At 42.5% G+C, this 1,153,433-nt stretch overlaps 1 protein-coding gene and 3 non-coding genes across 4 annotated transcripts; 2 read left to right on the forward strand and 2 right to left on the reverse strand.

Moving 5' to 3' along the window:
- Positions 1 to 5,736: 5,736 nt before the first annotated feature.
- LOC124803245 (KH domain-containing, RNA-binding, signal transduction-associated protein 2-like) lies at positions 5,737 to 606,031 on the reverse strand. Its single transcript, XM_047264426.1, has 5 exons — positions 605,920 to 606,031; positions 260,285 to 260,401; positions 113,908 to 114,054; positions 25,879 to 26,335; positions 5,737 to 5,855 (listed from the first exon to the last, which is right to left on the reverse strand). The coding sequence occupies exons 1-5, from the start codon at positions 605,992 to 605,994 to the stop codon at positions 5,737 to 5,739; spliced, it is 915 nt and encodes a 304-aa protein (XP_047120382.1). The 5' UTR covers positions 605,995 to 606,031.
- A 68,534-nt stretch (positions 606,032 to 674,565) lies between these two features.
- Positions 674,566 to 674,640, reverse strand: Trnal-caa. The gene has a single exon. It is a non-coding gene; the product is annotated as a tRNA-Leu (tRNA).
- A 139,399-nt stretch (positions 674,641 to 814,039) lies between these two features.
- Positions 814,040 to 814,114, forward strand: Trnat-ugu. Its single transcript has one exon. It is a non-coding gene; the product is annotated as a tRNA-Thr (tRNA).
- Positions 814,115 to 934,156: 120,042 nt separating this feature from the next.
- Positions 934,157 to 934,231, forward strand: Trnar-gcg. Its single transcript has one exon. It is a non-coding gene; the product is annotated as a tRNA-Arg (tRNA).
- Positions 934,232 to 1,153,433: the final 219,202 nt, after the last annotated feature.

Here is a 1,153,433-nt window from a genome sequence, read left to right on the forward strand (position 1 = left end):
CAGACCCAGTTTGGCACAAGTGGAAGAAGCTAGCATATGTGTGGGTAGGTGTTTGAAAGATTCTGCATTCCGTGGGAGTTAGAAATATTCCAGCACTTATGGACTCTAGTCTGTACAGAGTTGGACTTAGTCTTAAACAGAGTTGTGGGGACCTGCTTCCAACTTCTTAACCTATCGTTAATTACTCTAGTGATTAATCCGTTCATTGGTGAGAATAGTTCAATCATTTTATTGCTGTGAACGTGGTCTGGCGTTTCCCTGCTAATTTTTTTAATTTATTTGATTCACATGGTGAGTTGCTGTCCACTATTTGGGGCTCGAGCCGTTTTGTCAGTTCAGCCTAATAATTTGTGTTCATTACCAGTCAACAGTTAAGTGAGAGATTAATGGAACAATGAACCATTTTATTACAACTTAATAATCAGTAGCTGTGTGCGTTATTTTGTAGCAACACGTATGTTGGACTTACCGTATATTGAAGTTCTGGGTAGTCGTCAGTAGCTTCTGTTTTTTATCAAATTTTAAGGAAGCGAATCTTAAAGAGAAGAAATCCGCCCCTAGACTAAGAGAGAGAGAGAGAGAGAGAGAGAGAGAGAGAGAGAGCCCACATGTTGTTCATCCTCTGCATAATCCCGATCTCCTCCAACGCTATTTCGCGATTTTCGGAGCCCTGAAGAAAGATATTCAAAGCCTTCGGACTATGAGGTGCACGCCTGGCTACAATGATAGTTTCGTGGGCAACCTCGAAAATTTTTCCATGACGGCATTGGCCACCCTGTCTCACAGTGGATAAATGTGTTAACAGTAACTGTGATCACATTTCATAAAACAAGCAGTTTACTTAATTTTTTTCCGTCTGTCTCGTTTTTATTTGAATGCCCTTATCGCCAAGACACTGGTTGATACATATGCAGTATGCTTGTTGAATGTGATACGAGAGCTTCATACATTGCTTTGTAATAGTCAGCTCAGTAACTGTTGAATATGTGTGCTGATACGTGTGCATGAATGAATGTGCTATACATTTATTCTTCCTATACTGTCATGCACTAGACTATTGTTTCTGTCTATTAATGGTTTAATCTGTGTGTGTGTGTGTGTGTGTGTGTGTGTGTGTGTGTGTGTGTGTGTGTGTGTTTTTCAGTCCAGCAACCATTAGACTAGATTATTAGGCCTAGTAACGGGCGGTATTAATACTAATGCATACCTCTGCAGTGTGGCGTTTAGCAAACACGCACCTAATGGGGGCTGTTTACGTTCGCTGACTATATTACGAGGCTTCTACAGCATTACGGACAATCGAGATCCCAGATGTTGTGAAATTAAAAATCTTTCTTGTTATCAGTTTCACAGCTAACATTAACAGACGTCTCACACGGAAGAGTCAAAGCAACTGATACACCTGCCTAATATCGTGTAGGGGCCCCGCGAGCAATCATAAGTGCCGCAGCATGACTTGGCAAGGACTCGACCAATGTCTGAAGAACTGCACAAGGAACTGACACCATGAGTCCTGCAGGCCTGTCCATAAATCCGTAAGAGTACGAGGGGGTGGTGGAGATCTCTCCCGCACAGCACGTTGAAAGACATCCCAGATGTGGTCAACAGTGTTCATGTCTGGGGGTGTGGTGGGCAGCAGACGCTTTTAAACTTAGAAGAGTGTTCCTGGAGCCACTCTGTAGAGGTTAAGGACTTGTGGGATCTCGCATTGTCCTGCTGGAATGCCAAAGTCGTCGGAATGCACAATGGACATGAATGGACGCAAGTGATCAGACTTGATGCTTAAGTGCGTGTCACATGTCAGAGCCGCATCTGGAAGTATCAAGGATCTCGTATCACTTCAACTCCACACAGCCCAGACCATTACGCAGCCTCCACCAGCTTAAACAGTCTCCTGCTGACATGCAGGTTCCATTCACGTCTCCATACCCGTACACTTCCATCCGCTCGATACAATTTGAAACGAGACTCGTCCGACCAGGCAACATGTTTCCAGTCATCAACAGTCCAGTGTCGTTACTGACTGGTCCAGACGAGGTGTAAAGCTTTGTGTCGTGCAGTCATCAAGAATACACTAGTAGGCCTTCGGATCCGAAACCCAAAAACGATGATGTTTCGTTGAACGGGTCGCACGCTGACACTTGTTCATGGCTCAGCATTGAAATCTGCAGAAATTTGCGGAAGAGCTCCCCTGTCACGCTGAACGACTCTCTTCAGTCTCGTTGGTCCTGTTCTTGCAGGATCTTTTTGCGGCCATACCTATGTGGGAGATTTAATGTTTTACCAAATTCCTCATGTTCACGGTACACTCGTGAATTGGTGTTACAGAAAAATCCCCACTTCGTCGCTACCTTTGGGATGCTATGCCCCATCGCTTCTGTGCTGGCTATAATACCATCGTCAAACTCAATTAAATCTTGATAACCTGCCATTGTAGCAGCAGTAAGCGATATTACAACTGCGCAAGAGAATTGTTGCGTTATGTTTCCTGCCTGTTTACATACTTCTGTATTTGAATACGCATGCTTGTACCTGTTTCTTTGGCGCTTCAGAGTATTTCGATAACGTAGTTTACCTGTGAATGTTAACATGCGTCTTCGAAAAATTCATACCATCTGCAATATACCAAATGGTTCAAATGGCTCTGAGCACTATGGGACTTAACATCTACGGTCATCAGTCCCCTAGAACTTACAACTACTTAAACCTAACTAACCTAAGGACATCACACAACACCCAGTCATCACGAGGCAGAGAAAATCCCTGACCCCACCGGGAATCGAACCCTGGAACCGAGGCGTGGGAAGCGAGAACGCTACCGCACGACCACGAGCTGCGGACACCAATATACCAGTTACAGGTTATAATACAGGGTGAGTCCAAAAGGACTTTACACCTGTATAGTGATTTATTGAGATAACTTACAAAATCGACACAGTGTCATTTTGAAGCAGCCTCAAATTTCATATAAAAATTTCTAGCGTCATTTTGGTTTGCTATGATTACCATTTGAGATGCGGCAATCAATTTCTTCCGCCACTCGTTGCAGTAAATCGGGCCTAACTTGTGCAGAGGCAGCGGAAATTCAACTTTTCAGGTCAGCTAAACTGTTTAGTAGGGGAGGAACATACACATGGTCGTTAACGAAACTCCAGAGAAAGAAATCCAGTGGTGTCAAGTCTGTGGCCTTGCGATTGGCCCTTCACGGCCAATCCATCGATCTGGGAAGCGATTATCGAGGAATCCTCGATCTTCCATGAGAAAATCAGGTGCTGCACCGTCTTGCTGGCAATTGACTACCCCATCTCAGTGATCTTCATCGGTGTGTAGAATTTAAAGGTTTTCATGCCTTTCCGGATGTATAGTACCGGTGATCGTTTTCACCGTGAATAAGAAAAGGCAGTGCAGTTTCAATTTGCTATGGGGACAAAACACATAAACTGTGTAGGTCTCAAGAACGTGTTCCAGGGTCGCATGTGGATTTTCGCTGCTCCATATTCTGGAATTGTGGATGTTCACCATGCCACTGATATGAAATGTTGACTCATCGCTAAAGATTATTGTGTTCAGGAATGTCTCGTCGTCCTCTATCGTATCCAACATTTTCGCACACAGCTCCCCATGGAAACCTTATGTGCATCACTAATATGCTGTCCCATTGTCAATCTGTATGGTCTCAAGTGTAAACGTCTACGCAGTACACGCCAAACGACCGGTTGTGGAATACCAGTCTCGCGAGACGCACGTCGCGTTGCTTTTTGTGGACTTCAGGAAAGCTCTTAGTAACCTGTTCGACATAATTATCGACAGGCGAGCGATCTGGTTATTTATCATGTCGCAGTAAACAACCAGATTCAACAAAGTTCTTGAGCGAAGACTATATTGTAGACCTGCTAGGAGGTCCTTTAACGTATTGGATACGAAATTTGCGCCGAACAGTTGGTGCAGACTCCGTCTCATGAAACCAAAACGCACAGGACAGGAAATGGGAAGTCGCGGTACAGAAAATGGCCAAAAGATCACCAGTGTGTGTGTGTTTGTGGGTGTGTAGTGAGTGAAATGTTATGAAACAATGTGTGTGTAGTGTGTGTAGTGACTGACAATGAGATATAAGTGAACAGTGTGGCATTACATTATTTAATAATTTATTTGTAAAAAAAAGTATTGTATACCAGGATGGTCTCTAACTAGAAGTATGTAAATGTATGTCTATACGAATTAGATTGTTTTAAATTGGTCTGAGCTTGGAAATACTTTGAGATGTCCCAGAAAACTACTACTACTACTACTACTGCTGCTGCTACTACTACAGCGAGCACGCTCCGTACCAGTGAAAGTAGACATTTTAACTGTGCACAACGCTTGCGCACCTGGTGGCGGAATGGAGTACTGATGCACTTCGTGAATATTGGTTAAGGTAGTTTGTTACAAAATGACACATGTACCGCTTCTGTAAGTTATCTCAATAAATATCTATATAGTTCCAAAATTTTAGTCACTTTTGACACACCCTGTATGTGGGAGAATAGTTGTCATTGTGTGTACCATGAATTACCGAAAAACTTATATCCATGTCCGAAACCAAGTAATATACAGTATTTGGTGAACAACAGCTGCGATGTTCGCCCATGATCAGAACAATAAATTTCTAGGGACTTGCAGGAAGACCTGCAAAGGATTGAAGCTGTCTGCAGGGCCTTTCACTTCGTCTTTGAATAAACGAACGTGACGTGTAGTGCGTAGGTAGTCGGAATGGCACGTTGTTGTTCTATTACACTACAGGCACTCAGTGAGTGGAAACAATTACAACCATCAATAATTATGTAATCTTATTCTCCGGTTGTCACTCGAGACATGGTGCTCTTTTTCGCAACGTTTCGGAGACTCTTCTAGTCGTTATCTTGAAAGGGAGCGTCGCGTTCATGTCCACTTCGTTCCTTCATAGGCGTTGGTTCACAGACCCCTCTGCCACCGGCCCAGCGGATGCACTAATGGCGTGCTTGTGGTAGTAGTCGGCGGGCTAGAGCGAAGTTTCATTATCGAGTACAAGTGTTTCCGGTATATTCCGCCCACTGCCTTCGACGCTTTCACATCGGAGCGTTCCTGATGTAATTTTACTAACGCGACACCCCACGTGGAGCTCAGTTGTCAAGTGTTCCGATTGACAAGGTTTTCATGTACTATTACTATCACTGCCGTCCGCCCCCGTTAGCTGAATGGTCAGCGTGACGGATTGTCAATCCTCTGGGCGTGGGTTCAATTCCCGTCAGGGTTGGGGAATTTTCTCCGCCCAGGGGCTGGGTAATGTGCTGTCCTCACCATCATCCTATCACCCTCATCGACTGCAGGTCGACGAAGTGGCGTCAAATTGAAAGACCAGCACCCGGGGAACGGCCTGCCCGACGGGGGGCCCTAGCCATACGATTAAATAAAACTATCACTGCCCCTCTGATAACCGATTCGCAGAATCTGTTGGCGCGCAATAGCCCATTTGTGTGTTAACAAACAAGCACGTGTCCTTTGCTGGTGCTGTGGTATGTCACTGCAGACTTGTCGGTTTGGCCGAGGCGAACGCTTCTCACTCTCCTGAGCAGTGCTGTGAGATCGTTCAGTGTGTCTGGCCGAGGTACTGCATGCCACACTCATAACTGATGCTGGAGACGCCAGCCCTAAATTATTCCCCAACTGAGCAGAGCATATTCTTGAATTTAAGCCCCTAGTGGAAAACAGTTTTCACTATGTGCTTCTCCACTGTCCTGACAATCCTAGCTCTAGACGACCCTGCGTGGTGAAGGAGCAGCGGTCACTTGATTTCATCTTCTGGATTGGTATCTTTATTTCTTCTTCTTGCTCTGCTGGAGAGCATCCGAGAGGCAGTGGAAATAAGAGTGCATGACAGTCTCGTCAATTGGGCCAGCAGTTTCCGACCGAGCTCCGAATCGAATGTGACGTCAGCAAAAGTACGCCAGGAACGCTCTGATGCGGAAGTGGGGAAGGTAGCAGGCGGATCAGAAACGAGGTACCAAGTCTCGAAGCCTGGACCCCCTTCCATTCCGTCAGGAGGCACGAAGCCCGGACCCCCTTCCACCGGCCGCAACATCTCTTCCGAAGGCACATAATCTGCCGACACGCTAGTTTCTCGGCAGAGTAGTCTACTTCCCAGCGGGTATGTAGAAACCAACTGGACAAGAAACCCTACATCTCGCCAAATGTAATGAGTATTAATCTCGTCGAAACGTTAAGAATACACGTCAACACAAGTCGGCTGGTAACCCGAGAAAATGTCATCAGTGATATTCGTAGAGAAAGCTTGCATTCCCATCTTGAAGCATGCTTCCCGAGAGACGTGGTGGGGGATCACCTATGTGAAACACGTTACGGGATTGGCAGATTCTACGGTAATTGAGATATTTGCTCATCAGCTTCGGACTATTCCCAGGAAGAAAGAGTAAAAGTATAGAGAAGTTTGCATGAGGGTCAGGACTATTCCTAACAATTTTGCTTAGGATGCATGAGTGTGTCACAGAAATTTTAATGACATTCCAGACGCACACAGAACAGGTTGTTGCTGACGGAGAGGTTCACTGTTGAAATCCTAGGAAAGCATGATTCAAAATGAGTCTAGAAGTATGTTACCATGTAACACATACGTTTTCAGGATTGATCAAGACAAGAAACTTAGGGAAATTCGTACACATACGTTGGATTGCAAACAGTCGTCCCTCGCATGCACCATATGTGTGGAGTAAGTCATAGTGTCACACGAAGAACCAATAAAGCTGCGACCATAATACACTGGTCTCCAAAATTGAAGCAACAAACGGAAATTAGGAAGGCTGTCTTTGTTTTTCCACAAATCAATATAAACAAGTGATAGTAAAGTAAAAATAATGTAAATAATACAGAACGAAAACAGCTGCAACATTCATAATGGTAGACAAAAGCGTTCTTATTTTTTTCCAACTTAACGGATTTACAAACTGATTCTGACAACTTTTAATGTGCTCAGCATGGGGTCTGACCACCTCTGCTGACCATCTCTGGCAGAAATATTGGCCTGACCACAACGGGGCATGCTATGAATGATGTCATCAGTCTCATGTTAAGGCAATAATTCCCATTCTTACTGCAGAGCTGCTGGCAGTGTTGGAGAGTGGTTGGTAGATGGTGACGTGATGCAACCCGTTTCCCTAGAAGATCCTAGACACGCTCTGTGGGCTCCAAATCGGGAGAGCGAGCAGGCAACACCATGTGTGCAAAATCTTCCGTTTCCAAGAAAACATCATTCAACGTGCTCTGTGAGGTCAACCATTACCTTCCATCAATACGTAGTCTGGGCCCATAGCACATCGCAACAACCGCAAATGAGGTCCCAGGATTCTCGTCACGATACCTGACAGCAGTTAAACCTGACAAATTCACCCGTACAGCGGACCTGATGAGATACCAGTTCGATTTTACACTGAGTACGCGAAGGAACTTGCCCCCCTTCTTGCAGCGGTGTACCGTAGGTCTCTAGAAGAGCGTAGCGTTCCAAATGATTGGAAAAGAGCACAGGTCGCCCCGTTTTCAAGAAGGGACGTCGAACAGATGTGCAGAACTATAGACCTATATCTCTAACGTCGATCAGTTGTAGAATTTTGGAACACGTATTATGTTCGAGTATAATGGCTTTTCTGGAGGCTAGAAATCTACTCTGTAGGAATCAGCATGGGTTTCGAAAAAAGCGATCGTGTGAAACAGAGCTCGCGCTATTCGTCCACGAGACTCAGAGGGCCATAGACACGGGTTCACAGGTAGATGATGTGTTTCTTGACTTCCGCAAGGCGTTCGATATAGTTCCCCACAGTCGTTTAATGAACAAAGTAAGAGCATATGGACTATCAGACCAATTGTGTGATTGGATTAAATAGTTTCTAGATAACAGAACGCAGCATGTCATTCTCAATGGAGAGAAGTCTTCCGAAATAAGAGTGATTTCAGGTGTGCCGCAGGGGAGTGTCGTAGGACCGTTGCTATTCACAATATACATAAATGACCTTGTGGATGACATCGGAAGTTCACTGAGGCTTTTTGCGGATGATGCTGTGGTATATCGAGAGGTTGTAACAATAGAAAATTGTACTGAAATGCAGGAGGATCTGCAGCGAATTGACGCATGGTGCAGGGAATGGCAATTGAATCTCAAAGTAGACAAGTGTAATGAGCTGTGAATACATAGAAAGAAAGATCCCTTATCATTTAGCTACAATATAGCAGGTCAGCAACTGGAAGCAGTTAATTCCATAACTTATCTGGGTGTACACATTAGGAGTGATTTAAAATGGTATGATCATACAAAGTTGATCGTCGGTAAAGCAGATGCCAGCCTGAGATTCATTGGAAGAATCCAAAGGAAATGCAATCCCAAAACAAAGGAAGTAGGTTACAATAAACTTGTTCGCCCACTGCTTGCGGGCTTGCAGTGTGGGATCCGTACCAGGTAGAGTTGATAGAAGAGATAGAGAAGATCCCACGGAGAGCAGCGCGCTTCGTTACAATATCATTTAGTAATCGCGAAAGAGTTACGGAGATGATAGATAAACTCCAGTGGAAGACTCTGCAGGAGAGACGTTCAGTAGTTAGGTACGGGCTTTTGTTGAAGTTTCGAGAACGTACCTTCACCGAAGAGTCAAGCAGTGTATTGCTCACTCCTATGTATATCTCGCGAAGAGACCATGAGGATAATATCTGAGATATTAGAGCCCACACAGAGGCGTACCGACAATCCTTCTTTCCACAAAGAATACGAGACTGGAATAGAAGGGAGAACCGATAGGGGTACTCAAGGTACCCTCCGCCACACACCGTCAGGTGGCTTGTGGAGTATGGATGTAGATGTACAGTTGCGTGAAGAGGGGTTCAGGTGATCAACACAACCCCTGCCCACACCATTCGGGATAGTCCTCGATATTCGTCTCTTTGCACAATGTTTCAATCCTGAAATCAAGTTCCACGTTCTCTCCAGATATGAATCCATCGAGAATCTCTCAGCAGACTAAATGGGGACTCACCTGTGAAAACAACATTGCTCCACTGTTCGACCGCAGAGGTTCCCATCTCTGTCAGAGGTAAACATATAGCAGGTCAGGGGCACATAAAAACAAAGGCTTCTGCACACCGTTTGCCTCGATACAACACGACTAATGGATACTACTAGGTCAGATACCAGTTGCCGTGCAATACTAAGGTGATGCTGTCGTGACCTTATTGCCAAATAACGGTCCTCTCTTCTGAACTCACACGTAGTAAGCCCTGTCCTGGTCTTCCGTTTCGGTCTCTATACACTGTCGTCACATCCGAGATACAACATAACGATTCACACTAAGCCATAGGGGCACATCAACTTGCGACTCTCCTACTTACTTTCTTTCTCTGGTCCTCCACCACAGAGAGTCTGGGAGGCATCTTCTCTGTGCCATACTGCTCCGTCTGTGACTGTGTAACAGCGTTTGGGGATGTGGGTCTGCCCTGCAAACATTATCTCGTATGATAGGTGCCCTGACGTCATCGTTGGCATGGTTGACCATTGAACAGAATGCCATCTTTCGTGCAGGATCATCTGGTTGACAGTTTGTATGATTATATCGTGGATTAGACACAGCACGGGGAGATAGCGGATTGTTGCTTTATGCTTGGACACCAGTGTATTTTCTGTCCAACGGTGAACTACTTCAAAGGACAACGTAAAACACCTCACACGTAATGCGGATGTGGAATTTCGTACCACCTCAGGTATTCTTTTGCGACTGTTGGTTCCTCATTGCAAAGTTTTTGACACGCCTGTTTATCTGACGGCTTTATTGGACTATAATATATCACTACTAACTGAAAGTTCTCTATGTTGTGAATAGCATCACATTCCGCCTTTTGTTGTAAGCAGTCAACCAGCACTACAATTCCTCATAATTTATTTCAGTTTCTGTTCTGGTACTTCATCTCACTTTGATCAGTACGTAAACAAACTTTGGATCATCAGTGTTGTACATCGCCGAATAAGTCGGGAGCGTGAGTATGCTAAAATAGATTAACAAGGTAACTTTTGTACCTACAGTCCCAGATATTTTCGTACACTGATAATATACTCACTGCATCACGTCTACGCTAGTTTTGCTGATAACTAACATAAATTTCAAGGTGAGTCATCGGTCATATGAAACTCAACTCTGGCTTCTCTCACATGACATCCAGAACGCCATGCATTAAGATTCTCATGTAGCTACAGTAATTGTTAACTTCTGAAAAGGAGTTGACTCATTGCCACAACTACATTTACTATCGAAAGTAACATCGCTTGGGGTATGAAGCGAAATCTGTGAGTGGACTGATGATTTCTTGGTAGGTAGGGTACAGCATTTGATATTGCGTGGAGTCATCGAAAGATGTAAACGTAACTTCAGGTGTGTTGGGACCCGAGTTGCTCATGTTGTATATTAATGACCTTGGAGGCAATATTAATGATAACCTCAGAATTTTCACAGACGGTGTATTGTCTATAACTAAGCTCTGTCGGAAGAGAAGGTGCACAAATATTAAGTCAAATCTTATTAAGATTTCAAAGTGGTTAATTGGCAGCACCCTATGCCATGGACGCCTTGGTGTCTTGCAGAGTATTGAAGTATATGTAGATTTAAATGTATAGCAATGGGACGTACCTTTTGACATCCACTCTACAGTGGTTAGCGTAGTATTGATGTATGTGTAGATTTCATTGTATTTAATTAGCTGCGACATTTTGCAGGTCAGATGGAAGTTAACAGAAGAAATAATGGAAATTGCTCCACAGATAAAGATCTCAAAATTAGAGATTAAATTAAACATACAACGAAAAAAACTGGAATAATCTAAAATCAAGTTCGATATACTGAAAGTAATTTAGAAGTGGAATGGACAGGCGACAAAAGAAATGCTCTGAATATTTCCCGTAATAACTGTGCATTTAAAAAATATTCCGTGCACTGCATAGGGTGCTAGAGGGAACGGCCGCTCATTCATATGTAACGCGGTGATGGAGCGAGAGAGAAATAGTCGACCCATTTCCTTTAACGCCTAATTGAAATCGTCGGGTCAGGCCGCGATAACAAAGGCATGTCGCTGGGAAAAAATGGGCAGCGCGTCCGTCATCCAGTGATGGCGTTCCCAGTCGGAAGGGCGAATAATTTTTTGCCTCAGAGCGCTTAATTATCCCGTTGTTATCACTCTATAATGGATATTATGATTGTTGGGAACCTATCAACAACAGTCAGCGTAATTGATTCAGTACTTAAACGATGTATTTGTGATGGTTTTCAAAATATTTTGATTTCATTTTGCCTTTAGATTTTCAGAAATTTCATTCGTCTACTATACTTGCTAATCGAACACTTCTTTTAATGAATCCTAGCTAAACGCAATTGGGTACGCGATACTCTATAACTGTTGGTCTTCGTGTACGAAGATGCCCTGCAAGTATCGCTAACGTTATGGAGGCAGCACATCAGTGTATGACTTAATCTTACATTTCAGACACTAGTACCTGTATCTATCCTTCTACTTGTGATGTCAGCCAGCCTTAGTCGCTAGTCGATGAGTATCTGCTAGTTTTAGAATGCTTCTAACAGTTCACCGTTTAACAAACTCTGTGAGCCAGTTCTCGTATAGGAACAACATATTGAGACATAGTCTTAGTAGGAATATAGATGCTATAGCACTATACTCTTAGTCATCTCCGAGATCTTTGATTTTATGTTTGGAACAAGAGTAGTGGTATATCGTTTGGAATTCAATAACACTTTCACCGTAGAATGTCTACGGGATCTCTCCTGGCCCCTCCCCCCCCCCCCCCTCCCCCCCAATGACGCCTTAAGTGTGACCTTCCTTATCGTGATGTTACCACTCTTATCAGTGATATCATCATCCTGATCAATGACATCATCAGCCTATGCCCCTTTTACAACTATCCCCCCCCCCCCGTCCGACCCCCCACTGTTCCTTCTCTTCCAGTCAGAGTATAGTAGTAAAATGAGATACCTAGTGAGAATGTATTTGTGAAGCTACAGAAGTTGTATGGTATCTATAAATAAATAAATACGTAAATAAAAAACCCAAGATGGCGTATCCAGCCCAGTTGTACTTACTACCCTCCTCGCTAACACTCTCCCGTTTCCTAGCCTATCAATGCAGAGTAAAAAAACACGAAGTATATTATATGAAAATGGCGCCAAGTTTGAAGATATGCAGTAAAACATTAAGTAACCGTTACGTGAATAGATGCCAACAGCGACATGCATCATTTCCGTGAGCTTCGCTTGAAATTCAAAGATATCTATTTAAAATTGTGTTCATATAAATAACACTGTATTTGATCAGCTTAATATTAAAACCATTTGTATAGATCGTGCCAACTTCAAACATGATTTACGTATAACAACGTTAGATACTTGCTTCTGAAGTGGGGACGCGCACTCTCTCTCTCTCTCTCTCTCTCTCACACACACACACACACACACACACACACACACACACACACGCGCGCGCGCGCGCGCGCGCGCGCACAGGTAACGAGGGCCATTTTATAAAAAAATTTAAAAAAAGTATCTTCTTAGCCTCTCGCCAGTTCGTTCACATTCTATACAGAAATGGTGTGCAGTTGGAGTGCGTACATATCAGAGGACCTATGTGCTGTATGGACCTATGACTTGTAGGTCATTGTACCAAACGGCAACTTCGCAAAGAAATATTTAGGTGTCATAAATTCATTTATTACCTAATATCGGCTGGTTTTTTCCTCAATTTCCTGAAATGGAAGAGTTCATCAATGGTCAGTCGAGCTACGGCAAGTAGAGAGAGGGAGAGTGGTCTGAGCCATTATTTACAACCAAACCCGAAGAATGTATTGTAAAAAGACCTCATTTATTTACCTTGCGCACGTATTATAACATTCTTATTAAAGATTTTCAGCAGAAGAAGAGCTGTGGAAACACAGGCCAAATATACCAATCTTGAAAAATAATCTGATTGGTTGATTTGGAACAGAAGTTAATGAATCCAAAAGAGAAACGCCTTGCAACACTTGGATCAAGGCAATGTGCCTAGAATCTTGAATTTTGTTCGAGATCATCTGAGTTAACAGATCATATTGCTACCATTTTTCAATTGTAATTCCCTTTCTCAAAGTACAATTCGTGGTGTCTCTTTCTGTTCTTCAGTGATTATTTCTCATGCAAAGTGAACGGCTAAAACTATTTCTGACTTCAGAATGTTTGAGTTTCACGACGAGATTCATTTATCACAACCAAAAGAGAATTCATTTTGTGTGATTAGTATTTTCCTTAAGACTTTGTGCGTCTATTACGTCCTTCGTATGAAGCCACAGTTCTTTGTTTGGATTTCAGTTTTCTTCTGAAACTTTAGGCCTTCATCCTAATATCTATAAAACTTGGCTTCTGGATCGTGATATCTCTCATGTGGCTTGATAATAAGTGAAATTTCCTTAAAGTGCTTTTATTCAAGTTCAGCCCCCTTACTTAACTTTTATCCTAATTAGTTTTTGTAGATCAAAACAACGATGCATTGATTTGTGAGGTAGAACTATTAGTGAAAAATGCTGAAAGGATTCAAACACTATGCACAAAAAAACAAAATTTTTGATAAGGGTTTTCAAGAAACTGTTTCAAATAAGAAAGAAAGTATTTGTGGCAGGTTTTATTCGAGTGACAAGTTCATTAATACAAACCTTGTATTCTGTGGCCTTAAAACGAAGATTCGGCAGCATTCTGTATCCAGTAATCAAACTGCAAGCTTTAAATGATCCAGCTGAGCGAGACTCAAGCTGACTGAGGTGTGCAATAAATGTGCGGTGGTCGTGATGGTGTTGGTATTGTCAGTGGTTAGCACACTCGACTCGCATGCGGGAGACGACAGTATAACCCACGCCGGGCCAACCAGATTTACGTGTCCAGTCATTTCCATAAATCACTCCCGGCCAATACGGGATGGTTCCTTTGAAAAGCCACGGCCGATTACCTTCGCCATCCTTGACACCATCCCAGCTTATACCCCATCTGTAAGGACCCCAATGTTGACGGGACGTTAGTCTTCTATCCTTCCTTCCTTCATTAGGTCATGAGACAGTTATAGGTGTTTGCGTCTCCTAGTATACCACATCCTCTTTCGAAAACAACGACGGAACTTACTTTTAGAACGTCCCTCGAATCAAACATACACTGTTCAGCCAAGAAATTATTACGACCCATCCAATATCGGTATAAACCCGACCAGGTGACTGCAGCCTCATCTGGCGAGGAATGAGTGATAGTCAGAGACACGCACGTTGCATGCAGTATCAGTGACCATGCTGTCCGTGTGTAGAATGGGGAAGGCACGCCATATATCTTAGTTTCATCGAGGGCAGACTGGGATGGCCCAGAGGCTGGACACGAGCGCTTTACAAACTGCACGGCTTATCGGGTGTTCGTGGAGTAATGTGTTGAGTGTCTTCAGCACTAGACGAAACGAAGGTGAAGCCACGTTGAGACGTCGTGCGGTTCGGCGGTATTCCTTCATTACAAATGTCAGACGTCATAGGCTGGCGAGACTGATAAAACAGGATAGGCGGCGAACCGTAGAGGAACTAACATTAGTCTTTAATGATTGGCAGAATACAAGTGTTTTTGGACAGTGCACCGAACACTCTTTACGATGGACCTCCGCAGCCGACAACTCAGGAATGTGCCAGTGTTGTTGTTGTTGTGGTCTTCAGTCCTGAGACTGGTTTGATGTAGCTCTCCATGCTACCCTACCCTGTGCAAGCTTCTTCATCTCCCAGAACCTACTGCAACCTACATCCTTCTGAATCTGCTTAGTATATTCATCTCTTGGCCTCCCTCTACGATTTTTACCCTCCACGCTGCCCTCCAATACTAAATTGGTGATGCCCTGATGCCTGATAACGACGTCCTCTTGAGTAGTCCCTGCCCGGAGATCCGAATCGGGGACTATTCTACCTCTGGAGTATTTTACCCAAGAGGACGCCATCATTGTTTAACCATACAGTAAAGCTGCAAGCCCTCGGGAAAAATTACGTCTGTAGTTTCATCTTGCTTTCAGCCATTCACAGCACCAGCACAGCAAGGCCGTTTGGTTAGTGTTGCAAGGCCAGATCAGTCTATCATCCAGACTGTTGCCCCTGCAACTACTGAAAAGGCTGCTGCCCCTCTTCAGGAACCACACGTTTGTCTGGCATCTCAACAGATACCCCTCCATTGTGGTTGCACCTATGGTACAGCAATGTGTATCGCTGAGGCACGCAAGCCTCCCCACCAACGGAAAGGTCCTTGATATGGTTCATGGGGGGGAGGGGGGGGTTTGCCAGTGTTAACACCACGATATCGGCGGCAGTTACGACCATCGGTACATGGTCTGATGAATCCCTATACCTTCTTCACCGTGCCTATGGGAGAGTGCCTGGCTGTCACCTTCCAAGGTAACAGCTCCTTGACCACCTGTACTTCGGGACCAAGACAAGCTGAAGGCGGTCTCATTATGCTCTGGAGTACACTAAGTGGAGCATCCATGGGTCCAGTGGATCTCATGCAAGGCACCATGACGACCAAGATAAATCGCACATGGTTGCAGAGAATGTACGCCCTCTTCATGACTGTCATGTTTCCTGAAGGCTGTGGCATTTCTCAACAAGAGACTGCGCCATGTTACAAGACTAGGAGTGTGACGGAGAGGTTCGAGTAACACAGTGGCGAGTTCCAAATTATGTGCTGCCCCTCCCCCTTCCAAAATCGCCACATCTGAATCCGATTGAACACATCTGGTATGTGGCACCAGAGCTCAACGCCCCCTTCCCGGAATTTACGGGAATTAGTTGACTTTTGTGAGCAGATGTGGTGCCATCCTACTCCAGGGACCTACTGAGGCATCATTGCTTCCATGCAACGACGAGTTGCCGCTGTTATCCGTGCCGATCACTGTATTATAAATAGAGACACAATGTGTGAAGTATTTAAGGACAGTTTACTCTACCTCAAGGTCCAGGAAGAGCGTCAAGTTGTAATTGCCGTTGTTTACTGACACCCTTGATATGGCGCGCGCTATAATCGATTATAGTTCGCTGTTCCGGTGGGGGTGGCGCTTCGGTGGTGATATGCTATTACGTCACTGGCGTGTGTTTGCGGTGGCCGGCGGAAAGCGAGAGGGTAGTCGGTTCCGGGTATTGCACGGAATGTGATGTTCACTCTGCCTGACCTGCTGGTGACTAGTCCTAAGGTTGTTGTGCCTCGCAATATGAGCAGAGTGGTCTGGGGCGGTGGCGACTCGCCTCTGTGCTGGCCATGCGGTGGTGATTAATTGGAGTCAGCGTACTTGTTCTGCCTGCCTGTCTGATGTGGAGGTCCGGTGGGGTCCTGTGATACTCTGGCCCACAGACAACTAGTTGCGGAATTTTGGAGTCGTCTGCCAGGTTAGGGTTTGGGCTCGGTTGGCTCGTCAGATTTTCCGCTGGAAGCACCAGCAGCGGTCTCTGAACTTCATTGTGATGTGAGACGGCGTTGTTGGAAGTTTTTGCTGTGTGTGTCTGGCACGTTACGATATTTGTTGGTACTAATTTATTTGCTCAACTGGAGTATCTTTTGGTTATCCCGCTGAGTGGGTCATTGCCCACCCGGTCTGCTGAGCGTCGCCTTAGGTGGTGCATGTTTGTTCCTTTTTGAAGGAATTCACGTAGGTGGTTCATGTTACCTGCCCGGAGTTGCGTTGATGTATGGTATATTTGGCATTTAATGTGTTAGGTAAAGTCTGCCTAAGAAAGGTGGTTTTGGACAGTATATGCATTGTGAACTACTGCTGCTTGGTATATGTGGTCTTCTGGGACCTGAACAACACGATCTCATCAATTTGGTTTGTGTAACAGCATTTAGTGGTATGTTCTGTATTTTACCTCACTGTGTTATTTTTAACTTGGTGGAATAGTCACGTTTGGTGTCGTTAAAGCACTTCTAAGATTGTGGTTTTGTAACAACAACAACGCTGTACTATTGTACATATAAGTAAATTTTCTTCCATCTGATTTTTCAATAAATTATTGTAATCGATGTTCTGATTTAATTTCTTTTTTGTTTCATGTCATTGTGTTAAGAAAACTGTAAACAAATTTTAATGTGAATATTAATGTTTATGTCAAATGTCAAACAATATTGTAATAGAATTGAAGTGTAACAAATGTTGAGACTGTTGTAAGATGTTAAAATTGTAATTGTGCGTCTGGTCCATACGTAGGCAATGTATTAGAATATGTAGAATGCAAAACCTCGGGTGAATACCCTGTCTGTAAGGGAGCAGTAAAAGGTGGATAGCAGGCGAGCGCGGGAAAATGCACGAGAGCACTGCACAGCACAACGGGCTCAGCAGTAGTTAGTTGGAGTTTGGCATTGGTCTGAGCAACACGTTCTGGATCGAGGAGGCTCTCCTGGAAGATGTAGTTCCATTGAGCCTCGGGTATGCCGTTCCAACGCCCATACAGCATGGCAAAATTCCATAGGCACTAAACGGAAAAGTATTGCGACGCTAAGAAGAATTAAAGTGCTGATACATCAAGAGCCATAGCTGTGGTTGAATGTGTGCTGTGTGCCTCGCCATCTTGCCGCCCGCCAACCGCCGCGTCGATACAAGCAGGTTGAAACTTTTAGTACTGTATTTGCATGGACCAGAGAATGACTTATGCAATAATAACTTAAATTTTACCAGAACTTTCCCATCATTTAATTATCCTCACAACTAACCTTGACAGGGTCCTTACCAAATGTTGTGCAATCCGAGTGTCCCAAAATGAAAAATTGAATTTTGTGATAATAATAATTACCCGCAGACCTAACTATGTAAGAATGGTGTTTAATGAACTGTTTTGTTAATGAACCAGTAAATGAATAACGAAGGTCTGACAAAGTTGGAAGATAACTTTGATATTGATTAAGTAATGAAGTTTAATTATTTTGAGACAGATATAATAGTATTTAAATGAGCAGGAAATAAGATAAAAAGAATAGTAACTAATATATTGGAAATCTTGAGCGCATAATGATTTCAATAATCATTTTTTTATACAGTGATCATAACAGTTGCAGGGTTCCCCCCTTTTTTTATTCATTTGAATTCCGAAGTGTTCTAAATTGATTTGACCAGCAAAAGTTAAAGTCAATATAAAAGCCAAAATTTATCAGTGTTTTATCTTTATTAAAATTGACATTTTGTTTGTCGCTCGAAATTACTATTTCTAGGGTAACATATGCCCAATTTTAATCAGATCAATAGACAGTATGAAGTTTTGTAGTATACATTATAATGTAGTGTTATGTATTTAAGGTTTTTCCATATCAGTACAGAACGTGAAAATATCAGTTCAATAGATTTACTGGTTCTAAAATTTACTATATTATGCAGTGTTACTACGTGTTGGTTTGCATGAATATACACCAACTTGTACAGGGAAGGAACTCAGTTAATACCTAATTAGGTTGGCGACCGTATTATTAACAAATTCGTAGCATCTTCTGTGTTGTTTTTTGTCTGTCCTGACATGTAGTTGCATTTCAGACTTGCTTGACGTATCATTGTTATTACAGAGTGGGTGTAAGTCTGATTTGCCACCATTCAGGTACACGCGGTCAATATATATACAAAAATCCTGTCTCGTAAGGTGAACCCCACTCACTTACCATAGTACAGACTTTAATGAGTATCGTGTGCCCCACGCGCACGTTACAAGTGGCGACCATGACAGGACGTCCAGTTGTTGTCGGTCACTAATGTGAATACCGAACAGTGGATGTTCAGTGGCACGAATTGCAATATTATTCAGTAAAGTAAATAGCAGTGAACGTCAAGTACTGTAGTGGGGTGTAATTTGCGTTCAGTATGGACAAGAACGTAGACACAGTAGATGTGCCGAGTGTAATGAAAGATGCGGCTGTGAATGACAGGAGTTTACGTGGCCAGATAACAGATGGCGTTAGCGGTAGACAATTGATGTACATACAATACCACGAACACGTTAACGAACAGATTGAAATGTCGAGGTCGCCTCGAACACAGCAAGGAATAAAACAGGAAGTAGAGGATGACTTTGTAGATGATAGTGGGTACATGAACGAATCCACTGACATGTTTGATTCACCACAGATAAAAAAAGAACCGAAAGAAAATTTTGATGTAGGATCGGAACACATCGATTCTGTAGAACAAAACAGTGTGAAAATTTTAAGCATGAACGACTTATTTGAACGATTAACCAAACAAATTGCAGGACAGGGTGAGCAGCTCAAAACACAGAATGATCAGCTTAAAAGACACGTTGACGAGCAGCTCAAAACACAGAATGATCAGCTTAAAAGACACGTTGACGAGCAGCTTAAAACACAAGTTGGTCAGCTTAAAGCACAGGTCGAAGAACAAGGAATTAAAATTAGTAAACAAATAGAACAGGTAGAACAAAAAGTGGGTAATTTAAGCTCTGTAGTAAATACTATGAAGTTTGAAATTGACACAATTAATAAAAATATGAATACTATGCAGGGGGAAATTGACAACATTAACAGCAGGTTTGATGTTGAAATTCTCAACATACAAGAGAAAGTAGAGCCTCTAGTTGAAACAAAAGTAGACGAAAAAGTTTTCGGTCTTAAAACTGAGATCGTAAACGAATGCCAACATGAAATCTCACAGCTGAAAAAGGTAGTGTCAGATACTGAAAGAAATTTAGGCGAAAAAGTTACCCGATATGTACAAAAGAGTAAACAAAATACATCGAAAATTCAGGGCAAAATTTTCGATCTCGAGAGTAAATTCAAAGATAGGCCTGGTGTTGTCTGTAATGGCGCGCCACGTACGAAGCTGTTGGAAGGTGAGGAGCGCTTCGATCCCGCCAAGAAACATAATGGATGGCATCCGTTGGATTTCATCAAAAATTGCGAGAGGATGTTTCCTAAACACTTGTCTGGTCAGGAAAGAGTAAACGTAGTAATTAGCGCCTTAGCAGGTGATGCTAAGCGCTGGGGAATTAACTTGAATACCGAACTAATGACGTTCGAAGAGTTTAAACAAAAGTTTATGGAAGAATACTGGTCCGAAAAAAAAAAAAACCAGGATCATTTGTGGCGCGAGTTTATCATGGCCAAACTTCATGATAACAGGGGCAGGAATTCTTTGAAAGATTTCTGTGAGTATTGGTACCGAAAGTTGACACATTTAAGAGGGAGAAGATCTGATTCTGAAGTCATATGGGAGCTATATAAAAAGCTTCCAGAAGATTCGAAGAGATATGTGGGAAGCAGTCATCGTAGCTTCCAAGCGTTTCTCGAAAGGGTCGAAGACGAAGACCACTGGCGTGAAAGTCGTGCCAGTTATCAGAATTTTAGTAACAGGAATAACCGTAATAATGACGAGAGAAATGACGGCGATGGGTTTCGTGTCAACGTGATACAGAGAGGTAGAGGCAGAGGAAGAGGGAGTTATCCAGGTTGTGGTAGAGGGTACACTGCGCAAAATAATATCGATGCGGGAAACTGATTTCCGCGAACGTTGCGGGACAAACGGAAGCGGGCAGAACATACCGGCCCTGAGTTATGAGACAGCTTAGAGACAGGCGTGGAACGATGCAACGTGTTGTTGCGGAACAAGCGTCAGGTGTGAGCGCAGACGACTCATCTTCGCCGCACAGAGCGATACATGTTAACAGGCGAGTGCAGCATCAGAGGGCAACGGCCCAGCCTAGCAGAACAGCTGTTCAGAGAGAAGCCGCTCGCAATGCGGCAGCATTAGGTACGAACATTGCCGTAAGAGCTGGTGAATACATTATGTGTGGTAATTCCATAGCGAAGGAAATAGTAGATGGAACAGTGGATACACAGAGAGGTGCGGTTAGCAGTGCTAGTAATGAAGTAAATGGCGAGAATGAATTAGCAGAAGTAACTAATTGGCGTGTGCAGATCGACGATCTGTACAAGGGCCTCAAGCAATGTGAGTGGGAGGATTTTAAGATGGAATATGAGGCAAGGAGGTTAATTAGTGAAAAAGGAGATAGTAGGGACGTCGATAAGGTGACGTGGCCCGAATTTAAAGAGGAGAGAGTAAATAGCGCCGCGCAAAGTACGCGTGCTGCCGATAGGACGAAGGTTAAAGATAGAAAGGAATTGGAGGATGAAATCCTAAGCGTTGACGAGGAAGTAACTTCTGTTAACGATCCGCCAATAGTACAAGCTGTTACCGAAAGGCACCATGGGAAAGGGGCAAGAGTAATTGAAGTCCACGAGGATTACACTAAATATGAAGTAACAGTGGATGTGAGTAAAGCTGATAATGAGGCCGTTTTGCCAATAGAGGATATTGAGTTAAAATCAAAATCTGACGAAAATGCGGAGGAAGAACTTAGTGCCTGTCTCAGAAAAGCTTTTATGTTAGAACCTGAAAACGATCCAGATGACGAGTATTTCGGTACTAGTGAAAATAATGGGAATACAGCTAATTGCGATATTGTACCTACTGATGACGAAGTTTCAAAACAGAACCCAGATGTTGAGACTGAACATAGAAAGAAAGAGCCACCTGACGACTCAGTGTCTATTTTGCAAAGAGTTGAAGTAAGCAAAGACTTTGAACTCCAGAAACGGAGGAAACCACCAGATATAAATGGTTGATAATTCAGGAACGTATCTTGGGACGATGTCACAGTCGACCAAGGTGCGTTGTGGAAAAAACAGGAAGGGGCATGAATTAGAGTCTGGGGCAGATTTATGTCAGACTTTGAGAAAGTCATGAACACCTTACATCATGAATCTACCGGGTTCCCACCGGAAGAAAATTTTGTTAGGCAGCAGAAGTAAAAGTTTAATTGAGGAAAAACTAGAGTTTCCACCTTGTACAAGCTTGGGGTTGAGTCAAAAGAAAGAATTAGTCAGAAAAAGGGCAAAGCAGAAAGCTGAATCTAGATCTAAAAGACATGATAAATACCTGAAAGTTTCAAAATTTAAAATTGGGGACTATGTTCTTTTAAAAACCCACGAAAAATCTAGTGAACTGAACCATGAAATTTCCAAATTTAAATATATTTATAATGGACTGTATATAATACAGAATATTCCACACAATAATGCTTACTACCTGATCTACCCAAAATCCAAGAGACCTTTAGGTGTAAGAAACGTTGTGGACCTGAAACTGTATGTTCCTAGGAGTGAGTGACCTAAGTACAAACAGAAAGCAATCTGCAGCAAATGTGCTGTATCTTATACTGAAACTATTTTATTCTAAATGTAACAAATCTTTGTAAATGTATGTATACCAATGTCAGTGTGCTAATGTACTTATGTGAGTTTCAGATTACCAAATGTACTATAAATGTAAAGATGTATGGAGAAAAGGGCTGAAAAGAAAGGGTAAATGCTGCAAGCCAAATAAAAGATGGGACTGTCAAAAACCAAAGAGGGCAGATAAATAGTCAAAGGAGAACTGTAAGTGTGGTACAAGTGATGTGATAAAATGATGCCTAATGGACTGCCCAAATCTGAATAATAGGCAGCAAATATGTGTAGTAATATTTCTAAATAGTATTGTGTGTTTATTAGTATATAAGGAAATGGACTGCCATTTAATGCAAACAGCAACAAATTGTTTTATAGAGTATATAGGTATTTGTATATGCTTTGTAGTTAAGTGTTTGTGTTTCAGATTTTGAATTCATTTCTCTGAGAAATTTAATAATAAGTAATTTGCTATTTAAATAATGTTGTGATAGGAGGTTGGACTGTGCCAAAGGCACTTCAGTAAATGATAGGTAAATGTTCTCGATATATTAAAAAGTATAGACCTCTGTAATGTAAGAGAAAGGAAGTTTAGTGATACAAAATTGTATGATGGTACATTCACTCAAAGATTCAGAACCACTGTATAAATATAAAGTTCAGCGTTCCCATCAAATTTGCACTTAATGAAATTTACTGGAAACAGGGGCATGTGTAACAACAGCAACGCTGTACTATTGTACATATAAGTAAATTTTTTTTTCCATCTGATTTTTCAATAAATTAGTGTAATCGATGTTCTGATTTCATTTCTTTTTTGTTTCATGTCATTGTGTTAAGAAAACTGTAAACAAATTTTAATGTGAATATTAATGTTTATGTCAAATGTCAAACAATATTGTAATAGAATTGAAATGTAACAAATGTTGAGACTGTTGTAAGATGTTAAAATTGTAATTGTGCGTCTGGTCCATACGTAGGCAATGTATTAGGATATGTAGAATGCAAAACCTCGGGTGAATACCCTGTCTGTAAGGGAGCAGTAAAAGGTGGATGGCAGGCGAGCGCAGGATAATGCACGAGGGCACTTAACGGCACAACGGGCTCAGCAGTAGTTAGTTGGAGTTTGGCATTGGTCTGAGCAACACGTTCTGGATCGAGGAAGATCTCCTGCAAGACGTAGTTTCATTGAGCCTCGGGTATGCCGTTCCAACGCCCATACAGCATGGCAAAATTCCATAGGCACTAAACGGAAAAGTATTGCGACGCTAAGAAGAATTAAAGTGCTGATACATCAAGAGCCATAGCTGTGGTTGTATGTGTGCTGTGTGCCTCGCCATCTTGCCGCCCGCCAACGGCCACGTCGATACAAGCAGGTTGAAACTTTTAGTACTGTATTCGCATGGACCAGAGAATGACTTATGCAATAATAACTTAAATTTTACCAGAACTTTCCCATCATTTAATTATCCTCACAACCAACCTTGACAGGGTCCTTACCAAATGTTGTGCAATCCGAGTGTCCCAAAATGAAAAATTAAATTTTGTGTTAATAATAATTACCTGCAGACCTAACTATGTAAGAATGGTGTTTAATGAACTGTTTTGTTAATGAACCAGTAAATGAATAACGAAGGTCTGACAAAGTTGGAAGATAACTTTGATATTGATTAAGTAATGAAGTTTAATTATTTCGAGACAGACATAACAGTATTTAAATGAGCAGGAAATAAGATAAAAAGAGTAGTAACTAATATATTGGAAATCTTGAGCGCATAATGATTTCAATAATCAATTTTTTTTATACAGTGATCATAACAGTTTCAGGGTTCCCCCCTTTTTTTTATTCATTTGAATTCTGAAGTGTTCTAAATTGATTTGACCAGCAAAGTTAAAGTCAATATAAAAGCCAAAATTTATCAGTGTTTTATCTTTATTAATATTGACATTTTGTTTGTGGCTCGAAATTACTATTTCTAGGGTAACCTATGTCCGATTTTAATCAGATCAATAGACAGTACGAAGTTTTGTAGTATACATTATAATGTAGTGTTATGTATTTATGGTTTTTCCATATCAGTACAGAACGTGAAACTATCAGTTCAATAGATTTTCTGGTTCTAAAATTTACTGTATTATGCAGTGTTACTACGTGTTGATTTGCATGAATATACACCAACTTGTACTGGGAAGGAACTCAGTTAATGCCTAATTAGGCTGGCGACTGTATTATTAACAAATTGGTAGCATCTTCTGTGTTGTTTTTCGTCCGTCCTGACGTGTAGTTGCATTTCGGACTTGCTTGACGTATCATTGTTATTACAGAGTGGGTGTAAGTCTGATTTGCCACCATTCAGGTACACGCGGTCAATATATATACAAAAATCCTGTCTCGTAAGGTGAACCCCACTCACTTACCATAGTACAGACTTTAATGAGTATCGTGTGCCCCACGCGCACGTTACAGTTTGACTATTCATGTGCGCTTGGCTTTAACTGTTTTCTCTTAAGAAGCGAGAAATGTTTATTAAGATTTTTGCGTATTGGCTTCCGGCACTTGTTAAGAGCGCCCCAGGTAACGGCACCATGGTTATGATGTGCTGTCGGGTTATTAAATTGGTATTTGATTTTTGAATTGTATGTTGTGTTGATATTATGTATCGTGTGTTATAGAACATAACCAACGTGAGTAAGTGATGGGCACTTGTGGGAGGCATGGCCGGGAGCTCTCAGCGGTTTATTTCGGGGACCGTTTATAGTGGGAAGTCTCCGAAGTGCTGAGAGCTCGCTCGTTTGTGATTGCGTTGGGAGTTGCACTTGCCTTAGGGTTGTATCAAATTATTATTTTGTTATTATATTTACTGGTTGTGTGTTGCGCTTCTTTGATTTTATGGTGCCAAGTGGCATTATCTTTCTCAACGTTTTTTATATAAATGATTTTAAATTGCAATGCCAAGTTAACTTATTATTGGACCTTGGTCTGTGGAGAAAAATCTTTTAAAGCAACATTGTTATTTTTTCTTGCACAAAAAATTTCTCTTATTTTATGGTGCCAAGTTGCCATTATTATTATTATTATTTAGTTAATTACTGCTCTTAATGTTTTCCGATTTTATGGTGCCTAGTGTCATTACCATTCTTAAGGTTTTTGTAAATGATCTTAAATTGTATTTCCAAGTTAACTTATTATTGGATTTTGTCTATTGGGTAAAATCTAAAAGCTCTATGGTAAAAGGTTCTTTGATTTTATGGTGGTAAGCCGCCGTTATTGTTTTTAAAGCTCATTCTCTTAACCATTTGTTAAGTTCTGTAAGTTATATGAATTTGTTGTTAATTAAAAGAGTTTAGTATTGGCAATTTAATAAATTGTGTACAGAGTCTGCTGTTTGGATTTTATTGGGTGGAAATCCTTGGATAGTTGTCCTATAAGAACACACATTCCAACCCTGAGTAACAATTAAAGCTGTTAAGTAGGAGAAACAGTCCATAGCAGTGGAGCAGTCGATCAGTCGGCCGGTTTAATTACAACTCGTGCTGGAGGTTTTGGGTGCGCGCCTACCTGCTGTGGCGGCGGCAGCCTGCTGCTGCTGCTGTTGCTGGGCGACCACCGCCGCCGCCGCCGCCGCCGCGGCTGACGCGGCCGCCTGCGCGCCGCCGGCCACCGCGACGACGCCCGCCGCCCCCGTCGCGACGCCCGCGGCTGTGGGCTCGAGGCCACGCAGCGCGGGGTGCAGCAGCGGCGCCTGCGCAGACACCTGGGGCGGCGGCGGCTGCTGCTGCGGGGGCGGCGGCTGCTGCTGCGGCGCCGGCTGCTGCTGCGGGGGCGGTGGGGAGGCGACGTGGCGGCCCCCGGGCTGCGCCGCCGCCGCGGGGGGCGGGCTACCGGGCGACAGGCTGCCGGGGGGCGACTCGGAAGACGCCGGGCTCGCCGCCGCCAGCAGCGGCCGCCGCTGCATCGCCGTGTTCAGGATCTGCATCTCCCACATCTGCTCCTGCCTGATCTCGTCGTTGTAGTCCTGCAACACGGCACCGACATTCCGACATGCATTTCGCTTTATAACAGTGCTACAGACAAGGCGACCGCACACGGGGACGACTATAATTTTATATATACACTACTGGCCATTAAAATTGCTACACCACGAAGATGACGTGCTACAGACGCGAAATTTAACCGACAGGAAGAAGAAGCTTTTCAGAGCATTCTCACAAGGTTGGCGCCGGTGGCGACAGCTACAACGTGCTCACATCAGAAAAGTTACCAGCCGATTTCTCATACACAAACAGACCGGCGTTGCCTGGTGAAACGTTGTTGTGATGCCTCGTGTAAGGAGGAGAAATGCATACCATCACGTTTCCGAATTTGATAAAGTTAGAAATGTAGCCTATCGCGATTGCGTTTTATCGTATCGCGACATTGCTGCTCGCGTTGGTCGAGATCCAATGACTTTTAGCAGAATATTGAATCGGTGGGTTCAGGAGGGTAATACGGAACGCCGAGCTGGATCCCAACGGCCTCATATCACTAGCAGTCGAAATGACAGGCATCTTACGGGCATGGCTGTAACGGATCGTGCAGCCACGTCTCGGTCCCTGAGTCAACAGATAGGGACGTTTGCAAGACGACAACCATCTGCATGAACAGTTCGAAAACGTTTTCAGAAGCAGGGAGTGCCACTGGTTACATGTCTTGGTCACCTCTTGTTCGCAATGACGGCACTTTCAACTGTGGACGTTACATTTCAGATGTGTGACGACCCGTGGCTCTACCCTTCATTCGATCCCTACGAAACCCTACATTTCTAATGCACGACCACATGTTGCAGGTCCTGTACGGGCCTTTCTGCATACAGAAAATCTTCGACTTCTGCCCCTGCCAGCACATTCTCCGAATCCCTCACCAATTGAGAACGTCTGGTTAATGGTGGCAGAGCCACTGGCTCGTCACAATACGCCACTCACTACTCTTGATGAACTGTGATATCGTGTTGAAGCTCCATAGCCAGATATACCTGTACACGCCATCCAAGCTCTGTTTGACTCAAGGCCCAGGTGTATCAAGGTCGTTATTACGGCCAGAGGTGGTTGTTCTGGGTACTGATTTCTCAGGATCTATGCAACCAAATTGCACGAAAATGTAGTCACGTGCCAGTTCTAGTATAATATATTTGTCGAAAAAATACCGATTTATCATCTGCATTTCTTCTTGGTGTAGCAATTTTAATGGCCAGTAGTGTATCATCGTCACTAGCGAAAGATGAAGAAACAGATGCAGTATGTGAGAGCATTGAAAGGTTAAATCGATGTAAGTGAAAGGAAACTGTAATAATTGAGGAGTCTGATGAAGGGAAAATACTCCTTTTCTTCTGCAATATATTACTCTTTGAACATGTTCACAGCTACAGACGAACTCGTGGGATTTCGTGCTGAAGTTGCTTTTGTTATGGCTATACTGCTCGCCATATGCTGGTGCCTGTGCTGACACTGAGAGACAACATTTCGGCCGATACGAAATACTGGTCATCCGATTTTTCTGAAACTAAGAACTGAAAAAGTTTTATTTATTGTACATCTTACACTCTGATGTCTCCACTTGATGAAGAACTGAATTATTTTTCGTTAATCATCATACTTACTGCGTTGCATCAATTAAGTAAAACATCATCTGTGCTGAAAGACAGCGTTCTGGTCGATACGAAATACTTGATATCCGATTTTTCAGAAAGTATAAGATGAGAGTTTTTTTGTACATGTTACAATATGATATCTTCGCTAAATAACTAAATGAATTTCATTTCGTTATAAGCTACAATTACTGTGCTGCATCAAATTAAGTAGAACAGTTCGAGAAATTTTAAAGATTTTCCAGAGGTAAAAGCGAATTGCCTAAACTCTACATATTGTTGATTTTAGCTCATATACTTAAGTGAATCAACTGTAGATAAGATATGAACTTTTATTTAAGATATATTTATTTTTTTAAAATTGAGAGCAGGAGTATATCTCATTTCATTCTAGATTTATTCGGTTTTATATCCGAAAGATATCCGCGCCCATTCACTTACTTGCGCACAGTCAATCATGTGCTCATAAGAGCTCTCATATCTCATGAACAATTCAGGATATCTAAACGAGATTTTCTGCAAATGATATCCGTAAAAGACATGTTGAAAAGGAAACCATAATATGAGTTTGCGCAACAGTCTTACTCAGAGTTTCTGCAGCACTAGCTGGGGAGCATCAGCGGAATCATTACTAACCTCTGTAATCGTCTCTTAAAGTGAGTACTGCGCACTAGTGTGGTTTACCAGTGAGCTTGTCAAGTACTTGGGCATCCACTTCAACCCTGCTGTGAGGATTACAGCTGTGTATATAAAGATTATCCCACTATATTGGCTTACAAAGTTCAGCCATGTAGCCCCACCTTCTCTGCAGAGACAAGAGGCTTTGCTGAAGGAATACGCGAAAGTAATGAACAATCCTCTGCTTCCCATCCACGAAAGTACTACAGTTTTAGAAACAATTTGACTTTGCTCTACGAACCCTATTCTGACAGTGGCCCAATAGCTGGTAGCTGCTGACTTCAGCAGGAATGCTAAATGGGGCGAGAGCTGAAGTGATAGTGCCTCCCAGGTGAACTGTGGCCATATCAGTGCTGTAGAAAAGCCTAGGAGATTTGAACTTCCACGTCAGATAGACTCCGAACGGGAAATGAAATATGCGCACAGAATATCCACAAGTGGGGCAGCCACCCAGCTATGGCTGCGACTGTCGGGCGACAAATGCAACTTTTCAAAAAACATCCCTGAACTGAGGACTAAGTGCCCATCAGGGCAGTGTGGCTAACTTCTTCAACGCCACACCGCTCTGGCTCAAATGGGTCGCCAATCTAAACCTCTGAATACGAAGGTACAAACTGCGCAATGTATGTGTTGCGATGTGATGTTATGTTTTGTTTTATTATCTTATTGTAATCAACACTTAATCCTATTTGATTTTATTTTATTCTGCATTCTTTGTTCATGTATTCCATTGTTTATTTTATCTTTCATAATAACCAGTGTATACCAGGTGTGTAGCACCGTGGACTAAAATCCACAAAAGTGGTAAAAACGTACGTCTGTATGCATGTTTTAAGTCTCCTTCTAAACCACAGGACTGGTCTCAACCAAACTTGGTACACATATCATTTACTATCTGGAAAGAATCGTTGTGCGGTAAGAACCACTCACCTATCAAAGGGGTGGGGGTGGAGTTGAAAAAACAATGTAGCCCACGAATGAGAGCATTTAGAGACTTACAGCGAATTTTACACATAACTTGAAACCTTTACGAAACTTTTTCGCGCTGACGATCCCCACAAAATGATGAAAGGAAAAACACTGGCCGGATACTACATTTATGCTGTTCATGCAGTAAAACTGCATGATGTTATAACTTATCACTTATTGACTACCAGTTCTATTCTCAACACATTTCGCAAATTGTACGCAGCTATATCACTGGATGAATATCCAAAAGTACGTCATTGTACATTACATAGTTCAGTAGACACGAGCATCACAAATATTAGGTTGCGTGAAAATGAAACCAAGGAGGGGATTCGCTAGACGTACAGGTGAAATATGTGTACAAATACGGGTGAACTATGTTACATACGAAACTTTCCTGGCAGATTAAAACTGTGTGCCAAGCCGAGACTCGAACTCGGGACTTTTGCCTTTCGCGGGCAAGTGCTCTACTATCTGAGCTACCCAAGCACGACTCACACCCCGTCCTCACAGCTTTACTTCTGCCAGTACCTCGTCTCCTACCTTCCAAACTTTACAGAAGCTCTCCTGCGAACCTTGCAGAACTAGCACTCCTGAAAGAAAGGATATTGCGGAGAGTTTGGAAGGTAGGAGACGAGTTACTGGCAGAAGTAAAGCTGTGAGGACGGGGCGTGAGTCGTGCATGGGTAGCTCAGTTGGTAGAGCACTTGGCCACGAAAGGCAAAGGTCCCGAGTTCGAGTCTCGGCCTGGCACACAGTTTTAATCCGCCAGGAAAGTTTCATATCAGCGCATACTCCGCTGCAGAGTGAAAATCTCAATCCATGTTACATACGTTTGAAATATGATTGACATGTGCCTATGCGAGCAAAGCAATGGGTAAAATGATCATCCTAAACCCCCTGGAATAATTTCAGTCAAATTTGGTACATATATTCGTTAGAATCTGACTACTACACCACCAGCCTCCTACTTTGGTTGAGTGTGATAACGTGGTGAGAGAAGGGAGGATGAGGAAATGGACAGAAGGCGAAAGGGCAAAGAAGAGATAGGTATGAATGGGAGGAGAAGGAAGTTCAAAGAGAAAGGAAAGCGTTGGTGATGGACTAAGGCAGTGGGAGGAAGAGATAGGCAGAGAGATGAACAAACAGAGAGGGAGGAAAAAATGAACAGAGAAAGTGAAGATCGGGAGGTGGAGTTGGACGTAAGAAGTGGAGGGAAAGAGATGAACATGGAAAGGGGGAGGGGAAGATAGACACAGAGTGGAGGAGGAGGAGATTTCCAAAGAGAGGGAGAAGGAGATGGAATAGAGGGGAAGAGAGGATGGATAGAGGGGAAGGAGCAGTTTGACAGAGAGGAGAGGAGCAGATTGAAAGAGGGAGGTGGGAGGAAATGATGGAAAGTGATTGAGGTAGAAGGAGATGGTCAGAGACTGGAGTTGGAGGAGGTGGAAAAGGGAAGGCGTGGTGGAAATGAACAGTGGGAGGGTGGGATAGAGGTGATGGACAGGACAAGTGAGATAGGGGGGGGGGGGTGAATGGATAGAGAGAGGAAGGAGGGAAGGTGATAGAGAGAGGGCGCATGGGTGCAGAGAGGACGGAGAATGAGGCACTTAGAGAGAGGGAGAAGCAGGAGATTGAGAGAGAGAGGAGGGAAGAGGAGCTGAAGAGAGGGATAGGGTAGACGGAGATGGGTCAGAGGCAGAGGAGATGGACAGATAGAAAACTGGAATAAATAAATAAGTGGGCAACGCCTCGTTCCTCGGTTAGTAAATAAATAAATAGAAGAAGGCGGAAGGAGCTGCAGAAATGAGAACAGCAAAAATAAAATTGGGGATCTTGTAACACACAAGGTGAAGCAATTCTGTTACCTTGCAGGCAAAATAATGAGTTAAGGTTGTTATAAGATGCATATTAGCGCATCCAAAGAGAGTATTCCTCGCCAAGAGAATTCTAGTACTATCAAACATGACTATTAGCCTGATAAAAGAAATATATGAGGAACTACGTCGTAGAAGTGATTCAAGGGCATTGGGAAAACGGAAGAGAGGAAATCAATGCGTTTAAGATACTGAATTAAATAAAAATTAGGACTGAGTGGACTGATAAGATAAATAATTTGTTAATTCTGTGTAGAGTAGGCATCATTAAACAGACGAATGGATATGTTTATATGATGTACAGGGTGACAGTTACTGAACTATACAAAATAAAATCGTTATAAGTTTTGAACTGTTTGCGTCAGGACATTCAAACCGCATGTTTGGCGGCGAGGCATGATGGTAATTAGTATGGTTTGGTTTAGTCCACTTTCAGTTGGATGAATTCGTCAGTAAGCAAAACTGGCGCATTTGAGGGACTAAGAATTCGCATTTCGCTATCGAGAACTCTCTTGACTGTCTGGTGTGCAATGAGCAGTCACGGAATAATCGATGCGATAATCCTTGACGACACGTGACTACCGAAAGGTATGTGAATGTTTTGCAGTATGATTTCACCCCCACTATCCAAACTGACCATAATTTCCACAAGATGTGGTTCATGCAAGACGAAACTCAACCCTATCGAAGCAGAAGAGTGTCTGATGTCCTGGAGGAGCACTTTACAAATGGCATTCTCACCCTGTTGTACCCAGAGGTCACTGGCATAAGCTTCGATTGGCAACCATATTCTCCGCATCTGAACACATGCGACTACTTTTTGTGAGGCTATATTGAAGACAAGATGTACAGCAATAACCTCAAAAACGCTGCTGAGCTGAAAACAGCCATTCGCAAGGACATCGACAGCATCGATATTCCGACACTTCAGCGTGTCATGCAGAATTTCGCTGCTCGTCTGAGCCACATCATCGCAAACGGTGGCTAAGATATCGAACATGTCATAACCTAAATCTGAGAATCTAGTGACGTTTGGTGTTTATAATAATTTACGTTTTTTTCATATAGTTCAATAAGTGTCACTCTGTAAGTTAAGAAATTAAGAAAAAAATTCGTGTTAATAAAGGAAGGAAAAAATTCCAAAGAGACAGAGAGAGATTGGAAGTTGAGTGTACGTACTACTTTGGGGAGAAGACACTGGCAGTTCGAGTTAAATCAGTCAGCATTATGACGAACAAAAGAAAAAAGGAAAATTAAAATAAAATAAATACAAAAATTAGAATACTCAAATTTTGAGAAATCATGTGGATTATATTTCTGTCATTACCTTTAAACATATATTTACGAGAAAGCAACGCAGTAATTCGGTGGTAAGTCATGTTCCGTTGAGGGGCCGTAAAATAATTTTGCGATGATATCCTACATCCACTCATTAACGCAACAGATACTTTTGGCCCGCCCTGTGGCTTGCGGACAGCACGGTGCGTAATGGTGGCTATCCACCCTTCTCGCCATTAACGCCGCCATCTCACGGGCGTGGTGAGAGCGCTCCTACATCATTTTCAGCACCTGTAAGGTGCCACTTGGTGCGTGCTGCTCGTTATACGTGCTCGCATTCTGCGCCGCGTTATTAGCCGTTGCGTTAGTCGTCCTTTTTTCCCCCCTCTCATGTTACTGCTGCTGCTATTGTTCTGTTTACGCTTCGCCCAGCCGTGAAAAATTTACGCCCGCGGTCGGCGCGGCAGGCAGAACTGGCCAGTGCAAAACGTGGTGTCACGCCGAATTAACCGTTGGACACTTTCTGCGCCGCTGCTGCAATAAACTAACGCCGGTTTAGAGTTGCTATGACAACAGACCGTACAGTGCCAACTTTCATATTTACGTAGCGGCGCTTCGTGTCGCGCCTATTACATTGTAGTTGCGCTCACCTGTCAGCTCGTTAACTGTCCCAGGTAACTTACTGCCGCTAGACTGCAGGTCGCGCTTTTGATCTTCGCGCTAAAAACGAAACCTCTTCAATAACAGGAGCTGGAATTCAATGCCTACGTTACAAATTGCTTCAGCTCATTCTTTACCGGTATTTGCAGCGGATAATACTCTTAGTTCAAATGGGTGCTATTGGTGCAACTTAGGGACAGTTTGTCAGCAGAATTTCCTGAATATTCGTAACATTTAATGAGCTACTATGTAACAAATTCACATAGCAAATACTAGAGGCGGCCTGTAGCCGGCCGGAGTGGCCGAGCAGTTCTAGGCACTACAGCCTGGAACCGCGCGACCGCGACGGTCGCAGATTCGAATCCTGCCTCGGGCATGGATGTGTGTGATGTCCTTAGGTTAGTTAGGTTTAAGTAGTTCTAAGTTCTAGGGGACGGATGACCTCAGAAGTTAAGGCCCATAGTTCTGAGAGCCATTCGAACCATTTGAACCAGGCGGCCTGTACACAAGAAACTGTTTCATCACTGCTATATCTTTGTCATCTATCAGCGAGATCGATAGCCTGCAGTGTCCACTATCAACGACTCCTCCAACGGTCGATAAGAGGCGACAGCTGACTGTCACATGGGCACAGCCAGTTACAAGCCACAGATAGAACTCGGCCAGCGGGTGCCTGCAACACAGTTCGAAAAGTGCTGTGCAAAAGTCCCTGCCCCACTTACATCTTGCTTTCGTGTCATACCTGCTTACTGAATTTCGTAGGGGCTACAATTGGATTGCTGTTTCACGCATTATTGATGGATTTGCAGGATCCTGGAATATGTAGATGATTCTCTTGATGCGTTATAGAATTATCGACGACCTGGCACAGATTGGAGTACTGAACTATTACCTGATGCGAATGTATTCATATTTTCTGTGTAATAAAGAGTGTGTTGGACCGAAGTGGGTGTATTAACCACTAAATTAGATGATGGTCAATTGACGCAGAAGTCGAGATAAGAGATACTGGAAAATATAAACAGCGACAAACAATAATACAGGCAAGGAACATTTATGGATTATAAATCGAAATAGTGTATTCATTCACTACGAATAATTTCTTATATTGCCGATAGACTACACAGTTGGATAAAATTAACTATAAGGAATACATAAAAAGTGCCATGTGTAGTTCATAACGATACAAACATTTACCAGGCGCCATTGTGTGATCAGCGATTTCAAGTTGCTGGTCCTACCACTGCTTCATACAATGGAGCCATTATAATTCTACTCTAACCGTTCTTGTGCATGGAATCAAAACAAAATAAAACACTGACTTTCTGGCCAGTTCAAGTTCAACAAGCACCTGAAAAAAATAAGAAAGTCCAGTGCCGTGCTACGTATTTCAAAATGGGACGTCATAGAGGTAGCGCTGTGAAATTCTTGGTACACGTTAGTAGAGTTTTAAATACCAACTCCAGGAAACGGCAATCGCACTGCAACGGCATTTGATCCTGTTTGAGCAGATTATGCAATTCTTTAACACGCCATGCTTCACATTTCAGATACATGGTAAAAAGCAGCCTTGAGGAAGACTTTTCTTCTGAGATGCCATACTGCTCATAAATTTTGATATTATGCTTGCTTAAATTTTATTTTCCTAATGTCATAAATGTCAGTAAGCTATAACTTTTCTTTTACAATATTAGTATCTGATTAATTACTAATGTTTCATTTTCATTCCAGTTGAGAATTATATACTCAGTACGTGACAAATGTCTGAAATGGTAGATACTAAACTTTGGACACTTCTGAAGCAAACAGTGAAGTTTCACTTAGTACCATCTTCCGCAAGGGAGCAAATTTCTGCAAGTAGAAGTATTTTCAGCGTTTCGTTTTCAAGTTAATGATACAGAGAAATCTACTGTCAGACACTGTTCATTATACTGCACTAGAAGAATTGTGCAATGATTATTCTGCCTTAAACTCTCAAGCACATATAATACCGAAGAAATTAGATTCTTCTAGAATTTGCACGGCCATAGTATCACCTTCACTCACCACGGGAGGCTCAAGGCTGGGATTGAGAGAATACAAGAACAAAACGTAATTATACCAATTACAACCGGCCAGTGTGCTACACTGCTAATATGAATGCCAAAGCCTGCCGGAAACCTTCCTCTACGTAGCGACTGTAAAAGTAGGTCAGGGAGCCAACATCTGCCGATACTGGATTACAGGTAGCACTCTTAAAGCGTCTGTTAGGTATAAACTGAAACGTTTTTGCAAATCTATACGCCCTCCAAGTTTAGCAACATAATAGCCATTCTCTGGGAGTTGACAATGCCTCAGTTACGTTTCTGAATTGTGTGGAACAGTAGACTAACTGTATCTCCAGTAGGTTAACTACATTGACGACGCAATCGTCACAGAGACGTCAAGAGAACGACGTGTATAGGACCTATAAAAAACTTTCCCGTATGTTGCAAAGTAACTGAAAACTCAAACAAACTTTCTAAATGTCGTGTAACATATTGATGACATGTGTTACGCAGCGAAGGGTTAAAGCGCACAAAGAAACACGAGTTCTGGAAAATTACCTGCTGCGAGAAAACTTCGGAAAGTACAATATTTTTTACTTAAAGCCAACTACTGTAGGAAATTTTTCTCATCTTTGAACTAACACAGCAAAACTTTCCTACCAGTTAACCGGCTGTAGAAGAAAGAAGTAACAGTCACATAAATGCGACACATCTCTCCAGTCCATATATATTGATTTAAGATACGCAGCATTCTCAAAAATATAGCGGTGTCCAAAATTTCCGAGATTCATTTCATTCCCGGCGTAGAAGCGTCGTCAGCGCAGTAACTGTGGTAACGTGAACTAACAACTGTAAACAACTGATGTGCGTTAGACTAGTGAGCAAGTGGTTGGTAAATAATGGACATGCGGCCGTACTGTGTCAACGTTATTGAGTCCCAGATCACAAAGCAGCGACATCTCTAAATCAAGTGCTTAAGACTTTCTCCTGAACGCTTTAAAGCAGAGAAAAGTGTGAACAAAATTTGTTCCGCACATCATGAATCCCGAACAAAAACAAAGATTCATGGACACGAGCAGCATCTTGTCTGAAATGCAATCCAAGGACAATTCTTTACCGGGAAACTTGGTTTTATCAGGACGAACCTAGTACAGGACGACAAAGTGCAGAAATTCACACGAAGGGTCAGCCATTTGATGACGTAAGCTAAAGTGAGGTGTAAGTTAAACAACATCCGAAAGAAGGATTTTTCAGTGTATATTGAGTATACTAACGTTCTGTGCTTCTTACTCAAGAGGAGGGAGATTATGTACAACACCTGAAGCATTCAGACTACAATATTTAATCTTTTTTTTTTTTTGATTAATTCAGTCACGAAACTTTTTGGACTGACGGTCTATATACACCAGAGAATTATCTGATCTACACAGACTTTTCGAAACAGCTTTAGCACAGATGTACCTCGGAAAAACTGCGATGTGACTGAGCCATATCCTGAACCCCCAAAATATTAAAGGTGGTCAAAACGAATTATTCATCAATTGACACAGAGGCGTTAGCAATGACTTTGGAGCTAAGAAAATCCGTTTGTTTAAGTATGGTGCTAAATTCCATCCACTCACTAACCGTAAGCTGAATACTGATTTATGTCTCCCGAGTCAAATACGTTCCGAGGAAAGTCTGCAGTGACAGGCACTGTTTCTAATTAATTTTGATTATAAAATACAATATACAACGGCTGACATATCAGTTTGGTTGGTTCTCCGGATCTCATAAATGGAAAATAATGCTTTTGTTCTACGCACGTAATTAAATATAACAGCGACTCCTATTTACGGTCGGAAAGTTGAGAGTGCTAAGGCACTGTTGCCTGGGAGATCCCGAAATGTAGGTTGAGCGCTTTAACGGAACGGGTTTGCCTAACAGCCCTTTCCATGAGCTGTGTGTGGGTTGTGTCTTACGTCCAGTTGTTGATTGTAGGTAGATGTAGCGGCAGTGTATATTTTAGGGTCTTACTCTTGTGCTCAATGATACCGATAGAATGAGGAACCCGGGAGCTTACACTACACCTTTCGAAATTGTCCCCACAGATCGTCAGTCAAAAGTGTCCCAGCGGAGAGATATAAAATTTAATCCAGGAAATTAATGCTAAGTCTGGTGAACATAAATTTTACGTCCGAACCTATTTTCTCATTGCTGGTAAACGCTGATACTGGAAGTTTCTCCCACCAACTGGAATCGAACCGGCTACCACCTACTAAATCGCCACTGCCCAGGCGTACGATAGTGACCTCGGGTACGGGGGTACGGAGGCTCTCACTGCACCCTGTTATATGATACAGCTGCAGCTGATGGCCAGAGCATCTTCTGGTTGCCAGTCAGCGAGTGTTTATCGACATGTCGTATATTAAATATAGAACGAGGATGGGGAAAAAATGCCACCCCGTGTCCAGACAGGCACATCATGGATTCTGCAAAAGTTTACACTAGGTTGTGGTCCGTAATACAGGTCGTTTAAGGAGACTTACGCATTTACCAGGAACACAGTTTTTATCTGCCAAAGCTCTTCTGAAAGTCAGGCCGTAACCCGTCCGAGACTCTTCTCATTATAGCAGATACCGGTATACTCCCTAGCAGCAGGTGGCCAGAGGATATACACTGATAAGCCAAAACATTATGACCACTGCCCACCGAGACGTTGAATACCACCTGGTAGAGTTGCCGGCACGTGACATGGTAACAAAAGTATATAGGAGGAGCAGACACGGACGGGGGATCATCTTAGCGAACATATGTGCTCCAAATGAGGAAATCCATTGAAATAAACAATAACAGATAATTATTACGCCAGCGAGTATCTCGAAAACGGCGACGCTGGCCGAATATTTACGAGCTACATTCGTGGCATCTACGGGAGGAGGTAGAACGACAGTTAAACTAGCACTGCGAACTAAATGATTCAACGCCCACAACTCTTCACTATTTTAAGATCCAACACTATGCCAAAACGAACGATTATCCAACGTCTGGGAACTTACGGAGCCAGTGAGAATGTTTCCAGTCCCAGATGATTCTTACACCACTAAGTCATCTCAGCACAACCAGCCTAGCCTGCAGAAGAGAACACTCGCTATTGTTGATTACTTGACGTATATCCCAGCGGTGGGTTTCGAAGGCTTTTCTGCTCTGTAAAGTAGGACAGATGGTGATCTGTGCCATCTCTGCCGAGAGAACACAATGTTGGAGCACTCACAATTGTTTCGAAGCACACCATTTATAGTACACTATTGAACATGTAGCTGCGCAGCAGACCACCCCCAGGTGTTCACACGTTGACCCAACGACATCGTTAATTACGATTGCAGTGGACACGTGACCATCGGGATTCGACCGTAGTTCAGTGGAATCGTCTCGGCTCTTCGAGCAGTTCGCGTGATTGCTACACTATTTCAATCGTCGTATAGACAAAAGTCGTCATCGAAGTGAACGGTGGCTCGAAACGTGCAGCGCGCCACGGACGCAGGCAGGTGGGACCAGTATTATGCTATGGGAAAGAGTCTCCTGCGCTTGGATGGCCCTGTGTTAGTGATCGAAGACACGCTGACAGCTGTGAAAACACTTCGTCCCTTCAGGCTTGTGCTTTTCCCAATGGTGATATCATCTTTCAGCAGAGTATCTGTCAGTGTCTCGGACCCAGAATCGCGCCACAGTGGTTTGAGTAGTATTACAGTGAACTCGGGTTGATAGCTTCGCCAGATATAACGCCCACTTAACCCATCTGGGTCGCTGTCGGGTGCCATCAACACGTACGCAGATCAGCAGCCCGTTATTTTCGCAAATTACGTGATCTGTGCGTAAGCATCTAATGACACATACCTCCACAAACCTACCAACAAACTGTCGGATTTCTGATATGCAGAATCGGTGATGTATTCCATTCCAAAGACAGACACACATGCTATTAAGCAGGTGGTTAGCGTTGTGGCTCCTTAGTGTATGTATAGAGCTCGACACATTTCTGGAGCCACGTGGGTTATAACGGAGGTCGCAATACCAAACTTCCGTTAACTCACACGAACGATGGCCCAACGTTATTACTGATGGCCAAAGCACCGATACAAAAATTATAGATAAAGCAGTCACCTGCAATGGTTTCAATCAAAATCTGCAAAACTCGATTTTTTTCTTTTTTGTGTAAAAGAGACACAATGTTGTATTTCATCGACAAATGGTTCTCAGAAGCTGTTGTTTGTCTGATCATAGTGTTAAAGAGAAAATACAACTGTGGAAAACCTTAAATAGCTTTCACAGCAAAGCACTCAGAGCGTTTATACAGGGTGGTCCATTGATCGTGACCGGGCCAAATATCTCACGAAATAAGCGTCAAACGAAAAAACTACAAAGAACGAAACTTGTCTAGCTTCAAGGGGGAAACGAGATGGCGCAATGGTTGGCCCGCTAGATGGCGCTGCCATACGTCAAACGGATATCAACTCCATTTTTTTAAATAGGAACCCCCATTTCTTATTACATATTCATGTAGTACGTAAAGAAATATCAATGTTTTAGTTGGACCACTTTTTTCGCTTTGTGATAGATGGCGCTGTAATAGTCACAAACATATGGCTCACAATTATAGACGAACAGTTGGCAACAGGTAGGTTTTTTAAATTAAAATACAGAGCGTAGGTACGTTTGAACATTTTATTTTGGTTGGTCCAATGTGATACATGTACCTTTGTGAACTTATCATCTCTGAGAACGCATGCTGTTACAGCGTGATTACCTGTAAATACCACATTAATGCAATAAATGCTCAAAATGATGTCTGTCAACCTCAATGCATTCGGCAATACGTGTAACGACATTCCTTTCAACAGCGAGTAGTTCGCCTTCCGTAATGTTCGCACGTGCATTGACAATGCGCTGACGCATGTTGTCAGGCGCTGTCGGTGGATCACGATAGCAAATATCCTTCAACTTTCCCCACAGAAAAAAATCCAGATACAGTGAAAGTGCAGGCCATGGTATCGTTCTTCGACGACCAATCAACCTGTCTTGAAATGTGCTATTCAATACCGCTTCAACCGCACGCGAGCTATGTGCCGGACATCCATCGTGTTAGAAGTACATCGCCATTCTGTCATGCAGTGAAACATATTGTAGTAACATCGGTAGAACATTACGTAGGAAATCACCATACGTTGCACCATTTAGATTGCCATCGATAAAATGGGGGCCAATTATCCTTCCTCCCATAATGCCGCACCATAAATTAACCCGCCAAGGTCGTTGATGTTCCACTTGGCGCAGCCATCGTGGATTTTCCGTTGCCCAATAGTGCATATTATGCCGGTTTACGTTGCCGCTGTTGGTGAATGACGCTTCGTCGCTAAATAGAAAGCGTGCAAAAAATCTGTCATCGTCCCGTAACATCTCTTGTGCCCAGTGGCAGAACTGTACACGACGTTCAAAGTCGTCGCCATGCAATTCCTAGTACATAGAAAAATGGTACGGGTGCAGTCGATGTAGATGTAGCATTCTCATTACCGACGTATTTTAGATTCCCGATTCTCACGCAATTTGTCTGCTACCGATGTGCGGATTAGCTGCGACAACAGCTAAAACACCTACTTCGGCATCATCATTTGTTGCAGGTCGTGGTTGACGTTTCACATGTGGCTGAACACTTCCTTTTTCGTTAAATAACGTAACTATCCGGCGAACGGTCTGGACACTTGGATGATGTCGTCCAGGATACCGAGCAGCATACATAGCACACGCCTGTTGGGCATTTTGATCACAATAGCCACATATCAAGACGACATCAACCTTTTCCGCAGTTGGTAAACGGTCCATTTTAACACGGGTAATGTATCAAGAAGCAAAAACCGTCCGCACTGGCGGAATGTTACGTGATACCACGTACTTATACGTTTGTGACTATTACAGCGCAATCTATCACAAAGTGAAAAACGTGGTCCAACTAAAACATTCATATTTCTTTACGTACTACACGAATATGTAATATATATGGCGGTTCCTATTTAAAAAACGCAGTTTATATCCGTTTGACCTATGGCAGCGCCATCTAGCGGGCCAACCAAAGCGCCATCTTGTTTCCCCCTTCAAGCTAGAGTAGTTTCGTTCTTTGTAGTTTTTTCGTTTCATGCTTATTTCGTGAGATATTTGAACCGGTCACTATCAACGGACCACCCTGTAGGCACATGTAGGTAATCATTATCACTGATAGCGTCCCAAGCGAAATGCGGCATTGATGGGGGCAGCAGCGACCAACTTACTTAGAATCCACTTGAATGCGAGCCGGAGAACCCGGGCCTGCACCTTTGGCCGCTAACTTGGTGCTGATACCAAGGACTTCATGAGGCTTCGACGCCAGAACCTGCTCACCTCTCAGGTCGCTGGTGATACTCAGTACCACAACTAAACGTGAAGTCAACGGCACAAAACCCCCATCACTCCTGAATGCTCTGTGCTTTCGAGAGTCCTTCCGACCTACTAGGCCGCCCACGTGGAGACGAGCAGGAGCAACAGCCAACTCTATGCCAAAACGAAACGATCATCCAACGTCTGGCAATTTACGGAGCCAGTGACAATGTTTCCAGTCCCAGATGATTCTTACACCACTAAGTCATCTCAGCACAGCCAGCTAGCCTGCAGTGGAGAACACCCGCCATTGTTGATCACTTGACGTATATCCCAGCGGTAACCTCCACCCTATCTCTGTGTTGTAGTTGTGGACCACTCTGACTTTGTTTGTGAATGTTAAAGAAAAATCGTTGTTTCGGCGTCTAGTGCGTAAAATCTTACGCTGTGGACTGAAAGTGCTATTGGCAATGGATTTCAGATCGATTCCGTCTTCCTGGATTTCCGGAAGGCTTTTGACACTGTACCACACAAGCGGCCCGTAGTAAAATTGCGTGCTTATGGAATATCGTCTCAGTTATGTGGCTGGATTTGCGATTTCCTGTCAAAGAGGTCACAGTTTGTAGTAGTTGACGGAAAGTCATCGAGTAAAACAGAAGTGATTTCAGGAATTCCCCAAGGTAGTGTTATAGGCCCTATGCTGTTCCTTATCTATATAAACGATCTGGGAGACAATCTGAACAGCCGTCATCTGTTGTTTGCAGATGACACTGTCGTTTATCGACTAATAAAGTCATCAGAAGACCAAAACAAACTGCAAAACGATTTAGAAAAGATATCTGAATGGTGCGAAAAGTGGCAGTTGACCATAAATAAGGAAAAGTGTGGGACATCCATATGAGTACTAAAAGGAACTCGTTAAACTTCGGTTACACGATAAATGAGTCTAATTTGAAAGCCGTGAATTCAACTAAATACCTAGGTATTACAATTACGAACAATTTAAATTGGAAAGAACACACAGAAAATGTTCTGGGGAAGGCTCACCAAAGGCTGCGTTTTATTGGCAGGACACTTAGAAAATGTAACAGACCTACTAAGGAGACTGCTTACACTACGCTTGTCCGTCCTATTTTAGAATACTGCTGCGCGGTGTGGGATCCTTACCAGGTAGGACTGACGGAGTACATCCAAAAAGTTCAAAGAAAGGCAGCACGTTTTATATTTTCGCGAAATATGGGAGACAGTGTCACAGAAATGATACGGGATTTAGAAGAAAGGCGGTTTTCGTTGCGACGGAATCTTATCACGAAATTCCAATCACCAACTTTCTCCTCCAAATGCGAAAATATTTTATTGACACCGACCTACATAGGGCGGAACGATCACCACGATAAAATAAGGGAAATCAGAGCTCGTACTGTAAGATATGTGTGTTCATTCTTTCCGCGCGCCATACGAGATTGGAATAAAAGAGAATTGTGAAGGTGGTTCGATGAACCCTCTGTGAGGCACTTAAATGTGATTTGCAGAGTATCCATGCAGATGTAGATGTAGATGAAAGCTCAAGGCATAATCCAAACCGTAATTTTGTAATGAATGGGTGACAGTCAACTTGTGGCAGTGTAAGCTTTGACGGTCCATGTGGAATACATATGCTAGATAGTTTTTTTTTTCTTTTTAATTCGCAGTTGAACGTAATGTAAGAGGACACAGTTGCCTCCATTGGCAGTGGCGACTAAAATCGTACATTTAGCTACCTTTTACTGCAGCAGGTGTCCAACTGCATAGGAGTTAAAATAAGTGGAGTGATATCTACAGGTGATGCAAGTAAATCTCTGTCAACCATCCAACTAGGGTCCAAACGCACTTACTTGTAGGTTTTTGCTTCACATCACAAACATAGCTCTACGTCGTTGGTTATGAACTGGTCGAGGAGGGGACGCTCTCAAAAATAAAAACAACTTGTATTTAAAATCATGTTTATATTTGTTATCATTATAACTGAGCTGTTATTGCTGCACTACTCGCATAAGTGAAACATAAACCATACACATGCTTTGTGACAACATTCTCACCTCCTGCTACCTTGTCCATCGGCACACTCCCCCCGTGTCAGCCTACGCACGGCATTCCCCACCATCGTCACATTCCCCGAAGATATTTTTGCGAGCTCCCGACTCACTGGGGGGTGGAAAATGTGAAGGATGTTTACAGTAGTTTTGAATCTTAACCTACTACCTCGACTGTTGTTCTAATGGAGTTTGCTGTGAAATTGTGTGATGGTATCACTCAACTTAGATTAACTCCTACGCAAGTGAACAACTACGTTTTGAATCGCTTCAAGTTTTTGTTAATCAAATTGAGTATGGGCCACAAGCCTACCTCAAACTATGTCGACGCACATTCGCGAATGGAACAGGGCAGCGATGATCAGGTAGTGGTACCAAAAGTACCCTCCGCCACACACTGGCTGGTGGCTTGAGGAGTATTGACGTAGATACTTGCAAGTATATGACGAATATGAATTGACGCATATGTTCAGTAGCGTAGCAATTTCTTTCCATTGAAATGGAAATTTGTGGTAAGGCCTTATGGGACCAAACTGCGAGGTCATTTGTCCCTAGCCTTACGCGCTACTTAATCTAACTTAAACTAACTTACGCTAAGGACAACACACACACCCATGCCCGAGGGAGGACTCGAACCTCCGACGGGGGGAGACGCGTGGACCGTGACAAGGCGCCTCAGACCGCTCGGCTACACTGTACGGCTTTCTTTCCATGAAGGCACATATCAGGATCAACGCTTGTTGTTCAGATGCAGACGAGAAATGTATTTCTAATTAATTTCTAACGTAAATGAGTCACGGGGATAAAATTCATTTGGACGTATCTGGTAGTCCGCAAGAGGCTAATGAATGATGCTTAAATTATCTTCTCGTAATGTAAGAGTCAGTTACATAAAACTCACTTCGACTACGTTGGAGCTCCTCACAAAACTCGTGCATGCCGCGTAAATTATCTAGTTGCAACAACTCCTAAGACATGGGGATACACTGCCAACAAAATCTCACATTTCGGTGCCGCAGCATTAGATAGGCTGTACGGACACAGGAAGCAGTTGTTTCGCATAGTATTAAGAGTTCTATTCACTATGTATTTTCGTCTCATTTGAGATCCAATACCTACCATTGGTAATATACTAGAGTGCCATCTACAAAACTGCGGCATGTCTGTGAACATTATTGCGTAACGTGAACTGTGGAAATACTCCGCCGCGCGAATGGGACAATTTGCACAGTAATTAAGGCGCACGTGCAGGAAATGAATGTGTCATTTCTTGTATTGATGGAATACTAATGAGTATCGTTTATGCAGCAGCACTGCACACATTGAATGGCGGTACAAAGGCATCGAGGCTGTTCACATAATACGGAATAAACAGAGTAATGAGAAAATTTTAAATCTATGTACACTATTTCTCAAGAGTAGTTACTTTTACAATTTTTTGTTCTGTATATGTGTATTGAAATCTAATTTAAGAATTCAGTTACATCAGATGTTCCTAAAGCAATAGAAAATTTGAAAAATCAATAACTCTAATTTGTTGCGCAAATTTATTTTCATTTACGATTATTCTCAGCTGCTATTCATATACTTCTGTTTCAAAAATCTAATGAAATTAGGCCTAATAATGCTGGACATAAATTACCAGAATTTAACCTGTCTCACTAAAGTTAATTAACTGGTCGTAGTAATGCACGTTAACTTCATAAGCAAAGTCCTTTTAGAGGAACAGTTCCATGGGAGCATGGGATATGAAATATCAGTTCTGGACATATGTCGTCGATCCAGAGCATTACATGCGGAAGAGGACTCACTATTGTTCACGACTGAAATATATAAGGAACGAAAGGAGGATTAACGTTTATCCCCGTGTTTACGCCTACTCCATTACACAGGCTATGAACAAGCTAGGATAGTACTTGAATGGGAAGGCCACATTCCATGTGCTTTACGAACAAATGAATAAAATAACACATTCCGGCATTTTCCTTTTTCGATGTAAGAAGACCCTTTAGATATCTAAATCTGGATATACCGGATGGTTCTGTTATGATGTCATAAGCTTTCAGGGCTAATGGAGAAGGGTTAATGTATCAATATGAGGTAAGGTACCCTAGTCCGGAAAGGATCTAGTCGAAAAGTATAAGCGAAAACTCTACCAACGTTCCACATTAAACCCCACGGAGTGCTCAAACTAAAAACTAAAAGCCCCAACTAACGAACCTCTATCATGACGTACAGAATTACCCCCCCCCCCCCCCCCCCCGTCTCCTAAATGCCCTCAGAAAATTTGCCCTACTGACGGGAGAATAACAGTCCGCGTAACTCGACGTCAGAGGGAGACGGAAAATCCTATCCAGTACAGCAATAATGAATTCCATTTATCTGCACAAGTGCCACAAGCTGCTAAACTTGCGACAGTTGTTCAAAATGCGGTCGCAAAAAGTTCTGTTGTGCCTGTTGTAACATCCCCCATGTTGTTTGAGCAGTTTCGCAGGCAGCGAGATTCCGGCCAAGAGATCTTTTCAAGTCTCGAAAGGCGTCTCGAATGTAATTACATTAAGTTCTGTCCATTGCAACACCTCACTCAGCAGTGAAAGTTACGATGGAGACGCTCCAAGGTTCATGCCACTTAGTCACACGAGCAAGAAGTCGAAGGGACCAAACAAATATATTTGAGTCGTCGAACACGAAACTGCGAAAGCGCTGCCGTGTAATATTAACACGAATCCTACGGTAAAGTTTGTGAAGCTATTCTACGGCTCTATAAGTGAACTGTTACATGCAAGAACAACTCTGAAATAAGATTGGCGAATCAAAAGTGTACAAGTTCATACAACAGTTCATGTAGCACTTACAATCAGTTACCAATTGTTGGCTATTGTAAAATCGCCCTAAATACTCGAAACTCTAGTGACCATTGTGCAAAAATAAACATATAAATACAGGCATAGTAGATTAAGTAATACCTTCCACTGTATTAGACTGAATGTTTTGTGAACATATGCGGTCAATTCAATGTTCATCCACCACACGTATTCCCCTCACTGTCTGCCAGGTACACAACGTCTCACAACCTTTGTAAAGATAAGTTTTCTGATAGCAGGCTTTCTCGGCGAATCTCGATGATAAAATATTCTCGGGTTGACAGCCGATTCAATGCGTTGTTCCAAGGCAACGTTTCAGCAAGTTTCTTACTTGCCAACTTCAGCCAAAGATGGCAAGTAATGAACTTATTGAAACATTGTCGGAGAACGAGGCATTGATTCGGCTGTCAACGTGAGAAGATTTTATAAATCTCGTTTTCTCTCTTCTGGAAAATGTGACTGTTCCAGTCGCCAAACACATTCCAGGCCTTCGTCCAAGATATCTCTTAGAGCCTTCAGTGTCACTCAGATGGCAGTTTTTGCACATTTAGACCCTCGTATGCGAGAAATTTGCGGAGAAAGTGGCAGACGATACGGAACTGAGACGCCGTTATTTAAAATCTTCGACAATAGGTGATCGATGGAATTTTTTGGAGCATATTAGTTGGTTTTTTTCATCCTCAGCTTCCTCTGAGCTTGAGACGTTGAACTAACATATCGTTTCCTTATCCGTAGCCATTTAACAAGATAACCTTACGTAATCTCTTAGGTTGAGGAAAAGCATAAATTGCTGAATAATAGATAATATAGTATACAGCAGGAATTTTGCAGTTTACTGATGAAATCCACATCTAAATCCAACAGCTGGTTTGATTGTTAGATGTGTTAAACCGGAATGAGCAACAGAATTCAGAGGATTGTGAAGCATCTATATTTGACCATTGTCACACAAGGTGACGCTGAACGATCGAAAAAGATGCTAGGCGCCTAAAAGTCGCAAGAACCTTCTCCAGAAGAGGACAAAACAATAGGCTTCAATGTAGTGGAAGGTTGACGTGAAAATACTTCTGGCGAAACTGAAAAGTACAACGGAGTTTGAGGTGAGAGGCAACCCTTGACAATGGTGGAATTGACTCCCCCGTGACCTTGAAGGATAGGAGAAACGAAACAGTCCGTCAGTAAAAATATGGTTTGGAGCCGGAAGAGCCGGCCGGGGTGGTCGAACGGTTCTAGGCGTTACAGTCTGGATCCGCACGACCGCTACGGTCGCTGGTTCGAATGCTGCCTCGGGCATGGATGTGTGTGATGTCCTTAGGTTAATTAGCTTTAAGTAGCTCTAAGTTCTAGGGGACTGATGACCTTAGCAGTTAAGTCTCATAGTGCTCAGAGCCATTTGAACCATTTGGAGCCGGAAGATACATACAAAATTCTCGCAAGAGTTGTTTAGAGTGCTTGTATGAGTCGGAATTAATACAAGCAAGGAGTTAATACAAGAAGTTCATTTACGGATTTTCTGAAATGTAGTGTGCCTGACGTCACAGGCAGAGGAAGTTTGTAAATAGGGGTAGTCAGGGGTAGTGCTCCTTTATTTCAGGCAGATCGAGACGGGTAAGCTGAGAGAAGACCTTGCCACTGGAGGCGGATCAACCTCAAGGACACGTAGGTTGTAAAGTGAAACCTTTTACAGTTGTGTACGAAATGGCTCTCATAAATGCGCAAGTGTCTTATTTTAAATGGTGAAACTAACTACACACTTAGACGGAGTTATCTAAGATCAAAACTGCATCTGTCGCTCTTCTGTGGTGTGTGCCTCAGCTGCACTGGTATAAAGGTACAAGCTCACTACCTTGCTGTGTATATTATCGTTATTTCTGTGGCCATATTTTCACGATTGAGTGGAGAAAAGTAATAGTGTGGAGAGTCTTTCAGTAAATGTAGTTAATCAATGTCGTAAGTATCCAGACGTTTCATGTAAAAAGTCGCGCTTGGCAGCAGTCTTTTTGGCATAGGCGTCGCTGAATATGTGAGTTATGTTCGTTCGTTATCCTATCTCCCATTGATGTCACCCGTACTGATTGAGGGTAGATGACACTCTTAAGTAATGGTTCCTCAGAGGCTTCCTTCAATTCTGATATGAAGCACATATCTCTTTGATATGGAATGCAAAGATTAAGTAAACAATCTTAACTGGAGAACACATAGCCTCAACAATATAATCTGTTTCTGACAGACACATTTCGTCACTTATTTGCTGGTCAACTAATCTCATCCCTGGTATGTTACGTCATTCAGGGGAGTAGGAGTGTGCCGTCAGCAGCAGTACAACGTCAGAACTTGTGGTGTGATGTCAGACAGGTGAGTTACGCAGAAGGCCGCGTCGTGGACTGGACTGACTCGCCACAGCAAGCAGGTTGGTTAGGGAGTGACAATACAGCCCTGTAGCTCAGCCGGCAACCACTGCTGCATGTTCATTTTCGTGTAGACGATCTGTATGATTGCGCTTTTTCACCTTACTTATGGAAATAGATGCAACGACATTCAGAGACACACGGCTAAGTTTCGTGCTCAACCCTAGCGGTACGTTTCGGACTATTACTATAAAAGGGAGCAAGTACTGATGGTTTTGTTAATATCCTCTTTGCAAGAAAACTAGAAAGGTGACAGCATTAAGTAATGGCTTCACGCATTACTTGTCCTGTTCGTGAACATTTACATTCGGCATTTGGCCGTTAAGATACCATCACAGCTGCCACAAATATACTGGATGATAAAAGTCAGCCGCGCGTTGTGGCCTAGCGGTTCTAGGCGCTTCAGTCTGAAACCGCGCGACCGCTGCGGACGCCGGTTCGAATCCTGCCTCGGGCATGGATGTGCGTGATCTCCTTAGGTTAGTCAGGTTTAAGTAGTTCTAAGTTCTAGGGGACTGATGACCTCAGTCCCATAATACTCGGAGCCATTTCAACCATTTTTTGATAAAAATTAGCCTCTCGGATTGTCATTCGTCGGATTACAGTATGTCAGCATAATAGGTTTTATTAGTTGTGCTTCCCAAAAAAACACGGTTCTGTCTGTCGAGATCTGTATGATTGGTCATGGGGCTGAAGGAAGTGAAACTTACACTAAATTAACGACGTCGTCCAACGTATCAAATAACGCACTCACTATCACGTGAAACTGTTTAAATCGTCTTCATTGGCGTTAAAACATACGCCTTAATAGCTCCCATCATGACTAATAGTAGTCAAACCGAACTCCTGTAGCCACGTTGTGTTCTTTGCTATAAGTCATCTGGCAACAGAATTTTAATTTCAGAGATGTAAGATAAGAATTCTGTTTCTTTTCGGACATGTCTCTGACTACGTAATTGTACAAACGGTAATAACTTCATAGACTTCTGAATTCATAATTGCTAATCAGCTTGTATTTGCGTATTACCGGGTAAACAAACGAATTTTCATATTCTGCAACGACTTCGTATAGTAGTCCGTTTTGTTTTTCAGCCGAAAGCCTGCTACCACGTTTAGGCGACTGATGGACGAAACGTGAAATGTCTCATTGACCTCAGTGTCCAGTTCTGTCTGGTAGTGCTGAAAGTAATGGAAATTTTATGTGCCGTTTTCCCACGTAAAACAATATTTACAGAGCTGTCACTACTCTTGTGTGGCTTACAAACAGCGTCGAAGAAACATAAAGCACCATACTTCACACTCAAGATCACACTAAAAGTTTGTAGAGGTACTATACGAAGTACTTAGGTAGCAAAATACACTAAAAGTGTCAGTAACGGACCAATCAGAAAATGTTCATAGCTTTGGAAACATCAAGCTTAGCTGACAAAGTTCCTTAATGTATGCTGCGGACAGAATGTGGCGTACTTATTTATTAGTGGACATTAAAATGGGTTGTGAACCCCCTTAGCCTTTATCACATTAAAATGGGTCGTGAGCACCCTTCGCCTTTATCACGGCTTGAACTATGACAGCGAAAGTTTCGTTGAGGTTTCCGAAAGTCTGTAAAGGAATAGGTGCCCATTATTCCTCACGACCCGAAACCAGATAAAGTAAGTTGGTCACTTGCATCTGGACCATTGTAGACGTTCTCTGCTTCTAGAGGTGTTCCATTGCCTTCAGGTCGTGACTTTGCGCAGGACAGTCCATTTCAGGAATGTTATTTTCCAGAAACCTTTGCCTAACAGGTGCTCTTTTAAGAGGGTTACTTTGTCATCTGATAGAAACAATCATCGTGGCCGAACTGCTCCTGGCCGGACACCTTTGATCAGATAGTGTGCGTTTCCCTGTATGTATCGGACGTGTACTGTCAGCGCTTAGCTTCAGGTCTCCCACACAACTGCTTGTTCTGACATCCTGAGGCAGTTGCCTATTCAGAGCACAAGCTGTTTGTGAGGGTCATTTCTATTAGCAACAGTTGGTTAGATCGAAAAAGAATCTGTGAATTCTGAGGGTGACGTTACCGTATTCATCTAGAAGTCACAGACAAGGAGGAAATGGCTGAGGAAATGTCTAACCCTATTGATCATAGGAAACAAACACTTGATCACTTGATGAAGAGACTACAGATCGTAGATGAAGTCAACTGATGACACACAAATAACGCAGCAAGCGCATAATCAGGTGTCTAAGTGTTAAAATACTACATGTGTAGCAGATGTACTAACATACGCAAAATTGTTACATTGATTTAACCTGATTAACAAGAAAAAGTATTCAGCCAAGTCAAAAAAATTTCCTCTCTACACGAACAGATCCACTGAGTTCTCTGTAGCAAGTGTCAGCTCCCATCGTCGACAAAAGCACCACCGAGACGTGGGTGCTCGCTCGCTTCCCAATACCAGCCCCTCCTCCCTCATCCCCTCTCTCAACCCCTCCCGCACACTCCGTGGACAAGGCGTGGCCGGTATCGGCTCGGTCATACATAAAACATTCTCCGTTGCGACCAGGATTTCCGCCATAAGCCGGGGGGAGAAACTCGCAGATACCCCGATAAACTGTCTCCCGCGCTCACTTGCTTACATTGGCCTTTCCTATAGGGCAGAGGATGTTCCCTTCATTCACGTTCTGTGTGAGAAATTGGTGGAGCGTTTTAACGCGCTGCTAATGGACTTGCTGTAATAGTATTACATCTATACGTTCGGTCTGTGATCTTCGCAAGTGGTTTTGTTGTTTCTCTACCAGATCCACGTGCCACGAATGCACCATATACTTTTTCTATTCAGAATGTCCCCTACAGAAGTGTGCTGAAATGGGCATATCTTAGGTACTAACAGATTTTAAACATTGAAAGTAGCTCTGTTTTACGAATTAAAATACACAGGACACTTGTGTAATATTCTGCTGTATTGTAGAATGTATAAATATAATATATAAGGTATAAAACATTCTACCAAAGAACGGACGGAACTGTCAACGTAACCTGTCATAGTAGCAAAGTCATCACGTTTTCATGACCATTACTTTTTAGGGGTAATCTGTAAGAAGTGAAATCCATTTATTGTGGCTCCGTGAATAAATTTGTAAAAACGACACTTATATGACCATTTTGTAGTCCGTCCGTCTGCCTGTTTGTCTGTTTGTTCTCCCGACTGTTAGTAGCCATTTTTCTCAAGGACGGGAAGACGTATCAATTTCAGATTTACGTCACATATTAATACCTGTGGGTCTCTTGGAGGTAAAAAACTGTAAGCTTCTCGGTCACTTCAATCAAAAGATACGGCCATTTATGTCACATACTTTGATACTCGAAAACGCTCTAATCAAAATTTATAGGTTGCTTTCCTTTGACGTAGAATCATGAAATTTGGAAATAAGCAAGGTTTCAAAGTTAAAGTAAAGGAAAAAATTCGAAAATTGTTAATTTGTAACTATAAATTATTTTGTCATTTTTTATCCGTCTGTTTTTCTGTCGGTATGTTAAGAGCCTGTGGAACAGTTTCATGTATCAGGTTGAAATTTATGTCACATACTAAGATCTATGGCCCCTTGGCGTTGTAAAATTTTTAAGTTTCTAAGTCAATGCAATCAAAAGATATGCCCATTTATGCCACATATATTGGTACTCGAAAGCTCAGTCATCAAAACCAACAAGATACTTCCCGTTGAACCAGAATTATGAAATTCGATAAGATGTAAGGATTTACAGTACAAGTTAAGCAAAAAAATCTGAAATTTGATAAACTGTAATTATATTACATAAAAATCTTTTGTTATTTTAACATACATGAGATTCTCATCATCTGTCAAAAGCGTAATAGACGATAACAGGCAAAAATCGTTGAGATTCTTGACTCCAGGGATGGATGAACTACATATTTACCTAATTACGCTCGTACAGGACCCTCAGTGCGCGAGTTCTACATGTACCTGGCCAGTTTTATTTTGCATTGTATCTAAACATAGCACCTTCATGAACAATGTCATCTTTTCATAGAGAATTTGACTTAAAAATGGTATTAGGTTTTTAACACGTTAAGTTTTCTAGCATCTAAGTATCACACGTTAATTTACTACTACGATCCAATGCTGTATTTTTCAAATTTACAAAATCCACGTAAATAACCATGTATTTACTTCATGTATTTCTAAAAACGTGTTTCTGAAACCGTAGCAGAAATACACACAAAAAGTAAACTCCTATTGGCTGTATATAGACTATTTGTGTTGTAGATACTATGACTTACTTAATAATGTCGTGAGGTCTAGATTCCGCTCTTAGTAAAAAAAAGAAATTATAAGTACTGTGGCTGAGAGCGTGGTTTCAATGACAATGTGGTTTACTTAGCCCCAGTCTTCATTCTGTGATGACGTCAGTGTAGACGGATGAAAAGAAAGCTTTACATAGCTCCAACAATGGCGAAAATTTAGTGTTACACTATCTAAATTATTTAATTGCACAATAAGATGAGCGATTATTCGGTTATCGGCAAATACTTTCGTCAGGTATGTTAAACTATCGTGCTCAGGTAGACAAGAATGTGATAATGTGGTGCATTTCGGCCTGGTAAGCCTAAGACATCGTCGGCTTCACTTTCTGTTTTAGGCTATTTACTGCCTGTGACGGTTTCCACATTTTCCTCGATCTCCAGGTTGTCGTTTACATTTGGTTTGCATTTAGTCGTCGCTGCTTCTCCTAACAGTTACAACACATAGTACAAAGCAGATTAAGGACACTGAGATACATACAATAGCAGGCGAAGTGTCCAAACAGATGAGCAGCATCACTGACTTCGCAAACAAAGAGAACTCTTTGCATCGAGCTTAATGGAAAAGTATAATTCCAGGTCGTAGAAAAAACTTAGCGTAATGTAGGAAAAAGCCCATACATTATTTCTGCATACGTTACACAACAGAGTATTGAAACGTGATTATAATATCCTCATAATTTAGCAGCATGGATGGCTGCCTTGAGGGAAAGCTGTGTACTATTGTGAAAGAAATTACTTAGTTTTTCCAGGTGACCACTGTTAATGTACATTGTCCAATCAGTAAATGCTGTTCTTAGTGTAGGTTTCAAGAAGAGTTTCGAAGTTACCACCAAGGTTACTACAACGTCTTTAAAGGATTAAAAAATGGCACGTAGACATTTGAGCAAATGGAAGTCAGATGATTACATAGTGGATATTGCTTCGATTTGTCCCTCAGATCTACGCTTCTGTTGCTTTCGCAAGGTCTCCTGTTTACAAGAAAGATTTAGATCAACTTTTTCAATCAATGTCCATTCTTTCGAACATATCCTCCGTTTGATCTGGAATAGTCGCGAAGTAGTCATCACTTATTGTGTTCCCCAATCCATCGAAATTTTCTTTGATATCCAACCAGATTCCACGAACTGCTTTCATCTGTTTCCTGAGAGCTATTAAGAAATGAGGCAGCCATGTTTCTCACAGCCCTCTGTTAAATAATTCACCATGTAACATATGGTACCATTTCTTCTCCAGTGCTTCAGTGTGTCACACACCTTCCATCACCGATCTTGCAATAGTAAATTGAGCAATTTATGTTCCCGCCTGTGGTTGCAGTTTTAGGACTTCCTTCACGTCATGAGATTTAAGAGAATAGCGAACGCGTTCAGTTTCAGCAAAATGTTTTCTAAGAAGCGACAACGAAGGAACTGACTCTTTATATTGTTACCTCGTATTTGGACGTATCACCGATAGCGATAAAGTGTACAAAGTGAAGAATGTTAGCAAGGAACTGTTACTGTATGTGTGTGTCTATTTAAACGAGATAAAATTAAAGGAGCTACATATTCAACAGACAAATTTCTCACTTCAGTTGTTTTAGTACGTAACATGTAACAAAATAGCAACCGTCACATGCGTTCCACGTCATAAGTTACTGACCTGCCAGGCACTATTAATCGGAACCTCAGATTTTGTGCAGAGGAAGCATATATCTGGGAAGCAGCTGCACAAATATGCAGTCAGGGATTGGTAAGATTTCGAAGTGGTGCAAATATTAGTTATTGATTTAAATATCCAGAAATGTAAAATTTTGCCCATCACAGAACGTAAAAACGTAGTTTTTGTGTTCATGATATCAGTCGGTCTCAGATCGACAGTTGAACTCACTCTTTGATGTAATAATTTGTGGGGCTATGAAACGGAATTACATCAGATGGCAGAGTGGTTTATTGGAAGGATATTAAGAAAATGCAACAATTCGGCGGCAGAGTGGAGTGCTAACGAAACACTTGCACTATCCAGCCTAGAATATTGCCTAAAAGACCAGGACTCATACCAGAACGTGTTAACAGATGATACTGAACGAATGTAAAGGACAGCACGGATAGTAACAGATGTGTTTGACCTACCGGATACCGCTAAGAGAATACCGAAAAAATATGGTAGATGCTTGAAGGTCATCAGTTATCCTCCGAAAGCCACTTACATTCAAGCAGTATTAAGTCAGTGAAATACGAATGTACAGCACCCCACCACGAATCGTTCCCGCGAAGGTAAGGTTAGACTAGTTGCATAGTGTCACTCACAATGAATCTCATGAATCGAAGGTCGCAAAAGGCCAATGATGTTTGCAGCATACGACGCTCCACGTATTGCTAATCATGCAAGCACAATATTGGCTGCTAACGACAACAGGGGGCGGGACTTTAAGTATCCAGTGGTGAGAACAGCATGAGACTACGGAGCGTAGTTTGAACTGCATAGTCGACGAATAACTTTCGACAGTGCTACAGAGCTAGTGGTGTTGGTACAGAACGGAGCAATGGAAACGATAAACAAATCAAACATTGGGTTCCATTTACAGCAAGAGTTGCCGAAATTGACATTTCTTCAGAAAGGAACCCCAGAGTGAGAAGGAATTGGGACATGAATTATTAACGATTCTGCAAGATGATCCATTGGAATGGGTAGTGTCATACACGCTCGACTGTGCGGACAATGTATATGATAAGTACAGTGATAACGATACGTGCTTAATAAGTGGAAGTGATATTGAAACAGATAACGAGCCATGTAGTTCATTGTGCTTCTCGGACAGGGAGTCACAAATCCCGTCTCCAGCGAAACGTAGTAAAGGACAATCGTTGTCCAAGGAGCGGGTACTAAACATAATTTCGTAACTGGAAGATCATTCACGGCATAGTACATAAAAATATGAACAGATTTCAATTACGTCCTTAGCAATATAACCGTGGATTGCATAAGGAATAGTATGGATATTCAAGGCATGACAAGTCGCACTTGGTACAAAAACGGGTGTTGCGCGTTTCATGAATTCTGGACATAAATTACAGGATGTGCATGATACTAAGTTATGTGCATCAAATTGCGCATGACATAGATTACAATGATATCAAGGGAAGCAATGGATGGTTGCATAGCTTCAAAATGTGCTATAGAGTGGGAAGACGTAAGATAACGAAATATCAAACAAAATGTCAACTTGACAATGCACAGAAAACTGTGAAATCGACCCTACAAATTAGAGATAAGACAAACAAACTTACCCATCGTTCAGTAAGGAATTTGTGTTCAGGTCCGACCAATCGGGATTTGAAGAGGAAAAACATATGAAAGTAACCCAGGAAATTAGAGGTACGAAGGAGTTGTACCAAGATCAAGTAACATCAATGCCTTAGCGCATTCATATAAAATTATGCCGACTGTTAATATGGATAGTAAATTGGCTGCAAAGTTATCTGTTGTGCTGCGAGAAGTTGGAGGTGTTCTGCCACCTACAATTCTTTCTCGTATGCTTGATCCTACAAGGACAGTAGGGCAAATTTACGTCACGGGAAACATCGGCATAAGAGAACAACAACTATGGTATGAGCACTGCTTTTGGCCAGTAGGCCGGTTCCCGGCTTGCGTATAAAAATCTTTCTCCTTTAGATGACGCCACTCCTGCGGAAAGGTGTATGACATTGCAGTTCATATTACCTCCAGCCACTGGACGAATTCAGCTTCTTGATGTTTGTTTTTCGTACCTATAACACGTATTACCACACTATCTGCAGTTGCGCCTTAAAGAATAGCCAGTTACGCGATAAGGTCCACGAAAGACTTCCGCATTCGGTTGCATGCCGTCACAATCCATCAGTCTTCATCAACCATTTACACCTGTTCGATTCTATACGAATTCTTTAAGAGTGGATACCCACATGAAGAAATAAAAACTTTGAGGTTCGCCGATGACATTGTAATTCTGTCAGAGACAGCAAAGGACTTGGAAGAGCAATTGAACGGAATGGATAGTGTCTTGAAAGGAGGATATAAGATGAATATCAACAAAAGCAAAACGAGGATAATGGAATGTAGTCGAATTAAGTCGGGTGATCCTTAGGGAATTAGATTAGGAAATGAGACACTTAAAGTAGTAAAGGAGTTTTGCTATTTGGGGAGCAAAATAACTGATGATGGACGAAGTAGAGAGGATATAAAATGTAGACTGGCAATGGCAAGGAAAGTATTTCTGAAGAAGAGAAATTTGTTAACATCGAGTATAGATTTAAGTGTCATCAATTCGTTTCTGAAAGTATTTGTATGGAGTGTGGCCATGTATGGAAGTGAAACATGGACGATAAACCGTTTGGACAAGAAGAGAATAGAAGCTTTTGAAATGTGTTGCTACAGAAGAATGCTGAAGATTAGATGGGTAGATCACATAACTATTGATGAGGTATTGAATAGAATTGGGGAGAGGAGAAATTTGTGGCCCAACTTGACTAGAGGAAGGGATCGGTTGGTAGGACATGTTCTGAGGCATCAAGGGATCACCAATTTAGTATTGGTGCGCAGCGTGGAGGGTAAAAATGATAGAGGGAGACCAAGAGATGAATACACTAAGCAGATTCAGAAGGATGTAGGTTGCAGTAGTTACTGGGAGATGAAGAAGCTTGCACAGGTTACAGTAGCATGGAGAGCTACATCAAACTAGTCTCAGGACTGAAGAACCACAACAACAACAACCCACATGAAAGTCCTGCACGATTTGTAACTCCCAAGGAGTTTGTCTTCGAGCTTGATGGTGCGAACGCTTGTGATCACTGCTACTCGCCATGTTACATTCGATGTTCACGGTGCTGGTTAATGGTTTGTTTTGAACATTTCTTGAATGTCGACAATGTCCATTTTGTGAGACGTATTACATACACCCCATAGGAGGTTGATCTCTGAATCTTCCGAACACTCATTTTCTGACACCCTCCTGATGCACATGGTGAATCATTAGCAGCTAATAGTTTTCCTGTCGTAACTGTTAATACAAAACTTACTAAAGATTTAACTTGCTGCCTCACCTGCAAGGGGCTCATGGCCAGTTATTTAAGTAGTTATTCCTCCTGCTCTCAGAAAGCGATTGGAGTAGGAAGTAACCTGGCAACGTCACACAACGGGCAGAACCTGCTGTGGATTGCACAATATGGATGTTGAGGTAGATCTGAGACGTGAGGAGAAAATTCCTCCTTGCTCTCAAGAACACTATTCCTTACGTGGATCACCACTACACAAGACACTGACGTGTTCTGACCAAGCTAGTCACGCCTTGTCATGAAAGCCTCGCAGCGCATCCCTTCAATCTCCTGGCCGTAATTGGCGGCTATGCTTTCCCTCACCTGCGAGCCGACCCTAATTTCCGGTCTGTGCTAGCCACGCCGTTACCAGCATAACCACGACCGGTCTCTCTACCCCTCTCCAGCTTATCGGCTGCTGGGTCACTTCCTGCTGCGCGTAATCACCCGCACACTCACCCACCCTGACTCACCTACGTACACAGTCGGTCTGTGCAGCAAAGGAACGGGTAGAGTTAGTCAAATTTACAGTTTTCACCTCGAACAAGTAAATTTATGTATTTGATTATTTGAGAACACATTTTGCATAACTAGTACACACTGAAATTCTAGCTTCATAATTTCATAACAGAATGATAGAGAACTCAAAACAAAATTGTGTAGTCCACTGATAAGGTAGAGCCATCATCACCATTTTTCTGCTACATTAGCAGGTCCTTCATGTCTCCGTTTTATGCGACCCATTGCTATCTTCCTAGTGTCATTGCATGTGGTGCCCTCCATCACATCATCCACAATCTGAAATCTCTTCCTTCCTTGCATTCTCTTTTCTTCCAGATACCCATCTAACCCTTCTCTCTTAATACATGTCCAATTCAGTTTCCTCTCCTCCTTTTTATTACATCCAGTAACTGTCTTCGCTCTTCCACTCCGTTCAGTACCTGTTTATGTTTTCGTTCTAACCATCCAATTTATTCTTTCCATACTCCACCATGCCCACATTTCAAAAGCCTCTTTCTTCCTCAGTGTCCACATTTCAGCACTATACAGGACGACGCGTTCCCTTTCCTCCTTTTTATTACATCCAGTAATTGTCTTTGCTCCTCCACTCTTCTCAGTACCTCTTTATTTTTCATTCTAACCATCCAGTTTATTCTTTCCATACTCCACCATGCCCACATTTCAAAAGCCTCTATCTTTCTTCCTCAGTGTCCACATTTCAGCACTATATAGGATGACATGTTTCGTTTCCTCCTTTTTATTACACCCTATAACTGTCTTTTCTCCTCCACTCTTCTCAGTACCTCTTTATTTTTCATTCTAACCATCCAGTTTATTCTTTCCATACTCCACCATGCCCACATTTCAAAAACCTCTATCTTTCTTCCTCAATGTCCACATTACAGCACTATACAGGACGATGCCTCATACAAAATATTTTATAGACTTTTTCTCAAATCTTTGTCTCCAACAGAAAATTCTCCTTTTCTTATAAAATGCCTCTTTTGCCTTCACTATTCTGGTTTTTATGTCTGTGCTGTTCTTCCAGTTGGTTCCTATCTTGCTTCTGAGCTATTTAAAGCTTCGCGCACTTTGTAATGCTTCTTCATTTAGCATTATCGTTACCTTTTTATATCCTCCCAGTGCCATTGCTTTTGTTTTCTTTGTGTTCATTTTCATGCCGTGAATACTCCCTTTAGCTTGAATGATACTGAATATGTCCTGTAATTAATTTTGACCTGCTGCTACGTGGACCACATCGTCCGCAAACTTCATACACCATACTCCTCTTCCTCCAATTTTAATCCCATGTCATCTAGTGATCAGTGATCAATCATATTTTCTGACTGCGGACTCAAGGGGATAGGCGACATACAGCCTTGTCTTTCTCCTTTTCTTAGTTTTATCCAGTTGATACATTCTCCTCTCGCTTTCATTGACGCTTTTTGATTTGTTCACACTGTCGTCCAAAATTAAAGCAACAAACCGCTATTTTCCCGTCCTGTGTCATGATATAACCACAGAAACTGTCAGTAAATGTCCGTGCGATCGTTTTCTGCACGGATGGGGCCGGCCGGGGTGGCCAAGCGGTTCTAGGCGCTACAGTCCGGAACCGCGCGACCGCTACGGTCGCGGGTTCGAATCCTGCCTCGGGCATGGATGTGTGTGATGTCCTTAGGTTAGTTAGGTTTAAGTAGTTCTAAGTTCTAGGGGACTTATGACCTCAGCAGTTGGGTCCCATAGTGCTCAGAGCCATTTGAACCATTTTTTTTGCACGGTTGGGGCCATTCCGGTCAACGGACAACCACACCAACGATGACGTCAGGCAGCCTATCAAAGGGGTAGTGTTTGCCATGTAGGGCCACATCCACAGACGTTGTGTACACCGTTACAGACGGCGCACTATGGCACAGAGAAGACCCTACCAGGCTCTCTGCGGTGGATTGCCACAGAAAGAATGAAAACAGGAAAGTTGCAAGTTGATGTGGCCCGATGGTTTAATGTGTAACATTCTGCTGTTAGTCGGATGTAGAAACAGTTTATAGAGACCAAAACTGTATTACGAAGACTAAGGCAGGTCCACCACTTGTTACAGTAGAAAGAGAGGACCGTTATTTTTCTGTAAGTGTACGACGGTACCGCCTTAGTACTGCACGGCAAATGGAAACTGACTTTCTAGCATCTACCGGAAGTGTGGCCTTTATTTTCGGAGACCTGCTGTGTGGGTAGTTCTAAAGTGTTGGCATAGAGGGGAACGTTTAGAACTGAATTGTTCACATGTCACCTGGCTGGACGAACAGTGGGTCAATGTACCCTTCACAGATGAGTTCCGATTTCATCTGGAGAGTGATTCTCGATGGATTTGCATCTGGAGGGACCTTGGAACACGATTTCTGGACCCAAATATTGTGGAAAGGGAGTGATATCGAGGAAGATCGCTAATGGTGTGAGCATGGCTTATGTTGACTTCTCGAACAAATCGTCATGATATTGTACGGGTGATGAGATCTTGGGACCTCATATGCGTTTACTGCGAGGTGCTGTGGGCCAAGGCTTCGTATTAATGGACGATAATGCTCGATCTCGGAGAGCACGGGTGGTTACGTTACGATGAAAACGAAAGATAGGGCACGCATGTGTTGACCTCCTCGCTTTCCCCATAGAGCATATCTGGGGTGCACTAAGGGTTACACTACGTCACCATCCACCAATCTCTCTCTTCCCAAGACGTCCGAGCAGCTCTTCGAGGAGAATTGGCGTTATTGCCTCAACATGAGATTTATGACGTCATTTACAGCATTCCCTACTGTTGTCAGGTCTATATTGTTGCTGAGGATGGCCAAAACCAACACTGAGCATACTAACCAGCCGTCGGAATGCTTGTGCATGTCTGTTAAGTTGGAAAAAAAGAACATTTTTGCTTTCCGTTATGCATGTTGCAGTTTTTAACGTTCTGTATTCTTTACATTGTTTCTGCATCGCCTTCGCCTGTTTATACGGTTTGTGGCAAAATAAACGCAACCTTCCAACATTTCCGTTTCTTGTTGTAATTCAGGACACCAGTGTGTAATGATTTTATAAGTCATCTGGTTTTCTTGTCTACTCTCTTTTTCTTCGTTATAGTTGCAAGCTTATCCCAAGCCACATTATCAAAGGCCTTTCCCAAGTCTGTACAACACGTATATAGGTCTCTTCCCTTTTCAGTAAACCTCTCTCCCAAAATAAGCAGTAATCCTGTTGCATCTCTTGTGCCTCTTTTCCACATACTACCAAACTGCTCTTCAACCAGATTTCCAGTCTTTTATTAATGATACTCAACACAAAATTGACTGCATTTAGTATGAGGCTAATCGTTCAACCTCAATGCATTTCTTGGTTCCTTATTTCTTTGGTATAGGTACCATTACTGTACTCATGAAGTTCTCTGACCATTCAACATTTTCATATTTTTAATTCAAAACCTCACTATTTCTTACTTCTTCTGGGTGCAATCAGTTTAGTATTTCCCCTGGTAATGTATCTGCACCTACTGCAGAAATTCAGTTTTGCCGTTAGACGGGCAAGGACGCTGCAGCAATTCCTACAATAATGCACTATTATATGAAATAGTGGCTAAATGGCAGAGGAGCTTCCATTGTTGTCACACATATCTGGATGACGAGGAATGAAGTGGCGGACCATCTCACTGCGAGGGATTGGGAATTAAAAGAGTCGTAAATGCCATCGTCCACGATTATTGGCGTAACACAATCGAAGCGAGAGTGGCAAGTACGAAAATCAATCATTGATCAGTTTTGAATTTCTTGTACGGCAGTCTGAACATAATAAAGGTCTCCGCCGCTGTGTTCCGCGATTGGTCACCTCCATTCAATAAGATCCTTGATCCGAGGCAGACCTGTCAGGCCGATCCAGATGATATCAGAAGCCGCCTGATCATCTTGTATGCTTGCTAAGTGTGTTTCATCGTGACCCAGAGACAAACGAGCCAAGCAAGCAGTGGAAACATCTGTGCTCAATAACACCGAAAAAGTCGGAGTCCCAGTCATCACAAAGCAAGATGACATATGGTTCCCGGAAATGTTTTCATGTGGTCTACCAGATTAGGCTGGTAAGGGGCAGACCATTACAAAAGCATACTTCGTAAATATCCTGATGGGTGTACAGGAGACGGAGTTGACGCGGGTAGTGTCTGTGCTTCACGACAGCGACAGAGATCACGCTGCTGCTTTGAGCTGTCAAATTTTGTCCCACACCCGTATTCTCCCGGCATGACATTGTGTTCTTCCTCTTTTTTCCAATGAAGAACAATTACATAGCAATCGTTTCCAGAGGGACGACAAGGTGATTTTGAGGTGGAACTTTTTCTCTACAGCCAAAATGCAAACTTTTGCAGCCAGTGTCTTCGCAAAGTCATCCATCGTAAGCAAAAGTGTCTCGCACTGAAGAAAGTAATGATGTAGAGAAAGACAAACGCCATCACCAATTTTCAAGACAGTAAACTTTTTTTTCCTGAAGTGGTAAGTAAGACTTAGTGACTGCTCGTTGTATCTGTGAAACGGGCACGATTGTTTTAGCAACCAGCGTTTACTAGTGCACTGCTCATATATACCCCTCTTGTTCACCGCCTCAGTTCATATCCAAATGGTAGTATTAAATTCATTATCACCCCAAAATGGGCAATATGCGTAATGAAACTCTCAACATACATAACGCTTTCTGTCAGTTCCAGAACCACAGTATCTGCAAATAAATAATACAACGTTATTTGCTTTCCATCAACGGTCCGTGCAAACATCGCAGATGTGGCATGTTGCTGTAGCTAATAAATTCAAAATTCAATTTCAATTAAGCGTGAAAATGTACGAGGGTGAGTAAATAATCAGGCACTGCGCAGGTATAAAACATATCCAGTAACTTTAAAATTTAATACGAGATAAGTGGAAAAGTTTCTTCTGGAAAGTGGAATCTACATTTCCACCTTTCATTTTTGGTGTAGATTAAAATTGCTTTAAATGCAGTAATTCGTGAATATAAAATTGGTGTCGAAATGAGGCTACAATGAACACGTTGTAGCACACTAAGTTTAAAAGTGCCTCCTTCTCACGTCATAAGGTTCTTTGAAAAGTATATACGAGGCCTGTTCAGAAAGTAAGCTCCGATTGATTGCCAAATTGAAACCACAGTGAACATCAGAAATGTTTTACTTGTAACAATTAGCTACACCTTTCAGCTACTTCTCTACGTAGTCGCCGTTCTGACTTAGACTTTTGTCATAGCGTTGTACCAACTTTTCAATAGCCTCATCATAGAAGGCAGCCGCCAGTGCTTTCCGCCAATTCTCCACGCTGGCCTACACCTCGTTGTCTGTGTCAAAATGTTGCCTTCAAAGACAGCGGTTCATGTGACCAGAGATGAAACTCAGGGGGAGACAATTGCGGACTGTATTGTGGGTAATCTAACATTTCCATTTGAAAACGATGCAGGAGCATCTTCATTGCCCCTGCAGAATGCGGCTGAGAATTGTCGTGAAGACGAAACAGCACGACAGTTATGTAATGTTAGCAGCATAGCTTCAGGCGAAATTTCTCACCAGGCCCTCGTACTTGGCGGCAGACACTATTTTCTAGACATCTTTACGCACTCACTGCGAGCTCAGAAATGAGAAGAGCGACGTGATGCTAACTGGGGTTATACTAGAGACACTACCCAACACATCTGTGCAAAGCTTTATCGGATTTTCATAGTCGTTTCCATTTCGCGACCGATCGGAGCTTACTTTCTGAACGCCCCTCGTATGTAGACAAAGGTGCAAAACTTGAGGACGAAATTATTTTTCGTAAGATGTCTCACAATCGAGTAACGTAACTCGATGAACCATGGGCCATACATGGAAAGAACTGCTACAATGTAGTGTAGGAGGTCACTGAAGGAAATACCTAATGAAACGAACGGGAATGAGTTTCATTCAGAGACGATAATTACTTTGAAGTACCGGAGACTTTTGATGGGCCCCTGGACAGTACAAAAGGAGGGAGGTGATTCTTAATAGATCACCACCGATAACAGCGGATTCTCTGCAACGCGCTCCCAAGCTGGCCACTAGGTAGGCAAGGAGTGATAAGGCGTTCCATTCGTGCAAGAGCGCGGTTGGCAACGGCTGTAATGTCTTTGGTGCTGTGCATACCACACGCGCTCATTCCGATTTAAGTCGGGGGAACGATACAAGGCCAGTCCATTAGCTGAATTTCCTCTCTTTCCAAGATCTGCTCCACCTACCCTGTTCAATGCGGTCGAGCATTGTCATCCACGAAAATGAAGATAGAGCCGAACGTACCTCTGAAACGACACACGTGGAGAAGTGCAGTGTGCCGGCCGAAGTGGCCGTGCGGTTACAGGCGCTGCAGTCTGGAACCGCAAGACCGCTACGGTCGCAGGTTCGAATCCTGCCTTGGGCATGGATGTTTGTGATGTCCTTAGGTTAGTTAGGTTTAACTAGTTCTAAGTTCTAGGGGACTAATGACCTCAGCAGTTGAGTCCCATAGTGCTCAGAGCCATTTGAACCATTAGAAGTACAGTGGAACAATAATGTTGATCGGTGAGAATACCATGCTAAAAATTTTTCAGGTCAGCACGCGTATGCTACACTACGCATCCCGCACCATAACCCTTGGACCACCGACACGATTAAGTTCGACAATGTTCCTGGGTGAATTATGTGTTCCTCTCCAGGGTAATATGAGGGTGCGTCCAGCATCACTGCTCGGACTGCATCGCCTTTCATTCGAGAAGAGCGTACCACCCTACTCCTCGTTTATCCAGCCCCTCTACCTTTAGGATCTTTGCAAACAGTGCCGCAAATATGCGGGTGTCAAAGTGTGAGCACACGCTAAGATGCTACGAGATCGGAACCCGGTAACCCATATACTGATCCGATCAGTCGCCGTTAAGAGCTTGTGAAAAGAGAGGCAAAGTCACGCAACGTGTAACTAATTAAATATCTGCACTGAAAGTGCAATATGGATACCACAACTCACATTGAATTATTTATAAAGCTTCCCATGAAAGTACTAAATTAAACTAAAGATCACTATAACTAAAAGTCACTATTACAATCAGATTTATTGCTAGATGAATTAATATGATTCTAGCCACTGAATAAACAATACAAATAACTACAGAAATGTACTAATGGCTCAAATGGCTCTGACATAACATCTGAGGTCATCAGTCCCATAGAACATAGAACTACGTAAACCTAACTAACCTAAGGACACCACACACAACCTTGCCCGAGGCAGGATTCGAACCTGCGACAGGAGCGGTCGCGCGGTTCCAGACTGAAGCGCCTAGAACCGCTCGGCCACATCGGCCGGCAAGAAGTGTACAACGGTGCAAAAAATATGCACGAAAAACATTTTCACTGGATCTGAAATAGGTACGATACAAAAACTGAATACTCGAGAATCGACAGTCATTGCTAAATAAGTAGCTAACCTGAAGAAAACACAAAGGAAAGTATGGACCATCACCAGTACCCTCGCCTAAGCGCATATTGAGTGCACCTGTCTCTAGTGATTAATTTAGAAAACGAAATTCTGAATTGAAACAAACAATTTGGGGGTCCCCTCGTCACGATATATGCAGATGCTGCCCATTCTCACCACTCTGCTGACACTCGAACTGCCTCTGCAGATCTGTACTCTTCTCCCTGTGCAGATCTGAGATAAAGTCTCTGTCGCCTCACCTTCAGAAAATCTAGCTGGTTCTGCCAGCGCCGGATTCTCAGTGGCCAACAGCCGTACACTTGCCGTACACTATCAATGAGAAATTTTTAACAGTTGCACTGATTTCCCTTCTCCTAACGCAACTCTAGTAGTTAAACGATAATGCAGGCTAGGGGATAGTCTCAGACGCAGCCAACATACCTTGTGTTCGATTCCCAGTTGCATTGATCAGTTTTCTTTAATTTGCATTTTTTTGGTTTAGAAATTAGGGAGCATGAGAGGATTAATAAAATGAATAAATCAATAAGGAAAAACAACAAGTTAGGCAAATAAATTTCTCTAATAGCTTGATTTAGTAAAGAATGAAAATGTAATCCTCGTCGACTTATAATTCCTCTTTCACATACTCTTTTCCGTGTTCTCAGTTTCCTTTGAACAACTAGGTGAATGGTACTTGTCATACCAACATATGAAGCAAATATACTCACAGCATCAAGAACATCTAATAGATGCACTCTTCCTGAAACTATGCAATTCATACGGAGGAAAAACAAACTTGGTTTACATTTACAGATATTTCTTTTTCCGTAATTAATTTTGATGCATACCACTCATACGATAACACTGTCTGGAAAATCGGTACTTAAATATCATCATTAATTGTGTCGTGAATCGTTATTGCATCCGGTCGATTGTTCAGTTCCAAGCCAACAACCTCGAACTTGAAAAGAGCTGAGCGTAATGGTCTTCACGAGCTCCGCAACGATCATCTCATCGCAGTTTTACCAGCGGACAAGGCAGTGGAGCCGTCATTATGGAACGATCTGACTATGACGCGAATATCCGGTTGATGCTGGAGGAGGAGACGTATCAAAACTTTCAAGGGACCCGACATCCAGAATAATGAGGAAGACGTTGGAGCCTCTAAAAAGGTCTTCACTGGAAGAGAATGTCGTTAAAAAGCTCATCCCTCAGGTACCTTGTCCACCGAGTTGGTATGGCCTTCCCAAGTTTCATAAGGAACACACTCCTCCACTCCCCATCTTAAGCACCATTGGATCACCAACGTGGATACTAGCTTAACGTCTGGCCAGCCTCCTTAAGCCGCACGTTGTTCATTGTGAGCATCACTTCAAGCATACGACCGACTTCATCTGTCGAATTAAATGCTTGCATCTCGGAGAAGGAGAGATGATGGTTAGGTTTGATGAAGTGTCATCATCGTTCACGCGCGGTTCGTATCAAAGCCTCTTTAAATTTGCTCTCCCAGTTGTTTGACGACATTGTTGTGGATTTGTTTACGCACGCTCTGACATCATCTTATTTTCTGTATGAAGGGAAACTATTTTAACCAAACGAACGGCATCGCGACGGGAAGCCCATAAGCTCCAGTTATAGCCAACCTCTTCATGGAGTACTTTGAGAACATCGCCCTGGAAACGGCTCCTGCAAAGCATAGATTCTTTATCGTTACGTCGACGATACATTCGTTGTCTGGCATCATGGGCGTGGAAAGCTGGGAGAATTTTTCAACCACATCAACAGCACCCATGATAACACCAGATTCATGATGTAAGTAGAGCCAGATGGTGCGTTGCCTTTTCTAGACGTCCTCGTCAGACGGAAAGAGATTGGTGTCTTAGCCACAGTGTTTATCGGAAACCCACCCACACAGACCGATATCTGCCTGGTACCAGCTAACACCACCCTTCGCAGAAAAGTTCTGTTCTGAGGACATTGGTGCATTGAGCGGAAGCCTTTTCAGACGCTGAAAGTCTTCCGAAGGAACTGAGCCATTTACGGAAAGTCTTCAAAGAAAACGGCTACAACAACCGCCGGATTTCGCAAGCCATCGTGCCGAAGAAACATAAGCAGAAGATCTCCGAGGAGGGCACTGAAGAAGCTTGCATTCTTGATGTTCTGTGGCTCAATAACAGGAAAATTAGCTGGCGTCTCAAGAAGCATAAAATCGGTACGGTTTTTAGGTCACCGGCTAAGACTCGACACCTCATAAGGCCTGTGGAGGACGATGTTTGACCCAGAACGCCAGGCGTGTATAAAATACATTGTGGATGTGGACAGTTCCATAGCGGACAGATAGTACGTATTATTGAACAGTGCCGTGTAGAACATGAGAAATTTTTTCGCCTACGGTATCCTGAGGAATCAGCGGTGGCGGAACATGCTTTAGAAAACGGACACCGTATTGCATTTGCGGGGACATCAGTTACTACGTGGACTACTAGTTTTTGGGACTGTTATAAAAGAAGCGATCGAGTTAAAATTTCTGACAACACCCTCAATAAAGACGGAGGCCTAGAGCTAAGCACAGCTTAGTTGAAGCGGGCGTGGCAAGCGCGCAATGAAAACATTACCATATATGACGCTGGAGCGAGCACCAGTGACGTCATCGAAGAAAGAGCGGCTATATAAGGACAGCAGTAGCAATCATTCGACAGTCACTTCTTGACAATGGCTGAGGAGAACTCGGCCGGAAGCTCGTGGATTTTAAACCACTGGACGCGGCTGGAAACCCGACAAAATTTTGTCAATAGCCACTGGGTTTCATAAGCGGACTGAAACTTTGAAGCTCGAAATTAAGTTTTTAACTTGTTGATAAAATTAAACTTCACATGACTGGCACAAAGTTTGGTGCTGTTAATTCACCGAATACGTCCGTTCACCCCCTTCATCAACACGCTGTCACAGATGAAGTAGTTAATATAATTGCGGATGAAGTAGTTAGCTTGCCCACCCCAGAAATCCAGTATCAGACAAAACATCCCATCAGCCACGTATGGTTTTAAAATGCTCTCAGAATCAGTTTTTTAAATTGAATACTTTTATTTCCCAGATTTCGAGTAAGAGAAGTACACATTCGTAAATGGAATTCTTTTATTTCTCATGTTTTTACAAGTGAAGTGAACATTTTTTTTGAAGAATAGGTTGAACCTTCGACCTCTTCTATGCCCCAAGCAACAAATTAATTATCGGTTTCTTATAATAACCGGGAAACTTTAGGCATCAGTTTCCATATGGAATGCGGAATACTGCGCTATGTACGAATGCGTTATTTTATGTACGCTACAAACTGTCAATAGGGTTAGTGCTCTTCCTTAGGCTGAAATGTGCGTCGAATGCTCGTCTTTGCAGCTATCGTACTTGGAATTATTTTCGTAGAACGAGGATTGCGATTTTAATTATCTGCTAAAGTGAGTCACCTCATATATTAATTCGCCTGCTTTGTTATTATTCTGTATTAATTATCTTACCTTATTAACCATCATATTCCTACCAGTTTCCATGCGAAAACAAATAAAAAGGAGAACTGCAGAATGCAACTGGGTGTCGAACACAGGTTCGGCTTCCAAGGCAAAGTTGCTGTGCCAGGGGTACTTTCGTTTGGCACTGCATACGGTTACGTAAGTGGCAGTCAAAAAAGTTTCTCTCCTCGATTTCTAGGAGAATATGCGAATCTGAAGAAACTGCAAAAGGGTGGGAATTTATGGAGATGGGACCAGGATAAATTGAAAGAACCATAGGTTGTAGAGAGTATCAGGGAGAGCATTAGGAAACGATTGACAAGAATGGGGGATAGAAATACAGTAGAAGAAGAATGGGTAGTTTTCAGAGATGAAATAGTGAAAAAAGCAGAGGATCAAGTAGGTGAAAAGACGAGGGATAATAGAAATCCTTGGACAACAGATGAGATATTGAATTTAATTGATGAAAGGAGAAAATACAAAAATGCAGTAAATGAAGCAGGCAAAAAGGAATACAATCATTTCAAAAATTAGATCGACAGGAAGTGCAAAATAGCTAAGCAGGGATGGCTAGAGGACAAATGTAAGGATGTAGAGGCGTATATCACTCGGGGAATGATAGATACTGCCTACAGGAAAAATAAGGAGACCTTTGGAGAAAATTGAGCCACTTGCATGTATATCAAGAGCTCTGATGGAAACCCAGTTCTAAGCAAAGAAGGGAAAGCAGAAAGGTGGAAGGAGTATATAGAGGTCTATACAAGGGAGATGTTCTTAAAGGACAATATTATGGAAATAGAAGAGGCGGTAGGTGAAGATGGAATGGGAGAAATGATACTGCCTGAAGAGTTTGACAGAGCACTGAAAGACCTGAGTCGAAACAAGGCCCCAAGAGTAGACAACATTCCATTAGAACTACTGACGGCCTTGGGACAGCCAGTCCTGACAAAACTCTACCATCTGGTGAGCAAGATGTATGAGACAGGCGAAATACTCTCAGACTTCAAGAAGAATATAATAATTCCAAAACCAAAGAAAGCAGGTGTTGACAGATGTAAAAGTTACCGAACTATTAGTTTAATAAGCTACGGCTGCAAAATACTAACACGAATTCTTTACAGACGAATGGAAAAACTGGTAGAAGCCGACCTCGGGGAAGATCAATTTGGATTCCATAGAAATGATGGAACACGTGAGGCAATACTGACCCTACAACTTATGTTAGAAAATAGATTAAGGAAATGCAAACCTACGTTTCCAGCATTTGTAGGCTTAGAGAAAGCTTTTGACAATGTTGACTGGAATACTCTCTTTCAAATTCTGAAGGTGGCAGGGGTAAAATACAGGGAGCGAAAGGCTATTTACAATTTGTACAGAAACCAGATGGCAGTTATAAGAGTCGAGGGGCATGAAAGAGAAGCAGTGGTTGGGAAGGGAGTGAGACAGGTTTGTAGCCTATCCCAGATGTTATTCAATCTGTACATTGAGCAAGCAGTAAAGGAAACAAAAGTAAATTTCGGAGTAGGTATTAAAATCCATGGAGAAGAAATAAAAACTTTGAGGTTCGCCGATGACATTGTAATTCTGTCAGAGACAGCAAAGGACCTGGAAGAGCAGCTGAACGGAATGGACAGCGTCTTGAAAGGTAGATATAGAATGAACATCAACAAAACAAAACAAGGATAATAGAATGTAGTCGAATCAAATCGGGTGATTCTGAGAGAATTAGACTTGGAAATCAGAAGCTTAAGGCAGTAAATGAGTTTTGCTATTTGGGGAGCAAAATAACTGATGATGGTCGAAGTAGAGAGGATATAAAATGTAGACTGGCAATGGCAAGGAAAGCGTTCCTGAATAAGAGAAATTTGTTAACATGGAATATGGATTTAAGTGGCAGGGAGTCGTTTCTGAAAGTTTTTTTATGGAGTGTAGCCATGCATGGCAGTGAAACGTGACGATGAATAGTTTAGACAAGAAGAGAACAGGAACTTTCAAAATGTGGTGCCACAGAAGGATACTGAAGATTAAATGGGTAGATCACATAACTAATGAGGAGGTATTGTATAGAAATTGGGAGAAGAGAAACTTGTGGCCCAACTTGACTAGAAGAAGGTATCGCTTGATAGGAGATATTCTGAGGCATCAAGGGATCACCAATTTAGTACTGGAGGGCAGCGTGGAGGGTAAAAATCGTAGAGGGAGACCAAGAGATGTATACACTAAAGAGATTCAGAAGGATGTAGGTTGCAGTAGGTACTGGGAGATGAAGAAGCTTGAACAGGATAGAGTAGCTTTGAGAGCTGCATCAAACCAGTCTCTGGACTGAAGATCACAACAACAACAATGTGTTTGGGGATCCCATATGAAATAACGAGAAATTCTCAGTTTTCAGATATGTATCTCCTGATTTTTGAGTCTCTATCACTGCTATGACATTCATTGTCACAAGCCATCCACGGACCTCCTTAGAAAATGTGAGCATCTACACCTCCTTTGGCTCCCAGCACGTATGTTATACATTGACTGCATCTTGCTTTCCTCTTCCCCCCGCAGATCTTGCCTTTTCTAAACGGCATTCTGTCAGCTCCTTGCACAATAGAAGTTTACAAAATGGTGTGCACTTTAAGTCTGCCACCCCATAACGACAGCCGAGGGTTCTCGCATCTGTTGAAAAGCAGTGCTTATTTCCCAGTGCATAACTGACTGAGTCCCGGGTTCCAGCAGAAACATTTTTATGGTCTGTGTACCATTCTCCCCTCGGAGCTACTGTTGCATCTCATAACCACCTAGCCTTCTCAAGTAGCAGAAAAACATTACAACAAGGATGTGTCACTGTACAGAATTATTTGGAACAGGGTACTTGCAGTCTTTGGTATTTGATTTGACAGTGCGCATGCTTTCATGCATTTTTAATAATTTGAATGGACTGGGTATCCTTATCTGAATAATGGTTTGTTAATACGTTTACAGAGCAGTTTTGGAAAAACTATCCCATAGTAAAAACGGAACACAACATACTGGTCGTTAGGCCAAGAGAGCAGGGTTACGCAATTGCCTTGCCTCTGTGGATAATGAGACTGCGTGCCTTACAGTCCTATTAAATGTGGTTGCAGTTACACCACTGTGTGATGTAGATCCCTTCTTGCCTGTTGCACAATGTAACAGTCACCTGCAACCGTAGTTTATCATGGTGGACCACCTCCTCATGTTTGGGCAACAATGCCTGTAGTTCAGAATGCTTCCCATGCACATGAAACAATAATGTGAATAATACCAAATTTCTGGGCTGCACCCGACACACTTCGTTCTTCTTCCACGTTCCCGTTTCTTTTTCCCACGTGAAGTCATACAAATGTCTCAGTGCCATGTTGTAACGAAGAACACCACCACAGCTCACCATAACTGTTAGCTGGTTGTCTAACATTTTTCCCATTCCTTCTACTGCCTCATCTAGCGAGGCCAGTCCCCTTTGGCCTTATAGTCACGCTACCCACAAGTCATGCGATGTCCAGCTTTCTGTTCGCGACTGGAAGACCTCTGGCCATATGTAAAAAAAATATATAGTACTGCTACTGATGGAAAATTATTACCACTAAAAGGTCAACCCTAAGACTTGAATTTGAGCAGTCAGTGAACTGTCGAAAATAATCAGAAGTTTGTCACATATTTGACTCATTTATCACAGCATGTAAGTATTTGCAGTGTGTGAGGTCACCTTACAAAACCACCCCAATGTTCTCGTTCTACTGCAACTTGTGGACACATTAAAGGAATGCTGTAGATACGTTCACTGTTTTAAACGTGTGGTTGAAGATACGATGGATGAATTAGGAAGCAATAAAGATTAAAACCTGGAGAGCATAAACAGATTTATTATTATTACATATTATAAACTTCATTGCCATGCTTTTCTGCCTTGATGTGACGGCTAATTTCAGTAGACACCATTCAGATTTTGGTATTGGTTTCACTAATAGATGGACGAATTCTCTAGAAAGGGCTTTGTATATAATTTACATGTATATCGTGCAACTAACTGAACTATGAATTAAAGTGTCTGACACCTTGTCTGTCTATATGTACAGACTCACCCCAAATATCCCGAGAACTTTTCTGGCATGTGCTGCTCCAGTCATTGAATTTAAACTACTGTTTCTGGTAAATATTTAGCTACTGAACGTTAGTGGCACAATTTTAATCATAAATCTATGAAATTACTTGCAAAAAAAATTAACGCTATGCCCAACAAGCTGTCAGGCCATGGTTACTCACAAGGGAACATTCCCCAGTGTCAGTAAACGATCTTGATGAAACCTGGCGAGTGTGTAGAGGGAGAAAGATAATGCTATATGTATCTTTTGTTAGTGTCCAAATCCACTATAAAGGGGTAAAACACATCCCAAAAGATAATTCATCATATTGGGTTTGGAGGGAACATCTTCTAAATGATGATATATAAAAAAAACGTTTCTCATATAGAAGTTTATATGTAATTAACGTTCTTTAAAACTGCATACTCATATATTATAATAATTTGGAATTTTGCAAAATACCCCATCACCAATAACTAATTTTGAAAAATGAAAACTTCTATTGCATCATGAATTAAAGAAGCTTTCAAGCTACATGCATTGTTGTGTAATACAGATAGTTTCTGAAACATAATTTTTGGAAAACAAACTGTACACAGTCTTCTGTCAGAGTATATCCAATTAAAACATCTAAATATTCATTATTAATCTATTCTTCACTTTATTATATATGTTTATAACTTTCAAATTGTTATTTTACATTGGATTTTATGTTTTGGTTTTTAGTTTACCATCTCACATACGTGTATTCTGTTAAAGGAAAATAACTGATGACTCATTATTATGATACATAAGCATTACAATAACAATAATCTGTAGATAAAATCTTAAAACGTAAGGTTTTCTTACACCATTCACATAAAATGAAGAAAATTCCTTTGCATAATATACAAGATGGCGAATACAATACAAAAAGAAGAGTAGGTTTTCAGATTGTCACAGATGATCGTCTAAATACCTTGATTTGTATCGGGCATATTTCAGGACATTAATAAGCCTTGGCGAAGAAAACTGACTGCACAGTAGTGCCTGGGCTAATTATATTGTTTCTCACGTGGAGAGTCACATCATGATCATCCAGCAGAGGTAGACCTGAAACCTTCTCACAATGTTCTTCCATCACCGAAAGCTATACATATCACACGAATGTACCAGCACTGTTGATCCTTTGGAATCACCAGCTGAACAAGCTTCTTGTCCTCACGTATAATGCTCTATATGGCTCTTTCACAATGACAGCCTGATGATCTAACAGTAATACAGATTTTTGTCCCACAAATCTTTTAAATATCTTTTGACCTGTTCAGACGTTTGTTCACCAGATTTTGATGCTCTCACTAGGATATTTGGGGGTTCAAAATAAGCTTATCGAATCATCGATCGAAACTCACCATAAGTTCCTTACCAAACTGTGAAAAGGCGAGTGAACAGGGTGAAAAGCCGTTTTGATGATCATACCCATAGACAAGGAACTTATTCAGCTAGTGATCTCCAAGGGCTCGGTTGCATAGGTACAGTGGTGAGACGTTTATGCCATTCGATATTGGAAGAACTTTGTGATAAAATTTTCTGATCTAGTTGTTGTGAATGCTAATGATGTTAGTCTTCACTTGAGAAACAATACAGGTATAATGAAACTGCAGTCAGTAGTATATAATCATTTCTCTACAACAAAGTTTACCAATGTATGGAAATATGCCTCATACAAATAACGATATTTAGAAGGTAATCCGTGTCAGTTTGAAATCCTGCCGAATTTTCTATTATATGTGTTCTCCGTCTGTATATTATGTGAAGAAATTTCGATCCTTTTATGTTATGATTGTAGCATTTAGTTAAGAGATTATAATTACTATAATAATTTAGTATCATAATAATGAGTTACTTTATGATATTCAGTTAACGAAATACATGTATATCAAATAGTTAACTAAAAAGAAAAGAAATGTAAAATAGTAATTTCAAATATAAATAAAATAAATAACGAGACTAATTATGAATGTTCAAATATTTTAATTAGGTATGTTGAAAATACACTAACAGCACATTATGTACAGCTTATTTTCCAGAAGTGGTGTTTCAGAAATCAGCTGTATTGTATATGGATGCTTGTAAATTGAAAGCTTCTTTAATTTATGTTGTACCAGAATTTTATCTTCCAAAACTAATTAAGGGGCGTGGGATATTTTATAAAATTACAAATGATTTCAAAATTCGATTACACAGTTTTCAAAAATTTTAATTATGTAATAACTTTTACATGACAAAAATCTTTAATATGTGATCGCTTCGAACATGTTTGCCCCAAACCTAATATACCAAATTACTTTCAGGATGAATTTTACCTTAAAAGCGAAATTGGAACAAATAAAAATTATTTATTGCTTTATTCTGCCCCCAATACACATCCACGAAGTTTCATCACGATCGTTTACTGACACTTGTGAATGTTCTCTTGTTAGTGCTACCCGTGCGAATCCGGAACAGATCGCTAGCTGAAAATTATAATTGTAACGTTGCTCATCATCTAACAAATACAATAGAGAAGAAATCAAATTAAATGAATTCATGAATTTGAAATGAGATGTAACGTAAGTTTATTAGAGCTCAGATGGATTTATCGAGTGGGGAATGAAACTTAGCCTCAACGGTTCAACAAGAGAAAGTGTGTGATAAATTTAATGGTGAACCATACTGATAGAGTAGCTTGGTAATACATGAGTCGTTGATGAAAACTGTAGTGGAGAGAAGAAAACCACCTTAAGACAGAGAGCTTTATAGTTTCAACGATACAGTTAATGACAAGACTGGGGATTGTTCAGGTAGTTCATTTGCGCTCAAATTCCTGCGGCTAGAACCTTTTCTATAAACAGTAACGACAATACGCTTCCACTCCTCATTCATTATGGTTGTTTAACTTTTGAATTTCTCCACAGTTTTGCCAGATATTACATACATCCATTACAAAGACAAACGATCTCCGAATTAATGTGGGACATCTGTGCTACCTTTTTGGAACGGAGGAACGAAACGCGAAACGAGTATTACAGTTGGTGGCATTGTGAATCGATGAAGCCTTACTGAGTGCTCTTTTGGATTATAATTTTTCTGCAGTCGAGCTCTAATAGCCCATAGCACATTCTGTAAGTAAAGAGAGAAACCGCTATGTTTCAAACCACAAAAAATTGCTCTTATTAAAATATTATTATACGAGTATGTTACATTCTCACAAAAGCAGCTGAAAACTATAAAGCTGTCATCGCATGAGATACTGAGAAGAAAGCCTACTATTTGCTCTCTGAAACCAAACTAAGTCGAAAAATGGTGAGACTGAGGATTAGTATTTGACGGAGCTGATGTTCAAACGCCCATCCAGCCACTCAGATTTAGATTTTCCATGGGTTTATTTGTTCGCCTAAGGGTAATACCGTAATGGTGCCTATGAAAAGGATGGGGCCGATTCTCTCTGTTACCCTTCACCTGCCTGAGCCTATGGTCCACCTCTGGCGGCGACGGTGTTCACGAGATGTTACGCCTTATCTTCCTAGCAGTCGAAGCTACAGATGAAACAAAGCCATGGTATTTGACATGTTGTTTCCTTGGCACATTATTATTATTATTGTTATAATTATTAGGGTGTGTTTCAAAGGTAACTGACAGGCATTAAGAGTGCACACGCTACGTTTGACAATTTAAGCGCCTGGCTTCAAATAAATAAATAAATAAATAAATAAATTGAAGACACTGTATGTGTCCACACGATACGATATGCGAAGAACTCGAGGACCAATGTTCTGAGCGTATGATCATCTGGAATGGAAGTTACTTGAAGGCTGTTCGATAAAGAGCGTTAATGGTGAAAATATGAGGGCTCAGGATCAGGTGAATAGTGTAGGTGCGGCATGACTTACCAACCCAACTGCCTTATAGCGTTTTTGCCAGTCTAGTAGATTGTGGGCGCGCAATGTCGTGGAATAGCATGACTTCACGCAGTATTTCTTGTCGTTGTTCCTAAACTGCGTCTGTAGTACGGCTTATTTGTTGACAGTAAATGTCAGCAGTGATGGTTACATTCCGAACAAGCAATTCATAGTATACCACATCGTAGCTGTTCCACCAGATGCATATCATTATCTTTTGAGACAGCGCTCAGATCATTGTACGGACAGTTGCTGTTGCGTTTGGGCTCAACCATTGCTTCTTCTGCCTATGTGAACATAAAGGCACCATTTATCTTCACCCGCAACGATACATGATGGAAATGATCAGTGTTGTTCACGAGCCAACTGGTGACGAGCAAGCAGAGGTGCCCATACGGCCACCCGCAGATTTTCGTCATTTTGGTTTAGAGCATGCGGTAATCACACCAAATTTGGAACCTTCCCCATTGCGTGCAAATGTCACACGATGGTGGAATGATCACAGTTCATCACATTCGCCAGTTCTCGCGTACACTGAAGTGGATCATTGTGGATTAATGAGTTTAAACGATCCTTATCTCAGGCCTAAGGTCTTCCTGAACGTAGAGTGTCACCAATGTCAAAACGATTTTCCATAAAAAGAGGAAACCCTTTTCTTGCTGTGCTCTTTCCGATGGCATTATCGTCATACACGGCGCAAATGTTTCTGGCTGCCTCCGCTGCCACCAGTCTACTGAATCCAGACAGAAGAATAAGTTGGAAATGCTCTGATTCCTCCATTTCCCACTCCTTCTCCTAGCGTCCACGGCTGCACACACTGTCTCCAAATGACATAGTGAAAATATGTAAATTTAGATAGCAACAGTGAACTACGAATGAAAAATGACAATTGGTGAGTAAACCCATAGCAACTCGAATACCAATACGCAAAACAAAAACGCTACCAACTTACGCACCTATTAATATGTTCACACTTGTCGCACAGCATTGGGTTTTTGTAAACTGTTTCGGAAGGGGACAGAATTATTTATCATCCATGATGACAGGAGGGGCGGTGTGTACGGAATACTTACGTAAGATTTAAATCTGTCCAATTACAAAAAGTGAATCAGGGAGATATTAATTGCTAACCTACTACGTCATACTTTTCTCGTTATAAGATACGCCCCTTGTCGCAATAAGCATCTAACAGATGCTTGAACATCAAACTACCCGAGTAGAGAAATTATATCCGTGTCGCATGACGAGAATCAGCAGGTTCTGAACGCGAAACCGTAGTAGAGGATGTATGGGGTACCCCCTTTCAGAAATCGTTAGGGAACTCAGTATTCCGATATCCACAGAAGCAGGAGTTGAAAGGCTGCTGTCTTATTCGCCATGAGGCTTTTCAGGAAATTTTTACCATAACTGCAAAGGAAGCTGCGAATTTGATAAATGTACGCAACCTCTGTAGTGTTGATATAACCATATTCTTTGTAAGTCTCTTCTTGAGATCACAAATGTTTATCTGAGATGTAATTACATTTGAAAAGAGTAGCAGCAGAGTGTGCCGGACAGTATGGCTGTGTGCTTGGTTTGAAACGGATAGAAGCAGACTTGCCGCCTAGCGGAGGCAGCATTATTCGAAAGGGATTTTGTAATAAAATGTTTTGAGAAAAAATTGGGAAAATGAGATGGCATGAATCCAAGAATTGAGGAAAGCTAATTCTAAGCTGAATATGAATATTGTGAGAAACTAGACATAGTGTAAAGAATGACACTAATGTAAAAAATACTGAGATCAGAAGTTAAGAAATGATGTGCCAATAATGTAGCAGTATTTGTGTGATGATATGAGATACTGATGTTATGAAATAATGTAAATGGTACGTTCGCTGAGTGGTGATGATGGAGTAATGTCTCCTGAATTATGATATATATTTAAGTGAAGAGATATTTTTTAAAAATAAATATTTCAGGAAGACTATGAGGAGTAGACAATGATGTTAATTTATTAGCGGTGACGTATGTGGATGTTTTTATGGATTGTTATTTCAGGTACATAAAGAGTGGTGAAGGAATGTATCTGTCTCAGAAATGATATTGTATGTGGTTTAATATTAACTTTTCAGGTATACTGCGTAGCAGTGGAAACAGGACCAAAATACATTTAACATGAACATTTTTTTGTTCAGAACTGTGCTCTGTACGTATGTCTTTATGAGAAATTTACTCAACAGATTATTGAGGTAATTTGTGGGTGACATCTGATAGTTGATTTTCCAGAAACTTGCAGTTTGTTAATGAAAATATGTTCCACATGTTATTCTTTTATCGTGAATTTGTCAGATGCTAAGATGATGTTACAACTAAGATTCTTGTTTCGGTAGTATAAGATGTTAACTGACAAATGACTGACATCAATTGTATTCTAATAAGGTTTTCTATTTTATGAGCGTGTTTGCCATAATTAGCTGTTTTGTCAATCACCATACTTATTCCTTACATGAGACATGTGGTAGTTACCTTTCTGGCGAGATAGATAGATAAATGTATGTAACTTAAGAAACTGTATGCAATTCCTTTCATTTTTGTGAGATACTTTTAAAAAAAAGGAGATACATATTTAAAATTGACACTTAATGCTAGACTGATGAGAAACTGAGTACTTGTTTAAGCAACATTGTTAAAATGACATCAGAATTATACTGACAGGTGATACATGCGATTCATATGATAGCCAGGTTATAAGATAATAATTTCTATTGTATATATAAGATATGGGCTTTTAATATGGAACATGTGCATGTAATTACGTGTTTTTTCAAGGCAATTCATTATGGTATTAAGATGGATGTCACTAGTTATCTGATTTCTTTGTAAATGTGTTTCGTGTACTCTGGACGCACCCGGGAGATGATCTTGGGAAACACCTGCACACAAAGTTTAATGGATAAATCATTCTGGTTGGCTTCATGCCAATTGCTATGGAGCTAAGAGTAGCGTCATATCATTTCTTAGCTTATGAAAGATGGATCAGTGGAAACACTGCTTACATCCACATCTGTATGTATACTCCGCAATCCACCATACGGTGCGTAGCGGAGGGTACCTCGTACCACAACTAGCATCTTCTCTCCCTGTTCCACTCCCAAACAGAACGAGGGAAAAATTACTGCCTATATGTCTCTGTAGGAGCCCTAATCTCTCTTATCTTATCTTTGTGGTCCTTCCGCGAAATATAAGTTGGTGGCAGTAAAATTGTACTGCAGTCAGCCTCAAATGCTGGTTCTCTAAATTTCCTCAGTAGCGATTCATAAAAATTACGCCTCGTTTCCTCTAGAGACTCCCACCCGAGTTCCTGAAGCATTTCCGTAACACTCGCGTGATAATCCAACCTACTAGTAACAAATCTAGCAGCCCGCCTCTGAATTGCTTCTATGTCGTCCCTCAATCCGACCTGATAGGGATCCCAAATGCTCGAGCAGTTCTCAAGAATAAGTCGTATTTGTGTTTTATAAGCGGTCTCCTTTACAGATGAACCACATCTTCCCAAAATTCTACCAATGAACCGAAGACGACTATCCACCTTCCTCACAACTGCCATTACATGCTTGTCCCACTACATATCGCTCTGCAATGTTACGCCCAAATATTTTATCGACGTGACTGTGTCAAGCGCTATACTACTAATGGAGTATTCAAACATTACGGGATTCTTTTTCCTATTCATCTGCATTAATTTACATTTATCTATATTTAGAGTTAGCTGCCATTCTTTACGGTAATTCTACAGCAGTGACTGTAGGTCTTCGGCTTCTGAGTTTTCAGTGGAGGATGTGGCAGGACACTTCATCCTTCCTGAGTCTGGCCGGATGTCATGCTTATTTTGAGCTCTGTGGGTTGCCAGAGGAGAAACTGAAAGCAAAGTACTAATCTCCATGAGTCTGCCACAGAAATTTGTTCATGCTACGATGTTGATGCAACTGTGATAAGAGTGTGCTTGACAAAACAGTGATGCATGTGACATTTTACTGTGATATCATTTTCCTCCTATTGCATGACGTTGTCCCCATAAGTTTTCTCAATAATTTTGAACGGAGATTCTAAACATTTTTGTACTATACTGTAAATGTGTACACCTTTCTAGCATTGTTTCTAATGAACGAATTATTCATTTGTCTTCATAAGATTTTCTTAAACATTTGAATAGATGATTGTAACTACTTTGTAAAGTTTTGTGCAATACTGCTAAGATGATGTATTTTCACACTTTATTTGAACTGATTGGAATACTAATTTATATTGATAAGATGATCTTAAACACCTGAACAAACGATTGGAACTGTTTTGTAAAGTTTTGTACCATGTTGCATGAAATGTATGTATCTTTCTTAATTCATCTGAAGTGACAGCAACAGGTATTTCTCCTTATAGGTTTCTGCTAAACATTTGTACAGCTAATTTAAGCGACTTTGTGATGCTTTTTCCTTATTCTAAAAGCTGTATATATTTATACCAAGGTATTTGACTGAACTAGATTACTGATTTACCGCAATAAGGATCTTCTTATGCCATGTCTGCTGTTTGATCACAAATATTTACAATGACTTGGTACTGGAGGCTTTGTACACTTGTTTGTGTATACGTATTGCTACTCGTGTTTCAACTTTAGTACCATATTTTTATCACTTTGTACCTGTTCACTAATATTTTGTATACATAGCCATTCACACCATCTATTTGTAACCACAGCTTTTGTATTCTGATTTTATGTTTGTTCCTTTTGCAGAATTTTTTGAGTGCTTCCTGCTATTGCTTCAGCAGAATCAGCTCTGCATATTTCTTGTTTAACAGGGGAGGAGTGATGAAAGGAGGCTGTCCTGTTTGCCATGAGGATTTTCTAGAAGTTTTGACCATACACATAAAGAAAGTTGCGAATCTAATAAATGTGCTCAACCTCTGTACTATCTACATAAACATATTGTTTGTAAGTCTGTTCTTGAGACCACAGACGTCGGTCAGGGAAGTTATTTCATTTGAATAGAGTACCAGTAGTGTGTGTTGGACAGTCTGACTCTCTGGCTATGTACTTGGTTTGAAATGGATAGAAGCTGGCCTGCTGCGTCGCGGAAGCAGCATTATTTACGAGGGATTCTGTAATAAAATGTTTTGAAGAATAATTTCGAGGAAATGATATGAGTACAAGAATGACCAAAGACAATTCTGAAGATAATTCAGTCTCCTTTTATTTGTAACTGTGCAGTTTCTTATAGTTAGAACATTGTGTGTGGTGAAAGTTTGCTGTAGAAATGTTATAGTGAAGCACGTGGACTTGTCTGACAGTTGACAGAAGTGTCAAGAAAGTTATTAAGAAATAGTTTGGCTATTTGTGTAGGTGTGAGGACTTTATGAAAAGATGTATTGTCATGGCTTAATGAAGCATGGCTTCACTTGGAGTCTTTGTTCTCTTTTATCAGTCGTTGAGAATAGTTCCCTATTTTCATTTACTATAATGACTGTGTTTACATGCTCGCATTACACATGACGATTTAATTACTGAGAAGCATTGCACATCGCAAACGGAAAATTAAATTTGGTTTTGGATAGTAATATTGATATTCCTAACAGTGACAGTCTGCAGAGCAGACGAGTGTTGCCATCGAAGTTCATGTCCTCTGTAAGGCACGGTGACTGTCTGAGTGTTTTTTGAAAATATCAGTATGAGTTCCGAGGCTTCATAACAGTAAAGGATTTTAGTAAAGTGCCATCTTATGAATTTTCATACAGTTTTATCAGACAGTCATATGCGCTAAATTTTATATTCGTTTGCTTTGTAATTAGAGTAACAGTTCTGATACAGTGATTGTTTGTAGAGGTTAAAAATATTCAGGCCCAACATTTTAATATGGGTCATTTGTTTTGGAGTCAGATAGGACATGTAAATTTAATTGAAACCAGACTGCATTTCGCATCGTGTAGCGTGAGCTCCACATATTTCCGTTCAAAATTAAATTTTCGCGTGGTTCTGTTGGCCTGGACAGAGATCTAGGTATTCCGATACCACAATAAGATTTTCACTCTTTTCCGATACAAACCTGATTCTTACAAAAACAACTTTCAATAAATACGAACACGTTTCAGAGTGAGCTGAGAATACCCAATTTCAGGCATTACCTCTCACCACGGACAACGCAGTGGCCGATGGCCTTCACTTAACGACCGAGAGCAGCGTCGTTTGTGAAGACTTGTGAGTGCGAACAGACAAGCAATACTGAGTAAAATAACCGCAGAAATAAATGTGGGACGGACGACGAATGTGCTCGTTAGGACATTGAGCCGAAATTTGACGTTGATGGGCTATAGCAGCAGAAGACCGATGCAGGTGCCTTTGTTAACAGCACGGCATCTCCACGAAGCCATGGACCCAAGTTGTCTACAAGGCACTGTGCAGGTTGGTGGTGGCTCAATTATGATGAGTGCTGTGTTTACATGGAATGTAGTGGGTCGTCTGGTCCACGTGAACAGATCATTGACTAAAAATGGTTGTGTTCGGCTACTTGGAGACCATTTGCAGCCATTCATGGACTTCTAGTTTCGAAACAAGGAAGGAATTTTTGTGGATAACGTTGTGCCATGTCACCGCGCCAAAATTGTTCGTGATTGGTTTGAAGAACAACGCGGGCAATTCCAGGGAATGGTTTGGCCATCCGCATCGCCTGGTATGAATCCATCGAACATTCATGGGACATTGTTGAAAGTTCAGTTCGTGCACAAAATCCTGCACCGACAACACTTTAAAATTATGGACGATTATAGAGGCGGTATGGCTTAATATTTCTGCAGGGCACTTCCAGAGTCTTGTTGAGTTCATGCCATGCCCTGAACTATGTGCGGCAAAAGGATGTTTGACATGATAATTTTACGTAACCCATGGGTTTTATCACCTCGGTGTATTTTAACTGAACCTGGACGCAGTGTGTTATTATATCCTCCACATTATCCAGAATTGAATCCTATAGGGCTAATATGGGGAAGAGTCAACAATGGCTTGTCAGAACGTGATGTGACAATAAAAATGGGCAAATTATAGAGACTTATAGACGAAGTAATTGCATGTATAAGAAAAGAGGTCTGGATGAATCTATGTGTGCTCGTAAATAAAACTGAGGAGCTGTATATTTCAAGTGAAGATTTACAGGATCAAGCGCTGGAGATTTTCGTAAATGTGGGAAGTGGCACAGACTGGAAAACTGAGGACAGCAATACTTATTCCGCAAGTGAAGATGAAAGTTACTCAACTGTCACTGCAGTGGAAATGAAACAGACACGACTATTGCGATGTCGGGTGGAACACTTTATAAATGTTCTTTGTGTGTGAAAACAGTGACAGTGAAGGAGCCGTAGAATTATATGAAACGATGAACTATAGTGCTTTTAATATGTAATTGTGTCTGCAGTTGCGCAGATTGTTTGTGGACTTCTAAACAGTGAAGCTACTGTTTACAAACGAACTGTACGTCTCATATGGCTGTGCCTGTAGAATATGAGTAAAAGCGGTTACATTTTATTATGTATGGCATTTGCCGCCTGTAACCCCGTTGACCCTCCGCTACACTGCAGTACCTCTTCACTTACATTTCCCCTCCTGCTCATAGATATGTCTGTCTCTGTTAGCATGGAGTGTAGTACACACCTGTCCCTGAAGACCTGGACCAACTTGTACTGTGTGCTCTTCATCAAGTCAGACAACTGAAGTGATAACTGGGAACGAGAATAAGAGAGAGAGAGAGAGAGAGAGAGAGAGAGAGAGAGAGAGAGAGAGAGAGAGGGCGGATGAGTCAGATACAGCAGCTACTACAGTCAGTGTAGTTGATACTGGGGTTGGTTGATTGATTTGGGGGATGGGACCAGACAGCGAGGTCATCAGTACCATCAGATTAGGGAAATATGGAGAAATAAGTCGGCCATGGCCTTTCGAAGGAACCATTCCAGCACTGGCCGAGAGGTTCTAGGCGCTTCAGTGTGGAACCGCGCGACCACTACGGTCGAGGGTTCGAATCCTGCCTCGGGCATGGATGTGTGTGATGTAGTTAGCTTAGTTAGGTTTAAGAGGAGTAGGACGTCAAACGGGCCGACTTGGAGCAGGAGAGGCATCACAGGACATTTTAGTTTCCACTGTCTATCCTTTCACAAATAAATTCATAAAACTTTGTCAGCATCACCAGGAAGGATACAGGAATCACACTCAATGTAGTGGAAGTACGAAAACATAACAAAATAAATTTTTAAGTGTGAAATTTCATCATTTTTTCACTTACTAATAGCTGCATTTGTTGCTATAGGTACACTTTTCTTCATAAGTTGAAGAGATTCTTCGATAAATTTTGACCTGCATACATACCATACTTACAGGTGTATGAAACTCTAGAATTTATTTAAATTATGAAAAAACGAATGAGCTGTTATATTTTAAACTTCATGTTTGGAAAAAACACAAATTTTATAGTTCATTACCTCAACTTTTACCACAGTTTGTAATAGAGATGGAAAATTCTAGAGTTTCATACACCTTTAAGTATGGTTTCTGTGCTGTGAAAAATTCATCGAAGACTCTCTCTTACGTATGAAGATAAGTGTACCTATAGCAACAAATTCTGCCATTAGTAAGTGAAAAAAATGATGAAATTTAACATGTAAAAAAAAGTACTTCGTTATGGTTTCGAACTTCCACTACCATGAGTGTGAATTCTGAATCCTTCCTGGTCATGTTGACAAAGTCTTATGAATTTATTTGCAAAAGTATAGACAGTGGAAATTAAAATGTCCTGTGGTGCCTCTCCTGCTCCAAGTCGGTCTGTTTGACGTCCTACCCCCCTTAAGCAGTTCTAGGTCCTAGGGGACTGATGACCTCAGATGTTAAGTCCTATAGTGCTCAGAGCCATCTGAACCATCCCGGCACTTGCCTGAAGGGATTGAAGCAAAACAAGAAAAACCTAAATCAGGATAGCCGGACGCGGGTTTGAACCGGCGTCCTCCCGAATGCGAGTCCAGTGTGGTAACCACTGCGCCACCTCGCTCGGTGACACTAGAGTTGATAAGCGTAAGGTCTTGTAGAGGATATCGTCGTCGATGCCCAGGGTGGACCGGGGACTTTCCCGGTATCGACCCCAGGTCGGTCCTCGAAGGCGCGCCTGGTGCCATTGCAGCCTGTTGCTGCCCCTCGAAGCCTGAGCAGAGAAGCCGGTGGAGCGCCCAGGGGGCCGCTCCCGATGGCCCTCGATGCGCTGATGGCGCCAGCAGCCGGTAATGCGAGCGGGCGGGGCGGCGCCCCTCAGGGACAGCTAGCTCCACCTGTTGCTGGCGCACACTCCCACCTCCACCACCCCCTCCACCCCAACCGCCCTGCCCGCGAATAGCTCAATACGTCGCACCGCCTGCCAAATGAGAGCCACGCATGCCGCTCACTTTCAGTCGCCACCGCTACGAAGAGACGGCCTACTCTGCTTTCCGGCTATATACTGATCCACACGGTGTTTTTTCAGTGCAGTCCAGTTCAATTACTTAAATTTACGTAGCTCATTTGAACGATCCTTTATCGAAACTTTGTGGAAGGAGCTACTTTACAGGGCGAATATACACATTTAGTGTTAACATTAATGAATATATGTTAAAACATTGGACACTGCTGGACGCAGCAACTGTAATGTACTTTTCGTGAAGAAAAAGGTGAAAAACAGCCAAATCAGTTGCAGCAGTACAGGGTTTATTGAAAACCATTTGACCTAGGTTTAGAAATTTTTAAACAAGTTTTCTTCAGAAGGATTAATGATTAACGCCGAAACCGATTGACATGTTATACACTGATGGAAAAAAATTGCAGCCCCAGAAAATAATTAATTTACAGAAGTGGAATTTTGGGAATACGTTTGTCTAGGTAACGTATTTAAGTGATTAGCATTGCAAGATCACTGGTTAATGCAAGCGCGAGATAAGACATGACACATGTGAAATGCTGGCACATTAATACCTGGTGTAACTGCCAGAAGGTTGAACGCATTCATGGCAATGCGCATGCTCTGTGTTGTTGAGCTGTTGAATGCCAGTTGGTGAGATGCGGTTTCATGTCTGTTTCACTTGATACAGCAGTAGAGGGACTGTTAATACTATTTGTGGATGACGCTTGAGTTGTCGTCCGATGACGTCCCTTATGTGCTCCATTGGAGACAAGATCTGGTTATCGAGCAGGCCAAGGCAACATGTCATCACTGCAGAGCATGTGGGGTTACAATAGCAGTACATGGGCGAGTGTTATCCTGTTGGAAAACATCCAATGGAATGCTGTTCACCAATGGCAGCACAACAGGTCGAATCACTAGACTAACGTACAATTCTGCAGTGAGGGTGAGTGGGATGACCACCAGAGTGCTCCCGCAGTCATGTGAAATCGCACCCCAGACCATAACTCCAGGTGTAGGTCCAGTGCGTCTAGCACGCAGACAGGTTGGTTGCACGCCCTCAACTGGCCTCCTTCTAACCAAAACAAGTCCATGACTGTCACAGAGGCAGTACCAGCTTTCATCAGAAAACGCAACAAACCTCCACCCTGACCTCCAACGAGATCTGGCTTGACATCACTGGAGCCGCAAATGGCGGTGGTTTTTGGACGGTGGAAAGCGCGTTTCATGGCGTCTGGCACAGAGCTGTCCCGGAAGTAACCAATCTGTAACAGTTCGTTGTGGCAATGTGGTGCCAAATGCTGCTCAAATTGCTGCTGCAGGTGCATTAGGATGCACCTTATGCATACGCCGAACACAATGGTCTTCCCCCACACAAACGAAATAAGTCATATATAAAATAACAAGTACATCACTTGTAAGTGAAAAAAAGGCGTGGGCGGGAAGGGTGGGAGTAAGTGACATGGTGGGAAACAATGACAGATATGGGGGGGGGGGAGGGGCACGGGAAGTGCTTACAGACAAGCAACACTGCGTGAAATAACCACACAAATAAATGTGGGACGTACGAGGAACCTGTCTGTTAGGTCGGTGCGTTGAAATTCGGCGTTAATTGGCTATGGCAGCAGACGACCGACACGAATGGCTTTGCTAACAGCACGACATCACCTGCAGCGCCTCTCCTGGGCTCGTTACCATATCGGCTGGATCCTATACGACGGTGCGGTTAAAGGCGCTGTAGTCTGGAACCGCGAGACAGCTACGGTCGCAGGTTCGAATCCTGCCTCGGGCATGGGTGTGTGTGATGTCCTTAGGTTAGTTAGGTTTAAGTAGTTCTAAGTTCTAGGGGACTAATGACCTCAGCAGTTGAGTCCCATAGTGCTCAGAGCCATTTGAACCATTTTTCCTATACGACTGGAAAACCTCGGCCAAGTCAGCTGAATACCGATATCAGTTGGTAAAAGCTGATGGTTGGGTTCCAGTATGCAGCAGACGCCAAGAAGCCATGGACCCAAGTTGTCAACAAAGGCACTGTGCAAACTGGTCGCAGCTCCATAATGGTATGGGCTATGTTTACATGGAATGGATGGGTCCTCTGCTATAACTGAAACTGTCACTGACGGGACATTTGTACGTTCGGCTACGTGAAGACCATCTGCTGCCATTCATGGACTTTATGTTGCCAAACAGCGATGTCATGTCACATGGCCACAATTATTCGCGATTGCTTTGAAGAACGTTGTGGACAATTCGATCAAATGATTTGGCCAGCCAGATTTAATGACATGAAGCCCACCGAATATTTATGGGATATAATCGAGAGGTCAGTTATGCACAAAATCCTTCGCCGGCAACAGTTTTGCATACATCGACGTCGAAAGAGGCAGCATGGTTCAATATTTCTGCGGGGGAACTGCAACGACTTGTTGAGTCCATGCCGCATCGAGTTACTGCCCTACGCTGGGAATGTAACCCATGACTTCTGTCACCTCAGTGTTTTTTTCGTTCCTGCTCGCTCTTGCACAATCAATATTTTCTAAGTGATGAGTTAAGTCAGAAAATTATTTCATACGAATTATTTAGCGGAAATATGCAAAATATGTCAGGAGGTTAATTCGTTTGTCTCCAAGACTAGAAATTACACGAAGAGAAAAGCGGCTGCACTGCTCCACAAGCTCAGTAATACGTTTCTTCCAGTTAAAGTTTTCATCACTATGTACACCCAAAAATTCATCGTATCCCACCCTATCTAATGACTCCTGTTCATGTTGTACATCAATTGTTGGTATGACACTCTTTATTCACGTCCTCCTCAAGTAGCAAATGGTAAATATGCTACATCCATCTTTTACTTTTTTCTACCTCAGACAATAAATAAAACATGCAGTCCCGTTTGTATTGTGTTCTTTACACCATTTGCTTTCTGCTCGTCACCAGTTTTCATTTCTGCAAGCTGTCGGTACGTTACAGCATATGACTGAAGAAAGCTGTTTATCGTAGTTTTAGCATGGCTCCACGAAATAAAGGCAATTTCTACTTTCTTTGTAATTTTCATATGTAATCTGTCCATATAACGCTGTAATGGGCTAATATGCTCTAAGTTATCGAATAAGTGATAGCCTCACAAAAACGAGTCGTCACAGTTTTTTCGGTGTAGCACTCGATCTACATTCGCAAGCGCCTATATTTCTACAATCACAAGGAAGCATACATGAAGAAGAACAGAATGAAGAAGAAGAGGAGCCGTGTGAAGTCAAAGGTGACGCATTTCAGATGAGTAAACGCTCCACACACCACAACCTGGGCCATCACCAACAACAAGCATGTTCCACGTCATAAACCGACCTTGTATGAAGGCTACAGTGCAGAAAAGTCGCCTCAGATGTTAGTTGACTGGACTTAATGGTTTCGTGCCTGAACAGTGCACTAAATGCAAACTAATAACTTCCTTCCATAGGAAACAGAAATCTTTTTGCAATTCCATAAAATAGTAGCATAGGTACTTTCACGAGTAAGTTATGAATTTCGCTCCACTTTAAGATCACTGCACAGTAACAGTGATGCATTGTCATGAAAGAACACGTGTTCTGGACGTCCCACAGACACGGTTCTGCTGCTATGTGGACAACAGATGCACCACAGTGTGCGACTTGAAATGATGTGGCAACTGGAAACGTACTCTAAGAGTTGAAGTACGTGGGACAGTACACGGATTCACTGTGAACTTCTGGCAGTATGTGGACTAAATGTTTGTCGTATCCTGCCGCAGTGAAATGGTGCTAACAATTCCACCATGGACGTGGGTGAAGCTGGTGATGAGCGAAGGCCTTCGACATCGGCCACAGGCCACAATGTCCACGCAAATCAAGGAACTCATTCGCATCAGTTGCAGTTTCCCCGACAAGCAAGACGTTTCTAAGCGGTTCTCGAACGGCTCAAGTTCGGGTATCCCGACAGCACTACTTTTCTTCTGGGTCGAATGAATAAGACTTGTGTGTACTGACTGCATGCATGTGCTTCCTCGGATTTTCTGTCTTAATTCTGTACAGTTTTACATTGTGCATTTTAAACTTTCGTTTAATTTGGTGTTTTATCTGTTATAATTCTAGTCACATTTTTGTGTCCTGTACTTATCGTCGTTTTGAGGACTTTGCTGGCCGGTCATTCAACCCCAGTTTACCCGATGTTACCAGAGCTGATAAGGGAGTCACGTAGTTCACTGTATATTCTGAACTATCGGCAATAGGCGGAATCAATTTATGGTGACTGATTTTTCGACGTCCTTGTAGTTGAATATAAAATTAATTTTGCTATTTGTCCTTGTTATTTAACGTGTTTAACATTCAGCTCTCTGCAAAACTTGGCGTTTCGCCTGTTTTTGTATTACTGCCATGTTAAAAAAAAAAAAGGCCATAAGAACTAAAGTGCGCGTCATATATCTTGGCGGCCGAGTTTAGGTTCGTTCTGCGCATCTGACGTCACAAAACACAGTCAGACAATGAACAGAGAACGACGTTCCCAGATCTTGACTGCAGTGCAGAGCACAGACGAGTGTCTCCAGTTTTAGAAACGTTCAGTCATAAAGTAATAGAACAAAAGCAATGTCTTGATAGCAGACTTTCTTTTATAGAAAGTTTGGAAAAAGCATTCTTTATACCAATTGCTTCATATTCTATTAATTAATTAAACCAAACAAGCAATAAGACTCCTAATTCAGGCGATAGCAAGGAAAGGTGTTTGTTTCAATCTCACGAACTGCTTTTTCGCAATAAAGAACAGCGGTAATTGTTTATTTCCTATTGTACTTCGACGAAGCGTAAGTAATTCATAGTCATACCAACAGTGTTTATAAGTAGTTGCGTGAGGTGTTAGAGTCCTTATGGAGTTACGCTATTCGATGAGCTGAGGTAGCGGAACGACTAGCCGGCACGGTAGCTCAGCGTGTTCGGTCAGAGGATTAGCAGCCCTCTGTAATAAAAAACTGAGTTAATGGATCAACGGCGAACTGAAACGGGTGTCTTGCGACGTCCGCCCCGAGCAGATTCAACGTGCTAATACGAACAAAACGAGATTAAAAAAAAAAAAAAAAAAAAAAAAAACGGTTAAGGTGTTGGGCTGCCAAGTGAAAGGTTACGAGTTCAAACCTTGTGCGGTGCTTCATATTTTCTTTATTTAAAAACAATATTGAAGTACCTTACTTCACGAATTTTACTCGTTTGAATGAAATTTCTACTGCTTTGCCTCTTCATTAACTTTTTCGCTGCTGCAGACACGTGATCCCCGCATTCCGCGCTGTGCGCGATTTTGTCATCATTGCACTTCTCGCCTGTGCAGACACATGGTGTTCCCACTGCTTTGACATACTTATCATTCGATTTCACAAAAACTATTTGGCCAAAAAATTTGATTTTTACACGTCTTCTTGACTGATACCTTCCCCCCATAAATGACTTAATTTTGTTTTGATGTGCAGCATTAAATGTAGTAAACCATTGCACGAAGTTTTGAAGAGTTTGCAGAGGCAAAAGTCCATTGCGTATACTTTCCGTATGGTCGATTTTAGTTGCCACAATGTTGGGAATGAAACGTGGACAAGATACCTAAATTTCATATAATATTTACTGTATAACAATATCTCATTTAATTTAAGTACCACATAGGTGTCGTATGTAATATTGAGAAATATTCCGTCTTTCGCGACTGTAATAAAAGTTTTATTTACACAGTGCGCGTTTGGCTTTATTTTAAAGCACTTCCATCGGTGAAAGGTATGGCACATACACAATGGTATTCATATTCTATTTCTTGTTTTTGTTCCACAGTCGCAGTTTTACCAATGGTATTGAAATATATCCCTCTTCTGCAACTGTAATAAGCGACTTATTTAGACCAGACGCGTTTCTCTCTTTTGAAGCATCATAAGAGGACTGTATTTTGTGTCCTCCATTGCCAAGTCACCTTTCGTAGTTTTGTGCTGCGGTAGCACAATATTCAACGTTTGTGTTGGCTCATCAGTGTTTTAGCAAATAAATGCTGTTTGTGTGTGCCACACACAAAATTATATTTGACATAGCTCTGAGCACTTCACTGACAGACGGTGTATTCAAGTCCTAATGTTTTTGTAAGTCCACAGTTTTGTTTAATGTATTTTGTCTACTTCCTTTTGATTGATTGAAGTGCTTTAAAATAAAGCCAAACGTGCCCAGTGTAAGTAAAACTTTTGTTACAGTCGCGAAAGGTGGAATATTTCTCAATATTACATACGACACTTATGTGGTACTTAAATTAAATGAAATATATAGGTATCTTGTCCACATTTCGTTCTCAACATTGTGGCAACTAAAATCGACCATCCGGAAAGTATACTCTATGGACTTTACCTCTGCAAACTCTTCAAAATTTCGTGCAACGGTTTACTATATTTAATGCTGCATAATAACTGCGTTGAACATCGAAACAAAATTAAGTCATTTATGGGGGGAAGGTATCAGTCAAGAAGATAGGTAAAAATCTAATTTTTGAGCCAAATGGTTTTTGTGGAATCGAATGATAAAAAGTGTCAAAGCAGTCAGAACACAATGTGTCTGCACAGGCGAGCAGTGCAGTGACAAAATCGCCCACAGCGCGGAATGCAGGGAGCATGTCTTTGTAGCAGCGAAAGGGTTAATGCGGCCGTGGTGGCTTTACTTCACGAACTGGTAAGCTTGCGAACTATGCCATTATGCCGCTGCTTCTCTTGGCGCGTGCGTCGTGTGCAACTGGCAACGCAGCGATCTCCCGCGTCTAGGTGGGCATGCGCGAGCCCCCAAGATAAAAGAATTGAACTATAGTGACTAATTATATTTTCTATTAGTTACGTTCATAACATAATTTATTAATGCTGTAAGTGGGCTGCTATGTAATTTGAGCAATCCAACAGTTCAGCAACTTGCCTTGCATGTATATTTATTTAAAAATAGAGTTCGTTGCACAGTTGTAATTGATTAATACTGCCTTCCATTCAACTTACTGATTTCAGCTGCACAGTTCTTGGGTTTCCTTTTAATTCGTTTGCGTGTTGTTTAATTGTTTTGTTGTTAAGAACGTATCTTGACTAAAAATTTTATGGACGTCTTATTGTCTCAATGCAGTAATTCGCCATCTGCGCGGATAGTGATTATTACACAAATTGCGCTGGTTCTTTTGATCGCCCTCTGCGTATTCTTTTATCGTGTATTGAACTGTGTGTTGAAAAGCCTACAGCGTTTTCTGTTACTACTTTCCAATGTTCTTGAATAATTTTGAAGACGTTAGATATTGATATTTTGATCAAAAGTTTTTGTAATTGTGTGTTAAGCAGTTATCGATAAAATAATTTGCAATATTGCTGGAAAATAAATTTTCCCTGACAGCTTCCACTTTTTTTACCCCCAGCTCCTCTCCCTTATCAGTAACAGCTACGGATTTTTTAACCAAACTAAAGGATTTGGGGCACCATGATTAAAAACAAGATTGTAGTAATTAAAAATAAGTTCTTAAAATACAAAAAAGCCAATTAAGTTTCTGCTACACAACTATCAGACTTTCTGGGTCGGCAGTTTCCTTCAATCTTTATCATGTTTAAAGACACGATATACCAGCACCTTATGGTTCTGTGCTATGAGTAACACACTGGCTGACATTACTGCATATAGTTTTTTGAATGCAGTAAGTTTTTCGGCAAAAAATCCATTCGTTAGAAACTGAATGCTTTAATTCGGTGGCGCAGTAATCATATTTCAGGGGAATTAGGAAAACAACAGGGAGGTTGCAGCAGAAATACAATTTACTTAAGAAATAGAGAAAAATAACGTCCTAAATTATCTTGACTTAACCATTCCAAAAGTTAATGGTAAACAAGATATAATGATGTAGAAGTGTCAGCTACTTGTTATACCAACTGAGATCACGGTTCCTGAGACATCACGTCAAATATGAAACAGACAAGGAGACCATGCCTACTCGCAATCACCAGTTTCATCCAGATTTATGGTGTATGTAGGACATGACCAAAAATTAAAGTGACTGAGATTGGAGGTCCAGACGGCCAAACGAGTAGAAAAAAAAAAAACCGTGGGCTGCTCGAAGGTCGAAATGAGACTAACGGAATACGAAGTCCTGTGCACTTCCATTCTTGTAACGTTATTTACACAGTCCTTGCGGATGCTGTAAGTAAAATCCTTTCCTCGAAATTTATTTACTACCCACATCTTTCACAGCATTTCCTTTTCAGTACTTTTATTAGAATATTAATACATACACTACATTGGGCATTCTTTTGGTTCATGTGCCGTATAAGTAAAGTAAAAGCTGAAGATAACAGAAGGTTATCGCATAGGGCCTCGACCACATGGCGTTACATTACCGTTCTGTACTGTTCCCGCTCCACCAACCGCTGCATGGGAATTACGTAAACATAAATGTGTCATGCATAGCCCGACTGGCGCCAAAAATATATTTCTAAACGCTTGCCCATCTGCTGCTCCCATTCATGTGAATTTCATTTTCAGCAAAACCATGTGTATGACGTAAATTGCGACGAAATCAGTGGTTGGCGTGGTCACCTTGTGAGAAAAAACCTTCGTCAAATACAGACGTAATTTTATTTAGGGAATTCACAACACTATACAATTGCTAGTGCCAATTAATTTTTAAACATAATTAGTATTGGAATTCACATAGCAAGTGAACGGAACGGATCAAAAAATTAATAAACCCTTGCAGACGTGACGCCACGTAACCCCACCATTAGCTTTGATATGTATACTAGTTCCTTGCGTGATAAATAATGCTCAATAATATATTTCACCTGCTGTTTCAAATGGTCCAAGACATTTTTTGTGGGACTGAGATCTGGTGATTTGACGGGCCAATCGAGGTGCGAAGGAGTGTTTGTGTGTTCCTCGAAACATGAATGTGTGATGTTGTCACCTTGAAAGACGGGAACGCGTGTAGCATACTCAACATGAAGATGTAGAAGACAGGACAGCCCATGACACTGAGAATGTTTAAATAAACATCTCGGTGCGTATTCATGGTAACCTGAGTAAGTGGTCCCTAGTCATAGTGCGGAAACAAATACCTAAAGCAAAACAGAAAAAACTCTGGCCTGGAATATAGCCGTCACATTCCGCGGCTTCATAGCCTCGCTGGGCGGTGATTTTAAAAAGCGACCTTGCATAATTATAAACAAGGGATCTTGCGTAATTTTAAACGTGGAAAAATCACAACCAATTGCCCCACAATATACGCTCCAGTCGGCTGATATCCAATTTCTGTACTCTTTGGCCCAACGAAGACGTGGAGCTTTATGTGCCATAGTGAATAAAGGCACTCCAATACGACCAGAGTGCTCTCCTAATTGGACGGCTGATATTTTATTTGTTGGTGTAAGGCATTACACTTTTTTATGGAGATAACATGAAAACTATGCAGACGCCATTTCGAAAATTTGGTCAATATTGACAGATTAATATTTATTTATTCATTTATTGCTTGTGTAGTCTTCAGCGTATGTGCACTATTTAGCAACTAACAGTAAAATTGGAATTTCTCTGAACATGATTCATTAAACTATCAAACATTGTATCTTCACCATTCTGAAAACCAAGAGGAATTTAATTTCTAAGCACTGTAGTTCAGAGGACTGCTCTATCGTTTCTTATTAGAAAATTGATACTACTCATAAGATTATTAGGTACTGCATGGAATTGTTCTCTACGTTGACCGTATCTCGCGCAGGCGAAGACTGAATAATTAGTGTCCCCCACATCTGAGCTGTTGCAATCATAGAATTTCTTAGTTGCAGGAGAAATAAATTTTAAGCAAAACCGCCGTGATTAAATGTCATTATGTGATTTCAGAGATAGCTCTGCGGTGTACAGACATGTTGTGAAACCACGGTAAGCTGGGTATGTGGGGTTGTATCCACCTATAATATTTTCGTTTATTTGCAAATAATTTTTTCAGAATGTTTAACATCGTGCAGGGCCGTCACAACTCTGATAATTAAATATATAACACGTCTATTAGCATCTGAGGCTGACGTGTTATATGTTTAATAATGTTTTCCTTTCCTCTTCCCACTGGAATCTGACATCAGTATTAATTTGAAGTAATAAGTCGTTGTAACGTAACTTGACATCTAGGGGGGTTCCGGTAATGGCAACTTCCTTGACAAGCAGGTCTACAGTTTCGTTATAAATGTGCCTGCGTGAGCTTTAATCCTAAGCAAATAAATACATTCGTTCCTTCGTGAACATTCTGTTACTTCCTGAATTATGTCAATAAAAGGTTAATTGCAGTATTTATCCTAATTTCTGCTCTCCGTGGCAATAAGGATGCCTTTAGAAGAAGGAATAATCACAACAGTTTCGTTATTCTTCGTTGAAGGGTACTTAAATAGCTTTCGTGATTGCTACTGCTTCTACCATGCGTGAGGTGGCTGATGAAGGAAGCTTATACGATTCAAAGTGACGCAACCGTGTAGATGTGTTAAGCTTCGCTCCTTTTTGCACGAAGATATCAGCTGGTTATTACATTAAGGTTAAACCCAATGTATCCACAAAATTCCAAATAAAGCACGCGAGAAGATAATACGCATAGGAGAAACGACCCTTCATACACAGAATGTCTTCTTCTTGTTCTAATACTTTCTGAAAGATGGATTGAAAACATCTAAAAAAGTCTGAAGATCGATATAATATTCTGTTGCGGAAGGTACTGTTTAGTGTTTCACGTTTCTTAATTGCTGGATGAGTCGTAAATGCTATCCTTTCCAGCATATATTTTCTGGCGAGACTTTATCGCCTACTATGAACTCGCATATGTAGCGCCTCAAATAAGAGCCCATTGTTAGGAACTGATCTGATCGTCCCAAGACAAGTTCGGATGCAGGTATATTGTAAAGTATCTAATTTACGGATGTGCTTCATGCTGGCATTCCGATATACCATGGAACCATACAAAATCCCACTCCTAACAAACGCCCCATGAATAATGATAGGACGAAACTCCATGACCATCTGCTTAATAGCTTGTCTGTCCATATTTGGAACGAAATACATCACTTAATCTGCGTATCAGAGACCCGACAGTTTGTTGGTAGGTTTGTGGAATTATGTGGCATTAAATGTCTACGAATATGCCATGTAATTTGCGTAAATAAGAGCCACTGATTTGCGTACGCCCTATGGCGACCCAGATGGGTTCCATAGGATTTACATCGGGTGAATTTGGTGGCCGCGTCATCAACATGAGATCACTATAATGCTCCTCAAACCACTGTCGACGGTTCTGGCTCTGGTACAGGGGCAAATTTATTGCTGAGTGATGACATCGCCATTGGGGAAGACATCAACCTTGAAGCGATGCAGGCAGTTCGTAGCTGTCACCATGTATCCGATTTCTATCTTAGGTCCCATGCAAGCTCAGGAGAATATCTCCCACAGCTTTATACTACTCCCACGCGTCTGCGTCCTTAACGCGCTGCGTGTTTTGAGCCACCGTTCACCTCGATGATGGCGTCTGTGGAGACGACAGTCGACCTAATGTAGCAAAAATGTGGTTTACCCAAAGAGCCGACACATTTCCATTGGTCGACGGTCGAAACCCGATGGTCCCGTATCTGCTGCAATCGTAACTGAAGATAACGTTGGATCAGCATGTGAACATGTAGGTATGGTCTGCTGCGGAGATCCACGTTCAACGACGTACAATAAACGGTTTGCTCTTAAATGCTTGTGCCTGCACCAGCATTGCGCTCTTTCGTCAGAGATGCCACATTTCATAATCTGTCCTGCTTTACAGAGCAGAAAAGCCTCCTAAAACCACGTTCTGTGAAGAGTCTAGGACTGCCAACCATATGGCGCCTAGTGGTACCTTCAATGTCCTACCTCTTTCCGGAGTTGCTCACGACTGTAGCACTTGAACATTCGACCAGCTTCGCCGTTTCCGAGATACTCTTTCTCAGGCTCTGGTTAGTAAAATTCTGCCCTTTATCAAAGTCGCTTATTTCAATGGATTTGTCCATTCGCAGTCCCTGTCTTCGTTAGGGCGATCCCCGGTCCAAGTCTGCTCCGCTTAAATTCTTCTGTTACCGTGCCACGTGCCCGAAACGCTATCAGGCGGTATCCAACTTCGCGGTGGCGATAATGTTCTGGCTAATCAGTGTGTGATCAGTAGAACATTAGGGTTCTACTCCTGCAAATTCTGGTTACAGGTCTGATGGAACTACACATCCGGGAAAAGGAAGTCAAATCAGTTTCATTGTGAGACCAGTAACACCCAGTCTGTAACGTACAGGTCGGTTAGTGTGATTTCTTAGTATATAGAGTGTAACAGAACTATACTGACAAGTTTCATGAGGTTGTTGAGTGTCTCTTGAGGTGCGAGTGGAGGATATTGAACCATAAGTGGAAACGTCATGCAATGATGCTGAAGAGAACTGAAGACACAGAGAAAAATCGTACCATTAGGCCACCCTTTTGGTTGTTAAGTGAAAAGCAACGCTGACAACCCGCAGGCTGAAAACGTGGCAATAGACCTGGCAGTATTTCGGATGTATGATGGCGTCTACACTTGTCCCAGCAAGACTGCAGACATCTAAGCGCAGTGATGGTAGAGTGTCAGCGTTTCGACTCACGTTTGCTGGTTGAGGATTCACATTATCGCCAACAACGATGACGCTCTGTAGTGTAGTTGGATGACGTTTCCGGAGAAGGGTTGCTTTCCTCAATTTCTCCGTCACGACCTTCTCTACAGTCAATCGGAATTCTTTCACCGACCGAGGAGGCGCTGTGGGTAGCACACTGGACTAGCACTGGGGAGGACGATGGTTAAAACCCGTGAGGCCATCCTGATTTAGATTTTCCGTGATTTCCTTAAATCACTCCCGGCAACTGCCGCAATGTTTCCTTTGAAAGGGCACCGCCGATTTCCTTCTCCGCACTTCCTTAATCCGAGTTTGTGCTCTGCCTCCACTGACCTCGTTGTCGATGAGACGTTAAACATTAATCTCCTCCTCCTCCGAAGGTATTTCGGTATTTGCACTGACTGAAAAGAAAAGAGGTAAAATGGTTGGATGACAGTGTCACTTCGTACACGTACACACCATCCGCGCGCATATGAATGATCATGGTTGCGATTCTCTGAGGCTAATCGAACGGCCATCAGGGTCTATTAGTATTGTTCGTGTTTAGTGTTGTTATCAGACTTGGTAGGACATGTAATGGGCACGAAGAGCGTCACATGTGGAGTGATCACTGTGAAGAAGAGGGAGATGTCGCATGCTCCCTTTTGAGGCACCATTATCAACACCTGACAGAATTGGGGAGCGGCCTCATTGTGGTTCTCTATTTGGTAACATCGTACTATTATATTTGTGGGGAATGCGGCTGTAACAGTGGCCCGGTGTTGACTGCATGGACACATGAGGGCTGGCATACTCACCGTCAAGGTTATGGTCGACCACGTGCGACTTCTACAAGGAAGGATCGCATTATTGTGCACCAGGCACATCTTAACCTTTTCACATCTGCGCCTGCCAACCAACAACAAGTAACTGATATCCCGCACTATTATGTGTCATCAGGCAACATTGGTCGCAGAATAGTAGCACCCGGACTGGGCAGTTACCGTCCCAGGAATGCACAGTCGTTTACACCACAACACAAACGGCTGCATTTGAAGTGGTGCCGTGAGAGGGAAGTATGGACTGCTGATGGAACTGAGGTCAGCGATGAATTTATGTTCTTCACTATGCCGGATCGTCAGTGATTGTGGCATCTTACAGTGTTCTGAGGAGCTACAGTGGTTTTACACCTGGAGTCACGGAGTGGTTAGGCGTCGGGTATGACTTTGTGTTATGGCTGGTAGTGACTGAGGGAACTCTGACGGCACAACGGCACGTCACAAACATCCTACATTCTCGTGTGTCACTTTCATACGACGTATCGTGGGGCATTTTTTAAGAGGGCAATGCTCCTCCACCCATGGTATGTGTCTCTATAAACCGCGTGATGCTGAGGTACTCCGGAGTCCAACAAGATACCCTAATCGGCCTCCAATAGAACATGTTTGGTACTAGCTTAGAGGCCGATTACACTCCACTGCCAGTATCCTGGATGTGAAGGAGGAGTTGTAGGCCATCTTGCCTCAAAAGATGATGCAAGGGCTTCGTGGAAACCACCTCAACTGAATCTGTGCAAGCATCCAGACCAGATGGGGTGCTACATCATACTGATAAGTGGGATCACAGTGCTAAGTTCTTTGTAAGTTTGACTCGATTTTGTAACCACTGAAAGAACATAACATGTTGTCTCAACCCTTGAGGTTCCATTTCGATTCCTCATCGTCTTCTTGGTGCTTCATGTTCCTGTCAGGGAGTGTATTTCTTACACCACATAGGTCTTCGCCCAGACCAAAATTCTAGGTACAACTCAGTTGGTTAAAAATAAAGAAGATTCGAGACCATAAATGTGGTTGAGCATAATGATGTTACACATGGACAAGACTAGAATCGAAGTATCAAGACTTCTTCCTGAGCGAAGAAAAGTTAATGATGTAGGTTAGTAAGACAAATGGAGGAAGGTCTAATGTAAATAACAATGTTCACTTGCCGGTTTAACACGTATAAGAGGTGGGATACAGGAAAAGAGCCTGTTCACATTATTAAACTACGGTCTCTGGTACTGACAGCTGAGCAGCGTCGTTTCGGTGCCTAGCAACCTTCCGTAACCGGCCAATGGAGGACGGCGCTTGAGCAGACAGCACGAGCCACGTTCCCGCGCTGCAAAACTAACGCGAGCGCGTATGAAAGGTAACAGTGAGTTTCTTACGCATAGCTAATTCTGTAGTTTCCATTTGCTTAGCTAGTTATATAGCTTGTATTTTCTTTTTTGTTGTTTTAAGTGTTTACACAGTTCTGTTTCATCTCTAACGATATGCATTGCGACTAATGACGCTATCCCAACACGTGAAGTGATGTGGAGGAAGAAAAGCGCGTTACACAGCCAAGCTCGCGGATCTGTGTGTTCAGTAAGAGACTATTTCGAGAAAGACAAGAGAAAAGGTAAGCCTTCATGTCCTCTTACTCAGGTTGCAAAGAAGACTGCGACAAATTTGAAAGTGAGCAAAAGCACTTTAATTTATGGCCATTTTTAGCTTGATGTCCTGCAAAATATGTTAATTACATAAACTCAGTCACTTGAAAATGGGCCGGCTGGAGTGGCCGAGCAGTTCTAGGCGCTACAGTCTGGAACCGCGCGACCGCTACGGTCGCAGGTTCGAATCCTGCTTCGGGCTTGGATGTGTGTGATGTCCTTAGGCTAGTTAGGTTTAAGTAGTTCTAAGTTCTAGGGGACTGATGACCTCAGAAGTTAAGTCCCATAGTGCTCAGAGCCATTTGAACCATTTTGAACTTGAAAATGGCATGAAAGCCTGAAACCTGGATCGTAATTAAGTAAACAACAATCAGTCAAATGGTGATGTGTTCATTTAAAAATTATTGTATGACTGTTGCTTAGCAACATCAAAAACAGTTGTCAGTAAGACGTTATTCGCCGTCATATTTATAACCATTAGAAGAGAAGGGAACAATCCACACGGACTGAACTGTTCGTATCTCCTCAGACGTCTATCATTTTAGAGGTAGAAAATTTCCATTACATGCCTAACTGAACAACAGAGCCCTCAGCTATTCAGTTATGAGCTGACGAAAAATCTTAATGGAAAGAGCTGATGACGCTGCACTGCGGTGCAGCTTTCTGCAGAGGATGATGGGTGTGACATTCGCAAACATTATGTGGCTAGATTAAACTTGAAATAAACCACATATTTATAACGGACAAGTTAGCAGAATCTGTTGTCAAAGGGAGCGAATTATAATATATGCGGGTACATCGGACGGATTTCGGACGTAGTGTTTGTTAATGTTTGGTTCGAAGAAGATATGTGATTACCACGAAGCGAGGGGTGCTGCAGTGTTTCCGAAGCACTTTCAAACATGACTCATAGCAAATCTCGTTAGGTGATTAGCCACTGTTATGGTTAAGGTCACGTATGGTTCATTTTTGCATCAAGAACACAGGAAACTGTTCTGTAGCTGGAAAGACGAGACGTGAATCAAAGAAGATTTAAGGCTGAATAGCTGGAAATTATGCCACGAAAGAAACTACTGTTTCATAAAAGACAAAGACATGAAATCTCTCAGCTTCCTCCACATCATTGTCGTTTCAGTACTATTGAAGTTGCGTGGGTGCTAATAAAAACTTACATTGCTGCTAACAACAATAAGTTCACCATCTCTCAAGCTGATGAGCTCCTTAGTGAAGCCGTAAATGAAGTGACTAGTGAGACCTGCAAACAAACAATGAACACCTCTACAGATGTCCTCACAGAGACAGCTAACAATGAAGGCTTTCTGGAAGGCTGAGTGGAAAATTTAATCACAATTCTGAAAGGGAGCAGTGATAACTCGAGCAGTTCAGAAAGAAACTATTCGAAATCAAATTCTGATACAGATCTGAATGTTGTTATTACGTTACTGTAAGGGCAGTTCGGTTAGGAATGTAAGAGAAGGGCAAGCAACTGACAAATTAACACACTGTCAATACTTTCTTCAGACTAGAATAGTGAAATACACCATTCTCTCGTACGTGGTAAATCTTATTAATAATGAAAATATTTAATGACTGAACGGCAAAATGTAAATATATAATTGTGTTACAAGAATTCTTTGCTCTCCTATTGCGAAATATAACATACAACTCTTAGGATCTAGAGCACGAATTACACCAGGTTGCGTTACAGGCCCGTGGCGAGATAAGGAAATACTGACACGTGAATCATTCTAGCGACTTTAAGGGCAGAAAATTGGAAAACAATCTGACATAAGCAACTTTGACAAAGGGCTGATAGGGCCTGGAGCTTGAGAACGAATATCTCAGGAACAGCGAATCTGTTCGACTGCTCGCGTGCTACTGCCGTGAGCGTGTAGGGTAAGTGGTTGAAGGACGACGAAACCACAGGTAGGCGACAAGGCGTTCACGCCCCATCACAGAACGCATAGGTCGGAAGCGGGCTAACTTTGACAGATCTGGCGAAAGAGTGCAGTGCTGATGCTACGGGGCTCCTGCGCAGACACAGTTGAAACGAAACGCAGAGTGGATACAACCAATGCAGGCGTTTGTGGACACTAAGTGGTCCTACTTCGAAGGCGACGCTCCACTAATTCATTAACATGAGTGAGCACATAATCTGCAAAATCGCTCCAATTTCTCTTTTTTCATAACTATCTCCGGGTGTGCAGTAAAGAGAAAATCTTTTGCCGCTGAATATATCGATTTTTATTTAAACTTCTCGTTGCATAAAATTTTTGGCTGAACAGCAGTCGAGCACTACAACTATATATTGCATATAGTCCTTGAGACGAATGACCATTGTTGACAGTGCAGTGGCTCAGGTTACTCTCTGCCACGTCTCCTCAACTCGTGTATAAAGTCCAGAACCGTAACGTGCTGATCGTGTATGTGTGCATAAATGTATCTGCAGTAACTAGTCGTAATACCTAAACTCTAAAAACTGAAAAGAACTCTTTGATACCTCGCCTGCCGAAATACAGTGGCGAGACAAACCATTGTGGCCACCGCTTATGTGCCCTACGTCGAAACCATCAGCGAAGTTTTGGTATTTTTTGACTTCGTGCCTCTCTGGTAGAATCGCTGGTTGTGTAGAATCTATTTGCCAGGGAGGCTTGTGGTGCGATTGTGGTCCGCGAGGCTGCGTTTGACGGGCAGCGACGGGAGTCTTGAGTTAGCAGCGGCACGAGGAAGATGGCGAGCGGGGTCCCGTGCTGGGAGCAGCCCGGTTATGGGCCGCAAAACGAGTTGGCCGCGCCAGGATTGATAGCGCGACTTAGTTGTAGTTGAGAGCCACTGTTTGGAAAGCTGTAATTTCTAAAGGAGCTCCCTTTTTGCATGCAAGAGTTTTGCGGTTGCAGAATACTGGTGCTGCCCATAGGACATCGGCTGTTAAAGCAATGCTTGGAGGTCTGTGCAGCCGTTACTATGCTGTCGTTGCCCCCTGGTTCCGTTTACACAAGAGTACTGAAGGACTCAAATGACATTAAGTTACTCAATTATTGAGTACTTGCCCAATTATGTGTTTTAGTTGTTCGTCTTGCAATACTTTAGCTGAGTCTGCCCTTGTGGGTCGCCTTAGTTCCACTATTTCGTGACTTTTGATATGATTGTTTTAACTGTTCATGTTACAAGGTTGTCACTGAGTTTGCCCTAGTGGGGACCATTATTCTGTATGCATCGAGGGAGGGGGGGAGGACCAGTGGTTAAGTTCTATGTTTTATTTCTAATGATGCCAATTTAATGATGTGTGTAACGTATTGCCAGGAAGTGTGCGCAAGACTGACATGTGAAATAAAAGATGATTGCAAGATTACGGCTCTGTAAACGCACTGAGGTAGTAGCGGACTACTTCTATCGCTACAGGTTTGTTCTTGAGTTAAGTAATCACCTTTTCTAATTGAACAATTCATATCTGTTAATTTGGCGTCCATCTGAAGGAGTTTTGCACGTAAACTTGTTTTTTAATTGTTCGGTGCTCTTATACAACAGATGAGCAAAATTTAAATTGTATCCTGAGAAAAACTGATGGGTACAAGACCTGTCACAAGGGGCCCCGCTGTAATTTGTTGTTGTGTATTTCAAGTGCTTCTGCTAAATTTGATTTATCTGAATACAGTTTTCAGCTTCGAATTGCTCTAAGTTTGTTATTATAAATTTGTTTAAGCGTTACTACAAGCATCTTTAAAGTAACATTCGGATTTTAAATTTTTTATCACAGATATTTATCGAATCTAAGTTGAAACTTTTAATTTATTTTACAATTGCTTTGGGCTCAAATTTGACGCTACTATATCACCGTAATTTTACCCATGATATTGGATCAATGTAAACATTACCAATTAAGAGTAAGCCTTGTAACGGTTGCCCCTTAAAAGAACAAAAAATAAATAAAAGGAGTAGAACAAAGTATTTTTAATAAATTTCGAGTGAGAGCTAGTTGTTAATAAATCCGTTTTTACGGATGCCTATATTAATGTTAGCTCGGCACTCCTCAACAGCAACTACCGTACCAGCTTAATAGAATATTGGTCCGCCTTCGCAATACAATCCAGCAGATTCTGTGGGTCATGGATTAGGCAAACTCTTGGTGGAGTTCCAGACGTATGTGGCACCAGATATCTACCCAAAGGTCACGCTATTCCCAGAAGTTATGGGCGAGTTGTTTGTGGACACACAGCTGGCGCCTGTAGCGCCTCGGATGTGTTGCATCGGGTTCAGATCAGGCGAGTCTGGTGGCCAAGACTGAGTTCACTACCAGGCTCCTCAAACCCTTGTAGCACGATTCTGGCCTTGTGAAACAACAGTTATCCTTCTTTAAGACGCCAATGCCGCGTGTGAAAATACAAAGCATTGGACTACAGATCCAATTCCCGGCTGCAAGTATAAGTTTTCAAAATTCTTATTTAGTGCATCTGGCAGAGAACGAAGTCCGGCTCATCTGGTGTGTCGCAGTTGGAATTAAGGCACGCAGTGAGTGCCAGTGTTGGAGAAGACAGGGCGCCACACGCAGCGCATTGCCACACCGAGCCGAGCCGAAAGCGAGGAGTGCAAACAGTACGGCGTGACAGCACACAATACGTCCATCCGTGAGCCATGCAATACAGTTCCAAACATGTAACACATGAGCACAGCCACTCCATAGCATCCTATTGCAGATGGAAAATGCAAGGTGGGGAAAACTGACAGACAGTTGACATCTCCGGTTAAAGAGGGAAAGTGGCCTCCTGCGATGATGTTATGTCCAGCTTAAAAAACCCCATTCCAGAAACATCACTTTCAGCGCCTGGTCATCCCGTTCTCCTCTATGATTTCGACGACATGAAAGTCTCGCTTGTTACAGGGTAACGTATTAGGTGAAGTGTGATGCCTTCCATGCAGCCCATGTGAAGACATCGCCTTCGAGCCAGAAGCCAACTAGCTGTGATGGGACAGAGCCACTCCAACCTGCCACAGCTGTTTGCTCACATCCGTGGCTGAGAGCAGTTACAGGGGAGCTAAGCCTTCCTCTGGAGAAGCGGTGTACCTAGTGAATGACTGCTGCTGTCTTTAATATGTTGGACGAGGTACCTGAGTACAGCATCCCTGGCTCTATGCGGTACCGCCTTCCTGGCTGTACATAGTGTTGCAAATTATGGTCCGAGGCTTCTATCCTCACAACACTTACCATTTGTGGTATAACGTTTGTGTACATTTGAGGACGCATCCGTCTTGGATAGTCCTGGGGGATGCCACAATCACCATTGGTGAACTGCTGTAGGCATGTGCCTGCGGACTCCCGTCCAACTACCTGCACGACGTTGATGTTGGATACTGACTTGCAGCAAGGCATGCTGCTTCTAGGGTGTAGGATCCACATTCCTCACCGCACACAAGTGCGTGGCTCAGTTCGCTTTTCACCATGCCAGAAACGAACAAAAATATATTTCCAGACAACGCTGTTTAATTGGCGCTATCGGGCGCATGAAACACACTCTCACCAGCTCCATAACCCCGATTTCCTGCTCTTGTAGCGCCATCATCTAACCTACTCAGCTTCCACGCCTACTAAAATCATGAGCCGCGCCGGGTAACCATGCGATGTCAGGCGCCTTGTCACGGTTCGCACCGCTGCCCCGTCGGAGGTTCGAGTCCTCCCTCGGGCATGGGTGTGTGTGTTGTCCTTAGCTTAAGTTAGTTTAAGTTAGATTAAGTAGTGTGTAAGCTTAGGGACCGACGACCTCAGTATTTTGGTTCCATAGAACTTACAATCATTAAAAACATGAACGCAAAGGGTGACCACTACAAAATCATGAAAGGTTGCAAGTGGTTTGCAATAATGTTCATGTAGTCCAAAGCTATTACAGTGATCTCGACTAGTTTCACAGGTCCCATTGAGACCCTTGTGAATATTTCCAATTCCATAATAGTGGATGCATCTGGCCTGCATCCGTGAGGTGGTACATATTTCGAACATTTGTTCACCCGAACAGCGAAGTATCCGGACACAAAGTACATCCGGTGAAACAAATTTCCATTGATCCACAATCCAATCTTGATAGGCTCTCGTCCACTGCAGTCATAATTGACACTGTCGTTGGGTCAGCATGAAATCTAGTTTCCCCCATTCCGCAATGTACGTTTTCAGGCCATGGACCACACCTACGTATGTCTGCGGATTTCGCTCGTATCGTCACTAGAACGATTTCCCATTCACCTCTGCTCTCTACTGCATCATGTACCCAGCGTTCTGTGTACAGTGGACATTATGTGTTGGGTCATTAGTGTATCTTAGAAAGGTTTCCTTTCTTTTAAGACCACTATTTTGGATTACTAGTGTTCGGACTCATTTCATTATTTGTACACAAATCGAAACATATAAAGTTACCATTTATTTTTATAAATTTAAGCATCAGTCCTGCGAACATTCCTGAAAAATCAATGTGCTAATTGTTTGATTGAAGGCAGTGGGAAAATGAGGCAGACACAAAGGCGTTGGTACTGTCAAAGTTTTGTTTTTGACGTATTAAATCTTACCCATAGACAATATTGACGTACATTTAAGTAAAATATAAATGAAACGCAGCTTATACAGATACTACATCTTCAGATTTTTCTTTTATTTACTAAGTTCCAGAGGCTTTGCTTCATCATTAGGTTGCCAGCAACTGGCCACAAAACCTATGATGTCGAAACCCCTGCAGTCCTCTGCATCTTCGTGCTGTAATCCTCTCAAGAGCATGCATTAGAGCTTTACACACTCATTGTTTACAAATTTTAACAGCCATGTTGTAAGATTTCTTCCTCTTGTAACGATGAATCATGTCGCGAAATAACAGAAGTCTACAGTAAAGACTATTTGCAGAATTTCTGGATTTATGGAGCTTTATAGTTATGAGTGTGTTTCTCCCGAAAATTTTTTCTATGGGAAATACTTCGTTCTCGATTAAAATTCATCTGAAGGAGGCGTATTCCTCCATTTTCAACAACTGTTATGAAATGGTGAACTGAACCCACACGTGGACATAAATTACTTTCTACGGTCGCAGATTCGGATCCTGACTCGGGCATGGATGTGTGTGATGTCCTCAGGTTAGTTAGGTTTAAGTAGTTCTAAGTTGTAGGGTACTGATGACCTCAGATGTTAAGTCCCAAAGTGCTCAGAGCCATTTGAACCATAAATCACTTGAACATTATTCCCATCACGGTCCTGTAAGAATAACAATAATTAATAACTTCGACGGAACACATAGTACGGAGTTGCATTGTCGATGACTAAATGCGTAAGAAATCACTGACGCTAAAAAGAAAAAAAACATACTAATGCGACAGCACTGAACTGACAGCTGATAGAGGTTGGTCGGAGAGATTGAGAATATCAATTCTGTTCAATTTCTACCCCCTTACATTCTATTATTCCACTTACCTTAGAACTACACTTCTGCAGGGATGCTTCTCAAATTCTAATATATGGACCTTCATCCTCTAGTTTTTCCTAATGTCTATGTTTGCCTGCCATTCTGAAATAAGCTCCAAGATTCCTCTACATTTATTAGGTCGAAGGAAACTTTATTACCTCGTGTAATGGTGCAATCACATTCCATTATTTTCTATTGTTACATTCTGTGTCCTGTGAATTAGAAGTTTCTCTTTTTTACTTTTAGCTTGATCGTTTTCTTTTTCGGGCAACTACGTACTATTTTTGTCTCTGAAGCCAACTGACTACCTTTTCATCATATTTAATAATTGTTTTGAGATGTTATGCCTTTAAAATAAACTAGCCATGTTATTGAGGAGGCTTAGCATTAATTTCCGCCGGCCCCTGTGGCCGAGAGGTTCTAGGTGCTTTAGACCGGAGCCGCGCGACTGCTGCGGTCGCAGGTTCGAATCCTGCCCCGGGCATGGATGTGTGTGATGTCCTTAGGTTAGTTAGGTTTAAGTAGTTCTAAGTTCTAGGGGACTGATGATCTCAGATGTTAAGTCCCATAGTGCTCAGAGCCATTAATTCCCCTGTTCCTGTTTCAGAGTTATTCGTATTATTAGCATTTCTTCAGCTTAAAGGTTGCTTAGCACTGTCCATATATCCATAATTTGATTCTGATTACCAATCCATAAATAATATTTATGAATGCGCTATTCGACAGGCGCTACCTTCACAGGAACGCGACAATACCCCTCTACTAGCGCAGCCTTTCCCATAAACACAAAATTCTCGTCGTATAACTCGTCAAAACCAACCATAAACCCTGCCGCAGCTATGAATAACTTGGTATTATGACTAGGTGGAGCCACGTCTTAGTTCGAAGTAACGCAAGAGCGGGAGGAGCAGGAGATTAGTGTTTAATGTCCCGTCGAAAACGAGGTCTTTAGAGACGGAGCACAAGCTCGGATTAGGTAAGGATGGGGAAGGAAAACGGCCGTGCACCTTTCAAAGGAACCATCCCGACATTTTGCTTTAGCGATTTAGAGAAATTGCGGAAGATCTAAACGTCAGCAGGCAGGACGCGGGTCTGAACCGTCGTCCTCCCGATTGCGAGTCCAGTGTGCTAACCACTGCGCTACACGCAAGCTTGGAAAGTAACCGGAGAAAATGTCTTTTCAGGAGTCTAAAAAATACAAGAATAGCTTAAATTACATAAAAATACGTGATCAAGAGATAACTGAAACAGAACCTAATGGCCACACAACTTCTTTCCTTCATTATCTGAATCAGCCTTTCAAACAGAAGAGCAGACGACCAAACATATCGTTTTCAGCATTGGCTTATAGCTCTGCCCTGACTGGTAATGTACGGCGAGGAAAGAAACTGTGTACTGTGCTCTGGTGCGCAGCAGACAGTCAGTAGTTATGCATCCTAGTGCAAAATCCGATTTATTGGCAACATTTCAGATGACCTTCAAAAAAATTAAAACTCTCGCAGGTGGACACCTGCATTTTACAACATCAATGCCATATCAAAATTTCATTCAGTAGTAAAGAAAAACTGCAATCCTGGGCACGTAGTTCTGTGTATGACATCACATACAAGTAGTGTGAAAAAATATGTCTTCGTCAGTCAGGCAGAGCTGTGACAATGAGGTTTTCGGAATATGAGAGAAGCTAGCATTAAGGACGAACGGTTCAACTTTTTCTGAACATCTTTTAACAAAACACCATCCACATGACGTAGAATGTGAAGCTTTGAATTCTGTTAAGAAAAGCAGAAAGATAAACCTACTGGGAATACTAGAAGTAAACATAAGTATGACACAGAATAACAGCTTAGTATTTATTGATCAGCCTCTGTTTCATTTTTCCACTTTGTTAAATCAAGTACCAAATATCAGATTCAGATTCCAAATTCATCTTCTTTTCCACCAGTTGTTAAATGTTTCTAGTATGGCACACCTTATTAGCAGCTAAGAGCGTATTTTACTTTATTACCAGTTTCGCTATTCCACATACGTGAAGTGAAAGTATCGGCACTGCAATAAGTACGGAGTAAGGAGCGAGCAGTTGTTTCCCACTGTGGCTAGCAGAGGCGATTGACCATTTGGCGCCTTCAGAGCCAATGGGATCAGGTACCGAGGCATCAATCACTTGTGACGTCAGCAGAGAGATATGTACGGAAAGTATACTTATTCTGACGCGAATAAAGTAATTGTTACTAATAAATATTTGCTAACCCAAGCTGGGTTTTGCCACTAAGAGATTAGAAGGAGTCCACGCGTCATAAATATTACCTTTCCGTAATTTTAAAATGCCAGGAAATGTTGATATAAATAAATAAATGAATAATTTTGGCATAAGCGCAGATGTACTGTCTTACACGCACTGTACCATACGCTCTAATTACAGACTGTGCACTGTAGTCTTCAGTTGTCGACAGGGTGCCTTTCGATCTAGTCATGTGGTACACCATGCTCTCTTACCATTAGTAGTTGGCTTACAATCAGTGTGCACAAGTTCATTGTACAGTGTTTCTCAAATAACCGCACCACAATGGCATCCCTTCTAAAAAAAATTATTTGGTCAAAGAATTTCTTCCCGCTTCATTACGTAAAACACAGACAGTAGGATTGTATTTTCAGAATCCGGCAGCGCTGCTACTGCTCTGCAACAGGAAATAAAACTACGAGAGCATCTCCACATAACAGATAGGAAGAATTCCTACGCGGCGGCTCACTAAGTCAATTCAACGACGGACTGGCTTAATTATCGCAAAACTCGGGCGGGAAAGCGTGGCCAGTTGTACTGCACGTCCCTTGTACCACCGTCTACGGAATCACCGGCTAAACTAAGACATTTCTGGAGGTTTAGTACGAGTGGGGGGTTCTTGCAATTTCCACGCAAAAACTTTGTTATCTCGCCATTTCTTCGTTTTGGTTAATCAAATTATTTATATGTGAGAATAAATGAAACGTTTTGCAATGTAAACACTCTATATAAATTTTATATTTTCTGTACAAATAACATCCGTGTAAGTTTACATAATTTTTATCTGTGTTTGAATCATTCAGTTATCACCTGAAGATGGCCTAAGAAGCCGAAAGCATCTTCGGAACCAAATTCAGTAGAGCGTCGATTATCCGAACGTCGGTCAACCGAACGACCGCTTAACCGAACTGTGTACTCGCTCGCACCTGTTACTCTCCCACCCTACCGTCCGTCATCCCCCACGCTCCCAAACCAAGTTTCCCACAGTAGTCGCCGCACTGGGCCACCGCTGGCGGAACATTGCTTCTAATGGGGCCTTCACAAGGCGCTGCTCACCGGCCAAGCCGCCAGTCGCTGTGTTTCAGCAATCAGCACACTTCTGTCGGCTTGGCAATGGCAGTAGAAGTAGCGGCAGTATCAAAGCTGTTCACAGCAACAGCTGCGCCAGCTTAGAGTTGAGGCGTGCCGCTCCGCGCAGTTTGAAGGATTGCGCGCCCCCAAGAAGAGCTTCTCACGGTGCAAACAGTCACCTTCTGTTCTCTGTTACGACCGCTTGTGTGCTGCTGTGTGAAGAAGTTTAATAAACTGTGCCACATACTATATAATCCTACTGAAGTTGCCTTTGTATGTTACTTTGTAATACTAAAAGAGATGTCTGTTTTTATGAATAAATTTACTGTACAGTACTTCGTTTTGGCAAATAAACATGTACAGATCGATTACCCGAACATACCAGTTTTCCGGACACCCATGTCCCCCAATTACTTCGGATAATCGACGCTCTACTGTAAATATAATTTTGCATAACATTAGGATGTCTTGTCCTTTTTAATATAACTATCAAGCTCTGCCAAGCACCGAAGTAAAGTTCACTTCATATTAAGAAGACTATGTACTCACCGGTACTAGGAAACGTCGCACCTCGGCGAGAGCGTACGCGATGCGTGCGTGCGCCTCTGCCGGCGGGGCGAACGCCGTGATCTCGACGTGCAGATCGTCGCTCAGGTGAGAGAACTTGGGGTCGCCCGAGCACCGCAGTTCCTCCTCCTGCAACACAGCGTGTGAAGGTACAGATCTAGGCCGCATATACGAATAAGGTTTGCTTTTAGTATTTACCTTTATTCGTTACTATTGAGTACTTATTATTGCCTGGGTATGTATTTATTCCAGTCTTCCATCATTCCATCTCATCCTACTCGTTCTCTTAGCCCATCTTCTCTTCCCACCCGTAACTGCCCACCTTCTTCACCTCCCCCTCTCTGTCCTTCACCTCGTATCCCTCTCTCTCTAAACCTGCTCCTCTCTGTCCTTCTCGGCCTCCGCCCCCACGCCTTTGCTCTCTGCTCCTCCCCCTATATGTGTCTTCCCTCGTCCTTCTCTGTCCAGCACCCGCACTCCAATAGAAAGTTATTGACTCATTGTTGTTGTTGTGGTCTTCAGTCCTGAGACTGGTTTGATGCAGCTCTCCATGCTACTCTATCCTGTGCAAGCTTCTTCATCTCCCAGTACCCACTGCAACCTACATCCTTCTGAATCTGCTTAGTGTATTGATCTCTTGGTCTCCCTGTACGATTTTTACCCTCCACGCTGCCCTCCAATGCTAAATTTGTGATCCCTTGATGCCTCAAAACATGTCCTACCAACCGATCCCTTCTTCTAGTCAAGTTGTGCCACAAACTTCTCTTCTCCCCAATCCTATTCAATACCTCCTCATTAGTTACGTGATCTACCCACCTTATCTTCAGCATTCTTCTGTAGCACCACATTTCGAAAGCTTCTATTCTCTTCTTGTCCAAACTGGTTATCGTCCATGTTTCACTTCCATACATGGCTACACTCCATACAAATACTTTCAGAAACGACTTCCTGAGATTTAAATCTATACTCGATGTTAACAAATTTTTCTTCTTCAGAAACGATTTCTTTGCCATTGCCAGTCTACATTTTATATCCTCTCTACTTCGACCATCATCAGTTATTTTGCTCCCTAAATAGCAAAACTCCTTTACTACTTTAAGTGTCTCATTTCCTAATCTAATCCTCTCAGCATCACCCGATTTAATTTGACTACATTCATTTATCCTCGTTTTGCTTTTGTTGATGTTCATCTTATATCCTCCTTTCAAGACACTGTCCATTCCATTCAACTGCTCCTCCAAGTCCATTGCTGTCTCTGACAGAATTACAATGTCATCGGCGAACCTCAAAGTTTTTACTTCTTCTCCATGAATTTTAATACCTACTCCGAATTTTTCTTTTGTTTCCTTTACTGCTTGCTCAATATACAGATTGAATAACATCGGGGAGAGGCTACAACCCTGTCTCACTCCTTTCCCAACCACTGCTTCCCTTTCATGCCCCTCGACTCTTATAACTGCCATCTGGTTTCTGTACAAATTGTAAATAGCCTCTCGCTTCCTGTATTTTACCCCTGCCACCTTCAGAATTTGAAAGAGAGTATTCCAGTTAACGTAGTCAAAAGCTTTCTCTAAGTCTACAAATGCTAGAAACGTAGGTTTACCTTTTCTTAATCTTTCTTCTAAGATAAGTCGTAAGGATAGTATTGCCTCACGTGTTCCAACATTTCTACGGAATCCAAACTGATCTTCCCCGAGGTCCGCTTCTACCAGTTTTTCCATTCGTCTGTAAAGAATTCGCGTTAGTATTTTGCAGCTGTGACTTATTAAACTGATAGTTCGGTAATTTTCACATCTGTCAACACCTGCTTTCTTTGGGATTGGAATTATTATATTCTTCTTGAAGTCTGTGGGTATTTCGCCTGTCTCATACATCTTGCTCACCAGATGGTAGAGTTTTGTCATGACTGGCTCTCCCAAGGCCATCAGTAGTTCTAATGGAATGTTGTCTACTCCTGGGGCCTTGTTTCGACTCAGGTCTTTCAGTGCTTTGTCAAACTCTTCACGCAGTATCTTATCTCCCATTTCATCTTCATCTACATCCTCTTCCATTTCCATAATATTGTCCTCAAGTACAGCGCCCTTGTATAAACCCTCTATATACTCCTTCCACCTTTCTGCCTTCCCTTCTTTGCTTGGAACTGGTTTGCCATCTGAGCTCTTGATATTCATACAAGTGGTTCTCTTCTCTCCAAAGGTCTCTTTAATTTTCCTGTAGGCAGTATCTATCTTACCCCTAGTGAGACAAGCCTCTACATCCTTACATTTGTCCTCTAGCCATCCCTGCTTAGCCATTTTGCACTTCCTGTCGATCTCATTTTTGAGACGTTTGTATTCCTTTTTGCCTGCTTCATTTACTGCATTTTTATATTTTCTCCTTTCATCATTTAAGTTCAATATTTCTTCTGTTACCCAAGGAGTTCTACTAGCTCTCGTCTTTTTACCTACTTGATCCTCTGCTGCCGTCACTACTTCATCCCTCAGAACTACCCATTCTTCTTCAACTGTACTTCTCTCCTCGTTCCTGTCAATCGTTCCCTTATGCTCTCCTTGAAACTCTGTACAACCTCTGGTTTAGTCAGCTTATCCAGGTGCCATCTCCTTAAATTCCCACCTTTTTGCAGTTTCTTCAGTTTCAATCTGCAGTTCATAACCAATAGATTGTGGTCAGAATCCACATCTGCCCCTGGAAATGTCTTACAATTTGAAACCTGGTTCCTAAATCTCTGCCGTACCATTATATAATCTATCTGATACCTTTTAGTATCTTCAGGATTCTTCCAGGTATACAACCTTCTTTTATGATTCTTGAACCAAGTGTTAGCTATGATTAAGTTATGCTCTGTGCAAAATTCTACAAGGCGGCTTCCTCTTTCATTTCTTCCCTCCAATCCATATTCACCTACTATGTTTCCTTCTCTCCCTTTTCCTACTGACGAATTCCAGTCACCCATGACTTAAATTTTCGTCTCCCTTCACTACCTGAATAATTTCTTTTATCTCGTCATACATTTCATCTATTTTTTCATAATCTGCAGAGCTAGTTGGCATATAAACTTGTACTACTGTAGTAGGCATGAGCTTTGTGTCTATCTTGGCCACAATAATTCGTTTACTATGCCGTTTGTAGTAGCTAACCCGCACTCCTATTTTTTTATTCATTATTAAACCTACTCCTGCATTACCCCTATTTGATTTTGCATTTATAACCCTGTAATCACCTGACCAAAAGTCTTGTTCCTCCTGCCACCGAACTTCACTAATTCCCACTATATCTAACTTTAACCTATACATTTCCCTTTTTAAATTTTCTAACCTACCTGCCCGATTAAGGGATCTGACATTCCACACTCCGATCCGTAGAATGCCAGTTTTCTTTCTCCTGATAACGACGTCCTCTTGAGTAGTCCCCGCCCGGAGATCCGAATGGGGGACTATTTTTCCTCTGGAATATTTTACCCAAGAGGACGCCATCATCATTTAATCATACAGTAAAGCTGCATGTCCTCGGGAAAAATTACGGCTGTAGTTTCCCCTTGCTTTCAGCCGTTCGCAGTACCAGCACAGCAAGGCCGTTTTGGTTAATGTTACAAGGCCAGATCAGTCAATCATCCAGACTGTTGCCCCTGCAACTACTGAAAAGGCTGCTGCCCCTCTTCAGGGACCACATGTTTGTCTGGCCTCTCAACAGATACCCCTCCGTTGTTGTTGGACCTACGGTACGGCCATCTGTATGGCTGAGGCACGCAAGCCTCCCCACCAATGGCAAGGTCCATATTGACTCATAATTCCATCATATTTCTTTCCATATACGAGGGTTATTCGGAAAGTAAGGAATGAGCGGTGGCGAAATGGAAAAGCAATGAAAACCTGATGAAGCCTTGCACAGATGCGTTGGATACTGCATCTAGTACACCTGCCGATCGCATCATGTCGCTCTTTTTAGTTCTGAGCTCACAGTGAGAACGTAAAAATGGCTAGAAATTAGCATCTCCCGCCAAGTATGAGGGCCTGGCGAAAGAGTTCGCCTGAAGCTATGCAATCTACTTAACATAACTGCCATGCGGTTTGTTCTACACGACAATTCTCAGCCGCTCTCTGCAGGGGCAATGAAGATACTCCTGCAGCGTTTTCGATGGGAAGTGTTTGATCCACATAATACAGCTCGTAATTGGCTGAGGTTCATCTCAGCTCAAATGAACCGCTGTCTATGAAGACAATATTTTGACACAGACAACGAGCTGTAATCCAGAGTAGAATATTGACGATAAGCACTGTCTTCTATAACGACTGTATTGAAAAGTTGGTACAATGCTACGACAGATGTCTAAGCCTGAGCGTCAACTGTGTAGAGAAGCAGCTGGAAGATGTAGCTAACCGTTGCAAATAAAACAGTTTTGATTTTCACTGTGGTTTCAATTTTGTGACCCATCATTCCTTACCTTCCGAATAGCCCTCGTGGTAAGAATCATGTGTGGGTTTCTTGACTGGCACACGTCCACTCAAGAGTAACATCACAGTAGCTGAGACAGGTGCTTTACTTTGATTTAAAGTTGATCCGGAAATTGTTAATTTACTTGCAGATGAGGGCAATGCTACCGTTGTTTTGTACAAGCGGGATTGTGTTGAAAAAATGCAGTGTTTACTGCCTGATTCAGCGCATCGCAAGATTGGTGAAGACCCCACAAAAAGTGTTGACAGAAAGACTAACAATCTCCTGATGAAAAGTTCCTTATCGCAGGAGAATATCAAGGGTCTTAATCCTTATTGTGCTGGTCCCTCTAGGTTATACGGCACCCTGAGGTCCACAAAGTGGCGATTCCTCTTCGCGCGACTGTAGCATTGGTGTTCCAACATATCTTGCAGCAGGACTGCTTGCTACTCCGTTGAGCCCTATAGTAGGTCGGCGTGAGTACCACACTAAGAACTCGGCGGATTTCTTATGTCGATTAGAGGGAACGCTTTTGAATGACTCTAATATTTGGTAAGTCTTAATGTAGTCTCTCTTCTCGTCGTGTTTCTCTGTCTTATTCGTTATGGTTGACTGAAGTTAAGTCTGGTGAAGAATTAACGTTCCTACTGCGACATGTGTTGACTTCCACTTACTTCATATTCAATAATCGGGACTACGAGCAAAAGCGATGGAGTAGCAATGGGATGCCCGTTGTCACCTGTTATTGCCAGTTTGTTTATAGAAGATATCGAGGGACGTGCTTTGGAGTCAGCGGCTTTGAAATTTGTGTCTTTTTCAGGTACGTAGGCGATAGTGTTGTTGTTTAGCCTCATAGCAGTGAGAATTTGAACGACTTTTTAGAAAACCTGAATTCAATCCACGCGAATATTTGTTTCATGAAGGAGATGGGAAATGATGGCTGTCTTCCCTCCCTTGATGGGTCAAGATGGTAGATGGTATCTTGGAACATGCCCTGTATAGGAAGCAAACTCATACTGACTTGTGTCTGCAGGGTGATAGTTTTTACCATCCATCTCAATGTGAAGTGGTACCTCCATCCTTGGTTCACAGGACCCATGTCATCTCAGGTCCTGAGCGATTGTCAGCTGAGTTAGTCTATCTCGAAGTCACCGTTCGTCAGAATGGTTATAGCGACAGCCAGATCAGACGTGCGCTGCGATATCGATCCACTGTGCACCGAGTAAGTGACGATAACACCGATGTGGAACCAAACAGTACGGCCTTTTTGCCTTACTCAGGGAGCATATCGAACAAAATTAGTCGTATTTAGCGGAAATATAAAGTGAAGTGTGCTTTCCACGATTATTTAAGATCAGGCTTCTTTCAGGTTCCGAGAGGGATGCTCGTGATTTGCGTGAAGCGAGTGTCTACCGTATTTCTTGCAGATGTGGCATGCCATATATTGGCCAGACTATCAGAACTATGGAGGACTGGAGTATTGAGCGTATGTGGCTGTAACGCTTACAACAGCCGAGCAAACCCGCAGTTACATTGTCTTGCCACCGGTCATCCTACAGAATATAACAGCACGGTGATTCTGGCACACCATTCCAGCTAGTGAGATAGCGTTATTGAAGAAGCTATTGAAATCAAATCAGCAAGTCGTCGTGCAAACAGATATGGTGGTTTTTGTTTAAATTATGCATGGAATCCTGCTCTCTGCCGTCTCAAAAAACAGAAGGACAGAGTTGATGCTACCTCAGCTGTTGATTATTAATTTCACTATCGATAACTTCTGACGTCGGTCGTCTTTGGTTTGCGAAGGAACTGATGTTCATAGTGTATGCGAGTGTCACCTTTCCAGCGTTTCTCTGAAGACCGAGGTTCTAAGTTCCCTTAAAAAGCGCTTAATTTCTGCTGTTTTGCCTTGAAAATGGCGGGGTGTGCTCCTGTCAAACATCGGGGGTTGTCGACATCGTCACCCGGCTGCATTCCCTAAGTTACTTGAACGCAGTATACACAAGGAGACACTCAGGTCTCACAGGGAACGTGATGCGCGGCTTGTGTATTGGTTTTCTTGCGCAAAGACATTTATTTTAACGTGTGCACCGCACCGTCTGAACTATGCAAAGGCAGTGGATAATCTCTGATAATTTTCGCGGCGGCAATGGAGCAAATCGATGGGTCACTGTTGAAACAATACGGGCGCATGATATCAAATCCGAGCATTTCGTGGACATTGCTTTTGTGTGCCTCGGTCTTGATCTGTGTCGTATTACTCAGTCAAATGAAACTGTTTGGCCGGTGCCATGGAGTAGGACATTGTATACAGAGAGAAGTGTACTCATGAAATACGCCAGTCCCAAGCATTTCACATTGCGCACATCCTGTAATTGCAATCCCACTACGTCAAGCTCATGACCCCGGCTGCGACATTACAGGAGTCTTATAATCAACCGAGCGAGGTGGCGCAGTGGTTAGCACAGTGGACTCGCATTCGGGAGGACGACGGTTCAATCCCGTCTCCGGCCATCCTGATTTAGGTTTTCCGTGATTTCCCTAAATCGTTTCAGGCACATGCCGGGATGGTTCCTTTGAAAGGGCACGGCCGATTTCCTTCCCAATCCTTCCCTAACCCGAGCTTGCGCTCCGTCTCTAATGACCTCGTTGTCGACGGGACGTTAAATACTAACCACCACCACCACCATCTTATAATCACCTGCAAAAGGTGTACAACCGGTCTCGAGATTATTTTGAACACGAAATTGCCAAATGTCAGCAACGAGATTCATCATCTGCATACTGTCTAGAAATACTATAGCGAGGTGAGGTGCAACAATAGCGAATATTTTCGAAAAATATTGTGAAACGCGAGACTATCAAGAGTCTCAATCCTTGTTGTGCTGTTCCCCCTGGGTTAGGATCTGGCTCTCAGTCGTTAAAGTAATGTAGTACATGGTTTCTCTTCAAAATAAAATGTTTTTCCAGTCATAACATTATAATTAGTCGACCTACGACAACATTGTCACTGTAACAGCACCAACAAGTAAATGCGTTTGCTCCACATACCTCCCAACAGTTATTCATAAAATAGTGGTCACACAAGCCCCATACATTCAGTGTGTTTACCACGATTCTCGTGTGGTGGACAAATAGTTTTCTGAAGTGAGCAGATACGGAAACCGTCATCATACGGCGTGTGTGTGAACCTGTCACAAGTGTGCTTTGTTATGATTGGCCGCCCGGTATTCGAATTCTACAGCCAGTGTACACGCGTTTCGGTCTGGTTTCTTTAGAATATTTTGCGAGTCGCATGGATTTAACACATCAGTGTATTTCAAGTAACTGAGTTCATTCCTTCGTGCAACCATACCTATTATTCCATCATGTGAACAAAATACACGTGAGGCAACTATACTTAATGCCAGAAAATAACATTTATTTAATTGTCTTGATCCTGGTATTAGCACATTTAAGTAAAGGTAGAGGGAGAGCATCTGAGTACAGTTTTATTGCATTTAGGCCGGACAGCAAATTGAATTTTATTCCATTAGCACAGAATACCAGATGTAGAATTAATTACTCTCAAGTAATACACTTACGTTCATTCAGTGTAGTATAAAGGGATTAGGTCATCACTTGAAAACGTGGCCGGCTACACTGTCGAAATTTAGCTCGATCATTTCCGTTGTGCTATTAAGGGCAGCGTCGAAAAGCTGATTAGCGCGGTCTGCGTGGCTGTGGCAATCCGCACTTTCGACATAATAAAGGTCAGCCATTGCAGCTTCCCAACCAAATGATTGGTACAGCGTCCGAGGGTATCATATCTACCGGGCGGCCAGTACCTTCTGTAGCCGGACTTTAGTTGGGGATTATGGTGACAACAATGCTGGTTTCTCGGTATGACAGTGCGTGTCATTTCTTTGGCAGTAACATCTGAGAATGGAGCATGGTGGTGTGTTGCGAGGGGACGTGGAGAGAATCTTGAGCAAAACAAATTCGCATTGATTACTGTGGAAATAAGGCAGTAACAATCTATGTAGGAAAATCGTCGAATACATGAGCCTCAAGTGTTTGTCATTAATAATCATTCACATATGACGACAAATGATAATTCTGCTACACGGTGTTTGATTAAACTTCAATAATTTTCAATGGAAGCGTTCCTTAGTGACACATAGTACAGTTTTGTATATCCAATGACGAGTGTGAGTACAGATTGAAGTACTGATAAGTTGAAATTGTTGTCCTATAAAGAATGACTTGAATTACAAAAGTTTCACGTTAATTATTATATACTAGTATACCTATCTAACTTCTACAGCACCTCATAGAAACAGTGTCCTTCCATGTGGAGATGCCTGTATGGTCGTATGAGACAAAGAGCTATTCAGACGGTAGTGTAATTACTGGCAGGGTCTCGCAAGTCGGACAGGTCCTGGTTGATGAGCCAGACATCCCACAGCGCTCCATCTTACAACGCCCTACCCTTCGTCTTGTCACATTCTTAGGAATTGCGAGATAAGTTCGACTGTTGAGGGAAACCAACACATCTAGAAGGTAAGAAGAAAGACTGGGTTTAATGTTCCGTCGACATTGAGATCATTAGAGGCAGAATGCAAGTAGTGGAAGATTATTCAGAAAAAAAAACCGTGATCCCACAAGTTTGGGGGATAGCGATTGGAGACCACCCCAATATGGAAAGCTTGATAACGGCAAAATGATAATGAGGAAACTTCGGAATTTCATAGTACATAATAAACGAAAAAAATGAGAACCGCCGGCCGCGGTGGCCATGCGGTTCTAGGCGCTGCAGTCCGGAACCGCGGGACTGCTACGGTCGCAGGTTCGAATCCTGCCTCGGGCATGGATGTGTGTGATGTCCTTAGGTTAGTTAGGTTTAAGTAGTTCTAAGTTCTAGGGGACTGATGACCTAAGATGTTAAGTCCCATAGTGCTCAGAGCCATTTGAACCATTTTTGAATGAGAACCAGTTATACGATTTGGAACATAGAATATTCGTAGTTTATACGACGGTTTCCAGGACGTCACCGAAAAACTTTGAGGGATGGCAGACCGCACAAAGACGATCATATTTTGTTCAGGAACAAATACGTATTGATCTCCTGTTTATGAGTTTTGCGCAGTGCTCTGACGTGCACTGCCACCAAGTGACCTGTTGCTCAGCTCCCAGTGAGGCTGTTATTCCGTGGATTTGTACCAGTCCTGTCACTCAGACCGTGCATCTTCGATGTTAAGCATCCTGTTAGTCCTGAATTCTGGTTTTCTTGCTATTAGTACTCAAAATCGAGCTGTACCGTAGTCTTAATAGAGAATATAGTGATATTCTCGTCGACGGAATCTGGAAGACGTTATGTTCACAGAACCACTGACGAAAAATGACAAAAAGAAAAACAGATACAAAAAAGTGAACCGCTCTACACATCCACATCCTCCACCTCCTTTCCTACCGCAACTTCCAGCACCTAACCCTCCTGGATGATGAGCTTAGACATGACATCTACTCTTCCTACCAAACTCTAATCTCACTTTCCTACTCCTACTCCTCAGGGCTCCCTCTCCCCTTCCCTTCCCTTCCCTCCCCCTGAGCGGTTTTCCTCCTTCCTACACCCCCTGCCTTTCCCATACCCCCCCCCCCCCCCCATGTCTGTCTCTGCATCCCTTCTGCCTTGTCTTACCTCTTCATCTCCTGCCCCACCGGTCTCTTGCCCCCAATTTTACTCTTCCTTCTTCCCCAGCCACCCCCCTCCCACCACCCCCCTATCACACCTTCCTCCACTCTTTTTTTTCCCTCCTCTCGGGCCACCCGTCACTTGGCATGTCACTCCCAGTGATTTTTTATTCTTCGTGAGTGCTCTGTCGTTTCCAGTGGTTTATTGAGTGTCAGGCTCTGTGTGCTTTTTATACTGTGGCCCACTTTTAACTTGTGTTTGACTCCAGTGTATTTTAAGTGCCCCACGAATTGGCAGCTGTGTCCTTTTAACTTTATGTCGACTTTTTAACTGTCCCCCAGTGCATGTCCTCGTGTTAATGTGAATTTTAACTTCCATTATCTCCATTATCTATATTGTTATGTCCCCCTTTTTCCCCTTTTTATGTTTGAGTTCCTCTTTTAATGTATTTCTGTAAAGCCTCTCAGCTGAAGAGCGGAGAACTGTGCCACTGCCAGCCATCACCCGGACATATGAGGGAGGGGCATGAAATTATGCTAAAGGAAAAAAAAGAAAGCAAAAAAGTGAACGAGGATAGCGTCTTCGGCTAGTAATCAAAACGTCCTGGGTCCTGGGTTCGGATCTTGACACTGCTTGAATTTTGAATAAAAATCATCAGCGATGGCGGAAGAAGTCACTCTCGTTCAGCCAGTCCATTTGTGAAAGAGACTTGCCATTTTGGTGGTGAACTGCGCCTAAAAGTCGGAATAATCATCAATGATCAAGTGCATGAGAATGCAGAATGCAATAGGGACCAATGCATTGAAGACACATCTTGTGTATCCACAGGACATGTGGCCTGTAATTGAAAAAGCTTTCATGATGATATCTCCATTGCTATAAGATTTTGGACTAGTCTCCCATTAGGATCTCGAAGATGGGACTGCCAAGGAGGGGGGTGGGGGGGGCGATGACCTTGAGGAAAAGATTGAATAACAAATGAAAGGAAACGTTTTTAGAGTCGGAATGTGGAATGTCAGAAGTCTGAACATGGTGGGGAAGCTAGAAATTGTGGAAAAGGCAATGCTAAGGCTCAGTCTAGATATAGTGGGGATCAGTGAAGTGAAATGAAAAAAGAATAAGGATTTCTGGTCAATGAGTAAAGGGTATTATCAACAGCAGCAGAAAATAGTATAACGGGAATAGTAATCATTATGGATAGGAAGGTAGGACAGACAGTAACTGTGAACAGTTCAGTGATAGGTTGGTTCTCAATAGGTTAGGCAGGAAACCAATACCAACAACAGTAGGTCAGGTACACGTTCCGACGCCGCAAGTAGAAGAAAAGATATAGAAGGAACATGAGGACACTGAAAGGTTAATTCAGTATCTAAATGGACATGGTCATGGTTGTAGGAGGAAGATTAGAAGAAAGGGCTACAGGGGAATATGGGCTTGTCACTAGGTACGAGAGAGGAGAAAGACTAGTTCAGTTCTGCAATAAATATCAGATAGTAATAGCAAAAATAGCAGACACTCCGTACAAGAACCAAAAGGCGAAGAGGTATACTTGGAAAATCCCAGAGGCACCAGAGGATGCCAGTCGGTTTACATATGGTCGGACAGACATTCCGAAATCACATGTTGCATTTTAATGTTCACCGAGGTGCAAGATACAGACTCAGATATGAGTTTAGTAATGATGAAGAATAGACTGAAGTTTAAGAGAATCGTACAAAAGGATCAGTGTGGAAGGTTGTGGGATACGAAAGTATTGAGGAATGAAGAGATATACTTGAAGTTCTCTGAGGCTATAGATATTGCAATAACGAAAACTCGGTGGGAGTTTTTACGAACAAATGGACATTTATAAAGAGCGCAGCCAGAGATGATGGAGAAAAAACATAGATACAAGGAAGTTAATTGAAGAAGTCAGGAGTAAGAGAAGAAATAGTTCAGTTAATCGCCGAAAGGCGGATGTACAGAAATATTCAGGGAAAGACTAGGATACAGCAATATAATCCCTTAGGATTGAAATAAATAGAAAGTGCAGAGCAGCCAAGCCAAAATAGCAGCAGGAAAGAAGTGAAAACATCGAAAAGGGAATGGGGGTTGGGAGGACTGACTAAGCATATAGAAAAGTGAAAGGAACTTTCGAGGATAAATATAGCTGTGACATCAAGGCACGTTGGAGGCCGACGACCATTCTATAAATATGCATAGATCTGTAGTTAATATGTCTAGGACGCAAAAAAGTCATACAGCAAGTGAACAATGACTTAAATGATCACAATGTGTGTGTGACGCGTTTTGGAAGTGTTCCATCTTCAAAAATCCTAGTACAAAGTTAGCACAAGAAGAAGAACGCTACCAGTTGTGTACGTAAACTGGGATGGCAGACTACCTTCGGTGAAATTGAAAGCAAGGGTGGTGACTATAAGCGTGCAATGGAGGTTCCACAGTTAAATCCAGAAAAGGGGGTGTATACGTGGAAAGAGTACAATTAAGCCCTGTATGAGGGAGGACTTGTCTCGTGACACGACAAAAGACGAAACTGTAGTTGTTATGGAAGACATTGATGATCTAGTACTAGAGTCAGAATTTAATAGAACTCTGAAAGACTTGAGATCAAATTAAGAAGAAGGAGTTTCTAAAATATTTGGGGGAAATGCTATATAATCGACTATTCAAGCTAGTATGTAGGATGTATGAGACTGGCGACGTACCATGACCTTTTCGGAAAAATATCATACACACAAGTCCGAAGTAGTGACAGGTAAGGGCGAGAATATCGCACAATTAGTTTAACAGCTCATGCATCACAACTGCTGAGAAAATAATATACAGCAGAATGGAAGAGAAAATTTCGGATCCGTTTGGATGACTATTAGTTTGGCTTTAGGAAAGCCAAAGGCATCAGAGAGGTAGTAGCGATGATGCGCTTGACAACTGAAGCAAGACTGTAGAATAACAATATACGGTCATATGGTAAGTCACAATATTAAATGAAAAGATGGGTGAATTACAGCGTTCACCAGAACCAAGAGGGAACAAAGAGATTGGTTGAATGAGAACGAGGAGCTGGGATTAAAGAAGGTGTAAGACTGTTCAACCTGTAAGTGGAAGAAACAACGACGGAAATAAATGAAAGGTTCGAAGATCGGTTTATAATTCACAGTGGAAGATCATCGAAATAAATTAGAGATTTTTGAGAACGTACGTTGGGAGCAGAGTATTGTATGATAGCGAATCATTGAGATTGGAAGAACTGGAACATAAGAGATTCGAAGCGTTTGAGATGTGATTCTACGTAAGAAAATTGAAAATTAATAAGGACACTCTTCAAGAAATCGGTGAGGAAAGGGACATCTTGAGGACACTGATAAGATGAAGGGAAAGATGATGGGACATCTCTTAAGATATCAGGGAATAGCATGCATGGTACTAGAGGTGCTGTAGGGGAAGACAGAGATTGGTATACATCCGACCAATAATTGAGGACGCAGGGTGCAAAGGCTACTCTGGAAAGAATGTACGAGGTGCATTCAAGTTCTAAGGCCTCCGATTTATTTTCTCCGGACTGGAAAGAGATAGAAACATGCGCATTGTTTTAAAATGAGGCCGCGTTCATTGTCAGTGCATCCCAGAGATGGCAGCACCGTACGGCAGATGGAATTTTACCGCCAGCGGCGAGAATGAGAACTGTTTTAAATACTTAAAATGGCGACTTTTTCCTTACTTGAACAGCGTGCAATCGTTCGTTTTCTGCATTTGCGTGGTGTGAAACCAATTGAAATTCATCGACAGTTGAAGGAGACATGTGGTGATGGAGTTGTGGATGTTTCGAAAGTGTGTTCATGGGTGCGACAGTTTAATGAAGGCAGAACATCATGTGACATCAAACAGAAACAACCTCGGGCTCGCACAAGCCGGTCTGACGACATGATCGAGAAAGTGGAGAGAATTGTTTTGTTGGATCGCCGAATGACTGTTGAACAGATCGCCTCCAGAGCTGGCATTTCTGTGGGTTCTGTGCACACAATCCTGCATGACGACCTGAAAATGCAAAAAGTGTCATCCAGGTGGGTGCCACGAATGCTGACGGACGACCACATGGCTGCCCGTGTGGCATGTTGCCAAGCAATGTTGACGCACAACGGCAGCATGAATGGGACTTTCTTTTCGTCAGTTGTGACAATGGATGGGACGTGGATGCCATTTTTCAATCCAGAAACAAAGCGCCAGTCAGCTCAATGGAAGCACACAGATTCACCGCCACCAAAAAAATTTCGGGTAACCGCCAGTGCTGAAAAAATGATGGTGTTCATGTTCTGGTACAGCGAGGGCGTAATCCTTACCCATTGCGTTTCAAAGGGCACTACGGTAACAGATGCATCCTGCGAAAATGTTTTGAAGAACAAATTCCTTCCTGCACTGCAACAAAAACGTCTAGGAAGGGTTGCGCGTGTGCTGTTTCACCAAGACAACACCCGCACATCGAGCTAACGTCACGCAACAGTTTCTTCGTGATAACAACTTTGAAGTGATTCCTCATGCTCCCTACTCACCTGACCTTGTTCCTAGTGACTTTTGGCTTTTTCCAACAATGAAAGACACTCTCCGTGGCCGCACATTCACCAGCCGTGCTGCTATTGCCTCAGCGAGTTTCCAGTGGTCAAAACACACTCCTAAAGAAGCCTTCGCCGCTGCCATGGAATCATGGCGTCAGCGTTGTGAAAAATGTGTACGTCTGCAGGGCGATTACGTCGAGAAGTAACGCCAGTTTCATCGATTTCGGGTGAGTAGTTAATTAGAAAAAAAATCGGAGGCCTTAGAACTTGAATGCACCACGTACTAGCGCAGGAGGGGACATCGTGGCGGGCCAAATCAAACCAGCCAGAAGACTGAGGACTCAGAAGAAGTACTCAATGAAACATGGAGTACGGATGTGATGAGTTTAGTGACATGATTATCTGTTATGGCGAGGTGAAGGGAAATGGGAGATCAGGGCTTCATATAAATGGAAATCGGTTCCCTATCTGAGGACACACAGTTCTCTCAGAAGTTGAGACTGAGACAGAAGAAGGTAAGCCAAGAATCGATAATCCATATTCCGGTAATCCAGTATCAGGAAAGATCAGTAAATCTTACTGAAAGATGGAGTCCAGCGTATTTCGTTCTCTTCAACTAAGATGAAAAGTCGAACGATGAGAACAGTCGAGTAAGGAGACAAAGAACATCAGCTAGACACCAGACAATACCAGCAAGCAGTTAGACTGTCGTCCTGCACTGTCACGCCTATAATCAAGAAATGAAATATAGTTTCGTGGTACTAACTCCTTGTTTCTGCCACATCATAATTAAAGTGTACTGGCATAAACATGTCATAAAACGTAATAAACAAGGTCGGAGTTTTCAGTTTAAACGAGGCGTTAGTTCCGGCACTCAATTTATCATGCTCTCACCTACCATCACACCCACCAGAGCTGCGAATCTCCGAGAGACCTTACGTTTCACGAAATATGTGTGTGAACTTTTGAAAACATAAGAGTATCAAAGCGCGAAGTGGGTGTCGAGGCCACATGCAATCATATTTTTGTATTATCTTGCATTTATGGAGCATGAAGTTCAGAGCTCGAATATAAATTCACCAAGCAGTTCGAAGCAACTTTCAAAAATTCTCCAGAAAATCTACTTTGATGTTTTACAAGTGCTTTTAACACTATAAAAAACATTATTTTCCTGCGGTCGGCTTGGCTTTCTGGTAGTTCGAGTTCTGGGCGTGTTGAAGTTTTAAACAGATTCTACGAGCTTGAAGAGTAAAATACATAAAAGACAAAAACTGTTTGTAGAATTTTTTGAGTTAAATTATCATTATTAACAACCTTTTATAAAACATCAGTAAATAAAAATGGAAATGAGCTATGGAATTGCTGGCCGGGAGGCCCCATCCGGGAAATTTCTGCTGCCGAGTGCAAGTCTTATTTCCGTCGTCGCCACACAGGGCAACTTGCGTGCCGGTGATGAGGATGAAATGATGATGTGGACAACACAATACCCAGTCCACGAGAGGAGAAAATCCCCAACTCGGCTAGGAATCGAACCCGGTCCCGCTAAACAGGCGGACAAAACATCAATAATTAATTATTTATTTCTCCAATGAAAAATTATTTTTTGTGAGTGATATTTTATAATAAATAACAACACGTGAGTGTTTTATACTGATGATAGATATATGCTATTTAACATTTATGTTATGAATCTGATGTTTGAATGGCATAGATATGCGAAGTGAATGGCGAAAATACGACGAAAATGATGACCGAAACGGGACCCGAAACCTCGATTAGCAGTGTCGAGTGCTACTGACACTTTGTCTTCCTGAATGTATTTTAGGCTTCAAGGCAATGATCGTGATATATGAAGCGTTGTTTAAAACTTTGCATTGGCCAGGAATCGAACTCTAGCTGCCCACATGTCACGTGAATGCTTTATTACTTAATCACAGCGCTTGTCAAAAAATTGACATTGCTATGGGAAAATAAAGACGCTCAAAAATTTCACGCTCGATTTTCTCGAGAATTTTTAAGAGCTGAGTCGAGCTCCTGTGGCCGATTGATATCTGAGTCCTGAACTTCACGTATCATAAACATTAAAAAATTAAAAAATCAGATGAAATTATACTACTGGCGATTAAAATTACTACACCAAGAAGAAATGAAGATGGTAAACGGGTATTCATTGGACAAATATATTATACTAGAACTGACACGTGATTACATTTTCACGCAATTTAGGTGCATAGATCCTGAGAAATCAGTACCCAGAAGAAGCACCTCTGGCCGTAATAACGACCTTGATACGCCTGGGAATTGAGTCAAACAGAGCTTGGATGGCGTGTACAGGTACAGCTGCCCATGCAGCTTCAACACGATACCACAGTTCATCAAGAGTAGTGAGTGGCGTATTTGACGAGCCAGTTGCTCGCCCACCATTGACCAGACTTTTCAATTGGTGAGAGATCTGGAGAATGTGCTGGCCAGGGCAACAGTCTAACTTTTTCTGTATCCAGAAAGGCCCGTACAGGACCTGCAACATGCGGTCGTGCATTACCCTGCTGAAATGTAGGCTTTCGCATTGATCGAATGAATGGTATACCCACGGGTCGTAACACATCTGAAATGTAACGTCCACTGTTCAAAGTGCCGTCAATGCGATCAAGCGGTTACCGAGATATGTAACCAATGGCACCCCATACGATCACGCCGGGTGATAAGCTAGTATGGCAATGACGAATACACGCTTCCAATGTGCGTTCACCGCGATATCGCCAAACACGGATGCGACCATCATGATGCTGTAAACAGAACCTGGATTCATCCGAAAAAAATGACGTTTTGCCATTCGTGCACCCAGGATCGTCGTTGAGTACACCATCGCAGGCGCTCCTGTCGGTGATGCAGCGTCAAGGGTAATCGCAGCCTCGGTCTCCAAGCTGATAGGCCATACTGCTACAATCGTCATCGAACTTTTCGCGCAGATGGTTGTTGTCTTGCAAACGTCCCCATCTTTTGACTCGGGGATCGAGACGTGACTGCACGATCCGTTACAGCCATGCGGATAAGATGCCTGTCATTTCGACTGCTAGTGATACGAGGCCGTTGGGGTCCAGCACGGGTACAGTCCGACCCTTATCAAAGTCGGAAACGTGATGGTACGCATTTCTCCTCCTTACACGAGGCATCACAACAACGTTTGACCCGACAACATCGGTCAACTGCTGTTTGTGTATGAGAAATCCGTTGGAAACTTTCCTCATGTCAGCACGTTGTAGGTGTCGCCACCGGCGCCAAGCTTGTGTGAATGCTCTGAATAGCTAATCATTTGCATATCACAGAATCTTATTCCTGTCGGTTAAATTTCGCATCATAGCATGTCATCTTCGTGGTGTAGCAATTTTATTGGCCAGTCGAGTATACAGGGTGTTACAAAAAGGTACGGCCAAACTTTCAGGAAACATTCCTCACACGCAAAGAAAGAAAATATGTTATGTGGACATGTGTCGGGAAATCCTTACTTTCCATGTTAGAGCTCATTTTATTACTTATCTTCAAATAAAATTGATCATGGAATGGAAACACACAGCAACAGAACGTACCAGCGTGACTTCAAACACTTTGTTACAGGAAATGTTCAAAATGTCCTCCGTTAGCGAGGATACATGCATCCACCCTCCGTCGCATGGAATCCCTGATGCACTGATGCAGCTCTGGAGAATGGCGTATTGTATCACAGCCGTCCACAATACGAGCACGAAGAGTCTCTACATTTGGTACCGGGGTTGCGTAGACAAGAGCTTTCAAATGCCCCCATAAATGAAAGTCAAGAGGTTTGAGGTCAGGAGAGCGTGGAGCCCATGGAATTGGTCCGCCTCTACCAATCCATCGGTCACCGAATCTGTTGTTGAGAAGCGTACGAACACTTCGACTGAAATGTGCAGGAGCTCCATGGTGCATGAACCACATGTTGTGTCGTACTTGTAAAGGCACATGTTCTAGCAGCACAGGCAGAGTATCCCGTATGAAATCATGATAACGTGCTCCATTGAGCCTAGGTGGACGAAACTAAAACGAGCTCTAATATGGAAATTAAGCGTTGTCGGACACATGTCCATATAACATCTTTTCTTTATTTGTGTGTGAGGAATGTTTCCTGAAAGTTTGGCCGTACCTTTTTGTAACAACCTGTATAGTTCCAAAGACCTTCTCAAACGTTTGTGATGTATTTGTGAATACTGAAGCGACGAATGAAAATTTGTACCGAGGCTGGGGTTCTAAACTGTGTCTCGTGTTCACCAAGCAGATGCGCTAACCACTACGCCTCCCTGGGACAGTGGTTTTGAGCGTCTGCATTGACTACCCCAGCACACACCCCCTCCTCACCCAGATTCCTGTCACGCATCAGCCCACTTGGTATTCCCCGCTTAACTCGAGCAGCGTTGGTGAAGCTCTCCAACTGTATTGGAGTAGCACTTCAGCATCGGACGAAAATGGGGATCCTGCCTGAAACCCAGGCATAGCCGCTTTAATCAGATGAAACTATATGATTCCAGAGACGTTTTCAAGTCTCAGACACCTGTGATGTAAGTATGCAAACTGAAGTGACGAATGAAATTTTCTACCAGGGCAGGATTCGAACTCAGGTCTCCTGCTCACTAGGCAGATGCATTAATCACTATGCTTTGAAGAAGTCCACGGAGATTAGGCAGAATACCAAATGGGTTGAGGAAGCGTGAATGAGAATTTGGACTGAGGATAGAGGCGTGTTAGTGTAGTGTGTGTGTGTGTGTGTGTGTGTGTGTGTGTGTGTGTGTGTATGTGTGTGAGAGAGAGAGAGAGAGAGAGAGAGAGAGAGAGAGAGAGAGAGAGAGAGAGTGTCAGTTATGTAAAGCCGTAAAGCCACTGTGCCTCGGTGGCGTAATGACTAGTGCAACTGTCTTAATGAACAAAGGTTCGAATCCCGGCCGTGGTACAAAGTTTCATTCGCCGCTTCAGTTTGCATATACATATGCAAAAATTAGATTCATGTGTGCTCTTCTTGCTATAAACAACGACGCGAGACCAACAATAGCGCACAGTCTGATTACAGTCAAGGCAGAGAGTACACATACAGCAAAACTCGCAGCACCTGAAGAAGACGACGGGTTCGGTCGCCAAAATATTATGCGTATAATGGAAACAGCCAGTCGTCGTAACACCCACGACCACATCATTAATCAATGACGCCGAGAAATCCTGAGACATCTTTAACATATTCCAGTCTACTAGCAGCAAAAATCTTCCCATTATACACAGATCGATTACGAAATCTGTATGATTTACTTCTCCGTCCATGAGAGGCAGAATGTGACAGACGTCTAGAGTTTTTGCACTCCACGGTAGCTATCTCCTGATTTATGATCACCAATAGCAATACTAAAACGTAACTCACAATCACCCACCGGCCGGTATGGACGAGCGGTTCTAGACGCTACAGTCTGGAACCGCGCGACCGCTACGGTCTCAGGTTCGAATCCTGCCTCCGGCATGGATGTGTGTGATGTCCTTAGGTTAGTTAGGTTTAAGTAGTTCTAAGTTCTAGGGGACTGATAACCTCAGAAGGTCCCATAGTGCTCAGAGCCATTTGAATCAACACAATCCCCCCCCCCCCCCCCAACCATGTTATCGGATGGGGGACGTTCGAGCCACCGTAAAACAGGGAATAGACTTTGTCATCACTTGGGAGATATTAATCGTATTGCTGGCTGGTGGGGTGTATACACTACAGAGTCTAGAAGCAATCTCAACTGGAATGAGTTTGGTGCTCTCCACATATAAGATGTAGGAAGTGACGTTACTTGACATAGGTCTAAGATGTGGATGTTCTGTCAGAAGACTGGCTTGATGCAACTCTCCATGCTACTCTAGCCTGTAGAAGCCTCTTCATTTCCCAATAATTACTGCAACCTACATCCTTCTGAATCTGCTTACTGTATTCACCTCTTGGTCTCCCTCTACAATTTTTTTCTCCCCCTCTCTCCCTAAAGACACACACTCTTCCCACACTTCATTCCAGTACTAAATTGGCGTCCCTTGACGTTTCAGAATGCGTTCTACCAACCGATCCCATCTTCTAGCCAGGTTATATTGCAAATTTCTTCCCCCCCCCCCCCCCCCCCCCCAACCAGTTGTGCTCAATTCCTCCTTATTAGTTAGGAATATAGTCATGTAATCATCATCATGATATCATGATTCTGCAGCCCCACATTTCAAAAACTTCTATTCTCTTCCTACCTTAACTGTTTATCGTCCATGTTTCACTTCCATACATGACTTCACTCCATAGAGACACTTCGTGAAAAGATTCCCTGATATTTATATCTGTATTAGATGTACACAAATTTATCTTAACATCAGAAGCACTTTTCCTACCATTGCCAGTCTGTATTTTATATCGTCCCTTCTTTGGCCATCATAATTTTGTTGCCCAAACAGCACAACTCATCCACCATTTTAAGTGCCTCGTTTATCTAATTCCTTCAGCATCAACTGATTAAATTCGACCACTTTCCATTACCCTGGTTTTGATTTTGTTGATCTTCACCTTATTTCCTTCTATCCAGACACTGCCCATTCCGTTCAACTGCTTTTCCACGTCCTTTGCTGTGTCTGACAGATTTACAGAGCCATTGGCTAACCTCTACGTTTTTATTTCTTGCCTCTGAACTTAAATTCCTACTAAACATCTTCATTTGGCTCTTTTACTGCTTGCAAAACATACAGATTCAATGAAATCGGGGAATTCTACAGTCCTGTCTCACTCCCTCCTCAGCCGTTGCTTCTTTTCTATGCATCTCGTATCTTGTAACTATCGTCTGCTTTCTGTACAAGACGTAAATAACCTATCGCTCCGTTTCATTCTTTTTACCCCGATACCTTCTGAATTTCGAAGAGAATATTCCAATCAGCATTATCAAAAGCTTTCTCTAAGTCTACAAACGCTCTAAACGGAGGTTTACTTTTCTTTAACCTAAGTTCTCGGATATGTCATGCTGTCAGTATTGTCTCGCATGTTCCTACATTTCTTCGGAATCCAAACTAATCTTCTCCAAGGTCGGCTTCTACCAATTTTTCCGTTCTTCTGTAATGAATTCCTGTTAGTATTTTTGTTAAGCAGCGACGGAAGAATGAATTAACTACAAGCGTAGGAGGTACCTATATAAAATGTTTACCTTCATGTTAAGTAGAACCAGAATAGAACTGTTAGTCAAATATAAAGGAATATAGACGTAAAAGGGATACGGTTCTGTTAATTTGTTGTGCAAGAGTACTCTAAAGGTAGAGCTTTAAAGATGAAGAAGGAGAAGGAAGAAAACGTGAGTTAATGCTGTTAAGAGCACAAAACGAGTAACGTTTTCAGCTACTTTAGGAAAGGTGTATTAACAGAGTCCGAAAAGCAAATATCAAGGAAGAATAAGGGCATTCATGGCAGTAGAGAATTCTGTTCTCTTTCTCTTTCTCTCTCTCTCTCTCTCTCTCCCTCATTCCGTATAATCAGCAAGCGAACACTCTCACAGCTCACGGGCAGACACACACACACACACACTCACACACACACACACACACACACACACACACGCACACACACACACACACACACAGAGAGAGAGAGAGACAGAGAGAGAGAGAGAGAGAGAGAGAGGGAGAGAGAGAGAGCTAGCTTTCATAGGACTTAATTCAAAGTTGAATTTTATTCTCATAATTAATTTTTTACAGAAAAGGCAGTAAAGAATACTGGATGAAGGAACGTTGTACGGACTTAACTATCTTAATGAATGTGGGATCCTCTACTACGCAATTTACAATCTCTTCGCATTTCATTCGCACAGTAATTGCAGAGACGCGCTACTCTGCCACCCGTTCGCAAAGCTGGTTATACGTCACTGAGGAATATTTTTCACGGCAGTCATCCTAGAAAAACAGTGCGAAATTTACAAATGTGAAATGCAGGAGAATGGTGACAAAATGCCGAACGCTGTTATTTTAGGGAATCATTTGCGATAAATTGTGACTGTTCAGAGGAACAGGTAATAGCAATAGGGAACTCAGCTCGTCAGTTCGGCGTTCCGGTCCGACTTAAACCAGATGAGACAGTATTGTACACGGGGCGCAGATTCCTGGGTACTGCAACAGCTCCAACTCGCTGTTTTAAAATATCGAACATATCCAAACGAATTTTCTTTGAATCAGACTGTACTGCAGAGATTTTGGGACCTCAGGGGAAACGAAAATTTAGGCGACCGGAAGGGAATTTGAATCGCCGTCCCCCGTAGCGCGAGACCAGTGTTTCCTCATTGCGCCACCTCGCTCACATGCAAAAATAACAGTCCGTGTCTGGTGTCTGTTGTTAGAAATGAAATGATATGTCGTGTGGCTAGGGCCTCGCGTCGGGTAGACCGTTCGCCTGGTGCAGGTCTTTCAAGTTGACGCCACTTCGGCGACCTGCGCGTCGATGGGGATGAAATGATGATGAAAGACACACAACACCCTGTCATCTCGAGGCAGAGAAAATCCCTGACCCCGCCGGGAATCGAACGCGGGACCCCGTGCGCGGGAAGCGGGAACGCTACCGCAAGACCACGAGCCGCAGACTCTGTTGTTAGGAATACTGAACAGTGCACGATACCTTCAGCGACACTAACCAATCGGTTACGGAGACTGTCTAAAAACTGTAGTCGTTGCATAAATAAATAGATAAATAAAAACCCGCTGCCACACATGAGCTACAACGGGGAAACTTTGCAAAACCTGACTGAGTCTTGCTGGATGGGCATTTACGTACACTCTTTGACATAAAACTTGACCGGCGGCCGGCCGCTTCAGAGGCTAAGTCCGCGCCGATCGCGACATGGGACAAAAAAACTGGCCAACTCGCTAATTCTCTAAGTCCGGTTATCTGCACAATCTGGCAACACTGTAGACTGCGGCACTTCCTGGAGGAAAACTTGTCCCATGATAGAGAAACTCTAGTCTGATTACGCCTGTGGTCTAGCGGTAGCGTGCGTTGTTTCTGTTCATAATGTCAGTGGGTCGAGAGCAGCTGGCATAAAATATTTTTATAGCCTCTTCTGTCTGAATGCTGAAGACGTGAATGTAATGGTAGCGCAGATTCAATCTATTTCGCTTTGTGACACACCGATATCAAAATTTTATCCAGTAACGATTTTGCGGCAGATTTCCTGCAGACTGTCCTCCTCTGGACGCCGTATGCGGCAAAGCTCCGGGATCCATTTGCTGGCTACTGGCAGCGGCCGTGGCGACAGCAGCGGCGCTGCACTCCCCCGTTCTTTATCGAAAGCGCCTGCTACCGCTCGTCGCTTTTGATGATTTAAAACGCTTTGTTATTAAATGTTGCTCCACAGAAAATTTCTACAATTTCCATTCACGCTCAAAAGCAACGGAGACAGACGCCCTGATTAGTAGGCGGGTATTATATTACATTAATCGGCAAGAGCTGAGTATGGCCCGAAATTAATTTTATAGACTGGGACGAAATTAAACCACCTCACTACATTCGATGAATTTATAAATGCTTCATACCTCGTTTCTTTTCCTTTCAAACTCAATTATTTGTGCAACTTTTGGTCAATGTTTGGATGTTTTCGTCAAGCCAGAGTGAGCGTCTGTGGTGTAAAGTGTATTACAGTTCTTGTTTCATTCCTTATGGTAAGTCTATGCGATAAACTGTGTGAATACCTTGCAATGCATGCTCTGTAGCAGTGCAGGAACACTGCACATTTGGAGTTCCATGTATGGGTTCATGAAGTATTTATTGTTGATCGGGAGTGATAGTTAAGGTCATCAGATTTAAACCAGAAAAATTTGTCGTTTTGAAGGTTTCAGAGAACGGAAAGGAATTGCTAACGCCGGTGTTAGAAAACGTCTACAGTTAAATGCTATTGCAAAAATTTAGAAGAAGGGAACTACATTAATGAACATGTGCACTTCATAAACAACCTTCTGACATGTTAGACCTATATGACGAACAAAGCTCAAATTTATATCGTTGACAGTCGGTTTGAATCTTTTCAGGATCTATTTTACAGTGAAGCACCTTGGAATTCGCAAAGCAGAAATCCATGATATTAACTTAATTTACTAAGTCGAAATCGGACGAAGATTGTTTAAAGGCATTCTTCAGATTTCGCATAAGAAATTTTTACTAGCAGTTTGCAACTCCATTAATTAAAATGGAAAATAAAAGGTTGTACTCAGCGGCTTCTACCGTGATTCGAACTGCTATGTCTTATAGTACAAGCACTGCAACGCACAAGGGAACCTCTGAGCTAACGACACACTGGCGGCCAGAGGCGGAATATAGTCACTGCGATGTTGCCTGAGCCTCAAAACGCAACCTTAAACACACGAACAGAGGAGGTGGAGATTACTGTTTTAACGTCCCGTCGACAACGATGTCATTAGAGACGGAGCACAAGCTCGGATTAGGGAAGGATGGGGAAGGAAATCGGCCGTGCCCTTCCTAAGGAACCATCCCGGCATTTGCCTGAAGCGATTTAGGGAAATCATTGAAAACCTAAATCAGGATGGCCGGGCGCGGGATTGCACCGTCGTCCTCCCGAATGCACACACAAACAGGTGTTACTTATGTGAAGAACGCCGTTCTTGGAGTCCAGAAATTAAATATACTTTCTAATTGTCATCTTGCAGTGGATTATATCGTACGAGTCTTCGATGTGGAAAACGAATGTCAAGTGAATTTAGCGAGGTAACGCCGACCTACACCCGGAAGTAAATGCACTATCAGAGTGTTGACAAATACTTGCTACGACGCTGCCATTTCTAGGCTCTCTGACGAGGCAGCTCTTCAGCGAAATGCTTGCCGTGATTCCCCGATACGGTTCTTCAGAGTGGAGACGCGCGCGCACGTTTGGTTTTTATGCGGCGTTCTCCCCTGATAGTTTCTGACGTCGCCTTCTGGGCTATGTATACATATGAGACATTCAATTATCATTAATCCAGAATGATACAAGTTTCAGCTTCCGGCGTGGAAGAAGGCTGTTGACGCCGACATTATATCATTTCAACGTAGGGAAAGCAAAACGGATCATTCAATGTTTCTCATTCAACATAAAGCATGTGAGATAATTTTCCGTAACGTTCATAATCATCTAAAAATACAAACGAAGTAAAAATACACCGGAAGCTTATTCGAATTGAATATAACGCTTTGCACCTCGATGTCGAATTTGTCCACTTGCAATCTTTTGCAGCATACACATAGAATGTCATGATTACCACGAGAATGAAGAAATATGTTGGTAAGGATGGAAGCACGAAGAGACGCAGTCAACAAATATTCTATTCCTCATGGCATTCATTTCATTTGACACGTAAGAAGAGGTAAAGCGGGAATTTACTTTCGTTAACACGAAAGATATGCCGCACATATTGTAACGAGGAAGTCTGCGTCTTCATACGTTTCCTCCTTGAAATCTGTATGCTCTATTATATACTAAGTAGCCCGATCATTGTTTCAGTAATGTTACCCTCTTGTTTGACCCCGTAACGATGAACAGATTCCAAATGCATGTCTCCCTTCCTGGGTTGTTTTTTGTGTTTTATTGCTTGGAATTCCTGAAGCAGACCACTGTGCCTTCCCCCCTCGTGGGTTAGGTCTCAAAACTAAACCGCTTTGTATCCAATGGCATAATTTATTCAGACAGCATCAGCATAAGACTATCAAACAAAGCCTTCCATTTACAGTTGCAGCACTCTAACCTGCACTGACCAAAGTGTAATCCACGGTCATGGTCCTAAATTACCAGCTGTCTGCTACTGTGGCAAAGTCCGTACTACACTGTCGATTCCGCAGCACCATTTTATCTGGTAACACTGTGTAGTTGCACAGTTGTGCTACCAGGTCTGTCCTCACACTGTCAACTTTATGTATCTCACTTCTCCTGTAGCGTAGATCACGAGGAGCCGAAGTAAATGAGTGTATTCTGCATGACGTAACATTCAGTATTCCCTTCTTTCATAGCCACTCTTCATGTGCATCGATACCAAATAGGAATGCGAAAACTCTTGCGAGTGAGAGAATGACAATAACAATCGTAACAAGAACAAGCAAATAATGAATGATGTTTATTCCAACGCAGAACGAGAATGGCTTTAAATATAAAAATCTGTATCTATATCTATATCCATATCTATTGATCTTTGAGTTGGCACAATGCAAATACACTCCTGGAAATGGAAAAAAGAACACATTGACACCGGTGTGTCAGACCCACCATACTTGCTCCGGACACTGCGAGAGGGCTGTACAAGCAATGATCACACGCACGGCACAGCGGACACACCAGGAACCGAGGTGTTGGCCGTCGAATGGCGCTAACTGCGCAGCATTTGTGCACCGCCGCCGTCAGTGTCAGCCAGTTTGCCGTGGCATACGGAGCTCCATCGCAGTCTTTAACACTGGTAGCATGCCGCGACAGCGTGGACGTGAACCGTATGTGCAGTTGACGGGCTTTGAGCGAGGGCGTATAGTGGGCATGCGGGAGGCCGGGTGGACGCACCGCCGAATTGCTCAACACGTGGGGCGTGAGGTCTCCACAGTACATCGATGTTGTCGCCAGTGGTCGGCGGAAGGTGCAAGTGCCCGTCGACCTGGGACCGGACCGCAGCGACGCACGGATGCACGCCAAGACCGTAGGATCCTACGCAGTGCCGTAGGGGACCGCACCGCCACTTCCCAGCAAATTAGGGACACTGTTGCTCCTGGGGTATCGGCGAGGACCATTCGCAACCGTCTCCATGAAGCTGGGCTACGGTCCCGCACACCGTTAGGCCGTCTTCCGCTCACGCCCCAACATCGTGCAGCCCGCCTCCAGTGGTGTCGCAACAGGCGTGAATGGAGGGACGAATGGAGACGTGTCGTCTTCAGCGATGAGAGTCGCTTCTGCCTTGGTGCCAATGATGGTCGTATGCGTGTTTGGCGCCGTGCAGGTGAGCGCCACAATCAGGACTGCATACGACCGAGGCACACAGGGCCAACACCCGGCATCATGGTGTGGGGAGCGATCTCCTACACTGGCCGTACACCACTGGTGATCGTCGAGGGGACACTGAATAGTGCACGGTACATCCAAACCGTCATCGAACCCATCGTTCTACCATTCCTAGACCGGCAAGGGAACTTGCTGTTCCAACAGGACAATGCACGTCCGCATGTATCCCGTGCCACCCAACGTGCTCTAGAAGGTGTAAGTCAACTACCCTGGCCAGCAAGATCTCCGGATCTGTCCCCCATTGAGCATGTTTGGGACTGGATGAAGCGTCGTCTCACGCGGTCTGCACGTCCAGCACGAACGCTGGTCCAACTGAGGCGCCAGGTGGAAATGACATGGCAAGCCGTTCCACAGGACTACATCCAGCATCTCTACGATCGTCTCCATGGGAGAATAGCAGCCCGCATTGCTGCGAAAGGTGGATATACACTGTACTAGTGCCGACATTGTGCATGCTCTGTTGCCTGTGTCTATGTGCCTGTGGTTCTGTCAGTGTGATCATGTGATGTATCTGACCCCAGGAATGTGTCAATAAAGTTTCCCCTTCCTGGGACAATGAATTCACGGTGTTCTTATTTCAATTTCCAGGAGTGTATATTCTTAGCATTTAGTTACTGAATTTAGTTCTGGATGTTTGCAGAGAAAAGGAAAAGTCGGTACTTCTCGCTAGTGTAATATAATGTGAACCAGCAACTACCCTTTCCATAGAACACGACTCAAGCAGGTCCTCAAGTAGGTAGCAAGGCACTGCTGCATTCTGTTCCCTGACATTGCTCTGATGACGGTTAATGCAGATAGTTCCGATTATGAAATACAAAACGTATTGCAGGTTAGTTCCTAGGATAGTAACATTAAATTTGCGTTGTAGACGGCACATGAACGTGACGACTATCCATATTACTCATCAATATAAAAAGACAATATTTAGGGAATTTAGCAGGATTACTCAAAATGAATTCTGAAATTGGGTGACTGACTGCACAGGTGCTAAACGTCGTCAAGAGTATACGATGTCCTAATCGCATTAGGAATATGAAGATCGTCTTCGACAGCTCGCAACTTTCACATTGCTATCTCCACCCTACTCCAGACAGCCCTCGGTGGAGTTGCACTACGTTGCCGATGTTATGGAAGGCCTTCAAACGACAACAGACCACATATTGAAAAATACAAGCGAATTCTCTTGCAGCGTAAGCTTATTGTAACTAATCTAAAAATTATTGGAGAGGAACATTGTCCTATTCAAAAAAAGTAAAATGTTACACACTGTTGACGTCAAACGGACATTATCTATGCCCTGTCTTGTGTCCTACTCATCTATAATATCAAGTGTACTATGAAAATGATTATATATAATGGATGATAGGGTAATGCATTGATACCAGATGGTGGGGGCCGGCCGGTGTGGCCGTGCGGTTCTAGGCGCTTCAGTCTGGAACCGCGTGACCGCTACGGTCGCAGGTTCGAATCCTGCCTCGGGCATTGATGTGAGTGATGTCCTTAGGTTAGTTAGGTTTAAGTAGTTCTAAGTTCTAGGGGACTGATGACCTTAGAAGTAAAGTCCCATAGTGCTCAGGGCCATTTCAACCATTTGAACTACTTAACACAAAATGACATTAAAAATTAAAGTTATTCACGAGCAGCTAGTTGAGAATATGTATGAACATTAAATGACACGACGAACTGAAATAATATGACGAAGAGTTCAGCGCTCACTGGGAATAGAGCCCCACACATATCGTTGTTGACTACACACAAAGAGACGTCAGCTACCGAATTTTTCTCCACCAGCTGCTCAGAATAGCATCTTGAACTTACAGTCATCTCGCAAATAGTTCTGTGTCTCACTGGGAGTTAAAAACGTCAGATATCGTTAGTGTTGACAACGAATGAAAATACATTAAAAATCAAAATTATTATCCACCAGCAGATAGGTGTTCTCATGATAGAGCTTGATAATACATAATTAAATCTTTAGTGCCGGGCCAGGATTCGATCCCATTCACGCGTAATATGTGAAGGTGTTGAGGAATCTGCAGTTTTGAACAAACAACAAATTGTAGCCGAGCTGTATTGCCACGAAGGGATCAAATTCCGCGTTAAGGGCGGTCTGAGTTGCATTCCCAGTTTAGAACCAATTTTATCGACATACAGAAGCTCAAATAAAAGATGGAATAAGTGTCCTGTGACCATACATAGCGTTTGTGTCGTCACTTGAAATAAATAACTAGTATAAGAAAGGTTACTGGTGAGCCGGCCGAAGTGGCCGTGCGGTTAAAGGCGCTGCAGTCTGGAACCGCAAGACCGCTACGGTCACAGGTTCGAATCCTGCCTCGGGCATGGATGTTTGTGATGTCCTTAGGTTAGTTAGGTTTAACTAGTTCTAAGTTCTAGTTGACTAATGACCTCAGCAGTTGAGTCCCATAGTGCTCAGAGCCATTTGAACCATTTTTTTTGGTTACTGGTGATAGAGTTTCTACATGTCGCCACTCCAGACTTTATTGTGGTTCAACCTACCGCCTACTTGGTAAAGAAGGAATATCATCTTTAATGTGAATTTTCAGACCACGCAGCCATTATATCTCCTCACTTGGTGTAGCCAGGAGAGAATGGAATCTGTCTCTCCCTATCTAAAATCATTGACGGAAGTGGGAATCGAACCCAGACCATAGGTATAACAACCTACCATCCGTCCAACAGACCACGAAATCCTCTTCTCTGCGAGTCATTTTTCTATCGTAACGCAGTTGCGCCACACTGGATGAGAATTCTGACACACAGGCTCCCTGTAGTAATTTGCAGCATGTTCAGTTAATTCATTTACTTGGTTGACCGAATCACCATGAACTAGCTGCCTCGGCTACCCAGTGCATACATTCGACTATTTTGTAATCACAGAAATAAAATCACGTAACTGCCACCTACACACAACTGCCAACAGTGTAGGATGCAGAAGTTTAAATAGGAAGTGTTCCTTTCCACTTGAGCTATTCTATTGTGCTATCTGTTACTAGAAAACGTCGTTCAGTCCAAAAGAAAAGCTGTAACTGTTTGTCTCTCAGAAGTCAAGACCTGGCCATATGCATAATCTCACAGTGCTGAGGAATCCAAAAGTTCTGGAGGAATAGTTACCGAGCTCTGGAGCTGCTGTAGCTACGTGTCAGCTTGTAGCATAGATAAGATGTCGCGAGTTCGAATACATTCAGTGCTACATTTTTTAAAACGCAATTCTGATCTCTGCTGAAGGTATCAATCTAATGGAACTTTGAACATAATTCCCTTCACTTCTCAACCCAAAGTAGTCGCATGTGGAAAAAGGGCTAACTACTGTGACATTTTGTTCTATTCAGGTTTAATAGACAGCAGGCAGCAGATGCATCTCGAAGATGTGCAGGGAGAGCGCATCGTGCCATAATATGTCAGAAAAGTATTTTCTATATTAGCCGTCGTGTGGTAGTGATATTTTATTCTTCTTCAAACTTTGTTTGACAGCTTTAACTCAGAACAAGTTTTCTACATGCATGTAATCAATAAACTGCATGTGCATTGTCAGACTGTCATAGGTAACATCTGAGAATTCGCATATATCGTTGATGATTAATTTCTCTCTCATGTTTACTATTGTTGTAACAACACTAAAGGAAACCTTACGAAAATTGTGCACTGTATTATAAGAAATGAATTAAAACTAACCATGGTAACCTTATGACGAAAGTATCTGTAAACAAGCATGCCTCTATCGACACGAATTAGTAAAATACTACTCACTTAGATTTTGATTGGGTCTGTGTTTAATTGGTATGCTGTGTCATATTCAAGAGGTATGCAAATGTGGCATTTCATAAATATAGTTACGTATTCCTAGAAACCCAAAATTCGCTTGTCAGCAGCGGAAAGAGGCCTTACCCGTTGTGCAGCATTGTAAGTTTTTCAACATTGCACTATGAGCTGAAAGCATTTTCTTGCGATTTCCTTATTGATGTTTGATCTGACTGCTTGTAGCTCTTTCACAGAAGGGATAAAAACGTTACAGTCAGTGAGACTGGAACTGCGAACCGTAACAGACGCTTTTTCACAGCTCAGCACGTTACCACAGAGCTGGCGAGGAGGTATGGGTCTTGGCTTCCTGTTACGAGGGCAATAGTAACTAGAACTCGTAAACCGCTATTTGAATGTCGAGATTAGTTGCGGTTTCCACCTGCAACGACTTTCCTGGGCTGGAAACCGTAAATTTTCAATCTTTTGTTACCCTGCAAGCGATAATAACTCGGATTATTCAATGGAAATGACAGGTAAAATCAAGTGAACTTTGAGGCTTAATTCCGTGCACACCAGGAAGTAACTCGTCGATCACAGAGTTGCCAAACATACGTTGCCTTGTTGCCAAATCTCAGTTACAGTACCAGCAGGAAGAAGACGAACCGATGTGATCCTACAGCGGTCTGGGAAGTGACCATAGCTGGTGTCTCCAAGTCACGGCTGCTACGGCCGGGAATACGTAATGCGTCTGATTCGCTTTCTGTTACTAGGTTTAGGGACTGGAGCGTAGTTACTAATAATACTCAGAACTGACTGCAAACTGAGCATCATAAATCAGTAACTCTCATTGTTGTTTTTATATTTCTTTCGTAAGTGTACTCAAAACTAAGAAAGTCATTCACAGGCGTTTTCGTGCCTCGCCGATAGTCGAGCACAACATACAAATAAAAATAAAAAAGAATGTGTGTGTGTGTGTGTGTTTGTGAGAGAGAGAGAGAGAGAGAGAGAGAAATAAAAAGCAATGAAAGAGAGTGTAAAAAATTGTTGTAAAGAAATTGAATCATGGTATTTAAAGAAATCTTTCATTAAAATGACACGTTCCATATCATTACGAAATGTCGTATTCATGATCTATGGAACAAGAGTTAATCTAATGTAATCTAATCCAATCTAATCACATCATATTGATGATTAGCCATGAAGAGTCATGAATTACCGAAATTTTGGCCAATACCAGTAACCAAATCTAAACTTGAAAATAAAAGACGACAGTTTTTGTAATAAACCGTGACTCCTATCAAGACCCTTTCGTCCCTGTTATCGAACCACGAAAGATGTCTGATATACCTCCATTCTGAAGTAACAAAGTGTGCATGCATTTAAAGATGAAGTGCATGATGTGAAGTTCTGTGACGGAGATACGAACCCAACACGTAATCCGATTGTTAACTAAGAAAAATCAAATGTTACGTATCGGTTTTTCTTACGAGCCGCTAGGTGTCTGAATCTAAAACAAGGATACAAACTTTTGTGCCTAAGCGACAATCGAACTGCACACCTACCGTGCATCCACGAATATAGCTTAAGTTTCAGTTGCTTACTCATGAACAGTAAGATGTGTGCGTGTTTGACCAGAAATAACGACACCTGTTGCCATTGTTGGAAACACATGAACAGACATTGAAATTGCGCGTTAATTTTCACTAGCAGGTGGGTGTGCACTTGATAAAGCTAGAAATGAAATTATGAATATTTTTGTACTGGATCAGGTTTCAGACCCACATACTTACCTTTGGAGGAGACCTAGAGAAGATTGCAGTCTTGGGAAAAGGAACGAAATGACTGAACTATACTGTGTCGAGAGATTCAGATCCTCGAAAGAGGAGATACGAATTCGAATCACAGTCCAGCACCAAATTTTTAAACGTCTCTAGTTCAATCAAGTACAAGTAAAATATGAGCCCTGTCCCTTTAAACGGCTATCGGTTTATCAAATAAAATAAAATTTTCTAATGTAAGTAAGCTTACTGGCGACTGTATTTCTGTTTACCATGACTTCCGCTGTGTCATTTCCCAACGTAAACCGGCTCTGCCCAGTTGGTAATGAAGGAACGTGATGTTTAATGCGGATTCTGGATTATAACGTCTTTCTCTTGAGGTTACCAGAGGTAAAATAAATCTGTTTGTGCCTCTTAAAAGTAAATGCCTGAACCCACGCATTGCACCTGTGATAGCTCGTTCCACCATACCATTGTGGCCACATTACCCAGCCCCAAGAGTGTGCTGTAACGGATGATGTGCTTAGCTTACAAAATTAGTCACGGTGGAAAAAATGCGAGTCTATTAAATGGTCGAGTAGAAGCAAGCTTCTGACGCAGAGATTATGCTATTCTCATGTCATCAGGATGTAAAGACTCTTCTAGGCATCATAGGCTGGATGTGAAGCCATTTTGATTTTTCACAAATAATAATGATAATGATAGTAATAATAACAGTAATAATCGAATTATCCGGCAACTTCACACTTCCCAGTGGATTTTCTCGAACTAAGAAATTTGCTGAATTTGTGAAAAATCAAAATTTTATTTTATTTGATGAACCGATAGCCGTTTAAAGGGACAGGGCTCATATTTTACTTGTACTTGATTGAACTAGAGACGTTTAAAAATTTGGTGCTGGACTGTGATTCGAATTCGTATCTCCTCTTTCGAGGATCTGAATCTCTCGACACAGTATAGTTCAGTCATTTCGTTCCTTTTCCCAAGACTGCAATCTTCTCTAGGTCTCCTCCAAAGGTAAGTATGTGGGTCTGAAACCTGATCCAGTACAAAAATATTCATAATTTCATTTCTAGCTTTATCAAGTGCACACCCACCTGCTAGTGAAAATTAACGCGCAATTTCAATGTCTGTTCATGTGTTTCCAACAATGGCAACAGGTGTCGTTATTTCTGGTCAAACACGCACACATCTTACTGTTCATGAGTAAGCAACTGAAACTTAAGCTATATTCGTGGATGCACGGTAGGTGTGCAGTTCGATTGTCGCTTAGGCACAAAAGTTTGTATCCTTGTTTTAGATTCAGACACCTAGCGGCTCGTAAGAAAAACCGATACGTAACATTTGATTTTTCTTAGTTAACAATCGGATTACGTGTTGGGTTCGTATCTCCGTCACAGAACTTCACATCATGCACTTCATCTTTAAATGCATGCACACTTTGTTACTTCAGAATGGAGGTATATCAGACATCTTTCGTGGTTCGATAACAGGGACGAAAGGGTCTTGATAGGAGTCACGGTTTATTACAAAAACTGTCGTCTTTTATTTTCAAGTTTAGATTTGGTTACTGGTATTGGCCAAAATTTCGGTAATTCATGACTCTTCATGGCTAATCATCAATATGATGTGATTAGATTAGATTAGATTACATTAGATTAACTCTTGTTCCATAGATCATGAATACGACATTTCGTAATGATATGGAACGTGTCATTTTAATGAAAGATTTCTTTAAATACCATGATTCAATTTCTTTACAACAATTTTTTACACTCTCTCTCATTGCTTTTTATTTCTCTCTCTCTCTCTCTCTCTCTCTCACACACAAACACACACACACACACACACATTCTTTTTTATTTTTATTTGTATGTTGTGCTCGACTATCGGCGAGGCACGAAAACGCCTGTGAATGACTTTCTTAGTTTTGAGTACACTTACGAAAGAAATATAAAAACAACAATGAGAGTTACTGATTTATGATGCTCAGTTTGCAGTCAGTTCTGAGTATTATTAGTAACTACGCTCCAGTCCCTAAACCTAGTAACAGAAAGCGAATCAGACGCATTACGTATTCCCGGCCGTAGCAGCCGTGACTTGGAGACACCAGCTATGGTCACTTCCCAGACCGCTGTAGGATCACATCGGTTCGTCTTCTTCCTGCTGGTACTGTAACTGAGATTTGGCAACAAGGCAACGTATGTTTGGCAACTCTGTGATCGACGAGTTACTTCCTGGTGTGCACGGAATTAAGCCTCAAAGTTCACTTGATTTTACCTGTCATTTCCATTGAATAATCCGAGTTATTATCGCTTGCAGGGTAACAAAAGATTGAAAATTTACGGTTTCCAGCCCAGGAAAGTCGTTGCAGGTGGAAACCGCAACTAATCTCGACATTCAAATAGCGGTTTACGAGTTCTAGTTACTATTGTCCTCGTAACAGGAAGCTAAGACCCATACCTCCTCGCCAGCTCTGTGGTAACGTGCTGAGTTGTGAAAAAGCGTCTGTTACGGTTCGCAGTTCCAGTCTCACTGACTGTAACGTTTTTATCCCTTCTGTGAAAGAGCTACAAGCAGTCAGATCAAACATCAATAAGGAAATCGCAAGAAAATGCTTTCAGCTCATAGTGCAATGTTGAAAAACTTACAATGCTGCACAACGGGTAAGGCCTCTTTCCGCTGCTGACAAGCGAATTTTGGGTTTCTAGGAATACGTAACTATATTTATGAAATGCCACATTTGCATACCTCTTGAGTATGACACAGCATACCAATTAAACACAGACCCAATCAAAATCTAAGTGAGTAGTATTTTACTAATTCGTGTCGATAGAGGCATGCTTGTTTACAGATACTTTCGTCATAAGGTTACCATGGTTAGTTTTAATTCATTTCTTATAATACAGTGCACAATTTTCGTAAGGTTTCCTTTAGTGTTGTTACAACAATAGTAAACATGAGAGAGAAATTAATCATCAACGATATATGCGAATTCTCAGATGTTACCTATGACAGTCTGACAATGCACATGCAGTTTATTGATTACATGCATGTAGAAAACTTGTTCTGAGTTAAAGCTGTCAAACAAAGTTTGAAGAAGAATAAAATATCACTACCACACGACGGCTAATATAGAAAATACTTTTCTGACATATTATGGCACGATGCGCTCTCCCTGCACATCTTCGAGATGCATCTGCTGCCTGCTGTCTATTAAACCTGAATAGAACAAAATGTCACAGTAGTTAGCCCTTTTTCCACATGCGACTACTTTGGGTTGAGAAGTGAAGGGAATTATGTTCAAAGTTCCATTAGATTGATACCTTCAGCAGAGATCAGAATTGCGTTTTAAAAAATGTAGCACTGAATGTATTCGAACTCGCGACATCTTATCTATGCTACAAGCTGACACGTAGCTACAGCAGCTCCAGAGCTCGGTAACTATTCCTCCAGAACTTTTGGATTCCTCAGCACTGTGAGATTATGCATATGGCCAGGTCTTGACTTCTGAGAGACAAACAGTTACAGCTTTTCTTTTGGACTGAACGACGTTTTCTAGTAACAGATAGCACAATAGAATAGCTCAAGTGGAAAGGAACACTTCCTATTTAAACTTCTGCATCCTACACTGTTGGCAGTTGTGTGTAGGTGGCAGTTACGTGATTTTATTTCTGTGATTACAAAATAGTCGAATGTATGCACTGGGTAGCCGAGGCAGCTAGTTCATGGTGATTCGGTCAACCAAGTAAATGAATTAACTGAACATGCTGCAAATTACTACAGGGAGCCTGTGTGTCAGAATTCTCATCCAGTGTGGCGCAACTGCGTTACGATAGAAAAATGACTCGCAGAGAAGAGGATTTCGTGGTCTGTTGGACGGATGGTAGGTTGTTATACCTATGGTCTGGGTTCGATTCCCACTTCCGTCAATGACTTTAGATAGGGAGAGACAGATTCCATTCTCTCCTGGCTACACCAAGTGAGGAGATATAATGGCTGCGTGGTCTGAAAATTCACATTAAAGATGATATTCCTTCTTTACCAAGTAGGCTGTAGGTTGAACCACAATAAAGTCTGGAGTGGCGACATGTAGAAACTCTATCACCAGTAACCAAAAAAAATGGTTCAAATGGCTCTGAGCACTATGGGACTCAACTGCTGAGGTCATTAGTCAACTAGAACTTAGAACTAGTTAAACCTAACTAACCTAAGGACATCACAAACATCCATGCCCGAGGCAGGATTCGAACCTGTGACCGTAGCGGTCTTGCGGTTCCAGACTGCAGCGCCTTTAACCGCACGGCCACTTCGGCCGGCTCACCAGTAACCTTTCTTATACTAGTTATTTATTTCAAGTGACGACACAAACGCTATGTGTGGTCACAGGACACTTATTCCATCTTTTATTTGAGCTTCTGTATGTCGATAAAATTGGTTCTAAACTGGGAATGCAACTCAGACCGCCCTTAACGCGGAATTTGATCCCTTCGTGGCAATACAGCTCGGCTACAATTTGTTGTTTGTTCAAAACTGCAGATTCCTCAACACCTTCACATATTACGCGTGAATGGGATCGAATCCTGGCCCGGCACTAAAGATTTAATTATGTATTATCAAGCTCTATCATGAGAACACCTATCTGCTGGTGGATAATAATTTTGATTTTTAATGTATTTTCATTCGTTGTCAACACTAACGATATCTGACGTTTTTAACTCCCAGTGAGACACAGAACTATTTGCGAGATGACTGTAAGTTCAAGATGCTATTCTGAGCAGCTGGTGGAGAAAAATTCGGTAGCTGACGTCTCTTTGTGTGTAGTCAACAACGATATGTGTGGGGCTCTATTCCCAGTGAGCGCTGAACTCTTCGTCATATTATTTCAGTTCGTCGTGTCATTTAATGTTCATACATATTCTCAACTAGCTGCTCGTGAATAACTTTAATTTTTAATGTCATTTTGTGTTAAGTAGTTCAAATGGTTGAAATGGCCCTGAGCACTATGGGACTTTACTTCTAAGGTCATCAGTCCCCTAGAACTTAGAACTACTTAAACCTAACTAACCTAAGGACATCACTCACATCAATGCCCGAGGCAGGATTCGAACCTGCGACCGTAGCGGTCACGCGGTTCCAGACTGAAGCGCCTAGAACCGCACGGCCACACCGGCCGGCCCCCACCATCTGGTATCAATGCATTACCCTATCATCCATTATATATAATCATTTTCATAGTACACTTGATATTATAGATGAGTAGGACACAAGACAGGGCATAGATAATGTCCGTTTGACGTCAACAGTGTGTAACATTTTACTTTTTTTGAATAGGACAATGTTCCTCTCCAATAATTTTTAGATTAGTTACAATAAGCTTACGCTGCAAGAGAATTCGCTTGTATTTTTCAATATGTGGTCTGTTGTCGTTTGAAGGCCTTCCATAACATCGGCAACGTAGTGCAACTCCACCGAGGGCTGTCTGGAGTAGGGTGGAGATAGCAATGTGAAAGTTGCGAGCTGTCGAAGACGATCTTCATATTCCTAATGCGATTAGGACATCGTATACTCTTGACGACGTTTAGCACCTGTGCAGTCAGTCACCCAATTTCAGAATTCATTTTGAGTAATCCTGCTAAATTCCCTAAATATTGTCTTTTTATATTGATGAGTAATATGGATAGTCGTCACGTTCATGTGCCGTCTACAACGCAAATTTAATGTTACTATCCTAGGAACTAACCTGCAATACGTTTTGTATTTCATAATCGGAACTATCTGCATTAACCGTCATCAGAGCAATGTCAGGGAACAGAATGCAGCAGTGCCTTGCTACCTACTTGAGGACCTGCTTGAGTCGTGTTCTATGGAAAGGGTAGTTGCTGGTTCACATTATATTACACTAGCGAGAAGTACCGACTTTTCCTTTTCTCTGCAAACATCCAGAACTAAATTCAGTAACTAAATGCTAAGAATATATTTGCATTGTGCCAACTCAAAGATCAATAGATATGGATATAGATATAGATACAGATTTTTATATTTAAAGCCATTCTCGTTCTGCGTTGGAATAAACATCATTCATTATTTGCTTGTTGTTGTTACGATTGTTATTGTCATTCTCTCACTCGCAAGAGTTTTCGCATTCCTATTTGGTATCGATGCACATGAAGAGTGGCTATGAAAGAAGGGAATACTGAATGTTACGTCATGCAGAATACACTCATTTACTTCGGCTCCTCGTGATCTACGCTACAGGAGAAGTGAGATACATAAAGTTGACAGTGTGAGGACAGACCTGGTAGCACAACTGTGCAACTACACAGTGTTACCAGATAAAATGGTGCTGCGGAATCGACAGTGTAGCTCGGACTTTGCCACAGTAGCAGACAGCTGGTAATTTAGGACCATGACCGTGGATTACACTTTGGTCAGTGCAGGTTAGAGTGCTGCAACTGTAAATGGAAGGCTTTGTTTGATAGTCTTATGCTGATGCTGTCTGAATAAATTATGCCATTGGATACAAAGCGGTTTAGTTTTGAGACCTAACCCACGAGGGGGGAAGGCACAGTGGTCTGCTTCAGGAATTCCAAGCAATAAAACACAAAAAACAACGCAGGAAGGGAGACATGCATTTGGAATCTGTTCATCGTTACGGGGTCAAACAAGAGGGTAACATTACTGAAACAATGATCGGGCTACTTAGTATATAATAGAGCATACAGATTTCAAGGAGGAAACGTATGAAGACGCAGACTTCCTCGTTACAATATGTGCGGCATATCTTTCGTGTTAACGAAAGTAAATTCCCGCTTTACCTCTTCTTACGTGTCAAATGAAATGAATGCCATGAGGAATAGAATATTTGTTGACTGCGTCTCTTCGTGCTTCCATCCTTACCAACATATTTCTTCATTCTCGTGGTAATCATGACATTCTATGTGTATGCTGCAAAAGATTGCAAGTGGACAAATTCGACATCGAGGTGCAAAGCGTTATATTCAATTCGAATAAGCTTCCGGTGTATTTTTACTTCGTTTGTATTTTTAGATGATTATGAACGTTACGGAAAATTATCTCACATGCTTTATGTTGAATGAGAAACATTGAATGATCCGTTTTGCTTTCCCTACGTTGAAATGATATAATGTCGGCGTCAACAGCCTTCTTCCACGCCGGAAGCTGAAACTTGTATCATTCTGGATTAATGATAATTGAATGTCTCATATGTATACATAGCCCAGAAGGCGACGTCAGAAACTATCAGGGGAGAACGCCGCATAAAAACCAAACGTGCGCGCGCGTCTCCACTCTGAAGAACCGTATCGGGGAATCACGGCAAGCATTTCGCTGAAGAGCTGCCTCGTCAGAGAGCCTAGAAATGGCAGCGTCGTAGCAAGTATTTGTCAACACTCTGATAGTGCATTTACTTCCGGGTGTAGGTCGGCGTTACCTCGCTAAATTCACTTGACATTCGTTTTCCACATCGAAGACTCGTACGATATAATCCACTGCAAGATGACAATTAGAAAGTATATTTAATTTCTGGACTCCAAGAACGGCGTTCTTCACATAAGTAACACCTGTTTGTGTGTGCATTCGGGAGGACGACGGTGCAATCCCGCGCCCGGCCATCCTGATTTAGGTTTTCAATGATTTCCCTAAATCGCTTCAGGCAAATGCCGGGATGGTTCCTTAGGAAGGGCACGGCCGATTTCCTTCCCCATCCTTCCCTAATCCGAGCTTGTGCTCCGTCTCTAATGACATCGTTGTCGACGGGACGTTAAAACAGTAATCTCCACCTCCTCTGTTCGTGTGTTTAAGGTTGCGTTTTGAGGCTCAGGCAACATCGCAGTGACTATATTCCGCCTCTGGCCGCCAGTGTGTCGTTAGCTCAGAGGTTCCCTTGTGCGTTGCAGTGCTTGTACTATAAGACATAGCAGTTCGAATCACGGTAGAAGCCGCTGAGTACAACCTTTTATTTTCCATTTTAATTAATGGAGTTGCAAACTGCTAGTAAAAATTTCTTATGCGAAATCTGAAGAATGCCTTTAAACAATCTTCGTCCGATTTCGACTTAGTAAATTAAGTTAATATCATGGATTTCTGCTTTGCGAATTCCAAGGTGCTTCACTGTAAAATAGATCCTGAAAAGATTCAAACCGACTGTCAACGATATAAATTTGAGCTTTGTTCGTCATATAGGTCTAACATGTCAGAAGGTTGTTTATGAAGTGCACATGTTCATTAATGTAGTTCCCTTCTTCTAAATTTTTGCAATAGCATTTAACTGTAGACGTTTTCTAACACCGGCGTTAGCAATTCCTTTCCGTTCTCTGAAACCTTCAAAACGACAAATTTTTCTGGTTTAAATCTGATGACCTTAACTATCACTCCCGATCAACAATAAATACTTCATGAACCCATACATGGAACTCCAAATGTGCAGTGTTCCTGCACTGCTACAGAGCATGCATTGCAAGGTATTCACACAGTTTATCGCATAGACTTACCATAAGGAATGAAACAAGAACTGTAATACACTTTACACCACAGACGCTCACTCTGGCTTGACGAAAACATCCAAACATTGACCAAAAGTTGCACAAATAATTGAGTTTGAAAGGAAAAGAAACGAGGTATGAAGCATTTATAAATTCATCGAATGTAGTGAGGTGGTTTAATTTCGTCCCAGTCTATAAAATTAATTTCGGGCCATACTCAGCTCTTGCCGATTAATGTAATATAATACCCGCCTACTAATCAGGGCGTCTGTCTCCGTTGCTTTTGAGCGTGAATGGAAATTGTAGAAATTTTCTGTGGAGCAACATTTAATAACAAAGCGTTTTAAATCATCAAAAGCGACGAGCGGTAGCAGGCACTTTCGATAAAGAACGGGGGAGTGCAGCGCCGCTGCTGTCGCCACGGCCGCTGCCAGTAGCCAGCAAATGGATCCCGGAGCTTTGCCGCATACGGCGTCCAGAGGAGGACAGTCTGCAGGAAATCTGCCGCAAAATCGTTACTGGATAAAATTTTGATATCGGTGTGTCACAAAGCGAAATAGATTGAATCTGCGCTACCATTACATTCACGTCTTCAGCATTCAGACAGAAGAGGCTATAAAAATATTTTATGCCAGCTGCTCTCGACCCACTGACATTATGAACAGAAACAACGCACGCTACCGCTAGACCACAGGCGTAATCAGACTAGAGTTTCTCTATCATGGGACAAGTTTTCCTCCAGGAAGTGCCGCAGTCTACAGTGTTGCCAGATTGTGCAGATAACCGGACTTAGAGAATTAGCGAGTTGGCCAGTTTTTTTGTCCCATGTCGCGATCGGCGCGGACTTAGCCTCTGAAGCGGCCGGCCGCCGGTCAAGTTTTATGTCAAAGAGTGTACATTGTACTTACTACTTTACAAGATCCACCTGTGCGACCAGATTAAAAGTATTAGAATAGGTTATTCTATGAACGATTATCAGAGTAACAAATCCTGTAAATGTAATCATAAATGGGAAAAATGGATGTTAACTTCTTAAAGGATTCTGTAAAAAATTACGAAATAAAATCACTATTTCTGATTAGCTAAATGTGATTTCAGAAGCTGCAGTATTGAATGACGTGTCTGATATTAGTATAAAACAAAAGGGACGAACTTTGAGTAAATGTGGGATACAATAAATATGAACGTGAGAAACAAAGCTCATTTAGATGATGTTTTATAGAACAGTTGCTACCTTGTCAATGTAAGAATGAGTCATGGGCCGCAGAGAAAGACACGAAGGCTTTATTCAAGCATCATAAACACCATAAATAAAATCTTTTAACGCAATAATATCAAATAGAACGTAGAGATTACTAAATGGCACTTTTAGAAAACAGTAATATACGTACGTCACTTTGTGTATAACGGGAAGATTTCTATTGTTAGTAGACTAAAATATGTTAAAATATATCTCAGGTTGTCTTGGCGTCATTAATTAATGGTGTGCTCACAGAATACAAAGTGGCAGGCAATATGTTAAATTAAAAATTATAAAGGGGTAGGCAAGCCTACAAACGGAGCAAATGAAAACAAAAACGATAGTTCACTATGCTGCAGCACATTCTACGTTTTGCAAAAAACTAAAAATGTCTTTAGGAGTGGAAACGTATGGAGAGAAATAAAGATAAAGTTAAATACAAACAACTTTAATGTTAATCGGCGCTGTGTAAAGAGTTCTGACACCAACCGAGGAGACCTTTTCATGTGACGTGGCAGTACCTGTGAGGAAGGCACCCTACGTTCAATCGCGAAACTTTATATTACATCGTACATTAAGAAAATGCCAGACAGGTTCTAATTTCTGAGGAAGAAATTAGCGTTACCATTGGACGTTGCTGTGTTGTTTTCGCATCAAAAATCATTTGTAAACAACGAATGCATCGAAAGCTTGTCATAGGTGACAGGAAGATAGTTTGACATCTAACGCACAAATGGAGTACACTTTAAGTAAGAGAAAAGCCGAACAGGAAATCACCTAAGGCGTCGTTAAACCAAATATCCCACTACTACACTTGTTTTGTCTAAGGATACCGCAGACAATAAATGCCAGGTCTCTATCTCATCTATTTGAACCCCCCACCCCCGAGTATTGCCCGAGTATTGAAAAGAAAGGAACAAAGGTTATAATTTAACGTCCTGCTTACGGCACATTCATTAGAGAAGCGGTGCATGTTTGGATTACGAAGGATGGGGGAAGGGAATAAGCCACATCCTTTTCATGGGTACCTTCCCGGCATTTTCCTGGAACAATTAAGAGAGGTCACGCAAAACGTGAATCTGTGTGATTGTATGGGGATTTGAACCGTCGTCCTCCCGAATGCGAGTCCGTGTACTGACCTTGCGCCACCTCACTGACTTGAGAACACTAAGTCAATTACCACGTCTATTGGTCTAGAACAGGCCCGGCCACGGCGTGCCAAACTGCATGCAAACCTGTTGTATCTTGTAAAGAGCGATATTTTTCAGGACCGTGGTGTGGCATGTTTAGATCGGCACAAGTTTCTTCATTTCAGCAGAATCGTGTTAGCGCTGTTTACCCATAACTGATGTGTACTACAAATTTTCGCTGAAACATCACAATACCATACAGAAAGAATTTGAAGATTTGGTCGAAAGAGCAAGAGCAAAACCTTACAACGACTGATAGACGGGATTCATCTATCTGTACACCAAGAAGCACTCTTTCTTAAATTTGTTGGTATGTAATACGTGAAGACATTGGTGCTACGAATAGTAAAATTGCTGAAGTCGCAAGCATTATTCCACTGGCAGTAGCAACAGTTTTCGCTAGAACAGAATGACGAGTATGGAGACAACATACTACCGCGATGTACGTTTGTTAAGTCACGGGCCATGCCTGGAACGATTTTTAGATTTGAAAACCGCTGTTGGTAAGCTTATGAACTAAAAAGGGGTGCAGGATGACAGTTGGAACATCGCGCATGAATTGGAGACTTCGTGCTTTAAATGTACTTGACAGCACACTGCCCACAGTAGGGTACTGCAGATGAGAAACAACATATTTTCGCACCGATGGGCACACATTTGTAAAGAAAATCTCGTTGTGGAACTGACAAATTCTGACAAAAACAACGTTTATTTCTCTGAGCTTAGTAGCGTTAAAGAAAACTCGATGTCTGAGGAACTTCGTTCTGACTTTGAAAGAATTACGAAGATAGTTTTCCAAAAGTTTTGAGGACGCTACTATTCTATTTAGAGCTGTTTTCGAGACGTTTGCCGTTTCAGTTTAAAGCACCCGCATGTCACTGGCTGATCTGCAGTGTGTTTCCCATTTTAAACAAAGATTCTTTTGTGATCAAACGGTGTAGGACGTTTACTTTGTTTTCCTCAGGTAGAGTTTGCGTGACACGATGACGAGGTTGCAACAGTGCTGCAATCTTTGGACCGACATATTTGTGTGAAAGAACAATTTCTCGATTATACAACTAAACAAGTCAGGATTAATAATTTTTTTTCATAATGTGGCGCCACAGGCATAATATATTTCTTTAAAGTCAGTACCGCCATTAGACTGTTTTTATTTGCAGGGTTACATTTACACGATCATGATTTCAGCTTCAAAGTGCCATTATCAAGTGTTTTAATGCTGTACAGTGCCTAAGATGACATACTGTCGTATTTAAAATACCCTATTAGACACATTGTATAAAGGTCAATATTTCTGGTAAAAGCCTACTGTTTTGTTTTATCACTGAGTATATACCATCTTGACTTGAGTCAAGAAATAGTGACCCTTAGACAATGTGTCTAATAGTGTATATTAAATACGACAGTATGCCATCTTAGGCACCGTATAACATTAAAACACTTGATAATGGCACTTTGAAGCGGAAATCATGATCGTGTAAATGTAACCCTGCAAATAAAAAACAGTCTAATGGCGGTACTGACTTTAAAGAAAGTCACGATTACGTGGCGACCTGAACGCAAAAATGTGTGAAATTGTCTGCGTCTATCTGTATGACAACATTTTCTACCAGCTGCTGGTGCAAAGATAATTAAAGAATACTGAAAATTTGTTTCGTTTGTGATACGTGTTGTGGAGACATACGTAACTAAGCTGCACGCAGTGCGACTGCATTGCCATATAAATGCGGCACGTTCGCAGTTTCTCTCTTCCCCCTCCAACAGCTCAGACAGTGTGGCGTGGTGGTGGGGGAAGTGTGCATTCAGTCTGAGTACTATGGCACGTGATCCGAGGCATCATGACTCTGAACCGAATTCTTGGCCACCTCTGGTGTACAGTAAACGGTTAGAAGATACTGTAAACCAGTTAACAAAACTGAAATCCGTTCATGCCTTTTACTTTCATGCTTAAAGGGGGAAAAAATTTACAAGAAAGGGCAGAATTACAGTTACACACTTATCGCTACATTTACAGATGTTATCATGTAGTTATTCACGGAGTTGTCGCTATGATATGCATCCCTCTGATACGTGTCTCCTGTGTGTAGAAAAAAACTTTTATGGAAAAACTCCCAGTGTAAAGCTCACCAATGAAAATCATAATAAACTTAATGCTGCAACTAAGTATGGGCCCATGAATCGAAACTGACTCCATCGAGACAGGGTTTCATCCTCACCTAAACAGAAAAAAAATCAGGTTTAAGTTTCCATTCAACAATTTTACATTCATTTCTTGGATGCTGTGATCAGGTAACAGGAATATCCGATGTTGCGAACCATCAATAAGAATTCCAAGAAAATGGAAGTATGTGTATGTAAATCCTATTTCGTGCAGCGAGGCGTATGACGCCTCATGGCTGTCGCATAAACACTGAACGTTAATGTTTGGTTTCCTTATGTGATGGAGAGCTTCAGAGAAAAAAGGTTTTTACGAAATGTAGGAAGAGAAGAAGTCCAAAGCGGTGTCCGAGAAACTTATGAATTTAGTTTCAAATTCATTATCAAGATGTAAAGAAGACTAAAAAGGGTACCGTCCTCACTGACTTAATTCGTATTGGTAGGGTATGGGACTTTACCATATCTAAACAAGCAGACGCAACTCTTAACCGTTTTGGAGAATATGGAATTTGAAAATTTTAGGCCTGTTTGTAACCTCTGTATTTGCCGCTAGTATGGATGGAGTCCGCAACGGAGCGAGTAAGAGCTTTGTTCGCTAATATCCAGATCTATGGTTCGAATCTCGCTGCCAGCATGAACCGTTTTTTGTGCTATCTGCACCGATATCCGATGATACGCTTCGATATACACGGTACGCCGCGAAATTGTGTGACAAACGAGAACAGTTTATGTATGCAAAATAAACTTGGTTTACATAAAACTTTGTTTACGTATAGATTATTTTGCAACAGACATACTACCATAACCGCGCAAATGCAAAAATTTCGCGTTCATCACATGTGCTGTAAATCGCATTAACTATTTTTTCGAAGTTTCTCCGATCAGTATCATTCTGATTCATTCAGTTCTTCGCAGGTTACATATTATACTGGTCGCACAAGTAAATACAATAACATAAATAAAGGCCTATACTGATGAGACTGAAAGTTCTTACGTACGCTTTTTTTATTTCTAATCTTTTTTCAGGATAAAAACTGTGAAAACAATAACGAATGATTAAATATTGATGATTTGCACGATCTTAATAAATCTGTTGTTGAAATTATGTAGGAATGAAAAAGTAAAAAAAAAAAAGTATCGATCGCGACCCTCGATACAGAGACACTGTGGACTATTAGAAGATGAATTACGCTGCAAAGTATACAAGAACACCTATAGTTTCCAAACTCGACTTTCTCGAAAACGGTTGAGAGTTGCTTCTTGTTGTTTAGATGTGTTGAAGCCATAACCCTGTCGCAGACACCCTTTCAATATTAATCAAATCGATGAGAATAGATTCGTACGATCCCCTCGCGAATGTACACCTCCGTAGTACTTTCAAAATGTGTCGAGATGAAGGTGCAACAGATTTAATTAAGTCACTGATTTGCACTCATACAAGATATTCAGAGGTAATGGTCTTCCGTTCCTACAGTAAACAGGGGCGCCACAAGGTAAGAATTGATTGGTCATACTATAGAAAAATATTTGAAGACGTATGTTGATGGTGTTAAGACAGCAACCAACCAAAAATTTCCTTTCAGTTCCTTTATTCAAAGGGAACCGTTACCGGTTTCGAATCATTGTGATTCATATTCAGACGGTTTTCATGCTTTCATTACAACATGTGGTGCTTTCTTTTACAGATTAATTGCCCTAAAATATAAATAATACATAGTTATAAGTATGCCACACTTTCATAACATTTGTTCAACAGATGCGAATACATTCCTACTGCATTATTATCGTTGCACACGTAAATTTTTCTCACGGAACACTTAAGACAGACTATATCCTTAATGAACAAACCGAGTTAGTTAACACCCCTTTCCTGAAAAATTTCCAAAAATGATTTTACACCCTCCAAAGCAAATAATAATCCTACGCTTATCTGTGGATCAAGTAACAAATTTATATGTTGCTACAATTCTCATGATGCTAAATGGAAATAAATAATGTACTGTCTTACCTATACAGTACAAAAAAATGGAACAACTTTATAATTAATATATCAGTATTCGCTCTAAAACTCACAAAATCAGTGTCTCTTTGTACTGATGTAAAAGACGTTACAGTTGCATAAGTGAATATACGATCTTTTTCCAAACATGGGACATCTTCAAGTGTTACGACATATCATAGCATCTTTCACACCCATATGTTTGTAAGCACTTTGATGTATCAAAACATATGGTGCGTATTAGAAAACTTCTCTGTGACAAACCTAAACTGTTCAGTGAGAAAAATATACGTGTGCAGCGATAAGAATGCAGTGGGAATGTATTCATCTGTTGGATAAATGTTATGAAAACAAACACTCCAAACCGGCACTTCACGTAAGTCACATCCAATGAAAATATCTAAGCAATCATCTGTGTGGCATGGTTATAATTATTTACCATCTATATTTTAGGACAATTAATCTGTAAAAAGACGCACCACATGTTGTAATGAAAGCATGAAAACCGTCTGAAGGTGAGTCATAACGATTCGAAACGGGTAACGGTACCCTTTAAATAAAGGAACTGAAAGTAAATTTGTGGTTGGTTGCCGTCTCAACACCATCAAAATTTGTCTTCAAATAACAGCCACGGTCTCCAGCCATATCATCATATGACAAAAATACAGAAAAATATTTGTCATAAATTCGGTAGAACCTTTTCCAGCATAATTATCTGGTGTGCAGTTCCTGGTCATTCCCAAACTATCGTAAGAACTTTCTCTGCATAAGATTAGGATCTGGACTTGAATCGGATACCACTAAACTAAAATTAAGCTTATAATCAAGCATAATGCACGTTACGTTGTCAAAACGTATCATTCACATCATTTACAAAAAAAGTAACTGTATATAATTCGATTCTACGTAAGCGACATAAAATAGGAACTACTGCTTTAACTGGATATGTACTGAACAATTTTGTAATCAACAAACAAAAATTTAAAGTTTTTAATTTCATAAAGTTACTTACAATAATGTTATTCAATAAGTTCTGTCATACTTCATAACTTGCTATGTACATGTTTAGATGGTTAAAATGGCTCTGAGCACTATGGGACTTAACTTCTGAGGTCATGAGTCCCCTAGAACTTAGAACTACTTAAACGTAACTAACCCAAGGACATCACACATATCCATGCCCGAGGCAGGATTCGAACCTACGACCGTAGCGGCCGCGCGGTTCCAGACTGTAGCGCCTACAACCGCTCGGCCACTCCGGCCGGCGTACATGTTTGGACTTTTTACTTATAATTTCAGTCTGCCTGTCATTCAAACTCGCACTTCGCAGGAAGACGTGTTATTGAGTCTTGTGATTGGTGGGCCGCTAAACTGCTTGGTTATCAGCGCTAGTGCAAACTCCCAATCTTTTTACTGTCTAGTCTCGCCACCTTACCGAATGATGATGAACTGATGAGGACAACACTGGGAGAGAAAAATCCGCGACCCGGTGGGGAATCGAACGCGGAACTCCTCGATCCAGTGGCAGCAACGCTAGCCACTAGACCACAAGCTGCGGACGCTCATGCAGACGGTGCTAATATGGTGACATGTTTGGCCTATTGTAAAAGAGAGACATGTTTATACAGTTCTGGAGAGCTATTTATCTGTGCAACTCGGTTTATCATAGTGAATTAATTTTCTTGTCTACTATGAAAAATGCAGAAGACACAGACCTATGTTAACACTCATTATTTACAAGCATGAGCTACTTTTATAATCGAAACAGAACTTTGAAGGTTGGGTTGGGTTGATTGGGGAAGGAGACCAGAACTTTGAAGGCAACTTCAAAGAACTGATAAAGCCTGTGCCAACAGTCATGCTCTGAAAGAGACAACGAAGACAGCATAAAACCAACTTAATACGCAAAAACATAAATACGTGCAATGATAATACGGCAGTGGAGATATTGTAAGAGCGTGTGACACACTTTCACCAAGTTCCAACTGCTGCTTCACTGCTTAGGGAAATAAAAGTTCCATCAAAAGACTCTGAGCAACACCGACTCAAAGGAAGGCCTCGGCGCTTGTTGGTGACGTCACGTCAGCTAGGCACGGCGAACGCCAGGTCTGTTGCAGGTTGGTTGGTTGGTTGGTTTGGGGAAGGAGACCAGACAGCGTGGTCATCGGTCTCATCGGATTAGGGAAGGATGGGGAAGGAAGTCGGCCGTGCTCTTTCAGAAGAACCATCCAGGCATTTGCCTGGAGTGATTTAGGGAAATCACGGAAAACCTAAATCAGGATGGTCGGACGCGGGATTGAACCGTCGTCCTTCCGAATGCGAGTCCAGTGTCTAAACACTGCGCCACCTTGCTCGGTGTTGCAGGCAGAAACGCCTGGGCGTGGTTATCACTATAAATCTCTTATTTTTGGACAAAATGTTTGGTATTGTTTTGGATTCTGCAGTTTTATTTAGATGAAAGATTTTCTTACTATCGTAAAGCTACAAATGAAGATCATAGTTCTGTATTACTGAATCCTGTCAAAACAAACGTAGATCAATATGAGAAGACGATTTGCCCCATTGCAAGCTTCGGAAATTTTACGTTCAAGTAACTATATTTACGCGATCCGTTTTGCTATCTAAACTTACCCAAACCCGCTTACAATGAACTCTTTTGTTTTATTTATTTATTTATTTTCGTTTGACATCGTCACTGGAAATGTGAACTAATTTACATGTGTAAATGTTCAACTGTTGCCAGTCATTAGATTACAGTCGTTTTCAACGAAAGGAATTCTAAACAGGAAACAAAATAGCTTCATACATCGAAAATACTACTGAGCTTAAACTTTTTTAAACATGCACATTAGAAAAGATAAATATTCTCCTCCTGCAACTGAAAGGAGAAACTTTATAAGATATAAAAAAATTTATTTGATAAAACAAGTATCTCTCTTTTGCCTCTTCTTCTGTCCCCCACCCCCTTCCCCCAACGTGTACAATCGCAAGATATTTCATTAACATTCAGTGCTCCTCACCCCATAGCCAACCAAAATACCTAAAGAAGAGTACCAATATGTTCACAGTTTCTTGTAAAAGCAACCTAGTACAAACGTAACCTCCTTAGTTTTACAAATAAGGTAAAGAAGCACGAATTCTCTTGCTGCTGGACCATGAAGTTGTTTTTGTATGTCAATCCTTAAAACAGGTGGAAATTTAAGTTCAGGAGTACACTATTTGTTAAGAAGTGTAATGAATTGCACGATTAATTGATTGCAGAAATCTCTCAGAACAAAGTGTGTTGGTCAACTACCGCCAATAGTTTCACATTTTCCTGTGTCAGGGAGCGAGACACCACCATTATGAGTATGCCTGCAACTACCTAGCGTTCGCCGGCCGTGACTAGCTGACGTGACGTCACGAACAAGCGCCAAGGCCTTCCTTTGAGTCGGTGTTGCTCTGAGGCGTCTTCGAAGCAACGGCAGACTACTGACCCTCGCCACTGTGCCAACTGTTGAGCGTATCGGGGAAATCCAGTCCGCGCCGACTGCGCACTGGTCAGGCGATGTGGACCCGCCGCCGACTGGGGGCAGTATAATTCATGGCGCGCTGCAGCGGATTACGGCGTCTGTTCGCCTCCTTGGGGGAGCTGATAGCAGAACAAGCGCCGTGATTTACTGCTCCTGGGGATTATCTGGGCGCCGGGGGCCGCCCCTGCGGCGCTGAGGAACAGCGTCTGATGGCTACCATAACACGACCCCGCTGTCCGTCTTGTTCCCAGACCCTACTGGCAGCCGCTGGCCGCGAGGATGTGGCGATGTTGCCACAAATTGGCGGGCAAGACAATCTGTTCCATTTGTCGTAGTCAGAGATAGATAGAGACATACCGTAAAACAGCGGCGATTGCTCCTTACTGGCACATTCAGCATACTGCACGATATACCAAGGAACTATTTCGTGTACTTGCTGCCGACTGAATACTCTCTGAAATGCTGTAGGAAGTATGAGAAGAATACAGGTTCAAATGGTTCAAATAGCTCTGTGCACTATGGGACTCAACATTTGTGGTCATAAGTCACCTAGAACTTATAACTACTTAAACCTAACTAAGGACATCACACACATCCATGCCCGAGGCAGGACTCGAACCTGCGACCGTATCGGCCACGCGGTTCCAGACTGAAGCACCTTTAACCGCACGTCCACACCGGCCGGCGAAGAATACAGGGAGCGAACAGCTATTTACAGCTTGTACATAAACCAGATGGCTTCTAAAAGAGTCGAGGTCATAAAAGGGAGGCAGTGGATGAAAAGGGAGTGAGGTAGGGTTGTAGCCTATCCCTGATAGTATTCATTATGTACATTGAACAAGGAGTAACGCAAACCAGGGAAAAAATTGGAGTAGGAATTAAAGTTCAGGGAGAAGAAATAAAAACGTTGAGTTTTGCTGAAGATTTTGTAATTGTGTCACTGACAGAAAAGAACTTCGAAGAGCAGTTGAACGGAATGGACAGCATCTTGAAAGGAGAATGTAAGATTAAAATCAACAAAAGCAAAACAAGATTTATGGAATGTAGTCGAATTAAATTTGTTGATGCTGAGAGAATGAGGTTAGGAAACCAGACAATTAAAGTAGTAGATGAATTTTGCCTTTTCTGCAGCGAAATAACTCATGAAGGCCGAAGTAGAGAAGATACAAAATGTAGACTGGCAATGGCAAGAAAAGCGTTTCTGAAGAAGAGAAATTTTTTAACGTCAAAAGTAGATTTAAGTGTTAGGAAGTCTTTTTTGAAAGTATTTCTCTGGAGTGTAACCATGTATGGTAATGAAACATGGAGGAGAAGTTTTGAAATGTTATGCTACAGAAGAATGCTGAATAAGAAATAGATGGGTCGATCACGTAACTAATGAGGAACTACTAAATAGAATTGGGGAGACAAGAAATTTGTGGCACAACTTGACCAACAGAAGGGATCAGTTGATCGGACAAATTCTGGGACATCAAGGGATCACCAATTTGGTATTGGAGGGAAGTGTGAGGGATAAAAGTCGCAGAAGGAGGCCAAGAGATGCACACAGTTAGCAGATTCAGAAAGATGTAGGTTGCAGCAGTTATTCAGAGATGAAGATGCTCGCACAGGATAGATTAGCATGGAGAGCTGCAACACATTGCAACAACACAGTGAACCTGAGAAAGGTACCTGTAAAGCTTAATACACAGTAACGGATCGCTTTTTTTTTCTTTAGTGGATTTCGATTCATTTCCCCCCCCCCCCTCCAGAGCGGTGGGAGGGCTGGCAGCAGCACAAAAAAATGGTTCAAATGGCTCTGAGCACTATGGGACTCAACTTCTGAGGACATCAATCCCCTAGAACTTAGAACTACTTAAACCTAACTAACCCAAGGACATCACACACAACCATGCCCGAGGCTGGATTCAAACTTGCGACCGTAGCGGTCGCGCAGTTCCAGACTGTAGCGCCTACAACCGCTCGACCACCCTGGCCGGCGCAGTAGCACAATACGCCGCTTTGCAGCCTACTGAGGAGTTAAGAAAACAGAATCAGGAGATATGAGAACAGCAAGAGCAGGCGATAACACGGTGGCTGTTAAAAACTGAAACATGTAGAAAAAGATACGAACAAAGTATAGAAACAAATACGGTCGGTGATGCTGATTAAAACACATGGTAAATAGACAGGCACAATTAAAAAACATGGCCACAGTCTGGTTTCTGTTCACACGAGATAAAAAACACAACAACACAACACTGACACAACACTGACAGGGGACGCACAACACCGAACACTCACTTGAAACAGCACTATAGAGGCGATATGGTGGCAGAGGGAAAGGGGGGGGGGGGTAGGATCCGGACCCATGAGGGAGAAAAGGAGGGGAGGAGAGGAAAAGAAAAAAGGGGGGAGCCAAATGGACAGAAGGACCATGGAAAAGAGGGGGCGCTGGGCAGAAGCGAGAAGGATTGGGAAAGACAGTGGAGGGGAGAGCAAAAGGGCTTGGGGGAGAGAAGGGGTTAAGAGAGAGGGTAGGAATGGGAAAAAAAAACAGGATGAAAGTGGGGAGAGGGAGCCCAGCGAAAGGACAGAGGAAGGGAGGGGGAGGTGAGGATCAAAGTTGACAGGAGGAATAAATGGAGGGAGAGAAGGTATCATCCAGGAGGGGGAGTCAATGGAAGTCACCATGGGAAAGGAAATGAAGGGTGTAGAGGTGGAGGGGAGGGAGGACACAACAGTGAAGGTGCAGCAGAAGGTGGGGAATGGAGAGGACCGGAACAAGCAGGGGATGAGGAGGATCAAGGCAGTGGGAGGTGTAGAGGACGCAAATATGTTCAAGGAAAAGGAGCATACGGGGGAAAGGAATCAGGTTGTAGAGGATCCGCATGTGGGACTGTGAGCGTATGGGGAAGGCGAGGCAGACTGCATGACGCTCAATGATCTGGAGGGACTTATAGAATTTGGGGGAGGGGAGTTGCGGATATCCAGGCGGGACTGGCATAATAGAGGATGGGATGATTTAAAGATTTATAAGTGTGGAGTATGGTAGAGGGGTTCAACTCCCAAGTCCGGCCAGAGAGGAGTTTGAGGAGTCGGGGGTAGTTGTGCGCTTTGGATTGGATGGAGTGGAGATGAGGGATCCAGGTGAGGTGACAGTCAATGGTGAGGCCAAGGTAGGTGAGGATGGGGGAGAGGTGGACAGGACAGGCACTTATGGTAAGGGAGAAATCAAGGAGCCAGAAAGAGCGAGTGGTACAACCTACGATAATTGCCTAGGTCTTGGAAGGATTTATTTTCAGGAGCCAATGGTCACACCTTGTGGCAAAAAGGTCAGGGTGATTCTGGAGAAGACGTTTGGACCATTGAAGTGGAGGAGCGAGGGCAAGGAAGGCGGTGTCATCGGCATACTGCAGGAGGTGTACTGGATGGGGTGGGGGGGGGGGGCAGGGGCGGTGGGGCATATCTGTGTACAGGAGGTAGAGGAGGGGGAGAGGACAGAGTCCTGGGGCATCGCCTCGTCTTCTGCTCCATTCCATATCATCAACGTTGGCCAAACTAACACAAGAAGTTCGACATGGCACAAAGTAAACTTATTTACCTGTAGGTGGCGCTAGTGACAGTATGTCTATGACACAAGACAATCCGTTATATGACAAGTTACGTATTATGTATACTTGTTAATAAGTGTTGTAACATAACATTTTTCCTATTGTCATAGGTCTATTGTCACTTGCGCCATCTAATGGCAAACGTATTTACCTTGTGATATGTCGAACTGCTGCTGCCGGTTGGCGAGTGAAGTTACGGAGTGGAGTAGGAAGCGACGGAGAACCTGTTCTTGTTTTTGACTGGTAAGATGGATGTAAATTCAGTACTTAGGGAGAGGTCAAAAGAAATTCGCAAGGTTAACTGAAATGGACACCTGTATCCAACTGTTGACAGGACTGAAAATCATAACATCCATACGCGACATAAACGGAATTTGCATAACTGGCATTACTATCATGTTATCTAGTTATTTGTTTTATTATTAATTGTTTTCGGCATATCAGGTCAATTTTACTTTTATAATCGTCACGTTAGGTATGTTACTGTTTTGTAGGTGTTTCAATCAGAAGTAGTTCTCCTTGTTGTCGTCCGAATAATAGTGAAGAACCATAAGCTACAGCGTGGATGATTGCTATGAGTGATTCTACTGTGTACTCGTACTTTCATGTATACAGTTGTATGAAATAAATGAAAGGACAAATACATAAAGTCTGAATATTAAACAGTATCCGCCTTCCATTCAAACTTGCCCATTCGATAAGGAAAGTACTCAGGAATAAACTTAAAGAATGGTTTTTAAGTTACCTCATATATACAAGAACTGCATTTTCTAAAATTTCCTCGAAAGTTAACCTCAGTGTTCTTGTTTGCACATCAATTGAAATCACAGTGTTGTGTTTTGGCTTGGGACGGGATACAGCGTGAAGGAGTATGATGGAGCAGCTGATTTAGGGAAAAAACTTTAATGGTCCTGTTTTCAACTGAGCTTTGACTTGAAGGGTGTTTATGTCGGAGTTCTGCTTTTGTAAATTGTTCGAGTCACCTTCCGTCGGCTGTCTCTGTAGCATGGAATGGAGTTCTAAGTATGATCTCTGGCGTCAGATACTCTGGCATATATCTTGGCATCTTGATAGTACCGGTTTGTGTTACGCCACGACATAGCACTTGTATTACGGAAAGACTTAGATAAAGTCACTCCCCATTAAAATTCCTAAATTATGACGAACTACTAGCGATTCGCCTCACTATATTTACGACTGTGACGAGTGGTGTTAAAGTCAGCGTTCCCAGTTCGTGCCGCCTTTCAGCATCTGGCCACAGAATACAGACTTTGTAGTACGGACGGCAGTTTTAGGCATAACTAATGGCGCGAAAAACTCAGGACGTATGCTGGCAATGGGAAGCGAAACGTCTTTCGGCAGCGTTGGCTAAAAGGCGGAAATACACTGATCAGCCAAAATATTATGAGTACTGCCCTCCTCGGGGTTGGATGCCGCCTGGCGGCGTTGTGGGCACTTAACGCACCAACGAAAGTACGTAAGCCGAGCAAAGACGACGAGGTATCATCCTGGTGAAGTTATGAGCTGCAGATGGGGAAATGGATTGAGATAAGCGACTTAGACAAAGGGCAAATTATTATTACGCAGAGCCAATGAACGAGTATCTAGAAAACGGTGAAGTTGGTCGAATGTTCACGTGCTACTGTCGTGAACATCCACGGAAAGAGGTGGAAGGACAGTGAAACTACGGCCATGCGACCCTTCACACGGCGTGTGGTTCGGAGGCTTGTCTGCTCTATAAAGTGGACATATGGTGATATGTAGCATGTCTGTCGAAAGAGCACATTGCTGGTGCACGCACAAATGTTTCGGAGCACATCGTTCATCACACATTGTTGAAAATGGAGCTCCGCCGAAGACCACCCAATATGTTTCGCATTTTGATGAAACGCAAACCTCAATTGCGAATGCCGTGGCCACGGAAGCATTGAGATTCGACCGTCCATACATGGAAACTTTTCGGCTCTTCGGGTGAATCACATTTTTGCTACACTAATTCGCTGCTCGTCCCCTCAAACGCCGTCGTTGCGGTGAACGGCGGATGGAATATGCAGCACGCCACAGATGCAGACTGGTGGGAGCAGTATTATCCTTTGGGAGACATTCTCCTGCGCTTGCATTTGACCTGTGGTATTAACCGAAGACACACCGACAGCTGCGAATCACTTGCATCCCTTCATGCTTGATGTCTTCCCCGAAGGCGATGTCATATTTCAGCAGTATAACTGTTCGTGTCTCGGAGTCAGACACATACTAGCGTGGTTTGAGGAGCATGGTAGTGAACTCACGTTGATGTCCTGGCGACCAAATTTGCGTGATGTAAATCCTATGTAATCCACCTAGGTCGCTCTCAGGCACCATCATCAAATACGCAAATCAGCCACCCGTTGTTTACGCGGGTTACACGACCTATGTGTAGACATCTAATGCCACATACTTCCCCAAACCTACCAACAAACTGTTGGATTCCTGATACGCAGAATCAGTTTTGTATTTCGTTCCAAAGACGGTAAAACAATCTTTTAACCAGGTGGACGTAATGTTTTGGCTCAACAGCGTCCATCTACATCTACATCTACATTGATACTCCGCAATCCACCTTACGGTGCGTGATGAGGGTACCCCGTACCACTATAAGTCTTTTATTTTGCTGTCCCACTCGAAACAGAACGAGGCGAAAACGAGAGAAAAGACTTTCAGTATGCTTCCGTATTGGCCCTAATTCCTCGTATCTTATCTTCGTGGTTCTTATGCGCAGTGTATGTTGGAGGAAGCAGAATCGTTCTTCAGTCAGCTTCGAATGCTGGTTCTTCGCTCCAGGGATTCCCATTTCAGTTCCTGAAGCATCTACGTAAACTTGCGTATTGTTCGAACCTAAAAGTAACAGATCTGGCAGCCCGCCTCTGAATTGCTTGATTGTCTTCCTTCAATCCCATCTGGCGCAGATCGCAGACACCAGAGTAGTACTCAAGAATAGGTCGTACTAGCCCCTATACGCGGTCTCCTTTACAGATGAACCACACTTTCCTAGAACTCTCCTAATAAACCGAAGCCGACCATTCGTCTTTCTTACCACAATCCTCGCACCCTCGTTGAGTTTCATATCGCTTTGCAACGTTACGCCTAGATATTTCAACTACGTCATTGTGTGAAGCCGAACAGTACTATTATGTGTTCACTTTTTTCCATTCATCCACCTTAACTTACATTTCTCTAAATTTAGAGCTAGTTGTCATTCATCACACCAAACAGATGTTTTTCATCTTGTATCCTCCTACAGTCACTTATCTTCAACAACGCCTCGTACACCACAGCATCAGCAAACAATGGCAGATTTATGCCTACCATGTCTGCCAAATCATTTATGTATATAGAGAACTACAGTGATTATATCACACTTCCCTGGGTCACTCCTAACGATACCCTTGTCTCTGATTGACACTCGCCGTCGAGGACAGCATACTGCGTTCTATAACTCAAGAAGTCTTCGAGCCACTGAAATATCTGTCAATCTATTCCATTTGGTCGAACATTCCTTAACAGCCTGCTATGGGGCACCGTGTCAAACGCTTCCCGATAATCTAGAAATATTTTCGCTCAGGAACGCTATCAGACCGAGACCACTGATCTGACGTGGACTTACCTCGCCTGTTGAGTCGTGTGGTGCTACTGATGCTGGCCGATGTCTACGAAGATGCTTTGATGGAGCAGATTCCATAGACTCATGAAAATAACCTAGTCGTTCACATAGGTAGCGAGTAAAAAACAAAAAAAACAATAAATGCCAAAAGACGGGTATTTATATGCGACATGCATTTATTTTAACAGCGCCTTAACACATTAGGTGTGTGACGACGAGATATAAGAAACATCAATATATTTTCAAAGAGTAACAGTTTATCAGAATAGGAATGATGTTACCAAATATTAAGACGTCGCGTCTCTATCGCCGTAGCCCTACCTCTATAAATTCATATAATCATGAGACACGGTCTTATAAGAGTGAAAGAAAGAGATCGTGAAGACACAGGTAGCACTTCTTCATGCATGGCCGGCTAGAATCAGTCGGGACACCCACCAAAGAATGTCACCTCCACACTTACATATGACTGTCATTGCAACCAGTTCTACGTAAGTGTATTTAGAGCTATCAACCGGCATCATCATTGACAATGTGGCGTTTTGGAAAGGAAATATAAACGTCGCATTTCCGCATTCTAAGCCACAGTGCCGAAAGACCATGCCGCAGAAGATACATCCTGAGTCTTTGGTGCCAGCCTTCATATAGGAAAATGTCTTTCCTGTCACAGGGTCATGATTTAAGACCAGGCAGTTGCAGATGACACAAGAACTTCGGAATTCAGAGCGCCAGACGGGAAGGAGAATTTGCAAAGTCTCATCTTCTCGAAAATGGGTGCCTCCTCGTCTACGAAGCAATTGCATAAAACTCTAGTAGAATGTCTGTGTGTAATCTCCTCACCGCCGTTCCTGACGTAAAGCTAGTCGCTCCAGCTTAACGTTGTGAGGATAATTTTCCTCTGTTCGTTACTGCTACTTACACGAGGCCAATTCGGAAAGCAAGGTCCGATCCGTCGCAAAATAGATACCACTGCGAAAATCAAAAATGTTTTATTTGCAACAGTTAGCTACACCTTCGAGATACTTTTCTACAGAGTCGTTCCTCCGATATAGACCTATGTTGTAGCGTTGTATTAACTTTCCATTACCATCGTCATACAAGGCAGCCGCCTGTACTTTCTGCCAATTCTCTAAGCTGATCTACAGCTCTTTGTCTGTGCCAAAACGTTGTCTTCATGACCAGCCATACATGTGAGAAGAGATGAAACTCAGGGAGAGTCAATTACGGGCTCTATTGTTGGTAATCAACCATATCGCATTGAAAACGTTGCAGGAGGATAGTCATCGCCCCTTCAGAGCGCGGCCGAGAATTGTCATGCGGAAGGAAACGTATGGCAGTTATGTTATGTGGGCTACATGACATCAGGCGAAATCTCTCATCAGACCCTCACACTTGGGCGGAAACACTACTGTTCTAAGTATTTTTACGTGCTCACCGTGAGCTCAGAACAGAAAAGAGCGACGTGACGCGACCTCCGGGCATACTAGAGACATCTGTGCAAAGATTCAGCGGATTTTCACTGTGGTTTTCGTTCCGCACCCCATCTGACCTTACTTTGGGTACAGCCCCCGTAGTTTCATGTTACACTTTGACGGGCATCATCAGTGACAAAGCAATTAAGAAATAAGTGTAGTTCATAGCAGTATTCAGAGTTAGATTGCGTTTTGGAAAGGAGATAGAAACACCATATTTCCGCTTTCTAACCCACAGTGCCGAAAGACCACCCTGCGGAAGATACATATTGAGTGTTTGTGGTGAGCAGTCATATAGGAAAATGTCTTTCCTGCTACAGGATCATGATTTTATGACCAGGCAGTTGCAGATGACACAAACACTTCGAAATGCAGTGCGCTAGACGGAAAGGGGAATATTCAAACTTTCACCCTCCCGAAAACGTGCGCCTCCTCGCCTACGAAGGAATGTGTAGAACTTTAGTAAAATGTGTGGATGTAATCTCCTCACTATCGCTCCTGAAGAAAAATAATGTGCGAAATTTCAAAAAATTCGGGTAGCCTACTCCTATTTATCGTTTGTGGTTTGGCGATGTTTATCTATATTTCACTAGACAAATCGCTGCTGAACATAAAAGTGCGCTGATCCAGTAAAAATCTGGAGAATATTCTAAGGAAGTCGATTACTGTCCTAACGCTACCGGAAAAACCTTGATGATTCCTAAATTTTTATAGATATGATCAACATTCACGTTTTATTGGGATCACCATGAAAATTTATGAAGGATGGTAGATTAAAATTACTGTGGCTTCATTCCCTGAATTACTACAGAATTTAATAGTTCTCATAAATGTTACGCTTTATGGCCGATCTTAGGTCCGCCATATTTAACACTGCTACGTCTCCCTGTCCGCAAACGGCTTCTACGGGGTTTCACTTGTCCGTCTAACTCACACACTACAGCGATTAGAACTCATTCAGCACAATAGACGCTTCTTAATTTCCCAACTCGTGGCGAATATGCGCTCTTTGTGGCACATGGTCCTGGATGACAGGGCTCGTTTCTCAGTTCCTAAAGGCTGACTCTTTCGGCCATGTACTTAAGGGAGAGCGAAATGCTCGTTAACTCGCAATCATTTCACACGTGCATGTCGCACGTCTACAAGACGGAGGCACATGTTCTCATCTCCGCGAAAGAAATGCAGAGTTGCGCCGTGAACAGGGAAGCTAATGGATACAGTTTTATTCGACTGTGAAGGACCTGTGTTAGCAGAGTTTGTGGAAAATGGCACAACAGTTAATGGCCATTCGTACCGTGAACACTCTCAGCGCTGCGCTATGCCCTAAAGTATAAGAAGTGCCGAAAGTGAGCAAAGTTCTCGTGCACGACAGTGCGACACTGAGATGGCGCATTCAACACAAGTTTTGCTTCAGCGTTTGCGATGATAAGTTTGGAAGCGCATGCCACACCGTCCAGATCTTGCACCGTTCGATTTCCTTCTTTTAGACAACTAAAAACACATCTGAGAGGCGAAAATAAACTGAAGTGCCGAAGAAACTGGTATAGGCATGCGTATTCAAATACAGAGATATGTAAACAGGCAGAATAAGGCGCTCCGGTCGGCAATGCCTGTCTAAGACAACGAGTGTCTGGCGCAGTTGTTCGATCGGTTAGGTGGGTAATGGGTGTCAGTCGGTACCCTCGCACTGTCAATTGCAGAACTCCGTCTTGACACGACCATGGAGCGGTATGTAAAACTGCCGACGAGGCTGCACCGCAAGACTGATGTCCTGCGATCTCCGTCCATAACACACACACTCCAAGTTGGACAAAAAAAAATTGCTTTGAGCACTATGGGACTTAACTTCTGAGGTCAACAGTCCCCTAGAACTTAGAACCACTTAAACCTAACTAACCTAAGGACATCACACGAATCCATGCCCGAGGCAGGATTCGAACCTGCGACCGTATCGGTCGCGCGGTTCCAGACTGTAGCGCCTAGAACCGTTCGGCCACCCCGGCCGGCTGGGTTGGACAGTTGCTCTCTCATCGTACAGGTACAAGGTGTCACGTATTATTAAAGTGATTCCCAGCATCATATCACGACGCTACTCTTTGATATCGGAATCGCCTTCCATGATGAAATTTTGGCTAACGTCTTGAAAAAAAAAAAAAAAAAAAGAATTAGTCATTCCTCCAATTCCTCTGGCCCAGGCGCTGGCTGTATCAGCAACCCATTAACGATCAACCATTAATAAGAGTCCTCGCTAGGAACCATCGTCGTGCAGAGTTTAGATTGTAATCTCTATCGAGATTACGACAGTGATTTCAGACATGCGCCTTGCGCCAATTAAATACCATTTGCCTTATTAATATGAGAACATCCCGAATTAACCTGAACGATTTTGTCACTCGTTTGGTCTTCGATCACTTAATCATTATTTGCTTTCACTGTTGAGACTCAAAGTAGCAACAAAATTTCCAAGAACGAGGTGTTGTTCGTTTACGTACTAATCAACTTGTTCTACATTATTTACCTGGGTTGTGTTCTCATAGCAACTCCATCGGTGAAAGACGTGTCACACACAGACAGTCATTTTTTCCGTCACTCAACACACGTGAGTAATAGGGCAGAAAATCGGCAGTGTTGACACGATATACACTCCGCCATGTTCTGTAGAAAACAGGTTATTCGTTCCTTTAGCGAACATAGCGCAATATCGCTGCTATAAGTTCGCTTAGGCGAAGCACATTAGTATCTCTTGCATGATAAAGCTACAATGATTTGCAAAATGTAATGACAAGAGCAACTTTCGTATTATGTGCCACTCCCAAGTAACACTGCAAGATGAAAGCTCGTTCTTGAGTTTTCTACACCAGTTTACTTAAAATCCTCAGTGCACTAAGAATGCTAACATAGCTAATACCATATCTAATGGTGATGACCTCGATACGTATCGAATTTAATTTACTGTTAAAGATACCCCACCAATCCCTATCGTAATATCAGCTTTAAAAATGCTTATTCTAACATTTTCGTATGCACATCTTTTGCCATATTTTGTGTGTAAACTGTGTCATGTTGAAATAACACGACTGTATGCAAACTGTGTTGCTTGTGGTATTGTAAATAAATAAAGTTGCTATTTTGGATGAAACAGTTACTGTTAATACTACTGCATAAATAATGTGATAGCGATATCTATTACAGCTCTCATGCTAACAGCGTAAGTCATAAAATATTAGCGACAAAACTAATATGGTACACATGACATAAAAAATATGTGTGTTAGTTCATTGCTCTTTATTACACCCGTTTAAGTAACTGCTAGACTTTACGGTCAAACAGGTAATTTTCCAAATTAAGCATAGAATTCAGTCCGTTAGTAGCTTCCCTTAAACTAACCTTTTGTGGTTCCGTATTTCTGTATTATCGTTAGCCATTATTACTGCAGCATTTTAAAACGAAATTCTTCCACTCCAACAAAATTTGTAAGGAGATAAAAGAATTACGGTGATATAATTTACAATCAAATGTTTCGGATAAATAATTCGCTCAATCCACCATTTTCTTACCACACTCGGTAACAGTAGATATATTTTCAGTCTGACCACAAGCTATTGGTTATGAACTGTAGATTAAAACTGAAGAAGCTGCAAAAAGGTGGGAATTTAGGGAGATGAGACCTGGATAAACTGACTAAACCAGAGGTTATACAGAGTTTCAGGGAGAGCATAAGGGAACAATTGACAGGAATGGGGGAAAGAAATACAGTAGAAGAAGCATGGGTAGCTTTGATGGATGAAGTAGTGAAGTCATCAGAGGAACAAGTAGGTAAAAAGACGAAGGCTACTAGAAATCCTTGGGTAACAGAAGAAATATTGAATTTAATTGATGAAAGGAGAAAATATAAAAATGCAGTAAATGAAGCAAGCAAAAAGGAATACAAACGTCTCAAAAATGAGATCGACAGGAAGTGGAAAATGGCTAAGCAGACACGGCTAGAGGACAAATGTAAGGATGTAGAGGCTCATCTCACTAGGGGTAAGATAGATACTGCCTATGGGAAAATTAAAGAGACCCTTGAAGAAAAGAGAACCACTTGTATAAATATCAAGAACTCAGATGGACACCCAGTTCTAAGCAAAGAAGCGAAAGCAGAAAGGTGGAAGGAGTATATAGAGGGTCTATACAAGGTCGATGGACTTGAGGGCAATATTGTGGAATGGAAGAGGATGTAGATGAAGAAGAAATGGGAGATTAAGAGTTTGACAGAGCACTGAAAGACCTAAGTCGAAACAAAGCCCCGGGAGTAAATATCATTCCATTAGAGTTACTGACAGTCTTGGGAGAGCCATTCCTGACAAAACTCTACCATCTGGTGAGCAAAATGTGTGGGACAGGCGAAATACCCTCAGACTTCAAGAAGAATATAATAATTCCAATCCCAATGAAAGCAGGTGTTGACAGATATGAAAATTACCGAACTATTAGTTTAATAAGTCATGGCTGCAAAATACTAAAGCGAATTCCTTATAGACGAATGGCAAAAATGGTAGAAGCCGTCCTCGGGGAAGGTCAGTCTGGATTCCGTAGAAATATCGGAACACGTGAGGCAATACTGATCCTACGACTTATCTTAGAAGCTAGATTATGAAAAGGCAAACCTACATTTCTAGCATTTGTAGACTTGACAATGTTGACTGGAATACTCTCTTTCAAATTCTGAAGGTGGCAGGGGTCAAATACAGGGAGCGAAAGGCTATTTACAATTTGTACAGAAACCAGATGGCAGTTATAAGAGTCGAGGGGAATGAAAGGGAAGCAGTGGTTGGGAAGGGAGTGAGACACGGTTGTAGCCTATTCAAATGGCTCTGAGCACTATGGGACTCAACATCTTAGGTCATAAGCCCCCTAGAACTTAGAACTACTTAAACCTAACTAACCTAAGGACATCACATACACCCATGCCCGAGGCCGGATTCGAACCTGCGACCGTAGCAGTCCCGCGGTTCCGGACTGCAGCGCCAGAACCGCACGGCCACCGCGGCCGGCAGTTTTAGCCTGTCCCCGATGTTATTCAATCTGTATATTGAGCAAGCAGTAAATAAAACAAAAGAAAAATTCTGAGTAGGTATTGAAATCCATCGAAAAGAAATAAAAACTTTGAGATTCGCCGATGACATTGTAATTCTGTCAGAGACAGCAAAGGACTTGGAAGAGCAGTTGAACGGAATGAAAAGTGCCTTGAAAGGAGGATTTGAGATGAACATCAACTAAAGCAAAACGAGGATAATGGAATGCAGTCGAATTAAATCGGGTGATGCTGAGGGAATTAGATTAGGAAATGAGACGCTTAAAGTAGTAAATGAGTTTTGCTATTTGGGGAGCAAAATATCTGATCATGGTCGAAGTAGAGATTATATAGAATGTAGACTGGCAATGGCAAGGAAAGCATTTCTGAAGAAGAGAAATTTGTTAACATCGAGTTTAGATTTAAGTGTCTGGAAAACATTTCTGAAAGTGTTTGTATGGAGTGTAGCCATGTATGGAAGTGAAACATGGACGATAAATAGTTTGTACAAGAAGAGAATAGAAGCTTTCGAAATGTGATGCTACAGAAGAATGCTGAAGATTAGATGGGTAGATCACAGAACTAACGAGGTGGTATTGAATGGAATTGGGGTGAAGAGGAGTATGTGGCACAACTTGACTAGAAGAAGGGATCGGTTGGTAGGACATGTTCTGAGGCATCAAGGGATCACCAATTTAGTATTGGAGGGCAGCGTGGAGTGTGAAAATCGTAGAGGGAGACCAAGAGCTGAATACACTAAGCGGATTCAGATGGATGTAGGCTGCAGTAGGTACTGGGAGATGAAGCAGCTTGCACAGGATAGAGTGGCATGGAGAGCTGCATCAAACCAGTTTCAGGACTGAAGACCACAACAACAACAACAACAGTCGAGGCCCTTCACTGAACTTTTGTAGAGCCGATCATTTTTATTTGCTGTTCACATATTCAGTCCAATACATTTAATACGTATGTCATACATGGTTTATCACAAGTCATTTTAAACACGTTATAGATGGGTCTTAGTAGATCAAGTTGAACCTAGGAGCCCATGTCCAGAAACGGCATCCAGCGCCTCTACAGAGCCCGAATTAGCTCGCACAACGGCCTGATTGTTCCACTTCAGTGCTAACTGACTCGAAAATGGCGCAATGTATCGAATTTTTTTCATAACAATTAATTCTCAGTACAACCTACCCTGAAACAAACCTATAAGCTTTTCAGACTTTCTGACCTCCCTGTATATACAGGGTGTTTCAAAAGTGTGGTCATTAATTGACACTTGGAAGGTACAGCCAAAAGGAGCTAAAAACCTCCGCTAAACATTGGTTCACGAATCAACCGTTGTCGAGATACAACACATTTTCTGTTGCAGCTCACCGGTGTCTACGAACACATGGCAGTTCTAAACGTTAAAGTATGTGTTCGAAATTTTGTCCATGCGTCTGAAGAAACATTGAACTCGTCTCTGAAATGAACTGCGAATCCTCTCGGGCACTCCTGAGCAATTCTGTAAATGCTGGAAGGCTGCTTCAATCCGCAAGCGTAATTCCTCAAGAGAGTTGACTTCGGTAGCGTAGACCAGGCTTTTGACGTGACCCCACACACAGAAATCCGTAGGATTTAAGTAAGGAGACCTTGGAGGCCATGACATAGGTATTCCTCTATCTATTTAATGTTGACCGTACGTCCGAGTTAGAAGCTGGAAATTAGGAAATTTGTGATAAGGTCTTGTGGAACCAAACTGATGAAGTCATCGGTCCCTTATCTTACGCACTACTTAATCTAACTTAAATTAACTTACGTTAAAGACAACACACACACCCATGTCCGAGGGAGGACTCGAACCTCCGAAACGGAGAGCTGCGCCGACCATGAAAAGACGCCTGAGACGCGTGGCTACTCTGCGCGGCTAGTTACAAGCTGGATAACACGTAATGAAAATGTGCTGTGTATCGTCATCCATGAACCACATGTTCAGGCATTGGTTCAGAGGGACATCCTTAGGTACATCTGGAAGTACAGTCCGCAGGAAATGCATGATAAGAAGCGTGGTCCAATTATGCGGTCTCCGAGCAGTCCTGCCCAGATGTTTAACCAATAACGCTGCTGATGTGATACATGTGTTGCATTAGGACTGAAATCGGCCCAGATGTGACAGCTATGGTAGTTAAAAATAGCGTCACGGATGAGTCTAGCCCCATCCGTGAACACAATACTACTTGCAAGCAGCGGATTCATGGAACACTGTTGTTGCCCCCATTGGTAGAAATTCTCACGAGGAGGGAAGTCTACATTGTTGAGAGCTCGGATAGAGTGCTTCCAGGTGTAAAATTCACCACACACTGCTATGTCTGTGGAGACGCTCTTCGGTAACACTTCTCCTTGTTGAAGTACTTTGACCTTCGTGCACAACGCAAAACACTCTTTCCTCAACGGTGGTGATTATACATTCTTGTACATGGTATGAGAAACTCTCGCTTTCTCTAAGGCGCTGATGTGAACGGCTAAATGTACGCCTGCCGGGCTGCCTGAGGAGAGGAAAAGCTTCTTCATACAATCGTGCAGCCTCAAGGTCACTGCCGTTCACTTTGCCGTACATGAAATGCATGTCAGTGTACTGTTCATTGGTATAACCGCTGTCTACTGTGCCTTCGCGTTCGTAATTGATCGTAAGGCCGGTACGGCAGAGTGCACGGAGGGTTCGAGTCCTCCCCCGGGCATGGGTGTGTGTTTTTGTCCTTAGGATAATTTAGGTTACGTAGTGTGTAACTTTTCTTTATTTTATTTTATTTATTTATTTATTTATTTTTTTTTTTTTTTTGCACGAAGGGGGAAGGGAAGTAATTGCCCACGCGTAAACAAACAGTCGATCCCAAACGTAAATACCGTGGTATCTAGGGCGTTTACAGTTGGTTACCAACTAGAATTAATGCGATACCTCGGCAACGACTGATTTGCTGACCCATGTTTATTGCAGCATCTTAGTTACTTTTAGCCTATACCTTCCACTTGTGAATTATTGATCATCGTTTCTGAAACACCCTGTATATAGTGGTCTCTTCTTAGAGTCATCATTCGCGCTTTCTCTGGTATTTCGGCGGATATATGCAATTTTGTTTTTGCAATGTGTAACTGGAGTCAGGCCAAACAAGTACAGCTAGTAACTTCTTCACTCAACGCCCAACGTCGACGGAAAGCATCGACAGAGAGCGTCTGGATTTTACGTGTCTATAGATAGAGCAACACCAGTTTAGTTAGTGCTACAATGTTCGATACGTATTAGTACGTATTAGCAGGGACAGTACTGCAACAGCGAATGAGCAACACTGTTGCAGTGCGGTAATGGCGTGAGGTAGGACGCTTCTGGCTCTGAGTACTAAGGGACTTAACTGCTGAGGTCATCAGTCTCTTAGAACTAGAAACTACTGAAGCCTAACTAACCTAAAGACATCCCACACATCCATCCCCGAGGCAGGATTCGAACCTGCGGCCGTAGCGGACGCGCGGTTCCAGACTGTAGCGCCTAGAACCGCTCGGCCACCCCGGCAGGCAAGGATGCTTCTGTCGCTACTAGGGTACTGGTTATTCTTAGTAGTTTTCTGCCCCTTTTAATACACATCGATCACAGGAATATCCAACTAGACTAACGTAGGAGTGTTCTATCGAATATGCATGTAAAATTTCGCTTTAAATCGTTTTGGTTGCAACGGGAAACAAACCTACGCTTTCCATCGATACTGGACAACGCACGAAAGACGTGATGAGTAATATTTGTTTGGGCTGACATCAGCTACACATCGAAAAAACGAAATTGTAAATACCTGTCGAACTCCCATGGATAATGCACCTTACTAGTCTTAGCAGAGGCACCATATATGTGCTGTCAAAATGGGTTGTTTTGTTTTCTTCCTCGTAATCGGTATTAACTACGATATCAAGACATTTAGGCAGTTAGACAAAATGTTTAGCATAATTTCGGGCTGTGTATCTTCACAGTGGACGAAAAGGAGCCGAATTTGTGTCCTGGCACAATTCCCAGGAAACCCTATATTAGGACGTATATCCTGTTCACATACGTATTTAGCAGTTGCGAAGCGTTACCCGGCTCGCTAGTCCTAAATAGACGTAGACATGTGTTTTACCCTGCATTAAACACTAGGTAAGCTGCCTGTACTTTCGAAGTACTCTGAGTTGTAGGTCTCATCAAAATGGGAATATACATGAAGACAGTAACTGTTCTCGATAGAACAGATACTATTGATGACCGTGCAGCTTTCTCTGGAATAAATGATAATTATTTGAAACCCTAACCTGCCGACAGGTGTTGTTGATATACCTCGATGAGGACAGCTGAAAATGTATGCCCCAACCGGGACTCGAACCCGGAATCACCTGCTTACATGGCAGTCCCAGTCGGGGCACACATTTTCAGCTGTCCCCATTGAGGTATATCAACAATACCTGTCGGCAGAGGAGGGTTTCAATTAATTAGGACAGCTGAAAATGTATGCCCCAACCGGGACTCGAACCCGGGATCTCCTGCTTACATGGCAGTCCCGGTCGGGGCACACATTTTCAGCTGTCCCCATCGAGGTATATCAACAACACCTGTCGGCAGGGGAGGGTTTCAATTAATTATCATTTATTCTAGAGAAAGCTGTATGGTCATCAATAGTATCTGTTCTTTCGAGAACAGTTACTGTTTTCATATATAGTTAAGGGCTACCCAGCTATTGACCTTCGTCTGTGCGAATGCGCACAGGTAGCTCGAACTCTTACGGGAATCGCCAAAGTGTGAGCGGGTAATGAGTGGATGGGCAAATATCTATTAGGTACATTACATATGTAAAATTGTGGTCAGTTGGGAATGTGGGTCTCACGGGAAGCGTGCTAGGGATAAGTTCCTGCAGTCGCGCTGTTCATCTGTATCTTCGCCGGCTGGTGTGGCCGAATGGTTCTAGGGGCTACAGTCTGGAACCGCGCGACCACTACGGCCGCAGGTTCGAATCCTGCCTCGGGAATGGATATGTGATGTCCTTAGGTTAGTTAGGTTTAAGTACACTCCTGGAAATGGAAAAAAGAACACATTGACACCGGTGTGTCAGACCCACCATACTTGATCCGGACACTGCGAGAGGGCTGTACAAGCAATGATCACACGCACGGCACAGCGGACACACCAGAAACCGCGGTGTTGGCCGTCGAATGGCGCTAGCTGCGCAGCATTTGTGCACCGCCGCCGTCAGTGTCAGCCAGTTTGCCGTGGCATACGGAGCTCCATCGCAGTCTTTAACACTGGTAGCATGCCGCGACAGCGTGGACGTGAACCGTATGTGCAGTTGACGGACTTTGAGCGAGGGCGTATAGTGGGCATGCGGGAGGCCGGGTGGACGTACCGCCGAATTGCTCAACACGTGGGGCGTGAGGTCTCCACAGTACATCGATGTTGTCGCCAGTGGTCGGCGGAAGGTGCACGTGCCCGTCGACCTGGGACCGGACCGCAGCGACGCACGGATGCACGCCAAGACCGTAGGATCCTACGCAGTGCCGTAGGGGACTGCACCGCCACTTCCCAGCAAATTAGGGACACTGTTGCTCCTGGGGTATCGGCGAGGACCATTCGCAACCGTCTCCATGAAGCTGGGCTACGGTCCCGCACACCGTTAGGCCGTCTTCCGCTCACGCCCCAACATCGTGCAGCCCGCCTCCAGTGGTGTCGCGACAGGCGTGAATGGAGGGACGAATGGAGACGTGTCGTCTTCAGCGATGAGAGTCGCTTCTGCCTTGGTGCTAATGATGGTCGTATGCGTGTTTGGCGCCGTGCAGGTGAGCGCCACAATCAGGACTGCATACGACCGAGGCACACAGGGCCAACACCCGGCATCATGGTGTGGGGAGCGATCTCCTACACTGGCCGTACACCACTGGTGATCGTCGAGGGAACACTGAATAGTGCACGGTACATCCAAACCGTCATCGAACCCATCGTTCTACCATTCCTAGACCGGCAAGGGAACTTGCTGTTCCAACAGGACAATGCACGTCCGCATGTATCCCGTGCCACCCAACGTGCTCTAGAAAGTGTAAGTCAACTACCCTGGCCAGCAAGATCTCCGGATCTGTCCCCCACTGAGCATGTTTGGGACTGGATGAAGCGTCGTCTCACGCGGTCTGCACGTCCAGCACGAACGCTGGTCCAACTGAGGCGCCAGGTGGAAATGGCATGGCAAGCCATTCCACAGGACTACATCCAGCATCTCTACGATCGTCTCCATGGGAGAATAGCAGCCTGCATTGCTGCGAAAGGTGGATATACACTGTACTAGTGCCGACATTGTGCATGCTCTGTTGCCTGTGTCTATGTGCCTGTACTTGTGTTAGTGTGATCATGTGATGTATCTGACCCCAGGAATGTGTCAATAAAGTTTCCCCTTCCTGGGACAATGAATTCACGGTGTTCTTATTTCAATTTCCAGGAGTGTAGTTCTAAGTTCTAGGGGACTGATGACCTCAGCAGTTAAGTCCCATAGTGCTCATAGCCATTTGAATCATTTGAACCATCTGTGTCTTCGGTGGCTCAGATGGATAGAGCGTCTGCCATGTAAGCAGGAGATCCCGATTTCGAGTCCCGGTCGGGGCAGACATTGTCAGCTGTCCCCATCGAGGTGTATAAACAACACCTGTCGGCAGCTGAGGGTTTCAATTAATTGTCATTTAAAATGGGAATACTTTGCCAGAATATGTGCCTGAATTCAGACAGGAAGCATTTTGTGTTTGTGTCCATATAAGGCCTTCGTTCTTACCGCGATCCTTTAGTTTTACGCCTTTATATTATTATGCCCTTTGTGTTTAATCATTTATGTATAATCTAGCTCTATGTTACTATTCTGGCTAAGAAAACATTTGATTCTTCAATTATAATTTATTTACCATTTGGGTAGCTTCTAATATGATTTATTATTTATGTGCTGTTGTGTTAGTCTTCAGTTTCATGGTCTACATTCGAGATAAACTTAAACCTTCGTTTAAGCTCGAATATCAAATGCCATGTGCAGTGACACACACATAGTTCTATATTTGTGCCTTGTAATAATATTCATCTTTCATATCACTGCTTATGTCATACAAATGTTAGGTTCACAGCACTTTACATTTATACTACATACCCTTGTTAAAATTTTATGACTTTATTTCAGTTGTTTTATGACTGCTTTATGACGATTTGAGGAAGCATATGTTTCTTTATCTCGTCTTTATTTACTTACGTAGGCTACTTCCACGACTCAACGATGAATCTTATTGTTGTCACTAACTTTAATTTACGTTTTCAGAATAATTTTGTGATCTACACACGTATGTACGGTTTCATTTACACATAAGTATTAATTAACATCGTCATGTGCATCCCCGCTAAATTTAACTTCGCATGCCACTCTTGGAAAAGAAAAAAAAAATTCATTGTGTTTTAAAGTTTATGTGGAAGCTCTGAGCCGCCGGCTGGCAGTTAGGAATTTTATTACATTTTTATACTGACCCTGTTTTAATATGTTGCTTTAGCGCTCATAACATTCTTAACACATTTCGTGCAAATTCTTTGTAATTTTTTTTCCTTTTGCAGGTAAATAACTAATTTAAACTGAGAACGGCCGGATAGTTGGGCCCGCGTAGATCTTACTTTAAACAGATGGCAGTACCTTTGCCAATATGGCTTACCTGTTTACTTCCTTCCTAGCGTATGCCGCTCCTTGTTCTGTGCTCGCTGGCGGTGCATCACGTCATATTCTCTCCATAGCGGCTCTCGGAGTCGCAGCACAAAATTTGAGTGTCGTGGTGTTCACTCTAATTGCATCGTTTGGTGTCGCTTTGGCACTAACTTACGTTTCGTAGCACTTAGCCCGACCGCGGTTTCCTACAAATGTTATATGTTATTTCTTTTCTGATTATTCATGTGTATTACTGCATCTAAAACTTTTTATCAGTTTCAACTATTGTTTATTTTCGGTATCACACCTGATGATGGTCATGTAATAGGCCGAAACAGATAGCGGTGTAAGCACTGAAAAACAAAAAAATTAAAAATTTAAAATAAACCTTGCAATCGAAGCATTATTTTCAGTCTCTACTAACATGTTACTCATTTTGAAGTGTGATACTATGAAAGTAGAGATTTTTTATGCACTGATTACGCTTCATGAATTGACAGCTGTAAAGATTTAGTAATAGTGCTTTTGTGTGACGCCGTTCTATAAGTAGTAATGCCATTTACTCACTTATATTACATGCGGCTATAAGTGTGACGAAAGATGTACTTTGGATAGGTTTATGAGTAGTACTCCAACACCTTTTGACACTACTTTGTTTGACAGAGCGTTACAAATTTACGTGCATACACTCTTGTACACATGTGGCGAGACTGCTAACTGACGTGTTTATATCTGGTTTGTGGATACCCGTTAGAAGGTTTGTCTTCCCGTTGTTTGTGGCTTTAATACTGTTGATGTCGTACCCACTAATACTCAAAGCATATCATATTTTAGGTATTATGTAATGTCGGCCACGCTTTGTGTAATGTACGTCGAATGTGATTTCTGTCTCATAGTACTTACGAGGATGACGCATCCCCGTCTACGGGAAGTAATGACATCGTTCTTTAAAAAAAAAAGTTATATCCAATGCAGGTGTAGAGACTTTTGTACTTTGACTTCCATTCAATTCCGGTGTGTTATAATGTTTGGAGGTAGGCTTCAGAATGTACGTCGCTCTAAACCAGCTATTAGTGGTTAATAAAACACTATTAAAATAAAGACCTAGTGGCAGCGAGTCATCACTGAAATGCATTTCTTACAGAATAAATTTGATTTATTCTTATGGAATGCTATAGAAATAGAAATTCTATCGCTGTTGAAAAGGGAGGCATGATTATATAAATCTAGTTAATATTTGCAAGGCAACCTATCCCAAAAATATTGGTAAATGCTGGTAATTGCAATTTCACTCTCTTATCAAACTTACAAACATATTATATAAAACCAAAATCCGTTTGCAATCTACTTTGTTACACTGAAAGTGTGTTAAAAGCCCCAACTAAGAGAAAACTAAAGAACCAATTGAAATGGTAGGTAGAAGAGATCCCTTAAGGTCACGTAACGTATTCTGATGCAAATCAGCAAAAAGGGGGAAATGTGAGCCTTTATAAGTTTCCGGGTATGAGGAACGCCGATGTAACACCGGGCGACGGCCTGCCGCAACTAATATGAATTATTCATGCAAATTCTATTAGCGACCTGTGGTAGTACATGTGAATAAATTGTGATGGAGTTTATGAAAAAGTTACGGGGTTAATGAGAGCTTTAAATTTTTATGAAGCCCATGCATAATTGACTGGAAAATATTTGATTACAAGCACATGGAATAGATGCAAGAACATCTTTGACAGTAATACCGGATGTCCCTTCCAAACATTCAATATTTTAAAAAGTACAGTGCTGAACTACTCTTACCACAATAAGTAAGTATTAAAGATTCAAACTCTACAGATATCTTGACGTAGCGTAACTCTCCACCCACAAATTGCCACAGTATATTGATCCAGTATTTGAGAACGAGAACACTTAGCAACTTGCAACGATCGCTATTACAGTTTCGCTGTTAATTTTTCACTATCAGGCATATAGTGAAATAGAGGAGAGAGTGCCAGGGATACAAGACGCGAATTGGGGTGACAATAATTAAAAGCGTTTTCTGTTAGTGCAGGATCTCTCCATGAAATCTGATTCAACAATTTTCCCCTAAGAATGCGAAAATATTTAGTTCGTGCCAATCTGGACAGGGAGAAATGATCAGCGTAATACAATAAATCTAAGCTCGCACGGAAAGATTCAAGTTTTCGTTTATCGCACGCGCTGTTCGAGAGTGAGCGGTAGAGGAATAGCGAAAAGGTGGTTCGATGAACCCTCTGCTGGGCACTTAACTGTGAACCGCAAACTAATCATAGAGGTGTGGACGTCACTTCTTTTTTTACTACCATGTTTACAGAGAGTATCCACGTACACAGCTGCATGTATCTGTAAGATTTCATTCTACGACACGTAATTAAGTTCATATGACGTCATAAACGTGGTAGTTCGATTATTTATAGAACCCGTGGTGTGAGGAGTCCTCGTTGCCTCGAATCCATCAGTTATTACAGCAGTGAAAAATAAAATTCCTCCTGTTAAAATAAAACAAAATCTTAAACATCTGTAAAGAATAATTCCACGACAAAGCCTACAGCTCTACGCCATTTTGTAAGACTTCGCTGCGTGCAAATTCGGAAACCCTAGTCTGCGTTGTCCATACTAGGATAACTGTGACATTCGGAAGGAGAGAATAAGGACACTGGCGTAACATGCGTTGACCCATTCCAAACGTTACATAAGGGCGTTAAAACCCGGTAGACAAACACTGTAAAGGCAAAGTTCGTCTAAAATCGGTATTAATGATGGACCACACAGTAGAAGTGTAAAACAACACGAATCGAGCTACGAGGGCTATTTGGAAAATAAGGCCCAATCGGTCGCGCAATGGAAACCACTATGAAATCAAAAAATGTTTTATTCGCAACATTTAGTACATCTTCCAGCTACTTCTCCGCCACAGTCGCCGTTCGGACTTAAGACATCTGTCTTAGCATTGTAGAACGCAGCCGCCTATGCTTTTCGCCAATTCTCTACACTGGTCCACATCTTGTTTTCTGTGCCAAAATGTTTTCTTCATAGCCAGCGGCTCATGCCAGCCGAGGTGAAACTCTGGGTTAGTCAATTACGGGCTATACAGTCGGTGATCAAACACTTCACGTCGAACACACTGCGAGAATTACCATAAAGAAGGAAACTCATTACAGTTATGTTATGTGGGCTGCATGACATCAGGCGAAATCTCTCACCAGGCCAACACACTTGGTGGGAGACATTATTTTCCAGGCTCACTGCGCGTTCAGTACTGAAAAAGAGTGACATAACGCAAACGACAGATATGATAGAGACACTGCTAACACGTCTGAGCAAAGCTTCATCGGATTTTCACTATAGTTTCCATTTCGCACCCAATCGTACCTTACTTTCCGATTAGTCCTCATATATTATGACCAATTCAGAGAAATGCCTGTCAGACTTGGAGTGTTCTGGCTGTCCCTCTGTTTCACTGAGCCACTCACATAGTTTGCCAAGTTGGTGTATCAACATACATAGTGGACATCCATATTCAAAAAGAGGATATGCTCTACTCAGGAGCTACTTAGCACATTAAGAAAGCTCTGGGTGGTTATAACTAAAGCGTAGCTACCGACAGAGGTCCATTCTGGGCTGTAAGTATCGTATGACAGCGAATCGTAGTAGATACACTAATGCGTTAATGCAGAACCGATTTCCACTGTAAAAAAATTAGTTCCAATTTTGGCCTTTCAAAATGGTTCAAATGGCTCTGAGCACTATGGGGCTTAACTTCTGAGGTCATTAGTCCCCTAGAACTTAGATCTACTTAAACCTAACTAACCTAAGGACATCACACACATCCATGCCCGAGGCAGGATTCGAACCTGCGACCGCAGCGGTCGCGCGGCCTCAGACTGTAGCGCCTAGAACCGATCGGCCACCCCCAGGCGGCCCAATTTTGGTCACCAGTTGCAAATCTAGCACTGTGCATGAAAGCAAGAAATGTTTCCATACTTGATGAGTTAGGGACGGAATGTGGCCAGAACAGGTCAAACAAGTGAGAAGCCTTAAAGTTGATTTTATTATTGACCGCCAGCTAAACTGTTTGTTCAATACGAGCACCTGAGACGTCGGCAAAATACTGTACAGTGCCAGAATTTCAAATGGTGGCCAAAAATAAAACTAATTTCTTTTTCCAACGTAAATCGCATTAACGCATTTGCATATCTACCCAGTTTCGCTGCTATGCGGCAATTACAGCTCACACTGGACCTTAATTATAACCACACTTTTTTTTTGGGTGCTTCTAGATGGCGTCAGGACAGCGACTCAGCGAGTGTATCAGGGCTCGTCAGCAGTCGCTGCCAAACTGGAAATTAATCAAATCATGTTTCCTATCATTCCCTCCATTGGGGACTATACCCATATGTGAGAGCTCTGTATAGTTGATGCGTGCAACCAAATGAATTTATAGTAAGAAGTACTTCGGTGGTAATGGATTCTTTTTCTGCTACATTTATACAATTGACGCAAAGCACATTCGGTGAATAGGACTGTAATATTGCACGGCAGGCCATAATGGAACTGAACATGCAAATAAAACAGGTGTCAATGACTACAAAATCAATGTATTACAATTAGAATCAATCAGCTCGTATCAAATCTCGGGTATAACTATTTGTAGGGACATGAAGCAGAATGATCACATACTTTCAGTCGTAGGTAGAGAATGTAAAACACTTCGGTTCTTTAGCAGGATACTGGAAAAATGCAAGCTGTCTATTCGCGGGACTGTTTAAGAAATATTGGTGCAAACAAAACTAGAATATTGTTCAAAAGTGAGGGATAAATGTCAAATATAATTAATACAGGATATTGAACTCAAACAATGAAGAGCAGTACGTATGGTCAGAGATTTTGTTTGACCAATGGGTGAGCCTCACGGATTTACTGGAAATGCTGAACTGCCACACGTTTCAAGATAGACACCAGCTTACAAGTTTCAAAAATGAGCAATATTGAGGTATCTCGGGATATACTACAAACCACTACGTATCACTCCAGTGCAAACACACTTGTTTACGTGATCAGTCTTTCCGCACTCCATTCGCGAATGGAATGAGAAGAAACCGTAGTATATGGTAAAATGGGATGTACCCTTTGGCACGCGCTTCACAAGCGCTTGGAGAGAAAGGAATTACAGGTAGATGTAGATTTGGATGTAGATATGGATGTAAATGCAGATGTATGTGTAGTGCATTCCCTCGCATATCGAGTAGCATCATCGATACGTTCTAGCTGCATAATTGAATTTCCATACTACTTTCTTCTGATCTCGGCAATAATCCGATTATTACCTATACATCTAAGTAACCACCACATTGCGTTGCTACATTCTGAACCATTCAAGAAATATTAGGAGCGTTCCCTTTATGTGGGGTAGCTTGCATAAAACGCTAGAGGCTAAACCTGGATAAAGAAAATTATAAATGAAAGGAGAGGATTAACTTTCGTTACGTTGGAGGTGATCTGGAGAAAATATTAGTAATTACGTGAGACGTATCGAGATTCTGAACTTCAGACTGCCGACGTATACCTCAAAAAGTGACAGGTCAGTGATTTAACCTGTCAATTACCTGTCACTCCATTAGGCACAAGAAAAGGGAAAGGAGTGAGGTATATTGGGCGAATTCCTTTCACTACCGGGCGAAACTTTGGCCGGTGACTACGGAGCTGGTGAAACAGTTTTCGATGGCGGCAAGATAAATGCGCGCTTCGCACGGGTGCGTGGCAGCCCCGGCCGCGGTGCAATACATCAGTGGGAGGGATGGGGGGAGGGGGGCGCCGAGCGCCCTGCGCTGCTGCCGAACGATTCATCTTTTAACATGACAGCCGCACGGTCGCAAGAAATTGTTTAAAACACCGGCGAAACTAAGGTAATTTACTAGAGCGCCATTCATTTTCACATTTTTGTGCCTCATTATACTTAATCATTACTCCCTGTTGCCAGCCCGTCAGTTCACTGCGTAGATTAAAACTATCGCTAAGTACTTTCGTGGAGACTGGAAGCTAAAAGTGAGAGAAGCGCAGTCCTCGAGACGCTCGATCAATGTTATCTTATTACTTGTTACAACATCATTAGCAACCGCATACCCGGACTGATAGAGACGATGGTGCCACAATAAAACAATGAGGGGAAGGACTGAAATACCCCCTCCTGATTTTTGGATTCTGAGCCTTCCTGACAAAGTAGAACTGTGTGCAGGATCAGGTCTCGAAGCCAGAACCTTTGTCTTCCGCGTGCATTGACAGAGCTGCCCAGGCCGATCCGGGCCCGTCACTCGTAACTGGACCGCTTATCCGATACAACATTTATTCGCGAAATGTAAAGGTCCAGTATTCATGACCCTCGATACTGGACAACGATTAAGACTATTCATAGCGAACACGGCACCGTGACCTCTTGGACTGTGAAATAAGCTAATTCCCTAGGTGTTATTTATTGAGAATCTTTTCCACAGTTGACAGTCTCACGCGGCTGGAGAAGGCTGCACGTCGAACTTGTAAAAAAAAAAAAAAGAATGAAGCAGTGTTTGTGTACAGTTACACACCACAACTGCCGATGTTCCAATATCTTGAGAGTATATTTTGAGCTCAAACATTATGGCTTTCCTGGATGAAGGTCACTGTCTCTCAGAGTATTACTAGATTGTCAGAAAAAGAAACGGAAGAAAGCTTGCTTCATTGACAAATACCTCTCAAATACAACTCAGCAGGTAACATCCGCCTACATTTATTTCAGAAATCCGCTCGGCTCTGTACCACGTCCTTGACTAAAACCAAGGCAGTCTCATACGGTTTAGGTTCACAGACACGCGACTGAAACGATGATTTTTCTCACTGCTTCGAGCGGTCGTAAGGAAACGTAAAAAGGTAAAAGAAAGCACCGTCGCTCACGCCACCGACGGGTCAGTCTAGCCCGACCGTCCACCGTGTCATCCATTAGGCAGTGGCGTAATGCCGGTGTGGTGCGTAGGGGATTGCGGTCAGGACATCTCTACCCCGGCAATTGTTGGGTTTAGCATGCGTCGTGTGGCTACTTCTCAGTTGGCATCACGAGGCTGAGTACTCCGGTCAAATACTTCTACCAAGGAAAAATTATTGCATTACCGGGAATCGAACCCGGGTTCCCCACGCTGGTTACTCAGTTAGCAACTCAGTTGCAGTTGAGAGCGTATTTGAAGTTATTTCGGTTATTATAAAATCGAGTCAGCTTTACACGGAACATGGTTTTATGAACCCACTTATTAGTATGAAGCTGCACCTTTCTGGTACGGATGACTCAACTTTCTCAGTTGGGAAGGATATCACAAAGACTTTATATTCTCTCCTGGGGCACCATGGGCAACAGCTCTTGTAACTGGGTCTTGAAATCCATATTACTGGCACTGGGACAGAAATGACATTCAAGCTGCTCCCAAACATTTTCTGTCAGGAACAGAATTGGGGATCTTGCAGGCCTTGGGTGTACCTCAACATCATGGAGACAGTTCATAGAAACACTTGTCATGTGTGTGTACGAGCATTGTCACATTAGTGATAAAGGATGATACTGTCACATTAGCTACTAAGGGTGGTTCAAATGGCTCTGAGCACTATGGGACTCAACTGCTGTGGTTATTAGTCCCATAGAACTTGGAACTACTTAAACCTAACTAACCTAAGGACATCACACCCATCCATGCCCGAGGCAGGATTCGAACCTGCGACCGTAGCGGTCGCACGGTTCCGGCCTGCGCGCCTAGAACCGCGAGACCACCGCGGCCGGCAGCTACTAAGGATGAGGATATTATATGTGGTGTACCGCTCCACTACCAGTCATCACGTGAAGTCATATATGACGTTTTTCCCCACAGCGTGCAGCCAAGTGCTACGAAACTCGCCGAAAATGTTCATCTCGCGTAGTGCGGAACCGTGTTTCGTCGCCGAACATATTGCAATACCATTCATCAGCAGCCCACGCTTCCCATTCGTTGCAACACTCCAGACACAGTCGCTTGTCCTGTGTCGTTAACTGCAGCTAATATATGTGATGACAACTCGCTAGTGCTGCTGCTGCTAGCCTGCAACCAATGATGCAGGATGACACAGATGATTCAGGGAGTTCATTTCGCTCTCAGGTGACAGCCACAAACGAGAAGGGGCTGTGACGTGCTTGGTGCGCAGTACCCAGAGCCTCCCTTGTGGTGGTCAGATTTCGTCGATCGGAATCTTGACGAGTACGACTGACGTCATGGTACCATGCAGTCCTACACTGGGTTACTGTCACAATAAAATGCCAAAACAAATCTGGGTACTGGATAATTCGACTAGTTGGCCAAGTAGAGACGCTCAGTAAGGTCTGTTCCAAATTGGATCAGGTGCTGATAATGTTGTCTCATATGGTCACGTGACATTTCCGTGTCCTTCTGTGAAGGCATTGCTAATTACGCATATAAAAATTTTTATCGTAATTTTCTTTCGATTTCTATTCTTATTCTTTTCTTCATATGGGCATTTCTAATTATGATTATGCAACATTCTACTGTGGTTTTTAAATGTAAAGATGTAATTGTGATTATTTCGTTTGTCAACGGATAAATATGTTTCTTGCTTTGTAACTGTGGTAAAGTTTGTAAAGTTCTCTTTTGGAATATTATTAATTGTGAAAAATGCAGTCAATAATATTTATGAAGATTTATGTAATTCACAATAACGATATAACATCTATAGACAGGGCACAGCGATAGTGATATCGATAGTCGAAAGGTTGTTGTGTAGTAGAGGGGATGGTGAATGGTGTGTCTGTGAAGCGTGCGTGGGAAAATAGTACTGTGTTCTATGAAAAGCATACGTAATTGTAATCAGAGAGATTAGAGCACACACAGAAGCATACCGACAATCCTTCTTTCAACGAACAATACGAGACTGGAATAGAAGGGAGAACCGATAGAGGTACTCAGGATACCCTCCGCCACACACCGTCAGGTGGTTTGCGGAGTATGGATGTAGATGTAGATGTAGATGTAGACAGTGATACCGAACTATCATATTGTTAATTCTCTTTACATCTGCGGTATGTAATGCCATCGCCAGCGAACGTTAAGAGCAAATAAACCGGACTGTGGAAGTACCGCTAACATTACTTCGTTGTGGCCGCCACGAACTGTGCTTATATGCGAATGAGCTGTGCTGGTATTGGTTTTGGGTGGTGGAACTGTTGTATGTCACATTCTATCAAGCCGTGAAAGTGAAGACTTTAATTAACTGTGCAATATAAATGACTTTCAGTGACGTTGTCGAAGTTTGAAATGCGAGAACAGAGTGGACATCGTTTACGGTGTGCTTCACACACACGAACAATTCTATGAACTGTGCATTTGTGGCTAAGACTATATGAATGTGACGATCTGTGTAATTATGGACGATAGCGTCACGGACAGTGCATAAAGTGTAAAAAGGAGCGATGACTACGTCATGTACTTTGAAAGAGAGGACATGTCAACAACGGTCGTATACTGGCGTCTTGTGGTTTGTTAATCACCACGGGGTTAATGATACAGCTGTGCCGGAACTTTATTTGCGTTTCGCCGGAGAAGAATAGCCAGCGGAACTGCCTGTATCCTGCTCTCATCATCGTAACCCGCCGACATCGTGCTGCCCAACGCGATGCTTCGCATGCAACAAAAAGTTAAGAGATTTCGCCGAACGCTATCCCCTGACCTAGAAACATTCTTTCTCTATTAAAAGTATAAGAATTACAGACTCTATTTAAATAAATTCTTTGTTACTTTATGTTTGATTTCTGCTAACGAAAATAAAATCACAATCAGTGAATTAATAGTTGGCAGGTAGTCACTGTTGAAGCACCGGTAAATATAAACTTCTTCCTCTCATTAGAACTAATTCTCCTTGCATGTCAAAATTATTGTAGTTATTTTATGTAGTTCTATGTATTGTTATGACACTAGATATATGACATTGACTAATAAGAGTATTTTGTCGCGAAATATGGCTTCGCGCGAAAATCACGGCGACCGCCATAATTTCTTGCGTTCTGACCAATAACGTAAACGCTGCTATTCCCGTATTGGTGCATTTCCTGACGTGAGCGGGAATTATAAACGTCAGGTGTCAAATCACGTAGGGACTGTTTACCCAGTAATAAAAGTTTTTGATATTGAATTGCTACGAGTCGTAGTATTAAGAGACACTGGTCATACTCAAAAGTGGGTAGATGTATGGTGAAACCCCCAAGTGTTCATGCGATTGTTAACAGTATTGTGTGTGATTCACGAAATTTTGTCACTTTTTCTAATTCCTTTCAGATATTGTCTTAGATGTCTATGAAGTTTCAGAGAATATATACACAATTTTGTCGGTTCATGTTAATTTCAGAGCAGTTTCTCGTGAATATTAGAGCTTCAGTTCATAAACAAAGTGGGATCGTGATCATTTCAGAAGTATAACAAAGAGTGTGGTTTTCCAACTAGAATTTTGGATGACATCACAGTTAAGATTTTGATAATTATTTTTCCTGTGGGTTGAGGTCATCACATATGGCGCCGTGTTGTGACAGGACCGTGTTTTAGTAATACTGTCTTTTCTAACCTGTCAGTCTTAGGATCGATGTTTGAATTTTGGAAGAGTGAAAATTGTATTGTTTTGTTTTGTGTGGGTTACCTCTTCTAGACAAAATGACAATCAAAGAAGATGAGCGTGTAGCTAGTTTCAAGGTGTGGGAAAGTGAGCAAGGGAAAAATAAAGAAAAGAGTTTGTTATGGAAAAGGTAAATAAAGGATTAGTCATTAAAGTGGAACCAGGTGTCAGAAGAGAAGAAGATGAGAAGGGAGGAGTGGAAAGTATGTTAGGATTGCTGTTGACGAAAACGGAAGGAATGAAAACAGAAGTGAGTGGAAAGCTAGAAGCTGTCAGCAAATCACAGGAAAAAATGGCTCAATAAATAAAAAAGCTAGATGAAAAGTTTGAAAAAGTCTGAGGGGATTTAAACAGGAAATGGAAGAAGGGTTGGAAAAGAAAATCTTGTGCTTTAAGTCAGACGTTGATAAAGATTTTGAGAAATTTAAAGGTGATGTTAAGGAGACTTTTAAAGAGACAGAGTTTGAGTGAAATAAGAAGCAACACAAGTTTGAAAACATCACAAATGAAAGTGTAGAATGCTTGGATAAAAACAATAAAACCCAAGCTACTGAATGTGTGAAGGGGAAGGATGAAATTAAAGATCATTGCAAAGGAATGTTCCGTGAATATAGACAAAAGACTAAGGCAGAAGTGGAAGATATTAGAGAGACCACTGCTGAGATTGAGAATAGGGTGAGCAGTTTACTGCATCGCCAGCAATAGTGCAGATAAGGGATGGTAGTAGTTTCAATAATATAGTTTTTGATCTGAGTGGAGATGTACGTCCCGTGTCCTTTGTGATTAGTTTGAGAAGTCAGTTTACTACGGATTAGACAGAAAAGGACAAACTAAGGAGGGCAAGTGGTTGTTTAAAAAGAGAAGGTTTAGACTGGGGAGCTGATGCACCAGAAATATATGAAATGTTTGAGGATTTTGTGTCAGCGTTTTTGAAAGAATAGTGGTCGAAAGAAAAACAAAGTGATGTCATAGAAGCTTTTAATAAGTCCCCGTGGTATGATAGGAGGAGTAGGGAGAATATGAGAGAATATTGTGAGAAATGGATAAGTAAATTAAAACATTTGGAATGCCCATGGAGTGACAAGGGTACTATAGAAATATTGATAGGGAAATTGCCTACCAATAGAAGATGTGGGTTGATAGGAAATGTTAGTACTATCAAAGACTTTCTGAACAGAGTGAGGGATGTGGATAGGTGGCAAGTGGGCTGTTCATTTAATTAAAATAGACATGTGGATGGTCATTATGATAATCAGGATACAATAGGGAGAATGGGCCAAGTAAATGTTAGAGGTAGGGGAAGAGGCCGAGGCCGAGGAGGTTTTAAAGGAAATAGCCAAGGTTATCAGACAGTAGGGGAATCACGAGAGGGAAACGGGACCCAGCTACAGTGAAGGCCCGTGCTGGAGTGGGTCAAAGGTTAGGGCCTATTGAATTTTCAAATCACCATGGTAATGTAAGGGATACAGTGATGGGTAATAGTATTAGTAATGATTATGGTGATAGGGTGTGTAGTCATCACGCTCTGGTGATGGAAGAAATAGGACCTGAGGTTCTTGGTGAAAGTGGTAAGGAATTAGGGGACTCATGTATGGAGAGATTTTCCCAGATGTATGAAGGAGTCAAAGATTAGGAAAGGCAGCCAAATGGAGTCATAAATGAAAAGAAAATATTTCAAAATGAAAGTGGTAATAGTGAAAGGGAGAGTATGAGTAATGGTTGCAGTATGAGAGGAGAGAAAGAAAGTAGTGAAAGGGGTGCTTTCCATGCATGTGACGATTTAAGGAAAGATGCTAAGCTAATAGGAAGGTCAATTTCTGACGTCAATGGAGGGGTGATGAATACACATGCCTTGAACCATAAAGAGAAAGTAAGTAATGAAGAAGATGTCAATGTTCAAAAATGGTTCAAATGGCTCTGAGCACTATGGGACTTAACATCTGAGGTCATCAGTCCCCTAGAACTTAGAACTACTTAAACCTTACTAACCTAAGGACAGCACACACATCCATGCCCGAGGCAGGAATCGAACCTGAGACCGTAGCAGCAGCGCAATTCAGGACTGACGCGCCTAGAACCGCTCGGCCACAACGGCCGGCAGATGTCAATGTTTTTATTATTCACAGAGATGTAGGAATAGCAGCTGATGGTCAGGAGGAAGTAGGTGTTTGTGTTCTTCAGAAATGTTTAGAAGGGAAGGAAAGTTCAAAGTTGAATTGTGATGACTGGGCTCATAATGAAATTGAGCAGGATTTGTTATGTGAAGAAAGTAGTGATGATGGTAATAGGATTAAGCAAACTTTTGTGAGAATTGGAATGTATGGTAGGGAAGAAAAAGCTCTTTTGGATACAGGTAGTGAAATTAGTGCTATTGCTGAAAGTTTATTTAATAACATAAATGAGCATAATGAAGTGATGAATGCACCAGTAGTAGGTTTGAAGACAGTGGGTGCTACAGGGAAATTAAGCAAGGTAATTAAACACCAAATAATTTTGGAATCTGAGATTGGAGGCGTAGGTTTAGTGCATAATTTTTTGTAGTACCTGGGTTAACAGTGAATATTATATTGGGCATGGATTGCTTGACAGAGTGCAAGGCGGAGATAAATTGTGGAGAGAGTTTTGTTAATTTTGAGGGTGATGGGTCAAGGATCAGTTTGAAGTTTGATGGATTGGTGATAGATAAGGACCGATTGTTAGGGTATTTAAAAGTGAAAATGATGCCTGTAGTAACTAATTTGGGTGATGTTAAGCTGAACTTGGAGTGTAGGAGTGAGAAGGATACAAGTGGACTTATGGAGGAATTGAAGAACCAAATGTCTAAAGTTAAAGGGTTAAATAAATGCCAGAAAGAAAAACTAAGAACAGTTTTGTGGGTGAATAGGCAAGTTTTTTCTGACAGGCCAGGAAGAGTAAAGAATTATGAATGTAAGCTGGTTATCAAACTGCATGGACCTTTTTCGAAAAAACCTTATTCCATACCATTTGCACAGAGGGAGGCGGTAAATAAAGAAATTGAGAGGATGTTGAATTGTGGTGTTATAGAGCGAGGGAAGAGTGAATATAATTCACCTCTGGTCATTGTGGGCAAGAAAGATGGTAGTGTGAGACTAGTTGTGATGCCAGGATGTTAAACGAAGTGATAAGGAGAGAAACTGATAGGCCAGAGAGTATGGAGGGGATGTTACAGATGTATCACAAAGTAAACTATCTTAGTAGTCTCGATCTGACCTGCAGATACTAGCAGGTGTCACTTGCTAAGGAATATAGGAAGTATACAGCATTTTTGGTGTTATCAATACACTGTTGTCCCATATGGGCCGAATATTAGTGTGTCTGTTTTTATACGAGCCCTTGATCAAGTATTAGGGCCAGAGTTGAGTTCAAAACTGACAATATATGTGGATGACCTATTAGTTGCCACTGAGTTATGCGAAGAACATTGTTGTTTATTAAATGAGTTGTTTCAAGCCTTAATGAAAGGGGGCATGACCCTGAGACTCAAAAAGTGTGTATTTGTTCACAAAGAGATAAAGTTTTTGGGTAAGATTTTGTCAACTACTGGTATTAAGATGGATCCAGACAAAATGAAAGCAATCAAAGAGTGTCCACCCCCAAGAAATAGAAAAGATTTGAAATCATTTTTGGGTACATGTAAATTTTACCGGGATTTTATGCCAGGACAAGCTTTTAATATCGCATGTCTGAACAAGTTATTGAATCCTAAAGTGAACTATGTTTGGACAGAAGAGTGTCAGAAAGCCTTTAATGAACTTAAGGAAGCTTTGAAAGAGGAAAAGATTTTACACCATCCTGATCTTAGTAAACTATTCTGTTTGGGGACTGATTCGAGTGGGTACGGTATTGGAGTGGAATTGTTTCAAAATTTTGGAGATGAGGAAAATAAATATCATAGGACCACAGCCTTTGCAAGTAGGTCATTGACCAGGTATGAGAGAAATTACGCTGTGACTGAATGTGAAGCAATGGCAATAGTTTGGGAATATCAAAGGTTCAGAGATTACCTATGGGGGAATAAAACTATCATATATATACTGACCACAGAGCCCTTATATTTTTTAAAAAAAATTTCGGATGGTACATAGAAAGTTAATAAGATGGACTTTGTTCTTACGACAATTTTCTTTTGAGATAAAGTATATTAAAGGTACACAGAATAAAGTAGCAGCTGCTTTATCCAGGTTACCAATGAGTGAAGGTAATGGTACAGTGTATGATGTTGATGAAGAGCATGTAAAGTTGTTTTATATAAAAGGTGTTCAAGGAGAGAAGAAAATTGAAGGTTTTTGCAAAAACATGGGAAGGTATCAGAATCAGGATGAAGTGTGGAAAATGGTGAAGCGTGAACTGGAAAGGAAAGATAGTAACAATAATTTGCCAAAGTATTACAAAATTCATGATGGAGTGTTGTTTAGATGAAATGATGAAAATTCAGAAGATTGGAAAGTATGTTGGCCCCATGGATATATACATGAGATAATAGACTATATTCATTTGAGTTTTGGACATGTAGGTGCTAAGAAGTGTGTACAGAAATTGAGGGAATGTGTATCTTTTGACAACATGGTAAAGACAGTGAATAACTGTATTAAGACATGTGACAAATGTCAAAGAGCCAAAGTTACTAACCAAACATGTAGGCTCCCTATGCAAAATGTTACACTGAATTATGTAATGGAATTGTTATCTGTGGATCTTTATGGTAAGTTACCAAAAGCCAAGGGAGGTTTTGCATATATTTTTGTAGTGTTGGGGGTGTTTTCTAAATTTATAAAACTTTATTCACTACGTGGAGCTACTGGAAAAGCCGTTTTGGGTAAATTGGAACGTGATTATTTTGTTAAGTTTGGGAAACCTAAGGCCATATTATCTGACAATGGGTCAGTTTGCACGTAAGAAGTGGAAAGAAGGCCTTACCAATCAAGGAGTTACAGTAATTTACACATCAACGTATCATCCGCAAGTTAATCCAGTAGAACGTTATATGAGGGAGATTGGCAGATTCTGCCGTACTTATTGTAGCAATAACCACAGTTCATGGGGAGACATAATAGGAGACATTGAGGATGTATTGAATGCTGTTGTTCATGAAGTAATGGGGTTTACACCTCAGGAGATTATGAAAGGTGAGAGACAAAACAGTCTGGTGGAGGAAAAGTTTTCTTTCCCTGCCAAGGAGGAATGGAGTTGGGGTGCAAAGAAGAAAAGGGTAAGAGAACTGGTAGAGAAGAAACTGTTGGAAAGAAAAAAAAAAGACATGATGATAAGGTGAAGGGTATTGATATAAGGATAGGAGATTTGGTTTTGGTCAAGACATACGAGAAGCAAAAAGGGATAAATAGTGAGATTTCTAAATTTTTTGATGTATACAAAGGACCATTTGATGTGGCTGGTATACCCCACCCGAATGCATTCTATCTGATTTATCCCAAGTCCAAGATCTCAATTTGCCCTTTAGAATGTGGTTGATTTAAAACCATATAAGGCAAGAACAACACACTAATATATTTGCTCACCTGCTGTTTTCAGAGGAAATAAATTTCAGTGTAAACAGTGTAAAGATTTGCTTATGAACTGTAAATAAGAAGTGTTTTAAGAATTATTTCTTGTATACCACTATATAAATTTCTTTTTGAAACCAGATAGTTTTTTTACATGTTTGATGATGTGAAGAGTCAAGTAGTTATCAGATTCAAGCAATCACATGTGAGTTGTTATAGCAGACTGTGGCTCTACTTATAAATTCTTCCAAAGACACTCCAGAGTGTGTGATGATAAGTAGTATATACCATTGTCAAGAGTCTAGCAAGGTTAGTCTGCAGCAGCATTGTATATGTTTACTGTAATTATTTGTTCATTCCAGAATTCTATTTGTGCTGTAACTAACACCTGTCTTAGTTTTAGTCTTTACTATCTGAAATATTCATTTGTTATTTTGATAAAATGGGGGGCATATGTGAAGGCATTGCTAATTACGCAAATAAATTTTTTTTCGTGATTTTCTTTAGATTTCTATTCTTTTCCTTTTGTTCATATGGGCATTTCTAATTGTGATTATGTAACATTCTACTGTGGTTTTTAGATGTAAAGATGTAATTTTGATTATTTCGTTTGCCAACGGATAAATATGTTTCTTGCTTTGTAACTGTGGTAAAGTTTGTAAAGTTCTCTTATAGAATATTATTAATTGTGAAAAATGCAGTCAATAACATTTATGAAGATTTATGTAATTCACGATAACGATGTAACATCTATAGGCAGGGCACAGCAATAGTGATATCGATAGTCAAAAGGTTGTTGTGTAGTACAGGGGATGGTGGATGGTGTGTCTGTGAAGTGTGCGCGGGAAAATAGTACTGTGTTTTATGAAACGCATACGTAATTGTATGGACGGTGATACCGAACTATCATATTGTTAATTCTCTTTACATCTGCGGTATGTAATGCCATTGTCAGCGTACGTTAAGAGCAAATAAACCGGACTGTGGAAGTGCCGCTAACATTACTTTGTTGTGGCCGACACGAACTGTGCTTTTATGCGAATGAGCTGTGCTGGTATTGGTTTTGGGTGGTGGAACTGTTGTATATCACATTCTATCAAGCCGTGAAAGTGAAGACTTTAATTAACTGTGCAATATAAATGACTTTCAGTGACGTTGTCGAAGTTTGAAATGCGAGAACAGAGTGGACATTGTTTACGGTGTGCTTCACACACAAGAACAATTCTATGAACTGTGTATTTGTGGCTAAGACTATATGAATGTGACGAACTGTGTAATTAAGGACGGTAGCGTCACGGACAGTGCATAAAGTGTAAAAAGGAGCGATGACTACGTCATGTGCTTTGAAAGAGAGGACATGTCAACAACGGTCGTATACTAGCGTCTTGTGGTTTGTTAATCAGCACGGGGTTAATGATACAGCTGTGCCGGAACTTTATTTGCGTTTCGCCGGAGAAGAATAACCAGCGGAACTGCCTGTATCCTGCTCTCATCATCGTAACCCGCCGACATCGTGCTGCCCAACGCGATGCTTCGCATGCAACAAAAAGTTAAGAGATTTCGCCGAACGCTATCCCCTGACCTAGAAACATTCTTTCTCTATTAAAAGTATAAGAATTACAGACTCTATTTAAATAAATTCTTTGTTACTTTATGTTTGATTTCTGCTAACGAAAATAAAATCACAATCAGTGAATTAATAGTTGGCAGGTAGTCACTGTTGAAGCAACGGTAAATATAAACTTCTTCCTCTCATTAGAACTAATTCTCCTTGCATGTCAAAATTATTGTAGTTATTTTATGTAGTTCTATGTATTGTTATGACACTAGATATATGACATTGACTAATAAGAGTATTTTGTCGCGAAATATGGCTTCGCGCGAAAATCACGGCGACCGCCATAATTTCTTGCGTTCTGACCAATAACGTAAACGCTGCTATTCCCGTATTGGTGCATTTCCTGACGTGAGCGGGAATTATAAACGTCAGGTGTCAAATCACGTAGGGACTGTTTACCCAGTAATAAAAGTTTTTGATATTGAATTGCTACGAGTCGTAGTATTAAGAGACACTGGTCATACTCAAAAGTGGGTAGATGTATGGTGAAACCCCCAAGTGTTCATGCGATTGTTAACAGTATTGTGTGTGATTCACGAAATTTTGTCACTTTTTCTAATTCCTTTCAGATATTGTCTTAGATGTCTATGAAGTTTCAGAGAATATATACACAATTTTGTCGGTTCATGTTAATTTCAGAGCAGTTTCTCGTGAATATTAGAGCTTCAGTTCATAAACAAAGTGGGATCGTGATCATTTCAGAACTATAACAAAGAGTGTGGTTTTCCAGTTAGAATTTTGGATGACTTCACAGTTAAGATTTTGATAACCATTTTTCCTGTGGGTTGAGCTCATCACACTTCACAGTGATCTCCCAACAAATGATGAAGTTCATGCCTTTTACATAACCTACCAGGGCTTGTCACAAAACTAAACACGAGCAACACTAATATACTCTGTTGATCTTTATAGCTATCCCAGGCAATTGCAGCTCCAATCATTTACATACTCGCCGCTTGTGTGGACCTGTACAAAGTTACGCTATCAGACCATGAATACTAGTGCTTCACTTTCTTTTAGTTGTTCCTGTCGGCTCTAATCAACATTGAGCATTATTATATCCTTTTGCTGGTTCGTACCAACGGCTTCACGCATGGGACCCGAGACGGCGTATGTGGCGACTTCCGAGTCTTGTTTGGACATACTGGGCTCGTTTCGAGGAGGTTTTTTTTTTTTTTGTTGGTGAAAAAAGAAAGCTCCTGATGCTAACAAGAGCGCCGACTGCTCTCTGAGCGGACATGGTCGGTGGGCGGCTTCAGAGCAGCGTGTGACTAAGCACGGGAAGTCAGCATGGGGGAGCATCCGAGTGTGCGGACAGGACGCGTGTGGGCAGCTGCACATGGGGTGAAGGAATAATTGGGTCGGAGGACGCGGCCAGAGCGAGACTGGTGTACAAGTGACCACTTGGGGCACAACTATTCAACCAGAACGACCTGTACTTGGTGAGCACGTTTCAGAACAGTGCTTGTTCTGTGCACGTTTGCCGCGGAGCCTACTTTACCTTACAGTCCAGCCTGTCTAGTGCTATATAATGGTCTTCAGTCTCCATTGAGAGACAGATGGCCTTTTTGCTTGGTCTGTTATTGACTCCAACAGATTTGAAAAGCTCTGATTATTTTGTATTAAACTGCCTCTACCGGTTACGTTGTTCTTATTATCGTGCATCACAATTAAATGTTTTTGCCTTAGGTTTAAACTGGTCACTTATTACAAGGGCGTCCTGCAAACTGTTTTGTCGTTGTTGTCTTCAGTCCTGAGACTGGTTTGATGCAGCTCTCCATGCTACTCTATCCTGTGCCATCTTCTTCATCTCCCAGTACTTACTGCAATCTACATCCTTCTGAATCTGCTTAGTGTATTCATCTCTTGGTCTCCCTCTACGATTTTTACCCTCCACGCTGCCCTCCAATGCTAAATGTGTGATAATGGATCCGAATTCTGTAAGTAAAAACTCTTAAAAAATTTTACACAAAATAAATGTTCTTAACATTCTACGTCAGAATACAATTTCATTAAATATGTATAGACCATCTCTTGTGTATAAGTGAAAGAAGAGTATCAAAAGCAGCAACTACATACAAGTCACTGGGAAGAAGATGTATGGGAAGATCAAATAGTGGATTAGAATAAATCTTGCGAAGCCTAAACAGGTCACTAAGGCGTAATCCTTCTTGAGAAACGAAGAAGAAGAAGAAGAAGAAGATGTAAAGTTTTACCGTAAGACAAAACAGATACGACAGTTCGGGAAACATTTAACCTGGAATGTTCTGAAACTGAAAATACACATTCTAAAGCAGCGACAAACCTGGATTGATTCTTTTGCCTGAGAAAACTTTTGGATGATTCTGAGTATCGAACTATCAACTATGACACATTCTTTCCATGACAGGACAAGAGAGCCCTGTTCTCTATCGATTTGCTGCCTCAGATGTGTCTGTGTAGAGGTCTGCCAGAGTTCTTGCTGGGGGCTCAGCAATGCCTCTTAGTACCTGCAGTTCATCTGAGAGGAGTTATATAGGATTCTGATTCATAAATCCGCTAGACAAGTGGACGGTTTCGTCACGTGTAAGTACTGCAACAACAAAAATGTCTCGTTTTTGCATGACGTATAGTGTACCTGAATCAATAGCATTTTTGTAAACAGACCCATGGAGTTGATATTTCAGATTGGTTGTCGACATCTTACCAAGATATTTCGGCTGACAACCAGGGACACATTTTTACGTGTGTTGCACACAGAAGCTGCTGCAGCACGCCGCTACATTTATACCAAACATGCTCGTGGACTTGGACGCATAACAGCCCTCTGTCGAGTTTAGCATCATCTGTCTAATGATACTCCACCTCACTCAGGTAGGGTCATTCAATGGATTCTACTCCTACGAAAATCGTGGTCACGGCGATATCCTTCCTGTGTAAAGTGCCTTGATGGGAGACTTTGTTGGAAATTCGTTTAATTCCAAAGTGAATTTTTTTACGACACTTAATTGCTATCAGTCTGACCGTAAAGTTTAACTTCGTGGCCCCAGAACTGGACAGAGGACGGGCTTGCAACAGTATTGCGTCACACGCATCTGCATGCTTCAGCTAGAGCGACGTTCGATGCTAAATTTGACTGAGGACGAACTTATGACCATATTTTGGTATAAACTCAAGGACCAGCATTCAACAGTATGAAACTTGTCTGGATCCAACCTCGATTTCGATGTCATCCGCCTGGAATATTGATACCTCTTTGAATTTTCGCTACTTTTTACTCAAACTCGTTTACCTCGTGGCTATATCGATATCACTTATCCGGATGGTCGTGTAGTCTTGAAGGTGATTTCTACTGTTTTTTTACTGTTTGTCTTTCCATTTCCTCATCCCTCGATTACGCGCCCCTTTCGGCAACCAACTAGTCTACGGTTGGAAATATCACACTGTACTGAACTCAACGAACATGAGACATCTATACGCGTTTGTGGTGTACACTTAGAGACCCGCATTCTGTAATGTAAAACTCACAGGCCGGCCGGTGTGGCCGAGCAGTTCTAGGCGCTTCAGTCTGGAACTGCGCGACCGCTACGGTCGCAGGTTCGAATCCTGCCTCGGCATGGATGTGTGTGATGTCCTTAGGTTAGTTAAGTTTAAGAAGTTCTAAGTTCTAGGGGACTGATGACCTCAGATGTTAAGTCCCATAGTGCTCAGAGCCATTTGAACCATTTGTAAAACTCACCTGAAGGTGTCTGTCTCGTTCTCAGCCTACAGACAGATTTCGATGTCATTCGCCAGCAATCGCGAAACCTCAATAGAGTATTGAATATATCAGTACTTTGTGTTCCTTGGTTTTCAGTCAAGCTCGAGCACGCTATTGCTACGCAGACAGCACATATCTGTATGGTCGGGTATTTTTTCCAGAAATTTTCGGTGATTATTCAACATTTGCATTTCTATGTCCTTTTCCCTCAGTCACGCGTATCTTTCGGCGACTAATATTGATTTGTGGTACGAAATCAATAAATGTGAGAAATGTGAGAAAGCTCCGAACGAAAATGGTTCAAATGGCTCTGAGCACTATGGGACTTAACATCTATGGTCATCAGTCCCCTAGAACTTAGGACTACATAAACCTAACTAACCTAAGGACATCACACTAACCTAAGGACACCCAGTCATCACGAGGCAGAGAAAATCCCTGACCCCGCCGGGAATCGAACCCGGGCGCGGGAAGCGAGAGCGCTACCGCACGACCACGAGCTGCGGACACTCCTCAGGCTGTTTGATTCTCTGAGTCGAAGTAAGTAGTGCAGAGAGAAACATTGGCTTCCAGACCTATGTTTAATAGGATTATTTGTTATTTCATTGCCCCCTACTCGCCTCTCCCCTTTGAAGCTATTATATACCAACAACACGTATCTGCCAGGAAGTTTCATATCAGCGCACACTCCGCTGCAGAGTGAAAATCTCATTCTGGAAACAACATGTATGTCTAGAAATAACCTATTACGGAGTGACAACAGCGTACGCCACTCGCTGGATCAGTCGGCCGGTCACTACAGGGGACGTGGAAGAAGGAGCGACCAATCTCTTGGCGGTGGCGGGCGGGGGGGTCCTCATTGTCGGCCGGAATTCCTGCCCTTCTTTTGGGCGGCCGAAATGAAAGGCTGGGCGCGGATAGCGGCGGTAACAGGTTTCCGGGCCATTGCCATTCCGTCAGGCGCGTCGCGATGGCCACGTCCTCCGCCGGGGCGCGCTCAGCACCCTCCCTCTCTCCCGCCGGCGCGGTTATTGGTCGGCGGCCTGAATTTATCGCCGGCTGTCTTCCCGGTACGAGACCGCCATGCTACAGCACAGGGCCGGCCGGGCCGCTAAGCCACCAGCGCCACCCCTGTCGCTCGTCCCAGCGACAAAAGAAAAATCGCTCTGAGCGCTATGGGACTTAACATCTGAGGTCATCAGTCCCCTAGAACTTAGAGCTACTTAAACCTAACTAACCTAAGGACATCACACACATCCATGACCGAGGCAGCATTCGAATCTGCAACCGTAGCGGTCGCGCGGTTCCAGACTGAAGCGTCTAGAACCGCTCGCCCACCCCGGCCGGCCTCCCAGCGACAGCCCAGTGCAAACTGCGGATCGCGCTGAGCGGTGGCCTTCATAATCGATTTTGATTACCACATAATCCCGAAGACTGCAAGAGCTCACAAGTGCGAGAATCACCGCACAATCAGATTAACAGCCCATGCATGCAAGTTGCTGACAAGAATACTATACAGAAGATTGTAAAAGAAAATTGAAGATGTGCTGTAAGACATTCAGTTTGGCTTTAAGAAAAGGTAAAGGCACGAGAGAGGCAATTCTGATGTTGCGGTTGATAATGGACGCAAGACTAAAGGAAAATAAGACACTTTCATAGGATTTGTCGACCAGGAAGAAGCATTCGACAGTGTAAAATGGTGGAAAATGTTCGAAATTCTGAGAAAAATAGGGGTAAGTTACAGGGAGAGACAGGTAGTATAGAATATGAACAAGAGCGAAGAGGGAATAATAAGAGTGGACGGCCGAGAACGAAGTAATCGGATTAAAAAGGGTATAAGACAGGGATGTAGTCGTTCGCCCCTACTGTTCAATCTATACATCGAAGAAGCAATGATGGAAATAAAAGAAAGGTTCGGGAGTGGAATTAAAATGATATCCTCGATATGATTCGCTGATGGCATTGCTATCCTGACTGAAAGTGGAGAAGAATTACATGATCTGCTGAATGGAATGAACAATCTAATGAGTACAGAATATGAACTGAGAGTAAATCGAAAGAATACGAAAGTAATGAGAAGTAGCAGAAATGAGAAGAGCAAGGAACTTAGTACCAGGATTGACAGCCACGAAGTAGATGAAGTTAACGAATTCTGCTAATTATACAGTAAAATAACCATTGCGGACAGGGCAAGGACGACATCAAAAGCAGACTAGCAAACGAATAAAGGGCATTCCTAGCCAAGAGAAATCTACTAGCATCAAACATCCGTCTAAATTAGAGGAAGAAATTTCTACGAGTGTACTTATTGAGTGTAGCACTCTATGGTAATGAAGCGTGGACTGTGGGAAAACCAGAACGGCCGCTGTGTCCGAGCGGTTCTAGGCGCTTCAGTCCGGAACCTCGCAGCTGCTACGGTCGCAGGTTCTAATCGTGCCTCGGGTATGGATGTGTGTGATGTCCTGAGGTTAGTTAAGTTTAATTAGTCTATGGGACTGATGACCTCAGATTTTAAGTCCCATAGTGCTTAGAGCCATTGGAAACATTTCTTTTGAACGTCGCTGCAGACAGACACGCGCAACAACTAACGCTACGAACCAAACAATGATGCGGCACTCGCGAACACACAAACAAGACTGAGGAAAAACTGTACACGCACGTGCGACGCCGGGGTCAGGTGATAAACTAACAAACTTTCCGCTCGGCACTCGAGGCGGAACCAACCATACGACTGCCAACATCTCGTGATCAGGGTCGTACAGCACGGGTTCATCACTGACACGTGAAACACCTCTCGTGATTGTCTCAAAACCGCTCAAGTAGTATACCTTACTACTTGCACTTTATGTTGCCTTAATGGACTACTCAAAGTGTACGAAGTGGGAATTATATACGTGATCAGACCGTCGTGGCCTCCCCTGTTAGTACGGAAACTGTAATGGCTTTACCCTCATACGTTCTCTCATGGTTACCTCTCCCTCAGAGAGTCTCCTCCAGAGGACCCTAATTACGGAATATTTTACCGATTACGGAATATTTTTCCAGAGGAGAGATCAACATGGCACGAGAAAATAGACTTACTGAGTCCTGCAATATATTTCAGCTAATAATGGCGAATACACTGTTCAAAAATCACGAGAGGAAGAGGTGTGCCCGGCAAAGACTTTGGGGGAGGGATACTAAACTCTTTTGCTGCTGTTTTCTTCTCCATAGCCGATGTTTCAAATATACCATCCTCAGATTCTTCGGCTAGTCCCGGCGGAGGTTCGTGTCCTCCCTCGGGCATGGGTGTGTGTGTTAGTCCTTAGGATAATTTAGGTTACGTAGTGTGTAAGCTTAGGGACTGATGACCTTAGCAGTTGAGTCCCATAAGATTTCACACACAGCGATCTACTAATCTCTGGTGCTTTTATGCGAACAAGTTTTCCGTCTATGTCGCCAACGCAATTAGATCTATTCCATTTATGCTGAAATTCTTGTTCAATACGTCTGAAATCTTATTCAGTAGAAGGTAGCATAAATATTGGCAGCAGTCTTACTCTTAAAATCTTCGGTGCTTTTTAGATGGTGATACACGACATGCTCACCACAAAGACTGATTGCTTTCGCCTGTAGTCAAGATTCTGATAGAAACGAAAACATGTAACTAATATAATTGGCATATACAGGTGATAAAGAAGAAATCAAAGTTTTTATGAGACGGTTACCAGAGATTAAAGAAGAAAACACTAATGAGGAACGGCCTCAACTGTCTCAAAAAATTGAAAACGGAGAGCCACGAACGCTATGATTCCTTTATGGGACTCCACAACAGGGATCTTATGGGACAAATAAGACAGTGACATCAGTGTAACTAACAATACTGGAAAGCCAATAAGATATCAATTGGCCCTTTAGGCATCACAGGAAGAAGGCACAAAAGAAATAAACAAGAAACAGTGATGAGGCATCTGAGGAAACAAATGATGAAAATTGTGTACCATTACAGGAAAGAAAACATAGTAAAGTTCGTAGTGATGATGCTATAATATTAAAAAAATTGTAAGAAAGGGACGAAAACAGGTAAAATTTAAGAAAACATTTATGAAACTGAAATATGATGCCAGTGCCTTATTTTTCAACCACATCTGTGCTGCTGTATGTTTATGATGGGAAAAAAGAAAAATAGTAACATTCTTTCTGTCTACGAAATAATGACTGCACAGTGCAAAATGGCTCTGAGCACTATGGGACTTAACATCTGTGGTCATCAGTCTCCTAGAACTTAGAGCTACTTAAACCTAACTAACCTAAGGACATCACACACATCCAAGCCCGAGGCAGGATTCGAATCTGCGACCGTAGCAGTCGCGCCGTTCCGGACTGAGCGCCTAGAACCGCTAGACCACCGCGGCCGGCGACTGCACAGTGCAACGCACATCAGTAATCATGTGATGTTATCAGAACTTCAATCTTCATACACCTGGCACAATATTCGGTGTTAGAAAGCAGCACTGACTCACCAAGTCATGGAAGAGCAGCGCGACATAACAATGTACAAGCCGGCCGGGGAGGCCGAGCGGTTCTAGGCGCTACCAGACACCCCGCTTAGCGCAGTTCTGCCAAGCGACTGCATTACTTGTCTGTCGCCGCATCCGCAACGCGCAGACTACAGGCGACGGCGCTGCCGTCTGTCTCCTCCTTCCCAAAGCATTTTATTCTCTCTGCATTTCCCTCCATTAAAAACTTCATAGTAATAACATTCAGAATATGTTGTAGGTCTCAGATTGATGTCTTATAAAACTGGAACGTTAAGTGGCGTTTGTATGCCAGATTTTGTGTGCAGATGAAGCATAAATTGAAAGCTATGGGAAAATCAATCATCTCACTATACACTACCAATCAGCTGTAAATCTACACTAACAGAGAGATGAGTGGGTACAACGACCTCTGTCTGACAATGTTTATTGTTTCTCAAGATAAGCATCATTTGTCTACGTCATATTAACTGAACTCTCAACAACCAACAGTATGTACAGTTACTAACACAAGTTTTTATTGGGAGGCATTCCCTTGAACATTAGACAATCAATGTGTTACTAACATGACGAATGTTGCTACCAAATAGTTACAGACTATCTTAAGAGAACATTTGGATCAATCTTTCCTAAATATTTGTTCTCAAGGCCTGACTATTCTCAGTTTTTTAAGTCATTGTTGCAGGCTACAAAATTTCTATTGAAAATAAAACTGTAGAAATATATATGTGTAGTCATTTAATTCTTTTTTTCAAATGGTCTAGTCATCGACAAACATTACTTCATGAAACTAGTTTTGATCAAAAACATTTTCTCTCTCACTGACATATAAAAACACCTTACATTTGGATCACTCTGAATGAGGTCCTCATTTTGTATTGTAAATAGCGTTGTTTCCTATTTTTCACGGTTAGTAGTAACACATGGCCATGAGCTCCAAGATTTAGGGTTCAAATTTCCTTTGAAAGTGAAGGCCCCTTCTTTCTTCTTTTGATCTTAAAACAATTGGGAGACTTCACTGCAATCTTCAAATCGAATTTCTCAGCTATTGGAGAATAAGTGAAAATACCCTGTTGACGATAGCATATGGCATGGCGTCCTTTTTTGTTTATTTGGGCTGTAAATAGGTGAGTTCGAATTATTCAAGAAAACGTTGTGTTTCAGAACTGGCAGTTTTGTTGGTGTACCAGTATCATATCTAGAAAGCTTTTACAGTAATTCAATTACAAATAACTTTATCTGGGATCCCTTCCATTTGGTCCGTATTTGCATAGAAAAACAACAGTTTCGGAATTTTGAGTCCGCCTTCATGCAAAACACCTTGTTATCTGCTTACTTACTTATTTCTCAAACTAGTTTCGACGACAAATGTTACCATCATCAGAGTGTTCTTTAAAACATGCAGAGAATAGCATAGTTATATAAATACAACAACACATTATCATTTTTTGAAATATGGTTAGTATAGTTTTCTATGGATACTTTCATACTACCTCATTTCTTGTATGTTATGGCATGTTTTTAAGAATTATTGTCGCTGATTGCGGTATATTTTCTGTGCATTTTTCTGTTGCCGTTTTTTCTGAGCGTACATCATGTCATCCACAGTTTCAGATTTTATTGCAGTGGTAGATATTATTGTTGAACTCCATTACCTCCTTATATTCTAATTTTCTTGCGTTGGCCTATCATGTAAAAACATCAAGCAATAGACCTGAGTGGACTTACAAGTATAGGATATTGTATTCAAAAACGTTCAATTTTTGTGCTTAAAAACAGTTATTACGATAGATTAACCATGGGTTTGGGGAAAAATATGAGGACCAGATTGACACAATAAGCATTCAAAACCGAGCAACAACGGCCCACACTCAATTACGCGCAACCGAATAACTTGAGCTCTCCAAGTGTTGAGATTCAAACTGCCCTACAGTCATAGATAATATATCTGTAAGAGTTCTGCGATATGTTGACAGTGTACCAAACTAAGAATAAATGGGGTGCAACAGCCCTGACAGGCTACTAACGAAAATGAATATGTTATACTCTTTATTTTATAGTCTGGCTCTGAAGTCCTGTCAGATCGTAAACGGTTAAAGGTAGAGGTGTACAAGCAAAAGACACCGACGTCATATCCAGCGTAACACGGCAGTGCGAAGAGTTCAGACGTAGTTCCATGTACAGTTTGTCATTTCTGACTTACTTTACATCATGTATCAGTGCTCAAGGTTAACATTTTTAGCACATGATGTGACAGTCATAATAATAAACACATGAACCGTACACGAGAAGCGTGGTTGGTAACATTTGGGTTGTGGTTCTGCTACCTATTTACTACTTGATAATGTCCGACGAATGTTACATCGTTGAAATCCTCTGCGTTCTCTCGTTCCACAGCCATAACAAAAGCATAGAGTTCCATTAAAACGGGTATATACTATAATTCGGAAACTGAAGAAGTTAAAAAAAATGCTTGGTGAAGGTGAGGGACAAATGTGCCTGGATATATTTACCCTTTCAGATCTGGGGTAACTGACCTTAGCTGCCTTACATTGTAGTCATCGTCACAAATCTTTGTGGTATTTGCTAACTGGCGACCTCATAAATTCGTCTCGATCCCGGACGGTTACCAGCTTCTCTTGGAGCATACTCAAGATGTGGATCGGAGATCAACTTGATTTGATCCATCTACCTGCTCGCTGCTCTTATCATAGACCCCTCGCTCTCGATATTCCATTCCATGATTACTTTCTCTAGATTTTCTTCGTCTCTTCTTACAAGGCCAAAGAAGAGGTTTCTGGTAGAAACGAGAAGAAAGGCGCCTGGAGATATTTGAGTTAATAATCGTCGCATTTGTTCTTCTTTCGATCCATTTTATGGGCAGCTTTCTCCACCGGCACCAAAACTTAAATGCTTCGACATGCTGCTTGTTTCTTGCTTTATTCTATAGTAAAACTCACATTTTATTGTTCAGTAGGTAAACTAACATAATGCCTTTTACCTCAAATTTACGTTCATCGGTTTAACTGACGTGACATTAAAGCTCCATTGAGCTGGTCAATTCGAAAGCGCGCAGGTATCGGCCAGAGTAGAGGGCTTTACTGTGTACGGCGTAGCAGGGCAATGACCGAAGAAGCATATTGCGGAGTATTCGGGTGCTATAGGCGACAGGCCATCTGCTGATGTATTGCACTCCCAACAACGGGAACTCCGACCGGCCATAACTTCTCCGTTGCCTGTATCGACGATGGAGCACTCCCAGGTGGATAATTATCAAGATGAAGTAAGGCGATAAACCACACGCGGAATGTGCAGCGTCCACAGCCAGGCAATATGCTGGGACAATTACGGTAACCACCAGGACACCTGAAGCTCGAACACTACGATTTAGTGAGCAGAAATATTACTTTTGTGAATTAATCAGCAAGTAAAGTGACCGCTAATAGATATTCTCCTTCAGTTTCCAGTAATCAAAGATCAATGGTTATCAATGAGAATTTGAATGTTTATGTACTTCGCCTCTCTGACGTCTCGCATTGTCTTCCGTGATTAGCAAGTGGAGTGCTAAGGTTTCTGCAGCGAGGGACTAGTATGACAAATAGAAAATGAAATTATTGTATAGAAAGACAATACACAGACGGTTAATTACACCATCCATTGCACTCGAAGGAATAAGTACTTGTGGCAGTATAGTCCTATGAAAAACGAAAGTGAGAGAACAGAAATTTTAATTCAGGCTTAAATATCTGTATTTCTCTTTTGTGATTAATTTGAGAAATTTTCTAAGAAGTGAATGTTTAATATGATGATCTACACTTGAAGCATTACCTAAAGCTGGCTGTACGTTAAGCCAAGTTAACGTTATACATATTAAAAAAAAGTCTCGAACAATTTCAGAGAAATAATGGATGCATTTATATAACTCCTAATCGTGATCTATTTCTGCAGGCAATTTTTTCGAGATAGTCAAGAAGAACGTGGTTATCATTATTGTGCGATTGCGTGGTTTAATTTATCTGCAGTTTTAACGGGAGTTGACTTGGAAATTACACAAGCTACCACCAACCAGAGGTAGCACTCAGTTACTTATGAAAATGTTCCGCGAAAACTGGAAAAGTTGCTGATGAATCAAGCTCCTGGAGAGCTCCAGTACCACAAGAGATCGTTCAGTGAATGAGGGAAGCAATCTAAAAAAATGAATTGTATTAACTAGTCGATTTGACGTGACAAAATCAACGATTTTGAAAGTTTTATACTTCACTCTAAGGAAGAAAACTGTACCACATTCAGGTGCTTTACAAATTACGCTTCGAAGATGAAACAACTTGTCACGCAGTGTGCAATGATCTGATAGAAGCTGCGCACGACAAACACTTCATGGATCAAACTTTGTTTACTGACGAGGCTACATTTTACATTTTCGGAAAAGTTAACAGTCGTAGCTGTCGCATATGAGGTAGCGATACATCTCACGCTACTACCGAACAGCAAAGAGACACACAAAAAGTGCATGTGTGGCTTTGGTCCACAAAGACTATCATTTATGAAACTTTCATTTTCGCTGAAGAGTCAATCACCGGGAACATTTACCTTAACATGTTGGAGCTGTCACTGGAAGCACACTTCATGAAGAAGGCATTGCTAGCACACTTTTTGTTCGAACAGGAAAGAGCACTCTGTCATTTTACTCACATTGGTAGGGGGTACTGGCACCTAAATACAAGATTCGCAAACAGATGGAAAGATACGGCTTCAGTAAGACTGGGGTTAAGGTGGCCATCTAATGTGGTGCCCTTGGATTTCTTGGGGTTGCATAAAGTCAAAGGTGTACAAAACAAAGGTAAGGGATCTCTAGGATCTAAGAGACAGAACTGGGATGTACACGGTCAGTTTCAGTAAGACTGTGGTCGATGTGGCCACCTGATTCGATGTCCTTGGATTTCTTGAGGTTGTGTGAAATCAAGGGCGTACAAAACAAAGATAAGGAATCTCCAGGGTCTAATAGATAGAATCTGGGATGCAGCGTCGGCTATTTAACAAGGTAAGCTTCAGAATGTATGAAAGTCTGCTTTTAAATGATGGAAACAACGTTTGGAAATTGATGGGGCCATGTTAAAGTACTTTGAAAACGTATATGTAGATTAAAAATAAAAATACATCCAAATTATGTAAATGCACTCATTATTTCTTGGAAAATGACAGAGTCTCTATGACCACCCTGTAGCTTCAAAGACATCCACTGGACCAAATAGTGAGTACTACTTGTCACTAGGGGAGCATTATCTGGTACATATAAGAGAAAAGCTAGAGAAAACACAAAAAGCTCTAATAAGTTTATGTACAAGTTTGTTTAGTAACTGTGATATCGTCGGCATAATGCTCATCGAAATTCGGGTCTGTGTTGGAATTTCTAAAAAGTAAATTCCACGGAGAGGGGGAAACATAACCCACTTGACAAAACATTATCCAGAATCTTAAAAGAGTGCACTGGTAACTTTAGAGCGTAGATGATTAATCCCGTGTGGCCCAGTGGTCATGAGCAGGTCTTTATACTGGACGCCACTTCAGTGACTTGTGTGTCCTTAATCTACGCCGGTTATCAAAAATGGTTCAAATGGCTCTAAGCATTATGGAACTTAACATCTGAGGTCATCAGTCCCCTTTACTTAGAACTATTTAAACCTAACTAACTTACGGGCATCACACACATCCACGTCCGAGGCAGGATTCGAACCTGCGACCGTAGCAGCACCACGGTTCCGGACTGAAGCGCCTAGAACCGCTCGGCCACAGCGGCCAGCGCCGGTTACCCAGCCGGTGAAGTGAGGCCTACAATATGACGTGGAATCCGAAACACGTGTCACTCATAGCGACGTTTCACATGATTGAGACAGAAAATATTAGTGGTTCGAACATGGATGCGATCCTGCGATCTCTCGGTCTCTACTCAGGCGCCCTACCACTAGAAAACCTGGCCTGACGCTGTAGAAGATACAGAACTGGCAAATGAAAGTGATGTAATCCTCCAACTCTCATGGAAGTCATGGTTGTGAAATAGTGTTTATAAGGGGAAGTCAAATGAAAACCGAACACCCGCCCAACAGAACTATGGAATGGTTCCATTCGAAAGTAATCACCACATGCATTAAGGCATTTATCCCACTGGCTGACGAGACGAACAGCTCCTGTTTCGTAAACACCGTCGATCGCAGATAGATGCACAGCCGCACCCACTCTTGCACTTGCTCGTCCGACTGAAACAGTCAACGTATGTTTTTCTTTAAGTCGCAAAAGATTTTAAACCACACGGTGAATTATCCCAACTGTACGGAGGATGTTTCAATGCTTCCAACCAAATCTCTGAAGCGTACCGTGCGTCCTATTTGGATTGTGGGGAAGGCGTTTTAGTGTAAGAGGATGATCCCGTCAGACCTCATTCCTGGACGTTTATCGCAAAGTGCCTTCATAGCGCTGTGTATTGATTGTGGTCCCGTGCTCGAGGAATCCGACGTGCAGAGGGCCCTGCAGTCGAAGAAGCCGGTCATCATGACCTTATCGGAATTGTGTCAACAGCTTTGAAGTTTTTGGTGGGGGGGGGGGGGGGATGTGGGATATTTCCACAGATGGCTTCGCCTTTTGCTCTCTCGCTGTAGGAATGCTGTCGAACGGAATCATCCTGTTGCACGATAACGCTCGCCCCAACACTGCCAATCGGACGAAGGCTATAATTCAGCGATGTGCTTGGGAAACACTGCAACATCCTCTGTACGGCCCTGATGTCTCATGGTGTGATTTCCACATAGGGAGAAAGACACACGTTGGACGTCGGTTTCAGTCGGACGAGGAAGTGCAGGAGTCGGTGCAGTTGTGGATCGCCGGAGGCGGACTGCCTCCCATGAAACAGGAATTGATCGTCTCATTTTCCAGTCGGGTAAATGCCTTGAGGCGTGCGGTGATTACATTTTAATGGACCACTCCATGGTCTCGGCGGGTGTATTGAATCGTTGCATTGCGATGAGTAAACGTGGAGACGTAATATAATAGCAGAAAAGAGCTGCCGTATCTGGACAGCTTATGAACACACACGGATTGATGTTTCTCTGTTTGCTGACGTATCCACGCAGATTGTTAACACCTGTACAGGAAATGGTGTACCACTCAGAACCATGAAACAATGGTTATAAAATGTATCGTAACCGACAAGGGATCAGAGACGGCACTCCGCCTCAGTAGCTGAGTGGTCAGTGCAGCTGACCGCCATGCAGGGGCCCGCTATGTTCTCGGGGACTGGGTATTGTGTTGCCCTCATCAACATTTCATCATCATTGACACGCAAGTCGCCGAAGTGATGTCAAATAAAAAGACTTGTGCTAGACGGCCGAGCAGCCCTAGATGGCGTCTCCCAACCAATAATGCCATACGATCGGTTTCTATTCTTTTCTTTTCTTTTATTTTTTTTATTTTTCACCAGACTTCCTTCTCAACTAGTATCTGGGTCAGCGCTGCAATGTTGTACGCCTTCAGCGGGCCAGAAACACAGAAGCTGGACAGTAGTGGACTGGAGGCGTGTAGCGTGGGTAAACAAGTAGTGACTTTGCTTCTTGGCAAATGATGCAAGGCATGAAATGCAGTGACGATACAATGAGACGTTTAACTCTCAGTGTTTAAAGGGCGTGGAACAGGTGAATTAATGAGCTATCAGGATTCTTTTCTGCAGATTAACTTGGGCCCATTTAATACTTGTATCAAATCAACATCTGGTAAATTTTAATATGGTGCCATTTGCCAGTCGAAGTGGCCGTTCGGTTCTAGGCGCTGCAGTCTGGAACCGCGAGACCGCTACGGTCGCAGGTTCGAATCCTGCCTCGGGCATGGATGTGTGTGATGTTCTTAGGTTAGTTAGGTTTAACTAGTTCCAAGTTCTAGGGGACTAATGACTTCAGAAGTTGAGTCCCATAGTGCTCAGTGCCATTTGAACCATTTGCCGTTTTGCACAACATCTACGCTGTGGGTAGAAGACAAAGGTGGCATCTAGGTGACGTTGTCACAACTCGCTAAGATACAGTATCGTCACATGTTATTGGCCAAGCAAGGGTCGACCATTTACACGTATTATAGCACGAAATTTTCTTTTCTGTGTTTGGCTAAAAATTTCGAGGTAGAAGCTCTCTTGCATCGGCAGGGGAGCTAGATGCCGACGTCCAAGGTGGACGGTCGCATCGGTTATGGCTGTAACCGACTGTTAAGAAATACTATGGCGGTGGTCATAGTGAATGGTTGCGGATGAAAGGTCGTTGTTAAAAAGTTTGCGAAATGTGTTAATTATTGCATTATTGGGAAGTTGGGTGATTGGCCACACAGGTCATGCCACCGTGCACAACTTCCAATTCGGGTTATTAATTTGATTCAGGCGCGGGCCGGATTTGAGTGTCCTTGAGTTTGTAGTAAGCGGAATTGCACATCATCACGGTTTTCAAGTGTTAGCTGCTGACCAGAATAGATGCCATATTTTGCAACACATCGTGTGTAATGCTGAATGTTCTGTGTTGTGATTACAGCACTCAACAAATGAAATCCCTTGAAGCAATAACTGCGTGTTCTTTACTGCAAGTAGTTGCAGATTTTCCTACGATTCTCAAAGTTGCAGCACCACAACTAAACGAGGCCACGACTAAACGGATCCACTGCACCGAGAAGACTATTTATACAAGAGACGAAGGCTGTCCTCTCCAGAGCATTACCGCCAGGTGGGTCTGACGTTGTTCGTTTACAACGACAGCCCTCGCGTGCCTGGCTAATCTGTCACAACCATATACCGGGGAACGTTACTCTAAGGAGACTGGTTGGTTCAAATACCTCTGAGCACTATGGGACTTAACTTCTGAGGTCATCAGTCCCGTAGAACTTAGAACTACTTAAACCTAACTAACCTAAGGACGTCACACACATCCACGCCCGAGGCAGGATTCGAACCTGCGACCGTAGCGGTCGCGCAGTTCCAGACTGTAGCGCCTAGAACCGCTCTGCCACTCCGGCCGGCCTAAGGAGACTGGGTTGTTGTACCTACTCATTCAGGTTACTGTGAACATGAACCAGGATGTTGGTTTCAACATTCTCAGTGACCATGAGTTGCCATTTCGCCCACGTCTTTATGACGATTATGCTGCCCAATGCGGGAAAACGTTACTGGTTTAGTAAACAGTCTGACAGCTTGTCGCACACCGACTGGCCCGCTAAATCAGCAAACCCCATTTCAACGAAAAATATCTGGGACTTATATGGATATGTGGAAGGTCCGAATGAGCGTCCTCGCTATTTGGTAACTCTGCAGGATCTAGTCATCAATGTCTCGCTTCTGGTGGGTGTAGAACAGGAGAAGGAAGTGATGATATTTTCAAGACCAGATACTGTATTACACGATATTAGCCGTGGCTTTTCATGTGAATCACTAATCTTTAGTTCCATGTGCTTATTAATTCCTCTTACACATAGACTGCGACAAGAAGATGAGGGAAAAATGAGACATTCGAGTTCATATTCCTACAGCAATAGACCACTCGCGTAGCATTCTCGAACGTCGTCGAAAAGGGAAGAATGATTTTGGTACTCCAAACATCCGCAGCCATACAACGTGTCTGTACAGACGACATATAGCCGTACGTTCTTGATCAGAGAAACGGCTTCAGTGAACTACCAACCAATGGAAATCTAAATACACAAGACTGCACAGAGAATTGAACCATACAGTAAGCGCCTCTTCTCTGTCAAAACAGCGGGCTGTTTGGTACTGTTACAAATTTGTGAGGTGAAGATGAGGAACAACTTTGCGATAGCTGAAATAAGTTCAGGATTTGGCATAAAATCAGGACTCAATATTGTCGTTGTATCGCACGAAGGTCGTAAATCGCCAATAGATTCTTGTCATCGATTGAGACGACGTGTGTTTGAAGCACTCTGCTTGTATTCGAGCTAATCACCGTTCGGGTATCCACTTTTTCGAGGTTTCGCTGAGCCACTTGATGCAAATGATGGGCTGTTTCCTTTGTTCACAATGATACGATCAATTTCTTTCTTCCCAGTTCACCAATCCGACTTTAGGTTCGTCTACAATGGCCTCATCAATTAAAGGTTAATCCCTAATTCCTCATTCGATGGTGTATCATTCTAGCTCAACTAGAAATTAGTGGCGAAATCCATCACTCTGTAAAGATTCGTGGCTGCAACCTCGGACCTGTTTTCAACATAAAAAAGTCGGTTTGGCTGCACTTCTGAAGTATACACGTGTAATCCGATCATTTTTTATATAATTTGTTTCATTTTCCAGATTATTTATTTTAGTATCGTGATTTGCTGGGTGCTTTAACAGACTCGTTCGTAAATGAGAACATTCCTGGAGAAAGTTTGGTCAAGCACGATTCCGGCTCACTTCAGCAAGTTATCAGATGGTGAGTGAGGGATTATCAATCTCTATACAGAGTGAGTCACAACTAGTGCCACCCAGAATAACTCAGTTAGTATGATAGTAGCTGAAAGGTTTGAGGGACATATGTTGTTGCGTTATTGGTGCTAGGTGGGATTGCGTCAGAGATATGAAGATCAACTTTGTTTCCTTAAATCGGATATTATAGTTTGGTACTTATTTTCTGATAACGGCTATTGAGACTAATCCAATGACATGTAACAGTAAGGTCTTTGAAGGTCAATGAAGTTCAAAAAGGTGGCATGAACATCCATTTGCAGAAGGTGTTCGAAGTGATGACCATTGGTACCAATGCAGTGCTGCAATCTTCTTATCATAGATTGAGTCCTTATCACTTCGGCACTTATCGAAGAACATACTCTGATACTTGCTGTCGTATATCGTGCAAATAGTAAATATTCGCCGGATACGGAGTACCCATCTAACGTGCCATTACATGTAAACACCATTCGACGGTTTCGCAGTACAACGATAATGGGAGCGGTACGACTAGTATCGTCGAATCAAGCGAATGTGAATGATGTATTCCTTCTCATTTACGGAGAATGCCGACGAAATTCGGTGAGAGCTAGAGATTTATACGCTGAAAGATATCCTCAACATACTCACCCTACACGCCGTACATTTAAATATGTGTATCACGAATTGAGAACAACTCAATCTTTAACGCACTGGAAACATATCCGGCAGAGGAAGGTTACTTGTAAGTTACTAACGAGGAAACGCAAATTGGTACTCTTGTCTCTGTGTTTCGAGATCCTTGTGTTAGTTTGCGTCAAATCCCAGCCGGCCGCGGTGGCCGAGCGGTTCTAGGCGTTTCAGTCCGGAACCGCGTGACCACTACGGTCGCAGGTTCGAGTCCTGCCTCGGACATGGATGTGTGTGATGTCCTTAGGTTTAAGTAGTTCTAAGTCGAGGGGACTGATGACCAGAGATGTTAAGTCCCATAGTGCTCAGAGCCATTTTGGTCAAATCTCAAGGCAATCTGACATGAGCCAGAGTAGTGTTGTTCGTGTTCTGCATCGCCGTAAACATCATCCTTACCAAATCAGTCTCCACCAATAATTAACTGGTACGGATTGTACGCGTCGCATTGAATTCTGCCGATTGGCTCAACTACAGATTCAGAGGGATGGCACATGTATTAATTTGATTTCATTTACTGACGCGGCTACATTCACGAATCATGGAAATGGTAATTTTCTTAACATGCTTTACTGGGTTACAGAAAATCCATGTTGGCTGCGGCAAGTTGCACACCAAAAACCGTGGTCGGTGACTGTATGGTGTGGGGTTCTGGAGGACAGAATTATAGGCCCCTATTTCATCGAAGGAAATCTTAATGGTAGGAAGTACACCGCATTCGTGCAAGAACCATTAGGAGAGTCATTAGAAGAAATACCTTTAGAAACAAGGAACAGAATGTGGTATCAACACTACGGGTGTCCGGCACAATTTTCGCTGATGGCTAGAAATGAGTTGCAGAGATAATTCACAGATCGTTGGATTGGACCGGAGGACGTGTGTCGTGGCCGGCTCTTTCGCCAGACTTGACGACTCTGCATTTTATCTTGCGGAGATTCGAAAAAGACGTTGTTTATAAAGACATTCCAACTACACCTGAAGATATGCGAGAGAGAGAATTATCAGAGCATGTGCATCGATAATTGCCGATGTGATAAGGAATACCACTCAATCCATGATAAGAAGATTGCAGCACTGAATTGATACCAGTGGTCATCACTTCGAACACCTTCTGCAAATGGACTTTCATGCCACCTTAGTGACCTTCGTTGACCTTCAAAGACCTTACTGCTACGCATCAGTGGATTAGTCTCGATAGCCGCTATCAGAAGATAAGTACCAAACTACAGTATCCAACTAAAAAAAAAAAAAAAAACATAGTTCACCTTCATATCTCTGTAGCGTCCCCAACTAGCAACATAAAACCAGCGTCATATTATGGCCTCCGTTGTCCCATGCAACATTTGTCCCAAACGTTTCAGCTCCTATCATACTTTCGGAGTTATTCTGGGTGGCAATAGTTGGTGACTCACCCTGTGTATAAAAGGAAATGGCCTGGCTCATTCACTGACTCATCATTGCCCAGCCCAAACCGCTAAGGTGGATGAATGTTGTCTTTTCCTTGTATCGTCACTGTTAAGAGCAATTTGAAGTTAGGACTAAGAAAACTGGTATTTTCAGAAACAAGAAAGAGATTGAATTAGTCGGTGAGTTATTTTTGTATTAAATAATTATTAAGGAATTATTAAAACATTTTAAATCTACGTTACTGAAATTTAGCATTTGACTTTTCGCTTGGAAATAAAAAAAAGTCTTTCAGTGCTTTTGTAAATACAACCAGGAGGTGAAATACATTATGAAACATTTTATGAAAATATTTCATCGTGAAAGCTGAATCGCTTTTTGACCAGAAGTATATTAGGAAAAGACTATGCGTCTATTGCCTTAATCGGCGTAAGAAGTTTGACGGTGTAGCAATTTGTGAAGTAAATCAGAGGAAGCTAGTTAACTGTCACCACAACTAATCAGCATTGCCAGAACTGCTTAGGACAAGCGAATGTTTAATAAATTAATTTTTCAATAGAGCTAGTATATTTTTATACAATTATTTTATTTGTAATGAGAGTCCAAAGTAATAATTACTGAAGACAATGTAGATACCGCGTTTAAATGCGATTCCTCGTGCAGGAATGTCCATTTGAGATCAGTGAATACAGTACCAGGTGTAAGACAGTTGCTAATAACTATAGGACCTGATTTGGATCTTTCTTTGTTTAACTCTCGATATTAGACCAGTTGGAACATTTAAAACGCTTAAAGACTTGCAGCCATATAAAGGGTCACTAACTCCCTTATAATTTGTAGATTTACACATGAGCAATGGGGGTTATGAAACAGAAATTCAATAAAAAAAATAAAAAAAAGCTGTGCCATCCACACAGTCTGCACGTAAGCGGAGCAACGGCTGCTAAGGGAGTTGGGAATAAATATGAAGCGATTTCCATTGTCGGAATTTGCCTTAAAATCAAGGCAGATATCTGATAACCGTTGTCTCAATTCGTTGGATTGGGCCTATGTATTTTCCATTTACTCATCCTATGTACTTTCACGTTTTGCTGACAAGAAACGTAAAAGTGTATGTGATTCAGCGAAGAGATCCTCAAGTTGTTAGAAAACAACAGCTAATTGTCACTTCCCAACTCTACCTGAAAATTTCAGTTACTTAGTGCAGTGTTCTTTACAATATTGCACCCGTGCAGAAATGTTCGTTGTGGAGGAGTCACGTTTTATGATGTTACTGAACAAACGAAACAACTTTAGTAGCTTTTATTCGAACAGCGCGTGCCGCGAAATTAAATTTCGCTGCACGCTTCTCCTCCTGCCGGTTTCGGTGGTCACACCTGCACTTGTCAGATGCTCCGTTCTCGCCATACGGTGCGGGCAGCAGCACGGGGGCAGTCACAGCGCCGCTCCGAGGCTGAGAACGTAAGCTAGTATTAAGCATTTGGGTCTGGTGAGGAAGCAGCTAAGAATCATGTGGCACGTCACCAGTGACCAGGCATTGGTGCAACAGCCGAGGTTGTCTGTATTGGCTCGGGATGTGCCGGAATTAAAGGAAGTCTCTGCAGCACTGTACAAGGTCAGCATGGTATCAGGAGCTTAGATGGAAATTCGAGGGTGTTCCCTACACGTCAAATGAGAAATGCTGCGATTCAGAGAAAAATGGCTTTTGCTCCCAAGAACTACCACTAAGTGGCAACGGCCGCTGAGTGAACTACACATAGATCGGGAGGAGGATTTCGCCTCAAAAGGAAGGACTGGAGGACCCGTCCAGAGGCTAAGGAAACTGGCGGGAAAGAGAAGGAGCCGCTGTTGCGGCCGCTGATTCGCCGACCCTCTTGCGTACGTCACGTGACGGCTATTGGTCCCACAACTGTGTGGCAGAAAGTTGGTGTCACTCACTCAGCAATACTGTGGCGGCATCCCCAGTTCAGCGTAATAGGGCGTGGGAGCCGGCCACAAGTGCTATGGAGTAGCGCACGTAACTGCTTGAGATTAAGTTAAAACGTTGGAAGTGGAATGCAATAAACTTTAGTACCATTACTGCCAGTTATCATGTACAGTACCAAGCCGAAGAGGCGACGCTGACTTGGTCCTGCAGCGGTTGTCGCTGTGACAACAACTGATAGGTTGCGGAGTGCCGGATGGGGTCTTGTACAGTGTGTGTGACACACATTCTTGTGTGTCGTCCGGGCTGAGTTGCCACGGGACACAGACCGCATTAACGATCGGAAGAGGCCACATTGTCTGTGGTGACTCGAGGTCACTGTGGAGGCGGCGGACACGTCCTGGGGCATATTCTGAGACTTGTTGACTTGCTACCCCCCTGTCGTTTGTTGGCGTGGCTGAGCAAGAGGGGGGGGGGGGGGGGCACAGTCAGCTGCAGGTGTGGTGGAGCGAGACAGTTCATTGGCGGCCAGCAAGGAAGAGACACTGCGACGGACAGCGCCTTGGAGTTAGGCAGCGTGGTGCGCAGCCTCGCAACAGTCAAAGCAGGACGTGGTCAGCGTTACGCGGAGTTCGTCTACTGGAAGAGTGGACGGTCTTTTACCAGTGTCCAAAAGAAGACAGCAGCTCACTGTCAGAAACAAGGAACTGTGGAGAGTTTAGTTGCTGCAAAGCCGTTCAGAGAACATAGTTTTGTGCTTATGTGACCGTTGTCCGTGAGCGTGAAGCAAATGCTTACGGCAGAGTAAATTATAGAAGTGCGGTGTGCACCGAAATAGGTTTGTGTCAGATATAAGGGGTTTGGAGCATGGTGAAGCCATTACGAATTGCATCAAGTCAATTATCGTGTCGCATGGTGGGACTGAGTTGCTTCGGCGTGATGTATTTCATAGTTGATGATGATGATGTTTGGATTGTGGAGCGCTCAACTGCGCGGTTATCAGCGCCCGTACAAATTCCCAACCTTTGCTCTGTCCAATCTCGCTACTTGAATGAATAATGATGAAATGATTAGAACAACAAAAAAGTGTTCAAATGTGTGTGAAATCTTATGGGACTTAACTGCTAAGACCATCAGTCCCTAAGCTAACACACTACTTAACCTAAATTAACCTAAGGACAAACACACACACCCATGCCCGAGCGAGGACTCGAACCTTCGCCGGGACCAGCCTCACAGTCCATGACTGCAGCGCCCTAGACCACTCGGCTAATGAGGATAACACAAACACCCAGTCATCTCGAGGCAGGTGAAAATCCCTGACCCCGCCGGGAATCGAACCTGGGACCCCGTGCTCGGGAAGCGCGAAGGCGACAGCGAGACCACGAGCTGCAGACGTATTTCATACTATTGCGATCATACTGCTCACTAACAGATCTTGATTTCCTCACTGTGTGGTAGTTACAAGCTATCCTGCCTTGCGGTGCATTTCTGTGTTTGTTCTTATGTAGCTGTGTTGTCCGTTTGCACTGGTTTTGTAGATGGTGGAGGCTGGCGGTATTACTGGGTACATCTTTCAGTGACAGTTGGTTGTATCAGTTATTCAGTCCTTTTTTTTTGTTTTTAATTATTTTACACGTTTAGTTGCGTTGGACTAAATTGAGCAGCAAATCTCCATGGTCGTGGGACATGTCAGTACATTAAATCCAACAGAAAAATAATAACAGACAAAAAAAACTGTTGATGAATCCTAAGAATGATGTGGAGCTGTAAGTTCTGTGCGGACGCTTGTGCAGTTATTATGGCTGATGCGAGTACTCTTTCGTTAGAGCCCCCTGTAAAGCTACCTATCTAAGAAATATCTGTAATTGTGTGGAATATCTTTTCTCAACTGTTGGTTCCATGACAACAAAGGATTGAGGATAACCTGAGTTCATTAAGAGATTTTAGTTTTTATACCAGATGATGGAACTTTAACTGTTCCGAAACCGGTAGTGTATACACAATAAAAGATTGTGGATGTAGCAACTGTCCTGAAGTTTCTTCATTTTTCGAAATGTTTTATTAGTGCGCCGATTTTAAACAAAAAATTGCGATATCTGTATTTGGGCACAAAACTGTTTATTTTAGGTTGGAAGATATTTTCTAACGAATGCAAAAGTTATCACTTTTATGCTGTTTCATGTTATGATAAGATATTTAAAATAAGCCCACTGTCACATAGTCCCCTAGCCTAAACCCACTCCACCTAAATCTTCTGCTACAAGCAAGACCGCTTTAATTAAAGCGTATTACCTTCTTGCTTCCACGAAGTGTTTCGCGATAACTACCATGTGGTACTAATTTTCAGTGCTTGTGAGTGCTCTGACACTTCGGTTCTGCTTTCTTTAAATGTGCTTGCAATAAAGGAATTCCCCTTCAGTGACTTTCACGTCCCTTAGCTAACCACGTAATCCTACAGGGGCAAGGGGAACTATATTTTAACCTGGAATATCACCCACACACTGTTCCTGGCGAACCTTGACATGGTAGAGAGGGAACGACAGCTTACAGACAGACATAACTGTTTTTAATCAGAAAAATATTCCTCACTGTAATAAGCATGCGTTTGTTCACTAGGAGAAGAAGCGGTAAGCACGTCTTTCGATAGCAATGTGTCTAAGCATTATTACCTTTTAGTGAATGGAAATGGAGTAACATGGGGCAGAATGTAAGGAATCCATACCTAAGAGTGTTCCCTTACGCAAAAGAGACGGGCGATGTGGAGGAAGATGAGGGAATTTTCTTCCTCCCTCGTTTTGTTCGCTGTATGATCGGCTCAACGTGTAAACACATTAAGAACTAGTTCATGTTTTAGTGAACTTCCACCATTACCACAACATATAGCTTTGTGAATATGTAGCAACCAAACGCGTCAACGTACTGGTCTGAATCATGCCTGATATTCTCCAGTTTTGGTTCAGGTTGTTTCTGTGCTGGACTAAAACACACCATCTAGTCACATTAATGTGAGCACGTGTCGAAAGCCTGATTGTTCACCTTTTTCAGCACGGAACGCTGCGAGATGTGCAGGAAGAGTTTTAGTGAAGTTATGGAAGGTACCGACAAGGATATGGAGGTATGGAAGATGTGGAGGTATATCGACTGCAGACCCGTGGCCATACGCGCTAGGTTTTTCAGTTGGATCTACGTCGTGAACAGCACGCTCAAACTGGTTTCATTGATTATAGATCAGGTTCAAATTCACGGTGTTTGGTGGCCAGGGGAGTGTGGTAAGATCAGCCCGGTGCTCTTTGAACCACGCAAGTACACAGCTGGATCCAAGTCGGATCCACATCGTGAACAGCACGCTCAAAGTGGTTTCACAGATTCTAGATTGGTTTCAAATCCATGGGGTTTCGTGGCCAGGTGAGTATGGTAAGATCAGCCCAGTGCTCTTTGAACCATGAAAGTACACAGCTGGATCCACGTCAGATGCACGTCCTGAACAGCATGCTCAATGGGGTTTCACAGATTCTAGATTGGTTTCAAATCCACGGGGTTTGGTGGCCAGGGGAGTATGGTAAAAACAGTCCGATGCTCTTTGAACCATGCAAGTACACAGCTGGATCCATGTCGGATCCACGTTGTGAACAGCACGATCAAAGTGGCTTCGCAGATTGTAGATTGGTTTCAAGTCCACGGGGTTTGGTGGCCAGAGGAGTGCGGAAAGATCAGTCCGGTGCTCTTTGAACCATGCAAGTACACAGCTGGATCCATGTCGGATCCATGTCGTGAACAGCACACTGAAAGTGGTTTCACAGATTTTAGATTGGCTTCAAATCCACGGGGTTTGATCGCCAGGGGAGTATGGTAAAATCAGTCCGGTGCTCTTTGAACCATGCAAGTACACAGCTGGATTCATGTCGCAACCACGTCGTGAACAGCACGCTCAAAGTGGTTTAACAGATTCTACATTGGTTTCAAATCCACGGGGTTTGGTGGCCAGGGGAGTGTGGTAAGATCAGCCCGGTGCTCTTTGAACCATGCAAGTACACAGCTGGATCCATGTCGGATCCACGTCGTGAACAGCACGCTCAAAGTGGTTTCACAGATTCTACATTGGGTTCAAATCCACGGACTTTGGTGGCCAGCGGAGTATGATAAAATCAGCCCGGTGCTCTTCGAACCACGCAAGTACAGTGGGAGCTGTGTTACAAGTTGCATTGTCCCCCTGGCAGATGCGATAGTACCGAGGAAGGACGAACTGCATGTTAGGTGGACATGGTCCTCATGGATAGACGCCTACTTGTGTTGTGCCTTGCAGAATTACGAAATCACCCAGGGAATGTCCCCTTTTTTTGACCCTTCCGACGATTCTTGCAGGGTGTCTGCTATCAGACGTTCCACTTCCTACACGGCAGCGGCCATCTAACCAATGGAGCATTAAAAGTGATTCATCCGAAAAGTGCACCTGTCGCTACTCAATAGACGTCTGGTTGCAGTACTGAAGCACCGTCGCCGATAAAAAGCAATCATCGATTCATAAACCAGGCAACTGCTACAAAGGACCTCCTTTTTCGCCGGCTGTGGTGGCCGAGTGGTTCTAGGCGCTTCAGTCTGGAACCGCGCGACCGCTACGGTCGCAGGTTCGAATCCTGCCTCGGGCATGGATGTGTGTGATGTCTTTAGGTTAGTTAGATTTAATTAGTTCTAAGTTCTAGGGGACTGATGACCTCAGCTGTTAAGTCCCATAGTGATCAGAGCCATTTGAACCTCCTTTTTCTTTTTCTTTTCCTTTTTCTTTTTCTTTGAGTCATCAGTCTTCTGGCTCGTTTTATGAAGCCCGCCACGAAATCCTCTCCTCTTCATCTCAGAGTACCAAATGCAACCTACGTCCTCAATTCTTTGCGGCATGTTTTCCAATCTCATTTTCCTCTACAGGTTTTGCCCTCTACAGCCCCTCTAGTACCATGGAAGCCATTCATTCTCTGATGTCTTATAATCCTGTCCCTCCTCCTTGTCGGTGTTTTCCACATATTCCTTTCCTCTCCGATACTGCACGGAACTTTCTCATTCTACACTTTATCAGTCCACATAATTTGAACATTCATCTGTAGCATTACATCTTGAATGCTTTTATTTCCTTATACTTATACAGCACGTCTCCTTATACAGCAACGATCGCTGAACGATCGTTGAGGAGAAAATGTTGGTAGTCCCTTGCCTCGCCTGGGCGGGTGGTTGCCCAACAGTTACACATCTATTCACCCGTTCACAGCTCTGGAATGTCACCTACGGGCCGTGGTGGACCACAGTTGCTCAGCATCAGGTTTGCCATGCAAGGAGTACTTTAACCACGATGCTACGCGAACATTTTACAAACTTAGCCGTTTCGTAATTGCTTCCAGCCTTGGCCGAAAAGCAATGATAATGCCCTTTTCGATCCAAATAAATCACTCCGTTGTCGCACTGCGACTACTAATGCACTGGTTTTCTGCGTACCCCTGCCCCCCCCCCCCCTCCCTCCTCCTGGCCACCATCTTCTGCAACAACCTCTCTATACTCTCCACTGCTAGTGTTGCCACGTGCGTTCTGTGAGTGGTTACTGCATGTTGACGTTGAATATAGACGGTGGTCACAATAATGTAACTGGACTGCTGGACTGTGTATATTCCACCACGTTAGCGGCATTTGCCAATTTTGAGTGATATTTCCGAATTACGGAATACTCTGACCAGGCTAAGGAGTCTCAACCTCTCGATTTCTTAAAACTTTCCCACTCATTTTCAATAGGGTCACATACTAACAGTCGTGTTTCGTATCACCATCCGCTCCTTAGTGCCTTTAGAAAGAAGTATCAGGACCGTTGTTCTTGGCACGCGTAAGTTGCGAATGAAACATGTAAGGGGGAAAACATTATTGGCAACTGCTTTGTTCTCTGCTAAAAACCCTAAGGTGTCAGGGGGAGTGTATGTGAACGAATCATGTTGTTGGTCTTCCATATGCAACTGACTGCCTTCAATGCCGTGCAAAATTACAGAGCAAAAATTTGCGGAGAGGCAGAGAAGATGCAAACAGCATTCTCTGGGTGCTTCTACCTCGGAAGCAGGTAGTAATTCTCGTTTGCATAAACATGAAAGCAACCAGAGAGGGCCTTCACAGCTACAATCCGACTGGGGCGCAGAGCAGCAGCTGGGAAGCTTACTGGGCGCGCTGGGGACTTAGCGTCACTCACGCCGGCCGCCGATGTTGTTCTCCCAGAGGGCGCGGTTTACCTGCGGACAGGCGTGCGGCGCGACTAATAGCGTGTGTTTTGGTGGCGAGCTGCCAGACCGCCATTACTCAGCGCAACGAGCGGACAGCCACTGCCAGCAGCGGACAGATAGGATTTGTCCGCGTCGCGGCGTACCGTCGGGCATTTGCAAACGTCTACTTGTTGATGTGCACGGGGTGAATCCGGAAATGCCAGCAGTCGTGGAAGAGAAAATAAGGAATACCCTACTGGGTGCTTCGAAATGTTGATCCTGGGATGTAGGAAGCCAGCATAAAGGAGAAACGTGCTTTGCCTTCTCCGCTAGCACTGTGCGCTGTGTAAATGGAACTCCACTCAACTTTCATTGCGAGCTATTGGGCCGGGTAGCATTCCAGCCTGCAGTATGTGGTTTGATGGCTTACAGAACCACTCTATAGAAGTTTGTATGAGAAAAACCACCACCACTGCCGTATCTCGAGAATGCCTTTATTCTACTACACGTCTAGTTTCTTCGGCACATTACCGCCATCGTCAGGACTTGTTTAGCAAATAACAATAACACAATGCCAATACCTGAAAACTAAACAAATACAAACAACGAACACATAACATTATGGTACTTGTTGCCTTACAGTTGTTCAGTTTCCAAAAATTGGTATTTTTTATTGTTATTTGGCGCACAGGGCCTGAAAAAGGCGGTAATGTGCCGCGGAAACTAGTCGTGTGATAGAACAAACACATTCTCGAGATACGACTGTGGTGGTACTTTTCTACATCTACATCTACATCTATACTCCGCGAGCCACCTTACGGTGTGTGGCGGAGGGTACTTATTGTACCACTATCTGATCCCCCCTTCCCTGTTCCATTCACGAATTGTGCGTGGGAAGAACGACTGCTTGTAAGTCTCCGTATTTGCTCTAATTTCTCGGATCTTTTCGTTGTGATCATTACGCGAGATATATGTGGGCGGTAGTAATATGTTGCCCATCTCTTCCCGGAATGTGCTCTCTCGTAATTTCGATAATAAACCTCTCCGTATTGCGTAAAGCCTTTCTTGAAGTGTCCGCCACTGGAGCTTGTTCAGCATCTCCGTAACGCTCTCGCGCTGACTAAATGTCCCCATGACGAATCGCGCTGCTTTTCGCTGTATCATGTCTATCTCTTCTATTAATCCAACCTGGTAAGGGTCCCATACTGATGAGCAATACTCAAGAATCGGACGAACAAGCGTTTTGTAAGCTACTTCTTTCGTCGATGAGTCACATTTTCTTAGAATTCTTCCTATGAATCTCAACCTGGCGCCTGCTTTTCCCACTATTTGTTTTATGTGATCATTCCACTTCAGATCGCTCCGGATAGTAACTCCTAAGTATTTTACGGTCGTTACCGCTTCCAATGATTTACCACCTATGGCATAATCGTACTGGAATGGATTTCTGCCCCTATGTATGCGCATTATATTACATTTATCTACGTTTAGGGAAAGCTGCCAGCTGTCGCACCATGCATTAATCCTCTGCAGGTCCTCCTGGAGTACGTACGAGTCTTCTGATGTTGCTACTTTCTTGTAGACAACCGTGTCATCTGCAAATAGCCTCACGGAGCTACCGATGTTGTCAACTAAGTCATTTATGTATATTGTAAACAATAGAGGTCCTATCACGCTTCCCTGCGGTACTCCCGAAATTACCTCTACATCTGCAGATTTTGAACCGTTAAGAATGACATGTTGTGTTCTTTCTTCTAGGAAATCCTGAATCCAATCACAAACCTGGTCCGATATTCCGTAAGCTCGTATTTTTTTCACTAAACGTAAGTGCGGAACCGTATCAAATGCCTTCCTGAAGTCCAGGAATACGGCATCAATCTGCTCGCCAGTGTCTACGGCACTGTGAATTTCTTGGGCAAATAGGGCGAGCTGAGTTTCACATGATCTCTGTTTGCGGAATCCATGTTGGTTATGATGAAGGAGATTTGTATTATCTAAGAACGTCATAATACGAGAACACAAAACATGTTCCATTATTCTACAACAGATTGACGTAAGCGAAATAGGCCTATAATTATTCGCATCTGATTTATGACCCTTCTTGAAAATGGGAACGACCTGCGCTTTCTTCCAGTCGCTAGGTAATTTACGTTCTTCCAGCGATCTACGATAAATTGCTGATAGAAAGGGGGCAAGTTCTTTAGCATAATCACTGTAGAATCTTAAGGGTATCTCGTCTGGTCCGGATGCTTTTCCGCTACTAAGTGATAGCAGTTGTTTTTCAATTCCGATATCGTTTATTTCAATATTTTCCATTTTGGCGTCCGTGCGACGGCTGAAGTCAGGGACCGTGTTACGATTTTCCGCAGTGAAACAGTTTCGGAACACTGAATTCAGTATTTCTGCCTTTCTTCGGTCGTCCTCTGTTTCGGTGCCATCGTGGTCAACGAGTGACTGAATAGGGGATTTAGATCCGCTTACCGATTTTACATATGACCAAAACTTTTTAGGGTTCTTGTTTAGATTGTTTGCCAATGTTTTATGTTCGAATTCGTTGAATGCTTCTCTCATTGCTCTCTTTACGCTCTTTTTCGCTTCGTTCAGCTTTTCCTTATCAGCTATGATTCGACTACTCTTAAACCTATGATGAAGCTTTCTTTGTTTCCGTAGTACCTTTCGTACATGATTGTTATACCACGGTGGATCTTTCCCCTTGCTTTGGACCTTAGTCGGTACGAACTTGTCTAAGGCGTACTGGACGATGTTTCTGAATTTTTTCCATTTTTGTTCCACATCCTCTTCCTCAGAAATGAACGTTTGATGGTGGTCACTCAGATATTCTGCGATTTGTGCCCTATCACTCTTGTTAAGCAAATATATTTTCCTTCCTTTCTTGGCATTTTTTATTACACTTGTAGTCATTGATGCAACCACTGACTTATGATCACTGATACCCTCTTCTACATTCACGGAGTCGAAAAGTTCCGGTCTATTTGTTGCTATGCGGTCTAAAACGTTAGCTTCACGAGTTGGTTCTCTAACTATCTGCTCGAAGTAATTCTCGGACAAGGCAGTCAGGATAATGTCACAAGAGTCTCTGTCCCTGGCTCCAGTTCTGATTGTGTGACTATCCCATTCTATACCTGGTAGATTGAAGTCTCCCCCTATTACAATAGTATGATCACGAAACTTCTTCACGACGTTCTGCAGGTTCTCTCTGAGGCGCTCAACTACTACGGTTGCTGATGCAGGTGGTCTATAGTAGCATCCGACTATCATATCTGACCCACCTTTGATACTTAACTTAACCCAGATTATTTTACATTCGCATTCGCTAATAACTTCACTGGATATTATTGAATTCTTTACTGCTATAAATACTCCTCCACCATTGGCGTTTATCCTATCCTTGCGGTATATATTCCATTCTGTGTCTAGGATTTCGTTACTGTTCACTTCCGGTTTTAACCAACTTTCCGTTCCTAATACTATATGCGCACTATTTCCTTCAATAAGAGATACTAATTCAGGAACCTTGCCCTGGATACTCCTGCAGTTTACCAATATTACGTTAACTTTTCCTGTTTTTGGTCTCTGAGGACGGACGTTCTTTATCAACGATGATAATGTCCTCTCAGGTAAGCCGTCAGGTATTTTATCGTTTCGCCCAAGGGGGGGTCCCTCTAACCTCAAATACCGGATGATGAAAAAGTCAGTATAAATTTGAAAACCGAATAAATCACCGAATAATGTAGATAGAGAGGTACAAATTGACACACATGCTTGGAATGACATGGGGGTTTATTAGAACCAAAAAAATAGAAACTTTCCAAAAATGTCCGACAGATGGCGCTTCATCTGATCAGAATAGAAATAATTAGCATAACAAAGTAAGACAAACCAAAGATGATGTTCTTTACAGGAAATGCTCAATATGTCCACCATTATTCGTCAACAATAGCTGTAGTCGAGGAATAATGTTGTGAACAGCACTGTAAAGCATGTCCGGAGTTATGGTGAGGCATTGGTGTCGGATGTTGTCTTTCAGCATCTCTAGAGATGTCGATCGATCACCATACACTTGCGACTTCAGGTAGCCCCAAAGCCAATTATCGCACGGACTTAGGTCTGGGGACCTGGGAGGCCAAGCTTGACGAAAGTGGCGGCTGAGCACACGATCATCACCAAACGACGCGCGCAAGAGATCTTTCGCGCGTCTAGCAATATGGGGTGTTTTTTTTGTTCTAATAAAATCCCATGTCGTTCCAAGCATGTGTGTCAATTTTTACCTCTCTATCTACATTTTGAAGACCTGTGGCTTCATGGAACACCAGATCACTTAGCAGATGATAAAATTTTCCACGAAAAGATAGTGAACTATGAGGAGAAAGTCACCTATAACATCATGTGTTCAGGAGAAGCGGCAAACATACCTTAGTACACAGGCTGCTTCAGCTAACATGTTCAGCTAAGATATTTCCTTAATCATTTAAGAAGTCTACAGCAGATAGGGCTGATAGTGAAAATGTAGGAGTTTGAAATAATACCAGTATGTTTCGTTACAGGTTCATTTAGTAACCGCAAAAGCGTTACGGAGATACTCTGAACTCCAATGGCGGACGTTGCAGGAGAGACGTTCTGAAACACAGTGTTCTTTATACTGTCAAAGTTCCGGGAGCATACTTTCTTAGAAGAGTCAACCAATATATTGATTATTCCTACAAATATCTCGCAGAAAGATCCTCAAGGTATAGTCAGAGTGATTCGAGCTCATAAGCAGAATCATCAGCAATCGTTTTTCCCGCGAACCATTCACAAATGGAACAGGAAAAGGGCAATTGACAGTGTTTCATAAATTACCTTCCGTCATACACCGTAAGATAGCTGGCGGAGTATAGATGCAGATGTAGATTCGGTTGTCACCTAAATGTCGTCATTAAATGGCGTGTAATCAGTTTCCACGCTCACACGAATTAAGCAACATCGGAATTAATTTCAGGTTTTTACAGGAAAATGACATATCGTTACCTGCTAGTACCCCGTTAGGCTGACGGGATGCTCCAACTTAATGCAGCCAAGAGAGTCTATTACAGAACTGGAACAGTGGAGGTACATTCAACTTAAAACTAAAACTAATCACACTTGGCTTCTTGTGGTAGGACTGACGCACCAACTGGAAGGCAAAGAACGTGTCATCTAATGATGATTCACCGGTTAGCTATGGTAACAGTTCAGCTCTTTTTTCTGCCACAGCCTTGAAAAAACGATCAAAAATAGACTGGATTTGTAAAACAGGTAGAGAGAAATAATAACTTCAAGTGTACAGCAGTGAACCGTCCTGCAGCGGACCACAGCAAGTTAATCGAAACTGCTGCAATTTAATTTTTTTAAAAATATCTTACAATGACGCGACCTAAGACTCAAAATTATGTTATTCAAAATGACACCGGCCATGGAAGCTTACGAACACATATTCAAGTCATGAGTTTAACGTCAAGATATACTTACAAAGCAATAATGCACGAATGACAACAACAAAAAGGAAATCACAAAAGAACACATGTCTTTAACATACTTATTCGAAATGCCCACCATCTAGTGAAACACGCGTTTGCAGTCGCTGGCGTAAGGACTTCTGGATAGCCTGAGGAAATTCCTTCAGCATCATTGCACATTTTGCAGCAATGTGATGTCATAAATCCACTTTGGTCGCAATTTTTGCAGTAACATCAAACTGGGTAGCCATGCTGGTCAATTTATAAGGCATTCATGTCCTATTCACATACCAGGAGAACGCCTCCCTAGTGTTATGTGGCAGTTTTTTCCAAAACTGTTCCGTGACCTGTCTAATATTCCACTGTGCATTACCGACTACTACATCAAATAAAATCACTAACGCTGCATAAAAATGCAAGCAATGATAATAAATGCCCATGACTGCAATTGCAATTAGCTCTATCTCGTTTTAGTTAGGTATTGAAGGAGTCTTGCACTGTACTGTAGTCTGTGGCTTTTAGCCGGCTGGCGAGAGGTGTGAGTGATTAGCGGACCAGCACAAGCCGTAGAGATGTTTATGATGAAAGCAAACACAGGGAAGCTCGGTCTGCAACCAAACAGAGTAGCGGCAACTAGCAAGAGGGAACAGACCGTCATAAAGCTTCACTGTTCGTGAAGCAAGAAGAATTTCTTTTAGCAAAGAAGGAAACCTAAAGCATAGGAGAAAATACGATGCTGCCAGTGTGGGACCAGACGTTAGGGCCGATGGGGCCCAGATGGAATATTTGTTCACAATTTAGTTAGGAGAGCTCATAGCAGTTAGTTTGGTAGTAGGGGAGACTTCCGTTAGCACATTCGTGGATGCCTTCTCATTGGCTATAACTAGAAATCGGCTGCAGAGTTTGGGAGATTTTCTGTCTTCTACTCCGCTCCAATGCGAAAATATAATTCATTGGTTAACCACAGCAGAATAAGAAAGGGTAGGGAATTTATTAAAGTGTTTATTAAATTATCATTGGTTGGAACTCGCACGTCTCTTGTAATCGCCTGGTGAGATTGTATTGTTGGCAGAACCAGCTCAGTTTTGTAGACAAGTGTAAGAAGACACTTTTCCCCAGGGGATCATAGAAGACACTTCTACACATCAGGGTTTCGTTTTCCTGGTCTGTTTTTCACAGCGAGCTAAATGCACCCACTATACACTAACGTGAGAGTACTGGTATTTGTTCACACTTCCGCAGAACTTTTCCTAAACTCATTAACTTATTCCGTAATCATTGGTTATACTTGTGAACACTGTATTCTATTATTACTATAGTATATAAACCAATTTGTGAATAGGTTTTAATATGTTCTTTCAGTCCTTGTTCGTTTGATAATTTACTGTACGCTTGATGCAGTGGATAAAACGTTCGTGATGTCTTTCAGCAGTAAATCAAATTCTTGTAGTGGCCCTTCGGTTATTTGTGTCGTCTGATGGGTCCCATTACCAATATATCAAAGTGAAGTGCAGTGGCCGGCGGCTGTGTTCTAGCCGCTTCACTCTGCTGCTGCTACGGTCGCGGGTTTGGATCCTGCCTCGGGCACGGATGTGTGTGCTGTCCTTAGATTAGTTAGGTTCAAGTAGTTCTAATTCTAGGGGACTGATGACTCCACATGTTCAGTCCCATAGTGCTTAGAGCCATTTCAACCATTTGAAGTGCAGTACACGATTTTTATGCTTAACTGGGTGACTCCTGGTAATTTAATTACATTGAGCCGCTAACCATTGTGCGACCTTGTTTTCTTTTAATTTGAGTGGCTTTGTCGGGCGTTATCTATCACTGCCGTCCACTGGAGATGGACTCCATAGCATTTCAGGGGTATGCTACATCGCTCAACAGACGCCCCACTCTAGCCACAGATTAGTAGTGAGCTGAGCACCCAACATGGTGGTATTTCAAGTGGTACTTCCCCCAGGAGAGCCAGTAGCATTTCCTTGAGAAATATGTTTTACTCGTTAAGGTTTCTTGAATGAACGAAGAACCAATCACGTTGTCTCCCACAAACCTGCACCAAATGTTCACACACCACTGCCTCTGACGTTCAACCTGCCTCAGCCAGTGTGAATTTTAATCAGCATAATACCACAGTCACGGTCCACTCGCATTAATATAGCCACCACCTATGTTGGACGTTAACGTGCAATAAGCACTCACAGATGGCTGGTGGCTGTTATAGTATTGCACGACATATAAAGCATGTCGGAGGGATGTGAACAACAGTGCTTTCGTTGTCGTGATGTGGAAACGGAGAGATTTATCTGACGTCCAAAAGGTCACGATCATTGCCTTTCGAGTTAAGGGTGCAAGCATTTCCGATACGACTAAGTTTGTAAACTGATACTTACTGGCAGATAAAAACTGTGTGCCGGACCGATACTCGAACCCGGGACCTTTCCCTTTCGCGGGCAAGTGTTCTACCAACTGAGCTACCGAAGCACGACTCACGACCCGTCCTCATAGCTTTAATTCCACCAGTACCTCGTCTCCTACCTTCCAAACTTCGCAGAAGCTCTCCTGTACACCTTGCAGAACAAAGAAAGGCAAAGGTCCCGAGTTCCAGTCTCAGTCCGGCACACAGTTTTAATCTGCCAGGAAGTTTCATATCAGCGCACACTCCGCTGTTGTTATGGTCTTCAGTCATGAGACTGGTTTCATGCAGTTCTCCATGCTACTCTATCCTGTGCAAGCTTGTTCATCTCCCAGTACTTACTGTAACCTACAACCTTCTGAATCTGCTTGTGTATTAATCTCTTAGTCTCCCTCTACATTTTTTACCATCCACGCTGCCCTCCAATGCCAAATTTGTGGCCCTTGATGCCTCAGAACATGTCCTACCAACCGGTCCCTTCTTCGTGTCAAGTTGTGTCACAAACTCCTCTTCTCCCCAATTCTATTCAATACCTCCTCACTAGTTATGTGATCTACCCATCTAATCTTCAGCATTCTTCTGTAGCACCACATTTCGAAAGCTTGTATTCTCTTCTTGTTCAAACTATTTATCGTCCATGTTTCACTTCCGTACATGGCTACACTCCATACAAATCTTCCTGACACTTAACTCTATACTCGATGTTAACAAATTTCTCTTCTTCAGAAACGCTTTCCTTGCCATTGCCAGTCTACATTTTATATCCTCTCTACTTCGACCATCATCAGTTATTTTGCTCCCCAAATAGCAAAACTGCTTTACTGCTTTAAGTGTCTCATTTCCTAATCTAACTCCCTCAGTATCACTCGACTTAATTCGACTACATTCCATTGTCCTCGTTTTGCTTGTGTTGATGTTCACCTTATATCCTCCTCTCAAGACACTGTTCATTCCATTTAACTGCTCTTCCAAGTCCTTGGCTGTCTCTAACGGAATTACAATGTCATCGGCAAACCTCAAAGTTTTTATATCTTCTCCATGGATTTTAATTCCTACTCCAAATTTTTCTTTAATTTCCTTTACTGCTTGCTCAATATACAGATTGAATAACATCGGGGAGAGGATACAACCCTGTCTCACTCCCTTCCCAACCACTGCTTCCCTTTGATGCCCCTCTACTCTTATAACTGTCATCTGGTTTCTATACAAATTGTAAATAGCCTTTCGCTCCCTGTATTTTACCCCGGCCACATTTAGAATTTGAAGCAAATTTCTTTCTAAGTATGTAAACTGTTCGCGTACTTTGCATGGCAAAATGGTGCCATCAAAACCAGCGCCGAGGCAACTCTTGTGGACCACGGACCACATATTACGTGAGTGAACGACGGCTGGGGAGATATACATGGGTGAACAGACGCGGAAGTGTTGAGCAACTGATCACCCAGATGAACCAAAGGGGCTATCAAAAGCGTCTCTTTCACGACTGTTTAGCGAATGTTGCTGTGAATGGGCCTCTGCAACCAGCCCCTGGTCCGTGCACCCATACTGGCTGCTGCTCACTGGCGACGAAGGCTGGAATTTTCATCTTGGTACAGTAACTGGACGTACACGGAATGGCAACATGCTGTCTTTTCAGATGAATCACGTTTTAAGCTCTATCAGACAGATGGACGTTTTCGTGTACGACACTGCAAGGCTCGTCGGAAAAGTCCATGCTGGAGGTTGGAGTGCTATGGCCTGAGAAATGTTTTTGTGGCATTTTCTGGGCGATCTCGTCATTTTAGAAGGTACATTGCATCAAGAGAAGTACATGTCTATCCTTGAGGAACACGTCCACCAATACATGCAGTTTTTTTTTCTCAGCACGATGCCATCCACAAGCAGGAATTGCAACGTGTCACATACCTGGGAGTATACGTGCGTGCAGATGGGAGTGCTACGGTCTGAGAAATGTTTTTGTGGCATTTTCTGGGCGATCTCGTCATTCTAGAATGTAAATTGCATCAAGAGAAGTACATGTCTATCCTTGAGGACCACGTCCAGCAATACATGAAGTTTTTTTTTCTGAGCACGATGCCATCCACTAGCAGGAATTGCAACGTGTCACATACCTGGGAGTCTACGTGCGTGCTTCTAAGAGCACCAGAACGAGTTCGTATTCTCCTGGCTGCCAAACTCCCCGGAACGAAACCCACCGATAATCTGCGGGACCATCCCGATAGGGTTTTCTGTGCCGTGGAACCTCAAGTGAGAAACCTAGTGTAACTAGCCACTCCACTGGAGGTATCATGGCTCTACCGTCCCTCTCGGTGCATTCCAGAGTATTACTGACTCTTCTTCTTCACGTTCGCGCTTCAAAAGGTGATTATTCAGCCTTATGACAGATGGTCACATCATTAACGTGAGTGGACCGTGTATTTCTTACATTCAGCTCTTCACCATTTGTAAATTCTTTGAAGAAATCATCCATAATTCTGATGTTGAGAACCGAGTGTCGAGTTTCATGCGCTTTCTGCACTCTCGGTGGTTAATGTGCGAGTCAGCTAACACATGATACAGGTGGAAGGGGTTAAGCACAGAATTCAAACAACGCTGGTCACACGCTATTTCTTTGGTGGTAAAATGTGAATTATGAGCAACAGTTGCCAGAACCTCTAATTCGTTCTCTCTACTCATTAAAGTTTGTTCCCTACCCTCCACATGGTACGCCAGTGCCTCTCTAATAACAATATTCAGCACATTCTCTGAATTGTCATCCATGCCGGACACCATATGTCGGGAGGTATTTGGGCATACAGCTCAGCTGTTTACCTTTGTACCTTCTGCATTCTCCATAAGTAATTAGAGTACGTTGTTTTTCATGGTTTGTGAAAGACATTTATGTCACCTAAGTAAACATGGCTCAAGACACGTGAAAGGGTCAAACAAAATTAAAACTAGATTTCCGCTGCTCCCCTTTTATGCCGCTATCGCAGCAGTGCAACAGAACTTACTCAACGTGAAGTACTATGTTCTTTTGATGTGAAATCGCGAACTGAAACGCACACAGCAGCAAACGGCTACCTGTTCAAAACACACAGCTTCGAAATTCTATGTATTACACTTACTCTGAAACTGATAAGCAATAAGAGAGGAAGGTCACTGAATTCATCAAACTGCGATAGTTAACAGCAGACCTTATGATAGTTCCATTTGAAAAAGCAGATTCAGTGCTGATATATCCATAATTAATAGAGCAATGAAAGAGGCTACATGTTACATAGTTAGTACTTATACTTTCTCGCAACTAATGAGGTCGAAAACAGAATAAAGCTACCTTGTTTCCGGAAATATCGGAGTGAATACCATGTATAAACCACAATTTCGGAAGTGTTTGAGGTGAACAGCTTGTCTGAATCGCCATCTATAATACGACAATCACACTGGATACCCGCGGCAGGAAATGGAGTGAAATCTGATTTAGATCGCTGTGCCTGCACTTTGTTGAATACAATTTCTTGAAAATCTAGACAGTGGCCGAACCAACTGGATCATCGCATAGCGTTTCCTGAAGGAACTCAAACACTCAAGCACTTACTGTCGTTAGCATCATGAGCCTATTTATCTGAAGTTTTCTCTTCGGAAATATCGTCAGAGGATCAGGTATGGCGTCCTATACGAACGTATATATATGTATGTATACTACGTAGGCTACCTCTACGTGGAAGTTGTGTGTTAAAGAGGCTACCTTATTAAACGCTCTAGCCTTACTACACCTCTGCAGTGAACAGAAGACGATTACATGTTTTGCTTTCGTGAGCTACCGTGTGAAAGCTGCTGCAACAAAGCGAGTATTTCGTCGTGGCAGCTTCGCCCAACCGCGAGAGAGGATACATCACACGAGAAAGCAGTTGGATACAAACGAACGCGAGTTAATGGCCTTCCATCTGCGACTGACCGAGTCGCTGTCAGCTTTGAATTGGGAATGGATCGAAGCAGATGTAGTAGCGCAATAAATGTCATCATAGAACACAGCCACGGAAAGGTAAAAAGGGCAGTTCACCTGGCTTTCACAGCAAAAGCATGGTGCAAAACGGAAAACAACAGATTGCGCCGTAATCTACATCACGACAAGGAACATAGACGCGGGTGCCATTTCGGCTCTTAAGAACGAACTTAATTTTGGACCATCGCCGCCGAGTATCCCTTCCGCTGACAAAACAAGTGGTGTGGAATAGCAGTTCCCAATATACCGAGTGGAACTGCAGAAGAAATTCGTCGAGAGACGAACCGCATTCTTTCAAAACCTAACTCGCTAACCTGGAACATGACAAGAGCTGAGCGTAATGATCTTAACGAACTCTATTCGGTTCTCTTCTCGCTCTTGTCAACTGACAAGGGCAATGCAGTCTTCATTACGAAACGAGCCGAAGATTCCTTTGATGCTGGAGGAGGGTACCTATGAAAAATTACCAAGGGACCCAACGTCCAGAATAATGAGGAAGACGTCGAAGATTCTCACTGGCAGAGAATGCCATTAAAAATCTCCTCCCTCTCGCACCTCCAACACCTTCATTGTACGACATTCCAAAAGAACACACCTCTACGTCCCATTTTCAGCACCATTCAATCGCCGACTTACAGAATCGCAGAACATATGGCCGGCCTCCTTACTCTGAAAGTTGGTAATTAATCAGCCGAATTAGGTGTCCGTGTCTTGGAGAAGGAGCAATTATGGTGAACTTTGGCGTGGTGTCATTATTCAAGCGCCTTCTCATAAAAGATTATATATTCTGCTCTCCCACTTATTCGACGAGTTATTAAAACACACTCTCACATCACCTTTTTTTTGTGTGATGGAGAATGTTTTAACCAGACAGACGGCGCCGCGATGGTGAGTCCTCTAACTCTAGTTACAGACAACCTCTTTATGGAGTACCATGGGGATATCGCCCTGGACAATGCTCCTCCAAAGCAAATTGCCTTTATCTTTACGTCTACGACATGTTCGTTGTCTAGTAACATGGACGGGAAAATCTGAGATAATTCTTGGACCAGATCAACAGTGTCCATGACAACATCAAGTTCACATTGTAGAGACAGATGGTACCCTGCCGTTGCTTGACGTCCATATCCACAATTAGGAAACGGGTGTCTCACTCACAATGTTCACCGGAAACCTATCCACGAGGGCCGATATCTGCACGCTAACGGCTATCACCATCCGTCGCTGAATAGTTCTGTTCTGAGGAGCTTGGTGTATCTATCAGAAGCTGTCTCAGATGCTGAAAACTTGCCGAGGGAACTGAGCCGTTTACGGGAGTTATTCAAGGAAAACGGCTACAGCAACCGCCAAACTTCGCAAGCCACCTTTCCGAAATCACATGAGGCCTCGAAGATGCGTTCGTTTTTGCCATTCTGTGGCTCAGCAACAGGAAGGATCACCCGGCTCCTAAACCGGGGTAAAATGGATTCGGTATTCAGGGTCCCAACGAAAATTTCGCGTGTGAAAGGCGATGTACGCCTCAGAAAGCCAAGAGTTTGTAAAATGCCGTGTGCGTGTCGAAAGTTTGTGTCAGACAGACTGTGTGAACCACTAAGAAGCGCTGTGTAGAAAACGAGACATGCTTTAGCCTTCTGTACCCTGAGAAATCAGCGGTAGCAGAGTATGCCGTGCCAGAGTAGACGAACGTTATATTGTATTCGACGAGACATCTGTTATTACACGGACCATTTGCTTGTGGAATGGCGTGATAAAAGAAGTGATCGAGATAAAAATTTCTGACAACACCTACAATATAGACGGTGCCTTGCACCTAAGCACTGCTTGGGACCCTGCTATCAGAACGGCAAAGAAGGAGTGGCGGGCGCGAAGCAAAAGCATTACGTTATATGGCGCAGGAGCGAACGCCACAGAAGGCAGCAGGGTACTATTAGGACGGTAGCAGCAACTAAAACAAAATTACCACTTTACCGAGGAGTACTCGGCTGAAAGCTCGTAGAGTTTAAACCACTTGATTGGGCTGGAAGCTAGAGAGAATTTTATGGGATATGACGTCGGTCCGCAGTAGAGCCTGCCATAGTGATATACAGTCCATTCATGCTAATTCGAGGCTCGATCAATCAGATTCCACGTTAAATCGAACTACTTGTCCAGTTCCTTGAAATTACTTCCATAAACTGAAGAAATTCTATGTGTTTTGTACACTCGACAATACGGTCCTAACTGTCTGCCTATAAATACTCTGTATTTCAAAGTTATCGGCTATATAACACTTGGAAATTCGAATTTCTTCGTCAGTTGTTTCGGTAACTGTTTCGTCATTCAGCTCCTTGTGACACTCTTTCGTGTACTTGCATCGCACGCTGTTCCCGCTACACTATCTCGAACTCCTACAATGAGGTAAGATGCAGCTGCAGCGGAAATTCTTGAAACAGACTGCTAAATAATAACAGGGCCTCCGTTGCAAATGTCATGAGGACGAAGTAGATATTCGAGAATTCGAAACCAGAACAGCTGTTAGCAAGAGTGACATAAAAGTAGATATCTTTGGTGTTGCGAAAGAACTCAAATCACTTAAGAAAGGCAAGTCTTCCAGTCCAGACGGTACACCAGTCAGGTTCCTTTCAGAGTATGCAGACACAATAGCGCCTTTTTTAGCAGTCACATATAACCGCTCACTTGACGAAAGGTCTTATCCTAAAGATTGGAAAGTAGCACAGGTCACACCAATATTCAAGAAAGGAAATAGGAATAACCCATTGAATTACAGACGCATATCACTGTTGACAAATTGCGGTAGGATCTTGGAGCATATACTGTACTCGAACATTATGAATCACCTTGTAGAAAATGACATAGTGATACATAAGCATCACGCATTCAGAAAATATCTTTCTTGTGCAACACAGCTAGCTCTTCATTCCCATGAAGTGATGAGTGCTGTTGATAAGGGATCTAAGATCGATTCCATATTCCTACAGTTCCAGAAGGCTTTTGATACCGTTCCTCACAAGCAACTATTAATCAAATTGGGTGCATATGGAGTATCGTCTCAGTTGTGTGACTGGATTCGTGATCTCCTCACAGAGAGGTCACAGATTGTAGTACTAGACGGTAAACCATCGAGTAGAACAGAAGTGATATCTGGCGTTCCGCAAGGTAGTGTCATAGGCCCTCTGTTGTTCCTGATTTACATAAATGATCTAAGTGATAATCTGAGCAGCCCCCTTAGATTGTCTGCAGATGACGCTGTAATTTACCATCTATTAAAATCATCAGACGATCAATTCCAATTACAATACGATCTATAGAGAATTTATGTATGGTGCGAAGAGTGGCAATTGGCACTAAACAAAGAAAAGTTCGAGGTCATCCACATGGGTACTAAAAGAAATCCGCTATACGATAAATCGCACAAACCTAAGGGCTGTCAATACGAATAAATACCTAGGAATTACTATTTAGAGCAGCTTTAATTGGAAAGACCACATAAATAATATCGTGGAGAAGGCGAAATGAAGACTGCGACAAACCCACTAAAGAGACAGCCTACATTACACTTGTCCATCCTCTGCTGGAATCCTTACCAGGTAGGATTGACGGAGGACATCGAAAAAGTGGAAAGAAGGGCAGCTTGTTTCGTGTTATCGCACAATATTGGTGAGAGTGTCACTGATATGATACGCGAGCTGGGGTGGCAGTCGCTGAAACAAAAGCGGTTTCCTTTGCGGCGAGATCTGTTTACGAAACTTCAATCACCAACATTCTCTTTCGAATACGAAAATATTTTTTTGACACCATCCGTAGGGAGAAATGTTCATCATAATAAAATAAGAGAAATGAGATCTCGAACGGAAAGATTTAGGTATTCCTTTTTCCCACATGCCATTCGAGAGTGGGATGGTAGACTAATAGTATGAAAATGGTTCAATGAACCCTCTGACAGGCACTTAAGTGTGAATTGTAGAGTAACCACGTAAAAGTAGATGTAGATGCAGTATGTGTTTTGTCATTAAAATGAAATAGTGTAATTTGTCGATCTACGAGATCAGTACCACTATAAAAATACTAACATATAAACGTAATATTTGCCCCACATGAATGTTTCCAACTCACTCAAGATTTATTGCTGCAACAGTGCATATTGGGAACATGAAGTGAATACATTTACAGCCGGCCGGTGTGGCCGTGCGGTTCTAGGCGCTTCAGTCTGGAACCGCGTGACCGCTACGGTCGCAGGTTCGAATCCTGCTTCGGGCATGGATGTGTGTGCTGTCCTTCGGTTAGTTAGGTTTAAGTAGTTCTAAGTTCTAGGGGACTGATGACCACAGATGTTAAGTCCCATAGTGCTCAGAGCCATTTGAACCATTTTTGATTACATTTACAGATCAACAGCACAAGCGGTTTTGAGGTACCAGGTATCGACGCATGCATACCCTTGTTAGTATGTGGTGTGGCCTGCACAGGTGGCAATGTAGGCTCTGATTCTGGCATCCAGTCGATCGTACAGATGGTGAACACTGTCCTGGGATACATTATGCAACGTCTACTCGTCATGTACACGTAGTTCTGTAAGAGATGTTGGATTACGATTGAAAAGTCACACGATTCTCTTCTCGTCCCGTCATATCCTACTTGTGCTGGGCTGAAGACAGGTCTGGATATCATGGTGGCCAGGGAAGTCGTTGCACGTCTTGCAGAGCAAGTAGAGTGTCAAGGGCAATGTGTGGGCGAGCAATGGTCAGCGTCTCCTTTAGAAACACCAGAAATGAACGAGAGTTGTAGCTTATCGCATCCCAGAACGTGAAGCCTGGGGCTGGGGCCAGAGTGTCTCGGACGAATGCAGTCTACGGGACAGCGTTCAGCAGACCTACGTCGCACGCGCATTCAACCATCACTTGCGTGCAGGCAGAAACTGATTTCATCGCTGAAGACCACGGCCCGCCATTTGACCTTCCATGTGATCCTCTAACGGCAACAGTCGAGCCGGGTACGTCGATACTGTGGCGTGAATGGAAGACATGCCAGAGGTGCGCGTGCCCGTAGTCGCACTGGTTACAACCGGTTCGCAGCAGTTCGTGTTGACAGATCTAAGCTCACAGGCTCTCTTACTTTTGATGTGGTAGCTGTACGTTCTGCCACTGCTTCTGTTCCACTACTGACCATTAAAATTGCTACACCAAGAAGAAATGCAGATGATAAACGGGTATTCATCGGACAAATATATTATACTAGAACTGACATGTGATTACATTTTCACGCCATTTGGGTGCATAGATCCTGAGAAATCAGTACCAAGAACAACCACCTCTGGCCGTAATAACGACCTTGATACGCCTGGGCATTGAGTCAAACAGAGCTTGGATGGCGTGTAGAGGCACAGCTGCCCATGCAGCTTCAACACGATACCACAGTTCATCGGGAGTAGTGACTGGTGTATTGTGACGAGCCAGATGCTCGGCCACCATTGACCAATTGGTGAGAGATATGGAGAATGTGCTGGCTAGGACAGCAGTGGAACATTTTCTGTATCCAGAAAGGCCCGTACAGGACCTGCAACACGCGGTCGTGAATTATCCTGCTGAAATGTAGGGTTTCTCAGGGATCGAATGAAGGGTAGAGCCACGGGTCGTAACACATCTGAAATGTAACGTCCACTGTTCAAAGTGCCGTCAATGTGCCAACAAGAGGTGACTGAGACGTGTAACCAATGGCACCCCATAACATCACACCGAGTGATACGCCAGTGTGGCGAAGACGAATACACGCTTCCAATGTGCGTTCACCGCGTTGTCGCCAAACAAGTATGTGACCATCATGATGCTGTAAACAGAACCTGGATTCATCTGAAGAAATGACGTTTTGCCATTCGTGCACCCAGGTTCGTGGTACACCATCGCAGGCGCTCCCGTCGGTGATGCAGCGTCAAGGGTAACCGCTGCCATGGTCTCCGAGCTGATAGTCCACGCTACTGCAAACGTCGTCGAACTGTTCATGCAGATGGTTGTTGCCTTGCAAACGTCCCCATCTGTTGACTCAGGGATCGAGGCGTGGCAGCACAATCCGTTGCAGCCATGGGGATAAGATGCATGTAATCTCGACTGCTAGTGATACGAGGCGGTTGGGATCCAGCATGGCGTTCCGTATTACCATCGTGAACCCACCGATTCCATATTCTGCTAACAGTCATTGGATCTCGACCAACGCGAGCAGCGATGTCGCGATACGATAAACCGCAATCGCGATAGGCTACAATCCGACCTTCATCAAAGTCGGAAACGTGATGGTACGCATTTCTCCTCCTTACACGAGGCATCACAACAACGTTTCACGAGGCTACGCCGGTCAACTGCTGTTTGTGTATGGAAACGTTCCTCATGTCAGCATGTTGTAGGTGTCGCCACCGGCACCAACCTTGTGTGAATGCTCTGAAAAGCTAATCATTTGCATATCACAGCATCTTCATCCTGTCGGTTAAATTTCGCGTCTATAGCACGTCATCTTCGTGGTGTAGCAATTTTAATGGCCAGTAGTGTATAATACGACCATCCTTACGGGCGTCTGTGCTATGTGGAAATCCAAAACCTCGTCTACTGGAGTGAGAATGTTCACGTGACGACAGATACCAGTGTCGTTGCACCACTGACGCAGCACGTCCTACTTGTTTGGCAGTTCTCCGAAACGACCATCCCGACATTCGGAAGGCCCCAATTTGACCCATTTCAAACTCGCTCAGTTGGCTGTACGAAGCACGAACATATCTCCGTGGCATGGTTGCCTGCTTGCTTTACACGTTTGCACCTCTCGGAACTTTCTGCCTGTGAGCATTTCTTACTAAGGGATAGACACAGGCGGCTCTTTGTTACCTACGCCATAACTATCTGTTGGCATACGACATTGAAACCATTATGAGGATATCTACTTACCCGACGATGGTACATGACAGGGCTGGACAAATACCGTTTCGCGAGCGCGGGCGCTCGCAGGTGCCCCCAGGGTCTGCCCAAGGCTCTCCCCTACTCTTGGCCGGCCGGAGTGACCGGGCGTTTCTAGGCGCAACGGTTTGGAACCGCGCGACCGCTACGGTCGCAGGTTCGAGTCCTGCCTCGAGCATGGATGTGTGTGATGTTCTTAGGTTAGTTAGGTTTAAGTAGTTCTAAGTTCTAGGGGACTGATAACCTCAGAAGTTGAGTCCCATAGTGCTCTGAGCCACTGGAACCATCTCCCCTACTCTGCCAGCCAGCAGTACCCCCACCATCTACTCGCCTAGCCACGCACCTCACTGCATCGCGCGGAGCCACTCGGTCCGCTTAATTCCCGTCGTTTCTATTGTCTGTGTAGACATCACGTTCGGTGTTTGTGATAAAACAGAACTAGTGGGAGGAAAATGGCTCAGGAGGAGTTAAAATCGTTGAAACGAAAGTTTTTTGAACCCAGACTCCTTAATGCACAGTAGGAAGAAGAGTACCTTTTTGTTAGGACGCAAAGCGGACCTCAGTGTTTGGTTTCCAATGCATCATTGTCTTCACGCAAGAAGTATAATGTGAAGCGACATTATCAACTGCTTCACGAGAATAGAGCCGGTTTGAACAATAAAGAAAGAAAACCAAAACTTACCGAACTGAAATAGAAAAAGGAGAAAGACTTGCTTATATATGTAGATAATTCTGACATTGATTAACATTATTACTTTTATTAATAATATGTTATGCGCATTTTCCGTCACTTTTACGTTCTCCTGTACGTATTTACAGGACGGAAACCTCATTCATCCACAACGATGCAGCGATGACAGTAAGCTCTGATGTAGCTCTTAAAACAGCTAAAGCAGCACCGCACATCGGCGATGGAGAATTCGTGAAAGACTTTTTTGTTGCTGCAGAAACAATTTTGTGTCCAGCAAGTCTTCCTGCTTTTGAAACCGTTCCTCTTTAACGGAGAACGGTTTGCAGGTGCATTGAAGAAATGGCGCACGATGTGGAATCTCAATTGAGAAACCGGATCAAAGATTTCGTTTTCTTTTCATTAGCATTGGATGAAAGCACTGATTATGTGATGTTGCTCAACTTACGGTCTTTTTGCGAGGAGTTGATGCTCAGTATAATGTGATTGAGGAACTCCTCAATTTAGTGCCAATGTATTACACAACGGTCGACGATATATTTCCATGCGTGGAACATATATTAGAGAAATACTAGCTATGTCAGGTAAGACTTTCATCGATTGCAGAAGATGGGGCTCCTGCAGTGATTGAATATAAATCTGGTGTCGTTGCTTTGATACGAAAAAAGTTGAAAACCGTCGGTGTCCAGCAGGAGCTACCAGCAATACATTGCGATTTTTACCGTGTTAATTTGCTAGCAAAATGTGCCAAATTAGTTGGCGTCATGGACGTGGTTATAAAAACAGTTAACATTCCCAGATCGCACGGTTTGGGACACTGACAATTCAAATCATTCCTGGCACATCTCGAGCGTGAATACGGCGATGTTCCATATTTTTATGAAGTACGGTGGTTGAGTCGAACTGTTGTTTTAGAACGATTTTTTAATTTACGGAAAGATATACCGTTATTCATGGATGCAAAGGAAAGCCGGTGAAAGAATTGGACGGCCCACAGTGGATTTTAGACCTTGCGTTTTTAAGTGACGTAACCAAGCATCTGAATAGCTTGAATGTAGCTTTACAAGGTAGAAATAAGGCAATTACCGAAGTGTTTGACGCTATTTTGGCATTCAAGAGAAAACTGATTTTTTGGGCAAAGCAAGTGTCAGAAATGTCATGTGTACACTTCCCGAGCGTTGCACTAGTTTACAATGAGAGAGGTTCAAAGAACATTTTAGTGGGTTTGTAACGGTGCCACAGTCTCCCGAAGGCATTTTTGATAGTATGTTTGAGGATTTAAATTGACTGGAATGCGATGTCGACCTTTTTGCGACTCCTTTTGCAGTTAACGTAGAAAATGTGCCTTCTGAAATTCAGTTGGAACACACTGACATTTAATGCAATCGTGTGCTGAAGGAGAAGTTTCGCACTACAGAAATCTTGGAAAGATTGTACAAATATTTCCCACGTGAACAGTGACCATTGTTATTTAAAATAGATGCTCGTGTTTACAATGTTTTTGGAACAACATACATGTGCGAAAACGTTTTCTCTATAATGAAACTGACAAAATCGAAGTGCGCCTAATGACCAGTAATTTCAAACCAAATATCGAGATGCTCGTTCAAAATTATTGTTAAAATATCCAGGATGATGTAAATTAATGCCTATGTCCTATTATTACGTAGTACCCCTCGTCTGAACTACACAATACAATTGTGTTTCGTTTCTGAATCCTATGCGTCTGTATCCTATTTGTGGCTATGAAAGTAGAACGTGTTGCAATGGTTCGACACTGTGTTTCATCCGTACATGTCCAACTGTTGCATGGCACAGGAGACACAAACATCAGGCAAGCACGTTTTACACTTCCGTCCCACACACGCATGTTGCGCCACATATGATTAGCTTCCTGATAACCGTATATCTGTGCCGAGTTCACGAATGCCACATACGCGCGAAACGCCCTCAGACGTATGTGTGTTCCACCTGCACTAAGTACGTTAGCTTTTCCATACTCAGCTTAGTGCGCGAAGCGCTCTCACAGCGCCACGGTTGCCCCCGTGCAGTGTGCATACCCAAGCGGCCAGCCTCATCGCACAGCTCTGCTACCCGCACTACGTGCCCTCACAGCTGCTCGGCGTTGCCCTCGCGGCGCACGGTGTCCGCGGGCAACCATACGGGCAGCTCTAGTGCCCACCCCTGGTACATGACGTCAACGGATCAAAATCAACCTCATCTTTGCAGGCAGTGCATATATCCAGTGTCTGAATATGTTTATGCATGCATGCGTACTAATTATTCAGTAATATTGGTACTTTACATATTATGAAATTATATCTACCCCTTGGATGCATAGGCTGCTTGGCTCACAAAAAAGCTTGAGAGGGGTATAAGATCCGTTCTTCTGAATAAATATAAGGTGCATGACGAGGGTACTAGTACAGCTTTATTGAATTTCATATTAAGATCTACAACTAAATCTATACTCCGCAAGCCACATTACGGTGAGTGGCGTGGAATACTTTGTGGATTATTGTCATATATCCCCATTCCATGTTCCAATCGTGAATAGTTCGCAGAAATAATGATTGGTGATAAGCTATCGTGTGAACTCCAATTTCTCTAATTTTACCCTCATGGCCTTTTCGCGACATGTATGCGGAGGGCCGCGGGGGATTAGCCGAGCGGTCTAAGGCGCTGCAGTCATGGACTGTGCGGCTGGTCACGGCGGAGGTTCGAGTCTTCCCTCGGGCATTAGTGTGTGTGTTTGTCCTTAGGATAGTTTAGGTTAAGGAGTGTGTGCGCTTAGGGACTGATGATTCAAATGGCTCTGAGCACTATGGGACTTAACTGCTGAGGTCATTAGTCCCCTAGAACTTAGAACTAGTTAAACCTAACTAACCTAAGGACATCACAAACATCCATGCCCGAGGCAGGATTCGAACCTGCGACGGTAGCGGTCTTGCGGTTCCAGACTGCAGCGCCTTTAACCGCACGGCCACTTCGGCCGGCTAGGGACTGATGACCTTAGCAGTTGAGTCCCATAAGATTTCACACACATTTGAACATTTTTTTGTATGCAGAGGAAGTGATATACAAGGTGTGCCTTAAATCATCTGCCACTAGCAACCCTTACATTTTTTGCCTCGTTTAGCGGTACTTAATTTGAACCTGTCTAGTGCCAGTAACCATAGGTCAGTTATGTTGTTTGTTGCCATTTGAGAAAGAATGAATAAGAACTTAACCACAGGACAGCGTGCATTTTTTTGTAAACATTGTGGGAATATTACAGTATAATTACAGTGAGCTTGTGATTTGTTTGTAGAACGTTTCCCAAAAGTCGAGCCTATATCTCGACAACGCATTCGCTATTTAAATCTGATATTGACAGAGACTAGGTCGGTAGTGGAGCTCCTGTCTTTCAGGTAGGCCCAAGTCTGTTACTAAAGGAGAGAGTGTTAATCTTGTTGTTCACTGTTTTGTCCAGTCACCTTCTAAGTCTCAAGGAATTGCTTCAAAAACTCAAATTTGCTCCAGGAAGTGCTGTTAGAAGTGAAAATAGTCCACTTTTTGAACACCTGCAACCAGTCGAGGAAAAGACGATATGGTAACAGGATGAAGCACACCTGGGTTATGGAAGTATTGAGAGAGACTTTCTAAATGAAATCTTTGATGAATAATTGGCGGACAGGGTACTATTGAATGGCCTCCATGATTCCCAGATATCACAAACTGTTGGGATACCACTCAAGTATCGTCAAGTACTGTAGACCAGATAATATGCATTCATGTTTGACAAATTAAGTTTAGTTTTTCCTAGGAATACGCTATAAGTGTTTTTAGCCTCTGAAAATGGCAAAAGGCCGACACGCATAAACCAGTATACAACTAATAAATACAGTGGTCAAGACATTCATCAGTTGGATTTGCAGGTCCTTGTGTTTACCATGTTTGCAGTTAAAATTGTAGGATGTAGGGTCCGCCAGTTACGCAAAACACAGTTTTTCCAAGTTCCCAAACATGTTTCAGGACCACTGTGCCTTCATCTGTGGGTTTCAGTTTATATTCAATCTGTAATGTGAAAGTTTTTAGTAAATGATTACAAAATTATGTGGATATTTAGTTCCAACAATAATTTGTTTCCTTATGTTAATACCGTTACACTTGGCGTTCATTATTTTAAGGACCACTTGTGCATTATTTATTACGGGTAGCTTGCCATCTGCAACGAAACGATGTTGATGAGAAATTTTGTTGGGAGTTAACCTATCATCTAAACGTAATTTAGTTTGTCGCGATATTTTGCCCCTATATTCGTTTTTGCGAACGTTTTCGTGTTTCAAGCTCTTCTGTTCTCAGCATCATGGTGAGGTGTTGTGATGCGCACGTAAATATAACACATATTTTCACAAATAAGGTCGTGAAAGCACTTTGTTCTTCGCCAAAACACAATGTAATTGTGGTGTTGTGCGTTCCAGTGCAGTCACTGTTCATTTGTTCACCAGTGAGTTCGACGCCAAATTTGCATTTTGTTTACATTTTATCTTTGTGTGTGTGTGTGTGTAGACTTTACCTGTTTGTGTTGTCTTTTTTGTAAAGTTCCTTTAATGCGTTTAAAAGTGTGTCCTTGCAGAGTGCAGTGTATTCCTTTATGACCTGTTTTCCTTCTGCTATTACCTTCTTTATGAGCAAGTTCACCTCAATGGTGAGTTTGCTGTGTAGGCAGTGGCTGGGTTTTAATATTCTTAAGTCTGTTTTATTGTAGTTTGGTGGTGACTGTGGGCTATAAGGTGGTCAGCAAATGTGCAATTGGATCTGTTTCTCTTTAAAGCTCTGAGATGTTCTGAATATATGGTTTGGAAGTTTCTGCATGTTTGTCCTATACACACTGACTAGCAAGTGTTGCATGTAAGTTCCTATATCCCGATCTTTTAAATTTATCTGTGGGTGCTTCTTGTGTTCCGATCTTTTTCTGTGTTGTGTTTTCTTTCCTGTATCCTATCTGGAGTCCCTGTTTCCTTAATATGTTGCCTATTCTGTGAACAATATTTTTATTGTAAGTAAGTATGTGCCATTTCGGTTTGTGTGTGTTGTTGCTCTGTTGTGTCTTGTGTGTGGTCACTGTTTGTGTTTTGTGTTGTTCTATGTTGGGTGGGTATTTGTGTCTCTTTGGTATGTTGATTTTTATACTGTTTACGTATTTTTTTATTTAACTTGTATACCATATGGGGACCATAATCATTTTCTACTGATACTTGTTTAATTGTGTTAAGCTCTTGTGTGTAGTTCTGTTTGTTCGTGGGTGTTCTGTTTAATCTATGGAGCAGGAATATGAAGTTTGCTTGCTTATGTGTTAATGGGTGGTTCGATAGGTTGTGAATGGTGGTGCTTGTGGTTGTCGGTTTCCTGCATATTGTGAAGTTGTTCGTGTTGTTTGTTTTAGGTATGGTGAGACATAGAAAATGTAGTGTGTTCTTATTTTCTGTTTCTAATGTGAAATTCATTTTTGGATGTAAGTTGTTTATTTATTAGTGTAGCTGTTCTACGTGTGTATGTGGTTCATCAATGTGGCATATTATGTCATCGACATAACTGTACCAGTATATAACTTTGTAGTTTTTTGGATTTATTATGCGTCTGAATATAATATTCTGCAGGTTGTTCATAAATATGTTAGCAAGGGAGCCACTAATTGGTGAAGTGAAAAATGCTTTTATGTCCTTATTTGTGCAAATACGTGTTATATTTATGTGTGCATCACAACACCTCACCATTATGCTGAGAGTAAAAGGGCTTGCCACACAAAAACGTAAGTAAAAACGAATATAGGCGCGAAATATCGGGGCAAACTATATTACGTTTAGATGATAGGTTAACTCCCAACACAATTTCTCATCGACATCGTTTGGTGGCAGATGGCAAGCTACCTGTAATAAATAATACACAAGTGGTCCTGAAAAATAAAACACACCAAGTGTAAAGGTATTAATAAAAAGAAACAAATTATTGTTTGAACTAAATATCCACATAATGTTGTAATCATTTATTAAAGATGTTCAAATTACAGGTTAAATAAAGAGGGAAATCCACTGATGATGGCACAGTGGTGCTGAAACATATTTGGGAATTTGGAAAAACCGTGTTTTGCATAACTGGCAGACCCTACGTCCTATAATTACAGTGGGCAACACTAGCATCAGATTAGTAGATACAGTGGTCAAGACTAATATCAGTTCTGGAGCGAATCATTTGCGTGTCTTTCATTTCTTATCTGATACATGAAATGCAGAATAGACCTACTTTTTCGAGCAGATTACGTTAAATGGACTAGAACGGCTGCCCTAAGTGTCTTACCCTGGTGAGTACATAATCCATTCAGTTAGGGGCAGACGAATTGTACAACGAAGAAAGATTTAAACATTTAAAATCTTCCTACACAGCGATGTCACTGCAGGTAGTCGAGATCTGAAGTCATAGTATGTGTGGTCTACTATCCAGTAATTACGAAATAGCCTATTATTACAAATGTTACTCTGAAAGATTTTGATAATATTCCAACACACTTTTCTAATGTCGGTAGGTGGTAAAATAATTCACAATAGCTAACAATGTACGTATGGAACAAGCACTTTAGTGCTACTCAAGGGATATAACTCAAAATACATATACAGAAATAACACTTCCCAAAGTTAGTCTGAAATAATCTCTACATTTAGACCGACATAGTTCACTGAGTCGCGGAACAGCAATCCGCAAGAATATGTTGGGTAGAGTATGCCTTACCTTATGTTTATCCCGCATTGAGCCGCGTCCTAAGATGGCCATTTTCGTCATCGTGTCCTCCTGCAGCCTTTTCAACGAGTTGCCCTTAGGACCCAGTAGCTTCCCTACGAAGTTGAACTGCAAAAGACAACACAAGGATCGTAAATTAAATGAACGAACTCATAATTAGTTGTAAAAATAATTAATAATTTTGTAATAGCAATGGAGATTACGGAGCAAATCGCTGAAGAAAATGAATAACTTTTACAGTACTAACTTGTGTAACTTACATTAATAATATTTGATACCATAAACATCTAAATTACGTTACTGACGATAACCATCTATCGTCAACAGCCACGTTCACAAAAAATAACATTCATGGTTAATTTAAAGACGTTACGTGCATGGATTAGAGCTAACCGCAGCAAAATATTCAGATTAAAATGTTAGAACACATAACTAAAAAATCTAGATAAGTGTGAGTAGAATTCGTAACCTAGGGTTCCGTACAAACTTAACTACATATACAGACAGTTAACCCATCCCAGAAATCAAGAATATTTTGTCTGTTACCAATGTCGATACTCTTGCCCATTCCTGAGAAAAAGGGGTCTTAACAGAATGATAGCTAGACAGTCGGATAACAAATGACAAACATCTTTTTCGTGTGATATTATCACAAATTCACAATTTTTGGATTTTTTTCTTTACCTGTGCTATGAAGCCTAAACTAGACAACATTTCGTAACTCTAAGTCAACGGGAAATACCGTATAGATGAGTGAGTTTGCGTGTATCAAAATTTGTGACATATATGGCAGTATCGTTTGATTGCATTGACTTAGATGCTTACATTTATTGCACCAGCAAGGGACTAGATACTTGACCTGTTTCAACATACGGACGGACAAACACACAGATAACAAATGAACAAAAAACATTTTGTGTGTTGTAATAACAAATTAACTATTTTTGGATGTAGTGTGAAACCTTGCTGTTTGCCAAATTTCACGATCCTTGGTCGACAGGACGTACCTTAAAGGTTTTGATAAGTGAGTTTGCGAGTATCAAAGTACGTGACATAAATGGCCGTATCTTTTTATCGCATTGACTTAGAAGCTTCAATGTTTTACGTCGTCAAGTGAACGTAGACATTTATATGTGACATACATTTCAACTTGATATGTCTATCCATTCCTGAGGAAAGGTGTTTTTAACAGTCGGACATAGAGGAAGAGAACGATGTGATCCTACAATGAAACACCAAAGAAACTGACACAGGCATGCGTCTTCAAAATATAGAGATATGTAAGCAGGCAGAATAGGTGCTGCGGTCGTCAACGCCTATATAAGACAACAAGTGTCCCGCGCAGTTGTTGGATTGGTTGCTGCTGCAATAGTGGCAGGTTATCAAGATTTAAATGAGTTTGAACGTGGCGTTATAGTCGGCGCACGAGTGATGGGACACAGCTTCTCCGAAGTAGCAATGAAGTGGGGATTTTCCCGTTCGACCATTCCCCGTGTGTATCGTGAATGTCAGAAATCCGGTAAAACATCAAATCTACGACATCGCTGCGGCCGGAAAGAGATCCTGCAAGAATTGGACCAACGACGAGTGAAGAGAATCGTTCAACGTGACAAAAGTGCAGCCCTTCCGCAAACTGATGCAGATTTCAATGCTGGATCGTCAACAAGTGTCAGCGTGCGAATCATTCAACGAAACATCGTCGAGATGGGCTTTCGGAGCCGAAGGGCCACTCGTGTACCCCTGCTGACTGCACGACACAATGCTTTATGTCTCGCCTGGGCCATTCAACACCGAAATGGGACTGTTGATGGCTAGGAACATGCTGCCTGATCGTACGAGTCTCATTTCAAGTTGTATCGACCGATGGACTTGTGCGGTTTTGGAGAAAACCTCATGAATTCGTGGACCCTGCATGTCAGCAAGGGACTGTTCAAGCTGGTGGAGGCTCTGTAATGGTGTGGGGCGTGTGTAGTAGGAGTGATATGGGACCCCTGACACGTGTAGACATGACTCTGACAGGTGACAGGTGACACGTACGTAAACATCCTGTCTGATCACGTCTGTTGTGCACTCCGACGGACTTGGTCGTTTCCAGCAGGACAATGCGACATCCCACACGTCTAGAGAGTGGCTGCAGGAACACTCTTCTGTGTTTAAAGACTTCCGCTGTCCGCCAAATTTCCCAGACATGAACATTATTGCGCATCTCTGAGATGCCTTGCAACGTGCTGCTCAGAAGAGATCTCCACTCCCTCTTATTCTTACGGGTTTATGGATAGCCGTGCACAGTACATGGTGTCAGTTCCCTACAGCACTACGTCAGACATTAGTAGAGTCGAAGCCACGTCGTTTTGCGGCACTTCCGCGTGCTTGCGGAGGCCCTACACGATATTAGGCCGGTGTATCAATTTCTTTGGCTCCTCAGTGTATAAGGGTTAGGTTTTTACCTACTGAGTACGGAATCGTAAAAACCACGAAGAGCAATATGTTTAGTGCGATATAAACTCTCTGTGGCATAATACGAGGTGCATTCAAGTTCTAAGGCCTCCGATTTTTTTTCTAATTAACTACTCACCCGAGATGGAACTGGCGTTACTTCTCGACGTAATCTCCCTGCAGACGTACATATTTTTCACAACACTGACGCCATGATTCCATGGCAGCGGCGAAGGCTTCTTTAGGAGTCTGTTTTGACCACTGGAAAATCGCTGAGGCAATAGCAGCACGGCTGGTGAATGTGCGGCCACGGAGAGTGTCTTTCATTGTTGGAAAAAGCTAATAGTCACTAGGCGCCAGGTCAGGTGAGTAGGGAGCATGAGGAATCGCTTCAAAGTTGTTATCACGAAGAAACTGTTGCATAACGTTAGCTCGATGTGCGGGTGCATTGTCTTGGTGAAACAGCACACACGCAGCCCTTCCCGGACGTTTTTGTTGCAGTACAGGAAGGAATTTGTTCTTCAAAACATTTTCGTAGGATGCACCTGTTACCATAGTGCCCTTTGGAACGCAATGGGTAAGGATTACGCCCTCGATGTCCCAGAACATGGACACCGTCATTTTTTCAGCACTGGTGGTTACCCGAATTTTTTTTTTTTTTTTTTTTTTTTGTGGTGGTGAATCTGTGTGCTTCCATTGAGCTGACTGGCGCTTTGTTTCTGGATTTAAAAATGGCATCCACGTCTCATCCATTGTCACAACCGACGAAAAGAAAGTCCCATTCATGCTGTCGTTGCGTGTCAACATTGCTTGGCAACATGCCACACGGGCAGCCATGTGGTCGTCCGTCAGCATTCATGGCACCCACCTGGATGACACTTTTCGCATTTTCAGGTTGTCATGGCGGATTGTGTGCACAGAACCCACAGAAATGCCAACTCTGGGGGCGATCTGTTCAACAGTCATTCGGCGATCCCCCAAAACAATTCTCTCCACTTTCTCGATCATGTCGTCAGACTGGCTTGTGCGAGCCCAAGGTTGTTTCGGTTTGTTGTCACACGATGTTCTGCCTTCATTAAACTGTCGCACCCACGAACGCACTTTCGACACATCCATAACTCCATCACCACATGTCTCCTTCAACTGGCGATGAATTTCAATTGGTTTCACACCACGCAAATGCAGAAAACGAATGATTGCACGCTATTCAAGTAAGGAAAACGTCGCCATTTTAAGTATTTAAAACAGTTCTCATTCTCGCCGCTGGCGGTAAAATTCCATCTGCCGTACAGTGCTGCCATCTCTGGGACGTATTGACAATGAACGCGGTCTCATTTTAAAACAATGCGCATGTTTCTATCTCTTTCCAGTCCGGAGAAAAAAAATCGGAGGCCTTAGAACTTGAATGCACCTCGTAGTACTTTAAAAAGTGAATACATTGTATGATATTTTTAGCGGGATGTGAGTTCATCCACCTAACGGAAAGGACGTTCTTCCTCCGCGTACATTGGACCGTTCCCCAGCTGATATGTGAAAGTTGTGTCGTATAGGTATTAGTGTGGTGTAGTGTTATACCCATGTTGTAGGATGATGATGATGATGATGATGATGATGAGAGAAGGGAGAGGAAGAAAGGAAGAAGCCCGGTGCCGGCTCATACCTTGCCATTCTCGAGTAGCACCAGAGGAGCCAAGGAAATTGACGTACCCATGCGACGTACGGATCACCGTCAAGTGTTGTATGCCCTTACTTTACGAGACATTGAGGACGGGTTTGGAATTTAATCCAGGGCATTGGCGCAAACACTGGAAATCACAAACTTCACGCCACCACCTCTCCTCCCCCTATTTCCGGCCAAATACTGACAGTGAAAATTTTTTATCCAACACCAGGAAGCGTATCGGCTTAGATTACCGCACAGGCCAGCGTTCGCGATTTTTTTCCGTCTACTTTCATTCTATTTCTTTCTTTGTCGTTATGTTAGCATTTGTTCTTATAGGGCGTCTCATGACAGAAATATGTAACTTCAGTCAAGACCTACTTTTAATGTTTGACGACGGTTTTAGTGAGTTAACAGAAATCTTAAACTTCGTCTACAACATGGTCTCAGTGTTCATATTAAGTTTATTGTTTATATGCAAAATTGTTAAGGCTCCATTGGCCACTTGTTGACAGATTGCCTACTTGCGAGCAAGACGAATATGTGAGACGCAGCACCTCAGACACGAGATGTAACACCTGGAAAGTGTTCTGAGAAGCAATGGGTACTCCATCATTTACATAAGAGATGTCAAAGAATCCAACACTCGGCGAAGCGACACATCGCACAAAGAAACATCATGTACGGCCTTTCTGCCATACATTCTCAGAGCGTCCGACAGATTACGCCGTATACTGTGCAAACAAAGCGCAGATACTATTAATAAACCAACAAAGACGATCAAAGACTGTCTCACATATGCAAAGGAGAGTCTCTAATGACCTCGATGTCGACGGACGTTAAACACAATTTTCGTTGCAGTGCCGGGAATGTACTGCATACCACACACACGTGGAAAAGTCTGTGTGAGTGACTGGACGATCAGTCAACACCAGAATTGCCGAACATAAGCAGAATTGCAAGTTACGGTAGGTGGAAAAATCGGCCGTGGCGGAGCACACGCTGTGTGAGACCGAGCACATAGTAGACTAAAATATGCCGACACGGATGCTCTTGCTGTTGAGAAGAGCTATCACAGCCGCTTGTCCAGGGCAATTATAAAAATACACGAACAGGACAATAACTTCAACAAGGAAAGGGAAGCCTCAAGGTAAGCAGATTCTGTATTCCCGTGCTGTAACGAACGATTGTTGCAGGTAGCAAGTGGAGAACCGTAGTGGTAATGACCACGGGAAAGCCCTTAGATGCTGGTGTGCAAGGTACGTATAATCTGTGGCCGCGAGCTCTACTCCAGTCCACCACAAGCAATAGACGCTGAAGCTCCCTGGTAGATTTAAAATGTGTGCCGGACCTAGACTCGAACTCGGGACCTCTGCCTTTCGCGGGCAAGTGCTCTATCATCTGAGATACCCAAGCACGACCCACGATCCGTCCTCACAGCTTTACTTCTGCTAGTACGTCGTCTCTTACTTCCAGATTTCACATACGCTCTCCTGTGTTGGTCCGGTACACAATTTTAATCTGCCAGGAAGTCTCATATCAGCGCATACCGCTGCAGAGTGTAAATCTCATTCTGAATAGAGGGTGAAACTTTGACGATTCCAGCCGCTCGTGCCGGCGAAACGTCAGAAAAATTATGAAACAAACGTTGACCGAAGGCCCTGAGACAGAAGTCAACAGGCGATTTATTGCTTATTTAACTGGTGGTACTCCTCATTTCCTCATCAATAGCCTCTCTTTAATATAATCTCAACCAACAGCAAGTCCCGTAATTCATCCCCACTTTCACCGAGTATATCTTGTTATCATGCCGTTTCGTTGCAATCTCATTCATTTCTTTCATTTCCTTCTTGTCTCTTTGATCGGCATGTTGAACAGTAGGTCGGATGCGCGTCATTGTCTTAGTCCGGGTCCTTCTCACGAACTTACACTCTTATTGTTCCCTCCTGCTTCTTGTGTATATTGTACATTACCAGTCTTTTCATATGGATTACACACATTTCGCACCATTTTACGCTGCAGAACACTTTTTTCTAAGCTGACAAAGTGCTATGAAAGTTTCTTGATTATTTTTAAGACTTGCCTGTAAGTTTAAAATCAAAGATGTCTCTCTGGTACCTTTACCATTTCTAAGGCCAAAGTGATCTAACAGATCTTAAATTTTGTTTTCCATTCCTTTGAGTATTACTTTTCCTCCTACAATGACCGATGAACTGGTAGGCGTCCTGTTGTATCGCTATCGATAGTCACCTCCCTGGAAAGTGCAGAGCGCATGAGTAATTGTTGCTTCGTTACCGTGGGATGCTGGTTGTCGGTTGGTTGATTCGTAGGAGGGGACCAAACAGCGAGGTCGTCGGTCCCATCGGATTACTGAAGGACAGGGAAGGAAGTCGGCCTGACATTTCAAGGGAATCATCGCGGCATTTGCCGGAAACGGTTTAGGAAAATTACGGAAAACCTAAATCAGGATGGCCTTACGTGGGTTTGAACTGTCGTCCTATCGAATATGAGTTCAGTGTGCGAACCACTGCGCCACTTCGCCCGGCCCTTGGTATGTTGGGCGTCGTCCAATGCTGGTGCCGGAGTTGCAACACACATCTGAAGTTATTGTGATGTAATTAAAAATGTCTGTCAGGCAAGTTGTACAGTCATATTAGTTTTTACGGCTCAGTATGAATGTTTATCTGAAAGGTGACGATTTTCACTGTCGTGTGTCGTGTCGGGAGCTAAATAATGAGCCGCGTTGGAACGGTTACGGGATGATAAATGTTGACTGGATTGACTTAAATTACATGTTCCAAGTGAAAGGAACTTATATGGATTGTTTGAATATCATGAGCGGAAGTACTTTCGGATATCGCACACGGCCTTCTGAAACATCCCTGTAACGATTCGGTCTCGCGCATGCTTGTGAGATGGATGAAGATACTGTTCAATACTGACTGGAACTGTGGCTTTCGTATACTTATGAGGCATCTTTTGTACAGTTATGTTCGTATGTGTTCTGTGTTGCAAGCACTTGAATAATATTGCTTCAACAATACATTTAGTACGTCACAGCGGAGTACGAGGTTGTTATGCAAATACCGACCACGTCGATTGTGGAACAATGTTAATTGTGAACAGTGCAGCCCAACCCTATGTGTCTATGTTTAACAGAATATGATGAATTCCACCAGACTATGCTGGCGTTGTTTGTGTGAGTATCAACGCACCCTGTTAGATAATGATTATTACAGGAAACTTCGAAGCAGGTAGCGCTAGGAGAGAAGAGCAACATCCGCTGGAAAATCGGGTGCGTGTGTTTTATGCACGCTGGCACTAAATATCAAGTTCTCGTTCCCGTACTTAGGGAGCATTTGTGCAGAACATATACACCACAGTCGGCCGGGGTGGCCGAGCGGCTCTAGGCGCTATAGTCTGGAACCGCGCGACCGCTACTGTCACAGGTTCGAATCCTGCCTCGGGAATGGATGTGTGTCATGTCCTTAGGTTTAAGTTGTTCTAAGTTCTAAGGGACTGATGACCTCATAAGTTAAGTCCCATAGTGCTCAGAGTCATTTGAACCATATACACCACATTTTCCCCGGATGTGCTGAGTGTATTGTACGATAGTACTGACATTCATCTGCATTTGATATCTGCGGTGGGTAATGTGGATAATATACTTAATTATTTTATTGCTGCAGTGCCAATTATAGGCACCATGCGTTCCTTGTGTGTAGCTGTAAATAAGTATAGAAAAAAAGTTTTACTACCAAATATTAAAATGAGGTATAGTACACTAGAAAGATCTAAATGTGAGCGACAAAGTAACCTCAAACAACCTATCCAGCTGAAGGAATGAAAAGTCTCCAGTGAACCCCTGTCCGTGCTTCCAAAAGTGGCAGCTAGATGGCACCATCGGAGGCCTCCTTGCAGCGACCGCTCCGGGCAGCATCCTGATGGGTGGGTGCAGGCAGGGGCGCTATTAACCGTTTTACAGTCCGCTTAGGCGACGACCCAGTCGTAACAGAGGGCGTTATGCTGGAAATTGGAGCCGTCCCCGGGAGTAATGGCTGGAGGGCGTGCCTTGCGTTTATCCTGTCGGGGCGCCGAGCAGCGGAGGCAACCGACTTCCAGCCGGGAAAGGAAGATGACATTGGCTGACTAATTCCTTTGTGAAGACGATGTTGTATGGACAGTACGCAACTCATGTGTCTTCACAGTTACGGGTACTTGTAATTAGCTTCACATTTTTATACGAATGAATAGTTTGGCGGCCATATTCATTGAGAAAATTCTCTCGGGCTTCCAGCCGCGTCACGTGGTTTGATACTCGCGAGCTTTCGTCTCAGAGCTCCTCGTCCGTTGTCAAGTGGTGACTGTCGAATGGTTCCTGCTGCCCTTCTTATACAGCTGCGCTGCCTCCAGTGACGTCACTGTTGTTCGCCCCAGCGCCGTATACAGGGTGGACCATTGATAGTGACCGAGCCAAATATCTCACGAAATAAGAGTCAAACGAAAAAACTGCAAAGAGCGAAACTTGTCTAGCTTGAAGGGGAAAACCAGATGGCGATATGGTTGGCCCGCTAGATGGCGCTGCCATAGGTCAAACGGATATCAACTGCGTTTTTTTAAAGTGGGAAACCCCGCTTTTTATTACTTATTCCTATAGTACGTAAAGAAATATGAATGTTATAGTTCGACCACTTTTTTCGCTTTGTGAGAGATGGCGGTGTAGTAGTAACAAACGTATGGCTCACAATTTTAGACGAACAGTTGGTAACAGGTAGGTTTTTAAAATTAAAATACAGAACGTAGGTACGTTTGAACACTTTATTTCGGTTGTTTCAATGTGATACATGTACTTTGTAAAATTATCATTTCTGAGAACGCATGCTATTACAGAGTGATTACCTGTAAATACCACACTATTGCCATAAATGCTCAAAATGATGTCCGTCAACCTCAGCGCATTTGGCAATACGTGTAACGACATTCCTCTAAACAGCGAGTAGTTCGCCTTCCGTAATGTTCGCACATGCATTGACAATGCGCTGACGCATGTTGTCAGGAAGGAATCATGGGACGTCAGATCCGGTGAACGTGCGGCCCATGGTATAGTGCTTCGACGACCAATCTACATCTCATGAAATATGTTATTCAATACCGCTTCAACCGCACGCGAGCTATGTGCCGGACATCCATCATGTTGGAAGTACATCGCCATTCTGTCATGCAGTGAAACATATTGTAGTAACATCGATAGAACATTACGTAGGAAATCAGCATACATTCCACCATTTAGAATGTCATCGATAAAATGGGGGCCAGTTATCCTTCTTCCCATAATGCCGCACCGTACATTAACCCGCCAAGGTCGCTGATGTTCCACTTGTCGCAGCCATCGTGGATTTTCCGTTGGCCAATAGTGCATATTATGCCGGTTTACGTTACCGATGTTGGTGAATGACGCTTCGTCGCTAAATAGAACGCGTGCAAAAAATCTGTCATCGTCCCGTAATTTCTCTTGTGCCCAGTGGCAGAATTGTACACGACGTTCAAAGTCGTCGCCATGCAATTCCTGGTGCATAGAAATATGGTACGGGTGCAATCGATGTTGATGTAGCATTCTCAACACCGACGTTTTTGAGAATCCCGATTCTCGAGCAATTTGTCTACTACTGATGTGCAGATTAGCCGCGACAGCAGCTAAACACCTACTTGGGCATCATCATTTGTTGCAGGTCGTGGCTGACGTTTCACATGTGGCTGAACACTTCCTGTTTCCCTAAATAACGTAACTATCCGGCGAACGGCCCGGAGACTTGGATGATTTCGTCCAGGATACCGAGCAGCACACATAGCTCTTAGGTTGTTCGCAGATGATGCTGTAATTTACCGTCTAGTAAGGTCATCCGAAGACCAGTACCAGTTGCAAAGCGATTTAGAAAAGATTGCTGTATGTTGTGGCAGGTGGTAGTTGACGCTAAATAACGATAAGTGTGAGGTGATCCACATGAGTTCCAAAATAAATCCGTTGGAATTCGATTACTCGATAAATAGTGCAATTCTCAAGGCTGTCAATTCAACTAAGTACCAGGGTGTAAAAATCACGAACAACTTCACTTGGAAAGACCACGTAGATAATATTGTGGGGAAGGCGAGCCAAAGGTTGCGTTTCATTGGCAGAACACTTAGAAGATGCAACAAGTCCACTAAAGAGACAGCTTACACTACACTCGGTCGTCCTGTGTTAGAATATTGCTGCGCGGTGTGGGATCCTTACCAGGTGGGATTGACGGAGGACATCGAAAGGGTGCAAAAAAGGGCAGCTCGTTATCTATTATCGCGTAATGGGAGAGAGAGTGTGGCAGATACGATACGCGAGTTGGGATGGAGGTCATTAAAGCAAAGACGTTTTTCGTCGCGGCGAGATCTATTTACGAAATTTCAGTCACCAACTTTCTCTTCCGAATGCGAAAATATTTTGTTGAGCCCAACCTACATAGGTAGGAATGATCATCAAAATAAAATAAGAGAAATCAGAGCTCGAACAGAAAGGTTTAGGTGTTCGTTTTCCCCGCGCGCTGTTCGGGAGTGGAATGGTAGGGAGACAGTGTGATTGTGGTTCGATGAACCCTCTGCCAAGCACTTAAATGTGAATTTCAGAGTTATCATGTAGATGTAGATGTAGATAGCACACGCCCGTTGGGTATTTTGATCACAATAGCCATACATCAATACGATATAAACCTTTTCCGCAAATGGTAAACGGTTTATTTTAACACGGGTAATGTGTCACTAAGCAAATACCGTCCGCACTGGCGGAATGTTACGCGATACCACGTACTTATACTTTTGTGACTATTACAGCGCCATCTATCACAAAGCGAAAAAAGTGGTCCTACTAAAAGATTCATATTTCTTTACGTACTACACGAATATGTAATAAAAAATGGGGGTTCCTATTTAAAAAAACGCAGTTGATATCCGTTTGACCTATGGCATCGCCATCTAGCGGGCCAACCATAGCGCCATCTGGTTTCCCCTTTCAAGCTAGACGAGTTTCGTTCTTTGTAGTTTTTTCTTTTGATACTTATTTCGTGAGATATTTGGCCCGGTCACTATCAATGGACCACCCTGTACTGTAATATTTTCGCTGCAGGCTTGCCGTGCCTGCTTCAATCTTCCGATGGCCGGGTCCCAAGTCACGTTTAGCTGCAGGCCACCGTCTATTGCGGATGTTGTCAGAAATGTTTATGTCGATCGATTCTTTTATGACGCTATTTCAGAAATGATTCGGCTATGTAATAATCGATCTCTCGACGAATGCAATACAGGGTCCGTTTGTAGAGCATATTCTGCTAGAGCTGATTTCTCGCGAAACCGTGGCCGAAAAGATCTCTCGTGTTCTACTCGGCGCTTTTCAACAGAACGCCCAGTCTGTCCAATCTAAAACTATCTACACCCACACGGTATTTTATATACTCCTGGCGTCATGAGGTTTACATCTTCTTTCAGAGGCATCGAATTTTTGCTGTAGCTCTGAAGACTGAAACTATTTCATGCCTCTATAGGAGCCGACTAATCTTTCCTGTTATCGGGATACGGAACGGCAAAGACGCAAGCTTCTTCGCGTATTCCTCGGAGGCCTTCTGCTTACGTTTCTGCGGCAACTTTTCTTGCGAAAAATGGCGGTTGTTGTAGCCGTTTTCATTGAATACTTATGGTAAGTGGCTCAGCGTCTGAAACGGCGTCCGCTAGGTGTACCAATGTCCTCAGAACAGAGCGTTTCTGCGAAGGGCGGTAGTAGCTGGTAGCACGCAGATATTGGTTCGTGTGGGTGGGTTTCCGGTAAACACTGTGAGCTGAGACATCCTACGACTTAGGAAGACGCCAAGAAACGGCAAAGCACCATCCACCTCTGCCTCCTTAGGATAATTTAGATTAAGTAGTGTGTAAGCTAAGCAACTGATAACCTTAGCAGTTAAGTCCCATAAGATTTCACTCACACTTGAACATTTTTTTTGAACTTGTTCTCACGGATATTGCTGATGTTGTTCAAGTTTTCTCCCAGGTTATCACGTCCATGAGACCTGACAAAGAGTATGTCGTCGACCAACTAGGCTTTGCAGAAGCTTTGTCCAGAACGACGTCTCAGAGTACTTCATGAACAGGTTGGCTGTAACAGGAGGTAATGGGCAACATCCTCAGTAAAGTCGGCGGCCTGCATAGCTTGCAATCCGGCCATCTTAAGGTTGAAGCGGGCGCGGCAAGCCCGCAACGAAAATAATACCATATACACTAAGTGATTAAAAGTATCCGGACACCCCGAAAAACATACGTTTTTCATATTAGTTGGATTTTGCTGCCACCTACTGCCCGGTACTCCATATAAGTGACCTCAGTACTCATTAGATATCGTGAGAGAGCACAGTGGGGCGCTCTGCGGAACTCACGGACTTCGAACGTGGTCAGGTGATTGGGTCTGATTTGTGTCAAACGTCTGTACGCGAAATTACCACACTCCTAAGCATCCCTAGGTCCACTGTTTGTGATGTGATAGTGAAACGGAAACGTGAAGGGAGTCGTACAGCACAAAAGTGTACAGGCCGACCTCGTCTGTTGACTGACAGAGACCGCCGACAGTTGAAAAGGGTCGTAATGTGTAATAGGCAGACATCTATGCAGACCATGCCACAGGAATTCCAAACTGCATCATGATCCACTGCATGTACTATGGTAGTTAGACTGTAAAAAAAAAAAAAAAAAAAAAAAAAACTTGGATTTCATGGTCGAGCGGCTGCTCATATGCTACAAATCACGCCCGTAAAGGCCAAACGACGCCTCGCTAGGTGTAAAAGCGTAAATATTGGACGAATGAACAGTGGAGAAACGTTGTGTGGAGTGACCAATCACGGTACAAAATATGGAGGTCCGATGGCAGGGTGTGGGTATGGCGAATGCCCGGCGAACGTCTTCTGCCAGCGTTTGCAGTGCAAACAGTAAAATTCGGAGACGGTGGTATTATGGTGTGGTCGTGTTTTTCACGGAGGAGGCTTGCATCCCTTATTTTTCTGCGTGGCGTTATCACAGCACAGGCCTACATTGCTATTTGAAGCACCTTCTTGCTTCCCACTGTTGAAGAGCAATTCGGGAATGGTGACCGCATCTGTGAACACGGTCTAGCACCTGTTCATATCGCACGGCCTGCGGCGAAGTGGTTACACGACAATAACATCCCTGTAATGAACTGGCCTGCAGAGAGTCCTGACATGAATCCTATAGAACATCTTTGGGATGTTTTGGAAAGCCGACTTCGTGCAGGCCTCACCGACCGACGTCGATAGCTCTCCGCAGTGCAGCACTCCGTAAAGAATGGGCTGCCATTCGTCAAGAAAGCTTCCAGCACCGGACTGAACATATGCCTGCGAGAGTGCAAGCTGTCACCAAGGCTAATGTTGGGCCAGAACCATACTGAATTCCTTCATTATCGGTGGAGAGCGCTCCGAACTTTTCAGCCAGGCGTCCGGATATTTTAGATTACGTAGTGTATGGTACTGGAGTGAGCAACAGTCATAACTTTACCATGGCCGAGGCCCACTCGGCAAGCTCGTGGATTAAATCACTTGAAGAGACTGGAAATCTGAGAGAATTTTTGCACAATTTTCTTTTAATTTTATGTCTGATATAAAACATGGAGGAAAAATGCTGCTTTTGAAATTTGGCTTCACTTCCAGTACAGCGTAAAGTCATTTCTCCTATATATTCTCCGTAGAACTGTCGTAATAATTACTTCTGCACCCATTTAAACAGATATTGAATGTGTCACCCTGCTAAAGTAGGGTGGCAAGTTTGTAATCTTCAATGGGAAGGCCCGTTTCCTATCACAGATTACGATTCTGCGCCAAAATCTACGTACGCTTTCTCTGAAACATTTTCTTTATTTTGTCACAGACATGCAGCTCAATGGTCCTTGAATAACCAAGTGAGACCCCACCTCTTTGCTGCGAGGGTATGACAGGCCAGTATTTCGTAACTTCCAACTGGAAAGCCCATTCGCAACGTTGTATTTCTCCGACATATCGACGTGACGGTACTAGACGCGCACAGTGGTAATGTGAAAAACTACAACGTATCATAAGAGGCAGTACTCTGTGACCAGAGCTCACATACCGTGCGGAAGTAGAACAGATAACAGCTGTAAACATTACAATACTTGCGCATTGTTTATTGCCTGCACACCTACCTATCATTTCGAGAAAGGTGGTGAAAGTGGACGACGAATTTTGCGTCCACGGACGGAAAAAGCTGAAATGATCCCGATTTACGGAGAATGTAAGAGAAATATTGAAGCTACTGTTGCCTTGAATGCCGAGCGTTCTCCAGAGAATGCTCATTCTCGCTCATTCTTTTACGAAGTTTTGAACGCCTCTATGTCTGATGGCAGCGCAGGAATCGGGGAAAGGAAGCGAAGCACATGCGTTACACGAGAAGCTAATGAAATAGCTGTACTAGCGGCAGTGCACCATAACCCGCGGATAAGCACCCGGCAGTTACACCGCATTTGTTCTAATGGATCTAAGCACTATGGGGCTTTGGCCGGAGTGGCCGAGCGGTTCTGGTGCTACAGTCTGGAACCGCGCGACCGCTACGGTCGCAGGTTCGAATCCTGCTTCGGGCATGGATGTGTGTAATGTCCTCAGGTTAGTTAGGTTTAAGTGGTTCTAAGTTCTAGGGGATTGATGACCTCAGATGTTAAGTCCCATAGTGCTCAGAGCCACTATGGGGCTTTACATCTGAGGTCATCAGTCCCCAAGACTTAGAACTACTTAAACCTAATTAACCTTAGGACAGCACACCCATCCATGCCCGAGGCAGGATTCGAACCTGCTACCGTAGCAGCTGCGCGGTTCCGGACTGAAGCGCCTAGAACCGCTCGGCCACAGGGGCCGGCTACACATCATTCCGGCATGTCCACAGGTAGTATTGTCACAATACTGCATCTTCGTAAGTATCATCCGTACGACGTGTCACTGCATGAAGAGCTTCATGACGCTGATTACCATAACCGGGTAGTGTTTTGTGAATGGACAAATCAACAAATGCAAACTACCCCCAGGTTCTTTGCCGAGGTACTATTTTACGATGAATCTAAATTCACAAATCATAGCATGGTTAACGTATGATGAAGCCTCCTACGGAAGAAACTCATTGGTCCGTATTTTATCACCGGCACCTTTAATGAACGCAAATATCGAACGTTTTTTGGAACAGAAACTACCTGTACCACTGCAGTATGTTGACCTGGATGTTCTACAACGTATATGGTTTCTGCATGACGGTTGTCCAGCGCATTACGCTATTAGACTTTGTTTACATTGTCGGTGGATCGACAGAGGTGGTCCCATTAATTGGCCCAGTAGGTCCCGGATTAGAAGATAGCGGAATTGTTTCTATGGGGATATCTAAAAGATAAGGTGTACCAGCAAGTGCCAACAGCCCGTGAAGACATGGTCGACCGCATCGAAACGCCTGTGCCGACATTCCCGCAGATATGCTTCTGTCCTGTGTACAGTCACTTGAAAAGCGGATCACTAAGTGTAGTGAAGTTGGGGGCTCTACGGTTGAACATTCACTCTAATGAAAAGTGTAGTAGCTTTCGCCTCGAGCCACCGCCACAGTTGCGCGTCGAGTAGTCCCCTGTTCGATACGTCAGAAGAATACAGCGAAGCGAATGGGGTTTCCATTTATAGGTTGTGAAGTAATGGCCCTGGCAGGGCGGAGGATGGACCCCATGTGCCATTGCATATTCAAGGGCCTTTGAGCAGCATGTCGTGAATTGCGATTGTGTATCCAATGCTATTTCTCCGACTACAGCGCCATCTTTGGTGAAACGAAGACAATTCTTCAGACAAAACGTATATAGATATTTCCATAGAATCGCAATCCGCAATAAGAGTCGGGGATTGCCGCTGAAGATTTCAAAGTTGCTCCCGTCACCCACACACGGGATAGGGTGGGGGATAGAGTGTGGAATCATTGGATGTCCCACTCCGAGACAAATAAATAGGAATTATAACGTTTTTTTGGCCCGATGTGTAGTTTTTTAAATATTTCAGTTCCTTCAATTATAATGAACAACATGTATAATCCAGGTCTAAAAAACGCAGAGAAGTACGACCCCCCAATAAAAAGAGGTGTAACTAACCAGTCCTCGAATCGTATCAACTGTCTTGCCAAAACGTATTGGAAATTGTTGTTTAACGTCAAGTTAAAGACGAGGTCATTAGAGTAAACGTTCTAAGAGGACAATTATGTGGAAAGAAATTCGTAGTGTATTTTTTTAAAGAAATCTCATTATTGGATCTAAGAGATTTTAACGAAATCACTATTTTTACCTTAGCACTAGATCCCTGTAGAAAGCTAAGATTCTGGTTTATGTCATGAACAAAACAAGTAACAACATTTACGTGTACCTTCTGTTTCGTTCCTACGGTTAGAATTTCTGCTATGAGCTTCATGAGCTACAGGTTCCATACCCTGCAATGAGTGAGGAGCAGAATGCATTAACTTTTTCTTCTTTGGTATTTTTGGTATTCATCTCCGTTCAGGTGAAATATGCTGAAAACCAGAGCTGTCTGCCTCCTCTGGCGAACACAATTAGGCAGTGTAAAATGGATCTTCCCTCTAACAAATGGAACTGCTAACGATGGCGACTAGCAAAAAATTCATTAAAATAGATCCCAAATCGTAGTTAATACCATACCGCTTTTCACTAAGGTTATTCAACGGTAAATCCACTATGGCTGTCAGAGGTGAACCTGGCGTCATATTGTCTCTCACATGTATTACTTCCTATACAGTTCACTGCTCAGAGATATTAGCATTTAATGTCACAGTCGTTTACAGCTACAGATAAGCCGCTTTCGATACGTACAAAGCGGAAATTGCCATTATATAGCTTTTGGAACGTTTCCACACGAAGTGTCTGATGGGTCACAATGAGCAATCAAGACTTTAGTGAGATGCAATTGCACGATTACTTTCGTGCATGTCAGTTACATTCATATACACATTAACTGCCTGAAACACCGTTTGTAGCGTGTTGCGTCTAATGGACAAAGGGCTCCAGCCGGCGATGGCGCGACGAAATCGAAGGGCCGGCGCCTGTGATGTTGGCACGCCTGCCCGCCCCGCGTGGCAATTGTCCGCGCTGTGTCAGCGCTGTCGCCTCCGCAGCCCACACACAAAGAGCCTAATCCCCCCCTGTCGCAGGTCTGCCAACTGCCAGAGGCGCGCACCAATATGTCGCCGGTAATCGCCCGCCCGACTCGCGTAATCCCTTCATTTGTCAGCGCGGCGCGTCTGTCCACTCGCAGCATTCGTCTTTCCCGTGGACGCGCTCCTCCAGTGGAGCCAACGCCTGTACCGGTTCGACAACGACGAAGCGTCGCAAAAAAAAGAGTCGCATGGTGGTATTTCTCCGCTGTCGTCACCGATTTTATTTCTCAGTAGCGCAGAGGGCAGTGGTAAAAACAATGACACGCCCTTAACTCTTGTGCCAGTTACGGTACTTATCCTGTGATATATGAGTATGCTAACGGTGACTTTTTTTCCCACTGCTCACTTTTCGTTATCCCTGTTCCCGGCAAGTCATAATCTCACCTGACAGAGTATTTGTCACGCTCTTAAGAGCAGATTCGTCGCTTCTGGTCCCTGTATTGGGTGTAGAGCTGTTACCTGATTCTGTCGTGTTTATAAACCGTGACTGAATTCCATACTTCCAGGTTACCCTAAACATATTTATTACAATATTCTCAGCAACCAAGTGCTGTTCATTCTTCTACGTGTTAACGATGAAGATTCTGTCGACATTCTAATCTTTCAAGATGACAATAGCATAGTTCTCAAGTCTTGAATCGTTTGTCTCAGAAGTGTTTCACGTAGCCCCTCTTCTGTTAGATAATATTTCCATTAAATATTCGCACCTCGAATTCTCGGTGCGTTTTTTGGAGCAAGCGGCGATAAAAGTGAGCAATGGGACAAGTTTATTTCATGCTAAATTTAATGAACGATGCATCTCTCTAAAAGGATTTACATATGCATATTTATGTTCCTCCACAATTCATGTCACATGTGATATATTTTGTGCTTGTACATTTCCTTTTTTCCATTATCCTCCGTGTGAAAGAGTGAGTGAATTTTTGTTTACTTTTTTATTTCGTTGGTAGTAGGGCAGCACCACGCTCACTGCCATATTCACAATGTGGCCAGCATAATGTGATCAGGCAAGGCAAAGAAGTTTGTGCCCTCTAAGTAGTAATCCGACCACAATTAGGTTGGTGGCGTAAGGGACCCTATGGTCAATTCCTGCTACCTCGAGAGTTTGGTCGCTCTAAATAAATATGCAAATTTGTGGTAATATCTTATGGGACCAAACTGCTTCGATCATCGGTCCCTATGCTTGTACACTAATTAATCTAGCTTCAACTAACTTAAGCTATGGACAACACACACACCCATGCCCGAGGAAGGACTCGAACCTCCGACGGAGGGAACCGCGCGGACCGTGACAAGACGCCTCAGACCGCTTAGCTACCCCGCGCGGCTTTCGTCGTTCTGAGGACGGACTTGAGCACTAGGCACTGGGCGGTTTGTGAGTGTGGACTGTAGCCTGGCATTTGGGACTTCAGTTTAGAATAACGTTATGTAAGTCGTCAGGCAGTCTAAAGTAATTTAACTGATTTGCTTTTACAGCATATGGTTCACAATTATGTTTCATAATATATGCAGAATAGGCAATAGTGTTGTTTACAGATTTTATTAAGTTTTTTTGTTCTGCGAGGAACTGTGGTATGGAAATTCATTCCATCACGAAATTCGCAGGTTTCAATAGAATCGTTTCCCCCAAGTGTGAATGCTCATGTGATTGTAGTCTTACGTTAATGAATTTTTTCTCTTGTTCTAATTGAATTTTTTTCAATTTTCTTGGCAAATTCGTGTCTTTGCCTTCTGTCTTACACCACGTGATAGAAAATTACTTCAGAGCTCTCTGGCCTTAATTCCTGTCGTGATGCCGCATGATATTAAATATTCAGCATGATTGTGTGTGTTTTCGTTTGTTTTCATGGTGATGAATTCTGATTTCGAATGCTTCCATTGTTCGTGTGGACCACGTGCTCAGATGAATCAGATCGGCCCCAAGCTCTTCGTATTCATCGATTGCTCATTTCCACTGCCGTTCACTATTTACTAATCGTGACGCACACCTATTTAATTAATTGGTTCGTAAATATTTGGATAGTTTGCGAGTGTCCCACTTTATTGCGTATTTAATGCACTTCGTTCCTTTTCGCACAGATTTCCTTTGTGTGAGGACACTCTGAGCTATTTTGCTTACTGGAAGGTTACTACATTGGGAGACACGTGCCTCTTTGTCATTAGTTAGGGCCTACGTGTTGAACGACTAACTTCATTTGATCTGTGTTCTTTTAGTGTTACCTGGTGTGCGTGTCTGCATTTATATTGTCGTTCCTTTAATTTTATATGATTTCTCCTGTCGATATCCCTTAGTATCTAGCATGTCGTTTGTTGAAACGATGTCACTGATTAAATACTGGCAACGGCACACTTTTGTTGTATTTCTTATGCCGTGTTTCAATTATTTTTTATGAAAATAGTGTCACATAGAGTGTAATAACTCTTTGCCAACGGAGTCGTCCCCCTCTCCTCTTCAGAATAATCGTGGTGGCATTTCGGAAGTACAGAACTTCTTGCAGGCCTCATATTTTCATGTCTTTCACTGGGAGTTTACGTCAAGGCCTTACCTATTGTTACATGTTTAATTTGATTTCAGCTCATAATTTGATGAAAACAATAGGATCTTTGCAGTTGATGTGAATGAATTAATTCCTCTGTTATAATTAAATTTTCCCAACAGAGTTGGGTGGCGAGCCTGAATAAGTAATGAATTATGGAACGTCTGAGCAGACCTCCGACTTCTCCATTTTATCACATAGCAAATCCAGAATTCACAGAGGCCATTTATACCTCGACCCTGGCCAGGAATTCATTCATCTGCTTGCATACAGTCAGGTTTGATGAACACACATGTACCCTATCACGTCTCGACTGGTCCGCTAATTCACTTGATCTAAATACCACAGAAAATGTCTGGGATTCAAGATGAAAGCAGACTTATTGCTCTACAGCATAAAATTCTCACTTACTGGTTTCGGTTGGACATGACTTAACTGAAGAAGCTAGTGGACTCAACGAATTGAGACCATTATCTAGGGTGGAGTTACACGATAATAGCGCAATAGTACCGGGGGTAACTAAGTTTTGATGCGGTGCGCTGTTAATATATTGTACAAAGTAAAAGTAACTCAAGTAACGTGTAAAGGAGCATCGTCTTCTCTTAACCTACAAGACAACATCTACATCTGAGAAAATCTATACCGTGAAATTTAGCAATAACAATGTATAGTAAGAAACATCCATGAACAATCCCTGCTCTGTTTGTTTCTCATCCAGTGTGCTGCCTTGTACTCCATGTTCTGATTCATGAATCAGCTTCTGCATGATTTTTGACTGTTTTCCTGTCACTGAAATACTACAGCTCTTCCTTCATTACGCAGTGCTGCTAATTAACATTCAACACTCATCTCCCATAATCTTCGGCTTGTTTGTTTTAAATAAATGTGCAAAGTAAAGAAGTGCATTATGGTCACTGATCTGGCGTTAAGCAGACCTGATACTCAAGCTGACAACTAATATATTTTCCGTGACTAGTATTTTGTGAGCATATTTCCTCTGTCATGTTTCCGTGAGTTTGCGGTTTTGCGACAGCGGATCTGAAAACGTGGCGTGTCTGTAAAAAAGTTTTGTTTTAAACTTGGGAAAATCACCTTAGAAAAACCACCAATATTGAAGCAAGCTAATGGAGACACCGCTTTAGGTAAGACGTAGACTTACGACTGCTTTAAGGAGTTCAAATAAGGTCGAATATCGATTGTTGATGACAACCTATCCGATAGGCCGTTAACTAACATCACATCATAAAATGTTTATAACATACTCAATCCCACTCTGCAACATCGTGTACAGTACGTCTATGAGACCTTAAACACCTTAAAAATAGGTTATGGTACATTTGAAAGTATTCTGAGTTGAACATGAAACAAAGAATTGTGACGGAGATTTTGTAAGGATTATTTCCACATATCAGAAGCAACATCGAGTAAAAGTCCGCAGGAAACTTAAAGGACTGATTCAAGAGGTTGGAAATTTTATTCCAAAGGTTGTCGTTTGTGACTACCAATTTGATTTCATCACTGCTACTCTGAGACTAAGCAGCAGTCTTCGAAATGGAAGAATGTTCTACACCTAGGCCAAAAAGACTTTGGAAAGTCCTTGTTGACCTTTTCTACATCTACATCTACATTTATTCTCCCCAAGCCACCCAACGGTGTGTGGCGGAGGGCACTTAACGTGCCACTGTCATTACCTCCCTTTCCTGTTCCAGTCGCGTATGGTTCGCGGGAAGAACGACTGTCTGAAAGCCTCCGTGCGCGCTCTAATCTCTCTAATTTTACATTCGTGATCTCCTCGGGAGGTATAAGTAGGGGGAAGCAATATATTCGATACCTCATCCAGAAACGCACCCTTTCGAAACCTGGCGAGCAAGCTACACCGCGATGCAGAGCGCCTCTATTGCAGAGTCTGCCACTTGAGTTTGTTAAACATCTCCGTAACGCTATCACGGTTACCAAATAACCCTGTGACCGCTCTTCTTTGGATCTTCTCTATCTCCTCCGTCAACCCGATCTGGTACGGATCCCACACTGATGAGCAATACTCAAGTATAGGTCGAACGAGTGTTTTGTAAGCCACCTCCTTTGTTGATCGACTACATTTTCTAAGGACTCTCCCAATGAATCTCAACCTGGTACCCGCCTTACCAACAATTAATTTTATATGATCATTCCACTTCAAATCGTTCCGCACGCATACTCCCAGATATTTTACAGAAGTAACTGCTACCAGTGTTTGTCCCGCTATCATATAATCATACAATAAAGGATCCTTCTTTCTATGTATTCGCAATCCATTACATTTGTCTATGTTAAGGGTCAGTTGCCACTCCCTGCACCAATAGCCTATCCGCTGCAGATCTTCCTGCATTTCGCTACAATTTTCTAATGCTGCAACTTCTCTGTATACTACAGCATCATCCTCGAAAAGCCGCATGAGACTTCCGACACTATCTACTAGGTCATTTATATATACTGTGAAAAGCAATGGTCCCATAACACTCCCCTGTGGCACGCCAGAGGTTACTTTAACGTCTGTAGACGTCTCTCCATTGATAACAACATGCTGTGTTCTGTTTGCTAAAAACTCTTCGATCCAGCCACACAGCTGGTCTGATATTCCGTAGGCCCTTACTTTGTTTATCAGGCGACAGTGCGGAACTGTATCGAACGCCTTCCGGAAGTCAAGAAAAATAGCATCTACCTGGGAGCCTGTATCTAATATTTTCTGGGTCTCATGAACAAATAAAGCGAGTTGGGTCTCACACGATCGCTGTTTCCGGAATCCATGTTGATTCCTACATAGTAGTTTCTCGGTTTCCAAAAACGACATGATACTCGAGCAAAAAACATGTTCTAATATTCTACAACAGATCGACGTCAGAGATATAGGTCTATAGTTTTGCGCATCTGCTCGACGACCCTTCTTGAAGACTGGGACTGCCTGTGCTCTTTTCCAATCATTTGGAACCTTCCGTTCCTCTAGAGACTTGCGGTACACGGCTGTTAGAAGGGAGGCAAGGTCTTTCGCGTACTCTGTGTAGAATCAAATTGGTATCCCGTCAGGTCCAGTGGACTTCCCTCTGTTGAGTGATTCCAGTTGCTTTTCTATTCCTTGGACACTTATTTCGATGTCAGCCATTTTTTCGTTTGTGCGAAGATTTAGAGAAGGAAGTGCAGTGCCGTCTTCCTCTGTGAAACAGCTTTGGAAAAAGGTGTTTAGTATTTCAGCTTTACGCGTGTCATCCTCTGTTTCAATACCATCATCATCCCGGAGTGTCAGGATATGCTGCTTCGAGCCACTTACTGATTTAACGTAAGACCACAACTTCCTAGGATTGTCTGTCAAGTCGGTACATAGAATTTTACTTTCGAATTCACTGAACGCTTCACGCATAGCCCTCCTTACGCTAACTTTGACATCCTTTAGCTTCTGTTTGTCTGAGAGGTTTTGGCTGCGTTTAAACTTAGAGTGAAGCTCTCTTTGCTTTCGCAGTAGTTTCATAACTTTGTTGTTGTACCACGGTGGGTTTTTCCCGTCCCTCACAGTTTTACTCGGCATGTACCTATCTAAAACGCATTTTACGATTGCCTTGAACTTTTTCCATAAACACTCAACATTGTCAGTGTCGGAACAGAAATTTTCGTTTCGATCTGTTAGGTAGTCTGAAATCTGCCTTCTATTACTCTTGCTAAACAGATAAACCTTCCTCCCTTCTTTTATATTCCTACTAACTTCCATATTCAGGGATGCTGCAACGGCCTTATGATCACTGATTCCCTGTTCTGTACATACAGAGTCGAAAAGGTCGGGTCTGTTTGTTATCAGTAGGTCCAAGATGTTATCTCCACGAGTCGGTTCTCTGTTTAATTGCTCGAGGTAATTTTCGGATAGTGCACTCAGTATAATGTCACTCGATGCTCTGTCCCTACCACCCGTCCTAAACATCTGAGTGTCCCAGTCTATATCTGGTAAATTGAGATCTCCACCTAAGACTATAACATACTGAGAAAATTTATGTGAAATGTATTCCAAATTTTCTCTCAGTTGTTCTGCCACTAATGCTGCTGAGTCGGGAGGTCGGTAAAAGGAGCCAATTATTAACCTAACTCGGTTGTTGAGTGTAACCTCCACCCATAATAATTCACAGGAACTATCCACTTCTATTTCACTACAGGATAAACTACTACTAACAGCGACGAACACTCCACCACCGGTTGCATGCAATCTATCCTTTCTAAACACCGTCTGTACCTTTGTAAAAATTTTGGCAGAATTTATCTCTGTCTTCAACCAGCTTTCTGTACCTATAACGATTTCGGCTTCGGTGCTTTCTATCAGCGCTTGAAGTTCCGGTACTTTACCAACGCAGCTTCGACAGTTTACAATTACAATATCGATTGCTGCTTGTTCCCCGCATGTCCTGACTTTGCCCTGCACCCGTTGAGGCTGTTGCCCTTTCTGTACTTGCCCAAGGCCATCTAAACTAAAAAACCGCCCGGCCCACGCCACACAACCCCTGCTACACGTATAGCCGCTTCTTGTGTATAGTGGACTCCTGACCTATTCAGCGGAACCCGAAACCCCACCACCCTATGGCGCAAGTCGAGGAATCTGCAGCCCACACGGTCGCAGAACCGTCTCAGCCTCTGATTCAGACCCTCCACTCGGCTCTGTACCAAAGGTCCGCAGTCAGTCCTGTCGACGATGCTGCAGATGGTGAGCTCTGCTTTCATCCCGCTAGCGAGACTGGCAGTCTTCACCAAATCAGATAGCCACCGGAAGCCAGAGAGGATTTACTCGGATCCATAGCGACACACATCATTGGTGCCGACATGAGCAACCACCTGCAGATGGGTGCACCCTGTACCCTTCATGGCATCCGGAAGGACCCTTTCCACATCTGGAATTACTCCCCCCGGTACGCACACGGAGTGCACATTGGTTTTCTTCCCCTCTCTTGCTGTCATATCCCTAAGGGGCCCCATTACGCGCCTGTCGTTGGAGCTCCCAACTACCAGTAAGCCCACCCACTGCGACAGCCCGGATCTTGCAGACTGAGGGGCAACCTCTGGAACAGGACAAGCAGCCATGTCAGGCCGAAGATCAGTATCAGCCTGAGACAGAGCCTGAAACCGGTTCGTCAGACAAACTGGAGAGGCCTTCCGTTCAGCCCTCCGGAATGTCTTTCGCCCCCTGCCACACCTTGAGACGACCTCCCACTCTACCACAGGTGAAGGATCAGCCTCAATGCGGGCAGTATCTCGGGCAACCACAGTCGTAGTCCGATCGGGGTATGCGTGGGACGAGCTGGCCGTCCCCGACAAACCCCCATCCGGAACCCCACAGTGATGCCCATTGGCAACAGCCTCAAGCTGTGTGACCGAAGCCAACACTGCCCGAAGCTGGGAGCGAAGGGATGCCAACTCAGCCCGCATCCGAACACAGCAGTTTCAGTTCCTATCCATGCTAAAAACTGTTGTGCAAAGAACGTCTTAACTAATCTACAGAGAGCGCAAACAAATCGACACAAAATTTAAACGGTTATTAAAATACAAGATTGCCTAGTAAATGCAGTAAAGCTGCTACTTGCGCACTGCTGACACACTGCTCGGCGGCGGAAGGAGACTACGCGATTTTACACTATTCAGGTACTAAAACGCGATGCTACAACTCTCAAATACTATAATACGCCCGAAATTTAAGAATTAAACAATGCAAGTACCAAAAACACGCAAAGAAATTAAGAATTTAACTATGTAACAAATGAGTGAGCTAGGAGTATACGACTTGCTGCTGCAGCTGCTTATCCAACGGCGGCACGGAGCACTTATGCTTACTTATGCTGAAGAGACTGTTCATAACTAGTCTGTCTCTCCTTGATAGACGCTCAGTAAAGTGATTTATCACTATGTTGTAAAGCGTTTGACTTAGGATATGGAGAGGGGCCATGCATGGAATGGACACTCCATGGTGGTAAACGATCGCATATGGTTTACGTTACCCAGGAATTTTTAACTAAGAGCCAGATGAAAGTTACTCGGCAATCGTCTTCTTCTTCATAATGATGAAAATCAAATTGAAACTGTGAAGGTTAGATAACGGAGGTTCAAATGGAATAGCAGAGGTTTAAAGATGACAACAAAGACTTTCAGAATACGTTTCAGAAGTGACAGTGCCGTTGGAATTGGTTTATTCGCTTGCAAAGGGATGTTTGAAAGCGAGGCTTAGGGCAAGATCTTTTGATTAATATACTTCACTATTATCAGTATACCACTTTGTATTGTGTAACTTTATTCTGGTTCGAAGAAAGTGGATTAAAATACAAGTTGGCTAACATCATAGTTTTACTAAATGGATATGATGTCAAAGCCGCAATAGACGCGTGGAATTGCAGAAAAATTAATAGTTCTTGAGTGCCTGGCTTCATTAAGAAACAGTACATGTGAGGTTGCCGGTATAATATGTGCTTTTAATGTGGGAACCATTAATGCGACACAGTGGGGCAGCGTCATTACTACGAAGCACGTCTAGAAAATAGGAATAATGAGCCTCTGACGCTGAAAGGGATATTTTTAGACAACGTTGTCGGCACTCTGCTTAACGACAAGGTGTAGACGATAGAAATCATGCCTGTTTCTCCTCAGTGGGCTGGAAATTGTTGCTGTGGTACCGTGTTGAAATCAATGTCTCTTCTCGCAATCCCTCCAGCTTTTGGGTAAGGAGCGTAATATTGTTTTTTCTTGCCAACGGAAACATGCCGTTCCAGAGTTTTAATGAAATCGAAACTTTAATGGGAATGATGTTATGAATGATACTAATATGTACAGGTGGTGTCTTGAGTTTAAAGGTGGTAGAATGAACGCTCATGATGAAGATAGCAGTGAGCGTTGCTCATTTGTGACTTATGAGTTGGTCAACAAGATGCAAGCGATGATTCGTGGCGACCGCCAATTAAGTGTGAGTGGAATAATAGTCTTCAGGCTACCTCTGCACGAAATCGTTAGCGAAACACTTTGTTTTAGTAACTTTTGTGCGAGAAGATTCCCAAATAGTTCACAAAATCAACAGAATCGCATCTCCATTGGAATTCATTGAGCGCTTCGAGAAGGAAGTTAAACGATTCTTTGGCTCTATTGCTACTATGAAACGGTGGTTGCCTACTATATCTCTGACACTAACGGAAAGTCGATGAACTGGCAACACACCTCCTCGGCATCAGTGAAAAATTTCAAAACCGTTGTTTCGATCGGAAAAATCGTGGTCTCCTTCTCCTCGTTCCATTAAGCAATTAATATTGCGTGGTACTGTGGAACTATGGTGCCCTATAGAGAACATACGAAGGGGAATGTTAACCAAGGGAGTCTGCTTGTTGGTTGACAATGTACGTCCCCATATGGCCAACACTACAAAGCTACACTTGGATTCATACAACTGGGACATCACCAAACACTCTGCCAACAGACTTGATATGTCACCTTCTGATTTATAGCTGTAAACATATTTTATACTGCGAATGAAGTCCAAAATGCCGTCAAACACAGGGGCAAAGAGGCGGCAGGAGGCTCTGAGACGGACCTATGAGAAAGTTCATCTCACGGCTCACAAAGTGTACGGAGAATGAGTACGACTGAGAGATAACGAGATCATTGTGTGTGCTTTGGGAGTGCAGGGCAACCAGTGGTGGCGCCGGTCTGGCGCGAACAGTTCCCGGCAGGCGCCAGAATGTCCCATTCCAGAGCTGTGTTTCTAGAAACAGCGACAGGCGTTGCTGGATCGCTCGGCAGTTTTCCCCTTCACCCAGTCCCTCGGCAGAAACGAAATTTTTCAAACAGACAGCGCAACCGTAGGACCAGACCATTGTACTAAATCGCGAGTTCATAAATTAGAAGCAATTAGCACAAGAGCACAGTGAGCGATCTGGTGCAACACAAGAAAAAAAGAAGAACGATAAAAAGCATTCAGGTATTGAGCACCGGTGCTTTCCGCCTCAAACAACAATTTCATTCATTTTGTTTTGAAGTACCATGAACCACCAGTTCTACGAAATTTGTGAATCCGTGCTTTTGTAACATCAGTGGTTCATGGAGAAGGCGGGGGTGCTGCAGAGCAAAATGAATGAAATTGAGGTTTGAGTGGAAACCACTAGGGCTCAAAGGGTTAAAGGATATGTACGTCTTGAAAGAGACGTCGCTTGTGGTGGGGAATTTTGCGAACGCCCGTTGGCCCAGTCCGAAATCGAACATTTGGAGGCATCGTGGCTGCTACACAAACCATTCGACAGGAACTGACCGTAAACTGCATCTTGAGAGGTAACGGACGTGTTCCAAGAGCGTCCCCAGTCAGACTGAATATTAGGTTCTATGAAAAGGCGACGGCATTCAGTGGATGAATTAACGACGCTTAGCTATATGTGTATACATGACTTAGCATATAAATCATTTACATGTCTTGGCAAATATACGTAGTTACATTAATAGTGTCCACAAATGGGAATATCTTAGGACAATCGCATCTAGGAGCTTTCGTGGGTAGTATCTTCCCCCAGAGTAATGAATACGCGTTTCATAAAGTAATAAGCAACATCTTACAGTGACTCACGATACAATCATTATAATAACAAAGTGGTAGAAGTTTATCTTTACTGTTCCGTCTTGGACCTGAAATGCAACCAAATTTTCATTAATTCTTTCCTAGCTATAATGTGTACTGGCCTTCCTTTTATTCAAGAGTTAATTGGTTTATGTTATACTCCAGCATCAACAGTTGCCTTGTTAACAGTGCCATAATTTGTTACTACGCCAGCAAGTTGTGGGGCGGTGTGCGAGAGAAGAAAATGAGCTTCGATGTGTGATTATAGAATTCTCCTTGGTGTAGGAAAATCTTGAATAGTTCTCGGGTATTCAGCAATGTGGCGTCGTCTAAAAGGAGTGATATTTCGGCAAACAGACTTCCTTCCATATTCAGGTGGTCCTCTCGAATGGGAGACATCTGCTTGGTGCAGTGGCGCAGTTAGAGGAGTAGAATGTACATATGTGGATATCTTAGGACAATCGTAGCTGCAAACTTTCGTTTGTTGTATCTGATCACTAAATCATGAATATACATTAAGCAAAGTAATAACCAATGTTTTACAGTGTCTCACAATACAACCATCGTAATAATAATTCGATAGAAGTGCAGCTTCCTCATTTGGAATTGGACCCGCCCACTAGATATCGCCCAGTCATTAGGAACGCCTGAAGATAGCTAGAAATCAGCATGCCGAAACGTGACGCCTTTTAGACGGCGGTATACGGCTGAGTACCCCAGAACTATTCAAAAGATTTTGAGCAGGTAAAATGTTATATATTTTTAGAGCTATTTATAGAATATGTGGACATTTAAGATATATATCGTCAGTCGTGCACCTTCTTGTACCTTGAAACGGAAGTTCATATACTCTGCAACATATAATACTTGCAAATGACATGAGTTCCTTTAATGTATTCATCACTTTCCCCGTATCGAAAACGGAAATTTGCTTTCATTTCCAGTAGCTCCTATTGCAGAATGCATTTAACTTGTAACTGCTTTTTGATACCACAACTACTTAATTTGATTTAGCTCCTTGGTTTTTGCCGTGGCGTAGAGTAACAATGTAACAGATACATGATAACATAAAATATTTGCAGGATATTCTTCATTACAAAACTTTTTAATTTCAGTAGAATATTTGTTCGCACATATATGACCAAGGTGGACCTGGCAATACGTTTACACATTAGGAAAGGCTCTAAGCACTAAGGGACTTATCATCTGAGGTCATCAGTCCCCCGGAATTAGAACTACGTAGGCCTAACTAACCTAAGGACATTACACACATCCATGCCCGAGGCAGGATTCGAACCTGCGACCGGTTAAATGGTTCAAATGGCTCTGAGCACTATGGGACTCAACTTCTGAGGTCATTAGTCCCCTAGAACTTAGAACTAGTTAAACCTAACTAACCTAAGGACATCACACACATTCGTGACCGAGGCAGGATTCGAACCTGCGACCGTAGCGGTCTCGCGGTTCCAGACTGCAGCGCCCAGAACCGCACGGCCACTTCGGCCGGCTGCGACCGGTTAGGAAAGGCCTGAATTATCCGGAATAATTTTTGTAACTGTAGAAAAAGACTGCAGCACTTAAAAAGTGAATGACATCATTTAAAAACTGAAGGAGAAAATATGTGAAACCTCTATTGCAGACCAAGAACTAAGTGCTCAGATTTAAAGGGTGTAAGACACTGACGAGGCCTTTCGCAACTGTCTATACATCGAAGACCCAACGACGGAAATAAAAGGAAACAGTGTAATGAGTACAGAATGTGGATTGAGAGTAAATAGGAGAAAGACGAATGTAATGAGAAGTAGCAAAAATGATAACAGCGAGAATCTTAAGGATCTCAAGGCATACGAAGTTAAGGTATTCTTCTATCTCGGCAGCAAAATAACCATAGCGGACGGAGCAAGGGGGATATAAGACGCAGGCTAGAATTGGTAGAAAGGCAATTTCTGGTCAAGAGAAGTCTGCTACTATCAAAGATAATTTAAGGGAAAAAATTCTGAGAATGTACTTTTTCGAGCACAGTAATGTATGGCAGTGACACATGGGCTGTGGTACAAACGGAACAAAAGAGAATCGAATCTCTTGAATTGTGGTGCTACAGAAGAACGTTGAAAATCACCTAAGGTAAGAGATGAGGAGTCTCTACTCAGAAAGGAACATATGGAAAGCACTACCAAGAAGAAGTGACAGGATGATAGGACATCTGTTAAGATATCGGGGAATAATTTCCACGATACTATACTTATATATACATATAAACTTTTAAGGTTTGCCCATGACTTTGTAATTGTATCACAGGCAACAAAAGACTTGGAGGTGCTGCGGAATGGAGTGAAAATTACCTTGAAAGAAGGACATAAAGTGAACATGAACAAAGGAAAACAAAGAAAACGGAATGTTGTTGAATCAAATCAGGTGCTTCTAAAGGAATTACAAAAGGAAACGAGACATTTGAGGTAGGATATGAGTTTTATTATTAGGACAGCAAAATAACTGATGACGGCCGAAGCAGAGTGGATGTATTTATAGACTCCCAACGGTAAGATAAGTGTTTCAGAAGAAAAGAAATTTGTTTTCAGCGAATATTGATTTAAGCGTCAGGAAGTCTTCTCTGAAAGTAGTTATATGGAGTATAGCTATGTAATGAAGTGAAACATAGACGATTAACAATGCAGAAAAGGAAAGAATAGAAGATTTTGAAACCTGTGTTACAGAAGAATTCTGGAGATTTGTTTTGTAGATCATATAACTAACGAGGAGGTAATGAACAGAACTGAGGGGACAAAAAATTTGCAGTGTAACCTGACTAGAAGAAGGGATCGGTTGATAGGAGACGTTCAGAAACATCAAGGGATGGGCCATTTAGTTGTGAAGGGAAGTGTTTGAGGTCAAAATTGTAGAGGGAGAACAAGAGATGAATCAATAAGCATATACAGAAGGATGCGATTGCAGTAGTTATTCGGAGATGAAGATACTTGCACAGTACTGGGTAGCGTGAAGAGCTGCATCAAACCAGTCTTCGGACTGAAGAACACAACAACAACATGGGAATGTATTAAACTTCTATTACAGGGCTGGTAAAAGGTGGAAGTCTTAAAAAGTGTACCAAGATGCGAGGCGTGTTTTTTAAGTAAGTACCGTTTTGTCACAACGCCGCCGCAGCGCTGCGGTCGGCGTTCTGCGTATGCGCACTGGGTACCTACATCTGTTGTCTACGCACTGACGCCATTACAGTCTGATTCCTCTTTGTTTACGTCGTGTACTGAGTGTTCAAGATGCCTCCGATAATCGTGAGTCCCGCCGACTGTGATGTACGGGCTGTTTGTTATAAGATTTCTTAGTGCTTAAGGCCTAAAAGCGATCGATATTCATCGTGAGATCTGTTCAGTTTACGGAAAAAAATATTATGAGTGATGGAATGGCGAGGAAGTTGGTGAGAGCATTTAAAGATAGCCGCTCAAATTTGCATGATGAACAACAGAGTGGGCGTCCTTCGGTCGTTAATGAAAGTTTGGTTCAGGACGTGGACAATAAGGTGAGAGAAAACAGACACTTTACGATTTCCTCCTTGCGGGACGACTTTCCTAGTTTCTCGTAGTGTTTTGTATGGCACTGTGACTGAGCACTTGCATTACCGAAAATTGTGCACACGTTGGGTACCGAAAATGTTGACGGATGTGCACAAAACCAAACGTTTAGTCAGTGCATTCACGTTCCTCGAGCGTTACCACAACGACAGTGATGATTTCTTAGGCCAAATTGTTATGGGCGATGAAACACGGGTGGCCTACGTCACACCAGAATCAAAACAACAGTCCATGGAATGGCGGCATTCAGATTCATCCAGAAATGTGAAGTTTAAGTAAACAATTTCTGCCCGGAAAATCATATGCACAGTTTTTCGGGACAGAAAAGGAGTACTGCATGTGGAATTTCTGCCTCGTAATGAGACAATCAATGCAGCAGCTTACTGTAAGACACTGCACAATCTGCGCCGTTCAATTCAGAACAAAAGATGTGGCAATTTGAGCAAGGGCATCGTTTTGCTGGAAGACAATGCCCGTCCGCATGTGGCGAATCAGACGAAAGATCTCATCACATCTTTTCGATGGGAAACTCTAGATCATCCTCCGTACAGGCCCGACCTTGCGCCCAGTGACTACCATCTGTTCCTGCACTTGAAGAAACACCTGGGCGTTCAGCGTCTTCAAGACGATGACGAAGTCAAAACAGCGGTGGTGCAGTGGTTAACAAGTCAGACGGCAGACTTCTATATGGAGGGTATTCAAAAACTGGTACAACAATATGGCCAGTGCTTCAATATTGAGGGAAATTATGTAGAAAAGTAGATTAAGGTACAGGCTTTCATGTAAATATAAAATTATTGCGATATCTTAGCACGTCTTTTTCTAATTTCAAAACGGTACCTACTTAAATAACAGTCCTCGTACAGTACTCTCCCTTACTCTTTATTTCTGGGCGTGGTTCGCAGTGTGGAACAGGTTCCTCCGTTTTCAGTGCACTGATGTCACTTGAGGTGCATTAAAATGCAACAAATCTTGTTTTCTTCACACTCTGCTGTACGAACAGGCGCAGTCCCCGCACCACGTATAGATTGACCGAGCTTGTCGGAATTTACGACCGCTTCCTCGCTTTCGACATTGTCAGCCGTCTCTGTGGGATGGGAATGTAATTGGATCTGCATGGCGTCGTAAAACCGGGCAGCCATCGCCAGCCGCTAGCCGCGGGACGTGTCTGGCGTCGGCAAGCGCGCGCGCTGGTGGGTTTATTCATGGCGCATCTGGTGGCGCCTGGCCTGGCGCTGAGGCATTCATTCCGCGGATCCCGCCTGCCGTGGCGTTTACGATGATGTGCGGCGAGCCCGTGTCCCGGCGGCAGCAAACGACCGCCAGACGGAGGCCCTGCGTGCCGGCCTGCCAACCGCACGACTTAAAGATGGGTAGGCACGCATTCAGAGCGCCACCGATTCTGCTCGTTTCACGGAAGACAGTAGTTCTTACAAAGGGACTTTACATACTAGCCATCTCCAGTTCGATTCAAATCCGCATGCAGCAAAGCAGATTACGTATTCACATACACGACTGGCCATTAAAATTGCTAAACCAAAAAGAAATGCAGATGATAAACGCGTATTCATTGGACAAATATATTATACTAGAACTGGCATGTTATTACATTTTCACGCAATTTGGGTGCATAGATCCTGAGAAATCAGTACCCAGAACAACCATTTCTGGCCGTAATAACGGCGTTGATACGCCTGGGCATTGAGTCAAACAACTTGGATGGAGTGTACAGGTACAACAGCCCATGCAGCTTCAACACGATGCCACAGTTCATCAAGTGTAGTGACTGGCGTATTGTGACGAGCCAATTGCGCGGCCACCATTGACCAGACGTTTTCAATTGGTGAGCGATCTGGAGAATGTGCTGGCCAGGGCAGCAGTCGAACATTTTCTGTATCCAGAAAGGCCCGTACAGGACCTGCAACATGCGGTCGTGCATTATCCTGCTAAAATGTAGGGTTTCGCAGCGATCGAATGAAGGGTAGGGCCATGGGTGGTAACACATCTGAAATGTAACGTCCACTGTTCAACGTGCCGTCAATGTGAACAAGATGTGACCGAGACGTGTAACCAATGGCACACCATACCATTACGCCGGGTGATACACCAGTACGGTGATGACGACTACACGCTTCGAATGTGCGTTCACCGCGAAGTCGCCAAACACGGATGCGACCATCATGATGCTGTAAACAGAACCCGGATTCATCCGAAAAAATGACGTTTTGCCATTCGTGCACCCAGGTTCGTCGTTGAGTACACCATCGCAGGCGTCCCTGTCTGTGATGTTGCGTCAAGGGTAACCGCAGCTATGGTCTCCGAACTGATAGTCCATGCTGCTGCAAACGTCGTCGAACTGTTCGTGCAGATGGATATTGTCTTGCAAACGTTCCCATCTGCTGACTCAGGGATCGAGACGTGGCTGCAGGATCCGTTACGGCCAGGCAGATAAGATGCCTGTCACTCGACTGCTAGTGATACGAGGCCGTTGGGATCCAGCACGGCGTTCCGTATTACTTTCCTGAACTCACCGATTCAATATTCCGCAGACAGTCATTGGATCTCGACCAACGCGAGCAGAAATGTCGTGATACGATAAACCGCAATCGCGATAGGCTACAATCCGACCTTAATCAAAGTCGGAAACGTGATGGTACGCATTTCTCCTCCATTCATGAGGCATCACAACAACGTTTCACCAGGCAACACTGGTCAATTGCTGTCTGTGTATGAGAAATCGGTTGGAAACTTTCCTCATGTCAGCACGTTGTAGCTGTATCCACCGGCGCCAACCTTGTGTGAATGTTCTGAAAAGCTAAACATTTGCATATCACAGCATGTTCTTCCTGTCGGTTAAATATTGCGTCTGTAACACGTCATCTTCGTTGTGTAGCAATTTTAATAATGGGTAGTGTATTCCCAAATATAGGAGACAGTCAGATGAAAACTAGACAGATGGAAAGAAAGGTAAGTAAAGTGTTTATTATTTCAAATGCAGTCACCTTAACAGTTGATATATTTATCCTACTATAAGTCAAGATGGTCAATGCCTACAAGGAAAAATGTTTGCCGTTGCCTACAAACCATGATTGTATTCAGACGTGCACCTCTTCGTCCGAAGCAAATCGGCGACCACAAATGTATTTTCTTCAGGGCTCCCGAAATATGGAAATCGCACAGGGACAGATCAGAATTGTATGGAGGATGGGCAAGTACATCCCACCGAAACTTATCCAGTGTAGTGAAAACGACCTTGGTAACAAGTGTCGGCCATTGACTTTGCAATAGTGTGATGCCGTCCATCTGTATTTCTGGACGTTTTTACTTCATAAATTTTTGTGAATTTTCTGTAAAATGTGCGGTGCTTAGATCCGGACAAATGAAACTTTTTGTTAAAAGCGAATTTATTGAAACAAAACACAAACGAAAATTCTTTTACATATAAGTTGTGGTATCTTTCAAGAGCAACATTAACTCCCTTCAGCCTCAGTGATCGCCTATAATCTCGTCCCCAAGCGATGGCACGCACTCTTTAAAACAGCGCTGTCCATACTCGCGAATGCTGCTGTGATGGCAGAACAAAGAGATGCGACATTAGGTTGCCTCGTCTTATTGGAACTCTCTCGACTACCCTCCTAACATGGTAGTCGAGGCGGTTCAGATACGGGTTATTCTAGGGCCAGAACGCCACTGACCAGAACATGTCAACGATATCCTAGAGCCAGTTTTGGACTAAATAGCTCGTATGAGTCAGTGCACCGTCCTGTTTAAGACGTATTGTCTCCCCGAGGACTCAGTTACCATTCTCGACTTCACGACATTCGTCAAAACTTGCAGATAATCTTCTTTTGTGGAAGTTCGTCCTCTTCAAAGAAATGTGGCGGCATGATGTCACCCGCACTGGACACAATACCTAGGACGTGAACCCCAGACTTCCAGGAACCATTATACTTAGCCACAATATCGTAACAGTTGATTGCGTGTACCCGAATAATCAAAATATTTCTGTGGGGAATACACAGCGCGAAAACTTCCGATAATCGCGGTTCTTCGGTTGTACTCCGCACTTGACCGGAGTATCTTCGCCATTATGAGGTTCTGACTGTTTACTAGGTGCTTATAGCCTTCAAGGACGCCAATTGCGACCTCCGGCGGAACTACCATATGACGAGCAATTCAAATTGAATTTTTTCCGGATTCAAGCGCCGCACGCTGTAGACTGCTGTGCACTAATTGCGGTGCCTTGTTCCAGAGAGTCAATGGACAGCTAGCCGTTACAGCCAAGGAAAGAGTTCATCATAATTTTTCCGGATCTGGCGTGTGTGTCGTTTCGACTATGGTGCAGTAGTTTCGCTGCGAAGCTCTTACACATAAACCGTATAATACCGATCTCTCCCCATGCCGTTTTCGTATGTTATTAACCCTGAAGGAAGAGTCATGGACGTCGATTTGCTTCGTGTGAGGAGGGGTGCATACCTGGGAACCGTCATGGTTTGGTTGGCAGCCACAAACATTTTCCCATGAAGGCACTGACCATTTTGTCTCACAGTGTGATAAATGTAATGATAACAATTACGGCGATTGTGTTTGAAACAATAAACAGTTTACTTACCTTTTTCCATCTGCCTCGTTTAGATTTTACTGCCCCTTACATCACTCAAATGGCTCTTTTGCAGACCCATATTTACTAAAACGTTTTAGCTTGTGTTATCGTACACTTCAGCCGTAACTATTTTCGCTATTAATTACGACTACTATCACCTGTGGTCGAAATTCGACCATACGTATTTTTTGGAGTAATACTATGATTTATCGTTAATTGTTCGATCACTTGGAGTGGGTCCTTTATGCAGTGTGTTGAAAAAGAAATTTTTATTTTAATGACAGCAAATTAAATTTTCCCTCTTGACAACACAACGTGAATGCCGTTGTATCATGTAAAGCAATCTCTGGTACGAATTGTTATTCATTAAAAATCTTCATTGTAAATTCATCTAATCGCAGTTATAGCTCTCAAAATAATTTGGTGTCACGTCCGGTGCACATTTTAATGTATATTTCAAAACAACAATTACAGTATAATTATCAGTGTCCTCATTATACCTGTCACCTCGTTTACGCAGAAAATGTCCCTCTCTACCTCTTTGTCTGTCAGTCCAGCCCGTTAACGTTCTTCGAGGCATAACCGACAACAAATGCAGTTTCTGCGTAATAAAGTCTTCAAATTGAAGAAACTGAAAATTTGGAACTTACTTCAAATTTTCTTGTATCGATGGGAAAGGCTACAAATTCTTACAGGAAAATAAACAAAATATCGACCTTCCGATTCAAAAATCTTTTTGTCCCAATGGGAAAACAAACTGACGATTTCCGTCCACACTGGGAGTCGCATGTGAGACGTGACGAGTACTATCTATTTGGGATCGCTCCAGCTATACATAACAAAAAAGGTAATTACAAATCTCTGTCGGACTGCAGAAAAAAAGCACTCGACGACTCTTAGGAGTAACACGTTACATGTAGATGTAGATGCAGACGAACGGTTGTTGATGTTGTTTCTGTATTACCAGCGGACTCCTTCGTCTGGAAGCCATAAACTACTGGGGATGCAAACTGAGCAATACTTGTGCAGCGCTGTGGCCCTCGGAGTCTCCCCTCAGGCCAGCAATAGGGCGGCGGGCCCACGCATAAACTGGGGCCGAACCATCTCGTTAGCAGCGAAATACGGCGCCGGCTTAATTTTCTTGCGCTTCTGGCAGCGCGCGAGCGCGCACTAAGCGGAAATAAATATTACTTATCACGGCGCCCAATTACGGGTTGCGCCTGCGCTGTTCCAACAGGTGTTCAGCCTGGCGACCCGTTACCTTGACGCACGCACTCGTTTGACGGGTAGCCGACTCCCCAGGCGCAACGCCGACTGTACAAATTTACACGCGGCAAGGTAAACTTCGCGCGAAGTGCGAGTTCAGATTATTTAGGCATCGTTGACGCCACGTCTTGCGCAGCTGTACCTATGAGCCCAAAGTCTCGTAATACCGTTTCAGAGTAAAAATTACTACATTTCGGCAAGACACAGATGGCCGTGAGCCACGGGAATATGAATTCCGTAGTAAAGGAAATGTTTCTCTCCGTGCTCGGCGGACTTATTTTCTTCTTTTACTACCGGTGCTGGTAGTGTAACGAATCCTACTGGGAAAATTTCAGACAGACTGGTAGAAAATTTAGAACTGGATATACAGTGCTTGGTAAATTTGCAGTTGAAGCGTTCATCATTCAAATGTCACACAGACAACCGCTGTGGAGTTACTTTTAGCTCTTGTCTCTGAATATCTCCTAACATGTGGCGCTATCAGGTTCATATATTACGTTGTGGATATGGTAGGTGTACTAAATATTATAGTTTTTCTAATGACGTAATTGCATTTCGTTGCTGAGATGTTTTGTAACACGACAATGTCATATTATAGTAAATGTCACAAGAAGGGGTAAGTAAAACTTTGAGTAGTGGCAACTCTTCCGAGCTGCGGACGCAAGGAGGAGTGCCGTGTATGCTCCTGACATCTACCTGTGTGAAAAATGAATCGCACTAGAGTAAGCTATCGCCATCATCCGGCAGCTGGGCGTAGGAAACATAGATCAGCAAAGCGCCTACTGAGTAATGTCAACTAGTGGCTAAATACTGGAACTAATAGATTTATTCGTAGGTTGTGTACAAACGGATACTTGTAATAATATTGGAAAATGCGGAAACAATATCATTAATTAACTGCATCATTAAATATATTCGGAGACCTTGGCATAAAGCAATGATCTACACTAAGTGATAAAAAGTATCCGAACACCTGGCTGAAAATGACTTACAAATTCGTGGCAACCTTCATCGGTAATTCTGGAATTCAATAAGGTGTTGGCCCACCCTTAGCCTTGATTACAGCTTCCACTCTCTCAGGCATCAGGCATACGTTCAATCAGGTGCTGAAAGGTTTCTTGGGGAATGGCAGCCTATTCTTCACGGAGTGCTGCACAGAGGAGAGGTATCGATGTCGGTCGGTGAGGCTGGCATGAGGTCGGCGTTGTAAAACATCCCAAAGGTGTTCTATAGGTTTCAGCTCAGGACTCTGTGCAGGCCAGTCCATTACAGGGATGTTATTGTCATGTATCCACTTCGTCACAGGCGGTACATTATGAACAGGAGCCCGATCGTGTTGAAAGACGCAATTGCCAACTCCGAATTGCTCTTCATCAGTGGGAAGCGAGAAGGTGCTTAAAACATCAATCTAGCCCTGTGCTGTGATAGTGCCACACAAAACAACAGGGGTTGCAAGACCCCTCTATGAAAAACTCGACTACACCGTAACACCACCGCCTCCGAATTTTACTGTTGGCACTACACGCTGCAGATGACGTTCACCGGGCTTTCCCCATAACCACACCCTGCCATCGGATCGCCACATTGTGTACCGTGTTTCGTCACTCCACACAACGTTTTTCAATTGTTCAATCCTCCAATGTTTACACTCCTTACATCAAGTGAGGAGTCGTTTGGCATTTACCGGCTTGATATGTGGCTTACGAGCAGTCTCTCGATCATGAAATGCAAGTTTTCTCACCTCTCGCCTAACTGTTATAGTAATTGCAGTGGCTCCTGATGCAGTATGCAATTCCTGTGTGATGGTCTGGATAAATATCTGTCTATTACGCACTGCGACTCTCTTCAACTGGCGGCGATCTCTGTCAGTCTATACACTAGGTCGACCAGTAGGCTTTTGTGCTGTACGTGTCCCTTCACGTTTCCACTTCACTATCACATTGGAAATAATGCACCTAGGGATGTTTATGAGTGTGGAAATCTCGCGTACAGACGTATGACGTAACTGACACCCAGTCACCTGACCACGTTCGAAGTCCGTGAGTTCCGCGGAGCGCCCCTTTATGCTCTCTCACGATGTCTGATGACTACCGAGGTCGCTGATATAGAGTACCTCGCAGTAGGTGGCAGCAAAATGCACCTACTATGAAAAACGTACGTTTTTGGGGTCTCCAGATACTTTTGATCACATAGTGTATATCTACATCCACATGGATACTCCGCAAATAACACTTACGTGCCTGGCACAGGGTTCATCGAACCACCTTCACAATAATTCTCTATTACCTCACTCTCGAACTGTGCGAGCATTGATTTGCCTTATTTTATTATGATCGTTTCTCCCTATATTGATCGGGGTTAACGAGATATTTTTGCATTCGTAGTAGAAACATGCTGACTGAAACTAAGTGGGAAGATTCCGCCGCAACGATTATAGCCTTTCTTTTAATGATGTCCACAGTCATGATGTCCTGCATCATGTCTGTGATACTCTCTACCCTATTTCACGATAGTACGAAACGTGTTGCTCTTCTTTGAACTTTCTCGATGCACTCCATTAATCCTATCCGGCAAGAGGACGGACAAGCGAAGTGTAGGCAGTCTCTTTACTAGAACTGATACATTTAGTAACACGTAGACTTCCGGACTAATACTTTCTAAGGGGTTATTCCAATTAAAGTTTGTTTGTAGTTCATAGGTATTAAGTTGAATTTATTGACTGAATCATTTTGTAAACGACGTTTAAAGGATTCGTTTTTGAATTCATCTGAGTGATCACACACTTTTCATTATTTAGGATCAACTGCCAATTTTTCGCACCATACAGGTATATTTTCTAAATCCTTTGGAATTCGTTTTCATCTTCTGATGACTTCACTAGACGATAAACAACAGCATCATCTGCCATGCCGGCCGCAGTGGTCTCGCGGTTCAGGCGCTCAGTCCGGAACCGCTTGACTGCTACGGTCGCAGGTTCGAATCCTGCCTCGGGCATGGATGTGTGTGATGTCTTTAGGTTAGTTAGGTTTACGTAGTTCTAAGTTCTAGGGGACTGATGACCACAGATGTTAAGTCCCATAGTGCTCAGAGCCATTTGAACCATTTTGAACCATCTGCAAACAACATAAGACGGCTGCTTACACTGTCTTCTGAATCGTTTACGTGGATAAGGAAGAGCGGAGGCCCTATAATGCTAACCTGGGAAACATCAGATATCATTTCTCTTTTACTCGATGACTTTCCGTCAGTTACCATGAACTGTGACCTCCCTGACAGGAAATCACGAATTCAGTCATACAACTGAGACGATATTCCATAAGCAAGCGATTTCACTACAAGCCGCTTGTGTGGCACAGTGTTAAAAGCCTTCCGGAAATTTAGAAATACGGACTCAATTTGAAATCACTTGTCATAGTTGTGTGTTATACGGGTAACTCCGTCAGTGACAGAGGTGGAGGCGTTGGCGCACAGTATTCTGGCGGGAAGTATGAGACGGTAATGCGACTTTATCAGAGAAGCAGTACGAACAAGGTGCTGCGAGTCCGTGTTGTTAACAAGTAAACTTCTGTGAGCTAAAACTTCTGTGCCTCTGGCAACGTGTTTATCATTGCTACTGATAATGGTTTACAACCCAGAAAAGCTGTGTCTCGACGACAACTATTATTGTATCATGTTCAACCAATGGTGCGACTAAGGCACTGCAGTCATGTGGATTGTGCGGCTGGTCCCGGCGGAGGTTCGAGTCCTCCCTCGGGCATGGGTGTGTGTGTGTGTTTGTCCTTAGGATAATTTAGGTTAAGTAGTGTGTAAGCATAGGGACTGATGACGTTAGAAGTTAAGTCCCATAAGATTTCTCACACTTTTTTTAACAATGGTGCGATTTACACGTTATTGTACAAGTTGGACGACGCATGGCTTTTTTGTAAGCATTGCTGTTGGAGGAGGATCGACTGCTTGCTATTACAGCGAGTAATGTACCCATACCCAAACAATACCACAGCTTGGGAAGACTGTAGCAATCGGCAGCAAGGTGCACAGCAAACCTCAGTATAAGAACAACAGATTAAAGTATTCTTTTCGTTTGTAATTGTGCCAGTAACTGACGCCAATAGGTCACCATTACGTGCAGTATTATTTGTGGTAACATTTCTTAACATTTTGCTCCAAAGTTCTCTTCAGTTTGCGTGTTGTATGTATTACTGAACAACAATTTAGTTCTAACGGGTGAACTAACTCCGTGTGTTTTCATGTAGATGAAGAAATTCAAAACATTGTCCATGTCTCATGACGTGCAAAACCACACACTCTTTTCAGTGGCTCCTACGTCACTGGATGCTGTAGCAAGTAGTAAAATACGTCGAGGAAGACATGTACAGGAATTTTGAGTTTCATATTTAGCTTTGCCCTCGAGATTGTCCCTGAGTGGAGATAAATGCAGCAAATTGAAGACTATAGGTATTGTGCCACAACTTACGGTATTTAGAATTTGAACAGTGGCTTTGCAGTTTGTTTCAAGAGTAAAACAGAGCGTGATAGTAGTGCAACGAGTATATAGTGGTCGTAACTGCGGCAGTGAAAACTAGTCGTACAAGTAAGCTAAATGCTGTTTGCTAACCAGACAACTTGCAGCCATCACAGTGCACATCGTGTCTTCAGCACAACGCCGGCTAGGCAGTGCATTCTTAATCAACTTTTTAACTGCATTAAGAGACTTCAGCTCACGCAGAATCCCTTGTTACCATTTGATTTGAAAAGAGCATTAAACAGCAAGGAATTCGGGCCCTCAGAGCATTTATAATCAAAGAATAATGTAACTTTATAAACCTCACAACGTTTAATCGTACTTCCAGCTATATTATTCTATACATTAAGAAATAAGTAGGTCACCTATCCCTATGGACTTCAACAGTGTCAGAAAAGCCTTCTTACTGAGACTGAGGTTCCAGGAACTGCTCTTTGACATTCAGTGATGGCGTGAGGTGGCTCGTTATCCCATATGCAGTTATGTTTCTTACCTTTTGTGCAGATGTCGAATGTGGATTCGTCAACAAACAAAATGTGATGCATAAAGAGTTTGTTGTATACAGTTTCTATCAAATCGTAACATGCAGTTTACTGAGTTGTGTAACCTTTGTGGTCCAACAGAGCGCCTGATGGTAGTACACATTTTTCTTTAGGGCAAAGTGTAAAAACTTTCATATTCGTTTGTGTTAAAAACGAGTTGATGCAGTTAGACTTCCTTCGATTGCTTCTCTGACTAACTCGCTCGTGGATCATGAGCAGCGTTTCCACTTCTGTGGAACTTACTGACAAGTAACAGAATGTTTGCTCTTCTTGGTATTGGCTTTTGGAATTTGAGACAACTTCTGTTGCACCTCTGCCTAAGGGAAATCACACAACCCCACGCTTGCAATAACCACACGTTCTTATATCGTGTGCATCCCTATAGATTATCCTGAAAAGAAAAAGTCCACGTTAACATAGAACTGAATTACAATGATGTATTTTACAAATGCATCCACTATTTTTGGAAGTGGATCGGAAGTTTACGATCAACTTGTGTATTAAGTACTTTAACAAAAAAAATAACAAAAATGTATGTGCTTTTTGAACATGTAGTTTCAGAATGTAATGCAATTATACTGGTAATTAAGTTATAAGTTAAATGACCTTTAGTTAACAAAAACACCTTAAGCTGGTGCGACGTCTCAAGTTCAGAGCCTGCGTAGGGTCCTAAACTATCTGACCATATCTGCTGCTACTCTCTTGATGTCATCCGTACTTCCTCGTAGGGGAAGTTCTGTGGCAGTCTGTGTCAGACACAGAGATTCCGTTTCTTCATCGACATTTCCTGAATGGAGATAACTTTTCGTATCGATTCAACTCTTCAATTGTCTTCATTCTGGAGAGAGTTTCAAAACGAGGACCTCTATCAGGCATTGTCAACTAGAGTGGGTAGCTGTACACTTGTGTGCACATAGGAACAATGCATAATTTCGATAATACCTACAAAGCAGTAAGAAGAGATACTTGAAACTCAAATTTTTCTACGATGTGTTTCATACGCCAGAACACCAAACAAAGTAAAGTACTTTTTATTGCAAAATTGTTCACACCAAACGGGAAAAATGATTTGCGTTGCTTCATGGTCTTTTTTTCTGTACATCTTCGTACCAGGGATAGGAAAAATTTTTAATTTCTGGTACTTTAACCTTACTGTTTGCCGTGTAGTTCTTGCAAGACGTGCTATGTTTCGAAAAAAAAATTATAGAATTTGTACCGAATGCTCTAAGGCTACTAATCGCATTCTAACTACGCTTGATCCAACTAAGGAAAATGGGTATATATTTTGACATCTAGTCAACTGCATCTCTCGCAAAGAAATACTCCATGAGTTTAGAGGTGCTGACTTAAGGGAGTTTTGCTTAATTGTTCGCCAGAGAGAACTGCTACTCTACAGCATAAAATTTTACCGAACATTAGCACTATGAAATAATTCCTTCGCTAATCTCGTCAAGGTCTTTAAGACAGTGAGCATTTATAGCTTCTGGGTTGATAAGACTCTTTGAATGGAGGTTGTCATCTAAATGTATGTTTTGTTTCAACGTAACTGCAAGATGCACAAAGTCAGAATATGTTTGCCTAAACCATTTCCATCTCTGAAAAATTTCCCAGTTTTAAGATGACTAATCTTGTCTTCGCTTCCCCTGGGAGTCTCCGTTCGTTAAGTCATGTCGGACTTGACCCAGTGGATCCATGAAAAACACTAAAAAGATTTTCTGGTACTATCCATCGTTTTGGTGCCCTTGCGCTACCCTAATCTCTTGTCTGCAGCTCATCCAGTTTCCAAGGACTGCCTCAACGACAGGTCTAACGGTATATCGAAATCATTTGTTTATTCATTTACCGGCGCATTGTTTAGTGGACATTATCTTCTCTGCTGTCTGATTAAAATAGTTTAGGGAATTTCTCTCGCAACGGGCAATATCATGCCGCTGCTCCGATGAGGTCAATGGCGAGTCAGTTTCCCAGTCAGCGCCAACCCCTCTGTTGATATAGTGCTCCATGTTGCCACACCGCCAGTAAACAGTAGCGTGTTGTGGCACTGGCGGCTTCTGTGTGTGGCGCCCGGCATGTGCTGGTGACAACGGGCCATCTGTTTTTGCATCTACATATATGCATCTCTCTACAGTGGATGGAGGTGGGTATTTCATACTAATAGCTGAAATTTTCTACTCTATTCTCTTCGTGAATACGTCGAGGTGAAAATTGTTGTATCATTCAGTATGCTTGTTTTCGTCGTCTCATCGCAGAGAGCACGATGAAAGCATCTAAACTGTTTGTTCAGTCGTCTTCTAATACTGATAATTTACCTAACTTCGAGCGTCACTAGTTTAATCAGTGTGTGGACGTTTTTTACGTTCGTCAGATACTTTCACTGCAAAGTGTCTCTTATCTCCATCTACATCCACATATACATACCCTAGAAACAACAGCGAACTACACGGAAGTGGATAGTTATCATTGTTCCACATTCTAAGGTTTATTTCTTAAATCACAAATGCAGTTCAGGAAGAAATTTCAAATTCGCCTGTGCGCCCTGTCTGGTCTTCTGCCTGTTGACAACGACACGTAATATTTCGTAGATTCCTTATTAACACAGGTTCTAGAAACTTTATAGGCAGAATTCCTGTGGGTAAATGGGCTGTACTGTCCAGAGATTACACCTTGTAATGTCCCCACAGAAAATACCCTCTACCACGCACCAATTAATCATTTTCAATCAAACCATCCACATTCATTCACTTTGGAAAAGTTATCTGATCTGATTTTCTCGTAATATATGCGGCGACAGCTCGACGACGCCAAAGTATTTTCTAGTGCGTTTATTCTTTGAAATAACAGAGATGCATATATGCGTTCTCCATGGTTGTTAGAGTGGTAACTAGGACAGCTTCTGGAGTATCTGTCGAGGGATTGACGTGTTTCTGAGAAATACATATTCTGCTTTTCTTCTCGCTAAAGCGAGCCAATTAACATTTTTGCCGCTAGCGGTTTGTTTGAAGAGAAAGAGACTGTAAAAGGAAAATAATTAAGGCGTGGAATCACCGGAGATCTGGACATGTAATGGAGATGGATTTAATACACAATTTCCTCCATAAATAAGGTTTGTGACTTTTTTGTTCTGGAGTGAATGAACGAATGAGTTTTTCTGAATCATTTGGTGATCACGTTGGCCCTGTAATTAGTGGGGAAGTTTCAGCTGTGTCGAAGAGAGCCTGCAATCACTGAATCTGTGTTAATTCGTCCAAAAAGTCTTCGTACACATCTGGAATTCGCAATCTTTCGTAAAAGAAACAAATTGTCCAAACGATTGATTCTCCCGACTGACTGCAGTGTTTAACAGTAATAATAAAATTAAAGATCTCTTACAGCAAGCCAGCCGCTGAGTACCAAGACGAAGGACTCCACCAAAGATCCTATTTGGCTGATTTCACGTAATGAAATATTATATTAAAAACTGTACATAGATAAAGGAGAGAAAGAGAGAGAGAGCGAATGAAAATAGAGATAATACTAATAATCCTCCATTAGTCTAATTTTTCGCCTGTCTTATCACGGATCAGCCAAGAACTGGGAGGGCCTTACTTTACTGTTTAGATTAATGTGTGAAGGTGAAGGGATCTTAAAGGCAACAGATACACGTCTATACAGACAAGACAATACACAGAGATAGAGGCTAGCTGCATTCATCATCTATTCTTAGATAAAGACACGGCAACTTATTATCCGAACATTAAAATGTTAAAACCTCTAGAGATTGTCCTGCCACCTACACTTAGACAAGGTACAACAGTCTTGCAACTGTAATGAAGACTCGAATAGAAAAAAATAAAGCGTGCCCATTCGTGCTCCCCTTCTTTGTATGCCCACAGTATCTAATGTTAATCCTGTTTGGTATTAGCCTATGGCCTTGAGCAATATTCTCAGAGGGGAAGCACAATATTTTTTTAGGCAGTTTCCGTTGTAGAATTATTGCATTTTCCCAGTATACTGCCAATGAATTGCATTCTGCCACGCTGCAACAACTGAGCCAATGTGACCATTTCATTTCATATTAACACGACGAAGTGTATTCCATTTTTTTTCTTTTTCCATAATTCGTGGTACGTCATGTGACTCATCATTACAGTTTCAAGCAGTATTTTGGCCTAACCATGGGTGGCAGTACCATAACGAGAAGTGTGATCTCTGCACAGTACAGCCCATTTTCCCAGTTGCTGTCATTATGTGAGCGCACAACATGGAGTGTGATCACCAAGGACACCACTCGACAACTTGATTTCTGTGAAAGGTGAGTGTAAACGCTACAGACGTTCGCAGGCGGTTGGTGATAGTACGTCTACAACGCTCACTGTCACGAAAAGTACTCTTCCAACACGATAACGTTCGTCCACATACAAGTCGGAAAACGACGACAGCCATCGCTGAAATGAGGATCTAGATACTTTTATACCCACAGTATTTTTCTTAGCTGGCCCCTTCTGATCTCACATATTCGGGGTAAGGTGTGCAGGGTCCTCTGCGAGGATAACATTTCGCAGACTCCCAGGAACTGCGAGAACCTGTCCTACGATGGGTGCGACGGACTCCAGGAACGTGGTTCGAGATGGGGATACAGAGATTAATGGGGCCAAGTAAGGGTGTGGTAGTACTGAGAACCCATTTCAGAGATGGCTATTTTAGTTTTTCGACTCGTGTGTGGACGAGCGTTGTCGTGTTGCCAGAGCACCATCGCGAGGGCGCACACTCTCCACACACTGCCACCCATCACCTGTGGATATCCGCAGTTTTTACACCTTACACCCACAGAAACCACTTCGTCCAGTACTGTCCTCTACTACCACTCTCCACGATATCAGTTCTCGTAATGACAGTAGTTGCGAAGAATCGCTCGGCTGTGCAGGAATTACACTTCTAGTAATCGTCCTGCCATCTACGCTTAAAGCAACGTACTGCATACATGGAACTGTAATGATGAGTCAAACGGTGCACCATGAATTATAGGAAAAAAATGAGCGTAAACCAGTATGGAAAACCCCTCGTAGTTTATTACGAATTTCAGGCAGCTACACTGCTCTTTAAATGGTTTTTATTTTATAAATTATTCACATTGAGCCCATTTCGTCATACTGCCATCATGAGGTGCTCTTACAAGTAATATCGTCGCTGCCATGCCCTGTCTATTTTAGAGTTATTAGTTTCCCCTTGAATGTCCACTGGAGATGTGTATCTAGAAAAGGTAGGACATGGCAGCAACAATATTACATTGAAGAGCACCTCATGATGGCAATATGACGAAGTGGGCTCATTGTGAATAATTTATAAAATAAAAACCAGTTAAGGAGCAGTGTATCTGCCTAAAATTCGTAATAATCATATCATTAGAAGACATATTTTGCATTGCGGGTCCCAAAGAACAAAAGTTATGCCCCTAGTTGGTGTTGCACCGAAGTGTCTATATTAGTTGACTGTTTCCAACTGTGAACGCTGATATTTATAGGATATTCTTTTTCTACGTTTTGTGAAGTGCGCAGTCTCACATTTCTGGACATTTATAGCAAGTTGCCACCAGTTACATCACGTTGAAATCTTAACAACATCAAGTTATTTTTGTTCATCTTTTCTCACATAGTACATTATCTGTAAAAAAAAACAAAAAAACAAAAACCTGAAGCTACTGTTAGTATAGTAGGCAAAGCCGATAATATGTAACAGGGTAAGCAAGAGTTCCCACAGACTTCCATATGTCACATCTTTCTTCTACTCCTTCTCCTTCTGTCTACGACTTTTCATCCAAATTCATATGGTGCGCCCCCCTATCAGATACCAAACCCGGTCACATATTTCTATACGATACTCCATATGATCGAACTCTTGTTAATAAGCGTTAGTACGATACCGAAACAAATACTTTGCGGAAGTCAGGACTACCTTAAGCCAGAGTTTTCACAGTGTCGTGTGAGAAAAGCGCGTGTTGATTTTCCCATGAGAGATTTTTCTTCAGAGTCCGTACTGGCAGTATGATGGAGGCCATTGCGTTCGACATACTTCTTTGTAATGGAGCTCAGACTATGTTCTAGGATCTTGCAACAGACGATAGGTGTTTGGATCACTTCTACTTCGGGTATACGGTTCTTGTTGAGGCGTGCGACATGCACTGCCTTCCAACGAAAGGGTACAGATTTTTCTTCCGTTGTCTACGTTATGGTTAAATCGATGGTAGCTCAACTGAACATTCTGTAGAGAGACTAACAAGTAGTCTATCAAGCCCAGGAGCCTCGTTTAACTTTAGCGATCTCAGCTGTTTCTCAGCTTCACTGACAGTGACACTGTATCAATTATCTTTGGATGGTGCGAGAATCAGACTGTACCTCCGTACCTTGCTTTGTAACGTTACATTTTGAATACTGAGTTGAGAATTTCTGAATTTACCTTGCAGCCATGATTTTCGTTTCGCATGTCACCTGTGACATTGATTTTGGTAACTCTCAGTTTTAAGGTGCGTTTTGTTTTTTATCTATTGCTGTTATTAGTATATTACATTATTCCATGAATACTGAATTGTGACGCTGAATACAGAAGCTTTGCATACCCATCGCAGATTTGAGACCGCTCTCATTAATACACCACATGGCTGAACGACGAATGTTTTCTCTTGTGTTCAGTCTGTGACATCCGACAACACAAGTGTCACAAATTTAGTCCTCGCTCGAAACGGTTTACAGGAGTGTTATAGCAAAGCAGAAAATAGAAGACACATGCTACATGTAGTTCAGCATACAAGTTCCGACAATGAAATGCTAGTTGCAGCAATGTATTACAAAGAAAATTTTCTGTGGCGCACGTCCTTTATTCCATCATATAAATTTTTATGACTCTCATTACGAAAGTATCATTTTGATATTCAATGACTGGCGGTATCATTTAGGCTATATTTCTAAGACAAATTCAAGATGAAATCCAAGTATTTCACAGCCAGTTGGAGGACGTAAATATTTTCGACAATACACAGTAAAATGAGTATGGGGACAGCTACAGTAGAAATCAAAGCTGTAAACTTGCATGCAATATGACGACAATTTCTGAATGAAAAACTCAACTCTAATACCTTGTACGAAACAGAGAAAATTCCCCACGGAGCTAGAAGTCCCAGAATTAATCAGCCCTATATGACGGTTATGCATAGCAAAAATTCTCATTCTTTGCGGGCGTATATTCAGTTTCTCATCGAATTCGAAATGAAAGTGCACACAGTTCATCAGATCACATGGATCTCAGGCGTAGGACAGTCATCTACCCGCTTGGATCCATTAGTCTATCAATTTGTTTCAGTATAGCGTGCTAAAATTCTCAAGATTATGATACTGATCAAGATGCGTGATACTTTCTGCAATTGGGTTAATAGGACACGCGAGTGATTTGGCATTTTCATATTTACCCGAAGGTCGTGACATTTCTGTGTCAGCCATTGTAGTTCGGATCTGGCGCTTGCAGCGGTCGGTAGTGGCTTCTCTTGAGACCCACATTGTGTCCACCAGTCGCTCACCGAACGTTGTTTCATCTCGATGTCGTTTTATTTCCCTGGTCCCGCCGGCATCGCTAGAAATTCACTCATTCAGTCAGTAGAAGAAGTTAAATAGGGGCACTCCGCGAGAAAAGGCTGAAATTGTACTGAAAATTTTGTATTCTCTGGACTACCTTCTAGATCAGTGGTGCCTAACCTTTCTTAAATAATTACCCCTGAGTCTGAGTGCAATTAGACATTAGTTAGTACCACCATCTGTTACCGCTAACCCTCCCCCCCCCCCCCCCTCCACCGCCATCCCCACATTATCACCAACTTTAGCATGTAACTAAACTATAGAATGAAAGACCTTTGTTGGGGCACTTTTATTTCTAAAATGACTAAATAAAATGATATTTAGTGTGTGTGTGTGTGTGTGTGTGTGTGTGTGTGTGTGTGTGTGTTCGTGTGTGTGTGCTGGTAGAGAGGGGGGGGGGGGATTTAGAATGAATGACAAAGGAATTCATGGTGCATCCCAAATGATATCCACGACTACCTTGCAGAAGAAAAAACTAACTATCCACAGCGAGGGTGCACACTTGTCGCAAAACATGCTTCCCTTGCATTACTACTCTCCATTGCGGCAGTAACTTGACCCGCATGCTGCAAAACTCACTTAAAATCGAACAAGTTCAGATCTGTGTACTATATGCACTATTCGTAAATCACAGTGTCAGAAAATGAAAGACTTCAGGCTGTTAATTCTTTGTTTCTGACCACAGCCACTAATACTAATAGTACTACTACTGTTACTAATAATAATAATAATAAAAATGCTTACAGCACTATGGTAGCCCTTGTGTAGTTTCTGCTGTATCGTGCTGTCAATTATTTCATTTATCTTTCTCGAAACAAGTAGTTAAGCAATTTCTCGACTACTGCAGGTACTATCTATAGCTTGGAGAAGACATTTTCTTGAGTTGTGTAGCATTTATTACGGGACAAAGCATAACATATGTGAGTAGTGGGTAGACTATGTGAGGGACCTGTAAGCTCCATCACATTAATGCTACTAATTGAGAAAATTTAATTGTTGGTGACTGATATAATCAATATTTGTCTTACATATTTGCGATAATAGTAATGATCGTTTGAAAATGAGTTAGTTTCGTGACTGAAAAAGATTAGAATTTTTTTTACCCCTTAGGAAATTTCATTTTACGCCCAGGTTGGGAATCACTGTTCTAGATGACAGTAATTTAAAAATGTAGAAAAAACAACCCTGTAACGTGGTCAGGCTAACATACTGTTATTCCTTCTTGTACGACCAGACACCTTTAGGTCTGACACAAGAATGAAGAGCACAGAAGGGAGAAAGAAACGAAATACAATTCCATGCGATGAGAGGGTACCTAGAATTATTTCAATGATTTCAAAACACAGTCAAATTTTCGAATAATTTGGCAGTATGAGCCCATTTCTCAGTATGGATGCATGTTCTGATTTGTTAAGAAGGGGGTCATAAAGTCGTTGTATCCCTTCCTGAGGCCAACTGGCCCAAACTGGTATCACAGTTCCTTGATATCACAAATATTGGCAATGCGGCAAAGTTGACGTTCAACCTACTACCACATAGATTGTATCGGAGACTGAACTGGAGGTCTTGCCGGCAACGTATTTCATCATGCTGAGAATTAGCGAATTGTCCTGTTGAAAACTAGCAACAAGATAGTTTTGATTGACAAGTAACACATGACAATGCAACATGTCTGTGACATACCGCTGTGTATCGTCATTGTTCCCCAGTCCCCACCAGTGGTGACATGAAGTCATACTCGTTGGCTCTCCACACTATACCTATCAAAACCAATGGAAGAATGCGATTTCTCCCCAAGTCGCCGCCATGCTCGACGACGATGATCGTCCGGAGTGTTGCAGCAACTCCATCGCTAAACAAAATGTGACGCCAACGCCAGTAGTCCACGCTTCCTCTCCAAACCCAGTTGTTAGTATAGTTGCGGCCACATGTAGTAAGCGTTGCCTCATGCAGTGGAGAATAGTGAAACAGAGGCACGCCAGCGACCGAGCCACTGCGAAGTAGAGCACGCACAGATAGGCTTCCTGACAGCAGCAGTCTATCAACTGGCTGACGCAAGAACGCACACAGACCGAGTTCTGAGCGAAGCCTGGAGAGTGCTGAGTAAGGAGAAGTGAGGCCAGCACGCTAAGTTGTGCTGCAATATACTGCATGGGTAATAACAAAAAGCTCCCACTGAGGCTATAAAACGTCCTCCTGCCGGATGTAAATAGTGTAGTGCAGGCAGCAACAGACAGAAGCCATTAGGAAGCAGTTCGGATCTGAGGACGGATGTGGTCCGTGTCCAAGAGTTCAATCTTCGTAGGTGACGATTCCGGAAGTCTGCTCCAGCTCGCAGGAGTCACCCGTTCGCCGCCAGATGTCCACTTCAGCTCTGGAGGTTGGCCCAAGTTCGGTCGCCACTATGGCTAACTACCTACAGCGAGAACTTCCAGCAGGACCGGCCGCAGCGAAGTCTTCGTCACAGACGCCACCGGGGACTGACGCCCGGACTTCACGGCAGCTGACCACACAGCGCCTGGTCCACGGCGGGACCTCGCGGTCATCGCGACAAACGGCTTCCTAGGTCATATTCCGCACATCAACACGCTTCATTCAAACCCAAACTCGATAAGATAAAGTCATTGTTGTATGAATTCATGTAAACGATAAGCAAATAACAAGTGCGCGCCAGGGTTGAGATACTCGAGGCTGGCATACACACACACATTCAAGACATGACGGTCACAACAGCTTTTAGTTTGGGAGAGGCGGACCTCATGTAGAGAGGCCGATCCCTTCAGAGGACGATTCAGCCTATCTACGTCAGACGGCGACCATCGGTGGCGAACGGACAGCATTTGCCAGAGTGAAAGGGGAGAACGACCCCGTGTTTGGCTTAAAAGCAATTTCTGCTACGTTGTATGGGAGTGCCCAGCCTACACATTCTTTATAAACATAGCACACAGTTTCAAAGGTTTTCACAGGGAGACAGCAAACGCCAAACGCCGATGCTACAGATTTCCGGATTGGTCGCCTTAAACGAAACGTCATTCTCGCATTAAGAGCATTGCTGATTGGCAGACGATATTCCTGACGCCTTGAGCTGAAGGAGTAATGGAAGAGACCGAAAGATATACCCCTTCACGTCTGGCGTGGAGAGGGGCCATTCCGTTGTTGCTCTTGGGGCGAGAACACATAACGAGAGCGTGTGCGCTCATACGTGTACTCAAAGAGCGAGGAACAAGTCTCTCCTCAGTACTTCACTAAGAGAGCACCTCTGTTGAGAACGAATCGGAGTGCAACTCTATATTGAGTCCTTGCAATTAAGCATTGTTCACTGTATTGGCCGCCACACTTATTGTGCTGCGGTGTGAGCAGACAGAGTTATAATGAAATGCCTGCGAGCGAAATTTTGAGTGGCATCGCGGTGGACTGGTTATCTGACCGGTGCACGAAGCCAATAGTTAGACTAGGGGAGAATAGGAGTCCCTGAATTCATCGAGGCGTAGGGAGAGTTTGATTGGCAAAGGTCGATCCAGATAGAATGAGAGTTATTTGTCAGCAGCGAGCGGCGCAGACGGCAATCATCGCAGCTTATGGTATTGTGCGCTACAGCTCTTGCGAGCCCCATATTTCCTCAACAACAGTACACTTCACTGAATTTCACACGAGACAGCCTCGACAATACCTAGCAACATTCTAACAGATAATTATTCAAGTTGAGTAGGCGCTGACCTCAGCCATTCTGCCAAGTCAAAAACAATCTTATACTTTGTATAGAAATTTCATTAGCGACTCCTATCCTTGAGAGGTAACTTCACATTCCGAAAAGAACCCGGAAATAACTTGTTCAGTTCATAATTAAAAGTGCCATTGTGATTTCTCAGAATTTTTGCAAAATAAATAATAATTCTCGTTAAGTTTCATGTTTTTCTTACGCTAACTAGCACTGTTCCACTACCCAAGTATCCCACTAGTTACATAAGAAATTTTGTGAATTTTTGTGTCATTTCCTTACAGCGGAGGACTCCAGAAGATATTTATTGCTGAAAGTTTTTCAGACATTTCTCTTTAGAGCGTTAGGAGCGTCTGTCTGACTTCTGTATTAGTGTGGGGGTGCAAATTGCATCTTGCAGGGGCCACAGGGTAAAGGGTACGTCTCAGATTAATCCGTTGCCCAGAATGACAGAATAGCACCCACACGCTCACAACCTTTGTTGTTATAGTCAAGTTTTTACTCCTTTAAACCCTACCAAGGTTGGATATTGCCTTTCTGCCAAGAAACCGTCTCTTAAATTTGTGGCTGCAGTCACCATCAGCAGAAACCTGGAAGCCGAGATAACTGAATGTAGAAACTACCTCAATTGTTCATCCAGCTGTATGATATGAGTTGACAGGTATATCTGCCATAATTTTGATTTTATTTACACTGAGCGTTAGAAGAGCCTTTAAACTTTCTCCTTTCCCCTTCGGTATGAGGTTCTTTACCTATTCTTCATTTCTAATATTAGTATGGTATCATTTGCGCATCTACCATTGTTTATATTTATTTCAGCTATTTTATTTCCGGTTTCTTCTTGTCGTAATCCGACATTCCAAATTGTATTCCGCGTGCATACTCAATAAATAAGGTTACAGTATGCAGCCTTGCCATACTTCGTTTTGAATCTTGACCCATTTTGTTGGTCCATGTATGGTTCTCATCGTGGCTTCTTGGCCAGAGTATAAATTCGTATGAGGCAAATGATATGATCTGGTACTGTCATGTTTTTCATGGTTCAAATAGCTCTAAGCACTATGGGACTTAACATCTGAGGACACCAGTCCCCTAGACTTATAACTGCTTAAACCTAACTAACTAATGAACATTACACATATCCATGGCTGAGGCAGGATTCGAACCTGCGACCGTAGCAGCAGCGTGGTTCCTGACTAAAGTGCCTAGAACTGCCATGTTTTTGAGCACTTTCCATAATTTATTAAGGTCGAAAACGTCAAAGGCTTTTTCATAATCAATAGAGCAGAGATACAAATACATCTACAATTCTCGTGACTTCTTTATAATCCATAGGATGCTGGAAATTTGATTCTGGTCCTACTTTCTTATGGAAGCCATATGTTATTAACCGTTTAATCAGCAGCTTTCGTGATGACCTTACAGAGAGAGTTAAAAAACGTTCCTTTTCGTTTGAATACAAATCATGATTCATTGAGGTTTACTTCTGATGCTATGCATCAGGATCTGGCTATAGCTGTAATACGACTCCTGCCTTATTTATCTTTAACTAAATGTGCTACATTAACACACAGGTTCAAAACACTCTTTGAACGCATATTAATCAGTTGACTTAAAATCAGCATTAATTTATTCTTCACTATCTACGCTTTATGTTGATTTCTCCGTTATTGCTTTCTACTTTTTATATAATAAAGTGTTCTTAATAGTAGGATGTGGTACGGGTACACTGCATTGCGACCCTTTATTCTGTAAACACTACTGTGATTCAGTCCAGGATTTGTGCGGCAAGTATCCTTGTCGAGATTCCTGGAATGTGTTAGACTGTTTCCAGAACCACATCGTCAATACAGCTGTAATTCGTGCACGCCTACCCGCTCCTGCAGCATGTATAAAGCTCTCAATATTTCGGAGGCGTTGATACACCATTGTAAACTATTCAGAAGTTGAAACTTCCTGGCAGATTAAAACTGTGTGCCGGACCGAGACTCGAACTCGAACCTTTGCCTTTCACAGGAAACTTGCACTACCATCTGAGCTACCCAAGCACGACTCACGACCCGTCCTCATAGCTTCAATTTTGCCAGTACCTCGTCTCCTACTTTCCTACGTCCTGTGAGGACGGGTCGTGATTCGTGCTTGGGTAGCTCAGTTGGTAGACCAAGTTGCCCGCGAAAGGCAAAGGCCCGAGTTCGAGTCTCGGTCCGGCACACAGTTTTAATCTGCCAGGAAGTTTCATATCAGCGCACACTCCGCTGCAGAGTGAAAATCTCATTCTGTATTCAGAGGTTTTCAAAGACATCAGCTGTGTTTGCGCCGAAGGTGAAAATTTGCACTGTCTGGGACTCGAACATGGATCTATAGCTTGACAAGAGGCCTCACCTTATCGCCTGTACATTCCCAGCACGCTTCCCATTCCATCTAAATTCCCGTCCTGTTAATACTACTACCGTAGCGTCATCCACCCATTAACCCCTCTCTCGCTGTTTAGGACCCCCGCTAGAGATTAGGCTTGGCGTACATCCACAATGAAAGAATGGATCTTTGGTCACGTCACTTTATATATATTCTCGCAAAAGCTCGACTCGTGAGGTGCCTTTGGGCAGAATATCTTTACAAGCGAGCCACACATGAAATGCGCATCTGCGTACACCTTAATGTAATGTTCCATGTCTCCACCAACAATCTTACATCACTAATTACGCTCTGTAAACAAGTGACATTAGTGCCAATCTGACTGTGTGCTGTACTGTCGTATCCATTCTGTTTACAATTACACGCCTCTAAAATGTAAAGAAAGACGGACCAGAATGCAGTATTTATTCAAAATCACGGCATTAGCGGCTGGGAACCACAAAGGTGCAATTACATCGTTTTCAGACCTATCTTCACTCAGACTTTTCTGCTAATAGCATCGTGTACTTTCAACTGTATGCATTTACTTCATTAATTGTGGTACATACTGTATTTTTCCGCGTGACAGATGTTGCCCGTTGCAATGGAACTGTTGTTTGACATTTTTCACATTTAATGTGCGTGGAAAGCATTCTGTCCAAGGCTGTTGAACGTGAAGATTATTGAAACCATCGCCTTATTCCAGGATTCTCTAAGTGATATTTAATATACCACATAGTGAATCCTCATCCTTTTAGGAATGCTGTGACTTTATATGTATCATCGTCCGTCCCCGTTAGCTGAGTGGTCAGCGCGACAGAATGTCAAGCCTAAGGGCCCGGGTTCGATTCCCGGCTGAGTCGGAGGTTTTCTCCGCTCAGGGACTGGGTGTTGTGTTGGACTAATCATCATCATTTTATCCCCATCGATGCGCAAGTCGCCGAAGTGGCGTCAAATCGAAAGACGTGCACCCGCCGAACGGTCTACCCGACGGGAAGCGTAACTGCGAAGCTAAGATTAATATTGTGTGTATTTTAGTAATATCTATCGTACACTTAAGAAAGCAGTAAAGATTCAGTGTATATGATATTCATAGCCAATGTTTTTGTGACATTTTTTCCAAATTTCAGCGTGTCAGTATGCAACTAAGATGCCATATTTCTCTGCAATGTGATATGGTACCATTGTGAACGTAGTGAAAGTTTGTTGTCACACGTGTCGGATTTCAGCTTTTGTCATTTTATGTGAATGCTAACTCGCGGTCACTTTTGCTAACATACTCTTTGCCCAGTAGTCTATGTCGTAATTGAAAACAGTCTTTCATCAGTCGAGATGGGTCATTTGGACGACATACTTTGCCGAACAGTGTCTCGACCAACGGGAGATCAGAGAAGTGTCGGCCAGTATGTGGTTTTCGACATTAGAATGAGAAAAACGTATTCTTTAACTAGGCTGGTCGCTAATGATAGGGAGTCAAGGCGTAGAAGTCGGGAGAAGAGGCTATCTGGCGGTTGCTGCCTTGGTCTGTACGTGCAAGCTTTATGCTGGCTCATTCCCGGTGGTGAAGACTGATATGCAAACTTGGAATGAGATTCGCTTCCTGCTTATTCTTGTTACGAGGTAACGCACTGCCTAGCGCAGCCCAGCGTATTGCTTCAGTGCAAGGAATCTACGTCTGTACTGGGCGTTTTGAGTAATAGGGTACAACCTGCATTATAGTGTAAAGTATTGTCTCTATTTTCGCGAGAAAGAAATCTGCTTCTCTACAGCACACCATAATCAAAGGCGAACTGTGTAAATCACTTCTTCATTCATAGAAAGATTTTTGATATATTTGTAGGTATCTTTAATACTTTGTATATAAACGCCACCATGTCAAATAATGCTTTTCGAGCAGCCACAGGACATCGTGTTAAGACTCAAACTGTGCGCAATAGGCTGCAAGGTGCGCAGCTTCACCCACGACGTCCATGGCGAGGACCATCTTTGCAACCACGACACCATGCAGCGCGGTACAGATGGGCCCAACAGCATGCCGAATCGACCGCTCAGGACTGGCGTCACGTTCTCTTCATGAGTGTCGCTTATGCCTTCAACAAGACAATCGTCGGAGACATGTTTGGAGGCAACTCGGTCAGGGTCATCAACTTAGACACACTGTCCAGAGAGTTCAGCAAGGTGGAGGTTCCCTGATGTTTGGGGTGGCATTATGTGGGGCCGACGTATGCCGCTGGTGGTCATGGAAGGCGCCGCGACGGCTGTACGATACGTGAATGCCATCCTCCGACCGATAGTACAACCGCATCTGCAGCATATTGGCGAGGAATTCGTCTTCATGGACAACAATTCGCGCCCCTTACGTGCACGTCTTGTCAATGACTTTCTTCATAATAACGACATCGCTCGACTAGAGTGGCCAGCATGTTCTCTAGGCGTGAACCTTATCGAACATGCCTGGGATAGTTTGAAAAGGGCTGTTTATGGACGACGTGACCCACCAGCCACTCTGAAGGATATTCACCGAATCGCCGTTGAGGAGTGGTACAATCTGGACCAATAGTGCCTTGATGAACCTGTGGATGGTATGCCACGACGAATACAGGCATGCATCATTGCAGTGGGTATTAGAGGTGCCGGTGGTTAGAAAAATCAATTTTCTGTACAGGTTCCGGAACTCTCGGAACCGAGGGGCAAGACTTTTTTGTATGTGTGTATTTAGTATGCCATGTAATGACGCAGCTTGCAGACTGAACTGCAGTAGAGATTTTTCATGATCATGCGCCTTTATCAAACGTATTTACTCCTTACGAGGTACTTGCAAGGTCGCCACACATTTATTCAGCAACAAGACTGTGATCAGAGTGTTTCAATGAAACTTTTAGTTTCTGAAGGAGAGTGGCGTCGAGATGTTCACATCAGTCAGAGGTATCTCAGGATACATTAAGTGTTTCTTCTAATATCAAATAATCGTAAGCTTTGTGTGAAAAGTATTTACATCTTTATTGGGGAATTTACGCATTTCGTAGTCAGGTGATTTATACGTTGAAACGCCCATACATTAATCGTTGCACAAAGTTGGTTTTCCTCTTGTTAACTTCAACTTAAAATAGCCATATCACGTTTGAAAAACAATTTTACGGACTGTAAGACGCAATTTAATGAGGGCAGTTTTCTGTAGACACTCTTACAGGTACACAGAATCTAATAACACAAGAACACCTACGATAGGTCTTTACATAGGTGTAATAATTGCACCCGCATCTTATTCCAGAATTCTCTAAGTGGAATTCAATATATCACGTAGTGAATCTTCATCATTTTAGGAATTCTGTGGTTTTATGTGTAACATCAAAGCGTAACTGCAAACATAAAATTAATACTGTGTGTGTTTTAGTGATATCCATCGCATTAAAAGCGTTTGGAATGCATAGCCATTGTTGTTGTGACATTGTTCCCAGATTCCAGCAAGTCAATGTGCGACTAAAATGCGATATTTCTCAGCAACTAATTATATTTGATAGGGAAGAAGAAACGTAGTGTGTTGTACAATGTGGTCCAAACATGTAGGAAAAATTTCGGGAGAATGGGAATTTTAAAAATTCTTTAACTACTACTCCCAGATATTCCCATGGAAATAATAACTTTTCTCAAGTGAAATGAGTGTCAGCCCATCTCGGTTATAAAAAACTTGTTACTAAGTCAACAATTTGCTAATAAAACAGTGAACATTTCCAAGTAGTAGAATTCAAACGTAATAGTGACTGCTGAGTCGTGATAAAGATGTAACATTACTACACTGCTTGTTCTTATTTCTCTTGAATAAAAATATTTATGTAAAAAGTGCGTGGCTTACACTCATACTGTTCACTTATGTGGCTACTAGTAAACTGAATCCATTATTACAGTTTCGGATATATATGTAGATGTGCTCATCTATTATGAAAATGTAACCGAATTTCATTTACTAAAGCTATTGACACGTAATACATACTGTTTATAAGACTATTTTTTACAAGACACCACCAATCATGTGTATATAGATTCGTTGTGTATTGATAAATTGTGTGAAATATTCTGAAATGACGTATATGTTGTCGTCAGGGTCATTAACTATGTCCTAAGCACAGTACCACTGATTATCCGGACACAGTTACGTAATTTTAAGTTAAGACAATGACCTCGGTACTATGGCCTCTCCAAGTATCTGGATATTAAATTATATTTTGGCGTAATTTACTGTGTTCACAAGCTTATAGTTGCTATTTCATCTAGGCGGAGACTTTACTAACCCAAGCCGAAGAACTTAAAAGATTAACGTAAGTGGGCTGTTTCTGATAGTGTTTATTAGGCAATACCACCGATGGTGCAGTTGTCCGTAGGAAGTCAGACGGAGACTGCAGTGGAATTTCCGTTGCAGGTACGGTAATCTTTTAGAATGATAAATGTCACCTTTTGCACAGGCATTAGAAACTACGTTAGCATCAATGGTGTCTATAGACTTACACTATAACATCTACAGCTGTAGGTACGTGGTGTGTGCGTCCGTAAGTGCCAGGTTTCCCAAAACCATAGGGCCAAAATTATACAGGCGGTAGACTGCGTATATCCAAGCAGAGGAATAAAACTGAGTACCATGAGGGGTACTCCGAGGTCAGGTGAGGCTGTGTTCCGGGCTTGGTGCGTTAGCCTTCGCTATTGTGTTACTTTACTTGATAAAGTGGCGTTTACAGTCGGAACACGCTAGTCGCTCCCATCTGTGTTTTTCTTGGAATTTTGTACTTTCTTCGTGAAGCAATAAACGCAAAGAAATATGCAATAAACTCAATAAACATTCGTTTAGTTTACCATTGCAAGATATCAGACGCCTTATGACCTTTATAAACGAGAGGGTACCGAAAGATATATCGGATTTTTTTCAAGCCCATAGATGGATATGGATTTTCATAAAGCCGTTATTTTGTATGTTCCCTGCAAAAGGCTCTCACTGGAGAAATCAGTTACCAGCAGTAAAACGTGAGAACAAAATGTGTCTCTAATTCTCTGAATTACACTGAATGCATTTTGTGAGAGGTATAGCCGTTCGCAAATAACGATTAGTATCTTTTAGCCCAATCAGCGAAGACCCAAACAGGGGGATTGGGTGAAATAATTCGTGCAATCGCTATAGTTTGTGTTGTAGTAAGGGGGTAATGACATGAACAACGTGCTAAAAAGTCTTGACCGGTTGGCTGGGAGTGTGGGGGTTGTGGTGGGGCGGGGGAGTTTAAATGTCGAGAACCGTGGCTTCTAGGGAATATGTAAACAGAATTAAACTTCCTCCAGATAAGGTCCTATTCATTTCTCTTCTAGGACTAACAGTTTCCGCGTTGCAGGGGATAGAAATACTGCACATTACACTATTCTACAAAAAAACCTTTTTTTCTATTTCTGATAAAAGATATTGTGATCTTAGTTGTATTTTGAGTGCTGAATTGAAAACTGTTTTTGGTTTTTTTCTGTCAGGGATAGTTTACGAGTAATCGCAATTTTATTTCTCTTTTCAGTTTCTGATATAGTGCAGCAAACGTGAGGTGAAATTCGACAAACAAATGCACGTCTTTATGATGTTATAAGTTCATCACATTAATGGAGGGTGGTATCTAACATATAACACAGTAACCTTTGTGTATACACTTTGAAGCATTTGTTCGACAAGAGAAATTACAGAAAATTGACAAACAATGAACCACAGCCTCGTAATGCACATCACTTTCTTCTCTTGTACTGTGAATCTTTCTTCTCTCGAATGATATTCCAGCAATAATCTGCTAACATAGAAGGTACCCACTTCCCTTCATAGCGCCTTTCTGTGGTAAAAATGTCTTTATGGAATCTTTCCCCATGTTCATCCGATACGTCACTACAACTCTCTGTGAAGTAGTCCAGATGAGAGTCCATCATATGTACCTTCAAAGACATATTGCATCCCAAATCCTGATATGCTTTGATCACATCCTTCATCATTGCTTTGTAGTGAGTAACTCTTCTTCTTCCGAGGAAGTTTTCCGACACCATCTTGAAACAGTCCCATGCGGTTTTTTCTTTATCAGTTAAACATGCTTCAAAATTTGCATCTTTCTGCAGCTCCCTGATTTCTGGGCCCACAAATACACCTTCCTTTATTTTTGCAGCTGATAGACGGGGGAATTTGGTAACTAGATATGCAAACCCACAGCCTGTTGGATCCATGGCTTTCACGAATTGTTTCATAAGACCAAGTTTGATGTGAAGCGGTGCAAGTAGTATATATCCAGGAGCTACCAGACTTTCAGGTTGTACATTCTTTTCGCCAACTTTCCATCTTCGCCTAGGCCATTTCTTTTTCACGTAGTGAGAATTTAAGGTCTCGACTATCACACTCGCAAAGAAAACAGGCATACTTTGTGTAGCCTTGTTGCATTCCCATTACCATAGCAATTACCTTGAAATCTGCACATATTTTCCATTTGTGTTCATTGTATTTTAATTAATTTAGCATCCTTTGTACGAATTCGTAATTCTCTTTTGTCAAACTAGCGTAAGCTACTGGAACAGAGAGTATTTTATTTTCGTTATGGAGCAAAACACCCTTCAGACTTGTTTTCGATGCATCTATGAAAAGTCTCCACTCCTGTGAAATATAAGTGAAGTTCAGCACTTTCATCAGGCCAGCAACGTCATTGCAAAATGTCAGTGCTTCTTCAGTTGAAAAATAAGAAATAAAGGCATGTTCTCTGTGCCTGAACGCACTGATTTTTGTACTTTGGTGCAGTAGATTATACTCTTGTAATCTTGAACCAAGCAGCTGCGCCTTTTGTTTACTTAGTCCTAGATTACGTACTAAATCATTTATATCTGCCTGTGTTAACAAATGTGGCGATGACTCACTTGTGTAGTGATATAAAGAATCATCATCTGTGATTTCTTCAGTACTACTTATTTCACTGTCACTCGAAATTTGACCTCGAGCTCTTGAAGGTACTGGAAGGTTGTCGGAATGCTGCACTGGCATTCTCGCTGATGGGAGATTTGGATAAACAATATGCCTCTTCGACTTTTTGTTTGTAAAACCCTGTATTTTTGTTAGACATAAATAACAATCAGTAACATGGTCCTTAGGCTCCCTCCACACCATGGGAACAGCAAACAACGCCACATTCTCTTTACCTTTCCACCACTGAATTAGTTTGCAGTAACATGTAGCACAACAGAAATGTGGTGCCCATTCTTTATCTTGGTCTCCTAGCTCTACTCCAAAGTAGTGTTTGTATGCTTTCTTTATGACTGAAGAAATTTTCTTCCTATTTCTGGCGAAAGTGAACTTACCACAGTGTAGCAGAAGTTGTCCGGCTTATATCGACATCCACGATGACTTGGCATTTGTGCAAATTTAAAAATACCACTTTGGTAATACACCTGTATTAAATTAATAGTAGGGAACTAGAGGAACGCTGATGTGTAAAAACAAGCAGTCGTTTTACCTTCAGCACCAGGCTCAATCAGTTTACACACAGGAACTAAAAAATTCAACCGTGCTCGGAAACATGACAGACAGTTACTTGTCAGCCAAAACACCCACTCGTTAAGACTGACACAAATTGCGGCTAACACCACTGTTGTAAACTCGATGCACTTGTCCCTAGGAGGCGTGAAGATTTACTGCCGAGGCAGCGACCGGCTGTCGCCGATCGAGTTAATGAGATGTTCAGGTGGTCTTAATGACATAGGTGTGGCGCGGGATAACCTAATGATGTCTGATTATTCCCACCTGCTGTTGCACAAGAAATTATCACGTTCTATCACTACTGGATGCGGCAATGTACCCGTATTCCTCTATAACGTTTCTGTGTTTGCCATGAATTGTGAATATACATATCACATAAAAAGTATCCCGGACAACGATATTTTGTTTACATATTGAATTTCCCACGGTAAAATGGTCTAGAAGCACATACTTTAATATCAGAAATAGAACCCATGTCGAAAAGTGTTATTAAACATGGTGTCGTAAGGGTATAAATCTGTGGTTTATCGTTGAACGAAGTGGGTGTTAATTGTGTGTACTGCATGCAAGTCTAGTAGAGTCATGTTGAGGGATAAATTGTGTTCTGGGGGTGTGACAAGCTGAAGAGACTGGCCATGGAGAATACCTCGTAAGTCACAAAAGTCCGCTACAGGATACTTCATAAAGTTATACCTACAATATATGTCTCCAATTCTCTGAATTACATTGATGAATTTTTCTGAGAGAAATAGCTGTTCGCAAATAACGATTTGCGTCTTTTAGCAAAATCAGCGAAGATCAAAACAGGGGGATTGTGTGAAATAATTCGTGTAATCGCTGTTGTTCGTGATGTAGTAAGGGGTGATGACATGTACAACGTGTTAAAAGTTTTGACCGGTTATCTGGGAGCGTGGGGGTTGCGGTGGAGGTGGCGGGAGGGGGCGGGGGAGTTTAAAGGCCATTTTTATGGATTTCTCGAAATGTCGAAAACTGTGGCTTCTAGGGAATATGTTTCCCGACATAAAATAAAACTGAGTTAAACTTCCTACAGATATGGTCCTATTCATTTCTCCTCTAGGACTAACAGTTTCCGGGTTGCAGGGGATGAAAATACTGCACATTATTAAACATAGTGTCTTAAGGGTATAAAACTGAGGTTTATTGTTAAACGAAGTAGGTGTTAATTGTGTGTACTACATGCAAGTCTAGTAGAGTCATGTTAAGGGATAAATTGTGTTCTAGAGGTGTGACAAGCTGAAGAGACTGGCCATGGAGAATACCTCGTGACGGAAGGCGATAGTCCACTACGTCACAAAAGTCCGCTGCAGGATACTTCATAAAGTTATACCTACCCTTCCCCAGATCCCTTTATGAATCACTGGCAGCACAGAGCGACAGAGCTGGTGGGGGGGGGGGGGGGGGCGGACGGTGTATTGTCTAAGAATTGTGTTAACATTACAATGAATACAAATAGTAGATGCTAAATGAAGTTGTAATAGAAACTCAAGCGAAGCATATGGGCAGCAACTCTCCACCCACGTTTAATAAGCTTTTTTGCTTCGAACGATTGTGCCTGTTACATCAGTGAAATATTAACGATTCCTCCTGGGCCATTCTGTAGAAACACAAGTTCTGTGAAGTTACTTTGTCTATATACAAAACAGAACTGGACAGCAGAAGGTGGGAAGAGATAGTTGGCACGGCAAACTGAAAAGCGTGCAGCGCTCGCGGCGACGATGCTGCATTTCCCGGAAGAGCACTACTGCTGCGTACAGGATGACGAAGCATCTATTTCCCCTCTAGCAGTGCAGAACAGTGTGCAGAGATTTTACCCATATTCTGTCCCTATGTTGTTCGTGCGGTACTGTTATTCGTAATTTACATTGTATTCCACGTAGTGCTAACGCAATGTGTGGAAAGTAAACGCCTTCAGGTATCTCTGCACGATGGGTCGGCGCAATTCTGTGAAACATCCTGTAGTTGGTTGTTGTGACGTAGTCGTGCACAGAGAGAGAGCAATCAATCTTCTTCAGTCTGAAGACATAAGACGGAGGGAACTGCATGACCAACATCCGGTGACTTACTTTCTCTCACGCCCTCCACCCCCGCACTCTCCGCTCTAATACACCTCTCGGAACACAGTTTATTTCTTAATACTGTTCTACACCGTTTGAACGCGATAAGTTTAATATTTGTCCTTAACCCGTTTCATTCAACAGTAAACAGTAATTTTATACCATTAAAACACTACTTTGAACAGTCTGTGATTTTTCCATCCCCTGCAGCGGGATGCTATTAGTCCTAGTGGAAAACCGATTAGGGCTCTCTGTGTAGAAAATTTCATGCAATTTGATTTTTTACTGGGAAACATTTTTACTAGAAGCCGTGGCTTTCGAGGAATGAGAAAGAATACGTAGAAAAATGTCCTTTAAATCTAACCTCCCCCCCATTCCACCCATTCTTATACCCGATGGGTAGAATTTTTTTGTGTGTGGTTCGTTACAGTCCCTACAACTTCTCTCCTTCCACCCCTCCCCCCCCCCCCCTCTTCCCCAACTGTAGAAAATTTTTGACTACACGAATTTTTTCACTTACTTATCCTTCATTGACTGGATTACTCTGGAGTGCCAGTAAATAAAATAAATGTTCTAACTATTGAGAAATCCGATTCTTGCCAGCGTCAGGGAGCCTGAGGTATTGGATTCGGTATAGATAGTTTGATACTGTATTGTATTTCCATAATAGACAATCATCGATATTAAGTAACCTAAAAGCGTTTTGCATTTTCTAGCGTTTTTTGAGCTCTCCAAACATCTCGTCTCTACTGTATTTTCATGTACCGTGTTTGAATCAAAAACAGGTATGCTGTTAATTATTTCTCCTTCTGATAAGGATTCCCTGTGTGATTTTATTCGTCTACCCTTTACAGTACCTCTTCATGTCGAAGATTATACTAACTTTTAGTTTTTCTCTTTAGAAATTTAAGTTCTGCCTGAAGCATTTCCATAAAATGGTGTGCTTCAGGCCTTTTGGTAACAGAATTTTGATGAGAAAGCTTTGTTGTTCTGTTGCAATTAGTCCCAGATGTTACTTTCTTCTTATTTTTTATTTTTAATTACTTATTTACTTAATTGCAGTGGCAGAGTGTTGTACATTTGGTACAGTTACTAAACATTCGCTTCTAGCTAGCTCTGTGGTACGGAATTAATTTTTTAAGTTATGGCACTCACTTTTTATGTGCTTCAACTTTTTTTCTGAAACTACAGAATTTACTTCGGAAAATTAAGGTTTTTTCCAAATGTAAAGACGTGTTTGAACTTGCAACATAGTCATGCATCCAAGAACAAAAAAATATTGGAATGAAATTAAAAATCGATGCAATCGAGAAACTTTTGTCAATACTGTATATAGGCGTCTGTTACTTTATTACTCCGCAACACACCAATAATCACAAATTAAAATCAAATTAAGTAGAAGTATTGTCAAAAACACATTTCGAAATTGCAGCTTTTGTAAACTAACATAAATTTCCATTTTCAAGACAGGCAGAGTTGTTAAAACATTAACGAAACTCAGTTAATTTGTTCCACGGTAAAAGGTCTTCTGTTTCAAAGTACAAGATGGCGCACGACGAAGGAAGTATGGGTTTATCGTCCACATGTTATGTCATTACTTTAAAAAAATTTAGAATTTTACTTGCCATAAACTTCCGTATCTTAAGAATTAACAATATATTACAAATAGCTCTTAATGCATTATATAGCACTTAAATGTGTAAAGCTCGGAATATTTATAAATGCTGCGCCAAACACAACATCATGTTAGCAACAACCAAAACCGTAGAAAATGCCAGAAACTGCTTATGGGGTCTCTTGTGAGTTTTACTTCATGCGATTCTAAAATCAATCACTGGACTGAAGTACTAAAGTACCAATTAAAAACACCATGCCGGCCGATATGGCCGAGCGGTTCTAGGCGCTTCAGTCCGGAACCGCGCTGCTGCTACGATCGCAGGTTCGAATCCTGCCTAGGGCATGGATGTGTGTGATGTCCTTAAGTTAGTTAGGTTTAAGTAGTTGTAAGTCCAGGGGACTGATAACCTTAGATGTTGAGTCCCATAGTGCTTAGAGCCATTTAGCCAAAAACACCATGTGTTTCCTCTACGCACAACATTCTCTCCCGCTGTTCCTTCACTTAGTGTAATTCCTATGCTTTTTTTCATATCAGAATTCTCATTTCTATTGTTCCTTCATCTTAGTTTTGTTTTCCTTGAATCCGCATGATATGCTAAGGGACAACATTATGGAAATGAAAGAGGAGGTAGATGAAGATGAAATGGGAGATATGATACTGCATGAAGAGTTTGACAGAGCACTGAAAGACCTCAGTCGAAACAAGGCCCCGGGTGTAGACAACATTCCATTAGAACTACTGACAGCATTGGGAGAGCCAGGCCTAACGAAACTCTACCATCAGGTGAGTAAGATGTATGAGACAGGCGAAATTCCCTCAGACTTCAAGAAGAATATAGAAATTCCAATCCCAAAGAAATCAGGTGTTGACAGATGTGAAAATTACCGAACTATCAGTTTAATAAGTCACAGCTGTAATATACTAACGCGAATTCTTTACAGACAAATGGAAAAACTAGTAGAAGCTGGCCTCGGGGAAGATCAGTTTGGATTTCGTACAAATGTTGGAACACGTGAGGCAATACTGACCCTACGACTTATCTTAGAAGAAAGATTAAGAAAAGGCAAACCTACGTTTCTAGCATTTGTAGACTTAGAGAAAGTTTTTGACAATGTTGATTGGAATACTCTCTTTCAAATTCTGAAGGTGCCAGGGGTAAAATACAGGGAGCGAAAGGCTATATACAATTTGTACAAAAACCAGATGGCAGTTATAAGAGTCAAGGGACATGAAAGGGAAGCAGTGGTTGGGAAGGGAGTGAGACAGGGTTGTAGCTTCTCCCCGATGCTATTCAATCTCTATATTGAGCAAGCAGTAAAGGAAACAAAAGAAAAGTTCGGAGTAGGTATTAAAATCCATGGAGAAGAAATAAAAACTTTGAGGTTTGCCGATGACATTGTAATTCTGTCAGAGACAGCAAAGGACTTGGAAGAACAGTTGAACGGAATAGACAGTATCTTGAAAGGAGGGTATAAGATGAACATCAACAAAAGCGAAACGAGGATAATGGAATGTAGTCGAATTAAGTCGGGTGATGCTGAGGGAATTAGATTAGGAAATGAGACAAAGTAGTAAAGGAGTTTTGCTATTTGGGGAGCAAAATAACTGATGATGGTCGAAGTAGAGAGGATATAAAACGTAGACTGGCAATGGCAAGGAAAGCGTTTCTGAAGAAGAGAAATTTGTTAACATCGAGTATTGAGTTAAGTGTCAGGAAGTCGTTTCTGAAAGTATTTGTATGGAGTGTAGCCATGTATGGAACTGAAGCATGGACGATTAATAGTTTAGACAAGAAGAGAATAGAAGCTTTCTAAATGTGGTGCTACAGAAGAATGCTGAAGATTAGATGGGTAGATCACATAACTAATGAGGAGGTATTGAATAGATTTGGGGAGAAGAGGAGTTTGTGGCACAACTTGACTAGAAGAAGGCATCGGTTGGTAGGACATGTTCTGAGGCATCAAGGGATCACCAATTTGGTACTGGAGGGCAGCGTGGAGGGTAAAAATCGTAGAGGGAGACCAAGAGATGAATACACTAAGCAGATTCAGAAGGATGTAGGCTGCAGTAGGTACTGGGAGATGAAGAAACTTGCACAGGATAGAGTAGCGTGGAGAGCTGCACAAACCAGTCTCAGGACTGAAGACCACAACAATAACAACATGCCAAGGGAACTAACAATATCATTCAACCGGTCTCCTACGTGCTGCAGTAAGAAAGAAACATAACAGTGGCACCCTCCCCTTTATTTTTTAATCTCGATTCTGACTTCTTTCTTTGTTTCAAGCGAATAAATCAACGGTGACGATAAGCTGCGTCCATTTCTTTAACCCATTTAGTGCGGCGGCCTGTCTTCCAGCCTTACACTTACCACAACGCTGTGAGATTAGATCAGAGAAAAGGAACTATTAATTTTGTGCATCTCACTTTTTTTAAGATGAAATGGAGCTTTAACGTAATTTCAAGCATTTCTCCATAACAACTGTCTTACATTTGTCTTTTTAACTGGCAACTAAGTTATCTTTCTTATGAGTTGCAGCATCTCCGCAGTCTGCAAATTGACTGAATCGCGCCACACTACCCGTAAAAGTCCTCGGCAAAATCCGGGAAGAAACGAGGGATCGCAAAACATTCGTAAAATGGAATGACATACAGTAGAGTTATAAGGAAGATTAGGAACGAAATGTTGGATAGCAATATGTGACATTTATTTTTGGCCCACAAACAGGGATGCAATGAATCTGCTGTGTTGTTCGATGAAAGGTGAAATCGGCAGAAAGGCAGCGTGAGATGGCAGCAGTGAAGAAAAAACTAAGATAAATTACCCGAGGCTGCTGCTCGTGCCATTCATTGCCACCCGCAAAAAAATTTAATTCCCCGTCCTTTCGTCTGAGCAGCTTGCGCCGTCCACCAACACATTTGTTTTTGTTACCCTGCTCCTCCGCTGACCATTTGTTTTCGCTCGTCCTGCCACGAGAGGGTGCTTAATACTTTAAGCCTTCCACGAGGCACGCGAAACTTCTCAGCGACGACATGCGCGTAGATCATTGTGGTCTGTCTGGAAATAAAGTACACTAAAGCTTGGTTGGCAGCAGTACCAGGAGTTGTTATTCGCGAAGAAACTTCTAGAGAATCAATACCTCCACTACGCGATAGCAATGATAACGTTAACGACAACAGTCCCACTTAAGCGGAATTACTCGAAACCGTTTCCCGAATTGTTTCGTCGAGGGAGACAAAGTAAATGTTCCAGAGTTAGAATCAAGAACAGCCAGCAACAGAAGTAAATCAGATGTCCTCTGTGTTGCGATGTAGCTTAAATCACTTGATATTGCACAAAAACTGGTCCACATTGCATACCAATTACGTTAGTTTCAGAGTTTGCTGATATAATTTATTTGTTTATTTATTTAACCTGATCAGATCTGGGCCATCAGGACCTCTCTTACATCGGACCAGTGTTTCACACATGCAGCATTTCACACATCAGAGTTACATCATGAAAATACTTTAAATAAGAAGATTAGATTACTCTAGTCACAATATGAATAAAGAATAATGACTAAGACCTCATAAAGTAAGTACTGGCAGTATTTTTACAACAGGTGCTATACATACAAATTATGATAAAAGCAATAATAGTAACAGTAAAAATATCAAATAATAATGATAAACATGAGAAAAATTGGCAATAGTAATGAAGATTTGTGCAGATGTACATTAATATATTGGTTTGTAAAGTAGATGTTTACTAGTACAGCGAGCTTCAGGGGAGGGAGATTTAAGGAGGGGGAAAGAGGGAAGTAATGAGGTGAAGTGCATTCGTGTACGGAGGAAGGCATTACTGTTGCTTAATTGGATACGTCATTAACTGTTTTTTTGAAGCCGGACATGTTTTTAAGTTCTCTAACATTACGAGGGAGGTTATTCCAGAGTCGGGTTCCCGCTACTGTAAAGGACTTGGAGAAGGTGACTGAGCGATGCAGTGGAACAAAGAGGATTTTATTATGATGGGAACGTGTGTTTCTGTCATGATGTTCTGACATAAGCGTTAAGGACGAGGAGGGATATGAGGGACAGTGTACATTTATAAGGCAGTAGATGAGAGAGAGTGTATGGAAATAGCTACGTACTTAAAAATCAAATGCAACCGATCCCTTGACGAAAGATCCTTGCCTATAGGCTGCAAACTGGACACATCACACCAATACTCAAGGAAGGAAATAGCAATAATCCGCTGAATTACATACCACCCGCATTGACGTCGATTTGCAGTAGAATTTTGGAACATCGTTCTTTCGAAATAGAACTAGCTTTTTCTCGCACGAAGTAGTGAGTGCTGTCGACAGGAGCTCTCTAATAAATTCAGTATTTCCAGATTTCCAGAAGGCTTTTGACACCGTTCCTCATAAGCGGCTCATAATCAGACGGCGTGCCTAAGCAGTGCCATCTCAGTTGTGCGACGAGATCTCTGATTTCTTGTTATGAAAGTCACAGCTATTAGTAACTGCCGGGGAGTCATCGAGTAAACCAAAAGTATTTTCTGGCGTTACCCAAGGCAGAGTTGTTGGCGCTATCCTAACCTATATAAACGATTTAGGAGAAAATCTGAGCAGCTGTTTCAGATGCTTTGGAGATATGGAATCATTTTCTCCTAAAGTCATCACAAGATAAAAACCAACTGCAAAAAGATTTAGGCAAGATATCTGTATGATGCGAAAAGTGGCAACTGACTCCAAATAATGCAAAGAGTGAAGGCTTCCACATGAGTAATAGAAGAAACCCGCTAGATTTGGGCTATACTGTAAATCACACAAACCTAAAGGCTGCCAGTTCAAACAAACACTTAGGGATTACAACTTAAGCTAGAGAAGTCACAAAGATAATGTTTTGGCTAAAGCAACCAAAGTCTGCGTTTCATCGGCAGAATACTTAGGAGATGCAATAGGTGTATTAAATATATTGCCTACAATAAGCTTGTCCTTTTTCTTCTCCTAGAGTATCGCTGCACGGCGTGGGACCTGCACCAGATTGGATTGACGGAGGTCGTTGAAACAGTTTAAAAAAGGGAGCTCGCTTTGCACTATCGTGAAACGGGAAGGAGGGTGTTACGGATGTGATACGGGAGCTAGGGTGGCAATGATCTTTGCGATCATAACTTTTTTCGAAATTTCCATCACCGGCTTTCTCCTGAAATGAAAGAGTATTTTGGTGACATCCTCCTATCCTCCTATCCTCCTATATGGGGAGAAAATATTATTGTAATAAAATGAAACATATCAGCTTTCGCACGGAAAGATTTAGGTGCTCCTTTTTCCCACAAGATGTTAGAGAGTGGAACGGTAGAAAATTAGCTTGAAGATGGTTCAATCAACCCTCAGAGAGGCACTGGGAAAAGGAATGGAAATGCAATCAAAGTAAGTTCAGTATCTATATATACTAAGTCCAGTGCATTAACGTTTGATATGTAAGTATGTGTGTCTGTGTGTGTGTGTGTGTGTGTGTGTGTGTGTGTGTGTGTGTGTGTGCGCGCGCGCGCGTGCGTGCGTGTGTGTATGTGCGACGTTTAGGCTGATAACGAGATGTTTGGATAAGTCGGGACTCCTAACAAACAGACACGCTACCACGTACAGGAGAAAATTGTGGCAACACGGGGCTACAGGAAATAGTGGGAGATGTCTAGGCTCCTGACTCCACATTATAAAGAAGAAGAGAATGCTGTGTTAAGATGTTTTCGGAAATTTTTATATTTCGAATTATGAGACTGTCACACATCTGGTATGTTCAGTGACCAGTTACATCATTCACAAGACAAAGAAATTAATGACATTTATTGCCGGTGGGGACTGACTTAAATCAATGAGGAAAGCTGAATATTTGCACCGAACCAGGGTTCGAACTGGGGTCTTCTCCTTACTAGACAGATGCGCTGAGCGTGTGCAATACGAGCACAGTGGGCAGCTCAACTGGACGGGCTAGCTGGGCGGTGTAGCCGCGCGATCTTGGGCTCCTTGCACGGGCACGGTTCACGCGGCTCCCCCCCCCCCCCCCCCCCCCCCGCCACCGGTGGAACTTCGAACCCTCCCACGGGCAAGGGTGTGAGTCCTTAGCGTAATTTAGTTTAAGCTAGGTTAAGTAGTGTGGAGGCCTAGAGACCGATGACCTCAATACTTCGGTCCCATGGGAACTTACGACAAATTTCCACTTTTGCACGGACCAGCCCTAACACACCTCACGTCAAACTCAAGTTCTCCAACTTACACTACTAAAGTAGTGCTCCTTGCCCATTAGATTATCCTTATAACTTGTGGCTTTCTGCTGCTTCCCTTAACAGTTAGAGCCTTTTGTTCAGCTGCTCTGAAAAGGTCAGTGGCCGTCCGAAAGAACAGACACCGCACTTATAGTTAAAGTGAAAACGACCAGCAGATGAGGACGCCTTACGCATCTTAATTGAAGCCGGTATTAAAAATATTATGTACTCCCTCCCTCTCCCCTCCCCTCTACGTGTCTAATAAGTTTGTAAAGGGAATTTGCGAGCACCTTGTACAGTTACAACATTAAAGTTCCTACACATCTCCAACACATCACAATGAACTCTCTAGATAAATACCAACAAGTAAAAACAATGTAAAGTAGAAAGTAGAAAAGTCAAACTCCAGTTAAACTATTCCATTTGGAGATGGTTAGAGAAAACATAGCTAAACTGTACCTACGTAGAAGTGTAAAGCGAAACTCATAAAGAAAATTAAATGTCAACTAACCCATGTATGAAGCCATATGCTATTTACAGATTCAGATCATCTAGGACACGTTTTTTCTCAGATCATTACCCCAGAGTGAAAACAGATATTTACTATTACCCTCCTCTCCAACACATACTCCAGCTCTATCATCAATATTAGCGTCTAACAAAGCTTCAGAATGAAAAATGATTTTCTTTGAACACTTCAATTCTTAAAATGATGAAAGATAAATTTTTGTAAGTCTTTTATGAAACCATGAACTTACGAGTTAGTGAGACAGTTGGTACTTCTTATTTCTAACAGCTTTTATTTATAGAAAGACACTACTCCCGTCCCTAGTGATCCTTGCTTCACCCAGACTTTGCACTTCATTTAAGATCAACCAAGTTAAAACGTATGTACTGTAATCAGTGGTTGTAAACCGCTTTATTGCTGGACTCCTTACTTCTGAAATGGCAGAAATCGGAAGAGTAATGAGTGCCAACGCTTTGTGTACCTCTAGTAATAATACCAATAATAATACTTTTTAGACCCGACAGCCGTGAAGTAGCCCTTGCATTGTCACTGTTGTACTGTCACTTAGATTCGTTTATTGATGTGAAGTGAACAAAGAAGCTACGTGGTGCAAAATACGTTTGCAGTGTGTGGTCTGCTTGAGGAAGACGTTTATAAGTTCGTTATACAAGCTGTAACCTCCACCACATTGTCGCACAAGTTAATACTCGTGTGTGAAATAAAAATCGAACAATCGGTAACTTACATCATCAGTATTACAATCTTACAAAACACTAGTGTTGTAAAACACAATTTAGATTCAAGAGTGCGACATAATGAAACCCTTTTGTTTGTAACCCTCAGAAAATTTCATGTTACCTGCCACGGGTAATTACCAATAGGTTGGGAACCTCTGCTCTAGAAATATATCTCAATAATTCCTTTGTAATTTTGATCCTATGTAGCATCAGGTAAAGGATTTTTCCACGTAATCTGATGTTGAAACTGAGAACAAAAGACAGCTGAAACTAAAATCTATTTTTAAAATAAATCCTTGCATGCCGTTCTAATTCCCATCCAGAGTTTAAGTGCAGTGTACACTCTCAAAAGACTGGTATTCGAGTGAACGTGATCACACAGCGAATATTCCTGCTTGGCAAAATAGGAGAAGAACTCAAATCACTTACGTGTATCACAAATGTAAAAGGAAAGATGCACACAATTACTGTGAAATATTTCTGACACCAGTTGCAGGCCTCCAGAGCATACTGAAAGCTCTGACATCATGGCTTTCTTGGGGGAAAAGTAGTTTTCCTTAAAAAACCATATTGGGCTTATGAAAAACCTACCACTGGGAAAACATTCTTTTAGCACACAAACTTTATCCCGAAAATGGCAGGCGCTGATAACTAGTTAGAAAGAGGCAGATACTCTCTTCCTAGCATTCCGAATGGCGTTTGACATTAGTTAGTATTTTTCTTGAATGAAACCTAATACGGAAGTGTAAAGTAGGAAATAAGCAGTATAGAAAAGGATCTTTTAAATATAGTACTAGAGAAGATTGTTGACAATTTCCCAGTTAGTTTTCAACATCAATAAACTTTACCAACAGCTGCACAGATTAAGATATTTCATTTTATTCTGAAAGCAACCAGTTTCGGCTATTCATTTTGCCATCTTCAGGTCCCATATGCTTTATTCAAATCAACGAACTTATCGTATAGCCCCCAAAAAACTGGATATCGTTTATTCCAATCGTAGTGCAGATGCTTCATACGAAAAGGTGATAGTTGCGGGCACGTCTTCGTATGAAGCACCTCCACAGTGCGTCTGCGTATGGGCCATGAAGATGGAAAAATGAATTTCCGAAACTGCTTGCTTTCAGAAAAAAATGAATTACCTTAAAGTGTAAGGCTGCTGGGAAAAGTTTGTTGAAAGGTACGTACCAGCCGATGTCCGTTGGTCGTAATGGATCAACCCTGTTAGGTTGGTTGGCTTGTTGATTTGGCGGTGGGGATCAAACAGCGAGGTCATCGTCCCATCGGATTGAGGAAGGATGGGGAAGGAAGTAGGCCGTGCCCTTTCAAAGGAACCATTCCGGCATATGCCTGAAGCGATTTAGGGAAATCACGGAAAGCCTAAATCACAATGGGCGGGAGCGGGTTTGAACCGTCATCCTCAAGAATACGTGTCCAGTTTCCAGGGTGGATCGGATAGCAAATGTATAGGTACTGAATCGCACTGGGTAAAACAGAAAAATATTTCACAGTTGACTAAAAGAAGGGATCGGTTTATAGCACATTTTGAGGAATCCAGAAGAGGTAAATTTGACAATGGTGGGCAGTGGTGAGGGGGGAGGGGGTTGATAAAAATTTTATGGAGTCACCAAGTCGCAACTCCAGCAAACAGGTAAGCAGGCCTAGAATTTAGCTGCAACCTACATAGATTAACGGGCTTACACAGGGCAGTATGTCCTGGAAAGCCTTCCGAGACCCGTCTATGGAGTGAAGACCACTACAACAAAAACAACACTGACAAAGGGAAACAATGTTTCCGTTTCCATATAAGGTTCGTGGATATTGACTATACGATTTTTATTCAATGAAAAGTAACTCATTCCGAAGCGAACGGTTCTAGAGCGTGGTCCGAGTTGTTGCGACTGCGTTATGGGTTTTGTTATTGTGAGTAAGTTATGAGTTACTGCGTTAAAATCATCAGAACGACACGATGGCCGTGGTTACTCGACTGAATTCTAGACTGAGATTTCTGGTGTTATAAATTTTACAACGCCTTCTATGAAACAAACTTCGTTAACTGATATCGGGCTTACTTGAGAAAAGGCAAAGCTAACAATGTCGAGAAGGAACATTGTCGCTGAGTCAGCAATAAATCGTTTAGCTTTGTCTAAAAACATCCCAGTAAATTTATTATAATGACGTAATTATTTCGGATGGCTATTACTGCACTGGAATATCTTCTGATAACTTTGCAAGTTCAGGTGTATTTATAATAATGACTTCTCACTGGTTTTATGTTAACATAATAATGCAGAATTCGTACGATCTTTACCAATAACAAATATAGGTTACACTGATAGCAAAACCCATGACTGTATTTAGTTTGCAATTTTTGTCAGACTAAGTAATTTACTGTTGGAATTATTAATGGGGAGAGCTCATTTTAATATTTCTCTTAATAATAATTTCAAAGGTTACGGGAATATATGTTGAGTTATCATCTCAATTTGAGTAATTTGCTACTTCCAAAAGTGAAATACAATATTTTCTTTGCTGGCTTTATGTACGCATGATCTACTTAGCTGTTGGTTTAACTGCAAGTTCTCATAGCTAGTGTGGAGAGGATAGCACTCATGCAAAATATACTGCAAGTTACATTAATGTTCCAATTTCTGCCCCGCAAAATTACCCGTGTTCGTTTCGATTCTGCTTCAGCTGTGACATTTGTGGTACTGTCAGGCAATTAGGTCAGTCTAATTGAAACAGCAGAAAATTTTTCATTTCCTGCTGCCAGTTAAGCGTTATACAAGCGTTCCTATGAATTCAATCACAATAGGGCAACATTATTTAGGTCGCAGTAGTCATATCGTTTGGTGGATAAAAACGTCCGATATCTGCGCATCTCATACGTCCGTAACACGCGAACCAGAAAAAATAAGACTGAATAATGAATCCCGCAGAGTGGTGACGCGAAATGGGAAGCCAGCTGTGTCAAACAGCACGCTGTCCAGACGTGGTCACATATTTCTGGCGTTACTCTAAGGCAGAGTAACGGGAAAGGCCTGCCTGCCAGCACAGCCATCCTCATCGTCGTCGTCGTCATCATCATCATTCCGCACCAACTGCTCTATAAAAACATCATTTTAGTACTACAGTATAGCTGGACGCGGAAGTTTCGTGCGCTAAAAAAGCAATGTAATTACATGGAATTTGTAACTATTGGTCAGTGTGGAGTGAGATTCCAAATAGACTGGCGAGTGGGAATCTGGGTTTCTAATACTCTCCGTAAAAATTACGGTACTCTGTTTTCTAGTAAATACTATTTTATAAATGCTTCGGTTTTTAAGGTCTACATTATACCCTGCCTCGCAAAAAAAGTGGAGCACCCAAAAGGAGTTGAGAAGCCGAATAAAACTTCATTGATTGAGAAGCTGTGTCATGCAATTTCAGTGTTTACAAAATCGAGTTAAATTCACGAAGAAGTTGACACTATGAGTCCATTTACGAGGGTCACTCCAAAAGAAATGCGCACTATTTTTTTTTTAATCAATCTTCCAGTCTACATGTTTGAAAGTTTTACAATGTGTAGACACATCCTTTAAGAACAATATTTTCATTTGTCCACACAATTTCCATCCCTCTCATCTGCCTTACACCATCTTGGCACCAGCGCCTATATACCCACACGATAAAATTCTGGACCAACCTGCTGGAGCCACTGTTTGGCAGCGTGCGCAAGGGAGTCATCATCTTCAAACCTTGTTCCATGAGAGCCTTTCAGTTTCCCAAAGAGATGATAGTCACATGGAGCCAGGTCAGGACTGTACGGCGGGTGTTTCAGTGTTGTCCACCCGAGTTTTGTGATCGCTTCCATGGTTTTTTGACTGACATGTGGCCGTGCATTGTCGTGCAACAGCAAAATATCCTGCTTTTGCCGATTTGGTCGAACACGACTCAGTCGAGCTTGAAGTTTCTTCAGTATCGTCACATATGCATCAGAATTTATGGTGGTTTCACTTGTCATGATGTCCACAAGCGAGAGTCCTTCGGAGTCGAAAAACACCGTAGCCATAACTTTTCCAGCAGAAGGTGTGGTTTTGAATTTTTTTTCTTGGGTGAATTTGCATGATGCCACTCCATTGATTGCTTCTTCGTCTCTGGTGAAAAATAATGGAGCCATGTTTCATCACGTGTCACAATTCTTCCAAGAAATTCATCTCCACCATTCTCGTACCGTTCCAAAAGTTCGCTGCATACCGTTTTTCTTGTTTCTTTGTGAGCCACTGTCAACATCCTGGGATCCCAGCTGGCACAAACCTTTTTTAACGCTAACACTTTCAGTATTTTGCAAACACTTCCTTCCCCTATCCCAACGTAGTGTGACAATTCGTTCACTGTGATGCATCTGTCAGCAGTCACCAATTCGTTAACTCTCTGCACATTGTCTGGAGTGTGTGCAGTACGAGGCCTGCCGCTGCGAGGACAATCCTCAATATTGCCGTGCCCGCTTTCATCACGTAACCTGTTTGCCCACAGACTAACTGTGCTGTGATCAACAGCAGCATCTCCATATACCTTTCTCAACCTCTTGTGGATGTTTCCCACTGTCTCGTTTTCACAGCACAGGAATTCTATGACAGCACGTTGCTTCTGACGAACATCAAGTGTAGCAGCCATCTTGAAGACATGCTGTGACGGCGCCAATCACGGGAATAGGTTAAACTAAGTTTGAAAACAAGCGGGAAGGATGTATATACACACTGTAAAACTTTCACACATGCAGAATGAAAATTGTATTTTTACAAAAATGGTGTGCATTTGTTTTGGAGTGACCCTCGTATCAGTATGACGTCGAGCTCTCTCTGGTCTGGATGCATGCTGTGATTTGTTTGAGGAGAGTGTCACAAAGGTGATGTATATTCCCCTGAGATAAGTTGCCGAAAAACTGTTGTAAATGGTCCTTGGCATCCATGTACTGGGACGGAGTTGGTTCGGTCTAAGACTGTCATACGTAATTTATCTGAACCTTCATGACAATCATTACTGCCCTCACTTTCCCATGCAATCCACCATCCAGCAACTGCACATCCAAATACGCCAACAATGTCGATATTCGTCAAGCAGTCAGCCAATTGGAGACACACAATGAGGCTCCTTTACCTCTCTCTCAAGTGCTGACAACGTTGTTTCACACGAGTACGTGACGTCTTGGTGCCCTCGACAGTGATCACTCAACATCAGGCGCTGATCACACCCCTCATATACCCATCAAGTCCTGACAACAAAACTGAACATGCCACTAAAAATGGCAACACTAAATGTGATAGCACTAAACATGACGACAATAATGCACTCTGGGCACTATTCTACCAGCCACAGAGAATCGCAACTATAATATTTCACGTACCAGCCGTTGGTGTCTACCTGTAGGAACTGCTGTCTCATTACATATTCTGGGTGCTTGACGTTTTCTTCAAGGACAGTCTTCTGGAGCGGTGTGGACAGAATTATGTCGGGCAGTCCGTTCTCATGACTGAATACGACGGATATGAAGGACGTCTGCAATTACGCTGACTAAGGAGTTTGGCGTTAGCTGTTATCTGGAACAACATTCTTCTACATCTAAACAAACAAATGTCTACAGAATTATAATTGTACAAAGAACCGTATAGTGAACTGAACAATACAGTAGCACTGTTATTCTGAAGTGTTACATTATTCGTGTGTTACTGTTGTTAAGACGCTGAACTGATCATCTTTAATTGTTCAAGAAGGTCTCTGGCATGTGCTCTGGTTTTCTGTACCCTCTCACCCTGTTAGTCCTGTCCAGCCACTTGTGGTGGGCAGTTTTTCAGACCGCCCGTGTCTGTCTTACGAGTTCTACACTGAAGCGCCAAGATTGTTTACTGCTCCTACAAGGGCAGGTTATCAAGATTTAAGTGAGTTTGAACGTCGTGTTACTGCAGACGCACGAGGGATGGGACACAGCATCTCCAAGGTAGCGATAAAGTGTGGATTTTCCGGTACGACCACTTCACGAGTGTACTGTGAATGTCAAAAATCCGGTAAAACATCAAATCTCCGACATCGCTGTGGCCCGAAAAAGGTCATGCAAGAACGGGACCAACGACGACTGAAGAGAATTGTTCTAAGCGACTGAAGTGCACCCCTTTGCAGATTGCTGCAAGAGTCCCGCGTCCTGTGGCCATGATTGACCAACAAAGACTGCATTCAATCATGTTCATTGTGCATTTCGACGAACTTGGGCAATTCCAGCCGGACAATACGAGACCCCACAAGTCCAGAATTGCTACAGCGTAGCTCCGGGAACACTCTTCTGAGTTTAAACACATCCACTGGCCACCAAAGTCCCCAGACATGAACATTACTGAGCATATCTGGGCTGCCTTGTAACGTGCTGACGTGATGTTAAGAAGAGATCTTCAGAACCTCGTGCTTTTACGGATTTATGGACAGCCCTGCAGGATTCATGGTATCAGTTCCCTCCAGCACTACTTCAGACATTAGTCGAGTCCATGACATGTCGGGCTGCGGCACTTCTGCTTGCTCGCGGGGCCCTACACGATATTAAGAAGGTGTAACGGTTCTTTTGGCTCTTCAGTGTACAGGGTGGTCCATTGATCGTGTCCGGGCCAAATATCTCTCGAAATAAGCGTCAAACGAAGAAACTACAAAGAACTAAACTTGTCTAGCTTGAAGGGGGAAACCAGATGGCGCTATGGTTGGCCCGCTAGATGGCGCTGCCATTCGTCAAGCGGATATCTACTGCGTTTTTTAAAATAGAAATCCCCATTTTTTGCTACATATTCGTGTAGTACGTAAAGGAATATGATTGTTTTAGTTGGCCCACTTTTCTCACTTTATGGTAGATGGCGCTGTAATAGCCACAAATACATGGCTCACGATTTTAAATGAACAGTCGGTAATAGGTAGGTTTTTTAAATTAAAATACACAACGTACGTTTGAACATTATGGTTCGGTTGTTCCAATTTGATACATGTACCTTTGTGAACTTAAAATTTCTGAGAACGCACGCTGTTGCAGCGTGATTACCAGTAAATACCACATTAATGCAATAAATGCTCAAAATTATGTCCTTCAACCTCAATGCATTTGGCAATGCGTGTAACGACATTGCTCTCAACAGCGAGTAGTTCGCCTTCCGTAATGTTCGCACATGCACTGACAATGCGCTGACGCATGTTGTCAGGCGTTGTCGGTGGATCACGATAGCAAATATCTTTCAACTTTCCCCACAGACAGAAATCTGTGGACGTCAAATCCGGTGAACGTGCGGGCCATGGTATGGTGCTTGGACGACCAATCCACCTGTCATGAAATATGCTATTCAATACCGCAACAACCGCACGCGAGCTATGTGCCGCACATCCATCATGTTGGAAGTACATCGTCATTCTGTCATGCAGTGAAACATATTGTAAAAACATCGGTAGAACATTACGTAGGAAATCAGCAGCCGGCCCGGATGGCCGAGCGGTTCTAGGCGCTACAGTCTGGAACTGCACGACCGCTACGGACGCAGGTTCGAATCCTGCCTCGGACAGGGACGTGTGTGATGTCCTTAGGTTAGTTAGGAATAAGTAGTTCTAAGTTCCAGGGGACTGATGACCTCAGAAGTTAAGTCCCATAGTGCTCAGAGCCATTTGAACCATTTTTTGAAATCAGCATACATTGCACCATTACGATTGCCTTAGATAAAATTGGGGTCAATTATCCCTCCTCCCATAATGCCGCACCATACATTAACCCGCCAAGGTCGCTGATGTTCCACTTGTAGTAGCCATTGTGGAGTTTCCGTTGCCCAATAGTGCATATTATGCCGGCTTATGTTACCGCTGTTGGTGAATGACACTTCATTGCTAAATAGAACGCGTGCAAAAAATCTGTCATCATCCCGTAATTTCTCTTGTGCCCAGTGGCAGAACTGTACACGACGTTCAAAGTCATCGCCATGCAATTCCTGGTGCATAGAAATATGGTACGCGTGCAATCGATGTTGGTGTAGCATTCTCAACACCGACGATTTTGAGATTCCCGATACTCGCGCAATTTGTCTGCTACTGATGTGGGTATTAGCCGCGACAGCAGCTAAAACACCTACTTGGGCATCATCTTTTGTTGCAGGTCGTGGCTGACGTTTCACACGTGGCTGAACACTTCCTGTTTCCTTAAATAATGTAACTATCCGGCGAACGTCCCGGACACTTGGATAATGTCGTCCATGATATCGAGCAGCATACATAGCTCAAGCCCGTTGCGCATTTTGATCACAATAGCTATACATCAACATGGCATCGACCTTTACCGCAATTGGTAAACGGTCCATTTTAACACATTTAATGTATCACGAAGCAAATACCGTCCGCACTGGCGGAATGATACGTGATACCACGTACTTATACGTTTGAATCTATTACAGCGCCATCTATCACAAAGCGAAAAAACTGGTCCAACTAAAACATTCATATTTATTTACGTACTACACGAATATGTAATTGAATTCCGTTTGACCAATGGCAGCGCCATCTAGCGGGCCAACCATAGCGCCATCTGGTTTCCCCGTTCAAGCTGGAGAAGTTTATTTCTTTGTAAGTTTTTCGTTTGACGCTTATTTCGTGAGATATTTGGCCCGGTCACGATCAATGGACCACCCTGGATATTATAATGAAAAAAGAGGTCTTTTCTACATCAACTATCTGTTCTCTTTCAGTATTTGATATATTCTTCATGAGCCATTAAACAACTCAATTGTCACAAAAGCTAACAGGCACCAAAATAGAAGATAAGACGGCGAAAGCCGAAATACTCCACCCTGACGATGTCACCCATGCCGCCTCCTTTCTCCAGCAGACCTTGTCTGAGGCCATGGAGGCCCACGTCCCTACTGTCGCCATACACCCCCACCGTCCTACCTTACCCCCACAGGCCGTCCTCCTCCTCCGTGAATCCCGTCGTTTCTACCGTGCCTTCCTCCGCACGCGTGACCCGGACACTCTACGACGCCACCAGCAACTCCAGCGACACATTCGTAATTTGCTCGCGGCTAAGAAACGCCGGGACTGGCGACATACATGCACCCGTTTAAATGCTACCCTACCAATCAACTCGTCCAAGTACTGGTCGGCCTTCCGTCGCCTTACCGGAACTAAACCCTCCCCCTATTATCCTCTTCTCCATGATGATCACCCTTTCCCTGACACCCTTAGCAAGGCCAATCACTTTGCCTCCTACCTCTCCGATGTATTTTCCATCCCCGATGATCCCCAGTTCGATTACTCCCTCTTCCCGGATATCCGCGATCGAATTGACACCTCTGTCCCTCCCCTCGCTCCTGGTTTCCAGTACTTGGACAACATTGCACACACGGAACTCAATGCCCCTATCACTACACAGGATCTCATTGATACACTCCGCACAAAATGCAACACCGCTCCTGGTCACGATCGTGTCACCTACCGTCACCTTCGTGAAGCTCCCGTCTCTTTCCTCTCCACCCTGGCCAGGCTCTACAATGTAGTCCTGTCCACCGGTTACTACCCCGACCTGTGGAAAACCTCCCGTATCCTCATGTTCCTTAAACCTGGCAAACCGCCGTCCGCCGTCTCCTCCTACCGTCCCATCAGCCTTACCTCGGTCTTCAGCAAGGTCCTGGAATCTGTCCTCACCCGACGCATCCACCAGCATCTCCGCCAGCACCGCCTCCTTCCCATTACCCAGAGTGGCTTTCGGCCGTCCTTCTCTTCCTACGACCTTCTCCTTCACCTCACTCATCTCCTTTCCGAACAGCTTAATTCCCGTCGCTCCGCAATCTTCCTCTCCCTGGACCTCGAACGTGCATATGACCGTGTATGGCATTCCGGTCCCCTCTTAAAGCTCCAAACCTTCTCCCTTCCCATTAACTACGTCCGTTTGATCGGCTCCTGTCTCTCCCGCCGTCCTTCCTATGTCACCATCCATAACACCGATTCCTACACCTTTTTCCCCTCTGCCGGTGTACCCCAAGGCTCCGTCCTCTCCCCCCTTCTGTACCTTTTGTACACGGTGGACATGCCGCCGCCGTCAGCCCCCGTCCACCTTCTCCAGTTTGCCGATGACACCGCCTTCCTTGCCCTTGCCCCCACCCTACAGCGCTCCCAACGCCTTCTCCAATCCCATCTTGACCGGTTCACCGCTTGGTGCAACCAGTGGTTGCTCAAGGTCAATCCCTCCAAAACCCAGGCGATCATTGTAGGCAAAACCACCCCTTCCTTCCGCCTCCTTGATTTCTATCTCACCATCTATGGCTGTCTTATCGCCCTCACTCCCACCCTTATGTACCTTGGCGTCACCCTCGACCGTCGCCTCTCCTGGACTCCCCACCTCCGGACAATCGAAGCCAAGGCACGCTCCCGACTCAGTCTCCTCAAGCTCCTCTCCGGCTGTACGTGGGGTCTGGACCCCTCCACCATCCTCCACACCTGTAAGTCCCTCATCCGCCCTATCCTTTGTTAGGCCCATCCGGCTTGGATCTCCGCCCCACCTACCTTTTATAAATCCCTCCAAATCCTTGAACGTCATGCTCTCCGCCTCGCCTATCGCACCCGTCTCCCCTCCCCCACACGGCTCCTGTACGATCTCATCCCCTTACCCCACCTCCTCCTTTTCCTTGAAAGGATATGGCTCCTGTACACCTCCCAAAAACTCGATCCTCTCCCACCCCCGCCCGCTGCCACGCCTGTATTCGCACGTCCCACCCTGTCTCCATCTCTCCACCCTCCTTATCCTCTCCCAAGGTGGCTTCCGCCAGCTCCCCCTCCCTGATGATGCCCTCCTCCCCTCCATCTACCCCTCCTACAAATTTTGATCCTCCCGCCCTCCTCCTGTGCTTGCTCCTCTGGGCACCCTCCCTCCCTTCTCTCCCTTTTCCCTCCCTCCTCCTTTTCTCCCCCCTCCTCCCCCCGGGCCTCCCCTCCCCTGTTCCTCTCCTCCTGCCCCCGTCTCCTCAGCCATTGGCATCCTTTTTCTCCCCTCTCCCTCACCTCACCCCTGTTCCCCTCTTGGCAGGTCCCCGGACTCGCACACGCTAAGTGGACATTCGCGCGCCGGAGATCACCGCCATCAGTGTTTCGTGTGTGCCGTCGTGTTTAGTGTTCAGTGTTCACCGTCACACTCCATCGTTCACCAGTGCCATCGTCATCTTCAGTGTTTGTGCGTCGTCTCATCAGTTAGCAGTGTGGATTATCGACGAGTGTGAACGACTCCGTGTTTGTCTCTATGTGTCTCCTGTTTTATTGCCCACCGTTCTGTAACTTATGTGTCTTCTCACTGTTTTTGCTCCTTGTATATTCTATGGCTGAAGAGCAGCGTAGTGTGCTGCTGACAGCCTGCCTGTTGTACAGGTTTTAAAATAACAATAAAGTAAAAAAAAAAAGCCGAAATACTGAGCATGGTTTTCTGAAACACAAATGGTTCAAATGGCTCTGAGTACTATGGGACTTAACATCTGAGGTCATCAGTCCCCTAGAACTTAGAACTACTTAAACCTAACTAACCTAAGGACATCACACACATCCATGCCCGACGCAGGATTCGAACGTGCGACCGTAGCGGTCGCGCGGTTCCAGATTAAAGCGCCTAGAACCGCTCGGCCACACCGGCCGACCTTTTCTGAAATTGTTTCACCGTGTTTCATTGCAAGAACAGCAAAATGGCAAATACTGAGAGATTAGGTCGCGGTAGGGAGATACAATCGATTAGTAGTGGAAAGGCATGAGGACCAGATGAGATACCTGAACGTTCTAGAATAATTACGCGATAGATCTTGCTCCCCTTCTAGCATCGCTCTATCGTAGTGCGCTGGAGCAACGAAGATTATCTAGAGATTGAAAAAAAGCACCGGTCACTCCCGTGTTCAAGGAGGGTCGTAGGACAGATTCACATATTTGTAGGTCTGTATCACTGTCGTTAAACTGTTGTGGAATTGCGAAACATGTTTTGTGCCAAAATATTGTAACGTTTTTGAAGAATGAAAATCTTCTCTATAAAAAACAATAATTCCGCAAATAGCGATCTTGCGAAACTCACCCTGCTGTGTTCCTGCTTGACATCCATATCGCTCTAAACAACCTTGCTAAAGATGACTCCGTGTACCTTGACTTGAGGAAAGCGTTTGACACCGTCGCGGTCCGCCGTCTAGTTAAAAGATTACGAGCTTACGAGTATCGGACCGGGTATGCGACTGTATTCAGGAGTTTCTGGCAGACATGCCGCTTTTAACGGAACAAAATCGACAGATGTCAAGGTAACTTCCGGAGTATCCCAAAGAAGTGCCATAGTACCGTAATTGTTTACAATGCTTATAAACGATCAAGTAGAAAGCATCTGAAGCTCTTTAAGACTGTTCGCAGATGATGCGGTTGTCGACAAGAAAGTAGGAAAGCCAGAAGACAGTACCCATTCGCAATATGACCTACAGAAGATTGATAAATGGAGCAGCCTCTCGCAGTTGACCCTGAGATACATGTAACATATCCTGCATACAAAGGAAAAGAATTCCACTGCTGTAAAATAACGCAATTGGTGACAGATTGCTGAGAATAGTATGTGCCGTAAAATATCGAGGAACTACTCTGCAGAGCGACCTTAAGTGGAATTACCACACAAAGCAATTTGTAGAAACACCAGATGCCAGATTGAGATTTGTAGGAAGAATCTTAAGGAAATGGAACTCATCCACGAAAGACGTCGTTTACAGGGCTCTTTTTACATCGATCCTTGAGTATTGTTCATCAGTTTGAGACGATTACCAGGCAGGGCTGATAGAAAAGATAGAGAAGATCCAACAAAGAGCGCCGCGTTTCATTACTAGACCAATTAGCTGGCGCGAGACCGTTAGAGAGATGCTGAACAAACTTCTGTGGCAGAAGCTACAAGACAGGCATTGTGCATCACGGAGAGGTTTACTGTCGAAATTTCGAGAGAGCACTTTCCGGGAAGAGTCGGACAACCTATCAGTTTCTCCCACAGACAACTAAAAAATTCGAGAAATTGGAGTCTATAAAGATACTTATCAACAATCATTCTTCTCACGCGACATTCGTGAGTGGAGCAGGGAAGTGGGGATTAGTTAGTGGTACCAGAAGTACGCTGCGCCACACACACAGTCAGATGGCATGTGGAGTATTGATGTACACGTAGCAGCTACTGAGTAGCTTCGTAACATCCTGAATAAAGACGGCGGTCCACAGGTAAATACAGCGTTGACCCCGGCCGTCGCGACCTTAAAGCGAGCGCTGCCTTGGTGTGACGATAACATGGCCTTATGCGGCGATGCAATGAACGTCGGTGACATCATACACACCGCACGGGTATATGAATACGAAGCCGACATCGACACGGCAGTCAGTTACTATTTGGCAACGGCCAAGTAGAGCTCCGCCGAAAGCTCGTGTATATACAACCACGTGACGCGGCTAGATATGAGAGAAATTTCATTCTGCCGTACCGCGGCATGGTCATGCATTCATACGTCTGCTATTCGCTGACGATTTACTGAACACTCGCAGGTACGTTTATAACACCATTCGGCCCAATTTGTTCTCCAATATCATCGATATGCGCTCTGTCAACTTGAGAATGCGCATGCGTGCACTTCTCTAATATGGCTCCGCAAGATGTTCCATGTTTAAGTCTGTGCATAGGACACGATTTGTCCGAGAAACAATACCAGCAGCTTCCATCCAACGAGTTGTGACAATAGTTCTAAGCGAATGAAACACTCCATAGATTATTAATTTCTTTTTATGTTGTTCTATAACTGCAGCTGAAATTTAGGAGGTAAGTTCAATTTTTTCACCTTCTGCAGCTTACATTAATACAGCGAAGCTTCCTTTATTTCGTAACTCATTATCAGTTGATTTCGGCATGTATCTATTAAGTGTATAAAAATCAGAACTCACGTCTGTTACCGAAGTCATTGACGCGCGCGTGTCAATTTGCACTCCACTTTGAGGTAGCTCCTTCGAATCCAGCTGGTGGAAAAAGCTACCAGTATTTGGCCGGGAAGGGAAGGAGAGAAGTACAGTTTCCAATCAAAAGACTTTCCGCCGATAATTTGGATTAAATAATCAGTTTAGTATTTCAGTTAGAAGCAGCGTATACGCTGTCCAAAAATCACCAATGGAGGAGATGTATTTCGAACAGGATCGTAGACGCGGGTAAATACTATCTGCATTACATCTTGATCGGATAGAGATTCTGAAATCTGATGTTGGACTCCCAGGCGTGCCCACGAGCTTATATACAATCAGACAACAATTTTATGATGATGAAGAGTAGTTTAAGGGAATCTTCCGGAATAATCAATTTGCAATGAACAGAGATACTGAGGAATAATGGAATGTGTTTGAAGTCCTGTAAGGCTGTAGATACTGTGATTCGAAGTACCACAGGAGGCTGATATAGTGAAGAAGAATAAAACTAAACCCTAAGCTTCCCCCGAACAGGTCAGAAAGGCCCAACGGCACCGACCGGCCGCCATGTCGTTCTCTGACCACAGGGGTCACTGGATGCGAATATGGAGGGGCATGTGCTCAGCACACAGTTCTCCCGGTCGTAGTCAATTTACGAGATCGGAGCCGCCACTTCTCAATACAGTGACTCCTCAGTTTGCCTCACAAGGGCTGAGTGCATCCCACTTGCGAACAGCGCTCGGCAGACCAGATGGTCACCCATCCAATTGCTAGCCTAGCCCGACGGGGCTTGATTTCTGTGATCTCAAGGGAACCGGTGTTACCACTGCGGCAAGGCCGTGGGCTGAAGAAAAACAGACATATGTAAATATGGCACTCAGAGCAGCTGGACAGACACTGCAAAGAAAGATTGGAACAGAAGAAATACATCAACTGATCGACGGAAAAAGGGAGTATAAAAATGTTAAATGGAAAGACCACAGTGAAGGCCTCTACGATTGGGAGTACTTGTCTGATGAGCTGACAGGAAAAGAAATTGGCGTCGATATGGAAGGATAGGGAACCCAATATTACTGTCAAACTTCAACAGAGGTTTAAAAGATTTGCAATAGCCAGGCCACAATAACATTTTTTTGGGATTTATAGTATTATTCGGGGAAGTGGCAGTCGTACGACTATTCAGGTTGGTGTGTAGAATATATCAGTATCGAGAGATACCATCAGACTTCCGGACATATCCTATCCACACAACCCCGAAGAGAGCAAAAGTGCGAGAACTATCACAAAACCAGTTGAACATTCATCCAGCCACGCAGAAGAAAGGAAAAGAAAATCGAAGTGCAGTTTATAGAATCACCAGAAAGGTAGTGTTGACGCAGCGCTTGGTAATGGAAACAAGACTTAAAAAAACATCAGTGCACATTTATTGGATTGGTCCACAATATAAAATGGTACCAGGTGTTCAAAATTCTGAGAAAATTAGGAGTAAGCTGTAGACGAAGACGGGTGGTAAAAAATATGTAAAAGAACCAATAGAGGATAATAGGAACGTAAGACCAAAAGCCTATTATGAAGGGTGTAAGACAAGGAAGTGGTCTTTCAACCTACTGTTAAATCTGTACGTCGAAGAAACACTGATAGAAATGAAAGAAAGTTGAAAGAGATTGATTAAAATTAGGTGTGAATGAATAATTAGATTCGCTGATAACATTTCTGAGAATGTACTGTTTGATCACAGGATTGTGTAGAGGTAAATTATGGATGGTGGGAACACTGGAAAAGAAGAGGATTGAAGCGTCCTAGATGTGATGCCGTAGAAGAATATTGAAAATTAGGTTTTCTATTGATAGAGAAAAATCGATGAAGAGGGTATCGTGTGGGGACCACCGAAAAGAAAGCTACACGATGACAAGACAACTGTTAAGACATCAGAGAACAGTTTTCATGGCACTGGAGGAGACTATAGGCGTTAATAACTGCAGGGAAGATAGAAATTGGAATAAACCGAAGAAATAATCTAAGATGTTGGGTGCAAGTGCTACGTCAAATCAGGCAGAAGAATTAGAGCCAGGCAGGAGCTTTGTGAACGATATGCCACCATTATCTGCTGTCTTGGTTTAGCTTTTCTGTCTCCACTGCATCCCAAGTTCCTCCTTCCCTTCTGAGATCTTCATTAACCTAGTCTTTCCATCACATCCTACGCCACCCAATCGGTCATTTTACTAGTACCTCCATCTACAAAGACTGACTTGGAGCTCGAGTCACATGCAATCGTTTCACATCACCTAACCAGTTCAATCTTTCAGCGCTTATTCTTTCCTCCATAGCCAGTCACCCGCCTGTCCCTCCTTACATATTGATTCCTAACTGTCTCTAGGCTTTTTTTTTTGTCGGTAAAACTTACGGAAATTTATTTCATATGCCAGCATCTGACTCTCTTCTCTTTTATTTAAGACACAGATCTCCAAACCATATGATCGGCAGTTTTCATACGTGGTCTGTTTTGCTCTTAAAGGGAGTGTTTAGTCTCAGATTAGGTTTTGTACTTGGTGGAGAAAGCTGTATCCTTTCGCTGCTCTGTTTGAAACTTCTAGTTTGACACTTGTGTCACCTGATATGACACTATCGAGACAGATGAAACTTTTTACGCAATCAACCTTCTCTCCTTCCAGTATGATTTCTCTGATTGTGGATGACCTACTCACCTTCATTGAATTCTTAAGTTCATTAAATTCTGTATTCCAGTAATCCTGTCTCCTTTGAACCTACAATTCAGTTTCTCCACATATAGCGATGTCATCAGCAAAAGCTTAGTGCGCCCTTGGAGTTATTGGAGATGAGTAGATGAAGGGTCGACAGCAGTTTTCACTCTTTTTTTTATTTCATGCTCATACACCAGAAACATAGAAACATATATACACACCCTTTATTGTCTTATACACTAAACACATACAAATTGTAAGGATGGAAGCTAAAGTAATGAATTAAAATTTTTGATAAGACCTACTATGCATATGTGAGAACCACTGCACCATAGTGGCACTGTGACTGCCATCGGTGCATGAACTGCTTTAGTCCTGTGCCCTCCATAACTCAAACCTCAATTCACGCCTTCAGCCCATTTTCCCCTTCTTTAATCATTACATGCTAAGCTGGAATGCTATTCCAGTATCGTAGAGCCTCTCCAGCCCTGACGATTTAAAAAGTGGAAAATGGGCAGAAGGTGTGAATTGAAGTTTGTGTTATGGATATCATTGGCCTAAATTAGTCTGTGCAGCTGTTATAACGAAGGTGCCACAGTGATGTAGGCCTTAGCATATCTGGCTAAAGAGCAGGAGGCCTGGGTTCATATCCTGACCTAGACATAAATTTTAATTCATTACTTCGCCTTCTACCTTTATCGAAGATAATGTTGCGACTCAAGTCTCCAGGAAACGCTCATGCAGCACAACGACAGGAGCCAATGTTCATTGAGAAATAAAACGCTTTGCGATTAGCTGATCAACCTACCCTTGAAGGTCTCAAAGCCAACAATGACATAGAACTTTCTGTCAAAATCTGCGATCTATATTCATGGACGTGAAGGGTGAAGAATTTCCGATTTTTTATGCACTTCGCCATGACCGTGCTTCGAATTACGTTGAAATGCTCGCACGTCGTTATTGGCCACGAGTTCCGATCTGGGAATGTTCAGCTGCCTGGTGCATGTCTTTTTATTTGACTCCACTTCGTCGACTTGCATGTTGATGATGATGTTGATGATAATGAGATGATAATGAGAACCTGGCCACGAATCAAACCCGGGCCTGCTACATGGCAATCAGCAACGTGGAGGGGGACTCCGCATTGCGTTGATAGTACTATAGGGTCCCCAGCGAAATAATAAGAAAAGACTTAAAAAACAGTATTTATAAAGAAGAGACATTTAAAAATTGAATAATATATATATTTTTTTCATGTATCCGTATCGTAATAATTTCCCTGTGGAAGTTTCGAGGGCAAAGAAATGTAACAAAATGATCTAAAGAGACGACAAGATATTCTCTTTTGTTAATTTTTTAGTCGTCCTCACTTCTTCTCTTGTCTCGATTGCGTGTAGACGGACATCTTGCGAGAGCTGGTAATTTTAAGCATATTTGTACTAATTAAGCAGATAATATATTGATTTAATGTTATTGTTCAATTTTAATTTGTAAGAGGTGATCCCGATTTCATGTCCGCCTTCCTTTAATTAACGTGCATTCGATTAATTTACAGTGCAACGATCGCCGCGGTCCATGCAGCCAACGACGATATTATGTGGCGACATTAACTTATAAAATTTAGCGGATGCGAAAAACTCGCCCGCTAATAACATAATATACATTTTTCTCCAGAGCTGCCCGACCATGAAGAAAATACGTAGCTTTAAGATTTTATTTTCAGTACAACAGCCGAGAGCCAGAGCCAGGACTCCGACTACAATGCAATGGTTAAGGGAGGTAAGAAAAAATACTCTCGGGAGTGTGTGGGCCGCAATGGTATTTAATAACTAAAGATATTTTGCTTTAAAATGAACTGACTAGCCGAGGAAATTAATATGAAAAGTTTATTCCATTGTTCAACTTATATGTTCATGCTTTAAGATTCAGTGAGTCTAACGTTCACTAACGTAAAAAATAATTTATACTGAAGATTAAATTGTTAAAAAATGAGAACTTCACAAAAGCATTTAATTCTAAATCAATACTAAATGAAATATCAGTTTCATTAAAGCCCACCAGGTAAGTCGGCAACAATAAACATTACCAATAAATAATAAATTAAATTACGACGGCCGACGGACGCGAGAGTACACAAATGAATGACGAAAAATTCATTTCGAATAATTAAATAATACTAGGCAGCATAATAGTTTGTTTCCATCAACTCCTCGAATTAGAAGGAGCTAATAGGCATCCTCCCGCTGCCTCTCTCACTGCATGAAGCCAATCTTACCACAGAATTTTGACCTCAGTGATCTACACTCTAACAGCACAGTCTCTTACCTAGGATGTCGACAGTCACCTTCATCTCATTTAAGGCATTGTTTTCATGCTTATGACCAGACAGCAGACCGATACCACAGGGGTGACTGACTATCCAGCTAGCTGCCTTCCGACGCCCGTGGGACGCTCGGGGCTGCATTTGCAATTCCCGACAGGCACCGACCCGCGGTCTGCCTTGACGCCTGCAGGAGTGATTCAACGAGCGAGCTGAATCAATTACTCGGATCCATGCCGCATAAACCGAGCGGAACCGCCGCCCTTTGTGGTCGCCGGCGAAGGCGCACACCCTCCTCCCTACCTCCCCCCCGCTCCCCGCCCCCGACCATGCCAGCGGTGGTCCGCATCACCCCATCCACCCGTCTCCATAGCGCGGGCAGCACAGACTCTCAATGCGGGCTGCATCGATTATTTCGGGAACCGCCGTCAGCTAGCCACAACAAGGCTGTGAATATTTCAGCAGCACCAAGAGAGCAGTAGATTCAGAGGGGAGCGACAGAGCTTTCTACTCTGGAGACTGGTACTGGGCAGAGAAATTTAGTTATCGGCCATGATGTCCTAGTTGAATTTGAGTAAAATGTTGGATCCTAGCGGCTTGGAGAACAGCCTCTCTGTATTAACGGGGAAATGGAGAAAGACCTTCCTTCATTTTTAGTTGTTTCAGCTGTCATGTAAATAACACGTTTCTACATACATACTCCGCTAGCCACCAAGCGGTGTGTGGCGGAGGGCACAATTCGCGCCAATGTCATATTTCCCCCCTGTTGTGTACATAGTTCCGCGTAGTCAGCGCGTACACAACTTTCCCACTAGAGCGCGCCCCGCTAAGCACAACAGCGCAGGCGCAGCGCTCGTCCATCTCCACACTACGAGATGGCGCTGCCTTAGAGACGGACCAAATTCTGCTTCCGCCGATCCGCATATTAATATGTAACGCAGCCAATGAGATTGCTGCTAACGTAGATCCTTTTCTCCTCACGGATCACACTCGTGCAGTGATACATGAACGCACGAGGTATTGTAATGAGTGTACAGATCTCCGATTAGTCAGTCTGCATTAGTCTGTACCAGTCTACATTAGTCTGTACCAGTCTATAGTCAAGTTTCCGTCTGCGCCCAATAAGATTATCATATTCCTGTACATAGCCATGAAGATAAATGTATAGACACTTTGTCAAGTATCAGAGATATGTGAGAATAAGATTAACGTACCAAGACCAAAGGAACTTCAGATTGTAATTGTAAACAGAATCCAGAATAAAGTTACGTAATGTCTATGCTTTTTATTATTTTAATAAATGTGTGTGAAAATTAATCAAGTTCTGTTTAAAGTTGGTCACCGTCAATCTGCTACTCTAAGCGTGCAAGTGGCATTTCTATCGCCTGACCAAACGGCAAAAGATAAACAAACCACGATAAGACCACGAGATATATTGCTGAGACTCGCCTACTTCATTAGAGTGACAAATCAAATAATCTGATGGTGTGTGTACCAAAGGTCTTTCAGTACGCACACCACACCCCCTCTGTTCCACTCGCGGATCACGCATGGGAAAAACGACTGTCTGAATGCCTCAGTATGAGCTCTTATTTCCCTTATCTTTGAATGATGATCATTGCGTGATTTGAAAACTGGTGGTAATAATATATGCTCTACATCCTCCGTGAAGATATGATTTCGGAATTTAGTGAGCAGCCCCTTCTGTTCAGCGCGCCGTCTATCTGCAAGGGTGTCCCACTTCAAACTTTCTATGAGATTTGAAATGATCTCGCAATGGCTAAATGTACCAGTCACGAATCTTGCCGCTCTTCTTTGGACCTTCTCAGTCTCTTGAATCAGACCCAACTGGTAAGGGTCAATTCTACATCTATATCTACATCTACATCTACATGATTACTCTGCAATTCACATTTAAGTGCTTGGCAGGGAGTTCATCGAACCACAATCATACTATCTCTCCACCATTCCACTCCCGAACAGCACGCGGGAAAAACGAACACCTAAACCTTTCTGTTCGAGCTCTGATTTCTCTTATTTTATTTTGATCATCATTCCTACCTATGTAGGTTGGGCTCAACAAAATATTTTCGCATTCGGAACAGAAAGTTAGTGACTGAAATTTCGTAAATAGATCTCGCCGCGACGAAAAACGTCTTTGCTTTAATGACTTCCATCCCAACTCGCGTATCATATCTACCACACTCTCTCCCTTATTACGTGATAATACAAAACGAGCTGCCCTCTTTTGCACCCTTTCGATGTCCTCCGTCAATCCCACGTGGTAAGGATCCCACACCGCGCAGCAATATTCTGACAGAGAACGAACGAGTGTAGTGTAAGCTGTCTCTTTAGTGGACTTGTTGCATCTTCTAATTGTCCTGCCAATGAAACGCAACCTTTGGCTCGCCTTCCCTAAAATATTATCTATGTGGTCTTTCCAACTTGCTTATCGTAGCATAGTAGGTATAATAAATGGAACTGAAGTTAAATGATATTGATTTTAACCCACAGCAAAACAAAAGGATTAACAAATCTCATCTATGCATAGCTATTTTATTTACGTTCCATGCACGTTCTACGCATCTTGGCCTTCTCAAAAAGACTTCAGGTCTTCCAACCCTGTACTGTGCATCCTTTACCCAAGTAACAATACTATAGTGTCGAAAAAAATATAAACTCTCAAGGACAAGGCAAATTTATTGACAAGTGCTGTGACAGGTACATTATAACTTTAGCAGTATACGACTACAACTTTAAACCAAATGAAACATACACGTCACTGTAAACGCCGCCAAAACAGTCCTATCAGCACACATGGTAGCCTCGACTTGGTAATGCAAACAATCGCAAAGGTGGCACGTGGCATGCTGCGATAAGGTGTTCCAAGCACCTCACATCTGTTGTAGCAATTCGGCAAAGATTCTAGCAGGTGAAGGAAGAATTAGTAAGTTCTCGATTAACGATGTCTCATACGTGTCCAGTTGGCGAGGGATCTAGCTGGCCAGGTCAACAGTTGAAGATTATGACGAGCGGGTTGCGTCGCAACAGTCATATGTGGACATGCATTATCCTGCTGAAGAAGCATATCCTGTCGAAATGGCAGTAATACGTGGATAACAGCCAGTAGAATGTAGCGGGACCTAGTTGCTTTACCGTACAGAAACAGCAAAAGTGACCGTGGGTTGTAACTGATGCTTCGCCACACCACGGAGTCTGGGGTGGGACGTGAGTGTGGTGGGCGAATACACTCATGAAGAGTCCGCTCAACGGGTCTACGCCGTACACATTTACGTCCATCACTCGCATACAAACAGAAACTGCTTTCATCAGTGAAGACTACAGACTGCCATTCAATTTTGCGAACTTTTACGAGACCAGGTTAGCTGTGTTTGGCAATGTGGTACTGTCTGTGTTACCATGGTCAGAGACACAAGTAATCTTTCTCTTGCTGCAAGCAGACGGTTCATAATATTCCTCGGTGTCCCATCAGGTGCTACATGTGCCCATATTTGTTTCCTGGATAATTTTCTGTCGGCCACTGCTGCTTTCACAATGCAACGTTCTTGGTGTATGTCTGTACTACATTGACGTCCAGAACCTAGTCTACGAGTGCAGAGATGTTCCATATACCACTGTTGAATGCAGCCACACACCACCGATATATTGTGCCTAACATGTGCAGCAACCCGTCGATACGTCCAACCAGCTTCCCGCAGGCACCTAACGCAACCCTGTCCAAATGGCTAAAGTTATTCCGGAAGATTATGTACTCGTTGTTGGGCATGTTTAGACCCTAGAATAAATGCTAGACACCCTGTTCACTTATAAACTCAGCACAATTACTGCCCGCAGAGTCAAAAGAGAGGGCGCACAAACAGGTCTCCAGTGTTCCAGCTGATCAAGCTTCCTATGCCAAACAAACTGCTACTACTCGTAATGGTTCTTTGTTTACGTGATCGTTACGGCACTCCAACCCCAGTTCTCGATACCAGTAATATCCTACTACTTTGTTGCGAAGTAACATACATATTTTTATGACAATATTAATTTGGTTTTATTAAAGTATAGGTACTCCGATGTATCGATATATTACAGTGATATCGTTCTTGTGTGTATTCATTCCTGTGAGACTGTCATAATCTTTGACTTACTTGCAACTGTTTTTGACGCGAATGCGCACAGAGCAGTCATTGTTTCACTTTGTGGAAGTTAATTTGTTATTTCGCTTTGTAAAAGAACAGTAAAGTCTTGTGTTTGGTTAAAGCGGAAATTAAATATATGAAGATTGGAATACGTCAAGCAAATAATTGAGGACGTAGGTTGCAAGTGCTACTCTGGGATGAAGAGGTTAGCACAGGAAAGGAATTCGTGGCGGGCCGCATCAAACCAGTCAGTAGACTGATGACAAAAAAAAAAAAAAAAAAAAAAAAAGATTGATAGAAAACTGTTTTCTTGATGATGTGACAGTTAAGAAGAAATATATGTGAATTTACAAGAATTTTAATAAAACTGTGGATCGTGAACACCAAGTCAAAAATAATTTCTACTATACCATTGTTCTGATCTGGGATTGTTTGATCATTAAGAATTTCCTGAAAAACGCATTCGTTAGGTCTTCAAATATTGCTAAAATACAGATCTGGATCTTCTAGCTGTCAAAGTGGAATCACCCTAGAATCAACAAGATGAGCCATAACAACTTCGACGAAATGTACGTGGGAACCCATTCAAGATAAGTGCCAAAATTAATTACTTTTTTACAGTGACTTCATTATTTCCATTCTGACGATAACATCCACAGTCAATAACTTTGTTGTTGCCCGATAAAGCGAACATATGCTGCGTGAGCAACATTATTAATCTGATTTCTAACCTACTTTGCAAGTGGTGGTACTGTTAGACACTACAGCCCCTCTGTATGCACATGTTATACACTGGGGCCACTGAACACTACCCTTGAGGGTGCTGCAGAATACATGTAATCCAGTGAAGCCTGACGTGGTTGGGGAGAAGCTGGAATACGGCGATCTTAATGTGATTTTTTAAACAACTTTTTTAATTAAAAACTCATAATGCCAACGATGAAAATTTCCTATCACAGTTAAAGTTCGATAACTACTTTCGGTTGATGTCTGGAACCATCTTCAGATGCGTAACACATGTAGTAAATTATGTACAATCAAGCAGAGTTCAAAAACACTCTACTGCACAGAATTGCACAACTCACGACAAAAAATAACGAGGAACCCATTCTAGACGTAAAAGTAGTTTATACTATACTTTAAGATGGTTTTATCAAATGTTCACTTCTACTTCTAGAATGGGTTCCCTGTTACTTCTGCTCAGGTATTGAACAGTTTTTTTCTACTTTACTTCACATTATTTCCTTAGGCTATGACTCCAACATGTGTTACAGATCTGAACATTTTTGCAGATAGAAACCGAAACTGGTAATTGAATTTCAATTGTGGTAGGAAAATTGCGGTCTTGACATTAAAAGCTTTTAGTTTTAAACTTATTTTGTTTAATATATGTTATCCACTCTGTAAAACTTCGTCTGTTACGTGTCATGGCACGACTCCGTACCTCGTAAGTCTACGCATGTTGCTACTATTGCCATCACAATCTACGCTAACACTAAATCTGCTAAACTGTCTTATCTCTATGTACGAATACGTTTCTTAAAAACTACTTGACGAATTTTCATGAAGTTTTCTCTGGTAACTAGAGCTCAGCTTGGGGCTCAATACAGGAAATATTTCATCAAAGTAGGATCACAGAAAACATGATATCGTGGTTTAAAATTTTATTTAAAATAGTCGTATCTGTCCGTTTCTTTGAGCACACTAGCCAGCAAAACTACCAGACGAATTTTCAAGGGGGTTATTACAGGTAACTCGAGCATACATTGCGTCACCTTATAGGCTTTATTTCACTCAATGTCGCCATAAGCGTCACTGTCGTCTGATTCATTTTGAACATTAAGTAATTTTGAGCTAAGCGTCCGATTCCGAAGCATCAGCGTTACTCAACAATACCACCTCTTGAAGCAATCGCAGCATAAGGTGTTTGTATTAACCATTCGTGCTATTGTTTACAAGGAGGCGGAAATTGGTTTTTGGCTATGTTTATTGCTTTCATTATTTTCACTCCTTATTGCCTTCGCAAGTGCTACGTTCTAGGATAATTTTTCCGCAGAGTAGGGGATTTGGTAAAGATCGTTTCATGTGGTCTTATAGTTGTCGTTACGTCGATACGCTGCATCGTAAAGTAAGTTAAGAGAAATAAGGGCTGATACCGAGACACTCGACAGTCATTTACACCTTCATTCAGTACACGAAATGAATAGCATAGGAAACTAATGATCTAATCTCCGCTGTTCAGTCTAAAATTGTATGCAGAAACTATTCATACTTAATTATGTACACTTTATGTATTTTAATGTAGTTGGAAGAAATGGAGAAGGTGAACACTAGTTTCAAATGATATAATGATGGCTGACTTCTCCATAGAACTTCTGTGGAATGCTGCGATTCATTACGTTTGGTTCTGTACTCGCACACGAGGGAAATGATGCGCGTTAAATGTCATTTTCAACAGTGAGTTAATTAAAATGTGAAACAGGGTGGCAATACAAATAAAACACAAGATTCTGATTAACTGTGCGTGCTTTAAGCAATGCACAAACATGAGAAGATATTTTACGGTCACATTAATTATTTCAATTTGGAGCCACGACTAAATTAACGTTTTTTTTCACAGTTACCAAGTGTAACAATATACAATACTAAAGGGCACGAAACATATGACAAAAAGCTAAAGTATAGTTAAAATACATGATGAAACGTTTCATCATACTAGACCAATTTTTATATGTACCTGAATTCTCTCCAGTTATGTTGTCACAAAATGGCCAATTGGCGTAAATTACTACGCTGTTTGTCGAGGCCCCAGTGGCTGTCTCCGGAACGGACACTGTAGCTCTAGCGTCGACGTGGAATGGACGAATCGTCATCTCGTTTCTGTCCGCTAGAAAAAGATTGCCTAGCCAATAACTCTAGCAGGAGTACTAAAGGCAATGCCGGTAAATGCTAGTCGAAATGATGTTCTCCCTTTTCAAGATGCAAATAATGGCTTGCATACCGCCACTGAACTTACACATTTTCAATGAAAGGCCTGCAATTATAATTCTGTCATTCCAAATTTTGTTGTGTAATCTTTTTGCATCCGATGAGTTCCTATACTACTAAATAATTAATTCTTCTTTTCAGGACATTATATGTTGCTCCCCAGTCTGGAACCGCCACTGGGACGTAAGCTTCCAAAACCGTCGCTTTACACAGAAGGTCCTTATCTACCTCATCACTACGCTACTTAACCGTGGGCAAAGCACTCCTTACGTTCTGTACTGGCACCAGGACATGTACAAAGCATTCCGTCTTCACAGAGAGGAGATTTAAATTTTGTAAAGCACTTTGACCTACCGTAAAATAAGAAAATGTGTTTACTATCCGGTTTTGCTTTTATATATCGGCTCTGGGATGAAAGTTACAAACCAGATTTACTGAAATGTTTGCGCCTATTCATCATAGCCCAGGCGCTTTCTGTCTACGATAGGATGCAACGAGCTTTAGTTTTTTTAAGCAGTAGTGAGAGGTTTGGCAAAACGCCGGCCGGGGTAGTCGGGCGGTTCTAGGCGCTACAGTCTGGAACCGCGCGACCGCTACGGTCGCAGGTTTGAATCCTGCCTCGGGCATGGATGTGTGTGATGTCCTTAGGTTAGTTAGGTTTAAGTAGTTCTACGTTCTAGGGGACTGATGACCTCAGAAGTTAAGTCCCATAGTGCTCAGAGCCATTTGAACCATTTTCTTTTTTGGCAAAAACGGATGAGCAACTTTTGCACATTTTCTGTCTATTGAGTTGCAGTATGCATTGAGATGACCGGGACGAGCCCGATGTCAGCACTTTCAGGAGCATACAAAGCAGACTCGACTGAGTCACGAAACGACAGAAGAAAAGGTTTTATAGATGCGGGAAGCAGGTCGATCAAGTCAATTCTCGATATGTCATCCACAGTGACGAATGACCACTCACTTCTAAGGAGCTGTCTGTCCTTCAAAAAGGAAGGAATATTGCTATACTGCCTAAAATTTATCTACAGAGGATATCATTGATTGCTATTGCTGAGGCGGCTGTCTGGACCCTTCTGTGTGAGAGGGTTGGGGGGGGGGGGAGGGGGGGGAAGAGGAAATATACACTGAAACTGCTGGAATATTGCATTTAACAAAACTACTAGCTTTCAATGTGAGAAACGGTCTTATATGCTATGAACGTCCTTATTGCCGACAAGAGAACGTTGATCCTGCCTGATGATCAGGGAAATGAGGCCATTGCAATGAGGAACAAAGCGTATGAGTAGGAGGTGCATCACTGACTAGATCTGATGTCATCTGGAAGCTAGGCTTGCATCGACACGATGGATCATATGGAAAGTCTCTCGATTAACTAAGCCATCTTCACCGTTTATGTATGTACAGAGGACTCCATGTAATGCCAAAAATGCACAAGGATAGTGTACTAATATGACCAATCATAAGTGCTCATGGACGAACCGCATATGAGAAAGACCAACACATACATAAGGAACTCAGAATATTTCACTGATAAACTGAAGAAAGTAAAACTTGGATCTAGCGACAGCTTAGTAAGCTTTGAGGTTGCTTCTGTTTTACCAAGGCGCCACTACATGACCCTCTGCACCATATAAGTTCCTGTTTCCCACAGGACACCACCAATATGATTCATGCGGGTCCTCATTACCCGCTACTTTATGTGAAAAGCTAGAAGGTGGTTGCCAATTTATTCACAAAATATTTCAAATAATCGGTAGTGTAGTTGTAAACTGATGGTATGGTACAGATACTTTAATGACATCTTTGTCATGTGAAGCAATGGCGATAAACAGTGCTGTGACTTCCTGAAACAACTGAATAGCCTACATTAAATTTGCTATGAAGGTTGACATGAAGAGCTATCCTTTCTAGATGTGGTGATTACAACAAATGTTGAGAACGTGGATCATAAGGCCTACTGAAAACCGATAAACATGGAGCAGCACCTGGTCGAAATTTTCAAATCATCACCCAAACCAGAAACAAAGCATCATTAATATGCTCGTAACATGTGCAAGGTAGGGAAAGCGAAGTGCTAAGTGCGCGTTATGTGAGAAGATCACATAATTAAATTCGCTGACACAGAGATTTCCACTGTGGAGAAGATCTATTATGACTGTTAGTTCATGGAAGTAATTGAAATTCACAATGATAACAGTTTTGCCAAGAAATAAGAAGCCCCTGTGGTAAAAGAATACATGACTACTGCACTGCAGACTTTTATCCGGTAGAGATATAGAGTAATTTCCCGTTTCGGATGAATCACTGACAGTGCCAGTCACTTGTGCTGTCGAAAGGTCCAAAGATTCTGAGACGAAAGCCAACGGACAATAAGACATACAATGGGTAGTATCTATTTAAGAAGTTGTAAGGTGAACATCAACAAAAATAGAACTAGGAAAATGTAATGTACTCGTAGTCGGACTAAATCAGGTAATGCTGAAGGAACTGGGTCACACACAAATGGTAGTAGGTGACTTTTGCTATTTGAGTAACCAAATAACTGATGGTTGTCGAAGTAGAGAGGACTTAAAATACAGTTTTGCAATAGCAAGAAAGGTGTTATTGAAAAAGAGAAATTTGTTAACGTCGAATATAAATTGAGTCTTAAGAAGTTCAAAAGTCAAATTTCGATTACTGCCTAGTATGTAAGTCAAATTAGGGTGATAAACCTTCCCCTACAACAAGAACAATAAACTTTTGATACGTCACGCTAAAGAATAATGGTGAAGATTGGATGGATAGATCATGTAAGGCACTGAGGCACTGAAGAGAATTGGGGCGAAAGTAAATTTGAGGCACAACTTGACTGAATGAAGGAATCGGGGTATAGGACACATTCTGACACATCAAGGGATCACCAACTTAGTACTGGAAGGAAGTTTTGGGATGAAAATTGTAGAGCAGACCAAGGCTTGAATACATATTACCATTATTGAATTGATGTAATTTACAGTACTTACCCAGCGTTGAAGGACCTTGCACAGGATAAAGTGCCAGGGACAGTTGCGTCAAACCAGTTCTCGAGTGGAAGACCAAAACAATGCCATTAGCTGATCAAATACAGCTGATGCTCCTTATAATGAATATGTGTCGTGAAATTTAATTTCTAAAATGGATCTATATTATCATTTCCTAATTTTCGTCAGTACTGAGTGTTTTAATCGTTCCAAAACGACATATTACAAATTCGGATAAGTACTGAACTAACTTAAACAGCTTTGGTATTTTCTAGATACTCAATCATACCCACGAGAGTCCTTAGTTTTCAGCAATTTAATTAATGACTCAATCTCCCCCTTGTCAAGTAAGGTGCAGGTGTTTTCCGGAGGCGGCCATTGTGGCCGAGCGGTTCTAGGGGCTTCAGTCCGGAACCGCGCTGATGCTATGGTGGCAGGTTCGAATCCTGCCTCGGGCATGGATATGTGTGATGTCCTTAGGTTGGTTAGGTTTAATTAGTTCTACGTTCTAGGGGACTGATGACCTCGGATGTTAAGTCCCATAGTGCTCAGAGTCATTTGAACCATTTTTTGTTTTTCAGATAGAAGTTATTTTCCGTGGACTTTCTCATCTGTTATTCCACTAATCTGTGTTTCATTAGAAATTTAACTTCCACACTGTTGCGCGATGAAAATTCTGGAAGGAAATATTCGGTTGTTCACTAGCAGTCTCCGCATTCTAAACTACGCGCCAGCTTTCTGCTTTACGAGTCGACCACAAACTGGTCGCCGGCATATTTCGTACTGACGACGTCGTTCGCGCGCGTCCGTTAGTTGCTTTATTACTTTACCGCCATGTTTAGCGTCGACCATTACCCTTCCCTTCAGCCGCCCACGCATTTTTTTTTCAGTTTACGTTACATGTGCGTCATATCGAGGCTATATGAAGCTAATGACACCTGCCTCTCGTGGAAACTCTGCTTCTAAATTTTAATGTCCCCGACAGGGCTTTTACGACGGCCATCGCGTTATGGTCGCCAGATTGCCACTGTGTTGTATCTGAAACACTCATTGCCTATTCCGCTATTAACCAGCAGTGGCGGCCACATGCTGTCCAGAATGTCGTAAGTTTCTTAGTTTGCTAATGGGGAATAACGAGTTACGTCAGGCCCTCGAGTAGTAAAACTGTTTTGTCTATAATCGTATAAGTGAGCAGGTAAATGAAGCAACCAAATTTTCTCTAGCGAATCTGACAGCTAGGAGAAGTGACGATTGATTTAGAACCTTTCAATAAATTCGCAGTAGGTTTTCCTATCCTGGAATTCAACTGCTTTATTGGAGGCGAGAAATATTGCCAAGTATTGTTCAAGAATTCACCGTACACTCTACGATCGAAACGTGTGAGAGACCAGAAACAGTATTACAGAGAGAGATTCGCTTAAACAAATAAATGTTCCTGCTATTAACTTACAAACGAACTCGCTGCAGAAACTTCGTCGTTTTGTAGTAAAACAAAATTAAAACATTAGCCTACCTGTGCAGTAGTGAAAAACGTATGTTTTTTTCAACACTTCTGTTGCAACGGTACATAAAACTGCTACGCCAGAAAATAAACCTTCTTTTTCAAGGTAACATAATATGTACAGCTATAGTGGCTGCGTGCAGGGAGGCGTAGAGATTTCCCTGTCTTCTCTACCGTTTTATGAACGAACACTGTCCCTCATGTCTCTCCACGACCTTAACTCTCTTGTTTGAACAGCACGGCAGAAACACTAATTCCTGTCAGAGAAAAATCCGTTTTTGCTTAAAGCGTTTATTAACGATTCTGTCAACAGGTGCAGTTTTTATTTGGCGACTGGTTTCAGAACCTTACAGATTCATTTTCAAGCTTGTCCTACTGATACTGCACTGAAACAGCCTGATTTTAATAATAAACATTGAATGGAAACACATCGTCTATAAATGTTAGCTGGATGTACGCCACAATGCACATATGCCTGTGATTTTGACTTGGCAAGGAGCATATGTGGACTGTGCCATTCATCTTGCTAACATCTATGGAGCATGTCTTGCTACTCAATGTTTATAATTAAGATCAGGTACTGTCAAGGCAGCATCAGTAGGCCAGACTTGAAAATGAACCTGAGAGAGTTCGAAATTGGTCGTCTAATAAACACTGCAGTTGTTGACAGGACCATTAACCAACGCTTTAAGGAATTTAAATACAACTGCTGTTGAAACTGAAGATAAATTCTTTTTGTCCTCCTCCATCGTCCAGGCACTTCTTTGATGTCGTCCTTAGTAGCAAGGATTCTCTCCCGCATTGTATTAGAGAAATGAATAGCGTCTCCAGTTTTATAAGACAGTTAATGACATATCTAAAGCAACAATAAGCATTACCATTGCCGCTGTGCGCTCTCGTTAACCTTGTATATCCCCACTTCCCAGTATTCTTAGCCGACACGGGCTCTTTAATTTTCCTTTCCCTAGAACTCGCTACAGCGGGAAACATCTATCTTGTCCACCTAAAAATTCTCCTTGTATCGACCACTATCCTTATTGTTATGATCGCCATTATAATTTTTATTGTTATTATTACTGCTATCGCTATTAATGGCAGCAACATCAGTAGTAAAGGTACTACCAGTATGTTTTTCTATTTCAAGTCTGAAGTTGGATGACAAATGGTAAACGAATATTTTTTTTGTTACAACTACAAATTAAAAATTTTCAGATTTTACCCTTTAGCTGTACTCGAAAACCTACTCTTTAACAGCTGTCAGGATTCTAGGTCAACGAGAAATATCCTATAGTGATTCTGCGAGTATCAAAATACGTGATATTAATGGTCGTACATTTTGACTGCATTGTTTTCGAAGCTGCAGTTTTTTGAATCGTCAATGGACCATAGATAGACCTTAGTGGCATTCACTATGTGATCAAAAGTATCCGGACACCTGGCTTAAAATGACTTACAAGTTCGTAGCGTTCTCCACCAGTAATGCTGGAATTTAATATGGTGTTGGCCCACCCTTAGCCTTCATGACAGCTTCCACTCTCGCAGGAATACATTCAATCAGGTGCTGGAAAGTTTCTTGGGCAATGGCAGCCAATTCTTCACGGAGTGCTGCACTGAGGAGAGGTATCGATATCGGTCGGTGAGGCCTGGAACGAAGTCAGAGTTCCAAAAATCCCAAAGTTGTTCTATAGGATTCAGGTCAGGACTCTGTGCAGGCCAGTCCATTACAGAGATGTAATTGTCGTGTAACCACACCGCCACAGGACTCGCATTATGAACAGGTACTCGACCGTGTTGAAAGGTGCAATCGCCATCCCCGAATTGCTCTTCAACAGTGGGAAGCAAGATGATACTTAAAACGTCATTGTAGGCCTGTGCTGTTATAGTTCCCCGCAAAACAACAAGGGGTGCAAGCCCCCTCCATGAATAACACGAACACACCATAACAACACCGCCTCCGAATTTTACTGTTGCCACTACACACCCTGACAGCTGACGTTCACGGGCACTCGCCATACCCACACTCTGCCATTGGATCGCCTTGTGTACCGTGATTCATCACTCCACACAACGTTTTTCCATTGTTCAATCGTCCAATGTTTACGCTCCTTACACCAAGCGAGGCGTAGTTTGGCATTTACCGGCGTGATGTGTGGCTTATGAGCAGCCGCTCGACCATGAAATCCAACTTTTCTCACCTCCCGCCTAATTGTTGTAGTACTTGCAGTGGATCCTTATGCAGTTTGGAATTCCTGTGTCATGGTCTCGATAGATATCTGCCTATTACATCTTACGAACTGTCGGCGGTCTGTGTCAGTCAGTAGACGAGCTCGGTCTGTACGCTTTTGTTCTGTACGTGTCACTTCGCGTTTCCACTTCCCTATCAAATCGGAAACAGTGCACCTATGGATGTTTAGGAGCGTGTTAATTTCGCTTACAGACATAAGACAGAAGTGACAACCAATCACCTGACCACGTTCGAAGTCCGTGAATTTCGCGCGGCGCCCCATTCTGCTTTCTCACGATGTCTAATGGCCACTGAGGTCGCTGATATGGAGTACCTGGCAGTAGGTGGTAGCGAAATGCACCTAATATGAAAAACGTACGGTTTTGGGGGTGTCCGGATACTTTTGATCACGTAGTGTAAATTTCATCTTGATACATCTGCTTGTTCTTGAGAAGGAAGGGTCTTAACAGATGGATAGGCAAGCAGACGGATAACAAACGACAGACAAAAATACTGTTATCTTCTGATATTGTTACAAATCATCACTTTACGAATTTTCCATGATCTCTGCTTTGAAACGTTGTTTCTTGCCAAATTTCATAGTTCTGGGTGAACGGGTACTACCCTGAAGGTATTTATGAGTGAGTGTGCGAGTATCAAAATATGTGAATTAAATGGCAGTATATTTTGAATGCGTTGACGTAGCAGCTTCAATTCTTTACACCGTCAAGGGTCCGTAGGCCTTAATATGTGACATAAATTTGAACTTCATACGTCCCCTTGCCCATGAACCATGGACCTAGCCGTTGGTGGGGAGGCTTGTGTGCCTCAGCGATACAGATAGCCGTACCGTAGGTATCTGTTGAGAGGCCAGACAAACGAGTGGCTACTGACGAGGGACAGCAGCCTTTTCAGTAGTTGCTGGGGCAACAGTCTGAATGACTGACTGATCTGGACGTGTATCATTAACCATAACGGCCTTGCTGTGCTGGTACTGCGAACGGCTGAAAGCAAGGAGTTAATTTTCCCCCAGGGCATGCAACTTTACTGTATGGTTGAATGATGACTGCGTCCTCTTCGGTAAAATATTCTGGAGGTAAGATAGTCCCCCATTCGGATCCCCGGGCTGGGACTACGCAGGAGGACGTCGGTAACGGGAGTTCTACAGATCGGAGCGTGGAATGCCAGATCCCTTAATCGGGCAGGTAGGTTAGAAAATTTAAAAAGGGAAATGGATAGGTTAAAGCTGGTTATAGTGGGAATTAGTGAAGTTCGGTGGCAGGAGGAACAAGACTTCTGGTCAGGTGAATACTGGGTTATAAACACAAAATCTAATAGTTGTACTGCGGGAGTAGGTTTAATAATGAATAAATAATAATAGGAGCACGGGTAAGCTACTACAAACAGCATAGTGAACGCATTATTGTAGCAAAGATAGACACGAAGCCCACACCCACCAAGTAGTACAACTAGCTCCACAGATGACAAAGAGAATGATGACATGTATGATGAGATAAACGAATTTATTCAGATGGAGACGAAAATTTAATAGTCATGGGTGACTGGAATTCGATAGTAGGATAAGGAAGAGAAGGAAAAGTAGTAGGTGAATGTGGACTGGAGGTAAGGAATAAAAGAGGGAGCCGCTTTGCAGAAATTTGCGCGGAGCATAACTTAATCATAGCTAACACTTGGTTCAAGAATAATGAAAGAATGTTGTATACATGGAAGAGGCTTGGAGACACTGGAAGGTTTCAGATAGATTATATATTGGTAAGACAGAGATTTAGCACCAGGTTGTAGATTGTAAGTCATTTCCAGGGGCAGACGTGGACTCTGACCACAATATATTGGTTATTTGCTGTAGATTAAAACTGCCAAAAGGTGTGGATTTAAGGAGATGGGACCTGGATAAACTGACAGAACCAAAGGTTGTAGAGAGTTTCAGAGAGAGCATTAGGGAACGACTGACAAGAACTGGGGAAAGAAATAATGTAGAAGAAGAACGGGAAGCTTTGAGAGATGAAATGGTGAAGGCAGCAGAGGATCAAGTACGTAAAAAGACGAGGGCGAGTAGAAAGCCTTGGGTAACAGAAGAAATATTGAATTCAGTTGATGAAAGGAGTAAATATAAAACTACAGTAAATGAAGCAGGCAAATAGGAATACAAACGTCTCAAACATTAGGTCGACAGGAAGTGCAAAATGGCTAAGCTGAGATGGATAGAGGACATATGTAAGGATGTAGAGGCATATATCACTAGGGGCAAGATAGGTACTGCCCACAGGAAAATTAAAGAGACCGATAGCGAAAAGAGAACCACTAGAATCAATACCAAGAGCTCAGATAGAATCCCAATTCTAAGCAGAGAAGGGAAAGCAGAACGTCGGAAGGAGTATATAGAGGGTCTACAAAAGGGCGATGTACTTGAGGACAATAGTATGGAAATGATATCGGTTGTAGATGAAGATGAAATGGGAGATATGATACTTTGTGAATAGTTTGACAGAGCACTAAAAGACCTAAGTCGGATCAACTCCCCGAGAGTAGACAACATTTCATTAGAACTACTTGGGAGAAGCAGCCCTGGCAAAACTCTACCATTTGGTGAGCAAGATGTATGAGACAGGTGAAATACCCTCAGACTTCAAGAAGAATATAATAATTCCAGCCGACCACTGTGGCCGAGCGTCTCTGGGCATTTCAGTCTGGAACCGCGCTGCTGCTACGGTCGCAGGTTCGAATCCTGCCTCGGGCATGGATGTATGTGATGTCCTTGGGTTAACTGGGTTTAAGCAGTTCTAAGTCTAGGGGACTGATGGCCTCAGATGTTAAGTCCCATAGCGCTTAGAGCCATTTCAACCATAATAATTCCAATCTCAAAGAAAATAGGTGGTGACAGATGTGAAAATTAAAAACTATCCGTTTAATAAGTCACGGCTGCAAAATACTAACACTAATTGTTTAGAGACGAATGGAAAAACTGGTAGAAGCCGACCTCAGGGAAGATCAGTTTGGATTCCGTAGAAACGTTGGAACACGTGAGGCATTACTGACCCTACGACTTATCTTAGAAGATAGATTAAGGAAAGACAAACCTACTTTGCTAGCATTTGTAGACTTAGAGAAAGCTTATGACAATGTTGAATGGAGTACCCTCTTTCAAATTCTTAAGGTGACAGGGTTAAAATACAGGAAGCGAAAGGCTATTTACAGTTTGTACGGAAACCAGATGGCAGTTATAGGAGTTGAGGAGTGCGAATGGGAAGCAGTGGTTGGGGAGGGAGTGAGACAGGTTTGTAGCCTATCCCTGAGGTTATTCAATCTGTATATTGAGGAAGCAGTAAAGAAAACAAAAGAAAAAATCAGAAGAGGAATTAAAATCCATGGAGGAGGAATAAAAATTTTTAGGTTTACCGATGACATTGTAATTCTGTCAGAGACAGCAAAGGACCTGGAAGAGCAGTTGAACGAAATGGACAGTGTCTTGAATGGAGGGTATAAAATGAACATCAACTAAAGCAAAACTAGGATAATGGAATGTAGTCGAATTAAATCGGGTGATGCTGAGGAAATTAGATTAAGAAATGAGACACTTAAAATAGTAGATTAGTTTTGCTATTTTGGAAGCAAAATAACTGATGATGGTCGAAGTAGAGAGGATATAAAATGTCGACTGCCAATGGAAAGGAAAGCGTTTCTAAAGAAGAGAAATTTGTTGAAATCGAGTATAGACTTAAGTGTCAGGAAGTCGTATCTGAAACTATTTGTATTGAGTGTAGCCATGTATTGAAGTGAAACATGGACGATAAATAGTTCGGACAAGAAGAGAATAGAAGCTTAGGAAATGTGACGCTACAGAAGAATGCTGAAGATTATATGGGTAGATTACATAACTAATGAGGGGGTACTGTATAGAATTAGGGAGAAGAGAAATTTGTTTCAAAACTTGACTTGAAGAAGGTATCCGTTCGTAGGACATGTTCTGAGGCATCAAGGAATCGTCAATTTAGTGTTGGAGGGCAGCATGGAGGGTAACAATCGTAGAGAGAGTCCAAGAGATGAAAACACTAAGGAGATTCAGAAGGATGTAGGTTGCAGTAGGCACTGGGAGATGAAGAAGCTTGCACAGGATAGCATGTAGAGCTGCATCAAACCAGTCTCTGGACTGAAGACCACAACAACGACAATAACAACACGTCTATACGCTCCCGAGAAAAATGGTTGTTAACAGTCGGACAGAGGGACAGAAGAACAATAAAGTGATCCCGCAACGGGTCCGTTTTTATTGAGGGAGGTACGAAACGCTAAAAAGTACTGTAAGAGTGAAACCTTGGCCCGATGTAAAAGAAGGCCTGATGCACTGATCAGATAAGATCAAATAAATAAAATATCTACTTTCTCGTGTCTCTCAAAGGGTTTCTACTTACTAGAATTTCTTCCCACAACATTCAATTATGAATAGTCGGAGGATTGATTGCTTAAACGTCTGTCTGTACGCTGGAAGTAGTCCCATACTTTCTTCACATTCCCTACGAGAACTACAGGTATGAGGTTGTCGTGTATTCGTAGGTTCTCGAAATTTGATATGTATGCTTCGAAACAGTCATTTAACTTAAGTTTTTTTATTTTACAACCGGTTTCAGTCTATGTTCATCATCATCAGATATTATAGTACAGACAAACCGCATTATCGATGACATCATTATGATAACAAACAACAGTGTTGGTAGTAGTATTTACGTAAAAGACCCGAGAAGCAAACAAAAGGGGACATATCCGTCTTCCTGAACTAGTAAATAAAGCATCCCCGTCAAGAGATGTCAACATGTAATAAATCTGTGATAAACGCAAATAACGGATACTGTAAAGATTCTGTGTTGGCAGCTGCAGCGTCAGCTACTGAAAAAGTGTGGCCGTTAGGAGTTGCTCCCTGCTCGCAGAATTCATAATTATTTGTTAAAAAAACAATGGCCTTACAATGCAACTTAGCCATGGATGTTTAGCTCTGGAACGCGTCGAGCAATTTCAGACGAGTTTTATTCTTACTGTTAGGAAAAACCAGTGGGTTCGCTGAAGGGTACATGCATGTGAGACAGGAGATCTGCTATTCATTTTCTAATCGATATATAGATACACTAACGTGACTAAAGACGAGAGATAGCGATATGTACACATGCAGTCGGCGGTAGTAGCGTGTTCAAAAGATATAAAAGGGTATTGCTTCAGCAATGATTCATGTTAAATTGTTTCCGATATGATGATGGCCACACGACGGGAACTGACAGACTCTGATCGCGGAATGGTAGTTGGAACCAGACGCAGCAGATATTTTATTTCGGAAATCGTTAGTGAATTCAGTATCCGAGATGTAAAATGTCAATACTGCGTTGAGAATATAAAATTTTAGGCATTTCTTCCCACCACCAGCAACGGCCTTAATTTAAAGAACGATAGAAGCTGCGTTTGCGTAGAGTTGTCAGTGCTAACAGACAAGCAACATTACATGAAAAAAGTACAGAAATCAACGTTGGACTCATGACGAACGTATCAGTTAGGGTAGCGTGACGAAATCTGGCGTTAATGGGGTATGCTAGCAGACGACCAACGCGAGTGTCTTTGCTAACAGCACGTACCGCCTGGAGCGCCTCTCCTGTGCTCGTCACCATATCGGTTGGAGCCTAAACGGCTGGAAAACCCTGACCACGTCACATGAGTCCCAACACCAGTTGGCAAGAGCTGTGGCACCGGTTCGAGTGTGGCACAGACCCCACGAAGCCATGGACTCAAGTTGTCGCCGGCCGGAGTGGCCGAGCGGTTCTAGGCGCTACAGTCTGGTGCCGCAGGTTGGAATCCTGCCTCGGGGATGGATGTGTGTGATGTCCTTAGGTTAGTTAGGTTTAAGTAGTTCTAAGTTCTAGAGGACTGATGACCTCAGAAGTTAAGTCCCATAGTGCTCAGAGCCATTTGAACCATTTTTGAACCCAAGTTGTCAACAAGGCACTGAGGTAGCTGGTGGTGGTTCCGTAATCGTTGGTTGCGGTGGCTTTGCTGTTGACAGGATAATTTTCTATTTTGTTCGAAATTTCTTCCTAAGCGTTCAGATTGTTTGCCCCTACTTACAGCACCTCTGCTGTCTAAAATTGGCGACAACACAGTACAGTTGCACTTCATATTTACCGAAGTGGTCTTGAGTCAGAACGGGCATTCACGTGGAATGGATTGGGAATTCTGTTCAAACTGAACCTATCATTGTCTGGAAATGATTATTTTCGGCTACCTGGAGACTATTTGAAGCCATTCATAAACTTCATGTCCCCATGATAATGCACCTTGTTACCAGTCCAGAAATTGTTCGCGTTTGGATAGAAGAAAATTTTGAACAATTCGAGCGAATGATTTGGCCACTCTTATCACTTGAAATGAATCCCAGCGAACATTTATGGAACGAAATTGAGAGGTCTGTTCGTGCAAAAAATGCTACACCGGCAACACTTTCGGAATTATGGAGGGCTGTTGAGACGGAATGGTTCATAATTTCTGTAGGGGACTTCAACGATTTACTGAGTCCATCCGACATCGAGTTTCTGCCCTACGCCGGGCAAAACGAGGTCAGAAACGAAATTATGGGGTTCCGAGGACGTCTGTCACCTCAGTGTACATATTTAGTATCCGTTTATTTGTTATTCTTACGAAGTTATGTTTCACTCCTCTTATCTTTATTCGCATTCTCAAACGTGTTGACTTAATTCTTCGTTCACAAACGAACTGTGTTTTGTTTCGTTACATTTAAAGACGAAAAAGAATTAAACGCCTTGAACACTGATGGTTCTTTCCTATCTCAAATGAAAATTTCAGCTAGCAAGTCACTTGCTTGTTGCGTTGTATCGCCGAGGCGCTTGGTTGTAGCGTGGAAGACGCCGTTAATTTGCTTTTAGATAAGCTCATTTCAGTTTATTATGGGTAACAGGATATCGTGTGAAAAACCACCTGTATTACTTCATTGTTCAAATTATCTTGTTTTAGCTTATGTTATATCCACATTAATCATTCCTCGGCGCAATAAGGAAGATCCCATTAAGTACAGCGGCAACGGCCTTGCCGCAGTGGATACACCGGTTCCCGTGAGATCGCCGAAGTTAAGCGCTGTCGGGCCGTGGTCGGCACTTGGATGGGTGACCATCCAGGCCGCCATGCGCTGTTGCCATTTTTCGGGGTGCACTCAGACTCGTGATACCACTTGAGGAGCTACTCGACCGAACAGTAGCGGCTCCGGTCAAGAAAACCATCATAACGACCGGGAGAGCAGTGTGCTGACCACACACCCATCCTATCCGCATCCTTAATGCGGATGACACGGCGGTCGTATGGTCCCGATGGGCCACTTGTGGCCTGAAGACGGAGTGCTATTAACTACAGCACATAAAATAGAGGTCGCCGAGTCGCATTTTTCTTCACTTTCGCATCATATTTCATTAACAGGGAATGCTTCAGAGCTTTAAAACCAGGATCGTACTGTACTGTGAACTCACAGGTTAAAATCTAAAGTAGTGACAGACTTTCAAGGTGATGTGAGTATCGTCTACTATTACACGCCTCATTTTACCGCGCTGTAGCAGAGTCCTCCTCGTACAATTCACATGCACGTCATATCGCCATATATGTTTCAAGACTACTGTCCTACCTTATACTGTGCAGCTTGCAGGGAATACATTGCGGCGGCTTTGCTGTTGCTATGATAATTTTCTATTTTGTTCGAAATTTCTTCCTAATGGTTCAGATTGTTTACCCCTACTTCCAGCACCTCTGCTGTCTAAAATTTGCGACAGCACAGGACACTCGGGTTTCATATTTACTGCAGTGTTCTTGAATCAGAACGGATATACAGTTACTATCTGCAAATATATCGAGTGACAGAGTAGAAAGGCAGCCGAATTTCACACTAGATCGTATCGTTCGGCAGAACCAAGCAATAGCAGTATAAAAGATGATACCAAAAACTGCAGCGCAGATAAGCGCGGTATCTGCATGATAAAACTGTTTGTTTTTACGTTGTGTTTGATCACAATATTTGTAAACGGTGTCATAAATTCAAATGGCGTGTGGATGTTCACGAGAAACGAAAAATCAAGAAAGACTTGCCGTCTCTCTATTGTTTACTTTTATTCAGGCATCGATTCACATCCGTCAGTGAGTGTGTGTATTTCACCACTTTCTTTGGGCATTCCGTTTGATGTCCATCGCGATCACCTAGCAAACCAACGCACAATCATTACAGACTTCTTCAGAAAATAAGTCCTACAGTAACATAGTAGTAGTGTGCAAGTACGGATTTTGCTTATGAAAATCTAAAAGATCCCACTAGGCAGTATAGGTATTTGTAGTGTAAGTGTTTAACAACAGTATTGTAACAGCTAGATTTCAGGATTTTATGTATATTTATGACGAGACAATAGGAAAATCAGTATTTCTCCACCAATTTATTTTAAACTGTGTAGCACTTCTTGCAAGTTGAAGAATGTTTTTTGAACTTCATTAAATCCCAGAGGATGTTTCAATTAAATATTATTATGGACTACTTTTACGGACTTAATTTATCAGAAAAAATTTTACTCCTTGATTTTATCCTATTTCGTAGAGAAACGAGGAAGTACTGCTGACGTATGTAGTGGCCAACTTATTTTCTATAGGGGAATCGATATTTCTCCTTTTCAGGTACGCAACCTTAAAATATGCTGCGCTAATTGTGTTATTCGAGTTTTGACAATCCACAGAAGAGTTTAGGTCTACTGTCTAGTCTTTAAAACAGTTAATAACTCGTGTAACCAAATTAACTGCACCGAAATTTCCTCAGCCTCTCAATTGCTCCATCAGAAGCCGTGGAATGGCATGTGAAAGTTGGTTCTTATCACTGCATTAAAGGCGCGGGTGCTGCCGTGAAGCGGTGTTCATTAGAAATTTATGCGGAATCACGATTTGCATGGCAAAGACATTCGCAGTCTCAGCTACACTGGGAAGGGGGATAAAGAACAAATTAAATTTCCCCGACACCGGTTCCCTGCGCTAGACAGAAAGGGTGGCGGGCTATAGCTGCGATTCGTGTTAGACACTCGGTTACTGCTTGACTTAAAAGAATATTGCAAGTCTTGTTTTGCCTTTGTTAATAGTTTCACACTGCACAGTGGATAATAAGGAAAGGAAAAGACAACTCGTGGCAGAGAGACAAGAAAATTTCGACGGAAAGCAAGTCACAAGTCTTCCTCTTCTCTATTTTTCCCGTTTCTGTCCTCGAAAAGAATGCATTTCGGCAGAATCATAATATGCATACAAAAGGTTGCGATATAACAACGCAGTAAAACAGATTAAACACTAATGACTTTGTCCTCTTCAGGAAGTAGCAGAGTTGGGGAATTATGAAGATATTCAAAAACACCGACAAATATTAAATGAATGCCTTCCCGGACAAAATTTGAATCATGTTCTACAATATGTGAGTAAAACAATGAAGGTAAAATTGTAGAGTTAGTCACGTTTATCCAACGACTGAGAGTACAAAGAAGTTTCAAGTTATTACAAAATGTAAATAAATTAATTAGACAAACTGTTTACTAAGTCAACTTGAAAAATGAGCTTAAAGATGTTAAGCGAATCTTCCTGCAATTTCAGTCTCTTTAAATTGCTTGTGTCAATGATAACTTTGTTTCGGAAAATAACTGTTGTAAATTAAAAGTAATGTAAATTATTTTTGAGCTCTCAGTCTGATGCCAGACCGTGGTCTAGGCAAAGCATCATTGACAATAATAAAATGCTACACCCACAGCCGTCCTTGCAATGTCATCCATTATAATGCTGCCAATTTCGGTGCTTTAGTACACCATCTTTAGGCCTTAGCTGTCGCTAAGTGGTTAACACCGCTCTTGGATGTTTTCTCCAAGAGAGACAGCTGATGGTTCAAGGAACAACATCGCTGTTACAGGTAGTCTGCAAAAACCGGTTATAAATGTTGGCCACTGATTAATCATGTATACCGATGGTGTTAACCCCCTCAGCGTCAGATAAGACCTGAAGACTACGCATTGAAACACAGAAACTGGGAGCCATACAATAAATGACATCCTAAGGACGGCTGTAAGTGTTCCATTTTATTACGTAAATTAACGGTCGAAGTCCCTCAGACCTCTAATCACAAGGATGGACTTACAAGAAATCATTGACTAGTAGCCAAAGCGACCTGATTCCAAGGTGTGCTCCCAGCCACCGCTTACGTTTTGAATAAAAATTATCAGCGATGGTGGTCGAAGACTTTAGCGTAAATAGTAACCGTCGTTCTGCCAGCGGCTACATCAAGAGGATGGAGATACCATGGCACCCTCTGTGCCTTCAAGTGGAAATCTGTACCTAAAAGGTGGAACAGATAGCGGTGATCGACAGCATGAGGATACAGAACGTATTGGATCCACTGCATTATAGACAATTATTGTGTCATGATGATTTATCCATTTGTAAAAGATTTTAGATCAATCCGGAAAGGGACAGCCAAGGGGAAGGTGACCATGAGAAAAAGATTGAATAACCAAGAATAACGTATGAGTCGGAGAGTGGAACGTCAGAAGTCTGAATCTGATAATGAAGCTAGAAAACCTGAAAAGGAGAATATAAAAGCTCAATCTAGATAAAATAGACGTCACTGAAGTTAAATGAAAGGGAGCATCGGTTTCTAGTCGGATGAAAATACGATAGCATCAACAGAAAAAACAGTAAGCGAATGTATTATTAACAGCAAAATAGGTCAAAGAGTAAATTACATTAAATAGTTCAGTTATAGGGTTAATATTATCAGAATCGACAGCAAACCAACAACAACAGTAGTAGTTCAGCAACACATGCCGAGGTAAAAACCGGAAAATAACGAGATAGAGATAGTGTGTGAGGGCACTGTACGTATAATCCACTACATAAAGGAGATGATAATCTAATTATAGTAGGGGAATGGAGGGCGGTAGTAGGAGAATAAGATGTGACTGCGATACGAGAGGATACTGGCACAGTAACGGAGTGAGAGAGTTCTGCAATAAGTTTGAGCTAGTAAGAGGGAATACATTGTTTAAAAATCGCAAGGTGTGCATAGTCCCGCGCTGTTTGGATGTCAAATCGTACCGGAACGATGGAACTGCCCTGACTCCGTCACACACCACTTCTGACCCAATGTTAAATTTTAATTGAGCAACGGTATCGCTATCTAGAGAATGAACCTAACATGGATTCACAAGATGCGGAATTACTATCCTTTTTTACTTAACCGAAGATTAATAATAATTATTAATTGACGAAAACTGTGAGTTACTTCAAATGAAATGGAAATGAAATTAAATAAGTATTTTATTATATTAAAAGCAATGACATGGCGTGGGAATGAGTGACATGATTATTAGAAAAAGCGATTGCAATATCGGTATGAAGCATTTGGAGGGCGTGCTACCGTATCCCAGCTGCACATTCAATCACCGATACGAAAGCAACCCACCGAATGTTTTAGATTCTCCAGTAGTTGACTGAATAATAAATAAAAACGATACTATCACAGGAACCGGGATTACCGGCATAGCGATAACGGTACGTCCTTTTGCAAACATCAGCTCCCACCTACCGTCGTTGCTGATACACAGTCTCACTAGTGTACTGTGGCGATAAGTCTGCCGTGCGTGGTAGCGGGTGAAGAACCAGCATCTCGCTCGTCAGGAATCGGACACCATGAAGTTCTGAAATCAGAGTTCTCGATCTTTCACCATCCACATCCAAACTAAGAGCGTCTATCATCACATGTCCCAGCTCCCTACTCTGCTGGTCCCATCTTTCCGGCCCGAACCTCTAACCATGTTAGTTTCCGCCAACAGCATGAAAACTGGCACGTTCAGTAAACTCCCGCTACAGACTGCCCCTAGGCGCTGTCCAGTCAGAGCACATCTTCTTAGCCAGTTTTTTCTGGAAATTTCCGTCTGACAGCAGAACGCGGTGGACGAATCAGGGCGTTGTTTGGACGCTTCTGAATTTCCAGAAGCCTAAACAACGTGACGAAATTCCTCTTCCAACCGCGTAAGTCGAGATACTCCACGACTTATGATTTCTTACCCTACATTATTAGGTGGCAATCAGCACTTGAGACTACCGCCCTCAGCATTCTACAGAGCTGAATCGTGCCGAATACTACAAACCACGTCTTGGGTTGTCTGACAGGGGAGTTCGGTGAGCCCTCTTAGGTGAAACCTTGACACGCTTAAGCAGGAACAAAGCCAATGAATGCCGTGTGGTTTCTCGTGTCACTATCACAGCTCTGTGCGAACTGAGCAGTTTTCGTGTTGCTAGAGGCCTACAGTTTTATAAAATACATTCCCCAGCGCTGAATTGCGTCATGAGGCATTAACTAGGATGAAATTAAAGTATCCTGCCAGTCTCCATTCGTGACAAGGGGCAGATGAATTTAGCATATAAATGGAAGCAGGCAAGTCAGATGGCTTGCAACATTTCATTTGTGCTTGGAAAAGGCCTGCACACACAGGAAGATACCAGTTGGACTACATCATCATGACAAACAGTTTCCTAAACTATATATTGGGTTTTAAGGCGCAACCAGGAGCTGATATAGGCTGAGACCACTAATTAGTAAATTTAAGAAGTTTCATCAGGATTAACCAGCTGGAAAGAAGTGACATACTTGGGTACTAAGGAATAAGCATGTGCGTTTGAAGTTCTCTGAGACTGTAGATAGTGCGATAGTAAAAACCAGCCCCAGTAGAGAGATCACCTGAAGAGAAGTGGGCATCCTAAAAATAGGGTAGCCACAGATATGGGACAGACAAACTCAGTTACCAGGGGTAGCAGAAGAAATGTTTCAGTATACTGACGAAAGAAGGAAGTACAAAAAGTTTCGGGAAAAGGTAGGAATAAAGAAACGTATGTCGCTTAGGAATCAAATGAATAAAAAGTGTGTGGAAGCATAAGCGAAGTGAAAGCAGAAGTGTGTGAATAATTTAAAAAAAAATGTTTGGTCGCCCGGTGGACTGATTCAGCGTATAGAAAAGACAAAACAGCCTTCGGTAAAACTAAAAGCACAGGCGAAAGTTACAACTTCAAGATTGCACGCGGAATTCTACTTTTAAATAAAGAGGGGAGAGCGAAGCATTGTCTGCTGACAGAGGAAACGGAAGCAGATTTGGAACACCGAGGACAGCCAGTATTACAGTTTGACAGGGCTTTGAAGGACACGATCAAGTATGGCAGGAGGCGCAGATAATATTCCTTCAGAGTTTATAAAACCGTTCGGTGAAGCGGCAACCAACGGACCGTTAAATAAGATGTGTGGAATCTACGCGATTGGAGACATACTGTAAGAATTTTTGAAGAAGAGAAACCTCTCTATACCGAAGACAGAAAGGGAAGATAAGTGAGAGAATTATCGCACAATCAGCATAACATCGCATCTAGGGTACTGACAAGAACAACATACATACGAATGGGAAGAAAACTGAGGACGTGTTACATGACGGTCGGTTTGGCTTTCAGAAGGTAAAGGTGGCAAAGAGGTAGTTCTGACGTTGCGCTTGACACTCTAAGCAAGAAAACAGAATTCTGTAGTTTTTTCGACCGATAGAAACGTGATAAATTCTCAAAAAAGGCAGGTGATTTATAGTATGTGTAAGGAGCAACAAGAACGAAGTACTCGGATTAAAAATGATGTAAGACAAGGACGCAGTGTTTTGCCCCTACTCTTCACTCTATACGTAGAAGAAGCGATGACGGAAATGAAACGAACTGATAAAAATTCACGGTGAAACAATATCGCTGGTGCAATTGGTATAAAAATGGTTCAAATGGCTCTGAGTACTATGGGAGATCATCAGTCCCCTAGAACTTAGAACTACTTAAACCTAACTAACCTAAGGACATCACACACATCCGTGCCCGAGGCAGGATTCGAACCTGCGACAGTAGCGGTCGCGCGGTTCCAGACTGTAGCGCCTAGAACCGCTCGGCCACTCCGGCCGGATCACAATTGGTATACCCAACGATAGTGGGGAGAAATACAGGGCGTATTGAATGGAATTAGCACATATTATGGACTTAAAGTAAACCGAATAGAGACGAAAGTAATGAGAAATAGCAGAAATGAAAAACTTATAATCAAAATTTGGTACCATGAAGTAGACGAAATCAAGGTGTACTGCTACGTAGCAAGCAAAATCACGTGTCAGGAACAAGGCAAGGAGGAAATAGAAAGCATGCTATTGTAGGAAAGAGTTGATTTCTGGACGAAAGATGTCTAAGAGTATCGAATACTGGCCTTATTTTAGGAAGAAAATTCGTTGAATTTACGTTTTCAGCACAGGATTTATGAAAGTGAAAATTGGACTGTGAAGAATCCGGAAAAGAAGAGAAACGAAGCATTTGCGATGTGGTGTCAGAGGAAGATGCAGAAAATTAAGTGACAAGTTAAAAAGTTACAGGGTTGTCAGCTGAATCGGCGCGAAAAGAAATGTGTGTGAAATATTGTCAAAAAGGAAGAGAGGGGAGTGAAGGACACGTGTTAAAATATCGGGCCTTAGCTTTCGTGGTACATGAGTGAACTGTAGATGGTAAAAATCGTAAGAAAGATCAGAGATTGGAATATATTCCATAATTAACGACGTTGTGTGTAAGTGCTACACTGAGATGAAGAAGTTGGAACATGACAGGAATTTGTGGCGTACCGCATCAAACCGAACAGAAGATTGATGCCCCTCCTGCTGCTTCAAAAAGTGTGACCCTTATGATACTGAAGATCACACTGACGTCTAAAAGGCATTGAAACAGGTCGCATGTTGACAAAAATACTTTGAGATTCAGACACAAAATTAGTAAATTAGTAACAGTGTAGCGTCGCCTCGTCCAAATTGTGATGTTAAGATACCATTTGTCTTTGAAACGACGTCTACCGAAGTCCTGTGTGAGAAAGCTCTTCCCATTTCCATTTCGTATCAGCACTGTAAATATTACACCGAACTGACAAAAATCATCCACTAGTAATTTTTCACATACATTTGCAGCAACCAGGTTTTTAAGGACGTCGTTTTCTTCTTTAAACATAAATTTTCTCTTACTTTTATGGCAGCAAGTGAAGTACTTGAAAAAGTAGACTAATTTTTCGAAACAGTGGGCCGGAAATCTCCCTCACATTATTCTCCCGAAAGTTTCTGTTAACTTACTTGGAGTACTTACTATGAATTATGGTTTTTCTTCGATGCCATGCTCTATTCATTCCTCCGTTTTTGTTTTTTTTTCCACGAAGGAGATATATCCCACCAAAGTTTTATGTTTGACGCCTATTGTTTCCTTAGAAGAAATTTTTAACGGACTTTTTCACGGAACCTCTTCAAAAATAATTGTTATGCATTTTAGTTTCCATTAGTCGCATCCTCAACGGTCAGTTTAAATGCTCCTTGGTGCGTTGTCACATGTATTCCTTATTTGTCCCTTTTTCTGGTATGAATTTCACTGACTTAGTTGCATACCGTCGCCTATCCTTTCCTGTACATATTCTGCTCATACTTCGACAGTGTACTTAAGTGTTAAATCCTTAAAATTTGCATACACCACTTTTATTAAATGCTACTATATACATGTTCTATAATATTTCATACAATGTTTCTTCTCGTCTGCATCAATAAAGTGATAACAGTGTTATCCTGTCCAGTTAATTATTCGTCAAAGGTTTGGTGGAAATGTAATATACGTTTCATTGATCGAATTAGTTGTACTGAAGGCTTTTTACAAAGTACTTTTTTTAGAAGGAAGATTTTTCAAGCAGTGTGTTGTGCCTCTGGAATTCTTTTCACATTCTTACAATGTTTCAAGCAGTTGGAAGAGTTCCTGCTTAAAAGACGTACAAAGATCAGAACGGTACTGATCATTGAAGAGGATGTTGTAGCAACTCTGTAATTAAAGAAAGAAGGTGACAGTTGCTGTGTAACAATGAGAACAAAAGCCTCTTCATGCAACATTCGTAATTTGCAATGTTGATCAACTGAGTTCAATTTACTTATCTTTGTTCAGTGTGGGCTCCTGACATCTTTCCTGAGCACCAGAAACGCCTTTCCGTCTACTTGTGCAAAGGAACAGTAGGACAGTTCAAAGCTATTGTATCACTCAGTATACTACAGGCCATTGGAGGTGAATTTTCTTAGTGGAAGAATCCACCTCTGGGTCAAAGTGCAGAAGTTTGGTATCCAAAGTTCATTAGGAGCAGGTGAAGTCCGAAGAGCCCAATTTATTCTGAAGAAACTGGGAGATATTTTCTTTAAAGTTTTCATATTTCAACCACAATCACATCCTTGAAAAATTACTTGAACTTACAAAAACAGAATGTCATGTTATCCCTAGCATAAGCTTCAAACTGTTACTGACACTTCACCCGCTGTACACTCTTGAGGTATTCTATGTATCGCTGATGATGCTCCGTGCAACGTTTCCCTGAATCCTCAAAGAAGAACCCAAATGATATGGTCGCTTTTTCTGCAAACCGAGAGCTGACCACTATCAGTGAATGTGGATAGTTACCGGAAGTTTTCATGGACGGAGCCATAGTATTCTAGCACATTTTGTGCTCTCAGTAAATACACTGGGACAAGCGCTACACAAATGGCTACTGTTCGGATTCCAAACAAGAAATAATGGACAGTGAGCGACAGAATTTGTCACCATTTCAAAGCATTCAGTCACACTGGTCAGTTAACATCGGTTATTACGTAACGTCACGCATCTGGATATGTTTCTGAAATCGACTGGAATAATCTACTACGTTTTCACTCTGCAGCTTCTATGTTTCCTTTTGAACAGTTCCCTAGCATTATATTTCGCTTCTTTGATTTTCAGCGAAGTGGACATCACTAGTGCATTGCTCATATGTAATCTTAGAGATAACATAGACATATCATAGGCAGGGAGTCTAGCACGAAAGAATTTCAAATGAGATCCTTTTTATTTTGTTCCACAATATCATAATTGAATGGTAACACCAGTGTAAAAAAAATCTTTTCCATTACTCTTCAGAGTATCATTATCGTGCTCTGATCACTCTTCTGAAACGTACTACTGTACAAGCATCTACATCGATTGTGTCCCATTTTCATTTCTCGGCCGGCCGGAGTGGCCGAGCGGTTGTATGCGCTACAGTCTGGAACACGCGACCGCTACGGTCGCAGGTTCGAATCCTGCCTCGGGCATGGATGTGTGTGATGTCCTTAGGTTAGTTAGGTTTAAGTAGTTCTCAGTCCTAGGCGACTGATGACCTCAGAAGTCCCATAGTGCTCAGAGCCATTTGAACCATTTTATTTCTCGACTTTGTCTAACGGCAATCAGTTTCTGGTATCTAACTAATTATACTTATGACAAGTTAATTTGTGACATCCTACGTTAATTCTTGAAGCACGTCAAATATCGAGAGCTTTCAATAAAATAATGGTTTCATTTAATTAATAATCATTCTAGTTATTCATATAATGAAATTTTAATATGGGTTCATTGAATCTAAACTGTTCGATTACTTAAAATTTTATGGCCGACTTTTTTAAGTTAAATTTCGTTGGACCAATCAGAACTAACGTCCCCAAGCACAGGAATCACAGTACCCAAAATTTCGGATTGATATCAATATTCTTCAATCAATGAAATAAAATCCACAAGATTCTAACTAATGAGAAGCAGCCATTGCTCGTTTGAACGTGGCCTATTCGTTGAAGCTTCTGTCCCCACGTACAGTCGTTGCGAATGGGATGGAGTTCCAATGGTCTCTCCTAGGTCTGATGAATGTCTGTAGGCGCTGGAAGGTTGGTAGACGTTGCGCAAGATAACTTGGACTGTGCAATGTCGCTAGGCGAGTCTTCCACTCTGTGTTGAAGGGTTGTGGGAGGGGGTCAGGGAGCTAGTACGCCTTAGTTTCAAAAATGGTTCAAATTGCTCTGAGCACTATGGGACTTAACATCTGAGGTCATCAGTCCCCTAGGACTTAGAACTACTTACCTAACCTAAGGACATCACACACATCCATGTCCGAGGCAGGATTCGAACCTGCGACCGTAGCTGTCTCACGGTTCAGACTGAAGGGCCTAGAACCGCTCGGTCACTGCGGCCGGCACGCCTTAGTTTGGAGTGTGCTTCGTGTGCTATGAATGGAAGGTCCTCTCTCTGCTTTGACTATGGTGACGTACGGTCCACTGCAATATTTCTCAACTGCATTTAAAGAAACTATTTCGTTATAATAATTATTCTCACACATTTCACAGCCTCTTCCATCAGCTTTGTGACGAGCTCCGTATCGTTATAGTAACGTTATACTTATTGAGATATTGCTGTACTGAATAAGGTCCTGCGCGAAATTCTACTGCAATGAAAGATAGAGGTTGCTACAAGTTTCCATTTCGTACATGTTAGATTAGGTATTTCTGTGTACGAAATGGAGCTAACATATTGCATTTTCCTTTAACCTGACACGAAATCTATGTCTATCATCAGTCTCAAGAAAAATGATTGTACGTAGTGTACTCACTTCCGATTTTGTGTGAAAACGATAGAGTGGTAGTAAAATATTCGTAACAGACCTCAAATCTCAAAACGTTTCGAGATAACTAAAAGAATATTTGTCATGTGACAGAATGCAAAGTGGAGTTAATCAGTTTCCTGTGAAAGCTGAGTCTCTCCATTCCTGTACCGTATCAACTTTTCTACCCTGAAACTGAATGCTTCCAAAGTTCAACAGCTTTTCTTTTATTCCATTCCACTAGGTTTAAATTAACATATATGGCGAAGTACGAAACCCTTAGCCAACAGTAAAAACTATATTTACCTTCTCGTGTGGCATGGGAGAAGCTATTGGTTGAGTGAGATATTCATGGACGCTCCGTTTCACTTTGCCGGAATTGTTGGAACGTCAAGTTCGGGACCCAGTTTTAATGTGCCAGGAAAGTTTCAGAATAGCGCATTTTCATATGCAGAAACAAATATTCATATAAATGAAACCGGAGACACATTTTTATAAGGGGAATCCCACCAATAACTATTTGGTCACGTAGAACTCTGCATGACGGATACATCTTTGTCTTATTCACTGACAAGTCGACCTGATGAAGAACGAGGGTAATCCCAAAAGTAAGGTTCAAATGGCTCTGAGCGCTATGGGACTTAACATCTATGGTCATCAGTCCCCTAGAACTTAGAACTACTTAAACCTAACTAACCTAAGGACAGCACACAACACCCAGCCATCACGAGGCAGAGAAAATCCCTGACCCCTCCGGGAATCGAACCCGGGAACCCGGGCGTGGGAAGCGAGAACGCTACCGCACGACCACGAGATGCGGGCCCAAAAGTAAGGTCTCCTATTTTTTATAATTCCATAGACCGGTTTATTTCTGCAATGGTTTACATCAGTTTACAGCTTGAACATTTAGCTATTTTTCGATATAATCACCACTTCTGTCTATGCATTTTTGTAGACGCTGTGGCAGTTCTTGTATGCCCATGTCGTACCAGCTCGCCGCCATGTTGTTCAGAAAGTTATGAACCTCTGCTTTCACTTCGTCGTCGGAGCTGAATCGCTGGGACCACAATTAGCGCTGACAGGTACTGTGAGACTCTGAAAAAACTCAAACGGGCAATGTAGAACCGGAGAAGAGGAATGTTGAGCAAGGGCTTACACATTCTCCATGACAACGCTCGCCCACTCATCGCTCGGCAAACCGTTGCTCTCCTACACCTGTTTCAGTGGAACATAATCACCCACCAACCCTATAGTGATGACTTGGGGCCCAGTGACTATCACCTGTTCCCTAGGTTAAAACAACATTTGGCAAATGCCGGCAGGAGTGTAGGCGCTTCAGTCTGGAACCGCGCGACCGCTACGGTCGCAGGTTCGAATCCTGCCTCTGGCATGGATGTTTGTGATGTCCTTAGGTTAGTTAGGTTTGAGTAGTTCTAAGTTCTAGGGGACTAATGACCTCACATGTTAAGTCCCATAGTGCTCAGAGTCATTTGAACCAATATTTGGCCGGAAAGCGATTCAGCTCCGACGACGAGGTGAAGGAAGAGGTTCATAACTTTCTGAACAGCATGGCGGTGAGCTGGTATGACGTGGGCATGCAGAAATTGCCACAGCGTCTACAAAAATGCATCGACAGAAATGGTGATTATGTCGAAAAATAGATAAATGTTCAAGCTGCCAACTGATGTAAACCATTGTAGAAATAAACAGGTCTATGTACTTATAAAGAAAAAATAGGAGACCTTACTTTTGGGATTACCCTCATATCAGGAATCCTCTGAAAGATATGGCACAAAACTGTGACTGGTTATGCCAGTGTGTCTTTTTATTAATATTCATAAACGTAACGCTCAAGTATAACCTAGATTGTTCGCTTGGAGGTTACACAATGAAAGAAATCTTTTTAAAAATACTTAAGAGTGACCGATAATCCATGATCGAATCATTTTTGATTGTACACCTTAGGATGTTCTGTTCCACATTCGACGAGACGTAACCCCTAAAGGAGACCACTAATCCAGTGTGATGGAGATTTGTTGGATCCACGCACTCGTCCTCTCTTGAGGAAACCAGGACACGAGGTGCTGGTTTCAGTTCTGCGCCCCCCATCCTCTCCTGACACATACGCGAAAACACACACTCACACACACACACACACACACACACACACACACATATGCCGGTGCTTTGCCGCTGGCAGATGTGCGGCGGACCAGCTGGGCCCTAATGGGGAAACTTGGCCGTGGCGACGTGTCGTTAGCTATGAGGCGGGCCGCACGCCGCTCCCCCAGACGCCTGGTTTCGCCTTCGCGCTGCCTCCCTCGCCGTAACGACGGCGGAGGCGGAGGCGGCCGCGCCTCCAGTTTCCAGGGACTCCGCGGTCGCGGCGGCGACCACTCGGCTGACCACCCTTATCGACAATAACGAGCCCTGTGTCACCAGGGGCGGCGACTGGAGTCCCGGGTTCGGGTTGCAGTACTCAGTCCTTGCAGGTGTCGGGAAAGGAGGTCTAAGAATAGGTAACACGATCTGCGAATCAGAAGCTTATTTCAGCTACAAGAGCATTAGTGGCAACAAGCACTGGAGACAAATGAGGGCGCAGACAATACTGATCATACAATGAAGGTGTAGGACTACGAGTTTAAAGTTTTCTTATTGATTGATAATACGTTGTTCGTTGCTCGTCCATTTAGTAAGCGTCTGTGCGATTTTAAGTACCAGTAACGTTTACTAGAGCACGAAAATTACAATGATGGCAATAAAATCGCAATGCCAAAAGTAAATAATTTAGAGTAATGAAATTTCGTGAATACATATGTCTAGGTAACATAGAGAAACGTCTGTTGGGAGTTTGTTATTTGCGTTTCCGTACTTTGTGCATACTTTGGATATGTCTCAAACGCTAAGAGAGAATTCTGAATCGATTACTATTCGCGCGCAGTCTTTGGTCAGAGTAGCTTTGTCGCTGGAAGATGTGCTTGTTTTTGTCATCGATACTTGGCAGCGAGGTGCACGGGAGTTCTATCGTTGAGGGAGTAGTGAGATAGACGCCGCGCAGAGAATTCACGGCAACATAGACCTAAATTTAAGTGCATTTGCCTTTAAGTAAATTGGTTTGTGTTTTAATACTGTGACAAAGAAGAGAAAGATTTGATTAGTGGCTTAGAATGGGATGAGATGTAATGAGATTGGAAAAAAGTATTAAGAAGAATGAAGGTAATATTTTCATTTAGTGGCACTGCAGTCGCGCATAGTTTAGAATCATTGTTAATGAGGTATCATGTTTATCACTTATTAGACATTTGTGAGAGTAGGAGTTTGGTAATATTGTTGTCCTTTGTCAATGTTAATTAGTGTTGTTACATGAATTTCATACAGTTAATAATATATCAGATAGTTTTAAAACAGATCTCTCTTCAACACTGCTAACTAGCCACGGCGCCTACTTCCCCCACAAAGCCTTTCATAACCGGCTGTATTTAGTATCTGCTAAAGACTATTTAGCACTGTACGGTCGTGGTCCACGAAAATTTCCCGTCCCTAATGTTTCGTTCAGAGTTTCTCTGGAGATCTTCGACGGTGCATATGGTTCCACATTATCTTATCGACTGTCGGATCAGACGTCCGAGAACAACAAAAATGTTATGGAAAAGGGAGCGTGGTCAAGTTTACATGTTATCCGACGAGATAATTCTTGTCACAGATAAAACGCAGCTATTGTTTGCCGTCTGCCAAATTTAGAATTCTGTCCATGTGTTACTACATTTAGTTGATTTCATTCTTTTCACGTAAATTAATCCCTGTTGTTGTTGTGGTCTTCAGTCCTGAGACTGGTTTGATGCAGTTCTCCATGTTACTCTATCCTGTGCAAGCTTCTTCATCTCCCAGTACCTACTGCAACCTACATCCTTCTGAATCTGTTTAGTGTATTCATCTCTTGGTCTCCATCCACGGTGCCCTCCAATGCTAAATTTGTGATCCCTTGATGCCTCAAAACATGTCCTACCAACCGATCCCTTCTTCTAGTCAAGTTGTGCCACAAACTTCTCTTCTCCCCAATCCTACTCAATACTTCCTCATTAGTTATGTGATCTACCCACCTTATCTTCAGCATTCTTCTGTAGCACCACATTTCGAAAGCTTCTATTCTCTTCTTGTCCAAACTAGTTATCGTCCATGTTTCACTTCCATACATGGCTACACTCCATACAAATACTTTCAGAAACGACTTCCTGACACTTAAATCTATACTCGATGTTAACAAATTTCTCTTCTTGAGAAACGCTTTCCTTGCCATTGCCAGTCTACATTTTATATCCTCTCTACTTCGACCATCATCAGTTATTTTACTCCCTAAATAGCAAAACTCCTTTACTACTTTAAGTGTCTCATTTCCTAATCTAATTCCCTCAGCATCACCCGACTTAATTTGACTACATTCCATTGTCCTCGTTTTGCTTTTGTTGATGTTCATCTTATATCCTCCTTTCAAGACACTGTCCATTCCGTTCAACAGCTCTTCCAAGTCCTTTGCTGTCTCTGACAGAATTACAGTGTCATCGGCGAACCTCAAAGTTTTTACTTCTTCTCCATGAATTTTTATACCTACTCCGAATTTTTCTTTTGTTTCCTTTACTGCTTGCTCAATATACAGATTGAATAACATCGGGGAGAGGCTACAACCCTGTCTCACACCTTTCCCAACCACTGCTTCCCTTTCATGGCCCTCGACTCTTATAACTGCCATCTGGTTTCAGTACAAATTGTAAATAGCCTTTCGCTCCCTGTATCTTACCCCTGCCACTTTCAGAATTTGAAAGAGAGTATTCCAGTTAACATTGTCAAAAGCTTTCTCTAAGTCTACAAATGCTAGAAACATAGGTTTGCCTTTTCTTAATCTTTCTTCTAAGATAAGTCGTAAGGTTAGTATTGCCTCAATTGTTCCAACATTTCTACGGAATCCAAACTGATCTTCCCCGAGGTCCGCTTCTACCAGTTTTTCCATTCGTCTGTAAAGAATTCGCGTTAGTATTTTGCAGCTGTGACTTATTAAACTGATAGTTAGGTAATTTTCACATCTGTCAACACCTACTTTCTTTGGGATTGGAATTATTATATTCTTCTTGAAGTCTGAGGGTATTTCGCCTGTCTCATACATCGTGCTCACCAGATGGTAGAGTTTTGTCATGACTGGCTCTCCCGAGGCCATCAGTAGTTCTAATGGAATGTTGTCTACTCCCGGTGCCTTGTTTCGACTCAGGTCTTTCAGTGCTCTGTCAAACTCTTCACGCAGTATCTTATCTCCCATTTCGTCTTCATCTACATCCTCTTCCATTTCCATAATATTGTCCTCAAGTACATCGCCCTTGTATAAACCCTCTATATACTCCTTCCACCTTTCTGCCTTCCCTTCTTTGCTTAGAACTGGGTTGCCATCTGAGCTCTTGATATTCATAAAAGTGGTTCTCTTCTCTCCAAAGGTCTCTTAAATTTTCCTGTAGGCAGTATCTATCTTACCCCTAGTGAGACAAGCCTCTACACCCTTACATTTGTCCTCTAGCCATCCCTGCTTAGCCATTTTGCACTTCCTGTCGATATCATTTTTGAGACGTTTGTATTCCTTTTTGCCTACTTCATTTACTGCATTTTTATATTTTCTCCTTTCATCAATTAAATTCAATATTTCTTCTGTTACCCAAGGATTTCTATTAGCCCTCGTCTTTTTACCTACTTGATCGTCTGCTGCCTTCACTACATCATCCCTCAGGGCTACCCATTCTTCTTCTACTGTATTTCTTTCCCCCATTCCTGTCAATTGTTCCCTTATGCTCTCCCTGAATCTCTCTACAACCTCTGGTTCTTTCAGTTTATCCAGGTCCCATCTCCTTAAATTCCCACCTTTTTGCAGTTACTTCAGTTTCAATCTGCAGTTCATAACCAATAGATTGTGGTCAGAATCCACATCTGCCCCTGGAAATGTCTTACAATTTAAAACCTGGTTCCTAAATCTCTGTCTTACCATTATATAATCTATCTGATACCTTTTAGTATCTCCAGGATTCTTCCAGGTATACAACCTTCTTTTATGATTCTTGAACCAAGTGTTGTGCCTATATATTTTGACAGCTTCTCTATACACCCGTGGATAATAGTTCGTCGTTTTTGGGTTCACAAAACTTAACTTCATGATTTCCTGACTGGAAAGCATGCTCGGCTGTACAGTTGATTTCTCTGTTTTCATAGTCGGAAAAGACATTAAGTTCCTTCAACTGTGTATTCACACTTCTCTTGATAGTTCCGGTGTAGAGCTTACCACACTTCCACAAGATTTTATATACCCCGCATACTGAAAGAGGAGAGCGAGTATTTTTTTTCTGATTGGAATGCTTTACATGTTTCCTTAATAATTATAAAAACACGTCTGATGTTATTTCTGTAAAATATTTCCAACCTGAAAAAATAATCTTTTTTAAAAAAGAGAAAATAATTGGTTGGTTCCATAAGTGTGTCTTATAGTTGTCGTTTGGCTGAAACATCAGAGAAGAATATTGCGCTGCCATTTACTATTTCCACGGTAAACTTGATTTTTGTGTGTATTTTTTTAGATTTCTAAAGCTATTTTACCATGCAACCAAAACAAAATTCATCGTCCCACTGTAAACGACTGTAAGTAAGGTAGTGTGTAGAGTGAGCAGCCAAAGCTCATGGAAATTCGTCTGTTGTATACTTGGGTTGCATAAAAAGTATTGGCAACTAAGCTATAACATGAAGGATGTGGGTCAAATAGCGCGCGCATTAGCTGTAACTGGTGGCAGGAGGTCAGTTGCGGTAGTGCAGTGAGCGGCGACGATTGAGTTTGAATCAGTTGCAGTGTGTGCTATCTGAAAGTGCGAGAGGCCAGTTTAAGCGCCCTAACTGCATTTTTAGGAAACACGAATGACATGCTTGGGTGAAGAAAGAAGTGGCACATGGTCATTGCGCACAATATTGCTTTCAGGGATTGCGTGAGGTTTGTGGTGATGCAGCATTGCCGTATCGTACAGTGTCGAAATGGGTTGAAGTGTTACAGGATGACAGCGACGTCATTCAAGAGCGGCCCCGTCCAGAATGACCCCCCACGGACAACATGACTAATAACCTGCATGTGGATCGTGGATGGACTGCATTACATCATCCTTCATGACAGTCCACTGCGCCACACGCCAACGCCGTGCAGGATCTCCTGCGTACTAGAGAGAGAGAGAGAGAGATACTCATTCATCCACCGTATTCATCCGCTATGAGTCAACGTGATTACGATCCTTTCGCCAGAATGAAGGAACCTTTCCGTGTCCTGTGCTACAACACCTAAGAACATATAATCACTGCCATAGGGCGGTGCTTGCTAGACATCGACAGACATGGACGCACTGACAGTGTACGAAGTCTTTCATCTGTGTGAGAGAAGGTGATCGAGACGCGGGGCGATTATATTGAGGGCATGTAATAGGCGAACGTCTGTCAGTAAAGTCTGGTATGAATTAAAACAGTGTTGCCACTACTCTTCATCCAACCAATGTAGATCGTAACTTCCTTATCTGGAATCACAGCGACTAAAGACATATGTCGAAAATTACAAGATAATTTCCAGTAGCCAAAGTCAATCCTTCAACCCGGAAGACTCACCAGCAGCTACAGACAGTACTGCAAAGGGAAACAACAGTAGCAGGCTAATGGTAACACCAGGAGGCAGCTCTAGTGGTTGATAGATGGTTGTCGTATAATGGAGAGCGTTTACATTCGGAGTTGGGATATGGAAAAGAAGGGACTTTTAACATTCGGACATGGTATGCGGAAGTGAGCAGGCGTGCAGCGTCCCAACGGTGGCGGAGGATATCAGTGGGGCAGACAAGACAGTCTGTGACGTAAGGCCAACTCCATTTCTGCGGTTCGACACCAGCCGGCGCTGCTCATGGCAAATGGAAATCAGCGTTTGGCGTCATTGGCCGGGAGGCCCCTTACGGAGCAGGTCCGGCCGCCTTGGTGCAGGTCTTAGTACATTCGACGCCACATTGGGCGACCTGCGCGCCGGATGGGGATGAAATGATGAGGGAGACAACACAACACCCAGTCCCTGATCGGAGAAAATTCCCGATCCAGCCGGGAACCGAACCCGGGACCCTTAGGACAGCAGTCAATCACGCTGACCATTCAGCTATCGGGGCCGACGCTGCTCATGGCAAAGACGTATTACTGCAGCAACTTATCACGGATGAATAAGCCCAACTATTAGTTCTCTGGAAGAAAAGCGGCAGATTCCAAAATGGTCTTTCAGTCCCAGTAAGACAGTTGTCTTCATTCAGTGTCAGTTCCTGGCAGTACAGTCACTGCTTACCTATCATACAACTTCGAGCGTCTGTAAGTATGAGATGATCGCTTCATATCCTGATTGAAACACTTATTGGTCTCCAAAATTTACCAGCTAATAATGATGATCACTGGTGTGAACTATCATATATGAAGTAAGATGAGATTGAGATTCGTAAATGTTTCCCATTTGTAATCTCCAAAGATGTAATGAAGTAAATTCTGAATACCGTAATTCAAAACTTTTCTCCCAAACTTATTAAAGCCCATGAGTTAGGAAAGAGATGGAGAGGCTTCAGACACACCTCACTCGGTTTACAGGGCTTGGAGCCCTTTAGTCAATATCGTGTTATGCAAAATCTGTTGCGTAACTTCACTAATTAGCACTGCTGCGTGAAGAGAGATCAGCAACTAGGAACACACTGGTCAGATTAGAGGGTAGAAGCACATCTACGTCGAAATTTACACACACTGGGTAGGTCTCGCACGTTACTGTGAGTAGCTTGTGCAGACGTTCGAAGCCACGATCACTGCTCTGGCGCGAAACACTGCTACTGAGCATCCGAGAGCCCAAAGTTAGTCGTGAGCTCACAGACCCTGTCACAAAACTTTTGTGGAGGTTTCCTTTGCAAACAATACAAGTCGGAATGTGCCTGTGTGTACGTAGTGGAAGTCGCTATCGAGCTATATCACCCATATCTTTTAAAACACAGTAACTCTGACGAATCAGGCGTGAGACTTTGTTATGTCAATCCGTTGTAGCCGTTGGCTGTTTGCGGTACGATAATGTGGTGCGGAACAGTTTGGCTCTGTACATTTATCACTCTTTTACACAGATCGTGTGGTTCACGGGCACTTAATTTCTCGGTCCGTGTCACGACGTTCAAGGTGGAGACTATTACTGACATTTTAGTGATTTTAAAGTATTTCTTCCACGTCGAGACAAGCCGACCAGGTTTCGATACCAGATTACAGAATGTTCTACCATCCGAATGGTATAACATTTAAATTCTCCACCCATGATATATTTTCATCGTTTTTCACTGTGTATCGCTTTTGCTTTCTTCCGTTTTGTCACGGTTCAAAATGGCTCTGAGCACTATGGGAGTTAACATCTATGGTCATGAGTCCCCTAGAGCTTAGAACTACTTAAACCTAACTAACCTAAGGACATCACACATATCCATGCCCGAGATAGGATTCGAACCTGCGACCGTAGTGGTCGCGCGGTTCCGGACTGTAGCGCCTAGAACCGCTAGGCCACTCCGACCGGCTTTGTCACGGTTCGAAAACTTCGTGCACCGTGTTTTCTGAATACTAATGTCGCACTTGATATTGTGGCTTAACTATTAATTGAGACAATTATGAGGAACGTTAATAAATAATGCAACACTTTTTCCTGAAAGCAAGTTCGTTTCATTCATGATTACAACACTCAGTATTATTCCCCAGTATTCTGGCTACAAAACCCTATTTTTCAACGTAGTCTCCATTAGATTTGACGGCCTTACATCTTCTTAGTGGGAAGGCTTGTTTCCCTCTGTTGTGTTGGCAGAAGAGCCAACACCGCGTTACTAGTGGAGGCCGAAATGCACGCGTTTTAGCTTACGCAGGCTGGCGTGAGGAGGGAAGGGCTATACTGACGTAAGGTGTGGAACATGACAAGGAATTAGAATTCAGAAAGCGAAGGTAATTAGTTTGATACTTAACTTTAATTCATTAATGATGAACGTCGCTCTTGACGATACATGATTCACAATATTATCTGTTCAGAATACATTCTTGAAGAATATGGCACCTTGCTAGGTCGTAGCAAATGACGTAGCTGAAGGCTATGCTAAACTGTCGTCTCTGCAGATGAGAGCGTATGTAGACAGTGAACCCTCGCTAGCAAAGTCGGCTGTACAACTGGGGCGAGTGCTAGGGAGTATCTCTAGACTAGACCTGCCGTATGCCGGCCGGTGTGGCCGTGCGGTTCTAAGCGCGTCAGTTTGGAACCGCGTGACCGCTACGGTCGCAGGTTCGAATCCTGCCTCGGGCATTGATGTGTGTGATGTCTGATGTCCTTAGGTTAGTTAGGTTTAAGTAGTTCTAAGTTCTAGGGGACTGATGACCTCAGTAGTTAAGTCCCATAGTGCTCAGAGCCATTTGAACCATTTGAACCTGCCGTATGGCGGCGCTCGGTCTGCAATGACTGATAGTGGCGACACGCGGGTCCGACGTATACTAACGGACCGCGGGCGATTTAAAGGCTACCACCTAGCAAGTGTGGTGTCTGGCGGTGACACCACGGCCTCTACTGGTCGATGTCGGAGATAACGTCTTACTGCATAAACAAGCTCCCCAACATCCAAGTACAGCTCCCCACGGAGTGAATTCTCCATTGGGCTAAACAGACGGGGGGTACGAGATTCGAGCTGTAGGGTAGATGAGAAATAACAGTCCAGTGAAGATTTCTGACCTCCTATTGAGTGCAAAAACTTGTTTGAGGCCTTGCGTTGTCATGGAGAAAGAAAAGTTCGTTTGATGAAGTCGTCTCTTCAGTTTCTTGAGGGTAGATCAGTGATCTTCTGAGCTAGATCATTGCACTTGAGGGGTGACATTAAACAGAATAACCCTTTCAGAGTCCATTGCCGACTGTGGGTGCGGCATTGAACTTTTTCTTCGGAGGACAGTTGTTACGGCGCCACTCTATGGACTGCCGTTTTGTTTCTGGTTCGAGGTGATGAACCCATGTTTCTTCGCCGGTGAAGATGTTAAAAAAGAAAAAGAAAACGAAGGACACCGTCAGCCTCGTAACACGCAATCAACTCCGCACAGGTGGTCCTTCGTTGCTCTTGATGGTCTGTTAGTCGGCGAGAACTCAGTGAGCACACCCTTTTGAGAACCTCAGCTGGCGGACGAGTGTGTTAGCACTACTAAAGAGACATCTTGTTGTGCAGCGATGTTTTTGATTGTGATCCGTCTGTCACCACGAAAGAGAGTGTCCGCAGGTTCCAACACTGCAGGAGTCACAGCTGTGTGTGGACGGCAGCCACGACGGAGATCGGACCGCTTTGCGCGACCTTCTTGCAAAAATGACAGACATCACACCCAATGACCCAGCGTGCTTTCGTTCCCTACCAGGTCTCCGTAGACTCCCTACAAGCGCTTATAAATATCTGCGATGTCCTGATTTTTCGTCAAAACAAACTCAGTAACAGCTCTCAGCTTGGAACGCACCTCTGTTACATACGTCGCATTGACAGCTACGTATAGTGTCACCACGTGTCAGTAACTTTATAAAACTACAGGAGCTGAAGCGGGAATACTCCATGACGGCCCATAACAAACTCTTCTTGTCTTCAAGCGAAACTGGCCGAGAAAAAATATGTGTTGCATTACTTATTGAAAGACCCTTATGTATGGATTTATACTGAAATATCTTTCAAATCAATCGTCTTTCCTCGCCATCAGTTGCCTACTTATAAGAAATAGCACGGGATTACTCTCACTAGTTAGTACCATTTCACTCAACACAGCGTGTCAACAGTGGTAGTAACTTTCTAGAATTATTACGAACTGTGAACATTTTACTTCACTCTTTCTGCATGATTTTTCAGCACAAAAGGTAAGTCACGGAGTTTGACGAATGTGGCAGGGTCGTAGTTTCTTATTTCGATAAAAGTGTGGATGTTTGATGTATTGCGTTTGTCTGCTATTACAACAGTATGGTGCCACAAGCCTATTGCTGTAAGCCCTGTGTTTTACTTGCTTTCACAAAAATTCAGAAGTGTGTTACGACCATTTAGGTTCACCTAAATTTAGTTTCCTTTTGCTGTACCCATTGTAAATTGTTTCGGGAAGTAAGGCTTCCTTGTCTGTCATTTTCCATCACTTTGGCTATCAGATAGCGTTATTAGTTCATTCATGGGACTAAACATTGTTTATGAGAGGTCATTTTCTATTCAGGGAATATTTTGGAATTACTTTTATAGGTATTCCATTTTCTAAAATTTAGAGAGGACTTTACGATGGGACGTACTTCCAGCGTAGAATGATAAGAGGGTTGGTACTAAATGGGACACGCTCTGGTATGCAATGAATAAGGGGTCCACACAACTTAGCAGGATAAATAGGTAGTGCGATGGTGGAGCGAGACGGCAACGGGGTAATCCAGATAAGCAAGCGCCGGACTCCGCTGCCGCAGAGGAGCGTCTTTCATGACCAGAGACTTGGCCCTCTCGTTTCCTCAAAGCCAAACTTCAACACACACACCACGGCATGCGAAACTAGGTCACCTTAATCCCCAGTTCTTACTGCATACTGAAAATGTGCACATCACTTGTATCTCAGGTAGCAATAGATTATTAATGTTAACGTAATTTTCTGTGAAAGAAACTTAGTTTAGGTGAGTTGTACAGAGTGTTCAGACACTAAGTACACATTTTGTAGAAATACGTACTTTATGAATAGGTTATATATGGTAGATCATTACTGGTACATTTAACGTATTTTGCGTGTACGTTCTTAACTGATATCATGCATTAATCTCATGCTAATATGTGTTTCATTATTTATAAGGTGACTGTGCGTGATGCTTAACGTAGAAGAGAATGTGGCTATTGTGAATTGGAGGCTTCAGAGGCCATCGCACATTTACATTCGGATGAGATTTCACCTCAAATTCCATCACAGTGGTCCCACGGATAAAACAATTCACGCATTGGTAAACAAGTTCAAGCGCACTGGATCGCTGGCAACGGAGCCACATAAATGAAGGCCGTTAACCTCCAATGAAAAGATTGTAGCCATCCGGACATCCGTTGGAAGGAGTCCAAAATCGGTGCGTCGTCCGCCAGTGGAACTGAACATTCCGCTTTCATCGCTACGGAAGGCCGTACCACCTGCAGGTTTTCCACCATCTGCATGAAGAAGATTTTGCAGAGGGTGTAGCCATGTGCAGTGATGTGGTCGTTGCACATTATTAGAGCAGAATTCTGAATCACATCTTATTCAGCGATGAAGCGAACTTCCACATTTGTGGAAAGGTTAACAGGCATAACTGTCTTATCTGGGCTAACACACAACGATTGGAACATGTTGAAATCATGCGAGACTCTCCCAAATCTGTCTGGGCATCACGTCTGCAATGTTTACAGACTGTTTCTCATTGCTGAAAAATCCATAAATGGAACAATGTACCTAGACATTCTCACATATTTAGTGTTGCCACAGTTTATCCAGGATGGTCGTCTGGATACTGTTTACACCCAGGAAGATGGGGTACCACGTCGTTATGCTTTAGACGTTCACATGTTCCTGAAACAACAGTTCCCTGGGAGATGGGTTTGACACGCAGGCCCCTTGCCATAGGCAGCACATTTCATTAAAGTCGATGGACTTTCTTGTGTAGGCATTTATCAAAGCATGTGTGTTCACCCGACACATTATCACGCTGCAGGACCTCAGCAACCGCATTACACCACCTGCTGCTGCCATAACACCAGTAATGCTTCAGAATGTGTACGCGCCACTGCTGGGATATGGGAAGTGTGTCGTGACATCGATGGTGAACATGTTGAAAGTAATCACTAATAAATCGATAACAACAAACATTGCAAGTACCATCATTATTTCTACAAAATAGATACTTAATTTCTAGACACCCTGTATTTAATGTTTTTTATCCACATTTCCTTTAATAATTTTGTCCATTTGGTTAACGAGCGCCAAAGAAACTGGTATAGGCATGTGTATTCAAATACAGACATATGTAAATAGGCAGAACACGGATATGCGGTCAGCAACGCCTTTATAAGACATAACGTGTCTGGCGCAGTTGTTAGATCGGTCACTGCTGGTACAATGGCGGGTTATTAAGATTTAAGTGAGTTTGAACATGGTGTTAGAGCCGGCGCACGAGCGATGGGTAACAGCGTCTCCGAGGTAGCGATGAAATGCGAATTTTCCCGTACGAGTGTGCCGTGACTATAAGAAAACCGGTAAAACATCAAATGTCCGATATCGCTGCGGCCGCAAAAAGATCCTACAAGAACGGGACCTAGGGCAACTGAAGAGAATCGTTCAACGTGACAGAAGTGCAACCCTTTCGCAAATTGCTGCAGATTTCAGTGCTGGATCATCAGTAAGTGTCAGCGTGCGAAACATCATCGATATGGGCTTTTGAAGCTGAAGGCCCACTCGTGGATGACTGCACGACACACAGCTTTACGCCTCACCTGGGCCCGTCAACACCGACATTGGACTGTTGATGACTAGAAACATGTTTCCTGGTCTGACAAGTCTCTTTTCGAATTGTATCGAATGGATGGACTTGTACAGGTATGGAGGCAACCTCATGAATCCATAGACCCTTCATGTCAGCAGGGCTCTGTTCAAGCTGGCTCAATAATTGCTACACAGTGGCTTCAGGAACAGTCTTTTTGAGTTTACGCGCTTCCGCTGGCCACCAAATTCTCGAGACACGAATGTTATTGAGCATATCTGGGTTGCCTTGCAACGGGCTGTTTAGAGTAGATCTCTAGCCCCTCGTATTCTTACGGATTTATGGACAGCCCGCAGGGTTCATGGTGTCAGTTTCCTCCAGCACTACTTCAGACAGTAGTCGAGTCCATGCCACGTCGTATTGCGACACCTCTGCATGCTCGCGGGAACCGTGCACGATATTAGGCAGGTGAACCAGTTTCTTTGGCTCTGTGTGTAATGCACAGCAATAGTACGGGGTAAGAAGGAAAGAAACGACAACGGTGGCTTATGGGAAGCAAATGTAACTTCTGTTTATATTTATCCATATTTCGCAGTTGTGAACGTGACTATATTTAGTACACAGTAAATGTGAATTATAAGACCTTCAGTCACTCAGTCACTATTTTATCGGCTTTTATTAAGTAACGCGATAAATTTCGAACCCGTGTGTTCAACGTCACGTGCAAATCGTTTTGATACATAATACTCATTTCTCCTCTCGAGTGAGATAATGCGAAATGTGTCTTTCTGTTATTAGAAGATTAGATGTTATTACTTTGCATTTTGCGAAGCTGTGGCTGTTGTTGTGGTCTTCAGTCGAGAGACTGGTTTGATGCAGCTCTCCATGCTACCCTATCCTGTGCAAGCTTCTTCATCTCCCAGTACTTACTGCAACCTACATCCTTCTGAATCTTCTTAGTGTATTCATCTCTTGGTCTCCCTCTACGTTTTTACCCCCCACGCTGCCCTCCAATGCTAAATTTGAGATCCCTTGATGCCTCAGAATTTGTCCTACCAACCGGTCGCTTCTTCTTGTCAAGTTGTGCCACAAACTCCTCTTCTCCCCAATTCTATTCAATACCTCCTCATTAGTTATGTGATCTACCCGAAGCAAATTACGGAAAATATGATGCGAAACAGTGAAAAAATTACAGAAAAGTCAAAGAACGACATTTTTAACGTTTTAATGCAGGCAAACCTTCTGTTTATCCATTCTTTAATCAAACATCAGGTAACTCAAGGTTTGATGTTTGACTAACAGGTTATGTATTCTACTGTTGTAAGTATAAATATATTGTCAGTTGATTCTCTGTCTTATTCGTTAATTAGTAAATTTTCCGTTCCATTGTTGTGGTCACACACTTTTTTTAATATAAAAATCGTTCTTAGATGTACATTTGACTACCACGTTCTTATATTACTCAGTCTTGCCATGAAGACGCAGCTGTATTTTTTAATGTTCTGTCTCTTTTCGTTATGAGTCCATTACGATGGCTCGAATACAAAACTGCGGTTTATCGCTTAGCATTATTTCATAACCTGTACTCTTTGGAACTGAAGACGGTGGCTTAGCCCTGTCGAAACTAGTTACCCATTGCACATATACGTGGTAAGGGCAATAAGAAAACCTCATATGAGAAGCTCTCTTTAAATAGATTTGAGCAGCCATAGGTTTTCTGTAATTTTTAAAGTTTATTTTTGCCTAAAGAAACGAATATTTAATATTGCAATCATTTGATAACATACATCACACATATTTGCTTTGAAAATGGCATCATGTATAACTAATATTGTGGTAGCTTTGTATTTTCATTGACACCTGTATATTTGGAGAAATGCAGTGTTTACAGTTGAAATTATTTGACTGGTTTTGACCGGTGTTTAGAAATGTGCTGTAGAATGAAATGTGTATATGTGCACATAAAGATATTACTCACACTGAGATTCAAAGCCATGTATCCACTACTGGAAACAGTAAGTTATTTTTCAATTTGTCTTAATTTTGTAATTTATATTCACAATATGTCACTTTGTAATATATCATAGTAATCTTACCAGGACCACAATGAACGTAAATCTGAAATAAATCGATGTAGACTGCCAAAGCACCTGAAGGTGAGCTCCCAGCTCTCAGAAAGATAGTGCACTGACATAAAATCAAGATTGTAACCTAAGGCAGTTGTTCTTCATTCTGTAAAATTTTCAGTAGTTAAAAACAAATTACAGTTTACATTCCATTAGAATGTGTGATAGGCAGAATGTTGAATTTGTTAGTAATTAGAGAGGAGGGGTTTGTATGAAATAAAATTATGCAAGAGTGGAATGAGTCACATACGATGAGTGAAAGAAAATACGTGAAAACAGCGGGTAGTTATATAGGCGAAGCAGTAACTTTAAGCCGGACCAATCCATAAGATAAGTAAAGGTACGGTTATTATGAATGTATTTGGAGGTTTGGGAATAATATTTTGACAGTTAACGCAAATTACATGTCAGAGGTATGCCTGGTCTGTTAGGGGCTTTTCTTAGTTTTAGCGTCATTAGAATTAATCAATGAGAGAAGTGCGTGTTCCCGCGATGTTGAGCGTGGACTACAGTCTTCAGTCGCAATCGAATCACCAACGCAGAAGTCTGTATGCTGTGGCTACAATGATTTTCTTAAAATGTTGTGAAAATGTATTCTGATGAAAACAAAGAGGTCGTGAATGGTGAAATTGTGAGAAGTGGACATATTTGTGACAACCGATTTTAATGATGGTTCTAATAAGCTATTTCGATGAAGTTAGATTTGTCTTACGTATTACATGTCGTAACCTTACGTGTCACATTACACAGAAGTCGCTTGGCAAATACGTAAAGGACAAAGTAGCGTTTTTGGCGTGCATAATCGCATACTGGTCTTGGAGTGAAATGTAGACTGAAATGACTGTTGCAGAATTTTGTAACAATGTTGTGAGTTCGATGCAAGAGCTGACAGTGAGATCATCGCATATTAAACTGCACCAGAACTTTAAATATAAATTCCTGAACAGTGCACCGAGAAAAATAGTTACCATTCGTACGATTTGGAAGTGGTTTTTTGATTTGTTTATATTCTGAGAATATACGTCGTTTTGTATTTATGGCACGTAATTCAAGTATTCGAGAACGTAACCCCAAAAAGTATAGCTAACTTTCAGCTACTTGAAAGTGAAGATGATACAGCCTGGGGAAAACAGCCAATCATTGATAGTTTTTCAAAGCTATTTTCGGCTGAGTAACTTTCTCTATAGCTCTAGATAAGGCAGCAGAATGTGTGAAGCCTACTGAGATGAATGTAACTATCTCTTGCGTCATTGCAGCCACATGACAGTCTAAAGTCGCAACGCCGTACCTTCCCAAACAATTTAACCCCTATCCATTTCATTTCAAGCATTATGGAGGCAGCTCAAATTACTATGAACTCTGACTGATACTGTAATATGGTAGAGCAAATATTTACAGCTTTTGTAGCACCTGTGGAGGAAAGGTGGTCCAGTGAAGTAGCTCATCGACGATTAGATCCAGATTATTTCCCGTTAAAGTTTCACCTCTCTGATTTAACGTGGCTTACGCTGATACATAAATAACGCTCCCCCACCCATGCCCTCTTTCCTGCCACAACTCATTGATTACTGAGTTTATTTTTACGAGTAATCTATTTCCATTATGATCATAATTTATCACTAGGGAACAATGACATGACATAATTAACTGTATTTTTCCAGAGAATCTCTCTAGCAATATTTGTTTTAATTAAATGTCAGGTAGGTAATTCATTGGTGAACATTATCGAAATTTTCATCGAACTGGGATTCTGTCACCGCAAAGAGGTTAATTTTCATTTTTACGTGTATAGTGTTCCTAACAGATTCCCAAACGCTGTTCTAATATCTAGATGTAGAGTCCTTTCTGCCATGAGAAAGTCATGAACAACATTCAGCGACAGCACGATCTGTTAGTAGTAAGAGTGCGAAACTTCGAGTAAACGACAATTAGCTTGAATAAAAAGTTACATTTAAGTTAATGAAACAGATTACCTGACGTATATGAGATCCCCTGCTGTACCGGCAGGACAGGACAGATAGTTTAATTTGTGGAAAGGAACTGAAATGAGTGGCTGTCAGTTGCACTCGAACATACTACTTTATTCATTTGACAAAGATTACAAAAGTAAAGAAAATATTAAAAACAGAGCAAGCCAAACATTAATTTTAGAACTGAATTCCCGGCTAAATGCGCCATTCAATCTCACGCCTTAAGGGCAAAACAACTTTAATTTAAAACAGGCTGAAGGCCATTTACTTAAGACTCAAAAACCAGAATTTGAATTATGAAAGGGAGAAGGCCTTTTTTAAAACATTTCTCTAAATTAGTTAATTTAAAACCGGCTGAAGGCCAATCACTTAAGAGTCAAAAAGAAGAATCACAATTTTAAAAGGCCGAAGGCCACATCTTAAAACATGTCTCTAAAATTAGGCTGAAGGCCCAAACAATCTCACGTCTTAAGGACTGAACAACCTTAATTTAAAATCGACTAGAAGCCATACATAAACAAACAACAAGGACAAATAAGAAAAGGCAATACATCAAACGGCGCCTAGAAGTTTCCAAGGGTCGGCCTGGGATTCAAACACTAACGCTCGCTTAGGTGAGACAGACAGTCGACCCAACAATTCTCAATCTGACGGAAACCCAACCGACAATCAACGGACCAAGCGACATAATAACTTCCGCTCCCCCCAACCAGAACACAACAGGGAGTTCAATCGAACAACGCAGAAGGTATCGCCGCCCACAACGAATTATACACTCAGCTGTCACACTACACGCCGTGCTGGACAGCCATAACACGACAAAGAAAATACACCGCCTGAATTTACGTCAACGGCCAGGGCAAGTAACCTGAACGTTAACTGCCACGAGGCAGAAGATTCCGCTGGTGCACTTCGATTCAAAAATAATCAAGTTGAGTTAAACTCCACAGGAGGACGGTTAGAATATCGCCAACTTGAAAACACACGTTGTTGCTCGTGGGAATATCACAGCGGCCCACAACGAAATTCGAACGACAGAATCTGAGCAGTTGGGGCTGGCTGGTAGATTAAGTAAAGAGTCAACTTTCGTGCCCAGGATCGCCGGCCGGTGTGGCAGAGTGGTTCTAGGCGCTACGGTCTGGAAACGCGCGACCGCTACGGTTGCAGGATCGAATCCTGCCTCGGGCATGAATGTGTGTGATGTTTTTAGGTCAGTTAGGTTCAAGTGGTTTTATGTTCTAGGGGACTGATAACATCAAATTTTAAGCCCCATAGTGCTCAGAGCCTACCCCCATGAACCATGGACCTTGCCGTTGGTGGGGAGGCTTGCGTGTCTCAGCGATACAGATAGCCGTACCGTTGGTGCAACCACAACGGAGGCGTATCTGTTGAGAGGCCAGACGAACGTGTGGTTCTTGAAGAGGGGCAGCAGCCTTTTCAGTAGTTGCAGGGGCAACAGTCTGGATGATTGACTGATCTGGCCTTGTAACACTAAACAAAACCGCCTTGCTGTGCTGGTACTGCGAACGGCTGAAAGCAAGGGGAAACCACAGCCGTAATTTTTCCAGAGGGCATGCAGCTTTACTGTACGGTTAAATGATGATGGTGTCCTCTTGGGTAAAATATTCCGGAAGTAAAATAGTCCCCCATTCGGATCTCCGGGCCGGGACTACTCAGGAGGACGTCGTTACCAGGAGAAAGAAAACTGGCGTTCTACGGATCGGAGCGTGGAATGTCAGATCCCTTAATTGGGCAGGTAGGTTAGAGAATTTAAAAAGGGAAATGGTTAGGTTAAAGTTAGATATAGTGGGAATTAGTGAACTTCGGTGGCAGGAGGAACAAGACTTTTGGTCAGGCGAATACAAGGCTATAAATACAAAATCAAAACGGGGGAATGCAGGAGTAGGCTTAAAAATGAATAAAAAAATAGGAGTGCGGGTAAGCTACTACAAACAGCATAGTGAACGCATTATTGTGGCCAAGATAGACACGAAGCCCACGCCTACCACCGTAGTACAAGTTTATATGCCAACTAGCTCTGTAGATGACGAAGAAATTGAGGAAATGTATGATGAAATAAAAGAAATTATTCAGATAGTGAAGGGAGACGAAAATTTAATAGTCATGGGTGACTGGAATTCGGTAGTAGGAAAAGGAAGATAAGGAAATGTAGTAGGTGAATATGGATTGGGGGGAAGAAATGAAAGAGGAAGCCGTCTGGTAGAATTTTGCACAGAGCACAACTTAATGATGGCTAACAATTCGTTCAAGAATCATAAAAGAAGGTTGTATACATGGAAGAAGCCTGGAGATACTGACAGGTTTCAGATAGGTTATATAATGGTAAGACAGAGATTTAGGAACCAGGTTTTAAATTGTAAGACGTTTCCAGGGGCAGATGTGGACTCTGACCACAATCTATTGGTTATAAACTGTAGATTAAAACTGAAGAAACTGCAAAAAGGTGGGAATTTAAGGAGATGGGACCTGGACAAACTGAAAGAACCAGAGGTTGTACAGAGTTTCAAGGAGAGCATAAGGGAACAATTGACAGGAATGGGGGAAAGAAATACAGTAGAAGAAGAATGGGTAGCTTTGAGGGATGAAGCAGTGAAGGCAGCAGAGGATAAAGTAGATAAAAAGACGAGGGCTAGTAGAAATCCTTGGGTAACCGAAGAAATATTGAACTTAATTGATCAAACGAGAAAATATAAAAATGCAGTAAATGAAGCAGGCAAAAAAGAATACAAACGTCTCAAAAATGAGATCGACAGGAATTGCAAAATGGCTAAGCAGGGATGGCTAGAGGACAAATGTAAGGATGTAGAGGATTGTCTCACCAGGGGTAAGATAGACACTGCCTACAGGAAAATTAAAGAGACCTTTGGAGAAAAGAGAACCACTTGTGTGAATATCAAGAGCTCAGATGGAAACCCACTTCTAAGCAAAGAAGGGAAGGCAGAAAGGTGGAAGGAGTATATAGTGGGTCTATACAAGCGCGATATACTTGAGAACAATATTATGGAAATGGAAGAGGATGTAGATGAAGATGAAATGGGAGATATGATACTGCATGAAGAGTTTGACAGAGCACTGAGAGACCTGAGTCGAAACAAGGCCCCGGGATTAGACAACATTTCATTAGAACTACTGACAGCCATGGGAGAGCCAGTCCTGACAAAACTCTACCATCTGGTGAGCAAGATATATGAGACAGGCGAAATACCCTCAGACTTCAAGAAGAATATAATAATTCCAATCCCAAAGAAAGCAGGTGTTGACAGATGTGAAAATTACCGAACTATCAGTTTAATAAGTCACGGCTGCAAAATACTAACACGAATTCTTTACAGACTAATGGAAAAACTAGTAGAAGCCGACCTCGGGGAAGATCAGTCTGGATTCCGTAGAAATATAGGAACACGTGAGGCAATATTGACCCTACGACTTACCTTAGAAGCTAGATTAAGGAAAGGCAAACCTACGTTTCTAGCATTTGTAGACATAGAAAAAGCTTTTGACAATGGTGACTGGAATACTCTCTTTCAAATTCTGAAGGTGGCAGGGGTAAAATACAGGGAGCGAAAGGCTATTTACAACTTGTACAGAAACCAGATGGCAGTTATAAGAGTCGAGGGACATGAAAGGGAAGCAGTGGTTGGGAAGGGAGTGAGACAGGGTTGTAGCCTCTCCCCGATGTTATTAAATCTGTATATTGAGCAAGCAGTGAAGGAAACAAAAGAAAAATTCGGAGTAGGTATAAAAATTCATGGAGAAGAAGTAAAAACTTTGAGGTTTGCCAATGACATTGTAATTCTGTCAGAGACAGCAAAGGACTTGGAAGAGCAGTTGAACGGAATGGATAGTGTCTTGAAAGGAGGATATAAGATGAACATCAACAAAAGTAAAACGAGGATAATGGAATGTAGTCGAATTAAGTCGGGTGATGCTGAGGGAATTAGATTAGGAAATGAGACACTTAAAGTAGTAAAGGAGTTTTGCTATTTGGGGAGCAAAATAACTGATGATGGTCGAAGTAGAGAGGATATAAAATGTAGACTGCCAATGGGAAGGAAACCGTTTCTGAAGACGAGAAATTTGTTAACATCGAGTATAGATTTAAATGTCAGGAAGTCGTTTCTGAAAGTATATGTATGGAGTGTTGCCATGTATGGAAGTGAAACATGGACGATAAATAGTTTGGACAAGAAGAGAATAGAGGCTTTTGAAATGTGGTGGTACAGAAGAAAGCTGAAGATTAGATGGGTAGATCACATAACTAATGAGGTATTGAATAGCATTGGGGAGAAGAGAAGTTTGTGGCACAAGTTGACTAGAAGAAGGGATCGGTTGGGAGGACATGTTCTGAGGCATCAAGAGATCACCAATTTAGTACTGGAGGGCAGCGTGGAGGGTAAAAATCGTAGAGGGAGACCAAGAGATGAGTACACTAAGCAGATTCAGAAGGATTTAGGTTGCAGTTGTTACTGGGAGATGAAGCATCTTGCATAGGATAGAGTAGCTTGGAGAGCTGCATCAAACCAGTCTCAGGGCTGAAGACCACAACAACAACAACAGTGCTCAGAGCCATTTGAACCATTTTTTCGTGTCCAGGATCGGTGACCCATGGACCTCATAGCAATGGGAACAGCCCCTCAAACTCTGACCGAGCGTGGAATCCGCCAGCGGCCCCTGGCCAGACACGCACCACGGAGACTTCCTCGTTGCTCCAGGTCAACCGGCCAACTGCCTAGGCCCGGAAACGGTGAGAGGACCAAATATATGTCGGCCGAAGAGACGACCAACTGAACGATCAACGAACAGTCGCCCCACTCTGATCTCCCTCCGTCGGCCAGTTCATGTGTTTCCCCAGCGGTCGGCGAGCACTTGCTGTCAGCGCCTCACCGGCGCTCCGTCCCCGACTTCAATGCTGCTGCGTTCCGACTGCACTGCTGATCCATCTCCAACTGAATTCCAGACACACGGCGACCCAGAAATACTATCGGTTGCTCCAGAGATGGTGCGACAGTGCACTTATCGATATGCGCTGCTGGTGCCGCTCATGGAAAAGTAAGACAGGAAGTTTGTGATACCAGTAAATGGAGTAAGAAAACGAGGTGGCTGTACCGTAATAGAAGATGACCAATGTTGTGGTATCAGAGGCCAGATGTGACGTATTGACACCAAATGTAGTGGATGGGTGCCAGGAGGTGCCGTATTAAAACTCGTCCGAGCTTTTCAAATGATTTATTCGTTTCTTCTACAGAGCTTCGTTCATCTCGGTCCACGTCACAGGGCCCGCATTGCTGAGGCCACTGCCCCAGCGACCTCTGCACCGCAATGCCGTGTTGTGCCAGCCTTGTCCACCAGCTGTAGATTTCCGATTACGTCAGGATGGCTGTGCCAGCAGCCGACTCTGCGGCCACCATCCCCGTTGACTCCGCGCTGCTCCGCCGGGAGCTGTAGGCCTGCCCCGCTGCTGCTTCTTCCTCAGCTGGCGTAGCTGGGAACGCGGCGGCAACGACTGCCCCCGATTCGGCGTCTTCAACTGCGGCCCTCGCCTTGTAAGTCCACGGCGTGTGTCGGGAGACGAGAAGACTGCCCCCGGTAGCGAGCCAAAGAGTGGCCCACCCTGGCTGGCTGTATACCCCGTGTCGGTCGCAGTGGGTCGAACCAACGATGCGCCGTGGACTGGGACACTGTCGCCCCATCTGTTGCAGCGTGTAGCCCGGCAGTATGACACATCCCGCCGTCCAGCAGAGCTGCCACACTTCAATTGAATCTCGTTAGAAAACAACACCTATTTGTACTCAGCTGCGCGCCTCTGTTTCGCTAACGCATCACTCCGAGTCACGTACGTTCTACACCACGGTTGCGCCAGTGAGCCCCTTCTGCCTATAGCTTGCACCATACGAACCGCTGTGTTTACTCTTTTCAACGGTTCGATGGCCCCTGTCGCCTCCATTCCAATTCGCAACCGCTGGTCAGCGTAACTTACTGCAATCCTGCCCGCTCCTGGCTGTAACTTGTGCGCTCCGAAATGTTGCACCAAATCTAACTTCCCTATCTTAAACTGTTGTGCCGCAACACCAACAATAAATGGCATGAACACGAGCCATGCACTGCTCAGTATAGGTGAAAAAATTTCACGTTTTAGTGCCCATTGGATAATAAATGTCAAGTTCTTTTTTTTTTCTATACTCACTTCCCTTGGATGAGAAAGATAGCTTCTTTGCATAAAAGCGACAAATCAACTAGTCGCATTACAGATAAACTGTGTTCTTCCACGAAACTCAGGAGAAACTGCAAATGGTTCAAATGGCTCTGAGCACTATGGGACGTAACTTCTGAGGTGATCAGTCCCCTAGAACTTAGAACTACTTACACTAACTTAAGGACATGACACACATCCATGCCCGAGGCAGGATTCGAACTTGTGACCATAGCGGTGGCGCGGTTCCAGTCTGTAGCGCCTAGAATCGCTCGGGCACACCGGCCGACGGAGAGATTGCGACTAATACTCGACATTACGTAACGAGCACGTAGGATTAAAAGTTTCTTTTACATACCTCCATATGCGTGTATCATTATTGTTTCTCCTTGGTATTTCTAATACAATACAAAATCTACGTAAAGCAAGACCACCAGGATTGCTAATTAGACATGGCTATTTTAGGGTCTCTACATCCGCTGCGTTGGAGATCGTAAGACTGAACACCGTCATCATCTGAAACGCACACGACTTGCACAGTGTTCCAGCAGAAATTTTGGAATCGCTGAAAGAATAATTTCTGATCTGATCACACACATACACCGCAGATACACGGCCATGTACCGTAAACATGTTTCCCTACCTGGGTCTGTAAACATTTTTCCCTGTCTACGTCTCGTTTATGAATCGTATTCTTATAAAGGCCAATTCCCAAATAATTGCAAATATGCAGTCAGACACTTTTCAAGAAAAGTAGTTTGCACCTACATATCAAAATAAAGCATCTGACCTACACGTTTTTTAATAGTAACAGCGAGTTGACATTGCTTAACGTTTAATATGATATACACTGAAGAATGGCTCTGCGTACTATGGGACTTAATATCTAAGGTCATCAGTCCCCTAGAACTTAGAACTACTTAAATCTAACTAACCTAAGGACATCACACACATCCATGCCCGAGGCAGGATTCGAACCTGCGACCGTAGGGGTCGTGAAGTTCCAAACTGAAGTGCCAAGAACCGCTCGGCCACATCAGCCGGGTGCACTGAAGAGCCAAAGAAACTGGTATGCCTGCCTAATGTCTTGTAGGGCCCCCTCCAGTACGCAGAAGTGCCGCAACAGACGTGGCATGAACTAGGCTATTCTTTGAAGTAGTCCTGGAGGGAATTGACACCACGAATGCTGCACGGTTGTCCATAAATCCGTAAGAGTACGAGAGGATGGAGATCTCTTCTGTACAGCACTTTTCAAGTCATCCCAGATATACTCAATAATATTCATGTCTGGAGAGTCAGGTGGCCAGCGGCAGTGTTTATCCTGGAGCCACTCTGTAGTAATTCGGGGCGTGTAGGGTGTCGCACTGTCCTGCTCAAATAGCTAAAGTTCGTCGGAACACACAATGGACATGAATGGATGCAGGTGATTCGACAGGATACTTACGTACGTGTCACCTCTCAGAGTCGTATATAAAAGTATCAGGGATCGCATATCACTCCAACTGCACACGCCCCACAACATTACAGAGCCGCCACCAACTTGAACAGTCCACTGCTGGCACGCAGGGTCCACGGATTCAAGAGGTTGTCTTCATACCTGTAAACATCCATCCGCTCGATACAATTTGAAATGAGGCTCGTTCGACCAAGCAACATGTTTCCAGTCATAGACAGTCCAACGTCGGTGTTGTCGGGCCCAGGCGGGGCGCGATGCTTTGTGTCGTGCAGTCATCAAGGGTACACGAAAGCCCATATCGCTGACGTTGCGTTGAATGGTTCGCACGCTGATAAATGTTGATGGCCCAGCGGGCAGCAATTTGCACAAGGGTTGCACTTCTGTCGTGTTGAACGATTCTCTTCAATCGTCATTGGTCATGTCCTTGCAAGATCTTTTTCCGGCCGCAGCGATGTCGGAGATTTGTTGTTTTGCCGGATCCTGATATCCACGGTACACTCGTGAAGTGGTCGTTCGAGAATATGCCTATTTTGTCGCTGCCTCGGAGATGCTGTGTCCCATCGCTCCTGAACCGACTGCAACACCACGTTCAAAATCACTTAAATCTTGATAATCTTCCATTGTAGCAGCAGTAACCGAGCGAACAACTGAGTCACACACTTATACAGGCGTTGCCGACCGCAGAGCCGTATTCTGCCTATTTAGATATCTCTGTGTTTGAATACGCATGCCTATACCAGTTTCTTTGGCGTTTCAGTGTAATACTGGCATTTACATTAAACTCCAGTAATTTAAATCGTTTTCCTTGGTAATAAGTTTTGTCTGATTACAATTTGGTACTATTCTGTGTGTGTTGCATTCCGAAGTTGCATTAGCATTGTTAAATTTACTGAAAAGTGTGTGAGTGAATCAAAATAGAACATTATGATAGGAGAGTATGTTTCTTGCATTATACAGGCTGTTTCACAGTTCTTACTAAGGCTTGTAGCGGTTGAAACGGGGACTTAGAAGACAAACGTTTGTTGAGTAAATCAGGTCCTTAAGTGAACCGCTTGAATACAAAATATGTTTGACCGTAGGGTCACTTTCAAATATACCACTTTCCGGAACGAAAACAGTGGACGCCATGAGCTCTGACCCGTCGACTCTGCAGGAGACCACGGCATGTCCAAAGTTTGAAGCACTCAGCGTCACGTTCTCTTCAATCTGAGGACAGTCAAAGTCGAAAGTGCGTCGGGTCAGTGGAGCTCCAGCCAACCCTTACACGCAATCAGCTACGTCATACTCGGCAAGCCACCTAATGCTGTTGAAAGTTGGTCATCTATGATTCTACTGTGTGCATACAAAAACTCTGAGTCTGAGATGATATTCCCGCGGGTAGTAGCGTGCGAGCAGTTGTCGAGGGGAGTCGGAAGCGGTCGGACGCAGGGTGCGGTGAAAAGAAGCCGCGCGACATTAAAGCTCGCAGCCAGCCGTGATCGTGCTGGTAGCGCTGGAGGACGCTTGGGTAGTAATCGGGGATTTTTTGGTAATTTGCCTTTTCGCTGCACGTATTTGTTGGTTGCTTGCGCACTGGAGAGATTTTGTCCAATTTTGTGTATCCCTTCTTAGGGTCATATTCGTATCTTTGTTTTGGCCAGAAGCTTCTTTATTGAGTACAGACATTGTGGGGTAATTAAAAGTCTGTGTAATGTTTGTCAGCATTTAAATCATCAATTTATCTGAATATCTTTCATTTTTCTTTACATCGTCTAAGGTTAGTTGACCAAATCCCTCCTGATCATTCAATTTCTATGTATAAAAGTATGGTAGTAGCTGTTCCAACTAGTCCATGCATTGTAATCTGCATGGAACGCGGTACTGCTTTTTGAAATATTTTAGCATGTTCCTGATCAAGTAGTTGCCGCAGCAAGACGAGATCAGTTTTCTGTTGCGTACAGGAACACTGAAGAACAGTCGTTAGACGTCCGAGGATATTTTAAAACTGGCAGTCATATGGCTAAGAAATGATTTCTTTATAATCCGTGAGAAGAGTAATTAACTTTCTGTTCGTGTTTCTTTTGTTCTCAACCATAATTCTGTCACGGTCAGAGACGCAATGTCATACATTTCCGTACGTCTCACAAAATAATTACGAACCCATTTCAGTGTGCCGCGGAGGGTACTTTACGTACTACTGAGCCCTTCATCCATTCTATAGGGTCTGTAATGGCTCTAATTACTAGAATTTTTTCCACGTGGTCATTACGCGAGAAATATGTGGGGGAAGTAATATGTTGTCCACGTCTACCCGGAAAGAGCTCTCTCGAAATTTCAGTAGTAAATCTCTCCGCGAAGCACAACGACTCTCTTATACTGTCTGCCAATGCAGTGTGTTGTGTATCTCCGTAACGCTCTCGTGCCGGCTAAACCATCCCGTGACGTTGGATCTTCTATTTCGCTTCTGACAAGAATCGGTTGAACAAGCGCCTCAAGAATCACTTCCTTCCTGGATTAATTACATTTCCTTAAGATTCTCTTTATGAATGTGAGCCTGGAATCTACTTTTTCCTGCATTTCTTTTATGTGGTCATTGCACTTAAGGGCGCTCTGGATAGTTACTCCTACATATTATACTGTTGATACTGTTTCAGCGATTTGTCATCAACAGTGTAGCTGTATAGTGATGGATTCCTTTATATATGTATGCGCAACATGTTACGTTTATTTAGGTACATGGTCAACTACCAGACCCTTTACCATTCATCAATTCTCTGGAGGTTATTCTGCAAACTTTTACTATCTTCTAGCGTTGCTAATTCGTTATACACAACCGCAACATCTACGAACAGCCTTAAAGCACATTCGACGCGTCCGCAGCTCGTGGTCGTGCGGTAGCGTTCTCGCTTCCCGCGCCCGGGTTCCCGGGTTCGATTCCCGGCGGGGTCAGGGATTTTCTCTGCCTCGTGATGACTGGGTCTTGTGTGATGTACTTAGGTTAGTTAGGTTTAGGTAGTTCTAAGTTCTAGGGGACTGATGACCATAGATGTTAAGTCCCATAGTGCTCAGAGCCATTTGAACCATTTTTTGAACGTCCGACACTTTCCGCTAGGTCATTTATATATGCTGTAAACAGTGACAGTAATATCACACTTCGTTGGGATACTCCGGAAATTACCTTTACATCTGTCAATTTTATTCCGTTAAGAGCGACGTGTTTAGTTCTGTCTGTAAGGAAGTCTTGAATTCAGTTGCAAATCTGCTCCGATACTGGATAATCTCGTATATTTTTCATTAAACGGAAGTGCAGGATGGAGTCAAATGCCTTCCTGAAGTCAAGGAAAACGGCAAAAACCTGAGTGCCGTTGTCTACGTCGCTATTGATTTCCAATGGTTCCAATTGCTCTGCGCACTACGGGACTTAACATCTGAGGTAATCAGTCCCCTAGAACTTAGTACTATTTAAACCTAACTAACCTAAGGACATCATACACATCCATGCCCGAGGGAGGATTCGAACCTGCGACCGTAGCTGTCGCGCGGCTCCAGACTGAAGCGCCTAGAACCGCTCGGCCACGACGGCCGGCTATTGATTTCATGAAGGAACAGACCGAGCTGAGTTTCGCTAGAATCCATGTAGATTTATATAGAGGAGATTATCATTGTCACAAAACATGATAATTCCTGAGCATAAGACATGTTCCATAGTTCTGCAAAAGATTGACGTCAGCGATATTTCTATAACTGTGTGCATCTGCCCTACGGCCCTTCCTAAAAACGGGAATGACCTCCGCTTTGTTCCAGTCGCTAGGCATCCTTCGCTGCACAAGCGATCTACGACAAATTACTGCTAGAAGGGGAGCAAATTTATTCGCATCATCTTCGTAGAATCAGACTGTCTATAGATATAAGAAGAGAGGGAATAGCGATAATTACAGTGTCTATAAAATTTGCAGTTAACTGTCAATGACATGATAAAATAACAATAAAAGTATATCTTACCGCACATGAGGCCTGCATTGAATTAGAGCTACGGGAGGTTGCGGTCAGGGTTGTGGATGAGCAGTGAAATCCTCTCTTACTTTCTTCATGGAAGCGTGAAAGTAATAGGCCCTTTACCAGATTTTGTAAACTGATGAGCTAAACCTTTACGGAAACGTGATACCCACACACTTCGTTGGCAAGGAGATCATTGTTTTTGAGTGGACAAGGATGGAGAAAGAGAGTCGGCTGTGACAGTGTTGAAGGAATCATCCCAAATTCAAGTGTAGTGCTTTAGAGATATATTGTATGATGAAAAGCGTCCGAATACCTCTGTATAATGCTGAATTCACCACTAGATGTTGCGAGAAGTGGAATCGTGTAGAATTGTGCCGTAGAGAAGCAGTATCAGCAGCATTCTCAAACCGCGTTGTGATAAGCATGAAGAGATAGGTAACTGGTAGAGTTCATCATTATTTAAATCATGAAATCGCTGATGGGTCGGTCGGGAGAGGTCAGTGACTCCGAACATGGACTAGTCATTGATTGTCACCTGAGTAACAGATCCATGAGGGGCCACGTTACCCGTTCTAAAGCTACGCAAGTGGACTTCTGGTGATGTGATTGTGTAGTGCAAACGCGAAGGATCGACCACAGCTCAACTAAGATCTGGTAGGGGTTAAATACTGTAGGAGAGAGACCTTCGAGCAATGTGGAAATTACTTGAAAGTAATGGCATGAGATTAGCGGTCAGTCGTGAGTTGCAAACTGCTACCAGCAGCCAGTGTAGCCCACTGACTATGCGTGGTGGATTGAAGAGAATGGAGTACAGTGATCGAGCAGGTCTCAAAAAACAAAAAAAAAAGAAGTTTATGTAGTCAATGCTACGCCACGCCTGAGGTGCTGTAAAGAGCGTTGCCACAGGGCAGTGGACGACTGGAACGACGTGAAAACATGTTAAAAAGTGTTCAAATGTGTCTGAATTCCTAAGGGACCGAACTGCTGAGGCATCGGTCCCTCGACTTGCACACTACTTAAACTAACTGAAACTACCCTGTGCTAACAACAACAACACACAATCATGTCCGAGAGAGGATACGAACCTCCGGCGGGAGAGACCGCGCAATCCGTGACATGGCGCCTCAAACCGCCGGGCCACTCCGCGCGGCGAAAACATTTTACAACATTGCGTATTGCGTATGGTAGAGCTACAGATCCAGGACGATGACGCTTATATCAGCATGACAATGCACTCTGTCATATAGCAACAATTGTGAGGCAATCTTCTATGGATAATTACATACCTTTCCCGCCCCGAGCCGGCCGGGGTGGCCGAGGGGTTCTAGGCGCTACAGCCTGCAACCGCGCCACCGCTACGGTCGCAGGTTCGAATTCCGCCTCGGGCCTGGATGTGTGTGATGTCCTTAGGTTAGTTAGGTTTAAGTAGTTCTAAGTTCTAGGGGCCTCATGGCCTGAGCAGTTAAGTCCTTTGGTTCTCAGAGCCATTTGAACCATTTTTTCAGAGCTCTACGTCACCGCCTTCTCTGGTTTCTGTTTTTGAGGAAGCATGGGTTGCGGTTGCTACAAAGGCATTGAGACAACTCGCTGAAAGTGTCCCCAACAGAGCTGAAGACGTAATAGAGGCGAAGGGTGGACAGATAAAATATTAACGCCCACTAAAAGGAGGCCGGGTACTTCTAATCAGACCGAGAAAGCAGTGAAAATCTTGAGTCACTGTTGGCAATAAGTATATTTATTACGAATTTTTATTCTCGTTTTGCCATTACACGGTTACTTGGCTGTTTTTATCGATTCTCTTACAGTTGTTATTGTCTTCTTCTATACTGTCGTAAGTCCAATCTGAAAGATTAGATTAGATTAATACTTGTTCCACAGATCATGAATACGACACTTCACAATGGTGAGGAACATGTCAGTTTAACAAAGGTTTCTTTACACGCCGTAATTAAACTGGTCTTAATAATTGTGTAATTACTAATTTATATCTAAAAATTCGACTATTAAGCAGGAGTTGTCATTCAGCAACTCTTTAATTTGTTTGTAAATGCTGGTTGGTTATTTGTTACACTTTTGATGCTCTTTGGTAAGTAACAAAAGTCTTTTATGGCAGCACAATTCACATCTTTCTGTGTCAAAGTTAGATTTAACCGAGAATAGTGAAGATCAGCCTTTCTCGTAGTTTTGTACCTACGCACATTGCTATGGCTTTTGAAGTGAAGTTATTAATAACAAATTTCGTAAGTGAATATGATCTTACTGTGAAGTTCCTTAAATAAATGTCTGCAAGATGATCATGGGTGACCTCCGCCTATTATCCTCATTACACGTTTCTATGCAATGAATACTACTCTCCTTAAAGATGTTTTACCTGAAAATACGATGCCATAAGAAAGCAGTGAATGAAATCAGGCTTAGTAAGATAATTCACTCATACGTCCATCACAAAAATTTACAATAACATTAATAGAACAAGTAGCTGAACTCTGACGTTTCAGTAGATCATCACTATTTTTTTTCTATTCAAACTCTCGTCAATGAAACACCTAACATTTGGAAAACTCTGCCATAGTTACAGACTAGTGTTAAAATCTATATTTATTCATTATGTTACTGTACATAACTCTGTATACTGAGCTTTACTAGAAATTAAAGAGTGTCCATTCACAGAGAAACACTTAATAATTTTCCAAAAGATATCATGTATAATAGCCCCAGCTAATGCTTGTTTGTTGGCTGTGATTACTATACTTGTGTCGTCAGCAAAAAGAGCTTGTGTTGCATCTTGGTGATTAAAGGCTGCCAGTCATTAATATATATTAAGACAATAAGGGACTCAAGACTGAACCTTGCGGAACGCCATTCTTGATATCACCCCAGTTTGAGGAATCTGCTGATTCGTTGCATTATATGAATCGTTTATTTGAACCTGCTGCACTCTTCATTTAAATATAAATTTACCATCTGTGCACTGCCCCACTCATACCACAATACTGAATTTTATCAAGAGGAATTTTGTGACTTACACAATCAAAAGCATTTGAGGGAGCGCAGAAAATTCCAGTAGGTGATTTTTTTTTTTTTCAGTTTTCAGAGTCTTCTGACTGGTTTCACGTGGCCCACCACGAATTCCTCAGTTGTGCCAACATCTTCATCTCAGAGTGGTACTTGTAACCTAAGTATCCATTATTTACTGGATTTATTCAAATCTCTGTTTTGCACTGCAGCTTTTACCATCTTTCCTACCCTCTACAACTCCTTCCAGTACCATGGAAGTTATTCCATGGTGTCTTAATACACTTCTTATCGTTCTGACTCCCCTTCTTGTCAGTGGTTTCCACATACCCCTTTCTTCACAGATTCTCCAGGCAATCTCGTCATTCCTTACCTTATCAGTCCACCTAATTTTCAACATGAAACGTATTAGCAATTGTAAATATGGACAACCATCAACTGTAGCATGGAAAGACGACAAGGAAAATTTGTGCCGAACTCGGACTCGCTCCAGGACTTCCCACTTATAGCGAACGGTCGCCTTACCATTAACATAACTGACCTCGACTCATGGCAAAGCCCAAACTCACATGTGTCGTCAACCGTTTGTCGACAGGCTGTACTCGTTCTCCATTATTTATATTCCAGTAGAGGTGAGACATTTTACTTGAAAATATATTGCACGATGTCAGCGGATAAATACGATATTACAATGCCTGTGTTACTCCGAATTACGATGTAGTGTTCCTTTGGATATCGTAATTCGAAATAAGACAGGCACTGCAATATCGTATTTATCTGCCGACATCGGGCAAGTGAATTTCAAGTAAAATGTCTCACCTCTACAGGAGTATACATTATAGATGTACGTGTACAAGTTGCCTACAAATGGCTGAAGACGTATGAAACGCGTGGCTGTGAGTTGTGCTTGGTTAGCCTAATGGTGAGGTGACCACTCGAGATAAACAGGCAATCCAGGTTCGAGTCCCGGTCGGGCAAAAATTTTCATTCTCTTTTAATTTTCTACCCCGATGGTTGTTCATATTCGCAGTAGCGAATGTATTTCATGCGGGCTGTAGTCGCCGCTATGGCGTACCTTTGGACGTGCATACATGTCCAAAGGAAGATAGCATCGCAATTCGGAATAACACAGGCGCTGCCATATCGTAATTTTCAACATTCTTCTGTAGCACCACATCACAAAGACTTTGATTCTCCTCTGTTGCGATTGCCCCACAGTCCGTGTTCCACTACCATACAATTCTGTGCTCCAAACACATATTCTCAGAAATTTGACATTAGTATGCTTCTCTTGATGCGGGATGCCCTTTTTGCCAGTGTTAATCTACTTTTTATATCCTCCTTGCTCCGACTGTCACGCGTTATTTTTCTGCCTAGGTAGAAGAATTCTTTAGCTTCGTCTACTTTCTGATCACAAAGCCTGATGTTAAGTTTCTCGCTGATGTCATTTTTGGTACTTCTCATTACTTTAGTCCTTCTCCGATTTTCTCCCAGTCTGTGTTCTGTACCCAAGAGACTGTTAATTTCATTCAGCAAATTGTGTAAATCTTTTTCACTTTCACTGAGTGAAGCAATATCATCTGCGAATCATATCCCTTGACTCTCTATTTTAATTCGGTTTTTCCGAGCATTTAATACCTCGTGGCTTCTATTGCAAAAAGTAAAAGAAAATAATTATTTGATCACTAAATCTCTATCGAATGGTTCAAATGGCTCTGAGCACTATGGGACTTAACTTCTAAGGTCATCAGTCCCCTAGAACTTAGAACTACTTAAACCTAACTAACCTAAGGACATCACACAACACCCAGCCATCACGAGGCAGAGAAAATCCCTGACCCCGCCGGGAATCGAACCCGGGAACCCGGGCGCGGGTAAATCTCTATCGGCAAAATGACATTTCTTCTGAAACAGTCTTACGTTACACATGCAGTCAGAGCTGCGCTGTAACACCAACACTGCCAGCAGCTGACTAGATCGGCATCTTGTGGAGCTTGACCCACCCACCCCCATAAACCCGACCCCAAGCAGCTCCCCCCAGCTAGCGGCTATTGCTTCGCGACGACCTCTGATTTACAGCCCCGTTATCTCTGCCTCTGGTTTCCCCAAGTGCGGCAATTTTCCGTTGTAACTAATGACCCGCCCGCGATGGCAACATTTATATATGGCGCGGCCGTTCGGCCCTTACGAATTATATGGGCCGCGCGAAAAAGTGGCTACCTTGCCGGCTAGCCGGGCGGCCGCTTCTACTGTGGGCGACGATGGCGCGGCGCGAGGAGCACAGGGTGACCTTTAACATTTGAAAATGCAGTAATTCATGGAAATGACTTGGGGTTCTATTGAAAGCGAAGTCGAGTGCGAAATCCGGCCAACAGACGGCATTGGACAGTGGCACGTCAGTGACGCCACTTGAGAATCATGTCTAAAATGAGCTGCAGTGTAAGAGGAAGTCCACTACAAATCTACACACCCCCAGTTAACTATCTATGCCTTACAGTATCCTTCCTTCAACACAGTCCTACATATTATGGACGGGAAAAACAAACCAGTTAAAACTGATGCCGGTATTTTAGTTCTCAATAACCGGTATTTCTTTAGTCTCTGTTATAACAGGTACTTCTATTTTGCACTGATAACCGGGCACAAAACCGAAATAACCGTTGTCCACAGTAGAGATGCTATGGATCTTTTTTTTAAAAACCTTTTTTTTCCAGAAGGAATGGAGTTCGATAGTATGTCCTGTGCTTCTCCAATATTTGTATCGTCTTTGAATAGTACTTTTTCTTATGGAGACAAATTAGAGATCAACATACTACAGAATGGTTATTCCTCAACAGACTGAACAATAAATAGTGCCCAGTCGATTAATTCATTACTGAAGTTTTAACTGTTGTCACGTAATTCTTCCTAGTAAGTATTATATTTTGACTACTATTTAAATTGTTCATTCGATTGTCTGAAAGAGTATTTTTAGTATTGTCAGCAAAAAATCAGTTGCGTTCGACCTCCCTCTAAAAAGTAAAGATATAAATGGAACTAAAAATTGGTTTTCGTTTCGAAATAAAAAAAAAGCTACAAATTTTACACAACTTATTGTTACTTGTGTGCCTTTAATGTGAAGTAATAAGAGAGGAGAAGTTATGGCAACAGCAGAAAATTAAAAACTTAACAATTCACTCATGGCTTTTTTTTTTTTTTAAAATAGAAAGCACCTGGTCTCCTGCCTGTTTCTATTTATGCCTTTACATATTTGTGGTCCTTGGAAATCAACACCTTAACACAAAAGCAGAATTCCACAACTTAAGTTTTCACACTTTGGTACTGACTATTCGTAATGCCCAAATAGTCATATGATCCTCGATTACAAAGTTATTTTTGAACGAAGATTTTAAAAAATTAGAATCAGTGGTATTCAAGCACTCATTACCTCTCGAGAAAAGCAGCTAATGGTGAACAGACTACGTTTTCTTTTACTTACCTATTTTATTCCACTTATCTTGAAACGTATAACACAAACCTGGGAGGGAGTCTTAGAATTATTCAAATCTTGTTCAACGACTACATTTACTGCTGGAAATTATAACGATAAGAAATTGGTTATTTGAGAAACCGGTTATCCTGAGCGGTTTTACAGTCGGGTGAAACTGAAGGTCAAAAAGAGTTATAACTGAAAACCGGTTGTTTGAGCTGTAACTGGCATCCCTACTACACACATCATAATCAACCACGCCTGCTACCACATATTTCGTCCCCCAAATAAGTGTGCCTCAAGCTCTGTGCTTTAACCCCTCTGTTACATCCTGCAAATATGCTGACGAAACTATCCACCTAGGCACTCACCACACCCTTCAATCCTTCCATGCCTCCATCCAGCTCCACCTGATTCTTCTAGTCGAGTGGTATAATACGTGGAAACTTTAAGTAAATCCACAGAAAAGCCGCACTACCATCTTCAGTTGTACCACTCGGCGTTTCCATCATCCATATTAACATCTCTCCAACTACAACGAAACGACTGTCTCGCTAACACAGAAAAATATTTAGGATTAACTCTCGACGAAAACCTAGGATGGTACGCACGTTTTTTACCATCCAACACAAAAACCGAAGCAGACTAAAACTACTTAAGCTACTTACGGGCCGCATGTGCGATATCCTTCTACCATTATCCTCGCCTATAAATCCCTCATCCGCCCTATCGTAGCCTTCGCCAACGTTCCTCACATTCCCCATTCACCTAACTTCTCCAACTCACATCTTTAATCAATTCATCCTCTTCCCATACCTCCTTCTCTTTCTATAGTACCTTCGAATTGGGTACATTAATCGAAAACTCAGTCCTAGCACGCGATTTCCCACCCTCTAATAAACAATCCAGCTACCCTGCTGTGCCACTACATCCATATTCCACCTTCCCTGCACGTTCATGCTTTGTCCGTCATATCCCGTCGAAATTTTAACCCACTCCCAAACAATGAAATCTGTTGCGATATCCCACTTTCCAAACCTAGTCACAACTCTATACCTCACACTATCCTTCGGCTTTGTCCTTCTCCCTTCATCCTCTTGCTGAACTCTATTCGCTACCTGCTGGCCTACAGGGTTCCATTATCATACTTATCGACGTACCCTCATCGTGAACATTATTTAGATGTGTCGCCTACCATCACCATTACACCACGGTATCATTCACATTCATCAGTGACTATAGTTTAACTAACTAAAACAAGTTATAAAAACCATCAATACTTCCCATCTACGTGTATTTTACAAAAACCTCATATATTGTCGTTTGTTTTTATGTAGAAATCATATACATCGCCCACCAATGTAGTTTTCCTAAATCATATGTTATTGTCCTCTTTTATACATTTTAATCATCTTTAAACACTGTTTATGTACCATTTGGCCCAGGGACTGTTTGTTACCGCTGCGATCGCGCCCACTTTGTGGGGAACTGAAATAACAAAACTGATGGAAAAGGGAGTCAGATGCGCCAGTAATTGGGGCATGTTGACTTGAACCAGAAAAGGCACTGTTAGTGAAGCTTAAGTGTCTTCTACGCCTCTATTATCATAAGAAGAGTATTCGATAGGGTAAACGTCCTGTGTATAAAATGATTTCGAAGTTCGATTAGATGATCGGCCCGTAATGGTCGGTCACACTCAAGTGCTACTGTTGCTCGGACATTTCAGGAAGAAATGAAGTCTGCAACGACTTCATTTCCGCATGGTGGAGTCAGCACTCGTGAAGCCGCACCCACATTCCGCGGATTACTGTTTGCAGTGCACTAAGACATACCCTCCAATGCTATCCGTACAAAATCCAGAGTGAGCATGAACTGTCAGTCACTGATTCTGTGATGGGAAGAGCATTTGCGGTGGAGGACTTCAAAAAATGTGGAAGATGACGATTATTTATCTAATGGTTTGTGGGCCGACTAAGCCCATTTCGTACTGTGACGGTCTGTCAACACCCGTAACTGTAGATTTTTGGCTACCGAAAATCCTAGAACTGTCGTGGGAATCCCACTGCATACCGGAAAAGTCACTGTTTGGTATGGAATTACATCAGTCGTGCTCGTATCTTTTTTCTTTGAGAAATGCAGGGTGCTACTTTAGAGATTGACACCTGCATTTACGTATACACACCAATTGCGTAAGCTTCAGCACTGCACGTGGGGGACGGTATCCCGTACGACTACTAGTCATTTCCTTTCCTGTTCCACTCGCAAACACAGAGAGGCAAACACGAATGTCTGTATGCCTCCGTATGAGGCCTCATTCCTCGTATCTTTCCTGCATGGTCTTTGCGCGAAATGTATATTGGTGGTAGTAGGATCGTTCTACAGTCAGCTTCAACTGCCGGTTCTCTAAATTTTCTCAATAGTGCTTCTCGGAAAGAATATCTCCTTCCCTCCAGGGACTTTCATTTGAGTTCCAGAAGCATCTCCGTAAGACATGCGCGTAATTCTAAATTCCCAGTAACTAATATAGCAACCCGCCTCTTGAACCACACCACATGCGCGTTCCATTTTACATGCATTTTTAACGCTCAGATTTTTAAAGCACATTACTGTGACAAGCTGGACGCTACCAATGCTGTTTTCCAACGTTACAGGTTTGATTTTCTACTCATCGCCATTAACTTACATTTTCTACATTTTGAGGCAACTGTCATACATCACACCATCTAGAAATTTTGTCCAAGTCATCTTGTGTCATGCTACCGAATTCGACAACTTCCCGTACACTACAGCATCATCAGCAAACAACCGCAGATTGCAGCCCACACTGTCCATCGGGTCATTTATGTACTTAGAAAATAATAGCGGTCCTATCGCACTTCCACGGGCCACTTCTGACGATACACCTGTCGCTGATGAACAATCTCCATCGAGGTCAACATACTTACTTCTTTAAATTAAGAAATCTGGGAAACTTTTCCGTATGCTCGTACCTTCGTTAAGTCTGATTGGGTACCGCGTCAAATGCTTTTCCGAAATCTTGGAATATAGAACATGCTTGCTGCCCTTCATTCATACTTTTCAGGATATGAATTTAGAAACGACAAGCCGAGTCTCACAAGGGCGAGGCTTTCTAAAGTTTTGCTTATTAGTGGACAGAATCTTTTCGGTCTCTAGGAAATCTGTAAAGTTCGAATTCAGAATATGTTCTGGAATTCTGCACCAAAGCGATGTTAAGGATATTGATCTGTAATTTAGCAGGCCCGTTCATTAACTTTTCTGATATACAGTAGTCACGTGTCTTTTTTTTTTTTTTTTTTGCAGTCACTGGTGCTTTTTTCCATTCACTTGGAACCTTACGTTGTGCGAGACGTTCGCCATAAATGCAAGCTAAGTGAGAGGTCTATGCCATAGAGTACCCATTGTAGAACTGAACTGTGGTCTATCCGCTCCTGGCCACTTGCTGGTTTTCAAGTCGTTAGGTATTTCTCTACGTCAGGGATGCTCATTACTATGAAATCCACTCAAGATTCTGTGCTATGGTCAAACGATTTATTAAAGGCGGAATTTAATACTTCGACCTTCGTTTTGCTACCTTCAACTGGTACATCACGCTGGGTGAAAGCTTTGGACAGGATTAGCGATTTTACATAGGAACAGAATTTTCTCGCGTTCTAGGCCAGATCTTTTCTACTCATCTACACCCATACTCCGCAAGCCACCAGACGGTGTGAGGCGGAGGGTACCTTGAGTACCTCTATCGGATTTCCCTTCTATTCCAGTCCCGTATAGTTCGTGGAAAGAAAGATTGTCGGTATGCCTTTGTGTGGGCTCTCTCTGATTTTGTCCTCATGGTCTCTTCGCGAGATATACATAGAAGGGAGCAACATACTGCTTGACTGCTCGGTGAAGGTATGTTGTCGAAACTTCAACAAAAGCCCGTACCGAGCTACTGAGCGTCTCTCTTAGAGAGTCTTCCACTGGAGTTTATCTATCATCTCCGTAAGCTTTCGTGATTACTAAATAATCCTGCAACGAAGCGCGCTACTCTCCGTTGGATCTTCTCTATCTCTTCTAACAACCCTATTTGGAACGGATCCCACACCGGTGAGCAGTATTCAAGCAGTGGGCGAACAAGTGTACTGTAACCTAATTCCTTTGTTTTCGGACTGCATTTCCTTAGGATTCTTCCAATGAATCTCAGTCTGGCATCTGCTTTACCGACGATTAATTTTATGTGGTCATTCCATTTTAAATCACTCCTAATGCGTACTCCCAGATAATTTATGGAATTAACTGCTTCCAGTTGCTGACCTGCCATATTGTAGCTAAATGATAAATGATCCTTCTTTCTATGTATTTGCAGCACATTATACTTGCCTACATTGATATTCAATTGCCATTCCCTGCACCATGCGTCAGTTCGTTGCAGATCCTCCTGCATTTCAGTACAATTTTCCATTGTTACAACTTCTCGATATACTACAGCATCATCCGCAAAAAGCCTCAGTGAACTGCCGACGTTATCCACAAGGTCATTTGTATAGTATGAATAGCAACGGTCCTACGACACTCCCGTGCGGCACACCTGAAATAACTCTTACTTCGGAAGACTTCTCTCCGTTGAGAATGACATCCTGCGTTCTGACATCTAGGAACCCTTCAATCCAATTACGATTGGTCTGATAGTTCATGTGCTCTTAATTTGTTCCTTAAACAACTGTGGGGAACTGTATCAAACGTCTTGCGGAAGTCAAGAAACGCGGCATCTACCTCGGAACCCGTGTCTATGGTCCTCTGAGTCTCGTGGACGAATAGTGCGAGCTGGGTTTCACACGATCGTCTTTTTCGAAACCCATGCTGATTCCTACAGAATAGATTTCTAGTCTCCAGAAAAGTCATTATAGTCGAACATAATACGTATTCCAAAATTCTACAACTGATCGACGTTACAGATGTAGGTCTATAGTTCTTTTCATAAGGTACGACGGTGGTAGTTGTTGTATGCTTCGCCCATCATTCAGGAACACGGATCTCTAATAACCTTTGCTTGTCGTTAGTTGCGCGTTCTCTTTTGAAGTGAGAGTGCAATAGCCTTTTCCTCCTTAGCGTTTTCCGAATTTCACTGATAAACCAAGTTGGGATCTTTCCTCATCCTAATCCTCTTATTAAGCATGTACTTCTTCAGAAGACTGTTTACAATCTGTTTGATCTTTGTCCATAAACCCTCTGTGTGTATCAAAGTGGAACTAAATGACTGCATTTCGTTGTCCAACTGCGGTTCTAGCAGTTGCCTGTCTTCCGTACCTAGCAATCCAGTGTGGGGGACAAAGGCCTACTGGATGCTACCAATTTTATGCAGGATGGCCCTCCATTCCATAATGTTACACGTGTGGAAGATCTCTTGCCCAAATTGTTTGGTGTAGATCATTTGCCGAGTCGCAACTTCATGTCTGGATTGCCAGGTCGCCAAACCTCAAACAGTGTGATTATTGGTTGTGGGTTTACGTGAAGTCTCAAGTCTACCGCAATCGTCCCGCTTCATTACGGATGCTAAAAGACGACATCTGACGGCAATTTATTAGCATACATAATGCTGTACAGTGCCGTTCATAAAATTTTCACCCGACTAGAGCTATTCCATAGGGATGACAGCCAGCATGCTGAGCATTTGTTATAAATAACACTATCTCTGCTGAAACTTAATTGGTGTGGTAATTAGTGCTTTTGTATCATATGATCTGCCATCTGTTGTAATTTCGTACACTTTTTTTAGTTTCAACAATACCCCATGTCATTTCAAGCATGTGTGTCAGTTTTTATCTCTATACCTACATTATTCCGTAAAGTATTTAATTTCCCAGTACATTGCCCGCAGCTTGCCGAGTTAAGGATTTCGTGTTTCCGACAAAAAGTCTTTCCTGGGGTCGGGGGATTGTATCTCGCAATTCCCTTCGCAGCCTAACAAAGGCAACTGTAGATAATTATTCTTCGCTGAAAATGTCCGCAGAGCTCTAATTAGAATGGCGAACATGGCTGGAACACAGAGAAGCTGTTTTATTGACATACTTTACATATTACCAGACTTCTGAATTTCCTAACTAGTACAGGGTTGAAAATGTAGCAACTCGCTCTGTAATTTATTTACTCACCGTGTAGTATCCGTGTTTGAATTATCCATCTCTGATATCAGCATACGGGATGATTTAACACTGTTCAAGGTATTCTCGTCTGTATGGTTTTTTCTTTTCATCTAATTTTCATACATTGCGTACTTGTACACCACTTGGTAAATAATACGACAAGTGTAATTTTGCAGTTTGTTATAGCTTATTGAGTTGGTTTTAATAATCCTAAGATGGCTGGGTGTTGTGTGATGTCGTTAGGTTAGTTAGGTATAAGTAGTTCTAAGTTCTAGGGGACTGATGACCATAGCTGTTAAGTCCCATAGTGCTCAGAGCCATTTGAACCATTTGAATAATCCTAAATACCACGAAAACATCTCGATATATTTTTGTCTCCCAGTTAATTACTGAATTAGTAGGGTATTTGAACTAGAAACACGTGCCTCCATTTTCACAATTGGCAGATTAGGGGAGAGTGCTCTGCAATGGTAACTTGACACTTCCGTTTCTAGCCTGGCCTATAACAGAAGTTTAATATTTATTCTTTTAAATAATGACTTTCTCTTTTTATGTACTGTAGACTTTCCTGAACATTACTGCGGAAAATTAAGTTCCTTCCACATGAGAAAACATTTTGCAAGGTACAACGACTCATGTACTTTGGAATGAATATTGTACTGAAATTTAAAGGCGTTGCAATCGAGAAAAACTTGGCATTACTGTAACTAGTCGTTTTTCTGTTACATTAATACCCTTCCACACAGCAATGATCAGTAAGTAGAAGTATTATCAATAAATTAACGAAGAAGTATAATCTATAAGTACGTAAAAATTAAACAGACTTTGAAATTGAAACTGTTGTGAACTAACACAAATTCCTATTTTCGAGACAGCTACTACTGTTAAGACGTTAACGAAACTCTGTTAATTTGCAAATGTCACAAATTCAGTTGGTAACTGACCAGCTGTTTCATGCTACAGTATGATGTGTGACTGACGAAGTATGGATTAATCGCCGACACGTTACATAACTAGTTTTAAAAATATGTAGAATTTTAGTTGCTATACTGTAACTGAAGCCAGATAATGCCAGCCCGCACACGATGAGATTTTCTATTAATCGTTTTCAAGCTTTACAAACCATACCTTGGCCAGAAAAGTCACCGGACTGCACCCCAATTGAGAACGTTAGGGGCTTGATAGGCAAGGCTCTCCAATCACTTTGGGATTTTAAGGGTCTAGAGCGTCAACTGTATAGAATGTGGCATGATATGCCGCAGGAGGACATACAACAACTCTATCAATCAATGCCAAAAGTTTAATATTAACTGTAGGCAATCATCGCTTACGCGCCAAAACATCATCATCGTGGTTTGTGTCCAGAGTTTTCCTACCGTGCGGTTGGCGATTACAGCGACAGGTGTCATGTACGACTATGTCACCAATTGTGAGAATCGCTGCTGAATCCTCAAGAGTAGAGACACATCTGCGACCTTTCAGAGAGACGCTATTCTCTGCCAGAAATTTTTCACGTAACGAAATGTAACTGCGATGGATTCTCAACAATGTATGTGCTACACGAAACAACAACACCACATGGGAGTGCTCCCAACAATACAACACTAATACAAGAACGGGCACTGCTATAATAATTCGATTTAAATAATCAGCGAATTTCCATTGTACTACAGTGGGAAAATATTGTTTCTGTGTTAGACAAGTTTAACCGCTATAATTCTCGAATCTCTTGCAAGATTCATTAAATCTCAATTTTTGATAATAATTGCGCCGAATGAATTTAGAGTGAGAATCTCCCTTGAAATCACGCAAGAAAACTACATTAAATCTGTATAACAATGTATTTTTCGCACGCACATCACAGTCAATGATACTCGATATGAAATAACTGCTACGCTGGTTAATTGGGAGCTTCTTTTGCTTAAATATACCAGAAACAATAAATGTACGCAGGTAATAGGCAATCACACTAAGTTCATGGAGTGAATTTTTGCAGTTTTTACAGTAGAATTGTTAATTTGCGTGCACGGATTAAATGGGAGACTGCTTATTTGTTGCGAAACAAAAAATCTACGTGAAATTATCAGATGTTAACGACCAGTCTTTCATGGTTCTTTAGTTCGATATGATGTAGTTGGCGTATGACAGCTAGTGGGATTCCGGGTTCGATTCCCGGCGGGGGCAGGGATTTTCACCTGCCTCGAAATGACTGGGTGTTTGCGTTGTCCTCATCATTTCATCATCATTCATGAAAGTGGCGAGATTGGACAGAACAAAAGTTTGGAATTTGTACAGGGGCTGATAACCGCGCAGTTGAGCGCCCCACAAACCAAACGTCATCAACATCATCATCATCATCAGCTAGTGGGATTGACGGCTTCCGTCAGCAATACGCCAGTGGGAGCAGTACTGGCATTAGCAGCTGCCACTGTGTTGCCACTTAAGCAGCACAAACCACTGTGCTCAACAGTTCTGAAGTAGGAAACTTTTACGGACTCTAAAATACCATATACTTCAAGATAAACGAAACTATGGCAGTAATTAATATTAAAAAGTAATTCTGATTTGCTTAGAGGAACTATATAGTTCGATACTATACGCCAGTTTCTCTACTTCTACTTGATTTTTGTTGGAGATTTGCGGATTCATACCTGTTACGAGGTAAACATTAATATCACTGCATGAACATGTTAAACGCTATCCGATACGCAATCTTGGAAATATATGTTGACTTATATATTTTGATAGTGAAGGAGAAAAAGCTATTTCAATGAGTTCAATAGTTTTCAAGACAATATGAGCATTGACCCTAATTAAAACTGAGATCAGATTTTAGAAATTGTAAGGAAACCACGGAAGTATGTACCATGCGTAAATTTCAAATTTTTTTTTTCATTTTGTGATATAAGAGACCATATTACTCTATCGCTGTGGAGAGGGAGCAATGTGGCGACTGCCTGAAGACAGTTGATGTCGCGGAAACGTCACAACTGCCGCCCTGAAATTTCTGATGCCGACTAATTTCAAGCAGAGTATAGATGCGAGGCTCGGGGCGTTCGCTATGTTATGTGGTATACCGACGTGCAGGGTCCGTGGATTCGTGAGGTTGTCTCCATTACCGGTACACGTCCATCCGCTCGATGCAATCTGAAACGAGACTCGTCCGACCAGGCAACATGTTTCCAGTCATTGACAGTAGAGTATCGTTGTTTACAGGCGTAAGGCTTTGTGTCGTGCAGTCATCGAGAGTACACGAGTGGGCTTTCTGCTCCGAAAGCCCATATCGATTGTGTTTCGTTGAATAATTCGCAGTTAGTTCGTTAGTTAGTTAGTTCTTCCATTGATCAATCTCACGGTACCCGTTGTGATGTGGAACGTGTCAATTGCATAAGAAATGCACAAATGAATCAAGTCTCTTTTTTGAAGCTTAAATTTTTTACCAACCCCTTTTATTCAAAAATATTGAAATGTGTGTGAAATCTTATGGGACCTAACTGCTAAGTTACTGCTAACTACTTAACTGCTAAGCTTACACACTATTTACCCTAAATTATCGTAAGGACAAATACACACACCCGTGCCTGAGGGACCAGCCACAAAGTCCATGACTGCAGCGCCCTAGACCGCTCGGCTAATCCCACGCGGCCCCCTTTCCTTGAATGGCATATATTGTACCTACATATTTATCTATTATTATTCAAAAACTCATCTATGGTGTAGAAGGAGTTGTCAAGGAGATATGACACCACGCTGACACTTGTTGATGGCCCAGCACTGAAAACTGCACCAATTTGCGGAAGGCTGGCACTCCTGTCACGTTGAACCATTCTCTTCAGTCGTCGTTGATCCCGCTCTTGCAGGATCTTTTTCTGGCCGCAGCGTTGTCACAGATTTGACGTTTTACCGGTTTCCTGATATTCACGGTACACCCGTGAAACGGTCGTAATGGAAAATCGATACTTCATCTCTACCTCGGAGACGCTGTGTCCCATCGCTCGTGTGCCAACTATAACGCCATGTTCAGACTCACTTAAATCTTGATCACCTGCTATCATAGCAGTAGTAACCGATCTAAGAACTGCGCCGGCCTGCGTGGCCGAGCGGTTCTAGGAGCTACAGTCTGGAACCGCGCGACCGCTACGGTCGCAGTTTCGAATCCTGCCTCGGGCATGGATGTATGTGATGTCCTTAGGTTAGTTAGGTTTAATTAGTTCTAAGTTCTAGGGGACTGATGACTTCAAAAGTTAAGTCCTATAGTGCTCAGAGCCATTTGAACCATCGAACTGCATCAGACACTTGTTCTCAAATAGGCTTTCCGACCGATGGGCCGTATTCTGCCTGTTTATAGGCCTATATGTCTGTATTTGAACACGCATGCCTATACCAATTCCCTTGGTGCTGTGCTATATATTATATATTTAACTGTCAAATCGATTTTATTACTATGAAAACATGTGACAACAGAAGTCTCAAACTGAACTCAGATACACTTTATTTTTTTCATATCAACAATACCACTACCATTAACAAATACGAACACAAAACAGAAAAAGAAAAATCAACAAAACAGTGGTGATATTTCACAACTGATTTTAAGTTCCGACTTTTCCTGTGGAGTTTCCAGAAATTTTCTTCCATTTAATTCCTGCCCTGAGAATAAGGAACACAAAAACAACAAAATCAGTCAAATCATTCTCAGGTGATGATCTTTCATGTACGCGGCAACTGAATTTTAATTATACAGCTATGGTCACTGAACTTGGAACAGTAACAGAGATCGTCGAAAATGGAAACTGCGTCTAGCACTATTTTCCACTCTTTTAGATCGCCGTACTAACGCGAAAGTGACAGCTATCGGCATAAGCAACTATAGACCTGCACAAACCTGTAGACCTAAATATACGACGTTGGACTGTTGCAGTACTTCGAACATGTTTCATGCTTGCGTAATGTGATATTTCTGGAGACGAAAATCTCCCGTGTAGCAATTTTCGCGAGTTCCTAAAACAGCGATCGTGGCAAATCCAGCTCACACTGTTCATTCACGAGGTCTAGAAATCACCAGATATCGGTGACACCGTGTCCTTTGACTTCCGGAAGGGGATCGACGCAGTTGCCCCCTGCTGCCTAGTGAACAAAATAAGAGTGTGCGGAATATCAGGACAGCCGTGTTTTTAACAAACGGAACACACAATGTGATGCTCAACGAAGAATAATCTTCACACGTAAAAATAACTTCCCGTCTACCCCAAGGAAGTGATATGGGACCATTACTTCTCACAATATAGAGAGTGTCTCGAAGCTTTTGGGACAAATCAAAGGTAGCGATAGTGGGACCTCAACCGGATAATTGAGACAAGGAACCAGTGGTCGGAAATTCATATTAATTATGTTATGAGTAGACATTGTAAACCGCATAACAACGACGTAACTCATAATAACTGTCCAAAATAACAACCGCCAGTCTCAGTGCATGCATGACAACACCGCTTGAAGTTCTGAAGCACTCCCTCAAACATCCCTGGTATTGTACCAGGAGACAGGCAGCCTGGACCCTAGCAAGCATGTTTTCACAGGGTTTTGATACACCAACGTCTTGACGTAAGCCCAGAGAATGTCCATAGGTGTGACATCCGGTGATCGCGCTAGCCATCGAACGGGACCTCCACTTCCAGTCCAGAGACGAGGCTGCATGTTGTTCAGGTGCTCGCGGACGTTATCATCAAAGTGAGCAGGTGCACCGCCGTGTTGAAACCTCATCCTTTCACGGACTAAAAGGCGTACATCTGCAAGAACTGTGGGAGCACAGAAAACGTCGGCCAGCCGAAAGAGGAGGGTGCAAATGAGGTCCTATTTGGTGATATTTGACAATGCTCGCCCGTATGTTGACAGAGAATCGTTGCCGCTAGCGACCGATTTGGATGACACGGGGATTGTCCTCCCTCCAGACATCGTTTATGCGGCTGTTGAAAATACCATCAAAGGTGACTGTTATGTGGTTGTAATGCGGTGTACGCTTTTTATGTCCATAAGCAAATATGAAATTCCAACCATGTGTAGCCTGTCCGAATATGCTCAGTTGTGGACCCACTATCACTTGACCTAAACGTTTTGAGACACCCTGTATGGTCTAGTGGATAACATCGAGGGTTCGAAGAGGCTCTTCGTGGATGGTACTCTTTCATACAAAGAAATTACAGCGCTAGAATATTTTTGCGTAATGCAGGAAGATCTGCAGAGGATCATCGTTTCGTGCAGTGAATGGCAGTTGACTCTCAACATAAACAAATAAAAGGTATTGCGCTTAAACAAGTAGAAAGACCCACTGTTGTATGATTAAACGATCGGAGAACAAAACTGGAAGCAGTCACATCCATGAAATATCCAGGAGTATGAGTGCGCAAAGATTTAAAGTGGAACAACCACAAAAATGTAATCGCAGGTAAGGCTGATGTGAGACAGATCTATTAGCAGACTCGGCAGGAAATGTAGTCCACCACGAAGGCAGTATCTTGCAAAACCATCATTTGACCGATACTCGAATACTGCTAATCAGTGTGGGATCCTTACCAGATAGGAGTGGTAGAAGAAATAGAAAGAATCCAAATAAGTGCAGCGAATTTCGCTACAGGTTCATTCACTAGCACGGAAGAATCACAGAGGTGCTTAGCCAAGCCCAGCCGCAGTCGTTTTAAGAGTGCATTTCTAGAACAGACCACAAATATATTGCTTCCTCTTACTTATACGTCGATAAAAGACCTTGAAGGTCAAATTAGAGAAACTGGAGCACACACAGATGCTTACCAGGAATCAGATCTCCCGCTACTTATTCGCGACTGGAACAACGAAAGGGGGAAGTGATAGTGGTACACAATGCACCATCCACCACTCATCATAAGATTGTTTAAGAGGTGTAGGTGGCTTGCGGAGTGTATATGTCGATCGTTGAGCCGCCAAGCTGTCAATATAAGGGTTTATGGATAGTCTTTCAATAATATCAATGGAAGCGTACAGACTAACTGTACGCAAATACGTTATTATGTCGTCGGAAGATCGGTATACGAAAAGTACATCAGTTACGTGATCCCAGTCTCGTAGTACTGCAAATTTCCTGTGAATGATCTGTCTGAGGCCAATTTTGATCTCACAAGCAGAGCAACTGACGTTATTTAATTTTTCTACACTATGGGCCTTGTCCATTTTGCTCCAAACGTTCTCAGTTGTGGAGAGATCCAGCGACCTTGCTGGCCAGTTTATGGTTTGGCAAGCACGAATATAGTGACGAACTTAGTGAAGTTTTGTACAATGTACAGTCTTACAAATATACATCATTTAATATTTCTTCCTCGTAGTTCTTGGGTGATTTTTTAAACTTATCCCATTGTGCTCAAACCAACATCACATCTTTTCTTCACAAATTGTTTAAGATTTTGTCAAACCGATCGTAATCTTTTGCCTCATGCTCGAAAGAGTTACCAGGAAGTGTTTACTGGAGCACCTGGTGAAATTCTCAGCACTGATATGCTGTCAATCCCAGTCTTGGTCTGATGTGCGAGACAGAGTTATTTTGTTTTTTTCATGTCCATCCTTGGATTCGATGGTACGTGGGACTTCAGCAGTTCTCTTACGTGATAAAACGAAACACCTGCAGCCGTAGTTTTGAAGTTTTTTATTATATTGGAACCAGTTTCGGTGACTCAGTACAGCATCTTCAGGCACCTGCTTACTCTGAGGAGATGAACTCCGATCGTATACACGAACGCGTAAGTGGACAACGTCTATGAACTGGCTTCTGTAAGATACTGTAACAGCAATGTTATGTCTACAAGCATCAATTACGTAGTATTCTACGGTAGACAGTTCATAAGTGTTGACCACTTATGGTATCGTGTATACTATCGGGGTTCACGTTCTGAGCGTCACCTAAGACCTAAAGATGGTGTACTGAGTCGTCCAAACTCGTTGCAATATAATAAAATGACATCAAGACGACGGCTGTCTGTGTTTCATTTTATTACGTATGGTTAAACCTGTCCACGCTAGGAAATGAATTATTTGCGCCCTCTTTCTGAGTCTTCAGAAAGAGTCAGAGACACGACAAGTGGACAGGAAAACGTACAATGGTCGCAGTCCCTACAACGCTTTGGCGCCAAGCACCTTTAGCTGATAATCTCCGGAGATAAGAAATAGTAAAGAAAAAGTCACACATAAACGCTACACTTTGAGATTCCACAGAAACAAATCCAATTTATTATCTTCACTCAGACTTCACCAGTTCATTACTTTTATTAAAGTAACTTAATCCAGCTAACTAACGGATCCACTCTATGACGTAGGCCACTTCATACCGAGTACATGTACGGTCACTAAATCCCAGTGCTCGTCTCGAAAACACTAAATAGTTTAACATAATTCCATCTCCGCACAGGTGCATGCACTTCCGAATTTATGTGACTCTTCCGTATCCAAAGGGCAACTATGTTGATTAGCGAGCGTCAGCCATTTGAGGTGCGCAAACTCTTAAAACACCGCCTCCAGCGACAAGGACACGCCTGCTACACCTGTGAGCGGTACTAGCTGACTGCTTTACATCCACCGGGTACAAAAAGCCACAGGACATCGAGCATGTATTTAGACCTATCTACCTGTCAGCACTGACCGTTTTCTGCTCCTGTAATAACATTTCTGTAAAAACAAGCTTCCTGTGTGGTTCTTTGTAAGTTTACTTCTGACAGGGGCCATAAAATACTACACTTAAGTCAGCCTAATGATTCCCAAATTACAAAGCTCTTCGACGGATTGTGGAAAGGCTGACCAATCATCTCCAGGCTGGGTGAAATCCAGTTCAACCGGATTTCGAAAAATCCGATCTGGTCACTTCATCAGCAAGGATAGATACACTCTCTGATCAAACCTATCGAGACAGCCTCACGTGATGTTATATAGACCAGAAGATGTCAAGAGAAACGGATCCGCCAGTGAGTGGATAGGCAGGGACTCACGTATAGTCAGTAGACAAGCAGTAACGGCAGTGTTCGTCGGTGGGGAGATCTGAGCGACCTCGAACGTTGTGTAGTCATCCGTTGTGACCTAAGGAACTAATCCATCTGCGACATATGTACTCTTCAGAAGCGTCACTGATGGTGACGTGAAAACGCAATTACGGTGGGTAGTTGTAAAAAAAAAACCACATGAAATCAGCGGAAGGAACCCCACGTGAGTGCCAAAAGTGCTACCATCACACCAGTTGGAACAACGATTGTGTATAGGGAGTTAAAAGGAATGGACTTCAGTGGGGCGTTAAAAGAATGAGCTTCAGTGGTTTAGAAGTTCTTAATGCGCTGATCTGACTTCCATGGTAGTAGAGGGAGCTGTACAGGGCAAAATAGTAGAGGCAGACAGAGATTGGGATACGACCAGCAAATAATTGAGGACGTGGATTGCAAGTGCTGCTCTGAGATGAAGAGTCAGAAGTCTGATGACTCAAAAACAGAAAATAGAGAGGTGTCCAGGTATTAAGAGCAGCTAGTGTATGTCAAGCCATGCATGAACTCCAAGTAGACAGAAAAGAAAGTGGTGGTGGTAGTAGTACTAGTAGTCGTAACAAAAAAAAAAAAAAAAGAGAAAGAAAAAAAAACAACTCTTGAGAGGAGAAGAAAAAGGTAATACATATTCAAAACATAAAAGCTTTTCGTTTCGGTGATGTTAGTTATGATATCCGTGTCCTTGCTCCCAGAGTCACACAGATGATATTGTCCCACTCCCTTGCGTGATGATGTATCAACCATAGAAGGTACAGTTTTGCACATATAATAAAAGTGTCTCGGAGCATCAGATTAAGTCCCGGAAACGGTCGCATACATCTGTGCTGCGAATCTGCAGTCTTGCAGTTATTCAGAGCGGCGCGTAGCGGTGCTCCGGAACAAAACACTTCAGCCGTTAAGACATAAATATCCGGAGCAACAGGTGTCGGCTCCGAGCGTCAGGGCCAACCCTGCGTCCACAGTTGCGCCAAACGCCGTGCGGGAACCTCTCACAGCTCCGGCACTTGCTGCTGCCCCAGTGGTTCAGTCCTCCCACCACCAAAGTTGGTGCTGCAGTCTAGAGCGATAGCCGCGCAATTAGTGAGAGTGATGAGTCTGACCGAAATGTGGTCGTATACTACCGACTGTTCCCGATTCACTTGCAGCGTTAATTCGCCATGCAGGTCTGAGTTTTCGATGATACCCGTCGTTGTCCTCTTCAGAAAAGAAACTGACCATTGCTGAAATAACAGAATCACACAGATGCAATGATGTAGCAGTGTCCACTGCAGAGGTAGACTACAATGGCGCCAAATAAGAAACGTCACTCTTATCGCTGTCACACACATGTTCATCTAAAACGATGGGCAAAACTATTTCAGAAATGATCTGAAAATAGGTCATCCCTCGGTCCCAATTAAGATTTTCGGGAGTTGTTTCTCCGGTCGTCAAGCAAATGCCTGGAACTGGAAATCCCTCCTAAATATTCATAACTGAAATCTCTCTATTCTAAACAAATCTTTAAACTGCATGTTGTGGGTTTTACATATTTTGCCCTATAAAATTCTTTTCTCAAAAAGGACGAGTTAGTGTCATGGAATTTTTTAAGAGCTGTTTCAAACATGCTGCTGTGTCATTGCAACTAAAGAAGCGTAATATTATTTAAGTAAATCCCGCGTATAGGATTGCATGTTAGCAAAAAAATACTTAAATTTGATTTTGCAAAATTTAAAACTTTGTAAATAATGAAATTTTAAACAAAGATTAATGATTATAGTTCACAATCCTCTTCGTAACCTAGAACAAAATTTTCAAATTAAAAAGGAAATGAAGAACCGTAAAAATTACCATTTATGGCAAAATACTATTCCTGGATCCTTTCCTATACTGGTATTATGACGTTGCAGTTTCACTTTTTTCAACTCATGTGTAAAAGTTCAGATCTATACCTCAATAACTATGACTGTAGGGATTTCTTTTAAATTGTCATTTATGGTAAAATATCCCTTTCGTACAGTCAGCGAAAAAGTCATTAAAGACAGAGCTGAAACTTAGGTCGGAGAAAGGTGAGGACAAAATAGCGGAAGTGGCCTTAATTACAGAATTATACGATACTATATTGCATTCCCTATGTTATTCTGAGTTATGATGCAAAGTTCCTTTGGACATTCATGCGAGCCCAAAACAACAGGCACTGCGGGGACTACAGCGGTTATGACCTTTTTTTTTTGTCATCAGTCTACTGACTGGTTTGATGCGGCCCGCCACGAATTCCGTTCCTGTGCTAACCTCTTCATCTCAGAGTAGCACTTGCAACCTACGTCCTCAATTATTTGCTTGACGTATTCCAATCTATGACTTCCTCTACAGTTTTTGCCCTCTACAGCTCCCTCTAGTACCATGACAGTCATTCCCTCATGTTTTAGCAGATGTCCTATCATCCTGTCCCTTCTCCTTATCAGTGTTTTCCACATGTTCCTTTCCTCTCCGATTCTGCATAGAACCTCCTCATTCCTTGCCTTATCAGTCCACCTAATTTTCAACATTCGTCTATAGCACCACATCTCAAATGTTTCGATTCTCTTCTGTTCCGGTTTTCCCACAGTCCATGTTTCACTACCATACAATGCTGTACTCCAGACGTACATCCTCAGAAATTTCTTCCTCAAATTAAGGCCGGTATTTGATATTAGTAGACTTCGCTTGGCCAGAAATGCCTTTTTTGCCATAGCGAGTCTGCTTTTGATCTCCTTGCTCCGTCCGTCATTGGTTATTTTACTGTCTAGGTAGCAGAATTCCTTAACTTCATTGACTTCGTGACCATCAATCCTGATGTTAAGTTTCTCGCTGTTCTCATTTCTACTACTTCTCATTACCTTCGTCTTTCTCCGATTTACTCTCAAACCATACTGTGTACTCATTAGACTGTTCATTCCGTTCAGCAGATCATTTAATTCTTCTTCACTTTCACTCAGGATAGCAATGTCATCAGCGAATCGTATCATTCATATCCTCTCACCTTGTATTTTAATTCCACTCCTGAACCTTTCTTTTATTTCCATCATTGCTTCCTCGATGTACAGATTGAAGAGTAGGGGCGGAAGGTTACAGCCTTGTCTTACACCCTTCTTAATACGAGCACTTCGTTCTTGATCGTCCACTCTTATTATTCCCTCTTGGTTGTTGTACATATTGTATATGACCCGTCTCTCCCTATAGCTTACCCCTACTTTTTTCAGAATCTCGAACAGCTTGCACCATTTTATATTATCGAACGCTTTTTCCAGGTCGACAAATCCTATGAAAGTGTCTTGATTTTTCTTTAGCCTTGCTTCCATTATTAGCCGTAACGTCGGAATTGCCTCTCTCATCCCTTTACTTTTCCTAAAACCAAACTGATCGTTACCTAGCGCATTCTCAATTTTCTTTTCCATTCTTCTGTATATTATTCTTGTAAGCAGCTTCCATACATGAGCTGTTAAGCTGATTGTGCGATAATTCTCGCACTTGTCAGCTCTAGCCGTCTTCGGAATTGTGTGGATGAGGCTTTTCCGATAGTCAGATGGTATGTCGCCAGACTCATATATTCTACACACCAACGTGAATAGTCGTTTTGTTGCCACTTCCCCCAATGATTTTAGAAATTCTGATGGAATGTTATCTATCCCTTCTGCCTTATTTGACCGTAAGTCCTCCAAAGCTCTTTTGAATTCAGATTCTAATACTGGATCCCCCATCTCTTCTAAATCGACTCCTGTTTCTTCTTCTATCACATCAGACAAATCTTTACCCTCATAGAGGCTTTCAATGTATTCTTTCCACCTATCTGCTCTCTCCTCTGCATTTAACAGTGGAATTCCCGTTGCAGTCTTAATGTTACCACCGTTGCTTTTAATGTCACCAAAGGTTGTTTTGACTTTCCTGTATGCTGAGTCTGTCCTTCCGACAATCATATCTTTTTCGATGTCTTCACATTTTTCCTGCAGCCATTTCGTCTTAGCTTCCCTGCACTTCCTATTTATTTCATTCCTCAGCGACTTGTATTTCTGTATTCCTGATTTTCCCGGAACATGTTTTTACTTCCTCCTTTCATAAATCAACTGAAGTATTTCTTCTGTTACCCATGGTTTCTTCGCAGCTACCTTCTTTGTACCTATGTTTTCCTTCCCAACTTCTGTGATGGCCCTTTTTAGAGATGTCCATTCCTCTTCAACTGTACTGCCTACTGCGCTATTCCTTATTGCTGTATCTATAGCGTTAGAGAACTTCAAACGTATCTGGTCATTCCTTAGTACTTCCGTATCCCACTTCTTTGCATATTGATTCTTCCTGACTAATGTCTTGAACTTCATCCTACTCTTCATCACTACTATATTGTGATCTCAGTCTATATCTGCTCCTGGGTACGCCTTACAATCCAATATCTGATTTCGGAATCTCTGTCTGACCATGATGTAATCTAATTGAACTCTTCCCATATCTCCCGGCCTTTTCCAAGTATACCCCCTCCTCTTGTGATTCTTGAACAGTGTATTCGCTATTACTAGCTGAAACTTGTTATAGAACTCAATTTAGTCTTTCTCCTCTTTCATTCCTTGTCCCAAGCCCATATTCTCCTGTATCCTTTTCTTCTACTTCCAGTTGCCCATGACTATTAGATTTTCGTCCCACCTTACATACTGCATTACCCTTTCAATATCCTCATACACTTTCTCTATCTGTTCATCTTCAGCTTGCGACGTCGGCATGTATACCTGAACTATATTAGAACAACCCGGTCACTGAACTGTTCACAGTAACACACCCTCTGCCCTACCTTCCTATTCATAACAAATCCTACACCTGTTATACCATTTTCTGCTGCTGTTGATATTACCCGATACTCATCTGACCAGAAATCCTTGTCTTCCTTCCACTTCACTTCACTGACCCCTACTATAACTAGATTGAGCCTTTGCATTTCCCTTTTCAGATTTTCTAGTTTCCCTACCACGTTCAAGCTTCTGACATTCCACGCCCCGACTCGTAGAACGTTATCCTTTCGTTGATTATTCAATCTTTTTCTCATGGTAACCTCCCTCTTGGCAGTCCCCTCTCGGAGATCCGAATGGGGGACTATACCGGAATCTTTTGCCAATGGAGAGATCATCATGACACTTCTTCAATCACAGGCCACATGTCCTGTGGATACACGTTGCGTGTCTTTAATACAATGGTTTCCATTGCCTTCAGCATCCCCATGTCGTTGATCATTGCTGATTCTTCCGCCTTTAGAGGCAATTTCCCACCCATAGGACAAGAGAGTGCCCTGAACCTCTATCCGCTCCTCCGCCCTCTTTGACAAGGCCGTTGGCAGAATGAGCCTGACTTCTTATGCCGAAAGTCTTCGGCCGCCAATGCTGATTATTTATCAAAATTTAGGCAGTGGCGGGGATAGAACCCGGGACCGAAGACGTTTTGATTATGAATCAAAGACGCTACCCCTAGACCACGGGTACATCCGGTTATGACATACTTGAAATGTATTTGTAATTGCGAATACGGACAACCATCAGTTGCAGAACGGAGTGACGCCTCGAAAATCCGTGTCGGGCCGGAACTCGATCCCGTATTTCTCGTTTACTGCGACTGGTCGCCTTACCATTTGGCGCTGTAGTTGTCGCACTGCTTGTTTCTTTGAACATGCGTGATTGTCCAAATGAACATTGCCTCGTAATTCGGAATAACACAGACACTATAACATCGAGTTTCTTACAAAGGGCTTCAACAATGGCGTATATTAATGTGTCTAGAAAAGTTCCGTATGTCGATGTTGCAGTTGTACAGTAGTTATTAAGTTACAAAAACCGTTAAGAATTCTTTTTGAAATTCAATCGGCACCACAGGATCTTTTCTTTTGAGAACTTTTAAAATTATATTAATTTCAGTGAAGAATGTTGGTGCCACTTGTAGTTGCTGGTTGTTTTGTAGAATGAAATTTGTAATATACTCCCCTGACTATCCAACAAAACCATTTAACCCTATTTTTGCTGCTACATTTAGAAACTGGTTGTTCAAAATACTAGTAATTTGTGAATTATGAGTCACAACATTGTCGATTAGTTTAATTGTGATAGTATCTTGTGCACTGACTGGCTGTTTAACTGCACCTGATGTAGATTTAATCCTTTTACTTTGCGTATTAATTTCTCTTATGGTGTGCATATTTCCAGACTTTCAGTGTCTTTTCTTGAAAAAAAAATACAATATTTTGTAGAATGAAATTAGCATTGGATCTTTATGTTGTCTCGCCTTTAAGTAAATTTGGCTTTTACCTTTACATGTTATTTTAATTCTTTAACCTGTTCTTAAAACACTCTATCAATGTGTCATTAATAAGCTTCACCGCTGTGTATGAGCATTCCTCAGTGCTGTAATGGGCTACATTGTTTATTTCCATTAAATGCGCATCATGATCGGATAGTTCGTAATAGTTTCTGGCTGAGCTCTTTTTTCAAAAGTGGTATCAGTCAGAGTCCTGTTACATTACTGCGCACGAGATGGAAAAATTCTCCACCGAAATCTGACTGAAACAGCTAGATAATGATTCAAGTTCATTTTCCCTATCACAACCTTTCAAGAAATCAACGCTGAAATCTCTACAAGGTACTCTTTCCTTCCCTAGCATATTGCTCTTTATGAATTAATTTTTCATAAATAGCTGGATGTTTCCTACAGCGGAATTGATGACAATTACAGTAACAGATCACAGGCAGATATTTCTTATTTCTGACCTACACAAAACCTACTTTTTCAATATCTTTGACTTTATGTTCAATCTTTACATACGTTACAGCTCCTCTTTTTACCATGTTAACTCTGCAAGGAAATGATTTTTAGTCTATGAATTCTGATATTTTGCTCCTCTAGCCCTGTGAATACATGGCGTTCATCGGCACGAGACCAATGCTAGACTCATCGTATCGAATACGACGTAACTATAGCGTGACTACTTCAGGCGATGTCTGAAGTTTTTCTTTGAAGCAAGGCTTCTTTTCCTCAGCATCTGCATTTTTACCGACGAATGTCAAGTAGACCTTGGAATCTGTTAGGTACCCCTCACTTTCAGATTACATTTCATTTGTTTATTTTCCAGATTAACACTTCATATCGAGTTTACAGATATTAGTAGAATCCAATAAGCTCCGCTGTGGCCGAGCGGTTCTAGGCGCTCCAGTCCGAAACCGCGTGACTGGTGCGGTAGCAGTTTCGAATCCTGCCTCAGGCATGGATGTGTGTGATGTCATTACGTTAGTTAGGTTTAAGTAGTTCTAAATTCTAGGTGACTGATGACTTCATATGTTAAGTCCGATAGTGCTCAGAGCCGTTTGAACCATTTGAACCAATAAGCTCAGGCAGCATCGTGGATCCATTGCCCAGCTAGGTGTATCTATTCCATGAATGCATGGCGACTGTTCTTTCGGACATGATGTCATATAATCTACACGCGTAGCTGGACAATGTATCCACCTTCTTCAGTGCGAGGCATAAATCTGATCTCGTGTGGGAATCTCAGAGTAGCGAACTGTGAGTATAATGGACAGAGACTGCGGATATGTGACATTCGCTGTGAGCATGTGTAGGCTGTGTGGCCTGGCGACCTAGTCTGCGCAGTTTCGATACCGCTGTGTGTCCCGAATGGTGCAGTGGTTAACGCATGTGCCTAGGTAGCAGGAGATCCCGTGCTCGAATTCTGGTCCGATGCTCATTTTCGCTCGTCACTGCTGATTGCGTGTAATGTCCCGCTGCAGCTGACAGCAATGAACCCCTTCAACTCACATGTAATGTTTCACAGCGGCGGATTCTGCGTGGTGTCTGTTCTTTCTGTCATCTCCGAAAGGGCAAACTCCACGCATTCCTAGGGCGCTGCAGTCATGGACTGTGCGGCTGGACCCGGCGGAGGTTCGAGTTCTCCCTCAGGCATGGGTGTGTGTGTATGTCCTTAGGATAAGTAGTGTGTAAGCTTAGGGACTGATGACCTTAGCAGTTAAGTTCCATAAGATTTCACACACATCTGAACATTTTTTGAACCACGCATTCATGTAGTAAATATTTACTAACGTAGGCCACTTTTTCCATTCAAGGTATTATGAGGAGGCTACTGGCCATAAGCTTTTCTTTCAACAAGTTTACAATGCGGGAAAGGAGTCGTTTCAATAAACAGACGAATTATGTTTAAGAGAACGAAATTGTACGAATAGCTACCACACTCCACGATTGTAAGTACAAGATCTAGACTACGCACCATGATCGCCATAGCCTTTCGATGTAGTTTTGTCGTAATACCAAGCTCTCAAAAAATAGCTAGTTTTGAGTTAAAAGTGATGCACAACCGTGTTTTCGTAAATAAACGCATCATGCGGACACCCAAATACGTTATTTCAACTACTATAGCTTCTCACTTTCTTCGCTTAGAAATTAACGAATATACAATGGCACGTTCCAGAGAGTTCGATGGCGTTGACACTACGTCAACTAGGAGAGTCTTGCGGCAGAATAGGTAGGAGGAAATCTTGCACAACGACTCACTTAGATAATCCGAGGAGGTCTTGTCTCAAATTTCGTAGATCCCAGACGGCAAAACAAAGCCAGTCATATTGTACGCATCTTAAGCAATCTTCTATCGACGCACTGACTAAATTGAGACATGTCTGGAGGTTTATTAAAATGGGTAGGTGGGGGAATTTTATTAATTTATACATGGCACATCTGCAGCACTGTTATGACTCAACAATTCGTTTTCAAATATATATCCATTCGTAAAGAATTTAGCCAATTCATACATGGTACATTTGCAGTATTGCTATGACTCAACAATTCGATTTTGAGCGTGTACCCAATCGTAAGGAATAACATGCATTTTTTAAAAATGTGTTTATCCTAACTACATAACGTGAGACATGGAAAAGTCAGTAAAATCAGCATATAAGCTCAATGTTTTTGGCCAATGATGCTTGAGGGGAGTTTTAAAGATAAGTTACCGCGACCAACTTTCAAATCATGAGGTGCTGAGAAGAGCTGTCGTACGAACCCTGCAGAAAGTCGTTGGTGAAAGAAACCTGAAACTTTTGGGGCGTGTTTTAAGCATAAAATATGGAAGAATTCTAAAATCAGTACGGTTGTGTAAAAAAGTGGATCGATACAGAAATACAGAAAGACAACGTAACAACTGGCTAGTTAGATATTCTGTAAATAATTTGCAGGATACTTTTACCGAAATGAAGTGGAACGACTTAGTTTACATGACATGTATAATGGTAAGAGTTAACATTAGTGAACACATTATCATTTTATTTATACTCGTGGAACTGCAATGAAAAAACTAAATTAAAAACAAGTTTCTCAAAGTACCGGCTACCAGTTTTTAAGTAGAAATTCATCACTGGAATAGAAGAAATTTTCTAGGAGAAATGATTTTAAATTAGATTTAAATCTTGCCCCACTATCTTCCCAAATTTTATGTTATTCGCAAATGACGAAAAATTTTTATTGCTGTTATTTGAACGCCTCTCTGAGCCACTGACAGCTTTAACAACGAGTAATAAAGGTCATTTTGCCCTCTAGTTAGTAGGTATGTAGAAAAATGTTCTTCTCAAATAGTGATGGTTTATTTATGATGAATTTCATTAGCGAAAATATGTATTGTGACGGCGCAGTTAAAATGCCTAGTTCCTTCAAGAAGTGCTTACGTGATGCCCGTGGGTGAACATCACATATTATTCTTACTGCTATCATCTGTGCGTTTCTGAGTGATGAATCACCACCAGAAAATAATTCCGTACGATATCATTGAGTGAAAATAGCAAAAAATTTCAGGACTTTAATACGTTTGATTCCTAAGGGTCTTCAATGCGTGGTTATGAAATGCGGGGAGGCTGAAAAACTCGACGCAGAACGACTTCGCTGTAGGAAACTTTTCGCCCTACATGTTACTTAGCATCGGAGAAACTATGTCTGAGTAACGTTATAAGCAATACACAGCCTTCTTGCACTCGTAGAAGTTACAACTTTACAGGTCTGGGTGTTAAATTGTCGAACCGGGAGGATTGGGACTTAAATAGTGGTAACTATTTATTCACAGCCGATACAAAGGAGTTACGTGTTTGTATCTGTTACTGTTCTTCAAAGTAGACACCAGCGTTTTGTAGAACCCGTTGCCATCGATGTGGAATGCGTAGTATACCGTTAGCAGAGCATGTTCCGTTGATGGTGCGAATGGCGCGGTCTACTGCCTGTCGAATCTCTGGAACAGTTCTGAATCGAATGCCTTCATCTTGGGAATCAAATAAATGTCACAAGGACTTAAGTCCGTGGAGTATGGTGGATGGTACAGTACTTCCCAGTCCCATCGACCGAATAGAGCAGCCACAGCTTGCGCTGTATGCGCCCGCGCATTGTCGTACAAAATGATGGGTGGGTTGCTCAGAAACTGTCGCCGCTTCTTTCACAAAGCTGGTTGCAGGTGATGCTCCAAAAACGAACAGTAATACTTTGGACTGAGGGTCTGCCGTGGAGGAACGAAATGCGTTAGGATAACACCATCACAGTCGTACACGAGCCGGCCGGAGTGGCCGAGCGGTTCTAGGCCCTACAGTCTGGAACCGCGAGACGGCTACGGTAGCAGATTCGAATCATGCCTCGGGCATGGATGTCCTTCAGTTAGTTAGGTTTAAGTAGTTCTAAGTTCTAGGGGACTGATGGCCTCAGAAGTTATGTCTCATAGTGTTCAGAGCCATTTTTTTTATTCGTACACGAGAATCGCCATAATTTTAGACCGCTCCATTCGCACCATCAACAGAATAGGCTCCGCTAACGGTATACTAGGCCTTCCACATCGCTGGCGACGGGTTCTACACAACGCTGGTAACTACTTTGAAGGACAGTAAAAGGTGAAAACATGTAACTCTTTTGTATCGGTTGTGAATAAAGAGTTGCCACTGTTTAAGTTCCAACCCTCGTATGTTGTCATGCGTATTTTATCCCGTTCTTCTTCTAGGAGTTTATTTTTCAAATGCTCATTAATGATTACATTAACGCTTCCGTATAATTATTGACAAAATTAATGAAGTGTTACACGAGAATGTCTATGTTGCTTTGAATGCTAGTTGATAATGAAACTTTAAACGCATTATCTAAGTCCTAAAAGACTCATTTACAATGCGGTAATGCTTGTTTCCTGCACAGAACCACGTTAAAGTTTAATTACTACCCATCTCCTCCAAACATCCTTAAACACCATTTGACCTCGTAAAGTCTATTTGATCACAAAACAACCCCAAGTTTCGTAAATCGACTGACAGCGCCAAGAAAATGAGTTCCTGGAATGCCTGTCTGAATAGCTGTGATGCCCTGAATACAGCCTCTAACAGTGACAACTTAGCGCTCAACACACCGTGCCGTACGGCGTGCTCAGGCGCACAGGAAACCACATACCAACTCTCGATTAACTAAAGCGGCATAGGAAAAGAGTAACGTTGTCAAAAAGTTATACCATGATCCTCTTGCGAAGCCCGCTTCACTCAGCGCTAGCACAGAACTTTCTGTGATCTTTGTTGTACCCATCACGTCTGAATTATCTCAACAATTTACACTTTTGTCATGTATCTCTCCCGCTCCCGGATGTTATATACAGGTTTTTTCCCAGAAAGTAACAGTACTGGATGTATGACCCTAAACCACTTAACAATACCTAAATAAAAGACATAGTACACTTGCAGTAAACAAAAAGCTGAAAGAGAGGGTCTTACTAAGTAAACAGATCAAAAATGTGGAATGAGAATATATTCATGCATCAGAGGGTATACCGGATTACAACTTCAGCATCTTAAGGAGGGAAGATCATATCGACCCAGACCAATTGGACAATTATAAAGTACTTAAGCGGACCTCAAAATGTGTCATAGGTAGATAGGAGGCAAAAGATACGTGGAAAAGGAAGAGGCCTCGAGACGGTGTGTCAATAGAAGTGGTTAAAAACTGGAGTCAAACAGACACAAAAACAGCGTGCAAAGTTATTTACAGTATGTCTACTGAGTAAGATAATTCATCCATGTATTCTGTGATGGTTTGGATTCTTATTAACGAAAATCAAAGTAAAAGATATTGCAAAACAAGATCTCATGTGATCTTCATTCTACAGGTAGTAGAAATTTTTCGTTGTGTGTGTGAATAAATCTCTTTCTGTGTCCTTTTATTAACACAAATATTTTGTAACTGAACAGTTAACATGGTTCATACCAAAAACATGTGAGACGCACCGTTTAGTTAAGCAATTTTTTGTGGAGAATGGATCAGTAACAATAATGGACAGATGATAAGAGATTTTGTAGGTTTTAACTTAGTGAAAGTACAGAGTACTTTCTTTACGAAAGAGGATATGCACAAGTACACATGGTTTTCAAGAGGTTTTAGGTCAGAAATTAATAACGTTATTAGGAATAATAAAATAGGCGGACAAGTATACAGAGTTTATGGTATAAGGTCAGACCACTGTCTTCTGATGTGTAGGACGATTTATGTTAGTTGGAAGAGAATAATTTAATCAAGGTCAGCAGGAAAAAGTTTATAAAATTTATTTGTTACAACAAGACAGCATTTAACTACTTTGTCAACAACTACTAAATGAACTTTAGCAAAGAGAAAAAACACCGACATAGGAGATAAAAGGGAGAACATTGAAAATGCCGTAAACGAGGAATTCTGGCGCGCTATGGAAATCTTTGCTGTGAGGATAAGAACTCCATGAGAGAGATACGTAGCGATAAGCGTCTTGGATTAGACATCTCTCGAGTCGGTTATCGACACAGCCAAAGGCATAAAAACGGAAAATGTAGCAGGAATAGACGGAACTGATACGGAGTGTTGGAAATGTGGAGGAAGCTTCTTACATGCCCCACTCAAGCATCTGCTGAGTCATGAGTTCGCTCGACAGTGTCTGTAAAATATACTTCGGAATTATCAATAGTGGGTTTAAGATCATAGACACTGTCATCAGCGATTAACATATGGGGCTTAGACTTGGCCGCTCTACAATAGGTGCTGTATTCGTAGTGAAACAAATGATTAAGAAAAGAATGTTATTCCGTTTGAAAACTCACATCGTTTTCATCGATTTTCAAAAGACGTTTGACAGTCTGAACGTAGGCGTGCTCTGTGAAACTTTGATCAGGTATGGCTTGTCGCATAATTTAGTAAAAGCCATTATGAATTTGTGTCAAAACGCTACTGTGTTTACTAACACGAGGAAGAAAGTAACAGTACCAGTTGAAACAAGTGAATGAGTTAGACAAGGTTGTTGTTTCCCCCAACTATCTATGCATAAATGTTATAGTAAGGTAGAAAACAAATTTTCAAGGGTGATACAGTGCCCTTGAGGTGGTATGGGTAAAGTTTTATTTTGTACGCACACAATGTTTTTTATTGTGCAACAAACAACAGATATATTTCGAAGGGGTCTATGCATTTTAAGAAGTACAGAACAACATGCACTGATAATATCTCCACGTATATAATTTCTGTAAAAAACATGAGATAAATGGCAAAATATTCAAGAAGGTATCCACCTTTAACTGTCTTGGATGTAAAATATCCCGATTTACACGTCGCGACATCGAAACAAAATCTTTCAGTTTTAAACAGATAACTATGCGGAACAATTCACAGAACTCTGGAATATAAAACCAGAAAAAAGACTAAACTGAGGACTTATGAAACAATGGCGGTACTGATATTATTATATGGAAGTGAGACTTGGTTAGTTTCGAAGGAAGAAAGCATGAAAATTACTTCAGCTAAGATGAAATATCTCAGTGTAATCTAAGGGTGCAAATTGATGGACGAATTACGAAACACACAAATAAAACAAGAACTGCGGTTTTTCGAATTAGAAAAAAGAAATAAAAAGAATATACTGTCAATTGGGGTGACGAATTCCAAAGAATGCTGCAAGATGGTCTGTCTAGAATCGCCATGAACTACAAGCACAGTGGACATCAAAGTATCAGACGTCCGAAGAACGTATGATTTCCGGATTAGTCGCAGCAGCCTCCATGAGGTGGTGATGATGACGTCGATGGTGATATACGAGGGCTATTCGGAAAGTAAGGAACCATAGGTCATGTAATGGAAACCACAGTGAAAATCAAAACTGTTGTATTTGCAACAGTTAGCTACAACTTCCAGTTACTTATCTCCATAATCGCCGATCCGACCTAGACGTTTTTCGTAGCGTTGTATCACCTTTCCAATACCCTTGTTATTAAAGGTACCCGCCAGTGCTTTCCGCCAGTTCTCTACGCTGACCTACAGCTCGTTGTCTGTGCCCAAATGTTGTCTTCATAGCCAGCGGTTCATGTGAGCAGAGATGAGACTCCGAGGGAGACAATTACCAGCTGTATTGTCGGTAATCAAACATTTCCAATTCAAATCGATGCAGGAGCATCTTCATTGCCTCTGTGGAATGCAGCTGAGATTTTTATTGAAGAAGAAAATGCACGACAAATATGTAATGTTGGTTGCATAGCTTCAGGCGAAATTTCTCACCAGGCTCTCGTACTTGTCGGGAGACACTACTGTTCTAGGTATCTTTATGCGCTCCCTGTGTGCTCAGAACTAAAAAGAATAACATAATGCGATCGACAGGCATACTAGAGACACTGCCCAACACACCTGCGCATTTTCTCTGTGGTTTCCATTTCGCGACCCATCATTTCTTAGTTTCCAAATAACCCTCGTAAAAATGAGAGCACGCATCTCTTTGAATCCACTCTCTTCCATATCCATCACAAGAGACAAATTTCACTGCTGAATAAAATTAAGGACGAAATAGCTAAGCAGCGTAACATATAACAACAACTCGGTGAAAATGAATGAAACGGCGGCAGTATGGTGTCGAATATCTCACAGTCGCACACTGAAAGCTGGCGCGATGCCAACGTGGCATCCGCGCCAGATGGGGCTGGCCCCACGACGCGAGGTCGTAGAGAATGCAAAGCGTTTTGAACCACGGACCCTACTGCTCGGATGAAACGAAGTGGGAACCACGTTCAGCTACAGCAACAGATGAAGACTACGTTGTGCAACGGGCAAGAAGGGACCCAAGTTAAGCAGCGGATTCAATTGCCATCACATTAACAGGACTGAAAGGCAGGCAATCTCAAGCTCCAGAGTGGAACGGTGACTGGAAGTGGGAGGTTTCTTTGACAGGCGACCACTACTTTGTGTGCCACTGACTGCCGCACATCGACGCCACTATCTGTGAGGTTGCCGAGAGCACATGGATTGGAGCAACAACGAGTGGGGTCGCCTGCCCTTCTCGGGAGAGGGTGCGGATTTAGAGCAGTGAATCTGAAGGAGAGGAATGGACTGGCCTACTCGTTAACTCGACTCAGATTGCATCCTGCACGGCTGGGATGCTTTGGAGAGACGTACTGCAGCACGTACACATCTACCAATCGCAGTCCAGTAGTTATCAACAGCGATGCTGGAGGAATGGAACGCCGTTCGACAATAACTTCTTACCGGCCCTGTGGCCAGCACGACAGCACGTTGCAGAGCATGCACCATTGGGTGATTACGAATTCTGTTAAGGGGGGTAGGACATCAAACGGGCCGACTTGGAGCAGGAGAGGCACCACAGGACATTTTAATTTCCACTGTCTATACTTTTACAAATAAATTCATAAAACTTTGTCAGCATGACCGGGAAGGATTCAGAATTCACACTCATAGCAGTGGAAGTTCGAAAACATAACGAAGTAATTTTTTTTTACTTGTGAAATTTCATCATTTTTTTCACTTACTGATGGCAGCATCTGTTGCTATAGGTACACGTTTCTTCATAAGTAAGAGAGATGGATCGATTAATTTTGCACAGCATACGAACCATACTTAAAGGTGTATGAAACTCTGGAATTTTCCAATTCTATTAAAAACTGTGGAAAAAAATTGAGGTAATTAATTACAAAATTTGTGTTTTTTCTAAACACGAAGTTTAAAATACAACAGATCATTCGTTTTTTCATAAATTAGTTTCGTACACCTGTAAGTATGGTATGTATGCTGTGCAAAATTCAACTAAGAATCTCTCTAACTTATGAAGAAAAGTGTACCTATAGCAACAAATGCAGCTGTTAATAAGTGAATAAATTTTTCAAATTTCACATGTAAAAAATATTTTGTTATGTTTTCGAACTTCCAGTGCAATGAATGTGAATCCTGAATCCTTCCTGGTGATGCTGACACAGTTTTATGAATTTATTTGTAAAAGTATAGACTCTGGAAATTAAAATGTCCTGTGATGCCTCTCCTGCTCCAAGTCGGCCCGTTTGACGTCCTACCCTCCTTAAGAACCATTTTGTAATATCCAGGAGACCGTCATAAATCGTGGTGACTTGAGTGTAGTTACTGTATGATATACAGGACATAAAATCCCGTCTGAGGCCTGCGATCATTCTTATGTTAATAATTGGCAACCAATGCTGTACAATCGCAATAAAGTCATGAGATGTTCAATTGACTCATTTATTAGAACATGTTACGCGTTTCGGGATTACACCCATCTTCAGACATCACAAACTTCAACTCCTTCCCAACCAACCAGGCGTACAGGAGTATACCCTCTGCTTCAAGAGTGCTCGTGTCGCAGTTATAGTCATATTATATTGGACACGTTCTTTGAATTGCCAAGGCTGTACGCCTTATTGTTTATGGTGTCATATCTCCTGAACTAAGATACACAGGTGGTTCTTTCCCCAACAACTATTGTTGCCTGACATAAAGCAAGGCGTGTACCAAGTTTGGTTAAAATCGGTCCACTGGTTTAGGGCGCGAAGTGCTATATATTTGTGTGTGAGTGTGTGTGTTTATGCATAACCATTTTTAATAATATGTTTGGATAAATATGGAAAATATTATTTACATAGTAGCGAAATTCCTTGGTGCTTTCTCACTATGTAACTTAATTCTTTTACGTTTCCTGCAGAGTAGGCAACAAGTTTTGTTCAGAAGGTTTGCTTGTGAAGCTGCATTAACTGATAAGGGTTGCCCCAGCGCGGCTCACTGCTGTCCCACTCCACTCCCCTCCGTGCCCGTATTGTCAGCTAATCATTCTATCAGCACCAAAATGAAGGCTATCTTGTGAATCCCACATGCACCCGGAGCATCGCCTCTGTGTACATGATTCATACGCTCGCAAATTTTCGTATTCGGCCGCCAGAAATTCTATTACAAACGCGTCGACGCAGTCTGACCGAGAGCCGAGCTCATCCCCATAAACAGTTCAAATCCGAAGCATTGAAACTCGTTGGACCCCGCCGTGAGGACTATTTCAAATTCGGATCCTTCTTTTCCATTTTCATTTGCACTCTTTTCCCCTCGCTTGCGGTTCGGCGCAATGTTGCACTCACTACCACTTCTGTGGTTTCGCATAAATGTCGCTGCAGACCCCGCGGCAGGGATAAATATTTGCGGTTTTGGGTCGTCACTGGGAACACGTGTCGCTCGCTGATGGGCGGATGACATTTTGCGTTTACACGATGTCGCCTGCGGGGGGGGGGGGGGGTGATGGCGTTTATTTTTAGCTTTTACCCCGCGAGGTGCGGGTAATATCCTGTCGATAGCAGGCCGCCAACGCTGCTCACTCACAAACACACACACACGCACACACACACACACACACACACACACACACACACACACACACACGAGACTCTCTTTTTGTATCACAAGGTTGACCGGGGCCGTAATCGCATTAACTGCCAATGCTTCTGCTATGAAGTATTAGGTGGAACTGTCGGCATTGTAACGTGAACTGAACCTGCAAACCCCTGCAGATAACGGTTATCGAAAACAGTAGAGAACTAACTTTCCACACAGATTACACGGTAACAGAGCTATGAGAGCTACCAGTGCGTGAGAGACTTGGATAGTGACACCTACGACAAAGGTATTGGTGGAGTGATTGTCCCATACGTATGAAATAAGGGAAGATTATCACAACAGGCGTGAAAAACCTGCGACTCGTAATGAAAGTAGTGTACATCCACGTGAGAAATGAGCCAGCAAAATTTCGGGAGTTTAGTTTTGAACGAAACAGAACTTTCCTGTAAATAGTGATATTAAATATAGGCTCCACGTACCTAACTCTTGCCTAGGAACCTGCTCACATAGACATCAATGATGGGCCATGCAGTATAACGTGCAATATACACCGCACTGGACTCGCTCTTTCCAACAGATCTACATTACTAGTACTATTAGGTGGCTGAAAAAATATAGAAACAACCATGCATCCAATAATAAATTGACGAAGTAACTGGGAGAGATATATTAATGTAGAACTCAGAAAGATGTAAAGCTCAGAAAGATGAAACCCTCACAATGATGAAACCTATTGTTTCCGGCCTCACATGTATGTAATTTGAACGAGGATAGAGACTGGGTATTTATTACAGAACACGAAACTAGCAAGTGTTAGATTCTTCAGTAAGATGAGAAGCACCCTAAAATTTATTCCTTTATCTTCTGTTAAAAGTAACTAGGTGGTCCAATGGTTAAGACTGTGTGCACTTACTCAGCAGCTGTGAGGTTCAAATTCTGCTTTCCGAAGTGGTTCCCTGAGTCATTCGAGAATAAAGGTAAGACGGTTAGTGTGGAAAGATCACTCTGCTCACATTCGTGAAAGTGATCTACTTTTTTTTTTGAGTAATCGGTCCTGTGACTCGTTTGATGTGACTTGGAACGAATTCCTCTCCTGTGCCAACCTCTTTATTTCAGAATAGCACTTCCAAGCTACGTCCTCAATTATTTGCTGATGTATTCCAGTCCCTGTCTTCTTCTACAGTTTTTTCCCTCTGAAGCTGCCTCTAGTACCATGAAATTCATTCCCTGATCTCTTAACAGATGTCCTGTTATCCTGTCTCTTCTCCTTGTCAGTGTTTTCCACACATTTCCTTCCTCTCCAATTCTGTGCAGAACCTCCTCATTCCTTACCTTATTAAATGGTTCAAATGGCTCTGAGCACTATGCGACTTAACTTTGGAGGTCATCAGTCGCCTAGAACTTAGAACTAATTAATCCTAAGTAACGTAAGGACATCACACACATCCATGCCCGAGGCATGATTCGAACCTGCGACCGTAGCGGTCGCTCGGCTCCAGACTGTAGCGCCTAGAACCGCACGGCCACTAGGGCCGGCTTTACCTTATTAGTCCACCCAATTTTCAACATTCGTCTGCAGCGCCACATCTCAAATGCTTCGATTCTCTTCTTATCCGGTTTCCCCACAGCCCATGTTTCACTACCGAACAACACTGTGCTCCAGGCAAACATTGCCACAAACATCTTCCTAAAATTAAGGCCCATGTTTGGTACCAGAAGACTTGGCCAGGAATGCCCTTTCTGCCAGTGCTAGTCTGCTTTTGATGTCCTCCTTGCTGTCATTGTATCTTTTATTGCCTAGGTAGTAGAATTCCTTAACTTCATCTAAAACGTGACTATCAGTCCTGATGTTACGTTTCTCGCTGTTTTCAATTCTGCTACTTGTCATTACTTTCGTCTTTCTTCGATTTACTCTCAGTCAATATTCTCCTCAATAGATTGTTCATTCCATTCAGTAGATCATGCAATTCTTCTTCACTGGACTCAGGATAGCAATGCCATCAGCTAACAGTATAACTGATATCCTTTCACACTGAATTTTAATTCCGCTCCTGAATCTTTCATGTATATCCATCATCCTTCTTCGATGTAGATATTGAAGAGTAGGGGAGAAACAGTACATCTCCGTCTGACACCCTTTCTAATCCGAGGAGTTGGTTCTTGGTCGTTCATTCTAATTATTCCCTTAACCCTATTTTCTTAGAATGTCGAACATCTTGCACCATTTTACATTATCGAACGCTTTTCCTGGCCGACAAATCTTATGAAATTCTCTTTATTTTTCGTTAGTCTCGCTTCCGTTATTAACCGCAACTTTAGAATTGCCTTTCTGGCGCCTTTACCATTTCTAAAGCCAAACTAATCGTCATACAACTTGGATACATGAGCTGTTAAGCTCATTGTGTGATAACGCTCGTACTTGTCAGCTCTTGAAGTCTTCGGAATTGTGTGGATGATATTTTTCCGAAATTACATGCCACCGTGAATAGTCATTTTGTTGCCACTTCCCCAATGATGTTAGAAATTTTGATGGAATGTTATCTATCCCTTCTGCAGTATTTGATCTTAAGTACTCCAAAGCTCTCTTAAATTCTGATTCTTATACTGGATTACCCATCTCTGCTAAATCCGCTTCTATTTCTGCTTCTATCACATCAGACAAATTTTCCCCTCACAGAGGCCTTCAATGTACTCTTTCCAACTATCCGCTCTCTCCTCCTCCTTTAACAGCGGAATTCCCGTTGCATTTTCAATGTTATTACCCTTGCTTACAATTTTACCGAAGGTTATTTTCACTTTCCTATATGCTGAGTGAGTCCTCCCGACTGTCATTCCTTTTTCTACGTCTCCACATTTTTCATGCAGCCATTCCATCGTGGCTTCCCTGCACTTAATATTTATTTCATTTCTCAATTTATTTCTGTATTCCTGAATTTCCCTGATCATTTTCTACTTCCTTCTTTCTTCGATCAGCTGAAGTATTTCTTCTGTTAAACATGGTTTCTTCGCAGCTACCTTCTTCGTACCTATGTTTTTCTTTCCATCTTCTGTGATTGCCCTTTTTTTTGACGTCCATTCCTCTTCAACTGTACTGTCTAATGATCTATTCCTTACTGCTGTATCTATAGCCTTAGAGGACTTCAAGCGTATCTCGTCATTCCATAGTGCTTCTGTATTCAACTTCTTTGCGTGTTGATTATTCCTGACTAATTTCTTTAACTTCAGCCTGGTCTTCATCTCTACTAAATTTTCATCTGAGTCTATAATTGCTCCTGGGTAAGTGTTCCAATTCAGTATCTGATGTCGGAATCTGTCTGACAATGGCGTTATCTAACTCAAATCTTTCCTTATCACCTGGGTTTTTCTAAGTATGCCTCCTCCTTTTGTGATTCCTGAACGGAGCATTCGCTGTTAGTAGCTGAAATTTATTGCAGAACTCAGTTAGTCTTATTCCTCTGTCATTCCTTGTCTCGAGCCCATATTGTCCTGTAGACTTTTCTTCTGCTCTCTCCCCTACAACTATATTCTTGTCCCCTGTGAAAACGTTGTTTTCATCTCTCTTTACGTGGTGTTAGGGTAGCGTCTTTGATTAGTACTCAAAACGTCATGGGTCCCACGCTCGAAACCCGCCACCTCTTAAATTTTGATTAATACTCAAGCATTGGCGGCTGAAGCCACCCTCATTCTGCCAACGGCATTGTCAAAAAGGAGGGAGGAGGAGACAGAGTTTCAGGGCTCTCTCTTGTCCTTGTGGTGGGAAACTGCTCCTAAAGATGAAAGAATCACCAACCGTATGAGGATGCAGAAGCCAATGGAAACTACTGCATTAAAGACACATAACGTGTATCCACAGGACATGTGGCCTGTAACTGAAAAAGTGCCATGATGATGTCTCCATTGGCCAAAGATTCCGGAATAGTCCCCCACTCAGATCTCTCGGAGAGGACTTCCAAGGGCGAGGTGACCATGAGAAAAATATTGAATAAGCAACGAACGAAAAACGTTCCACAAGCCAGGACATGGAATGTCAGGAGCTTGAGCAGGGTAGGGAATGTAGAAAATCTGGAAAGGGAAATGCGAAGGCTGCAGCTGGATGTAATAGGGATCAGTGATGTGAAGTGGTAATCAGACAAGGATTTCTGGTCAGGTGAGTATGGGGTGATATCAACAGCAGCATAGAATGGTGTAATGGGAGTAGGATTCGTTATGAATAGGTAGGGCAGAGAGTGCATTAGTGTGAACAGTTCAGTAATAGTGTTGTACTTATCAAAATTGATAGCAAACCAACTCCAACAACGACAGTTCAGGTATACATTCTAACATTGCAAGCAATTGATCTAGTCCTCCATAAGTTACATATTCCTGCTTTCCTTTTCCTCTGATTATATCGAGAATCTAATTTCCAAAGCCTGTTTGACCTTGATCCACTTTTGCTTAAAAGCTACAGTCAGTATTTTCTTTGAATGAATGGTGTTGTGATCTAATACTAGTCTAGCATATAAGAAATTATCATATTCATATAAAGTAACAAATTCAGTTTCCCTGGGAGCATACATTACCAAGTCACTGAAGACAGATATGTTCCTACAAAACTAACATTTGATAATACAATTCATGTCATCCACAGACTACATCATACTTGATAACAGAAACAACATATGTAGACAATTATCCGGTGGAATATGAAGTAATCAGTACAGTATGGGAAGTGTGGAGAGAATCAGGGTGATGGAGAGGATGTGGCAGATGGAAAAGTAGAGTGAGAGGGAGAGTAGAGGTAGGAGGGGAAAGTCAGAGGATGGGAGAGAGTGGAGAGGATGGTGGGTGAGAGTGAGATAGAAAGTGAGAGTGAGAATGAGAGTAAGAGGGAGATAGAGAGAGAGGGAAGAGGAGAGGGAGATAGAGGTAGAGAGATGCGATAGATGGATGAGACAGATGGAGATAGAGAAACAGGGAGAGGACGTTACAGAGAGGCAGAAGGAAGGAAGAAGAGGGAAAATAGTGGGAGGGAGACAGGGAGAGAGAGATAGGGATAGGGATATATAGATAGAGGGAGGGAAATAGACAGAGACAAAGGGAGTTAGGAAGAGGGAGGTAGGTATAGGAGATAGGGAGATGTGGAGTGGGAGATAGGGAAATATAGTGAGAGAAAGAGACAGGGAGATACAAAGTGAAATAGGAGAGGGATATAGGGTAAAGAGATAGTTTTAGGGAGTTTGAGACATGGCTAGTGAGATAAGGCAAGGTAATGGGAGGTGGAGAAAGAAAGAGGATTATTGAAACGTGTGTAGCAAATAATCAGACACAGACTTCGATCAGGGTCCTCAATCTTCACATAAAGTCCACTTATCAGCACTTATAAGATACAAGGTTTAAGAAGTTCAATCAATACATCCACACAACACTTTTTCTCCACTGCTGTCCTCAGCTCCTCAATTCCTTTTCATTCATGTACCGATAAAGATGGAGTAGTAATACACAACTCTCTCCAGCACTAGTTGTAGCTCGGAATTCTTTGTAAATTGCTATAGATATATTTTTTTCACTGCTTCCATATTTGCAAATGCTCACTACAACCGCCACCGTATACTCCAAATCTACTTGAATTTAAGTTAATGTCCTGCGATTTAACTCCGTTAATTTATCGACTGTCCGTATGTGTGGTTGTGTGTTTGTCTGAGGGTAAGTACCCAAGATCAGGTCAGGCTGCATCTCGATCCTTCAACAGCGGAAGGATACTCTTACTCCGCCAGCTGTCTGTCAGAGTCACTCCCAAAGCAAACGGTCCGTTTCAGAGTCGGCTACACCGACACTCGCAGCGTTCGGCAGTATTTGCGCAGCTGATGAGGCGCCGAAGCGTCGCACCTTTCGCTGCCCGCCGCTGCGTCCACACCCACACTCGTGCCAGCGCCATGGCAGCGAATTCCGCGGCCAGCCGAACCTCAACCCCGCCCCCTCTCCCCACCTCCCCTCCCACGACCCACAGCCATTTAAAACGCTCGGCTGGACTCTGTCAACAGAGCCCAGTTTAAAAAGCGCTGCGATGCGTCGGCGGTCTGCGGGAAACGGAATTTTGTGGTCCACCGAGTCTGAATATCTCACGACGCAGTCTCCAGTCTATAATAGTTATTACCCTACGTATTTCGTCCAATTATTTTGATGAAATTATCTGGGACTTCTTTTGAGGTTTTTGGTGGATGCCTCTATGTTATCCATGGATAATAATTAGCCTATGTGACATGCTTATTGTATTCGTGACTCCATTACTACTACAAAGAAACCAATATTCGTGTGCTAGAACGTACACAGTTCACCACCATCATCAGTGTCCATTAATGTTACATTTCAATAAGGTACATCGCTAGAAGGATTCCATTAGCATCCAACAGAAGTCGCGTAATTTAACCGTTATGATAAATGTGCACGATGGGAGAGATGATTATTCAGAAGTAATATTTTCCATCTTTTCTTATGGGTCTCTTGCCCGAGAATGTTAAGAATGTGTGTTGCCTTCGCTTAGTCAAAACCCAAGCAAAACGTCCGGATGTAGTGTGAGCCTCGCCAGGTCGCTGAATTTCTTTTTTGAGATTTTTCAGTAATAAGATTTGGTGTTCCATGCTTCAAAGGAAGCCAGGCCAAAATGGCTGCAGGAAATATGTGAACAAATCGTAAAAGAAACCATCTTCAGAAAGACTTAATCAGACATGCAAAAGAAAAGACAGCCTTCAGTGAAATTGAAAGCAATAGCGACAACATTAAGAGTGCAATGTGAATTCCACAGTTAGTCACACATGAAGGAGCTAATGGGTGGGAAGACTATACTGGAGTCCTTTATGAGGGGAAGAACTTGCCTGATGATAGAAGAAACTGGACTCGATAAGAAAGACATTCAGTATTAGAGTCAGTATTAAATACAGCTCTGAAAGACTTGTGATCAAGTAAAGCAGCAGGGGAAGATAACATTCCACCAGATATTCCAAAATCATTGGGGGAAATGTCAAGCAGACAACTTTCCAGGTAGGCCTGTAGAATCTATGAGATGGGCAGCGTCCCATCAGACTTTCGGAAAGACATCATCCACACAATTCCGAGATTGTCAGAGCCGACAATTGCGAGAATTATCGCACAATCAGAAAATTTCAAAGACAGCAAGGGCAGATATCTGCGAAAACCATCTCACGCATTCAAGCTGCTGACAGTAGTAGTATATAAAAGAACGGAAAAGAAAATTTAAGATCAGTGGATGACGATCAGTTTGGCTGTAGGAAAGGTGAAAACACCGGAGAGGTCATTTCCATGTTGCGCTGGATAATAATGGGACTAAGACTGAAGAAAAATCGACAGTGTGAAACTGTCCAAGATGTTCGAAATTCTGAGAGAAATAAGAATAAGCTATAGGGAATGACGGGTAATGTGCAATATGTGTGAAAACCAAGAGGGAACAGTAGGAGTGGAAGACCAAGAACAAAGTTCACAGATTGAAAATGGTGTAAGAGGTGGATGCGGTCTTTCGCTTCCATTATTCATCTGTACATCGAAGATACAACGACTGAAATAAAAGAAAGGTTCAAGAGCGGGACTAAAATTCATTCATTCCACTGTACGGGCGAAGTTTTGGGGCCCTTCTGGCAGGCCTCAGATTTCCGAGGATGCTTTCCTGCCCTTATTCGCAACGTGACTGCTTGCCCAATTTAATGACTTATCAACGTCGTATCCCACGCGACGGTAGTAGAATTGGGAGAGATATAATGCGGAGTGATTGGCAGCCCTGGAAATTTAGAATTAATGTATAGATTTTGATATCTAAGCAGTAAAATTTCAAAGAGAGGAAAGCAACTGCTCTTTCGTAAGCAATTATGAAACTAAGTGCTACCATGCACTGCGTCGTCAGGCCGCAAGTGGCCCCTTCTGGACCATCCGACCGCCGTGTCATCCTTAGTTGAGGATGCGGATTGGAGGGGCGTGTGGTCAGAACACTGCTCTCCTGGTCGTTATGATGGTTTTCTTTAACCGGAGCCGCTACTATTCGGTCGAGTAGCTCCTCAATTGGCACCACGAGGCTGAGTGCACCCAGAAAATGGCAACAACAAATGGCGGCGTGGATGTTAAACCATCCAAGTGCCGGCCACGCCCGACAATACTTAACTTCGGTGATCTCACGGGAACCGGTGTATCCGCTGCTGCAAGGCCGTTGCGAAGTGCTACCATGGATCTTACATTATTAAATTTTCCCTGACGCATATGAGTCTCAACTTTATCTACCATATAATGGAAGCTAAGGAAATGAATTAAAATTTGTACCATGACCCAGGTCTGCTGCTTGGTAAGCAGATGTGTTAGCCATTACACCACTGTAGCACTTTCGAAAATGTAACTGCATGGACCATTGTAGTCCAACGTCCATCCTAACACAACATTCATTTCACTCCTTCGGCCTACTTCCCCCTTCCTAAATCTTCAGTATTGGTGAGGCTCTCAGGTAATGGAATAGCACCCAAGCTTTGTACGTAATTGGCATAGGCAGAAGCAAAAAATAGGCTGAAAGTGTGAATTGAAGTTCGTGATAGGAATGGCATTCGACTACAGTAGTCTGTGCAGCTGTGCTCTCGAATGGAGGAGTCGAGTATCATGTAAACTTAAGGCTCAGCACCTGCAGGTTCCTTATTGTCACCAACCTATCACTGAGACGTGGAAAAGACGCGAACAGCGTCTCCGATCCTACGCATTCGTCGTAGACTGGTGGCTGAATCATGCCAAACGGATGCTCCGGGGCACAATCATCACTTAAAGCGAGGAGGTGGCCGCTTGGCACAGTCACACTATCGAATTTGAAACGTCCCCTTAGAAAAATTTATGAATGGCTGTGCTGATAAACCTCCTACGTTATTTGATTTTCAAACAGCTGAGCAGAACTGAACGTACTCAGACATTTCTCTCTTTACTTATTCTGATCAACACTAAACCGACACACAATATTTTTTAGAGCAACACAATCTGACTTTCAATAATCTCTACTAAAGAATGGCCCTGACTAACATTAACATATACCTTTCACGAATCACTTACCTCACAAAAATCATCGTTACTCGAACTGCTGCAATACAGCGAGCGCCACTACTGTCGGCTAAATAAAAGATTCTAGCTACTGAAGGCACTAACTACTGATAGGCGTAGTTAGCAAATGAAAGATTCTAATAGAGAACAAACAATGTATTTAGCCGGCCGCTGGTGGCCGAGCGGTTGTAGGCGCTTCAGTCCGGACCCGCGCGCCTGCTACGGTCGCAGGTTCGAGTCCTGCCATGGGCATGGATGTGTGTGATGTCTTTAGGTTAGTTAGGTTTAAGTAGTTCTAAGTTCTAGGGGACTGATGACCTCAGATGTTAAGTCCCATAGTGCTCAGAGCCATTTGAACCAAACAATGTATTTACCTTAATAGTGTTCAAAAGTCATTATATATATAAGTTTATAATATCCAGTATAACAAATTTACTCTTTCTGGCGGACATACGTCCATATCGCCAAATCGGCCGCTCTTAAAATTCTGCCATGTCTCTCCCCACATCCACCACTGCTGGCGGCTCACCTCCAACTGCGCAACGCTATGCGCTGTTCACATCCAACTGCCCAACACTACAATAGCGAACATTTCAACAATGCCAACCAGCCACAGACTGCACACAGCACAATCAGTGATTTTCATACAGAGCGCTACGTGGCGTTACCAACATAAAAACCTAAACAGCCTACTTACAACTTCTACTTCAGCGCCCTCTGTAACCTTTAGGACCAGCTATCTTTCCCGGAAGTACAAACTGAACGCAGCATGATTAAAGCCGAAGCTCTTAGCGATTACTCCCTGGGAACTGTGGGTGGGGGGGGGGGGGGGGGCGGAGGTAGTGGTGCGTGGCCGCAGACTTGATGTGGTGTGGCGGGAGAATGCTTCCACGCATCATATTGTGCACCATCGCAGACAAAGCAACAAAAACGTGGTCACCGTACTCGTAGGTCACCGTACGCAGCTGGTCACTTTCCAAGCGGACAAAGTCGATTGCTTTGTCGAACATTATTGCCGAGTCTACCGTGCCGATGATGGGGCCGTCCTGGGCTACGAACCTAACGCCGTGGACGTTCCGCGCACCCACAAACTTGAGAAGGGGGTTACGTTGATAGAACACTTCGCTTCCGACGAGGCCGCTACCGCTATCTTCAGGGGAGCGCTGTGCAAGTCATCAGGCATCGACGGACTGCCTACTGAATTTAGTTGTACGTTTTGTGGTCTCATGTCTGTACGGTGGACGTAGATGTACAATGAACTGATCACTTCTGCAATGCGATTCAGCCACCCTTTGTCGAGGGCATTATTGTTCCCGTTCATAATCCGACACCTGAAATTAGTAGGGGTCACCAACTCCCTATCACCTCATAAAAGAATGATTACAAGATTATAGCGCGGTTATTGGCTGCGTTCTGGAGACACCACGTGTAGTCTCCATCGCTCAAATTACGCTAGGTGGCACAATTAACGTCCAGACAGCAACTGGAGACTGTCGTGACGTGACTGAGCTGGCAGAGAAGATTGTTGCCGTAGATTTTAACAGAGCGTTTGATAGGATGCGCCATGTCTTCCTCTATTCTGTCTTATAACGGATGGAATCCAAATGGTTCAAATGGCTCTGAGAACTATGCGACTTAACTTCTGAGGTCATCAGTCGCCTAGAACCTAGAACTAATTAAACCTAACTAACCTAAGGACATCACACACATCCATGCCCGAGGCAGGATTCGAACCTGCGATCGGAGCGGTCGCTCGGCTCCAGACTGTAGCGCCTAGAACCGCACGGCCACTCCGACCGGCGGATGGAATCCCTTGTCCGATTCATCGTCGTCTTTCGGCGGCTCTTAAGCAGCGCGCGCTCGCTGGTCCAGGTCAATGGGCGTGTGACGGGTCCGATACCGATTCAACAGTCGATCCGACAAGGCTGCCCCTGCCCATGTACTGTCGTGCAGTGGCACTGGAGCCGCTCATAAGCCTGCTGACGATGCAGTTGTCTGGACTCTCCCTAGGTGGTTACGGCTTCCGATATCGTGCAGACGCATATGACATCCTGCTGCTCTCACGTTCTCGGGAGGAGGTCGCAACGATCCTCCACACCGTCACGACTCATGGGAGATTGGCCGGAAGTGTAATGAATACGCCCAAATCCACTGGTCGCGGTCTACCCCCGGAAGTTCTGGCACACCTGCCCTGTGTTCAACATCTCTACTATCTTGGGATCGCCTTTACGTCGTCAACGCGCGGTACAGCGGCGGTCAACTTTCGTCCACTTTTGAGAATTACCCGTATGGTGATCAATCACAGTTCACCTACGTCGCCTCGATGCTTTGCAACGTGTTGCCTGCCTCAATGCCTATTAGCGTCCAGAGTGATCCATACTGCGCAGATTCTACCGCTGCTGATTACGGTAGGACGTTGTATTCAAGTGCCATTCAGATATTTTCCGGCTGCTAGGTCCATCTTCAAAGTACGTACGCTGTAACACACTCACTCGGCGTGTTCTTACTATCGTCCGCTACCGTGCGGCAGCACTTGACGTGACCACTATGCACAAACAATGGCCCAGTGTAGAGGCCTCCATTACGCACCACTTACTTGTCGTCCTAGTGACAGTATCCCTCTCCCCGCCGGTCCTGGTCGGTAGCATCGGGCCGACGTTTGCACACATCACGGCCTTCATCGTAGAATTCAGTTATGCTCGCGCCGAACTCCCACGAACGCGCCTGCCGTGGGTGAAGGATTTCTACATCCTTTTCCTGCTTGGTGTCGCCTGCAACGTCGTAGAACGCAAATGCCCGTTGTTGCAGCAAACTGTGATTTGGAGCCAAATTCATCACAGCTTCTCTCCGACGCATATGAGATCGGCTTGGTATCATGAGACCTGTGGGAAGTATCCAACTAAACAGCGGCTCCATGCCACGGAATTAATGGTCTCTCCCCTCTGCAGCGCGCGTCGACGATGATCATCACAGATTCTACTGTGAGCCATTGCGGATATCCGGTTGTTGGGGCGACAAATGGTCGCGTGTTTTCTACGAGTGCCGCCGCTTGTTATTGACCCCAAATCCTCTCTTTACCCTGTGGTGAAATATTTTTCTGCAACCAAGTATAGGGCGGTTCTCCGGATAAATGGCTGGACTTTGGCATATCTATTTCGAGATGCCATCACTCGCGTCTTGATTTTTGGCGATACTTGCAGACTGCACATGCGGAGGTTGGGCGCAGTTCCCGTTATAGCGCGTATTTTGCCAATTATCTTAACAGCGTTTTTACCACGCTTCCATTACGGTGACGCGTTCTCGGCGTGGCAGGTGTCCGCCCGATTCTGAATGAAAAATGACGCTCCTACACCTTGTATTCGGGCCGTCTGCCATCCAACGTTGCTGGATTCCCAAGAATCCGGATGGGTAGACTTGTTTTAATTGGTTTTCCCTCTGGATATATATGCACAAAAGAGTGAAATAAATAAATAAGTAAAATTGATATGAACAATGGGAGAGTGCAGCACGGCAGCGGGAAGGGGGAGGCATTGTGACCAGGCTTCGGAACTCTACCCCTGCACATCTTGTCTTCCAACCTGTAGCTGACTGTGGCATTAAAAAAAATGCTGCTACAGTGGTGTAATAGCTAACACATTTGTTTAACAAGCAGTAGGCATGGTTCAAGCCCGGCCGGACGAGGCACTGATTTTAATTCATTTCTTCATCGTCCGCAGCACGTGGTCTTACGGTAGCTTTCTCGCTTCCCATGCACGGGGTCCCTGGTTCTCTTCCCGTCGGGGTCAGGTATTTTTCCTGCCTCGTGATGACTGGGTGTTATTATGTCGTCTTCATCATCATCATTCATCCCCATTACGGACGGAGGAAGGCAATGGGAAACCATCTCCACCAGGAACTTGCCTAGTACAGCGGTGCCCGTCTCCCACATCGTCCCCTACGCTCCTCGGAATATGGTACCTCATCTTCATCTTCTATCATTATCGTAGCAAACTACCACTACGGCAGCGTCTAACGCAGCTCCGCACTGTTACCCAGAAACACTCGTCACTGAAGGTAGCCGTGCTAAAGGACCACACACGGCGTAACGATCTACAGAGGCGTTGTGAACTGAGAACCATGGGTTTGAAGCGCACCAGACATGGGCAAGAGACTTCTGTAGTAAACAGTTGTAAATGAATAAATGCACCAACCGTCTCCAAGTTGAATGTATTCGGAACTGCCCACGCCTGCCCACTGGAGAACTCTACGTCATTCAAACCGAAGAAAATAATTTAGGGAAAAATTCCAAAGGATAAACTGGTTAGACAACCTGTGCAAAATATCTTTCCACTCATCCCTATGTATTCTCTGTAATTTATGTCAGAGTCAAACACATAAAGAACAGTCAAGAACACTCCATAATGTCGTAATCGATCTATGTAATCTAAGTTCATTCGCCCAATTCTATCAGTGAATCTGAGACTGGCGTCTGCCTTAGCAGTACAGCGATATTCCGCGTTCTGGACGTGATGGACCATTCAAGACCGACCGACCACCGAGTCATCCTCTGCCAATGGGGTCACTAGATGTGGTATAGAGAGATGTCAGGAAGAACACCGCTCTTACGTTCTTCATCGGCTTTCTTGAGTTTGGAACCACTACTACCCATTCAAGTCGCTAGTCAACTGGTCTCATGAGGCTTTCGTCCACCCGGTAATAGAACCGGGAATAGAACCAGCATTATGATGAGCCGCACTCATCCCTGAGCTGCAGATGCATGTGAGAGCTGGGTGGTTATCTGGTCCACACTTCTAAGTAACTTAAAATCATACTTTGTTCCGAGTTGTCGAGTAAAGAATGGTGGCAGTTTAGAAGTGGTGTCAGCAGATCAGTGATTTGGTGACATTGTTTCAGTACTTACTAATAAGTAAGGTTTTGAATCTTTTCAGCTGTTAGTACACAGAACTCGCCTTCGGAAGGATGGTGGTTCAAACCCGAGCCCGGCCATCCTGATTTAGGTTTTCCGTGATTTTCGTAAATCGGTTCTGACAACTGGGATGGTTCCTTTGAAGGGCACGGCCGATTTCCTTCCCCATTCGACCTCGTGCACCGTCTACAATGACTCGTTGTCGACGGAACGTTTAACGTTAGTCTCGCTTCCTTGAATCTCTTCATTCGTGTAATATTCGTATAACACGTTTCATTTGCTATCATTTTGCGCCCTCAACTTGTGATCAATCTTGAAGGTAAGCCAATTTTTATGCGCGAGATATTACAGAGGTTCAGGGTCTTTGTAAGCTGGAAGCTGGTTTTTGGATCGTGTTGTAGTCACTGTGTCAGAAGTATTATGCACGCAGTTGTGTCATTCTGTCTTACACTTTAAGTTGTTCTGTACTTGGCGGAACTCATGCGAACAAAACTTGAGGAGGAGGAGGGGAGAATAGTGTTAAACGTCCCGTCGACAACGAGGTCACTAGAGACAGAGCACAAGCCTGGATGAGGGATGGTTGGGGAAGGAAAGCGGCCTTGCTCTTTCAAAAAAACCATCCCGGCATTTGCCTGAAGCGATGTAGGGATATCATGGCAAAACTAAATAAGGATGGTCGGACGCGGTTTTGAACCGTCATCATCTGAAATGTGGATCCTTGTGCTAACCACGGCGCCACCTTGTTCAGTAGACAAAATTTGAATATTTGTGTTTGGTAGAGTTTAGACTTTGTCTCGCGTTTATTATACACTGAAGCGAAAAGGAAACTGCTATTGGCATGCGTATTTAAATGCAGAGATACGTAAACAGGCAGAATACGGCGCTGCGGTCGGCAAGTGTCTGGCGCAGTTGTTAGATCGGTTATTGCCACAATGGCAGGTTATCAAGATTTAAATTCAAATGGTTCAAATGACTCTGAGCACTATCGGACTTAACTGCTGTGGTCATCAGTCCCCTAGAACGTAGAACTACTTAAACCTAACTAACCTAAAGACATCACACACATCCATGCCCGAGGTGGGATTCGAACCTGCTACCGTAGCAGTCGCGCGGTTCCAGACTGTAGCGCCTAAAACCGCTCGGCCACTCGAGCCGGCAAGATTTAAGTGAGCTTGAACGTGTAGTTATAGTCGGCGCACGAGCGATGGGACACAGTATCTACGAGATAGCGATGAAGTGGGGATTTTCCCGTACTACCATTTCGCGACTGTCCGTGAACCTCTGGAATCCCGTAAAACATCTAATCTCCGCCGTCGCTGTGTCCGGAAGAAGATCCTGTAAGAACGGGACCAACGACGAGTGAAGAGAATCGTTCGGCGTGACAGCAGTGCAACCCTTCGGCAAATTGCTGCAAATTTCAATGCTGTCCCATCAACAAGTGTCGGCGTGCGAACTATTCAACGGAACACATTGATATGGGCTTTCGGAGCCGAAGGGCCACTTGTGTACCTTTGATGACTGCACGACAGAACGCTTTACGCCTCGCCTGGGCCCGTTGACACTGACATTGGACTGTTGACGACTCGGAACATGTTGCCTGGCCGACGAGTCTCGTTTCAAATTGTATCCAGCGGATGGATGTGTACGGGCTTGGAGACAACCACATAAAAGCTTGGATCTTGCATGTCAGCAGGGGACTGTTCAAGCTGGTGGAGGTTCTGTAATATCGTGGGTCCTGTGCCGTTGGAATGCTTTTGGATCTCTGATACGCCTAGATATGACTCTGACAGGTGACACGTACGTAGGCATCCTGTCTCATAACCTACATCCATTCATGTTCATTACGCATTCCTACGGACTTGGGCAATTCCAGCAGGATAATGCGACACCACAAATGTCCAGAATTGCTAAAGAGTGGCTCCAGGAACACTTTTATGGGTTTAAACACTTCCGCTGGCTACCAAATTCCGCGTACATGAACGTTATTGAGCATATCTGTGATGCCTTGCAACGTGCTGTTCAGAAGAAATCTCCACCCATCGTACTCTTACGGATTTATGGGCAGCCCTTCAGGCTTAATGATGTCAATTCCCTCCAGCATTAGTCGAGTCCATGCCACGCAGTGTTACGGCATTACTGCGTGCTCGCGGGGGTCCACACGATATTAGGCAGGTGTACCAGTTTCTTTAGATCTCCAGTGTAAATTGCACCTGGATTGCTGCTGTTTGATCTGAAGGCACTACATGTACTTCATTTGCCTGTTACTCATTTATGTTTCTTCTCGCGCATTTTCTACATATTTATATAAATCTATTAAGGATTCCATCTTGCACACACGCTGTGCAACCGTCACCTTCTCGACGATTCATTGCTTGCTAGTAATTCAGGTAGTGAAGTAACTTAGCTGATATATTTCTTTCCCGTATTAATAGATAAATATCCCGTTTTTGCTTGTATGAGTTTCAGGTGTAAACGTAAGTTCTGTCGCTGGTTCCTCAACGTAGAATTGCGGTGTGATAATTATTTTCTGCAGTTTTTGTATGTTCGTGTCTCTATGAAATAATCTGTACAGAGTACGATGCTGGTCCTATCAGTACTTCATAATAGCTCGTACAAACGTAATCTTTTGAATCAGGTCAGTTTTCAAATGATCTGGACCGAGGTTATCAGCAGTTAAGTATTTTAACTTCAAAGAATTTTTATAACAATAATGGTCATGGTAATGTTTCACTGCGTACAGCTATAAGTTCAACAATTATTTACTCTGTGGTTTTGACTGTTTCTTAAGACTGATTGGCATTTGATATTCAAGTATTCAAACTATACCTGTCGCTACTTCGACTATTCCCTTTTATATTGCCGAAGTCGAACTGAGTTTGAAAATTGATTATTCGATCATGACCTTATTTATTATAAGGCGTAGTTTTAATAAATCGTGGTCTAAAGGTACCACTGGCTATGGTAGTCCAATTTTCAAAACTGTAGCCTTCTTTCACGTCTTCTGTTTTCCTTTATGCCTGAAGATGAGCTGCAGTGTGTCTAAACGCTCAGCTGATCAATTAATGTTATATAATCGACAATCTTCAAACTTTGTGACTGGTTGCAGTAAGCACATCTAGTCTTCATTACTTCTTTACTTTCGGCTCCTTAGACTCTCTGCACGTTGTTTTCATTTCGTTCGTTATGGTTCGTTGTATTCCGTCGTAGCGCACATCACATGACATCCGTTGAAGTTCGTTGTTGACATTCTCACTCAGTTTTTTTATTACAGAAGCCAGCCAGCAATCTGACCGAACACGCTGAGCTACCGTGCCAGCGCACTTAAGGTCAAAACTGGGGTTCATTGGGAACTGTATATCAAATATTAAAATTGGTATGCTCATCATGATTGCCAATCTTTGGCCTTAGACACCATTAACAAATCGTATCAAGACTCAGCGGATATATTTGGCTGCGTCTTCATTCCAGTGTAGGCCGCTACGGTCGCAGGTTCGAATCCTGCCTCGGGCATGGATTTGTGTGATGTCCTTAGGTTAGTTAGGTTTAAGTAGTTCTAAGTTCTAGGGAACTGATGACCTCAGAAGTTGGTCCCATAGTGCTCAGAGCCATTTGAACCATTCCAGTCTAACTCCAGGTTTTTTGTACCTTCTGACTTGAAATTCACTGTATGCTCTCGTGAATAGGTTAGTTAGGTTTATGAAGTTCTAAGTTCTAGACGACTGATGACCTCAGAAGTTAAGTCCCATAGTGCTCAGTGCCACTTGAGCCAGTTATGCAGTTTCATAATATGTATTGTCACTTTGTAAGTAGGCTGTTTAGGTTTTTTTATTGGTAACGCCACCTCTGTATAAAAATCACTGGCTGTGCTGTGTGCAGTCTGTGTCTAGTTTGCATTGTTGTCTGCCATTGTAGTGTTGGGCAGCAGCAGCTGGATGTGAACAGCGCGTAGCGTTGGGCAGTTGGATGTGAGCTGCCAGCAGTGGTGGATGTAGGGAGAGAGATGGCAGAGTTTTGAAATTTGTCATGAACTGCTATATATATTATGACTATTAAGGTAAATACATTGTTTTGTTCTCTATTAAAATCTTTCATTTGCTAACTATGCCTATCAGTAGTTAGTGCCTTCCGTAGTTTGATTCTTTTATTTAGCTGGCAGTAGTGGCGCTCGCTGTACTGCAGTAGTTCGAGTAACGAAGATTTTTGTGAGGTAAGTGATTTGTGAAACGTATAGGTTAATGTTAGTGAGGGCCATTCTTTTGTAGGATTTTTGAAAGTCAGATTGCGTTGCGCTAAAAAATATTGTGTGCCAGTTTAAGCACAGTCTGGTATAATTGTTCTTAAAAGGGGACGTTTCATATGGCGACCCTGCCAGGATACCTCACTGAAATCTTCTGATTTTTTCTTGTAGTTTGTGTAGTTAGTGTAGCTATTGTTAATTGCTAGTGTGTAATTGTAGAGAGAATCTCCTTTGTAGTTGCAGTCTTTCATTGTTGTACAGTAAAACAACTGTGGCATGCATGTAGATTTGCACCAAGTATTTCGCAGCTGCGTGTGCAATTAACTACATATTATTTTCAGTGCTACGTTAATGTGTTCTCTTATTTTTGCTCTTCAAATTGTGCTTTTCTGTGTTATCGTGTGAAATATTGTGACAATAATGGCGTGTGAAAAACGTAACACTAGGCTTCAAAGTAAACTGAGAAATAATAGTGATGATGAGTGTAGCTCATCAGCACCACTGTGTAGTGAATTAACAGACATTCGAAGTAGTAATTTGGTAATTGTGCATAGGGAAATGGAGCGGGCGGCAAATAATGGTGTAGACAGTGATACAATTAGTGAACAGGGAGGCATTATCGATCGATCGGTCGGCAACAGCTCGCCTCAGGAATCCGAAATGACAGAACACAATACTGCAAATACTGTAGACTCAGGTTTTGGGTCCTCACCGTTTTCTCAAATAAGTCAAGACACATTTTCTGCTTGTCAAAATGTGAATGTTGCCGGTGCAAATGCACTGCCGAAAAGCGTAGAGGAACAGATTGCAGACACTAATGCATTGTTATTACAGTTAATGCAACAAATGGAACAAAATCAGAGACAAACACAGCAAAAGCTTCAAAAATTAGACACAATGGAACAACACCAGAAACAAACACATCAACAGTTCGACACAATGGAACAAAATCTTCAAAAGTTAGACACAATGGAACAATACCAGAGACAAACACAGCAACAGTTAGACACAATGTAACAAAATCTTCGGAAGTTAGACACCACACTTGAACAAACACGTGAAGATTTCACTACTGAGTTACATAACATTGAATCGAAATGTCAAAAAGTCTGTAATGACGTAAAAACTCAAATTTGTGAGCATTTTCAACCTATTTTTTGGCAGCATGAAAATGCATTACAGAATCACGAAGCAGCCATAAAAGAACTGCAAACTATTGTTCATGAAAATCATGAGAACTTGCAAGCTAAATTTGACTCAGTTGCATCTACCGATTCGGTTATGCAACTTGCAAAAACTCAGGAAAACTTAAAGGACACAGTAGATTCGATTTCAACACAAATGGACACTCTGAAACTTGGTTCAGAAAAACACACTGAGGAAATGTGTTCACTATAGGATAAAGTAGCCGAATTTTCGGATCAGTTCACTAATTTATCTACGAACGTAGATGATAATCTGAATGACACAAAACTGGTAGTCTTTAATGACACAGAAGAGTGCGAACAAATTAGGAAATTCAATCAAAATCAAATCAATATACGGTACAAAAGAGAAATTCCGGAAGTACAAGATCAGTTGGCACAAGTAATACAAAAATTACAAATTTCAGAGGACACTTGCGCTCCAACACGGGAAGAGGGACTTAGAAATACGGAAAAGCCGCAAAATAATAACACAGGGCATCTCGGAAGTTATGAAATAAATTGGCAATGTGCACCGAATTTTGAGATGGAACCGCCGACACGACGTAACAATGACCGACATGCGACTCGCCGACATGATGATTTTGACTATAAGCTGTTCATTACTACACGTAAATTCAAAACATTTAAGAATTCTGGCAACGACATTCATCCACAAGCATGGCTCCATCAATTCTCTCATTGTTTTCCTCCCAACTGGTCGTTAGAACACAGATTAGAATTTATGTGTGGCTATTTAGAGAATGAACCAGCTGTAAGAATGCGATCGTTCATTCACGATTGTCGCAGTGAAGGAGAATTTTACCATGCCTTCCTCTCAGCATATTGGTCTCAAGCTACACAAGACTGAGTAAAACATAGCATCATGATGATGAAACACTTTGAACAATCTGAATGCTCCAGTCTTGTGAAATATTTTGAAGACATGTTGCACAAGAATCAGTACCTGTCAAATCCATACAGCCCCTCAGAACTCATCCGCATTTGCTTAATCAAATTACCTGAACATTTACGACATATTATTTTAGCAGGACGTTGCAAAGACGACATTGAAGCTTTTCAGGGACTGTTACAAGAACTGGAAATTGACACAGACAGTCGCGGGATGCGAAAACAGGAAAACAATCACTACAGGTCACATCCGTCACAATTCCGTGACGACAGAAGCAATAACTGGACACGACAAGCCTATTCTTACAACGTAAATCGTGACCAAAACAGACACCACCCATATGACAACCACTGGCAGAGTAATAGTTACAGAGAAAGATCGCATTTCCATAGTAATGAATATGACAGAGACAATCACACAAACAGACAATTTGGCAACCAGAAATATTATTATCACGGGAGACAGAATAACTTCAGACGCAACGGTCCACCGTGCAGTGATAATTCAGGGAGAAATTCTCCACCACTTAACCGACAAGAAAGAAACTACAGGAACTACCGACATGACGACAGACGATATAATCATAACGACAGATCTGAATTTCATCAGAACTGGCGGGATTTAAACAGGGCTGGGCCCTCTGGGCAAGGTGAATTTGTAGAAGTTAGGTCTCCAAATCCCAATAACGACGCGCGCCAACAAAGGAACAGACAATGACTCGCACCACAGGCAGCCGCGTGCGCCGGCTGGCTCAGAGAAAAATAACATAGACGCTAATCTTGAGAAAAAAATTTTAGCACTCCTCACCGACATATACCACATGATAATTGCGTTAAAGTTGAAACTCTGCGTACTAGGAAGATACACCACATTTCACATGTAAAGCCATTTATTGAAAGATAATCTGCTTTTTAACTTAGTATTTGCCATAAAATTTTTCGCTTCACATTTCTAGTATGCTTTGTGAGACTTAGAATCTGTTAACATGCAACAATGTTTGAAGTTAAATATCCAGTCAAGAACCAAGAGAACTTATTTAAACAGAAATTACGAATGCATTGTTATAGTGAACAGATGACACAGTGTTGTTATTTGTACATTCTTGCTTGTTAGCTGCACGATTACGTAACGACTATCAGGCTTACATACTTCGAACATGTACCGGTACTGCTAATGAGATTTTAATGCAACATTTTGGTTTACTTGAAAATACATTCTGGAGTTTATGTGACAACTACAAGGTTTTATCACGACGCTACTAATGAGTGACAATTTACAATGTTGCTTTTGCAGTGTTTCTGTTTTATATCTGCACAGTTTTTCTGCATTATTCTGGAAAGTAAAACATGTTTTAGTAGTAACTCCTGTGGTATAGCTACAATGAGACAGCCTTTTCCGTAGCACAACAATACGTTACAGCACAGTAATTTCTTCATCACAACAATAGGCGTAATAACTAAGATATCTATACGCAAAGCATTTCACTTTTGTTTATCATGAGGTAAGTACATTGACTTCTGCAGAACTTAGCTTTCGGAGGACAATAACTACGACACTTCCACAGAGATTATCTTACAGCAAGACGCACATATAGCGCTACAGTACACGTATTTGAGTGATTAATTTTGTACTTAAAACATTTATTTTTAAAGATATTTGAAGTACAATGATACAAAGGTTTTCCGTGATACATTTCATTCCATTGCTGTAATCTGTAACACCTGAGGGTATAATTACATTAATCCTCAGCGGGGTACATGCCTACTTTGTGTACCATGTGTTTGGCAAGCACAAGGTGCCCTAGCTAATATGGTATTTGCTTATACAACTTTACACATCGGTACCATATTTCTCTAACACAGAATTACACAGTTATCTGATCATTTAACAGAGAAAGAAACTTTTTTTTTACTACGTCAGTGACAGATGTTTACGTAATTACACCACTGGATAACTTCACACTTATGAAATTGTATTTTGTCTGTACTTTGTGAACTCTTCATATTTTTTCAGAATGATTGTGATACTATGAGAGCTTTGAATGATGTATTTGGTATGAGATCATGATTTTTAAGGTACGTTTGAGTAGATGACACTATTGAAACAAGCAGAGATTATTTTTTAGGTTTTGAAATTACTGGAGGAAGCTACGACGATTTTGAGAGTTGACTGAGGTGTTATGATGTTATTATTACGATGAATATGTGTATTATGCTGTTGCGGTATGTTTATGATCAGTAAGCTGATGCTATATGAGTTATTTGATTCTGCTACATATCTGTTATGATGAAATATTGAAGAAGTGTCGACGAATGAGGTAAGGAATAATGAGTAGTGGTTAGGGACTCTGGTTTGTGAAAAAGGTTGTTGGAAACCAAGAATCGTACTTTAAGAGTTATGAAATGCATGTAAATGCGTGAATGTATTACAATGCCAACGAAAATTTTTTGGACACTATTCTATCAATAGGATTTTGTTTCTACGGATTTGTAACGCAAATTCTTGCCCTATGAAATTTTTATATGAGACTGTCACTGTAGCGGAAACTGCTGTCGTAAATATTTCGTTAAGAAAGGTAAGTGACCTTGACGTAATGCGTTTTTGGCGTCCAGATGAGAGGTAGTCGTCTAACAAAAGAAAGCCATTAGGCGGAGAAAAAAAGAGGCTATTATCCTCGCTATTGACATTCCTTCGTAGAAAGCACCGCAAATATGACACGCTCATTACTTGGAAAGGTACTTACATCTGCACACCTGATTATGACAAGCGTCTTTCTCGAGAATTGAGAGAATTTTTACTGCCTTATGAAATGCCATATGGCTAATGAATGATGTTTCATGCCATCCTTTGTACATATTTGCTCATTTTCTTTAATACCTAGTTTCTAGCTGCACTGCAGCATTGGTTAAAATAAAATTTAATATATGTACTAATATAGTTATTTTATGCCTACAGATCCAGTCAATAAGAAATTTATGATCTACTTCCAAGAAAACCAGGGCACATAAATAGACATTTCCCTTCACAGGAATTGCATAAATAATTTCTTTACGATTTGGTAACTTATATGCTAGTGTAAGATCTCGTGATGCATCACTCTAGTGTTAAGATGTGACATAGGTATTAGACATGGCCATTTTTAGTGTAATATTTTCTTCTGCTTGAGCTATGTCATGTTTAGATATAAGTTTTTGCATTTACTGCTGCTGTTTGCCAGGCATAGTGTTACTGAATTTGACTTTGTATTATTCTGTTAAGCCAGTTTTACTAATGATTTATTTCTGTTGTTTGCTGCACATTGCCTTATATTAGTTGTAATATTGCAATTGCTGTGCTAATTTCTATAACGCTGCTTGCTTCACAAATCTGCATTTATTTCATTGCTGTTTGTGTTACTTGTTTTGTGCTGCTGCATTGCCTCATCCCTTAGTTTAGCATCTGAGCTCAGTAGATTTAAGTTAGCTTAAGAGGGGGTAGACTATATAAGAAACTGATTATGGACAATAGGGAAAAATGCATTGAGAAGTTATATGAGAAAGATTTGGGCCAAAATGAGTATTGTACACTGAGAAATAATTATTTTGAATGAAATATGAATAGAATACAGAAAGCAGGTATAGATAGCACTTTTTGAAATAATGAAGAACGTAGGGAGACCTCCAAGAAGTAAAGAAAGTTTCGTTTGCAAGGTACTGCAGTAAAACAAACCCTGTCCTTTTCCTTTCTGTTATTCCGCTGTGTTTGTGTACTCTTGTATATTTATGTTCTTCCTGTCTTTATATGTTTACCTGATAAGACTTATGTTGTAGAATTTTTCTCATACTCAGCTACATGAACTATGATGAGGAATACTGTTATCCTCAAATATAATTTGCATTAATAATATGTTATTTACTTTGTAAAGATGTTAGATATTATTAATTCTGTTCTGTTTTAATGCTCATGTGTGAAGTTGATGTTTCAAAAGTTATTCTGATCTTTTATGTATTTACTTATGTCATAATTCCTGTAACACTGGTGTATATGTTTATTTCTATTCTTTTGTAAAGCCCCTATTACTACAAATGTTATCTGTATTGTTATGTTCTTTAATGATGTATTTTGTACCTTTGTTATTGTATTTTTATGTTATAAAATTGTAATTGATACCAGTTCATCATATTATTAACTTGTAAGTTACATTTCACTGCACACGTTTCTGTTGGTCATAGTATATGGACAATATGTGAGAAGTAGGGACTGTTAGTGTTTACACATGTGTTAATAATTCAGCAAGGGACTGGATAACAGCACTGCTGGTTCTAAGCACAATTCCAGAAATTTTGTGAGTGCACAAGTGGTGGTTATGGACTTGCTATATTATCCGCAAGACTCTTCAGTGGTGATTGTGCACCTGCACAGTCACAACAAATGGCTGCTGGCCATTTCTACAAGGACTACAGTGGGTCTACACCTTTGCTGACTCACCAGTACCATTATTTCTACAAGGATTGCAGTGGGTCTGCACCTCTGGTGGCCCACCAATACCGTAGTCTCTACCAGGACTACAGTGGGTCTGCTCTGTGATGACCTACCTACCAATATTCTTCAAAACTTCGAATGACTCTGCTGTGGGTTTGCTCAGTTGTGACCCATTACTTGTCTGCATATCGAGAGTCAGCACTGTCTTTCCGTTGGAAGGACAACACTACTTCTTCAAGACTGCATGGAAATCCACTACTTCCGTGCGCATTTTCTTTTACTGCTCAGACTTTGAGAAAAACACTGCTATTTTACTGTGATGAACGATTAGGAGTGCCTTTATGGACTGTGAGAAAGTTTAGCTTTTGACCAACATTGTATCAATAAGTGTGTGCATTTGATATCTTTGTTATTGTAATTACGAAAAATTTTATCAAATCATTATTGGCCACTGCCCAAAACAATTTGTAAAATTTTTTTGTGGGGAGCATGGGGGCTATGTAAGTAGGCTGTTTAGGTTTTTTTATTGGTAACGCCACCTCTGTGTAAAAATCACTGGCTGTGCTGTGTGCAGTCTGTGTCTAGTTTGCATTGTTGTCTGCCATTGTAGTGTTGGGCAGCGGCAGCTGGATGTGAACAGCGCGTAGCGTTGGGCAGTTGGAGGTGAGCCGCCAGCAGTGGTGGATGTGGGGAGAGAGATGGCGGAGTTTTGAAATTTGTCATGAACTGCTATATATATTATGACTATTAAGGTAAATACATTGTTTGTTCTCTATTAAAATCTTTCATTTGCTAACTATGCCTATCAGTAGTTAGTGCCTTCCGTAGTTTGAATCTTTTATTTAGCTGGCAGTAGTGGCGCTCGCTGTACTGCGGTAGTTCGAGTAACGAAGATTTTTGTGAGGTAAGTGATTTGTGAAACGTATAGGTTAATGTTAGTCAGGGCTATTCTTTTGTAGGGATTTTTGAAAGTCAGATTGCGTTGCGCTAAAAATATTGTGTGTCAGTTTAAGCACAGTCTGGTATAATTGTTCTAAACAGGGGACGTTTCAACTTGTAGTGACTGTTTCTTTTCGGAAATTTTTTCTTATTATTCCCTACATATATGTGTGCTTGAAACTTCACTACACATGGAGACGAGCTAGGTTCATTAGGCCGGTTTCTCGTCCTGATTTTTTATTATTTTTAACAAAAAAATTATGTTTTGACGCCATCTTTTCATTTTTAACTTAAGAGTACTATTCGATCGAAACTTGGAGCGATCGGTATCAGTACACTTTCAATATGAATGGTTCATTTTTTGCACCACCTGGTCCGGTTGTATCTAACGTTAAGTCCGTAACGGCATTCTCGTCAGTAAAAGATTCTTCGTTTTACCCTTCTTTTACTTTCCACCTCACAATTCCTCACTAAAATCTGAAGAATTGTAGACGTTACCAGTTAAGCATCTGTACGGAAACAAGTTTCTCAAAAAAGCTCCTCAAAAATATTGTTATCGATTTTCATTTTTTTAAATGTGGAAAGGCAGGTGCGAAAAATTCACTGTCTCCTTGTCATTCCGTGTTTCTCTCATCGTGTTGCCCTTCAGCTTAGGTGCTTCTTCCATTCGCATTTGGCGCATAATGAAATGGAGCTCAGTCTCAATTCATATGTTAAACCTAAGCGAATACGACACGTACTACATATTTTCTGTCGTCAAGGGACGAACTCAGGGAGAGCTGTCTCTCTCTCTCTCTCTCTCTCTCTCTCTCACACACACACACACACACACACACACACACACACATACTCACACACACACGTTTAAAGAGTCGCTCTTGGGCGCTCAAGTATACGTGCATAAACACACACGTAAGTGGAGTGTAGGGTAGCGGGAGCAGCACGTATAAATAATTCTCTCTATTATTCAAGTAACGCGCCAGAAACGCCGAATTAAGTCGGCCGTTTACATATTCATAAGGTACGCCTTGGTGTGGCACACACGGCACTTTTACCGAGCGTGCAAAGCCGGACCCAGAACGCTTTCCTTTCAAGAGACAGCTACACTCTGCTCCTGAATTCAACCCGCTACTCGTAACCTGCTACGGCCCTTATTGTAAAACCCTCCTTGTAAAGCATACTCTTCAGCGTCAGTTGCACAATCGTGATCGCAAAGTATGTACGTAGTGAGGTTTATGCTGTTTGAAATACTTGAAGCAGAGGTTTAAATTTAAATTGCGAACAGCTAATCCGATGAACTCTGTTTTCTCGTTTTCTATAACTAGATGCATAATTTCTAGCAATAAAACTGTGATAGATGTGGTGTTTATTCATATGTGAATTAATTGCTTTAACTTACCTAGGTTTCGTTGATCTTAAGTTTTTACGGGAGTAACACGACATGCAGCGTCCAAAGAAATACGTGTGGAAATCATGATGCAGATATTTCATACAAGTATTCTGTGACCGTGTTATTAAGCTCTTTCGTGGTTCATGTTGATGCACTATTCGTTACATGGAAAGGTGCTGTGACATTGTAATGGCTTAATATCAGGAATCCTCTAAGCTTCACTTTGCATAGAAATTAAACGCCTAATTAGAGCGAAAAATGAAAGAGATGTGTTCAGAAAATTAGGGGAAACCTTTAATTTTCAAATAATTTTATTGATTTGCTACATCAATGTTATCCCCTTTAAAATGGCACCACTACATATACATTTATCTTAGCTCTCTTTCTGGATATACAATCTTTCACACACGAGTTAACTCTTTGATCGATTGGTTTTTAATCTCATCCACACTTGTAAAGCAACTGCCTTCTAAGATTTTATTCTTTTTGGGAACAGAAGAAGTAAATGGTTCAGATGGCTCTGAGCACTATGGGACTTAACATCTGAGGTGATCAGTCCCCTAGAACTTAGAACTACTTAAACCAAACTAACCTAAGGACATCACACACATCCATGCCCTAGGCAGGATTCGAACCGGCAACTGTAGGAACAGAAGAAACTCATATGCAATCTCGTCTGGAAAATATGGAGGCTGGTACATCACTGCAGCATTGCCTTTCCTACAGATGTACAAACAATGAACGTAGCGTGAGTACATGGACAATAGTGATGAAAAGTCACGAAGTGCTTCGCCAAAACCCGCGCGACCGCTACGGTCGCTGGTTCGAATCCTGTCTCGAGCATGGATGTATCTGATGTCCTTAGGTTAGTTAGGTTTAAGTAGTCCTAAATTCTGGGGGACTGATGACCTCAGATGTTAAGTCCGACAATGATCAGGGCCATTTGAACCATTTAGCGTCGCCAACAATGTGGACGCATTTTCGGATTTCACCTCTCAAACGGCGTAGAGATTGTTCCAAGCAGTAACCGCCACTGATCGCTCGACATTGTGGCTGGAACTAATAGTGTACTGGGCTATTAGAATCGAATAATACCTTGAGAATAATAATCTTTGACCAAACTTCACGAGCTTTCTTCAATGTTGACGAACCAGATTGCTTCCACTGAAACGACTGATTTTTAATTTCAACGTCATATTTATAACTCATGTTTGCGACTTGTTACAACACGTTTCAGCAGTTCTACGTCGTTAGTGTCTTCATCTGTCTACTCCTGAGCAACTTGAATTTCAAACGAAAACAGCAGTGAATGCAATAATTTTGGAATAAATTTTACCGTCACAAGTTTCTTACCCAGGACATCCGAAAAAAATCGTAGGACCGGATACTTGATACGCCACCATCATTAGTGACTTCTCTGATAATGATTCGGCGATCGTTCATAACAATTTATTTCACTTTTTCCGCGATTTCATCGGCTTATGATCTAGACCTACATGGATACTCTGCAAGTCACACTTAAATGACTGGCAGAGAATTCATCGAGCTAGCTTCACAATAATTGGCTGTTATTTTACACTCGAGCAGATCGCGGGAAGAAAACGAACACGCGTATCTTTCCGTGCGGGCTCTGATTTCCCTTATCTTATTATGATGATCATTTTTCCCTATGTAGGTCGCCGTCAAAACAATCTTTTCCCATTCAGAGGAGAAAGCTGTTGACTGAAATTTCGTCAGAAGGTCCCGCTGCTACGAGAAATGACTTTTTTAATGATCTCCGCATCAAATCTTGTATCATGTCCGTGACACTCTCTCCCCTATTTCTCGATAGTACAAAACGTGCTGCTCTTCTTTGAACATTCTCGATGTACTTCGTTAATCCATCTGGTAATGATTCCACACCACCCAGCATTAGTACAAAAGAGGACGAACAAGCGTAGTTTAGGCAGTCTTTTTAGCAGATCTGTTGCATCTTGCAAAGTGTTGTGCCACTGAATCACAGATCTTGGTTCATCTTCCCCACAACATTTTCTACGTGATCTTTCCAATTTAAGTTGTTCATAATTGTAATTCCTACGTAATGTAGTTGAATTTACGGCCTTAAGGCTTGATCGATTTATCGTGTAACCGAAGTGTAATGGGTCCCTTTCAGCACTCACGTGTATGACCTCGCAGTTTTCATTATTTAGGGTCAAATACCAATTTTCGCACCATACAAATAACTTTTCTAAATCGCTTTGCAGTTTGTTTTGACCTTCTGATGATTTACTAGACGATAAACGGCAGCGTCCCCTGCAAACAACTTAAGACACCTGCTCAGATATCCTCCTAAATCGTTTATATAGACAAAAAACAGCAGAGGGCCTATAACACGACCATGGGGAACGCCAGAAATCACTTCCGTTTCACTCGGTGACTTTTCGTCAGTTACTACCAACTCTGGCCTCTGTGACAGCAAATCACGAATCCAGTCACTTAACTGAGACGATATTCCATAAGCAACCAATTTGGTTACATGCTGCCTATGAGGTACGGTGTCAAAATCCCTTTGCAAATCTAAAAATGTGTAATAAATGTGAAATCTCTTGTCAATTGCACTCAACACTGAGTGTGAGTAAAGTGCTAGTTGTGTTTCCCAGGAACGATAGTTTCTACATCTGTGTATCTGGTACGAATCTCTAAATTGGTGTCGATACTGTTTCTTTAAATTAAAGCCACATCTGGCCTACACTTACATTGTTAACTTAAAGGGGGTGGAGACTGTCTCTCGGGAATGTGTGAAGAGAATTTTTATCTGCCTTTTCGAATATACAAGTTTTTCGTTTATTTTTGGTGGATTTAGGAGTTTCAATATTCAGCATCGCTACGACTTTCCTGTGTTCACTAATCCGTATGTCCTTTTTGATGCTCGTTATTACGTTATTAGAACAAAACAAATGGCTCTGAGCACTATGAGACTTAACTTCTGAGGTCATAAGTCCCCTAGAACTTAGAAGTACTTAAACCTAACTAACCTAAGGACATCACACACAACCAATCCCGACGCAGGATTCGAACCTGCGACCATAGCGGTCGCGCGGTTCCAGACTGTAGAGCTTAGAAACGCTCGGCCACTCCGGCCGGCATTTCGTTATTAGCTCTGGATTATTTGTTGCTAAGAAGTGAAGTGTGTTTTCACAAGCGTGTACTGTACGAGTGGGCTCATAAACTGACTGCTCGAAATAATTTGCAGAGAATGCGTTTAGGACAATTCCGGATGATGTTTCATGCGTACCTCCGGATGTATTTTAGCCAATGATATACAGTGGTGTGCAGGAAACTGTATTTTCCACATTTTCGCGGCCTTCGTCGTAATTTTGTATAACTATTAAACCCTGGTGTCCTCATAACAATAATGAAAAGTAATATTTAACATTTCTAACACTATTTCATTCTTATTTTAAAAATAACACATATCCTCTGATCAATTTTTATACAAATAAATAATCGGAAATAGTACCAAAACCAATGTAATCTTTTATTTATTATAAATTAAACCTACTATCCGCTCCCTCCCCCTCTCCAGCTGCATATTTCTGGCTGTGTGTGAAGACTAATGTCAGAAGCTGTTGCATGCGTTTTGATACGTGTTTCACTAACTCGTAGACTGATTCATGTGGAAGGTTTTTGTGTGTGTATCTAGCACATAAAAACTAAAATTTGTTTCAAATAGTTTTGTGTTGTGGGCAGCCGGCCGTTGGTGGCCGAGCGGTCCTAGGCGCTTCAGTCTGGAACCACGCGACCGCTACGGTCGCAGGTTCGAATCCCGCCTCGGGCATGGATGTGTGTGATGTCGTTAGGTTAGTTACGTTTAAGTGGTTCTAAGTTCTAGGGGACTGAGACCTCAGAAGTTAAGTCCCATAGTGCTCAGAGCCATTTGAACCATTTTTGGAATCTTTGTTTGCTCGTCTACAGCGCGTTCCTGTACCATTCATCCGGTTGCGAAGACTGGTGAGTTGTTGCGTGCACGACCGTGAAGGTTTCTGATTACCAATATACACCATCACCCCAAGCAGTGTGGAGGAAGAGTGAGAAGGCGTCACATCTAAAATTATTCGATAACGTCCGACACTGACACTGATATCGAATCCATACGTTTTATTCTCGTTAGACTCCTTCCCGACAGAACAAATTACGTTTCAATCGTTGGGGAGGGGGCGGGGGAGGGGGGCAGAGGCAAAAACCGTGACGATCAGCATATTTCTGTAATACCTACAACAAATTCTGACTAACAGTGCACACGCATTATGCGCCATCTGGAAAAAATTGACACCCTATGGCTGTGGATAAGTGACATAAGGGAAGACCTCGACCAGATGTGGCAAATATACATAACACATTATTTAACAGTGGAAAATCCTGGATGGACTGTAACGATATTAGAGAAGAAAAGTTGCTACTCCCCATATAGCGGAGATGCAGAGTCACTATTGGCATAACAAGAAGATTCACACAGTTATAGCTTTCGGCCATTAAGGCATTTTTCAACAACAGACACACATACGCACGCACACACACACACACACACACACACACACACACACACACACACATTCATGCCAACGCAACTTGTACTCACGTGTGCAAGCTCAGTCAACGAAACCACACAGCCAACACATTATTTGTATGAAATTACTGTGAATGTGTCCAGCAGGATAACGCTCTGCTAAAAAACAATATAGTAGCCCAACATGCTCGACATTGTGTCGACTATTTCCCTGGTCTACCGCATCACCCGATCTGTTTCCAATCGAGTATGTATAAGATATCGTGGAACGACAACTCCAGCGTCATCAACAACCGGCAGTAGCCGTCCCTGAATTGACCGATCAAATGCTGCAGGCGTGGAACTCTATCCCACAAACTGACATCTGGCACCTGTACGACACCATGCATGCCCGTTTTCATCCTTTCATTTAACATTCTGCCAGATACACCGCTTATTATTGTACCAGGATTCCACATATTGAAAGACTTATCTCATGCTTCCATTAGCCTGTGAATTTGCAACGTTAATCACTTAAATACCGGATGGTTATAATTAAACATTCCCTATTTAACACGTTATAACAAGGAACCTAATTGCAGTACGAGTACCAAACTTGGTAGCATTAATTTCAGGGAGATGGGGAAGAGAAATAATGTACAATCAATTAAGCTTAAACACATTTAATGTGCTACTACGGTACATCATACCATTACTTACCGGTACCATTACTGCAAACGGAGCTCAGTATGGTGTACATCAGTGTCGAGTGGAGTCTGAAAGCACAGGATTACATTCGGCACAGCAGAACGAGGCATGTCCACAGGTATGCTGGCTACCTCTCTTGATATACCGCGCTTCAGAATGTTACCCTGGTAAACACTGTCCTTCAGGAGGCCCCACAACCAGGATCACAGGGAGTGAGATCAGGTGATTGTTCTGACCATGCATTTGGAAACGATCGGATGATAATTCCATCGTTTCCAAATGTGTTTCGGAGAAGCAGGTGAACTTCACGAGCGATGTGAGTTGGAGGCCCAAGTTAAACCATAACTGTTGAGTTCAATGCGCTCTTCTCCTATAGCGCGAGTATGACATTATTTTTGGCCAGACACAGTGCACGTCTTTGGTCCTTGAGAGCCAACCTATTCAAAAAAGAATGAGCCAACGACGAACGTAGCCGTGAAGCCACACCATACGGTGACACGTTCACCATACAGAGGAACTTTATGCATAGTGACTGGAGGTCTCGGCAGTTCTGTGTGTTTACTCACCCGTCAGAGAAAATGAGCTTAGACTCTCCATAGGATGGTCCAGGGCCAGCTCTCGTCAACTTCAATACTTGCGAGAAAATGGAGAGCGAAATCAACACGTCGTTGAGCGTCCTATGGTGCAAGCTACTGTACGATATGGATCTTGTACGGTTACCATTTGTGAATGATTCGAAACACATTCCGTACAGTGCACCACGGGATGTTCAAGTGTTGTGACACAGCCAGCGCTCTGTCTACCTGATCGGGAACTGCGCGGAGTGTTGTCTGCCACAGCAACAGCGATTTCACGAACCACCTGTGGTGCAACCGATTGTCGGCCTCTACCCAGCGGGACATCCAGTTCTCCAGTTGATTCGAAGTTCTTCATCATGCTCTGCACAGCAGGTGGAGAAAGAGGACACTTCCGTAATCCTTTCAGCCAGCGGTATTCTCGAAGTGCAGCTGCAGCATTACTGTTGTTTTGATAATAGAGCTTCACCAACAATGCCCATCTCCTTTTGTCTAAGCTCACGCTGACACATCAACAAGAGCTATGCAACAGATCAGGTGTGTGAGACTATGAATCACGATTACTGATCACGGTACCTGGTGGCCGTATTTGGAATTCGACGGTGGCACTGTAACGCATGGAGATCATGCATCCCATACTCTGGACATTAATGCTGCCAAGTCTGGTACTCGTACGATAATTATTTTCCGTGTTATAACGTATTAAATAGGGTAAGTTTAATCATAAGCACCCGGCATGTTATCCAGCTAAATTTATTTCCGAAATTTGATGACTTCATATTATTTATTTCTTGGTGTTGAGATTTTTTTCCGGCGTTGTGTGTTGTGTTTGTGTATTGTGTTAACGAACATGGTAATGTGATGGGAACCGAGGTTTTACCTTTGTGTCAGTAGTTAAGCTACTCTTGACCTTTATTATTTCTCTGTGGTGATGCGTTGTGATTCTGAGGTAGGATCTGGAAACCCAAATATGATAAGATTATCGCTAAGAGAGGAGTGAACGTTGTAAGTTTCCGCTGTTTCATTCTTAACTAAATCTTTAAATTCTTTGACCATCACTTGATGGAGAAATACACCCAGGGTAGAGGCACGCGACCATCCAGACTTGGCACAACTTTGAAATATAGAAGGGTCTTGATCACACAATTTTTTATTAAGCGTTTATATCGTCATCAGACTGAAATCGTGGAATGAAGTGTACTAGAAAACTAACGATGGCAAATATGTACGTAATAACGTCAGTATGCATCTAAGTACTCCACTGTACAGAAATTTCAGTTATTATCGTACTTACATTAAAATCAACCTTTAGCACAAAGTTCACGAAATTGAGCACATAGACTGGATAAAATACAGATCTCATCTCACGTAGACATATTTGACCGTGCCATTGTCTATTGGAATAGAACCTGTGCAAAACAGATTGCGACGATTAAGCTATTAAAGAAGGCTAGTATTTTGCACTAGCATTAACCACAGGAAGCAAGTCAAAAAGAAGCTTTACAAACCTTTATGCATTGTGTTTAAGTACATGTCAGAACTTCATGAACAAACTGACAAAAATACATTTATGCTGCTTTTGTGGAAGAGAAACTCATATAATGCGAGCATGAAATGAGCGTCGTCAGGTAACATTGTGAACAATATTACAAACGTAGTCTTTGTTCAACAACCAGGACGGAACACATTTGCAACCCATAAATGGTGTGGTACAATATAAACATGAAACCGATTCAGATAAAAGATAAAATACAAGCTGAGAAGGAATAACTTTACAGCTATAATTAAATAAAATTTTGCATTAATAATACCAAATGTAGCTACACTACAATAGACAAACATGTAATAAATGACATAAAAGAATCATTTAGAGGAGCCAAGATTAGTGGCAATTTTTAACTTTGTGTTAGATCGTATAACTCTCCAGCTGTGACCAGTTTACAACCATCATAAAAAGAAATTATACATGACTATGACGAACTGTAATCATTACACTAGTGGGACAGACAAAGAGTTACATACAGTATAACCATTTAGGTAAGCCTAGATGAGAGGCAACAATTTGAAATGAAATATTGCAAGTTTTTCTTCATTTTGTAATATAAAGCTACGATCATTGACTGATAAAAACTGATGCCTATGGATCGTAATGTTGAAATAGTGGTCATATTATTTCGGAATTAATGCAATCCAATTGGACTTAAACGGAATACAGAGCAGACGTGTATAGCAGTATGGAATTGTAGAGCCATACATGCAAAATAAGCTCGTCGTGTTGCTAGCGAAACCAAGTGATTCATCTTGTGCAAGGTTAACCACAATGTAACACACATGTAACGTAATTATACTCTATGTCAGAAGTTAAGTTTACTTTGGCCATGGTGTGAAACCCATGGTGAGGAAGCATGTGTGTCTTGCGATAAAATTGTAAAGTAAGTCAAACGAAGAGAATGAAGTAGTAATATTGACCAAATGCAAAGTATCGATGCACTATGCGTCATATGTAATGAAAGGAACTGCACGGTGATGCAGTTACAACGTGGTGGCAACCTGCGAAAACAGTGGCGCCAGCTGTTGGTTTCAAGTGAACCTATAGAGAAAGCTTAGAAATGCAGCCACATCAGATCATCATTGAAAATGGTGGAACCATTCTTTCTGCACGGAACTGTGATGCCGTTTCATACATACTTACTGTAACTATCCCTTATTAGATTGCGTAATATATATTGAGAATTTCATTCCACTTGTCGGTCATTCCCATTCATTTTTTAAAGGACAGATCGTTAGAATTAATTTTTTTGTGCAAAAAGCAGCTGGACCTGTGAACGTCCTTCATTCCATGAACGAACAGCCAATAGTAAGCAGCGCTGACATGGCGAATCTGCCGAACTGAAGAGAGTTGTGACGACCGAAATACTAAATTTCGAGCATTTTAGGGAACTTGCGTAAAGGACCGAGCAAAGCTGAGGCAGGCCGAGCTTCGGCAGGCAGATCCTGCATGCCTGGAATATGGCATGCCGTGGCTGGCCCTGTGTGTGATGTTCCTTCAATTAGCCTATTCCGTTGTGCTATGAGAAGTTGCTTCAGTACAGCATATTCACTAAAAGTAGCCAGATAGCGATATTTTAATTTATGAGTCAGATTTTATACAAAGGTTGATACTGTGGGGTATTAAAAACCGGAGTCACAATGTCTTATGCATTCACATGCTACACTACTGGACATTAAAATTGCTACACCACGAAGATGACGTGCTACAGACGCGAAACTTAACCGACAGAAAGAAGATGCTGTGATATGAAAATGATTAGCTTTTCAGAGCATTCACACAATGTTGGCGCCGGTGGTGACACCTACAATGAGCTGACATGAGGAAAGTTTCCTACCGATTTCTCATATATAAACAGCAGTTGACCGGCGTTGCCTGGTGAAACGTCTTTGTAATGCCTCGTGTAAGGAGGAGAAATGCGTACCATCACGTTTCCGACTTTGATAAAGGTCGGATCGTAGCCTGTCTCGATTGCGGTTTATCGTAGCGCGACATTACTGCTCGCGTTGGTCGCGATCCAATGACTGTTAGCAGAATATGGAATCGGTGGGTTTCTGGAGGGTAATACGGAACGCCGTGCTGGATCCCAACGGCCTCGTATCACTAGCAGTCGAGATGACAGGCATCTTATCCGCATAGCTGTAACGGATCGTGCAGCCTCGTCTAGATCTCTGAGTCAACAGATGGGAACGTTTGCAAGACAACTACCATATGCACGAACAGTTCGACGACGTTTGCAGCAGCATGGACTATCAGCTCGGAGACCATGGCTGCGGTTACCCTTGATGCTGCTGCATCCCAGACAGGAGCGCCTGCGAAGTTGTACTCAGCGGCGAACCTGGTCGCACGAATGGAAAAACGTCATTTTTTCGGTTGAATCCAGGTTCTGTTTACATCATCATCATGGTCGCATCCGTGTTTGGCGACATCGCGGTGAACGCACATTGGAAACGTGTATTCGTCATACTGGCGTATCACCCGGCGTGATGGTATGGGGTGCAATTGGTTACACGTCTCCGTCACCTCTTGTTCGCGCTGACAGCAGTTTGAACAGTGGACGTTAAATTTCAGATGTGTTACGACACGTGGCTCTACCCTTCATTCGATCAATGCGAAACACTACATTTCAGCAGGATAATGCACGACCGCATGTTGCAGGTCCTGTACGGGAATTTCTGGATACAGATAATGCTGCCCTGGCCAGCACATTCTCCATATCTCTCACCAACTGAAAACGTCTGGTCAATGGTGGCCGAGCAACTGGCTCGTCACAATACGCCAGTCACTACTCTTGATGAACTGTGGTATGGTGTTGAAGCTGCATTGGCAGCTGTACCTGTATACGCCATCCAAGCTCTGTTTGACTCGATGCCCAGGCTATCAAGGCCGTTATTACGGCCAGAAGTGGTTGTTCTGGGTACTGATTTCTCAGGATCTATGCAAATGTATTCACATGTCAGTTCTAGTATAATATATTTGTCGAATGAATACCCATTTATCACCTGCATTTCTTCTTGGTGTAGCAATTTTAATGGCCAGTGGTGTACAATTTGAATGTAGTGACCGCTTTCAAGTGTATTCACGTAGTAGTTAATACAGTAATCCCTTATCCAGTTACGGAATTTTCTCGGTTTAATTATTACAATTTTGTTTTGCTCTTCTTCCTTTATTCTTTGTTACGGTTATTACTCGTAAAATTAGGAAGAGAGTAACTGTAGACGCAGCAGAAACCCGAGAGCTGTAGCGCCGTCACAGCACGCACAGTAGAAAGCAGTCTCGGCGCCGGAACTCCCTAGCGGGCCGGCGGCTGCTCGGAATCCGCTACAGCTGTTCCAGATGCGAGAGAGTTAGCCAGCCAGCCAGCCAGCTAGGCCAGCGTTGCGGTCGCCCTGCGGCGCACCGCGGGCGCGCATGCTGATGGCTGGCGGCGGATAATCCCCGAGACTGCCCGAAAACAGAATCTGTATTCTGCACGCGACCACAATTTGCACAGGAATTGCTCTCTGCGTGCGGCCGCCGGCACAGGTGGAGGCGGCCAACGAATCTGCACCCGGAGTCGAGCTGAAGCATCGTCGGTACCGCCAACCTGAGCTGCGCTACTGGCCACACAAGTAGATTACACGATTCTGCTTATTCCGAGCGTCGTATAACATCGCAGTCATCATCATCCGCTTTTCATCTAAATAAGGTGAAATTTCAGAAACACTATACACTGCGTCACTGAAACTACCGTGAATTGTATTGGAGGCGTTCAATAAGTAATGTCTTTCGTCCAATTTCGGTTAAAAAGTGTGATATTTGTTGTGGAACATCGTGGAATATCCACGCTTCTACCCCTATATATTCATGGAGAGCAGTACTTGATGGCACAATACGTGGCCTAAACGCTGTGGTAACTGTAACGTCACTGAGTGCCTTTTGGCGGAAAACCACAGCATCTCAGATATTTGAGGGCGCTCGCTGAATGTCTGCGGCGGCCTGGCAGTGAACAAAAGCACAGTGAGTCGTCGGGCGAGGCGCCTGTCACCGTTGCAGCAAGTTCGCGCAGACCTGTCTGATCTCCTACATACAAACCGGCCACATGCAGATGTGATTCCTGCAGTGATGGAACGTGGAGACACCCTCATTCGAGGTGACTGACGGATTACAATCAAACACCTCGCTGCTCATCTGAATGTCTCTGTTAGTAATGCTGACGCACTCGTGCACCGCCTAACAGAAGACCATAAAAAGCAACGAAGGACCATCTGTGCTGAATTGCTTGCGCGTTTCGACGCTTATCGATTCAGTTGTCTGTTTATCATCGTCACAGGTGACGAAACATTGGTACATCACTTCGAAATGGAAACAGAACTGCGATCCAAGGAATGGCGCCATACCATCTCTCCTCCGAAGAAAAAGTACAAACCCGCTCCCTCAGCCGGTAAAACCATGGCGTCGTTCTTCTACCACTCTGAAGGAGTTATTCTGTTTGATGTCCTCCCACATGGTGCATCTATCGACTCTCAAGTGTTTTATCCTCGGCAAATTGGAGAAACGACTTCAACGGGGTAGCCGCGCGGTCTGGGGCGCCTTCACACGGTTCTTGTGGCTTCCCCCCCTCCCCCCTCCCCCCCTCCACCCTGCCGTCGGAGGTTCGAGTACTCCCTCTGGCATGGGTGAGTGTGTTGTCCTTAGCGTAATTTAGTTCAAGTTAGATTAAGTACTGTGTGAGCCTAGCGACCGATAACCTCAGCAGTTTGGTCCCATAGGAAGTTACCACAAATTTCCATTTTCGTCGCCACAAAAATGCAAAAGATCTCCTCCTTCTCCATGAACACATAAGACTGCGCATCCGTCAGGAGTCCACAAAACTTCATTGGACTGTTTTCCTTCATCCACTTTACAGCTCGATTCTGGTATCTTCGGTCGTCCATCTGTTCGGCGTAAGGCACACCTCGGAAAGCAGAACGTGGACGATGGGGAAGTTAGTGATGCAGAAAGACGTTGGCTCCGAAGTCGACCAGTAGAATGGTAGCCTGCCAACATATAGGCCCTCCCTGAATGGTGGCGTAAAGCCATCGCAGTAAACGGTTGTTCTGCCGAGAAACAAGGTTTTGTATGCAAAAGAATGGCGAGTAATGCGTTGTACTGGAATCCTGAATAAAACCAACATACTTTCAGAAAAAAAATGTGTTACATTATTTATTGAACGCCACTCTTAAAATGTATGAGGGATGGTTACTTTTTTTTATTTCGAATAACCGTTTTGGATGATGTGATGGAATTTTCTGTGTCTTTGTTTTCAACTACTGTTTCCTTTGCCCGCACACATCTTTCATTCTACGACAATATTGTTCCTTTTGTTCTTGTGTCTGCTTTCTTCCATTTCCTGATTTTATTCGCTGCGTGAAAGCCAGCCCTTCCTATGCTTCTTTAAGAAGTGCTCTTTCTTATTGTGTCCACGCCGACTCCCACGTTTTCGATATCTTTTCCTACGTCTCTCAGCCATGTGATTAAGAATCTCAGAATTTTGATAAACTATCTCGCATGAAATCATTAACATTCCAGCTTCAAGATCTTAATCTATATCGTAATTTACAGCTGCTTTGGTTTCTAACATTTTCCTTCTTTCAGTTTTTAGGACTCTGTATCTCAGTCGGTAAAAACGGAACGCTAATTGGGTGACTTTGCTGCGAGCCTGCCGGTCTGTTAGTAACCTTTTTATTAGGAATGGCTAAAGGTAACAAGTTGAGAGTTATATCAAATGCTAGGGTCTGCAGTCCCTTACCCGTGTACGAAATTTAAGCTTCTAAGTCAATGTAATCAAAATATACAGCCATTAATGTCACCTATTTTTATGCAGACTCACTCATCAAAACCAGAAGATGAAACTATCTATGTACACATTTAAATTTGTCAGTGTTATTCTAATTTTTCAAGCTCTCCTTTTGCAATCAGTTTAATAGTCTGCATACCAGAGAGGGCTCCTGGTCTGACAACTGCTTTATATTACGGGGTAATGTTTTGTTAGTGAAAACATTTTGTAGCGTATATGTTTCTTGTTATTGGAAAGGCCCTCTGTATTTTATGTACTCTAGCCTGTATTGCTGTATTTTGTTGCTGGGGCGCCTTGACACGGTTCTTGTGGCTTCCCCCCTCCCCCCCCCCCCATGCCGTCGGAGGTTCGAGTACTCCCTCTGGCTGGTTGCTGATATCCATTCTTATAGGTATTTAAAACAATCCACTTTAAATATTGCGTTGTTAGTTATGAAGTTTTTTAAGTGCACTACTGATGCTTGTCATGAACTGTATTTTTCCAAATGTTATTTCTAATCCTATTTTTGCTGCTTGAAGTTTTAGTTCTGCAATGTTCTCACGCATTTGAAAGTGAGTGTATAATAAACGCCACATCCAAGTTCTTGACAGTCAACAGTGATCTCCTCTGGCTTTCTTCCTAGGACTTCTTGTAGTATTATCGCCTTGCTACAATCTCTAACTGCTTTCTCTAAAGCACAGTTAAAATGTAAGGGCGACAAGCTATCTCATTGTCTTACTCGTGACACTGTTCCAATATTTTCTGACACTCCTTCCATAAATTCTACTTTTTATGTGTTACATGAAGTTGTTTTAATTATTTCTTTATTTTTTATTTGTCCTAAACAGTCTTAAAAATTTGAATAAAATTTTAAAATGTCATCACATCTAAGATGTGCTTTAAGTTTACGCCTTGTCCTACACATTGCCTACTGTTCTTTATTCCTCCTTCATACTCCCCTTACTGTGGACCGAGTATTCTTTCAGCTCTGCTTAAAATTGGCTTCAACGGTACCGTATAGGTCATCGGTTAAGAGGGAAATTCCTCCATTGTTGCCACAATATGTTTGTTCTCGCTTTTTATGTATGGAATTCATTACTGCAAATATCCGTCTAGCTGGCCACGGTGTTTATTTCCCAGATTTCTTTAACTCTTTTTTTGGGCATGCAATCATATTATCGCTAGAGTGCTTGTATAATTCTGTAACTAAATTATCTTGGCCAGGTATTTTGTTATTTTTAAGTTTCCTTGTGATATCTTCAATTTCTTAGAATGTTCTAATTTTATTTTTGACGCCGCAGTAAGGAAGTTACGATAAAGGCTGATGTAAATAATTTGGCGGTACTTTATTATGAACGGTTGATCAAAACTTGTGATCTGAAACACGACCTCTTAGAAATATTTACAAATTCTGAGGCACAAACTATACAAAATACCATTTTGCCTCTTCTGGTAAAGAGATGAAATTTTGGGAGTCTCTATACAACACAATCTACCCTGTCTACCTCTTACATAAACGCCATTAGTTAGTGGTCTATGCAGTTATTATCTACTTATTTTACTTTCTTTCGCTGGATATCACAGTACTAAGAAACATTAACAGTTTTGAATTTTGATGCTGATAAATTTCGTGCACCGTTCTGACGCTAATAAATTATGTGCAACATTTTGGTCTGTGTTAGAACCTGGATAACAAACTAGAAGATAACAGCAAATAAATAATGCTTGCCATTTATGAGGTGTCTCAGACTGGTCTGTTTGCACACAGCTCTGTCTTATGACTGTGTTTGCTGCCTGACGCTGTACTTGGACCGCAGCTGCTTGTAATTCGTTCACACATGCTAGCCAGTGCTTTGCCCGCCCTGGGTAATCTGCATATACAGCAGCTCCTTTGGAGGAGTACCTCTTTGTGGTATACAAGATCTCTAGTATGTGGCTGTTAATTAGCGAAATGAATAACGGTTGATATTTCAACGTAAAGTACCAGTTAAATATAACGGGTCACTTGGCCTAGGGCGTCCACCAGACACTTAGCTATAGCTGCCTACGCACTCTTGGCTGGATGGAGGCTCACTCACTTCCCCTCACACTGAAATGCAAGCTACCGCTTTGCAGTGCAAAATAAAAACAGTGCCCTATCTGTTGGCTTCTGTCTTGGTTTCTTGGCTGACGTTTGTTTGACGATTTTTCTGATGTTTCGCCAGCACGAGTGGCTAGCATTGTGATAGCTTCGCCTTCCATTGCTAGTGGTGGAGCTTTGGCTATGACAGGCACTCGTGCTTGCGAAACGTCAGAAAACTTATCAAACATTGTCGGCTGAAGAACCCGAAGCCAGCAAGTAGTTTCCCAACAACTGGCGACGAAAGTCTTACCATTTTTGTGGTGTCTATATCTCTATTTGTTACCGTAATTTGGGAACCATAGTACGTTTCCACATACCCACTACCTCTGTCTCAGGGTCGGCCATGGCGTGCCAAACTATACCCGAGCATGATGTGTGGAGTGCATGCAGGTCGATGCTCGATCCGTCTCGAAACTGCTCGGCACAACGCAAGGTTTCATTTAGATATTGCTGTAGAGCACTCTCGGTCCTCATGATGTTGTTCAGTTCGACAGAATCGAGGTGTCACCGCTGCTTACCCTGCCCTAATTTATGGTGCTTCACAGGACCAGATGCTGTTTGCGCAAAAAGAGCCACTCTAGAAATCTATCGCCACAATTCTTCAAAAATGAATGGGAATGACAGAAGATGATAATAATAATTCTCAATATCTACTATACAGTCGCATAATCCATGGGTACAAAAGATTTGTTATGGAACGACATTGCAACACTAAGCACAAATAACTCAAGGATTAAGTCAGGACTAAAGAGTACAAAATTACAGCGATCGACAAACGGCAGTCATCCTTCTGTACATGAAGAAGCAAGTTTGCACTAAATTCGCGTGCATACAACACTTGATGAAATCCTGTAAATCCATGGTTGTGGGACCTGGGCTGTAGAGAACAGAATGGCAAATCAAACATCTTTTAGCCGTCTAATTTCCAAAGTGTTATTTTGTTGGGCTACGAGCATCGGCTATACATTACGCCTCTTCAGACCCACTGACCGAAGAGTAGAAAGATTCCAACCTCGATGAACCGTGGTACTTCTCAATTCTTTAGAAAATCAAAAATTACAATCTCACCACAGTTGTTGAAAGTAAATAGGAAGCCCGGCATCACTGGTGATGGACAAGCTTCTGATTCCAGAATGAGATTTTCACTCTGCAGCGGAGTGTGCGCTGATATGAAACTTCCTGGCAGATTAAAACTGTGTGCCGGATCGAGACTCGGACTCGTAACCTTTGGCTTTCGCGGGCAAGTGCTCTACCAATTGTTTTACAGTTGTAATTTGACTCAAAGCAGACTTTATTATAAACTTCAATTCGGGCATTTGCCCTCTTAATGTTGCAATATACAAATCTTCACTTTAACTGAATTACATAAACACGAATAAGAATCATATTTGGCGCCGCTTCATTGGCTCTGGATGTGTAGAGCACCATCTTGGGTAGAAATGATGCTAGCCACACATCCATAATGTTGAAGGGGTGGAATGACGTTAGTACGCGAAGACTCTCATAGGGTTTGCGAATGACAGTACAGGTAACAGGACCCGCAGGACTCGTCTCATTGAAAAAACATGGCCCTACGATAAAAGATGCCGCAAACCCACATCACACCTTTACCATTGCGAATGAAGTGTTACCAGCTGAGCCGGCCGCGGTGGTCTAGCGGTTCTAGGCGCGCAGTTCGGAACGGCGCGACTGCTACGGTCGCAGGTTCGAATCCTGCTTCGGGCATGGATGTGTGTGATGTCTTTAGGTTAGTTAGGTTTAAGTAGTTCTAAGTTCTAGGGGACTGATGACCACAGATGTTAAGTCCCATAGTGCTCAGAGCCATTTGAACCATTTTTTTGGTACCAGCTGATGTGCGTGTGAATTTTTCATTACCCATATTCAGTAATTCTGCGTATTGACACATCCTTGGAAATGGGATGGGCTTCGCCTATTCACAGAATGTTCCCTCACCATTCATTCTCCCCTTTCAAGTGAGCAAGAAATTCCAGAAGGAACGTTTGTCTTGCTGGCAAGGCAGCAGGAAGACTTTCCTGAATATGGGAGATAATAAAAATGAACTGCTAATATTAACAAAGTGGTCTCACTTAACTAACGGACATAATGACTCAGAATGATTCCCAAATTGCACTTAACTTTAGAGAACAGCGTTAAGGCCCACAGCAGTATTTGGAAGCAATAACGCTACGGCCGGCTGGAAATACGAGCGATCACTCCCCATTGACTGTGCACAGGCTCACTAGGAGGCGGTATATATTTATATATAGTCCGACCGGCCTCACAATGAGCGGTCCTGACAAGAATACATAACCGCACCGACGCCAAGAAACGAGCAGATTTAACAAATGGCCTGCCGCACAAATAGATGGCAATGAAAACAAGGTCAAATCACAGCCACACTGGAATATATAATAAGCTTGCCCCCAAATTCTTGTGGAGCAATGCTCTAACATTACCCGTCTCCCAGTAAATTAGCAGGAAACTTAGAGATCGCTTCCAGTTGCCGTAAGGCACTTTCAACATTAAATAAACGTACCAAATCCTGCCGCGACAAATGGCTAAACCATTAACTCTACGGCTGCCGGGCGCGCACACAACCGCAACCAGTCCCAAAGCGGTCAGTATGTCCTAAAACAAGGTAAAATTTGCATGAAAACCACTTAAAACGCACACTCCACTGATGATGAGAAACGGAATGAGGAACATCAGCCATCTTAAAATAGCCACTGTGGAACCAAGTTCATAACCATCTCCGGCAGCTACCCATGCCACAAAAAGTTTCAACAATCTTCTTAATTGAACACAGAATAAAAGTCATACGTAACTTGGGGCTTGCAAATTACAAACTGGGAAGCTGTTCAGTGTGAGACGACGAACCCACCACAATTTTGCACCTCAAGGCGCCCAATGACCGGCACCGTACATCCGGCCGACCGGAGACTCTCGTCACACTTTCACCCGGAAAACCACGGGTGGTGAGGGGTGGGGGGGGGGGGCAGTCAAAGGTAGCAAGACAGCCGAATATCGATATCAGCGATGCAAGTAGAACACCGCCAGTCGCCACGGCCCACTCAGTTCCGGTCGGCAGATGATGCTTGAAGCGATCGCTGATTCAAAATTCTGCAGATGCTAAGTCCCTGAATGACGGCTCCTGTTTTGACCGGAATTGAGGTTGGAATCTTCCTACACGTCGGTCATGGACCCTGAAGATCGGGTAACATATCGCCGAAGCTGGTTGCACAATAAAATAACACTTTGCAAATTAGATGGCTGAATAGTGTGTGATCGACATTCTGTCTTGATGAAACTTGTGACACGAATAATTAATTTTCTGAAGTCACAAGCGTTACCACATTGTCATTTGGAACAGTTTTCGATGGACTGAACGAAGAGTACAGAAACTTTATATGTATGCAAAATACATTGGTTAAGTAAAGGGGCATGCCTAGTAAAATTTTCTTTTATTTAAACCGACTATTGTTGACTTTACGAAGCAAAAAGGTAAGCAGGAACGAAAATTAGAATTTCAGAAAGGGGTTGCAAGTCTCGCATTTTACGTGGATTTGACTGCACACTGCTCACAGTAAATCACAGAAAGCTGAGGAACAACTTATTTTTGGTTTAATGGAAATACGTTTAAAAAGAAAGTCACATTGTCGAAGGGATAAATTCGAACACAGTCCATTACCCTAAGCTCTCGGGCGTTATAGAAAATGCTAGTTTTGAAGATGTCTTTACGGAGTTGAAAGAATTACTTGGATAGTTTTCTAAACGTTTTGCATACGCTACCACTCTTACATCTATTTTCGAAGTGCTTTCAAGACCATTTTCCATTTCAGTTGAAAGCGCGCTGTGCATGTGCAGTTTCAACATATGATCTGCAGTGTAATTCCCATTTATGAAATTCTTTCACATTTAAGCTATCCAAGACGTCTACGTTGCGTTCCTTGACAACAGTTTCCAGGTCTCCCTGAAGAAGTTGGAAACGTGCTAAAATACGACTGCCTTTAAATAACTAATGCAACGCATATTTTTCTGTAATTAGCTTTGTTTTATTCATGATTCCAATACATTACATTATTACCCACTCTTCTGGCAACAAAGCTCTATTTTTCAACATAATTTCCGTTCAGTGCTACGGCCTTATGCCATCTTACTGACAAGATGTGTATGGTTCCATGCTAACACTCTAATGGTCGACGTCGAAGCCAACGTCTTGCTGCATGAATAACCTCCCCATCTTCTACGTTCTACTTCTTGCGATGTCCATTGGACCAAACGAATGGAAGCGGGAAGGATTGAGATTAAGGCTCCAGGATGCATAAGGAACAACAGTCGAATGATGTTTTGTGAGCTTCTATCGGGTGCGAATACTTGGATTGTCATTTCGTTTGTATTTTTGTGTCGAAGAACACGCTGAAGTCGTTTCTTCAACGTCCTGAGCGTAGAACAGTACACTGCAGAGTTGATCGTTGCACCACGAGGGAGGACATCAAACAGAGTAGCTCCACCAAAGTGCCAGAAGACCGTCTCCACGATTTTACTGGCTGAGGGAACGGCTTTGAATATTTTCTTCGGAGGGGACTTGGTGTGTCACCTCTCCATGAATTGCCCTTTTGTTTCCAGTTCGAAGTGATGAACCCATGTTTCTGCACGACGTTGTTGCAATGATTAAAGGTGCCTCACCCCACGACTCACTGTGCTTTTATTCGGTTAGGCGTCCGCAGACATATAGCAAGTGCCTATAAATATCGGCGACGCTCTTGTTTTTCGCCAAAAGGAACTGATTGGCAGCTCTTTCCCTAGAACGCACTTCCGTTACAGACGCCACTTTGAAGGCTACTTATCTTACCGCCACCTATTGGCACTTCATGGAACTATAGGAGTTGCGGAAGGGATACTCCACAATGTCCCGTAACAAATTCTGCATTTTTTTAACCAAAACTGGTAGAGTAAAAGAATGTGTTGCGTTATTTATATGTATATCCATATATAGTGTACGAAAGGCTTTTTTCGATTATGGAATTAAGTAAGTCATGACTACAAGGCAACATGAGTGCTAAAATATGTGAAATTGCGTGCAGCCGTCTGTATGCGGCAGTTTACACCATGTAAAAGTGTTATTACGCCTTTGGTGTGCCAAAAGATAACAGAATAATACCGAAATTTTGTTTTTCTCTTTGTGATCTATATTGTTGAGAATTACGAGATATAAAAACAAATCGTATGCAGTGCGACCGAGTTCCGATTTAAATGTGGTCCGAACTCAGTTTCTCCCTCTCCTCCTCCCCCCCTCCTCATGCTCACACAGCGTGCTTTGGCGGTGGGGGAAATGTACAGCCAGGCAAGAGAGACACGATACCAGACCACGCCTCGTATGGCGAATGTTTGACCGCCTCTGCTCTTTATAGTATACAGTCAGTTTTGTTTCAAAATCAGTGACAACGACAATTTCTGTTACCAGTTTTACAATTATTATTTTTTCTAGTGTCACATCATCTTCACAATGTAGATCAGTTACCCTTTCTGAAAGAACGACCATCAAAACTCAGTGCGTGTTTCACGGAAGTCAGAACATCCTACTATGCCTTTGCTTCAACATGGTATTGGGGAAAACATGCAGTGTAGCACAAATGTGGCGCGCGTATGGCGTCGAGAAGACGCGTAGGCACTCTGCCACAGTTGGTTTCCATACTCCCGTCATCTCAACCGACGAGCTGTACTGAAAAAGCGGACCCTCACGCACTCTCGCGGGCGAGCGGAACTTATTGTGAGACCCCTGGCGCTGAGTGGCCTACAAAGCGACGCCGATCGCAATTTCGGCCCCCGCCAGCCTGGTGTGTTGTTGGCAAACGTGACGGCCGGAGGCCGGTCGCAAATATTGCCGGGCATTCTGGCCTTCTTGTCTGCTTCCTGCGCTGTAGCTTTCTGGAATAACATTCACCCTTCTCCCCGCCCCCCTGTTACTACCTCGCTCCCTCACCCCTCCCCCCCTCCCACCGGCCCACGGACCTTTTTCTTCCGGCAGGAAGGAGTGAGCTGACCAGGCTGCTCCTTCTGCTCGCTGAAAGCTGGGCGTGCCACTCCAACATTTCACGAGCGTGCGTCGCATGCAAATGTGGGGGGTGGTAATCCTCGTTGAGAGGTGGCCCTCCGGACGCACCAGAGCTCTGCCGGCCGTTGCGTGCGCTCTCCCCTCGCAACCCCTCGCCACGTCCCTGACAGCAAGTAGAAGAGCAAAGCTATAGCGAGAATAGCGAGGCTTCCGCGACGTCCATCACAGTCAGCAAAAACGTTGAAATAAAGGCACTTCGTAATATTTACGCCTTGAAATGCGTCTGATTTTACGGGGAACATCTTGTTTTCTAGGAGTCACTTTCCAGCCTCAAAGTTTTGTTGCTTTCTGTCTGCTAGAGCAGTAAGTCTCTGCCAGGTACGTCTTGACAGATCGTGCAAATTTTGACTGGAGCTGGACAGTAGGAAAGCTAATGGGTAGTGTTCGTTCTGGGAGGCCTCGTGGCCAGCACATAAAGGCACACTGATTTCTTTTCTGCTACCATGATTGGGCTTGGTTTGTGGGTTTTTTCCTCACAGTATACACGCTTTGGCTCTTTACAGTGGAACGGCCCTGCTGAGGCTACTTTGTGCTGCATTATTGTGGGATTACTACTGGTTTCACGTTTGTGCTGCACTTGGATGATTCTAAATTACTTGACCTTTCTGATCACGCAAAATTAAGTTTTTGTTCACAATATATTTTACAGTCGTATTTGGCGTGTTGAATGTTACGTATTTGTTCGTGCTTTCTACTTTTTTATGAGACATAGGGACCAGTATGCCTACGGCCCTGCTGCAGTAGCAGCATTGGTTCCCTGTAGAGTACCGAAGTTAAGCGCTGTTGGGATTGGCTAACACTCAGATAGGTGACCGTCCGGGTCTATCGAGCGCTGTTGCAAAGTGGGGTGCACTCAGCGTTTATGAGGCCAGTTGAGGAGCTACTTAAATGAGAAGTAGCGGCACTGACCACGAAAACCGACAATGGCCGGGAGAGCGGTGCGCTGACCGTATGGCCCTCCATCTCCGCATCCAGTGACTCCTGTCGGCTGAGGATGATACGGCAGTCTTTTTGGATGGAGTTACGGTTATAGGTGATCAATGTCAGTTTCTAATTTAGTCATCCGAGGTTTGAAGTGATTTATCTCAACGCTCTTCCACTCGGAAGACAAATGGTTCAAATGGCTCTGAGGCCTATGGGACGTAACAGCGGAAGTCATCAGTCACCTACAGCTTAGAACTACTTGAACCTAACTAACCTAAGGACATCACACACATCCATGCCTGAGGCAGAATTCGAACCTGCGATCGTAGCTGTCGCGCGGTTCCAGACTGTAGCGCCTAGAACCGCTCGAACACACAGTCGGAAGACAAATTTCAAGGAATTAATAACAATACGCTACGATTTTCTTTTGTGTATTGTATCCCCAATGGGAACGTAAAGGCACGTGGCCCCTTGAATTATATTTACACACGAATTACATTATCCTATACCTGGATATTGATAGATTTGCGTACAGTTGTGCCCTAGGAACGAATTTTCCTCCTGGCGGGTCTGTCTTTAATGAATTTTTATATGTGTTTCTTGCATCCACATGTGTTCACTCAAGGACAACGTTCTTAAAATGTACCCACTTCATTTAACTGGATTCAAAGCTGGAGCAAAGTAGCTTGCTTTATCAGCAAATCCAAATTTCAACTATGCAGAGAAGTCTATGTGGCTGTGGAACTTAGAAACACGTATCAGGGGAGACGAAGTCATCGAGATAATTTCTGGTACCACACAAGTTCAGAGTTTTGCGGATTATTGTATTGCGGGGTACAGATCCCAAAAACATTTCCGCTGCATAAATTTTATCTATAAGACAAAATTTTTTTCCCTATATAGTTAGTAAACGTGTGAGTGCTACAGGAGGGAATCTAATTACACTTTTGTCTTGGTTAATTCTGGTTAACTCCTCTTTCTATGCCTTTGCCCTTTGCGGAATTCCTGGCCTCTCTACAACTTTAATAAACTGAGTCAGACTGCGTTTACTCGCATGTAGGTCAGATTTGATACAAAGGGGTAACATTTCAGTGCATTAAACAAGAGTCATGGTCTCTTTTAACCTGCCAAGTGGAACTTAATTAAACGAGTGCAGGCTGGCTGCCTTACGCCTTTTATTCATTTTTATTTTTCGGCATACTGTATGACATCACTATGGGCGTTCGGCTATTATTTGTGGGATTTTTGTGAACAAAGGCGCCTAGGTCGCTTAAGATACGCTTGTGACCCAAAACAATATTCTCATCAGCTTAATAGAGCATTGTTTATAATAGCAGCATATTCCCGGCCGGGTTGGGGATTTTCTCTGCCTGAGGACTGGTTGTTTGTGTTGTTTTCATGATTTCATCATCATCATCATCATCATTCGTGACAGTGGGTAGAATGGACCGTGTAGAAAAATTGGGCTGTGTAAGAATTGCGACCACGTACGGGTGCTGATGACGGCGCAGTTGAGCGCTCTACAAATCAAACATCTTCATCATCATCATAATAGCAGTACATCAGTGGTTCTGGGTGGACTGGGTTCGGTAAGTCCTCGGTCGGTTCCTAAAGGTAATTAGAACCACATGTCTACGCACAAGTCACGAAATTCCGGTAAATTACCAGCCAGTTGTTTGTAGGCGCAAGGCAGGCGTCCGATATTGTCACACAGGTGTTCCATTTGATCTAGATCAGGGGAAGTTGGTGGTCAAACGAACAATACTTGTTCACTATCATGATCCTCAAAACACTATTGCACGATTTCATCTTATGACGTGGTTAGTTATCCTGCTAGAACATGTCGTCGCCGTCGGGGAATGCATCAAGGTAGACAGCTAGACAAGATGCAGGTCATCCGCAATTTCACCTCGTCCGCAGCTGTCATGGTTCATTTAATTACTACAGTGGTCCCTTGGATGTCTAAGTGAATGTACTCCATTAGATAATACTGCTCCCGCCCCCACCCTCCTCCCCCACCCACCAACAACCTCCTCCCCAAAGCTGCGTCCATGACACGGAGCATGTTTTCAGTCATCTATCCTACTTTTACAGACTGGGAAAGCCTCCGACCTCAACGATCTGTTATGAGTCGTGATCGTCCGTCATCTTGTCTCCTAATTGTGGTTTCACTGCCCGTCAGCCATTTTCCATACGTGATGACAGTAACACGCGAGCAGCCGACCGCTCCTCAGTGCCAAGCCGTAACCATCTGCTCTTAATCAAATCTCTTGTGTCAAGTGGATTCGGCCGTTCGCGATGCATATCAAAACTACAATGATTCCTCGCTCATGTCTGTTCCGCTTATATACTTTCATTACTGAATCGCCCGACTACAATTCCACGAGGCGGCATTCAGTCTCGCGATTGATCCTTCGGTGCTTTTCTTTGTTGATAGTGGCGTTTCAGCTACTGCCACAATCGGAAAAAATAAACTAAAAAGTGTTCGTTGTTGGATTCAATGAAATCTTTGTCATAGGTTTTATTCAGTCTGACAATGGACATTATTTTACGTTTGCTAATCTTTCATCTGACGATGCGAGTAGCCTAAATGTCGTTATAACCGTGACAATGTATTAAGCTATCTAGATGGATGTATTCGCAAAAATCCACAAACATCGCGGACTCATTTACGAAATTTATTTTATTTTCATGATTAATAGGTTTATTACATTGTCTCAATTAACGTTGTTACTTTTTGTATTCTGATAATGTTTATCTTAGAATATTTTATACAGCTTCTCACATCTTCTAGTCCTCTACGCTGATTTGTCACTTTTTTTCGATGACTTTCTCTCCTGCGCTGTCCTGCTATCCTGTTCGTCTCAGAACAGGCCTTGCACCCTACGCCGTCAATTATTTGCTGCATGCATTCCAGACCCTGTCTTCCTCTACAGTTTTCGCCCTCTAGAGCTCCCATTAGTATTATGGATGTTATCACCTAATGTTTTAACATATGTCCTATCGTCCTGTCCTTTCTTCTCTTCATGGTTACCAATATATAGAGAACACTTTGTATTCAGGGCAGCCTCACCCTGGATATATCACTTGAAAATACGGTCTCTTCAACTGTAAGTATTTTGCAATATTTGAAACATCAATAGCTGCACAGTGAGGTGCAATAATATTAAGAAATATCCTTATAAAAAAGAGACTGGTTTCACCCAGCGTTGATAATCAGTGACTTTTCCAAGTATTCCTTCCTTCGTCGATCCTTATCAGTCCATCTAATTTTCAACAATCTTCTGCAGCATCGTATCTCCAATGCTTCGGTGCTCTTCCGTTTTGGTTTTCCCATGGTCCATGTTTCACTACCTACAACACTGTGCTTCAAACATACGTTATCAGAAATTTCTTCCTCAATTTAGGAGCTATGTTCGATACCAGTACATTTCTCTTGGCGAGAAATGTCCACGTTCCTGTGGTTGCCTGCCTTTTAAGGCCTTCTTGCTTTGTCCGTTACGGGTTATCTTGCTTCTCAGGTAACGGAATTCCGTAACTTCGTCGTCATCACCAATTTTTATGTCAACTAATCGCTATTCTCATTTTTGCTTCTTCTCATTTGTTCTGAGTTTCTTCGTTTTACTCTCGACCCATATTGTGTGTTCATTACACTGACCATTCCTTTTAACATGAATTGTAATTCTTCTTCAGTTTCACTGATGATGGCAATGTCATCAGCGAATCTTCTCATTGGTATACCTTCATCTCGAATTTTAATCCCGGTCTTCAACTATTATTTCCGTCATTGCTTCTTCGATGTATAGACTGAACAGTAGGGGCGGAAGAGTGCATCCCTTTGTTGCTCCCTACTTCGTCTTCCAGTCGCATCGCTCAGTACTGGTTCTCGGAGACAATGCATATTAGTGGTGTTTCAATGCAGCATAGCCTATTTTTCTCAGAGTTTCGAACATCTTGGACCATTTTACATTGTCGAACGTTTTTTCTACGTCGAGACACTCTACGAGCGTGTCTTGATTTTTCTTCAGTCTTCCTTCCCTTAGTAAACGCAACTTCAGAACTGCTTCTCTGGTGCCTAAAGTATTCTTATGTTGTTGTATAGTGTTCTACAGGATTATCAATACGATTTCACAGGATAAATATTCTTCATGATCGAGGATAGAAACATGGGATGAATTTTAACGTAGCCAAAGGACTATAAAGCTTTATTTCCTATGCAGCCTTACAATTTTACAGGAGTATATCTTCTACATGCCTCCACTCTCAGCCTCGAGCTACACTTTCAATTACTTTACGTTTGAGATCAAAGTCTTCATTAACATTTTGTAAATGTTTAATCTGCTCTGCTCGGACGCACGACAAATATCGAGATAATAATCAAAATACACTGCGTGAAATAGTTAAATGGCCTCTTTTTAGAAATATCGTAATTTTGTCTCACTGCGAGCACAGAGTTTGAGGCTTGGCTCGAACGTACCTACAACCTTCATCTGTAACGGTGCAAAAGCAGGGCGTCGACACATGCATGTATCGACACTTTTCTGTTTCAAGCGAGATCTAGGGAGACGCCGCTGGGCGCCACAACTTTGAACTATTACAGAGGAGTTCTGTAGGTATCTCTGAGTCAAATTTCAAACATCCTTGTCACGAAAGGAGATACTTACAGGATTTAGAAAAAGTGGCTTTCTAATTGTGCTGTGCAGTGCAGTTCCATACTTTTGCGAGCATCTCTGAAACTACTGCACTTGCTGCCATTGCTTTGCAGCGCTGTACTTCACCCCAAGATACTGGAAGGGGAGACACGTAGACTGAGCCTTTCACAAACCGTCACAAAAGAGAATCACTTACCGTGAGGTCAGGCGACCTTGTGGACCAACAGTGCACAGCTATACCGGTACCTTCTCTGCTCAGTGAGCAGCTGCTGGTGAAACAGAGAACGCAAAACGCCTAATGTGGCTGTATTAACAGTTTCTCGACACACAGCGTCATCTACAAACATGCGAGGTGGCTCCACCTGGGAGATATCGATCGGCAACCACGTGAATCGGCAACTTACAATTGATACCAAAATAAAGTTTTAGGTTCGAAGCGTAAGTAAAACTCAACCCACGTGTCTAACTTCGTTCGTATGCTAGAAAAATCTTATGAAATTGGCTGAATTATTCCTGAACACCCCGTATTTAATTTTATAACAAGAAGGTTCTGCCTTCAGCTAATGTGATTTTATAACTGCGTAGGGACTTTAGAAATAAACTTAAGCATGTCGTCCCACGTTAAGACAATTGTCCAACGGGAGTGACGGTTTGTCAGAGTAGAGTACATGTTGCGGGATTCCCGCCAATTCATTTCCGCTGTGGTACGGACGACAGGTGCATTACAGTGTATAACTGAAATGGTGTGCCACTGTGAACGTACTACAAAGTCGAAGTACGGGGACAGTACGATTCTTCTGGCAAAACACATAAACTGCACACAGATCCACCGCCATATTCTGGCGCCATGTGGTCCGAATGCACAGTGGCGGCCCGCCATAACGAATAGGGGCCAACAATTTGATTAACGCAGCAGACTTGGGTTATGCTGATCGAGAATGCTCGATCTTGCGCTATACGACTTCCAACTTTTCGGTAACTTCAAAGAACATCTGGGAGGGATTTTACGAACAATGAGAGCGTTCGCACAGTGTTTCTCGAGTGCTCGAATGGTTGTGACTGAGGCGTGCATTTCTGTTGCCGAGCAATTGAACGATCGGTAGGAAGTTCCGACCGTTGTTTATAGAAACTTGCTGACCTGAAAAATAGTGTCACTGATCTGCGTCACTTTGAAGTGTAGTGCAATATTCAATAAAAGTTATTTAGCCGGCTATAATAGCGTGTAATTGGCTTCATGAACTCCTCTCGTACAATAACAAGCAAAATATAAAATGAAGGCGGGACTTTACGTTCTCGTGACTAAACAAGAAAACAAGCGTGTATAACTGTTAGACCAACGATAACACTGGGGAACAGCCATTTAGTTGTCCTAGATCTGCGACTTGTTCTTAACTAATTTTTGACCTCTGAATTCAAAACTGTTAACAGTTTTTCTCTATCAAGTAAAGATTTTAAGCTACAGCATACTCTCTCTTTACCCTAAAATTGATTAAAACTGGGCATACAGAGGAAAATAAAGTGGGTACTAACAAAACGTAGTAGAATATTAGAATATTTTATTCATTCAAAGTTTATTATAATATTCAAAGTTACATTGTGTTTATACAAATAATAAGAACGAACATATTAGGGTACAAATTTTCGCTTATAACTTTTTATGTTCCATCTGGTGACTTTCTCGCTCGATGTTCCAACGGTAGGCAGCCATCATACCGACATCCTATCTACCTTGCTCCTTGATTCAATGATCTTCAAATCTTGGTGGAATCGCTTACCCTGTTCATCGCTAACAGCACCAAGATTTTCTGGAAAGTTAGTAAGATGGCTACGTAAGAAAAGCAGTTTGATACTCATGTTACAGCCAAGCTTTTTAAAGCTCCCTAAGAGTTGTTCAACAATATCGACGTAATTCTTGGCTCGTGTATTTCCTAGAAAGTCCTTGACATTACTTTTGAATGCCAACCAAGCATTCTTTTCAAATTCGGTCACTGTTTCTGTGAAACGTTCATCTTTAATAAGTTGCCGAATCTGTGGCCCGTCAAAGACATCAGCTTTCATCTTCTCATATGACAAGCTAAGAAATGATGAAACGATGTACTTAAAACAGTCCCTTTCAGTTGACAGAGCTCTAATAAGTTTGCTTCATGAGACCTAGTTCTATATGCAAAGGCGGGAATATAAAGTTTTCTCTGTCGACAAGTGGATGGTTTACAATGTTTGGATCACCAGATTTCAGGTCAGATCTTGGCGGCCACTTTGACTGCATTCAATGCTTCTCACTGGCTCTGGTGTCCCACATACACAGAAAACACGGATACTTGGTATATCCGCGTTGCTTGTCAAGAAGGAAAAATAAAACATTTTAAGGTCAACACAGATGATCCATTTGTGCAAGTTATATTGCAACACGTCAGTGTTATGTCTTCGTATTTTTCATGCAAGAAAACTGAATGGCCCATTGGGATTGAACCAGTCGTCACTGGTTTAAGGTTCGCCGACAGAGTGCAGCACTGCTTTCTGTAAAAAACAAGTTACCTGTCAGAAGCGTAATCGCATGCGCAACAACTGTAGAAACAAAACTTGACGTGATAGGAAACAAACTAATTACAGTTCTGGAATCAGCATGTCCATTTACCTCTAAAACAGCCTAAGAATCGAAGTCAACAGAAATTAAGTTACAAATTGTTCCCCTGGGTAATAAACAACAAAATAAGTGTTTAAACGCTTCGAGTACAATAGTAGACATCAGCAGCAGAAACCGTAGTACAATGTTCAAAGAATGGCACATTAAACCCTGCCAGTGCAAAAAAACCTCACTGAAGGTAGCACAAAAACTGCTGAAAGATGTATGGATAAAACAAACACAGGTGAAATGTGTCTTTCATATGGTAGAAATTCGTTCTAAATGATGTTTGCAAACACTGAAACAAAGAATGTCTATAACATCCAAATGATGGAGTTCCTAAGTAAGTCTGAATATAAGATTCTCAGCATTCTTAGGATCAGTTGAAGACTTTTTGTATTTACGGCAGTAGAAGACCATGACAGAATTTACAGCAGCACAAAAAAATCTGGAGTGGGTTTGGTAAAGATGAGATGATATTTCAAAAGTAATCTTGCGGTGCATGAGAAAAAGTTCCGTTTACAATCATCTGAGCTACCAGTTTCGGTTTCCGACAGTAATACAAGATCCACAAACTGACGGATTTGCTGCGATTGGTAGATAGAAACTAAAATTACTCTGAGTCACAGGAGAACAGACAAACGAATATGGGGAGGGATTCGAGTGGAAAATGTAATTGAACTATAATGAAATGTGTCGTAAATTGGCGTGTCTCGTAGCCAGGCGAGTGGGTGATCGATACACTAAGAAGTTATTTATTAATTTACATATATTACGCCCACATTGGAGCACTTTATTCAATCCATATACATTTAAGTCTTAATACCAGTTGTAGGTTTGGCTTTCCTTTTCTGCTCCCAAACTTTCTTCATCCTTTCCGACCTGGCTGCCCTTTCATCATCAGTTTTTTTTTTTTTTTTTGCTTGTAAATGTCTTTATTTTACATCTCGTGTCACTGTGTTTCAGGATATTCTTCTCTTTTCTGCCTTCAATTTGTTGCATTGTCAAACCTAACTCGTCTAAATCATCTTGAACTTCTTTGAATCAGTTGTTCGTGGTCTTACTTTTCCAAAAGTAGGTGAACAGTTGTTTCATTAGCCTGGTTTCTGGTAGTCTGGAAATGTGGCAGATAAAAAGCAAGCCTCCTTTTCCGCATTGTGTCAATTAATGACTCATATTATTGGAATACAATTTCGTTAGGTAATAGTCGCCACTGGCTCTCTACTCGGTATTTTTTGTTTATACTTGTTCTAAGGATTCTTCTGTCTGCCTTCTGTACTTTGTCTGTGGTTGATTTGGTGTTCATCTTGAACGGTGTTTCGCAGGCATAGGTTGCTTCAGGTTTGATAGCAGAGTGATAGTGTCTGAGTTATGCATTTAAGAAGAGACGTTTCTTCTTGTGCGTTGACCAGGTGATGCGTTGCGCTTGTTTCAGTTTAGTTGTTCTGCTTTATACTGACATTTCCTCCTTTCAATTCCAACTTATAACCCCTCCAAGATATTTGAATTTATTTACAATTTTAATTTGTTTGTTATCATTCAGTATAATGGCTGGTGTTTCAACCTTGAGGGATTGCATCATTTCTGTCTTTTGAAACGAGATTCAGATTGTTCTCCTCAGAATTTAATTTTTGATTTCGTATTCTTAACGAGTTTCAGGTGCAATCCAAATTCCGCGATATTTTTAAATAATTACTCACGATAGATACTGTCATATGCTTTCTTGAAGTCGACAAAAGTGGTGACCAACTTCTTTTTTCTCACCCTTTGATGTTTCGTGATCCACTTAAGGCTGATAATTTGATCTGAACAGCTTCTTCCAGGATGAAATCGTCCTTGATATTCTCCAAGTTCTTGGTCGAGTTGTTCCTGAATTATTGTACAGATAATTCTAGACAAGATATTATATGTGACATCAAGCAGCGAAATCCACAGATAGTTGTTTGGCTCCGATAAATCACCCTTTCTGTGTAATGGGTGAATTATAGCTGTATACCGCTCTTCCGTATTTTTTTTTCAGAATTCCAGATGCCTACTATGTACTTAAGGAGGTTCCGAAGTGTTTGTTTATTTCCGTTCTTCCATAGCTCTGCGACCAGTTGATTCTCCCCTGTTACTTTGTAGGTCTTGAGCCACCTAGTTGCGTCGACCACTTCACTGAGATGGGGTGGTGTAATCTTCTCAGGATGTGTTTTGTTTTCTGCATGTGGTTCGAAATCTAGGTATTCTTTTGGTTCCTCGGCATTTAGTAATTCTTTGAAGTAATCAGCTAGAATGTTGGCATTGTCTTGATTATTGTACGCTATTTTTCCATTTTTATTTTTCATCATACTGTGGGTGGAGTATACTTTGACTAATATTTTCTGAATGTCGTGAATAGTCTCTTGTTTTATGTTGTTTGAATGATTCCCCTATGAAATTTCGATGGTCTCTTTTGATTCTTCTGATTCCCTGGACTTTGTCTCCTGGCAATGGTTAGCTCTTTTCGAGAATTTTCAGTTTTCGGTCATTCAGCCATGCTTTATGCCTTTTCTGTATTGATTTATCACATTCTTCATCCCATCAGTCATGTTTCTTTCTTGTTCTGAGAGGGGCAATCTCTTCGGCAATGTTTTCAGTTAATCAATAATTTATCCCAGTTCGTCGCTTGGAAGTGTTTTGGAACTCTCTGAAATAAAACATTATTTACTAAATAGATAGGGTCATATTTTCTCCTCCTAGTGCATTTTGATGGCTTGTTTTTATTTCTTGTGGTTAACTTAATTTTTATCTTTCAAATGTAATGATCTGAATCGGTGTCCATCCCACGAAGAACTTTGACGTTACAGATTTCCTTGTGGTACTGTTTATCCATTGCGACATGGCCTATTTGACATTTCCCCATTTTAACATTGCGGCATTTCCAGGCCATTAACTTGTGCGGTCTTCTCTTAAATCTTACAGTTTCAAGAATAAATCCATGATCTATGCAAGGTTCAATTAGTCTTTGACCATTCTTGTTTGTCAGTTTATGAGCCGGCCATTTACCAAGAACAGTGTGATATTTTCTTTCTTTCCGAATTTTTTAGCCGACCGCAGTGGCCGAGCGGTTCTAGGCGCTTCAGTCTGGAACCGCGCGACCGCTACGGTCGTAGGTTTGAATCTTGCCTCGGGTATGGATGTGTGTGATGTCCTTAAGTTAGTTAGGTTTAAGTAGTTCTAAGTTCTAGGGGACTGATGACCTCAGATGTTAAGTCCCATAGTGGTTAGAGCCATTTGAACCATCTGAACCCAATTATTCTATTGAAATTTCCAAGCTAGATTTTAGTACGGATGTCAGAGGTGTTTGATATCATTTGGTCCAGCTCTTCCCAAAATATTTCCGTTCCTTCCTTATCTTTCGTGTGTTTGTAATTTGTTGGGGCATGGACATTAACCAGTGTATGTATTTTGTTCTATACTTTGATTGTTAAGGTTGTTCTTTACTGGATTCCAAAAGATAACAAAAGACAGAGATCACAATCTATTGCCTAGTGGGCAGATGGCATTAGTAAACATATCGTAGCAACAGCGCCGACGCTCATGCAAAATTTTAGAGAAGTCATTTACTCAGTAACGCAGCTCAAATTCTTGATGATGAAGATATCACGACAACGACGACGACGACGACGACGACGACGACGACGACGATGATGATGATGATGATGATGATGACGATAGCGAAACGATTGATCTCATGAATGAAATGGTCCAAGCTGGGGAAGCTGTTGTCAAATCCGTCTTTCTGTTTCAAGTTCCTCCAATAAAATAAAATGTAGTTTTGAACATTTGAGCTAGGTGACTGCTGGAACGCATTGATCGCTGTGTTTGGCTGTGCCAGCGCCGCACCCAGAGACAGCAAGCACTCTTGCCGGCGTTACGAGGGGCGTCTGGAGACGTCACGCAGGTTTACGGCCGCGTCGAAGCGCCGGTCCCTGATGGCCTCCATGAAGCGCGTCTCAGATTTTATGTCGCAGGGAACGCGCTGCAACGCCACGGTAAACATGTGACGCCTCCATCTTTGCAGGTGGTATCGACGTCCGGCTGGAGAACGCGATGAGAGAAAGACTTTAGTGTACATTAAACAATTTAAACATGAGACCATTAGAACCTCTTCAAATTTCACCAGTAACACAGTAGGTACTCAGATATATCTTTTCTTCTAAGATGGGCAATCTAAAAGTCACCTTCCAATTTCGATTCCTGATCCACTGTTCTCTTATTTTCTTCCAGCCCTCCTTCATCTTGTCCTTACATCTTTTCTTTCTATCTTATGGCCAACTCTGATCAGGATTTTTCGTTGATCTACTTTGCAAGCCTTCCAAATTCAATAGTCCGCAGCTCGTGGTCGTGCGGTAGCGTTCTCGCTTCCCGCGCCCGGGTTCCCTTGTTCGATCCCCGCCGGGGTCAGGGATTTTCTCTGCCTCGTGATGACTGGGTGTTGTGTGATGTCTTTAGGTTAGTTAGGTTTAAGTAGTTCTAGGGGACTGATGACCATAGACGTTAAGTCCCATAGTGCTCAGAGCCATTTGAACCAAATTCAATACCTTTTCTGTAAACACTTCTCTGTCAGTTATTCCTTCAACCGTTTTATTACTTATCTCTAAAACTTTTTTAACTTCAGAAATCCAACTAGTTGTTCACTTCTTATTCCACTGATATTCAAAGCCCTTTTAGGTGCCTCTACTGTCTTCCATTCGATGTAAATGCCCAAAAAAAGCCAGCCTTCCTATTCTCATTACTTTTCATATGTTTTCTATGTTTCGAACAATTTCTTCAGTACATCGTAATTTCCAATTTTCCATAACATTTCGTGGGCCTAATATTTTCCTAAAATTTCCCATTTCTAGTATTTATAAAGCCCCATTTGTGCATTTTTAGACAGGCATTATTTGTTTCAAATATCTTGAGTTATTCTTTATGCCATTTGAATGCCTTCGTACCCTGAGTAGTCACAGTAGACGGCTATCATGCGAGGGATCCGAGTTCGATTCCAGGTACTATACCAAGATATTGGTGGGAGGACTGGTACGGGATGCGTTTAACGTAGTGATGACAACTGAGGATCTATCTGAATGAGAAGTAACGGTGCCGAGGTCTGGTAAGTCGGAAAAACAGTCGGGACTGCGATGTGCTGACCACGTGCTCCTGCAAACCGCATGCACATGACGGCGAATGTCAAAGGATGACAAGGCTGTCGGTTGACGTCTCTTGGGCCTTCAGAGTCTGGACGAGGAGCTGGATCTATGTGCAGCCGCCATTTTACGTATCCTTTTCTCTATAGCGGCCTTTTCCAAACAGTTTTCTTGGATTATATTCCCAATATATTTAACTTTTTAAACCTTTGAATTTTATCAAAATCTGTTCTTAGAAACTTCTGTGCATTCTTAATATCCGTGTAAAAAAATAAGATTTTTCAGCAGAAACCTTAAGCGAGCTCACCTTTTCATTTTCTTTAAGGGATTAATTGACATTACAGCAGATCACATATTTTTAGAAAGTGTGAGAAAGTCATCTACAATTACATGACAGTTTATTCCAGTCTTTTGTCTCCTCTTCCCAACCTTATTAGTAAAGTCTTATATTCATTCACTTTGGCATTTCAAATTATTACTGTTTCTTCCACAACACGACTAAAAAGAATTGCAGGTAGGCCACGACCTTGCCGTACACCTTTGTTTATTTCGAACGAGTGAGATTCTTCTCCCATTAATTTCATTTTAGACACTGTGTCACACAAACTTTATTGTTTGAATGCCTTATTAAATTGTTTTCGCTGTCTCAGTCTAGTAAATAACATGGTAAATAAGCTTTTCGGATCTCAACTCACTGAACAGTGACGCGTGACTACATACGTCCACCTGTTAGAGCCTATTAGTGATGGTTTTATTTCGCTGTACGGATAAGATGGATTTTGATATCGTTGAATGGAGTAATGAAGACGGACAAGTATTTTACCATGTATGTGGGACACGAGTACTTATCGAATGTGAATTGTCCATCACATAGTCGAAAGAGAGGTATCATTAATAATACAACGCGTCCGATTACAAAACTGTAGAACGCCCTTCCTTTTTGCACAAACTTCCTGTAAATGAGTAACAGTACGTTGGACTACATATCAAGCTTTTTTCAAATGCAAGACTTAAGCAACTTTTGAACGTTGTTAGAGAGAAAAAGCATTATTTGGACTATACAGCTACGAGAGTTCTAAGAAGAATGTGTCTACATGGAAATTTCTTTTAACAATACCTTTATCTCCTAGTTTCTATGTTGTTCAGTTTTGTTCTCTTCTTTTAAACTTGATCTCTTCTTCCTAATCTTAATAGGTAAAACATTGCTCCACCTTAAATTATTTGCATGTCTCGCATTAAGAATAAACTAGCAGAACACACTCCACAGCAGTAGGCTGTCAATCACAAACTAAACCGTATCTGAACGCACGCTTGCTGACTCGCTGTTCTTCGGGTCAGTAGTGGTTCTGCGTTACTCACGATTTAACGAGTAGAAGTAATTGGATTGGTGTGAACTAGCCGTTATCGAAACCCATTTACGAGACTGATTTAACGTACTAGACTTCAATTAAATGGTGACTACAATACAATGGTGACAATTCCCAGCCTCCAGACAGTTCGAAGCACCATCTTTCCTCCCTTGTAATAAGGATTTTTACAATAGATCTTGGTCACAAACAAATCAAGGAATCTCAAACGGTTACCATTTGTGATAAACTTTACTTCCCTTCAAGTTTCTGCGTACAGATTTGGAACAGTTCGTCCGATTTTATGAAAATGATGACGTTCACTGTTACCTTTGTAATGTACATTTCCTCCGGTACCACATCGTATCTCATAATCAACCGTTTCCTTTTTGTGTTGAAAACGCCAGAACTAGTCTTAAAAAGGTTTCTAGATCATTGCTGGACTTCTTCTTCGTCACAGTTTTAAAATTCGTAAGCAAATTCAACGATGAAGCTTTCCACCATTGTACTGCGGCAAATTTCATCATGCTATATGACGTGTCCATTGTTAAAGCTTCTGTTTTAGAAGCTATAGAAAGAGAACCACACTCAGTATGACGTCAAATAAGAAACAGCATAGTATTTATGCAGGGGTAACGTCATTGAACAAAAACAAATATTTAACGAAAATTTGACTGATAGGTGGCGCTGTAAGTATCAATATTACACGATGACGAACGCACGTCACACGGCTGTCCCTCATTGTGCGTCCGATGCGCCCAACATTACTGTTTCCACGAAGGATCGCGCGCTGCTGGTTAAGCACTTTTACCAGAACTGTGACTGTGGGCCAGTAGCCGCGCCGGTATTATAGACACTCAAGGGTATGAAAAAATGCATTTTTCCGACATCTGCCAAGGCTGTGGAGAAAATCATTACAAGATTCGAAAAAAAGAGTTTTTTTGAAGTGCAGTGTTACAGAGGCAGGAAAGCATTTGATCCGACGTCCATCAAAAATGTGGCGACAGCATTCCAGGAGGGATAGAGCGGTGGTGAGCAAATATGCAATGAACGTGGAATTGCTCGAATGCTGGACATGCCTGCGAGCACATTGCATAAAATCCACGAACGACCTGCATTTCTACCCCTACAAAATCATCCATGATCAGGAGCTGCTTCCTGGTGACCTGCCAATGAGACAAACGTTCGCTCTGGAATTTCTTGCTCCAATGGAAGAGGAGAATGAATGATGATGGTACAATCTGTGGAGAGATGAAACCCGTTGCATCTCCCAGGATTATAGGAGATGGGCAATGGAAAATGCGCGATCACATCTACTGGTAACACTTCATTCCGCAAAGGTTACTGCAAGTTGCAGGTTGACTGCGTCGTTTATCGTGGGACCATATTCTTTCAATAAGACGATTCCTGCGGTTCCTGTTACCTGTATTGTCACTCGCAGACGCTATGAGGGTCTTCGCGTACCAACATCATTCCACCCCTTCAACAGTGTGGATGTGTGGGTAGCGTCATTTTTACCAAGATGGTGCTCCTCTGCACATCACAGAGCCAATGAAGCGGATGCTCCTGAGGTCTTTCCTTGCCTTCCACATCACCTGATCTTAATCCATGTGACTTCTGTCTGATGGTTATTTGAAAGACGCTGTGTTCGGCATCTGAACTGAAGGCACGTGTTGCGCAACGCATTCCGAATGTCACCCCCGAGACACTCATATCTGTTGTGGAACATGCTGTTTCTCGATTTCAGCTTGTGATAGAAAACGGTAGACAGCATACTGCACATGCCTTGCGCGAGTCTCGCGACAGTTACAAACCGATCTCATTTCGCCTTTCACGCTGATTTTGGCCTCAGTTAAAAATCGGTTTTCCCATCCAATGTGTACGATCGTGCCTCGTTGGATGGGATTACGTAGCTAACAGTGCCGCAACAGTTGACTGCCGAATTTGTGCGGTCATGCACATTGACCGTAACGGTTTGGTGTAACAAGCAACACAAACCATAGCCGTCGTACTGTAATTCACGTGTCACTTGTAGCCGACCCCGTTTAAGCTTAGACGCTTACAGCACCATCTGTTGGTTGAATGTTCGTGTTTTTTTCCCGAGACGTTTCCCCCTATGTTCAAATTTGTCATTATGAGCAATCCTTCTCGTTCTACAGCTTTTAGAAATTGGAACTTTAATTACGGAAACCCTCTTGTTCCTCGTAAAGTGGTGGTTCTTGCATGTTTCTACATATGAAAAAGCATTCACTATTTAACAAAATGTTTTAATGCACGTGGTCATTTAAATATCGATTGTGTTACTAACTTTTTTCCAGCCTCCTTGTATTAAATTGTCTTCGTATTCTCAAAATAGTCGATATATTATGAGGAATAGCCGCTAAGTACACCGGAGGAAATCGGATATCGATAAACGGGCATATTTGCAGAAGTATACAACATCGAAGCTAAAGTCCGCGAAGATGGACCTTAATCGATCGCAAATAGAGAAAAGAATAATTAATACGACACATTACAAATAAAATAATAATATAAAAATTAACTTTCCTGCTGAATAATAAACTTCCATTTGTGAGGACCCATTTGAAGCTCCCGTCGCTCAACAATTAATTTTATAGTAAATTCTTTAATTTAATTTCTGCCGAATGCTGGGAAAATTTCTTCTTTGAAGTCATGGCCAATTCTATTTCCCTGTCTTAATCTACTCAGATAGTGTTCTGCCCCATATTCTTCATGTGTTATTGACTGTTGATCCGTCTTCACCTCAATCATTTCTTCCTCCTCGTTAAGGTAACTAAAAAGTGGCAGCTGTATATTGAAACTTATCGTTGTACCGTCCAGAGAAATCTTTCACTTATATTCTCGTACATTTCTACCTACGCAAACGCTCACAAGTGATGGAGTCCTATGGAATCTACGCCAGTTAATCTACGCCAGGTCACAAATCTACTTCGAATATAATTATATTACAGGAACAACGCATATATGTTATATATAGTAAGTAATGTGCAGTCAAACATTTTCTTTCCCATAAACTTGTGTTTAAAGGCCGAATTTGTGCACTGTAATGGGAGGCGGAAAATTTAGAACCGCCGGTAGTATCAGCAAAATCGGATTATATTTGTAATTACATACCGTAGCGCACGATAAAAAGCATATAGTATGTATAGGTAGACATCTTTTCTGGAAAAATCGATGATAATAGAAAAGACACCTGAAAATCAATAGATACACTTGCTGAATGTATAACATAGAAAGGAACCATATAAGAAAAACTGATTTCCTCGAGGCGAATGACAGAAAAGACAACTTGAAAAATCGTGTGGCATTTTGAGCGTAAGGAACGGATATCAGATTTACGAAGAAGAGATAAAAGATATGTGGTAACCTGAATGGATGAAGAGTACAGTGAATTGCTGAAGACCTTTAGGAGGATGATAAGACAAAAATGTTCACTAACTCACAACTTTTCTCAGTCAACAAAATAACTACTCTATTTTCGGAACACACAAGGTGATAATTGTTGAACTATATGAAAAACATCGTCATAATTTCTGAACGGCTTGCGTTAGGAAGTCCGAACTGCACGGTTGGCTGCAGGGTATGATGGGAATTAGCGTGCGCATTGTTGTTTGGTTTAGCCACTAAGCCTACTTTGATTCGGACAGGTTCGTCAAAAAGCAAAATTTCGTGATCGGGACGTCTCTTCTCACTCAACGGGTGACTGCGTGGCAAGCAGCGTCCAGTCAGAAATAATCAGTGCGATATTCCTTGATGGCACGATAAGTACCGAAACGTACGTGAAGGTTTTGGAAGATGATTTCATTCCCATTATCCAAAGTCACCCTGATTTCGACAAGATGTGGTTCGTGCAAGACGAAGCTCGACTCCATCGAAGAAAGACAGTATTTGACATCCTTGAGGAGCATTTTGAGGACCGCATTCTGGCTCTGGAGTACCGAGGGGTTACTGGCAGGGGCCTCGATTGGCCGTCATATTCTCCGGATCTGAACACATGCGACACCTTTTTGTGGGTCTATAGTAAAGAGAAGTAGTACAGCAATAACTCCAAAACTATTACTGAGCTGAAAACAGCCATTGAGGAATTGATCGACAGCATCGATGTTCCAACACTTCAGCGGGTCACGGAGAATGTCACTATTCGTCTGCACCACATCACCGCCAGTGATGGCAGGAATATCGAACATGTCATAACCTAAATCTGAATATGTAGAGTGAAGTTTACATGTTGAATAAAGTGTGTGCACGCCGTAGTTTGTAACTAATTTACGTTTTCTTCACGTAGTTCAATAAGCGTCACTCTGTACGGTGGAATATGCAATTTAATTTAGTACGAGACTGAAAACATCACAAAATGTAAAATGCTGCAATACATTTAAAAAAATAGTAAACGGAATTCATTATGTACAAAACCTAAACATAGGCGAAAAGAATGCTAGACCAACAGAGATAACTAAGGGATGAAGTCACCCGTACTGATCAGCCCGTACATCGTAGAAGTACAGCCAGAAATAAAAGAAAGGTTCCAGAATGGTATTAAAATTAGGGGTGGAAGACTAACCATCACAAAGTTCGCTGACGACATTGATATCGTCACTGACAACGACAATATTATCGGACTTACCGAATGGAATGAATAGCTTAAGAAGCACAGAAAATGGACTGAGAGTAAATTGAAGGTATGGCGAAAGTAAGGATAGATATAAAAAATGAGAATAACGATAAACGTTTAAAAATTCTAGACAGCGAGTAGACGAGGAGAAAGAATTCTGCTATCTCGGAAGCAACCTGACGGACGAAGCAAGAAGGATATAAGAAGCAAACTCAGGCTTTAATATGAGAAAGAAACTTCTGAGAATCTAGATTTGGTGTACAGAAAATGTATAAAAGTGAACCGTGGATCGAGAAATCCAGAAAAGTGCACGAGAAAAGTCGGCTATTTTCAAATCGGGTGCCGCAGCTACAAATATATCAAAAGACCTATTTTCCACATCTCCTGTCTTATGATGACAGACACTTATTTCACGCGATCAGCTTATTTCGGTGCTGTGCCGCTGTGAAATGGTTGCTCCTCGTAATTTTAAACAGTCACATTGTGTGATGCGCGACACTATCCAACCGAATCAATCCGGGCACCTCTATGCATCGCGGGTTTGACAACTAGTTGTCATGAGACGTAGACCCACCAGTAAACAAAGAGGAGGGATTGTGAATCAGTCATTGCTTGTCGCCTGAGTAACAGATTCGTCACGGACGCTTCAAACCATCTGAAGCTGCCCTAGTCGACTGTTGGTGATGTTATCATGCAGTGGAAGTATGAAGGAAAGACAACAGCCAAACCAGGAGTAGGCAGATCTTATGCACTGACAGAAAATACCGTCGGGCAATGCGGAGGGCTTTTCTAAAAAATAAAAAAAACAATCAGTAAAATGGTTCAAATGGCTCTGAGCACTATGGGACTTAACTTCTAAGGTCATCAGTCTCCTAGAACTTAGAACTACTTAAACCTAATTAACCTAAGAACATCACACACATCCATGCCCGAGGCAGGATTCGAACCTGCGACCGTAGCGGCCGCGCGGCTCCAGACTGTAGCGCCTTTAACCGCTTGGCCACCACGGCCGGCCAACAATCAGTAGCCTGAATCACTCGTGAGCTCTAAAGTTCTACCAGTAGTCCAGGTAAAGAGATAAAAGGAATGTGGTAAAATGGACGAGCAACTCCGCATAGGCCCCATATTTCTGTAATGAGTGCTAAGCGAAGCTTGAGGATATGTAAAGAGCGACGGCACTGGACAGCGAATGACTCGAAACGGTAGATCTGGAGGAATGAATCATGTTTATCCTATGGCAATCGGATGGAACGGTTTGGGGGTCTGCCGAATGCCAAGTGAAAGTCACCTGCCACCATACGGAGTGTCAGCAGTGAACTGCACAGGAGGAGGTGTTAAAGTATGTCGATGCTTTTACTGCTTAGGGATAGTATCCTTACTGCGCTTAACGGGGGTAGGTCGTCAGACGGTCCGACATGGAGCAAGAGAGGCACTACAGGACATATTAATTTCCACTGTCTATACTTTTACAAATAAATTTATAAAACTTTGTCAGCATGACCAGGAAGGTTTCAGGATTCACACTCATAGCAGTGCCAGTTCAAAAACAGAACAAAATAAATTTTTATACTTGTGAAATTTCATAATTTTTTTCGCTTACTATTACCTGCATTTCTTGCTACAGGCACACTTTATTTATAAGTGAAAGAAATTCTTTGATGAATTTTCCACAGCATACAAATCATACTTACAGGTGTATGAAACTCTAGAATTTTCTAAATCTCCTAAAAACTGTCGTAAAAATTGAGATAATTGACTACAAAATTTAAGTTTTTTTTTTTCTAAACACAAAGTTTAAAATGCAGCAGATCATTCAGTTTGTCATAAGTTACATAAATTCTAGAGTTTCATACATCTGTAAGTATGGTTTGTGTGCTGTGCAAAATTCATCGAAGAATCTCTCTTCCTTATGAAGAAAAATGTACCTATAGCAACAAATGCAGCCTATAGTAAGTGAAAAAATTATGAAATTTCACATGTAAAAAATTATCTTTTTATGTTTTTGAACTTCCACTACTATGAGTGTGAATCCTGAATCCTTCGTGGTCATGCTGACGAAGTTTTATGAATTTATTTGTAAAACTATAGACAGTGGAAATTAAAATGTCGTGTGGTGCCCCTCCTCCTCAAAGTCGGCCCGTCTGACGTCCTACCCCACTTAAGCAGACGCTGAATGTGGGAGGATGTGAATACTTCTAGGACATTATGTGCTGTGTACGTCAGAGTAACAGTTTGGAGTCCATGAATGTCGGTATGGGCACGGAAATCCACACTTCTATAAGGCAGCATCTGTGAGACAGTTTTGTGTGGACAGTAACACATCTTAAATGGCCTGACCTGCCTCAACTGCCGAATTGAACCTTATGGAACACCTCTGGGATAAGTTTGAACACCGATCCACACTCCAGAGTCCAAAATGAGTACCTTCCCTGGTTTCGGATGTTCTCCACAGATATTCAGTCACCTCTCTGAAAGCGGCTCCAGCAGTGTATATGAAAGACGTTCATTGCATACACCCCAAAAAGGTGATACAGTAAAACTGCAAACTTCGAGAAACTTAAAAATGGTACATTACCAAAATCAGCTGATAGTGTGAACTAAAAGACTGTGCTACTGACAGTGCCAAAGCGAAAAAAGGCATTGTTTAGTGGAGTGAGAAAATAACGATTGAGGAGGTTGTCTGATGAACTGTCAGCGAAAGCACCGAGTAGGTAGCACAAACCTGAAGTTACAGAACGACAGTAAAAGTGGTAAGACACGAGTGTAGGGCAACGTTTGCGATACATCCATCAAATAATCGATTGTGTTTGCTGCAGGTGCCACTCTAGTAACAAGAGATCATCACAGGGGAGGAAACTGTGGCAGTCTAATCTGATCAGAGAGAAAACTGATCGAAACAAAGACATCATTTCATCCCACCTAAGAATCCATTTAGAAGTGTATCTGGATGGGAATGCACATATTGGGCCTGGTTCTGTGGAGATATTGAAAATTTCCTTCGTTTTATACGTACCGCCACGGAACAGAAACGGCTATTGAATGATGAGACGCAGAGGATGTGACGAACTCTTTTCGCGGAGCCGAAAGAAAGAGCTACGCAGCTGCGCGTCGCACCCGCCTCTGCCTGCGGCAAGCCGACATCAGCGGCGGCATTTGTCACCGCGCACCCTGACTGCGCAGGCGCCGTCTGTCTGATGTCTGCTGGCGTCAGCTACAGATATGACGCTGCCGGAGTCGGCCACCCCTGACGTATTGGTTCCGTAGCCGGAGGTCTCGACAGATTGGCGCGGAAATCCTTTATTTCCCACAGACGTTTGCACACACAGCGACGGAGTGAAAGAAATAAAGCAAAAATCAAGTTCTACCAGTATTTTACTTCGATCTTTCGTGTATAGAAGCACAGCACGGTACGCAAATGCTTCTAGCCAAATAAAGGGTATTATTTCCACGTATAAAGCTTTTATTATCTTTATTAAATATTCACTATTGAATAAGGAAATCGTATTTTGCACTCTTCCTAGTACTCGAAACGAGCCTAGTACTCAAAGGTTCAGCCCAGCATCCCAGATAATAATATTGGATTGTGGTTCCGCCTTGATACTAAACACTGTTTTTTTATTTCTTTATTCCAAAACTAGTTTTAGCGACAATATCGCCACCACCAGTAGGTTCTTTAATACCGAAAGACGCAAATTATTATATAGGTACAATGAAGCGTCACAGAAACTGGTATAGGCATGTGTATTCAATTATAGAGATATGTAGAGAGAAAGCACACGACGCTGCGGTCTGCAATGTCTATATAAGACAAGTGTCTGGCGCAGTCGTTAGATCGGCTACTGCTGCTACAATGCTTGGTTATCAAGATATAAGTGAGTTTGGACGCGGTTTTATAGTCCGCGCAAAGAATCCGGTAAAACATCAAATCTCGGACTTCGCTGTGGCCAGAAAAGGATCCTGCAAGAATAGGACCAACAACGATTGAAGAGAATCGTTCAACACGACCGAAACACAACCCTTACACAAATTGGTGCAGGTGTTAATGCTGGACAATCAACAAGTGTCAGCGTGCGAACCATTTCAATTAAACATTATCGATATGGGCTTTCCGAGCCGATGGCCCACTTGTGTATCTTTGATCACTGCACGACACATAGCTTCCGCCTCGCCTGGGCCCGTCAACACCGACATTGGACTGCTCATGACTGGAAACATGTTGCCTGGTGGGACGAGTTTCGTTTCAAATTGTTTTGAGCAGATGGACATGTAATGGTACCTGGAGACAACCTCATGAATCCATGGACCCTGCACGTCAGCGGGGGACTGTTCAACATGGTGGAGGCTCTGTAATGGTGTGGAGTGTGTGCTGTTGGAGTGATATGGGACCCCTGATACGTTTAGATACGACTCTGGCATGTGACTCGTACGTAAGCATCCTGTCTGATCACCTGCATCCATTCACGCCCACTGTGTATTCCGACGGATTTGGGCAATTCCAGCAGGACAGTGCGACACCCCACACGTACAGAATTGCTACAGAGTGGCTCCAGGAACACTCTTCTGAGTTGAAACACCTCCATTGGCTACCAGACTCCCCCCCACACGAACATTATTGAGCATATCTGAGATGCCTTGTAACGTGCTGTTCAGAAGAGATCTCCTCTCCTCGTATTCTCACGGATTTGTGGACAACCCTACAGCATTCATGGTATCATTTCCCTCCAGCGCTATTTCAGACATTAGTCGAGTCTATGGCACGTCGCGTTGCCGTACTTCCGGGTGCTCGAGGGGGTCCTACACGATATTAGGCTTGTGTACAAGGTGTTTTGTCTCTCCAGTGTATAAGCTTTATAAAATGTCGTTACATATCTATCGTCCGGTTGCTGACATTGTGGTCTGCGACTAGTTCCTTAACACCTTATTTACTTTAAGTCACAGCTTGTTTTTTATGTTTGTTGCCCATATTTTCGCCATATTTTCTGTGTTTTTACCGTCGTTTGTTAGGCATACAGCAACTTTGTTAGTAGCTGTCAGCAAACAAACATGGGAAAGTGAACTTATGTACCTCAGCGTTATACTATTTTGATTGCCATAGTGCTCGGCTACAGTTTTGGTGTGCAGCAGGTTGTTACGTACTTTGTGATGTACTCACGTTCGTTGGTCACGGACGAATCGAATAGTTTCAAGATAAAATAACTACTCCTGATAATAATGCACAGATGCCATCAGTCTACAGCTACATGCATCGTATAGTGGCCTACAACTACATACGTACTTCGCAGGTCACTATACGATGCATGAAGAGTACCTTGTATCGTGACAAGTCGTTTCCCTTCCTGCTACATTAGCAAATGGAACGAGGATGACTGTATTGTTCTTTACGAGCCCTGATTCCTCTTATCTTGTCTTCGTGGTCCTTACGTGGATGTACTTTGGTGGCAGTAGGATCGTATTGCATTCTGTCACAAATCCTATATAGCTGTTCGAAAAAGGAACATCTTCTTCTCTCCACAGATTTCCGTTCCAGAACGTGGAACATTTCTGTATACTCAAGTGTTGATCGAAACCACCGGTAACAAATCTAGTAGCACATCATTGAATTCCTTCACTGTCCTCCTTTCATCAGGCTTTCTGGGGATCCCAATCACTCTAGCAGTACTCGAGAATATGTCACACAAGTGTTCAGTACACTTTTGAATTATAAATGAACTACATTTTCCTAGAATTCTCCCAAGAAACCGGAGACGGGCGTTCGCCTTCCCCATAAGCGACATATCGTTACGTTAGGTCGCTGCTAATGCTTTTCCATTTTCATACGGAAAAAATTCTGGTAATACTGGCAGAGATCTCAGCGTCTAAGATAGCACATCTCAGCCATTTAATATCGTTATTCGTGATATAAAAGCCTGAACTACAGACTTTAAGGAGAGGGGAATACCTGGATTTCCGCAGCTGACATGCTTCTGGTGTTCTTCTGACACCTATGCACGATATACATAAGAACATGTAAATTCATAATAGAAAGAAACGACTATGTATAGCAAGCGCGAAATGTAGGGAGAGTAGAACGTCATGGCAGAGAGCTCTTTTCCAATGGAAAAGGGCCATTACTAAACGCTTACTTCACCAGTGCCCAATAGAGGGTGAGGAAAACATCAAAAGAACCTAAACATTGGCGCCAGAGACTGAATAAACATAGTCATACGTAATAAATGAAAAGCGCTAGTTTGCTTTTGTTTGACAGCATTAATTTATTGTGTTAACAGGTCATCGGCCACCAAGGCCATTATTAGTCATTTACTGACTACTGTCGCCGAAGAAGTTACCATGTTTGTAAACGACAATGAGAAAGATTGAAACACACACGCACGCACACACGCACACACACACACACACACACACACACACACACACAGTAAATCACATCTTGGACAGTGTGGTGGTAATGCAGCGAAAAAATAAAAAAGTTGAACAATAAAAAATATAAAGGGGATAAACAGGAGGAAACTTCAACACAAAACCGGAAAAACATGCCTGCAAACAACTTATATCTATAAACAAAACCAATATAACAAAATTAGTACTTGACAAGCTTGCTTTAAGAGTTATATAACTGGAGAGTGATACACAAATCAATTAAAAGAAAGAAATACGAATTGTAATTACAGAATATATGAAGACTTCAGCAATATTAATAAGATAAACGGAAATGAATAAATTCAGGAAACTGCAGCAACGTGAGGGAACATACAGTAAATGACATGTCTGATAGTCTGGTGGTACTGCATTTTAAAAAGCAAAAAGAAGAACGATGTTCAATATAAAGGGAACAAACAGATAAAACATTAACATTACACTCAAAAACTGTACTTTGTAATAGCTTGCATTAAATAAAGAAACTGAGTAAAATAAAAACAGTACTTGATGAGACCACTTCAAGAGGAATTAAATATGGAAAATAATACAAGCACCAGTTACAAGACAGAATTAACAACTGTAACTACACACCATATGGATTACATATGTAATTTCAATAAAATTAAAGAACTAAATAAATACAGGATAATGGGGAAACATGAGGGAACAGATGGTGTGGGAAGTAATGAAGAAATGAGTGGATTATATGAAGTTTAGAAGACAGCCAGGATTAAGGTGTGTCTGGTCATTTAAGATTAAATCTGGACTGTGAACAAAATGTTAATTTCCAGGGCTTACAGCAGATTGAGTTTTGTCATTTGTTTGCTAAGTGAAGGACATGTAATTCTGGCTGGTAGTTGTGGCCCTCACTCAGTACATGCTCAGCAACTCTGGAGTCAGAATTCTACAACCTCCAGCTGTGTTCCGGCCGCAGTGGCCGAGCGGTTCTAGGCGCTACAGTCTGGAACCGCGCGACCGCTACGGTCGCAGGTTCGAATCCTGTCTCGGGCATGGATGTGTGTGATGTCCTTAGGTTAGTTAGGTTTAAGTAGTTCTAAGTTCTAGGGGACTGATGACCTCAGAAGTTAAGTCCCATAGCGCTCAGAGCCATTTGAACCATTTTGAACCAGCTGCGCTCCTGTTCAGCCAGCCTAGTTGCTATATCTCTACCTGACTGACGTGTGTAAGACTTATCACAATCAGAACAGATAATTTTGTATACCCCTATGTTGGCTAATAACTGGGTCTAATCTTTGTTATTAAAAATACAATGGTCTGTGGTGTTTTTAACATAGTAGGAAATCCTATACTTGGTGGATTTCAGTGTTTTTGCTACAATCAGTGATACCCCTCATAGATATGGTAATGTACTGCCAGCGGAAATGGTAGCAGTTTTTGTTTCCTAAGCAAGACTTGGTCAGTCGGGACTAGATTTTAGCCATTGGCTGAGGCAATAAATTTTATTGTATCTAACTTTGTTTTAAAATCGTCTGTGGACATGGGGCAGATATGAGACGGTGTACCATTGAGTAGAAAGCTACATGTTTGTGAGCAATGGAGTGTTCTTAGCAAGACCGTATTACTGTGCCTGTAGTTGCAGTTTTTATTTAAATTCTGAAACAATGTGTCTGTGGTAAGATCTAGGATGTTTATAGATCTGTTGCCATTAATAAATTAATACTGTACTACAAAGGCGTGCTAGCGCTTTTCATTTATTATAATGTTGTTCTACTAAGAACTGATGGAAGATTCAGTTAATAATCATGGTATGTGGTCAAAGACCTAAGGACTGCATTAAGGAAAAAAACAGGTGCACAAACTAAAACCAAAGTGGAAAATGATTCTGCCGCACCATTCTATCATAATAGTACATCGAAGCATCTGACACACTGTCTGTGACTTGCAGTGTTGGGGCTTCTCGTGTCTTCTCAATTGTAACGTTGATGACCTTCTGAAGCCGATAGTACCAACATTCCCCTATGTTACATAACCTGGTACATTTACGTACTTGTACCTTTCATACAGTTCAAATGATGGGGAATAACTAACTTGCTGTTTCGCTTGCTTACAATGTAAATTCTGAAGGTAGATTAATGCGGATCTAACCAATTATAACAAGTGAGTAAGACTTGATCTAAGTTACTTCGTAATTCTCCTTCGACAAACTGCCTCCCTTTTGTAAATCTTTATTCAAGAATTAGTAAAAGATATGAACTTAAGTCCTTTTAAAGCAGAATAATAATCGAAATTCTTAAGAAGGCGAGAGTTGAAAGGTGAAATATTACAGAACAAATAGTTTAATAATTAATTCATGCGAAGTACTGTTGCGAATTATGTACAGAAGAATGGAAAAACTGGTAGAACGACCTCATAGTGATCAGTTTGTCTTCCAGAGAAATGCAAGGTCACATGGGACATAACTAACCCTACGATTTATCTTAAAACATAAGTTCAAGAAAGGCAAACCTACTTTTCTTGCATTTGTAGACTTACAAAAAGCTTTGAGAATGTTGACTGGGAAACACTCATTGAAATTATGATGTTAGGAGGGACCAAATACAAGACAGGAAAAGTTATTAAAAGTTGTACATAAAATAGACTACAATAATAAAAGTGAACTTACTTGAAAGGAAAGCGCTGATTGAGAAGGGAGTGAGACAGTGTTGTAGAGCATCCCCAATGTAATTCAATTTGCCTATTAAGCAAGCGGTAAATAATACTAAGAAGAAATATGGAAAGGGAATTAAAGTTCTGGGAGAAGAAATAAAACTCTTAGGTTTCCTGATGACACTGAATTAAGTCAGATACGAAAAAGGGACTTGGAAGAGCGGTCGATCTAAACGGTTTCTGTCTTGAAAACAGACTGTAAGATAAACGTTAGCAAAAGTAAAACAAGGGTAATGTAATGTCGTTGACTTAAGTCAAATGATGCCGAAGTAATTCGATTAGAATATGAGACACTAAAAACAACAGATGAGTTATTTTTTTGGGGCATAAAAATAACTAACTATATCCGAAGTAGAGAATATATAAAATGCAGACAGCCTATAGCACGAAATCCATTTCTGAAAATAGAATTTGTTAACACTGAATATGAATTTAAGTGTTAGGAAGTGTTTTCTGTAAGTTTGGAGTGTAGTCTTGTTTGGGAGTGAAACGTAGATGACATGAAGTTCAGGCAACAAGACAATGAAATATTTTTAAATATGGTGCTATAGCTGAAAGTTAACGACCAAAAAAGGTAAATAATAAGGAGGTACTGACTCGAAGTGGAGAAAAAAGAAATTTACGTCAAAAATTGTCTAAAGGAAGCAATCGATTGATTGAACACATTATGAGACGTGAAAGAATCGTTAGTTTGGTGATGGAGGGCAACATATGGATTAAAAATTCTAGAGCTGGTGAAGACAGTAAAAAAGTTCAAATGAATGTAGGATACAGGAGATATTCTGAGATGAAGAGGTCGGCACAAGTAATAATAATGCGGAGAACTGCAACAAACCAGTCTACGTACTGAAGAACACAACAACATTTAATTTCGTTTCATTTGTAGCATATTTAAAGACCTGCTGCCTGACATTTTGAAAAGCAGGTCGTACACTACAAAATTTTACGTTTGCATTGTTCCACATTAATAGCAAAATTTGTTTTGAACAATAACACGAGGGTAATAACAAGTATTTACAAGGAAAATTAAATTAGTTGTCGGAAACGGAGTTTGGAAATAGTAAGTGTTAGTAATGCAGAAGGAAATAATAGAAAGATAGGAAAGTGACGATCTGCCAATTTATTTTACTGTTCAGACCAAATACAACTTATAAATTACGGTTCGTGTTGTTAGTAGGTGGAAGGGTCACGTCAGAAACACTGTGCCTTCCCACTTGAAGTAGCGTGCAAAATTATGTCGTCTTACATTATTAAATGAAATACAGCATACGTGTATTTCACAAAGCCCTGAATGACTGGAGAAAAGAGCAGGCAACTCCAGTATACAAGAAGGGTAAAAGAACGGACCCGCGTGGTCTTGGGCGTCCAGTCACGGTTCGAGTGGCTCCTCCCGTCGCAGGTTCGAGTCCTCCCTCGGACATGGGTGTGTGTGTTATCCTTTGCGTAGATTAGTTTAAATTAGAACCGCAAAATCACAGACCAATATTCATAACTTTGGTTTACTGGAGAATCCTTGAACTCATTCTCAGTTCTGTTACAACAAACTTTCTTGAGACTGAGAAGCTTATGTCCACGAATCAGCGTAGTTTTAGAAAGCATCACTCGTGCCCTTTTCTCACATGATAATCTTCGAGCTACCGATGAATGGCAGTAGGCCGGTTCCATATTTTTAGATTTCCAGAAAGCATTTGACGCGGTGCCCCATTGCAGGCTGTTGACGAAGGTACGAGAATATGGAATATGTTCACAGATATGTGAAAAGCTGGAAGACTTCTTAAGTAAGAGAACACAGTGTGTTGTGTTCGTCAGAGACATGGGTCTCGTCAGTAATACCCCAGGGAAGTGTGATAGGCCCCCTGTTGTTCTCCATATACATAAATGATTTGGTGGACAGGGTGGGAAGCAGTTTGCCGGTGTCTGCTGATGTTACTGTGGTGTAAGCTAAGGTGACGAAGTTGAGTGACTGTAGGAAGACACTAGACGACTTAGACAATATTTCCAGTTGGTGTGACGAATAACAGCTAGCTCTAAATGTGGAAAAAAGTAAGTTAATGCGGATGAGTATGAACATCAAAGCTGTAATGTTCGGATAAGATATTGTTAGTGTCCTGCTTGACAGTGTCAAGTCGTTTAAATATCTGGGCAAAACGTTGCAAAGCGATATGCAACGAAAGAGCATGTGAGAACTGTGGTACGGAAAGCGTATGGTCGACTTCGGTCTATTGGGAGAATTTTACGAAAGAGTAAAGGAGACCGTATACAGGACGCTGATGTGTTATTGAGTGCTGCTCGAGTGTTTGGGTACGTACCACGTCGGATTAAAGGTAGTCATCGAAGCAATTCAGAGGCGAACTGCTACATTTGTTGTCAGTAGATTCGAACAATACGTAAGTGTCACGGAGATGCTTCGGTAACTTAAATGGGAATACCTGGAGGGAAGGCGACATTCTTTTAGAGAAACACTATTAAGAAAATTTAGAGAACAGACATTTGAAGCTGACTGCCGAACGACTGTACTGCCGCCAACAAACATTAAGTGTAAGGACCACGAAGCTAAGATACGAGAAATTAGGGTTCATTCGAAGGCATATACAGTCGTTTTTCCCTCGCTCTGTTTCCTATTGGAACAGGAAACAAAATGACAAGTAGTGTTACACGGTACCCTCCGCCACGCACCGTATGGTGGCTTGCGGAATATCGATGTAGATGTAGATGTAGATTTAGATGTGACTCTGTGTGTATTTCTCTACCGTCTAAGAATCAGTATTACTTGTTACACTTTAAGTTCTAATATTGGACACATATGTTGCACTATTTGTGTTGTTATATCTAGTTGTAGTTCTACATATTGTACGTGTGATGTTATGTTGTATGTTTGTGAGCACAGTTTCCCTTGACCTGTACCATAAGCGAGAGGAAAGCCTCGAAACGTTTGAAAGGTGGCTACACTGAGTCACAGCGCCAGAGGTTGCGCCAAAGATTATTATTCCGCCGCCTCCACTGGGCAGTAGTAGTTCAGAGGTTGCCGTGGGCAGTGCTTGTTGAGAGGATGTCGAGAGCAATACTAGTGAGAGCATGTCGTGTGCAGCTGTTGTTCTGTTGGGCGAGACAGTAGATGCTGTTCGGTTGGTGTAATGTATAGATGGATGATGTTGCAATGATCACAATGTATTTTTCGTCAATATATGTGGAGGTAACAAACAAAATTTTATTTCACATTTCCTTAATGACAATGCCTTTTGCTCACAGGTTCAGTCAACAAAGCATCTGGCTCGTGTTCATGTATTAGACTTGTAATTCTGGTTTCTATGTGCAATTATAGTATTTCTGGTCTTTCAATCAGTTCATTGTAAATGGTGTTTAAAATATCTTGTCGTATTGAGGAAGAACCGTGCCAGATACATGTACGTTGAATCACACTACCCCACACAGAACAGTTACACTTGAGCTTTGTTGTTTCGCAGCTTTTATAGTTGCAGAGGAGTTAATTAATCAATTGTGTTAACGGAAATTTCCTTTCATTCTTTATTGTTATTTTATGCAGTCAGATTGCGTACTAATTCAGGTCAGGGCCAACCGGTTACGAGACTTCATAACCGGACACACAGCTACAAAAATTATTGCATTTTAAATTAAGCCCCTATGCACGTTCAAATGGCCCTGAGCATTATGGGACTTAACATATGAGGTCATCAGTCGCCTAGAACGTAGAACTACTTAAACCTAACTAACTTAAGGACATCACACACATCCATGCCCGAGGCAGGATTCGAACCTGCGACCGTAACAGTCGCGCGGTTCTAGACTGAAGTGCTTAGAACCGCTCGGTCACACACGCCGAGCGTCGAAACGACGGACCTTGCCTTCACCTATGGTATTTTCCTTGGATGTAATGATTTTCGCTTATATTAGCTGTACATCTACATCTACATCTACATTTATACTCAGCAAGCCACCCAGCGGTGTGTGGCGGAGGGCACTTTACGTGCCACTGTCATTACCTCCCTTTTATGTTCCAGTCGCGCATGGTTCGCGGGAAGAACGACTGTCTGAAAGCCTCCGTGCGCGCTCGAATCTCTCTAATTTTACATTCGTGATCTCCTCGGGAGGTATAAGTAGGGGGAAGCAATATATTCGATACCTCATCCACAAACGCACCGTCTTGAAACCTGGCGAGTAAGCTACACCGCGATGCAGAGCGCCTCTCTTGCAGAGTCTGCCACTTGAGTTTGCTAAACATCTCCGTAACGCTATCACGGTTACCAAATAACCCTGCGACGAAACGCGCCGCTCTTCTTTGGATCTTCTCCATCTCCTCCGTCAACCCGATCTGGTACGGATCCCACACAGATGAGCAATACTCAAGTATAGGTCGAACGAGTGTTTTGTAAACCACCTCCTTTGTTGATGGATTACATTTTCTAAGGACTCTCTCAATGAATCTCAACCTGGTACCCGCCTTACCAACAATTAATTTTATATGATCATTCCACTTCAACTCGTTCCGCACGTATACTCCCAGATATTTTACAGAAGTAACTGCTACCAGTGTTTGTTCCGCTATCATATAATCATACAATAAAGTATCCTTTTTTCTATGTATTCGCAATACATTACATTTGTCTAAGTTAAGGGTCAGTTGCCACTCCCTGCACCAAGTGCCTATCCGCTGCAGATCTTCCTGCATTTCGCTGCAATTTTCTAATGCTGCAACTTCTCTGTATACTACAGCATCATCCGCGAAAAGCCGCATGGAACTTTCGACACTATCTACTAGGTATTTCTGTGCATAATGAGTTAATGAAATGTAGACACAGCAAACCCCCGAGTGCCACGCCGCCTCTCTGGTTGTCGCCGGCACTGGCCAGGAGAGGCACTTGCTGCTGGCCTGCAAAGCGGCGCCGAGTGGAAGACGGCGTCTCTTGGCAACGCCTGGCACGGCCACTGAGCGCGCCGCGACGCCCGAGGCGCCGCCTAATAGCGCGCTGGACGCTCCATTGTCACTGAAACGTGACCAGGGGGCGGACGGCCACCACCCCCACGCTGCGCTCCAGCTGCAGCTGCGTCCGCTTTGTGCAGAACTTGGGCGCCATAAATTCTCGCTCCGTGCCCTCTCTGTCTCCGGCGACTTTGTCTCACTCTCCTACGTGGCTGTGCGGCGGGGGCTGCGATTGTAGGTGGCCGAGCGGAACTTGTATCTACACAAAGGGGTTGGAAAAAGCTACGGAAACAAAGCATAAATGTATACTTTAACATTAATGCACATGAAAGACAGCTGGCGGTTTTCACTGTTGTATTTGACCGTAAATGGTACCTGTGCCATGTCGTCAGTACATGAGAGCGGAGTTCTAAACACCATTCTGTGTATATATGGAACAAAAGTCGGCTTCAGTTGCTAGTAACTTCCGTGGTTTGTTCCTCGACCGGTTTCTAAATTTAAGTCTTCATCTTCAGGTGCCACAGCTAACAACTTACAAGTACCCTCATGATCAGAAAAAAAAAAATTTGGAAGACTAGAGACAGGACGTTCATAATCACAGAACATGTACACTCATGTTCATAAAAAATACACCACCTTGAACGACTACAGATAGGGCGTTCATATCCACAGGATATGTACATTATTATGTTCTGCAGAAATGATTAGCATTTCAGTCACCTCGGTTCAGTATGTGTCCTGATGAAGGGCCCGCCATTGACCCCTGATAACTGGTTCCGTGCATGATTGCATAGGCGGGTATAAGGCGAGAAAGGCGTCCTGCGGTATAGCCATTCATGCTGCATTCACCTGGTTCCAGACTTCGTCTGTCGTGGTCGGCATTGGGTCACAGTGCCGCATCCTTCGTTTCACCAAGTTCCGCACATTTACGTTTGGGGACCAGGGCAAAAGGCTGACATCCTGTCACACCAAGAAGGCACATGTTCGTGCAGCAACATGTGGTCGTGCATTGTCTTGCTGTAAAATGGCGTCTGGGACGTCTTGCTGAAAGCATATGGCTACGGGTCGCGGTCGCAAGACGTCATTCACGTACGTCACACTGATTGCAGTGCCCAGGACACGCACCATCTGCTTTCTGTGGCTGTACACAGAACCACGCCACACCATAAGCCCTTGAGTTGGAGCGGTATGTCTTGTGCGAATGCAGTCACTGTGATGCCGCTTCCCCTGTCTGCGACTAACCAAAATGCCGCCATCTTTTCTCAAACAAACAGAACCTACGTATGTAGATTGTGGACAGTTGGGAATGTGGGTCTCACGGGAAGTGTCCTCGGTGGCTCAGATAGGTAGAGCGTCTGCCATGTAAGCAAGTAATCCCGGGTTCGAGTCCCGGTCACGGCACACATTTTCAGCAGTCCCCAACGAGGTATATCAACAACACCTGTCGGCAGCTGAGAGTCTCAATTAATTATCATTTAAACAGAAACTGATTTCATCATAAAACATTATCTAATGGCATTCCCTCAGTGACACTCCGTTGCCGTCTGGCATGCTTCTGTACATTCGTGAAAGGTAGGCGGAGAAGTGGAAGAAGCGCGCGTAACCCATGACGTAATAAACGGCGACTGACTGTCATCCAACCGGCCGGAGTGGCCGAGCGGCTCTAAGCGCTACAGTCTGGAGTCGCGCGACCGCTACGGTTGCAGGGTCGAATCCTGCCTCGGGCATGGATGTGTGTGATGTCCTTAGGTTAGTTAGGTTTAAGTAGTTCTAAGTTCTAGGGCACTGATGACCTCAGAAGTCAAGTCCCATAGTGCTCAGAGCCATTTGAATTTTTTGACTGTCACCCATAATAGTGTACGTTGTGTTTCACCGTTCCAGGGTTGCGCAAGAGCCCAGGAGGACCACATCCGAGGAGGACGCAGATCTGTTCTGGAATGCTATTCGGACGAGGTGTCCAACTTCTCGGGGCATGATTTGGATGGTGCGATCTGACCCATATCGTCGTGTTTTACGGCCTTCCGTGAACCATTCGACAAACACTGCCGAAACACTTCGTCCCACACTAGGAGCAGTTTCCCAGATGGCTGCATCACATTATTCCATTCCAATAATGCGTCCTCTGTCAAACTCACTGATTTGACGGTATGGGTCGCGCCTACGTCTGCGAGGCATTCTGCACGTCTGTTCAAGTCACGCTGTTCCATTACTTTCTGTTTATAGTGGCAACAAGAGTCGCAGGCACGTTTTACCGGTCATTGGTGTTGCGCCACGATTTAGAAAAATGGCTCTGAGGACTATGGGACTTAACATCTGAGGTCATCAGTCCCCTAGAACTTAGAACTACTTAAACCTAACTAACCTAAGGACATCACACACATCCATTTCCGAGGCAGGATTCGAACCTGCGACCGTAGAGGTACCGCGGTTCCAGACTGAAGCGCCTAGAACCACTCAGCCACACCGGCCGGCTGCCACGTTTTAGATGTCGATCTTGAAACCGTGGACCGACATGGTTCAAATGTTAATCATTTCTGCAGTACATACTAATTTACAAGTCCTGTAAATAATGTCGCAGAAGAAGTCGAGCAGCACAGCCACTGTGGTATAGTGCTTATGATACTAGACAGTTGCATGGAGGACTGTCAGCTCAACACTCACCTGCACTGTAAAATTTTAATTTCTATATTCGGTTCTAGTTCATTTTAGAAGTATCCACAAATTTCAAGATTCATTGTACTGTAATGTTCTGTAACTGTACACATATCGTATGTGTTCTGGCCGGAGGCAGTTCGCTCCACACTCTTGTATGTGCAAGTGCTGAATAATCATTCGTTAAGTGAAGTTAGTGTTCGTAATTCATCTAATTACACCTTCTTCTACGTGACAATATGAACGTCCTATCTCTAGTCGTTCAAGATTGTCTGTTTTTCTTTTTTTCGTACATGAGTCTACTATATGAGCATGACATAATTATGAAATCATAAATGTTTGGCGGTCAGTACAGTGAGTCGCTGGGGATCACACCCACGTCAAACAAACACGTGGGACTGCAACAAAAATGATAATTTTGGGGATGGTTCTGGACGGTAATGTAAATAAATATGTTACTCAACTCATGCGTAGGATAAGCAAACACAGCACCCGCTAGGACAGCACGACACGGAAGTGACTAGCGCCGACGGTCCAGATGACAGCTGGCTGTGAAAGTCTGTGACGTAGGACCCAGTGAGTTGGGGAGCCGAAGTAAATAGCAGTAAATTATTTTATGTTTCCGTAATTATGTGAATACATCACTGTCCATGAATGTAGCTCTCATTTTAGACTGATAACCTCATAGTACTTGCACGTTACTGGCCCTTCCTATTTTTGTGTTGGTAACACCTGAAGATGAAGCTTTAAGCTTCGAAACCGGTCGTGGAATAAACTGAACTAATTGCTATGAACTGCAACGGAGTTTCATTCGACAAATATGTTCCTCAGTCGCGGATGTTCACCGCATCCAGTGTACTGGGTGTGTACTCGTATTAGAGCGGAGCGAAGTGAATTCAAACGTAGGAAAAGTGTTTGTAAGAGTGATTGGTGTTCCAAGAGGAGTGGTACCCAAGATTGATGTCGCATACAGGAAAAACGGAAAACCATCATCCTGTGAGTCACGACGCAGACGGAAGAGTGTGTTGAGCGATCGTGACGGACGGTCATTGAAGAAGATTATGACGAAACATACGGGACTGACAGCTGGAAAGGTCACTCCAGAGCTGAATGTCGCACTCGCGAATCCTGTCAGCAACCAAACAACACCAACAAAGCTTCATACGCTGGAAATTGCAGGGCGACCTGGAATTGCAGTTCGAAACATCGGTGATGCAGAGCACTTGCCCCTGAAAGGCAAAGGTCCTGAGTTCGAGTCTCGGTCAGGCACACAGATTTAATCTGTTAGGAAGTTTCATATCAGCGCACACTCCGCTGCAGAGTGAAAATCTCCTTCTGGAATCAGTGATGCAAATTTTCCGTTATAGGGAAACGTGGTACTAAAGCCACAATTCCTGGACTGTGGAGCATGGAAGAAATTAATTTGATAGAATGAGTCTTGTTTCACACTGATTTGAACTTCTGATACAGCTTACGTCCGAGGAGTGAAATATGGGGGGGGTTCAGTGATGATTTGGACAGCCGTATCTTGTCATGTCTTGGGCTCCATGGTTACTCCGCAAGGTCGCGGGTGGTCAGATCCATCCCATGGTACAACATTTATTCCCCAATGGCTGCATTCCAAGACGATATTGTCTCCATCCACAGACTAATTTTTCGAGTACGAGAATAATGTGTCACATGTTCCCTGGCAACCACAGTCAGCACAATACCTTCAAAAGCACAAATGAACTGAATTTATCCTTTACGAGACGAATTGAAGCTGCTTTGAATACCAATGGGTTTCCTAATGTGCTGTGTCTTTGGTATTTGTATATTTTTGTCTGACGTCTACGTCACTGAAGACCGGCATTTCAACAACAACCTCATTTTCATAGAAATGGTACAATGGAGCACTTTAGAAAATTTCAAACACCGGAATGGATCACAGTATAATGTAATTTTTCAGTACGAATATTGAAGTAATTCATTAAAAACAATAGGAATCGCGGTTATATAGGTTCATTTATAGGCAACCAGTTTCGACGATACACAACGTCATCTTCCGGCCAAAACTGCTCCAATCCAGTAACCTTCGTATTAATGATATAGCAGTGCCTTTAACATGTCTCGTAATAGCTATTACGGGCAGCAACTCAATTTCTTACACGAAGGTTACTGGATTGGAGCAGTTTTGACCTGAAGGTGACGTAGTGTGACGTCGAAATTGGTTGCCTAGAAATAAAACTATATAACGGCGATTGGTATTGTTTTATTGAACACTGAACAGTCGTAGTCGCATACTCCACCAGAAGATGGCGTTACATTCATTGAAGTAATTAGTATTATCAAGATTATGTCGGACATATTACGTAATGTGATAAAATTTAAATTTGTGGTAAGGTCTTATGGGACCAAACTTCTGATGTCATCGGTCCCTAAGCTTACACACTATTTAATCTAACTTAAACTAAGTTACGCTAAGGACGACACACACACCCATGCCCGAGGGAGGACTCGAACCTCGGACGGGGGGATCCGCGCGGACCGTGGACCGTGACGGCTACCCCGCGCGGCCGTAATGACTCGCTAAACCACAGAGTGACTCATGGACTGACTCATTACATTCGTCAGTTAAACATGAAATTTAATGTTGTAGATCCAGACCTTCCACGAATATAGCCAATGTCGTCCAACTGACGTGTTGCGACGCTATTGCCCCTTATTAATACACAGTTTGGTGCAACAGGCGACAGTGGAAGGTGTTTTGAGCAATGACAAAGAGTGGGCTGTTCTGTTTTAGGGTAGACCACACCCACGCGTAACATTTCATCGCTGAATTAGAAGTGTCAGAATTCAAAAATTTCACTGTCTGAAATTAATAAAGTTCTTTCGAGCAAGTGATATTCTGTATATTACTTTCACCGAAAAAACCTTATATATTTTAAGGCATTTATTTTAGTTTGTAGCTTTAAATGGGTTGGCATATACCAATATGAACGCAATTTTTCGAGTACGCCACAAAGAACTAAAATTCCTCTTAGTTCTATCACTAAAAGTTTATGAAATGGTTCAAATGGCTCTGAGCACTATGGGACTCAACTTCTGAGGTCATTAGTCCCCTAGAACTTAGAACTAGTTAAGCCTAACTAACCTAAGGACATCACACACATCCATGCCCGAGGCAGGATTCGAACCTGCGACCGGAGCGGTCTCGCGGTTCCAGACTGCAGCGCCTAGAACCCGGTTTATGAATTGTTCATTATCAAAACACTGTTAAAGTTTCAAGGTTTTTTTTTGTTTTTTTTTTTTTTTTACATAAATTAAACGCCAACGGGTGGTAGCATCTTCCATCCTAGGAGTATCACACAAAGCAGTTTCACTCGATCCGCACCTCCAAACATCAACCATCTCGCTATATTGCTTCCTCATAGGCTGTTTGACTATTTCCCCATCACTTCACCCGCTGATGGACCCATCTCACTGCAAGTATTATATGACCCATTACTACACACAGTTAATCTAGAACGAATGTAATAGTTCCTTTGGACACACACTTCTGAATATGGTATGCCAGACATACCGTCTAAATTTTTAATTATAAATTTACGAAAGTGTTATGTACAGTATTTATGGGAGAGAACTGTTCAGTAACAACACAATCAATAAGTGTGGCACATTAAACTAAGCTGTTTTTGTCTGCTGATTTCGCTATTGTAATTAGTTTTAAGGTATTGAGGGCGTTTTAAGAACTTTTGCGGGTGTTTAGGACAGAAATTTACCGGCAGCTGAAACGAACTAACAACATTGAAAACCTAGAACTCTCAGTACTTAATTTGACAACTGTGCTAAGCCTACTACATACTGTCACTTGTTGGTATAGTGCTGTTTACATTACGAGCCAATTTTTTTTACAATAAACGTCTCTGCAGAATGTATGTGTTGCGGGTGTGCATAGCACTGTTGTTAAGATCAAATGAAAACACTCTTCGATGGTTTTGATTTCAGCATTCATGTGATACTGTACTAACGTTTTAGAAACTGTTACGAAGATCTGTAAATTCGCGTGCGTGTAAAACAGTATATTTATTTCTGATTCCGATGTTTCTTTCTTGCAAGGACATAGCTGTCCTTATCTGTTGTAGCGGATCAGGGTTTAGTGAGTCTAGATATTGAGCGTCAGTGGCACAGGGGAACAAAGATCATTATTTTGTTAGGGGTGGCGGGAACGAAGTGGCATTTTGTGGACGGTGGAGTGGGCTCTTCCCTTGGCGCAGTGGGTGAGGTGTGAGTGAAACATTGGTGGTTCCACTAACAGTCATTTATTGCGACATAAGACCCTACAAACAAACAGGCTAATACATTGTGTTTTAACTCGCTCAATTCCTCGCGGCTGAGGAGCGGCGGAGTCGTAGAGTGCAGATTCCGGTGGCAGCTGATGCGGCGTCGGCTCGTGTTGCAGTTGCACGTCGATGGCGTATTCTTCCATTGAGTACCGTACCCGTGAGCCTCTGCGGCAGCGGCGCGGCCTTCTCCTCGTGAATTCGCTCGTTGCCTTATTAACAAGCGGCTACGGGAGTCGAACCAGCCTGCCTCAGTTTCGGCATTTTCTGGCGGAGATCATCAGCCTCTAAGTTCACAGGTGGCCTATTTGGTGAGGTTGCAGTCCCTTCGCCCTCACCAGCCACCTGGGTAAATAACACACGAACATCTTTCTGATAACATACAGAATGGCGTCCTCGGCGTTGACCTATTGGCGCGGTACCGACAGCTTCTGTAGAGAGCTGTAGCGCCTGTATTGTTGTAGCCAAGTTTGACGTCCGCTGACTAAACATCGGTCCGTCATTCCACGCGACGTTTCTTCGTGTCTTCTTACGCCCCTCAGAAGACCTCTTCAAATGTCCAACTCACGCCCGTTTGTCGGAGGTATTTATTCGGTGTTTTTGCCAATGTCGCGAAATTTCTAGGGCGGCGACTGACTCCTCGGTCGAAGATCTATGGTTCTCACGTTGGGCAGAAACGAGACAAATGTCAAAAAATGGTTCAAATGGCTCTGAGCACTATGGGACTTAACTTCTCAGGTCATCAGTACCTTAGAACTTAGAACTACTTAAACGTAACTAACCTTAGGCCATGACACACATCCATGCCCGAGGCAGGAGTCGAACCTACTACCGTAGCGGTCGCTCGGCTCCAGACTGTAACGCCTAGAACCGCACGGCCACTCCGGCGGGCGTGACCATTGTCACACACGTGCCGGCCTTCCTTGTTCAACTGCTGCCGCTTCCGAATGACAGGAAGAAGATTCTGTGATATGCAAATGATTAGCTTTTCAGAGAATTCACGCAAGATTGGCGCCGGTGGCGACACCTACAACGTGCTGACATGAGGAACGTTTCCAACGCATTTCTCATACACAAACAGCAGTGGACCGGCGTTGCCTGGTGAAACGTTGTTGTGATGCTTCGTGTAAGGGGGAGAAATGCGTACCATCAAGTTTCCGCCTTTGATAAAGGTCAGATTGCAGCCTACCGCGATTGCGGTTTATCATATCGCAACATTGCTGCTCCCGTTGGTCGAGATCCAATGATTGTCGGCAGAATAAGGAAACGTTGGGTTCAGGAGGGTAATACGGGACGCCGTGCTGGATCCCAACGGCCTCGTATCAGTAGCAGTCGAGATGACATGCATCTTATCCGCATGGCTGTAACGGATCCTGCAGCCACGTCTCGATCCCTGAGTCAACAGATGAGGACGTTTGCAAGACAACAAAAATTTGTACGTACAGTTCGACGACATTTGCAGCAGCATGGACTATCAGCTCGGCGACCATGGCTGCGATTACCTTTGACGCTGCATCACAGACAGGAGCGCCTGCGATGGTGTACTCGACGATGAACCTCGGTGCACGAATTGCAAAACGTCATTTTTTCGGACGAATCCAGGTTCTGTTTCAGCATCATGATGGTAGCATCCGTGTTTGGCGACATCCTGGTGAACGCACATTGGAAGCGTGTATTCGTCATCGCCATACTGGCGTATCACCCGGCGTGATTGTATTTGGTGCCATTGGTTACACGTCCCGGTCTCCTCTTGTTCGCATTGACGGAACTTTGAACAGTGGACGTTACATTTCAGATGTGTTACGACCAGTGGCTCTATCCCTCATTCGATCCCTGCGAAACCCTACATTTCAGCAGGATAATGCACGACCGCATGTTGCAGTGTCTGTACGGGTCTGGGTACAGCAAATGTTCGACAGCTGCCCTGGCCAGCACATTCTCCAGATCTCTCACCAATTGAAAACATCTGGTCAATGGTGGTCGAGCAACTGGCTCATCACAATACTCCAGTCACTACTATTGATGAACTGTGGTATTGTGTTGAAGCGGCATCGGCAGCTGTACCTGTACACGCCATCCAAGTTATGTTTGACTCAATGCCCAGGCGTATCAAGGCCGTTATTACGGCCAGAGGTGGTTGTACTCGGTACTGATTTCTCAGGATCTATGCACCAAACTTCCGTGAAAATGTAAGGAAATGTCAGTTCTAGTATAATATATTTGTCCAATGAATACCGGGTTAATATCTGCATTTCTTCTTGGTGTAGCAATTTTAATGGCCAGTAGTGTATATTAAGTCTTTACGTACTTTTGAACAACCATAAGTAACACATAATTATTATACTCAATTATTACACACTCCAATATGTTATTCGTCTGCACACAAATACTGCGACCTCAGCCCGGAGTCTCCGTTATTAGCTGCCTGACTGACTTTAGATCTCTGAATTTCCATACTCCGGGTCTGTCAAAATCTAGAGAGCTGCATCCTCTTCTTCGACGGAGTCGCACAACACCGGCCGAGCCGTAATGACATGTAATAAAATGTAACGTCACTCTTTTAGAGTCACGGCTGTTATTCTTCTTATCTTCGCAGGATGAAGTTACGCGTCAGCGCACTGGCAAGTACCCATAACTTGGCAATGTGGTAGTGGAATGCAACCGATATCAAAAACAGCGATGCTGATAAGGGAGAAAGGAACTTTTTAAAAAAGAGTTTATAGGCACTAATACTGGCCGATGGATACGGTGGACTACACGACTGTAACTAGGTGCTCAAAAGTAGCACGTATTCATACTGATATCAAAACCAAAGAAAGAAATTTCATCATTAACCCCTGAAAATTCCGAAGAGTAGGAGAACAGTAACACTGGAAGAACAAGAAGGAAGTTCCCCGATTGAAATTGGGTGTATGACGTGGATTCAGTCCCCCCCCCCCCCTACCCCCCCCACCCTCCGTCACTGTTCAATCTATGTATTGTGAAGATGCTGACGGAAATGAAAGAAAGGTTCAAGAATGTAATTAAAATTCAGGGAAAAGATTATCAGTGATAAGTTTCTCTAGTGACATAACTATCCTCAGTGAAAGTGAAGAAAACAGAATGGCGAAATGAATAAAGAATTTGGATTGAGAGTTAAGAAGAAGGAAGATAAAAGAAATGATGAGTAATAGATTTGAGTTTAACGATAAACTAAACATCATAACCGGAGACCAGGAAGTTGCCGAAGTTAAGAGAATTCTGCTACATTGTAAACAAAATAATCGGACAAGGTGATTTGACATGTGTTACTACGTAGAGGAAAGGAATTACTTCCAGGGGAAAAACTGTAGACGCAAACAGAGATTGGAATAAATGGTTCAAATGGCTCTGAGCGCTTATGGGACTTAACATCTGAGGTCATCAGTCCCCTATAATTTAGAACTACTTCAACCTAACTAACCTCAGGACATCACACACATCCATGCCCCAGGCAGGATTCGAACCTGCGACAGTAGCGGTCGTGCGGTTCCAGACTCAAGAGCCTGGAACCGCTCGGCCACAACGGCCGGCTTGGAATAAATCCGTTAGGTAATTGAGAACGGAGGCTGCAAGTGCTAAGGTATGAGAATCAGGTTTCCGTCACAGAACAGTATACAAACATGATTCTGTCTGCATTTTCGTGTTCGTAGCTGGCGTCCTACTCATATACTGCAGCAACCTGAAAACAAAATAGCATTCGAGAGTCGTCGAAATGAAGAACATAGAGTTGAGAGACTTGGTACGGTCTACTGTAAGAGTTTTTGTGGAAAGAAGCGTGAAGTGTGTTAAACGTGAAAGCGAATATTGCCGGCACAGAACACGCAAACCACAAGGAACGATGAGTAACCTGATCTGTCGCGAGAGTTTCAGCCATTTTATTCGTCCCATTCTCCGCAACCCTTTGCGAAATGTTTGACTGCGAACGGTAACAAGCATAACAGGGTTCTCGTCTTTCCAATGGCTCTCAAATGTCTGTGAAGAAAAGTGCGTAGCCTCCTTAAAAAATGCAATTCCTTCAGTTGTCAGCAAATAAAAAATTCCTGCGAGCACTGAAAATATACAAGAATTCAGAACACTTTGCACGCAGCCTCTTGCGTAAAATATTTTTCTCTATGTTTTTTTTTTGTGCCTCCGGAAATGTTACAGCTTAAAAACATAAAATTCCTCCCTAAGGCCTCCGCCTTTAAGGGCAGCTTTCCATCCAATGTGCAAGAGGCTGTCCTGAACGTCCAGTCGCCCTTCCTCCTTTTTCGACAAGGCCGTTGGCAGAATAAGGGTTGCTCCTTGTATGTGGAGCCTTCGGCCACCACTGTTAATGATTTTGTTCAAAGTGAAAGTAATGACGGAAATAGAACACATGGCCTCATAGACACTACCATTAGACATCTTTGTCTTAGGCTATCTAAACGTGGATTAGAGACCTGTGTTATGGCAGCTTCTTGTTATTGCTGTAGAGCAGCTTCTTGAGAGTGTATTTTTCTTGCCCAGTAACATCCAAAAATGGTTATGGAGACAATAATATTTTAAGACTAACTATTTTGTATTCCGGGCAACAGCAGTTATAAAAAGGAATGATGTTAGGAAGAACTCCGTTTACAGATGGTAAAATGGTTGTTATTAACACACGACCGGTTTCGATGCTTAAAGGCGCATCATCAGGTGCGGCAATCTTAAAAGATCATAGGCATACCCATCGCCCCTAGTCAAAATTCACTATTCAGACAATATCGTCAATACTGTAGCAAATGAAAGAAAAAGAAGACGAGATCCATTTTTTTAAAATTTGCGTGCATCAGTATGACAGCAGGGTAGTTTGGTGCAGCACAAGGGGAAAGCGGCATTCACGAACGACAAAGAGAGATACTCTTTGTTCAGGCCTACGGGTTTGAGAAGGATGAGGAGAGGGGGTAAAAGACCACTCTATAGCTTACATCTATGTGACTAGTGTGTAGTTCACATTTAAGTGCTTGGCAGAGGGTTTGTGGTGACACCTTCAGATTTATACCAGGGTTGGAACTTTAATAATGGCAACTATTTATTTACAGCTCGTACAAAATAGATACTTGTTTCAAAGTTTTACTGACCTTCAAACTAGTCACCAGCGTTGTGTATAACCCGTTGACAGCGATGCGGAAGTCGTAGCATACCCTTAGCTGTGTCAGTTGTGTTGTGGTCTATTGCCCGACAAATCTGTAGCAGTTCTGAAGGGAATGCCGTGAAGTGTTTCCTTCAGTTTAGAAATCTTTTTGATCTCACGAGGGCTTAAGGCAGGCGAGTGCACTAGGTGGTATAGCAGTTAGCAGCCCTATCAGTCGAACAAATCAGCAACAGCTTGCACTGTACGTGCTTGAGCATTGTCCTGCAAAATGATGGTCAGGTCCTGCAGACAGTGTCACCACTTCGTTCTCCAAGCTGGTCGTAGGTTGTGTTACAAAAATGAACAGGAAGGCGTAAAGTGAATTTTTATCCGTTTTCTTGAATAGGTATATTTTTCAATTATTTTTCGAGGATTTTGGGATTACAGTATTCAATCTCGCCACGACAACCCTGTGTTCACTAATCCCTGAATCGGTTCTGATGCTCGTTATTAACTCATGATTATTTGTTGCTATACCGACAATATTTTTATATAAACTGAGTGAGATTGCAGTAGCCGGTCCGTTTACCGTTTTCAACAAAGTTTATAGAATAGATTGTCGTCTCCTGCTGAAGCTTTTTTTAATAAAAAAAACTGAAAACAGCTGCTGCTTCGAAACGGCGAATGTAAATGAATGATTTGAGAAACTCTGCCAAGAAGTTCAAGTGTAAATGCTCATTAACAGTCTTTGACTCTGGTTTCAACAACTGTAAAAATGTCTCCTTCAGAAGTACGTCCACACGTAAAATCACAAACAGGCGACAACAAATTTCAGAGCAAATACACTCATTCAGGTAACATGATACGTGGCATGAGTTTCTTTGCTAATATGTTTGTTGTCTCTAATATGTGATTTTACTTGTCCATGTACTTCTGAAGAATACAATTTTACAATTTTTGAAAGCATGGTCAAGGGTCGTAAATTAACCTTTGTACCTGCAACTTGTTGGCTTACTTTTTCAGATAATTAATTTCTTTAATCTGACTTCGAGTCAGTTTACCCTCTCGAATCACCTGCACCTATCTGACAGCACGCTCCTGAATTTATTTTTATTCTGCTATACTCAAACCTGACGTTACCACAGGCACTATTAAAAAATAAATGATTCTTGAAATGACGCAAGTACGGCCCGCTTGATGTCTGATTTTTTGGGCCACACATAATGCACTTGTCAGCCAGGTTTCTAGGCAAGATTCCTTGCGTAATACTGACGTCGACTCCATCTTGACTTGGTAAATAAACCGACTCGTCAGATTTGAAAAATTGCTCAAGGCGTTCTCGGTTTCATCTGCAGTGTCTCGCCAGCTAGGGCAGTTCTCCATTCTTCAAGGATCATTCCGTTTGCTAATAATTCTTCTGTGGACATTCATCGTGTGAACCCCACTAATCTGAGCCTTCTATGTCTGTTTCTCACAAGACACATTCAGTCCTAAATTTCAATTTTCATGCTTTAAAATACAAACTGCTACAGGGATATATTTGTGTGTGTTCCTGGGGGGGGGGGGGGGGTGGGAGGAGGTTCTTTTAAGTCTTCCTACTGGTCTGATGCAGCTGAACACGTCACACTGTCCAGCGCCAATCATTCAATCTCAGAGCAGCACTTAACATCCAGCGACTTTGGTTACTTGTTGGATATATTCTAGTCTCTGATATCTTTACTGTTTTTGTCATCTACGGTATTTTCTAATGCCACATATGCTATTTACTTGACAAATCTCTTAAACAACCTGCCACAATCTCTTTGGCGTATCCACATATTTCTTTCTTCGCCGTTTCTACTTATTTCCCAGTTTTCTGCAACTTTCTGTGACACCAGGTTTCATTTCCTGGTCCTCGGGTTTATCACAGTCCGTGATACATCCCACGAAAGCTGTGCCCCACAAGGATGTTCACCGACACAATGACTCCTGTATGCACTGTAAATATTCATTGAAATCTTCGGAAATGCCATTTTCGACTTTGTTATAATCATTTGAAAATGGGTCTCGGCCGGAAACTAGTCAGTGAATGAATAAAAAGTAAAAATTTGAAACTTGGACTGGTTTTTCGTTCTACTGGCCGTAGTTTATTCAGCGGTTTTTTAACTGATGAAACGGTGCGTTCGGTATAATTCCGTAATCGTGCCTCTGGGAGAGAACATTTGCAAATATGCCATGCATCAAACTGATGAAGAACCAACAGTCCCTCACACGTAATACTGACGTCTTCTTCCTCCAAGCACCCTGTTCGCACGGGACAGGTCGAAGATCCGTACATAACAACACGTACGACGGTAGTTCAGTACAGCATTCAAGTACAGCAACTTGCCGCGTCGTTAGTAGAGCTTCAGAAACCGTGAAACTACCCGTCACTACTAAACCAGACAGTTTTCTAAAAATCAAATAACAACACGATGCCCATCAACACAACTCCTATCAATCGCCGGCAACAGCACGAAGTATCTGTGCCAGTGACAATTCTGCTTCGTATTAGCTGTCTAAAATTCGCATACCATTTTATTACATACAATTTCGGTTCTGCAACATCAGAACATGCTGTGACGGTCAATGACTTACAGCAGCACAATATCACATTTCACTTAAGGAATTGAACATTTTGCCCCCAGTACGCTGTTACTCGCCATAGAGCGCCAAGTACGCCTTCTGTAGTTGCCACTCGGCGGCTCCTTTCCCACCTGTCTCACCTCCTCACAGGTCTGTCCCAGTGGAAAAGACGCTAGACAATCCTAGTCTATTCGCAGAACCGTTCTAACTAACAGAGACGGAACACCTTGATTATTTTCAGGTTTAATAATACTTTTAAAAATGAGACAAACTTGTTTCATTCAGCAGATACTTGTTTCAAATTGCAACTACTAACACAGCCTTCAATACAAAATTTGAAAAGAAAATTGTATCATCAATACATCGAAAAACTACCGCAATCAGCGTGAAATTTCAATCACCAACTTTCTCCTCTGATTATAAAAATATTCTATTGACACCCACTTACATAGAGAGAAATGATCATCGTGATAAAATAAGAGAAATCGCAGTTCACACTAAAGATTTAATTTCTCGTTTCTCCAGCGCTTTTCAAGAATAGAATAGTACAGAAACAGCTTCAAGATGGTACCATAAACCCTCTGCTAGATACTAAAGTAGGATTGTAGAGTAATCATGTAGATGTGGGTGTAGACGCTATTAATTGTTTTTCGCGGAGAAATTATTCACTTCCCACGGAACACAGGCAGTGAAACCGAGATGGCCGGCCGGGGTAGCCGAGCGGTTCTACGCGCTGCAGTCTGGAACCGCGCTACCGCAACGGTCGCAGGTTCGAATCCTGCCTCGGGCATGGATGTGTGTGATGTCCTTAGGTTAGTTAGATTTAAGTAGTTCTAAGTTCTAGGGGACTGATGACCTCAGAAGTTAAGTCCTATAGTGCTCCGAGCCATTTTGAAACCGAGATCTAGACACTTCTTTCAAAGATTATCTAATGATGAACTTAAGACGATTGTGTTAAGGCAGCCTCTTGTTTCTCGGTTTGAGTAAGATACTGAGCGTTAGTCATTTAATTTGAACCCTACTTCTTTCGGAAGATAGGGAAACAGAGCATGGTCATACCAAGAAAGATTTAAAAATCGTTCAGAATAATGAGAATTGCGGGAAAGTTTGGAGGGGAGAGAAGCGGCGTGACCAGGAGGAGGATTCCAATGAGGTAAGCGATACATTTCACTGTGACAGCCCACACAGCTGCAGTCCAAGGCAATGTGAGGATCTGGGAATAGCATCTGGAATTTGTAGCTACCGTCGATATTCATACATAGTTCACAAAAAGTAAAAAAGTATGAGATGCACAACTAGACGCTCATTGTGTAAATTAAGGTTCAACAAATAATTTTTTTCTGTCACTGCTCCCCACCGCTCTTCCTCTTTCAACGAAATTCCTAGTAATCGATTTTTTCTTTGGCGTAAAATCCCAAACTCCCCAGAAACTCCCTTATCGAATTACAAGGCGAGTTGTGAAAAAATGCCTGCGAAAAACATCCACATGGGGAAATACAGTTGACGTGTAGTTTCAACTTTGGCGCAAAAGGCACTATGGAAATTTAAACATGCTCGAACTCGAGATCGCACCAGCCTGTTACAGATTCTTCGAAAAAAGCGGAGGAAAAGCGTATCGGAGAGGGCAGAGCAGCGGATGACAGAAGCTGCCAAAGAGCTGCCAAGCTGGACCAAAAAGGGAAAATGGAGGAGGAACTCCTTTTCGAATGCTGTCTGGTCCAGGAATCGCTGAGTACGTATGTTTAACTTAAAATGTTCAAATGTGCGTGAAATCATTACGGGACTTAACTGCTAAGGTCATCAGTCCTTAAGCTTACACACTACTAAACCTAAATTATCCTAAGGACAAACACAAACTCCCATGCCCGAGGGAGGACTCGAAATCCGCCGGGACCAGCCGCACAGTCCATGACTGCAGTGCCCCAGACCGCTGGGCTAATCCCGCGCGGCTTGTTTAACTTAACTACTAGAAAATGTAACCCAAGACTTTAAACACACTTTTCTTGAAACCGCATTTATCAAATTGGTGGTAAGCATAAGATCGGTACACACAATTTTGATCGGAATTTGATGCCGGTATTCCTTCTACTTTCGGTGCACGCTTTTGCGTCGATTTTGTGGACGAAGAAAATTATATTTGTTTCAACACTTCACTATTTTATTTGAACGAAATATTTTTCAGTTACCTTATCTACGCTGATAGAAAGCATATTGTAAATCACTTACTCAAAATTACTTTGTTACAAGTTGAATTGGAGGATTTCGGGAATTACCGCCGATGACCAATGTTCCAGCTGCAAGAGCTCCTCCTACCTGGTGAAGCAGTTACAGGCAGCATCTGATGTGTGCACAACAACTATTTAGTAAAGACAAAATTGGAGAGAAGAAAACTATATCATGACACCTAAGATTACTTTTCCTTTACGTACAAAAATCACCTATTTTTCACACATTCAAAAGTGGCTGCCCCCATAAGAAGCTCCCTCCCTGCTGCTACAGAATATCTGTCATGGCTACAAATGCGTAAAAGTGGCACAAGACCATACGATATTATTGCAGGACACGAGTTATTCTTATATGTAAGCGCCGGGCTTACGTGAAATTAGTAGCCTTCTGTAGAGTATATTCCGTCTACCATGTCTTACTGATTTTTTTCCAGGACTACTCGGAAAAAAAACCAGTCGTGGCTCAAATGCATCTACTGTCGACGATTTTTACTCCAACCTCTACCATAATAGCTCAACACTTGTTGTTTCCTAGACTACTAGAAAATTTGTGACTAGTAACTCCTGTTGTTACACCATGCTCTCACCGCACTCACATTTGGACGTGCACATTACGCCCGTTTCTCTGAGGATAAACTTCTCCGTTCCTTGTACTGCTTTTAAAAAGAGATTCCACAGTAAACTACGTGTAATATATTCGTCAGAGGTTTTATATACTGTTACGATACGTGTAATAAAGAAAAAATGTTTCGTGCCGCAACCAAAACACGTTTTCTGCATTGTTTTTTCCGTGTAAAGTATACAGCGCTTACTGGGTGCGAGCATTTTTGCTGAGAGCCATGATTAGTCTTGATTTTCTGTACTGCCCTCTCCCAGAGTCGAAGTTTTCGCCACAATTTGTTCCCTTTTTGAAACAAACTTGTATCTTGTGTTGCACAGTATATGTTTGGATGACCCTCTTTATTTTCAGGCGTTTATTATCTTTAGACAGATGAATTTATTTCTGTTAGTGTTGCTCACAGAAACGCGTGTTACAGAAATACTGGTTGAGAGCGTGACGTTTAACGGTCTAAGAAAGAGCTTCAAATAACTGATGAAATACGCGTTCTTTAGATATTGCTCTAAGACTTTTGCCGCACATAACTGATGAATAAGTCACTGCTTGAACAAGAGTTACGAGCTTTTCAGAAAGTCGTAGAGTGCATCTGTAGTGTCTACTTGGATTTTCAGAAATAAATTAATAGCCGTGGAAAATAGCCCATAGATTCCAACGAAGGAAAGAATACCCTGTATTTTGCAGTAAATAGATTCGTAAAACCCAGTTTCATTTCACTAACAACAGTCATGAATATCAGTTGGAGAGTGAATTATTTAACAGTGATATATATCGAGAAATAAAAGGTCATTTAATTTAGCATATGGTCTCGCTATTAGCAGCATTAGATTTCTAGGTATGTAAATGAATGCTCTTGTCGACGATGTCCGAGATCCATGTTCAGTATTTGCGAACTAATAGGCTAACGTGTACGAAAGTATACACGGTTAGCATGTAGTAATCAGTGAACCAGCTCCTTCTGCTTAAAAATCTCAGCATTTGTGATTAATCCTTCTGTAGGGTATTGGGTCTAAAATTACATTCTCGTTGTCAATAAAAATCATGTGCCATGTGATAACATTGTCATGTGGCGGCACTGATCAAGATTTCGTCTACCGTTGCGAGAGGTCTCAATCTGTTATGAATAACATGCAGGATGGTGCTGTGAAATACGGTGCAGTAAACTGTTTTTTAGCACTGACACCTTGCGAATGTCAACATCCGCAACACCCTCAGTCCTAAACTCTTATACTATAGAGTTTTGAACCCACCTCAGACAAATTCTTTGTCGCTAATACAAAATCCTAACTACTGTGACACACAGTATTCCGCTGACTCTCATTTGCCAACGACGTGGCCATGTTGTCCGGATCAAAGGAAGAACTGATGTGGATGAGCGACGACATGGAGGCGGCAGCGAGCGAGATTAATTTCCCTGTGAATTAATCGAAGACCGAATATCTGGTGATGAGCGGATCTCTGGCCTATTCAAAGGACCCAACCAAACCGCTGACAGTCGGAACCCGATCCTACCAAAGTGTTCATAATTTTAATTGTCTCTAGATGATCTTTACAAGGGATGCATCATGGGATGCAGAAATCAAAGCAAGGATCCAGATCTCAAATCAGTGGTACCTCAGTCTCAATCAGGTTTCTAACTAGCGCAGTCCGCCAAGGAATTGAGACACTGATCCAACCGGTAGGCCTGTACGGCTATGAATGTTGGAGTTTTCGTAATAAGAATAATATTTTTCTTGTTTTTGAGAAGAGAGTTTTAAAGAAGTTCTAAAGCCAAGTACAGGAGTTTATCGTAGAATGGAGGATCCGTAATAATTGTGAGCTGAATGGAATCTAAACTAGATTCTGTCTGAACAGGTCTGGGAAGGCCCACTGCATCATTTTCAGCTGACAGACATCACGAGATGAGGATATGGAAAGGCATATGGCCAGTACACTGCTATCACGACCGTTGTCAGTTTTTGTGACCGGAGCCGCTAATAATCCATCAAGTGGCTTCTGAACTGGCCTCACAAAGGCTGAGTGCATCCTGCTTACCGACAGCGGAAGAGCCGAAAGGTCACCCATCCCCGTCCGACAGCACTTAACTTCGGCTATCTGACGGGAACTTGTATTACCATTGCGACAAGGCCGTTGTTGGATGGAATCTACAGCACACCAAATACAGAAAATCTGATGCAAGCCAGATTCTTGTATGGCCATATCATGTTTGCTCGTATGGGTCAACATCGGTGGCCTTCCAAATTCAAGAATTTTACTGCTCGTGGTAGAAGACTACTAGGTAAACCAAAGAAAGGGAGGAGATACGGAACCCATGAGGGCTCACTGTCGATCAGTGATGGCTGACTGGCGGCAGATACCAGGAAATAGAATTTAGTGGAAGACGAATGTAACTGCTTGTGTTCCGACGTGTCTGACGGCGGAAACTCAACTAAGCTGAACAGTGAGGTACATTATCTAATCAAAAAGATCGGTAGAACTCTTTGTAATGCTGATATGACGAGCAGATGTCGCGATACGTGGACCAACTAGTGTAAGAGGAGACAGGAATTACTGCGTTGTCCTAAGAGAAGCAGTAAATAAAGAGTTGGAGAGACAAGAGAACTCAGTGACCTCAAACGCCGTTGAATGTCACTCAAGTAACGTATTCATCACGGACATTTGAACTCTTCTAAAGCAGCCTAAGTCGACTGTTGGTTGTCTGATGTGATTGTAAAACGGGAACGAGAAGGAGAAATCACAGCTAAATATATACCAGGTAGACATCATATACTGACGGGCAGGAATTAATGATCATTGCAGAACGGGTTGTAAAATGTCGATTAGATCAGTAGAAGGATTCACGTGTAGATTATATTACCAGCTAGCACAATGATGCTGATCTAGCAGTAAAAAAGAATGGGGTACGCCGGATGTGCAGCTTCTCATAATCCACACGTTACTACACTACTAGCCATTAAAATTGCTACACCACGAAGATGACGTGCTACCGACGCGAAATTTATCCGAAGGGAAGAAGATGCTGTGATATGCAAATGATTAGCTTTTCAGACCATTCACACAAGGTTGGCGCCGGTGCGACACCTACAACGTGTTGACACGAGGAAAGTTTCCAACCGATTTCTCATACACAAACAGCAGTTTACCGGCGTTGCTTGGTAAAACGTTGTTGTGATGCCTCGTGTGAGGATAAAGGTCGGGTTGTAGACTATCGCGATTGCGGTTTATCGTATCGCCACATTGCTGCTCGCGTTGGTCGAGATCCAATGACTCTTAGCAGAATATGGAATCGGTGGGTTCAGGAGGGAAATACGGAACGCCGTGCTGGATCCCAACGGCCTCGTATCAGTAGCAGTCGAGATGACAGGCATCTTATCCGCATGGCTGTAACGGATCGTGCAGCCACGTCTCGATCCCTGAGTCAACAGATGGGACGTTAGCAAGACAACAACCATCTGCACGAACAGTTCGACGACGTTTGCAGCAGCATGCACTATCAGCTCGGAGACCGTGGCTGCGGTTACCCTTGACGCTGCATCACAGACAGGAGCGCCTGCGATGGTGTACTCAACGACGAACCTGGGTGCACGAATGGCAAAACGTAATTTTTTTCGGATGAATCCAGATTTTGTTTACAGAATCATGATGGTCGCATCCGTATTTGACGACATCGCGGTGAACGCACATTGGAAGCGTGTATTTGTCACCGCCATACTGGCGTATCATCCGGCGTGATGGTATGGGCTGCCATTGGTTACACGTCTCGGTCACTTCTTATTCGCATTGACGGCACTTTGGACTCAATGCCCAGGCGTATCAAGGCCATTATTACGGCCAGAGGTGGTTGTTATGGATACTGATTCCTCAGCATTTATGCACTCAAATTTCGTGAAAATGTAATCACATGTCAGCTCTAGTATAATATATTTGTCCAATGAATACCCGTTTATCATCTCCATTTCTTCTTGGTGTAGCAATTTTAATGGCCAGCAGTGTATGAATGCAAAACCGGGTTTGTTTTGGTTGACCGGAAACTGATTTAGAGTAATGAATAACCGCCCCAGTTGGTTGGAATTGTTTAAGTTTGGCAAATTCCTGGAGATCATTACCTGCCATCATGTGTACCGCCAGCAATGAAGTACGGAGTAGGTGGTGTTACGGTGTAGGTGTGATTTTCATGGTTAGGGCATTCTCTCCTTTTTGCAGCTAAGAAACCGCTAAATGCTGAAGGTTGCTGTATGCCCTTTTCTACTTCATACAATGCAGAAACAATCCGGAGACGCTTGTTTGTATCAGCATGAAAATGCACCAGGTACAAAGCAGCAAATACGAAGCATTGGTTTGTGGGAAATAACACCTGTGGCTGCGCGGCTGGCCTGCGCGGAACCCCCGCCTCTACTCAACGAAACTCGTTTGGGATGAGTCTCAACGGTGACTTCGCTCTACGTTGCAGCATCCAACATCAATGGCATCTCTGTTTCAGCTCATGAGGAAGAGTGGGATACCACTCTTGACAGACATTCAGTAATCTCAGTTGAAAGTGTCCTAAACGGGCTTCAAGCCTATACTACTCTACAATAACATGTGTCCGTTTACTTTCAATCAGGTGGTAAATGTGTCAAATGAACATGCAAAAAACACAAACATCAACCGTCGGTCTAAGCAGGCTAGTAAGTAGGTCGTGAAGAAGTGGTACTAACTGGGGAAGTACCCAACTCCATAGCCCTCCGTTATCAACAGGATGTTAAACAGTAATCACCCCTCCGTTGAACGTTTTTGCTGTTACTAAAGTCAGTTATAACCAGACGATGGTCTAAGTTACGGAAAACCAGGCAGAGATGGAGAAAAAATTGCTGCAGATCGTCTAGTAAATGCTCAGTTTTGTTATCATCCCAATGGCCACAGTACCCGATACTATTCGCTGAATCCTACCATTAGCAATGTTGAACGTGAGGAGGTTAGTTCACTGAAAGCGTAAAATCAGCGTGCTTGGGAGTGCTAGATGATTGTTCAGTAATACCTCTCTGCTCTGCAGGTGCGACATTGTGTGGTGCTTAGGTATACTGTTGGAACCGCGAGCGCATTTACTCTCAGACGGCTTAAAAAAAATTATTTCCATACATAAATATGGCCACCTATGAGGTGAGTGGACAGGGTTGCTGAGTGCCAAGCATACGACCCGTGTTCGATCCGCGGTACTGTCAGGGACTTTTCGTTGATGTGAGGACTGGACTGTGGTCCACTCAGCCTCGTGTTGCCGAGTGAGGAGCTATTTGAATGAGAAGTAGCGAAATGCCTTCAAATCCAACGACAGGGAGTGCTTTGTGTTGACCTCACTCCCGTCCAAAGCGCATTCAAATGACTCTACTAGTTGAGGGTGAACCCAGTAAACGTGAGGCATCTTCGGTTTTGAGTTCCTATCAAATGACTTCTCGTGACTAACTACTTTGCATCGTAATTCTTATTTCCTCAAACTCACCTCAATATTTCCGATTATCACTCTCTCTGGAGGATGTTGTTTATCGTTATTCATTAGTTTCATTCATATTTATCTTGCCACACCAACTCTGCAGCTTGCCATATAGCTCAGAATTGTGGGTTGCTAAATTCCATTTTTCGTGGCAAGATTTTCTCTGATTTATGCGTTTTTATCGTGAATTTATTCGATTTAATTTGAGTTCATTGTCCGTTACTGTTTTGTTGTTTTCCTTCTGTCGTCATCACTAATTAAGGGGTTTATGCAGGCCGTAGAGACCTCCGCTGTAGATGATTTACCCACTGTTCAGGAAACAGAAGATTATCAGGTGAGAGTGTTTCCATCTCCCGACAAGAAACCAGCGACAGGCAATATACAGGGTGTAAATTTTAAGTTGACAAACCAGAACAACTCGAGAAATAAGCTTCACACAAAAGAAGTGTAGAATCCAAAGCTGATTATTTTGGAAGGGAACATCTGCTGGTGCTAAAATTAGCCTGCCACCTCAACCCACTGGGGGTGGGGCCAGAGGCAACTTTAAAAGTTCAAATGGGAACCCCCATTTTTATTGCAGAATCAGATTCTACATAAAAAATTATGTACATTTTGCCTTAAACTTTTGATTTGATTCTTGGTAGTTGACGCTGTAATTCAAGAAAATCCATGTTCTCAATTTTGCGTGGAAAATGGTTACGGATGAATAAAAAATACTCATTTACCTCGTAAATTTTGATTCGCTAAAACTAAAACATTCCCTCTCTCCCCATATGGTGGGGTTTGACAGAAGGGAATTAGGGCTTTACAAATGAAGACCCAAATATTAATTTTTTCCACAGGTTCGGATAAGATTTGTTTGTTTCGTGATCACGGGGCCACACAACTTTAAATTATCAAACAAATCATCTGACTAGCTAACGAACTAACCAAACATCCTACAAAGTAAATAAGTACTTTTTATTTATCCCTAACCATTTTCCAAGCAAAAATGAGAACATGAATTTTCTTGAATTACAGCGCCAACTACCAAGAATCAAAACAAATGTTGAAGACAAAATGTACTTAGTCTTTCATGTAGAATCTGATTCTGAAATTAAGAATGGGGGTTCCCATTTTAAATTTTAAAAGTTGCCTTCCGCCCCACCCCCAGGCGGCTGGGGTGCCGGGCTAATTTTAGCACCAGCATATGTCCCCCTCGAAAGTAATCAACTTTGGAGTCCACACATTTTTTTTGTGTGAAGCTTATTTTTCGAATTCTTCTGGTTTGTCAACTTAAAATTTACACCCCGTATATCATTTCAATACGACAAACTTATAGCACGAAAGAAAAACTGTCCACAGGACATACACCGCCATCTCTCATTTGGGTTTTCACATCATGATAAGAGAGATTAGAGCACAGAGGCATGTAAACAGTAATGTTAGACACGCTCAAAGCGCGACAGAATTAGAACAAAAATAATTTATAATGGTACGAAATACCCTTCGCCATTCACTATACAGCACAATTCAGAATATATGTGTAGGTGCAGATGTAAAAAGAGAAGAAATACACGTCATAATGTATCGTAGAGTACAGAAATAGACAATTTCAAACACGTTGCAAGAGACTGAAGTAAATGAAAAAGAATGTACTAGCCATGCAGAGCTATTTAAATTGTACGTGAAGTAGTACGGGGCCCATTAGATACTAATGGAGCTCCATATTTTATCCGTGAGTCGGAAATAATGAGGCCGACCACCCCCAGCCCCTGGAGCCACCCTACGAATAGCGTGACTCGCGTTCAACAGTGCCTGAAGAGGCGCGGGGGTAGGGTCAGCTAGGACTTCCTGTCCGCCCCCGCTTCAGGGAACACGTGTCGCGGGGTCTCAATGGCCTGATTACGGCCGCAGAGCTCTGGGGAACCCAAACCGGCGGTGCACAAGTCGGCTCGTTACTGAAAGCCTCTCTGCATAGACACGGCAGTGTCGCTCTGCCGCTTGTTATACACCCGCTAGTCCCTCGCGGCCAGGCAAAGAGCCTGTCTGTGCCTCTGTGTGTTCCGTCATTACTGCATGTTTTAGTGGGTTGTCCGGCGCAGCGCAGCTTTCTTTCCAATACAAGATCAAAGCCGCTCTTACAAGGTGAACAGCCCGCGTAAATCTGTGGCCTAGTCTCCCTCTGGACCCAATGTTCTTACAACTATTACGCCACAATCATGCACTTCTTTCTTTACCGCAACAAATATATTATCTCGAAAATCTAAACTTCCACTCACCACAAAAATTCTAATTTCTATCGTTTCAAACTTTGTTCCTCCAGCTTCGAGGTATGAAGTTCGAGCATCGTGGAATACTATTTACTATCGTAGTTGTATCACCAGCTTGAACTCATTCTTGGGTCTCAGACACAATTTCTCTTAATGAAATTAAAAAGAGAAACATACCACCTAAAAAAGATTTAAACAGGAGGTGCACTTGGAGGCTAGTATGGAACTGCCAGGAAATGTGGAGTAAGGTTGTAAAAACGCAAATCACCAAATAAATTTGGGAAGAAACGTATGTTATGCATACAAAATACAATTCTGATATTTCTCTTAAATTAAACTCTCAGAAGAATGAGCTGTCAGAAACAGGGAAAATAACTTGATTCAGTAATAAAACTGTTATGTTTATTAAGTTCAAAACAAATTCCTGGAGAAATTATCAATTTTGTAACAGGTGTGATTCGTCATACATTCCTCTATTTGCATAAGACACAAACTTAACATTCGTTCTGAGCACATGGGCAGTCAACGCGGGTTTTGCGGAATACCAATACCTTATTACCCGGCATGCCATCCTTCGTTTTGCAACATAACAATACAACCAACTGCATCCCAGCCAAATATCAAGCAATACATAAAGATTTATCACTATTTTTCTTAATAATGGCTTAGTTTTAATCTTAGGAAATGTGGAGCAGGGTTGTAAAAATTCAAATCAAATAAATTTGGGAAGAAACATATGTTATGTATACAAAATACAATTCAGAGAGTTCTCTTAAATTAAACTCTCAAAAGAATAATTATCTGTCAGAAACATGGAAAATACCTTGATTCAGCAATAAAACTGTTACGTTTATTAAGTTCAAAACAAATTCCTGGAGAAATTATTAGTTTTGTAACACAGGTGATTCGTCATACATTCCTCTATTTGCATAAGACACTAACTTAACATTAGTTCTCAGCACATGCCTCGTCAACGTGGGTTTAGCGGAATACCAATACCTTATTGTCCGACAAGCCATCCTTGGTTTACAACATATCAACACAACCAACTGCATCCCAGCCAAATATCGAGCAATACATAACGATCTATCACTGTTTTGCTTAATAAATTGCATAGTTTTAATCGTTAGTGTAAATTTTCAATAATTGTTTCATGTTTTTGAGAGCTTAGGCCCAAATATTTTGTCACACCATGGAAACACAGTTTCTGATCCGTAACTCACACCATGTCTGAAGACGAACTGTGCTCGCTACACGGAACATCACGGGAACACTCTGGGGTAGCTTATGAAACTCCTATTTGGAGCAGCACTCGACGAATGAGCTTTCACGGTATTCCATATTTTCCGATTATTCCATAGCACCTGAAGTTCATCTGCCACACACATCTGTCAGGCTGATGAAAACATTCCATAACGCTTCTCTTCTGGAACCCTTTCGCTTTCGATTTCATTGCATTACTTTATTATCATTCTAGCGGAGTACCCGTCGTTGACCAGGTATATGTTTATTCCAATCTTCTCCATCCCCTCTGTCTGTCCGTTTCCTCCTTCCCTTCCTCTCTCTCTCTCTCTCTCTCTCTCTCCCTCTCCTCCTCCTCCCCCTCCTCCTCCTCCTCCTCCTCCTCCTCCTCCTCCTCCTCCTCTCACTCTCTCACTTCTCTCTGCCCATGTCCTCCTTTTCCTTTTCTCTGTCCATTTCTCCCTCGTCTTCTCTCTGTCCACCTCCTCCTCTTCCTCTACCTCTTTCCATGTCCTACTTCCCCCTTTCAGTCTGTCCATCTCCTTCTCTCCTCCTTCAATCCCTACGTTATCATCTCCACCCTGAAAGCATGTTGCTGTCTCTTACCCCCACCTTAATTATTTCCAGGCATTAAGTAAAATGTGCACCAAATTTGGTTGAAATCAGTAAAGACGTTTAGGAGATTTTCGCCTGTAGCTTTGCCGTCATAGGTACATGCAACTTATATTGAACATATTTCAAACGTATTTGCACATGTATTTCACCTGTGTCTTTAGGTATCAATGTTTATGGCGTCATATCCCTAGAACTAAGTGCAGTACAGTGATATATTTCTGTAGGTACAATAAGTGGCATATGTGGCGCTCCCTACGAAATGTGTTGTGAATACAGTAAGTAGCAAAGTTAACCGTCATGGAGAATGTGGCAGTTTTTCGTACGTCTCAGAATCCATGACGTCACATGTCCTAAACTGTATGTCGTACTATGACATAATTTTGCATGTGCATTCAGTGATGTATGTGAATAGTGTCTACAAAATGTGTCACGGATAGAGTTAGTAGTGAAGAAGTAATGAACCGAAACGTCATTCTTCATAGGGTAGTTTTATTTCGTCAGCAGCGAAAATGTAATAAGCGATGAACTCTTTTTCCTTTCCTCATTTTGTGGGAGTCGCCAGCGACAAAACGTTTCGTTAACGTTTTAAATTGTACATAAAGTATGTTGCAAGTCATTACCTGCTGTCATTCTCAGATACTGGATGGATAAAATCTGCATAATCGCACGTCGTGGGATACACTTCTTTTTCACCCCCAGCACTGCCCCTTTGATGGTAGATGATTCTTACTCCGACAGTGATTTTTATATGTGTACCAAATTTGGTTTAGGGGGAGACGCGAAACATAAATAGATACACATACATACAATGTGGAATCTTATATGGCGTTATGCTTCATAATCTACGAAATCCCGTTAAGGTAACCCTCTAGGAGCCCCATCCGTAGAGTAAAGTATTTAAGCTGGCCACCTGCACATAATTTTAATTTCATTCTAGCCCAATGTTTATCACCACTATATTGTCTGCAGCGGAGGGAGCTTGACTCACCCACCTTTTTTACACATTTGTTACCTTACATTCGACAGTAGAAAAATGTCAGAGCTTGTCACATGTCATTTCTGTCGAAACGAGCAAACCTCTTCACTTACAATGAGATCAAGAAAGAAGGAATGTGCGTGTGTTACTTCTATACATATCGTTCAATGTGACCATTATGTAATAAATAGAATCTTTCAACTTGTCCACATAGGGTCTTCTTGTGACCGTATATTTTCGTGACTACTGTTGCCAGTGATCAGGTACACTGTTGACATTTCGCAATATCTCATTATGAACATCCAGCTTCTCGCAGCCCTATAAGACGACCTCGTTCAAACTCAGTTAGATGGTGTTTCACAATTGATCGTCAATAATTCACACATAGAAAATATACGCCAAAAGTAGCTAAAAACTCAAATAAACATGGGTCCAAAAATCAACCGTTGTCAAGAAACAACACATTTTATTTTTCGGTTCATCATTGTCTAGAAACACATGGCATCTCTAACGTTAAAGTATGTGTGCATCCGAGTGCAACATTGAACCCGTCACTGAAATGAGTTGCGAATGTTGTCAGGCAGTCCTGGGAGATTCTGTAAGTGCAGGAAGGCTGCTTCAATCAGCTTCACCTGACCTCGATAGCTTAGACCAGGCTTTGGACATTACCCCACACACAGAAATTCATGTGTATAAATCCGGAGACGTTGGACGTCATGGCACAGGCCCTCCTCTACCTATCCAATGTTGACCATACGTCAGAGTTACAAGCCGGCGTACTAGTAAATGAAAAAGTGCTGGAGGATCGTCATGCTTTAACCACATGTTAAGGCGTTGGTTCAGTGGGACATCATCATGTACCGCTGTCCGGTTAGTCTCTGGGTGCTAGGAAGCGTGGTCCAATTATGCGGTCTCCGAGCAGTCCTGCTCAGACGTTCAACGAATAACGCTGCTGATGTCGTGATACACGTGCTGCATTAGGATTGATATCAGCCCAAACGTGAGAGTTATAACAGTGACAAATACCGTTACGGGTAAATTAGGCCTCTTCCGTGAACAGGATACTGGTTATAAACATGGAATTCATTCTTGTTGTAGCCATTGTCAGAAATTCTCTCTAGCAGGAATTCTCTCTAGTCAAGATTCCGCCCAAGTGTCTTTATCTATGCGTTCTAAAGCTCGGTTAAATGATATTCTACGTCCATAGCAATGTAACTGTTTTGGCAGCACTTGATAATGTTGAGCCTATTTACTTGGTACCATTCAGTTTTGTAAAATAAATGACCTGATGTTGTCGAATGATATCCAGTGTCGCGTAATATCACCAATATTCTCAGTGCTGTCAACTTATCAAGAGCATAAACGAACCGCTGAGGCTCCTCTATACCATGTCTATGAACAAAAATTTGAGGGCTTGCACTCGATGGAGATGATGTGGATAGAGTTCTTCCCGCTGTAAAATCCCTAACACACTATAGTGACTCAGGACACTCTCTTTGGTAGCAATCCTACTTGTTGAAGCACTCAGATGTTCGTGTACAATGTGTAACGCCCTTTCCTCAACAACGAGTGTTACAGATCTGGTTCCAACTTCTCGTACATGTGTGCAAAACTCCCCATTTCTCTAAGGCGCTGATGTAACCGGCTTGATGTACGGCTGTGGGGCTGCCTGCGGAGAGAAAACACTTCGTCATACAGTCGTGCAGCCTCAAGGGGACTGCCATTCGCTTTGCCATATATGAAGTGCATCTCAGCGTATTCTTCGTTGGTGTAACCTCTGCCCATGGTGCCTTCACGTCCGTAACTGATTGTGCGGCCGGTACGGCACAGAGCACGGAGGGGGAACGGGAATTAGTTGCGCATGCGTAAACAAAAGGACAGCCGATTCCAAACCTTGAGGTGCCAGCGCAAATAACGCGGTATCCAGAAGCATTTAGAGTTGGTTCCAACTCGAATTAATGTAATACCTCGCAACGGTTGGTTTGCGGGCCCATGTTTATTGGAGCTTTTAGCTACTTTTGGCCTGTACTTTCCACGTTTGAACTATTGACCATCATTTCTGAAACATCCTTTGTATTGCTGCGTCATAAATTAAGTAATTTTCGCTTATAGTATTATAATTATCAGTTACTGTCGTTAAAAAACATGGATTTTTTTTCACCAAACTGTACTGAGGATTAAATTTACTGCGAGGCTTGGTAAGCAAGCGTAACTGTTTAAAGAGCAGTTAACTAGAGTATATAGAAAGGACATCAGATACCAGCCCTGTTACACGCCATTGTGCATTCGTCTTCACTGAAGGCAGTAGTGAGTGCAATCAGAAAAGTAAGTCACATTATCGACATTTCGTTTGGAAAGACTGCTCTTAACCTAAAGAAAAAGTTTCAGAGCCTAGATATTTAGACAGATTGATAAATTTAATCACTGAATGATGAAGAGTATCCTTTGTCCTCTATGAATTATTTCTAGTGGTGTGGCACGCGGAACTGCATGTACTGTGTTTTTCTAATTTCACTAACTGCCCATTTTCTATAATACAGTAAAACATTTCCCAGATTTCTTCTTTCTTTTACATTTTTCTTCTTCCTCACATTTTTAAGTGCAGACGTTTGTTCGTTAGTCTTCATCACAATACTGGTATATATGATTCAGAATCAGTCTACGGCAGGACACGGAAAAAAAACTGAAAAAAAATTCGTTGTGGATGTGTAAAGGAAAACACTCTGGCATTCGACTGAAATGACTTATAGAAATCTAAGTAAGAAAGCTGATGAAACGAAAACGTGTAGCCTGTTTGTGTTAAAGGTAAGTAAGCGATTTTAGACACAACGTATATGGGACGAAAGAGACTCATTATCAAAAGACAGTCAAGAATCCGTCCAAGTTTCTTTATTTATACTTTCCAGAGTTCGGTTAAACGATATTCTACGTCCATAGTAATGCAACTGTTTTGGCAGCACTTAATAATGATGTGCCTATTTACTTGGTACCATTTAGTTTTGTAAAATAAATAACCTGATGTTGCTGACTGGTATCTAGTGTAACGAAATGTCACCAATATTCTCAGTGTTGTCAACTTATCAAGAGTATAAACAAACCACTAAGACCCCTCTATGCCATGTCTAAGAACAAAAAAATCGTCCAGAATGAGATTTTCACTCTGCAGACGCTCTCCAACTGTACTGGAATAGCGCCACGGTATCAAACGAAATGGGGATCCTGCCTGTAACTCAGGAGTAGGTACTTTAATCAAATTGAACTATGTGCTTTTAGATACCTTTTCAAGTCTCTAACTTCTACGATGTATAAATGGTGACTGAAGCGACATATGAAAACTTTCATGAAAGCCGGGATTCGAAACCAGATACCCTACTCACTAAGAAGGCACACTAACCACTTCACCACCCAGGTACAGTGGCTTTGTACTACTGCCCAGAGCAAACCTTCCCCCTCAGTCTAAATTCCCATTCATGCCTCAACCCACTTGGTGTGCCCACTAAAATCGAACACCATTGCAGAGCTCCCCAACCATACTGGAACAGCATCTGAGCATCGAACTAATTCTAACTGACGAGGCAGGCAGCTGTGTAAAGCCACTGTGCCAGGATGGCGTAGTGGTTATGCATCTACCTAGTGAACACGAGACCTGGGTTCGACTCCTCGCGTTGGTGCAGATTTTCATTCGTCACTTCAGTCTGCATATATGCGTCATAGATGTTTAAGACTTGAAAAGATACCATGTACTTCCATTTGATTTTGCATATATCTAAGATCGCGTGATTTATCGGACCATTCGGAGTGCGAAATGGTGCATGGGTCAGAGCTGGAACACATTCGTGCAGATCTGTAAACAAGAGAGGTGTCACCTTGGCAGACGGAAGTGTACACAGCATCCTTATCTTGAAGATATAGAAGAAAGTGCAATACTTGGTCACGCAAATATTGAACTAAACTTTTTCGTTCTAGTTCACGGTAATCTTAATGAGTGGATATGTCATGGTACGGAAAGTACCCCCAAAACATCATGTAACCACATCTAACCTTAACTCTCTCAACGCCGAACCCGTGGATTCTACAGGCTGCTCTTACTTCCGAGTCATTTGGTTCTACAGGTCAGCGTATTTTGCTGATTAAAAAGCGCTGCTCGTTGTTTTCACACCTCTCACTATCGATATACGATGCTTATACCTTTATTTATTAGATGCACGGATATATAGCGTGAATAAGCGTCTTGTTTTCGTGGTATTTCGGTCGTTATGAGTAATTGTTTTTGCCAGCGGATAGGGCCCTTTAATGATATTCTATATAAGATAAATGGTGCGCCGTGGTTTATCTGATGAATTAATTGACAAGTTGCTGAATTCCGCAGACATTGTCAGTGATCTAGATAGTGACGATTATATGGACGACACAGGTGTCTTTGATGGCTACTACAGTAAAATATGTTGGGGTACAGACCTGTAAAATAGTGGCGGAAACTGTTTCTTCATTTTCTCTTACTAGGAGTATCGAATGTATTTTGGTTACACAGTTTACTTCAGACCAAGAAAATGACAATAAATGATTTCATTATCGATCTTGACAACAGCTCCAAATAAAAAAAACGGACCTGTAGACCGACTGACACAGAGACATTTCCTGCAACATTTATCCCGTGTATGTAAGGTTTGTTCTTCGAAATCAAAGGAAGAAAGTGGAAAAGCATCTCACAAGAAAACACGTTATCACTGCGAATTCTGTTGTGTGGCGTTGTGTATGAAACACTGTTTTGAAGTATTTCATACGAAAATCCAGTATAAATCTATGTAGAAAGTGTTACTATGTTTAAATTCGATATTCAGTACTGCTAGTTATGCATTTACGTACTTATATACTTTACCTATACGAATGTATGACTTTGTATGATATAGAAATTTGCCCATGTTATAGCGGACAAGAGTTTGTTCAGTAACATATTAAAGAAGACAAAATGGACTTAAAATAGTGTTAATCTATATTTGTAAGATATTTTCCAAGATATAACATTTTGAACACTCCTAAAATTGCCTTGGTTCTGTGGAATGGACAAGTATTGGCCCGCTACTGAGAGTGTTAATTATACCTGCCACTCAATGCAGGTCAAATGCCTAAGTTGGCAGTCAATGCATTCGACGCCGCTTATAATTTGAAAAGAGGCGAAATGGTGACTCGTTGGCTCACACTAGATACGTCCAGTTAATTACTGTAAACCTTCGGTATTGCTTGGTTCACTGAATACATGCGGCTTTTGGTGCTGCCTTAGGCTAGAGCTACTGGCGAGTTACCCGACTCGAAATGTCCATTTGACGGCAGTCCGTTCGCAGTGTTTGCTCGGAAACTGGTTGAGATGAACCTGTAGTCAGTAACAGAAGCAACTGCTACCGGGATTGACACCGATTATTATTGCCTAGGCGGGACTGTCGATTGGGATCTTTCGACATTCATCGTTTTGACGCGGAGTTCACGTGACTGCGAATAGTATACCATTCCCTTTAGAAACTTTGGACTGTCCGCGTTGGTACACCAAAATACTCGGGCAACTTCAGCTGACAGTGTAGTGTTGGGCACGTGACCCGCACGTGCAGCGTAAAGCGCCGAGGTTTAGCTTTCGAGACAGGGTGCTGGGAGAGACACGAACCGATTTCGTGTGGCGGATTAATAACCGAGGGCACGCAGTTCCATAATATTCAAGATGTGGCCACACCGCTATAAACAACACATAGGGAAAATAGTACATGATAAAAATTCTGTAAATTTTTTCCTGTTTAAATCGATGATTGTTTTTAAACGTTTAAGCTTTGCAAGTTTTGGATTAGGCTGACAGCATATTTTGATTATGAAACGTCAAAAAATTCACTCACTATTTTTATTTCATTCACTAATGTCTTATCCCACGATATTCTGGCGCAACTCTTCAATGAGGAAGAAAGTGTTACTTCCACAGTCACGTGAAGTATGCATAATATGTGAAATACACTCTAGATATCACGGTGCGCTCTTAGGTGGTTTCCCATGCTCTTTTACCCAAATGCTGGGCTGGTCCCCAAATCAAACCTCATAAAATACGATGAACAGACAGTTAAAATACAATAAGACGCAGAATAAATGCTTAAACGATTACAAAACTCTCCAAATTCCGACTGCAGGTCGCTTTTCTTTACTTCCACATGACCAGCTTCAGGCCTGGTGGCCATCTTCAAAACTATTACAAAAACTGGAATTACAATTGGTTCAAATTACATACGCTATAAGAATTATGTTCGGAAAGGTTCAAAATTCTTAAGAAACTAGTTACAATACAGCAGTTAGGCAACATACCATTAGCTACAGATACAGAGCACCTGTCGAATATGGAAAACGTCCGCTATCTGTACAGAGTGGACTGATGTAATTCATGAAAAATCATCCTAAGTCTAGCATAAAGCAATGAGGTGGAATTTAACAGCAGTAAGGTATTTTTAAAGAATTTACAAACTTTTTCAAAAAATTTATAATTATTTCTGAAAGGTTGCTAACTGGTGCAAAGTTTGTAGCTACCAAAAATGTCCCCGGTGAATTGACAGAATACATAGAATCGTGACAAATAAAAACACCTACAGCCGTCCTTGTGATTTTATTTTATTTCGTAGCTGTCAGTTTCAACGCTTCAGTGCGCCATCTTCAGGCTGTTTTTGATGCGGCACAGGTTGATATAATCCCCATGCATAACACATCAGTTGCCAACATTATTGGATACGCAGATAATGTGTCAGCACTCCAACCATCAACCGCCCCAGTTACTGCAGTTGATGGTTAGAGTGCTGACACATATCTGCATATCCACTAATGCTGGCAACTGATGTGTTATACATGGGGATCATATCAACCTGTACCGCATAGAATCAGCCTGGAGATGACGCACTGAAGCGTTGAAACTGCTAGTGACAAAATAAAATAAAATCATAAGGACAGCTGTAGGTGTTTTCATTTGCCACGATAGTAAACTGACGTCGCCCTAGAGACCTCCTGCTAAAAGGATGGACATACAAAAGCCTGAATACATAAAAGATGTTCCTAATTCAACATATGAAACATAGATGAGGATATTATTATTAAAAACTTTTAAAGAGCTTTAAAAAGTCTTCTCCTGTTTCCATAACAAGTAAAACGTAAATCAGGGGTTTAGTATTGTCAAAATGTTTAAAAGGATCTTTAGAAAATTCCAAAAATATCATCTCTTCGTCAGCTTTGACGATCGTAGAGGGAGTTTCTACTGCGGTACGCCGAACATTGCGCCACGCTGAATTTTCCTCTGCCGTCTCGAATTCCGTATTCGGCTGGTGCTCTACCTACACTGCTGGCCACCGTAAATGCAACACCAAGAAAGACAAGAGGTAGCACAACAAAATTTATTTTGTAGATAACATGTTGACCAAGTATCAAATGATTACGTTTACAGACGTCTGTGACATGTGGTTCCTGCCAGAATCAGTAGCCAGAGTAGCCGCCATTGTTGGAGATCACCGCTGCCACACGTCTCGGCATTGAGTCAAAGAGACGTTGGATGTGTTCCTGGGGTACAGCAGCCCAAGCAGCTTCCACACGTTGCCAAAGATCATCTGATGTGGCAGCTGGGGATGTAATCTGGGTCACTCGTTGAGCAACCATGGACCACATGTTTTCTATCGGCGAAAGATCCGGAGAGCGAGCCTGCCAGGGAAGCAATTCAATCTGGTTATTGACGAAGAACCTTTGGACAATGCGTGCCACGTGTGGTCGCGCATTATCCTGTTGAAATATGGCTGTGGCCGAGCCCTGAAGGTAAGGAAGGACAACTGGCTCCAGCACCTCGGATATGTAGCGCCGGCTATTTAAAGTACCGGCAATGCGTACTAGAGGCGTGCGAGAGTAATATCCAATACCGCCCCATACCATAATACCCGGTGCAAGACCAATGTGGCGGTGCATAATGCAGCTGTCCAGCATCCTCTCTCCACGGTGTCTCCACACTCGAATCCGTCGCATCGTGGTGCTGCAGACAGAAGCGTGCCTCGTCAGTAAAGACAACGTCATTCCACTCTGCCGTCCACATCCGTCTGTCATCACACCATTGGCGACGGAGACGTCTGTGGTTCTGCGTCAATGGTAGACGAAGCAATGGACGTCTTGCGGACAGACCACTCTGCTGTAAACGGCGTCGAATGGTACTCGCAGACACTGGATGATGCGTTACAGACGCAATGTGCTGTGCTATGGTTCGGGATGTCACTGAGCGATCCGTCACTGCCATGCGCACATTTTGCCTATCAGCACGTGCAGTGGCGCACCGAGGTGAATGCGATCGACCACGTCGGTCCGTCGTACCCTCCTGCATCCAACGGTCACATATCCGCATTACAGTTGTTTGGTTTCGTCCAACACGACTAGCGATTTCTCTGTATGATAATCCACAATTTCGGTAAGCCACTATCCTTCCTCTCTCGAACTCGGATACTTGATCAAACGATGTTCGCTGTTGTCTACGAGGCATTACTGATCGTCTTGTGAAACAACCACAAGGTAAACACACGTGCCGAACGTACACTCGTCGAAATCGCCAAGCCTTAAATGGCGCTATGATGTGGCGCCACAGGCGCGCGTGATGTGCGTCTGCGCTGAAATTCTAATCAGCTGCATATCTCATCGCTGCAAACCCATGGTGTAAATTTCACTTGATTCGGATCCTTCCTTCAGAGTGTTGCATTTACGGTGGCCAGCAGTGTATAACAAGTGGTATGTTCCTCAAATACTCTACTGTTCTACAATATTTATTATTTATTTCACGAACAGGTTTTCGGCTGTTACGCCATCATCGTTCCTTATCTTCCTACCTGACGACAGCGTAACAGCCGAAAACCAGATTCTGAAATAAATAATAAATACTGTAAAATTTTAAACCAGCGTTGAGCGCGTTTCCATTCATAATGTACAAAATATTCTACCAAGAACAGAAGGAACAATCAGTTTATGTTTCAGGCCTATTGTAACTAATTTCTTAAGAATTTTTAAGCTTTCTAAACATTAATATCAAACCACTTATAATTTGAACCATCTACAATTTAAATTTCTTGCAATAGTCCTCAAACTGGGCAGGTGGCGGGAAACAGATCATATGGAAATAAAGAAGAGAGATATGGAGACTGAATTTTGACAGTTAAGGTAACGATCGCGAACCCTCACTGATGACGAGTTCGCTAAGTTTTGATGGCTTAAACGAGTCACAGACGATCTAAACGATCCACAGACAGACGGCGGAGAGACCTTGTCTCTTGTTGGCTACCTTTATGACTCAAATGACTCAAATGGCTCTAACCACTATGAGACTCAACATCTGAGGTCATCAGTCCCCAAGACTTAGAACTACTTAAACCTAACTAACCTAAGAACATCACACACATCCATGCCCGAGGCAGGATTCGAACCTGCGACCGTAGCAGCAGCGCGGTTCCGGACTGAAGCGCCTAGAACCGCTCGGTCACAAAGGCCGGCACCTTGATGACTGAGGCATCCACACAGTTAAACAATATAGTACGAAATTCTGAGAAAATGGGCCCCGTACTAGACAGGATAATTGCCAAGAAAAAACGAGTAAGGAACCAGTGGTCACAGGCACGTCCAAACACGATAGAACCTTTCTACCGTTCTGGCACGCCTCAACGTCTACCCGTTTTACTCTGATTCTATACAACCGACTGACACGAACATCCTAACAAACCGCAGAGTGTCAGCGAAGGTGCGTCACATGATCGCATTGTGCCAGTTCCGTACCGTCCACATACCTCCAAACAGTATGCTGCTTTAGGGGGATGATTAACGTTTTGTCCTTTGAGCTTCATTTCACGCACATCCATGTGAAACAGAAATGGGCTCCGCTTAGTCGCTTTAAGCTCGCCAGTGACTCCTGTTACGTCATCTCCGAAATCACTGCCTCTGTATACACGAATACACGGCTCCTGAGTCTCCGCCACTCCCTATTTAAATGAATACTTATTCTGCAGTCGGGTACAAGCAGACTGGTCCATCGTAGAAAATAGTTTTCGCAAGTTTAACAATGGACTGACAGCATTACTGCTACATATGCAGTCTTTGGACATGACGATTATTATACATCAAGTCAGTAACTATCACTGAACAGTGAAAATCAAATCACACTGGGAGACAGGGGCACCAAGTGCAGATATTTCTACTAATGACTGAGGACGGTGTACTGAACAACACTGCATAAGCATTTACGTCATTTGCAGACTAATACACTCCTGGAAATTGAAATAAGAACACCGTGAATTCATTGTCCCAGGAAGGGGAAACTTTATTGACACATTCCTGGGGTCAGATACATCACATGATCACACTGACAGAACCACAGGCACATAGACACAGGCAACAGAGCATGCACAATGTCGGCACTAGTATAGTGTATATCCACCTTTCGCAGCAATGCAGGCTGCTATTCTCCCATGGAGACGATCGTAGAGATGCTGGATGTAGTCCTGTGGAACGGCTTGCCATGCCATTTCCACCTGGCGCCTCAATTGGACCAGCGTTCGTGCTGGACGTGCAGACCGCGTGAGACGACGCTTCATCCAGTCCCAAACATGCTCAACGGGGGACAGATCCGGAGATCTTGCTGGCCAGGGTAGTTGACTTACACCTTCTAGAGCACGTTGGGTGGCACAGAATACATGCGGACGTGCATTGTCCTGTTGGAACAGCAAGTTCCCTTGCCGGTCTAGGAATGGTAGAACGATGGGTTCGATGACAGTTTGGATGTACCGTGCACTATTCAGTGTCCCCTCGACGATCACCAGTGGTGTACGGCCAGTGTAGGAGATCGCTCCCCACACCATGATGCCGGGTGTTGGCCCTGTGTGCCTCGGTCGTATGCAGTCCTGATTGTGGCGCTCACCTGCACGGCGCCAAACACGCATACGACCATCATTGGCACCAAGGCAGAAGCGACTCTCATCGCTGAAGACGACACGTCTCCATTCGTCCCTCCATTCACGCCTGTCGCGACACCACTGGAGGCGGGCTGCACGATGTTGGGGCGTGAGCGGAAGACGGCCTAACGGTGTGCGGGACCGTAGCCCAGCTTCATGGAGAAGGTTGCGAATGGTCCTCGCCGATACCCCAGGAGCAACAGTGTCCCTAATTTGCTGGGAAGTGGCGGTGCGGTCCCCTACGGCACTGCGTAGGATCCTACGGTCTTGGCGTGCATCCGTGCATCGCTGCGGTCCGGTCCCAGGTCGACGGGCACGTGCACCTTCCGCCGACCACTGGCGACAACATCGATGTACTGTGGAGACCTCACGCCCCACGTGTTGAGCAATTCGGCGGTACGTCCACCCGGCCTCCCGCATGCCCACTATACGCCCTCGCTCAAAGTCCGTCAACTGCACATACGGTTTACGTCCACGCTGTCGCGGCATGCTACCAGTGTTAAAGACTGCGATGGAGCTCCGTATGCCACGGCAAACTGGCTGACACTGACGGCGGCGGTGCACAAATGCTGCGCAGCTAGCGCCATTCGACGGCCAACACCGCGGTTCCTGGTGTGTCCGCTGTGCCGTGCGTGTGATCATTGCTTGTACAGCCCTCTTGCAGTGTCCGGAGCAAGTATGGTGGGTCTGACACACCGGTGTCAATGTGTTCTTTTTTCCATTTCCAGGAGTGTAGTTATTACTGGTCATCCCCTTTAGGTTGGTTAGTATCTTCAAGTACAGGTGGAAAGTGCAAGTCATTACTGTCTATTTTCCTCTGGTCAGCAGGTCAGGTGTTGAAGTGTGGAAGCACGGATGCGAAACTGTTAGTCTATATGTATAGTTGTAGTTCACTCTGTGATGCAGTTACGACCATGCAAAAAACATCCGGTCATGAAGTTTGGTTCACGTCTGTGGGACACATGTAAGAATCACACAACATACTGATTTACGCACGTATTGACGTATTGCGGTGCCATATATAACAATATCTGCATCTATACCTGAATAAACACACACACACACACACACACACACACACACACACATATATATATATATATATATATATATATATATATATATATATATATATGTATATAAGCCGACCGGGGCGGCCGAGTGGTTCTAGGCGCTACAGTCTGGAACCGCGCGACCGCTACGGTCGTAGGTTCGAATGCTGCCTCGGGCATGGATGTGTGTGATGTCCTTAGGTTAATTAGGTTTAAGTAGTTCTAAGTTCTAGTGGACTGATGACCACTGAAGTTAAGTCCCATAGTGCTCAGAGCCATTTGAACCATATATATATATATATATATATATATATATATATATATACAGGGTGTTTCAAAAATGACCGGTATATTTGAAACGGCAATAAAAACTAAACAAGCAGCGATAGAAATACACCGTTTGTTGCAATATGCTTGGGACAACAGTACATTTTCAGGCAGACAAACTTTCGAAATTACAGTAGTTACAATTTTCAACAACAAATGGCGCTGCAAGTGATGTGAAAGATATAGAAGACAACGCAGTCTGTGGGTGCGCCATTCTGTACGTCGTCTTTCTGCTGTAAGCGGTGTGAAGAACATTCTGTACAATTAAAGTGAATGCTTTGACCTCCAAGATTGTTCTACATGAATCCCAACGGACATATTTGGGACATAATCGAGAGGCTAGTTCGTGCATAAAATTCTGCACTGACAACACTTTTGCAATGATGGACGGCTGAAGAGACAGCACGGCTCAATATACACTACTGACCATTAAAATTGCTACACCTCGAAGATGACGTGCTACAGACGCGAAATTTAACCGACAGGAAGAGGATGCTGTGATATGCAAATGATTAGCTTTTCTGAGCATTCACACAAGGTTGGCACCGGTGGCGACACCTACAACGTGCTGACATGAGGAAAGTTTCCAACCGATTTCTCATGCACAAACAGCAGTTGACCGGCGTTGCCTGGTGAAACGTTGTTGTGATGCCTCGTGTAAGGAGGAGAAATGCTTACCACCACGTTTCCGACATTGATAAAGGTCGGATTGTAGCCTATCGCGATTGCGGTTTATCGTATCGCGACGTTGCTGCTCGCGTTGGACGTTACATTTCAGATATGCTACGACCCGTGGCTCTACCCTTCATTCTATCCCTGCGAAACCCTACATTTCAGCAGGATAATGCACTACCGCATGTTGCAGGTCCTACACGGGCCTTTCTGGATATAGAAAATGTTCGACTGCTGCCCTGGCCAGCACGTTCTACACATCTCTCACCAACTGAAAACGTCTGGTCAATGGTGGCCGAGCAAATGGCTCGTCACAATACGCCAGTCACTACTCTTCATGAACTGTGGTATCGTGTTGGAAGCTGCATGGGCAGCTGTACCTGTACACGCCATCCAAGCTCTGTTTGACTCAGTGCCCAGGCGTATCAAATGGTTCAAATGGCTCTGAGCAGTATGGGACTTAACATCTGTGGTCATCAGTCCCCTAGAACTTAGAACTACTTAAACCTAACTAACCGAAAGATATCACACACATCCATGCCCGAGGCAGGATTCGAACCTGCGACCGTAGCAGTCACGCGGTTCCGCCCAGGCGTATCAAGGCCGTTATTACGGCCAGTGATGGTTGTTCTGGGTACTGATTTCTCAGGTTCTATGCACCCAAACTGCGTGAAAATGTAATCACATGTGAGTTCTAGTATAATATATTTGTCCATTGTCATCTGCATTTCTTCTTGGTGTAGCAATTGTAACGGCCAATAGTATACCTGCAGTGGACGTGCAACGATTTGTTGAGTCCATGCCATGTCGAGCTGCTGCACTACACTCGATAAAAGACGGTCCATTACTACATTAGGAGGTATCCGATGACTTTCGCCACGTTAGTGTACATGTTTACATAAAGAGTGTATGTACAGTGTGTTACGCGTACAGATGCACACATTGTGATCACTGGTACTTTAATATGCACCTACATCAGGGTGTTAGCTGTTTTGTCTCTGCACTTAATATCTTTCCACAAACAGATAACAAAATTTATTGCCCGATATTCTCTGCACTGCAATAACAGATCCATGAAGTGGACTACACCTGGCAGTGCAGACTTTCCTTTCTCATTTACACCTCAATATTAATGGTTTCCTTGTGCCTCACTTACTTGGAGGTACTAACCAATCTGAAAACGTACTATTCATAATAACTATAATCATTAGCCTGCAAATGAAATAAATACTGACGTAATGTTGTTCACTACATTGTCCTTAGTCATGAATAGAAATATACGCCCTTATATTCTGAACACTCTGTATACAGGGTGGTCCATTGATAATGACAGTGCCACATATCTCACGAAATAAGAGTAAAACGAAAAAACTACAAAGAACGATATTTGTCTAGCTTGAACGGGGAAACCAGATGGCGCTATGGTTGGTCCGCTAGATGGCGCTGCCATAGTTCAAACGGATATTAACTGCGTTTTTTTTTAATAGGAACACCCATTTTTTATTACATATTCGTGTAGTACGTAAAGAAATATGAATATTTTAGTTGGACCACTTTTTTCACTTTGTGATAGATGGCGCTGTAATAGTCACAAACATATGGCTCACAATTTCAGGCGAACAGTTTGTAACAGGTGGGCTTTTTAAATTAAAATACAGAACGTAGGTACGTTTGAACATTTTATTTCGGTTGTTCCAATGTGGTACATGTACCTTTGTAAACTTATCATTTCTGAGAACGCATGCTGATTACCTGTAAATACCACATTAATGCAATAATGTCCGTCATCCTCAAGGAATTTCGCAATACGTGTAACGACGTTCCTCTCAATAGCGAGTAGTTCGCCTTCCGTAATGTTCGCACATGCATTAACAATGCACTGACGCATGTTGTCATGCGTTGTCGGTGGATCACGACAGCAAATATCTTTCAACTTTCCCCACAGAAAGAAATCCCGGGACGTCAGATCCGGTGAACGTGCGGGCCATGGTATGGTGTTTCGATCACCAATCCACCCGTCATGAAATATGCTATTTAATACCGCTTCAGCCGCACGCGAGCTATGTGCCGGTCATCCATCACGTTGGAAGTACATCGTCATTCTGTCATGCAGTGAAACATCTTGTAGTAACATCGGTAGAACATTACGTAAGAAATCAGCATACATTGCACCATTTAGATTGCCATCGATAAAATGGGGCCGATTATCCTTCCTCCCATAATGCCGCACCATACATTAACCCACCAAGGTCGCAGATGTTCCACTTGTCGCAGCCATCGTGGATTTTCCGTTGCCCAATAATGCATATTATGCCGGTTTACGTTACCGCTGTTGGTGAATGACGCTTCGTCGCTAAAATCTGTCATCGTCCCGTAATTTCTCTTGTGCCCAGTGTCAGAGCTGTACACGACGTTCAAAGCCGTCGCAATGTAATTCCTGGTGCATAGAAATGTGGTAAGGGTGCAGTCGATTTTGATGTAGCATTCTCAACACCGACGTTTTTGGGATTCCCGATTCTCGCGCAATTTGTCTGCTACTGATGTGCAACTTAGCCGAGACAGCAGCTAAAACACCTACTTGGCCATCGTCATTTGTCGCAGGTCGGGGTTGACTTTTCACATGTGGCGGAACACATTAAATAACGTAACTATCCGGCGAACGGTCCGGAGACTTGGATGATGTCATCCAGGATACCGAGCAGCATACACAGCACACGCCCGTTGTGCATTTTGATCATAATAGCCATACATCAACACGATATCGACCTTTTCCGCAATTGGTAAACGGTCAGTTTTAACACGGGTAGTGTTTCACGAAGCAAATACCGTACGCACTGCCGGAATGTTACGTGATACCACGTACTTATACGTTTGTGACTATTTATTACAGCTCCAGCTATCACAAAGCGAAAAAAGTGGTCCAACAAAAATATTCAAATTTCTTTACGTACTACTCGAATATGTAATAAAAATGGGGGTTCCTATTTAAAAAAAAAAAAAAAAAACCAGTTGATATCCGTTTGACCTATGGCAACGCCATCTAGCGGGCCAACCATAGAGCCATCTGGTATCCCTCTTCAAGCTGGACGAGTTTCGTTCTTTGTAGTTTTTTGGTTTGATGCTTATTTCGTGTGATATTTGGCCCAGTCACTATCAATGGGCCACCCTGTATACCAGCACATAAATGTATGTGTAAATGTATGAGGAATATGCGTAAAAAGTATTTGAAGACTTCTGAAAATTTATTTTAATATTTAATATACAGAGATTGTCTAACAATTACGTTGACACAGATATACTTTCGGCATGTTACCAAGCCTGTGATGACAGCGCAAGAAAACTTGACATGAAGATGAAGCGATTTTTCTAAATGGTTGGCGCCATGTCTCGTGACTCAATGGGTTGGAGCCACCAGCACTTGCCCACCTCGCCTTCCGTACATGCGCCACTCCAGCCCTCTCTAGAAGTTTCGAGTCACCGCCGTTACCTCTACAGAAGCAAATTACCGTGCCAACCGGGCAGCCAGTGACTGCGACTCCTGATGACGATGGCGGGGCCAGCTGTCGAAAACTCGAGTGTTTTATTCGAAATGACGCGGCTTGCAAACCGAGAAGATTTTGTTGAAGCATGCCACTGCGAAAGACTCCGAGGAAACAACAGTGGCCTTGCGCGGTGCCTAGTTTTCGTTTAAAGGAGCACTTTTTTTTATCATTGTGGGGCGGCATAAACAAGAGTTCAACCACTTTGTTTGCACTGGGCGAAATTCGTTTGTTTTTCGCATGAAGCGTCGACTGGAGCATGGATTTTACTGTGGACATCACTCTCTCTCTGATTGAACAGATCTGAAATTGAGTACACGCATCACTTCACTTGCCTCTTACATTGTCCACAGTCTCACAAAAAACAGCTTCGTTAAAGGCCACATGACATCGAAAATTGTTCATTTCGCATTGTCAGTGCTACTTTACATAAGCGAGATCATGTTGAAAGTTTACCGTCATACATCCTTGCCTAGGGACTCCAGATGAAAGTTGATGTCAAGCCCTGAATCAAAACTGCGCAACGGATAACTGGGGAGAGGAGCTTGAGAGCGCTACCTAGAGAGCGTGTTCTTTCTGTACGACACTAGGCAAGGGGCTGGAGGGCTCACACGTGATGTGTGGGTTTCTGCCTTTTATAGCTTTTATTTTAAATAAATTGCTTTAACTTGACTTCTTTGTGATTTTTAAGGTATATTAAAGATTGATGACAGTTGATTACGTATTTATTTTAAACATTATCACTCGACTTTATAGCGACAGCACCAATTGTTTCAGTTTACAGATAATACAATTTTACAACTTATAGCTCGGGTGTATTATATACTAATATGCACGCACATTTCTACGGGTAAGACGGAATTGCGTTGACCAAATGTATACCACCAAAGTCTCCAAATATTTTACATAGGACATTCAGTATGTGAGGAGGATAACGGGCAAACTGGGGACAGGATACTTTAACACAGGGGGTCAAATTTCCGGAATTAAACGAACACATTCATTACCTTACACAATCCGAAGCTGGAAATAAAAGAATTAGTGCAAATATTCAAATACCTTTCTTCCATGCGTGAACATTGAGACAGACGCACTGAGGGCACGTCTGCTCACTTACCCGTCTTCTGTAACTCTCCTAGAATATGGCGGGCACCCGGAGGTCTTCCTGGGCCCCGGTGGAGGGGGTGGTCGAACCACTTGGCCGTGACCAACCTCTCCACCCCAAATCTTGTGACACTGGAAAGTCTTTGACTTTTACCTGCCTGTGCTGTCCCTCTGATCCCCTAGCCAGGAGTAAGGTTGACACTACTATACTACAGAACTACTTTCCAACAAAGATTTGGCCACGCTTTACGGAAAGGTGTGAGGAGGATTAGGAAAGTCCATGCGCAGAGTCACATCCACGTACAAGAAATGCATAATACATGACACATATAAATACGTATTATGAAGCCTGACACATTTCTTTCCACCCGTCCACATGGGTTCTGTTGCACCCGCGGCCGGCCACGTCGTGTGATAAAATTGGCTGCGGAGCCGCCTCTGTTTCTATTTCCCGGTGCGAGCGAGCAGCGAAACCTGCTGCTTATAGAGCGGAAACTACTGTACCGTTTCAATGTCACTATCCTCAGACTTGTAACACTTGCTGAACTACAGCGAGAAGGATGGAAGGTGATATAGCTCTAACGTAACAGGTGTGTCTTGAGTTTTAAAGTATTTAATACGCAACATTTGACTCGTACTCGGCCCGTTTCTGATATCTAGTAGACTTTTGGCCAAAAGAGTGTTTGCCCAAACCCAATCACCAAGAACAAATAAACGCGACTTGGATTATTTCAGGACTCTTTTTGCAACGGAAGTATAATCAAACTACCGCAGTTGGATGCGAGCTGCATCTGGAAAACACAGGGAGAATACTTCGTGAGCCCCCACTGCCTGCTGCTTGAGACCTCGGCTGTGGCTTATCAGCCGGCAGCCGCTACTATAAGACAGTTGTCGGATCCCCCCCCACCCCCCCGCCCCACCCTTCATGCCGTCCGTTCAACGGCCGGTCCCACGCCGCCTCGCCTTCGCTCGGCGATCACCGACTGCTCTAATTTGCGTAATGAGGCGCATTCAATTAGAACTTGAGGCGGAGACCGCCGGGACGTTCGACGTTTTATCTCCGTCCGCAAAGACTCTAATGCCCGCCGCAGAAGTTTTTACCCCGCAGAGTTGCAAATTATTCTCCCAAATTGTTCCATTAACCAAGATGAACTGATAAGTTTTTCTCAGGGCGAAAAAATGAAGGCGGAAGAAAGAACAAGAATACGATTTGATGCAAGCGGAATGGTTAGTCATGTAATTTTTAATAAAATGTCTCCGGTATGTCACTTGGTTAAATGGCAGAATATGTAGAAAGAATAAAATGAGGAAAATTTCTGTCTTTAAATGTCGTGCGTAAAAACGACACCCATTCTGTTCAGATTATTATCTAGCAGTCTGGAATATCAGATAAAAGCAAAAATGTGTGTGAATTCCGAAGGGACCAAACTGCTGAGGTCATCGGTTCCTACACTTACACATAACTTAAACCAACTTATGCTAAGGACAACAAACATCCCCATGCCCGAGGGAGGACTCGAAGCTCCGGCGGGAGGGGTCGCGTAATCCGTGGATGGCTCCTCAAACCGCGCGGCCACTCATCGTGGTACGATAAAAGTAGTTAGGGGAAAGACAACCAGTTGTTTACGATGTTCTATGCGGAAAAGAGGAATGACAGGACCATTTATTGCTTCTAAAATTCCTTTGGTGGAAAATCTATTTTTGTTCAGGCTTCGGTCCATCCTCTCTTGCAGTCTCACTCCAACCGTAATTTCAATAATGTTTATGTGCTGCTTCAGATTTTCTAGAGCTATTTTCTTTTTTATGTTCTTCCATTAATTATCAGTATTTACATCTAAAGTATCTCACTGATGGTGCAGTAATCTCATATTTAATACCTAATGTCATCCACAGTGATTTTACAGTACTAAACCCAAGATAATAGTAATAATAATAATAATAATAAATACTGACATGCTCATGGAATGAGGGTAGGGGAAGCCGATGCAGGAATCCTGTACCGCCGCTCTCGGCAAAGTCCTAAAAGAGATAGTTTGCCATTGCCTTGCTCCTACCTGTTATAAACTGTCAAGGAGTTATCTGTGTCGTGTGGATGACTGTGATGAATGTTTGTATAGTGTAGTGATGGATTTGTGTTGTTACAGATGAAGGACAAGGACAGGGTGTATCCCGACGTAGGAAGATAGCCTACTGTCTAAAATTACCAAGGTGGTCACCAAGCTTCACGTCCCCATCTGATGGAAGGGTCACCATGGACAGTGTCACAACCCCTCACTTCATGGGACACTGTGGAGAGGTTTGGAATTTAATCCAGGACATTCGCGCAAGGACTGAAGATCAGAACATTTACGCCACCACGTTTCCTTTCCTTGTTGGCCAAATACTGGCAGTGACAGTTTCATATGCCACCAGGATTCGAAGCAGTGTACCTCCAGAGTCGAAGGCCAACGCACATTTGTGCGTTAGCGGCCGTACCTACGGAGGGAACCAAAGAGATGTTGAAACTTCCTGACAGATTAAAACTGTGTGCCGGACCGAGACTCGAACTCTGGACCTTTGCCTTTCGCGGGCAAGTGCTCTACCAACTGAGCTACCCAAGCACGACTCACGCTCCGTCCTCACAGCTTTACTTCTGCCAGTACCTCGTCTCCTACCTTCCAAGCTTGACAGAAGCTCTCCTGCCCTGCTCCTACCTGTTATAAACTGTCTCCGCTGCAGAGTGAAAACCTCATTCTGCAAAGATGTTATTTCACAAATTGAGGGCATCAGGTCGTACACCCTTGTAGCAACTTCTCCATCTATTTATTTTAATATGGAAGCTATCTCATTGATCTCTGCACATCTACTTGAGCATTAATCAATCAGTAATGGTAGTAAGTGTCTTATCTGACGTCTCAACTAGACATGTCGTGGTAGACAGTTCAGTGCGCCATCCCCCTAAATGTGATCAGCTCACCTTTGAGACTGAGAGCCATATGTCGATGGGAAGATAGCTTGACCTGGGAGACAATAAGGTGCTTCTGGTAAAGTCAACAACTCAGCCATGATGTATCCCTTTTAGGCCACGCTGGCACGACTGTGTCTTCTCACTCGTTTACGCACACAAGATAGCCCTATGATGCTTCTAGCTCTGGCTATTTTTACCACACGTTCATAGTGTGCCACATTTTTGTAGGCAGTGTTATACAGGGTGTATCATAATAAATGGCGTAAACTCACACAGTTGAAAGTACACGATGCTAGAAGCGAAAAAGTCTCAGTAGACATAGGGTCGAAAATGCTACAAGCAATTCTTGATCTTCGATAACTGTGAAGCAAATCTCTTCTACTGCAAGCTCTTTGCTTTCCATATTTTGAAAATCTATAATATGGACCAAAACAAGAAAGAAAGTCCAGTAAACATGTGCTCTATAACGCATACCAAAGTAATGAACACTTGTTCACTAGAGAAGTTGTGTTCCAAAGTACCGAAGATGAACAAATGCTCATAGCTCTTAAGGTATGCATTTTAGAGCAAATGTTTACCGGACTTTTTTTCCTGTTTTGGTCCATATTATCAATTCCCAAAATATGGAAAGCAAAGAGCTTGCAGTAGAAGAGATTTGCTTCCCAGTATCGAAGATGAAAAATTGCTCGTACCTCTTAAGGCATGCATTTTCGACCATATGTTTCCTGAGACTATTTTGTTTCTAGTATCATGTACTTTCAACTGTATGTGTTTACGCGATTAATTATGATACACCCTATATATTCAGGTAAAAGGTAGTAGTTAATTTACCGACTTATTTGCCCTGTATTTTGGATGATAGTGAAACGTACGTGTTACTACTTTTTTGGTTTTGTGAAATATCCTACTTATCCCTAAAATACGAGGGAGAAGTTTTTAATACGTTATCGGATAGCTGGTGCATTCATGATTTTGTAAGGTGCCAGTCAAATTTCTCTAGGTAATTTTTTTAAATTTGAATTATGTATTACTTTTGCTGTAATTGCAGATTTCAGAATATCTGACCAATTTTACCCTTCTTTACATATGTGAGATAGTGTGATTGTGCTGGAAACGTTGACGTGGTTGAGAATGAGTTACTGTAATTGAGTCAGACTTAGTTTCACTTGTTTTATGTCACTTTGGACAGTTTATCCACTTTCGTCCCTTCTAATTTTCGTACAGACGGTGATGACCTAGGTGTTGCTGCGTCATAAGCCGCTAACACACTCAGAAATTCGTCGATGTGGTGCCACTGCAATCTTCTTTGCTTTATATCAAGAACAGACATACTTATCCCTGAGTACACGTTAATTTTACTGCCTACCGTATCCTTTTAATACTGCTAGTGAAAAGGTCGTTATAAAATCGCCTGGTGATTTGCAAGCAGAAGAAATACTCATAGCAATTCTACACACCACTATAAACCAATAAATACACTGCCACAAAAATTGCATCACCCTCGTGAACTATGTTCGCTGACACCAGTCTATAATACAAGCAAAATGAGGGGCTCTAGTGTTAATCAGATGGCTCTCAGAAGGCCTGCCTGTGCACCCTCCATTTTGACTTTGCATGCAGTAACTGTGCTCAGTTTAGAAGTGAATATTATTTGCAACATTCACTTTGGGGGAAAACCATGCCCCACCACTGAGCATGTAACCCTATTGAACAGCTTCAGCCATTCCAACGAGATCGCATTTGCGGTTTGCAGGAACCGGGATGAACGACGGATAGCTACACATAATGGGCACCATATATCGGAGGAGTGTCGCTGCTTTCAACGTATGTGGCACGTTCTACACCTGTGGGGCAGGTGAAGTGCAGCCGCACGTCAAGACAGACGCGTTATGCGAGCTGCGGTGGCAGAGCGAACATCATCTGGGGGCGAAATCCTGGCTCACGTAGCACCTGTTGTGTCATCAGGAACCATTGATAACCCTCTGCTTGCAACAGGATTAAGACCAGGTGTGTTTCTGGGCACGCTATCACTATACCCAGCCTCCGCCAAGGCTCGCTACTCTGGTGTCGTGAGAGTTGACTGGGCAGTGAGTAACATGCTGTTGTCTTATGAGAGTAGTTTCTGTCTGTAAACCAATGATGAAAATGCACGTGTATGGCGTGGACCTGGGGACCTGTCTCTTGAAGAGTACATTCGTCAAAGGCACACAGGTGTCATCCCAGGTTTAAAGGAGTGGGGGAGACAGAGGTATCAGTTACTACTCCCGGTCACATCTGGTGTTCCTCCAGGGCAAAATAGCCAGTATCCAGAACATTTCACTGGTTATTATTAAAGTGCTACTGCCACATCTTCGCCAGGAAAGTGATGTGCCTCTTAATCAGGACAATTAACGTTCACGTACTGTTGCTTCTACATAACGTCCTTGTCGTCTATGGCCTCACTGTTTTAGGTTCCATTTCCTTTTCTTGAGAGCAGGGTCAGCCGTTGTAGAACTTCGTTCTTTTCAGTCAATTATTGCAGTATGGTGGAGTGGGCCAAAGGGAATACCAACTGGACCGATATTTCCATTTGTGGCATTCACCTAGCAAGCAAGGAAACCTCCCGAAATATTTTCTCGGAACTGGGGTAGCAGAACTGTTTCAGTTTATTTCTGCGACAGGATTGCCAACTGCCACAAAAATTATTATATACATGTACGTGCATGTCTTTGTTTTGTGTGATACCTAAATTTCGTATCAGTAAAGAAAAGTTTAATATTTTGTACTGTAGTTATTTCAGCATTCTGAGGTCATAGAACTGTATTGAGAAATAACAGTGTGAATCGATAACAATATGAGCTGAAATCCTCAGACACCTTTTCCCGCTGGCCGCGGTGGCCGAGCGGCTCTAGGCGCTACAGTCTGGAAACGCGGGACCACTACGGTCGCAGGTCAGAATCCTGCCTCGGCCATGTGTGTGTGTAATGTCCTTAGGTTAGTTAGGTTTAAGTATTTCTAAGTTCTAGGGGACTGATGACCTTAGAAGTTAAGTCCCGTAGTGCTCAGAGCCATTTTGAACACCTTTTCCCGCTAGTAAGTGAGGGAACAGGTTGCATGTAGCAGCACCTATATGAGCTGTTTTCGACGAACAACACGGGCTATGAACCAAAAGAATAAATCTATTTATGGGCTTCTCGTCATGGATTAATATCTCAGAAAAGACATGACCCAGACACATTAACGTGACCAACGCCTATTTTCAAAGTCAATGTGTAATAATGCACTCACGGGCGGCAGTTGGCAGCACTAGCAGTGAAGGGAGCATAAAGCGTGTCATGGACGGGGAGGTGCATTGGGGCATGCGGAAAGTTGCAGTCGTTGTCGCAATTCTAGAAACGGTGTGATTCGTCTGTCGTTGAATATGATATTATCCTTGTCTTTCGGGTCAAGGGTGGAAGCATTTTCCATAGGCTAAATTAGTAAATTGTCCCCGTGAATCGGTAGTTAAAGTATACCACGCATGGCGATATCCAGCGCCGAGGCACTTGTGGACACCATTGGTCGTAATGGTGATCAAAGGCTATGGGGGTGTGTACGGGTCAATAGACGTGCAGCTGTAGGTTTACTAACCGACCTGATGAAGCGAGGAACACACCAGCAGTGTCTTCTCAACGGCCGCTCAGTGAATGTTGCTGCACGTGGGCCTTTGCAGCAGCATCTGGTTCATGCATCCATGCCGATTATTGTTCATCGGCGACGGAGGCTGGAATTTTCACATCAGTACCGCAACTGGACGTGCACAGTGTCAGTACGTGGAGTTTTGAGATGAATCACATTTTATGCTTTACCTCCTTGAGCCCGTTATTCTGGAAGACACAATGGATCATCATAAGTATGCTTCTAGCCTTGAGGATCATGTCCACTCTAACATGCAGTTTATTTCTCGTCGGCATAGTGGTATGTACCAGGAGTAAATTCAACGTATAATATAGCTCGCAATCTATGTCCGTGGTTCGAAGAGCACCATGGCGTGTTTACCATAGCCCTTTGGCCACGCAGTTCCCCGGATTTGTACTCGATCGAGAATCTGTGACACCACCTCCATCTGGCTGTCCGCACCATGGATCCCCAACCTAGAAACCTAGCGCACCTGACCACGTTACGGTAGTCGGCGAGGTTCCATATTCCTGTCCGTTCCTTTCAGGACCTTACTGACTACCTTCCTGCAGTCATTCTCTCAGTGGATGTGTGTGATGTCATAGGTTAGTTGAGTTTAAGTAGTTCTAAGTCTAGGGGACTGATGACCTCAGATGTTAAGTCCCATAGTGCTTAGAGACATTTGAACTTAGGTTAAATAGTTCCAAGTCTAGGGAATTGAAGACCTCAGATGTTAAGTCCCATAGTGCTTAGAGCCATCTGAACCCTTTAGGGACCAAGCTGTCGCAGGATGGGTTGGTTTGGGAAGGGGCGATGGAGACACGTTTCTTTCCAGACAGCTATTCCAAGCTTAGGGGATTTATGACCTCAGATGTTAAGTCCCATTGTTCTTAGAGCCATCTGAACCCTTTAGGGACCAAGCTGTCGCAGGATGGTTTGGGTCGGGAAGGAGCGATGGAGACACGTTTCTTTCCAGACAGCTATGTGGTTTTTCATTGGATATTCTGTCAGTGAGCTCTTCTCTCGTAATCTGTTGGAAAAAAAGATTCAGATAACAAATAATAACTATTTTAACTGAACTCACATGTCCGTCTACGATCTATCATTTCCCTTACATGTGTCACATTATCAAATACTTACAGATGTTTTGAGTCACTGTTAGTAATTACTCGCACCGAAAGTAATTTTACTGCTAATATACTGCGAGGGCTTTCATTTGTCGTAGCTTTTATATTTGCGGTGTTCACTTGTGTGACATATCCTGAAAATTTCTGAAGTGGTACTTAATTTCCTACGTCACGTCTTCTTTGCCCTTTACTACGTATTTAAAGGTGTGCTTACAGTCTTCTCTGTTTGTATGTTTAAACAAAGGTCTCGTGGGCGTTTGTGGTATTTTGCGCTATTTATCTGTGATAAATGCATGTCGAATTTCACTGTTAAGCTAACTGGCTTTGACCAACCAGGAAATAGTAGGAATGTATTCATTGGTGAAGAACTGCGAGAGTAGTTAATTTTCACACATACGTTTGGCTGTATAGTCCGTTTATATATCCGACCTCGCCCTACTGTATTATTCCAAAGCCAACGTGGGGACTTCCTGACATTTAGCGCGTACTATTAATGGTTATAGTCGCAATGTGTTTAATTTGTGGATTCTTGGAGAAGTAATTTCTTTGTTTCTTATAATTCTAAATGTTATTTATTCCAAGATTGCGTACAAGCACGCTTATGCTCATTCCTGTACTCATGCGTCAGATTGCCACTCCATTTTCTGTCCCATTTTGCCTTGGTTTGAAGGATCATTTTCCTGTGAGTAAACATTCACGCGAACACATTTGTAGTAAAAGTAGCATTAGAGGGGATCCTGCTTCACTACACTATAAGATGAACTTCAGTATAGTCACAGAAACGGAAATGGTTCAAATGGCTCTGAGCACTATGGGACTCAACATCTCAGGTCATAAGTCCCCTAGAACTTAGAACTACCTCAACCGAACTAACCTAAGGACGTCACACACACCCATGCCCGAGGCAGGATTCGAACCTGCGACCGTAGCAGTCCCGCGGATCCGGGCTGCAGCGCCAGAACCGCACGGCCACCGCGGCCGGCACAGAAACGCACACAACAATCAGTTACACTAGCTTTTGCACGGAAAACCTGGAGGTTTAGACTCCACGATAAATCCCGGCTAATTTGAAACCAATAACGAATCTCTTAACAGTAGATGCCAATCTTGCTGTTCCACGTCGGATGCGTACCTAAATTGTATTGTTACAGGAACTCATGTCTAGTTACTGATTGTAATTATTATCACAGTAGGACTTATCGCTATGTTGTATGTGAGGCGTTAAAATCGTCTGAAGTGATCAAACAACCGAAAGAGATAGCGCATTAGCTATCGTGGCGCTGCGTAGGGGCTCGTTTTTGATGACCTTCCGATCCCCACAGCCAGTCTGCATGTTCTTCAATTCTCCGGCGTCAGCTCGTCCAATTTCGCGTCGGTGTCGCGGCCAAAGCTCATTTCCACGGCGACCCTTGAGCCGGCTACTCGAACGTAAACCTGGTTTGGCGTGAGTCCCGACTACAACGGAAATCTAATTTCGCTCCGACATTGAAATAATGGAGGCATCATTCTCGAGATTTGGTTGCCAAATTCGGCGTGAGGCCGCTCCATTGTGTTTTCATTGTGTGTGTGTGTGTGTGTGTGCGTGAGAGAGAGAGAGAGAGAGAGAGAGAGAGAGAGAGAGCGGGAGAGGGAGAGAGAGAGAGAGAGAGAGAGAGAGAGAGAGAGAGAGGGAAGGAGGGAGAGGAGAAAGCGAGACCTTAAGGGTGTACAAATTGTGCAGGATATATGATATAAGGGTGCTCAATTTTCCGCTTAGGCTTCGCTTTAAACGGAAGCCGTTCAACGCAGTACCATTTTCTGCACTCAACGACAGACTGAGGCGGAAAGAGACATTATATTGTACCACCACTTGCCTTATCTACCGACGTTGCGTTAACATTTATTTTTAAATGTTAGTCCTTAGTTTCTACACGTTCAGCCACCTTCGTTCACGTAGTTTTATAAGCGAAGGAACTGGTTCAGCCATCTTCGTTCACGTAGTTTTATAAGCGAAGGAATTGGTAAGGGCCTCCCCCCCCCCCCCCCCAATAAGTTCATTCGCTAAATTTAGGATTTCCTTATCTGAAAAATGTAATCGAGACTAAATACACAGGTGACAAAAGTCTTGGGATAACTCCTAATATCGCGTCGGACCTCCTTTCTCCCGGCATATGCAGCAACTCGACGTAGCATGGACACAAGAAGTCGTTGTAACCCCCTTTCTGATATAGTGAGCTATGCTGCCTCCATGGCCACCCATAATTGCGAAATTGTCGCCGGTACAGGGTTCTCTGCAGGAACTGACCTCTCTGTAATGTATCATAAATATGCGATGGGATTCAGGCCATATGTTGTGGGTGGTCAAATAATTCGCTCATTACCCATAATGTTCTTCACACCAATCGCGAACAATTGAGGCGTGCTGACCCGGCCGCGGTGGCCGAGCGGTTCTAGGCGCTTCAGTGCGGAACCGCGTGACATGCTACAGTCGAAGGTTCGAATCCTGCCTCGGGCATGGATGTGTGTGATGTCCTTAGGTTAGTTAGGTTTAAGTGGTTCTAAGTTCTAGGGGCTGATAACCTCAGATGTTAAGACCTATAGTACTCGGAGCCATTTGAACCATTTGTGGCACGGTGGCACAGCGTCCTCCAAAAATTTCTATCGTTGCTGGGGAACATGAAGATCATGAATAGCTGTAAATGACCTCCAGGTAGCTGATCATAGCCATTTCCAGTCAATGAATCGTTCACAATGGACCTGAGAACCCAGTTCATTCCATGTAAATGCGGCCCACACCATTTGGGACCACGACAACCAGCTCGCACAGTGCCTTGTTGACAACTTGGATCCATGGCTCCGTGGGGTCTACACCACACTCGAACTCTGGCATCAGTTCTTACCAAATGAAATCGGGACTCATCTGACCACGCCACTGTTTTACATCGTCTATGGTCCAAGCGATATGGTCACGACCCTCAGGGGAGGCGCTACAGCCGACGACGTGCTGTTAGCAAAGGCACTAGCGTCAGTCGTTTGTTGCCGTAGCCCCTTGTTGCCGAATCTCTCCGCACTGTCCTAACGGACACGTTCGGGGACCGTATGTTGCAGATTTCACACAGAACTGCTTGTCTGTTGGGACTGACAACCCTACGCAAACTTAACTGCTCTCGGTCGGTGAGGGAAGGCCGTCGGCCACTGAGTTGTCTGTAGCGAGAGGTAATGCCTGAAATGTGGTATTCTCGGCACACTCCTGACCCTGTGGATCTCAGAATATTGAATTCCTAAACCATTTCCGAAATGGAATGTCCCCTGCGACTAGGTCCAATTACCACTCCGCGTTCAAAGTCTCTTAATTCCCGTTGTAGCCACGCGGTTAGGGGGGGTCATATCAAGGAGATCGCGGCCCCTCCCGCCGGAGGTTCGAGTCCTCCCTCGGGCATGGGTGTGTGTATTCTTCTTACATAAGTTAGTTTAAGTAGTGTTAAAGTCTAGGGAGCGATGACATCAGCGGTTTGGTCATTAGGAATTCAGACACATCTGAACATTTGATTTGAATTCCCGTTTTGCGTCAATAATAACGTGGGAACCGTTGCGCATGAATCACCTAAGTACAAATGTCAGCTTGTCCAATGCACTACCCCTCTGCAAACTTGTGTACGCGATATTACCGCCATCTGTATAAGTGCATATCGCTATCTCGTACATTTGTCACCTCAGTGGTCGGCCACTGTGGCAAAGGGGTTCTAGGTGCTTCAGTCCGGAACCGCGCTGCTGCTGCTACGGTTGCAGGTTCCAATCCTTCCTCGGGCGTGGATGTGTGTGATGTCCTTAGGTTAGTTAGGTTTAAGTAGTTCTAAGACTAGGGGACCTATTACCTCAGATGCTAAGTCTCATAGTGCTTAGAGCCATTTGAACGATTTCACCTCAGTGTATATCGGTCGAATAATAATGCACTCTACGGCGTCGTGCTATACTAACAAAAGAAAGAATTGCTAAAACCAGCAGGGTATAGACATTTCTCTCATCTATGTTGTACAGGCTTAAAATCGGCGGTTAAGGTGCTATGGAACCCGTCTTGCCAGGAACTATGGAATTATTGATCCAGTAAGCATATCCACGGCCAACTACCTATTGCACAACTCCTCAAACAGTGTGTGGAGCGAAGTGCAAACATTCACATAATATTATAATACTTGTCTCTTGCAGATAACGTACAAAATTATTTTGGTCTTCTAAAGTTTCGTTAGAAGTTCTTAGTTATCAGAATCATTACAAAGTGAAAAAGACCTTGAGTGATTTATGACATGTAATATTTTACCGAAACGTGACAAAACTCACCACCGGAAGTAACTCCGTTAGTGCTACAAAATAATTCCATTACAACACGTGTCATAATACAGCACAAAAACTTAGCATCCCACGATCATTATTTGAATGCGGCAAAATGTACCTAAATTAAACTTGAGTGCTATAAAAATCCACAAGTATGAAACTGTCGAAGATATATTACTAAGCATCTACTTTGTCACACGGCAGATCTAAAAGCACAGTTGCAAACAGGCTTTCATACTGATTGAAAATGACGCTTCACAGTGCTAAAGCCATACCATAATTCCGCTGCAAATGGATGATAACGTATAAGCCGTTTTGCCTCATTAACTTAAAAAAATCCTGAAATTTAATCGGCATCAAAAATTCTAGTACACTAAAAAAAAAAAAAGAAAAGAAGACGTCAGGAAGGAATTATCCGAATGGACGGAAAGGAGTAAACGCCGTGTAGATGTACAGACAAGCAAACGATCACAAATTCAGAAAAATGAGATGACTTATTCAACGGAAAGAGCTTCACAAATTGAGAAAGTCAGTAATGCTTTGGTTTACCTCTAACCGTTGTGCAAGCAATTATTCGGTTTAGCATTAACTGAGGCTGTCCGGGGCGCCTCCAGACACGTCTTCACCGGTCATCGCGGCTACGTTCGAGGCAGCACTCATTACTGAAGACAGTTCTGCTCCTGTCAATGGCATTCCAATCAGCAAACGTTTCTAGAGACGTCACAGACAGTGATGGGATGCCAAACTTACCGTCACTCGCCATACGGCCCGACAACCGGGTGTGATGATCTGGTGAGCCACTTCATTTCATAGCAGAACCCCTTTAGTTCTCATTAGCGGCCTCTTATAGCATAGCGGTACGCCAGCAATATTCTACGCCCAGTTTCGCTGCGCTCATTGCTAGCCATCCTGGGCTTACATTTCAGCAAGATAACGTCCGCCAGTAGACTGTACGAGTTTTTATTGCCTACCATAGTGCCTTCCAAACCCCAACTTGCCAGCAAGGTAACCGGATGTCTGCGAATTCTGATCATTTCGAGCCTCATGGGAAGGGCCCTCCAACCTGCTCGGGATTTTGACGATCGGAAGCGCTGTTTGAACAGAATTTGGCACGATATCCCTCAGTAGATTTCAACAACACTATCAATCGATTCCAAGCCCTATAACTGCTTAAATGATGACCGAAGGTGGATAAATTTGTTAACGACTTGCTCAATTTGTGAAACTGTTTCTGCTGAAAAAATCATCCAATTTTTTCTGAAACTGTAATCATTTGTTGGACTGTACATGTCCGCCCATTCCGATACTTCCTTTGTGGTGCGTTGTTTTGTTTGGCTTCGAATGTATATCCACGTATTTCACAGGGTAGGCAAAATAAAGCTGACTTGGAAAATATTTGCAGTATGACTGACACTGGATTGACTCTTGATGCCGGCCGTTGTGGTTGAGCGGTTCTAGGCGCTTCAGTCCGGAACCGCGCGACTGCTACGGTCGCAGGTTCGAATCGTGCCTCGGGCATGGATGTGTGTGATGTCCTTAGGTTAGTTAGGCTTAAGTAGTTCTAAGTCTATGGGACAGATGACCTCAGATGTTAAGTCCCATAGTGTTCAGAGCCATTTGAACCATTTTTTAATCTCGATGCCGCAAATGACCACCGTTGGCATCGATACAGTTACGTATTTGCACTGCAGGCTTTGTTGGAGGTTTTGGCAAAACCATCCCAGTCTTACACTCTTACGCAAATTGTTCCGCACAAGTTTTACTCGAAATGTACTTTGCAGAACTCGACAATGAATATGAACTGCTATCTTATGTTGCATTCAACTGGTTTCACTCAGACGTAATGACCCAGCAAAGTACTCACGACGGAAGATACGGGAGATGCAGATGCGCATACATATGAAAGAAGCCGACTGGTTCATCGAAACCACAGTTTTCATATTTTTTATGACTGGCTGCTTTCCCGTTCGTTAAGAAGGGTGAGTTCCGCGCCAATATTACAAGTATTTTCCTTGGCAGTTTTATTAAATCCACCGCGTATTTATTCTTTCTTCTGATACACTTCATTGCAATCTACCTTCCATCATTTTCGAATGTTTTCGATACTTCATTAGGACCATAATGAAATGATGAGCTTACATATAAAAAAAGATCAATTTCAACATCTCTCCGCGATGCAACTTCACCACAGCTACCAATTTTTATTTCTAGTTTGTGTATAGCAGTGTCTTGTATGACTCCAGATCGAAGGTAATGTAATTATTGTGAAATTTTATGCTAGCCAGTACACTGATTATAATTACACTGTCTATAATTACACTTGAAAACAGTCCTGAGTGTCTACCGTTCAGTCGGTCTGCGTAGGTCCATCGTTCAAGCAGACGTGCAACAGCGGTTAATGATAAAAAATAAGGAAAACGAACCAACACAGCCCTGTCGCCAATGAAATTTATTTCAAACGACTCGTTTCGGGGTAACACTTACGCCTTCTTCAGGCCCACTATAAAGCACAATTGTGCTTTCGTTCTTTGGCCCATGTGTCGTACACCGCGTGCAATACTAGTTATGGATTGTATATATCAGGCGTGTATACGTGTTCTCCCCACTCTCAACACTTGTCTTAGAGTATGCACTCCTGATGTATGCGGTCCACGACAACTAGCATTACGTGAGTTCTAAGACAGATGGGCCAAAGAGTGAAAGTACTGTTCTGGTTTATAGTGAACTTGAAAGTTGCGTAAGTGCTGCCCCGAAACTAGTCGTTTGAAATAAATTTCTTTGGCGACTGGCCTGCGGTGGGTCGTTCACTTTATTCATTCAGTCTATTGGTCATATTTATACGTGACTTAATAAACCAGTAGTGAATTAAGGAGGTTGTTTAACAATTTGCCATTCATTCGGCACTCACGTTGTAAGAAGTGTGTCAGAACTCTCCATTACATGGATTAAATATTACATTGAGTATCGGAAACAATACAGCCAACTTAAGGCACTCTTTGCACTTTGTAAGATTCTGCGATTCTCTATGGAAATAAATAAGCACTGAGATATCGATAGTAACATTCTGAGGGCGAAACATGGGAGCGCGATTATAAGCATTGTTGTGAGACGATGTCTACCTGCGAGGTTAAAATTTCCGTAGTGTTGGCCGAGATCTCGGAAAGACGAGCCAGCCGCTGTGCCCGAGCGGTTCTAGGCGTTTCAGTCTGGAACCGCGTGACCGCTACGGTCGCAGGTTCGAATCCTGCCTTGGGCATTGGTATGTGCTGTGTTCTTATGTTAGTTAGGTTTAAGTAGTTCTAAGTTCTAGGGGACTGATGACCTCAGTTGTTAAGTCCCATAATGCTCAGAGCCATTTGAACCATTTGAACAAAAGACGTGTCACAGCTACCCTGACGTCGGTGATCTTACCACACTCAAGCCCTGATTTATTTATATGGCCAGGAGAGATGTAGATGGCTTAACTACGCTTGAAGATGGAATTCAAGGTAAAATTCGCAAGCATAGCGTAAAGCGCAATTGCACGGTTAGGCTCGTGATTGTTAGTCCGAGTTTGCAATAATCGCATGTTTTGCTTGTCAGTTTAAGAAACCGTCTTATCGCCAAAATAATAGTAATTATTCTCCACATCTATTTCATAAATATGCTGTGGTTATGAAATGTTTGTGTAACTTCGAATTTGAAATAATTTGTTAATCTGGCACTCAGCCACTATTGATACTCATAAGCTCATTGTCAGGCATTTCGCCATTATTCATAATTGTAATGATGATTTCTCAAGTTTTTAAATAGACTTAATTTATGAAATCCCTTCTTAAAAGCGATTTCGTAGTTAACAGGACCCATCCAAACTCCTTTTTATTAAATTCATTCTTAGTAACAATAAACTTTAACCGCTGCCGCTGCATGCTGCTGCGAATTGCTGTAAACTACTTTGGAAAAGACAGTCATATAAAGAAGTGAGTGCAAAACTTAGAGCCAAAGCAGAGACACTGACATAGCACAAAATGCCACATCCAGTAAATTCCGTTTCAGAAGCCAGATTCTGTATCACTTATAAATTCTTACTCAAATACGCAGTCAGACAGCTTATCTAAATGTTAGCTTTACGTTTTTCATGCAAAGATCTGTTGGGGACTTAAATGACCGTGAAACTGACTAATACAACACGCACACTGTGTTATGAAGGTTAGAAAAATGGTCCAAATGGCTCTGAGCACTATGGGACTCAACTGCTATGGTCATAAGTCCCCTAGAACTTGGAACTACTTAAACCTAACTATCCTAAGGACATCACACACATCCATGCCCGAGGCAGATTCCAACCTGCGACCGTAGCGGTCGTGCGGTTCCAGACTGTAGAGCCTTTAACCGCTTGGCCACTCCGGCCGGCATGACGGTTAGATTCCGATTACGTATAGTTCAGGTTGCTTATCGAATCCATTTTCACAGACGAACATTGACTTTATTCGTGGTAGGTACGTTACAACGTCCCAGAAATAATTTATGTGGAAACTGTGCTTTATTCGTATAAGAATAGAAGATACTTTATCTTCATAATGCAGTATTTGCTGTGTCGCAGTAGGTATGGATCTGTCTTGAACACTGTGGTGTGTTCATACTTCACACCGTCTCTGGCTGTCCTTTCCAGCAGCCATTGAAACTCCCCTATTACGTCTTCCACGTTGGAATTTCGCCGCCCTTCCCCATCGTAAACGTAAGTTTCCTGTGCGGCAAAAGCGTCCTACAGCGCCGCCTTTCACGTGTTCCTGTCACTTTGACGGCTCGGAGCTCCGTTGCCGTATAGCCCCTCTCGACGTTTGCACACACACACAAACACACACACACACACACACACACACACAGTGGAGGGGTGTCTTCTGCAGACGGCGGCTCTTTCACTATGGCGCCAGAGCACGTGGCTAATTAGCTCCACATAGTCTTTTGTATATAACAGGCAGACAGCCTGGAACCACGTGGAGCTAGGTATCTGTGGAGTGACGATCGTTTCGCTGTTAAGTATACTAACGGGGCCGTCAGAATCAGTCCGTGATCAACAATCTCAGCCGCACAGCTATCTAGATAGTTAAAAGTTTGTTTGTGTGAACGTCTCAGGCCTAGAGATAATGAATCTGGGAACTCAAACTCTGTAATACGTCCATCCTCAAAATTCTAATGTCGAAAGAAATCGCCGTTTCTTAGGAAATGTATAGATGATAACAATAGAATAATTACTGGAGAAACACGGTGTCAATAACATGTCTAGTTTTATTCACTGATTACGTAAAATCATTCGTCTGCATGTACATTGGAAGACGTTCCGATGGGGAAACAGAGGATTCAGGCGATGTTAAAAGAAATAATAAAAATACGGGCCATCGCTCCTGCTTGTCAATAACAGGGATTACTGACTTGAATGTTACTAATAACGGTTCAACGCTTGGGTACAGTTAACCGGAAGAAGTATTCTTATCATTTACGTTAGTATTGTGCATACCAACGACATTAATGATTGGAATACATCCAGTAAACAACTGAAGACTATGTTTCAAGTACAACTCTGAGATGAAAGTGTGACATAGGGCCCTAATATGTACAACCAGTATTAACACATGCATTAAGTATTACCATAAGTTCTCACAAAAGCATACGTACACATTAGGCTATTGCTCTAGTTAAAAAATTATCTGAGCCTACATTAAAAATACCAGTAATTTTCTTTATGCCCCGCATTTCATTTATACTACTCATATAAAAAAAAAGGTTTTCCATCACGATGGTTCCCAGAACTCCTCAAGATAGATGTTGACTGCGGATATTGTATCACAGACACAGTCCCTTTCACTGTTCAGATATGTCACTAAATCCGCCCAAAGAGGTAAACAACCATGTATCAGCAGCGGCTATTAGACTGAGGGGATCCGACAGCCGATCATTTCCAGTCATTTCAACAGGAAGGAGGTACATGGATCGTGTTATCTGTAGTTCACCCATGCCTAGACGGTCACTGCCGCGGTTGGATCGCGTCCGCATATTTACTTTGTGCCAGGAAGGGCTCTCAACAAGGGGAGTGTCCAGGCGCCTTGGAGAGAACGAAAGCGATGTTTTTCGGACATGGAGGAGACTCAGAGAGACAGGAACTGTCTATGACATGCCTTGCTCAGGCCGCCCAAGGCATACTACTGCAGTGGATGACCGCTACCTACGAATTATGGCTCGGAAGAACCCTGAAAGCAACGCCACCAGGTTGAATAATGCTTTTCGTGCAGCCACATGACGCAAACTGTCCGCGATAGGGTGCATGATGCACAACTTCACTCCCGACGTCTACGGTGAGGTCCATCTTTGCAATCACAACACCATGCAGTCCGGTACAGTTGGGTCCAACAACTTGCCGAATGGACCGCTCAAGAATGGCATCACGTTCTCTTCACCGATGCGTGTAGCACATGCCTTCAACCAGACAATCGTCGGAGACTCGTCTGGAGGCAACCCGGTCAGACTGAACACATTACATCTACATCTACATTTATACTCCCCAAGCCACCCGACGATATGTGGCGGAGGGCACTTTACGTGCCACTGTCATTACCTCCCTTTTCTGTTCCAGTCGCGTGTGGTTCGTGGGAACAACGACGGCCGGAAATCCTCCATGCGCGCTCGAAACTCTCTAATTTTACATTTGTGATCTCCTCGGAAGGTATAAGTAGGGGGAAGCAATATATTCGATACCTCATCCATAAACGCACCCTCTCGAGACGTGGACAGCAAGATACACCGCGATGCAGAGCACCTGTCTTGCAGAGTCTGCCACTTCAGTTTGCTAAACACCTCCGTAACGCTGTCACGCTTACCAAATAACCCTGTGACGAAACGCGCCGCTCTTCTTTGGATCTTCTCTATCTCCTCTGTCAACCCGACCTGGTACGGATCCCACATTGATGTGCAATACTCATTTATAGGTCGAACTAGCGTTTTGTAAGCCACCTCCTTTGCTGATGGACTACATTTTCTAAGGACTCTCCCAATGAATCTCAACCTGGTACCCGCCTTACCAACAATTAATTTTATATGATCTTTCGACTTCAAATCGTTCCGTAAGCATACTTCCAGATATTTTACAGAAGTAACCGCTACCAGTGCTTGTTCCTCTCTCATATAATCATACAATAAAGTATCCTTCTTTCTATGTATTGGCAATACATTACATTTGTCTATGGTAAGGGTCAGTTGCCACTCCCTGCACCAATTGCCTACCCGCTGCAGATCTTCCTGCATTTCGCTGCAATTTTCTAATGCTGCAACTTCTCTGTATACAACAGCATCATCCGCGAAAAGCCGCATGGAACTTCCGACACTATCTACTAGATCATTTATATATATTGTGAAAAGCGATGTTTCCATAATACTCCCCTGTGGCACGCCAGAGGTTACTTTAACGTTTGTAGACATCTCTCCATTGAGAACAGCATGCTGTGTTCTGTTTGCTAAAAACTCTTCAATCCAACCACACAGCTGGTCTGATATTCCGTAGGCTCTTACTTTGTTTATCAGGCGACAGGAGACACACTGACCAGCGAGTACAGTAAGGTGACGGTTCCCTGCTGTTATGGGGTGGCATTATGTGGGGCCGACGTACGCCGCTGGTGGTCAATGAAATGCGCTTTAACGGATGTACGACACGTGAATGTCATCCTGCGACCGATAGTGCAACCACATCGGCAGCATATTGACGAGGTATTCGTCTTCATGCACGACAATTCGCGCCCCCATCGTGCACATCTTGTGAATCTTCAGGGTAATGACATCGCTCGGCCGGCAGTTATGGCCGAGGGGTTCTAGGCGCTTCAGTCCGGAACCGCGCTGCTGCTACAGTCGCAGGTTCGAATCCTGCCTCGGGAATGGATGTGTTTGATATCCTTAGGTTAGTTAGGTATAAATAGTTCTAAGTCTAGGGGACTGATGACCGCAGATATTAAGTCCCATAGTGCTTACAGCCACTTGAATTTTTGTAATCGCTCGACTGGAGTGGCCAGCATGTTCTCCAGACATGAACCCTATCGAACACGCCTGGGATAGATTGAAAAGGGTTGTTTATGGACGACGCGAATGACCAACGACGCTGAGGGATCTATGCCGGATTGGCGTTGAGGAGTGGAACAATCTGGACCAACAGTGCCTTATGAACTTGTGGATAGTATGCCACGACGATTACAGGCATGCATCAATGCAAGAGGACGTGTTACTGGGTATTAGAGGTACCGGTGTATACAGCAACCTCTACCACCACCTCGGAAGGTCTCTCTGTGTGATGGTACATCATTAATGTGTGGTTTTCTCATGAGCAATAAAATGATGTTTATGTTGATCTCTATTCCAGTTTTCTGTACAGTTTCCGGAACTCTCGGAACCGAGGTGATGCAAAACTTTTTTTGATGTATGTAGTTGTATTTTAAATGCAGTCTAGTCACTGGCTTAGGTCTTTAGCTTTATCTTACTATAAAAATACAGCGACCAGCCACTTTTTTAGTGCATTTTATTCATGTCAATATGCATTTCGGGTTTGCACCCATCTTCAGCTGGCAGATTAGATGTATCTTCAGTTTCTACGGTGGTAAAATATCGACAGCAGTTTGGATGCTGCAACTGGCCTGTGCAAAAGCAACGATTCCAATCATTTACTTCAATTTCGCGAGTTTAAAGTTATGCACTATCAGTTTTTCAATTTACTTACATTTTACTCTCATTGTTTTCTCTTGGCCTTTCTTCTTTTTTGTAAGAGCAGAAACACTTTTTGTCACGTATTTTACACAGGCGCTCTACGTTATCCGCCATTTTGTCGACTGACAGTTTTGTTGTGCTCTTACAAAAAGAAGAAAGGCCATGAAAAAACAAGGAGAGGAGAATGTAAGTAAAATGAACAACTGATAGTGCGTAACTTTAAACTCGCGAAATTGAGGTAAATGATTGGAATCGTTGCTTTTGCACAGGCCAGCTGCAGCATCCAAACTGCTGTCGATATTTTACCACCGTAGAAACTGAAGATACATGTAATTTTCCCGCTAAAGATGGGTGCAAATCCGAAATGCATATTGGCATGAATAAAATGCATTAAAAAAAGTGGCTAGTCGCTGTATTTTTATAGTAAAATATCATTATTTACGGCCACGGAGCTCAACAGTCCAAATAAAATGGACAAATTGATATTTAGTTTTATCATCACTGACTGTGGCATTACGTAGGAAATCGCTTGTGCTTCTTTTACTCGGAATAGATCCACACTTCAGCTTTCCAAACGTTCACTTAGATCATTTTCTCGAGCAATATCACTTGTGTCACTTGTAATCTTCGTTATTTGATCAGGGTGTAGTGCCTAGAAAGACATAAATGAGGCAGTAGGAGAGCTGGTGCTCTCTGAGAAGGAAATGGCGACATCAGCCCGAGGTGAGCAGAGACAGGTTAGTTCGTGGTTTGCGCGCGCCGGTGTCGGAAGCTGCCCTGGAGTGGGCGCAGTGTAATGTCAGGCGGAGTGCGTCACTGACCTTTGGGTGGTCCCGGACGGGCACGACGACTCGCACCGTCACCTTGATGGGCTTGTCGCGCGTGATGTCCACCATGCGGCGCTGCTCGCCGTCGGAGGCGCGGCGGCCTCCCGAAGGCGCGGCGGCGCCCGCCACCGCCCCCGCAGCCGCCACGGCGGCCGGCGCCGCACCCCCGCCGCCTCCAGTGCACCCGTTCACGCCTTTGGTGCCTTCGGACGGGTGATGTCCGCCGTCACCTGCAGGAGAACGGTCACGTGAATGGACACCACACATACACTCCTGGAAATGGAAAAAGAACACATTGACACCGGTGTGTCAGACCCACCATACTTGCTCCGGACACTGCGAGAGGGCTGTACAAGCAATGATCACACGCACGGCACAGCGGACACACCAGGAACCGCGGTGTTGGCCGTCGAATGGCGCTAGCTGCGCAGCATTTGTGCACCGCCGCCGTCAGTGTCAGCCAGTTTGCCGTGGCATACGGAGCTCCATCGCAGTCTTTAACACTGGTAGCATGCCGCGACAGCGTGGACGTGAATCGTATGTGCAGTTGACGGACTTTGAGCGAGGGCGTATAGTGGGCATACGGGAGGCCGGGTGGACGTACCGCCGAATTGCTCAACACGTGGGGCGTGAGGTCTCCACAGTACATCGATGTTGTCGCCAGTGGTCGGCGGAAGGTGCACGTGCCCGTCGACCTGGGACCGGACCGCAGTGACGCACGGATGCACGCCAAGACCGTAGGATCCTACGCAGTGCCGTAGGGGACCGCACCGCCACTTCCCAGCAAATTAGGGACACTGTGGCTTCTGGGGTATCGGCGAGGACCATTCGCAACCGTCTCCATGAAGCTGGGCTACGGTCCCGCACACCGTTAGGCCGTCTTCCGCTCACGCCCCAACATCGTGCAGCCCGCCTCCAGTGGTGTCGCGACAGGCGTGAATGGAGGGACGAATGGAGACGTGTCGTCTTCAGCGATGAGAGTCGCTTCTGCCTTGGTGCCAATGATGGTCGTATGCATGTTTGGCGCCGTGCAGGTGAGCGCCACAATCAGGACTGCATACGACCGAGGCACACAGGGCCAACACCCGGCATCATGGTGTGGGGAGCGATCTCCTACACTGGCCGTACACCACTGGTGATCGTCGAGGGAACACTGAATAGTGCACGGTACATCCAAACCGTCATCGAACCCATCGTTCTACCATTCCTAGACCGGCAAGGGAACTTGCTGTTTCAACAGGACAATGCACGTCCGCATGTATACCGTGCCACCCAACGTGCTCTAGAAGGTGTAAGTCAACTACCCTGGCCAGCAAGATCTCCGGATCTGTCCCCCATTGAGCATGTTTGGAACTGGATGAAGCGTCGTCTCACGCGGTCTGCACGTCCAGCACGAACGCTGGTCCAACTGAGGCGCCAGGTGGAAATGGCATGGCAAGCCGTTCCACAGGACTACATCCAGCATCTCTACGATCGTCTCCATGGGAGAATAGCAGCCTGCATTGCTGCGCAAGGTGGATATACACTGTACTAGTGCCGACATTGTGCATGCTCTGTTGCCTGTGTCTATGTGCCTGTGGTTCTGTCAGTGTGATCATGTGATGTATCTGACCCCAGGAATGTGTCAATAAAGTTTCCCCTTCCTGGGACAATGAATTCACGGTGTTCTTATTTCAATTTCCAGGAGTGTAGTTACGCACTCGCAAGTGAGTGCGACAATTACAGTTTAAAGAACAGTTGGTGATAAACACCGTGAACTTCGAGCGAACACAGTCGAACTGATACTGCATTATTTCCTTATATGTGTAACTGTTTATTACAGGCGTTGACATACGTCAACGGGGATAGATGAAAATGTGTGCCCCGACCGGGACTCGAACTCGGGACCTCCTGCTTACATGGCAGACGCTCTATCAATCCTTTTTTTTTCTTTTTTTTTAAAAAAATCTCATTTTGTTCGCTTTCGTTCGTTGTATCTGCTCGGAGCGGACGTCGTAACACACCTGTTTTAGTTCGTTGTTGATCGGTGAACTCAGTTTTTTTATTACAGGAGGCAGCCAACCCTCTGACCGAACACGCTGAGGTGCCGTGCCGGCATCCATCTGAGCCACCGAGGACACAGAGGATAGCGCGACTGCAGGGATTTATCTCTGGCACAACTCCCGCGAAACCCACATTCTCCACGTACTGTTCCACACTACATTCGTAGTGCCCCCGCCCATTATATCATTACTCGCGGCGCGTTGCCGATTCACGTAAGAGTTCGGGAAGATGGTCAAGTGGTCGGTGAGCCTTACATATATGCACACGGTACTACAACAAGTATTCAGAGGAGTAATGATAATAATGATAATAGACACTAATAATGATGATAATAGCGATAAGATATATGAAGAAATAATCAATAATGGTTACAGTGTTAAGATATTTTATTTTTTGACAATGACGAATTACACCTTTATTTAGGCACCTTCGGTTTGTCCTACGGGAGAAACAGAAAATATCATCATAGTGTTATGACCCCGTATAGTTAGATTGGATTATCATGAAAATATACACACATGTGAGCCGTGAGTGGCTCGTGTTCCCGCCATCATGTATTTTACATCCTGTTTTAACGTACTTCCACCTCACTACGTTAATTTGAATTACTACTGAGTTGGTGCTTGGCTGACCGTGACCGGCGCTAGCAACGCTTATCGATATATCCCCTCTCGTAGTATCTTTGCTCGACTGCTATTACTTCCCGGTCGTTGTCTGTCGTAAGCGAGTTCGGGTTGCGAGTTCGGGTCGGCCAGACTGCTGAAACGCGTCTGGAGCGCAGTCCGGACCTGCCAGTCGGGGAGTTGCAATGCGGCACTAGTGCAGTCGGGTTGGAGCAGCAGTGAGGTCTGCGTCGACATGGCTCGCCCGACCATTGCCGCCACGCATCACTTGAGCCGGGCCATGGTCTTGGTGGATCGTCGGTCGGTCGTCCAACTGGACGGCGCGTTTTGCCTCGCCAATCGTTCATAAGTCGGCTGTGTGTGTGTGTGCATCGACTCCCGATTTGTCTTCGTGTGTGCTTAGTTACTGTTGGGTATCGTTCGGGTCTTCGTGCAAGTGTTTGTCAGGTTGTGTGTATAGTTGGCGCGATTTCCTTTGACACGTCATTTTAAATGTTGTCGGCATACTGGCTCTGAGAGGTCGGCCGTCGCAATAGGCGACGTGTAACTGGTACTCTGAGCGCTTCTGGGCCCCTTCAATTACCATCGTGTGAAACTTGGGCAGGCCCTTTCCTGGTGCAGGGATGTCGTTCAGGCAGTGGACATGTTTCCTCTGCATGGTTGGGTCCGTGCCAGTATTTCCGCGGTCGTCTGTTTGGAAGTGAGTTGGAGACGCACCAACAGTGCAGTCGCGGACGGACCAGCAGGCAGTCGTTCGGCTGTTGACGACGAGGGAAGTTATCTCTGAGCGGTGCACTCGGCAGGGACCGCTGGTAGCCCATGCGCAGTGTCGGAGCGTGTGTGGAGCTGTCCAGTCGCTACCAGCTTCGTGGTTCACCTACCCAGGACGTCAAACTTGAATAGTGGTTTCAACTACCCAAGCCACGTCCATTCATGTTGTGGTGGTTCGTTTCGGTGGTTTGTTGTTGGGGAGGTTTTCCTGTGAGCAACACCCAGTGTTTCTACTGCTGAAATTTAGTCACCATGCGGTGCAATTAACTACTTTGGTTGACTACAATTCGAGTGCACTAGCGGAATTTTCTGCCTTGTGACCATTAGTGTTCCAGTTACCTGCCCTGACCACTAACGTAATTTCAGGCAGCGTCCTTTCCTCACCTGTTGTCGGTGTCCAACAAGATGTGTAATTTTGACAGCTAATACATACTCCATTGTGGATTATCAAGTTTGTGACCTTTTCTGTTTGAGTTGTCATGTACTGATTGATGAGAAACAAGTCGTTGTGTCGGTCGGTCCGTGGCTGTCCCCTGGTTGGGTTTCGATGGATCAAGTGTAGTTGGGCTCATCACCTGTCTCGCTTAAGCGCGCGAGGTCAGACCAACCTCCCTGGAGGCTTCTGACTGCTACCGGTGTTTAATTGTATGTTTTCAGCTACTTAAAATTTAAGGCTTATGATTATTTTTTTCTTTTTTCTTAAAAATTTTATAAAATTAATTCTTAAGTTTATCTTTCAAGCTTAAACATTGCGGCCTTCTGCCTTTAAAGATTATGGTAACATATTTTTAAATTTTGAAATCTAATTGTGGCCTTCAGCCGTTGGTATTACACCTTGTATACGTTTGTTCTATCTGCTTCGCCGTGAGGCTTTCCACTTAGCCGTGATATGCCTTAATTTATTTTATTTGTCTCTTTAATTGCTTTTTTATTTTGTTGATTTTTAAGATCTCTTGTTTTTAAACATTCTGGCCTTCTGCCATTAAAGGTGTATGGTAATATATTCTGAAATCTTGAAATTTGATTGTGGCCTTTGCCATTTGTATTGCACCTTGCATATGTTTGTTCTATCTATTTTGCTGTTATGTTTTTTAATTATTTTATTGCAATCTTAATTGGATTTTTATCTTGTTTATTTGTGAAGATTTCTTGTTTGGAGACCTTCAGCCGTGAAAGAGTTGCATTCGGTTAACCTATTGTTTCCTGACATAAGAAAAAATTTACTTTTTAACATTTTCTTTGCAGAATTTATGCTATTGTAGCCTCAAATGACGGTAGGATTTTTTGTAAAATTTTATTTTATTTTTCACAACTTTTTTCTCTCCTGGTACTTAGAAGTACCGTCAGACTCCATGTACAGAATCACAACACGCGCAGAAAAATGCTCCAATTTTTATAACTTGTACCTTATTCCACATAAATATTAAATATTTTTACATTAGAAAATTAATTAACCTAAATATGATATTTCTGAATTTTTTTTTTAAATTTCGCATAAATTTATTCTAGAGCAACTTCACAATACATAGTAACTTAGCTATACATTTTTGACAGTATATACATATCACATATTTACTGATACCTCATGAAATTGTAGGAAACAGTTCTTTTTCTCATTGCAGCACAAACACACTTTACGTGTACTACATTGTGAATGTGGTCTCGACTGAATTTTATTTTTCGCACACATTTCGCATCGTCCTCTTTTACAACTGAACACTACAAAATGGTTTCCTCGGTTGCCAAGACGTACATCCTTCGGAACGGAAAAGTTATCCTTCCTTCTCTTTGGGAGAGTTATTTCATCTTTACCAGAGTTTCTCTTTTTGAGATTTGGCACTTGCTGTTCATTCATTAGCCCTAGTGCCACAGCACACCTGAATTCCAGCAGTGGCAGTGCCCCATGTAGATAACTGAAAATGACGTAAGCATTGACAGAAGCAATTTCTATTGCTCCCCAGAAGAGACGGTACCACCATTTCTTTGATCGCTTGTCAAGACCATAAGTTGAATGTAATCTGTCTGCATGATCCACACCACCCATGTTTTTATTATAATCACATACAATAACTGGACATGGATAGTCATACTAGTTCCATCTTTCTGTTTTCTTGTCACTACGCTCTGTTCAGTGCCATGGAAGTTTGACGCAAAATACACTACTTTATTTTCCTTCCATTGAAATACTGTTAGTTCTAAAGATGACACTCTGTAATTTGATTTAGACATTTTTCTTTAGGTAAATTCCCTGGTAAACCTTTCCTGTTTGTTCTAATTTTTCCACAGGCAAATGTATTTACCGATTTCTGTGTGAGAAAAAGTGGACAGAACAACTAGTGAGAGGTAACGCGTTGTTGCTACAATAAAGTGTTCGCACAACCTGACGGTACTAATAAGTCCGCTTTATATTTTCCACTTTATCTCATTCACTTGTAACGTAATGCTTCAAACTATTATAAAAAAAACAAAGAAGGTAAGTACGTACAATGGAAAACTCAACGGAAGTTTCAATAAATTGCGCACAAATTTAGGCAACACCATGGAAACAAGCACATACGATCTTCTGTTTTCACAGCAGCGCGCGAAAAACAATTTCAAGCTCTGACCGCCAGAGAGGTCTATGTATTGCACAATAACGTCTATGAAACAGTAGAGCAGAGTTACTGTTACGTACCGACAGGCTCTCAGATCACAAAACTGCACCACGAGAAAATAATTAGAGTCAAAACTTACTGGTACTTTTAAGTACCGTCAGGCAACAAAGGGTTAAGGTCCGGCTATGTGCCGCTTTGGCTGTTAAAGTTATTAAATTACAATTAGAAGGTGAAACTGACCTCAACCTATTTGGCCCTTTCCACAATCCTATTACCTAGTCTGCCCAGAGGGTTTAGCGGGCGTATCACCATGTACCCAAAAACAAAAAACAAAAAAATTAAGAAAAACAGAAGTACTAGGACGACTAGAGGTAAGGCGTACATGATTGGTATTTTCTGCAGAAATAATAAGCATTTGAATCATGTCGGCCGGCGGGTTCAAGGTCAACATCGATATCGCGGCGCAGCTCTACCTACCGGTAAAATGTGTCTGTGCTCTGGTTGTCGCTATAAACCGAAGGTAATGGACCAGAGTGACTTGAGCAGACACGCACGATGCCTCGTAGACGTATGCGCGAATCATACCGTCAAATCAGTGAGTTAGAAAGAGGACGCATTAGTTGCATGTGATCCATCCATCTGGGACATTGCTGCGCGTGTGGGACAAAATGTTTCGGCAGTGCTACGGGTATGTGTAGAATGATTCATGGAAAGCCGTAAAACACGACTAGACGGGTCAGGTCACACCGCCCAGATCGACACCTCTTACAAATGGTATTGCAGGGCAGATTTGCATTCCTCCGCAGCTGTGGCGCAACAGTGGAACAGCGCAACACATCGTACACTTTCTGAGGTGACATTCCTTTGCCGTTTATTACGGCATTGCTTACGTGCGCGTCGTTCGCTTCTCCGCCTATCTTCGAAGAATGTGCAGAAACGTGCTAAATGGCACTAGTGTATGGAACGACGTCACGGGGGACAGGAATTCCATCATATAGTGCTTTCGGACGAATCCAGGTTCTGTTTGTTTGAAAAATATGACCGCATTTAGGTTCGCGGCAGACAAGGTGAGTGGCATCACAGTGACTGTATTCTCACAAAACATAGAACGCCATCTCATGACCTTATGGTATGGGGTGCTACTGGGTACAACCACAAATCACAGAAGATGCGTGTCGAGGATCCTGAGACTAGTGTGACCTAAGTTAATGGCATCCTGCGACCGTAGCCATAGACTTTCTGCAAAACACACCTGATGCCATATTTCCGCAAGGCAATTCACGATCACATGTTGCCCTGGCCCGACAGATCACCACATATGTCACCAATCGAAAATGTGTGGAATGTGGCGAAATGACGATTGCAGCGCTGTGACCCAATGTCAACCACCGCAGCTGAACTTTGGAACCAGGTGAATGCATAATGGATGACTATGGCAAAGGGCAACATTCGAGCCTTATATGCGTCGATACCATCAGACATGGAACCAGTTATCAGGGCCCATGGCGGACTCTATGCCTACTTGACAACAGGAGATGTGCTGAACCCAGGCGACTGAAATGCTAATCATTTCTACAGAAAGTACTAATGTACACGTCCTGTGGATGTGAGCATCTTATCTCTAGATATTCTTTTTTTTTCTAAACTTGGGTGTAAAATAACTTACTGATATTTCATAGTGAGGGGTACAACGGATACCGTGCACAAAATATCCGAGCAGGCAGATGCATCCTGTCAAAGCTTTAAAAATACTGAATGGTGTTCTATAAATTAAAATAAAACAGAAGATAATGGAAAAGTATTTTTTTAAAATATGTAACTTGCTTTTCCATAAATTCATGACCCACATTAGAAATAAAACAGAAGCATCAGATTACACTTATTACGGCATGTGGCGCAGTCCATTGCAAACCAGACGGGATCAGGCCCAGAGTCTTAACATCATAAACATGCCGGAGGTGTAGTGCATATTCTAGCTACACGTAACGCAATGCATACGAAAGACTAGTACACGGAGCCCTCGGCAGATGGCGCCTGCAGACTTTGAGCTACGACAGCGTTCATTTGCTAAATCTTGTGATACCAACATACCATGACAGTTATTATACATACCTGGTGTTATAAAATTGCTAATAAAATGCTTATATTAATAGTCAGAATCAGGATAAATAAAAAGGAAAAACAACAATATATAAAAAACACATTGTCGTAATGGGAAAGCATAAAGTACATAGATGAGTTCCGAATACCAATTTTGAGCATCAAAAGTAATATTATTGCCAACAAAACTGTGCATACCTGAATCTCCCCGCTCCCCATGATGCACGTGATCGTGCAATGCTGTCAGTACTGACTGACAGTATAAATGCCATGTGAGGATGCCAAGCAAGTGCGCCATCTAAATCGTAAAATACGAGGTGCATTCAAGTTCTAAGGCCTCCGATTTTTTTTCTAATTAACTACTCACCCGAAATCGATGAAACTGGCGCTACTTCTCGACGTAATCGCCCTGCGGACGTACACATTTTTCACAACGCTGACGCCATGATTCCATAGCAGCGGTGAAGGCTTCTTTAGAAGTCTGTTTTGGCCACTGGAAAATCGCTGAGGCAATAGCAGCACGGCTGGTGAATGTGCGGCCACAGAGTGTGTCTTTCATTGTTGGAAAAAGCCAAAAGTCACCAGGAGCCAGGTAAGGTGAGTAGGGAGCATGAGGAATCATTTCAAAGTTGTTATCACGAAGAAACTGTTGCGTAACGTTAGCTCGATGTGCGGGTGCGCAGCCCTTCCCGGACGTTTTTGTTGCAGTGCAGGAAGGAATTTGTTCTTCAAAACATTTTCGTAGGATGCACCTGTTACCGTAGTGCCCTTTGGAACGCAATGGGTAAGGATTACGCCCTCGCTGTCCCAGAACATGGACACCATCATGTTTTCAGCACTGGCGGTTACCCGAAATTTTTTGGTGGCGGTGAATCTGTGTGCTTCCATTGAGCTGACTGACGCATTGTTTCTGGATTGAAAAATGGCATCCACGTCTCATCCATTTTCACAACCGACGAAAAGGAAGTCCCATTCATGCTGTCGTTGCGCGTCAACATTGCTTGGACACATGCCACACGGGCAGCCGTATGGTCGTCCGTCAGCATTCGTGGCACCCACCTGGATGACACTTTTCGCATTTTCAGGTCGTCATGCAGGATTTTGTGCACAGAACCCACAAAATGCCAACTCTGGAGGCGATCTGTTCACCAGTCATTCGGCGATCCCCCAAAACAATTCTCTCCACTTTCTCGATCATGTCGTCAGACCGGCTTGTGCGAGCCTGAGGTTGTATCGGTTTGTTGTCACACGATGTCCTGCCTTCATTAAACTGTCGCACCCACGAACGCACTTTCGACACATCCATAACTCCATCACCACATGTCTCCTTAAACTGTCGATGAATTTCAATTGTTTTCACACCACGCAAATTCAGAAAACGAATGATTGCACCGTGTTCAAGTAAGGAAAACGTCGCCATTTTAAGTATTTAAAACAGTTCTCATTCTCGCCACTGGCGGTAAAATTCCATCTGCCGTACGGTTCTGCCATCTCTGGGACGTATTGACAATGAACGTGGCCTCATTTTAAAACAATGCGCATGTTTCTATCTCTTTCCAGTCCGGAGAAAAAAAATCGGAGGCCTTAGAACTTGAATGCACCTCGTACACTTCAGTCGAATGCTGATGAATGCAAATAAAACATGGAAAATAATTTATAGTCACTTCAACTATAAAAACTGCTAGTGTTAACTATATGGCACCCTGTATGAAAAACAGACGTAAATCGGTGCAAAATCTGATAGCAAGAACCAATCTTCAAGTTTTAACAGTGCAACCAAGATTCCTTGTTTCTTCGTATCACACATACTGGTTGCTGTACCAAACCAGAAATGAACTGGAAAAAGTTTTTAATAATAATTTATTATAGTCGGTCCCAGGAATCAACCTGGGAGGGATCCTTGCGACTCTGGGCCAATGAGAGTGGAACGAGTCATTGCCTGTCACCTGCAACCATTATATATTGGATTCAGCAAGAGCATCCAACTAGCCTCTTTCACTCCAGCTCCAGCACGTAACCTACAAGAGATGCCCCTGTTAAGCCGAGCAACCCAGCGGAAGGATGGGTAACCAATCCCATCGGGAAGCTGGGTCGGCGAGCTGATCAATGCTGGGGGCTCCAAGGCTCACAACCTTGCCAGGATCTTGGTCGGTGCGAAACATCGTCGAACCGAAAAAATAGTTTTCCAGCTGACAAAAGCATGGAAGAAAGCTCAACAAATGCTACTACCCCAGGTGGTATCCAATCCAACGTCGTCTTGGTCGACGCATGCAGGCCTTCGGAGTCTACGAAGCGTGCATCAACAGGCTTGGAGATATCTGAGACTCCTGCAAAGATGATCACAAATGCCTAAATTACTTTGCCACTTTTAATGCCAGCTCACCTTTGAAGGCTGGTAAACTAAAAAAACTTACAGATACCCGGCAGCAACATAAGATACTAACTGCAGCGATTCAAGGAACAAGATTCACAGATGAACATACCTTTGAGTCAGAGGGCTACAGAATATTTAAAGGTAAAACTGGCAAACGCGTTGCAAAACTGTTACTCTTCTTGGCACGGGGTTTAGAGTCAACAAGAAAATTCTAGATTCCATCGTAGACTTGAGCTCACCTAATATCCGAGTATCTATTATTTCTTTCCGAAGCATAAACAAAGTTTACAGTATTGTGAATGTTCACGCACCTACCAAATAGGCAAACAAGAGAGATCAGAAAGGAACAGATGAATTTTGGGAATAACTGGAAGACCTGCTATCCAACAACCCAGGCAAACACATCACCATCTTGGTCGGAGATATCAATGTGCAACTTGGCAAGGAGAGAAAACTCCAAGACATTGCTGGAAATTACCCAGCACATAAAAGAACCAACCGCAATGGAGAGTGACTCATGGACTTGAGTAAAGCTTTAAACCTAGTCATCAAATCAATGTCCAATCGAGAATTCCGTCGTAAACTTGAATCCTTAGATCCAGAGTGCTGGGAAGAATTGCAACAAGCCCTGGTCAGAACAGTCAGGAAACTGTTCCGCTTCTGAAACAGAAGAAGCATGCTTTGTGGGACAGTGATTGTGAGGCAGCAGTGAAGCAAAGACAGCATGTATGGCAGAGATGGAATGCCAAGAAAAATGAAGCTAACAAAACTAACCTCCTGGATGCTAGAAAACACGCTGCAAAGATCATATGGAGAGTGAAGCTTTTATTTGAGACAATGCAGTTGGCACAAATAGAAAAAGACTTCTAGAAGACAAATACATGGAACTTCTATAGAACTTTTAAGGCTAATCTCACAAAGTTCAATCCTCCAAGCCTACACTTCAAAGCTCCAAACGGGAAGCTAGCTCCCAATGATAAAGACAACTGCCAGATATCAGCGAACTACTTTACAGCTCTTCTCAATTGTGAACCTCCAAACTCTACATTTTCGTTTATCGACTATGTAGAAGTGCTCCCAAATTCATCACCACCCACGAAAGAGGAAATCAATTTAATTATTCACTCGCTTAAAAACAACAAAGCACCAGGGGAAGAGTCTATAACTGCTGAACTTTGGAAGTATGCAGGGGATAAGGCAGTAGATAAACCAACAGAAATTCTCAGCCAAATTTGGGAAACTGAAAGACTCCCACATCACTGGAATTCTGCTCTAATTCATTCTCTTCGTAAGAAAGGTGACAGAAAAGATGTAAATAACTAGCGTGGTATCTCTCTCATATCAACGACCTATAAAATTCTGTCGGAAGCTCTGCAAACTAGGACAGAAGAACAGCTACACCCACAGCGGGGAGAGTATCAAGGAGGTTTCAGGAAGGGGCGGTCATGCGTCGAACGGATAATGAACCTCAAATCCATCCTTTCGTACCTGAAACACAGGAATAAAAATTTTGTTGTGACCTTTGTGGATTTCAAAAAGGCATACGACTCGATTGATCGTAAAATCCCGATCAGATTTTTATAATAACTTGGCCCAGACAAGAAGACCAAAGCGATAATCCAGCAAACACTAACAACACAACCTCGAAAGTGAAATTTAGGGGAGAAACACCAGAAGCTTTTGAAATACAGACTGGAGTGAGACAAGGAGATGAACTCTCACCTCTGCCCTTTAACTTTCTCTAATAAGGTGGCTATTATCCATTCTCCGAGAGATTTAAACTTTAACAAAATCTTGAGATCGACTGTCTCGCTTTTGCAGACGATCTTCCAGTTTTTTCTGACTCCATGGAAACAGCTTAGAGAGAGATTAATGAGCTTAACGTACAAGCACAGAAGGGTGGACGGCTATTTCATTTGACAAAGCCGAGTTTATAAGGAACATAAGTTCACCACCACGGGAGCTTGTAGTGCGTCAAGGCAAAATGAAGCGAGTTGAAAAATTTAAATATCTCGGAGAATGGATAATAGCACCTTATTAGAGAAAGACGCCTTCATATCACGCATGAACAAAATGGAAATGGCATTTAATTTAACCATAAACATCCACAACAAAAGATCAGTATCGTTCAATGCAAAGTTAAGGCGTTACTGCAGTGTTACCCGTCCGGAGGTCTTGCACGCTTCTGAATGCCTATGCATGCAAGTAATGAACAAAAAAGGCCTAATCGAAAAACTGGAGGAAAAGGAAAGGAAGATTTTGAGAACGATCTTAGGTCCCATTAAAGAGAATGGGGAATTTAGAAGACGTCATAACCATGAATTGCATTCCCACATAGAGAAGATAATCGATACCATCCGGAAAACAAGGATTATGTTTTATGGACATATGACCCCAACGAGCCCTGGGAGACTCACAAATCATATGATCACCTACTTCCAGGAGAAGAAAACCAAATGGGCCTGGTTCACAGTGGTGGTGAAAGATTTTGAAGTGGGGATCACCCACGATTACATCGTGGAGCGTGTCCCATTCAACGAGAAACTTATGGCGTGGCAGGGTTTCCAAAGAAAGCCAAAACTAAAAACAAGAAGGGGTTGGAGCCAGGAGAAGAAGGAGCAACGCCGAGAACGAATGCGGGAGCACAGGGCAAACATCAGAACACGTAGAACAAGAGATCTGAAACAACGGGGTCCAAAGATGGCCGATACTAAATGATTTATTGTATGAATGAAATTATTATAGTCTTCTTTGGAAAGCCAACCGATTTGACAAGGTCTCTGTATCAACACAATTCTGGGATTACCAGCAATATCTAATGCCATCCTCGGATCTATAAAATGAAAATATAGCGGGGTTACAGGCTTACAGTTGAAAAATAAGTATACTAGGTCATACACAACATCTCACTGACAAAAATCACATACCCATAAAACTAGGCAGTGGTAGCCTCTTCATATGATGAATACCCGCGTCTGCCGCATGAAGACTGTACAATATGCTATAAAATAACAACTCCCATAAATGCACAATTCCTGCATGCTGTAATAATCGCAGCATAGCAATTTGTGTTAATCAGTACAACGGATAAACATTCGAAGCTGCAAATGTTTTTCATTTTTATTAGCATGATGACTAGTTCCGGATCGGAATCTATTTTCAAATCATCCTACAGGACAGAAAACCAAAATCGCATTTAATTGGTTGTAATCGACGTCAGGCAATGCAAATAGCCATCTGGTGGTACATATCAGCACCATCATCCGTTGCAATCCAGATCCATACATCAGTAACTTTGTCGCAGCCAATATGTCTTTATACCACGAAGTGCCAAGATGTGGCATTTAGGCTTTTTGTCTTGTTCATGTTCACAGTTGTACATACCTTACGACAGAAAACCTGGCATCTCATTGTAATGCTCCACTCTTTTGTCGTATGTTTTTATTAAACAAAAATTTTACTTATTACAGATATTCATAGTCATATGTAGTCTTTGGCTTGTACACTGTGCGATCAAAAGTACCCGGACACCCCAAAGAAGCATACGTTTTTTATATTAGGTGCATTATGATGCCACTCACTGCCAGATACCCCGTATAAGCATTCTCAGTAGTCATTAGACATCGTGAGAGGGCCGAATGTGGCGCTCCGCAGAACTCACGGACTTCGATCGTGGTCAGGTGACTGGCTGTCACAAGTGTCTGTATGCGAGATTTCCACACTCCTAAACATTTCTAGGTCCACTGTTTCCGATGTGATAGTGAAGTGGAAATGTGAAAGGACACATATAGCACAAAAGCGTACAGGCCAACCTCTTCTATTGACTGACAGAGACCGCCGACAGACTATCACACAGGAACTCCAAACTGCATCAGGGTCCAATGCAGGTACTATGACAGTAAGGCGGGAGGTGAGAAAACTTGGATTTCATGGTCGAGAGGCTGATCGTAAGCCACACATCACGCACGGTAAATGCCAAACGACGCCCTGATTGGTGTAAGGATCGTAAACATTGGATGATTGAACAGTGGAGAAACGTTGTGTAGAGTGGCGAATCACGGTACACAATGTGGCGATCCGATGACTGGATGTGGGTATGGGGAATGCCCGGAGAACGTCGTCTGCCAGCGTGTGTAGTGCCAAAAGTAAAATTCAGAGGTGGTGGTGTTATGGTGTGGTTGTGTTTTTCATGGAGGGTGCTTGCACCCATGTTGTTTTGCGTGGCACTATCACAGCACGGGGCCACATTGATGTTTTAAGCACCTGCTTTCTTCCCACTGTTGAAGAGAAATTCAGGGATGGCGACAGCATCTTTCAACATGATGGAGGGCCTGTTCATAATACTTGGCCTGTGGCGGAGTGGTTACACGACAATAACATCCGTGTAATGGACTGACCTGCACAGAGTCCTGACCTTAATCCTATACATCACCTTTGGGATGTTTTAGAACGCCGACCAACATCGATATCTTTCCTCAGTGCAACACTTCGTGAAGAGCGTGCTGTCATTCCCCAAGAAACCTTCCAGCACCTGATTGAACGTATGTTTGCGAGAATGGGAAGCTGTCATCAAGGCTCAGGGTGGCCCAACACCATATTAAATTCCAGCATTACCGATGGAGGACGCCACGAACTGGTAAGTCATTTCCGGCCAGGTGTTCGGATAACTTTGATCACATAGTGTATCAGACCATATTAGCAGAATCTTATGAGTTGTTATTTTACAGCACATGTGCAGTCCTCATGCGACATAGTCGTGTTAAGTATTGTATCATGTAGCTACCACAGTCCACTTTTATGGGCATGTAATTTTTCTGATTGGGCTCTAGTGTATGCGCTATACATTTCTTTGCTTTACGCCTGTACTCTCGGCATATTTTCTTTTTATAGATCTGACGACCGCAATACATATTGCCGAAACTAGTAATAAAGTAACTGTGTTTACATAGTGATCTTGGCAAATAACTTGATTTTCAAAAGAGGTCTATAATAAGAAATCAAAGATCGCCTCCTGCATTGCATAATAATGAAAAATAATGATTGACACTAATAATAATAATAACAGTATAGTTTATAGATAAGTTGAGCACCTTTGAGTACATGTTTAGTATTACAGCAGCGGAAGGGGTAAAGAAAGAAGACGACATTGAAATGACTCTAACAGTAACTGTTACGAAAGAATAAAATTTAAATAAAGAACTTTTCCAACATGAGGGAAGTAAAAGTTTTGGGGGGGGGGGGGGGATTGCCGAATTGGAGCTGCAGACTTGTATATGTGTGAGATTGCTTTTGTGATACAAGGTGTGCCATTAACTGTCTTTTGAAGAATGGAAGCAATTTAATTTTCAGACATTTTGGGGAAGATTGTCCCAAAGTCAGGTTTTTTCATAGAGAAAATGACTAAGAAAGAGAATTTTACTTTGTTGAGAACGAGTATTTCTGCCATGCTGTTTCTACAAAAGTGGAAGAGTTAAGATAAATAAAAGGGAGTGCAATGAGAAAACGCCAGAGCAAACATAGTGTATGATACTCTCCACGCTTATCGGCACGCAGCCAAAACGATTGTTCGTAGGCAGAAGTGATATGATCGAAATAGCGTATGTTGCAACTACATCGCACACAAATATTCACCGCCATTTCTGGCCTACGTAAACTGTCGCACGAGCTTCGTTGACATATGACATCACCATAGTCAAGTTTGGGGAGTATTAGTGACGGTAAGAACTTCGTTTTAAGCTCGAAAGAGAGAACTTTTCTAATATCAATAGTGAACAAAAGAACGCTAACACTTTCTTATAGACTGCAGTTCTATGTACAGTCCTGTCTAAGTGATAGTCCAGAATTAACCGTAAGTTCGTTGCAGAAGAGAAAAAGTTTTCTTATAATCTGTTTAAGATAAGGGTGCAAGAGCTTCTTTGAACTACGTTGTAATTAGTCTTCATGAGCTACTAAGATTGCTTGCGTTTGAGATGAGTTAAATTGGCAACCTACGTTCTGTGTCCAATCAGAATGCTGGATGACAACACAGAAGTTTGATGGAATTGCACTTAGATGTAACTTAAAGCCGTGAGGTTATAGATGATATTTCCAGTGAGAGAGAATACTTGATACATCATCAATATATGAGAAACGAAATGGGCCCAATACTGATCCTTGTGGGATCCCTGGTATGACATTTTAGTTCCAATAATTACACACTGTTGGTGGAACCATTATACATCACTTGAAGAAAAATTTGGACTTGCGAGTTTAGCAAGTAGAATATCAAGTCAACAGTGTCGAAAGGTTTGCTGAAATCCAAAAACACTGATTAGTCATCTGCTGTTTGTGCATAACTTCTTTCAGTTCGTCTGTCACTTTTATAAGAGCAATGGTCGTGCTGCGATTTTGCTAGAAACCCAACAGGTTTTCATGTAAAAGTTTATTTCATGTTAAATCGTGCACTATATATACTAAATCTTTGGGTAAATGTGGTAGAATGCAAATGAACCTGCAGTCAGAAACTTGTTGGCAGAATCATGCTTGATTAAAGGTTTAAGACTCCGTGCTTCCCGGATGTTGGGAAGAGGCTGCGTATCAGAGAATGATTGAAAATGTCCGATATTCAGTAGTGAATCAACGCATAAGGGTGCCAAGGATTCTGAACGTATCAGTGGTTGGTACAAAGTAAAAATATTTATCAGCAGACGGTAATCCCTAATACGGTCAGAAAGCCCGTTGTGCTTATACGTTCGCCAGCTGCAGGACACTATACTTGCAACGGACTTATCGTCTGAGGAAAAAATTTCTCGTTTGTACCCATCACTTATACCTTAAGGGAGTCAATGGTTTCCATTCTTTTGCGTTCATCAAACAAGGATATCGGCATGGGGAAGTAGCTAGATCCTCAATAGAATTACGATTTTGATTTCGCTATTCATAGACTTCGGATCTGCAAAGGTCCTCAGTTAGCTAATGAGCATACGTAAGTCTTGTATTTCTTACAGAATGACCAGCTCGGCTGCGTAATTCCTTGTAGGAAAGATAGTTATTAGAAGCCGGGTACCGTTCGTAAGGCCTGTGTGTCCCGTCTCTGACATTCAACAGGCCTTTGAGGTCCTCTGTAAGTAATGTTGCAGTTTTCCTCCCTGCACTTACTGTTTTTAAAGGAGAGTGTTCATTGTATACTTCGTTAAGGTTGTCAGTGAAATTCGATACTTTATTATTTATGTTGAAATTATTTCCTGCCGTTTATTATTATTATTATTATTATTTTATTGCCATCACTCTTCTGACTGCTTTGATGCGGCCCGCCACGAATTCCTCACTTGCGCTAACCTCTCCATCACAGAGTAGCACGTGCAACGTACGTCCTCAATTATTTGCTGGATGTATTCCAGTCCCTGTCTTCTTCTACAGTTTTTGTCCTCTACAGCTCCGTCTAGTACGATGGAAGTCATTCCCTCATGTCTAACAAATGTCCAATCAGCCTGTCCGTTCTTCTTATCAGTGTTTTCCACATATTTCTTTCCTCTCCGATTCTGCGCAGAACCTCCTCGTTACGTACCTTATCAGTCCACATAATTTGCAACATTCTGTAGCAGCATATCGCAAATGCTTCGATTCTCTTGTTCCGGTTTTCCCACAGCCCATGTTGCACTGCCATACAATGCTGTACTCCAGACGTACATTCTCAGAAATTTCTTAGTCAACTTAAGGTCGATATTTGATATTAGTAGACTTCTCTTGGCCAGGAATGCCCATTTTTCCAGTGCTAGTCTCCTTTTGATGCCCTCCTTGCTCCGTCCGTCATTGATTATTTTTCTGCCACGGTAGCAGAATTCCTTAACTTCATCTACTTCGTAACCATTAATTCTGTTGTTAATTTCTCGCTATTCTCATTTCTACTACTTCTGACTACCTTCGTCTTCCTTCGATTTACTCTCAATCCATACTCTGTATTCATTAGACTGTTCATTCCGTTCAGTAGATCATGTAATTCTTCCTCGCTTTCACATAGGACAGCAATGTCATCAGTGAATCAAATCATTGATATCCTTTCACCTTGAATTTTAATTACACTCCTGAAACTTTCGTTTACTTCCATCATTGCATCCTCGATGTACAGAATGAACAGTAGGGGCGAAAGGTTACAGCCTTGTCTTACAACCTTTTCAATACGAGCACTTCGTTCTTGGTCATCCACTCTCATTATTCCCTCTTGGCTGTTGTACATGTTCTATATGACCCGTCTCTCCCTGTAGCTTACGCCTATTATTTTCATAATTTCGAACATCTTGTTCCATTTTACATTGTCGAACGCTTTTTCCAGGTCGACAAATCCTATGAACGTCTCTTGATTTTTCTTTAGTCTTGCTTCCATTATTAACCGCAACGTCAGAATTGTCTCTGTCGTGCCTTTACCTTTCCTAAAGCCAAACTGATCGTCATCAGGCGCATCCTGAACTTTCTTTACCATTCTTCTGTATATTATTCTTGGAATCAACTTGGATGCATGAGTTGTTAAGCAGATTGTGCGATAATTCTCGCACTTGTCAGCTCTTGCCGTCTTCAGAACTGTGTGGATGATGCTTTTTCGAAAGTTGGATGGTATGTCGCCAGACTCATACATTCTACACACCAACGTTAATAGACGTTTTGTTGCCACTTCCCCCAGTGATATTAGAAATTCAAATGGAATGTTATCTATCCCTTCTTCCTTATTAGAACTTAACTCCCGCAAAGCTCTTTTAAATTCTGATTCTAATATTGTCTCCTCTAAATCGACTCCTGTTTCTTTTTCTATCATATCAGACAAATCATCCCCCTCATAGAGGCTTTCAATGTATTCTCTCCACCTACCCACTCTCTTCTCTGCATTTAGCAGTGGAATTCCCGTTGCACTCTTAGAGTTATCACCCTTGCTTTTAATGTCACTGAAGGTGATCGGTCTCATCAGATTACGAAAGGACGGGGAAGGAAGTCAGCCATGCCCTTTCAAAGGAACCATCGCGGCATTTGCCTGCAGCGATTTAGAGAAATCACGGCCATCAAATTTCGTTACGTTACTTGAAGGAATACATATTGCAGAAAAGGCATAGTGGAGACACGAGGAAAATTCTTGTCATCTAAGTAAGCACCACACTTGTGGTAGATACAAGTACACTCACATATTAGTTTAACTAGACTCGAATTCTCAATAGAGGAGAACACTAACGCGACGCAGTACTTGACACTAAATGACCTAAATGATGCTACCGGCAATGACAATGCCGAAGTACACAGACAACTTGAAACGATGCTGCTTGTACATCGTCAAAGCACAATGCTTCTCAAGCAGTGAGACAGTAAACAGAGCAACACTATGGCTGGCACGCAACGGGATTTAAACACACTTAGCCCACACACTAGGAACACAGCATATTGCTTTACTCTCACACTGCAGTAAAGATAGAAAGAGACGCTCTGTGAACCACAGCGAACGTATCATTTCACTTAGCAGTTCGATGGCATGCTGGCCATTGGTCCTCTTGCAGCCACAGCCGCAAAACCGTGCTGATGTGTGCCCATCACTTCTACATCCATTCGAAAAAAACAAGCATCGAATGAGCTAGCGTGCTGCACTTCTAACAGGCAGAGATGAGATGGCAAGCAGAGTGCCTAAACTTTCTGACTGTATAACTCTGCAATGTCTATCCGGCATCTCACTCTATACACAGCCCACAGCCTGGATCTGTTGCGTATCTGTTGCGACGAGGCGGTAAATAATGAAGAAGAAGTGCGGTTGCAGAGTTCACACGAATGTGCGTGTACAAATGTTAGTTAAAAAATGTTATTGCAAATTTTGGCTCTCACGTGAGTCTCACGGAATGATTTCCACACTTGGTCCATTAGTACACTTCCATTCCCGCGCAATTGTTATAGTTTTTGAATTAATTATTCACTCAGACATGAGTACAGTTTATGCTAGTAAACAAAAATTGGGCGATTATTATAGCAAATCAGTTTTTCACGACAGAGTCCAATCACTATTTTTTGGCGTTGTCCCTTTCTTTCACACAGTAAAATTAGCATTCTTGAGACGGTTTACAGTTTTACTTTTATAATAATTTGACTCTGAGCCCCCAATAGCAGTAATTTAGGCTGCTATAATCTAAAGTTATTCAGCCGGTTCCAACAGATTCACAGGTCCCACTGTTCTCTTTGTTCCAACAGTTTTGGGGCATAATCACAGATCGCCACATGTTCACTTACGACTATGTATACCTCATAAATCGTACTCACACAAATAATCATAGCACTTCCAGTTCACCAAACATATGCTTGCACACTTGCACTATTAAACAATACTCTTTGTCGAAATAAATCGGCGCGAAAAACAGTTCTCAGACGACCACATGGGCCAACCTCAAGTGGGCTTGCTCGCCACCCACCCTCCAAAACGACTGACCAACGAGTCACCCCTGGCCAAGATGGCTTCTCACTTATATAGGCTCGGACGTCGACTTCCCCGTGGTTATGCAAGTACCAATCTCACAAGTTAAGGTTACAAATTTTGATTCATACATCCCTTGACAAAAGTAAGTACACAATCGGAACCGCGCTAAAAAGTACATCTCATTTACTATTTTACATTAATTTCTAGGATTATTCTATCGCTCGTAAATCAAGTTTTAGTTTTTGCAAACTTTCGCCACTTAGCGCATATTTGTTTGTTGACATCTGTGATGCAAAGTATTAACATAGGACTGCATATAGCACCGATTTTAGACGTAATCTACAGCGATCTACACATTGCGCTGCTCAAAATTTTCATATCTATAATAATTAATTAATTATGGGCGATAAATGTTAATAATAATTTGTAAACAACGAAAACTATTGCAAGTTAAGTGTGTAGTATAACTTAACTAGTTTAAAATACGTGTGATGTCACCCAGTATATTATAAAATGCCGTTCTTTACGTCATGAATTTTCTGTTGAATTTTATAAACAATTTTCCCTCAAACTTTGTTTATTGCTCTTTACGGGCTTAATTATTTATGAATCTTAACATATGACTACGGCATTCGACCCACTATGACGAAACGTTTTTAATGAGGGCTCGCTCATCACTGTAAGTCGTTATTTACTATTTTGCTTAATCTTTCGGTATTCGTGATATTAACCGATTTTGAGGTTACTATACTTTTTGCGTCTCGTGACTTGAAATAATGATCGATCTTTCAGAACTTGCATATTGCTGACCACAATCCACTGCCGCATCGCTCTCCACCGTAAGTTACATAGTTTTTGCGTAATGCGCGGAAAACCAAACAATGCCCCAAGCTGCGGGCTACGTAGCCGCCCGGTGACGGAGGCGTTCCACCGACCGTTGGAAATCTCGCGCCTGCGCGCCACGCGCTTCCGCGAATGGCGCACCATGTCGCGCGCTCGCTCTCCTTAAAGGAATCCTTGCATACTAGAAACATCCATCTAGTAACGGGGTTTCTACCGTCACATTGTGCACAACCCATCCATACGCTGCTCTGCGTATAGAGCAGCGAGCAGATAACAAACAGACAACCCCCATTGCCACAGGGTCGGCAATACTGACGTGGCCTATCGGTCGCACCTCGGTGACTTCATACATAGATCGGCTGGTCCTCAACGCACTCCAGCAAAGAGCGTTTCGTCTTCTTCGTCTGCTGTCTGACTGTGTCTGAGAGTCTGCACTAGCCGATGCACCTGTATCTCCATCTTGCCTACAGATGAAACTGGCCACATTCCAGTTACAGACAGTTCTTCTCAGCCGGCCGGTGTGGCCGTGCGGTTAAAGGCGCTTCAGTCTGGAACCGCGTGACCGCTACGGTCGCAGGTTCGAATCCGGCCTCGGGCATGGATGTGTGTGATGTCTTTAGGTTAGTTAGGTTTAATTAGTTCTAAGTTCTAGGCGACTGATGACCTCAGAAGTTGAGTCACATAGTGCTCAGAGCCATTTGAACCATTTGAGTTCTTCTCATTCAGTGACTGATGCATCCGTGGAAAGGCATAATTCCATAAAAAGAACGCTTTCCACATTATGCTGGTGCAGCATTATCGCATGTCATCTGGCATGCATTGCCACCCACCTTCCAGCTGAGTTCACTACTGTTCCACTATCACCCTGACAGCATCTCCTGCTAGGGCTACAACTTTGGTAGGCTGAGGATCAAGCTAAAACCGTCCTAGCCACCGAGACACTGGGTATCTGCCAGTTCCAATTGGCACCAACCACACATTAGCCCAGTATCTGCTTTCCAGGAGCCTACCCACAGATCACCGACAATGGGTGGGGCTGGCAGCCAGCCACTCCTGCACTCGACCTGGCAGTTCCAGACTGTCAAAACACAGCACGCCCTGAACACGAATGTGCAGCTTATCACCATCTTTCAGACTTCGAAACAGACTGAATCACTGTAATGAGGAAGGACAGAATCAACATAATAACAGATCGATCAGACTCCAGAACGAATGGTGAGAAGAAGGACTCCCAACAACAGTGTGGCAAGAACAATAGATATGGATCGCACCACGAGAATGTCATAGACTGCTGAATTCGCTGGAGTGAATAGACGGATGAAACAAGTGAAGTCTGTGATGATTTATAGGCAGAGTGTCTCTAAGAACGTCCAGGAGTAGGCTATTGGTTTACCACCCACACCATGCTACAGACCTGTGAGTCTTACATGGTGTAAATGGAGATTTATTGAAGGCATTTGTTTTAGTCGTGTCTTGGTTACACTACCGTGCCCATAGGAAAAAAATTACAGGATCCAGCTCTTTTCACAACCTGTAACTCTCACAGAACCATGGTGCAGGAGAAAATGGATTTGACAACATGACTCTTCGGCAATTGTGGCAGGGAGGCTGAATACCCACCAGGTTCTAGCAAGAATGCCAAACCCCTTTGCCACTGTCTCTATGGCCAGGTTACCAAATGGCATATTCCAGTAGAATAATGCAACATTTCAAACTGCAGTTCAAATCAAAAAAACCTTCAAGGAAATACAGACCTTGGCTGGCAAGACAAGTTCCATGACATGTCACTCACAGAGCAAGGGTTGGATGCTGTGCAACAACGAATGCCAGAGTGTATCGATTTCTGTGAGGGTCACATATTCTGATATTGGATACCGATTGCAAATGGAACAGAAGTTTAATCATAAGACACCGTGACTTAAGTAACATATCCTGAACGTTTGAGAGCTTACTACAACTGTTGTTGTTATTGTTGTCGTCTTCAGTCCTGAGTCTGGTTTGATGTAGCTCTCCATGCTACTCTATCCTGTGCAAGCTTCTTCATCTCCCAGTACCTACTGCAACCTACATCCCTCTGAATCTGCTTAGTATATTCATCTCTTGGTCTCCCTCGTCCATGTTTCACTTCCATAGGTGTCTACACTCCATACAAATACTTTCAGAAACGACTACCTGACACATCTATACTCGATGTTAACAAATTTCTCTTCTTCAGAAACACTTTCCTTGCCATTGTCAATCTACATTTTATATCCTCTCTGCTTCGACCATGATCAGTTATTTTGCTCCCCAAATAGCAAAACTCCTTTACTACTTTAAGTGTCTCATTTGCTAATCTAATTCCCTCAGCCTCACCCGACTTAATTCGACTACATTCCATTATCCTCCTTTTGGTTTTGTTGATGTTCATCTTATATCCTCCTTTCAAGACACTGCTCTTCCAAGTCTTTTGCTGTCTCTGACAGAATTGCAATGTCATCGGCGAACCTCAAAGCTTTTATTTCTTCTCCCTGGATTTTAATACCTACTCCGAATTTTTCTTTTGTTTCCTTTACTGCTTGCTCAATTTACAGATTGAATAACATCGGGGAGAGGCTACAACCCTGTCTCACTCCTTTCCCAACCACTATTTCCCTTTCATGTCCCTCTTATAACTGCCATCTGGTTTCTGTACCAATTGTAAACAGACCTTTCGCTCCCTGTATTTTACACCTGCCACCTTCAGGATTGGAAAGAGAGTATTCCAGTCAACATTGTCAAAAGCTTTCCCTAAGTCTGCAAATGCTAGAAACGTAGGTTTTCCTTCCCTTAATCTTTCTTCTAAGATAAGTCGTAGGGTCAGTATTGCCTCATGTGTTCCAACATTTCTATGGTATCCAAACTGATCTTCCCCGAGGTCTGCTTCTACTAGTTTTTCCATTTGTTTGTAAAGAACTCGCGTTAGTATTTTGCAGCCATGACTTATTAAACCGATAGTCCGGTAATTTTCACATCTGCCGACACCTGCTTTCTTTGAGATTGGAATTATTATATTCTTCTTGAAGTCTGAGGGTATTTCGCCTGTCTCATACATCTTGTGCACCAGATGGTAGAGGTTTATCAGGACTGGCTCTCTCAAGGCTGTCAGTAGTTCTAATGGAATGTTGTCTACTCCCGAGGCCTTATTTCGACTTAGATTTTTCAGTGCTCTGTCAAACTCTTCAGGCAGTATCATATCTCCCATTTCATCTTCATCTACATTCTCTTTCATTTCTATAATATTGTCCTCAAGAACATCGTCCTTGTATAGACCCTCTATATACTCATTCCACCTTTCTGCTTTCCCTTCCTTGCTTATTACTGGGTTTCCATTTGTGCTCTTGATATTCAAGCAAGTCGTCCTGTTTTCTCCAAACGTCTCTTTAATTCTCCTGTAGGCAGTATCTACCTTACCCCTAGTGAGATAAGCCTCTACATCCTTACGTTTGTCCCTGCTTAGCCATTTTGCGCTTCCTGTCGATCTCATTTTTGAGACGTTTGTATTCCTTTTTGCCTGCTTCATTTACTGCATTTTTATATTTTCTCCTTCTGACTGCAGCTATATAATGTAAAACTTTTTCCTTGTATCAGTATAATTTGATTACGCATGTATTAATTTACCTGTGAACTTGTAGAAGGAACTCTAACGAGATCTCTCTTCAAATGATTAAGTGAAACCACAGAAATAGTGTGTCAGGGGATCCTTGCTGTTCATGCTGGACACTGAGGTGACAAAAGATATCTCCTAATATCGTGTCGGACCTCGTTTTGCCCAGAGTAGTGCAGCAACTCGAGGTGGCGTGGACTCAACAAGTCGCTGGAAGTCCCCTGCAGAAATATTGAACCATGCTGCCTCTACAGCCGTCTATAACTGCAAAAGTTTTGCCAGTGCAGGATTTTATACAGTGGCTAACCTCTCTATTATGTCCCACATACTTTCTATTGGATTCATGTCGAGCAATCTTTGCTGCTAAATCATTCGCTCGAATTGTCCAGTAAGTCCTACGAAAAATTGTATCCTAGGAACATAGTGCATTTTCATCCATAAAAATTCCGTCGTTGTTAGGGAATATGAAGTCCATGAATAGCCGGCCGCGGTGGCCGAGCGGTTCTAGGCGCTTGAGTCCGGAACCGCGCTGTTTCTACTGTCGCAAGTTCGAATCCTGCGTCGGGCATGAATGTGTGTGATGTCCTTAGGTTAGTTAGGTATAAGTAGGTCTAAGTTCTAGGGGACTGATGAGCTCAGATGTTAAGTCCCATAGCGCTCAGAGCCATTTGAACCATTTTTTTTTTCATGAATGGCTGCTAATTGTCTAAGTAGTCAATCACGGTTTCAGCTGGATAAATGAGCCCAGTCCATTCCATGTAAACACACCCCACACTATTATGGAACTACCACCGTCTTGCACGGTGGTTTGTTGACAACTTCAGTCCATGGCTCGTGGGGGCTGCGCCTCACTCGAACGCTACCGACAGCTCTTACCAACTGAAACTGGGACTCGCCCGACCAGGAAAGGTGTTACAGTCGTCTAAGGTCCATGCGATATGATCACGAGCCCTGTAGAGGCGCTGCAGGAGATATCGTGCAGTTAGCAAAGGCACTCGCCTTAGTCGTCTGCTGCCACAGCCCATTAACACCAAATATCGCCGGAATTCAGACCACGGCCTTTGTAATTAGGGAAAATGTCCATGAAGTATTGGTGACAGGCGCAGCTGCAACGGACACTCACTGAAATCAAACACCTCAATAGTGAGAGGCAACAGGACTGTGAAATTAAATACTACAATTGTGAGACGCAAGGTGACCCACCGATATCAAGCAACTGGATGGGAACAGAAAACTATTACAACTACGTTGTTGTTCCTGGATCACACTAAACATGGGTTCTAAGCAGACACTGAAACGGCAGACAACTTTCTACCACCTAATCAAATTTTCAACACTAAAGTAAATATTGACCCTAAATATCAATTGTTAGAGTACAAAGGTTTACATTTACATCTTAAATGAAATGTAGAATCAAATACATAGGTTCTTAACTACAAAAACAGGCCCACTTGATATTTGTTGGTTACAGCACCATCAACCAGGAGTGAAAAACAGTGATTTGGGCAAACCGTGCGTCTTTTTTGCGTAGAATTCAAATAAGGATTAAAAATAGGTGCAACCTTTTCAAAATACAAAGTTGACCCCGTCCAAGCAGTAGGGGTGGTTAGTAAGTGTCCAGTTGTAGCGCAGACAGATATTCCCTTTACAAATGTTAACTTTTCACGCAGACCTGTTTTTAGTGCGATGAGTCGTTTCCGAGGTAGTTAGTTGTCTCAAGTTAAAACAAAGACCCTGAACATGTACAAGTAAACACCACTCAAGGGTTAGGCCTTAGACACATTCGTACGAGAGTTGCCCAGAAAGTAATGCACCGTATTTGCTTCTTCAATAATACTTTATTGAATACAACGAGAATTACTCACACGAAAGAATGGTGTTTTATCTAAGCTCCCTCTTTTTCAGAGTAATCTCCGTCCCGTTCTACGGCCTTCCTCCGCCGCGAAACAAGGGCGTGTATGCCCTGTCAGTACCAATCCCTGTCTGGGTGGTGGAGCCAGTGCTTCACAGTGTGACAGTGTGAATCACCTCCTCATCGTCCTCAAAGTGCCTTCCAAGAATGGCATCCTTTACTGGCGAATGACAACATTAGCTCGCCGGAACATGTCAGATGTGACAACCGTGGATGGCCTCCCCGACCGCTGCATCCCTAAAACACTAATAATAATAATCATCATCCGACCGCTGCAAATCGTGGAGCTTCGCCGAGCCGCCTTCTGATGATTTCACCCTCGGTGCTCAGCGACTAACTGCACTTCTGTCGACGGCAGATGCTCCATAGACTTTGCACAAGCGTTTGTTAATATTCCCCAGAGTTTCTTTCTCTGCAGTGAGAAATTCAGTGACGACACGTTGCTTGTAACGCACATCACCTATAGACACAATTTGAAAATGTCATGCAGCTATCCTATCTGTCGGAAGGACGGAAACTTGGCGCGCTCACTCAGGAAACTTCAAACAATACATGCGTAACGCCTCGCATTCGTAGTATTGTTTTCGGCTGAGAAAAAAATGGGGTGCATTATTTTCTGGCGTTGTGCTCTGGCTTCCTGCTTCCTGCAACACCGCGTCGCAATGCCCGTATTTTTAAACACCACATCACTCAATTTTCGTCTTACATCCTTCGCAGTCTCACAAAAAACTTTAGAAGTCATCTGATCCCGATAACTGGTCATAGTAATTCACGACAAGCACTCCTGCAAGCGTCAGTAAGAGAGAACGTGTTGAAGAGCAGGAAGCGACAGCAGGGCGACTGTCTCAGATTCGTCTACCTCCGGAATTACAGCGATCCGTTATAACGGCCACGTAACAGCGTGTGACGGTACAAACTCCCGTTACTAGATGAATAGATTAAGTATACAAGGATTGCTTTGTGGAGAGCGAGCGCGTGACATTGTGCGCCATTCGCGGAAGCGCGTGGCGCGCCCGTGCGAGCTTTTGCAACGGTCAGTGGGACGCCTCAGTCAGCACGTGACCCGTAGCTTGGGGCATTGTTTGGTTTTTCGCGCATTACGAGAAAACTATGTAACTTACGGTGAAGAGCGATGCGGCAGTGGATTGTGGTCGGCAATATGCACCTTCTGAAAGATCGATCTTTATTCAAGTCACGAGACGCAAAAATTATAGTAACCTCAAAATCGGTTAATATCACGAATACTGAAAGATTAATGAAAATAGTAAATAACAACTTACAGGGATGGACGAGCACTCATTAAAAACGTTTCGTCGTAGCGGATCGAGTGCCGTAGTCATACGTTAAGATTTATAAATAATTAAGCCCATAAAGTGCAATAAACAAAGTTTGATGGAAAAATATTTATAATATTCAAAAGAAAATTCATGACGTAAAGAACGGCACTATGCAATATTTTGGGCGGTATCACACGTATTTTAAACTAGTTAAGTTATACTACACACTTAACTTGCAATAGTTTTCATTGTATGCAAATTATTATTAACATTTATGGCCCATAATTAATTAATTATTATAGATATGAAGATTTTGAGCAGTGCAATGTGTAGATCGGATAGATTACGCCTAAAAACGGTGCTATATGCAGTCCTATGTTAAAGCTTTGCAATTCAGATGTCAACAAACAAATTTGCGCTAAGTGGAGAAATTTTGCATAAACTAAAACTCGATTTACGGGCGATAGGACAATCCTAGAAATTGATGTAACATAGTAAATGAGATGTACTGTTTCGTGCGGTTCCGATTGTGTACTTACTTTTGTCAAGGGATGTATGAATCAAAATTTGTGACCTTAACTGGGGAGATTGGTACATAAATAATCAGGGGAGATGGACATTCGAGCCTATATAGGCGAGTGGCCAGCGTGGCCAGGGGCCAGTCGTTTGTGAGTCGTTCGCCAGTCGGGGAGCCTGTGGGTGGCGAGCAAGCCCCACTTTTGGGTGGCCCATGTGGTCGTTTGAGTAAGAATTTTTTTCGCGCCGATTTCTTTCGACAAAGAGTATTGTTTAATAGTGCAAGTGTGCATGCATATATTTGGTGAACTGGAAGTGCTACGATTATTTGTGTGAGTACGAATTACGTGGTACACATCGTCGTAAGTGCACACGTGGCGATCTGTGATTTCGCGCCAAAACTGCTAGAACTAAGAGCACGGTGGGACTTGTGGTTCTGTTCATACTGAGTAAGTAATTTTCGTTTATGGTAGCCTACATTATTGCTACTGGAGGCTCGGAATCATATTATTATTAGAGTAAAACTGTGAACCGGCCCACCAGTGCTAATTTCATTGTGTGAAAGAAAAGGACAACGCCAATAAATAGTGATTGGACTGAGTCGTGAAAAACTGATTTTGCTATAATAATCGCCTAATTTTTGTTCCCTAGCATAAAGTGTACTGATGTCTGAGTGAATAATTAATTCAAAAACTATAACTAAAGCGCTGCTGCTGTAAAGCTGCATGCCCTCGGGAAAAATTACGGCTGTAGTTTCCTTTTGCTTTCAGCCGTTCGCAGTACCGTAACAGCATAGCCGTTTTGGTTAGTGTTACATGGCCAGATCAGTCAATCATCCAGACTGTTGCCCCTGCAACTACTGAAAAGGCTGCTGCCCCTCTTCAGGAACCACACGTTTGTCAGGCCTCTCAATAGATACCCCTCCGTTGTGGTTGCACCTACGGTACGGCTATCTGTATCGCTGAGGCACGCAAGCCTCCCCACCAACGGCAAGTCGGGTGATGCCGAGGGAATTAGATTAGGAAATGAGACAAAGTAGTAAACGAGTTTTGCTATTTGGGGAGCAAAATGACCAAGTGTCAGGAAGTCGTTTCTGAAAGTATATATTTGGAGTGTAGCCACGTGTGGAAGTGAAACATGGGCGATAAATAGTTTAGACAAGAAGAGAATAGAAGCTTTCGAAATGTGGTGCTACAGAACAATGGCTCTGAGCACTATGGGACTTAACTTCTCAGGTCATCAGTCCCCTAGAACTTAGAACTACTTAAACCTAACTAACCTAAGGACATCACACACATCCATGCCCGAGGCAGGATTCGAACCTGCGAACGTAGCGGTCGCGCGGTTCCAGACTGTAGCGCCTAGAACCGCTCGGCCACTCCGGCCGGCTACAGAACAATGCTGAAGATTAGATGGGTAGATCACATAACTAATGGGGAGGTATAGAATAGGATTGGGGAGAAGAGGAGTTTGTGGCACAAAGTGACTAGAAGAAGGGATCGGTTGGTAGGACATGTTCTGAGGCATCAAGGGATCACCAGTTGAGTACTGGACGGCAGCATGGAGGGTAAAAATCGTAGAGGGAGACCAAGGGATGAGTACACTAAACAGATTCAGAAGGGTGTAGGTTGCAGTAGGTACTGGGAGATGAAGAAGCTCGCACAGGATCGAGTAGCATGGAGAGATGCATCAAACCAGTCTCAGGACTGAAGACCACAACAACAGTAACAGCAACAACAACAACAACTAATGCGCGGGTGCGGAACAGTGTGTAAATCATCCCCTGAGACTTAGGTGAGAGCCAAAATTTGCACTAACATTTTTTAACTAGCATTTGTATATGCGCAATAGTGTAAACTCTGCAAGTGCGCTTTATTTACCACCCCATCGCAAGCGACGCCTTTATTTCAGATATACGCAACCCCCAACATTATATTCGTAATCACTCCGTTACCGATCTCTAGTGGACACTCTGTACTGCTCCTGTAGTCTTCCTTCTGTCTCTCGGCCTAGAGATATGTGACACTTTTATACCGTAGAATTTCGTACCGAAATATCCGGTTTAATAGACTGTGGAAGACTCGAAGTGCCAGCAGCAGAGACAGAGGCGACCAGTGAAGTTCTCGCGGCGAGGCGAGCGTGCGAGTGACAGGTGTGTGGGCAGGCGGCTATGGACGCCGCCTGCGCGCCGGGTTGCCGCCATTCCGGCGCGTCTGCGGCCACGCAGCCCCGCCAGGATCGCGCGGGCCGCGAGCCGATATTAAAGCGACGCGAGGCGACGGGTCGGGAGCGTGCAAGCCGCACTCGACCCCGCTCTGTGCTGCGCAGCAGTGCATGCCGGGGGAGCGAGAGCGAAGCAGTTTCTTGCCCACGGCTTCCGGCGCCCAGCAGATATGCTCTGGATCATGCTTCCTCTTACACCGCATCGGAACGCCCGTGCCGATGTGGGAGCTCCCTCAAGAGACTTGAATACCCGAGCAGGTAGGAAGGGTGATGGTAGACAAGCTACTCACCACCTTCCTGTGTCCATAATCTTGGATATCAGCAACTGAACTCAACAAGGTTTATTACCTAATAAAACTTTATAGCACTGGAGTAATGAAATTGGTTAGGATGAGATATTTATACTAACCAATATTGGATCATATGAAATGACAGATTCTCAAGTTGAAGACTCAAAACCCAAATATGCATTACTATATAGACATACGAAAATCTATAAACGTCAACATTCATTGAAGAGCAAAAGAAACTGGTACACCTGCCTAACACCGTATAGGGTCTGCGCGAACAAGCAGAAGTTCCGCAACAAGAAATGGCATGGACTCGACTGATGTCTGGAGTAGTGCTGGAGGGAATCAACAACATGAATCCTGCACGGAATGCAGAATGGACATGTGATCAGACTAGATGGTTAAGTTCAAATGGTTCAAATGGCTCTGAGCACTATGGGACTTAACATCTGAGGTCATCAGTCCCGTAGAACTTAGAACTACTTAAATCTAATCAACCTAAGGACATCATACAATCCATGCCCGAGGCAGGCTTCGAACCTGCGACCGTAGCGGTCGCGCGGTTCCAGACTGAAGCGCCTAAGACCCCTCAGCCACCACAGCCGGTTATTGACTGACTGAGACCGCAAACAGTTGTAGAGGGTCGTTATGTGTAACAGGCAGACATCTATCCAGACAATCATACAGGAACTCCACACTGCATCAGGGTCCAATGCAAGTACTATGACAGGAGGTGAGAAAAGTTGGATGTCATGGTCGAGCGGTTGCTCATAAGCCACACATCACGCCGGTAAATGCCAAACGACAGATGCTCCATAGACTTTGCACAAGCGTTTTTTAATATCGCATCTAGATGTATCACTACAACTTCACACGCCCAACACTATTAGACAGCCTCCACCAGCTTGAACAATCCCCTGCTGACTTGGATTCATGAGGTTCTCTCCGTATCTGTAAACGTCAATCCGCTCGATGCAATTTGAAACGAGACTCGTATGGCCGGATAACATGTTTCCAGTCATCAACAGTCCAACGTCGGTATTGACGGGCCCAGTTAAGGCTGTAAAAGCTTCGTCTTGTGCAGTCATCAAGGGTACACGAGTGGGCCTACGTGTCCCAAAACTCATATCGATGATGTTTCGTTGAATGGTTCGCACGTAGGCACTTGTTGAAGGCCCAGCATTTAAATCTGCAGTAATCTCCGGAAGTGTTGCACTTATGTCACCTTGAACGATTCTCTTCCGTCGTCGTTGTTCTCCTTCCGGCCGCAGCGCTGTCGGAGTTTTGATGTTTTACCGGATTCCTAATATTCACTATTCTCACGCCAAACGGACGTACGGGAAAATCCCCACTTCATCGCAACCTCGGAGATGCTGTGCCCCATCGCTCGTGCGCTGACAATATCACCACGTTCACGCTCACTCAAATCTTGATATCCTGCCATTGTCGCAGCAGTAACCGGTCTAACAACTGCGCCAAACACTTGTGGTCTTATATACGCGTTGCCAACCGCAGCGTCGTATTCTACCTGTTTACATATATCTGTATTTGGTTCAAATGGCTCTGAGCACTATGGGACTTAACTACTGTGGTCATCAGTCCCCTAGAACTTAGAACTACTTAAACCTAACTAACCTAAGGACATCACACACATCCATGCCCGAGGCAGGATTCCAACCTGCGACAGTAGCGGTCACGCGGTTCCAGACTGTAGCGCCTATAATCGCACGGCCACTCCGGCCGGCTATCTGTATTTGGATAGGCATGCCTGTGCCAGTTTCTTTGGCGCTTTAGTGTATACATACACTTCATGTAATTGCGATGATGAATATGGACTTCATAAAAATATAAGGAATGATAAACAATCATATGTAGTTTATGTATGTATCAAAGAGGATTTCTGCACGAATATACCGGGTGATCAAAAAGTCAATATAAATTTGAAAACTGAATAAATCACGGAATAATGTAGATAGAGACGTACAAATTGACACACATGCTTGGAATGACATGGGGTTTTTCTTAGAACCAAAAAAATACAAAAGTTAAAAAATGTCCGACAGATGGCGTTTCATATGATCAGAATAGCAATAATTAGCATAACAAAGTAAGACAAAGCCAAAATGATGTTCTTTACAGGAAATGCTCAATATGTCCATCACCATTCCTCAACAATAGCTGTAGTCAAGGAATAATGTTGTGAACAGCACTGTAAAGCATGCCTGGAGTTATGGTGAGGCATTGGCGTCGGATGTTGTCTTTCAGCATCCCTAGATTTGTCGGTTGATCACGATACGCTTGCGACTTGAGGTAACCCCAAGGTCAATAATCGCACGGACTGAGGTCTGGGGACCTGGGAGGCCAAGCATGATGAAAGTGGCGGCTGAGCACACGATCATCACCAAACGACGCGCGAAAGAGATCTTTCACGCGTCTAGCAATATGGGGTGGAGCGCCATCCTGCATAAACATCGTACGTTCCAGCAGGTGTTTATCAGCCAGGCTGGGGATGATGCGATTCTGTAACATATAGGCGTACCTTTCACCCGTCACGGTAGCAGTTACTGACGTTTTGCTCTCCGGCGCCATCTGTCGGACATTTTGTGATCTTTGATTCTTTTTTTGGTTCTAATAAAACCCCATGTCATTCCAAGCATGTGTGTCAATTTTTACCTCTCTATCTACATTATTCCGTGTTTTATTAAGTTTCCAAATTAATACTGACTTTTTGATCACCCGGTATATACTTATGATAGTAATTTCTATGCTACATGTTATTATAAGTAAAACCATGTTCATGCTCAGTACCAGTTTGGAGTGCGAGTAGGAGTACAAGTTGTGTGTTCCTTGTGTTAGCATGGTGGTTGATGTTAATTTGTATTGTGAAGTGAAATGACTAAAAATGTATTTATTCAACAACAGAAATTTCACCAGTATTCATACTATTTAGCAAAAAGAAGCTGAGCATCCTCTAGACCAGTATAAGAATTTGTATATCGGAATCCTTTACGAACCTACAACTTTGAACAACAAAGGACAATAAATCATGAGTACTATGAAAACTATTCATTGAGATTCTAACGTTACTACCTCTCTCTGCAGTATATTACTATCTCAGCGTGTCAAAATGTGGCCAGCAGTCAAAACTTTCTTCATAATTAATAAACCGATGTAGGGTTATGAGACGATGGTGACGGTCAGAGTGGTTACCATACTTTCTGGGTACACGGCTTCCTTGACAAGAATATAAACTCCTGCGTACCCTATGGAGTACTTCCTACGGGGAGTGTGGAGTAAATCAACTTAAGTTTTGAAAAGAAACCAGGACTCGCTGCAGCGCTGAATGTATCGCCGCATAGTTGCAGCTGCGGCTTACCGGACAGATCGCGGGAGCTGCTGTCAGGATGGAGTCTGGAACCTGGAAGGGCCAACTTTGCTTCGCTCTCCCTGCAGTACTTCGTTCGCTACACCGACGCAGCTTGTCCACTTGGCCTGTATCGGTGACGGTGGCGGTCACCATCACCCTGTCATTGGTGTGCTAGTTGGTGCCCGTGGTAACAAGAACAATTGTTGCTGAAGTTTAAGTTTGTTGGGCGCCACTAAACGACGTGGCCGTTGCGTCTGTGCGGTCGCTGCGCTGTTTATGGCATGAAAGGATAGGCCGATGTTAATCACGAAGCAAGTAATGTTGTATGGGTTGTCCATCCTAGAAGTTACTGTGGAATAACTCATTTTGCCGGCCACTGTGGCCGAGTGGTTCTAGGCGCTTCAGAACTGCGCTGCTGCTGCGGTTGCAGGTTCGAATCCTGCCTCGGGCATGGATGTGTGTGATGTCCTTAGCTTAGTTAGGTTTAAATAGTTCTACGTCTAGGGGACTAATGACCTCAGATGTTAAGTCCCATTGTGCTCAGAGCCATTTTTTTGAATAACTCATTTTCATAACTGTGAACGGTGTTGAGTTGTAATTTTTTCTCATTTGGTAAATTAGAGAGGCAGTGTTACCTGAGTACCTTCCAGAATGGTTATCCAGGCATGTTCCTCATAAATAGAGTATACACCTACCTGCTACTCAGTTAAAATTTTTCCGCTGTAAAAGGGTTGCGTTCCCAAAACCATTTATGTGTGCTAGCTTCCAAAACTAAGTCATAAATTTATATCAGCCTTTCTTTTGGCTGGACGTGAGTATTGGAAATTCTGTCGTATTATAATTAAGCATTACGAAACTAGGCCTTATTATGGAAATTAGTGTGCGAGAAATTATCTGAAATATTTTCAAATTAATTATTATCATTATTACTGTGTGAGGGATCATCACAATAAACTTGCTAGGAATGCTGAAAACTCTGACATACAATTTGTTAGTTGGGATTTTAAAGTTACTTTAAGAAACGTTTGTTGCTTTTAATATTGTAAGAAATGGATGTTGTCTTAAATGAATGTCACACCCAGTTCATCCTAGCCCTTCCACTCATTGAAACTGTAGCACAAACATAACTGTTATCTGCGTCACTGACTTATTTATTTTACCACTACGAGTATCGACGGTTCTCACCAACATCTTGAGGTAGAGAATTGTTTATTTACATAGTTGGTGTCAGTGAACAGTACAGACGTCTCTTCACACTAGCAGAACAATGGCAGCGTACGTTATATAGTGTCTTTTGCTAATGATTAAAATTTTATATTTAGATACGGGACTATTGAAGATAAAAAAATAAGTTTCTGACAGAAAATTGTACCTACAGGGATGGTAGAGTGAAAAGTCTGTATATTTCTGCCTATTATGTGTCCTCTCCACAGTAAATTTTGCTTAGACTGTCACTTCTAAGACGCTGTACATGTTACAGGTATGCTTGCTTGCAATGGACATAAAGAAAAAGATTAAATGGTTTCTACATAACACATGCACTACGTCTAAGGAGCAAAAGTGTAAACATAATGTACAGTGGTGAGGACACAAAACAGGCAGCAGCATGCAGAACTTTTGCAGCTATACCGTCCCTGTAAATACAATTCACTCAGAAATTCAGTTTTTAACCTCAAAACTGCCCTTTCTGTGAAACAATTTAATCATTAACAAAAGACGCAACGTAACCTGCCTAGGTTGGTCTCCTATTGTGAAAAGACATCTGCACTCTTCACCAATGTAAATAAACAATTCTTTACCTGAAGATGATGGTGTGAATCACTGAAATGCGTAGTGGCAAAATAAACAATTGACTGACGCAGAAAACTGTTTCATTTGTATATATCCACAGTCGCAGCCATCATAATGTCCTCCAATATAAAGTAAATATTTATTTCTCTATTAATTGTTGGTATAACACAATTGAATCAACTTTCAATGACATTATCTCTTCTTCTTGCAACGAAATTTGTTTGAAAGATGAATTTGTTTCTTCAACGTCTGTTCTTCCATTTCGGCACAAGTTTGGCAATTGCGAGACGCATCTGTTTCTCCACATTAAGTCGTGATATCTGTCTCGTGATGACGACTGTCGCTGCTCAAAAGCCTGCCTCACATAAGTAGGATGTTGCAAAAGATATCAAAACTCGTAGGGCCCTGTGACCTGCTTGCGGGTATTAACCAACCATCAAACTCATGAAGTTGAAATAAAAACACGTTTAGTCACAATTTATTTCGTGTTTTATTAAATTTCACTATGAATTTCGGATCCCATGGGTCCACGTTCAGGTGCTAATCGTCTAACACATAATTTAAATGCTCTCTTGAGTGAGATGAAACGTGTTTACCTGTTATGAGAAAGATAGATGCTAGGTTTTATATTTCGTAAATCGAGTAAAAATAATTTATAAGTAACAGTGGAAAAACAGTGAAAAACATACCGAAGAAATGACCAAGTTTGAGGTAAGCTTATGATGATTTATTCGTTCTGTCGTCGCACATCACCTCACTCAAGGCGCACATTTGTTTACATATTTTAAAAATACTCCACAGATGTGAACAAAAATGAATTTTATCACATGATGTAAGAGATTAGAGCTTTAAGAGGCTGTCATATGCAAGATACAAATTTAAAATAAGTCTTTAAGCCGCGTGGGGTAGCCGCGAAATCTGAGGCGCCTTGTCACGGTCCCTGTGGCTCCCCCCATCGGAGGTTCGAGTCCTCCCTCGGGCATGGGTGTGTATGTTGTCCACAGCGTAAGTTAGTTTAAGTTAGATTAAGTAGTGTGTAGGCTTGTGGACCGATGACCTTAGCAGTTTGGTCCCATATGACCTTACCACAAATTTCCAAATTATAAGTCTTTAAAATTACTAAAATAACTAGGGCTAGCGAAATCTGTCTGTTCATGTAATATAGATTCAGGCTTTCTTGACTTTGTTCGGGTATATTTTAAATAGTTCTAACATATTTCGGGTCATACATTAGCTTCATCGTGTAATTTAATAAAATACGAAAAAATACGGTTGTATTGAATATAGTCGCGCTCACAGCTGCAAAATATGGATAGAATTTTAAAAATATTTTCAAACGTCGTTTCAGAAGAAACAAGTAAGTTACATAGTAAAATTTCATAATTGTGATGGTACTAAATACAGTTTCTAATGTGTTAAACTAATCAATATTATAGTTATTTTAACACTATTTATTATTATTGTTATTTTATACTATTATTATTATATATTTTTGTAGGTAATTATGACTGTTCTCATAGCAATTTCTCAGATGTACGAAACTGAACCACAAGTATGCATAGAATTTGAGAATAGTTCGTAATATCTGTTGGTATGTGTTGCTCATGGTCCAATATAAAGGACTGTCTTAAGGCCCTAATCTGGTCGGACTAAGTAAGTACAGATAAATAAATACCGAAGAACCCATTGGTGGATCTCCCAAAATCGATTTATAAGTACACAGAAACGTACCTACATACATACATACGGATGTACATAATCCGTAACCCATCATACACATCGCCAGCCTCCACCGTCATTTTTAAATACCTCACAGGTGACGATTTCGAGAATGTATATCATATATCCAGCAGAGAGGTCCCCGAAAAGTTCGCCTGAACGCCCACGAACTTTCTCCTTTTCAAATTAAGTCCGTGGCTGAGTGTACTATGTTTCAAATGAATCTAAATTTAATGTCCATTGATTGTTGCGTCGCTACTTGATAGGCAACTTTCACATTTATGTCGGAAAACTACAAAAACGTCGATCGTATACAGTATTACTAGAAAAATCTATGTTTGTCTACATTAATTTTTTAAAGATCTGAACTTCGTTATTAGCCGCTAATGTTATCGGAAAGTGAAGATCGAGTGATCCCTCTCGATCTTTTGTTTTGGTTGTCCAGTCTCTTGCGTGATTGAGAACAGTTGCACACAACGTAGTAAGATGTAGGCGGTATGTGTATGAGGCATCTGTTAAAACTCTTCCTTAAATTTGGGTAAGTAACCACTCAGTCTCGCGGAACGTAAGGAAAGAGTGCAATGCCTGTTGAAAATAATGACTATTGGACAGCTTACTCGGCACAGAAGATAGCGTAATGATAAACAAAGCAACGTCAAAGGTTTCGAAGAGTAGTAAAGCCTGTCCCATAAAGGAAGCAAAGTTTGAAATGTCAGCGTTTCTCTTCTGTTAATATAATAGTAATGTAAGTTGCACGATTTTCATCTTTTGCAGTTAGTAGTAATCGTGCGCTTCATGGCAAAATAGCTTGTAGTCTTACAAGGGGAGGCCGCCAATTGTGAAATTCAGATTCGGTTCATACTGCGCATAATGAAAGCTCATGGCCAGAGGTGTAATGTAGCAAAGCACCAAGATGCACTTCTCAGCCGTTGTCGAGAAAATCGACAGTTAAAAGAAACCATTACGGTGAAATACTCTGAAATATTCTGCAGCGTCGTGGCGCAGCGGTAAGCGCTCGGATTCGTAATCGGAAGGTCGCCGGATCGAATCTCGCGCCGTGCAACTTTTTTTTATTATTTGTTTTTTGTAATTCAAATGTATACACACACACACACACACACACACACACACACATATATATATATATATATATATCATTTCCGGCAATCAGTTGCAACAATTATGCATATAATATGTTGTTGGAAGTCTTTGTCGTGGAAAAATAATACTTGATATAAAACACAATATCACAAATAATATTCAAGTGCATAAAATTTATTGGCAAGTTCGGTATACACTCGCACATAATTAACAATTAGTGACCAGAAGTAGCTGGAGTATCGCACGAACCAGAGTGATAGTTATCATAGAAACATGGAAAGCCGAAAACAGCACGACATCGAACACATCTGATAAACGATGCGCTTTCACAAGAACAATTGTTTTTTTTTAAATTATCCGTTGGGAAACACACCTGATTGACATTCTGAAAAATTGTTCTATCGTGTGTGTGCGTGTATATATACATTTGAATTACAAAAAACAAATAATAAAAAAAAGTTGCATGGGGCGAGATTCGATCCGGCGACCTTCGGATTACTAACCCGAGCGCTTACCGCTGCGCCACGACGCTGTAGAAAAGTATTAATCGTAGAGAATATTTCACTGAACGGTTTTCTTAACTGTCGATTTTCTCGACAACGGCTGAGAAGTGCATCTTGGTGCATTGTCACATTGCACCTCTGGCCATGAGCTTTGATTATGCGCAGCATGAATCGAATCTGAATTTCACAATTGGCGGCCTCCCCTTGTTAGCAAAAATGTATTGTAAATGTGATTAATGGTGCCCAGAGACTGTTCACAAACTCTGTGGAATGTTTGGTCAAAGCAATGCACAAAATAAGCCGACTATGGTGAGACTGATTGCTAAACTGGAAAAAAATGACTGTTCGTTTGTAGTTTTGCGGAGAACCCTCGTGGCGAATAACGTTACAGTAAGTTCGTTGCAGTCAAGTCGCCGACGTTCACGACAACACTGAATATTTCCAGAAGCAACACGTGACGAATTCTGAAAGGAGATTAGCACCTTTGTCCCTGAGAAATCTGACTGACACAATAGCGCCAAGCAGTTGCCCATTAGGTGCTAGGAAAACCAACAGCGGAAAACAATTTCATGAAGGAAAAGAATTTCACTCTCGAGGCGCACTTCCTGTCGCATGGCTTCGTGGACAAACAAAAGTGTAGAAAGGTCCTCGAGCAATTGTGGGGAAGCCATTATATCCACGAGTGACTGTTTGGTACGGCATTTGGGCTGTACGCAAAACTGGGTTGTACCTCTTCTAAAATGGCAACAGAAAAGCACCAACCGAGGGCGGCTATCGCCGCCGTAGTATATTTAAAAGCGTTTTGTGGTTTGAACTGGATGGTGTGAATGCTGAAGATTGCTCAACCTGGCACACATCGGAGGCAATAATGGACCTGGAAGGGCGATTTTTTTCCAACCAGTGAAGTGAACTGACCTCCCAGATGTTGTGGCCTTATAGAATGTGATATCTTTATGTGTGTGTGTGTGTGTGTGTGTGTGTGTGTGTGTGTGTGTGTGTGTGTGTCCAGGGGTAGCGGGTTGGGAGGGTTTAAAATTTCGTGTGCACCCCAGCGAAGCCATAGTCGTAACCTAGCACAAAAGAAAACATTGCTTTGTATCAGCAGTGTAACTGCTTGCGTTGGCCAAACGGTTACATTCACGTGGCAAGTAACACGGCGCGCCAGCAGAAGTTCTGTATTTCTGTTCCGACTTCTGCTCTGACTGTTATTCGGCTTCTCCGTCAGCCTGACGTGCACTCGGTTTAATACTTGAATTTCTCTCTGTAGCATACCTACTATTATATTCGTAATAATGATTCTTTACTCTTAAATAGTTCCTTAGGGGCACATGAATTTGAAAATTTTTGACGAAAAGTGCTAGTAAAAATCAGAAAGCGAAATTTATAGCCTTTCTCCTCTTCTTAATCAGCCCATGAGCTCTCAATATCCCAGTCAGAAACACTAAAGCAGAAGGGTGTGTTACAACATCCATAGCTCAAGGCCAAGATTCAGCAAGTAATTTCAGAACTAGAAGTGCAAGTATAGTGAAAAATTAAAAAAGAATCATTGAAAGAACAAGATTGTGCCTCCAGAGTCGTGGAGGGCATAGAGGAATATCACATTTCACACATAATGACGTAAGTATATACTGCTCTAGTGTGCAAATTATTTAATTTGATCATTAAATTTTCATTTTATGATAAACCTAAAATTGCAAAAGGAATGAAGAAAAGAAAGTCAAATAATACACGATGGAGGAAGGAATGGAGATATAAGAAGGACATGAAAACAACACTCAGTAAGAGCGCTCCTCTCACATCAGATAGTGGGATGGAAATGACCAAGAGATTCATTAGTGTGTACACCTGGAGCACAGATACGTGTAAAAGTGGAACATGGAGTCATAAACCTAAAGAAGAACAAAGTGGAAGCATTTCAAATTAGGTGCTATCGAAGATTGTTAAAAATTAGGCTGAAAGATAAATTAAGGAAATAAGAAGTGAAAAGAATAAATAAGGAGAGAATAATGAGCCCCGTATCAGAATAACGAACCATATGGCATCCAATAGAAGTTATTTGGCAATGACAGGAACAATGGAGTTGAAAAATGGTAGGGACGGACAAAGATTACATAGGATTCTGGCTGCATTATTCAACAAGGCGAAGAGTAACCTCACCGCTCCAAGAAACAACTTTGTCACTTGATTAGGTACAGTCACGTTCCAGTATTCAGTAGTGTGCAATGTTACCGTACAGTGGAACGGTGATCACGAAAAGGGAACCCAGAAATAACTTCGCGGGAAGCCACGACAAGTTTCTGTGAACGTCATCAATTTTACTGACAAAGAGAACATGAAAGGCATCATGGTACCTACAGAGACGGTGATGAGATGTGTAAGCAAATGTTGAGAACAGAAAGTTCAATCTATGGTGTGCAGATTACAGAAGGAGGGACGTGATGTCGAGTGGAGCAGGAATCAAGTATCTCTCCAGAAGCAGACCAAGAATAATGCACGCAAAAAAATTCACTAATGGTACAGATAAACGTATCGCTACAGCCCAGTTATCCCTTCGTCGCTCGCGCGGTTGACACTCATCATGAACGTGACTTTCCCGCTGTATTTTATCTCTGTGTGATGACTTGAGTTCGTGTAATTTTCAGAACCATTCCGTTAACACCCCATCCGTTTGTTTCAGCCATCGTTGGCTTTCAGCTAAGCAGCGAGTGTTGTTTGTGAAAAATTATTGCAGCCTGGAAGTCACTCGTTATCCGGGCGAGCACTGCTGCTACGATCAGAAACTAAATAGTATTTGGTTACTTTACTACTTTCCTAGATTCAGTACAGTTTCTGTGTACGTAATTTCAGTCGTATCTACACTAATGGAAGGCAATTTTCTTTTTACTTATTACACTTACCTACGAAATGTAAATATTGTCTACACTTTTAGTTTGTGGAACTTATGTCAAAGGTAAAAAACCAAGGATCGAGTTTAGTAGAGATCCTTATGTGTGGCTATCCTTACACTGGTTTTGCTAAGACAGTAAAGATTGCGTATATGAAAGATGTCATGATTCAGGAACAGAACAAGAAGCGTCAGAAAATGACAGATTTGAATCACAGGGAGAAGTAATTTACGAGGATGACTTGAAAAATGCAGTAGCTAAATGGAGGAAAAGTACTAAATATTGTATTGCTGTTACTATAAGAGCTTTTAGTGTTATTACTCATTTACCTGGACCGAAGAATGAAGCTTGTGTAACAAAGACAGAAATACAGATAACAACGTTATTTTTGAATGAAAGTATAATACCCATTATTGCAACGTGAACTAAGTTTTACAACAATGAAGTTCCTGGTAACTTCTCTATGGATCGGATGCTAAAGAATCATGTTTTAGGGATGAGAGTTTTACTGGTTTTTAATATCTGTGGGGATCTCCGAGACGTTCTACAAATACGGGAGAAACCAAATGTCAACGGACTTGTATCATGCTAGTTGTGCATGAGTAGAAACAGATTCAGGCAACACGTGAGACGTCTCAGGTTTGATAGTATCCTTGATAAAGGCGTTTGCGGAGAAAATGACAAGTTGGCTGCTGTCTAGAGGTAGGCTATTGGAGATATTTAAGAACAGTCGCAAAAAATATTTATCGCCTGGTGTTTACCTTACTGTATTTGTGTATAAAATGTATTATATTTAGAGTTGAATAAAACAGTTCCAAAATCATTCATATACACAGTTCAGAGTGTCCAAATACACCGTTTATTTTGTGGCTGACATGTGTCATTGTAGCGAGTAACCATGTCAGGAATTATCCCGGGAGTAACGGAGGGTTAAAATTAATTGCCAGTTGACGTCTCTCTCTTGCCACTACAGTGTTGCCACATCGGCTGCAGCTCGGTTAAGGGTGACGCGCAAAAACATTGATTTATTTCGTAAGTGCTGAAGTGCTGTTACGTGTAATGTCTAGCTGTGTTGGAAGCGGCTGCCGTTAGATATAATGGGAACGCGAGATTCCCTGCCGACAGTCGATTTTAAGTGATCAGCGATTGAAATGTGGCAGACGGCGGGATTTGTATCCCTGAATATACACTCATGTTCTAACCTAATCACAACCTCGTGATGCGCAATGTATCTGACAAAAGGACAGTCAACAACCTGCAGCAGAACTAGTAATCACGCCCGCTTTGTGCATTGTGATTACAACTGACCTCTATTAGCAAACAAAAGGCAGGAAAGTTACAGTTTCAGTGCTAAAAGCGAATTAATTTCTCGCTTTCGTCTACGTCTACGTCTAGGTGATTACTCTGCTATTCACAATAGCGTGCTTGGCACAGCGTTCAATGAACCAACTTAAATCTGTCTCTCTACCGTTTTACTCTCGAACTGCGTGCGGGAAAAAAGAGCACATCAATTTTCCTGTGCGAGCCCTGATTTCTCTTATTTTATCGTGATGATCATTTCTCCCTGTGTAGGATAGTGCCAACAGAATTATTTCGTAATCGGAGGAGAAAACTGGTACTTGAAATTTGATGATAAGAGCCCGTTGCAACGAAAAACGTCTTTGTTTTAATGATTGACACCCCAATTCACGTATCATGTCTGTGACACTACCTCCCCTATTTCGCGATTTACAAAACAAGCTGCTCTTTGATTTTTTTCGATGACATCCATCAGTCCGAGCTGATACGGATTCCTTAATGCACAGCAATATTCCAGAATAGGGCAGACAAGAATGGTGTAACCGGTCTCTTTGGTAGACCTGTTGCACCTTCCAACTGTTCTGCCAATGAATCGCAGTCTATGGTTCCCTCTGCCCACAACATGATCTATGTGATCATTCCAATTCAGGTTATTTGTAATTGTAATTCCCAAGTATTTAGCTGATTTTACAGCCTTCAGTTATGTGTGACTTATCGCTAATCGAAATTTAGCGGATTTCTTTTAATACTCATGTGAATAACTTCAAACTTTTCATTATTCAATGTCAATTAACCCCGGCCCCCCTCTCCCATCACCACCACCACCACTTTTCGCATCAAACAGATATCTTATCTCAAACATTTGGAAATTCGTTTAGATCAACTGATGACTTTACAAGACGAAAAATTACAGCATCATCTGCTAACAATCTAAGATGGCTACTCAGATTGTCTCCTACGTCGTTAATATATATCAGGAACAACAGAGTGCCTATAGCACTTCCTTGGGGAATGTCGGATATTACTTCCGTTTTCCTCAATGATTTTCCGTCTATTACTATGAACTGTGACCTTTCTGACAGAAAATCACGAATCCAGTCGTACAACTGAGGTGATATTCCATAGGCATGTAGTTTGATTAGAAGACGCGTGTGAGGAACGATTTCGAACGCTTTCTGGAAATCTAAAAATATGGAACCAATTTGACATCCCCTGTCGATAGCACTCATTACTTCATGAGTATAAATAGCTAGTTGCGTTCCACAAGAACCATATTTTTTGAATCCGTGCTGACTGTGTGTCAATAAATAGAACTTCATAATGTTCTAACACAGTATATGTTCCAAAACCCTTCTGCAAATCGACATTGGTGATATGGGCCTATAATTCAGCAAGTTACTCCCACTTCCCTTTTTGGATATTGGTGTGACCTCAGCAATTTTCCAGTCTTTAGGTACGGATCTTTTATTGGTTAACTCAAACTAGCCTCACACTGGATACAGGACCTGAGGGGTTATCAAGCGATGAATAGTCCTGTTTGGCACTCGGTCACAGGCTTTAGGCAACACAGGCAGGTTCCCAGCGATAAAAGAGGGAGGAACGAAAAAACAGAGCAAATGAAAGGTCAATACCATGATGAAAATGACACGACAGAGGATTAACAATAAAAAATATATAAAAAATGATAATCAAGTTCATTATTTAAATAATGAAAAACTGCACCAGTTATTAATTTTTTCGTTCTTAGCACATGTTTCGAGAGTTTATCCTTATTTTCATGTATATTTGTTTACACGATCATATTTCTGTTAAGTTTCAATGTGTGATTTTTCAGCCTCTCATAAAATTTAGTTGTTGTTTTGGTACCGTAAAGTATGAAAAAAAGAACTACAACGCAAGATAGGCAGAAAATCACACATGCAAAAATCATAAAAAAAATGTTTATGTAAACAAATGCACTTGCGAATGAGAATGAGTCTTGAAACACGTTGTGCTAAGCATGAATGTTAGTAACTGCTGCAGTTTTTCATTATTTAAATCATGAATGACAAAGTTGTAGGCTTTCCAAATACATCGATTATGATGGACAAAATTACATGAAAGTCATTTGGATAAAGCTATAAAAATAAAACATTTTTTATCATATGATGAAATTCGAACTCATTCTGTATGTGAGGACTATAACACCACCACTTGTCATGACATTATTTTATTTATTGTTCAGAACCAGACGGGATACGATTTGTTGCCCTCAGAAAGTTTGGCGTCATGCAGTGTCCTATGAATGCTATCTACTGTATGCCGATCTCTGAGATGATTACAACTAAAAAATATACGAAGCCGCTTCGCGTCTTGTGCGTAAGGATCCAGTCAGAATCGGCTAATGCTGTGTATGAAACGTGCACATTTCGTTACAGTGTATGTGTGTGTGTGTGTGTGTGTGTGTTGTTTTCGTGTGCTTCTAGTGTCTGATAAAATGAGGACGTGAGAGGCCAAGGGGTATAAGTGAGATAATCAAGTTTAAAGTTGAATAGTTAATTCTAGGACATAAATACAGAAAACATTATTGCATATCATTTGAAGATATAGTTTTATGTTTATCTCCCTCATATTTCTACAGCAAAAAAAATTATTCTTCCAAGGAAGAGTTACAAAGGTATGATCTCAAAGAAATAATAAAAGAATTTTCAAATTATTTAGTATGTTATGAATCATAATATATAATGCACATTAAATTACAGTAATAATTAATGTTGAAAAAATCTAGAAAAATGTTCCTTTGCAAATTATAGAAAAACTGAAAATGCCTAATCTTTCCTTCTGATTAAAAAAAAAATAAGGAAAGTAATGGAATAAAGTATAAAAATTTTCTGCTGTTATTGCATTCTCAATTTGAATCACTGTCAAAAATATTGTCATTTTCACCTTCAGAGTTATCACTATCTGTTATCGACTGTTCTTGATGGTGTGCTGCATATACCGCTGACAAGGGCCGACACGTTAGTTTCTCTTGCTGTTTCCCTCTGCAGGATTAATCGATTTCTTTCCTCTTGTGGATGGACTGTAGAACTGAGTTCTGTGTAAAAACTGCGATGCACAGGAGGCACAAATGGTAGAAGGTTCAGTAAGTCTTTGTACTTTTCTTCCTTAGTTTTTCGCGGAGTTGTCCTATGAGTTAGTCTTGGGAGTATCGGAACATGTCTTCCAATGCTTTTTACTGTCATACTGTAGGTGTAGAATTAAAAATCTTCATTGAAGGTACATCTGTAAAACAATGTCCATGGTTCATCTTTTTTTATGTGCAACCACCGCATTTTTTGAATTCCCTTTACAGATTTTAGAAAAATGTTTCAATCACGTCTAGTGTGACAAAATCCTTGTCTCCCATTTCCACTAACTCAAAACGTCTTGACGCCTTGGTGATTACATTAATCCAGTCTTGAGGAACGTAAATACCGCTTTGTGAAATTTTTCTACTGCGCTCAATAATTCCAAAGTTTCTGTCACAATCATTAAATGAATGGTCAGATAGTAGAAACTTATGGTCAACGGTCTGAATGTGAGTGTTGTTGACTATATAGAGCCAAAATTTCTCAATGCGTTGACTTTTGTTTTGTCCTCCTGCATTGTCACTAAATGCAGTGAGATGCGTGATGGTTGGTGGCAAACTATTAGTAAATTTCAGTAAGCAAGACATTATCTCTTTACATCCTCGTGAAGCTTGACCCTCGTGCCACATAAACATGAAGGCTTTGCCTGTACCCAAATCATGTACACACAAATTATAAGTTCACAATTGTCGACAGTAGTAAGCTTGTGAACATGTCAGAACTGGTGTTTTGAGCATTTTCTGTAAGTCAAAACATACAGCCACATGCCGATCTTCTTTAGCAACCAGATTTTTTGCATCCACCACTTGTTTCCGAGCACTTTCTGCTTTCCGTAGATGGAATTCCTCTCCAACAAGAGCACCATGTTTTTCGTCAAGCAATCCATGATCAATGGTATTTTCCAGCTTGTCACACGTAGCACATGTGTCTGTATATGGCCTGTGGAAGCTAAGATTAACGCATGTGTTAAAAACATGGCGGTAAAAGATTTCCCGTACTGGCTCTGTTTCCTTTTCTTCACAAAACTTCCATATAAAGCCGATACATTTTCTTGAGGCTGAAGTTTCCTGCCAGCTACTTCTTATTAGGTGCTTTTTGGCGTGAATAGTGGCTACTGTACTTCGGAAAACTTTTGATGTGTTCCTTTATAAGACCTACTTTAGCTTCATCAATCTTATTTCCAGCGATTTTATGGCCTCGCTTGTCCTTAGGCGAAATCAGGGAGTAGTTGAAGTGGTTTTCTTTTGTACCAGGTTTGTTACTCTCTTGTTAGACACATCTAGGGTCCTCAAAAAGAACGCTTTGCAAAGTCTTTTACCCTGGAGAGAATATTGGCAACTAATAGATTTTCTTTTTGTAGCAGTTCCTTTCCTTCTATTTGGCTCACTGACAGTAACAGAAGAGTATAAGAAGGACGTCTGCAAGTCCCAGTTACCAAGACTCCAATATTTATTAAATACTTCCTGTCTTGTTTGTTGACTGATGTTTTGATTGCACTTGAATCAGCAGTTGTGATTGTACACTCTAACCTTTCTTTCATTGTGCACCTTTCCTTTGCGATCCACATATTCTTTGGCTTCATTACGTTTTGTAGATGATACTACTCTTTTTAATAAATGAGTCCTTAATGATTTTTTGTCCTCACATGCTTTACTCTCTTAGAAGCTTTGTGCCCTCCACTGTTTACCTCTCTTCCATGAGATCGCTCATTTTCGTCTGAAATGAAGAAGCATGGAGCAGTACGTTAACCTTGTTAGTTTTACTTTTTCATTATCTGTTAATCAATGGTAAATACACAGCTTGTAAAACTTTTCTGGACAGCAAGGCGAAAATGTCAACAAGAAAATGCACCAATATGGCTGCGGGGTGAGGAAAAATGAGGGGAGACAATTCTGTGTAGTACTGTTAACGTAACATTAATAATTCACTATGGTAGAAATTAACGATGCACGGCAGTAACAATGTTTCAAGAAAGCATAATTTTACACAGATATTCACTGTCAAAGTAATGCAGTTCTGAGTAGTGTTAATGAATGGGGAATTAATGAATAAATCCTTCGTATCACTTATAATCAGTTGCTTACTACGTTTGGCAGCGTCTGCAAGCAGAAAACAGCACAATGCGCTCTGACTTCCACCGAGAAATATCGGTCAGAAGAAAGGAGCTACGCTGCAAATGGTTCAAATGGCTCTGAGCACTATGGGACTTAACTACTGTGGTCATCAGTCCCCTAGAACTTAGAACTACTTAAACCTAACTAACCTAAGGACATCACACACATCCATGCCCGAGGCAGGATTCGAACCTGCGACCGTAGCAGTCCCGCGGTTCCAGACTGAGCGCCTTAACCGCGAGACCACCGCGGCCGGCAGGCTACGCTGCCATGAAAATTTTTACAAACTGTAACTTAGTTTACTGCTGATATTGCATCAATTATAGAAAATTACCTTCATCACTAGAGTTCTCTCTGGAGTCAGTATCTACACTACTTTTCACTTTAAATATAAAATATACGTATTTTTGAAGTGTGTCATTTAAGCAGGAGACAATAATATTAATGGTGTACTTAATTACTCACCTTCGGAGCTGTCAGAAAAGTCCCGTTCAGGAAATGTCATAGTTACTGTTCTCTCTCGTATTTTATGTCCAATTTACAATAAATATAATATTAATATTCGTATTTATTGATGAAAGACAGTAAATGAAGTTTGTTTTATCACTTATATGCAATGAAACAACGAACTTCACTTCGTAACAGTAGCACTGAATTTACACACACATGCACCACCATTATTGCCGCTTCACATATACCCTTTGGCCGCGAAACAATGCACCCGTTTCTGCAAGTACTTAACTTTTCTGCCGCCATATTGCAGCACCAGACAGAGATAGACTTGTACCTCTTAGCACCATAATTTTACATATATTAGGTATCCATTTCTGCATTGAACTCATTTTTTCCGAAAATGTCATTTATACCCCTTGGCTTCTCACCTCCTCAGATATGAAATAAACTAGCGAAACTCAGGATTTGGGATCTATCAGGGAAGAAAGCAAGAAAGCAGGACACGGAAACGGAAATGAACTGACCATCTGCTGTGGTAGTTTGGTAAAGGCTAACAGTTCATGGGTGATGTTGAGCACTGTAACTGAAGGTAACCAGATCCAATACTTGAAAGTGTCTACGAGTAAGTAATTGTAATCAGACTATAAACCACAATTTCTGTGGTGTTATGAACAATACAAAGACAACAATCTCTGAAAACACTACTAAGCTTTCGTTGCACAAAAGTGGACTTCTTGACTAGTAAAGAAACTTAGAGGAAAACTGCTTGACTCTAAAGGATTTTATTTTAAATGGTGCCTGCTTAGAGTCATTATTTATTTTTCATACACACTACACTGTGAATAAATGTTGAAAACTGGCAGTGTATGACGAGTATTGTCAAACAACATTGTCAGGCAACGGTTCATTGCTGTAAAAGATGAGTTTCGTTTCGAGGTTATTTCTCCTCTATGACAATAGTGGTGAAAATTCGGACTGATATGTAGGAACTTACAGAAAGCAGTTAAAAATAAGTAGAGAACAAAGGAAGATGCACTTCCGGCACTAAGGAGATCCACCTTATCGTCTGTATTCCAGTGGTGCAATTTTGTTTTAAAGTGGGTCCCTATCTACTGCCACCGTAACATCTAGACCTAAGTCCCATAGACCCGTTATGGAATTTTCCAGGGAATAAGATCCACTGTCGTAAGGCGTCAAGCGTATCACTCTCTAAGCAGGAAAAGTAACGGCTGATGCATTTGCTGCTAATAACGAAACACATTGAGTCTGGTACCACCTTTTTGACGTTACGCTACTTCGGTGGCTTGAACGTCAGCTTCGTTGCTTTCATATTGAATTAGCTTCTCAGTTGACCTCACAAGGCAGAGTGGACCTCCTTCCAGATCCACCCCCGAGAAATGAATCTGAAGCGACAGCTGGGAATTGAACCCGTGAACTTCAGCCAAGTGGCCAGTTTGGCTCTGAGCACTATGGGACTTATCATCGATGGTCATAAGTCCCCTAGAACTTAGAACTACTTAAACCGAACTAACCTAAGGACAGCACAGAACACCCAGTCATCACGAGGCAGAGAAAATCCCTGATCCCGCCGGGAATCGAACCCGGGAACCCGGGCGTGGGAAGCGAGATCGCTACCGCACGACCACGAGCTGCGGACGCGGCCAGTTTGCTTTTGCAGCTGTGATATTAACATTTCCTCTTGTGACATTAGAAGACTTGAAAGACCGTGTATCAAGCTAAAAATAGTGACATGACTACTGTGGAAGAGATACTGTGGCGGACGAGGAACCAAATCAGTCGTCATAGATTGGAACAAACAGTCGGCATTATCATCTGTGAGTGAAACAGCAGATCATGAATTTACCAACACAGCTGTGGAAAATAGCGCCATCTGAGGGGAATGAAGTGTTACGGGTACTGTCAGTGAAATATCGTGAGCGCCAGCTGCGAGATAAGTTGTACGTTCTGTTTCTGTTCTTATTCTAAATGGGCAACTCATTAGGTGGCGCTTAAAGGCGTGTAGGGTGTGACAATGCTCCGCTTCTAAGAGTACTGAAGTGTACACTACAGCCAATAGGTCTGTTGGTGTTTTTACAAATATTGTGAATCCGAGGTATCGATATTTAAAAAGATATCACTATCGGCACTTCATATATCGACAAATTTATTGCTATACCGATATAAGGGCAGGAAAAATACCGAAGAAACTGCAAAAAAAAGTATTGATTTATTTTTAGATATTTTGTACATCACCAAGCTAGCAGCCTGCTTATCCCCCTTAGAGCTAGAACTGAAAGGAGAACAACGCACGTTTACGCTTGATGTTAACCACTTTGGTGCCGGCCGCGATGGTCTAGCGGTTCTAGGCGCTCAGTCCGGAACCGCGGGACTGCTACGGTCGCAGTTTCGAATCCTGCCTCGGGCATGGATGTGTCTGATGTCCTTAGGTTAGTTAGGTTTAAGTAGTTCTAAGTTCTAGGGGACTGATGACCACAGATGATAAGTCCCATAGTGCTCAGAGCCATCTAAACCATTTTTTGAACCACTTTGGTAACAATTTTAACTGCAAGTAAGTGGAACAATAAAAAGGTGTATCATTCGGTTTCGTCACATATGGGATTTGTCTGAAAGAACTTCATGTCGACTTCCCTGATTTTACATTTCTGCAGACGTCAGCGGCCTAGGAAGTGTACTGTCAACATTTCGAGGTGATGTTAAACGTTTCAGTTTCTGTTGGCAGCGCCAAGCGCCGATTACGTCAACATTTCTCCTCACAAATCTCCTCCCACCGCAAAGACCAGTCTTGTCATTTAGATGTTCGTTCATCTGTTTCAGCAACTGTTTTTGAAGACCGCAGCTGTGAAGAAATAGCACACTAGTAGCTCAATTATTTTTCTTTTTTTACGCAGCTCGTGTGCTGTTTCTTCACATCGGAGATCTTGTTATTCCAGTCCCACAGCAACCTCACACACCTCCTCCAAGTGCAAACGGACTTCTTCTTTGTGCCATTTATACTTGCTTCTCACAGTCAAAGAGAAAGATTGGACGTCATTAATATTCAAAAAATAGTAAGACCACTTCACATAGTGAAAGTAAAATTACGTTCTACTACATATTTCAAAATAACAGCTTCAAATAATTATCAAAAATTGCGAAAAAATATAATACAATGTTGCCATTTCGATACCGATGTATACGTGAAAAAGATATCGCCAGTAAATACCTATGTTTTCTTTTGGAAAGAATAGTGATATATCGATATTATACCAACAGTCTAATATCTTCCTCCGCTGCAAAATCGACGGCGCTGTCACCATATTTGCGTTACCATACTGATTTACCGAGTAATAGATTAGGCAGAGGGAAGGGGACAGTGCAAGTTGGCATAAGGTGCAGAACAGCATCAAAACATTCGACAGACTGATGAGTTGATGAAGAAAAAGAGTTACTGGGCTAGGTAGGTTATCTGCAGATGAATAATCAACACGATGGAAATGAGTAAGTCATTAACACGAAATTTAAAATTCATGAATTACGGCAGGCGAGATATCGGCTGTAGCTGCGTAGAGTGCTTCGTAATAATTTATTGGCGGACTGCCGAGTTCGCAAAAGCAACAACGGTGGGGCTTTCGTTATGCGCCGACTGCAGGGGTGGGGGTCTTCGGGGGGAGAGAGCTGTTTCACTTCTCAACCTGCATTCCCCAGAGACTAGTGTAGCTCTCGCTAGACGAGGAGCAACGTGATTTCGGCATTTGGCAGCGAAAAGCTCGTCCGACTCGGGGGAATCGGCACCGCTCCAGAGCTTATCTGCAAGTATGCTGTGCGCTTGATGGCCTGGGGAGGGGGAGGAGTGGGAGAGGGAGGAAAGGGGGGGAGGGCAGCGAAGGCGGACGAGCGTCCCGAAAGGCTACCTGCTCCGCCTCTGCCAGCGATCGGTGTAATGAGGCGAGGGAAGGGCGAAGAGCAGGGCAGAGCGAGACGCGGCCTGCCTCTGTGTGTGCGTGTGCGTGCGTGTGCGAGCACGGGGCCGAGTCGATAACAGGCCCCGCGGCGGTTTGCAGGCTATCGGGTGCAGCCGGTGCTAATCCCAAGCGCTTGCCAGATGCCCTGCCGCCGACGCATCTCGAGCGAGCTGACGCTCCGAGACACATGACGTGCTGCCATCACCTGGGACGTCTAACGCGCCACCGGGAAATTATTACGCAGCCCTGCAAAGGACTCCGGCTCTCTCTGGGAACTCTGCACACATCTGGCACATCAGCGTATTAGGGCTTGCGCACAGCGAAGCAAATTCCACTCGGTTTCCTAGGAGACGCTCCTAATACGTAGCTAGTGTGAGTGAAGTACGGTAATGTAAATGTTAAGGAGTCAGTTCCCTTTTTAAAGTTCTGTGTGCGATTTCATTTTTTACAATATCTTGTTAAAAGGGTAGCAATCTACGATATTACTCGCTCTTGAATATAAATATGACTCTGCGTCTGCCTCGTGTTTACCTACCTGACATAACAAACCAAATAGATGTCACCCTCCTACATTTACTACACACACACACACACACACACACACACACACACACATATATATATATATATATATATATATATATATATATATATACTACACACACATATATATATATATATATATATATATATATATATATGGTGTTACAAAAAGGTATGGCCAAACTTTCAGGAAACATTCCTCACACACAAATAAAGAAAAGATGTTATGTGGACATGTGTCCGGAAACGCTTAATTTCCATATTACAGCTCGTTTTAGTTTCGTCAGTATGTACTGTACTTCCTCGATTCACCTCCAGTTGGCCCAGTTGAAGGAAGGTAATGCTGACTTCGGTGCTTGTGTTGACATGTGACTCATTGCTCTACAGTACTAGCATCAAGCACATCAGTACGTAGCATCAACAGCTTAGTGTACATCACGAACGTGGTTTTGCAGTAAGTGCAATGTTTACAAATGCGGAGTCGGCACATGCCCATTTGATGTATGGATTAGCACGGGGCAATAACCGTGGCGCGGTACGTTTGTATCGAGACAGATTTCCAGAACGAAGGTGTCCCGACAGGAAAACGTTCGAAACAATTGGTCGGCGTCTTAGGGAGCACGGAACATTCCAGCCTATGACTCGCGACTGGGGAAGACCTAGAACGACGAGGACACCTGCAATGGACGAGGCAATTCTTCATGCATTTGACGATTATCCTAACGTCAGCGTCAGAGTAGTTGCTGCTGTACAAGGTAACGTTGACCATGTCACTGTATGGAGACTGCTACTGGAGAACCAGTTGTTTCCGTACTATGTACAGCGTGTGCAGGCACTATCAGCAGCTGATTGGCCTCCACGGGAACACTTCTGCGAATGGTTCATCCAACAATGTGTCAATCCTCATTTCAGTGCAAATGTTCTCTTTAAGGATGAGTCTTCATTCCAACGTGATCAATTTGTAGATTTTCACAATCAACATGTGAGGGCTGACGAGAATCCGCGTGCAATTGTGCAATCACGTCATCAACACAGACTTTCTGTGAACGTATGGGCAGTCATTGTTGGTGATGTCTTGACTGGGCCCCATGTTCTTCCACCTACGCTCAATGGAGCACGTTATCATGATTTCATAGGGACACTCTACCTGTGCTGCTAGAACATGTGCCTTTACAAGTACGACACAACATGTGGTTCATGCACGATGGAGCTCCTGCACATTTCAGTCGAAGTGTTCGTACGATTCTCAACAACAGATTCGGTGACCGATGGATTGGTAGAGGCGGACCAATTACATGGCCTCCACGATCTCCTGACCTCAACCCTCTTGACTTTCACTGTCTACGCAACCCCGGTACCAAATGTAGAGACTCTTTGTGCTCGTATTGTGGACGGCTGTGATACTATACGCCATTCTCCAGGACTGCATCAGCGCATCAGGGATTACATGCGACAGAGGGTGGATGCATGTATCCTCGCTAACGGAGGACATTTTGAACATTTCCTGTAACAAAGTGTTTGAAGTCACGCTGGTACGTTCTGTTGCTGTGTGTTTCCATTCCATGATTAATGTCATTTGAAGAGAAGAAATAAAATGATCTCTAACATGGAAAGTAAGCGTTTCCGGACACATGTCCACATAACGTATTTTCTTTCTTTGTGTGTGAGGAATGTTTCCTGAAAGTTTGGCCGTACCTTTTTGTAACAACCTGTAAATATGTATGTGTGTGTGTGTGTGGTTATAATTAAATTTTCCATACTCAATACATCATAAGACGGAAAATAATTGCTGTACAAGTACCAAACGTGGTAGCATTAATGTCCAGAGTATGGGGTGCATGATTTCCCAGCGCCACCGTCCAGTTCCTACTGCAAGCTCCCAACGACTGGTATTTAGAGCGTAAATGTCGTTAATTCTCCCTGTCTGTGGCAGGCTGAGAAGAGAGTTTGCTTAATTTTATCAGCAGGGATTACTTCCATTCATTTTTATATAAGCCTGCTGTGGGGAAGGATCTTATGCACACTTTTTCTCTCTCGGCAGCATAACCTTCCCTGACCATTCTGCCCAGTTTAGAATTGATGTTTAGGCCCATCAAAGTTCAGAATACAATCTTATCGATTGAATTTGAAGTCGCAACGGATAACGCAATTCTAATTTTGGGGATAGTCAGAGAAAACTACATCCTGCACGAATCTAGTCTTGTGCCAATAATTTTAGTAAAGGGGCAGCGTGATTGATATGATTCTCTTTTCTTAGGTATGGTTTAAATGACCAAGCCGAGAACGGAAATTACTTCGAAAAACAAAGTTAATTTTATTTTAACCAACATTAGACAAATTTACGAAGTTACTTCTTAACAATCTTTTGAATACACATTTCACTAAATCTGCTTTGAATTTTCATTTAACTATGGACAAAGATTCACTGTTCATTAATTATGTAAAGTAATTGAAGTTACGCTGATAATGTCTATCAGCTGATTGCACCATAACACTGATTTTAACAATGTAACGAAACCTATTGTGACGTTGCACTACCATGGATACTAAGTGCCATGATCACTAATCGTGATTCATAATCTCACACACCTGACCAGCCAGAGTGCAGTTGTTGACGTGTCAACTTGAGGTTGGACAAAAGGAGCAGGTCATTATTGGTGGACTTCTATTATCAAAACAACAGAAATGCTGCTAATCGAGAATATCTCCGGCTGAAAGGATTACGGGAGGGTCCTCTTTCTCCGCCTGATGTGCGGAGCGTGACTAAGAAGTTCGACTCGACAGCAGTGCCGGGCGTCGCTCAGTGAAAAGGCCGACGACCGGTTGCACCACAAGTGGTTGACGAAATCGCTGTTGCTCGGGCAGACAACGCTGCGCGCAATTCCCGATCATCAGGCAGTGCGCGTTATGTGTCACGACAGTTGAACACCCCGTGTTTCACTGTACGGAAGGTGCTCCGAACCATCCTCAAATGGTATCCATACAAGATCCATATCGTACAGCAGCCTGCATCACAGGACGCACAACGACGTGTTGACTTCCCTCTCCACTTTCTCGCAAAGCTTGAAGTTGACGAGGGTTGGCCCTGGACCATCCTATGGACAGACGAAGCTCACTTTTCTCTGACGCCTGAGCTGATCACACGGAATTTCCGAGTGTGGGGACCTTCACTCCAGTCACTGTGCGCTAAGTTCTCTGTATGGTGAACGTATCACCGTATGGTGTGGTTTCATGGCCACGATCATCATTCCTTTTGAAAAGTTCGGCGCTCAAGGACCAAAGACGCGCAGTGTGACTGGTCAGCGTTACTGCGATAGTCTTCGCCAGCTGTCATACCCCCCACATACAACAGTTTTCGTGCACAGAACATCGCTCGTGAAGCTCACCCCCTTCTCCAAACCACATTTGGAAACGATTGAATTATCAGCAGATCGTTTCCAAATGCTTGCCCGATCATCTGATCTCACTCCATGTGATTTCTGTTTGTGGATCTGGACAGGGTTTGCCAGGGGAACATGTGCTCATCTCAAGCGCAGCATATCAGTCGTCAGCATATCTATGAACATGCTCCGTTCTACTGTGCAGAATGTAATCCTGTGCTTTCAGACTCTTTGAACACTGATGGGCGCCATATTGAGCCCCTTTTGTAACAGTAATGGTACCGGTATATAATGGCATGATGAGCCGTAGCAGCACATTAAAAATATTTCAGCTGAATTGATTCTGCATTATTTCTCTTTCCAATGCCCTTGATATTAAAGCTACCAAGTTTGGTACTGGTACGGTAGACGGTAGTTAGTTTCTGTGTCCTGATGTGTTAAGTAGGGAAAGTTTAATTATAGCCACCCGGTACACACACACACACACACACACATACACACACACACACACACACACACGTCCGCAGCTCGTGGTCGTGGGGTAGCGTTCTCGCTTCCCACGCCCGGGTTCCCGGGTTCGATTCCCGGCAGGGTCAGGGGTTTTCTCTGCCTCGTGATGACTGGGTGTTGTGTGATGTCCTTAGGTTAGTTATGTTTAAGTAGTTCTAAGTTCTAGGGAACTGATGACCATAGATTTTAAGTCCCATAGTCCTCAGAGCCATTTGAACCATTTTTGAACACACACACACAAACACACACATGCACTTCTGCTTATAAAAAATCTTATAGAGTAACTAGTACTCCCAGTTCTTTATTGTAGTGCTGCCATTCTTCAAGAACTGTCATATATGATGTGCACGTTGTGGGGAAGAGACATTTCAAAAATTTGCCACAAGGCGTGCAAAAGGAACGACTTTCGATTACGATCGCAGATTCGAATTGATTTAAGATTATGGATTGGTTGACGTAGGTCATGGGACAATCTGATTACTATTTTGAAAAGTCGGCGAAATTAATTATTAAATATATGATATTTACTCTCTTCTGCAAGAAGACTAAGTTATCTGTGCACTGTTCAATCTTTCGACCAACTTTGTTGTATGGGAGCGAAATCTGGGTGGATTCAGGTTACCTTATCAGTAAGGTTGAGGTTACGGATATGGAAGTGGCTACGATGATTGCAGGTACTAGTAGATGGGAACAATGGCAGGAGGGTGTCCACAATGAGGAAGTCAAAGAAAAACTGGGAATGAACTCTATATATGTAGCAGTCAGGGCGAGCAGGCTTAGATGGTGGGGTCATGTTACACGCACAACGTTACCCAAGCGACTCATGGGTTCAGCAGTAGAGGGTAGGAGGAGTCGGGGAAGACCAAGGAGAAGGTGCCTGGATTCGGTAAAGAATGATTTTGAAGTCATAGGCTTAACATAAGAAGAGGCATCAATGTTAGCATTGAATAGGGGATCATGGAGAAATTTTATAAGGGGGACTATGCTCCAGAAAGGCATAATCAGTTTTAAATGATGATGATGATGATGATGATGATGATGATGATAAACGATATTAAACCAATTTTCCCCGACAGTTAGAGACCACCATAGGCGTGCCTAACCGAGGGGATTGGAGTCTCATAGAAGCGGAATAATTTTCTGAACCCCAGATTAGTTATTCCTAATGCTTTTCAAGTTGGTGAAAATCCACAAAAATCTCCATCTTCAAATTATGCGGTGTGGGACTGCTGCTGTTCGATGAATTGTAAAAATACTATCCCAGCAGCCGTTTTTTATAATTTTTTTTATTTTGGCTACGAGTTTCCACTCCACAGTATAGTCGTCTTCTTGCCCTGTAACTTGAATGACAGGTAACAAGATCGCTCGTGAAGTGTTCATCGGAAACCAGGCGGAAATATTGGTTCCCTGTTCTAAAATTTACGTCTTGATTCATCTGTCGTTCATGCTACAGGGCCTGAAGATGATTCTATTGAGAAGTCGAAACTGGTAGCGTAAATGAAAAACTATAAAAATATGACCTGTTAGAATATTAATTTTTACAAAATCCATAAATTCTGACTGATCCGTTAGTGTGAAATTCATGTCACGGCTGCTTCCTGGCGAAGAGGTACTCAGATCGTCCCAGTCCTTCTCATACCTACCGCCACTCCAGTATCCCCAACCTCTGAGCGGTAAGGCTTTCCCTCACTGGCCAGAACAAATCGTAACTGCCACTCCGTTAGGTTGGTGACGGGGTCTTCTTTCTCCTGGACATCCCGTGGTATGGTACGGCGTCCACGTTACCAAAAGTTCCCAAAGACGTGCTCGACATCGCAGTCGATCGCAGTCCTTGCTTGTAGCACGTCGTTATCGGTACTTGTGCGGGTGTTCCCACCATTTTGTTTCCTGTGTGCCCGCTTCCTGTGTTTGGTAGTATCCATGGACTGCGCATTTCGTGTTAGTGCAGCTTTGGTCGGTTATAACGCTAAGAGTATTTCGGTGGAGATTTTATAGTGATGCAGCCATCAACATCTGATCAGTAGGCGTGACAAAGCTGAGCATGATTTCGCTATGGGGAATTTGTGCTGCTCCTCTCTGAACTTCAGTCACCTCAGTTCTCTCGGCTACTAACCATTTGCACTCTCTCTCTCTAAAGAGGCGCTGGATGAGCTATTCAGACGCTCGTTTCTGTCAGAGTTACTTCCTTTATTTATCTTGACCTTCACAAACACATTTTCATGCCACATTTGATTTAATTACGGGTGGAGTAACCATTTTTTTATTGTATTATTACCCTACATTTAATTGTTATTTTATTTATGTATTTATTTTGGAACAACATCTTGGTCTATAGAATTAATCTGTTGCTTCCTATAAATGATCTTTTCAGCTCTAAAAAACCTCTGCTAGACGGAACGGAGTCACTTGGCACCCACGATCAAGACAAAGACAGATTATAAGGTGAGACCAAGTATAACTGCCAACTGGGGGTCAGGGGCAAGACCGCTTTAGTAATTAATCAATGTTCAATGAGAAAACCTAACAGCATCCACAATGTGAATGCGATACAGTTGTGAAGGTCGTATTTTCCAGCCATAGATTATTAAAACTGGCTAAACATGGTTGTATCAAGGCTACGTGCAGATCAGCGTCGTGACGACAACAGCCACTGTGCGCTTTACTCTCTGCATAGTCAGCGCACTTTCTCTTACCTACCTTCAACTCTACGGTCTGAAAAATGTAGCAGAAATGATCTCAGCACAGAAAAATCCTCTCGATACCACCTAAACACTAAACTTATTAAAATTTTCTGCGTTAAGAAGCCGAATTAACTTCTTTCAGCTTCTAAAGAGTGCTAATGGCCCTACTTTTATCATAGTAGCTATAATTTCCCCACATTCCACTCCTGTCATTACCCCCACCCCACCCCTACCCTCTCAGTTCCGTACCTTTCCCTCACGCTTTACGCTTACTTACTGTGCCCTCTACTATCGAGCCAGTTTGCTCTTCCTTAACACTTACCACTTACTGTGACTGTTAGTTCAGTCTTCCACTCATCCATTATCTCTACTGCTTCTGGTGGTGTTAAACGCGGTTTAAAATATGGTAAATAAATTAATACTACAGTTATTTTAATGTGTGCTATTACTACTATAAAGAAGAACATGTCAACAGGAGGAACAAATCAAGATTTGACAGAAGGGTGCAAACATCTAGAAGTAAAAATCGCAGAACAGAGTAAAGAGGATAAGAAAACTAATTCAATAATAAATACTTCCAAGTTCACTATTGCAAAGTTAAAAGATGTGTTATGCGGTCAGACTAGAAAAGAAACAAAAGGAAAATTATTAAAAACAATTATTGTAATCATAATGACATATACATCAGAAGTAAGGACAGTTACTTGTCATTTAATGAAGTAACTGATAGCAAATGCGATGGGATTCTGGAGAATTTCTGCAGGAATATCCAGGAGGGAAACGGTCAGAAATGGTGTCATCAGGAAGAAAGTGGACGTCACGAGTTAGATTAGTTCGATAACTGATTTTGTGAAGAACAGCAATTCTTACAGTATGGACATACGAAAAGGATGTCAGATAATTAGTTTTCCACGAAGGATTATGGGATGGGAGCCACCAGGAAGGCAATGTGGTTCATCACAAGAACAAATATGGAATCTTAGAATACCGGAAACGGTAAATGCACTGTAAATGCATAGTAAAAATAGTGAATACTGTTATTAATTAGTATAATTTTTATTTTGATAGTTATAATTAACTACATAACAGTGTTTCATATGTATAGGTAACTCAACAATAAATACGCATAGAAACCAAAGCCTTCTTCCAGTTTTGTTGTAGTACAAGAGTTGGGGGTGGCTTCAAAATTTTCGAAGAAAGAATAGTTTATGATCCTGGTTATAGTGTCGTCAGCATATGAGAAACCAAAAATTTTCTCTCTCTGCTTTGGTGCACAGCAATTTTTGTGCACCTGGGAGTTATCCTTTAGAGCCCTGTTTTATTTACGGAAAAATGAGGTACAGGGTATCAACCACGGGAGAACAAAGACAAGAACTATTCATGCTTCCAAGATTTATAGGAAAACTACGACCACGGATACAATAATAACGGAAAATTCTCAACACGCAGTGACACACAAACATGCTGCCTTTCATTCTGGGGTGCATCACCTAATATCCATCCGCACGAGTGAAGATACCTTCCAAATGGAATTACATGCAATCAAACAAATAGTATCAAACAACGGCTATCCTCCTACCATGGTAGACTCCATAGTTCACAAAAAGCAGAAACAACCGATATACTCTCATCCTTAAACTATCCCTGACTCGCCACCTCAGCAATGCAATAAATGGTGCGCAGTTCCATTCTTAGAAAAAGTCTCACTGGATGTAGCCAGAAAACTTAAACCCAGGATCGCAAAAACATAATTTCCTGTGCACAATACTGTTGGACACATTTTACCTAATGGTAAAGATAGCACTGTAGCTTCCGAAGAGAGTGGAATACATAAAATCACATGAAACCGCGGCTAATTCTATATAGGACAGTATGAGAGGGTAATATGGATGTGCTTGAAGGAACACCACAGACTTTGGAAACTTAGAGAAGGAGACTCCACCTTTGCAGACCATCTGCGTGAAGGATGCCGTAGTTAGAAGTTGAAACCCGAAGTATTACACCACATCCGGAGAGAGAAAGTGAATTATCTTGCAATATTGGAAATTAATAAACTCGTGTTCACCAACCCAAGCTTAGTGCTGAAAGGCCAGACACAGTTCCCTTACTCCCCATTTTTAATAGCAGGTACTACTGTAATCCCATCTAGGCCAAGTTGTAAATTACCCCTCTTACCCAGTTCCCCATTCCTTTTTTCAGTTGATTTCTATCGCTGTGTTAAAAAAATTTTATTATCTAGAATCACAGCTGCTTCACTCACCTGCTTAGCACTACTACACCTTGTCTGGTTGTAATTTGGGACCTATTTAAGACATTACTTTGTTCAGCCACAGCTTTAGAATACATGATCAAAGTTTATTATTCATTTATTTTCTTCTGTGTACAACTGTTATAATTTGACTGAAGTTCATTAGTAAATGTGTCATATATTTTGTCTTAATTGAATAATCTCACACCGCATTTACGCTGAAATAAACCCTCTTGCTTTACAGTTTAAACATGGCTGTTACTCGTCAACAGTATACTAGTTTCAACATGGGGTTATACAGACAACCGGTTGCAAGTTACTGTTTCGTACATTGACCTGGGTATCGACAGCTAATAAGGGTGTGTTCATCAGAATGAAATTTTGATAAATGTAAAATTACATTGCGAAAAAGCAATGATCTGATTTTAGATCAGCTGTTCTCTTGTAAAAATTAAACATTTTATTGTATTTTATTTTTGACGTGAGCATAACTACTCTAAAATCGGACCATTGGTTTTTGGCAATGTAATTTTACGATTTATCAAAATTTCATTCTCATGAATACACCAGTAGTATGTGTCGAAACCTATGGCAATGTACCAGAGAGTAGTCTGCAACCGGTTGGCTACATAATCCTATTTTGATACACTGTTCTTTTATTGTTACTTCTAACATAAATATTTTTTCATTCCTGGAAAGGGATACTAGTTTAAAATCTTTTAATCAACAAAATTTCACTGCACCACATACTTATATTTGTACCTGTTGATGGCACAAGAGCCGAAAACCCATTCGTGTGCCAAATAATAAATATTGTAGAATATTACGATAGTGTTGTGTTTCATTCATAATATATCAGATATTCTACCAAGAACTGACGGAAGAGTCAATCAATGCAAAACTATTTCACCCAGCAAGCAAAATATATTAGGCAAGTGTAATAGTCTTGGAATTCAAGATAAATGGGAGAATCCAAATTAAAGATAGAGTAGGTGATGACGGGTGTAAATTCTACTCAATCGTCACTAACGATGATTAGTTCGCGCTCCAGAGAAATGTAGAAACACACGGGTTTTTTTAGAAGATAGATTAAAAAAAGGCAAATCTACGTTTATATAATTTGTAGATATACAGGAAAGGTTTGATGATTTTGACTGCATTACGCTGTTTGAAGTTTTGGAGGTGATAGTGATAAAATGCCGGCGAGCGAAAGATTATTTAAAGCTTGCACAGAGTCAAGATTGCTGTTAAAAGAGTCAAAGGACGTGAAAGGGATGCAGTGACTCAGAAATTGGTCGGATGAGACTATGATTTATCGTCGATGTTACAGAATCCTTGTATTAAGCATGCATTAAAGGAAACCAAGAAAAAATTTGAGACTGGAATATTCAGGGAGAAGAAAGAAAACGTCGAGGTTTGCCGACGTTATTGTAATTCAATCGGAAACATAGAAGTACACGGAAAATTAGCTGACGGAAAGGGCAATGTCAGTAAACTAGGTTCTAAAATGAATTCTCCAAAAGAGAACAGCGTACGTTAATTTGTCGTTAATAATTATTAAGTAACACACAGATTATCTCTATCCAACATGCCATAATAGATGTGATATAAATTAATCCATCAGTCCACACGTGAATCGTCACATAAATATGGACAGATAATTTATAATTTCCTTCTGCAAACTTCCGACAATTAACCTTCGGTACGTATCTGACATCGCACCTCTGAAATCCACATTACTCCATACATGCTTTAACTATAATCTACGTGGTCCTTCCACGTTTACTCTGACGGCGTGCTTAGATGTAATGTTTCCGCATTTTTACGTAAAAACTCTTAAGGCTTTTAACATAAAAGAAACTTTCTTAATATTATACATCTTTACTCTTCATGCCCACACATTTGCAAACCTCTGCCGTTAGATGACTCCAAACTATAACGTGTAAAATGGCGATGTTTAACCCTAAGTATATGGGTGCTTGAGAAACAGGGTGCTGTGATTGAGTTTAGAAAAGTTAAAGAACACCTTCGAGGACTTCACTTTGACAGTGATGAAGCGGTGCTAGAAGGTTGCGGCTCTGTCAACAAAGTCAGACATCCTACAGGGACGGTATCAACTATCTGGTCTCTCGTTGGGAGAAATCCAGGATAACCACGTTCAGGAAGCTATGTCCAAGTGGGGTATAGAGCTGTAAAATCTTAATAAAGTCTTTAAATGAAACAAAGATTTTAGAGAGTTAACATATAAATTCTGATGCATTAAATATTATTGCGGTCTTTAGTCCAGAGAAAGGTTTGATGCAGCTCTCCATGCTACTCTATCCTGTGCAAACTTCTTCATTTCCAAATAACTAATGCAGCCTATATCCTTTTGAATCTGCTTAATCTCTTGGTCTCCCTCTACGATTTGTACCCTCCATACTAAATTGGTGATCCCTTGACGCCTCAGAACAAGTCCTACCAACCGACACATTCTTCTAGTCAAATTGTGCCACAAATTCCTCTTCTCCCCAATGCTGTTCAGTAACTCCTCATTAGTTACGTGATCTACCAATCTAATCTTCAGGATTCTTCTGTAGCACCACTTTTCGAAAGCTTCTATTCTCTTCTTATCTAAAGTATTTATCGTCCATGTTTCACTTCCATACATGGCTACGCTCTATACAAGTACTTTCAGAAAAGACTTCTTGACACCTAGAACTATACCCTATGTTAACAAAATTCTCTTCTTCAGAAACACTTTCCTTGCCATAGACAGTCTACAATTTATGTCCTACGTATTTCACCTATCATCAGTTATTTTGCTTCCTAAATATCAAAACTCATTTACTACTTTAAGTGTGTCCTTTCCTAATATAGATCCCTCATCATAACCTGATTTAATTCGACTACATTCCATTAGTCTCGTTTTGCTTTTGTTGACGTTCATTTTATATCCTCCTTTCAAGACACTGTCAATTCGGTTCAGCTAATTTTCCAGGTCCTTTTCTTTCTCTGACAGAATTACAATGTCATCGGCAAACCTCAAAGTTTTTATTTCTTCTCCATGGATTTTAATTCCTACTCCGAATTTCTCTTGTGTTTCCTTTACAGCTTGCTGAATATACAGAGTGAATAACATCGGGGATAGGCTACAACCCTGTTTCACTCCCTTCCCAACCACTGCTTCCCTTTCATGCCCCTCGACTCTTATAACTGCCATCTGGTTCCAGTACAAATGGTAAATAGCCTTTCGCTTCCTGTATTTTACCCCTGGCACCTTCAGAATTTGGAAGAGAGTATTCCAGACAACATTGTCAAAAGCTTTCTCTAAGTCTACGAATGCTAGAAACGTAGGTGTACCTTTCCTTAATCTATCTTCTAAGGTAAGTCGTAGGGTCAGTATTTCCTCACGTGTTCCAACATTTCTACGGAATCCAAACTGATCTTCCCCGAGGTCGGCTTCTACAAGTTTTTCCATTCGTCTGTAAAGAATTCGTGTTAGTATTTTGCAGCCGTGACTTATTAAACTGATAGTTCAGTAATTTTCACACTTGTTAATAACTGCTTTCTTTGAGATTGAAATTATTATACTCTTCTTGAAGTCTGAGGGTATTCCACCTGTATCCTACATCTTGCATTACTAGTATATATTTTATTTTTATATTCGAGGTATATCATATTAACACTTACGAGCGGTTTCGCGTGTGGATCGATGGACTAGTGTGTACATCACAACTGTTGCGGCACGTTGCATGAAGATAGTGTATGTTGCTTGACAATGTCTATAGGGTCCGTAGCCGAAATTAGTCTATAGCATATAAACTGAAATTTATACAGTCCACCATGGAAAATGTTTTCTTTTAGGAAAGACCAGTGTACAGACAAAATATAAGATGAATAACAACAGAAGCAAAGAAGGGTAATGGTGAGGGAATTAAAATACTAAATGGGTCACTAAAATAGCTTATAAGCTTTGCTATTTGAGTAACCAAACAGCTTGCGATGGATGAAGGAGAGAGGATATAAAACGAATACCGGTTATACCAAGAAATGAATTTCCAAAGAGAAATTATTTAACATAGAACAGTGGTTGATGTATTAGGAAGTCATTTTTGATGTTTTATGCGGCGCTTAGCCTTGGATGTAAAGGAAACGTTGACGATACTCAGGTCACACAGAAAGAGAGTGGAAGCTTTTCAGACGTGTTGCTATAGAGCCGTGCTGATTATAACAAAAGAAGTGATGTCGAATCGAATTAGGTTGTCAAGAAGTATATGGTGAAAGAAGTGATGGGTTGAGAAGACATATCCTCTGGCATCAAGGAATCTTCATATTGCCACTGGAGGGGAAGTGTGGGAGGGTAGAAATTGTAGAAGGATATCTACTCTTGACTACAACAAATGTGTCCAAGTGGAAGTTGGATGCAGCAGTTTTGCAAGGATAAAAATGTTTTCACAAGATAGACTGAGTTGCAGAAGTCTACGAAACCGGTTTATGGCTGAACACAACAATAACAACAGCAACAGAAACAACATCTGGTACAGCTATAATGTCATTATTCTACATCTATAAAAATTATGTCAATGTCGGTATTTGTGGACAACTGAGTTAGAACCTTCTGTGCTGGTGGGATATTGTCGTAATTTGTACTAGAGTGTGCCCGGCGGCGCCTATGTCAGCGGTATCTGCGCGTCTGATGGCAGGTTGATCACAGTTGCATCAAGCATGGTTCATTACATCTCAGAGATGATGTAGCCCCTAGGCTTTGCGACTGGCATTTCGTATCTAGGGTCTATCTCCGTTTGGGGAAAGCCATTGCCGCCAGAGTCAATTATCGTGGACAGCTACGTGTTGATGACAGAGAGGCTGCGTGGACTGTAGCAGTTTGTAACGGAGTGCAGTAAATCATTCGTCAGTTACTGCAGGACAAGGCCAACGTGATACCGTCCAAACCATAATCCTCACTGTATAACACAGAAGCTATCCTCCCAAACCTTCCTCTATCACTCCCCACAGGGCACGTAATTTTTTTTCCCTTGATTTCGTTTCGATCCCCCCCCCCCCCCCCCGACACAAAGGGCGGTAAAAAACATAATGAGTAAATAAATAAAGAAGAAAAAAGGCGGTAAAACGGTGACATTATAAAAAAACTGTAAAATGGTGGAAAGTTACGGAATTTAAAATATAAAAACACTGTGGTGAGGATGCAGATGAAGACACTCAATAAGTAGACAGGCACAATTACAAAAGCAATTCATCAGTCTGGTTTCTGTTCGCATGAGATGAAAAACACAACCAGTGACAGTATGGTGGCTCCAGAATGAGATTTTCACTCTGCAGCGGAGTGTGCACTGATATGAAACTTCCTGGCAGATTAAAACTGTGTGCCCGACCGAGACTCGAACTCGGGACCTTTGCCTTTTGCGGGCAAGTGCTCTACCAACTGAGCTACCGAAGCACGACTCACGCCCGGTACTCACAGCTTTACTTCTGCCAGTACCTCGTCTCCTACCTTCCAAATTTTACAGAAGCTCTCCTGCGAACCTTGCAGAACTAGCACTCCTGAAAGAAAGGATATTGCGGAGACATGGCTTAGCCACTGCCTGGGGGATGTTTCCAGAATGAGATTTTCACTCTGCAGCGGAGTGTGCGCAGATATGAAACTTCCTGGCAGATTTTAATCTGCCAGGAAGTTTCAGTATGGTGGCTGTTCACAACGCTGACAGGGAACGCACAACACTGAACACTCACGTAAAACAGCACTATACAGGTGACACAGCGGCAGATGTGGGTGGAGGGGTGGGGGGGGGGGCGGACCCAGACTTATGAGGGAAAAAGGAGGAATCGATGAAGGGAGAGGACACGAAAAAGGGGGGAGGGTGGATGTGAGGAGGAGTTGTAAAGGGGAGAGAAAAAATGACTGAGGGGAGAAACGGGAGGCCAGGAGAGGGTAGGTGGGGAAGAAACAGGATGGAAGTGGGAAGAGGGAGCCTGGGGAAAGGACAGAGGAAAGGAGGGGGAGGTAAGGATCAGAGTTGATAGGAGGGATAAATGGAGGGGTAGATGGTATCATCTGGGAGGGGGAGTTGACGGAAGCCACCTTGTGAAAGGAGATGAAGGGTGTAGAGATGGAGGGAAGGGGGGACACAACAGTGAAGGTGCGGCAGAGGGCGGGGGTTGGGGAGGAGAGGAGCAACGAGGGGATTAGGGGGATCGAGGCATGAGGAGGTATAGAGTATGCGGATATGTTTGAGGAATAGGAGCAGATGGGGTAAGGAATCAGGCCGTAGAGGATCTATGTCAGGGATGGAAGGCGTATACAGAAAGCGAGGCGGAGTGCATGGCGCTTGAGGATCTGGAGGGACTTATATAATTTGGGGGGGGGGGGGGATATCCAGGTGGGACTGGAGTAACAGAGGATGGGACGGATTAAGGATTTTTAGGTGTGGAGGATGGTAGAGGGGTTCAACTCCCATGTCCAGCCAGAGAGGAGTTTGAGGAGTCAGAGGTGGCTGTGAGCTTTGGATTGGATAGAGTGGAGATGAGGAATCCAGGTGAGGTGACGGTCAATGGTGAGCCCAAGGTAGGTGAGGGTGGGGCAGAGGCGGTCAAGATGGGGGCAGATGGTAAGGGAGAAATCAATGATGCGCAAGGAGCGAGTGGTACGACCTACAATGATTGCCTGGGTCTTGGAAGGATTGATTTACAGGAGACACTGGTTACACCATGCAGCGAAAAGGTCAAGGTGATTCTGGAGAAGGCATTGTGAGTGATAGAGGGTAGGAGCGAGGTCAAGGAATGTGGTGTCATCGGCATACTGCAGGAGGTGTACTGGTGGAGGGGGGGTAGAGGAGAGGGGAGAGGACAGATCCCTGGGGCACACCTGCACAGGGGTAGAAGGTGCGGGAATCGGCGTTATGGATGGTAACATAGGAGGGGCGGCAGGAGGGGAAGGAGGCAATCAGTCTGAAATAGTTGATAGGAAGGGCGTAGGTCTGGAGTTTAAACAGGAGACCGGGATGCCAGACACTGTCGTAGGCCTTTTCGAGGTGGAGGCAGACAAAAACAGGGCACGTAGATTGACACTTTAAGGTCCACATTTTGAAGTATCGGATCAAGAAAACCAGCTGTTTATGTTACTGTTTAAAATGTTACTTGCACTTCATTCTGAAGTTTTTTTCAAGCAGAATACTCACTCTGTGATGTACAGGGTGAGCACAAAGCCTTGCACTGATTATTAAAATTTATAACAGAATAACCAATTGACATAATAAGTTAAATTATATGCCGTTACATAGGTTAGTGTTACTAGTTGTTGTGACAAATAGATGGCGCTAGTGCTCCCCAAACCGACGCTGTCTGTTAGGTCATGTTAGTTGCTGGCGAAGTGGCTTAGAAGAAGGAGTAAGCGCAATGTGTGCTTTGGTTTCACGAAACGCAATCACCCATCTGTGTTCAGTGTAAATTTCGGGCTTCTTATGGACGCAGCCTTCCTGACGTTAAATCAGTAAAGCAATGGTACGTGAAGTTTAACGAAACAGGCAGCGTTGAAGATCGTCCTCGAAGTGGCAAGCCTCGTGTCAGTGATGCAACTGTTGATCGTGTTCGGCAATCGTTTCAGCGGAGTCCATCTAAATCAACTCGTCAAGCATCTCGTGAACTTCAAACACTGCAAGCAATTCATTAAACGCTTAGGTTGCATACTTACAAAGTGCATATCGTGGTGGCCTTGCTACCGAATGATTTGCTGACACGTGCTGAATTTGCGACTGAGATTTTCAAGAGGATTTATGGCGCTAACGATTACTTAAATCGCATATGCTTTACCGATGAATCTACTTTTCATGTCAGTGGAATGGTAAATAGGTATAATGTCCGTATATGGAGTTCAGAGTCTCCACGTGCTACTGTACAGTTACAGCGAGACAGCGAAAAAGTGGATGTTTGGTGCTGCCTCATGCATAAGAAGGTTTTTGAACCGTTTATCTTAGCGGAAAAATCCATTACCACCAATATTTACTTAGGCGTTTTGCAACAATTCATAGCCCCACAGTTAGAAGAATATCAACCATGGGTACTTTTCCAGAAAGATGGAGCACCCACCATTGGGCTTTGATAGTGCGTGATTTCCTGGATGAAACATTTCCGGATCGGTGGATTGGAAGCAACGGTTCAACACCCTGACCACCCCGCTGTCCAGACATTACGCCCCTTGACATTTTATTTCTGGGGCTATATGAAGGACAGATTCTTCGTCACACCAGTTGCTACGTCGACGAACTGAAGGCTAGGATACAAGCTGCTGTGGGTACTGTGACAGAACACATGTTACGAAAAACCGTCGGGAACTGGAATACCGCCTCGACATTCTCCGAACTACAAAGGGAGCACACGCTGAGGTTTACAAACGTAAGTGGTCTAAAAAAAAACTAGTAACACTAACTTATATAACGGCATCAAATGTAAATTATTGTGTCAAACGATTATTATTGTTATAATCAGGGTAGGATTTTGTGCTCACCCTGTATTACAGATTTTACATTAATGATAACAGAAGGTGTAACTATAATTTAAAAAAGACTTCGACTAGGGTTCTTAAGCATTTCCGCCAGCGACTGGCTTGTCTGTGAAAACTGTGAAACATTCTGGCATGCAGAGAAGTGTGTATGTTGCACCCAGGTTGTTCCTTTCCCAATTGCTTTGCCAGCCGACTGATTCGTCTTCTCCGAAGAAAAGTTGCAAACCCCTTTCGGATGCTGCTTCATTTCAGCTGTTGTAATTTTTTCAGAAAACGTCTTTCAAACCCACTCCTGACAGTTTCACTAGGAACAATTGTTTGCTTCATTGCGAGAGGGAGCTAACCTACAAATTGATATCGTTAGATATTACTACTATTTATTCAAAATTCAACAATATATATGTATAATTACTATCGTTTAATCTTCCACTGTCCAAAAAGAAAGGGGTTCAGAACATCTCTGAATCGCAGTTTTGCATTCCGAGAAGGGGGTTACGTTACGTCAATTACACGCACTTGCAGTCTCAAATTTCAGTGTTGACACCATGGCTGACGGTGACTATGATTCCGTGCCTGTGAAAAACCTAGAAAACATTCAAGAAATAGAGATGCCTTGAAGAAAAGAAAGGGAAAATTACAAAGAAAACTGGGACTACACTAGGCGAGTGAAAAAGTAACGAAGCTGATCCAGCGATGAAATAGGGTAGCGTTTTCAAGGCTGAGGTTTTGAACAAAAGGACTGGAAGTCCTCGGAAACGCAGAAAAGAAACAGATTTCAGTCTCCTCACCGATTACTTGCGCTTACAAAATGCGAAGTGTTTGTATCCTAATGGCTGAAAGATTCTTGCTGCTAAACACAAGCACTTGACGTCTACGTTCCATTATATTCCTGCTCTTCAATAAGACACTTATGGTGCTAATAGCCATATTTAAGATGTTTTAAGTTTAAATAATAGGGTGCTTTACAACAGCCCTGTTTTCATCAATTACTTGTTTTAAAATGAAGTTGGGTTCAATTTACTTCAACATGAATTTCTTTAAACATTTATGGCTTACTAATAGTGTCTGGGATTCCTTTTACACCAACTCGAAGCAACAGTCTATATCAAAACCCATGGTTATGTTGAGCCATCTGGTTTCTTCTCCTCCTCGAAGCCGCCAGCTTCATGTGGGATGATGTATAATTTACTACATTAATCTGCTCTTTTTCAGGATGGAAGTAGTTAGCATGTCGTTACGACCATCTTTTTTTAAAAAAAAATTTTGCCTGTAAAAATTAGAATTTTCAGTTAGGGCTTCTTTTCCAGAGGTGAGCATGGGGGGCTCACGTTATCCATTTGTAGTAATGCAGACAGTTAGTGCCTTCAGCACGTGAGAGCAGCAATAGTATAAACAATCATACAGTTTCACTTTTAGCAGTAGCGTTTTGCGATTTTAAATTTCTCATTGGTCTTACTAAAGTAAAATGGGACCTCACCACGCCTAGTTAGATTAACATGTGGTCGTAACTGCCGATGAGAAATTTAGACGATGATTCCGTGTGAAACCTGCTGGGATATGTGAGTGTTTTGTGTGAGTTATTTAAGGCTCTAAGCTTCTGACGTAATTTTTTTCAGCAAATTCAATAATTTTGTGCACGTAACTCTTGATTCAAGAGTAACCCCCATTTGCAAGCTGCAACCTAGACGATGCTTCACGTCCTAACTAAATGTTAAATAATAGGTTGTGCTTGTGCGCAATTGTACAGACTGAAAACAAGAACGAACAATGAGGTGAGTTCAAAAAATTTCTCGTTGGTGTCGATCACTCACGTGATGTCGATTTGCACCACCAGCGAGCTAACAGTTCGTTACTGAGAATAGTTAATGTGAGGATGTTTGCGTGTGCTGTAAACAATTTGCGTGTTCCAAATATTATACGATGTTTTATTTTTAGGAAATTGTTTTTTTTTGTATGTATACGAGAGAGGTTTGTGTGTGCTTTGTTCCCCAGTTTTCTCGCCAAAAATCGTCCCTATAATTTTGACGAAGGGAACGGTGCTGAAAATAATGGAGAGAGTGACCATTGAGGAATCGAAGCGAGGTTCATTAATTCATAACGATTCGGATTTCTGATAGTATAAGCACCCTCAGTGCGAAGGAGTGTTGAATAGATTTCTGATAATATGGGCACATTCAGTGCTGAATAAGATAGAATTTATTCGTCCTTCCTTTGTGAATTGCAGTTGTGAGGTGACTTAAGTAGCGAGTAAAAGAGATGGTTATAATATTTTTAAAGCTTGCGGGTAAATAATACAAAAAAAGTCATATGAATTTAATTTCATGGATTCAGTGACTGATCATAACACCCCAATCCCGTGTAGAGAACAATGTTGTTAATGAAGTCATGAGCCGGCTGGTGTGGCCGAGCGGTTCTAAGCGCTTCAGTCAGGAACCGAGCGACTGCTACGGTCGCAGGTTCGAATCCTGCCTCGGGCATGGATGTGTGAGATGTCCTTAGGCTAGTTAGGTTTAAGTAGTTCTAAGTTCTAGGGGACTGATGACCACAGATGTTAAGTCCCATAGTGCTCAGAGCCATTTGAACCATTTTTTTTCACACATGAAGCCTGTTTCACCAGATAAGGAATGCTAAATAGTCCAGTAGTTACGTTGTGGGCCGAGGAGAATCCTCACGCTACAGTTGTGAAGAGCCACTAACACAGGTTATCAGTCAACATGTGGACAGACATAATCAGTGATTACGTGCTGTGCCCGTTCCCCGCTTAAGGGCACCAGTATGCAGTGTTCATCAGAGACATACTATATGGATTCCTGGACCATACGCCACTTGTTATTCGACAACGGATGTGGTTCCAACACGATGGAGTCCCATCTCACATTGAACTGAGGATTCGTGAACACCTTGGTCAGACATTCTCTGCAAAGCCGATAGACAAAGGTGGTCCTGTTTCGTGGACAGCACCTTCACCTGACTGCAACTCAGCCGATGTCTTCTTGTGAGTCCATGTGAAAAGTCCTCTTTATGAGATACCGGCTGCGACTGAAGAGGATCTCTCGTCAAGAATTCTCGCCGTCTGCGACACTGTTCAGATGACAACGGGGATGTTAGAATGGGTACAACAAACCTTTGTGCGACGATGTCGTAACTGAAGTGTCGCTGAGGGACGGTGTTTTGAACAACTGTTGTAAATGTAGCAACTTGTGCGGGATAAATGGAATTCGTTATTACTGTACCGCTGACTTAGGATTTTCGGTGTCTCTGACATCAATTTACGAGCGTCGTTACCTGTCCATCATCAGTTGAAATTAGCTGAGGTTACTGGAATGTATTCAGAGGGACTTCCGTACGTTAAGATGAGGATTCGGAAGTTGGGGCCCTGTGTTTGAGGGCTGCGCGAGGGTAAGGGGGAACTTAAGTCGATTTTCGCTCGGTGGTTACCGGAGTATGGTGCCTTACTTCAAATTGGTACATTTGTTCTTCTCCGTCATCCGTGAAAGTCTGTAACATCACCAGGGAATCATCCCTTTTCCTCTGTTGTAAGTTATCCGTAGGCGTTTTGTATTTATTTTGCTCTTGTAATTAATATGCTTGGATTAACAACTAATTTTCTATTCGCTGCTGGAACTTTATCGCACGCATTGTCCCTCTATAGCAGCTTTTCAAACTACACGAGAGCCAAAGAGAACCTAGGCATTTGCCAACCTATCAGCAACTCAGCAGAACGAAAATGCCAACTCACACGAAAAATGTACATTCCGTGGAGTCATACACGTGTGCCAAAGGCTAATAATGCAGTGCTTCTGTTTTAAAAGGCTGTCAGGAAGAAAAGGAATAGAAACAATAATGCGCTATATAATCAGTTGCGGCTTTATTTCACTTCGGGTTTATTATTACGCTCATGTTGCTTTTTGTATTAATGTCCAACCCCTGTGAAAATAAACAAATGTGTAATTTTCTGCATGTTGCTAATAGCAGAGTGAGCGCTGTCGGCTAGCGGTCGGAATAGATAACAGAATTTGCAATAGACGCTTAAATTTTTTACTGATTCAAAATAAATATGCCGCTATATGCAGCTTTATCGTACGCTGCTGGCACGGAACAAACAGGATGCGCTTCTGACCTTTTTCTGTGCTTCGAGACTAATTTTCAGTGGCGGTACTACTTTTGGAAAATCCGCTGTAATAGGCTACAATCAGTAGATCTGAACTTGCTGTGAGCTAGCTGCTAATACGCAGTACGCCGTGTATGTGAACGCATTGCTCCGTATAGGAAAATATAAAATTTGTTGGAAATCAATTAAAATATTATGTCATTTCTGATGGTGGGACGAGAGGGACGGTGAGGTGAAACTTGCCACTAGTTAGGAAGGTTTTCGTTCTTCATATGTGATCGTTATTGCAGCACGGAGTATGAGGGTTTTGTTTCAAGTCAATCTGTGTAGCATAGATTAACATACCGACGCGTACTGACTGTGGTATTAGGTTCGTATTGTTGGCGACTGAAAGTGAAGAAGGGAAGAAGTTTATCTCTCGTCGACAGAGATGGAACATTACATGTACTGAAGAAGAATAGGGTGGAAATCTGGAACAGCTGATTCAAAATGACCATCCAACCATATGCCTGACGAGATTTAAGGAAACCACTTATTGTCAAACTACCATCTTCGCCCAAACCTCAGTTCGTAAGCTCATCAGTGAACCTCCTCAGTACATTCCTCTGAGTGTAGTGTAGTTTCTTCTTCTTCTTCTTCTACTTCTTCTTCTTCTCTTTCTATTACTAACTTCGCAGAGTCTTCTCTGATGTTATCTACAGCCGTGTTTGTCTTGCACTTTTTCTATACGTGCCAACTCTTCATTTACAGTTTCTTCTTCTCGTAGTATTACATGTTCACACCAAGTTAATGCATGTTGTGTCCTGCGCTCTACGCATTTCCTCAAGCTCTCAATTTTTGATTCGTTTCTGCTTATCTTCCACTCTAATATGTCCATGTATCTGCCTGCCGACTTGATAATGTAATGTCATATGCTTCCTCAGAGGTGGGTTTGCTTACCTATATGTGCAGTAAAATAACAATGGCCATAGTGAGGAGATTAAGAAATGCACACGCACAGAAGCAAGAAAAATGTTTTTCTGAGAGTATATCCCTCGTAAGAAACTGAAACGACAGCGATAGTTAAATAGCACGTGTGACACCGGATTACACCGGGAAATGAAATATATATTGGGAAACACTGAGATCTGCTGAGCTCGTTCAGCGTTCAGCATTTAATTAATTATTTAGGCTCAGTGCCCCCCCCCCCCTCCACTCCCAAATCAGTTCGGAAAATTTAATTATTAAAAAATGAATTAATCACTGATTTGATCCACTTTAATTATATATCCCTAATTGCTTTCATCAGCTAATCAATGAAAATTAGTTCCTTCATGAAGTTATATTGTTATCAAGTGAAAGGTAATAGGAAGAAAAACCTCGACACACTCTCCTAAATTATCACTGAGAAACATGAAAAGGTTTCGACTCCAGTCACAGTAAGAAACAATTTCAGACACTGTATAAGAAGATGAATTAGCTGAAAGTTACTGTTACCTGTACTTACCTATTGATATCATTCTAACGAACACTATGTTGGATTTGAATATAATTCATGCAAAATGCGGTAAGGATAGGATAAACTCACACGCACCCTTAGTTCACACTAAAGACCACGAGGTTCGTGCCTTCCAATACATTAACGTTGCAGTAAAATAAAATGGCACCTATTACACACACACCAAGCATGTCTGCTCGCAATACAATCACGCGAGTGCGAGATTTAATAAAATGAAACGCTCGCTAACTTTCTGAGTGTTCATAAGATGAATTAATTAATAAATGCTCCAAATTCATTGCTAAGGAAAGTAGCAAACGGTAATTATGATGAACAGAGTGCGCAACGGACTCGCCTGTGCACGTGGCCTATATGAGTGAAGAAAGTACTGGAAAATGAAACTCAATAAAATCACACGAAAACATTTGATGACACTGAATATTTACTATCACACTAGCTCACATAGAACCGGATAGTGCTGATAGCACACACAAAGAATTTAAGACTACAAGTGGTGCCATGCAAAATGAAGTTACTCACAAAACTGAAACGGAAATGAATTTACGATAAGAAATTAAAACTACATTTTACACGAATACATTCACCCGCACATTGTCACTTAATGGAAACCAGTGTATCAAAATCTTGGCATATCGCGGTGGAAAACGTTTCCACACCACAAGATCTCGTAAGACAAGGTAAGTCAGGAAAACTTAGTTAAGCCTGAATAAACCATTAAATATATTTCTGAAACTACCACTAGCTCTCACTCTAAGACGGAATCCCTAGTCTTGCTCTTAATAGGATGCAGGCTCACCAACCACTATCAGCCAAATGTTTTTGAAGCTCCCCGAATGAATCTCCCGGTAGGTGGAGCAGACCACTGGGGTCACTATCGCCATGAACCTAAGGGCAGTCTAAAGACCAATTAGAGAGCATACACCTCTTTGCTTTACATGAACCCACTAAGTTTGCCACCCTGTTTCTACAGTAGACAGTGAAGTGCCACGCTACTAACTACTACTGAAATACTAAATAGACACCCACATTCAAATACTCTTTCGCCAAAACGGTAAGGAAAGAACGGAAATGCGAAAGCACAAAATACGAATAACGTATACAGTATCGAGAGCTTGCATGGAATTTAAATTTGCCTATATGAATACGTTACAGAGATACAGAACACAGTTTGTCTGCATCGTTTAGTTAATTTATCATTAGATAAGCATGTCCAATGGCTCAGTTTTCTCACTGGTAGGGCCACGAAACGCACCGATAATTCGAGCTGCCAACATTATTTAAAAATAACATTTAATCCGAGAAAAACTACATGAAAGGTTTCCGATGGAGACGTTACACAGTTCAGACGAGAATAATTCTGGCCACTCAGAAAAAAGCCTAAAACAGATGGTTATATGCCATTTAACTAACGAAGGCATACTGAATCGTAATGGAAAGAAACAAAATGTACACCACAACTTATCTAAAAGAAATGGTCCACTGATAAGAGATATCCTGAGGTGTCGAGAAGTAATCGTGTCGGTAAATAGGGAAGTCTGGGCGAGGGGGAGGGGGGGCAACAGTTATTGAGGGAGACCACGGTTGCACTACAGTAAACAGATAAAGATGAACGTAGACTGAGATGACTAAGCGGAGATGAAGAGTTTTGCAAGAGACTGCGCATGAGTTGACGAAATTTGATGTCTTTAATGTCTCATGCGTACTAGACTTCCCAGCGTCCAGAACACTCCCAGCACATTCAAATACATCAATTAAAATTTAAGTTTGTGCAACAGATTAAAAATGGAAGAGGTTCTCTTAATTCAGTAATGGGTGCCAGTTTTGTAAAATTAGTTCATATCAGGTGATGGAATATCCAACTACAGATTTGATAATAGTAAAGTTCTGATTAATTAGCCATTTTGTTTGTCACAGTTCTAGCACACATAGAACACACAGAAATTATACATACATGAACCCTACATTCAAATAGCATAAATACAGATAAAAGATTATTAAAGTTGCGTGAAACAGATTTTGGAACACTTATGAGTGGGTCCCGCGGGATAAGAGAGAAAGAGCGAAATCATTGCCTAAATTGGGCACCCTCGAATCTATTTGCACCATAGCGCAGAAATAATAGCATCGACCATGCTTTGAACGCAGTACAGGTATCCAAAAAGGGGCAAATAGCGTGCTATTGGCTCTGTAATGAGCAATCACTTCCTCCTCCGCCGTAACAAAATAGCAAAATCACACTGTACATTAAATCGCCTGCAAATTCGCGCGAGTAATCTCCATATCCACGGTAGGAATTTTGAAAATGTTTTTCTGCGAGAATGCTCCACGTGTTCCGGATTCACAATGATACCTAAGGAAATTCGTGAAATAGAACACGAATAGAATGTCAAGAAGTTAGTCAATGCAAGGATATTTGATCTTAAAAGCAAGAAGTGGTGACGGAGCTTGAAAGGAGACATGAGTGACTGCGAACCACTGTTTACCACTATGTGACCGCGGCGAACAAAGAAACCGTGACTAATTTTGAAATTACTCGAACAAAATTTACTGGAGGGGATAGCACTCTCAAAAAGAATAATTTTGACTGTTTGGAAAGCTGAATTAAAAGGATTGGACTAGCCAGAAACTTTGAACAACCCCATCTCACATAAGCGCATGGTCATAGCAAAGAAAAATGTAGTACTGGACAAAAATATAAAAAGCGAATTAGTATAAACTGAGGTACAAACTCCGATGAAAATCCTTGAGTGTGAAGGACTCCATCAACCCCATAGTAAAAAAAAGTCATACAACTCCACCGAATCAAGTGGAATTGAGCACACATAGACAAATTCAGCACATGAGGTAAAATTAACAATGCGCAGTTAATCAATTGAAAAACCATCGTGAAAGCTATAAATATCAACCGATCTGACGCAAACTACAAAATCGCATCTACGGTTCACTTCAACAGTCGGAGCGAAGGAACACTTTACCTGACTAAGTGTGGACTCTACCAATCTAACACCCACATCTACGTCTCAGTACTGTTATTTCTGTTACTCTTTCATATTCTTGAACAAATTTGTAATCAAAGTAAGAACAATTAATAGAAACTGAAACACTAACGGATGTATTTCAAGTATTACACAGAGTAGCGTGGAGAGCTGCATCAAAGCAGCTTCGATCTGAAGACCAAAACAACAGCAACAACAAGAACGAGCTTCTTCTCCATCTCCTTGATCATGTCTGAAGCCCGTTTAGAAACACTCGTTGGATTTTATACATTTCCGTTTTAGTTTCCCTTGAAAGCCGTGTTCGCAAAAGCTTCCCCACAGTCCTATTTTCGTATCCATTGAGGCCCAATTTCGCATTACTTATATTTGACATTGTGTTGATACCCCTCTACTGTTGTGACCAGAAGTCTTGTCCATCCTGCCAGTACGCCTCACTAAATTCCACTACACCTGACTTCAAACTAAGCAGTCTCTTTTAAAATTCTCTAGCCTACCATCGCAATTAAGGAATCTAAAACTGCATGCTCCATCCTACTGGATGCCAGCTTTCTTTTTCTTGATAAAGACGTCATCGGAGGACTAATTTATCTCCGGAGTATTTTATACAAGAGGATACCGTCATCATTAAGTCACATGACCTCATAATTAATAAAATGTTCCGGACTGTTATGCTGTGGTCTAATGGATTTCCCCATCTGTGGAGGTCACTTTCAAGGAGGATCGCTGCTTCTTTTGAGTGTCCGATTCACACTCTACCTCGCTACTGACTGCAGCAATATTCCGTGATACTTCGTAGTAGGGTGACTACACGTGTTCTGAGTAACCGAACGCAACTGGCCGTTGTCGGTGGCTGTTGCTGTCACCCCATGGTAGACCACAGGTACACATCTTCTTCAGCACCGGTATCATGTCACTGGATTTCACGCCATTCTCCTTCCTACTAAAATACGTGGAGTTTTATAGTCTCTATACCCCTCGGCATATCCTTGCATGGTATCCATTTGTGAGTGCCAGGACATCAGTCCTAGCAAAGTCAATGACGTGGTCTCCTGGCTGCATACAAGCCTGCAACAGCTGATCTGTCATTCCACCTTCTAAAATTGCCCTAGTACTCTTCTAGCTGTTTTTTGAGAGTTATTTTTCTTGTACCCTCGCAAACATCACACAAATACACGGAATCCTATAAATCCCTAATTTATGGAGCGCTTGGTGCACATTCTTGACCAATTTTAGGTGATCTTTGACCCTCCGCGGGGGTTTGTAGATTACCGCGGTGTTCCGTTTTTTCCTATGCGGTCAGTATCGTACTTAATGAAAGGCAGGAAAATTTTCAATTGAGCCGCCCGAAGTGGCCGCGCGGTTTGAGGCGTTATGTCACGGGCTGTGCGGCCTCTCCCGCCGGAGGTTCGAGTCCTCCCTCGGGCGTGGATGTGTGTATTGTGTTTAGCATAAGTTAGTTTAAGTAGTGTGTAAGTCTAAGGACCGATGACCTAAGCAGTTTGGTCCCTTAGCAATTCACACACATTTGAAAGCAAACCTTCAATATCACAGACACTTGCGCGTCTCCCTGGTTTCTGCACGGTGATCTTGTCTTTTTTACATCACAGGACGAATAACAATTCTTGAGCAATGCACTGATAAAATATTTTAATTCTGCGTCAAGCAGCTCTGGTTCGCAAATGTTCCTTGCTCTGTCCTCCAATGTTGTTATGCTGCGTCGCTTTTGGTGCAGCTGACGATACGAATTCCTGCGCAGGCAACGGTCTGTGTGCTTGAGTTTTCCGTAAACAGTGTGGCTTAACCTATCATCAACTTTTTCGAAAACTAGCACGTTATAGAGGAAAATTTAACCTTCGCTTGCCTCTTCCTTCAGGGTAAACTGAATCTTTGGATTAACCCTGTTGAGAAGTTTGCCTCGACAAAACAAAGGTATCTTCCTCACACACACACACACACACACACACACACACACACATACAGAGAGTTACCTACACCGTGATAGGAATCATCACATACAGCAAAAGCGAGGCACCATAGAAACGTTGGCGGACAGAGCAAGGAACATCTGCGAACCAGATCTGATGGACGCAGAATTAAAACATCTCACAGTGAATTGCTCAAGAATGATTATTCGTGCGCTGAGGCAAAAAGAGCGTTAAGACAACCGAGCAGATGTGATAGAGGTGCACAAGCGCATGTGAAATTGATAGTTTTGGTGTCTTTCAGTGAGGACGTTACCGCTCGCATAGGAAAAATCTTTAAAACAACGAAACATCCCTGTAATCTACAAACCCCCGCGGTAGATGCCAAATCACCTAAAATTGGCCAAGAATGCTAGCCAGCTGCTGGTAAAAGCAGGAATTTGTAGGATTCCGGGTAGCTACGGAGAAGTGTACGATGGTGCTACAAAAACTATCGGCCACAAAACGACTATAAAAGTACAAAGGCAAATGCAGGAGGGAGGAGACTGACAGATCAGCCGTAATGGGTATTTGCTTGCAGCCAGGAGACCACCATATATTTTGATGGGACTGTATTAATGGCAGCCACCAACGGATACCAATAAAGATTATACAGGAAGGCTATAGAGATTGTAAAACACCGCAGGAATTTCAGTAGGAGGGAGGAGGGCGTGAAAGTGAATGACTTCCGGACTGAGGTTCTGAAGCAGGTGAGCTCCAGTCTTCTACCATGGAGCAGCGGACGACGGCAGTCGACAACGGCCAATGGCGCTCCGGTATTCAAAACGTGTGATAGCTCCCCACTGCGCTGCAGTACGCGTACACGGAAGTTTCCTGCAGTCAGTATTGAGCCAGGGTGTGAATCTGACACTCAGAGAAGCTAAGATACTCTTTAAAGATGTCCTCCACAGGTGGGTAGGAAATGTTGGCATTAGATGTGAAATCCATTCGACCATGCCATAAGGCTCCGAATATTTTATTAACTGTGACATTTCCGATCACGAAAGTTTCAATTTTACAAATAGGACCAGAATAGCCAGTGTCGCAAACAGTTGCCACTACAACTAACGAAAAGACTGCTGCCCCCTTCAGGGACCATGTGTTTCTCTGGCTTCTCCACAGAGAGTGGTTGACTCTACTGTATTCGGCTGTCTGTGTCGCTAAAATGCGCAAGCCACCCCATGCTGTTAAGATCCATCGCTCAGTTTACCAACTCCTGGGACAGACTGCGACTGCAGTGTCTCGACTACTGCACTGACCCGTTCCTTACGACAAGGGAGATGACAGAGTGAAATCAACTGCGAATTCTCTCCCCAGAACTGTTTATGAACGAAAGGGAGAGACCAGTGTAGCACTACCATCAGAAGCGTTAAGCGTGTTAACTTCATGAGACACTGCAGACAGATTCTGGCGATAGCTCATGTCACAATACAGGTGGTGAATCATCGATACAAACTCCTAGATCCTGAAACGATCAAAGATGAAATATTATAAATCAAATGAAACAGGTACGTAGCATTCTAAAATTATCGTATGCTAGTACTTCTTAAGTTCCTATTCGTCAGCTAGAAAATAATATACGCATGGGAAGAAATGACAACAGAGTACAATTAGTGCACCAAAATTCGTGTGAACACACTGTGACAAGAATCGGTAATCGGCATCTAAGGCCCATGCGATTTGTTTGTCATCCTTCAGTACTGGTCGTAATAGACTGCAGATGCCATATACTCATGTCGGTGGCGATCTTGCTTACCGTATGGCTCTGTATATGTGACGTGACGTCTGTTCAACATATAATTGTGGTTGTAGATTATGGAGGAAACGTCGCTTCAGCGCGATATTCAGTACCCACCCTAGACACTGTTTACCTCGGAAACCCTAATACTGAAGTAATATCGTATCCAATATGATCTATGTATCGCGCACAGATTATCATCCCACGGCCAGAGTAGATTAACTAGCGACGGCCAGCCGCGGTGGTCTAGCGGTTCTAGGCGCTCAGTCCGGAACCGCGCGATTGCTACGGTCGCAGGTTCGAATCCTGCCTCGGGCACGAATGTGTGTGATGTCCTTAGGTTAGTTAAGTTTAAGTAGTTCTAGGGGACTGATGACCACAGATGTTAAGACCCATAGTGCTCAGAGCCATACCTGCCTGTAAGCAATTTACTCGCGACATGTTCATCTGTTACTGGCATTGGGGTTCAACCTCCCAATAGTCCGGTATGTCGTAAACGTAAGACAAGTACAAGCTCTACACAATAAGACCGCACAAAGTGCAACATTACAATCAATATTTTTTATAACATGTACTGATTAATCCTACATAATGTCAAGTATATATTCTTTATTATAAAATGTCTTTGATCTACTGTAAAGAAGTGAAAAGGTAGTGTTGCATGTTTACTCTTTGCAAGTTAAGTTCTTTTTATTATTTGGAGGGAAGTGGTATTTAATTTCGTATATTTGTCTTAACTTCTTAATACGTTTAAATAAAGAGATTTTTTAAAATATGTTGCTGGCAACTATGTAATAGCTGGTTCCTACATAGGGACTTTGTATTGTATAAAGAGAAACCCAAAGTAGTTCCCTCTGCAACGAAAGTGAGTTGGCGCGCTAGGAATAGGTGGATGTGGCGCGCAGTCTGGGCGGCAAGCGAGAGAGTCAGTAGGCAGTCGGTAATAAGTAACTGATGAATAAACAGCGCAGGTGCCGAGTGAGACTTACATTATTGCAATTGGAATGGAATGGCCTCGGATTTAATAGGCGACTATAAAATGGTGCTCTCGATTTGGGAAAAGCTCTAAAAATGATATTAACAACGCCAGGAAGAGGTAAATAGAGCTAATTACTGCCAATGGAAAGACCACCTAGCCGCAAAATGCTCGCCACCACGATTGAGCAACCACTTCGTCACACATACGAAAGGTCAGAACTGTATGACTATATGAACCAGTAATCTTGTGTTTAGCTCTGTGAAAATATAATCCTAATGTTCAAAATATGTTTGAACAATATGTCCGTCCTTAGAACTTATCCAAGTAGGATCCTCTCCTTAAAGTGATGAAATCCGAAAGTGTCCTTTGCATAAAAAGCATTAACAGTTTTAAAGTGCATTTTATTGATGTGTGGCAAAGTTATGCCAGTACTCTCAAGGTGCAGGGTAAAATTTACTTGCTTTTTCATACATATAAAAGAGACTTTTTATGTTTGAGTATTTCGAAAATTAACTAGAAATGAACTTGGATGTCAGTTTACGAAAGAGTATTACTTGGAAAACAAAAGTGTTCTAATGTTTGTTGCTTTAAAGTTGTTTCTAAAAACTACTAGTTTCACAGGTGGTATTATAAGACACTTTGTCTTGAGGGTGTTTGAAGTAAAAGTTTACTGGAGATTATCTCTGATTTTGAAGAGGTTTTGTCAGGGTAAAGAGTGTTAAAATAGTACAAAATTAATCGTCTCAAATGAAAGAGTAATTCAATTCTACCTTAATGCTACATAATGCCGTATAGTTTTGGTTGTTACAATGAAATTGGTAGTTTGTGAGACAGCACTTCTTTTCAATCATAATAAAGAGGATAAGTCAGATTAGTAGGTTTCTGGTTAATGATTCTTGAAGTGGTTATTGAGAAGCGAAGGTAGAAAGTTTGTGTACTGTGTCCCCTTACTGCTTTTGTATAGTAAACGTGTGTATTAATTGTACTTGACTATTATCTTGTGCTAACTCATGTACTAACTGGTCGATGTGGGTTGTGAAGGTCAAGTTTAAGCTATATTAGTTAAAGGCAAAAGTAATGATGAAAGTAAACAAGAAACAGGGCTCATTTGCATATCATGTGACTGCTAAACTGCTAAAGTGACAACTGCTGCTAACCACTGCGTAATTTTCCCATTTGGGTGTGTTCATTGCACTTCACAGCACAGTATTTAAAGAAAGTTCGTTTTGAATTATAAATAATAATTCTACATTATTATGTCCAATTATGCTGGCGACCGTATAACTATTTCATTTAACAGTAATGAGTATCTGTTACTTTTTGCAAAGTTATTTTCTTTCTGTTAATTACCTACAGCTATTCTTACGAAATTTAATTTCGATACCAATTTTCCGTTAGACAAACTCGGTCAGTTTTCTAAACTCCTAACAGAGGGTAACATTTACTGCAAGTTTAGGCCATATTTGGCAAATTTACTACCGCAATAGTGTTGGACGTGGCTGCCTTGTGACAGAAATAAACCTGGTCGTCACTAGGTAAACTGCATGCAGGTATAACAAGCAGAGCAGTAGTGTTATATGTGGCTTTTCCCGTGACAGGACTGTTTGTTCTGTTGGGGTGTAGGTGTTATAATATGTACCTTTAAATGAATTCATGGGAGCTGGGTTTCAAGCAGAACTAAGGCCACAAAAAACTGAATCATGGAGACTACAAAAACTAAAGAGCGAGGAATGTAACATGAGCGTGCAGCTGAGCGACTTACGTAGTACGAAAATAAAGAGTATAATAAAGAATGCAGTCACTAACATCAGAATAATGTAAAACGGCTGAAAAAGACATTCATTATGAATAGAACTTTGAAAACTTGTTTATTTCGGTACCTTCATGTAGCGACAAAGACGTGGACGGAATAGCAGTTTTAGTATGGAAAAATTCGCTCACAAAGCTACTACCACCCCACATGAAGGGGAAAACAATGAGAAAGCACAGTTGCCTGCCCATATTGTCAACATACTAGCTGCTTCGTACGAAAGGCAACATAAATCCTTGTGTGTATAATAGTTATTGTCTTATGCCACTATAAGTAATAAAATAATCTAATATTACCTGCTTAGATAAGTTAAATTTTAGTTTTCGCTAAGTAAATCACTTTTTAATAGTAACTGGAATAAATAAATTTTCATATACACAGATTAATACTATTAAGCTTTCACCGTAGGCCTTTGTCGGTGGATACGTCGTAATGAAAGTGCTGAACGAATATCTTGTTCAGCCTTCAGACATCTGAGGTCAACTAATTCGCATTAATCTGCATTAATGGATTTGACGTACTTTCGTGACAGCCTAGGAAGCAGCATGCGTTATCCGTCAGTGCCCTTGGTGAATTTGCTAAGAGCGGTGTCGTACTTGCAAACTTATGGTGCAAGGAAACAGTTCAAAATCTATATAGTGCCAGAACTGGAAAAAGCAATATGTTCTTGTAGGCACAGTGGGGGACGTGATGCAACACCTATTACTGCGCTTATACGTGAATATTTCTTACCAGTTGTGTTGAAGCAGATTGCTTTCTTTGCTAGAGAAGATTAAGAAAAACCGAAATTTTTGAAATCAAAAACCGCTTAATCGAAAGGTGCTCCATGTTTAACACTATAGACTCTCCACTCAGTAGCAGCTGGTGGGAAATCAGTGCTTGACGGTGACCGCCAGATCTTCGCATCATAAGAGGCTCAGGTAAGGAGTGTCCAGGGTGGCAGAGCTTGCTAATGGGCTATGGATCCTACAAGCCAGGATCGCCGTATAGTGCACAGGGCACAACGATACGTCACGGACATCCGTCGTCCTCTTGAGTTACCTCTCATGCGAAAGCATCCTGCTGCTAGTTTTCAACAGGACAATGCTCGTCTACACATGGCACACGTCTCTAGGAACTGTGTGCGTGATACTGAGGTTACTTCTGTGGCCAGCAAGACTCCCACATCTATCCTCGACAGACGATATGTGGGGTCGCCTTGGGAGTCAATTTCTTCCCACCGCCAGTATCCAGCATATGAAACACAAGTTGTGGGGCAGACTGCCTCTGGAGAGCATACAAAGGCTTCATGACACCATTCACAGACGATTCAGCGTATTCATCCAGGAAAGAGTGGGGGCAACGTCACACTGATAAATAGGCTAATACCACCAATTTCTTTGTAAATTTTACTCAGTATTGTAATGACTGAAATAAAATGTTCGTCTGGCAGTGTAATTAACACTTTACTTTGTGGTTATCGATGAGCGATTATATTAAGGAACACTAGTTGGAGTATCCAACCCTAGTTCTCCTTGAAAATACCAAGTGCCAGCTAGATATATATTATGGTCTCTCATACTAAACTGATGCTGGAACCTTAGTAATGCACTTAGCAATTAAGGTTTCCAAAATCGAGAAACGCCCATGATAAAAGATTCTAACCATGACTACTTCTCACATAATTACCAAATTTCACAGACGTTCTTCTGCTGTAAATGGGCAGTGAGACAAGCTGTAATGGAACATTTGATAAGGACATTGAACATCAAAGACAGGGCTCCAGATTCGGTATTCGATCTACATTTTAGTTCTGTGTTTTTAGGATGTTGCAGAACACTCTACTGTATTAACAGACAATTGATTCAGGCCATGTCATTTTTCATCTTATCCTTTCCTCTTCAGTTCTAGTTCAAAAATACTTTCAGGATAACTACTGTAGAATATGCGATGGAGGAGAGCGGTAAGGCTAGACTTAAAACTGTAAAGTAGGGTTCTCAACTGTGACTAGTCACTTAGGCGATAAGAACATCACCTCTTACAGAAAATCGTCTGAAATCGATGTCCACTTCGAAGAGCAAGAAGTTTTAACTGCAAAAACTGTAAACACATAACTCATCTCTGCTCCTGATCGAAGAGGTGCATGGTTGGGACAGTATAAAAAACAAACAATTGGAGAAATAGTGTGTAGAAATGAGATGAATATACGTTCATGTTTGGCACATTCTTTACACTGAAGAGCCAAAGAAACTGGTACACCTGCGTAATATCGTGTAGGGCCCCGACACTCACGCAGAAACGCTGCGACACGACTTGGCATGGACTCGACTAATGTCTGAAGTAATGCTGGAGGGAACTGACGCAATGAATCCTGCAGGGCTGTCCACAAATTCGTAAGAGTACGAGGGGGGGGGGGAGATCTCTTCTGAACTGCACGTTTCGAGGAAGCCCAGATATGCTCAAATATGGTTCCAATGGCTCTGAGCACCATGGGACTTAACATCTGAGGTCATCAGTCCCTCAGAACTTAGAACTACTTAAATCTAACTAACCTAAGGACATCACACACAACCATACCCGAGGCAGGATTCGAACCTGTGACCGTAGCGGTTGCACTGTTCCAGACTGAAGCGCCTAGAACCACTCGGCCAAACCGGCTGGCCCAGATATGCTCGATATTGTTCATTTCCGGGACCTTGTGTGGCCGGCGGAAGTGTTTAAACTCAGAATAGTGTTCCTAGAGCCACTCTGTAGTAATTCTGGAGGTGTGGGGTGTTACTTCGTCCTTCAGGAATTGCCCAGGTTCATCGGAATGCAGAATGGACATGAATGGGTGCAGGAATCGCAGAAGATGCTCACGTACGTGTCGTCTGCAAGAGTCGTACCTAGACGTATCAGGGGTCCCATATCACTCCAACTGCACACGCCCCACAGCATTACAGAGCCTCCACCAGCTTGAACAGACCCCTACTGACATACATGTCCCATGCTTTCGTGAGGTTGTCTCCATACACGTACACAATTTGGAACGAGACTCGTCCGACCAGGCAACATGTTTTCAGTCATCAAGAGTCAAATGTCGGTTTTGACTGGCCCAGACGAGGCGTAAAGCTTTGAGTCGTGCAGTCGTCAAGGGTACACGAGTAGACTTTCGGTTCCGAAAGCCCGTATCGATGATAGCTCTTTGAACGATTCTCACGCTGACACCTGTTGATGGCCCAGCATTCATCTGCAGCAATTTGCGGAAGGGTTACTCTTCTGTCACGTTGAACTACTCTCTTCAGTCGTCGCTGTTCCCATTCTTGCAGGATCTTTTTCCGGTCGCAGCGATGTCGGAGATTTGGTGTTTTACCGGATTCCTGATATTCACGGCACACTCGTGAAATGGTCGTACCGGAAAACTCACTGCATCGCTATCTCGGAGATGCTGTGTCCCTTGGCTCGTGCGCCGACTGTAACATCACGTTCAACCTCACTTAAATTTTGACAACTTGCTATTTTAGTAGCAGTAACCGATCTAACAACTGCACCAGACACTTGTTGTGTTATGTAGGTGTTTCCGACCGCAGCGCCTATTCTGTCTGTTTACATATCCTGTATTGGTACACGCTTCCGTATATCACTTTCTTTGGCGCTTCCGTGTTATACCAGTTTCTTTGGCGCTTCAGTATATATTATTTCTCAAGTCAACATCCTTTTATGTCTACACGCGCTAATCGTACATGGAAGAATGCGGCATCCTTAGAAAAATCTTTCAACCGGATTCAGACATTACATACTGATTTTGCGCTAAAACTTACTATTCGTGGAAATTTTTAAAGTGAAAGATAATTTTAACCATCACAGGCAAAACGGCATCATAGATTCCGAGCTTCGAAGTACTTATTAACTAGATAATTTGCATACAACTTTATCATAGATAATAACCGTGACAACTGCAGCAGTCTATTATCTCTGCCCATTGATCAAGCTGACTTTTCTAAACAAATATACGTTCCGGAACGACAAACATATTTATCACAGTGACTTTGAGATGCTGTTATCCAATTGCTATTATGCCGTAAAGGGCTTTTGTCGAGTTATGGTTATAGGTGATGATGATGATCGTATGGCATTGTTGGCTGGGAGGCCCCATGCGGGGAAGTTCGGCCGCCGTATTGCAAGTTCTTTTCAGTTGACGCCACTTCGGCGACTTTGCGCGTCAGTGATGATGAAATGATGATAAAGAACACACAACACCCAGTCGTCACGAGGCAGAGAAAATCCCTGACCGGGAATCGAACCCGGGACCCCGTGCGCGGGAAGCGAGAACGCTACCACAAGACCACGACCTGCGGACATAGTTATAGGTTATATGCACGTAGTACAAGTCGGGAGAAACATTCCGAATGCAAAATATATCTTTGGGTCCATAGAAATATATATGTACAAGGGGGTATCATAAATTCGTCTACATATACATCTGCAACTACAAGGATACTCTACAAATCACACTTAAGTGCCAGGCAGAGGTTTCATTGGACCACCTTCACAATACTTCTCTATTATTCGTCTCCCGAACAGCGCGCGTAGGAAACGAGCACCTACAACTTTCAGCGCGAGCTCTGATTCGCTTATTTTAATATGATGATCGTTTATCCTCATGTAGGTCCGCGTCAACAAAATGTTTTCGCAATCATAGGAGTAAGTTGGTGATTGAAATTTTGTGAGAAGATCCTGCCGCAACCAGAAACGCCTTTGATTAAAGGATATCCATCCCAAATCCTTTATCACGTCTGTGGCATTCTCTCCCCTGTTTCTCGATAACAGAAAACGTGCTGCTCTTCTGTGAACTTCCTCGATGTAATCCGCTAATCCTACCTGGTAAGGATCCCACACCGCGCGGGACGGACAAGCGTAGTATAGGCAGACTCTTTAGTAGATTTTTTTGTGTCTTATAAGAGTTCTACCAAAAAATCGCAGTCTTTGGGTAGCTTTCCCCACAATATTTTCTGTGGGTTCTTTCCAATTTAAGTTGTTCGTAATTGTAATTCCTGGATATTTAGTTGAATTTACAGCATTTAGATTTGATTGATTCATCGCGTAACCACAGCTTAAAAGATTCCTTTAGCATTCATTTGGATGACCTCACACTTTTAATTATTTAAGATTGATTTCCAATTTTCGCACCAAACAGATACCTTCTAAATCGTTTTTCAGTTTGTTTTGATCTTCTGATGACGTTGCTAGACGGTAAACGACAGCATCATCTGCAAATAACCTAAGAAGGCTGCTCAAATTTTCTGCTAAATCGTTTATATAGATAATGAACAGCAGAGGGCCCATAACACTACCTTGGGGAACGCCAGAAGCCAGTTCTGTTTTACTCGATGACTTTGCGTCAGTTACCACGGACTGTGACCTCTCTGACATGAGACGACACTCCATAAGCATGCAGTTTCACTACAAGCCGATTGTGAAATGCATCGTCAAAAGCCTTCGGCAAATCTATAAATACGGAATCAAGTTGGAAGCCCTTTTCGATCGTACCCAGTACTTCGTGTAAGAAAAGGGTTAGATGTGTTTCACAAGAATGATGTTTTCTAAATCGTATTGACTGTGTGTCAATAGACTGTTCTCTTCAAGGTAATTCACGATGTTTGAGCGCATTATATGTTCCAAAATCCTGCAGGGAATGGACGTTAATGATATGGGCCTGTAATTTAGTGGATTACTCCTATTGCCTTTCTTGAATATTGGTGTGACGTTGAAAGGTGGCTACACTGAGCCACAGCGCCAGAGATTGCGCCAAAGAGTATTATTCAGCCGCCTCCACTGGCAGTGCTTGGGGAGAACTCGTAGTAGTCATTGCTTGTTGAGATGTGCTAGTGAAGAGTGCTTGGCGAGAGGTCGTGGTGGAGAGTTCTTGTTGAGATGTGGTAGTAGAGAGTCGGTGTGGAGATATATTGTAATGATTAGAGTGATTTTCGTCAATACATGAAGGTAAAAGAAAAAACGTTTTCCTTTTCTTTTTATTATATCAATGTCTTAAACAATGCGTCATTACAGGTTCAGTCAACAAAGCATCTGGCTTGTGTTCTTGTATTAGAGTGTAATTCTGCTTTCCTTACGCAATTATAGTATTTCTATTTTTTTATTTACTTCAGTGTAAATGATATTTAAAATTTCTTTCCTTATTGAAGAAGAACCGTGCCAGATGTGTACGTTGAGTCACACTCCCACACACAGAACAATTACACTTGTGCTTTGGTTTCGTAGGTTTTATAGTTGCTGGGGACTTAATTAATTAATTCTGTTAACGAAAATTTTCATTTCATTCTTTGTTGTTGTTCTATGCAGTCAGATTGCGTAATAATACTAGTCAGGGCCAACCGTTTACGAGACACAGCGTAATCGGATAAACAGCTACTAAAAAAATAAAAAATTATTTTCATCATTTAATAACAATTAAGCCCCCATGCACGTGACGACCGTTGCTTCGGATCGTCCCTTGGAATTCTTCTGATTGTAAAAATAATAGACAATAGTATTGTTGTAGTAATTTTTATTTTATATTGCATGTGTAGATTTGGTAATTGGCATTCTTCTAATGGTATTTTTCAAAATTTAAATTTGTTGTCTTGTCTATGGGTTTGACAATTTACGGCAATTATTTCAATTGTTCGATTAATCTTGTTTGAGGGAAACATTTCATGTGAATGATATTGTTGATGATAAAGTGTCATTGTGTGTAATTTTCATATAGTGACGAGTTTTGTATATTTTGTAAATGATTACGCGATCAATGAAACAGGCAAAAATGATGAATAGTCAGAATAACGAAATTGTTGACATGGCGAACTCGCCAACACAGGATAACAGTATGATGAATAATGGTGTTGAAAACAATTTAATAAACAGGGAAAATAGTCCGGAAACAGCTCAAAATTTTTCTCAATCAGAAAATCCACAGATTACGTGGTTAACGACAGAAGAAATGGAGCAGTTAATGAGTGCAATATTAAATTTGGGATCACAGTTACGATCTGAATTAAAAACAAATAGGGGAACAATGGAGCAGTTTCGATCTGAATTTAAAACAGAGATAGGAAAAATTAAAACAGAGATGGGAACTTTACGATCTGAATTAAAAACTGATATGGGAACAATGGAAACACGGTTTGGATCTGAATTAAAAACAGAGATGGGAACTTTGGAAACACGGTTAGATTCACGAATAGGGACATCTTTCAAAAATATGAAAGATGAATTAAAGAAAGAAATCAGAGAAGAAGAACAACCAATTTTGAATGCTCACAATAATAGATTAATTGCAGTAGAAATCAGACAAAAGGAACAGGATAGAGAACAGGAGGAGAGAGATCGCGTGATAGTACAGAAATTTTCAGAGTTAAATTTAGAATGCGCACACGATAAGGAAGAAATATTTGAGAGAATCGAGGAATCCGTACCAAATGACAGAATAAATAACCTAACAAAACAATATGAACAGTTAACTACCAAATGTGTTAATACTGAAACCCGAGTCGCGACATTTACAGAAGACGTAAATAAACAGAAAGAACAATTAAGTGACTCATGGGAAAGAGTTGAGGAGATCTCAGATAAATTGACTAGTGTTAGTTTAGCAGAAGGGTTTGAAGAAAATAATTTGTTTCATTTACGTGATGCAACAAGAGAGCGCCAGGCGCGTGAACTTGACAATAATCAACAATCGGACTGGGACAGACGCGGTAGGTCTTTGTCGCCACGAGGAGAAAACTTTGACTATAAACACTTTTTGACTGTTCAGAAATTTAAGATCTTCCGCAATTCTAAGAGTGACATACATCCATGTGCATGGTTAGATCAATTTATGTACGCACTTCCGCCAAATTTGCCACTAAGTCACAAATTAGAAATTATGTGCGGCTATTAATGTCCTCAGGGGATTCACTACTCTAAGTGAATAGGTGTCGTAGTGAGCATAGGGCCCCGAGCTGTAGTGGTGCTATTTCCCTTTTAGTTTTCTGCACCGCTGCCTACTCTTTTACTATTCTTTTCATCTGTCAAAACAACTCTTCGACTATCAATCTATCTAGATAGTAGATAAACAATAACCTGATATGACTATTTTACCCAAAAGTGATTTCGGAAATTACCGTTTGGACTTACTGTACCTTCAGCAGCATTCATTCCTAGTTTAAACGAAATTTTACCTGTTTATCTTCGTGACAATATTACTTCATATGTTGACGATATTCTTGTTGCTGAGCGTTCTTGGAGTGAGCATAACAAAATTTTGGATTCATTATTACGTATTTTGCAAGAGTTGGCATTACAGAGAACTTGGAAAAATCTGAATTTGGTCGCTCTCAGGTGAAATTACTCGGTCACATTATTTCTACAGAAGGTATTCTTCCTGATCCAGAGAAACTAGATGCTATTCAGTTCGCAATGACATTCTTTTTAAACGAAAATCGATCGACAACTCTGTTTGGTTAGTTTGTATTCCTGATGAGTGGGTTAATAAGCTGATTTGGTATACGCATTTCAGTTATGCACACTTTGGTCCCAGAAAATGCTTTCATAAATTACGGGAACATTGCTACTTCATAATATGGAAAAACGTATTCGATCTGTTCTGGCCAAATGCAAATTATGTCAAAAGGCTAAGCCGCCAACAATTTCTCACAGAGCACCGTTGCTTCCTATCATTCCAGCGAAATTAAAGGACATTGCTGCAGTCGATTTGTTCGGTCCAGTGGTTCGTTCTACTAATGGTTTTGCGTACATTTTCGTAGCAGTGGAGTTGACATCAAAATATGTGTGTTTTACACCATTACGCAAAGCAACAGCTTGTTCAGTATCTAACGCTTTCATCAAACATTTTCTTAAAGAACTTGGTCATGTTGATAAAGTTATATCAGATAATGGATCACAGTTTCGTTCTAAAATTTGGCTTCGTACTCTACGGCGTCGTAAAATCAAACCAATCTTCATTTCACTTTTTCACCCTCAATCTAACGCTTCAGAGAGATGGATGAAGGAAATCAATAAATTGTGTCGTCTTTATTGTCATCAGAATCACAGAACGTGGGATCAGTATCTTCATATTTTTCAAAACATTCTGAATGAACTCCCTAATGACTCAACTTCTTTACCACCTATACTGATATTAAAAAAACAAAGCACCGACAAATCGCATTTCTGAAATCGTTCCTTTTCCGCCTTCACGGAAACTGCGGCATTCTGAAGTTGTGAACATGGCTCTACAAAATATTGCATCTGCGGCTGCTAGAAGAGAGAAATCAGCTAAGCGTCCTGGTCGTTTAAAAATCTTGTCAGTTGGTCAGAAGGTGTTAATTAAGTCTCATCGTTTGTCTCACAAAGGAAAAGGCTTGTGTCGCAAATTTTTTCTGCTTTATAACGGTCCATATAGAATTCGCAAAATTATTCATGATAACACTGTTGAAGTAGAAACTCTTAAATCACGACGCTCTAAGGGAACACATCATATATCAAACGTTAAAATTTTTGTGGAATTACATACTTTTGAGAAACTAACAGCTAGATGTAAACATGCAGAGAATACAAGCATACTGCGCTGTGTTTTGGCGGCGGCATATACTCAAAGCAACAGTCAAGTCTGCGCGCCGCACAAGGCAGTCGTTGACCGCAAACAATTGCTTCCTACGTCACGCGCCTACAGCTGATCGAGCGCTCAGTGCGAATGCACTGACAGCCGTAAACAAATACACAGTCTAATTTCTCCGATTAAATTCAGTATAAAGCTATAGTGACTTGATGAATTATGTTATTAACGTTCAGTATTTTTCAGGATACGGTTGTATAAGATATTTAAGAACTTCAGGTAAATTCTGTGTGTCTCCGACGTTAAGAGGACTTGCTATCGAGAAAATTTCAGAAAGAATGTAATTTCCAAGAAGAAACTAATAAACTAAAAAGGTAACTATTAATTGAGTTTATTTTTCAGGTAACATATTTCCACTTAGGTACGTACTTTAGACGTAATTTGCTGCTCGCAATTACGTGATTCATACTTTGTGCTAATTTCATGTTCTATGAATTTACTTGTGAAGCGACGTGCTTGCGTACATTAACTGATTTTGACAATGATTGATGATTGAATAGGGTTGTTATTTGTATATATTATGCATCGCTTGGCTGCACTGCTTTTTCACTGATGTCATATTTTTTTTTATTATGTGTCTGCTGTGCTTATTTATTTAAATTATAATTGTCACCTGATTAATTGTGCTGACTGTGGTTATGTATGTAGGTTACACTTTGTCATTTATCTGCTTGCGCCTTCATGTTTAGTTATTAAGATTACATATGAACATTTATTTGCTTATGCTGATATGATGCTAATGACCTGTTTATTATGTTAGATAACATATTTGCTGCCTTGCTTATGGATTGCATATTTACACATTTATGATTTGTTGTCATAACTACTCTTTAATTTGGTATATAGAAATGATGATATACTGTGAATGAACATAGAGCTTAGGTCACATTATGGTATTAATTATACATTGTTCGCTTGGCAGAGCCTCGTTGTAGGAATTATGCTGCATCCACTTGTTGACGTTCTGTTCTCTACTGGTATATTTACTCGCTATTGCATGTTTTGCTTACGCTCAGTGCCTTATATTTTTAAGATAGGAGAATGAACTGCTATAATTCGACATAAACGACATTGGTACAAGAAACTTCATAGAAGTCACATGAGCAGGAGGTTTTATGAGAGCTGTATAAATTTATGCTAATAGGAAGAAAGCTAACGACGTGACATACCAACACTAGGTTTAGACCATTGACAGTTATTACACTGCATTTTTCGTGAGCAATTGAAATAGGAAGTGACACTTGACACAAGAAATACTCCACATGTTTGCTTCTGTTTGCCATAATTCTTGAAGTCGTGTACACACTGTGAAATATTATGATCATTCACACTCTGTAATCGTACTTAATTACTGAGAGTTATTCGAGCTAAGTCTGTTAGAGGTCATGTATGCATTTCTTTGTTTATAATTCATAATGAGTAGAAGATTTGGGTCAGATGGATTACACAGAGGTTGTGTGTTGACAGTGTGTCTTCGGATTGTATGGGATGATGAAGTTTGCATTAGGATTTTATCTGTACTTGTTCGAGGAGACTGACTAGAGAAAAGAGTTGTCATGGAAGTGAAATGATATTGGTAATAAGGTTTATATGTATCAACGTATTGAAGAGGTACTATTGAGGTATTATTGAGATTATGTGAAGTTGATGATTATTGGAGTTTTGGTGGACAAGAGGTAAGGTAAATGCTATTAATGATAAGGTTTATATGTATCGACGTAAGAGGTATTATTGAAGTACGGAGATTATGTGATGCTGATGATTATTGGAGTTTTGGTGGATAAGAGGTAAAGTAAGTGAGGTGCATTTTTTTTTGTTGGTCTATATGGAACAAGGAGGATGAAGATAGCAGACTAGAACACTCAAGTAGAAGGAAGATTGTCTACACACACTTTGTTAAATCAATAAACAGTACATATTTTTTTTTGGAGAGAGGAAGTAATTGCATATCTTGGCTCACTGACAGTTGTTCAGCAACCGTACATTTTGATCTGGCTTGGTAAACATTGGTCTTGACATGATGACTATGACATTGACTTAACTATTATTGACTGTTATACATTGCTGCCACTACTACTTGATACACATGATGAACATCAAATTTTGACAGAATTGCATTTACACAGTTAACACTATTCAATTACACAGTAGTACTTAATGTGGATGAAAGATGAGTGAGTGTGTTTTGTGTGTTTTCCTTTCCTAATCTTACCCACCTATCTCCTAAATATTATTTTATTTGTTTGTAGTGGCTTGCACTGACACCCATAAATATTATAGGTTTACTCATATTTGAGTATTTGTAATAGTTAATATGACAATTATCTGATATCATTTGCGTGTTTATTAGAATTTATATGTTTAGTGTGTAAAAGCATTTGTATGTGTATTCAAATTATTGTTCATACCTCAACTGTCTGATTAGTGATGGTGAATATTATGAACTGTTACCTGCACTTGTTCAACATTGATGGGTGCCACTTAGAAATGTTTAATTTCTCTGATGAGCAGTGTGATTAGTGTTACTGACTATTATGGACTGTTACTTGTACTTTTTCTACATGATTGGTGCCACTAGGACATGTTTAATGTCTGCTAATAAACTCTGATGAACAGTGTGATCAGTGATAGTGAATATTGTGGACTGCTCTCTGGACCTGCTCATCATTGCTAGGTGCAACAGATGGACTGCTTCTACTGAAATAATGTCACTTGTTGGTGTCTGCACCTGCTCAACATTGCTGGGTGCCACTGATGAACTGCTTCTACTGAAATGATGTCACTTATTGCTGTCTGCACCTGCTCAACATTGCTGGGTGTCACTGATGGACTGTTTTTACTGAAATAATGTGACCTGTTGCTGTGTGCACCTGTTCAACATTGCTAGGTGCAACTGATGGACTGTTTTTACTGAAATAATGTGACCTGTTGCTGTGTGCACCTGTTCAACATTGCTAGGTGCAACTGATGGACTGCTTCTACTGAAATAATGTCACTTGTTGGTGTCTGCACCTACTCAACACTGCTGGGTGCCACTAATGAACTGCTTCTACTGACATAATGTCACTTGTTGGTGTTTGCACCTGTTCAACATTGCTGGGTGCCACTGATGAACTGCTTCTACTGAAATGAAGTCACTTGTTGGTGTCTGCACCTGTTCAACAATGCTGGGTGCCAATAATGGAACTGCTTCTACTGAAATGAAGTCACTTGTTGCTGTCTGCACCTGCTCAACATTGCTGGGTGCCGCTGATGAACTGCTTCTACTGAAATGATGTCACTTGTTGCTGTCTGCACCTGCTCAACATTGCTGGGTGCCACTGATGAACTGCTTCTACTGAAATAATGTGACTTGTTGCTGTGTGTACCTCTTCAACATTGCTGGGTGCCACAGATGGAACTGCTTCTACTGAAATAATGTCACTTATTGCTGTCTGCACCTGCTCAACATTGCTGGGTGCCACTAATGGAATGATTCTACTGGAATAACGTCACTTGTTGGTGTTTGCACTTGTTCAACACTACCGGGTGCCACTGTTAGAACTGTTTGTACTGAAATGATGTTACTTCTTGCTGTCTGGACCTACTCAACATTGCTGGGTGCCACTGATGGATTGCTTCTACTGAAATAATGTCACTTGTTGGTGTCTGCACCTGTTCAACAATGCTGGGTGCCACTGATGGACTGCTTCTACTGAAAAGATGTCACCTGTTGGTGTCTGTACTTGCTCAACATTTCTGAGTGCCACTAATGGAACTGCTTCTGCCGAATGATGTCACTTGTTGGTGTCTGCACCTGTTGACCATTGCTGGGTGCTACTGCTGGAACTATCAACTACTTTTTTTAATCATTGAAAGCATTTTCTGTGAACATTTGTATAAACTGATTTTTTGTGTATTGTGTGAACTATTATGTAAAGTCACATGTATGAAAAGAAGTTGTATTGCTTACTGTATTTTACATATTAGGTTATTGAAAGGTCAATTCAAAGGCAAAATTTTAACTAATTATGTGATATTTAGGTATTAATATTATCTTTTATTTTTGTCTGTATTTTTGTGGACGAATTTGGTGGTATTTTCACCACCAATGCTGGCAAAAATACCATCAAATTCTGGCCTGTGGAGGAGGGGCATATGAAAGGTGGCTACACTGAGCCACAGCGCCAGAGATTGCGCCAAAGAGTATTATTCAGCCGCCTCCACTGGCAGTGCTTGGGGAGAACTCGTAGTAGTCATTGCTTGTTGAGATGTGCTAGTGAAGAGTGCTTGGCGAGAGGTCGTGGTGGAGAGTTCTTGTTGAGATGTGGTAGTAGAGAGTCGGTGTGGAGATATATTGTAATGATTAGAGTGATTTTCGTCAATACATGAAGGTAAAAGAAAAAACGTTTTCCTTTTCTTTTTATTACATCAATGTCTTAAATAATGCGTCATTACAGGTTCAGTCAACAAAGCATCTGGCTTGTGTTCTTGTATTAGAGTGTAATTCTGCTTTCCTTACGCAATTATAGTATTTCTATTTTTTATTTACTTCTGTATAAATGATATTTAAAATTTCTTTCCTTATTGAAGAAGAACCGTGCCAGATGTGTACGTTGAGTCACACTCCCACACACAGAACAATTACACTTGTGCTTTGGTTTCGTAGGTTTTATAGTTGCTGGGGACTTAATTAATTAATTCTGTTAACGAAAATTTTCATTTCATTCTTTGTTGTTGTTCTATGCAGTCAGATTGCGTAATAATACTAGTCAGGGCCAACCGTTTACGAGACACAGCGTAATCGGATAAACAGCTACTAAAAAAATAAAAAAATTATTTTCATCATTTAATAATAATTAAGCCCCCATGCAACGTGTTCAACTTTCCAGTCTTTTGATATGGATCTTTTGTCGAATGGATCAAAAAGGCTCTGAGCGCTATGGGACTTAACTGCTGAGATCATCAGTCCCATAGAACTTAGAACTACTTAAACCTAACCAACCTAAGGACATAACACACATCCATGCCCGAGGCAGGATTCGAACCTGTGACCGTAGCGCTCGCGTGGTTCCAGACTGAAGCGCCTAGAATCGCTCGGCCACATCGGCCGTCTTAGGTCGAACGAGCGATTGTATATGATCGATAAGTATGGAGCTATTGCATCAGAGTAATCTGAAAGAAACTTAACTGGTATACAGTCTGGACCGGAAAACATCCTTTTATTAAGTGATTTAAGTTGCTTCACAACTCCAAGGATATCGACTTCTAAGTTACCCAGGTTGGCAGGTTGGCAGCTGTTCTTGACTCAAATGACGGAATATTTACTTCGTCTTCTTTGGTAAAGAAATTTAAGAAGGCTGTGTTTAGCAACTCTCCTTTAGCAGTATTTCTGTTGCTTCCGCTAGCGTACCTTTTATACTACCGGAATCTCATTGGATTTTCTGATAGGTGTCGAGACAAAGTTTCGTTATAGAAGTTACTTGTAAGCATCTCGCATTGAAGTCTGCGCTAAATTTCTATCTGCTATAAAATATCGCCAATCTTGGGATTTTGCGTTCTTTTAGATTTGGCGTTTTTATAGTTTTTGGGTCGCTCAGTTCATTTTTAAATATTCTCAATACTGTCAATATTTAAAACTATAGAAGTGCGAAAGTTTCGTAGAGATCCCCTGGTTGTTCATAAATATCCGTTTCAGTGGCACATTGTAACACAATTCACCAGGACCGGTTTTGGCTTGTTGCCTTCATCAGATCATTAAGAGTGCTCTACCTGAATATACAAATTATATCACTTGCAACTTGTATGAGAATGCTGCTGATGATCCGGTGACGACAGTAAGCGAAATCGGTTATTGTTAATTGTGTTCCAATGTCCGATTAAGACGGACATTTGTAAATAAATATAAAAAACTCCTATTTATGGATTCTTCGCACATTTCGTTGAAAACAATTCCATGTTTAAGGTTTAATAACAAGTACGCTGTTGTTGTTCTACTGATTTATGTTTATTTCGAAAAAGTTTTCGGCTTATTAGGCCATCTTCGCGAAGCAACTGACTAGCGTCTGGAAAGGACGCTGGTTCTTATGTAACCAAACATGAAAGGTGGAGATACGGTCACTTCCATAGAGTGTTGTGTGTCAAACTTGTTTCTTAATGTTGAAATTACTCTCTAAAATCGTGTGTGAAGTCTTATGGGACTTGACTGCATGGGTTATCAGTGCCTAAGCTTACACACTACTTAACCTAAAGTATCCTAAGGACAAACACACACACACACACACACACACACACACACATGCCCACGGGAGGAATCGAACCTCCGCCGGAACCAGCCGCACAGTCCATGACCGCAGCGCCTGAGACCGCTCGGCTAATCCCACGCGGCGAAATTACTTTCTACACATTTCTAGGCACAATAAATAAGTAAACTACACCATATTAAAGGTTAAATGGATCCTTTTTTTCTAAGATACTGTTGAACTGAGTACTTTTCATTTATGTTGTTCAACAAACATGTTTTTACATTGTAAACTAAAGCCAATGGACAGTATTACCACAATAGTTAGAACATACAATCTAACATTATTACAGGATATATGTTTATGATGCCATAGCTGAGTAATAGCAACTTATATTGAGATACAAACAGTTTTACATTGTAAACAAAAAAAAAATACATTTAACCTGTAATATTGTGTAGTTTAATTATTTATTTTCCTTAATATTGTCCATTGTGTAAAGTGTAATTTCAATGCTGAGAAACAAGGTTGATGCAGAACCCTCTATGCAAGTGATTGAATCTTCACCTGTAATGTTTGGTTACCTAAGAACCTGCGTCCTTTCCAAACGCTAGTCAGTTGGTTCCGAAAATTAGTTCGACATAAATAAAAAGCAGTAGAGCAGTAACATAGTAGTTGTTATTCAAAGTTAAAAAATGAAAATCTCTAACGCAAGGGAACTCAAATTCTTGTTACGGTCGCAGGTTCGAAGCCTGCCTCGGGCATGGATGTGTGTGATGTCCTTAGGTTAATTAGGTTTAAGTAGTTCTAAGTCTAGGGGACTGATGACCTCAGACGTTAAGTCCCATAGTTCTTAGAGCCATTTGAACCATTTTAACTAAATTCTTTTATGGAACTCATTTCGAAAACAGTTACGCATCTTATTTTGCTCCCGATTATCCCACCATATCTGTAGATATAGTTAAATATCTGCTATTTTCAATGGACCATGTTGTTACTATAGGGAAGAACAAGAAAACGTTAAGTAGCATCTTTATAATGGGCTCTTGTCATGAATTTTAGCCTTCAGTTTATACCTCAAGCCAAATCGACCATTGTGGCAGTTTAACTGTTATTGTAACCTTTATTTCTTTAGGTTTTTAAATGATATTGTATCATTCGGCAATTATGAAAGAACTACACTCCTGGAAATGGAAAAAAGAACACAATTACACCGGTGTGTCAGACCCACCATACTTGCTCCGGACACTGCGAGAGGGCTGTACAAGCAATGATCACACGCACGGCACAGCGGACACACCAGGAACCGCGGTGTTGGCCGTCGAATGGCGCTAGCTGCGCAGCATTTGTGCACCGCCGCCGTCAGTGTCAGCCAGTTTGCCGTAGCATACGGAGCTCCATCGCAGTCTTTAACACTGGTAGCATGCCGCGACAGCGTGGACGTGAACCGTATGTGCAGTTGACGGACTTTGAGCGAGGGCGTATAGTGGGCATGCGGGAGGCCGGGTGGACGTACCGCCGAATTGCTCAACACGTGGGGCGTGAGGTCTCCACAGTACATCGATGTTGTCGCCAGTGGTCGGCGGAAAGTGCACGTGCCCGTCGACCTGGGACCGGACCGCAGCGACGCACGGATGCACGCCAAGACCGCAGGATCCTACGCAGTGCCGTAGGGGACCGCACCGCCACTTCCCAGCAAATTAGGGACACTGTTGCTCCTGGGGTATCGGCGAGGACCATTCGCAACCGTCTCCATGAAGCTGGGCTACGGTCCCGCACACCGTTAGGCCGTCTTCCGCTCACGCACCAACATCGTGCAGCCCGCCTCCAGTGGTGTCGCGACAGGCGTGAATGGAGGGACGAATGGAGACGTGTCGTCTTCAGCGATGAGAGTCGCTTCTGCCTTGGTGCCAATGATGGTCGTATGCGTGTTTGGCGCCGTGCAGGTGAGCGCCACAATCAGGACTGCATACGACCGAGGCACACAGGGCCAATACCCGGCATCATGGTGTGGGGAGCGATCTCCTACACTGGCCGTACACCACTGGTGATCGTCGAGGGGACACTGAATAGTGCACGGTACATCCAAACCGTCATCGAACCCATCGTTCTACCATTCCTAGACCGGCAAGGGAACTTGCTGTTCCAACAGGACAATGCACGTCCGCATGTATCCCGTGCCACCCAACGCGCTCTAGAAGGTGTAAGTCAACTACCCTGGCCAGCAAGATCTCCGGATCTGTCCCCCATTGAGCATGTTTGGGACTGGATGAAGCGTCGTCTCACGCGGTCTGCACGTCCAGCACGAACGCTGGTCCAACTGAGGCGCCAGGTGGAAATGGCATGGCAAGCCGTTCCACAGGACTACATCCAGCATCTCTACGATCGTCTCCATGGGAGAATAGCAGCCTGCATTGCTGCGAAAGGTGGATATACACTGTACTAGTGCTGACATTGTGCATGCTCTGTTGCCTGTGTCTATGTGCCTGTGGTTCTGTCAGTGTGATCATGTGATGTATCTGACCCCAGGAATGTGTCAATAAAGTTTCCCCTTCCTGGGACAATGAATTCACGGTGTTCTTATTTCAATTTCCAGGAGTGTATTATAGTGTTACAGTCTAAAGACTGTGTCTTCGTATCAGTTACACGGGGTTTGTGTCACCTTTCGAACTTATAATATTTAAAGTTCTGACAAATTATTGGTTTAGCAGCTGTATCGATTTCACAGTACCTGCCGAGTTACAGCACCTCACCAAGAATATGTGGAAACATCTTGCTCGATCTGTGTCTTCTCTATAATCATTTATTGCTCCATTAGATTGTGCTGCGTCTTTCTCCTTTCAAGTATAGCACACAAATATCGAATATTATTCCAAAAATATACTTAGAGTAGCTTTTGTCGAACAATTTGGACACGTATTAAACGGTTACCGTTCGAGAACACGAGCACTTTCGTTCCTAACTTTCAGTACCACTTACGGCATTCTGGTTAATTTACTGTCAGAAACATTAATATTTGGAGCTGAATAACAGTCACGATCGCCAAGACTCGGGAACTCCCCTCCGGCTGCGGGAAACTATTACGTACCGGAACAGCGAGCGGGAGACAAACAGCGTAGGCCGCCAGATACGTCACGGGCGTAGCCTGCCGAAATTTATCGCCGCCGCTGTTGACTACAACAGGCAACTCTTCCAGTCCCCGAAAGCGCGACAAGCGGCTGACAAATCGAAAACGCAACGCCAACATCCGAAACGCACACAGGAAGATGCGTTGCTGGCCACAAGTACGACAGTAATTCACAATGAAAAATTCGGCACGAGGATAAATTCACCTACACGCTTAGCAACGATCATCAATCACGTATCGTACACAGGCCGCCTCACATTCAGCGAAACGGAAACAAATGGATGACAGTTATTTTGAACAGTCCCATATCTTGTTTTCCCACCTTGTCTACATACGAAGGGAGAGTATTTGAAGAGAAAACCTTAATTTTTGGACAGCAGAAAGGTCATTCGTCTGTTTATTTTCCTTTCAAACACGCAAAGAACTCTAGGGATAAGACATAAAATAATATTTTCACCATCTGTTTGGTTTCTGATAATTAACAGCCCTGTTGTATGTTACAAGACAGTATTCGAGTTCAGTTAAAAGCTGGTTACGTACAAACTTCTTGAATGTTAAACGTTCTTAAGGGAAAGTTCCCGTCTTTCAGGACATGAGCTCTTTCTTCCTTCATGTTCGTACCGTTTAAGGCTGACATCTAAAATGCTTTCTCCGCTTTATTAACTAGTAACGTAACTAACTAGTCTTAAGTGGATGGATGTGGCATCATAATGAAACATACAACGCCTCTGAAATAACCTAGGACAACAAGGAAACAGCTAGTAATAAAGGCTTCTTCTTTCAAATATAGTTTCAAGTAACACGAAAATGATTGTGGAAGATATTTTGATCAACAGTGTAAACAGTTCAGAAAAATTCACTGTATTCAACACGATTACCACGACTGACTTTTCGACAGTATACAGTATTGGAATTGGTGTGCTGAAAGGAGTACTAAAATTTAAGATACTACAATAATAAATTTAAGCACTGAGCTATGAAAATAGTAGAGCAACTATCGTTACTGGACTCGGATGTTGCGATTATCACATTTTACTGGAAACGAAAATGTGTAACAAATTTGTTAAAAGAACAGAATCTTTGCTCATATCGAAACAAAAGCTCTTTTACTCCTTTCCGTCCTTCTACTTCGCTGTCCCCTCATCAGTCGTTGCACATGACTACCAGAACAGCTTTACTTCCCCCAGTACCACGTTACCTACTTTCCAAACTTCAAGGAAGCTGTCCTGCGAAACTTGCAGAACTAGCATTCCTGGAAGAACGGATATTGTTGAGGCATGGCTTATCCATAACCTGGGGGATCTTTCCGGAATGAGATTTTCACTCTGCAGCGGAGTGTGCGCTGATATGAAACTTCATGGCGGATTAAAACTGTGTGTCGGACCGAGACTCCAACTCGGGAGCTTTGCCTTTCGCGGGCAGTGCTCTACAATTTGAGCTAAGCTCAGATCCTAGAGCACTTGCCTGCGAAAGGCAAAGGTCTTCAGTTCGAGTCTCGGTCCGACAGACAGTTTTAATCTGCCAGGAAGTTTCTTATTCCATTATGACCAAATTGCTTATCGAACCCAGCTCCCTTGAAATACGAGTACTGTTCGTCGATCATTATTCCAATGGGGTGTGACATTTCCTTTTTCAAATTGTTTTTGTAATTCATTGAATTACGTCAAGGGCGATCAGAGTTCACCCCTTCAGTTCAGGCTTATTATGAAGGGTCAACTCACCAATCATCCTTTTCGTTCATTTTCCTGAAAATATAAACCAGCAAAACCACTCGCGAGATACAAACAACGTAGCTGTGTTCATTGAACTGTCGAATAAAATATAAATTTCAACTTAAAATAAAATAGGAATAAATTTTATCATTTTGATAGGTCCTTCTCCAGTCCTGTCCCATGTCTCCATTCTATCTCTCTATCTCTCTCTCTCTTTCTTTCTCTCTCTGCCTCTCTCTAACATTTTGGCTGTCTAGAGACCTGACTCCAGACTACATGATACTATTTTCACGGTGCATTGTTCCACATTTGGTGACATCGACTTAATGGATCACGGCACACACGTGACATTACGAGGTTAGCCAAGCGGGTCGATCGCAGCTCGTGCATCGATTTTCTGGACCTGGATTTGAGTCGAAAATATTCTGCAGTCTCCGTCGTTGGGTAAGATGCATGTTGCATTGTTCATTGTTACTGAGTTGCGTTCGTGTTACTTGCAGCAATTAAGGTTCGCTTCCTACTGCCTTTTCGGCCATCGATTTGGCGTCGATCTTGGTATCCACACACTGCACGGCACGGGGCAGTATGTGGCTGCCACGGCACAGTGCAACCAACAGCACACGCGTCTAAGACACTAACAACACTCATCTGAATTACAGGCGCATGGAAAAAGAGGCACAGCCTAACATCTTTGGTTTCTACAGAGAAGGTTAGCGGGCCATAACGAGGAGACTTCAAAAATTACGTTACTGTAGTCCCACGCTTAGATCATTGCGCAGCAAGACTGACGCATGGTAACAAGAAAGTTCACATTCTGGATTTCTTGCAGAAACAGTTCAGTTGTGGTCCAGTTAATAGGTGCGTCACAGTGTGTACTCCAGGGTTGAAGTACTCGGGGCAACACTACACTCGTCGGCAAAAAGTCCTAATTACACACAAATCCCAAGTGAAATTCTGGCGGTGTAGGTTCAAACGCAGTGTCTCGTCCAACAGTAATCAAATCGTGGCAGTAATTTGATGAAGGCCTCAGAGATGTGGGCGATTCTTATCGGGAGTTAAGGCCATCCAATGGACGACAGACGAGAAGACGCTCAAGCAGCGGTTCTCGTGTGGTAGCCTGTCCAAGGAAAGAATTTCTATCGTCGAGCAACTGAATGATTAGCAGGACGTTTAGAATGTTATTTATAGAGACTTGGTGATTACGTTGAAAATTAGTGTCATGCAACCGTGTTGCGTTGGATTGTAGTGCAGCACTGAATAAAAGTTGCTTGGCCTGTGATCACAACGTGTAGCGTACTTCTCGAAGTTCCCTCTGATTTCAGTGTTCTTCAACGTAAACTGAACTAACACTTCTCAAATTGGGAACTGCATATTAGATGGACAAAGTCTAAGAAGCTACAAACTCTGGAAAGACTCCAGATAGGCAAAATCGCTAGTGACGTATTTATTCAGATGACCGGTTTCGTTAAGAGTGCTTTACCATCTTCGGATTTGCAAGGGCGGAACCAGGTGGACAGGGTAATAATTTTACAAAAGTTGTAACAAATTACAGTTGGTATATCCATATACAGGGAAAAGTTACTTCCCTTTAGCTTTGCAAGTCATATAGTCTCCGACATCTGCGCTTTGTATCATGTGATATCAGAAATGTATGTGTAAAGATCGTTGAATACACTAGAAGTCGGCAAGCTGTAATGAAAATAACAGTGTATACAAAACATGAGATTAATGTCCCGACTGCGGGTGTTCATGTTCATACGACATTTGAATACAGACTACAATCCAAGTAAACACGACACCCATCCTAAGCTCGTCAGATATGACTAAAATAGTAAAATTTATAATTTGGTTTTACATAAGTCAAGTCATAATTATACTATACAAATAATTGTTACCGTAGTAATTAAGAAACATGTAGCTGGAACACACAACCGTTACGCGACGCAATATAATGAGCAGTCAAGCTAATAATTTTTCATACTAAGTAACATACGTCGAAATATATACCTTATTTCCAAGGTTTTGTGTGCAACGGAACATTCAGAGAGAAATCTGTTGATTACTTAAATTCCATTCTTGTCGGAATAGTATGCATTTATAATTTTGTGCTAACTGTTACATAAGAACACTGTACTGTGTTATTTGATGTTTAGGTTCAATTTTAGTCGGGGGACAGACGCTGATAAGGGGATTAATTGTAGAGATTAACATCATAGACAAAGTGAAAATTTTAATAAGTTATTAAAATCATTCAGGTAAAATATTTTGTGGAATTCGCATTATGTCCAGTAAATATAAGATGTGATACCCACGTCCAGATGCATCATTATGTTTTGTACATACATTTATTTAAATTATGACATTCTAACATACAGTGTGTTCCACGATCCTTACACATTCATTTGTGATGTGATACAATATAAAGCACAGTTGACAGAGATTTATGAAATGTTGAGTTGGAGGTATGTAACTTGTCCATACTTACGGACATGCCAACTGTATTTGGTTACATCTTTTGTAGAATCATTACCGCGTGAGTCTAATTGGGTCCTTGCAGATCCGAGGATGGGTAGATAATCTTAGGAAAGTGGTCATCAAAATAGATACTTCATTATCGATCTTGAATGTTTCCATTTTTTTACAGAGTTCGTTATACAACAGATCTCCTCTAGACGGGCTATGTGAGGAATATATAATCCAGGAAATTAGTTGACGGCTGTGAATTTTAAGGCAGGAATTATCTCATCATTCACGTGAAACACTGTAGACACTGTGTAAAAAAAAAAAAAAAAAAAAAAAAATTAGACAATATTCATATCTGGTAGTTTTGAGACAAATGTAGGCTATACGTGGGACATCGTTTGTATTTTTATACGTTGGTATCCTTCATAGTTTCTGTGTCCTTGAAAATTTTTTCATTAAACGAAATGAAGAATCTGTATCGTCGTACGTTTGTTACTTTCAGATTTATTATTTTCAATGCGTACTTCATACAGATGGCTTAGCAGCAGCTTCATCAGTTTAGTTACTCGTGTGAGGACTACTGGCGGCTGATGCTGTTCGCATCACGGGCGAGGGCGTTCGCTTGTGAAACACTGACTTAGTGGGGTGGGCGTGTTTGGAGGCCCGCATGCCTGCTCAGCCGAAACTTGGGAGTTGTGCGCTTGGAGTTTTGCCGTTAAGCTGGGAGCGCGTTGTTTGTGTACCAGCCGAGACCCGGCACGCCACCCAGCCGCTAAAAGCGAACCAAGGACATTAATATTTAATGAGATTCGCTGCTCGCTCAGCAAGAACTCTCGTTCCCCATCCTCCGTTCCGCCAGCATTCGTACATCGGGACGTGGAGGAGGGGGTTGGGAAATACATTATAGCCATGCCCCACCTCGTTCCGTCCTTGTAAACACCTAACTAAAGGAAAGGAGTACCCACCAACCAGCAAGGACCCTGCGACACGTAGCAGAATTAATTTACTAACACAATGAATGAGAAGTCCTACACATTCAATTCCAAATTAACGATCCAAGACTCTGTGAGATGCAATTGACGTACCTGTGGTGTATCTCCTGCTTGTAGCCAGTGAACATCTTCTGTAATCTCTCCGAGAATTTCGGGACGATTGCCGTACAGAAGATGAGTCGTACATTCCGCTTCCCATCATCTTAATTACTGTCACTGCTCGTGAATTTAAGACAAACAGATGTTAGTGATTTATGTCTCGTCATCCGCGATGTCGCTAGACCCTGAGCAGGAAGCACATTTGATAAGCATTGAGGAAGAGATCAGCAGTGGCCTTCTAATGATTTGGAGAAAGCAGGAGGTACCAAACTCGGAGAAAAATATTAATAGCTGTATTAATACAAGTTCCCTGCGAATTTTAGTCCACAGTCTCAACTGGTTTGCATCTTCATCCGAAATTACCAGTTAAATAGACTTCCTTGTGAGTAGTTAGTCGAAATATTGATAACAATATCCGTAAGGCATACAAAGAAAATATCTTTATTCGCTTATAATGTGTTGGCAAACATACTCTTTTCAGAATGGACATAACGCCAATGGAAATTTTCATCAAAGATCTGTTTTGGAAACGATTGGAGGATCGATGTGGTACGTCGGTACTTTCTATGTTCAAGTTAAACAGAGTAAAAATCAAAGAAAAACAGTCTCGATTGCGTTTTCAACCTGTTACGGCCCTTTCCTCAGACCATCTTCAGGCTTTTCCTCGAGATTATGTCTGCTGGTAGTGGCAGACCGAGAGGGATCCGTAGAAGTCAGAATGTCACAAGGAGCAGTGACATCAAATGTTCAAAATGTGTGTGAAATCTTATGGGACTTAACTGCTAAGGTCATCAGTCCCTAGGCTTACATACTACTTAACCTAAATTATCCTAAGGACAAACACACACACCCATGCAGCAATGACGTCCTACGGATCTGGCTCCGTCTGTCGCCAGTAGTAATCATAATGGCGGGGAAAATCCTGAAGATGGCCTGAGGAAGGGGCCGAAAACGATTGCTAACAAATAAGAATGTGAAAACGCGATCGGGACTGTTTTTTATGATTTTTAGCATTTTATCCCGATCGTGCTTCGGTCCAACTACAGAATGCTTTATAAAATTTTAAGCGAGGTGCGCATATAGTTGTGGACGAGGAAAGTACGTGGATGTAGGCTGTTTTCATACTACAGCCACCACTGGCCACCCCTGCTCGGTACTGGCTAAACGTACTGGATGCGTTTCCCGGCTCGTAGATATCATCGTTGACAGTTCTACCTAGTGTTACGATTTTTCAGAGAATCCCACTACGTTTGGCGCGAAATAGTAATCAATGTATTGGCTGCGGACTTAAAAAGACGTGGGAAGACGATGAAGACCATTCCACACAGTATTTCTGTTTTTAATTCAGAACAGCATTTTCCTCATACATTTCGGCCTATGGATGCTGCATTCTGCTCTTCAGTCAATTTGGCAGGAACAGTTCAGGAACAAGTTTTCGCTGACCATGTATTTCTAAGCAGTCGAGCTGACATAGTCTTCGTCTTTTCCCATTTTCTCTGATATCATTCTCTGAGATTATCACCGATTTCGTTTGTCACCCGCTCTTCAAGTTTCCTGTTGTGATGTATTACCAATAGTTAAATTTCCGTCCCACAATGTTAACATCTGAAATTAACCGGTTTATTTTTACTATCTCTTTCCACATTTATTTTTGCGAAACAACTGGTTCGTTTTATGAAGTACATGTGCAATAGAGATAGCAAAATAAGCGATAAACTTCAGATCTTAAAATTATTGAGATGGTATTTATCGTTTATTTAACCATCTCTGTTGCACATTTATGTACAAGTCACGAGCAGTTGTATGTGATTTGCACACAGCATTGAGTTTGCACCTTTAAGTATCTACTGCGGTTGAGAAGTGTTGCAGTAACTAAGAAGAAGATGTTTCTGTGCAGGAGTGTGATGTCTGTTCTGAAATTTTCTATGTTTTCGCAATGTAAAAATAAAATATACGGTCCATTTATCGACATACTGTACCAGCTAAAACATTGCGAGCACCTGCTTAACAACCTGCTCGTCCGGAATTCTACGTGGCATGGATCCGACAAGTTTGCATAGGTAGGTGGAACCAAGAGTCTATGTACAGGTCACCATGTGTCCCTAAATTAGAAGCATGTGTTTTGTGGCAGCGGAGTTGTCTCTCCATAGCGTCCCACAAGTAATTTGCCGGATTTAGGTAAGGCGAAGATGATGGCAAAGCCAAAAACGTGAGTTCACTGCCATGCAGCTTAATTCATTGCAGCAAGAGTGTGGCTTTGCGACACGGACAGTTTTCGCGCTGAAGGATTCCATAGCAATCGTGGAAGAAATCAAGCATGAGATGGTGTAGGCGGTCCGCAACAAGTAGGCGGAAAAAAGTAACGGGGTCATTAAAAACTTGAAGATAATTAACAATATTAGTTACACAGATGACACTGTTCTCATAGCAAATGATCTAACTGACTTTAACGCACGATAAGCAAATTAGTCCAGCCCAGTGAAGAATTTGGCCTGTTAGTCAGCGCTTCTAAGACATAAGGTGTAGCCTTGTCTGAGAAAAGAAGCCAAGCAACGTTGTCAATAGAAGTAAATAGATTGGATATGGATCCTTCATGAGGCATGTGGACGTTAAGATGGATGAGAAGTGTGACGACGGCAAGAAGGAAATGTCTAGATTAGAAGAGGCCAGCAGAAAATTTATTAGCATGAAAGCTCTTTTCATAAGATCGAATCTTGTTCTGTGAAGGCGAACTATTGGTTGCTACGTGTTCTTCATTTATTTCTACTGATGCGAAACATCGATCCGTCACCAGTATCTGGAGAAAGGAACTCACACTTCTGAAAGATGTCTGTATCGCTGTGTGTTATGCGTGCATTGGGTACTGAAAATTTCAAACGAAGAATTCCTTACCGGACGTAAGAGCAAAAGGAACTATTGTTCACTATTAAGCAAAGGTAAAAAACAATATTTAGGACACATAATAAGAGGCGGAAGAGACCAGTTAAAACAAATCGTCACGGAAGGAAAAATGCAAGGAAAAGGTCTATTGCAAGACGAAGGAACTCGTAGATGAAGTACATTCTGAGGTTGTGTAACTGCACGTCAGAAGAAACCTTCCATGCTACAAAGTCATGTCCAGAGCTGGCTACGCGGACCGCCAACATCCGTCGAGTAAGGTACGAAAAGAAGAAGAACCCTCATCTATCACGATGCTATTTCCACCGCAGTTTCCATTGAAACCCAGTGAACGTCCTCTGTAACATAACACTGCCCTTGCCATCCCGTGTTCGTGGTGCGGTGCCTGTTTCGAGCAGCCATCACTTGGATATCGGCATATCCGGACAAGACCATCACACGACCATTGACCTGTTGTAAAATGAAACTTGATCTGTCCGATCAGGCGACACATCTCTACTGCTCTCCGTTTCACTCTCGATCATCTCTCGTCCACAATAATCATAACTGACAACGTCGTTGGGTGACATGCCAATACATAGGTGTCATTCGCTGCAGAGCGCAATGTTCAACAATATGTGCCGAAAGGCGAACTCCGAAACCGTTTTGCCAGCACCAGCATTGTAAAGGGCGTGTCAAGAAGAACGCCGGTATTGAGGGTCGTATAAATCGAATTCGTTTGTCTGAAAGAAGGAAACAGAATACACCATTGTCTTCATGAGAGGTTGACGTTTAAGCGTGAAACACGTTATCGGGGATTTGACACCCCCAATCCTACTAGACCTAAACGCGATTTCCCGATCTATGAAATTACCTGTCATTCGCTCAGACATTTCTCCTTCAAATTCGTCGAGGACACGTCGAAGTTCTTGTCTGAGTTCCAACAGATTGCGGGGTTTGTTTCGGTAAATTTGTGACTTAGCGAACCACCATAGGAAAAAGTAACATGCTCTAAGGTCAGAAAACCGAGATGGGTATGTACGGTCTTCTCGTAAAGAGATTAATCTGTCCAGGAATTATTCACCTGATGTATGCTGAAGTGCGACAAGTTGCGCCGTATTGTAGTAACCACAAATTTTTGATGTTCGTTTGATCGAAACGGGGCCAAAGAAAATCTGTAAGCCTCCTACGATAACTAACTCCATTCACCGTGACAGTCCTTCCTTGTCGACCTTCAAAAAATTACGAAATGATTAAGCCCTTATTCCAAATCCCACACCATACAATAATTTTCTGAGGATACATGCCTTTTCGTGAGTTACTCTTAGGTGCTCTGATCCCCATACCCTGTAATTATGCTTTTTCATAAAGCCATTTAAAATGGTGAGCTTCATCCTAGAAAATGAAACCATCGCTCTTTCGTTCCTTTTCCAGGATCCAATTCACAAAATGCCATTGCTTTACATGATCCGCTGGTTAAAGTTGCTGTGTTAACTGAACACTGTATGGATGCAAGTGCCAGTCTCTTATTAAGATTCTGTGCATTGTTGCTGGCCACATGCGCATTTCTTGGCCACAACTGTGACATAATTTTCCTAGACGGATGGTTACAGAATCACGCACAGCAACAACATTTGCCCCACTCTGGCCGCTTCGAGGGCGTCCAGGACTTTTGACGTCGAGTATTGAACCGTTTCTTCTTGATCAGCCTACGAAGAGAGTAATAATTTTGAGTACTGTTGTTTCTAGTACGGAGTTTCAGAGTAGTTTTTATGAAACTTCCACCATTCCTGTAGAGAATTTTCACAGTCAACACTCACTGTTCCGTATCTTTCCATACTGCTACTCAGTAACCACTGATCCGGAAAATAAAACATCACCTCAGATATCACTGACAACGAAAGACATAAACAATGTTGCCAACAACAATAAATAAAAATAATGGGCTTTTCAAATCGGGCGTTCTTCTTCAGACAACCGATACTTTGTCGCCAGATCTCCAATAGGCGCCCAACTGCCCAGCTTTATAAAGCGGGCTACCCCTGTACCATCAAGTTTTCTGATGAGCTATGGAGGCCTAACACATTGTCGCGTCCTTGAAGTATCCCTGTCCTTCCATTACTTTCCATTCAATCTCACGGAAGTAGGACACGTTAAGCCGACCAAAATTGCCGTTTCGAAATTCCCACTCCAATTCGCCGAGCCATAACAATCTGTGCTCCTTCAAAGTCATTTATGTCACTCGATTATTCCATTTGTGGATAGTGTGGTCGCTAGAATGATTCCCCAATCGTCTCTACTCAGTCGATACATTTTGCTTACCGCGTCACGTCGGCACAACGCCAACAGGCGGTCTTTGGTGTCATAATGCGCGGTGGTCATAATACTTCGGCTCATCAGTGTATATTATTAATATATCAAGTACTATGTGACAAATTAACAAAAACGTCGTATACGCGTATTTTCTCTGTCTGAAGCATCAGCGATATGCGAACATCGCTATTACTCTTAATGTTTGCGTTGTTTATGTACTTAAAGTAGTACGAAAGGAGCCTCAATGCCATGGAGAATAGATGATTTGCGTGTTTCGACAATTGTTCGCTAGAACTTCTCACATTGGGCTATCTTCGAGAGTCTATTATCGTCTTCCGGAAAAGTTAACAGACAATGCACTCCAGAGTAGAACGTTTGGAGGGTAAATTCTCACTCGACCACTCTGAGGGTTTTCTGTTGTTTACGTGTGAGACTTTGTTTTTAAAGCCACAGCAGACTTACTTCCATGCTTTTATCTCTAACACTGTCAATGTGGGTGGATAATGAAATGTACTGGCCTCTCCTTTGTTGTTGTTGTGTTCACCTTGATAATGGAAATGTTAGACAACGGTGAGCAGTTAATTTTCATACATACGTGAAATCCTAATGTTGCCAATAGTGATGAACTTCATACTTGGCAGGAAGAAAAGGACGGAGTGACAAGTTTCTTAATTTCAGTGACAACAGAGTTTCTGTGGTGTTCTAGATGAGATAAGAACTTCGACAAAATACAGGAGAGCACTTAAGTTAGGTAAAAAGGCATTGTTTCATAATACCAGTCTAAAATCATCGCGTTTTACTCTAGACACTCTGTATTTGGTTTCTCTTTACGAGACATGTTCATGAGTTCCTTAGCACTGAAAATACTTCTGCCAAAAACGGGTGCTACTTTCTCTACATATACACTTTTAAGTCGTATATGTGCTCGAAAGTTCAAAGCTAGACCAGGTAAAAGGGCCACTTTCTGATGACATTTATTGTGGATATAAGAGATTGTATAACCTATACCCAGACTGTAATTAAACAGTATAATAACCACGTATATAGAGTAATATCTAAGTATAAAAACAGATTGGATATATATCTGGTCTTGTTTATTCCAAATTTAATTCTAAGAATGTAAAGTAGTTATCATGTGTAGGAAAAGTAGTAAAAGAGGAGTACGGAAATTTGAGAAAAGTATAACAGTTGGAAAGGAACAGATAGAATTAAACAGTCGATTTAACCCTTGCAGCTGCGTTCAAGGAAGGCTCAGATCTGCTCAACGTAGTAGACAGAATAATTAGAGCGCAAAGGTGAATAAAGATAAAGGAAGTCATGAAGCGTCGTAGGAAGGGAAAACAACGACTGACTTCACATGATAGCTGAGAATGACGTACTTGAAGAAATCGGGGGATACTTCGATCCAAGGAGAAAGATTATTACGAAGATTGTCGGAGTAGGGAAGACATAAGAACAAGATTCAGGCAAGGAGAAATATCTTCATTAATGACATACTGATATTAAATATTGAAATAAAACTGAGCTACAACTCACTGCAAGCGTATGTCTGGAGCACAGCTTTCATAGAAGGGATAGGTGGGTCATGGAAGCATTTTATCTGTGAAGCTTTAATAAAATGTTACAAAATTAAATAAATAGATAACCCACGACATGCTAAAGAAGGTCTAAAAATACAAGATGAGTAGAGATGTCTGTAGTAACTCATTGCCAGAAGAAGGCATACTTTTGTAGGACCTCTACTACATCGCCAAGGTATAGGTAACCGAAAAGACAAGTAAAGAGGAAAAATGCCTAGGGAAAGTTAAGACAACTAGGTTACTGAAGATGTTGTAATAACAGTTAAATGAGTTAGAAAGGTTAGGGTAAATAGACTTGAATAAATTAAATGGCAATAAAGTAGTTTATTTGCATATGGGAATTCAGAAGGTGGATATTTTGAAAACAAAATAGTCTTTACTTTTTGTCGTTTAACGTGTTTAAAAAACTTTCAGGACGTTCCATATATTAGAGGCCTTCATCGTTCGAGTTCCATGAGGCCGCGGGAATTTCCAGTCCTGTGAGGCCGAGAGCCTGTAAGTTTCTGCAAGTATACCGTAATCAGCTGAAGCAATTCACGTATGATTAGACACTTTGGGACTATCAAACTGCGAGACGACCGATAGGAAGTCTGAGAGTCCATCAAACCAGGAACGTATGCGTTCTGGTCTACAAACATGGCTCTTTATCACACTGGAAGTCTGGAGCATCCACATCACATTCATTATGACTATGATGATCAAAGGGCTACACTTGGTGGTCGAGAATGTTGAAATAAAATTACTGAACCTACTTTCACGAGAATCCGAATGAGTGGCAACAAGTCACGGTACGCCCAAGACTTAACAGAACCATCTCTCGCTCGAACTACACTCTGCATATATCGTGAGTTAATTCTCTCACTGGGTCAATTCGGAGCACTGGAAGCCTTGCATCATTCGAAAAGAGGCAAAACTACGACTCACTGAACGACATGGCAAGCCTCGAGTCATTACTGTCCAGTTTCTGTGTTGTGAAGCCATCGTCCGAATCAAGAATCAATACAGGCACTGTTAGGCACCATTGTCGAACGTGTCATTATTTAAAGCAATGTGTTTCCGGGCTACATTATCCCATTATGAAGTGCTATAAAAAAGGAAACAAAACAGTACATCGGTTTACTACACATACTGGCAGCTATGTTAATACAGATAATGTCATGTAGTATAAGAAACCTAAAAAGTTTCTGCGTCATTTGCCACTGTCAAAATTAGAAAGCCAGAAGGAAACATGCATTGTAAAAAAAAAAGTTCTTCATTGAACGTCTCGTACAGGCGCATCGCACTCTCGCAAGACTCAGTTATAAACTGAAGGCAGCTCCTTCAGCTACCAAAGATAATACTATCCCATAATGAATATATTACAGCCCCCACCGATACTACTGTCTATTGTAAGTTGTTTGAACGTTACGTGCCAGATCCTAGAAAATTCTTTAAAAAATCAGTACTACATCTATGTAGCAATGTGTATAAAACACAGATTCCTCTAAATTTGACAGTAACTGCCCTTTATGCCCAAACTGTAATGACCATCACGCTGTCTATGTTGTTACTTAAAGAACACTGCTCATTCTTGAGGGGCATCGCTAATTCCGATGGCCCTTACTCTACATTAGAATCTATTTATACCATAATTAAAAATTTCTTCACGTTTGTCTCACGTACTTCATTTCTCAATCCTGGCAATTTATTTCGTAAACTTCAGGCTTCCCCATCCAGCTCTTCCCTGTGCTAACCTTATGCTTCATCTTCTACAGCACTCTGTTGTTCGTCTTCAATGCGGTTTTAATTCTCTTGTTCTTAATTAACATGTGTTGTTTGGACAATTGCTGTACGTGCAGCTGCAGGGAGTGGACTGTGCGAAGAACCTGACTCTAAGTATCCAGTCCCGTTCGTAATGTTCAGTCGGGAGCTGGCTGGGATGTAAATTCACTGACAGCAGCACTTGCTGTCGATCTGAAACCAATTTAAACTTGAACAAAATGACACTCGCCTCCGCCCCCTGTCAGTTAGGATCTTTTTATAACCACATTTCTTTCGCTGTCTTATACGGCTGCGAATCGTACTCCGATCTTTGTGAACACGTTGGGCAGTCCGCGGTGGTACTTATACAACTGGGTAACTTCACTGTATGCTATGGGACATTCAAACGCGTTGCTCTTTGCAATTCTGTCAAGTTACTGCTGTATGTGAGATAAATGTACTGCTCTGATCACATATAAAGGTCTGGCACATACAAATAATTTCGTAGCCATGAGTTACGTTGTAGATGGACGGTCACATGACCCACAAGTGCCAGTTGCATCTATATCATCTAAATTCCCTTACGGGAGTAATATTTTTCCTTCTGAGTTCACATACGAGCTAGTTCGCTACTAAGATAGTAAGTATATAGCAGGAAGCCATCACGGCGACTATGTCCACAGCTGTGGGCGGTCCCTGACAAGCACACGCCACACACACACACACACACACACACACACACACACACACACACACAGGCGCCTAGTACGTAACCGAGGTGCGCACACTTGGTCCCGAGCAGCCCTTGTCGACAAGCGGCCGTCATTACGGGGCACTGTCCTCGTGTAATTATTCAATAAGTCACGATTATACGGGGGACTCGTGAAAATGAGCCACGAACGTTTCGGTAGACGGTAACGGCTCGTGTAACGGCCAGCCGGCTCGTATCGGCCCCGAGTTTGAATCACTGTTTGCTGCCTGCTAAACATTCACTGCGTGGACAGGGCGGTACACTACATCAGAACGCGCGTTACAGTACTCGCGACAGCTCTCTATAGTCCGACTTTATCTGTCTGTAAACTGCTACCACGCAACTGTAAAAACGAATCGTACCGTTTCAGTATAGGTTCAATTTATAACTGATGGACGATAACACGATTACATACGAGTCTGCTGATTAATAATTCATAGAAAAGCTGTTAGTTTATTCAGTAAAATAAATTCTCGCAGTTTTGTGTACATTATTGCCACGTAGTTAAACATGGCCTGTGTTAAATAGTTGAGTATTATCAGACTGAAAATACGTCGCTGTGTGGCAATAGATAAGTACTTTATAGGTTTACAGTGAAACAGCTGCTACACATGTCTGTAATAGGTTATTGGTATAATGCGTTTGATTGCTTTATATCTTTTTAATTAGACGTACACACTAGTATTTTAGAGATATTTCAACGTGACGTTCATGTGTCGAAAATTACATAGTTGAAATCTTCCAGTTACTGAAATCAAACGAGAAGCAAATGTTTCAAATGGCTCTAAGAACTAATGGGACAACATCTAAGGACATCAGTCCCCTAGACTTAGACCTGCTTAAACATAACCAACCATGTGGAGCACGTATTGGTCTCACCGCGGACTTCTTGTACTCAGCCACACACAACTGATTTCATCAAAGTGTACGGGCCTGAAGGTGGCGTTGACGCAACGTCGAAACTAGTAGCTAAATAAATATAAAATATTACGTACTGCTTGAGGAGTTTCATTTTTTATAAAAAATATACCAGCAGTGTCCCACCTTCATCCAATTTAAATATGGATGTACGAAGACTAACTAACCTAAGGACATCACACACTTCCATTCCCGAGGCAGTATTCGAATCTGCGACCGTAACAGCAGCATGGTTCCGGATTGAAGCTCCCAGAACCGCTCGACCACCGAGAAACAACTACCTGAAATTTTCAGTGTTTACTATCACTTATCACTAAAGTAATTTTTAGATATTGCCACCCACACTCGGACGACTGACTATACCGCGTAGTTTGTGGCTGCTCTTCACTTAAGTTAGTGAAAACAGTCGCTGCATCTCGAAATTTTAGATCTATTCATATAAAAGTTGTTTTCCTTTAGTTCAGATATAGCGTCCATCTTATATCAGCTTATTAGATTCACAGCAAAAATATCATGATCACGCACGAGAAATAAACGGAAGATGATGTTATTAGCCTATGAAACGTGTCACAATAACACAGTATACTCTTATGACTGATACTTACCTATCTGACTGCTATGTATCCTTTTCCTCTTGCGCGTGAGTGGAAATGCAGAAACTGTGATATTAAATCCGATGTCGTGTTATCTAAATATTAAACGTTGTCTGGTCCGTCATTTTTCAGTTCATCTTTTCTTTACTGTCTTCAAATATTTTCCTCTCATAGACGATTCTTTCACGTGTAAGAGCTGATCATTTGTACACAAAAATGCAACAAATTTATTAGTTGTTTTTGCAATATCAGCCGGCCAGGGTGGCCGAGCGGTTCTAGGCGCTACATTCTGGAACCGCGTGACCGCTACGGACGCAGGTTCGAATCCTGCCTCGGGCATGGATGTGTGTGATGTCCTTAGGTTGGTTAGGTTTAAGTAGTTCTAAGTTCTAGGGGACTGGTGACCTCAGAAGTTAAGTCCTATAGTGCTCAGAGCCATTTGAACAATTTTTTTCAGTTGATCACAATTAGCAATAGGAATGTTTATAGATTTATTTGTCATTGAAACAATTTATAACCAGATTAATTTTGAGACTGGTAACCAATATACACGTTCTGCCTGAAAGCTATGGGCAATTATGACATTTACAAGTTATGTTGTGGAAGTAACGTTATATATCGTATCTGCAGTCACTGCCAATAAACAGATCTTTTCACGTGACCTTTCAGGCTTTCAGGACGAATTTGTTCCAAATACACTTATTGGGTTTTCCTCCGGATTGTATTGTGCAATCCCACAATGTTTCATTGATGCAACTGCTCGAAATCTTCAGGTAGTGGTAGTTGCTGCTGTCACTACTCCAAGACGCGCCGGATGATAATCGCGTGGTGACGTCGAAACTTAACAGGAAAAGAGCAGACAATACACGCGCGGTGGAAGACGCCAGCAGTTGGAGAAAAGCGGCGCTTCCTAGTGCCTCTTGTTGGGAGCCGCAGAAAGGTCTTTCGTGCGTATGCTGTGGACAATAGCTCTGCTGCCGGACGCATCTGCGGTTGAAACAGAATGAAATCTCAGCAGTGCGTTGCGTCGAGTCATGAATCGGAAATTCTTCTTTTCCCTGCTTTGATTTAATGGCAGCCAGTGCTTGGATTCCACGTGATGAGTAATTGAAAAACTGCATCCCTATTGATGAGATTGTCCGCCGTACCGGTAAGTATGGCCTCCTTAACAACACAGTTCCAGAAAGATGCCGATGGGGATATAACTTCGGTCCTTTCGTAAAACGTGCGATGCCCCATGCCCGGGCAATGCTCCACTACCACTGATTTATCAGGTTGCCCCAGGCGTGTATGACGACCGTGTTCGACGCAACGTTCTTGCACGGTTCGTTAAGTCTGTCCAACAGAAGATTTTCCACATTTCCACATGGTCACGTGCTACTGTCGTGAGCATCTACTGAAAGAGGTAGAAGGGCAGTGACATTAGCGGAGGCTCTAATTGGTAGGGCATCCACTACTCTTCAGATAACATGGGGTTCTGAGGTTTGCCTACTCTGTAAAATAGGTCGGCCGCTGTGGCCGAGCGGTTATAGGCCCTTCAGTCCGGAACCGGGATGTGTGTGATGTCTTTAGGCTAGTTAGGTTTAAGTAGTTCTAAGTCTAGGTGACTGATGACCTCAGATGTTGAGTCCCATAGTGCTTAGAGCCATTTGAACCATTACTTTTGTAAACTAGGATAGATGATGATCTGTGGCATCTCTGCTGAAACAGCACAATGCTGGTGAAAGCACAAGTGTTTCGAAGCACACCGTTTGTCGTACATTGCTGAACATGGAGCTCCGGAGTCACGTGGTCACCCACGACATCGTCAGTTAAGTTGCAGTGGACACGGCACTATCGAGACTTGACCGTCGATCAGCGGAAACTCGTCGGCTCTTCGGGTGGATCGCACCTCTGTTACGCAAGGTCAATGGTCACCTCCATAAACGCTTTCATCTAGATGAACGGTGGCTGAAAACGTGTAGCCCGCCACTGACGTAGGCTGGGTGGAGCAGCATTATTCTCTTGCACTTTCATGGGACCTGTGGTGGTAATCGAAGACACGCTGATAGCTGCGAACCACCTGCATCCCTTCATGTGTAATGTCTTCCCCGACACCGATGTCATCTATCAGCGGTATAAATGACCGTGTCTCCCGTGTCTCGGAGACAGAACCGTGCTACAGTAGTTCGAGGATTATTATAGTGCACTCACGTTGATGTCTCTGCAACCAGATTACCTTGGTTTAAATCCTATAGAATACATCTGGGTTACTATCGGGTGAAACCACCCAGTACGCATGTCAGCGGCGCGTTATTTACACAAATTACCTGTTCCAATGCCACAAACCTCCACAAACCTACCAACAAACTGTCGGAACCCAGATACCCAGAATGAGTGATGTATTTCGTTCCAAAGACAGAAAAAATTATTAAGCAAGTAGTCATAATGTTTTGGCTCACCAGAGTATCCGGACAGTTGTTATAGTCAAACGTTGGTGTTATCTAGATGGTGTGTTGCTTTACGATCCTCGTAGTTTCCCTAAACCACTTGAGGCAAACACAGTGATGACTGTCAGTAGCTCGTGGTCCTGTGGTTAGCTCTGCTGACACTCGACACGAGGTTCCGGATTCGATTCCCGACCGGGTTAAGAATTGTCTCCTTTCGGGTCTGTGTGTGTGTGTGTGTGTGTGTGAGTGTGTGTGTGTGTGTGTGTGTGTGTGTGTGTGTGTGTGTATTGTCCTCATCGTCGTTTCATCATGATCGACGAGAAAGCCACCGAAGTGGCGTCAAGTAAAAAGACTTACACCAGGCGGTCTATTGCCCCAGATGGGCTCTCCTAGTCAGTAATGCCATAGGCGTGTTCCAGTTCATTTGGTCTGATTGCTTTGTAGCATTCACACGCCAATACTTCGCCCACCTGTGTGATCTTTATGTCACATGGAGAATTATATAAGTCTTAATTTCTTTAATTATTTTCAAAAATTTTTCTCTCTCATAATAATTTACAAAATTTTCTAGTCTTTAAAAACACGCTATTGAAGAAAAACAACATTGTGTCATAAATTCAGTGAATTAATCTGTACGTATATTCAGAAAACGAGTGAAAAATAAAAATAGAAACCATTTCAAATATGGCACTATAAAAGATGTTAAAAATTAATTGAACAGATATTGTACGAAGAAAAGAGGTTCTAAACACAAACATGGGACACACAAAGTTTGTCAACGTATTACTGGCCAAAATCTCAGTCGCTAGCGTGGGGTATGGTTTATCGCCGAAACGTCTGTCACTGGGCTGCCCAACTTAAGCGCCAAACACTTTGCACGGCAGAAGGCACCCCACTAGGTAGCTTCACCTCCCGGCATGGCTCCCGCTTATAATTCAGGCTTGGCTCTAATTCATTTGAAAGGGAAATGACTGCAAGCTCAGTCAGAACGGCCAAGTAGAAGTTGCCGTCGCGTCGACGCGTTCTATGCATATGTGATCAAACGACCGTCACGCCCGTAAAGTTTTTCTGGCTGAGCTGACAGTAGTTAACGGCTACTGCCGACGCAAGTGAAAATTCTCGTTCATGTTATTGCGTGTGTTCTATACATCTTTTCAAGAGAGTTTGAAGGATGAATATTGTCACGTATAAGTATGTATCACAAGATCAGTGTGCCTCGGTGTGTCTAAATAAACGGAACCTGTTTGTATCACATTTGATTTGTTGAATTTTTTAGCGTTGTGAAATCAGAAAATTCGTTTGATGCCAATTTGCTTCCAACTACGGATTAATAATGAAGCATTAAACCACATTCCAAAGGATTATTACGAACTCGTGAAATACATACCCATTTTTCTTTATTTGGATGTCATATAGTTTCTCATACGTATTATTGAAATAAGTCCACAACAAAACATTACGGCTGCGTTTTAAAGCAACTGTAGCTTTTATGCAAACACCCTTGGTTTTCTTTGCGATTTTTAGGAACTTTACTTGGTAAAATGCTATGGCTGCACATATATTTGATTACGTCATCACGTGAGTGGGAAGCATTTACGAAACTCTAAGCTATTCTGACGATTTCGCTGATGGTTAATCGGGTGGCGTCGCATAAAAAAGGAATATATACCACTGTGCAAAGATACTTCGATCTGAGGTGACGCAGAATATCCTTTCTATTGTTTACTAAGCAAGGGTTCTGAGAACTTCCCGAAATGAGGTTTGGAACAACAGCTTAGTTGGAACCAAAGAGTTAGAGCATCACTGTGCAGTGTAGAGGGGGCTGCACAAATAAATGAAAATGAGCGTTGGTGTTTAAGATGTTAAGGACCTAGTATGTATGTAGCAGACACCTTGCGATTTCTCCTGCCTAACCGGCTGTGTTTGTTTTATTGTTTTATTTAGTAGAAAATCAGGGTTCAGTTTGATTTGACATATTGCACATTGCTAGAAGATGCTTTGGAAGGATTGGTTTGTGGGAGAAGACTGTGATGAAGAAGGAGATACAAGATGATGGGCGACATAAGGGGAAGAGGAAATTATGCGAAGAGGCTGGCAGAAGACCGGACAGCCTGGAGAACTACCATGTGAAAACCTGCCTTTACGCAGAACACTGATGATGATGATGATGATGATGATGGGAGATAAATGTCGTTAGCAAATATGCGCACTCATGGTGCCAGGAGACTGTGGACGTTAAGCACATGATGTTTACACCAGCAGCTGAAGGGGCGTGGGAGAGCACTACAGTGAAGGACTGCCTGGCCCGCATACATGAGAGTCCGGACAGTAAAGGAATGAAGCGAAGACTGTTCTCGAGACCCACTTTGTTAATAATAATGACTGCCTTATTAAATCGGCACAGGCTGCAAGGTAGACACCAGGAAAATTTACTTGCTGTGCATACGTTATTACGTTTATTTTTCACTGCGGTTTGGTGCTAAGTGAATACTAACAGCCTAACTAGACCTCAACAGGGTCGTACTCCCTTTATTAAGATCTGTAGATTATATTTTTTTTTTGCAAAAAAAATGTTCTCGAGATTACTTGAATGCTAAGGGAGGTAATATGTCTGTTGAAGGTGCTGGAACACTGTAATTCAATCAGTAAAGGCATATCGAACTTACTGGTGCTGTGATTTCACAATCACGCTGCTTAGCAACAACTTAATTTTATAGTGTTACCCGCAGAACTGATTCAGGGGACACGTGGAGGCAAAGTATGAGGTATTAATGCTAGATCTGATTATTCTAAGAAGTAAATTAACAATCCCTACGCATAAGTACTATTGACTCGTATACTCTTGAAGTATGTGCTAACACTTTAAGACAGAAAGGCAGAAAGTATTGTACTCTGAAATTGCTCAGTCAATTAGGTAGTGTCGCATTACAGTTAGTTGTCTAGACACATGTCTTTTACATTGTATGCGATGGTGACATGAATGTCGTGGTTTCTTCGCGTAAAGAAGAGTGATACTAGCGGTTGAGGGCTGCTGCGAAAATGACAAACGTAACCTATGTGAATCATCCAAAAACTGTTATAATAAATAAACGAACTGAATAAACTATCGACAAAGAAACAGCCTTGAGGCTAAAATGGCAAATGGTATACTATCATATAACACTTCCTCCATCAAGAGACATAAGTGAAGATAAATGCACACGCTAAGCATTCCAAAGACTTCCTATGGATATAAACAAGAGACAGAAGACTAATGGATCACTAGTAGATTCCGAATGATGAAGTTTAGTATTTCATGAGCTAAATCTTACGCCACAGCAGATGAGACCTTGTGTCATACCACGCATCAAATGTTACACAATTCTCGTCTACACACTACTATTTAGCAGCTACTAGCAATAAAAGAAATTTGTCAGTGAATATTTTGGTAACGGTTATACAAAATAATCTGAAGCTTAAGAGGAAGAAGAAAAAAGCGTAACAAGAGGACACGAGAAGAAGGAGATTTTTTTTTCTTTTTTATTTATTTATTTTGAATTTTTTTTAAAATTTTTTTTTTGATTCTTCATTTTTTTTAATTTTTTTTTATTTTTTTTTAACAGTAAGGAACTGAAAACCAGTAAGTGCACTCTTTGCGTCGAGTTGGGGACGCACATAACTAAAACCATGCTAATAGTTGTAGAAAAAGGCACAAAGAAAGAGAACAAAGTGCGGGGCGAAGGAAACCATGAAACAAAACTGAAGGGTGGAATCCATACCACCATTAACCAGTGCTACATCTTGCACCGGATGGGGAAACTAAAACTGCGAAGACCTTTTCGCACCGGGGACAAAAAGAGGAAATGGGGCAAATACTGCTACAGAGTGTGAGGGTTCACAACGAAACTCTCCATCTGCTGTATCATCCAGGTATGACTTCTCGTAATGATGAAAGTAGATCCCACGTCGTACCGTGTAGTGTTCTATCATCGTATTGTAATTTTAGCTTCTCTTACCCGTGATGTTCCAGCTACGTGGAGGGTCGTGGAACGCACTCCACAAAAAATTGGAAAAATATTGTCGATACTTAGGGTTACGGAGGATCTTGCAATGTCGTTCCTGCAAATAATTCCAAAAGTCTAAAGTGTCCTTAGTGCCGTCTTGAAACAAATAATGCACTGCATGTCCACGAAGCCACGTCATTGCATTAGTTTTAGTGCGTGGGTAATACGTTTCATCCGGGAATAAGATAGTCTTGGGGTCGATATGATTCGGCGTTACCCGAAGGAAGTATGCTGACATTTGCCTCACTAAGTGCCACACTGCCGTAGACTCGCCACAGCTAAGACGGTGTTCATCGTCGTCTTGAACGCCACAGTACGTGCACGTGGGTGAGTCCACCATGTGGATCGCATGTAGCCTTGATCTGGTCACCTGCTTACCGTTGACAGTGATATACCACATCGACGTGACGTCAGTGTCCAGTGTTACGTGGTGAATTGTCCTCCACACTACTCGCCAGTTGACGTTCGGGTGCTTACTCTCCACGACGTTATCGGGTCGTCCACGTTGTAGGACCCTATAAACCGTCTTTGCCGTCGCCAGTTGAGTCGCTGGTAAGGCAAGTGGAACGTAACTGAGTTCGAGGTAAAAGACACCGATGTAGAAGAGCGAGGAGGGGACGTGGTGTATCGGCACAGGCGGCAACAGGGAGGGCGGTGCTAGTTCTTCTATTAACAAACTGGTCAGACTGTCCGGACGGCGGTGCCGTAGTTTGACTAATGTGCTCACAAATAGGGCGACCGCTCTGTCATAAACGTGATAAAGGCCAAGCCCTCCCCGATCCGGAGGAAGGGTGAGAGTCTCATATTTGATCTTGAAAAGCATTCCTGAACTCACGAAGGACCCAAAAGCCGCATGTATACGGCGTGCTAACATCACCGGTATAGGTAATATCTGGGCGATGTGCGGAATGCGTGACGCTAAATGTGAGTTAACATACTGGGTCCGTTGGACGATGTCCAGGGCTCGTAGGCGGTTGTTGGCAATTCCAGTCCGAACATTTCGTAAAAGCCGTCGAAAGTTGTGAGCAGCGGTCCGTCGTATATCGTCTGTAAAGTCAATGCCGAGACATTTCAAACTATCTCTGAGCTGTAAGGGGGTGACACTGTTCTCAGACAATCCGACCCCGATGTTCATCGCCACCGATTTTGCGACGTTGATACGACTACCAGCGGCCATGCCATATTTCGTTATCCAATTTAGTGCGCTAGCGGTGTCGTCACCGTGGCGGATGACAATCACCAGGTCGTCAGCGTACGCTTTACACCGGAAAGTGTGGCCTCGTAACGTCATACCCGTTAGTCGTTGGCGCAGGCCGCAGAGGAGAGGTTCCATGGCCACAGCGTAAAGTAAAGTGGACAGAGGGCACCCTTGGCGTATCGATCGAGAAATGGTGAGGGGCTGCGAAGGTCGGCCGTTGACGATCACCTTGGACGTCGCGCCACGGAGGAGTCGCATGACGACAGTGACGAATGGCTGTGGGTATCGCATATGTTGGAGGACCGCTTCCAAATAGTTGTGGTCCACTCGGTCGAAAGCTTGACTAAAATCGATTGCCGCCAGTGCACCCTTCAGACGACATGCCCTTGCCAGTGAGATCAAGTCACGATATTCACTGAGTGCTGTTTGAATATTATTGTCGCCTCCTAATGACGTTTGATCGGGTGAGATAACATTTCGTAGGGTCTGGTGTATCCGCGCCGCCAACAGTCGAGAAAAGATCTTAAAGTCGCAGTTCAATAGCGTCAACGGGCGGTAGTCCTGCAGTCGTGAGCCACCGGACGGTTTGTGAATAGGAATAATCATTCCTTCCACAAGGGCCGCAGGGAGCGGCACGTCCGGGGATAGGAGTTCGCGACAGATGTCCGTCCATCGGGAGGCTAATAAATATTGAAAAGTCCGGTAAAATTCCAAGGGGAGGCCATCAGGACCCGGAGACTTGTTGACAGCACCTTTTCGAAAGGCGTCGATCACTTCTTCTTCTGTAATTTCTTCCATCAAGGCCGCTTCCATTGCCGGGGTGACGGTGCCGTAAATCGTCTGAGAGACGTCCTCCAGTGCTGTCGGATCAGGGGTCTGAGCGGAATAGAGTTGGGAGTAATGATTGTAGAACGCTGTGTTTATGTCTTGTTGCGTGGTGAGGCGATGACCGTCCTCCGTGTCGATGAAGCGTATCAGCGCTCGTTGGCGTCGTTTACGTTCACGAAGGACGTGGAACATTGACGGGCGTTCGCTCGGTATCCGATCCTGCGTCCTCGAGCGGATGACTACCCCCTCTAGGTGGCGTCGCATATGAGCGAGGATCTGAGCCTTAGCACGGCGGACCGCCGTTTGTCGTTCCGGAGACGGCGCCATAGCATTGCAGTCGCGCAGGACCTGGAAGTAAAAGTCGAGTGTATGTCTTCGCCAGGTAGCGTGGTCACGACCGTAGGTTATCAACGTTCGTCTCAGTGCCGGTTTGGCGCAGTCCAACCACCAGCGGATCGTTGTGGGATATGCACGGAGGCGATTTTCACGCGAATGCCACGTATCCTCAACGGCTTGGCGGCAATCCGGGTACGACAGGTGAGCGATGTTTAATTTCCACGGGCTGCGGCTTCTCCACACTTGTTGCCGCCGCAGGGTGACGGCACAAATGTAAGCTGAGTGGTCCGAGAATGCTGCAGGCCACAGTTCCGCATCCTGTGTTCCAGCGGCGAGAGAGCGTGAGACATAAATCCGATCGATACGACTGGAAGAGTGACTTGTGAAGTGCGTGAATCCCGGTCGGTGGCCGTGAAGATGTTCCCAAGTGTCCACCATCTGCAGGTCTCGAATTAGCGTCCCGAGTTCCGGGCACGGATTATGTCGTGGGAGTTGATCTCTGGGCGCCAGCACGCAATTGTAGTCACCTCCGAACACCAGATGGTCGTGGCGGCCTTGGAAGAGCGGGGCGACGTCTTCCGCAAAGAATCGTGAACGTTCGCGACGTTTGTCCGTCCCGGAAGGTGCGTAGATATTGATAAGGCGGACCCCCAGTACTGTGAGTGTCATTCCTCTTGCCCCAGGCAGAAACAGGATATCGTCCGCCACTATCCCTTCCCGAAGAAGTACAGCGACACCGCTGCCTGTTGGGGAAGCTGGAGAGACGCAAGCATCGTAACCGTACATGCCTGGGAAGTCGTCGACGTACACTTCCTGGAGAAGGGCTATGTCGATGGAAGCAGAGTTCAACATATCCTGAAGCAAGGATAACTTAGCGCGCGTCCGTATAGTGTTAATGTTTATAGTTGCAACGCGATAAGTTTGAGGTCTATCCACAGCATCCGTGTTGGCCATCAATACCCTGGTAAGGCTGTCTCGTCACTGTAACTGACGGCGGGAAAGGATCAACACTGGTGGGGTAAATTTCCCCCCGTGTCGTCCGACACGATGGGCAAGGAGTGTTCCTCACAGTCGTCCGCCCAGTCGCCGTGAAACACCATCGGCTGTTGGTGGCTGTTAGTGGCTGCTGCGGCACTCGGCGCTGACTCCATCGGCTCTGCTGGCTGGGAATCGGCAGCGGATGTCTGCCTGTGATCCTGCTGTGCTGTGGGGTCTGAGGGGCTGAAGCCGTCACCACGGCGATCTGTTGAGTTTGAAGTTACAGCGGCCTCTGTACCGCCGGTACCGTCGTCGGAATTTCCATAGCCCATGTCAGACGATCGCTGCAAACACTCGTCCGATGGAGCACGCCGCCGTCTCTTGTGTTTTCGCGGGGAACGCTGTTTACGGACGTGTGTTTCAGTATCTGAATGTGGGTGGATTTCGTCAGCTGCTCCGGTGTCTGGAAGAAAAGCCGCTGTCGGCACAACCCGTGGGTCAATGTCCATTCTGGCATCCACGCTTTCTTGCAAGGTCGATCGGTGATTATCTTCAGGTGGGGGCGCCGTTGTAGAGGCCGGATCCTGTACTGCAGAAGCCATTTTGGTCTCTCCATCGGGGGCGGCTATCGGACTACTGTCGTCAGCATCGGAAAGAGTTGCTGCCCGTGTAACTTCGGCGTAATTGAGAGGAAGGGTCGTCACCGTAGAAGGAGTCATAGATTCACCTGTCGGGATTTGAGTAAGCCGTCGTCGGAGACAATCCGACCGGACGTGCCCTTCTTGGCCACAACCAGAACAAGTGCGTGGCTGACCGTCATACATAATGATCGCCCTACATCCGCCGATGACAAGATATGACGGAACATGTTTGGTCAGTTCAATTTTAATCTGTCGTACCCCGTTAAGAACGGGGTACGTTGTAAAGGTGGTCCATTTTTCGGCCATATGGCTGATCACTCTGCCGTAGGGCTGGAAAGCCGCGGTGACTACGTCCGGTGGTACTTCGAAAGGGAGTTCGAAGACGCGTATCGTACGGAGGCCAAGCCCCGCGTGATCGATAGAGCCCGCCCCAACATGGCCATCAGAATGTTTGAATTTAAGATCGTTCGCATGTGCGCTCACGATTCTGTTGCACACCTCGTCACTTACTAGCTTGACGTAGACAACACTGCTCGTGATAGAGAGATGGATACCAATTATGTCTCGCGGGTCAATTTTAACGTCGTCACGTAGAAAACGTTCCACTTCAAAAGCTCGCGGTCGTGCATGATCGGTTTGAAAACTGATCTTGATGGTGGTTTGTCTGTATGAATGTGCCATGTTGCGTCGGTAGTGATGGACTCTAAACTAGCGGCGACGAAGTAGTAAACAACTACGGGCACTCGCGACCGCGCGGACGGGACGTAAACAAGGCGTCCTCGCCGCAGCGCTGCGGAAAGCAGACTGTGATTGAATGAGGAAAGACCTTTGCCTTTCGCGGGCAAGTGCTCTACCAACTGAGCTACCCAGCTCAGTTGGTTTGAGGACTTTCCCACGAAAAGGCAAAGGTCCCGAGTTCGAGTCTCGATCCGGCACACAGTTTTAATCTGCGAGGAAGTTTCATATCAGCGCACACTCCGCTGCAGAGTGAAAATCTCATTCAGGACCGCTCTTGTTCTCTATATACATAGACTATGTGATCAAAAGTATCCGGACACCCCCAAAAACATACGTTTTTCATATTACGTGCATTGTGCAATATCAGCGAACTCCGTAGTGATTAGACATCCTGAGAGAGCAGATGGGGCGCTCCACGGAACTCATTGCCTTCGAACGTGGTCAGGTGATTGGGTGCTAGTTGTGTCGCGTTCGTCTGTACGCGAGATTTCCATACTGTTAAACATCCCTAGGTCCACTGTTTCCGATGTGATAGTGAAGTGGAAACGTGGAGGGACACGTACAGCACAAAAGCGTACAGGCCGACTGTTGACTGACTGAAACCGGCGGCAGTTGAAGAGGGTCGTAATGTGTAATAGGCAGACATGTATCCGGACCGTCACACAGCAATTCCAAACTGCATCATTATCCACCATGACGGTTAGGCAGGTGATGAGAAAACTTATATTTCGTGGCCGAGCGGCTACTCAAAAGCCACACATCAATGGACGCCTCCCTTGGTGTACGGAACGTAAACATTGGAAACTGAACAGTGGAAAAACATAAAAACGTCGTGTGGAGTGACGAATCACGATACACAATGTGGCGATCCGGTGACCGTATGGCGAATGCCCGCTGAACGTCATCTGCCAGCGTGTGTAGTGCCAACAGGTAAAATTCAGGGTCGGTGGTGGTCGTGTTTTGGATGAAGGAGGCTTGCACTCCTTGTTGTTTTGCGTGGTACTATCACAGCACAGGCCTACATTAATGTTTTAAGCACCATCTTGCTTCCCAGTGTTAAAGAGCAATTCGAGGATGGCGACCAAGCACCTATTCTACATCTACGTACATACTCTGCAACCCACCATACGGTGCGTTGCGGAGAGTACCTCGTACCACAACTAGCATCTTCTCTCCCTGTTCCACTCCCAAACAGAACGAGGGAAAAATGACTGCGTTTTTTTTTTTTTTGTCATCGGTCTACTGACTGGTTTGATGCGGCCCGCCACGAATTCCTTTCCTGTGCTAACGTCTTCATCTCAGAGTAGCACTTGCAATCTACGTCCTCAATTATTTGCTTGACGTATTCCAATCTCTCTCTTCCTCTACAGTTTTTGCCCTCTACAGCTCCCTCTAGTACCATGGAAGTCATTCCCTCATGCCTTATCAGATGTCCTGTCATCCTGTCCCTTCTCCTTATCAGTGTTTTCCACATATTCCTTTCCTCTCCGATTCTGCGTAGAACCTCCTCATTCCTTACCTTATCAGTCCACCTAATTTTCAACATTCGTCTATAGCACCACATCTCAAATGCTTCGATTCTCTTCTGTTCCAGTTTTCCCGCAGTCCATGTTTCACCACCATACAATGCTGTACTCCTGACGTACATCCTCAGAAATTTCTTCCTCAAATTAAGGCCGGTATTTGATATTAGTAGACTTCTCTTGGCCAGAAATGCCTTTTTTGCCATAGCGAGTCTCCTTTTGATGTCCTCCTTGCTCCGTCCGTCATTGGTTATTTTACTGCCTAGGTAGCAGAATTCCTTAACTTCATTGACTTCGTGACCATCAATCCTGATGTTAAGTTTCTCGCTGTTCTCATTTCTACTACTTCTCATTACCTTCGTCTTTCTCCGATTTACTCTCAAAACATACTGTGTACTCATTAGACTGTTCATTCCGTTCAGCAGATCATTTAATTCTTCTTCACTTTCACTCGGGATAGCAGTGTCATCAGCGAATCGTATCATTGATATCCTTTCACCTTGTATATTAATTCCACTCCTGAACCTTTCTTTTATTTCCATCATTGCTTCCTCGATGTACAGATTGAAGAGTAGGGGCGAGAGGCTACAGCCTTGTCTTACACCCTTCTTAATACGAGCACTTCGTTCTTGATCGTCCACTCTTATTATTCCCTCTTGGTTGTTGTACATATTGTATATGACCCGTCTCTCCCTATAGCTTACATCTACTTTTTTCAGAATCTCGAACAGCTTGCACCATTTTATATTGTCGAACGCTTTTTCCAGGTCGACAAATCGTATGAAAGTGTATTGATTTTTCTTTAGCCTTGCTTCCTTTATTAGCCGTAATGTCAGAATTGCCTCTCTCGTCCCTTTACTTTTCCTAAAGCCAAACTGATCGTCACCTAGCGCATTCTCAATTTTCTTTTCCATTCTTCTATATATTATTCTTGTAAGCAGCTTCGATGCATGAGCTGTTAAGCTGATTTTGCGATAATTCTCGCACTTGTCAGCTCTTGCCGTCTTCGGAATTGTGTGGATGATGCTTTTCCGAAAGTCAGATGGTATGTCGCCAGACTCGACTATTCACGTTGGTGTGTAGAATATATGTTTTGTTGCCACTTCCCCCAATGATTTTAGAAATTCTGATGGAATGTAATCTATCCATTCTGCCTTATTTGACCGTAATTCCTCCAAAGCTCTTTTAAATTCCGATTCTAATACTGGATCCCCTATCTCTTCTAAATCGACTCCTGTTTCTTCTTCTATCACATCAGACAAATCTTCACCCTCATAGAGGCTTTCAATGTATTCTTTCCACCTATACGCTCTCTCCTCTGCATTTAACAGTGGAATTCCCGTTGCACTCTTAATGTTACCACCGTTGCTTTTAATGTCACCAAAGGTTGTTTTGACTTTCCTGTATGCTGAGTCTGTCCTTCCGACAATCACATCTTACTCGATGTCTTCACATTTTTCCTGCAGCCATTTCGTCTTAGCTTCCCTGCACTTCCTATTTATTTCATTCCTCAGCGACTTGTATTTCTGTATTCTTGATTTTCCCGGAACATGTTTGTACTTCCTCCTTTCATCAATCAACTGAAGTATATCTTCTGTTACCCATGATTTCTTCGCAGCTACCTTCTTTGTACCTATGTTTTCCTTCCCAACTTCTGTGATGGCCCTTGTTAGAGATGTCCACTCCTCTTCAACTGTACTGCCTACTGCGCTATTCCTTATTGCTGTATCTATAGCGTTAGAGAACTTCAAACGTATCTCGTCATTCCTTAATACTTCTGTATCCCACATCTTTGCGTATTGACTCTTCCTGACTAATGTCTTGAACTTCAGCCTACTCTTCATCACTACTATATTGTGATCTGAGTCTATATCTGCTCCTGGGTACGCCTTACAGTCCAGTATCTGATTTCGGAATCTCTGTCTGACCATGATGTAATCTAATTGAAATCTTCTCGTATCTCCCGGCCTTTTCCAAGTATACCTCCTCCTCTTGTGATTCTTGAACAGGGTATTCGCTATTACTAGCTGAATCTTGTTACAGAACTCAGTCTTTCTCCTCATTCATTCCTTGTCCCAAGCCCATATTCTCCTGTAACCTTTTCTTCTACTCCTTCCCCTACAACTGCATTCCAGTCACCCATGACTATTACATTTTCGTCCCCCTTTACATATTGCATAACCCTTTCAATATCCTCATACACTTTCTCTATCTCTTCATCTTCAGCTTGCGACGTCGGCATGTATACCTGAACTATCGTTGTCGGTGTTGGTCTGCTGTCGATTCTGATTAGAACAACCCGGTCACTGAACTGTTCACAGTGACACACCCTCTGCCCTACCTTCTAATTCATAACGAATCCTACACCTGTTATACCATTTTCTGCTGCTGTTGATATTACCCGATACTCATCTGACCAGAAATCCTTGTCTTCCTTCCACTTCAGTTCACTGACCCCTACTATATCTAGATTGAGCCTTTGAATTTCTCTTTCCTAATTTTCTAGTTTCCCTACCACGTTCAAGTTTCTGACATTCCACGCCCCGACTCGTAGAGCGTTACCCTTTCGTTGATTATTCGATCTTTTTCTCATGATAACTTCCCCCTTGGCAGTCCTCTCCCGGAGATCCGAATGGGGGACTATTCCGGAATCTTTTGCCAATGGAGAGATCATCATGACACTTCTTCAATTACCGGCCACATGTCCTGTGGATACACGTTACGTGTCTTTAATGCAGTGGTTTCCATTGCCTTCTGCATCCTCATGTCGTTGATCATTGCTGGTTCTTCCGCCTATTGGGGCAATTTCCCACCCCTAGGACAAGAGAGTGCCCTGAACCTCTATCGGCTCCTCCGCCCCCTTTGACAAGGCCGTTGGCAGAATGAGGCTGACTTCTTATGCCGGAAGTCTTCGGCCGCCAATGCTGGTTATTTATCAAAATTTAGGCAGTGGCGGGGATCGAACCCGGGACAGAAGACGTTTTTGATTATGAATCAAAGACGCTACACCTAGACCACGGGTACTTCCTATATGTGAGCGAAAAAATGCGCAGGTGACGCCTGTATATAAGAAGGGTAGAAGGACGGCTCCTCAAAATTAGACCAATATCCTTAACATCGGTTTGTTGCTGGATCTCGAACATATTCTGAGTTCGAATATAATGAATTTCATTGAGACAGAGAAGTTGATGTCCATGCATCAGCACGACTTTAGAAAGCATCGCTCCTGCGAAACGCAAATCGCCCCTATTTCACATGATATCTAGCGAACCATGGATGAAGGGTATCAGACGGATGCCATTTGACTTCCGGAAAGCGTTTGACTCAGTGCCCCACTGCAGACTCCTAACTAAGGTACGAGCATATGGGATTGGTTCCCAAGTCTGCGAGTGGCTCGAAGACTTCTTAAACAATACAACCCAGTACGTTGTCCTCAATGATGAGTGTTCATCGGAGGTGAGGGTATCATCTGGAGTGCGCCAGGCAAGTGTGGTATGTCCGCTGTTGTTTTCTATCTACATGAATGATCTTTTGGATAGGGTGGGTAGCAATGTGCGGCTGTTTCCCGATGATGCTGTGGTGTACGGGAACGTGTCGTCGTTGAGTGACTGTAGGAGGATACAAGAAGACTTGGACAGGTTTTGTGATTGGCGTAATGAATGGCAGCTAACTCTAAATATAAATAAATGTAAATTAATGCAGATGAATAGGAACAAGAATCCTGTAATTTTTGAATACTCCATTAGTAGTGTAGCGCATGACACAGTCACGTCGATTCAATATTTGGGCCTAACATTGCAGAGCGATATGACGTGGGACAAGCATGTAATGGCAGTTGTGGGGAAGGCAGATAGTCGTCTTCGGTTCATTGTTATAATTTTGGGAAGATGTGGTTCATCTGTAAAGGAGACCGCTTATAAAACACTAATACGACCTATTCTTGAGTACTGCTCTAGCGTTTGGGATCCCTATGGACCATGGACCTTGCCGTTGGTGGGGAGGCTTGCGTGCCTCAGCGATACAGATAGCCGTACCGTAGGTGCAACCACAACGTATGGGTATCTGTTTAGAGGCCAGACAAACGTGTGGTTCCTGAAGAGGGGCAGCAGCTTTTTCAGTAGTTGCAAGGGCAACAGTCTGGATGATTGACTGATCTGGCCTTGTAACATTAACTAAAATGGCTTTGCTACTCTGGTACTGCGAACGGCTGAAAGCTAGGGGAAATTACGGCCGTAATTTATCCCGAGGGCATGCAGCTTTACTGTATGGTTAAATGATGATTGGGTCCTCTTGGGTAAAATATTCCGCAGGTAAAATAGTCCCCCATTGGGATCTCCGGGCGGGGACTACTCAAGAGGATGTCGTTATCATGAGAAAGAAAACTGGCGTTCTACGGATCGGAGCGTGGAATGTCAGATCCCTTAATGGGGCAGGTAGGTTAGAAAATTTAAAAAGGGAAATGGATAGGTTAATGTTAGATATAGTGGGAATTAGTGAAGTTCGGTGGAAGGAGGAACAAGATTTCTGGTCAGGTGAGTACAGGGTTATAAACACAAAATCAAACAGGGGTAACGCGGGAGTAGGTTTAATAATGAATAGTAAAACAGGATTGCAGGTAAGCTCCTACAAACAGCATAGTGAACGCATTATTGTGGCCAAGATAGATACGAAGCCCACGCCTACTACAGTAGTACAAGTTTATATGCCAACTAGCTCTGCAGATGACGAAGAAATTGAAGAAATGTATGATGAAATAAAAGACATTATTCAGATTGTGAAGGGAGACGAAAATTTAATAGTCATGGGTGACTGGAATTCAGCAGTAGGAAAAGGGAGAGAAGGAAACGTAGTAGGTGAATATGGATTGGGGGTAAGAAATGAAAGAGGAAGCCACCTGGTAGAATTTTGCACAGAGCACAACTTAATCATAGCTAACACTTCGTTCAAGAATCATAAAAGAGGGTTGTATACATGGAAGAAGCCTGGAGATACTGACAGGTTTCAGATAGATTATATAATACTAAGACAGAGATTTGGGAACCAGGTTTTAAATTCTAAGACATTTCCAGGGGCAGATGTGGATTCTGACCCCAATCTATTCGTTATGACATGTAGATTAAAACTGAAGAAACAGCAAAAAGGTGGGAATTTAAGGAGATGTGACCTGGATAAACTGAAAGAACCAGAGGTTGTACAGAGTTTCAGGGAGAAAATAGGGAACAATTGACAGGAATGGGGGAAGAAATACAGTAGAAGAAGAATGGGTAGCTTTGAGGGATGAAGTAGTGAAGGCAGCAGAGGATCAAGTAGGTAAAAAGATGAGGGCTGGTAGAAATTCTTGGGTAACAGAAGATATATTGAATTTAATTGATGAAAGGAGAAAATATAAAAATGCAGTAAATGAAGCAGGCAAAAAGGAATACAAACGTCTCAAAAATGAGATCGACAGGAAGTGCAAAATGGCTAACCAGGGATGGGTAGAGGAAAGGGTAAGGAAGTAGAGGCTTATCTCACGAGGGGTAAGATAGATACAGCCTACAGGAAAATCAAAGAGACCTTCAGAGAAAAGAGAACCAACTGGATGAATATCAAAAGCTCAGGTGGAAACCCAGTTCTAAGCAAAGAAGGGAAAGCAGAAAATGGAAGGAGTATATAGCGGGTCTATACAAGGGAGATGTACTTGAGGACAATATTATGGAAATGGAAGAGGATGTAGATGAAGATGAAATGGGAGATATAATACAGCATGAAGGGTCCGCCAGAGCACTGAAAGACCTGAGTCGAAACAAGGCCCTGGGAGTAGACAACATTCCATTAGAACTACTGACAGCCTTGGGAGAGCCAGTCCTGACAAAACGCTACCATCTGGTGAGCAAGATGTATGAAACAGGCGAAATACTCTCAGACTTCAAGAAGAATATAATAATTCCAATCCCAAAGAAAGCAGGTGTTGACAAATGCGAAAATTACCGAACTATCAGTTTAATAAGTCACAGCTGCAAAATACTAACGCGGATTCTTTACAGACGAATGGAAAAACTAGTAGAAGCCGACCTCGGGGAAGATCAGTTTTGATTCCGTAGAAATGTTGAAACACGTGAGGCAATACTGACCCTACGACTTATCTTGGAAGCTAGATTAAGGAAAGGCAAACCTACGTTTCTAGCATTTGTAGACTTAGAGAAAGCTTTTGACAATGTTGACTGGAATACTCTCTTTCAAAATCTAAAGGTGGCAGGGGTAAAATACAGGAAGCGAAAGGCTATTTACAATTTGTACAGAAACCAGATGGCAGTTATAAGAGTCGAGGGACATGAAAGGGAAGCACTGGTTGGGAAGGGAGTGAGACAAGGTTGTAGCCTCTCCCCGATGTAATTCAATCTGTATATTGAGCAAGCAGTGACGGAAACAAAAGAAAAATTCGGAGTAGGTATTAAAATCCATGGAGAAGAAATAAAAACTTTGAGGTTCGCCGATGACATTGTAATTCTGTCAGAGACAGCAAAGGACTTGGAAGAGCAGCTGAATGGAATGGATAGTGTCTTGAAAGGAGGGTATAAGATGAACATCAACAAAGACAAAACGAGGATAATGGAATGTAGTCGAATTAAGTCGGGTGATGCTGAGGAAATTAGATTAGGAAATGAGACACTTAAAGTAGTAAAGAAGTTTTGCTATTTGGGGAGCAAAATAACTGATGATGTTCGAAGTAGAGAGGATATAAAATGTAGACTGGCAATGGCGATTAAAGCATTTCTGCAGAAGAGAAATTTGTTAAGATCGTGTATAGATTTAAGTGTCAGGAAGTCGTTTCTGGAAGTATTTGTATGGATTGTAGCCATGTATGAAAGTGAAACATGGACGATAAATAGAAGCTTTTGAAATGTGGTGCTACAGAAGAACATCGAAGATTCGATGGGTAGATCACATAACTAATGAGGAAGTATTGAATAGGATTGGGGAGAAGAGAAGTTTGTGGCACAACTTGACTAGAAGAAGGCATCGGTTGGTAGGACATGTGTTGAGGCATCAAGGGATCACCAATTTAGTATTGGAGGGCAGCGTGGAGGGTAAAAATCGTAGAGGGACACCAAGAGATGAATACACTAAGCAGATTCAGAAGGATGTAGGTTGCAGTAGGTACTGGGAGATGAAAAAGCTTGCACAGGATAGAGTAGCATGGAGAGCTGCATCAAACCAGTCTCAGGACTGTAGACCACAACAACAACAACAACAACAACAACAACAACAATCAGGTCGGATTGAGGGAGGACATAGAAGCAATTCAGAGGCGGGCTGCTAGATTTGTTCATGGTAGGTTTCATCATCACGCGAGTGTTACGGTAATGCTTCAGGAACTCAGGTGGGACTCTCTAGAGGAAAGGAGGCATTCTTTTCGTGAATCGCTACTGAGGAAATTTAGAAAACCAGCATTTGAGGCTGACTGCAGTACAATTTTCCCGCCGCCAACCTACATTTCGCGGAAAGACCACAAAGATAAGATAAGATAGATTAGGGCTCATACGGAGGCATATAGCAAACCATTTTTCCCTCTGACTGAACGTTTGTCTGCGAAAGTGGAAGCTGTCATCAAGGCTAAGTGTTGGCCAACACCATACTGAATGTCAGCATTAGGGACAGAGGACACCACGAATTTGTAGGTCGCTGTCAGCCAGGTGTCCTGATACTTTTGATCACTCAGTATAAATTATCTGATCGACTGAGTAATCAGCAGAGTCAACTGATTGCAGATGACCTCTAGTGTACATGAAAGTGACTTTGTTTTGTGACTTTGAGGGTAGTGGTCGACTGAGGCATAATTGCTATTTGGTGTGATGAATGACGGTTTTGCGTGAAAGAACATAAGTACTGCAGATGAATTGGGTAAACAATTCTGATATGTCCGCATCTGGTAGCTGAGTGGTCAGCGCGATGGAATGTCATACATAACGGCGCGGGTTCGACTCCCGGCTGGGTCGTAGATTTTATCCTTTCAGGGACTGGGTGTTGTGTTGTCCTTATCATCATCATTTCATCCCCATCGACACTCAAGTCGCCCAAGTGGCGTCAGCTCGGAAGACTTGCACCAGGCGACTGGTCTACCGGACGGGAGGCCCTAACCACACGGCATTTCCATCTCCAATTCTGAAATTTTCGAATATTTGTGATGTGGTGCTTGCCACAATCAGGGCCCTTAAATGTCTAGCGGAACGTTGCAAAGCAATATGAAATGGAACGACCGAGCAAGGTCGGTGATTGGGAAGGAGAATGGTAGGCTTCGAGTTATTGGGAGAACTTAGGTTCAAATCATTCAAATGGCTCTGAGCACTATCTGACTTAACTGCTGAGGTCATCAGCCCCCTAGAACTTAGAACTACTTAAACCTAACTAACCTAAGGACATCACACACATTCATGGCCGAGGCAGGATTCGAACCTGCGACCGTAGTGGTCGCGCGGTTCCAGACTGTAGCGCTTAGAACCGCTCGGCCACCAAGGCCGGCAGAGTTTTAGGGAACTGAAGCTCATTTGTACAAGAGATTGCGTGTAGACCACTAGTGCGACAATTTCTTGGCAACTGCTCGAGTGTTTCGATCCCCACCAGGTCGGATTTTAGGAATCCACTGAAGAAATTCAAAGATAGGCTGCTACAGTTGCTACCGGTAGGTTCGACCAGCCCTCTAGTATAACGGAGACGTTTCGTAAAATGGGAAACCCTGGAGGGGAGGCGTCGTTCTGTTCTCGAAACACAATTAAAACAATTTGAGAACTGGTATTTGTGAATGACTACAGAATGATTCTGTTGACATCGACGTACATTCCTTGTAAGGACAGTAAAGTCGAGAGAAATTAGTTCTCGTATTTAGCCGTATATACAGAGGTGTTTCCCTCGCTTCATCTGCAAGTGAAACACGAAAGCGATTGACTAGCACTTGTAGAAGGTGCTCTCCGTCATGCAGCCTACGGTTAGTTGTGGAGTATGTATGAAGAGCTCTATACGAAGGCTCGCAAAAAATGGCCCTGAGCACTATGGGGCTCAACTGCAGTGGTCATCAGTCCCCTAGAACTTAGAACTACTTAAACCTAACTAACCTAAGGACATCACACACATCCATGCCCGAGGAAGGATTCGAACCTGCGACCGTACCGGTCGTGCGGTTCGAGACTGAGGCGCCTAAACACCGTATCCGTCTTTCTTTCCCATTACGGCTAGAACTCAGGTCGAACTGTGTTATGTTAAGGCTTTTGCTTCTTCGAGAAGATAATGACAAAAAGAAATGGAAGAATGGGAAAAGGCAAGTTTTAGGAACAAGGAGTCATTAATTCCCGAGAATAATGCAAAGGGAGCATTAAGGGAGATGAGGAAAGATTAAAAAAATACAAAATTACGTGAGAAAGCAATTTTTGTCAAAGACTATCGCTCAGAACGTGGCCACTTGGCAAGATAAATTGATGGAATTAATTCGCATTAGGCCACCACAGCGGAAGAGGTAATGAATTCGGCGGCCCACTGATAAAATGGCGCTACTTGCATTGGGAGCTCTGACAGGACATCCCCCAACCCTCCCTGCTCTTCACCATCCCCTCCGTTTTTGTGCTTTGTCGACAAAGGAAGGCTGAAACAGAATGGGCCGGGAGAAAGGCAGGCCGGATAATGCCCGTAATATCTGCCGCGGCAGCCACCTCCCGCACACAGCTCGGCTGAGCTGTGCTCCGCTCGGCTCCGCTCCGCGCGGGCCATCGGCGGGTGCCCGCAGCTACCCGCAGATAACCGCGGTTTTGTGCGGACGCCGGTCCGCGCCCACCGAGCTGCGCTCGCCGCTGCGGCACGCACAGTTACCCACCTGGAGCGCTAAATGCCGCCTCTGTGACAGGCAGTCGCATCGAGCTCATTACGTATATTTCAGGTGGGTCCTCCACGCGTCGCCTGGTCGTCTGCTGCGTCTGGTCAGTCGATTGAAGAACAGGTTCCGTGTCTATGGAATTAATGGACCGGCGACGCGCGAGCGATGTTGCCCGCGAGATACGTTGTGTCAATGCGCCGAGCTGGGCGTTAATAAATCATTTGCAGACCGGCGCGGGAGATGGGAGAGCAGATTCAGCAGGCACAAAGGGCCCGTCAGGTAGTGTGAGATGTAGCAGCGCCGCGGTAACATGCCCGTTGGTGGCTAGGCGTAACAGTGAAAGCTTTTCACGCTACGAGTGGTAATGGACCTAACTGCAGGTATGACGTGAGAACAATGTCATTCCACAGCTGTATTGGTAAGGCTCAAGGTGAATGGATTATACAGTTTAAGACAAAAAAAAAGCGGCACGCCACGAAGGAGTTATAAGTCACAAATTTATATTCATACACGTATCACCGGTCGGAGTGGCCGTGCGGTTCTAGGCGCAACAGTCTGGAACCGAGCGACCGCTGCGGTCGCAGGTTCGAATCATGCCTCGGGCTTGGATGTGTGTGATGTCCTTAGGTTTGTTAGGTTTAATTAGTTCTAAGTTCTAGGCTACTGTTGACCTCAGAAGTTAAGTCGCATAGTGCCCGGAGCCATTTGAACCATACAGGTATCGACGTAACAAGCAAAACTGTCAACTTTGGCGGCCTATGGATGAATGTGTGCCGCAATGGCGCCATTTTAACTTGCAGCTGGCAAGGATAGTGAACAGGAGACATGTCAGTACCAGGACATAAGTCTTACGAAGTTTCGTTCCAAGTACTCAGTTGGACAGTAAATATGAGTCACAGATTGGATTGCGAATAATATGCCTACATATCAGCATTCGAGAGAGGGAGTGTAGTTGGGCTCAAAGAAAATGGATGAAGGAATCGCCAATTAGCTCGACATTTGAATGAGGGCGATGCCACTATTCGACGAAGTTGGTGGGAATGGATGAACCACGACTGAACACAGCATCATGAAGGAACTGGTCGACCTACAGAGACGACAGAACGTGAGGACTGAGCAATCGTCAAAGAGCCACTCAGAGCCATATTTATCATTATCATCTATCCGACGTGAAACGTTGGCTTCAGTGAGCACAACGACCATTAATACACTGCTCACAGAAAGGGGGCTGAGATCACAGCGACCCTTGCACCGGCTACCATTGACGTCTCTACAACCAAAATCCCGTTTGTACTGGTGTCGGTCACATTCATCCGGGACTCTTATTGTCTGCAGTAGCAGTGAGTCCCACTTCGATTTTAGATCCGATGACTAGCGAAAATGTGGCAGGAAACGCCCTGGACAGTGGTGGGGTAACAACTTGATTGCCACCCGCTATATACCCGACAATGAGGAGTTATTGTCTGGGCTGCCATTTCATTTCATAGCAGGACCCTTTGGTTGTCATCCGCAGCATTCTTACAGTACAGTCCCATAGCTGCCCCACATGGAAAGCCATCCTATGCTTACGTTTCAGCAAGATAATGCCCGCCCTCACAGGGGGCAAATTTATACTGCTTTGGACAGCAAGGCCACTGGATCTTCACACAATAGAGACCGTTTGCTGAATTATGAACGGGATCCTCCAACAAACTTGCCAACTGGACAAAATTTGGTGCGATAACCAGCAAGAGGACATCCCACAATTCCATCAGACAGTGCCAAGCCGAATGAGCCAGAGGTAAACCAACGCATTATTCACTTGCTCAAATTGCGAATGTCTTTCTCTTGACTAAATCATTCAATACTTCTGAGCTTCAGTCATTTGTTTGTCTGTACACGTACATGACATCTACCGATTTCTGTCCCAATAGGATAATTCCTTCGTGGTGCGTCGTGTATTATAAGAAACAGATCTTTCACAAAAGAGTTTTGACGCTATGACCAGCAGCATCCACACATACGTCCATTTTCTGCAAAGTACTGTGAAGGCAGAGGGTACTTCCAACGGTACCGTGTGATTTCAGTATCCTCACATGTCGAGTTGTGCGACTTTCGATTATGAGATTGTATGCATCTCTGTTGAGTGCTGTGCTACATATGGCAGATCTTTAGTCTAACAATAGAAGAATGTGGGTCGACATTGTTGTATGCGGCTGGTGGGAGAGTTGTAGAGTCTCGTAGTATAGGCTAGTAAAAGTCTGTTCGCTGCTGTGAGAGAGGTCAGTGTGGAATGGAATGACCTGACTGATGATATGTGGAATAAAATTTATAACAGTATGATGAGTTGCATCGAGGTTTATGGTGGATAATCTTAGAACGAATAATTTAATTCTTAAAATGACAGCATCCAAAGAAGTCATAATCAAAAACAACGTTTCGTCATTCGTGGCCTGTGTAAGTGAATGATGGTCATAAAACAAAGGCTTTATGCCGTGACCACTTAACAGCTGACACAAGCAGTAACGCCTTTGTTGTTGGACCATCGTTTAGTTACACTGGTCGCGGACTATGAAAAGCTGTTTCTAACTATGTCCTGCATGGATGTTGTCATTTTAAGAAATATTTTGACGGTATGTAAAGCCTAATGGCACCAACACTAATCAAGAACGTTTTATGATCTGAAGATGGATAGATCGTTAGCTGAAACTAGTAATCAGTCCAAATAAAGATTTTATTTAGGGTCTTCACTTCTCGGGTTTTCAGTACCTAACACAGGAAATAAATAATATGTTTTTCAGGCAGCCAGAAATCGGAGCGTAGTACTGTTCGCAGTTCCACTAAAAACGATCATTGTTAAAATGGTCACTTCACGCTTGTGCATGACATAGTCGATGTCGTCAGTCACTATGATTGACTCAGTTGTTGTACTTTGAGTTCATGGAAGTATGATTGATATCTATGCCGATGTTAGACTTCTGAGGTAATCAGACAGCTGTTCATGAACAGTGTAGTACAAGGATTTAGATACTGAGGATAATATGCTCATCGGCGGATAGTCGGCTCTTGACTTCACGTTATCATTCTTGGGTCTTGATCAGTTCATTATTTGAAACCTCCTGGAAATTTGAAACAGTCTGCCGGACCGCGACCCAAAAGTGATACTTCCGCCTTTCACGGGTAAGCGCTCTATAGTCTTGGCCATCCAGGATGACCGACAGCTTTACATCTACCAGTACCTCAACTCCAAAGGTTCGAGTTTCGGGTTCTGGTTCCTCATATAACTTTAAGCTACCAGAAAGTTTTCAATGCAAGCCTTGCTCCCAACTAAGTACCGGGTGATCAAAGAGGCAGTATAAATTTGAAAACTGAATAAATCACGGAATAATGTATATAGAGAGGTACAAATTGACACACATGCTTGGAATGACATGGGGTTTTATTAGAAACAAAAAAATACAAACGTTCAAAAAATGTCCGACAGATGGCGCTTCATCTGATCAGAATAGCAATAGTTAGCATAACGAAGTAAGGCAAAGCAAAGATGATGTTCTTTACAGGATATGCTCAATATGTCCACCATCATTCCTCAACAATAGCTGTAGTCGAGGAATAATGTTGTGAACACACTGTAAAGCATGTCCGGAGTTATGATGAGGCATTGGTGTCGGATGTTGTCTTTGAGCATCCGTAGAGATGACGGTCGTTCACGATACACTTGTGACTTCAGGTAACCCCAAAGCCAATAATCGCACGGACTGATGTCTGGGGACCTGGAAGGCCAAGCATGACGAAAGTGGCGGCTGAGCACACGATCATCACCAAACGACGCGCGCAAGAGATCTTTCACGCGTCTAGCAATATGGGGTGTTTTTATCTTTGTTCGAATAAAACCCCATTCCATTCCAAGCATGTGTGTCAATTTTACGTCTCTATCTACATTATCCCGTAGTTTATTAAGTTTTCAAATTTATACTGACTTTTTCATCACCCGGTAGTATATGTACAATTAACGACTCATGATAGCTGTAATATGGACACCGTTATTAATCTTTCTTTTGCATCATGATCAATTGCCTCAAAAAACGCTCTATGTTTGCTTTCTGTATTGTGAGTGTGGAAGTATCTCTGAAGGAAACCGCGCAAAACTCTAATTTGCTATGATATGGTTGATACTTTGTCGCAACTTGAAAGCTGACTGCTGTTAAGGGAAAAGTATTTAAATTAGGCTACAGAATCTTGAAACAGAGCACCAGATTCTTCTGTCTTTGTCCGAAGTTACGCAGTGTATATAGAGTGAAGTAGCGAGATCATAAGGTCATAATGTCCCAGAGAGCGGCTACTCAATTTCTTCGCTGGATTGGACTGCTGTGTAGGGCGGATTCCCTTCGGGCATCGCATCGCGGGTGGCCTAGGGGTCAGGGGAGGCGGGTGACGCGGCGGCTGCCCGTGGCAGGTTAGCCTGCCGTGCGCGGCGCCTGTCACCCTCAACTCAACGAGTATCGACCGGCGTGGAGCTGCCCGCTCGACCTGGGTCATCGCGACAAACACTCGATCCGGCCCTTTGTCACGAGCACGCAGTCCTCCAGCAGAGCGCCGCCGCCGCCGCCGCTGCCGGTCAACAGAGGATCGGGTCCGACTCATTCACGGATCGAAAAGTGTCGCCCGAGAGAGAGCTTTTATCCCGGCCGGAGAGGGTGCCACGGGCAGATGGAAGGGACGTGTACGTCATTTACAAGCCGTATTTGGAAAGGGCCGCGGCGTGTTTACCGCCCTGCAAACTCTTCTTGTCGACTTTCTGCGATAAAGCCGCTGTCAGTCACGTACGTGAATACTGCCAGTGCGAGCGCGTCGCAGACCGAGCACGTCTTTGGGTCTCTTTTCCTCTTTTGAGCGGTGCGGACGATGCGTTATAATGCCCTTCATCTTACTGCTATGTGTTGTGGGAGAGTGTTGCACCTGGAGGACAGTGTATGTAAGAACAAGTTCCACTGTCGGCTCTTAAATCTAGTGAATGATTTTATAGTCACATAAAGCAATGCACATTAAAGTATATTGTAGCATCTTCTACAGTTTTTGCAGTTGAGAGAAATGAGTTCGTGTTTTGTGCGAGTTCTACACATTTAAGTACTGTATGAAATATTAAAGCTAGTTTATTTAAGTACTGTATGAAATATTAAAGCTAGTTTTGGGGTATTGTATATTTTATGGTGAATGAAAACCTGCATATTTTGAAAAGTAGTTGAAGTGTGGATAGGTGAACCATACTTCGCTAATTGTGCACCATCTTTTATCTTGAAGTAGATGAATTTTTGCGATGGAACGTGTGTTACTTCCAAATTAACTGAGTTTCACTAACATCTAAATTCATTCAAATTGAATATGAAAATTAATGTAGCTTCATTTTCAAAATGAATTTAACTAGTAACTGGTTGTTGTTAATACTGATGCTTAATTTTATTTCACTTACTGATCACTGTAGTATAGTATAGCATAGTAGTATAGTAATAATGTAAAAGATACACTAATAAATACAGTATTTACAAGATTTTCTCAAGTGAAACGATTCTAAGTTTCAGTACCATAGCCGGCCGCGGTGGCCGAGCGGTTCTAGGCGCTCAGTCCGCAACCGCGCGACTGCTACGGTCACATGTTCGAATCCTGCCTAGGGTATGGATGTGTGTGATGTCCTTAGGTTAGTTAGGTTTAAGTAGTTCTAAGTTCTAGGGGACTGATGACCACAGATGTTAAGTCCCATAGTGCTCAGAGCCATTTGAACCATTCATTACTATAATTCTTCAGAGATACATGCACCCTGGAACATTTTTCTCACATTTTGAAACACTTTACTATTTCGGAATAATTTCTGTAATTTCAGGACAAGACTGCTGCACACAAGAAGTGACTGCTATCGTTTCAAAATGCAATCATAAAATATGTTATATTGCTGGTATTTATTCTGTGGGCATTAATCTGTGCCCCAAAGAGTAATCCATCGCTAGCATGTGGTTTTCAATTGCTAGACAGACCATCAGCAGATTCAACGACTAAGAAAGCAGACATTGCTGCAGAAATTACTCCGAAATAGTAAGCTGTTGCCAAATGTGAAAAAAGTTTTTCAAGGCACAACATCGTCATGGACCTATGAAGGAATATTCTACTGGAATTTAAAATCGTTACAATCGAGAATGATAGCTGTAGCTGCTTTCTGAGCCGTTAAAACCTCTGATGACGCTTCCAGCACTGGAAGACGAAACTCTAGTCAAAGAATAATGCCTTGAACGACGGCGTAAAGCACATAAATAAATAATACCAATAACAGGCCATGAATGCCTGTATTCTAATATACATTAAACTTGTATCACAGACGAGAAACTCCAAGGTACGGTTCTTAACTTTATATGTCAAGCGACGAGTTTGTGTATTTACTGTGACAACTGCCTCAACTTGGATGTAGAATAATTTTGTACAAAAGCACAGATTCTTTTAGGTCCAGCTTCTCGCCCCCCCCCCCCCCCCCCCCCCAACAATCTGCCCTCTTTCGAACTCTGTTAGATCTTTCATTGTACGTCCACCTCGGCCTCTGAATGCAAATTAGAAGTCTGCACCACCTGTAAATAACCTGCACTGATGCCTAGTCGGTAATGAACACGTACAGTCCAACGCGACAGTGTTGCACCTTTGTTGTTGAAAGTCAAACACAAATATCCAATAACTACCACTGTTCACATTATTTTGCCTGTCCCCTGTATGTCACCTAATTATGGTTAAAAATATAACCCGATAGGCACTTCAACCGGGAATACTTGTTTCCGTGAGCAACGCTCTTACAAAACCCTTACTGAGACAACAGCTCTCAACTGGTAAGAGAATTATCCACGAGTGATAAGATTCCGGGTTTCAACCTCAGTCCGGCACGCAGGAACTTTCAAGACAATGCATACTCCACAGCAGAGTGAGTGATTCATTCTGTAAACAGTTCCTATGCTGGGGCTGGGTAATTTCCGTCCATTCTTTTAGGATTATTGAACGCGAAAGGTATGCTCGAGAACTTCTGTGAAGTTTGGCAGATGTAGTGGCAGAAATAAATCTGTGAACAGAGCGTCATCATTTGTGCCTGGACAGCTCAGTGGTAAGAGCACTGCCCGCACGAAATTTACACACCAAGTATCCCAACCAATGGACACCCGCTAGGACTTTGAGTTCTGTGTTTACACGAGGTAACCTGGTAAAGCAGAGTCATATGGCGTGATGTTCTGGGAGACCACAAGGGGCAGATTCGGAATAGTATGAAGGGTTTTTCCTACCCTTCGGTCTCTCTGGTACCTTTCCTTGGCAAAGTGTGAGATATTTGTGTTAGATGTGTCTGATACGTGTAGATGACTGTCATGAGCCTATGTGTGTGGTGTGGTGTCATTTTTGGATTGTATGGTTATGAGCGAAGGGAGAGGATGAAACCCAGTTTCAGCACATAGTTTACTCCATTTGGAGAGCAGAGAAGGGAGCCGAGTTTAACGCCCCAGTGAATGGGGAGATCACCATCAGTCCATGAATAGTGTCACATATCATCACTCTGTGAGGCACCACAGAAATCTTTGGAATTTAATAGACGGCATTCGCGCATAGTCTGGTGATCAGGAACTTGGCTCCACCACCCGTCCCCACCCATCCACCCTTTGCCGGAAAGCAAATAGAAAATTGTCAACAGCGCTTAACGTGCCAGGACGTCAAGCACAGCACCTGCACTTGCCTCAGCTGGTGCTGCTACGTTCCTGTTTCTTTGTGGATTTATGATCAAATATAGTTGGTGCGCTTCCGGGGGATCAAAGGTTGTCTCACCTCCTCTGTTCCCCTAAAAGTGCCACTAGTGGTTTCTTCCTCTTTGTTTGGACGAAGAAACTGTTGCTTGACAGGCAATTACGTAATAGAAACCAGTAGATTTTCGAAGAGGAACATTCCTGAGGAGCAAAAATAAAGACTTCTACAACCAGGGTCTCCAAGTCATCCTTCGTTGATGTCACATTGAAGAATAAATATGTAGATAATGATTAACACAATCAACAAGATTAATTGTCGTAACTTGATTATTCGGAGATGATAAGCTTCATGACTACCGTTTCGTTTGGTACGCCAAATCATTTGCGTATTTCAAAAGAAGTGTTTACGAATATTGTAACACCCCAATTATAGAACCCATAATGAACACCCTTTTGTTGCAAAAAGAAATAGAAAAGTCAGAAATCCTGACAATGATGACAGCTACTGACAACAAAACTTACACTCTTTACAATTTGATGAACAAGAATATTGTGTAAATACTAATGCTTATCATAAAGCGATGACTCAAGGATAGAATACCATATGATACGAAACAGAAACTTTAAAGAATGAATTAAAAAATATATATTATTTACGGAGCTTACAGCCCAGACCATAAATTGACCAAAGATAACATTTATCCTAGAAGAGATTTGTAGCCGCATCGAGCTGTACGTTCGCTGTGACTACAAAGAACTCGGCAATGTAGATGTTCACTTCTGTCTTGTACTCTTGCAATAGAAGTACGCATGTTAAGCGCTAATAGATTGTTTTAAAACCGGTCTGAAGTTTAAAAGTTCTACGGTTGGAAGTCTTTATCAGAAGTCGGACTGAAGTAAAATAATCTTTACCGTTTAGACAGATAACGAGATAGTTGATATATGTGACAGAAAAATAACTCGTGTGATTGCTAATTTGTGATGAGACTTGCCTTCGTGATACTTAATAGTCACGAGCATCAAAGTACACAGAAAGAGACTGATCGCCGATATAAACTCAATTATTAGACTTGAGTAGGCAACAGATAAATGCAATCGCGAAGAACTTATAATTGCACCGTGTTGTCAGAAACTATCGTCAAAGTCAGAATTGCTGATGCTAACAGACGCAATTCCCTGAATGAAAAATCGGTGCGTGTGCTCAGTGTATGGACAAATATTTGCGAAGAACAATAAACTTTAATTCAACTTGAATTCTTCGTGTCGCCTGCATCATTTAATGGACATTTAAAGTGCATTTGTGGAATGAACTGATTTTTCAGATAACATAAAAGTGAAAAGCGATTTAGCGACAATTTAGCTGTAAACAACAGTAAGGTTACACCTAAATACGACGCATTCTGAACATTGCTCAAGGATATGTTATCTCTGGAATTACGTCGTCTATTTGTTGAATACGTGACGTAGTGACGCCTTGATGACGGAATAATAATTAACAACTCAATATCCTTGCAAAAGTCATCATGTGATATCGGCTTGTGTGATGGACTGATGATTCAAGACGTTATATTTTCGACGTTTGAACACCCATTCTCAAACCGGGCATAAGAACAACAGTCAAAAAGTTGGCGTAAACTGAAAAGTCTGTCACGAAAACCCAAGGGAATTTCGGTTATCATTTCAGATCAAGGGAGTCATCACTTTATCGAATGGTGCAGTCGCTATTTTTATAAGTGGAGAAGATGGGTAGACATCGAACACTATTGCTTTAATTACAAGCAAGGGCGACGCACACACACCGGCGTGCTGCTCCATCGAGACGTTGATATCAGTTTTGAGACACAGTATCTGAAAAATAACCAAACCGCGTGAGGAGTTTGCTTTTACAATAGTTACAGATTGTCGTTGTCGTGATCGACGGACGCCGTTCCACGTCATTTCGACTGGGACAACCATCACCATCGAACCGAGAGAAAACGAGACGTCACAACATTATGATGTGTTTTTTAGCAATTACATTTGAAATATTATTGCATGTTGAGTAAGTACATCAGCAATAACGCACGCCACAGTAGGCACATCTATAAGTGAAAATAGATTGTGTGAAAACTATTAAGGCAATGTCGAGGATGCCACCTCACGTTTCAAGCCACACTAGGAATCTGTCACAACGATGGAAAAATTGATGGCACTCTGTGTAAGCAAAGAGCGTTACGTACATAGCTCTAACACAAAAATCGAAAAATGTTGAATACCTTGGGAGCTATATAAACTTTTTCACAAGTCTGTAAGCTATCGGTATTGCCCCAAGAACCTAAATAATACCGACACCCTTAAAATTTAATACCAACAGTATGAAATACTGATAATAAAGTTCCTGATCTAAGAAAGTAATACACTTTATTATCTTAACATGTATCAAAATGAATGCACAGAATGTTTTCCGAAAATGAAGTTCAAGTTAGAAAAGAAAACAAATCAACTTCAGATTCATTGGAAGATATAATCTGTTGACATTTGTTGCTGTCAGTTTTCTTAATTTTATTTGAGGACTTTTCATCTTAAAACCAGAAACCAAATCTTCTCGATCCATTCTTTTAATTTTTTGAGACCGAAGGCTTAGTTATTCTGCCTGCTCATAGACACTTTGCCCAAATCAACCAGTGAAGTGCCATTAAATAATAATTGTCCCATGACAGCCTCGTGAATGACTAGTTCTTGTTCTTGCTCAGGCGTGAAAACATATCTTCCCTCTAAAGAGGATTTTTACCTTTTACCTTTTAGCCCCTAATAAGACTATCATTTACAATAGCTTATCTCTAAAGAGGATTTTTACCTTTTACCTTTCAGCCCCTAATAAGACTATCATTTACAATAGCTTATCTCTAAAGAGGATTTTTACCTTTTACCTTTTAGCCCATAATAAGACTATCATTTACAATAGCTCATAGCCTCTGCACCCTGCTTATATGCTGCAGCACTACCGTCCACTCACGATGTTATCAGTATTGAGAGATACATCGGTATTCCCCCAGTCTACCCAACACCACTAGTTTAATTCGAGGAGGTGGGAAAACTAACCTCGAGAACATTTATTCTTTGATATTTAACCTGCCTATTACTTTAAAAATGTCATCATTGTTATTTCAAATAAATGTGTGTATCGGAAAGGAAGTGGCCTTGATCCAATACTTTTAGTAAATACAATACTAAATGATTACTATACTTAGTAATCTGTAGGGCATTATTTAGGAAGACGGTGCATTAATGTTGCCATCAGATAGCATAAGGAACGATAAAGATGGCTTCTATACCACTGAGACTGCGAAAGTGGAGTCTAGAGCCTAATTGGATCGGTATGGCATCGAAGGGGTGGCAAAAAGTAGACTAGATGAAGTTTTAGTATTTTTCTGTTGGGACAGGACAAATTTAGTTTAAAATCGATAAAAAGAGTAACGAGGTTTGTAAACAATAAACAATACGAACTGAATTATTACTAGAGCACTACACGTAAAAATACCTGACAAAGGTCCTGCAATGTACTACTTTAAAAGAAAATTGTATTATTCTTCTATCAACACTTTCTTCGTCATTACACTGCAGGTGAAGCGTTCTAATAACGTCTAATCTTACAGTCAATTGAAACGAAAGATACTAGATAAAAATAGTGAAATGTACGTAAAGAAACCGCTTCTCTTAGTATAGCTAATTGTAATTTTTAAACCAGTCGTCTTGCATATTATTAGTGCAATCTTTGAAATCGAACATAACTAATTAATTCACAGTGATTTGACTTCGGAACCTTCAAATTTAAGTAACGTATTGTGTTCTACGCTGGAAGCAATACGTATAGAAATTCTCAATGGACCAGGATTACAAGAAATCTCGTACGCAAGATACTAGAGCTTTTGCTGGTGGACACAGGTGCAAGCAGTACTTTCCAGCGCGACCTGAGTAAAATTTTCTCACCCGTCATTAACGTAATTTCTAATAGTTCACAGCGATTGAACTAATACTGCTCGTCGCTACATTCCACACTGCGAATCAACTTCGTATGCTTTAAAACTGAAAAGAAGCATCCTCTTCTAACTGTGGTACCAGATAAATAACAATAACAAAGTTGATGGAGAATTACACGCAGTGTCTAATGATGTCGCAATAGTAGCAGATACAAATAATTATTTAGTATTTCTAGTACTTCATGGTATATAACACATTTCCTTGTCACAATTACCGCTAAGTATGATCCACTAGGCGTGTCGGACTAAAGCAAAGACAGAAATTTATATCCCAATGAACAGCAGTCTGTTTTATATTACAGATATACTGCTCGTACTGGAAAAATAGGTTTCTTAAAGCCAGAAAGGCACAAATAAGCCGGTCCATCTTATCTCCATTTACAGGAAAAAGGGGAATACGCAAAGTTTATTGGATTTTGAAACTGCGGAGAACAGTCTTAATCAAAAGGAATTCAACGGGAAACTGAGAATGTAGGACATATAGTGCTCTTTTCCTTTACAAAATGTGACATAAAATAAAACTACAAATGCTTTCCGCAAATTTCATAGTGGAATATAACTTTTAATGAACCATATACAGCATCTAACACGTTATCACGTCTCATATTCTGCTGCTTTTTGAAATTTCCATCGTGTTTAGAGTTTGGGTTGATTTGACAATAGAACGTGGTAACGTACATTTAGTACGACGTCAGACGCAGAAAGGAGGCAAACTGCTGATCCGATTAACTGGAGCGCTAAGGGGGAGCTTTGTAGAAGCATAAAATGTCATATGCTACTACTGGACTCAACGCATCGACGCGCACAACACGATCTATATTTTGTTTCTACTTCAGAGTGTAATGTCTGTAGCGACCTCGCTGGTATTTTTTCGTTATCATGTGAACATAGTAGCAGGAAAATGCCGTACTTATAGCAGTTCATCTTATTTTACGCATTGGAGTAGTTGCACAAAGGAGTCATTCATGTAATGAAGTTTCTTTTTGCTTAAACTGATATTAGTCGTATCAAGTCGTCGATACTTTTACATTTTAGGCTCAAAATCTTGGATTTTATTGTTAACGACGTATAATATGGGAACGTTCTGGATGTAGTTAAAGCTGTTGTGGAAGTCTATTAAGGAAAAAAGTTGAATTCTATGTGGATCTTTCAGTAAGAATCTAATCAAAATTAGATGCAAGATAATGTTAGTTGAACTTTGTGAACGTGAAAAAATTACTTAAATAATTTCAGCAGGCAGTCAAATTATTTTATTTCCTATGCACCACTGTCACCTTCGAGCTTTCACTCATTTTCATTTAAAGCCTCCCAATTATTCATTTTGAACACTACAACTGTATTTCATTCTAGTTTTTGTTTCAGAACGCCAAGTTAGCCACATGATATATGCTGCTTTCAAATAGCATATAACCAATTTTTAAGGACCGTGTACAGGTTTAGTCCTTCTGAAAGGACGATGAAGAATATTTACAGAATTCAAAACGCGATCACTTGTTCGTATTGATGATAGATTCAGGGGATTAACAAAAAAATGGGAACCAAAATCGCAAAGCATTATCATGCCTAATTCGTCCTAGGAAAACCTTTTTGATTCAAAACAACTTCGGCCATCTCGAAGTGAATAAATACGAGCCCTGTGTGGTTTTCAAGGGCATCTTGTATCATTTTTCCTGCTAAATAATAGGAGGTGCAATAAACGGTGATGGAGGCGGATAGCGATCACCCATCCTTTTCTCCAAAGTAGACCATAAAGGTTCAATAATATTGAGATCTGGTGACCGTGGTGCCTAGGAAGGATTCGTAATTCATCCCCCTAGTCAAAAGTCAGTTATAGTCGATGATAGCTGCGTGAACTGGGTCTCAGTTTTCTGGGAACATAACATTAGTATTGAGGAACAAACACTGTCCGATGAGATGGTTCAGATGAGCCAAAATGGGCGCATAATCCGTGGCAGTAATGCGAACTTCCAGAGTGGCTGTGCACTGACGGAATACCACGAAGTGGCTGCTCAAATATCCCCGAACCCAATCTGTGTCTCTCTCTTTGGACTTAAACTCAGCCATAACTTTGGAATAGCGTCCAAAAAAATACTTTCTTCCGTTGCTACATGGTGCAGGTTTTATGGCTTTGTCACCACGTTTTCACGTATGCGCATTGGCGTCATTGATGAGGGGTTTTTGTGTACCAGCTCACGCTGTAATTCTCTGCTTATGGAGCTCTCTTACTGTTGTGCATTTTCAGATTATCGCAGCGCTATAATTGTTCAACAAAATTTCGGAGGTGCAGCCTCATAAATTTCACTTCTTCCTCTAATGTTTCGGCTGTTTACCGTCCGGCCATCTTCAGAGTGAGCCAAGGTGACTGACGCTGCATCACTTGATCCGTCCTCTAAACCTGTGGATCGCTCCACTGTGCATACTACCACAGATACACGCGGCTACCCTGGCGGGTTTGCACATGATCAACGTTTATATCTAAATATGTCAATTACAAATGTAAGCCATTCAGTTGATCAGCAAGTTTACAGACAGTGTCACAGATGTATTGCTGTAGAACGTTTGTTCAGTAACACTTATGGCTAGTAGTGTGTTATATGGTATGGCATATAAATTAACTGACAACTGGATGCATTACTCCTTTAACTGATGAAGACTGGCATCCCAGACCTTAGGTAAAAAGAGTAGTGAAATATTGTTGTCCATTCTGAAATGGAGAATTTCATTTCTCTTTCCGTTGAAGGTGGTGTATTAACGTCAAAATCCACTTTGTGTTGTAACATTTGGAACATTTTCAGCAGCAGGTTCACTCCTGTGTTGCTTTCAGAAAAGATTATTTGCACCTGTGTTGAACATTCGCTCTTAGATGAGCGCTGAGGAGTATATAAATATTTTGAAGTGAACATATATTTTAGTTAGTAACGCAAATGTGTCATCTCGAATGTTGAACACAGCTCAGAACCAGAGAAAATAACTTATTTCTTAGGGCTTTGTTGACATCCCAGAGAGTTAAGAGGGGCGAAATGGAAGCTTCAGTGATTCGACGGAATGGCGGCGGCTGCAGGTGGCTTGGGTGCTGGTGGAGACGCCTGGCTTTCGCAGCCCCTGCGGCTACTCCGGGACCAGAACCGCGGCCTCTAATCAGTTTGTCGGCCTCCTAACAAGCTGCGTCAGCCGTACAGGGCGCTCGGCGCCTCTGATCCAATCAGCTCGTTCGCAAAATACACGCCGCAGTGCGCCAGGCCGAGCCCTGGAGCACACTAGCCGCGCGTGGGGATAGCGGGAACTTTGTCAGGAGTCACGTCTCCCGGGAGTAGCACTTAATTAACGGTGGCAAAAAAATTCTGAACCGTTCTCAGCAGCAGCCCCGGCCTTGCCAACATCTTCCTCCTCTTTTTTTTTTCCTTTTCCGTGAATGAATGTTCGCCACCGGCCATTTCCACTTCGAGAACAGCTTTATTCGATGCTCCTGCTCTACAATTTACTGCAGCATCGCCGTGGAGCGCCTTTTGTTTACTGCAGCCATTTTCTCTGACTCCGCCTGAGCAACTTTCCTCCGGACGGAGTACTACTACTAGTCCACAATGTGATGTTTGGTTTGCGGGGCGCTCAACTGCGCGGTCATCAGTGCCCATACAAAGTCCCAATTTTGATATAATCCATTCCGGCCATTTCTACAAATGGTGATGAATTGACGAGAACAACAAAAACACCCAGTCCCCGGGCAAGGAAACATCCCCAAATCTGGCCGGGAATCGAAGCCGGGACCCCGTGATCCAGAGATAGCAACGCTAGCCACTAGACTATGAGCTACAGACACATCGACAACCTGACTGCCACCAAAAACTAGGAAAATTATGTTTCAGACAAGAGTCACAGATGACATGAAAAATAACCTGTATTACTAAATCGATATCCCTGTTCACTGTTCATAGTTCAGTTGCAGGTTTTCTATCTAACAGCTTCCAGGAACAACGAAACTTTGATTTTCAATATTCTACTGCAAAAGAGGTATACACTTATGTTAATTTTCTAACACAGTAAAACAAGTACTGCAGTTGGAAACTGTGTATAGGTCTTGAGGAAGCGTGACTCACCACATGCAAAATTTTAAATGCGGATACTTGCAAGATAGCGACCAAAAATAGTGAGGAGACGATAGTATCCTGCTACTAAAGTACTGCTACTACAATAAGTAAATATCTGAAGGTAATGCTGCTGGATGACAGTATATCGGAGCAACACATGAAACTGGTGATAGAGAAATAGAAAGGAAGACTTTGAGTTTGGTGCCAAGACACTTGCAATTAACAGCACACAATTAACAGCACATCGTTTGTGAATACCATATATTATAATTCCATCTAGAGTAACGCTACAATTTTATCAACCCTATCTTGTGGGACAGTTTTTGAGGGTTTTCGTAATAACATAGCTACAATGATTCATTTAGTATTTGTATCCAAGACATTGAATGGGCCTATTATATAGGTAGCTACAACAAACAGCAATTTTTGTTTTCCACAAACTGCAATATTTATAAGTTTTTATGATTTTCCCTACTCGTCTCTTCGTGGCACTCTTACCCCTTTTTAATGCTTTTAAGGGGTTAAACCGACAGGAAATAGGTCTTTAAAGACAACTGTACATTTATAACTGAAATATTATAACTCAATCCAAAAATAACAATTACTTAAAAATATTTTGTGAAAAATGGGTACCTGTAATAAGTTTTCACCAAACATCTAATGATCTCTGGGATACTTTTAATTTTGAAGAACTGGCGCAACAGCATTTTCTTTTATTCGTATTCATCAAGTGAAATTAGGAAAACAGAAATATCTGAATTAGTTTTGAGACAAAAATTCTGTTGTATACATCATCTGACAGTTTTCCGAAGACTATTATTGGTTAATAATTGATCTTTGCACTGTAATGAAAAGTTTTCGTCTTGGTGTTTTTATCAACAATGCGATGAACTTCATTGCAAGGACCTCTTTTTTAATGGCTCTGTGTTATTTCACAGAGGTATAACACAAGAAGACGTCTATTATGTAGACCTCAAAATGGTACAAATATCCAAAAAATGATTTTTAAACATATAATATGCCTAGGAATAATAATTACTAAGGACAAAAACGGTACGGAAAGTGATCCGAAATCGCTAACAAGCTGTCTCCCTTATACCACCGTTCAGGCCATTAACAACATGAAAAAATTGAATACTTTCAAATAACAGATATTGTACTACAAATTTTATTATTCTCACTGGCTTTTCTCACCAGAAGGCAGCAAATCAGGAATGAAATAACTTTATGCCGTAAAGGCAATCACGTTTAATAACAACCAATAATTGAATGGCTCTAATTTTTAGAAGAAACAAACACGTGACTATGTGTTATTGCTGACATGACATAAACCAACTGCAGACCGTCCCTTACAAAATGATGAAAACAGAATATGCATTATCTAATCATATAGAGTGTGTTCAAATCACACTGCAGCTAAGGGAAAGGAATTAGATTTAAACTTTTCCTAGGATGTGACCGTATTCACCTGTGTATTTCAATTTATGCTCTTTTATGGGACTCATCAAATCATGCTGAGTAGATTTATGTAACAATATATTTCACATAGTGGTAATCTGAATGGGACAGGTGAGTAGTTGGTTAATAGTGGTAACAACAGCCCTCCATCATGTTCAGCAATCCTTGCGGTCAGAGTACGTGTGTCAATTTGCTGTTATTCATATTCTTGTAAATTGTTTTCATTGCTGTACTACAACGACGTGAGCGATAATTACGTGGTTGAAATACTATGATCGCTGTGGGTATCTAGTGATTAATTGTTTTGTTTTGTTCTGTAAGTAAATACGCTAAACGAAACAAAAAGTATTGATGCTTACGAGCAGGTACGTGAGTTTTATGGTTACCAACATTAATTGCAGCTAATGTAAATTTACAGAAAAATGGTAGCTTAGACGATAATTTCGCTGCTTAATTTTGATTCACATATTTATTTTAGCTTTCCGTAGTAGCAACATTTTAGTCATGCAGTTGGTTAGTAGAGATCATATATGGAGCGATCGGGAGTCTTACGTTGAGGTTTCACATACATTAGAAATCAAGACGTTGCTGTTATTTCAGTGCTGTATCGATTTACTGCTTTCCCGCTGGAGTTTCGTGGGTATGTCGATTGTGAGAAAGATGGTGTAATAGTCGCTTCCCCCCTTAAAAGTTCAAAGCTGAGACTATCTGCGACTTAGGACGGTAGTTGACAGAACGATTATGCTATTGTAAAGTAGTACTGGCAGGGCTTAATGATCGACTCTCAAGATAAGATGGCCTAAACCAAGCCGTTGTTTTTTGAGACTGTGGAGAGGGTAACACGAGTGTTGAGTGATGGAGTGTATACAATTCCAAATGTGGTCCGTTAGAGGAAGAGAGATGTCTGGGAAAAGTTCGATGCTACAGTACATGCTTCAGAATAAAAACATACGAAATTTGTCCAGAATAACTAAAATTCTTCTATTCTTGCTTCCTCCTCCTCAACCATGAGAAAAAATAAGTGCTCCCTCAAAGAATCTGGCACAGTGCATTATTACTGTTATGTCCCTGTGACAAAAAAGTGCCCTAATGGTGTATTCTTTTGGAAATGGCTACGTGTGTTTGTGGGCTAGCAGTGAGTTAGTGAGTTGTGTGGCCTAAGACTCACTTCTGTAACATTTGCAAAGACTACTTTAAAATTATTTTAATAATTAGTCACCATTTAGTCACCATTCTGATGCCCTGCTTCCTTGTGCCATCATCACAGACTCGTTAACATGTGGAAGGTGTGTGTCTGTCAACATAATTGAAAGAGAACCACTGCTAGAGAACCACTGCTCAGAATGAAGTCAAATTTGAATGTTTTATTATTAACGAAGGTTGGAATGTCATGGAACAAAAAAAATTGCTTGACCAATAAATGGCGCTGCAAGCCTCAGAATAAGCACACCTACAGGAGCAAGGCACACGGCTGATCCTCAGTTAGCGTTAGAGGTGCCCAACATAACTGTCTCCATTCAGGTTCGCTTGATGCTCGCAGATCTCTTTAACCAGAAGTTCCAGGCTCTCATAGGTATGGAAAGAGGCATTACTCCGATGTCTGCTACGGGTCAGGATATGCCGTATGGCAGAGGGAGGAAAGAAGTTGATATGACATTTGTCGAAAATGTGGTCACAGCACTGCAGGAGGGATCATGCCGTGGTGTGTAAATAGGCAGGACACGTGTAATTGTCTGAACATTGAACTTACCTGCGAGCACGATATTTAAACTCCTACAAAACTTTCTGCATTGTTATCCTTACAGAATAACCTATGTTCAGCAGTCACCTGCTCCTGGCCGCTCAACAAGGTAAACGTTAGCCCTGGAATTTCTTGTTCGCAAGAAAGCGGACAATGAATGGCCGTGGAACATTCTGTGTACAGACGAAGCCAGTTTACGTCTCCAAAGATACACTATGAGATGAAGAGTATCCGGACACCTGGCTGAAAATGACTTACAAGTTCGTGGCGACGTCCATCGGTAATGCTGGAATTGAATATGGTGTTGGTCCACCCCCTAGCTTCCACTCTCGCAGGCATACGTTCAGTCAGGTGCTGGAAGGTTTCTTGAGGAATGGCAGCCCATTCTTCACGGAGTGCTGCACTGACGAGAGGTACCAATGTCGGGGTACCGATGTCGGTTGGTGAGGCCTGGCACGAAGTCGGCGTTCCAACACATCCCAAAGGTGTTCTATAAGATTCAGGTCAGGACTCTGTGCAGGCCAATCCATCACAGGGGGTGTTATTGTTGTGTAACCACTCGGCCACAGGCTGAGCTCGATCGTATTGAAAGATGCAATCGCCATCCCCGAATTGCTCTTCAACAGTGAGAAGCAAGAAGGTGCTTAAAACATCACTGTAGCCTGTTCTGTGATACTGCCACCCAAAAAAAAAAAAACAAGGGATTCAAGCCCCTCCATGAAAAACACGACCACTCCATAACATCACCGCCTCAGAATTTAAATGTTGGCACAACACACGCTGGCAGAGGACGTTCAGCAAGCATTCGCCTTACTCACACCTCGCCATAGGATTGCCACTTTGTGTACCGTGATTCGTCACTCCACACGACGTTGTTCACTATTCAGTTATCCAATTTTTATGCTCCCTACACCAAGCGAGGCGTCGTTAGGAAATAACGGCGTGATGTGTGGCTTATGAGCAGCCACTCGAACATGAAATACAAGTTTTCTCACCTCCGTCCTAAATGCCGTAGTACGCCGGCCGCGGTGGTCTAGCGGTTCTAGGCGCGCAGTCCGGAACCGCGCGACTGCTAGGGTCGCAGGTTAGAATACTGCCTCGGGCATGGATGTGTGTGATGTCCTTAGGTTAGTTAGATTTAAGTAGTTCTAAGTTCTAGGGGACTGATGACCACATATGTTAAGTCCCGTAGTGCTCAGAGCCAATTAATTAAATGCCATAGTACTTACAGTGGATCCTGATGCAATTAGGAATTCCTCTGTGATGGTCTGGATAAATGTGTGCCTATTACACCTTATGGCCCTCTTCAACTGTGGCGGTTTCTGTCAGTCAACAGACGAGGACGGCCTGCACCCTTTTGTGCTGTTACGTGTCCCTTCACGTTTCGACGTCACTATCACATCGGAAACAGTGGACCTAGGGATGTTTAGGAATGTGGAAAACTCACGTATAGACGTATGACACAAGTGACACCCAATCACGTGACCACGTTCGAAGTCCGTGAGTTTCGCGGATCGCCCCATTCTGTTCTGTCACGATGTCTAATTACTACTGAGGTCGCTGATATGGAATACGTGGCGGTAGCTGGGAACACAGTGCACCTAATATGAGATACGTATGTCTTTGCGGGTGTCCGGATACTTTTGGTCACATAGCGTTGTAAGGTGTCAGGCAAATCCAACACCTTCCATGAAAACCCTGACATGATAAGCAAATCCGGCAGTATGTCACATAGCTCCGAATAAATCCTGACATTAAATTAACCAAAGTAATACGAGTAACGAGTGAGCAAATGGAATACCACAGACTAACACAAGAATGCCTAAATGCATGTCATACCTTCCCAACGTGAGACAGACGCAGTTCCGAGGCGAGAAACGAGAAGCCGAGAGCAGAACCGTGTTAAGCTAGAAGGCCCTACGATAAGGGACGGACACCCACGTCACCAGCTAACCGACAGGACCACCCCACAGCCCATGTTAAAAGCTAGAGCCCTCCAGAAAAACAGTATAGATCTTACGATAACACTAAAAGGGCCACACCAGCTGCAAGTTTTAGCGTGAGACTTTTTCGCGTCTCCGTTACGTTGCAAACGTTAAAAACATTGCCCTACCACGAAAAGTATAACGTTTCTCATTGGATAGACAGAATTTTTGTAGGCGGAGCTTAAGGTTAACATTGAGACCCTGAATGGTCAGATGAAAACACAGCCAGATAGTTTTTTTTAAACCAACTTCGGTAAATTGTAGTAACGAGAAGTTAGGAGGGAGTTGCTTCCGAGACGGCGAGCTGGATGGAGCTGCGACGGCCGCCGTCCCCTGACGAACACTGACAAGGTAATGATCGCACGCGATGCCACATTTTTGAGCGCATAAGGCTTCACTCAGAACTGCAGAAGTCTCATCTGCTACACCCCCGTTTTGCGTAATACTAGTGTTGATCGTCAATTAAAGCTCATGGTATTCACATTTGCTCCATAAGTTAAAATCTGAAACGCGATGATTTTTCTGTTATATAGTTATTGAGAAGCCACATCAGCCACTGTAATTTACGACAAGTTAGATAAGTAATTAAAAATAATTGATGGTCACTGTAGACCATTTTGATAGTTTTCTCTCTTGTTGTCGTTGTGGTCTTCAGTCCTGAGACTGGTTTGATGCAGCTCTCCATGCTACTCTATCCTGTGCAAGCTTCTTCATCTCCCAGTACCTACTGCAACCTACATCCTTCTGAATCTGCTTAGTGTATTCATCTCTTGGTCTCCCTCTAGGATTTTTACCCTCCATGCTGCCCTGCAATGCTAAATTTGTGAGCCCTTGATGCCTCAAAACATATCCTACCAACCGATCCCTTCTTCTAGTCAAACTGTGCCACAAACTTCTCTTCTCCCCAATCCTATTCAATACCTCCTCATTAGTTACGTGATCTACCCACCTTATCTTCGGCATTCTTCTGTAGCACCACATTTCGAAAGCTTCTATTCTCTTCTTGTCCAAACTAGTTATCGTCCATGTTTCACTTCCATACATGGCTACACTCCATACAAATACTTTCAGAAACGACTTCTTGACACTTAAATCTATATTCGATGTTAACAAATTTCTCTTCTTCAGAAACGATTTCCTTGCCATTGCCAGTCTACATTTTATATCCTCTCTACTTCGACCATCATCAGTTATTTTACTCCCTAAATAGGAAAACTCCTTTACTACTTTAAGTGCCTCATTTCCTAATCTAATTCCCTCAGCATCACCCGATTTAATTTGACTACATTCCATTATCCTCGTTTTGCTTTTGTTGATGTTCATCTTATATCCTCCTTTCAAGACACTGTCCATTCCGTTCAACTGCTCTTCCAAGTCCTTTGCTGTCTCTGACAGAATTACAATGTCATCGGCGAACCTCAAAGTTTTTATTTCTTCTCCATGGATTTTAATACCTACTCCGAATTTTTCTTTTGTTTCCTTTACTGCTTGCTCAATATACAGATTGAATAACATCGGGAAGAGGCTACAACCCTGTCTCACTCCTTTCCCGACCACTGCTTCCCTTTCATGCCCCTCGACTCTTATAACTGCCATCTGATTTCTGTACAAATTGTAAATAGCCTTTCGCTCCCTGTATTTTATACCTGCCACCTGCAGAATTCGAAAGAGAGTATTCCAGTTAACATTGTCAAAAGCTTTCTCTAAGTCTACAAATGCTAGAAACGTAGGTTTGCCTTTTCTTAATCTTTCTTCTAAGATAAGTCGTAAGGTTAGTATTGCCTCACGTGTTCCAACATTTCTACGGAATCCAAACTGATCTTCCCCGAGGTCCGTTTCTACCAGTTTTTCCATTCGTTTGTAAAGAATTCGCGTTAGTATTTTGCAGCTGTGACTTATTAAACTGATAGTTCGGTAATTTTCACATCTGTCAACACCTGCTTTCTTTGGGATTGGAATTATTATATTCTCCTTGAAATCTGAGGGTATTTCACCTGTCTCATACATCTTGCTCACCAGATGGTAGATTTTTGTCATGACTGGCTCTCCCAAGGCCGTCAGTAGTTCTAATGGAATGTTGTCTACACCCGAGGCCTTCTTTCGACTCAGGTCTTTCAGTGCTCTGTCAAACTCTTCACGCAGTATCGTATCTCCCATTTCGTCTTCATCTACATCCTCTTCCATTTCCATAATATTGTCCTCAAGTACATCGCCCTTGTATAAACCCTCTATATACTCCTTCCACCTTTCTGCCTTCCCTTCTTTGCTTAGAACTGGGTTGCCATCTGAGCTCTTGATATTCATACAAGTGGTTCTCTTCTCTCCAAAGGTCTCTTTAATTTTCCTGTAGGCAGTATCTATCTTACCCCTAGTGAGACAAGCCTCTACATCCTTACATTTGTCCTCTAGCCATCCCTGCTTAGCCATTTTGCACTTCCTGTCGATCTCATTTTTGATACGTTTGTATTCCTTTTTGCCTGCTTCATTTACTGCATTTTTATATTTTCTCCTTTCATCAATTAAATTCAATATTTCTTCTGTTACCCAAGGATTTCTATTAGACCTCGCCTTTTTACCTACTTGATCGTCTGCTGCCTTCACTACTTCATCTCTCAGAGCTACCCATTCTTCTTCTACTGTATTTCTTTCCCCTATTCCTCTCTTGTGAAACTTAATTTAAACCTATATTATAGATGTGATATGGCATAGGTCATCCTTTGATCCATTGTAGAACATGGAAACCCATTCAGGAAATATTCGTTCACATTTTTGTTGAACGTCGTTGGTTTTTATCATCCTGTATTAAAACATTTCCTTTTATCAATAGTACAATTTATAAACAATGTTTTGTGAGTAGAATAAAATTTCCAATGGTAAACTTTTTTCGACGTTATTTTACCAGCTAACTAAAAATAGGAAAGCCTTGAACCCCTTCCACTAAATTTAGTTAGTATTAAGACTTTTTACATTGTGTGCAGTGGAGCTGATGCTGAAACCATTCAGTATTTGGTTATCTCATCGCTAGTGTCACTGAACTCTTCTGAACTCTACATGTCATGTGTGGTCTGGCGTCTCCTTACCAGCAACAGGTCCCAGGTTCAAACTAGTCAATTCCCTAAAAAACACGCTCAGAGCGTCGTTGCGCGAAAGTGGTAGGGAGACACGACATAGAACAACAGACACCACGCAGAATGTTAGAGAATGGCGAACCTGCCAGGATGGTAAAATACCATGATTGAAGGTCGACCACATGCCTAACTAGGTCAGAAAAATAATTTTCGTAGTAAAAAATTTGTTTCCTAAAGTTATACATAGTCGAAAACAGTAGCTGCAGCGATAGATAGTAAGAAAGTATTCAATAGAAACTGAGACATTCTAGCAGAGACAATAGCATAATTAAGTTATGAATTTAATATTGTTAGAATTAAGTTTTCTCTCCAATGCAAGCGCACAGGTGGCGGATACATCGTTGACAAGTTGGTTCTGACCCAACAAGTAAGTGAATGGATTGTCAAGTTGTGTGTGCAAAAAGTTTATGAAACGCGTGACATCGTATGAGCGCATGTTGACGCGAAGTAGGGAGCGTGAATTGCTTTTAAAACAGAAAATAAGAGATTCGGAAAGATTAGCAATGGCAGATCGAGACCTTGACCGAATTGAGGTAGAGACCCAACGTGAAGATGGACAGAGAATAGAGGACAGTACAACAGACGATGCAGCATCGCGAGAAATAGGACAAAAAAATGGCTGTGAGCACTATGGGACTCAACTGCTGAGGTCATTAGTCCCCTAGAACTTAGAACTAGTTAAACCTAACTAACCTAAGGACATCACACACATCCATGCCCGAGGCAGGATTGGAACCTGCGACCATAGCGGTCTCGCGGTTCCAGACTGCAGCGCCAGAACCGCGCGGCCACTTCGGCCGGCGAGAAATAGGACAGATAACGCACCATAACGAGGATACTGTACGCCAAGGCACAGAAAACCTAGGTCAGCATACGACAGAGGAACAGGAAAGTAGAGAGACAGCCGATGAGCATCCTAACTTCCGTCTTGAATACGTAGAACCTATAGTACAAGTAATCAGAGCTCCCTCACCACAGAGTACAAGGAATTCGAGCAGAAACGTGTCACCGCACAGTTCAATGCAATCGGTTGCAAACCAACGCTTAGGAGAAAACAGAGAGCGTAGGACGTCGGAAGAAAACGCAATAGGACCCACCAATGTGGCAGAATTATTACAATTAATGACGGAAACCATGACAAGACAAAATAATGAAATTGCGAATCAAATTAAAATTCAGAATGCAGAAACGACGATCCAAATTGCAGAAACCACGAGGCAAATGCGTGAGATTAAAGAACAAAACAAAAAAATTCTGTTACACCTAAGTCATATTGAAGACGAGGCAAAAGAATCTCGAGAAGTGATAGGAAACTTAGTAACAGGTCACAATCAATTGAGAACAGACATTGACAAGGTACAAGCGGACGTACAAACATTGCGTAATGACACTCAGGACGAGATCAAAACATTACGTAACAACACCCAGGGAGAAGTCAAGAAACTAGAGAAACAGATAAACGTAATTACTGGACAAGCAGCAGGTACAGCACGTGAAACTGTTGAAAACAGTGTGTTATGCAAACGTATCACAAAAGCAGCGCTGAAAAGATATGATAACCGCATAGTCAAAATAGAAGCGCAAACGAAGCAACAATTTCAGAAATTGCCAACAGAGTTGTTGCAAACCATTGACGAGCGTAGTGAACAAGATCGAACAAGCACTGAGTCTGCAACCACATCCGTATCTGTAACAGCACCGGAAAAACAAGCAATTAACGAAGATATGATGCATTTTTGATTCCAATCACGGGCGGAAAATAACATACGTGAAATCAGACAGCCTGAGCCGCAACAAACACGTTTCGTAATTCTTGATGAACAAACGGCATCACAAACACATGCGAGTCCACAAATGTATATTTCAAGACAGTTTGGATCGTGCAATGAAGCAGCAAGTTTAGCCAAACAAGATATCGAACCAATACCTGACAATGGAAGCCAGCTACACGTTCACAACCGATGGAAGAAAATTATTGCGTACCACTCCGATACCACGCAAGGGTAGGCGAAAGTTACAGTGGACAATATCCAATGGATCTAAGACAAACCGGAAAGAACGACGGGAGAAATAATTAGAAACAAAAGTGGCAAAGAATCGCGAATTTCATATGGAACTATGAGGAAGTACGACAATGATCATTTCCTCACAGTCAGAAAATTTCAACACTTTCGAGAAGGAAACTCATTACATCCACGAACTTTTATTGGTCAATTCCGAGTAGGATTACCAGAATACTGGACGCTAGCACGCAAATTAGACTTTATATGTGCACACATGTCAGGAACAGTCGCAGAAACCATCCAAAATATTGCAGCGACATGCCGATCGTACGAAGATTTCAGAGAGAAGTTTCTCTCACGATATTGGTCCAGCGAAGCACAGAACAGAGTGAAGTACGAATTATTACAGAACCCATATTTTGAAAATTCAGGAGAGAAAAGTCCCGTGAAATTTTTCGAATTAATGGCAAAGAAAAATCAATGCTTAGATGTACCATACAGTGACGGAGAGTTGATTAAATTATGCGCGATGAAGTTACGATTGAAATACCAGCAATCATTAGTAGGTCGCGGAGACAATGACGTCGAAGCATTTAAAGGTATTCTAAAGGAACTAGAGTTCATATTTTCGGAAGATGACGCAAGAAAAAGACGAAGCGCACGTGAAAACGAATGCAAAAAGCAGTGGAATCCACAAGACACAATACGAAGAAACAATAATTACGAACTACGTGATAACTTCGCACCAAGAAACGACAATAGATTTCAACAAAGAACCGGTTATGAATTTAGAAGAGAATATGGCAATAACTATAATTCACCCAGGAACGGCAACAACTATTACAGAGGGAATAACGACAACCGGAACGGGTATTGGAGCGCTAATAGACCGACAAATTACCAACAAAGAAACCAATATCAACAAGCGGAGCAAGAAAAAGGAATACAGATAGAAGAGGTGGAGGTAAGACCACCAAACCCCGATAAACGTTCGATTTGACAGCTAAGCGCCCATGCCAAAGAGAATGACGCACCGACCCAGGACAATTGCAGCACCTTGAACAGAGAAGTAAATACCTTATCACGAGAAGAGAAGAAGGAAGAAACAAATCCGCAGGGACCAGATGAAAACGAAGGCAGGAAAATAACAATATCATGTTGGGACGAAATTAATTGGGAGAATACTGACGAGGAAGATGAATTACCAGAGGCATGCACAACGAATGTGGGAGGAAAGGACGAAGTAATGAGTATTGCAGAGCTATTTGAGATGGAAACCAGGGAAAGTGAATTCAATGAGGATAATGTGAGGTCGACAGAAGTTGAAAATAAGTTACTAGTGGGCACACAATCCAACGTATATAATGAAGGAAGTTATGAAGCGATAATTAGAGCATTTAGATGCGATTATGTGGAAGTAGCGACGAAGAAGGAGAAGATAGACGAGGATGAGGAAAAAGTAGAGGATGTTGAAGAAAGCGTAAATGAAGGAAGAAATAGAGAAGACGAAATAAAAGAGAGAGAAGTAGCAGTCGAAGCTTATCCTACAGAAAGTTAGAATTCACAAGGGAAATTCCTGAAAAGACTCATGTATGATTCAGTGGAGGATTCATTGATGCAAGAAGAAGAAGAACAGAACCAACCCTTTCAAATTAAACCCATTGTGAAGACCATGGTAAAGCATATCCCAGTCAATATTGTAATTGATAGCGGAAGTGAACTCACTGCGATCTCAGAAAATTTATTCATGCAGTGTAGTGCCAATGAGGAATTGCCAGTTCTGAAAACATGTAAGATTAAAGTAAGAGGTCCTATTAGAAACAATGCTGCGAAAGTTACGAGACAAACAAGGTTAACTCTTTCGTGTCAAGGTCAAAAGATCGAAGCCAACTAGGTGATTATACCTAAACTAACTGTAGATTTGATTATGGGTGCAGATTTTTTAAATGAGACACGCGCGATAATAGATATGGGGAAAGGTAGCGTAACATTCGGGAATGTCACACTTCTCTTTGAGCAAAAGCTAAAATTAGAAGAAATACCAGTTATAAACAAACAATTAACAATGACGCGCGATAAAGAGGATGAAGAATTAGAATGGTATGCACAAAAGGGGGAATCGCCTCAACTCATGTTAGAAGTCCATAAAGAAATCGACGAAAAATTGCAAGAAGTTCAAGGTATTGCGGGACACAGTAAAAGAGAATTAGAGGGTACTTTACGAGATAAAGCAGAGGTATTTTTACCTAAGACTGGCAGTATTAAACACTTTCAGTACAAGTTTGAAGTAAAACAGCACAAACGTTTTAGAGTGTCACCCTATACAATCCCATTAAGCTACGGGAATAAAGTATTCCAGGAGATATCTAAAATGTTAGATGATGATATTATTGAACCAGCTACCTCCACATATAACAGCCCGCTCCATATTGTACAAAAACGTGATGGGAGCATCAGTTTAGTGCTTGATTCCAGACAGATCAACACAATCAGAATCACTGAGACAGATCACCCAGAAAAATTAGAGGAATTGATGCAAAACTTCCACGGTGCTATGATATTTTCATCAACTGATTTACGGAGTAGTTTCTGGCAAATAGAATTGGCCCCAGAATGTAGAAAATTTACAGCATTTATCGTATTCGGTAGATGTTACCAGTTTAAACGATTGCCATTTGGTTTAAACATATCATCAGCAGCGTTTATTAGGGGATTTAATACTATACTCAGTCCTGAAATTTTACAAAAAATTACTTGTGATGCTGATGATGTGATTATAGCAGAACATCAAAACGACACATTAAATCAGTTTTTACAGATCATGAAAGAGCATGGGGTCACAGTAAATATAAAAAAATTCAAATTTGGAAGGCGAGAGGTCAAATTTCTAGGATTCATAATTTCAGAGAAAGGGGTAATGCCCGACCCAGAAAAACCAACGGCAATCAAAAAATTCTGTACTCCATATAATAAGAAAACTCTCAGAGGATTTCTAGGTCTCACCGGATTCTATAAAAAATTTACTTCGATCGACTCTCTCGCAACACCACGCCTATGTGTATTGACTGGAAAAAACACGCCATGGGTATGGGATCAACAAGCCAATGAATAATTTTGAAAAGTGAAAAACGCACTAACAACAGCATCGATTTTATCACATCCTGATCTAACACAAAATTTTTGTAGGGCCACAGATAGCGCGAAAACAGGTTTAGGAGTTATTTTATTCCAAGAATACGAACAGGCAGGGCTAAGATCATATACATCAAATGCATTTGCCAGTCGGGTACTCACAAAAAGCGAGAAAAACTATTCAGTCACGGGGCTGGACGCATTGGCCATTGTACGGGGCTTCCAACGTTTTCGATACTTCCTATTCGGAAGAAAAACAAAAGTATACACTGACCACAAAGCATTATAATTTCTGTTATCCGCCAAACTAACTCATGGGAGGTTAGCCAGATGGATGTTAATACCACAAGAATTTGACTTCATTATTACACACATACCAGGACCAGCGAATGTATTAGCAGATGCTTTATCACGATGTCCACAGGGTGCCTACAATAACATAGGTTTGGAAGCAGCCGAAGACCAGTTTACAATGCACTACATGAAACAAGTACCTTTCGAAAACTACATTACGACAGCAGTGAAAAACATAGGCAAAGAATAGGACAAGGATCCCGAAATATTAGGAATCAAACACAAGTGGAGAAGTAAGGATTTTCCAGACATTCGACAACACTATCTCGTAAAAAACAATGTTTTATTTTTAGACGAAATGTTGCAACGAATGAATGGTTAATTTATATCCCAGATGAACTAATTAATAAGTACATATGGTATACACATTTAAGTAATGGCCACTTTGGACCAAAGAAATGCTTTTTAAAGATAACACAATCAAGTCATTTTTCTAATATGGAAAGACGAATTAGAACAGTATAGTCAAATGCAAAAAATGTATGAGGGATAAACACGTCACTTTCGAAACCAAACCACCTACGTTTACAATAATCCCTAAAAAATTAAAACAAATAGCTGCAACAGATTTGATGCCCCTCCTCGCACAAACAATGGATATATTTTCATATTTGTCGTTTTGGAACTTACTTCTAAATATGTTATCTGGACACCATTAAAACGGGCAACAGGTCTGACTATAAGTAAAGCATTTAGACAAGATTTTCTCAGACAAGTAGGTCGAGTGGAACGAATAATTTCGGATAATGGCCCGCAATACAAATCAGTGCAATGGCAGAACACGTTAAAACAACACAAAATAAAACTCATCTACATATCTAGGTACAAACCTAGCGTAAATGCAGCAGAACGATCTATGAAGGACATAGGCACTTAATGCCGATTGTATGCAGGCAAAAGACACAACACTTGGGATATATACCTTAAAGTTTTTCAAGAAGTAATAAATGAAATGCCACATAGCACTACACTACTACCTCCAGTTACTGTACTTAAAAATATTGAACCCCCAAACATAACCAGAGAAAATGTTAGATTTCCTATTGTACCACATAGACAGCACAAACAAGTCATAGCAACAGCACTCTCCAACATCAGAAAGGCAGCCATTAAAAGAAAAGAAAGAGGATATAGAACAGCAATTAAAAGAACATTCTCAGTAGGCCAGAAAGTATTTGTAAAAACACACCATCTCTCCAGCAAACAGAAACACAAAATACATAAGTTTTACGGTGCATACAAAGGACCTGTCATAATTAGCCGAATTGCTCATGATAATGCTGTGGAACTAATGAACCCAAAAACAGGCAAAACCTTAGGACTTCACCATGTGAGCCATATCAAAAAGTTTGAAGATTAATTTTATTACTGGTAAATAATCAGCACAATATTTCAAGATTATGCTGTAGATAAGATCGTCAGGAGAAAGAAGAATGAAGAGAGAGGAACGTGGGAAAAAGAAAGTAGTTTCAATAGAAACAAAAACAAAAATAACACCAATAGTACCATAGATTAAGGTGAAGGGATAAAGCGTATATAGTCTAACAGCATGAAATACTAAAATGCTATATAGCACGAAACTACACAAAAATAAAAAACGAATCTGAGGATTCTTATAGAAGTTAAGACTCAAAATATCTTAGAAGTGTAACATGGAAAGGACGCCGAAATTTGTAAAGCTTTTTAAAAAGGCGTAAAACAATGTAGGTACTAGACATAACATAAGTAAAACATTTTGTAAGAACCATTGTAAAAAACTCCAGCAAAAAACCAGATGCAACAACCTACAAGTTGCAACCAGAGAAGTATCAAGAAAGGAAAGGACGTAATAAGCAAGACACGTTTCCTACACGGCAGAAATGTCGAGAGAAGGGAAAGGACAGTGAGACCAACAAAGGGAACTTGTAAATCTACTGCTGAAGGGACTGGAGCAATGACAGACAAGCAAACACCGGACTTTCACCGATCGTAAACCCCGAGACGCCCCGACTCAGCGGAGCGAGCAAACAACGGCCCGACGAGAAGACGGCTTGGGCAAGCCACTACTGGCAAAGAATATGTGTAAAAGTCACACTACTGCTATTAAACAGCACGCTGATGCACGAAACTGAAGAAAACTTCCACAAAGTAAAAATGGCACGCCCAAACAATTTATCTAACTGTTACTAAGAGGAGAACTTCAAGGCGACTAGTTATCAATAAATATTTCCATATCCTGCCCAGAGAAGAACCAAGAAGCAAGTAAGAAGCAGAGAAAAAGCAGGAAGAACAGAAGTTGAAGATTCGCAAGATTGAGACCAAGAAAGAAGATGGCTGAAGAATAGATGACACACCTTCCCAAATCCCTATCCTATTGTAAACTAGTCATCTGCGAAGTATTACAACGAAAAACGACCGCTTTCAGCGACACATAACGATGACTTTCACGCATACAAAGCCAGTAAACCATGAGATTCTGCACTCACAGCTCCATTCCATTATGGAACCTCTACAACAGCAACACACTGTTACAAAACCAACAAGGAATGACAAACAAAGCTGTACATCAAATACTTGCCTGCATCCATCTCGCTCAAGTCCATCACCTTCGTGCAAAAACATTCGCCAACCTCATTCTTAAACATTCATAGGATTGTGTGAATGTGTGAAATCAGATTACGTGATGTAGGAATTGTGCAAAAGTAACATGTGAAAAACTAAATAAGTTAAGCACACCAGACAGTTAATTAATAGCAAAATAACAGTCATCGACTATGGACTTAAGTAAAAAATAGACTGTAGATAAAAATAAGTCATTAGTTCTGAAATGGACAGTATATAAAGAACAAAAGTAATGCATAATAAACACTAAAACTATATGCCACTTATTTTCTCCTCATAAAAAATAAAAGAATAACTATATTTTACTTATTTTCTCCTTATAAAAACAAAGAATAAAAAATTATCTAGTTGCATGTTTTCCCTTTTTTTAACATTTGTACCATTTGTTAGGATATTATCTCAATACTTGTGTATGTATATTTCTTTGTCAAAGTAATTCTTGGAAATAATTATTATTTGTTAGTGTAACAATGTTGAAATGAGAGTCTAGAAACAAAAACAATTTACTTGTACATGATATTTAGAAAATGTGTTAGGAATAGATTTTACTTAATTACTACATTTATAAAAACAATATTTCTAAGAAAATCGATGTGAAAGACTCCTCACTTTCGATAACAAACTTCTTAAAAAACAAACATCACACTTAAATAAAGAAAGAAAATAATTAAAAAATTATAATTATAATAGATTAAAAATATTCTTCTCTTGTCAATATAAACATATTTTTGAGAAAAATGGGGAAGAATATAAAAATATAAAATAGTAATACAAACCAGCATAGAACCAGAATAACGTGGCTCAACAGTACGCAACAAAATTTAGATAAAGGAATAATTTTTGACTGACGTAGACAACGATTCAATCATTGCCTAACTTTAGTGCAAAAATTAAGTTCGAAGGGTGGTGATATGTAAGGTGTCAGGCAAATCCAACACCTTCCATGAAAACCCTGACATGATAAGCAAATCCGGCAGTACGTCACATAGCTCCGAATAAATCCTGACATTAAATTAACCAAAGTAATATAAGTAACGAGTGAGCAAATGGAATACCACAGACTAACACAAGAATGCCTAAATGCATGTCATACCTTCCCACGGTGAGACAGGCGCAGTTCCGAGGTGAGAAACGAGAACAGAAGCCGAGAGCAGAACCGTGTTAAGATAGAAGGACCTACGATAATGGACGGACACCCACGTCACCAGCTAACCGACAGGACCACCCCACAGCCCATGTTAAAAGCTAGAGACTTCCAGAAAAGCAATATAGATCTTTCGATAAAACTAAAAAATCATTAAGTATTTGGTTATATAATCGCTGGTCTCACTGAACTCTTCTGAACTCTACATGTCATGTGTGGTCTGGCGTCTCCTTACCAGCAACAGGTCCCAGGTTCAAACTAGCCAATTCCCTAAAAAACACGCTCAGAGCGTCGTTGTGCGAAAGTGGTAGGGAGACACGATATAGAACAACAGACACCACGCAGAATGTTAGAGCGTATGTCAATACACAGAGCGCTGCCACTTAATTTTGTGAAGTTGTCTGTGTGGTGCGGATTGGTGGCAACACTTGCCGTAGAGCCGTATCGTTTCGAGGAGACGAATCCTGCAGATCCTGTTACCTGTACCTAAGTGATAAATGCTATGAAAGTTTTTTGCCTACCAGCGTCATTCCATAACATCAGCGGCGTGGATGTGTGGGTAGGATCATTTCTATGAAAGATGACGCTCATCAACCAGTGAAGCAGCTGCTGCAGAGGAGTTTTGGAAATGCTAGAACTACTAATCGTCATTTGCCAACAGTTTAGCTGTCCTCATAATCTGATTTTATTCCGTGTGACATTTGGCTGTGAGGTTATTTGAACGATGTTGTGTTCAGTGTTCGAATTACGAACGTAGCTGAACTGGAAGCACGCATAGCGAAACGCATTCTGAACATGACTTCAGAGACACTCCGATCAATTGTGGAACACGCTGTTTCTCGATTTCAACTTTTGGCAGAAAACGGTGGACAGCGTATTAAAAATGTTTCACAACAATTAGATACCAAAGTCATTTTGGCTTTTTATGCGACTTTAGGCCCCAGGACAATTAAAAACCGATGTCATTTTGCTTTTCATGCGCTATTTGCCCCGGCACAATTAAAAACCAGTTTTAACCACCTGATGTGGTACGCCCTTGCCATCGTGGAAGGAATTGTCTAACTAACAGAGCGTGAACTGTTGACTGATGAGTTGTTCAGTAGTACATCTTGAACAGTGTTGGTGGTCTAATATGCTCAAAGCACAGCCATCCTATTACGACTTATCTGTCATTTGGAGCCGACTCGACTTACGTTAAGCGGCTTACACCTTCTACTGATATGACTTTAGTTAAATTTTTTGATTCCATCACGTTTCCCCCGGTTCCAATAATATGCTGATCAAATCTGACGTCATTCGGAGCAGTTGTTCTCTTTCCACAATGTTTGAAACTGAATTTTGAACACCCTGTACATCTATTCATCCATAGACATATGTACTTACACAGATATATAAAGAAACACAAGCATTCATACATACAAATACAAACAAACAAATGCATTATGTATCTGTATATTAACAATAACAAATTTGCACAGGTATACATGGACAACATTAACTGCCCCGATCACTCATGTAATTGGTAGGACCCTTTGTAACAATCGTCACGCCCAACGGTTGCCTACGTAGCGGCAATGTCGCTAGTAGTCTGCTATGGTTGCTAACCCATTTACTCGCTATGCTTTCAGAGCTGGTATTCTCCACGTGCACCCGACAAATGACACGAATGACGAATTTTAGGTTAAGTGGACAGCGGAGGATACCTGCGAATCTAGTTTCTAAATGTACTGTGATGGCAGGATTAGAGAAGACGTCAGTAGGACCAGCTGGTGAGTTCAAAGCGAGTACACGGAGCTCAGTTTTTATCTCTGTGTGTTAAACAGACTTTACTTTTAATACGGAGCTGCAACTTTAACATCTCGTCGTGGCTACCACAACGAAAAATATAAGGTGACAACAACGTCTAATCTACATCCCTGGCGGTTGGTGATAAAGTGACACCAAATGCCGGGTCGTAGCTTCAGAACGCGGAAGCAGGTCTGTGATGCGATCCCTGCGACGTTACGGGTCCGTGACTTCGGCCTCCAGCTGAGCAGAAATCAGGTCGGCCGTTGTTCGGGCGTACGTCACAGGCAGGGTAGGGGCGGTCCGTGCAAATAAACAGCTCTGCTTGTTTGTGTCGGAGGAATAACGCTTTGCCCAGCGTTTTGGCTTGTTGCGCTTCGAAATATCCTCCGCAAACAAGCGTGAGTGTGCTGGTTCGCAGAGCATTTCCTGCCACAATTCTGAATCCTCTGGGGCAATAAACTCTGCCCTGTCATGTGACGAGCTAAATGCTTCCTTTTATCTTCGCAATACAACTTATTAAACGTACATAATTGTGACAAAATAAGTACAATCTGACTCAGAGAGAGGAGAAAGGAAACAATACTTTTCTCGTATATTATTGCGATGTAAGTGATAATACATGTGCTGTTAGGGGCAAATGAATGTCACAAAATATTTACAGATACTCTCCGACAGACAATAAAGGGAACAATACGGTTTTCACATAAAGACACACACTAACTGTTTAATGTGTTGAGAACATAATGTAATGAATGTATTATAAGTTAATGTATAATAGAGTGACATCCAGTATGACCCTGCTTTTAATACCTACATGAATAACATTCAGTTCTGTGAACATCGTAGCCTTCACTCGAATATGATTACCAACGAAAGCCAATATTTTCATTTTACACAGAGAACGTGTCAAGGCTGTAAGTAAAAGAAGAACACTTCCAACACATCTCAACAACTGAATCGATATTGGGAGCTTTAAAACTAACAATGAAGCAATGATTCGGTACAAACAAAATACATTAAAGACAGCACGATTCTTGAAAATGCTGCTTAATATATTAAACTGAATAAAGAATGATAAATATACAGATTTAAAACTAGATACATGTAGGAGTAATTATGATGCTACCGTTAACACGTTAAGTAAGAGAGCGAGCGAAGAAACAACATTGCAAGAAACAGTATCCCCAGAATGAATGCTGGAAGTCTTCAAGAAGAATGCCGTGTACAACATAAATTTCAAAAGAGACATTTCTGAGAGCAAACTGTCTTTAACCAATACCAGGTTATATTGGCATTAAAGTAAAGTAAGAAATGTTGGAATTACAACCAACTAAATACTACATAACTAAATAATGCACAAGTTAAGAAGCTTTGACAGAAATTACGAGCATATGATGAAAGAAGTGCATGAGGAGATTAAGAAAGCAAAGAGGAAATAACAGTAACATTTACGTACTGTGCTATTTGAATGCAAAGAAGTATTATTGGAATGTGGAGAAGTAAAATCTTACCGAGCAGACGACCTCAGTAACAAGAAATGTCATCCATACGCATTTATACTTTTATTCTATAAATATCACTAGGGCCTCTGTTTTTGTAGCAACAAAAAGGTAACCATAGAAAATGGGATAGACTATGCTGAAGTGTGTTTGGAGAAATAAGTAATTGTGTTTTCTTGTGAGATGTTAGTTCCACAGTAATATTTTTTTGCTAGTGCGGGAAATGAACAGAACTACAGTAGGCAGGGAATGATTTAGTCCTGGGCTGTTCAACATGAATAATAAATGTATCATAGCCACACACGGTGATGAGAACATATGCATTCGTCCACTTGTTCAAGCAATACGAATTAATCGTTTTACTCGTCAGTAAGGTATTATTTTTTATACAAAGAGGCCTATTACGCTATATTCTTCTAAATGGACGTACCTACTTTGGGTAAATGAAATGTTAAATACCTGGTTATTACGTAATTTACACAATATCGGTTAAAAAACAGAAAAAATACGCAAGAAAATATAAGATTAAGAATATAACTATGTGAATTAAACCTTGGGCTATATGATGAAAATATTCAACATCGCATATTACCGTCTCCATAGTGATATTGAAAGCTTTCTCTAAAAGGTACCATAACACCACCGTCTCAAAGCAAAACGTGAATGAGTTGTTATGAACAACAACTGACAAAGAGACTTACGCCACTATGCATAGAAAAATCAAATATCAGAAATATTTCAACAATGTGTTGGGTTTCTATTAGTACGGAAGTATTTATTAATTTCTACGCATAGTTACGATTTATCATCTGTTTCGATTTGCAAAGTGTAATAATAATGAGAGCTAATGATTGTTCACGACACCCACAGTGTGGACATCGATTTCCATGCCTCATTTTGTCTATTGCATCCTAAGCTAATGGCAGTTGCTTTATTTGCGAAGACTCTTTCAGAGTATGCAATACGTATGTCTGTATGTTACATCACTCACGATTTACATCTCGAACCTTCATGCATCACATGCGACACATCAAGCGAGTGTCAACCTTATCCACACATTTAGCCGATGTCACTCAAGAAGCCATATTGTATTTGTCGTATGAATGGATGATATGGCTCATGGGTAAATTTTGAGGAGAAAATACAACTCTGTCACAACAGCATGCAAATCATGTTTATTGTTTTGAAGGGTCGATGACTTACAGCTTTCAGACATTTTTAGAAAAATCTTGGTTTTCACACAGTCGTACCGTAACTACACCAAAGAAGCAGTTTCTATCAGAGATAAATCATCCTCAGCTATAGCCCGACGTTAGCTACACAGATACATGGAAAATCATGGTGTCATAAACCAATATGTTAAATCCAACTATGGTGTCATGTGTAATACAGCATCTATTATATTACAAAAATATATATTTTTATATAAATAGTTGTTTAATAAAGTGACAATACAGCTGTGTTAGTTAGTGAGTTTTGTACTACTTTGATTATATTTGTGCACACCAAAATATAAACCTTGTTTGTTACGGAGTTTTGTGATATTTCGATCGTATTAGATGGCAATAATAAATTACATTCAGCTGCACGCTAACCATCGATGTATGTTTACGTTATGGTAGTTACAGCACGACTTACGGCAACTTGGTCATATATCAGCTATTGCCAATGCACTGCTTTGAATATTGCGTGAATGAATATCTCGCTACACTCTCTGAGGAGGTAATGTCATAGCTGTGGATCGTATATGTAATCGTAAGCATTCGTAACCTGAAGCGGAAGAATTACATGTTGGAGAAAACAGTGGATGTTTGTGTCAAACGTCATGAAGGTAGCCATTAGCTGACTGCTGCCCTCAGCAAACCTTAGTTGCACGTGAGAAGACTTGTGCACATTGAGTGAGTACGTGCAACTGTAAGCTGACCAATGCCCTCAGCACTCTTCAGCTTTGTTTCGACACCAGAAAACCTCACACGCATCTCCGGCTTGCACATGAAGTGAGGACAGGAAACTGTAGGCGTCGCTCTCGCCAAAGCTCTGTGCAACGGTAGCACTCCAGAGTCACACAAGCGCAGACACTTGTGCATTAGGGTAAGGAAGGAAGGAAAATTAGGGTTTAACGTCCCCTCGACATCGAGGTGATTAGGGCACCAATCTCGGATTTTTCAAGGCCGGGCACTTTCAGAGCAACATCCCGCCCCTTCTCTGGAGCTATTTAGGAAAAATCACGGAAAACCTAAGTATGATTGGCTGGACGCGGATCTGAAAAGTGCCGACCGTTGTGGCTGAGCGGTTCTAGGCGCTTCAGTCCGGAACCGCACTGCTGTTACGGTCGCAGGTTCGAATCCTGCCTCGGGCATGGATGTATGTGATGTTCTTAGTCTAGTTCGGTTTAAGTAGTTTCTAAGTCTAGGGGACTGATGACTTCAGATGTTAAGTCCCATAGTGCTTAGAGCCATTTGAACCATTTTGATCTAAAACGTCGCCCTCCCGAATACGAGTCCAGTGCACTAACCACTACACTACCGCGCTTGGTCCATCAGATGAAGGACGGTGGTCAGTAGCTGACCTCTGTGCTCAACTGAGATATGCCCACGTTTATTGATTAGTGCACAATGTGTTTCAAAACTTGGTAACAGTGACAAAATTTAGACTTGCTAACGTCCTCTATTTCGATCAACTTCAACTGTAAAATTTAAGAATGATATCTTTTACCAGTTGAGCAAAGAAGGAGAGGAACCAGTACAGCGTCATTTCAATATTCTGATAACAGTACTTCTCAACAGACAAACTGTGTAGATAAACGTGAAACTGCACTTCTATGAGGAATTTATTTAACACGGTATTAGACAGTATAAGGGAAATATTTCGTTTCTTCGATCATTTTCCGTTACTATCTCCCTTACATGTTTCCACGTACCTATGTTTCATTGGAGTTATCAATAACGTCAATGAAACCAATTCTTGTCCAAGGTTATTTGACAACTAACATGTACATCTACATGATCACTATGCAGTTCACTCTTATGTCCTAGGCAGTGGGTTCAGCGAACGACTTACACGTTGTGTCCATACCGTTACTCTCACTAATAATACCGAGCGAGGTGGCGCAGTGGTTAGACACTGGACTCGCTTTCGGGAGGACGACGGTTCAATCCCGCGTCCGGCCATCCTGATTTAGGTTTTCCGTGATTTCCCTAAATCACTCCAGGCAAATGCCGGGATGGTTCCTCTTAAAGGGCACGGCCGACTTCCTTCCACATCCTTCCCTAAACCGATGAGACCGATGACCACGCAGTCTGGTCTCCTTGCCCAAACAACCAACCAACCAACTAATAATACGCGATAAAAACGAGCACTCATTTCTCTTATTTTATTACAATGATCATTTCTCTCTGTTTAGGTTGGTGTCAAAAAAAACGTTGCTGATTGAAATTTAGTGGATAGATCTCGCCGCAACGAAAACCGGCTTTGTTTCAATGATTGATAAGCTTGTGACACGCTCTCCCCTGTTTCGTGATAATACTAATCGAATTGAATGCTTCTAAAATGTTCAGCCAGAAAAAAGCAGTCTTTGCTTTGATTTCCGCGCAACATTATCTATGTTGTCGTAACAATTTAAGATGTTCGAAATTTTATTTCCTAAGCATTTAGTTCATTTGACAGCCTTCAGATTTGTCCGATTTATTGCGTAATCGAACGTTTACCAGATTTCTTTTCCAATTCATGTGGACGAACACACACTTTTCTTTCGTCAGAGACAATTGCCACTTTTGCGCCATACAGCCATCATGTCTTAGGTATATTCCAACTGGTTTTGATCTTCTGATGAATAGACCGCACATCATCAACTGTAAACAGTCTAAGAGGGCTGCTTAGACTGTCTCGTAAACCGTTTATATTCCTGGGGAACACCCGATTTCACTTCTGGTTTATTTGATGTATGTGCGACGGCTACTACAATCTATGACCTTCCTGACAGGAAATAATGAATCTAATCGTACAACTGACGGACTACTCCGTAGGCACGCAATTTTATTAGAATCCGCTTGTGAATGACGGTACAAATACCTTTTGGAAATCTAGAAACGTGGAATCAATTTGAGATTTCCTGTCCGTAGAACTCATTACTTCGTGAGAATAAAGTGCTAGCTGTGTTTCACAAGAACTACATTTTCTGAATCCATGCTGACTATGTGTCAACAAATGATTTTCCTCGTGGCGATTCATAACAGCCTATGTGTTCGAAATCCTACTGCAAATTGACATCAGTGATGTGGGTCTGTAATTCAGCGGACTACCTCTTCTGCCTTTCTTGAGTATTGATGTGACCTGCACAACTTTCCAGTGGTGAGGTATAGATCTTTCGTCGATTGTACTTGATTGTTAAGTACAGAACTATTATACCGGCATAGTCTGAAAGGAATGTGATAACCAGATTCCTTTCAGAATATGAAGATATAATAGCTCTGTATACAATCTAAACCGGAGGACTTGCCTTCTTTCTTGATTTAAGCTGCTTTGCTACGCAAGAGATATCTACTTCTGAGTAGTCATGCTGGCAGCTGTCCTAGATTCGAATTCTTGGATATTTTCTCCGTTTTATTTGGTTAAGGAATCACGAAAATCGTGCTCAGTAACTCTGCTTTAGTGCCACTGGCATGCCTAACACTGCCATCGCTATTTCGCAGCAAAGGTATTGGTTATGTCTTGTCGCTGGCGTACTTCACATTCGAACATAATCTCTTTGAATTTCTTGTCAGCTTTCGAGACAGAGTTTCTTTGTAGAAACTACTAAAAACATCTCGCACTGGATTTCCTGCTGTATTTCGAGGTTCTGTAAAAATTGGCCAGTCTTGAGGATTTTTCTTTCTTTTTAATTTGGCATGCTTTTCTCGTTGCTTCTGTAGCAGTATTCCGACCTGTTTTGTGTGCTACGGTGGGTCAGCTTCGTCTTTTATTTATTTGGTGTAAACGTCTGCACTGTTGTTGATACTATTTCTTGAAATTAAGCCACTTGTCGTCTCCACTTTCATGGTAATGGAGGCAGTCCCTTAGGCAGCCGTCAAGCGAATTTTGATCTAATTTCTCTAGATAAATATATTATGCTTTTATTTTGGCGGGTTCGGATGTTGCGGTAGATCAGTTGGAGTGTTTATAAAGAAGAAGACACGCAGAATTCTTCCTGAATTAGCGCTGGCACCACTGGCAGTAACAGTGCCATGTACAACAAATAGTGTGTAAACGTAACGTTCATTTGCTATAGGATAAAATAATTAAATGACTCTCTGTGTCATAAACGTGGTTAGAGATTACTATTTTTGTCTTTAAGGAAGCGTATTCTTCTTCGATTACAGAGTACTGTAACATTTTACGAAGATGTCACTGAATTTACTCTCCAATATCATTTTTTTATGGAATCACCAAATTAAAAATCTAAATATCGTGTGGTTTTGTTGGCGTGGGTATCCTACAAGGTAAGTTCAGTCATTTGTCGGGAAGGGCGTTCTTCCTCCGCGCACTAACGCCCCTTTCCTTAGGGATATGTCAGAGTTGTGACATATGCGTATTTGTAGAGCGTAATTGAGTGTAATGGATGTGTGAGTAGCGTAGTGTTACTTTTTGTGTCGTGTGAGGACGATGATGTAATGATGATGGGAGGACGCAGAGGACGAAACTCAGCACCAGCACGTAGCTTACTCCTGCTGACTTGAGCCAAGGTGGCCGCCCATCAGGCTGACATATCAGCATCAACAGTACCACAAGCCCTCACTTCGACACAGTGGAGAGGATTAGAATTAGTCCAGGATACTGGTCCAAAGGCTGGTGATCAATAATATTAGGCCACAACCTCTCCTCCCTTTAACGCCCAAATACTGGCAGCAAAAATTTCGTCTATCACCAGGATTCGAATCGACCTACTGTCAAGTCGAGTGCCATTGTATAAGCCTTCGTTAGCGACCTCGGCTAGGCCGGTGGGTACTGTCAAAATTAAATTTTAAGAGTAAATATGGCAGTAGAATGTCAGACACATCGTTGGTAAAATAAATGCAGTCACTGTTTGGTATCACTTCTTGGTTCAGTTAAAAGAATACGTCGTGTTAAGTTCCGCGAAACAGGCTCAATGTGTAATTCTCTAGCTCGTAGCAGAGTATTTGCCGTGATAACTGTATTGGGACATTAAATCTGATTTCTAGAACATCCGAAACTGCGGATGTTGTTGAATGATTTAAACATCCGCTATAGTTGCAAATCATGTATAGGATGCCAATTATTAATCTATGTGGAATAAAATCGTCATAATTTCTGAACAGTTTCCATTAGGACGTTCAAACTGCGCGTCTAGCTGCGGGGCATGATGGGAATTAGTATGCCAATGGCCACGCGCCTGGTTGTTGTAGGCCATTTGCACGTGAAAATTTCACGTTAATGCGCTTGTGAAGCTAAATATGCGAGCAGTAACATCCCAACTGTGGCTCAAAGGAACTTGACGACAGAGTTCAAGCTGAAGACAACTGATGCTAGTGTCATAACAATCAAGAATTTGACTCGCAAGTTTGGGAGAACGGGTAGTATTCGTGATGACAGTGGTGGCAATGTCGCTCATCCAAAAACGATGAAAACGCCTGAGATCGAGAAGACACGCGTTGTTTTTCAAACTGGCCCTCGAAAATCGAACAAACTAACTGCACAACAGGTAGGAATCAACTGGGAGACACTCCGACAAATTGTTCTTGCAGACTTACATCTCTTCCCGTGCGAAATTCAAACCCATCAGCCTTTAAGCCGTAGGACCGTTGAACAGCTGTTATGTTTCGCAAACACTGTTGTCCACAGAACTGACGAACAAAATTTTGATGTGAATATGGTTTGGTTTAGCGACAAATTTCACTTTCATTTGGATGGGTTTGTCAATAAGCAAAACTGGAGTATTTGGGGGACTGAGAATCCTCATTTCGCGATGGAGAAGTCTCTTCACCCTCGACGGGCGCCTTTGTGGTGTGCAATGGCCACTCACGGAATAATCGGTGCGATATTCCTTGATGGCACGGTGACTACCAAAAGGCACGAGAAGGTTTTGGAAGGTGATTTCATACCTATTATCCAAATTGATTCTGATTTCGACAAGATAATACTAGACGGAACTCGACCCCATGGAAACAGGAGAATGTTTCATGTCCTCAAGGAGCACTTTGGGGACCGCATTCTGGCTTTACGGTACCTAGAGGCCACTGGCATGGGCCTCAATTGGCCGCCATATTCTCCAGATATGAACCCATGCGACTCTTTTTTGTGGGGCTATGCGTACAGCAATAACCCCAAAACCATTGCTGATCTGAAAACAGACACTGAGGAGGTCATCGACAGCATCGATGTTCCGGCACATCAGTGGGTCATGCAAAATTTCGCTACTCGTCTGCGCCACATCATCGCCAATGATGGCAGGCAGATCAGACGAGTCATACTTAAATCCGAACATCTGTAGTGACGTTTACGTGTTGAATTAAGTGTGTGCTCGCCATAGTTTCAATCTAAGTTATGTTTTCTTTTTTCATGTAGTTCAATAATTGTCACCCCGTATCTCTTTGTTGCACGACTAGTTTCAGAAGACTAAAGCTGCATCTCCAGGTATCACCAAGCGATTTATGCGTGGCGGGCGGCACAGTCAATCACGAAAGTTCACACAGACGCCTGTACGACACAAGTTGCAGTGAGCTGCGGTTCTGCTTCGTCAGCCACCAAGGACTTCCTTGGTTCAGATAACTAACCAGAAATACGTGAGATGAATTAATTTCAGAGTCACAGTCGAAATTATGGCTCTCGCTTTACTATACAACGTATCATGATGAGAACAATTTACTTATACTAAGGAGTTAGTTTGATAAGAACAATACCGTCCGGGCTTGTTATCCAGACATTGATTGTTATTACCATGACTAAAGCCGGCCCCGCATCCACGATATTTCGGAACCGCGGCAAAAACTTGACATTGGCAGCCCAGACATCCTACCCCTCTTAAAAAAAACAATGAATACTGGTGGGATTATTCGTGAGCGAGAGAATAACAAATCTATATAAGATATGCACTCTTTATTTATTAGTTAATAACTTTCTCTTTTGTTTGATATAAAATTGAATACAAGAGACATAAAAGCAGTAAGGACAGGAAACAAACAAGTCAATACACATTTCTTCAATCCTTAGGTCCCAACATTTTTTCTCTCTAATCGAAAGAATCTATTACGTCATCAAAGTTCGTCAAACGTTTTGCCATATGAAAAATTGAAATGTTGTAAACTAATACTGGAAAATCTGTTAATATGAATAGAAGTCATGACTGGTGTGGTTTCTCGTTTTTATTACGTCTGTTTTGTCTGCTAAATAAAACGATACAGGTCTTTCTAGTATTGCAGTAATTGATGCACACGCCAAATAAGAGAGACTGTTTTAGCGCAAATAGTCGTTTTCATCTATCTCATTTACAAAAATTACACGACACGAAGTCCCAATATCAGATGCCTATTAGGCCTACTACAAGCAAAACGTTTTCTGTTAGGAAATAGTTTCACGTTTCATTTTACGCTCCAGCTTTCCTAGCATGAGATCGAAAAGTAGTAGAACGAAATTTTTATATAAGTTTGGAATCGTCGTATTCTTCCATAAAATTTGGGTGATTGCCCCCTTTCTTTCTCTTCCTCGTTCTACCAAACAATCTTATCATTAATTCTGTAACTGTTTCTGCCATTGTCAAAACTTATTCTCCGGTTAACTTCATTGGCCCTGTCAGAATCACCAATTTAGCAATCCCGCTTTTATTCTCCGGTTAACCGTTATTACGTCTTCCGCGCTATTCCGAGAATTAGACTTAAGTGGCTGCTAACCGGAGACTGTAATATGGCTCTTAGCTGTGTAGCGATATGGCAAAAATTTTCTGCCAAAATTTCAGTCTCTTGGATACACCGAGAAGACAATACGTCATCTGTCTTACCTGTTGTGCCTGTTAGACATTTATTTCCATTCTGGTATTCTGAATCAATTGATTTCGCAAATAATTATATCAACGCTGATCATTGGCACACTCAGTCAAACACATGAACAAACAGCGATTGGCACTCACCATTTCGGGTGTATTCGGCTCTGGTCGTGTAGTCCCGTTCCCTTTTCTCATCGCGAAAAGTTTTTATTTCTAGATGTGACGGGGAATCCACTGGAAGAAAAATCACGTAGAATGTTTTTTATTCCAGTCTTCGATCACAATATGAATTCCTTAGGTGAAGACGGGTTTCAGTCCGCAATGACCATCCTCAGATCTTTTTTACACCATGTCCTAAAGTGATACGGCCATAATGGCATCGTTAAAACATATAAATATAATCAGCGTAGCGTCGTCATATAGATCTAACATAAGGTGTAAAATAGGCCGCATCGTCCACAAAGTCATTATTGCAACTCAAAGACTCGAATAAAAAACATTTGACAGTATTGGATCACCGTTTGTATACGCGACCACGTAGGCCTATACCACGCACGCATTCAAAACTAAACTTATGACTCGTTCAGAAATCGACTTAGAATGTACTCAAAAATGTTCATAATCATCAGGGATGCGTTTCAAAATCATATAAATAACAGATAGACCAAAGTGAGCTGGAAGCTTGGCGCTTTGTGAAACAAGGCTTTCTTCTTCAAAAATATGAATTTGGCGTCCCCTGAAATTGCCCCAGTTTGTCCCCTTCCATCTCTAGATCCGGACGTATCTAAAGCTTCTCCACATATTTAATAAACGTCGGAAAGATAACAAGGTATCAAAAGACTGGCTAAAAGCCGAAGTAATACCTCTTTAAAAAAATGATGCAAGTAAATGTAGTAGCAATAGAGGGATGTGCCTCCTTGATTCAGCCTATAATAATAAGCAAAAATTTTGAATGCAAGACTAAAAGATATTTGGGAAACTGATATCTGGAGAACAGTCAGGTTTAGGAAGGGACGATCAATTATCAACAATGTTTTCACATTACAAAAATTTATAGAAAAGTGATGAGAACACAGTAGAAAAACCCATTTTACTTTTCTAGATTCTGAAAAGGTATTTGATAATGCGAACAGAAAAATGGTATGGAATATAATGTCAGAACGAAGTAACTCATCTCATAAATAGTAGTAAGATGCTATACAAAAACACCGAAATTGTTGTGTATATGCGAATATATTGATAGTCACGTACACGAGCTGTGGGGTATTAGGATTATGTACTTCCAAGACTCTCTTCAATATATATCGGGATGAAGCGATCACTAAGTGGAAAATGTTAAATTAAAAACGAGTATTTTTACATCGTCCAATCCTCAATGCACGGCAACGAATGAAGCTGACATTCTGATAGTAGCCTATAAGTTGCAGCAGATAGGCTTATAATAGAATTGTCTGTAAATTAAAACGGAAGTTACTGTATTTCAGGACATACAACAAACAAGAAAAAAGTAGTCTTGAATAATAAAATCTTGGAGCAAGTTGGACAATTTAAAACTATAGGATCCGACATCATGCATGCGTATAACCATGAAGTATACAAAAAATTAAATACACTTACTTACATACTTGGAAACACGATAAAAGAGCTGCAATATAAAACGAGGAAAGATACCCAGCTTTTACAAAGCCATACCAGCAACAACACCTATTTATGGAAGTGAAGTATGGGTGAGAACAACACAGCAAAGAAGTAGAATACAGGCTACAAAAATTAGTGTTCTAAAAAGAGTGGAAATGTCTGCAAGAGAAGATAGTAAACGTATAACCTAAATAAACGAATAAAATATCTTATTCGTGTTCTACAATTCCCCCATTTGACTGAATGTGGTCTGTCACAATTCACATCACTTTCTCAGTCGGTCAGGATCTCTTTACACGTTTTGTTTAAAGATTTTTGGATTTTTCCTTTCATAGGGCGAATTTTCAGTTCCTTTCGAATACCTTCACCTCCAACTGTATCTATTCTTTTACATCCCGTGTGGCATGTTTCTTGTAGGTTCAAGTACCACTGGAAACCACTAAATCAACTACTTAGAGTTCACAAAAAGAGTTTGTAGGACATTTCACGTTATATCATGATCAGACCTGATTGATTATATTCTTAATAGAAAAAAATACTGTCTTAATGCAAATATTTTTTGTTAACACCTATATTCATACAAAATTAAATTCATTTAAATCCTGCACTGTAGGATCCATACCTAGGACCATAAATCAGTTTCTTTATTCTCTGAAGTTTTGTGCACTGATTATAGATTGGATTTTGAAGGTGTATGTGGCTAAAACTAATTTTTTGGATCAGGGTAACAGTTTACTCGCAAGGACCTTTGCAGACTAAAACATGAAGTGAAGGAGGAGAAGAAGAATAAAAAGAAAGACAAAACATAGTGTTCCACTCTATCAGTGCTACAGTTCAGTAATTTTGGTACATTACATAAACAATGCAGTAGATGGCATGGTTATCCGAAGTATTGGTAGAATTGGTAGGGAAAGAGACACAAATGAAGATGTAAGAGAGAAAATGGGCGTCCACGACTTCTTTTTATTGTTTTGTGTGTTCGGTTGTTTGTTTTGCAGGGAAATACAACCGCAACGTCATGTAGTGTTAATCCATGGTTAATCCATGGTGTATTTTATATCCTCACAGAATATAAATGGCATTCGATGAATAATAACAATTAGTCAGTTAAAGTACTTTGGCGTTTTCATGTAACCAGGGTGATTAGTCATGCTGTTGGTATAAGTACAGTTTACAGGCACAATAAGATACAATTTTTTTTGTGTTAATTTGTACTCAGTAGAACGTTCCTCATCATGATCAAAGGTAAGAGTTTATTATTGATAAATGCATAAGTTCTTTATGAATAACAGAAACCTGTTTTAGGTAAGTTCGACAAAGAAAACAAGCGATGTTTCATATATTTTTGTTTCATCGTTTTTTATTTTACCTTTTTGTTGAGGAAATTGCGTTTTCTAGAACTGTGTGATAAATCTTTATTGTTTTCCTTATGTTTACTACAAAATCACTGTGCTTCACATTACAAATCAACAACGAATAAACCTTGAATGAAACCCGACAGTTCCAGTTTTGCTACACATACTGTTTATTCGTATGTAGCAGAGAGGAGGACAATTATGTACAATAAAATTATCCATATATTACATGGCTCTCTGTATATCCCAACTGAGTTTCAAGACGTATCGCCATTTCCAGTTTCTGGAGAAATCAGTAAGACACTGAATGTGTATGTAAAGAAAGCAATCGTTATGAGGTAACGCCCAGTAGATATGCAACACACCCGACATCCAGGTATTGCAGATACGACATTCACTGACCAAAGCAGCTAGAAAAACTGTAGCAGTCTACGATTGCTTACCGTAGTCAGTAGCTTTACAGCTCTAATAAAATGTGATTGTACATGTCTTCCACGAGAACGTGCGGCATACCCACTGTCACAGACTACCTCTCACCATTACTGCTAACTGCGTATTTGGGGCCACAGCAGCGAGTGCCGTGCGAGCAGCTGCACCTGCGGCGCGCCCTCAAAGGCAGCGCTCGGCAGTGGCAGCCGTGGCGTCGCCTGTGCGCGACGTCGTTTGTCCTCTGCGTGCGGTGGCGCCGGCGACGCCGCAAAGCGAGAGCGGCGCTCTCTACCGTGAAACGTGACGCCGCGTCCGCCGCGCCCAGCTGCGTTCCGCCAGGCGTGCATGCGCGAGCGCGCGCGTAATCGTCTCCGGCGTCCACGTCCAGCGTCGCCGTAATTAATAGCCGCGCCGGCGCCGCCAGCAGCCATCAGTGTAATTGTGGCCGCCTGACGACCTGCTGCCGCTAGAGGCGCCCTGCCGACGTACCGGTGTCATCCGGCTCTGCACGGACTCTTCCAGAGAGTATAGCTACACTATTTTCTGTAACCAACGGCTGAAGGCCTGTACTTCTTATTTTATAGCTGGTCTTAGAAGAGAATTATAAAGATAGAATATTAGGTAAGGGAATAACTGCCAGTGGGTGATTGCTGACAGCATACGGACCAAAACTTTTGAAAGATGGCCACAGTAATGCGAGCATTTTTCATATTTGCGCACAAAAATGTCACGAATGCCACTTGACAACTGACAATCGATCTGTCACTAACCGAGTTGATCTGCTGATGATATACATACATCTTTGTAACACGGATGAGCAGGTAATTCTCCTTAGGTAGGACACGAGGTACTGGCAGAAGTAAAGCTGTGAGGACGGGACGTGAGTCGTGCTTGGGTAGCTCAGTTGGTAGAGCACTTTCCCGCGAAAGGCAAAGGTCACGAGTACCAGTCTCGGTCCTGCACACAGTTTTAATCTGCCAGGAAGTTTAATATCAGCGCACACTCCGCTGTAGAGTGAAAATTTCATTCTAGTAACATCCCCCAGGCTGTGGCTAAGCCATGTCTCCGCAATATCCTTTCTTTCTGGAATGCTAGTTCTGCAAGATTCGCAGGAGAGCTTCTGTAAAGTTTGGAAGGTAGGAGACGAGGTACTGGCAGAAGTAAAGCTGTGGGGGCGTGGCGTGAGTCGTGCTTGGGTAGCTCAGTTGGTAGAGCACTTGCCTGCGAAAGGCAAAGGTCCCGAGTTCGAGTCTCGGTCCGGCGCACAGTTTTAATCTACCAGGAAATTTCAATTCTTGGACAGATGATAAAGCTTTGATTAGTGCTGGCCAATTAGATACCTTGGCGCGTTTTTCACCACTTTAAGTCTCTTTCTTGTCTGTTTGTCTGTTCAGTACAAATTTTGCAACCGACTTTAAACTAACACCCTCTTAACTGGAGACTTGTAACTTTTAATATAGCTTAGAAACGGACGACGATGTCATGTTAACTCATTTTCTAGCTGGTATGGTCAGTGAGGTTTGGGATAGGAATGGAGGAGTTTGGCAATGCCTTATACATCGTCTGTCCTGCAGGACCAGAATGTTGTGCAGGTAGTATCTCAATGTCTTGCAGGTGGTATTCAAGCAGAGTAATGTGTGGGGAAAGAGGAGATGGATATTGCTTTCTTATCGGTCTATGCATCTGGTACAAATTTTGCAATTGATCGTAAAGTAACTCTCTGAGGTGCTAAATACTTGGAAAACTAGATTTCCTTTCTGGTGTGTAGTGGAGGGTACTTTCTTCACCATTGTCATTTCCCAATAAGCTAGAGTCTTGAAATTTGTAACATAGTTGAGAACTTGACAACAATGGATTGCTTTCTCGGTCTTTTGTCTGCTTTGTAGTGGCGGATACTTTATGTACCTCTATCATTTCCACTCCACAAGTGTCCAGCCATGAATGGTTCGCAGGAAGAACGATTGTTGTAAGCTTCCGTGTAAGCCAGAATTCTCTAATTTTTACCTCCACTGTTTTTCGCGCGATATACATGAAAGGGAGCTAAATTTCGGTTGAGTCAGCTGAAGAGAAACCGAAATAAAACTGAAATTTTCCACATGTCTCTGTTGTAATCTTGTCAAACTATTTGAAGTCAACTGTAAAATTTCACACTCTCAATACTCAAATGCAGAAAATAATTATTTAAATGAAGATGTATTTTTAATGAACTGCATTCTTAAATTAAGCTAACAAGTATAAAATAATTTCTCCTAGGCCGATACAGATTTGTAACCCCATGTGGATAACCTTGAAATTTGCCATTGTGAATTTTTATAGGTATAAAGGTACTCGTAAGAAATAAAACAAAAGGACGTGGGGCACAAGCAACTGATGCACGAACAACAGCTTATTATTACTTAAATTACTAACTTCCGCATGAATAGCGCACCTCTTTCCTATTATCTATTTCATGCTATAGGCGTCTTTCGTCTTATTTCTTACATATATTTCCACAGCTATACAAAATTCAGTATCACAAGTTTTCAGGTCTATATGTTTGGGCTTAGAAATCTGTATCGGCCAGGAGAAAATATTTTATACTCTTTACTCGGATTTAAAAATTCATTTCTTATTCAGTAATTATTTCAGTTAGCTGCTTCGCGCTGTGTAAGAACAAAGCACTCTCTTCTCTGGCAGCGCACAGAGCAGACGTGATGTAAACACTTGTCGTGTGCATTTGATATGGGTGCTTCTGACCAACAACTTCCACCAATCTGCTGAGACTGTAGAAAGTGGTCAGCTTTCGGTTTGTATTCATGTGGTTGTAAGTCTCGAGTGTGTTGAGATTACGTAGAAACGTATTCCTTTTCGAGTAACGTTTTGGCTTCTAACTTACTGTGAAAAACATAACGCCACTGTTCTCACTTCTGGTGCCATCAGAACGCCTCATAATCGGTCTCCGTTTCTTTCTTAACCATCCGTAGACTAAGGCGACTTACAGTATCTCTCACTCGAGAGAGCACGTTTCAGAAGTGTGTAACTTTATTTTTGAACGTGTAGGGTGGTTCCTTGATGGGCACTTGCTCACGAGAAAAGATGTGTTTCGCAGTAGCGAAGGTGAACAAGTGCTCATAGCTCTTAAGGTATGAATTTTAGAGCCTATGTTTACTAGGTTGTATTTTTTGTTTTTTTGTTTACATGGGTATTGATGTTGTGGACATCCGCAATTCATTAACATATTTCTAAAGTAAGAATCCCCTTCACTTGGAATGAGAATTTAATAACTGTCCGACAGGTTTCAGAGCATCACAGAACCAACCTAGGGTGTTACCATTAATTAAAACCTATAATATTTGCTTGACGGTCGGATCTTTCTCTGTGGAAATTGCTCACGGCCTCCCAAGTGTAAGAGAGCCACTAACAGCTAGCGGAGCACGTGACCACGGCCAGAAATAAATTGTCCCTAACCTAAAATGTTAGCTACTCCATTGCCAGAGATATCAGAAAGATTTTCGCTTACAATTTTCGACTTCGCCGTTTCCAGACCAGGAAGCCTCACCTCAAACTGATACATTTACCCTTCTCCACTACACATGAAAGTTTGTAACATCATTACAGGATCACGCTGTATTTGTATGATAGTGTTGGAAGGTGATATCAGACTTTTCAATTTCCTACATGACTATACTCGTATCTATGTTTTTCACGGAACATTTTACTACAGTTATTACGCGTTTGGGTTTCGTGAATATTTTGTCTTGGGCCTTTCCCTTTGTTCAAAGATTCCACCACGTTTACCACACCTCAACAAGAGAATACTTAACATGCGCTCAATACAAGGTGCTCCACTCATCTGAATTTCAATTTGCTTAGGGGCTACGATACGTACATCAGCAGCATTTGCAGTTATCTTCCGTAAGAGCTTTTCAGCACTTCAATACGGTGACATTAATGCAGCACTTCGAGACACGTGGTACCAGAGACTCTTTCATCGAAACTTTTTTTTCCACCACGCAAACACTCAGTTTTCAGGTTGTTAGACGGTTTGCACTACAAATGACCAGCACATTCGTCCTGCACAAATTGAACGTATAAGGCACAATTTATAACACTTAGAGACAGTATAGTATGATGTTTGTAGTCAATGTTCTGATTCACAATGTTCTAATCAGCTATGTCATATCTGTATAACCTCTACCTTTTTCATTGCACTACGTGAAGTTTTGACATCTACAGAACATCATATGTGTAGCTGGACTGCGTTTGTAATGGGTCATGATCGGTGCATTGTGGTATATTACAGGGCAGAAACCAGATCCATAATCTTATATGAATACTCACGTTCAGTTTAAAAATATGGCTTGCTTTCAGCTTCATGCTTCAAGAATTTTGCAAATCGCATCTGGGCGACGTCGGCCACGATATTTTGGCTGACAACCAAGCAACGATCTTCAGGTGAGTTTTATATTGGAGATTGCTGATGGACGAAGCTAAGCTGTTTTCAAAAAATTGGCATGGAGGCACGTGCACATAGGTTACCAAGTGCATCGCATAACAAGTTAAATGCTGTCTGTCGCATATTGCTTCATTTGAGTTACATACACACACGCACGCAAACACACATACTCACACACACACACACACAAAAAAAAACTCCTCTACTGCAGCTCAGTGACTGCAAGCCTTTAGTGGAATGACCACTGCCTGCATAGAATGACACACAAACAAACTTTACAGTGTTAAATACATTCTAGAAAAAGCTTGAATTACGTTGATAGCAATCAAGTCCATCGTAGAAGCTGAGATTTCAGTAATAAACTGTAGTTGTCCCCTCACAGTACATTCTGAGCCCGCATTCGTCATCGATTTACAAACTGCTGGCGAAGTTCGAGAATTCATGTAATAGTTCCCCATAAAGCAGGTTCTAGAAAACAAAGTTAGTTAAAGTTCCATGATAGTACGTAGGTGCCGAACAGAGACACCTCTCTGTGAAGTAAGGATAGCTGTTGGCAATCAGTGACGTGTCTTCGACGCTAGTAAAAAATTATTAGAGGTCAACCAATTATCCACAATGCTTACAAGTCGCTGTTCTTAGGCACCAGCCTCGGCTGTTGCTCATTCAATTGCATACTGTAATCTAGCTGACGTCCGTCAAGTCATTTCAGTAATTGCACGCCAAGGAGACGATGTCAGCGACCTGAAGCTCCGGTGGGTTTCCGGCGAGCAGTACGGCCGTTACCCAGCACCACGTGATTTCGCGCTGGCTGTTGGAGTGTTCAAATTGGTTCAAATGGCTCTGAGCACTATGGGACTCAACTGCTGAGGTCATTAGTCCCCTAGAACTTAGAACTACTTAATCCTAACTAACCTAAGGACATCACACGCATCCATGCCCGAGGCAGGATTCGAACATGCGACCGTAGCGGTCTCGCGGTTCCATACTGCAGCGCCAGAACCGCGCGGCCACTTCGGCCGGCTGTTGGAGTGTTCTCGGCCCCATTTCGAATTCTACGATGGCACTTCATGACCCATCCGCGATGTACCTGTTCTTGGTCGGGACAATCTACGAGGGTTGAATGAAAAGTAATGCCTCCACTTTCGTTAACTGGGTTTAGATGGGGATATTTTAATAAATTAAACGCAGAAATAATCCTTAGAATGTGTTCTTTAATTACCAATATTCTCTTTTCCACATAGTCATCAGACAGCTGGATACATTTCTGCCAACAATGAACAAATTTTCTGAAGCCATCATGGAAGAAGTCGTCACTCTGTTTCCACAACCACAGTCTCACAGCTCTCTCAACGTCTACATCAGAAGCACAATGATGTCCCCGCACATCGTCTTTCATTATCGGGAACAGATGGAAGTGACGCGAGAGGAGTTTCCGGCAAATTTCAAGTCTGTGCACTTTCATTTCACGAGTCAGCATCCGTGGTACCCGTCGTGCACAGATCTTCCGATAGGCAAGTAAAGCAATAATTTGACCCACACGTTCTTGTGAAATGCCGAGTGTGCTTGCAATCTCTCTCTGAGTGATAACACGATCGTCCTCAATAAATCTGTCAATATTTTGCTTGTGAAACTCAGCGGTTGTTGTCCCAGGACGTCCAACTCTTTGTTTGTCACACAGGTCAGATGTTGCCGTCTCAACATCTTTGAACTTCTATAGACTGGTTTCATTCTCTGATAAATCTCCTTTGGGGTGACACCTTCTACTGTCATGAATTCAATGACTGCACGTTGGTTAAAACGCATTGACCGAATGTCTGCGCAGGGTTCGATATTTTAGACTGTAACAACATAATCGTTCAATGCTAAGGCTTCCCGCCAACTGAAGCTGTAGAGAAGAAGCTACGGAACAAGCCAGTACCAGCTGCACACCATTGCTGCCAACTGTTGAAGCGTTACGAAGATAAAGGCATTACTTTTCAGTTAACCCTCGTAGTTCGATCAGTACCCACTCTTATATCAGATACGGGATAAAGATGAAGCAGTATTGTTACTGGTTATAGGCACGACATGTTGTATTCCCTTTAGAAAGTGTCTTCGTGATTTTATAATGCCATGAAAATTTAATAACGTTGCACTCAATTACCTATGAATAGCGTGGTGGAATTTCGACATCCTCAACCCCTGTATCATCTAATCAGTCTGCTGGATTGCACATTAAAACACAATTCCCAGTAGTGAGAATAAACGCATAATACCATTGTTACACTATACATCCCTACCCAATTAAATGGAATACATCTGGGAAATGAACAGAGATCCAAATTCACAAAGTATTATTATCTTAAAAGGTTCGTAACAACGTAGCTTTTAACACTTTCTCATCTAGTATGCTTAACGAAGTTTCTATTTTCTCTAGAACACTATTTAAGACATTCCTGGCATTTCGCGCATATTGTTCTGTTTCTGTTGTTAACTTCCATACTGTTTTACTAACAATGAGTAATCCATTTTTTCTATGCTTGTTGTGTGTCAACCTACTTTCGCCTTTGTATCTTCTACTAAGTCATATACATTTCCAACTGTGCTCTTCAAAGCTCTGACGTCGTCATCATCCGCTGTTACAAACACAGTTACCAATACTTTCCGTTCTGCGTCAAACCAGCCTTATATTTTTAAGTATTAATATTTGTGGTACTCTTTCTGTTAACTGTTGCAATTGAGTCTTCAGTTTCTCATGCGAGAATATTAATTACTGATACTCATTCCGCATCCCTCCCGGTAATCCTTTCTTCGATGCTTGTCTTTGTAGCACTGCAAACCTATCGTGTAGCCTTCCTTCGTCATTCAATATTTCTCGAATGTTGAATGTAAATACGACTCTCCATCTCTCCATCTCTCAGTCGTTGGTAGGAAATCCAATGGCCTAGCAAATAAAACGGCAGTATGCAGAAGATGATACCGTATCACATCTCCTCTGCAATAGTACTACTATGTTCAGAAAAAGTTTTCCAGATCACATCTTGGCACGACACTTGAAAGAAAATGAAGTACTGTCATTCCCATTCCTCCCTTATACCAAGTAAGTAAGCTCAGAACACGATAAGCAAAGAAAACTAAGACTAACCCAAGAAACTATCAGGTACCACATGCGCATTTCACATGAAGTTTATGTTAATTGCTAGACCTAAGTGCATAAGGTATGTTTATCTGATGTTCCTTCCCCTTGGCAATTATCTTTCCGCAGCGGTTGAAGGAATCTGTGGCAGTATATCAGCCTCACCTCCAAACTGCTTAACTCTGCTTGCATGAACTATATATGCTCTAGTTGGTTACTATACTTTCACACTGACTGGCGAAGTCATTTCGATAACTTGGTAAGGTCCAGAACGTATCGTTAAAAACGTTTACATTTAGTCCTTTGGAGCATAGGAATTACCTTTTAGTACCCACTGTCCTATTCTATATTGTAGCAGCTTACTCATCCATTGTTCAATACATTTATGTTTTTCCAAATGCTTTGTGCTGACCCACTTTACCCTACAGCAAATTTCTCTCAATTTCTTCGGAAAATTTTTCACTCGTTCACCCTGTGGACCAACTACATGAACTAAATGAAAAGGTGACGTCATTTTTCGCCCACATATTACCTTGTATGGCTAGAGGCCGTTTCCAGTATGAACTGTTGACTTATGCGCACTGGTGACAAAACGTAATATACATCCTAATCTGAATGTTGTGCGTTTACATAATGTCTTATCATTTTGGATAAAGTGCGGTGAAGTCGTTCTGTCTGCCCATTTGTTTGAGAATAGAATGGGCTAATACGTCATTAACTGAAAATTAATACGTTACAAAGATGTTTCACTATTTTCGATCAAAGTTAGTTTCCTGGTCTCTAGAAATGGTAACCAGTAGTTTACCATTGCCTGTGCTATTGTAGTCGCCTCCTCAATAGGGACGGTTACCATAACTAAATGCAGCAGAAAATAATCCAACTTCATGAGAACATATGTTTTAGCTGCTTGTTGTCTATTAAAAGGTCCCAAGACAATCAATCCTAGCATTTAAAATGGTTTGTCGGTTTCGGGTTGTCTCTATAACTGAGTTTTCCTATGCTTCCAATCTGCTCTTTGTGCACAGGGGATGCAGTTTCTTACATACTGTTCTAAATCACTGCGACGCAATTTCCGCCATAATCTTATAGCTATACATCTATTAGTTATTCTTGTCCCTCTGTGAGCTGATAATATATGATCATGCGCTTGATGTAATACTCCCACTCTCAGCATAGCAGAAACTACAAAGCAAGGCCTGCACTTTGTAGATCAGCATAGTAAGCCTTTTTTTATTTCAAAATGAGGTTGCATTCGAAACAACTGACACAACTGTAAGCTGACTGCGCCTTTCTTCAATCTGAATGGCTTACACTACTACGTGTAAAGCTACTGTCTTGCTGTTTAGGGTTTCAGCAACCATATGTTTAACTTCTACTTTACGAAATTTATAGTCAATCTCACTTAATTTTAATAAACATCTCTTTAATCGACGTCTTGAATCTTTCAGCCCTAAAAAAAATTTTGAACTCGTGTGGTCTGTAATCATTTTGAATTACCGACAGTACAAATAGCAACGAAAATAAGAGGTTCCAAAAATAACCGCTAACAAATCTTTTTCAATTGTCGAATGGTCAGTTACAGCCTTATTCTATTGTCTGGAGGCATGAGGCATATGCCACCGGATGTTCTTTATCGTCAAGATTCTGACGGGATACATCCAAAAGCATTGTGGGAGGCATAACTCAACAATATTTTCTATTCAAAGTCAGGGCATAATAACACAGGATCTGATATTAATATCTCCTTGAGTTTCTCGAATGCTTCTTGACACAGTAATGTCCACTGATGACTACCACCCCTTTCTTGTGACTTAGTTAACAACGTGCAATTTCAGCGGATCCCTTCATAAATTACGATAATAGTTGTATAATCCAATAAATAATTAAACTTATTTAGTAATTTTTGGTGTCGGAAAATCACATACGGGGGAAGTGCGTGATCTGCCAATTATTCACGGATAGTATATCACTATGTTTTACTGGTGAAAAGATTCCGGCCCATAACATAGTCTGGTGACCTCAGAAACCCTTTCATGAACCTATAACCTTTGCCATGTGTTCACTATTTCATTAAAACTCCATTTGCGCCTCGTACCAGATATTACGTGCATAAGTGTGGGAACTTCGAACCTCTAGATCTCGGTGATGAATACTGATACAGAGAATTGTTTCAAAATTCGCCGATAGTATCCTATGCACAACATATGGAAATACTTCGACCATCTGCTACGAACAGAAATAGCGGGAACGACCATCCGCATCATACGTACTTTTCGGACCGAAAACTCATTGTTTTTCGGGAACCGATTATGAAGAAATGGTGGTTTCATAAACCGCCGATGATCCATCCTAGTCCTCATCTAATGCAAAAGAACCTACTGATTTGCTTAATTTTTCTGGCCTAAAGGAAGTGTGTAATATTTGAATTTTGATCCTGTACTGCAGTATACCCGTTCTTGCGAATTGTATGCAAATCATCGCCATGCGAAGGACTATCCAAAACACTTGATCCCTTACCTCCGTGATCAACAGAACCCGAAAAATGACCTCCGAAAAACAGAATTTTCGCTTGCAGCTTTTTGTAATATACTTGTACCGTGCATTATTGTGACGCGCCGATGTATTCGACTTACATTATCAAGATCATAGAATGCAGAGTTATCAACATTATGTAAGAATGTCGACATTGCAATTAAGAGCGACCTGTTTTTTCCTTGGTTCAAGCAGAGGTCCAGATTACGTGGCAGCAGACAGTATTTAGCCCTGGGTCTGCCTGGAGCTTCTGAGAGCCGTCGACTCTGCTACAGGCGAACCCCATTAGCCCCCGAGCAACCGGAGCCGGGGCAGTGTATCTCGCTTAGCCTCGACCACCCGCCCACGCGCCTCTGCTTACGAACTGCAGGTGGAGTCTCATGGAGAGGAACACTCTTTCCGTGCCAGTTCTCCAACCGGAGGTCTGCGAGACGGCAGTCGAGACGGCTAAGAATGTAACGTTCGAGTTCATTATGCCTGGCCTGCAATATTATGTTTGAGCTACCCCTTCCTCTGTAGATCCGCCTTGGAGTGTGCCCTGCATAAACGCCATTAGTTGGGCAAGAACGCTTTCCATGACGCATATTTGTGCGCGCGTGCTACGAGAAACACTTTTCAGGATCAAAGATTTGTAATTTCTGTGACGTTAGGAAGGGTAAAGACACCAGAGAGGTAGTTCAAACGCTGAGTTTGATAGTGAAAGTGAGACTGAAGAAAAATAAAGACACCTTCATAGGATTTGTCAACCTGGAAAAAGCGTTCGACAGTGTCAAATGGTGCAAGATGGTCGAAATCCCGAGAAAAATCTGGGTAGGCTATAGAAAAACACGGGTAATATACACTGAAGCGCCAACGACACCGATGTAGGCAGGCGTATTCAAATACAGAGATATACAAACAGGCAGAATACGGCAACGCCTGTAGAAGACAAATGTCTGGAGCAGTTGTCAGAGTGGTTGCTGCTGATACAGCGGCGGGCCATCAAGTGGGTTTGAACGAGCGATGGGACACAGCATCGCCGAGGTAGCGATCAATTTGGCATTTTCCCGTGCGACCATTTCACGAGTGCACAGTGAGTATCAGGAAATCAGTAAAATATCAAACTTCCTGGCAGATTAAAATTATGTGCCGGACCGAGACTCGACCTCGGGACCTTTGCCTTTCGTGGGCAAGTGCTCCACCATCTGACCTATCTAAGCACGACTCACACTCCGTCCTCACAGTTTCACTTCTGCCAGTACCTCGTCTCCTACCTTCCAAACTTTACAGAAGCTCTCCTGCGAATCTTGCAGAGCTAGCACTCCTGAAAGAAAGGATATTGCGGAGACATGGCTTAGCCAGAGCCTGGGGGATGTTTGCAGAGTGAGATTTTCGCTCTGCAGCGGAGTGTGCGCTGATATGAAACCTCCTGGCAGATTAAAACTTTGTTCCGGACCGAGACTCGAACTCGGTGTCTTTGCCTTTCGTGGGCACGTGCTCCACCATCTGAGATATCCAAGCAAGACTCACGCCTCGTCCTCAGTGCACAAACCGTTACAGAGTGAAAATTTCATTCAGTGAAATATCAAATTTCCGACTTCGCTACTGCCGGAAAAAGGTCGTGCAAGAACGGGACCGACGACGACTGACAGAAGTGCAACCCTTCCGCAAAATTACTGCAGATTTCAATGCTGGGCCATCAACAGCGTCAGCGTGCGTACCACTCAATGAAACATCATCGATATGGACTTTCGGGGCTGAAGGGCCACTCGTGTACCCATGATGACTACGACACAAAGCTTTACCCCTCGCCTGGGCGGTTATTGAACTTTTGATGACTGGAAACATGTTACCTGATCGGACGAGTCTCGTCTCAAATTGTATCGAACGGATGGACGTGTACGGGTATAGAGACAACCTCATAAATCCGTGGACCCTGCATGTCAGCACTTGAGTCTCTGTAATGGTGTGGGTCGTGGACATTTGGACTGGTATGGAGCCGCTCATACGTTTAGATACGACTCTGACACTTGAGACGTACGTAAGCACGGTGTCTTATCACCTTAATCCATTCTTGTCCATTGTGTATTCCGACGGACTTGGGGAATTCCAACAGCACAATGCGACACCCCTTACGTCCAAAATTACTACAGAGTGGCTTAGGAACCTTCTGGGCTTAAACACTTCCGCTGGCCATTAAACTCCCAAGAAACGAATATTATTGAGCATATCCGGGATTACTTGCAATGTGCTGTTCACCCCACGTACTGCTACGGATTTATGGACAGCCTTGCAGGATTCATGTTGTCAATTTACTGAAGTACTACTTCAGACATTAGTCCAGTTCACGCCATGTCGTGTTTCGGCACTTCGGCGTGCTCGAGGGGGGGGGGGGGGGGCACCCTATACGACATTAGGCTGGTGCACCAGTTTCTTTGGTTTTTTAGTGTATAATATGTATAAGAACCAAGAGGGAATAGTAAGCGCGGAAGACCAGGAACGTAGTGCACAGATTAAAAAGGGTATAATACAGGGATGTAGTCTTTCGCCTCTGTTCTTCAATCTACGTGTGGAAGAAGTAACGACGGAAGTAAAAGTTTCAAGATCGAGCATAAAGTAAAAGGTAAAAAGTAACCAGCGTAAAAATTGCTAACATCAGTTAAGGGGAGGAAGAGTTACAGGATGTGTTGATTGGAATGAAGAGCCTAATGAGTACAGAATGTTGATTGAGAGTAAATCGGAGAAAGACGAATGTAATGAGAAGTAGCTGAAGGAGCGCGATATTAACTTCATAATAGGTGATCGCGATGTAGATCAAGGTAGGGCGTTCTACTACCTAGGCAGAAAAATAAGCCATGATGGACTAAGCAAGGAGGACATAAAAAGGAGGCTAGCAACTGGCAAAAATGGCATTCCATGTCAAGACAGGTCTAGTGGTGTCAAACATACGTGTTGGGGAAGACATTTCTGAGGATGTAAGCTTGGAGCACAGCACTGTGCGGCAATGAGACATGGATTGCGGGAAAACCAGATCAGAAGAGTATCGAAGCCTTCGAAGTGTGTTGCTACAGAAATTGTTGAAAATTAGATGGCCATGAAAGGTGAGCAATTAGTAGGTTCTCCGCAGGATCTGCGAGGAAAGTAATATATGGTAAAACACAGACAAGAAGAAGGGGCTGGATGACCTGTTAAGACATCAAGAAATAACTTCCGTGGCACTAGTGGGAGCTGTAGAGAGTAAAAACTGTAAGCGAAGACGGAGATTGGGATACATACAGCAAATAACTGAGGACTTAGATTTCAATTGGTACTGGCTGAAATGGCTCTGAGCGCTATGGGACTTAACACCTGAGGTCATCAGTCCCCTAGAACTTAGAACTACTTAAACCTAACTAACCTAAGGACATCACAAAGGCGACAAAGATGCCATTACCAAAAACTCACTGAGTTTGAACGAAGTCATGTAATACGGCTACGAAAACCTGAATCTTCCTTCTGTGACTGTACATCAAGACTTGCCAGGAATGTAGCCACTGTACATGATTGATGGCAGCAATTGGTGGTCACGACGATATGCCGTCGCAAGAAGACACTGGACAGCTACGTGGCACTGCCGACACTGAAGACCGTATTGTTCGGCGAATGACTCCAACGCTTCATATTGCAACCGAAGCTGCAATGTGAGCGGCAGTTGGCATCACAGTGACGCAACGAACTGTTACAAACTGGTTACTTCAAAAGCGGCTCCGACCCAGAAGCTCTGTCGCGTGCATTCCACTTTCCCCAAACTATCGCCATTTGCGACTCCAGTGACGTCAAGCGGGAACTCAGTGGAGGGCAGGGTGGAGGTATCTTGAGTTTTTTGATGAAAGCTGGTTCTGCCTTGGTGCCAGTGATGGCCAAATTTTCGTTAGAAGCATGAGCAGTTGAGGGCCTACAACGAACCTCACTGTGTGCTTGATACACTTGATTTACACCTGGAGCTACCGTCTGCAGTGCGATTTCGTATAACAGCAGGACCACTCTCGTCGTTACCCCACGCACGACGATAGCAAATATGCTGATAAAACTTGTTACGCTGTCATTACTGAACAGCGTTCCAAGAGGTGTTTTCCAACAGGATAACGATCGGCCATAAACCGCTGTTAAAACCCAACATGCCCTTACAGACTGTGGGCAAGTTGCCTTGGCCTGCTCGGTCACCATATCTGTCTCCAGTCGAGCGACAACTCCAACGTCACCCACAAACGGCACTAACCCTCCCTGTATTGGCCGAAGAAGTTGATCAAGTATGGAACTCTGTCCCACAAACTGACACCCGGCACCTTCACAAATAAATGTATATATTACAAAGAAATGAACACCCTTAGGTGTTTACAGGCGTTGACATACGTCAACGGGGACAGATGAAAATGTGTGCTCCGACCGGGACTCGAACCCGGGAGTATTGAGTATAATGGGCGGGGGCACTACGAATGTAGTGCGGGACAATACGTTGAGAATGTGGGTTTCGCGGGATGCGTGCCAGAGATAAATCCCTGCAGTCGCGCTATCCTCTGTGTCCTCGGTGGCTCAGATGGATAGAGCGTCTGCCATGTAAGCAGGAGATCCCGGGTTCGAGTCCCGGTCGGGACACACATTTTCATCTGTCCCCGTTGACGTATGTCAACGCCTGTAAACAGCTAAGGGTGTTCATTTCATTGTAATTTCATTCTAACGAGCTGTATGGTCACCGATGGTATCTGTTCTTTCGGACATGTCCGAAAGAACAGATACCATCTTATTATAAATGTATATGTTTGTGTGCTTGCATTCGACAGTCTGGAGGTTTTACCTGTTATTAATGTACCAGCATTTCACATTTGCAATGGATTATCTCGCGCTCACAGTAACCAGTGACGTTGCAGTGTGAATCACTGAAATATGTTAATTAGACACATGTATTTCTGAAATTTAATTACTCTACATTAATTACTTTTTTTCCGCATTGTGTACCAAGTATGAATTTCAGTCACTCAAGTAAGTATCTGTCCTACTGGAGACTAATATTAAATGTGCGTATGGTATTTTTTGGCCGGGATTTCGCTTACGGGGAATTTTGGCTACCTGGCGCAAGTTTCTTTCTTTTTTTTTATGTGACGTCAAATCAGCGACTCACGGATCGACGGTGGTGAAATTACGATGAAGACAACATACACACACGTATCCAATCCCGAGGAAAGAAAATCATCGAGCCGGATGGACATCGAGCCCGGGGCCCCATGATCGGGAGCCACCAATGCTAATCACAAGCCGGCCGAAGTGGCCGTGCGGTTCTAGGCGCTGCAGTCTGGAACCGCGAGACGGCTACGGTCGCAGGTTCTAATCCCGGCTCTGGCATGGATGTGTGTGATGTCCTTAGGTTAGTTAGGTTTAACTAGTTCTAAGTTCTAGGGGACTAATGACCTCAGAAGTTGAGTCCCATAGTGCTCAGAGCCATTTGAGAGCTAATCACAAGGCCACGAGCTGCTAATAGTGAAGACGGAGTCATTGAGCCTGGAGACAAAAACATCGTGACAATTTTTGTTATCACACAAGAGCAGGGATTCTCAGGTTATTCGGTAGTGTAGGCCACAAATGGCAAAACCATTTCCCCCCATCAAAAACTGGGTCTATAAGGTAAAATATATTTGCATATACAGTTAGTAGATGCATGAAATCTAAAGTTAGAACTATAATTAGAGTTTTGTCTTGGTTAACTCGGGTTATCAAGCATTTTTTTAATCCGTTGAATTTTGAGAAAGGCCCTGTGGCTTCGAAACTTGAATTATCTTGCTCAGATTGCTTTTATTTTTAAATGTGATATTTGATATAAAGACGTAATATTTCTGGGTGTAAATCAAGGGTCGTAGCCTCTTACGAACTCCCAGGTTGTAATTAATCAGTGGAAGGCAGGCTTCCTTAGTATTTTGTAGAAATATGATTACGTTCGTTGGAGGTCATTAGACTCAATTTTATACCTACTCACTAGAACTGCACCTGAAATGCTGGCACATTCGGTCATTGTACAAGGGCAATTACTTAAAGAAGAGTGTTTGTACATAAATGTTGGTACGTCAGTTTTGCGCTTGGGCTTTCTCCTTATTCGCTGCACAAGCTGGTGCTTCAGAATTTACTTATTTCCCCGAAGAAGTATTTTTTTGTTGGAGGCGTACGCAGTTCTCCCTAGAAGTATGTTGCAGTGCTCTAAACTGATCGTTCTTAGATGGAGAGAGGGGTTGGAGGGGAGCAGAAAGGGTGTGGTCTGTGACGTACTCATTGTCAGTACAACGAAAAACCACCCTAGTTGCCAAGTTCATTTCTTTCTAGAATGAGATTTCCACTCTGCAGCGGAGTGTGCGCTGATATGTAACTTCCTGGCAGATTAAAACTGTGTGCCGAATCGAGACTTGAACTCGGGACCATTGCCTTCCGCGGGCAAGTGCTCTAACAGTGCTCTACCGAGTTCGAGTCTCGGTAATGCACACAGTTTTAATCTGCCAGGAAGTTTAATTTCTTTTTATTCACTTACGTTTACGATTTCTCTGTTGAATATGGTACTTCCAATTTCTTTTATTATAAAAATAACGATCCGTCGTTTCCGGTCCAATTGCAGTCATTTCCTTTTATTACTTTTGTTAATATATTACTTATGTTCTTGACATGTTGCCCACTTGATCGCCCTATCCCCTTTTTGTGCTGCTTCATCTTCACGCTCCATCCCCCTCCCCCCTCCCCATTTCCCAGCCCTCCGTCCTTCCTCCCACACTACCTCATCTCCTTCCTCCCCCTACAACCAAATTGGGACGCTACACCCTTGACTGTGTTTATGATATGTTTTCCATGAGGATTACAAATACATTTCTGGTGCTTTGTGAACGACAGTTTTGTGGTTTAATGTCTGTTTTTACCCGTGACACGTTATAAAAAGTGTTTTCATCTTCACATATTTTGTAAAGTTTGTTATCATGAAGTTTTTATTCTTTTAAAAGACTGGAAATAATGGAGATTTTCTAATCTCCTATTCTTATGGTTTCTTTTAATGCTAGTGTTTTCGTTCACATTTCATGGTTTGTACGTGCCGACATGGCTAAGACTGTGTAACTCGGGCCTTTTGTGGTGATGCTATGTTTTACCGTTCAGTGATTTTAAGTATTTGACTGCTTTTGGTAAAGATTTCAGAAGCATTAATTTTATTGTTGACTTGTTCGGTTATCGTATTAATCGTTGTATTTTTGATGGTTTCAAAACATTTTGATAAATACAAAATGTTTCCTATATACTGATAGGGCACCTCCTTCCCGAGCTTTCCTTGCGGCAGCTAAAGCTGTGGACTGCCAGTTATCTGTATGCACTATAACGGTTCCTTTGCACGTTATTGACATGGTTGTTACATTTTTCGGAGAAATCTTTTTTGACTGTCTTGCGTAATCTTTTAAATGACACGTTCTGTATTTTTGGCGTGTGCTTAAAAATTTGGTAATACCTGTATTGTATATGAGTGTAAATTTGATTTTCTGCCCTGTAGGATGATTTTAAAATGGATCCCGGCCCGAAAGTAGTCATAGAGTGAATAAAAAAAAAAGTGAAATTCTTGACTTTGGCTGGTTTTTCTTTGTACTGGTTAACAGAGGCTGCTGAACCATAACTGTGCCAGCATGTTGGAAGTTCGTATTCATTGTGTTCCAGCGTCTGAAAATTCACTTGTTTTAATAAGTGTGGGCGGTGGTGTAAGGGCTTGTGTTTCTGTGGAACACGATATTTTTGGACAATAGTCTAGCTGTCAACAGCGTATTACGGTAAATTGATGGCGAATAATTTTTATCATCAAATATTGGCGAATATCCTTAGATAAAGTGCTAATTTTTTCACTGTGTAATTCAGCGTTCCTGAATGAGTGTAGGAATCGACATAATTGTTAATGTGTCCATTAAGGAAAATCTTTCTGTCCTGTAAAATGGCTGATGAGGATGGATACTGGTGATATTACGGGGTCTACTCAAAAATAATAGACATTTGTAATGCCATTTTAATTCTCTTTTCAGATTTTGGAGCTTTATCTTCTACAAACGCAGTAGTCTCAATTCTCTATAGAAACGCTTGTTCCGGCGGTGTTTCCGCTCACCCACGCGTTCGTGGTAAACTTATTTTGTAATTTAGTAAATGCAGGTGCCGTCTCCAAGGGATCACAGTGGCCCTTACGTATTAATCCACAGGCAGATCTTCACTGATAGCATATTATTTGCTTGTTTATTACCAGTTAGGGTGTGCCAACGAAAGCATCTCCACGTACTCAGAGATGGTAACACATCAAATGCTCAGAGCTATAGTTTGAACCAGCAAACGTACCACATCCAACTTACAACACTCTTGTGGCAACTCCCCTCCAAGCACTGAACGAGCACCTTGCTAAATAAAGAATGTACTTACCATTTACTTGAGCCCTACGCAATCCACGAAAGTGGAGTTCCTGCTGCTACGTAGCCCATTGTACTGCATTCTGTGCTGAGAGAGGGCAACCAACCGGGGTTTTCAGCGTAAAACTTAATGTTTCATAACGCTGCTGAAAGTACTTCTGACCTGCTGACATGTGGCCATTGGGTGGTTAACCTTTGAAGATGCTCTCGTGGTCAGAGCGATACTATTAATAATAAACCAAATAACACATGAAATGTGGGTGTTTGTCTATACATTAAATTCTCTTTGGATGTCCTTAAATGCTCTTGACGAATTCTCCTTAACTTCGTTAATGATGTCGAAACGGTTCTTTTCAGCACACATATCAAATTATGAAATAGGTGAAAGTCACAGGGTGCGAGATTTGAGGGGCAGGTTGAATGATACTGTTCATGTTTCAGAAATAAACCTCTTTCAGCTGTATATGAAATTTTAAGGGGACACGACCAGTTTCGTGAGGTTATATCGTAGCTTCAGGTGTACATCAACAAGATAGAAACGTACAATCGAGATTATGAGAAAAACAGGTACCTAACTTATTAATCTATGCCCTACGACATCAATATGAAATATCAGAACGTTAGTAAAACATTTAAGCCCAGATAAGGGAAGGAGCATTTCATACTTATTGCCCTGGAGCATAGATTATGATGACAGGTACCTGGTGTTTTATAAATTAATGTCGATTATACGTCTCCTATCTTATGGATGTACACCTGAAGATGTGATCCGACGTCATGAGGCCCGTCGTGTTCCTGTAAAAGTTCACATCCAGCTGAAAGGGTTTATTTCAGAAGCATGGATTACTTCAGCTGCGATTCCCCTCAACATAAAACTAAATAATAGAGGACAAACATGTGATGTTTGGCACAAAAGTTTAGTAATAACAGAACTGAATAGGTAGTCGCTCTGTGGCTACGGAACTAAAAATTAGAAATATCTATTGACATTTAGACTGTGATGTAACTGCTTTTCCCAAACCGTCCCGCAACTGACATAAAACTAGCATTAAACATAAAGCAAATCGGAAAAATTAATCCCCACAGATAAATAATGTAAGTGACTTCCCGTACTTAACTAAAGTGGATTACGTTTACATTTTCTTATTGAACTACATGTTCAAATAAATACGAAGCCACTACGAAAGCATCTTGCACTAGGCAGTGAGCGAGTGGACGCGCACCATGTCATAACAGCTGACAGGGGGACTACCCCAATAGCATTCCCGGAAGAGACTCAGACACCTGCACAAGCAGAACGTCAGACGTTTGGACTTTGAGGAAGATGACCCTCAGCGCGAGACCCTCAATGTCACAAAGCAGATCGTATCTCTCGCAGTGCTGGGACACTGGAGCCTGGTTTTAACGAGCTGTTTGTGGTAGGGGAGTACGTGTCGTTTTTGACAGAGACCCGGAAAAACGCTTTTGTGGACAGAATGCTAGAAAGAAGGACTTCTTCGAAATACACGCACCGCTGCAGAAAACTTCTGAGGGTGCAGTGTGTAACAACACTGTTTATGATGCCTTTGAAGTCATGGGACACCACCACCGAGGTCAGGCTCTGAACACAAAATGTTTGAAGCTATGTGAAAACTGCTATGATCTAGTAACGTAAATAATTTAGAGGCGAGAAACATGGCTGCGCTTACAGACGTCTATCATCACTGGCTACAGGCGGAGACACAAAGACAGCAGAACACAGTTTTTCAGCAGCAATGTTAGGCTGCTTGTGCTGATTAGCTGCCTATAATCAGAGTAAGAGAATGAGACCAGCGCCTTTTAAGACAACTTTAAACTAGTTGGCACTCGGAATATCTATCGTTCAGCCAGTCAAAGTTACATGACAACGGGAAAACGCAGAGACAGGAGTCTCCCGTGTAATAAGCAGACGGCACAGAATTGCTCGTCAGCCATGCCATGCCTCTCCATAGCTAAGTCTCTCTGCAGCTAGTCATCTCTCTGAGCAGATTTGATAAGCTGTCGACTTAGGCATTTTTACAGCTTACTTGGACTTATTCGCAGCTGCAAGTAGTTGGAACGAAAACGATGACTGATTTCGCACCCACTTCAGCCTCCGCCAGCAGATTAATACGGAGAGATATGGCCACAACAGAGGGACGAGCTATTGAGAAAAATCAGTCAATTTTTACTGCGATTCAGTAATTTCGAGCTTCACTTTGAATACCTTTCTGTAGCTATAGGTTCAATTTGATTTCAACTCTGGAACGCAAACGCAAATCCTTCTGTCGCGCTTTCAATTTTTAAGCACTAACCCTTCGCCAATCATGGTACGACTTTCGTGAATGTAATTCTTAGATCCTTACGTGCGTTTATTTGAATCACATTCCAGATACCTTGTGAACTGATGCCAAGGCATTAGAGTATCATTGACAACGTTTGTCAAACCATACATTTTAACGTAATAAACTGACTTAACTGTGAATCCTGTTTCATTTCATAGATAATGGATTTCTTGACGATTATTTTGAAGGACAATGATTTGATTACATCGTATAAACGACACCACTGTGCGTACATCTAATTAACACGATAAGCATCTCCCATTACGACCACTTACAAGATAGAATAAAGTATTTGAATCTCTCTTCTAGATTGAATCGTGTCTGTGTCAATACTTAAACGTTGAAACGTTGAAAACCTAATTGCGTATTTGGTTAACTATTTAGTGCAATGTAGGAGGGGTGTCTGTATAATACTGAGCATAAATGTACACATATATTTATTTAATTCTGAGGGGCTAAGTCATAAATTTGGATAGGGTAAGTCCGGGAGAGTTGAACCACTTTTTTCTTTAGCATAAAACTCATCCGGACTTGTCCTGTGTAAAGAAAAGTGGGCAGTTACAGGATTAAAGAACCAAAATACACCAGTAAAAACATTAGAAGGTTAGTTTATTACATCGCATCACATTTGTCATCGTATGCACTTCGTTACGTCGTTGACAGTGAAAGAACCTGACAGCGCTCTAGAAATCCACCTCTAAGCTGTGCAACGATTCTGGATGAAAATGGATTCAGCCGAAGTGATCGCTGGATAGAGGAGTGGACAAAACAGGGACCCACATCTTCCAAAATGTGCTTTGGCTCTCTATGACACCACGTGGATTCGACAAACCTTAAAAAATCTGGGATACTCTAAATACAGAAAGAATTAACTGACTATGTGTTCACTTGCTATACAGATGGGGATAAAGAATTTTTCCAAAGTGCGGCTGTAGCGCTGATACGCAAACCTTAAATGATATAGTTGAGGAGAGCGCCTCGACAGCCTTCACTGACAAGCGCTGCGAATTCGGCTGTAGTTGTTTCACGTACAGTTTGTGAATATATATTTATTTATTTATATATATATATATATGACCTGTATTTTTACTTCCATTTTTAATTCATGTATTGTAGACTACATGTATGCACTTAATTATATTATGTACCATACCATTCGCTAAATCAATAAGTAAAGAAATATATCTTTTAGCTGAAGAAATGCGAACAAATTTCATATAGTACAGAACTGTGTTACAGTATTACTGACAATATACGTACATAATGTTTCAATTCTCGCTGTTAAGAAAGGATGGGTCGATGTTCATGGTTTCCTCCCTGCACACTGTGTCTTCCTAATTATTCCCCGAAATAGTCACAAAGTTTATGTCTCGTCGCTCGTCGACACCTGGTTGCGTCCAATACTCAGCCAATCAACTGCACGTGATCTAGGACGGAGAGACTGCATTTGCCAGTCACATTCAGTCATCGCACAACACGCCGCCAAATATTCTCAGCGCGACACCCTCCTGGAGGAACGCAGACAAGTGACGAATATAGACACACACAGGGACTGGACAGAAATATGATAACACCACGGGTAAGCCAAGCAAGTTGCGCTGTTGTAATAGGCCATTACTGCGTACTGTCTTAAATACGTTGCTAGTTCCAGTAGTGGAAAAAAAACAATGTTCTGTGTAGCTGATTAGCTCATTTTGTAAGAGATAAGTGAATTCGAAGGTGTATAAATTGTTGACGCTAGCATGATGGATGATTTCGTAACCAAGTTAGCTGAAATGTTTTGTGTTTCAAGACAAAAACGTCATCCGCTGTCTCAGCGCGGACGAAAGCGTGTACTGAGTGAATATGACGGACGGTAGCTGAAGATACCTGTGACGAGAAACGAGGTGACGACAGTTGAAAAAGTCACTGAAGAACAGAATATCGCACTTGCGATTCCTGTCAGCACCAAAACTACTCAAAGCGAACTCCATAAGCAAGGGTCTTACACGGAGAGAAGGGGTTTCAAAACACTCCATCAAAAATGGCTCTGAGTACTATGGGACTCAACATCTGAGGTCATCAGTCCCCTAGAACTTAGAACTACTTAAACCTAACTAACCTAAGGACATCACACACATCCATGCCCAAGGCAGGATTCGAACCTGCGACCGTAGCAGTCACGCGGTTCCGGACTGAAGTGCCTAGAACCGCACGGCTACCGGGGCCCGGCAACTCTCCATCACTGACGCAGGTGTCCGTAACAGAAAACTGTGATGCCGAACCCTTAAGACTACGACTGTGGAGCAATGGAAGAAAGTCACTTGGTCGGATGAGTTTTGTTTCACACTTTCTTTAACTTCTGACATAGTTTGCGTCCAAGAGTGAAACATGGCTCGGTTTAGGGTAAGTCAGGATGATATGGTGAATCGGGTAAAATGGTGAATTGCTTTAATTCTTCAAAAAAAATGGCTTCAAATGGCTCTGAGCACTATGGGACTTAACATCTATGGTCATCAGTCCCCTAGAACTTAGAACTACTTAAACCTAACTAACCTAAGGACATCACACAACACCCAGTCATCACGAGGCAGAGAAAATCCCACTTCATTCTTTACTGGTTAAACAGATGTCTCTGTAAGTCTGCATGCCAACAGTCTCTGATCATCTGTGCAGTGTGCACTTACGTTTTAAAAACCGTAAGTACTTTTTACAAAACTGTTTTCGATGCTAAATAATTTTTATATGCTGCATGCATTTGTAGATGTTACTTCAGGTAGCGTAGTCCGCGGGGTATTTTTTGATATATTCTGCCTTCTTATACTGCTTATGTACTACATAACCTGGAAATCGTTGCGTCTAGTGTTTTGACCTTCTTGCCGTGCTATTCACCGTTTCACCCATAGCAAATGGGAGAAATGGTGAACTCGGGTAGGGGTGATACGGTGAAGGACTTCTCTTATATGTCCGCAGCTCGTGGTCGTGAGGTAGCGTTCTCGCTTCCCGCGCCCGGGTCCCCGGGTTCGATTCCCGGCGGGGTTAGGGAATTTCTCTTCCTCGTGATGACTGGGTGTTGTGTGATGTCCTTAGGTTAGTTAGGTTTAAGTAATTCTAAATTCTAGGGGACTGATGACCATAGATGTTAAGTCCCATAGTGCTCAGAGCCATTTGAACCATTTGAACTTCTCTTATGTGTAAAGTGTAAAGCTTTTATTTAGGTACATCCCAACCAGGGTTTTTGACAAGTCATGAGATGTTAGCGTCTCCTATACCACGTGCGAGTTATATTCTGTTTTATCCGACGTCTCAATACAATCGTTAATTTAAAAATTAGTTTTTCTTTTTTTTTTGGGAGTATAGTTTGGTTTGTCAGTGATTAAAAAAGTAAATGTTCTAATTACCGCCATTCTTCCATGCAAAGATGCCTACATTTTACAAAAGACAAAAAGGATCAAGCAGTGCTGATTGGACAGAGGAGCAACTTAACGATGCCGTAAAAGCGGTGTAAAATGGAGTGAACCTGAATAAAGCCTCAAAGGAGTTTCACGTTCCATGGTCAAAGCTGAAGAGACGATTAGCAGACGGGTGCTTTACGAAAAAACCTTTGGGTGGACCGCCTGTACTAACACAAGAATGTGAGAAAAAGTTGATAAAACATATCATAAAATTACAAAACTTCGGATTTGCACCGACAAGGACAGAAGTACAGAAGTACGTACCATGGCATATAAACTAGCTGAGAAATATAACCAACATCACAAATTTAAGCGAGAAAAGAAAATTACTGGAATGGACTGGCTACATTTATTCTTAAAAAGAAATCCGGAACTCTCAGTCCGCTAATCGGAAGGAGTTCCACAAGCACAGTGAAGGGGTTTAAGTACGAAAAACGTTTCAGACTATTTTTCATTGCTGCAGAAAATCATGGTAGAGCATAACCTCCTTGATAAGCTGGGAAATATATTAAACGTAGATGAGTCCGGACTTCAGCTGAATAATAGACCACGTGTTGGCAGCAAAGGGGTCTAAGAGCGTTCCAGCGATAACATCCGGTGAGAAGGGTGAAACCATATCTGTAATCGCTTGCTGCAATGGAGAGGGCATGTTTTTACCCCCAGCTTGTGTTTTGAAGAGAAAAAATTAAAAGGCCGCGTAGAAGGACGGTATGCCGCAGGGTTCCACGATTTTCATGTCACAAAAGTCGGCGTACGCAACAACTGATATTTTTTGTCTGTGGCTAAGGAACCATTTTGCACCGAGGAAGCCTGAGGGAACAGTCGTGCTTATTTTGGATGGACATAGGCCTCATTGCAGCAGCGTGGATAGATTAGAGTTTGCAGAAGAAAAAAACATAATTTTGCTCTGTCTACCAAGCCCACCACACACTATCTGCAGCCGTTAGACAGAGCATTTTTTAAAGCTCTAAAATCCTATTATTACAATGCTTGCAATTCGTGCATTAAAATGAATCCAAATAGAAAATTTCCCAGACTAGTGTTCGGAGGACTGCTTACAAAGGCGTAGGTACAAGCAGCGACGACAGAGAATGCAATATCAAGGTCCAGAAGCACACGAATCATCCCATTTAACCCTGATGTCATCTCCGAATACGCGTTTCTAACATCAGCTTCTGATCAACGTCAGGAAAACAGCGAACGACATGAAAACAGACCTACTTCGCCTCGACCAAGTTGTTCGCACTGGCAGGACATACCTAATCCCTCGGAAGAAGCAACGGAAGCCGTAGATAACGATCAGGGACTTGAACACACACAAGCTTCACCACAACTGGACTGTTAGCAACGGGCGGAAAATCCACAGAAAAACATGCATTCTTCATCAGAAGCAACACATGTGACCTCTACAGTGGCAACAGAAGAATCTCAAATAACCCCTGGGAAACTCTTGGACCATATTTCGCCGATGCCTATCCTAGATAAAGTTGCATCTGCAAGGAAGAAGTCCAGAGTTTTAACTGAGGTTTCGACTTCTCCAGAAAACATCGACAACCTGCGACACAGAAAACGACAAAATGAATCAGTGAAGAGTAGAGCAAATGCTAAAAAGTGGACCAAAGGAGAAACCGTTACCAAAGGAAAAACCGTAACTAAAGGAAAAACCGTAACCAAAGGAAAAACCGAAACCAAAGAGACTACCAAAGGAATTATCAAAAAGAAGCAGCCTAAGAAACGAAAAGCGTCTACAACTGACACCGAATCCGACTCGTCGTTGGATATTCAATTGCAAGACGATGATTAAGACGCGGATGATGAAGAGTGTTGTTGTGTAGGGTGCAATGAGCTGTTCAGTTGCACTAAAAAGGATGTGGATTGGATCAAATGTATCAGCTGCCAACGTTGGCTGCATGAAGACTGTTCAAAATATGAATCTATGTGTGACGTATGTGGCAAAAAGCAGGGGAAGTAACTTCACCATTTCACCCAAAGGGCATTCGCCCTTTCACCCATGTATATGGGTGAAATGGTGAAATTGATAAAAATGAGTACTTTTTTAACTTTTGTAGTGCCTTAAAGAGGATGTGGCACTGTTAATGCGTTCCTTATGTATTTTGTGAAAGGAGAGTGTTTTTATTTTGTTTCAACAAAACATTTCTTGTCTTCTACGAGGCCCAGATTTTTTGTTCACCATATCACCCTGATTTACCCTATGTGAAAATTCGGGCAGCCATATCGTGATATTCCATGGGCAGTATGGCTACTCTGTAAGGTCGCATTACAGTCAAGGACTATGTGAACATTGAGGCTGATCAAGTCCATACCATGATATCATATTTGTTCATGGTTTATATGTCTATTCCAATATAAAAAGGACCCTGTTCACACAACTTGCATCGTCCAGGACTGATTTTGTGAGCACGAGGATGAGTTGTCACATCTCCCCTGGCCACAGCACTCACGACGTCTCAGTTTTATGGAGCCTTTGTGCCCTACTTTGGTGGTTGATCGCTGTTGACTTCCATAATCTTTACCTGAACGTGCCACCATTTTGCGGTAAGAATGGTACAATATATCCTTGAAAACCATACAGAACTTGTATTTAGTCTCCTCGAGACGATTGGGAACTGTTTTGAATGGCATCTGATGTCATATATCGTGTTCTATATGGTAATGTGTTGCGTTTTAGGTGTTTCCATATTTCTGTTCATCCTCTGTCGGTTATTGAGGCAGAAACCTATCGTACATGGATTCACTCATACCCTTTTGGCCGTCTTACCGGGTGATGATAATTTTGCGTGGCTCAGTGGGCAGGCGCAAGTCTTTCGACCGGAAGTCAATTCGGCAACTTGGGTGTATACCATCTACCCAACCAGGGAAAAAGGACTTACAGTTTAACGTGGAATTTCAACCATGTGTCATTGCTGCCGACTCCTCACGTAGTTGAGAAGTGAAGACTGGATGAAAGGCAGACTGACAGTTTCCGTGGTCCGACCGTGATTCGACCCCGTGACTTCTCGGTTTCTAGGTACGCGATTTTACAACTACAACACTAAGCCCAACTGTATGAGGTGATGAATGGTAAACTGATATGTTGTACATCTCCTAAGACGTTCCTCTGCATGGACGTTTCGTCGTCATTACAGTCTTCAATGAATTCCACTTCTACCCTCGCTCTGAGTTCCCTCTCCCTTTCTACCACCAAACAAGGAACTAAAGCTTGCTAAAAGTGGATGCACCACCAGTTTTCAGTTAAAATTTCATGAAGCGAAACAATTTACACCCCAACATCTTCTGCGACTTCTTTGAGAGTCAGACCACGGTCGGTGTGTAGCAGATATTCGGTTATCTGAACATGGATGCCACCAGACGTGATAGGACGATTTGTTTGTAAAATATAGTCTTCGATCGCTATAGAATAGCGATCGAAGACTGAAACGCCATATTTTATTTAATGAGTGATCGCGGAGTTCCCATTGAGACAATCATGTCTAGTTTTGATAAAATATAGTCATTGGATGATTGAAAATCAATGTTTACTCAAAGTAACCGCTTACAGCAATGAATTTGACGTAGGAAATCATTTTACATCTTATCTGAAAAGTTAAACGTTTTCGTCGATGTTCTCCCCACTTTTAGTTAAAATGTGAAGTTTCTATGTTATTTTGTAAATCAGATATGGTAAGAGACATGGTACCATCTGTCACTGAAATCGTAATTGGGTTTTCAATGGAACTGTCATCTCAAGGAACCTTCAACACAATTAGATAATATAACGCTAAAGACTAACGAAATTTTAAAAATGATCAACCGTCAAAAGATGAACCTGTCTGTTCGACAGCATTAGGACTCTATTTGATCTTAATAAACAGCATTTATAAGGGAGGCCGGTTGCTTTTTAATTTTAATTTAAGAAAAACACCCATATCACATGCAAGAACTTCAGAAAATAAGGTACTCATATCGTTGCTGGCTTAGTCTATTGCTCAGCAAGAGTGGTGCTTTGGCTGGAGAACTGTATGTTGCAGGTTTCCTGCAGATACAGTTACACTGTGGTACAGATGACAGGGCCATCGGTCTTCGCAGTGTAGTAACGAAGTGGCACGGCAGCTGGAAATGTTCTCCAAAGTTGAAGTGCGCAGAACTGTACGTTTCTTGTCGGCAAAACGTTTACTGCGCACAGATTCACCACTAAATTCTGTCGGTATAGCTACCAAATGCAATGTCGCGTCCAGCTGTGATGAAACTGTGCCCATAATTCGACGACGACCACACGGACGTGGCTGCTCGTGAAGGAAGGACATCGACATCAAGCACAGACAATGTCCAGGTAATCGAGAAATAGATACTGGGATTACGTAAGCTGCCGCCAGCGGCAAAGAGGTTGCAAGAAGATCGATAGTAGGCACAGGCAACGTGCCTGGGAGGAGAGAGGCCAAAAACAGACTCGCAAGAAACGCGCATCCAGAGTCCTCTCGGCCGCCAGTACTTAGACCGTCGCCGCGGTCAGGAGGGGCAGTCGGACCCTGTCAGTCATCCAGTGCGTCAACGAGTCAAGTTATCAGTCGCAGCTTAGTGGGAGTCGTTGTCGCAGTTGGCTCAGCCTGTAGCTCAGAGTCAGTCAGTACTCAGTGACCAGGGTAGTGTACATAGCTGGACTTGTAATTCACCAGCAGTGGGGCTAACGTTGACTATTATGGAGAGCTTACACCACAACACCTTGACTATCTTATGTAGCTTCCTGTTTATGTTAATAAAGAACTCTTTTAATATATGCGTGCAGTTGTGTTATAGAAGGACGTTACCAGCCAGCAAACCATATCGTCTCCCGGCTTCCCATGGTACAAGCCTACAGTGACAACATGATGACACAAAAGATCCGCTCTCTGACTGTTGCAGCCATTGCTCAACAGATGCGCGTCTCAATAGGCAGGGGTCGCTACATCGTCCGATGTAGCCTGCAGTATCGGTAACTGTGCTCGCACTGCGTTGCGCGATTAGTATCATTCGCCCGCAGAATTGTAAGATCTGTGTCATTTCTGGAACATTACTCCGTGTAAGCCAGTGATTTCGTAAGTTGTGTCATTAGGGACGATTGACTTGTGTCCATCATTGCACTCCTGCAACAAAGGGAGCTCAATGGAATGGACACACGCCTGCACCCCTCCACGGAAGAAATTTAAAGTCGCGCCATCTGCAGGGAGGTCACAGTCATCATTTTATTCGACTGTGAACCTGTACACAGAGTTTACAGTGACGAGCACATCCATCAATGCCGATTTACAACGTGCAACACTGATATCGCAGCACAACACAATAGCGAAGAAGGGGGATGCAAAATTATGCAAAAGCATTGTTCTCACGCAGATAAATGAGACAACCCGCACTGCGTGCACAATAGAGGCTTTGCTTGTATTCAGCGGTTTCAGTAGGAGGATTGGAGTCATCCACCTACAGTGCAGATCTTGCACCTTGCGATTCCCAAAATTATCAGCTAGCTCGAAGAAAATGTGAAAGAGATTTTACAATGACGACGTCGTTCACACAGCGGTTCCCCAATGCCTGAGTGACTAAGGAATGGATTTCTTTCGTCGAGGATTTGAACGACTGTAGAATGTTCTGACTGTTGTTTGCAGAAATTTGGCGACTAAGTTGAAAAATGGCGTAATGTATATGTGTCACACTGAAATGCAGTATACCATTCAATAAAAGCTACTTGGCATGATGTGACAATTTCTCATTTACTTTCTGACGCCCCATCGTCAGTGGAGAGTAAGCGAAGTAACAACAAATGGAAACACTAGGATCACAAGAGAAAGTGGGATGGACACACTGCTGCCAAAAGACTGTCGCTAGGAAGCTTCGTTGACAAGGAAATTCTCAACATATGGTGAGGGAGGACTGTTGCTGTCTCAACCCTTGGAAAAAAAGTCTTCGGAAACAGACACATCGGTTCAGTATCAGTTCGAAGGAAGGCAAGATATGTAATGGACACTTGTAAGACCAAGATATGCAATGGACACTTACAGGAGCAAGATATGTAGAGGACACTTGTAGGAGCAGGATATGTAATGGACACTTGTAGGAGCACATGTAATGGATACTTGTAGGAGCATTACGTGTAGCGGACACTTGTAGCGCTGATATATTGTGCTACTTAGCCACAAAGCCTTTCGAAGTATGACAGCTCCTGTTCTAGCTCTCCGGCAAGGGAAGCGGGGCCAAATAAAATTTAATTAATACCTTCGATTACAGATTCAGCTTTGTTTCCAAGTAACGAGTCGATTGATATAGGTCACGGTCGAACTGGCCCACTAGTTAAAAAGTCATTTTAATTAGATTCTGAATAAATCATATCAAATGAATTTTTATCAGCAATGAGGGACCACTGTAGTCCCGCCTAATCACAGGACTTCTGGTTCATAAAGAGATTAATTTAATTAATAGAAAATTTTTACAATATGGTGTATCCTGGGAAGAAAAAGGTTGCCGTTAGTTTGAAATTCAGTCCTTTTTCACCAGCGGTGGAGGGATACACGGCACATGCCGTTTTCGTATAGACTCGCTATTCCATGTCTTTCAGCCTACGGGCCGCAGCCACTGTCTTCACAGGTATACGAGTTTCCTTGGGTCTTCGTGCATGAAAGTGACGAGGGACGCCATCAGCTAGTGAGTTGCCGCCATCATGCACGGGTGTACATGACCCTTGCATGCTATATTAATCGCGCGACTCTTTACAGTATGGCCAGTAAACATTGGGTACGTGCTGATCGGTAATAATGACGGTGCCAGCGCGTGAACCAAAGTCCAAGGAACACATCAAGGTTCCGGAATAGCAATCTGAACTGCCTATGCCTGGGCCGATCTTCTCAATTCCCATGACTATTAGTATTTCAAGAATCTCTCGGTGCACTATCTATTAATCGTGTGGTTAAAATATCCATTAGAAAGTCCGTAATAGGTTCCATGTTTAATTGTGTCTTGATCTGCAGCAATTCTCGGCAGTTTCGTGGTTTAATTTTTCTACGCTAACCGATATTCTTCTTGGATATCATGTGCAACATTTTACCAGATATCTTCATTTTTCCTTTCTGTCTCTTTCTTGTCTTTTTTATTATCAATCGGAATACTGAAACGTCAGCTAGAGGTGATGGAGTCTGATGCCGTCCGCCGTATGGACGACAGTAGAACTGCACTGAGTTTTAACATCGCCAGCTCATTAGGGGAACAAGTCAAGCTGACAGCCAGTACGGTATGGGATTCTGTAATTGGTTGAACAAAGGTATACGATTGTATAAGAACTGTCTTCGGGAGGAGATGATACCAAGGTGCTTGACAATGACGATTAACCGAAATTAGTTAATAGCACGATCAAGTAAACATCGCATTACAGTCTACCATGGACGACTTATACGTTTTATTATTTCATAGTTATCATATTTTCAATTAATCTCATCATCTTACACCGTCTCAAGAAGCACCAGCCACACGCCGATTACTGGAAAGTGAACACAGAGTCATGAAGTCGTGAAATATTAAAACTATTTCAGGATTCTCCGTGAAACTAACGACAGCTCTCTCGCCTACCCTCCACCCACTCCATTCTCTCCAGTTTAGATCTTGCATACTTTCTAGTTCGTTGACACGAAAACAGATTCTATTTCTTTTCTTTGAACATAATGCTTGCTGCAATCGTCCTCCTCTTCTTAACGTCCTCTCCGTAAACCAGAAAAATCGTGATGGAATTCAGTCGCAGCTCAGGCGTACACGGGAGCGGCGTTCAGTTGTTTCCAAATAATTAGTGGCTCCGCGCTAACCAGAAATTACTCCGGCGGGAGGCCCCCCTGGGGTACCGTCATCGCTGGGGCACCGCCGCCGCCGCCGCCGCCGCCGCCGCCGCTGCTAGCCAATTACTTAGCACGTCGTCAAACTTGCTGTGTTACCAGGAGCCGGCCGCGTGTGGCTCCGGCAGTCGTTAGCGTAAATTCCGCGAGTTCGCCGTATTACGGATGGAGATGGCGGACGAAACGAAGCAAGGGTTCCAAGCTGGGTCTCACCACGACAGCGAGGCTGCTTTTTGCTTTCGCCCTGTTGTACGACACGAACGCGTATCTGCAGCCATTGTCACCCGAGAGTTTACGGGTCTTAAGCTGAATATACGAGCGTTGCGAGCAGAGATAATGGTTATTCTGTCCATTATTGTGGGGTAGTTCACGAAGTTTCAGAGGTAGGCAGCAGTATACGAAATTAACGGTGCAGAGCTGATCTGTAATTTCAAACTCAGCCCTTCCAGCTGTTTCAGACAAGTGGTATGCACTACTGCCGTTAAGAAAACAAAGTACATATTACCCCTGATTAGGTCTGACTCGCGTACATCAGCACTGCAATACTTGCCGGGAAATACGATTAAAAGGTCTAACACTCTTTGGAATTACAACTTTTCAGACCGTTCTCGTTCACATAACGAGCACGTGCACAAAACTGGAAATATGTAAGATTTTATAAACGCTTGTGTTTCATAAAATAAAACGCTGTAAAATAAGAACAACATTAAATAAAAGTTTGAAACGCATCAGAAAAATCTTACAGGAATGAATCTTAAGAAAAGAAAGAAAGAGGAAATAGGGATCAAATCAACAATCTGAATATACTGTAAGATTTTCTTTCAATCCAGAGTTAACAACACTGATGTGAGATTAACTGTATATTTAAATGGAACATACAACAGCACATCTCTAAAGGCGATATAAATAACAAATTGGGTGAAAATTAAAGAAAGTAGATGTTTTAGCGACACTAACCCGGTCAAATTTAAGCGCAAGGAACATAAATTAGAGTAAAATGGGAGGAAAGAACACGATGATCTTCAAATGAAACACCTGAGGAAGGCTGAAATACAGAAAGTGAAAGAAACAGGCAAAACTAATCCTCGTTTCAACTACGTATCTCCTTAGATCTTTCATTCGACATACAACAAAATGTTGAAAAACAGTAGACGATGGAAAATGGAAAGGAGGATACTAGAATACTTTTGTTAAAACATTCATCGGAGACGTTGGCTCTTTTGCGTTGGAATTAAGAAGGTTTGAAATAAACATACAAATCGAACAAATCCCAGTAAAACTACAGATCGCACAGTTTTATATATGTTACGGTGTTGATATACCGAAAATCACATGCCAGTAGGGGGCGACAGAAAATAAATATGCATAGGTAACATGTTTTCATGGTTGTCAGAAAAAAAATATGCCGGGAGAAAACATATAGCACAGTGGTATAGAGTATGTACTAAGAAGAAAATTCGGTTGAGAGTGTTGCCAATGTAGGATGCATAAAGTACACCCGAATGAGAATCCATTGTCTTAACCACTGCGCCACCGGCACGATGCCGGCCGTTATGGCCGAGAGGACCTAGGCGCTTCAGTCCGGAACTGCGCTGCTGCTACGGTCGCAGGTTCGAATCCTGCCTCGGGCATGGATTTGTGTGATGTCCTTAGGTAAGTTACGTTCAAGTAGTTCTAAATCTAGGGGACTGACGACCTCAGATGTTAAGTCCTGTAGTGTTTAGAGCCATATGATCCATTTTTGAACCGATACGATCATTTACTACATAATTCCGTCACTTCGTGACAGGAAAGGAACATCGACGAAACTGTGGGTAGATGGGTAGCCGTACTCTCAAAAAGATGACGTCGATCTAATTTTATCGAAGGTTTTTAGCCACTGTCTTCTGAGGTGAAGAACCGTTTCTTCTTTTTTAATACACTGTCAGCAAAAGATCCTAAAACCAAGAAATAATTAATACAGATTCATGAAATTTCAGGAATACATTTGTCTAGTTATCATACTTAATTGATTAATGTTGCAAAGTAGCAGGTTAATGTAATAGCCAGAAAAGCCATTGCATATATGAAATGCTGGTACATTAATTACCGGTCCAACCGCCATAACGTTGCATGTAGGCATTCAAACGTGCGTTCGCTGTGTCGTACAGGTGCTGGATGTTAATTTTTGGGATAGAGTTCCGTGCGTGTTACACTAGGTCGGAGAATACGACGACGGATAATGCTGGCTACGATCGGTGCTGTAGTTGCCGTCTGATGATGTCCCATACGTGCTCGACTGGTGACTGAGCTGGTGGTTGAACGAGCCGAGGCAACATGTCGACGCCATGTAAAGCATGTTGCTTTACAACAGTAGTAAATGGGCATTCGTTATCCTATTGGAAAACTACCCTTAGTATGCTGTTTATTAATTGCAGCACAACAGGACGAATCACGAGAATGTCGTACAAATTTGCAGGTAGGGTGCAAGGGGACACCCACGACAGTGCACTTCAGACCATAACGTCAGGTGTAGGTCTACATCTACAGCTACATCTACATAAGTACTCCGCAAGCCACCGTACGGGGCGTAGCGGAGGTTAACCCGTACCATTACTTGTCATTTCCTGTCCTGTTCCACTCGCAAATAGAGCGAGGGGAGAGACTGTCTCTACGCCTTCTTACGAGCCCTAATGTCTCGCATCTTATCTTCGTATTGCTTACGCGCAATGTATGTTGGCGGCACTAGAATCGTTGGGCAATGAGCCTCAGAAGCCGTTTCTCTAAATTTTCTCAGTAGCGTTTCTCGAAAAGAACGTCGCATTCCTCCAAGGTTTCCCATTTGAGCTCGTGAATCATCTCTGTAACACTTACGTGTTGTCCGAACGTACCGTTAGCGAATCTAGCAGTCCGCCTCTGAATCGCTTCGATGTCTTCCTTCAATCCGACCTGGTACGGATCCCAAACACACGAGCAGTACTCAAGAATAGGCCGCACCAGCCTCCTATATGCGGTTTCCTTTACAGGTGAACCACTCTTCTCTAAAATTTCCCCAAGTCGACCATTCACCTTCCCCGACACAGTTCTCACATGTTCGTTGCACTTCATGTCACTTTCCAACGTTAGGCTCAGATACTTAAACGACTTGACCATGTCAAGCAGGACATTAGTAACACTGCATTCGAACATTACACGTTTGATCTTCCTACTCATTCCCATTAACTAACATTTTTCCACATTTATGGCTAGCTGCAATTCATCACACCAACTGGAAATATTGTCTACGTCGTCCTGTATCTTTCAACAGTCACACCGTACCATACACCACGGCGTCATCAGCAAACAACCGTTGATAGCTGCCCACCCTGTCCACCAAATCGTTTATGTACATGGAGAACAGCAGCGCTACTATCACAGTTACATGGAGCACTCCTGACGATATCCTTGTCTCTGATGAACACTAGCCGTCGAGGACAACATACTGGGTTCTATTATTTAAGAAATTTTTGAGACATTCACAGATCTGTGAAGTCTTCCATATGGTTATTCCTTCGTTAACAGCCCGCAGTGGGGCACCTTGTCAAATGCTTTCCGAAAATCTAGAAATACTAGTCGTTTGCGGCTTTGTGCTGGGCGGAGGATTCATGATAAATGTAAGCTGGGGAAGCGGCCAATGCCACGGAGTACTCTTTGTAAAATGGAACTGAGATTCCATTCGTACCTGGTGATTTATTTGCATTCTATTCTTTCAGTTGTTTTTCTTCGCCAAGCATGCTTATTACTATGTCGTCCATATGGGAGTTTGTCCGATGGTCAAAAGACGGTATCTTTGTACGATTCTCCTGTGTGAACGATTTCTTGAACGTGAAATTTACAACTTCGGCTTTCGTTTTTGCAGACTGGCCAACAAGGGACTGAATGGAAGCCTTAGACACGCTTAGATGATTTTATGTAATACCAGAATTTTCTCGGGGTCTCTGTTAGATCTTTTGATATGGGGTGACGGTGGTACTAATTGTATGCTTCCGTGCATACATCTTTTCACAGACGCTTGAATCTCTACTAATCTTCGTTAGTCGTCATCTGTGTGTAACCTTTTGAAGCGAGACTGCAACAGCCTCTGCTTCCACAGCATTCGCCGAATATTGCTATTAAACCATGGTGGTGTTTTCCACCATTTATCCACTTTCTAGGGACATAACTCTCCAGACCACGCTTTACAGTCTGCTTAAACTAGGAACATCATTCCTCTAGATCCATCTTACTGTAACTGATACCAATTCACTGTCTAAGTGAGCTGCAAATAATTGCTTATCTGCTCTATGCAGCCGAAACATTTTCCTAGCGTTCTTGACTTATTTATTAACTTTCGTAATCATAGTTGCTAAATGACACCATGCTCGCTAATCCCAGTTTCTATACTGACATTGTCGATAAGGTCCGGCCTATTTCTAGCTTTTAGGTCTAAAATAGGAGGGCTGTCCAGAAAGTAAGTTCCGATCGGTCGGGAAATGGACACCACAGTGAAAACCCGATAAAGCTTCGCACAGATGTAAAGCTTAGTGTCTCTAGTATGACCGTCACATCAAGGCGCTATTTTAAATTGTGAGTCCACTGTGAGCGAGAAATGGTGCCCAGAACAACGATGTCTCCCGCCAAGCAGGAAGGTCCGCTGAGAGGCTTCGCCTTAATGAATGCAGCCCACCTAACACAACTGCCACGCACTTCCTTCTTCATGGCAATTCTCAGCCGCACTCGCAGCCTTTTCGATCGGAAGTGTTAGATCATCCACAACACAGCCCTAATTGGCTCGTCCTGAGTATCATCTCTGTTCACATGAAACGCTGGATACGAAGATAACACTTCGGCACAGGCTACGAGCCATAGACCAACGTAGAGAATTATCGGAAAGCACAGGCGGCTGCCTTCTATGACGATGATGTTGGAAATTTGGTATAACGCTCCGACAAATGTTTAAGTCGGAACGGCGACTATGTAGAGAAGTATTTGGAAAGTGTAGCTAACTCTTGCAGTTGAAATATTTCTGATTTTCACTGTGGTTTCCATTTAGCGACCGATCGGAACTTACTTTCTGGACAACCCTCGTATTTCCATTTCATGTTAGCTGCCGAGCTAGCTACTCAAGTCAGTTTATAGAAAACGTGTTCAAAAGTGTGTGTGCGTCTAGGCCCAAGGCAGGTTGTTTACAGGCGCACACCTGGCCTCCTCCTCATCAACATACACACGACCATCACTGGCACCGAGGCGTAACCGGGTTTCATCATATAACGTAACAAACCTCCACTACGTCCTCCAATGGACACTCGCTTGACACCTCCGAAGTTGCAAACGGCAGTGGTTTGGGGTCAGTGTAATGAGCGCTACAGGACGTCTGGCTAGTAGCTGTTCTTGCAGTAACCGGTTTGCAACAGTGCGTTCTGAATCGGCGGTGCCGACTGCTGCTCGAATTGCTGCTGCAAACGCAGTACGACGAATCACATACATACTCCGAACACGACGGTTTTCCCTCACGGTAATGCCACTTGGCCATTCGGGACCCGGTCTTCTTGCGACCGTACCTTTCCGTGGCCATCTCTGTCAGCAATCATGTACAGTGGCTATGTTCCTGCGAAGTCCTTTTTACGGTAATGTAGAAGGAACACCTAGCTTCTCGTAGCCCTATTACCGGACCTAGATCAAACCCAGTGAGTTGTTGATAAAGGCGTCTTCGTCTTCTTAAAAGGCATTCTTGATTAACATCAATTCAGTACGTCCAATCTCAAAGGTAACTGATGTTCACATGCTTCAGAAGAAGTATTTAAAACAAACGTGATTTGCATCCTCATGGTGGCGCTACAATCGCCACTCTTATACGACTGGCGGGGAATGAGAGTGGACGTAATTTTTCCGATGTAGAAACACTACTACCGACTTCTGTTTGGCTAACACAACTCCTTCTTGTGTTTTAGATTTTTGTTTCTGTCATTGTGCCAAGTCAGGGCAAAAACCTTAACTGGCGAACACTTCTGGAACGACTAGATAGGAGAATACGTGACATAAAGGAGTCTTTCAAAACAGAGCTATTAGGAAGGTGTACCTACCCACAAATATCCCTCGTCAACTAATGTTTTTGGTGGATTAACTGTAGAAATTTGCACCGCGTGAACCAGATTTCTTATCGTTTGACTTTAACCTATTGTCGTGACGAATGACGTTGGTGGCTGGAACATAAGAGTCCAATAAAGAAGTCAATGATATTTGCCATAATTATCACAATGGGGGAATATTCGCAACTATATGTGTTCGTGGCAGATTTACCTGCGTCTGTCAGACGCCTGAAATTCATGGAGATGAAGATATCTCGTTTTGACGTCAGAGGGTATCTCTTGTTTCTGGATGTAGTATAAACCCTTGCAGCTCATTTACCAACCAATCAGAATTTACTGTATATAAGATGACTATCGTATAGGCTTAAGGAGGCTCAATGACCTGTACAATGGATTCGTTCTCGCAATGAACGTGATTCAATTACATGTTCTGGATACAGATCAGTTTTTTCATATACCAGCTTCGGTCAGCAGCGGAATGTCTGCTTAAATTGGCCAAAGCTGCTTCCTTCCCTGTAACCGTTTTAGACAAACTATTTTTGTGTCTTTCATGACTTCTACGGGAAGTAGGGATTTAACATCTAATCCTCGTTAGTCCTGGTTTTCTTTATTTGTGCTAGAATCAACAATACAAAGAAACATGGAATAAATTAAATACCCAGTCATCAGTCAAAAAATACAAACGCCACAGACTGAACGGATTTTGTGTTAAAAACGCTACGGAGTTACTTGATTTCCTGTTTCATATTTATTGAAAATCACTCGTGCAGGGATTGTCCCACGTAATAGGGAAACATTACTAGCCACTGCTGTTTACAAAACGATTCGAAGAACACATGCACCGATTACATATCGATATTGTTAAGGCCTCTATGTTGTAGGGTTCTAGAGCATATGTTAAGCTGAAGCACTCGCGGATTACTTTTTCTAGCGAAACACTGAATTGAAAATTCATTCATCTGAAATATAGCTCTAAGAAAAAGTAGTTCAAATGGCTCTTACCACTATGGGACTTAACATCTGAGGTCATTAGTCCCCTAGAACGTAGAACCACTTAAACATAATTAACCTTAGGACATCCATGTCCGAGGCAAGATCCGAACCTGTGACCGTAGCGGTCGCGTGGTTCCAGACTGAAGCGCCTAGAACAGCTCGGCCACAGCGGCAGGCAAATATAGCTCGAGTTATTCACGGATGGTGTCTTGAAAATAGTAGATAAAGTGTATGGATAGATTCCGTTTAGTTGGGCTCTCGAATGGTGTGTGTCACTGTACTATATTTTAAATTGATGTCCAAGATTCTGTCACATAGATGTCTTATCAAGTACGTGTTTGGCCCGAAGAAGTTTAGACTAAGACAATACAGTACGCTGTACTGCAAGGCAACTGTTCAACAGAAGCCAGAGTAGCGTCTGGGGGCACAGTGATCCTAATTATATGCAGAGCTACGTAGACAGTATGATGTCTTGATGCAGATCTTTTTGTTGCTTTCATATTTCGTAAAGTAACTTGTGTAGAATACCACTAGCAACATTAAGAAACTAGAAGATTGCGACATAAAATGGTGTTTTTTGTAAGGGAATCGACAGTGAGACCTCTAGCTCATGTCCACATGGCAGGAAACTCAGGTTTCGGTCGGAAACACGAACAGCTGTGAACTGTTTCTTGATGTATAAGTACCGTATGTAATAACAGAACTGTATCACTCAATATAACATCCCCTCAAAACGTCTTAATCCAAAAGGCGAAACGCATCTGGAACATAAATCAGGACAGACAGCAACAAGAAACAGACGTTTGGTTTATAAAACGAAAATTTGTATACTTCTTACGAGTAAATGGCACGCCTAGAAACTTACAGTACAGGAGATTCGCAGTTTTGTTACACTCGTGGTACCAACGTCAAAAATCGGTAGGCCAGGTTCTTGAGCTTATCAGCGCATGAAACTCGTTAAATTAAAGTTGGCTAGTACAGCGCACCGTGAGAGCTACCCCACCGGCTCTAGATTTCGGTGGGTCTTCTTACTAGAGGAAATGTGCTTTTGACACTTACTAGTGTCCTACACGAAGGGAGTCGGTAACTACTTTGACCCTCCTATGAGAAAGGAAGGAAAAGCGCCAGTCCGTCAGCTTCATTTGTGGCCACTTGTCCTATACAATACAGGACGTCAAATAAATAAAACAGGCCAGTGATTGCTTTTAGCACTTGAGCACAGAATTGTGTGTGTTACAACTTCCCACTATTTGTACCACTCGTACTTCACTTTCTGCGTTAGAGTAGTCTCCGAGGGGACATGGCAATATACAGCAAAGATTCTGCCCCTCTATCTGCTGCTTCGGTTTCCGCTATCACCAATATGGATAGTGTTGATACAGGTACTATCACAGAGCTTCTCTAAGCGTCACGCTCGACGTCGTATCGAGAAACATTTTGTCAAACGACGTCATCACCCGAACAACACTGTCGCACAAACACGGCCAACTCTCCTTTTCTCGCTCTGCATCCAACCATCCAAGTTTCTCAGGGGTCTCCGTAGTCCATCTCAGCTTTACTTTCTGCGATAACCTCTGGTACCTCAGAATTAACCAAAGGAAGTACTTCCTGTAGCTTCCGTCTCTCTGATGTCCACCTCAACAAACCTGACCATCCCATCCGTCTCACTAACGGAGTAACATATACTGGACTAACAGTCCAAGCCATCCAGCCAAAAGTAACAACAAACTAAAGTAATTGTTATTACTACTTATAGTCTTACATTTGGATTACATCCTTTAGCTGTCTTCCTCATCTGCAAAAGCCTTGTCCGACCAATTCTTACCTTCACCTCCAGACACACAAAATTTCACCATGCCTCAGAAATCCTTGAACGCCTATCACTCCACCTTATTTACCATATACGTACATCTCGCGCCCTCCGAGGCACTTCCTCTAGTAGCAGAATGGAACTAGCATAATTGCTCTGACTATAGATCCCACAAACTCGGAAATCAGAACTCCACTGTCTCCACAGTCCTCAAAAATCCTAGGCTGCTGGCATGTCCATATCAGCACGTCCACTTTCACTCCCCTCCTCGATAATCTATCCCACAGAAACTTGTATAGTCTCGCCCATTCTGACTCAGAAATCTTAACCATCTTACCAACTATATACCTGGTACGTGCATCCGTTGCTCACATCAAATCTCCAATCTCCTTCCCTGCCCGCTGAGTCACGCTCGCTCCTTCCTTTTCCAACCTCCACTTTACCACCGCTTGGCACCCCGGTGTCATCCATCTACCTTACAGCCACACAAGGTGACGCTCGTGTATGTATATTCCTCTAATGCCCATCATCCATCTAAAGTACCTTCCTGTCTATAAAGCATTTACTAGGTGCTGACATTGAATAACTTGACAGAATTAGCATCATCATTATCATCATCACCGTCCTCATCGCTATCACATTGCCATTACCATTGCCATCACCATCACAGTCACCATCACCATCTAAACCGCTGTTGTACCACCCAAATTATCTTAATATGTGTTTTTACAATAAGGATAGGAAATCAGTTTTACTGTATTTTAAAATTCTTAAAAGTGTGTCTATGTGTTTTTAAATCATCTGGTTGAAGAGCAGAAATGTTACTGTTTCTAGCACCACAAAAAAGCTGAAGCTCCAGTCTGTTCACTACAGTTAAATTGTATTCACATGGCACAAGGAATTCGTTCTTACTATGGCTACTTCTGTCGAACTGTTTATTAACTGAACTCCATTTCTGTTTGGACTTCTTCATGTGTTTCGCCGATGCCATGGCTGCTCTACGCGTATTAACGTTATTACATTTTTGACGTTGCTTCAAGAGCAGTTTTTCTTAGTTCAATGAAGTGCGTTACACGGTCATGTCTTAGATGCACAACAGAACAGCATCTCTTCTTGCCGTCTCTGTAGGAGAGCGACAGCGTCCTGTGTCATCTGGAATGACGTATCTGACATATACACGTTAATATCGTGAAGGATGAGTACTTAGGTAGAAGCTGCATGGAGCAGAACAGCGATAGGTACTGGGCTCCAGGTGAATGAGGTTTTCATACAAATGAAATTTGGCACATACTTTTAAAATACGTATTTCAGTTAATTTAATACAGTTTAAATGAAGCGCTCTGAACCAATCAGGGACTTAAAATAATTAAAAATTATTTTAACGATCTTCGCTAGTAAAGTAACAGCTTGAGCTAAGCATATGCTCTTATCAAAATTGTTTTGAAACCGATAACAGGATAAAGTAACACATCTCAACTACAAATTTAAATACTTGGTTACTGGCAGGGCTTATAGACAGGCCGCTTCCAAAAGAAATAAAAATTCATAATTAGTTCCCCTCTAGCGAGGGCACCCAGTTAACAAACCAATAAGCTCGGTTGTGTCATAAGACTTCAAGAAGGCCTACGACTCAATTGACAGACAAACACTATTCCGGATACTTTATGAATCAGGGATAGATGAAAACACCAGAAGACTTGTTGAACAAAGGCTAACAGATACAACAACAAGAATTAAGTTTCAAGGCGAAATTTCTGAACCATTCAAAATCAAAAAAGGAGTTCGACAAGGAGACGGACTGTCCACAATTCTCTTTAACTTGGTTTTAGATCAAATATTAAAAACATGGGAAAGCATAATTTAAAAAAAACAGAGGCACAAAGGGTATAAGCATGGGCCAAGGAAAGAACAAATTTGAAGTGAAATGTTAAACCTTTGCGGATGATATGGCATTGATAACTGAAAACCGAACAGACACAACAGTTATGCTTCATCTGTTACACGAGATTGCTGAAAAGACTGGGCTAAAAATATCAGATGAAAATACTGAGTATATAGAACACAAACGTAATACAGAAAAGTTTATGAAAACAAAGTATGGAAAAATTAAGAGAGTTGATAGATTCAAATACCTGGAGGAGTGAATCCAAGCCAATGGACTGCATAACACAACAAATAAAGAAAGAATAAAAAAGTTAGAGTTTGCATATAAATTAACACAAAACTACTACAAGAAGAAATCAATATCCATACAGGTGAAGATTAAACATTATAATTCAGTTATTAGGACACAAGCAAGGTATGGCTCAGAGTGCCTAACATTGAATAAGGTAGGCGAATTAAGAGAACATAAAAAAAGAGAGGGAAAAATACTAAGAAAAATTCTAGGTCCTGAGAAAAACAAGGAAAATAGGTGGATTAAAAGGAGAAATGAAGACTTATACAAAAATACGGGAAAGTTCACAGATACAATGAGGAAGAGGCGGCTAAAATTTTATGGACATTTAAAAAGAATGGAAGAAATACGAATTATAAAGAAAATTTTTAATTACGTTAGTAAGCTGAAAAAAACTGTAGGATGGATAGAAGCACTAAAGAAAGATGCCAACAAAATAGGTGTTACAGAAGAAATAATATATGACAGGAATCATTTCAGGCTACTGATACAAACCGCAAACTATGAAGAAGACGAGCCAAAACCTCGACCCAATAGAGTGTGGTCAGATGACCAGAGACGAGCAGTTGGAGAGAAAATGAAGAAGTACTGGAAGAACGGAAGAAAAAGAAACACCATAAGTCTTAAGTTGTATGCGGTCCATAGCTGGCCAAATTCATATATATATATATATATATGTGTGTGTGTGTGTGTGTGTGTGTGTGTGTGTTTGTACCACAGAAGTTACAAAAACCAGTAGCACCAATGGGCCACTTGACTATAAAATACAGAGGGAAAATTAAACACATGACGCACACTTGAATACATGAGAAATGTAACCACTCAACCGACATTAAAACACGAAATATGCGGCAAGAAAAATTATTAGTTAAGCTGTGTTTGACAGTACACTGGACGTGTTAATCCGAATGCACAAATATCGTCAGTTTACATAGCGTGAGTGCCTAGTTCGCTCGTAGTTTACTTTGATAGACTTCGGGAAACTAACCAGAAACTGGTTACACTACGAGAAATGTCAATTAAAACAGTGTTCAACAGAAATACTTCTAAAATCGCTAATGCATGGCCAGGGACAGTACAATCAAAACGGCTGTCTCACAGAATAAGACGCACCGGCTAGGATTAACAAATGAAGCCTCGCCATGTTCAACACAGTCCTGCTGTGCACATGAAATCGCCAGTTTATGTGCATCAGCACCCCTCTGCCAATTTTAGACCTTCCTTCGCTTGCCTCCTACCCGCCTGCGACAATGATCATAATGATGCAATGACTATCATCAGGTATCGATAGGAGGAGGCGCACAGATCACAATGTATCATTGCATTTACAGCAACTACAGAGTCGGAGCTGGTGAGGAAGTCATAACCTTGAGACCCCATCACTTCTTCTGGTTTCCTGACCAACGAGACCTGAGCGTAGTACCGAAAGAAGTGGCACGGAATACTTACTCGGGAGTCTTAGGAACACTGACGTTCTTCTTGTCGAACCATATTGTAAAAACCTACAGCACTGATTTTGCAAGAATACTGAACAACAGTTCTGCTGCCACGATCGAACCATATAAGAGGGGGTAGGGTTGGGTTGGGCTGTTTAGTAGGAAGAGACCAAACAGCGAGGTCATCGGTCTCATCGGATTAGGGAAGGATGGGGAAGGAAGTCGGCCGTGCCCTTTCAAAGAAACCATCCCGGCATTTGCCTGGAGCGATTTTAGGGAAATCACGGAAAACCAAAATCAGGATGGCCGGACGCGGGAATGAACCTCGCTCGGTCTAAGAGGTGGTAGGATACGTGCTGAAGCGCAGTAATTTCTCCTCGCTGCGTAAGTGAAAGAGAATAGGACGAAGAATCCTCCACCTACTGAAGCACAATAATTTTTCCTCCCTGCGTAAGTAAAGAGAATAGGACGAAGAATCCTCCAACTACTGAAGCACAATAATATTTCGTCCCTGCGTAAGTAAAGAGAATAGGACGAAGACTCCTCCACCATGCACCGTACTCGGATTGCAAAGTTTATATGTAGCAGTTGTGAAAGCTCCAACTGAAGATGCTGATTCGGTCGCACACAGTCGTGAGTTTCAGGTGCTTGCGTCATGTGCAACTTCCTTGTAGTCATCAGTCCGTTAAGCCGTTTAATTTGGGAGCAAATTGCGCGAGAGTGAACTGTCTCGGCCATTTTAAAGTCTGTTCTCTTTTCAGAAAAAAGGTCGCAACCTTACTGCAATCAACATTTGGATGTGTCACGCCGACAAAGCCCGCTGTGTGGAGCCGGGAGGTGGTGGAGGGAAGGGACGCCGACAACATTGTCACCGGTTTCGGGTCGATGGTTGAATATTCTCATTGGACGCCTCATATTTGTTGCTATCAATCTCGGCTTCTGAACGGCGTCCAACGCTTTGAGCCTTGCGCACCTGTATCTGTAGCGGATTCGTCCAGCCTGTGGCTGAAAGAGAAAGTTGTTAAAACAAGTGCCTGTGCATTATCAACAATTGATTCTAGTTAGCAGGCGTATCCAAAGAAACGCTTAGCCTATGTCCGTACGCTTGTCAGTGATCGAACGTCGCGCTCGCTAAAGGCGCAGTGCTCTTCAGCCGGTAAGTGATGCTGCCGCAGCAGTAAACAGTATCAGAGTTAATGATCGGTAAAGCTACTATCTACCTCAGTAGAATTCTATAAAAGATGTATAGAAAATGTTTGCGTCGTTGGTTGTGAGCCGGCACGGCTCGCGCGGCATGAGGAAAACACGGAAATACAGAAGCGTCCGATCTTACCCGTCGGCTTTGACCCATGACGTCACAAATGTAGCGGAAACGACTATAAACGACAATTCCAATATGGCGGATATAAAAACATCGCATACGTATTATCCAATATGGCGGAAATAAAAACATCGCATACGTATTATAAACACTGAAATACACAAGTTTCACAAAAAGGCTAATGACTCTAACGGGACAAGCGTGGGAAATTGGGGGTTTTTGGGTGGGGACAAACTAAATATACACAAATGTAGCCACCGACCGCCATACAAAACCACGCAAAACAACGAAATAAATCAACATCACCAAAAAACACATTCCTATCCAGAATCGGACACTTCCCTTGACCTATATAGCTCAACAGAACCTACCGATAACATCCTCCAATACAAAAAAAAACGAACACTTCCCTTACACCTACATACATCTACAACAGCTCCCAATCACATAAATTACGATCGAACACTTCCGTTGACCTATATAGCTCAACAGAACCTACCGATCACATCCTCCAATACAAAAAAAAAAAAAAACGAACACTTCCCTTACACCTACATACATCTACAACAGCTCCCAATCACATAAATTACGATCGAACACTTCCGTTGACCTATATAGCTCAACAGAACCTACCGATCACATCCCCCAACACCAACCTAAGAAACCAACACTTCCCTTACACCTACATACATCTACAACAGCTCCCAATCACATAAATTACGATCGAACAAAGATAATAATAAACAAGTGGTACTCGAGGCCAGGCAAGGGGGGGGCTGCGGCCCCCCCTGACCCCCCCCTCCAAAAAAAAACCTCCCAACCTAACCTCGTATTCAGGGCTACGCTACAGATCAATGTGTAGGTCCCTAACGTCACGGGTCAAAGCCGACGCGTGAGATCAGATGTTTCTGTTGACACAAAACATACATCAAAAACAAAAAAAAAGGAACTTACCTCAAAAAAGTTCCAGCCCCACAAACTAGATTGGCCACCACAATCACACACAAACGCACACACGCACGCACGCACGCGGGAAATACAGAAGCGTCCGATCAACAACTACGGCGATTAAACCGAATAGTTGTAAGAACTTGATAACTTCTAATGGTGTCTTTCATATCCATTCCTGAACAAAAAACCACAACCAAATACACTCAATAACAAACTCACCCGACGTACAGCAATGAGCATTAAATTAAAACAAACGAAAACCATGAACACACCACCAGAGAGCACCACAAACAAAAACAAGACATCTACAAACACGCCACAATCGCAAAACAAACTCCGCGCCGTAATGACGTCACACACCACAACACGCTTACGTCACGGGTCAAAGCCGACGAGTAAGATCGAAGGTTTCTGTTGACCCGAAAACACGACTAGACAGTGCAAAAGTACATCGAGTTAAATTAGAGTCATCCCCCGGGGGGGGGGGGGGGGGGGGTGTATTATAGAGTGAGTGAGGATATCAGGAAAGTGTTGATGGTGACCTACGTGCCAGCGAGGGGTTAAAGTGCAGTTGCAGTGTCGGCACTTTCTGTGCGACGTGCTAGTATTGGTAACGACGTGAGGAAGCATGAGAAACGAAGACGGCGAACCAAGAGCGAAATTTAGATAACTATTATGAATTATAATTTTTATTTCTTTCGTTTCGTAAATGAGGTTAGCGTATATTTTATTTTCCTCGCGATGATGCAGTATGTTTAGTTGGTTGTTTTGGATTTTGAGTTTGTTTAGTTATTCACGTATTTGTCTGTGTGTTCTTTATTTTGTGGACACGTTTTTGGAATTTTTGTGAATGATAGTAACTCATATTGGGACCGTTTCATTAACGTGACGAAGTTTCACAGTGGTGTTTCAGCAGGGCCTACTGAGTACGAAAATATGTAAAAAATGTTCTTCGCAGACGCTTGTTAGTAGATGGTATTATTCACATGCACTTAAGTGGTGTTGTTAATAAGAAGGATATTATATGTATCGTGTCATTATACGACAAAATAGTTGGTTTTCGCAAACAACTCTTAGTAGGTGACATTTTTAGAAATGCTTCAAATGGCTCTGAGCACCATGAGACTTAACATCTGAGGTCACCAGTCCCCTAGAACTTGGAACTACTTAAAACTAACTAACCTAAGGACATCACACACATCCATGCCCGAGGCAGGATTCGAACCCGCGACCGTAACGGTCGCGTGGTTCCAGACTGAAGCGCCTAGAACCGCTCGGCCACACCGACCGGTGACACTTTTAGACTGACAATTTTATAGATAAGCAAGTGTTCTAATACTTTTATAGCATCTTAATTATATTGGGCCAAACACACACTGTTATACTGGAGACTTTCTACAGAGAGGTGTATGTTTTAGGTTATGCTAGGTTTGGAGATATTCTCTGTGCTTCAGGGAAAGTCATTGAGACAGAAGAATCGAAATTTGTAATGCGGAAATTTCATACAGAAAGGTACGTCGTTGGCAGGTGGAATGGAAAGAGGCAGCAGTAAATACTTGTTTGAAGTAGTACCAAGGAGAACGAAACGTATCCTTATGAGAATTCTGAAGAACTACGTACTTCCAGAAAGCATTGTCGTTTCAGTCTCTTTTCTTACACATGCCTGGACACTGATGGCTCTGTTTATCTGTCGATAAACCATAGCCTCCATTCAAAGACCCAGCGACTGGTGTCCCTACTAAATGGACTGAGGGCACACGGTCTGCCATCAAAAATCTTTTCGCAGACCTTATAAGTGTAAGGAAGTATTCAAATCACACTTAATCGAATACACGTGGAGAAGGCGTTGTATCCATGATAATTTATGACCTTCCTTCAGGCTTTCAAAAGGATTTAAAATCGCATGTGAAGTTCCCTAGTTTCCGTACTTTCTTTGTTTGTTACTTTTATTTTTCTTAGAGCTACATATCTTGTTGTTTTCATTTCAAACAGTAACAAAGACGTATCAGTATGCATTAAATTTGTGTTCTTCTTTCCATTTCCTTTTGCACTCTTTTGTTACTTGATGTAGCTTGATGTAGCGTGTCGTTGTGCACGAAGCTAGTACCTTAGCTTCAGTTTCCAAAAGTACTTGTGCAAGTTAATTCACTGTTTCTCACGATTACAGTGTGATTTACGGGTATGTGAGTAGCCTACAACCAAACAGCGGAGGTACAAATAATTTTCACTTTGTTATGATTATGTTGCAACGTATACGGTTAGGCTTCAGCCTTATAATGGAGATTGCCTGTCAAAAATTCTCACTATTTTCTAACAATATGTTTATTTTCGAGGATGTGGTTATGCATGAAACTAACAGCCCAACTTAAATTACTGCATGTGAAACAAGCAGCAGTTATATTTGCGTCTTGCTTCCCAAAAAAGCTTTACTGTATTTTCAGAATATGTGACGACTTTCGAGGTTGTTGCTAGTGAAACGAGCAGCGATCACGTTTGCGTCAAACTTACGTTATCTGGTATATCTCTATCGCTGAATGCTCTGGCAGAACGCAGATTTGTTTACTGTGCGAAATAAATGAGGAAGTAGAACCTCATTGGCTATCTGCATCTCGCTCCTGATTGGGCTTTTTCAGTTCCCATCGCGACGTCATCAACATCTACATGTCTCGTATCACCTTAATTGCACTTCAATAGCAGAGGCCACAGTTTACTGAAACCGAACCAACTGAACCCTATCTCTTTCAAGGTGTTTCACCAACGCCCATGTAGAAGTGAATGACCAAATCATCTAAAAAGAATTTTGCTTGAAATTTGGGTAGTCTTAACCAAAGGTTCACCAATAAGAGAAAAAATGGGTAGACACATTCTTGTGGATATCTAAGAGTAGTCTCTGGAACAGTGCGTCGAAAGTAGTGTTTGACACAAATGTGTAGTGTTAAAGATTCGTTAAGGGGGAATGACGTAGGGAGGATCATTTTAAATCAGTCGAAGGTCTGACATTAACGAAAGGGGAATTTTTGGTATGTCAACGTAGAGAATGGAAGAGTTCTAAAATGTACCATCTATGACGAAGCTCTAGCTGAGATTTGGGAAGAATGTCGAAGGAAAATGTCCGCTTCTTTCGCAAAGTAACCTTCCCGGAATTGTGTTATTTAGTTTAGACAATCCAAGAGAAACCTAAATCTGGACGGCCAGAAGGGGATTCAAACGCCGATCCATCTAAATGCGAATCCAGTGTCTTAAACTCGTTCTAGAAAAATGTAATATGGTTCTTTCAGTACGAAAAATCGGTGTCCGTTCTGGTATTGTTGCGTGTGAGAACCGCGTTCCAGATTGCCGAAGATCTGATTAAGGTGCAAGTGTGAATAAAACTTAAGCAGATGTTTTGTACTGATTAACGTATTACTTATACACACTTTTGATATATGTTGACAAGGCGTTGTGCACCACGTTAAATATTAAAATTTGCCATATCGTACTGAAAAATAGTCGCCGCTCCTAAAGAGCTTCTCCTCTATGAGAACTGGCTGGTTCAAATGGCTCTGAGCACTATGGGACTTAACATCTGAGGTCACCAGTCCCCTAGAACTTAAAGCTACTTAAACCTAACTAACCTATAGACATCAAACACATCCATGCCCGAAACAGGATTCGAACCTGCTACCGTAGCAGTCACGCGGTTCCGGACTGAAGCGCTTAGAACCGCTCGGCCACCGCGGCTGGCTCTATGAGAAATAATACAAAACTTCAGCCTTAAGGGTGTGCTGCTGAAGGGGTTCTAATGAACAACCTCTCTTCTGGCCACTTATGTGGAGTATGAAACCTCAGGCTCAAAGTACTGTGCAGTTGTTTTTAAGGGCCTAAGAGAAGTCCGTTTCATTTACCCCAGCATGAAAACCTCTTTTCCAGTACTAAGAACGAAGTGTAAGTCTGTCGTTTGGTAGTCGAAAATATCGTCTAATCACGTAAGTGGGACCACAGCCTAAATACGCTGCCTGACAAAAGTGAAGGATTCAGAAGGGAAGGAGGAAATGAAAGGAAACTTCACGGGTTGAGAGTGTATGGTGATGTTATTTCATTGAGTAGAAAACCGAACCCATTTATCCGTACGGCGTTACACTCCCTCCGCCCAGATGCATGCAGTGATTCTGCTGGGAATGGATACATAAAGCCGTTGTATCTTCTCCTCAGTCAAGTTGGTCCACACCTGCTCTGTCGTACATGGTCGTTGGTATCTTGGATAATGATACTGGGACGGATTTAACGTCCGAACTGGTCCCACCCATTTTCTATCGGTGAACGATCTGGTGGTCTTGCTGACCGTAGAAGTACGTCAGTATCCAACTACAGTTCATAGAGAGTAGTGACGTGTGTGAATAAGCATTGTTCTGTTGAAAATTGGCACAACGATGACAGCTAAGACATGAGTACGCAGAATATCTGTGACGTAACGTTGTGCCATTAGACATGCTTAACACAAGCAGAGACTCGAAGTCGTACCTGGTGGCTCCCCACAGCACGACACCAGGAGGAACAGCACTGTACCTCTTCTAAACATTGGGAGAATGGGTCCTCTCTTCAGTTAGCCGCCATACTCGCTGATAGTCATCTGGCGTACTCCACGACAGATATTCGTCGCTGAAAACAATGTGACACCATTCATTAATTCCAGGTCATAGCACCACTCCAGACGCTAAAGTTGTGTTGGATTGTTAACGGCAGCCTACGGATGGTACACTAATTTACACTAATTCCCAACTATCAATGTTACTCGTCGCCGCCAATGGTGGACGATGACACAGAATATTCCAGGGAGTAGGGGCAGATGTGAAGAGGTTACAAAGTACTTTCAGCACAATATGGCAGGGATCAGACGCGCTCGACCGCTATCCTGACAACGATTATACCTCCACTCATGGTCCCATGTGGTCCAACATCGGGTCACTGTCACATCCAAATGCTGTGGATTCTACCAGCAATGCAGACACCCATGAGGTCTTTTTCTAATTCTGGCAGCTGCTGTCTCATACAAGTACGTGAAATCTCCGTCTCCTTCGCAGTCATAACTCGACACATCAAGCCTTAAATACCCTACCAGAACTGGTAATAACACTATGCAGGAAGAACATTAACGCACCAGGGATGGTCGTTGTACCTGTCACTAGGAATGAAAACTACGATCAGCATACGCCCCGCCGATGTGTAAGTGTGCAAAGTTACACCGACATCGGACCACATCTTCTGGCTTCTCCACTGTTTTTATCGGGCAGTGCAGAATTCCAAACTAAGGGAATGTCCACTGTGAGACGAATGATACCGAGAATGTAGTGGACACTAAACGGCATGGGGATGCCGTTAAATGAGACCGAAATGGCTTCGCTAAAGTGGGGGAACACAGGTGGAGGGACCTGTTCTACTGAAGGTGTACCAGGCGCACGTGCGATACATTTGCAGCAATGGCCTCAGACCCCCGTTGCACAGGACGCTGTCATTTGGCCGTGACAGTGGAACACGGCTAGGCGGCGGATTCCTCGCTCGATTAATTACCTGCAGCAACAGCCATTCATCTTGCCGCGAAACTTCCAAACGGTTCGCGCGCCCGTAACGAGCAGGTTAATAATTCAAAGCGGACCTGACCGCTACCACCGCCGCGGCGAGCCACGGCGAGGCGTGGACCAATCGTTACGCCGGACGTCCACCGGGTTGGGGTGGAGCACCTGCCTATTGACGGCCGCCTGACCTCTGTGACAAATACACAGCTTATTCAGACAAAACTGTGAGGGGACTTCCCGCAGAATTTCCTCAGGCGAAACGCTACATGTGCCTCGAAGGAATACCGAAACTCCAAAGTAAATCAAAGTTCTCTGCATACCTGACAGATAATGGCATGTCTCACCAGTATCAAAATACACAAAATTCTGGTGTTGTTATTACCACCATAATTGTTATTTTTATTGTTGCTGGTACTCTCTGAAGTTCTGAAGGCAACATTGTTAAAATGCAATGCTCTGAAATAGGGAAAGTACGTTAAGGTGTGAACTAGTCGGTGTAAATGAACGGCAGTGAGCGAGTACGTTGCCGCACGTCTCCATTCGTGCCCAGAAAGCTTGATGTCATGTGGCATAGGATCAGCTTGACCGTAGCTCCAAGTGGGACTCGTCCTGCAACATTGGGTAGTTGAAGGAACAGGAAAAGATAGTGTGAGCCAATCAGCGAGCAGTGGCGGTGCACTGTGGTGGTATCCCTCTTTACAACATTTCCAGGAGACGCTATTCGGATGAATTCAAACAAGGAAGAACTATCGGGGAATAGAAGGAGGTCTAAGTGTAACGAGTGTAGCCCAGAAGTTTGATATTCCCTCGTATTGTTTCGCGCACATGGTGTGCGTTCAAAACCACAGGCACTACTGCTCGAGGGACAAGAGTGGTCGGCAACGGTCAATTATGGCAAGAGATCACCGCTACATTGTCCAACAGTCAACAATGGACTCACGTCAACCAGCGAGTGGAATTGCAACCACATTTAATGGGACAACAAGGCACGCAATTACACGCTCCCCAGTAGATTGGACCGATAAGGAGTTGGGTCGCATGCTCTTCTTGAATGAGAATTCAAAATTTTCAATTGTCTCCTTGCCTGAACTAGCTGGTGTCCATGTTTCACTTCTGTATGTAGCCACATTCCAGACCAATACTTTCAAAAAAAATTTCGTAAGACTTCAATTTATCTAAGATGTGAACAGATTTCCGTTTTTTGGAAATCTTTTCTTGCTGTTACCTGTATAAATTTTATACCATTTTTACTTCAGCCATTGCTATTTTTCTGCAGAAATAGTAAAGTTAATCTACTTCTTCTTGTATTCCATTTCCTAATTCCTTCTGTATCGGCTGATTAAATTCGAGTACGTACCATTACCGTTTGTTTACTTCTTACATCTTCTTTGTAAGACGGTATATCAGGAAAGCAGGTAGTGGTGCAAGGCCGAATCCACATTGGGTAAGCAGTGAGAGGACGCAATTTTCAACTCCGAAATTAGCCTTTCTCTCGAATCTTTAGACGGAAGCATCGAATTGAGGATGTTTTCAGTTTAATTCTAAGAAAACTGTGTCTGACAAATATATGAAGACATAGTGCGTTAATATTGCCCTGTGTAAGATTTAAAGTCAATAGTTTGTTCAACTTTGATAGAGCACCTATTAGCCTCCTCTTTGAAGTGATATTACAAGGCCATTACAAGCCTTACAAGCGAGATATCGACTACGGAAATAATCTAGAATTGGAGGGAAATCGGCTGGTGGACTCAGGAAACAAGCGGTGTAGCAAGATGAAATATGATTTGTTTCTATTGCACGACGTAACAGAACTCCGTTCTTTCCAAATAATACCATTTATGCCCTTAACCGACAGAATCGATATGTACAGAAAAACTGGACAGTCCGGGTCTGGCCATATATAATACTTGCATTGTCATTTAATGTTTGGACATCTTCCTCGTACGGCTTATCACGGACAAAGGCACAGAACCAAAATAGTAAGAGATATATTAAATATGTATACACATTCATATTGCGTCACGTATCGACTCTGTCCATTAGAACAAATTATTTATAATCTGCAGTATTTCAGTTATTGGAGTGAGTGCAGGGAGAGAGCGAGAGGGGAGGAGGAAAAGTGGGGGAAGGAGAGAGGGGGAAAATTCCTTACAAACACAAAGGAGTAGGACCTTGTCGCTGCAACTATTCGTATACAGTAGTGCTCGTTATGTTTACCTTCCACACTATTACGAGCGGAACAACGAATCACGGTATTCGCAGCGAAGTACACTTAGGACCAAGAGTTACTAGTAACTACGGACGGCGTGGAAATCTTGAGGGACTTTTGGACAATCAAAATACAATCTAATCTTGTCGAAAATATGTACTTATTACTGAAGCAACTTCCAGATCTCAGTCTCTTATTTCCGTTTACATTTCCAGGAAAAAAGATTGATTGTTTTTTATTTAATAATGAGCCTTTGGCCAACTGAGTAAATGGAGTGACCCTGAGAAATGGTGACTACAGTTTCATCAACCACTGCTGCACCTAATATATGGGTACCTTACCCACGAATTTGCAGCCTGTGTTCTCCTCGCTGGGAGATTAACACTACATGACCCTTTTCTTTTGGAATGCTATAGATTTGTCATTTTTAATAACGTGTGGGTTGTCTGAGTATCGAATTTCAGTTCAGTTTTGAGGGTAATTAACTGGTTTGTAGTTGATTCAAGCTATAAGGTGCAGTCAAATTAGAACGAGCTAGGTGTAAAATTGTATGTGAACTGTTAATTATTCCAAAATTAACTGCCATAACTCTTAATACATTTATTGCACTGTGAGATAATACGATCGATGTCATTACGGAAAAATGTTTGCTATTGCCTACGAAACAATGATTGTAACCAGCAACTCTTCATTCGAAGCAAATCGATAGCCACTAATGTCTCTACTCAGGGCTCCAAAAATACAGAAATTATGAGGAGAGATCAAGACTCTATAGAGGATGTGTAAGGGTTTCCTAGTAAAATTTCTGCAGTGTAGTTGAAACAGCCTTGACGACAAGTGGGTGGGTGGGCATGTTGTTGGCAGATTGTTTCAATTATGTTGCGGAAATTTCGCTGGGATGCTTTTACACATTCTCCATACAGTCCCAATATCTTCGTTTGCACTTTTCATGTTTTTGGAGCCCTGAATAAAGACATTCGTAGCCGTCGATTTGCTTCGCATGAAGAGTTTCACGCCTGAGTATAACCTTTTGTCTGTAGGCAACCTCAAACATTTTTCTGTGTTGATATTGGTTGTCTTGTCTCACAGCGGAATAAAAGTATTAACAGTTATAGCAATTACTTCTTTCCATCTCTGTCGTTTTCATTTATTGCCCTTATACGGGGACTATTCGAAATGTAAGGTTCTATAGGTCGCGAAATGGAAAACTACAGTGAAAATCCAATGAAGCTTTGCTCAAAAGTTTTTCGTGGCTCTAGAGTGCCTGTCGATTTCGTCACGTCGCTCTGTTCAGTTATGAGCACGCGTGAGCGCGTAAAGTTGCCTACAGCAGTAATATCTCTCACCAATATGGGTGCACACCGCGAGGTTGCGCCTGATTTCACGCAACCCCACATAACGTACCTGTCTTGTATTTCCTTCTTCATGACAATTATCGGCAGCACACGGCAGCTGCAATAAGGACGCCCCTGCAGCGTCTTCGGTAGGAAGTGTTAGATTACCCACCATAAAGCCCGGATTTGGCTCCTTTTGACGTTCATCTCTGCTCACATGAACAGCTGGTTATGAAGACAGTATGTTGGCACAGACAACGAGCTGCTGACCAGCGCTGCTGCCTTCTGTGATAAGAGTATTAGAAAGCTTCATGTCTAAATCGGGGCTGCGACTATGTAGCTGGAAGATATCACAAACTGGTGCAAATAAAATATTTTTATTTCAACTGTGACTTTCCTTTCGCTACCAATCGGACCCTACTTTCCGGATACTCCTCGTATGTTGCACTGTATGGAAAGAAAGAAAAGAAAGAATATAAGTGTTTAACGTACCGTCCGCAAAGATGTCATCAGAGATGGAGCACAAGCTCAAATTATAGAGGAAGGTCGGGGAAGGAAATCCACAGTGCCCTGTCAAAGGGACTATCCGTCATTTCCTTGAAGCGATTTAGGAAATCCTCGGGAAGCCTAAATCTATACAGCCGAACAGGGATTTGAACCTTCGTCCTGTAGATGGCGAGTCCAATGTCTTAACTACTGCGCTACCTCGCTTGGCTTGAAGGGAGTGGGAGGATGGGGGACGGAGGGAGGGAGGGAGAGAGAGAGATTTCCATATGGCCACGCTGGAGAGCACGAGTTATATGAAGAAAAAATCTGTACTGAAAGGTCAACTTGAAATCCTTTCTGTATTTAACAAGGTGAAACAAAACGATACTTAAATATGTTAATGCTTTCGCATTAGTTTTACATTGTCTTATTTATTTTTCCACTCCATTGTCTTTATATCTCTGGTTACATAACGTTCTTTGTGTAACGTTACAAGCTGTAAGTTAGTTAGATAAGCGATTATGGTATTTTTCTGATTCGCTATATTATAATTGAGCTCAGTTCTCTCTAACATGATTTCGGAGCACTGTATTTTAACATATAATGAAAGAAGAGGAATAACTGCACACACTGCTTCAGAATAATATTTTAACTTATCTGTTTTCTAATACTGTATGTTGTGAAGCCTAAACACGAGGGCTACACGGAAAGTTGGGTCCAATCAGTCGGGAGATCGAAAACATTGTGAAAATCAAAAACTATTTATTTGCAGCAGTTAGCTACAACCTACAGCTACTTCTCTACACAGTCTCCGCTCTGACTTAGACCTTTCTCTAAGCGTTCTACCAACTTTCCATCACTGTCGTCGCCTTCAGCCATTTCTCTACGCTGGTCTTCAGTTCGTTGACTGTGCCAGAGTGTTGTCTCCATAGCCAGCGGTTCACGTGAGCAGAGGTGAAACTCAGGAGGAGCCAATTACCGGCTGTATTGTGGGTGGATAAATATTTCCTATCGAAATCGCTGCAGGAGCATCTTCATTGCCCCTGCAGAGAGCGGCTGAGAAATGCCATGAAAAAGAAAACGCATGGCAGTTACGTTATGTGGGCTGTATGACATCAGGCGAAATCTTTCACCAGGCCCTCATACTTGGCGAGAGGCCTTGCTCTCTAGTCTTTACGCGCTTACCGTACGCTCAGAACTGAAAAGAATACGAGAAGCTATCGACGGGCATACTAGAGACACTGCGCAACACATGTATCCAAAGTTTCATCGGATTGTCACTGTGGTTTCCATTTCGCACCCCATCGGACCTTACTTTCCGAACAGCCCTCGTACTACTTCAGCACAAAATAATCTTAAAGTCAACATACATGCTCCCATCTAGAACTGCCTATCGAAATAATCTAGGTGTTTCAACCGGATTTTATCTACACACTTACACGTACTAATATCGTGAAAAATTTTCCCCAATCCTTTTCTCTATATTTTTATCATAAAAATGTTTTTATTTATTACCTAGCACCTTCAAGAACTGGTATAATATTACTTTTACCACCAGTTTCAGAAATAAATTGTCGAGTTTTAATAGTAAATACGTTAAGAATGGAGGGAAGAGAATCAAAGCACTGAACCCTACTGTTCCCTTTCAGGCTGTTAGAGATGCCAATTATTTCCAGTTCGAAAGCTTGTCACTGGAGCAGGAAGCACGTGGGCAGTACTACGTTTCCGCAGACTCAACTTTTGGGTGGCTATTCACTGGAAAATTGGAAAAGAAATTACTTTGCACTTTAGTTTGAGCTTCTGAATAGAATGTGGTTGTTAACTCATTCAATTCTAAAGGTCTTACACAACTCATTATGTTGCCGACGAGATAGAAATTCGTTCACTCAACAGCTCCAATAATTTACAGCATGAATTCACGTTGGAACTCCACAAACACTTTAGATGACTATTCTTTACTTCAGAGCAGAACAGAGGTTATTTGTTGATATTGCGACAAGTGCTGTGTCTCTGTGGTACTGCGACGATATTTTGTGGGAAGCTTCTTGAAGGTTAAAGTTTCTGCTCCCATACTTAACAGGCTGTATTATACGAGCGAAAAAATATACCAGTCTGTATTTTTTCCGCCGAAATGGATATTTTCCTGTAACACGTAACGAATACAATTGCTTTCGGTCCTGGAGAAATTTCTTATTATGCCTAACCAGCTGTTTCATCGGAAATAGAAACAAACTGGGGAAGTGGTTTTCATATTGAACTCGTATGGTTTTTTGCAACGCACCCAGTACCAAAGTTGAAACTGCCTCCAAAACGAAGCAAAGGAAACACGAGGTAAATGCGGGACAAACTGCCTAAGTAATAGTAAGTCAGCGGCCACGGACAGCCGGAAGATAACAGCAACGAGAAACTTGAATTATTCCTGCAGAATATGAATAAGACACGTAAGCAACGGCTCTACAAATGTACTGTTCTTTATGCCGAAACTATGAGCTAGTGAATTAACTGAATAATACACGTATCAGAGGAAAAGAAGGGCTTTGCACTGAAATTGCGTACAATTAATTCAGTTAGAGAACAATGAAAGAAAGTGGAATGGAAAAAAACTGACAGTGATTAACATTGACAGACGAGAGAATAACTATCAGATAAGTACCTAAACTGTCGAGAGTACAAGCGGTAAGTGAAAGAATTGTAAGGTACATAGTAAGACATTGAAGGGAACTGAAATACGATAATGAGAACTGTATTGTGATGAATGGAAGTGTTCTTTGATAGAATGTATATGCTATTTGAAACTTTGGCTTCACCACAACGTCACCGTCCCATTGTTTACGCCTTGAATCCAGAAGGTACAAACTTCTGATTGGTTACCTCTAATTCCGTAGATGACCATAAAACTCCACCAAAAATAATAAAAAAGTTTAAACATTTTGTGGTTAGCAACTGAGTTTCGTTTTCTCATTCCATGATATATCGACAACTTCATTGCTGCAACAACATTGTGTTCTTCATGAATGGAGATACGCTTTCGTTTCTCCCTGTTTGGACTCCAACCAAACAGTGTTCAGATTGGCCCACTCACAGTTTGTTCGAACAGCGAGGAACGAAATCAGCTCTCAACAGCTGACGAAGACAACAAGGGAAGTTGTCGAAATATTATGTGAAGGAACTGATAACTCTGCTGCAAACTCAAACTTTTGTAAGATAACGGTTTTGCGAAGAATGTCTAAAAGATCAAACGATAAAACCGGTTACCTGCAGGTCAAGAATAAACACACTAGTTGCTTCACGACTTGTTGATATACAAGGGTAGTGTAACGTACTAAATTTCTGGAAAGAGTCTGACACGATGCCCCACACCTGACTATTAATTAAGGTGCGAGCATACGGAATATGTTCCCACATATTTAAGTGCCTCGAAGGCTAGAACACATTATGTTGTGCTTGACGGCATGAGTTTATCAGAGACAGGCGTATCGTCAGGATCGTCCTCAGAAAGTGTGACAGGGCTGCTCTTACTCTCTATGTACGAGTACATAAATGATCTGGGGACGTGACGAACAGCAGTCTGCCATGATTGCTGATGATGATTCTGCTGTGTAAGGAAAATGACAGTCTGGAGTGGCTGCAGAAAAAGACAAGATGATGAAGACTAAGTTTCTAGTTGGTGTGGTGAACGACAGCTAGCCCAAAATGTAGAAAAATGTAAGTTAATGCAGATGACTAGAAAAACTATTACACAATGCTAGAACTGAACGTTAGTAGTGTACTACTTGACACAGTCAGTTAGGTGAAATATGTAGCCATAATGTTGAGAAGAGATATGAAATGAAACGACCATGTAAGGATTGTATTGAGGAAGGTGAATGGTCGATTTCGCTTTACTGACAGAGTTTTAGGAAACTGTGCCTGATCTGTTAGGGAGACCGCGTGTGAAACTCTAGTGCGACCAATTCTTGAGCAGTGCATGAGTATTTTGGAAACCCACCAGTTCGTGTTAAAGTAAGACATCGAAGCAATTCACAGGGGGGCTGGCAGCACGGAGATGCTTCGTGAACACAAGTGGGAATCCCTGAAGGGAACACTGTTGAGAAAATTTAGAGAATTGGAATTTGAAACTGACTGCAGACGACGGTGGCAATAGAATGTACTGCCGCTATCGTACATTTCACTTAAGAAGCACCAAGATGAGAGAAATTACGGCTAGCACGGAAGCATACAGTTATGTAAAGCAGTCATCGATCCGAAGACTGTTTTTGAACACTACAGTGTTTTACCGCGCATGGTCTACTGGAGTTGATATGTTACAGCCTTCCTCCGAACTGACACAGGCAGTTGTAGGGAAACATACCGTTTAACGTGGATTTCGAACCACGGTTTAACACGCATTTTTCACATCAACAAAGATTTCCAGAGGTGAAGCAAGAGAAAGGTGACACACAAAAATCTGGTATTGACCGGGTATCGAACCACAGACATTTGGATGTATAGTCTGGCAATTCGCCACTTTCTTCCGCTCACAAGGGAACCTCCCCATCGCACCCCCCTCGGATTTAGTTATAAGTTGGCACGGTGGATAGGCCTTGAAAAACTGAACACAGATCAGTCTAGAAAACAGGAAGACGTTGTGTGAAACTATGACAAAAATAAGCAAAATATACAAACTGAGTATTCCATGCGCAAGACAGACAACACCAAGATTAATCTGAGCTCAGGGACGTCGTGGTCCCGTGGGTAGCATGAGCAGCTGCGGAGCGAGAGGTCCTGGTTCTAGTCTTCCATCGAGTGAAAAGTTTGCTTTCTTCATTTTTGCAAAATTATGATCTGTCCGTTCGTTCACTGACGTCTCTGTTCACTGTAATAAGTTTAGTGTCCGTGTTTTGCGACCGCACCGCAAAACCGTGCGATTAGTAGACGAAAGGACGTGCCTCTCCAATGGGAACCGAAAACATTTGATCGCAAGGTCATAGGTCAACCGATTCCTCCACAGGAAAACACGTCTGATATATACTATACGACACTGGTGACGGCATGTACGTCACATGACAGGAATATGTTGTCGACACACCTAACTTTCACACTTGACGAATGGGTAAAAAGATACTTCCACCTTGCCCGATTTAGGTTTTCTTGTGGATGTGATAATCACTCCCAAAAAAGTGATGAAAACGTAAGTTTGTCACATAAGCTGCAACAAATAAATGCAACAGTTTCACAGTTGCAGTTTTCCCTCTGCTCTGTCAAAATATATTTTTTTAACGTTTTTGCGCTGTAGTCGACTAACGTCGTGTGTTTCGATGTTTATTTAAGTGTAGCGTCCCCATACTACGGCGTTGTTACCTCGCATCGGACGGACAGACGGACAGATAATAATTGTCTGAAAATAAAAAATTAAACTTTTCACTCGAGGGAGGACTTGAATGACAGACCTTTCGCTCCGCAGCTGCTCACGCTAACCACGGGACCACGGTGCTCCAGAGCTCAAACAATCCTTGATGTTGCCTATCTTGCGCATGGACTACTCAGTTTGTATATTTTGCTTATTTTTTTCATAGTTCCACATAACTTCGTCCTGTTTTCTCGAATGATTTGTGATCGGTTTTTCAAGGCCTATCCACTGTGCCAACGTATAACTAAATCTGAGGGGGGTGCGATGGGGAGGTTCCCTTGTCAGTTTCTTCGTCGTGGTGGTTCTGTGTGGATGATGCATGACATGTCTCAGATTCCATCGACGAAGAGTTCACTCAGATTTCTGATGCTGTCGTGTACGAGAATGTGTCGTCGTTGTGTTACTATAGGAGGATACAAAATAACTTAAGCATTTTCCGTAGGTATGATAAGTGGCAGATAGCTCTAAATGTGGAAAAATGTAAGTTAATGGGGATGAGTAGGAGAAAGAAACTCAATAATGTTCGAACACAGCATTAGTAGTGTCCTCTTTGCCAATGTCACGTAGTTTAAATACCTGTGTGTAACGGTGTAAAGCGATATGAAATGGAACGAAGGTGTTAGAATTGTAGCAGGGAAGGTAAACAGTGGACTTTGGTTTGATGGGAAAATTTTAAGAAAATGTGGTTCAACTGTAAAGGAGACCGCTTATGGGACGCAACTGCGGTGTGTCCTTGACTGCTACTCGAGTGTTTGGGATCCACACCAGCACGGATTAAAAGAAGACTTCGAACCAATTTAGAGGTGGGATGTAGATATGCTACTGGTAGGATCGAACAACACGCAAGAACTAAGAAGAAGCTTTGTGAACTCAAACTGGAATCCCTGGAGTGAAGGCGAAGGCGACGATCTTTTCAAGGAACACTATTCAGGCATTTGAAACTGACCGCAGAACTGTTCCTCTGCCGCCGACTTACGTTTCGCGTAAAGACCACGCAGGTGATATAAGGGATATTACGGACCATGCGAAGGCATATAGACAGTACTTCGTTCCTGGCTCTATCTGCGTGTGAAAGAGGAAAGGAGATGGCTAGTAATGGTACAGGGTACCCTCCACCACGCACCACTCGGTGGCTTGTGGAGCATGCATGCAGACGTATTAGGTGTAGGTACAAGACGGTAGCAAAATCACATGATCTTTAAACTTACTCAACAGGGCTCCACGTCGCACTTTCTTCTAAGATTAGCTTTTTCTACAGGATTTGTGTTACACTTTTAAATGGTTGACACCAAACTGTTACGGTCCTAGCAGAGTATCTCTGGATTCATTCTGCCTCTGTTGTCATGCCTACTTGATAATGATTCCAAATTTATTGTATTGTATATGTATGGCCAGATTCCTTCCCATTCGGTACGTCGTCAGTTAACTTAAGGGATGATAGCCGCGTGCGACATCTAACTCAGAACAGTGTCAGTTTTGTTGTGTGTCTTAATGTTTTCAACTGTTTACGTATCATATTTTACGAGGCATTTACGTAAACGAATACGTAAAGCCACCTAAAAGCCACACGCAGCCAGGCCAGCTGGTAGTCCTTAGCAGCGGTCGTTAACCCACCGACACGAAGCGTTACCCGGACTTGTTCACTTCGCTGTCTCGCAAGCGAGCAAAATGAATGTTAAGGTCTACAGGCAGGAGAATACTAACGACTTCTTAGTATGAAACCTAAATGCAGAGCACGTCGAAGCCACGAGGTACGCCCTGTTTCATAATGTCATACGCCCGGTAAGAGCGCGGGTCACTTGTTTGCGAAGTACGGCGTGCCTCGCGAGTCGAAAAAGTTCAAATGGCTCTGAGTACTGTGGGACTTAAGTTCTGAGGTCATAAGTCCCGTAGAACTTAAAACTACTTAAACCTAACTAACCTAAGGACATCACACACATCCATACCCGAGGCAGGATTCGAACCTGCGACAGTAGCGGTCGCGCGGTTCCAGACTGTATGTAGCGCCTAGAACCACTCGGCCACACTGGCCGACTCGCCATCTGATTCAGTGGCAAATTTGCAGGGTGGCAGAAGGATGAAAATAAAGGGATACCTATTATGGGGTAGCTGCCAACAGGCAGTAGCTTTCGATAAAGTGATGACAAAATTTCGACACGACTTCATCAAACTACTCAGGTGCTGCATAAAACCAACTGCTGATAGTACAGATTCGAAATTTTGCGCCCTGTGTTTGAATCTAGTCTCATGGTTTGTTTTTTGTTTGGTTTCTTTTGTGTCGCGAATGCATGTGACATAATTATTTTTACAGTATCGTGAAGTGAAATTAATGGCAAAAGAAATGAAGAATAAAAATTTTATTAAAAATAGATTCTATCAACACAATTGACAGGGATTAACACTTTCACTTCTCTCAAACAAGTAAGTGGCAAATTTGGTCCCAGAGTCTTAAAATAGATAATGGAACAACTTCAGAATGTGTATTCGACAGCTAAAAACTCAGGAAAGCTAACAAAAGAAATCTGTCATCAGTTTCTCGAGAAAGTATTGCAACCCTAAGTAAAATGTAAGCCGTTTCTGTGTATCACTGACTCTTGGGGTAGACGATACCATCACTCTTCGTATGATATGCTCCTTGTCGATGACATCGGAATACCGACATGTTAACAGTAATTCCGCCCAAGTGCACGCCATTTTGTAAACGCTGTGACGTATACTTTTAGAGACACGTGAAGAACTAAATTCGCCGGTTACAGAAGTGTCTTACTCTCATCGCACGGTAGAGGGAAATCACAAATAGAAGCGATGCGGTGAAAATGCACATCTTGATCAATAATCAGTTGCAGGCTCCAACTTTCGAGAAAATGCTTCAATGTACGTGGTTTACCGCAGTATTTTTACCGATCGCAAAGTTGTTTTCCTAATGACATTCACGCAAGTAAGTGACTGCCGTGGCATCGCACTTTGCTAGTGATCTTTTTTATGTTTTTATGTTTTTATGTTTTGGACGGTCTTATGAATGTAGTGGTTGTCTTGAAGGGTAAAAGTAAAAATCAACGTAAAAATTTAAACACTACGCGCTTTTCCATTTTTAGTTGGCAGTTGCTGTTAATTATATAAGATTAAATAGTGTTTGTAATGATGAAATCTTATTTCTTTTGTCAATAATTCCACTGTACTTCACGATGTCACCAAAAATATTGGTGTGACATGCTTCCACAGCCACGAAAGAAACACAAACCGTAACAGTGGAGTTCAACACCAGGAGAGAAATTTTTAAAATGTGCTCTTATCCAGTGCGCTAAAATATCACTTGATCTTATGGTGCGCGAATGAACTGCTGAAGTCGCGTTGCAAGTCCGACTGTAATTTTCTGGAAAACTATTGAGTGTTGGCACCTAAGCCGAAATAGAGGCCCATTTATTTTCGCCTTTGTTTCACAGTGTCAAGTTCTGCTGTACGGGAGAGCGAACTATGGCGAGCTCCCATTGTTAGTGAGGTCAGGAACTTCGGCCTGTGCGAGCAAATTGAGAGCCCGGGCGCCAACTTCGGTTGCACCGACATGCTCTGAACTATTAAGTTACACATTTGCTTCGAAATCGTACTTCGGTGTAGTTTAGACGTTCTGGAGGAAGATGGCACTGTTTCAACACTCCAGAATGCTGTTTAGTACAAATGGGTAAAGCTGCACTTCCTGCAGGTGTTGGCTACGCCATTCATTCGCGATCCGTTCATACACTGAAGCGATATTTTCAAATACAGAGATATGTAAACAGGTAGAATACGGCACTGGGGTCGGCAACGCCTACATAAAACAAGTGTCTGGCGCAGTTGTTAGATCGCATGCTGCTACAATGACATGTTATCAAGATTTAAGTGAGTTTGAACGAGGTTTTACAGTCGCCACACGAGCGATGGGACACAGTACCTCCAAGGTAGAGGTGAAGTGTGAATTTTCCCGTACGACCAATTTACGAGTGTACCGTGAATATCAGGAATCTAGTATAACATCAAATCCCCGACATCTCTGCGGCTGGTAAAACACCCTGAAAGAGAGGGACTAACGACGAATGAAGAGAATCGTTCAACGTGACGGAAGTGCAGCCCTTCCGTAAATTGCAGCAGATTTCAGTACTGGACCATCAAAAAGAGATGGCGTGCGAAACATTGAAAGAAAAATCATCGATATGGACTTTCGGAGCCGAAGTCTCACATGTGTACCTTTGATAACTGCACGACACAAAGCTTTACGCCTTGCCTGGGCCCGTCAGCACTGACATTCCACTGGTGATGACTGGAAACATTTTGCCTGGTCAGACGAGTCTCGTTTCAAACTGTATCGAGCAGATGGACGTGTACGGGTATGGAGACAACCTCATGAGTCCATGGACCCTGCATGTCAGAAGGGCAGTGTTAGAGCTAGGGGAGGCTCTCTAATGGTGTGGGGCTTGTGCAGCTGGAGTGATATGGAACACCTGATACTTCTAATACGACTTTGACAGCTGTCACGTAGTAAGCATCCTGTCTGAATACCTGCATCCATTCATGTCCATTGTGGATTCCGACGGACTTAGGCTATTCTAGCAGGACAATGCGTCACCCCGACATGCCCAGAACAGCTACAGAGTGGGTCCAGGATTACTCTTCTGAGTTTAGACACTTCTGCTGGCCACCAGACTCCCCACACATGAACACAATTGAGCATATATGGAATGCCTTACAACGTGCTGTTCAGAAGAGATCTCAACTCCCTCGTACTCTCACAGATTTATGAACAGCCCTGCAGGATTCATGATGTCAGTTCCCTCCAGCACTACTTCAGACATTAGTCAAGTCCATGCCACGTCGTGTTGCGGCACTTCTTAGTGCTCGAGAGGGCCGTAAATGATATTATGCAGGTGTACCAGTTTCTTTGGCTCTATAGAGTAGTTCTCGTGTTTCAAGTATACTTTCAAATATGTTAATTCAAAGTAATTTCCCACACGATGTGTTTGACGTTTTGTTAACAGACTTTGTTGCTTTTTGTGAGCTATTAGAATATAAGTGCACTCGTGGGTGGTGACACCCAGTTACCGTTTTTCCACATATGAGTAGAATGGACTCACAATTCCATCTCTCTCTCCCTCTCTCTCTCTCTCTCTCTCTCTCTCTCTGACACACACACACACACACACACACACACACACACACGCCGTTGTTTTATTTTTGGTCACATCCTGCTTAGATGATCAGTATATCCACTTTGCCTGAAGGCGACCTGAAGATAATCCAGTTGCGGAGTCAAATTATCAGAATCCGAAATAGCATAAACTATCTTGATCATTGTACGTAAATCTCCCATGCGTTGATGCCGTGGGTGACAACTCGTAGCATGGAGGTAGAGGTCCGTATGTGTAGGTTTCCGGAAAACGCTGTGTCCCAAATTTCTGTTTTCGTTTTTACGTACTAAAACATCTAACAAAAGTAATTTGCCATCATTTTGCAATTTCCATAGACAACTTGATGTGTGGATGAAGGTGGTCAAAATGACCTAAAACAGATGAAGAGTTTCCATTCCATGGGGCCAAACGATAAAAATATCATCCACTTACCTCCAAAAACATGCGTATTTAAAATAAAAAGTCCTGAATGCAGTATCATCAAATTATTCCGTGAAAAGATTTGGCGACGACAGGGGAAATAGGACTACCCATGGCCACACCGTCAGTCTCTCAAAAAAATGTGTCATTACATGAAAATAAGATTACCCGATAACATTATTAATAGAGATAAAGGTTTTCCTTTGAGGAAGATGTGACCTCCTCTTTCTCAGATATAAAACCACAACGGTCAGGTTTTCAACCTGCTGCATCTTTTTCCCATACACCTACTCTCTTTCTTAAGATATTTCACTAATCATTGAAGGACACCGTATCGCAATTTGAGTTGCTGTAATCATTTTCAGGTCCACCACAGCTCACTGTTTTGTAATTTTGTACCGATGTCTACAACTGATGGCAAGCACGTTCGGGTTGCTCGAATTGGGTCGACAAGGAAAATTACACATTTGATCTTTGTTTAGGCAGCTTGTACACGTAAAATTTAATTTATGGAAGTTAGAAATACATTACAAAAAAGACCTCACAGCGTTTGTCAAAAGTCTACCACGCTATTATCTAAAGTGTACAAGTCATAGTGCAATAGCGAGGGTTCCACATCTGGAAATCCGTATAAATAAACATGTAAAATTTCTTTTGTTCAAAATCTAAAATCTCCGAACGTTCAAGATCGATTGTTCCGAAATTTTGACACAACGTTTCTTTCAAATACATCCGTGTTCTTATATATCTTCTTTGTAATACATATAATAAAAATGTGATGTACGAGGGCTATTCGGAAAGTGAGGAACGATCGGTCGCGAAATTTAAACCACTGTGAAAATCCGATGAGATTTTTCACAGCCGTTTTGTGCAGTGTCTCTAGTACGCCCGTCGATCACATCAAGGAGCTCTTTTCAGTTATGAGCCCACTGTGAGCAAGTAAAAGTGCCTACAATAACGATGTCTCCCGCCAAGTACGAGGGCCCGCTCAGAGGCTTCGGCTTAATGAATGCAGCCCACCTAACACAACTTTCACGCACTTCCTTCTTCATGGAAATTCTCAGCCGCACTCTGCAGCGGCAGTGAAGGCGCTCCTGCAGCCTTTTCGATGGGGAGTGTTCGATCACCCACAAAACAGCCCTAATTGGCTGGTCCTGAGTATCATCTCTGTTCACATGAAACGCTGGATACGAAGACAACACTTGGGTGCAGGCTACGCGCTATAGACCAGCGTAGAGAATTATCTGAAAGCACAGGGGGCTGCCTTCTATGACGATGGTGTTGGAAATTTGGTCTAACGCTTCGACAAACGTCTAAGTCGGAGCGGCTACTATGTAGAGAAGTACCTGGAAGGCGTAACTAAATGCGCAAAGAAAACAGTTTTAATTTTCATTGTGGTTTCCATTTCGCGACCGATCGTTCCTTACTTTCCGAACAACCCTCGTCTAAAGGGGAAACGATATTACAAAAGAGTCCGAATATTTCCTACTCGATTTACTTCAATTTTTTACAAAATACTGAACCAACATTCGGGAAGATATATAGTGAAACATCATTAGCAAACAGGAAAGCTGTATTTATGGCTCTGAGCACTATGGGACGCAACTGCTGTGGTCATCAGTCCCCTAGAACTTAGAACTACTTAAACCTAACTAACCTAAGGACATCACACTCATCCATGCCCGAGACAGGATTCAAACCTGCGACCGTAGCGGTCGCTCGGTTCCAGACTGTAGCGCCTAGAACCGCTCGGCCACCCCGGCCGGCCTGTATTTATGGTTAATTGGCTTATGATGATGATACTACCTGCAGAATCTGAATTTGCAATAACATTATACAAAGCTCAAAAACGTAGAGATGGGAGAAAGAGGAGATGGACAGAGGGGTGGGACAAGACGGATATAGGAAACGGAAAGGGGCAAATGGACAAAGAGAAGGGATAGAAAGAGATGAAGTGAGTGGGGCAAGAGAGGATGGACATAGAAAAGGGGGAAGAGGTGATGGACAGACAGACGGGGGTGGGGGGAGAGACGGAAGAGGGAGGATATGGAGATAGAGGGGTAAGGCAGGCAACGAAAGGAATGAGGAGATGACGGTCAGAAAGAGCGGAGGAGGAGATGAAGTAAAACGGGTGGAGCAGATGAACAAAGACGATGGTGGGGGAGGTGAAGGACAGACAGAGGAGGAGGAAGAGATGGACAGAGACAAATTCCCATATCAAATTCCCATATATATCAGACACGTGTACTTTCCCTTTTCTCTGTTTTCCATTTACCTACACTAAGGGGCAGCGACGCGCGCCTGAGGACAGCTAGTTTGGTATAAAATTCTGCGTGAAACCTGTTCAAAATTTATTTCAACTTGCACTTAGAGCTGTGAAAGGTGTGATAGCCTTTCAACACATCTACAGCGATCCAGCCTAAAACTGCGTTTATCGTGATTCTCACTTGACAGGAGAAGAAGCTTGAAGTACATAAATTTGTTGCAATAGGGCCTCAACGAAATGTCAGCGATGATGTATCACTTCTGCCTTGCGGTAGTGAGAGTGACGTGGGGTCTCAATGTTTGCTAGCTATCGGTGAACACCGTTGTGGTGATACAAAACAATACGACAGCACACAGACAGATAGCTCTGCTGTGTGTAGGTAGAGCGTGAAAGGGGCGAGGGCGAGAGACGCGTAGCTCGGGGTCGGATATTGCCGCAAAATTTCGGATATTTGGGATCCTTGCCGGGCGCGGCTGAATGGCAGAAATCGAGAAGCTTCAGGCGGGCCGCGCGGCCTCATCTGCGTCAGGAAATTACGTCAGCCGCGGCGCGGCGCGGCGGCGCAGAGTGGAGCCGGATTGGCTGCCAAATTCGCGCCGCGGGCCCCGACCCGCCTTGCGGGGGCGGCTGTGCGCGGTGGGCCAGCAGCCGCAGCAAACCAGGCGGGCGCTGGGGCCGTTTCGCCCAGGGCGCCTGTCTAGATGTGCCTGGTCCCCCTATAGGCGTCCTCATACGCGACGTGTTCCTCGTCGTCAAGCACCCCATACGTGGTTTACAGCGAGGCTGGTGCACGCTTAGAAACGAACTGGTGCATCACACACAGTGGCGGATCGCAAAAAAAATTATCAGGGTTCTACAGTGTGGCGGTCTTTAGCCATTTGACTTACAAGGGCAGTATTTCTAACTAAGTGGAACATACTACTTTTACTTATATAACTATTTAAATATATATAAATTTCATAATTAATCGTTTAGCCTTGCGAGGAATATAGGAACATGGAAAAGAAAACAATGGTAGCAGCTGCAATCGAACCCACGCCGAAGAAATTATGTGCTTCAAGACTGGGCCATGGGAGTCTTAAAAGGATCACTGCCAAAAAAAAAACCTCATATCCTATACTTAAATCTTTAAAGTACTTAGGCTCTATAGACGTGCTTACGCATCACATTGCACTGACACTCTCACTGTTGCGGAAGAATTGCTCCCATATCTCAGTGAATAAAGAAGTTCTTAGTATTTGTCGTATAACACATGTGTCTCATTGCGTGCTACCGTTTACAAAAATCCTCGCTGCAATACCTTGAACCGTTTCTGATATATGAATATTGTTATGACCGTATGATTACCTGTACAGGGATTAAAATAGTTGGTGCATGACCGTCTGCTGGATATAAACACCAATAATTCGACAACAATGTCAGATATCGCTGTGCTCTCAATTTTACATAAAATTCGTAAGTCTTGTCTACATTTCATACGCAGTAATGTGTAGCCTAAAATCAACAATACGCAAACTTTATAAATGTGATTTTTCCTCTGTAAACTCTAAAAATTCGTGCAGTTTACTAATTTGATGAAGCAGAGCAACTATGATGAATACCGAAAAGAAATTCAGTCCTTCATCAGCCGAAGATATCAACTTGCAACACGTCCACAGTCATATTTTTTCATTGAATAGTTTTCTAAGAGTGGGATGACAAGTATTTCACAGCGGCTGGAAACCCACCTCTCAGCACAGGTAATAACATTAGGGGAGCATTACAGCGACAGTAAAGTCACTCTCAGCACGAAATGCAGAGAGCACATCTAGAGCAGTCAAACGGATAAATTTTATAATTAATAGTTTAACGAAGCATAGAATGAAATAAAATAAAAATATAATCATGGTAGTGGCCAGAATATAACCTGACCCAACAAACTGGCAGTCAATGCACAAGACCGCTTTTTATTTTTTGTTCGTTTAAGGCCTCCCACCTCTCCTTACAGGACAACAACCATGATTTCGCCTTTTGTGCCTCCATCAGCTAGCTTCTTGGATAGAAATCCATTTTTTTTGTATATTCTGGTTACAGTCCAGAAAATTGGTGCAAAACGTTGAAAAAATTTTTTGTTACAGATCTGAGTAAAGTAAAAACCTTTGTACCACTCTAGTTTTGTTTGGTTGTTTGTTTTGTTATGTTCCAGCTCCCTCACTTCTACAGAGTCCGTCTTCTCTGAGTTTTGCGTCTTCAGCGGTTTATTCCCACAATCTTTAGCGACACACGTATATCTACGTTTCATGCATACTCTGTAAACTAACACGGTTAGGTAGGTGTTTAGTTTCTGCTTCTCTTAACTCTGAGGGTGTCGGTCGCGGAAAGCACTGCATTAACTTTTTTTTTAAAAATGTGTTGTAGTTCATAAATAAAATAATAGTTTCATTACAATTTCAAACCGGATAATGCCTCTTCTGTGGCGTATGTGTAGTGCCTCCATCAGTTTCTTGCAAGCTAAGAACATTCCTCATTAATTAAAAATAAAGGAATAGCTTAAACCTAGAACTTCATCCTCTTAAATCACGATTACAACTTCACTGTGTTGATCACTGGCTGAGCTACCGGTATGTCAACTGCTTCTTGAAAATCCTTCATACTCTACAGGGTGTATCAAAAAGGATGGCGCAAACTTACACGGCTGAAAGTACACGATAATAGAAACACAAATGTCCCAGTAAACACGAGTCCGCAAACAAGCCGCTAGCGAGATAATTAGGACTGTATGATTCCACGCCGCCACTGGCGGAGTTGTTTGTGACATCGTCCGGTTTCCCCCCTGCGCATTTGAGGCCGTACTATGTTCGTTGTTTACGCAACGGAACATTGCCGAGAGGTGGAGCTTGAATCACACCACACACGCAGAACGTACAGGACGAATACAGTACACAGTCTCAAAGCTTATCCGACGAGTCTGAGAAGTGCCACGTGTGCTGTGTTGTAGTTGCAATGGAACCGTACACTAACGAAGAGTATGCGGATATGCATTTCATGTACGGTAGGGCTAAAGGCAATACACGGGAGGCTGCACGCTTGTACCAAGAAACATATCCTGTTCGAAGACACCCCGAAAGTCGAACACCCTCAAGGGCCCGTCAGCACCTGAGAGAACACGGAGTTTTGCTCATGGCAGAGCAGGAAGCAGGCCTGCTCGCGTTGCGCCTGAGGTTGAGGATATGGTGTTGGAAGCAATACAACGCTCTCCAGGAACCTCGACGAGAAGAATTTGCCACACAAGTGCCTGTACTAAGCCACAATAGTGTATGGAGAATTTTACATCGCAGTTTACTGTACCCTTACCACCTCCAACGAGTTCAATGTCTCAATGATGCGCACTTTGTTCCTAGAGTGATGTTTTGTCAGTGGCCGCAACAACAGGCTGTAGTCGACCCTCGTTTCACTTGTAACATTTTATTTACAGATGAAGCAGAATTCACACACGATGGTGTGTTTAACTGTCATAATACACACGTGTGGTTTGAAATAATACCACATGCTGTTCATGAGTAACCACATGAGCAACGTTTCTCACTGAATGTGTGGTTAGCGGTACTAGGCGATCAACTCATTGGGCCACACATTCTTCCATCACAATTTAATGGACGGAGGTACCTTAGCTTTCGGTGGCGACATCTTCCAGGATTGCTTGAGGATATTCCCCTTCAGCTACGTCAGAGCTTGTGGTACATGCATGATGGAGCTCCGGCACATTTTGCTGCTTGTGTGAGACGGCATGTAACGTGCAGATACGGCCAAAGATGGATAGGTCAACGCGGCCCTGTACCTTGGGCTCCAAGATCACCTGATCTAAATCCTTTGGCTTTTTGTGTCTGGGGTCACCTCAGAAGCAATTTGTACAGCATACCCGTTAACATGACTGATGAACTGGAGCAGACAGCTGTACATGTTTGTCAAGGATTCCGGAATGATCCTGGAGGGGTTTTCGAAATGATTTGAAATTCACTGCAGAGACGAGCACAGTATTGCATCCAGATGCAAGGTAAACACTTCGAACACCTCCTTTAACAAGTACTCCATAAGTAAAATGGGAACTAATTGCGACGTACAACCCAACAGTAAAGTCTGAATTTCAAATTAATGTGTACTAACTAGGACGATGTCTACAATGACGTCAGTGGCGGCTTGGAACCATATAGTCGTGATTATTTCGCAAGTGGCTCGTTTGCGGGACTCGTGTTTACTGGGACATTTGTGCTTCTATTATCGTGTACTTTCAGCTGTGTAAGTTTGCGCCATCCTTTTTGATACACCCTGTATACCTGCACAATGATTTTCACGTAGTGCTGAAAGAAAAATTCTGACCTGGTGCTGTGAGTCAGCGGATGGTCAAGAACGACTCGTCTATTTTCCTGCATGCACGTCGGAATCTTGGAGTCGCAACAATCGTAATATTTCAGAAACGGTTCAGGATACTGATGCGAGATTATATGGCAAATGATGGCACGCAAAGAGTAATGTAAGTTATATGATAAATAGTCAGTACGGGGTGTCAGTGTCGGATCGGATGACGTCATATCAGAGGATGCGCATTCGAAAATAAAGAGCTATGTCCCTTCTATGAATTGATAGTGGTACGTATGGCCGTCATTTCAGAGCTCGACACTGGTTGCTAGAGAGCGCAACAAAACATGTTTTCGTCCATGTCATTTGGATACCATCACCCATTCGAAGATAATCCTTCAAAGTACCGTTGGCTTGAAACAGCAGACTTCCATAACACGCAAGTTATAATGCGGAAACAAGTTACGAAAATATTTTAAGCGCCAATATTCCCATCAGTTTACTACGAGAAATCTTACCACTGACTATGTGTTTTTGAGGGATCCACAATGTGTTGTCCCTTTCAAACAGCATACATTCAAAGAACGTAAGTTATATTATAAAGTCTGCCAAATATGGACTTTTCCTGAAAATGGTGAAATTCAGTATGGTGTCTTCCAACTCCTACTTGTGGTGTAGAATGAGATCTTTCATCTGACTAGCTGCGTTCCTCTCAACGAAGCAAAAATCTGACTTGTCTTATTGACTCTTTCACACTAGAGAATTCTGTGGAACGTAAAATTCCTTGCTGTGGCGTCACGGAACTTAGGCTATTCCTCATCCACTAACGCTACCTCGTGACGTGTAAGAGCGGTTGAACCTGCAAATATCTCAAGTTACTCTTAGTCAAGTCTGCTTTCACACGTAATGCTTTTGAGAAGTACAGGGAGGACAAGTGTCCAGGTACATGCACTTGACAACGTGCGAAATACATGTTACCCTGTATCTTACGTGTAGGAAAAGTGAGTGGCAAACTTCAATTCATTGGTAGGATAATATGAAAATAAAGTCACTCGTACAGTACGCTGATGTGACTTACAGAATACAGCTCAGACGTGTCGGACCTGTAACTTAGACGAGGGACGTTCAGTAAGTAAAGCAACACTTTTTATGAATGAATGCATGCTGTCCGTCCCTTCGGACATTTTTGAAGGAACAGATACCACCTGAAATCCACAGCTGTGGTATGTATTTCGTATGTGTTATGTGTGTAGGTGGGATGCAAGTTGGCCGCGGATCGTGCCGAGATAGTCCGCGCATTTGCGACAAAAACTGTGTCCGGGTGTCGCAGTGGTTAACGCAACTGCCTTGTAAGCAGAAGGTACCTGGTTCGAGTCACGCTCTGGCACACATTTTTCACTCGTCGCTGCTGATTCCGCAAAAATGTTCCGCTGCAGCTGATATCATTAATTCCTTTCGTTTTTTTTGATTTCTCCTGTCTTCGCCTTCAGTTTACGCAACATCTCTTTTGTCGGCCAATTTTGGTTGAGAAAAGGCCGAATCTGTTGTGGGATATCGTGGATTGTTTTCGCTTAAGCCCGTATAGTTTTGATAAGTGGTGGTGCTATACGTCACGTACAAAATGGCGTCTGTAAACGACTTTCGATCCAAGCAGAGAGCTGTCATTTTGTCGGAAGGCCAGAGCATCACAGATATTCGCAGCCACTGACAGAATGTCTATGGAGACCTGCCAACAAAAGCACGGTAAGTCGTTGGTCGAGACGTTTGTCATCATCGCAACAAGGCCGTGTAAACCTGTCCGATATCCCCAGAGCCGACCGACTGCACACAGCTGTGAGTCCTGCACAGTTAGAACGTGCAGACACTCTCATCCGAGGTGATATGTGGATCACAAACACCCCGCTGCACAGCTGGACGTCTGTGTTGGTCGTGTTGACACACTCGTCCACCAGTTGGAGTACTCAAAGATGTGTGCCCCTATAGCCTGGATCTCGCACCTTCCAACTTCCATCAGTGTGACACAATGAAGGATGCACCTCACGTGGATAATGGGGAGGATATTGATTCAACAAGACGTTGGCTCCAGCGTCAGCCTGCAGAGTGGTGCCAAGTTGTCATAGCCGGCCGCTGTGGCCTAGTGGTTCTAGGCACTTCAGTCTGGAACCGGGCTGCTGCTACGGTCGCAGGTTCGAATCCTGCCTCGGGCATGGATGTGTGTGATCTCCTTAGCTTAGTTAGGGTCAAGCAGCTCTAAGTCTAGGGGACTGATGACCTCAGCTGTTAAGGCCCATAGTGCGTAGAGCCATTTGAACCATGTGGGCATAAAGGTCCTCCCAGTAAGGTAGCGTAAGGCCGTCTAATTGAACGGAGGTTATATTGAAAAATGGGGTTTTGTAGCCAAAAGTGAAGTGAGCAATACTATATATTGCAATCCTGAACACAATAAACCTGCATGCAAGGAAAAGGTTACCATTTTTATTGAGTGTTCTTCTAGAACTAACAGGGGATGTTGCATGCACAAAAAGAAAGCAAAACAAATTTTCACATTTAGTTTGAGTCAGTGCAGAGAGTGGCGGAAATGGTGATGTGAAAGACGCTTTAAGGTACTCGGCAACCACTCACAAAAGTCTACTTAGATGTAGTAGTCGTGGTAGTAGAAGCAGACTTAGTAGCAGCAGTAGTAGCAGTTTCATTCATCCGTAGATCACTTTCTCAAGCATCACGCTATAACAGTCCGAGATTGAAGAAAATAATTCATTGTCATTCTGGCAGATCTAATACGACAATCACGTGCCACGTAATGTGCCTTGGCCTTATAGCAGGATCCATCACGGTATTTATCAGAAGTTTCAAGAAATTTACTACAGCTACCTTATCGTCACACCCATCCGGGCGACGATAAAATTAGAATAATTACAGGGCGAACACTTGCCTTTAAGGAGTCATCCCTCCCGCATTCCTTACGCGGATCAATCGGGAGAAGACAGTAGCACTGGCAAGTCACAATGGTTTTCTGAGCACAGATGTAGATTTTGTTGCAGAAATTTCAACGATAATATGCTTTATACAGATTATGTATGGTCGAAACGTATTGCTTTATCCATTTCAAGAATGTAGAGACTTCAGAAAATAAGATACACATGGCATCCCACACTAAGGCCATCGCGCAACAAGACTTACGCATAATCACAAGATAGCACACGATCTAGGTTTCCGGTAGAGATCAGAAACGGAGCGAGTAGGAGTGTTACGTTGCGGGTTGCATAGTTTAGGGATCAGGCGCCGTTAATACTTCAGGGCTGACGGGCATCCTTCGTTCCCTCCGTAGTTCACGAGTATGACGAGTCTCGGAACTGCAGCACCGCAGTCGGGTCATATTCGTCGACCTGTTGTCTCTCACTGACGCATCCAGGGGTGGAAGGCTAGTCGTGACTTACTGCTAGTGCGGAAGATTAGCAGACGACTTGCTGTTTTATAGTAGTATGACAAGGCGAAATGACCGAATGCCGGGGTCAGATACGGACCCCGCATCAACTTGTCACGTCACACTAATATCCTTGTCCGGCATACACTGCGAACGCTAAGCTACTTCCGGAGCCAGACGGAACATAAGTATATCAATGAAAACTCCCTCAACAAAAATCCTTAACGTTGTCATAATTATGTAACCGAGAGCTTGAGTCTATTTAAATGCACCACTGCAAATTAATAAAAAGGTTTCAAATAGTCATTCGCTTGCTGCTGGAGACGATCGCTGCACCTGGTCTGGTAAGACCTATAGAGTGACGTGCTGTGACGTATGCCCCGTCGCCAGTGTTTCTCGTGGGCCTCGGAGAAAGGACGCAGCTGAACAGTATTCTATTACGTAACATACGACCTTAGTAAATCGTGAGACAACTTACGCCTCTCACGCGTCCCTTTGTCCTGCTTGTTTGTAAAACAAGGTTTTTGATGCTGTCTCTAAATGTAATGCGCCATTCAGAAGGCGTTCAAGAAAGGTCGTTGCGTTGCTTTCGGCTACAGAAAACAGTAATATCTTCTTCCTTCAAAACACATTCATAATTGTAGATTACTGCAAAATCAGAACCCCGCTGTAACGTAAAGTTTTATAACTGAAACTGTAAGTTAGTGGTTCTCAATGTTAAATTATTAATAGGCAAATTTACAAGAATCCTGCTGTACACAGTGGAATCTTTTTGAGCAAATTCTGTCGTATAGCCTGTGACAATCTGTACTTGGGATTAGCCTGTCAAATATTGCGTGATACAAAATCATAGACTATTGAAGCAGGATCTCCCTGCCGTTATTTTTAATCCAAACTTTCTAAAGAATGGACTGGCTTGAATTAGACATACAGTCGTAAGTGGGCGATTTTGGAGACGTTGCATTAATTCAGCGTTACAGATAATTCCGTTGAGTGAGCGTAGTGCCTTTTTTCTCATCAAGGGGAATCAGTACATAAAAATTACAGTGTAAACTGTGGCAAACCAACATTTCAAAACATTCTTCGTATCAGTTGCAACTTCAGATATGTGCTATACATGCTACAGTTTTGTTTACTTTTTTGTAAACAAAGCACAGACCTTGCCACAGATTTTTCTTTCTGTGATTGGTTTCTGAGCACTTTATATCTAAACTATCGTTAGGACAATAGCTGTCACCGGAACAGCTGCTGCGCTTAAGTAAAACTAAAGATTTTGAGTGCGGAAGGTGGTCATAAAGTTAAACGAAGCATCTCCCGCAGATCGAAGTACAGTACCAGAAGTAAGTAATTTTTATATGGAACTGTGAACAATTAATATCTTTGCATCACGTCAATACAATAACAATATATTTTGGCGTCCAATGTAGCCAACAAAATTCTGATACATGTACTGTAAAATTTTGTACGCAATACTCCCACAGTTTTTGTTACTGAAAAGCTTTAATACCTCTCTGGAGTTGCTTTAGAAAGGTTTTAAAACTGTCAAAATGGAAGTGAAACTCATTATGTTTAAATGTGCGTTCTACACAAAGGGAGCTAATATTTATAGGTAATGTAAATTGTCTGATCTAGTTTTGGGTGAGATACTAGCGGAATAGTGCCTCAAGAAACTGCTATTCAGGTTCAATAAACATATTTTAACCCATCACTTCGAAAACTATTACTCCCTACCAAAATTGTAAGCTTTAAACCTTGGAAACAGGATGAAATCTAGGATAAATGACTCAGAGAAAGAAATGGAGATAAACTTGAAACATTCAAAGTCTGAACCCGAAAGAAATGATCTTTCAATAAATTGGAAAGAATGAAAACAGACACTGGTGATGGAACAGGACAAAAGTAATTGCTAAAGATAATAAAAGGGTTCTTCAGTATTTCAATTTTTATAACGAAGTAAGAAAATGTGAAAGAGCACATCGGAAGAGTACATCGGAAACTGAAGGTTAGCGTGAAGAAATGTCCTTAGGACTGAAGAAGAGTGGATAAGAGATAGTAATAGGTGGTATGTTAGCACATACTAATGACGCTCATGACATAATCAAAGACGAATTTTATAAAAAGTGGTTCAAATGGCTCTGAGCGCTATGGGACTCAACTGCTGAGGTCATCAGCCCCCTAGAACTTAGAACTACTTAAACCTAACTAACCTAAGGACATCACACACATCCATGCCCGAGGCAGGATTCGAACCTGCGACCGTATCGGTCGTGCTGTTCCAGTCTGTAGCGCCTAAAACCGCTCGGCCACTTAGGCCGGCCGAATTTTATAAAGATTTGACAGATGTTACAAGTGGCATTAATCCACAGAAAGAGAGACGCCTCACGGAGACTTTAACGTCCGCACAGGAAGATTCAAATGGCTCTAAGCACTATGGGACTTAACATCTGCGGTCATCAATCCCCTAGACTTAGAACTACTTTAACCTAACTAAACTAAGGACATCACACGCATCCATGCCCGAAGCAGGATTAGAACCTGCGACAGTAGCTGCAGCGCGGTTTCGGACTGAAGAGCCTAGAACCCCTCGGCCACAGTGGCCGGCTACAGGAAAGAGAAAAATAGTGTGAGGAGGTCATGGGATGATGTAGGGGGTAAACTGAAAGGCGAAAAAGATTTGTTGATTTTTTGGAGCGCACTCATTAAGGATACGGAATGTTGTGTTGGCAGAAGAGCCAACACCGTGTTACTAGAGAAGGCCGAAATGCACGCGTTTTAGCTCACGCAGGCTGGCGTGAGGAGGGAAGGACTATACTAACGTAAGGTCTGGAACATGACAAGGAATTAGAATTCAGAAAGCGGACGTAATTAGTTTGATACTTAACTTTAATCCATTAATGATAAACGTCGCTCTTGACGTTACATGAGTCACAATATTATCTGTTCAGAATACATTCTTGAAGAATATGGCCCCTTGCTAGGTCGTAGCAAATGACGTAACTGAAGACTATGCTAAACTGTCGTCTCTGCAAATGAGAGCGTATGTAGACAGTGAACCATCGCTAGCAAAGTCGGCTGTAGAACTGGGGCGAATGCTATAGAATCTCTCCAGACTAGACCTGCCGTGTGGCGGCGCTCCGTCTGTAAATCACTGATAGTGCCGACACGTGGGTCCGACGTATACTAACGGACCGCGGCCGATTTAATGGCTACCACCTAGCAAGTATGGTGTCTGGCGGTGACACCACACGGAACTTGTGCATTCCACACAAAGAAACACATAAATATATCTGGATGTAGCCTGAAACGAATTTGAGAGCCATAATAGACTACAAAATACAACCGCAAAATTCAGAGCTAGAGACACAAAGGACAAGCGTCTATAGAAATGCAGAATGTGGGGCAGACCTTTTTATAGTCAAAACAAAATTTGTTGTAAACTATAGGAAAGTCAAACCCACGGTAAGACGAAGAGAAAGTGATGCATCCGAAGTACCCACATATAATTTGGGAAATATACAGCAATGTTGTTGTTGTTGTTGTGATCTTCAGTCCTGAGACTGGTTTGATGCAGCTCTCCATGCTACTCTGTCCTGTGCAAGTTTCTTCATCTCCCAGTACCTACTGCAACCTACATCCTTCTGAATCTGCTGGGTGTATTCATCTCTTAGTCTCCCTCTACGATTTTTACCCTCCACGCTGCCCTCCAATGCTAAATTGGTGATCCCTTGATGTCTCAGAACATGTCCTACCAATCAATCCCTTCTTCTAGTCAAGTTGTGCCACAAGCTACTTCTCTCCCCAATCCTATTCAATACCTCCTCATTAGTTACTTGATCTACCCATCTAATCTTCAGCATTCTTCCTTTCCAAACTATTTATCGACCATGTTTCACTTCCATACATGGCTACACTCCATACAAATACTTTCAGTAACGACTTCCTGACACTTAAATCAATACTCGATGTTAACAAATTTCTCTTCTTCAGAAACGCTTTCCTTGCCATTGCCAGTCTACATTTTATACCCTCTCTACTTCGACCATCAGCAACTATTTTGCTCCCCAAATAGCAAAACTCCTTTACTACTTTAAGTGTCTCATTTCCTAATCTAATACCCTCAGCATCTCCCGACTTAATTGGACTACATTCCATTACGCTCGTTTTGCTTTTGTTGATGTTCATCTTATATCCTCCTTTCAAGGCGCTATCCATTCCGTTCAACTGCTCTTCCAAGTCCTTTGCTGCCTCTGACAGAATTACAATGTCATCGGCGAACCTCAAGGTTTTTATTTTTTCTCCATGAATTTTAATACCTACTCCGAATTTTTCTTTTGTTTCCTTCACTACTTGCTCAATATACAGATTGAATAACATCGGGGAGAAGCTACAAACCCGTCTCACTCCCTTCCCAACCACTGCTTCCCTTTCATGCCCCTCAACTCTTATAACTGTCATTTGGTTTCTGTACAAATTGTAAATAGCCTTTTGTTCCCCGTATTTTACCCCTGTCACCTTCAGAATTTGAAAGAGAGTATTCCAGTCAACATTGTCAAAAGCATTCTCTAAGTCTAGAAATGCTAGAAACGTAGGTTTGTCTTTCCTTAATCTAGCTTCCAAGATGAGTCGTAGGGTCAGTATTGCCTCACATGTTCCAATATTTCTACGGAATCCAAACTGATCTTCCCCGAGGTCAGCTTCTACTGGTTTTTCCATTCGTCTGTAAGGAATTCGCGTTAGTATTTTGCAGCCGTGACTTATTAAGCTGATAGTTCGGTAATTTTCGCATCTGTCCACACATGCTTTCTTTGGGATTGGAATTATTATACTGTTCTTGAAGTCTGAGGGTATTTCCCCTGTCTCATACATCTTGCTCACCAGATGGTAGAGTTTTGTCACGACTGGCTCTCCCAAGGCCATCAATAGTTCTAATGGAATATTTTCTACTCCCGGGGCCTTGTTTCGACTCAGGTCTTTCAGTGTTCTGTCAAACTCTTCTCCCATTTCATCTTCATCTACATCCTCTTCCATTTCCATAGTATTGTCATCAAATACATCGCCCTTGTGTAGACTCTCTATATACTCCTTCCACCTTCCTGCTTTCCCTTCTTTGCTTAGAACTGGGATTCCATCTGAGCTCTTGATATTTATACAAGTGGTTCTCATTTCTTCAAAGGTCTCTTTAATTTTCCTGTAGGCAGTATCTATCTTACCCCTAGTGAGATAAACCTCTACATCCTTACATTTCTCGTCTAGCTATCCCTGCTTAGCCATTTTGCACTTCCTGTCGATCTCATTTTTGAGACGTTTGTATTCGTTTTTGCCTGCTTCATTTACTGCATTTTTTTTATTTTCTTCTTTCATCAATTTAATTCAATATTTCTCCTGTTACCCAAGGATTTCTACTAGCCCTCGTCTTTTTACCTACCAGATACTCTGCTGCCTTCACTACTTCATCCCTCGAAGCTACCCATTCTTCTTCTACTGTATTTCTTTCCCCCATTCCTGTCAATTGTTCCCTTATGCTCTCCTTGAAACTCTGTACAACCTCTGGTTTAGTCAGTTTATCCAGGTCCCATCTCCTTAAATTCCCACCTTTTTGCAGTTTCTTCAGTTTTAATCTACAGCTCATAACCAATAGATTGTGGTCAGAGTCCACAACTGCCCCTGGAAATCTCTTACAATTTAAAACCTGGTTCCTAAATCTCTGTCTTACCATTATATAATCTATCTGATACCTTCTAGTATCTCCAGGATTCTTCAATGTATACAACCTTCTTTTATGCCTCTTGATCCAAGTGTTAGCTATGATTAAGTTGTGCTCTGTGCGAAATTCTACCAGGCGGCTTCCTGTTTCATTTCTTACCCCCAATCCATATTCACCTACCACGTTTCCTTCTCTCCGTTTCCCTACTACCGAATTCTTGTCACCCATGACTATTAAATTTTCGTCTTCCTTCACTATCTGAATAATTTTTTTTTATTTCATCATACATTTCTTCAATTTCTTCGTCATCTGCAGAGCTAGTTGGCATATAAACTTGTACCACTGTAGTAGGCGTGGGCTTCGTGTCTATCTTGGCCACAATAATGCGTTCTCTATGCTGTTTGTAGTAGCTTACCCGCATTCCTATTTTTTTATTCATTATTAAACCTACTCCTGCATTACCCCTATTTGACTTTGTGTGTATAACCCTGTATTCGCCTGACCAAAAGTCTTGTTCCTCCTGCCACCGAACTTCACTAATTCCCACTATATCTAACTTTAACCTATCCATTTCCCTTTATAAATTTTCTAACCTACCTGCCCGATTAAGGGATCTGACATTCCATGCTCCGATCCGTAGAACGCCAGTTTTCTTTCTCCTGATAACGACGTCCTCTTGAGTAGTCCCCGCCCGGAGATCCGAATGGGGGACTATTTTACCTCCGGAATATTTTACCCAATAGGACGCCATCATCATTAACCATACAGTAGAGCTGCATGTCTTCGGGAAAAATTACGGCTGTAGTTACCCCTTGCTTTCAACCTTTCGCAGTACCAGCCAGGCCGTTGTGGTTAGCGTTACAGGGCCAGATCAGTCAATCATCCAGACTGTTGCCCTTGCAACTACTGAAAAGGCTGCTGCCCCTCTTCAGGAACCACACGTTTGTCTGGCCTCTCAACAGATACCCCTCCGTTGTGGTTGCACCTACGGTACGGCTATCTGTATCGCTGAGGCACGCAAGCCTCCCCACCAACGGCAAGGTCCATGGTTCATGGGGGGGATTTACAGCAATATTCTGCGAATTTCGTATACAAGACAAGATTGGGCAGTAAACTAAATAACATTTGACACCAGTGAGCCCACGGTAGCAGAATTGTAGAATGAGATGAAAGAATGCATTCACAGTGCCGCGTGCGAGTCCTTGAAAATGAAGGGCAGTTCTAAGAATATGGATCCGTAATAGTGGCCAATTGGTATTAAGGAAATTGTGGAAGAGAAGCAACAACTATACGAGAATTGATTAGGTACACAGGAGGGTAGGAAGTGCTATGAAAGATGCAACTGGGGTGTTAAAAACGAAATTTCAAGAGCAAAGCATGTGATGTGGGACAAAATATCAATAGGTGTAAGTGAGGTACCAAAGTAGTAGGTGCCTGGAAAACAATAAAACGCCTTAGAAGAGATACAGCAGAAATAGTTAATGACCCGACAATTGAAGGAGTCGGGAGAAAGAAGTGGTAACCCATGACAGCACAATTTTTTAATTATTGCGGTTAAATACGAAAATCACAACTTTCAATAGTCTTATTTGTAACTTTTGTGTGGATTTTTTCATTCATTTTTAGTAGTATAATCTACCAAACGGATAAAAAATTGTTGATAGGCCCTAATAAACCGTTTAATTGTAAACATTTCCCTACCATTGTGTGTTAGCTCTGTCCTCATCTAAGAGTATGTGGAAAAGTTTAGAGAGCAAATGTGTGTCTTTTACCATCTTAAATCTGAGCGTTGTATACTAGAGACTCCAGAAATTAAAAAAGAAAGAAAGAAAAGGCACCCGAAGTACTTAGAGAAGGTATGTAGCATGTAAGATTTTTTTTTTCGTTGGTAGGAAGTGGCCTATCGTATTTCCTTGCTAGCCCTAGAGTGGCAGGAATTACCACTCTGCGCTTTTGGAATAAAGCATTTAAAGAGTGTGCATTCACTTGATGTTCGACCTTCACTGACATTGTCACCGTCGATCTGGATTTTGCTCCTACCTATACATAAACATGCACTAAAGGTTTTAGAGAAATAAAACAGCGTGAAAATAATATTAACGCACAATGAATAAAGTGAAGGCCAAAACTGCCCATCATCAGACGCGTTTACTGTAGGTTTTTATATGGTTACAGCGTAAAATGAACCAAGGAATGTAACATCCTTACAGGTGATCATTGATATATAAATTAACAAATTCCATGTCTAAACCTTTTGAGGTTGGAATGGTAGCAATATAGTGCGAATCACAACTGCACTGGTTTCAACATGAATTTCCTGATGCCTAAGCAGGATATGGATCACCGCTATTCACGTCACAACCACGCATTCGCGGAAGTCCCTGATTCACATGATATCTTTGGTCGTCAGCGGTCTAATTTACACACGATGAAAGCAAAGCTTCCTGTACTCTTTCTCCCTCTAAATTTCACTCACTCACTCACTCTCTCACAAACACACACACAAACATACACACACACACAGAGAGAGAGAGAGAGAGAGAGAGAGAGAGAGAGGGGGGGGGGGAGAGAGATAGAGAGAGAGAGAGAGAGAGAGAGAGAGAGAGAGAGAGAGAGAGGGGGGGGGAGAGAGAGATAGAGAGAGAGAGAGAGAGAGAGGGGGGGGGGGGGAGAGACAGAGACTCCCGCGAGCGTGAGCTAGCGTGCACGCACGTTGCGCCACAACAAAAAGGAAAAAAAAACTTTTTTCATAACAAAGCTTTTAAAAGTACGTTCCTTTTTACGCCTAATCAATAAGACAATATAGCGCACTGTATTTATTTACTTATTGGTTTATTTAGTGTGGCGAGATAAAGCCTATACCCTCCATACCTTTAAACAGACATTCCACACACATCATATTCGTTACGACACGCATTTTATAAAGCCCATTAAATATAGAATGCAACGTACGGAAAAAACTATAAGACAAACGCAACAGGACAATCAGCGTTTAAATTCATTCACGACAAGTACAATTACAAAGGTAAGCTACAAGGCGATGCATTAAAACTATAACGACTAGCAACAATCGATGTGAGACAAGGAGGTGGAATGCGAAGAAGTAGAACGTTATAAAAAACATGTAATGTAGACTATTTACTCAAACACATCCAGACACCTAATCATGAACATTAATACTGGGTGCGTCAACCTTCGCCATTATGATGGTTTTGAAAAGTGTTGGGCACATTTCCTATAAGGTGTCGGAATGTCTACGGATGAATGGCACACAGTTCTACCACAAACCTGAAACCAGACAAGGTAGTGATGTAGTATGTTGAGGTCTGGAGCGAAGTGGACTTTGTAATGCATTGGAAAGATGTTCCATTGGATACGGATCAGGATTGTTGATAGGTCAGTCTGTTTCACGAATGCTATTGTTCTCCTACTGTTGCATCGCTGATGCTTCCTTATGCCAGGGTGCATTGTCGCACTGATATAATTATCGACTATGAACTGTTCATCTGCTCCAAGGAGTACAGAATGCTGTAAAATGTGTTCATATCTTCCACATTTAGCGTTTTCTTAAACGCAGCAACGGGGCCGCACCCTAACCACGGCTAACACCCTAATACTGTGACACCACCGCCTCCGTACTTCACTGTTGGCATTACACCTAAGGCAGGTGAGTTTCTCCCGGCATTTTCCGAACTGAAACCCTTCCACTGGATTGCTGCAGGGTATAGTTCGATGCATCACTCGAAATTACTCGCTTCTAATCATCCACTGTCCAGTGGCATTGCACTTTACAGTACCACTGAGTGCAGAACTCTGTAGCTTTTGACGAGCTTCTGGATCATTTTACCCCATTTTTTTAACCCTCTACGCACAGAAATAATGCTAGCTGGAATACTTGCAGAGCTCTGTAACTGGAAAGTGATTCTTTTCGACGATTCTATGCAATTTTTTTTTGTACAATCACCCTCCGCGATGCTCGGAGGTCGCTCTCCATCATGTATGAGATCTGCTTGGTCTTCTAATATGTGTGGTACATCTTCCAATTTACATTTGATAGTCACTACACGAACAGTCGACTTGGGTTATTTAGAAGGATGGAAATGCCCCTGGTGAATTAGTTACTTCACTAGACAACGTTCGAAGTCACTCTGCTCTTACTGCATCTCTGCTGACAACATAGTATTGCCTGTTTCCTTTTACAATGGTGGGTCAGCCTCTCGTGACATCTAGTGGTCATTCCTTCATTACATAGATACGCCCGGATACCCTTGACTGTAGAGTAGATAGGGGAAAAGAGATTGGTGTGACTAATTGAGAAATGGATAGAGTAAAATGCATCACTGAGAGAAGGTGAGAACATTTGGTTTGCTCTTTCACAGAGGGAATAGTGCCAATAGATCACAGTTTTTAAGGAAACTAAATGAGCCGGCTGGTTGACTCCACAAAACAACAGCACCTCTGTATGTAGACAGTGATTTAAAATGTGTCAGGTGGTATCACCATTCGAAATGCTAAAAGTAAGCGCTCTTCCCGAACAGGTAGTAGCAGGTAGATTACTTGTTGAATGATCAGTCAGCGCATGCTCAAGTGTGTTCAAAGTAATACGGAAAAGAAACAGTGGGGATATGCCATTCTGTGATGCTGAAATACAATTCACGTTGCATAAACTGCCGCGGTAAACATCAACACCTTACGTTATTCCAATATTGTTGTGGCGTCAGTGTAAGGGCAAATACAGTCCAGGTACGTAGAATTTCACGGTATACCAGAACGTGCCCTGTCGTGGAAACTACGGGCACCATACCGAAGCCATCGTCATTCATTACTTAGACTAAATGTGTTGCAGCCACAGAATGACGTCAGCTTACCGTGAATCCTGAATTATTCCCATATTGGGAATGAAGGCCATCAGGAAAACGTGACGTAGTGAGCTGTGAAGTTGACTACTCATCGCAGCTTACCTGAAACAATAGGAAACATTGATTTGGCATACGGTAGGTGACAAAGGAAACTGGATGCTTCGGTTCGCTAGGTTGATTATTAGCGAATGTCAACGGCTTGTGGGTTACCACTAAATTTGAAGTTTGGGGTGTATATGTGTATGTATGTATGTGTGTGTTCGTGTGTGTGTGTGTGTGTGTGTGTGTGTGTGTGTGTGTGTGAGAGAGAGAGAGAGAGAGAGAGAGAGAGAGAGAGAGAGAGAGAGAGATAGAAAGAGAGAGAGAGAGAGAGAGAGAGATAGAGATAGAGATAGACAGAGATAGAGATAGAGCCCTCAACTTCAACAAGAGATGTGTCTGTGAAGGCGTCACTGCCAGCTACGCCCAAGTGAGAATAAGAGGAGACAACAGCATCGGACAGAAAGTAAAGCAGACTAGTGAGAGATTATCTGCAACTGATGGGTTATTCATGGGTATCGTATCAACCTGTACCGCATCCAAACAGCCTGCAGATGACGCAATGAAGCGTCGAAACTGGTAGCGACAAAAAAAAATCGTAAGGACGATTGTAGGTGTTTTATTTTTGTCGCAATTCTGAAAATAATGCGGAACAGGACAAATGCGAATGATGATAAATGAAACATTGTGGTCCAGAAATTAATTGTGTACATTGCCTCACAGTAGATATTCAAAAAGTCCACTATCAACTGCAATGCACTTTGAGCTGTTTTAGAAAGCTGCTGTGTTTATCCGATCTCATTCATGCGTTGCTTTACTTGAGCACACGCGTGTAAAATAAGAGCGAGAAAACACTCCTTCGTCACCACTCCGCGCCTGCAGACTTAGCTCTTAAGCCAACCCCACAAACAGTATTCTAAGTAGTAATATCGGGTGACAATTCAGTGACCGATCCTATGACTAGGGTACGTTTAAGTGAGGTAATGTATCGCTGGCCGTACGGAATCTGCAGAGGCTCCGTCGTCCTGAAAGTACATACGTAGTCGTGTTGCCAAAGGAATATCCTCCGAGCATTCAGGTAACACATTTTGAAGGAAATCAAGATACCGTATCCCATTTAGTTGGTTACATAAAACAGCTGGACCATCAATAGTAAGTGCCTCCTCACGTAGCTTAATGTCGCTTTTATTGTATTCGCATTTGAGTGCTGTTGAAATCAAACAAGTGTATGCCGGATACGGTTAAGAAAAGGCCATACGTTCATTAGAAGTTTTTTGTCAAGAATAACCAATAATATCACTCCTCAAAGCATGTGCCATTCCTCCTGACTCGCACACCGTATACGGTCCGTGCCTATCAGAGGAATATAGTGATTGTAACTGACAAAGCATTTGACGAAGAAGTGAAGCAATTTCGTCAATCCTGCACTGGAACTACCAGATTTTTCTGTTCGAAAACAAAGAGTACCTCAAATAACTTTTAAAAATTGATTACGAAGAGAAACTTTCTAGAATGAAGTTTTTGGCCTTCCGTGACCACGAAGATGAGAATTTCATGCGGTTTATGCCCCAACAGGTAGCTAAATAAAACGTTAATGACGGCTTACCCTTTATTATGTAGGTAGGATACAGTTACATTTTAACTGAAAACTTGTAGGGAGACACAAGCTACACATACATTAAAACAATGGCCTTAACTTTGATATATGGACGTAGCGAGCGATGCTGACACAATTCATGTGGAGATCGCTTTTCTGATCGTTTGCTAATGCAAAGTTTGTGAGTACTACTGGTCCTATGTTGGTGTATGTCATGTTGCTTGTGACGTGCCTACACTTGTTTCAGGTGATACTTTCTCTTTCATGCCTAATATTAGTACTTGATGTTTTGGTTGTAAGTTATGTTATTTCATTGTATGTCGGTTTGTTATCCTTCTGAGAAAGAAGGTTTTAATCCGGTGAAACCATGCTAAATCTTAAATGGAAACCACCATTTATTGCAACTGGTTGTCTGTCTAATTCCCCTGCCAATAACGGTTTTGTTTAAACGTTCCCTGGGGTCGGGGATTTTCTCTGCCTCGTGATGACTGGGTGTTGTGTGCTGTCCTTAGGTTAGTTAGGTTTAAGTAGTTCTAAGTTCTAGGGGACTGATGACGATAGATGTTAAGTCCCATAGTGCTCAGAGCCATTTTTTTAAACGTTCCCTAATGAAAGTGTCATTCGTAATCGAACTACATACATTCGGAGAAGTAAATTTTGGTCCACAGTTTAACAGCAAAGGGAACTTCATCTGTGAGTCAGTAATTCAACGATTTCGAGAAAGACTAGAAATAAAAGCAGTAGACTTTTGTAACGTCGTCAGTGGAGCAGAAAGGACAGATGGGGGGAGTCCTGTAGAAATCCTCAATTCTTGCCTACTCTTTTTTTTCAGTGTGTGTGTGTGTGTGTGTGTGAGTGAGTGTGTATGTGTGTGTGTAACTTCGGCACGTCGCAGCACGGCGGCGCGCTGGTGGACCCCAAATTAAGTTAGCTTCGACCTGGAATCGTGCCGATGAATTATGCAACACACGGTCCATTTGTCGGAACGAAGGGGGGGGGGGGGGGCTTGTGTCGACGAGAAGGTGTGAGTAGTTCAGGTCGAGGTGTTGGAGGCTGTGGGTGGGGAACACGGGGGTGAGAATAAAACTCCCGCGTCTGGAAAGGGGTAGGAGGTGTTGCTTGGATGCTGTGTTCGGGGGAGAGGGAGAGTGGGGGGCGGGGGGACAGGTGCACAGCCAAACGTGACAGCCTTCACCAACGCAGACGACCACTTAAAGGAAGTGGGTCGAACGATGTACCGCTCACGCAGCGAAATCGGCGAAATGCAGCATCCAAACCCAATTAAATCTGGAGGGTGTTCAGTGATTAACTTAGAGACAAAACCTGTCTTTAGAGACGGTATTAGAATGTTGGGTACTTCATAATAATTTAAAGCTGCATCGTATGTCCCGAATTCATTTTTAAGATTTTATTATTTTGGATCGGCTTTGATTCTATCCCCTTCCTCAGTGGTAAATATGACTTTCTAACGGTTTCGGAGGCGAGAGTAGTACATCCTAAGTGACTATTACTCTCTTGGTTACCGCTTACTGCAGTCCGGAGGAAGAGATGTGTTCTTCTACAAGGTCACAATTACTGAACTATATGAAGGCAGCAGTTAGAGTTGACGGTAAATTGAGTTCATGGTTCAGAGTAGTTTCAGGGGTAAGACAAGGCTGCAACCTGTCTCCACTGTTGTTCATATTATTTGTGGATCATATGTTGAAAACAATAGACTGGCGGGGTGAGATTAAGATATGTGAACACAAAATAAGCAGTTTTGCATATGCAGATGACTTAGTTGTGATGGCAGATTCGATTGAAAGTTTGCAAAGTAATATTTTAGTGCTAGATCAGAAATGTAAGGACTATGGTATGAAGATTAGCATCTCCAAAACGAAAGTAATGTCAGTGAGAAAGAAATATAAACGGGTTGAGTGCCAAATAGGAGGAACAAAGTTAGAACAGGTGGACGGTTTCAAGTGCTTAGGATGCATATTCTCACAGGATGGCAACATAGTGAAAGAACTGGAAGCGAGGTGTAGCAAAGCTATTGCAGTGAGCGCTCAGCTACGATCTACTCTCTTCTCCAAGAAGGAAGTCAGTACCAAGACTATGTTATCTGTGCACCGTTCAATCTTTCGACCAACTTTGTTGTATGGGAGCGAAAGCTGGGTGGATTCTGGTTACCTTATCAACAAGGTTGAGGTTACGGATATGAAAGTAGCTAGGATGATTGCAGGTACTAGTAGATAGGAACAATGGCAGGAGGGTGTCCACAATGAGGAAATCAAAGGAAAACTGGGAATGAACTCTATAGATGTAGCAGTCAGGGTGAACAGGCTTAGATGGTGGGGTCATGTTACACGCATGGGAGAAGCAAGGTTACCCAAGAGACTCATGGGTTCAGCAGTAGAGGGTAGGAGGAGTCGGGGCAGACCAAGGAGAAGGTACCTGGATTCGGTTAAGAATGATTTTGAAGTAATAGGTTTAACGTCAGAAGAGGCAGCAATGTTAGCACTGAATAGGCGATCATGGAGGAATTTTATAAGAGGGCTATGATCCAGACTGAACGCTGAAAGGCATAATCAGTCTTAAATGATGATGATGATGATGATGATGATGATGATGATATGAAGTAAAATCGTCATAACTTCAGACTTGTTTGGGTTAGGTGCTTCAAACTGCACGGTTGGCTGCGGGGCATGATGTAAATTAGTATGTGCGTGCGTGGTTTGGTTTGGTAACGAAACCCACTTTCATTTAGTTGGGTTCGTAACTAAGCAAAATTGGCGCTTTTGGGGGACTGAGAATCCGCATTTCGCAATCGAGAAGTCTCTTCACCCACAATAGGTGACTGTGTGGTGTGCAACGTCCAGTCATGGAATAATCGGTGCAATATTCCTTGATGGCATGGTGACTACCAAATGGTACATGAAGGTTTTGGAAGATGATTTCATACCCATTATCAAAACTGTCCCTGATTTCGACAAGATGTGGTTAATAAAAGATGGAGCTCCACCCCATCGAAGGAGGAGAGTGATTGAAGTCCTAGAGGTGCACTTTTGGGACCGCATTCTGGCTCTGGGGCACCCAGAGGCCACTGGCATGGGTCTCGATTGGCCACCATGTTCAGATCTGAACACATTCGACTGCTTTATGTGAGGCTATTAACGGCAATGTGTGCAGCAATAACCATAAAACCATTGCTGAGCGGAAAACAGCCATTATGAGGTCATCGACAGCATCGATGTTCCGACACTTCGGCGTATCATGCAGAATTTCGCTATTCGTCTGCGCCACAACATCGCTAATGATAGCAGGCATATCGAACACGCCATAACCTATATCGGAATATCTGTAGTAACATTTACATGTTGAATGAATTATGCTCACTCCGTAGTTTGTAACTAATTTACGTTTTTTCCCCATATAGTTCAATAATTGTCACTCTGTTCATTGTGTAAGTGTATTTTACTTATTTATTTGCCTTTTATTTTAGTTTATTATCCATGTATAAAAAAAACAGACCAAATTTTACACTACATTAAAACAAAAATAAAATGCAATAAAAACTAGGAAAGGCGTGCACGCTACCATGTGGCCGTCTGGCGCACAGTTATCTGTTCATCCTGAATCCAGAAGGCACACACCAGCGGTCTATTACAATATGCGACATTTGCAGATCACAAATTTTGTAATACATAATGTTCGACTACATTGTTACAGCACTGTACTATACAGGGATACACTACACAACACTACACGAGACTACTGTACTTGGTATTAGATCCTAGTTGGGTCTCTCACTTGTCTCGATGGTTAGCCCCGGCGCGCTGAGGCATAACTCAGGATTCACAGCGGCTATGCTGCTGTACCACCCAAGGTGTAGAGACTGGGAGAAACCTGTCCTTCCTGGGCCTCCCTGAGGCTCGTCTCGTCACTGCTTCCAGACGGTTGTGGCAGGTGGGTGTTCCGCCGTGGCGTGTCTCGTTATGATGGTGCAGGGCCTCTTTTTGGCTGTCTCTCACCCATGTAGGCTTGCAGTTTATAATCTCACATCTTAGCCGTAAGCGAGTTTAGCTTATGCCAGAGTTCATTTCTTATTATATTACAGACTGCTGCATTTCCGAATTGGTTCCTCTCCTGGTCTACAACATCTTGTCTGACGGCACACTCTCAGAATATGTGATCCGGGGTATGATTGCTTCACATTCACAACTGTCTGTGGTACGCTGTCGTATTTTTAGAAGTAGCTCGGATCCGGACTATGTCACGACAGGTAGTTTATAGCTACCTTGGTCGGGAGGAAGGATTTCATTCTTGTTCTTTCTTTTATATTAGGATGGAAGTAAAAGGTTCTCCTTCATGTTTCTGCACTGTCCCAGATTTCTTGACATTCTCTAACAATGCATGTTTTTATTTCCTTATTCGTTACGCATTATCTCCTTTACCTTCTCATATTAGCTCTTTTTGAGCCAATATTATGCACCTCTCTTTCTTACTGCTAGATATAGAGGTAGCGAGCCTAAAATCACCAGCAGCACCTCAGTCGATGTTGTTCTATGGCTAAATGGTTCAAATAGCTCTGAGCACTATGGGACTCAATTTCTGAGGTCATTAGTCCCCTAGAACTTAGAACTAGTTAAACCTAACTAACCTAAGGACACCACACACATCCATGTCCGAGGCAGGATTCGAACCTGCGATCGTAGCGGTCTCGCGTTTCCAGACTGCAGCGCCTAGAACCGCACGTCCACTTCGGCCGGCTGTTGTTCTATACGCTCCGGTAAGGCAAAGGAGTTCACTCTTCTGTACTCGCCATGTAGCCCACGCTGTCCTTACTTTTGCGGCTCTATGAGCCCAAACGCTCGACACATAATCCACAAAAGCGAGTAAGATTGCGTTGTGGTACGTTCTTATCTCACTTAGTGGCAGCAAAAATTCTGTGGCCAATTGTTGCTATTTTAGTCAGGATTTTAACGCCTCTTTGGCAATCTATTTCTACAGGTGCAATAAAGCTTTGCTTTTTCTATTTTAATTCCAATGAAGTTTGATACTTCTTTTCTCTTCACAGGTTCGTAATTTATTCTGACACTCTTTTCATTTTTTATAATGTTCCCTTTAGTAACATGTAGACTGTTTTGCGCGCTGCTACCTTAGTTTCGTTTCTAGTCTTTCAGGAACTACCTATAATGTTTCCTTCTAATTAACGGTTGTGTTAGCACACACTTAAATCAGCAGATTGTTTGCGTGGGTATTGCAGCTTCTAGTGTTTGTTAAACTCTGAAGTTGGTTCTGCAATGGCTCTATGGCAACATCCTAGAACTCTGGACCACAAACAAAGACCTGTGGCTAGCCTTTGGTGCTATATTTCACAATTTTCTTTCTAGGACATTCTAATTGTACCTGCTCGTCTGTGCAATGATCTCGTAAACTGTTATAGAGACACACTGGACAGTCTATCAGTTTCAGTCTTTTGAACAGGGCAGGCCACCACATATTACCAAACTCTGGACGAATATCAATCGTTATGGCTATGGTGTACTTGTCGTCTGAGGTATTCACAGTCTCCATTACGTGATTGCCCGCATCCTCGGTGGATTTCCTTATTCTGAAACAGTAATGGGAGGGGCTCATGCCTACTAACTCTTTGTGGTCCCTCACGTGACGGCGCACAAGCTCTTCCAGTACTTTGGCTAGAGCATTTGCCAAGCAAATCAGCCTGCAAAATTTCGGTTCTCTTGGCTATTTGTCTACCCCGTTTTACAGTATAACGATATTCGAAATTTACCAGATTCTGGGCATCCGAACCTACAAAAGATATTGGTTTAATAACACTGTTACATATGACTAATTCATGCAACATACATGTCACTATTACATCAGGTCCTGGTGCTTTATTCTTCTCTAATTCATTATTGCCAGTCTCAATTCCTCTTGGGCAAATGGAATCAACACTGTTATTCACACGCTGCTCTACTAATGCTGAGCGAAGGTGCTAATGGATCCTTGTGTCTTCCATCGTTGTATCGTCTGAAACGTTCTCAGTAGGTGCTGCTCTGATGTTTTTCAGACTGTCATCATCGTGCCGTCGGATCTTTGGGATTTGTTTTTGGGAAAACCCCCAACATCTGCTACCATTTATCCTTAATGTATGCCTCCCGTTTTTCTGTTCTTGTTTGGTGATGTAGTTCTTTATGTTGCTTTTTGTGTCGATAGCTACTTAGCCTTCTTTGTCGTTCTGTTTCCCCTAAAGGTCTTTGGTAGTATCTCCTTGCCTGATTTGCTCTACGGCTTAAGGACAGCAGGGCTCGGGAATATAGTGAATATTACACCCTTTTGTCATCCTAACAAATGCTGGGGTCGCCTGTTCTTAGGCCATCCGCAGCGCTCGAACTAATTCAACTGCTTTTGCGCCAACATCAAATCCACTGCCTTGCTATGGTTGTATCTTGAATTCTGCCCTCAAAAGTTTACAATTAACTCTCCGTAGATTGCACAGTCGCTTGGACTGGATGTTAGCGTCTAAGTCATTATCTGTGTTTGTAATTGTGAAGTAAATGTGATTATGATCATATCTTGTAAGTTCATCTCAGACTTTCCAGTTGGCAATGTGGTCACTGACTTACGAGTTTGCGAGGGCGATATCGATATTTGTTGCCGCACCTGCACGATTTTGTGACGTAGGTGGGCTGAGTGACCTTTTTGTGACATGAAGGTTGAGTTCTTGTATAGTTTCCTGAAGGCAGAGCTATCTTTCGTCCGTTCCTCTGCTATGTCACAGTTGAGATCTCACATTTTCATCCATCAGAAAAAAGTGTCTGTCGTGCCGACCCAGCATTGCTGTTTCTATGTTTTTTATGTGTGGTTGTATCTCTTGACTATATTGAAAATTTGATTAGTTATGTCAGAGTTTCTAAAGGAAATCGTTATTTCTGTTGTCACAGCGATTTCATCACAGAGTTGATGTACCTTTGTCATTATTATGTCCTTATCTGACACCAAAGTCGCGGCCATTCGATGTTGACCTGATCTCACGATGTGTGCTGTAACTGGCATGTGAGGTAGTGCCCTGTTTCTAGAACATAAATCCTGTATACATATTATGTGTAGGTCCAACTCCTCTAACACATTTCGAGTTCTCGCATCACCATAGGAATGCGCATCGTATTTATCTGACCGATTTTAATCATTTGTTTCCGTCCCATTGTCGTTGGAGAGCGATTTGATTTCAAATCAGTGCTAAGGGGCATAGTGAGCACATAGCTATGGGGCCAGAGTACCGTGTAATAATATACATGTCGGTCATGTGTCACCAAAATTTGCCTGTATAGACGCTCAATACCAAGTGTCTTGTATCTCCCCTTAAAGACGACGTCAAGTAGAGTCTGCAGTTCCTTCGTATTTGTAAGAAGTTGTTGACACTGTGATAAACATTATGAACTGTCTAGTCGTACCTGATAATAGTAGTATTTATTTGTTACTCAAATTACCAGCGAGTGGCTGAATGGTTTATAAAGTTCAGTAGATTCGTGGACAAGCCTAAAATATTTAATCGATGCTTCAATAGATGTAAGTTTTAAACTGAGTTTTTCCAATAAACGTAAATATGACAAGGGAACCACCAGACCTAATCCAGGATTTTGATGAGTCTTAGGTGTGTTGTAGGAGGGCCTGTCCTAAGTACCTCGCCAATGGTCTTTGTTACGAAGGCCACTAGAGTCCAAGAAAATCGATGTTGAAGATTTATGCACGCGTCCCATAGCTATAACTTTAGTACTCTTTCGACTAGACGAGAGTAGCGCAATGTCTAAGGTTGCGGCTACCATGCTGAAGGTACGGGTTCAAATTCTCCCCGTGAATTTATTTTTTTAAAATTTCTTCGTGCAGAATATCATCAAATAGTATATTCCAAACAAAATTAGTCAGAAATAGTCATTTTCGCAGTAGTAATTTCGTTGATGAATCAGTCATTACGGCAAACTTTCTAGAAATGTGTGTTCCGTTTGTTGCCAAGTATGCTACCGAATCGTCTTACTCGCTATCGCTCGCATCACTTGCTGTACTAAAATACAATTCCGGACTATATTTGTCGTAGAAGCAACGGAAGCCCACATTCATTGCGTACCACTCACATTTAATGAATGTCACCGTTCTGCAGGCACACGGATTTTAAAGAAGCGTTATACCAAAACCGCAACGGCCTTGCCGCTGTGGAAGCGAGTGCTTCCTTCAGTTCACGGAAGTTATCCGCTATCGGACGTGGCTTTGCACTTGGATGGGTGACTGTCCCAGTCTGCCGAGCGCTCTTGGCAAGCGTGGTGCTCGCGGCCTGTGTGACTTCAGCTGAGGAGCTACTTGATTGAAAAGTAGCGGCTCCTGCCACGAAACCTAACAAGGGCCGGGACAGCTGTGTGGTGACTACCCGTCCCTCCATATTCACATTTAGTGACGCCTATCGGATGAGGAGGACACGGCGGTTAGTCGGTACCGTTGGGCCTTCCAAGGCCTGTCCGGACGAAGTTTAGTTTTCTGGTTTATCAGCAAACTGATCGTTTATATTCTTCTCGACAAGTACCATCCGCAATTCAGTTCTTGCAGAGCAAGCACGGCAAGCGATAGCAACTAAAGCTATGCTGTAATCTGTTGTATAACAAACGTGATACACATTTCAAAAAAGTTTTCTGTACTGACAGATTTAATAATAAAACTCCTACGGTGAAAATGACAGTCTTTCATGCCATATAATGTTTAATGATGGTCTGTACGATGAAATTGAAAAAAAAGGTACACCGTCAGGATCTGAACCCCCTACAGTCAGAGTGGTAACCGTGAATCCTACCCGCTGCGCTGCGCTCTGTCGGTAGAAGTACGACGAACGTTACATGTATAGAAGAGAACGATTGAAACTTTAACGGAGTTTTTCTCGGGAAACTAGCGGCCGTTGCATGAAAAGCCGCAAATCAGGTACTCAGGACAGGTCACTCTAAAACTTACTTTAGAGTAATAAAAACCCGTGATTAAACATGTCTGATGGTCCCCTTGTGAGCGGAAACTCGAAATCAGGGAGTACGGGCTAGATACAAGCAGGCGCATGATACAGTAACGACTAGTTACGCTGATTATTTCACTTAATTTAATGAAACTGCTGTAAGTAAGCTGCTTAGATTTTTATGATGGTAACGCCACATAGCGCTCTGTATGAAAATCACTGGCTGCACACAGCACAGTCAGTGATTTTCATACAGAGCGCTACGAAGCGTTACCAACATAAAAACCTAAACAGCCTACTTACAAGTTTACTAGCACAGTCATTTATAATTTTTATAAGGGGACGTTTCACAGCATCATCAATTTACTGAAATTCCAACTAACTTTTTCTTGTTATTTACATATCTGACTTCAGTATCTTAATTTATCACTTTTTATAAATGCGAATTTGTAGGGTGGCCAAGAACAGTCTCAAAAGCTTATATGGGTTCTGCAGGGCAGGTTTCGGATTTATATAATGTCGTGACAGAAGTCATTCGATAGCGACATGCCACAGATACAGATCGCGGTAACACCGCGTGCTCAAGGTACAAAAGGGCATTACATCTGCGGAGTTGTCATTTGTGCTCAGGTGATCCATGTAAAAACGTTGCCAGCTCTATTATGGCTGCACTATGAGAATTAACAGACTTTGAACGCGAAACGGTAGTTGGAGCTAGACGCATGGGACATTCCTTTTTGCTGGTTGTTAGGGAATTTGATATTCCGAGATCCGCAGTGTCAAGAGTGTACACATAATAGGCATTGTCTCTCACCACAGAAAACGCAATGACTAACGATCTTCACTTAACGACCTAGAGCAGCGGCGTTTGCGTAGAGTTTTCATTGCTAACAGACAAGCAACACTGCGGAAATCACTGTGGGATGTACGAAGGATATATCCTTTAGCAGAATGAGCGGAATTTGGCGTTAATGGGATACGGCAGCAGACGATCAACGCGAGTGCCTTTGCTAAGAGTGCGATGTCGCCTGCAGCGCCTTTCCTGGGCTCGTGACCATAGCGGTTGGATCCTAAACGACTGTAAAACTGTGGCCTGGTCATATGAGTCCCAATTTCAGTTTGTAAGAGTTGATGGCAGGTCTCTGTTGTGGCGCAAACCCCACGAAGCCATTGACCCAAGATGTCAACAAGGCATTGTGCATGCAGATGGTGGCTCCGTAAATGGTGTGGGCTGTGTTACATTGAATGGTCTAGGTTCTCTGGTCCAAGTGAACCGGCTACTCGGGGACGATTTGTAGCCATCCAACGATGGAATTTTTATGGATGACAATGGGTTGTGCCACCAGGCAGCAATTTTTTCTGGTTACTTGAAGAATATTTGGACAATTCGAGCGAATAATTTGGCCATCCCGATCGCTCGACATGACACCCACTGAACATGTGTGGGACATGATCGAGAGGTCAGTTCCTGTACAAAACACTGTACAATTTCGCGATGATGGACGGCTATAGAGGCGACCTGGCTCAATATTTCTGCACGGTACTTACAAAGACTTGTTGAGTCCATGTCACGTCCAGTTGCTGCATTACGCCGAGCAAAAGAAAGTACGACTCTATATTAGGTGCTATCCCATGACTTTTGTTACCACACTGTACACGAAAATTAAAAATTAAATATCTCTCCTGTTCCAACCAAACTTTTTTGGAGTTTTCCCTTGGAAATTACACGAATGGCGGAATTACATATCTCAAATGTACCCGATTTAAAACACATTTGTCCATACCACATTCGGTTGAGTACGGTTTGAAAGTTCTACATTCACACACCTGCAACTTTTTTCCAGAGAATGAAAGATTGAAAAGTGAAATAACGCGAGTCAGTGCCTCCAGAACTGCCGCTGGATTATCTCCCGTAATAACGCTTTCGATTGTCGCGCTTTTCGCTTTTTCACACTTAAATAAAGAAAACACGAAGTTATTACCTGGTTTACAAATTCAAAATTGATGGTATCGCCCACTCGCATAATAATGCAAGAAAATTGTTATGGTGATTAAATAGTACCGGTTCTTTCGAGGTCAAAGAAAGAAGGTGACCGACACATAATAGAGTCTGGAGAAAAAAACAAAAAAACACTTACGAGAGTGACCTTCTATCATCGTTGGTTTTCAAGCAGTAAGTTCCTAATACACTAAACAGAAAATTACAGTAGTTTCTGGGGATTTTCTCAAGGTATGCACTAAAGATGCAAAGTTTTCCCACTTCCTCAAATGGTCGTGAGAAATGAAGTTTCTTCATCTCCACCGGGAAGTGTATCGTCAAGGTAATGGACTTTACATTGGTACCGATTATTTTCCTTGTTCAAATGATCAAATGTGTGTGAAATCTTAAGGGACGTAACTGCTAAGGTCATCAGTCCCTAAGCTTACACACTACTTAACCTAAATTATCCTAAGGACAAACACACACACCCATGCCCGAGGGAGAACTCGAACCTCCGCCGGGAACAGCCGCACCGTCCATGACTGCAGCGCCTTAGACCGCTCGGCTAAACCCGCGCGGCATTTTCCTTGTAAACATGTTTTGTATGTCAGTATCTGTAGAGCCGAATTGTCGTAAGTGAAAGATTAATTCGACGCCAGCTATCAGCAATCAGAAACATACGTGTATGCTATGTTTAAACCACCATTATTCACAGGTTGAAAAGTCCTAACTATTACAAGAATTTATGAAACATAATTATATTTTGTATGTTAGACTTACCTCCATCATTTGTTGTAAATCAAGACTGCATTTCGCGAGCTTTCAACCTTAAAATCATCCATCTGAGCGCATCAAAGAAGTTATAAATATCTATCCAAGTTGAAGGTTCGACAAGTTAAAGATGTTTAGTAGGGTAGTTCAGTTGTATTAGCAACTATGCACTGCAGCGAATGTCGCAGGAGTCATCGAATGTTTTGTTACAAACTAACTTTTCTTCCTACAGTTAATTTATAAAGGTTTAGAATCATAATGTGTGTATACAGCCACTCTGCTCAAGAGTATCTCTGTGTTTCATGTTCCAAATCTCCGAATCCGATGAAAATCGAATGGAATTTACGACAAGCTGAAATCCGTAGCGAATCTTAATCGAGAGTCAAGGGCATTCCCAACTGTGGAATCCTACTGAGCATTTATTGCTTAGTCAGTATTCCAGCCCACTGCCAATTACAGTGAGGCTTTGTGATTAAGACAATGCTTAACTGCTCTCCCACTCCCCTTTATTCTGCTGCAGAGGCGGTATCTCCCTTCGCTCACCCCAACCTCCGTCTCTCCAACCCCGTTCCCCGCCAACACAACGACTTCGATGTTAACGGGATTTAGATTCCTCAATCAGCCACCACTTTGCATAATAGCGTAAAAGGTTGGAATTCCAGCCGGGGCGATCGGTACAGATGGTGCCAGCAGCCTTGTTCACGCACTCGGAGTGGTTTCCTTTCCTTCTCGCTGATCGTTCTCCTCAGCTTCACAGAAAGAATGTGTGTTACATCTAGCTGAAGGAGAACCTTTCTTCGTGAAATTTTTAACGTCTGTGCTTCCGATATGTGTTACAACGCACAACCGAACTTCATTTTTGCACCTTTTCGTTGCCGATTAAATCATCTGGTAGCATGAAATTTAAAAGAATAAAATGCTCCACGAAGATATATTCTAAGAAGTAAACTTTGGTAATAGCTTTAAGAAATTTTTACATTTTATAAATACAATGAAAATAAGAAAACTGCACATTGAAAACTTTCACACTACAATTTTTTTCACAAAACGAATTTTCAGTACAGCTCTGTTTCCGGTACTCTGCTGCATATCCCTAATCTTATTGCAGGTGCCATACCACGGAGAAAGCCTTTCAAACATGCCCTAGTAAAAGGGACATGGCCCATGCGCCAAGATCTGCTTTCCTCAGGATATCCAAAAGTTAAAAGATATAATAAGTGGCTTTTGTTGACTACAGATCTACCAACTGAATGCTTAATGCTGTATTTTTCTATTTGTACTACCACACAAAAGGACGTAGATCCTCACTATTAATGGACTCTGGAACAAAAACTTTCTTTCCGCTGTATTCACGAAACCTGACATTTTTGAGACCCTGGCTGTGTAAAAAATACAATATACTAGTGCAAAGGAAGAAAACAACAACCAAGCACTGTTAATTATGGTACTTATTTACGCAAGGAGCGCTGTTACCGATATCGAACCGACGGATTGATTTTCGTACTGTTTTTCACGTTTGTATTAAATATGTTGTTGCTTCCATCAGTTGTTGGGGAAAAACAGGCAACAACTAAAAAGCAATAACAAATACAATATAAACGTGAAAATCAGAATCAAAATTAATCTATATATTCGAAATCGGTAATAGTGTTATTTTTGTAAGTAAATATCGTTATTTACAGTGCTTTATAGAAAACCAGTTTTTGTAAACATTCTAGTCGGTACTTAGAACCAGACAGTTTCCTGATATGGCACTTAGAAAGTTCTTACTATAACTTCTTTTGCGGTAATGCGGTAAGGAGCATAATTTTGTGGTATTAGAACAGATTTTCAGTTTCTGGATAAAAATCGGTTATGTACAAACAGACATACATTGTTCTTTCATTCTTTGTGAAATGTTAGGTATGTCAGAACGAGTTCCATTTTCATTTTTGATATGAAAATGAACGCCACTAATTTATAAGAAATAGTATTTCCCCGAATAGTACGAAGAATAATATTGTGAAGTATACGAAGAGTAAATCATAGTGTGATATCACAGCGTCGTACATACTTTGAACATCGATACTATACTACTGATAAGTTAATCTGTGAGGGGCGAATGTCGATAGCCGTTAACTTCGCTCCACTTTGTATATCCTCACTGTATATCAGCCTTCATTTGAATTGGACAAGTTTTATCATTAGATCAGTTCTGTCACTGATTGCAGCTGTTGCCTCCTTTATAACTAGTCCTTGTGCTGTAACATCGTTCTTGGTTCAAATGGCTCTGAGCACTATGGGACTTAACATCTATGGTCATCAGTCCCCTAGAACTTAGAACTACTTAAACCTAACTAACCTAAGGACGTCACACAACACCCAGTCATCACGAGGCAGAGAAAATCCCTGACCCCGCCGGAAATCGAACCCGGGAACCCGGACGTGGGAAGCGAGAACGCTACCGCACGACCACGAGCTGCGGACTAACATCGTTCTTACTCACATGCAGTTGAATCTGTGATATTAATTGCAACGTATGTAACTATGACACCATTACTGATAACTCACGTCTATGCCGTGACAGGGTACCGAATATTTGTAAGTAGGTGGATATTAACACATTGACAAGTTTGTTGTTCGCACTATTGTTCTTTCTGATACGTTGTATTGTATGTCACTAGACGGTTTACAATGAAGTGACTGCTAATATACAGTAGCAGGATAAAAACTTTTAGAGCCATAAGCACAAAATGAAGTCCTTCAAATAATTTATACATCCTCTGGATCCCTGTTAGAAGAATAATTGCTGCTGTCTTTTGTACTGTTATTTGAACAATCGTTTAACTCTGTACCGTGTAGAAAAATAATAGAACCCAGAAAGTTGACTAGCACTGATAATATTGGCAGAGGATTAGCACTGTCGTTTGGGAAAACATGATTAAGGCTTTATCCCCAATCAATTACGAAAAACGTTGAAGGCCTGTATGTAGATGTGTGATAAATTTAAACAAATATCCGAACACTGATGTTAGTAGCGTATAAGTGAGTGAAAATCATAACAAGTCAACAACTGAAGTGTATGAATTACGCTTCACAAAGATATGGGCTACATGAAAGGGCAAGAAAATAAAACATAATGCCAGCAAAATCTCCAGCCATGATGACTTGACGTCATGGTTGCAGGAACGATTTTGCGTCTAGTGTGCTGTAACCCACGTCGGTCCTCTTTCTTATTTATGACAGGCATTGTACTCCTCAGTCTCTGTGAAGTATATGGCGTAGGGTATTTCGTAGCAAAGCTGTCGATTGACTGTCCTGTTCTTTGTAGAACTGAGCGATGGAAACTGAACTTCTACGAGGATGTGCTGAAAAATAATACCACCGAACTTTTTTCCGTAAAAACTCTCTTAAGGCTTTCTAAAGAAAGCAAAAATCATTAACATTCTGCATCTTTCTTCTGCTTGTCTACATATTTGCAACCCTTTGCCACTACAGAACGCCTTATTGTAGCGTGTAACATGGCAGTGTGTAACTTAAGTATGACAATGCGTCAGAAACTGTGTACTCTAATCGGGTTTCGAAATAGAAGAGTTCGTCCAGACACGGGGCACACTCTCCTTCATCAAGACAATGCCAGACCACAGACAAGCGCTTCGACTTCTGATATACAGGGTGTTACAAAAAGGTACGGCCAAACTTTCAGGAAACATTCCTCACACACAAAGAAAGAAAATATGTTATGTGGACATGTGTCCGGAAACGCTTACTTTCCATGTTAGAGCTCATTTTATTACTTCTCTTCAAATCACATTAATCATGGAATGGAAACACACAGCAACAGAACGTACCAGCGTGACTTCAAACACTTTGTTACAGGAAATGTTCAAAATGTCATCCGTTAACGAGGATACATGCATCCACCCTCCGTCGCATGAAATCCCTGATGCGCTGATGCAGCCCTGGAGAATGGCGTATTCTATCACAGCCGTCCACAATACGAGCACGAAGAGTCTGTACATTTCGTACCGGGGTTGCGTAGACAAGAGCTTTCAAATGCCCCCATAAATGAAAGTCGAGAGGGTTGAGGTCAGGAGAGCGTGGAGAACATGGAATTGGTCCGCTTCTACCAATCCATCGGTCATCGAATCTGTTGTTGAGAAGCGTACGAACACTTCGACTGAGATGTCCAGGAGCTCCATCGTGCATGAACCACATGTTGTGTCGTACTTGTAAAGGCACGTGTTCTAGCAGCACAGGTAGAGTATCCCGTATGAAATCATGATAACATGCTCCATTGAGCGTAAGTGGAAGAACAAACTAAAATGAGCTCTAAAATGGAAATTAAGCGTTTCCAGACACATGTCCACATAACATCTTTTCTTTATTTGTGTGTGAGGAATGTTTCCTGTAAGTTTGGCCGTACCTTTTTGTAACACCCTGCAGAGGTGCGTCATTCACGAGTGAGCACTTTCAAAGGAATGTTTCAATAAAGTGAACAAAAAGACCGAGGAAAGTCTTTTAAGGCACGGTCGTTCACCGTTCACTTAGGTCGTGGTCGGTCTCATTCTCTGGAGCGGTCTTCCACAGTTCACGGCGGTCGTTCCCAGTTCACTTTGGCCAGCCCCAGTCTAGTTTATTAGTTCCTCATTCCCGCCTCGGCTGCTTTCGTTCTTTTTGTATAGTCACTTGTTCGAGTTAAACGTTTTTGTAATTATGTAACTTAAAAATAAATATTAAGTTGCATGTAGTAAATAAATATTTTTCAGGACACTGACGAATAATCTTCTTATCTCTTCGTCGATTTGAACAAGTCTAGAACACACTTTTAATAGTTTTTCTAATTGTAGTGTGAGAAAGTTTACATGAAACTTGCAATTTCCGCAGACATCCCAAAATTAAAACATTACGGTTATGGAGGCTCTTCTTTTTAAAGTTTGGCTTTTCCTTTGCGGTACCCCATAGTTTCATTTCTTTGCACAAAATACGACTTGTGCATGATTTTGGCTTAGTGAGAAAAGGAGACCACGTGTTTCTCCATTTAAGAAAATCGTAGAATGGCCTAAATATATTTGTTTTTAATCTCAAAAAATCTCTTTCAGAAGTAGCTTTTTATCAAATCATTTTAAATTGCAACTTGGTTATTAATACGGTAATGCTGCATCAACTTTAATAATACAACCTATAAACCTACTATTTACTTACCATGTAAGCCAAATATGACGAAGGAATCACATTTCATTTTAAGCAAACTTACTCTCCAATAAAGTCTTCCGTTTGTAAATTATTTATTAGGTGCTTTTAAACACATTTGTGTAAAATTTATATTTTGAGTGCATTTATATGTATTTAATGATTTACTGAATTTCAGATTTGTTTCTTACTTGTCTGTCAGTGGCTGCCTGTGCTCGCTCACTAATTCTCTTTCTCAAATAACGCATGAAGCTTGGTACTCTTACCGGTTGGTGACTGATCAAAGAAGCTGTTATTTTCGACTGTAAGGATCTTCAAGGCAATGATGTGTGCTACGTCGGGAATGTTTTGAAAGGAAAGGGTTTTGTTTATTTTCACTTAGGAAATTTTGACGATCTCCGGCCATATTTACGTCGTTGGCCCCGTTGCTGATACAAAGCTTCTAATTTAAGTACGCTGTTTCTCTGCTTCTGCGTGAGAAGTCATAATTTTTCGAAATAAATCCTCAATTTCCATACTGGTAGTATGACACTTTGATGTGTTGTTAATTTCCACACCCATACCTGTTAAACTTGGATCGGCAGTTTTCAGCTACTTTCAGTTATTTCATGTTAGTGAAGCATACACGAGCATATAATACTTTCTGAAAACAATCGGAGAATAAAGACACTGTATTTGCTACGATTACGAACTTCTTTCGAAAGTTAATGGCGGCTGTGGTGGTCTGCACTGGGTTATAAACTGGTTTTCTAATCCATAATTCTGTTCAGCCAGTTCAGGCCTCGCTTCTCTCTCTCCCTGCATCTGGCTTGCAGTCACTGGCCCGTCACATCAGCAGACTAATGTGGTACTTTTTTAGCTCGTATTCAGCTTAGGAATTCGAAATAGACAACATGTCTACAAAAGGCAGTCGACGAATTTATGATGCAGAAGTAACACTTGTGCCTTCTAGATATTTTTCTGGATATCAATCTAAATTCCATGTAGCATACCCAATAAGGTAGGAAAAGAATGATGAATGGGTAAAACTGAACTGTTCCTCAAAGGAACATCGTCAGTGTTTTCTCATCTTTAACCCTGAACTTTTTAACGACCTGGGTTCACTGCCACCTATCACGCTCCATACAGTCCCAACTTTGTCCCATCCGATTTTCATCTATTTCCATAACTTAATGGCCACTTTCGGGGACTTCACTTTGATAGTGATGAAGCGGCGCAAAAAGAGGTTAGGTTGTGGCTGCGGCAAGAAGTAATTCTACAGTGACAGTATCAGCAAACTGGTCTATCGCTGGGAGAAATATGTTCATTGATGGTATCAGCAAATTGGTCTATCATTGGGAGAAATACACTATGTGACCAAAAGCATCCAGACACCTGGCTGAAAATGATGTACAAGTTCGTCTCGCCATCCATCGGTAATGCTGGTATTCAATGTGGTGTTGGCCCATACTTCGGCTTGATAACAGCTTCCACTCTCGCAGGCATACGTTCAGTCAGGTGCTGGAAGGTTTCTTGGGGTATGGCAGCCCATTCTTCATGGAGTGCTGCACAGAGGAGAGGTATCGATGTCGGTCCGTGAGGCCTGGAACGAAGTCGGCGTTCCAAAACACCCCAAAGTTGTTCCATAGGATTCAGGTCAGGACTTTGTGCAGGCCAGTCCATCACAGGGATGTTATTGTCGTGTGCTCGATTGTGTTGAAAGAAGCAATCACCATCCCCGAATTTCTCTTCAATAATGGGAAGCAAGAACGTGTTTAAGAGATCAATTTAGGCCTGTGCTGTGATAGTGCCACGCAAAACAACAAGGGGTGCAAGCCCCCTCCATGAAGAACACGACCACACCACAGCACCACCGCCCCTGACTTTTACTATTGGCACTACTCACGCTGGCAGATGACGTTCACCGGGCATGTGCCTTACTGACTACCTGCCATCGGATCGCCACACTGTGTACCGTGATTCGTCACTCCACACAACGGTTTTACACTGTTCAATCGTCCAATGTTTACGCTCCTTACACCAAGCCAGGCGTCGTTTCGCATTTACCGGCGTGATGTGTGAATTATGAGGACCCGCTGGACCATGAAATCCTAGTTTTTCTCACCTCCCGTCTAACTGTCATAGTACTTGCACTGAATCCTGATACAGCTTGGAGTTCGTGTGTGATGGTTTGGATAAATGTCTGCCTATTACACATTACGACCCTCTTCAATTGTTGGCGGTTTCTGTCATTCAACAGACGCTGTCGCCCTGTACGCTTTTGTACTGTACGTGTCCCTTCACGTCTCCACTTCACTATGGTATGGGAAACAGTGGACCTAGGTATGTTTAGGGGTGTGGAAATCTCGCGTACTGACGTATGACACAAGTGACACCCAATCACTTGACCACGTTTCGAGTCCATGAGTTCTGAGGAGGGCCCCATTCTTCTCTCTCATGATGCCTACTGAGGTCGCTGATATGGAGTACCTGGCACTAGGTGGCAGCACACTGCACCTAATATCAAAAACTTATGTTTTTTTGCGGGTGTTCGGATACTTTTGATCACATAGCGTATGTTCATCGGGAAATTGACTATGTTGAAAAATAAATGTATAGACATGAGGAATAAAGATGTTCAAGGTTAATAATGTTTCTTTTATTTAAAAAAGGTTTGGGAATTTTCACATATAAAGTCCGGAGACATTACTTTTAACGATGCCCTCGTAAATCGTCTTTATGTACTGGGAATATTAGATGTTCTATTACGATTCCTTGAACACACTCTATGTTACTTTCGTTTCTGCTGAACATCTGCCTCCAGGATAAGGTTCTGTATTCAGTTAGATAAATACTCATCGACCCAAACACGTATTTGTGAAGATACTCTGACGGCGGAGTTGCTGCGTCTGTAATCAATCTCCCGCAAGGATGGATACAACAACCGATAAATACAGACTTCCCATGCTACACAAGAGCCCCAAGAACGACAGGGAGGACGAAAATACGAAAGAGGACGACAAAAAGGCCGCTTTTATACCGTTCGCCGGCAACGGATTGTCAAAAATTGGAAGACTACTGGGAAAGACTACGAAACAGCTGTTTTCCGCCCGCCAAACAAAATACATTCTTAATTAGGAACAGTGAAACACGACCTGGGTCTTAAAAAAGAAGGGGTGTACCAATTTCGACGTGAATGCGGAAAAGCTTGTGTTTGACAAGTGACCGAGAAGTTGAAGATCGATGTACTGAACATCAGTGCCACACTCATTTACTGCAGCCAAATAAATCTGTAATTGCAGAAAACTGCGTTGAAAATGAGCATAAAATGAATTACCAGCAAACGATAGTTCTGGTTACCAGCGATAAATTTTGGGAGTCCTATTTCAAATAAGCAAGCTAAATTCGTGTGACTGATAATTTAATCAACAGGGACACAAGTTTCCAATTGAGCAAGGCATCATAGCCAATGCTAAGCTTCACCAAAGCAGAACCGTGACATTCGAACACTATATGCGATAGAGACGGGGCGGAATTCAACTGACGAGTAAAACATGGCAAGCGGCATAACGCGATTTCCCAGAAACGTCACTCAATGGAAGAGGGCTCAACATAAGTGAACACTTGTGTCGGTCATCCGTAGGTATTCGACCGTTTAGAAGAAAACGACTGTTCGATCCCGACTTTTATTTCTATTTTTACTGTGCTTTTCATTTATCTACCCATGTCCGTAGAAGATTACTACAGGAATGTTTTCCAGCGTAAATTGAAATAACAATCTCCTTATTCGTTTGCTAATTCTGTCTGGTGAATGAAGTGAAAAATAAAAATTATAGAATGGAAAAATTATTTGAAATTGTTTCCGTTGAAATTCTTCTAGTGTATCCTGATTCATAATCAATTGCATGCGCCAGTTTTTGGAATGCCGATCCGTTATGCGTGGTTTGATATGAATATGTCGCCAACGTGTGAAAACTTCAGCTATGTTAAGAGATTCATGAACTGGCGCTGTGGTAAACCTGTCTTCGCTTGATGCTCGTGGTGGAATTTTGCGTTAAAAATATTTCTGTGTTCAGTATCATCCAAGTCGGTGCTCTAAATCTTCCTGGAGAGTATACATATTAGTAAAATACAAGAATTAAGAACTGATACGGAAATGAAATATAAAAATATAAGTATTTACAATGTTTGTAACCCATGAAAATACCGTACTCACATATATAATATAATGAATATATGACACTTATTGTGAAACACAGTTGTAATTTCACAATTAACGTAAAGTCTTTGCATCCCCTACTTTTATAAGAAACAGTTGTGTAGTAACCATGTACGTACATATGTAGACAAATTTAAAAAAGTTAAGGTTTCTAACAGTGGACGCAGAAGTGAGAGGCGCTACGCTACACACTGTGCCACCATTTGGGCTCAGTTCATCGCGAGCTGAAACTTTTAGAGTTGTTTCCTCATAAATGGTCAAGTATCCATGCATAAGCCGAGACATATGTTTATTTAGTTCGGCACCTCTTCCATTGAGCGAAGTTTCTGGGATATCGTGTTATGGGACTTACTGTTTTCTACTCGTGAGACTATCCCTCCCTCCTCCCCCCCCCCCTTCACCATCGCAGTCGTAATTCCCGCCCCCAGCACCACTACCTCCACGGAAAGCAGTGGGGGGTTGGCGAGGCCCGAAATCTGGACCGGCACTTATGAATACAGCCAGCACGCAGTAGATACTTCATTCAATAAGCATAGCCTGATGATGGCAGATATGTTGTTCACAGAAATATCGTGGGCCTTCGACGGCTGGATCCGGCAATACTGCCGAGAACCTTGGAAGCAGCACATACACGAGGAGAGCTTTAGAACATATACACAATACACATGTTTCTCCAGCGAGTAAGAGCGAAATACACTGGTACCCCAAATTAAGGGAACAAACAGAAATTTTGCGAGGTAGCGTTTATTTTGTCACAAAAAAGTATAAAAAGGTGATAGTAAAGTAGAGACAATGTAAAGAATACAAACAACTGCAATATGAATGTTCTCAGCATGGGGTGTGACCACCTCTGTCAGCACTGCATACCTGCCAATGACGGGACGTACTGTGAATGATGTGATCAGTCTGACGTTGAGACATTAATACTCATTTTTCCTGCAGAACGGCTCGCAATTGTTGGAAGTGTGTAGTGGATGCTGAGGTGATGCCAACCGTCTCCCTAGTTTACCCCACAAGTATTCTATTGGATTCAAATCGGAAGAGCGAGCAGGCCACACCATTCATGCAGTACTTTCGTTTCCAAGAAAACATCTACATCTACGAGGTCGAGCATTATTTTTTATCGATACGAAGTCTATTCAAATGGTTCAAATGGCTGTAAGCACTATGGGACTTAACATCTGAGGTCACCGGTCCCCTAGACTTAGAACTACTTAAACCTAACTAACCTAAGGACATCACACACATCCATCCCCAAGGTAGGATTCGAACCTGCGACCGTAGCAGCAGCGTGGTTCCGGAGTGAAACACCTAGAACCACTCGGCCACAGCGGCCGGCGATACGAAGTCTGTGCTCACAGGACCTCGCAAAAACGGCACATGAGCTTCCAAGATGTCGTCCTGATACCTGACAGCACTTAAATCTTTCCAGGTCAACAGTAAAATTACATGAAGAGATGTTCGATTGGCCAACAGAATCCCTGCTCTCACCATTAGGGATCCTCTTTAATAACGGTCTCTCTCCACAATTATTAGGTCCATAAATCATGTTCCTCGTTCCTCCAGATGCGAATCCGTCGTGAATCACTCACTAAACCAAATCGGGACTCATCTGTAAAAACGTCACTGCCCCATTGTTCGACCGTCCAGGTCGCATGTTGACGACTCCAATCTAGACATTCTCTTCTGTGAAGACGCGTCAGAAGTACACACACAGCAGGTTTCCAACAGTAAAGATTACTCCGCCGAAGCTTTCTGTATTCCGTTTGCAGTGGATTCTGCGACGTCAGATGCCAGTTGCAGTACGTCCTAATATGGTCGTGCACTTACAATCAAAAACGGTCCTCTCTTTCTGATGCCGCAAGTGGTCGGCCCTCTCCTAGTCTTCGGGATACAGTTTAGGTCTTCATAAACTCTCGCCACATCCGAAAAACAACAGAACGATTAACATCAAGCCATAGGGGTACATCAGTTTGCGACTGTCATGCATTCATTCTACCTACGGCCATCCACCGCAGAGAGGGTAGGCGTCTTCTATGTGCCATATTGCACCGTCTGTGACAGTGTGTACATAGCGATTGTGGATGTGGGCCTACCCTGCAAACGCTTCCCCTTTTGACAGGTGCCCTGACGTCATCGTTGGTACGGTTGTCCGTTGACCGGTATGCCGCCTTCCTGCAGAACACGATCGTACGGACATCTGTTGGCCGTGTCTATGATTATATCGTGAATTAGACACAGGACGCAGAAACAGATGTTGCTTTAACTTTGCACATTAGTGTAGAACGGTACCGCTAATATTGCAACCCGTGACAGCTTTTGCGAATGGAAAGGAAGGTCTCTTCTCCTCATACAGGGAACAAGAGGTCCCGTTCAGCACAGATGAAACGCCGCAATCGCTCGTACTTGAGATTCATCTACCCACTCGACGGATGAAGAATTGTTCTAGATCTCCGGCAAGGCGCTGGCGTCCGTGCAATCACCTAATGCACGCGCGGCTACGTGTTAGTAGACGCAAGCCGGGGTAAACACAGGCTCGCTCGGAAGCGTATTCTATACATACCCGATGGCCCGAATGCCGAACACGTCGTACAAAATTCAGGCGGCTCCACCGCCGCTTTGCCGTGATTCTCTCTGACAGTGCCACAGCTACTGCAATGTGTTGTGTTTTGTGTGTGTGTGTGTGTGTGTGTGTGTGTGTGTGTGTGTGTGTGTGTGTGTGTGCGTGCGTGCGTGCGTGCGTGCGTGCGAGTGAGCGAGCGAGCGAAGAACACGCAAATAACGCCAGCCTTTGTGCGTGAGAAATTCGAGTGTGCTGTTAACGACCACGGTCTATAACACGCAGCACATATGGAGAGCAAAACTCGAGCTGATTTTTGAGAGAGTAATGCGGTTTGTCTGGGTGTCGGCGTCCGGAAGGCTTTGCTGAGAACGCCTCAATTAATAATTCTTTACACAAGTGACCCACTCTATCTTTATTCGCATACAAATTGTTCCCTTTAAATTCAAAAATGTCTTGATGGCATTCATTGGACTTTTGACAGCTTACCGGTTTCGGCTCTTGTGGATCATCATCACAACCAGTATCTTGTCACCCAAATAGGAAGCCAAATAGTTGGCTAGAACCCTTTTTGGACAGTTTAAATCGCCTACCAAATTGTTAAACAGTTGATTTTAAGTAACCAAAATGGGCGCTAGACGACAATTTCGACATGTTGCTCTCGTAAAGAGATATTGTTTTTGATGTTTGGTCATATGAGTCAAACACAATAACAATTATTCAGCAGCCAAGATCGCATAATATTTCTTTTATTTAAGACAACTGGTTTAAAAAGACTATGCCGTCATCTTCGGGTTTTAAAATGTTTCATTTTAAAACATGTTCATTTTAAGATGACACCATAGTCTGTTGAAACCGGTTGTCTTAAATAAGTCAAATTAAAAAGAACCATTTTATACGATATTCACTGCTGAATGGATTTTTAACAATTAAACAGATCGCTCTTTAGTCTCTCAAAATGCGAAAATTTAGTCAATTGTTGTTAGTTCACTAAGTGCACTCAGTGGGACATTTCTGAATAAAAAAATATTTTTCAAAAAATTCCTCTAATGAGACACTGAAAATTGTATATAAGTGTTATATGGTCCTATATTACACAGGAATCAGAATTAAAGCACATCAACCACGAAAGCTACAGATGTGACTCTAACGGATTTTTTTATTTATTTTTTATTTTTTTACAGGTCGCACTCACACCCCATCTCTTAGGTTGCCGCGGTGTCTTTCCAGCGCAAAGTTTACGTGTTCCAGTTGTGCCATCCCTACTAATAACGGCTAGAGCTGCCTTGCCCACTGTAATGAAACGAAAGATTTATAAGGGGCGTTCAAAAAGAAACGAGCCGGAGGCATAATTACAGAAACCAGTACTTGTATGTGAGAAGTATTGACCCTGGCTATTGAGACACTTGTCCCACTGTGACACAAGGCGGTGAATGGCTGTGTCATAAAATTTCCAGGGTTGCAATGCTAACCAGTTCTGCTCGAACAGCTGAACGTCGTCGTCCGAGGTGAATCGTTTGCCCCTCAGAGCCTTTTTAATGGGACCAAAAATGGAGTAAATACAGGGAGATAGGTCCGGACTGTATGGAGGGTGGACGAGAAACTCCCATTTGAATGTCTGCAGGAGTGCCGCGACTGTGTTGGCCATTTGTGTCGTGGAGCAGAATGACTCCACGGGTGAGATTGGCTGGTCGTTTTGATTTGATTGTTTGGCGAAGGGTGGTCAAGGTCTGCGGGTAACACTGGGCATTCACAGTTGTCACGTGCTGTAGGAAGTGAATCAGAAGGGGAGCATCTTGGTCAAAGGAGAACGTCAGCATAACCTTTCCTGCACTCGTGTGGATGGGATTGGCTTTTTGTTTGTGGTGACCGTGGATGCTTCCACTGGAGACTTTGTCTTTCTGATTCTGGTTCGTACTGATGACACTATGACTCATCTCCAGCCACCACTCGTGCCAGGAACGCAAGGCCTTCCCAAGCACAGCGCTGCAGATGAGCAAGACAGTGGGCCATTCGACATGCTTCCTGGTGTGGTTGAAGACTGTGGGGCACCCTCTGGGCCCACACTTCACGCATGCGCAGTCGATCCTTCATGATGGTGTGAACACTTCCGACCCTCAATCCGACCACGGCGGCTATAGGTTTCACTGTCACTCGGCGGTCCAGGGTAATGAGTGCATCCACCAGCTGGACGCTGTCATCGGTACTGCAGTGTGGTGCTCCAGACCGTGCCTCAGCGGCTAACGATAACCCTCCTTCCCTGAAGCGCTTGTGTCACACCTTGACCCTTGCAAGGGACATGCAGTGTTTGTCATACATTTGTGACATTCCTCGAAGAATGTCCTTTCCTCCTACTCCTTTCGCTGTCAGAAAACGAACAACACCTCTTTGCTCTTCTTTTGACGCCTCCATGTCACTGTTTTCAATGCGATTGGCAGCGTTGGACGATTGATTCATGCTGCTGCTAGCCCTGAATAGTCACGTGACGTGCACGCGTGCCCTCAAGCGACGGGCTGTGAACTTCCACTCTCTGGCCGGAACCACACCTCGTCACACACGCCACGATATTACCCTCCTGTCACCGGTTTGACATTCCAGACTCGGGTTCGTTTCTTTTTCAACGCCCCTTATTCAAAGGAGACAGCAAGTTTTAATGTCAGGTACTGTTGTTGCCCTCAGAAATCATGTGAACTCTACTAGAGGAAGTGAAACTAATGACCAGGCATATGTATGGAACCTAAGGATTTTGAGGCAAAGACACAGTTCGTAATTGGTGGTTATAAACATGCTGGCGCCAAGAAAGACCGTTACTCGCCATTCAGAAAAGGGTACTACAACGATTTGTATTAGCCGAATGAAGAACATTTGTACGAAGGTCGGGATTCGAGCCCGGATCTTCTGCTCACAAAGCAGACGTGTTAACCATTATGCCATCATGCACCAGTGGCTTGGCATCACTGCATGGACTACTCTCACTTGCCTCCCTCCTCAATCCATTCACACCTGAACCCACTTGACGTTACCCCTAAACTCGAGCAGCGTTGCAGAGGCTCCCCAACTATACTAGAATAGCACCATCAGCGAACGAAACGGAGGATCCTGCATGAAACACAGGCATATGTGGTTTTATCAAATTAAACTAAATGGGAATACCAAGTGGGCTGAGGCGTAATGGGAATTCGATTGACGAGGCATGGCGTGATAGGGTAGTGTGTGCAGTTGTGCAAAGCTACTGTGTCAGGGTGTTGCAGTAATTAGCGCATCTGTGCAGTGAGAGGGAGGCCCTGGTTCGAATCCCGGCCTTAGTACAAATTTTCATTCGTCTCTTCAGTCTGCATATAGACATATAGGTATTTGAGGCTTGAAAAGGTCTCTGATTTCAAGTAGTTTCACTTGGTAGTATAAAGGCGTACCATGGCCTGTGCACCTAAAAACATCAGTTTTCACCATAGAGTTAAGTTCACGAATCATAAGCCTTAATTCAAGCCTTGCATGACCTATTTATTAAGTTAAGTTTTAGGTCAGTTCAAGATAAATAGATAAAGAGACATTGTCTCCCTCCCAACCACACTAGAATTTAATCCAGCAGTACATTATAAATTTTACTGAAAGGACGAATTACGGGATGGGATGTAGAAGCACCTGCTTCGCTGGCATTAGGACACGACGCTGCTCCCTCTAGACAGTTTGCTCGTTAGGGCTAGCAGCCCACTGACGGAGGCGTCATAGGTTTGTATCTCATTAACTCAGGGAGATGTTGCATTTCGTTTACTTTGCTTTTTCTTCAAGGTCGTCTTTAAATAAAAGCCGACAACGCTGGTGATACCTCAGTTACGTGACTGGCAACAATAGTCGTCTCCAGTGCTGTAGCAACACTGAAGCATTTCCACAGAGATGTTTAATACAAGATTGCGATTCGTAATAGGTTGTGGTAGATCAATGCTGCAATCTTGCCAACCAATTTTGTTAGAGTACTTCTCCCATCATAAGAAACTTTACTGTGTAATTCATGGCCTAGTCTTGTTAGTGTACATAATATTACAGTATAAAAGCAATAGCGTATAAGGGAATTTAGTTGGGTAAATGTACTATACAGAGTGATTGAGCTGCCCCTACTGCTGGGTTTTATGCAACCTGCAATGCCTTTAATGATTTTCATATTCTCTCGCTCACTACATGCAAAGTGTTAGTACTAAAGAAAAAATGAACAGGACCTTTGTATAGGAAACTTATGTGGTACTTAAATTTTGTACTTTTATGCGTTTTCGTTACAGGTAATACTTTCAGAATTATTCGAGAAAGACGTACAAAAGTTAGATTTAAACGTGTTTTTCGTGAATAACTTGAAAACCGCGACCTCCAGAGGAAACGTATCCCAAAATGGCTCTGAGCACTATGGGACTTAGAACTACTTAAATCTACCTAACCTAAGGACGACAGACACATCCATGCCCGAGGCAGGATTCGAACCTGCGAGAGTAGCGGTCGCGCGGTTCCAGACTGAAGCGCCTTGAACCGCTCGGCCACTTCGGCCGGCCAAAACGTATCTCAGCAAAAGATTCAATTGCATTAAATTTCCTACGAAAAGTTCCTGTTAATTATTTCTGTAAGACTAATAGACTTCATGTAGTAAGTGAGAGAATACGAAAATCTTGCACGTGGTTTTTTGAAGGTGTAGTGAGCTGTATAAAATCCTGCCGTAGGGAATCACAGTGTATTTATATCGACTGACTGAGATTTAATAATACCATTGTTTGATTGATTAACCACTGTTTGTTCTATGTTGGGAGCCTAGTCGTGACCTTGGCGTTGCCCAAGTACTTGCTGCTATTCTTTACATGCGTTATGCAGAGTGATGGGTGCGTCTGATGCCCGATAGGGCACAGATATGAAGATAAAGGTGAGTGCCGATTGAGTTTGTGCAGTATAAAGCAGACCTCGGTCTGATGGTTTCCGCAGCAAACTGAATCACACAGGATACCACGATATGACTCATGAGCTGTTACCTTTGCGACAATACCTTACTTTGTTTTTCTGCATGGTACCCAATTTTGCTTAAAAGTCCTTCAAACGATTGATGATCATGCTTCACATATCACCATTCTTGGGATTGTCATCAGTCGTCGCAGAAGCTCTGGAAAACTATGTATTCGACAGTAATATAGTGGAATCTTACTACAAGTATATTTTTCCAGATTGTAAGTCGTATATTTACGAAGTTCGGTTCACATTATTCAAAGAGTTCTACCTTCGTACCTCCACTCCCACAAACAGAGGGTGCTATGGTTGCATTATTCCCACGTCTTTATTGTAAGTGGTATGTTCCAAGATTGGTTATAAATTCTTCACATTTACAGAGATAATGCGAGATCTCTCTCTGTCTCTCTCTCTCTCTCTCTCTCTCTCTCTCTCTCTCTCTCTCTCTCTCCCTCTCTCTCTCCCTGTCATATAGACATTTTATATCTAAAAATTGTGTCATTTACACAAGTACATTAATTTGTTTTCAGTATTTAGACACCAGGAAATATTGTCTCGTATGTTAGACGGTCTGGCCACGCCTATCATTGCTATATTCTACAAAAGTTGTATTATGGTTTCTTTTTTACACTGGCAGCCCATCCCATTTTCGCGCGGATAGCACTGAGTATCTATGGTCGGAAAACCTGTGTAGTGTAGCGGTATAAAACATCCACGAGATGTGGCTAAAAAATAACGGGACTATTGCAGTAAATTATTTTATGTCAAAAATATAGTTTCAGTTATTGCCACCCTCAATATTCTCCCATCCTCATCCCCAAATCGATCCATGCGAATTATCCATAGATGGAGACAGTCTGGAATTCTTCCTCTGTGAGATATTTGATGACGCATGCCGTTTTTTATTCCGCTGCTTCATCGGACTGAAACCTTGTTCCTTTTAATGCACAGCTAACCTTCGGGAATAGATAAAACTCGCATGGTGCTAGATCAGGAGAATGAGGTGGGTGGTTTAGCACTGGGATAAACAATTCGGGTTTTTTGTTTCTTGATTTTTCACAGAGCTGAGCAAGAACCTCAAGGTGGTAAGGCTGATTAATAGTTTAACCTACAGGATACCCAACGAAGATACACAATTCTATGCATATAGAAAAAAAACTCATCATCGCTTTGAATCTTGAGTTGCTCATTTGAGCTTTTTCCGCTCTCGGTGAAGCTTGGTCCTTCCAATGCATAGACTAGCGCATAGTTCTGGATCATAAGTGAAAAGTCAACATGCGTCACATGTTATCACTCTTTCCAAGAAATTAGGAACATTTTCAGTGGTAGTCAAAGTGTCAGTATAAACATTTTCACGATATTCTATTTTTGGATCTTTAGAATTTTCGACACGAGAATCGTTCACACGTCTCTCATGTTAAATTCGTTAAGTAAACTTTGTCTTACGCATTATTTGCAAATTCCTACAGTTTCAGTAATCGAAAGAATACTCAACCAACGATCATACTGAAGCAGATTACCTACGTTGCTCTGTTTTCACATTTATAAAATTACAGCAAAACAAAATGTCAGATTTTACGCAAACGAAGGCCACAGTCGTACTGACCTGTCTACAGGCATCAGGAATCACATATTTGGCCAAGAAGAATTCACACTTCACAGCTACTAGTGTTCACCTTTCGTGCATGCTTACTTACTCTGCGGCAGTATCAGTCTAGTTATTTTATAGCCAGGCCTCGTACACAAACCTTCCTCGTGATTCAGTCTATCTTTTCATGACAACCTTATCAAAATCTCTGCAGTAGTTCCTGAGATTAATCTTCACATACAGACGGAAAAATGGCAGCGATGGCCCTCAGTTTGGTAATATATATACATTGCTTTTCTGTAATGCAATACGGGACATGCAGCAGTGAACAATTACGCCCTGAAGTAGCAAATACATGAGAAACTCGAGTTCTGTAATTTGTAGAGCGTAGTTGTAAACAGGAGACAGCGAGAGCAGCCAGTTAGCCTAACAAAAGCTGACATAGCACTTTCACTAAAACAATTATCAAGCCTTTCATTAGCAACCACACAGGAACAGGGGTGTTTAAGGGAACTATTCGTGTTCATTCAAATAGACTGGTCGTAATTTTCCAAGTCTGACTCAACTCCCAGACCGCGGAAGCAGTGCAACATGAGTCAGCAACAAGAAGCCAGAAGCAAGCTTGGTGTTTGACATACGAGTTACCTGTGTTCCAAACGAGCTACTCCAGCAGCAGTATTAATGGGTTTGCCATTCTTGCGTCATCAGCGATTAGTACATTCTCGACTCCTCTGGTAACACGACATTAGTTTACAGTTTTAAATACAAAAATAAACAGCGTTTACACAATCGCACCTATATGATGCTGTCCTACAATGTTTCTCCCATACAGGTAATTTTCGTCCACACGCTTCAATCTTTCTAATGGTTATCCTAGAGTCAGTGCTAAGTTGGACTCGCACTCAGTTGTTTTTTATAGTTTTCATTTACGTTTAGTAAGAAAGAGAAGACCGTCTTTGAAGCACGTGGTTTACTTTTATTCTCTTGCCGTTTACTTCTGTCTCACCACCGTCTATGTTCCCCTGAGATACAAGTTAAACAATGGGAAAAAGCTGAAGCACTGTATTGCAAAGTTCTTAAAATAAACAAATCTTCCCCGATTTTCCTCATTTGCCACTCCCAAATTATGTTCACGTATTTAGCTTTATGAAGAAACTTTGACATAAAACCAGGCCAGTAGCCGACATCCGCAGAATTTTTAGTCCGCGCTGATCGCGACATGGAGCAAATAAGATGGCCACGCTGATAATACTCTGAATGTTGAGGTCATGAGTGTAATGGTAGCACAGCTACCATGTAGCTCACCTTCTCGGATTCCGGTAGTAACATTTCCGCCCAATAACCTTTCTGTAACAGATTTCTGGGCAGACTGCCTCTGAATGACACATGCGACGATACACTCCGGGGCTCATTTGCTGGCACACGGCAGCAATAGCCGCGGCGGCGATGTTCTCCATCGCCGTTTGTCAATAGCACCATCTAACGACCATCACATTGGATAGTATCATTTACTGTTGTTGAATGATGCTTCATAAAAAATGTGATGTCACCGCCAGACACCACACTTGCTAGGTGGTAGCCTTTAAATCGGCCGCAGTCCGTTAGTATTCGTCGGACCCGCGTGTCGCCACTATCAGTGATTGCAGACCGAGCGCCGCCACACGGCAGGTCTAGAGACTTCCTAGCACTCGCCCCAGTTGTACGACCGAATTTGCTAGCGATGGTTCACTGACAAAATACGCTCTCATTTGCCGAGACGATAGTTAGCATAGCCTTCAGCTACGTCATTTGCAACGACCTAGCAAGGCACTATATTCTGTTACTATTGATATTGTGAATCATGTACCGTCAAGAGCGACGTTCATCATTAATGGATTAAAGTTAAGTACTCCACCAGCTACGTCCGTTTTTCTAAATTCTAATTTCCTTGTCCTGTTCCAGACCTCACGCCAGCCTGCGTGAGCTAAAACGCGTGCATTTCGGCTCCTCTAGTAACACGGTGGGCTCTCCTGCCAACCACAACAAAAAATATCTACGATTAGCATTTCATACTAAACAGCAACAAAGGCATAAGACCATTTTCAATATGGTTAGTATTGAATTACACGAATATGCAAGACGTAGGTATGGTTCTAAATTAATTATGTAGTTTGTGACCAATCAGGATGTTCATCGCGTTTATATGACATCGAGACTGTAAATGCATTTTTTCGACAGTAGGAAATTCATTTTTTGTCATCAGTCTTCTGACTAGTTTGATGCGGACCACCACGAATTGCTCTCCTGTTCTAACCATTACATCTCAGCGTGGCACCAGCAAGCTAAAGGCCTCAATTAATTGTTGGACGTATCCCAACCTCTGTCTGTAGTTTTTTCCCTCTACAGCCCCATCTAGTACCATGGACGTTCAAATGCCCGCATCTCGTGGTCGTGCGGTAGCGTTCTCGCTTCCCACGCCCGGGTTCCCGGGTTCGATTCCCGGCGGGGTCAGGGATTTTCTCTGCCTTGTGATGGCTGGGTGTTGTGTAATGTCCTTAGGTTAGTTAGGTTTAAGTAGTTCTAAGTTCTAGGGGACTGATGACCATAGATGTTAAGTCCCATAGTGCTCAGAGCCATTTGAACATTTGACGTTCAAATGGTTCAAATGGCTCTGAGCTCTATGAGACTTAACTTCTGAGGTCATCAGTCCCCTAGAACTTAGAACTACTTAAACCTAACTAACCTAAGGACATCACACACATCCATCCCCGAGGCAGGATTCGAACCTGCGACCGTAGCGGTCGTGCGGTTCCGGACTCTAGCGCCTAGAACCGCTCGGCCACTCCGGCCGGCACCATGGACGTTATTCCCTGCCGTCTGAACAGATGTTCCATCATCCTGTTCCTTCTTCTTGGCAGAGCTTTCCATGTATTCCTTTCCTCGCCGATTCGTGGAGAACCTCCTGATTCCTTTCGTTATCATTCCACCTAATTTTCAACACTGATCTGTAGCACTACGTCTCAAGGTCATACCAATCATAAATTTTAGCTGGTTTTCATTCCTGCATCAACTACTGCAAGTAAAATGGCAGAGAGCTAAATGAAGCAGTGTCGTATTTCCTCCGTGGCGCCATGTTCGTCTCGTGACCTAAGTTCAAGGATAGTTGCTGGTTTAGATGTCTTTGGACTGTCGATGTATGTCACTTCAATTGATTCTTTTTTCCCGCAAAGTGCCACAAATGAATTCAGAAACAAAATGTTATGAAAATATTTTCACTGCGCCAGCCGAACAGGGAGCTTACTTTTATTTATTTCTATTTTCAATCGTAATGCGATAGCCTCTATTCATTATTAATTATTGGTAGTATTATTAATTATCTCGTTCTCTCGCAAGAGCTTTCCAACCAGTATTTGGTACACATGCCTGTGAGCAGTGAATTTGGAAGAATGGGATGTTGGACGTATCGCCACGCAGAATATGCACGTTTACCTCGGCGTCTCGTATTCAGGGCAAGACGAGTCTCCAAAAAAGAAGAACGACAACGGGTGACCGTTGACACAGGCAGAACTCTGCCACAGTTTCTGCTGATTTAACTTCATGACCACAGATGTATTAGCGTCGCAGGATATTACTCAACAGCCAAATTTGTACCACTGGCTCTGACACTGCTACGCATAGCTACACGATTGGGACTGTGTGATCACGGTTTGCCTTAGGCTCAGCTAGTGGTTATAGTGTTACAATATAAATGGAAGAATGTGTTAGATAATATTGTTCTGCTGTTGTTTTGATGAGTTATGCCAAGGATAAATTAGATTGGTTCTTGCTTTTAATTACTAAGGCACGAAAACTCAAATGGCAGTTTCGTGTAATCAAGCGTGTGTTTCACTTGAGACATTCGATTTCGAATACAATTCCTAATCCTTCTGAAGAGTTCGAGCCAAAACATCGTGGAAGCAGGAATAGTGATCTGCTTTACGGCTACCTAGCAACAACACACGAAAACGCTGCTGCAAGGGTCAAAATGGCTCTGAGCACTATGGGACTCAACTGCTGAGGTCATAAGTCCCCTAGAACTTAGAACTACTTAAACCTAACTCACCGAAGGACATCACACACATCCATGCCCGAGGCAGGATTCGAACCTGCGACCGTAGCGGTCGTGCGGTTCCAGACTGTAGCGCCTTTAACCACTCGGCCACTCCGGCCGGCGCTGCTGGAAGGATTCGAAGGAACAATCAGTAACATGGATTGAGGTACTTTTACTGGTTTAAGGATAAAATAGTGTGAAATCTTACGAAAGTATTGAATAGGATAGTTAGTATGCATCATACGGATAGATCTCGAAATGAAAAACATAAAACATCTGAAATCACAAAATTACACACTGCCCGTATCTACTATTTAGTTTCTTTGTAATGAACATAATTTTCATCTTCCCCTACTCTGAAACCTCATTAAAATTGATTACTACGTGGTATCAATTTTAATTAGTTCACTGCTTTTCTTCGTGCTTCCACCCCCACCAACATGCTCCTGCAGTCTCGTGGTAGTCGTGCAACTGCACATGTGACACACGACTGTACGTACACACTGTCGATTTCGAAGTGCAAAGTGTTTTATGTTTCAGCACCATCACAGGCGTGACAAAGCCACTTCACTACAGGGTTGTCACGGGTACATCAGGGCAGACGGGAGAGAGAAACGCACTCGCTGGCAAGATGAGTGTCCGCACCCACATAGCGACGAACACAGGAGAAACTGAGCGGGCCTCTGGCGCGGACGACTAACGATGAGGGACTCTATGACACACGGCACGATGCCTTAGGTGAGGTTCACGCCGGTCGAACTCCGAGTAAGCACTCGCCCGCGCGACCTGCTGTACACAGCAGATAAAAACATACGCCGGCGGGTCTCTTACACTATGTGTCACGTGCCGCCTCGATGGCAGGTTTTCACACTATCCCACTGCGCTACATACACCAGCTCGTCTGTCACGATCGTGGTGTCCACTAACAAGGATGCTGACGATATCTCACGAGGATACAAATGATACCTGACTGTTTCGTGATGTGTGGCCAAGGATAAATTCCGATTGCATTTTAGCCCACTGAAATAAGGATTTTTTGCTTCTTTTAATGTAAGTGTCTTATTCTTTTGTATTTTGGATAAATCGTAATCATTATGGAAAATTACATATCTATGTGTTTCACATGCCATACGCTGCATAAGTGGAAATTTAATAACACTTGCTTCGCTATCCGCTCTGAAATGACACTCTAAGATAGAAAACAAGACACAATAGAAAGGAATTATCCGATTGGGACGGAAATAAACAGATCTGATGTACGTGTACAAACAAGTAAATACAATTTCAGAAAAATAGTATGATTTGTTGAACAGAAAGAGCTTTACAAACTAAGCAAGTGAATAACCCATTGGTCCACCACTGGCCCTTATTCAAGACGTTATTCGGCTTGGCCTTGACCGACAGAGCAGTTGGTTGCCCTTCTGAGGGACATCGCGCCAGATTCTATCCAAGTTGCTCGTTAGATCGTCAGAGCTCCGAACTGGTTGGAGGATTTTGCCCATAATGCTCCACTCGTTCTCATGTGGCGAGAGATCTGGCTACCTAGTTGGCCAAGCTAGTGTTTGTCTAAGACGCCATTATGTTGCTGAAATGTAAGCCCAGAGTGGCTTGTCATGAAGGGCAACAAAACGGGGTGCAGAATATCTTCGACATGCCGCTGTGCTGTAAGGGTGCCGCGAATGACAACCAAAGTGGTCCTTCCATGAAATGAAATGGCACCACAGACAATAACATATGGTTGTCGGGCAGTATGGCGGGTGAAATCAGGTTGCTATCCCGCCGCTGTCCATGGCGTCTCTACACACATCTTCGCTGCTCCCATGGGCTCAGTTCTAATCGGGACCCGTGACTCAAGGCAGTTCTACTCCAGCCAACGAGCTTCCAGGCCGAAGGCGTGTATATACGAGTAACATCAGCGTTAACAGTGCCCTTCCACGGCGGAGAGCTTCAAAAAATCTGGATTTCTAGGTCAAATCCGAGTTCCTTAAATATTTATAGTCTGAAAAGCGGCAATAGAAAACAGCAGAAAATTACGCAGCTTAAAAACCAAACTCGCTCGCGTGTCCACTCTGAGAGTCCGTATGAGACGAGCGTGACAAGTATCTCGCTACACATCTGCCCCTAGCAGAGCTTAGATTCGGCAACATCAATGCAAACATTTCGCCATCCTGTGATAGTGCGTTTGCTTCTGTACGTGGTCCTTGACTGTTCCGCTAAATTCGCTTGGCATTCCCTTTCAGCTCCCGTGACTTATGTTACATAATTCACGTATGAGACGAGACATCGAGTCTGAGAATTCATGTTTTGGACTCCAAGAATGCCATAGTTGACGTAACTGATAACTGTTCTTATGCTTAACGTTTTATTATGAGGTTCAGCTACCAATATCGCAAAGAGAGAGAGATGGTGTTGGCAGCATCTCGTTAGCTAGGTAGAACCTAACGTTTCTAGCGATGCAAGGTTTCTGTGAGGTGTCAGTTCTAATCACTGTGCAGACCACTGCACTCGCGGCTAACATATTCCGTTGTACTTACTTGAGCAAAGAACTGCTAACAGAAACTCTTCAGGAAAACCGCTGCACGTTAGGTCTTCTCTCAGATTCGACTCTTTAGGTTGTGTGGTGGTTATAGGTACCTGCTTTGCATCGCTATACAAACGTATCTGACGAAATGCGACTAGACAGACAATGATATGAATTTGTGGTCTGTTCGTCACCTAGGACCCATACCGGAAGAACAGTGACACAACTCAAAAAGAAGGTACTTGAGAAAACACGACTTAAAGATTTTAGTCAACAAAACTTATGCTGAAACAGTGTAAACTTCCTTTAAATTTGAAGCACTTATTAATGGCAGTAAGTTCCATTATATTTTTCGTGCACGATGGGGCACTTGACACTCATTTTTCAGTGATATAAGCTAATACACTGAAACTTCCTGGCAGATTAAAACAGTGTGCAGGCTGAGACTCGAACTCGAGACCTTTACCTTTCGCGGGCAAGTGCTCTACCATCTGAGCTACCAAAGCACGACTCACGCCCCGTCCTCACAGCTTCACTTCTGCCAGTACCTCGTCTCCTACCTTCCAAACTTTACAGAAGATCTCCTGCGAACCTTGGAAGGTTTGGAACGTAGGAGACGAGGTACGGGCAGAAGTGAAGCTGTGAGGACGGGTCGTCAGTCGTGCTTGGGTAGCTCAGATGGTAGAGCATTTTCCCGCGAAAGGCAAAGGTCCTGAGCTCGAGTCTCGGCCTGGCACCCAGTTTTAGTCTGCCAGGAAGTTTCATATCAGCGCACACTCCGCTGCAGAGTGAAAATCTCATTCCAGCTAATACGCTGTTTTTCGACTTGTTTCACTTTGCGAGCCGGGATGCGATATCAGGAGAGTAGTTACGAAGTAACTGTTATAGTTCCTCTGTGCCAAATCTCTGTATTAATAATTAGCACGCCTGTAGAAGTTTGCCGACACCGACTTCAGCAACTTTCTTCTACTCTGGGTATCTTCTAAAATGGACAATTTTGTTGATTTAAATCTTACAGATATGTCTTAAAATCACATTCGATCCGCATAAAGTTCTTTATCAATCCATACTTGGACTTCAAAATGTGCCTGCATTGGTTCATTGCTTGAACTGCAAGGTATTAACAATTTATCACATACGTTTACCGTAAGTAACGGAACAACGACAGTAAAACACATTAAACCACTGATACTGTGGCTTGACAAAAACATACGACTTCCTGACAAAAAATTGTATGAAGAACTGCTTCGAAAAAGAAGGAAATAAGGTATAACGAATTAATCATAATCTTAAACTGCATAGTGATATATTCTGGTTGGATCAGATATTACATAATTAATTTTGAGCCATACTCGTTTCTTGCAAAAGTGGTTGGCTGCCTCCGTTGATATCTTTCATGAAATGAAAATCGTAGATTTTTCTTGTCGAACATCTGTAAGCCAGAGTGAAACATTTCATACTAATCAAAGTGATGTTTGGCGTCTGGTGCTTTCTACAAAGGGTGAAGCACAGCGCTCCCACGACAGTCGATACCGCCTGCCACCAAATGGGTCCAAGAGTACTCAGTCGGTTGTGCCGTTCAGAGGCAGTGTGCAAGATATCAGTCGGTAAAATGTTGTTGGATTGAACTGTTATTACAGGAATATCAGAAGGTGAAGTACACTGTGGCTGTGCTACCATTACACTCACGACCTCAATGCTCAGAGTATTATATGTGTGGCCTTGCTAATATCTCTCACACGAGGACAGACTCGGGTTCAGACTCTGTTACGACCGGCCGCCGGCAATGTTTTATGTCAAAGCGTTTAGTTTTTCTATATGGTTATGCCATGGACACTTTAATAAAAGAGACTGTACCGACTTAAATATTCGGTGAACAATTTTTGTCTAGCTCTCATAGTCTCTATTATACTTAAACTTCAGTGAGGATCACTTCGTAGACTGAAATATTCAGTATAATATGTGTGTTTAACGTGCAATCATTTTAAAGTTTTTTGTCTATTAACACGTTTTTCGAGCTTGTGTAGCTGTAAATATGCACACTGATAAATGCGCGACTTCCTTGGCGCCATACTATTTTTTTGTTATATCGCCTCATAGACAAATCAAGACGTCGACGATTTCTATTTAGGTTTTGAAGTTGTTTCCGTTAATACAACAAATGAACACTTGTATTACACATTAGCTCATTCAACACTTCAAAACAGAAACAGATGTTGAAATTGATATCATCGGAAAACGCATCTCTGATATGAAACATATGCGAGATAAGCATCTGTGGCACACTTCATTTCTTCAGCTGTAAAGGCCACACGTTGCCCACTTCCAGCCGAGGCCGCACCATTGAAACAGTAGCTCGTGTGGTCACTGGTATATCACTAAGAGAGTTGCACATAATGATGGATCTAATGACTACTGAATTGGTCCTTCTTAAAACACATCCGTCGCATTTTCCCTGCTGTTACAGTAGATATATACAGTTTCATTTCTGTTGTGCGAAGATTGAGACAGCTAAGACAAATCGTTCAAAAAATGTTTTCAAAATCGAATTCTATGTGCTTTCCGAAATAATAGTCCCAGAAGAATCTACACACCCCCCTAAAAATTGGCATCACGTCAGTTCCGAAGAGCTGCGGAACCTGTACAGATAACTGGAATAGAGATCAACATAAACTTCATTTCCGCCCTTTTTATTGCTCATGAAAACCACAAATTGCATGTTCTACCACCGTACATGGAGACCTTAAGAAGGGGTGGTCCAGACTGCTGTACACACCGGTACCCCTAACACCCAGTAGCACGTCCTGTTGCATTGTTGAATGCCTGTATTCGTCGTGGCATACTATCCACTAGTTCATCAAGGCACTGTTGGTCCACATTGTCCCACTCCCAAAGCCCTTTTCAATCTATCCCGGGCATTTTCGAAAGGGTTAATGTCTGGTGAACATGCTGGCCACTCTAGTCGAGCAATGTCGTTACCCTGAAGCAAGTGATTCACAAGATGTGCACGATGGGGGCGCGAATTGTCGTCCATGAAGACGAATGCTTCGCCAATATGCTGCAGATATGGTTGCACTATCGGTCAGAAGATGGTATTTTCGTATCTTACAGCCGTTACAGCGCCTTCCACGATCACCAGCGGATTACGTAGGCCTCACATAACGCCACTCCAAAACAGCAGGGAACCTCCACCTTGCTGCACTCGCTGGACAGTGTGCCTAAGACGTTGAGCCTGACCGGGTTGCCTGCAAACTCGTCTCCGACGATTGTCTGGTTGAAGGCATACGCGACATTCATCGGTGAAGAGAATGTGAAGCCAATCCTGAGCGGTCCATGCAGCATGTTGTTGGGCCCATCTGTACGGCGCTGTATGGTGTCGTGGTTGTAAAGATGAACCTCGCCATGCACGTCTGGTATGAAGTTGCGCATCATGCAGCCTATTGCTCACAGTTTGAGTCGTAACACGACGTCCTGTGGCGGCACGAAAAGCATCATTCAACATGGTGGCGTTGCTGTCAGGGTTCCTCCGAGCCACAAGCCGTAGGCAGCGGTCAGCCACTGCAAGTAGTTGCCCTTTGACTGCCTGAGCGAGGCATGTCGTCGACAGTTTATATCTCTCTGTGTCTCCTCCATGTCCGAATCACATCGCTTTGGTTCACTCCGAGACGTCTGGACACTCCCCTTGTTGAGAGGCCTTCCTGGCACAAAGTAACAATGCGGGCACGATCTAACCGCGGTATTGACCGTCTAGGCATGGTTGAACTACAGACAATACGCGCCTGTACCTCCTTCCTGGTGGAATGACTGGAATGGATCGGCTGTCCGACCCCTCCCTCAAATAGGCGCTGCTCATGCATGTTTGTTTACATCTTTGGGTGGGTGTAGTGACAGCTCTGAACACTCACGCGTCAAAATAGTGTTTTTCGACACTTCCGTACATTTGGTTCCATCCGCTACATTAAGGATTGGCTGAGAAGAAGCAGAAGTAAATTTAGGCGCATGGTTCAAATGGCTCTGTGCACTATGGGACTTAACTTCTGAGGTCATCAATCCCCTAGAACTTAGAACTACTTAATCTAACTAACCTAAGGACATCACACACATCCAGGCCCGAGGCAGGATTCGAACCTGCGACTGTAGCAACCATGCGGTTCCGGACTGAAATGCCTACAACCGCTCGGCCACTGCGGCCGGCTTTAGGCACATCAAATGGGTGTGAGTTCCTAAGAGACAAAACTGCTAAGGTCATCAGTCCCTAGACTTACACACTACTTAAACTAACTTATTCTAAGAATAACACACAGGTAGACACATACACTCACACATTGATGCCCGAGGGAGGACTCGAACCTCCGGAGGTAGGGGTCGCGCAATCCGTGACATGGCGTTAGGCGCATCCCAAGACGTGCCTTGCTACCCTTGCTTTTCATATTGTGTATTAATGACGCGGTAGACAATGCTAATCGTAATTCATACTTTTGAAGGTGATATAGTTATCTATATTGAACTGCTATCTGAAAAAGAAGCCGCTACTCCACTTGATAATCACGTCTTGGTAATATTTCAAAACCATGCAATAACTGACTACTTCCTTGAGTTTGCAGAAATGTAGAAATCTACACTTCACAACATGCAGAAAAGTAGTATCTTGTGACTACATTAGCAACTATAATCAGTCAACTCATCACAGCTGTGTGGGTGAAGTAATTTGTGGGAATATGAAACGGAACAAGGACACAGGTTTGGTCGTAGCTTATGCAGGTGGGAGAATTCTGGTCGTTGGCAGGATATTCATGGCGACTCACCATACCATATAGGACGAACAGGTTGTATAAACAAAATGAGCACCACAGATTTGTTTGACTTAAGGGAGAAGGTAATGGATACGTTGAAAAGACTAAACTGGTAAGCTCTTGAATGTAGACGCAAACTATGCCGTTAAAAGTTTGTAACAAACTTTCAAGAACGAGTATTACGTCAGGTATGCAGTGATATACTTCGCCCCACTGCTTAGCGCTCCTTAAGCGATTCAAAGCAATATTATACTAATTACAGCGCATTTAGGGGCATTGGAAAAATCACTCATACAGCCATCGACAGGCGAGCGGAATTTGGTGGAAGCCTAACATGTGATTCCATGCTAGATACCTTCTTCTGTAAATTTCAGATTCGTTTGAAGTGTACGTTCGTAGATGTATATGTACGCTCTAGCTCTTTTAAAATGTTTGTTAGATCGTGTTTAGCGAACATAATGTCATGTCCATAATTGTAACGTCCGACAAACCCGTACGATTGTCACTATTCTATGACTTGATGAATGTTTAGATGGTGCACCAAGTATTTTCAATGCTGGGTGATGCCGTAGAGTGAGCTCTAAACGGCTGTTGTTGTTGTTATGGTCTTCAGTCAAGAGACTGGTTTGATGCAGCTCTCCATGCTACTCTATCCTGTGCAATCTTGTTCATCTCCCAGTACCTACTGCAACCTACATCCGTCTGAATCTGTTTCGTGTATTCATCTCTTGGTCTCCCTCTACGATTTTTACCCTCCACGCTGCCCTCCAATACTAAATTCGTCATCCCTTGATGCCTCAGAATATGCCCCTACTAGCCGATCCCTTCTTCTAGTCAAGCTGTGCCACAAATTTCTCTTCTCTCCTATTCTATTCAATACCTCCTCATTAGTTATGCGATCTACCCATCTAATCTTCAGCATTCTTCATAGCACCCCATTTCGAAAGCTTCTATTCTCTTCTTGTCTAAACTATTTATCGTCCACGTTTCACTTCCATACATGGCTACACTCCATACAAATACTTCCAGAAACGACTTCCTGACACTTAAATCTATACTCAATGTTAACAAATTTCTCTTCTTCAGAAACGCTTTCCTTGCCATTGCCAGTCTACATTTTATAACCTCTCTACTTCGACCATCATCAGTTATTTTGCTCCCCAAATAGCAAAACTCCTGTACTACTTTAAGTGTCTCATTCCCTAATCTAATTCCCTCAGCATCACCCGATTTAATTCGACTACATTCCATTATCCTCGTTTTGCTTTTGTTGATGTTCATCTTATATCATCCTTTCAAGACACTGTCCATTTCGTTCAACTGCTCTTCCAGGTCCTTTGCTGTCTCTGACAGAATTACAATGTCATCAGCGAACCTCAAAGTTTTTATTTCTTCTCCTTGGATTTTAATTCCTAAATAGTCGTAACTAATCGGGTAAATTGTCGAAACTGCACACTAGTGGAGTTTACGTAACAAGAGGGCAGGATAATGCAATCCGTGACAGCTAGTGTGGTAGACTGCTATTTTAGAGAAATTTTGGCTTGGCTGTTAGCCGTATTGCATCTAAAATTTTGGCTCTACGATGCTCCTGTAGTGTAAGGGCTGTGATACATAATGACAAAGATAAATCAGGAACTACTGAAAAAGGTCTTTATTTATAGTTACTGCAGTAAAAAAATAAGACACGGGTCAAACAGTACATAGAATAGGGCCGAGTTAACTACGACCCAGGCGCCATTGAGTTGAGGTTACCTTCAGAACCGACAAGCCTACGCTACGCTTCTGCCTTATATGAAACCAATACACTGCTGTTCAGAACTTAACTACGAGATAGCTAACGTAAAATAACATGTTAACTATTTGGTAAAAATGAATGAAAGTGCGGGAATGTATTGCTAGAGGTCTCCCAGTGGTCCACAGAGAGCTGGACGTCACATGGTGAGAGGTCAGCGTCACTATGGTGTCAGGCTAGGCGCAAATTGAGACGCGTATAACGCGTGTGGCGCGACGCAGCGCGCGTTTTTGTAACTTCGCAGGTTCAAATGGGACCGCGCAAATTAGGATGCGACGCGGCTTGGGACGCGACACGCGCCTGTGCCAGGTCTCGCGGCGTTGTGGTTGCAGCAAAGTTTATCGCGCCACGCGAGCTGAGAGGGAGAGGAGTCTGCGAGCGGGAAGGCAGTCCTACCATATGCTCACTTCGCCATGGCGCGTATGGGCAGTGGAAGTATTGCCCGTACGAAAAAAACAGCCTTTTGGTATACTGAATTTTTGGACAGTTCTTTTGTTTCGTTTCTTCTTTTCTCAAGAACAATGCACAGCTCAGTAACTGGTGCGCCTTTAGCCACTGAGATTGTACTTTCTGCCTCTACAATGTTTTCAGATCATAAGAAGGGACATACGATTCATCGTGAAGGTAGTCAATAAGGAAGTAAGTAATATTAAAAAATCACGTGATTTAGAAGCAAGGCAGGAAAGTAAAACAAGGTTAACTACTTGCTGCCTGTTATGCTGACGTATCTCTACGATCTGTTGCAAAAAATCGAAAAGGCGTGATTTCCACTGATATGACCCCTTTGTGCTTCTGGTAAAAAGCGTCCAAGATCATACATATGTTTCAATATCGTTTCTTGGATACGGATGTAATAAGAGACATTATACTATGTTCATGTGGACATTACATTTCCACTGCAAACTAGAAACAGTTGAAAAGCAGTCACAAGTAACGTTTTAATTTGCTCGCCGTGATGAGAAAAAGCATTTCAATTGTTGTATGCCCATTATCAGCATTAATAAACTAATTATACAACGGGCTACACAAATGAAAAAAATGGTCGGTATTATTACAAAAGTAGGAATGTCCTAAAAGAGTGTGGTGATTAGATATATTTAATTTGTTGAAATGTACTGCTGACAAAGACAGATCTACTTTCATGACAATGTTTTCCGAACTCCAGCTCACAAGGCACACATGGCTAGCTTCTGCAATCCTGTCGCGCGCATTATCCTCCACTGCTGACAGTACACTGACCACTGTGTTGTGCGACGGATCAAATGTTCATTTTTCTCAGTAACAACTGTCTTATTCACGATCACACAGTTAGTTTGGGAAGCCGTAGGTGAGTAATCAGCATCTGGCATGTGCCTATAATTCCGCGTGAAGGGACGCTCGTCATTGTTTTAATACTGCTCAGATCAAGAGAAGGAATAAAATCCACTGGTAAGCTTCCATTCCAGTCGCCCAGTGTTAAAAATACTAGTGGTTATGGGGATTCAACCAAAATTTCAACAGAATTGGCAATTTATTTTTGTGTGAGTTGTTGACAGGTTTAATTGTACCTCCTTTGTCAAAACACATTGTGATTTGCACAGACTCATCTCACAGCAGCTATTGCGACAGAATTCTGAAACAGTGTCTCTCATTAAACAAGTATTTGGCAGAAGTAAAGCTGTGAGGACGGGGCGTGAGTCGTGCTTGGGTAGCTCAGTTGGTAGAGCATTTGCCTGCGAAAGTCAAAAGTCCCGAGTTCGAGTCTCGGTCCGGCACACAGTTTTAATCTGCCAGGAAGTTTCAAGTAATTGGCAATCACAGAGCTCAATAGCTTACGAAAAAACTCATAGTGTCGGATTGATGTAACATAAGAGAAAAAATTTCATGTTTATTTTCATAGTAGGGAACTCTTGTTTCGAAAGCTGTCGATAACTCTTAAAAAAATTGTCACTGGAGTGAAAAACTAAAACGGGAATTATAAGTACTAATATATCGCCATAGATAAGAAAGTACCGTGTGTTTACGCATGGGCAAAATACTCTCCTTGTGTGCTATCGTCCGCCAAACTTTCGTTTCGATGTCTCGAGCGCTTTAGGAGATATGAGAGATGTTGCGAGTATTTCATTCTCACGGACGTGAAATCGGAAGTGAGGACCCATTTTCTCGAGATCGGAGGCAGACAGAGACCTCCTCCCAAGTCTAAACAAAAATTGAACATGTTAGCTAAATTTCGTACGCAGCAACATTTGGTGTAATAAGCACCAAATGCAAAATCATAGCGACCCCTATTTTTCATAATTTTGCGTAGAGTCTTACTGAAATATGTATACCACAATAAGTATGACCATTAGCGAGATGATGGGCACTTCGACACGAAACTGACATATAACGCTACAAGCAAGGTAAAAATGAAATATTTTTACTGAGTAGTTTCTGTAAAATTGCTTGAGAAGGATTGCAGTGTGCCCACGCTTCGTTTCCGTCAGCGCAGAGCGTCGTCAAGCTGCGCCTGCCAATACGTGTACGCGTCTCAACATGCGTTCGACCCGCGCGACATGTGCGGAACGTGCGTGTCGCGCTGTAGTGTCGTGTCGGGTCTCACGTGCTATACGCGTCTCAATTTGCGCTTAGCCTCACATGGGGCTGTCCGCGCAACACGAGGCATCTGAAGGAACGGGGAAAGGCTGTCTGTGTGCCAGGCGGTGAGTTTTGTGGAGGTGTTCGTAGCGACAAACACTTGGCTGTAGAAATGGCTTACGAAGTCACCGCCACACTTTTAATAGCGGGCCGACCGCTCCGCTGGAACAGTGAAAAGAAAGATGAAAACCCAAACACTCTGATTAAATAAAAGTCGGTACTTATCTTTATTGTCGAAGATCCAGAAACACAATAGTGAACTCCGTGTCTACAGAGATCTGTCTAGTTCGAGTCGGAGCGGCTAGGTCAGCGTCGGCTGACGACAAACAACAACTCTGCTGCGATGAACACACAACTGACTAGCAAGTACACAATTCGGTGGCGAGTATACAACTGAGCGGCGAATACAGAACTGTCCTAGCGCTCGCGACTCCAGCGCTTAAGAAGCCAGAAGCCAGCGGTGGCGCGCGCAGACTTGCGGCGATTTCCTGTATCGCTGGCGCTGCTTATGCGGACGGCGTCCGGACTTTGATGCTGCCAACCTTTTGCTCGGGTGGCATTACTGGCTAGGATATAACAGTGAGCAATTACGGTGCACTGTGATCATGTTCATTACAAGCAGTAAGACACGGACACTACAATTGGGAGAACTTGCACGCGGTCTATCCGTCGGGAAACTGAAAGAAGGGCGACGAGAGTAGCTGAGGATTCATTATTTCTCACAGCATTGCTTCCGTAGATGCGGAGTCTTCCAAACAACAGGTACTGCTGGACAGATGACAGGGGGTGGTCGACCAGCATCAACTACGGTAGCCGATCACGGCTATAAAGGGTGTTCCAGAAGTGTTGGTCAATAATTCACACATGGAAACTACAGGCCAAAAGTAGCCAACAGCTCCAGTAAACCTGGGTCCGTAAATCAACCGTTGCCGAGGTATAACATTAATTCGAGTTGGGAACCTACTGTAAACTCCCCTGGAAACCGTGGTATTTACTTTGGTATCTCAAACCGACTATCGGTTTGTTTACGCATGCGCTACTACTTCCCTTTCCCCCTCCGTGCAGCGTGCCGTACGGGCTTCACAATCAGTTACGGACGTAAACTCACCAAAGACAGAGCCTACACCACTGAAGAGTACACTGAAATGTGCCTCATGGCCGGCCAGAGTGGCCGAGCGGTTCTAGGCGCTACAGTCTGGAACCGCGCGACCGCTACGGTCGCAGGTTCGAATCCTGCCTCGGGCATGGATGTGTGTGATGTCCTTAGGTTAGTTAGGTTTAAGTAGTTCTAAGTTCTAGGGTACTGATGACCTTAGAAGTTAAGTCCCATAGTGCTCAGAGCCATTTGAACCATTTTTTGTGCTTCATGTATAGCGACGCGAATGGCAGTGCATTTGAGGGTTTACGATTGTATGAAGAAGCTTTTCCTCTTTGCAGTCATCCACACAGGCGTACATTTAGACGATTACATCAGCGCCTCACCGCTGGGAGTTCTCACACTATGTACGAGAAAGTCGGCCTAGACCCATAGCACCTGATGTCGAGGAAAGGGCGTTATGCTTCGTACACAAACAGTCGAATACTTCAACAAGAGTATTGCTAACTGCGACGGGACGCCATATAAATATTGACTTTTTATTGGTTGTAAACAGTAACAATTTTGTGAAGTGTTAAGAGTGAACTAAAAATTATTTGGAAACCGTAGTTAACGTATCTTATGAACATAATTAGTATAAAAGATACAGTTAATGTTCTTGAAACAACTGATATCCAGCGATAATTTCAAAGTAGCATCTTTATTTAAAACACATGAAAATAAAAAAGGATCGTTAAGAGACGCGATTGTACGGCCGCGGAGGATGGACGTTCTTATGGTACTCACATAGTTTTGTTTCGCGATACGGAAGGCAGCCATGAGCGGCTACACATACTTTATATAAGTTATTCGGTATTCTGCTAAAATAAACTAATTATTATTACCACAAAATTAATTTCTTTGTAATAGTTGTCACCTCAAATGGTCGCAGCGGTTAATTATTTTTAATAAGCATTTTTTTCAGTAATTTGAGCTGCGGGAAGCTCATCTTCCGATTCAGCCTCTGGTCACCTGTTACGTGCCGAAGTATTAATTTATTTTTCAAAGTGTTAACAGTAACTGTACATGCGACAGATTTCGTTGTAAGAACCTTTTTAAATTGCAACAGATAATTAATTTACGTTGAAGTTCATTTTTAAATTATACAGATTCCATGAGTTCAGATAGTCTTATCTTGGCCGCTCCACGGCAACAATCGAAATTCTCTCGAGCCTTGCTTTGCAATCAGTAAATAGAAATTAACAAAATTTCATTCAATTCAGTTAACGGCAATTATATTTTAGTCATCACGTTCAAAATCTAAAGTTGGTACATGAATAACAGCGGCCCTTCAAGAACCCATTTCATATTTACTTGTGCACGTAAGTAAAAGTGATAAGAAAAGATAATATCCCTGAGAGAAAGAATCATGCTCTAACAAACGAAAAATTCATGCTGATAAATTAAAAATAAAATATATAACATAACCAAGAGCGTATCCTGAGCCATAGCAGTGTGTGGCGGATTTTACATCGGCAAGTATTCTGTCCGTATCATCTTCAGCCAGTGTAAGCCCTGAACATTGCAGACTTCCTAACCGGACAACATTACATGCAAATGGTTCAAATGGCTCTGAGCACTATGGGACTCAACTGCTGAGGTCATTAGTCCCCTAGAACTTAGAACTAGTTAAACCTAACTAACCTAAGGACATCACAAACATCCATGCCCGAGGCAGGATTCGAACCTGCGACCGGAGCGGTCTTGCGGTTCCAGACTGCAGCGCCTTAACCGCACAGCCACTTCGGCCGGCATTACATGCAGTTTCTGTGGACTGTACTTCCAGGTGTTCATGACGATGTCCCACTGAATCAATGCCTGAACATTGAATTACGCTTGCGAAATGAAACAGCCTTCCAGCGTTTACAGAATTCCCCAGGACTACCTCAGCAGATTCGCTACTCATATCAGAGATGAGATCAGTGTTGCATTTAGATACATGGACAACATTTCTGACACCTACTCTAACGTATAAAGATGTCACGTGTTCCTGGACACCGATGAAAAGCAACAGAAAATGTGTTGTACCTCGACAGTGGTTGAATTCAAAATGTTCAAATGTGTGTGAATTCCTAACAGACCAAACTTCTGAGGTCATCCGTCCCTATACTTACACACTACTTAAACTAACTTACGCTAAGAACAATACACTCACCCATGCCTGAGGGAGGACTCGAGCCTCCGCCGGGAGGGGCCGCACGCTCTGTGACATAGTGCCCTAGGCCGCGCGGCCATTCCGTGCGGCTTGGTTGATTTGTGGACCCATATTTATTGGATCTTTTTAGCTACTTTTGACCTGTACTTTCCATGTGTGAATTATTGACCATCACTTCTCAAACACCGTATATTATGCAGCAGGCAAGGAGAGATACAAGTCAAACATTGGGTACAACTGCAACCACATTTAACAGGTCTGCCAGGCTCGCAGTCTCACGCTCCAAAATCATCATACTCCATTCAAGTAGCTGTAGAATAACCCTATTTGCCCCTGTGAAAAGGCTGTATAGTTGATGCGTCAAAGGAAGCTCGCTCGTAAGAGCAAGAACGTCCAGTGGCGAGGAGGTTCCCTTCCTGCCAGATTTATATGTCCGACACCAAATGTGCTTGGTGAATACAGTGCAGCTATGTCAGGAAAGCCCCTCTTTCTATATCGATTGCCTTGTAGAATATTTAAACATGGATGCTGCAGAGGAGGTGGATGTTGTCCAGTTTAAACTTTTGCTTCCAATTAGTGAACAATAAGTGGACATCTAATGATTTAAAATTTGCGAACCTCTTCACAGGGAAACTCCAATGTATGGCCGATCGCCGAATATGAACAGCCCATCGTTCCTCCGAAAGAAATTCCAAATTCATCGGGGGCAAAAATGACGAGAGGGAGTAAAAGAGAAAAGCGTGCTGGTTAGTGCCGATAATTTCTGCAGTCTCTCTTCACCCGATTTAGCAGCGAACAACGTTAGACTCTCCTCGCGTTAACGAGGAACTCTCGAATCGATTAGTCTGAGCAGCGTTACGGCCAGTATCGTTCAGCCAAACGAGCACGACCGGAGCGAGTGTGCCAATCGACACAGCCATTGAAATCGACGCAGAGAGCCTCTTGCAGTGAATGCATGCGTGCGATTCCCACGGCGGTGACGCTATGGAACCACCGAGGCCCGAATGGGCTGTGTTATGTGGTCGCCGGAGGCGTATGCGGAGCACGCAACCGCCGGGCGTGTTACCTGTCTGGGCCGGAAAATATCCGTGGCCGAGACCCGCGAGAAATGAAGCGGACCAGGACAGCACTAACGTGTTTTTATAGCCGCGGGACTGTCGCCGGGGCATTTTCTGCACGCTACAGTGGCGTCGCTGTGCTGCGACATAGGGGATCGTCGCCGGGGAAACCAAATAGTGCCCCTAGCGCTGGATCCGCAGTGGATACTCAGAATCACAAGCATTTTTCAACACGAGCTCCAGGCTAGAAAGTCGAGTGTAGCATCGAACTGTGTAAAATATTCGCTGCTTCTTTGTTTGGGTTTCGGCAAGCATTAGTGTAAAACTCTAAGGCACTACAGTGACTGTCAACGCTCCTCGAGCGTTATAGAAGAGCCACTATCCATCAGTACTCTGCCCCGCTCCATACTCATACACTTTACCACCCATCAATTAAATAAACTGTAATCTGCCATATCTGTCTCATTTAATATATTGACCCGACAGTCACTTCATCTTTTTACCTACTTTTAATATTTATATTCTGATCACTTGTAGAATCCGTTTTTGTTTCACAACTTAATTGCCGGCCGCGGTGGCCAAGCGGTTCTAGGTTCTTCAGTCCGGAACCGCGCGACTACTGCGGTCGCAGGTTCGAATCCTGCCTCGGGCATGGATGTGTGTGATGTCCTTAGGTTAGTTAGGTTTAAGTAGTTCTAAGTTCTAGGGGACTGATGACCACAGATGTTAAGTCCCATAGTGCTCAGAGCCATTTGAACCTTTTTTTTTTTCCTAACTTAATTCCGTCACATTTCTCTTTTATAGCCGGCCTAAGTGGCCGTGCGGTTAAAGGCGCTGTGGTCTGGAAGCGCAAGACCGCTACGGTCGCAGGTTCGAATCCTGCCTCGGGCATGGATGTTTGTGATGTCCTTAGTTTAGTTAGGTTTAACTAGTTCTAAGTTCTAGGGGACTAATGACCTCAGCAGTTGAGTCCCATAGTGCTCAGAGCCGTTTTTCTCTTTTATACGCATACATATAACAAACCGCATTTCATCGACCCCCATATTACCATCTTTGCACTCCATAGCATACACTCTTATTATGTTTACATCTCTGACGCTTTTGTGGTCCAGTTATCACGCCTACTACATAAAAAAAATGGTTCAAATGGCTCTGAGCACTATGGGACTTAACATCTGTTGTCATCAGTCCCCTAAACTTAGAACTACTTAAACCTAACTAACCTAAGGACATCACACACATCCATGCCCGAGGCAGGATTCGAACCTGCGACCGTAGCAGTCGCGCGGTTCCGGACTGAGCGCCTAGAACCGCGAGACCACCGCGACCGGCACTACATAAAATTTAAACTTCAGTGTTTATATCTTTATTTCACGGAATCGGTAACGAATATTGTCTATGGAACATCTGATTAATTCACAACACTTCATACAACTTGCCCTCCACAGCATTTCACAGCTTTATATTATTGAGTGTCTTACAACATTCCACGAAGGTAGCTTTAAAATGCTCACTTTAAGTGTTTGTCAAATTATTTACGTGTATTATATTTGACGGCTATTTGTTTTCAGAATGCTTCAAAATGACAACGTGTCGAAATTAAAGTCGCAATAAATTATGTTTTAATACGTAAAAGTGGAATGATTTCATTTAAAAATTCAACGAGGGCTGGAGACCCGGTTACACTGAAGTTCTGGATTCATTTCTCAGCAAGGTAATGGGTAGCCTATGAATGTATCAGCGTCTACGAGGAAAAAATGGCCAACATTACAGTAAGTGTCCACTCCAACAGGGAGTGCCTACAATCAAAAGCGATTCCTGAATATGTTCGCGTGAAAACAGGCTGTAAATCCTGCGGTGTTGGATATATCAGAATGTGTAGAGAAGACCTCGGTATTAAATGTGAAATACGTGACAAGTCGAGACAGCAGGTCGAACTAAATAGGAAACAATACCTCGTGCGTGGGACATTAGCAAGAGGAAGAAGGGACAGGGCGGTAGGATAAGACATAAGGGAATAGCTTCCATTACACTAGAGGAAACTAAAGAGGACAAAAACTGTAGAAGACGACAGAGATTGGAATACATACAGAAAATAATTGAGGATGTAGGTTGCAAGTACTACTCTAAGACGAAGACGTTAGCACAGGAGAGGAATAAGTGGCGGGTGGTATCAAACCAGTCAGAGGACATATGAATCAAAAAAGAAAAGAAAAAAGAAAAAAAGAACTACTCACTCCTTATGGGTTCGACATTATGTTTACGCTTATACAGAATTATGTAGCGAAGAAATGCTGTTGAGACATTCTAGGAAATTTAATAGGTTGAAGAGCAAACAGGAACCAAATGCGCCACAATGCACGAACTATGAATGTAATTTTGAATTTTTTGACAGAGGTTCTAATTTGACTGACTTTCTTTCTACCAAAACTCAGATGGAAATTTTAAATAACTGTCTAAAGTATAATGTAGTCCCAAATATGAAAGGTAGCATGGTTAGGTATATAACTTTCAAAACTAAAATTGCCTTAGACATGACCCTTTTGCAATTCTCATAACGAAATAGAACCACAATTAAAGTTATAAAGATTATCGCTGTTCAGATAAACCAAGATAGAGAAAATAACGACCACCCCAAGCAAGGAAGACCAGACAGTTCGCGAAATTAACAAGAAATTAATTGAGAACATGCTATCGCTCTCAATACAGATAAAGGGATTAGTATGGTCGTTATCAGTCGAGACGATTACGTCAGCAAAGTAAACGATATCTTTTCTGCCAATGATATTGTAAAGTTAAATGATGATCCTGTGGTGTCACCGCCAGACACCGCACTTGCTAGGTGGTAGCCTTTAAATCGGCCGCGGTCCGGTAGTATACGTCGGAACCGCGTGTCGCACTATCAGTGATTGCAGACCGAGCGCCGCCACACGGCAGGTCTACAGTGACTTCCTAGCACTGGCCCCAGTTGTACAGCCGACTTTGCTAGCGATGGTTCACTGACAAAATACACTCTCATTTGCCGAGACGATAGTTAGCATAGCCTTCAGCTACGTCATTTGCTACGACCTAGCAAGGCGCCATTACCAGTTACTATTGATGCTGTAAAACATGTACCGTCAAGAGCGATGTTCACCAATTATGGATTAAAGTTAAGTATTCCTCAGCTACGTCCTTTTCTGCTAGTCTCATTTCCTTGGCCTGTTCCAGACCTCACGCCAGCCTGCGTGAGCTAAAACGCGTGCCTTTCGGCTTTCCTCTCATAGTGGGTTGGCTCTCTTGCCAATCCACAACAGATCCAATAAACAAAGTGCGGAAGTGAGATTTTATTTTTTTCTGAAAAGGATGTAAAGCGTATTTTGGTTATGAACTCTCTCACCCCTAACTTACGTGCTCAATCCAAGATCCATGCAAGTGGTATTCCAGTTCGTCCAATTTTTAATTATACAGAGAGTCCTGCCTATAAAGTTAGCAAGAAATTTAAATACACAACTTAAATAACATTACGTTTTCTAGGAAAACTACACTGATAAAAATTCACTTGAACTAACAGCCAAAATTGAAGACATCTCTATTCATGCATCCTTTGACATAATAAATTTATTTATTCATTTTATGATTCAAGACAATATTGAAATCATTCAACAGAATCTTCTGCAACACAAGAAAATCAGATTACAAGAAATTAATGAGATCATTAGCTTATAATGTATAATACTCTCCTCTAACTATTTCAAGTTCAATGACGAAATTTTTTCACATACAGATGCCATTGCCATGGATAGTTGTATAGTCGCGCGGGATTAGCCGAGCGATCTAAAACGCTGCAGTTATTGACTGTGCGGCTGGTCCCGACGGGGGTTTGAGTCCTCCCTCAGGCATAGGTGTGTGTGTTTGTCCTTAGATAATTTAGGTTAGGTACATCTACATCTACATCTACATGACTACTCTGCAATTCACATTTAAGTGCTTGGCAGAGGGTTCATCGAACCACAGTCATACTATATCTCTACCATTCCACTCCCGAACAGCGCACGGGAAAAACGAACTCCTAAACCTTTCTGTTCGAGCTCTGATTTCTCTTATTTTATTTTGATGATCATTCCTACCTATGTAGGTTGGGCTCAACAAAATATTTTCGCATTCGGAAGAGAAAGTTGGTGACTGAAATTTCGTAGCCGGCCGCGGTGGCCGTGCGGTTCTAGGAGTTTCAGTCCAGAACCACGTGATTGCTGCGGTCGCAGGTTCGAATCCTGCCTCGGGCTTGGATGTGTGTGTTGTGCTTAGGTTGATTAGGTTTAAGTAGTTCTATGTTCTAGGGGACTGTTGACCTAATATGTTAAGTCCCATAGTGCTCAGAGCCATTTGAACTTTTTTTTTTTTTAAATTTCGTAAATAGATCTCGCCGCGTCGAAAAACGTCTTTGCTTTAATGACTTCCATCCCAATTCGCGTATCATATCTGCCACACTCTCTCCCCTATTACGTGATAATACAAAACGAGCTGCCCTTTTTTGCACCCTTTCGATGTCCTCCGTCAATCCCACCTGGTAAGGATCCCACACCGCGCAGCAATATTCTAACAGAGGACTAACGAGTGTAGTGTAAGCTGTCTCTTTAGTGGACTTGTTGCATCTTCTAAGTGTCCTGCCAATGAAACGCAACCTTTGGCTTGCCTTCCCCACAATATTATCTATGTGGTCTTTCCAACTGAAGTTGTTCGTAATTTTTACACCCAGGTACTTAGCTGAATTGACAGCCTTGAGAATTGTACTATTTATCGAGTAATCGAATTCCAGCGGATTTCTTTTGGAACTCATGTGGATCACCTCACACTTTTCGTTATTTAGTGTCAACTGCCACCTGCCACACCATACAGCAATCTTTTCTAAATCGCTTTGCAACTGCTACTGGTCTTCGGATGACCTTACTAGACGGTAAATTACAGCATCTGCGAACAACCTAAGAGAACTGCTTAGATTGTCACTCAGGTCATTTATATAGATCAGGAACAGCAGAGGTCCCAGGACGCTTCCCTCGGGAACACCTGATATCACTTCAGTTTTACTCGATGATTTGCCGTCTATTACTACGAACTGCGACCTTCCTGACAGGAAATCACGAATCCAGTCGCACAACTGAGACGATACCCCATAGGCCCGCAGCTTGATTAGAAGTCGCTTGTGAGGAACGGTGTCAAAAGCTTTCCGGAAATCTAGAAATACGGAATCAACTTGAGATCCGCTGTCGATAGCGGCCATTACTTCGTGCGAATAAAGAGCTAGCTGCGTTGCACAAGAACGATGTTTTCTGAAACCATGCTGATTACGTATCAATAGATCGTTCCCTTCGAGGTGATTCATAATGTTTGAATACAGTATGTGTTCCAAAAGCCTACTGCAAATCGACGTCAATGATATAGGTCTGTAGTTCGATGGATTACTCCTACTACCCTTCTTAAACACTGGTGCGACATGCGCAATTTTCCAATCTGTAGGTACAGATCTATCGGTGAGCGAGCGGTTGTATATGATTGCTATGTAGGGAGCTATTGTACCAGCATAATCTGAAAGGAACCTAATCGGTGTACAATCCGGACCTGAAGACTTGCCCGTATCAAGCGATTTGAGTTGCTTCGCAACCCCTAAGGTATCTACTTCTAAGAAACTTATGGTGGCAGCTGTTCGTGTTTCAAATTCTGGAATATTCCATTCGTCTTCCCTGGTGAAGGAATTTCGGAAAACTGCGTTCAATAACTCCGCTTTAGCGGCACAGTCGTCGGTAACAGTACCATCGGCACAGCGCAGCGAAGGTATTGACTGCGTCTTGCCGCTTGTGTACTTTACTTACGACCAGAATTTCTTCGGATTTTCTACCAAATTTCGAGACAATGTTTAGATAGTGTAAGCTTAGGGACTGATGACCTTAGCAGTTAGGTCCCATAAGATTTCACACACATTCGAACATTCGATAGTTGTATAGCAGTTACACTTGCTGATATTTGTGTTAACCATCTCGAAAGTCGGTTCTTCAAGGATTTACCACCACAGCTAATAAAAGTGAATACTACCGTTGATACATGGATGTCACGTTAGTGCTGTTTAGATGATCAGTCGATGACATGCACATATGTTAGCACAACTCAACAGTATGCACACTAAGATTAAGTTCGCCATGGAGTCAGAAAAACTAAACGCTATTAAATTTTTAGATCTGGCTATAGGGAACGAGAATGGGGCTCATAAATTTGGCATCTATAGTAAGCCAACTTGCTCTGATAACGCTATTAAAAATAATTTCTGCCACCCCCCAACCAACATTAAGGCATTTTTCCACTCTATGATTCACAGACTAATCAGTCATCCACTGGAACAAAACGAAATTAACGAAGAACTAGCGATCCTTAGACATATAACATCGAACAACGATTTCCTTCCAGAAATGATTGATAAACGTTTGCTGCAAAATTACTGGATTACTGGAGCGAAATTAGAGTAGTAACTCATCCAAAATGTGTTGGATTTGGTTTAAGTCGAGACAATGTGCAGGGCAGTACATTTCGGAAATGTTACTGTAACGAATCAATGACTCACCGATGCCGATTTGTGAAAGGGTGCATTGCCGTGCTAATGCAGTCACCGTCTCCGAACTGTTGTTCTATGGTACACGGTAAACAATTATGTTAAATGTGCCCATAGCCATCCGCATTTAGCGTTTTCTTATGCTCAATAAGGAGACCACACCCTAACCAAGAAAAACACCCCAGCACCGTAAAACCAGTACATATGATGGCAAGTAAAGTTCTCCAGGCATTCCGCAAACCCAAATCATTCCATCGGAGTACGTAACGTGATTCAGCACTCCAAATGACTCGTTTCCATTCATCCACTGCCTAGTAAGGCCGCACTTTACACCGCCTCAAGAGCTGATTAGCACTGACCACGAAAATGAGTACGGTATTGCAGTTCCTGTGTTATTCCAAATTACGATGTAGTGTTCCTTCGAACATCCATGCACATCTGAAGAAACATCGCATCGTAATTTGCAATAAAACAGGCGCTGCAATGCCGTGTTTATCCGCCGATACCAGGCAAGCGACTGTAATATACAATATCTTCCCTGTACGAGAATATACGTAATGGATATACAAGTACAGTTTGCAAACACAGTGTTGACGACAGATGGAAGTTAGGATGTGGTCATCAGTCGTTCTCGCATAGCCTAATGGTAAGGCGACCGCTCGCGATAAACGGAAAATCCGGGTTCGATTCAATGTCCAGCACAAGTTTTCGTTGTCGTCATTCCATTATGCAGCTGACGATTGTCTCATTTAAACTGAAAATACATTTAATGTATTGCATAACGGCTGTAGCCACCGCAGAGCCTGCTCCTTCCTACATTCATTGTCGCGAATGATAGAAAACAGGGTTAAAAATCAAGTAAGATGTAGGCTTGAAAATTCTTGCTAGCAGCGAGGCGGACGAGACTAGACGTAGCTTATGTGTAATGTTTACTCTGCTAACAAGAGCGGACTTTGCTGCATCACGAGGCTCGAGAGCCGTTACAAGCCGCAACCCTTGGACACAGCGAACATAGTGGAGTACGGCCTGTCCGTCACGTAGGTATCACATGCTGCCGCGTGACACAAACGCAATGCTCGAGAGTATTGGAAACTTCTATAACAAGTGGTTCCAGGTGCAGTACCGCCTATAAAAAGGCTAGCCACCATAGTGTTAGGGGATTGATGGCAGTGATTGAGCAGCTGGGCAGTCAGTCAGATATGGCTTAGCTGTAGTTATAATGCTGTGAGATTGTAGTGCAGTGCTGCGTAACCAAGAGGGGACTTAGAACCATTTCCATGTAGTCAACACTTAGTCTGGTGTGCCCGCTTCTGCTATATTGAGACTTAAGGATCTATGAGAAGCTACACTACTAAGAAGGCAGTTAGTACACTTTGTATATAGAACTGTTTATAAAACGGATGTGCGAGGGGTGCTCCCACTGTACATATCCTCATACAATGGTTTATGATTGCATCAAGTGTACCCTGAGATCCTAGCTGAGTTCCATATTCTAACACACCCTACAGCCCTCTTTTCAGTGGAGGAATCCCACAGAAGGCAGACCAAGACCTCAAGACCTCCTGCCAAGTAAGTTCTTTGATGCGCATTCTTGCAGTCCTTCCTCTCCCTATCAGGACTCGTCAGTGGGACACGACAGCATGCATCTCTGAAGCAACTTTGCATCCTAATTTGGAGTCAAACAGGCACTGCAATATCGTGTTAATATGCCGACACTGGGCAACCAACTTTCAAGTAAAATGTCCCTCATGCACTAGGATGTACATAATGGATGTACGAGTACAGATGGCAGACACATGGATGACGACGTATGGTAGTCTGGGTCCGATTGTGAGTCGTGCTCTGATAAGCTAACGGTAAGGCGAACCGGGAAATCCGGGTTCGCGTCCCGGTCCGGTAAAAATTTTAATCGTCGTCATTCCATTATACAGCTGATGGTTGCCGATACTCGTAACTGCGAATATATTTTATGTACAACAGAAATGGTTGGCCTATGAGGCTCTGCTCGACCATTTGTAACATGCCCAGGAGTACAAATGACGAGGGGTCCTTAATTGGTTGTCGTTTCGACCACTTCTTGATCGTGCGCTCGGTCCACACCATGTACCTGATAATCCCGCGGCGATCGTATTGTTCTGCTCCACACTGCTGCTGTCTTGCCTGAAATTATTTATCTAAACATGCAAGCGGGTTTAGGGGAGCCACTCGACGTTAAGCACAACACTGTCCTACGTCTGGTATGAACATCTATATTCTTAGACGATATTAAAATCACAGGTTGCACTGTTTACACTCTAAGTCGTAGATGTTTATCCCAATTAACAATATTGATGATTCTCTATCCACAATATCACTTGGACGAGTGTACGCGTAACCGACACGACGCGAGTGATTGTTTATGATGCGGAAGCTGAATGATCATACGGAAGTTCTTTGGCTCGCCACACATACAGATATCTGGTGCCAGTCCTACTTGACACTAGTAATAATATAAGACTGCTCATAAAGTTAATTTACAGTTCACAGTTCTCAATTGTACGATATAACACTGCTCATAAAGTTAATTTACAGTTCACAGTTCTCAATTGTACGAGCGTGCGCGTAACCGTCGCGGCGCGGTAGATTGTTGATGATGCGGAAACGCGATGACCGAATGCATGTTCTCATACCCGTTACAAGACAGTGGCACTTGATTGCACTATTTTATGGTAACTAATTTCTACTGATTCATATTAGTTCATTCTGAGAGACCGAACACGGCGCGGATGATTGATGCTGTGCGACAGGCAACGAGAGGATACACAAATACGTTATCAGCGGCACTGTTCATTTTTAATTACGTCTTGACACACTTTCCTCTGAATCACTTCCATATTTCATCACTTTACTGTAATATCACTTGTAGCAACACTTCGACTTCCATAGTAACAATGCCTCTACATGCACAGCTACCCACAACACAACGTAACAGTTCCGTGTCTCATGCTCGACTCTGCAGACGCGACTGCCCGCAAAGATATTCCACAACTAAGCCAGCGATATGACAGTACGCTTACACATTGTAGCCCTTTTTTTAACTTATTACGCACAATGTGCAACCTGGAATGCTGGGAGCACTTTCGAAGCCATGAGTCATTCCCCCTGCTGATTTCATGCCATTTTTTGCAATCACCCTCTTAGTTGCTAGGTTGTTACTGTTTGTCAGTTCATGAGGTCAGTCGCTTTTGTTTCAGCTGTGGTTGTTACTTTCCGTTACCGCTTCGAAGTAACATCACCAACAGTGTACTTGGGCAGCTTTAGAAGGTTTGAAATGTCTCTGATGGGTTTGTTACTCAGGTGAAATCGTTTGACAGGAGTACGGTTCGAGGTAACTGAGCTCTGCTGACTGACCTATTCTGCTCTTTGTGCTTCTCTTATGATAACAGAATATTCCCCGCTCCTTTTCCATTGGCGTGTGGGCCTCTCATTACATCCAGTGTTCAGTTTCGCATTAAATGGGGTGTATGGACACTTTTGATCAGATATATATATAGTGGATTGCGTTAAATATTGGACTGACCCATGAGTCTAACAGGCTTTGTAACTGAAGCTGCATTACGGCGAAGTGAACTTTGTAGACACACGTTTGTGTGCTGATGGAGTTGCGGCAGCTCCCGCCTACAGCGCAGCTGCCCGCCGTGTCAAATTAGCGTTGGATGTCGCAGGTCGGAGCGGACCAGCGGGCGGTTCGCAGCGGACGCGGCCTGCACCTGGTGACGTCACCACGCTGCGTCACCTGGCGCCGCTAATCCACGGCGGCATTTTTCCACCCTCCCTGCCTCTGTACTCCTCCCTCTGTGCGACATGACATCGCGCGGCCGGTCGATGGCAGGCGCTCCAGAGGTCGGAAAGCGTGTCCGGTTCCAGCGGACTCGTCCGCCGTGTACCTGACAGCGTGACAGGTCGGACATGAAGCGATGGCTGAAGAGGAGCAGGAGGAGAGTGACGGGCAATACGAAACTGCTGCTAGCGTTGGATGATACAGTCAGTAATTCAGTGAGCATTTCGAATTCATTTTAATGTCCTGTCCAGTTGATAACAGACTCTCTCCATAAACGTTTAGAGTATATCGTCGGTTACAGATTACAGCATTATGGACGAGGGACCTGATATAGGTAAACGAAAATATATCGAAAATGAGTAAACAGAATGATGCGTTGTTTTCGTCCAGTTATAAAGGAAAAGTTAAGAATTTTCTGACGCATGCATGTAAATATTAATGTTTGTAGCTGCAGAATTATAAGACCTTCATTTTGATGCAAACAATGTACTTCCTAAAGAATATGTTGCATTTAGTAACTGAACTACTAGTACAGACGCCGGCCGGGGTGGCCGAATGGTTCTAGGCACTACAGTCAGGAACCGCGCGACCGCTAAGGTCGAAGGTTCGAATCCTGCCTTGGGTATGGATGTTTGTGATGTCCTTAGGTTAGTTAGGTTTAAGTAGTTCTAAGTTCTAGGGGACTGATGACCTCAGAAGTTAAGTCCCATAGCGCTCAGAGCCATTTGAACCATTTGAACTAGTACAGACAGAACCATTGAGCTCTGATACGGAGAAAGTATGTCTTGTTAACATTAAATTCGTTATTTAACTAATTAGGTTTGTAACACTATCTTAATTCAAGAATAAAAAAGGTATTTAAATGGGTATCTCACATCTACCTAAATCGTGCAGCTTGATGAATGTAGACTCAGTAGGAACAACTGAACAACAATAAATATCAAACTCTGTTGTAGATCCTGTCAAAATTATTAACGTGTATTAGTGACTCACTTGTAGCCAAACACAGTGCAATGGGAACCGAGCCCCTTCTCTGTAACTGCAATAGTCAATCATGAAAAGCGAATAATTGCTAGAAATACGTCTCAAAATCAAATAAATGATGTGCAGTTTGAAAGAGTTGAAAATGCTTGCCTGTTAAAGAATACTGGACACAATGTTCTAACACTTTATAATTTAGTTTGTGAAACATGAACATATACACTTTAAGGAATCAGCTAAAGTATTTCTTCATCTAGCGACCTTTGTTAAGACCTACCTTCACAGATGAATTTCATGCGAAGTACTGGAATTTTATTACTATAAATAGAGGGAACTACTGCAACAGTAAGATACTTATTTAGCTTCGTCACGTGCAAAAGTTTGGTAGATAAAATGGAAATGAGCATATGGCATCGTTGGCCGGGAGGCCACTTCCGAGGAAGTTCGGCCGCCAAGTGCAAGTCTTATTTCAGTCGACGCCACATTGGGCGACTTGCGCGCAGGTGGTGAGGATGAAATGATGATGAGGACAACACAAAACCCAGTAGCTGAGCGGAGAAAATCTCCAACCCGGCCGGGAATCGAACCAGGGCACGCTTGCATGGGAGTCCAGCACGTTACCACCATCTAAGCAGGTGGACTTTGGTAGACAAAGATGGCATCTGGCAGTACATGACCACGAAATGACGGCAGACAAAGCACACACCAGAACTTACATTAATATTGAATACATGACCAAGGAAAGTTGAAATGAGAAACATGCTACAGTACGAGAAAAAGACTGTATAATAGATTTCTAAATCAACCAAACATGCGAAGGAATCCAACTGGCTTCCGAAATACAAATGCATATGAATTGAAAGTACTATCAGTCACCCTAAACATCATGGGACATGACTGTCACTCTTTCGTATCTTACCGCTAGTTCATTGATATATAATTGAGTGTATTGGACATGTGTGCCCAGGCCAAAAGGTTCGCACATTTCTCACTAGCATAATGCCCTCCCGGTGTAGTGCCAGTTCCTCTTTGTCGTCAGAACGTGGTCAATTTATCTAATTCAGAGCGACCAATCTCCCCAGGGAGCAGAGCATTTTCGCGAAAGTGAGGCCACGACCCACTTGGTGCCTTTTGTTTGGTAGAGTCGGTACCTGTCGTCAATGAGGGCAGAGACTGCTCTGCTGTCATTGCCCTCCTCGGACAACAAGTGATCACGACTTATGCCTTTTCTGTATGAACATGAAAGAATGAGACATCATGGTGCTGCCCAACAGGCGTGAGGAATTCCGTTGCTTTTGGGCCAAAATTTGGTGCATCCAATCGAATGAGGCAGCCACTGACACCATATTAGGTGTGAAGAGGCTTACGAATCGATGAGACGCAGCTCCAGGTAAGTACCAACCTTTTGTTTCTTAATGCTCTTTTTGTACACCAAGAGTGGGAATTTTCAGCTGCATTTCACGTTTTTCGTGAAATAAGAGATATTCTAGTGTGTTATATTGGCAACAACAATGACCCGTTCCCTCCACTCAAAATCCCTTTGGAAACTTAGCATTTAAGGTTATTGAAGATTCGGCGATGCATCTTCTGGCCAATTAGTGCTATTCGGTGCACTCTAGCTGATTTTGGAGAAATGTGCCTCCACTGTAGTAGCACGATCCATATTCCGAAAAGCTCGCAAGTTACTTGTTCTGCCACGCGAGTTATGCTTCCGATTTGATTAGAGTCTCATGTCTCTCTTTGACTCGTTAACTGTGAATTAACAAACTGCCCAAAATAGGAAATCTGTTGCTTTTTCTGCATACAGTCTTCCATATAACATGGTATCTCTGCATAGTGTTATCGTTATTTTGCCTAAGTTCCGATGAGATTTTAAAGAACTTCGCTCTCTGTCAATTTTATGTGAATTTTGTCCATGACAAAGAGCTACTAAAACTCTGTTAGGCTCAGGCTTCATTTAAATTTTAAGAACAGTTAATTGTTCTAAAACTTTTTCAGGGTTAGGTGACAGACAAGTAACAAACATAACCTGTCGCATACCTCAGTTGTTGTTCTCAATGTGATGGAGTTTTCATTTCGTACAGTGGCCAAACTCCACGATCAATTATTCGAAAATTCAGAGGAAAGGATCAGCATTTTACTCGCCGCCTTGTGTGATTATATATCCGTTTATTGTCCAGAGGGAGTTGTTTCGATTTCCCCTTGGACTACGACTTGTATTTGTGTCGTTTCATGATGTTATGGGCAACGACCTCGCAGTAGATAACAAGTCACAACTTTCGATCTAAAAACAATATCAAGAAAGCCAGAAAATGAGCTATATTGAGGAGAGAGTGACTTAACTGACTGTATGATGCTCCATGTAAAATGCTGGATCCATAATCAGTTTCAGGGTTACTGAATCACAAATAAACGTAATGTCATTAAAATGGCAAGCATAGTTTGAAACGCGTGTGTACTCGGTAGCAGCGATGGCGAGGCATTGCAGAGTCTCTGACCAGAGAGCTATTTGTCGTCCCTAGTCTGCGCTTGACCGCGCGAGAGTTCAGTTCAGTTGCAGTCGAGTTACGAGAGAGTTCAGTTCAGTTGCGAGTTAGAGTTCGAGAGTAGTAGCGCATGCGAGATGACATAGTCTGTGGTAGTAGCGCGCGAGAGATAGTCGCAGTTGTGTGTAAGGAGTCGGCGGGCGTCGACATGGCACTCTGGTCAAGATTCAGGACGAGGTATATTTTTAAATAAGGTAATGAAGCAGCATTGCCCACATTTGATAATGTGATGTAAATTAACTGTAACTAATTTGTTCAAGAATCGCCCCAATAATAATTTTGTTTTTTAACCAACCATTTTTAACAAAGAATCCTTTTTTGAAAGATTATTTTCCTTACATTTCCACAAAGAAAAGTTCCCTTTAACTTAAAAAAAATATATTTTGCGATGCATTTCCTGCAAGCTTTGGCGAAAAATAAGAGCAGATGCAGTTTTACTGAGGTAAGAATTTGAGTTTAATCAGGGCCTAAGATCGACATTTCGGTCTATTTGCATTTTCATTATCATTGAATTGACTTACATTTTTGTGGGCAGCTTATACCTGGGTCAGATTGCTATTTTTCATTTAATTGTCATTGTCATTAAATTTATTCGTGGGGAGCTTACACTTACCTCTATGTCCATTTACATTTGAGTATTATCTTTCATTTTTGTGGGGAGGTTACAAGGTATCACGATACAAACACTAAACGAACGAATGAATAGGAAACCTTGCATATGAGCAGGCACTTCGAATAATCGCAAATAAATGATACATTCTCACCAATATTGCCGACGTGCTGTCGCTTCTTACTTCTTCCTACTCTAGCCTAAACGTTCAACCATCGTCAGCGTCAGCGAACAAGTGTGCGATTGAAAGCTACTCGCAGGCATGGTCTCTCAACTGCCAGCGCCGTGACTGGTTGAAAATCGCTGGGTGCGTCACAGCTGACCACACGTCCGCCACAGTGTCTCACAGGGACTATTCGAAGAATCTGTACTCCAAATGTCGATGCTAACTGAAACATACTTGCAAATGTAACGTTCCCATTTTTCTCCGAAAGTGTCCAGCACATTTCAGAGGTTGATACAAAAATTCTCTTCATCAAGTAGGCGTTCAGTACACTCCTCTGTAAGTGCATTGTCAGTGGCTGTTTTCCCCTTCACGTCTGCATTTCGTATTTCGTATTTAGTTGGTCGATGTTGTTGGTAGTGGTGACGAAGACTGGAAAGCTCGCAAGGTGCAAGCTGGATATAAGAGTTTCTGTTAAGAGTAATTTTCAACTATAAAGCTGTAGAACCTCTGGTAATGATCCATCGGCAGGTATTAAGCTTGGCGTTCTCATCCCCCCCGGATAGGATGGAGAGAACACACAACCCCCTGTCAAAGGAAACATCGAATTCTTCATGGAAGCACTTTAAGCCATATAGGAGAGCTCTTTTTAACGAACTGAACACGTTCAAACTTGACAATCAAGCGGTGGAGGGGAGCTTCAAATGAAATAACGGATTATGAGCTGAGGAATGGTCGCTTCCTCTTACCCTACATCTTGCGAGTTTAATTAGATAATTAACGTCTAATGCTAATATGCTGAAACTTTGTAAGTACAATTATGCATCTAGCCGAAGTTATTGATAACTCTTCTTACTTTTTACCAACGTAAATGAAGATGTAAAATTTACCCATAAAGTTTTAATACTTTTAAACCAAGTATTATATCAAAAATTAAATGACATAAGTATCTTCCTTTAATTATTACAGAGTAAGTATCGGTTCCGAGGTGCTGAAATGTGTGACACTTGATAAGATAATAACAATAAACACGCGCCAAAATGCCACCAGCACTCAGGTGAAGAGGTCCCTCGAACGTACTCCATGGTGTATAATTTTAAACCAATAAGTTACTCAGGAACCGTTCACTTGTACATTTGGCCTCTTGTATCCTGTCTGCCCCTGCTCTGCTGTTGTAGCTGCATTTATCGGTCACAACATTATGACCACATACCTAATAGCCGGTATGTCCGCCTTTAGCACCGATAACATCGGCGATGCATCGTGGCTTGGAACCAATGAGATCTTGGTAGTTTGCTGGAGGCACTTGGCACCACATCTGCACACACAGGTCACCTAATTGCAGTAAATACCTGGGAGGGGGCAGATGAGCTCTGACGCCACGTTTCAATGGCATCCCAGATGTGTTCGATCGGGCTGAGATCTGGCGGGAGGGGGGAGGGGCAGCACGTCAATTGGATCTCGCAACTGTGTTCTTCACACTCCTGGCCTTGTGAAACGGCGAATTATTCTGTTTAAAAATGCCACTGCCATACGAAAACATGATCGTCATGAAGGGCTGTACGTGGTCTGCAACCAGTGTACAATACTCCTTGGCCGTCATGCTGTCTTGCACGAGCTCCACTGGACCCATTGATGCCCACGTGAATACTCCCCATAGCATAATGGAGCCGCCGCCAGCTCGTATCCGTTCGGCAGTACAGGGACCAACGAGCTATTCCCTTGGAAGACGACGGGTTCGAGTCATCCCATCGGCATGATGAAGAAGATATAGGGATTCATCAGCTCATGCAACGCTCTACCACTGCGCCAACGTCCAGTGCCGATGGCCAAGTGCTTATTTTTGTCGTATATGCCAATGTCTTAGTGTTTACATTGTTACATGCATGGGTAGTCGGTTACAGAGGCTCATCGTTAGGAGTGTTCGGTGCACTATGTGTTCAGACACAATTGTACTCTGCGCAGCTTTAATGTCTGATATTAGTTCCACCACAGTTCGCTGACTGTCCTGTTTTACCAGTTTGCCTCGCCTACGGCGTCCGACATCTGTAATGAGGGGTGGCCGTCCACGTCTGGACAAGGTTTCACCTTGGTTTTGCCACTTGTTGTCTGGACAAGGTTTCAGCTTGGTTGTTGAAGACACTCCTCGAACACCCGACAATTCGTGCAGTTTTCGAAATGCTCGTACCAAACCTCCGGGAGGTCACAATCTGCCCTCGGCCAACTCAGAACGCAACTCCGCCATCCCCATTCTACACAAGGATAGCACGCTCACTGATTCTACAAGCACCACGTGTGTGTCTGACTAGCAGTCATTCTTCGCCAGCTGATAATGCTATGGCCTGGACGGGTTATCGAAAATACATCGATGGTCATAATTTTCTGCCTGATCAGTCTGTCAGACAGCTTGCTCGTGAGACAATCCATATTTTTATAGTGTATATAGCAGTCTCAAAAGTGAGTTTGGTTTTCGTTTACGGTGAATGTCGCCTGATTCTTGGCTTAGCATTGCAATTGTATGCTGACAGAACTCCTCATCATGTCAAGCCATGAATTATAGCTCACACAAACGTCTGCCTTCCTGTGCCAAACAGAAAAAACACATAACTCTGTTGTAGCTTGTATATTTATTGTTATGACAATCGGATCGTTAAGTGTCCTACTGATGTCACGAGATGTGTATTGCTCGTTGCTATTAAAAACGATTAATGAGTAACTCATTACCTACTTTGGCCTCTGTTTGTTAAGGCCAAGGCCGACAAAACAAACCAAATTATGGTAGTATAACAGATTATTTATTTTTTTAATTTTAGAGGAAGACCAAGAGATGGATGAAGCAAATTCAAAGTTCTATAGCTTGCAGTAGCTCTTCGGGGATGAAGAGATTTCCACGGACTACGTGCAATGAAACAAAACAACGATTATGTGGCAACTATCAAGAAATAAAATAGAGAGAGAGAATGAGAGGTAGGGTTAGAGATTTAGGTAAGACAAAGTTGTAAATATTCTTTTTGGTAAATAGCGTTAAGGTCACGCTTATAGAACAGATGTTGTAGTAAAGTACATAACACTGTTCTCATGCTGTTTAAGGATAGGGAAATATGATTTAAACTAAGCACTTAAGTTCTTGAAGATGGAGTCGGTTCACAGACTTGCTTCTCAATGCAGTTGTTACCGGAACGTGAACCAGCAAACGTACACTTGCAGACATGGTAAGCTAGACAAGGCTTGTAGAAGGGAAAAGACAAATCATAACGAAAGGTGAGTTAAGTACTTCGTAACCGGCTTGCCCAGACACGGTAAGGGAAGCTCGACAAACTCCAGCAGAAAACTCTACAAGAAATATATTGTGCACGGTCTACAACCTTAATTTCAAAAATCATAGATTGCTCGTTTCACTACGTTTCAACAGAGATGTTAGTTTCTCCAAATAGCACTTCGGTTAGTGGGCATGGGGAGCGGAAAAAGAGTGTAAGTAGGCTGTTTATGTTTTCTTATTGGCAACGTTACGTAGCGCTCAATATGAAAATCACTGGCTGTGCTGTGTGCAGTCTGTGGCTAGTTTGCATTGTTGTCTGCCATTGTAGTGTTGGGCAGCGGCAGCTGGATGTGAACAGCGCGTAGCGTTGCGCAGTTGGAGGTGAGCCGCCAGCAGTGGTGGATGTGGAGAGAGAGATGGCGGAGTTTTGAAATTTGTCATGAACTGCTATATTTATATATGATGATATCAAGCTAAATACATTGTTTGTTCTCTATTAATATCTTTCATTTGCTAACTATCCCTATCAGTAGTTAGTGCCTTCAGTAGTTTGAATCTTTTATTTAGCTGGCAGTAGTGGCGCTCGCTGTATTGCAGTAGCTTGAGCAGCGAAGATTTTTGTGAGGTAAGTGATTTGTGAAAGGTATAGTTTAATGTTAGTCAGGGCCATTCTTTTGTAGGGAATTTTAAAAGTCAGATTGCGTTGCGCTAACAAAATATTGTGTGCCAGTTTAAGCACAGTCCTGTATAATTGTTCAAAGGGGACGTTTCAAGAGACATTCGAGCCATGCTGAGATTATCATCTGCGAACAAACAGGGAAGGAGGAGGGGGCTAAGATGGAGGGAGGTGGTTGGAGGGAGAAGGATGAAGGGAGTCATGCCAAACATCTTCCAACACAAATCATACAGTGGCTTTTTTTATGGATGGAGAAGTGAAAACCGCTATGAACAGGATGGGGGATATGATTTAGTCAGGTCGAAAGGGACCGGGGCCGTCCTAATGCTTAAAGAGAACCTCGGCGCTATTTCGTTCCTGTTATTGCGATACGGATGTAGTGACACGTCGCCAAGAAAATACCACGAGTTGACTACTCTAAATCAATCAGGCAGTAGTCTTTCTTTCTCTCTGTTTTCAACCTCTGTTCTTGTTGGTGTGTTATCCTCTTGCAATGGATATTTACTGAGATCACTATCTTGCAACGTTTCAGTCCCTGTCTCACTGCTAACACTCACCTGATTAATTACATTGTCAAGGTCATATTCAGAGTGAACATTCATCAATGCTTCAGGAGGTAAACTTCTTGAAGACAAACCATGTTTAGGAGGGCAGCCAAACATCGTTTCGTACGGAGATCTTTTAATTCCAAAATGTACAGCGTTATTGTTCATTAGCTGCACGAGTATTAATGGACGGCTCCACTCCGCGGTGTTGTGTTCCCCCATCCTTGAAGTTATCATATTTTCTATGTCTTGATTTGCTCCCCTTACGCTCCCTTGGCTCTGAGTGTGTCAAGGTGTACCGCGTCAATCTTAAAATTGGTCCACAGTTCAATTAAGCTGCTCATTATTTTGTTAACGAACTCTCTATCATTGTTAGACTACAATACAGTGTTATCGCATACCTCGTAGCTGTTTTGGACATCAGTGCCCTGAGAACAACGAATTTAGTGAGGTGGTCCTGATAAACCATAACGAATTTGTAATCTACATGTGGTTGTGATTGGAAGTCGATGAGATCAACTTGACATCAGGAATTTAGCTCCTTGAACAACATTGGCTTCACTACTATTCCTTTTCTCTGACCTTTTTTGCTTTTGTAAACAACATAAATTTGGACTTCTCTGTATGTTATATTACACAACTTTGACTTCAAGCGTATCATCATTTCCACATTCGGTCGCATTCACCGTGGTCAGTCATTACATGAGCATCATGCAGAATATCATACTGTTCTTCACCATAAACATAATATTTAATCTTGCCTTCTTCAGTTACAGATTGTATCAATTTGGTTACTCCATTCACTTCCAGGACTTCATACCTCTTCAAAAACTTGTAGTCGTTGCCACCCCTCTTTCGTCCATGAAGACAGAATTATAACTGAGATATCCCCGTTCCACTCTGTGATGATCGTAGAACTTCACTGGTTCAACCATAGCAGCACTGATGTGAACCGTAACTGCATTACTGTCAACCACAGCTGCACTACTGTAAACCGTAACTGCACTTTTCTCTACCACAATTGCACTGCTGTATAACATAACCAGCTGAAGACAAGTAGATTCACGCTGATGCGTGGCAGCATTGTTGGACGCACTGTTAATAACCCAGGAGCAGCGATGGTACATCTTCATTAGTGGATAATAAGCTACTGTGCATTATCCGTAGCCGAGTACAGTGATGGTTCACCTTCACTAGTGGATGTATTATTTTCAGCTTATGGTAAGCTCTCACTGATTATTTTAGTCCATGCACTATGGAAGGCTTACCTTCCACACTCTTCCACTATAACACCTCATCATGTGGCAAGGCGCTCGTAACGGCTTGTCAAGGCAGCATCGCGCCATCCGCCGATGTATGCCTTGGTCGGCAGAGAGCCAAACAAGCTGTCACCGAATGAGTTAGTATTCGTAAGTGCCGAGCGAGCTACGGAACAAGTTCAAGACTTTGGCCATAACCAGATAGCCACCAAGCTGCTGGACGGTCACTACCATCATCAGCCTGCCACCTGTTACTGAGGTACGGACTTTGCATCACTGTGCCCCTCTTCCTCCACGCCGCAGTCCCCGCCTACACTCTGCTGGCTGCGCTAAGCACAGTTACCCCGGGCTGCAAGAATGCGGTACTAGCAGCAGCTGTTCGCCAACAGTGCCACTCTCAATCAGCACCTTCAAAATAGGTGTGTGGTTTCCTAACGGACCAGACTGCTGAGGTCATCGGTCCCTAGACTTACGCACTACTTAAATTACCTTATACTAACTTATGCTAAGAACAACACACACACCCATGTCCGAGGGAGGATTTGAACCTCCGGTGGGAGGGACCGCGCAATCAGCACCTTCTCAGGACGCTAGCTTCCACAAACCTGCATAACCTTTAGGGAGTCTGCTGCCACTACGCCGATATGACGACACGAAGGTCGATAACAGGCTACGCCCACGCAAGAGGGCGCGCACGTTTATCTGATCTAGCCGGTGGACAATAAAGGGTTCTCCCGAGGTCTGTCTCTCGGGCTGCAGCCATCTTCACCTCAGATGGATTCCTGTTGTCGTCGTCCGCCCCTCTGCAGCCCATAGGTGGGAGTGCCGAGCACTGTTCTAACACAAAAGAAGAACGGCTCCTCCACCACCCACCCTGCAATTCACTGCAGCCCATTACACCATAATAGCTCTGTCCAGTTTCTTGGTACACTGCCAACTCTCCCACGTTTCCAGTAAGCCATAGCACGTTCTAAATCGAATTCTGTTACTGTATTTGCTGCCCTCAAGTCGCTTCATGCCATAACTTACACTGTTGCTTTTGTGACGGCTCCCAAACCCAAGGTCCTCGGTGGTACTTTTGGGGCAGCCACCACAAATTGTATAAAGCGTGGGTAGTGACCAGGATGTAGCTATGCCTGTTGGCCGAAAAATAATTAATGACAAGAATTGCGCCAGCTAGATTGAGGAGATAACTTATCTTTATTTCTGACGAAACGTGCAGCAGCAATTCAAGTCCAAGTAATATCCAAGAGTAATCCGTGAACTGAGCCTGATCGAATACAATAGCAAATATCACACCGCAATGGCTCTGCTATAAGCTCTACGAAAGGCTAGCAATAGACAATCGACAACAGACTGTCCGTCTCGGGGCCAGCGCTCCTCCTTATATGCAAAAGGCAGAGGGCGCTGCGGACCCGAGCTCAGCCATGGCGCGACCTCTTCCGTCGGCGGTAACGCCCTGAGTCGCCGACGGTCGCAACAGGAACTGTGGCCAGCGATGTCAGGGCGCGCGTGAGCGAGTTGGTTGGTTGGTTGGGTCTGTGGATACAACAGTTGCAATGAAAACAGAAATTCTAGGGAACGGCGTGATGTCGACCAAGAGGTCGCTAAGCCTGCGTCACACGGACCGCACATTCTAAGATCAACGTTGAGCGTGCTCGTTTCTGACGCCGGCCGATGTGGCCGAGCGGTTCTAGGCGCTACAGTCTGGAACCGCGCGACCGCTACGGTCGCAGGTTCGAATCCTGCCTCGGGCATGGATGTGTGTGACGTCCTTAGGTTAGTTAGGTTTCAGTAGTTCTAAGTTCTAGGGGACTGATAACCTTAGAATTTAAGTCCCATCATAGTGCTCAGAGCTATTTGAACCATTTCGTTTCTGACGTCATACCGTCGCTAAAGCACATTGGGGAGTCTTTCCATAGCTGTAGAATAATGTCAGGCATGGCAGGTATTCTAAACATGCGTTTGAACGTAGAGCAGTGAGGTGGAAGAGCGCTTCCAGCGTCACATCACGCCATCTCTTTTTCACTACACAGTGTAACATCCACGAGATAAATTTTAGCTACAGTGCGACGAGATGAAATTATGCCTCTAACAATTATAAACATCATCTATTCAACATAAAAAAGATGATAAATATTAATTATTTATGTAATATTTTATGATGTAATTGGACATATCGATGTGTATCATACAAAGACAATGATAATTGTAAAGTGCTTTTATGATCTGCGTTTGTCTTCCTTTGTTTTTACCTTTGTTGGTTGGCTTTTGTAGGTTCAGCACGCAAGACGCATATCAAACTGAGGTCTGTTAAGAAATTGTAATTATTTGTTAATTATTACTTGAAAATTGAGTTCATTATTATTATAAACATGAGTGAATAATTATTTGTAACTGTAATTCCTCTCTCAGTAAGAATTATCTGTGTTAATTGTTTCTTTCCGCTGCAAGGAGCGTAGCCATTGATGATAGCGATTTGTATCGCGTTTTTGTCTGTGTTTTCCTTAGAAACAAATCAAATGTTTGCTTGGTGAAGTCTAAATAGTGCACAATACGAAAGTAGAGTTTCTGTAAAGTTTAATAAGCAGTTAAAATACTTATTTGGTCTAACAACAGAATGTCTCTATTAATTGTCTGCCGCCATGTTAACAATTGTCTCAGCGGCAAATTCAAATTACGCAACTCTGCAGACATAAATGCTGAACGTAATACAAATGTGTAAAAATAAATGTGCACCGGTGGTCCCGAACTCATTTGAATGAAAATGATTCGAATCAGATTGGTTCTTAAAAAACACTGCTCATAGCACGAACGTTATAACAAACTTTTCTAGCTGATGTATGGAGCCGAAATTAATTACGCACGAGTTGCGAAGAATATTGTTTCAGGTAACATACGTCAGTGTTGTGCGCGGCTGATGTTCGATGGTTTTAATGATCATTTTGCTGAAGATAACTGTTTCCATCATAATCCATAGTTGTATAGAATCTGTTGTATGAACTGTGATTTAGTGACACACAACTTACAGACAACACTTTAACACGACGTTAACTTCGAGTTCTTTAGCAACTTGACCAATTCTTTAGCCGGGAGAAAATTTATTTAATAATTACTCAATGTAATAAAATAAGATTATCATTTTCATTTACAAATTAGTTAAATACCAAACCACTGAATAACACAGCGAACGCCACAACAGCTGGGAGATGCCATGTTGGGTTTTAGTTGAAGACCAAATTTAGTGTGTTCTACATTATAACTTCCGTTTTACAGATGTATGCCGTTTCAAAGCACGAGAAAATTAATCTGTCCGAGATCCATCTTTTATTGGTACACATTTTTGTGATAAAATGTCAGGAATCATACTGGTTACAAAAGAATTCTGGAATTGTAACTTACCTGTTATGGAAACACGCCATTTCAACACAGACACGTTGAAGATCAATCAAAAACACATTTTTCTACGTATGATTTCTTATCATTAAACGTCTCTTAGTAACATATCTGTGATTAAAGCCTTCATATTCTCTTTGTCTCTCAGGAGGGTTTCTGTTCTATTGGGTTTATCTACAAGAGACCTTGCTGTACTTTTAGTAAGGTATTTTGCACTTTTTGTTTAGACTTGTATTTCACATGTTCTAAAGATTCTGCTACGAAACTGAATCAGCTGTCAGATAAGAATGATCTCACGGTTTTACTCAAAAGTGAGAAGGGTGAAATAACTTTAATCTTACGTGTAAAACTATTCTAAATATTTATCTCACTGTTTGTAATATACTGACTGTATATGGAACTTTCCTATTTGTCTTATAATATCTTCATAGATATTGAAGTTTTATCTCCCTATCTTACAGACAGAATAACGTGGCTACCCTAAGGACAAAGAAGAAAATGTGTATTTTAATAGCAGTATCGTAGTAATTTACACCTGTCCATTTCATACACAAACTGCGTCACCTGCGAGCCAGAAAACTGCCACTGGTGCGCACTGCGATCGTGTATACAACGTTGATACACTCGGCGTATGCATATGCCGCATCGCTTCTGAGCGTCCAGCAGAATTCTGAACTCGGCACGCTTATCGTTGACGTTCGAATTCACGATACATATGAAGGCGGCTTTAGTCTGGGAAAGTAAAGGAAAGAAAGTCAGCCGCGTTCTTGTCGTAGGAGCCACCCTGGCATTAGCTGACGCAAGGGAGAAAACGGACAGCGTAATCCAGAATGGCTGCAAGTCGTTTGAACAGCGGTACTGTAGAATGCGCTGTCTGTTTCTCAACGTCTACCCCAGCTCGCCCGTTAGTTTCATCGAGGTAAACCGGTCTGCATGAACTGTTTTTACCCTATTATCTATGTCCATTTCAATTACACTTCTAGACTACCGAAAAATTTGCATTTAATGACACTGAACATTACAAATTAGCGTAGATACAAAAAATTCGGGTACAAAACATTTAGCTAATCATTACGGAAACTTCAACAGTTCTCTGCTTATAATAAGTTTTTAGCAATGAGACTTCCATCATAATACCTTAGTGACACGCGCGATGTACTGGAAGAAAATAAAAAGGATCCCACAGTTGCCCTCTGACCGTAGTACGAAAGCGTGAGGCTACTCTTCACTACCTAGAAGCTTAAAAGCAGACGGCCGTCAACATGAGAAACGTACATATGGCCCGACAGCCAGACCTGCAGCTGCCATAAATCATGGTTATACGTCACTCCTGCGGGTACCGCTGGGTGCTTTTATATCCGGTGAACGTGCGAGACATACGGATCTTTATGCGCTGGCAGAGAAGCACTGCGCGCCGGAGAGCGGAAAGAGAATAACAGGCACCACACACACACACACACACACACACACAAGCGGGTGACACACCTCTTTTTGCGCCGCTCCTGTTCGTTGCCTCTGGCCCTAATTGGCAGGGCGCTGCAGAATTTATTGGCTCTCCGACATCGTGAAGGCACCGGTAGCGCAACCCGGCCTGACAGGCTCTCGAGTACGTACAGTTTCAGTGCAAGTGTTTGCTGCAAACAGTTTCGGGTGTTGTGTTCTCGAAACTTGTGGTCCTAAAAAACAAGCGGAACTATGCTACACTATGGTAACGGTTGAACTGGACGGAGCGAGAGAATTGGCCCACATTTCACAGACTAAGTCACGCAAATAATGGGAAAAGTGATGACTGCTAGATGATATTTTATGTTTTCATTCGTTTGCCCCACTGAATAAATAGTGCATTTTTACTGAACCTATAAGCTATTCAATAGATCTAGTTCTTTCTGCTTTCAGTAAATTACGACAAACAGATATTTTACGGCGTAAAGTCAAGCGCCGGCACCCCAGTTGGGAACGATGGACCAGAGAGGGCTGTGAAGAAGACGTCAGCCAATTGCACGCTGACCGAGCCCTCTCCAGGACGACAACGCAACAGCAGCGGCCTCTATGCGAAGAGGACATAAGCGCCGCGCCCGACTGGTATTAGCCAGTTGAACAGCAGTTCTACGAGAAGCGTCAAGACAGCGACCTGGATAGAAGTCAAAGCTCATTACTTCATATGTACTAGAATTGTTATACTGAAGACGCTTGTTTATTTCGGATGTCACCCTTTCTTTCCACACATCTACGTAATTCCCAAAGTTAATTCTTGTCTTTTATTTTTCGTAGTGAAACTCATTAATACGATTTGTCTGAATTGTTTGCCTAGCATATTTGATGAATAGGTAGCATCAAACAAGATTTGAGCTAATTCTTCTTTTAGCATTTAGCACTGGAATAAAGTTCAGAAATTTAAGTCTGTTACGGAATGAGGTTCATGAAGTAATTATTTTAAAAGAGAATATATCCTGCTTCCATTATCATTCTAATTAGATGTACTTTTAGAGGTCTTACCAATAGCCACAGAAATGATATCTACTGCCTGAAAGTTGGAGTGGAGGGGAATGAGGGATAGGGGGAGCAGTGGTGGGGTCGGCGGAAGGGAAGGGTGAGGCATCAAATGATAAATCGCTTTTGTATCAAAAACCTTGGTTTATACGAACATGACAGATGTACCAATCATTTAGCACATAGAATTATGTATCATCTTAACACAACACTTGGAGATAGTTAGATCAGTTGTTCACGAAACACAAAAAGGGCTGAATGCTAACAGCCAGCCTATGTGCTAACACATCTGGAATTTTCTCTTTGTGTAACAGTATGAGAAGACGTCGGAATGGAAGCACCGGTAAGTCCCAAATACATGGTATTGATCATAATACTGTTTTAGGACCAGATACAATTCAGCATGCAGTATCTTCTAGCTGAAATCGCTTTACAGCTTACATCAGTGGTCAAGGTGCACATTTTGAACACTTGATATTGTGACACGGCTGTCACGTACCAACCTACGATACTAATTCATTGTTTGGCCACAGTTTTGCCATAAAATGTTTGGAAACTGGAAAAATGTTTTTTTAGAGCAAGCTTTGAGCAGTCCTAGCATTTCAGGTGCGTCCAGGTACGGTCTCAGGTCTCCTTTGTTAGCAGAGGGCAACCTGTGAGTCTCATTCGGTCAAGCACACCACTCTGGAGTGTTGAGCAATCTTTCCAGAAGCAAGACTGTCGCCATTCCACTCCGCTTGTGTGTGAACACTGTCGGCGCCTACCCATGTGCTGGACACTGAATACCATGTTCGCCTTGCATCCCCACAGGGCACAGGGTAATCGAAGAACCACAGTCTTGTCTTTCTGTGTTAACTTCATAAGCTTGGAGACCGCAGTACCGCTCAGCTAGCATGGAATCTGTGTTGGTTCTGTTTAGCTTTAAAAATTTTCGTTATCCATTGACGTGTTCTGCCACCTAGCACACGATGCACGTTATCCAATCTCAACCTAACACCGCTTAAGCCCAGTGCCTAGCTCGTAATGGTAAAACGTGCATCTTGCACACAAAAAGTGGGAAGTTTGCTGTCCATTCCCTTAGTTTTCTTTCCTTGCATGTCACATTGGCAATAGCTTTGAGCAGTCCCCTCTGCAATGAATTTCTGAAAGGTTTGAAGTGTGGTAGGAGGTAGTACCTTTTTTGGCATTTGAGGATGAACCATTGGAGGTATGAGAAGTCGGCCACCATCAGGGCTAGTTTGCCCACTTTCCTGATTCTGAGTACATGCAAGTTTTCACAAGCCACGATTGCTTTCCTGTGTTTCATGTATGCAACATGGTTTGCTGATTTAATTATAGTTTGTATTTTGGTTCTACATCCTAATATTCACAAGTTGATTACAGATCAGGATATCCTGGTGCTTTATTTTCCAGGGAATCTACCTTTCATTTGGTACCTCTCACAGTACCACCGTCAAATTTCATCAATGTAATTTGTAACTCAATTGTTCCTGTTCTTAGATAACTTTTGAGTCGCTTTTCTGAAACTTTAGGCCAAATAAAATTCCCTTAAAGGTAGGATTGACCTCAATTTCAAGATCATTAACTGTTATGGAATTTTTGTTTCATTTCCTGTTTTGACACGGAACATTTGGATCCATGTCAAAATTGGGGTGAGGATGGCCTCAGGTGATTAAGTGACTTTATTTTATGCAACAAATGATGAAACTTCAACTATTCCGTAACCGGTCGTGTACTCAATAAAAGATTGTGGACTAAGCAACTGTCCTGCGGTTATCTTAATTTTGCAAATAGTCTCCCCAAAGTTCTCGGCTCTAGGGTTGCTACAGCTATACACTGACAACACCGCTTCCTTACAGTTCATTCAACACTCCTTTCATCCCTGTGTACTCCGCAGTCCTGTCTTGATAACTTCATTACCTGGTGTAAAGAGTTGTGTCTTTCCATATGTTCCACAAAAGTCATGCCGATTTTTACTATCTACGAGACCATGAAATAATGCCTGAGATCTACCTACACTGTAAACGGTAGTCTGTTGTGCCTTTCCCTACCAGTATTAAGGCACAAGACCGCCCTCTTCATCCCAACTTAGATCCTGCTCTCTATGTCCCGATAATTCGTTACCTTCCCGATACGTACCCCAAGTCCTTTTTCACATAAGATCCTCTCAGGTACGTTCCACAAATTCCTCACCGAGAAGATGTTCTACCCTCATTAACGTCTTCATGGCGGAGGAAAGGCCAATCGCTAAAAATGTCACGTGACATTGTCATCACCGTCTCAACCTATTATCCTTACTTTCATTTTGTAAGCCAAAGGCTAGGGAGTACTCACGTGGCGCTGCTAGCTGGAATCCAGTAGTGGGAAATGGGAGTAAGAAATAAGAATTAAAAGTCAAATTGTCCAATTAACGTAACCGTTAAAGAAGTAACATTTTAATCCACACGCCCACTAGGTCTACTGCACTGAGGTTATACTTACGCAAATTAGTTTCATTCTTGATTCATAACTGACTTACGTGATATTTTCACTTAATCGTTTATTTTGGATGGGAATGTATATCACTATTATTCGTAATTCATCTTATTTTGTTCCTGAATATGACACAGAAATACAGATGTGTTGACACTTTTACGAACATTCAAATTTCTATAGTCAACCATTGTCATCTCTCTCTCTCTCTCTCTCTCTCTCTCTCTCTCTCTCTCTGTCTCTCCCGCTTTCTCTATCTATCTGTATATCTCTCACTTAAATGAATCATTCATATACCTCATATTTCTTATACCAACCCTTCTTAGAATAAATAGAAGCCCACACAGTAGAGTAATTCCTCAACTGGACCTTACGTAACCAGCAGTTTAAACCCCACACACTGCAAAATGACATTTGGTGTGTCACTTACAGGTCTCAAGAGTCGTTGACCAATAGTTATTGTCAGTGATGTACTTACGCAACAGGTGTAGGGGATGCATGGTAGGGTGCTAGGGTTTTCTTCCTCTCATAACATAGCAGTTGCTGTAGTTTCACTGTAGCTGACAGCTGCTACGCTGAAGTGGTGCCTTCGTGTCACCTACCAGAATCTCACAACAGTCATTCACTGATACGTTGTGACACAGTTTGCGACAGCTGTTGCTTAATTTACTGTACCATTTTAAATACTCCATGTTGATGATTTTGCTTGGTCCAGTAACGTATATCCGTTTGCAAATGAGGTGCAGATATGAAATGAAGTGGTCGCATGAACTCTACCGACAATGTTGCATTTGTTTAGAGAACTTGTCTAGTGGTTCAGCATTGCATTTTTACTCACTGAATTCATCTTTCATCTTTTTTTTATTTCTTGTTTAGTAGTTACCATTCTTCTGTTAATATTTTTCAGGATTGCTTCTATTTTCTGCGTTGGAAGCCTTCTAAAGTAGTGTCATATTCTTAAAATAGATTTTGTGTTGTTTACGATTAACTGATGCTGCTGTTCCTGGTTATTTTTAGTTATTTTGGTGACCTACGCTATTGTTACATTCTTTCTCCAGAATACGGCAGCATTTATATAAACACTCTGTTGTCATTCATTCAAAAGAGGTGTCCGCAGAAGTTTAACTTCTCTCTGTCATTACTTCTGATGTTTTCTGTAAGTTTTGGTAAAGCTCATTACTTCTCGTATCTTTAGTGTCTACTGCACCCTAGATTTTCCTAATAATTCCTGTCCCAAGTACCTCTGTTCGGTATATATACATTCATATGCATATAAACGTTTACGTCTTACGTTTGTCGTATAGGTTTTAGTTTTATATTTATGTAGATACATTTATTATTGTAGATTTTTTACTTAAATCATATAATCTTTCCATTTAAATAATTCTTACAGCTACTGCATGTCTTGCTTCATGGTTCTGTTTTATAGTTTCTACAATTTATTTGAATATCCGAACTCTTTATGTTTCGCCTATGATTGTGGTGCATTATTTTTCGCATTGACTCTTAAAACTGACATAACTGCGACCATTTTTGTAGGCTATTCTTGACAGAACATTTACTTAAGTAACTCTTTCTGTAAGATATCCTGAATTTTTCAAATGATGTGAAAAAGCTAGGTAGCTTATTTTAATTCCTAGTGTTACTTATAAGTAATATAATTTTTTTCGGTTAAAAGTCTAGACGCAATTGGTGATTGTGTCGTATCATATTTATTTGTTAGAAATATAATACGTCTCAAACTGTGACAGATGGAATTCCAATGCAGACGTGACTCAGTCAGCCGCTGATGGTGGTTTTACCACTTTGATATACCCTTGCAAGGATTAAATCATAAAAAGATACAAAGCAAATTGAACAGTTGTGGAACAATTTGTTAGGTAAAGCAAATGCATATATCATACAGTACTGTTCAGTATAAGTGCTCCTACTATACATAAATGTTTCTTTCTAGCCTCTGCTCCAAATTTTTGCCGTCATGATGACAAAAAATTCCATAAAGATGTGCGATTGATTCTCGTACTCATTCAGGCTTCTCAGGAGACTGACAGGCAGTTGAAATACTCCCAGCAAAATATGAGCTAAACGGCTGCAGACTAGGCTTTTCTGATAGTCTCTTAAACGGAAAGACCGTTGGCGTAATATCCGGCGAGTGATCTGCTCATGAGGTAGAACAAGAAGACATCACAGACCAAACGTAACAGTTAATTGAGTTAATGTGCTAAAACTGCTTTCTGAGTGCTTTACTCACATCGGCTTACAAATCACCACGTAACTGCGTGTAGTATGGCAGAACGCCTGGCAGAAAGCCTGTTTCAAATTTTTTTTGTTCGAAACTTTAGTTGAAAATTTTTGGAAGGAAATTATGTGAGGAACGGCAGAAAACTAGAGTTACATGAGGTTATGCGTTTGCCTCTAGGCTGGTGGGAGAATCAGTTGCAAAGAGAGATAGTGTGGAAATTGGTGACCTCGCGAAAGTGATAGCATCAGCTTCTCATGAGCGACACGAGCAATCGCACCCTCTTGTGGGGGCCTGGTGAACTAACGGTTGGGGGCAAGTTAATAACGCTCCGATGCCCGAGCTGCAGCGTAACAAATTGTTCTGCGCGAGGCGGCACACAAGACGAAACTATGTTACTCAGCTCAAACAATTTGTTTTGAAAATTTCAGCATCCTCTCACAGCTAATATAGCAGCAAATACTTTCGTAATGAGTCTTGTAACGGTGTACAGCATAGCGCCTTAGGCATCTTAAGGCAAAACGTAAGCAAACTTGGTGGCCTACACCAAACTAAGACTTTCAGATTCTCCTTCCTGTTTAACAGTCATTTTACCAGACTGGTGAATCTTATTATTCTGTATCTGTCATTATTTTATCTAACTTTACATACATTCCATTTCAAAGGAGATTAGTTAAAATATGAAGCATGTAATAGTTTCTATTCCAAAGAGGGTAAGCACTGACTGGTGTAAATATTACCAAACCATCAGATATTATGGTTACAAAATACTGACAAGAACTACTTTCAGATGAATAGAAAAATCTGTTGGCATGACCTCATGCAGGATGAGGTTCGGTCCATGAAATGTAAAAAACATGCAGGCCTGTCATGACCCTCCGACTTATCTTAGAGGAGAGACTGGAAAAATACCTTACTTTAAAGCATTTGAAGATTTAGACAAAGCTTTTAACATTGTTGACTGGAACACACACATCGGACTTCTGAAATTAGCGGCTGTGAATCACTGAAAGCGGAGATTTATCTGCTGCTGGTATAGAAACCAAGTGAATATCAACAGAAGTAAAACAATGTAATGGAAATGACTCGAAATGAATCAGGGGATGGAATTAGTTTAGGAACTAACACACTAAAAGTTGTCTGTGAGTTCCGCTATTTGCTCAGATAAATAAATGATCAAAGGAGGGAGGATATAAAATGCAGACTGGCATAACAAGAAAACCATTCCAGTAAAAGAGAAATATTTTATCATCGAAAATAAAAAAAAGGTGGTTGCTAGGAAGTTCTTCCTGCAGCTGTTTGTACGGAAGTGAAACGTGGGCGATGAGCAGTGCAGATAGGAAGAGAGCAGAAACTTTTTAAATGTAATGCTCCGGGAGAATGTTGAAAATTATGTGGGTACATAGAATAAATTATGAAGAGGTACGGAAACGAATTGATTGAAAGTAACTTGCAGCACAAGTTGTCTAAAAGAAGGAATTGGTTGACTGGGACAAATCATGGGACGTCTAGCAACTGTCATTTTATAACGGAAGGAAGTATTGGTGGTGGGGGGGGGGGGGGGTGTTAAACTTATAAGAATGGACTATGGCTTGAAAACAGTAAGCAGGTCTAAGTGAATGTTTTTCGCGGAAGTTATGCAAGGGTGAAGGCACTTGCACAACATACACTGACATGAAAAACTGCAGGAATGTGTATGTAGGTGTTTCTACTCCAGCTCAGGTTGTATCAGTTTTTCTGATGAAACCATCTAAATCCACGTAGCTGTATCTCAGAATGACAAATTGTATTTCTTTCTAACCACGGTGCCGTCAGCTCAAGTTTCGGTAAACTTGTTACTTGTACTTGGCAGCCCTCAACTCACTACCATGATCTCCGTGTAATAACTTGAATTTTAAACTCTATTTAACTGTATAATACCATGTTGGTCATATCTGTAGCCAGTCTTCCTCAATTACTACTTCAGCTACGTTTATCAAGTAGGTATGACAGGTTTCTTCTTTTGAATTTTACCACGCAGCCCTCCTCCAACCCCCCACCCCAACAGCGCACTCTGCTTTAACCTTGCACAGCTCCCACCATCCTTTAGCTAACCCTAATAGCACGAAAGTAAGATCACGTGCAGTGCACAGCAAGAAACGTTATGTGTTGTGAAATGTGTAAATGTGACCAATCAATTTGAAATCCATGCTGTGAGCATCTAGAGACTACAGAGAAACAAATCAACAAATTAAAACAATGGAAAGGTGAAGGTAACTCATAAATCACAGGGTGAATCGGCTGTCACTACCTATAGTTTTAATGCAACCCGCAACACCTTCAAATATCACACGCAAAATTTTTATATTCTTTCCCTCGCTACACACAAACTGTTATTCCTATAGAAAAAATGAACAGGATCTTTTTGTATGAAATTTAATGCAATTAAATTTTATACTGGGATTCATTTTCGTTAAAGGCTGTAGTTCTCGAATCACTCAAGAAAAGTGACCTTCAAAGATATTTATCTTCAGTCATGTTTCTCATGAACACGAAAACCGTGGGCTCCAGCGAAACGCATTGTAGTACAAAGTTAAAGCAAATTAAATTTCTTACAAAAAGGTCCTGTTCATTTTATTCTGTTCGACTAACAGTTTGGAAGTAATGGATGGGAGAAGAGGAGACTCACGCACATGGTTTCTGAAGGCATTGTGGGTTATATAAGCCCCATAGGTAGAGGCAGCTGAACAAGCCTCTATATTTGCACACAGTTAAGCAATTTGATATGCTACCAAGATTCACTATAGTCCTTCTAATAAAATATATGTAATTAAGTAATTTTCTTTCATAACAGACCAATAATGATAATTCCTAGTGTGAACGGGCAACTCATTTTTTATCAAGAACAAAGAAAGCATTGAGTAAACAAGGATTTTTTCTTGCCTACACCAGAAATGAATTTGATAGCAAAGAAATGAATGTTCACATGTACAATAACTTATACTACATCTCTCCCACTCTGAACTTTCCCCCTCTTGCTAGATGTAAGTATTTGGGTATGCAGCCACCACTGTCATATTCCCTGGCGCCTTCTGTGACCAGAAGAGTCAGCTGAGAGCAGCGTTCATATGAGGTATGGATAATATTGTACCTTCTACAGCAATTGGTTGAAGAAGCTGGAGTCTCGCAGGTACACGAGTGTTACACGAGGTCGATAAGCAGACACATGCATCACACCACTTTTAAGATCTGACAGTTTCAATAGTATTTCAAATTTTTAATGTATGGAAAGTAGCTGTCTTGGTTTCTGGAAAGTCTTATAAACCAAAACAGGCAATATGAAATTCAAAAGAATTTAAGTATGACTAGGGTTCAAACTTATTTTTTTGGCAACATATAGATTTAATGTTGACACTTGTTTCGTGACGAGTGTTTTATTTGTTATGGCGCCACAACACAGGAAAATTTTTATAAAAAGTAAATAACGGTATTGAGACGATTGTCCTGTTTCCAGGCAGCACAAAAAGTGGATAGAGCGAGTTGGTAAAATTAGTATTTAGATACGCATTATCACACACAAAAAGCAGATGATCTGATTTCAGTGAAAGAGGAAAGCTTAATAACAGTAACGATACAAAATTTCCCTGTTTTTAATTCAAGTAAATATCCATGTAGTGGCATATAATATCTGCAGCATTTTTGTCCAAGTCAGTACCTGTTACGTGATGCAGAGATCGGTAACCAGGTGGTACAAATTGCAACCAAAAATGACAGAAATAGAAGTAATCCTTATCTCGCTGCATGTAATCTATATTTCTGTTAAATTTGTTCGTAACTTTCTGATAGCGTTCCTGAATTACAGTCAGCGTCTTCTGAGACTTTCTGGTACTTCTGAATCAAAATACTCGATGGAACATTGGAATTCTGTTTTGCAGCGTTACTCTCTGATTTGCAGCACTGAATGTCGTAAGCATAATATATCTGTTCTTTGTGGCTTTGTAGACAAATACTAATTTAACAATAATTATTAAAGACATTGAAGTTAATATCTGCTAGTAGAATCTTAGGAAACCATAGCTTATACATGAGTTATAATCTCTGTTGGTAAAAATAGCATTTAGTGTAGTGTAAATTTATTTAATTCATATTTAAGTTAATGTCAATAAATAATCTTATGAACCTCTAACTTCGTACTGAAATTTTGCGATGTTTAACCTCACTGAGAGTAAACAGACTGAAATCGTCTATTGTAGTAGTGTACAAAGCTGCAAAAAATGTTGATACTGGTTATAGTGTGACTGTGAAGGTCAGCAAAAATCTAGTTTTTGGCAAAATAATGATAAATGTTTTATTCTACATCTCAACAATTTTATATTTCTCAATCTTATAAGGTGTCAGATGCCATATAGGTTTCGCTTAATGCACAACGGAAATTGGTAAATTTTCCTGAACTCATCTCTGCAGGCTCAATAAAACAAGTGCACCTTAATACATTCAATTCAGATTTCAAGTTGTCCTTCACTATAATGGCAATACCACAATTCTCAAGATATTTAGAAGAAAATCAAATTGTTCTTCGCAGAATTCTCGATATATAATTGTAGGTACTTCATCTACAACAAGTCAGCATTTGAACGTAGTAAACCTCTAATCTAGAACAAATTTTTTCACCAGTACCAATATAGTTGTCAGACTTTCCCTGGTTAGATTTTCTTGTAGAATTTTGATTCCTAATTAGCTAAATTCTTTTGATTGTGTCCGTTTTTGCAGATACGTCATTGACGTGCTTCTTAGTATACCTCCTCACCCTTTCTGTTTCTTATCCCAAATGATGCCTAACGCTCTAGACCACTTCATAAAAAGATAAATAACAGAAGAACTTTTCAACTAGTGGCTTTTCAGCATGGCAAAAGCGTTCAATAGTACTTTAACCTCAACACTAAATGTATGCTTTTCTTTATTTTCCAGATGTTTGGAGCAGTAGTTCCATTCTCCACTGATGTGAACACACATCGCAATATGTACTGGAATTTATATGGCTCATGCTGATTTCCCTATCCTGGTGTCTAGAATTCTTTGCTACCCTGTCTTTACGAGCAGAAATGATATAGCTGTTAATTTTATTTGTTTATAGCAAGAGCAAAGAAACAACATGTCCTACATTATTCAAATACTAAATAATTTAGATAAACATTATAAGATAACTAAAATAAAAATCGTGGCGATGAACACATTTCTCCATACGAGAGACCAGTTTGTTGACAGTGTCACTATAGAATGTTTGACTTTGTTGACACAGACAACATTTCATCATGGCTGGCAGCGTTTTGTCACTATCAAAGTGAAGGGCTCGAACGTGTTCTTTCCGTTTTGCAAACAGATGAAAATCAGATGAGAGCAAGTCGGGACTGTATGGAGGATGATCGGTGACAACGAACCCAAGGTGTCGAATTGTTGCAGATGTCGCAGCACTCATGTGTCGTTGATGAAGTAGAGGAGACTCCATGTGTGAACGAAGGTTCAAATTAGAAATTCGACTACAACACGCTGTTTCTCAGCATCGAAATTGTTACGTTACACAGTGCCATGTTACACGCTATAATTCGAAGCCCTCTAGCGACAGAGGACTGCAAATATCTAGGCACGAAGAATAATGATGTTGAATATTAATAACTATTGTATTGACGGGGGCTGTTCGGAAAGTAAGGCCGGCCGCCGTGGCTGAACGGTCCGGAACCGCTTGACTGCTACGGTTCCAGGTTCGAATCCTGCCTCTGGCATGGATGTGTGTGATGTTCTTAGGTTAGTTAGGTTTAAGTAGTTCTAAGTCTAGGGGACTGATGACCTCACGTGTTAAGTCCCATAGTGCTCAGAGCCATTTGAACCATTTTTTTTTTTTCGGAGAGTAAGGTCCGATGGGGTGCGAAATCGAAACCACAGTGAAAATCCGATGAAACTTTGCACAGATGTGTTGGACAGTGTCTCTAATATACCAGCCGATAGCCTCAAGTCATTTATTTCTGTTCTGGCTGCACAGTCAGCACTTAAACATGCTTAGGCCAATGGTGGCTCCCGTCAAGTACAAGGGCTTGGTGTGATATTTCACTGGGTGTCATGCAGCCCACTTAACATAACTGTCATACGTTTCCTTCTGCATGACAATTCTCGGCCGCACTCTGAAGGGCCAATGAAGATGCTCCTGCAGCGCTTTCGATAGGAAGTGTTTGATCACCCACAATTGAGCCCCTAATTGACTATCAATGAGTTTCATCCCTGCTCACGTGAACCGCTGGCTATGAAGACATCATCCTCGTTCAGATCACATACAACATTGGCCGAAAAGTTGGTTTTATACACAACATGAGGATGTGGTAACACAACCTTGCAAGTATCCCCTAAGAATTTCCAAGTCGAAATGAATTACTGAATCTCCCCAAGTCATAACTCAAAATATGGATAGTATGAAATTCTCGCAGTCGGACACACACCATCTGTTCACCATCTGATCATTGTCTGATCCGGACACCTATTAGTGGGCATTAACATGGGGTGTGAACACCTTTCGCCATTACGACAGCCAGAACTCCGCTGACGGCACTTTCAGTGAGGTGTCTTAATGTGTGTGGTGGAATGGGTGCCTGTTCTTCCTCAAAAAACCACAGAAGGAATAGATATCGCACGCTGGGGTCTGGAACGAATTCAACATTCAAACTCATCTTAAAGACGCTGCATTGAGTTCAGGTGGGACTTTCGGTACGGCAGTCAATTTCAGGAATGTCACTGTCCTCACAGGTGCTGCTTTTTGAGAGAGTGTACTGTCAGCTGATACAAACAATCATCGTCTTCGAAGTGTTCCTCTACTGTAAGCAGTACACAATGTGCAAAATGTGTTCATAAGCGTTTTCTTGAGCGCCATATTACAACTAGAGACGCCGCAGTCTCCATGATTCACCGTCGGGACGACACTTGACGGGCGTTACCATTCTCCAGGCATTCGTCAATCCCGAACCGTACCATCAGACGTACAGGCCATACCAGTACTCATGACACCAAAGACTCGTTTTCAGCCATCCATAGTCCAGTGAGGTCAGTTATTAGATCACTTCAAGTGTCGCTTCGCACAGACTAAAGACATGTGAGTCTTATGGAGTGCTGCTCCAGCATTGTACATAATTCTTTTTGACTGCCTAAGAGCAGCCAATGTGCTAAGTGGATTGTTAGCAGAATTTTGGAAACCACGAGTGACTCCTTACGCTGATTTCATGTGCTCACTTTAAAGCACTACTGCTCTGCTTGTTATACCGGTATGCAGTTTAACCTAATGACGACAAGGTTTATTTCTGTCACAAGGCAGCCACGTATAACAGTACTGCGGTAGTAAATCTGCCAAATATGGCCTAAACTTGCAGTAAATGTTACCCTCTGAGAGGAGTTTAGAAAACTGACCGAGCTTACCGGAAAAATTGGTATCGAACCTTAATTTCGTAAGAATAGCTGTAGGTTGTATGCAGGAATAAAATAATTTTGGAAAAAGTAAGAGTAACTGATTACTTTTAATTGAAATAGTTATATTGTCGCCAACCTAATTAGGTATAATAATGTAAAAGCATCATTTATAAAGAATCTATTTTTACTAATTCAAAACGAACTTTCATAAAATACTGTTCTGTAAAGTGCAATGAACACACCCAATGGACAAATTACACAGTGGTTAGCAACATTTATCACTTTAGCAGTTAAGCAGTCACAAGATTTGCAAATGAGCCCTTTTCTTGTTTATTTTAATCATTACTTTTGTCTTTAACTAATATAGCTTAAACTTGCTCTTCACAACCCACACAAGACCAGATAGCATATGATAATAGTCAAGTACAATTAATACTAACACTTACTATACAAAAGCAATAAGGAGACACAGTATACGAACTTTCTACCTTTGCTTGTCTCTAATCACTTCAAGAATCGTTAGCCAGAAACCTACTAATCTGACGTATCCATTTTGTTATGATGGCATAGAACTATGGTCCCACTAACTATCCCTTTCATTGTAGCAACAAAATTGAATTATGTAGCATTAAGGTAGAATTGGGTTACTCTTACATCTGAGATCATTAATTCTACTAATTTAACATTCTTTACCCTGACATTAACCTCTACAAATCGGAGATAATCTCCAGTAAAATATTACTTCAAACAACCTCAAGACAAAGTGTTTTGATACCTCCTGTAAAGCAAATAGTTATGAAAACAACTGTAAAGCAACAAACTTTAGAACACTTTTGTTTTCTAAGTAATACTCTCTCCTAAACTGATATTCAAGTTCATTTTCTAGTTAAGTTTGAAAGTACTCAAACATAAATAGACTATTTTATACATATGAAAAACAAGTAAATTTTACCCTGCACACTATGAGTACTGGCATAACTTTGCCACACATCAATAAAATGCACTGCAAAACTGTTAATACATTTCATACAAAGGGCACTCTCGGATTTCATCACTTAAAGGAGAGGATCCTACTTGGATAAGTGCATAGGATGAACACATTGTTCACACACATTATGAACATTAGGATTATATTTTCACAGAACCAAACACAACATTACTGGTTCATACAGTAATACAGTTCTGACCTTTCATATGTGTGACGAAGTGGTTGCGCAATCATGGTGACGAGCATGTGGCGGCTTGGTGGTCTTTCCATTGGCAATAATTGGTTCTATTTACCTCTTCTAAGCGTTGTTAATATCATTTTTAGATCTTTTCCCAAATCGAGAGCTCAATTTTACAGCCGCCTATTAAATCAGAGGCCATTCCACTCCATCTACAGCACTGCAAGTGTCACTGGGCACCAGGGCTGTTTAGTCGTCAGTTACTTGCTACAGAATCTGTGCTCTCTCACTTGCCACCCAGACTGAGCGCCACATCCACCTTTTCCTAGCACGCCAACTCACTTCCGTTATACAGGGGAACTACTTCTCATTATTTAAACATATTAAGAAGTCAACACAAATATCCATAATTAAATACCACTTCCCTCCAAATAATACAAAGAACTTAACTTATAAAGAGCAAACATGTCACATTACCTTTCCACACCTTTACAGTAGATCAAAGACATTTCATAATAAAGAATTACACTTGACATTATGCAGGATTAATCAGTATAAGTTATAAACAATATTAATTGTAGTGTTACAACTTACAGCCAACCTCTGTAATGTTCAACAGTCTCTGCCCTCTGTGTTGGAGGTCTGTCTGGCCTGTGTTTTGCTGTGATTATACCATCGTTTTTCCACTTTACGTTTGCTTCACCAAAAATCGCCTTCGGTAGCTTTAAATGATTGGAACGAATGTGACAGGTTTGTTGCTCAAATGACATCCAATGTGTCGCTCACGTTTGAAGTCACTGATGTCTTCCGACCGGCCTATTTTACAGTCACTGCTTCTGCACTGACAAAACACAAGTCTCCACGCCTCACTCTATACTGGTATGTCTGCCTCGCGTGACATCTAGTGGCGGATTCTGCATTACACAGGTTTGTCCGTATAGTTTTAGTCAGATAGTTTATTCTATGAACAGAAAATAAATTAAGTCTGTAGTGTCCGTTTGATCGTTATCTGTGGAAACATCCGACGCAAGACGCGATACCACGACTTCACAACAAATGGCGAAAAACATGCTCGTTTGAAATTTCCGCAGTCACTTCCCAGCTTTTAAATGTATTGGGAAAGATGTAGCTAGAGATGTAAAAATCTTTCTGTCTCGCGAAGGAAGTTTCGGACAACTTCCGCAGGGAAGCAGACAGCGTCTTGGATTAGGAAGTCGGAGAACTTTTAAAACACCCGCGGGCACAGACGAAAACGAGTAATTGGATCATTACGCTTTTATCTTTTCCTCTGGTGAAATAACTTTGCTACCCCACAGATATTCTGTCTTCCAGACGCAAGACTTTACATTTAATTTTAGTGGTCCTGATGAGGAGACTCGAGGGCGACAAGGAATTCGGCCACAAGAATAATAACGGTATTCCAGCGAAAAAATGGTTCTGTGACAGAAAAATGTGCACAAGCAAAGCATTCAAAACAGCGATGGTACACAAGAATTTTTTCTCTTGGCACGTTGTGGCACACCATACATGGCAAAGGAATTCCATTTTCGTTCCTGTAGACATATTAATAAGCCTCGATGCAGTCTATTATGATTTTTATGTTATCTCAGAACCGAGTCACATTTTTCTGGAACTTTTCACAGTCGGTCAAAATTATAATGTTTACTATCACAGAGTAGGCCCGTTACCTGTGGAAGCAGAAGTATCGAAAATGAACCGAGTATAGATAGAGTAATAAAGTATTCGTAGATGAATTTCACTGCCGTGAATATTGAAGACACATAGCGAGCTAAGGAATACTGATTTTAAATCTCCTTAATCCCAGTGCTTCACCACGAACATATATCAATTTACTGTCGATTTCCTTCTGTGATGACCACTTTCACATCTGTTTTATTACAGAAAAATGTAAATCAATGTGCACAGTATATTATATTATGTAAGATTATACTATATAGTGCGGCCACTCGTGTAGACGTATTAAACGTAATGTAGATAAACATAACTGAGTGTGAACATGTTAACAGGTTGAGATTTTCACTCTGCAGCGGAGTGCGCGCTGATATGAAACTTCCTTGCCGATTAAAACTGTGTGCTGGACTGAGACTCGAACTCGGGACCTTTGCCTTTCACGGGCAAGTGCTCTACCATCTGAGCTACCTAAGCACGTCTCACGCCCCGTCCTCACAGCTTTATTTCTACCAGTACCTCGTCTTCTCCATTCCAAACTATACAGAAGCTCTCCTGCGAAACTTGCAGAACTAGCACACCTGAAAGAAAGGATATTGCGGAGACATGGCTTAGCCAAAGCCTGGGAGATGTTTCCAGAATGAGATTTTCACTCTGCAGCGGAGTGGGCGCCGATGTGAAACTTCCTGGCAGACTTCATACACAATGTGACTTTTGTCACCGTACTGCGAAGTAATCACAATAGCATAGCACTAGAGCACTTGGCGACGGTCACAAGTGTCGGAAGTGCATTCACAGCTTTAAAGTCCGGAGTTAGCAACATTAGAAAAATAGCCAAAACAGCTAAAAATGTGTAGAATCTATGGCATTATAGATACTAAACAACTCTTAAATTCATAAAAAAGGGGAGTAAGTAATATAAACTGAAGGAAAAAAATCACAACACCAAAAGATAATTAATTTCGGGTAATGAAATTTCGGAAATATGCTTAAACAGGTAACATACGTAAATGATTAACATTGCAAGATCACGGGTTAATGTAAGCGGGAGATAAGCCAGTGGAACTGTGAAATGCAGGTACATTAAAAACCGGTGTAATCGCCAGAATGTTGAATGGAAGCATGCAAAAGGAGGTGCATTATGTCGTACAGGTGCGGGGTGTTAGTTTGTGTGATGAAGTCCCATGCCCATTTCACTTGCTCGTTCAGTACAGGGACGGTTAATGCTGTTTCTCGATGACGCTGGAGTTGTCGTCCTATGATGTCGCACACGTGCTCGTCTGGAGACAGATCTGGTGATCGAATAGGTCAAGGCAATGTGTTACTCTCTAGAATGCTGTTCATGAGTGGCAGCACAACAGGTCAATTCGCAGGAATGACGTACAAATTTGCAGTCAGGATGCGCTGCATAGCCAAGAGAGTGCGCTCGATGTCATAAGAAATCGCACCTTATACTGTAATTCCAGGTGGAGATCCAGCGTATCTAGCACGCTTACAGGTTGCCTAGAGGCCCGCAGCTCGTTGCCTTCTGACCAGAACATGCTTATCACTGTCATCGAGGCAGAACCAGCTTCCATCAGAAAACACAACAGCCTTTCACGTGTCTTCCAATGAGCTCTCGCTTAACACCATTGAAGTCGCAAATGGCGGTGCTTTCGGGGTCAGGAGAAAGCGTGTTACAGGGCGTCTGGTTCGGATCTGTTTTTCAAATAATCGATTTGTAACACTTCGTCGAGTCACAGTGATGCCAGCTGCTGCTCAAATTGCTGCCGCAGATGCATTACATTACGCCACAGGCATACTCTACCTCTCGGTAGCGCCACGTGGCCGTACGGAAGCCAGCCTTCTTGCAACCATTTGTTCTCATGACTACTGTTGCCAGGAATCGTTTACAGTGGCTACATTCCTCTCAAGTCTTTCTCCAGGAACGCAGAAGAAATATGCAGCTTCGAGTAGCCCCATTACAGGGCGGCGTTCAAACCAGTGAGGTGTCGATAGAGGCGTGTTTGGCGCCTTTACGGCATTCTTCACTAACATCGAATCACCATGTCCAATCTCAAAGCTAACTAACGCTCACGACCGTTACAGGATTTCAAGAAAACCTGATTTTCAACGTCACAGTGGCGCTAGCAGCGCCACTCTTATGTGAATGGAGCGAAATTTAAATATATATCATCTTTCTGATGTAGAAACACGCCTACCAACTTTCCTTCATGCAGCACAATTCCCTCTTCACGATGCCATTTTTTTCCTTCAGTGTATGAAGATGACAAATATTGGTATATATAATTTATACAAAGATACTGCTGTATCTCCTCACCTTACATATGCTAAAGTGTTTGTTATACAACATCTTTTTGATATTATAACAAGCTCAGCAAGCGATTTGTTAGTAGGTAACGTAACTACGGTCGGATCGTGACCTAATATGGCCACTGTGATCTTTTTTTCTAAATAAAGAAAATGGTGCCCACTCTTCCGCTGTGCAAGCTGCACAACACATGTCATGGGGACTTCTAAATCTTTGGCGGCGGTCGGTTAACACCAAGGTCTGAGTTGCAATGGGGAGCCCACTCTCGCCTGTCGTCGCGAATTGCTATATGGAATACTTCGAGGAGGAAGCTTTGGCGACATCCAAATGGAAACCTACTTGTTTTCTCCGTTATGTGGATGACAAGTTCGTGATCTGGCCCCAAGGAAGGGGGAAGCTCCTAGACTTCCTTACACACCTGAACTCCGTACATCCGGACATCAAAATCACAATGGAGACCGAAGACAAAGGAAGATTACCATTTCTGGACGTCATGGTCAAAAGAAGAGCGGATGGAACCCTGGGCCACGGGTACACAGAAGAAACCGCACACCGACCTGTATTTGCATTCTGATAGCTGCCACCACCCTTCGCAGAGGAATGGGCTGCTAAAAACACTGGAGTACAGGGCGCGCACCATCTCTGACATTGAGAGTTTTCCCCATGAGCTGGAACACCTCAAAATTGTATTCCGGTAAACGGGTACTCCGAATGACAGATCAGAAGCGCTCTCCGCCCCACCTCTACAGTACAGCGTGTGGAGACGGAAGAAGTCACGGAGGAAGAGATAGCCACTGCCTATACATCGCATACCAGCGCACTATCGGGGAAAATAGGACGAATATTGAGGAAACACCGAGCAGAGACTGTCTTTTGCCCACCCAATAAAACACTAGCATTGTGGGTAAGTGTCAAAGACGATCTCGGTTTACCGAAGGTCGGCATGTACCAGATTCCGTGTCAGTGTGGGAAGACTAATATTGGACAGACAGTGCGCAATATCGAAGATCGTTGACGAGAACATCAGAGGCACACTCGAGTTATGTACACCAACAAGTCGGCGGTCGCAGAGCACTGTTTGTCCTAAAATCACGAAATGGACTACCAACTTTCCAGGGTCTTATCACAAATATCTAAATACTGGGACAGCGTCATTAGAGAGGCTATCGAAATACGTACCATGGACGGACTCAATCGAGATTGCGGCTATAGCCTCAGCAAGGCATGGGAACCAGCACTAAGTAAAAAGACGCTCAGCAAAGCAAACGATCGGGCGATCAGGGCGGACGAGACAATTACACCGACGCCACCACAGACGCCGACGCCAGCGTCTCAGCGACCGCCGACAGGCAGTACACCCGTGGACTGTTCGAGCAAGATCGGACAGTTTCGGGGTTCGGTCAGTCAGCATTTGCCAGCGCAACAGAGCGGACACGCTAGTATTTCCGTGTGTGGAGTGAGAGTGCTCCTTCTTTACATTCGGATGGGCGTTGCTTACGTGCCGGCTTAGCGTCTACGATTCATAGCGAACAGTTACCATAAATCTACACAACGATTTATTTCCAGCAACGACTATGCCCGACCCGAAGCTCTCGAGGTGGAGCGTTTCCTGTGCATTGAGGTCAAGATCTCGGCTACCAACAACACAAGAATACACTGGTCGATCGTGAACAGGACGGTCTATGCTAAATCAGTAACGAAGCGGCGTGCGAACGCATCCTACTTGAGACCTCACAGGAGCTCCGCCTCCGTTACGCTGACGGCAATGTCGCGTACTACCAAAGGCAATTACGAATTGCTGTTCTTAAATATAACAGAGGAAATCGTTGTGGCACTCCGACCATATGGCACACAGTCCAGGCCATACTGCAGAGAAATAGGCGCATTTTAGGGCATATCCTGTCCTAAACGACGTCCGACAGATCACAATCTATCTTCGAAACTACGCTGCGTCCTACCTATAGATCGGTTCAACTGATTCAGATGGCTCTGAGCACTATGGAACTTAACATCGGAGGTCATCACTCCCCTAGAACTTAGAACTACTTAAACCTAGCTAACCTAGGGACATCACATACATCCATACCCAAGGTAGAATTCGAAACTCTGACTGTAGCGGTCGCGCGGTTCCAGACTGAAGAGCATAGAACCACTCGGCCACAGAGGCCGGCTTACCTATAGATCGGGTGCCATGAAATAATTATAAATGACGGCCAGCCTCGAACATGTTCCGGGAGCAGCAAAGGAAGGCGCCTTAAATCCGAATACCTACAACGGCGCATTAGGCAACTTCCGATGGACCACTAGCGTCGCCAACTGCGGTGCTACAGTGAACCACGTAGCTGCTCTTGCTTCTCCTGCTACCTCGCAACGATGACAGGACGTCTCCACCGGTGTGCCTGTGTCCGTCCCCCAATGCACCGTGAGAGAACCGAAGTCATTAATGGACGTAGTACAGTCAAAACTACAACACGAAACCATTAGTCCATCTTCGAAAATGGACAATACACCAGTGCCCGCCTCCATGGCGTAGCACGAAGAGGAGGTCGAGGAGGAGGAACCGTTACGAGATCCTGCGTCGTCGGCGTCATTCCACTGATCGGTCTCTCACTTGAACCATACGTTCCACTGTGACACCCACGTCCTTCTCCTGATGCCGCTCTGGATTAGCCTCCAGCAGTGGGCCCAGAGCCCTATTGGATATCAACAATCAACACCAACAACATCCACTGAATGGCGAATGCAGCAGGCTAACTGAGCTTCTGATATTGATTTAGCTCTCCTGCAGGAAGTTCACTTGGTCAATCTCCCAGATATCAATGGCTGTACTGTCCACACCTCCGCACGTGATACCACGGGCCATGGAGTGGCCATGTACGTCCCTGAAGGGATTCATGTCGCCGATGTCATCTTTCTTCCATTAGCTCGGGGCATGGCACTCACTGCCATGAGAACATGCTTCATTAGCGTATACACCTTATCGGGTGCAAAACCACGATATGAGTAGGCCCAGTTTTATTATGAGGCTATATAAAATGTCTGCTAGGAGGTGATTTTAAGTGTGTTCTGCTCCCGAAAGATGAGGTTCCACACCATACTATGTGCCTCGGAAGTCAGAGATGGTGACTGTTCTAGCCATCCCTTCTTATCAGTCGTTCTGCAAGCTGTCTACACAGGGTATATGTCTCATGGAATCTTACATCTGCAATAGAGGATGCTGAACACTAGCCGATGACCTGTGCTCATAATTGTGCTTACCCCTTTTCCCGCCCGCGGTAGTCCATATCCCGCATCGGCGGCCAAGATCGGGGCTAACGATTGCGGCTCGCGTGCCGTCCCTTTTCTCCGAACTGGAGTCCTTTCCTTTACCACCTTTACTTGAGGTCCTTTCACGTACTCCTACATGGTGTACGCCTCGGCCGCAGCTTCGTCTGGACCTTTTGCATGGCCCTAAGGACTCCTTTAACCCCGCCGCTCTCCGCTGTCACTTCCTCTCGATTCTTGACGTGTTCTGGGTCTCTGAAGTGGTTTACACCGACGGCTCAATGGCTGATGGTCACGTAGGCTTGGCATATGTTCATGGAGGACACATTGAGCAGCACTCCTTGCCAGTTGGCTGCAGTGTTTTCGCTGCAGAGCTGGTGGCCATATCTCGTGCTCTTGAGTACCGCTCATGCCCTGGCGATTCATTTCTCCTGTGTACTGACTCATTGAGCAGCCTACAAGATATCGACCAGTACTACCCTCACCACCATCTGACAGATTCCATTCAGGAGTCCTGGAGCAGTCCCGCCGTTCCGTGGTGTTTGTGTGGACTGCAGGACACGTCGGAATCCCGGGCAACGAACTTGCCGACAGGCTGGCCAAACAGGCGACGCGGAAACCACTTCTAGAGATAGGTATCTCCGAAGCTGACCTGCGTTCCTTCTAACACCGCAGGGTTTTCCAGCTTTGGGAGACGGAATGGCATAAGAGCACGCACAACAAACTGCGTGTCATTAAGAAGACTATGAATGTGTGGAAGTCTTCCATGCAGGCCTCTCGCAGGGAATCAGTTGTCCTATGCCGGCTCCGCATTGGCCGTACGTGGCTAACGCATGTTTACCTACTCCGTCGCGAGCACCCACCTAAGTGTCGCTGTGGCTCTCAAATGACAGTTGTCCCCCTCTTACTGGACTGCCCACTTTTAGCCGCTCTGCGGCAGACTTTTCCTTCCCCAGCACCCTGCCTTCAGTGTTGGGCGACAAGGCCTCCACAGCAGCTTTAGCTTTACGTTTTATCCATGAGAGTGAGTTTTATACTTCTATGTAGGTTTTAGCGCGTGTCTTTTGTCCCTCTGTGTCCTCCACCCTAGTGCTTTTGGGGTGGAGGTTTTAATGTGTTGAGCGTGGCTGGCTTTCCCTTTTTGTTTTCGTGGTTGGCCAGCCACTGTAATCTGCTTTCATGTTTTAATCTCTTCTGTTTCTAGCGTAATCTGTTTTTTTTTCTTGTCCTCTTTTGTTCCTTTTAGTGTTCGTCGCCTTCCCTTCGTTCCTTTGGCTTTTTCTTTCTCTCCGTTTTGTGTTATATGTTTCATCCGTTTTATACCCACACTTGTGGCATTGTTTTATTAGGAACAAGGGACCGATGACCTCGTAATTTGGTCCCTTCTCCCGCCTTTAAACCAACCAACCAACATCTGCACGTTCCTCCTTCACCCCAAATCAGTATGGTACTGCTGTGGGCTGTGGAAACAGAATACTTCTCATCTACACGACTCTGCATCTCGCCAGCAAGTCAACAGGACATGGGCAACTGGCGAACAACATCATCCCAGATACCGCTCGACGCTGAGATGGTGGATGGACTGCGTCAAACCAGTGATCTAGAGGACACTGGTCGGATACGGGAAGGACTTGGCCGAATGGTTTCACAGCACTGTCAACCTTTGCATGCTATCCTCCGAGATCTGGGCCCGCAGTCGCCAACCCCAGACAACCAGTCGGAATTGCAAAGAACTAAGGCTAGCATAATAGCGCTGGAATGCCATAAATTGCACGGTGTGGTGATATGGACGCAGCGCCGTGATCAAGCGGGATTGTAGCTTCCATCCATGCATCATATAGTGTCCGACGAACGTCGGCGTCGTCGACAGCTCGTCGAAACTCTGGTCACGTCTTAAGACCTGCAAGTGCCCAATCGGAATAACATCGTTAATGCGTTCGTCGAACACTGTCGATATACTCACAGGGAAGAAGATGCCGACGCCGACGCTGACGAGTCCAACTTGCACTGCGTCACACGCACCCTCGGCCACACAGAGGCAGATACTTAAACAGTGGCGGTCACACGAGGTGAAGTTGACGACGCAGTCGATGAGGGTGCAGTTAACTGATCGACGGCTTACCGACTGAATTTTACCAAGCCATCTGGGGACTGACGGCAACGCGAAGGGCGACTAAGTTCCAAGAAATGATGCCATCTGACCAAGCAGTCCTACCCACTTTTGTTGAGGACATCATCGTTTTGGCCATAAAGCAGCCCGCAGTTCTGACGGTCACGAACTACAGACCGCTCAACCTACACAAAGCAGATTGTAAGACCTTCGCCCGTTTACCAGCGACCCGTCTCCGGACGATACTCCCTCGTGTCCTCTCTATAGAGCCAACGCTGCCTGTGGGACAGGTTAACATGCAGACTGCCCGAGGAGAATGCTGCCACTTAACTGTGATGGTGGCGACCTGCAGACCCCATGCAGTGGTCGTTGCTACAGATTTCGATAGCGCTTTGATAAGGTGCACCACCATTTCCTGTTTTCAATGGCAGCCCACATGGGCATCCCACCTCTATTCATCGACGTCCTCTTGTGCCTTTACAGCAGTGTCAGTTTACGAGTCCTAGTCAATGGACGTTTGGCAGAACCAGTACCCATCCGCCGTTCAATTCAGTAATGGTGCTCCCTCTCTGCCCTCCTGTATGCTGTTTCCCCTCGTTGGGGGACTGATGACCGACCTCTCCCGACTCACCCTCCGACATCAGACATTTCGCTGCCGGGCAGATTATGTGCTAACAAAGTTATTGTTGTTGAAGGAACTGGATTTCAAACTCTTGGAAGAACTATGAACAAAGAATCTGTGTGAGTGGAATGGACAGCTGGATCCTTGACAGTCCAGCAAATAGTAGCCACCGACCAGAGAGCACATATTTCTCAAGAAATTCAGATTTGTTAAGAGTAACGTATCTGTACGGCGCTACTTCGATAAGCAGCAATTGAGATACTAACTGATGTGTGGTACTATAAACTGTAATTTAACGGGTTTATCACTAAAGTAATTTTTAATATAAACAGAAACGTCTTGTTTTGGTTTTTATTTGTTACATTTACGTATCGAAATCATGGCGAGCGCTGAAGGCTGTACTTCGCACGGGACGAGTTATCCGTGTCATCAAATACAGTACCTACGATGTTCACAGCCGTCCATCGTAGTAAGAAATCTCCGGCTAAATCACGTTTTCTACAGTAATTCTGATCTAATGATAAAGTAAATAAATGAATACTGAATGCCATGCGTATCTGTAGAAATGTAGTCTCTTCTTGGCCACTCTCGATAGAAATTTACTTTTATGGTGTGGGATAAAACCGTTTATTACGCAACCAGCACTTTCATATCGTAACGATCCATCGAATTTATTGAATCTCTGTTTAATAAGGATCGCTGGTTATGTGAGCAACGAAGAAAAGCAGTAACTGAAATTTACGCCGATTTCTGAAAGTGAATGTCAAAATGATTCTTTATTTCTTTATCTTATTCTTCGAAAATGAAACGAACTTGCACACACACAAGAAATTAACGACGTACTCTTACGGGAATTGTTTACTGAAAACAGAAATGTTACACTTAAAATTACGATGTACACTCAACCGTGAAAGTCCACTGCTAAAGTTAGAATTTATTAAACTGAGTCATAACAACGATATACTCTCAATTACAGTTATGGTAGTTGAAGGACAGAGGATATGATAAATTATATTCTTGATCAATTTTCCACAATCAATACATACTTGTCACGCTGCAATAGATTATCATAAGTGTCATCTGTATTTACTTCTACATACTCCGCAAGCCACCGTACGGTGGGTGGAGAAGGGTACCCCATACCAGTACTAGTCGTTTATCTTCATGTTCCGCTCGCAGATAGAGCGAGAGAAAAACGACTATCAATATGCTCCCGTATGAGACCTAGTCTCTTGTATCTTAACTTCGTGTTCATTAGGCTAGACGGATGTTGGCGACAGTATGATCGTTCTGCAGTCAGCTTCAGAAGCTGTTTCTCTAGATTTTCTCAGCAGTGTTCCTCGACAAGAACGTGGCGTTCCCTCCAGGGATCCATATTTGTGTTCCCAAGGCATTTCCGCAACATTTACGTGTTGCTGGAACCTACCGGTAACAAATCTAACAGCCCGCCCGAGCTGCTGCGGATCCCTAACACTCCAGCAGCACTCAGGAATAGGTTGCACTAGCGCCCTACATGTGCTCCCCTCCATAGATGAACCACACTCTGTTAAAATTCTCCCAATAAACGGAAGTCGACCATTTGCCGTCCGTGCAACAATTTTCACTCGCATACTCGCTCCATTTCATATCGCTTTGCAACATTACAACCAGATATTTAAACGTCCTGTCTGTGTCAAGCAGGACACTACTAATGCTGTATTCAAACATTACGGATTTGTTTTTCTTTCTCAAAATCACTGACTTACACTACATTTGGAGCCAACTGCCGTAGGTTAAAACAACTACAAATTTTGCCTAAGTCGTATTGTATCACCCTACGTTAATTCATCTTCGACCCCTTCCTGCTCATCACACCATCACCAGCAACCACAGATTGGGGCCCGATCTGTTCGCCACATCATTTATGTAATATGATATACACTCATGCTCATAAATTAAGGATAATAGCAGAATGTGGTGCCACACAACGTGGCACTACACAAAACTGGTGCTAATAGCATAGTCACATTGGGAACACACACAAGACAGATCTGTTAAGTCCACGGTATTGGTGATAAGTTGAGAAAACCGTCCCGAAACACATGTCCCACTGTTTCCTGCTCATGTACCCCGACATCAGTATGCGATATGATCACCATGCACTCGTACACAGGTATCTTCTGTTTCAAGGTACTCCTCCACGAAGGCAGTTCGGTGGGGCCGTGCGTTATTATCCATCAGCACCATCCATCAACCCTGAAAAGGCGGACATACTGGTGCTAAATGACGTCCCGATATAACTGACCTGTTACAGTTCCTCTGTCAAAGACATTTAGGGGTGTACGTGCACCAATCATAATCACACCCCACACCATCAAACCACGATCTCCATACAGGGTTGGTATCTGGTTCCAGGTTCACGCCAGATGAAACCCCAGCGAGAATCACTGTTCAGACTATACCTGGTCTCGTCTGTGAACATAATCGGGGACCACAGTTCCAGTGACCATGTACTGTGTTCTTGACACCAGGCTTTACGGGCTCTCCTGTGACCAGGGGTCAGTGGAATGTGCCTTGCAGGTCTCCGGATGCATAAACTGCGTCTGTATAGTCGTCTGTAGACTGTGTGTCTGGGGACAACTGTTCCAGTGGCTGCGATAAGGTCCCGAGCGAGGCTACCTGCAGTACTCCGTGGCCGTCTGCGGCCACTGATGGTGAGATATCGGTCTTCTTGTGGTGTTGTACACTGTGGACGTTCCGTACTGTAGTGCCTGGACACGTTTCCTATCCGCTGGAATCGTTGCCATAATCTTGAGATCATACTTTGTGGCACACGGAAGGCCCGTGCTACGACCTGCTGTGTTTGACCAGCCTCCAGTCGCCCTAGTATTCTACCCCTCATAACGTCATCAATATGTGTTCTTTGAGCCATTTTCAACACACAGTCACCATTAGCACGTTTGAAAACGTCTGCACACCTACTCGCTGCACCGTACTCTGACATGCACCAACACACCTCTGCGTATGCGGAATGCTGACAGCGCCACCGTGCGACAACCGCAGGTCAAATGCACCGCATGGTCATACCCCGAGGTGATTTAAGCACACATACCGCCCAACAGAGCGTTGTTTCACCATGTATCAGCATTATCCTTAATTTATTAGAGTGAGTGTACATGTATATAGGTTGTAACACACTTCCCCTGCGACACGCCTGATGGATACTCCTCGTCGAAGACAACACATTGGGTTCTATGAATTGAGAAATCTTTGAGTCACATATCTGTGAACCTATTCCATATGGTCGTACGTTTGTTAACAACCTGCAAGGGGCACCGCGTCAAATGCTCACCGGAAATCTGGAAATATGGATTCTGCCTGTTTCCCGTCATCCACAGTTTGCAATATGTCATGTAATAGAACGGCAAACTTGAATTTCGCACGACCGATCATTTCTACAACCGTGCTGATTCGGGGACATAAGCTTCTCGTCTGAAGAAAGTTTATTGAACTCGAGCTCAGTACGGGGTGAAGAATTCTTCAGCAAACAACCTATATGCCGTGGGAAATTTCTGCATAAAACACTTTCACTTGTTCTACTCACGCCATCGATATCACGTAATAAAATGTTTTAACTCACACCATAAAAATAAAACTCGATCGAGAGTGGCCAATAGGGGACTACATTTTTACAGATATGGGATGTTGGTCTGTAATTTAATGGGTGCGTTCTTTTACCCTTCTTACATAAAGCAGTCACCTGAAGTTTTTTGTAGTCGCATCGGATTTTGCGCTGAGCGAGAGATTCGCGATAAATTCAACCCAATTAAGGAGCCAGTCCCGTAGAGTAATCTCCGTAAAATCTAATTAGAACTCAGTCTTGACTTGGCGATTTGTTCCTTTTCAACTCTTTCAGTTGTTTCTCTACCCCCATGGATGGTTGTTACTAGAACGCCCATACGGGACTCTGTGCGATAGAAAACTCCGGCTTTCTTTTTGTTACCTCCAACTGCCATACCAGACTGGACAACGAGTGACTGAACGGAAGGCTTAGATTAATTTAGCGATTTTATGTGGGACCAGAATTTTCTCAGGTTTTCTTCCGGATCTTTTGCTATGGTATGACGGTGGTAGTTGTTGCATGCTCCGCGCATATATCTTTTCACAGACGCATGAATCTCTACTAACTTTTACCGCAAGAAATTTCTCTTAATTAAGGTGAAGCCCGAAGCAAAACTTTCCTGTTAATTTGGAGCCTAACCATGCACTAAATCCTCCTCTACTATGCGTGAAATTTGGCAGCAGGTTCCAGTAGAGATTTTAATTTAGAATACTTATTGACGGAGCTAAGAATAAAGTGACGATGTGCGACAGAACGGAAAATATTCAATAGCTTAAATTATACGTCTTCTTTGTGATGTCAGATCACGCATGATAACCAAAGCATATGACACACGAAAAGCAGGTGAGCGTTGGCGTGGATATACACTCCTGGAAATTGAAATAAGAACACCGTGAATTCATTGTCCCAGGAAGGGGAAACTTTATTGACACATTCCTGGGGTCAGATACATCACATGATCACACTGACAGAACCACAGGCACATAGACACGAGCAACGGAGCATACACAATGTCGGCACTAGTACAGTGTATATCCACCTTTCGCAGCAATGCAGGCTGCTATTCTCCCATGGAGACGATCGTAGAGATGCTGGATGTAGTCCTGTGGAACGGCTTGCCATGCCATTTCCGCCTGGCGCCCCAGTTGGACCAGCGTTCGTGCTGGACGTGCAGACCGCGTGAGACGACGCTTCATCCAGTCCCAAACATGCTCAATGGGGGACAGATCCGGAGATCTTGCTGGCCAGGGTAGTTGACTTACACCTTCTAGAGCACGTTGGGTGGCACGGGATACATGCGGACGTGCATTGTCCTGTTGGAACAGCAAGTTCCCTTGCCGGTCTAGGAATGGTAGAACGATGGGTTCGATGACGGTTTGGATGTACCGTGCACTATTCAGTGTCCCCTCGACGATCACCAGTGGTGTACGGCCAGTGTAGGAGATCGCTCCCCACACCATGATGCCTGGTGTTGGCCCTGTGTGCCTCGGTCGTATGCAGTCCTGATTGTGGCGCTCACCTGCACGGCGCCAAACACGCATACGACCATCATTGGCACCAAGGCAGAAGCTACTCTCATCGCTGATGACGACACGTCTCCATTCGTCCCTCCATTCACGCCTGTCGCGACACCACTGGAGGCGGGCTGCACGATGTTGGGGCGTGAGCGGAAGACGGCCTAACGGTGTGCGGGACCGTAGCCCAGCTTCATGGAGACGGTTGCGAATGGTCCTCGCCGATACCCCAGGAGCAACAGTGTCCCTAATTTGCTGGGAAGTGGCGGTGCGGTCCCCTACGGCACTGCGTAGGATCCTACGGTCTTGGCGTGCATCCGTGCGTCGCTGCGGTCTGGTCCCAGGTCGACGGGCACGTGCACCTTCCGCCGACCACTGGCGACAACATCGATGTACTGTGGAGACCTCACGCCCCATGTGTTGAGCAATTCGGCGGTACGTCCACCGGGCCTCCCGCATGCCCACTATACGCCCTCGCTCAAAGTCCGTCAACTGCACATACGGTTCACGTCCACGCTGTCACGGCATGCTACCAGTGTTAAAGACTGCGATGGAGCTCCGTATGCCACGGCAAACTGGCTGACACTGACGGCGGTGGTGCACAAATGCTGCGCAGCTAGCGCCATTCGACGGCCAACACCGCGGTTCCTGGTGTGTCCGCTGTGCCGTGCGTGTGATCATTGCTTGTACAGCCCTCTCGCAGTGTCCGGAGCAAGTATGGTGGGTCTGACACACCGGTGTCAATGTGTTCTTTTTTCCATTTCCAGGAGTGTATTTTTGTTTATATATATATATATATATATATATATATATATATAAAAACTACTATAATCCTACTTTAACGAAACAAAGATGAAATGTGGAAAAGTTACCGAAATGCTTACATCTTAAACGCAATGTTCTATGATGAATTAGTTGTGAGAAAACTGTAGATAAAGTAACAGGAAGTATCCGAAATATTTTACTGCAGAGCAGCACTGACATACCGGTTACAACACCAAGAGAAACTAAAAGAACTGATTGGACTGGAGTTATTTAGAAGACTCTATTTCTATAAAAAGAAAGTTATGTTAGTAGGATATATGCTGTAACATTCAGCAATTGTTAACAGTTTAACATGGTGAAGCATTGCCCAGAAGAAGGGAATAAATATAGAAATAGGCAAAGATAAATGTAAGAAGAATAGACAAATGTGATTTTCGATCGCATTAAAATGCTAGCAATTGAAACTACCCATGCAAAACTTGGTACATAGGACTGTCACATCTGATAGTAACAGTAGCTAAATCTGGGCACTTTCTTCCCTCTGAAAACTATCCGTTTGGTATTTTCCTTTTCGAACATCCTTGTTTCTGTAAAAAGTGTATGAATTGGCCAAACTGTTCCTTTTTCCAGTTCTTTCTGATAATTTGTCAATTTGTTGGTGCAAGTATAGTTTGAAATCTATTACAGATTCACCTCTCTTGTTGATGACTTGGCTTATATAGCAATATATAGGCCCCGTGATTGCTCTCGTCTTTGAAGCCGGAAAATTTGGAAACCCGTGTACATTAGCTTCTTGATGCTAATTTCAGCTGTTGTTGTCGTTAATAGTGTTGCACGTTTACAGTTAATCCACTTCCATAAGCATAGTATCTAGCATGGGAGCAAGCTACCTTTAGGTACAGCGCCACAATGTTCATGTTACCGGCATGAACATCCCTCTTCGGGAAAACTCAATTTCTTCAGCCATGTGGATCTGATCTATGTCGGTGTTGTTTGGTAAGAGTGCTGCGTGAGTTGACGTTTTTTAGGTTACATAGCGACAACAACCACTGCTACTACTAGATTAGTAAATAAATTCTGAATGTCTTTGGAACAATTTTCTGTCTCAGTACAATGTAATAAAGATATTTACTTTTCCTATATAGCTGCAGGAGAAATAACAGACACCAGTAACCTATTATTAATCTTGCAAAAGCATTTTTGTAGAATAAATCTAGAATTTTTTCGAGTAGTGGACACATTGATTTTGCACAATTGCGTAATATGTACGATCTGTTTCTGTTGTGTATTTACGCTGTTTAGTTTTGCTTTCTTACTTTTTTAAAAAAAATTTATTACATTCGTATTCTTACACTTACAATGATGTGTTCATTTAGGTAAGTACTTAACGGTGTTAGGTAGAGGTTTTACGTGGATTCTACAACAGTATCCATCCACGGACTTTTCTAATTACTTGCACTTTTAATTAGATTCATTCATAACAACATATAAATTACAGTTTTAGATTAACGTTCAAGCAGATAGTTATGCATGTTACGTGTTTTATTTAACGCATATTTTGTGTGCCTATGTTATGTCAGTGTTGTTACTATCACTGGTATTATCGTCAGTACTGCAGCTAATCGAGCTATCTATGTCGTCCTGTCTTCGTCCTCATCACTTTCTGTACAGGGTTATTACAAATGATTGAAGCGTTTTCACAGCTCTACAGTAACTTTATTATTTGAGATATTTTCACAATGCTTTGCACACACATACAAAAACTCAAAAAGTTTTTTTAGGCATTCACAAATGTTCGACATGTGCCCCTTTAGTGATTCGGCAGACATCAAGCCGATAATCAAGTTCCTCCCACACTCGGCGCAGCATGTCCCCATCAATGAGTTCGAAAGCGTCGTTGATGCGAGCTCGCAGTTCTGGTACGTTTCTTGGTAGAGAAGGTTTAAACACTGAATCTTTCACATAACCCCACAGAAAGAAATTGCATGGGGTTAGGTCGGGAGAGCGTGGAGGACATGACATGAATTGCTGATCATGATCTCCACCACGACCGATCCATCGGTTTTCCAATCTCCTGTTTAAGAAATGCCGAACATCATGATGGAAGTGCGGTGGAGCACCATCCTGTGGTACGTTTAGCTCCCTGTTTGCTTTATTCGTCGACTTCCGCGGGCTACGCGTGAAACTTGCCCGCACGCGTTCAACCGTTTCTTCGCTCACTGCAGGCAGACCCGTTGATTTCCCCTTACAGAGGCATCCAGAAGCTTTAAACTGCGCATACCATCGCCGAATGGAGTTAGCAATTGGTGGATCTTTGTTGAACTTCGTATTGAAGTGTCGTTGCACTGTTATGACTGACTGATGTGAGTGCATTTCAAGCATGACGTACGCTTTCTCGGCTCCTGTCGCCATTTTGTCTCACTGCGCTCTCGAGCGCTCTGGCGGCAGAAACCTGAAGTGCGGCTTCAGCCGAACAAAACTTTATGAGTTTTTCTACGTATCTGTAGTGTGTCGTGACCATATGTCAATGAATGGAGCTACAGTAAATTTATGAAATCGCTTCAATCATTTGTAATAGCCATGTATTTATAAGTCTGTTTGTGTAAGTCATGTTCTGGTTTTGAAATGTTGTTGGCGATTGCTTTCAGCTGTGTCCATGTATCTGCGTTCCTAGTGCATCGTATAGTGTTGTTTCCGTTACGTGTTCTGTTGTCACGTGGGTGCTTGTATCTAATGCATTCGAAAAGGAAGTGTTCTGGGGAACCAATTTTACCACATGTGCAACGATTGCTTTCTGAAAGAGACATGCGCTGCAACTACGTGTTGTAAGGGCCATGTCCAGTCACAAAATGAACCATGCCCTGGTTGGGGTTGACATGGCGCAACCGCAACCGCTCCCTGCTACTGGGGAAAAATGCATTGATTCGACTACCCTTATCACTCTCGTCCCACTCTTTTTGCCAAGTGTTCACATGGTAACGTTTAACTTGGCGCCAATCTTATAAGTGCTGCCCAGTGATCTGCAACACACTCTCAGGTCTACCCACCTTCAACCAGTATGTTGAGGCCGATATCTGATGGTTATAACGATTTCGGGTACCACATACACCGAATCGACTGGTGTGGTGCCAAACGCCTCGGATACTCTAAGTAGCAAGCACACTCCTCTGTCCCTGCATAACAGTGATCCTATTCACGTGTGCATGTATTGGCTACAAATCTGAATACCGACTCGCAGTGGTACATTCTTATGTGTGTGAGTGGTAGTCCGTATCGTGTCGAATTTAATGTCGCTAGTTTGTGAAGCATACATTCGGATTTGTTCGTTATTAGTCGTATGTGTTCACTGACGCTAGTCGTTCGTCAATGTGTACTCCAAGGTATCTACTTACTACTAACGGCAGAAAATGTACCTCCAATTAAAATCCATAGAAGAATGAAAGTTGCGTATAGCGATGATTGTATCGACATCAGTTACTTCCAACACTGGGTTGTTGGTGCTGAGTTCACCATTTTGACCCAGAAAAGGAGAGAGCATCAATGGAGCTCCGCCACAAAACATCATCGATCACAAAAAAGTTCGAGAGCATCCCAACAGCAGCAAAACCTTCGCATGCGGAAAAAATCACGGTGTTCTGGGATGATCAAGGTGTGGATCACTGGGAATTCATGCCTGAGGGCACAACCATTAACTCTGCAAGGTACTGCAAACGCCTCAGGAAACGAAGCACGAATATGAAGCTTTTGTCCACACATGGACTCCCTCTCCTACAGCATGTCAATGCCAGACCACATACGACCGCTGAGATTTGTGCAAGAATCTTAGGCCTTGCGTTCACTGTCATCGATCATCCTCCATACATTCCCGACTTGGCCCCATCGCGTTTTCATCGGTTTCCAGAATTTAAAGAACACCTTCTAGAACTTCGCTCTGATAGTTATGAAGCGGTACAAGCAGAGGTGAAGTTGTGGCTCCGACAACAACGTCAAACATTCTACAGTGACGGTATCAACGAACTGGTCTCTCGTTGAGAGAAATGTGTTTGTCGTCAGGGTGACTATGTTCAGGAATAAATATGTAGACATGAAGAATAAAGTTTTTTCAAATAAATTCGCCAAACAGCAGTGCAATTAAGACATTATTTTATTTTTTTCTCTACCAGTTTCGCTAATTCATTTTGCCACGGTCAGGCCCCATATGAACCTCTCAAAACTAGTCGATATTGGCATACTGGAGCCATATGTTTCTGGATGTCATGAATTATCTAGTTATTTTCGAGAGGTGTGTATGGGGCCCGAAGATGACGTGATGAAATGCCGAAATTGGTGGCGAAAATAAAATAAAATAGCTTCTTAATTGCACGGCTGTTTGGTGGATTTCTTTGTTAAATATTTGACCAGCCGCTGTCCCACGTTCACAACTGACTAACAATGACTGAAGAATAAAGACACAGTTTGTTGATAAAGTTTGCTTCATTTAAAAAGCTTGAGCGTTTCCAGGCAAGAAATCCGGAGCCGCTACTATTCAGCAAGCCCCTTTGAGTTCGACTGACGTACTGTGTTGGTGAGAAGGGCTGAAGAACGTCCAAGGTAGGCATCAATACCAATTCCCTCTCTTCCATCGGCGGGCCATTTCGCCTCAGAATCTTGTGGAAGCGGGTCCCATTTCGGTCAAGGATGATATATTTGTTCTTCCCTCCGCGAAAGTGCTCCAACCTTTCTCGTGAGTTGGGCTCCCTCGCCCATGGCAGCCGAATGGTCGATCGCTACTCGCGCGCTACCTGCTTCTCGAATGCGTGTGGGGACTGTTTTGTAAATGTTGGACCATGTATCGCGAAAAGGCCTGTCTCATCAATCAAGGTGTAGCGCAATTCTCTGCAATGAAATCGGTCAGGCGTGAAAGTTCTTCGGACGAGTTGATATTTGCACCAGTGAACGTGTCATGAAACAGGATGCCAAATATTATTATCTAACTTTATTATAGACAGCAATAAAATACGTCAGAACCATAAAACTTGGAGGAAAATTACATTTTATTACATATCCTCGTCAGCTTTCATCAAGGTAATTGATCTTCTCCAACATATTAAATTTTTAGAGTACACCACAATCTGGAAAAATAAACATACACTCAATATACATGAAAAACAGTTCAGTTTCATGGAACGAACGAAATGTAAAATTTGACTAAATACTCTCATTTCGACCCCCTATGACCATATTACATGAAAATGAAATTTAACTGCTAAAGGGAAGGTAAAATGAATTTTTTATAACTTTTGAGATGATTTGCATCCCTATCAAGGTAGCGCCTTCAGACACATGGGTACGAGACGTCCTGAAAACTAAGAACAGTTCAGTCATATCAAAAACTTTGTTCTTTACAAAAACTTTCAGTGATGATGTACATTTCTGAAAATCACATTCAACTTCCATCTTTCCAACGGAATCGCCGGTCGCTTCTAACCACTAGTTTCTTCTGCCCCTGTGAACTGAAGTTCTCCGCTTGGGAACTGAGCTACCTGACAACGGCTTTCCTGAGCTCCCTGTCATCTACAGAAGGCTGTCTGCCAATACATTGTTTTAAGTGAAAGAAAAGTTAATAGTTTCAGCGTACGACGTCTGGACTGTAGAGTGAGTACTCGAGAAGGTTCCAGTGAAAATGTCGACCCTTATCCTTCAGCCGCATGTTCCTAGAAGCACCAATTCTTCGCCGCTCCAGCGGAACACAGCGTTTTGCGTCAGCAGGGACATAATACTTAATACGGCACACACTTGTGTTTTACCAGAAAAGTAAATCGCAAACACATTAAATATTTCTACATCTACCACATAATCTGCAAGGCACCTAATGGTGTGTGGTGGAGGGTACTTTCGGTACCACTATCTGATCCCTCCTACCCTGTTCCACTCGCGAATAATACGTGGGAAGAATGATTGTCGGTAAGCATCTGTATTGGCTCTAATTTCTCGACTTTTCTCCTCGTGTTCAGTACGCGAGATGTATGTGGCGGGAAGTAATATTTTGTCCGACTACTTCTGAAAAGCGCTGTCCCGATATTTCAATAGCAAATTCTCCGTGATGCATAACACCTCTCTTGAGCGTCTGTCAGTGGAGTTTGTTTAGCATCTCCGTAACGCTCTCTCGCCACCTAAGCGATCCCGTGACGAAACGCGCCGCAATTCGTTGGATTTTCTCTATCTCCACTATCAGTCCTATGTGATACGGATCTCAGATAGATGAACAATACTCAAGAATCAGGCGAACAAGCACCTTATAAGCCACTTCTTTCGTGTATGAGTTACATATCCTTAAGATTCTTCCGATGAAGCTGAGTCTGGTGTCTGATTTTCCCACTATACCCCTATCTGTTTTATGTGGCCACTCCACTCTGGATAGTCACGCCTAGATATTTTACGGCAGACGCTGTGTCCAGCTGTTTGTCGTCAATGGTGTAGCCGTTCAGCAGTGGATTTCTTTTCCTATGTATGCGCAGTATGCTACATTTATTTACGTTCAGGGTCAACTGCCAGAGCCTGCACGATTCGTCAATTCTCTTCAGGTCGTTCTGCAAGTTCATACTATCTTCTGGCGTTGCTATTTTGGTATAGACAACTACATCACCTGCGAATAGCCTTAAAGAGTATCCGACGGTTTCTACTGGATCATTTATATCTACTGTAAACAGCAACGATCCTATCACACTTCCCTATGGTACTCCGGATGTTACCTTTACATCTGTCTAACTGCAAGAAAGTCTTGAATCCAATCGTAGGTCTGCTCCGATACTCCGTAAGCTCATATTTTCTTCATTAAACGGCAGTGAAGGACGATGTCAAATGCCTTACTGAAATCAAGGTACACGGCATCAACCTGAGCGCCGTTGTCCACTGCGCTGTGCATCTCATGGAGGAACAAGTGTTGACTGGGAAGATAATTCGACGTGTAGTTAATTTAACCCAACTGCGAATATAATGAACCTCTGGCCGCGCGGGATTAGCCGAGCAGTCGGGGGCGCTGCAGTCCTGGACTGTGCGGCTGGTCTCGGCGGAGGTTCGAGTCCTCCTTCGGGCATGGGTGTGTGTGTTGGTCCTTAGGATAATTTAGGTTAAGTAGTGTGTAAGCTTAGGGACTGATGACCTTAGCAGTTAAGTCCCATAAGATTTCACACACCCAATGAATCTCTCTTCAAGGCAGATTAGAGCTGTATGCCGGACCGAGACACGAAGTTGGAACCGTTGGATTTGCTAGTCCTAGACAGACCGAGCTACATAAGTACGACTCATGATCCTTCCTCATAGATTACTTACCCTCCAAACTTTATAATATACTGTGAAGCACTGTTGTAACGCATTGGAGGAAAAAAGAGAACACATGAGTTTGCTGATAGCTGTGAAAAATGAAGAAGAGAATTTTTTTGTTTTGTATTTTAATTTGCGTACAAACCTCTACTTGCACATTCAATTTTCATTATTGCTCTCTTGTGCATTTTATGTTACTGTTCTGCTGGCACCATTATACATACCGTTGATTGTATTGTGTTTGTCATTTCGGGTTTTTCTTTTATTTTACGTACGTCTGTCTGTATGCTACACTTCTACACTGCTATCTGATATTATCTGACATTTTGTTCTTCAGCTATTGTTGTACTTATTTCATGATGTACGGCGTTTGCCCTTTAATGTTTTGTCTGTTACTATAAGCGCATATGCATATTTTTCACAATGTTGCTGTATATTGTTGTTTATAATTCTGGTCCAGTGTCATTCGTACAACTGCCACCGGTTGTCTGGTATTTATCTAATTGAGCCTTTATTTTACTTTAAATGTGTGTTTGTGCGCTGACTTCTTAATTTTGTGCTATTCTTTTTTTTGCAATTACGCTTGATTGGCACTTTATAACCATTGTTGGCTGTTTGGTGCTTGTAGCCCAAAGCCAAAATAAAGAAATAGGAAACAGGAGTTTTCGCTTCAGACTTAGGCGAAGCGCAGAAGAGAGGTCAGCAAAGTGTTTTTCAACCGAAAGTTATGACATTGTGTTAAACTTACTGATGATCAGCCACTTAGTGGACGGCGAGGAGAAATTCAAAGCCTACTTCAGATTTACCCTTTCCCAATATGCATAGCTTTTGACTTATGTAGAATAGGACCTGAGATGAAAAGTTTGGTTATCACTAAGAAGTGTTGTATGCATGTCAGTGGTGGACTCGACTGTGCTGATGGGAGCAGGGATGTAGAGCAAAATTCTTTATAATCCAGCGTTATCGAACTAGAGCAGCATTGACTCTCTTCATTTAACACTTCTATCTCTGCGGCGATTCGGGAAACTCCAATGTTGATTGTAATGAGAAGTGAGCGAAATTTTTTCACAGTCATAGCCACGGTTTTTGATCAACATGTCTCTTGTGGTGATGCTTTCTACAACTCTTCCAAACAATTTTCAAAGTGGACTGTGTCTTCTTTCTTCTCTAAATATTTGAGAAGAGCAGCACTTCCATTCTTCTTTTTGGTTGGGGGAAGTTGGCATGTGGATTAAAAAGGCGTTAGCGATGTTTTCTGAAATGCAGTGGAGAGTATTTCACACTCAGTTGTTAGCGGACAGTTACCTTTGCTGCAGAGGCTCCTGTAGCAAGTCGTCAAAGTTTGTAGCTGTTTTACCCACAAACTCCATCTGATTCGCAGCAATTGCTTTTCTTGAACGCAGCGTACAAAGCATTGTTTTGATTAACAGATAGAAAAATTTCAGTTGTTAGCGGACAGTTACCTTTGCTGCAGAGGCTCCTGTAGCAAGTCGGCAAAGTTTGTAGCTGTTTTACACACAAACTCCATCTGATTCGTAGCAATTGCTTTTCTTGAACGCAGCGTACAAAGCATTGTTTTGATTAACAGATAGAAAAATTTCAATAAACTGAATGCTTGATTTTTCATCAAACCGTAATCGTTTCTGGATTAAATGAACAATTGCTTCCTCAGTTGAATTAATGAAATAATTAAAATAAATTCTTCTTAAACAATTGCATCTAAATGAAAAGAAAGTTTTTTCTCCCGCATTCCTCAAAGAGAGATGATGTACGTTATTATACTTGTATTTTCTTCTGCATTAATCTATTTTTTTGTGGAAATAAACAAAAATATGGTTGCTAAAAATTGTGACACTGAAAGATACAGTGGCTGCGAGTGGTAGCAGCGATGCTAAAAAGAGACTGTTGTACATTATATCTGTGTCTTTGTTAGCCGACTTGGATGCCATTTCTAATTTTTGTTTGTTTTGTGTTGTCCTCCTAGGGGAGTAGAGAGAAGTATATATTGTTGTATGAAAGGAATAGTTCGCTCCTGCAATCAGAATTCTGACTTTAATGTTTGGTGTCTATATAGAAAAGGTGGAAGTATTTAAAACCATTGTAATCCGAAAGTGATCACCTTGATGAATAAACGGCGAATATAATCATCGTCAAATACAACAAAACAGGAAATGGTAGAATTCATTCTTTTTAAAACCCGACATTTCACATTGGACATTATCTATTTTAAGTTGTACTAGCAAGATTTACATGATGTGGCGGAAACAATTTCGAGAGCCTGTATCGAATTTATAATAACGTGGATCAAAATTAGCGACGAGCGACATTACCGTCTTTTCTCAAATGTAACATTCAGTAGCCTGGACGTGGATTTATTCTCGCTACAACGATTAACGATCTGCTGCCATTTTCATTCCCCTCTAGCTTTTCTTTGAGTTGTACAGAACCATCAATACTAAATCGTAGAGCGCCGTAGCTGTGGAGTCCTGGGATCGACATCATCGATATTCGGAAGAAGAATTTGTCCACCATCAAATGAGGAGGCACAAAATTAATAATTATAATTATTATTATTTTCAGAGAATCTACAAGATTTTTGTTAGGAAAAGTCCTGCAATTAGAATCACAAACATTCATAATATTCTTGTTTTTTTTCATATTTTTATCTGCTCAGTCACCCAGTACAATACACATTCATTCAAGAGAGAATTAGTACATTATTGCAATTAACTTGGGGAAAGGATATTGTACTAGGTGATTTAAATTTCTTCTACATATAGTAGTTAAAACCGAAATAAAAGCAAATGTAACACTCAGAACGCATTTAGCATGGATTTGTCTCGTGAAGTCTAGTGGTGAACATAACACTACGTAAGAGCGCCCGTATACTTTTGATGCGACAACTGTCCCAGAAATTATTTGTAATATGCTCGCGGTTTCTCGGCAACTCTCCCTTGGCTGTAAGAGAAAAGCTGAATCTGGAAAAGCCCTTCCAAATATTCCTAATGGAGACTGTTTAAGTCACCTCCCACCTCGGCTAGTACTGGCTGAGAAGGACTGGGCTGTACAGAGTGATTGACATCGAGCAGTCTTGTCTACCATTCGGGCCGGCCGAAGTGGCCGTGCAGTTATAGGCGCTGCAGTCTGGAACCACGAGACCGCTACGGTCGCAGGTTCGAATCCTGCCTCGGGCATGGATGTGTGTGATGTCCTTAGGTTAGTTAGGTTTAACTAGTTCTAAGTTCTAGGGGACTAATGACCTCAGCAGTTGAGTCCCATAGTGCTCAGAGCCATTTGAACCCATCTACCATTCGGAATAGAGGAAGAAAAGTATCTAAAAGAGACCAGTGACGTACAAAAGCTCAAACTTCGATCAACTAGGCACTAAGGACATGAATGTAATTAAATGTTGAACTGAAACGAGGAATTAAGTGGATACGTAGAAAAGACTTAACAGTAACACATTTCACCAGCGTGATTTTTCACAATTTAATGGAGATAAGAGATCTATTAAAGAGCATACATTGATCTTCAGCAACTTGGGCGACCGGAACTCCTTCGTTATCTCCAAAAAATGGGGCCTCAGAAATCTGACAAGGGAACAGTCTGTTATAACCCAGACGGTCTACTTTCCTCTCATTCCTCCACGGGGAGAGGATTGCCACTGGAACAGTGCCAGAATCACTCGAGGGTCGGAAATTCCGCAAAGGAGCTCCCATGTTGGCTCGCCTTTAACGTTTTTACCAGCTCGTAGATCGGTAAAAAAAAGAGCAGGAAGGACACCACCGCGTTTTCCGTTCGGCGCTGCTTTCGCTTCTGCGTCCCTCCCCGTGCCTTACGAATGTGGGGAGGACGATATTAATTAAGTTCTTTCCGGCTATATTGAACTGGGAGACGCGGCCGCCTGGAACTAATTAAGTCGGCGCTACGGCCTGGCACAGGCGGCGCAGGCGTCGAGGAGAAAACACGGTAAGGTGTGATGGAGAAGGGCGCGGGGTTGTGTGCCGGCAGGGGGCATGGGCGACAGGGAGCCGAGCGTTGGTTCTACTGCACTGATGATAGTCCATTAATTATTAGTAAAAACACAATCTGAACTTTAGTCTCCATTGTAAGAGCCATTCAGCTATACACGATCACAACACACTCAGTCTCTAGATGTACCGGGTGTAACAAGCATAAGAACAGATACACTACTGGCCATTAATATTGCTACACCACGAAGATGACGCGAAATTTAACCGACTCGAAGACGATGCTGAGATATGCAAATGATTAGCTTTTCAGAGTATTCACACAAGGTTGGCGCCGGTGGCGACACCTACAACGCGCTGACATGAGGAACTATTCAAACCGATTTCTCATACACTAACAGCATTTGACCGGCGTTGCCTGGTGAAACGTTGTTGTGATTCCTCGTGTAAGGAGGAGAAATGCGTACCATCAGGTTTCCGACTTTGATAAGGGTCGGATTGTAGCCTATCGCGATTGCTGTTTATCGTATCGCGACATTGCTGCTCGCGTTGGTCGAGATCCAATGACTGTTAGCAGAATATGGAATCGGTGGGTTTAGGAGGGTAAATCGGAACGCCGTGCTGGATCCCAACGGCCTCGTATCACTAGCAGTCGAGATGACAGGCATCTTATCGACTGTAACGGATCGTGCTGCCGCGTCTCGATCCCTGGGTCAGCAGATGGGGTCGTTTAAAAGACAACAACCATCTGCACGAATAGTTCGACGACGTTCGCAGCAGCATGGACTATCATCTCGGAGACCATGGCTGCGGTTACCCTTGACGCTGCATCACAGACAGGAGCGCCTGCGATGGTGTACTCAACGACGAACCTGGGTGCACGAATGGCAAAACGTAATTTTTTCGGTTGAATCCAGGTTCTGTTTACAGCATCATGATTGTCTCATCCGTGTTTGGCGACATCGCAGAGAACGCAGATTGGAAGCGTCATCGCCATGCTGGCGTATCACCCGGCGTGATGGTACGGGGTGCCATTGGTTACACGTCTCTGTCACCTCTTGCTCGCATTGTCAGCACTTTGAACAGTGGACGTTACATTTAAGATGTGTTACGACCCGTGGTTCTACCCTTCATTCGATCTCTGCGAAACCCTACATTTCAGCAGGATAATGCACGACGGCATGTTGCATGTCCTATACGGGCCTTTCTGGATACAGAAAATGTTCGACTGCTGCCCTGACCAGCACATTCTCCAGATCTCTCACCAATTTGAAACGTCTGGTCAATGGTGGCCGAGCAACTGGCTCGTCACAATACGCCAGTGACTACTCTTGATGAACTGTGGTATCATGTTGAAGCTGCATGGGCAGCTGTACCTCCATCCAAGCTCTGTTTGAGTCAATGCTCAGGCATATCAAGGCCGTTGTTACGGCCAGAGGTGGTTGTTCTGGGTACTGATTCCTCGGGAACTATGCACCCAAATTGCGTGAAAATGTAATCACATGTCAGTTCTAGTATAATATATTTGTTCAATGAATACCCGTTTATCATCTGCATTTCTTCTTGGTGTAGCAATTTTAATGGCCAGTAGTGTATTTTTATATCTCTCTTAGCCCATCATGGTCAGAGAAAATCGGCTGGTTAACTAATTTTCAGTGCCAATGAAACTCACCAATACCTGTGTAACTCAAGATGTTATTTTATTTTGAAGGCTAGCAGTTTAAGTATTTCAGTATGCCATCTTCAGACACCATATGCTTCTCAGCAAATAAACGAAAGTGTCAAAACAGCCATAAATCACTGGATGTCGTAAATTCAATCCTTAGATTAGTGCTTCATTAGAGGACTTGAGTTACTATCAAGTCTTCAAATGTATCATTAGTCTAACGATTGAATTCACGAGTTCCAGATATTTATAGCTCTACATGACATTTTCGTTTATTTGGATACATGCATATGGGGCCTGAAGATGGCATAGTGAAATGCTGAAACTAGTAGCCTTCAAAATACAGTAAAATAACATCTTCAGTTACACAGTTGTTGGTGAATTTCATTGATATTGATATCTTAATATGTGGTTCCTTCATATACACATACATCTGTGTCTACATTGTTTCTTCGCTGCATCGAACACTCTTCTCACAGTCGCGCCACAAACCTTACGACCTGATGATTTCTGGATGACGGCAACTGCTCTAGTAAGTGGACTACGCGTGTCAATATAGAACTATTAGTTTTACGACCACATATCACTGCTTCAGGACCTGACCTGCTGCTCAGCGGAAAATAAGCATTAATGGTTTGCTCTTGCCACTTGTACTTGGAGGTACTAACCAACGTAAAAACATATTTATGACGGTATTTCTGTTCCGCCGTTACAGCTGCAAAAGAATGCCTGTTTTTCTCACCAGAAACGTTTCGCTTTATTGAAGTAAAGCATAATCATCGGCCGGTTATTAAAGAGACTTACAATTTGATTTGTTTTTTATATCGAAAAAGAGTTCGTTAATAAATTATTCGTTCCCAATTACCGTAATTTCTGCTTCGTTTCACCTACACCAGGAAAAGCAATCAGCATACTGTTTCTCATTTTGGAAATATGAAAACAAATATTTCGTATTATAACACGTACCAATAAAAATATTTTGATGTAATCTTTCAGGAACGATACTATGTCACATTCGAATTATTAAGACGTAATTGTTCACCAAAATGATAGCAAAACTGAATGCTGATGGATAATAAAATAAAGAATGTCACGGCAAGCACTTAAAAGTAATGTAACAGGAACTTTGCAGCCAATGGTACTTCCTCCTTAAGAATTACGAAAGTCATTTGCAAGCAAACAATTTTCTTAAAAATATATCTTCGACAGAAGCATCTCCAAAATATACATGACAATTATAAAACAATTACCTTGCCACACATTTAACTCTTGAAATAACCTTGGTGCCACTGGCGCACTACACTTTTCACAATTACAAAATGGATGCGCATACTGCGGATGTGGTTTGACGTCAGCCAAACATTTTTAGTAGCGACGCATGAAAATTTGTACTGGACCAGGACTGGAACCCATATTCCACCCTCATCCCGAGTGGGCACCTTAAACACTTTCGCTATTCGTGCACGCCTCTTGGACCGACCCAAACTTCCATATCTCATATATTTCCCATGTGCTCTGCTGTCGCACTCTGTGATTCCCACATAGAGAGATAAAAATGTTTCTTACCGTCGTTTCAGACTGTAAAGACATATATGGCAATAAATTGCTCAATGTCTGTGTTTATACAGTGTCTGTATGTCACATTACGATGTCCTTCAGATATGCATGCTTGTCTGAAGAACATTGTAATGCAATATACAGACACTGTATAAACAGACATTGTGCCAATCATTTTACACATAAATGATGGCAACCTTAGATCAACAGTTTCACATCTCGGCGCTAGCAGCGCAATAAATATTTAAAAAAAATCAGGTGGTTTAAAGCTTCAATAATTAGCCTCTCAGTGAAACGCCAGAGTTCTTTCCGTAACTTAAAAGAGACATCACCACAGGCGTATGTAAACAAAAAACAAGAGTAACGTAATTTGAAAACAGGGGGCGATCGGGAAAGAAACTCGGTGCCCAAAACAAACCCTTCACTTATATCAGAGACCAATGCACTTAAATACAAGGACACAAGCTCACGCGAGGAGGCAACATTAACTCAACCCAACGAATGGCACAAACATGGCAGTGGGGACACAATTAAAAGGACAACGCCGCAGCTAATCACGATGACAGCCAAAACAATGTCACTCATACACTGATCAAACGGCTCAAATGGCTCTGAGCACTATGGCACTTAACATCTGAGGTCATCAGTCCCCTAGAACTTAGAACTACCTAAAACCTAACTAACCTAAGGACATCACACACATCCATGCTCGAGGCAGGATTCGACCCTGCGACCGAAGCGGTCGTGCGGTTACGGACTGAAGTGCCTAGAACCGCTCGGCCACAGCGGCCGGCTACACTGATCAGTCATAATGTCTGCCAAGCGATGTCATCCTAATAGTGTCCGCCTGCTTAGCTCGGCAGTAACGTGCTCGCCCCCCAGACAAGTGGGCCCTGGTTCGATTCCCGTATGAGTTGAAGATTTTCTCCGCTAATGGACTGGGTGTTGTGTTGTCCTCATCATCATTTTATTCTCAACACCGCGGTGCAAGTCACCCAGTGTGGCGTCGAATGAAATAAAACTTGCACTTGGCGGCCGAACTTCCCCGAATAGGGGCCTCCCAGCCACCGATGCCATTCTCTCATATCCATTTTCTCATGCTAAAGTGATCAACGATAACGTCTGCCAATAAGTCTCTCATATACTGAGGAACCACACTTTACGCACTCGTCACACTGCTGTGTCATTCTACACCTATAAAGCGGACCGTATGGGGAACAACTACGAACAGATGATAACCAACCCCGGTGATCACTTGTGTGGCGGTGTTTATCCTGCTGCGAGCACCACTGGGTACCACGCTAAGCATGATCAAGTCACTTCCGCATCCATCCCTTATACGAGCGTGACATGCACAGCATCCACCAGGGCACTGTACACATCAGCGAGAAAGGGAAACAGACTGAGAGCCTGCTCTCGTTTCCTGTAACGCGGTACTGTCCAAGTCTCTCAGCGGTCTCGGCTCCGAAACTACGGTACACAGTCTGCTCGCCGGCCCGCTCCTACAGACAGTGCGTTTACTTCTCAATGCCAAGCAAACTGCTTGCCGAGACTCCGCACCAGCCGACGCTGCTCCACATCATTTACACCTACATATATACTCCGCAAGCCTCCATACGGTGTGTGGCGGAGGGAACCCTGCACCGCTGCTTGTCATTTCATTCCTGTTCCACAAGTAAATAGAGCGAGGGAAAAACTACTGTTTTTATGCCTTCGTATGCGCCCTAATTTCTCCGATCTTATTTTCGTGGTCCTTACGCGCAATGTATGTAGGCGGCAATAGAATCGTTCCGCAATCAGCTTCGAACGTCGCTTCTATAAATTTTCTCAAAAATGTTTCTCTAAATGAAAGTTGCCTTCGCTCCAAGGATTCCCATTTGAGTTCCCGAAGCATATCGATAACACCGGCGTGTTGTTGAAACATACCGGTAGCAAATCTAGCAGTCCACCTCTGAATTGGTTCGATGTCTTCCTTCAATCCGACCTGGTACGGATCCCAAACCCTCGAGCAGTACTCGAGGATAGGTCGCACCAGCGTGATACAAGCGGTTTCCTTTACAGGTGAACCACTCATTCCTAAAATTCTCCAATTGCTTTCCCTACCACATTTCTCGTTGCGTCTCGTATCGCTTTGCAACGTTACGCTCAGATATTTAAACGAATTGACTATGTCAAACAGGACACTACTAAGACTGTATCCGAACATTATAGGTTAGATCTTCCTATTTATCCACATTAACTTACATTTTTCCCCATTTAAGGCTAGCCGCCATTCATCATATAAACTGGAAATTATGTGTAAGTCGTGTTGTATCTCCCTAGAGTCACTCAACTTCAACATCTTACTATACACCACGGCACCATCAGAAAACAATCGATAATTGCTGCTCTTCCTGTCCGTCAATTCATTTATGTATATAGAGAGCAACAGCGGTCCTATCACACTTCTCTGGGGCACTTCTCACGATACCCTCTTTTCTGATGAACACTCGTCGTCGTGGACAATATACCAGGTTCTATTATTTAAGAAGTCTTCGAACCACTCACATACCTGCGAACTTATTCCAAATACTCGTACCTTCGTTAACACCTTGCAATGGGGCACCTTGTCAAAAGCCTTGGCCACAGATAACACCAGCCAAACAGCACTGACAGCAAGCCTTCTGCGACAGCGACAGGCAGAGACCTTCCTCGAAAGTCTCAGTTGCCACTGTGGAGCGTCGTGCAGAACTGTCGAAGGGCAGCGTTCAACGATTTCCAATGTTCAACGGAATGGTAGTAACTGTTCCTCATACAGGAAAAAAAAATTACAAAATGTATAGAACAAAATTGTCTTGTCACAACAACGATTAGGAGGTGAAAACTTTTCAATCTGGCACATAGACTGTTCTTGTGTCAATGGAATTACAAAATGGTTCAAATGGCTCTGAGCACTATGGGACTCAACTGCTGTGGTCATAAGTCCCCTAGAACTTAGAACTACTTAAACCTAACTAACCTAAGGACATCACATACATCCATGTCCGAGGCAGGATTCGAACCTGAGACCGTAGCAATGGAATTACATTTATGATATGTTTGTATATGTCATATGGGAAGATATGTCAGCTGTGAAATAAGAACTGCAGAAAAAATGATTTGATAACATTTATATGGTTCCTAATTTTAACAGCGCCGAGTATTTGAAATTAGGTTATGAGTAAAATTCTCACGCAGCGACAAATTAATATTTGTTATCAAATGGATCAACCCCTGATCTTTATGAGGTTATAAAAACCTGGTCCGTCCCATCCTGTGCCCTTTCACCGTATTCTGAACACCTGCTCAGTCAGCATTCCAACACTTCCTCCCCCGGCATACTCAACAAGAGTTCCACCACTCTCTCCAATTGTTTGAACGTCGTGCACTCCGCTTGCCTTGGGCATCCCTTTACTTTCCCCCCAAATTAGACCTTCAGCAAAACAATATATTGCGATCTGGTTGAATACCTTCGTACATCCTACTCTATCGGCAAACTCGACACCTGCAACCCCATTATCCACTAACTACGTACACTTTCCCCCAGTTAGTTTATATCTACATCATACTACTCTGCAGACTGCGTAACGAAACAACTTTATTGCGTACCCTTACAAAGGCTACCTAAATCCATTGGGCACTCTCATAACAGTTTACTGTCATCACAAGTGTGTCAAAATGTACATATGGTTAAGTCCAAATTACTGCCTTATGTAATTATAATGGAACGAATAATGAACTACCATTTCACTCTTCTAATCTTAAAAATCCGGACTGTATATTAATGCAGCTATTTGCAAGTGACCAGGTAATTAAAGTTACCATATAGAGAATAATCTACAATGAATAGCATATCTACTACCAAGAACCTGTCTTTGTATAATTGGCCGATATCAGACACAAACAAAGGTACAGCATGTTATGACAAAAATCAAAAACATATATCCAAAATTTCAATTAACCAAATATTGTAGAGCAAGTAAACAAATACCAAGCAAACAAATTTTAAACAATTACAGTGCAATATAACACGTAATGCGAAATTTATTTTCCGACATTAGATGGAGGTTCTTCAATAAGGGCACTGTTAGACGAACCTTACAGAGGAACGTAAGGAAAGGTAGATTTCTTAAATATTACAAAGCACTGTCACTCCCAATTTAAAACGAAAAGATGTAGAGCACAGGCAGTACACCATTGATGCACGAATAATTCAGCTCCTTATTACAACGTGAATTTCTCACTGGTGTATGAATAGTTCATCTCTTACTATTAACTACTGCATGTGCCCCACATTTTTCGGTTTAGACCTTACAAGTATTTTCATTGCTATTAAAAATTCACAATAACACATCTTTAGTAATATCTGTAGAGGTTTAGGAATTTGTGTTTGTGTAGGCGAGATTATTTTGTGCTTCTTATTACGATTCAAAAGCGTTGTGTATTAAAAATTATATTTTATTTAAATAATAATTTTTGCCTTATAATCTCGTATGTGCGAAATTTTTCAGTTGACTTCAAACACTTCGATGAGATTCTAACAGTAACATGCGGTAAATTTCGGATTTATTTCAGTTTCTCTGCACCTGAGTCAACCAGTACATTCTTCCTCTTTAAGGATATCTTACAGAAAGACTGCAAAGGTGAAAACTAGATAGATTCGACCTCACTTGGTGCATTACCAGCAAACTCTCTTCCCACTAACTATTTGTGACTGGAACAGGTAAAGTGGCACATGGCAGTGGTACACGAAGTATCTTCCGCCACACACCAGACAAGAAAGTGATTTAATATTGCATTTTCATCCGTTTATGAACTACGTTTAAGCTTTCAAGACCCTTGCTCATCGAGAAGTTAATTTGATATCAATTGAAAAATTTGTACCAGACAGAGAGGGAAGCGATATCCATCTCATGCACTCACATATCACCTCAAGTGCATTGCAATACTATACACACAATGCGCCAGTCCTGCAGGGCAGTCGAGTTCTCAGGTGTTGCCAAACTTTTTCAACCCATCCCAACCCGTACAGAGCAGACGAACAAGCAAGCAAGTTAATATTGCTTTGTCATCCAGTTCTGAGCTGCGTATAAAATTTCAGGTATCTAGCTCAACAGAAAGTTATATGAAATTCAATTAAAATATTTGTACCAAACAGACAGACAGACTAAAAAGTAACATAATAATGTAATAAAAACGAGAATACTCAAGAAAATGGGGAGGGAACATCCTTAGGATGGAAGACGATAGATTAACAAGCTGTAGCAATATAAACGGACATAATGAAGAAATATAGGGAGACCCAAAAGCAAACTGAAGGGCAGACTGATTATGAGTAAGCGTAACAGATAAGGCCTAATTCGCACATAAGGTGACGCTGGTCTGCACTGGAATGTATCAGGAATTAAAATGAACCCTCTAGACACATCATACGAAATAGAAAACGAATATGAAGCTGCATCCTGTCATCTCTGCATATTATGCAACGAAAAATGTTATAACCTAAAGAGGTTAATAACCTGTATTGTAGAACTAACAATGATAACAAAAGCTCTGTCACTGTGGTCACGAGGAGAATTTCACAGCAGCCACGTAGAGAGACGACAGACTGGGATTAAGATTCCGCTTATTTTCATTTTATAAGCACAGAACGGCAGCAAAGCCTTAATGCTCTGCGCCCCTCCCAAGATCACAATGGCGGCCCACCCAAGTTATCCGGAAATGGGCACGTCTTCTCGGCCATAAGACGACTCCAAACACTGGGCTGTTTTCTTAAGAAAAAGTGGAATCCCTGATAGCTTACAGAAAGCCCGCGAAGAATAGGAGAAAAGGGACCACAGCCCTTTGTTGAGAAGACAAACATCCTCCTCCGTCCCCTTATTCGATGGGAGACGAATTTCCGTTTCCTTAAATAAACGTTATAGTGTCTACGAAGGTGTACGTGGATTGGTAACTGCACAAAGCTGTCTATTTCTACCAACAGGACTTTGTAGCTGTGAAAAATATAACTATAACGAACTAGGAAAGGAAAAGCTTGTTCAATAATAGGATTTACTGTTCAGATTCTTATGTTGTAGTTGGTTTTGGTGCGAAAGTGTTATTTATTACATGCTTCACTGTACTGTAAATTCAAATGAAATTATAAATATTTTACCACTGTAATGTGGCGAAAGTAGTTGTAAGAGTTTCAGAGATGAGCACTTGCATCACGACACGTCTGATAAGGTAGTGAATTTAATCCCTTGAAATAAGAATTTACTGAAATTTAGTGACAGTTATGGATTTTGCCAGAAATGTGTTTATGATATGTCGGGTACCATTAAAATAGTTTCCGCTCAGTTGCTAGTTGCACCGCGACTACACTGTAGGTTTCTTCGTGACAGCGTCTGTTTTGATGGTGGTGTAACCGAATTCCAACGCTTTTGAGACAACATCTTCTCTTACAAGGAGACGGCACGACAGTGGGGTCGGGGATTTGTCCGCAGTTTTGTGTGGTGAAAGAGGACCCCTAACTCCTCACGTGGTTAAAATATTACGACGCACTACTCGGAAAATCCCGAGAAAAATCGACCCAAAATTTCTTAGGAGTCTTATGAGTATAAAATGTTAGTCCACTACCGAGCCGCCGTCTGGCCTACACGGTTAGCGCTCGGACCCTTACGCCAAAGGTCTCGGGTTCGATTCCTATTCCGGCACTTTATTTTTTCTTCTGTTGTTTGCAAAATTGCAGCGCATTGTTACAGGAGAATCGTGAAACTAATTCCCGGCAAGATTTTACAAAAATTCATTCTATAATTCACCATCAATTATCGTCACCAATATTCCTAGACATGATTCAATAAGACTGGTTTGCCTCAAAATTGTCAGAAACTCGAAACATTTTCGTAAATGTTAATGGGGCATGTTTTTGTACAGATTTATTGCAAACGCGCTGTGATTGTAAAAAATCCTCTTTTATATGTTGCGCAAGATGTCGCAAAAATTATTGCTTTGTTTGTTTTCATGATAATTACCACTGCGGTTCTTGTTTATAGTTATTATATGTATAAAAATTGAATGTTTTCCAATAGACTTTGTTATTCTGATTAAAAAGGCAATGTTTCTCCACGTATACTTTACAATGAAAAATGGAAAACCCATCGCCATGAATTGTGTTGTTGGACAAAAAGAAAATAATTTTTTATTCAATAAATATTCGTAAGACATCCGTTTAAGTTCGTTGTTGATCGATTAGACCTAGGCCAGTCGGCGGCTCGACAGTGTACTAACATTTTATACTCATAAGGCACCTAAAAAACTTCGGATTGATTTTTCCCGGGATTTTCCGGGTAGTGCGTCATAATATTTTAACCGCGTGAGGTGTTAGGGGTCCTCTTTCACCACACAAAATTGCGGACAAATCCCCGACCCCACGGTTGTGCCGTTTCCTTGTTGGTATGGAAACAGGGTGCGACAGCTTCATTGGCAACTGCTAATGTTTTCACTTTTTTCACCGTTCACTGGTCTGCTAACATCGTCTCAATTTTCCTTCTTTGTTTATTCTTTGTGTTCCAGCGTGGAAATTACAGCCAAATATCCCTACAGTGTAATTTGCCTGCCTTTATATCTATCTAGAGCTTCCTCAAGTGAAAACTGAACTATCGCTAAATACCGTAACGGATGTCCCATTAACAAATGGTTCAAATGGCTCTGAGCACTATGGGACTTAACATCTATGGTCATCAGTCCCCAAGAACTTAGAACTACTTAAACCTAACCAACCTAAGGATATCACACAACACCGCCCCTTTAACAGTCAGTCACTCCTTTCGAAAAGCGTATTCCCACAGCATCTTTCCCCGCCTGTTCTATTTAGTTTCCTGAAGTCTCATTAAATATATATCCACTTAATTCTTAGCTTTCATTCAGTTCATTATTCTCTAGACTTTCCGTGATTTACATTCCAAGCTGAATAGTATTGCTAAGAAAACGTTTCCACATCATTTGTATTTACGTGAGGTAGGACGTTCCTGGTAATATGCAAAGACACTATACCCAAGTTCCATCAGCTAGGAGTTCCACAGTCTTTGCCCGCATTGCACAAGCGCATCCTTAAGCTGTACTTCGGAGGCGCATTTGTGGAAGGTGAGACAAAGAGCCATGTGTTTTCGGTATCGCTGGAGCTAGACGCATAGAGTGGCTGTTGCCTGCGCTTTCATGATTCTTCTGGTTCAAACTCGTCGACTTCGTCTAAAATTCACTTCGCCGGCCACTTCTACGCTCCAACCCACAAGAATTTGTGGTGATAACGTTGGGCGCTCGCACTTTTTGGCGTAGTATTCTACTTACTTCCCAGCTTTATAGATGTGCTTTCTTTGCGAGCGAAGCTAAATCTGTTGTTCAGAGCGAAAGACTTAGACCCATATCAATATCTATCTCCCATTAACTCATCTGCGAATAAAGGTCGTGACTCACATTACTATCTCCGTTATTTATTATTACTAGAAGAATTAGGAATTGGTGGTTCGTCTTGTTCTCATATGGATAATTTGTGATCATTGTGCGCACGTGAACCCATGGAGGATTTCTGTAATTATTGTCGGAATATCGAGTGTGTTTCTTGAGTAATGATCAACCACTTTACCTATTTCTTATTAATTATTTCTCATTTATAAATCATTCACAATTTGTCATGCTGACTTGGTCAGCTCTCACGTGCTCATTTACTCTTTGTCTAAGGTCATAACCGAAGTCAGCACACTCAACTGAGTATGATCCAGTTTCAGCAGAATAAGTGTTTACACGATCTGCCATCGGGAGATTACACAGTTATTACATTTTATGCATATTACAGCCTGAATAATGTTAATATAAGCTGCAGAGAAATTCGATACATGCGCTGATCCTGAATATGTTGAAAATGACCAGTGTGATTAATGCTTCTTACGAAGAGTAGTTAGCTTCTCCAGCCTGAAGTTTCACTGCAAGCATGCTTCGTACAATAAAGGGTGTTATACAAATTCATATCCAGTTAGAAAGCACTAAACACATTGAACGTAATTTTGTCTTCTTTAAACTTATTGTGAGGATGCCCTATATTTACTGTGACGCCATGTAGGTCATTTCTTCGTGCGAAAATCTCATAAAAATCCGGACTGCTTTGATATCCATTTATGAGTAAAGTCAAAATATTGTATATGAAGGAAATATTGTCAGGACATTGATAGTGAAATTATACCAGTCGTGTACTCAGATTACGTTTTAAAAGGAGTGGGTGACACAAAATTTACAGAAAATTGTGTTTCAGGCGTGTATTTTCAAGCACTACTTCATCTGTTGCACATCAGTATTTAAATCCACATCAATATTTGAATCCACTATCACTATGTTCCTACAGAAAAATTCGTTAATCCGCATGATTGTACATATTTTCCGTTATCTGGTGTAAAATCGCTTCCTATGTATGTGAACTGATGCTTTCTTCAGTTATTTTATTGCTGTATTATTCTCAATTTCATATTCCATCACTACATAGATCATCTCCCCCATCAGAGCATGACATCATCAATAGCCTCCAGTTCTCCTTCCCCTTTACTCGGAACTTCGCATCCAGTATCTTTATATCTTCTCAAAAAACGCTGTATCCTTCTTGAAAGGATATGTGCTGTTGTTTTGCGTCTGATGTTATCAAACGTACAGACGTAATCTTTCTGTGGTCCGCCACCTCGTTTTTCCATCTTGTTTTGCAAATTATTTCAGTAACCACAGCTATTTAAAGAAGATTACATATATTCCAAACTGTAGAGTAAACGAACAAACCAGTCCGAAATGTATGTGAATCCTAAATCCACGTCTACGTAAAATTAATTTATGCGTGGGTGAGTCAATAAATAAGTCGCAAAATAGGGTAGAAATATCAGAGCAGCATGTATGAGCCAGAAATTTATTTTCGTTTTCAACATACACCACTTGTGAACTTAAGCACTTATCCCATCGTTCGACAAGGCGTTAGAAGTCCGCAGCGTGGAATTATTTTGGCATCGTTCACATCTACCGAGTGGCCTTTCAGGATACAATAATCTTAATTGGTTACTTAAATTGCTGCAACCCGCTATGGGGGTAGCAAATTACCTCTAGACATGGAAACAAAGTTCCATCACTGGGTAAACAGGTCGGTCAGGGCGCTCCTTGTTTGTCACTTTTTCTTGTCCTTTGCTGAATTCATGTATAAGGTTGAACACAAATTTCCATGAAATGCAGGAAGGGCACGGATTTGTCTGTGGAAGCACTCTGAAGACATTCCTCGGCTTATAAAAATAGCGTTGTCTTAACTGGGTACACAGTCATAGCACACCTGTCATCTTCATCTGACTGCAGATTATTAACCATTGCCCGCGAAATACTGTGTATCGGCTACCTCCACGCGACGTGTACTGTCGCAATCTACATACCTACAGGTGAGGAATTTATGTGACTTATTCATTGGGTCACTCTCACGTAACAAAATCAAGACACACACACACACACACATAGTGTTTTATACCCTGATTCCGAGGAAAAGAGTCCTTAAATGTTTTGCATTTTCTCCGGCTGCGTATTTTCGTGTCTCCTTTCTATGTAAGGGCTATTAATAGCGCTAGCTTTTTTTTCAATTTTTAGTTTTCTGATCTCTACTATTATTCTGAAATTGTCCGCAGCTCGCGGTCTTGCGGTGGCGTTCTCGCTTCCCGCGTACGGGGTCCCGGGTTCGATTCCCGGATGGGTCAGGGATTTTCTCTGCCTCGTGATGACTAAGTGTAGTGTGTTCTTCATCATCATTTCATCACCACTGACTCACAAGTCGCCGAAGTGGCGTCAACTAAAAGGACTTGCAATAAGGCGGCCGAACTTCCCCGCATGGAGCCTCCCAGCCAACAATGCCATACGATCATTTCTTTCTGAAATTGTGCCCTTTTCTTCACAACAAACTTCACACGAGATTAAATTTATTGGTAGGCTGACGATGATATGCATATGTTTTTGAAGGCTGTAGGAGGTTAAACGATAAACGCCAAATAACATGGCTCCGACTTCCTCCCACATCTGCTGGGTATTAGCTGCGTCAATTCGGTCAGGAATAGCAACCAAAGAAGGCGTACACTGATGAGCGAAAAAATTTGTGATCATTGCCCACCGCGAGGTTGAATGCCTCCTGGTTGTGTTGCGGGCACGTGATGAACTAAAGAAACAATGTAAGGGGGAGAGAGATAAATGGGCAGTCACTATAGAGAAGATGCGGGCCGCAAATGCGGGAATCCACTCGTATAAGCGGTTTTGACAAAGGCTGCATTGTTGTGGAGCTGCTTCTGGAAATGAGAATCTTAGGAACGGCGAAAATGGTCACTTTGTGCCGTACTGCTGTCGTGAGGATCAATGGAAAGTGGTTGAAGGATGGTAAACTAACATTGTCATCCAGGTACGTGGTGATCTGTGGTGGATCTCAAGGCAGAGTACAAGGCTTGTGCAGGCACTCTCTGAGCACTCTGTTCAAAAGCCAGTGTAGAATATGGAGCTCCACATCAGATGACCACTACGTGATCCTGAGTTGACCCAACGACATCATCAGTTATGATTGCAGTGGACAGAGCATCACTGATGTTTCACCGTGGATCAGTAGAAACCTGTCACTTGTCATATGAATCGCATTTGTTATACCAGGTGGCTGGTCATCCAAGTGAATGGCTGCACGAAGCATACACCGCGCCACAGATGCAGGCCGTAGAGGGCAATTATGTTTGAGGATACATTGAATTGGGCTCCCGTAGGATCTGTGGTGGTCATCGAAGGCATCATGACAGCAGTGAACTACGTAAACATTATTGAGGACCACCTGCATCGCTTCATGCTTGACGTTTCCCCCTATGGCGATGACATTCTCCAGCAGAATAACCGTCCATTTTGCAAGGTCAGAATCCAGCTACAGTGGTTTAAGGGGCATCATAGTGAACTCACATCTGCCTAGTTTACACCACTGAAACACATATGGGGCTCCAGCTGCGTGCCCGTAAACCAGCACCAGTAATTTGCGGGAATTGCTTGACCTCTAGGTAGACATCTGATGCCACATAATTTTGGAACCCAATAAGGACTTGTAGAATCCATGCCAAGCAGAATCGCTGTGGTACTGTGTTTGAAAGGTGGAACATCAAGTTATTACGATGGTCACTCCAAAAGAAATTCACACAATTTTTGTAAAAATACAGTTTTCATTCTGCATGCGTGAAGGTTTTACAGTGTGTAGATACATCCTTCCCGCATGTTTTCAAACTTAGTTCAACCTGTTGCCGTGAGTGGCGCCGTCACAGCATATCTTCAAGATGGCTGCTGCACTTGACGTTCTTCAGAAGCAACGTGCTGTCATAGAATTCCTGTGATGTGAAAACGAGACAGTGTGAAACATCCACAAGAGGTTGAAAAAGGTGTATGGAGATGCTGCTGTCGATCGCAGTACAGTTAGTCGGTGGGCAAGCAGGTTACATGATGAAAGCGGGCACGGAAATATTGAGTATTGTCCTGGCAGCGGCAGGCGTCGTACTGCACTCACTCCAGACAATGTGCAGAGAGTTAACGAATTGGTGTCTGCTGACAGATGCATCACAGTGAACAAATTGTCAGGCTACGTTGGGATAGGGGAAGGAAGTGTTTGCAGGATACTGAAATTGTTGACATTAGAAAAGGTTTGTACCAGGTGGGCTCCCAGGATGTTGACAGTGGCTCACAAAGAAAGAAGAAAAACGGTATGCAGCGAATTTTTGGAACAGTACGAGAATGGTGGAGATGAATTTCTTGGAAGAATTGTGACAGGTGATGAAACATGGCTCCATCATTTTGCACCAGAGACGAAGAGGCAATCAATGCAGCGGCATCATGCAAATTCAGCGAAGAAAAAAAAATTCAAAATCACATCTTCTACCGGAAAAGGTATGGCTACGGTGTTTTTCGATTCTGAAGGACTCTTGTTTGTGGACACCATGCCAAGTGGAACCACCATAAATTCTTATGCATATGTGACGAGACTGAAGAAACTTCAAGCTCGACTGAGTCGTGTTCGACCACATCGGAAAAAACAGGTTGTTTTGATGTTGCACGACAATGCACGGCCACATGTCAGTCAAAAAACCATGGAAGCGATCACAAAACTCGGATGGACAACACTGAAACATCCTTCTTACAGTCCTGACCTGGCTCCACGTGACTATTATCTCTTTGGGATACTGACAGACTCTCTTCGTGGAACAAGGTTTGAAGATGATGATTCCCTTGCGCACGCTGCCAAACAGTGGCTCCAACAGGTTGGTCCAGATTTTTACCGTGCGGATATACAGGCGCTGCTTCCAAAATGGCGTAAGGCAGTTGAGAGGGATGCAAATTATGTGGAGAAATGAAAATATTGTTCTTAAAGGATGTATCTACATACTGTAAGACTTTCAAACATGGAGAATAAAAGAGGGATTTAAAAAAAATAGTGTGCATTCCTTTTGGAGTGACCATCGTAAATAGGCGGTCATAATATTGTGGCTCATTGGCGTAAGTCGGCTTTCTGTGAACAGTTGCAGTTGTGTGACCAAATGATACGCGGAAACAGCCATCGCTGCTGGAGTGATCTGCGGCTGTAATCTGCGCTGACGAGTATCTGATAAACAGCGGCCATATTATGTGGGCCCGTTAACATGATCGCCGCTCACGGTTTGTGTTGATGCAGTGTTCACGTCGGCGCGGCCATTAGGGATTTCGACGAGTGCGAGTGATTGGGACAACACTGGTGATTAATTCGCGCGAGCGCGAAGAAAAAGTTGCGCTGGATGTAATTAACTGTAAACTGCTGCAGCTCTGCGAGGGTGCTGGATGCCGAAATTAATGTCGTAGGTGTTGTGAAAAGCTGCAGCGCAGTTAGGCGGTCATTAGCGGGAGCCAGTCCCGCGCGCGCAGCTTTCACACCCAGCGATTACACCGTGCTCGCTCGGACTCGCTGCTTTGACGATGGTCATCACCGCTAAACGACATCCGGACAAACTCGTGCAGCTCTGTCTAGCAGCGGAGATCTATCGACAGGGGAACGGTAAACACTACCCTTACTGATCGGATCACGACAGTAGGCGACCAGTTCTTTTCCCATTGCACGTTTCGACACAAACGTCGCCAGACAACAGGGAATAAGAAAATAAACCTCCTAGCGCTTCAGTTACACCAGATTTTTTTATTCCCCTTTACGTCTCCTTCTTCTTTTTCCTCTTCCAAATAAAGAGGTAAGCGCTGACCCGTTCCAGGGAATTCAACAAAATGTCGTCTCCATCTCTTCTTTGGCCGTCCTGTATCCTGTTCTCCAGTCTGGTTGAAATGTAATACTTGCCACGTCGGGCGCTCAATTGGCGGGTTTTGATGATGGTCCTCCATTTTTTGGTGTGTCTAATGTCTTCTATCATTGGTGTGTCTACTTCTAGTTGTTGTCTGACACCTTCACTCCACACTCTCGTAGCGTTAGTCCAAGAAGTGACTTCAGAAACCTCATCTATGCTGCTTCAATTCTTCGTTCATCGTTTTGTCATAGGATCCAGTTTTTAGTTCCACTTTTCACTACCACACATCAGTGCTGGTCTAGCCGCCACTCTGTGCAATCTTAGTTAGCTTTTCTAGTTTTTTAACAAGATAACTACATATACAACAATTTACAGCATTATATTGCCTACCGGAGTGGCCGTGCGGTTCTAGGCGCTATAGTCTGGAACCGAGCGACCGCTACGGTCGAAGGTTCGAATCCTGCCTCGGGCATGGATGTGTGTGTTGTCCTTAGGTTAGTTATGTTTACTTAGTTCTAAGTTCCAGCGACTGATGACCTCAGAAGTTAAGTCGCATCGTGCTGAGAGCCATTTGAACCAACAGCATTATATTTCTATATATTTTGAACCACATCTAAGTAAGTTTTGTATGTTGGTACCTCTGTCGTGAAACCCTTAAACGATTTTACGTGTTCTGTTATTATGCTTTATTTACAGATAGAGCTATTTGATAGTTTTGTAAAGAGTTATTCATTTGAAACACATTTTCTTCACTATCTTGCAGGAGAAACTGCTCGACTGCACATAAAATATTGATAATGAATTTACTTTCTTCCCGGGACCATTTTCTTCTGGTTTTTAGAATTTCATTCTTCTAGAACTTCGTTGATAAATTTACGTTTATTTATTGGTGAGAGACCCCGCACTTGGTTTAGTCCGTGGTTTACAGTCTATAACTTCTCGCTTACACAAATTTTAGTGTTATCGCATAGTGATTTAACAGCTTTCAACACGTTTCGGAGCACGTTTTAGTCAGTGAGTATTTCCCTCATAGTATTAAATTAAATCGAAAGTGGGTGTATGAAGAACGCATCCAGTGCTGAGCGATAGAAAAACGAGGAACAGGTGGAAATGTTTGTATTACTCGACGCACTTAAAAATAAAAAAATCATTCGCGACGCTGCTCTCACCCGTCACTCAGCATCACATACCCAGAGGAGTAATTGCGAAACTGATGTCAATGCATGGAGATCATGAATAACGGTCACAAAAAGCGGTGAAGCAACCTTCACAGGCAGCAGATGTTTCTAAACGTTTTATGGGAAAAGATATACGACATGACACTGTAAATGAGTCAGTCATAGGTTTGTATTCGCACTGGATTGACGAATTTCGGTTGTGCAAGGTTGGAAATATTTGTTTACTTGTGTCTCTGTATGAACATACTCTAAGGAAGACTGACAACCGTCCGAAATCAATTCGCCATAAATTCACCTGTTGTCGTCAAACTCCACTCTGATGGTGGACATGAGTTATGAATCGAACGAAAGTTTAGTATTTTAATATCCATTATTTAATAAACATCACTACAAAGTTTGCTCTACCTATTCCCATTTCTGTCCCCATATTAAATAAAGTTACTGTACGAGCCCCGATCATTATTACTATTTTGTAGAACTGTCCGCCTTGTTCGCTATCAGTAGATTTATTTATCAAAAGTATACACCTCAACGCGTTTAGGCTATAGCCATCTTCAGAATCACATTTAAATCTCGGTACACTGCATCAGTCCACATGTTCTGTCATGGTAATGGTACGTGTGAACTGTCGAAACACAGCATATCGAGATTTAAATGTGATTTTGATGACGGCTATCGTCTAAACGCGTTGAAGCGTGTATTTTTAATAAAATAAAAACATTGATAACAACCAAGACAACTGTCAGTGCATTTACAGGGTGTCTCAAGCCTTTTGGGTAAAATTGAAAAGCCGGCCGAAGTGGCCGTGCGGTTCTAGGCGCTGCAGTCTGGAACCGCGAGACCGCTACGGTCGCAGGTTCGAATCCTGCCTCGGGCATGGATGTGTGTGATGTCCTTAGGTTAGTTAGGTTTAACTAGTACTAAGTTCTAGGGGACTAATGACCTCAGAAGTTGAGTCCCACAGTGCTCAGAGCCATTTGAGCCATTAAAATTGAAACAGGTGATAGTGGGTCCACTACCGATTATACTGAGATGGAAAAACAATGGACGGAAATACAAATTTATTGTATTATGAACATACACAGCATAAATCGCATAACAATAACGTAGCTCATAGTAATTGACCAAAGCGACGACCGCCAGTCTCAATGGATGCATGCTAAAGGCGCATGAAGTTCAGCCGACTTTTCTCAATGATTCCTGGCGGCTTTTCCAACACGAGATAGACAGCTTGAACCCTAGCAAGAAAGTCTTCATCCTGTTCTACGAGGGTTGGTTCAAGTGGCTCTGAGCACTATGGGACTTAGCTTCTGAGGTCATCAGTTCCCGAGAACTTAGAACTACTTAAACCTAACTAACCTAAGCACATTACACACATCCATGCCCGAGGCAGGATTCGAACTTACGTCCGTAGCGGTCGCGCGGTTCCAGACTGTAGCGCCTAGAACCGCTCGACAACTTCGGCCGGCCTTCTACGGGGGTGTCATACACCAACGACTTGACTTAACCCCAGAGGAAGAAGTCCAGAGAGTTGAATTCCGGCGATCGTACAAGCCGTGGGGAGGGCCTCCCTTTCCATTCCACCGATGACGATACGTGTTGTTTAGGTGCCCGCGGAAATTAAGAAGGAAGTGGGCTGGTGCACTGTCGTGCTGAAATCACATCCTTTCGCGGACCACAGGAGGTGTAGTCTCTAACAACTGTGGCAGCACATCTCGCAGGAACATTGACAATAGCAGTCGTCACTGTAAACAATTACTGTGAGCTACATTGTTGTTATGTGGTGTATGCTGTGTTCGCCTATAACACGATAAATATGCTTTTCCGACCATTGGATACCTGTCCCAATATAATCCTTTGTCGACCCACTGTCACCAGTTTCAATTTGACACAAAAGGTTTGATACTTCCTGTATACACTGAAGAGCCAAAGAAACTGGTACAACTTCATAATACCGTGTAGGGCCCCGCGAGCACGCAGAAGTGCTGCAACACGACACGGCATGGACTCGATTAATGTCTGTAGTACTGTTGGATGAAACTGACACCATGAATTCCACAGGGCTTTAAACAATTCCGTAAGAGTTTGAAGGGGTGGAGATCTCTTCTGAACAGCACGGTGCAAGGCATCCCACATATACTCAATAACGTTCACGTCTGGGGAGATTTGTGGCCAGCAGAAGTGCTTAAATTCAGAAGACTGTTCCTGGAGCCACTCTATAGCAATTCTGGACGTGTGGAGTGTCGCATTGTCCTGCTGGAATTGCCCAAGTCCGTAGGAATGCACAATGGATATCAATGCATGCATGTGATCATTCAGGACGCTTACGTACGTGTCACCTGTTCAGGGTCGTATATAGTATCAGGGCTTACATATCACTCTGACTGTAGACCACCACACCATTACAGAGCCTCCACCAAATTTAACAGTCCTTTGCTGACATGCAGGGTCCACACCCGTACACGTCCATCCGCACGAAACAATTTGAAACCAGACTCGTACGACTGTTTCCAGTTATCAACAGTCCAATATCGATGTTGACGGGCCCAGGCGAAGAGTAAAGCTTTGTGTCATGCAGTCATCAAGGATACACGAGTGGGCCGTGTCTCCGAAATCCCATATCGATGATGTTTCATTGAATGGTTCGCATCGCTGACACTTGTTGATGGCCCAGCATTGAAATCTGCAGCTATTTGCGGAAGGGTTGCTCTTCTGTCACGTTGAACGATTCTGTTCAGTCGTCGTTGGCACCGTTCTTGCAGGATCCTTCTCCGGCCGCAGCGATGTTAGAGATTTGATGTTTTACCCGATCGCTGATATTCACGGTACACTCGCGAGATGGTCGTACGGCAAAATCTCCTCTTCATCGCTACCTCGGAGCTTCTGTGTCCCATCGCTCGTGCGCGGACTACAACAACACATTTAAACTCACTTAAATCATGATAACCTGCCACTGTAGCAGCAGTTACCGATCTAACAACTGAGCCAGATACTTGTTGTGTTATATAGACGTTGCCTGTTTACATATCGCTGTATTTGATATGCATGCCTATATCAGTTTCTTTGGTGCTTCAGTGTATAATGTGAATAGTTATGGCCATGTCGCTTCTACCTTAAGCTACTCCCGACATCACTTCTGCATCAGGGTGTGCAGGGTGAGAATGAATTACAAACCACCACAAGTCATTCTATAAACATGTAGTTACCAAAATCAAAACTGAGTAAAGAGGAGCTGGGGTATAACGTATTTCTAAAGGGATACTGCACGAACTACCGTTCACTAACGCTGCACTGAACTCCATTTATCTCGACGGCAGCACGCTGTAATTGAGTGAAACTCGTCCCACTGCGGCAGGGTCACGTAGCACCGTCCCCGAACCACAGGCCGCTCGCCATTTTGCCTGTGGCCCAGGCGACACGATGCGTAGAGAATCGGCTCCTCTTACAGGCGCCCCTCTGGTGCGCCCAAACGCGATTTGATACAGCGGCGTCCTTTGTGCCAGCAGCGTATCGAATTGGCGTCACAGCGAGTGCGTTCGGTTGCCAGTGCAGAGCGAGCCGAGGCAGTAAACGGAGCCGCGCGGCGATTGCGTGGCGGCCCAAACACCGCCTGTCGAATGCAAGCGAGACCATCTTCACGGCATCCTCAATCGCTGTGCTGCGCGCTGAGGACAAACGGTACAAAGTATGTTGCTTATGAAAGTTTCTATCTCTGATTCACAATAACTACTTTAATAACAACAGAGTTACTTGTACAGATTAAATTCCTGTGCAGTTTTTAAACTAAGCTGGGGATAAGGCGAAGGACCAATTGTTCAAATTTCTCTGTGCTTGCGACGAGAATGAAACTTTAACAGTGGGAGAACCTTCTAGGTTGTATGGGTGTGGTCCACGAAACTCTGCACATTTCTAACGTTTCGTCCAGAGGTGCTCTGACGTTCTTCAGAGGTGCTCCTGTTTCCGGTAAGCTGGCGTCACTCAGTGTAATTATGGACACTTCAGATGATTACAGCGCAGCTCTGGACGAAACGTTGGGAATGAAACAATTTCGTTGACCACGGCCGGCCAGCCAAGTAGTCTTCACTGTACAACTAACATTAGTGTTAACAAAAACAAATACGATACCTAAGTATGGAACTACCAGCAATGGTTAAAATGATAGAAGCATGATATTGATAACCAAAGCTTTAAAAGTTCCGCTCAGTATTTTTAAGGAAAGACCAAGAGCTAAATTTACCAAGATCTGCGAGAGGACCAATTTGGTTTCAGGAAGAAGTTCGAGGAACCAGGTAATCTATAATGTCAGTGTGAATGACGTTACTACGAATAACTGGGTTCAGCAGGAAAACACATCAGCTGTCGATATTGTGGGTGGTAGATTGATTCTCCGTCTGCACAGCAGCCAGGTTACAGAAATAGATATCTAGGGCACTAAGAAAGAGGCCAGGATAAGGAAAGGTGTCCGAGGAAACTGTCCCTTAAGTCAAACGTCTTCTTCCTTCCCGTCTCTGTGACCACCTCTTCCTCACGTTTCCGCTGTCCAAATTATCATCCCACCTCTCCCTCTCCATCTCCTCCCCCTTATCCCTCTGTCTCTTCGCCTTATCACACCCCTCTTTTTGTCTACCTCACCCACCCCTCTCTCCAACCAAGTCTTTGTTCCCCCCATATGTACATCTCCTTCCCATCGTTCTTCCTTTTTCACCTCCCCAATTCCGCTCTAACGTTGTAACTGTCTGTTGCATCTCCCTAGCCTCACCCCTCTCTCTACCCAGCTACTCCGCTTCCTGTCTCTGATCGTCTCCTTCTCCCCCCATTCATTATGCATCTTATCCTGACCCTATCTTCAACCGATCCTTGCCGCCCTCCTTGCTCATCTCCTTCAGGTCCTCACCATTCATCTTATACACCCACCTGTGACTCCCCCCTCCTACTCCTCCTTCTCCTTCTGATCCCACTGTTCCTCTGTTAATCTCTCCACCCTCTTTGTCTATTCATCTACCCCCTGCTCTCTTTATCCAACCCCTCCACCTCCACCCTCTTCCCAATATCTGTTTGTCCACACCTGCATGTGTAACCTCTTAAACACATGGTGATGTCATCTCCACAATATGACTCCTCCCCTCTCTCTCTATCCATCACCTCCTTCCCCATCTCTCGCTGCCCATCCCTTTGCTCCTGCTCTCTCTGACCATCACCCCCTTACCCATCTATCTGTCCATCGCCTCCTCTTCCCTCTCTGTCTGTTCGGCTCCTCCTCTATCTTTCCTTTATCCATCTTATCCTTCATCTCTCCCACTATTCATCTCCCCCCTCCACCCGCTCTCTTTGTGCAGCCATATGCATACACACCCACACAACATGCCCGCCATGCAGAACAGCCTATTTTTCAGGGTCATGAAACACTTTATTGCCTACATCTCTGCTCCTAAAGAGGTTATGTGGTTCTAGCCCTCCCCCATTCCCCACCCCCCTCCCTACTCCACAGTGCTGATAGCATTCAGTATGCATCCCAACTCTACTTGAAATAGTTCCAGTGGTTAACCACAAATTTATAATAAACACCAACAATACTACAATAATGGTGGTTCCTGGCGAGGTCAGGAATTTTCTCTGCCTCGTGATGACTGGGTGTTGTGTGATGTCCTTAGGTTAGTTAGGTTTAAGTAGTTCTAAGTTCTAGGGGACTGATGACCATAGATGTTAAGTCCCATAGTGCTCAGAGCCACTTGAACCATTTGAACAATAATGGTGGCATATAATCTGAACAGACAAATAAGGGAAAATTAAGATGGGAAACAAAATTCTAAAGCAAGTAAATATATTTCGTTGCTTGGCTAGTACAATAACAAATGATAACGAAAGTATAATGGGAATAAACGAAAAATTTTAGTGACTAAAACAGACATTCAAAATCGCTCAAATGGCTCAGAGCACTATGGGACTTAACTTCTCAGGTCATCAGTCCCCTAGAACGTAGAACTACTCAAACCTAACTAACCTAAGGACAGCACGCACATCCATGCCCGAGGCAGGATTCGAACTTGAGAGCGTAGCGGTCGCGCGGTTCCGGACTGTAGCGTCTAGAACCGCTCCGCCACAAACAGACATTCAGAAATGTAAATAATTTACCAGCAGACGACCACTTTAATATAGCAACAAGAGAGAAACTAATGGAAAATTTTCTTTGTATCATTTTAAGCTATATTTGTGAAATATGGGCTCTGAAGAAACAAGCAAAGAAAAAATTAGAAACCGTAGAGACGTATGTGTGGGGAACAGAGTCAGAAACAATCTGAACTGAAAGCAACTATAATCATAAATTTAAAGAGAAAAGTACATTAATCGGGATGATACAGAGAAGAAAACTAAATTAACTGCACATGATGTTCGACATAATCACATAATAGAAAACATTTTGGAGGGAAAAATTCCGGGGGTAAGGTCAAGATGCATGTCCATAACATCTGTGTTAGAATGTGTTATCAGTGGAATGTACTGCAGCAACAACAACCAAATGGTGCAAATGGTCAGAGACAGAGAAGGATGGCGTTGCCTTTAACATCTGATGATGATGAAGTGATGAACAAACTGGAAGCTCCTGAGGTGCACAGGTAAAAAGTAGATTAAAGTTATGTGGCATGCTCGGTTGGGAGTGTCAGAGTGGTAGGTTCACCGGCCTAATTGGAAAGGTTTTTCTTACACTTTGTGCACATTCCTTCGCGAAGTGTGAGTCGCGCATGTTAAGTATATCTGACAACTGTAGATGACTAAAACGGGTGTGCGTGTAGTGCAGTGTCATTTCTGAATTGTATGATAATCAGATAAGGGAGAGAGTGAAATCCACTGCTGGCATATAGCCTACTAACCTCGGACCGCACAAGAGAGACTCTGGGTCAGGTTTCGCGGTGGTTGTATTCCCGCCAAGGAGATGGGCTTATATGGCTTCTGGTTGTCACTGTGGCCGCACAGCAGTGTACTCGCATGGTGAGAGCGCCATCATCTCGCCACGTGAATATGGCGGCCAATAGCGTTCCATGCCATGCACCAGCACAGCACACAGATGGTCTGTTCAGCGTTCGCGCTTCGTTTTATCAGATCCAGCTTGGCAGTACCAGGGCTGCTCGATAACTACCTTGCTTATCACATGGTTACTCTCCTAGCTCGTGTCTAGGATTTGTTGGTCTTGTTGTCATGGTTGTGGGGAAGCACTTAGCGCCTCGTTGTCAGCGAGGATGTTTGTCCTTGTCCTCTTCTGTTTCCTGTCTGCAGTGTGTGTGTCTCGTTTCACTAACCTACATCTACATCTACATGATTACCGTTTAATTCGCAATTAATTACCCGGCAGTCGGTTCATCCAACAATCTTCAAGCTCTTTCTCCACCGTTGCACTCTATAACGGTCCGCGAAGAAAAATAAAGCTCCTAAATCTTTCTGTACTAGCTCTGATTTACCTTATTTTATCACCATCATTTCTTCCTATGTAGGTGGGAGCCAACAAAATATTTTCGCATACGGAGGAAAAAGTTGGTGATTGAAATTTCATGAGCAGGTCCTGCTATTTGCAGTTCTCACACCACAGAGCAGTACTCCGGAAGAGGGCGGACAAGCGTGGTCTAAGCAGTCTCTTTACTAGACCTGTTGCATCTTATTAGTCTTCTGTGAATAAAGCTCAGTCATTAGTTTACTTTCCCCTCGACGTCACATATGTGATAGTTCCAATTTAAGTTACTCGTAATTGTAATCCCTATGTATATCGTTGAAGTTACAGCCATTAGATTTGTGTGATTTATCGTGTAATCGAAACTTTTAGGATTTCTTGTAGTACTCAGGTGGATGACATCACAGTTTTCATTATGTAGAGTCAACTGTCATTTTTCGCACCATACAGATATCTTGTGTAAATCATTCTGCAATTGATTTTGATCTTCTGTGACTTTACAAGACGGGAAGCAACAACGTCCTCTGTAAACAATCTAAGAGGGCTGCTTAGATTGTGCCCTACATCGTTTATGTAAATCAGGAATAGCAGAGGGTCTATAACACTTCCTTAGGGAACGTCAGGTATTACTTCTGTTATAGTCGATGACTTTCCGTTAGTTACTACGAAACTTAACCTCTATGATAAGAACTCACGAATCTAGTCACACAACTGAGGCGATGCTCCATACGCACGCAATTTGATTAGAATTATCTTTTGAGGAACGGTGGCAAAAGCATTCTCGAAATTTATAAACATGAAATCAATTTTTAGATCTCCTGTCGATGGTATTCATTAGTTCGTGAGTGTAGAGAGCTAGTTGTGTTTCACAGGACCGATATTATCAATATTGTCAATAGACAGTTTTCTTCGAGGTAATGCATAATTTTTGAACATGGCATATGTTCTAAATTCCTACTGTGGATCGAAGTAAGTGATACGTGTGTGTAATTCATTTGACTGCTCCTCTTTCCGTTATTGGTTATTCGTGTGCTCTTTCTACAACTTTCCAGACTTTAAGTGCGACTCCTTCGACGAGCGAGTGATTATGTATGATTGTTAAGTATGGATCAATTGTATCTGTGTACTCTGAAAGAAACTGCCTGGTATACAATCTGGACCGGAGGTCTTGTCTTTAGTAAGAGATACAAACTGCTTCTAAATTCCTCATGTTGGTAGTTGTTCTTTATTCGCATTCTGGAATATTTGTTTCGTCTTCTTTGGTGAAGTAGTAACTCTGCTTTAGTGGCACTGTCATCAGTTATGTCAATATTGATATGGCGCAGGGGAGGTATTGATTGTGTCTTGCCGCTGGTATACTTTACATGTAAGAAGAATCTCTTTGGGTTTTCTGCCAGATTCCGAGAGTTCAGTTGTGGAAACTATTTAATGCATGTCGCATTGAAGTTCGTGCTAAATTCGAGTTTCTGTTAAACTTCGCGAATCCTGTGGATTTTGCGTTCTTTTAAATTTGTCATGCTTTCTTCGTTGCTTATGGAACAGTGTTTTGACTATTTTTTGTACCATGGAGATCAGTACTATGGCTTATAATTTATTTAGTAAATATCTCTCTCATGCCGTCGATACCATATTCTGAATTCAAACCACATCTGGTCTAGGCTCACATAGTCAGATGTGAAGGAGTGAAGACTGTTTTATGAAAACGCCTACAGCTAACTTTATCTGCTTTTTTATATAGATGTATTTTCGGTTATTTTTGGTAGATTTGGATGTTACGATATTAGTCTCACTACAGGATACTTGTAGTCACTAATCAATGCATCGGTCATTATGCTCCCCCTTTGCTCAAGGAGTATTTATTGCTAAGAAGTTATGTATGTTTTCGCAACTATCTAAACTTTGAATGGGCTCCCGAATTAACTGTCGAAAATAATTTTCTGAAAAACCATTCAGTTTAATTTCAGACGACATTTTATGCTTACCGCCGGCTTTAAACACGTATTTTTGACAACATTTTGCTACGGTCGCAGGTTCGAATCCTGCCTCGGGCATTTATGTGTGTGATGTCCTTAGGTTACTTGGGTTTTCGTAGTTCTAAGTCTACGGGACTGGTGGGCACATTAGCCTTGTCGCTGTTGGTGTGAAACGTCGAGATTCATACTGACATCCATTAGAATCATGACAGTATGCTACCCTGTCCCTCTGTCCCTGAAGTCAACTGTCAAACTGTTTATGTAACTGCTGTTCTACTTTTAGTCGACCACGCAATTAATTTGGCCACTGTATGTAACAGTAGTACTTCAACATTTTGCTGGTAACAAACCTTTACGTAATTCAGTTGTTGCGCGATTAAGAGCCTGAAATTGTCCACCTATCGTAGTGTAGAGCAACCAGAACTAATTATTGTCCATATAATTATTGTCTGCGTACGCTAATTCATGACATCGTCTACACTCTTAACGTAGTCAAAGTTAAGAATTGGTTGGTTGTTGTTACAACGAATGACCTGTCTTATGACAGTGTGACTGTTAAGATAACAGATGTAAAAAGGGAAAAAATCAATAACTAGTAAATAAAATGAACTTCGACAAATGTGTTACAGTCGTTGCATCATTTCTTGTTGGTAAAATTGTATTAGGGAATAAGCGTAATACGCACATGAGAGTTTGTATGCGACGCAGTTTAACGAACAAAAAGTATCACATGCCCACCAGATTTCCGAATCTTTGACTGACTGACACTACAAAGATCTCCCTATTATCAATTAAGCCAGTGTTCCCTATACATAGTATTTAAAGTCAGGAAAATTACGTTTTCTAAATTAAATATAACATTTCCAAGGCGCTGCTGGGATGAGGCTAAACATATTGTGTGCCTTTAATCTGAATCGAGTAAACTCTTTCGATATGCAGATAGCCCCATCCAACTCAGATGTACAATGATATACTGTACGCACTGGGAAGGGACTGAAGGGTATTAGTCATGATCAGTGCGTCGCGGGTATGATCCTTTTTGACATTAATAATAATAAAGGGAATGAAAGGGGTTCATGTCGGTATGATCGGTTACTTCGACCGGAAGGCGAGAAATCTGTTTATCAACCAACTCACAAGATTATTAAAATAAGTTAAATACGCTTCTTCGCATCGGACATTTTGAAAGCCTCATTCTTGTTGGCGTAGGTAAATACCTGTAAGAACCCAAAAAATGGAGTCATGGTTAAGCCGTCGACTGATAAAATATGATGGTAAACAAGATCCGCCGTTCTTTGTTGTCAGGTGACGTTCGTAGAGCCACGATAACTGTTTCGCTCAGCGCCACCGCCTGCCATTATGCCGTTACCATGTTTGAATATGGTCAAAGTTTTACCGAAACTGATTACTAATGTCAACCAATATTTTATACCGTTAAGACTGTTTCTAATTCAGTTTTAAAGTAAGGCTCTTCGTCACTTTCAGAAATTAGCGCTCTTATGTGCATACTTGCCTCACCGACGAAGGTGATTAAATCGAATATCGGTACATTGTTTGTAAAACTGGAACTGTCAACTGGGCTGGACACATGGGCACACTTTGAGCATCATTCTTACCATGAAGACTTAGACCACTACAGCCAGTGACAGTTCACTAGCGCCGGAAGGTACTGTGTAGAGAGGAAACTAGAGCAGAGCGACTGACAAAGTTTCGAATATAAGATTAAACAGTACGCAGAATGATAATAGTGTAATGAAACAATGTCCCCAGTTTGGAACAGGGTTTTTAGTAAACATAAAAATAATAGATTCAGTAACGGATTTCCAAGCAATATCACCAAGAACTCCGACACTAAGCTTTAAAGCAATAAATAAAACCTATACAACAAATTGTCTAACAAAAACAAAGGAAGAGGTAGATAAATTTTGGGACATTCTAGAACAAACTGTGAACAGAGTAAATAAAAATAATGTAAAAATCTTATTGGGAGATTTCAATGCTCAGTTGGGAAAAGAAAGGAAACATAAAGATATAATTGGAAAATGGAGTCTACATAAATTTACGTACAAAAACGGTCAAAGACTTGTAGAACTCTGCAGAGAACACAACCTCATATCTAAATCAACATACTTTAAGAGGAAGCCAAGTAAACTTAAAACATGGAAACTTCCAGACTGGAAGAAGGGGGAGTGGCAGCTAGACCATGTCTGCATGGACAAAAATTTTCATAAGGACATCCACAATGTTAAAGAACTGAGAGGAGTAGACACAGGCTCAGACCATTATCTAGTTAAAATTAAAATCAAATTCACTTTGCTAAAGAAGAGGACCGGAAAAACTAATAAAATAAAAAGGCGTTTGGCCTATATCTTGCTAATTAAAAATAATAAATACCAACAAAAAACACAAACCATCAAATTAACAGATGATCTAGAATAACTAGTGCCTAATCTTAAAAAAAGAAGCAGAGAATCTAGCTCCCTTGAACTCACGAAGGAAACATGCATGGTGTACATCAGAATGTGACAAATTCCATGAAGATAGACACCAAGCATAGCTAAAGTTTCAAACACATAAAACTGAAGAAAATGCCATTAACCTAAAAATTGAAAGAAAAAAATTCACTCAAGAGAGGATTCCATAAAGATATTATGAACTCTATAGAAGGTAATTATCATAAAGCCAACTCCAGGAACTACTATAAAATGTTTGGGAAACAACTACAACAATATGAGGCCCCTACACTAATACTGAAAGATGAAGATGGAAGACTGACACACAGTAACAAGGAAAATGCAGAAATCATTGCAAAAGCATTTAACAAACTTCCGTGAGGAATCCAAAGAACCCTTACAAATCAACATAAATACCCCAATAAAAACCAAACCTAACAAACAAGACCGTCCAACGTTCCAAGATGTAGAAAAAATTCTTAAAGAACAAAAATATTTTAAGGCATGTGGAGAAATGTGGAAATTTGCAAGTAACACAGTCAAGACCTCCTTACATATGGCTCTAACAAAAATCTGGGTAACAGAACGATTCCCCGAACATTGGACCACAGCTATCATCCACCAACCACACAAAAAGGGAGATAGAGCAACCCACACAACTACAGAGGAATCTCTCTCCTAGACTGCACATACAAAATTCTATCCAATATCCTACATGAAAGTATCAAGGAGCAATTAGAACAGGAGTTAGGGGAATATCAGGGAGGTTTAAGACCATGGAGAAGCTGTGCAGAGCACATAATTAGTTTAAAACTGATTATGGCATACTACAAGAAACGGAACAAACCTCTGGCAATAACATTTGTAGCTTTTAAGAAGGCATATGACTGTCTCCACAGACATATGGTATTAAAAATGTTAAGAAATCTGGGACTCCATTCAAAACTAATTAAAATAATACGACTCACTCTAACCAACACCAAATCAAAAGTGAAGTTTAGAGGAGAAATTTCGGAACCATTCCTCATAAAAACAGGCTTATGGCAAGGTGACTGCCTATCACCATTACTGTTCAACTGTGCACTGGAGTACATAATGAGAGAATGGTACAATTACAATCAAAAGATGATAAGAATTGGAAGTGCAAGAGATGATATTAGCTTAAACTGCTTGGGATTCGCTGATGATCTTGCTCTCCTAGCCAACACCGTTCAAGAAGCCAGGCCACAAGTGAAATCACTACAAGAAATAGCAGAGAAAGTAGGCCTTAGAATACCACTTGAAAAAACGGAGATTATGCTAACTGATCCACCACTTGCAAACAAAAATACAATAGGAGAACAGGAAATCAAAACTGTTGATAAATTTGAATATTTAGGCGAAATAATAACATACAATCTAAATGAGAAGCCATCATGGCAGAAGAGAATAAAAAAACTGAACTACGCAAATTACATTACCAAAACTACATTCAACAAAAAAGGCTATCTATAGATGCAAAATTAAAACACTATAAAACAGTTAAGCCACCAGAAATAACGTATGCAGCTGAAACTACCTTCAAAACTACTAATACAGCAGAAATTGACAGAATACTAAAAATAGAAGGAAGAATAATTAGGACATGTATAAATAAACAGTATAAAATAAATGGACATTGGAGAATAGTATCAAATGAAACAGTATATAAGAAAATAGAACCAGTCATGAGCACGATCAGGTACAAACGCATCTCCTTCTTTGGACATCTGATGAGAACTCCAGAAAACAGAATTAGTAAAAAATAATACAAAAATTGTGGAATAGCAAGAGCGACATTAAATCGATCACAGAAATTAAGGAAGATATAAAAGTACTACAAATTACAGTAGATGACTTACAAAAAAGACAGAGAAAATCAGAATACTGCAAGACCCGCAAACCAGACTACAAATGAAAATCAATAAAAGGAGTACTGGAAGAGTGGTCTCAGGTGAAGAAAGAAAGAAAATATCTGAAAGAATGAAGAAATATTGGGCAGAAAGAAGAGCAAAACACCGTTCATATAAGAATAGACTCTAATAATTATATTACCTAAATATCATATTAAGTTATTGTTGAGCCAAATTGTATCCCTGTATAACAACATGTTTACAACTTTGTATAATTGACTAAAGCGGTCCAATGAAAGCCATAAAGTTAAATAAATGAATAAATAGTATAAACAGCAACAGATGGACTCGAGAAAAGATAAAAATATCCACCAGATAAAAGACACGCATGCATGTCCGAACTAGCTTTGTATCATAATTCGGAATAATACTGGCAGTGCAATATCGTAGAGAGAAGACTGGTAAATGTGTGAAATGCCAACTAACCAGCGTGCGAAACGGGCAGTCGCCTTTTAACGACTGGTTCAAATCCGTAGGAGCACTTGACGTTTTAAAACCATTTCCAATAAACACATATATAAATAAAAGTAATGTAACAAGACATATTCGACAATTTTATTACAAAATTCTCCATTTCCTTTATCTCGATATTCTGGATCAGCGGTTAAAAAACGTTCAATATGTATTAACGTCCTTGGTTACAACTGCTGCTGTATTTTATGCGTTCTTTGTCCTCGACCGATTGGGAAATATGCTACTTCATTTTATAGTGTGTTTACTGTGGCCTATGAATATGTCAAACTCTCTAGCATTTACCAACTTCAAAGACCTGTCTTTTGCAAACCGTTGCCAATCATCGAAGGCCAATATATACGACGAAATGACGTTATTGGAAATGTTCTGAAGTCATCTCGTCCCTTATTTCACAATTTTCAGCATAATTTGACTTTCACCAACCACCACCGCAGTGCTTCAATGCCCATGTCGTCGATCAACAGTGCCGGTAGCTACAGGATAGGTCCCGCCATGGAAGCCGGTGTGTTTGGAAAGCTGATCAATGAGGTCAGGAGGTGGCGGGCGTGGGCTTTAAGAGAGACAGGCGCCCGGGACCTATCAGTTGGGCGGATGATGGATGGTGCGTCCCAGATCGGCTTCCCACGTCTATCGGCAACAATGAAGCGGTGGTTCTTTAGAAACTATAAGCGCCAAAGCGCCTGCGGTTTTTTTGCAAGGTGTAGCCGTTCCCATAGACAAGGCTTTGGGGCCATCACAGAATAAATGAACCTGAATTTCCAATGTAACAGTGCGGTATATATTGTAAACGATAACTGAGGCCAAATACACAAAAAAACGAGAAAATATTACAAACTTAAGTAAAGTTTGTTACTTTTCTGTAAATTAATTTTCGCAGTCAAATCTGTGCAGTTAGGCAGCACTAAGTATCATTAGGTAATAAATGCCAAAATCTAATCTTCGAATGTTGAATCATTGGCCTGTGCTGGATCCTCATTCTTGCCTCATTCACTGTGTCCAGAACGTAATGTAGGGAGCTTTACGGATACCGTCCGTTTGCAAGTAGTAAAACACTGAGGCTTGGCAGTATTTACGAAAAAAACGTCGTAACAAAAATTTTCGGTTTCGTTCGTAATTTGGAAACTGACAACATATATGTTCGCAGTATCCACACTTTAAATTAATGTAAAGTAAGTGTGACATATATCAAATAATTCAAATGGCTCTGAGCACTATGGCACTTAACTGCTGAGGTCATCAGTTCCCTAGAACTCAGAACAACTTAAACCTAACTAACCTAAGGACGTCACACACATCCATGCCCGAGGCAGGATTCGAACCTGCGACAGTAGCGGTCGCGCGGTTCCAGACTGTAGCGCCTAGAACCGCTTGGCCATCCCGGCCGGCTGACACATAGCATTTCTTTAGTTTAACGCTAGTTGTTCTGGATACGAGCACTACGAAAATATTTACTAACTAATAGGCATGGAAGTCAGAGGGCAATGCAGTGAGCTATTTTCCTACCAGGATGTTGAAGAAATTACATCAGTTTCAAACTGAAATACACACCTTTTCGGATTGACATTTAACCTGTTCCCATATTATTATCGGTTGGGTTACATTTCACTGTGTACGTAAATCTCTGTCACTGAACTTTATTTCTCAAAAGCTATCAAATTCCATTAGAAAAAGAAATCAGCGAGTTATAAAAGGAAGAAAAATATAATTACCACATATCATCAAGTTTCTGCTGAGTCTGTAAATAATATCGACTTGTGATCATATACAGCTGAGTTGGAATAGTAGTCTATGTTGAATTCTTGCCTGTATGAGCTTACGGTGTTAACAGATTAAGTGAGACAGAAATCAGAAAGCATATGAACCTCATTAAACATGTGAGTATTACGGGATTCACAATTGCATCGGTAAGTTGCAGCATTCCGTACAAGGGAAAAGTCTAATGTCTCCTCTAAACCAGAAGAAAGCATTTAATACATCTAATAGAAAGTCAGGTAATTCAGTTGTCTTAATTCTGTCAACAACACAGACAGCAAGTTGGAAAGGGGATACCAGTGCATTTATTTTGTTGCAAATCAAAACAGATGTTTTTTTAAATTAGTAACAAAGGTCTTACGGTAAATTCTTCACGTTGTGTTATAAACAAAATACGCACTTTAGAATATCGGACTAAGTATACAATTACATATTTCTAAGCTAACAGACCTCAGTCTATTTTATCATTGGGGATATGTTTCAGAAGCGCTAGTAACAATGGTGGTGTACTGTTAGCGGTAGACGTTGTGCTATACAAGTAGATCAAGTTGTTAGAAAATTGTTGCGAAACGAAAAAGACCTAAAGGTAATCAGCACTTTCTGCCAACATTGGAAATTACCTACTAAAGGATGAAATACGGAGTTACGCGTGTGAGGAGGCTAAAAGAGCACATAATGTTTGACTGATATATCAACGATACAGCACTGAAATATAACACGAAATATCGAGGCAAATTCACGGCAGCAACGTAAGGCTTAAAGACAAGAATCTACTAGTGTGAAAAGAACTCAGAGTCATTAGCCGAAAAGCGAATTCGTCTGCGAATAACACTATCGAAAAATAAAAATCTAATCTTACTGCTATTTGCCACAAACTGACGAACGGTGCTTACGTTAGGTAACAAAAGAAAAGATATTCTTCCAAAGAGTAACCAATTAATCACGTATCTTTTTAGCTTTTAAGCCTGGATAAGCATGACATAGAAACGTTAAAAACTCGCTGGTCAAGCCGCGTGATATACTTCACATTAAACATGGAGGGTCATAACTAAAATTACGAGAACTGAAGCTAAAAGACGGATCTAGAAGCATACTGCTTCCTCCCTCGTATGCCGGAGCTAAGTGGAAAACGAACACAATGATACAACGGTCGCAAATAAACGAAGCTGTACTCGCATAGCATACAAATTCTTTGTTCTGTATGACAGCATGCACAGGACCATGTAACTCAGGAAGCGTGTTTATAACAACAGTACCTGTACGTTATATAGCCTTGTCTGCTATTATGCGTACCTATACTCTTGCACAGATGTTTTCGGTTGTCATCTTGCGAGACTGTGTACCGCATTACACACGTGTATTTGTTGAGAGATTTTGGTGGTAATGCAGATCAGTCCAAGTAATAGTCCTTCACTACCCACTTCGGTGGAGTGTCGGACTTGTGAATGACTTGATCAGCGTAGTTGACGTGTTGAATAGCTCATCAGAAACCTCAGGAAGAATATACACGGACATTGTCCTGTTCACAGGGCGTTTACGGGAGGTATTCGGGCAGAATGAGTTTAAAGACGTTCTTTATAAGTCATTTATCGTTCATTGCTCCATCGAAACGAAAACTAGTAATGTAGTTTCAATTCACCGGGTCAAAGTTGCTTTTACAAACGTTTATCTCTTGTAAATACAGAACGTACCGGTATCCGTTTTTATAAATCTGACTTTCTCGATAGTTTTGCGCTGTCCTGCATTGTTCCCTAAGCAATGCTAACTTTTACATCACAACGTAACTACTGCAGCGAACATCTTCCATTATCGGCGTTGCACAGTCAAGTCATTTGATCCACCTACTGTTCCATTCACTCTTTTTTTTTAATTTGGAAAATTGTTTTGAGTTCCTATGGGACCAAACTGCTGAGGTCATCGGTCCCTAGACTTACACATTTCTTAATCTAACTTGAACTAACTTACGCTAAGGACAACACACACACAGCCGTGCCCGAGGGAGGACACGAATCACCCACGGGGGGAGCCACGCGAACCGTGGCAAGACGCCCTAGACCGCGCGGCTACTCCGCGCGGCACTCATTTTCTGACATACATTGCGTGATAAAAAAGTGAAGCACCCAGATTGCGTCGTGAGATGCCAATATAATTTCGTACGCGTTCATACCATCCGTGGATATGTGGATGATGTAGAGTTGCAATTATCTGTGATATAATACAACGACCAGAGTACGTTCGTGTCCTTCGTGTTTAGTTATGTTACAAGGCCTGGTGATGTATATGAAGGGCACGAACAGCATCAAATGCTGAGTGTTCATTGTGAAGGACACGGAGATTCTGCGTACTCCTGTGAGAAAGCGATATCAGTACCTGGCAGAGTCTGAAAGCGGTCTCAATGTGAGTCTTCACTTGGCCAGCAGAACGGATCGTGTAGTATTCAGATTGGTGGGGCCTCATTGTAAGTTCTTATTTGGTCGGCTGGGTGAATCGTGCAATAACCAGATTTTAGTGGTAGTGGCCCGATGTTGGACTGCTTGGGAACATGGGGGAAGGTACACTTGTCGTCAGCATTCCGGACGACTGCATGTAACCACCAGGAAGGATGATAGCCATATTGTACACCAAGCACGTTGTTTTTTCTTCACATAGGCTTCCCATTTGAGTTCAAAAATGGTTCAAATGGCTCTGAGCACTATGGGACTCAACTGCTGAGGTCATTAGTCCCCTAGAACTTAGAACTAGTTAAACCTAACTAACCTAAAGACAACACACACATCCATGCGCGAGGCAGGATTCGAACCTGCGACCGTAGCGGTCTCGCGGTTCCAGACTGCAGCGCCAGAACCGCGTGGCCACTTCGGCCGGCTCCCATTTGAGTAACAGAGAGCTTAGTCGCCAATTAGAGATAGTATAGTCAAATGCCTGGAACACTCTGAACCTCCAAAAATATATAGCAGTGACACTTTACAGATTTCTTATTTCAGGAAGCACTGCGAGAAATGCAAGCCAAATGTTTCTTTTACAGAAACTGGACGGGTCAAACTGGGGTGGTCAGGCTTTACTACCTCGCAGAAATAACACCACCACCGGGTCAAAGAGAAATAGCCACGAATGAGGACAGAAAGACAATGGAGCAGGAGATAAGCCATCCTCGGTATGTTCAAGAACTGCACCCATAACGACTGAGACCAACGAGTTTTCTCAGAACGTAGACAGCAGCTAGAACCAATGCTGAAGAATTCAGGTTACAACTGTAGAGGCGTACGAACTACATTCAGCTGGCTGGAAAAGTGTTTCTGAAACTTAACATCATAGCTATAACGAGAAATGGACAACTCTGAAGTCCCTGAGTAGAGCTGGCTGGAAAAGAGTTTCTGAACATGATGAGAAATGGATAACTTTGAAGTCCCTGAATAGAGTCAGATCTGTAATTGGCAGATCAGGGTAAGTGCTAATGGAGGAATGACTCATTACTTACATCACATCCCAACAAAACTGTTAAGGCTTTCGTGGAACCTGTTGGCATAGCGCCTGTTGGCTCCTGTCTCAGGACCGGAAATTGGCAAGACAGGGCTACCCTGATCGTGATTATATTGATTCTCAATTCGAAGAAGGCCTGACTGTTCATCATATGCTTCAATACTGACTGTTTCCAACCATGTGCACGGAAGAATAAGTTGACCAACCGACAGAAAATAGATTGTAAGTGGCCAAGTTTTAGATAAAAAGTAATACAGTCATAACTGTGTGCGGTATGTATGTCACTGATACGAGAATAATTAGAATACACTACTGGCCATTAAAATTGCTACGCCAAGAAGAAATGCAGATGATAAACGGGTATTAATTCGACAAATATATTATACTACAACTAACATGTGTGTTGGCCAGGGCAGCAGTCGAACATTTTCTGTATCCAGAAAGGCCCGTACAGGACCTGCAACATGCGGTCGTGCATTATCCTGCTGAAATGTAGGGTTTCGCAGGGATCGAATGAAGGGTAAAACCACGGGTCGTAACACATCTGAAATGTAACGTCCACTGTTGAAAGTGCCGTCAATGCAAACGAGAGGTGACCGAGACGTGTAACCAATGGCACCCCATACCATCACGCCGGGTGATACGCCAGTATGGCGATGACGAATACACGCTTCCAATGTGCGTTCACCGCGATGTCGCCAAATACGGATGCGACCATCATGATTCTGTAAAAAGAACCTGGATCATCCGAAAAAAATGACGTTTCGCCATTCGTGCACCCTGGTTCGTCGTTGAGTACACCACCGCAGGCTCTCCTGTTTGTGATGCAGCGTCAAGGGTAACAGCAGCCATGGTCTCGGAGCTGATAGCCCATGCTGCTGCAAGCGTCGTCCAACTGTTCGGGCAGATGGTTGTCTTGCAAACGTCCCCATCTGTTGACTCAGGGATCGAGACGTGGCTGCACGATCCGTTACAGCCATGTGGATAAGATGGCTGTCATCTCAACTACTAATGATACGAGGTCGTTGGGATCCAGCACGGCTTTCCGTATTACCCTCCTAAAACGTGATGGTACGCATTTCTCCTCCTGACACGAGGCATCACAACAAGGTTTCACCAGGCAACGCCGGTCAACTGCTGTTTGTGTATGAGAAATGGGTTGGAAACTTTCGTCATGTCAGCACGTTGTAGGTGTCGCCACCGGCGCCAACCTTGTGTGAATGCTCTGAAAAGCTAATCATTTACATATCACAGCATGTTCTTCCTGTCGGTTAAATTTCGCGTCTGTAGCACGTCATCTTCGTTGTGTAGCAATTTTAATGGCCAGCAGTGTAATATATCGGTTTGCCATCCAAGAACAATTAATGCACTCACAAGAACATTCTTCATCATGTATAACCATTAGTTGGCGACTGGCAGCAGCCAGACTGGGGAATTCATGTCCCATACATAGGCTACCGTTAACTCTACAACAGAAACGGCTTCGTTTGGGTTGGTGCCGTCACTGGCAAGCATAGATTGCTGATGAATGCCGTCCCACTGTGTTCAACGATGAATCGCAGTTCTGTACTACCCTGGATGACCGTATCCGTGGAATATGGTGACGAACTGGGGAGAGCTCCCATTCTTACACTGTTTTGAAGTTGTAAAGCGGTGTTACTCATGGCATTATTGTGTTGCGAGCCATCGGGTATGACCTCAGGTCATGGTAGCTACTATTTGAAGGAACTCCAACGGCACGGTGGTACATCACGGATATTCTGTTTACTCATGTATTACCTCTCATGCGACAGTATTTTGGTGCCATATTTCAAGGCGACGTTGCTCCTCTACAAGCGCGGACGTGGATTCCGTCCGAGCGCCAGTATACAGGATATCAAGGACCAGTTACAACAGCTGTGGACCAGACTACCTCAGGAGAGGGCGCAACGGGTTTACGACACCGTTCTCAGGAAAATCAGCGCACGCTCCAACATATTTCATCCATGATGCACTCGAAATTCTTTGGCGACAAGAGAAATAGTAAATCTAAGCGTAAAAGAATAAAACAATTCTTCAGTTTCCCTAAGAATAATTGATATGGAACTGCTTCACTAAGGAGATGTAGTTTTTATTTATATGATTTTCGTGTATGTAACTCGTTGGTCTAGTACATTAAATATATTTATCAACGCAACGGTTCTCAACCGGAGGCCACTGACGCTAAGGCCTCCGTGGGTCTTGTTGACATGTTGCTTGTTGGCTTCTGTCTCAGATCTAGAATATGAATCGGTTAATCAAGAGGCCGTCTCTCTCGCCAAATTTTCAGTGGATCTTCACAACACAGATGCTCTACCACCTCGGCTGTATGGTTTACCAAAAATCGATAAAGATGCTCTACCATTAAGGCCGATTGCAAGTTTCACTAACAAATGTAGATACAGGGCCGGTACTTGGCTTCTATACTTCAGCTGCACGTAGGAAAGACTGACACATGCATAAGGAGCTTGGCCGTCGGTGTGGCCGAGCGGTTCTAGGCGCTTCAGTCTGGAACACGCGACGGCTACGGTCGCAGGTTCGAATCCTGCCTCGGGCGTGGATGTGTGTGATGTCCCTAGGTTAGTTAGGTTTAAGTAGTTCTAAGTTCTAGGGGACTGATGACCTTAAATGTTAAGTCCCATAGTGCTCAGAGCCATTTGAACCATAAGGAGCTTGAGATATTTCACTGGAACTTTGAAGAATGTGAAACATGCTCAAAATAGCACCCCGCTCAATCCTAACATAGTTTCTTTGTTTTCTGTAGCGCCATTCAATGACTTTTGGGCATATCCGTTCATTTGTCCGTAAGACGCACTAAGCAAAACAAAAATAAATTTTTCCACTTCGGCTCTCAGGCACTGCATAGCTATTACATGCAACGGATGCACCTGGTAGGAGTTAAGCTGTGGCAAATTGTTAAGTCACATGGTAGAACATTTCCTGCAAGGTGGGTGGTGATGTTTAGGCACATGCAAATGCGACCCCCTCATGGCGTAGTGCCTACACGTTTATTTAAAGCGATTGTGGAGCAAACCAAGCGACACTCACGCTACCTTCGATGTTGAAAAGGTCCACAACAGGCTTGGTTTCCACAAAGTAATCAGTACCCTAGATCTGAAGAGACAGTTGTTCATTGGAGAAAGTTTGACCGAGAATGCAAACGGACGTCTTACTTTCTTCAGTCACTTGATTTTTCTCCAATACACAATCACGAGTTTGTTTTTACACTATGCAGGTCCTACATTCCTCATGTGTATCGAGCTAAGACACATCTTTTGTACTTTGGAGTGCAGAATTGTTAATAAAACCAACAGAAACGTAGCATAGCAACGTTAAGGTACTTACAGACATTCTACTAGTAGCGGCGAAAATGCGCAGAGGCCACCGCCGAACTTTTCCGATATCGGAAGGAACGGTTAATTTTTTTGCAGAGGTCGCGCTGGTACAATTCATTGTGTTGGAGTGATGACACAGGCGTGAAGGAGCATACCGCTGCTTGGCGATTACCGTAAATCAGGCACATACCAGTTCAGGATTACGCAGGCTAATGCCACACAGTGCGTTAAGTGCCCTGATCAGTCTACCATGCACATAGTGTTTTTTTCAAATCATGTCGAATGGGTCTCCTTTATAAACACCAATACTCATCTCCTGTAAATACAATTATAGTAATATTACACAATTTCGGCCTGATATGAACGACATAGGAAGGAAAACGTCTAACCGGCCGCTGTGGTCGAGCGGTTCTAGACGCTTCAGTCTGGAACCGCGCTGCTGCTACGGTCGCAGGTTCGAATCCCGCCTCGAGCATGGATGTGTGCGATGTCCTTAGGTTAGTTAGGGTTAAGTAGTTCTAAGTCTAGGGGACTGATGACCTCAGATGTTAAGTATCACAGTGCTTAGAGCCATTTGAACCATTTGAAAACGTCCCGTTGACAACTGCATCATTACAGAGGAAGACGGAAGTTTAGATTTACGCTGCCCAGTGACGATGAGGTAATTAAAGTCGGACAGCAAGCCCTAAGCAATCCAACAGGGCCCTTTCAAATCAATCTTCCCGGCATTTTCTTTCACCGATTCACTAAAATCACACGATACCTAACACAGGATAGACGGACGAGGCATCAACCATCGTTCTACCACAAACGAGTCTATGATTTTACCATTGCATCAATTCGGGTGGAAAGTGGTCATTTAGAAATGAACACAAGTTCGGATTGGGATATTATGTTAAGGACCTCAGCTGTGACCATTCAGAGGAACCATCTCGACAATCGCCAGTTTAGCGAAACCAACCTAAATTGAATGAAGGGACGGGAGTTTCATCCATATGGCACTCCCAGAATACGAGTCTAGTGCGTTTGCGCCACTTCGCTCTGTGACCTTGTATGAAGAAGTTTGGACAGTCTTCCGTTCCCGCTCTTCATCTGCTAGTTGTATAGGTCGTTGAGGAAGATGGCGGGGAGGGGACCTGGGTGGCTAAGAAGACAATGCAGGGATAGAGACCACTGATATTTGTACATTTGCATCTTCTTCTGCATATTATACACCGGTCCTGTCACATTATTGTGACCACTTTCCAAAAGCCCAATAACAATCTTCTGCAGCGCTGATGTGCAGGAAGAGCGCTAGTGAGGTTTTGGAAGGTACCGACAACGATGTGGAGCCACGTTGCGACAAGTGCCGTGGCCAGCAGCGTTATGTTTCTCGGTTGAGGATCCACGGCACGAACTGCCTGATCAATTTCGTCCCACAGATTCTTGCTTGAGTTTATATCCCGGGAGTTTGCTGGTGATGGCAGTACGGCAAACTCCTTCTGACGCTCCTCGAACTATGTACGTATAGTGCGAATTATGTGGCATGTTGCAAATGGCATCTATCTATATCCGGATCCCACTCCAGCTACTTCCGGGTCTGGATGCTGACGAGTCCTCTCCATTTGGCTCGGTCCTCCCACCACTTTTCTTCCTCCACTTGCTGCCAGGTCACACCTCTCCCTTCCATGGATATTCTTATTCTCACTCCCATTTTCCACCGTGTCCTTGGGCGCCCTCTAGGTCTTTTCCCATCCATCTTTAGTTCTTCCATAATTTGGGGGAGTCTCTGCACATGCATCCTCTTAACATGCCCATACCATCTTAATCTCTTTTTTTCAATTTCTTGTCTCATACTTCCTTGTTTAAGGTCCTTCTAATCTCTACATTCCTTACTCTGCCCATTCTTGTTTTTCCCTTAACTGCTCTGAGAAATTTCATTTCTCCTGCTTGCAGTCTTCTCCAGTCCATTATGCAAATAAAAACACACGGCATGTAGCAGTGGACACAGTCCCCAAGGATTGATGCCTTGATAGATAGATAAACAGATAGATAGATAATACATTGTGCCTTCCTGAATGAAGAAATCATCCAAGGAATGCCACTAAAACAATCCCCAAGGCTGCACTCACAATGCGCGCCGGGCATTGGCTAGCTTACTCTCAGATACGTTTTGACCATACATCATTGCAAATGAAATATAACTAAAACAACAAAAAAGGTTTTGAAATGCTTGTGACACTGATAGATGTCTCCATTCACAACTAAATGCAAGTTATTTAGTGGCGTCGATGCCGCCATCACAAGCCTACCGAGATCGTGCTGGTTTAGCTTGGCTTAGCGTGGTGGCGAACATTGCAGCATAGAAAATAAATTATGATATATCAGTGCTGGACTAGCTTCTGACGCCGGCCGCTGTGGCAGAGCGGTTCTAGGTGCATCATTCCGGAACCGCGTTGCTACGGTCGCAGGTTAGAATCCTGCCTTGGGCATGGATGTGTGTGGTGTCCTTAGGTTAGTTAGGTTTAAGTAGTTCTAAGCCTAGGGGACTGATTATCTCGGATGTTAAGTCCGATAGTGCTTAGAGCCATTTGAACCATTTGTTAGTGTCTGTCCCTCTTGTTATTTTAAAGATCCATGTCTAGAAAAATCCAAACATGTACCGATATTCCCGTCAGTGATGGGGTCAGGTACAACTATTTGTGGTCCACACCATACAATTAGAAGAACGAACGTTTTGTCTTTAGAAATAGAATACAAGAATATATTAGGATGAGTCTTTGCTGTGGGTGGACTATAATGTAAGATTCCAACATTCTGCTTAATGCCTTTTTAGTTGGAGATGGAAAAAGCAGATGGTAGAAAGAATAATTACTTTTATAGTTGTTTGTATGTCCAATTTTAACTAATACACAAGATGTTCATTTTCGATATATTCGCTTTTATACTTCTGGCAGTGTGTAGTACCACAAGGTGTTCAAAATTTCATGCTTTAGATCTGCCCCATCTACATTATCGAATAAGTGTTCATAATTGCTGCGAATTTATTTATTATTCATCTTAGAAAATTAATGTAATGGAAGCAACATTAAGTATAACTGCATTTCAATGGACGTTGTCACGATCATTCCATGACAAAATTATCAAGTTCTCTTTGTTCATAAGATGCTTGCATTTTCATTTTTCTGCTTTAAATGAAATAAAAGTACGCCATTCAGTGTAGCCCCAAACAGCGCAAGTAAATGAATTACTGTCACTTGATGCGTTAAATCGTCATGCAGTTCAAACTAGTTTAAAGAAGTATGGTGTGTCAATGTTTCTGAGTCCGTATAGTTGTTTGTGCCCTTACTTGGTCCCAACTGTAATGAATCCTCACTCTTTAGCATCTGAGGTCGAAGATAACACAGGTAAACCAAAAAGCGTTTATCAGCTATCCAACCATAGTCATCTTACATCGTAATGGTTTCATGGACCTATTGCTTTTGTTTTCACATTATAATGACTAGTCGAATTCTGAAGCACAGAAGAAATGTGTATAGGGTGCGGACTCACACCGTGGATATCGATTGACATTTAGGAGAGTCTTTTCTTTACGTCAAGAACTAAAAAGCTTCCCATCAAAAACTTTTATTCATATTGCAGAATGGACAAGAATAGATTTCCGTAACAGCTGTAGAACATTCAACACAAAAATTTAGAAACAGAACTATTTTCAAAGGAGAATAATCCAAGAAGCAAAGTTGTTTATAATGACGGAGTAAGTTGAATTTGTACCCATTCACTTTTTCGAAGAACTTCGTAGTGGGCTCACTGCCTCTATTTCGTTATACACAAGCTCTTGAATTTTAAGTTTTACGAACATTTGCCTCTGAACAGGAAGTGAGTTTATTGCACTCCTGAGACAGCAAGAAATGATAAGAATCGTTAGTATAGGTGATGTCTTGGCGTGGCTTTATTACAACTAATTTGTCCTTTCCGGGCCTTAGAAATTCTTCTTCAGTATTTTGCCCACTACTTTTCTTCTTTTCTGTTAGTGATGCTGTACTTAACCCTTGCGGGCGTTCATCAACTTCAGCTAATGATGACATCTCATACTGATCTCCTTCACCATGTAGTCCAGAGAGATCGAAAGGAGAAAATTATTGAGCAATTCAGCTTGGCTCGTTGATTGTATTTCTGATGACAATGAACTTACTCTGCTTATAGAATTAAAATATCATATTTTTAAAAATGAATGAGGTGAAAGCTAGTCCAAGTGGAATTGCGTTTCCGTGATCTTATTCCTGGGTAACCTGATCTCACTTTACGAAGTTTCTTCAGCTCTTCTCTATAACTGTCTCTAAGGTGTTTTCATTTAGATTTCGCTGTTTTATCTGAAAGAGTAATGGAAATGGAAATTCTGTGTGGCTAGGGCCTCCCGTCGGGTAGACCGTTCACCTGGTGCAAATCTTTCGAGTTGACGCCACTTCGGAGACTTGCATGTCGATGGGGATGAAATGATGATGATAAAGACAACACAACACCCAGTCCCTGAGCGGAGAAAATCTCCGACCCCACCGGGAATCGAACCCGAACCGTTAGGTATGACATTCCGTCGCGCTGACCACTCAGCTACCAGAGGCGGACTAAAAGAGTATTAAAACTGCGTAAGGAAATAGGCTTTTTAGTTCCCTACTGCTAGAGAAGTATGAAAACTAGGTTAAATAAATACCCGTTAGAACAAGTAATGAAAGCTGTTAAAAAGCTTTTCATGTCGTCATGTTCGAGTAGCAAGTTTACCAAGTTGTATCTCACTTATCTGTCCATTTGGACATCCTGTCATGCTCTAGCATCATCTTACCCGATATAAATCCAGTTGTGTCATTGGTGGTGAAAGACGACTGAATGGGTATATGGTAATCACTCACCCCTTTTCTTTTAGAAAAGCCGAGTGCCTCCTTATTTACAGAAACTGACAGTCAAATGAATGGGAGAAAGGATTTCCTAAATTGCATGTGATATCCGTTCGAAAAACACTTACAAATCCAGTGGTTCCTGCAACAATTTCTACAATTACAAATGATATTATTAAATTACGCTCCAAGCAACTGCTGGTAATACTCTTTTTAATACAGCCATCGACAGGTAGGATGCAACGTTAAAGCTGAACAATTTTGTCACAATGCTGATATGCAAAGTAAGTCGGAAACTCGTTTGTTGAACATTTATTTACAAATACAACTTAAAATATATTCAACAACTCTTAAACAATAATTTTGAAGTTCACAATATTTACTAATTTATTGTATCTGCACATCGGTCCAATATAAATGAAACAAAAATTAATTACAAAGGGTGATAATTTACATTAGAGTCTACAATCTGAGATGCACTTCTTTCCACAGTCTGAAAATTGATGGGAATTGTGGGTTTTGCTCTATCTCTGATTCCAAACAGGTAGACACAGCTTAAATTAATATGTATGTTGTTCTACATCCGTTAAAGTAAGGTCTTTGCGACAATATGTCACAGAGAAAAGTTTATACTAATGCGCAGCTGCCTCACTTTACCACGCTTTGCCATCTGGTTGGGATGCTTTTCCCTCGCTTATGTATGCCATTAGGCATAGCATGCATGAAAGCATAAAAAATTAAATTTGTGTGTGTGTGTGTGTGTGTGTGTGTGTGTGTGTATGTGTGTGAAGGGGAGGGGGGCGTACCGCGAGGAACATACACATACCAAAATAGTTCCACCTTTGTGTGCTATCTTTTATTGGAAAGCTTTCCCTGATATCTTGAACAGGTTATAATACGTTAGTATAGCTTGTGTTACATTAACCACTGTGTGTACTGTTCTTGCATAGATCATGTGTGTGTGTGTGTGTGTGTGTGTGTGTGTGTGTGTTTGTGTGTGTGTGTGTGTGTGTGTGTGTGTGTTTGTGTGTGTGTGTGTGTGTATGTTCCTCACTAATGCTTGTAATTGTTCCGCCACTGAAACGTTACGGAATTTGTCTTTTAATTTAAAAAAGGACTATTTTTCATGCACAGCGATAGCTGCTGCCGAATAGGGTACAGTGACAGAGGTGAATGAACATTATGAACGGTGCCTATGCAGTGCGACCGCCAGTGTGACCCCGGTATTGAAAGCAATGGGTTTGGTATCCAAGTGTGTACTGGTCCAACCTGGTGCGTCTCGGCCAAGGACGGGGTGTGGACACACCCTTAAACACTTGCAGTGTGTTTGCTTTCAGACGTTTCATGCTGTACATGCCAACGACCATCTCAGTACAAGGGAACGTACAATGTGGTTCATCTGGAAAGGTCACCTGAGGCCACCCAGAGGACCTCCTGTTGCTGCACTTGTGGGCAAATTCTAGCCTTCCTTCCAAATGAACAGCAGTCAGCATGAGTGCATGAAAGAGGCGCCTGCTGCGAAAGGCCATACGCAGCAACATATGCTGAACGGTCGTTGATGAGACTCTGTTGGTAGCCTCTTGGTTCATCTGAGCAATCAGCTGCTCAGTACTTGCACGTCCATTGCCCCCTTCTTCGCAGACGACATTCACACATATCATCCATAACCCCTGGTCCACCACAGCTGCCTCGGCACCAGATTTAGATGTAGCATTTTGCCATACACGGTATATTTTAACAACACTGCTTCGCGAACAGTTTACAAACTTATCTGACACGGAAATGCTTCCAACCTTGGCCTGAAAGCTAAAGTTAATGTTCTTGTGGATGTCAGATAAATCACTCCACATTACAAAGACTGCACTGTTGTCTGCATCCAACCCTCCCCCCCAGCATGCTTTATGTACCCTCCACTGCTAGTGCTGCCACACGCTCTGAGTGATTACTGCGCGCTGAAGTCGATACTGGAGGTGATCACATTACTGTGGCTGGACCGTGCATGATAACTGTATAAGAACACATATGGAAATGTTTCTTCTAGTACTTACTAGTGGCGATGTATGACATATCGGCCGCGTCGCATTTGTAGCAGGCAGATACTAGGACGTGAAAGTCCTTATACACTTGTGAGCGACATGCTCACGAACAGCCTCGGGGAACTGAACCCGATGCGCAGAGCCTCCGCTTAGCATTCTGTGAGCAAAATTGCTCGCGACCGTGTGCACAATTGTGAGCACGCTAGTGTGTCGCCACCACTGTGTCTTAGCAACCCCTTGGTGCTCGCCGAAAAATTTGACAGCCAAAGAACCGGGCCCAGTCTCTCACGAGCTGCTCACGAGGAACGTACACACTTTCGAACAACGTGCTCGCAGTCGGCTCACGAGCTGCTCGGTTCGCACCTTAAGGAGGCGCTCCCGGATGTGCTGGAGAGCGCCGCAGGTGCCCCGCCCTTCTACGACGTCCCTGGCACGGGAGGCTGGGACGGGCATTGCTAGTCTGCAGGCAGCGGTGAGTCGTTAGTGTTAGCCAGGCACTGGCAGCCCATAATGACGGCACTCAGAGCGCCTCGCCGGCCATTAGCCGCGCAGATACCGCCACTCGGCCCTTTGTTTCTGCTCTTTATTTCCCCCGCCGTTTGCGCGCCACTTTCCTCCTGCTTTCTCACTCCATCCCGGGCCGGCAGTCAGCGGGTGTGAACAATGTCCGTGCTGCCGCTGCCTTTACGGCTGCCAGAAAAAAGCCCCATACCTGTCTTTCACCCGTGTCTACGACATCGCCGCCGGTAAGATGCAGGATACAGTAGTACAGTGTGCCCAAGGTAATACCAGTGCCGTTTCAATAATACGCACGTACGTTCATAGGAAATCATAATTTTTTTCAAAATCAGATAACACCTCTAATAATTCCAACAATAATAATAATTTAAAAATTGCAGCACACACTAAATAAAAATAGGAGCCCTTTTCCTCTACGCATTTTTGAGCTCTTAAAATAATTTTCAACTCCTTTTACACAGATTTGTAACATCGGTTGTGTCAGTGCTCGAGAGTACGTTTTCCTTCAGTTGGTCTGCCACATTAGACGTCTATTCATACAGACTGCGGCTCTTAAATCCGGACAAATTTCAATTTGAATTTCCCGACCACTGAAATAGTTCGATTCTTCGTGTACCTGAGATCAAATCTTTAAGATATTGTGGCCAAGTATAATACTTCGGAGAAGTCTGGGGAAGGTTCCGCTAAACCGTTGAGGAAACCTTATCCGAGGGAACGCCTGTCACGAACAGCGGCAGTCATCGGAATGTCTCAGGCGCCGATTCCGGAGAACGCGCAGCAACTACTGAGGACATTGACGTCAGTATTGAATGCCATCGAGCGAACAATGCGTGGGATGCAGAGGACGACCTCTTACGAGCCCTTTAGTCCAGAAACGGCTCTCTGATAACAGTGAAGCGTTGTAAATGTCAAATTAAACAACCTTCAACCGTCTAGTTTCCAAACTTATTTTATGTGGCTACCAGTTTCGGTGACTTACTAAGCTATCTTCAGGCTATAGCAGGCAGAAGCCTAATAATACCAGTATTTCTGGCCACTGTCTTGGTCAGAACCGAGGTGGAATCTTCCTATTCGTCGGTCAGGAGCCTGAAGATGACGTAGTAAATTGCCGAAACTTATAGCCAAATAAAATAACTTTGCAAACTAGACTGCTGGAAGGTGTTTAATTTGACATCCTCTATCGAAGAGCCGAGTCCCACAATCATCCATGAAGGGATGGACATACAGAGACTTGAAAACTTCTGGTCAAAGCAGTTCTGGCACCGAATAGCCCGGATTGGAACCACCTCGACTACTATGTTAGGAGCGTAGTCGAAAGAGTTACCAAAAAGACGAGGCACCCTAATGTCGCATTTGTGAATATGGATAGCGCTGTGCGGTTGAAGCGGGTTACGTCGACTAATGCTACTCTTCATTGATACCACTGCTTGTATGTAAGTAGATTTTCATTTTCATTTGTATTTTGTTTTAATAAATTTGCTTTTCTAAATAAAGGTTCATTTGTCCAGATCTGAGCGCCCTGTATACTTTCCATTTGAAATATTCCCTGGGTTTAATGGTTAAAATGTAAGCATTAAATCCGAATGGAAATTTGCCAGAATCTGACTGAGGGCTTCTTTTGCAACAAAATTGTTTCTCAACTCTTCAGGCTGGTATCTGGGCTGAGAGGATTCCAATTGGGGATGTATTCGAGTCGATTTCCAGTTTAAGTATTCGATTGACCACAGAGGGACAGCTCCCTGAGACCTTGGTCGGGATGCGTATTTTAAGCCACAAAGGTAAGTCAATAAATATATGGAGTTTCACTCTAACTGTCAGTATGTTATCTATACAGCTTTGTGTGCTCACCAGCTGATAGGTGGAACCTTGTCTTTGCCTGTGGCTGATTGCAGAGTTATGACATCAGTCTTCTTTGCGCTATTGCAATATAAAAATGGTCACCCCACTCTCTGTATGCACTATAAAAGAACACTGTTCTGTAACCTGTTTTCTGTCGTCTGAAGATGTGCCAGGAGCGGTGATTGATAAAAGTGTTTTATCACAATATGGGTACTACGTTTTGTGACAGTGAAGTGTTTCCCATGGACAACACATTTCAAAAGTGGCCGAACGAGCATGATGGATGAAACAGTGGTGCACTCAGCTGCAGCCCAATTGATGCCAATATTGAACAAGCCAGTGCTTCGATACTGAATAACAAATGAAAGACCGTTAATGGTGTGGCAAACCATATGCAGATTAGTTATGGTTGTACATATGAAATCATCCATAACAGGCACAAGCTGCATACAGCGTGCTTCCGTAAGAGCGTGCAGAAATTTAACAGGACATTGAGGATGCTCCACTGAATAATTTGAGGTAGCGAACCTGGGGTCGGTGAAGCCAGCTCAAGGAGATATGGAAGCAAACTTGTGTACTGCTGTGTCTAACATTACTGTTTTCCAACTTATTTACAACTAACATGAGTACAAGTTTGGACGTACTGTGCTATTTATTGGCATGTACATTATTTATTTCCTACAAGGACATAAGAACGACGAGCCAGCTGAATGGCCACCTGCACATGAAGTTCGTGCAAGGAGTTCTGCCTAAGTCGTTGGAGAACGTACCCGTGGCTGTTCGTGAGAGGAAGTGAATACAACATGAAAGGGCACCGCCTCACTTCGGTGTGGATGTCCACAACCAACTCTATCCCGTATTCCCTAGTCGCTGGATTGGAAGGAGCTGTCGGTACACCACGGCCTGTGAGGTCACCTGACCTGAATCGTCTTGATTATTTTCTATGGGGATATTTAAAGTCACTTGCTTGTGAGACCCCAATGGATACGGAGTTGGAATTAGTTCCCAGAATTGGAGCTGCCTGTGATGTGATTTTAAACACTCCAGGGATATTTGTCAGGGTACGTCAGAATCTTCAAATGGTTCATATGGCTCTGAGCACTATGGGACTTAACAGCGGAAGTCATCAGCCCCCTAGAACTACTTAAACCTAACTAACATAAGGACATCACACACATCCATGCCCGAGGAAGGATTCGAACCTGCAACTGTAGCGGTCGCGCGGTTCCAGACTGAAGGTCAGAAGCTTGTTCGCCGATTTCATGCTGGCACTGATGTTGATGACCTTCAGATTCAACACATTCTGTGAGATACAGTACAAATGGTACGTTCACTATGTCAATGATGGTATTTGCAGTAAAAAATGTAAATAAAAAGTACACAGTAATGTGATTTTATTCCTATTATCTCCTTAAGATGGCTTCTTCGAGCCCAGGTTACCTACTTCAAAGTCTTCAGTGGAGCATCCTCTACGTCCTCTTAAATTTTTGCACGCTGCTACGGAATCATCCTGAATAGTATGTGCGAGATGGGTTCAAAAACAGCTCAATGAAGATCACCAGCGTAACTGTGCTGAAAATCTGTCACCACCTACGGCATCGCCATGCCAACAATGTTGAAACGTTTGTCAATCGAGTCATCACTGGAGAAGGTTCACATAACGATGCTTTACAGGCCATCAGCTCAGCTCTGATCAATAGGTCAAGGAAGCAGTGTAACGAAAAACTTTTTTTTTCAGTGGAATGCTTGTGCAGTGGTGGAACACAGCACTGAAAAGCAGGGTGAGTATGATCGAAGAATGTGATAAAATATTTTTGTACTCTTGTTGTAATAAATTATAAGAACTGGTTGCAGATTCTTAAGGACTTACCCTCGTTCTCGTATTTTAATTTAGTTCCGTGACAATGATGCAGACAAAAATAAAATTTTTTGTATATATTTGTGAGAATATGTACGTGCTTAACTAAATTGTGGTGATTAATTTATGTTGATGCGCTCCTGTATATATCAGCACGTACTAATGCATCAGACATTTGCCATTAAGGTACGCACGTGTTGTGTTGCCTACTGATTAACTGCAGTGGAACTTGAAACAACACAGAGAGAGAACAATAAAATATCAGGGACTTAACTCTGCACAGTTACAAAGTGTTTTGAATGATTTGAGATGCAATAAATCATTTATTTTCAGAATTATAGTAGACTCTCAGTTCAAGTGGGTCATTTGGAGACGATAATGATGATAAAAGCAACAAAAAACGAAGAAAAATAGCAACAGTGACAACAGTACATCAGTGAACACTCCCCTAAGACAATGGCCATTGTCCCGACGCGCAGGAATGCAGCGACCACCTCCGTCTTCCTTCACGCAAACTCGCTAATGGGGAAATAAATGAACGGTAACGACCTGGCGGGCCCGCAAGATTGGAGCCGAGTTCGCTTTGGTACCTTTCCAAGTCTCCCGTCCGGAGCAGCGGTTCTCCCGGGGAAAGTCTGCCGACCGACTATTGGTGGAGGGGGGAGGAGGGTGCAGTCGGACGGGTGCTCGGCCGAATGGAAAACGAGAGTCGAGTGAAAGTTGGCACGCCTGCACGGTTCCTCCCCGAATTAATTTGTTTGTGAGTCCGGAGCGGCGAGCGGGAGGCAGCAGGCGACGCGGCGTCAGCTGGCGTGCGTCTCGTCAGCTACCCAGGGGTTTGTAGGCCGCGAGGCGGGCTGAGTGGAATCGCATGTGACGCAGGCAGCTGTGAAGGTACATGGCCGCCAGCCGGCCTTCCAGGAGGGTGGGATCTCCTCTCCGCGTGCTGTACTGGACTAGGACTGTTGGTAAAATGTCGATATATCGACATCCTCTACTACACATATCGATATATACACAAATCGATATACATCTTCACAGATATATTGACATCAGAATGGCCGTATCGAGTGCCGATATTTTTATTTTGTATTACATTTCGTTCCGCAATTTTCGGTAAATATTTGAAGTTGTAGGAGAACATACATTTACTTTCTCTGTGTGAAGCAGTATTACTACTTTTGAGCTTTCATCACGTCCAGTCTTTCTCTTTGACTGTGTGAAGCAGGTTTAGGTGGCACAAAAGAAAATGTCCGATTGCACTGGGGGATGGGGATGTGAATGGAATAAAAAGATTTCCGATGTGAAGAAATAGCACACCGGACGCGTTAAAAAACCATTTTTAACGCAAGTAGAGTGCTGTTTCTTCACATCGGCATTCTTGGAAAAACAGCTGCTGAAAATGACGATGAAAAGTCTAAAAGACAAAATTGGTCTTTGCGGGGGACGGAGACGTGTGAAGGGAAACGCTGAGGTAATCGGCGCTCAGTGCCACCAACAGAAACTGCAACGTTTAGTTGCAGTACGCAATTTTGACACTACAACTGCTATGTAGCTTGCGTTGGCAGCATGAAAGAAAGAGGGAAGTCGACATGAAGTGTTCCCAGCAAATTCGGTATGTGATGAAACCGAACGACGGGCCTATCGGAAAATCCCTTTCAGTTCTTGCTCTGAGGGGGATAGGCGAGCTGCTAGCTTGTCGATGTGAAGCTCTAAGACCGGCAGTATATTTACAATGTGCAGCCGATATTTTTATAGATCAGTACGTCGACATTTTTCCGTCAATATATACACGTAAATGTCGTGTGACTAGAGCATCCCGTCGGGTAGACCGTTCGCCGGTTGCAAGTCTTTCGATTTGACGCCACTTCGGCGACTTGCACGTCGATGGGGATGAAATGATGATGATTAGGAAAACACAACACCCAGTCCCTGAGTGGAGAAAAATCTGCGACGCAGCCGGGAATCCAACGCGGGTCCTTTAGATTGACATTCTGTAGCGCTGACCACTCAGCTACCGGGGGCGGACAATATATGGATGTATAGACTCCTTCCTTCAAGATTTCGAGGGCCGGTAATGATATAGTATAGTACGTAATATCGGATTCTCGATATTTTTAGAAACATCAGCATTCCTGTAACGGACTACTGGCAGCGTGAGGCTAGTCTCGATCGGTCCTAGGATGAAATATGAGCACCTGCATTCATAGGTCTACTTTTCAGTGCTGTTTTCATAGTTAACTTGTCATATGGTTGTGTTGTCTTATGTTTTAGTGACGCTCGAAACTTAGCCCGGACTAAGACATAATCAATATCTGTACTGCGTGATACCGATGATAAGATCACCGATAAGAGTGCCACTACGGTAGAGTTACTAAACACAGTTTTCCGAAGTTCCTCCACCGAACCAGACGACGAAAATATCCCAAAATGCGAATCAAAGACAGCTGCCAAGATCAGCAACTGGAGTAGATATCCTTGGTGTAGTGAAGCAGCTTAAATAACTTTATAAAGTCAAGTCTTCTGGTCCGGGATGTATACCAGTTGGACAGAGAATGCTGACACAATAGCCGACACAATAGCTTATTTACAGTACCTAAAGACTGGAAAGCTGCACCAGTACTGGTCAACGGAAACAAGAGTAATCAGTAGAGTTACAGACGCATATGACTTATAACTATATACAGTAGCAACTTGAAACATATACCACGTTGAACATTTTAAGTTCACTAGAAGGAAACGACTTATTGACAGACAGACAACACAAATTTCTTAGGTTCGTCAAGAAAGCAGCGGACTCTCGAAGAAGTAGCGTAACCACACAGCTATAAATAATGTTGCAGTGCTATCTGCGACCACACATTACATTGGCGCCAAGAATGAAACGTCATTTGTGGCGTCCTTGTTTCTAATACGATGCATAATCCTAGAAGCAACCCCGTACAATCTCTTGACATTAAGTGGTCAATTCTACCCATTGCTGATTGCTGAGACCGTATCTACATTAGAGATGTTGACACGAATTGTAATTTACACAGCTTCTTAAATTACTGAGTTACAGTACTCTGAACCTACACTTGACTCTCTGCCTGTTAAAACAGGATTCTGGGCTTAGTTGTTGGTCTGTGTTTGGCAAGAGCAGAATTTTCTAAATTTTTGCACTTGATGTGCCACAGTTGTTCGACGTATCGCTGATAAGTGATTCGAACAGAATGTCTCGTATAATGATTGCCACATTCGCACGAAATAGTGAAACTGCTTGGGTTTTGAGCCCATTACTACCCTTCAATACATTTCGGATTTTCTTAGGCGTCCAAAATACGGGTTTAATCCATTTCCGTTAAGGCAGTGTACACTGCTCATTCAAACCATGATGATTACAGACTTACTATCGATGTGAAACCGTCCAGGCTATATCATCGTCACCTGGCGAGGAATGACTGCTAGTCAGACACACACCCAGTGCATGCAGTATCAATGACCAGGCTGCCCGTATGTAGAATGGGGAAGACGTGCCTGTTTCACCGAGGGCAGTTGCGACGGCCCAGAGGCTCACAACGATCATTTCAGAAATTGAACGACTTGTTGCGTGTTCGAGGAGTGGTATGGTGAGTGTCTTCAATACGTGGCAAAATCAAGGTGAAACCACGTCCAGAAGTCATATGATCGAGCGGCCTCCCCCCCCCCCCCCCCCCCCACCATTACAGATGTCGAACGTTGTAGGGTGGATAGGCTGGTAAAACAGGACCGGCAGCGAAATGTGGCAGAATTAACACCAGAATTTAATGATGTGCAGAGTACATGCATGTCTGAACACACAGTGCACCAAACACTCCTAACGATGAGTCTCCGCAACCGAAGATCCTTGTGAGTGCCAATGTTAACACCATGACATCAGCATTTACGACTGAAATGGGCACGTGACCATCGATACTGGACGTTGGCGCAGCAGCACAGCGTTGCATGGTCTGACGGCTCCCGATACCTTCTTTATCATGCCAATATGAGTGCGCGAAATCCATTCTTCAGGGGGATACAGCTCCTTGACAATCGTGGTGCGGGACAGAGACAAGCTGGCGGGGGCTCCATTATGCTCTGGAGAACATTCACATTGGTATCCATGGGTCCAGAGGAGCTTATGCAAGGTACCGTGGATAATGCGCCATGTCACAAGAACAGGATTGTGATGGAGTGGTTCGAGAAACACAGTGGCTAGTTCCAATTGATGTGCTGGCGCCCAAACTCGCCATATCTGAACTCGATTGAACACATCTCCCCGGAATTTACGGTAATTAGGTTACCTGTGCGTGCGAGTGTGGTACCATCTCCCTCTGGGGACCTACCAAGGCCTCACTGCTTCCATGCTACGATGGTCACAGCTGTTATCCGTGCCAGAGGTGGATATACCAGTTATTACATACGCTGTCATAATGTTCTGGCTGATCAGTGTGCAAGTACACATCATAGTCATCTACCCAAAACATATATACACTTGACACTATATAACAGGTCGGAGGAAGGTAATGGCAAACCATCTTGACTTGTACCTTTCGCAGAACGGCCTTGCGTGATTTCTGCACTTGCTCCCCTGCGCTCATTTCTCAGTATGGGACTCCTTTAACTTAGATCGAGGCTATATAACTCTAACATTCTGCGTGGTGTCTGTTTGTTCTATATCGTGTCTCCCTACCACTTTCGCGCAATGACGCTCTGAGCGTGTTTTTTAGGGAATTGACTAGTTTGAACCTGGGACCTGTTGCTGGTAAGGAGACGCCAGACCACACATGACATGTAGAATTCAGAAGAGTTCAGTGAGACTAGTGATGATATGACCAAATACTTAATGGTTTCAGCGTCAGCTCCACTGCACTCCCTGTAAAAGAATCTTAATACTAACTAAATTTAGTGAAAGGGGATCAAGGCTTTCCTAATTTTAGTTAGCTGGTAAAATAACGTCGAAAAAGCAGTTAAGTTTATCATTGGAAATTTTATTCTACTCACAAAACATTGTTTATAAATTGCGCTATTGATAAAAGGAAATGTTTTAATACAGGATGGTAAAAACCAACTGCGTTCAACAAAAATGTGAACGAATATTCCCTGAGTGGGTTTCCAAGTTCTACAATGGATCGAAGGATGACCTATGCCATATCACATCTATAATCTAGGTTTAAATTAAGTTTCACAAAAGAGAAAAGTATTAAAATGGTCTACAGTGACCCTCAATTATCTTTAATTACTTATCTAACTTGTCGTAAATTACAGTGGCTGATGTGGCTTCTCAATAACTATATAACAGAAAAATCATCGCGTTTCAGATTTTTACTTCAAGTGGCAAAGGTGAACACCATGAGCTTTAATAGACGATCGATACTAGTATTACGCAAAAAGCGGGTGTAACAGATGAGACTTCTGCAGTTCTGAGTGAAGCTTTATGCGCTGTTATGCGGCATCACGTGCGTTCATTACTTTGTCGGTGTTCGTCAGGGGGCGGCGGTCAGCACAGCTCCGCTCACCTCGCCGTCTCGGAAGCAACTCTCTCCTAACTTCTCCTGCCTACAATTTACCGAAATTGGTTTAAAAAACTATCTGGCTGTGTTTTAATCTGACCAATCTCAATGGTAACCTTAAGCTCCACCTACAAAAATTCTGTCTATCCAATGAGAAACGTTATACTTTTCGTGGTGGGGCAATGTTTTTAAAGTTTGCAACGTAACAGAGACGCGAAAAAGTCTCACGCTAAAACTTGCCGCTTGTGTGGTCCTTTTAGTGTTGTCGTAAGATCTATACTGTTCTTCTGGAGGGCTCTATCTTTTAACATGGGCTGGGGGTGGTCCTGACGTAACAGAGACGCGAAAAAGTCTCACGCTAAAACTTGCGGTTGGGTGTGGCCCTTTTTGTGTTATCGTAAGATCTATACTGTTCTTCTGGAGGGCTCTAGCTTTTAACATGGGCTGGCAAAGTGGGTGTCCGTCCCTTATCGTAGGGCCTTTAGCTTAACACGGTTCTGCTCTCGGCTTCTGGTCTCGTTTCTCCCCTCGGAACTACGTCTGTCTCACGGTGGGAAGGTATGACATGCATTTAGGCATTCTTGTGTTAGTCTGTGGTATTGCATTTGCTCACTCGTTACTCGTATTACTTTGGTAAATTTAATGTCACGATTTATTTGGAGCTATGTGACATACTACAGGATTTGCTTATCATGTCAGGGTTTTCATGGAAGGTGTTGGATTTGCCTGACACCTTACATAACGTTATTCGGTGCCGCGATGGTTCTCTTACGATTTGCTTCAACTGAAAGTGAAAGAGTGTTAAACACAGTTATCTTTTCGGGAGGATAAGGAGGATTATAGGAACTATGTTCGTTGAAATATCGTTCGGTATGGGTATGTTTACGATAAACCGACTGTCTAAGCTGACCGTCCAAAATCCGCTCCAGCAAAGTATTTGGGGTGTTCACGTGATCACCGATATTAGTTTTCATCCTTCTACACATAAACGTATTGCACAGTGAGCTAGGTTGGTGGTGATTGCTTCCAGCAGTGGATTTCATCTGCGTTAACAAAAGGACTTCGAAACAGGGTCAGGAATAACATTAACAGCGTGATTAAAAAAATTTGCAATATTATAACGTGTTTCCAGAGTTGCTGAAGGAAGCGCTTGGAATCTTTTTTTCTTTGACAATGTAGGTCAGTCCGCACCAGTCTCACTAAAAGGAATAAAAATATATACATTTTCCGATTTGTTTAGTGCGGCATCAGTTCGAATTTATTCCACCGTCATTTCTATGGAGAGCCGTAAAGCAGATGGACGAAGAAAATAGAGGGAGAAACGAAATTAAAGCGCTTGCTACACTCTAAATGAAAACGTAAAAAATAGGAACCGTTGTAGCCAGAGAAACTGTACTCGATATGAATCTCACCGCGTCGAACCACAGATACAATTCGGCTGAAACGTCAGAGTCTGCACATTTACAGTGTAAGATAAAAATGACTGCACAGTCCGCATTTCAAATGCTACGAGCTGTTTCAGGGGAAGCCTTTTGCTTAGCATTTCTGGCTTGCGGGGCTTGCGGATGGAAGCTATGAAGAAGCCGTTACGTTTTGCAAACTGCAAAAATTGAATAGCCTGCCAGGATGTCGCGAGTTATTGTCACAGCGATGTCTTCTTACTGCGTCTAAAACGTAGTCATCAACACCCAACGTGTCTCAGGTTTAAGAGAAACTGGGAACTATCTCATCCCTCGAAAATAGTAGGGCTGCTGTACCTGTGGGGACAACTTCGTGAGGTTGTCAGAAGTTTACTCGGAGCTGAGGTGAAACGAGTCAGGGTTGAGTGATAACGTTGGCAGTATTGCTGTGTCGACTTCAATGATACGCGAACTACAATTCAAAGAGAGAAATTCGAAGTTTGTTCACGGTTGTTGACTGAGTATATTGGAATTACGGACACGTGGTCTCCGTTGGCTCGTTGCAATGGAAGAACGTAATATATACTATTTGTTACTCTGTGAGAATATCTCCACAGCTGTAAAAAAGCATGTAAAATGCAATGACCAATACGTACAACGCAAACTACAGAATAACGCAACAAGACTCCAATGCAAAAGTTCTATGATGTTGCTGCAGACACAAAAGTACCAACATCACCCTCGGCACACACCGTTACGGGGCTTATGAAGTGTACAGCGTGGAAACAATATCCATTTACAACGTATCGCAGTGGTGTAGGGTACGTCAAAGCGGATAATTTGATACGGGTTTATTATGAATTGACATGCCGGGAAACAACCCCAAATGGCCCTAGGCATGCCACGTAATACTCAGCGCATGAGCGCCACGTGAGACTAAATCCTCTCGCCTTCTTACGCCATCAGCTTAGGCAATCTTACAAATTGCAGTTTGAAGAACACTACTTTTTCTAGCTAAAATCGACTTTCACTACAGATACGCACCTGATTCTAGTACTTACAAAATTTAGAGTTAACGTCTGCATTAATTTTGCCTCAAACTTTTGCTTCTTTAAACAGCGTCAGAAAATCCATTAAATCGTCTTATTCCTATGCCTCTTTACCACGATACAATGCCTTTAAATGATACTCTTAGATCGAATTGTAAATGTATTTTGTTTTTACATAATGTTTACAAAAGACTTTCTTTCTTTCATTACCTTCACGGGAAAGTTTTAATTACTACTGTTAACGGAATAAAAAAATTCCAGAATTTGACGGCCTAAGCGTGTGGTATAATAGGCGACAGGATATTCAGAATCTCGTGCGACACGTAGCAGCTCTATATGAGGTTTTTTCTGTAGGCTAGTTTGTGGTAGTTTCCCGGCTAGGTAGACCAAAGGTGTTTCATATCAAATTGTTCGTCCGGATTTCACCGCCACCACAGCGGTGGGTCGTAAACATTTATCGTTGACGCCCTCTAGCTGAAGGTTTACCCTACAACAAGTCTTCGGAGACGATGAGCCTCTCATATCAAAACAGTCAGAAAGTACCCGTGAGAAACATCGGAAATTTTGATGGTGGAATTCCAGTTCACCCCGCAGAATTAAAACGAACGTCTTCACGACGTTGAACGCAATTACGTTATCCGGTTCCAGAATACCAAATACAGAGAAGGGAGCATAGCAACATACTAAAATATTTACCTGTTTCGTTGTGGCACTTCTCGCACGGACGGTTTATCTGAAAAGGGATCGACGATCCTTCCCAAGCCTGAACCTGTGGTCCATCTCTAATGACGCCATGAGGAGCCGGACAGATAGAGGAGGAGAGGAAAATTAACAGAGAAAGGGTGGAGAAGGGGATTAGGAAGTTTATAAATTTCTGTACATGCTGGAAGTCCACAATTAAAGTTCCAGTTTTAAAATGCAATAGGAAGAGAACAACTGCTCAGAATGACTTAACATTTGAACACCATATTACTGACGCAGGGGCAAACGCCATCGAAAAGAAAAAAGTTCATCAACAGATCGGGCTGTAATCGTCTTGACGTAAATGGGATCAGCTGCAGATGAAAAATAATCGCAGTACGATGGCTATTGTTTGAATTGCACGTTACACCATCCGTACTGATTAATGTGCATGAATGCACAAGTGCACTGTTAGCTAGATAAGCCCATCCACCATGGCAAAGTAATACCACGTCGAATGGGCTACATATGTTTTTAATTGTCCTGAGGAACAAACTGCATATAGGCGCACTGACATCGCTTTGTAATGGCTATGGGGTCAAAAGACACATAAAAAGCAAAATGACATTGGGTTTTAATTATCCTGGAGCTAAAAACCGCATAGAAAGCAAATGACATCAGTTTGTAGATGTCTTGAGACCTGCGCATGACGTCATCAGTACGCAGTTCACCGTTTTTTGTCAGTAGTTGAAATCGAGAAGCAGCATGTTCCGCAACAAGTCGGAATGTCTCGAGGGTCACATTCAGAGTGCTTTGCGTAATGGGCGCCTTCATTTCAGCTACGTTAGTAATTGGAGTACTGAACACATCTTTCAGGTAACTATACAGCCAGGAGTCACACGGATTGAGGTCAGGTGATTGGGATGGCCAGGCAGTAGGGAAATGACGGCTGATATTTCTAGCATTTCCAAAATGCCTTTGCAGCAGCTGCTTTACTGGCTGTTAAATGTACGGAAGAGCGCCATCTTCCACAAAAATGATGCTACCCATACATCCACGCTGTTGAAGGGTTGGAACGACGTTGGTGCACAAGAGACTCTCACAACGTTTACCAGTGATGGTACATGTAACCGGACCTGCAGGCTCATCTCGAAAACCATGGCCCTACGATAAACGATGAAGTCAACCCGCACCACAAAGTCACCTTTAAAAAAATGAAGTGGTACCAGTTGATCTGCATCCGGATTTCTTGAAGATGGAAATCACCTTCGCCTCTCCACAGAATGCTCCAGGGTCATTCATTGTTCACTTCCATGCGAGCAAGAAATTCCAGAGCGAACGTTTCTCTTGCTTACAGGTCAGCAGGAAGCAACTTCTGAACAAGGTTGACTTCACTGTGCAACAATGACAATCTAAATCGAATGAAAATAGCCAATTCGTATCAATTCTAAAGTGCTAATCGCAAATATCACAAACACAATTCAAAATTAGCTCTAGTTTTCATTTTACACTGTTTTATTACGATGAGATAATTACATACGGGGTTTTATATTAAGTTTAGAATCAATTATTATGATGGTTTGTCAAATTCATAATAACTAGTAACACATGATGTTATTATCCCTGGTCTTACTGGTATGCTGTATTTTGGATGTAAACATTTTGATACCTATTTTAGTGATCTTTTTGTCTCCCTCCTCTTCAACTTCAATGACTTTATTAACGCATGTATTAAATTTTTTACATTTGTTTCGAAATTAACTGCCAGTTCTTCAAGTTGACTGTTATTGAAGTGAACAAACATGCCACAAGTTTGTGTTAACAGTGCTGTCACATTCTGCTGTGTGTGTGTGTGGAGAAGTGACATCTGCTTCACAAAAGCAGCAAATAACTCCATTGATAAAAAAACGTACAGTTGTTATTTTGGGTGCAAAATAGGTGGTCAGGGCTCCCTACGTGATCTGCAACACTTGTGTCAGCAACCTCAGGAATTGGATGCATGGGAAAGGACGTTCAAAGCTCTTTGCAGTGTATCTTTGTAGGCCCACAGATTCGAGAGCTTTTTGGAGATCATACTTTTCATGGAATCATACAAGGGAGAGTTTTAAGACTGTCTGTTTACAATTATTAGGGAACAAACGAGCAATAAATTACAAGGAAATTGTAGATAACATGTTGTCATCTTATGAAAAAGTTGGTTGTAACATGTCATTGAAAATGCATTTGTTACATAGTCATCTTGACTTCTTCCCCAACGATTGTGGTGCAGTAAGTGATGAAACAGGGGGAGCGATTTCATCAAGATATTGTCACACTTGAGAAAAGGTATGGCGAAAAGTGGAATCCTACTATTTTAGCTGATTACTGCTGGATTGTCATAAGGGATGTTCCCGGGTAACCTCAAGCCAAGCGAAAACGGTCATCTTCTGAATTTATCTCTGAACAAAATAGGTAGTTGTACATACTGTAGACACGAATATTCAACATCTGTAATCCTTATATACGTTTGTGGCCAGTTAATATATATATTATCTTTTGTTGTTTGCATAGTTCTGGTACAAAGTATACTTACAAAAGATTTTCATTCATGTAATATTATCTTCATTTTTTCTTATTATTTTACTTTGGTACCTCCAGAATGGAACTGAAATTTATCAGTGCATAACACATAACATAATTCAAGTAATTATTCACTTAAAATTTGTTATGCTGAATCTTGGAACATGAATGCATATTTATTTATTGAGTTCTGTATACAAAATTGTAGATTAATTTTTTAAAAAACTGGAGCTAAGTATTTATGAAGATGGTGATTTTATAACATTTTATACTGAAGTAAACATAACTAACTCAAAATCATGCAATTTACACACTTTCACTTCAAATTTGTTGTTCAGTGTTTTATGTGGATTGAAATGCAGGATGTTTAGTACGATTTTATGCATTTCAATTCTGATGTCATTCTGAGCAGTTTTCTTGCTGCAGCAAAGCACTTCGAAATAACCTGTCTTTTCGCATGTTATAACCAATGTCTCCAGACCCTCAGCATACGTCGGACCAGTGCCTTCTTTCACACCTTCGAGTGTCCGGATATTCTGCAACGCCAATGGTGCACAGTCACCTTTCTTGTAAAAGTTTTTTATCAGCAGCTCTCGGATCTTCATGGGGACACTCATGTTGGGCGTCTGGAACGCCAAATGAGAACAGCAGTATTCCGCGCGTCTGTTGGTGTGCATATTCTGACGCTTAGAACGCTAATTTTCGATTAATGTTTTTCTCTTTCCATGATGTTTTCCCCTGCGACAATAATATGCTTTTCAATTCTGATGTCATTCTTAGCAGTTTTCTTCCTACAGCGTTCTGGACCTGGAACTTTAATTATAGACATCCTGTATTTAGCAACTGCGAACAATTGCAAAATTTGCTAGTAATAATAATAACATTTCTCACTAATTAGGATATCCAGCTTGCATTAAGTTCCCCCAGAAGCGATTCAGAAGATTAACTGTAGTGTGTAATTTAGTTTTATAATTTTGCAAGGGTGAACAACAGCAGCATAGCGTTTAAAATAAAATCCTTAGGAACCATTACGCTACCAGTGTAAAAATCATAACCGGGGCCCTAAATTTTATCATACAAGTACATAAAAAATTTTACGGCCCCTACGTGAGCCATTAATCAAATAACTGAACATTGAATGGTAAAACAAAGACTGAAAGTTTTCCTTAGCTTCAGATGGCGATTTAATTGAGTAAGCGCTTCATCAGTGGATTTGAAGAACAAGTTTTTAAAATTATTAACCAAAAATCTTTTTACACTTATTGCCCTTCAACCATCTGTCAACAACCGTTTATAATCTACTAAGCTCTTTTCCGCATTTGAAATTAACATTATATTGGAGACTAGAAAAACGAATGGAAACTGTACCATTACAACATTCAACTTTTAAATCATATCAACATTCTAAATATTTACTGACAATGTTTCATCATAAGCATGCATGTATGAATCTTTAGCTTGTGAACTGTTAAGCTAATGTGTAATTACTTTTCACTAATGTGCCAAAAGTAATAAATGTCTCACCTAATCTGCAACATTTATGGTGTAACTACCTGCAACGATGTTTCAACATCGTCGCTGAAGCAACAAGAAATAGTTTTTTTTTTTTTTTTTGCCCTGCGAGTAATTAATCAGATGCAGCTAAGTAAAAATTAAGACATCTGCCAAAGCTAACACAGGGAGCGGCATAAGCGGATAGAACCATAACTGATGGGAGGTTATTGCAGAGGGACTGCTGCTGAAAAACGCCAGGTGGTTACCACATCGCAGTGTGCAGTGGAATTGGAAATATCAGTGGCGCAGCAGGATGGCAGAGCCATTACAGGAGCGACAGGCTGGCTATTTCACTTCCGAGACATAGATTTGTCGTGGATTACGTGGGACTACAGTTGAACATACACCTGCAATACTGTTAAGATCTGTACCTGGTGGCCTTCACAGTGAACAGATAACACGTCATATCATTATATTAATAATTGAACGAAATGGAATTACATTTTCCCTGAGATATATGCGTGTCAACTTAATGCTCGATAAGTGGATAAGCTTAATTCATTGCTTCAGCTTGTAATCTTACCCTTCTACACATAACCACTAAATATCTCTTAGTCTCTTCATTATTTCCAAAATCTCCGAGAGACGTACGATATACAAAAGAAAAACTCTTCACGTATCTTATTTTTCTCTTCTTGTTGTTGGCTCCAAGTCTTGCGTCTAGGGGTACATTCTTGCACTGACATTTAGACTTACTGGGTTCCAGGTGACTAAATAACTGATGAAGTAATATCTTTGCTACCATTTTCTTTTATATTATCCAATTCTTCTATATCACACAGCCTTTACAATTTCCAATTCAGAACATAAATTCACATTGTTGCTGACAATATTAGAAATTCGCCTGTATCCATCAGAGGCATGCCTACTACTCCTTCCATCCTGCAGGACTCATAATATTCCAAAGAATTTACATAGCAAAAGAGTCTATACACTTTCTTGACAAAAGAAGAGTCTTCGCTAAAATATATCATTGTTTTGTAAATGAGTCCAGAAATAAATCTAATAATTCGCAATACATTGTGCAAGTAATAATATGAACTTTAAATATGACAGAAATTTCTTAATTTCAAGTATTTCCAAAAGAAGAAGAATTTTAATTGTACATACAGAGTGTAACAAATTAATTTCTTTTTATACATTTTAGTCTGAAATATAATACATCGTAAGCAAAATCATATGAAATTTTTTACTTAAACAGCTGAGGTAATGTTCACCTATATAAGAATAGATAGGATAAATGGTATCGGTTATTTCTATTTTTAAAAAAAGGTTATGTTAAAAAAGTATGTCCCATTACAAGCTTCTACCATAATTAAGCGAAAGTTGCACAACAGATAATTACGTGAGACTCTTGAATCAATAGAGGAAGCCCAGTTACACATGACATATGGGTATCATATCTCACACAGATATTTGCTGTGGAGGAAAACATAAGTTCATCATAATGTCCTATTAGTTGCTAAAATGCGTGGACTACAGGCAATGAATAGATAACACAAGTAGTTATTAAGTACACAATGGTTCAAGCGAACTGTTAAACATACACATTAACATCTTGGGACAGGTGGACAGAATTGGAAAGTAAACGATAATAATGATCTACAATAGCTGCCTCCACAAAAACTGCCGATGACTCCTAAATCAGGTAACAGATTAAAGGAAAGTCCCAGAAAATTACATATAAGTAGTTAAATCCCTTGCCTAAACAGATGTCGAGTTCAACTAGCTGGAAGGGTGGATTAATTCAGAAAAGCAAAAATCAGACTCAAAACAAAACCCTTAGCATCTGCCTTGTGATGTTAGCCAATCATTGTGGATCTTCCAAGTTCCATCCACCGAAAAGTTCGTAAAAAAATATTAGCAATTTCCCACTTATTTAGGAATCTGCTGTGAGTAACCAGTAACGCACATTTCTTTCATACACTGGGGAAGGAAGCAGAAATTCTCTCCCACTGTATGGTAAGTTTCACGTTTCGGCCAATGATAGCGGCTGCACATAGACATTCGTGAATTCCCGTTCCCATCACGAAAATAATTGTGGTGAGCCAATCCTGGGCTTTTCTTACAAATCTTGCACTTCAGTTAATGCTAACCTCCTTTCAGGCCATTAGGTTACTCTGGCACCGAGTGTCTCATGCTATCCCATCCTCAGGCAGCTCCCTATCGTTTTTAGATGGCGCTCTTCTCACTGCTACTCACAGTATGACTTCATAAGTTGCCGAGTTCTCCCTTCTGCCCACTGCTGTAGTTGTCAGTGGGACACCAAGCTCTATCCCAAACAGCGCTGCCGCTGAGTGCATACGTGCCAGGGACTCTGGCGTTTGCTGGAAAACAGTTTTACTACACATTTAATATTATAACCAAGTGGCCATCGTGCTCTGGAGGTCAGGAAGGGAACTCGACTCACAAAAAAATTACGTAGAGGTTTCACCACGGTATAGAAACAACATGAAGAAATACTTATTAAGTTCATGTTTATTTCAGCTATATTCATATTTTCATGTGTAGCTTGCAATTTTAATTGAATTGGTAGTATAATTTTAATAGTGATTTATTAATCAAGCTGTGGATAAGTTTTGGCATTAATTTCCTGCACCACTTACGTAATAATACAAGAAGTAGTAACAAAATGGGAATGTGATGTGCGAATACTGTATAAATACTGGTCTCTTTAATCAAAGGTACTGCAGCCCGCTGGCCACCAGTCCTGAGGATGGACCTTCGTTTATATGTCTATGAGTTTAGATGGCTCAACCAGCCCTGCCAGCTGCCAGCTACAGCCCCACTGCTGACGGCACATCCGACGTTGTGAACTTTGAGCCCTCCACACGCTGGACCACTTGGGGTCCTACTCCAGCTGTTACCAGACTTCCGCAGCTCAGCCAGCCCTCTGTCGAGATTCGGCCACTGTCAGCTGCAGCCCCACGGCTGATGGCACATCCGACGTTGTGAACTTTGAGCCCTCCACTCGCTGGACCACTTGGGGTCATATTCTAGCTGTTGCGAGACTTCTGCGGCTCAGCCAGCCCTCTGTCGAGATTCGGCCACTGTCAGCTGCAGCCCCACGGCTGATGGCACATCCGACGTTGTGAACTTTGAGCCCTCCACTCGCTGGACCACTTGGGGTCATACTCTAGCTGTTGCCAGAGTTCTGCGGCTCAACCAGCCCTCTGTCGAGATTCGGCCACTGTCAGCTGCAGCCCCACGGCTGATGGCACATCCGACGTTGTGAACTTTGAGCCCTCCACTCGCTGGACCACTTGGGGTCCTACTCCAGCTGTTGCAAGACTTCCGCGGCTCAGCCAGCCCTCTGTCGAGATTCGGCCACTGTCAGCTGCAGCCCCATGTCTGGTGGCACATCCGACGTTGTGAACTTTGAGCCCTCCACTCGCTGGACCACTTCGGGTCCTACTCTAGCTGTTGCCAGACTTCCACCTTGGAGGTTCCTGGCACTCGTAAAAGGTTGTGCAACCACTCATATGCCGACGTTTGGGCAGGAATACTCGTGGCTGCTTGCAGCAATGTCTGCTGTGGTGATCTGCCCGGCAAGCCGTGCGTCATCCAAGGCTACTTGGCCACCTCTAGGCAGGACGAGCTGCCGCAGTGGGACGTTAAAGTACTGGTGTCAGTGGCCTTGGCTGGCCACTGGCGTCACCGTTTCCTCACCTGCGCGACATCGCCGAGCCACGTGTTGACCACACCGCCTGCCGCAGCAGCTGTGTACAGCTAACTTACTGCTGTCATTTGCCTTGCTCGACGTCAACACGACTACTGTTGTGAAGAGTAATAAGTGTGTGGTTTATCAGTGATGTTTCATTGCCGACACTACAGACATAAACCATCCATCACTCACCGCCTTACTGATATCCCTCGTTGGTGGTGACTGCCAGCATCCTAACCTCAGATACCCCATTCTACCACCCACTATATCTGTCAACCAGCAGTTCTAGCATGAAAGGTGGAGAGAAAAATGTTCCATGTTTATAATGGGGCCAGAAGATGTGAATAATGGATCCCATACTGTCGCCACTCACAGACGATACCCCTCTACAGTAGTCGAATCCTAAAAAATTAACTATGACGCTACAATTTTTTTTTTTTTTTTTTTTTTTTTTGAGAAAGGAAGACTCCGGCAGAAAAATGAGGGGTGAGTGGACGCTTGGAGCACTCAGTCACTTTGCAGCGACCCTCGAGTGTCGGCCGCTGTCACACGTCCAGTTGGAGTTCCGGGGAGCGACAGCGTACCGGCACCGGACGGGAGTTGAGCGGATTACCCGCCGACTTGATTAACAGCCGTCGTTAAGTTCTAATGAAGCTGGATGATAATTAAAAGGCTATGACAGGCCCGCGAGGGGACGCTTTCGGATCGGCTTACCCCGGGCGCTCGCTTCATCCGTAATCTGAAATTTATTGAGTTGTTTTGCTGGCATTAGTGTCCGCCCAGCGGAGCCGCGTTTACAACTGAGCGCGGCCTGCAAACGACACCGCAGCCACTATCTAGTTACGGAGCGCAAGAGTGTCCGTGTTTTGTTTCCGGCTCGCGCTGCTGTGTTATTCTTTCGGAAGCATCGCTGGTGGTACCATCCGGACGAGCGTTCTGTCCAGAATAAAAGCGAAACTGAACTGTATGCGCTTCCCATTTTCCTTGTTGTCGTTCGTTTCACCCTGATCCAGCTGTATAAATATACAGTCATTTCCCGCCAATTAAATGCCCATCTTCACACCACATAACAGAAAGAGATTCAGCTGCCCCTAACGAAGGGTTTTACGCAACCCACAGTGCCTTCAAAAACCACGCACAAGATTTTCATATTCTCCCACTTGCTTCATGGAAACTGTTAGTCCTACAGGTAAATGAAGAGGACCACGCACAAGATTTTCATATTCTCCCACTTGCTTCGTGGAAATTGTTAGTCCTACAGGTAAATGAAGAGGACGTCACAGATTTCGGGCTATTCTCAATTTTGTACGTTTCCTTGAATCATTTGAAAACCATCCCCTTGGGTGAAATCATATCACAGAACACACACTATTACCTACTGGCCATTAAAACTGCTACACCAAGAAATGCAGATGATAAACGGGTATTCATTGGACAAATATATTATACTGGAACTCACAAGTGATTACATTTACACGCAATTTCGGTGCATAGATCCTGAGAAATCAGTACCCAGAACAACCACCTCTGGCCGTAATAACGGCCTTGATACGCCTGGGCACTGAGTCAAACAGAGCTTTGATGGCGTGTACCGGTACAGCTGCCCATGCACCTTCAACACGATATCACAATTAATCAAGAGTAGCGACTGGCGTATTGTGACAAGTCAGTTGCTCGGCCACCATTGACTAGATATTTTCAGTTGGTGAGAGATCTGGAGAATGTGCTGGCTAGGGCAGCAGTCGAACATTTTCTGTATCCAGAGAGGCCCGTACCAGACCTGCAACATGCGGTCGTGCATTATCCTGCTGAAATGTAGGGTTTCGCAGGGTTCGAATGAAAGGTAGAGCCACGGGTCGTAACACGTCTGAAATGTAACGTCCACTGTTCAAAGTGCCGTCAATGCGAACAAGAGGTGAGCAAGACGTGTAACCAATAGCACCCCGTACCATCACGCCGGGTGATACGCCAGTATGGCAATGATGAATACACGCGTCTAATGTGCGTTCACCGCGATGTCGCCAAACACGGATGCGACCATCATGATGCTGTAAACAGAACCTGGATTCATCCGACAAAATGACGTTTTGCCATTCGTTCACCCAGGTTCGTCGTTGAGTACACCATGCAGCGTCTAGGGTAACCGCAGTCATGGTCTCCCAGCTGACAGTCCATGCTGCTATAATCGTCGTCGAAATGTTCGTGCAGATGGTTGTTGTCTTGCAAACGTCCCCATCTGTTGACTCAGGGATCGAGACGTGGCTGCACGATCCGTTACAGCCTTGTGGATAAGATGCCTGTCATCTCGACTGCTAGTGATACGTGGCCGTTGGGATCCAGCACGGCGTTCCGTATTACCCTCCTGAACCCACCGATTCCATATTCTGCTAACAGTCATTGGATCTCGACCAACGCGATCAGCAATGTGGCGATACGATAAACCGCAATCGCGATAGTCTACAATCCGACCTTTATCAGAATCGGAAACGTGATGTTACGCATTTCTTCTCCTTACACGAGGCATCACAACAACGTTTCATCAGGCAACGCAGGTCAAATGCTGTTTGTGTATGAAAAAATCGCTTGGAAACTTTCCTCATGACAGCACGTTGTAGGTGTCGCCACTGGCGCCAACCTTGTGTGAATGCTATGAAAAGCTAATTATTTGCATATCACAGCATTTTCTTCCTGTCGTTTAAATTTCGCTTCTGTCACCTTCGTGGTGTAGCTATTTTAACGGCCAGTAGTGTAAATTTTCTACTACAAGGTAGGGTTCATTTTATCCGTTGGACTGGTAGTTTGCATACAGCAAGCGAAAGAATACGAAAATGTAGCGTGTAGTACTTGAAGGAATTGTGGACGGATAATATCCATCGATACGGGCAGCTGAATCACCATGTATCCGGTGTAGACACTGTTTTCTATTGTGTGATTTAAAGGTGGCCATTTAACTGGGTGAAACTAATTATCGATGTACCCTTCCTTGCAGTCTTGGCTAATAGAAAGTTTTCGTGAAGAAATCTACAACACCACATTCGTATTTAGAGATCGCCTCCTACAACACTGACAACGTCACGTAATTTCAAAATGTAAAAATCATCTCTTGTTCCAAGCCATCTCCACATCTGTTGCGGATCAGTCAATGCTGATTATCCAGGTTTAAATTCCGCCACGCAAAATACTTCATCGAGATGTACCTGCTTCTAGGCTGTGCGATAGGCATTACTATCTTATAATGATGGGCTCCTGTCTGCTGTACTGCGAAATAACTGAGGTAGGACAAAGGAGCGTGAACTTACTGTTTTGGTTATTGTGGGAGTTCGGGTGCAACAAATTTTCATGTTTCCTTTAATTCAAAATTACAGTGGCACTGCGAGTGGTAGATTAGGTGTGTTTCGTTTGTAACTATTATGCTCCTTGACGGTAATCTGTCAAAGGATGCTTGACCCTTAACCCCATGTGCTTGTACTCGGTTAAATTTGTGCGATTCAGCCATAGTGACCATCTATTAACTGATTACTCATTTGCGAAATTCATTTATATTTTAAGTGATAGGAAAGATGCCAAACTTACTCCTCTCTTAGATGACATTTAATTCTTTTAAGTTGCTGTTGTATGAGTGGTAAAGTTTTCTTCTGTTTTGGAGCTTTAAAACTTAACTGCTTTAATCGCAAACGCGCAAAACTAGTGGGACAACCTGTTGTAACCGACATAGAATGTAAATGCCACATTCTAGGCAAAGTCTTCAGGTCGAGGCCTTGCTGTTCTTCATCAGCGTAAGGTCTGGTTCAAATTTAACCTCCCGCTTTTTACGTCTCTTTGCACCAAATTCCAATCCATGAGACGGTACAGTGTTCGGTCTAACTGTTGACATTTGCAAAATAAATTTTGATATTACATTTTTCAATTTGGTCTTCGGTTTCTTAAGGTTTTTTAAAGCTAAACTATCTTTTTATTAGCTTCTTTTAATTAATATCAGTGACTTCTGATCCAACTACTGGCTGCCTTTTACATAATCTAACGTCAAATTGTACCCTTATATCTTTGGGGTTTTAAATCAATTTTGATGTTGAGTTGCTGGCTTAGTTAGTGATAATTTTAAATATTTATTTGGGTGGTACACTAACACATGTTTTTATTGGCACCTTTTTCATGTTAATAGTACTTGTTGTATTGTAGGCAGTTTAGTAATTATTTCCATTTGCTTGATTGAACAATAAAATGTGCTCACTTTACCAGTGTGTGCATTATACAAATTTTTATGTTAAATAAAGCTGTGATTTTTTCTCTTTTAATGGTGGGCTCACTCGCCACTCACACTTCACAATCCTTGATTCCTTGACCATTTCAGTCTCAAACTTATTCGTAAAGGGTACACAGGGACCTTGGTCTGTCACTTCAGACACACTGGAAGAACACAATAATTTTATTCTGTAACTATTGTTACAGATGAACTGCAAGATAAATGTTTGCTTATCTGATAATGCTGTCAGGTTACACTGGTAAAGACTCTATTCCTAACCATTCCACACCAATACTTGTTAAGCGAGGATGTATGATTGCCCCCAACTTTCCTCCAAGCACAGACGGAAGATCCCATCAATTGTGACGACGCACTATATCTCCCTTGCTATAGTTGGCCAATAAATCGATCTGAACTTTAAAGGCTTGAGCCACTCAGATGAGTGGCCCTGCACCTCTATGGCGCCTCTGAGCAACCATATTCTGGATTCTCCCCTTCTCCTACTTGATAAACAGGAATGTTTCTGAACTTTACAGTAATAAACTCCAAGTTTGGTCGTAGCAGCGTTCAGCTAAAAGCTAAATGTGACTGACCTTCCTCTTATGGCCAGCAACAACAGTGCTCCACATCTGTTACATCATTTGGCCCCGTCCAGGGGTACCGCTGATGTAGCATTCTGAGAAGTGTACAGTCACTGACTTTGCAGTTGTGAGGAGCAAGTATCAAGCTAACTGCTTCTGCTAAGGCGTGTCTTTTGTGACCATCTTCTGCTACGACGCCTTAGAACAGTGTCTATTCGGCGGGTGGAGTTACTAATTAATTCTCTGAAGTGAAACTTCTTCCTTGGAACAGCTGTACACAACGTCTGCATTTCGCAAAGCTCTGGCATTACTGTTGCCCTCTGGTAATCTAAAATCTACCACTTTTGCCTGCTCTCTGCATTGTGTCTCTGATTTCCTGTCTTGGATTGCCACTGCTGGCTTTCAGTAGCCTTAAGCTTAACAAATTACAGCTCATTACATCTTCAGTATGTGATATATAATCAAAAGTCTGCGTTTTTACGCTCCTAGTGACCTACACATAACACATGAGTACTATAATTTTTTAATAAAATGAAAGCACCCGTTACACATCTAATCTTAAAAAATCACAGTTTTGGTCCGGAAGTCCATCATCCAGTGATATACGACAAACATCCAGTGAGGACAAAAATAGTTCTTTGTGCTCGCTGGACATTTGACATACAGCACTGGTAATGGCATTAGATATTGAAACTACTCACGGTTTTTAAAATAATAAGAAAAGTGCAGCTAATGCTGGCATTTTATTCGATATCAAGCACACAACAGAGTTAAAGGGTCACTTTTTTGAAACCCTGTTATAGACTCCCATTGCAATGCAGAAGTTACTACTTTGGCTCAAAGGTGCCTACAACAATCACCGTTTGATTCATGTATTTTTCAATTCTACCACCACTCCAACCCCAGCCCCCACCCAATCCCACCCGTGGTTGGGTCACAGGGGGCCCCGAAAAGGGGGGGGGGTGGTTGAAATAGCATAAAATCCCTTTGCTGCTTCGGATCAAGTTGCCGTTTGCTCGGATGATTCACTCTATGCACCAGAGAAAAAATTTCGGTCGCGTCTCAAAGAGATCAGATTACTTTCAATGGGGTTGAAGTCCAACGATGTCCATATAGAAGGGTTGAATTGTCCGGAGGGTGCCTGCACGTGTCAGACAATGTTAAGAACGCAGTCCTGTTGCTGATCGGACTGCAAAGTGTTAGTTTCGACCACGAAATGTGTGGGAATTAACGGCTCAGTGGAAACTGTGGTTTCATTTACCTCTTCTATCCCACCTCCTGAGGCCTTTCGTGTCAATTCTGATCCGTGGTGTCTCTGCAGACCGCGCGATTTCAATGCTGGGTGTCGCGATTCTGACGTCCATCGTACAGAGAAGAGGTGAAATGAGAGTAAGCGGGGATGAGGCGATCTTCCCATTGTGTGACACGTCCGCTGTGGCATTGGGAGGAATTGTGGTGCCATTGGGTGACAATTTAATACCATTAAATCACCTTGAGGACAATATTATGGAAATAGAAGAGGATGTAGATGAAGATGAAATGGAAGATACGATACTGCGTGAAGAGTTTGACAGAGCACTGAAAGACCTGAGTCGAAACAAGGACCCGGGAGTAGACAACATCCCATTAGAACTACTGACGGCCTTGGGAGAGCCAGTCCTGACAAAACTCTACCATCTGCTGAGTAAGATGTATGAGACAGGCAAAATACCCTCAGACATCAAGAAGAATATAATAATTCCAATCCCAAAGAAAGCAGGTGTTGACAGATGTGAAAATTACCGAACTATCAGTTTAATAAGTCATAGTTGCAAAATACTAATGGGAATTCTTTACAGACGAATGGAAAAACTGGTAGAAGACGACCTCGGGGAAGATCAGTTTGGATTCCGCAGAAATGTTGGAACACGTGAGGCAATGCCGACCCTACGACTTATCTTAGCAAATAGATTAAGGAAAGACAAACCTACATTTCTGGCATTTGTTGACTTAGAGAAAGCTTTTGACAATGTTGACTGGAACACTCTCTTTCAAATTCCGAAGGCGGCAGGGGTGAAATACAAAGAGCGAAAGGCTATTTACAATTTGTACAGAAACCAGATGGCAGTTGTCAGAGTCGACGGGCATGAAAGGGAAGCAGTGGTTGGGAAGGGAGTGACACAGAGTTCTAGCTTCTCCCCGATGTTATTCAATCTGTATATTGAGCAAGCAGTAAAGGAAACATAAGAAAAACTCGGAGTATGTATTAAAATTCACGGAGAAGAAATAAAAACTTTGAGGTTCGCCGAACACATTGTAATTCTGTCAGAGACAGCAAAGGACTTGGAAGAGCAGTTAACGGAATGGACAGTGTCTTGAAAGGAGGACGTAAGATGAACATCAACAAAAGAAAAACGAGGATAATGGAATGTAGTAGAATTAAGTCGGGTGATGCTGAGGGAATTAGATTAGGAAATGAGACACTTTAAGTAGTAAAGGAGTTTAGCTATTTGTGGAGAAAAATAACTGATGATGGCCGAAGTAGAGAGGATATAAAATGTAGACTGACAATGGCAAGGAAAGCGTTTCCGAAAAAGGGAAATTTGTTAACATCGAGTATAGATTTAAGTGTCAGGAAGTCGTCTCTGAAAGTATTTTTATGGAGTGTAGCCACGTATGGAAGTGAAACATGGACGATAAATTGTTTGGACAAGAAGAGAATGCTATCGAAATGTGGTGCTACCGAAGAATGCTGAAGATTAAATGGGTAGATCACATGACTAATGAGGAGGTATTGAATAAGATTGGGGAGAAGTTTGTGGAACAACTTGGCTGGAAGAAGGGATAGGTTGGTAGGATATATTCTGAGGCATCAAGGGATCACAAATTCAGCATTGGAGAGCAGCGTGGAGGGTAAACATCGTAGAGGGAGACCAAGAGATGAATACACTAACCAGATTCAGAAGGATTTAGGCTGCAGTAGGTACTGGGAGATGAAGAGGCTTGCACAGGATAGAGTAGCATGGAGAGCTGTATCAAACCAGTCTCAGGAGCGAAGACACAACAACAAATCACCTTGCACTTCACCTGCACACATTGCTGTGGCCTTTATTCTCACGAATTAAAAAAAAAAAAAAAAAAACAATTTACGCACTACTATTGAATTATCTGAACAGGACGGAAATCGGTAGCTCCGCTCTGATGCACAATTACAGACAAACAAATGTTTACAATTCCGTAAAAAACTGATGATTTCTTTAAGGTTATTAAGCGTTGGTCCACCTCTGGCCCTTATGCAAGCAGTTATTTGGCTTAGCTCTCACTGACACTGTTGTTGGATGTCCTCCTGAGACATACAGTCAATGCAATTCCAGGCCGAATGTGGTCAACATCTCTGCAGACGAGCTTTTTGGTGTACAGAGGTCAATGGTAGTCGGCGGAAGGGGTGCCATGAGCTAAGCCTCTCTCTGTGAGCGACCTATTAATGGTACTTGTGGTCACTGAAACACTAGTTGCACATCCGATCGATAATGATTAATCCGGGAATCTGAGTGTCACGCTGACAACTGCTCGCTTCTCTCGTTCTGTCGTCTCTCTATTTCGACACCTTCCTTCCTGGCGCTGTGTTCAGCCACGGTTCACCCATTCCTGCAAGCACCGTCGAGTAGTTCCATCGTACCTACTCAAATGTCCAGCGATTCGCCGAGTACTCTAGCCGACTTCTTTGAACTTAGCTGCATGTCCTCTCTCAGTTCCTTACATATGCGTATATTATTTACGCACCTGTCTTCGAAGCATAGTTAATGTCCAACTGAGTACACGGAATAAAATTCAGTGAAGACTGTATGCCCTGGTATCAACATGTCCCCTGTTGACTGTCCTTGCGAACTGCATGGCGAAACTGTGTTACGGCGTCACACATTCACCCATCGGCTACTAAAGTTTACAATTTTGTATCTTCCGTCAATACCTGTTCGAAAATAAATTTGTGAAAAGTTTGCGTAAGTCCTTCGTGGTGCGTCATTTTCTTATACTACAGTTGTGTAACCTACATCAACATTCTCCACGAGCTGAGCAGGAAGCGAATGTGAATGTTACTGCCATACTTTTAGTCAACCTTCTCTCGTATCGCGTTGGTCATTGCATACAGGATCCGCAACAGATATAAGCGTATTTACTCAGGCATCAGATTTTCCTCGCCAGTGCCACGAACACATGTGGAGCGCAGTGCTCCAGCCGCTGCCGTACGCTGTACTTGAAACGCATTGTTAACTGCCTCCTCCGCTGGGAAACGGTTGCCGGTCCCTCGCTCGGCGTATGGAGAGCCTGTGCTGCCCGCAGCGCCGCATACATATTAAAGCAGGTTAGTTTCCTGTGCGACGTGCCTGGGCTATCCTCCATTTCCGGGCCGCGTAGCGACCACAGCCCTAACGACCTTCCAGGGGCGCCGGCTGCCTGACTTTTGGCCGCTTCCCGCGTGACGTCTGCTCGTAATGTACAGTACATCCGGTAAGGTTGCAGCTCAGCTTGAAGGGAGCGTAAGCTCGGAACCAAGCGCTACGGTTCAGTTTCCGTTCACTACAGCGGTTGCCGGCCGGAGCGACCGAACGGTTCTAGGCACTACAGTCTGGAACCGCGCTACTGCTACGGTCGCAGGTTCGAATCCTGGCTCAAATGGCTCTGAGCACTATGGGACTTAACATCTGTGGTCATCAGTCCCCTAGAACTTAGAACTACTTAAACCTAACTAACCTAAGGACATCACACACATCCATGCCCGAGGCAGGATTCGAACCTGCGACCGTAGCGGTCGCGCGGTTCCGGTTCGAATCCTGCCTCGGGCATGGATGTGTGTGATGTCCTTAGGTTAGTTATGTTTAAGTAGTTCTAAGTTATAGGGGACTGATGACATCAGCAGTTAAGTCCTATAGTGCTCAGAGCCATTTTTTAAACTACAGCGGTTAATAACCGCGCCAATATGGGGACTGAAGACAGCAGCAAGATTTGGGTGCAACTACCAGTTCTTGTCTCAATCGACTATGGCAACTGAGTCTGACACAGCGCGTGTGGCGTTTTATTCCTGTAATGAATCTCGCCTTTCACGAGTGGCCGTTTTCGCTTACATGTCGGCAACCAAATAGCAAGTATTGCGTGAGCTTTCTGCTGTGCGGTTTGACAGTCGAACAGCGAAAATGAAATTATGAGGAACCATCCATTTTACGATAAATTCGAAAAATTCTAACAGAATTTAGGAACAACCAACAACAGTCTCGAAAACATTATTCATAGTGGATGTTTTTGACAAGTTTTTACGGAAAATGCCGAAAGAGTGAGTCAAAAAAGTGTCGTCCAATGATTACAAAACATGTATGTTTACTTGCGAGACAAAATGACCCTTATAAACACAGCAAACCATAGTTAGAAGGCAGCAGATAACACCAGTTTATTCTCTGTATTTTATTTTGTTTTTAATTGCTAACAAGGGGACGGTAGGAACTTCCCCTCACCTATTTCTACTTTGCATGGTAGCTTGTATTCAAGGAATTCGCAGCTGAGCGACTAAGGGGTTTAATTTCTAAAGCTCGAGGCCTTGGGATGAACCTTCCTACCAGCCCTTCTTTTCCTTTTATTGCCAAGTAATTCTAACAACAGGTTTACTACGACTCTGAAATTATCATTATTTAATTATATATTTATGATTTTCATAATATTTTTCCAGAAAAATGGAGGAAAGAATTCCTTGAGGAGACTGGAAGTAAAAATAAGATACACAATATCTTTCAGTCAAATCCATATAGTCACTGTATGTATATTATCGTATGTGCGTTTACGACAAATGTAAGTGTAGCCTATGGGTCACTGCGTGACTCAGGACGATATAGATCACAGAAATATGGAATACAATAATTAATGCAACATACAGCACTTTTTATTATAGCCGAAGTTTTGCATGTGCATGGCTTTTTCAATGTGTGTATTCCTAAACCAACTTGTTTTACATTCATAAACGGGTCTCGTTTATCAGTAATTTCCTGACGTACCATGCATTTGTATTGATAGAATTACGCGGAAATGAGGAAAAAAAAAATTCTCTCCACACACCTCGTGCTTATGAAGCAAAGTGCTTACGCGTTCAGCTGTGTACTGCTTGAATCCTAGCGACCATACCACGTATATAAAGCACTCCGTCTTCAGACCACATACAGCCCACCGGGACCATCCGACCGCCGTGTCATCCTGAGATGAGGATGCGGTTAGGAGGGCCGTATGGTCAGCACACCGCTCTCCCGGTCGTTATGATGGTTTCTTTGACCAGAGCCGCTACTATTCGGTCGAGTAGCTCCTCAATTGCCATCACGAGGCTGAGTGCACCCCGAAAAATGTCAACAACGCATGGGGGCCCGGATGGTTACCCATCCAAGTGCCGGCCACGCCCGACAGCGCTTAATTTCCGTGATCGGACGGGAACCGTTGTATACACTGCGGCAAGGCCGTTGCATACGACGTATATAACCACGCCCAAAATTATCAAACTCGATTTTCTCGAAAACGGTAGAGAGTTATGTCTTCCTATTTACATATGTTGAAGTTCTAGTCGTGTCGTGTACACTGTATCAGTATGGATGAAATCGGTGAGGGGACGTTCGTACTTTTTCCTTTGCAAGAAACCTCGAACATATTTTTTCTTGTAGAACAAATCTCAGTTTTTCACCGTTGAAATAATTTCCAGTGAAAATCATTTGTCTGTTTACGTTCATATTTAGGCATAGCGTAGACATTTTCCTTGGTCAGGTACGGTAAAACGTTGATACTATTTTTGCTTTCAGATATTTCGTGTGTCTCGTGGATGAATTCTAGTAGCAAAAATGACATTCCCTCGTGCGTGCTATACAGTGTAACACGAAAACAAAAGAAACAACAAGATAAAGATTAAGAACACACGACATTGTTATAATTGCTTTGGGCTCGGTAGAAGTAGGCTAACTTGGATGTAAGCAGACGCCGTGACACCTCCCTCTTTCCGCGCCTGCGCAGTTCGCAAAATTGATTTTATTAGATTCACTCAGGGAGCCAAAAGAACGGTGGTCTTAACTCCCTGTTGCCAGCACCTTAACTGCGTTTATTGTGCTGTTTCTGTCCCTGTCATTTTAGTAAAGCCAGACAGTACCCTTCAAAAGTGATATGGTCCCTTTACTAACACAGCTAGAATTCTTAAAAAATGTCGCCTCATGCTCATGTACTAACACAACTGACTGTTAGAATTTCATTGCTCTGGGATACGTAGTTTCAGAGAAAACCTATATTACGCTAAAAACAAGAACAGGACAAGTGCGAGTAGAAATCGCGCTCTGAGGCTTTCGTACAAACTTAATTATGTACATAGATAATAACAATAGTAATAATTTCGAGTGGCTCAATGGCCTGGTGCAACTCTTTCTATTGGACGCCACTTCGGTGACTTGCGTGCCCCTAATCTACCAGAGTCATGCAACCAGCAAAACGACAACTACAGTTAAGAAGGAATCCGAACCACTTGTTGTTTCTGGCGCCTCGTCACATACTTGAGCGGTGAAGGCTAGGTAAAAACGAAGACTGAAAAATCCGTTGTCCGACCGAGGTTAGATTCCGCTATCGCTGGGTTTTCAGGCACACCTATTTTTTCCAAGGTCAATACATACACGGACAGTTTACGTACAGGTTTTAATGAATGGTTTTGCGACTATCAAAATATATAGGGTGAGTATTGCCACCTATACTAACTCCGAAAGTATGTTAGTAGCTGAAAAGTCTGTGGTACAAATGTTGCATGGGACAACGGAGGCCATGATATGACGCTGGACGTCCGAGCCATTTTCCTGGATATGTTCTTTCTAAATACCGTGGCACACTAACACCGAAGTGTGGAGGTGCACCATCATGTTGGAACCATAACCCCTGCCGAACATGAAGTGGAACATCTTCCAGTGCGTCAGGCAAATAATTTGAGTGGAATGCATGATTCCCCCGTGCAGTCAAGCGGTCAAGCATCAAGTAGGGACCCAAATTCCTATTTCTCAATATTCCGGCCCAGACCTTGATACCAAAGCGAACTTGAGATCCACAGTCGCGGATGGTGCGAGTTAGCGTCATACTAATGGTGCGTACAGTGCGTATTGGCTTCCTGTTGCTGACAGAACTATTCAGAATGCCATCCGCACAACAGCTTGCTGAATTCAGCTGTTCCTTATCTATATAAACGATTTGGGAGACAATCTGAGTAGCCGTCTTCCGTTGTTTGCAGGTGACGCTGTCGTTTATCGACTAATAAAGTCATCAGAAGATCAAAACAACCCCACAAGTGAAGAATGCCTGATCCACGAATAAACCTTTTGTATCACTCTTCTAATTCGTTGCGGCTCACCACAAATTCCTCTCCTGTGCCAACCTCTTCATCTCAGAGTAGCACTTGCAACCCACGTTGCATGATGTATTCCACTCACTGTCTTACACTACAGTTTTTCATTCTGCTGCTCGCTCTTGTACCCTCGATGTTAATTCCGTGATGTCTTTAACAGATTTTCTATCATCCTGTCCATTATTCTTGTCAGTGTTTCCCATATATACATTTCCTCGCCGATTCTGAGAAGAACGCCCCCATTCCTTACCTTATCATTCCACCTACTTTTCAGTATTCGACTCCAGCAAAATATACCAAATGCTTCGATTCTCTTCTTTTCCTTTTCTCCTATAGTCCATGTTTCACTACCATTCATTGCTGTGCTCCAAACGTATATTCTCGGAAATTTGTTGATAGTGGCAGTCTTCTCTTGGCCAGGAACGCCCTTCTTCGTCAGCGCTAGTCTGATTTTGATGTCCTCCTTGCTCCATCCGCCATGGGTTATTTTGGTGCCTAGGTAGCAGGATTTTTTAATTTCATCTACTTTGTGACCAGTGTTAAGTTTCTCGCTGTTCTCATATCTGTTACTTTTCATTACTTTCGCCATTCTCCGATTTATTCTGAATCCATATACTGTAGTCATTAGAGTGTTCATTCCATTCAGCTTATCGTGTAAGTCTTCTTCAATTTCACTGAGAACAGCAACGTCATCAGTGAATCTCATCATTGGTTGCCTTTCATCTTGAATTTTAATTCCACTCTTGAAACGGTCTTTCGTTTCCGTCATTGCTTCTTCGTTGTACAGAATAGAAAGTAGGGGCGATAGGCTGTATTTCTGTACCACATTCTTTTTAATCCGAGCACATCGCTTTTGGTCTTCCACTCTTATTGCTCCCTCTTGGCTCTTCTGCACGCCGTATGTTACCCGTCCTCCCCTAAGGCTTATCCCTAATTTTCTCAGAATTTCGAACATTTTGCACAGTTTGACATTAGCGAACGCTTTTCCCAGGTCGACAAATGGTTCAAATTACTGTAAGCACTATGGAACTTACATCTGAGGTCATCAGTCCCCTACGTAAACCTAACTAACATAAGGACATCACACACATCCATGCCCGACGCAGGATTCGAACCTCCGATCGTAGCAGCCGCGTGGTTCCGGACTGAAGCGCCTAGAACCACTCGGCCACAGCGGCCGGCTCCGGGTCGACAAATCCTGCGAATGTATCTTGATTTTTCCTCAGTCTTTCTTCTGTTATCAGCCTCAACGTCAGAATTGTCCTTCCTAAAGCCAGACTCATCATCATCTCACAGTTCCTCAGTTTACTTTTCCATTCTTCTATATAGTATTCCTGTCAGGAACTTCCATGCATGAGCTGTTAAGCTTAATGTGCAGCAATTGTTGCACTTCTTGGCTCTAGTAATCTTCGGAATTGTGTGGGTGATGTTTTTCTTAAAGCCTGATGCTATATCGCCAGACTAGAGCATTCTGCACATCGACGTGAATATTTGTTTTATTGTCTCTTCCCCCAAATGATTTTAAAAATTCCGAAGGGATGTTATCTATCCCTTCTGTCTTATTTGATGCTAGGTCTTCCAAAGCTCTTTAAATCCATATTTTAATACTGGATCCCCTATCTCTTCCCCGTAGATTCCTGTTTCTTCTGTCACATCATATAATCCTTCCCCCTCGTAGAGGCTTTCAGTGTACTCCTTCCGCTTGCCAGTTCTCTCCTCCTCTGCATTTACATCAACATCTACATGACTACTCTGCAATTCACATTTAAGTGCTTGTCAGAGTGTTCATCGAACCACAATCATACTATCTCTCTACCATTCCACTCCCGAACAGCGCGCGGGAAAAGCGAACGCCTAAACCTTTCTGTTCGAGCTCTGATTTCTCTTATTTTATTTTGATGATCATTCCTACCTATGTAGGTTGGGCTCACCAAAATATTTTCGCATTCGGAAGAGAAAGTTGGTGACTGAAATTTCGTAAATAGATCTCGCCGCGACGAAAAACGTCTTTGCTTTAATGACTTCCATCCCAACTCGCGTATCATATCTGCCACACTCTCTCCCCTATTACGTGATAATACAAAACGAGCTGCCCTTTTTTGCACCCTTTCGATGTTCTCCGTCAATCCCTTTTCCAGCCTGAATTCAAGCTGTAAATTAAGCTTGTTTATACATTAACAGAATTTTCCGTCAGTACCTGGCAGAAGATTATAATAATATAGAAAGGAAAACACTTCCTAATGTTCTGCAAAATTAATTTTATTTGGTCACAGACCTGCTTTCTGCTTTTCACGCCATCTTCCAGTAACAACTAAATGTCACAAACACAAATAAAAATTATGTGGAATTCCTATTACACTCTTAATGTTAGCACCTTTGCTTTTTAATTTCGCTGCCTGGACACAAACAATCCAGCTGGTGTCTTTCGCTGGGGAAGAGTTCGGTGATTCCTGTGAAGGTGCAGACAACAGCGGCTTCCAGCTCACAAGAGGAACACTAACTGGGTGCCTTAGTGGACGACAGCCGTACTTTGAAAGGGCTAGTGCTGCAACATACTGTACAGTAGAGGGTACAGCCTGTGTACTGAATGCATCGAATGATCAGTAAATAATTTCCCACCAAATATTCATGGGTACAGTGCAGTGTGTTGTGTGGTTTTCCTAAGAAGTGAAATCTACACTGATATTGCAATTCGCGTGGACTGAGCATGACTGACTTTGTACATGACCCTCTAAAGGTCATCTTGTTACACTGTGAGGTTGACTGATTTCTGTATGACGTTTTACCGAAAACTGTCTTGCTATTTGGCTCTGTTCGACTGAACTATTTTGTTTGTCATACTGCAAATGGAACTGTACTGGCAAATTTGCATATATAGTCGTGTAGATGGTTAGCTATGTGTTAGTGGCTGTTTGGTGATGGGACTGGCAACAGAACTATAGCCGGCTTAGTGCTAATGTAAGCAGTCTTAATTACTTGTCTTGTAGTTCTTTGTCCTATAGTTAATTGTTGAACCAAATTTGTCATTTTCCTGCCTGTGACCAGAGGAGAGACTTTGCATACTGTTACTGTTGTTGGCCCGATTCTGTCTGATGTGGCGAAAACCTTTGTAATTTTGTTTTCATTGTGTTAAAGATGTTTTATGTTGTTATTCCCTTTTTCAGCTTGAATTCAAGCTATAAATTAAGCTTGTTTATACATTAACATCATTTTCCGTCAGTACCTGGCAAAAAATTATAGTAACATAGAAAGGAAAACACTTCCTAATGTTCTCCAAAATTAATTTTATTTGCTCTCAGACCGTCTTTCGGCTTTTCACGCCATCTTTCAAGTGACAACTAAATGTCGCAAACACAGGTAAAAAATTATGTCTGACTTATACAGACATTACTTGTCCAGAAGATCCAAATTGATGAAGTGTTTTCATATGAAAACATTACAATAATTACATCAGCTAAAAAAGGGGCTAAACAACGTTTTTATGTGGAGATACATTTAACGGATAATGAGAAATAAGATGAATTTAGTACAAGATAACAGGTATTTAGCATTCACAGGGAAAAAAGTAGCTACTGATACGTTAATCCCTGGAAGCTCCCAGCATCCACACAGACACAAATACGCGGCTTTCCATTCAACTGTGCACCGCCTGATACGAGTTCCATTATCCGAAACAGTCTTTCAAACAGTACTACAAACCATCAAATTAATGGCTTCCAGCTCCGCTTTGATTGATAATATTCTACGTAAATAAAAGATAAATAAAATTCACCACTTCTGTATGCTGTCCCACAGAAATTACAATGTAGTAACAAAGCTGGGCGCAAAATTTCATGTATTAACAAGATTTCAGACGGTCTTGCAAAAAAGTAAAAGTATCGCAGCTACAAACCTTCTCTTTATAATACCAGTAATATATCAAAATTTTTATTGAACAGTAAAGACAAATTGCAACCATTGGGACAGTGCAGCATATAGAAACAGTTGCAAACGTCAGTTAGACAGCGCTGTGGAAATTAGCCTACGTGAATATGAGAGAAGCTGGTGATTAAGGAAGAAATAATCGAACCTTACCGATCATCTTTTAGCAGGAAACTATTCATGGGAAGTGGAATGTGAAATTTCACTTTCCTCCACGAAAAGCAGGAAGATGACCTTACCGGAAATACTGGAAAACAACAAATACGTGGGCCGGCCGGAGTGGCTGAGCGGTTCTAGGCGCTACAGTCTGGAACCGCGCGACTGCTACGGTCACAGATTCGAATCCTGCCTCGGGCATGGATGTGTGTGATGTCCTTAGGTTAGTTAGTTCTAGGGGACTGATCACTTCAGAAGCTAAGTCCCATAGTGTTCAGAGCCACTTGAACCATTTGAACCAACAAATACGTGACACGGATGTCCAGCCTACTACTAAATGATCAGACTCAATTTGCAAGTTCCCCCATGTTAAATTAAGTTTTTTTTTTTGCAAAAACTAAATTCATTTGTTAAATGTATCTCCACATACTCTATGTGATAAAAGAGTATCTGGACTCCCAAAAAAAGATACGTCTTTCATTATAGGTGCATTGTGCTGCCACCTACTGTCAGGTACTCCATATCATCGATCTCAGTAGTCATTAGACATTGTGAGAAAGCATGAGAAAGCAGAATGGGGCGCTCCGTGGAAATCACGGACTTCGAACGTGGTCAGACGATCGGGTGTCACTTGTCTGTGAGCGAGATTTCCACTCTCCTAAACATCCCTAGGTCCACTGTTTCTGATGTGATAGTGAAGTGGAAACGTGAAGGGACACGTACATCACAAAAGCGTAGAGGCCGACCTCGTCTGTTGACTGACAGAGACCGCCGACTGTTGAAGAGGGTTGTAATGTGTCATAGGCAGACATCTATCCAGACCATCTGATAGGAATTCCAAACTGTATCAGCATCCACTGCAAGTACTATGACAGTTAGGCGGGAGGTGAGAAAATCTGGATTTAATGGACGAGCGGCTGCTTATAAGCCACACATCACGCCGGTAAATGCCAAACCACACCTCGCTTGGTGAAACATTGGACGATTGAACAGTGGAAAAACGGTGTGGGAGTGACGAATCACGGTACACAATGTGGCGATGCAATGGCAGGGTGTGGGTATGGCGAATGCCGGGTGAACGTCATCTGCCAGCGTTTGCAATGCCAACAGTAAAATTCGGAGGCGGTGGTGTTATGGTGTGATAGTGTTTTTTACGGAGGGGGCTCGCACCCCTTGTTTTTTGCGTAGAACTATGGCAGCACAGGTTTACATTGATGTTTTAACCACCTTCTTGCTTCCCACTGTTGAAGAGCACTTCGGGGATGGCGACTGCATCTTTCAACACGATCGAGCACTTGTTCATAATGCACGGCCTGTGGCGGAGTGGTTACACGACAGTATCATCGCTGTAATGGACTGGCCGGCACAGAGTCCTGATCTGAATCTTACAGACCTTTGGGAAGTTTTGGAACGCCGACTTCGTACCAGGCATTGGTACCTCTGCTCAGTGCTGCACTCCGTGAAGAATGGGCTGCCATTCCCCAATAAACATTCCAGCGCCCGCATGACCGTATGCCTGCGAGAGTGCAAGCTGTTATCAACGCTAAGGATGGGCCAACACCATATTGAATTCCAGCATTACCGATGGAGGGCGCCACAAAATTGTAAGTACTTTTCAGCCAGGTGTCTGGTAACTTTTGATCACATAATGTAGAAACATTGTAACACCCTCTTTTTTCGTTAATGTAGTTGTTGTAACGTTTCCCGATGTATATACGTTGTCATTTTGTTTCTTTTGTACAAATAATACCTGTGTAAGTAGCACATCATGTTCGTCTGTGTTTGTGACATTTCAGTGGTCACAGAAAATGGCCTGAGAAGTCGATAGAAAGATGGTCACCAAATAAACTTTACAGAACATTAACAAGTGCTTCCGTTCTTAATATTAAGTTCTGTTTTGTTATTATTTTTCTGTTGTCAAGAGGAATATTCTATGTTTAATAAATTCTTTCTGAAACTGAGCCGACACCTACAGAAGTCTCACCGGATTACCTCTCCAGGTAAAGTCTGCGCTACTGACATTGCTCTTCAAGTGGTTTTTTCTATCGCACTTAAAATTAACAGTGGTTTCCCTGGATACGCTGCAGGGAAGTTTCCTACAGAGCCAGCGCTCCTTCTCTGAGGACGCCTCCAATCCTCATTCCTTTTTCTCCTCCTAAATAGGTTGCTGGCCGAAAATGTTGCTTAGTGGGCATCAACTTCCAGTTTCCACATCAAGAAAACTTTGCCGCGTGTATCTGAGAACATTAGAGCAGTCAGTCCGACTTTCCAGAGGAAATGAGCTGATCGCACAGCAAAGCAGCCGGGCTGTAGGGTGAGCCGTCGCACGCGGCTGGCAGCCAGACTTTGATGTGGCCGCTTGGCGGCGGCGTTCGCCGCGGGGGCCGGCTCGTCTTTCTTGGACTCTGGCCGCCTGGGGGAAATACGACTGGGGGCGGCTGGGGGCGGCTGCTCTGCCGAGACTCGAGGCAGGGCCAAGTTGATCAAAGGGCGACAGCTGCGGATCCCCGCCTTGCAGGGGCTGGCTACTGCTGCTGCTGCTGCTGGTGGTGGTGGTGGTGCCCCCGGAAGGAGCTGTCCGTATTGTGCGGTTATCGCTGTCCCGCAGGCGGGGCAGGTTCGCAGGCCAGGCGGCTGTGTGGCCACAGGGACCGCTCGCAAATCTTGCGACCAGTAGCCTTCTGCTGGCCCTGGACTTGTAGCTGGAGAGGGACTCTTCCTCCAAGTTTCGCTGGTGCAGCAAGAGGACTCTTACACAAAACGAAAGAGCACAGAGCTTCGGGCGACCGGTATGTGGACTATATGGGTCGCTCACGAAGGAACGAGGCACGGTTCACTAAACTGAATTTAAGGAACGGCTTTCGTGGAATGCAGCTGTTTTCAATGAAACATTCAGTGCGACCGTGGCTTATCCCTTTTCGACCACGACGACCCGTAGAAGTAGCCCTAACAAGACTTTGTAGAGTGGGACATTGCCCATTGACACATCGATCTCTCTAACATCACAACGAACCCTTACTGTTTCACAGGTGTGAAACGCAGCTGTCGATGTAACATATTTCAGCTGAGTGTGGCCGGCCGATGTGGCCGAGAGGTTCTAGATGCTTTAGTCTGGAACCGCTCGACCTCTACGACCGCAGGTTCGAATCCTTCCTCGGGCGTGGATGTGTGTGTTGCCCTTAGGTTAGTTAGGTTTAAGTAGTTCTAAGTTCTAGGTAACTGATGACCTCCGATGTTAAGCCCCATAGTGCTCAGAGCCATTTGAACCAGTTTTGAACTGAGTGTGTAAATAAGTATGAGAGGCACCCACATGCCTTGCTCATACTGTGGCATCAAGCAGTCAGGCCTGCAAGATGAGTGGTCTGCCAAGCGAGTGGATTCATTCTTATTTATCGAGTAACATGAACTCTCGTACTCACAATTAAGTTACCAATTATCCTCCCATATGAATAATACGCAACGGAAACGCACATCTGTGCAATGCAAGCCAAGTGGCGTTGCTGGATAGACGGCTGACTCACCTTGCTTCTCTCTCAGAGTATTATAGTTTGAATCAAACGTCACACGGAAACATATCACGCAAAGTAATATTAAGAACATATTCATCACACACACGAGTCCTCAACTGATACCATGGACGAGTACTTCTCTTTATCCTTTGTCTCATACACAGATTGAGACTCACACAGTACTCACCACGTGGAAGTACTCGCCTCCAATTTCAAGTCCTGCACACGCTATTTCTTAAATATTTCAACTTATAGTACACACGCTAGTAATTCAGCTTAACTTAAGCACACGGAAGTATTTCAACTTATTGCTACACGTGGTTTCATTGTGACCGTTGGTCACTTCCGAAGATTACTACGATCCCATTAATATTACCTGCCTGACATTTAATTCTCCCCACAAAAGTTCCTGAAATAGAGAAATTATTGTTTCAAACTACTCTTAAGTATTCCATATGCATACCATGTCTCCACTCTTTTGTCTTCAGTCAACACACCTAAGACAGGTCTTAACAGCACAAGATCCAGCGGCAGAGTGCTGAAACATGGCCGTTCTTCAGGTCCTCTCGCACCTCTGCCGAAGTGGGGGAGCACCTTGCTACCGTATTGGTCAGCCACATTTCCGGCGCTTAAACCTCAGGTAAATTTCATCTCTTTGGTCCCACCAAAGGTGACCCAAGTACCGTCTCAAAGATGATCATATATTCACATTCTCTATCTGTGGTTAGCAGACGACCATACATTCATTCATTTCACAGATCTCACCAAACTGGATGTAGGGATTTATTTTGTGGGAGTGCACATGTGATCAATTAAATAAATAAACTGTCATTCTTTCCCACACTGGTATCCGGCTTCGCTGTATTAATTGAAATTGAGTTACTTTTTTCAAAAAAAAATGTGTTGTTCTGACAAGAATAATGAAGTATGTTGTACCTATTTTCAATGTCGGGCGGTACTGTACCCTTTCAAGTTACATAAAACTGCAACCAGTCACTTTTTTCAATAATTATCCTTTATTCCATGAACCAGTTTTCGAACCATTACAAGTTCATCTTCAGATAGCTTCTGGAGGTTACGTCGTAATTTCTTGCATAAAGCTGGGTGCTGGCTCTATGACGAGAAGATGGAACACGCTTTAATGTATCTCCATGACTATTGTTTATCTGTCGATATGGATCTAAATTTAGTTTTTTAGTTACTGCGGCAGTATGGGCGGCTTTCTTCCATTAGTGTCCATCTGTCTGCTTCCAGTTTGATGGCCAGTTGGTATATCACTTCAGACACCTTTACACACTCTGCCAGAGTGTAAATTAATATAGATTGTGTAAAAGTGCAGGTAGTAATATACCAACTGGACATCAAAATGGAAGCAGACGGATGGACACTAACGGAAAAAGCCGCCCGTACTGTCGCGGTAAGTGAAAAACTAAATTTACATCCATACTGGCAGATAACCAGTAGTCATGGCGTTACATTAAAGCGTGTTCCATCTTCTTGTCACAGAGCCAGCACCCAACATTATACCAGAAATAATAAACCTCCAGAAAAATAAAACCTCCAGAAATCATCTGAAGATTAACCTGGAAAGGTTCGGAAACCGGTTCAGGGAATAAAACATTATTAATCAAAGAGGAGACTGGTTACAGTTTTATGTAACTTATTTACATTCAGATAACAGTCACGGATTCTAAAATATCCGTAATGGATAATCTTAGCTAAGTGTTTTTTATATTATGACCTGAGGGCAAATCTGGGTCTCCCACACGTCCTACCCCGTATTTTAACTGATAATGAGACGAGTGCGGTTCGTGTTTTAAAACTTTATGTGACGTCAGGATTTCTACCCAAAATATTATCTTCAAAATTTTTATGTGCCACAGATACACTCGGCCACCCATTATTTCTAAGTAGTGACCAGGCCAAAGTCGTCTCCCTCCTTTTTGCCTGTACCTGTACTGGTATTTTATCGTTGATTTTACCCAGTAATTCTGCTATGTTTCTTCTAACTTTTGTGTTTGGCCTTTTATAAATCTCACTTGCGTGCAGATAGAAATTGGTCTTCAATTTTGTAGTTACTTTGTGACAGATTTTCACCGCCATCTTCTGTATCTACTTCAAGCAAGGGCGCTGATGAACTCACCGTTTAGCACCCTAAACACTTATTAGCATAATCACGTGAGTCTCTTATCTTTTCGGTTGGCCACACTTCCTTCGTTTCACTTCCATCTTTCTTTGCTCACAACGGCAATGCGTGGCGGCGAGCGCTGTGAACAGAACGAAAATATGCCTTACAATATAGCGGCGAGCTCTGCTACATGTAATGTGGAGTAGTCTTATTTTTCTGCTTGCATATTCCGAAATACTCGATGTTTCTATAAAAAGCTGCGCAATCCGTCCAGGACTTCAGTTCTGCTCTGTCTGTACTTTGGTGTTCGTGATAAAAGTGCTTCCATTGCTACCAGTTGTACTTACCTGTCGACCCCCTTTCAGATTTGGGCTGTGTCGTATTTACAATTTGACAATATAAATCCATTAAAGCATCAAACAGCCGTATGAGCCACTGGTGTTGAAAACTGTGCGTCTTATCACGAGAGAAGTTTGAGTGAACACCAATTGAAGTCCCAAGGAGCAAAGAAACGAAATTTCGATATAACAAGCCCAAAACACTCGAGCTCATGTTCTGCTCGTCACATAATCTAATACCACTTCTGATATACTTCTGTTGGATATAACACTGCTATAGAAGTTGAAGCCACAACAGTAACAGTCTTCATACATGCTCTCCAGCAAGTTGTCAGCAATATCTTGTAATATACCGGCCTGACAGTTTGGCTCGAGATGGTTCGTACTCACTTCCACCTGAAGTTTCCTGTTGCTCTGGAGACGAACGTCTGATACTGCTAGACGAGGCTCTTCCTGTGCTTAAAACCTCTATAGTTACACAGCTTATCATTATGTATTTCAGCCTCACCCCCACTGCATCTGTGAATTTCTATGCTATGCATCGTGTCCCAGTTATCTTGACCACCCTAAATAACTGTTTGTCCAAATGCAAATTAGAAATTGTTTCAAGCAAATGTTCTTTAGCCGTCACGGGGCCATCAATCAGCATGATTGTCTTCGTTGTAGCTTTGTCTTTTACAATGATATTAACGGTGGTATGACTTTTTTAAATGGCACCCTGTATTTTTTATTCGGTAATAATAGAATTTTCCACATTTATAACGAAACATCCACACATTATTATAAATACACAGACCGATTTAAATACAAAAAATGTTGAAAATTTCAGTGGTGTTCTTTATATAACAAACACATTTGATACGTGAGACAAAAAATTTTGAAGTAATGTGCATATTAACCTCCATGGATCTTTGCATGTACAGCAGTTGCCAGTTGTCAACTGCGCATCTTCATAAAAAAACTTTTTACGCTTATTGCATGTATCTATATACATAAAAGGCAATCCTCTGAGTGACTGACTGACCACTAAGAATACAAACTTGAAATATGGAGAAAATGTCGATATTACACTGTAGGGATTTTTCGAAATTCTAACCGTAAGAGACGAAGAATATTTTGAAAAAGTAGCTATTAAGGAAATTTCGAAGCTAGGCCTACGAAAATTAGTATTTGGGTTCTCGGTTAGAAATAAGGAAATACGAGTATGAACATTTTTGGAAATTTAACACTATAGGGTGAGGTAGCAGGTGAAAGCAATTCTTGAAATTATATCTTTAGTAAAGAACTACTAAAGTATTTTTAAGGCTACATCCGTGAACACCGGTAGCTGACTTCTCCATAAAAAAAAAAAAAAAAATTAAAAATATGTGTTTTATGATTTTTGGAACACTAAAGGGGTAAAATAGTGGGTGAAAGCTTTTTTAAATTAACAATTAATAAACAACTACTAAAGGATTTTAACGCTACATCTGTGACAATTGGTATTTGGCTTCTCGGTTAGAAATTTAAAAAAAATACGTGTTTCAGTGTTTCTGGAGGCTCAGGCCCTTAGCTAGTACAATAGGGGATTTTTTTTAAGAAAATGTTTCGTTACATTAACAAAATTATGCTAAATTTATGGAATTGGTATTTCACTTCTTGCTTAGAGGTAAAGAAACATTTGTCAGAGGACGAAAGTTGCTTCAGAAACATCTCCAAAAGAACGCAAAAGGCATGATTAATAATATCTTTGGACTCCAGCTACCAGAATCGAATTTTGGTCAGAAGAATATTCGAAAAAGACCATGCTGATATGGCCTTAGTTAGCATGAAAAGCTTAGAATGTGTTGCAATTTGTGAACAATATAGAAACTCGATTAAATAAAAACAACAAAAGGAAAACAGCTTTTCAGCTCATACAGTCAACGAGAGCGAAGTAGCAGGCGCTAAGCTAGTATGCATATATAAATCGTATAATCCTATTACTGTACTATTATTACGAAACATCGTCTTTGGTACGCTCTAAAAAAGCAGTACATATAAGGCAAGTCAAATTATAATAACATGAAAAACGACATTTTTATAAAAAATATATATATGCTGTCAAGCTCATGAAGTTCTGTGTCCTCTTGATCCTGGCATCATGTAACTTTGAACTAGAAGGCGTTTACAGTAGAATGTAACATGCTGATATGCCCAATGCTGTCGAATAAAGTGATTATTTCCTCACAACGATACGGCGATCCATTTATTTCGATTTAGCCACATTCGGCCACGACCTAAATTTCACACTCAGAAGAGAGAGTACAAGAAGATGAAAAGGGTGAAGAAAAAGACGTGGAATATCATGACAAAGACGATGCATTTCGAATGAGGAAACGCATTGGAAAATCATAGCCTGTGCCAGCATGGATGTTCCACGCCATGAATAAAAATAAGAGAAGTCGTTTCAGATATGGGTTGCCTGCATGTAAGGGTTTCACATATATGCTGTACACTAACAGCAAGATACACTGAAGACCCAAAGACACTGGTACACCTGCCTAATATCGTGTAGGGCCTCCGCGAGCACGCAGAAGTGCTGCAACACGACGTGGCAAGGACTCGACTAATGTCTGAGGTCGTGATGAAGGGAACTGACACACTGAGTACTGAAGGGCTGCCCATAAATCCGTAAGAGTGCGACGGGGTGGAGGCCTCTTCCGAACAGCGCGTTGCAAGGTACTCCAGATACGTTCAATAATGTACATTTCTGGTGAGTTTGGGGGCCAGCGGAAGTGTTTAAAGTCAGAAGGGTGTTCCTGGAGCCACTCTGTAGCAATTCTGGACGTTTGGGGGTGTTGCATTGTCCTGCTGGATTTTCCGAAGTCCGTCGGAGTGCACAATGGACATGAATGGATTATGGTGATCAGACAGGATGCTTACGTACGAGTCACTTGTCAGAGTCGTATCTAGACGTATGAGAGGTCTCAAATCACTCCCACTCCACACACTCCATACCATTAAAGTCTCCATCAGCTTGAGCGGTCCCCTGCCGACATGCAGGGTCTATGGATTCATGAGGTTGTCTCTATAACTGTAGACGTCCATCCGCTCGATACAATTTGAAACGAGACTCGTACGACAATGCAACATGCAACATCAACAGTCCAACGTTGGTGTTAACGGGCCCAGGCTTTGTGTCGTGCAGTCATCAGGGGTGAACATGTAGGTTTCGGCTCCGAAAGACTATATCGATGATGTTTAGTTAAATAGTTCCCACGCTGACACATGTTGATGGCCCAGAATTGAAATGTGCAGCAATCTGCGGAAGGGTTGCGCTTCTGCCACGTTGAACGATTCTCTTCAGTTGTCGTTGGACCCATTCTTGTACGATATTTTTCCTACCACAGCGATGTCGGAGAATTGACGTTTCACGGTACATTCGTGAAATGGTCGTATGGGAAATTCCTCACTTCATCGCTACCTCGGAGATGCCGTGTCCCATCGCTCGTGCGCCGACTATAACACCAAGTTCAAACTCACTTAAATCTTGATAACCTACGGCTGTAGCAGCAGTAAACAACCGATCTAAGAAGTGCGCCAGACACTTGTTGTCTCATATAGGCGTTGCTGACCGTAGTACCGTACTCTGCCACTTTACGTATCTGTGTATTTGAATACGCATACCTGTCCAGTATCTTTGGCGCATCAGTGTATACCTTTCTTTCACAGGAAAAAGGAACTGTTCTTTGTAATTCTGTAAGAAATATTTGAATGGAGCACTTTCGTTGTAATGTGAAAAACTAAGTTACGAGTTTAGTCCCACGCTAAGATAATTCCGCAGAAAGTGTGATACATGTCAGACGAACACGTGTTCTGGGTGTCCCGCAGACACTGTTCTGCAACGGTACCGATAACACGTGCATCACAGGATGGGACTGAAACTGCGCGGCAACTGGAAACGCACTCCGAAATATGATTATAGTGGGCAAAACGTCGAAATTAGACTCTGACAGTAGATGGATTAAACGTAATTTCGCGTCAAGACGTGGGGGAATGATGCCAGCTGACCAAATACGCATCGTCGTGGACGATGCTGATCGGTAAAGTCAGCCAATGACGTCGACATCGACCGCAAACAACAATATTTGGGCTATCGAGGAAGTGATTCGCAGTAGTCGCCCATTTTCTGGCGATTTTCGTCTCGAATGACACTGTGACGATGGAGCGGATTTTGTCTTCGAGGAATAGAACGTTATGTATAACGTTCCCGTCCGTTATTTACAAAGACTTGGTGACTATGCTGAAAAATAATGTCCTTCATCTGCGTTACTATGAAGTGTAGCGGAGCAATGAATAAATGCTAGTTGGCCTGCCGTAATAACGTATAACTTAGTTTTTGAGATCCTCTCAGATGAAGAATTTCAAGATTGTATCTCAAATATAATAATTTAACAGCAAAATTTATACACTACCGAAGCAAATTGAGTAGCCATGGATAATAGTGTAGCAGACAGTTTAGTTGACTCTTCCCTAAATTCTCTTGAACAGAAATTCTTTAACTCAACCAAATTATATACTATTGATGGTGCGTGTATGATACCGTCATGTAGGTAGATGGCAGCCACGTAGACATCAAAAATATCCTCGAAAAACTCGACCAACTACAGCCTAATATTAAATTCACTATCGAAGCTGAGAAAAGCAACACAATTAACTATCTAAACCTCATAACTGGCAAAAATAATAATCGCCACACATTTGATATCTGTAGAAATTATACCACTTCTGACAATATGATAAATACCAATTCCTGTCATCTAATGGCTCATAAGCTAGCATTTTCTCATTCAGTGATTAATAGATTAAGTAACCTACCTTTAGAAAGTCCAGCAATTCAAAAAGAGCTTAACATACTTCGTTATGTAGCCTATATAAATTATTTTGACCACAACATAATCGCAAAATAATACCACAAATGTAAAACACCATAGCATAACATTATACATAGCGGGATATGCATCAGTCGAGAAACAATGTCGACTCAGAAAATAAGATACGTACCAGCAGTCTACCTCGATAAAATCTCCAACAGAATTACTCCACTTTTTAAAGCCACAAATATTTAACTAGCCTCTCGAACCAATAATAACCTTTCAATAAAATTACGTTTAGTAAGCACTAGAATATCGAGATATGATAACCCAGGCATATATAAAATCAATGTGGCAGCTCTAATAGCTTTTATTTCGACCGAACAGGAAGAAATTTTAACGTGAGACATAAGGACACATTAGAGAAAGGGAATATGATCAGTCGAGCTTCTTGCTACTCTTGAAAAATCAAAACCACACTTCTGTTGGGATCTAAAATGCTCTACAGATTCTGCACAGGATACTAAAAGATTTTGCAGTGAACGTCTTTGAACAATTACAAATGTATATGTACCAGAGAAAACACCCACAAGAACTATTAAACTAACATACAGAATTTAGACACAAGTACTACCTCAAACACTTTATTCAACTTTTAGAACACGAAAATGGGTAAATCGGATGTAACATATGCAACAACGAAAGACAATCGCCACAAATTTTAGTTAATAAAATAATATCGCTGTTCATATGCACAGTCTTTGTAAACATAGAGCGTCGTATGAGTGGATGTGTCAGACTGCTGTCACGCTGTAATTAACATTTTGTTTTCCACATCCTCACGTCATTTACCATCTTATTAAGGCAGTGACAGTTATAAAACAGTCCACTAACGATGTAATATGGATGTCACATCAATCTAGACGTAAGTACAACACAGCCACTTTAATATAAATGACAGTGGCATACATAACTGTTCTCACCAAAATTGTCATTGCTAGTACTTGAAAATGGCGAAAAAGCCGAAACAGTCCGTCGTAAATAAAGTTTACTTATTATAAACAGTTATTTGGTGCATCTACTCTAATAATCATGTTGTTATTACACATATATATTATGCTTCTGGCCTTAAGGAAGGAAAATATAATAATGAAATAATGTTTAGTGCTAATTACATCAAAATACTTATGTATTTCAGTTTTAAGTTGATAAATATAATTTATCGAAGGAGTTCACGGCAGTCATATCATTACTAAGACAAAAAACATATCTGAGTCCTGATGTAGCCCATAAGCTGTATGACCTAATTTATAGGATAATCTCCAGGTTTTTTTTTTTTTTTTGCATTTCGTATTTTAGTCTTATTTTGTCCCAGAACAACACATTGACCACTATTACAAGCTTTTCATTTACTGATTATAAGTTCTGGAGTGAGGAGGTTATTACACGGGAGTAAAGATGTAGATGGTGGCGTCGATGACATTACAGTCATAAGTAAGCTATAAATAAACTTAGGTAACTTTATAAATAAAAAGATGCCTAACATCTCTTATAACCTGTACATCTGTAAGTGCGTATATTTAGAAATGCTAAAAGACATGTCTGATGTTCTTCCTCTTTCGACATTCGTGATGACAAGATCGCACTGTAGAAGAGCTCCCGCCGAGAAAGAACAGAATAAGGTCTTCAACTTTACCTTTTCTTGCTGAATCTGTGTGGCCACTGAAAAAGCTCCACAACGGCGCCCATGATCACTCTTTTGCGTGCTGCACGAGGGCACTGCTGCTCATTGCCACGCTTACCTGAAATTGGAAAAACAATGGTCAAGACAAACGTGCCGAAAAAAAACGGGTACATTGGCGAAGCTTAATAATACATCAAGCGTTGAGATCATATTCTGGTCGTGAAAAAAAAACAACATAACACAGATATGAATTATGATCGAAAACTTAAGGTTTGAAGGCATTTGTAGTGTTTGTGTGTACGATAATTTGTTTGCGTTTGGAAGTGGAAAGAAAGTTATTTGCTCCTCTGATATTAATAGTGGAATTCATTCAGATCTTGTTGTGCTTCAGATTCTATGGCATTCACTTCTCTAATGAGTATCACGCACAAAATAGTCGTAAATACAAAACCGACGCTAGCCAACTTTTGCCAATTAGAATTTATGTCGTTGGCAAACTAATATTGTATCACATTTAAAGTAAATCTAGATGTTACATACTGCAAAATGTAATTTCTTTTAATTGTATGATTTATTTCGTTCCTCATACCTTAGTTCTAAATACCTGGGCGTACGAAATTCGTGGTTTCGAATCTGTGGTTTACTGTTGGCCTGACTTATCCAATATTTATTGACACACAAGTATTAGATAACATGTGTGAGGGACTATCTTAGTGAAGTACACTCATGTTCAGAAAAAAACAGAACACTCCGAACGACTAGAAACAATACACTCACATTCACAGGACATGTAGATTAGTATGTTTTGCAGAAATGATAAGGATTTCAGTCAATTCGTTACAACATTGGTGCTGTTGCCTAGCCGGACCGGGTCCGCCATGGACTCTGATAACTTATTTCGCGCGTGATAGCATCGACGCGTGTAAGACTCGAAAGGCGTCCTGTGGTATAACCAGCCATGCTGTATTCACCTGGCTCCAAAGTTCATCCGTGGTGGTTGGTATTGGGTCAAAGTGCTGCACCCATCGGTCCACCATATTCCACAAATTTTCGCTACAAGTCTGATGATCTGGCGGGCCGAGCAAAGGGTTAACATCCTGTGACACCAAAAGGCACGTGTTCGTGCAGTAACATGTGGTCGTGCACTGTTGCTGCCCGTACTAGGTAAGACGAAACGTGTCGATCGGTATTTGTTGTGAGCAAACAGCGGAGAAGTGGCACTAACTTTTTATATTATAATATACATTTGCAAAACTGCAAATCGTAGGATCCGAAAAACACAACTGCCGAACTTTGTAGTAAAAACAGGGGAAGACGACAAGAGATTTTAATTTCCATGAGATTGATATTTAGATGATGCATAGTGTGCTAAATTGTTAGCAAAGTGAATTAAATACATTTTACAGGTTTCGAAGACAGATTACAAAGACGAGGGAAAATGTGTTGGGACAACTTCAGAAATAGGATATTACTTACCTTATGTAACTGAAACAGGTGTTATTTAACTCGAACGGATTCAGTAGTTTCATACCCTTACTGCTACTAACAATTTATAACGCCGATCTCGTTAATTTATTTATGGGTGATTCCATCAAGCAAGCAGTATCAGAAACTGTTTCTTGCTTTAATGTGTTACGCCTTCCACATATGTGACTCCTTAACGTTCCATGAACCCACTTCTCTCAAAAGTTAGGAAATCGGTTTGACCTAGGGCTGTGAAATGGTAGTCTACTCAGGAGACGTATGCTGTCATTAAATGAGGCAAAAAGCTACATCCACCAAGTTCAAAAGGTTTTTCTTTCTCCCGTTCGCTTTGTCATTAGCCAACCTTTAACTTAAGCTACTCGGCTGGAATGTTTATCGGTGTACACAAAGAAATGAAAGTGTTACTGAACTACAACATACGAAATTAATGATCAAAACAACACAAGTGCAATTCACACTTAAACATTCCACTGGGAGAAAGTAAGAATTTAAAATGGCATTTCGAAAGGACAAGATTTGAAATTTTGCCAGCTACATTTTACAGAGAAGTCCAGGACACGCAAATCCTTCCTGCACACTTGTTATTCAAAGATCACAATGATTAAATCAACTTGTTTCGAGTACATAAAGAAATACGTGCTGATTTATTTGCTGGATGTGAATGGAATAACTGTACTATAACTTTATAGCCTCCATCATGTGCCCTGCAGTCCATACTAAATTTTTTTCTTCCTTTATTTCCAATAGAGGCCTGCTAATATGATAGAAGAAGGAAAATGGACATTATTTTTTTACTTTGCAAAGATATGTCAAACGTCGTCCACAGAGATATCACAGTTGCTGCTATCTCTCCAGATGGTATTAAAAGTGATTCTGTGTACTACTCTCGCTGTCCTGTTTGGCTCTAATGATTCCGAAAAAGTAAATATTACGCAGGGGACGGTATTAGCCCTATTGGAGAGCTAGTTAGTTGAGTTACTTGATTGCAAAGTTTTGCCTTGGAAAGATTAATGGAGATAATGGTGCTTTGATTTTTCAGCCGACGTCATGTAAAGGTGCTGGTGCTTAATTTCCTGGAAAGACAAGATTCACGGGAAGAGCTAAAGTTAGACAGCGACAAAATTAATTTATAGAGTATCGGTAATTATCAGCAGTTGCGACATGTTTCCCCATAATGAAAAAGTGACAAAATTTAGATTAAGTTGGGTAATTATATGACTCGAGCAGGTAATCGAGTTATAGATTAAAGCCACTTCTGGAGAGTTAATTAAGATATAGTGACAAAAATCGACAAAGAAGGAAATAGCGGCACGTAGCTACCTAGTTTTGTCATAAATTCTTTATAAATTTCGATTAAGGACTTGCACATAAAACACATAACGACGAGATTTTCTTGTACGAAAACTTCGGCTGAGGAGTTAAGAGCAGAAGCAGTACGTGCACACAGTGAAAAAAAGAATATTAAGCTCCCAGGTCAACGAAGATAAAACAGCACAATGATAAAATTAATCCATTCCTTTTTTGCTGTCAGCGTAGAGCTACGAGTTCAAAATAAAATGTTTATTGGACTGCGCTCCATATTGGGGACAGTGACACCGGCTCCGTCACAGAAATATTTACGTTAGCCCCGTTTAATTTAAATTCCGCGTAGAAGCGGCACAAGAATGCAATTTCCGTCCTCCATCCACAGAACGTAAATATCAGATATTTTAGGGGCGCGCGTTAAAAGTATATCGCTGATGAATTATGACGGGAGGTTTCACATTTCGCCATGTCATTGTCTTTCTACCTCATGCAGCTGAGTCTTTCAGTAAGCTTCATCTGTGACAGTGGGGGATCAGAAATATTGGGCTCTACATACGTTGTTCGGTTTACATCCTGGGAGACAATCTTGGTTCGTGTCCATAGGCGTTAACATCAATGCACCTACACATGACTCCTGGGTGGTGCTAAGGAAGCAACCTGACTGACTTTCGGACAGTCTCCTGGGTATACGAAAAAGATGTAACGGACTGAGAAGGGAAGACCCAACAAAACGTCAAAAGCCCTTTTCGCGGCCAAACATCTACAAAACGTGGCCCTATATTACGTTAATTGAAGGTTGAACGTATTACTGGAACCAAATGCCAAATGCTACAAAAGATATCGTTGAAACATAACATCGATGTAATTATCATACAGGAAAATAACCAATGATAATCTAGGCTCTAGAGGAAAAATATCGTCGTCGCAATCTGTTACTATCCCTATAGAGTAGCCACATACGAGGTATTCCATTTCAAATCGGACGAAAAATGAGAAAGCTGACCTCCTGTTTTTTTTTTTAAATCATTGATAATTTTTACATATAAAAATTATTTTAAGTAGTAAAACTTTCATGAATGTATCTCTTGAGGGATTGCTAGTATTCGAGTTAAAATTCAGTGACGTTTTGTTTGTTTTCCGAACCGACAATTTATCTGCCGTGTAATTCAAAAACCTTATGACGGATTTCAGTGAACTACTTTTCATTCTGAAACTGAATAACTGAACGTCTGTTGTTGGTGAAGCTGTGAAACAGAAGCGTAATAACAATTAACATATTTTTTTGAAAAGCTTTCATTCGTGTGTTGCGCACAAACACAGTTTCTATAAAGATTTATCTGACATAGGCTTGAACCTATTTTTATTGCACATTGATCTGAGTTTTTACTTTTATGGAGCACCATATCTGAAAAGTGAAAAAGAGAATTAAAAAAGTAAATATTTGGGCTGGATTGCCGTAAAACAAATAGCAGGTTATCGACAACTCCCGCAAAGAATAATAGATTTTGCCACTGTTTCAATTTTCGTTTCATTTTTCTGTAGCTCTCTACTGAATATATCAATACAAAATTTGCTCGTACTGTTTTTAAATTAAATGCTAAACAATATCACATAATTTTCATTGCACTTAAAATTGTGTTTTTCGGAAAAAAATATACCTGATGAAACATACATTACATTTAAATTACAAAAATAAATATGATCTTACCTTCATTATTAGTTTTATTTGAGAATTTTGCTTTCAATAGTTTTTTAGCTAAGAGTCTCAGAATGGCGTAAAATTGTTGAATTACGAAAACTTTGACCCTTTCAAAACTCGAAAAAACATTTTTATCACAGCTGCGAGTTTGCGAAAAATATTACCTTACGGTCTACTTCAGATGACAAAAAATTGAACTCCCACAAAAAAATGCATTCCTTCCCGCTACCGGAAGTGAAATTTAGCAGCCCATACGCCGGGACCAAAATAGAGAATTCTCACCTGCTATCTGCTTCCATAAACGACAATCAAAATTGCAGTTTATTCAACAGTAATACTTGTAAGCTTTTAGAGGTTTCCAGTTCACTCAGGATTTATTGATGCAACGGTGCATACTGAGTACATGAAATTATTACATTTACAGGACAATAGCACAACCGGTTCTGAGGCACTGGATATGCACCCATGCAGAAACATCCACGGGTGGCATTTGCAAGCGCTGAAAATGGCATCCAGCTGATCGTACAGACGTCGAATACTGTCCTGGGATATGTTATGCCACGCTTCCTCGACGTGTTAACGTACTTCTGCAAGTGTTGTCTGACGAGTCGCACAAATCACTTCTCATCCCATCATATTTCACTCGACTGGAGACACGTCCAGAGAAGTTGCTGCACGCCTTTCAGAGCACATTGAGTTACACTGGCAGTGTGTCAGCGAGCATTATCCTGTTCAAACAACACATCACCTTCCTGTTGCAAGAACGGCTAACGAACTGATGTAACAACATTCTACATGTACCGAGCGCTCGCTTGCGTCTCTAGAAACACCAAAGATGAACGAGAGTTGTAGCTCGTCGCACCCTAGGCCAAAAACATGGGGGCGGAGCCAGTGTGTCTTGGATGAATGCACCCCACGAGGCCACGGCTAAGGATGTGCGTGCCCGTAGTCGCACTGCTAATAAGCGGTTTGCAACGGTTCATATTCACTAGTCTGGCCCTCTTATCTGTGCTGTGGAAGCTGTACGGTCTGGCACTGCCGCCCTTACAGTACGACGATCCTCGCGGGCGTCTGTGCTGTGTGGACACCCGGAACCTTATCGGTGGGTGAGAGAATGTTCATGTGACTACCGGTAGCAGCATCGTTGCACAACTGACGCAGCACGTCCAACATGTCTGGCAGTTCTCCGAAAGGACCACCCCGTCACTCTGAAGGCCTTTCAAGTTCGTTCAGTTGGCTGCGTGAAGCACAAGTGCGTTTCAATGGCGTGGTTGCCTGCTTGCTTCACATGTTTGCACCACATCTACAACATGCTCTGCAAGCAACCTAATGGCGTGTGGTGGAGGGTACTTTTTTGCCACTAACTGAGGGCTCCAACGCTGTTCGACTCACGAACAGAGCGTGGGGAAATGACTGTTGGTTAGCCAATGGATTGGCTCTAATTACTCAAATTCTCTCTTCATGGTTATTGTGCGAGACGTATGTGAGGGGAAATAATATGCTGTCCACCTCCTCCCCGAAAGTGATTCTTCTAGCTGTCAGTATTCCCTATTAAGAAATGTCGTGTGACTGGGGCCTCCCGTCGGGTACACAGTTCGCCGGGTGCAAGTCTTTCGACTTGACGCCACTTCGGCGACTTGCACCTCGATGGGGATGAAATGATGATGATTAGGACAACACAACACCTAGTCCCTGAGCGGAGAAAATCTCAGATCCAGCCGGGAAGCGAACCCGGGCCCTTAGGATTAACAGTCGCCCTGACCACTCAGCTACTAGGGGCGGGCAGTGTTCCCTATTAAAGGGAAGACACAGGTGGGGCTGTGATAGTTATTCCACTACACTACCCGTTGGCAGACGACGTCGAAACCGTAATCGCTCATCTGCTATCCCCTATGTGGCCTATACTATCATCGGATTAAAAGTGAAGTCCACTTTCTAGGTGTATTTTTTTTTGTTTTGTTTTTTGTATTGTGCAAACGACCAGATACTCCCTGTTCGATGCATATCCTTCAAACTTAGTGACATTCTGCACCTTAACTACATCCATCTTTTGACTTTCATCATAGTAAACGGCGAAACCACAGCAGTGTGATGTTCTCCAATTGTACAAATATTTCCCTCTGGCTGCAAGGACGGTTTTCAATTTTTTAATTCATTGTGTACTTGGGAATTACTAGTCAAATCTTCAGATGCACTTAGTCACATATAAAAATTGCCAAAAACTGTACCAGTGTATATAAAACATAACAGCATTAGTCGTATACTATCTGTTACAAGTTGTCAAATCTGCTGGTTGTAAGATCAGATTAAAATTCTTGTGCTAAAATTACTTTCTGCATGAAGGTATAATTAGTCACAGTCATACACAAACTATTACGGCATAACAGGTTTAGCTTACATCTGTTAATTTCATTATATATTGTTAACAGACAACATGCATTTGAATTACAACCATTCTAATGTTGGTGTTTGTATACTATTCTCTACAAGCATCAAACATTTATGATGTCAGCAACAAACTTATATGGTAAGAAATAGTGAATACTGTCCTGAAAGACAGTCAATCTAATAAAATACTGTTTTATGCCCTGCAGGCTACCTACCTTAGAAACTCATAATTATGTGGAAGTTTTTGTCTGAGACCACAGTAGAGCAAAATAATACTTGCGAAGAACAATGGAAATGATCATATTTAAACGATGGTGTTATTGTCTGTAACTACAAAAACAATATTAATACATAATTTTTAATCTTACGTGAGCAAATTGTCATTATGTAATTTTGGCAAAAACTTACATTAAATTTAAGGAGCATCAACTGTCTGAGAATGTACAACACTCTTCATGAGCAGGAAACATATGTGTAGTTACAACTTTTATTTTAAAACCGAGTTAACACTATTCCAGAAGGACACAGAGACATAATAAAACACTGTTATTTCCCCAATAGGCTGCGTTGTAATGTGTTAAAAACTGGGTAATTGTATGAATGTAATAGGATAGGAGAAGAGATACTAGAGCAGGAGAAGCCAAAATTTTGGCTCGTGGGCCATGCCCTGGCTTGAGAGCCAAAGCGCTCAACCTCGCTGCACGTTTCCCTTACCGCCACGTCACAACACACCGTCTGAGCATATGCGGGGAGAAACCGAGAACGCACCGCATTTAAATTGCATTGTAGTAACACGGCATACGACTTGGTTTTATATTTGACATTTCTCAACAAAACAGATCGCAAACAAAAGAAGTTTTCAGTATTATTTTTTTTATTTTTGGTGCGCTGAAGATATAATATAATTATTATCTTGTGCAAACCATCATTAAAAGGGTAACTACCGTGCAGTTCACTCACTAACATCTGCACATGTACAGGGGCGCTTTCAACTGAAACTGCGAACGTTCGAAAACAGATTTAAGATTGACAGTGTCCCTAAGCGTTTAGGAAGCTTTCCTTTTAATTCTTCCAAGGCCACAATGAACTATACAGACTTGGCGTTTTCCTTAATGACAATAAGTTTAGTGAAATTGTCCGTTTTTGTCAGATGTGTCGCTTCTATAATGCGATTTTCTTTTTAAATGCGTTACCATCAAATCAGAAAGAATAGCGAGTTGTGGAATAATACATTCTACTCCAGAAATTTTGGTTTTCATACCATCAATTTCTTCATGTGCTGGATGCCTGCAAATTCATCACAAAGTGCTTCTTGATGTAGTGAACTACGAACCCGTCTGTATATCGTTGTAATTTCTTGGTCTTTCATTGACAACTAAATCTTTAAATTTTTTCTGCATGATACTGTAATATTGTTTCATAGCAAATTTGCAGTTCCCATGGCTCATGCAACTGTGTAACAAATACAGAAAATTCTCATTCCTGACTTTCGCCATTTCTATTCGTTTTAAAGGCTTGTGACGATAGATCCCTTGACTCGTCTCATTTTGTACAAACGTTGACCTACGACCGTCCACTATACCATGAAGAAACAGCAAAGGATACAAAGTGCTGACACCACGATTTTGCCGAAATGAAGTGAGTTGTGCCGACTTAAGAATTCTCCAGCGAAGCATTAAACGCACTTTCGAGCTATAGCAAGTTCTTCCGGAAACGAATAAGCAAAGCCAAGGCAGGCGAACAGTGGCCAGCATACCCGGCTCGCGTGAAATTTGGCACGCCTTGGCCGGCGACGGCATTGTGTTCCAGCCAAGCCTCATTCGATACTACAGTCACGCCGACCTTGCGCCAACCGACTTCCAGTTTTCTGTACAAGCCTTTCGCAACATGCTCCTGCACTTTCATTCATTTCCATTGAGTTGTTAATATGTTATGTAACTTAACCTATCTCTTCCTAAAGTTCTGCAGAGAAATATATTACACTTGGCTACCTACAACGCCTGTAACGTAGCAAATTATTACGAGTTGTCATCTTGCATTGAAAGTATAGCTTGCCGTGGAGACGGAAGGAGAGCAGATTTTGGTTCTCACTGTGGCACAACTGACGCTGGCTACTGTGCACAATGAGCCGGGTACTTACTGCGTGCAATACATTACACATACTCTCTATGAATCCGAAGAAGTACTATTAAATATTAATCGATCTTTTTCATACTCAGTATACCAAATTCTATGTATAACTTATTCATACTGTTAAAATTTCAAATCAGTAACTTCATATGGTTTGACCAAAAATATCTACAACAAGAAATGTATATCTAGAAAAACAAAACTAAAACACTACACCACAATGGTACGACCAGAATGTTTATATGGATCTGAATGCCTAACGATGAACTATAAGATGGACAAATTAGAGGTACTGGAAAGAAGGATTATTAGAAAAATAATGGGTGCAAGGAAAACTGCAGATGGTTGGAAAATAAGAAGTAATGAGGAGATCTACAAAAATATAGAGAAAATATCTGAAGTAATGGCCAAACGAAGATTAAACTTTGTTGGACATCTCTACCGAATGGATGGAAATAGACTAACAAAACAAATACTCCTATATTTCTGGAAGAAGAAATCGATAATAGAATGGATTACAGAAGTAAGAAAAGATACTGAAAGAAACAACATCAGCGAATCAGAAATAGCTGAAAGAAACCGTTTTAAAAACAAAATACTAAATTTGGGAGGCTTTCAAAGCAGAAGAAATAAAAAATCGGGAACAACATGGACAGAAAAAAAGAAGAGACTTCATGGGGAGAAAATGAGGGAATACTGGAAAAATAGGAAACAACAACAAAGGAAGAAGAGGAACTGATGTTGTTAACATGATCCTAGTTGGTCAATATGATTGCAAAAAAAAAAAACTGCAATACTTTAGGAAATATAACTTCTTACCGAAAATACATATTAATCGTGCTAGCATTGTGAAACTGAGTTAGGGACTGTAATGTGTTCACATATAGTATAAACTGAAACTACATAAAAGAGGATAGGTTCATATACTCTAATTTTCTGGACTTTTCATTAGTTTCATTACCGCAGATTTTGACGTAATTAAAAGTCTTTTTAAAAATTATATTTCGTCGTGTTTTGGTTGTGTGATTTTAACAGACTGAGAGAGTGACTGGAGGGCATACGTTAAGTGAGAATGTGATATTTTATTAAAATTATGTAAATGTATGCGTGAGAATGTTGTTGTGCAGTGGGGGAACTTGTGACGTACGTCCGAGTGAGCTTGATTTTGTAAAAAGTCACCCAGATGGGGCGTTGAGTATCAAATCTGTTAGTAATTCATTTTGTGGAAAAGAATCGCATATTGTTTTCATTAAATTTTATTTAGTTTCGGAATTGCAAGATTTCTAGTCTAAATCACTTGCGGAAATCTGATTGGCTGACATTAGAAATGCAGGGATTATAGAAGTGCTCGAGATGATCTGACTAGCTGCTTAATATACCAGCCAATAGCAATTCAGTATTTTCCGCACGTTTGCAGAGGGGTTTGTGCCTTAGCTCCGAAAGTCGACACATTCGCTAACGAGCCGTCTTCTGGTAAACACCTATGTATGATAAACCGCGCTGATCAAATTTGCACCAAAATGAAGAAACTCGGTTCACGTGTCATTGACGAAATTCAACTGTAGTACTGAGTATTTTATGAAAGTTTGAGCTTTGTGAGAGATTTATTTTAGGAGATATTTGCGTTTGAACGTTTCATGTCGTACGTAAACTCCGCGTGGCGTATTTGGAGCAGATTACGAGACATTATGGCGATCACTTCTTTACCAGAAGCTTACTGAACGACTGAATGAGCTGTCTCGCACGTATTTCTTTGTCAGTGACTGTTTAAGACGTTCAAAATATTGGATCGGACTAAATATCTTCTGGCTGCTTTCGGGTGTGAAATTTTAACAGAGACAGAGAGTAACATTGGATAACTGATGTCGCGATATCAAATACGGACTTGATAGCCATTTTCCGTGTTTTAAAGACAATAAATCACCTTAAAGGAAATTTTAGACTTTTTTCCAAACGAATCATGCAAGAATACCGAACGATCGATAGTTTAACTTTCAGCTACTATCCATGAGCTGTAGTTATGTGGACTTTGCGTAGTAGATATTTAGTCTAATTTTCGACAACGCTGCTTTTGTTGGCCAAATCAGTATCTACCATCGCAGAGTGAAGGGGCAGATAACCTGTAACCTATCTGGGTAGGTTGACTGATTGTTTAAGTGGTAGTATTGTTCGCAGGATAATGAGTGTTCTACCCACCCCGCCGCACGCCATCCGACGAACCGGCCAAAGCGTGAGGTACAAACATCAACGAAGAAAAAAAAACTGTGTAGCCATGTTGTGCAAGGGTATTAGAGATCATTCTCATATCAGTATACGAAGTGTACACCTGAGAGTGGTACAAATACGTCTTCACGTAATACCACACTAACTAGTACGATCCAAATATAGTACCCTTGTTATAATTTATAACTCACAGCTTAGATAGCTAAAGCACGTTTGTCTTAACTCTGTTCTCATGGTACCATGAGTCTCCGTCCATTGGCTAGCACTTGAATCAAACTATTATTCCTTGTATACCGTGGAACCGTTATAAACACACAGGGGTAAAACTGTTAATCTGTAGATCGAAAATGTTAAGGATTTATTAATTAAATATGAAAATTGAAAGAGAGTAACCAACCTCGAAATACACATCTTAACGCTGTTAGGTTTTATTTTTCCGGGATCGCAACTTGCTGTATCACCCATCAGAAAAGATGCACTTTAAGAATTTGACATAAATGTTCCTTGGTGTGTATTGTTTAAGCAGATCTCACATAAACCAGATAGATAGTGAGGCAAATAAAAGTGACCCGGACCATTTGTGGCATTATTAACGGAGGAGGAAAAGACCTACAGTTACTTCCAACAGGATGGAGCAACTGCCCACACAGCCGGCCGAACTCTGGAGCACTTTTACACACTCTTCACGGCGGACAAAGTTGTTGGCAGAGGTCAGCTTGGTTACGGACCTAGCAGCCCACCCAGGTCACCAGATCTGTCAGTGTGCGATTAGTTCGTGTAGGGAACCCTCAATCCTAAGTTGTATGTCGACAACCCTCACAAGCTTCAAGAAATGCAGCAGAACATTTCGGATGAGACTACAGCAGTTCCAGCAGTTCAGCTTCTACATCTACATCTACATTTATACCCCGCAAGCCACCCAACGGCGTGTGGCGGAGGGCACTTTACGTGCCACTGTCATTACCTCCCTTTCCTGTTCCAGTCGCGTATGGTTCGGGGGAAGAACGACTGTCTGAAAGCCTCCGTGCGCGCTCTAATCTCTCTAATTTTACATTCGTGATCTCCTCGGGAGGTATAAGTAGGGGGAAGCAATATATTCGATACCTCATCCAGAAACGCACCCTCTCGAAACCTGGACAGCAAGCTACACCGCGATGCAGAGCGCCTCTCTTGCAGAGTCTGCCACTTGAGTTTATTAAACATCTCCGTAACGCTATCACGGTTACCAAATAACCCTGTGACGAAACGCGCCGCTCTTCTTTGGATCTTCTCTATCTCCTCCGTCAAACCGATCTAGTACGGATCCCACACTGATGAGCAATACTCAAGTATAGGTCAAACGAGTGTTTTGTAAGCCACCTCCTTTGTTGATGGACTACATTTTCTAAGCACTCTCCCAATGAATCTCAACCTGGTACCCGCCTTACCAACAATTAATTTTATATGATCATTCCACTTCAAATCGTTCCGCACGCATACTCCCAGATATTTTACAGAAGTAACTGCTACCAGTGTTGGATCCGCTACATACAATAAAGGATCCATCTTTCTATGTATTCGCAATACATTACATTTGTCTATGTTAAGGGTCAGTTGCCACTCCCTGCACCAAGTGCCTATCCGCTGCAGATCTTCCTGCATTTCGCTACAATTTTATAATGCTGCAACTTCTCTGTATACTACAGCATCATCCGCGAAAAGCCGCATGGAACTTCCGACACTATTTACTAGGTCATTTATATATATTGTGAAAAGCAATGGTCCCATAACACTCCCCTGTGGCATGCCAGAGGTTACTTTAACGTCTGTAGACGTCTCTCCATTGATAACAACATGCTGTGTTCTGTTTGCTAAAAACTCTTCAATCCAGCCACACAGCTGGTCTGATATTCCGTAGGCTCTTACTTTGTTTATCAGGCGACAGTGCGGAACTGTATCGAACGCCTTCCGGAAGTCAAGAAAAATAGCATCTACCTGGGAGCCTGTATCTAATATTTTCTGGGTCTCATGAACAAATAAAGCGAGTTGGGTCTCACACGATCGCTGTTTCCGGAATCCATGTTGATTCCTACAAAGTAGATTCTGGGTTTCCAAAAACGACATGATACTCGAGCAAAAAACATGTTCTAAGATTCTACAACAGATCGACGTCAGAGATATAGGTCTATAGTTTTGCGCATCTGCTCGACGACCCTTCTTGAAGACTGGGACTATCTGTGCTCTTTTCCAATCACTTGGAACCCTCCGTTCCTCTAGAGACTTGCGGTACACGGCTGTTAGAAGGGGGGCAAGTTCTTTCGCGTACTCTGTGTAGAATCGAATTGGTATCCCGTCAGGTCCAGTGGACTTTCCTCTATTGAGTGATTCCAGTTGCTTTTCTATTCCTTGGACACTTATTTCGATGTCAGCCATTTTTTCGTTTGTGCGAGGATTTAGAGAAGGAACTGCAGTGCGGTCTTCCTCTGTGAAACAGCTTTGGAAAAAGGTGTTTAGTATTTCAGCTTTACGCGTGTCATCCTCTGTTTCAATGCCATCATCATCCCGTAGTGTCTGGATATGCTGTTTCGAGCCACTTACTGATTTAACGTAAGACCAGAACTTCCTAGGATTTTCTGTCAAGTCGGTACATAGAATTTTACTTTCGAATTCACTGAACGCTTCACGCATAGCCCTCCTTACGCTAACTTTGACATCGTTTAGCTTCTGTTTGTCTGAGAGGTTTTGGCTGCGTTTAAACTTGGAGTGGAGTTCTCTTTGCTTTTGCAGTAGTTTCCTAACTTTGTTGTTGTACCACGGTGGATTTTTCCTGTCCCTCACAGTTTTACTCGGCACGTACCTGTCTAAAACGCATTTTACGATTGCCTTGAACTTTTTCCATAAACACTCAACATTGTCAGTGTCGGAACAGAAATTTTCGTTTTGATCTGTTAGGTAGTCTGAAATCTGCCTTCTATTACTCTTGCTAATCAGATAAACCTTCCTCCCTTTTTTATATTCCTATTAACTTCCATATTCAGGGATGCTGCAACGGCCTTATGATCACTGATTCCCTGTTCTGTACATACAGAGTCGAAAAGTTCGGGTCTGTTTGTTATCAGTAAGTCCAAGATGTTATCTCCACGAGTCGGTTCTCTATTTAATTGCTCGAGGTAATTTTCGGATAGTGCACTCAGTATAATGTCACTCGATGCTCTGTCCCTACCACCCGTCCTAAACATCTGAGTGTCACAGTCTATATCTGGTAAATTGAAATCTCCACCTAAGACTATAACATGCTGAGAAAATTTATGTGAAATGTATTCCAAATTTTCTCTCAGTTGTTCTGCCACTAATGCTGCTGAGTCGGGAGGTCGGTAAAAGGAGCCAATTATTAACCTAGTTCGGTTGTTGAGTGTAACCTCCACCCATAATAATTCACAGGAACTATCCACTTCTACTTCACTACAGGATAAACTACTACTAACAGCGACGAACACTCCACCACCGGTTGCATGCAATCTATCCTTTCTAAACACCGTCTGTACCTTTGTAAAAATTTCGGCAGAATTTATCTCTGGCTTGAGCCAGCTTTCTGTACCTATAACGATTTCAGCTTCGGTGCTTTCTATCAGCGCTTGAAGTTCTGGTACTTTACCAACGCAGCTTCGACAGTTAACAATTACAATACCGATTGTTGCTTGTTCCCCGCATGTCCTGACTTTGCCCCGCACCCGTTGAGGCTGTTGCCCTTTCTGTACTTGCCCAAGGCCATCTAACCTAAAAAACCGCCCAGCCCACGCCACACAACCCCTGCTACCCGTGTAGCCGCTTGTTGCGTGTAGTGGACTCCTGACCTATCCAGCGGAACCCGAAACCCCACCACCCTATGGCGCAAGTCGAGGAATCTGCAGCCCACAAAGTCGCAGAACCGTCTCAGCCTCTGATTCAGACCCTCCACTCGGCTCTGTACCAAAGGTCCGCAGACAGTCCTGTCGACGATGCTGCAGATGGTGAGCTCTGCTTTCATCCCGCTAGCAAGACTGGCAGTCTTCACCAAATCAGATAGCCGCCGGAAGCCAGAGAGGATTTCCTCCGATCCATAGCGACACACATCATTGGTGCCGACATGAGCGACCACCTGCAGATGGGTGCACCCTGTACCCTTCATGGCATCCGGAAGGATCCTTTCCACATCTGGAATGACTCCCCCCGGTATGCACACGGAGTGCACATTGGTTTTCTTCCCCTCTCTTGCTGCCATTTCCCTAAGGGGCCCCATTGCGCGCCTGACGTTGGAGCTCCCAACTACCAGTAAGCCCACCCTCTGCGACTGCCCGGATCTTGCAGACTGAGGGGCAACCTCTGGAACAGGACAAGCAGCCATGTCAGGCCGAAGATCAGTATCAGCCTGAGACAGAGCCTGAAACCGGTTCGTCAGACAAACTGGAGAGGCTTTCCGTTCAGCCCTCCGGAATGTCTTTCGCCCCCTGCCACACCTTGAGACGACCTGCCACTCTACCACAGGTGAGGGATCACCCTCAATGTGGGCAGTATCCCAGGCAACCACAGTCGTAGTCCGATCAGGGGATGCGTGGGACGAGCTGGGCGTCCCCGACAAACCCCCATCCGGACCCGCACAGTGATGCCCAATGGCAACAGCCTCAAGCTGTGCGACCGAAGCCAACACTGCCTGAAGCTGGGAGCGAAGGGATGCCAACTCAGCCTGCATCCGAACACAGCAGTTGCAGTCCCTATCCATGCTAAAAACTGTTTTGCAAAGAACGTCTGAACTAATCTACAGAGAGCGCAAACAAATCAACAAAATTTAAACGGTTATTAAAATACAAGATTGCCTAGTAAATGCAGTAATGCTGCTACTTGCGCACCGCTGACACTGCTCGGCGGCGGAAGGAGACTACGCGAATTTACACTATTCAGGTACTAAAACGCGATGCTACAACTCTCAAATACTATAATACGTCCGAAATTTATGAATTAAACAATGCAAGTACCAAAAACACGCAAAGAAATTAAGAATTAAACTATGTAACAAATGAGTGAGCTAGGAGTATACGACTTGCTGCTGCAGCTGCTTATCCAACAGCGGCAGGGAGCACACTGACTGTGACCAACCGACACTGGCCGTTCAAAACAAAAACAGAAGACAAACGACTACGCGAATTTACACTATTCAGGTACTAAAACGCGATGCTACAACTCTCAAATACTATAATACGCCCGAAATTTATGAATTAAACAATGCAAGTACCAAAAACACGCAAAGAAATTAAGAATTAAACTATGTAACAAATGAGTGAGCTAGGAGTATACGACTTGCTGCTGCAGCTGCTTATCCAACGGCGGCAGGGAGCACACTTCGATCTACCTTCAGCAACTTGCACCAGGGCCCAGAAGTCCCAAGCGATGAATGGTGGTCACTTTCAACATCTGTTATAGTCAGGTTTGTTCCGTATTTCCTTTCAACTGTTGTGTTTCTTTGTATCCTGGAACTGTATCCTCCAGGTCACTTTTATTTGCACGACCGTGTATATCAAAGATCTAACAGCTCATCCAAAGGTTAGCACTCTATATAAAAGTTCGTTTACGGTGGCGAATAGAAGTAACAGAAAACTTATCTGACTCATTTTTGTGTTACACTTTTCAGACTTTCGCCTCTAGAAGAAGTTTAATATATTTTCTTATTTCAGTTTTAAACGATGGCATTCAATTTTTTGTGTACTATTGTCCTTTTCTGAAATTGCAACATTTGCGTGGGAAAAGTAATGTTTCATCCAAATGTGAAATAATGTTTCAAAGTACAACAAGATCATGCACGTAGGAGCGAATTTTATATTGAAATTTGAAAACGTTGGAATCTTGTAATTTTGTAAATACTGTATTTAATAATATTCTCGTTGCATTATTCTTCTACAGCACACCAAGAGTTAACCAATGACACCAAATAAAGTAGAAGTATTTTCTGAAACGAGTTACAACTAAAACTCAAATTGATGTAGAAGCTATTTGAAAGTAATGAAAACTTTCATTTCAAAGGCAGTTAAAACTGTTAGGAGATTGAAAGAAACTCAATTCATTTGTAAACACCACATGTTCTACCGTCAACGAGCTGCTTCCGGTTCAAGGTACAAGATGGTGCAGAACCGCCGAAGTATGGCTTTACCGTTCACACATTACATAATAATGTGTTTTTAAAAATGTTGACTTTTCATTGCAATAAAATTCTGTAACTGAAGAATTAAAAACTTGTTCCAAACAGCTTTAATAAAGCTACGATACAGAATTTGTAGAATTCAAAATATTTCTAAATATTGCGCATAACAGCACTTCATGTCTCACAACAACAAAAACAGTACAAAATATAGGCAACTGCTTATGGCGAGCTCTAATAATTGTTCTTTCATGTGACCCTTAAATCTATTACTCGACTGAAACAGAGATCCGGAAACATTGTCCCTAGGTGCACTATCATCAAGGAAGAACACTCTCCCCTACGTGTAGCGAACAACAACTGGTCGTTAATACTGGAATCTATTTTACGAGGACTATTCGGAAGGTAAGTTCCGGTCTTTCGCGAAAGGGAAGATACTGTGAAAATCCGATCAAGATTTGTTCAGATGTGTTGGGTAGAACGACACGTCGCTCTTTTCATTTTTGAGCACACAGTGAGCACGTAAACATGCCTAGAAAATAGTGTCTACCGCCAAGTATAGGGTCCTGGTGAGAGAATCCTCCTGAAGCCATGCAGCCCACATAATGTAACTGTGATACGTTTACTTCTTCAAGACAACTGTCAGCCGCATTCTGCAAGGACAATGAAGATGCTCTTGCACCGTTTTCGATGGGACGTGTTCGATCATCCGCAATAAAGCCCGTAATTGGTTCCCCCTGAGTTTCATCACTGTACACATGAACCGCAGGCTATGAAGGCAACATTCTGGCACAGACAGCGAGCTGTAGACCAGCGTTGAGAACTGGCTCAAATCACTAGCGGGTGCCTTCTACAACGAGCGTATTGGAAAGTTTGTACAGGGCTACGACAAATGTCTAGTGGGATGGGCGACTACGTAGATAAGTAGTTACAAGTTTTAGCTAACTGTTTCAATAAAACGTTTCTGATTTTTCACAATGGTTTCCATTTTGTGGTCGATCGGAACTTGCTTTCCGAATACCACCCGTATTTTCGATGCCAAAGACTGCGGTACCCCACATCAGCAGCATGAAAGTAAGTGGCGTTTTGTCACAGTCGGTGAGAAATAACTCTGAATGTTTGTTCACTTAACCTTCATATTCAGCACCGTATAGCTCTAGCAGAAGACAACAGATGTATCCAGTTAACAATCTCCACTCCTCGATCCACGTGGAACCTACAAGAAGTTTGATGGAATGTTTTCTCCGAAGAACTTGATACAGGCTTCAATTGGATTCCTCCGTTTCCTGATAACTGTAACAGGTATTCAGAAGCATTTCAAGTATAGCAAAAAAAGCAGGGGTATCGTCAAGAATGCATTTCAGGCTCGGTCGAGAAATGTGAAGATTTTCAAATGTGGTTGTGACAGAGAAATATCACATAAAATACAAAGCGTAGGTATTGCACGAGAGCAGTGGGGGTAACTACTCAGAGTATGGGTTTCAAGGTATCCAGTAGAAAAGCATGGTCCCTGCTTCGAAAATTAGGAGGAACCAGCCGTATCACTAGAGAACATAACCTCATAACACCTAAAAAATTGCTTCGCACGTTGTCGAATTATCAAGTGACGACAACACTTATTAAACAGGAACTCAAAACCGAAACGCAACGGTTGCCATCGACACTAAATATTCGTGCTACACCACCCATAAAGAAACATCAGCAACGATAAAGGACACAAAACCTGGTATAGCCTGTGCTTCTGATGACGTCCTCCCAGAGTTTCTCATGAAGTCTGCCAAATACATGAAGTCACAGTTAGCAAAATACTTCATCTCACTACTAAAGACGGGAAACATTTCCCAAGAACTTAAACGTGTCAAGATATTTCTCTCCTAAAGCCAGCTAAACCTGGAGGCCTTCCGCACAGCTTTCGACCCATTTCACTGCTTGGAGTCATATATAAACCTCCGGAATCACTACTGCTTAGAAGGATTGGTCGCACAATGCTCACAACGATCCCTATGGAGCAATCCAGCTTTCGCCACAACCGAAGCTGTTCAAATCAAATCCTGGCATTCTGAAGCGAACTTGAATTAGATGAAACAGCACTGGACCTCATTGGAAGATTTAGCGATTTAGCATAAATGTGTGGTGTGGTATATTCAACACACATTTTATTGGTCTATTCATTTTCCCAGGACGTCTAACTGGCGAAACTTACTTACATTTGCTTCAAGATGAAACGCCCTGCTTGCTCGAAGATGTTCCACTTGCTACGCGATTACAAATGTATTTTCAACGTGACGGCTGCTTCTACATTGCACCAACGCCGTTACTACACATTTAAATGAAAATTTTCCCCAGAAATGGATTGATGATGTTGCTACATGTCGGTGGCCACCCCGATCGCCCGATTTAACACCCATGTGTTCCTTTGTATGGGGATAAATGAAAGTCCTAGTTTATGAGGAAAAAGTCAACACACGCGAGGCATTACTTGCTCGCTTTATGAATGCAATAGGCAAAATTAAGAACAACTCTTTGAAACTGAAACGAGCAACAACATCTGTTCATACAAGTGCAGGTAAATGCACTGAACTTGGTGGAGGCATTTTTGAACATTTATTGTGAATGTATTACGAAACTGTATGTACCCTGTACAACTTCCTTAACACTGAGGTTTGTTTTCTCCGGTTTACATGAATTCACTTGTGCTACGATATTAATAAAAACAGATTATCTGACACATTCTACAGTTACAGCTAACGTTATTACCATCATTTTATCAAAACTAAATTCTCTACAACTTGTGTTGAAAACTTTCTGAAATTGTCTGGAATTTAAAATCTAATTGCGTCAGGTAGTTAGTAAATTAAAAATTTTACGAAATTACTTCTTTGCTTCTCTGGATGTTGTGGAAAACTATTGCAGTTACACTTGTGGGACACGTTTTATTAGATTCACCAGATCAATAACAACAAAATAAATGGAAATCGTGCTTTACTTTAACCTCGTCCAGTTTTGCGATGGCTTCACATTAGCGAAGTTGCTAAATTTCAGGCGAAATCTTTTATTAGCCGTCAGTCCGCAACTAAATACGAGGGTTATTCCAAAAGTAAGGTCCGATCGGTCGCGAAATGGAAACGACTATGAAAATCCGATAAAGCTTTGCACAGATGTGTTGGGTAGTGTCTCTAGTATAACCCCAGTTAGCATCACGTCGCTCTTCTCATTTCTGAGCTCGCAGTGAGTGCGTAAAGATGTCTAGAAAATAGTGTCTGCCGCCAAGTACGAGGGCCTGGTGAGAAATTTCGCCTGAAGCTATGCAGCCAACATTACATAACTGTCGTGCTGTTTCGTCTTCACGACAATTCTCAGCCGCATTCTGCAGGGGCAATGAAGATGCTCCTGCATCGTTTTCAAATGGAAATGTTAGATTACCCACAATACAGTCCGCAATTGTCTCCCCCTGAGTTTCATCTATGGTCACATGAACCGCTGTCTTTGAAGACAACATTTTGACACAGACAACGAGGTGTAGGCCAGCGTGGAGAATTGGCGGAAAGCACTGGCGGCTGCCTTCTATGATGAGGCTATTGAAAAGTTGGTACAACGCTATGACAAAAGTCTAAGTCAGAACGGCGACTACGTAGAGAAGTAGCTGAAAGGTGTAGCTAATTGTTACAAGTAAAACATTTCTGATGTTCACTGTGGTTTCAATTTGGCAATCAATCGGACCTTACTTTTGGAATAACCCTCGTATTTGCTGACAGATGTTTATATGAACGTTTTTCTATAGTTTTACTTGTAGAATAACATAGTAAAATATTGCATGTAATCGTGAATTGTCATTTATATGAGAACTAGGCGTTTGCTAGTGATTAAATATTAAGTGTTTAGAAATAATGAAATTTAATCCAATATTAAAGTTAGTTGGGTGCCATATACTGAATACACAAATAAAATAAACTGAAATGGATATCTATGTAGCACTATAGTTGTTAAGAAGGGATTTAGACGGCATTAAGACGGCATGCAGCAAGCGTCAGACTGGCAATAAGGTGTAACACATGTTTGGATAAACAAATTAGTATCTCAGTGCAACTGTAAAAAGAAGGCAGGGTAACGCAGTGTATATTCTGTATATGCGACAAAATTACTCTCCAGGTTTCTCATTCAGATTTGCAAATGAATTTTGGTTTTTGTGAGAAGTGCGGGTAGTACCTCAGGTAAGGAGGAGAAACGTCCTCTAGCATGTGTTGGAGTTCGACAGTTTCTTGGCCATGTTGGATCTCAATCGCGCTATTTAGTTAGTGCCTGAGAGGACACAGTGATCACTTGGCTTTGAAGTGTTGTACAGCCATGTCATGTCACATCATGTTACATCATAATATGTCACATTAAGTACGACTACCCCCCCATGAACCATAGACCTTGCCGTTGGTGGGGAGGCTTGCGTGCCTCAGCGATACAGATAGCCGTACCGTAGGTGCAACCACAACGGAGGGGTATCTGTTGAGAGGCCAGACAAACGTATGGTTCCTGAAGGGGGGCAGCAGCCTTTTCAGTAGTTGCAGGGGCAACTGTCTGGATGATTGACTGATCTGGTACTGTAACACTAACCAAAACGGCCTTGCTGTGCTGGTACTGCGAACGACTAAAAGCAAGGGGAAACTACGGCCGTAATTTTTCCCGAGGGCATGCAGCTTTACTGTATGGATAAATGATGATGGCGTCCTCTTGGGTAAAATATTCCGGAGGTAAAATAGTCCCCCATTCGGATCTCCGGGCAGGGACTACTCAGGAGGACGTCGTTATCAGGAGAAAGAAAACTGGCGTTCCATGGATCGGAGCGTGGAATGTCAGATCCCTTAATCGGGCAGGTAGGTTAGAAAATTTAAAAGGGAAATGGACAGGTTAAAGTTAGATATAGTGGGAATTAGTGAAGTTCGGTGGCCGGAGGAACCAGAGTTTTGGTCAGGTGAATACAGGGTTATAAATACAAAATCAAATAGGGGTAATGCAGGAGTAGGTTTAATAAAGAATAAAAAAATAGGAGTTCGGGTAAGCTACTATAAACAACATAGTGAACGAATTATTGTGGCCAAGATAGACACGATTCCCACGCCTACGACAGTAGTACAAGTCTATATGCCAACTAGCTCTGCAGCTGACGAAGAAATTGAAGAAATGTATGATGAGATAAAAGTAATTATTCAGACAGTCAAAGGTGATGAAAATTTAATAGTCATGGGTGACTGGAATTCGATAGTAGGAAAAGGAAGAGAAGGAAACGTAGTAGGTGAAAGTGGATTGGGGAGAAGAAATGAAAGAGGAAGCCGCCTGGTAGAATTTGGCACAGAGCATAACTTATTCATAGGTAACACTCGGTTCAAGAATCATAAATGGAGGTTGTATACATGGAAGAAACCTGGAGATACTCACAGGTTTCAGATAGATTATATAATGGTAAGACAGAGATTTAGGAACCAGTTTTTAAATTGTAAGACATTTCCAGGAGCAGATGTGGACTCTGACCACAATGTATTGGTTATGATCTGTAGATTAAAACTGAAGAAACTGGCAAAAGGTGGGAATTTAAGGAGATGGGACCTGAATAAACTGACTAAACCAGAGGTTGTAGAGAGTTTCAGGAAGAGCATAAGGGAACAATTGATAAGAATGGGGGCAAGAAATACAGTGGAAGAAGAATGGGTAGCTTTGAGGGCTGAAGTAGTGAAGGTGCCGACATGAGCGACCACCTGCAGATGGGTGCACCCTGTACCCTTCATGGCATCCGGAAGGATCCTTTCCACATCTGGAATGATTCCCCCCGGTATGCACACGGAGTGCACATTGGTTTTCTTCCCCTCTCTTGCTGCCATTTCCCTAAGGGGCCCCATTGCGCGCCTGACGTTGGAGCTCCCAACTACCAGTAAGCCCACCCTCTGCGACTGCCCGGATCTTGCAGACTGAGGGGCAACCTCTGGAACAGGACAAGCAGCCATGTCAGGCCGAAGATCAGTATCAGCCTGAGACAGAGCCTGAAACCGGTTCGTCAGACAAACTGGAGAGGCTTTCCGTTCAGCCCTCTGGAATGTCTTTCGCCCCCTGCCACACCTTGAGACGACCTGCCACTCTACCACAGGTGAGGGATCACCCTCAATGTGGGCAGTATCCCAGGCAACCACAGTCGTAGTCCGATCAGGGGATGCGTGGGACGAGCTGGGCGTCCCCGACAAACCCCCATCCGGACCCGCACAGTGATGCCCATTGGCAACAGCCTCAAGCTGTGCGACCGAAGCCAACACTGCCTGAAGCTGGGAGCGAAGGGATGCCAACTCAGCCTGCATCCGAACACAGCAGTTGCAGTCCCTATCCATGCTAAAAACTGTTTTGCAAAGAACGTCTGAACTAATCTACAGAGAGCGCAAACAAATCAACAAAATTTAAACGGTTATTAAAATACAAGATTGCCTAGTAAATGCAGTAATGCTGCTACTTGCGCACCGCTGACACTGCTCGGCGGCGGAAGGAGACTACGCGAATTTACACTATTCAGGTACTAAAACGCGATGCTACAACTCTCAAATACTATAATACGTCCGAAATTTATGAATTAAACAATGCAAGTACCAAAAACACGCAAAGAAATTAAGAATTAAACCATGTAACAAATGAGTGAGCTAGGAGTATACGACTTGCTGCTGCAGCTGCTTATCCAACAGCGGCAGGGAGCACACTGACTGTGACCAACCGACACTGGCCGTTCAAAACAAAAACAGAAGACAAACGACTACGCGAATTTACACTATTCAGGTACTAAAACGCGATGCTACAACTCTCAAATACTATAATACGCCCGAAATTTATGAATTAAACAATGCAAGTACCAAAAACACGCAAAGAAATTAAGAATTAAACTATGTAACAAATGAGTGAGCTAGGAGTATACGACTTGCTGCTGCAGCTGCTTATCCAACGGCGGCAGGGAGCACACTTCGATCTACCTTCAGCAACTTGCACCAGGGCCCAGAAGTCCCAAGCGATGAATGGTGGTCACTTTCAACATCTGTTATAGTCAGGTTTGTTCCGTATTTCCTTTCAACTGCTGTGTTTCTTTGTATCCTGGAACTGTATCCTCCAGGTCACTTTTATTTGCACGACCGTGTATATCAAAGATCTAACAGCTCATCCAAAGGTTAGCACTCTATATAAAAGTTCGTTTACGGTGGCGAATAGAAGTAACAGAAAACTTATCTGACTCATTTTTGTGTTACACTTTTCAGACTTTCGCCTCTAGAAGAAGTTTAATATATTTTCTTATTTCAGTTTTAAACGATGGCATTCAATTTTTTGTGTACTATTGTCCTTTTCTGAAATTGCAACATTTGCGTGGGAAAAGTAATGTTTCATCCAAATGTGAAATAATGTTTCAAAGTACAACAAGATCATGCACGTAGGAGCGAATTTTATATTGAAATTTGAAAACGTTGGAATCTTGTAATTTTGTAAATACTGTATTTAATAATATTCTCGTTGCATTATTCTTCTACAGCACACCAAGAGTTAACCAATGACACCAAATAAAGTAGAAGTATTTTCTGAAACGAGTTACAACTAAAACTCAAATTGATGTAGAAGCTATTTGAAAGTAATGAAAACTTTCATTTCAAAGGCAGTTAAAACTGTTAGGAGATTGAAAGAAACTCAATTCATTTGTAAACACCACATGTTCTACCGTCAACGAGCTGCTTCCGGTTCAAGGTACAAGATGGTGCAGAACCGCCGAAGTATGGCTTTACCGTTCACACATTACATAATAATGTGTTTTTAAAAATGTTGACTTTTCATTGCAATAAAATTCTGTAACTGAAGAATTAAAAACTTGTTCCAAACAGCTTTAATAAAGCTACGATACAGAATTTGTAGAATTCAAAATATTTCTAAATATTGCGCATAACAGCACTTCATGTCTCACAACAACAAAAACAGTACAAAATATAGGCAACTGCTTATGGCGACCTCTAATAATTGTTCTTTCATGTGACCCTTAAATCTATTACTCGACTGAAACAGAGATCCGGAAACATTGTCCCTAGGTGCACTATCATCAAGGAAGAACACTCTCCCCTACGTGTAGCGAACAACAACTGGTCGTTAATACTGGAATCTATTTTACGAGGACTATTCGGAAGGTAAGTTCCGGTCTTTCGCGAAAGGGAAGATACTGTGAAAATCCGATCAAGATTTGTTCAGATGTGTTGGGTAGAACGACACGTCGCTCTTTCCATTTTTGAGCACACAGTGAGCACGTAAACATGCCTAGAAAATAGTGTCTCCCGCCAAGTATAGGGTCCTGGTGAGAGAATCCTCCTGAAGCCATGCAGCCCACATAATGTAACTGTGATACGTTTACTTCTTCAAGACAACTGTCAGCCGCATTCTGCAAGGACAATGAAGATGCTCTTGCACCGTTTTCGATGGGACGTGTTTGATCATCCGCAATAAAGCCCGTAATTGGTTCCCCCTGAGTTTCATCACTGTACACATGAACCGCAGGCTATGAAGGCAACATTCTGGCACAGACAGCGAGCTGTAGACCAGCGTTGAGAACTGGCTCAAATCACTAGCGGGTGCCTTCTACAACGAGCGTATTGGAAAGTTTGTACAGGGCTACGACAAATGTCTAGTGGGATGGGCGACTACGTAGATAAGTAGTTACAAGTTTTAGCTAACTGTTTCAATAAAACGTTTCTGATTTTTCACAATGGTTTCCATTTTGTGGTCGATCGGAACTTGCTTTCCGAATACCACCCGTATTTTCGATGCCAAAGACTGCGGTACCTCACATCAGCAGCATGAAAATAAGTGGCGTTTTGTCACAGTCGGTGAGAAATAACTCTGAATGTTTGTTCACTTAACCTTCATATTCAGCACCGTATAGCTCTAGCAGAAGACAACAGATGTATCCAGTTAACAATCTCCACTCCTCGATCCACGTGGAACCTACAAGAAGTTTGATGGAATGTTTTCTCCGAAGAACTTGATACAGGCTTCAATTGGATTCCTCCGTTTCCTGATAACTGTAACAGGTATGCAGAAGCATTTCAAGTATAGCAAAAAAAGCAGGGGTATCGTCAAGAATGCATTTCAGGCTGGGTCGAGAAATGTGAAGATTTTCAAATGTGGTTGTGACAGAGAAATATCACATAAAATACAAAGCGTAGGTATTGCACGAGAGCAGTGGGGGTAACTACTCAGAGTATGGGTTTCAAGGTATCCAGTAGAAAAGCATGGTCCCTGCTTCGAAAATTAGGAGGAACCAGCCGTATCACTAGAGAACATAACCTCATAACACCTAAAAAATTGCTTCGCACGTTGTCGAATTATCAAGTGACGACAACACTTATTAAACAGGAACTCAAAACCGAAACGCAACGGTTGCCATCGACACTAAATATTCGTGCTACACCACCCATAAAGAAACATCAGCAACGATAAAGGACACAAAACCTGGTATAGCCTGTGCTTCTGATGACGTCCTCCCAGAGTTTCTCATGAAGTCTGCCAAATACATGAAGTCACAGTTACCAAAATACTTCATCTCACTACTAAAGACGGGAAACATTTCCCAAGAACTTAAACGTGTCAAGATATTTCTCTCCTAAAGCCAGCTAAACCTGGAGGCCTTCCGCACAGCTTTCGACCCATTTCACTGCTTGGAGTCATATATAAACCTCCGGAATCACTACTGCTTAGAAGGATTGGTCGCACAATGCTCACAACGATCCCTATGGAGCAATCCAGCTTTCGCCACAACCGAAGCTGTTCAAATCAAATCCTGGCATTCTGAAGCGAACTTGAATTAGATGAAACAGCACTGGACCTCATTGGAAGATTTAGCGATTTAGCATAAATGTGTGGTGTGGTATATTCAACACACATTTTATTGGTCTATTCATTTTCCCAGGACGTCTAACTGGCGAAACTTACTTACATTTGCTTCAAGATGAAACGCCCTGCTTGCTCGAAGATGTTCCACTTGCTACGCGATTACAAATGTATTTTCAACGTGACGGCTGCTTCTACATTGCACCAACGCCGTTACTACACATTTAAATGAAAATTTTCCCCAGAAATGGATTGATCATGTTGCTACATGTCGGTGGCCACCCCGATCGCCCGATTTAACACCCATGTGTTCCTTTGTATGGGGATAAATGAAAGTCCTAGTTTATGAGGAAAAAGTCAACACACGCGAGGCATTACTTGCTCGCTTTATGAATGCAATAGGCAAAATTAAGAACAACTCTTTGAAACTGAAACGAGCAACAACATCTGTTCATACAAGTGCAGGTAAATGCACTGAACTTGGTGGAGGCATTTTTGAACATTTATTGTGAATGTATTACGAAACTGTATGTACCCTGTACAACTTCCTTAACACTGAGGTTTGTTTTCTCCGGTTTACATGAATTCACTTGTGCTACGATATTAATAAAAACAGATTATCTGACACATTCTACAGTTACAGCTAACGTTATTACCATCATTTTATCAAAACTAAATTCTCTACAACTTGTGTTGAAAACTTTCTGAAATTGTCTGGAATTTAAAATCTAATTGCGTCAGGTAGTTAGTAAATTAAAAATTTTACGAAATTACTTCTTTGCTTCTCTGGATGTTGTGGAAAACTATTGCAGTTACACTTGTGGGACACGTTTTATTAGATTCACCAGATCAATAACAACAAAATAAATGGAAATCGTGCTTTACTTTAACCTCGTCCAGTTTTGCGATGGCTTCACATTAGCGAAGTTGCTAAATTTCAGGCGAAATCTTTTATTAGCCGTCAGTCCGCAACTAAATACGAGGGTTATTCCAAAAGTAAGGTCCGATCGGTCGCGAAATGGAAACGACTATGAAAATCCGATAAAGCTTTGCACAGATGTGTTGGGTAGTGTCTCTAGTATAACCCCAGTTAGCATCACGTCGCTCTTCTCATTTCTGAGCTCGCAGTGAGTGCGTAAAGATGTCTAGAAAATAGTGTCTGCCGCCAAGTACGAGGGCCTGGTGAGAAATTTCGCCTGAAGCTATGCAGCCAACATTACATAACTGTCGTGCTGTTTCGTCTTCACGACAATTCTCAGCCGCATTCTGCAGGGGCAATGAAGATGCTCCTGCATCGTTTTCAAATGGAAATGTTAGATTACCCACAATACAGTCCGCAATTGTCTCCCCCTGAGTTTCATCTATGGTCACATGAACCGCTGTCTTTGAAGACAACATTTTGACACAGACAACGAGGTGTAGGCCAGCGTGGAGAATTGGCGGAAAGCACTGGCGGCTGCCTTCTATGATGAGGCTATTGAAAAGTTGGTACAACGCTATGACAAAAGTCTAAGTCAGAACGGCGACTACGTAGAGAAGTAGCTGAAAGGTGTAGCTAATTGTTACAAGTAAAACATTTCTGATGTTCACTGTGGTTTCAATTTGGCAATCAATCGGACCTTACTTTTGGAATAACCCTCGTATTTGCTGACAGATGTTTATATGAACGTTTTTCTATAGTTTTACTTGTAGAATAACATAGTAAAATATTGCATGTAATCGTGAATTGTCATTTATATGAGAACTAGGCGTTTGCTAGTGATTAAATATTAAGTGTTTAGAAATAATGAAATTTAATCCAATATTAAAGTTAGTTGGGTGCCATATACTGAATACACAAATAAAATAAACTGAAATGGATATCTATGTAGCACTATAGTTGTTAAGAAGGGATTTAGACGGCATTAAGACGGCATGCAGCAAGCGTCAGACTGGCAATAAGGTGTAACACATGTTTGGATAAACAAATTAGTATCTCAGTGCAACTGTAAAAAGAAGGCAGGGTAACGCAGTGTATATTCTGTATATGCGACAAAATTACTCTCCAGGTTTCTCATTCAGATTTGCAAATGAATTTTGGTTTTTGTGAGAAGTGCGGGTAGTACCTCAGGTAAGGAGGAGAAACGTCCTCTAGCATGTGTTGGAGTTCGACAGTTTCTTGGCCATGTTGGATCTCAATCGCGCTATTTAGTTAGTGCCTGAGAGGACACAGTGATCACTTGGCTTTGAAGTGTTGTACAGCCATGTCATGTCACATCATGTTACATCATAATATGTCACATTAAGTACGACTACCCCCCCATGAACCATAGACCTTGCCGTTGGTGGGGAGGCTTGCGTGCCTCAGCGATACAGATAGCCGTACCGTAGGTGCAACCACAACGGAGGGGTATCTGTTGAGAGGCCAGACAAACGTATGGTTCCTGAAGGGGGGCAGCAGCCTTTTCAGTAGTTGCAGGGGCAACTGTCTGGATGATTGACTGATCTGGTACTGTAACACTAACCAAAACGGCCTTGCTGTGCTGGTACTGCGAACGACTAAAAGCAAGGGGAAACTACGGCCGTAATTTTTCCCGAGGGCATGCAGCTTTACTGTATGGATAAATGATGATGGCGTCCTCTTGGGTAAAATATTCCGGAGGTAAAATAGTCCCCCATTCGGATCTCCGGGCAGGGACTACTCAGGAGGACGTCGTTATCAGGAGAAAGAAAACTGGCGTTCCATGGATCGGAGCGTGGAATGTCAGATCCCTTAATCGGGCAGGTAGGTTAGAAAATTTAAAAAGGGAAATGGACAGGTTAAAGTTAGATATAGTGGGAATTAGTGAAGTTCGGTGGCCGGAGGAACCAGAGTTTTGGTCAGGTGAATACAGGGTTATAAATACAAAATCAAATAGGGGTAATGCAGGAGTAGGTTTAATAAAGAATAAAAAAATAGGAGTTCGGGTAAGCTACTATAAACAACATAGTGAACGAATTATTGTGGCCAAGATAGACACGATTCCCACGCCTACGACAGTAGTACAAGTCTATATGCCAACTAGCTCTGCAGCTGACGAAGAAATTGAAGAAATGTATGATGAGATAAAAGTAATTATTCAGACAGTCAAAGGTGATGAAAATTTAATAGTCATGGGTGACTGGAATTCGATAGTAGGAAAAGGAAGAGAAGGAAACGTAGTAGGTGAAAGTGGATTGGGGAGAAGAAATGAAAGAGGAAGCCGCCTGGTAGAATTTGGCACAGAGCATAACTTATTCATAGGTAACACTCGGTTCAAGTATCATAAATGGAGGTTGTATACATGGAAGAAACCTGGAGATACTCACAGGTTTCAGATAGATTATATAATGGTAAGACAGAGATTTAGGAACCAGTTTTTAAATTGTAAGACATTTCCAGGAGCAGATGTGGACTCTGACCACAATGTATTGGTTATGATCTGTAGATTAAAACTGAAGAAACTGCAAAAAGGTGGGAATTTAAGGAGATGGGACCTGGATAAACTGACTAAACCAGAGGTTGTAGAGAGTTTCAGGAAGAGCATAAGGGAACAATTGATAAGAATGGGGGCAAGAAATACAGTAGAAGAAGAATGGGTAGCTTTGAGGGCTGAAGTAGTGAAGGCAGCAGACGATCAAGTGGGTAAAAAGACGAGGGCTAGTAGAAATCCTTGGGTGACAGAAGAAATACTGAATTTAATTGACGAAAGGAGAAAATATAAAAATGCAGTAAATGAAGCAGGCAAAAAGGAATACAAACGTCTCAAAAATGAGATCGACAGGAAGTACGAAATAGCTAAGCAGGGATGGTTAGAGGACAAATGTAAGCATGTAGAGGTTTATCTCACTAGGGGTAAGATAGATACTACCTACAGGAAAATTAAAGAGACCTTTGGAGAAAAGAGAACCACTTGTACGAATATCAAGAGCTCAGATGGAAACCCAGTTCTAACCAAAGAAGGGAAAGCAGAAAGGTGGAAGGAGTACATAGAGGGTTTATACAAGGCCGATGTACTTGATGACAATATAATGGACATGGAAGAGGATGTAGATGAAGATGAAATGGGAGATACGATACTGCGTGAAGAGTTTGACAGAGCACTGAAAGACCTGAGTCGAAACAAGGCCCCAGGAGTGGATTCCACTAGAACTACTGACAGCCTTGGGAGAGCCAGTCTTGACAAAACTCTACCATCTGGTGAGCAAAATGTATGAGACAGGCGAAATACCCTCAGGCTTCAAGAAGAATATAATAATTCCAATCCAAAAGAAAGCAGGTGTTGACAGATGTGAAAATTACCGAACTATCAGTTTAATAAGTCACAGCTGCAAAATACTAACGCGAATTCTTTACAGACGAATGGAAAAACTGGTAGAAGCCGACTTCAGGGAAGATCAGTTTGGATTCCGAAGAGATGTGGGAACATGTGAGGCAATACTGACCCTACGACTTATCTTGGAAGCTAGATTAAGAAAAGGCAAACCTACGTTTCTAGCCTTTGTAGACGCGGAGAAAGCTGTTGACAATGTTGGCTGGAATACTCTCTTTCAAATTCTGAATGTGGCAGGGGTAAACTACAGGGAGCGAAAGGCTATTTACAATTTGTACAGAAACCAGACGGCAGTTATAAGAGTCGAGGGACATGAAAGGGAAGCAGTGGTTGGGAAGGGAGTGAGACAAGGTTGTAGCCTCTCCCCGATGTTATTCAATCTGTATATTGAGCAAGCAGTAAAGGAAACAAAAGAAAAATTCGGAGTAGGTATTAAAATCCATGGAGAAGAAATAAAAACTTTAAGGTTCGCCGATGACATTGTAATTCTGTCAGAGACAGCAAAGGACTTGGAAGAGCAGTTGAACGGAATGGACAGTGTCTTGAACTGAGGATATAAGATGAACATCAACAAAAGCAAAACGAGGCTAATGGAATGTAGTCGAATTAAGTCGGGTGATGCTGAGGGAATTAGATTAGGAAATGAGACACTCAAAGTAGTAAAGGAGTTTTGGTATTTGGGGAGCAAAATAACTGATGATGGTCGAAGTAGAGAGGATATAAAATGTAGACTGGCAATGGCAAGGAAAGCGTTTCTGAAGAAGAGAAATTTGTTAACATCGAGTACAGATTTAAGTGTCAGGAAGTCGTTTCTGAAAGTACAGTGTAGCCATGTATGGAAGTGAAACATGGACGATAAATAGTTTGGACAAGAAGAGAATAGAAGCTTTTGAAATATGGTGCTACAGAAGAATGCTGAAGATTGAATGGGTAGATCACATAACTAATGAGGAGGTATTGAATAGGATTGGGGAGAAGAAGAGTTTGTGGCACAACTTGACAAGAAGAAGGGATCGGTTGGTAGTACATGATCTGAGACATCAAGGGATCACCAATTTAGTATTGGAGGGCAGCGTGGAGGTTAAAAATCGTAGAGAGAGACCAAGAGATGAATACACTAAACAGATTCAGTAGGATGTAGGCTGCAGTACGTATTGGGAGATGAAGAAGCTTGCACAAGATAGAGTAGCATGGAGAGCTGCATCAAACCAGTCTCAGGACTGAAGACCATAACAATAACAAGTACGACTAAGGAAGTGGACTTGGTCGCAGCAAGAAAGTATACACACGAACAATGTGACGATGAACTGCGTGTCACGGATTGTCAGCATGACGACCATTGTTTCAGGTTACCTTGATGCGGCAGAGTAATGGGCGCCAAAGACGACACTAGATAAAGGAGTGACATCTTTCTTACTTTTTAGATGAAATCTGGTTCTGCTTACAGCACCAGGATGGAATCATGTCTGTGCAGAGGCTCCGTGGAGAACGAATGTCGTCAAATTAGATTCGCCATCATCATATTAGTTGAGTAGCCCATAATCTGTCGTGATTTTACATGGTTCAAGTAAATACATAGCATTTTTACCTCTTGTTCGCACAGCTGGTAACTTGGACAGCAGATTTTCAGTTTCTGAGTCGTTAGGGCTGGCTGCTGTACCCTGGCTACGAGACTTCTATGACATTGTTTTCCAACAAGATACTGTTAGGCCACAGGCTGGTCACGCTGCGCCGGGAACATCACATACTCCAGGTCTCTCATCTATCGAAAACAATTGGTCATGGGTTGCAGAGAGACCAACAAACCAATTTTAGCCACCCATTGTCACTGATGAACTGTTGCATGGATTTGAAGCAGTTGTTGTTGTTGCGAGATGTACCAGATTTTAGCAGCAAATTTTGTTATAAGTTCCACATCGACTATACCTAAAATCATCCACAAATTTAATCACTTATTCTGCCTACTATACTCTATATTTATTATAAATAAAATTTAGTTATTTGTTATCCTTTTTGGGTTGTATTTTGCTGGGATTCCGTTCCACTAAATTACATTCATTTACTAAGGCTATACCACCACTGGCCCATGGGGCAAGGGTAGCCTTCTCGTAGCTCATCACACTCGTGGGCACGTTCAGGTAGTGTAGACATGCCACCACATGGCTGTGTTGCACGCATTCTGCATATGCTCGAGGTGCTTGGTCACCCTAGCCCATGGGCGCTCTGCGGATGAATTTCGATTTCATATGCTGTAGCTCAGCTGTAAGACCTTCCACTAGTCTGCCATTTGTCCACTCCTGCCCACCTTTCTCCATGCTCACCCGGCTGCCCGTGGATGGATATGTGACCTGGAACATCCTATTTGTATGTTCAGCTAATGTTGTCACGACTGTCATGCAAGATATCACACACTTCTACTGCATGTGGTCACTGTAGGACGCGTGTGAAAATGCTGAGAGCTTCGAAGTAATTCAACAGTTACAGTGGCACTAACTAGCCTTCGTCAGCAAATAAAGTGTAAATGTCGTGTGACTACGGCCTCCCGTCGCGTAGACCGTTTATTTTATTTTATTTTATTTTATTTATTTATTTTTATTTTTTTTTTTTTTTTTGTAGTCTCATTTTTGTTCATTTTAGTTCTTTGTATCTGCTCGGTGCGGACGTCGCAAGACACCCGTTTAAGTTCGTCGTTGATCGATTAACTCAGTTTTTTTTTATTACAGAGGGCAGCTTACCCTCTGACCGAACACGCTGAGTTACCGTGCCGGCGACCGTTCGCCGGGTGCAAATCTTTCGATTTGACGCCACTTCTGTGACTTGTGCGTCGATTTGGATGAGATCATGATGATTAGGACAACACAACACCCAGTCCCTGAGCGGAGAAAATCTTCGCCCCAGCCGGGAATCGAACCCGGATCCTTAGGATTGACGTTCTGTCGCACTGACCATTCAGCTACCGGGCGCGGGCCGTCAGCAAATGGAATCAGTTTAGCCACGGAATACACGTGGAATACAATAACCCTTCAGGGTGCACAGTAATTTGGATGAGAAGAATTGACATCATCATGGAAGCATTAGGCTAAGTATTAACAACGAAACAGTCTTGTTCGAAGGCATTAAATACGGCAGGATGTAGATGGTCTGTCATAATTTTCACGTCTTGCACAGCTTTTAAGTTGGCACTGGTTACTACAATGGGTTCACAGAAGTCCGGGTGTATGTTCCCCTTAGAATAATACTGCTCCTTGGGGACTGCGCTTGCCGGCCGGTGTGGCCGAGCGGTTCTAGTCGCTTCAGTCTGGAACCACGTGACCGCTACGGTCGCGGGTTCGAATCCTTCCTCGGGCATGGATGTGTGTAATGTCCTTAGGTTAGGTTTAAGTAGTTCTAAGTCTAGGGGACTGATGACCACAGATGTTAAGTCCCATAGTGCTCAGAGCCATTTGAACCATTTATGGGGACTACGCCCATGGTATCGAGCATATTTCGAGCAGTTTTTCGCATGGATGGCTGTGTATGCAGAAACGACTATCCACACGGTATAGCAAGAAAGTTTATTAATGGGTGAATATGACCTTGTCGGATGAACCACATGTCTAATCTAGATGATCCCGTGCCAGGTGCAACTGTAGCTAGTGATGTCATTGGGCCACGTGGAACATGTGTGGGCCGTACGGTGTGGTGCCTCATGTTCAAAACTACACTGAATTGTGTGCTCAGAAACAACTGAGCTTTCACCAACATTGTATTGGTTCAAATGGCTGTGAACACTATGGGACTTAACACGTGAGGTCATCAGTCCCCTAGACTTACAACTACTTAGACCTAACTAATTTAAGGACATCTCACACATCCATGCTGCGACCGTAGCAGCAGCGCGGTTCCGGACTGAAGCGCCTAGAACAGCTCGGCCACAACGGCCGGCACCAACATTGTACTATATAGTCGTATTTGCCACAGATCACCTCTCATCTCTCTTTATAGAGCGGATAAGCCTCCGTCCTCCAGGTTCTGTTATGAGGTCGGCTCCTAGTGGTTTCACTGTCCTTCAACCGCTTTCCGTAGCGTCTCAATTCTACCATCTTCTGGTAGGTCATGGGATGAGAGATTTTACTACGTCTTTATGTAATACCTGTTTTTACAGGTATTATTTTACAGGTATTTGTAAAGAATCTCGGTATTACACCAGACCATCTTCAGACCCCTATATGGTACCTCATGATCTTTTAGATAGTGGGTAGTCATTATGCATCTAAAAGAGAGAATGAAAATCGACGTCCTCTATGCTGAAAAATTTTTCCTGTCTACCATGTGAACCATTAAGGAATCATGTCCTCTAGAACCAATGGAATACCAAACCACCATTCTAATGCAAGTACCATTGCATCCTTACGTATTTCCATTGGACGCTTGAAGCGTAGATGCAGATACCGTTATCTCAGCCACGTACATTCGTTTGTTCGAATTCACTCATAGTGAAATCTGAAATGTCTCGCGTGAGATACACCCACTTCGGTCTCAGCTGTGAGCATCTCTGTCGACCGTGCATGATAGCAGAGGGGCCATGTATCAAGATTGATCCCAAATGAGAGCATTGACACGTGGTGTCGACACCAGACTTCTCCGACATCATGATCAAGTCGAAAGGTTTTGCTAGATCCATTAGGTAGGTGTTCAATTGATCATGGCTGGCTACAGTTTGTTGGTGCACGCAGCAGCTGCTGGTACCAAAGTACGTACAACAGTTTTGAAAGACAATGTTACCTGTTTTCTGTTTGTATAACTCGTTTGCATAACCTGTATACTGCATAGTGAGTATATATTCATTGATTTTTAAGAATAATTCTATCGATTCCAACGAATTACGTGCCTAAAATCCGAAATAAATTTATAAATCATGTCCTATACTTAGCTGACTAATTGACAGAAATAACTTACACAAGTAGGAAGAATGTAGGTTTTAGGCCACATCTTGAAACGAGAGAACTTACTTCATCAAGTAGCTGAAGTCATGATAACAATAATTTCGAGTATCCCAATGGATGAGTGCACGTCTTTCCACCGGACGCCACTTCAGCGACTTGCGTGTCCCTAACGTATTCCAATTATTCAACTGGGGAAAGTGAACCAACGATTTAACGTTAAATCTAAAACATGTATTGTCTCTGGCGACTGTCCACGTCAGTGAGTGCTGATAGATTAAGGACGGACTGAAAATTTCCGTGGTCCGACTCAGAATCAATCCCATGGCCTTTCGGTTTCCGGGCATGGGCCTTATTGCTAGACCACCGGGCGATTATGGCTGATACATGCGAGGCATTATAAAGGGAAAGGCAGATAGATAAAGAAAAAGGTACCCTCTAACGGACAGTGTCAGTGAGGAATGCACAGGACTGGAAGGGGTGGTGAAGTATCGTACATGGACCCGCCACAAGGCAGACCAAACCACTGAAGAGACTTCATACACATTGAATTTATTTTTGGCTGACAAAATTTCTTTTTATCGAATGTTTGAAGTAGTATGATTGGGGGCACGAACGTAGAGCTTGCTTGTTTCACTAAAACGAAAGAGAGCCACGCTTTGTGTATGCTCATAAGTTCAGAGGGAATTGTACACGTTTAAAGTGAAGGTGTTAGTGCGATACGGGTATAAAACCTCTCTCGCCTGTGCCCCTTCCCATCAGAATTTCCGCTTCTGTGGTACTACGTCGGAGGAAAGTAACCTTAAGTCTCTCTGAGTGAAGGGTTCTGAGGAGCAAGATGATGAATGACGCTCTCGATCAGACTAACGCCGCGCCTCGCTTTCATGAGTAGTTGGCAAACAGTGAGATAAAGTCTGATATTGTCGAACTGCACCAAGTCTCGCTTCATTCGATCCTTGAGGCCGTATAGTCCTTTGTCTTTTAGCCGCTTTGGTGTATTTAGAAATACTGGAGCGTTTTATTTTCACTTTTTGTGTAAACAAAACTAAATAGAAATGTAAAAAATAGGCAGCCAATTTACAAACCAAAATTACTAAATTCGTTTCAACTGAAACCTACCGAAAAAATCAAAGCATTGTCATTACGTTATTAATACACAAAGCGAAATCAGAAAATCCGTATATCATAGCAAAGTAAATTCGCTGTTAGTTCGTATTCATAAAGAAATGACTGCAATGATTTAGTCTGGCACTAAAGTAACCTCCCGAAGCGACATCTGTCTCTATTGGTTCTTTAGTGTAGCGTATTGGTACTACACTGGGGTGATTAAACATCCGAACTTCTAAGCTGAGCGGACGATTTTAGACAAAAATTTATATTTCTGTTACCCAAATTTGATGGGACATGACATTTACGTTGCGCCACGCCACGCTCAAGCTGCCTGTGATAATGTGATAACGTGTAGTATTTTTTTTAGGTTATGGTGTACGAGTATAAACACACAAACAGACACGATTGTTTTACACTGTAGCGCCAAAGAAATTGGTATAGGCAAGCGTATTCAAATACAGAGATATGAAAACAGGCAGAATACGGCTCAGCGGTCGGTAATGCCTATTTAAGACAAGTGTCTGGCGCAGCTGTTAGATCGGTTACTGCTGGATGGCAGGTTATCAAGATTTAAAAGACTTTGAACGTGGTGCTATAGTCGGCGCACGTGCGATGGGACACAGCATCTCCGAAGTAGCAACGAAGTGCGGATTTTCGTGTACGATCGTTTCACGAGTGTACCTCGAATATCGGGACTCTGGTAAAACATCAAATCTCCAACATCGCTTAGGCTGGGAAAAGATCCTGCAAGAATGGTACCAACCACGACTGAAGCGAATCGTTCAGCTTGACAGAAGGGCAACCCTTCCGTACATTGCTGCAGAATTCAGTGCTGGGCAATCAGTAAATGTCAGCGTGCAAATCATTCAATGAAACATCATCGATAAGTTCTTTCGGAGCCGAAGGCCCACTTGTGTACTGTTGACAACTGCACGACACGAAACTTTACGCCTCTCCTGGGCCCGTCAACACCGACATAGGACTGTTGATGACTGGAAACATGTTGCCTGGTTGGACGAGTCTCGTTTCAAATGGTATCGAGTGAATGGACATGTACGGGTATGGAGACAACCTCATGAATCCATGGACCCTGCATGTCAGCAGGGGGCTGTTCAACCTGGTGGAGGCTTTGTAATGGTGTGGGGCGTGTGCAGTTGGAGTGACATGGGACCCCTGATACGTCTAGACACGACTCTGGCAGGTGACACGTACGTAAGCATCCTGTCTGATCACCTGCATCCATTCATGTCCACTGTGTATTCCGACGGACTTGGGCAATTCCAGCAAGACAGTGTGATACCCCACACGTCCAGAATTGCTGAAGAGTTGCTGTAGGAACACTACTCTGAGTTTAAACACTACCACTGGCCACCATACTCCTCAGACATGAACATTATTGAGGATGCCTTATAACGTGCTGTTCAGAAGAGATCTTCACCCGCCTCGTATTCTTACTGATTCATGGACAGCCCTACAGGTCATTCAGCGCTGACAATCATGTGTGTCACACTCGTATTCCCAGAGGAGCATTACGACAAGCCACAAGCCAGAGCAGGCAGTAATAGCTTCGCATGTGGCATATCGCTGTCAGCCTCGCCGTGGAGAAGCTCCAGATATGTCTCGTATTCATCCAAGATTGGAAAGACGTATGGCTTTCCTTCCAGCGATAAAAACAATTTCAGTATGTTAGCTGAATCTGGTACTCAGCGTTGTATGACCTAAAATGCACCAGACATAAAATGGCTAGCAACCACCAGTTTTTACTTTTCCAAATAAGCGCTGCGTTTTACTCTAGTTCAAAATATCACAATAATCTTGTACAATACCGAAAGTAAAACCAGATAGTCATCAGGCTGTAAAACGAAAAAAAAAAAATCAATTTTTACCCAATAATTTCCCCAAAATCGAATGAGAAAGACTACGTGACGGTGACTAAGCGTGAATCCCAAAGAAATGGCTTTTAATTTTTTACGTAAATGTAAATGTGTTACTAAGGAACTAACAACAGAGACGGATGTAGAACTGCTTCATTCAATACAGTTTCGTGGATCAATCAGGAATAGGTGTTACAGAGCTAGGTGGTGCAATGGTTAGCACACTGGACTCACTTTCGGGAGGACTGCGGTTCAAACCCGCGTCCAACCAGCCCGATTTAAATTACCTAAATCGCTTAATGCAAATGCTGGGATGGTTCCTTTGAAAGGGCACGGCCGATTTCCGTCCACATCCTTCCCTATCCCGAGCTTGTGCTCCGTCTCCAATGACGTCGTTGTCGATGAGACGTTAAACGCTAATCTCCCCTTCCTCCAGCACGTGTAGCGCCAAGCAATATGACTGAAGACCGCGTCAGTGCTGGATTGCTGTAGCCCCAGTGTGAACCAATGAGTCGTTTCAACAACATTTCAAAGCGCTCCACCATATTGTGATTCGCGTAGTGTGTCGTATCCCATCAGTGCGAACATATTACTTTATAGGTAATGATAGTGAATGAAATCTTCCGCACTTATTGTTAAAATGCTTTTGTTAATAAGTCGCTATCTGTTTCGCTTCAAGAGACATGCCAACTTCAGGTGATCTGTTCGCGAGATTAAGACATTACAAAATTTCAGTAGGTTGAGAACAGATGTTTAATACCATAAAACACTGTATAGTCCGTGAGAGCTGTGTACTCGCCAGCTTTTTTTAAGTAGACATGGCGCGGAAGTGATTGCTTCATGGTCAAGATAGAAACAGATAGCACGCTAAAAACGGTAGTGAGTGATGAAAATTCTTAGGGCAGCGGAATGCCTATAAGTGACATGAATTCGGATAAAGTTGGCTCCAAGGCGAGCCATGACTGTTTTAAAACTTGTGAGTACACAGCTCTCATTGAACATTTGGCGCTTTAAGATAGTACATATCTATTCCCAAGACATTGTGATTCTGTGGTGCCTTAATTTCTTGTACAGATCACTTTGAAATATTCCTCTATTGATGCGAAACCGGTAACAGCTTTTCAATAAAAGTATTTTGACAGCCAGTGTGGAAGACTGCATTCAATAGTGAGAAAAGCGCCTACTGTGTAGTGCGGGCTTCCGCCCTATCAAAACTACGGTTCGATAGTCGTGATATTCTGTAATGAGGTAATAAATAGTAGGATCACGGGTAGTATTAGTAGCAGTGGCAGAGAAAGAAACTTAAATGTACAAGTAAGAGCGAAACTAGAAGCCGACAACTTCTATTTGTTTTCGTTTGTTTGCTTGTTTGTTTGTTTTGCACAGAATTAGAACCGTATGTCATTCAGTGTTAGTTCATTGTGTATTTCATTCCATAAAAACTATAAACTGCATTTTATAAGTAATAAAAATTAGTTGATCGCATAGGTTCTGCGCTTTGATGTAACCAAAGTAATTACTTCTGATGCAAAAAAGTTAACATGCATAAACACACACACACATATACAGGGTGATTCAAAAAGAATACCACAACTTTAGGAACTGAAAACTCTGCAACGACAAAAGGCAGAGCGAAGCACTATCTGTCGGCGAATTAAGGGAGCTATAAAGTTTCATTTAGTTGTACATTTGTTCGCTTGAGGCGCTGTTGACTAGGCGTCAGCGTCAGTTGATGCTAAGATGGCGACCGCTCAACAGAAAGCTTTTTGTGTTATTGAGTACGGCAGAAGTGAATCGACGACAGTTGTTCAGCGTGCATTTCGAACGAAGTATGGTGTTAAACCTCCTGATAGGTGGTGTATTAAACGTTGGTATAAACAGTTTACAGAGAATGGGTGTTTGTGCAAAGAGAAAAGTTCTGGACGTCCGAGAACGAGTGATGAAAATGTAGCACGCATCCAGGAAGCATTTGTTCGCAGCCCAGGAAAATCGACTCGCAGAGCTAGCAGAGAGCTGCAAATTCCACAATCAAGTGTTAATTATGAAACTTTATCGTCTGAAATTGGTTCAAGCACTGTCTGCAGCTGATAAGATTAAAAGAATCGATTTCTGTGATTTCATCCTTGCTCAAATGGAAACAGATGAATCTTTCGTTTCAAAGATTGTGTTTGGTGATGAAGCAACTTTCCACACTAACGGGAAAGTCAACCGTCACAATGTCTGTATATGGGGCACTGAGAATTCGCGGGAAACAACTCAGTATGAACGTGACTCGCCTAAGGTGAACGTTTTCTGTGCCATTTCAGCCAATAAAGTTTTTGGTCCCTTTTTCTTCGAAGGTGCTACTGTAACTGGACTACAGTATCTGGAGATGATAGAGAATTGGCTGTTCCCTCAGCTCGAACAAGAAGCACAACAATTCATATTTCAGCAGGATGGAGCGCCACCACATTGGCACTTATCTGTCCGTAACTATCTGAACGTCAATTACCCGAGGCGATGGATCGGCCGCCAGGCAGCCCGTGACAGAGCACTTCATCACTGGCCTCCAAGAAGCCCTGATTTTACCCCCTGCGATTTTTTCTTATGGGGGTATGTTAAGGATATGGTGTTTCGGCCACCTCTCCCAGCCACCATTGATGATTTGAAACGAGAAATAACAGCAGCTATCCAAACTGTTACACCTGATATGCTACAGAGAGTGTGGAACGAGTTGGAGTATCGGGTTGATATTGCTCGTGTGTCTGGAGGGGGCCATATTGAACATCTCTGAACTTGTTTTTGAGTGAAAAGAAACCTTTTTAAATACTCTTTTTAATGATGTATAACAGAAGGTTATATTATGTTTCTTTCATTAAATACACATTTTTAAAGTTGTGGTATTCTTTTTGAATCACCCTGTATATATATATATATATATATATATATATATATATATATATATATATATGTGTGTGTGTGTGTGTGTGTTTTTATGCATATATATATATATATATATATATATATATACACACTTTACGTTAAATATCTACAATTTTCGAATAAAACTTAAATTAGACACACTGATCATTTCAGTTTTGTTATAAGTGCTGTTCGCATTTATGTAACAGACAAGAGGATAGCTATGTAGAACAACTACGATCCATAGATTACCTGACCCTGTATACATCCTCAAACAGTTCCTAGACAGTTCACCGCTTCCGGATTCTTGGGAGTCTGGTAACACAGTGATCGTATAAGTAAACAAAGCGATCGTTACGAGTTAACGCCTGATAGGTATGCAACACACCCAACTTACAGGTAACACGTCTACGTCCTTGTTTGACCAAAGCTACTAGAAAAACTGTCTTAGTCCACGCTTAATTATGATAAACTACGGCAGCCTACAGTAGATTTACAACTCTAGTGTAGCGAGGCAGGAAGGTGAACCAGACTCGCTTCTAATATGCGTGACGAGTTAGAAAATGTTGGTCTGCTACACCGGACATTCTTATAGTGATTTTTAGGCGGTCTTCCATACCAGTTTAGGCAAAAGCTGAACTAATCCCCGATCTCCGCCTATGAAGTTACGATAACAGACATGATTCTCAGGTAAATGGTGCACATGTCGTTACCACCTTGGGTTAACTCATGACTGTAACGACACAAATAGCATGAAGCCACAAAGATAAAATGAAGTATATAACGGATCCCGTGTGACAGAATAGAAAGTATGAAAGAGAATACTGTGAGCAGCAACCTAGGTTACCAACGTTTACTACACATTTATTATTCCGCAATCATGCATACGCTGATGTACAGGCATCAAAAATCAGTGCTTTCCTTATTGCATTGTTGTTTGGGAGGAACATTAGCTCATATTCTAAATAAAGTGAGTCGAAAAGGAAGTTGCTTAGGAAAATAATTCGGAGTGGAAATCTTCCTATGTACGTCCAGTGTCAGAGACTGCCCGAAGTCTTATTTTCCTGAGAATTATAAAATAGGCTGAACACTCTAATCGTGCATGCAAAGAGTACTCAAGGGATTAGTGCTCATTTAGAGCAAGCATTTAAAGGAAGCAGCTCCTGCTTTGGAGAGTTAGCCAGGGCGGTAAAAAGAGCCGTGGAAGTAATGGCGAGCTTTTCGCACCCAAAGGAAGGCGCTGTTTACACCTTGCGAAGTCGTGACGCTTGTAATTAATTACGCTCTTTGCCTTTCTCAACAATGTTAAGCGCTAAGAGAGAAGCAAAAGATGAAGCATTCCTTTTTAATCCCCGCCTTAGGTGTAAAGCCTGACACCTGCATTTAAAGCGTCAACCTCTTCACTTAAGCGAAAACTTATTTGATAGTCCGACAGAGTTCGAGGCCGTGCTGAAGAGCAATACCTCTGCATATTTCATGCTATAGCTCGTAAATCTTTATAAATGAAACTAACTTAAGTAACATGCTACGTCTTCAGTCTTCATGTCTAATTATTTCTTTCACTCTGGCGACGAACACATTTCTCCCAACGAGAGACCAGTTTGTTGACGCCGTCACTGTAGAATTTATGACTTTATTGATGGAGTCATAGACTGTCCTCTGCTTGCTGCGCTTCATCTCTCTCAAAGTGAAGTCCTCGAAGGCGTTTTCTAAGTTTTGGAAACAGATGAAAATCGGATGGAGACTCTATGGAGGATGATCGATGTCTTTGTATCCGAGGAGTCGGCTTGTTCCAGATGTCGGAGCGCTCGTGTGTTATGGGTAGGTACTGTCATGCTGAAGGAGAGAGACTCCACGTGTCAACTAACTTCACAAATTCATAATTCGATTACAGCCCGCTGTTTCTCACGCAGTACGTTGCACACCGCCATGTTACAGGCTACAATTAGGCAGAGGTTTCAACTCGCCTCAGCGAAGGGGGAAAATTCGGCCGAGTAATATCATTATCATCATCATCATCATCATCAGTTTTATGCAACATTAGCAGGTCCTTTGCCTCTCCATTTTCTGCGATCCATTGCTTCCTTCTTAAGGCTGCTGTATGCTGTACCGTCCATCACGTTATCCAGTATCTGAAATCCCTTCATTACTCGATTCCATTTGCCTTCTACATAACGTTCTAAAACTGTTTTTATCAGACCGTCATTCTTTCTTAATATATGTCCAATCCAATTCCTTTTTCTTTATTTTATTACATCTAGTAACTGTCTTTTCTCTCCCACTCTTCTCAGTACCTCTTCATTTTTTCTCTGTCCATCCAACTTATTCTTTCCATCCTCCACCATGTCCACATCTCAAAAGCCTCCAGCCTTTCACTGTCTTTCTTCCATGTTTCAGCGCCACACAGAAGACCACTCCATGCAAAACATCTTATGAGTCTTAGTTCTCTGTCCACATTGCTGCCGAAAATTCTCCTTTTCTTATAAAATGCCTCTTTTGCACTGCTGTCCTTGTTTTAATTTCTGTGCTGCACTTCCAGTCGGTTTCTACCCTGCTTCCAACATACTTAAAATTTTGCACCTGTTCTAATATTTCTCCATTTAGCATAATTTTTATTTCTTTATTTCGTCCTAGCGCCAATACTTTTGTTTCCTTTGTGTTAATTTTCATTCCATAATTTTTCCGTTAGCTTCAATGGTGTCTAGAAAATCGTGTAATTCTTTTCCCCTGTGGCCAGAAGGACCATGTCATCAACAAACCCCCCACACACTGCTCTTCTCCCTCCAATTTCTACTCCTTTGTCATCTAATGAGCATTGGTCAATCATATTTTCCAAGCAGAGGTTGAAAAGGGTAGACAGCATCCTTGTGTTACTCCTTTTCCTAGTCCGATCCAGTTTATACTTTCTCCTCTCACTTTAACTGAGGCTTTTTGATTGAGATATAATAAGTTTACAAGTATTCTGGTTTTCCGTTCCACTCTCTTTTTCCTCATTATAGTCCCCAGCTTGTCCCAAGCCACATTGTCAAACGCCTTTTCTTTCTCCCAAGATTCGTAGCAGCCCTAGTGCATCTCTGGTGCCCGTATTCCGTCTTAAGCCAAACTGCTCTTCGACAAAATTCTACCTCCATTACTGTTTTAAGTCTCTCATTAATTATTCTTAACATCACTTTGGCTGCATGTAAAATGAGGCTGATTGTCCTGTGCTCATTGCATTTATTGGGTCCTTGTTTTTTCGGTAATGGAATCATTACTGTTGTCAAAAAGTCCTCAGGCCATTCACCTGTAATATACAGGAGTAATAAACAGGACATGTAATACCTCAGCCTATATTGAGATCAGAATAAAAAATACGGGAGGAATATTTTTCAGCACGCCTTCGTACAACTGTTACTATGTCGTTCTCTTTTTCCCCATTCACCAGAGTTAACCAGGTTTCGATGAAGATCGATGACTAAATCCTAAAAAAATAGGGTTGGGATAGGACCTTTTGGCAACGACTAACGTTAGTAGACTACCTTGCGACCAACAGTACGCTACAGCAGTTCACTGGACTAATGTGAAAACTGCTATACGGAGCTGCTAGAACCACCTGCAATGAATGTGTGTGTAAAATTTCTACCACACTGCACCTAATAAACCGTAATATTGTGCGGTATGTTACTGGAACTGCTGTATGGATACAATATTTTGGTGGCCTCTAGACCACAAGTTACGTCGTCAAGATCCACTTGTAAATAGCGTCCTCGCTACCATAGAATGTAGCGAGGATTTCCCTTGGCTGGTATTGGTCGAAATGCACGATAAGGAAGCCCTATATTGGTAGCTGTTAGAGTCGGGTGGAGTTCGCAGCCGAGAGCAGTCGAAAGGATCGTTCTGTGGGCAGAAATATGTTCACTTGTCAAAACATTTATTGATGACATTCATTCGATTGAAAAAAACAAGTTTAGTGTTACGAGATACTGTATAATTTATTTCCACTACACTTTTCAGAGGCTTAAACCTGCATCATCAAGAGGCTTTATTTGTATTAATGTGACATATGCGTGTTCCGTGACGTGTTACTTTGTAATATTTAACGCCAGATTGCCAGTGCCTTCGAACGAAAAGGCATAAACGTATCTTTCACCAATGACGGGAGGATAGGACAGAAGTTACCTCAAAACAACTACACAAGGAACCAACTAAGTGACTTTTGGGGTTGTGACTTTTTCTACGTGGGCCAGGCAGGTAGATCATATGAGATGAGAGTCAAGGAATACATGGCAGTATTAAAAAACAAATGATACCACACGTCAGCAATACCACCCACTTGCATGAAACAAAAGTCCATGGTAGCAACACAAAAATCAGCATCATACCGTCTATATCTGAATTGCTGGAATACACACACACGTAAACACACAAACACACACACACACACACACACACACACATATTATCTCCATCGTCCCTTTAAATTTACTATTAATTATTTAGTTATTTTTATGTTTCTTTGACATTTTCCAAATGAACCGTTAACTTGCCTAACTCACAAAATACAGCAGATCCATCCAAAACCAACAGTCTGTATCCTATGTCAGAATGTTATTGCACATATCTGTTTATATTAATAAAACTATAGCTACCTAAATATCCTTAATTCCTTTGCAACGTACTATTTCAACATTTACTTAGTTGTAATATGTAACACATGCAAGCCTAACAAATCAACAGCTCTGGTATAATCAAAACATTACGCTTCTTCTGTCACTCTTTTCAGTCTCTGTCTCTGAATGCTAATCTAATTACTATTTATGTATAATTTTTCCTCTGTTTGGAACACAATTATTACAGCTGATGTTCCCAACATGTTACCTGAATACACAAATCCCTACTCAGAAAAATTTTTAGAACATATTGGTGTTAATTACCTGGTTATGATCTATGGTCAAAATTATTATTCACGAGTGACAAATACTGATATACACGAGTGACATGGCGTGTAATAATTTGTGCGTGTGTTAACTGTGGTGTGCAATAATTTGTGTGTGTGTTAACTGTGTTGTGGCAAGATTTAAAGCACCCAATAAAATATGGCATGCGTTACACAAAATTCAAATATCTTTTACTGAAAAGTATCCCCTGTTTTCTTAAAATCACAACAGATGCAGCGACGATGAAGCGACGATAGAGCGCAATCTTCTGCGCATTCATCTTTAGAAGGCGTCCGGTGAGCTTTAGAACTGTTCTACGTGTGGCTGGTGTTGTACACATCCAAATACAGTCCGGCTGGGCTGTTACAGCCATCAGGGCAAGTCTAATTAGAGCAGAAGCGTTGTTCGTATTCCATAACAGTGACAGTTGTTTCAATGCAACAGCTTTCCTAAGTACCATTTCCCAGGCTAGCCCGGTAAAGTTTCTTGTCCCCTTCTCAAAAACATTGGGCGACGTCAGTTACAGTACAGACAGAAAAAAGTTTAAGCGACTCACAAAAAAATGAAGCACACAGCTTTCCCCAAAGGACTACAGAAGCGACAGAAGTTTGTGGCAGCAGTAAGGTTTTATAGCTATGAAATTAAGAGTGATTTAGCTGTCAATTTTTAAATGTGCTATGGCCCGTTATTAGTGGTTCCTGCCATGAGGGATCGACACTTGAGGAGAGGAAGAGATCAATTTTAAGATCAGGGCAGCCTTAGCTGCACTCGTTTCAGAATATTTCTATAGCGCTGCTTGTGCAACAGGTGTGCCTATACACTACCCAGGGAGCGCTTAAAGATAACGGTATCATACATCTGCACAGCTTGCGGCACTATCTTACAGTCTCCAGTGTGGATGCGGACCGTCTTGTACGTAATACGGACCGCCTTTGTGAGTCTGCGATAAACAATGTCGACAAATCTCTCCTTCCGTAAGAGCGTGGTACATGATGGTTCGTGAATCAGC

The sequence above is a fragment of the Schistocerca piceifrons genome, chromosome 6, assembly GCF_021461385.2.
Source record: "Schistocerca piceifrons isolate TAMUIC-IGC-003096 chromosome 6, iqSchPice1.1, whole genome shotgun sequence".
In the NCBI taxonomy this organism is placed as follows: Eukaryota; Metazoa; Arthropoda; class Insecta; order Orthoptera; family Acrididae; genus Schistocerca; species Schistocerca piceifrons.

Bases quoted from the DNA above. Each gene is read 5' to 3' on its own strand.
- LOC124803245 (XM_047264426.1), bottom strand. From the start codon at position 605,994: ATGGTGGACATCACGCGCGACAAGCCCATCAAGGTGACGGTGCGAGTC. The intron at 260,402-605,919 runs GTCAGTGACGCA...TGTCTTTTGCAG, and splicing joins CCGTCCGGGACCACCCAAAG to TTCAACTTCGTAGGGAAGCT. The intron at 26,336-113,907 runs GTGAGTACATAG...GCCGTGTTGCAG, and splicing joins TGCGACGTTTCCTAGTACCG to GACTACAACGACGAGATCAG.